Genomic DNA, 1,020,729 nt, shown 5'->3' with positions numbered 1-1,020,729 from the left:
GTTGTCCTTTAGCTTGTAATTAAACTAATTTCAAAGTTACCTTTAAAACTATGCATCACAGTAAGATGTAAACAATCTCTTGATGTCTGACAGAATTATCTTTCCTTTGCTTTATATATGACATGTCCTAAAGAGATGTGATAGAGAGTAAATATTTATTTATTGCTTTTGCCACCAAGGAAAAATGGAGAGTCTGGACAATAGTGCAATAGAACTGTGGCAGAACCTTGATTATAGTTATAATAAGTCACAGAATGCCGGGCGGTGGTGGCGCACGCCTTTAATCCCAGCACTCGGGAGGCAGAGGCAGGCGGATCTCTGTGAGTTCGAGGCCAGCCTGGTCTACCAAGTGAGTTCCAGGAAAGGCGCAAAGCTACACAGAGAAACCCTGTCTCGAAAAACCAAAAAAAAAAAAAAAAAAAGGTCACAGAAATCAACCAACCCATAAGAATATAGACAGCAATTTTACTCATGATCCACTGTGGATCTCATGTTTGTCAATCAAACAGTCCCAGAGATTTTGGGAGTCATTACTTCTCCAAATAAAATTTGAGGCAGTTCATAACTTAATGCCAGGTGCTTCTATGAGTGCTAGCCACAGCATAGATGCATTGTGAAACTCCAGCTACTCCATGAACCAGTGCGACTCTTGTACCTTTGTATTTTAGTCAGCTGAAATAATTTAAATATTCCATTAATATGGAGCAGGATGGTTTTTTTCCTCACAGGGTTGTAAAAGAATTCCATTTTAATCTAATTGTTAGATTCTTAAAGAAAGTGGTGTCCCCTTTAAAATAGTACTGGTCGTCTATATTTTGTAGTAAGTGGAACAAGTGTATAAATTTGGGATGACAGAAGAGTTAACATTTACTAATTAGCTAGAATAATACTTCAATACAATTTGGGGAGTGAAAAAAATTATTATTTGGTAACATCAGGGTTTCTTGACTATTTGTTTTCTGCATACACACACATGTATACATAGTATCAATTATGTGTGATCATAATTGCTCATTTTGTTTTAAAATGCATCATGCCAAAAATGCATATGGTTAGAGATACAGAGTTAATTATATGAAATATGCAGCTCTGGGTGATAGTGGACCATGAACAAGCAGACTTGTTCATGTATATGAATAGGATATGTAACTCAGAGAAAAGATTATTCTACACATAAAGGTGACTTCTCACCCAACAGTGGACTCTTTATGATTGATAATGGTGGAAAATTGAAGACAGAATACCGTAGTACCTCAGTCCAGCAGCGGGAAGAGTACTTGTAGCTCATTCTGATAATGTGCCAGCTTCCGTGGTTTTGTATGTAGTGACACACACCATAAAAAGAGATACTGCTTCTTTTGCGGTAAGTTACAAGTCATTGTTTTAGAAAATTCAAATGGAAGTTTTGCTCAGCAGCTAATAAAACCTTGGCTTGTGTCCAACAGAGGCCAGGCATAGATCAATGCATCCAGCACACTTGGTGCTTGTGAAATTTAAAGTATTTCACCTCAAGAAGTAAAGAAAATTGGGAAGATTGAAAGGGGAATGTTTCCAGTCTGATAAATAGAGTGGAAGGGCAATTTCTAAATAAATGATAAAAATATATCACAGTATAATCAGACTTTATTTTGATGGCAAATTGTGTTCAAGAATGTTAAGTGGGGGAGCTTGGTCAGTCATTGTGCTATCACAGGTTTGTTTATTTGCCTTTGTCCAAAAAAGAATGAAAGGAACCTAGATACAATAGCAGATGTTCCTTACAGTGGCTGCGATACAGTTTAGCTGCTGAGAGAAAAGTCTTCCTTTTTCTTTTTCTTCAAACCTTTTTTTCCCCTCACACAATATATTTTGATCGTGTTTTCACCTCACCAACTCCTCTCAAATCCTCCCTATATCTCTATCCATCCAACTTTATGTTCTTTCTAACTCTCTCAGAAAGGAAAGTAAAAAGAAAGAAAGAAAAAAAAAAAACTCAAAACAAGCATACTGTAAGCTAAGAAAAAGGAGGGAGGAGGAGAGAAGGAGGAGGGGAGGAGGAGGAGGAGGAGGAGGAGGAGGAGGATGAATCCAAATGAAACAAAAAGTTACCTATCCCCCCTCCCAAAAGAAAAAAAAAAACAAGCAACAACAAACATGAACAAACTAACAGTTTGTTTTCTGTTGGCCAATTAATCCTGAGCGTAGGACTGTCCTGGAGTGTTTTTGACGTACCCAGTGGCACTTTATTGGGAAAACAAAACAAAACTGACTTTTCCTGTTCCAGAAGTATCAGTTGTAAATAACTCCTTGATTAGGAGTGGGGCTTTATTTTCACTTCCTTCTCAGTGCTAGGATTTTAATATCCTTGATCCTGTGCTGCTCTTGTGTCTACTGGGGCCTTACCTTCTAAACTAGAAGCCATCTTAAAGGCAAGAAATTATAACTTGATATTTTGTGTATTAATTAAAGTATGTTATATTCAGGACCACTTTTGTGTTAAAAACACCTAGAAAAGTGAGGAGATATAAGTCAAAAGATTTAAAAGAATAGCAGATAAATAGGTTAAACTAGCCTAGGGACCCAATGTACAATATGTAGCATAAATCTCTACTTAAAAATACTGTATTGTAGTCAAGGATTTTGCTTGTTTGGTAAACTGGAGTTCCACTTGCCATAGAGAGACGGTAGCTATTTGAAATAGGGAATATTTTCATTTATACAACTGGAGTCTCCATCTCATTAATATAGTGTGTTTATGTATAAATATATCTTATAGCATCATACTGTATGCCTCAAATATACACAATGAGACTTATTTTTAAATGAATAGGAATATATTCAAATAATTAAAGAGGAGAAACTATGTGTATAAAGCATGAAATTGTGGCTTAAAAATCATGGCAGATCAGACTATGGGAAAATTCCCAGAATGTTTTTCAGGGGTGTCCTCATAGATCCTAAGCCTTAATTTTGCTATTCCAAAACCAAAATCTTACCACTCAAAACATAAACCACTAAATCTAATAAAGAGATAAAAACATGATGAATATGACCTTTAAGGAAAAAATCCACTTACTTGATGTGTCATTTTGATATATTTCAAAATTGAAACCCTACTTCATTTATTTTTAGATAGAAAATATCATTTGTATTGACTCAAAAACACGAATGAAACTAATAAAAAAGGTAGTCATCTTAAAAACTTTTAGTAGGTTCAGAAATCACAAAAAAGTATAGAAAGTCATAATAAAATTGACTGCCTATGTTCTATATTTACAAACAAATTTTGATTTCTTCAACTGAAAACATAAATTCATCAGGAGTCCAGTGCTTTTATAACTTAATTAATTAAATATTTTTAGAATAATTTATCTTTTCCTGATATGTAAGAACCTCTATTAAGACAGGGAGCAGCTCCCTTTTGCTTGCCCTGAATTTTCATTGATATGACTCAGTGACTGGCATATAAATATTTATAGGATCAGTGACTGAGTAAGGCGATGGAGCATCTGATTCCAAGCTAAAATGGTAATTTATAAATATCAGTGAGAGTTGATTGTAAGTAAATGAAATAATCCTGATTGAAGCTGAAACTGACAAGAATATCCAGGAGCCTTAAAGTGATCACCAAGTCCTAATGCCAACAAAATAAAGATGCAGATGATCATCCTTTTGCTTCACCGAGATGCCGTGGAAATGGTTTGGGAAAATTTTCATTTGGCTTTGTACCTCTGTGCTTTGTATATCTACTAATGGTGAATTATAGGTGTGAACCATTTTTAACACATTACCTGTAAGTAGTCTTTGTTGATTGCCCAAACTTTAAGGTTTTCAATAGTAGCTTATTATTTCTCTACTTGAGTCCACAAATGGTGTTAACCATTTACATTTTTGTGTTGATTTCATTCTGTCATAGAAAGCAAGCCATAAGGCCATCCTACCTTAATTAATAAGCATGTAGTTAATTAAAGCAAATGTAGTCCTTATGATCTCCATATTGGGGACCATTCCTGCAACTAGACATGATGATACTATTTATTATAAGATAAATATCTATAAATAGTATTCATTTGAGATTTTTCTGGCCTCCTTACTGACCCCACCAAGGGCATGGCCTCACTAAGACAATTTATGAACAAACACAAGTTGACCTGAGTTAAGTGTAAAACTTGAAGTCTCCAAGGCAGACTTCATTTCATGGGTTTAACTCACTCCCAGAAATAGATGAGCCAGGCCTGGGAGGACTTGAAGGTAACTAGGCAACAAAGTACTTCAGCTGAGCCACTGGAAGGGTGATGGTCACTTTTTTGGTAGAATATAAATTTTGATCTGTTGCGGTATCAAGGAAATTTGGATATTACCACTCCCTTTGAAATACAGTCATGGGGATTTTTAGGAAATATTGAATCAATCATTAGATAAAAAACATGTATCTGTTATCTCATCAGCCATCTCAGTTCAATTACTATGATTCAATCTGACAATGGATAGGCCCACATACTTTTTTTTTCTGATGTAAGAACTATATCAGGCTGCTGTATATTGCCAATAAAGACAACAAACCTTGCTCTTCAGAGTAGCTTGATCAGTAGGTAATTACTCTGGTATGTACTATGGGTGTGCCTAAGTCTGTGTTGCTCAGCTGTAGAACCCTAGCCCATAGGACTTGGTCCCATCATCATATGCTAGTTGAGATATTTTGATTTATATATATTTGATAATCTTGCAACTGATTTCTTATGTTTGTTTATCCAGAGAACTAAGCATAAAAATCAATCCTGTCATATGCATACATTTATTTGTGATATTTTAAGTAATAATAAAGGACTATGGTTGTAATAGTCACATGGAATTGTTATTTTGAAGTTAGTCATTGTTTTATATTTAGTGGATAACTCCTGTATGCTTAAGCAAAACTGTGATTAAACACAATTGACTTACCTTGTTGTATAACTTATAGATTCATAGTTTGTATCTTCTGGGACCATTCCAGTGCTAGAAAAGCCAGTAGTAGGGATGTTAGGTGACCAAAGATTTTCTTGTGCTAAGCCCTGAACTTGATATCAAATTCTTATGAGGGCATGCTATCTTTCAGGTTGTGCTGCAATAGTGTTGTTAGAATCAAGTGAATGAACCCTTGGCCTCTTCCCAAGAGCTCACTTAGTCATTGAACATAATAATGGAACACTCTCAGTTTGGGAGCCAGGATGGCTTTACCTTGACCTCTATCACTGAGAATAAGTCCAATGAATTGTTTTCAAAATATTACTTTAAAATTATTGTACTAATAGTCATATTGGCTTTATGTTCCTTCTGTATCTGTGGATTATATTATTATTATTTCAGATTTTAAGTCAAGTCAGATGAGCTAAAACCAGATGGAAGGAACAAAGAATTTACCATCACAGGGCTTGGCTCTTGTTTTTTTTTTTTTTAAGATGCCTTGAAATGTGATATAAACACTAGCAAGTTAGAAAACAAAACAGTCAATAATTCCAACCTCAGAAGAAGGAAGTAAGAAATAAATATGATAATGTACATAAAATACTTAACTTACAGACACAGGCACTCCATTGATTCTAAGTCTGATTGGTACACAAGAGTATATGAAGAACATTCCCTTGGTGGTTACTATTCTGGGAATATGTGTAACCCTTTTGATCCAGCTGAAGGTTAGTTTTCAGTTAAGAGACCTTTAAAATAGTGTATCGAGAGTATTTGACTACTCTGGGGGTATAAGTTTTTTACATATAAATACCATTCACATTCATTGCCACATTATGTAAAGAGAGCATATTCTGGCTATTTAATGCAGGTAAACTGAACAATGTAGTGAATAACATAGAGTCATGTAGATAGTACTATAAGTTTCTGCTTTTTATTACCCAATGTTGGGTGAATAATGATCCCTGAAAAAAACATGCACATGTCCTGTTTCCTAGAACCTGAAACTGTGAAAATGTAAACTTATATGGACACTGTAGTTCCGATGAGCACCCACCACTGTCTGAATGATAAAGGTTTGATCCTCAAAATGGTACTATTGGAAGATGGCACAAACTTTAAGAGGTGGAGCCTGGTGAGAGACTTTTTCAGGCACTGGGAATATTCCCCAGAATCAGAGAGTGGAATCCCAGTCTGTTTATTTTTCTATATCTCATTGCTTAGCCACAAGATGAGTTGTTTGCACTTCTACCGTGATGTTCTAGGTATCTATAAACCCAACTGTAACAGGATACTCGATCATTGACAGAAACCTCCAGAAGTATGGGCTAAAATAAACCCCTTTTCTGTATAAGTTGATTATCTCAGATATTTGTAGAGCAGTTCAAAGGTAACTAATGAAATTACAAAAATGAACTAATTTAAGTATCTTTAGGTAAAGAGATTCACTTTGATTATCCAGAAAGGAGATGATATTTCATGATCATAAGGGGCCTTATAAAGGAGAGGCAAGAAGAGGAGGCCAAAGATGGAAACATGATAACAGAAGTAGAAATTGTGTTGATGTGTTTAGCCAAGGAATGCTGGTAAACTATAGGGCAATAGGGATGAACTTCCTATTGGAATCTCTAAAAGGAATCAATCCTGTGACTTCTGGACTTTAGTCCACAGGACTAAATTAGGCATCTGGCCTCCTGAACTCTAAAGTAATAAGTTTATGCTGTTTCAAGCCACCGAAGTTTGTTTGTGGTGATTGCTTTTAAGAGCAATAGGAGATGGTTAATTTCCAATCTACAGTGCTATGTTGAGGTTTTTAGCATCTACAGAAGCTGCCTTCCCTTGACAGTTTCTTGTCTTGCTTGGCATAGATGCTTCTCTGCCCCCTCCTACTGACTTCCTTCATCATTAATTTTTTTCACATCTCCTCCATCCCCCAAATTCCTTAATATCCTGTAGGTGGTGATAGAGGAACAAGACTATCTAAGAAAGGGTTTTCTAGGAACATAACGAGAGCCTGGAGAGATGGGTCAGCTGTAAAAAGCTCATACTTGTTGCTGGAGGGCTTCTTTCCAGGTTCCCCAAGCCCCGCAGTCCCACAATCCACTTATAAAATAATCACTCAGACGCTTATATCACTTATAAACTGTATGGCCGTGGCAGGCTTCTTGCTAACTGTTCTTTTATCTTAAATTAACCCATTTTTATAAATCTATACCTTGCCACGTGGCTGGTGGCTTACCAGAGTCTTTACATGCTGCTTGTCCTGGCGGTGGCTGCAGTGTCTCCCTCCTCAGCCTTCTGCTTCCCAGAATTCTCCTCTCTCCTTGTCCCACCTACTTCCTACCTGGCAACCTACTTCCTGCCTGGTCACTGGCCATCAGTGTTTTATTTATATAGAGCAATATCCACAGCACATACTGCTCTTCGAGAGGACCCATATTCACTTTCCAGCACCCATATTGGGACACTCACAACAACCTAGAACTCTACTTCCAGAGGAATGGACTCTCTTTTTGGATTCTGTGGGTACCTACACTCATATACATAAGCATGTACCTTAAAAATAATAAAAATAAAAATTTTTAAAAAGAAAAAGAAAGGATCTACCATGCCTTAAAAGCCTTGTGGTCCTTTTCTTCTATAACACATAAAAAGGACTCTGCTCATAGCATGAGTTCTTTTTAGCTCATCTAAGAACCATACCTTAGAAATGATTTTATTGAAAAAAACACAGCTAGAAGCAAATTCCATTTCTGCTCCCCATATGCCTGTGGCCAAGTTCCTCTCTGTACATTGCTGTCAACAAACTGAGGTAGAAATCATTATGAAAGCTTTGATCCAGAAGGGGTCTTTGACTTGTCCCATACAATGTCACAGTGCTTCTTTCCAAAATGCTCCCACCAGCTTTTTAACATACTAATGGATAGAATAGCTAAATTTTCACAGTGCCATCAAGAGTGGGGGTATATAAAATTAAGACTGAGGTTAACAGTGAAGGTTAATGGCAAGGCCTGACATTTGGCATACAAGATTATGGCTGTAATGACTATCATTCAGGCAGATTTTTTTTTTCTGGAATGATAAACATGCACACTTTAAGAGTCACTTCTCCAGAATGTCTGCTTTGAATTCCTCAAGTATGAAGGTGGTAGGATAAACACACATCTTCCTTTGTAGGGAACTATCAACAGTGGCTTTTGGAGTGAATGCTGAATTTTTTTCCCTTGAAATTCCTAACGCAAAGCTTTTCAAACTAAAAGAGATCATCTATGAGGTAATTAAAAGAAATGAATTGCTGAGGAAATTTACACAGTGTTTCTCATCCTAAAACCAAAAGTACAGCAGACCTGATTATTAAATAGCTATCATAATTTTTAGAAGAACAGAAAGGATAGAATATAGAACAGAAACATAGATATAGATTTACTAGAATGGGTTATACAAGGCATTTTTCCTTATATCTCTCTGTATCTGGACCCCCTGTTGAATTGTCCACTCATTCTGAGGAGGGATCTTCTCCCCACTGTTAATCCTTTCTAGAAACATCCTTAGATAACCTACCCATAGGCATGTCTGTTAGTTGATTCTAGATCCCATCTAGTTGATCATCAGGATTAGCCATCAGTATCTGGAAATGGATTTTAATCCTGAGTGGCTTTTCAGAAGAGCCAGTTGCTAATGCAGATATTTTGTTTGATGCTGAAAGCCATAACCTGGACACACAGTATTGTGTTGATATTTTATTTGTGTTGAAGTGAGGTGATATTTTATTTGTGCTTTAGTAAATAAATCTTTCCTGGAGATCAGAGGAAATAGCAAGCCATTTTAAGTAAACAAAGAAGTTGGGCAACTATTGCCGTAATTAACAAGGCAATTCCACATAGTTTATCTGGTAATTAAAAGAGGTTTATTTCAGGAGTAACTTACAATGAATAAGGGATTGATTACAGGATTCAGGAGAGATGAGGTACAGTCCAACATATTTCTCTGGGGAACTCTGACTTAGTCTGCAAATCCAGACTCCAGGACCATGAGGAGCTAAGGGAACAAACACATAGGCACCTTGGATCTTAAGGGGTCTCTTTTGGCCACACCCCAGGGACAGGTCATAGGCAGGTGTGGCAGTTACTTGCTGCCACACTAGGGGCAGTGTTTCAAGGTCAAAGCTGGAACAACTACCCACTACAGCTCCCTCATTTTGTCTAAATAAGAAAGTTCTAACCTAATACAAAAACTATATATGATAGGAATGATTATCAAATACTGTCCATGAGGAATAAGGGGTAATGACCTAGAAAAGATAGAACTACAACCAACAAGAATAACACCAAACAAGAAATGCATACTAAAATCCAGAGGAGTTTGGAGCATAGGTAAATGGCATGTTACAGATCTCATTCCAAAAAGTTCTATACTGAAAAACCTGAATCTAATACTTAATATGTTTTAGCTGAGATACAAGAAGACTGTAATTATAACTGTTAGTCTTCAATGCCATAAAAGTCCTGAGAAGAAATATAATAACACCTGAGAAACAGGAAAAGGACGCAAGCAACTTTCGGGAGTCTTTGGAGAGTAGACAGAGACAGCTGGCAGCCTGGACAGTCACTTAGAGTTTTTCAGTATTGTTGGTGCATTTAATTTGGCTACAGGCCTAGAGTATCTGTCAGACCATTTTCAGATACAGATTTTTTGAAAGACTATCTTACCCTGTCTTGGCACATTCAATAGTCGCTTTTCCTTGTGTCCCACACATTCAGAAGGGACAGTATTTGTACTGTTATCACTTCAAACAAGGGTAATTCTTAGCCCAGCAGGCCATTTTGTGCCAAGAGAAAGACAAACTTCCAAACAGAAATGTCTCAGAAGTCCAACATTCTCTTGGCATCAGATCAGTGCTGCCAGGAAGCAATCATGTCTCATGTCAATGGAATTCTAAGTTATCAAAACATTTAAATGCCATATTCTCTAGGTCTATGAAGTGTTTGAAGATTACCTATCTGCTGGGTGGCAGTGGAACACATCTTTATGCCTTTAATCCCAACACTCAAAAGGCAGAGCCAGGTGAATATCTGTAAGTTCGAGGCCAGCTTGGTCTACAGAGCGAGATCCAGGACAGGCACCAAAACTACGCAGAGAAACCCTGTATTGAAAAACCAAAAAAAAAAAAAAAAAAAAATTACCTATCTATCTGACATGTTTTTGTAAGTCTGAAGAATGTAACTAATGTAACTATAGAAATGACGAGCATGAGTGACTATAGCTCAGTATGTCTTTTCTACTAAAATAACTCGGTATAGCATGAGACTGTTAATCTCAGAGTCATGGCTTCATGCCCCATGTTGGGTGTCAGATATTGCTATAATTAACGAGACAATTCCAACCTAGTTTATCTGGTATTTAAAAGAGGTTTATTTCAGGGGTAACTTACAATCACTGAGAGGTCAATTACAGGATCAGGGAGAGATGAGGTACAGTCCAGCATAGTTCTCTGGGGAACTCTGACTTGGTCTTCAAATCCAGCCTCCAGCACTATGAGGAGCTAACGTCTTGGGTCTTAAGGGGTCTCCTCTTGGCCACTCCAGGGGCAAATCATAGGCAGGTGTGGCAGTTACTTCCTGCCACACTAGGGGCAGGCAGTGTTTCAAGGTCAAAGCTGGAACAACTACCCACTACAGGCAACGGTAGCACATGCCCTGAATCCTATCACTTGGCAGGCAGGATCTTTGTGTGTTCAAGGCCACACTGGAAACAGAGCCAGGGGTGGTGACACACACCTTAAATTCCAAAACTAGTTAACTGTGGAGGTCTGGAGGTCTGTACAGATAGACAGGAAGTGACAGAGCTGGGTAGAAAGAGGAAGTGATTTAGCTGGGCTAAGAGAATCAATGAGAGAACAGAACAGAAAAGGCATATAAATGTGAGTATACAGGAAGAAGCTCTTTTTGGAAGCTGTGGAGTTGGTGAGGTGAGGTTAGCTCATGGTTTATCCTATTCCTCTGATCCTTCTCTCAGGCTTTAACCCAAATTTCTAGCTCTGTGTTTTTTATTTATTAAGACCATTTAGAAATTTATCTATACAGTAAGAGTACATTATTTTATCTTTTGATGCATTCCTTACTTTAGTTTTAAGTTAAATTAATTGTTTTTTAGTTCATAGTTTTGTATGTGTGTATCCATGTTACTGTCATCTTTTTATTCAAGTGCTATGAAGCTTCTAAGTCTTCATATTTATATTTGTTTTTAACTGATACCCAGAACATATATTGAGGGGACACCAAATAATATTTAAAACATAAAAAATGTTGTGGTACTTAAATATAGCTTAACACATTTATTTCAACTATTTGTTATTTATTTTTGGTTAAAACCTTTCAAAACTCTTTCTTCTAGCTTTCTGAAGTGTGAAGTACATAGTTTTTTTATACAGTCACAACACTGCAGTAGCACATTGACATTTCTTGCTCCAATGTAATTACAGCTTAGACCAATTCAGTGTTTCCATCTTTCTCTCTATCACCCTCCACCTGGTAACCACTATTTTTTTTTTTCACAATTTCTACGAGATCAATGTTTTGAGATTGAACATATAAGTTAGCTTTCTGAAGCCTTGCCTTTCTTGGCTAGATTCATTTAATGTAATTGTCTCTAGTTATACTCATGTTGTCATAAGTAACAGGATTTTGGTTTTTATTTAATGGCTAAATAGTATCCTGTGGTGTACATATGCCAGAGTTTTTAATAAATTCATCAGTTGACAGACAATTAAGTTGTTGCCATTTCTTGTCTACTGTGAAAAGTGCTGAGACAAACAAAGGGATGCTCATGTTGTTTTTAGATACTGATTTTAATTCTTCTGGTAATGCACGTAGTGGGAGAATTGCAAGATTGCAATTGAATGTAATGTGCCTTTACATCAAAAACTAGTTCATATCAGGGCTGAAACAATGGCTCACTTGGTAAAATGCTTGCTGTAAGAGCATGAGAACCTGAGTTTGAATGTACAAAACTCTATACAATCTAGGCACAGTGGAGAATACATGTAACACTAACTGGGGGAAGGGTGACAGTGACAGACAGATCCCTTAAGTGCATTGTCCAGCAACTGTTCTAAATTGATGGGCTGCAGAGTCAGTGAGAAACCCATTTTTTTTAAAGAAAAAAAAGGATAAATAAAGGTAGAGAGTCACTGCATCTGACCTCTGCAGATACTTGTGCACATGAACAGACCTACACCAACAAATACATACACCCCACTGTATACACACAGTTATACAAAATCATGGGTTTCCTCACGACATGTTCATACATAAATGTATACTTTAATTATACTCCTATTGCCCTCTCTGGTCCATCCCCAGCTGGTCTCTTTCTAGTTTTAATATTCTTAAGAAATTGTTATGCTAATTTCCATTGCGATATCTATTTATATCCCCAATGGTGTGCAATGATTCCTTTTTTTTTCACATCCCCAAAGCCCCTCTTAACATGAGTCTTCTTGATATTAGTCATTCCTGTTTGGGTGAGTCATTGTGGTTTTGCTTTCTTTTCTAGATGATTAGCATTGATGAGTTTTGTTTGTGAACTTAACATATTCTTTTGAGAATTGTTTATTTAGATCTATTGTCTACTTTTTAACTGGGTCATTTGTTGTTTTATATATTAAGTTTTGAGAACTTCTCATATATTCTTGGTATTAATGCTATTTCACACACTCACAAATAACATATGTGTTATATTTGTTTATGTATATGTAAGTATATACATATGTATGTACGTGTATGAACATATATAAAAACTTGGTCATATACATACATATGTTTATGACATAACCTTTTTTAAAAAAGAACTGTAGATCTTCAACATGTGTGATATGTCTTAGCACTGAGTATATTTCCTCTTTACAATATTATTTCTTTTACTAGAAGGATGCTGGACAAGTAACAGAAGGGAAGCAAGCATGGGTTTTTAACAACCATTTTGCAGAAAAGACGATGGCAAATTTTTATATATATTAGCTGATTGAACTCTCACAACTCTCCTATCTACACTTCTAAGGTACCATCTCAGAAAGATTTAGTAACATTCCTGGAAGAAATGGGATTTGAATACAGGGTCTATATAATTCCAAAGCTCCCAATGAGCTTGACATCATATTAAACAATTTGTCCCTGAATGAGGAGAATTGATATAAAACCTTGATTAGTTCTAGAATGACTCAGAAAACAGTGTACTGAGATCACCAGAGAAGTTAAACAAATGGTGTTTTAAATCTAGAGATGAAAGCACAGTGGAGGAGAAATTATGTTATCAATTTCATCAAAGTAAAAAGCCTGAATTATTCAGTATGACTCTAGATATTGATCAAGTTAAATGAATAAATGCCAACTTACCACACTGTAAAGATGATGAGATTCATATTTTCTCCAATAAGTCATTAATTTTATTTCTTACAATCTTCATTTTTCTTAGGCATGTCCTAATCTATAATGCAGTTTTGTTATATTTTCATGAGTTATGAAATTCTCTTATTTCAGAACTATATTAAAATTATCATTTATGACATTACACTAACTGTTTAATAATGAAGCGATTCCTTAAAATCTGTCAGGATAATAGCTAGAAAGTAAAACTAAGTTCTTGATATTCTTAGAGTTTTCATCAAAGGCACTAATAATCTATTTTATAATATTTCTTATCATTGGTCTTGACCATTTTTGTAGACTGAAAATTCATCATGTTAAACTATAATGGATGTGATATGAAGTTTTCTTTTTCTCAAATTATTTGCTTAATATCAATAAGTATTTCCATAGCTGACTACTTATAAATATCACATGGTTTTTAAATGTATGGTTGCAGTAAAAAGCTCACTGGGTTAGCAGTTGCTAAATAGAGATTGATTTAAATGCTACATGTAGGTAAATTATTTTTACAGAGACTTGGTTTACTGGAATCTACTTTGGTTTTCATTCAGACTCAGGTCTCAGGGGGGCAGTGTACATATGAATTATGGCTGGTTGTTGCATACTGTTGATCTAAATTTTGCAGCAGCCTGTGGGCTTGCACTGAGGATTTAGCCTCTTTATTTTTCATTTTTTGGCTCAGTGTTTTCCTGGCTCTTATTTTGATTTATTCTACAATGGCAGGATATGCTGGGAACTGACATGATGATAAAGAAAGGGAGGTGAATGGCCTCTGTTGTGTTTGATTTCCTTTAAAATCTATTTGCCACATTAAAGACCTTTAATATTTTTGTTAATAATTAATGGTTGTTAAGTAAATAGGCCTTTTCTAGTATCTATAAGATAAAGCAGAGCTCCTTCAAAGATGGTTGGTTAATTCTCCTAAACCTTCCACCTAGATAAATTTCATAGATACTGGAGCTGCCAAAAAGGATGCCTGCCTCAGAATAGAAGGAAACATCCTCTTCAGAAGTAAGATAAGGGCTCTGTGCTGTTTGCTACATCTACGTGTTCTACATAGTCATGTATAGCCATTTTCCTCAGAAGTATTGAGTCTTAGGCTTCAGCATAATGAAGAATATCATATGAAATGTATTCTTTTAAAATTATGTAGCTGTTTAAAGTTTGGTTTATAATGCCTTCCAAAGATGACTGTATAATTTAAATCTCAGCATTAGAATGAAATACTGATTTACAGTTTTCAAGTCTACCAGCCATGGATTTTTTTTTTATTTTATATATTTTTATTTTATAATTAACTTGATTTCACATATCAGCCATGGACTCCCCTGTCCTCCCTCCTCCCACTCCCCAGTCCTCCCCTTCAATCCACCCCCCATTCCCACCTCCTCAAGGCAAGGTCTCCCTCAGGAGTCAGCCCAGCCTGGTAGACTCAGCCTAGGCAGGTCCAGTCCCTTCCTCCCTACACCAAGGCTGAGCAGTGTCCCAGCATATGCCCCAGGCTTCAGAAAGCTAGCCCATGCACCAAGGACAGGTCCAGGCTGCACTGCCTGGGGGGCCTCCCAAACAGTTCAAGCTAATCAACTGTCCCATTTACCCAGAGGGCCCTGGTCCAGTTCCATGGGGGCTCCTCAGCCATTGGTTCACAGTTCATGTGTGTCCACTATTTGGTTATTTGTCCCTGTGCCTTTTCCAATCATGGCCTCAATATCTCTTGCTCATACAATCCCTCTTCTTTCTCACCGATTGGGCTCCCAGAGCTCCACCTGGGGCTTGGCCATGGATTTTTGCATCTGCTTCCATCAGAAACTGAATGAGAGTTCTATCATGACAGCCAGGGTGTTCGACCATCGGATCACCAGAGCAGGTCAGCTCAGGCACTTTCTCGACCATTGCCAGTAGTCTACAGTGGAGGTATCTTTGTGGATTTCTGGGGACCTCTCTAGTATTCTGCTTCTTCCTATTTCCCTGGGGTCTTCATTCATCATGGTATCTCCCTCCCTATTCTCCCACTCTGCTCCTGATCCAGCTGGGACCTCCTGCTCCCCTAAGCTCTCTTTCCCCAGACCCTTGCCCTCCATTACTCCCCCACCCCCAGTTTGCTCATGTAGATCTTATCCATTTCTCTGTCATTGGTCGATCCCTGTGTCTTTCTCAGGGTCCTCTTTAGTAGGTAGCCTCCCTGGAGTTGTGAGTTGCAGTCTGGTTATCCTTTGCTTTACATCTAGTATCCACTTATGGGTGAGTACAAACCATGTTTGTCTTTCTGAGTCTGGGTTACCTCACTCAGAATGATTTTTTCTAGTTCCATCCATTTGCCTGTAAACCTCATGACATCATTGTTTTTCTCTGGTGAGTAGTACTCCGTTGTGTATATGTGCCACATTTTATTTATCCATTCTCCAGTTAACAGGCATCTAGGTTGTTTCCAGGTTCTGGATATTACAAATAATGCTGCTATGAACATAGTTGAGCATGTGTTCTTGTGGTATGATTGAGCATTCCTTGGGTATATATGCCCAAGAGTGGTATTGCTGGGTCTTGAGGGGGGTTGATTCCCAGTTTTCTAAGAAAACTCCATATTGATTGTACAGCCACTTTGGAAATCAGCCTTGGATATTAACCTACACTTTCAGCAATGTGTGTGGGCCATGGTTATTGGGAGAAGTTCTGTTTAGATAGGATTTTGGGACATAGAAATTGATTAAATCAATTGCTTCAGACTCTTCGTCCAAGAGCTTTTGGTATCAATGAGTGATGATCAGAGGAATTATGGAGGCTGTATGCATGATCTAAGAGGTTATTGTTGATATACATGGATTGAGTTGGGATTTGAGGTATTCCTAAATTCGAAACTCTAATGCAAATATAAGGAACAACTATGTCACTAAAGGTTGTGTTGAGACTTACATGTCTACCACTTCATCCCTTTCCAAAGAAAACCCACACAGCTTCATCCTGCAGTAGACCATACAGTTTGTAAATAATATAAACCTATATGTGTTTACTTGGGCCCTAGTGGCTGGAACACAGGTGAGAGAGATTGTCTAGATCGTGGTAGAGGGGGGTGTTGGGTGGAACCCCAGAAAGCTTCTGGATACAATTGTTGATGTGAGGCTTTTGTTAGTTTGTTTTGGTGTTTAGATGCACAGTTTTGTCATGTAACCTAGGGTGGTCTCCAACTTTTGATCCTTCTGTCTCTACTTTGGCCATATATGTGCTGTTTTTGCATGTGTACCTCACCACGCCAACCTCTGTAAGAATCATTGAACAGTTAACAATAGTCCTAGCAATAAAGGAATTTCAAGTTGAATGGGGAGGCACTAAATTCAATCAGAAAATTGTTGGTTACTGCCATGATATTTGTGACACTATTGCACCAATGACCAGTTATTATTGTAGCTTGCATGGTTCACAAATGAGTAAGATTGATCATTTTATCCTCCTGTAGCATACACAGTACCTTCTAGCATTATAGTCATTGAGGATAAAGCTTCCAGGTGAATACCAGCTTAATTTATCTGTGCTCTATGATTCAACTACACGGTATCTTCAACAACAGAATCTAACTGTGATATTTTGGAAGGTAACTAGAAGTTTTGGCAATAGCTTGTGTCTTAGTTACTTTTCTGTTGGTGTGATAAGATGTCCGTGACCAGTGTAATCTATAGAAAAAAAATTTACTTGGGGTTTATGATTTCACTAAGTTAAATGTTGGCCATCATTGCACATACTAAGGATATGCCTGTGACTGAAACAAACTAAGCCATCATGAAGCTTATAGTCTAATGAGAGAAAGATAGGAGATAAATTATAAGTGGATGAAATAACTCAGAAAATAAGTACTACAAGGGGAGAAAAATCAAAGAATTCCCCCAAGGAATGGGAAGATGAAATGGCAGGTTAGAGAAACTGCTTTATAAAACAACAAATTGAAATACAATCTTGAAAAGGTAGATACAGTTGTGTAATGAGCTGAGTGACAACTCATTTGAGCAGAAAAACATTACATGTATGAAAACATTCAGTATTGAGGAAGGTGATATGGAAAACAAAAGAAGGTTGAGGAAGTATAATACAGAATGAACTTGAAAGAGTGGGTAGGGGCCTGGCAGACAATGTAATAAGTGGGTCTTTACTTTACATTCTACAACAAATCATTAAAGGTTTTAAGCAAAAAGATGAGATGATCTGATTTAGGTTTTAGGTGATTTCCTCTTCCTTTTGTGTCGAAAGTGGGTTGCATGCAGACCAGAATAAAATTTGAAAAATAGCGGGAGTCTTGTAGATGTTGAGAGAAGGACGGTCAAAGATGGCCCCATGATTTTGTTCATTGAGATTTTTAGAAACTTTTGTGTGTCATCAAATCACATTCAAAGTAGCTAACAGTATGCTATGGTCAGTATCACTAACCACGTGCTTCTGTGTCTTGGGGAGATTTTATTCTTAAAGGTCAAATTAATGAATTGGTCAAAAGAAAATGTGTACTTCTCATCTCAGTACATGGTTCTGAGAGGCAGAACCATTGGAAGTTTATGTCTGTAATCAGTAGCATAGTGAGTTTTCGGTCAGCCTGGTCTACACGAGACCATGTCTCAAAACATAAAATGTTTTCAAAGCTGATGATCTGCATATGGTGAATAGCATTCCAGGAGAAGGCTTGAGTCACAATGTTAGGGTGTCACTATGTTATCAGGTGTCTCTCTCCCGCCACCCCACTGGTGTACTCATGTTCAGTACTTGATCAGGAAGGCCTCTGACACACTGGTTATTTTTTGTTTGTGTTTTTGCTGCTGCTGTTGTTATTCCCATAGAAATATTCGTCTTAATGCATAGGGATTATATAAGTAGGGATGAGCGTTCCATAGATGCATCAAATGCACTTGATTTGTTCACTCACTCTGTTAATCTTTATTTCTCCCTGCTCCTTTCCATTTCCCACATCCTTCCAAAGCCCAAGAATTTCCCATTTTAGTTTCTTTTCTTATCTTTTCAATATAGGAAAATGTACATTTTTGTTTCATGACTAACTTTGTGATTTCTGTCACCTGTTAATATGCCTCATAGTCACATTTGATAGCTCAGTTTAACACTTGAATTTCCATTTTTTACTATGATTTTTGCCATCCTCTATAAAAGCTCTCACTGTAAGTTTGCCTTTCTGTAGTTACAACAAACATGTTAAGACTTTGTAGGGAAATCTCTTAAACAACCCCAATCTGTTAAAACTATAAACAAACAAATTAACTCATAATACTTAGACTTCTCTCTCATTTTATGATAATGTCTGTAACTGATGTGAGAATGATCTATTTTATGGCTGAAATACAAATTCTGACTATAAGTTCATTTAAAAAATAAGAATCTGTACATAACTTAAAATCATTGTAAGTTTTTCCACACAAAATTTTATCTAAAATAAGAAATATTAAGATATATTTTGCTTTTTTACTTTTTACATTATTATTTTTATTTTTAAAATACAATATAAATTTCTCCCTTCCCTTTCCTCCCTCCAAACCTTCCTGTATACTCCTGCCCATTCTTCTTCAAAATTCACAGCTTCTTTTTTTCATTAATTGTCATTACATTATATTCTTAAATATACAATGCTTAGTCCATATAATCTCTTTTGCATGTATATTCTGGGGGCTGACCATTTGGCTCAGAGCCACCAATTGGTATGCTCAGTCTTTTCCATTTCATTGTATATGCTGAGAAAAACCAAATGGAAAGAAAAATCTCTTGGAGAAAACTCTGAGGAAATGTAAACTCTTACAGAATAAGTCTTTGTCTGATTTATACAGAGTTAAAGTCTCAGAGTCCAGTGTAGCAGTTGATTACAGTAGAAGAATAGATGCATGTTTGGATGAATGAACAAAACCACTTGCCTCTGTTGCAGTGAGGACATCGTGTCTTTGATGCATCCTCATGCTCCTAAGGGTTTGCTTAGTGTAATTTGAATTCAATCTGCTTTCTAGTTCCTATTGTGATAACTGAAGTGCTCATATAGTCATTTTTTTTTGCCAATTCTAACTACATTTGAAAACAACAGCGAAGGCTGTCTAACCAGGTAATTTCATAAATGTAGCTAACTTATTTTCAAAAGTGCATCTTTTTGATCCTAATATCATGTAAAATCATGAGTATCTTCTTTTTATCATTATGCAAAACTTTTTGTCTCCTCTCAGCTGCCTCTTCCTGAATCAGAATCTATGTAGTGTAACATGTCATTGCTGCTACAGCAGTATCCTTCTCTCTGGAGTGCATTCATCTTTTCGTGGTGCTTCTGAAGTAAACCTTGTTGATGCTTCCCAAATATTTTAACGTCATTTTGATTATAATTTTGAAGCATTGCTTATAGGAAAACTCCAATCTCACCTTTCCCTTTAAACTGTTTTCAAAATTTGTAAATGGTGTGCTTCAACGAGATGAATTATGGAACTATTTGACAGATTTTTTTTCTTCTGACAGATGTCAAGCAATGCTCTTCTTATTTACAATGGTTACAAACATATTTTAAGTGAGCATCAAAGTACACTTTGCACATTTGTTACCAGACTTCACTGTTCATTTCATTTGGGGACTGAGCTATGATGATGGATTGAGTCCTTATAATCCATTCCACGTTTTAAGGTTGTTGGAAAGTAGTATTTTGAATTCCTCCCACTTACAAGCATTTGTTCCAATCGTACAAACTTGTTCTCTTATTTCCACAATTCTAATTGAAATTATAATTTTGAATGTATGCACTTGGAGACATTAAACAGTGAGTGATAGCTTGTTTTGGGGTGTCTACTCTAGAATTCTTACTGTCTTCAGACTGGCTTAACAGGAAATAGAGCTAAGCATGCTTTCATCTTTGCAAAGAAAACAATAGCCCAAGTACATTTTGTAGATGGTTCTTTTTTTTCTACTCTTTGAGGGCCCACCACGCAGCTCCCAAAATACAGCTTGGCTTGTTTCTAACCAGCTTTTCTAACTTAAATTATCCTGTTTCTCTTTAACTACATTTTTGCCTCTTGACTTTTTTACCTTTCTTTATTTTATATACCTACCTTCCTTCCTTCCTTCCTTCCTTCCTTCCTTCCTTCCTTCCTTCCTTCCTTCCTTCCTTCCTTCCTTCCTTTCTTTCTTTCTTTCTTTCTTTCTTTCTTTCTTTCTTTCTTTCTTTCCTTCTCCTTGGCTAGCTGTGTGGCTGGCCTCTGGGCTCCTCTTCTCCTTCTCTTTTTCTCACTCTTCACTCCTCCAGATTTCTCCTCCAATTTATTTTCTCTGCCTACCAGCCCCACTTATTTTTCTCTCCTGCCTATTTATTGGCCATTCACCTCTTTATTAGACCAATCAGATGTTTTAGGCAGGCAAAGTAACACAGAGTTAAACAAATACAACATTAAAGAATGCAACACATCTTTGCATTATTAAACAAATATTCCACAGCATAAATGAAAGTAACACATCGTAAACTAACATTCCACAAAACATTGTTGGTAAGAAATTCAAAACATTTATGGGAGGCAATGGTTATATGTTGAGTGTATATTTAGTAAATAGAAACTAACATTCCACAAAACATTGTTGGTAGGAAATTCAAAACATTTATGGGAGGCAATGGTTATATGTTGAGTGTATATTTAGTAAATAGTAAAATAAAATTTTCAGTTTTTAAGAAAACCAACTAATTTGTAGAAAAATAGACTGGATTGTAAAAAGGTATTCTTAGGTTCAAAAAATGCCCCACTTTCTCACAGAAGGCCCAGTCTTATGTCCGGAATTGTTGATGCTGTTTGTGATCAAGGTGGTGCATGGTAAACATTTGATGATAGTCATAGTGACACATAGGTATTCCATAACCTTGAAGTACCACAGTGAATATTTTCTGCTAATCGAGTTTTAAAAATAATAACTGTTGCCCTGGCATAGCTGATTCTGCTTGCTTCTCAGGGCATTCTAGCTACTACAGTGAATATACAGGATACTCACATGCCTCTTGTTAAGCCTAAGGGTGAAGATGTATTGTGTGCACTGAGAATCCTTTCAGCACATACAGTATGAGAAGCATAGGCATTCCACTTAAGAGTGGAAGGATAAGACTCAGAGAAGGGGAGAATTCTGGAAAGTAAAAAGAGCATGCAGAATGATGAAGGTATGACTGACAGGAAGGTCTGAAAAGAAAGTGGTAGAGGGAAAGTGAAGAGGATGAAAGCAGAAAAAGCCCTTTGGAGCTGACATCTTAGAAGTGATAGGCACAGACACTACAACTGAAATTACTGGGAGTTATATCAGGCAGGTATGATCAGGTACCGTAGAAAATATAAAACTACTCTTTCAAAAGAAGATTGGCATTGTTGTAAGGAAGACACAGATGCTAAAGAATATGAAGGAATTAAGAAAGCTGTTGAAATGGAAAGAGAATTTAAGAAGAACAAATAGCAATTATAGCTACAAATGTTTTTAGTGCTTACTGTTCAGTGCGTAGCATCTTTCATACTTTAGCTGGTTTAATCTCCATCAAATGCCCATAGAATGCCCTGTAATTATTATCTGTATTTGGATGAGGAAATCAAGCCATAGAGAACTCCTACAATCAGCTATGGTGTCAAGATTTAAAGCACACACTCTAAAGAAGTCTACATACAATCATTCTGTCATCGGTACCTGCCTGGGCTAGAGAAAAAGAAGAGACATTCAGTTGAGCATTAAAATGCCAGATCCAGTCATGGGCAGGGATGGGATTATATATGTGTTGAGGAATCAGCATCTAAAAGCTAAATGGAAAAGGATGCAGGACAACTCAGCCTGTGACTTAGAAGGGGGATTAGACTGTAATGGTTTCCATTTGGTGCAGAAAGAAATGCCTTACTATTTAGAGAACCGGGGAAACAAAAGAAGAGTATTAAGAGGATAGTATGAATCAGAGTGATCCCTGGAGTGGGTGCTAGGAGTCTGCTAAGATGGAAATAAGTAATTACCAAGGAGCAGTTGGTGGCTGACCTGGGATGGCACTTACAGTAGGGGCTGCCTGCATCTCGGCTCAGCTTGGTGTCTGGGAGCACAGGCTGAGCAGGCTGCACTGAGGTAGCAGAGGAGCTGGGATGGCTTGGCCAGGGGAACTGGATACTCTCAGGAGCCTCACTCTTATCCCTGTAATCGAAAGAAGTAAGAGCAGCAAAAAAGTTACAGGAAAATTGGTCTGTGTAATTTCTATTGACTTATGATTAAAGGGAAACATTTTAAGATCTTATCTGAAAGATTATAAAATTTCTAGTTTAAGCACACTTCATATCTTCATTTTTTTCCATTTCTTCCACTGAAATATATTTCATTTTATAGGGAATTCAATAAACCCTGTGACTTTATTGTTATCAAAGGGATTATAAGGGAGGGAAGGCAGAGGTATCTATCAGAAGAAACTTTTCATGCCATGTTTAAAGTTAACTCTTTCTAGGGAGAATGAAGCTGCTGAAATCACTTCCAAGCTTTTCTATCCTGATCCTAGGCTTCTAAGGTAGAAGTTTTGGCAGAACTACAGCTGGAAGGTTGCTGATTCTAGGCAAGTGTGAATCCTTGACAAAGAGAAATAAAACTGCATGGGGAAAGACTAGAAATAATGGGTCCTAATTACACAAAATATAAAGCTCCATGGGTAGAAAACATTGAAGGAGGATACTCCTGTTACTTCTACCCCTTAGAAGAGGAAGAACAATGGTTGGACTGTAAGATAACAGCCTATGTGCTTAGTCTATTTAGTATTCTTGTTCCTCCATTAGAGGAGCTTCATAAAATTGAGTGATCATTTGACTTCAGCTTTTCGTTCAGTCTGCTAATGAGATTAAGTTTGTACTAATTATACAAGAGAGTAAACACATACCTCAGATACATTATTTTTCTGTACACAGGTGAATCACATGCTCTCAAGTACAGCAAATTCTTATTCTGATCAGCATTGCACAGGGCTCCAGCCCCAGTTTTATGGTCTACCACGTTATAATAATGCCTGTGCCCAGAGCTGGAGTCTCTAGATAGCTGCAGCATGACATTTTCCAGAAACAGTGATAGACAGTGTTTAATCGACCTCATTATTTTGGGATTCTCAAAGGCTTCCACAGTGGTGCCCATTCACAGTGATCTCTCGAGGGGTAAGGTTTTGTCCAATTACTCTTGTTGCATGGCATCAAGTGACTTTGCAATGCTTACAGCAGACCTGTTTGCATTCCAATGACTCCATTTCTGAATTTATTGTGTCTCAGAGCCTTTAAGGGACTACGGAGTTTTGTGTAGAAGAGATTAAGCTTTATGTTACTTATAGAATATGTTTGCCTCAATTTTGCTTTCTTTCCTGTTTTTTTTTAAATAAACTCCTAAATGTAAGTTAGAACTGTAAGACAACCACATAGATGTATCTGTTAAAAATCCACAAATGATCAAAATGAACCAAAATAAATGATTTTATTGAAATTGACAGTCCATCCATTGCATTGCTAGAATTCACAGTTACAGGCTCACCTTAGCCTCTCCTTGAACTAAAACACTGAAAATAACAAGTTCATGACTGGAATGGGAAAGAACAGACAGGAGAATAATGTTTCACCTATTAGTGCTTTGCCGTAATCTTAAATCTTTTTAAAGGGAATGTTTTCCCCCAGTTTATTGGGTCAGGTCAGGGCTTGCTTCTTTGACTCTTCTGCTTCCTGTGGCATCGATTTAGTTGTGTTCAACTGGCTGTTGCTTTGAGTGGAGATATTCAAAAAGACTTTACTCAGATGTACAGTACCTCAGTGTATCACTCTGTTATCCTTGTATTTTTTTTGATCTCTAGAAAAATAAATCCAATAAGTTGATGTGTGTGTGTGTGTGTGTGTGTGTGTGTGTGTGTGTATAGTGGCAAGTCTGAATTCTTCATGATGGAGTAGATGTGACTAAATCTCATGACTATCTGCAGACAGAATTCCCTATTTGAGGACTTCAACTTTTTCATAAGCTTCAATTATTTGATGTAGAACACTCGCATGATGGAATGTAGTCTATCATTACTTAAGCCTACAAATAGAATGTTAACCTCATCTAAAGGATACCTTCACAGCAACATACAGATGCATTTGACCAAAAATATGAATTATTCTGTCATAGACAGATTGATACATGTAAATAACCATGAAATACTTCTGTGGGTTCTCTTCATCTTGTTCTTTAGTCAAAGCTTCTGTATAGGATGGCAGTTGGTTTCCTAGAAAGAAGTGGTTTCTTACAAGCCTGGGCCTGTGGTTCTAGGAGACTATTACTGCTGTATCTACTGATGAGTACAAGACATGATATATACTTCTCAGTAGACATCTATAGATCTGAAGCCACCACACTCTTTCATAGTGAGTCATGTCTCTCTCACTAGAGTGTCATTAAGCTGTAGCTGTAAACTCATGTTCAAAGCTTATAAAACAGTAGATTTTGATATGGCTTTACTAAAGGTCTTTAGTGATATTTCCCTCTTCCCATCTCATCCTTCATAAAACACTCTAGCAAGATTTAAGACCCACTCTACAGTAGATAATACATTGCCTGGTTTAATAAATCTGTCTAAGAATCCATGGTTGGGAAGCTCAGAAACTCCTGCTATTTTACTAGATGGACAAGATATCAAACTGCTCTCTAAATTCCTATGTTTATACTACTAGATTAGTGGCTCTCTCAGACCTCATCATAAACACACAAATATTTCTAGCTTTTGTCAAATTTCTACTGGCCTTCATTTCTTTGTGCTGTGGAGAGTGATTAATGCAAAACACCCACAAATGGTCAAAGTGTAGGGAATGAAGTGTGAAGTGTGCAGTGCTGTCACGAAAGGGAGATCTATGTCCTTCCCCACATGATTCAAGTACCATCGTGGAAGAGAAGGCAAAATCTCACAAGAGCAGGAGGTGGGGAAGGGACAGAAGGAAACAGTATCTTCTGGACCTGACATTCACACACTCACAGCAGCTGTGGTTGCCTGCACAAAACCTGCATAAGAGCAAGCCTGTCAATAGTTCAGCATGAATGAGGGAGGGGCGCGAAGGCCATATTCTTGGCTGAGTTGCTGTTTAAGGTCAATAACTTCTAGTGGGAGGTAAATCAGCTTTCTTTAAGGGCGTATCTCCTGGTAGATCCATTGACCATGCTCCTCCAGAGGATAGCCCAACATCCATGAGTATAGGGATAGCACAAATTGGACTCAGTGCGTTAAAGAAAAGAGTAAAAGATGACACAAAGTTTGAAATCTCTGAGAAATGAGTCTGGGGGGGTTTACAAGGGATAAAAAGGGTTATTATTAAAATAATAAAATTGTATGAATATATGAAATTTTCAAAGAATTAAAAAATATATATCTTTTTGAAAGATAAATATTTTCCACTTTTAGTCTGAGAGTCATGATGCTATTGAAGAACATCTTTAAGACTTTTAGAAACTCTTTTCTTCTATGTGAATGGATCTTTCAAAGATCTGAAAAGATTATTCACTACCATATCTTCTGGTTTGAGAGTGATCCCAAGGTCACATTTTACAAGCATTGCCTTTGATTTGATCAGATACAATTTCTTGCTCTGGGAAGCTTTCTCCATCTGGAAAGATGGAGAATGAGAATTTTATTTTCTAAGCTATCAAGTTCTGAGTTAGATTTTGTAGCTTCTTATATCCCATCAAAAGATTTGTTGAACAAGTCTTTGCTTACTTATCCAGTGTGATATCAATTATGAAACTTAGCTGGCTACATGTGGATAGTAAGGGACCTAGAATGAATGTAAAGCAAACAAACAAAAATAGGGAAAAAAAACTCACTGAAATGCTTGGCGCCTCTGAGATTCTCTGTATCTACTCCACAGGTAATTATGGTTTGCTTTATAGCATGACAGACTCAGTCCAGTCAGGCTTTATATAATGGCCTACCTATTTAAAGTACTCCCCAAGCCTCTGTTTGCCCCATATGTTATAGTATAAATATGGATATAGCCAACACACAATTTGAATGAGAGGGACTGACAGAAGAGTGAGAATACCAAGAGATAGTCTCTATGGAGGATCTCCTGTAGCAATCTTTCATGGAGAATGGTTTTGGTCAAACTCATATGGATTCATATCACTTTTTATTAGTGATATTATTTGAAATAGGTGGCTATATTTTGGAGCTTCTGGTTTACTGCTCATAAAATAGCAAACATATCATAATATGATTGGAAGTGAAGTTGCCAAAGTCCTATGCAACAAATGGCTATGACATATATATATATATATATATAATCAGATTAACAGTTTTCAATTAAACATTGAAATGATCAATGTCATTTCATTATATCAGGGTCAGTTCATAATAAAAAATTAATGCTTACCAAGGTCAAGGTGATACAAGGTAAAATGGTCAAAACTTGAAAAAGGATATAAAAGATTAGCTGTTGGCCAAAAAGCTGTTGGATTTGGTACAAGTGGCAGTTTGAGATCATGGATCACAGTGATAAAGAACACACAGTGATGAGGAAGATTGGAATCACAGGGTAGGTCAAGATCCTATGTGGTTTAAAAAAAAAATCAAGAAACTCCTGGATTTGAAAGCAAGTATGAAAGTTCGGAGAGTCCTCCTATCAAAATCATGATCTAGGCAAGAAATCTAAGCAATTAAGATTTGGATCCTAGTAATGTATTTTAAAAAGTGGTTATGTGTCCTAGAAGGAAGAGAAATTTGATAACTTAGATAGATTTCCAAGTTATACTTTAAAAGCTGTTACAAACATGAGTGGAAATTGATCTTGATGTGTGGGCCGATCTTGCCAATGGGTTAGAAAAGATGTCTGGCTAACCTGGGAATGGCTACAATGTCACACAGCTCTTGATGTACCCTAGAGCTTTTGCTTTCATAGGGTGATAATTGTCTTCTCAGTTATTTCCATAGTCCTGTCTTTATTTTATAGGATATGTATTTTATATTTTCTTGGCTTGCAAACCGTCGGTGGCATTTGTGGTTCCTTATACTCTTAGGTCAGGTTTGTCATCTTCTTGAGTGTGCTAACTCGAGGGAAATTGAAATCACTGATGTCCCTGTCTGCATTTCAGTCGCACAAATGAGAATTTTCCTGGATCTGTCTGAGAATCTTATCTTTCCTCACACTGATTATTATTCTCCTCTGAAAGCTAATACCATTTTCTAAAGCCACACTGTACTTTTACTTTTTTCATTGAAATGTTCTGAATAGAATAAAGTACAATTGCTTAAAGTCATGTTTAGGAAAAAGTATGATTTCATGATTAAAAAAAGAAGACAATGAGAAAGGAAAGGGGTAGATACAGACATTCATGCAGATCTTCTTAGGGAAGCAGTTCCTTTGCTCACCAAATATTCTATTAAAACTTAGTTTTTTTTTTTTCTTTAAAGATTGTAATTAGAAATGCATCCCATGAATTGCTAGGAGTATGTTTTTAATTTTATTTCTTTGTGCACAGTCTATTCTACTTCTGTGTTTTTTTCTGACAGCTCTCTATTTGGAGGTAGATCATCCCACAGTTGTTTCTATCTCTTGTCAAATTTCTATTGGTCTACCGCTGGTCTAGTCATGGCTTGGTTGGTGACCCTAAGCAGTAGAAACTTGAAGATCTATATTATCTAAAATTTAAAATGAGATTTTTATACCTATTGAAGTTATTTCTCTATCACTCAGTTTCTTCTTAGACCCTACATTTGGGGAAATGGAAGTTGTTAATCAATGTAACCATCTGTTTTGATATTGCAATTAGTATTTTCGATGAGGGAGTCATGAGTTAGAAACTAGGTCTCTACACTCTGCTCTGATGCTGTTTTATATCCTAGGCCAGAAGTCAGAGAATTTTTCTGTCAAGGGCCTGATGGTTACTGTCCCCAGCTTGGCAGGAGAGCCACCTTTGTTAGAAATAGCAAACTGCCATTAGTCCAGCACCAGCAAGTTCTACTGATATGTAGCTTTAATGCCTGAGCATGGACTGACCATCTGAACATCCCCTTCTGGTTGAAACCTTTGCTTTTCTATGCTTCACTTAACAGAGTCAACTGGTCTGCAAGAATTAAATAAAATATTTCAGAAATAAGCATGTTGTAAGTTTGAAATAATTTTGATAACCATATTTTGTTATACTTGTTCTATTTGGTTACTTTTATTGTTAAGCTCTATTGCATCTAATTGAGAAATTAAATTTTATCATAGGGTTGTTAACATAGAAAAAAATTATGTCTCGGCCGGGCGGTGGTGGCGCACACCTTTGATCCCAGCACTCAGGAGGCAGAGGCAGGTGGATCTCTATGAGTTCGAGGCCAGCCTGGACTACCAAGTGAGTCCCAGGAAAGGCGCAAAGCTACACAGAGAAACCCTGTCTCAAAAAACCCAAGGAAAAAAAAAAGAACACACACAGAAAAAAATTATGTCTCTATAGTATTTGATACTATCTGTAATTTTAGACATCTAAATCTAGTGGTCTTCAAATGTGTCCTCCAGATCAAAGGTGATGGCAATATCATTGCCTGATGAATGAAAGAGACAATGTCTAATAAAACCTTGGTGTGATACAGTCTCTTAGGCACAAAATTAAGACAGAGACAGGAGGAAATGCTGCTACTAAAATGTTTAGAGGCTGTTTCCTTTTTCCTGTCCCCTTCCCAAATGCATCCACTTTGAAACAAGATTTTCTGTTTTCGTCAAGTATTTTTTGTCTTTTTATAGTCTTAGCCTAGATGTCAGCAAACAGCTGCCACAGACTAAACCCTGCATTTCTTTTTATCTCATAACATGAGGATACTCCAAAGGCACTTTCTGTTCCTGGGTGGCATGTACAACAACAGAGCAAACCCTCTGTAGAGCTGCATTCATCTCTTGTACTGATGCTGGCCCATTAGGAGTTGCTGTCTATCTTTGCATGTTTTGAATTCCCAGTGAAAAATGCACCTGCTTTGAGGTGACTGGTGGAGCTAATGGAGCCTTCTGTGTTTGCAGACCTGTCTTCCTCCATGAAGCTAACAGGGGCTGGTCAGGCAGTGGAGTAACAATCTTGTCCTCATTAGCTCTGCGTTTGTGCCAGTCCAAACCTGGACAACAGTACAGGCTGGATAAGTTTCTCCTGTGAAATGATGCAATTCAGCTAGCAGCAGCTGTCCCACTTATAATGACCCCTGTGTCATGCAGCTTGTACTTCTGCCTGCTGTTGATGTAACTGAGTTCCAACTAGAAGGCTTTCGTTTAAAATTATTGTACATGGTATTAATAATCAGATGGCTCAGCAGTGACTATAAGGATTGACAAAGTACTGCTGTCTATAAAACTGAATAGAACAAAAGATTTCAGCATGAAAATTTTCAATTTTCCCATTAGTTGGTCATATTACGTTTTAGAAAAAAAATCAATCTGTATCACAATATGTAAGTAGGATGTACCATTTTAACATATTTTTTACAAATACATGACGCCAAATGAGAAAAGTATGCAGATACTGCCCTTTTGCAAATTGTTTGTCATGTCAAATCTGTTTTTGTACAAATAAAGTTTCAGAAATGGAAAATAAGAGTTTTTGGGTTTGTTTACTTTCTGGTAGTTTTGTATTTCCAGTTCAAATAATTTATTAATATTTAATCATAATTAATGTCTGTCAGCTTAAGACATGGTGATCAAGATGCCTGTCTATTAGTATAATAACAAATAGAATTTCTATAACAGTGAACATATTTAAAAGCATGGATTTAACACTCAAAATCTTACACTATTCCAACATGCTTCTGTCTTTGACCCTAAGAGTAAGGGGCCAAGGTTGTGAAAATTTATCCCCATTGTGTTCTTAAATGCTTGTTGTAGTTAAAGTAAAAATACAATTGCTGAAGCAGGCACATCAGATAAAGGCACTTGCCTTTCAAACCTAATGACCTGAGTTTGTACCCCCAAACCCATGATAGAAAGAGAGAATCTACTCCCAAGGGTCATCTTCTTACCAACACTTATGTACCCCAACAGCTAAGCACATGTGTGCACACACACACACACACACACACACACACACACAACACACAATTAGTGAAATTAAGGTAGATGGACAAATCCTTCCCTCCAGAGCCTGAAATAAATTGAATGGTATAGAAATTTAGATATGATTACTAAAGCTGTAATTAATGCTACAGAGAAAAAACCCAAATGCACCAAGCAATGCAACGTACTTTCCCAACACAACGTTTGTTGCCCAACTGGAGTAAGAGAAAGTACACATGGTAAGAAGATGGTATGCACAGGACTACATGCCTTGTCAGAGGACTCAGATTTCTCAGTGTGTTTATGCTTGACTTCCCTCACTTGGGAAGCATTATAAACTGGGAAAAATCAAGTCTTAGTCAACAACAAAAGTGACTATGATAAATTGTGTTAGTACCTAAATTATCGGTTCTCGGTGAATTTTTTCTGCTTTAGACATATATAGTAGGACACCATGCTTTCCACCATATTTCGCCATGTGGTAAGCCCTGTGTGTGCCTCAGTTCACTGAGACTTCACAGCCACTGCCTGACTGGAAATTATTAGCTGGCTCATGTCTCTGTGGGAACCCACGACTAATAACTTGCCTACGTCTTTGAAGAGCTATGTAACAGTCCACTGGAGATAAGACTAAGGAATATCAATTTTTAGGAAGACAAAGGAAGTGAATTCTCGTTACAGCCTTAGGCACTAGAACATTAATCTTATTTCCTTTAGTTCTTTTTGAGAAGCTGCTCATAGATGTCTGTCTAAAAGCACTCTGTTCTTTGGACTTCATTATTATTTTTCTGTGGCAGTCACAGTGCAGATAGTCTGTCCAGAACCTGGTAGCCAAAATGTAAGTTGTCTCGATTCCTCTGAAGTTCTGATGGTGGGATGCACACAAACTAAAGTCAAAGTTCTAGTCAGCACAGTTTGAGGCATTGAAGCCAATTATCTCTAGAAGAAAAAATTCAGCTGGTCCTAAACAATGTAAGCATCTCTGTCCTAAAAAAGAACATGTGAGTTCATAGCAACCAATCAGAAGAAAGATCCATAGAGTTCCACACCTGTGTATCTGCTGAGCTGGTGATGCTATGGAAGGGACTTCTGACCCTTTAGGCTTGCAAGCTCCAGGTTACAGGATCTTCTCTAGCATAAGCAGCAAACATTGAGAATTTTTCTAATTATATTTTATTTTTCTTTTTGACATCTTTTTCTGTCTACATACTCTGTGATTTTTTTATCCCAAATAGTTGACACTGTCTAGTATTCTGTAATATCCACTTATTTCTACTGTTTGTTTTATGTTTGACATTCTATGAAAGCAGGCCTTCTCTACTCATTCACCGTTCTACCCAGTATCAAACACAGGTGTTCAATAAATAATTGTCCATTAGGTAAGTCAGTAATTTAATGTTAGATGCAGCCTTTTGTTCATGAACTCTTACTTACAAATAAGATAAAAAGGAAAGTTGCACTATACCATATTATTAAATAATTATTAACAGCCTAAATTGGAATAAAGACACACACTAGAAGAAAGGAAATCATACACACTGCAATTTAAAAGTTGACTTAATTTCTTTTATTGAACATTATTTTCTTCTTCTAGCTTTCTATTATTTTTTAAATGCCTACATGGTACATAAAGCATCTCATACTTCTATTGTGTCCGTGAAATAGTTTCATTATATAATCTCTTTCAGCTTCATTCATTTTCCCAGATGCAGGTTTAAAATGGATCTTTATAAAACATGATGAGCCCTTAGAAAACCAAGTAGAAACCATCTGAGTATAGATCAGATAACTAATATGGAAGCGTGTCAGGTTAAATTGTCTTTCTTTTCCTGAAGGAGCAGCCTATCGAATATGCCCCACTATCTATCTAAATTGCAGCAAGTGCTTAATAAAAAGTCCCATGTTGAATATATGGCCAAGATGCAAGTGGTGAAAAGCACATACTCACATACTGCCATTGCAAATGTCCTAGGTTCAGGCCCCAGCACCCACATGGTTGGTCCAGGGACTTGATGTGCTCTTCTGGCTTCTATAGGTTTCTGCATTCATATAGGGCATATCAATGTATAGAAGCACATACACATAAATATAAAACCAAGACTTTATTTTAAAGATGCCAGGATTGTTCATGATTCCCTATACTCATGGGTAGTCCATAATAACGAATTATTAAAGGATTTGATCTCTGTTGCCATGTTTGTCAATAATTACATAGAAAAATTTGATCATGTGAGAAGTTAATTTACAGATGATACAAAGATGGGAGGGACAACTAATATTGTTGATAATAAAATGAATGTATAGATAACATTTGATAGCCTTGAGTGGAAGTTTACCTATAATAATACAAAACTTTAAAGGAAAAGGAAAAGTTTTCAAAACACCAAGGCAAGAAGAACTCACTCATGCTTAGAGAACAGACAGGCAATGTGCTGTGGGATGGTCTGTATGTCAAATTACTCTGATTGGTCAATAAATAAAACACTGATTAGTCAGTGGCTAGGCAGGAAGTATAGGCGGGACAAACAGAGAGGAGAAAAGAAAGAACAGGAAGACAGAGGGAGACACTGCCAGCCGCTGCCATGACAAGAAGCATGTGAAGATGCTGGTAAGCCACGAGCCATGTGGCAAGGTATAGATTTATGGAAATGGATTAATTTAAGCTATAAGAACAGTTAGCAAGAAGCCTGCCATGGCCATACAGTTTGTAAGCAATATAAGTCTCTGTGTTTACTTGGTTGGGTCTGAGTAGCTGTGGGACTGGCAGTTGACAAAGATTTGTCCTGACTGTGGGCAAAGCAGGAAAACTCTAGCTACAGTTTTCAAAACACCAAGGCAAGAAGAACTCACTCATGCTTAGAGAGCAGACAGGCAGTGCTGAGAACTATTTTTAAGAGTAATTGGAAGTGAAGGTGACTGTAAAATAAATACAAAACAATATTATGACATCAGGCCTCAGTACCAAATATATATTCATCTTTGGGTTTCATTAATGGAATTGGAATTAGAACCCAAGCAAATTAACTGAACTCTGTAATTGTTTAGATCTCCATACCTATTACTTTGATTGCAATCTAACTCCAGTGACTCACAACAGATTATAGATTATTGATACAGTCTTTGATTGTCTCTCAGGAATTGAGGATTGTAGATGAATCTTAAAAGGTTGTATTAATAAATTCAAACCCAGAGCCAGGTATTGGTGTGAACACTGGAAGATCAGAGAAGCAGAACAAACCCATAGTTTCCTCACCTCTCCAATTTCTCAGCAGATCCTGTTTCCTCAGAATGGAAGCCTCTGAGTTCTCATCCGGAATGAATCTCAGCTGAACTGTTGCTCAAAAGCCTAAAAGCTTAACCAGCCCTAGTTCCTGATTTTCAGGCCTTATATACCTTTCTGCTTTCTGCCATCACTTCCTGGGATTAAAGGCGTGAGTCACCATGCCTGGCTGTTTCCAGTGTGGCTTTGAACTCACAGAGATCCAGGTGGATCTCTGCCTTCGGAACACTAGGATTAAAGGCGTGTGTGCCATCATTTTCTGGCCTCTATGTCTATCTAGTGGCTGTTCTGTCCTCTGACTCCAGATAAGTTTATTAGTATGCACAATATATCGTGGGACATAATATATCACCACAGAGGGTGGATTTTTACTGTTGAAGACAGCACACACTTAAGACAAGGGACTCAGGTGGTTTGAACTGGATCTAACCTGAAAGCCTCTTTCCTTTGGTATAGCTTCCTTGAAAATACTATGCAAGCTATCAGGAGAAGCGAAGGAATCAAATCGTCCTACCTAGCTGCAACACCTATGAACCATCATAATTACCACCATGGCAAGATATGCATAAATGTTCAGTAAGGGCATTCACATCTTGGTGGCAATCAATAACTGTTTAATTGGGATTAAGGCTCACTTAGCAAAGGGTAAGTCATGCCAAGTACTGGAAACCTCGCCAGCTTCCAGGTGCTATGGTCCTTAGGAAATAATATACTACTGCATAATTCCTTACTTCATTCTCAATCTTATCCTTCTACCCAGAGATAAGTATAGATATCACTCCTCATCAACGAAGCCTTTCTTTACAGCAAATGAAGAACACCACAGAAAACCCTACCTGGACATAATGCATAGATTTGGATTGTGGTGACTCCCTCCCTGACCGATACATCTCAATCACAACTTCTACATCTATGGTTCAGGAAGTATCATGGAAGAAGGGTCAGAAAGATTGGAAGAGGCAAAATACCAGGAAGTCTACTGTGAAATAGTCTCTCATAGAAATGGATGCATCAGCAAGAATGGAACAATTGACAATATCAATACACATGTTAGCATGTAAAGGGGGGAAATTTCAGGGCCATACCCCCTAGACAAAACACCACAGGCAATTAATGACTGATGGGAAAAAATCATACTAAAAATTCAAGTAAATTTAAAAAATTTAAAGGACTTCATTGAGATAGTACAGTGAATCCATGATTCATAATCATTATGAAAGTCTGAACTACATCAAGAAGAAAGCTGCAGTATCAAGCTTGTGGCCTTGAGGTGTGCTTCAGATGGCCCATTTATATAGTTTTCAAAGCCTGAATTAGTGACAAAATTGGTAAATGTCTTCTCTTTTTTTAGATTTTTTTAAGGACAGATTTTCTCTGTGTAGCCCTGGCTGTCCTGGAACTCACTTTGTACACCAGGCTGGCCTGGAACTCATCAAGATCCACCTGCCTCTGCCTCCTAAGTGCTGGGATTAAAAGTGTGTCCCACCATACCCTGCAGCAGATGCCTTTTGTTAAACTTGTATTTTTGTATGGAAACCAACCATGGAGAGTTCATGGTTCAGTTTTTTGTTCATTTCAGCCCACTGTACAAATTTACTATATATTCCTTGAACCTGAAGGAATTTGAGTGCCTCGTACCCAAATGATATATCTGGGGAATGGAAGCAGGTGAGATTTCTCAGCAGTTAAGAGCACTTGTTGCTCTTGCATAGGACGCAGCTTCAGATCCCAGCATCCACATCTGGAGGCTCACACCCTCCTGTAACTTCAGTCCTAGGTGATCAGATACCCTCTTCTGATTTCTGCCAGCAGCTGCACACACATGGTGCATGTATATCCCTCAGACAGACAGAAAGACAGATGTGTGCAGACACACACACACACACACACACACAGAGAGAGAGAGAGAGAGAGAGAGAGAGAGAGAGAGAGAGAGAGAATAAGATAAATTAGTCATAACAATAGAACTGGGGAATGCATGGTTAGCTGGGGCAAGAGTGGGACATACATCTTCAGAGGAATTTCATGGAACAAAGCATTTAGACCTCATGGAGTTGACCCAAGAACATTAAAACTAAGTTGGATATGATAGCCCAATTACATTATAAATTAGAGGAATTTCTCATGGTGACTTGGCAATTTTCTGTGTTTTGCTTGTGGTGCTCAATATATTGAGCAAAAGTAACTGATAGGAATGAACTGAGTTTCAGGAGCTGGTGGAGTTCAAGATTTCGAAAGCCCCATCTTTGCTCATTTTGTTTGCTGCTGTGCTCAGACCCTGAATCAGTGCCTGTTTCATTATAGATGTTCATCAGATTCATTCAGATTTCATGACTGAATATACTCAAATACAGAATGAACTATAGACTACTTTATAGAACTATCGTGAAAATTCATTAGCTACATAGGTAGAAAGTGATGGGTAAGGTGAATATTGAATTCGTTGTGTTAAAGTCACTTCCAACCCTGAAAGAAAAATGTATTAAATCAAATTATAAATAAAACAAAATGAAAGTTAAAAATATATGTGTGATTAAAAAATGAGAAGTAAAATATATTGTCAAGTCTTTGTGTTATGGGTAAGGATTGATTGCTGGGGTTTAAAACAAATTGTCCAATTGCTTAAGCTACATTTTCTGGTGGTTTCTTGTATCTTTTATTCATAATGTTTTCTGTGTTTTTTTTTTAAACTTTTCAGCTGTGTTGTGTCAACTAAGAAATAATTATTTAGGCAATGAAAAAATATTTTATCCTCTGATAGCCTTAATACAAGAAAATTCTTGTTGCCTTGAGATTTAGAGTGGTTTGTTATTCTGTCCTTCAAGGAAATCCATGGCAACAAATCAAACCATTGGGAATTTATTTTGATTTCATTGTTTGGGGTAGCAACTGAAAAGCAACATCTTGATTAATCATCTTATGAATAACTTAGAAAATATTATTCAAAGGCCAAAATGTGGCAGAGAAAATATAGTTAAGTTTAGTTAAAAACTAATTAAATGTTTATAAAAGTTGTATGTACCCATTATTGTGATTTTCTAACTCTTTAAAAAGTCTAAAAATTAGGGGACAAAAGAAAACTTCTCATAACCTTGAAGCAAAGAAAAGTCTAAAGCCTTGAGTTTGAGTTCCAGGAACAGATGTGTTCAGAACACAGTCCCGGGGAGTGAATGCTAACCATGAAAAACAAAAAATCATTAATTTCTTAGAGTCTTTCAGTTTATTTGAATCAGATATGGTTATTGATTTTTGTGCAAAATTTTATTCATAAGGGATAACATATTCTTCTGAGTATCCAGTTTCAGTACCAAAAGAGTAGAAGTATTTAATTGTGAACAGGTCAGTGACTGCTTATTGGTGGGATTAGACCTGTGAACTAACATTTTTCAGAGGATAATCAACAATGAAGAAATTCCTATTTAAAAAGGGTATCATATAGGCCTAGATTCCCATGTAATCATTAACACATATCATTTTGATAATGTGTTGAATATGCACAGCCTCCCTCTCTGAGGAATGCTTAGCCGTTTATAGGCTTGTTTTAATTATTTTTTAAACGCTTCCTGGTTTTAGATTTAGTCTTTTACAAGCCCTTTCACTTAAGGGATGTCCACTTGCTTTTTTACATTTGTAAAAGCCCTTCTTGCATAGCATTTTATTTCTCCCTCTTTTATTTAAACGAGAAAAAAATCCACAAATCTTATGTATGAAGGTATGGGGAGTATCACAGACCCTAGAGACTCATTGTCTAGCTTCAGCTGTCCTAATTCTCTCTCCCTGTGTCCCCACCATCCACACTTCCCTCCAGTCGGAGTCAAGTGAAGTCAGCATAGTATTTCCTTCATCTGTATTTCAGTGTATGTCTAATGCATATTTTTAACTACATTATTATTAAAATGCTTATAAGCATATCTCAGTTTTTATTTCTTAATGTCATTTTTCTCTACTTTCAGAAGTAACATTTGCTTTAGACAAGGTTAACAGGATAAATCATTCTGCCTTTTAATTCTCTTTGAGACATTAAGTTCCCATTTCTGTTCTCCATAAAAGTTTTGTTGAAAATATCTGGGTTATATATCCTTGGAACTTTTCATTAATAAGATTTTGCTGATTGTTGCATGTGTGTCTGGCTGAAATTTCTAGCATTGCTCACTGCATTGAAAAGCTTAATAACTTTCATGTTTCATTATTTTAAAAGAATGAGACTATTTCATTGTGTATTGGCCTTTATTATGCTATAATTGAAAATAAATATGTAGACACAACATGTATTCAAGGTTCACCACACAGTGATTTGGTCTATGTATACATTATGGAAGTTATCACAGTAAAATTAACCAACATATCCACCTCTGCATTATTACTTTTTCATTTGTGTGTGTGTGTGTGTGTGTGTATGTGTGTGTGTGTGTGTGTGTGTGTGCGCGCGCGTGTGCGTGCGTGTGCGCTCACGCACATGCACACTTGTGTATTGGGGATGTGGGGACATTTGACACCACTCTAAATTTTAAGGAAATAATTTCATATCATTAACTATGTTGTTCATTGTCCATTGAACATATCGATCTTAAAGCAAAAAAACTCTAGTGCTCTTGGATGAAAATTATCAAATTTCTTCCACATTCCACACCTCAGCAAACACCAATATGCTGTTTGATTCTATAGGCTTTGGTTCCATATGTAATCATGACCATATAGCATTTGGTTATTTCACTTAGTCAAGTGTCCCCCAAGGGCGTCAGTGGCAAGATTCGCTTCTTTTTCTTTGCTGAATAGGGTTCCATTGTATAGACATACTACATTTTCTTTTATCCATTTATCTATCCATAGATTTTTGGGTTGTTTCCATACCATGATCATTGTGATTAATATGACACTTATTTTGAGGTGTCACAATCTGCCTTTCTTGGAGTTCATACACGGTTATGAGTTTTTTTCTTCTATATCTTCAACATTTGTTGCAGATATCCTAATACATATGAGATAATGTCATTAATGTGCAATTATCTGCTTTTGAGAGATGTTGGATACACACACACACACACAAACACACACACACACAGACACACACACATTTGTCATTTCTATGTCTTCTTTAGAGAAGTTTTTAGGCCATTACCCAGTTTAGGTTTGTTTTTATTTTATTTTAGTTTGTAGTAAGTATAATATTTTTGTGTATTTAAAAACAGCATTTTTTCAGTGGTACTGAGAATCAAACAGACCTTATCCATGCTCACCCCTGCTCTACCAGCTGAGTCATATTCTCGGTCTGGTAGACCTTTTGGAAAGCAAATCATTCAGACCTCCCCGTAAAAAAATTTGGGGGGCCATCTTCAAATATGAAGCTAATATGAAAGTTAGAGAGGAGCCACATATCTTTCCTATGTAATATTTCCATTTGTTCTTTGAGTATAAATCACCTAAAATAGAAAAGGAGCATCTAACGAACCACTTATTGATTGTGGTTGACACTGTGTGCCCAACACTATACAAATCCCTTGTGTGTCTTATGTGATTATGACCATCTGTTACAGCACCAATGTGGTTCATGCTTAGCACTGAGCAACTTGAGGTCTAGGGGCTGAGAAATATGTTCGCTCAAAGCTTATTACCCATTTTAAGTGAAGCTCTTGATTCTGCTTTTGAGTTATAGAAGTTGCTTGAATGTTTTGGTACTGATGGCCCTGTGTCAGTTAAATGACTTGAAAACATTTTTAGTATTTTATAGGTAGAAAATATTTTTATTTCGTTTATTGTTTCCTTTCAGTGCAGTTGATCTTAACTTGATAATGAATCACCTGTGCTCTTTTAGTTTTATTTGTGTTCTTAGAGATGTAGCTAATGGAATCACCAATATCATGGAGTATTTCCTCCCTAATTTTTTGAATCTTTATGCTTTCAAATATTTGTTCCTGTCATGAGCTAATTTTTGTCTTTGATGTAGGACAAGGCTCCTATTTCATTGTTTGTCTTGTGGAGGTCTAGTTTCACCAGCACTTGGTGAGACTGCTCTTCTGTTAGATTGCATTTTAGGAACATTTGTCAACATTAGTTGACTATGCATGATTTATTTCTGGGATCTCATGTCTATTGTGTTAGTCTATATTTCTGTGTGTAAGCAACTACTACACTACCTTTTGATAACTGTAGCATTGAAATTTAGTTTAAAGTAAAGCAGTATGATATTTCTAGCTCTGATCATTTTCATGATTGCTTGGGCTATTCTGAGTATTTTGTGGCTTCCTAAAACTTTTAGAATTTATCCCATTTCTGTGAAAATGCCATTGAAACTTGATAAGAATTCCATTGAACCTGTAGATCAATCTGGACACTATAGACATTTTGACAATACTAATTGTTATATTGCATGTTCATGTGATACCTTTCCATATATTTGCATCTTTAACTTCTTCCATCAATGTTTTATAATTTTAAGTTTTTAGAGTACTAACATGTCTCAATTTTAGTTGCATTTATTTCTAAGTGTTTTAATTCATTCTGATGCTATTATAAGTGGGATTTTTAAAAATTCATTTTTTAAAGATTGCTGTACATGTATACATTCTCAATCAAATATTCATGTTAATTTTGTAGCCTATAATTTACTGAATCTGTCAGATATATTAATAGTAGTATTTAATGGTATCTTTGGGGTTCATGTCTTATGATTAAGACAGGATCCTGATATAATGATATGTCTATAAGATCATGTCACCTACAAACAGACTGTAACTTTTTTTTAGCTTGGATACTTTAATTTCTTTTTCTTGATTGCTCTGGGTAAGCCTCTCATTACTGAAATTCAACAGAAATGTTAAGACTGTGCATTCATATTTCGTTCAGATTTCAAAAGAAAAGACTTTCAAATTTTAATGGTGTTAACTTTAGGCTTGTCAAAATCAATATCTGTTGTGTTGAACAGTATTTCTTCTATCTTAATATATTGAGAATCATAAAAGAATGTTTAAATAATCACAGCTGATATGAGCTCATGAATGTGATAGTCCAGTCATGTCCAAAAGACATCATTTCACCACTCCTTCCCATTTTCCAGATCTCATTTCCCACATCCTTTTGTAGAATGTTTCCCAAGCCTTTCTGGACGAGAAGCTAATAGCCCATCTAGGGCTGAGCACTCAGTCTCTAATTCACTTTTGAGAATTATTCATTTCTCCATTGATGCTTTCCTCTGCAAATAGAAGCTTCTCTGATCAAGGTTGAGAGCAACTCAGGACTATGAATATACACATAAATATTTACAAGGCAATTTGAAAGCTTGAGCATTTAGAGAAATAACAATGGGTGTGGTTACCTATACAAAGCCCACAGAAGATTAAGTCATCTAAATCCTGGTGTAGGTGCAGTAGATGATCTCCAGGCTCTGCTCTGTACTGAGAAGCTCTAGGCAATAAATAATTACAGGGGTGTGTGCCAGAATTGTTCTTACTTGAAGATGTGGCTATAGTAGGTTTCCCATGCTTCAGTTCTAGTAGGTGACCCCACAGCCATGCATGTATGAGCACCTCTAACTGGATGTAGTGGATTCCCCTCCCCTACAAAAATGACATTGGGAGGAGGACAGGTTAAAGAAAGATATGGATGATTTGGAAGGGATTTGGTGGTAGTATATATGATCACATTTCATTGTATACATCTATGAAAACGTTGTTACATGATTTTCTGCATATGTTGAAATGATCACATATTTTATAATTTCCTTCCTTATAATCGTACGATGGAATATAGAATATACCCTAAAGGCACACATAGTTGGGCATCTCATCTCTAGTCAGTGGTGTTACCTTAAGAGGTTGTAGAACCTCTGGGAAGTGGAACCCAGGTGGTGCAGATAGTTCACTAGGAATAGGATGCATCAGTTATATCCATCTCTGGTTTTAGCTCTCTCCAGCTGCCATGGGAGGTCCTCTGTCACATACTCCCATATCCTTGGAGTCACCCCATCATTCTTGCACCTTTTGATAGACTGAAATTCCCCAGAAACCATGAACCCAAATATATCTTCCTCTCTTATATCATTTCCATTGGGTGGTTTGTCATAACAATAAGCAAATAACTAAATAAATTCTGTCATTATAGTGTATCACATGTATTGGTTTGAGTATGCTGAACTCTTCTTGAATTCCCAGGCATGTTCCCACTTGAGGGTGGTAAATGGTCTTTTCCATGTATTGGAGGATTTTGTTAAAGATTTTGGTCTGTAGGTCAGGCATGTTACAAAAGTTCTCTTCGGGGTTTCTTCATGGTTTACTACTATGTTTGTGAAGGGGTACCATGTTTGTGAGGAGGTATCGCTCCTTCTAATGTCTTACTGGCCCATAATGCAGCACAGGATGGATCCTGGGCAGAGAAGTTTGGTACTGGACATAGATGAAAAAAAAAAACACGACTGAGTCAGATCAGAATGCACATCTCAGGCCAAGGCCTGGATAGTTATTGTCACATTCCTGTATCTTTAAATTCTATTCTTCACATAGGATTATAAGATTAGTCAGAAGCTCTTGGGAAAAAAAAGTTGCAGTGTTAAATTTTAGTTAGAACCTCTGTGCTTTGATATGTGTAAACCCAGTTTCAAAACCCGGTGTTGTCTGTTACAAATAGAGTCACTCTTAACAGCCCAACGTTTCTCCACACTTTATTTTCCAGATTTGAAAAACAGTCAAAGACTAGGGTTTTCGTGAAGTATTTCTGGGGACTAAGAAGCTGTCTTCACAGGATGATAGTACAACAAATACAATTTTTGCTAAAGAAGGGATTGATTACATCCTATGTTGCTATTGTTAAATTGTAACACTAATAACATTAATGACCAGTAGTAAATACTATTTTATCCACAATTTATCATTGAGAAACTCTATATGAACACCAACAGGAAGAGCAGAAGCATCACTGTGCCTCTGTGAGTGGAGAGCGATTGCACTCTTTTTCCTTCCTCTTCTCTTTTCCATAGCCCAAGCTTTTGTTACTTTATTGTAGATTCATAAACCCAGCTTATTATTATAAATATTTCCTTGCATAGATAATAATTTTAGTTTTGTTATTTCACACTTATAATAATATTTTTTATTGTTTTTTTTAAAAAAAAACGTTAAAAACAAACACAGTAAATTCTTTATATTCCTGTTAAGATTGTGCTGTGACACCTAATTCCTCAAGAGATAGATTTTCCCCCCAAAAAATGCCAAGAGAGTAAGCTGGCTGGGTGTTAATCTAGTTTTCTAGGAAGGCATGACTTTTAAGGACCAAATATTAATAAAAAAGTAAAGAAAAGAAAACATACAATAACCGGCACTGACATCTTTCATACAGGTATGATTCTATTACTCCACGACATATTTATATAGTAAATAATTGGAAGAAGTCATGTCTTTCCTCCAAAGTTCTCCCTTCTACTAACAAAATAAAATCAACTTCATTTTTCATTGTCATACAGTAAAGTTCAATGCTCTTTACAGAAGGTTAGCTGAATCCTAGAGTTACAGAAAGAATTTATTATTGATGAGAGTATTACGGAATGAAATATTTTGTATTTCTTTTAGGAAAATTTGAAGTTTTGGTGAGTTAAATAAAATGGATTTAGAAAATTCCAGTGTTTCTGTCTCTCCTAATCAGCATGAAATCAGTCTATATTTGAGTTGGTCTCTGTGGATGTTACAGAATTATCTGCTCTCTTTGTATTAATCCTAGGTGTTTTTCCTTGTTTACAAAGAGCTCATGCTACAAGTGCATTTTCTAGGTCATTATATAATACTCATTTGAAAATTAATCATGCTAATTCAGCACAATGTCCTTTTCAATAGGAAAAGCCTTTAGATATTTATGTCTATTGCTTTGGCTTGTCAGTATTCTATGGAATTAATTTGGTAATATTAGCATTTAAGGACAAAACATATGCAATCAGTAATGAGATAGAGAAAAATTTGGCAGGAGGCTAAGTGAATCTTATTGTTGATTTTCAGTTATTACTTTGGTATATAATTAGGGATTTTTGAGACATAAAAGAATAACAGATAGATAGTGGCAATCGACTCATGCGTCTCTTACTGAGATTTCAATTGTGATTTTCTGTTCAGTTATAGTGACTTGTTAAATTGGATCCTAATTCTTAAGTAGTTGATCAGAGTTTCAGAATTATCTTGTTTCTTCTATAAAGTAAAATTCAGGAAGATATTACTCTTGCAGAACTTAGTATGCAACAAATGAATCTGGCAGGAGGAAAGGAATGTAATATTGGAAGTGATTAAAAGCCCACCCCCATTTTAAACTGTCCCTCTGAAGGCTGGTCCATGGGTTTAACATGCCAACTTCTTCGAATCTCCAGTGGGACTCTTCTGATTCTTATTTTATAATTAGGGCAGCAACTGTTCATTCACAGTTGTATTTCACATCCATAGATTATTTCAAGACCCCTTGTAGATGCCAAAATCTGAAGGTGTTTAGGTCTCATTCTTAAAGTGGCTTATTAGAGAACTGGAGAGATGACTCCATAGTTAAGGGTCCATGCAGCTCTTTCAGCGGACTCAAGATCAGTTCCCAGTACCTACCTTAGGTAGCACACAACCAACTGTAGCTACTGCTTCAGGGTAAGCAAAGCCTTTTTGGCAATTACAAGCACACATAAATATATCAAATCCTCAAATACATACACACACACACACACAGACACACACACACACACACACACACACACACACACACACACACAAATAAAAATAGACATGCCAAAGTATAAGGGTGAATATCACAGGTTCTCAACTCTATAGGCAATTAAGGAACACTGAGTGGGAGAAACAGTCTTCCACAGGGAAGGGCACATCAGTGGGTTCATCCTTGAAAATATACAGAAAAGTAGTATTTACAGACTGAGCAGGTTATATTTAGAAATACACACACACACACACACACACACACACACACACATTGACATATACACTGGGAACTACAATTAATGAAAACAGAAGTCATGAGTTTCAAAAGCAGCAATAACAGGTATATGGGAGGGTTGGGAGGAAAAAAAAGGGAAGGGGTAAGTGATTTGATTATATTATAATCTCAAAGATAATCTTTCCAATGTCATAGTAGATGCTTACAAGCCATGCATAGTCTCCAATATGCTTTGAATAATGTTATTTGTAACATAATACATTACAGCATCATAAAAGGCATAAGTAATGATGAGAGATTAATGGAAAACAAAACATCTATCAATATATGTTCAATATAGATCATTTTTAAAAACTATTTTCTGCCACAGTTGAATACACAGATGTGAAGCAGTTGTATAACTGTATTTGAAAAGAAGTTCAACATGAGAATAGACTAAAGAAATATTTCAAAGAAATTCTCTTTTATGTGTTCAAGCTTCACACCCAACTTATTAGTAGTTAGGAAATGTCAAGTACTATTACTCAACTTCCCAAATTGTACAGTTGAAAACTAGAACCACTATGTCTACATGATTAACTAAGTCTTTCAACAAGGTATAGTTAGCATGTTTTTGTCCCAGGCCCTGGCTGGGTGGTAGGGATACAAAGATTCTTTTAGCCATGCTTCTAGGCTATCAAAGGAAATAGAATTGGTATACATCTATATCTCCAGCACTTGGGGAGAGGGAGCCAGATGAACCCTGCCAACTGGTGAGCTCCAGATCAGTAAGAAAAAAAACTGTCTTTAAACAAATGATGTAAAAATCATTTAAGGAAAACCATGGACATTGACTACTGGCTTTCACACGTAGAAGCACACATGTCCACATGCCCTTGCATGAACACACGCATTAAAATGCTCATGTGTATGCATGTGCATGCATGCACACAGGTGTGCACACCCACAAGGTTTATCCTACTTCTGTGCTTCTGAGAACCTCTAAGTCTTCTGTTACTGCTTTTATTATATATTAGTGATTATGACTTATTACCTTTCTCCATAAATGGATGAGTACTTAAAAGAAAGCCACTACCTGACTTGGTTCTATATTCTCACATCCAGAAGACTCTTAACTATGTATTCAATGATTTCTTTTTTAAGGAATAAACCAAGTATCACACTTTAAATGAGCTTAATTAAAATATATATGTACACACATATAACATAACACTTTATGTAATAGTAAACCCCAACACATTCCAACAGATGCATGGTCCATGTAAACAAAATTAAATGTTGATGAATGTCAATTGATTTTTTTCTCTGTAAACAAAAATTTTCTATACAGAGTTTCTTCCATTTTATGAATCTGCCATCTTAAAAACATGGAGAGGGCTGGCAACAAGAGAGTGAAAGGAATGTGGTATTGTACACAAAGTTTTATGTGCCATGTGTGAAAGTGTCACTTCTTTCCTCAGCTATGAATTCTTTGGTCTGTCATGTAACATTATTTAACTTGTCTACACACACCTTCAAGGAACTGTAGAGTGTGGGCTGCCTGTATGCTTGTAAAGAACCATGGACAGTGTGCAGAAAGTGAGACTCTGGAGCATTCGATCCTGAATGAGATGTTTCCATCAAACCCCTACCCTCAAGGGTTACTACTGCTGTGATGAAACACCATGGCCAAAAACAAGTTGGGGATTTGAAAGTGGTTTATTTGCCTTATACTTCCACATTATAGTCCATCACCAAAGGAAGTCAGGATGGGAAATCAAACAGGGCAGGAACCTGGAGGAAGGAACTGATGCAGAGGCCATGGAGGAGTGTGGCTTACTGACCTGTTCCTCATGGTTTGCTCAGTCTACTTTCTTAAAGACCCCAGAACCACCAGCCCAGGAGTGTTCTCATTCACCATGGGCTGGACTTTCCCAGTCAATCACTAATTAAGAAAATGCCTACAGTCTGATCATATGGAAGCATTTTCTCGATTGAGGGTCCATCCTCTCAGATGACTATAGCTTGTATCATGTTGACATAAAAGTAGCCAGCACAACTGACCCCTTGTCAGCTTAGCACATAAATATGTCACTGTTAAGCCACAGCTTGTCCTTTCTTGTATAAAGACATCACAGTACAAAACATTTTACAAATTTAAAGAGTCTAACAGCCTTACAAACTCATATACCTTAAAAGTTATCTCTTAAAAAATATACAGACTCCTTTAAAATCCAAATTATCTGTAAAACTTATGTTGACATAGAAACTAGTCAGCACACAGACTGAAAGAAAAAGGAGACATTCACATGATACTGATAGCTGTGTGTGTGTGTGTAGCCTGCGCACATGTGCACCTGTGGTTAGTTTTCTTTCCTGTTAAAAATACTCAAGAAAACATCTTTAGCATGGAAGGATTAATGTGGCTTTTGATTTCAAAGGTTGGGTTCATGGTTAGGTTATGCCATTACTACTGGCTTTTGGTGAAGCAGAGTATCACAGGGGCAATAATGTGTGGTACTGGTTAACCTCATGACATCCAGGAAAGCAGAAAGCAATAGAAAAGGATGAGAGACAAAATACACTTTCGAAGACACAACACCTCCATGGGCCCACTTCCTCCACACCAACCTCACCTCTTAACAGCCAATTCAGTATAACTTACCAACAGATTAATCCATTTATAAACTTAAGAGTCATATTCCAATTGCTTCAGTAGTGCTACCCATTGAGAACCATGTTTTCAGTACATGAGTTTTTTTTTGTGATGATGGATGGGACACTTCATATGCAAATCACAATATTTTAAGGAAGATTTTTCATAGAAAATTTCATTTTTATGTAACTATATAAAATAAATTTTCAAAATTATTAGACTACCAGCAGCTACAAAATTATTTATCACTTTTACACACACACACACACACACACACACATATATATATATACATATATATATATATATACTATGCATATATGTATATTTTTATGCTAAAGGCAAGAGGTTTGCTACCTACTTTTAAAGGAAAAAGAACAACAAGCAAATTGAAAATGGAAGCATATAAAAATGGAGTAATAATGATTAATAATATTTAATGCTAACCCACTGTAAGTAGCAATTATTACAGAATTGTTTCATGTATAACTTTTAGAAACATGTTTATTCTCACAGTGAACAGAATTACATTAAAATTATTTGTGTACCAACTACTCCATGGAAGTTAGTTAATTATCATGGAGAAGTTTATTTTATTATCATCTAACAGATTCACATTAATTCACTCAAATGCTCCCATGTTTCCTTTATTTTTTATTACAAATATCTTGAAGCTGAATAAGAGGTGTTTCTAAGTACCATTAAAAGAGAATGTTGTCTCATCAACATGACTGCCTAAATATCAGCTGACCAAAGACAACATAGTGGTCATGCTAATGTGGACAGGGGAGAGTCCAGGAGGCCTCAACCTCACACAACAAACTAATACAACTAAGGGATGCTGAGGGTATGAGAAACAGTCTTCCCCAGGGAAGAGAACATCCACTGGTTATCCAATACCTAATGGTCAGCCCTGAAAGCATACACACCAGTAACATTGTATAGACTGAGGTGTTGCTGGAGGGCTTCTCTCCAGGTTCCCCAAGCCCCGCAGTCCCACAATCCAGTTATAAAATAATCACTCAGACGCTTATATCACTTATAAACTGTATGGCCGTGGCAGGCTTCTTGCTAACTGTTCTTTTATCTTAAATTAACCCATTTCTATAAATCTATACCTTGCCACGTGGCTGGTGGCTTACCAGAGTCTCTACATGCTGCTTGTCCTGGCGGTGGCTGCAGTGTCTCTCCCCCAGCCTTCTGCTTCCCAGAATTCTCCTCTCTCCTTGTCCCACCTACTTCCTGCCTGGCCACCTACTTCCTGCCTGGTCACTGGCCATCAGTGTTTTATTTATATAGAATGATATCCACAGCACTGAGGAGGTTGTACTTATGTATTTAGGAGTGTGTGTGTGTGTGTGTGTGTGTGTGTGTGTGTGTGTGTGTGTGTAATAACAATGAATGAAAAAGAGGCCCAAAATTTTGAAAGAGAACAAAGAATGAGTTGATGAGAGACTGTGGAGGGAGAAAAGGAAAGGGGGAAATGATGTAAGTATATTATCTCAAAAAGAAATATTTTTGAAAAGTGAATGTTTCATGTTTATTATTTTGACTTCTATTGTGCATAATAATTTAAAAGCAATGCATTTATTATGGAGTTTGTAGAAATAGTAATTTAAGAAAGACTTAAAAAAAAAAACAAGATCATTACCAATAATAACACCCAAGGAGTTTGGATATACCCTTTCAGAATTTTCTATGAACATATGACTTCTTAAGTTTTTGATGAAATCTTTTATAAAAATGAACGTCACTCTATACTCTCTTCCTCTCATTCAACATTTTGCAATTATCATATTTTTACAGTTCCTCTGCAGTACTTTAACAGCCGCACAGTAGTATTTCATCATTTGACATACCCCAATATTTGAAGCCAACTCTTCAGCGAGGCAGTTATGTTACATTCAGTTACGGGTTATTATGAATGAGCTGTAATGAATGTCTTTGTAGCTGTATCCATGTCACATGTTCCTATTAGACTATTCTAAACTGTCAAATGCATTTTTTCTCAAGTGTTAGTGCACATACAAATCTGGATTATTATTTTTATTCATAGGGTGTAGTCATGAAGACTGTGATTGGACAGGTCTGGAACTAATCCTCTATGTTTACACATACTCTCTGTGATCAAAACACAGGGGGTTAGCAATGCTATGCTTGAAAAAAAAAAGGATGGCTTGAAGCATTGGAAATACTATTTTCCCACTCCTTACAAAGTGTCTTTTTTTTTTTTTTTTTTTTTTTTTTTTGCAATAAGATTCATAAGGCCCTGGTGGTTAGTTTTCTATTTCTTTCCCAAATAGAAACATTTGCCTTCCACCTTATACCTCATAAGTATGTTCAGTGTACTTCTAAAGCATAATCGATGCACATTGATCTGTAGCATGAAAAGGCTTCTTGCTATAGTGTTTTCACGTGGGGAATTAGATGCTGACATCAATTATCAACTGCTTTGTTATTTTTAGTATAAAGGTAAAATATATACGGGATGGGTTTAAACTGATGGCATGTGGACATAAACACGAAGCTTAGTTTTAATAGAAATCATCCTCCCAGAAGACATTACCCCCTGAGGAAGTTTCACTGCAAAGAGGATTTCTCAAGCATTGTCATCTCACCCAATTACCTGGGCTATTCGAAGCAATGTTCTAACTGCAATGCTACTGCCCAGAGTGGGCAGCAAAGCACTCAGTAAAACAATGTTGACTTCAGTCGGTGATCCTCGATGTGACCAAAGACCTGTTAGTCTCATCCTTAATTCTTCTTCATGCGTTCATCCTGAACAAAGTTATCTATGCGTTTAATTTACTAAATGATGAATCATCAGCTATCTTAGAGTGCTGGTCAACTATGAAGCTTTGTTCTATGATGATATTTGCCAATACCTAGGCCTCATTTCTCCTGTGTGAAAGATGGCAATGTTACTCGTGTACCCTCTCTTCCTCCACCCACCCCACCCCCCAGTCTTGTATTTTTCATCTCATGAAACATTCACTTTCCCATGGGTTCTTACAAAGTCACAATATTTTGGACCAAAAGCTGTCCTCAGGTTTACTTTGTACAAGCTCTTGGTTTATGCCTAAGAACCCAGAAAGGTTTAATATCTTTCAGACCCCATGTGTCATTAGTGGCTCAGTGGGACTTAGAGTCTCTAGCTCCTAATTTAGCCGTAGGCTATCATTAATTTTGGTTGTTAAGGTAGGGCCGTTGTGAGCTCAGTTCTGTCCACTTTTTAAAATGAGTGTGAGGTTTATGCATCTATGGTCATTCAGTGTTCTTTTCTAGCAGTGTACTCTGTACCAGGAACCATGCCAGTTAAGGTAATGTTACATAGTGGTTTTTAGTCTCATATTTAATTACAAGAGCTTTTGGGTTGGATTTTGACTTTTATCATGATCAGCCATCCTGTTTTGTTTGGGAATGTGATATTTCCAAGTGTATGAAATTTGGTGTCCTATAGTTAAAATATCCAAGAAAAGTAAGGCTGCTTGGACTTTATTTTACCTTGTCATGGGGCTATTTGGACAGTGTGTGATATTTTACAGATATCTATTTTTTAATGTATAAAGTAAGAAAAGTAAGAAGGCTGTCTCAGGATTTTAGGGCAAATTAAAGAAGACAATCTGCAAAAAAAAGTACAACTTAATAAATTCTCAATAAATATTAGTCATTTATGTTTTTCGATATTGTTTTATAATGGAAGTCTATCCCTCAAAGAAGAGACTCTCAGAATCTAGATTTGCATATGTAAAATTTGGAATAAATGAACGTTTTGTTTTAGTTACAGCTTCTAATGTCCTTTTTGAAGGTCCTTCTATTATTCCATTTGTCACTAAAGTTAGACAGGGCAGTTCAGGGCTAGAGCCCATCATTGAACATCCTTCCCACTTTTCAAGATAGATGTCAGGAAGAAGGTGAATTTTTTAATTTGGAAATCAACAAGGAAAATAAGCACCAAAGGTAACATAACGCTATGAAAATAATATAAGGGGTTTGCTTAGATTCTAATGATGATAGCTGCCATTGTGTTAAGCACAAACTTCACCAGGTGTTAGTGATTTACATGCTACACACCTGGAACAGACAATGATCTTGAGAGGTGAATTATCATCTCTATTTCAGAGGCAATAATCTTAAATTTTTGCTTAAAAAAATCAATTAAATGCTCAAAGATATTTGTATGATAAAGAGTAAAACAAAAACTTGAAACTTGTGTTTACTCTAAAGTTGCTGTGGTCTGAATTTACAACAAACATGATAATGTTGTGGAAAAGTATTAACTCCCTAGGTGAGTTTCTTCACTTATAGTACTCAAAAGTAAAGAAATCACCATTGATGACTGCTTACCACACTTGGGCAGTCAGCTCTAAATATTCCCACATGCTTGGTGTAGTTGGATTCTCGTAGGCAAACATGGCCACTATTTTTTTTAAATCAACTGATTCCTTAGAGAAAGGTTAAACTACTCTCCAAGAATACAAGTAATGAAGCAGGAATGCAAACATTCAAAAGCTCACCACTCTATTGAAGCATTTTGCAACATTTGATGTCTTCATGATTTTGAATAGGTAGCTAGAAATATTACTAAAGCAGGCTTCTCAACTACTTAGAATTGATTATGCTCACTAGATATATTTTCTCTCAAGTATAATAAAAATATTTTCTATTTTATAGTCTGTTTTCCCTTTGCATGTAGATAGTATAGGGAAATTTTAAAAGATTTGAGAGTAGTTTAAATCCCATCAGGCACTCAGATTTTCTTTTATCCCTTTAACGTTCCTTCTTACAAAGTCTTATTTTAACACTTGGCAAGAAACCTGAAAATGTGTGTTATAGATTTAGTCCCATCCAGGAAATAAAAAGTAAGAGTCGTGAACTTGCCATGGTCCCACATGCTATTATCTCAACACTCAGAAGATGGTGATAGAAGGATCAGAAGCTCAGTGTCATCCTCCTTTGAGTGTATAGAAGTACCCCTCCTATACACAAATGACAGGAGGACTGAGAATGAAATCAAGGAAATGACACCTTCCATAATAGCCTAAAATAATATATGTACTATCTTGGAATAACTCTTACCAAGGAAGTGATAGACTAGTATAGTAAAAACTTTGACGTTGAAGAAAGCAATTCAAAAAGATACTAGAAGATAGAAAGAGCTCCCATGTTCATCGATCTGTGGGGTTAATATAGTAAAAATGTCCATCCTACCAAAAGCAATATACAGATTAAATACAATCCCCATCAATCTACAATGGTGTCCTGCCTGCATGATATGGTAGTGCAATGGTGGCACAAAGCTTGAAAGTAGCCAACCACTATCTGACTTACATTAAAGCCCACTCTGCAAGATGGAACGCATATCCACCATTGCTTGGGTGACCAAGACCAATATGAGACTAGATACTGTGGAGACCCAGGGTAAAACCAAATACTATTTTTCTTTAAAAAAAAAAAAAAAAAAAAAAAAAAAGTAGCAATAAAACGACTCCTAATGACATTCACCTATACTCATAGATCAATGTCTCGCCCAGCCATCATCAGAGAAATCTCCCCTTGCAGCAGATAGGAACAAACACAGAGATCCACAAATGGACCATATGCAGAGAGTGAGAGACTTTGGAACACTCAGCCTTAAACGGCACGTCTCCATCAAATATCTCCCCTCAGGTTTCAGGGAAGCCTGCCAAAGAGGAGGAAGAAAGAGTGTCAGAGCCAGAGGTAAGGGAGGGCACCAAGGAAACAAGGCCCTCTAAATCAATAGGATTGATGCACACATGGACTCACAGAGACTGAGGCAGCATGCACAGGTCCTACACAGGTCTGCAGCAGATGGAGTCCTAGAAATGAAAGTAGAAGTGAGTACATGCCCCCATCCCTAACTCAGAAGTTACCTCCAAGTGATAACACTTGCAAATGAAAATTTAGTTTTCTCCAAGTGAGTCTCCCTGGGGAAACAACCACTTTTTTTTTTTTTTTTTTTTTTCTTCGAGACAGGGTTTCTTTGCATAGCTTTGCACCTTTCCTGGAACTCCCTTTGGAGACCAGGCTGGCCTCTAACTCACAGAGATCCGACTGCCTCTGCCTCCTGAGTGCTGGGATTAAAGGCGTGTGCCACCACTGCCCAGTGGAAACAGCCACTCTTAAGGATATCCTGCATGCCCAGCTATAGTTGGTCAACAGGAAACAAACTCAAAAGCATCTTCGGAGGTTGCTTGTCTCATAATGTCCCGTCAGGGCTTTTTTCTTTTGTTTCTTTTAAAATAAAAAAGAAATTTATCTTTTTGATTTTTTATTTTGTTGTTATTATTATTATTATATATAAATGAATCATATTATATTATATTATGCATAGTTATTCTCTTTTATTATCCTCTAGATCCTTTGTGTATATAATATGGCTTACAGCTTTGCATTTTTATTGGGGGTGCATCTGGATGGGAGGGGAGGTGGCAAGAGTTGGGAGGAGTAGAGGGAGAGAAAACCATAATCAGGATATGTTATATAAGGAAAAAAAAATCTATTTTCAATAAAAGGAAAAATCCATGTTTTTTTTGTTTTGTTTTTTGTTTTTGGTTTTTTTTTGTTTGTTTTTTGTTTTTTTGTTTTTTTTAAGATGTGCCACCATACACAAGCCATTCTTAAATATCACTCCTTTGAATTTGTTTCTGGCTTTTTTTCCACCTTGATGTCTCTGGCATCTTTTTCCTAGAGACAGTGAACCTTATCAGGGATCACCTACCTGGTTTTGCTTGTTTGTTGTTAGCAAACGTATAGTGTTTCTGCATTGAGATTTGTATGTCTGTTGAGATGGACAGTCCTTAAAATTTGATGCAATAGCGTTCAAAGTAAGTGGCTTTCTTTTGATCTTGGGGTATCTGTGTATGGTGCACTGTTGATTTATTTATACGTGACCACAGTTGTATACTCTCCCTGTAGCTTCTTTGGTTGAGAATCATGAGTTTGGGCACAAAGCATGCTGTATCCGATGGAGAAGCCCATTGGGTTTAGGCACCAATCATGCTGTATCAGACAAAAGCCCATAATCTTGTCAGGTCTTTCAAGAGGGGAAACATTGTTGATTTGGACAGGTGTAGTGAAGACAGCAGAATATGACAGTCAGTAACCCTCCATGGTTCTTCTCATAGTGTGAGTCATGGCCCCCATCGAATGGGAGCTTTGGCAGGATTGACAATATTCTCTTGGTTACTTGAATGTGATTGGTTTGTTGCTGCCATTGTTCTCTTTGATGGTTGCTTGTTAGTTTGTTTGTAGTGTGTGTGTGTGTTGTATGTGTGTTTGTGGTTCATGCTTGTGAATATCCAGTTGTGCCTACCCATGGACAAGCACATGGAAACAAAAGCCGCATGCCAGAGGTTTTCCTCTCACTCTTTGCCATATTGCCTTGAGACAGGGCATAAGCTTGTCATTTCAGCTAGTCTGGCTAGTAACTGAGATCTTAGGATCTGCCAGTCTCCACCACCCCGACCACCAACATTTAGATTCCTGCTGTGCTTGGCTTTTTTTTTAATGTGGATGCTAGAGATTCAAACTCAGATCTTCACATTTGTAGAGCAAGCATTGTATCCACTGTGCTTCTCCCCAGGGATTCTGGACTGACTGCTGCAGTCTCTAGGAAAAGTCTGAGGCTTTTGTCCCATGAATGGATGCTAGTGTGGACCCCAGTGCTTACTAGAAAGGGCAAGATCTGACATCTCAGCTCCCACTCCATGATACTCACCTAGTCTCATTGGCAGGCCTGGCCTGACAAGGTGTGGTGGGCTAGTTGGGAGGCCACACACAGATACTGTTCTGTCAAATGCTGTAGCTTTTCCTCTGCTGCTATGGCAGAGGGGTTTTTCCAAGATCAGGACCTCAGACCCCCATAAACTGAGCTTTCTGGGGATTGGTTGGCTGCTAGGAACTTACGTGATGTGCCCCTGGTTCTTTAAGAAGAAAAGCCCAGCAGGGTTCTCTGAGCCTGAGTTATGGATAGAACTGAGCTCAATTCCTTACTGCTGGACCAGGAAAGCAACAAAGCACAAAAAACCTTGAGCTTGATACACACACACACACACACACACACACACACACACACACATAGCTGAGGATATAGATCAGCTTTATACTTGCCTAGCATGTATAAAGACTCATTCCTAATCATTGTGGCTCAACCAAAACTTCAGAACTGAAAAAATAGAAACAGGCTGGTTAGAAGTTCAAAGTCATCCTCAACTACTTATCAAGCTTGAAGTCAGTCTAGACTATGAGACCCTGTCTCAAACAAAATAATGTGTGTGTGTGTGTGTGTGTGTGTGTGTGTGTGTGTGTGTGTGTGTATCTCCAGATGTGGTGGCATATGTCTGTCATCTCAGCGACTCCAGGGATTCTGACAGGAGGATCGTAAATAAGTACAAACCAGCTGTGCTGCTATTGAATGTGAGGATGTCCTGAGAAAGTTAGAGAGACCCTGTCTCAAAAAAAATTGAAGGGCTGGCGATGTTTTACTGGCAAATCATTTACCTAGCGTATGTGAGGCCCTGAGTTTGATCCCAGCACTGGGGGAGGAAGGAGAAACAAGGCAAAAAACAGGGAAATGATTAAACAATAATTTAGAAAGAATAAAAGTTTAAATATTTTAAAGATAGAAACACTGTAAAAAAAAAGAAATAGTTTGATTGTTTAAAATTGGAAAACCATAAAAATTATGAAGTAAAAGTTAAAGAATAAGGGGAAAAAATTACCTTCTCCTTGTTTGCAAGCACATTTGTTGGAAAAAATGCACTTACACCCAAATCTCAGCACATGCATGTTAATACATGTAATCAAATGGATTTACTGCAATTCATTCCACAGAAGGGAGAAAGAAAACATGTTTGGTTTTATAGGATTCATACACAAAGTCAGTAAATTCTAAGACTGCTAAAAACACCAATTGTTACAGCCAAACCCAAATAAAACCTAAATAAAAACAATGATAAGCAAACCCACTGTTTAAAAACAAATCTACAGAGACAACCAGACAAAACCAATGGGAACTCATGAAATTTGGACCAACACCTGTGGAGCCTCCACAGGACTGGACTAGGCCTTCTGTACAAGCGAGACAGTAGTGTAGCTTAATCTGCTTAAGGGGCCCCATGGTAGTATGATCACAATCCTCCCTGGTACATGAGCTTTTTGGAGCCCAGTGCTTAAGGTGTGACACTTCGTGCAGCCTTGATGCCAGGCTTGGACTTGCCTCAACTGAATGTACCAGGCTCTGCTGACTCCCCATCGAAGGCCTTAACTTCTTGTAGGAGAAAATGGGGGGTGGGTTGGGGGAGAGGCTGGAGGGGTGGGAGGAGGGAAGAGGGGGATCATGATTGGTATGTAAAATGAATTTTAAAAATGCTTTAAAAAAAACCTACATCTCAGCTTCTCAGCAGATATTCTCTCACTTATGTTGTTTGTTTCTAAACAGCATTCTGCATGTATAGCTGCACTTATTTTTCCCCAAGAACTTATTAAAGCCACCACATAATGACACCTACTGGGCCTTTTATTAATTCTGTCAACTTTCTTGAATTTTGCCTTAGGCCTCCGAGGAAACATTGCATTCTAGTAATGAAGAAGAGGACCCCTTCCGTGGGATGGAACCCTATCTTGTGCGGAGACTTTCATCCCGCAGTATCCAGCTCCCTCCTCTTGCCTTCAGACAGTTGGAACAAACTGACTTGAGAAGTGAATCAGAGAACATCCCAAGGCCAACCAGTCCTCCCCCTGAAAATCCTGCCTCTGATTGCTATCACGTCTGCAGACTCAAGTGGGTGAGTGAGTACCTTCAGTGACATTTCCACGTTATACATTTTTCATGGTGATTGTTACATGTGATTTTGGGGGGATTTTGTTTGTGGCCCATTGTTTGATTTGAGAAGGACAATAAGTTTTTAAATCAGGAACAAAAGAAAAAAACAGTGAGAGGGTTTCTTCAGGTAACATCTGTCTCCACAGGAGGAGACATCTGGCATAAATGTTTCGCAGGAAGGTGTTGAAAGGTAGCGATGACAGTTCATAAGAATCCAGGAAAAAGATATTGTACCAGGAAAACTTACACTGGCCATAAGTGATTCTTAAAGTTCTTAACTAATGATAACTCATGCATTCATTATCATGTTGGCAGACACGTGCAGAAACATTAGGAGACAATTCATTGAGGGAAAATGAATCTGGAATCAAGACTAGACTACACTGTAATTAGAATAAAAGAAGATATGCAATTAAATGCATGAGCCCAGTAATCTGGCCTCTGACACTCTTATCTTAATGCTATTTTAGTAGTTATTAGTACTTATATTAATAAAGCACTTTGATTTAGAAGGCAGTCAACCAACGTCTGTCTCCTCCATATGGCTTCCTACTTAGCATACTTAGTACTCTTCATCTTTTTGGTGGTGGTGTTCTGCTTATCAAGGGAGATTTAACTCTTCAGTAGCAACATTAGCCCATAAAACACAGTGAAATGGGGATAGTGGGCATATCCACTATCCATATTCATCTGGCCAGCTGCCTCTTAAACAAGTTTAGGTGGAAGGGAACAAGAATGAAGCCATATGTACACAGACTCCCAAGTATTCCCTAAGAGATGCCAGAAAAATGAACTTACGGTACATAAGAGACTCTTGTTCATTCTGTGCAGGGTAAAGGGAATTCCTAGGGAAGGCACTTTTCAGATTTACAAAAAGTTGTGATCAAAAGAAATTTGTCCAGTAACAACTCCAAAAAAATATTTAATTTAGTTCTAAAAATTGTTACTTACCAGTCTGCAAGCCCCACACTATTTAAAAAAGAAAGTGAAACAATTGCTACTAAATAAGAAGATAATAAATATTCACTTTAATAAAATGGAAATTGGAAATATGCATTGTTGTTTTTTTCTTAGTCAAGTATGTATAAGGAAAATGTACAAATACTGTGCTGTTTCATACCATGACAGGTGAGAGTTGAGTACGGTAATCTTACCTAAAGGTTCTTTGAAAAACTACTATAGCCCTGAACTTAATTTGGATCAACATCACTGCATTCACTGGTGTAGAGGGGAAGGTTAGGATTCAGACACCAAGATACCAGGCATTCTCAAGATCACCCCTAAGTGATCATCTTGGAGAACTCCCAGAAGACATTAGTTACATTTATGGTTGTGGATTACTATAACAATCAGTTTTAACGAAAAATCAGCAAAGAAAAAGACACACAAACACTGGGTCAGACCCAACCTTCTCAGACTCCCCTCTCAAAGGGGAGTGAAACAGTTGTGACTCCTCCATCTATGAGTTGCAAGGGAACATTTGTAAAGTGTTAACTGAGGATGCCCTCTGCCGGGGTATCCTTTCTAAGAAATCAGTATCCAGATTTTCCATTGTCAATAATCACATTCTCCACCCAGAAGATTAGGATGTACAAGTCCAGATATCAGGGAGGAAAGTGTGTGGGAGGTAAAAACTATAGTGTTTGTGCAAACAGTTGGGGCACAGAGAAATGGTATACAGGAAATGGTGAAGGAAGAACCCTCTAGAAATAAATCCCCAAACACCAACTCAGGGCCATTCTTTCAAATCGACCTTTTTAAATTCAACAGTCAGCCCTGATCAACTCTTTTCTGTATACAAGGTACATCTTAGAATAATTACCTCGCTTTCTCCACACTTGAGGAAGAAGGCTTTCTAATTAAATTTCAGTAGACTAATTTAAGTCCCTGATAGACTTAATTAATGTTGGTACCTGAAAAATTTGGTGAACAAACGTGATTTCTCATTTTTTGAGCTCATGTGCTTTTAAAGGAAAATGATAAAATGTACTTAATATTATCTCTGTGTAGTTTGATAATGTGTATAATTAAAAACTTCAGGTAAGAGCTAAACTTGTTTAATTAAATTTGAATGTGTGTTCAAAACAAACAAACAGTCCCCAGGTGCCAAGGGGATTCAGGTTTCTGGATTGTCAGCACCCTAGAACTTTTTTGTTTCAAATTTGTTTTTCTCTTAATGAAGAACCAGAGAATTGAAGTGTCAGTAATGTGCTTAATGTTTATATATTTATTCAATATGATGAAGTAATTCGTGTGTTACAAAGACATGACAAAGATGGCTTTTTGTTCCAAAAGGCAGTCAAGAGAAAGCACAAAGAATAGCCAGTTGGCAGGAAACGGAGACAAGGGAGTTACCCAAGGGACTTCTATGACCTTAGGAAGCAAAAATAAGTTTCGAAATCAATGTCTAGCATCAGAAAATTAAGAAATGTAAATGGCAGAAAATAGAAGGTAAAGTTAGGGATGTTACCCTCTAGCCATCTCATTTAAACTAGAGCAGTAAATACCTTCCAAACCACCTCCAAAGGGAAAGGAGAGATTCATGTCACTTTAGTGAAATGGATCACGACCAAGTTACTTAGCCATTAGTAAAGGTCAGTGTGCCCCTCAGGTCCTCTTGTTGACTCACTCTGAGGTTTTAGGAATTATATATGTTTTGATGGGATAGGAGACTTTCATGCCATTTGGATTTAATTTCCTTTCTAAGCTTCAACGCTTTTTTGTTTTTAATTTTTAATTAAGAAATAATTATACAATTTTCCCCTTCCATTTCTTTCCTTCCTCTGATTCCTCTTCTCCAACCCATCCCATGCCTAAATCCTTCTCAAACTATGACCTCTTTTTTCTTTGATTATTACTGTTATTTATCTACATAAACATAAAAAATGTCATCTACTGAGTCCATTTATTGTTGCTCATATATATGTGATTTCAGAGCTGACCACTTGCAATTATTCTTCAATATCATATGGTTCTGTCAGTTATCAGACAATAGTGAATCTAGAAGCATATTCTTCTCCTGTAGAACCACACTGCAGCCCTGGGAGCAACTGGTACTTGTGTAGGAACTTTAGACTGTAATAATGAGGTCATAGACACTAGCACTTCATTTCTTCATGAGGTACTTGGTTTAGAGAGAATGCAAAAAGAAAGGGAGGGCTTCCAATTAGCAAGTCTTGCATAATTCTACTTGGATGTGTTTTCTTTTTTTTTCCTAGGAAGGGAGTGATCTTTATTTTCAGCGTTTGAATGTTTGAATTATCATTATTGTTATTATTTTAGAGTCTCACATATGTACAGCTTGGCCGCTATGATCCCCACCTCCCTGCCACCTCTGTCCACTGACACCATAAATACCACTCTTGTTTATGCCTATTCATTTTGTTTTGTTATCCACACAGAGTAACGCATGTCATCTGTGTGACCATGGGTTTGGAACTATCTACTGAAGTCTCATGGGTTCAGTAAGGTTACACAAGAGAAGACAGAATCTGTAGATAGCCAATAGTTCATAGGTAAAGGGTAGGGTCCCATAAGCCCCTCCCATTTCCTTGGTGATTCTTAATAGGGCCAGTCTTTTGTGAGCTCAGTGCAGGTATCTACAGTTAATGTGAGTTAATGATTACATATGTTGTATGGAGTCTAGAGAATGGCTATTTTCTAAGTAGTGTGAATGTGTTTGAATATACTCTTTAGCCATTGCCTAAAATTATGCCTAAGCTGTTAGGGGTTGTTGTTGTTGTGTGTGTGCGTGCGTGCGTGCGTGCGTGCGTGCGTGCGTGCGTGTGTGTGTGTTGTTGTTGTTGTTATTGTTATTGTTGTGAGTACTCAACAAGACTTTTAAGACTCAACACACCAAGAAACTTGAAAGCTTCCATCAGTTAGTGTTCCACACAGGGAGGGATTTTTTTTCAAGCTGCCTGCACATTTATTGACTCTCTTTGAAGTAAGAAGGACAGCTGTTAATGGCTTGAAATCTCTAATGTCAGCAATGAAGTAATCCAGAGTGCTGTAATGTTATATACATCCTTCCTAAGTAATTTACAATCCATTAATGTTTGAAAATCTTATTAAGGCATAAAGTACACAAAGTAAAATATGTAAATCTTGAGTCTGTACCTCTTTTCTGACTTTTAATCAATAAAGACTAGTGTTGCCTGTTCTTGGACTTCAAAGAGACAAGACGGTATCCCAGCATTCCTGGTGTTTGGCTTCTTTGTTCAAAATGTATTTTGTTTTGAATTTGTCAATATTGGTGAAAATATCATTGGTTTCTTATGTTTTTGTTAAGATATGCTACTCATTTCCTGGCTATGCCACAATTTATATTTCCATGTCCCCTTAGGTTGATAGGCATTTGCATTACTTATGGCTTGGTGATGTCATAACTGGAGCTGCACTGCACCTTCTTGCACAAGTCTTTTTCTAGGCATGTGTGTTAATTCCATTCAGTTACAGTCCGAGGAATGGAATTTCTGTGCTAGTAAAATGTGCATAGCTTTCTCTTTTCTGTTTTGAGGTAATATTTCACTGCTGTGTCCTGCATGGCTTCCTTCTGTAAACCTGTGGCGATGTGGAAATGAAGAAATGACAGACACTGAAGAAAGGACAGACACACAGACAGAAAAGTTGGGGTCAGGAGGACTGTGCTCCATCTGATAGAGGGTACCACTGTGCAACCCTTAAATTCAGTGTGTTTGTTATGTACAGTGCAAGGAGGAGGGGTAGTTCTGTAGTGTAGCACTCTCAGGTTCCAGTCATCCCGGAGGAGGAATTGCCCCTGCTAGTTTTCACACACACACATTCTTCAACCATTCATAAGCACTTGTATTTGAACCCAAGGAAGGCTTTGCCATTCTTCTAAGCCTCAGAGTAGGAAGGCTTTGTCATCCCCATGAATCTGAGGTTTAGGGATTCTTGATGTGGCTCTGCCATGTCAATAATACACATTCACTCAGGACTTCATCTGCTCCAACAATTTCACCCCAAAACTACCAATGTACAGAACATACGATTATCCTCTGTTCTAACCACTTGATGCTTGTAGTCTTTTTGAGTATGTTTATACTAGTGAGTAGATATTTCATATGGTTTTAATTTATGCTTCCCTGATGAACAGTGAACTTATTTACATTTTGAGATGTTTGTTGTACATTTGCATACCTTCTTTGTGATATGTTCACTTGAATATTTTCCTAGGGATTTTTTTTTCATTTACTTGTTAATTTTGAAGGATCCTTTAGGTAATCTAGACATTTTCTCATAGACAGAAGTTTGTGTTTTTATTGGCATTTCACTTGTGTTTTTTCAACATGGTAGTTCTTTAAAAATGTGAGCATTTGCATTCAAGAAACAAATGTTACCATGGAATATCAAAGAAATGAGAGTGTAAGAGACCTGGTGAAATAATGGCAGAAGGTAGAAGAAAAGCAAAGGGAGGAAGAGCAGAGAGGGGGAAAATGGCCCAGACAAAAAGAATGCTATGTGTAGGGTTCTGAATACAGGAAGTAGATGCTGCTTAATAAGGAGACAGCAGCTAGCACACATGCCACTAACTTCCAGGGTAATTTCTTCTGGAGAGGATGATTGTTGGCTCCTCAGATGGTGGATGGTGGTGAAAGGAATTTGCAGGCAGTAGAGATACAGACAGAAGAAGGGTGAAATTGTAATTACACTGCTTTTGGTGGTTGGGCAGTCATTGGTCAGGAGTTAAGGTTCTGGATTAGGTGGCTTGACTGTGAGTTCTACCTTGTCCCTCACTAGCATACCATCTTGGGAAGGAACTTCAAGCACTTAGTTATATAAGATAAAGTAGAAATAGTGGAGTCTCTCCTTCATAGGTTAGTTTCAAAGACAAAACAGTTAGCACTGTTTTGTTCTTGACAAACCATGTGTGCTTAATATACAACAAGAGCTTTTACTACTACACTCTTTGGGGAAAGTATTGGAATAAAAATCAAATTTGATGCTGATGTTGCTAGCTTCCTTGCAGAAGATCCTCTACTAATAACCTTTGCGGTGGAGATAGATGTTCTAACAGATGTGGTAGGGAGGTCGACTTTTGTTTCTGGTTCAGAAAGTCACCATCACTATGGGACTTGTCATATGTGTCTCAGTCAGTCTTCATCTCGCTTCCAGCAACTATTGACAAATGGCAGCCCTAATTTAAGTGCAATTCAGTGATATTTGAAATGACGGTAGAGGTGGCCATTCAATTTACTTCTGAAAGTGAACACTGACTTCCCAATATTTCCCCAGGAAGAATCGTGAGTTCTGTCTGACCCCCAAGCTCTGGAACTAACTTATGTTTCCTGGATGGCCCATGTACCCCAGATAGTCTGATGAGAGTTTAGCTTGCCACTTACAAGACAAGTGGTCCCTTGCACAGAAGAACAGAGGACAGGGAGGAGAGACAGTGCTAAATCTCTCTAGTCATCCTCCACTGCTGCATCAGCTGCAATAAAAGGAGATCCAAGGAGCAAGTTGTTCCCTGGTGATAGGATGACACAGCTCTGGATGGATGTATATCCAGGCCTGTCTGTGGGTGGAGAATATTACAAGCACTTCCTCATCACTGGTGTCCTATTACCTGTCTGGAGGAGTACACTGGGTACATTTATATCACTATGGCCTATTTTAAAAATGAAAAGAATTTGAGGGAAGAAAGGATCCCTCCTGGGGATTAAATAAGGAGAGCCTGGGAGAATTATTTAGTCCTATAAAGTTCATTTTCCAAGGCTCTTACAGACTCATTTCTCTGAGTTGTGTGTCATTCACATGGGGGCTGGTCCCAGATGCCAGTTAGAGGAAAAAATTTTCAATCAGCCGTTCATTGCCTAGTGCTCTTAGGTACAAAGAGTACACCAGAGTGAATACACACAAAAGTGAAAATTAATAAAACTTTTAGCATTCTGTGCCTAAACTGAAATCCAAACAGAAGATGAACAGAAGAGAAACAGACATACAATTAGAGCAGATGCTCTGTCTTTTCAAATTTGTGCCTTCTAACGTTAAGGGGTATTAACAGTAGGCACTTTGTATTTGAGGTATTTTAGTTGTAAAGATTTATGAAGCAAGAGGTTTGTATGGCACAGCCTCCTTACTGAGCCCACACCTTGTATTGACTATATGCTCATGTATCGGGAGATTCATTTGCCAAGGTCTTATTGAACATTATATAGAACATCTATAATCTACTGGGCACAGCTGCCTAAGGCTAGTGGGGGACACATAAATGTGACTGTGAGAGATTAAGCAGCAATACACTGTTCTTGAGCTATTTGTGGCTTTAAAAAGGAATGACTACAAAGAGATGAGAAGCAATATTCCGAAATATTGATAGATAAATACTGAAGATACCACATAGAAGAAACTCATTTTTTTTTGCCTATGGTTCATTTAAATTTTATTTTATTTTATTTATTTTTTTATTTATTTATTTTACAACACCATTCAGTTCAACATAATAGCCACAGATTCCCCTGTACTCCCCCTCTCGCCCCCCTCCCTCTCCCCCCAGCCCACCCCCCCATTCCCACCTCCTCCAGATCAAGGTCTCCCCCAAGGACCGGGGTCGACCTGGTAGACTCAGTCCAGGCAGGTCCAGTCCCCCCCCTCCCAGACCGAGCCAAGCGTCCCTGCATAAGTCCCAGGATTCAAACAGCCAACTCATGCAACGAGCCCAGGACCCGGCACCAACGCACAGCTGCCTCCCAAACAGATCAAGCCAAATGACTGTCTCACCCATTCAGGGGCCTGATCCAGTTGGGGCCCCTCAGCCATTGGTTCATAGATCCTGTGCTTCCATTCATTTGGTTATTTGTCCCTGTGCTTTATCCAACCTTGGCTTCAACAATTCTCGCTCATATAAACCCTCTTCTTTCTCACTAATTAGACTCCCAGTGCTCCACCAGGGGCCCAGCCGTGGATGTCTGCATCCAGATTCCTCAGTCCTTGGATGGGGTTTATGGCACAACTATCAGGGTGTCTGGCCATCCCATCACCAGAGTAGGTCAGTTCCTGCCGTCTCTGGACCATTGCCAGCAGTCTTTTGCGGGGTATCTTTGTGGATCTCCGTGGGCCTCCCTAGCTCTCTGCTTCCTCCCTTTCTCATGTGGTCTTCATTTACCATGTTCTCCTATTCCTTGTTCTCCCACTCTTTTCTTGATCCAGCTAGGATCTCCCACTCTCTTTCCCTTGACCGTCGCTCTTCATTGTTCCCACTCATGACCAGGCTGTTCATGTAGATCTCATCCATTTCTCCGTGTCTTTTTTGGGGTCCCGTTTTCCAGGTAGCCTCACTGGTGATGTGAGTAGCAGTCCAGTCATCTTTGTTCCACATAAATTTTATTTACATAGTGTTCCTTTCTAAAAATTTAGGATAATCACCAAACATCATAGGCTTTTTGTTTAATTAATTCTAGTCTGCTTTGGCTTTATAATTTGTGATTCTTCAAGACTACAATTAGTCTCAGTGTAATGGAGTAATTTCTACTTACTTTATTTCTTGACAAATGGCATTTTATTTCTTTCATCCATAGCAATTTTTGTTTCTAATCTAAAATAAACAAAAAAATGCTGACTGCTTTTCTTTACACATCACAGACTCTCTGAGGTTTCACATTATCTACCATGTTCACAGGTTACAAAATGATAGAGTAGTTACCAAATTCCAAACTCCTTTCTTCAGAGTTTGGTTCATTTTCATTCTTACAGAACTCCTGGTATCTATAATAATCATTCCCTGGTTGTGTGTTTTATCATGATATTTTCCAGTATATATATGTGTAATATAGTGCTTTATAGCAGGAGATATAGCAGGAGTTTTCATTTATAAAATGAGATGTTGTATTTCATGGTCTCCAAAACACTAAAGAGGGCAGAGGATGTGACTTCATCATACTAGCATCTAGTATCAATTGCTGATTATTTCTCATGGCAACCTGACTTGTTTAAATAACAAGTTGTTTGGGAGTCAAATGCTTTCTAATAGTGAGCCCTCTAAACCACTTACTTCATTGTGAAAAGTTACAGGAAACACTAATAAGTAAATCCCATTACTGGACTGTAACTCTACTTCAACACTAAAATCACTATGGATAATGACAGTGTGGTGATTTGAAAGAATGTGAGTTGGTCCTTCAATAGAAAGTCTGTAAATGAAGTCTGTTCACCATGGGGAGAAAAACAAATCATCGGGACTTCACTGAACATGAGAACAAAGAGAAGGATTTTAATAGGGGAAAGAATGACAGAGCAAGAATAACGTGAGATGTCAAAAGAATACAGAGAGAGAAAGGAACCCCTATCTCAGGTGGTTCTCTGGCAAGTAATAATGAGAGCAAAATTCCCCAACATTTATGAGCATCCTCTAGCTGCCTTCTAACACACAGATGCTCACTCAATGAGGCAGGTTGACCATGGCTTGTAAACGTCCCTGAAAGTTCTACTATGGTACTCTGGAGGTCTTGAGATTTTAAGCATCTATTACAAACAACGACACCTTCTAGTATTTAAAGACATTGACATTTTCTGCATTATCCGGCTGTTTCTTAGACTTATTGTAATAGAATATAGCACAGAAGTTTTATTTTTTCTTTCTCAAAGATGGGTGTTCACTTTGATGTCCAGTTGAATTATAATGTATTTTAAACTTTATATTTTTTAAACTAATTATTTTTTAAATGTTCTGAGGTAGCATTTGGGTTTTCATTTGCAAGTTTCTTTTCTTAGGAACGATGGCTGACTTAAACACCATAGCTTCCTTTTTTATTCTCAAACACAATTTCTGGGATGTGAGCGCTATTCCAGTTTCATCATGCTGCCAATTTTGGCAGTAAAATCAAGAGTGAAATTGTATTCTATGTGGATAATTCTATTTACAGAAAGCATTCTTCAATAAATTGGGTCATTATAGTAGCCTTCATAAAACAATACATGTACTGTGTTTTTTTCCCCATGAATTTACAAACAATATGTTATGTTCAGAATTTTACATAAAGTAACTCAAGGTGTATTTGTTTATAGAAGAATTTATTTTGGCTGATGGTTGCAGAGAGATAAGAGCGTCAACACCGTAGTAGGGAAGAATGGCAGCAGCAGAAGACAGCTGAGCACAGATCTTCCCACTGCCCTCATGAAGTGGAGAGAGCAAACTAGAAATGGCATGAGTCTTTATACTCTCAAAGTCTCCCTCCAGCGAGGCCACACCTCTTAAATTTCCCCAACAGCACTACCGACTGGGGACTCAGGGTTCAAACACCTGAGATTATGGGATATTTCTCATTCAAACCACAAGTAGTCAGGAGACTCTCATGTCTCCACAGATGTAACATGAGTCTTAAAAGGTCTTATTAATAAAAACAAACCCAGGGCCAAGTACTGGGGTACATTCTGAAAGATCAGAGAAGCAGAACAGGCCACAGCTAACCTCACCTCACCAACTTCTCGGCCGATCCTGTTTCCTCAAACTGGAAGCCTCTGAGTCCTCATCCAAATGGATCTCAGTTGAACTGCTGCTAAAAAGCCTAAAAGCTTAAAAGCGTCTAGTTCCTGGGCCTCATGCCTTATATACCTTTCTGCGTCCTGCCATCTTCCCTGGGGTTAAAGATGGGTGTTTTTCCCAAGCAAGACAGCAGATCTCAAGTGCTAGGATTAAAGGTCTGTCACCATGCCTGGCTCTGTTCCCAGTGTGGCCTTGAACTTAGAGATCCGAATGGATCTCTGCCTTCTGAATGCTAGGATTAAAGGCATGTGCTACCACTGCCTGACTTCTGTGTTTAATATAGTGGCTGTTCTGTTCTCTGACCCCCAGGTAAGTTTATTGGGGTGCACAATATATCGACCACACAGGTACTTTTCTGGAGTGTGTGCTTTATTTTTGAGACTGTAATCACACCACTTTCTGTTCCCTTTTCCTCCTCCCTACCCTCCCACATGTCTATTAGTTGCTTCCTTCCTTCAGAACCTTACACAGCACCTTCTAGTACTATGAAATCTCGAGTCTTTTGTTTTTATTTAATGCTATCTGATAGAATAGCATGCTTGAGACCTAACACTACCAGCTTATATGTGACATTTATACAAGCAAAAATTTTCACTATCTTTTGTGATCTTGGCAGGGCAGTTTGTAATTTCAATCCAAATGTCCTAAGATAGTACTTGTGACCATGATTTAGCCACTGTGTAGTATGCTATATTTACAAAATGACAGTGTGCTCCATGGAGACCAAAGCAGAGAGTATTGCAATTTGTCTTCATAAGAAATGTGAAGGTTAATTGACTTCCAGAAGACTGTTGCAAGAAACTAAGACCAGAATCCACATCTTATTTTGACTTATAGGTTCTAGTAAGTTCAGCCCAAGAAACTGAGTTGAGGAATGATAGTTTTAAGTTATTTCTTTCTGTAAAACTCCCTATGTGTCAAAGATACCCTTTCCTATTGGCAAACAGTGAATCGATGGTAGTGAAAATTCACTTGCACGGACCATTATGAAGTCATGGAGATGATGGCTATCATAACTATGGATGTCTTTAGAGCCCATTTGAGAAAAAACAAACAAACAAACGCAAGTGTAGATGATATTCTAAATGGTCTTATTAAATAAGAAACACTGAGTCAAATACAGAGTTAAAAGCCCAAGAGGTCAGAGCACTAGTGAAGAGCCAAGACTACTTTTAGCTTACCAGTCACTGCCATCCTTCCCCTGAGAGTGAGACCTTCTTCCTGTGTATCTTGAGTTTTAATGTTTTCTGTTCTGCCTTCTCATTGGCTCTTAGCCCAGACACATGACTTCCTCATCATTGCCTGTCTATACAGACCTCCTGTCTCTGTGGTTGGTACTGGGATTAAAGACTCAATGGCCACCACACTTGGCTGTGTCCTTGAACATACAGAGACTCTGCCTGACGTGTGATCGGATTAAGGATGTGGGCTACCACCACCTGACTTCTATTCCTGGCTCGATAATGAACTCTGATTTCCGGGCAAACTTTATTTATTAACATACAAATAAAATCACATTTCAGCACTATTAAAATATCACCACGCACAAGTATATTCATGTTAAAGTTACAGTACTGTAAAATTTACCTGCACGAGCCTAAGTATTGGAAAGCAATATGAAAATGAAAATTTCCTGAAATAATTTATTTCATCAACAAGATTGTAGTATTAAATGCAAGCTTTATTAGATGTTTCACTAATCTAAGTATCTGCTCAGCCCCAATCTATGATAGACACTGAGTGAGGTACTAGGGAGAAAGTGTGAACAGTGTCAGTGAGTCTGTGAAATGTGAAATATGTGCTTACATGTAATCAGATAGGAATTCTGGCAACAAAGGGGAAAGCCCTCGGACCTTCAGACTGCCCCCAGATCACTTTATATGACCATGTCTCTGTTGACCACTTTCTAGATAACAACCTCAAAAAAAAAAAAAGCAATTGACCAAAGAAAACCAAGCATTAGTGTCGCTGAAACAAAGGTGATACCACTCTCGAAGTGTAGTCTTTCAGAAGGGTAAAGAAATGATATTTAGAAAGCTCTAGAGCCAGGTCTTTCTAAGAGAGACATCATTGGGATTTGGCAGAATTTAGAACCTATGCTGTTGAGATGGTTAGGAAAGAGAGTTCAGCCTTCATTAGTAATGCCCTGTGTCAGGGGTTCACGGATTACTTTCTGGCAGTGAGAGCAAGGCTCTGTTTCTCTGTGTGGTCAGGCAGACCCGCAACATAGTATGCGACTCTATTGACTGGGAAAGATCAGGGTAGTGTATTGGTGGCTCTTGATGGTGTGGCTAGAGCCAGTATGCAGCATGCTGTTGACAAATAGAATTCTGAGTAAACTATAAACTACTAAGCCCCTGGCTGCTGGTTAGCTTTGCTTCATTCTGCTCAAGTCTAACTCTTCAAGCTCCCTGCCCATTCTCAATACTATTCTGTATGCATTGGTACATTTCTATGGTTTATGCCTAGTGTTGACATCTGTTGTTTGTGACTCAGAACCCTGATAAGCACACAGCCCTAGAATTCATTATAAAAATGTATCAAGTATAGAAATCAAGATGTTGGAAGTGCTTGAAGTTTTCTAGGATTTAATCATCCTATCAGTAGTAAAATTTAGCTAGAAGAAGCAGAGGAAAAATTGAGTTTCATTTCAGTGCTTTGTAAATACATATATTATATTTAACATATATAAATGTTTTAAAATATATATAAGTATATATACTCATACATAGTATTATATTTATGTAGTGTGTGTGGGGTGTGTGTGTGTGTGTGTGTGTGTGTGTGTGTGTGTGTATAACAGAATAAGGGTAGCAGAGGGAAGAGTCTCTTGAGATGGCCCTGGCAAACTTAACAAAGCTCTCAATACAGAGATAAAGATAGAGCTTCCATGTAATTACTCCCCTTTGACTGTTCAAGCTGGTAGGCTTAAAATGGACTCCTAATGAGAGTGGTTTGCATTGCAATTAATTAAGAGCATGAAATTAAAAACTGAATGCCTTTCCCTCTGGAGAATATTCTTTATAAGTAGTATTTTCTTCTCTGTCTTGGTGTGAACGCTCTACCTCCCTTCCCGTGTCTCTGTCCCTCTCTTCTCCTTCTACCTTTTCCCTTCTTCAACTGAAAGAGAATTCGTTCTAATTCCTAATAGTCTACTGAGAGAGGCATTCTTCTCAATACTGGAGCAATTCTTTACCTTACTGCTCTTAGTGCCTCGTGCTTATCAGTTGTTGCTGATATAAATGTTTTGAAGGCAATCACCAAGCAAAAGAGAAAAAAAAAAAAAACTAGGCAGTAAACTTTTGGCACAGGTGTTTTTGTCCTCTAAAAGTCATTTTTCTTTGTTGTAGTGTAAGAGAGAGACAGAGAGATAGAGACAGAGTGGAGAGAGGGGGGGAAGCAGAGAGAAAGAGAGAGAAGAATATGTACATATACATGAAGTTCTTATGAATAATTATTTTAGAGACAGAACATACCCGAAAAGTTGGGAAAATATACATTTGTCAAAACAACAGTCTCAGAAGCCTGGTGGTTATGCCTTACCTCTTAAGCCCTCCTTCCACCTAAACACATCCTGCCTCTCTGCTACCCTCAGCTTTCACAACTCAGTCGTAGTCCCATGCTTCAGAGTTGGTTTTCTTAGGCCATCTTCTCTGTTAATAAACTATCTGTTCTTTGCGGAGTGCTTTCTCGTAAAAATAGAATGTACCTAGAAGGGCCATGCATTCTAAGGTCTTCAGTGGCTTGCCCCAGGGTTAGTGTTGGTGTGATGAGAAGAAATGGATACAGACAGACATGATTTCTAAAATTCCTTACAATGTTAGCTGTATGTATAGTGATATTTCATAAAACTTCAACAAATGTGGTGATTGGCTAAACAAAAATGTGAAAAAGTAGTCCAGAAGCAAACCAGGCAGCAATATGAAAGTTGAGAAAATTACACATTAAGATACGGTGCCTATAGTGTGTGTATACATACATGTATAGATGTGCATGTGTGTATACATTTCCCAAACCACAAAACAAGGTAATAGTCCTCATTGTCTTTCTCTCTCTATCTAGTAAAAGTTGACAAGTGAAGAATGTTTAGCGTGTTACCTTATGCTAAACAATAGGCAGCCTTATGCAGGAACTACTGTTTTCACTTCACAGGTAGGAAAACTGAAACGTGGAGAAAGTTGAAACATGTGGAGGTTAAATAATTTCATCAGAGTCCAAGAAAGATAAGTCATAAACCAAGATCTAAAAATCTCCAGTTTTAGCCTTTGTCTACTAGAATATCCAGTACCAGTTTTAATGTTATGTTTGTGCTCTATCCCAAATCCACAGAGCTGCTAATGACATGGAACAACCCCCCTGCAATTCTAATCTCCCCTCTAGAATACATGGATGTTTTCTGAGTTTTGCCTTAATACACACATTCTTTCCAAAGAAGTTCCTACTAATACCTGTCAATTCTCCCAGTGACGGATAATGAGCTGAGTATTATTAGGGGAACATAGTTCAGTTCTTATCTGCTATGAAAGCATATGACAATGACTGGAGTTCCTGAGACATTTGAGATTCTGAAGAAGAATTCTCCAGGTCCAGATGGCAAAGAAGGTGGGGAGGGACTTGGAGGAGTAGAGAGAGGGTAACTGTAATTAGGACCTAAAATATGAGAAAAGAACCTCAAAGTCAATTCTCCTTAAAGATCCCTAAACCAGTTCTGTTTATTTCCATCCTAGGTGTCTCAGGTATCTTGCCTCTGGCTCCTGGCCCTCAGGGGTGAGCTCTCTCTCAGAGTATGGGTCTCCAGCTGGGCCCATCAGTAGTTGGTCACTCACATAGTTTCTGTGCCATCTTTACCCCAGAATATCTTACAAGCAGGACAAATTGTAGGTAGAAGGGTTGTGGCTGGGATGGTGTCCCAGTCCCTCCACTGGAAGTCTTGCCTGGTTATGACAGATGGCCAGTTCAGGCTCCTTATCCCCCATTGCTAGGAGTCTTAGATAGGGCCATCCTCATAGATTCCTGGGAGTTTCCATTGCTCTAGGTTTCTAGCTCATCCCATAAATGCCCCATGCAGCTTGATATACTATGGCTGGTTTATATTCATGAGAAGCCTGCCTGTATCTAAAGAAACAGGAGGAGGATTTGAAGGAGTGGGGTACTGGGAGGAGAGGAGGGAGAGGAAACTGGTTGTGATGAAAAAAAGTAAACAAACAATAATAATAATAACATCTTCCAGAATCTGAAAAAGTAAAAACAAAACAGCAGCTACAACCAAACAAAACAGACCCTAAACCTAGAGTCTGGCGTGACAATTAGGAAATACTATTGCAAGGATGGTAAGTCTTGGACATACTGGCTTGAAAGAGTTAACAATACAAAGTAGTTTGTAGAATATATTAAACACCATACAAGGAAAATCTTCTTTCACAGGGGTCTTCTAAAGTTGGATATCTAAATTTGCACTATAGACTAAATCTTTTCAAATCAGAACAGCATGTTGCATAACATGGCACTAAGGTCTGCGGTTATATTGCCACTGATCATTGTTTTAGCAATGTAAAAATTAGTTTTAGAAAAACAACCATATAGAACTGCTTTAAGGTCTGTTTACTGATGAGGAAAACAAAACCAGAGGAGAGTTTCAAAACAAAATTTTCACCAGTTGAAAGATCTAAACCAATTCTCATATTTTTTTTAATCCTGAAAAAATGACTGAGTAGCCTAATATTACAGCAACAAAATAAATTTTGGATGGCTCCTAATTTGCATTTAAATTATTCCCACATCAGCATTATCATAAGCACAAACAAACAAAAGATTACCTATGACTGACAAAGGCCTGTACACCTGAGAAATATATTAACTATAAAAAGATTACATTATGGGTTTTAGTAAACATTTCTAAAAAGGCATTACAAGGATCTGCATAATCTTGCCTCTGGAATTTATTTTTCTAATAACCCCTCTGAAAAGGAAAAGTTCTAGCCTACTTTCTCTGGGACAATCATAAGATAGGCTATATATTTGGCTTGGAAGCAAAGTAGAAGTGAAAAATCACTTAGTTATTGTTTTTTATTGTGAGTTTTATTAAACTTGTTCTTTGATAATTTTCTATATGTATACAGTGCATCATTGTTACTCTCATTTCTTATCCTCTCATTTCTTTTCCATCCCTGTCACATCTCCTTCCCCTACTCTCTTTCTCATATTCATGTATTTCTGCTTTGCTTTGTAATCAGCTGAATGTAAGTAGGGCCAGCCACCTTTGTGTGACCGTGGGTTTAGAACTGTCCATTTGAGCATGGTGGGCTTCCCAGTGACTGCTCATTTAATGCCAGTGTCCCTGCCTTCTCCAGAATAGGAGTTATTTACCAATAATTTAGCAGAGGGGTAGGACCCTGGACACTCTTCCCCGGCCCATCTCTGACTGATGACAGACCCAATCTTGCACTCGGAAGAGACAGGACTAAGAGGAGGGTTTAAGACGTTGAATGATGAAGCAGAGTACCAGTAAAAAGGAGCCAAATTCCACAACTGGTTGGAGCAAAGAAATAAGACCAACAAAGCCTTGTGGTACGGGAAGGGACACTCTTCATTACATTACTCTAGTTGTAAAGACATTCTAGCTACTTAGAGTTTATTCTGAAATGCTTAAATTGGATTGACTAATTTACTTTAAAAGTACGGGTTGCAAGCTTTTTGTTTTTAATCACAGAATAAATCAAGGTCAAAATCTCAAGGAGAGATTGGATCGTAACGTGTTCATTGTCAATCTAAAGGCTAACAATGAAATGTCCAATGGTCCCATCCTAGACTTACCATTAAGATATTTAGAAGCTTCTTTTATGGAATTGATTACATCTTTTATTTGACACATCTTGTAAATATGTACAGAACATTTTTGAAAAATAAATCTTCTTTATACATTTTACTAGTATGGGGAACCTAAAATATGCCCTTATCATTCATATTGCTTAGCATTTCTGCTGAAAATGTATAACCTTACAGATTCTGTCTAAGATGGAGTTAAGAAATCACTGTACTGGAAGGATAGCTCAGTGGTTATATCCTCAAGGCTAGGAGGACTTCTTTCTTTTGCAGAGACTGAGGTTCAGTTCCCAGCACCCACATGGCAGTTCATGATCATCTGTAATTCCAATTCCAAAGCATATGGCACCCTCTCCTGACCTCTGTAGGCACTAGACTTGCACGTGGCCCAGAAGCATGCACACAGACAAAGCACATAAAATCCAATATATTTTTAAAAATTTAAAGAAATGATTGTGGAAATACAAGATTAAGAACTGATCCCCAGAGTCAGTCCTGTTAATCACTATAGTAAGTTTGTCATCTTAGAGGTGTTTTCGAGATTAAGAAAAAAAAAAAAAAAAGCAAGCAAAAACAGTACACAGAATAAACCACCTCATTCTGAATAGAGATGTGTTGCTTAACCTGGGCAGTAGGAGGACACGTTTGAACAGAAAGCCCATAATAAATTAGATTTGGAACTCTCCATGTAGCACGAAGTATACCTTCCTAATGAAAATCCAAACAGGGTAATGTTTGGTGTGGATATTCACAACCGCATTTCTTATACTGAGGAAAGGAGTTATCTTCTCCTTTCTGAGGTTAAATTAGGATAGAGAATCTGTGCGTTGGAAGGCAGCCTGTTTCTCTGTTCTGTTGTTTTACTGCTTTCAGTATGGCTCAATGCCATTGTGTTCTAGTAAAAATTACCTTTGATGGACTGCTGGGAGAGCAAGCAGGGTGTGGGAGTGTGGGGAGCGTGGGCGAGTCCCTACAAATGTGAAGAGTGGTTCTTTAGTCGCGTTCGAGAGCGTTGGTCTGTGGAATGAAGCATGAGGGAATTGGAATATTTCTTGAAAGGGGGAAATTAGATCTCATTCCTGTTCCTCTGAGGCTTTTGTCCAAGTGTGAGAGCATCATCTTGGGAACTAAGTTGGAGTATCAGAAGATCTCTGACGCTTTACACTAAGGAGAGGTAGGAGTAAAACATGCTCCCCGAAGTCTCTGACCCAGGCTCTTCCGCCCTCTTGTTAAGTGCTGTGACCTCAGTTGAGAAGGGTCATGGTTTATGTCCCTTTCTACAACATCTGAACAGATAGATCTACAAAGGCAGATTATGCACATATTCTTCACTCTCTCTCTCTCTCTCTCTCTCTCTCTCTCTCTCTCTCTCTCTCTCTCTCTTGTCTCTCCCGCAGAGAGCATTCAACATCGTAGGGAGACAGTGGCTGAAATTTGGAGCTGAGGTCAGCTTAGCTGCATTGTCCTCTTGAAGTGCAAAATTTAAAATTGTTAATAAGAATAAATTAGGAACAGATGAATATTTATAGTGTGAAAAAAATCAGTACAAATTTTAAAATAGGCTATGGCATATATTATAAATACCACAAACATTTTTTAAAAAGTGTTTTATTAGCTATAGAACATAATTCTATAACTTTGAGTCCAGATGTCAGCTATGTATTTTTTGATGGATTCTTCAAATCATGCTGAAATTAATGTGCCCTATATGAACACATTTAAAAGAAAATTCAAGCTTTTCTTAAGGGTGTTTATTTTTAAATTATTAACAGTTTAAAAAATTTGGTGATTTCAGGTAAATTATGAAAGTGAGTGTCAAGTTTTGAGAAATCTTTTAGCATGTATTGCATGTATGAATTAGATGATTTCAGAGCATTTGCAGGGTGTGGGGGCAGGTTACTAATTAGTGTTATGTATCTTTTTATTCTGTAAATGCTTTGTCATAGAGGTCCTTGCTGTGTGTCATAACATAATTTTAGATCATCTTCATTAGTGTCAATATGCTATGTCAAATCAGGGGAAAAATTAAACTTTCTTCAATGAGTTAATTTGATTCGCTCTCTTGATTAATTCAATTGTCAAGCTAGCTGAGAGCCAATTTACCATTTCTTCTTAAAACATATCTCTTTCTCTCAATGAATTACCCCTCTCTGAGATTATCTGAAAGAAAAAGCTACAATTTTCTTCTTGGTATGTGAATATTTCTATTGATTCCATCACTCAGCTTTATTGGAATTTTCATATGCCAATAATAAGATTCAAAATTTTATCTTAGTGATTTGTTTTTCTATTTATTTAATGAATAAATGTAATGATAAAAGAAGTATCTTTCAGACACATCTGTATTGGGATCAATAACTTCCCACCTGTACTAATGAAAGATTCAAAACATCTGTCCAATTCTATTGTGAGATATTCGAATGCTATTTGTTTTAGTCTTTCAGCCTTTTCGAAGACGTAAGATTGAGTGAGCACATTGACAGAAAGCCATCTCAGGAGCTCTGAATCCACTGTGCTCCTCTCCCCTTTATTGGGCTCCTCCCACAGACACACACACACACACACACACACACACACACACACACACACACACACACCAAAATACATGCCTCTATTGTATTCCTCATTCCTGCCACATTTATTTTTATTTCATCCATCAGCCTCTCAAATATTGTTTCTTTTGTTCCTTTCTTTCTCCCCATATTAGTATCCAAGTTCCACAGAGACAGGTCTGTTACTTTCTGCAACAGACATACAAATGAACACAAATCGATAACTTAAAGCAGCAGAGATTTATTCCTTCTGAATTTGGGAGGCCAGGACTTCAAAATCCAAGTGTCAGTCGACCTGGTTCTTTCACAAGGCTCTGAGGAATAATTGGCTACAAGCCTCTTGCTGAGCTTCTGGAGGCTTCTGACACTGCTGGCATTCCTTCGTATGAGACTTTATAACTCCACTCTCTGCATTTGTCCTCATGTGGCTTTCCTCTGTCCATGCATCTACATCTTTTCCTGGTCTATTCTTCAAAAGGCATTCTAAAAGAAGCCATAGATCATTGTACGTGGGATCAGTTTAACTCCAGATGATTTCATCTGGGGATCCTTACCTTAACCACATTTTTCAAGATCCTTGCTACGAATAGAGGTTCATTCTTATATAGTGCAGTCTTCCATCAACACACTGAAGAAGGTATGGTTTCCCGTCGTACACATGGCTTTATCCTTAGCACCTAGGACAGAGCTTGGAAGGTAATTAGTGTTCCTTTACATTTGCTGAGTAAAATGCACTGAGGGCCTACAACATGCCATATGCTGAATATGTAGAGTGCTGCGACTTAACTCATCCTAAGATGATTCACTTTTTCTCTATTTGCATACAAGGTCTAAGGATAAAAATATTATCTTTTATAGTGCTTGTATATTTTAGATTTCTAGAAATGTTCGAATAATAGATAGGTGAATGGGCAGCAGACTTATTTAGAATCACTAGTAATTTGGTTTTTCTTCTGCCCAAGCATTCTCTTATGCCTTTTCTGGTGGGTGATGTATCTTTTTGGAAGACGTGGTCTTACCAACAAGTGGCATTTTCATCTTCGAAATCTCATCCCCTTACCTAAGAGTATATGCAGGTATGAAAGACATAAGTAAATAATAATTCTACTTGAAAATGTCAATATCAAGTTTTAATAATGAAGTTGTTGTAAACATAATCATGGACTTTTAAAAGCTTGTTTTCTGTGATTTGAATTTTAAATATTACAGATGAACAAAATGAAAATAAGCGGGGGAAAGGCCAGAAACTGTCTCTAAGGATTTATATTTTCCTGTAAAAATGCTTGCTAGAAATGCCAATGACTCTAATTTCCTTTCATAAATTCGCATTTTATAAAAAGCATTACCTAAATTGCCTGTTTCCCACATAATCTCTATAAATCAGGAATTCTATCCAGACTCTCCATTGTGAAAATCAGACAGTACTGATAAAACAACATTTTTTTGTGTGTTATGCTGTACTCATTCACCATTTAGTTACTTAATTGGACAATAAACTTAGAGCTTGAAAGCATGCTTAAGGCAACAGTTACTCATGCATATTCAGAACCAAATGTAGCATCATAATATCTTGAAAAAAAAATCTCACTGGGCAAGAGGTAGAATATGCTTTGCTACATTTAAAGAAGGCAGCCTGATAATCCATTTATGTGTTTTCTTTTTTGGTAAAATTGAGTATTCAATTAAAATATTAGTTTTCTTGAATCTATATTACAAACTCAGTGAAATGTATGTAAAAGTCAGTGGTATTTCCATTCTGTGCATCAGCAGCACTTAGCTCATCTTGTAGACTTGTACTCATAGGAAAGAGGCTTGCTGATCGGCCTAGAGAGTATTTCAGATAGAAGGTTTACGTTCTGAAAAGTTGACACTTTTGCTAGTGACTAAGCAGGCACACACATTCACATCGACACATTAAGTTGCTGATTTAAGTGCAGGATAAACTATCTATATACATAGAAGTAAAACTACATACTCTATAATGGAGACAGTACTTCATACACCACTGCATTTGAAAGGAAAACAGCAACTAAGGAAGTTATTCCTCAAATTCTTTTGAGGAAAAAGAAATTGAAAAACATTTTGTGGACTGATTGATTGGTTGGCTACCTATGCCCCATAATCCCAAGAATGGCTTTCAGATGCTTATTTAGGTATGGGTGCTATTGATTTTGGAGAAAGAAGCATTATTCAGTGCCAGATTTGTTTTAATTTTTGAAATATCTGGAGATATGCATAAGTTGTGTTGTTTTGATAACAGACATTTAAAAAAGTAAAATTAACTTTTAGAATACATTCCTTTAGCCCTATTTCCTGCTCTTTCTATTTATTAAAATGTCTTGGTTTGGGTGAAAAAATTGGATCAGTTGAATCAATTTGTATTGGTCCTCTAGTTCTTATTGTAGATTCTAGGCGAGAAAAACATGCTATAATGTCCTAATGAAAAAGAAAATTAATATATGCTTAGGGACTGGACAGATGACTTAGTGGTTAATAACATTTATTGTTCTCACAGAGAACCTAGGTTTGGGTCCCAGAATCCACATGGTGGCTACCGACTGTCTGTAGCTACAGTTCCCGGGAATCCAATGCTCTCTTCTGATAACTATCATGTGGTGCACATATATATGTACACACAAGCAAAACTCTCATATGCATAAATTAAAGCAAATATGTAAAAAAAAAAAAAAAAGAAGGGCTTAAAATCATACTTAAAGCCGGGCAGCAATGGTGCATGTCTTTAATCCCAGTACTTGGGAGGCAGAGCCAGGTGGATATCTGTATAACCTATATTGATTCTTGATTGTGTTGTTGGCTTGTTTTGTTTTGCACTATAACTTTGTTGGGAGCTATAATGTCATCATTTATAACGCAGACATCTAAAATGACACCTTGGCTATGATGGACAGAAACTGGTAGGAGCATTCAGGGGACAGATGTTCCTTTAATAATGAGTGGGGTTGTAGCACATGTCTCCAAGTTATCTGGGGTCAATAGGGTGTCCTGCAGTGGTACAGGTTGTTTAACTTGATGGAAGATGTGGTGGTTGCTTAGGTCTCCTAGAACTCCATCACTTCTCTTCTTCAAAGCCCTGCCTCATTTCACAGTATGCCCTGCTCTCTTGGACCCACTTCACAACATATTTTAACTTTTACTTCCGCACTGTTGTCCAACTTAGAGTCCAGATGGCTTTTCTACCTGTCTCTGTGAAGGACAGAAATCATATCGTTCCCCTGTAGAGTGAAGCTCTTATTCTTTCTTCAAGAAAACCTATCAGAGGCCTGTGTCAGAGAGGAAGCATGGCATATCACAAGAGAAACTCAGATGGGAGAATAATGGAGGGCTATTTAGTATTCCTTTGAAGAAACAGCAGCAGATCTGCTATAGAACATGCATTGTCATTTGGTAGTAAATTTCCCGATGAAGAAGGGTGATCTGGTTGGAAGAGTAGCCTAAGGCAGGTAAAAGTGATGGGGTTAAAGGAAGATAGTAGTTCTTTTTGCCTGAGCTGGCAAAGACTGGCTGTGGTAGAGCGACATCGTGAGAAAGAGCCTTGCACTTGCCTGCTCCAGGGAATCAATCCTCACTGCTGGCTGTTGCTGTGGTTAAAATGAACGGGACAAGAATATTAAACAGGGAAAATCCTCCTAGCTATAATGAGTGGAGTCCTTATGCTTGGATGAAGAAAATAGAGCAATCTTGAGCTGTCCTGCAAGCTGAAAGCCTGGATAGCTCCTGTCCAATTTGTGTGATATCCCCTGGGATTCCCTCCATATTTTGAGCTGTGTAATGGACTTGGATGATGGTATGTTCCTGAGAGTTGGCAGACACTCAGTGAACAGAATGACTGATTTGCTACTTGGGCTGCTTATGCCAATTGAACTGCCAAGCAGGCATTGCCTGGGGGAAATACCAGCTTCAATAGAAAAGAACTCCAGTTAAAGAGATTAGGTATTTATCAGTGCCAACTATTATTATACATAGTGCTTTAAATTAAAAAAAAATGTACGTACATGACAAATAATTGAAACAATAAAAATGTCATAAGATACAACTCTTTGGCCCTAGATCTCCTGTTTCCCAGATCCCTCTGCTTTGTAGGGACAACTACCTTGTAAATGTATATTTCTTTCCCAGTCCTAGCCACCAGTTCCAAATAACTGACACAGAGGTTTAATATTACTTATAAATGATCAGTCCATAGCTTAGGCTTGTTACTAGCTAACTTGTACACTTAAATTAACCCATATTTCTATAACACAAATTACTAAACACTCTTATTAATAAAAACCTGGAGCCAGACATTGGGGTGAAAGGTGAAAGATCAGAGGAATAGAACAAGCTTTCCACAAGTTCTTACCACTAGGAAATTCTCAGCCCAAGAGAGCTACTTCCTGTATACTCACACCTTAATACCTTTCTGTGCCCTTACTTCCTCTCTCTGTCCAGCTATATCACTTCCTCTTTCTGCTCAGCTCTATCACTTTCTGTCTGTTTGTATAGACCTCCTGACCTCTATAGTTAGCTAGTGCTTAGATTGAAGGCATGTGCCACCATGCCTGTTCCCAGTGTGGCCTTGAACTCACAGAAATCCAGATGAATCTCTGCTTCCTGAATGCTAGGATTTAAGTCATGTGCTACCATTGCCTGACTTCTATGTTTAATATACTGGCTGGCATCTTCCTCTGATGCCCAGGCAAGCTTTATTTGTTAGAGCACAAATAAAATACCACCACATATATCTATCTAGGCTTTACCTGTCCTCTAGCATGTCTTGCTCCCTCAAGCAGCTGGCTGACCACTCTCCTAACCCCATCCTCCTCCTTTCCATCATGATCAGTTTGGCTTTCCCACCTAACTTCCTGTCCAGCCACTGGCCTATCAGCTTTTTATTAACCAATGAGAGTAATACATATTCATAGTGTGGAAAAGGATTGTTCTACAGCACTACCTTTGTTAACTTCTTATGCAAATTCATAATGTATACATAAACAAGCACACATCTGCTTTTAGCTGTTACTTACATTGATGATTTTCAATTAGAAAATCAATTTAATTTTAGTAATTATAATTACTCCAGTGTTTTTTCCTTTATTTCTGTACTTCATGCATGATAAATTTGATAGCTGTCTAGGAGGGAAATGTTACTATTTCTGTTGTAATCTTAGAAATGTTGCTTTTATAATTTTGAAAGCTTCTTTATTTACATTAGACATGTTCATTGTAGAAAATTTGCACAGGCATTCAAAAGTGTGAAATAATTTTAATGCAACACTCATAAAATTATTACTAGTATTTTGTACTTGTTACATATGATTTGTACACTCAGGACCTTAAAGATTTGGATGGTAGCATCACTTTATGTGTCATGTTTGTACCTTAGTGTTTTCTCTAAACATCTTTACATGTTTGATATCATCAGCACTTCTTCTAGAAAATTGTTTAATAATTCAGGTTACCAACTTAAGAAAGCTTTCTAAATTCTGTGAGTGTTGTGAAAATATTCTACACATCTGTTACTTCTCCTTGGGAAAATTCCTGAAAGAAGGCTTATTGAGTCAAAGAATAAATTATTGTATTAGTGTAAATTCATGTGATGACTTCCAGATATATAATGACTCACAGAAACTTGCAATGAAACAAACAATTTATATAAGGACTACACAGTGCAAACATTGTTTTGTACCTCTCTCATATTTGTGAACAATAATACAAGGATTTATCAATGGGTAAGCCAAGAAAAAAATGGGTTGGAGCACATATGTGACATTCTTATGATTTATTTAATAAGGTTGATTTTACATGGCGTGGTAATAATATTCTGAAAGAGGAGGAGAACCTTCAGGGCAGTGCCCTCTTACAGCTGGGCCCTGGGAATAAGAATGAATTCCTAGTGTACCAGTGCTGCCAGCTCTTATAGCCGGCTCTTACAACCAGCTATTATAACCACAGCCTGATTTGTCAAGATGATTTGTCATTCCAGTTTGCCAATCACCCCTGCTTTTTTCCACAACCTGTAAGCCTGATTCCCTCACCTACACCCAGTTCTTCTATGATAAATACTACTCAGACAACTGCCATTGTTTTTTCTTTTTGTCCAGAAATTTGGACTCAGAAAATTGGCTTCTTGTGTTAAAATACCTTTTGGGAGGATGTGTTTCTTAAGTAAAATCCAAGTTTTTTAAAGATTTATTTTGTTTTTGTGTATATGTTTTGTGTGCATGCAAGCACTCTTGAATATGGGTGCTTGGGAGGCCAGAAGAGGGTGGTAAATCTCCTGGAGCTGGAGTAGGAGACAGTTGTGAGCCATTCCATGTATATTCTGGGACTGAAATTCTACAGGAGCAGCAAGTAGTCTTAATGAATGGGCCTTCCCTCCAGCTCCAAATGTCTAGATTTAAAAAAAAAAAATCATCTATGTCATCAATAATCCCAAACAAATCATTTTATTCTAGTTCCCTCCTTTAAGAAATATTGAAATCATTCATGAAATCTAGGTTTTAGCAAGTTTCATGTGTCACTGATAGTCATATCAGAAGCTACACCCATAAAGTCTCACCAACATGACTACTTAAACAAGAGCTGAATGGGATGACACCAATGGACACAGCAAAGTGGATGGGGAAAAGCCCATGAGGCCTCCCTCAACCATACACTACAGAACTACAGACCACTGAGGAAAACGGAAGGCTGGAGAGTATCTTCCCAGGGAAGAATGACCCCATTAGTTGTCAAGTGCCAAATAGCCATCCCTGAAAATTACATACAGGTAACATTCTATGGACCGAACAGGTTATGTTTAGGACTATTTAAGTATATACATAAACATATATTCCTTCAATGACAATTAGTGAAAAAGAGGCTGTGATTTGGAAAGAGACAGAGGAGGGGGTATATGGGAGGGTTTTGAGTGGGGAAAGGGAAGAAAGAAATGTTGTGATTATATTGTAATCTCAGAAATAAAATTTAAAAATTTAATAGTATCACTATAAATTTCTCCTAGGCCTTGTTAGTGGTTCTTTTATTACAGTGAAATAAGTACAGTTTTAGTTGGATGGGCAAATGGGGTAGGAAGGGACTGCTGATGTTTTAGTCACCATTTATACAAATGCATTATACAATGCTGCTACAAATGTTCACAAACTCCTTATAAAATTATTAGCATTAGAAATAATTTGATTAGCACTGGGCTTGATTGGCTTGCCTAATCTCTTGCCAAGAATAGATTGAGAACTGAAGAGACATTAGTAGATATGGATTCCCTAGTTTTATTGAAGAAAATATTCTGAAGCATTAGGGTTTATTTTTGTAATTGAATTAATGTTTCGTCTTATTTCCAGTTTTATCAAGTGAGTGTTAATGAGAAACTTAGTTGACTCCAATAAAGTTGATATTTCTTTCTGTATAAAAATAATGAATATGCTTAAAATGATAGTTTAATACTTCTTTTTCATGTCTTCAAAACTCTAAATGACACAGATATTTAACAAATAAGATTTTCATGTGTAATTAGCAAATGATCATTTTTACTTGCAGTATTTTTCATCTGACTGACTACAAGTTTTTAAATATTTCTCATTCAAAAATTAGACTTCTAAAAGACTAAACATTTGTATGTAACAACTAGAACAAAACTGGGTGAGATTTAATTATATGCCACCCATGCTTGTGTGGTGAATATTTTGAAGTGATTTGGCATAGAGCATGATGAAACATTAATGACTGCACCCCTCTACAAAACTGATGTGAGTGATAAAACTGGTCATGGAGTACCTTTCTCATGGAATGTTTTAATTATCCACTTTGGCTATCAGATCATTCCAAAACAGGGTGTTAAGACAATGCTGATATTGCATTTCTCTACATACTCAGGAAATTGAACACGGTTAAGTGAAATGGCTGGTCTTCACTCTACATCTGAAGTTTCCGCTTGAGTTATCTAGAATATCTTCCACTCAAACATCTGGTAGATGACTCTGGCTACAGGCTGGACTACATTTGCTTTCCTTGGTGTCTGTCTGTCTGTCTGTCTGTCTGTCTGTCTCTCTCTCCTCCCTCCCTCCCTCCCTCCCTCCCTCCCTCCCTCCTCCCTCCCTCCCTCTCCCTCTCCAGATGGTTTGAGTTTCCCAGTAGCACGGCAATTAGGATCCAAAAGGATGCATCCTCATAGACTGAACTCGCTGTACTAACTTGCCTTGACAGCGCATACCATCACATTAATCACATCTCCTCCATTAGATCACCAGCCTCCTCCAAGATTTGAGATGAAAGGAACTGTGAAAAGAAGGCCAACAACTATGTGCAATAACCTGCCTGTATCTTTGAAAAGTACAAATGACTGTGGAGGATGGGAGTAGGATCCACTAATGCCAGTTTAAGGTATTATTGAGCAAAACACAAGAGTTTAGATCCAGAAGTGGTGAGAGAGGAGAATTGGAGAAAATATGAAAGTTTTATAGATTATGCATTTTTGGAGACACAGAGAAGGGAAAGTGGAGGATTCCTGTATTCCGAGGGAAAACCAGAGATATGTAAACAAGATGCAAATGTTTTGCTGTGTGCATGTAAATAAAATAAAATGGTTTGGCTAAATTCTTAAAAATTTTTAGAGAAAAAGATATGCTACTGCGTTGTTAGGTTGGGTTTATTGGAGAGATGCAATAGCTTATTAAATGTGGCCTCTAGGTAGATAAAGGGAAACAGAAAAGGCCTCCTAAATCTAGGTTACATCTGCTTTCAAGAAAATTTAATAATAAGTGTGCCTGAGGTTTTGTGACTTGCAAGTGAGTGCAAAGCCTTCTTAGCCCTGATGACATTTCATTGGCAGGATCAGCAGTCAGAATTTAGGTGACATTGTGCATCCTTCTCAGAGCCAAATCTGTTCACTTAAGGAAAAAGACTTTTATTATGAGCTTATATTTTTCCAACACTGTTGGTTTGAAATGGTGTTTTCTTTCTGAAATGATGGTGGTCCTTGTTTTTTCAATTTTTACATGACCATACTTGAAGGAATTTAAAGTTGCTGGTCAACATCTTTCAGGCTCCAACACCTAATACTCCTCTCACTGGCAAGGAGGTTTGTTATTGAATACTTCAATCCCCTTACGTTAAGTAACTGTTTATTAGTCTTGAATGTAAAAGGATAGTGTAAGTTTATTGGAATACACAGAAAAATGATATTTTTTATTTTTTATAATGCTAAAGGATTATTCCTGAGTTATTGTTTTTTGCTACTATCATTATCTGTTACCAAGGCTGAGATTATATGAATATAATATTATCATCATTTTTATATGAGTTCTTTGTGAGGATTAAAATTTCATCCTCACAAAGAATTTAGAATCATGCCTGATATATCAGATAGACTTCAATATTGTTACTGATGATATTTGATAATGGTTCTTTTGAAATCACTTTTTTGGTACAAGAAATCAATTTTGTATTCGTCTTGACCTAGACAGGATGATGTCTTATTTTCTTAGCTTGAATTAGCTGTTCTTTCTTTCTACTTAAAACATTTATTTATTTATTTATTTATTTATTTATTTATTTATTTAATGTTTGGGGGGTATTTTGCCTGCATGTATTTCTGTACACCTCATGTATGCTTTGGTGCTCATGGAAACCAGAAGAAAGCATCGAATCTCCTAGAACTGGAGTTACAGACAATTGTGAGCTCTGGGAATTGAACATGGGTTTTCTGGAAGAGAAGACAGTGCTCTTAACCACTGAACTATCTCCGCAGCTCCATGCTATTAATTCTTAATAACTAGTACTTTAAAAAACATATTTAATTTTAAGTTACTCAAATAAAGCAAAATATCAAAAGAGTAAAGAATACATTAATAACAAAATAAAACAACTTCTAGGGAAACCAAATGATAAGAACAAAATAAACTAGATACAGGCCTGACAAGAAAGTTTTTACACTACTTTATAGTCTAGAGCAGTGGTTCTCAACCTTCTTATGCTATGACCCTTTAATATAGTTCCTCCTGTTGTGGTGACCCCCAATCATAAAATTATTTTCATTGCTACTTCATAACTGTAATCTTGCCACTGATATGAATCATAATGTAAATATCTGTGTTTTCCAATGGTCTTAGGCAACTCCTATGGAAGGGTCATTCAACTTCCAAAGGGGTCATGACTCATAGGTTGAGAACTGCTGGTCTAGACTGAAAGAATGGAGAAATGGCAGTCAGGGTTAGTAATAGAAACAAGTGGTAGATAGAAATCACTTGGCTGCCCTATACAAGGTCCTAATTCCCATCCATGGCTTAGAAAAAGAAAATGAAATAAAGAAAGGAAGGAAGGAAGACATGAAGAAAGGAAGGAAGGAAGGAAGGAAGGAAGGAAGGAAGGAAGGAAGGAAGAAAGAAAGAAAGAAAGAAAGAAAGAAAGAAAGAAAGAAAGAAAGAAAGAAAGAAAGAAAGAAAGAGGGAGGGTGTTGGTAGGGAGGGAAGGGAAGGTAGACAAGGAAAGCAGGGGGGAGCAAAGGCAGCCCAAATCTGCTAAATCATGTTGTATATCATTGCCTCTTAGTTTAACCCATGATTATGTACCCATCTGTGTACCGTTTATCTACCCACCCATGTATTCATCCCACAGAAATGCAAAGGTAAATGATGTCCACATATGACAATATAGTCTGTCACTTCTTTTGCATAATCTGTTAATAATAGTTAACAAATAAATTAAATAATTTATAAATTATGCTGTGTGTCCCCCCATGAGACTGGGGGGGGCAGATAGACCAGCTCCAGGCCAGGGCCCACAGGCATGAAGTTCCACTCTCAAGGACCCAAAGTGAGCGAAGCCAGCTGCCAGGCCGTGTGCTAAGAGGAGTCATGCAGCAGAGGGCCTCGCTGCTACTTAGCAGTTTAAGACTGCAGACATGCAAAAAAGTCAGGTCCAGTCCGAGAAAACCACTAAACAGATATAATATGCTTTAAAATGTGCTTAGATCCCGAAGAAAGAAAAGAAAATGGATAAAGACAGTCATAGAAAAATAGTTCAAAAACAGCAAAGTAAAGTTTTTAAAGAAAGTAAAGTAATATAAAAAGAATGAGCCACATAAAGATGGGAAATACACGAGGTGTCTGGATCCTGTATTGTTGACTTTGAATTTTTTAAATGCTTTTAAGTTAAACTGTAACTGCTGAGAAATGCCAATGAGACGGTAAAGAATTCGAACGTACAGTAGAGATCAGAGGTAATGAAGCCACGAGGCAAAACATAGATGAAAAATATGGGTTAATTAATTTATAAGAGCTAGTTCTGAAAAAGCTTAAGGTAAGGCCAAGCTTTCATAATTAATAATAAGTATCTATGTCATTATTTGTGAGCTGGCAGCCCAAAGAAAAAGCCATGTACACATGGACCCTCCTTGTTACCTAGTCTCTCTGGGTCTGTAAATTGTAGCATAATTATCCTTTACTTTATAGCTAATATCCACTTATGAGTGAGTACAGACCATGTTTGTCTTTCTCAGTCTGGGTTACCTTACTCAGGGTGATTATTTTCTAGTTCCATCCATTTACCTCCAAATTTCCTGGTGTCCTTATTTTTAACAGCTGAGTAATACTCGGTTGTGTAAATGTACCACATACTCTTTACCCATTCCTTGGTTGAGGGACTTCTAGGTTGTTTCCAGGTTGTGCCTATTACAAATAAATCTGCTATGAACATAGTTGAGCAAGTGTCCTTGGATTATGATTGAGCGTCCTTTGGATATATGACCAAGTTGTTTCTTAATGTTTAAAGAAACACATATGTACTTGGGTTAGCATGCCATGGATATGGAAACAGAAAATAGGCTCACAAAAGAGTATTTTTTTAAAAAAAGTATTGTGAATATTGTGTCTCATAGCTTAACTAGGGAGTTTTGTGATTCCTCCTCCATGCAGTATTTTTCTCTGAAAAAAAAAAAAACATAAACAGAAAATCTATTACATTCTGTTACACACACACACACACACACACACACACACACACACACACACACACACACACGAATTATTTACCACATTGTGCTGGCTAGTTTTAGGTCAACTTAACACAAACTATAGTTATTTGGGAGGAATGACTCTCAATTGAGAAAATGTCTCTGATGTTTGGCCTGTAGACAAGCCTGTGGTGAATTTTCTTAATAAGTTCTTGATGTGGGAGGGCCCAGCTCATTGTGTGTGGTGCCAATTCTGGCTGGTTGTCCTGGGCACTATAAGAAAGCAGGCTGAGCAAGCTATGGGAAGCAAGCCAGTAAGCAGCACTCCTCCATGGCCTGTGCATCAGCTCCTGCCTCCAGACCCCTGACCTGTTTGAGTTGCTGCTCTGACTTCCCTGAGCAACTGAGAGTGATCTGAGAGTTGTAAACTGAAATGAACCCTTTCCTTCCCAAAGTTGTTTATGGTCATTGTGTTTTATCACAGCAATAGAAACTAAGATAATCATGGACTAGACTTCTTAAATAAACATGCTTTGCTTCTGTTTAAGGATGAAATGAGAAAAAAATATATGAGCTATAACTTGGTGAAATTATTGAGGCCCAACATCAGATTATAACTGTTCAAGGTCACTAAATATTACACAGCTAATTAGGATTAAAATCCATATAATGAATCTCAACTCAGTATTGTTTCATTTATGCTAAGCCATCTAATTAATTTTAGTTGATTATATATTTCCTTGTGTTGTTAACTTTCTTACATGAGTGTATTGACTTCCTAAAGAAATTGAAGGCATAGGTTAGTGACACCATGAACCATAAACTCCAAAGGAAGTTTTTACAATTATAGGGGTCCAGCATTCATTTGTTAATTATGAGCTTTTAGCTTCACAGGAGTCATCCTGAAATTGTTATTCATCTCATATTTTGCCTTTCCCTTTCAGTAGTTTAGTATATAAGAACAGCAAGCCATGGCAATCTTTGGAACAAAATTAGAATTGCATAGTACACAATCACTGTCTCCTCCCTCTGAAATCCCCCAGAGAGGAGCAGGCAATTTTCTACTACATTTCTGTAATATGAAGAAAATAATTTAATTCATCTATGCTTCAGTTGTGTCATGTATATATAGAATTTATATTCAGCATCACTCAATCACGAAAGAAATTCCATACTAATTTAGCTCATTGTTGTGTAAATTCAGCCATAACCCAGGCCGTAAAATGATCCCAAGAATATAACAAGTTCCCATAGGGGAAACCTGGTAGAATGTCTCAAGAGTGAGGAGTATTTTTAGCATTGGATAAAGGCTTTTATATGAAGGAGTTGTGCTCACAACGCATTAGTTGCACCATTACCTACAATCAGTAACCTAATATTTGAGTATATTTTTTGCATCTGTGTCAGAGTGTACGGGTGAAATAATCATCACACATAACTACCTTAATTGCCTTTGGAGCTACTCTGGAGAGTTCATCTACCATATCTTTTAAGATCATTTGCCTAAAAAGCTTCCACTTAAATGTGTCATTTAAAGATATGAATTCCTCTTTGTTCATAACTGCTTTTTAACCTTTCAAGAATGTACCAGCTTTTAGCAAGTATGCGTAGCCTAAATCCAGGCATATCTTGATGCTCAGGATGAGATGAATGTCTCATATGCATAGCCTGTTTAAAACCTCAAAATTTCAAAATGTCTTTTAATTCAGTGTTTTGACATGAAAAAGAAAACTCTTAATTGTTTTCTTGGCCACTCCTTCCGTGTTTGACACAACAGGTTAATTTCAAGCATCATTGTGATGATTGCTGAACATGGGGATTTGTGGGGTATGTGAGTTTTAACTCCAACTAGTACCTTGTATTCTCCCATGGGATGTGGTAGGCTGCTTGCTCAAAGTGATCCTATCAGCTTGACAGGACCTAGAATCACCTAGAAGAGAAGCAAGGCAACATACCTCTAAGGCAATAGTTTTCAACTCCTTTGGGGCCACATATCAGATATTTACATTATGATTCATAACAGTAGCAAAATTACAGTTATGAAGTAGCAACAAAAATAATTGTATGGTTAGAGGTCACCAAAGCGTGAAGAACTGTGTTAAAGGGTCACAGTATTAGGAGACTGAGAACCACTGCTCTAAGGGCCGATCCAGTTCAGACTAAATGAGGTAGGAAGACTCTCTCTAACTATGGGTGGCACTAACCCTTGAGCTGGGGTGTCAGACGGAATCAAAAGGAGAGAGGAAGCTGAGAAGTTGTATCACCACTTCTTCTTCCTCTCTGCTTCTTAACTATGGATGGAATATCACAAGTGTGGAAGGAAGTTCTCTTCTTACATCATCTGCATTGTGGAAGGAATTTCAGACACAGGCCAGTTTCTTCAGGACACTACCATCTGCTCAGATGTCCTCATTGTTTCAACTTGATGAGAAGGGAGGTATTTTCTAAGGTGGCCAGGCTTGAATTTTGCTGTGATTAGCTGATCAGATGCTCCTTTCTATTAACTGTTTGGTGCTACTCAGTTGCCCTCAAGAATTTCATAATAGCAAAGGATTCACCAAACCAGATTTTGGTCATTGCTTTCAGTCAGTGATTCTCAACCATCCTGATGCTGGGATCCTTTAATACAGTTCCTTGTGTATTAAAGCAAAAGAAATATTTTTGTTGCTTCTTCATAAATGCAGTTTTGCTTTTGTTATGAATTTTAATGTAAATATCTGATATGCAGATAGTCTTACGCAACTCCTGTGAAAGAGTTGTTTGACCTCAAAGGGCTTATGAGCCACATGTTGAGAACCACTGCTTTAAGTTAAAGTAATTATGAAGGATTGGTTGTTTTTAGTTTGAAAAGCCCAAGAATTAGTCTGGACAGAGTTTCAAAATTATTACAGTGTTCCTCAGTGCCACCCGATCACTTTTGCTTTCTGTTACTTGACTGTCATAAGGCTTTGGGATATTGTTACAACAGGAACAATGATCCCTTTTATGTTGCAGTATGGCTTTTAGAAGAGTGTGTGGATGGCAAATGTTGGAAAGGAAAACAAATGCACCCAGTAGACACCGACAGTAAGGTGTAAAAGGAAGCAGAATGTTATCTTTTGATGCCAAACAATAGAATATAAATTTTCTGTGCCTGCTTCAGTTTTTTTTAGAAATGAAGTCTCCCTAGATTAAAAGCTCACAGATCTTCATTAGATCCAGCCTCTTTAAGCTTGGCCTTTTTGGAAAATGGTACAAACTCTTCACACACCAATTCTAGCTCAGAAATAAATGGCTAGGCTGTGTTCCAAAGGCTTTCTGTGTCTTTCTGGTAGACTTGTAATGATTTTTCATGAAAAGCAATTGATTCAAATGTTGTATTTCATCCTTTATTATTTTAGTCAATAGTAAATGATATTCTCTTCTGACATACTCACTCCTTTCTGAGTGGTAGAATTTATGGTAAATTGCCATTTCAATTATTTATTGTGGTCTAGTAATACAGTATTGAATACCTCAAAACCAGGAAAATGAACTGTTCCTACAAACCTCAATGAAACAACAGGAGAACTTACCAAAGTAATAATAGGGAAACTATATTGCTTTTCAGTGGATTAATATTTTTTTTGTAATATTCCAGAAAAATAACTAACATTTTAGTAAAATTGCATGAAAAATAACACTACAGTCAAGGGTGTTTGGTTATATTTCATGTAATCTGTTTTCTTTGTGCTATTTAGGATCAAACATATATGGGTTCAAATATTGAGATGATAGTGCAGAAAGTTAAAAAAGAAAATTAAGATGGAGGGAAGGGGAATAGACTAGTTCTGAGCAGGAAAAAGATGGGTAGGAAGGAGAGAAGAAGATGGAGTAGAGGATGAAATACTTGAAGCCCATGAACACTGGCCATATTACAAATGGCTGTAGGTATCTTCCTCTCTGGTGAGCAAAGGGGAATTGTACACTGTGTAATTAAGAAGACTGTGTAGATGGATCTGAATGTGGGATTTCCTGAGATGGATAAATGTGGCCTCCTGGAAAAAGAAAGACAGGTTGTAAATCTGTCCAAAGAGATTTAAAAACAGCTCAAGTGCAGAATATATTCCAGCAAGATTGTAGACTCATGGATCTTCCAGATCTTCTAGCATTTAATGCTGCATCATTAAGTTAACATTTCTTTAACCTCCCCTTAAGTCCAGCCAAATTCCTTGAGAGGAAGTAGCATTTCTCTGGACACTTTCAGAGCCTGTCTTGGGCTGTCCCCTGGGTACAGGCTTTTAGAGTTTCTTCCACAGATATGTCAGCATATTAATGCATACTTTGGCTCCAAGTGACCTTCCCTCCCTTCATTTCCTCATTTGCCATTCATATCCTTGCTTCCCTTAGCCTGCATATTAGTCCCTTGGGCCTGCCGTAAGTGCTTCCAGGGCGTGCTTCTAACTGCACAGTGACTGGACTATGACTAAGGTACTTTGCCATTACAAAGCAGCAGTGCTTAGAATTCTGCAACATCACTCCAAAGAGTTGAGGCAAACGGAATGTCCAGTAAAGGACAGAAGTACTAAAAAGAGCCAAGGAAAGAGCTTAGTTGCTGAGTGAGCTACTACTTTTCTGTGAACTGCACACACAAGTTGCCAGTCATTTAGACTACAGAGTGTTTCAAGGAAGGGAGGGGGGGCTAGATGAAGATGCTTTTTAGATAGATGAGTCCTGAAAAGAAAATGATGCCTGTGAGAGTCAGGGGCTAAATGGCTACAAATAGGTCTAAGAGGATTGAAGCCTAGACTACAGGTGAAGGTTCTCTTCACTAAAGGATGTACTCAGTCTTTCAAGCAAACATGATAAAATGAAGAAAATGTGGGCCAGGGGAAGCACAGAGCTTTCAGATGGTAGGTAATAGATACCTTTAATAACATGTGGTTGATTTTTCCTTGCTGATGCCACTGTTGCCGTTACCATTATGTCAGAGGAATAAGAGCTCTTTAGTGACTTGAATTTTCTTCCAAAGACAAATCACCCACATCCCTTGAATCTCAGTGTCCTCATATATATAAAGGGATAATAATAATTTTCACCTATGGCAGGAGGGAATCACACCTTTATCTTCTGTGCATCAGCTTCTATTTTATATGGGTACAAAAGCATATTGAAGGATCTGCCATGTTAAAAGTAAGACAAAACCCCACCTTTGCCCATCTTTATCTTTGTCAAAAGGTTTCTTTTGATACTTTGAGATAGATAGATAATAGAGATAGATGAGTGTCACATTTACACACCCATAACACAAACATGCACATGCAAGTGCGCAAGTGAGTGCTCTCTCTCTCTCTCTCTCTCTCTCTCTCTCTCTCTCTCTCTCTCTCTCTCTCTCTCTCTCTCACTGGTCTTGCATATGTGAGCTCAAGTGATCCTCCTGCTTCAGCCTTCCATATAGTGAGTAGCAAGGATCACAGGCATGTAGCACCATACCCCATTGTACTGATAGTTGTTTGGTGTATAAGGATTACACCTCATAAATAGGATATTAAGCTGCCTCATTGGCCTTTGCTCGAGAGCACTGACCATCCCAATGTGACCATCAAAATTGTGTTTGGACAATGAGCTCCTCAGTTTCCAGCCAGTATTTCAATGCCTGCTCTGTTGACACCTACACATTTTCCGTTATGGCAATTCTTCCTGGACTCCTTCTATTCCCGGGTATTCTTGAAGTCTATACTATTCTGTCCTTTGTGCCCATCTCGCTAATGAAGTGGCTTTGATTGAGATGAACAATAAATTCTGTATCTAAAACGAAAGAACATTCTGATTTCTCTCTTCCTTCATCTCTCAGAAAACACAGTTCTTCAGCATCACCACCTGAAAGTCTCTTCCCCTGGTTCTCCTGACACTATTCTCCTGTGCCCCATACTAGGAAGTCTTGGACACATGAGATAACTGGAGCCCTTCTCTCTCTGTGAATTTACCATGCTGCAGCATCCTGGACTGGTCTCCTGCAAATGCTAGTAGAAGGGTTACAAGGAACTGCTGTTCTTCTCCAAGGAGGTCCTGTTTGCATCACTTCATAGCAGCCTCTAGGATAATGCTCAAAGCCACATGAAAGGAGCCTACACAAGGCCAAGGTACAGAGAAGGGTCAACTTTTGGCATGATAGCTTACAGGGGTATATGGACTCCTTCTTCACTGAAGCTAGAGTAAACCAACCAAACAAAAACTCTACCCATTTAAAACCACCGAAAGTCATCCTAAGAATAAAGAGCAAGAGAGAATCACTACTTAAGACATCTATGTAAACTGAGTAATGTGGGAGCCTGTGCCACTTGAGCTAAGACTTCTCCCACACAACCCTTTCCCACTCTAGAGTAGTGTGGCCAGGAGTACTGCCTACAGCTCCTGCCAGATGTTCTTCCATGGAGGAATGGTTCCAGCATTTTTCCTCCTCCTTTCCCACCTCGACCTCAACTGTTTGAAGGCTAAGTTCCAGAGAGGCAGGGTAATGAAAAGTGGATTGGGGACTCTCTCCTTCTGGCAAATCCCTCTCTATCATTAAATGGGATGCCTGCCTTAGACACAGCATGCTGTGAATGTTAAGGCTTTATCGCCCTTGTGTTTTTGAGGTGATTATTTCACTCTGGGGGTGACAAGCCTAGAAGAGGTCAGGCTGTTAATTACCCCTCTCTTCCACTAAGCAGAACTCCTTTAGTTACTATGTCATTGCCTCTATTTACTCCTCCGGAGGCTGGCTTGGAGATTTTTCTGGGAAGAGAAACAACTCATAAAATAAACAGTCTTTAATGTCCTCCCATGCGCACTGCCGTAGTAGTGACTGTGCTTGGGAAAGTTCTGAGAGTGACCTCCAGAACTGAAAACTGTGGTGAAAGACAACTGGGAGAGATACAGGCAGAACTGCAGAGGAGGTTGCAGGAGATAATTCAATGAATCATGATGCTGTGTTTGTTTCTTGAAGGCATTATGGTGAGGGGAGGGCCCTCAACTGAGAGCACTCACCCTCTAGCTGCCTCTTTCTGGTTTTGTTCTGGGAAGGGATCTCCAGAGAAGATTCTCTTTCATCTAAGGGCAGTCTACTCTATGCTCATACTCTTTGTCCTGGACTTCCTTCAGATATGTACTCCACCCTTGTCTTGGGATTCTCTGTTTATGTAGTTAGGCAGTAGATCCTTCTTTGATTGTGTCAAAGGGCTGTGTTAGGAGTTTCACCCTTAGAACCTAACATTCAGGAGAAAATCTTTGTCACAGTGAGGGTCCCTCTCATAACCATGTTACAGTTATTTCACAGCTTCCGTTCCATTTACTTCTGGGATAAGATCCACAATCTTCATTTTTCCCATGAAGTTCTCTAAGGCCCCTTCTCACCTTACTTCTTCTTTTCACCACATCACTCATGCTCCTCATTCCCCAGGAGACATCAACCTGCTGCACCCTCCATTTGAAATCCTTCCTTCTGCCAAATGTGACCTAATTTTCCTCTCAAGGAAACTTTATAACTCAACTCAAAATTGCTTTCTCAGAAAGTGCTTCACCTCATCACCCATCATCATCATCTTGAAAGGTCAGAGGAGTTATTTTCTGTTGTTTGTAGTTGGAGTTTTCTCCAGTCCTGCCTGGGCCTGCAGCCACTCAGGACCAAGTAAACACACAGAGACTTATATTACTTATAAACTGTATGGCCATGGCAGGCTTCTTGCTATCTGTTCTTATATCTTAAATTAACCCATTTCTATCAACCTGTGAGTTGCCATGTGGCTTGTGGCTTACCAGTACTGTTACATCTCACTTCCTCTGTGTCTGGCTGGTGACTCCTGACTCAGCCTTCCTGTTCCCAGAATTCTCTTCTCTGCTTATCCTGCCTCTACTATACCTCCTGCCTGGCTACTGGCCAATCAGTGTTTTATTTATCAATCAATCAGAGCAACACATTCACAGCATCCCCAGCAGTTGTTGTTTTCTCGGTATAGCCCTGGCTGCCCTGGAACTCTGTCTGTAGACCATGCTGGTCTGGAACTCAAGGATGTTTTTTTTTCTTAATTGCACTTAGATAATTATTTAATAAACATTTACTTTTTCCACTGGATTATGAATGCTATAGGAACATAGATTTGTGGGTACTACTCACTCTTATATCCCTTATTGCCTAGGCCATTGACTGTCTCCAGGAGCTATTCTGATAAGTATTTTTAAGTGTGTGTTAAATGAAGAGCTTTGGTAGTATAGTAGATGTGATTTCAAGATAGCATATGCTAGGTTTTGCTACCACAATAACAATGTCTTCTATAATATATACACACATGAGTATCCATGATTTCAGTGCCTTAACAAGGCTTATTTCTTGCTCACTCTGAATTCCTATTGCATTTTAACTGGACACTCTGCCTGGCTCTGAATCCTAAGCTGATGGAAGCTATTACCTAAAACATTGTTTAACATTGTTTTCAGTGTCATGAATACTTTAACATTGGTAATCAATGCACCAGTCAGGAAATGAGGTACTTCATCTCCACATACAATCCAACAGCCAGAAGGAATTGGATGGCTATGCCTACTTTTAAGGGAAGCAGTAGATGTAATCCTCTCATGTGCAAAGAAAAAAAAATCAGAAACATATAGCCATTGCAAGACTGCCCGGACGTATATTAATACAGAGCTGAGTATGATTAGGGCTAAAACTTATCTGAAGGGATGACAGAAAATTTCAAGAAAACAGGATAATTGACTTTGGTTAAGGGGTGGGATTTGGATAGTCGGGGTATCTGTAGTAGAAGAAGCTTTAGACATAATAAAGTACATATGAATATGTGTGTGTGAGGCACAGTGATGTGCTCTCAAATTTGCTAAAGAGTCACAGGTGATATTAGAGGGATAGAATTGACCTGTAGCATACTCATGACCATCTCTTAAATATTTTTAGCATAATGAAGAAACATTATCAGAGTAATGTATTCCGCCTATGGCTTTAACAATAACCTGAAGTCATTGTATTCCTTCCGCATTTGACATTTCTAGCTGTCAACCACTCTTCTCCCATGCTTTGCTGGTTGTCCTCATGCCTCAGAAAAAGCCTCATCTGTCATAGCAAATGGAGCTGCTTTAATCCCTCTTTATCCCATTGTCCATCCATGAGCAATACAGATGCCAGCGACCCTGCCAATGTGTGAGCTAAGTGAATTTAATCTCACCTGTAATTGGTACTTCCTGGGACTTACAGGAGTGGGGAGACTCTTACCAATGACATACAGTGAAGGGTGGTGTCGAATAATAAGCTTGATGGGGACTTGGATTCAATGGGTGGATCCTATTCAATATATCTATCCCTAAAAGCTAGGGCACTTAGTCAAGCAATTTAACCTGTTTTCTGCAGTAAAACACTTGTGTTGAAAAAAAGCAGTGTCACACCATTACAGCTTCACTAATCGAGAACAGACATTCTCAGAGGGAAATTAGATGAGAACAAAAATTCCTCCTCAAATAAAACTCACTTCCAGTTGATCAATTGTCAATGTAGAGAGCTCTGTCAGGCATTTTCTGGATCTTGAAGGAAGTGAAAGATAGTAGCTAAATATGCCTCTTGAGTCAGTCTGCACCATTTCAAACTGAAGCTACTGTTCTCAGCTCTTTTACGTTGGAGCAAGTTATCTCCTCATTCTCAGAGGCGATTCCTTTTGGTTATGTGGTGAAACATATCACTACTCTGCATATTCATGAGTTCAAGTCTCACCCCACTGAAAGTCTATTTGGAGGTACAGCCTTTAGGGCATAATTAAGGTTTAATGGAGTCTTAATCCAATAGGATATGTGGGTTTTTTAAAGATGAGAAAGGGGGCAGGCGGGGCTTCCCAGTTGGCATGTATTGTGGAAAGGCCTTATGAGGACTCACCAGAAAGGTTGCCATATGCCACCTAGACATAAGCCTTATTAAGACCAAGCAGGGTAGCTCCCTAATTTCAAACTTTCTGTCTGCAAGGCTATAAGGAAACAAAAGTTTAATTACCCCCCAAATCTATAGAATTTCCTGATGGTACTTTCTGCTGATTAATAGACTTAAATAAAAACACAAGTAACAAGCTTGGAGGGTGGCTCTTGCCTGTAATACCAGTGAGGCAGGACCTTCACCATGAGTTGGGAACCAGCCTGGGCTAGAGAGTAAAGCCCTGTTTCAAAAACAAAAACCAAAACAAACAAATCAAAAAATCAAAACCAAACAAAATCCAAAGGTAATGATACTGTTTATGTGGTAGTGTGGTTATGGCAATTGAATAGATTGTTAATTGTATAACTAAGCTCTTAAAATAGTGCTATTGATGTTAGCTAATACTGGTTATTCTCATTCCCAGTCCCTTATTTGATAGCACCCTGTTTAGGGATTCCACTTAACAAGGGAGATAGACCTAAAGAGCTTAGGTTCTGAATTTGACTTCTTATAACTAGATGGCTTTGTGAAGATGACTAACTTCTAAATTGACATTGGACATCATCACAATGCTGGCTGCCCTCCACCCCAACCTTGGCTGTCTGTCCTGGGGATTCATATCCCATGAAGATATGTAGGCAAATGTAGCTGGGGCTTTGTCAGCCTTCCCTGTGTGCTGTTTTCTATAATCCTTAGAGAATGGCAGAGGTTCCTAATCTACACCATCAAAGGAAGAACTATTTCTAGAAAACCTTGAACCCTGTAGAGGAGCAAATAAAACAATTTCTCCCTAAATATGAGATTCTAACCACACTCTACCCAGTACCTTCCTACTTTCACTTAATAATTACAATACAGAAACTTGATGTATTTTTTTTTTGCCTCATCCCATAGTTTTGCCCTTAAGATCTTTCCATCCTTTAATGCACATTCCAAAAAGAACAGAGTTCATTCCATTCCCTGTAAACATCTTATTTAAAACTCAGGAAATTAAGAACTGGGTGTAGGGCTGGAGATATGGCTCAGCCATTAAAGGCTGGGCTCACAACCAAAAAAAGAACTGGGTGTAACCGCCCCTGTGCAGTGAAACAGGGTACAGAGTGAGGTTTCTGTTTGTTTGTTTGTTTCTTAAAGTTATTGAGTGGTACCTTAGAATTAAAATTCAGTCTTACATCATGGTTATTGTCAAATAATGTGTAAATTGATCCTTGAACATATTTGTAGCCATAAATATTCTTAAATTCCCATGTAGACAAAACAGCATTTTGGGCAGGAACCCTGCTCAAATCTTAATGAATTAATCACACCCGAAGGTCACATTAAAATGCAGGTTCTGACTCAGGAAGTCCTGGAGGGACCTGGGTTTCTACAGTCTGACATTCTCCCAGATGCTATCAGGTGGCGGATCCTTGGCCACTCTCTCAGTAGCCCAGAAGGAGTTGGTTTTGTTGAATCTAGTGACATGGAAGGTTTTCACGAAGAGTTTTTGTTGTGTTCGTTTCCCCCACTTTGTACTTGCAAACATATTCTAGGTGCAGGATGCTTTTTAAATACAAATGGAAAAAGGATTAAAAACCAACTTGGCAAGACTCAAATTTCTTCGATTAGTTTCTCCATATGCTGCACATACCTAAATCATTTACAATGGCCTTATACTCTGTCCCTTTCCCATCAAATAAGACCACATATCCTTCTGATTTTTTTCTCTACTATCCAGAATACCTTAACTGACCTCCTTCTTCCTGAAAACTCTTCTTGTGTTTTGACTTCTACTGTTTTCTTTAAAAGGAAAATGTATATAGTTAGTTCTGAACCAAATATGAGTGGCCACGGCCCAGGAACATGGAATCAAGTGATCTTTGCCTCTGAGTGCTGGGATTAAAGGCATATGCCATTACACTTGGCTTCATTTTTAACAAAAATATCAAAGGCATACACTAAGGAAAAGAGCAGACTGTTCAATAGATGGTTCTGGGAAAACTGGATATCCACCTGTAGAATATTTAAAATAGATCCATATCTGTCACTCTGCACATCAGTTCAAAGTGGAGCATAGACTTTAATTTAAATCTCAAAATGCTTGAGGAGAACAAGGGAAATGCACTCTGTCCAGAGCTTCTAGTAAAGGAAATAGCATCAAGATTTAACAAATGAAAATGTCTGAAAACTCCTTCATGGCAAGACTATTAGAAAAGAAAATAGTCTATATAAAAGGGGGAGACAAATGTAATTGTGCTAAATTTTCCCCCTCTATTTTTCTTTTATTGAAAATAGATTTTTTTTTTGTACAATATAGTCTGATTCTTGTTTCCCATTCCCTAGTCGCCCTGAGGAGAAAATTTTTACCAGCTATACTTTAGAAAGAAAGTTAATATCTAGGATATATAAAGGAATACAAAAATAAAACAACAAAAATATAAGCCTACCAATCAGTTAATGAGCTAATGAAATGAATATAAATATAAATGTACAAGTACTTTAGAAAGTGTTCAATGGCCCTAGCCTTGAGAAAAATGCACATTAAAACTACTTTGAGCATAGGGTTGAGAGATGTTTCAGCCCTTAAGAGTGATTGCTGCTCTTGCAGAGGTCTAGTATTCCATTCCTAGAACTCATATCAGGCAGCTCACAACTTCCGGTAACCAGCTGCAGGGGATCCAACACCTTCTTCTGGTCTTAGGAGGTTGCCACACACAAGTACATGTACACATCCCATAGAGACATATAGACACATACATAAAAAAAAAATTAAAAAAGCAAAACTAATTTGAGGTGAGAGCTATTTGATGGTGACTTGGGGAGGGATAGTCGGTTTCTTCTGGGGTATGGCCTCTCACAGATTGCCCATGCTGCGGTGGATGACCCAATACCATGTGTGTAACAGCAGTCCTAAATGAACTCAGTAGGATTATAAAGACGAAGAAAAAGAGACAAGATATGAAGTTGGGAGGGGATGAGGTGGGGGTTTGAGACAGATTGGAGGCAGAGGATGGAGGGTAGATCTGATCAAAATAAATGGTACACATGTATAAGATTTTTCAGTGACCATATAGATAAAAATGTGTGTGTGTGTGTGTATGTATCTGAAGAAGACATGGGGTTAGAAAGGAAACCTACTGAGAGATTTTGGGATGCCATAGAAGGTACAAGGGTAGATCAAAATACATTATATATGTGTATGAAAATTTTAAATATTAAATAAAAATATTATAAAAACAATGCTATGATAAAGAACATGAAATTGGGTAGGTAAAAAATGGGGGAGGATCTGAGAGGAGTTAGGGAAGGGGGAAGAAATGTGATCAAAATAATTTTAATGTAAAAAAATTAACATAATAAAATTAGCAAGATTTCCTTTCACACCAGTCCGAAAGGCTATCATCAAAAAAAGGGACAACAGTAAACTTGGGCAAGGATGTAGAGAAATAGAAGCGCTTATTTGCCTAAGGTAGGCATATCACCTAGTACAGCCATCACAGAAATCAACGCGGACGTGTCTCAAAAAACTGCAAACTCTCAGGACATATGTCACAGCTCTACTACTCCCACTTTGGCCATACACCCAAAGGAGTCTTTCCCCTCCCACAGAGACACTTGCTTATACATGTTCATTGCTGCTTTATTCCAGGCAGCAAGGAGACCTCAGGCACCCACACTGCTTGAATAGGTGAGTGGACCATGGAACTGTGGTTCATAGACAGTGAGCTTCCATGCCTCAGTCAAGGAAAATGAAGTCATGAAATTTTAGGAAAATTTGCACGCTTTAGCTCCTATGTAGATCCTCACTTTTGATGTTTATATGTTTGCGTACGAGTATTGATGTGTGTGTATAGGCTATGACTATAAGGAGACCGAGAAAGGCGATAAACAGGCGTAGAGTTACAAGTGACATGAAAATAGGAAGGGGACCCAGGGATGAAGAGGGAGGAGGGGAGGAAGAGAATCAGCAAAAGCAAATTTTGTTTGAAAATGCTCTTATTAATGTTAATACTAGTATTGTGTATGCCAATTCAAAACTTTCAATATATAAAAACCTAAAATAAATAATGCTAGTCATCATAATCCAAGTCTGATTCTTTTCTACTTTTCCCTCTATGGTTGATATAGCATTTACACGTGATATTCAATATGGGTATGATACCCAGAAGTGAAATAATCAAGAGCATATTCTGTGTCCTAAGAAAGTCAAAGCAATGGATGACAAAAAACAAGCATCTTAAGCCTTGTCCCCAAACATGCTTTGAAACAAGACTGGCTGTAATTTCCATGGGTGTCACAGCCATGTTTGTTTTATGTAATGTCTAAAAATTATTTGAGATAATTTATTATTATTTTAATTTTTAATTTGATTCTGGCTAATTTGGTTTTATAGCTATAACCCCATGTGGGGTAGATAATTTGAATTTTAGGGAAAATGGTCTTTAATGTACAAATTACTGTAACTAGGATTTGTGACTAATTATTTTATTTGTCCTATTATTTTGGAGAAGCAAGGGAAATAGCATAATAGCAGTCAGATAACAGCATTATCATTTTAACCCCCACCCCAAACAAAATTGTCCTTTTGTCTGTGCTATTATTATTGAGACGGATAGAAAGAGGCTAGATTTGTGAGAGAAAGATTTTATAGAATTTCTAAGCATAATTTTTTTTTCTTTACAATTGTGAAGAAAAATGGGGCCCCAGTAGGAATCATTTTGTAGTATGGGCCTGTGGTGATAATTTATTTATAAAAGCCAGTCACTATATTAAACATAGAAGTCAGGGAGTGGTAGCACATACCTTTAATCCTAGCATTCAGAAGGCAGAGATTCATCTAGATCTCTGTGAGTTCAAGGCCACACTGGGAACACAGCCAGGCGTGGTGGCATATGCATTTAATTCCCAGCACTAGTTAACCATAGAGGTCTGGAGGTCTGTATAGACAGACAGAAAGTTAATAGAGCTGGGCAGAAAGAGGAAGTGATATAGCTGGGCAGAGAGAGCAAATAAGATGGCAGGGCACAGAAAGGATCTAGGGCGAGTATACAGGAAGCAGCTCTCTCTTTGGCTGAGGAATTCCTAGTGGTAAGAACTTGTAGTTGTGACTTTTTCTATCCCTCTGATCTCTCAGTTTTCACCCCAGTATGTGGCTTTGGGTTTTTTATTTATAAGACTGTTTAGCAGTTCGTCTTACATGGACCATCTCCTTTCTATTGGAAAACTAAGGATATTGTTTAGTAGCTTAAACCCTGGCTCTCTGTACCATGAGATACCTTGAAACCCAATTTGATTAGAAAGATATACTCTTGGTGTTTCTCAATATGTGGGTCATGACCCCTTTGGGGGTCAAATTGCCCTTTCAGAGGGGTCACATATGAGCTATCCTGCATGACAGATATTTACATTGCAATTCATAACAGTAGCAAAATTACAGTTATGAAGTAGCAATGAAATTATTTTATGGTTGGGAGTCACTGACAGGAAAAGTTATCAGCTCAGGACTCCCAAGACCAAGTTCTCAGCACAAAGGAGATTTGTTTGCACTGAAGGGACAAAGGGCAGAGAATAAGAGACAAAGACATGAGATAGAGGATGAGGGAGAAGGGGAAGGGAACAAGGGAGAGGGAGAAGGGAACAGGCAAAGGGATCAGAGATATTTGTCCTGGGGCTGGGGTGAGGTGGGACAAAGGGACTACCTCTGGATAGAGAGGAGACAGACATGGCCCATAGGAAAACAACAGTTTATAAAGGTAAAAGGGGAAACCCAGTGTTACGATGAGGTGTTTAATTTTAACTGGGCATGTTAATTAGGGCAGCCAAAGGCAGCTTTTGATTGCTAGACTTTAGTACTTTGATAGCTGGACCTTGGCAGTCAGCCTCAGGAGGAAGAAGTGGTCAAATAAGGGACTAGACCTTGGTGACTAGTTTTAGGAATGTAATCTAATAATTTTCAGCAAGACAGAGGCAGTTGGGGAGATGGGCAAGGCCTGCCAGAGCCATGTTTGCCAGGCCCAGGCTGGCTATAGTCCCTTCGGTCACCACAACATGAGAACTGTATTAAAGGATTACAGTATTAGAAAGGTTGAGAACCACTGCTCTTAAAATAGAGCCTCAAGTTATGTTTCCTCTTTTATTTAAATAAAAAAAAATTTTAGTGTCCTCAGTGTGAATATGAATCTGCTTTAAGATACATTATTATTTTAGCCCATTTTCTTGTTCTGCAATTTTTATTCTACTACATATACCTACAGTCAGATCTCCTATGACTCTAGAATCTAGCTAATTTTGACCAAACATCGTGAAGTTGTCATGTGAGACTGGTGGATAATTTGTATGCAAAACAGAGCCAACCCTAAATCTTTGGGTATTCCTGACAAGATTCAATAAAATAGAAGTTTCTCTAAGGTAGTCAAGAGACCAAGTATGGCATAGGACTGTCTAGAACCTCCCATGCCTGATGATCCTAGATTTCTCATCTGGAATTTCTCTTCCAGATTTGATTAGAGCCTGCATTGTTAATAGATATGGTTAAGTCCCTCCCAAACTGGGGCATTGAGACACATTTACAAGACAGCTAGCCATCAAGACATGTTATGCTATGACAGGAAATATACGTATGCTATAATGGATTGACCATCATATTTAGAAGCCTTGTATCTTAGTATCAATACTAACATAGTAATCCATTTTGGGGACCCATTTAATTTTTTTTTCTGAGTAGAAAGTTTTACTGTTTTGAATCCCATTAGTTTGGATTTAAAACAGTGTTACCTCAAAGATGCAATTCTTGTGGAGATTTCAAATATATCTTTGCTGACCTAAAAACTAATCTTTAAAAAAATTATATTGCATAATGAGAATATTTTTATGAAAGTAGCAAAAATTTTGACCCTTTGAAACAGGAGGACTTTAAGTAGGAAGTTGAGATAAAAAACAATACAACAGAAACATGATTAATGGGAGGATATATCATTTTCCTTATTTGTTGTTTCATTAAAGCCAAGATCAGAAATACTTTTGTCATCTAGGAAGATATACCAGGGGAAATTCCAGTTATCTCACACAATTTTTAAAATACATGAATATGAAAGGATTTGAGGACTACATTGCAAAAATGAGAGCTGGAGGAATGTTGGAGCGATTTAGAGTTCAATTACTTGGAGTATTCAACCATTGACACAATTGTTGATGTATACCAACTTTTCCAAAGCCCAGATGGATGTGTTGGTAGTTGGTACAAGTTTGGAGTGACAAATACAAATGCAAGCAGGTCTTTCATGCAATCTTGTATCACAAGAGGTCCTTAGAAATAGTTTCCTTTCCATCCAGACTGAAAGGACTCTTTAATGTTGTATCTTTTCTAAGCTAAGAAAATCACCTGGTTTTAGCTGTTGTTCACTTAGCTCCTTGTCTCTTGGAAGCTCATATGGATTCCAGGAACAGAAAAATATGTGACTTCTATTATCTTCAGTTTCAGCTTCTCAATCCCCAAACCATGTCTGAATCCTTACTCTGACATCTTCTATCTTTCTTTTCGTGGAACAGTTTTAATCATCAGTTGAGCCCTTCACAATCATACTCTGCTAGGCATCTATCATCCAGAAAGACTTCCCAATTCCTGCCTTGCATGCCCAGTGGTTGGTATTTATGACATGCCAGCCCTTTAAACTCAGCATGTTCAAAGTTCAAATTCTCATACTCACTTCCAGACTTTACAAATATCTCATACTTAGCTCCCGAGTCTAGGCTATCTATCACCAGGCTATTTTGTTCATTCTATCAGAAACCCCATGAGTCCATTTAGTGTAGAATAGCACTCCTTTTATCCCAGTATTGAAACCCTGTCTCTCATTAAACATCTCTCATTAAACATCTTTCTTACTTATTTTTCATTGATTTTAAATATGTGGCTCACTAAAATTAGTCTAAATCATTTTGTTCTGTTTCCAGAATAGAAATTGAAATCCCCAGCCTATGTGTCATCTTTTTCATCCCCAGTAAAAACTCTGGTACCAATTTCTGTTTTATTCAAACACTGCATATCTCTCAAGACCTACAAGAAATGCTATATTCTCTATCCCCAGATATGAAAGCACTTGCTCCCCCTTCTTCATTACTGACATATAAATTCTGTTCTGTCCAGATCTAATGAGAAAAACCTGCCACTATCAAGACTAGAAGACTCCATCATTTTACCACCGTCACCCCAAATACCATTCCTAGGAGATCACTGCTAGTAATATAATTGTTTTAAGGAGTTTGGAGACAATGGTAGCGAGTTTTGGGACAATGGTAGCTAATCTAAGCACAAATGGAAGTGAATGGAAATTTTCATGATGAAATGAGTTCTTGGTCAATTATCAGAACCTTTATGACCCTCTCATGTCATCATGAACATGGGTCTCCATTTGCACATATTTCCCCTCTAATCTCTTTTCCTGACTTTCATAGTCTTTACAATATTCCAGAGATAACTCTTCTTCTTTATGCTAGCTGAATATGTCATAATTTTAGAAAAATTTATTGTTTGAACATTGCCTGTCTAGATCGCATGAAAGAGCCTCACCTTCCATAATTAGATTTTTGAATGTTTTCCATTCTGCTTGATAGCAAGTCTGTCCCTTAGAGTCTTGCAGACTTAAAGTTGTTTTGGGCTAACTAGTCACTGTAAGCTAATTTACATAACCATAGCACTATAAGATGGGCAAAACTATTATTTATTTTTCTCTGTGTTTCATCTTTTCTCTGTCTAGCTTGAAAACACACTTAGGGACAAGGGACATAGCTTCACATAATTTATTAACTACAATATGAATAATATTAATGTTTAAATTATCTTAATATATCATATATGACTTAGGGTTGTTTGGGCAAGTTATTTTCCGTGAGAACCTATTTTCTTAACCTACCAACAGGTATAATGATATTATACTAAATGTGCAGGCATTAACTGTAAAGTCCTTCAGTTACTGATGGCACACAGTAGGATGCCTGCTTTCAGAACAAATGTAAAATGTTTGCTGAATGCAAGATGATTCCTCCAGTGAGCTTTTTCAAACTTAGAGATGAACATGGCATTTTATTGCAGGATCCCCAAAGCTATTTGATACTATGATTTTCCTTTCTCAATATCACTCTGTTTACTCTGGAGGCAGCACCACAGAGTTCTACCCTTAATTGGAGAGACAGAAAATCACGACTTTAAATTTTAAGAGTACGGAGAGCAAAAGACACACTAGCTTAGAGACAAATCGGTAATTATGGAAGTGCCTTCTCAAATTGTAATGTTTTCCTCTGCCTTAGTGCTAGCAATCAAAACTACTGAATTAATCTGAAGCAGGGTCAGGACTTTAAATATGAGGAAAATCGCTTGAATTTGAGGCATTATATGTACAGTACAAGATGTTCCGGCAACAAATTATCTGAATCCTGTTTAAGAGCAATGATGTGGAGACCAGATGCCCTCCTCCAGGCCTCCAGATTAACATTTGGCAGGGCTGCAGAACTCTGATGATCATGCAGAGAAGCCTCAGTATTTCTTGAAGAGCTAAGCCATGCTCTGGGCCTGGGCAGTGAGAGGTAGGGAACAGAATGTAGATCTTGTCTATGTGCTTGGGGTTGCCCAGTGCCCTTCTGGAGAAGTGCTCTCTAGAGCTTTTTCAATTTTAACTAATCTCTTCCGCTGAAATGCATTTTCTGACATGTGTGAACTTTCTAAGTCCACTAGATCCAATTTGATACATACAGCCTTTCCAGACTCCCTAAGTTGGAATAAATAACCACATTTCCCAATATACTCCCATCAGGTAAAAATATAAGTACTTACCACAATCTCCATTTGCTCATAATGTTGGTGACAGGTCAATGTCATACCAAGTTGAAATCAGATTGCTACTTACCAACTGCTTGACATTGGGCAAGCTTTTTAATCCCATCCAGCCTTAGTTTCTACACCTATAAAATGAGCCTAGTAATGGCAAGTTTGTGACTTTTTAAACATTAAATGTAATGATCCAGATGAGATTCTTAAACAGGGTCTGACTCATGTTTAGTTCTTATAATTATTGCTCATAGACAGCCCTTGCCACACTGGGTAGAAAGCTGTTTTGTAGCACTGCCCATAAAATATAGAGGTATTGGTTTAATTAGTAATCAATAAGTTATCTATATAAGTGTGTGGCTTTAAATAATGTCTGTAAAAAATCAGGTGGAACTATGTGGAAATAGTCATAGACCTAATTTAAAATTTAATATATATTTTTTATGTAAATTCAACCAACAAAATGAGAGTGATGAATATTCTGTATGGCTCTCTTTCCTTTAAAAAGTACTTCAGACATCAGGTATGTTTTCCAAACACTACCTAATGTATAATTGGAAAATAATGACAAATTAATTTTAGTGCAGTCTATCTTGCTTGCCTTGAAAGCTGCAAAGGAAAGTGAGAGAAAAGGTTAAGAATCTACCAAATGTTAGAAATCTGGCACATATATCACCTTGGTCCCCCATGAAGAAAGTTGCCACTTTCATGCCACTTGCCTGAAACTTGAGGCTGCCAGTGCCATCCAAAATAAGACGAAACTTCGCTTGGGTCCTTGCTTCTGTGCAGTGTTCTAAGAACAATTCTTTGTCTCAATGACTCTAAAACAAATCCCTGCTTCTCTTTCAGAATGCAGAGGCCAGAGCATCCTTTCCTCCAGCAGTTGGGCGCCTGCTCTGCTGCCCTGTTGGTTTTCTGTACAAATATGTTTAGGAGCACACAACCCCCACATTGATCTCCGTGTCAGTGTTAGCTTTTTAAGCTGTTCACACGGGTCCCCATAAGCTCAGGGGCTTGAAAGAGAACATTTGTTCCATCACAGTTCTGGAATCCAGAGGTCAGAAGTTAGAGTCAACAGGTCTTGTTCTATCCAGAACCTAGTTAAGACCTTCTATTGATTCTAGGCATTTCTTAGCTTGTGGCAGTCTACCTGTTGTCTTTTCTTGGCCTTTATCTCTCTGCCTCTCTCCTCTTCCCTTTTCTCTTGTCATAAGGACACATATCCTTGGATAATAGGATCTCTCATCTTCAGATCCTAACCTAAGTGCACTTGTACAGTCACATTCCAGATGAACATGTCTTCTGTGACTAATTTTCAACCCACTACAGATTCCTTTTGAGTAGGGCCAGCTACATTTGGTCTACAAATGTGCCATGCATGCAAACTGTGTTTGAATTTTTATGAAGCTGATTACACTGCTTAAGCTTTCGTTGTGACTTCTAAATAGAGATATGGCTCACTTACCTATTATGTTTTTATGGTAAACATATTCCCAAGAAAAAGGTGCCCAAATTGTGTGGCTGTTGTACAAGGTGGGCTTGGCTTGAATAGCAATTAAACCTATGGTTAGGTCTACTGATAATCCACCAAGATGCCTTATTACAGAAATAATGCCAAATACTGTGGATAAAATCTACAGAGAAGACACTTCATAGCTGAATGCATCCCTACATTATTAATGACATGCTTATGTGCTTGCTTAAAATCAGCAGTTTTGAAGAAATAATAATACAGAAAATATATTATCTACCTTTGTAGGTTCTCTGGGATGATGATCAAACCAATAAAGAAAATGTTGCAGATAGAATATCCTTGAACTATTCAAAAGTTTACTAACATGGGCTTATTTTAAAGCTAATTCAAGTGGGAGAGGTGGTATCAGGTTGTTTTGTCTTGAAATACAGAAGAATATTTTATCAAACAGGAATAAATGAGTAGTTCAAAACCAACAAAGCAGGTCAAAGGTAGAGTTTTTCAGGAACTGCCAAGACCCAAATTATAAATTATCTGTAGACAAAGGAGGGTTTGAAACATGTCTGCATGTTTACTTTGCTAGCCTCTACTGAGAGCTAAGAGCAAGCATAATTAAATTATGGGGAAAAATTTATCAGGAGATTAACTTTCCCAAGAATACATAAAAAATTTTGGGTTTTAATATTACAATAGGTCAAGATTATTGTATGATTTTTAAGGATGTCTATCTTTTTATGACTTAGAGAAGGATCTTTATGTAAGCTCTTTTCCTGGAGCCGAAAGTGTCAATCTTCACTCCATCAATGTACTTGAAACTGTCCTAGTTGGGGATGGTGATTTCAAAAGGGAGCAAGATGCATTTGGTCTCATACATACAAATGGAGCTTTCTAAAGTCTTGAGTTTTAGAGGACATATGAAGTTGTAAGGAAAAATAGAAAAAGAGAGAGACCGGCGTACCAGCCAGTCTCAAGGGGCACACGCAAGGTTTACAGTCCTGTATCAAGTCCCTATTAGTTCATCCTTTTTGTAGAACAAAATAGAAACCCAAGAGGCTCTGGAAGGTGAGCAATAGGTCACTTCCATTACTTCCTTCCTTTAGCCCTTCCTGTTGTTTACACGCTAAAGACTTATGAAAGTCCCTCTCTGTCGTAGTATGTCTCTGAAGAACTATGTGGGGAGGGTTTTGTATTAACCTTTTCATTTTAATATCTGGCCTTAGTATTTACCTAAGAGTCCCCTGGACAAAACTTCTGAGCTAAGCCCTGGTCTATGCCGGCTCAGGAAATGTAGCAAGGAGCATGAATTTACCTTGTTAATACTGCTCACTCAGTGTTGTGATCATGCATGCTGCTTACTTTATGGGGCATGGCAGGTTTGTCACCCAACTCAAATCCACTGAGCACTGTTCATCCTGGAAGGTTTCTTTCATACCATGCATACAAACAAAACAAAATATGATTTAAGCAATCAGCTCCTAACATGTACAATTAAATTAATTAATCAGGACAGTTTATGGAACTGTCACATGTGAACTGTAAACTTCATAAATATTCAAGCAGTGAACAACTAGACAATCACATTTCTTAGTAATAAATGTTTCATCTTGGCAGCTTTATTTCATTATAAGAAATGCAGATTATCCTCATCAGGCAGCTTGCACACTTGTTTGGAAACTTTTTCAGTTATGTATACCAATAGAACTTCTGTTGTGGTTTCGTTCCTATTTCCCTGCATTTGCCTTCTCCAGATTTCTGTGCCTTCATTATAATTAGCATCTGCACCTGCATTCAAGAATCATCCCTCAATTTCAACCAAGTCAGTCTGTTTTGAAGCAAAGGGAAACAAAAACCCCCGCTACCAAGTTCAGGTTCCAACATTTCTAGTTAGAGTTGTGGACAATATACTTGATATTTTGCCAATGTTTTCTTTCCTGTAAAATTTTTTTTAAGGCATAAAAAGTTAGAGTTTCTTTTATATACACAAACATCACTGCATGGGTGTTTTTACTTAAAAATGTATGTATGGGTGATGTGTGTGTGTGTGTGTGTGTGTGTGTGTGTGTGTGTGTGTGTGTATTCCATGTGCATGCCTAGTGACCAGGGAGGCCAGAATGGGCATCCGATCCCCTGGGACCAGAGCTACAGATGGTTGTGAGCTGCTGTGTGGGTGCTTGGAATTAATCCTGGATCCTCTGCAGGAGCAGCCAGTGTTAACTACTGAGCCATCCCTGCAGAGCCTGAATGGGTATTTCCTGACTGTGCTGAAATGGGTTCTAGTGGTCCATGTGCACTGTAGTATAGGAATGCCAGATGGTGTTCACTCTACTACATTCAGATGGAGTATTAGTCTCACTTCCTAGATTTGGAGTCAACAAGAAGGAACATGAAAGCATGCCTGGATATTGAAAGCTCCCTTAAGAGATGAAAGCAAGAAGATAAGAAGAGGTTAGTGCTTGAGAGAAAAAGTGTCTTGTGGAAGAGCATGATGAGGATAAGTTCAGGAAGAAAATCAGGGTTCTAACACTGCAAACATAGAGCATCACCAAGCAGGTGAAACTTGACTCACTTCTGACAGTCCTGTGTCACCATCTCTATGGAAACTAAAGACTTCATCTTCCGTGATTGTGTCCCTCAATGACAGCGTTAACCTATATGTCTTGTGATTGTTTGAAGGAATTTGTCTTCCTGCTCCTTCCTTTGGAAGGCAGAATCCATAGCTTTTCCTGTTGCCTCCCTGGAGTTCTCATCCTGTTGAGTTCCTGCATTACAGGTCATCCCCATCCTCTCTGAATATTCCATAACTCATTACTTCACAGGGTAGCCTGGATCAATGTTAGAACACAGTGATTGCTGAGTTGTCTTTGTGTCCCATTCATTTACCTGTTGGTGAATCCAAAAAAAAAGTAGCCATTTTTCCTATCTGAACTAATAGCAGGTCCTCAAGGCCTCCTGCACACACAGCAGAGCATGTTTATTTTTTGCCCTTTTTAATGTCATCCAAAATAGCACAGCTATTTGGAGTAGCATATATGCAAGTTAGATCAAACAGTACTCAACTGAGTGTCCTGTCCGCTTTCCACATTTCTTAAAAGCACATCTCTCTCATATTTTCAAAATGGAAACATTTCCACATTTATATTCTAAAATTCAATTTTTTGGTTCTATTCAATATTTCAAAGTAATTTTAATTCTGAAACATTCTATTCTACCATGCCAAAAAAACCTGATAAAACATGCTTCTTCATCCTTCCAACCTTGTTGGTAAAAATCAGAACTGGATTTGAATCTTTTGAGTGTGTTTCCAGGTTGACTCTAAGTTATTGATCAAGAATGTCTGAGTACAATATTTAATTAACCAGCACGTGGCAATTACTTTATCCAAGAGTACTGTCATACCACATTTCACAGTTTATCTGTGAGGGTATCTTAGAAGGCTGTTAGATCATTCTGAAATTGATCTCATAGTTTCCCCCAAAGGCCAAGCTCTATTAAAAGGATACAAAGAGAGAGAGGGGAGGTGAGTATGACATTTCCTGAGTGTTATCTCTAGGGTTTGCAGTGTGCTCTTAGAAACACTATCAGTGATAGGAATAATGACCCATGGTTTTCTTCTAAAAATCAATATCTTATATCTGAAAATACTGATCCCACATCTACTACATTTCCATTTGCTGGCTTTCTCAAAATTTTAACTATTGAGTTTAAAAGTTGGACCTATTGTGTTTAACAAGAATAAATGCCATGATTAATATTATATGAGTAATCACCATCCCATCCTTTTCCCTATAAAATACAAGCTAGCTGAAAAAACATGACTTTTTGGATCAAATTATTTTCACCATTGAACATGTTATCTCTTTACTAAGCCTGATGATATTGGTTATTTTTAAATCATTAACCTTAACAAACAACCCTTTAAGAAATGTTCACATCAGCAGAGATGTTGCATAAGATATTTTTAATAGTTATTGGCTGAGGGGTTTCTGTGACCCACATTTTTCTTAGTACTATATATGCATTAACTTATTTGGAACTCATATCAACCCTATGTTGATAAAGTAAATGTTTTAGCTATTATCTTTTAAAAGGTGAACATATTGAAGCTTAGAGAAGTTAAACAACACATCAAAAGCTTGAGCGATAAGTGATATCTGGAATTTAAGTCCAGATAATCTGGCGGTAGTATCTGCTCTCTTAAATACTATTTCATAATAAAGGTCATCTTTCAACTTATTCTAGGTGTTATACATTGCCAATTCAAAACTAAGTAGACAAAAAGAAGGAAAGAAAAGAAAACAACAACAACAAAAAGAAAATAAAAACACTACTCAGTTCAACTGAAGATTTTCCAAGATAGCTGAGCTACAAATGTCTGGTACCTCAACAGAGCCTGTTTCTACTAAAAGAGAGTCATAATTTTTTTTTTTTTTTTTTTTTCTATTTCTTTCTAGTATTTACCTTGCTGAATCAAAATGCCTGTTGCTATCTATTATTAATTGAGAGTCATAATTTAAACACTTCAGTATTTACCTGGCAATGTGCAGTAATTTGTAAGTAAATACTGGAATTTGTGACTTAAGTATATTTACTTGAAGTATGGGTATGGAAGTGTTAGAAATAAGAATTAAAAGGATTTATAATTAGCTAATTTGATTCAGGATTAGTTATAATCTAAGGCAAAATGGGTTAAATGGATTTTGAGTCAGAATGGGTTGTTAAAATTGATTATAGGCTATGTGTTGATTCAGGACAAGAGGCTACAAGGCCAAAGAAGACTATGTTTTCAATAGTGGCATCAATGCCAGAGCATACATTGTCATCACTAGTACAATACTTAGCTTTTACTTGAATTGTGTCTGTGGTTTCAGTGCATGGTTCAGTATTTAAACAATAAAAGCTTACATCATATTAGCTCAGTTAGTCTCTGAATTTCTTTCAGAGAATTTTGCTTAAATCCCACCATGTTGATTAAAATAGTAGCATTGCAATGCACCACCTTTAATATTCTGGTGATAATCTTGGGAAGAAGCATCTCCTCTATCAGTAAACAGACAAACACACTTCACACTTATGAATTCACCTTTGCAAAATCATGACCTGGTTGCTCATCAGCCTAAAACAAGTGCTCATGGGAAGACCCAATCATTTTCTTTAACCAGAGGTCCCCATGTGCTCATTAAATGTCCATTACGTATCAGATGAGAGGAGATATACAGACAGCATTTCTTCCTCAAGAAGAAAGTTGTAGGTCACTCAGAGCATGCTAACCAGGTCTGTGGTTTGCAGATCTAGAGTGTAGCACAACAGGAACTTGATGGGAAATGGAAATCAAAAGCAGGATGGTTATCTTGACCCAACAAAACCAGAAAATAGCAAAGGCCATGCATTGCTCTTATTTCTTGTCTTACTACAGTCCTCCTCAGAATATCCCTATCCATGCATATAACTTGATGTGTACTGAACTTCATCCACTGACCATTTCAGGATTCTAATTTTACACTGAAATCCTTGATCCATTTGAAGCTGAGTTTTGTGGGACGTCAGGGATAATGATTTTTCTTTCTCTCTCTTTTTTTTTAATTTGCTTGTTGAAATCCAGATTTTCAGCAGCATTTGTTGAAGATTCTATCCTTTCTCATACATACATACATACATGCATGCATCTTTGTAAATTATCATGTAGCTATTGTCATGTGAACTTATATCCAAGTCCTATGTTCTATTCCATTGATATATTTGGTTGGTTTGTGCCAGTAGCATTCTGCAGTTGTTGCTATGGCTTTGTGGATAGTTTGAAAATAAGAATGATGGTTCTTCGACATCTGTTTAGGATTGCTTTGGCCAACTTTGGTCTTAAAATTTCAGAATGTTTTTCTCTGAAATGGGTCTGAGAAATGGCTCTGGAATTTTGATTGGGACTTCATCTACTATAATAAAAAATGTAGACTGCTATAATAAAAAATGAAAGGAATAAAGAAGGAAAGAAAGAGTCATAAAGTTGAGAGGGGAATGTGTTGTGGGGAGCAGAAATGGGGAGTGTGGTATGACCAAAATACATTGTATACACATGCATGAAGTTTAAAGGAAAAAACATTTGTAAAAGACAATAAAAAAAATTCTAAAAATGAATGAGAAAAAGGACTTTACACGCGATTGATAAGAAAATAAATCAAAACAGTTATTATAGATTACAGTATTGAGGTTCTTCAAAAAATCAGATCTACTATTTGAACCAACTGTCACACTTGGGGTCAAATGTACAAAGGAAATGAAAGGAGAAAGGCCTGCACGTTTATTGCAGCATTCCCTATGTTAAGATTTGGACTCCATCAAGGTCGATCAGTAGATGCATTGACCAAGAAAATATAGTGTATCATATACATGCTAGAATATATATTAGCTACAAAGGTAAAATGAAATCCTGTAATTTATAATAGTGTGGAAAACATAGGAACTTCATTAACTGAGGTTGAGACTCAGAAAAACAGTTACCTCATATCATTGAAACTAAAACCAGTTGACTTGAATGAAGAATAGCAAAGACAGGTAGGATGTAGAGGCATGACTTGATTAGAGCAAACTGAGTAAGCCACGTTAATACATATTTATAGAAAATAAATATTAAAATGTGGGAGAAATGTATGAGTCTCACTGGGTAGAACAACGGTGGATGGGACTTCAGACCCAGATTAAGAAAGGGTCGTTGTTAGGTAGCCGAGGAAGGGCATTTTGGAGAAAAGCACAGGTATAGTTAATCCAATTAGTTTGATAATTAAGGCCTGGCACATTTAATGAAAGAATCAGTCTCCCAGGAAATTCTTCCGATTGGACTGTGCAAATTTTAATTGGTCCCTGTGAACAACAATGGTTGGAAGAAATAAAGTGAAAGTAAGGTACCCCTGCTGCAGGCTTATGAATATGTCTACAGCCTTATCTATGGATGTATCTCAAAGCTAAGTTGAAACACTAGATTGGCATTGATAATGAAAAGATTCACAGGTATAAACTAAGCAGATGGTGGGCATGTCAGCCAGCCCTGGCAATAGTTTGCTGAATGTTACCATATGCAAACAATTAGAGAAAAATATTTTCAATTGTAATTCAGCCAATTTTCAGGTGTCATTGTCTTTTACATAAACCAACCATGTCCTGCCAAAAATCTAGTTTGCTTATGTTTATGTGGCTGTATTTTATATGACTGTGTTGGAGTCTGTCTCTGGTAGTCTTGTTTGAATCATTTCATTTCCTCAAATGTTCAAGTATTAATTAAAAAAAACACATGAATACTCTCAAAGTTTGGGGAGTTAGGGAGATGGGTGTGTTCTGTCGAGCATTTCTGTGAGCGCCCTGCTCACTTAGTAGCTGCTCACAAGATCCATGTCTCTCTGTATTGTGCCAGCTACCAGTGTGTGTGTGAGCTCCAGTGTTGAGTCTTAGCTTACTTAATCTCTTTGCATGTCAGAGACAAAGGAGGGGTGCCAGGTTTTTGGTGGCTTTGGCCAGAGGTTACTCTCCACTCCTAGAATACTTTCTCAGTTCTCCTGCATGGGCTTTCCTATAGGCATAGACTCTCTACAGCATGGTGTTCTGCTTATGCTAAGTCTAGAACAAAAAGGGAGAACAAGGACTTGTGAGAACAATGGAGCAAGTGTTATATAACAGGAAGGAAGCTTGGGAGCGGTGGGCTATTGTTTAGCTGTGTTTGTTTGTTAGAAGTAAGTTAGCATTCCTGTCTAAGGAATGATTCAAAGCAATGGCTAACAGGAGGCAGGGGGCATGGGATTCCTGGGTGCTTGTCTGCAGTGCTCCAAGAAAGAAAACCTAGTTCAGTCATAGACATCATTTTGAGTTTTTCTGGTAATCAAATTTAAATGATCAGTTGTTCAAATGAATAGTGTTAAAATAACAAAATTGGTTATAATAGTAAGAATTCTTAGTTAACTTCTAAAAATAACTAAAGTTTAATATTTTAGCCAAGTATTCCTATAATCAGTTCACCTATAAAGACTTTTAATTTGTTTTCTATGTTCCAGAAAATAAGTATTTCAAATGATTATATATCATATCAATATATATGAAGGTATTTTTTTCCTCAAAAGTTTTCTCCTTTTGTAGAAATTATTATATATATTATAAAACAATGTGGTATTATGTTAATATTTTAGCTACTTATTATGTTTAGAATATGGCTTATATCTTTTGATTTTCTAATTAAGTATTCTTAATTACCCTGTGTTTACTGAAGTTTGCAAGAAAAGACATGATAATTCATTCTATATTATTTTATTGTTTTATAATACCTGTGTAGCATATTTTAGTTATATTAGATTGCATTTGATATCTACAAATGGTCATCTACAGCATCTAGTTACACTGAAGCATGTTTCTAACTTCCAAATTCATTCTAGCATTTTTGATAAGAACTTATTAAACAACTGCCTACATTTTAGGACCTAAAACACAAGCACAAGTGTATTAGCCATCTCTTATTTGATGATTTGATACTTTCAATATTTAGTATTAGGTAGGAGGGTTCAAATGTCATAATGAGTGAATGAAGACATTAATAGCCAATATGTTTTAGGTCATAAGTTGAACTGAAGGATTAGTGCTGAAGCCAAGCCTTTAATACCACACTATACATCACTTTCTGGACTCTTTGTGGCTTTCAGATAGTGAACCACTCTTCGTTCTTCAGACAAGGTGATGAATGACTTGCTGGGAGTAGGATGTATTCTTTAACTTTTTGTTGAACTGTGCAAACTCAGTGTCGTGCCCCCCCCCCCCCCCCCCCTGTGAGAGAGCTAAGCTGTCAGTCAGCTAATTGCTGGTAGCTAGAACTGAGTAGAGAGACTGAAACAGGCTGAGGATAACTGGCAAAATCACCCTGTGACATAAGCATCCTTAGCACCATGCTTTGCCTACATGTGCTAGCCAGGTGCTGACTTCGATGTAGAATTCAGTCAACACCTGGATTGTATGCTGTCCTTTGGCCCTCACTCCATTCTCGGCAGCAATAAATAAATAAATCTTTTTTTTTTTTTTTTTTTTTTTTTTTTTTTTTTTTTTTTTTTCAACATTTCTCTGTGTAGTTTCCTTTCTGATCGCTTTGAGACAGCTGCTCAACTCACAGAGATCGCCTGCTCGCCCAGTCTGATAAACTCACCACCGCCCGGCATAAAGACATCTTTAAGAAACAATCTGATTCAGTGTCATACATTTGCAAAAACCACTATATTTCCAGTCTGAGTGCAACAGTTCTTGAAAATATTTACTAAACGTCAGTGCTATCTGGAGCTGTCTGTGGAAAACCATTTCAGGCATAGAATTGGTGTTAATTTGTAGTGAAGCAATAATATGAATGAAAGGTTCCTCAAACAGGCTTTAAGCTGATGGACACTGAATTAACTTGTCATAGTCTACTTGTAAAGTGAATTGATTCCACACTAGGAAAACTCTCATTTTCTACAATTTATGTTTCATAAATGAAGTTAGCAACCAAATTTTGAGCACAATTATTATATGGCTTATTGTGGGTCTTTTGTTTTCTCTCTCTGTCTCTCTGTCTCTCTGTGTGTCTCTGTCTCTGTCTCTGTCTCTCTCTTTCTCCCCCCAGGATTAACTTGACTGCATGAAGTAAAATTCTTCTTTTATTAAGAAAACATCTGCTAAAGTATCATAGACTGGCTCATTCTTGCAATCCACTTCTGTACATACATGTTTTCGTTTCCATGTGGATACTGCCAATTTGTATTTCTAGGCTGGTATGTTGGGAGAACATCACTCATTTACCTGAGCAGCTATAAAGCAGTCTTTCCAGGGGGAAGGGCTGCTATTTTTACCTCTCCCAAATACAAGGAAGGGTTCCATAAAATAATAAAAGGTATCTTGTGGGCTGTACCTTGTGATTGGCAAAGAACCTTGGAAATAGTGTTCAGTGAAGAGAAGAGATAAAGACCAAGGCAAACACAGCTACAAATGACTCCTGGGAAAGAGGAGGTTAAAGACAGACTAAAACCTATGGAAGGGAAATTTATTTACATGCAAGCATTTCATATAAATATTTATCACATGTAGACCAATGTGATTTTTAAGGGATTATATACAAGAGAACTGCTATTTTTATTGGAGTGATAATGGTCTAGATAATTTACATCAACATAAAGAAATGTGCTATAAGAAATGAACATTGCCATAGAAGGAATACCTGATTTGTTCCTATTAAGAGTGATACATACAAAATGAAAGCAGAAAATCAATACACTCCTGGCATATTGCAAAGCCATAGTCCCTAGTGAGGTAAAATATCTGAATAGACAGATGTTCTCTTCAGGTTATTTATTTGGAGGAAAATAATAAGAGAGTGTTGATTATTTACATTGCAACCAGGAAGTAATACAAAAGCATTATTTCTCCTTTCCCAGTATTAAGGCGACACAATTTTTTTTTTTGCACAATTTGATGAAATCAGCACCTGCCACACACCTTATTGTCAGTGGTCTGCAAGGTGCAAGCTCAGTAGCTGGTGGATTCTCTTGACAGCTGGCTCCTGCCATTTACTGATAATAAAATGTGAGACATTCTAATATTATGTTATTGCCCATAACATCCTTTGATTTTTAGAACCATTTCTTTTTCATCTCTCTATCCCCTAGCAGCATAAGGGCTGTGCCCACATGCATTTATGTATACTGTGTTCATACCTCATGGCCACGGAGGTCAGAAACGGGGGTCTGAACCCTGAAACAGGAATTACAGATAGTTGTAAACTAGTATGTGTGTGCTGGGAACTGAACTCAGGGTCCTTAGAACAGTCCAGTGTTCATCTATTGAACCATCACTCCAGCCCTAAGCTTTAGCTTTTATATATTTAATATCTAGATCTGTTTTGTTTCTTCAGTGGAGGTCTTACTAATGTGTATTTTTTAAAAATTGTCTGGATTTATCACATACATAAAGTACTGCTCTCATCAGATTTACCATGGACAGTACATTATTGCAACTGCAATATCTGCATCCTTATGGGGTCAGAAGTCTGGGCCATGGAAATTTTCTACTGAAGGATATAAAGGATTCAGCTTTACATAAAGAGGTAATGGGGATCAACCAAACTGTCTTGATCACAGATACTGGATTTTGAAAAATAGAATAAAGTTCTTGACAATTGTTTCATCCAAAACCTTCTATACAACAATAAGAAATTAAAATATTCAACAGGACTTGTGTAATTAATGGTATGATTTTCTTCTTCCTTCAGTGGCTTGCTATCTGCTCAAGAAGATGGCTAAGCCTATCTTTAAAGCTTTTGCCCTCACTTCAATAGTGCTATCTCTTTGACTATATTCTTGGGTCCTCTGTGTCAGTCAGAATCAGTGTAAAGGTCAGTTGCTAACATATGTCTTCTCCTGTGACCCAATCTAAAGCAGCCTCAGTCATCTGCTAGCATGCTCCTTATTTTAACTCTCTGAATATAATACCTCACTATACTTTTTCTAGAGTTTGTTTTTATATTTATCATGTGTTGCTGTTTATTACAGTACATTAAATAAAGGAAGAAGCAGCTGTGATCATTTGATTCACTGCTGCATCCCTAGTGACTGGAATAGTTCATGGCAATTAGTTGGTACTCAGTTATTGTTTATTCAATAAATGAATGATGTAATCACTGTTACTTCTTCTATTTGTGTTGATGATTGAAAAGCATCAGCAGATTAACAATGTAAACTTCCTCCAACCTCACATATGTCATTAACAAGACACAAAACTAGCTGGCCTGACCATTAGAGTTCAAGGTAAAGTCACCATACATTTTTGATATTGTCAGTCTACTGTGTGATGAACATGTTCAACAGGATTTGCTTATTCATTTTTAATAGCATGCATATCCCATTGCTGAGCACAGCCTTGTTTTTCTGTATCTGAGACAAGGAAAACAGTGATTTCAAATTCCTGTTGATATTTTCTTTTTAGGAAATAATTCAGCCAAATAATTTGCATGAGTTACATTAAAATATAGAAAATCTGCTTCATTCTTTAGTCTTATCAGAAAAACAAGCCTTGCTTACTTAACACAGGATTCTTGAGCTTCTGCTAGGTACCAGCCTCTCTCATTGAGCTCCTTTCTCTCCACTCTTATCTCCTACCCTTTGAATCAATGGATTGAATAGGGGCATTACATATGCTAGGAAAATTAGCCATGTGTTATTAATTAATACAAGACTTTTTAAATTGAAAATAAGGCAGTGAGACAGCTTATCAGGTAAAGGCACTTGCCACCAAGCCTGATGACCTGAGATTTTTTTCCTGGTGCCCACATGTTGGTAGTGGAGCACAGACTCCTGAAAGATGTCCTCTGCACTCCACACATGTGCCCCCACACACACACACAATAAGCACATGTAAATTTTTTTTTTAAAAAAACATACATTTTATTCTAATAATGGCAGAGCTGAGATTTGAAAACAAACTTTTAGTACTCCAAAACTTCTTTCCTATGTATTTTATTATTTGGTAGAGCATTCTATGTTCTACAAAACATAAAATAATAAAAATCCTTGAGTTTTATAAAGTTTTAAAATAGTTATAATTGTATATAAAATTTACCCATTCAAATGGAGACATTACCTTATGTTTTCAGTCACAAAAACAAAGTAAATGCCCATCATTATCATATGTTACTATATGCATCTATAACATACAGCATAGTATAAATTGGACCTAATCAAAAGATGATTCAAATATTGAATTTGCCAGTTTTGGGCCAAAGTGCTCTTGGTAAGTAGATGCCTTATAAATGAAGGTAGTTAATATAGTAAATATTAAACTATGAAAGTTAAGCCAAACTTTAAGTCACTCAAAATTCATTCTAATCCTTCAGGGTAGCTGTCTTCTCCTGAGCAGAGCAAAGTGTGGACCCCAGCCTTGGCCCAGAATTCTACTGCATTGTAAATTCTGACTTGTAGAATGGGCATGGAATCCTCTGACAGCAAGGGACTGTTTGTGACAGATGACAAGATGAGAAAGTGTTCCTTTAAGAAACCCAGTGTCTACAAATGTCATGTGAACTATCTAGTCCAAATGTTTAAAACTACCTTGAGGCATTGAAAGCAGAAGTGAAGTGGGTCATTTCCTGAGTATGTGAACAAGGACCAAATGGGAAGACTGATGCTTAGGACTTCAAGCTTTCTTTCTGTCAACTCTCTGACAAGCCCTTAACATGATGGTGATGTGTTCATAGTAGCATTTTTTTCTGAATCAGGATCAATTCATCAGTTTAGATATGGATGTAATTATACCTCCTTCACATGTGAAAATGAGAGAGGTATGAATTCATAAAAGAAAGCAATATGTTTTAAATCATATGATGAACAACTAAAAGTAAATGAATGCTCAAAACAATGTAAACAGCTAATCCTGTTATCATTTAGTCTTTTTCAAAGCTTTGTGTTCATTGTTTACAGGTGTATTAGAAACTTAGTTGGACAGAAATCCAAAGGTTTTTACCCTCAGGATAATCAACAATCAAAATGCAGAAAGGAGGCATACATGCCCACAGTAGAATAGAAACGACAACTCAAGCAGCAACACATGATAATCTATCATGTGACTAGTATAAACAATACATCATATGAGTTCCTGAGAAGGAAAGATCGAGGAAGGCATCAATCATATCAAAGCTGGCATTGCCTAGTGCTTGGCATCGAATGGGATGGGAATTGAGAAAGTGGGAGTGTTCCCTGTTGAGTAAGATAGTGAGGGGCACTCAAATAGGAGTTAAGTGTCTGAAACTCAGAGTTCATTTCTCTTCCTCCTGAAAGAGTGGGAGATCACAAAAGTGGTTGCTGGCAACATTGTGAGGACACTCGATTACTAAGACTTCAAGACAAGTCTTTGAATAATGGGGAGTCCTTGAAGGTCTTCTGCAGGTGAGAGGTAGGACAAACACAGCATGTTAGAGTGACTAAGCTGATAAAAATGTACATAACTTCTTGAAAATACAGAGAGGAACAGAAAAGAAAGTAGTCAGAACAGTGGCTTTTAACTTGAATATGCTTAAGAATCCACCTAGGGAGTCTTAAAATTGCAGATTCCAGAGCCATACTCCAAAGATTCTGACTCAGTGAGTCTGAAGAGGGCCCCTAATCTCCATCTTAATAAGGATCAGTGTGATTCTCATTTAAGTGGTCTTCATACCATAATTTGAATAGTACTAAATTTGAAGACTGTCACAATAATCCTGGAGTGAAGTGGCCAAAGTTTGTCATGTAATTTTAAGGCTACAAGGAAGTCTGTAACTGAAAAGGAAAAAAAGCAATGGCTGTTGAAAAAGAGAAGTGATGAGGTCTAGAAATGTTTGGATACACAAAATCATAAAAATCAAAGGGAAGAAGTGGTCTGGAATGATATTAGTGTATCTAATTCAACATGTGTTTGTTTACATAACTTGATTTGTTAGTTCCCTTAAATGTCAGTGCACATATAGATTGTGTCCAGATGAGAAATGAAAAATTATAATATGGACTAAGATATATGTAAATAAAATACATGTGCATTAATATAAATATAAGTAAAAAAAGAAACCCTGTTTTAAAAATGACTCTACAATATTATATTCACACATATTATAATGCTTATATTTGCACATCATGGATTTAAAGATCCTCAGTCAAGATCCCTGGATTATTTTGTAGCTAAAAATTTTCCTGTGTCCTGCTTGGCCCATGGTCAGGACAAATCTCTCTCACCTGCCCATCCCTCAGCCAATCAGACCCAAGTAAACACACACAGGCTACTATTATTTTTAAACTATGGCCATGGCAGGCTTCTTGTTATATAGTTCTTATATCTTAAATTAACCCATTTCTATAAATTTATATTTTGCTACATGGCTCGTGGCTTGCCGGTACCTTTAAATCTTGCTTCTTCTGGTGGCGGTTAGAAGTGTCTCCCTGCTCTGTCTTCTTCCTTTCTAGAATTCTCCTTGTCTGTTTATCCCACTTATACTTCCTGCCTGACTACAGGCCAATCATTGTTTTATTAAACCAGTGTACAAAAGCATTATCCACAGCATCGTTTTATCATTAGCTTTTCAAACTGTATATAGTTTGCTCAGTTATCAAAAATCATCCCCATTTGGCCAAGAGGCAAACTCTAGTGATTGCATTGGAACATCCTGGATCTGGGAAAAAAATAATCTGATTTGAAATAATCTCTTCTATTTCCTAGCATTCTGACTAAACCTTGTATGTGGTTTGGACAATATATATATTGGAATATATATATATATATATATATATATATATATATATATATATGTGTGTGTGTGTGTGTGTGTGTGTGTGTGTGTGTGTGTGTGTGTAAAATATGCGAACTTGAATTTTATTTTAGATGAGAAACTTCCAGGGAAAGAAAATAAGGAGACTATTGCCACTAGGTTTTATCTTACATTAATAGTTCACCAGGAATGATATGAATGAAAACTATTAGGACAATTAAGTTTCAGTAGAAATTACAGTAATTATTAAGAATCTTTTCCATTATGGATTGAAGCAAATGTTGAGTCTGGCACATTTACTGGCTTTTATCAAACAGTAATTCATAGCCAGGAGGAACTTTTCCCAAAAGCAATACAATCTTCTAAAAGTTTCTTCTAATTTCTTATATTTCATACCCTTTTTAAAACATATGTGAACAATTCAGCTGTTCAGCTAGTAATATCTGATTATTTTTATAGATTTTTTTCATAGTTAATGTTAGGTAGCATATGTTAGTAGGAGCTAGGAGTGTTTCTTGCATGTGAATACTGTTAAAAATTACAGTGATTACAAGTCCTAAGTCCCAACAATGGAAGGGAAAAGGCAAAGTAGCTCAAGAATCTTGAGCTGAGAGTTTGCATGCAGATTATTTTCTGTTAGAGTCAGTTATGATTGTAGCCCTTTATACTTTAGTGGGATACTTGCTTTTTAAATTAGGCAAGAGAAGTCAAATAGAAAAAGAATGAGAAGCCAAGCACATGCCTTTAATCCCAGCACTAGGGAGGCAGAGGCAGGTGGATCTCTGAGTTCGAGGCCAGCCTGGTCTACAGAGTGAGTTCCAGGACAGCCAGGGCTACATAAAGAAACCCTGTCTTGAAACACCAAAAAAAGAAGAAGAAGAAGAAGAAGAAGAAGAAGAAGAAGAAGAAGAAGAAGAAGAAGAAGAAGAAGAAGAAGAAGAAGAAGAAGAAGATAGAAGGAGGAGGAAAAAGAGGAGGAGGATGAAGAGGAAAAGGAAGAAGAAGGAAGAAGGAGGAAAAAGACAGAATAGGAATTTGGAGAACATTCCAGACATCCAGATGAATACTCCAGCCGAGTATAGCAGGTAGTCATAAAGTTAAGTTGGAGAGACAGGCAGTTTTTGCTGAGTGCTTTTTGTGAGGAAACCTACATCAACTAGAACTATACTAATTCAGACAGGTTCTTATCCCCATGGACCACTCTAAGACTGACATGAAGGACATTGAAATCACCTTCTAGTACAGCAACACTCAGTTTTCATGTAAACACAACAAGGAGAATTTCTTCATGAAGAGAATGTTATAAATGATGATTGGTGGTGATAGAATTTGCTATGTAGTAATTTTAGTCACCAGTGAACTGGTTTTATAAAGATACATTTCACAAGTGTTTTATATTTTGTATGATCTACATCATCTGTCTCAACTATGTGATCTGCTGTGGCAATGTGCAGTGTTTCACAGGCAGTAAGTAAAAGAATTGAGTCTCTCCATGCGAATATAACTTCATTTATACAAACAGGTGGAGAGTTGGATTTACCACATAGCCACAGTTCACCAAATCTGATGTATTATGTCTCTTGTGAATTATTAGTTAGATTACAATAAGTATCTTTCTTAGTTTAATATGCTATTTTCCCTAGTATCAATCCATATCAAAAAGTTTTAAGAGTAAAATTACATATGTACATGCCCACAGAACTTGTTGGTGAATCCCTTAACAACATAAATGTCGAAGTGTTTCAAGGTGCTGTGGAGTACATAACATTGGTAAATTGTCGTGGGTTTGTCTCTAAAAATGGAGTTGCCTCTCATTTCTGACCCAAGCATGTTTGTCCCAAGGTGTCCAGCAAGGCCCCTCATCTGAGGATAGACTCCCCTAACTCTAGAATATTAATGGGTGAAAAAAGGAAACAAATCAAGAAACTTTATGTCCTTGAGGACAAGAAGGTAGGTCATTTCCAATAAAAGTTACTATTGACTATCCTACCATATAAAAATTCCTACAATGAGAAAGGGAACTAAAAAATGAACTATTGGAAGTTCAAACTGGATGAATTCCACATGGGAAGCTCAACTGTGTAGAGAAAGGTCAGCTGGGAATGCCAGCTGATTGTCTCAACTTCCCTAGTCGGGTTCAGAGAGGTACTGTTGTTTGATGATGCCATTCCTACTTATTGCTATGTGTTCTTGGGCTTGGAAACCTCACTCAAAATGACATTCTGCCTGGAATGCTCAATGGGGGACTCCAGCTGGTTGCCTTAAAGGACCTTCTTCAGTCAATATCTGCTGGATGTTTGTAAGCTTCTAAGTTTTAGGATGCTACTGTTCTTTTTATTTGTTATTTAATTGAGAGGTATTACCCAAGGTCCACTCTGCTTAATTTCGCATATCTCCCCCTCCCTCTCTTTTTCTCCCTCCCTCCTTCTAAAACTCAAGGCCTTAAAGGGTTTCCCCAATCTATTTCTGCTGGTTATTTTGAGTTCCCAATTTTTTTTATGATGTCTTGCTATCTGCCAATCTGTGTCCAAGTTGTTGTAGAACTGTGCCTTGAAGCCATCTGTGAGTATTTTAGTGAGTTAGGAGCTCTTTTCTTAAAGTAAAGCTAGGTCAATTTTCTCCTCTCCTTTGTTTCTTCTCTAATTTTGCTTCATGTATTTTCTGGAATATGGGGAAAAAGCAAAAATTAAGTGTTTATTGAGCAATATGCCAGCTGTTTTTGCAGAGGGCATTTCAGTATACTATGACTACTGTTAGTCATGACCTTTTAATGAAAATATTATTATTATCATTATTCCTATTTTGCTAATGAGGACAAAAGTTTCATGGCTAGAAAACACTGGAACCTAGTTTCTAATCTATGTGCCTATGCTGTATGGCTCACAGAATAATCTATGATAACCAAATATCAAATAAACTAAACCCTAATTTTGGCTGAGTGAGCGAAATTATTAGGCATACAGCAAATCAAAGTAAAAGAATAAATGGTGAGTAATAGATAAGTTGATAGATGATAAGCTGACAGATAGATAGAAGGATGGATATATATATATATTATACAATGAAATCACATATATGCATATGTAATAGATACTGTGCAAAGTATTTTGCATTTATTTTTTTAATCTTTACAGTAACTTTACACAGTTGCTTCTATTATCATCCTCATTGATGAATAAAATCTGACAGGGTAATGTAACCCATTCCAAAAGATATCTAGAAAGCCTTGGAAATTTTCTTCATACACTACTCATTCTCTCAAAATCCATGAAAAATGTTTCCTTAATGCACAGGAATACCATTTAATTACTATGAGATTTCAGTTCACCTATTTTAATAAATAAATTTATCTTGTGCAGATTATTTGACCAATGGCAAAGAAAAACTGGATGAACTAGCCTCATCTGTGGTTTGTAATTGGTTAGTAAGCCCACATCTTGGTATCTTCAAGAAGCATCTTGCAAATAAAATCTAGATCTATGTTTAGCGCACTCCTCAAAACATTCTAAACAATTTAATGTGTTCAAATGAAGATGTTTCTATTATTTACGCATGAAGAAAACATGCTGTTTTAATGCACTGAACAAAGGGAGAAACTACTCAACCTTAGCAAGAATCTACCAGGGATGTGACGTGCATCTTAAATGGTAGTGCTGTGCTGCTAAGAACAGTTGCTCATGGACTTCTTTCTCCTTCAAATACTGTGTCAAAACTATATTGATTCAAATAAATAAAACTTGGGCTGGTGAGATGGCTCAGTGAGTAAAGGCATTTACTGTCAAGCCTGATAGCCTGAGTTTGACCCATAGGATGCATGTGAATAAAAGAGAGTAGCAATTCCCTCTAGATGCCTTCTGACTTCCAAGTATGTGCACAGTTTTTGTTGTTGTTGTTGTTTGTTTGTTTGTTTTTGTTTTGTTTTTCAAGACAGGGTTTCTCTGTGTAGCTTTGCGACTTTCCTGGAACTCTCTTTGGAGACCAGGCTGGTCTCGAACTCACAAAGATCTGCCTGCCTCTGCCTCCCGAGTGCTTGGATTAAAGGCGTGTGCCACCACTGCCCAGCTCTGTGCACAGATTTATACACACCACCACCACCAACAACAACAACAACAACAATGAATATAATTACATTTTTAAAAATCTTACATCACTGTGTAATCTCTGAGAAGCCAGAGTGAGCCCAAGTTGGAGTCTATCTAATTTATAAATTGTATGCATATTTTTCTTGAAGTAATTATTTTCTAATATTCTACTCATAAACCACACAAAGATTTAAGAAGTGAATAGAAATAATACACTTGCTTTTCTTTCCTTTAAAATACTTCAATAAAACTACATTTACAAATGAGGTAAATTCCTCCCATTTTAGTTGGTGGGTGTGCCCCAGAACTAATCCTAATTCACTATACTTTGAAAGAAAAAAAAAAAAAACATGCATCCCCTGAGGACTGAACATTAGGAGCTTATTTAAAGTATCAGTTACTTTAGATCTTAAGAATTATGGTACTACAGATAAGTAACATATCTGTTATCCTTTGAGGAAGAGCTTTTTTATTTAATGATAAATGTGTTTCCATCCTTCAATTACAAATAGTTATTAGGAATTAAACTTAGTGTCCTTGGACAACTCTATAAACATATTCACATACTTCTGGTAGAGTAATGAATTTAAACTTGGAACAAAATCCAAGGACTGATTTTGTTACTGTAATGTGGGAGAGAATCTCTCTTTCTTTAATAGTTAAGGTTCCAAGTTGGAGTGCTTGCCAATCTTCCGTACTTAATGTTCATCTATTCATGGAGGAAGAGAGACAAAAGTTATTTCATATATACATATATATGTATTGTATGAACACAGGGTATCATTGTGTGTTACATGACATTTGAAATAAAGATAGGCCTGCATTTATACAGATAATCTCAGTAATGACAATAGCACTCAAGAAAATTAATAAAATTATTGTTCACCATATAAAATTCATTGCTTTATTCAATTTTTATAAAACCATATCATGTGTACTTTATCATGAATCTGACTCACATTTCAGGAATTCAAGTTATTTCCTTCTGGCACTTATTTCCATCTTTTAAATGGAATGGTTCATTGTCTAGGGATTCAAGGCCTGTCAGTAGAGAACCAGATACTGGTACTGCAGAGGACCAAACAGGGGATACAACATAGGAGATGAGCTCTGGAGGTGGCAGTCTGAAACACAGCACTGGCTTTGCTCATGCCCACTGTGTGTGTGGGATATGATGGTATCTTCCCAGTGCCTCTCCATCTTTACTGAGTTAATTTTTGAAAATCTGTGAGAACAATGTCTGCTTAGCTGAGATTCAGTAATTACTAGTTATCATGACACTTAGGGAGCTGCCCTGTCTCTTGCCTCTTCTTCCTAGAGCAGTTAAGAATAAAATGAATCCTCCACCTTCATCCTTTTTTTTTAAAGATTTATTTATTTATTATGTATACAGAGGAGGGTGCCATATCTCATTACAGATGGTTGTGAGCCACCATGTGGTTGCTGGGAATTGAACTCAGGACCTCTGAAAGAGCAGTCAGTGCTCTTAACCTCTGAGCCATCTCTCCAGCCCAATCTCTACCTTCATCCTTGTTCCTCCCTTCTCTGCAAACTCTGTTGTCTGATCATCAAGTAATGTTCCTATCCTAAGATGGCTACATCTGGATATCCAGAGGATACAGGGAATAGATATTTAGGGATAAATGTGTTCTGGGATCAGAAGAATCACAAATGATGAATGGAACAGGTTCTTATGCTTGAATACTACAAATTTTCCCAAAGTGTTCTCATCTTAACTTGCTATTCATTTCAAACTAAGCTTTGAAAGGGGGACAGATTCTAACTTTTAAATCTTATTTATCTATTCATTTGTTTACTTGTTTATGTGTCTGAATGTTTGGCTGCACATCATATATGTACCTATCAAGGCCCTAAGACTGTGTGGTAAATAATTGTGAGCAACTTTGTAGGTACTGGGAACTGAACCCAGGTCCTATGGAAGAATAGCCAGTGCTTCTAACTGCTGAGCCATACCTCTAGTCCAGACAGAATTTATTTTAAAGAGCATGATTATTTTTGTCTTGGAGTTCTATTTGGATTCCTCACAATTTTTTATGCTACCACAGTCTGGAAAATGTGCCCAGTGGTTTAATTTGGCAAAGTGACAAAAATGGAGTGTGTATAAATGGCCTGCAGTTTTCTTTCCTAGAGATGGAGTATTAAACTTTACCAAGCATGCTACCTCTTCCTACTGCCCTCAGTTCTGTCTGTTCTATTTGTGATGATGAAAGATCTCTGCCTTTTGGGGATTCTGATGGGGACTGCTATTTTTATTATGCAACGTCTAATATATGCAAATGCATCTGCAAGATATAGCTGTAAAGTCCATAATTCATGAGCTGCAATGTTATCAGTTCATTGTCTCTACCTGCAAGCTCCTTTCTTCTTCCATATACCTCCTTTTCTTTCCCCACTCACTAGTAGATCATTTGAGATTTGGTGAACTGAATAACTTTTCAATTTTTAAATACTTTTTATAAAAAAAATCACAACCATATATATTCTCTAAAACATCCCTATTTGAGTATGACTCATACACCTGTCACATCTACTCTGCCTGGAATTGTCTTTGTAATATTGTACTTCAGTCTTTACTTCAGAACCACCAACCACGTATTTTAGGTTAAGAAATGAAATATTGCACCAAAATATGCAGCATTGAGATTTTCTTTCTTTCTTTCTTTCTTTCCTTCTTTCTTTCTTTCTTTCTTTCTTTCTTTCTTTCCTTTCTTTCTTTCTTTCTTTCTTTCTTTTCTTTCTTTCTTTTCTTTCTTTCTTTCTTTCTTTCTTTCTTTCTTTCTTCTTTCCTTCCTTTCTTCTTCTCCTTCTCCTTCTCCTTCTCCTTCTCCTTCTTCTTCTTCTTCTTCTTCTTCGTCTTCTTCTTCTTCTTCCTCCTCCTCCTCCTCTTATTATTATTTGTCCTTCTACTCTTTCCCCCTCCCCCTCCCCCTTCCTCCATCCCTGCTGTGGTACAGGTTTTTCATATGTAGTCCTGGTTGTCCTGTCATTCACTCAGTAGATCAGGCTGGCCTTAAACTCACAGAGATCTGCCACCTTTGCCTCTGAAGTGCTGGAGTTAAATGATGTGTCATAATATCTGACTGTGTACTTGCCTTCTTGTTTTTTGTTTGAGGTTTCATAAGAATGGTATTGTGTCATCTTCTGTCACTTGCTTTATTCACTGGGTAACAATGTCTAACATTCATCCAAGTTTCTTTGCATATTCATTCATGACACAAAATCTGTGTTAATATTTTTGTTGCCTCAACATAGAGTTTGTTTCCCATGTTTTGTTACAGTACTTATGGCATATATCTTCATAGATGAGTTTGCATGTAAGACATTTTCTATGCCATGAGCTATGGAGTAGAATTGTGAATCAACTTGTATGTGAATGCTTATATTTGGAAGATAATAGCAATGTGTTTGCTACTACCCGTGGATCTACATCTCCATTGTTCTATATCTTTTACAAAATATGATATTATCTAGCTTTTTTGCTGAAATATGGAGATAAAAATCCCCAGTCACTGTGGCCTCTACTCCCTGTATGATTACTGACAATATGGATCCATTTTCTTCTGCCTAATTAACATTTTCTCTCCTCTTCTGTAGAATATCCAGAAGTAGTTCACTGTTTTTCAGTTTTTGGTGATTTATAGGAATATTTATTTTGGAATAGTCCTTTGCAAACTACATGTAATGTGTCATATCATGTCCTGGTTTCTCACATTCTTGATCAATTTTGGTGAATACAAGTTCTAAATGTTAACACAGTTTAGTTTACCAGTGTCTCAATGCTTGTTTTTGAATCATGTAGAAAAGAAACCCTCCAGTATGTGGATATCATAATACATTGTTAATGCTATCCGTGGATGAGTGGCTTCATATAGAACTAGAGCATAACAATATTAGCTGAAACACTACACCATCCATCCACTGTTAGCATTGAATTGCCATTTCGCTTTTCAAAGGTCTATGTTTAATTTATTCCTCTTTGTCATAAAGAAAGATCATCACTTGCGAGTATAGCTTGGCCAGGGCTCAAGTGTAGGTGATGATGCTGTACAGACATCTGACATTAGACAAGCAACTATCCCTATGAGGTATAGTTCCCTCCTAAATAAACTGTAGTTATGGCTGAAACCCTTCAATTCTGAAACATTCATTAATTACAGCACATCTCCTTTTTCAGAGGTTTTGAAACTTAGAAATATTATTTTAAATTTATGTTTTTGTGTCTGGTTAAAATGATTAACTATCTAGCTATTCGGCCCTTGGTGGTTGGTCTCAATTTCATAGCACCACCTTTTTTTTTTTTTATACCATCTCTTTATACATCATTGAGACTGAGAGCAACATTTGAAGGTATAGTGATTCTTTTTAAATTTTTAATTGTCAAGCACCAGAAGTTAAACATCCTTCTCAAAAAGTCAGCGTTTAGGAACATTTGACAGATGGACATTGAGCACCTGAGTAATTATCCTTCAAATGTCACAAAACACTTTAAATCTTCTGTAACATCTTCTGAGGGATTTGAAAACATCTTCTCATTTTAAGTGTATGCCAGCTGTACAACTGTCCATCATTCTGGACTCATTTTAGCAAGAAAATTATATACAACTTCAAATACTTGTACTTTGCTGCCTTATAGAGTAGTCTTTATAAGAGTTTTCTTGGCAAAACATAATTTTTTCCAATAAAACATATTTTCTCCACTTATATACCTCAGATATCCCTTTCCTTCTTATTTCATATAAAGTAAGATTTTTCCAATGAAGTAATATAGTGTAATATTTTCTACACATTTAAATGAGTATTATAATTCTACCTTTAAATCTGACAATGTGTAACTATAGAAATATTATCACGAAATCTAAAGTCTTTATCATGATTGAAGTGGACCTCCTTGATATATTCTAATTTCCAAACAGTCTCCACCTCACTTCATCCTAGGCTACTGGTGACCTGACTATTCTTCATCCATAACAAGCTCATCAATTTCTTTGCACTTGCTTGACCACAGCCTATAATCTTGACTTACTCCTCCTAACATCCTTCAGGTTCCAACTGTTGATGATACCCTACCATGACAGCCCTCCTTGGTCAGCCAATAGAAAAGAACACACTCACCCATAAGGCTCCAAATTCTTAATTTATTTCCATGCACGTCATAGCACTTAGCATCATTTGACATATTTACTTATGAGTTTGAGTGTTTACCTGTTCCCAATGGAAAATGAAAGGTAGGAATTTTAACTGTCTTCAGCATCCCTATAACGTAATGTTTGACACATATTAAGCATTCCATAAACATGACCCGAATGAGTGAGCAAGCATTCAATTAAATGAACAGGTATTTTTCATGTAGAGTCAGGGTCACACTGGCTACACCAAATATCCACAGAGGCTGGCATAGTTCTTTTAGTCTCTACTGAAAGACATGCTGACATTTCAAACTTGAAAATGTGAGGAAAATAGTATTGTTCGAATTAAACAAAATAGTGTATGAAAATATTTGGTAGAGTGCCAAAATTGAAATGTTCAGTGAATGTAATGAACTTACTTCTGCCCTTTTTTCTTTATCTGATGTCACAAAGGAAATGCTGGCTTCTGTATAGTCGAGGCCAATTCACTCCCTCTCTTTCTTAACATCATCTCCCTTTCACTGTCTTTTCAGAAACAATGTAGTACTGTTTTCTTCCTACTCTAATGTCCTTGATTTATCTCTACACTCATATATTTCACATGCCAACTATAGACCTTACACCCAATTTACCCAGAAGGGCTCCTTTCAATAATGTAGCACAGTTATCCCATTGCCTTGAAGAGACACAATGAAGTGATTCTTCACTTGGTGTCTGCAAACTTGTTCATTTGAACTCCTCATAGATCTGTGAAATTTCTTCCATTTTCAGGATATCCAATGAACCCTTACTTCTATTGTGTTTTTGCTTATATCAGTCTCTATACATGGTGTCCATAGGTTTCATATATGAGTTTGTACAGCATGAGAACAGTCTATTTCAACATGTACTTGTAGTGTTGGCATCAACTTAGATGTCATTTACTGTTTGTAAAGACTCATGAAGACTTAATAATTGGATATTCTTTCTTGTGGTTTAGAGTTGAAAGCTTGGTCACAAAAGTGACATTGAGAGGTGAGGATTTGATGGTAGTGGTGTGGGGGGGGAGTGTTGACCACAAAGATTTTGGCTTAATCAAGGGATTAAGCCATTGATGCATTCATAATAATTAAAGGCATTACTGAGTTATTCTTGAAGCTAAAATATAGGTCCTTATTCAAGGAAACAGGCCATTGGAGGTGTGTGTTTGAAAGGCATTCCTTATCCCTGGCCCCTTGCTCCATTCTCTGCTTCTCAAATGCCCTGAAGTACATAGCTCTGCTCTTCTATATAGTTCCCATGAGGCTTTACCTGATCAGAAGCTCAGCAACAACAGAATCAAGCAACTATGAACCAAAGTATTGAAACTATGAGCCAAAATAAATTCTCCCTTTCTAAAGCTATATTCTCAGGTGTTTTTGGCACAGCAACAGAAAGTGCCTTCCATATTCCTCCTATTGTCAATAGCAGATATATAAATGTATACCCCATAAATTAAAGTTGGATGCTTATTCTTATTTCCCCTATAAGAAACAAAGCTCTTGAGAGCATTATCTGTTGGTGTGTTTTCATGAATTGAACACCAAAGTATTCGTGGGAATTGGCATTTACAGATAAGCAATATTTTCCATGAAGACAAGTGTCATTATTGTGTTACAAAATAGGTTTCTGGTGATACTGATCCACAAACTAGTTTGAGATCACCACGCTGATGCAAATTTAACACTGTGATAAGCAAAAATAAATATACTTCAGGTGAAGTTTTTAGCTCAACATTAATTGAACCGAATGAAATAAAAAAATTAATAGTATTTATTCTAATATATATCTAAAGAACACTTCCTGTATCTCAAAGAAATGCCTGATGCCTATTTCCACTCAATAGTGAGGACTTGGGTGAAATCTGAGACTATGTGTGAAAATTTTAATATTTTAAACTAGACACCAGTTTGGCCTTGTGTAACACAACCGCCAAAGAAAGGAATTTCTTGCTTCAGATGAATTGGCACCAAACGAAAGCCCTTTAACAAATGAAACAACACAGAGGTATAGAACATATGCAAAATGAAAGTCTTCTTCACCAAGAAGACTTTCTCTTGTCACCAAAATGGGCATTGGCCCTTGGATGTTGCAACATGCTGTGTAATTCTGTGCTCTGGGCTAAAAGAACTGGTGCTGACTTTCCGTTAGCCGTGAATTGACATCTTTCTGTTCCTCGGAATTATTGACAAGAATGTTCTACCTTGCTAATAGGAGCACATTGAGTGATTGATTTTGTCATTAAGGAAGACTTGAAATGTGTTGGCACTAGAGGGGGTTAATATATAATCTCTATCTCATTCATGGCCATGGTACCAGCTTACCAATTAGTTGAGTTTGTTCAGGAAAAGGGCACTATTTGTTCACCTGATTTTCTATTTTTTATGCAGATAAAGATTATGGTAAATAATGATAATATTCAAAAATGCTCCAAGGTAACCAGTTCAGAAAGATCGCCCCAGACTGTGTCCTATAAAATTCTAAGATCTATGATCAACCAATAGGGAAGAAGTAACTTATTTGAGTCAGCTGAACTTCTTACATTTTTTTGTTGTTTCAGCCAGGTGGGGACTCCCCATATTAATGAATAGAGAGGTTTTAAATGGAAGAGATGGAGTGCTCAACTTTGGACAGTGCATGGGGTTTTGTTTGTTTGTTTGTTTTTGTTTTTGTTTTTGTTTTTGTTTTTGTTTTTGTTTTTGTTTTTGTTTTGAGCATGGAAGCAACCAGAGTAATGGATAAAATATATTTTTCCATGAGAGCCAGGAACTAAACTGTTTTTGACTGGGAGTGTTTGAGACTTGTGACAAGTTAACTAACAGCACCTACTATGATTTTGTAACTATGCAATGAAGAATTGGGATGAATGTGTAATTACCAATAAGCAAAGCTATCTGACGATTATCCTTTTGAAAGAATGTTGAGTCCTCTCCACTAAGATACTGACTTAATAATCCAAGCAAGAGTATTGGTTCACAAATTTGATTCTCAAACACATATTCCTTGCAAACTTTGTAAAAGCATAAAGGAGCAAGTCTTGTCCTGCTTTAAGGAAGTGGTGCCTATATATTCTGAATTAGTTCTCCAACTGATTCTGAAAAGACAAAGTTTGTAAGTACTGGCCGAAAAGTCAACACCCAGCCTGTAAAACCCCTACAACTGATGTTCCCAAAGGCACAGGCAAAGTTACTAACTACTGATGAAAATGATACTTGGGAGGCTTCTGTATCTTACAAGAACCATTAAAATTGCCAGCTTATATTATCTTATTAAAATCATTGTTGTATGTTCTCATTAAAAATAATCATAAGATTCTGTAAGTTAGTGAGAGTACCATTCTGTACACAGGAGGCAGGCAAATGATTTAGATAAGGCCACATTAGTAGGAACTGGTAAATTAGGGGCCCACCTGCAACCTCTATTCTATTCAACAACCCATTAAAATCAATAATCCTTAGGAATTAGGGAAATCTGAACATTCCACAAGTAGAGAATAACACAAAGGGTTTCTATGAACTTAAAACAGTTCCTGACTTGTAATTAATTATATGTATTGAACAAAGTAAAGTTTTTCTAATATAATGCAATTGTAGATAAAAGAAAATGTTTCTGACTCACAAGGAAGTAGCAACCTGACAATAAGAAATGGGTCAGGTTTGAATTATTCTCTTTAATCTGGAGAAAGGGATCATAAATTACTTGACCATTTGCATCTGAGAAGTTAGGAGTTTTAGGTAGTTACAGTGCTACAGTTTGAGAAAGGAAATGGGTAGAAAGCACTTCAGATGAAAGTTGGAATTTGTATATTTCTTTGAAATGGTTCCAGATGTTAATAAGGCTAAGAATGATAGGAAAATAAAAACCAGGTTATGCTTCAGAATACTTTATTATTTTCTTTCTTTTCACATTTGGGAAGATACTGGTTCAATTTCCTCTAGAAAATAGAAAAAATGCTTTCATCACTGTCACACTTGTGTCTTCCAAGAGAGGGTGTGTTTAGTTATGGTCAGTTTCAATCCTCCATGGGGGAAAGGGTGCATCAGGGAATTTTGCCTTCTTTCTCTCTGGACCTCTTTTCTCAGAAATTGTGCATGGCCCATATGTGAACGGAATACCCAAGCTAGAGGACTGAAGGCAAAAGACATGCCCAATCATGAATAACAATCACAGCTGCTCTGGGGGTCTTGTGTACAGTATTAAATTGTTGCCAGGTAAAGAAGATGCTTGTATATTTCATGGACTGTTCTTACATGTAAAGAGCATTTATTTTCACTATTCCTATTTTCTTCATAGCATCTGCAGTGAACATTCACTGTGTAGAGATGATTGGTTTTTCAGCACTCCAAAGGTTCCCAATTTAAAGTACTCTTGTACATATTCAATCATGCTATGATTTTTTGCAGAGAACAGAATGATTAAGCTGCCAGTGACTTATTGTGAGTTCAAAATATCTGACAAATAACGGATGGTGTACTATGGTGACTTCCACAATGACACATCATAGAATTAATAGTGAGGAGATGGCATATGATCTTTAAGGAATATGACGGTATCAAAAAAAAGTGCATGAAATGTCCTCATAGTGCTCTGAAATTATCTTAATGTTTAAATATTAATTCTAGGAGATAAAAGTTGAATCCAGACTGTAGCATCAAGTGTGACTATTTCTGTGGAATAATGTCACAGTGTGTTTTCAAACGCTTTGGTAATAGAGCTGTGTTCTGTTAAATGTGGCAGAAAAGCAAATTGCAGGCAGGCTCGGAAGGTAGCAACTGCTGAAGATAACCAGACGTATGTAATGGAAAAGATATCCCAAGCTTAAGTGTGGCCAGAGAGCTCAGCCCTAGCTCTCTAATCAAAAGACCGTTCGTCTTTATTTTCAGCTAGCTCTCCTCGCCAGGACCAAAACACTATCTTGGAACATCTCCAGAAGGAAATAGTGAACATTCTTCCTGCTGTAGGGAAAATTCACAGAATCTTTAATCCTGTGTCACAGAGATAGACTAAATTAATCTAAAATATTAGATCTTCATGCAGATGCAATTTTTTTAGCGACACACAGACACAGTATTCCTTGCAACTTTGACAGGTTGCATCCCTTTTCTTTGGAAGCCCGCATCCTGCGGCTCATTTTCAACAAGCTCTGAGAAACAGCCAGGAATCATCAAATGCATTTCTGTGAGAGGAGAGGACCTAGTCAAGCAGCGAAGAGCAAACCTCCGGGCAGCAAGGAGCAGAAAGGGAGGGAGGCGCGGGCACAGTGGGGGGAGAGGGGGGGGAAGGATCTAGAGTGCGGGCCTGACTCCTGACTGGCTGGAGTGGTTTTGGAGAAAGTCAGAGCCCCAGCTGGCCAGTCGGGAGCTGTCCAACTTTTCAGCAGCTCTGAGACCCAGGTTCAGGTGCCCGGACTCAAGAGCGGGCTACAGCTGCGAGACAGCCTCTGTACCTCCAGCTGCCAACAGTCCCTAATCTCATCGGCAGTGCCCGGAGAAACGAAGAGAAGAGAGGGAGGAAGAAGAAACCGACCATCAGAGAAGCCGCGCATCCGAGTCTTGGTTACTTGGGAGCAACCACCGGGCGTGCGTCTCTGCCTCGTCCACCCAGCAGGGATCCCTGTGGCTTTCAGTGATCGCACCCGCTAACAGAGCCCCCTCTCGGTGGCCTGGAGCCTCTGGCCGCTACAAGTCGGAAGCTGAGCCCAGCTTCTGTCTCGGGGAAGCAGCTGCAGCAGTAGCCCGGAGGGCGCTCGGGCCAGCACGGTGGACCCTGCGGGGCAGCGGGGCGCGGAGCCGGCCAGGATGGAGGCAGAGGGCAGCAGCGTACCGGCCCGGGCGGGCAGCGGCGAGGGCAGCGACGGCGCCGGCGGGGCCGCGCTCAAAGCCCCTAAGCATCTCTGGAGGCACGAGCAGCACCACCAGTACCCGCTCCGGCAGCCCCAGTTCCGCCTCTTGCACCCCCATCACCACCTGCCCCCGCCGCCACCACCCTCGCCCCAGCCCCAGCTGCAGCCACCGCCACCGCCCCCACTGCCGCCACCCCCGCCGCCGCCCGGAGCTACCCGTGGTCGCTACGCCTCGAGCGGGGCCAGCCGCGTCCGGCACCGCGGCTACTCGGACACGGAGCGCTACCTGTACTGCCGCGCCATGGACCGCACCTCCTACGCGGTGGAGACAGGTCACCGGCCCGGCCTGAAGAAATCCAGGATGTCCTGGCCCTCATCATTCCAGGGACTCAGACGGTGAGTAGGGAGCGTCCCCTCCCCCACTCAGGCAAAGGGTCACCTCCCCTCTTCTCCAGTTCTCCCCATTAGTTGGTCACCATCAATCTTGGAATCCAGGGTCAAATGCAAGAAACTCAGGGAGGGTGAGCAGGGGCGTGTCTGTCCTTGCCGGAGAAGATACAATTCAGGTGTGAAATAGACCCCCGAAAGTACAGCATGATTGTTAACTGTGTGTGTGTGTGTGTGTGTGTGTTGTGTGTGTGAATGCGCGCGCGCGCGCGCGTGTGTTCTGTTTTACTGGTTTATTTGTGCCATGCACACCTCTCTCCCCACTCGTTTCCATCCCACCCCAGCAGTAAGATTAAACCTAATTCAGTTTGTATGGAGTGGAGGGAGGGTGAAGGCGCGAAAGCTGGGGGTGTGGGGGAGTCTGCAGTGGAAGCCTGGAAACCATCCATCAATCTGTCCACTCACCCCAGAAAGGAGGGGTCAGCCAGGCAGATCTGCTCCGAGAGGGCACACGGGGTGTGGAGCAGTCTCGTCGCGGGATTGCAGCACAGGGATCGAGAACAACTCTTGTCAAGTCCAGAAGTAAATTGAACAGCCAAGGGGAGAACAAACACGTGGGTGACTTGGAGAGTTTGGAGCAAAATGTTCAGCAATCCTTACAAGAGGGAAGGAGGAGGAATGGGAGTGAGGATGATGTGGGAGTTACACTGCGTCGGTGTGTGTGAGAGAGAGCGTGTGTGAGCGTGTGTGTGTGTGTGTGTGTGTGTGTGTGTGTGTGTGTGTACACTCGGAGTGTGATGGGATCAGTGGTCCCCGGTGAGCAACCCTAGTAAGAAAGCACCTCATGTTAGTAGCGAGCAAGACACGGAGATTTGATTATAGTGATTTCCCCTTGACATAAAGTGCTCTGGGAGACAGGGCAGGGAAACCACAAGTCAGCTGGGGGTTTAAATAGATGCCGTGGGGAAATGAGTAGTGTAAAGGACAATTACAGTGGCTGAGCAATCACCTCATTCTTAACTCAAGTGTGGAGGTGGATTTTGGTCCTAAGGCCGTGGGTCCCTCCCCATACACACACACACACACACACACACACACACACACACACACACACATACACACACACACACACACACACACACACACATACACACACATACACACACACACACACACACACACGCACGCACGCACGCACGCACGCGCACACACACACACGCACATGCACACAGGGAGGCAATTTTACTTTCATACATGCACACACAGAGTCGCACAAGGTTTTTAGGAGTAGCTAATCCCTTCCACACTCGTTGGCGTAGTGGGATAGTCATCTAGTCTCAGAGGCAGACTCTGATGCCCCTACAGCCAGCCTCCTATACTGGACAATGGGTAATTGTACATCAGAACTGGCTTGGTAAACAGGAAAACGTGGGGTGAGATCATTTGTCTAGCTCTGACAATAGGTTGAATTTATCCAAAAATAATAATGGTTTTCCACTGTATGTTTATGTGAGGATGTGCATCTGTGAGCATATGTCTCCTTGTGTGCTGTATTTCCTATAAACAAGAACATCTAGCCAATCAGTATCCTAACCTTCACATGTGGCCATTCTTCTAACTGGAATGTATCACGTGGCTCTTTTCCCTCCTGGCTTGCTTGGGTACCCTGTTGATGACACCTAGTCTGTGGATACAAAAGATGAGAATTGTAGCTAATCTCAATTCAGGTCATTTTGAAGTTTGATGATTAATACTGATTGCAGACATTAATAAATTAATATATAAGTGCCATCCACATAGCACATACTGCTCCATCACACATGTAGTTTCACTCTTTGGTTGAAGAGGTGGTCATCCTCCCCGTGGCTGAGTGTTATACCATATAGGCCCATAAGAGCAGAATAGAGGCAAGGAAATTATTCTACATATTTGGCCTATTAGTGGAAAAAAATGTGGTCATGAGTACTCAATAAATATTAAATAAATAAGCATTCTAGCTTAATATGTGGGTTGATTGCTTTTGTAGAATCTCTTAATTGACTACATTTTTAATAAAATAGATTTGTTTTGGGAGGGTGGAACTGAGAAAAATAAGCTAATTGGAATGGAAGCATTGCATCATTGATTTGAGTTTATTTTTTGCTGTGCTCTATACACTGATTAATTGTTCTATCTGAAATTCCTTAGTTGAATGGTTCAGAGAAAGACTAAGATGTATAATATTTACATGTTGCCTCCATTGTGGCTCATCTGATACAATATTGCCATTCTATTTAGGGATTCATGACTTTAAATTCTGTATATCTCTTGCTGCATATTTCCCACATGTTCACACACTGAATGTAATCCTTTCTTGAGTAAAATTCATTTTGCAATGAATGTGCTTCCAAAAGGGCATAGATATTATTTTCATTCTTTAGAGAAAATGGTAGCAATGCTTTAAAATTATTATAGAAGTTTCATGTCTTACCTTAGTTGGTTCATCCAATGCTAAGATGAACTATATTATCTCCACTTTATACACTTTATAGACAAGAACACTGAGCCCCAGAGGATGCAAGTAATTTTTTCACCATCACATAGAGTAGAAGGGCCAGAATTGGGACTGTAATGCAGGTCTCCTGACTCAGCTAAAGCCTTCCTGAAATAAATATGTGTGGTTTCTGACATAAGTTGACAGCATCAATAATATGTCAAACCATGCATGAAATTTATATCAACTTATACTACAGAGTATAAGCCCAATAAACAAAAAGGGAGATACTTAAATCATCCTAAAAAATGACAGCATAAGCTTCTGGAAGCAATAGGGGCTTTTAACTTTTATTCTCAGCTTGTCCTCTCAAAAAAAAAAAAAAAAAAAAAAAACTGGTATCACTTATCGCAAAAGACCAACTTTGAATTAGTTGACTTTGCATAATGCATACAATAATAAATATGAATTAGTGTTTGGAGACATTAAGGCTAATCAAAACACTTCAGTTTGCTTTCATTTACCTTCTAAAAGGGAACAAAAAGGGTACAAATATGTATACACACACATATACACACATGCACACACACACACACACACACACACACACACACTTAAACACCATGATCTGAATAGGAATTTAAATTGTAACAATTAATGTATGAAAAAAGCCTCCTCATGAATGCTAGGAAGAATGATAACCTATGGATTATTGAGAAAGATATATGTTGAAAAGCTATTTCTAGCATGTACAGCAGCTGTTCCAGATGTTGTTAGCTATTATCTTGGCTGCAATTTTGAACATCAATTACAATATGTGAAGCAATGGGAAAGAGGCATCTCTTTTTAATGTTTCATATCAACAGGAAGGATACAGATCTCAGACAATGATGGTCAGTTCCTTTGATTTCGTGGAAAATGTGACTGTGTCTAATTCATTTTCTATTAAGATGAATCTAACAAGATAGATTTGTTTATTGATATCAATATAGAATAAATTTGGAAGAATGAAATTTCCAAAGATAATAAAATAGATCTTCTCAAGAGGACTCAATGAAATACATAAAAAATATTAAAATACTTTTTAAGTTGTATGTATCAAATTTGCTATTTCAGCTAAAAACCCTTCAAATTACTGCAGCTGTTTAACTTAACTGCTAAAAGCTCTTTAACTTCTCTCTTTATATAACAAAATGTTTTCTTTATCAGTAATGTATACTTAAAACTTTGCAATAACTGTAAATCCTTAATAAAGAATAAGTATTGGATATTCAAACATCACAGGTGATTTTTTGATTCTATGAAAACTTTCTAGATGGCAGAGGCATAAATATCATGAAGGTGACATTTGAGTTAGGAATGGTAGAGAAAAAACAGTTGAAGTCTCTCATTATACTAAAGGTAAATCTAAGTGTGTTGTAACATTAATGTGACATTAGCTTTTTAAATACGTGACTTTTAATATAGGAAAGGACATTTTACATTGTAATATTTCAGTACTACTAAAGTCAATAAGAGGACTGGGATGTAACTTAGTGGCTGAGCACTTGGATAGTATATGCAAGGCAGTAGTTACAATTAAAGCACCACTAATAAAATATTAATCCAAACTTTACTCTCCTCTTCTGGATTAAGAGAGCTATTCTCCATTGTTTTGATTGGTTTCATCAAAGACTTCTAGTGCAGTATTTTTCTTCAATGAAGTGTGTAAGGATAATCTGTGGTACAAATCTTGAGTTTCACATTACCAAAGTAATTTTTTGAGAATGTCATTTACACTGTATGTTTCAATAAATTCAAGTGTGGGGGTTTTATGAAAAAAAATCTTAGTTTTATTCTTTTATTTTTTTGTAGCCAGTATAATGTTGACACATTCAAAATTTAAGTAAGACACTAAATATTAACAACATAAGAAAAGCCCATATTTTTCTATTTTTAATGTGTTTTCAAAATAGTAATAGACATCTAATAAAAAGCAGATTTAAACATTCTCTCCTTGTTTCCTTCCACTGAAAGACTGTCTTATTAGCTTTTTGAAATACCTTGTCTGACAGTGTGTTCTGAGATGTTAATGTATTAGAAATACAGTGTGAGTCTATCACCTTATAATCTGGTTCTGAAACTTTGAACTTTCCATCTCTCAAGCAATTGGTGGACAAGAGGAGGCAAAAAGGTGGGGGGGGGATTTTAAAAAGAATAGGTGGAGAGAAAGACACATAGGCATTTGTCTTCCAACATGGAATATTTGTGCAGTCTTATCTCTTTCAAGATGGGTTTCATTGCTCACTTAGCAGCAGTCATGGGTGGGGGGAAGGTACCGTTGTCCATAAACAAAGGGGAATTACTTAGAGTTAAACTAACCTACCTGAACATGCCCCCTCATTTGCCCTTGAAGAATTCTGTCCTGAGAGTTTTAATTACTCAACTAGTTAATTGGCAGAAGCAGAGGTGCAGTTTATACATTTCATATCTCTCGATAACTCATTCACATTTACACATTGTGGGCATCTGCTTTCCTCTGTTTTGTGTGATTATGACACTGAGTCTCATGCAGTCAGGGATGGCTTTGAACTCATTAAGTATCTGAAACTGGCTAGAACTCCTGATCCCATGCCTGCTGGGATGACAGGCATATATCACCATGCCTGGCTTTGTGACCCCCTTTTAACAGCCAATGTTCTCATCTTCCAGAAAATCGCCTAAAATCAAAAATTTAAAATTATCATGGCCTTGTGAGTAACTGGAATTTTCGGGTGTTGGCGAAAGGTGACCTCAGAAAACATTTTTTTTCACTTTCCTTTGTGAAGAGTTTCTTACACTTCAACCCACCCCATACCCCACACTCCACACAGACTGATAGATTGGTCACTAGTTTAATGTATATTTAGAGAGGTATCTTGAAAAAGATCCTTAAACATTACATGAATTAATTATCTGAATAGATTAATGCTTTTTAAATTATTCAAATATCTCAAGTCTAATATGAGTAAATCTAAGTCCATCTCACAGCCTATTACCCAAGTACACATTTAAAAGTATATGATATAGCTTAAATGCCATAGTTCTAGTTCATATCAGCAACACTGCTAAGGGATTATAGCAAATAGCACTGTATTATATTTCAAAAGATGCTGTGGCTATTTTTACTCCAAGGAACATTTTCTACTTTTAAAAATAGGAATTCTATTTTTTTTCCCACAGAAAGGGGCCTTTTGCATTACACTTTTTAAAAGCTCATTGACTAAGTTTGTGTGACTGAATATATATACACTTGTGATGAGTGTCCTCGTACCATGTGAGAGATGTGAGACATTAACTGAGACACAGGGTTTTCTCTGATGCCTGCATAATCATTTGTAATTATTGATCTATCTCAATGTATGGTGTCAACATTTATCCCATCGTCTTAAGCCAGTGATTTTTCTTGGACTCTTTTTCTCCCATAATGTTGGATGTCAGAGACCACTGAGATCTTCCAACTTGACTTCTGAAGTACCATGCCTTCCCTTTGGCGCTTCCCTCAGTGCTAAGTGAAGCACTTACCACATTCAAACATTTGTGGTAGCCTGTAAGTGACCTCCAGCCCCCATCTCCACTAACCTCTATTTATTTTACATGCCAGATAGCAATGACATCAGCTCCTTGTTTGAAATCTTAGAGAAACTTGTCTTAGCTGGGGAGATAAGATCTAAATCTTCTAGTCTGAATCTTTGAAATGTTAACCCTGTCTATCTTACAGAAAAATCTTACTTTCAACCCCTGCTTCCACCAAACCCATCAAAACACTCAAATTCTTGTCAAAGATAGATTCTCTATGTGTTTAATACCAACCCCCTTTTTTTCTGGAAAAAAAAAGTTCTTTTTATTTCCTTTCCTATGACCTGTACTACCCAATTCTTATCTCTTTTAAAGAATTAAGTAATATCTATTTGGGCCACTAAGGAATACTAGGTACGAGAGAGAGAAATAGTCTTCCTCAGGGAAGGGCACACCAATCAGTTATCCACACATATAAGTAATATCATATGGACTGAGCAGGGTGTATTTATATATGTATATGTATTTGTATATATGTGCATATGTGTATTTATATATTTGAATTTGAAAGTGAGAAAGGGGGATACATGAGAAGGGTTGAAGAGAGGAAAGGGAAAGGGGATATCATGTAACTATATTATAATCTCAAAAACTAAAAAAAAAAAAATAATAAAGAGTATCTGTTTGAATTCATATTGACCACCCTTGGAGACATTCCTACAAAAGATGGAGTAATATTCTTTTGTATATTACACTTCAGTAGTTACCCACAGTAATTTAATTACTGACTATATTGTCTCTTCCTTTGGGTATTTTACAACTTTGCATAAAGTATGGCTTACACGGGTGTTCAATAAAAGATAAGGTTTTAATGTGGAAATAACAATGAGACCTTGCCTTTTCGGTTTGAGCTCTCTCAGACAGCATATATTTGATTTCCTTAATAATATCTATGAAGCACACCGAGCCAGTGATATTTTGCTCACTTCAGAGGTTGTAAAAGGAATATTGTCTCTCAGAAAAATAGACTCATATCCCTTTTCAAATATAGGATTCAGACATGAGTTTTAAAAGTCCTTGGCTGATGATATCTTCATAATACTGTAGTATCTGCAGGTACCATTGCTATCTGATAAGAAGCAGCCTATAATTTTATTTAAAATATGACGGCAGAGGGGAATTACAGTGATAATGAAGAGATACCACTTTGGTCTACCTTTTTAATTTACACAGATGCCTGTAGATTCCATCCTTACTTCTGCATTTGAGGATTCAGAGAATCCACTGGAATGTGGCAGAGTTCAAGGACATGTTCACTATGTTCTCAATTTCGTGCCCTGGATTCACTAAAGAAGACACTCTGCTTTAACATTAGCTGGTTAACTGAGTTGTTGACTTAATTCACTAAGGTAATGATTGTGAGAACATCCTGTGTACTTGGGTGATGAGTCTCACTAGGGTAGCTGAAGTGAAGCAGTATGAAATTATTTTTTAAATGTATAATACTGCAAGCAGATAAGGTTTTAAAGTTTTTTTAACCAGCATAGTCTCAATAAAATTTTAGAATATTATTTCACTTGAAATTTGATTTAAGTATATATAAGAGTAGTAAAGCACATATCGGGGAAAAAAGAAAAAATATTTTATTCACCAGTGTGATTTCAGAACATATATAGGCTAGTACGTCAAGTGGTATGGTATTACTTCATGAATAAACTATGAATTAGGGGAACTTAAAGACGTCAAGAATGATACCCATGCATATGTAAAATTGTAAGAACTGGTTAGGGCAGCATTCCAACACAGTGTACATATGGTAAGTTAATGCATAGTGTTCATTGGCTTATTGAAATAAACATTTTACATCACAGCACAAACTAGTACTCAAAATCAGTAGTAAAATTGTGAAAAGCAAAAGAAAATGGACAAAAGACATAAGACAATTTTTAAAGAAATACTACTGACAAATATATATTTAAAGTTTTTTCATCTGGCTAGCTATGGAATTTTAAAATGGAAAACATATATGTTATGCAATTTTTCATTGATCATTTTTCAAGTGATAGAAAGATACACAATTGAAAGGAGTTGGAGGTATAGAGAAGTACCCTTTTTTAAAGATGGTTTTAAGCTGGGTGGTGGTGGCGCATGCCTTTAATCCCAGCACTCGGGAGGCAGAGCAGCAGATTCTGTGAGTTCGAGGCCAGCTGGTCTCCAAAGCGAGTTCCAGAAAGTGCAAAGCTACACAGAAAACCTGTCTCGAAAAAAAAAAAAAAAAAAAAAAAAAAAAAAAAAGATGGTTTTAGTGTAGGGTATAAATTAGGAAAATGTTGATGAGAAATCTAACTACATATATTGATACTTTGTGCACATGCCTTTGCCCTAATAATTCTAAGCATGGAAATTTGGCTTAAGAATATAATGAATGCATAAACAAGGAAGTACTCTATCATAACACTGCACATGATAGCAAACATCAGAAAATTATCCAATTATTTTTCAATTAAAATAAGTAAAATAAAAATGATGTCATACTTGCAATAAAAGATTACTACATAAAAAAATGAGAAAGGTTTGTATTAAAATGTAGTGATAAACTTTATGTGTTGTTATATGAATGAAAATAATTTAGAGAATAGATCACAGAATATAACTCAAGTTAATCTTTTGCAATTTCTGCATATTTTATATTTACATGTCTCTGTGTATGTATGTGCACTCCCTCCCTCCTCCTTTCCCTCTCTTCCCCTCTTCCCCTCTCTCTCTTTCCCAATCGTTCCAGGTATATAAAGAAGAGGTAGGAGATCTTTGTTTTACACTTTATGTTCTTTTCTCTTGCTTGATTTCCTAAAAAAAAAAAAAAAAAAAAATCAGCATAAGCTGCTTTCCCAATATACAAATACAAAGATAATATATTCCTTCTCTTTGTATTTTCTACCTATTTTGGTCGATATTTTGTTTGTAACCCCCTTTTCTCCATCACTTCTAAAAAGGAAAAATGTTGCATTGTAAAACAATTTAGAGCAAAGTAAAATAAAGACACCAGAAAGGAGGAAATAATAGCATAAAGATAGTGGGCAATATGAAAGCAAACCCACCATGCCATTGATTAATGAATAATTGCCAAAAGCAACTCAGAGATTTCACTGTGTGCTTCCTAAGAGTGAATTCAAAGAAGAGAACATCAGTTTAAGATGCATATGTGCCAGTAAGTTAACAAATGAGTTGATTTAAAATATACTTTGGTGAACTCTGAGAATTCAAAGAAATATTTCCCTATGGGGTCTTACGAGAAGAACACTGTGTGATATGATGCATACAATTTTATCAGCTTCTCTACACTTCATCAAGTCTGAATTAAGTATGAATGTTGTTTATAGCTGCAACTGTGTTTTTATGAAGCTATATATTGATGTCCTGTTGTTGAATATATTCCAAGTCTACCAGTTCTGGAGCCCCAGTTGACATTCTTTTTGTAAATTTTTCACTTATTTATTTTTAGAGCTTGATAATTTCATTCATGCATATTATGTGTTTTGGTCAATTAAACCTCTCATATGTTCCTCTCCAATTCCTTAACTATCTCCAATGATTTTTTTTCTCAATTTTATGTGTTCTGTTCTTAAACCTAAGTTCAACTTAAAACTGTCCATTGGCACTCTTAACTGAAGAAAGATCATCAAACATTGAGAAGTAGTTGATGTTCTTACCACATTTTTGAAAAACAGTAAACAATATAATCGTGACATTTAAGAAGAATATATGTCTAAGAAACAAATATTTATATTAACAACTTAAACATGGTCACAAACATGAGGTGAATTTGCCAATTTCAACAGGTCATTACTGTAAATAAGAATATAGACATGGTTTCACTGGAGTAGGCATCTATTTGTGTCAACTGGTGTGTCTTCTCACACAGGAGCCCATGCGTGTTTTCCTTCACCTAGTATGTTTGTGAAAACATTCCATCCTTTAGATTTGATAACACATTCATACCTCAAACCTTACACCAAACAATATGTTTTGGGCAAAGTTTTCTCAGCTCCCCTCAAAGCCTGTCATAATACTATGTAATTCTCCTTTATAACATTTGTAAAATTTTTAATTGTATGCTTAACTTTATGTTTGTCTGCTTAATGCCAATACATTTTAACAAATAATAAGTCCCTATGGAAGCAAGTATCCATTTTATGTCCATCTAAGCACAACACTTTCATGTCACTTGCACTATAAGAATTATTAAATAAATAAAACTTAGGGTTTATAAGATTGCCCCTTTTAGAAGTAGCAATCTATTTCTTTAAAGAGAAATAATTCCGAATTCGGGCAATCTTCCTTATGAGGGTGTTTTTCTTGTTTTGTTTTGTTTTTGTTTTTTAAACAGTTAAGAACTTGCAACTGATTTTACGGGAAAGGCATTGAGTGCCAGCAGAGGCAAGTTATATCTGATAACGGAGTATCACTTCTGGAAAGAAGTCAGGGAAGCAGTAACACTGTAGACTATCATGACTGTGCTATTGTGGAATGAAGGTGAAAAGGAGATTTTTCATAGTAATTTTATGCTGCTTTGTTTGCACAGTGATTTAACTTAGTACTAATCATTTAAACTTTAATTATAAATTAAAAATATTTTACTTCAGACTCTTTGTGTCTGTTCACCTGGGTCAAACAAATGTGAATTATATATAACTATTCAGACCATCACCATCTGGCTATTCTTTGAGATGTGAAGATCTTATAAAAATAAAGTCTTTGTTCATAACATAAGAGCCAATCAAATTACCCAAGAATTTTCACATCAGTGGGGTAAATGAAGTTTATGCACCATTATTCTGACACAATGGTGCTCCTAGCTTCACAAAGGTTTTCCTTGGACTATGTGGATAGCTTTTATTTTTGTAAGTTCAGGCAAGCAAGCAGGTCATTACATCTCTTGACATAGAGTATTCTGTAGGGCAGAGCAACAACAGTGTGTTGAAAAACCATTGGCGACAGATTTTAAAATATTTTGTAGTCACGTTATAAAAAGATCTAATCAGTAAGAACAGTTTGGTGTTGCTTTATGGGATCTCTGGTGTGAGGATCCTCAATTCACCTGCATTACCACTTACATTATGGTGTCATACTATTCAGTTTTCAGTGAGTTCAAACATAATGATGGCACATTGTGGTTGATATACTGTGTACCCCAATAAACTTATCTGGGAGTCAGAGAAAAGAACAGCCACTATATTAAACATAAGTTTAGGTGTTGGCAGCACACGCCTTTAATCATAACACTCCAGAGGCAGTGATCTGTCTGGATCTCTGTCAGTTTAAAGCCACACTGGAAACAGCCAAGCATGGTGACACACGCCTTTAATCCCAGGAAGTGATGGCAGGAAGCAGAAAGGTATATAAGGCATGAGGACCAGGAACTAGAGCCTTTTTAAGCTTTTAGCTTTGAACAGCAGTTCAGCTGAGATCCATTCGCATGAGGACTCAGAGGCTTCAGCCTGAGGAAACAGGACCAGCTGAGGATGTTGGCAAGGTGAGGTTGACTGTGGCATGTTCTTTCTCTCTCATCTTTCAACATTCACCCCAATACCTGGCTCTGGGTTTGTTTTTAATTAATAAGACCTTTTAAGATTCGTACTATAACATATCTCATCAGATAGACAGAAAACAAAGAAAAATAATATACATTCTTTCATATGAGAAAAATCTACCTCTTTTGCTAGCCTCAAGAAATGACTACATGAGCACGTGGTGTTTATGACAAGCAAGTTCAAGGTGAGAAATTTTAAAGAAGTGGTGGGTCTAAGCTGGGTTATGAGTTTGAGAATATCTATTCAGCAACTCCTTTAAATGATTATAACTTGTAGAAAGTTTCAAAAGTATTTGAACCATTAAAAAAGTTACTTGAGTACACACCATCTGTGGAAAAGCAATGTTGCATACCTGCCCCCAAATAGTCTAGCGGCCTTTTTTTTTTATTATTATTGCTTTAGATACTCTTTTGTATACTCATTTGATGTGAAAATTTAATGTAGTTAATGAATACTTTGGATCTTCTCATTATGATTTTAAAAAAACCTACCTGTAAAAATGAATACAAAGGAACTACAAGTTAGTTATAGAAGATGAAACTGAAATATAATCATTTTCTGTTTAAATGCCCACATAAGTCGTTGGTTCATAGTGGGATATCAGTATATCACTGTCAGTTGACTGGGAGTTGATAGTAGATACAGTGAAGTAGATGGCTAGAGGCTGTAGGGCTCTTCTCACAAATGGTGTATTCTAATGTACCTGCCCAACTGTAGTTCTCCAAACAGTATTCAGGATATGCTGTGTAGAACGGGCCAGGAGAGTGGAAGAATTGGTTCCTTGATTTTCTCCAAGATGTCAGCGGGGCACTGAGATTTTAATCAGGAAAGGTACATAGTTTGTTTTGAGATTTAAAGCTCATTTGACAGATACACAGAGCATCAAATGGGAAGAAATAGGAGGTGTTGTTTAGATGTCCAGTGCAGCAAAGTAGATAAGATGAAAGACTGCCAATAATAAGTGGAGCCAGTGAACTGAACACATAGTTCTCAGAAAAAGCACACAAATAGCCCATAAGTATTTTTCAAAGTGTTCAGCATCTTTACTTGTCAAGGAAACACAGATCAAATCTACCTAGCGATTTTAACTCATCTCAGTCAGAATGACCATCATTTAAAAAAAAAAGAAAGACAATAACAAAAAAATGAGAAAAGACACAACACACGCTGGGGAAAAGGCCACTTTTACATATTGTCGGAGGAGTGTGAGTTGGTGCAGCTACAATGGAAATCAGTCTAGACATTTCTCAGAAAATTAAAAATAGAATTACCATATGATTACAGCTTCTGAGCATATGCCCAAAAGACTCTATATTCTACCACAGAGATATTTGCATATCAATGTGTGTTGCTACTCTTCAGAATAGAAGGGAAGTTCCTAGAAGTCCATCATCAGCAGGTTAGACAATGAAAAAGTGGTACATACGTACAACAGATATATTCAGCCATAAAGAAAAATGAAGTTTGTAGGAAAATCAGTGGATCTGAAAAATATTAAGTGAGGTAGCCTAGACTCAGAAAGACAGATACCATGTGCTCTCAGAAATGTGTTGAGTCTAGCTTCGAATTTTTACATATGTATATTAATGGGGCAACGTGAATATAGGACAGGAACCTAGAAAGAGATCATGAGGGAGAAGGGTCATAGAAAAGGAGGTTGGGGGGAGTAAAAGTACAAATGACATGAAAATATACAGAGGCATGGGGTGGGGTGGAGGGTTCAAGCAAGGAGAAGGGCAGGGGCAGGAAGAGGAGGAGGGGCAGGGGAGGACCAGCCAAAACAAAGTATGTATAAAAATGATATAAGGAAACGTGTTATTTTATGCTAATTTTAAAGTTAATGTATAAAAAGAAAGAAATGATGATAATCTGGAACTAATGATGGCAAAAGACAGGAGTATAAGAAACATTTTCTAGCAGAAATGTTTGCTAGCTGGTGATATATTTAACACTATAAAATGAAATAATCTATTAGCTGTATTGAAGGAAAATATGATTGTGGAATCCATAAGTATCTGGACACCCAAGGAAAACATAAATTATTAATTTAGTTTTGGCTTCACTGAAGTCATTCTAATTGCTAGTTTGCTTTAGTGGGGGCAAATCTGAAATATTAATAAAGGCAAACAATTGAAAAGTATTCAACTTAGGTTGAAATTTGCAGTGCTGTTGTTACAGATGGAAAATAATGCCATTGCACTCAGTAGAACAAATGCTGTTTTATTGTGGGCACATAGTTAGATATGTCCCAGTGAAGACCACTACAGATTAATGTGTTCCTTTCAATGGGTTTTCTGATCTCCTTTGAAAGTGGTGAAGAATATCATCCCAAATTATTTCCTCTTAGAAGAGCACATAAACTTTATGACCTGTGAGTGTTTGTGGGGGCAGTCCTGACCCTTTCTATCTGCAGCCCCAGGATTTTGGCTTTTGTCTTCTAATCATCTATGACTATACCCATCAATTCCAGGAAATCCACAGACTGTGGTACATGTCTACATATTTTTGAAACCTTGCCTAAGCTTTTTTTCTCCTGTTGAATTTTGTTTGATGTCTACCAATGGCTATTATCTACCTCCATATAATTTCTAATTATACCACATTTGTTAGACCTACCAAACACTCATGCTGCTGACCACATTCAATCCTATGAACACCCTCTGCTTTTTCTTGGCTTTTTAGTTCTGAACAACCATATTCTCTAGAATGCCTGTTCTCATGAACCATTCCAATACGCAGTTCCTTAACTTTTCATTTTCTTAGTATTTAAAAACTCCATTAGTATGTCAAGTTTGGTATGTATATTTTCATATATTTTGGTTATATGTTTATATTCTGATTATATATTTACCTTCATATCACTATTGATTCACATAGAAATCACTATAAATATACAAATTTATTTTCTGTTTTTGTTGTTTTTCTCTCTGGTCACCTATTAGTATTAAGATACATACAAAATAGCAATTTTCCATGTGGAAGACAAAAGAAATTTTACATATTTCTAGAAAATATTAGGGGCATCTAGCTATCAATGCATATTTAAAAGACATTTTTAGAATACACTATCCTAAAGGATCTTCCTAATAAAAAATTTAAGTTAAAGAAGAACATGATGATTGTATTAGAAAAGGGTCTGTCTGGTGGGAGCATGAAGGAAGAGTGTAAGTAACTGAAGTTTAAAGATGGAGCATTTAGTTGAGATACTGGAAAAGCAATCCAGGAGAAGTGATAGATATGAGGGTAAACTATATCATCAAAAGAAACATGACTGATATTAACAGGAAAAGTCACTCTATTCTTCACGATCAGTTAGGAAAAGGTAGATGGGTGAGAAAGAACAAGAATATTTTCAGTTATGTATACTCGGCCACCTGAGTGATACTGCTAACCAAATCAGCTGAAGAAAATTGGTAAAATTGCCTATGAACATACAAACAGAAATGTTACGTAGATAATTGTCATCACCATCATCACTATCAGTGTCAACATCATGATCATCTTTTTAGCATCATCATTTATTGACTAATAGGTCTGATATTCCTAGAAGCTTTATATAGATGACATTATACTTCATCATTTTAGCAATCAATCAAGCATGCACTCTTACCAATATGCCATCATGGAAACTAATACCATATACAACTTAAAGGTCAAAGCAGAATCCTTCTAATTCCAGAGTTCTGACTCTTTAATTGTGTTCGATCTCAGGACTCAGAAGAATAGGGTAATAGTATAAGTAGGTTTAAAAAATTACTGGAAAACAATAGGTATCAATAAGAATTCCCAAAAAATGGGTGTCAACAGAAAGGAATCTCAAGGATGGAAGCCAGAGGAATGTCAACATTCAGAGTAGGAGAGAGAAAAGAGGAGTCAGTGATGGATCCATCCTAAGGAACTTTCAAATCCTTTGTTTAAAAAAAAATGCAGGGGTCCAGAGTAAAACAAATCCTTCTTTTGGGAGTAAAACGAATCCTTCTTTGTATTCAATGGAAATTAAATTTAGACAATGGACAAAGATGAGTATATAAGAACATAAACTTTCTGCCATGATATTTGTATCAATGATAGAACAGAGGCACTGTGGATGTTTCCTCAACTACTTAGGTTGGACCTTTCATTAATGGTAGAGAGAAAGGGAAGAAAGGTAAGGAGTACCAGGAGATTCCTATGTTGCACTTTCACATTCTGCTTACTTATAAAGTTGGACTTCAGCTATGATACCCCCACAGAGTTGTTCTTTCCTGAATTTGATTAATCATCATTAAAAGTTAAACATTAACTTACTTTTCAGATTAGTGCTACATTTGCTTTATCTTAATCTCATATGCTTGACAACGGGAGGAGCGACTCCCAAAGTCCATGTAATGACTGAATTCAGGGGCATAGAGTATAATGGAATTGACAATGAGAAAAATAACTCTATCCTAGTATAAGCATTTTTGTTTGTGCATAAGGAAACGGTGTGATACTACTATTTTTCATCTAATACCACTTTGATTTCTCTGAATAATTTTATGCTTTTTAATAATTAAGAACTCAAACCCAGTAGAGAGAGAAAGGAAACTGTCTATTTCCTTTCACAAATATCATCATTCCAGAATTACTCTTTCTAGTCATATTAGGATTGCCTCTAGGTCTTGGTCTCTCTCTCTCTCTCTCTCTCTCTCTCTCTCTCTCTCTCTCTCTCTCTCTCTCTCTCTCTCTCGGCAGTTGACATTCCCTTCTGGCGCATATTAGGACTTTCCAATGTTTATGTTTCACTTTTTATTCATAACATGCAAAAGCAATTGATGTGATGAAATTTCCCATCACTTAATGGGAGAGAGATTTGTTCTTATGTTACCTGAAGATGCTGAGAGTGTGATTGGTAAGACAACAACTGAAACCAATATTTATATTTCATAGGACTCACTAGAAATCTTGGTTTCTAATTAATGTCACTGCTATCAAAGTATTATATTAGAGTATTTTGATTTTTTTATTTCAACAACTTTTTTTTTTTTTTTTTTACTTATTTAGGAACTTTATGTTAGCTTGGACAAACTGGTGTAAGTTAATAGTTTTAAAAAAACACAGAGTTCAAAGGCAACGTGAATGCCATGGTTTCCTGTTCTATCATCATTTATTTTCTTTCTTCTGTACGTATCTTGTGTATGTGTGTGATGTGTGTGTGTGTGGTGTGGTGTACGTGTGTGTGCGCGCATATATAGATACATATATTTACATTATTATAGAAACATTTTGAATTATTTTCTCCTCTTCGTTTCTTCACTGTCTGCAATGCATTTTGTGTTGAACTATCTTTGTGAAAGCTTTCAAATATTGCCAGCTTTACTGTGGTTCTGCCTCATGGAGTCTCACACCCTTTTAAACCTTGGAGAGCAAGAAACCCTTTATATTTTCTCCTTCTGGATTTTTGGCTCAGTCTTGGCTTCTGCATGGCTGGCATGGCAAATCCCACTCCCGTATCTGGTGAGCTGTACAGTTAGCAGGCCTTAGCCCAGATTCCACTGCTCAGCCGACAGCAGTCCCCAAATGGGAGTGTGGCCTTAAAACAAGTTATGGCATAGCACACGATCACCAGATTGCCTCCAGATATGCCCAGTCATCCCCCTCACTGTGTTAGCCTTTAGAAAGCTGTGTCATCTGGGTGTAGAGTATGAAAAGAATTGCCCCTTGATCTCTGTTTAAGTTCTTGGAATTTTCCCTTTTAAATCACAGGGGATTGGAATTGGACACGTATGTTTTGGATTGAAGCAGCGTGTGTATTTCTTCTTTAAATCTCTCAAGAAGTGTGTGTTCTGTGGGAACGAGAGAAGGCAAGAAATGAAGAAGAGAAACACAGGACTAGCAATTTGGCTCCAGAAATGTCCCTTTTAGCATCTCATCTGCAGATTAGCTGCTGAGAGGAGGCCGCTTTGTTTACAGGGACATCTGAAGATGGGAGATGGTCTCAAGAGTTATTTTGGAATTGAGCTGTAGATGTAGTGGTGACATATGAAAAGGCTTTTCCTTTTCAGTGTAGAGACTGGCATTCTAAGTCATTTCACACGTGCCAACAGGGGTTTTCTCTGCTGATCTGTTTTTGGTTTGTTTTGATTTGAGGGTGGTTTGCTTGCTTTGAGACAGGACATCACGTAGTCCATCCAGGTTGGCATAGCACTCACTGTGTCTCTGAGGCTGACCTTGAAACAATCCTCCTGACCTACCTAACCTCCTGGGTACTGGAATTATAAGCGTCAACCACCATGCCTGACTTGTCTCCACTGATCTGTATTACTTACTCACTTTACACAATGTGAAAATATTCCCTGTTGACAACCAGCTCTATTTTGTTCACATCTTACTTGCTAGCTGCTGTTGAGCTTCCTTGTTGCAGAAATGTGTATAGGTTCCCTGAAATCAAGCTCACTCAGCAAGTTTTAATTCAGTATTAATGGGCAGAGAGACTACTGTTTCATGTTTCAGCAATGAGAGGGAGAAGACACTGGGTGGTAGTGGTGACTCACACCTTTATCTTTGATCCTGGCAACCAGGAGGCAGAGGTAGGCTGATCTTCCTGAGTTCAAGGCCACAAGGCCAGCCTGGTCTGAAAAGTGAGTTCCAAGACAGCCAGGACTACACAGAGGAACCCTGTTTTGAAATCCAAAAAAAAAAAAAAAAAAAAGGGGGGGGGGGGAAGGAACCAGGCCTAATGTTCATCAGAGCAGACCCTATCAGCAATTACTACTATTTCTTCTTCCAAATTCTGTTTGCCCGAAATCACTATTTTTAAATGAATAAAACAGTTTTATATGTATTTTTTCCAGAATAAAATGTTAGAAAAATATAATTTTATCTAATATCTCCAAGGTGAGAGAGTTAGTAGTCAGTTTTTTTGTTGTACGAATTTTGCTGATTCCTAAGAAAACTCTCATTTTGAAATTAATAATTTCCTACATTGAAAGATGATGCTAAACTTCTTTTTTATTGTCATTCCCCTCTTGTAAACCACAACATGGATTTCCATTGTCCCCAGGAGAATGTTCAGAGCCCACAGATCTGCAAATGTAGCCATGCTCTCCACACAGGTCTGTGGTCTCCCTTCTATCCTATCTTCTCACATTTTCAGCCATCCGTTTCCATTGTTCCCTCTCTGCTCCTCTCGGGAGTACCTCCAGAGCTAACTACAGTCTTCGGTGTTGGTGAGAAAATTATGGACTGGGAGGTCAGAAGGAGGTATTGTTAATCTAAGAAGAATTCATGAGTATCAGTAGAGATGGAGCTTTAGTGGGAATAAAACAGAGTTAAGCTTAACAGAGTTTGCTTGCACAATTTGATGACTAATTTGTTAGAAGAAATGAAGTGCACTAGGTGTCAGTGATGATTCTGAGGTATCTGGTAGACCAAATGAATGGATTTGCCTTCATCTAAGATATGTGGAACAAAACATGAAACAAATTTTGAGATGAAGTTAGTGAAAGCAAGTTTGTCTTTCTTGATGACAGATTTGAGTAGCATGGATTTGCTTGTGTACTTGAATTTATGGATACCTTGGATTCTTGTTCAGTTATATACAGGTACGAAGTTGTATTAGGCTTGTAGCAGATGGCACCTCTTCCTATAGTGTTGAGCAGCATTATATCAGTTTTCTAAAAAATTGCAGCGCAACCCATTATCACAAAATCAGCATCTTCATCTCTGTTGCCTTGGGTCATTGTACCACACTGAACTTAACTGAGTTCTCTTGGGAAATTTCACAAAGCTTCATCCAAAGTAGTAGACAAGATTGGGCTCTCCTATAAGGTAGTTGTTCTTTCAGATGCATGGTCCTTGCAACTGTGTGATTTATGGAAGCTTGCTGCTTCAAGGTCAGCAGCACAAACAGACTCTGACTCTTCCACTTTTATTTGAAGAGCTCACCGACTTAGGACAGCCCTACTTAGGATAACGACAGTATGAATGAATTTAAAGCTAACCAGTAAAGGATCTTAAGTGTATCTGACCAGTCCTTTACTTTTGCCATATTCCATTATTTCCGAGCAAATTACTAATCCCATAAATACTCAAGGTCAGGAGATAAGGGTATACATCATTGCTGGGGTCACAACATTCTGTCTCACCACAACCATACTGTATGTTTATATATCCAGAAGTGATTGAATGTTGAGGTATGTAAATAACAAATTGAAAGGTTCCTAATGATGTAGTAATGCTATACTTCTTTCCTGTTCCTTGTATTTGTTTTTTCCTGAAGTTTCTCCAGGCTCTTCTAATCTCATTGTTAGATATCCATCCTGTTGTCCTGCTTCACCTTTCTTAGACAAGAGACCATTAAATTTTCTCTGGAATATACTTTTCAATATAATTTCCTCATCTTGGCAGTAGCGGTGAATGAGGCTTTAGTAAATCATTTGTGATCCAGAATGAGCTTTGGCAGTTTGGAGGGAGGCCATGGCCTACATGTGGGATGCTATGAACCTGCATTTTGTAATGTATTTTGTAATGTAAACTATATTAATAAGATAAATATAAAATCTCCTCTTAGGCATTCATTTAAACAAATGAATAAATGTGTGATGTTTATTTGTTTCTGCAGTGGTGCAAGTAAATATGAACCTCCTCTTGTCTATTAACCCTTTAGTGAGATGTTTTAAAAAAAGTTGTTGGTAATACAATTTTCACAAGGACTTATTCTTAAACTCTTATTATAGTAATTAGGCTTCCTAGAACTAAAAAGTACAAAATTTTTCCATTTGTGTGTTTTTCGATGTATCACTCAATGAAAGAATTAGAGGTCGCTTAAGGACATACTTTTACATAAGCAAAATATTCAATGGCATGAAACAGGAAAGGAAATACACAGGCGTCACCACGGTTAATGCTACTGAACCCAAGTTCTTACTCAGACAGCAAAGATTAGGGCATTCTGGCAACTTAATTTGTTCTCATGGATGCAAAAGAAGAACTGTATCAGTTCTTTGGGGGGAAACGTTGTGCTTGTGAGGCCTAAATAGTAACACGCTTCTTTCCACACCTGACTTGTGTGAGAATTCTAGATAATAAAGTCAGCATTGTTCTTGTAGCAGAGCAGGTTGGCAACAAATCCAGACACATCTGAGTTCGGACTTTTTGTTGTGTTAACTTTCTCAGGAACTGGAGCATAAGTGCTAAATGATTATAGACCTTGTACAGGAATTTCTGACTAGTAACTGGTTAAACATAACTGTCAGCTCAAGCATTTATCATTGATACTGAAATTTTTATTAGCTGGTAATTTTGTGCATTTTGATCATACTCACCCTCCCAACTCCTCAAAGATGCTTTCCCCCTTCCCAATCTACCCAACTTTTTATCCTCCCTTTTTTTTTTTAATCCATCAATTACAATGTGTGCTGTTCATACACTCCTGGTTGTGTGATCAACCTACCAGGGGCCACACCCTTACACAACCTGACTCCCTTTCCAGCCCTGGAAATTCTGCAATATTCTCTGAGCCTTGGCAGGAAGAGAAGTGATATTGATGTCTCATTTAGGGCTATTCTCTGCACCTTGACCAGTTGTGGGTCTCTGTGTTCTTTACCATCTACTACACCAAAAAGCTTCTCTAATGCGAGTTTAGAGAAGCACTAAATTATGTCATTAGGAATCAGTTTAGTATTATTCTCAATTAACCAATTAGCCGATGCCCTGTCCCTCCACGGGTTCTTAGCCCCTGTATTGGTGCCAGGCATGGGTTTCAACTTGTAGGGCATGCCTTTAGTTCAATCCTAAAGTGACTGGTCGCTCCCATGATGTTTTTGTCACTATTGCACCAGTGGACATGTCTTAACAGGAAGGCCATTACTGTAGTATGCAGAGTTTACAGCTGGGTAATACTGATGATTGCTTTTTTCCTGTAGTAGTGTGCATAGCATCTTCCAGCAGTATGAAAGTTAACCAATCAGGATGAAGCTTCCAAGTCAGTACCAGCTTGATTTCTCTGTGTCCTATGTATGACTCAACACTGAACATTTAAGGAAGCCAGAAGTGGTTTAGAATGTTTTAGCATAAAGAATGCCCCTACTAGACACTGCAGGACAATGGGTTACTTCTTTTAAACTTACTGGCTAGTGAGGTCCCCAAACATTACAGTTAATAGTCATTACTCTTGGTTACCCTGCAGAACATTCTGAATCATTTCTGGCTTCCTTAAATGTTCAGTGTATTATCATTATCTCTAGTCATCCTACCATGCAATGACTGGTAGGTAACTTACTACCTTTTGATCATCCTTTCCTCATTCCTTTTCTAACCAACTAGTCTAATCTCAACTTCTTCTTTTTTTCCTTCAAGACAAGGTTTCTTTGTGTAATTTTGGTGTCTGTCCTAGATCTCACTCTGTACACTAGGCTGGCCTCGAACTCACAGAAATCTGCCTGGCTCTGCCTCCTGATTGTTGGGATTAAAGGTGTGCACCACCACCACCTGGCTGATCTCAACTCTTATATATGTGACCAACTTATCACATTGTATATACAAGTAATACATTTTGACCTTGTCCTTTGTCTAGATAATCTAGACAACTACACTTAACATAATGTCCTCCAATTCCATCCAATTCCATCTCTGCCACAAAGCACAAGGTTTTTTTTTTCTTTTTATTACCAAGTAATACTTCATTGTATATTTGCATAACATTTTGATTATCTCTTCTTTAATGAGGGACACAGGTTGTTTCCATTTCTTGGCTACAGTGAATAATGCGGCAATAAACATGTGAGTTTGGATGCCTCTTCAACTTAATGATTTCATTTGGGAATATGCCTAAATATTTAGTAGTGGAATTTCTGGTATTATGGTTGTATTTTTATGTTTGAGGAACTTCCATCCCATTTTCTGTAATGGGTCTAATAATCTATGTTGAATCAACAGGGCTCAAGATTTCATTTTCCTCCCCAACCTCATCAACACTTGTTTTCTGTGGTGGTTTTGATACTGACCATTCTTACTAGGGTGAGGTGACATCATACTCTGGTTCTGATGTGCATTTCTCTGATGGGGAGTGATATTGAGCACTTTACCATATGTTTGTAAGCTATGTGTATGTCTCTCTCTTTTTTTTTTTTTTTTTTTTGATAAGTATTTCCTTAGGTCTGATATTCATTTGTAATTGGGTTATTCGGGATTTTTCTTTTCTTTTTGTTCTTGCTTGCTGTTGGGTTTTTGAAGTTCTTTATGCATTATATATATGTGTGTGTATGTGTGTATATATACACACATATATATATGTATATATATATATACATATATGAACTGTCAGCTGTATAGTTTGTAAAAACTGTCTTCTATTTTGTAGGTTGTCTCATCGTTTAGTTACTTCCTTCATCGTGCAAAAATTTTTAGTTTGATACCATCTCATTTGTCTCATTTTGCTTTGATTTTCATGTTTCCAAGTCTTGCCCCACCCCCAATCCTTGCCCATTCACATATCCCAAAGCACTCTTATGGGGGTGTTTGTCTGGTTGTTTTATATCTCATGTGTAAGTCTTTAATCCATTTTAAATTTTGAAGACAGTGATCTAGTTTCAAGTGTTATCATGAGTGACAGCTACATGTCCTTTTCGTTCCCACTGTGCATTTTCTCAGAGGACTTAACCAGAAAATAGTGCACATTATGTTGCAGGAGACAAAATACAAATGCAGTTCTGACCTAGCTGTCTTCTGTGAAGCTAGCAAAATAGGAAACACTGTCAGTTTTTTTCACTTTTTGTTATTTTTGGGGAAAGGGTTTTGTTTTGTTTTGTTTTCTTAATTGTGGTTACAATTGGTTTTGAGAAGGAATTTGGAAATAATTGTTCTTGAATTTCCCAGATTTTAATGGTAAATATTTTATAGAAACTAAAAGTTTCCAGTCTTATATAATTTTGAGGGTATAAATAGAGTCAGAAACCAAAATGATTGAGAAATACTTTTCTAATTCATTTCATTGACACAGTTTTTCCTGACTTCGTTATATAAGTGTCTTCTGTAGCTTTTTGTCCCAGAGTTTCATAGAAGATCTTTTGGCCATTGTCTTGAGTAGCTAATACAAGCATTTGAATAAAAATCTCTTTGCTATCAATAGGTTTTTCATGCACAGTAAACTCTCTTCCCACCTCAGTCTCTCTGGTCTCCAGTTCCCTTTCCTGGAGACAACTGCTATTCTTGTGTTTCCTGACAAGAGAACATTTGTTTACTCAGATCCTGGTACATGATCCACCCTGTTTTGCTATTTGCTCACTTCCCTTAATAACATAACAAGAGGCTGTTTCCTGTATGTAGATCCATCACAGCACTGTTAACAATTGCAGTGCACTCCAGACATGGATGTCACTTAATTTCATCAGTCTCCTCCAGGTGGATGTTAGCTTATTTCTCATTGTTGATATTACCTACAGAATTGCAATGACTAAGCTTGTACTTAGTTATCTGTCCATATAAAATAAGTGTATCTTTAATTAGTAGCAGAGGAAATATATATTTTAAAATTGAACTGAGCCTTGTGGTATCTGCCCTGTAATCCAAGTTTCTGGGGCAACTAAGACAGGAGAATCATAAGTTCAAGGCCTGCTTGAGCTATAAAATGAATTAAAAGCCAGTCTGGGTTTCATGACCCTTTCTTAAAACAAGAAAAAAAAGGTGTGTTGGGGGGAATAAGGATAAAGCTAAGTGATAGAATGCTTGCCAAGTTCACATTTCAGTAACACCCAAAACGACTTTTCCTTAAGTATATAAACTGTTCAATTAAAACACATCAAGTTTACCCTCCTGTGAATACTTACTTTCAAAGTGTTTCATAATATGGCACACTACAGAGTATTTAATATTTGCCAGTTGGGTCAATGACAAATAATGCCTGATTTATTTTCATGTTTAGCTCTTCTTTTTTGTTGTTGTTGGGTTTTTGTTTTTTCAAGACAGGGTTCTGCTGTGTAACAGTTCTGACTGTCCTGGAACTCACTCTGCAGACCAGACTGGCCTCAAATTCACAGAGATCCAGCTACCTCTCCTTCCACAGTGCTGGGATTAAAGATGTACACCACCACTGCCCAGCATCTTCTCTTTTTCATTGAGGCCAATTAGCTTTCAAAATCAAATCCTTGTGTTTAGTATAATAAATGGAGTATCTTGAAACACTGTTAGGTCCCAGAAGTACATCCTTGAAGATCATCCCTGGCTGTAGAAGTCTCATCTCTCCTCTATCATTCCATACCTTCCTTTCATTATACTTCAGTGAAATCAGCTTCATTTCTGCCTCTGAAATCAAAAGAGTCCTAATATTCCAGATGTAGGTGTCTATGTCGTTGAATTGTACTCACTTGAAAATTGTCTTTAAAGAGTGGAACCATCTGTCCTGATACCTTGCGGATTTACATACACATGCTCACATGCTCTAGGAGACTTTTTTTTTTATTTTAGTTTTTTTTTAGGATTAGGAAATACTGCTTGGCTGGTCTCTAGGGGAGAGTCATAATTAATGAAAGAACTCTGTGTCAGATGGAAACCTTAGTCTAACAAATCATCCCCAAACCTTATTAGACATTGTGTACTCCCCATGGACACCATGGAAAAGATTTGATTAGGAGGATGGTGACAACTTCAGTGTCATCTGTCACAATTGCCCCAGAGACTCTTCAAAACTGAGAAAGACTTTCAGAGGAAGGGATGACTGTTTATATTTTAGAAATATTGTCAATAATTTTGACATATTCTTATGTACATTTACATAATTCTCTGATACTTTCTTCATTCTTGGCTTTTTTGGTGATGAAATCAGCATCGCTGCCCTTGACTTTATCACAAGATACCTTTGGAATCTGGAGTAGGTCAGTGAAAGGGCTCTTCATTTGTGATGGAAGCACCATTTTGCCTTTAACTAGAGTGTGGGGTTTTAGGTTGCAGCACCAAACCGTTGAAAGTTTTGGTGAAACGTTGGAGTGTCATCAGACAGAATTCGGGTAACAAGGTTTTCAGTAAACAAGCTGTAAATGAACCCTGCCTACTGCCGAGCTGATAAGTGGTTTTCTGGCAATGCATTGCTAACCATCATTGCTTTAATCAAACTTCTGTGAACAAAAGGGGGGGTGGTTATTAACAAGACAGACAACACAGTGGGATTGGAATTGTTGATTGCATAGGCTTTCCGTTCACAGACTTAATGCACAGTAAATCAGTAGCGAATGGTATCTTTTTGTATCTTTCAAGATTAAAAGAACAGAAAGGACTTGAAGGAATCTCTTTCTTCCCTACCAGACCCAGAGGCCCAGTGCACTGACCCCTGACCCCAGTGGTATCAGAACAGCTCAAGTTTAAGCTACCACGGTTACTGGTTGATGTGGGCTCAGTGTTCAGCTCTCTTGCCTGTAGGAATGGGAACACTTTACCTTGGGGCGAGATAGTGGGATACTTATGGCTGACAGTCCATATGAATTCACACACCAAACAGCATTCAACAAGCAACAATGTATCGCCATTGCTATGGTAGTGGCCGTCATCTCAAATGGGATATCACAAAGCAGAATTACCGGAAACAAAGGACCTGTTAATTGCTACACGGTATACTCACCCTGTTTCAAAACAAGAGTGTATGGTAAGTTTTGTGAAACATCATGGCACCGTTTCTGCATCTAGCTGCCTTGGAGGGAGCAGAACCCAGACTACATATTCTGGCTTTATAAAAGGCTAGCTTATAGGCTCAAAGAAACTATAAGAAGCCTCCATGGTACCTCAGGATTTTAATTAATGTCTTTTGGCTATAAATGGAATTCAATCTTGGACGTAAAGGTTGTACCATAGAACCTTTAAATACTTGGTTATTACTTATATTGCATAAAAAATTGTCAAAATGCAGTCATCATTGACAAAGTGTGTTTTTAAGAACAGCAACAGACAAAAATCTTCAAGTTAAATGCACCTTGGTTTTATGCTCCCTCCCCCAACTTTTTTTTCTATTGAAGAAGCCTAAAACATGTTTTGCTGTTAGGTTGCTTCCTTTAGGTTTAAAGGACACCTAGTTTAGTCATCAAACATTCACCTTCATTTCTGCTTGGGTCTTTCAAACTGGCAACTCAGAAATAAATGTAAAGAATATTAGCCCATTTCACAGAAGTGGCAGCTCACTGCTCTCTTCTGATAACAAGGGAGTTGTCATACTTGGTTGATCGTACCCCAAAAGAGAGTGTTAAATGGCCTGATACGGGGCTGGCTAGATCATGGATCACTAAAACAGAATGTTTGCTGCTATGCTTGGCATGACAGCCCTGGAGAGCAGGCCTGTCCATTCTGAATGAGTCCACAGGAGGACATAGTAAGTGAGGTCAAATATCAGCAAATCCTACCTGCTGTCCCCACCCTTCCCCTGGAACCAACAAAGCAGCCCCTACAGGCACAGCTGCAATGATTATCCATAGGGCATGCTCTGCAGGCATCTGAGAGTGAAAAGTACTGCAAGTGTGTTGAATTTCCTATTCCCATGGGGCTATACAGGAAATAATACTGCCCAAAATAACACATTCAAGCCCAGAGCAGTGCCCACAGTGAAAATTCATAGACACTCGTCACACATGCTATACAGGCTCCCAGCTGTTTATCAAGCACACTGAAATACCCTTTTGCACTACAATTAATTATCAGCCGGTAGTGAATAAAACAGTGAAAGGGCAAGTGAAATATGAGGTCGATCTAGTTTATTTTTAGAAAGCCAATACTATAAAGTGTTGATTGATTGGACAGGTGTGTTCTGAAGCATTTTTTTTTTTTTTTTCTGAATCGATTCACAGGAAATCTCGTCTACATTCAGGTTACAGCCACGGAAGAGTAAAAATAGCCTACACATTTTACAGTTTCCATTATAAAAAGTCAGAGGCTTGGACTTAGGTGGGCATTTGAAAATAGGAGATTCTACAAGATCCAATTAAAGCTTTTAATTCTGGGAAGTTTCAAACTGACCACTGCTTAGCATCCGCTGAACGCCAGGGGTTTTGTCTTAGACATCTAAGGGGAATGGCTGCCTCACCACTGCAGAAACCTGCGTAAACCCTTCTCTGAAGAGTCTCCAAGGGGAGGATATTTCAGTTAAGTTCAGCTCCCCACTAGTTCAAAAGAGTGAAGCTGGCCTGTAAGCCATCCCCAGGAGCTCTGCATGCAGAACCCTGCTCCGTGACTCACCTTTCCAGGGAGCCTGTTGGGGTTTGAAGCTGCATCATCCTTTTCATCCTTGGAGTTCTTTTGAATTTCATCAATGGCACTAAGGGATATTTTTGAAACAATGGTATTTCATTTTCTTTCCTATTTTTTTTTTTTTTTGAGGATCAGAAGAAAGCATCCCCTAGACACAATACCCAAACTATCACAAGCATCAGTTATGTTAAGGGAAGAAAAACATGTCAAAAAATAAAATCTGATGTTTACAGAACTCAAAGACATTTAGCAGTTGTTATCATCCCCATGAGAACTCAGATCCATGAAAGTGTGGTGAAAAAGGCAGCATTTGTAGTTAGATCACAAATGGAGGAAAAACGAGAGTGTAAAGGTAACTTCATTTTTAAGGCTATTTCCGTGGGATGACAGGCCTTCATAAATGCTGTGCTATTCAAACTCAAATCTAAGAGATACTAGACATAGCATTCAAAATCCTCAATTGGTGGTACTTCAAATAAAGATTTATAACTCTTTAATATGACAATAAAGACTATTGAAGCCAAAACATTCTTTCTTTTCAACTAGGTTTTAGACCTAAGTTAGGAGAAATATAATAAGTAAAACAAAATTTATATTACTGATACACAAAAATAAAGAGCTATTATTAGATCTTATTTTGAGGAAATAAATAATCCTATAGGGGCGGGGCGACTACCAAATTCTAACAGTCTATTTGGAAGCACCCAAGCAAACACTATTGCTTCAAGCAACTTAGTGTTGGGAACACCAGTATGGAGTTTTGTTAGGTGTTATTCAAAAAGAAATTAATAGAGGATAGATTGTCAAGATTGGTTATAAAAAAAAGTCCAAACATTTAATGAACAATTATATACTGATTTGGCAATCCTTAACATTTCTTGGGTGATGGGTCCATTTGAGAACCTAAGAGTTTGGCCTCTTTGTCCCTGTAAGTTGCAGGGAGATGCAGCTTTTAAACTTATATAACCAAAACCAAGTTGTAGAAGTTAATCTTAGCTTGGAAAGCTGGTAGCCCACGAACAGAAAGGCTAAGTTCATCTCAGACCATCTGTTCATAATTGCCCTTGCCCTTTCAGTCCCAACACTACAGACACTGTGAAGTGGCTTTTATTTGCCATTATCTGATTAACTTCCTTGATGTTACAGATGAGGAAATGTTGGCACAGAAAACTAAAGACACATTGTCATAGTAATAAAGCAGCTAATGATAGAACTGGGTTCAAATCTAGGCAGCTGGTGCTATGATGCATAGCCTCTAAATCCATAGCATACACTGTAGCTAAGAATACCCACATCCATGTTCATAACTCCCCATAACTGTAAGTTAGTACCCTTACTCTGTGGATGTAGAGCCCACACCATAGAACAGTCAGATAACTTACCCAAAATGGTCAAACTAGGATTCAAATAAGCTATCTGTTACAGATTTTGTTTATACATGCCTGCACACACACACACACACACACACACACACACACACACACACACACACCATGTGCATAGACTTACTTACATGTCATGGGAGTTAAAATAAGTCAAAGAAGTTCATGACTAGTATGATTATACATGATTACTTTATTTTTTTGTTTCCACTTATTCCAACTTAAGCAAGTATCACTTCCATATAAAAATTTTATATGTTATGAAAATGTAATGAACTCTTTTGACAGCTTAAAATGTGTTAAGTGGCCAAGTCTCAGCCTCACAGATCAGGGCTTTGAAGTACAGAGGCAACTCTGTGGGCATAGGATATAAATCTGGTTAATATCTGGGCAGAAGGCATGGCCAGGCGGAGACTGTGTCAGTAGCTGGTACTTAGGTTCTGCATGGCGTTGCCAGATGAGGCCTGGTTGGGCCTATGGGCAGTTAGAAGAGAAGTCGAGAGTGCTGGGCAGCTCAGGTCACGGGAGCTTGAGAAAACTTCTCTTAGCAAATGAAAAGGAGCCCGTAAACTCCAGTCTTGGGCAGTTTCACCATTCTGAAGGCTGACCTTCAGTGGGCCTTATGTTTTGTCTTTTAAACTCCTGATTTGTGAGGAAACAGCTCTGGTTCCATCAAACGTTAATAGAAAAATTTTAAATTCAGACCATGCCCCTATTCTCACTGAGTTGCCTGTACTCACAGAGTTGCCTACACTCACAGAGCTGGCCAATTTTAATTTTAAGAATCTGCTTTGTGACATAGATCCTCCCCCAAGGAACTGCAATGCCCAAGTCCATAGACAAATCTTAGGTGTCGGCTGTCATCACAGGGTAAGATTAGCACCCAAAACTCTGAATGAGAGCCACAAAAAAATTAAAAAAAAAAAACAAAACCCTTAGTTATAACATTCATACAAAAGAAGGAGTTCCACAGCTTCAGAATGGCTATTCTAAATCTATAGAAAAGCACTGAAACAGATATGCTTTATGAAATATGTATCAGTAGATATGTATGCTTGGGAGGCCTGTTCTTTTCTGAAAGGCCGTTGAGGAGGAGTGCTCTGGAGGTCGGGGAGTATTGGAAAGAGTAGAGGGAGGGGAAACCAAGGTTGGGATGTATTGGATACAATAAACAAGAAAATAAATAGAAATATATATGCTTTGGTTCTGGCTAATTTTGAGGAGGTTTTTTTTTTTTTATTTGTAAGGTTTTTTTGAAAGTGAAGTTTAAATTTTTAAGGAAATAAAGACACACAGAAAAAGTAGAACATGCTATTACTCCTGCCTTCTTTTCCTGTGTAATTGAAGAGACACTCAAATTGATTATTCTCATTGTTTTGAATGGTCGTTTGATTTAATTTGCTGAGATGAATTGGTAGTTTGAGGGAATCTGGGTAGATTCAGTGGCCTTCCCACGAACAAGAAGTACCTGATGGCCATCTTAGCATTTTGTCCTATTTACAGACTGACTTGAAAACTCTTCCACATGGGGTGACTTCAGGCCTTCTGAGAAAAAAATTGTGTGACTCAGTAATTTTCTGAGTCTGAATAATACACTAGACTGCTGGATCCCTAAATCTCCAGTAAAAAATGTTGCTAAATTAAACATAGGTTATTGTCTTTCTTCAAAACAACTAAATAACCCACAATTTCTCTATTGCTTTGTCTGTGTCCAAAAGACTGAGCAGCAAGGTTGCATTAGCATTCATGAGAAGCTAATGCTAATTTAGGTCATACAAGAGAGAACAGTATCTTGAGAGAGAAAGAAAGCTGTATTTCAATTCCTTAGTGGACTCTGGTTTTTTTTTTTTTTTAATGTTTGGATCATTATTTTTTTTGTTGTGTTATGTGCTGATTAAGTATGATTCTCAGATTTCATTTACAGATTTTTTTATTAGAATGTGGTCTTTTAATACTTAAAACTACTTTTATTGTGTTATTGCATACACTTAAAGTGATCCATTTTAATGCCATGGTCAGAAGTTAGCATAAATTCTATTATATTAACTAATTTCCCTCCTGTAGCTAAATAACTTCAATAAATAAAATAATTTTTTCTTATATAATTTATTTAGTAGAAATCACTTAGGAGTGTGTGGAACAAAAGAAAGACTATCTTACTATAATTCCTCATTCAGAAGAAACTGTTCTTAATTGAATTTCATAGTAGTATTTAAGTGAAAGCAGATCATGGTCTCAATATTTCCAGGTTTTTCTTTTTTCTTTCTTTCTTTTTTTTTTTACAATTTATACTTTCACTTTATTTTCATTTTTTAAATTTTATAATTAATTTAATTTTACAAATCAGCCACAGATTCCCCTGTCCTCCCTCCTCCTACCCCCTCCCTGCCCTGGAGGAGATGGGAATTGAGGGATTCCAGGTTTTTAATCCTTCTATTTCACAAAACTTTTTCAATGGGCTTCCCAGACATACTCTTGTTGGAGCATCTCAAAATGAAAAGACACTAGAATCTTCTATATCTTGGAAATGTGATTCAAATCACCAGAGATATGATAGACTCCTTATTTGATAAGGTCCTTATAACTTTATACCTTTAATTTGTTAATTTAGTTTGTTAATTTTACTATTGTTGGAACTGTTTGAAATTTCTGTTGAACCCTCATAAATTGGACATTTTGTCTAAGGTTTAAGAATTCCTAGTCAGATTGAATGGGAAGGATATAGTAGAAATAAAATGAACGAATGATATTTGTCCATTAGAAATTGTCTCCTATTTATTTCTTTATGGTATATCTTGACATCAAACACAGAACTGTTCTTTAGAAAGCAGAATGTCAAATCTGAGGAGGTGAACATTTCTCATGTCTCTAAAACAATGCCTAAATGGCAATTTCTAGAAAGTAGATGTTTGTATTACTCTGAAATTTGGCTTGATTTGTTCATCCCAAGAAGTGAAAGATACTCTTTCCTTCTTTGAGAAACACAGGTCTTATTGAAGATGAAAATGGCTATGGACATAAATAGGAGCTTTCAGTTACCTTCACTGACATCATTAATGAATTCACAGCTACTGTTGCTTACTAACAAACTATATTTCAGTGTTGTTTCAGTACTTGTACAATGTTTAGAGACTCAGTATCAACTACCATATAGTAGTTAATCAGTTCTCATTGTTTACTTAAGTGAATATTTGACAACAATACCTGTCTTAGTTAAGATTTCTATTGCTGTGAAGAGAAACTATGATCATGGCAACTCTTATCAAGGAAAACATTTATTTGTGGTAATGCACTTATAGTTCAGAGGTTTAGTCCACTATCATGGCAGGAAGCAAGGAAGCATGTAGGCAGACATGGTACTAGAGAAGGAGGTGAGAGCTCTTACACCTTGACTTGAAGGCAACAGGAAGTGGTCTGAGACACAGGATGTACCTTGAACATATACAAGATCTCAAAGTCCGCCTCCACAGTAACACACTTCTTCTAACATAGTCACACACTCTGCAACAAGGCCACACCCGCTCCAATGAAGTCACACCCCCTAATAGTACCATACCCTTTGGGGGTCATTTTCTCTCAAACCACCACAGTACCCCTGGGACTGACACCCATTTTCTCTAATTTGAAAAGAAAAATTGATTTTGTTAGATTCCAAAGGAAGATGTCTTAGTTAGGGTTTCTCTTGTTGTGAAGAGACACCATGATCATGGCAAGTCTTATCAAGGAAAACATTTCATTGGGCCTGGCTTACAGGTTTATAGGTTCAGTTCATTATTGTCATGGCAGAAAGCATAGTGGTACACAAGCAGACATGGTACTGGAGAAGAAGCAGAGTTCTACATCCAGGCAGCAGGAAGATGGTCCTGGCTTGAGCTTCTGAAATCTCAAAGTCCACCAAACACTTCCTCTAACATTGCCACACCTACCTCAACAAGGCCACACATCCTAAGAGTGCCACTTCCTAAGAATTCAAATATGAGTCTATGGAGCCATTCTTACCTGGACCTCCACAGAAGGCATTATATATGACTGAACTATTATTGTAACCAGAAACAACAATTATTTATTATCTGTATCTAGTCCAAGGCCCAGACCACTTCCATTGATTTATGGTAAATGTGGAAATATATAGTTCTGAGTCAAATATTCTCACATTTGTATAGGCTAAGAGGGGCTCCACTCCACATTCTCTGCCAGCTTTATTCTGGGATAGATAATTTCCTACATGTGGTCTTGGGGAGATGTAAGAGTTGGACAGAAATAAGAACAATAAATATGCATCCTTTTCCACCTCTTTCGTTACATTCACTAACAGTCTGTGGCTAAGGGCAAAGTAAAGATATAAGGAGATTTTATGTTTATAACTCAAGAAAATTACACAGTAAATAATGTAGATATAAGGCATAAGACACTGGGACCAAGTCATGTATCCTACCTCAAAGAGGCAGAGAGAGGGAAATTCTGGGCCTCTATTTAATTTGCTTCAAATAAGTACCACAATCCAGACTTCAAACATGAGAACATCAAATAGAAATGTCAAAGTCAATTTCAGCTATTGAACATGTATACAAGTACATTTACCTCCCCTAGGTATCCACATACATATAAAATGTATCACTTTTATATATGAGGCAAAGTAAAACCCAGATCACTGGGATATTGGTTTTTACTTAAAGTAGTATCCAAATAGTTATAAGCGAAACAGGTAACCCGTTCCTTCCTCTTTCTCTTAATAAGTTCTGATACTTTGGTTATCCAGTTAATGAACATGCATTTTGATGTATATGGATCCTTTAGACAATACTCACTTATGCTTCAGCATAAATTTGGGAGGCTTAGAAACAAAGTCCACATGATATGTTATTGGTGAATCCAACTCATTGAGAACTGACTTTAACATTCCATCCTCTGAAATCTTATTTGTTCTAAACTTAGTAGTTGATAACTCACAAAAATAACTGTTGATTCAGAAATGAACTTGCTCATCAGAGAGCTAGAGACCTGGTAGCTTTTAGTCATAATTTATTTATAATTCCTCCCCAGTGGTGCTTAGAGATGAAGTTTAAAAAATAGAAAAATTCAAGTATTCTTTTTCATATATTTTAAAATATAAGAGACTTTGATGTGTTCAGGGAGCAGGACTAAAAAAAAAAATAGCAGAATTGAAAAGAATGATTTCAGTGGGATTAGGAAGGCCCAGTAAATCATTCAGAAATAATTTAAAAGATAAATGTAATTTCCCACTATAAAAACATTACAGTTATAACAAATTATTGTTTATCCTTACATGTAGATTATAGGTGTTCTTTGCTCTGGGATAATGCACATTTTCTTTTATCACCCAAAGGTATAAGAGCCTTCTTAGGTCTGAATGCCAAGAAATGGTCTTAAATACAACCCACTTTGTATAAAGCCCAGTCTTTGGCTGACATTGTGCCCTGACTTGGCCTTTCTTTCTTTTTCAAATTTAATTTATTTTTGAGAATTTTATACATATATACAATGTTTGATCATACTCACCCCTCAACCTCTTCAAGACTACTACAACTTGCCCCTGACAACTTCATAGTTTCTTCTCCTTCCCCACCCTCCTCATACTTCTTTTTTTTTCTTAGTGACTCACAGTTTCCAGTTGGAACTTCCCACAGGCTCATGAGTATATGGTCAACCTCTGGTACTTGGGCATATATCAGAGACCACCACCCCCAAAGAAAACTGTTTCTCCTCCAGCAGTTGTCAATTGTCAAAAGCTCTTAGATAGGGTGGGGCCTTGTGGGTTCCTCCCCATCAGTGTTGGAAAGCTGACTGACTTGATCTTGTATGGGACTTGTGCAGACAGCCACACAGCTGTGAATTCATGAGTGTAATAGCTCCGCTGTGCTCAGAAGACACTACTTGGCAGCAGTCTATTCCATCTTCTAACTCATAAAATATTTCTACCCCCTCTTCTGTGGAGTTTCCTGAGCCTTAGGGGGAGAAGGTTCTATAGATGTCCCCTTTAAGGCTGAGCACTCCACAGACTCCTATTCTCTATACTTGGTCTAGTTGTCTCTGTGACAATCACCTCCCACTGCAATTCGAAGCTTCTTTGATTAAGGGTGTGAGTTTTACTGAAACCAATGGGTACAAGGGTCAGTATTTGGAACTCAATTTGATGCTATGCCCATTTAAGAAAATAATAATAGGTTCTCTCCTAGGGCATAGGACCTCTCCAGTCATAGGTTCTTAATCAGTTTTACAGTACCAATTATTAGTTCCCTCTTGTGGAGAAAATCCAATCAGAAAGCAGTTACAGATGCCCATAACACCCATGCCACGATCACATAAGAGGACACACCTTTCCAGGCTAGTCATTATTGTAACTCAGAGTTCACCCCTGGGTAAGAAAGTGGGTGGCTTTATTCCCACAAGAAGCCTGTACATCACTTTAAGGTCTGAGAGTAAACCTGCAGGGAGGAAGCTTCCAGTTCAGTATCTGGGCTCCTCTTGGTTCTTAAATTCAGAAATCAGAGTCAGAATCTGGCAGTTCGTAAGGAGAGTGTGAAGGCAGTACTACTCTTGTTCATGACATGAACAAAGCTGAACAGAATGAGTCATCCACTTCCTTCTATTTCCAAATCCATGATTCTAAGCAGCTTATCTGGTGTATAAAATGATATGATAAAATAGACTACGTTTGCCTTTTATGAAGTGGGTGGGTTATAGAGAAAAGAAATCTTATTAAGATGTATTTTCACTGAAATATCCTTGTAAAAGAATATTGTGAAAAGATGACTGAAATTTCTTACCAACATTTGAAGGCAATGGAATTTTAATACTCAAAGATGAACACTTTGAGACTTGATCGCAATTCTTCTTGTATTTCAATGTATTTCTAGGAATATGCATATTCCTGTATGTTTTTTCTCATGATTTTCTTCACTTGAAACTTCAGCTAGATCTGTTAATTTTGTCCTTTGTCACATTATGCAAACTCAAGTTTAGGTCAGTGACAAGAGGAAAAGGTCTCTGTGCAATGAGCAGGTGCTCTGCCAAGTAACCCAGTGAGTACAGCGAGTCAACCCTAACATTACCTGCAGATACAATGACTGTGCATTGCACATTCATGATTCAGAAGAAATGCTTCTATGTACTCATCACTGCAAGATGTGTATGGAAAACATATGCATCAAACTGTACTTCTCATTAATGGGAGAAACACACACCTATGTAAATACATTTTTCATGTTAATGTGATGACTAACCCTGACTGCATTTCTCCTACATTAAAATCAAGTCTTGTGGGAAGGCAGTCTTTCACCTATGCTATAGGTACAGTCAGTCAGAATGACTCCAAAGGTTGGAAGAGTAGAAGCCTGTGTGGAATACTAATGCTAAAACAGAAGTGCAATTTTCTATTTTCTGTTTTTGACAAACAAAAGCATTCAGTAATCAAGCTATTGTAAAAAGCAAGGATTGAGTTAGGTGATCTCTAAGGTTTCTTCCAGCTTAAAAAAATGCTGGGTTCTGTATCAGCTACAGGAAATAGTAATATTAAGCTGGGCTTAGGGGCTCTGCGTTAAACCCCATTCCCTCACAGGACTGCACTGTTATTTAAGGAGGAGAATTCACACTTGAGCCTCTAGTCTTAGGATTTAATATGTTCTGTGCTTGTCACATTTTACTGAAAATAAAAAGGAAAAATATTGTCCAAATCATATGCAACTCTTTTACAATACGAGAGCAATAGCCCAAAGCACTTGACTCATAGTTTAAATTAATTATTTTTATCAAATTCACATTAAGTCTTCTAAGATGATAATTATGTGAACAGAAATTGTGTTTGCATAAAACAAATACCCTTCCTTTCTTGCATTGCTATCCAAAAAATATGATAGTCTTAAAATTGAATGGCAGTAATTTCTTCTTCCTGTCTCCTAAGAGTACATTGTGATGTGAAATTGTGGGAATAGAATGTTCTCATCGCAAGAACATCCACAATAGACATTAGCCTAGCAATAATTGTGAATGTTCCATATCTAAAGAATGGCTAGAGTATAAAATACCAATTATGAATATTTCATTCTTTCTGGTTTAGTTTGGATTAAAATTCTCTTCAAAAAAGTTGAGTTGTGGGCTTTCATAGGGTCCTTCAAAAAGTGTTTTTGCGACTTCTTAGAACACATGTTCCTGAGTTTTCTGTCTTCTGAGTTTCTTTGAATTTTTTTCCTTTTGCATTTCAGATACTAAAGTGTTCACTTCTGACAAGTAAAGGCAGTATCTGAGAAGCTTGTAGCTCATGAGTCATCATCATTAGCGTCATTCCCACAATACATACATACACATATACACACACACACACGCACATGCACATACATACATACATACATACATACACATACATGCATGTACACACACACAATGAATGAGCATCTCTATTTCAGTGTTCCCAGAAACTCATTTACACACACACAGAAACACACACACACACACACACACTCACTCACTCTCACTCTCTCACACACACACACTCACTCACACACACATACAACACACAGACCAGGTACTGAGAAGCTTAATCTACAATGCCTCATCTCTCCACATCTCTTCTTCCAACTTTAACATATAATAATTTCCTTGCTTGAAAAGTAAACTCAGAAATACACAAAAGCACTGTGTTTGGGTCTTGTTATACATTATAGGAAATTTCCCCTCAAAATATAGGTGAAGTATGAAAACCACATTGGGACTGGAGAGGAGAGATGGTAAGTGAGGGAGGGTGAATAAAAGATTTGGATTGTAGTTGGTGCTTTTCCCCCTGACTCTTTCACTAGTGATGACAGTATATTGATTGTATAACTTTACTTTAACAATGCTGCTAGGACAAAAATCTGGATCTGACCTCACACATTACTTAAAAATGGGGTTCAAACACAGTGTTTTAAAGAACTACAAAGATAAAATTCAGAGAAATTCATATCTAAATATTCTAAATGTTAAAAAAAAATGATGGATGTTTGAGGGTAATTCTTTCCAAGTACAAATCAAAAGTAGAAATCATAGTGGGTGGGGGAAGATTGATATTTAATAATGTTTGACAATGTCATGTGCTTTGACAGAAGTGAGGACAAGAAAGGCACCACTGACTGGATGAAATGGGAAAACATGAGAGACATGGTGTTGGTTACCTTGTAAGATGCAATAAAAGTATAAACATTTTAAAATGTAAATGGTTGTAAGAGATTAACCAGTAAGCATATACAGCCTGAGACAGGTTAAGCATGCAAAGATTAAGTGCAGTACTCAAAAGAATCATGAGAGAAACAACCAAAATGCCATTTGGGGATGGCTTTTTAAATTGGTGTAAAAAAAAAAAAACTGTAAATTTTTAAAATTTTAAATGCTTCCAACACATACAGAGACAGGGTAAGGACTGCAACCAGGTCTAACTTAGTCAAAGCTTACTGCTGCCAACAACTCTGAAGTTTTGTCTTCTGCTCAACTTGCCCATTTGCTGCCTAAATAATTCAAACTGCGTTTGTGTTTTTTGACACTTTGATCAGAATGAAAACACAAATCTTTGTATGAATTATAGAGAATTCAGAAAATTTGTAATAAAATTTATAATGTCTTGAACTTGTATATAATACATTAATAAAATATTATTTATAATTTTAAAAAATTGGAGTAAAAAATCACCATTTCACCCTTTGGTCAGCCTATGAGTTTCTAGAAGATTTATTGAAAATATTTGTATCTATTTCTTTAACTTTATTTTTACATTATTAGGTCAATAATTATATTTTGAAACTTTATCCTAAGGAAATCAAGGAAATTTGAATCATGTATGTTCACCATTTTTACCAAATAAAACAATGGAACTATATCACCATTAAAACTAGCCATCAATGTGTAATTGTATCCATAGGCTAGAATACTAGGCACCCACTAAAACATGTTCTACATATGTGCTGAAACACACCCTCTCTATTTCACTAACAAATGCCAATCAATATAAAAATAAGGATGCCTAGCACATCATTTTTATAAATGTATATGTATACATATAAAGACCTTTCCAAAAAAAAAAGCTTAAAAGAAGGGCCCCTACAAGTAAGTGATGACCCCAAGTGATACTTTCCCTTAGATAATGCCCATTTGCTTTTGCTTTTTGTTTTTTCCTTATTGAGCGTACATTTGTAGTTTTAATACTCCTTTTAAAATAGCTGTTAGATATAGCTGAAAATAATTTTAATGGCATGAGCAAATCATTAATACTGGCAATGTAAAATATGCAACATTTCTGTGACAAGAATGTTTTAATTTCATAGGACACTCATAAAAACTTTCAAGGGCTATAAATATGAGGTTTTGTGATAAATTTTTATGTTCCTTTTATTTTACATTTTTATAGGAAGCATTTATGACAAAAACAATCAGAAACAAATTGCTTCTAGGGTTCTCCTCTAACTTTGATTCATTTATTGTTTTTCACACTGTATATTGATATGGCCTCTATATTTCTAGTCTATTTTACAAACATTAAGTTTCTCTTGAAATTTGGTAAAACATTATCAGTTTCACTGATGTTACCCACCCTGTGGCATTTAGAGTCCATGCCTTTGGATGTAGCCATGGTTCTGAAATGTCAAAGGATCCTGCTTACCATAGTTTCTACTGTGTCTGAAAAATCTTGTCTGCTTTGTCACCATTTGGCTCTACAGGAGTTCCCCTTTATTTTGTTGTTCTTTTGTTCAAGGCATAGAACGGTATTCGCAAAACGTGAAAGATATCAGGGTATTAAAGAGATGAGCCAGGGGAGAGATCTCTCAATCTTTTCATCTCATCCAGTTGCCCACATCTTCTGTCTTTAGTTATCATAAGCAAAGGGCTCTGTCTGTAGTTGGAATTTTCTCCAGTCCCACTTGAGCCCAAGTAAACACACAGAGACTTATATTACTTATAAACTGTATGGCTGTCGCAGACTTCTTGCTGTCTAGTTCTTATATCTCAAATTAACTCATTTCTATAAATCTTTAACTTGCCACGTGGCTCATGGCTTTCCAGTATCTTTACATCTTGCTTCTCATGGTGGCGGTTGGCAGCGTCTCCTCACTCAGCCTTCCACTTCCCATAATTCTCCTCTCTGCTTATCCCACCTATACTATACATCCTGCTTGGCTACTAGCCAATCAGCATTTTATTTATCTATCAATCAGAGCAATACATTCACAGCATACAGAAAGACATCCCCAGCACTTCCCCTCTTCTTTTTTTTCTTACAAAAGGAAGGTTTTAACTTTAACATAGTAAAATTACATATAACAAAATAATTACCAAGCAAGAATTATGGCTATAATATCTAGTCTATTTGTATTTGGCAAAATTAAATAAGATATCCTCTTTATCCTATATTTTTGAGTCTAAGGTTTTATATCCACATTTATACCCACATTTTCTGTGACTCTCTCACTTGACTTGATACTTCTCTATGTGGTTTTAATCGAATCTTTCATGATATTGCATTTAAGATACCCATCAAGATTTGAGTGGGGCATAAAGGCTACCCTTCAAGATGATTTTGTCACATGGCTGGCACATCAGTGCTTGTAGTTGGCAAGAGATTTGGTTCTTTTCCAGGTGGACTAAATCTAGAGGACAGCTCAAAATACATTTGTGGCACAGAGGCTGTTTCACAGCAGAGATCGCTCCATTAAAAGATTAATGTGGAAGCTGCAGGGTCTTATTTATTTTTTATTATGGAGCTTTAGAAGTCACAAAGTGTCACTTCCTTTGTTCACTCAGTCAGACCAAGCTTACTCAATGTGAGTTGGGGGAAAAGGAACTACCCAAGAGAGTGAATTACAGGAGGCAACAAGGACAACAGGGTGCCATCTTGCAGGCTGGTTACCAGTGAAGACTGTTACTTGACCCCAATGATCACTCCACTCATGTAAAACATACTCAGCTCTTTGTCACGGTCTCCAGTCTCCCTCTCTTATGATATTATCTTGTATTATCTCATCATCTAAACCAAGAGTATTAGTTTTCTACTGCTGGGCCACAAATCTAGCATCTAGAAAGAATACCCATTCATTATCTTGCGGATACAGAAGTAAGTAGTCTGGGGACAAAGTTCTTTGCTCATGGATTAAGAAAGCTGAAATCAAGTTGTTAGTCCTAGCTGTGGTTTATATTTATTTATTTATTTATTTATTTATTTATTTATTTATTTATTTATTTTTTGGTTTTTTAAGACAGGGTTTCTCTATGTAGCTTTGCTCCTTTCCTGGAACTCACTTGGTAGCCCAGGCTGGCCTCGAACTCACAGACATCCTCCTGCCTCAGCCTCCCGAGTGTTGGGATTAAAGTCGTGCACCACCACCGCCCAGCTCAGCTGTGGTTCTTGGGTAGAGCTTGGAGTTCCTCTCCAGACATATCCAGGTGGCTGGGGAAGAGTCCATTACTTGTGGCTGACCGACTGCAGTATTGAGAGACTACCTATAGCAGTGGCTCTCAACCGTCCTAATGCTGTGACCCTTCAATAGAGTTCCGCGGTCATGACTCCCCCCCCAAGAAAATTTTTTTTGTTGTTACTTCATAACTGTAATTTTGCTATTGTTATAAATAACAATGTAAATATCTTATATGCAGAATACCTGATATGTGACTCTTGTAAAAGAGTCATTTGCCCCTTGGGGTCAGAACACACAGGTTGAGAACCACTGGCCTCTATGCTCTTCTGTATAGCATTTGCCACCGTGTGGTAGTTTTCTATTTCAAGGTTAACAGACGAATCTCTCTATTTCTTTAAATTTCTGATTTGCCTTTTATCTCTACTGCCAGAAGTAATATGATTTGATCTGGTTCACCAAAAGGATAGTCCTCTTAATTAAATCAGTCTGCTCATTATGTTACATTGTATCTTCATAGTCCCTTTTTGCAATGCATGGTAACAGAATTGAGTGTTAACAGACAAGGAGTGGCTAAATCCTGTACACAAGGAGACACAACAAAAGTATTATGCAGGTGCACATGGGGTAAGTCTATATTAGTTCATGATTACTGTGTAACAAAATTCCCCAAAACTTAATGTCTAAAACAACAAACCTGGCTAACTTCTCACAGCTCTGTGGTCTCTTGAGCTTGAAGTCAAGAAGTCATGAAGGGTTGCCAGTGATTGAGACAAAATGTGTTTCTGAAGTAATTCACTCATAAGACATTCTACAACATCCTATTTATTACAGAAGGCCTTACTTGTTCTAAAAATGTGACAGTCTCCAGGCAGCATGGGTGTCTTCATGACTTGAAGAGAATGTTCACCAGACTGAGCCAGCAGAAAGAGCAAGAGAAAGGCAGCTTCCGTGTAGGACCTAACTTCAGCTGTAACACATCACCTCTTTGACTACATCTACTGGTTTCACAAGTCAATCCTGATATAACATACGAAGGGCCATTGGACAGCAGGGATGAAGTACCCTCATCTAGGGCATCTTGTAGACTGACCTTTACAATCTAATTAACAACAAAATAAAGAAAACTTTTAAAGTAAAGGGAAGGGAGTCTGAAATCTGTGTTTTCTCTCATGCTTGCTACAATAGTCTTTTCAGGTTTTCCTCTCTGCTCAACTTATATTTATTTTCATTGCTTAAAAATTTTAAGCACTTTAAATGGTCTAATTAAAAGCCACACCACCTTGAGCTCGGCGGTGGTGGCGCACACTTTTAATCCCAGTACTCAGGAGGTAGAAGCAGGCGGATCTCTGTGAGTTCGAGGCCGGTCTGGACTGCAGAGTGGGTGGTGCAAAGCTACACAGAGAAACCATCTCGAAAAACCAAAAAAGGAAACAGCCACACCACCTCTTGTTTTATAATCCATTAGGTAAAGCCTTTAGCCAGTCACTCTGACACGTGACATGCGCCAGTATCTCTTACTACTGTCCTGACCTCCCTAACCACTGTTACCTTTGAGACACGCTTATTAGCTTCTTATTGCCAAGCAAGTGGAGAAAATGTATCAAGTGTACCTGTCAAACACAAAACATGAATATTGAGTTTTTAATATTAGCACTATATCATAACACCTAGCTAAATTTAAAGAATTCTGCAATGCAATATATCATCAAAACCAAACTCAAGATTTAGATTTATGGAAGAGTTCTTAAACTATTTTTACACTCTAGATATCTCAGAAATGCTCCAAAATTAGATAATTAGAAAATTGAAAATATATCTGTGTCTATTAACTGTGGTATTGTTTTTTAAAAAAACTCATTGATCATAACACAAGAAATTTGACATTCATAAAAGTTAGACTGAGCAGCTTCTTTGTACTTTCTGAAACAAGTGAATTTAAAATACAAATAGAGTAGATAAGGATTTATATATTCTACAGCCTGTGTGCATAAACAATCAATTTAACAGGCACAGAGCCAAACAAATTCCTAATCTTCTATGGTATTTTATTGTCTGTATTAACTATTTTTGTCTTCTTGCTGCTTGAAGAGTATTTAAATTTTTCATTCTTACTTTAAATTCACACTACAATAGTTTAAAATTATATAAATAAAATAGTTAAGCCCCTAGTCCATACCATACAATGCTCTGGACTAGCTGGTCTCTATTTGATAAAGACTTGCTTTTTAATTATTATTTTATTTTCTGAAATTATAATTACATCATTTCTCACTTCTATTTCCTCCCTCCAAACCCCCTGGTGTGCCCCTTTGTTTTTATTCAATGTCACAGCCTCCTGTTTTTCTGTAATTGTTGTTGCCTTCAGAGAGAGAGGAAAAAAAAGAGAATGAGAGAGAGAGAGAGAGAGAGTGTGTACATCTGTGTGTATCTATGTGTGTGTGTTTCTGAACACATAAATACAACCTGTTCAGTCTGTATATTATGTGTATGTATGGTTTCAGGGCAACCATTGATTGGTATTAGATAATCAATTAATATGCTCATCTAGAAAGACTACTTTTCCTGCTCTCAGCATTCCTTTGCTGCTTGTAGTTCTTTGTGTATGACTGAGACCTCCCTTGAGAGCTTTTTCCCATTCACATTAGCATGTCTATTGTTGTGTTCTTATTCAGGGTATGTTTAGGCAGCCATGTTGGTGAGATTTTGAGGGTGTAGCTTCTGACATTTCTAGGAGACATGGTATAACAACATTTTGTGCCTCTGGCTCTTACAACCTTTCTACTCCCTCCTTGGTAATGATTCCTGAGCCATGGTGGTGAGAGTTGTTTTGTAGAAGAAACCACTGGGACAAGGTTCCAGAATTCTGCATTTTGATAGAATTTGATTTTCTGTGATAGCATCCATCTATTGAAAAGAGAAATTTCCTTGATAAAGGGTAAGGACTACACTTCTCTGTGGGTATAAGGACGACTGTTTAGAGTGTAGTTGGTGATTATGCTCGTTCACCCATGGCTTCACTACTCCTGAGTGATTGGCTAGCTTTCTAGTGCCAGGCATGATTTCCCTCTTGTTGAGTAGTTCTTAAGTCCAGTTAAAGAGATGTTGGTCACTGTCAAGGTAAGTGTGCCACTAGAGTTACCCTGCCATGCTGGTGGTGTTATGGTTCATAGGTATCATAGCGGCAGAGGCATATATGTTGCCCTCCTTTGGAAGCTTGTATGAAACCTTCTGGTGCCATGAAAGCTAGTTACTTGAGGAGGAGACTTCCAGGTTAGTTCCTGCTCAGTGGTCTCTTGGGCCTATATCCAGAGTACAGTCGGGATTTAGCTTCCATCTCTTGGGGTCAACAAGGGCAATAGCAATAGCCCATCATGTTTTGGGACACAGACAACCCAGACCAACAACTCAAAAGACAGCTACTCATGCCTAGTGTTGAGGCTCTTGTTAGATGATCTATGACTCTTGGGGGTGAGGTGCCTTGTCAGCCCATATTAGAAAATTTCATGTCAACGAAATCTGCATATTTGTACATTAACATTTATATAATCAGTATTAATGAATCCTTATGACATTATCAGACATTCTTACTGTAAATTTTATATAGTTATCTCCCCCTTCATAATTAAAGCCTCCTGTTTTCCTATTTCCCCTTTCAGTTGACCTGTAACCTGATATTTATTCTCCTCTCTATGCTTCCCAATACCGCTGTAATGATCCCTTATTGCTTTTAAAGATTGTTTCTTGAAAAATCACTCTCAGCTCTAAAATTCAATTTCCCAGATGAAAATGACAATAGTTTAAATGAATAAGTGATGATTTTTTCCTTAACTTAATTCTTCCATCTGCTTACCGATCAAAAGAATAAGTGTAGCATATTTTAAAGTGTTTTTGTGTGTGAGTGTGTAGATGCCTGTTCATATATGTGTACATGTATGTGGAGACCAGAGATTGATGTCCAGTGCCTTCCTTAATCATTCTCCACATTATCTTTTGAGCCATTGGATCTTACTGAACCCAGAGCTCACTAATTCAGCTGGACTGGCTGGCCAGAGAGCTCCAGTGATTCTCCTGTCCAATCTCTCCAACACTGGAATTACAGCTAGAACATTACTAGAATTACAGCCTGGCATTTGCATGTGGGTGCTAGAAATCAAACCCAGGTCTCCAGCTTGTATGGTAATCACTTCCTTAACTAAGCCACCTCCTTTGCCTACATTTTACAATTAAAGCTGCAAGTGTCTTCTGCTCTCAAGATGATAATTCTATTCATCCATTATCTTCCCTTAAAAAATGCTTGGGTAATAGCCACCCTAATGGGTGTGAAGTGGTATCTTACTGAAGTTTTATTTTCCTTTATATACTCTTAATCCTGTCACTTGGTATATTTCCCACTTTTATGCATCTTTTTCTTTGAAAATAGAATCCTAGGGTATAAGCAGTTTGGTAATCTGCATTTAACAGGACTCTGCTCTGTCATTAGAAATTCTCTGTGAACATCATGTTCTGTGGCTATAAAACCATACAAAAGGAAAAAGATAGCCTCCTGCATTATGTGCATTATGTATCCATGCTAATTATGGCATACCTGAAGTAAAGCACTTTAATGCAACTTACAACTGTACTGTATAGAGTGCTTGCAGACTGTGACATGGGTGAGTTTTCATAATACCTTGTCATGACATTAAATTTTGTAACACCAAATTCATTTCAAATTACAATAAACAAAATGAGAACAAGCAGTCAACACCCGTTGCGTATACCAAAGCAATGCTCTGTCACTGGAGCCTTTTCTGTGTTTGGTTAGGCGATGTCCAGTGTATCATATTTTTCACATAATATTTTTTTTTTAGAATAGGAAATAGCTTTAGAGACAAAAACTCAACCAGATTTTGTTATTAAAACCATACTTGTAGTTCAGATTTACTTACAGTGGGACAATGGTTCTTTGTTGTTAAAGATGTATTCATTTATGTCTATGTATGTTTACCTACATGACCTTTTGAGTTTTTGTGCACCATATGCATACAAAAGTCTGTGGCGACCCGAAGAAGGAGGGCCTCGGATCCCCTAGAACTGGAGTTGCAGGAGGTTGTGAGTTGCCATGTGGGTGCTGGGAACCAAATCCAGGTCTTCTTCGAGAACACCAAGCTATCTCTCCAGCAGAATCACTCTTCTGTATTTTTAAAATTTAGTCTCTCTTTCTCTGTGTCCTTATGTTTGCCTCTCACTCTATGTCTGTGTGTGTGTGTGTGTGTGTGTGTGTGTGTATGTATGTGTGTGCATGTGTACACACGTGCAGGTATACACAGGTCAGCTTGCAGTATGGAGGTCAAAGGACAATTCTTGAGAGTTGGCTTTTTCTCTCTCTGACCATCTTGTGGAATACAAAGATTAAACTCAGATCATCAGGCCTAGGCAAAAGGGCCTCTACCCCCTGAGCCATCCTGTCAGGTCAGAAGAATTCTATCTTATGAGGCTCACCAGCAGGTCTCAAAAACATCTGTGATTATCATCAGCGTTCCTCTTATACATTATGAAATGAAAGGCTAATTGTGGAATATTTGAGCCATTCTGTCTCATATGCGAGCTTATTTTTGTATTTATGGTGTTATAACTAAGAAACTATGTTGAGAACCTCATCATATTATTTGATCATACTGATTTGAGACAGAAAGATTGGCACTACCTTGGTTGTTGAGCAAGTTGGCACAAGCCAGTGGCTTCAGGAGAGAATTTCAGTGCAGACTTCTGTTAAATTTGCCATATGGAGATACTGGGCTCAGATCGTGGAGGTTTTTCTGGTGATTTGCCTGGTTTAGGAATTACCAGTGCTCTCCAGGATTTTTGCCTGACAGAGGTAGCTTGATTTAAAAAGAACCTGATGCTTCAAGAAGGGTAGTGGTTTATTATTTGGGAGTTTAAAATGATTCCAACATCCCTAAGAGTTATCTACCACAGACCTCCCACCTGACTGTGTGCCTTCTCTGTCACTTCAGCCAGAGAACCCCCGACAGCTCAAGTCTTCCTCCATTATTGAGCAGCCCAAAATGTTGTGCCAAGTCCTGGGTGGACAGAGAAATCTATAGCTCACAGCACTATGGATATAACTTTGAGTTGACTTCGTCCACAGCCTCATGAAATGAATGGGTTATATTTAGGAATATAGAATATGTGCACTATACACACATATGCATATATGGGAATAACAATTAGTGGGAATATATGTGGGAATAACAATTAGTGAAAATAAAGAGGCCATGAATTTGTTGGATAGCCGAGAGGGATATATTGGAGGGCTTAGGGAGAAGAAAAGAAAGGAAGAAATGTCTTAATTATATTATAATCACACAAACAAAAAAGATACACAGTAATGAAACCTATTTCCAAGCAAGAAGGTGAGGAGATTAATCTAATTTTGTGTTTTCGTGTTAGAGACACTGGAAAATCCGTTCTCCTGTCAATGCCAGTCTGGTACAGGCAGCCCCTACCTTTTTTTTTTTTTTTTTTTTTTTTTTTTTTTTTTTTTTTTTTTTTTTTAGTAAGCACTTACTTTTTTTCCTTTTATTGATTGTTTGTGGGTCTCACGTCATGCATTCTGATCCCACTTACCTCCCTGTCTCCTTGAATCTGTTCTCTGCCCTTGCAACCGCGCCCCCCCCCCCCCAATCAAAACCAAATTGAAAAAAAAAACAAAAACCAAAAAACAAAGACAAAAACAAGCACCTCTTTTTAAGCTATGTCCCTGTTTGGATAAATCTTCCTTCCTGTCTCTGAGTCAAACCCAGTTTCATGTCATCACACTGCCACTGTTGTCTCTGAGATAGGTGCTTTTGCTTCTCAAATTCTATGAAGACTCAATCTGAGGAACTGGCATCTCAGAGTCAAAGTACCAATTTTCTTGTAAGAGCCCAGCATTAAAATCATATGATTTTATACACAAATCCAGATTTTTCTGTTCCTCCTGAAACACCTTCTATGCATGACCCCACCTGCTGAGCATCCGGCACCTGCAGTTTGAACAGTCGCCTCTCCTCTGGCTAACAATTTCTGCCTAGGTGAGGCCTCTTGGAGTAGTCTTAAGAATTTGCATCCCTGCCAACTCCCAAGGGCATATCATGGCTTTCCTCCCTCACATCTGCACTAGGGGATGTTCCTGACAAGGGAGCGCCATATATACAAAGAGTCAGGAAAATGACGGCACATCGGAAAAGCACCTCTGGTCATAGGGGAAACTGGTGACCAAGGCTCTTCTAGTCTCCACCATCACTGTGTGAGCGAGCTGGGTGCCCTGTGTCATAGTCATCTCCTGGGGTTTCCTTTTGTTTTTTTTTTTTTTTTTTTACCGCACAGGTCAACCAACCTGAAGTCTTAGCTGCTCCAAAGGCTAAAGCAGGGGGATAATAACGTTAAGGCCAGACCAGACAACTTAGTGAGACCCTGTCACAGGATAAACGCTAAAAGATGTGGGTACATTGCTCAGTGATTCAATGTTTACAGTATGCAGGGGGGCGTGGGTTCATTCCCCAGTGTGGAGTGGGGAAGAGAAGGGAAATGGAAAGAAAACCATGAAGTAAGTCCCTCCCCCACACGTTCAAGCAGAATATTTAGTGGGGAGGGTTGGGACAGCTAAATATCAGAACAAGCATTTTGGGTGATTCTTTTGAAACACAATTCTTGAATTCTTTCTGGATCAGATAGCCCTCCTGCTACACAGCTCCAACTATAGGAAATTGCTTTGGCTTAGACAGAAATTCTAACCCCCTTGTCCAGCAATGGAGAAGACACAATAGTCTGCTTTATATAAAACTCATTGATGCTGGCTTTGTGTGTGTGTGTGTGTGTGTGTGTGTGTGTGTGTGTGTGTGTGTGTGTGTATACGTGTGTGTGCATCCAGTTTTAAATCAGGTATAATAGGTAAGGAAGATAATTAAGCATATTTGAACATGTTTGAAAGAAAGATCCAGCTTTGCCATTTTTTTCCTGAGTCATATGTTTATTTTTGCTGAATTATTGTTTTAAATGTGGAATTAAAATACTACACATCAACTTGTTCCATTTGTATTCAATGGGAGGTTTCCACTAGATGTCATTAGTATGTAGTATGTTCACCGCCTGCAATCTCCAATCATGCAACTGCACATAACTGCTTGTAGGAGCCTTTTGGCTAACCAGGCATGAAAACCAGGAAAGGATTGTGTTTCCTTCAGAGGTAATCAATAACTGACAATTACCATAAACGCGCAATTTTATTCACTCTGAGTTTCACATAAAAACTGACAAGGCTATGTAACAAATTGTGTATGGATGCAGGTTCTGTACCCACACAAGTAATGCATACATGAATTATTCAGTGAAATTTGCTTCAATAGGCTTTCTGTGTCACTTTGATGTGTGACCAGTTTCAGATAATATGTTAAATGTTATACGTTGTGAGACACTCACTGGGTTTTATTCAAACTACATCCTGTGCTGGTAAATCTGTTGCAGTTCCCACACATGGCGATTTCTGCAAGTTGCTTTTCTTCAGATTTCCCTATGTATTTTAGCCGTTGAACAAATACAGTTTCACCTCTCTGAGCCTGGCTACTCACCATTGTTGACTATGCAAACAGCATAAGAAACAAGGGAACTATTATTGTCCGTGTGGTTGCCCTTGGTGGAGAAAAATAAAATGAAGCAGGCACCAAGAATGGGAGGAGCCAGAAGAGTCCCTAGGACAGGAGTTCATGGCTCGGGCAGGAGAAGCTGCAGGAAGAGAGGAAGGGAATGCTTGAGGTTTCCATAGCTGAGTAGCAAAAGAGCACTGTCCCTAGGACTTCAGCATCATTCATTACCTCAGTTTCTCTGATTTGGGAGTCCAGCTTAGGTGAGCCGGCCCCCTGCACACAGGGCCTGATAGGTTGCAGACACGCGCTTGCTCTGCTCAATCACAATATCATTTCTGGTTGAGATTTTTTCCAGGCTCCTCCATGCCACAGGCAGCAGTCAGTTCCTAGAGTTTTAGGACTGGTGTCCCCTTTCTTGCTGCCAGTCCGCCTGGGGCTGCTGCTGCTCCTGGGGCCATCTGTTGTCCCCATCCTCTTGTTGTTCCTCTCAGAAAATCAGAACGGACTCCTTCAAGGCCAGCAGGAGAATACGCCCCTTTAGGAGGGGCAAAGTTCCTTAACTGTTATTGACTTTCTCCTAATTAAGCCAGACCCACCCAAGATAATAAACCTTTGATTAACTCAAAAGCACCTGGTTCAGGACCCTTGGTTGCATCAGCAAGCCCCCTTTTCCACCTCCATACCCTGTTAAATGACCGAAGAGAAAGGAATTATATAGGGTATATACATAGGAGTCCAAGAATTGCACAGTTCTGTCCAGACAAGGAAGCACATTCCAGACAGAAAAAATATGACAGGAGTCCTATATAAAAATATAGGACTTTCCAGTATTCCAAGGTCAGACTGGAGTGGCAAGCCGACCAAACCATAAATGTGTAGGTTAATGTCCTGTGCATATTCTATAACACAATTATTAAAATCTGTTTTCAAACCATATTTTGAAATATGGAAAATCATACTCATAAATTACTAAAGGAGAAACTTGTTACTTATATTTAAATAATATGGTATGAGTATTGAAAAATACACACACACACACACACACACATATATGTATAATATACATATCATGAGATACTATAAGCAAATACATCTGTTAGCCTTAACTATTTCTAGGTGGGAAATTTTAGGTAATTTAAATAGTCCTTACCCTTTTTCTTATTTCTCACCTTATTCACAATCAATGTCTCTTATGACAATTTTTGTTCAGATATGGAAGTGGAGACTTGTGATCCCATCACTGGGCAGGCTCAGGGATGAGCACCACCATGAAGACAGCGACAGCCAAGTTTTCTAGTGAATTAGTTCAAGGCCAACCTGGGCTGCAGAATGAGACCCTGCCTCAAGAACATAGCACAGAACAAAAACAACTTACTTGTGGTCATTACAAAAGCAAACCTGAGCGGAGTTGCCTTCAGAATCACTTGTGAGTGTGTGCCCCAGATGTTTCGCCAGGATGAAAGCAAGCTAAGGAGTTGTCAGCATATTAACTCAACAAATTCAAAGACTAGTTGGGTAGAAATAAATCCCTGATTCAGCCAAGAGTGCCAAAAATTTAGGAGTGCCCTGGATATATGTCTGAGGACTAAAGAATGGGTAGAAAACCTAGTCTTTATATTCTGCATAATAACCTCTCTCTACCCCAGTTTCATTATATCTGGAAATGCAGACGAGTAAAATCACATAATTAAGCCCATCCCAGCTACAAGCCATATGAAAAAGACCTGAACTCTCACCTGTCAGTCAAATCCCCTTATGGAATAGATATTTAATTATTTCTAATGGTCAGTATTCACTGGATGTAAGCTGACAGGTAGGAAGAGATGACTGGCCAGGCTCTGGTGGTGAACACCTTTAATCCCAGGACTTGGGAGGCAGAGGCATGTAGATTTCTGAGTTCAAGGCCAGCCTGGGCTACAGAATGGGTTCTAGGACACCGAGAATTACATTGAGAAACCCTGTCTCAGAACAAAAAAAAAAAAAAAAAAGAAAGAAAGAAAAAAAAAAAAAGGAAGAGGTGACTGATTGCTGGAGAAATGGCTCAGTGGTCAAGAGCACTTAATGCTTTTGCAGAGGATTTGGGTTCTGTTTGCATTACCCACAAGATGGCTCACAATTGCATGTAACTCCAGTTCCAGGGAATCTGGTACCCTCTTCTAGCCTCCATAGGTAGCAGACACATACATGGTACACATATAAACATCCAAGCTGTGGTAGTTTGAATGTAATTACCCCCAAAAACTCACGGGGAGTGGCATCATTAGGAGGTTGGAGTAGGTATTGCCTTGTTGGAGGAAATGTGTCACAGTGGGGGGGGGGCATTTAAGGTCTTATATGCTTAAGCCAAACCCAGTGTTTCAGTTCACTTCCTGTTGCCTGCAGATCAAGCTGTAGACTTCTCAGCTCCTTCTCCAGCACTGTGTTTCTCTGCATGCTGCCATGTTCTGCCATGATAATAATGGTCTCAGCCTCTCTAACTGTAAGCTGCCACCCAGTTAAATGTTTTCCTTTATAAAAGTTGCCATGGTCATGGTGTCTCTTCACGGCAATAAAAGCCCTAACTAAGACACAGGCATCTGTGCAAACAGATAAACTAACAACAAATAAAACTAATTTTCAGAATTTAAAAAGAGCAAAGAGATGGCTGGAGGGAGCAGATTCTATTCCCTACATGGTATCTCCTGTCCACCAAGAGTTTTAGACAGAGGTGGCCTACTCACTGTCACATCCAGTACAACTCTCTGAGGTTCACTGGGGAAAGGAGGAAAGAGAACCAGCAGGGAGTTTTGGGATCAGGAGCATTGGCCACCAAGTCCTTCAGACACAGCTTCAAGTTTCAAGAGAGCAGTTAACAGCAAAGGGGGAAAAATGTTTTTAGATATTGTTTGGGAGGTGAAAGGAGTTTTCTTGGGGGATGGGGGGCAGGAAATAGGCAAATGATTTTTTTTTTTCTGGCACTGCAAAATCTCAGAGATTTTTGAGTTAAAATATGACAAAGTGAGGTTTTCATCTCTCTAGCTTAAAAAAGAAAGAAAGGAAGGGAGGGAGGGAAAGAGAGAGAGAGAGAGAGAGAGAGAGAGAGAGAGAGAAAGGAAGAAAGAAGGAAAGAAGGAAAAGCAGGCACACTAGAAAATGTCAGTATGGAACATAAACAGACCACTTTTTTTTAATCCATGGCAAGGTGGCTAAAATAAAAATTCTTAAAATACATATTTTAAAATTAGATTTTTGACCTTCGATAGGGCTTATCATGCTATTTATACTGTGACAGTAGGAGCTGATTCTTCAGTCGTTGCCTCATCAAAGGCATGACTCACATTTCCTTAAGCATTTATGCCATATGTTTCCCGGGGTAAAAGAAAAAATGCATATTTTTTATACAATTACTGAAATATGAACAAAAATACTAGGAATCATTTAAAAGATGCTTTTGGAAGCATGTCAAAAGTTGATTTGTGAAAACTAAACTTTCATTAAACATTTGGCTGGAACAGCCATTAGCTAACTTATGAATCTAAACAAGAAGCAATTGTACTGCTAGTTTTATCATCAAGAAAAGAAGTGTATTAAAAAACTATTCAGCAATGGATACAAGGAAAAGATGTTTTATATTCAGAAATGTTAATTGAGTTTTTAAAGAAATATTCTCTTAAATTCCCCAAAGTGAATCATTTCAACATTTAAAAAGAACATAAACAAACAAAAAAAACTTGGGTTGATTGGCATTTAGTGGCATTCTTGTGTGTATGCAAATCATGACACTAAGATAGTGAGACATATCATTTTATAACCATTGGAAATGTAAATGAGTGTAACGTGATTATTAGCCTTTTGCTCAAATATCTTTAGATAATATAAAAGTACTACTGCAAAAGTCCTAGGGAATTTATTTTCATTTAATGGTTGGGGAAACTTCCCTTTTTAATACAGCATATAAATGCCAGAGTCCCAAATCAAGAATCCCAATTTTCCACTTGCTGTTCAAATCAGTTGTCATTTTGTTTTATTCTACACATGTCATATATTCTCTATCACAGTTACCTCTTCCCTGGACTCTCTATCCCAAGCTGCACTCAGATTGTCAGGGATGCAAGACACCACTGTGCCTGGAAGTCTGGGGACCACTTTTGACTTCTCCTGTGGCTTTATATGCCTACTGATTTACTTCTGCTTTCTTAACACTTTGCAGACAGTGTCTAACCACCCCCTCCCACAATATATGGCCCATCTCTTCCTTCTCTCCTGCCCAATGTCTGCTCTATAGACGGGTATATCAAGATCTCTGAAGAACCAATCAGTTGCTTCCTTGTGTTTGCAACTTCAATAGCTTCCTAGCACCCATTTCTAGATACATCCCCAGGACACCACTTTGGTAGAGCAGGCTCTTCTTTCTTTCTTGGTTTGGCTCATCCCTCCAAGGCTTCCTGTATCTCTCCCCAGTTTCTTCATACTATACATATACTGAGCTTGTCTTGCTGAATTTCATGTACCTTCTCTGTGTGCCTTCTTCTCTCCATCACAATCTTCAAATGCCCTAAAGTGTTTCACCCCAAACCTTTCCTTCTGCTTAACTACTACTCCTCATGGAAGACTTTGCTGCAAGCAAAGGCCACTTCAAGGAATCCTCTTCTCCCTGTCTTGTTCCTGAACAACTTCTCTGTTGTCTTGAGCATTCTTTCAAAGTCTTTTTTTCATTGGCTTAAAATGATGTATTCACTCATTTCTTTTTACTGTGTACAGCATTCCCTGCGCTCACCCCAGCATTCTTCAGATCCTAGCAATGTCTGGATCACAGTCAACACTTAACACTAATTACCAAGTGAATGTGTATGCAATGGCATAGGCTTTGTCCCTGAGCATTGTGAAATATAAAATTAAACACAACTCTGTCACTTTTCATTGTATCTGGGTATCACACAGGAGAGCTTTAAGAGACAAGAAAACCCTGCAAACATTTTCCTAAACAACTAAAGAAATCACAAAAACAATCAGTGGCTAACCAGGTCTCAGTAGGAGGCTAGAACCGGCTTTCTGTGTTTCCCTTGGCTACACTAGTTAATGTAACTCTGTTCCTTTTATCCACTTTCAATTCACGGAGGAGTGAGAAAGACAGCAATGGCCATTCCATCCCTTCTTCAAACATGCAAAGGTGCATCAGTACAATCATACTTTATGATTCACTGGATAGATCAGACTCAAGTGGCCACCTCAACATCAGGGGAAACCAGGGAAGCTAGTCATTAGAATATCTGGCCTCTATCCTAGGATGGACAGGAGCCAATAAATGAAGGAACAATGTGTTCTATGCTTTGGGATATGTTACCTCTCCTAGACTTTCATTCTTCTTTTCCAAGAGAAGTGAAATAATTTTCGTTCTATGATTTTCATATATTCTCTTGACCAAAGTGTACTATCTCATACACAGGCAGTTGCTCCATGTATTTCTTGAATACTGTTTACCAAAAGAAAACCTGGGTGGTCAAAGGAACTCATCCTTCCTATGAGACCCCAGATAGTGTTCTCCACAGCTAGGGCAGCCCAGTCAGCAACTCAGATCTCCTTCCTCTAACTGCTCTAATCTTTCACATTGACCATGACAAATATATGACTTCTTCCAATCTTTTCTCTCCAGGGATCATATCACTCTTGCTTAACTAGTTTCCTAATAACTTCTTCATGTTCCCCTGGAAGCCTGATCAGTTAACACTAGACATGCTCTGCTAAATTCTTTATGATTGATTTAACAGATACCTTCTGAACCCCATGGAAGCAAAGCAAATGAAGCATTTCTTGGCATGAGCTGTCAAACAAGTAGAGGGAGGAGAACATAACACACACATGCACGCATGCACGCATGCACGCACGCACACGCAAATTGTTTTCAGATAGTGATTTATTAGTGCCAGGATAAGAATGTCACAGGGATGGGTGATAGAATGACAGGTGTGTGTATGTGTCCATGAAGATAAAGGCCAGAGCTTCAGACTTGGGGAGTTAGGAAAATTCTTTAAAAAAAAAAAAAAAAAAAAAAAAAAAAGGTACCAGAATGGAAGAGGAATAACTTTGCAAGGAAAGAGAAATGTAAGTGAAAGACCTTGAATAAAATGATCCAGAGCAGAGTAAGAAATAAGATGCTCAAAGAGGTAGAGTGGTCAGAGATGATCCTGATAAAGCATTCTGGAGCATATAGGGCAGACAAAAGAAAGATTATTCTAAATGGTCATAGTTGGAGTATATCTCGAGATGTGTCCAGAAGGAAATGAACTCAGCGATGCACATGTAGCTCAACTAGAGCAGTCAAATTTATAGCCTCTGCTTACACTGGGCATTGTATTTCTAGCTAATGCAGGCTACATTTACAGGATTTGTTTTGGAAACTGTTATCCCTCCTATTCCCACTGTGATTTCCCATACACTGATGCTCACTGCTCACATGACAAATATGACTTGCACAAATGGAGAGCGTAGGTAGACATGATGCAAGGAGTTATTAAAATGATTCACATCACATTTCCACAGTAAGAAAAATAATATATAGTCAAAGGCAATGTGGCATCACAGCACCAAGCATCTTGAAGACACCTAAATCGTGTATTTGAAATTCAGTCAGTTGTTGGAATCTGATCATCTGGACAGGACTGAAAATGTATTTCTTGAGCCCCTCCCCACTCAAGAAAAATTGAATAAGAAGAGCAAAATGAAGTCTAGAAAGAAAGAAAGAGAGGGTTGGGGATTTAGCTCAGCACTTGTCTAGCAAGCTCAAGGCCCTGGGTTCGATCCTCAGCTCCAAAAAAAAAAAAAGAAAAGAAAAGAGAAAAAAGCCAGGCGGTGGTGGCATACGCCTTTAATCCCAGCACTCAGGAGGCAGAGGCAGGTGGATCTTTGTGAGTTCCAGGCCAGCCTGGTCTACAGAGTGAGATCCAGGACAGGCACCAAAACTGCACAGAAAAGCCCTGTCTCGGAAAAAAAAAAAAAAAAAGAAAAAAAGAAAGAAAAATCTCTTGATAACTCTAACTAGACAGGAGTTGAGTAAAAAAGGATTCTAACTGTTGGTGTTTAACTGAATGTGAGCCAATTAAATGCTGGATTTCTACCTCCTGGAAACTCTAATTACCTTTCTTATAGCTGATGCAGGCCTAGAGACTCCCCTTGGGCTGTGCAAGTCAGGTATCCTCACTGACAGCACCCGTGATTACTGGGCTCTATTTTAATACTGAACTTGGAGCAGGTCTCTCCAAGCTAACCTTGCCAGCTCCTTCGATGCCCTGGCCCCACACTCGCCCTGCACATAGCCCCTGCTGTTCAGTCACGCAGGCAGGGCAGCAGGGATCCTGAGGACTCTCCTCTCCCATATGGCACTGAGTTTTGATTCATCGTTTTTCTCTTTCCTATCAGTAGGTATTCTAGAAGACAGGTTTATGATGACGTTCGCAGCTAACACGAAACCCAGATAAAAATAAAACAGGATGTCAATAAAGACCTAATGATGTGTGTCTATGTCAATGTATAATAATAATAAAAAGGATAGACATCCGTTTGCAAAGGTACAATTTTAAGCCATGGGGCTTTCAATGAAGCCACTTTATAAATGGACCAACATATGTGAATGTTTGCCTACATCTTTCAGCCATGAAAATTGCCCCATAGACAGCTGAGTTGGAAAGCACTTCATAAGCACTAGATAGTTTACTAGAACACCTTTGCTAAGTGGTTATCCAGCTACCTTCATAATGGAAGGTTCAGTGGACAGCTGAAAGCAATTCAGAGGTCAGGGTTATGCAAGGAAAGTTTTAAACAAGTTGGTAACCTGATGTTTCCATAAAATGGATTCAGAAGTCTAAGGGAATTAGGGGACAAATCAAAACAAGCCCCCTAAGAGGTAAGTAGGCACTCTTCTGGGCATGCAGAAGCACTTGGAAGAATTTCACTGAATATGGCAATTGTTGGTGATGCCCATAGTTGGGACAGTGTTACGTGATAGATACATCTCAGGGATGCAGGCCAGGAACCCATCATGGCCTGCTCTCTCACCCTTTACAAATGTTTCTGTCCACATTAAGTCAGGGGCTGGTCCTCAGGCTGTGACTGTACCAGTAACTCAAAAAGCCTTTCCTTAGGAGCCTGGAGGAGAAGATTCCAGGGATAGGGTAGGGTGAGGGTACAGGGAGCAGAACAGGACTTTCTCCAACCTCAGTCTTTCAAGGTCACCAGAACAACTCTGCTTTTCTCCCATTATGCCTTGAGTGGTTTTTTTTTTTTTTGTAAGATTCTAAGTTTTATAAAAGAGTTTAAATTGCTTTAAAAAAAGAAGCTTGAAGATTACTAGATGTTAGGTGAGTTCTTTTCAGCTTTAAAATAGTATAATTTAGCATTCTAATTAAAATATGTAAATGATATACAACTATCTTTGGAGGTCATTGCCAACATTGCTGAGCAATGACAGCAACAGAATTGACTACATCCTGGAAAGCAGAGTATGTCAGTGAGAGATACATACTACTAATGTGCTATAAATAATCTATAGACCCAATTAACAGATTTGCTTTGGTGATTATTTGTATATTCCTGAAGACTTTTGAACTTCATTTGTAGAAAGTTTTTCTCATACTTCTTCTCACCACAGTTGCATGCAAGCTATGGAATTTACTAACATGTCATAATTCTGTAATTTTTAAAAATTCTCTGAAGGATGCATTTGCTTTGAGGACATGGGGAAGGTGCTCACATTTAATATCAAATACTCTGTTATCTGGGTAGCGATCAAAAGCACACACTATGTACTTAGCACCCATTTGGCAAATATTTGCTGGGCATCTTTTGTGTGACAAGTGTATTACTGGCATTTGGTTTCATCAATAAATAAAATAGTACCCTGTAGATGTAATCAACCGTCTAATTAAATAAGAAACACAGAACCAAAGCAAAGAAGAAAGCCAAGAGGTCAGAGCTAAGAGCTAAAACCTTACCCTTCCTCCTGCGGTGGTCCTACCTCTCCGAACCAGAGTTACTTCCTGTGTGTCTGTCTTTTCATAGTGTTTCTGTTCTACCTTCTCATTGGTTGTAAACCCAACCACATGACCGCCTCGTCATGGCCTGTCTGTATAGACCTCCAGGTTTGCTATGATTGGTATTGAGATTAAAGGCATGTGTATCCAATACAGGCTATATCCCTGAACATACAGAGACTTACCTAGCTCTGCCTACCAAGTGCTGGGATTACAAGCATATGCCACCACTGCCCTGCTTTCCTATGACTTGCTAATAGCTCTGACCCCCGGGCAACTTTATTTATTAACATACAAATAACACTTTAATACAAATAAAATATCACCATAGTACCCATCCCTGCCTCGCTGTTGTGTGCATTATAGATAACAAGTAGCAGATTTAGGTATAGTTAGCATAACTCTTGAAGGGAATTTGGGGTTCAGGTGGTAAATGTAATTGCTAACACAACAGTTGGGAGGTAAAATACCAGAATTGGACCTGTGTTGGGTAGTTTTATGTCAACTTGGTATAAGCTAGAGTCATCTGAGAGTAGAGTACCTGAGAAAATGCGTCCATTTTTCAGTTGGGTTGTAGATAGGCCTATTTTCTTAATTAGTGCTTGATAGAGGAGGGTCCAGCCCGTTGTCGGTGGTGCCTTCCCTGGGTTGGTGGTCCTGGGTTTCATAAGAACGTGGGCTGAACAAGCCATGGGAAGCAAGCCAGTAAGAACCCCTCCATGGCTTCTGTATCATCTCCTGCTTCCAAATTCCTGCCTGCTCTGTTTGTTCCTATCCTGACTTCCTTCAATGATGGACTACATTTTGTAAGTGTAAACCAAATAAACCCTTTACTCCCCAAACTTGCTTTTTGGTTATGGTGTTTTGTCACAACAATAGAAACCCTAAGACAGGACCTTAGCTGTGATGGAAATTTCAAAGTTGTTAAGATAGCTGAAGTTGACTAGACCTTGAACATGGAGCAGAACTAGATAGATAGTACCTGGCTGAGTGTGTGGCACATAGTAGCAATCACCTGATACAGATATCCTGAGTAAATGAAAACTGGGAGTAACTGGATGGGCAATTCACATTTTAACTAACAGAAAAGTAGCTGAGGGTAAATGTCAGAATGAGCCTAGGTGAAGGAATTACTGAATGAAAGGTAGAGAACTATGGATGATAAGGGCTGTGTGACTTGTGATGGCACATTCATGGAGAATGAAGAATATGAATGTTTTTCCAGGGTGGACTAATTTCATGATGGATCTGTATTTGAGAGAGAGTATAGGAAGATAATAGATGAGAGAGAGCAGAGGTGCTTCTGGAGCAAGAGGACCTAGACAGAGAAACAGGTGTAATGTGGGGATTTCATCAAGGTGTTCACTTTGCTTCCACACACAAACATAGAACAACAAAATCAAAATTTGTGATGCTGTTTGCTCCTTCTGTCCCTTCCTTCCTCTCGCATCCTCCCTTCTTTATTTTCTTCCTTCTTTTATTCTCTCTCTATCAGATAGACACACAGACAGATAGACAGACAGACAATAATAGACAGATAGTTAAGTAGGTAAGTTGATGATAGATAACAATCTCAGAATTGGCTTGACCATAGCCAAGTACTGAATTGGGCCTTAAGATGGAAATAGGCAAGGTGTTCAAGCTTACAACCCAATTCTCCAGATCAAACTCTGTTTATGATATTACTCTCAATTCACATATTTATATCCTTGGTGGGAAGATTATTTCTGTTTGTGTTTATTATTTTATAATATCTTGTTTGTGTTATTTGTTTATAATTATTTGTGTGTATTTCTCAAAACCAAAATAATTTGTCATTATTTTATAATAATGGCTTCTATAATATATATATATGTATATATATATATATATAATTATATATAATGTCATGCCAAAACAATGCATACTCATTGTACAAACCTTAAGACATATTCACAAACAAAGAAAATCATGATATGAAAATTAGGGATTATCATTCAGAATAAAGTCACAAAAATAATAAGTAATATGCTAACTATTTTAATGAAGTTAATGATGATTGTATGAGATTATGATAATATTGGTGTTGATAGTGATGATAGTTCCCACAAATTCTGTCTGACTGTGTTTGTTCAAGGCACTATTCTAAGCATTTTTACACGTCCACAAGTGAAATCTGCATCATGGCTTCAAATCTCACCTGTTTTATTATGCTTTGAATTATTGGATAGACAAACCATCTGAGACTAAGAGATAAGTGATGTGATCAGAGTAACAAAAGAGAAACATTGGTGAAATTATTAAGGCCACTCCACGTAGTTAAAAGGGAGGTTTATTTAGTGGCGTAACTTACAAATGAAGGGATAGGTAGGTTGCAGGTCTGGGGAGGACGTAGCACAGTCCAGCAGCAGCGTTCTCTGGGGAACTCTGCTCAGTCTACCTCTAGCGTCCAGGGTCCAGGGTCCAGGAACCAAGAGAAATCGGCGCATCCAGATCTCAGGTCTTCAGGGCCCTCTCTTGGCCCTGCCTTGTAGGTGTGACAGTTACCGAAGCCTCAATGGGGGTTGGAACTTCCAGATCAAAGCTGGAATGGCTACCCACTACAGAGAAAGTTGTAGAAATGGGCTAGTGAGATGGCTCAGCCAGTAAAGACTTTAAGGACTCTGACGACTTTGAAACTGTCATAGTCTCTAAGCCTGATGACCCTAGTTCAATCCTCAGGACTCACACTTTAAAAGTAAAGAATTGGCTCCTGCAAACTGTCCTCTGCTCTCTGTGTGCATCCAGTAGCATGCGCACGCGCGCGCGCACACACACACACACACACACACACACACACACACACTGAACAATACTGAAATGAAGATACTTTTAAGAGAAAGTAGCAGACTGAGTATGACTAGATGTCCCACCAAGTCACAATTCAGTCTCATAAGCACTCCTGAATTATAACCCTGCAGTAGTTTGGAACAGAGGTTCTGCTCCCCAGTTATGGAGTACTGTTCAAAATCTGTCATCCTCATAGAACTGTCTTCTCTGGGTGGGAGCTTCTCACCTTAAGGATCCACTTCAGATAATCAGTGCTAACCTTAATAAGCAACTTGCACTTGTGGCCAACCCATCCAGAGAAACAAAGTGTAGTCACCTTGATCTGTAGTGCAGGGCATTGTGAGGGTACAGGCTGTTATTACAACCAACTATGTCTACCCCATGGGCATGACTCCCTTATTAGAGGATGATGGGAAAAGATGGTCCAGAAGAGGGGAGAAAAGTTTTATTTTAGTAATGTATGAGTTCCTGGTATGGCTGCCCTCTTAAAGCACCAGATGAACAGTGCACATTAAACTAATTAGAACTAAGGATCTCTTCATGTGATATAGCATGCTATTTGGCTCCTCCAAAAAAATGGGGGGTCTTCTAATTTGTAGGACTATAAGGTACCCTGGGACAAAGGAATATTCATAACTGGGTGACATGTCAGTCAAGGAAAAACTAAATCAGATGAACAGCTTTCCACACTCCTTGAACATTATCAGTTATTCAAAAAACCCAGCTTTATTTTTAGATCCTATGGTGAGTGTCAGTTATGTTGTTTCTGAATTTTTAGTTAAAAATGAAGCCCTTCAGTTGTTAAGAATAATAAAAGAAGGCTCTGTGTGGCTCCAGATGGAGCATTTTGTGGTAGGCAGGTTAACTGTTGCCTCTAGGCCCAGCCTGCCCATGAGGATCTCTACAAGCCAGGGACCCCTAGGTTCTCACTCCCACTTTGTGCGTCCATTTATCCCCAACAGAGTGATTCAAAAACTAAATATCGGTAAAAAAAAAAAAAAAAAAAAAAAAAAAAAAAAAAAAAAAAAAAAAAAAAAAAAAAATTGCACACAGTGTGAAAGGAATACTAATTCATTCTGGTAAATGATCTGAGACCCCATTTCAGATCAATGATAGACAAAGAGAGAGAATCATTATCATTCTTGGAAAAAAAAATGAAACAGTTTTCAATTTAAATGTTACTAATGCATCTGCTAAAGCCTTCACAAAAGGCCATTCATTGTGATTCCAGCCTGTGAATTTAGCAAAGCCAATTATACAAACAGATGAGTGCTGAAAAGAAGGACACAAATGTGTGTTAGAGTGATGTTTCTTTCCAACAATTCTTTTCTATTTGAAATACAATGTTTTATTTCTACAAGTTGAGCTGAGGCAAAGGTCTGGTGACACCATTTCTGTGACAAGGTTAATTTTACCAAGGCTCTTTCTGCAGACTCTGGTGCTCAACTGGTCATTTGGTTGACAAGGAATTGGCAAAGTTGAGTATAATAATTTTCACTTATCACATGTAAGTGGTTTCTGAATTCAAACACTATTACACCAATGACATCATTTCTCAACATGATGTTTCTTTTGTAATTAAAAGCATACTATTCTTCAGCAGTGGGTTTTACTGTCAGTTTATGGAGACTAACCAATAGCTTTGGCAATAGTTTTCGATGTTTGGATGACTGGGGAGGGTTTACAGACCCCGTTGGCCAATGACTCAACAAGATGTAACCCATCCCTGGCATTGAGATTTTACTTGGTTGCAAAAGATGTATACTTGGGGCATTGTCTTGTCAATTATATTTTGATTCCATTTAAATTCTCTCTCTCTCTCTCTCTCTCTCTCTCTCTCTCTCTCTCTCACACACACACACACACAAACATACATGACACACACACACACACCACACACACACAAGGGAGAGAGAGAGAGAGAGAGACAGAGAGAGAGACAGAGACAGAGACAGAGAGACAGAGACAGTATTATGTTTCTATATGGCTTTTCAAAAGGCCTTTAGTGTTATCCTTCCCCATATTCCCTCTCTACCCTGCCCTCCCACCCTCCCCTTTCAATTTCATCCTCATAATCTAGCTTCCCCTTTATCTTTTTATAACACCATGTTCTATTTCCTCTTCCTCAGAAGATTCCCCCACCCTTAGCCCCTGGTCCTTGCCACCTAACCTCTGTGTTATTCTGATTGAAACGCACCTGTCTAAAACTTGAAATGCCAACACAAACACACCAGATAAAAGTACAGTAGTCGTCATTTGGGGTCTGGATGATCTCACTCGGGGTGATTACTTCTAGCTCCATATGTGTACCTACAAGCTTCATCGTATCATTTTTTTTAACAACTAAATGATACTTCGTTCGTTCGATGTACCACATTTTCATCTCATCTACCTATCAGTTGATGGGCATCTAGGCTGTTTCCACTTTCTAGCTATTATAAGTAGAGCAGCAATGGACATGGATGAGCAAGTAGCTCTGTAGTGAGGGCTTTTTAGGTATGTGCTCAAGGGTCGGATAGTTCCTCTTGTGGTGTATCAGTTTCAGCTTTTTGAGCAGACTCCACACTGATTTTCACAGCTGCTCTAGAAGTTGGCATTCTCACCACTAATGTTCCTTTTCCTTTTCCTCGCCAGCATTTTATTGTTTCTTTTTTTTTTTTTTTTTTTTTTTGATCTTGGCCATTTTGACCAGGGTAAGATGAAATCTTGAGTTAGTTTGAATTTGCTATATATTTGAACAACTTTTAAGTGTTTCTCAGCCATTGTTTTTCATCTTTTAAGAACTCTCTGTTTAGATCCCACTGAAATTGATACCTGCTTAGAAAGGGAAAAATCAGTTTTCTCCAATAGAGTGTCACTGAGTATATCAACCACATTCCAGGACAGTCCTCAGACTCTGGAGTAGTTGGTCAATGTAAAACAGACTCTGTTTATTTTTGTGTCCTTTTTGTCTTGATTTAATATCATTTGTCTTACTGTTTTTTTTTTTTTGTTTGTTTATTTGTTTTGACGTTTTTTCATTTTTGTTTTTTTTTTATTTTTAAAGAGAAAGAGAGAGAATACGAAATTATTGAGGTAGAGAGGAATGGAGTTGCACATAGTTGGAGGAGGGGAATGAATATGAAAATATACTTCATGTAAAAAGGTTTTTAAATAAAAGCTTTAAAAACACTTTATTTTCCTGTCTGATTTATATGGTATTTGGGGATTACCTTTTTAAAATATTGATAATCATGTTGAAGACCTTTCAGGAAGAAGCAGTACTTTTATGTGTACATAAAAGCATGATATAGAAAATGCTAGTGGGAGGTTAGGACAATAGCTTAGTGGATAAGTCACACAAGCATGGAGACAGGAGTTCGAATCTCCAGAATCCACATAAAGCCAAGTGTGATTGTACCAGTCTGTAATCTTAGTCTGTATACTAAGATGGGAAGCAAAGACATGGAAATTCCCAGGAGCTTGCAGATCAGCTAGCCTGGTATACACAACCATGAACAGCAAGCCTTGTCTAAGAGTGGAAAGAGAGGACCAAGACCAAAGGTTATCTTCTGACTTCCACATGCACACTAAGGAACTCCCACCAGCACTAACATGCACATATATTTACACATGCCATACACATGTTATACACAGAGACGCACAGCCAGCCAAGGTGACACAGTGAGACCTTGTTTCAAAGATAAATAAATATATAATGGATAAATCAGTGGAAACATGAGTTACGAGTGAAAGACAAGCCCTGAGATAGATAATATTATGCTCCAATGAGCCATTGCCTTTATTTGCCCTATCAACCCTGTAAAGTAACCTGCATGGGGCTGTCATGTGCTGTGGTAAAGTGTGTGCATGATATAAAGTTATTTAGGATAGGGAGAGAGGAATGCTGAAGTCTGAGCTGCACTCTTCTTGGAAGTCTGTGAATTCAAGACATTCCTTCTGCAGATTCAGAGGGAAGGCTTTTATTTTTGCATATATGAAGCTCCCCACAGGTAATGCTGTTCTGGGCATGATGATTTACATTTCATCTACACATAAATTAAAGATAGCAAAGACTAAGATATCCCTGACAACATGTATACAGTAGATAATAAAACAGCTCTCAACCCCATGTCAATATGGATGGCTCAAGATCCACCACTGCTCCTTTTCACTGAAATGCATTTTTTTTTTCATTTTCTACTACAAGGTTTGCTGTGCCATTTGAAATGTTAGGGAAAGCTAGTTGCTTTAGACCTGTGTGTGGTGTGATGTGTGTGTGTGTGTTGTGTGTGTGTGTGCATGTGTATCCTATACGTGTGAATATGGAGGACAGAGGTCACTGTTGGGTGTTTTCATCAACCCACTCTCTACCCCACCTTTTAAAGCAGGGTCTCTCACTGAACCCAGTGTTCACAATTGGCTAGACTTGCTTGCCAGTGAATTCTAGGGTTCTGCATGTCCCCTGTGTCACTCTTCCAATGCCATGTATGCCCTAAGATTGCAGAACCATACATGCATCCCCATGTCTGGCACTTTTATACAAGTACTGGAATTGAACTTGGGTCCTCATGCTTGTCAAACAAGTATTGTTCCTACTGAGCCATCCCCATGCTGTGTAGACACTTTCTTAAAGGCAAATCTTTCTTTCTTTTTTTTTAAGATTTTATTTATTTATTATGTATATAGAAGAGGTTTCCAGATCTCATTACAGATGGTTGTGAGCCACCATGTGGGTGCTGGGAATTGAACTCAGGACCTCTGGAAGAGCAGTCGGTGCTCTTAAACTCTGAGCCATCTCTCCAGCCCCTAAAGGCAAATCTTGATGAAGCCATTGATAAATGTGAAATAAGAGGTCATAGGCTGTAAAAGACATTCAACTAAAAGAAGCTGAGAACACAGATTTCATATATATATATATATATATATATATATATATATATATATATATCCTTTGAGAAGAGACCCTAGTGTGAAGCTTTTGCTGAAATTGCAAAGTGCTTTATTTACCTGCTAGACTATTCATTGACTATAAGTAATTAGTGACTATTAAGCTATGAGAATGTATTTACAGTCCATGAGTGAATTTGATTTTCACAAGCCCCATTCATTTTTACTAGGGAATAATGCCCTGTCAACATTTTCTCTACCTGAAGAGTGTCATCAGAGAGCATGAAGCATGGCAAATGAATATTTAGCCTTTGAATTTGCAGTTGACAGAAGATAATAATTCACAGGCTGTGTACTCATCTCCCCCACTACTCCATCCGGCCTCTGAATTCCACTCACAGCCTTGCATGATCAGATGTCACATTAAGACATAATGTTTCCTCTTCGAATGATCCTCTGTATAATTATCTCATCTGTAATCTTTCCCTAATGTGGTCATTCTGGTACAGATTGTATAATCATTTCACATGTGCAAAAGGGTCAGATACGGTGGCATCTAGGCATCTGCCTTTAATCTCAAGCATATAAACACTGAGGTCAGAGGATTATAAGTTCAAAACCAGCCTAGACCACACAACAAGTTCCCATCCAGCCTGGAAAACAAAATAGACTGTAGAATCAGAATAAAACACCTCACCCTCTGCAACCAGTCACATTGGCTAACAATAGATATCAAAACATGTTCCTTTCCCATAGTGCCTCATACCTGTGGTAGCTACTATGGAAGCGGGAGCAGAGGAACAGAGAATGCTTACACAGCACGTAAATACCACGGGGGCTTGAAGAAGTCACTGGGCTTTAATGCTTAGAATGCAGTTTTTTTGTGCTCTTCATTCATTTGGCAGTGGGAAATTTTTTTGTCCAGAGCAAATGACCAGAAGGAGATGGACTCCGTGTTTGCAACATGGTATTATGAGTATGAAATTTCAAAGGAAGACTCTAGATCATTTTGATATGGAACTTGGTCATGAAAAATGACTGATTTATTTTGCCCAATTATGCACACTCACTGATTTGTCAGTTTTGAAGTGACAGTGTTATTTTGGATGTGTTCTCTTAGACTCCAATGCCTGTCTCTGTTGAATGACACTGTTGACTTTAGGGTATCAGCTGGCACACATGAGAGCAAGGTCAGGTTGTCTCTACTGTCATATGCTGTCCTGAACACCTGTGCATGTAAGGCCGGTCCTCATGGGTTCTGAAATCCCTCTAGAGGACTTCTCCAGAAGACTATATCTGACCTCATCCCTTACACCTGTCCAGTAACACAATCACACTTCACACAGCCTCCACCACCATGATCATCATCCTGGCTGTGCAGCATGGTTCTTGAGCAAATGGATCAGGACCAAGTATAGATCTCAAACTCATGAGAGCTGCCCATTGCCTAAAGAATACTGCTGCTGCCCATAGCATAATTGCAGCAAAATCAGTCAGCTTATCTCCATGAAAGGGAAGTCCTCAAGGACTTCTTGGAATTTTCTCTGAATACTCTTGTTTGAAATTTGAAACCCACCTGAAATTTGACCAACCCCAAATTATCTGCCTTCCTGCTCTAGATTTTTCCTTTGATCTCTGCTTATTCAGGTCAAATCTTACTTCAAGATTGGGACTTGAGTAGCAATTGACTTTGCCCTCAACTTTCATTTCTTGAATTTTATTTACTTCTCCTCTATGGGAGCAAAATTTATGGGCTAAGTTGAGCACTTAGATCTTATTTCCATTCTAGAGTCTTCCTTAACCATTCAGCCTTCTTTTCCAACTTAATTCATCTCACTGGTCAACCCACTGATCACTAGAGCCCAGGCTACCTAATTCTTTCACATGGAGAATCATCTTTTACCCTCCAGCGCCACACAGGTCAGCCCTATCATACTGTTATAATACAAAATCATTTTGTTTCAAAAACCCTAATTCAGACATCCCACTCTCTCGTCACCACCTCTTGTTTTCCAGTTCAATTCTGGTGATATTTTTCTGTTTGTCTAGACCTAAATTGATATCTCCCTAATCCATCTATATCATCTTTACTAGCTTTAGTCCTTGGGCTCTGCATCAATTAAATCATGTTGTGATTCTGGTCAAATTTTCTAAGAATTGAGGGTTCCCTGAGTAAAAATAGTCTATTTTTCATTTTAGAAATGAAAAACACTGGCATGGAAAGGATGGCCCTTAACTAGTGGCAGAACACCTAGGATAGTCAGTGTGTATTCTTCTCACAGTGGTACAAGTTACCAAAGTTTAAAAGTGAAGGAAGAGTTCACCTTGAAAAGCACATGCAAGCTCTGATGTTTCAAACTTGTTTTTATAACATTCACGGTTTGGGAATTATTATTAAGTCTCATTAATGATTCATGGGTATCCTACATATATTATCTATAAGTATTCTATAGATATAATCAAAATTCATAATTATGAAAAATAATGACCATCATTTCATAATTGTGAAAGAGAATAAATCTTCATTGTTTAGGCAGAATGTAAACCTAGAGGTTGGGACTGGGGATGCTGACATTCTACTATGACTTTGATTCTAGTATCAAGTATCAAAGGGAATTTTAATCATTCTCATTTTCCAGTTTCTCTATTCTTTGATGCCAGTGTCTTCCTTCTTAAGGAATCCACACTGTCCTGAGTTTCTGTGTGGAACCCAGGACAATAGGAGTAAGTTATGGATCTGCCAGAATGTAGCAAAAGCTGTCTTTGCAAAGGTGCTGAGCACATACCTAGGGATCTGTGCAAGCTCAGAAACTTTCCTTTGAGCAATGGTCGTGAATGTTATGACCTAACCATAGACTTTATCCTTGAAATCTAAGATGTACCATCTAATTGTCAAATTCGTAGTTTTCCCTGATAGACCAATGTTCTTTTCTAGCAGTAAAATTCACAGAGTAGGATGTCTGTCTTTGGGCATCTGCATTGTTTCCTGATGTTGAAATTTAGAAATATAAGTCTTTCTGCATGAATTACTCTGGTTGACACCATTCATACTGGCCCTGTATTTTTTTAATTTACTGTACTGTGTCAACTCTACTGGTTCGCTTTGAGAATAACTAGCAGGAAACCTGTGCCTTCCTCTTATACTGCATTTGGCAGGTGTACCTTCAGATTTTACTGTCATCTTAAGCCATGGTACAGCTCTGAAAATGTAGGAAATGTGCTACAGAGATTTTTGGAATCAAAGGTAAGTTCAAATTCTGTTTCTGGCACTTAAGGTGTGATCAAGGTCAAGTTATATAACCCTACAAAGGCCTGATTATCCTGTATTTAAAAAATTATGATATTTGCAATTCTACTACATCAGGCTGATATAGTGGGAACATGAAGCAATGCTTATAAAACCTTTGACACTGAGCCAGTGCCTATGAAACACTTAGTATAAGTTGTTATTATTAAAAACAAGCTGTTCCATCAAGGAATATTGCCTTAGGCCACCATGCCGGGGTGTCAGTGATGCTGTTTATCTCATTTGCCTAGTTTTATGACTAGCATGGCCAACCCTCTGGCCTCATCTTGACCATTCTGTCTGGCCACTTAAGTTTTATTGATTGTGCAAGTTTTCCCTCCAGTAAGCCCAGAAGTGCGATTTTTCTAGTCTAGTGTTTTGTTGGCAGGAAGCAATAATTCCTGTAAAATACTTCTTCTAAACCAACCCCATAAGAAAGAATTATTTTTTTTCTCATATTTCCTCATCCCTATTCAGAAACTAGACTCTTCTCCCTTTGAAGGCGATGGGTTTGGAGAGATTGTCTCATTGTGTTGCTCAGGCTAATCTGCACCTCATATGCAGTTCAGTCAGGCAATGCTTGAAGTCACAGTGCTACTTCTCCTTCAAAGTGTTGGTGTTACAGGAATGCACCACCATGACCTCAACTCAACCTTTCTACCTATATAACAAGTTATAAAACCTCCTATTTTCAGTATGTTGGACCCTCTTAGTCATTGCTGTTGCAGAAGGAAATTCCTTTTAGCACAGTCTTTTCAGCACCTCGCCATGACTGGATCATGCCACAGAAAAGTGTTCCTTAACCATTGAATGGATGAATGAACAAAATGGATGTTAAAGAATTGTTGAAAAGCTTAGTTTCATTTCTATAGCTAGAAAATAAAACTGTTTAACTCCAGCTGTCCTCACTGAAATAAGCAGTTCTCTTGTCCCCCTGTGATACTTTCCTATCTATACATAAGACGGACTCCTTGATTTGGGTTTGTAATTTTTTTCCTTATTTCTCTCCAACTTCTTTGTTTCTTGGCCAATATGTTGTATTCTCAATATTGCCCAAAGGACAACAACTACTCTTAATGAAATGTGCAGAGAGGTGTTTGGTTGCTACAACCTGAAGGTGACCCAGAGACAGGGACAAAGTCAGGTGTCTGATTTGCAGCAAGCTTTACCCCTTAACCTCTCAAATATCTTCTGCTAGATGCTCCAATTTTTTTAAAAAATCAAAGCTTCGGACCTTGCTTTATTAGATGATCCTTGAAAAGACGAGTTTGGAATGAGTAGATTTCTTTTTCCGTGGTTGATTTATTGATTTAGAAACCCTTAATTTTGAAAATCTAAAGCTTGTTTCTCCCAGCATTTCATTTTGGGGTGTGCATTTCTTCATCTGAGGAGCAAAGAAGTTACAGAAAGCTCAAGACGTTTAAATCCAATCAGATCTGCAGTGGTCAGGAGTGAAGTGGCTAACGAGTGTTCTAGAACACCAGCTGGGAAGCCTTCCTCTCGGCTGGTCCTTTTCCAGTCCAATTACAGGTGAAAAGATGCCATCTTTCAGCTTGTCATTTAAATTCAAATATAAGAAAGGGTCTGCTGATTCTCTTTCATGTGCTTCTTGCCAAGATGAGAGAGTTCCCTACTGAGACGTATATTGATGTTTCCACAGTAGCTCACAGTACTTGTAAACAGCGGACTTATCAGGGAGCTGAATAACACAGGGGTCCAGTAATGTGACACTGAGCCATTCAGATATATGTTCTCTTAACCTCAGGACTTCAAGACAAACCACACACACACCAAAGTAGAATTCTGAAATTACCTGCAAACACTATCTTCCCAGGGTTTAGAAGATTTCTTCCAGTTTCACGTGTTCCCATGAAGTATGGTGGACAGAGGGTTATGAGCAGTAGTCTCATTAGCCCTCAGACTTTTTAATCAATAAAAGAAACACAAGTACATGTTAAAGCTCCTTAAGTAAACTATTCAAAAATTGAGCTATTAAAGGATGATTGGGTTATTAGAGTAAGATGTCTTAATGTAGGCACTGGCAACAGTTTGTAGGTATAACTGATGGTTTTGGATTCTTTTCAGGGAAGTGTGCCTCAAAATAGGCCATTTGTTTCTGTGGTTAGCCCGGACCTCAAGATTTCTTACAGAGAGACTTCCTTGTCTTTCTTTGTGGGGTGCCTGGCAAACTGGAAGCTGGAGCCACTGAAATTTTGGGGAAACAGCTGCGGTTGAACAAGGACTGCCAAACCCTCACAGCTGGCTGCAGAGATATTAATTATGAAGATAGTGAACAAGTAATTCACATAATTATATAAACGTTAAGTAATTTGCATAATTGGGCATATATACAAATGGATTTCTTCACTGAGTTATTATTTTAAGAGGAAAAAAAATCCAACCTACTAGTGGTGGACTGTTTAATAGAATTCCTAAGTGTAAATAAACCAAAAATGTGTATATTCTTGGACTAGAGATGTAATTTGCTGATGTTTACTTAGCACATATAAAGCCTTGAATATGTGCACACACACACACACACACACACACACACAGTGCCAGAATGTGTACTTTAAAAGTTTTTTTCTATAAATAGATCCTCCATCTCTAGTTACAATTGCTCTCCCTCTCCCTCTCCTCTCTCTCTCTCTCTCTCTCTCTCTCTCTCTCTCTCTCTCTCTCTCTCTCTCTCTCTCTCTCTGTGTGTGTGTGTTCCTCATACTATATGCTTAGTTTAATCTTTTGTTGTACTTTCTTTGGGGCTACCCTATGAACAACAGCACAAGAAGATCTGTCTAGGTAAATATTCAATGTGAAGGGTGACAAATGTATGTTAAATGTGACTTCTCTTAGCACCACATTTATGTATTCAGCATGTCTTGCCTCTCCTCCAAGACTTAGCCTAGGAATCTTTCCCAAAGAAGTCCCCCACTTCGACAGCCGCCTGGATGAATCACAGCACTTGAAAACAAGCCTGTTGGCCAACTCTTTTTTAGACAGAGCTTACATGTCAGTCCACACGTATCCATGCTATATTGCTAGGGCTGGTGAGATGTAACCTTTTCTTCTGTTTTCTTCCCTAGGGTCTGTGTCAGGGTCTTACTCTCCATGTTGTACATGATAGACGTGGGATGGGGCAACACCAGAACCTTTTGTCTCTTTTAAAGACTCGTGGCCAGGTCTTCACAACCACACGTGCCAGCTAGTGAGGGGAGGTTTGAACAAGCCACAAATGAAAGTGATGCAGAAAAGAGGAGAGGCTGAAAAGAATCTCCAATGTGACCCCCCAAATTCTTCCGGTGTATAGAGACCTAATTAAAATAGGGGTCTATCCTCGATAGGTCCTTCCTGTGAAAATTTTTTAAATGTATCACTAAAACGTTCTTTTTATGATCTCCAGTCAGCTTTGGTTTTGTTTAGTCAGATACCCACCCCTAACTTCCTCGGTTCTTGCCTCTGGGTAAAGAGGAGACATGTAGCACGAACCTTAGAAGGTCTTATTAATAAAAACAAACCTGGAGCCAGATATTGGGGTGAACGCTGGAGATCAAAGAAGCAGAACAAGCCATAGCCACCTCACCTCGCCAATTCCTCAGCTGATCCTGTTTCCTCAGACTGGAAGCCTCTCAGTCCTCATCTAGAATGAATCTCAGCTGAACTGCTGCTCAAAAGCCTAAAAGCTTAACCAGGCTATGGTTCCTTGTTCTCATGCCTTAAATACCTTTCTGCCTCCTGCCATTACTTCCTGGGATTAAAGGCGTGAGTCACCATGAACTCTGAGTATCCTTAAACACACAGAGATCCCGGCAGATCTCTGCCTCTGCAATGCTAGGATTAAAGACGTATGCTACCACTGCCTAACCTCTATGTTTAATATTGTGGCTGTTCTGTTCTCTGACCCCAGATAGGTTTATTAGAGTGCACAATATTTCAGGGAATACAATACCACCACAGAGACACATGTTCCCATGCCCTCAGTTTGGAGGTTTTGCTTTTATAGTTTCACATGTTCCAGTCAGTATCTCTATAGTTGCTCTGATTCCAGATTTTCATCCCTCCCCCTTTTGCACACATTTTTAAATTGTTCTAGATCTAAAAGAATTTTAAAACAAACAAAAAACCTTGTCACCATATCTTCTTTGGATTCAAATCATTTTTCTGAAATGTTTTATTTTGTGTACTTTTTATTACCTTTCCTCAGCTCTCTTCTCTCAAGAAACACATATTTTCTATTAGCCACATCATTTCCTCTAATCTATATAAGCATTATGTGAAAAATCATAAGCTAATAAATACAACAAAATCTCAATTTACTGCCCTAGTACAAGTGGAAATTACCTGACATTATTTGAAGAGCATGATATTTATTTTGACTTGTTTTCCATATGGCCATTTCAATAGGTTCTTTTGTGATATTATTTTTTTGGCTACACTATTTCAAACAAGAAATCAGGTGCTTTGTGGAAAAGTGAGGTTCAGGTTGGGCCACTTAAATGCCCAGCTGCCATGGCGTTTCCTCCAGCGCTCCTCATGAGTGTTCGGCAGCTCTCTCCTAATGAGATCTCCACTGGACCTCATCTGGCTTCCCCCTCTGTCCCTGGACTTCTCTTTCTAAGTCATGTTTCCCTAATGAGCGTTTTCTGTCTTTCAATTAGCATGCTGATGCTGAGCAGCAAAATTGAGTGAGAATCAGACAAAATGTGAAATGTGTAAATAGACATTGGACGGCTTAATTAATCAGCAAGGTGCTCTGTGTGTGTGAACTTGAAAGTCAAATGTATGCATGATAATCCTGAAGATTAATTTTAGAATCTTGTGAACAGATAGACATGTTTCTGAGGGGAAACAATATTCAACACTTATAAGTTTCTACAGTGGAATACTTCTTTGGGATACTAAAATCATTCTGTTTGCCAAAACCTGGATAGTTGAATGGATTGGGGACTTCCAGCTTAATTTAACTTGTACCTCATTCATTTTACAGAATTGACATCTGCCTTTAATTAAACAGGCTACTGTTCACCAGTTTTAACTGCCATGGTTCACCTCAATTTACATTTTTACTCTGTGTGTGTGTGTGTGTGTGTGTGTGTGTGTGTGTGTGTGTGTGTGTATGTATGTGTGTGTGTGTCTACGTCTTGTCTGGCAGAAACTGAGCCTTAACAGCAAGAACAAAAGCAAGAGTGAGTAGTTAAAAACCAAACTACTATCAAAAACCTTTTCATCTAATCAGGTAATTTACCTTAAGCCTAAATTGGGAATTATCCAAGCCCCTAACTTTCACTGGGTATTTGTTTGTGGGCATGAGTGTGTGTTTGCTTGCTTGTCTGTTTGTCTGGTGTGGCTCAAGTCCCCTAGTCCCTGTCTTTGCTGTCTGTGACATTCCTATAGACTGGTCCTATCCGGTGGAGGATGTTGGATGTTGGACAGTGTCCAGTGAGGAAGCACTCCTACCGAGACTTTCACATAGTCAGACAACTGCCTCCTTGTCTATTCTTGTATGGCACTAATCTGATAACACCTTTTCTTGATCTGCGTCTTTTTAAATGATGTGTCTATGAAAAATAAAAAGGCTTGTGATTTCCATTTTCCAGCCCCTGCTCCTAGGCTTGCAACTGACTTCTTTGGCAAGTAGTGTACAGAGAAATTGATCTGTATGATTCTGCCAGCACGAGACTTTCATGTGATATGTAAGAACTGATACTAGTCTCCATTGATATTTGATACTATTTAAAAATGATCTCAATTCCTAACACTGTATTTCTGACTTCCAAGATCAGTATGCACATGAGTGAGATTAATTTTGTATGAATGTTGCTTGTATATGTAAGTTAGATGTCTTCAGAGAAAAGCAATATAAATATCAGATTCTATACATACTATTTGCATGGCTATATGCAGTAAAATCTGAGAAAGCCTATAGCTTTTTATCAAAATATGTATAGCATAGAGACTGAGAATAGATAATAAACTAATCATTCATTATAAATTGGCTTATTTGTTGAAATTATTCCTTAAACTCTTGGTATTAACATCAATACCTGAGGATGCAGAAGTATACATATATAAAAAAAAGCCTAGGTTTTCAGGGCTGAGCAATTTATTTGGAAGAGAAACATACTCATAAAATATTAGGTGTTCAGATATCTTTTTTCCCCCTGGATCTGAGGACCGAACCCAGGGCCTTGTGCTTGCTAGACAAGCAATCTACCACTAAGCTAAATCCCCATCCCCAGGAGTTCAGATATCTTGTTCCATTTATTTTATAATTAATATCAGATAAACAAAAATCCTTCCTACAATTGAGACACAGAAAGGACTCATTTAATTAACTACTAAAGAGATAAAAATTTTACGCCCATTGACTTAAGCCTCCATATGTGTAAAGTTGTACCAGAGATGATGTGCACAGTGGGCCTCAGTTTGATTGTAATGACCTTTTTGTGTGTGGTATTTGATTTGGTGTGATCATTTTGATACTAGAGGAGATTGGTCTATAATCTTTTTCTCCCATGTCTTTATCTGATTTTTGGTATCAGCATAATGATTGCTTTGTAATAAGGGTTTCAAAGTGTCCCTTCTTTTTTTTTTTATTGGATGATTTGAGTAGGATTGGTGTTAGTTCTCCTTTGAAGGTCTAGTAAAGTTCTACAGTGAATCGATCAGGACCCTGTTTTTTTTTTTTTTTTTTTTATTGTTGTTGTTGGTGGTACTTGTTTGTTTTTTCTTTTTTTGAGAGGGGGTGGAAAATTTATTTTATTACTGCTTTAATTGTGTTTTTTTTTTTTGGTAAATCTAGTAAAATCATTTTTACCATCTTGGTTTGATTTGATAGGTCATTTCATCTAGAAATTCATTCATTTCTTTTAGATTTTCCAGTTTAAAGGACTGCAAGTTTGTTTTATTTTAAGATATAGCCCTCTGCTTTTACAACTTTCATTACTATCTACCACAATATCTCCCTTTCTGTCTCTACTTTTATTAATTTGGGTTTTCTCTCACTTCATTTTAGTTACTTTGATTGGGGATTTGTCTATTTTTTTTCTGTTTCAAAGAACCTTTTCTTTAAACAATGTATTAGTTGTATTTTTAATTGATTGTTTCTATTTAATATTTCTGTATTTTTCCTAATTATTTTTTCCTATCTAGTGCTTTTATGCTTCATTTGTTCTTGTTTATCCAGTGCTTAAAGATGCATCATTAACTTATTTGAGTTCTCTGATTTGTTTCCCTTTAATTTAGGCCCTTACAGTTACAGACTTTATTTGTAGAACAGCTCTCATTGTATCCCTCAGATTTTGATACATTGTATTTTCATTTTCATTCAGTTCCATGAATTGCTCACTTCCCCCTTTGTTCCTTCAGTGATCATTGAGTAGTTTGTCATTTAATCCCCGTGATTTAATTGCTGGGATGAAACACCAAAACCAAATAGCAAGTTGGGGAGGAAAGGGTTTATTAGGCTTACACTTCAGCATTGCTGTTCATCAGGGCTTCCCATGGCTTGCTCAGCCCACCTATTTATAGGACCAGCAGCTCAAGGATGGCACCCACCCACCATGGGCTGGGCCCTCCCCCACTGATCACTAAATGAGAAAATGCCTTCCAGTTGGATCTCATTGAGGCATTTCCTCAACTAAGGCTCCTTCCTCTGATGACTCTAGCTTGTGTCAATTTGACTCAAAACTAGCCAGTCAGTAGTGATGCCTGGTGGCTACCTGGTTCCATTTGCTTTACATATCATGTCTATCCTTTTACCCTAAGGTTATGGTATCTGTCTTTGTTGATGAGGTATGTTTCCTGGAGGGAACAAAGGGATGTATTCTGTTTTCTAGTCCAGTCTTCTAGTCCATGTCTTTTGCTGGGGGCTTGAGGCCACTAATATTCAGAGTTTTAATAGAAAGGTGTATATTAATTCTTTTCATTATGTTGATTTGCGGTGGTGTTTGTTTTTTTTGTTTTTGGTCCTCATTTGCTTACCTCTTCTTGTATTGCTCATCGTTTCTTGTAAGTTTCAATGTGTTCATTATTTTCTTCAGGACCACATATCTCTTCTGGTATCCTTTTTAGAGTTAGCACAGGAATCGTACATTCCTTTATTTTGTTTTTATCATGGAATACTTTTGTTGCTCCTTCAATTATGACAGATAATTTTTTTGAGTATAATAGTCTGGGTTGGCAACCGTCGTTCTTCAGAACTTAAGACACCTCTTTCCAATTTTCCTGGCTTTGAATGTTCCTATTGAACAATTAGTTGTAATTGTGATTGGCCTATCTTATATGTGACTCGACCCTTCTCTCCTGCAGCTTTCAGTACTGCTTCTTGGATCTGTCTTTTGAGTGTTGCAATTGTGATATGGCATGGGGAGCTTCTTTTTATTCCTCTATCTGTTTGGTTTTCTCTATACCTTTGTGCTCAGAAGGTTATCTTTTTCCTTTTTCTCTAAATTTGAGAAATATTCATCTACAATTCTAATGAAAATATTTTCTATGCCTATGGAACTCTTCTCTCTCTCTCTCTCTCTCTCTCTCTCTCTCTCTCTCTCTCTCTCTCTCTCTCTTTGGTTTTTTTGAGACAGGGTTTCTCTGTGTAGCCCTGGCTGTCCTGGATCTCACTCTGTAGACCAGGCTGGCCTTGAACTCACAGAGATCCACCTGGCTTTGCCTCCCAAGTGCTGAGATTTAAGGCGTGACCAGCACCGCCCAGCACCTCTTCTTTTATGTCCATAATTCATAGATTTTTTTTTATGGTACCCAAAGCTTTCCCATGTTCTCTCACATTTTTTAAAATTTATTGTTGATTCTCCCTGAAAAGTCCCATTCCTCTAATCTGGCCTCGAGGCCTAATATTCTGGTTTATACACAATCTTTTGTAGTGATGAGACTTTCATTGATTTATTAGCCTTTTCACTTCCACCATCATTTTGGTTAGACTTTTCTTCTGTATTTCTGTTTCTTTATTGAGTTTTATTTTCATATGTTTAACTGACTTCCTTATTACCTTCAGCTAATTGTGTGTGTTCTCTTGAAAGCTATACATTACCTCCTTGAATTCTTTGAAATTATTTATAATTATTATTTCAAATTATCTGTAATTTCATCTAAATTATGCTTACTGGAAGCTATTTCTGTGGGCTTGGTAGTTTTGGGAGAAGGCATACTGTTTTAGTTTTTCATGTTACTTTTGTTTCTGTTAGGATTTGCACATGTGGAATGAGTTTGTGAATATATATATATATGTATATATATTTATGTATGCATGTAATATTCCAAGTCATCTTTCTTCTCACAGTGGAAGTTGGTCCAAATTACTTCCCTCAGTGAGATGCAGTGGTTCTTCTGACTCCCAGAGTTGTCTTTTTGTGGCATTTTGCTCAGATGGGGCAAAAAAATTATGCAGCAGTCCAATCAACTGTAGCCTGTGTGCCTTTTGATCATGGGATACTAAGCTACCTGCCACTCTTTGTAATTTAACCTTGCTTCAGTTTGTACTTCATTTTACTCCACCTCTGTCTACTGTCTCATATGGGTCCTCACAATTCTATGTCTTAACCTGAGTCACCTTTGGGCTGGTCCCCACCTCCTCCACTGCCTGTTGTGGGCCCCTATTCCTGTTCAAGATAGCCTAGGTGACCTCTGGACCAGTCTCTGACTTCATTACTTCCTAATATCACTAATAACATTTTAAATTACATTGATTGATTGATTGATTATTGATTGTGTGGGCATGTATATGTGTATATATATGGAGGGCAGCATGCATGTGCCACACAGCATGTGTGTATTGAGAAAAACAGACAACATGGCTTTGGGAGTCACTCCTCTCTTTCCATCATAGGAGATTAGAAATTGAACTCAGGTCATCAGGCTTGGCAATAATGTCTTTGACTACTAAGGCATCTTGCTGGCCCTAGTAAAAAAAAAAATTAAGACTAATCATATACTAAAATATTTTGGTTTTATTGAGCTCAATATAACAAACCAGAAATAAATGAATATCATATGCATTTAGACTTTGGGTCCTAGAAGATGTATGATCTCACACTTAGCTCATATTCCTGTTAGACAGCCCTTATCTTAAAAGAAAAATGGATAAAATGTTTAGTTCACCATTGATGGTTTCTTGGAGAATAGGAGTTATCACATTCAGTTGTGTGCCCATTTGGAGATTCTGAGCTCACCCTCACATACACCTGATTATCTTGGGTCATAAAACCAAGCAAAGGGCATGACAGAAAAAGACCTACAGATGTGGGTCTCTCTGTTTCCATCAGTTTCTGGATAAAGCTTCTCTGGTGACAAGTGGGCTAGGTACCAGTCTATGAGTATAGCAGAATATCCTTAGATATCATTACATTGACTCTTTCTTTCTTTCTTTCTTTCTTTCTTTCTTTCTTCCTTTCTTTCTTTCTTTCTTTCTTTCTTTCTTTCTTTCTTTCTTTCTTTCTTTCTTTCTTTCTTTCTTTCTTTCTTCGTTCCTTCCTCCCTCCCTCCCTCCCTTCCTCCCTCTCCTCTCTCTCTTTCTTTCTTTCTTTCTTTCTTTTTCCTTTTTTTTTTGCCAGTCCTGTTTGGGTCTATCCTAGGTCTCTGGGCCAACCAGCCTCTGGGTCCTGTCACTCCAAGCAGTGTCAGGGATGGCTCACTCCTGAGGCATGGGTCTCAGTCTAGACCAGTCACTGGTTGGCCACTCCTACAATTTCTGTGCCACCCAGCACACCTTGTAGGCAGGACAAATTGTAGAGCTCAGGGAATTCTGCAGAAGTGGGAGAGGAATGATTGTCAGAGCCAGAGGAAAAGACATCACAAGAAAACCCACAGAATCAACTAACCTGGCCTCATAGGGATTCATGAAGTCTGAATGGACAACCAGTGAGCCTGCATGGGACTGTAACATACATATATGTTACAATTGTGTAGTCTACAGTATAATGTTTTGTTGTGTCTTCTTGTGGGACTCCTAACAGTGGAAGCAGGGGCTGTCTCTGACTCTTTTGCTGGCTTTTGGGACTGTTTTTTTCATACTGGGTTGTCTTGTCCAGCCTTAGTATGAGGCGAAGTGCCTAGTCTTACTACGACTTGATATGCCATGTGTTGTTGATTTCCATGGGAGTCCTGCCTTTTTCTGAACAGAAAGAAAAGAGGAGTGGATTGGGGAGGCAGAGGGTAGATTGGGGATGGGAGGGGCTGGGAGGAGAGGAGGAAGGGGAAACTGTGATCAGTGTGTAAAAAATAAAATAATATTAATAAATCATTAAAAATGACATGTAGAGAGGAGGGGGCACTGATAGAAGTGAGGGAGATTAGAGGGAATTGGGGTGAGATTAATCAGAATACACTATATACATATATAAAATTATGAAAGAGCGAGGCAGTGGTGGCACACACCTGTAATCCCAAGGCAGGTGAATTTCTATGAGTTCAAGGCCTGTCTGGTCTACAAAGCAAGTTCCAGGGCAGCCAGAACTGTTACAGAGAGAAACCCTGTCTCAAGAAAACCAATTAATTAATTAATTAATCAAAGAACAAGTTTAATTATTTAAAAATTAGGTTCACAAATAAACCAGCTGTGTCTTCAACCTGAGAATTTCCTGAGAGAAAAATGAAAGTTGATGGTGTACTGGAGAATGCCTGAAATAACAAGAGATTAATAGCCAAAGAATGGCTTTCTGAACTCAAATTTTGCTGGCAAAGGAGTGGATGCAGGCACCAGCCCTGTGGATCTCTGTGGGAAGACAAAGATGCTAGGTGAGAAACAGCAGAGGCTCCAAAAAACAATCTCAAAAACAGGAACCCTCCAATAACAAAATAACCTCTAGCGAGGTTGAGTAACGCTGAGCCTGAGGAGGTGTGGCGGCGGGAGGTGAGGTCACCAAGGTGGGCCAGCCAGCTCTTCAGGGAGACCTGGAAACAAGGCAGGGTGAGTTTGAAGTGTGTGGAAAGCCACAGGAAGTTCCCAACACAATGACACGGACTGATTTGCATTTTTAAAAAAGACCTCTTTGTCTGTCTCATGGAGGACGGAATATAAATGGGCAAGATGAGGAGCAAGCAGGCCAGCAGTGATTTTTAGTAGTGCTGGCAAGAGCTGGGGTTGAAGTAGAGTTGATCTTGAAACGTGTGTGCTGCTTGCTATACGCTTCAAACCTTCATCTCTCACAATCCTGTAAATATTTTACATATGAGAGAGAAGGAGATGGGGTGGCTGTGTTTCTTCCCAGTTTTTGCCTGAGGTGTCTGGATTTGGGGGACGTTTGTCATTTTGGTGACTGAAGAACTAATGTCAAGATAAAAAGTATTATAAAAAGTTGCTAGGTGTTTTAAGTCTATGGTTTGATGGAGAGATCGGGGAAGTCAGTCTAAATTGGGGAGGCAGCCTGTGTGACTGGAGAGAAAATCAACACAATCTTGTGAAATAAGGTCAGGAAGGTACAGAGAGTTCTTGGGTGAACTGACGGACAGGCTGGGAGACTCTCATCCCACAGGGAGGAGACATTATCCAATGCAGAGATACTTCTGCCTGAGGCTTCTCTAGAAACTTCTGTCACTTCCTCCATTCTTGCTTTTTTTTTTCTGCAGGCAGTCGGAGAAAACATAAAAATAAAAGCATCTTTGTTAGTGTTGTTTTTCAAAAAATGGGATCATTATAGGCAGGAAATCATAAAATGCCGGGGAAATTGCTTCATCAACCCTTGGCTGGAGTCTACAAATCAGAGAATTACACAGGAAGACATTTAACAGGGGCGTGAGAGACATCAGTCTTTGAGGAGAGATGAACTGTGCTTTGAAAGCTCCAGGAACCTCTGAGACCCAAGTTGAAATGCAGTGCCATAGGATGCAACACAGACCAGAGAAAGCTCCAGTCAGTCATGGCGAGAGTGGGATGTACTGCAGCTTTATGGCCGGTAGAGTTAACACACTGTTCAAAGCATTTGAATTCTGAGGATGGTAGTCCATGCTTAATTTAAACCATATAATCTGATTATATATTTTATAATGTATCATATATTCATATATACTTTATAATCTGATTAGCATATTTTACTTTTTTCTTTATCCATTTGTTTCTTTTTTTATTCACTTCAGAAATTTTCAGGTCTAAAAATATTCAGTAACAATAGGAGGAGATGAAATGGTGAAATGGTATAATCAATCAATTTGATTAATAAAATTTTAAATATTTGTATATATATATAATTTAGGTGCTTATGTTTTAAATGCATTATTAAATTATTGTCATTTATTTTATATGTATGAATATTTTGTGTGCATGTATGTCTGTGCATCACATGTGTGCATGGTGGCTGTGGAGGCCAGAAGAAGGTGTTGCTGCCCCTAGAACTGGAGTTACAGACAGTTGTGATCTGCTATGTAGGTGTGGGGAATTGAACCCAGGTCTTCTGGAAGATCAGTCAGGCTCTTAACTGCTTAGTCATCTTACCAGCACCAGGTGCCTAAGTTTTTAAGTGAGAAATTTGACATAAATAAGCAATGATTGATCCAAAATGGAGTTATAACTTTTATGACATCGTCAACCAACTTGGTATGATGTGAGTGCAAACACATAACTTTTCAAATTGTGTATGTTTTGTGTTTTTTGTGTTGAATGCCAAATGTTCTTTACCAAAAAATGGATTCTATATGAAAGAATAATATTTGGAGATTCTTGGCATATTTATAAATTACTATGGGCTTACTGTGTTATGAGTTTAGCTATTCCTCACTACAATCCTATATAAAAACTTGAACTTAATATTTCAACAGTAATTTCATATGCAGAATAGGATAGATAGATATACTTTGAGAGTTAGATACTGCCATAAGCCTATAAGAGATTTTTTTAGCAAAATAAATAAAATGTCCCATTAAATCCTTCTCTGGGAATTCCTATCAAAGGAGACAAAGAATTAATTGTCCACTGACACACTTGATTGTCAGCTGGCCCCATAATGACTTTGCAGTAAACACAAGAGACCCATCCAAAAATGGGTGGAGGATTCTGTTAGTTTGCTGGTTCAAATCTGAAATTGTAACAAGCTATGTCTGATTTTTCTTTTAATGTTCAGTATCCAGGAGTTTCTTTTCCTAGACTTCAAGAATAAGTTAGGAATGAAAGAAGACTTTGGGAAATAGGTTGGGAGTTAGGAGAGGATCTTCCTGTCTGTGTTGACCTCTCCTCAGGTCTACATGCTGTGAGGTGACCCTCTGTACACCCAGCAAAGGGCCTTTTGTGAACTATGAGTAGTCCCAAGAATAAATAATAAATGAGTAGGCAGAGGGTTGAAATTAAAGGCACATATGAGAAGAAATAAATGCATCTCAACAACTTTAAGAAACAGGAAGGCCAAAAAAGGAAAGACAGATATAATACTAGAAAAAGGAGTTAAGTGATAGATTGCCCAAACTCATTAGCATCCTCACAACATCCTGGAGGAGGTAGGTTGTGTGTGTGTGTGTGTGTGTGTGTGTGTGTGTGTGTGTGTGTGTGTGTGTGTGTATGTGTTGCATTTGTGACAGGCTAAGTGACTGTTCTAGGTCAAATGACTTGTGGAGGCACAACTCCTTTGTGTGCAGCACTTATAGAAATGAATGAAGAGATGCTAATGATAATTCCATGGTCTTTTCAAATGCTTCTGTAATCTCCAGGAATAAAATGCCTAATACAGAAGTGAACACAATCTACCACAATTCTACTTTAATAATTTGCCTGAGAACGTTCTGCTTCTTGGTCTTAGAGCTGTTTGTATTCACATCCTTAATTTCATTGAATTCCTTTGAAAGGAGTGCTAACCATCATATAGATACTACTTCTTAAAGATTTATTTTTATTATTTTAAGTTATAAATGGAATATGTGTCCCTGCAGAGGCCAAAGGCATCGATTCTCTGTAATCCAGGAGTTTATGTACCACCTGACATGGGTGCTGGGTACTGAGCTCACATCCTCTGCAAAAGTGGTACATGTTCTTAACCACTGAGCATCTCTGTAGACCTGCTTCTTAACATTCCTACCGAAGTACTTCAGGTTTTATTTTTTATTTCCCTTATTCCTTTGGGTTTTTATCTGACTCACCATGTAATCATATGAATAAGAAAGATTTTGTACAGTCATACCTAGTGCCTATCATCAAATTTTCCCAAAAGAAATTATGCATAAACCATCTGATTTCCAGAGAACAGTATTAAAAACAAGAAGAACTCTGCTAACGCAGGAATCGCATCAATGTTTGTGAGTAACAGGCCTATTGACACACAGTGTGTGAAGTATGTAATCTTGGTGACAATGTTCAAAGGAGCATGGTTTTTAAGAAGATCAGGAGAAGAAAAGCAAAAGTCCATAGAAACTAGCTTCTGGTCCTTTGGGAGGAGACGTATAAAGCCACCAGCGGGATGCCTGGAAGCCGGTGCTGACCACACTTGCATGGAGAAGTATCAGCAATCAGAAGGAAGTCACGTGCGTGGATTCTGCCTTAGGAAATCTGCAGTCTGGCAGGGGTGAAATGATCTCACTTCACTTTATACACTTGTTTAACTGTTTGCATGAAACAGCACTTAGATGGAAGTATTTGTCAAGGTTTTTTTTTTTTTTTCTCATTAGTATACTCAGATAAATTACTTACAGATCTATCAATATGCACCAAGTGAATATCCACATAAATGATATCTGTAAACATACCTACCCTTTCCCCAGTCTCTGGCCAGTGGAGCCCCATAGCAAACTGCCAATGGTCCTCATATCTTCCCTACAGTCACTTCCTTTCAGTTTTATTTCACTTCCGTTTCCCCTTTTCCTTTTCTCTTTCATTTCCACCATCTCTTTCCCCAGTGACACCTGGGGAAGGCTCCATTCTGCTGGCAGTTATTGGTGTTAGGAAGTGTTTCCTTTGTGGCAAGTAACTTCCAGGTGACCTGAGAGCCAGGTCGGCATCCATGAGAGCTCTGCTACCCAAAGGCCGGAAGCGTTAGTCCAATTGTCATGATGGATTTGATAATAGGCGGTTTATAGCAAGGAGGCTTTGGTGGTCATTGAGTGCCTCCAATGGAACTAGAGAAATAGGATCTAAGCTAATGGCCCAGGGACAGTCATGGCCGAGAAGCTCATAGGAGTTGCCATTGAAAGCGCCATAGCTAACATTTCTAAAATTCTGTTTGTAATTTTCCAATGATAATAGTAGTAAGTGTTCATGGCAATAACATAGGCTTTCTTCCTCTAATGATCCCCAATGTCTGTTGACCACTGTTTCAGGCAGACACATATGCTTTGCATATGTTACCTTATTTAAACCTCTCAGCAACCAGTGAGATAGCTCTTCTTCCCATGAGAGAAAAATCAGAGTTTGGGGATAACAGACCCGCCAAAGCTCGCCAGGTAATTGTGTCACACATTTCCTCTCCACAATGAATACTTCATTTCCTTCATTTTCCCATGTGCTCTAGTGGGTCAGCTGGCCTGGTACTCTGAAAAGCAAGGAAATGCCGCAACAACCTGAATACTAACTATTCTCAGGCCTTAGAGTGGAAAATGCCTCTGAACAATGTCAGCTCAAAATCTCTGCTTGAAAGGGTCACACTGGGTCACTTTGGACCCCCCTCTGCTTCTCTCTTTCTTCTTCCAGTGTTTTTGTTGTTGGTGGTGGTGGGTTTTGTTTTTTTGTAGTTATTGTTTCCTTCAGATCACGTATCACTGCTAGACCATGTTGTTCATCTCAGGCTGTCATAAGAAAGTGGCTCATACTGCAGGAGTTCAACAGTAGACATCTGTCTGTTCACATTCCGGGAGGCTGGGGCATCCAAGAACAGTGCCGGCACAATTGTGATCTGGTGAGGGGTTCCTTCCTGACTGGTGGACAGCCAATTTCTCATTGATTCCTTATGTGAACACACCACCCATGTGTGTGTGTGTGTGTGTGTGTGTGTGTGTGTGTGTGTGTGTGTGTGTGTGTCTGTGTGTGTTACGGGTTCCTATACATATAAGGCCACCAGTCCTGACAAATGAGGACCTCATCCTTCTGATCTCATTTAAACTTTATTATCTACCATGAGCTTTATCACAAACACAGCCACATGGCAAAGCTTCAACATATAATTTGCTGTGGGCCAGCAACTTCATGTGTAGGGCTTACTGTCTGTTGAATAGCTCATCAATGTGGTTTTTATGTATTCCCCACTAATAAGATCAGTCTTGGTAGGGACTGAGGAGTGTTCTTTACTGCATTCCTAATAGCGCTGACTCATACATAATGCGTGGTCTGTAAATATGCATTGAGCAAATAATAAACAAAATGATCTGTCTTCTTTATCCATACCAGAAAAATCTCTGTGGCCTAAATGAGAAATGGGAAACTCATGCATTGCAGCCTTCTAAAATTGCAGAGCCATGCTTGGCTGCTGAGGAAGCTTGGGAGCCTGTAGCTGGCCATGCAGTTATCCTCTGTATCATCTTTGAGCCCATTTTGGGAGAAGACCCCACCTGCAGAGGACACTTTGTAAAATGAGTGCAACTGTCACAGAAAGGGACAGATGACATTGGGTACCAGTTGAGTGTCAATTGATCCTCTGAGAGGGCTCCATCCTCTGTCATAGGATGTTATCTCTATTACCAGGGACCAAGTCCTCATATCTTCCTTGTTTGGCATGTGCTAGAGTGAGAGCCATATTGAGGTTGATAAATCCATCCAAAGTGTGTGCTTTGGTTCTAGTGACACAGAGGGGAACTTTTTCACCCATAATACATCTTGACTCAGGAATCTTATGGTGGGGGGGAAGAAGAACAAATTGACAGTAACACTTTCTGTTTCTTAGGAAGGGTATACTAAGGTTTCTTCCCTATCTCCCCCTAATACAGAGCATGGTATTTAATAAATGACAACGGCAGTGCAGGTATGGTATTGAAATATAGCTTCAGCAATAGCCAACATCTACACGGATATTCCCAAGGAAAAGAGGAAACAGTTAGGATCTGTGTTGTAACATTGGATTAAGTGCTCCCTGCTTCTATTATTTATTTATTATTATTATTATTATTATTATTATTATTATTATTATTTTGGTTTTTAAAGATGAGGTCTCACTGTGTTGCCTTGGCTGGTTTTGAATTCACTATGTAGACCAGGCTGGCCTCAAACTCATAGAGGTCCACCTGCTTCTGCCTCTAATGTGCTAGGATTAGGGCAATGCTCTACCACAAGTGGCTAAATATTAATTGTTACGTTAACTGCCTGATTCTTATGAGTGTTAGTGGGATGATGTCACGAACCTTTTCTACCTTTTCTCATTCACTGTTTTCCCCGAGAGATGAGCACAAAGAGTATTTTGAGTGAATAAATGAAGCTAGACACGAAGAGACTGTATTTGTATTAGCAATTCATAGATGGGAAAAGGTTAGGGATATGTATAGTCAACTCCAAACATTAAAATGAATCCAAAGTCCCATGATTCATTGTGCCTTCTGGTTAAGGTCCACAAAGACAGACTATTTATTGGCTTTATGTAAATCCCAAATACTTAGATGTTAAGTTTGACTTTGTACTCTCTTTCAAAAATTCTCATTGGCTTGGTCCTCAATATAGAAAATGGACAGATGGAACTTTGGGGAAATAATTGAATCTTGAAGGCTATGGCCTTATTAATACTGTAATGGATTTACAAAGTGATGGCATTACTTGAAGGTATGGCACCTTGCAACCAGTTGGTAGAAGAAGGCCCCTTGAGGGCCAGACCCTATTCTGAGATCCTGCCTCACACTCTGGTTTACTGGGCATCATAGAGACAGCTGATCCTTACCACATGGCAAGCCAGTACCATCTGCCTTAGCATGGTTGGGAAACAATGGATCCCAGAGATTGTGGACTGAAACTTCTGAAAGTGTGAGCTAAGACAGACCTTCTTTCCTTTGTTTCTTGGGTTTTCTGTCACAGCAATGAAAAGCTGGTTAAGGCATGAGAACAGTGCCTAGCCGCATATCAAATATCTAATAAACATTTGTGCTAGTGAGATCTTTGGAGGTTTATCTTAATGTGCCTGCCACTTGAAGCTCCGTGACCTCCCTCTGAGAGTGTGTTCTGTGTGAAAGGAATCCCTCATGCTTCAACTGTGACATTTCCATCATTTGTCAGTTCTAAATGTTTATGGTTATTTTTATGTACTTGGAATATTTCACAACTGTCACAATAAAATGAAGTTATTTCAGGTCCTGCTCATGACAAATGTGTTGAGCAGAACAGAGCCAAGGAGATGAGAAATTAGAGGATTTACTCAAGCTGATATTGTTCTCACAGCTGGATGGCCAGAAACAGGTCTCTTTCGTGTACAGTCATTCCCAGCACCTCTTCAGCCTGGTGTTGCTCACCGACTGCTAGAATGCAGCCCTGGCAATGGGCTGGGAGTTGAATTGGTAACAACAGTTGATGGCGTCACAGCACCAATGTATGCCAGGTCTGTCCTAAGTCTTTCATACATAGGAATGTATTTAATCTTTACAAGTATCCCCATCCCATCACTGTGTCCATCTGACTAGTGGGAAAGCCAAGGGAGGGAAAAACTAAGAAACATATTCCATACCAAACATCTCAGAAGTGGCAGGGGCAACTCAGGGCACAGCAGTATAGCTTGGAGCTCTCATGGCTCATCTGTGCACTACGTTGTGTCAAGAAGCACCCTGACTCCCCCAGAGCATCTGTCCATTCCTTCGTGGCTAATAACTACCTGCTAATGCCTCCGCTGTGCAGTGTTTTCAGGTACCAACAGGATGACCACTCACAACAAGCTCTCCACAATTGCTTTTATCTTCCTCCCCACCTTTTGCAGACAGTAAGTTCCTTTGTGTATTTTGGTTTCTTACCAGTCATCACCATCCACACTCCTCCTGTTCAGCCTCCTTTGGCCATCTGTCAGCCCCTTTCAACTCCCTGGATCTCATACCACTTCTGACCTTTATAAGCTTCTCTGCCATTGTCCCCTCTGCCCCCATGCTCTTTGCTAGTGCTGAGAATTTCTGCTTCCTTCATGAGCACCGTTTTATCACTAAAGTCTCTCACTTTTGTTATTAATGAGGGTCTATAAAGAATTGGGTATGTAGCTGAGACTATATGGATTATTCTTGGCCACTTTCCCAATTCTTTCTTGTGGAAATCACTGCTGTAGTTCTCAGCAAATTTTTGTGGTTGTCCTTTCCCAACTCTGCCCCCCAGTCATCCATCTTCCCATTGATCCGAACCTGTAGTCTCCTCCTTTACACTTCAAACTCTTATGATCATATTGAGAATTCTATCTCTGAACAAATGCAGGCTTTCCAACATTGCACAATGTAGCTTGTTCCTTCAGAGAGCCCTAGGCATGCTGCTTGAAGCAGAAGCCATGCCCAGCCTGTGGCAGAGGATCCAGGCCATTTCTTTTGTTTGATGTAACTCTCAGCTAGAAGCAGGGAAGCAAACAATTGTGTTCCCTACTCTCCAAGTTCATTTCCAGCCCCGTGGTTTCTGTATGGCTCCAAGGTCTTGTCTGTTGGCATCCCATGCCTGGGGTGTGACTCACTGGGAATGCAAATGCCAGCAGACAGTGATTTCATCGTATTCCTGACATGCCTTTCAGGAAGCAGGCACTTCTGGCTTGTCTCTCCTGGATTAAAGTTCCTTTAACCTAATGTCCTTAGTTCCATGCCCTTCATTGAAAAGAACCATAGATCTGGGTCAGCATACCTCTTCTATAAAGGGCCTGGTAATAAATACTTTAAATTTGGGGACTAGGGATGTAACTCAATTGCTAAAGTGGTTGCCAAGCATGAAAACCCGGAGGTTTTCATGAGTCCAATCCCAGACTCATGTCAAAACAAGCGAACAAAGAGTGGGCACATGGCACATTATTATAATCCCAGTGCTGGGGAGGCTTGCTAGCTAGTCAGTCTAGCCTGCGCAGGAAGTCCTGAGGCCACTGAGAGGTCCCATCTCCAACAACAAAGTGAAGAATGACAGCCAAGGTTGTCTTCAAGCTTCCACACCATCATCATCAACAACAACAATAACAATAACTGCCACAACAGTGATACACACATAATTAAATAAATGTGCATAATTAGCTTTCTGGTACAACAAGTAAATAAATAAAAGTCTCCAAGTCTTGCACTGACTAACTCGATTATTTTCGGAGCCCTGTACCTTTACCTGCTCTTGTTAATGAGTGAAACTGTGTGTCTAGCTTTGTGCTATCCTCCATGGGTTTTTCCCTGTTGGATTATATTGCAGAATTTTAGAGGTAGTTTTCAAACATTCCAGCTGCGTATCAGCTCCATTAGATGCCCTGCACTGCCCCCCTGTGGCTGACATGATGGTTGCAGTCACAGCCTGCAGTTGGGAACATCTGAGTTGGTTCAGGCTGGTTTGAAGGATACAACCTACTCAGTGATGTGCCAGGCACAGGCTAGCTAGAAAAATGGGTAGTTTGCTTTTGTTAAGAACTTTTTTTGCACTTATTTCCTCACATGACTTTACTGGATATGGTGTTTTTATATTTTATCTGATGCTTAGTCAGATGTTCTCATCATTCCCTGGGGCAGGGGAACACAAAATAGTGTATCACCCTAGAAATGATTACAGCAAAAAAATCTACCTTTCAGAGTCATTATTAAGATTGAGTCTGAGATTCTGGTCAAAAAGTAGCCAATGGCAGGTGTGTGTGTGTGTGTGTGTGTGTGTGTGTGTGTGTGTGTGTGTGTGTAAGAGAGAAAGAGAGTGACAGAAACAGAGAGACAGAAAGACAGAGAGACACAGAGGCATAGAGACACAGAGACAGACAGGCAAACACACACATGAGAGAAAGGGAGGGAGGGAAGAAGGGAGAGAAGGAGGGAGGGAGAGAGAGACAGAGAGAGACAGAGAGACAGAGGCAGAGACAGAGAGAGGACCTTTGGATGGCAAGAAAAAAATGAGCTATGGAGGAAAATGCTTAGTTGATCTCAGCAATTGGCCATTGTCATACATGTTCTCTGTACACACCGGCCTTCTTTGTGGGAAGAGCAATTGTCTCAGACATGTGGAACTAACGGGCATCAGCGCTGCTGTCTGGACAATGCAATCAAGGTTGACCTGCTTAGTAATTTTTACTCCAGCTCTCTGCTGCTCTAAGGAAGGCCAAACAAACAAACAAAAAGACGTGTTTAATGAAAACAGCAAGTAAGCCTCTAAACATACTGTAAATGGACCAGGAGCAAACATCTGGGAAGAATCCCTTCACTATGGAAATGTAAGGCTTAGAGATAAGTCATCGGAACAGCAATAGGCACAGACAGGATAAATGCATTTGCTGTTATCAGAATTTAGGAATATGACCCTGTGCCGCAGGGTGAACAGCACCGCATCTTAACCTGGCATAAAAGTGAGCAATGTTCATTCCCTTGGCCAGCCAGCTTCCGCACTTGCCCTCTGGTGTTTCTCCTGTTATTGCCTAGAGGAGCCACTTCAGCTGTTAATAAGAGAGTGCAAAACGATGCTGATGCTGCCGACTGAAGATGAGAGATGACTTAAGCCTCCATTGTCTGCAGAAATTGCCTTCTTCTAAACTATTCTATTTTTATCTTACTTTCAAAATTTGATGGCTGAATTAAAATTAACTCTGTAAACTTAGAGGAGGATTCCATCCATCTTTCTGAAGTGTCTGTCGCTGGAAATCGATGACACCTAATAGGCATCTTCCTGAAAGGTGTCAAAGAGATGACGGGAAATGCTTTTGTGGGAGGGGGCACAAAATGGACATCACACTCATCTCCAAGATAAAGTGATCACGGAAAGTAGTGTGTCATCTAAGTATGCCATGTAGAGGAGAAGGGGGGAGTCCTTGGTATTGTTGAGACAATGTTCAAAAGACATACACGTGGAAAGAATTGGTACGACCCGAAAAGCTGTGACCTGATGGTGTAAGGGACCGTAAAGAACCTATTGGAACAGGATTCAGCATTCCCCCATCTTATGTCTGGCTGTGGTGACTGGGAAAGCATTCTGCTTCGCAGGCTTAAGGTTCTTGGAACTCACCAGGTAGCCATGTAAGAGAATTGATTGCTAAATGTGAAAAAAAATCCTTTTGCAAATAACTCAAGAGCAATGCCCCATCACCACAGGGAAATGCTCTTATTACTGCTTATACAGATGGAGACAGTCTGATACAAGTCGTGCACCATGCTGGGGGAGGCACACTTAGGAAGTGGCCACACTGAGATGACGTCACACTGCAACCTCTGGGATGGAGGTTCCCACAGCTTTTATTCTGACCAGTGGCTTCCCGCAGTCATGGAGGAGGCAGACGCATACAGGCACATCATCTACAGAGAGAAAGAGATGGGTGTGACCGCCCGGGAGAAAGGATGTTCACTATGCCTAGGGTCAGGACAGTAGGTCACAGGATCATGTAATGACTGTGAAGGCACTGTGGTGATATTTTATTTGTGCTTTAATAAATAAAGTTTGCCTGGAGATCGGAGGAAATAGCAAGCCATTTTAAGTAAACAAAGAAGTCAGGCAATGGTAGCACATGCCCTTAATCCTATCCCTTAGCAGGAAAGATCTCTGTGTGTTCAAGGCCACACTAGGGAACAGAGCCAAGGGTGGTGGTGACACACGCCTTTAATCCCAGTACCAACCATAGAGTTCTCTCTAAAAAGAGAGAACATGGGAAGCATGCCTGCGTGCTTTGGGTGTGTACCTCTCATGGAAAGCTGTTGACATGAATTGGAGAAGTGGGGAATGTAGGTTGATAGCTAGTAGAGTAGATGAGGAGCTTGGAGCTTTCCCGTTAGCCCGGGATTCTGCATCACAGGCCTCTACCACAGCAAACAGTGCCAAAAATAAATTCAGGCTACCCCAGAATGTCAGTCCCCCTTGGCTCTGTCTATGACCTTCATTCTCCATGGCACACCTCCCCTCTCCAGTCCTTCCCCTCGTCTTTCCCCTCTCCTCCCCTTTCCTTCCCTCTCCCCTCCTCTCCCCTCCCCTCTCCTCCCCTCCCCTCTCCTCTTCTCTCCCCTCCTCTCCTCTCTTCTCTTAGCCCCTCCCCTGGATTCTCCAAATCCCTCCCAACTACGTGAACTGCTTTCTCTTGCCACCGTCTGTCCCAGTTATGCCCCTGAGGAAAGAGGACCTCATACGATGGGAACCCATTGCCACGGATGTCTGCAGGTATTTCATGTCAGTTAACACTGAAGTCATTCTGATTTTTCACTGGTTCAGACCATACATCCACATTGATCAAAATGCAATTTAGAGATGAAAAGTTAGAATATGGAGAAATCAGGAGACTGGGGTGAAAGTCCTATGTGGACCAGATGTAGTAACACTGGGGCTGACAGATATGAAAGTGGACAGACAGGATTCAAACTAAAGGAATCCAACTGGTGGCACCTGAATCTAGGTGACGATTCTTGAGAGCTGAGCTAGAGCTGGAGACTCCCAGATAGGCCTTCATTTGCTAGACAGCTCCATTTTCATGATCACATATAAAAAATGAGAATCATTTTACAGAGAGGAGGATTTGATCCACGTTAGTTTATTTATAACACCTAAAGGACAAATAAGCAACAATGTGTAGGTACCCTTCTGCTCTACACCCCACTTCACGGCTACCGGCAGCACACGTCACTGAACATTACTACTCCGGGACTCTGGAGATGTTTTTAACACCGCCATGAAAGCTGGACGAGTTTTTACGCTGCAGGCATTTTTGTGTTAGGCTTCCTGTGTGTGCCAAAGAATTGCTTTTAAGCATCACTTTAGTATTTCTAAGAATTGACCGCCACCTGCTGGTCAACTAGAAGATTGCTAAACAGTAGTAAGCATAGGGTTTGTTTAGTTTTCTTAACCACGCCAAGAAATGAAAATTATTTTCAGGGGTTGGAGAGATGAGCAGTTAAGAGCACTGGATGCTCTTGCAGAAGACCAGGGTTTGAATTCAAACACCAATAGGGCATCTCACAACTGTCTGCAATTCTAGTTCCAAGTGATGTAACTTCCTCTAGCCTCTTCCACCTAAGTAAAACACTTATACAGGTAAAAATAGACAATAAATCCTTTCCAAAAGTAAAGAAGAGCCGGGTGGTGGTGGTGCATGCCTTTAATCCCAGCACTCTGGAGGCAGAGGCAGATAGATCTCTGTGTGTTCAAGGCCAGCCTGGTCTATAAAGTGTTATACAGAAAAACCCTGTCTTGAAAAATCAAAATAAACAAACAAGTAAATAAAAATAAAGAAAATTATTTTCAGTTGCAAAGAATAATAGTCACCTAGGAATCCACATGATTTCTGTGAATTCCTTTTCATGTCCTCCAAAAAGGATGTATATTTACAACATGAATAATCTTCATAATAACAACAGGACCCTTTCACATTTATCACAGTCCCAGATACTCTCTGGCCAAAGACCTGCCCCTGGCTCTAGGTGATAGACAGCTGTGTGTCACTGTACAGGCAGATTTAAAAACTCAGGCGTAGGAACTATAGGAAGGAAATAACATGTGCATCGAGCGCACGTGTTCTCTTGTGGTCACTCTGTAAACCAGCAGTTCTCAGCTTGTGGGCCATAATCTCCAGCAGAGTCTCAGATCACGTATTCACATTACGATTCATAGCAGTAGGAAAATCACAGTTGTGAAGTAGCAATGGGATAATTTTACAGTTGGGTGTCACCTCAACATGAGGAACTATATTAAAGGGTCACAGCATTAGGAAGGTTGAGAACCATGGCAATACACCAACTGCTTGCACAGCCCTCTATTGTGTATCCTGGAAGTGGAGAGATGATTGAAAGCATATGAACATATTGCAGAGATTCTAGGCAAACACTGTGCCGTGGACATCTGGGGTTTATGAGGGACGGCCCTGGCTTGGGGAAAATTCTCTCCTTGGTTCCTGGAGCAAGCCTCTCAGGAGAAGGAAGAGCTGTTCCTTCCTCAATGGTGGAAAACACAATACAGCACTCATCTACAGATGAGTGACTAAATGTGAACACTCTGTCCACCTGTGCAAATAAGCCTATACCAAGCAAGCAGGCAATTAGCAATTCAAAGTTTGTAGATCTGGTCTTAAGTTTTCCCACTCCTAAAATCGATGTCTTCATACTTATTGCTTAGAAACACTACACTAAGGTCCCCCAACTTACAGGGATCATATTAGTTCCTTGATGTGACTTACAGTGATTTTGAAAATGGCAGTGCTCTATGTAAAATTTCTAAACTAGGAATAACCTTGACAAATGTTTTTCAAACCTCATCCAAATATCTCTAAGCCTGTTCCTTACCAGCAGTGAATGGTGTCATCTGCCACAGCCAACTCAATAGCTTGGAGACAAGAGTAAGTCACTACACTTAAGTTTTAAGCTTTTAATTTCTGGCACCCATAAAGAATGCACACATTGAGCCTCTGAATTACAGGGTGTGGGCAGACACGTCATTGCTGCCAGAACGCCCTCCCCCAACAGAAGGAGGACCACTCCCCCAGTGAACGAGATGATGGGAGTTTGAAGCAACTTCATGACTTTATATTCATAAACAATGTCTATTTAATGGCATAAAATTGTTAAAGGAATGATCAGCAGTCTCTAGTTATTGAGAGGAATGTGTTCTCTGAAGTTTTTTTCTTTATAAGAGGAATAATGGAAAGGTATCTTTTTCCAGGACTTTCTAAACATGCACATGTCAGATAGCATAACAACATGAAGGTTTAAATGGCTGGAATGGTGCCCAGGCTTGGGAAAGTTTTTTTTTTTTTTTTTAATTTCCAGGTGTTCCTGTGTACTGCCAGGCTCTGTGAAGAAAAAAAAAAAAAACTCTTGCCTTGCGGAATAGATCAAAGGCTCTAAGCAAAATTCTAGGGACTGAAGATTGAAGTCTGGGAAACAAAGTAAACACTAAGTTAAATAATGAACTTTAGGAGCCAATGAGTTAGAACACCCTGCCTTAAAATGAGAGAGATCTGCTAATGAGGGATCATGGTCTAGACATGTAGAGATGGTTGCTGAGAAAGAACCACAGCCTTCCCACATGTCACCAAGCTGAGAAGTATTCCAAACGGCAGCCATGCACTCGGTATTCACCATGGCATCCTCAATGGATGTCTTTCACACCTCTGTAAAATCTAACATCTCTTTCCCACTCCCACCACCGACAGGTGACTGACCTACACTATTCAGTTGATATATGAAATCGGTATTAGAAGGTTGACAAGGAGCTGGAGAGATGTCTCAGTGGTCAAGAGCATCCACTCATTTCCCTGCAGACTCAGGTTTGATGAGCACCCATGTAAAGCAGCAGACAACTGCCTGAAAATCCAGAAGGGTCCCCTAGGCTGCCTTCTGCCTCCATGGGCACCTGCACACAAGTGGTCTACACACAGAGACAAATACACACAAATTCAAAATAGAATCTTCCCTAAGAAGTTAACAGAGGAAATAAGAGTATGAAGCAGGAGTTGGTTAATGAATCATTGCCATGAATCATCTGAGAATCTCATGAAAACTCGTATTTACCAACCCAACCCAAGAGCTTTGGGCTTAGGACTAGGGTGAGGGTTGGAGCAGGGATGTTTGGGGAATTTGTGAGGTTATGAACTATGGTTACATTTGAGGAGCTAAATATTATAGTCTGTATATTTTGGAGTTCCAAATTACACCCACAAGCTGCCTAGACAGGGAAGCATACACAGGTACTTGCAAGGTAATGTTATGTCATCAGAACTATTTTATTTTTTTCTCATTTTATTTTTAGTTCTTTAAAATGTCATATACTGTATTTTGTTCATATTACTCCTCCCATAATTTTTCCCCAATTCTTAGCCCTCTTCCCTACCCTCCCAATTGTGTAAGTCTTTAAAAATTCTTCAAAAGCAATTTGTGCCATCTAAATGTTCCTCGATGTACAGGTTTATGCTGGAGAGTTATTGACTTACCAGGGACTACATTCTTACAGAAATAAGAATCCCAGAGCTAATAAATGCCAGTAGCTCCATGGGTTTGGGACAGACTGTGTGCCCAGCTCCTGTCTCCTTGCTGGGATTTGGTATGACTTGGGCTAACAGAGATTTTGTACATTCTATGATGAGCTTATGTATGCATTTCCCCATGGTATCCAGAAGATAATGTCTCCCTGTGGTTATCCACCCTCCGGCTCTTAGATTCTTTCTGGCCTCTTTCTTATGTAATGATCCCTGAGCCTTGGGAGAGGGATTGAAGTTTATGTGTTCCATTTAGGGCTGAGCATTCTGCTGTCTCTGTCTTAGTCTCTGTACCTTGGCTAGTTGTGGGTCTCTGTATTCACCACTATCTACTGCAAACACCATATACAACCACAGAATGAATAAATCATACTTACAGGCAACACCAAAGTTACATATCACAGTTGTCATATACCTAAAGACACGTACACAAGAGTCCTAGTATTATGACTTCATTTACATAAAGCTTAAAATAGGCAATAACCCCTAATTTTAGGATTAGTACTTTAATAGCAAGTCCCTTGGGTTAATAAGTAGAAGTAGGCTCCTGGGGGATTCTGGATAGTAATTCTGTTGTTTCTCAATCAAGTCTTGCTTATCTCTGTGTGTTTAACTTTGTGAAAATTTATTGGTTTTCATACATAGCATACGTTTATGTTTAGACACGTATTTTATGCAAGAATATGCTCTATCCCATGTGAGAATCATAGAAGTCAGGGCATCCATCGCCCTCTTCTGTCATGTAAAGATGTGCTGAATGCTGGGAACTGCTCCCATTGGATGTTGGAGAGAGTCTGTGGCACATCATCTTCAGTGTTCCAAGCTGGAGAGAGAGTGATGTTTGGGTCCCTAGGACTCTGAAAACCCAAAGAAGAGCCATGGGTTGCACAGACAGTGTTCAGAGGCTCTACGCAAGTCATTCTGACCTCAGGGAGGACAAAACAAGAACAAGGCTAAACCTCAGGATGCGAGACCATGGATCACCCCTACATATCTCTGGGTGGTCTGTGCATGCGTGTTCCCCCAGTCTGTGAGGGCCCCATTCCTACTGAATCTGCCATTGTTCCCAGCCTTGTTCTGAATCCTGAATGGATGATTCCCCCACCCCTTTTGCTTCCCCCTCCCCCTCCCCCTCTTCCTTCTTATCAAGGCCACTCACTTTCACTTGTGTTACCAGCAAGTCTTTGCTGTTAGCCAGCTCATTAAATCACTGTTCCCACATACAGCAGATGACAACAGTCCACTCCAGTGCCACCGGTTTGACAGTCTCCCCTGGCCTCTGTAGGCACTGTCCCCATATGCCTAAATCCATTCATATTCACATAATTTTAAACACTCTTAAAAATTATAAATAAATAGAAAGGAAACTCAGAAATTTGGTGGTCGGGAGCACTCTCACCATGGGCCCACCCTCCGAGTTCGCACTTAGTTTTGAGGGAGTCCCATTATGTGCCTGCTGGGCTAATGGCGCTGTAGATCTGCAGCCCCACTTTGGAAACCATTCACTCACTGTGCTTACAGTGCTTACAGTGATGATGGGGATGCTGGTCTGTACACTGTGATTATGTGTTGCTCTGATTGCTTGATAAATAAAGCTGTTTGGCCAATGGTGAGGCAGAAGAAGGTTAGGTGGGACATTCTAACTGGAGAGAGAGGGAGGAGACAGACAGAGCAAAGGAGTTGCCAGCCAGACACAGAGGAAACAAGATGTCAAGGCAGAACCGAGAAAAGCTGAACCACGTGGCTGAACATAGATAAGAATTATGGGTTAATTTAAGTGTAAGAGCTAGTCAGTAATAAGTCTGAGCTAATGGCCAAGCAGTTATAATTGATATAAGCCTTTGTGTGTTTACTTGGGGGACGCGAGTGGGAGAGATTTGTCCGGAGCAATGGCCAGCTGGGACACAGGAAAACTTCCAGTTACACAGCAACGTGCCTGTACCTTTTCCATTCTCCACAAGGGTTCCTTGCTGTATGTTTGCCTTCTTTCAAAATGCTTGGACTCAACCAAGCAGGCAGAGATACAAATATTGATGAAATATTCTTTCCTAAATGGTTAACGTCTAGTACCTTGCTCTGGCTTGAATTTCTGATATTAACGAAAGTACACACATTGCTTGCTCTCTGTTTACACAATGGTGACCCTGTCTGTCAACTCCTGATTAGCACCAGACCACAGATTTGTCATGTTCCCAGTGTACCCAGCGGGGTGGACTGTGGGTTGCTCGGCTAACTCTGTTCTCGACTCACCTTGGTTAAAAAACCATGGAGTCTAATCCCAGCACTCGGGAGGCAGAGGCAGGTGGATCTCTGGGAGTTCGAGGCCAGCCTGGATTACAGTGTGAGTTCCAGGAAAGGTGCAAAGCTACACAGAGAAACCCTGTCTCGAAAACCAAAAAAAAAAAAAAACCATGGAGTCTTTTTTCTCTCCCGTGGGTGATTTGTTCATACCCACCGCACCTGAACAAAATGAAGCTTGCCTCTTGTTCTTGTACAAATTGAAAGGTATTTAAAAAGTCCTTTAATACTGACTTATCCCTTACATAGGCATCCCATGCCTGGTTTAAGCTGTGTGCTCCTCAACCAACATGTTCCTCCGACTTGGCTCCATGTCTGTGCCATCTCGAGAACTGAAATACTGTGAGGTGACTCACAGGTTCCCTTCCATTTGATGGAGGTTGTGATCTGTCAGGCACGTCTGCAAAAGCTCCCAGGGAATCACAGCACAGAGAAGGTTTGGATACACTAGAGGACCTGGTTCTCCCTGGGAACTTCAAGAGAGGTAAAATGACATGGGTAATTTTACCAAATCCCCATGCCTGCCTTACTTCTTCTGTGTGTGCCTCCTGTTGAAGCCTTCCTTTTGCACCCTGAGACATGAAGATATAACAATCTGCTCTTTAAATGCATCACAAAACATTAACTCCATTCTGCATCTTGGATAGACCTTCATCAAGCCAAAAGTGTGTGTATGGGGGCGGGGACTAATAAATGGCTGAGCTCTGCATTTCCAGATACAATCGAACTGCTCCCTAAGGATTTGGCCGAGTGCAGCGTCCTTGTGATTGACAGCTTAAATGTGAGAGTTTGCAGTACATGTCCTCTTTGGAACCATTCTTTAATTATTGCTCCATTTCTTCTAAGCTAGCATGTGAAGCAATGTGGTTTATTGCGGCCTTCTCCTTCAGGTCCATCACTTCTACTTGCTCTTCTTCCCCTCCTCCTCTGCTGCCTTCTCCACATCCCCCATCCCCTCTTGGTGATCTCCCAGCTTCCCTCAAGTAGTCTGTGCTTCTGTCTGTATGTCACATGTGTTCCACCACTCTCTGTTCTTCCTCCTTCTGCACTCCCTTAAGATCTCTTTCTCCCTCTCAGAGTGAGTCCTGTTCTACCTGCAGTGTATGCACATGCACTTCACACACACACACACACACACACACAATCTATCATCCGTCTATCATCTATCTTTCTATTGACTATATATATGTACGTATTTGATCTATTGTATACATGTATATGTATTTCCACAGATGAGAGATAACAATTCATTTTTGTTGGACTGGCTTGTTTCACTTAACACGATGATTTTCAGTTGCATCCATTTTCCTGCAAATGTCGTGTTTTCTTCTCTCTTTGTGGATGAAGAAAATTCCACAGTGTGCCTGTACATTTTCTTACCCCTTCATCTGCTGATGGACAGTCTTCTGTGTTAAAGGGGTATTTCCCCTGTAAAATAATTACACATACAAGAGTATCACTTTGATAGTCATAATAATGCCATCTAAGACTAAAAGAAAATAATGCATGTCTACTATTCCACTGGCTTGAAAAAATAATGCAAATTGATTTCTGTCATATGAGACTCCCAGAAAACAGCTTACATTGAATAAGTTAGAAACTCGCTGTTTCTAGCATAACTGATATTGTAAAAAGAAAAGAATTCATTTCTACCTTACCCATGAAGTAAATACATGCCACCTAGTACAACTCCCCGTACCATAGTCAGGAGATAGTTCTCTCTCAAATAAGGGTGGTGTCATCAGGTCCAATCACACCCTTTTGTCCTTTATTTGGGTTCTGTCTAGTATCTCAGAGTAACAAAGCATGGAAACTGTACCAGGCTTTTTCTTTTGGGCCACCAACCAGCTCCGAAATCATGACATGGAGACTCATTATTAGTTTTGAATGCTCAGCCTAGCTTAGGCTAGCTCTTTTTCTTTAACTTAAATTAACCCATTTCTCTTTATCTACCTTTTGCCTCAGGGCTATTTACCTTTTCTTACTGTCTTGCTATCTCTATGTCTGTCTGTCTGGTAGCGACCTGACTTCTGGCCCTGGGCATCTCCTCTCTTCTCTTCTCTCATTCTTCCTCCTCTTCTTCTCCTTCCTTCTCTCTTTTTGAGCCTGGATTCCTCCTCCTACTTATTCTCTCTCTATTCCAGCCCCGCCTAGCCCTCTCCTGCCTAGCTATTGGCCGTTCAGCTCCTTATTAGACCAAGCAGGTGCCTTAGACAGGCAAAGTAATACAAATGCAACACGTCTTTTCATAATTAAGCAAATGCAGCACAAACAAGTGTAACACATCTTTACATCATTAACAAAAGCAGCAGAAACAAATGTAACACATCTTTGCCTAGTTAAAATAATACCCCACCAAAGAAATCTGTTTTATAAATCACCATGGACAGTTAGGAACGTATCAGGCTTTTCAGTATGACATATTTCAACACTGAGATTACAGTCAGAGCATCAGAGTTCAGTGGTTGATTAAACCTACAGATCTAGACAGAGTCAGTGCCCCTTTGTTGTGTGGACAGCACAAGAAAAAAAATGAGGATTCAGATTATCATGTTATTAACCCCAAGCAATCTTGGTCCATGAAGCAATTTAATATAAAAGGCCTGCTTAAAATATAAATATAGCTTTAAAGCACCTTCAAATGTTACGGTTACCAGGCTCCTCCTCACCACCTGGGGACTTCGTGTATACAGTGGCTAATTTGTGTGTAGTATGCGAACGTTTATAAAGCACTTATATTCACATGTATTTGTTACCTTTAACCTAGGAAGACTAAAGAAGCAGCACTTCATATGCTTTCAAAAAGCAAGTAGGGGGCTGGATGCAGTAAGTTTTATTGGCGGTATTTGAGAAAGTAGGGCTCCCCGAGCCACACCCCCATCTAGGAGTCTGGAGATGAAACTCAACTGAGTGTAGGCGCTTTCTCTCTTCTCACTCTTTCTCTTCTTGATGGCGCTCATGGTCCAGGACCCCCTTACTCCTTGGAAGGTGGGATTATGAGGCCCAACATCCTATTACTGTGCCTAAATTCATGTGGGGCTGCATCTTAACTGTCTTCTGACCTCATACAGGATTTTTACTAGCTTCTAACAAAAAAAAATTTTCACTTACCACACATTTAGGTATCTCTAAGTGACTGCTTCCCCTGATACCCTGTGGGGAATTATCAGGTTTTCGTTCTCTTTTGTCCTCCTTTGCTGAATCATGTAGTTCTTCATCTTGGCCACTAGAGGGGGGCCTTTCGTTACCATTGTCACATCTGCTCCATGGTGGGAGCTTTGATTCTAGCTGAAAATATTTTGTGTGTGCTTGAAGCTTTTTTCTTCAAATACATGAGGCATGGAGTAAGGACTCCATGCAGTCTGAAAGTTCTTTTACGTGTCAAATACTACTTCCTCCTCCTTGTCCTCCTTCCTAGATCTTGCTTATAGATATTATTTATTGAGCAAATTCATTTTTTTTCCCCACTGTAGCCTTAAGTGATGGCTCTGTGAAGTCTTCCTTTACACACAGGATTGAGGTCTGTACTTACAGGAGTCAAAAAGGTACAGTTTAAGGGTAATGTTTCTGGGGAAGAACGGGGACAATGGACTTAGGGTTCTGCTGCTCCATTTGAGACCAATGAGAAACTGGTATCCACGTAAATCCCAGAATTCTCTCTGCACAGTAACCCAAACCACTCAAAACAGTAGTAGAGTTGACCGGCACTGATGTATCATTGCCAAATCCCTCCAGACAATCCAACAAATGTCTTTTCTCTGATGTGCTGAAACGTTCTGATTTTTCCTAGCAAAACCAAAACCAACCAACGTCAATCAATTCACACAGGCTGTTTGTATATTGTGTTCCAAAGTCTCTCTCTATTTGTCATGAGTCACCCAATTAACGTCACCTATAATTATTTCCTCTTCATTTTCCCTCCCCACTGACGGTTGATTTTCCCAATGCCACCAATTTCCTTAACTAGTCACTTTAATAACAAAACCTGCATTTCAAGTTCTCCTACTTCCCACACCCAATAAAAAAATGAGATGCCCTTCTAGATTTTACTCAGTACTGCAAATCCTTTGACATATTCTAAGAATTCTTCCTGTTCAGTTTTGCCATATTTCCTTAAAGGTCTCTTATTGTTGAACACAGTTTTTCTATATGGACTCTGTTAAAATCATTTCTAGTGACTCTGCAATTGACCATTCTCCCAAACTGAAACACACTCCAGACTTATCAGTTGATCTGATCTCTTGGTGGCAGGAGGGGTGTAGGGAAGGCATAGTTACTTGAGGGTAAATATGAACTTCTGGGCCCTGGACAACAACAGGAAGCTGGATTTCTGGCAGCTACCACATTAAACTTGCTTGAGGTTTTTATTGTTTGTGGGGTATGGGAATTTTATTTCCTGGAGTCTAGTAACAATTGGCAAAGATCCCCATTACACCCGATGTGAAAAGCCCCAGGATAGATCCACAGCTCTTGAGAATGCCCTGGAGACTCAGCTACCTCCTGACAACTGGAAGCCCCGGTTGGTTTAGGCAAGATTAGTTCAGCTTTGGTTATTTAATAGTCACTGTCTGTAGCCGGCTTTTCCACACCACAGAATTCCAAGGTGGATTCAATGCTTTCCCTCAAGGTCCCCAGCCACCAGTCAGGCTCCCTTATTACCCCCTCCCCAACAAAATATTATTTGCTCTGGGTGTGGCATTTATGTATTATCAGGATTTTGATGGTCTGAGGAAAGGCAAGCTGGTTACATTCACAAGTATTGTGCAATGGAATGTTAGACACCCATGCTCTTTAAAAGCTGGCTAGCATCCATATCTACAGTGAGTTACTAGCCTGCTTGGTCTTTTTATCATCTCAACACTCTTACATTTCTCCAGCTCCTGTTTCTTTCTTTCTCTCTCTCTCTCTCTCTCTCTCTCTCTCTCTCTCTCTCTCTCTCTCTCTCTCTCTCTCTTTCTCATTTTTTGAGACAGGGTTTCATTGTGTAGCCCTAGCTGTCCTGAAACTCACTCTGTAGACCAGGCTGGCCTGAAACCCACAGAGATGCACCTGCCTCTGCCTCTGCAGTGCTGGGATTAAAGGCTTGTACCATTACATCCAGCAACTCCTCCTCACTTAATGGTTTTTAGCACTCTATCACTGTGCTTCTGCTCCAGTTATTTTTGTCTCCCAGACCTGCACAGATACTCAAAAGAACACTCAGCCTTTTAATAAACAGTGCCCTGGCCTTCATAGAAGATGCTTTGGGATATAGCTTTTCTTACACAGAATTAAGATGACCAAATTGAATTTTACCATTTGGCTCTCATTTCACCAGGAAATTCCATTCAAACAGTGTTAACATTCATTCATCATTTAACAAGTAATAATTGAACATCTAATTATGAAAAGGAATGCATTTGCTGTTCTGTTTATCCCTAACCATGAAAAGGCCTGTGTGTGTGTGTGTGTATAGTTCTGGGCTCTAATAACCCCTATGAAGGAAGAGTAGGCACCGATTTGAGTCTAACTCAGCTATCACAACAGAATGCCACACACTGGGTGGCCTCAGGAGCACACATGCATTTTTCTCTTGGTCCTAGAGGCTGGCAAGGTCTGCCCCCCGAGCCAAGTCCTCGTGAGAGCTGGAATCCTGCTTTTTTAAATTTATTTACTTTTTTTTTTTTAACCTGCTGAGCTTCCAGAAGGGAGCCTGCATTATGAGCAGTCTTATCTCTGGACACTTCATAAGACATATGGACTCTAAAATCAAGGAGTGGCCCTCAAGTATTTACAGGGAAAATTTATATCGCTAAAAGGCCGTAGGGAGGCCCTATAATGTTTCATGAATGGGTGGCTTAGTGGTTTCAGTAAAGCAAGATACATCCTGGGGACATTATTTGTTTGTTAAAGGCCTGTTCCCTGACTTGTTCATATAGTTGTTTCAGTGCGGAGCCAACCCGGTTGGCACATTGCCTTCGCTTATCTTATAGCCTGTGGTGATCACAGTAGCAGCGTCAGATTCTCACTTTCTTATCATAGATATCTATTCCTCACATCCAGTGGGATCCCCCACTTCCCTGAACAGAGTGCTATGATTCTCCAGCAACTTCACAGCTCTTAAGTTAGTAGATTTTGTCACACAGAATTCCCCTGTATCCTCTACGAACTGAATTGTAGCTCTGCCTCAACTAGTCTATCCAACATCTCAGGGAATGTGTGGCAAGGAAGTAGCATCGTTATCCTCTAAATCAATCCTGCACAATAAAAGTCAAGAGGGTAAAGCTAAATTTATTTCAATGTGATTTGGTGTGGTGATGATACGGCCCAAAGCAGACAGCTCAGCATCCTTATCTGGGAACATGTCAGAATCCAAGAAAAGAATAACTGTGCTCGTGAAATCTTCGGTGCTTTTCTGGGCGTGGATAACTAGATAGCTTAGAGAACCACCTGGATGGTTGAGTTTGATGTTTACATCTGACACTATACTGCTTTCAGTATGCTGAAATGCTGCAGAGTAAGAGAAAGAAAAATGACAAACACAAATAGAAAGTATCGTGTAAAAAAGAAACAACCCCACGTTTTAAATTTTTGAATGCTTGCCTTTAATTTTGTGGGTTTTTTTGGGGTTTTGTTGTTGGTGGTTTGTTTGTTTGTTTTGTTTTTAAGTTGAAACAACTCTCTGCCCTTAGCTGTCATCATGATGGGTAATCTTTAGCCTGGCAGCTCAGGGACCCATCTACTAGCAGTCTTGTGGTAGAGGACCGGGGATCAGCACACAGCAGCTGCTTGCTGAAGGTCAAAACCCTGATAAACAGCAGAGCCGAGAGCGGAGCCCACACAGCCTCATCCTTATGCCTTGGCTTCCTAACGCTATGTTGCACAATTAGTAGAACCCTGTTTATTTTCCCAGCCATAAACCCTGCTTAAATTTCCATAAATGGTAATTTGATTTTTTTTCCCCTTCTCTGGACTGTAAATTTGTATAATTGAATTTTTATGGACTTTTGCACCACTGGTGATATTTGTAATGGATTTATTTTTCAAAATTATGATGTTCAATGAATCCTGTAATCTAGACATACCTCCCAAGAAACCGAAGAGACCTCCCAGCTGGTCTCTCTCATTTGACTAAAATTCTGTCCACCAAATGTATGATGCATTTCCTAGAGCTGTGCTAGCAAAGCATCACACACAGTGGGACTTAGCACACAAGAACATTGCCTTGAAGTTCCGGCTACTGGATGTTCAAAGTCAAGTTCTTCTCAACTTGATCCTCCTGAGGGCAGGAGGGATGGGGCCTTTCTAGGTCTGTCCTCATGTCCTAATTTGGAGATAACTGCCTTCCCAAGTACCAGCCTCTGTGTACTGCTACATCTCCAAATTCCTCCTTTTAATTGGAATATCCTCCATATTGAACAAGACTCACACCATCACCTTATTTTAACTTGATTCCTCCTTTACATATCCTTTTTCCAGATAAACAGAGGCACGGTATGAGTTAGTGTTTCAGGATTGTTTGGAGTGACTCAGTGTTAGCATGAACTTCTAAGCCACAGCCGGTGAACTGAGGCCGAGCTGGGTGGGACCATTCTGGCAGCAGACTAATAGAAGCCTGCCTTCTGCAGAGTGGTGAGCTGGACCAACAGGCTTTCCACTCTGTGACTTCCCAAGTAACACAGTAGTCCTAGTTAAAAGGAACTGAGGTCATACACTTAGTGGATTCCCCTCACTGAAGTCGTCTTCCCAGAAAGATGGGTTCATCTTCTCTATGTTTATCATAGTGTAAATGTCTACCCCAGATGTGTAAGAAGGACTAGTTCATGAGGGCACAAGTGAATGGGCACACTCAGGCTCAGTACCCTCCCTCTCCCCTAGACCTTGACATGGCTGTTTCTCCTACACCCACAAAGAGAAGCCCACTGCTTATCTTTCTCAGGTCTGGAGACTCTAGTGTCCCAGGTATTCAGAGAGACTGACAGCTGTCTGGCTTTGGAGAGTTGCTTGAGGGGCTGGCTGCAGGTGCTTCATCAGTTGTTGGCCACTGGCTGACTTGGGCCTCTGTAACTTTACTGGCACTTGTCAACAGCAAAGATCCCTGGGAGAGCAAGGCCTTGTGCTATCCCGTCTGCTTTTGCAATGCCTCTAGGATGGGCATCCTGGTAGTTCCCTGAAGAAAACTGTCTCACGGATACACAGAAGCCTATGGGGGGGTGTCACAGGGAGTCATCGGGGATGGCTCAGATTTGTGCCCCAGTATAGACCCCCTTTACTCTTTAAGCACTCAGTTCCAGATGGTAAGAATCCGTGTTCCTCTGGATCCGTTTGCCTGATGCTTTAACTCATCCTTGTGTTTTTTTTTTTTTCCACTGAGAGAGGTACATGAAATATTTAAAACGCCATCTTGAGCTGGGGCTGTCATTCAGTGGTAAAGTCCTTGGCTAGTGCGTGCAATCTCAAGCATCACAAAAAATAAAATTTAAAAAAAAATGAATGATATCTTTAGTATATTTTAGCACAAATAATTATCAATGTACTGTTTGTGTGAGTGTGTGTTTGTGTAGATGTGGGGGGGGGTGAGTATGTGTATATGAGTGTGTGTGCATAACAACTTGTGCATGTGTGGAGGACAGAGGTCAAGAGCTTCCTTTATTACTTTTCCACTTCTTATTCTTCTTCTTCTTTTTTTTTTTTCTTTTGGAGGCAGGATCTCTCACTGAGCCCAGAGCTCATCCATTGACTTAGGCTGGCTGACCAGCAAGCCTCAGGCATCTTTGTCTCTGTGTTTGCCTCTAGGGCTGGGATGACATGAGGATGAGGCCACACTCAGATTTTATGTGGGTTCTGGGAACCCACACTCATGCCTCATGCTGGCACAGCAGGCACGTCACTGATTGAGACACCCCTCCAAGTGACGGGTTTTTGTAAGCCATAAGATCTGTTTTAAATGCTATAAGAATGTCTCGCTTTACTGTATGTTTTACTTGAGGGCTTCACAGGAAAGCATGCTGCTTTGAAGGACACACTTTTCAAAAATAGAAAAGGGCAAGAAGAGCGGGGAACAGTGCAAACAGTGAAAAATGACATAATTGCAGTGGACATTTGTAGGTCAGTGGAACATAAGCCCTGAAGGAAAACAGAAACCAGGCTGTGTGAAGAGGGAAGAAGCCAGGGAGGCAGGGGGCAGGGGGGCAGGGAGAAGGGAAACAGGGGCAAGGGGAAGAGGCTGAGGGCAGGGATATGGGGTAGGAGGTGGGGTAGGAGGCCGAGGTAGGGAGGCAGTGGGCAGGAGGCAGGGGCAGGGGCAGGGGTCAGCGTGCAGGGGCAGCTTTCCACGGGCTTCAGTAAGGAGGGGGAGTTTCACACTTTACTTGTCCAGGATAGCAGATGGTGTCTTAGTGACATGGTTGTACTTTTGTCTCTCCTTAAAGAATGCCTAGGAGAAATATATCTACATACATTTTCCACCTACAGTTTTTTTGCCTTCATGTAACTCGTTCCCTTGCTTCCTAGGATTATTCTTCCAGGAACAACACCAGAAAAGAACAGTCCTGAAAATGAAGAGTAAGCTGACTGCAGAGCTTAGCGAGACTCCTTAGAGAGAGCCAGTGTGTAGAGTACGCGCGCGCGTATACGTGTATGTTTGTATACATCTGTGTCTGGAAGTGTGGGTCATCCCACACTGGCAGACACCCTAAGATCCGTAGCCTCCTGCACAGCACACAGTTACTCATGTTCTCATATTCATGATGGTCCCCCAGGGATAGGGATTAGATTACAGTCATACCTTTAAAGTAACATTTTACATTTTTATTGTTCTCTGCCACCACAGCTTAGTCTTTGAACACTTATGAAAAAGAGAGAGAGAGACTTTGTTTTAAAATATCCATTTTTGATACTTGCTAAACAGACATATTAATCAGAAGACAGATACCCCAACCATTGAAACAGAATGAACAGGTCCTGGGATTAATTGTAGGACTAGAACTTTCCTTGGCCACTAACGGTATTTGAAATGCATTTTCAAAGACCATTCCTTTCTTTTAGGTAATGAGCCATCACGAATGAATTGTTACTCCTTAAAAGGCCAGATGTCCATGATCAGCTGTGCTGGCTGCTGACCTAAGTCAATACGATTAGGAACATATTTGAGTTCTTTCTGTTCTTCATTGGTAACTGCTGGTGAGAGCTGAGATACTAAGGTTTAAGCTTTTCCCTAATAACTCCAGTACCTGGTTATAATGAAGATATGTCACAGGTTAATTTCTGATTTACATAAAGATCTTCATAGCCTAAACATTATTATCAAACGAGCATGAACAAAAATCATAAAAACCATTTATGTCTTTTGGGGACTTGACATCCATGTCAATATCTTATCATTTACTCTGACAGAAATTTTCAGTATTGAATTCTGGGGTTGGGATAGGACTCACGCAGGGGTTCCTGAATCATTCTGTCTCTGAGTTCATCACTTCCAACTGTCTGTATCCGCAGGTTGACCAGTAAGCCTAAGAAACCTGTTCCGTAGTCAGATGCTTCCCACACACCAGGAAGCTACCTAGTGGACTGTTTGTGCTGCTCTGTCTGTGTCTCATTGCCAGCATCATTCTTTCCTGAAAAACTAGCAGCCTCCTGTCTTCCACAGCTCTGAAAATGTGATTGCCATTCTTTCTGCAGGGGAGCTTGAATACAGCTACCTCCTTCAGTTCTAGGCCCAAGTCCAAGTTCATTCAGTCAGTGTGCTTCCCCAGTTCCTTCATACTGGCGTCTTAGGCCTCTGCTACCCTCAGCCAGAGCCACACCATTGCATGTTAGTCATCCTTTTGTTTTATTTTCCTTGTCCAATCATGTAACATGTTGATAAAGTCAACTACATACAGCTACGTGGATGGGATCCTTCCAGTACAAACACCTTCCCAAGACTATATTTCACAGGGGAATAATCCACAAGATTCCTCAGTCCCCACTCCCTCCTACTACTCGATATTCTCATCCAGCACTGTACACATCTCCATGTCAAATGGGCTTTCTAGTCACAGGCCCTAAATACATCCCACACATTGATTATCCTTTGTCAGGGTACATCCCCTAGTAAGGGTCCTGCTTTCTTCCTTCACTCTATGCTATTTCTTCAGGATGTAGAGAGGTGAGGCATGGGTGTGCCCTGTGTATACACATGCCTTAGTTTTACTAGTGCATACAATGGGTTTCATTATGACATTTTTACATATGTATGTAATTTATTTTGATTATATTGGCTCCATTACATCTGGTCACACCCTACCCTCCATCCCCCGCCCCCCCACACTCCTGCTAACCCTCCTCTTCCATACTATTCCCCATAATGCCACAAAGCACTTGGCCAGTGTTTCAAATACCCTGAGTTATAATTAATAAAAACAGACTGATTTGATTTTATTTGATTCTGGGTTTTGAGGCAGGGTCACACTCTGTAGCCCAGGCTGTTTGTAAACTTACAGCCCTCCCATGTCAGCACTGTGAGATGGCTGTCATTTATTGGTGTGGCCTCTGACTTCTCAGGTAGTATTTCTGAACCTTAGTTGCTACATCAGCCGATGGAATTATTGGTCACCAGCCAGCCTACTGTTCATCCTACAGCAGGCTTAGCAATTTTTCTGTCCCCTTTCTTTTCTGGTATCATCTTTTGTGACCTTGCCACTCTACATGAGGAAAAGTTCATATATTTAGACACTGTGTCTTAAAACTATACATCGTACCTTGTATAGACTACTGTTTGGAAATACTTTGGCCACATAGCTGTATCTCTGTGTACCCCCATACCCAGGACACTTTCTCACAGGGCTCTCTGATCTTTCGGCACACTACATGGGAAGTGGATGTAATCATTTGTATTAGTCTGTTTTCTGTTGTTAGATAATATAGTGGATAAATTATAAAGAAAGGGGGTGTGTTTGGGCCTAAGTTTCTGGTTCAAGAGCAAAGAACACTGATGATTCAGCAATGGCATCCTTGTAGGCAGAGTACCAAGGTGTCCAGGACACAGAGACGAGAGTGAACATCTCTATGAATGTCTGTCTAGACTATGACACCATTTATAAACCCACCAGGATTCAGTCATGTGCACTCCACTGTAATGTAATGATCTTATCCATTGCTAATCACTTCCATACTGACCACTGAGAGCACACTCAAGCCATATCAAAATATATCCAAATAGTACCATTCCTGTTTTATAGGAAGGGAATATGAGGGTCTGGGGCCCAAGGTTTAAGTGGATTGCCTTGGGTCCTTCAAAGAATGAGTGGCATAAATGGGGATTGAAGTCAAGTCATGTGAAGCTTTTAACTCAGGGGCAGGAATTCACTTTTTGTTGTTTATGTTTGAACATTTAATTTTATAACTTGTCAGGACCCACCTGTGACTGACTGCAAGTGAGAAGGGATTCTAGAAATACCATTGGAATAAATAAAGTGACTACTGCAGACAATGTTAATAATATAAAAATGAATATTTTGAGGCATAATGATCTATACTCATGGGGAGGAACCTCGTGCCTGGCCTCGCCACCAGTTCCTCTATTGCTGTGAAACTCAGCAGTACAATGTCTGCATTCTGAAATGTGGACTCCTGAGGTTGAAGGGAGCACTCATTGTCATCCTATGGGAGGAGCCAGCATGCCCCCTCCAGGTTCTCTAAGGTGGCTTTGTGTGTCTCTGAGCACTGTGACCTCCCCTCCCACTACTACAGTCATTGCTTTTTAGCCTTTGGCTGAGATCAAGTAGAGTGTTTCTTCTTGTGGCTCTAAATAATTGATGTGTTTTCCATCCAAGGACAACTTATTTAGACTGTGTGGGCATTGCAAAGAACTAAGCCCCATTTAACGGAGACTTTTAAAATGAGATGTGTACTTGAATTCTCTTGGATACTCTTCTGTTTTGGCATTATTCTCCCAAAATGCCACAGTGGCTTATTCTTTGATAGACAAGATGAAGTGCCCCAAGTCTGAGCCTGCATTCCAGTATTCTTCCTATGGAGCTGGGAGACTTTTTTCTTTTCACAGAATATTGATAATACATACTTGCCCCCAACCCGACCCATACCCATTCTTAGCCTGGAAGAACCATGATGACATACCATGAAAATAAAATTAACAGAGTAAGTAACAGATTACACCTGCCTTGGGTTAATATCAAGTATAGGTTTTCAGGCTATATGCCAAATTTCCCTACCAGCTTCATTAGCTTTGTACCATGAATTTCCTATTAGGATCAGTGAAAAGACAAATGTAGAAAGACAGTAAGAGGACAGGAGGAGGCAGAGGGCGAGGGGAAAGAATACTAAGGACAAAGAGAGGAAGAGGAAAGAGAAAAAGTAACGTCAGTGGCTCTGTAGGCTCTGAGGTGAGCGAGCTGCTTGCAGCTCAACAGCTTTAGTCACACATCCGGTTATTCTCTTTGGGCATCAGAATACATTTCGCCACCCTTTGAAATTTCCATACACACTACAATGATTTTGCAGTAATTTTTCTTTACTGGGAAATGGCTTATCCATGTTTCTTTTCAATCTTGGAGGTCGTTTTCTTTTTTTAAGGTTTTGCTTTCACACACAAGGCTGAAGATTTGGAAATGGGTAAAATCACGCCTTTGGTCTTTAGTAAAATTAACTTTGGGCCACTCGCTAAGAATGGGGGAAAAATCTGGCTTCTTCCTCCCTAAACTGAAATGTGACATTTCCAAATGTTTCCAACATTATTTTGTTGTGAGTGCATATGAGTGCATTTGAGAGTGCATATGTTTAAACTTTGGTTTTCCAGGGCTGTGTTTTATTCCAGATTCTCTGGTAAACTAACTTACTGCTCCATGTAAGTTGCTGTGTCTTTGAAGAGCAATGAGATACTACGTGCTCTTTGGGTCTCTTAAAACTCTCTGGGGCTTCATGCGCATCTGTCACTGGTCTGGAGTAGAACTGACAGGAATGATGTCATTTCCTCCTCCTCCCTCCTCCCCGCCTCCACTCCCACCAAAGAGCACTTCCTCTGGCTGCTTCATTTCAACTGGCCATACTGCCTAGATATCACATTAGCTCAGGGCACACAATTACTTAGGAGAATTGTAGCTCTAGGTATACAGAGTCAGAGCACCCTAACCCATCCTTGGTGAAGCTGATCCTAAATCGGATTCCATTCCTAGAATGATACTGATCCCAAACTCCTGTTTTGCAGAGGCAACCACTAAATAGGAAAACTTCCACAGACCCAGGGCTAATGAAATTAAATTAAGGATTTATTTTTATCCTAGAGTAAAATGACATATATAGGATTTTCATTCACATTGAAAATGAATTTTCACCTGTATAAAAATTAAAATATAATGACCAGTTAAATGCACTGTATGACTTCAGGGAAACCAAGAAAATTGCGATTATTCCAAATATTCCCTCATCCGGAAGAAGCCAGAAGGTCTTGATAGATTCCATATAGCATATCACTTTGGCAGCAGAGTGCAGAATTCACTCTGATCTGATAGCTTCCTCTTAACACAGAACGACTCAACAGGTACATCTGCCCAGGCAGCTGGACCCACCATGAGGTGGCTCAGGTGGACCCCAGCCTTCATAAAGGAGCTCCTCACTCTGCTTCTTTGTGCTGCCCACCAGTGGTTCTACTTTCTGAGCATGAGATTTCTGATTATTTTCTTCTGGGAAATGATCATCACTCCATGAAACAAATGCCGTTCTCATCCCCAATAGATTCTTCGAGTGAAGATCCTGCTTGGTATCCTTTCTATCACCAGCACTTCCATTCCCATCAAGAAAACTGTTATCCGAATCAAGCAAATCCTGAGTTCAGAACACGTTGACTGTCTCCCATGAAATAGGATTTTGTTTTTAAAAGTTATGTACAAACACATATATATGTATAAATATATATGTATTATTGCAATATACATATATATTGCATAACACATGTTTTATTTATTTTAGATTTTGTCTTTTTTTCTTCATTTTTTCTTTATATAACTCATTGTATTGCCTGTAATAAGTTTCTAATAAATGGTCTTTCTAACTCTTCTTCTCCTTTACCTTTCTAATAATTTATTAAATGTGAACATACACCTTACTTCCCTAGTCCTAAGCAACCAAAGCATACAACATCTACTATGATAACTTAAGTTACATTAGCTTTTCCCCACACTGCTGAAGCGGTTCCTATGATTGTCCATCTCATTCTTTGTGGGAGACCCTGAGGTCAGCTCAAAGTAGCGAGTTCAGCTTTTGAGGATGGATATTTTTGCTCTTCTGCTAGACCCAACAGCTAACTGGGTTCCCCAAGGTGTAGTAGGTCTTAGTGTTACCCAGACACAACCATCCCCCACCTCACCCCAGTATGACAATGTACTTCTGTTGTGTGTCTGCTCCAATAAAAATGGACATTTCTCCTTTTCTTCCTGGACCTGTGCTAGGTTTTATTCAATGTCTCTTCATTTTAAGCTCTGTGTTCTTGCCATGTCCTGTAGGGTTATCCCCAAGAATGTGTTCAAATCTCAGCTGCTGTGGTCTTTGCAGGATGCCTGGTCCCTTGAAAAAGTTAGGACTTTTTTACTGGTCTAAGCTCCATGTGCCTGGCTCATTCCTCTGCTCCATGGGTCTCTGCACAAGGAGCGTTTTCCAGAAGGAAACACTAACTCTCATAACGGGCAGTCACCATATGTTTTCAAAGCTTGCTCTTCGAATATTCTGTCACCGACAGTCTTTTCTTTTTCGTTAAAGCATGAAGCATTTTTTAAGGCATTATTTTAAAATCCTCAAGTCCTTCTTGAAGATCTTCCATTTGCTCCTTTTTTTGTTGCTGTAATTTTTCTACATAGCTAGTTGTTGTACATGAATGTTAATTATACATTGACACCGTTATTTCTTTTAGAGCTTGTGATTTGTTTCAATTCTAATTCAATCTTTTAGTAGCATTCCAAGCTTTGGGCTTGACATAATGCATTCAGAAGACAAATCTAATGTTTTTAAGCATTAAATGAGAGCCACCTGCCTATACAAATAGCTTTTATGTATCAGTCAGGGTTGTGTCTGTAGTCATTTAATGAGAAGTCTGCATAAAGGACCTGTGCAAATTTAAGTCATGGGTTAAAACTGGACTTGTAATCATATGTCACCAGATATGAATGTAAACTGCTGATATATTTCTTTCCTACCACTTCAAACCTGTTGCTAAAAATAGATTTCATAAAATTAATTATATACTTTAAAGAACCCTTAGGTTTAATCTAATTTGATGACCTAGTTATATCCATTAATCCATCCACTTGTCCATTCCCATATAAGTCCTTTATCATTTCATTCTGTATATTGTAAAGATAATATAAACATTAAGTACCAAAAGGTTTGTATCCTTGTGATATGAATGACAAAAGAATTAGTTAGAAGGATACAGAGTGTAGTCCCATGATTAAGAGGTAAATAATTCCCAAAGCACATGACATTAAAGCTTTATCATCTTAATAATGAACAAAAAAATTGAGCAAAGAGATGAATGATTGGGTGGATGAGATGACTGCCTTCAAAAGGCAGGGCTCGTTGAGAGCAAGATTTCCACTGCAATAGTATTCGAGTGTACACAATTTGGTCTGGTAGCCTCGAATGAAATTATGTAGATGTGGATCTGCTAGTGATTGCTGTGGCATAAGAAGCATAAAAAATGTGTATGTTACCAACCATGAAACAAGGAAAAAAAATCAGGCCTATTCAAGCAGGGGGTGGTATGTTTTAGAAAGAAAACTTTGATAAGATCATAGAACTTGCTCTGAAGACCAGACTGGCCTTGAACTCACAGAGACCAGTCTGCCTCTGACTCCCAAGTGCTGGGATTAAGGGATGCACCACCACCACCACCACCACCACCACCACCACCACCACCACCCCTGGGGTGATGGAAGACAGATTTTAAACCAGAGGTATGTGAGAAGACTTTTGTGTGTGATAGATGATTTTATCATTAAAGCACATAACCAGTCCAGTTCATCTTGTCTAATTTTTTTTTAAATAGGTAAATTTTGATTATACTTTTGCTTATATAGATAAGTAGAAAAAAATGCTGGAAAAGGAGATCAGTACCTCTTTACTTTGGGTTTTGTTTGCCTGTTGGAAGACTGTGACTCAAAGCTAACCCTCTCCCCAAGCCTGTGTTTCACTGGACAACATATGAAGGGAATGCCTCCGGCTTTGGTCCACTCACAGGCCAGTTGTGACTCACAGTCTGAACATGAGGAAATGTTCATTTACTTTTTCATAGTCATGGCTATGAGACCTTTTTGTGTTGTTGTTGAAAGGACTATTCTCACCTAAAGTGCCTGTTGAGAAGGTTATTTTCTGCCACAGGCAGGGAGCAGAATGTCACAATCTAATTCCACGTGCTCCCTCACGGTTCCGATAGCCTGGGGAAGCTGAGGTCTCGCAGCCGCCTGGAACATACAGGCTTCATATGATGTAGATCAGCTCTGTTAATTAGCTGTTTCAGGATTCTTAAAGCCCTGTGGCTTTGGAAACACTTGTTAACCCACAGAGGGAGGAGACAAGCTGGAAGCAATTGGACTCAAGCCTGAATTCATTATAACTCTTTTCAATAACACCTGATCTTTCCAAATCCGTGTTCAGGATCTGTTGAAAATTACAGTTGACTTAAGTTGTTCTCAGTGACGCACTCAGGAGATTGCAACTCAAGGCCTCTTGAAGCCACAGAAACAGGAGAGCAACAGAAAAGAACTGATTAGTGGAACTTTCTGGACACACATGTGCCATTTTCCAGAGGCTAGAAAATAGATGGTAGGGGAGGAGAAGAGAGAAACCAGCAGAGGTACAAAGGTCACTCAGGGTACCCAGTAGTCTGTATTTCTGTCTTAACAAAACTGAAAGCCACCTCCTTCCCCGACACACACACACACACACACACACACACACACACACACACACACACACACCACTGCAATCAGAGCACAAAGCTGCATTCAACAGACTCATAATTCTGAGTACAATTCTCGTGACATAACCTGACCAACCACATAAAACCTAATGAAGAAAACAACCGTTGTCATTGGCAACAAACGCAGAAATTGCATCAGAAGTAAACCACATACTTTATGCCATCAAGAAGGTTGGAGTCTTGCAAAAGTGAGGCAGTGTCCTTTGGCTGCTAATAGGATTAAAACATCTTAAATGCATGTCTGAAGATACAGTGAAACTCCAGATTTTGTATCTGGTATTGGAATAGAATTACTCTAGCCTAAAACCCCCAAATATAAAAGAACCACGTAAGAATGCCTGGATTAAATTTAAGAAAACGTGCGCAATCTAATTATGCTCCTGTTTTTCTTATAAAAACCCACTGCAAACTAATTTGTTTCAAGATAACACTTAAAACAGCCACCTGTCTGCCGAAGGAACATACGTCATGATTCTGCTTCCTCATTTTCATCTTCTGAAATGACACCAGGCAGTAAAGGAGGTTTCAGTAGCTTACCACCCTTGACTGCTATGTGGTGGGTCACATCTGTGTACTCTGAGACAGAAGTGACCCAGTCCTCCATGTTTTGTTGATGTTGGCACACAATATATTCCTAGGTATTCATTGCATGCTTGTTGGCTGAAGAAGTGGATCGATGAAGGAAGTGCTCATTTTTAGGAATAGTTTAGTAAGATTTTTACTATAAAGGGTTATCAGGTAGTCACAGAGGAAAGCCACATTGCCTAAGAGTAACTGTCACTGATACCCCGTGCCATCCTCTCATTTGTTTCCTTTTATGCTTACTAAATAAGAAAACATGGCCATAGGAAATTAATAATTTGCAGCCAATTCAGAGACTAGAATGCTTTCCTAGTAAATAAAAATTTCCCAAATAGTGTGTCCCTCTGAATGAAATCTTAAAAAGACTGGAATAGGGTGCCATGAAAATTATTTTAAACTCTTTTTCCTTCTCTTTATTTTTTGGCAGTTCTCTCTCTCTCTCTCTCTCTCTCTCTCTCTCTCTCTCTCTCTCCACACACACACACACACACACACACACACACACACACACACACACACAGAGAGTGAACTATGGTGACATTTACTCTCATTACCCTCCCCTGCCTCCTGCATCCCTGAACCCTTTCATCTTCTCAGCTAGTCTCTCTCCCATTTTCAGTGCTTTTTGTTTGTGGGGATTGGTTGTATGAGCATGGGTGGCGTTATTTGCTGGGTCAAGGCCAACTCACCAGTGATTAAAAAGAAGAAAATAATGTCCCCTCCCCTGAGGATTGGCTTAAAATAATTTTTTTTTTTTTACAAGATTCACTCCTTTAAAAATGGGCTTCCCCAAATACTGCCACACTCCTACATTAACCGTAACCCCAACAATGTTTTAAAATACTAACATTAAGGCTAATTGCCTTAACAAATGTTTAGCTAATTGAATGAACATTCTGGTTTCTTCCATACTGATCTTTAAATTCGTGTTCCGGCCTGCTCTATGCCTTGCCCTTCCCTACAGCCTGCTGCCAGGACCTGTACAATTTGCCTTTTTGCTCTTTTACTTGAGCCTGAGAGAGCTGAGACGAAGTTGAACCTTTTGCATACTTAGAATTGCATGGGACTTTCCTTCCTCTGGTGCTTCATCCATAAGTGCCCGAAGAGCTTTGATTTCACAGCACAGATGCCAAAAAAGCCACAACCTTTGATTGATTGTTTGAGTGTTAACTTGAGAGTTGCTTTTGGAAATCTCAAACCTGTGCTTCTCTGTTCTCTGGGATGATAACAGTTTTATAATTTCAAGTCTGTGGGAGTCTTAATTTTCAAGCCCTATGACTATAGAAAGATAACCCTTCTCTGTACTGTTTTTATATAAACACAGCATATGGCTTCAGAATCTAAGGGCTCATTATAATCTGCATATGCCAGTGTTGATTTGGAGGGTCTCCTTATGTAACTATGTATGTGTTGAATACTCAGTGAGTGCTACAGTATAATCCTAGACCTGACCATTCCCTCTTCAAACGTGGAACATAGACCCAAGAAATAAATTGGCAATGCATATACTGATAAAAACAAATGTAGAATCTATAAAGCAGCATCTAAAAATCAAACCAACAGCTTTAAGAAAACCACAAAAGAGCAGGCTCTTCAGAGTAGAGGCTTTCCCAATGGCCAGTAAGCAGCAATGTTTTAGAACTGATCACTACTGACTTCACAGGCACCTTTTTAAAACATTCTGGAATTTTGTAAGCTGGTACAGCAACCATTTTTTTAAATTAAATTATATAAACGTTCAGTTCAGTAAATTATTTTCAAATTTCAAAGATTGCATAAGAGAACTCTGAACTTGTCACCTTTTAATTATGTGATGACACTTTACTATCTGTATTTTGAGAAGGGTTGCAGCAGTTTGTGGAAGCAGGATGCAGGGTTGCTCTATGCGGTACCCCTTCTTAGCTCTGCGTGGCCAACACCATGTGTTGTGAGTAGTGTTTGTACCATAGATACCACCATGCACGAAAAGTCAGGAACTGTGTTTTGTTTTGTTGATTGTATAGACTTAAGAAAGTAACAGAAACATGTTTATTATGCAAATTAATATCTATTTAATCTTGATAGCCATTAGGCTGGAAAGAGTACAAAAACTAAAAAAAAAAAAATGGTTTTCTAGAGTTTTAAGACATGCCACAAAAATTTTCCTCAGTCAATGACAAAAGAGTGGAGTCACAAACTATTTATTTTGTTGTCTCAGTTTTCTCTTATGAAAACAAACCCAAATGACAAGTAGCAGTAGCAGTCATGGAGAACCTCATTTCCTCCAATGGCAACTTTGGCTCATGTTCCTCTGTGGTCACCTTCCTGCTTTGCTATTTCAGAGAAGGAAGCTGAGTCCCAAAGATGTATTGGCCCATCTCCAGTTCTAGGACAAGTGAGGCACTCAAGACTAGATTCCTGGCCAAGTGTTCTTTAATCATGTAAAACAGTTACTGATGATGAAGCAATGTGTGCTTTTGGTCACGCTGATACAGTGGGCCTCAGATTTCAGGCATCATCTAGAAACCATTGATTATTCTCAGGGAAAGCATTTTAAAAGAGGAGTGCTAAAGTTCTGGTCAGGCCTGACATCTTGTCTACTTCTGTGAGGATGAAGGTGTAGGCCAGAAGGCTCCATGCTCACAGCAAAATCTGTCTGTATTACAACAAGAGCAGTTTAGCACATGGTTTACTGAATAGTGCCAGAAAATTGCTGAAAAAAAGAAGGCTAAGGCTATTCCTCTTCCACTGCCTCCTGCAGTGTGAAGATACTGTCACATCACACGAGAGACACAACAGGGAAATGCTTGGTCAAAAGAAATTGCTAAAGAGCCAAAATTGAACACAGGCTTGGAAGCATGGGGAAATGTAGCTTGAGTTTTAATGGTAGCTGCTGATGCTTTTCTTAATTACTTCTACCCTAAGAAAAAATAGGGGATATGCTTGAAGGACAAAAGGACGTGGAGAGTAAGTACAGGAAAATGAATTCGGCTGTTTGAGGAGAGAAAAATGTGAGAACTCAAACACTGCTGTTGGGAGTGTCTGCAGGATCATCAAAAATTTGGCAACTCTTACGAAAATTTTAAGAATGCAGATATCCTAGCACTTAACAATCAGACTTCCAACGTCTATTCTTTTATTTTAATCAGCTACAGCATATGACCAGAGATTTACAAGGCTGTTTATTGTGTTAGAGTGGAAACCAGGAAATCAGAATGCCCTTCCAAAGCACAATGGCTGATGGTCACACTTTGGACTAGCATGCATTGGCTAAAAATAGCAAAGGAGATCTTTGCTGCAGGAAAAAAAAAAAATGAAGTCGCTAAAGGATCATGACATATGACACCATGGCTTTTAGGGAAGACTCCAAAACCATTTCTTCATAGGCACATAAGTATTCATGTCAGCACATGTCCTGCCATTCACTGTTCAATAATGTAGCCACTAGTCACATAAACCCACTTAAGTTTAAATTAATACAGTCAGATAAAATTTAAAATTCAGTTCGTTAGTACACTAGCTCCATTTTTATTTGAGTCTGCTTTGGCTGGGGGTCCCTACAGTGAAAATGGAAAATTCTGTAAGGCAACCATAACCAGCTACCTCTGTAGAGAGCCAAGACTGGGAATGGTGTGGTATAGGAACTTTAGGTTTCGCTTGAAGTTTAAATTTCCTCACAGTGGAGAGAAACTAATGCTATGTAGATAATTTAAAGATGAATACATTGGTAGGATTTAGAAAATATTGTCTATTTTTACTTGATAGCTTAGTGTTAGTTGACTTGGGCACACTGTCCCTTCGTGTTGTTAGGCGGGTGTCAAGAATCCTGGTCAAATGCTGCCGATACAGAGATGCATCACTCTGGGTGTAACAGGGGCATTTGATTTTCCCTGGTAACTGATTAAATAATTACTGGTTGGCTTCATCCAAGTTTACGTACTAAAAGATTATAAATTATTGTTACCGGGCTTACTGGAATATATAGTCTAGTAGCATTAGGATAAATCTATTTATAGTTATTTTGTTAGGATTGACAATATTAATTTCAAAATGACATCATGTCTGTAGCTCTGCAACACAGCATTTTTCTAGTATATCTGGAGCCTCTGTTCAGTCTCCAGTGCTACAAAAGCATAACAGTAATTCTAGAAGAAGGTCAGATTGCTACACATAATTTAGCAATCATTTGAGCATTTCCAGGACAAAATAACTTCTTTGAAAGCACTAGGAAGAAAAACATAAGCCCATTTTTACAATTACCCAGAGACTGACTGTAAGCAAGTATGAGGAACTAGACAGGAGCACCCTTTCTCTGTTAATTGGTAGAGATTTAATGACTGGTGAATTTTATTGGTCATTGGCAATGCTTTATACTATGAAGGAAGACTGTAAATCCCACTTGACTGTGAGGTTGACTACTACCTCTAATAAAATTGGATTAGTTTTTAGAATATATGTACTTTTTTTTTTAAACAAACGGCTAGTGATTTATTTTATATAATTATATTATCTTCATAATTAGTCTTGATGCTGTGATAAAATACCCTAATCAATGCAATTTAAGGGAGAAAGGGCTTGTTTTGGCTCACAAGTCAAGTTTATAGTCCATCATGGCAAGGGAGTCATAGCAACAGGAGCTTGAGACAGCTGGTCATTTGTGTCTTTGTGTCCACAGTCAAGAAACAGAGAGCAGTGAATGCTAATGTTCAGCTCACTTCCCCATTTTATGGTGCATGATTCCAGCTCCAGCAATGATGCCGCTTAGCATAAGTCTTTCCACCTCAAATGAACCTAATCTATAAAATTCCTCACTGTCATGCTCTAATTCTCAGTAATCCCTCATAGGCATGCCTAGAGACTTGTTTAAGATCCTGTCAAGTTTACCATCAATATTAATATCAGAGCTAAATAAAACTTATTTAGTAATTAGAATATTAGGAGATAATCGAATATATACAAATAGCTGAATGCAAAGACACAGCATCACCTAGCTCCAAGATACTGTTGTCATTGTATAGCATTTGCTGGATATCTATCAAGACTTGTCTTGGTGCATAGATATGGGGTAGTATTTCTGGTCCATGGGCAGTCTATGAACTACCTGAAAGATTTGGAAATTCAAAATCCCACCTGACACATTTAAATCTGACTTTGCATTTTATCATGGTCTCCAAGAGATTCTCAGCTACACTGAAGTTTGAAAAACACTATAATTATTACAGCCTTAAGTTGTCTTTACATACCTTCTACAGCAATGTCTTCTCCTGCATCTTTAGTACATCTCTAGTCTTTCATTGGCTTAATGCACAGTATAGCAAGTAACCCACACTGTCATAATCTATCTCTCAGTGCCCCTCTCTCATGACCTCTATGAAGGTTACAGTTTTTGCCTGTAGAGAGCAATGGAAGAGGAGGATGAACTTAGTTTGGAGATGGAGCACAGTAATATTGGAATCCAAAGACGGCCAGCATGATGGAAGTATTTGGACCACCATTCAGTATGGTTCAACTACCTTTTTAATCAGAAAAAATGGATGTGTATATGTGTAACGTAAGCTGGAAATAGCTAGTTTACTGTGAGACATACTTGAAAAATATGAGTTCAGCGTCTCCTCTAATAGCCTAAAAGGTTAAGTCCTGATGTTCTGAAAACCTGTTGTTATGTAACCGTGAATATACCTCTCTCTGCAGCTTTACTATTTTAGAAGTAAAACAATACTTTGATTCCAAATATTAAATTAACTTAGGCATTGCTCTCCCACTCTGTCGCCTGAGCTGTGACTCAGATGTCAGAGCACAATTTTTTCATTTTTTTTCTAGTTAGGGAAGGAATTTCTACAAGTTTCAGGGCCATCATAAGATTGGTAAGGCATCTGTGTAGTGTGGCACTGTCTCCCCCTCCATCATGCATTTCCTAAACACAGGATACGGCTCTTAAAGCAGAGTCAGTGGTCTATAATAGCCTAGGCACTAGTGGAAGGGACCATATTGCTGCTTGACAATGAGTTTTGAATCCCACATTATAGAAACTTTTAACCAAACAGAGAGACCTAATATTTAAGGCCTTTGCTTTTTGTATCAAAGCTCTCTCTCTCTCTTTTTTTTTTGGGGGGTGGGGGGTAAATATGTTATTTTAAGACAGCTTTATTGAGATGTAATGTGCATGTCATACAATTCACTCATCGAATGTATTCACTGAACACTAAAGTGTGCATTTTTGAGCTTTTAAAATCTATAGGACCTTAGACTGGTAAATGTTAGGTTGAGAGAAATTAATATGTTCATAGTGCACTAGCTTGTGGGATTGAGAATACTTCCCTGCTCTTTACAATGCCTTATGTCAGTGTCCCCAATAAACAACAAATTCCAGGGGGGTCCTTATAGTTAGGTATGAAAATCGTATCCTTGTAAATGTGCTTGTCTTTGGAGGATTGTTGTTTATGTACGTTAAAGAATCCCAACTACAATTCTAAGTAACTAAATATAGATACTTGTAGTGAAATATTTTATCTCATGAGAAGCAGACCCAAGAAACAGAAGAAGGATTGAGGCAAATGTTATTTGTATGGACCATGGGAAGTTTACAAATTACATTATGCAAGTTTTAAAAAGGCCCTAAAAACTATTTCCTTGATAGATGGATGTATGGTGGGTGAACAGAGATGGGGAGATGGAAAATATGCTTCTTCTTGTTGGGTTTTCAATGGATTATGGTTGTATTATATTCCTCTGGACTTAGGAGACAGATTAGATTATGTTCTTTTTCATAATGAACTGTTATATGAGAAAAGACAACAAATATGTCCTTATTTTTATGAATTGTCATTAAGAACAAAATGTCTAAAAGTGGCTCCAAGATTTTCTGTGTTGTTACATGGGGAGTCATTTATTTGGGTGAGTTTGCAGATCTCTTAATTTTCGATTGTAAGAAACTTTGGAGGTGTTTGATATGTATGATCTCGAGGAAGCTATATAACTTTTCTTTTATTGCAAACTTTACTCGCTTCAGAATGTAAGCCATAGTGTCTTCCACTTGGGAGTGCTTATGATGACCAAATAGAGCGATAAAAGACAGTGCCAATGAGTGCACATGTGTCTTGCACTTCTGCCTAGTGGCCCTTTCAGTGACTGAGTGGGCTAGGGAATGATATAAGTCAGATATAGTGGATATTGGATGTCTGCAAATTGAAGCCAAAAATGTTTGATTATTCTTTCTGCTGGAAAAATGTCAGATAAGATAAAATATGATAACATTTTACTTTTTGGGGTTGGTCATCAAAACCCATGGTCATTTATGATGTCTGAGTAGCATTTAGAAGGGTCACTCCAGAGTTTCTTTTAGCAACTAGGGATTGTTGCTCCTAGTAGTCTTAAGTCCCTGTTTCAGGAGAAAGGAAGAAACACTAATTTAGGTTATATTGTTGTTTGTCCCCCAGATGTACAGTAAGCATGCCACTTTAATGTTGTTGATAGAGCGTTTCTATACAATGTCAACTTTTCCTTTAAGGGAGGTGATGAAATAGTAATACTTAGATTAATCTGTGGACACTCAACATGCTTGATCTTTTAATGAAAATGAACCAAGACTGAGCTGTGAAGTAAAATGTAACTCTAATGCAAATGAGCACATGCATGCATCTTGCTCAATGACTTCTAAATAGCCTGAAAAGAGTAACATGTCTTTGATGATTAATTAAGTGGATCTTAATTAGTGGTATGTATAATTGATTATGCTAAGAAATCTCCAATCAAATTGTCTTCCTTATTTCATTGTATGCTAATAGAAAGCCAATGAACAAATCCTAACAATTAGTTCCTCATTAGCTCCTTTCCACTTTTTACAAACTCACATTGAATAGGAACAGATTTCAGAATCCTCCTTTTCCAAATTATAAAACATGTTGCCATCAGATTAGCTGCATTTAAATCCCATTGTATATTACCTACCTGAGTATCAAGTACATTTTATTGTTTTGTTTTGTTGTCTTAGTCAGTAAAGAGTTAATACCCTCACATCTCTTCCCTCCTTCAACCACTTTCTTTGTCCAGGCTGTTGTTACTCTTTTATGCAGACTATTTTAACTTTCATTCAAGCCCTGCTTCATGCTTGTACTTCACTATCTGTTTGACTATTTGACACTCATTTTAACACCTATTAAACTAATTGTTATGATTATTAATTTGATATTTCACATTCATTCTCTTTGTTGGAAGGATTGCATATCATTCATTTTCAAAAAGATACTTGCTGGTGTCATTATGGGGCAGCCACTAGGGAAATGGCTGGGAAGAAGGAGAGATTCAGAGGGAAAGGAATGGGATAACACAGGACTTTAGGGTGAATATAATCACAGTAATTTCACATAGGCATAAATCTGTCAAAAAAAAAAAAAAAAAGAAAACTAGAGAGGTGGCTCAGTTGTTAGGAACACTGGCTGCTCTTCTGGACAACCTGAGTTCAGCTCCCAGCACCCACAGGGTGACTCATAACTGCCTGCAACTCCAGTTCCAGGAAATCTGATGCCCTCTCTGGCTTCCAAAGGCATAGATAGTCACACGAAGGCAAAATATCCATACAAATAAAATAAATATGAAAGAAAGAAAAGAATTAAGGAAGGAAGGAAGGAGGGAGGGAGGGGGGAGGAGGGAAGGAAGGAAGGAAGGAAGGAAGGAAGGAAGGAAGGAAGGAAGGAAGGAAGGAAGATAAGAAAGATCTCTTGCAAGCTAGCCTAGATGGTGAGATTTTTTTCCAAAGCTTCATTCTATAGTATTCTACTCTGCCTTTAGATATAGGGATGCTACAATTGTGTCACCATAATTTTTAATGATATGAACTCAGTGTGGTAAACTGTGGTGAAAGTTTAGGATGGAATAATTTTGGAATATATTATTTGGCAAAGCGGAAAACTACTATGGACTTTAATTAAAATGCCATCACATTAAAGAAGTACAGATATATAGATGGAAAAAAACCACCCAGGAATTCCACCCCCTGCTGCCTTGCCTCCAAAAGAACTCCATGACTTGGCAGGCTTCATGGGTTGTCACAGTGTATGTTCTGAGTGCAGCCAAGGGCAGATTTTCTGTTAACTAGAACAAGAATTCAGAGCACTTAGGGGACCATTACTTTCCATAGTAGTGGGGATAATTGATTTAAATATCAGATCAGCTCTTCTTTAAACACAATGTAGCATAAAGTCAAAACAGGATACTCTGGTACCTTGTAGACACAGATTTAGAGCCCAAGTATACCAGCTGTTGAATGATAATGACCTTTGGCCCTTATGGTCCTAGCTGTAAAATAGTGTTTCTCTTACAATGATTGCAAGAATTAAGTAAAATAAAATGCAAAATTCCCGGCATATAACTTATAACTACTAAATGTGAATCTTCGTTACATGGACTATCTATGGCATACTCATCCTGTACTAGACACTCCTTGCAGTGTGTGGGTGTGTGGGATGTGCCTGTGTTCACACACGTGTTCTTCTGTGGATGCCAGAGGTTGATATTTGTTGTGTTCCTCTATCTTTCTCCACTTTATTTTTTGAAACAAGGTCTCCCAATGAACCTTAACCTCAAACTCCCTGATTCAGCAAGACTAGCAGGACAGTGAGCACAAGGGACTTCTCCTGTCTCCACCCTCCCAGTGCTAGGACAACAGGGGCATACTGCCATACTTGACTTTTAGTTACTTATTTTTTAATGTGGATGCTGGACATGTGAACTCAGGTCCTCACACTTGTATGGCCAGCACTTTACCGACCAGATCATCTCCCCTGAACCCCATATTTTTATGCAAATGTTATTATATAGACATGACTGTTTCACAATATAATGGACTGAGCCGCCAAAATAATACAGAACGCACAGAAGCTCAGCTGGGGTCCAAATCAAGCTTCTCCATTCCAAACAGAGCCCACACCCGCTTAGCTACTACGCAGCATAGCCTGACCCATTCTGTGGCAATCAGAATGCAATCTCACTTCACTGCCTACTTACCTAATTAAAGCAAACTTGGGAGAAGCAAACAATGCTGTTTAGTCAAGTGTAAATCATTTCAATTTGTCCATTCTTGTGAATGAGCCACATCATTGTTTCCTTTTCAATTGTGGGAAACCCAGCACTCACCTGAGTACAGACAAGCACACTTACTTGGTCCCAGAATCCTCATAAATCTTCTCTCCTTTGTTTTACAGTTTATGAATAATTAATTAGACAACATATTTTGGAATTATTTGGTAAGGACCCCAAATGTGTTTTTTAAATATATTATATATCAATGTTTTATATATATGTGTGTGTATATATATATATATATATATATAGTCCTTTCCAAATTTTATATATATATTTAAATTTAAATATATTAAATTTAAAATTTTTTTTTTGAAAATTCACCAAGAGGTGTCTAGGAGATGCTATCTGCTGTTCCAAGTATGGATGATGGTGATGTTATCTAAGTACTTCATCTATGTCCAAATTTCTACTTGTTAAAACCTAAGACCTTATTTGCTGTTACTTGCAGTACTGTGTTTTTCAGACAAGTTCCCTAGAGCTAATTTGTAAGAGATTTTGGGTAAAAGGCAGACAGCAGAGTGCTGTTGTTGGAAGAGCATCCTTGGATCCAGGCATTTTTATGAAGAACATCGCCACCATTTTATCCAAATGTACCCACTTCCCAGACCTCTTCATCAGTTAACAATTTGATTTTCATGAGGCAGCGACTTTCAAGTGTGATTTCACCACACAGCAGGGTTTCTCTAGTAGTTTAAGGGGGGTAGCAGAGAATTGCAAAAATAAAAAAGAATTAATAATTAAATTTTTATTTCTAGAAAGCATCATATACATCCATCATTTTAAGCAACTAGGAGGTGGAACTAAGCAACAGTGAATATAGGGACTTTGGAAGAGGCCCTCAGTCCTGCATCTACATGAGAATCAAACCAACACCTGCCCCACCCCCTCCCTAGACCCATGGCAGTGGGAGATTGGCCAAACATCTTCATCAGGCTTGGTTCATGTCAGGCTTGGTGAGGCTGGAACAAGCAATGGCTCTTCCAGTTTAGCTTAGCTCTAATAATCAGCAGTGGGCCCTGTCCCTATGAGCATGGGCATCACAGGCCATTGAAGAGGAGACCACAGTTTAAATGATTGCTTTTCCTTTTTTAAAAAATGATTTATTTTTATTCTCTGGGCACTGGTGTTTTTGCCTGCATGTATTCATGAGGATGTCGAATCCCCTGGAATTCACAGACAGGTGTGAGCTGCCATGTGGGTACTGGGAATTGAACTCAGGTCCTCAGGAAGAGCAACCAGTGGTCTTAACCACTGAGCCATCTCCCCAACCCTAATTTTCTTTTGTTAGCAGCCTTAGTCTGGGCTGAAATCCTCACTGAAAGCAAGAACCAGGATCTAGGTGTGCCTAAACTTCATGATTGGTCCAACAGAGCCCATTTGATTGTTGGTAATAGATTTTTATTTGGTCACTTGACATCAATCTGTCTACCTAGAACTAGACTCCAAATATCTCCTGCCCCAAAGATTTTCTCTGGCCCCTTTTCTGTCAAATGTGTTGTCCTTGCTATCTGTCCTTGGAATGTAAGCTCCCTGAGGACAAGGACAGTGTCAAGCTATTTGCTACTCTCCACAGAGGACTCCATAAGTAGGCTTGGTACAAAGGAAATACAACCTTTATGTGAAATAAACTGTCCTTAAACAGGAGGGAGTTGTTCTGACATTTTATTTTTGTCCATTTTCTTACATCCTGTTTTGCTTTGTTTTTAAACTGCTTTATTCTATTTTCTGAATTTTTTGTTTGTTTCCTTGAGACAGGGGTCTGTTTATGTAGCTATAGCTGGCCTGGAACACATAAATCCCTGCCCGCCTCTACCTCCCTACTGCCAGGAGAAAAGACTTGAACCACCACACTGGGTCCTATTATCTGAATTTTTAATTTTATATTCCTGACTGCTAGATGCTGATTTTTTTTTTTTTTTGGTCTTCTGGCAAATTTGCTTTATTTTGCACTTGTATTCTGTAGCGCTTCTCGCAGGTCTGCATTTCTGTCTTGTCTCTGTCCATTATTTTTTAAATGCATTTGTACTTCTCCTTGGACAATTTCGCACGTGAATACAATGTATTCCGATAATACCCACACTGCCTTTCAACTCCCCATAGACCCCTTGACCATGTCTCCCTCCTCACTCATGTCTTCATTTTTTCTTTCTAAAAATTAGTTTTTTATTATTTTAAAATGTGTGTGTGTGTGTGTGTGTGTGTGTGTGTGTGTGTGTGTGTGTTTGAGTGTGTTTGATTCTGTCTTAATATGTGAGTGCAGGGTGCCATTGGCGGCCAGAGGCATTGGATCAGCTGGAACTGGAGTTACAGGCTGTTGTGTGTAGCCCCATTTGGGTCTGGGAACCAAACTTGGGTTCTCTCTAAAAGCAGCACAGGCCCTAACCACTGGCCTGAGTCTCTATTCCCGTGCTCCTCTCCCATTTAACCTGCTGGAATAACCTGTCAAATTAGTAACTCCAGTGTGTGCATGGCCATAGGACCATCCATTGGAGTATGGGCTATGGTAGATTTTATATTAATTTTTAATCCTCATACTTTTGTGTCTTTAATGGTTTCTTTGTTACATGTGCACATAATTCTCAGAATATGCGTCTCTCTCTCTCTCTCTCTGTGTGTGTGTGTGTGTGTGTGTGTGTGTGTGTGTGCCTGACTAGATGACTTTCTGAGTATTTTGGTATAGTTTTCTAAGCATTTTTTTTTTAAAACTTAAATTGAAATAAACTCCTTGAGGTCAAGTACCATACAACCATTTTGTATAAGTCCTAATGAAATTTTAGCTTCTCAGCTCACTTTATATAAATAAGTGTACATATGTGTGTATATCAATGCTTTCAAAATAATTATTATAGTCTTCTGCAGCATGTCAGTAGATATAATGTGCATAGATGACTGTCTTTTATTCCACTGAAGAATGTTGTCATTTAATGTTGCAGATTGTGAAAAACGTTTGTATTGATAACAGTTCCTTAGGAATAAAAATAATCACACCTAATTCTTTAAATTTCAATCTTTGCATGAAGCATTCAGATTAGACCATGTACATACCAGTGAATTGCTGCAAATCTGTTATCAGGAGGGATGGATGGGATCGCTGAGCTTAGATTTTGGTGAACAAAACCTTGGAGTATCATTTCCATATCTGTACCATTTGAAAGGTAAAGATTTAAATTTGAAGTTGCAGCAGGGGCCTGGAGGGGGGGGGAACATAGGGCCATTTAAGGTTAACAGTGACTATAGCGATTCTCCACTTCACACCATCTCAGAGTCCCCCCCCCCCCCAATCATTGTCTCTAATTTTTTCAGCCTCCAATTTTGGGCTGGATGAATTTTGTAGGTCCTCGACAAGGTATTGTTTTATCTAAGTGTAAAACAATCTGAGAACCCCCCAAAGGTCTCCAGGCTGCTGGAACCAACCCTGTGCCAGGTTCCTGTTTTTTTTCCCCACCATTCCAGGCTCCACACAATGCAACTAAATAGGTTTTATTGCTCACCTAGTTGTTTTAACATCATTTTCCACTCCTTTTCTGGTAAGAAAATGCTTTCTTCCCTTTATTTTAAACCTTCTCTGAATAAGTTTATTGAAGCTATATTTTTAACAATTACAATCTTCTTTTAAAAGGCAGTACAAGAATTTATGAAAAACGATTTATTTTACCCTCTTGTGGTTGAATGTATCAATTATGTATAACATACATAACAATTGAAACCTTAAAAGTTGTGTTTAACTATTCTTTTGAAAACTACGGATCCCTTGTAGGAGCAGACTACTTTAAGTACAAAGAGATTACAAATACTATTTGTGGGTCTAAATGGTGTTGCTTGGTGCTTTGAAAGAACCATAATTAACAAGGTTGTAAAACCCAACAGTCACCCTCTGTCCCTTCTGCATAGCGTTCTGAAACCTTTGGTTTGTATCTGGAGGGGGAGTCCGTGTTATTCTCTGTGATTTGTCTCATAGGATACATGAAACTGACTTTAGGAAGCAGGGAAACATTCCTCCTTGTTTAGCTGCTGATTGTTTAGTCTTCCCTTGAAAAAAGGAAGGAAGGAAAAGAAAGAAAGAAAGAAGAGAGAGAGAGAGAGAGAGAGAGAGAGAGAGAGAGAGAGAGAGAGAGAGAGAGAGAGAGAGAGAGAGAGAGAGAGATATGAAAGGAAGGAAGAAAGAAAGAAAGAAAAGGAAGGAAGAGAGCCAAACCAAAGGACCAGCAATTTTCTTTTATGAATGTAGACCGTAGGGCGATAAATAGCCCCTGGTGGAGAGAAAGGTCAAGTTCCAAGTTTTTCTTTCCTTTGCATTCAGAATAAGCAAATGGAAAGGCTGGCCAAACAGAGGAGTAGCAGGCATCTGATGGTTAAGCCCTCCCCCCCAGGACTTTTTATGTACATAAGCAGAAGTCACTGGAGCAGCTGCGCCGCATTAGTTCCAATAGTTTAACAGGCTGCTTTGCAGGGCTTACAAAAGCCAAGCTAGCGCGGTGGCTTCCCTCCATGTTCCGGAGCCTCCAGAGCTCGTCAGTGATCTTTGGCTGGGGCTGGGGGAGGAGGGTGACGTTGAACAGGCTCCGGCGGGGGAGTGCGCTCGCCTGGTCTACACCCAGCCGCCTGCCGAGAGACTGAGGCAGGGGCGGAATGAACTAACAGCAGCTGGATCCGACCTGTTTCCCAGGACATTTTCCTCAGACTCGGATCAAGGGACTCACTGGATACAGGCCAGGCAACCACGTTGTCCTGGATTGTGGCCAACTGTACAAAGTTGACCAGGAAAATGGCTCAGCAGACGACAAGCCCGGACACCCTTACAGTCCCTGAAGTGGATAATCCGCATGTTCCAAACCCATGGCTCAACGAGGATCTTGTGAAATCCCTGAGGGAAAACCTGTTGCAGCACGAAAAGTCCAAGACGGCGAGGAAATCCGCTTCTCCCAAGCTCTCCCCGGTGATTTCTCCCAGGAATTCCCCCAGGCTCCTGCGCAGGATGCTTCTGAATAGCAACATCCCCAAGCAGCGGCGCTTCACTGTAGCACATACGTGGTAAGGTTTGCACTGATCACTGAAATGTTGGCCATACCGGCTCAGTGCTTTTTGCTCCTCCCGGCGGCTTTGGGGGTGGGGTGGAGGATCATCATTCCGTTCCTGTGATTTATCGGAAGTAATCTACCTTCATAGTATGTCCCACCAATGCCCACGTCAGGGCAGGGATCCTAGAGATAGGTAACAGGAGTGATTGAGGTGGGTGGTTCTCAGAGCTCAGTCGTTATTGCAAGTTCCTACAAGAAAATTGGATTCCAGATGTCAAGAAAGAATGTAGGTTTACTCCCATACCTAAGTGGTGGCTTCCTTTGATTTCTTAAGCTAACATCCTTGCCAGGTTCTCCTAACTGTCTTCCCAGAGAGGACCAGAACGGAGGCGAGCGTCATCAGACTTAGCTGTCTTCATTGTGATAACCATTTGAACAGGGATATTCATAGTAGTGTGTAAAGATGTGCCCTCCTAATCCCCATGTTACTGCGTTCAAAATCTTCATCATGCCTCTGCAGAAAGAGGAACGGGATTAGGAAATCTACAGGAAGTGACAGGCACTACTTGGTACTCTTAGCATATTCTTTGAATTTGGATGCTTTGAAGGTTTTGTATTTATATCTCCCCCCCCCCCCCCCCCGTCTCCCCAGCCAGGACTTTTGACATTTTCTATAGCATAGCGTTTCCCCAAGCAAGCCAGAGTGTTTGAAATCAAAACAAAACAGAAACAAGACTCAAGGAAGGAAGCAGTAAGAAGTAGAGGGAACCCAGATCTAACTGAGTGGCATGGCTGCACCCAGTCATACGTTAATTTGACAGATCAGAGTCAGTGACAGAGCAAATAAAAGGCATGTCACACTCAAAGACACGTCCAATCCCAGGATGTTAATTTTAAATAGCTCCATGTCTGACTAAAGAAGGGTTCCTATTGTCATCAAGATTTTACCTAGATGACAGTGACTCTGAGTTCCATTGGAGATAGTGGGCATATGAGGGACAAGACAAATGCTGGATTTTTAAGGGTTAAAAGAATTGTATCTGGGAAATAATGATTTCCTCTGAGGAAGGAAGATACTGTTGGAAAATTTGTCAGCAACAAGCAGTGGACTAGAGAAAGGCAGGACACACACTGGGTGATGCTTGGAAGGAGGGCCTTGGCTCAGGACCAGGTACTGAGGGCCTGGCAAAAAGGCTGGCTTCAGTTCACAAAGAAGTAGGACCAGCCTTTGGGTGTCCTCTATCAGCTTTATTATTATATTTCCTAAGATTGTATGTGTTGCTGACAGAGTAAGCCTCACTCACTGCTTGATTCCAGTCTATGTGAAGCAGCCTAGAGTTCAGCTGAAGGTTATCTGAAATATTTGGACATGTTGAGTATAAGGAGGGCAGGAAATCTCATGCAAACAGGCTTTCTTCTGAAATCCATGGCACTTCCTTTCCTGGTGGTGTTTGGAGAAACTCCAAGCCCACGGTTTCTACTCGTATTCCGTTTTGGCCTCTGGGTTCTCAGCCAGATCAGGTGGTAAAAAGAGAGCCATGGAAGTGGAATGATATACATGGATCCTTAATTAACTCAGGAGGAAAGGGTTTCCCTGTGAGACTGAAACTATCCCAGAGGCATCCCAGTGATTTCATTTCATTTCAGTGAGCCCGAGGCTTTCTTATATGACACAGGTATCTTCCAACAACCATCTCATCTGTGTTTCAGGCTTTTTGGACCAAGCACAAGACAGAATTCTTTCAATTATTTATTAATAACTTCATATATGGACACAATGTGTTTATGTATACTCTACAGCATTTTGAAGGTATAATTCAAAATGTACATGCACACATAAACCCAATTGGTATCTCATTGTATTCACATCTCCTACTTCTTCCTAAATCATCAGCAACTTAAATACATGCTTTGCATGTCCTGCCTGAGAATGGGGGTTACTGTTCTTGGTGTCCCTTTCACTTACCATGCATATCAATTAGAATGCACTTAGCTTGAATGTTTATATCTTTTGTGTAATGGTTCTGAAGTTGAACAAGAGTTATTTCTTGGTTCTAAGTCATTTACACTCTAGTTGAAAAAAATCATGTTGGAAGGAATCTGTTTCTTATAGAGCTTATTTCTCTATAAAACACTCTCCAAATCTCAGTGGTTTGACACAGTGAGTGGCATTTACTTGCCTCTGCCTTTTTGTGGAAGACAGCTTGCTTTAGAGTGCTTAAGGGACATGGGATCCTATCATCTTGTGGTTCTCTCATTCAAAACAGAATTCCCAGGGTTGTCAGCCAGTGCTGAATAAGGATAAATAATATGAATGATGGTAGGAGTGAGTGCTTACGAGGCAAGCCTAGAAGCACGTAGACCACTGAGGAGGCTTGTTTGCCTCATCTAGAACTCAGCTCTGTACCCACATCTAATTTCAAAAGAGGCTGGGACACAGCTCAGCTCTGCTCCAAGGAAAATGGTCAGAGAGATCTAGTGAACAGTTATGGTTATATAGTATGTTAATGATGAGCTACTTCATTCTCTATACCGTAGTTGAGCTTCTAAGATTATTAGGCTTTGGTCTTTGTAAACCTCTGGAGTAAGGACCATACCAAAGCAATACTTTTGTTTGTTAGGTATGTTGAGTGCAAAGACCTTGACTGCAGGTACACCTTCCTTCTGTCATCCATCATTCTAGGATAGCCTCAGCCTGAATCTTTGCTTTTTTTTTTTTTCTTGTCTTTCTTCCTTTTTTGCCTTATATATGTCTTTCGATTTACCCACCAAAGAGCTGGGGTCCTATTCTACTCATCTTGGTATAGCCATGCTTTCACATAATGGTTGGCAAATGGTGGCTATTCAATAAATATGTCATAACTAGAGCCACTGGCAAATATTTTAGACCTCTTGTGCTTTTAACAAAGCTTTAGTTTAATAAGCCCTCCATTTTCTCCTACTTGTGTCCTGTGTTTACCAAGTAGATCTTCATTCTGAAAATTCATTGGCATTTTTCTGGTCCACTCAAAGTGAGATTTACAAAGTTGACCCAATGCCTTGGTACTGTGAGACTTAAAAGAAAGCAGCTAAGCCGTCAGAAACCAGACTGCTGAGGCAGAGAGTTCTAACTTTGCCAGCTGTGTGGTTTTAGATAACTTGCTTAATATTCTCTTCCACTTCCCTGTTACCTAATTTCCTGAGACTAGTACCTAGGCTTCTGGTTTTCTCCAGCACAATTATGTGTAAATTAGAGTGTGTTTTATGGGGATAGATGCTTAGTGAGCATCATTACTAATATTTTTATCTTCCTATACTAAATCCTACTCATAGCTTTGATATGCATGAACTTTTAGGATGATGTTTACAATTCTAAATGGTTAACTTGTCACTTATTTGTGAATAGATTGGATTAAATTTGTTTTAAGACCCATGAGCTCAAAGAATGAGTGGGTTTTTGTTTTGTTTTGTTTTTTTTAAGCATGGGATAGAAGACAGAAAAAGAAAAAGAAAGATTGCTGCTGAGGGTGGGTACCTCTTTCTGCTCTCGGAGAGCTTCCCAAGCAGAAGTAATTTTGTCCTTTTCAGATTCCTATAGCACATTTGACTTCTGCTACTCTCTCAGCAATTTCTGGTAATAATCGCATCACTAGACAATAGTGGTAATAATTTCCTGAACTGCCTCCTGTGTGAAGGTTAGGACTTTCCTATGTCTGTGCTTGTCACTACTGTTTATGGATTGTATTTAATATATAACATAATGCCATTCCATGAGCATATCAAGGATTCTGATTCCTTCTTACTAGGGAGTTCCCTATGACATCATTAGGAATTTCAAATCTATGCTAAAGAAACTAAACATTCAGTCTCAGTTTATTTCAAAATAACCAGTCAGGAAATTGTTTGCATATTTTAGGTTTTTTTTTTTTTTCTCACTCTGTTTTAGCACATTTCCCTTGTATTAGGCCTGAGTCGAGTCTTGAGGAAAAAGAACTGCTGATTTCTGTACTGGGGATCTTACAAGTCAGCATTTAGTCATGATTAAACCACAGAACCTTTGCTCTTTATTTCACATCCTATGTTTTGTTTTTGAGACAAGGTCACACTATGTAATCATATCTGGCCTAGAACACATTACATAGGCCCATTTAGCCTACAACTCAAAATCTTGCTGATTCTACCCACCCTGAGTACTATGGTTAGAGGCAACCATGCCCACTCCCTAACACCCCCTCCACACTTGACTTCTCTATCTGATAAGATGAAGCTTCATAGTAATTGTGCCCACTTTTAATTTACACCATTTTCATATGCATGCAGTATAAACCCAAATATTCACCACTCAGATTTTTAAAATATCATTTTATCACTTTTTGCATAATGTCTCCCTACCTCATGGTGCTAGGGACCAAAGCCAGAGTACCCTGTATGTGTAGTTCTCAAAGCTATTTTAAAAAGGCATGCATGATAAAAATCAAATAAAGTTTTTCTAAGAGAAATAATCTGATGGAGATTTGCCTTCCCAATTGAGGACTAGATGAGAAAACTCTGTGATTCATTGTGTCCTCTGCTTCAGGCAGACTGAGTGGAAGGAAAGGTCACAGAGTGCACAACAGTGACATTATAGCAAGCACATTGTCTTCATAAGTTCACACGTGCTTTTAATTTCAACATGTTTTAAGGTGGAAGTGCTTACAGGGCCTTTAATCAATAAAACACTTCCTTTAGGATTACATTTTGAATCATCAATGTGCCTTTTTCACAGGCTTTTATGGAAAATTAAAGCTTATTTTAAAGGAGTTAAATGATGTAGGCATATTTATTTATTTATACATTTTCTTCATTAGGTATATAATTACTCGAGATTTAAAGTGACAACTTACCCCTTAGTCATCCTTTCTTCAGCAAGCAAATATTTTAAAAAAAAAAAAAAAACATTGATTTTTATTTTATGTACATCGGTGTTTTGTGAGCACGTATGTCTGTACATGAAGGTGTCGGGTATCCAGAATTGGAGTTACAGATGGTTGTGGGCTGCCATGTCAGTGCTGGAATTGAACCCAGTCCCTCTGGATGAGCAGCCAGTGCTCTTAACTGCTGAGCCAGCACTCCAGCCCCTGAGCTCGTTTTGGGGGTGAGATATATACTATGAATTTTATTCAAGTCACAGGAGAGGGAAGAAATTGTCAACTCTGGAGAAAATGTCCATTATTTTAGAGTGTGGAGGCTGAATATGCGTAGGTAGGTTTTTGAAAGCTGTTACTCTGTGGCTGTATTTGAGAACCCTGGACACCTGTGCCATCTCTTGTATTTAGATTTCAGGCTCCTGCTATCTCCTCTCCTCTCTCCTCTCTCTGCTCGCCTCTCTCCTCTCTCGTTTCCTCCCCCCTCCCCTCCCCTCCTTCCCCTCCCCTCCATTTCCTTCCTCCCCTCCCTCCTCCCCCCTTTTCTCTGGAGATATCAAGAGACAAGCATTACCTTTCCTTTCCTTGCAGGTAGGAACTCAAATGAGGATTTCAGGTGAAGAGGGATGATACCAGAGAGTGTCCAGGGAAAGTCACTAAGGGAGCCTATTAAGCACTGCAGTCATGTTTGAAGGTACAGACAGCCCAGAAGTCAGCTGTGGCTATGGTGTTTTCTTAGTGGACAGGTTGAAAGTGTCTTTAGCTTTTGAAGTGAACATGAAAGCTGTTATTAGCTTTCATCCAAACCAGAAGACTTTAGAAAGACACGTATCTTATAGAACATATTAGGTGACCTGCAATATTTGCTAAATTACAGAAATCAAAATATGACAAATATTTACTGAGGAAGAAAACAAGGAGTGATGGACCCGCTCTTATTACTCCTATGTATTCTGTGATCATTGACATTTATCTTAGTGAAGATAAGAATCCTACTTATAATGGCTGAAGCTGTTGCTAATAATGGTGAATATGCTTTCAAACAAAAGTATGGTCTGGAAAACACAGAAGAAATGTTGAATGAATGAGAGTAATTTTTTAAATTGAACCTCAAAGGTCATTTAAATAATGTAAATTGTAGGTTTAATTTTTTTTAATTCATGCTTTGCAAATAAAAAGCTTCTGTGACTTTAGGTAACTCTACGAGTGGCAGCATTTTGCAACATTGTCCCCCTTTAGGCAAGAAGTTACCACTTTTTTTTTTCTTACAGTAGCTGCTTCAGAAAGAAGCTCACCACCAAGAAAACAAAACTATGGTTTTTACAAATAGTTTTACTTTTGAAAGGAAAGCCATGTTTTGAGAGCTGTGGCTGACTTCGTATAGTAGAAGTCAAGGCTTGCTGGCCACTTTGACATTGGCCTTAGTCATTCATCCTTTTGAGTTATAGGCTCTCAAATTCAAAGTCACATGACTGTAAGACATTTAATATTTACAAGGTAAAAAACCTCACTAAATCTACATATTGATAACAAACTACACTTTTAAATAATTAAAAGCAAGTCCCAAGGTCAGTGAGTGGGCAATCTGCAAACCTGATCTCCTGAGTTCCAACCCAGAAATCCACATTAAAGGTAGAGAAAGCAGATTCTACAGTGTTGTTCTCTGACCTCCACACTCATGTGTGGCATGTGCACCCACAAACACATTAAACACTGAGGCATAGAAAAATACCACAAAGCCACAATCATTCAACTGTACAGTAATGAAATGAGGGAGTAACAGTTTGAATCTAGGTCTTCCTGCCTCAACATCGTGTGTTATTTCTTTTGGTATCACCACTCTGGACTGTCAAATGACATTCACATTTATTTCCTTCCCCTACATGTATACTGAGACTATTACAAAAATAAGGATTTTGTAAAGTGGCAGTAAGTTAATATAAAGGTATCTGACTTTATTTGCTATATATGTGGTTTGTAGGTAAGTTGGTATCCTTTATTTCTGATAAAAGTATGTGAAGCTAGAGAAGGACTTCAGGATAGAGGGAGGAGATTCTGATTCACAGTGGTTTTAAAATAACAACAGCTTAAACACAAAGCCAATCAGACTAATTTTATTTTGAATGATTCAGAGCAAAGGGCACAAAAAGCTTAAGGTCCAAGGAGAAAGATCGAGTTAGAACTCTATTAATGTTTGGTTCGCTAGTTCCCTGGTTCCCGAAAAGCCAGCTGGGAAGGATGGTCCACAGACTCAAGTTACTAAGCAACAGAGTAGCAAACTGCTTGGTAACCAGATCTGGCCTGACTCACAGTCTGACTGCGTGGGCCTGGGTGGCTGGACAGAAAGACTAAGGTCCATCCTACCTCAAAATGATTTCTTCATTCATCTGCCAGCCTTACTGCCAAATCCTACTGTTACAGAACAAATTTTGTTTGTTTTTAAAGTGAAAATGCCCCTCAGACCAGAAACAAATATTACTGTTTTTCTTTAAAGCATTTTTTTAAAAAATAAGATTACTGTTAATTGGTTTAATGTAAGTAAAGTGTCAGCTTTAGTGAGAAGAAAGAAAGTAAATGGATTTGGGCCAATGGTAGAACCTTGGGTTTTCATGAACAAGTGCAGACTGGGCTATAGTTGCCTCCTTTTACCTGCTGAGGGTTTCCTTGAGTTCTCAGACATAGTTTGGTGTCATTTGCCTTTCTATTTTCCTCATGACTTCTGTTACACCTGTGAATATTGACTGTGTAGTTGGATGGTTCCTAAAAAGGTCTAACCTCAGCATGCATCAGTTTTTTACATTGTGGAAAATAGGTACCACCTGATATGTTCTGTCAACATTTATGGTTTGATCAATTGATGATCAGACAGGCCATTGCTACACCTCTGACACTGGATGTCCAAAGGGATCCATAGTTTTCTAGCCTATAAGGCTTGGTGACATTGTGTTGGATTTCCATGGTGGCAAGAAGTTTCAGATTCAATGATTAACCATTAATATGGACTTTGCCACCAAGAGTGTGTGTATATTTGCAGTTTATACATACCTATATCAGTATAGTTTGACTTTGGCATGTACGAACAAATCCTCAAATGATAGTGTCATAATAATTGGTCAAGTGTATGCATGTCAATATTGACTTCATCTTTTGAAAAAGAATTTTTGCCTGTTATATTCTTGAAAAAAATAAACTTACATAAATATATTTATGAATCTTGGGAAATTACTTAATAACTAGCTGGTTAAGCTCTGATGACTAATCCTTATCTCTTAGAATTCATACCAGTTAAATTATACAGCAAGACCTAAGCTTATAAAAGAAATGCCAAGATTTTGAGGAGGAATTTGAAAAAGCAGCCTCCATAGTTCCTTTTTTTAGGATGACAATTTGGAGACATTTGAACTGGCAGCTACTGAGCTCACTGCTAAAGCATATTTAATGATAACTAAAATTCAACAATGGAATATATTTTAAAAGAGGTTTATCATAGAAATATGATTTTAGCACAAATATTTTTGCCCTTGTTCAATATATATTCATTTTAAGCCAACAAATTTCCTTTCTATTACCTTCATGAGATAGCCCTGGGATCAAATTAGCTATTATTAGAACAAAGTAGCTTCCTTTTTATATAATTATCAGCAGGGCACATTTCTTTTCATTTTCATGCAAACTTTATTTTATATTTATATTTATTATGGTGAGCATATGTAGTTGACCTAAAGCCAGTTACTTCCTGACTAATAGGTTGCATGGTTTGTCATTTCTATGTTTTACCTTCTTTTGTTTACAGTATTTGTTTTACTTTCTACTCATGTTTTTTTTTTTTTTAATGGCCTTTTGTTGAGTGAGTGCCAAATAGAACAGCCTATGATTTGTGGGTTGTAATAACTAAAACATATATGAATAGAGGCTGATGACGCACAAGACAAGCTTCTATGGCTCTTTTCTGAATAGATCCCAGCTTACTTTAATAAGCCCTCATACTAATAACAATGATAATACCACCGATGCTGTGACCAGTCCCATTTTATCATCATGGTTTAAGATTCATCTGCATTTGCATTTAACATTTTAGTAGATTTATATTCTTGCTTATACGTCCTTATGTTTGAAAAACCAAGTTTTTGGATCATTGCTATAAACTAGAAACAAACCATTTATTATACATTGGTATAATTGAAAAAATACATTATAAAAAAGCAAAATAGAGTCATGTTTACATAGACACTAAGAAAGACTCAGAGCCTGAGGTCTGTTCTCTATTTCAAGTAGCATTTAGTAAGTAATATAGACATGAAAAACCAGTTGGATCTTCCTCCTACGGCAATAGGAATAACTGAAAAGGATTTGTAAAGGAAATAACCTTCCTGTTATTTAATTCACCATTTTAAAATTCAATAATCCACATCAACTATGCCAAACCTATCTTGTTGTGACTCAAGCCCATCTAAAGTACAAATTTAGTGGTCCCTGAACCATTGGTACATTCAGTATAAGAAGAGGAGTTTGGCAGGGTCTCTTTGGGACTTAATCACTTTGTTAGAAGTAAACTCAGTGAGCTTGGACTGGGTGATTGTGCATCCTTGGCTAAAGTATAGCCTTGGAACTCTACTTTTCAATTCTGTAATGATTGGTTTCCAATTTGGACTTTGCATGGATGGTAAGAAGCAGACACCAGTTCCATGAGGAATGCTATGCTAACAGTGGCTTCTCCATTCTACAGACCAAGGACACAGATGGATGTCCTTTAAAGGTTAGGACCTCCAAGCAAATCAGTAAGAGATAAGGTGGGAAATAAACATTTTATTCTAGAACATAGAATCCACAAGCTTGCTACAGCTACATAATTATCATGGCCCAGATATGAAAGCTCCTGACCCCCTGTTCAAAAAAGAATGTTAAAATTTTTTCTATTGGCAACAACCGAATATTCATCTGAGCATGGGATCCCTTGCTACTGTGTTGGTCGTGCCTCTAGAGTATCCTTACGCATAGAGTAAGGCTGAAGTGTGGTTCCCAACGCCAGGTTTTAAGACAGAAGCAGCCAAAGACATCTTTTCAAACAGTTTGTCTTACAGTGGCATCTTGATTCATCACTCTCTTCCCTTTCTCAGTGAGGATAATGTTGTGCCTTGGAGTTAAGACAGTCAAAGATAAAAGAACAGTCAACAGGGTACCAGCTATCAAAGGCCAAGAAGAGACGTTACCCAGCATTCACCTTAAGGGGTTTCTTTGGAAATGAGCAATTGCATATATAAGTAAATTAGAAGGAGCATTGCTTTTCCATTTACAATCACTATTGCTATGTCTGTACCAGCCACAGCAATGTATTACTAGCATGTAGTGTCTGTACCCATGCAACTTCCCTTAAGCCACCTTATTTAATAGGTTGTGTTTCTGTCAGAATTCTCTTCAACTCTGTTGGCTTCATCCCCAACACCTAAAATCATAATGTCCCCAATGCTGGCATTAGCTCTTTGACTCTATTTATTTATGCCTTCTATACCTTAAACATTTGATCTCTGACCCAGCAAATTTAACAAAATCTGATTCATAAAATTCATGTCCCTCAATCCAATCCCAGATGACTCCTCTGGGCATTTCTTCTTTGAAGATCCACTCTTGCCTTAATTTTGTGTATGCAAAAACAAGCTTGATGCTTCCCCCCACCTTTTTTTTTTCCTATTTCTTTTCAGAGGGCCACTATTTCCCCAAGGAACCAGTTAAACTCACTATTGACTTCCACTTTGGTCTTTCTCCACTAAGGCCTATAGGTCATTGCATACAGTAGCACTTCTTGTTGCTTCCCATTTCCATTCTTTTGCTGTGTAGCCTGATGGTGGTATGACTCATCTCATACTGTCAGTCATCTTAATGCCCTTAGTTACTTCCCTTTAGGATGTCCTGCTTAATTGATCTTATTAATTGTACTAAATCTCTGCATTGGCTGCCCACCATCTATAGCAAGGGTGAACAAACATTCTTCTGTGAAGCACCAGATAAGACTTTAAACCAATGGTTCTCAACCTTCCCAATGCTGCAGCCCTTTAATACAGTTCCTACTGTTGTGGTGACCCCCAACCGTAACATCATCTTCCTTGTTACTTCATAACTATAATTTTACTGCTGTTAGGAATTGTAATGTAGATATCTGACATGTGACCCTTGTGAGAACCACTGATTTAGGCTATAGGACCTGTACTGTTTCTGTGGTAATTCCTTTTCTCAGCCATTATATCACCGAGGAAGCCAAATAGGCATACATACCTTCCAATAAAACCTATCCTTTAAATAAATTTGAATTTGGGACACTGGCCATAGCTTGTCAGTCTGACCCATAGAATGAACTTCATACATTTCAGCCTAGTAGTCAAGTCTTAACCTATAATTCCAGCTTTCCCTCTGTGGGTGACTATTGGTCTTTCCTATGATTCTTTCACTATTTTTCATTGTGGAGAGAAATCTCAAGTATGGTTAATGGAGACACTATTGATAATCAACCCAAGATAATATTCTGTCTTAGGGCCTCTGCTGTGTGTTGTGGGAGTTTCAGATCACAGTGCTATGAAAATCCAAAATGTCTCCAAATGCCCAATGTCCACTGAGATGCAAATTGCTCTTTGTTAGGAATAACTGGCCTAGAGAGAAGTTTTGTAAAGGGAGGAACCAGTTCAACCCACGGGTGAACATATCAGTAGCACCTAACAAGGCCTTGTTTTCTGGAAAGTGGTCTAGAACTCTACACTGATGCTGATAATTCACTTTGAAATTCTAGGGGTATCACTTAAACTCCACAGGATACAATTAATTTCACTAGTAAATGGAACTTTTTCTGATTCTTACAAGCTTCATAGACTTATTTCAAAGTTCATATTGTATATTTACAAAGAAAGATTTTTAAAAAGAATAAGGAGCTGAGCCAGCTTTTGGTGGCGCCTGTCTTTAATCCCAGCACTTGGGAGGCAGAGGCAGGTGGATCTCTGTGAGTTCGAGGCCAGCCTGTTCTATAGAGTAAATTCTATGACAGGCTCCAAAGCTACACAGAGAAACCCTGTCTCAAAAAACCAAAAAAGAAAAATAAAGAATAAAGAGCTATTAGAAATAATACAAAAATATTAGTGATGACATACTGAGCATGGGTTGAGTCTGTTAAATTTAGAAGTTAAATTCCACCATTCCTGTATCTTTTTGCTCTGTTCACATTGCTGTTTGAAATGCTTTTGAGCCATAACCTTTGCTGTCAATAATTCTGATCTGGTAGGGTATAAGTTATGATAGCTCAAAATAGCATAAAATGGTAGAACCACAAGACTAAATTCAAAGAATCATAGGGGTTGACAGGAAATGCTGGTAGGGGTTACTTGTGACTTCCTGAATAGGATGGGGTAGGTGTAAAGAAGTGTGAGGAGTTGTGCTCAGATTTATCTGGACCAATCTAATTTCCTATTTACAGCAATCTAAATAGGATTTAAGTTTAGTCATATTGACAAAGACAAGAATGGGGCCTAGAAAGGCATTTGGTAGAGGCCAGATGTAAAGTCTAAAGGATTTCAGCAGGGAGAGACCTGAGGAACGTGTAGAGAAGAGGCTTGTGAGGTCCTCTCACTGAGGGAGCAGTATGAATGGATAGGCACAAGGGTTCTGTGTCATTTAGGTGAGGTTGAATATCCCTGAGCTATGACAGGCTGGAACTAGATTTTGAAGAGGATCTGACATCTTCCCTTTTTTCCTTTACCTTCTCTCTCTCTCTCTCTCTCTCTCTCTCTCTCTCTCTCTCTCTCTCTCTCTCTCTCTCTCTCATATCTCCTCCCCCTACCCTTATCATGAGGGATTTATGGGCTTAAATGAAGCATGATCCATTTTATCTTCTTAAAGCTTCATTCTACATAAAAGGGAGTGACATTTTGAGTTATCACCCACACGAAGCCATGAGTGTATGTACTAAACACTTTCAATAGTTTGAATGTGACACTTAGTCCAATGAAACCAATCCAAACCATTTTTCAGCTAGCGAGTGCCTGCTACTACTTCCAAAACAATCGCTCTGAAATAGTGAAACGGCCCATTCCATTTCCATGTAAATCCTATGTACCAATTCCACTGCTTGTGCCTGCATCCTGTAGCATAGGACAAAGGCATTCTTTGGGTGAAAACAGTGTCAATTGTTTACTAAATTATACATTTATTGATTAGAAAGTCCTTTGCACTTCTTTAAGACTGAATGCAGAATGATTTACTTGCTCTGAAGCCAACTCATTGTTTCAAGACTAGCTCCCCATATTGAAAGCTTGGAACTAAATATCCTTTCATCTGTTCAAAACACAATTGCTGAGTTCTGCTGCATCGCTGTTACTCTTCTAGGGATGGAGCTTCAACAAGGGACAGAGTCTGGTCCCCATGGAGTATATACCAGCGTGGTGAGGACACCATACACATAAACCATCACATGGACCAGAGAATGACAAATGTAACCAAGAAAGTTAATTAGGATGAGGATATGCAGAGTTTTCTTCAAGATGTTTTAAGAAGACTCTATGAGGTGACATTTGAGGAGCGATCTGAAGACATGATTATCTAGGAGAATAATATTTGAGGCAGGAGAAAGAACAAGTACAAAATCCCTGAGGGAAGATGTGATTGGCATATTTGAGCAAGGAATAGAGTTATAAAAATGAGTAAGAGCCATAGAAATGAGTCACATCACATAGTAGTGTGAGGCTGCATTAGGACTTGGGATTTCCTTGGTGATGGTTGTGATATATCAAGGTGTAAAGGGTTAGTAGTGGGAGTGTCTGCCTCAGGGGAAATAAAATATATCTTAAGTTTCGGAATAATAAGTCTTGTTCTTGTGTAGAAAATATAAATGCAGAGAAAGGGAAAAAAACCAAGACACATTAAAGGACTCTTGGAATAATGCAGATGACATAGGATTATGGTAGTATGGACTGGAATAGTAGAGGTCGATGAACTCAAAATGGTGACAGTTTTGTCTGCAATTTGAAAGGAGAGGCAATGGAATTTTATGGCCTATCTAGTCTCACAGTGATTAAGAATTAAGAATGACTGTAAGTTTGAGACCCAAGTGACAGGAAAGCCATAGTTGCCATTCACTGAGCTTGGAAGATGTTGGAAGGCACACATCAGGGAACATGGCCCAGGAGGTTAGTTTTAAACATGTTGCATTTGGGATGACTATTGGCTATATGATATTGGCTACACAAGTCCAAAATGCATAGCAAAGATTGGCACAATAGATCAACATTTGGGAGCTATTAAAGTACAGAAGTTTTAGAAATTGTGAGACTGGAATATGATTCCACAAGCAGTGTATGTGAGAAGGAATAAAGACTGGTGACATTTGGGTATTTCAAATGTTAGAAATCAGAAAGATCATAAAAACACACCTGAAGAATCCATGAAAAAGTAGCCATCGAGTGGAACAAAAACCCAAAGATAGTTACACACCAACATTTTTTTTTTTGTGGAGAAGTAAGTCATAGATTATATCTGATGATATTTGTAGCCAGCTTAAATGAAGATCAAATATTGAGCATCACACAGGCCTTGGTGGGCAATGGCACTAGTGGATGATTGAGTGTTGACAATACAAAACACCCTCCCCAAACCCTGGATAGCTGATCATTTTACATCTTCTCATCTCTCTTTAAACCTCAAACATTTATTTCTGTTTTCAAGTTGTTGAGTTACTCTTTCAGTACAAAGGAGGAACATCTAAAAGAGACTTTACAGACTGCCCACCACTATATCTACGAAGCTACTGACCATGTAGACTTCCAGACTCTTCTACTTTGTCTTCCTGTTTATTACAAAGACTGAAAAAAATCAATATTATCCTGCAGAATAATACCAGAAATCACTCCAGAACTTAGCAGCCTGTAACAAGCATCTGTTACCTTGTACAGTATATGGTAGTTAATTATCAGTTAACTGGCTTACCAGATAGCTGCAAGGTTTTGTAGTCACCTGCTGAGGAAGGTTCCCAAGATGGTGTTGCCTTGTTTTTTTACTGGTTATTGACAAAGGATTTTTGTGCCTTTCTTCGTGAGTTCTTCAAAGGGCAGAGTATCTTGATGGTATGGGTCAGAGTAAATGATCCAACAGAGCACTATATATGAGACAAGTGATTTGGTAGATATGGTATCCACAGCATGTATGAATGGTCTCTTTTGGTTGTTCCTATGTTATAATAACCTCATCGGCTAGAGAATAGAAGGAAATGTTGGAAGTTTGAGGCAAGGGAACGGGATGTAAAATGAGCAGTTATACCATGATAGAAGAGAGGGTATTGTCTAGAAACATGTGCAGTTTCCAGACCATGGTAGGGTACCACCTTGCTGAAGTAGTTACAAAGTTGCTGTGGTTATTATTTTCCTCAACTACTATTGACAGCTCAGGCATAAGCCTAGAGTAGGGCAAGCATTGGATATTGAACTTGAGCTCATTGATATTGAGCTAGGAGATGGTACACATCTGTAATATCATCATTCAGGAGGTAGAGGTAGGACAGCTATCAGTCAAGCCCAGACTGGGCTACATAATGAGTTACAGGCTAACCTGGGCTACAACGAAAGATGCCATCTGAATAGTAATAAATAAAACATAACATGGTGACATTCCATTGAGCTGAGAAGCTCCAGTGGACTCTGAGTTGAAGGGATTGCAAAGAAGAGCTTATGATGACTGCCATCAAAATTTATTCTTTATCTGCTGAAGAAAGTCAGTCAGAGGCTTGGCAAAGCTCAATATGAGCCTGTAACGTCAACTTACTCAAGCATTTGATGGATTCGGAATGCTTGTAGAGTCAGAACACTAGAGAGAATGAGCCACAAAGAATGTGTGGAAATACCCAGCAACTGATGACGGTGGAAGTTGTTGGTGATGGTGAGGGTGCAGATGGCTGTAAAAATGAGGTAACAGAGGGTGATTGTGGATAAGATCTTGGAAAATTGCACCAAGGGAGGCTGTGATAAGAAGCTACAATTCAATTATATCAGGTTTTTGTTGGAGAGAGTGCCAAATCTCTCAGGAATGAAAAGGAGGACCCAGGAATTTTGGGGAAACTCTTGAACCTCAGTGTAAAAGGCCAATAGTGTGAGTGTAAAGGATATTTTAGGACAAGGGAGAGATAAATCGTGATCTGTGAGCTGCAGAGAAGTGTAAAAATAATCTATTTCTCTTTCTCAGACAGGAGTACAAAAGTATAAATGGAAAAAGAGCTACCATAGCTAAGTGCAGAAAGTAAATCAATGGCTCTTTTTAAAAAATATTTTTATTTATTTATTTTTATTATTATTATTTGTGTGTGTGTATGTGTGTGTGCACGCTCATTGGTAAATGCTTTAAGTGCAAACACCCATGAGGTTAGAGGCTTTGGATCCCCCTGAGGCTAGAGTCACAGACAGTTGTACCCTCTGATTTGGGTGCTGGAAACTGAAATCAAGTCTTATGCAAGAGTTCTTAACAGCTGAGTCATCTCTCCAGTGGGTTCTTAGTGGACAGCCAGAAGTGTTGGAGCAAGGAGGTGCAAGAAATCATCAGAAGAGACACAGAGAATACAGATTTCACTGATGTTAGACTGTGACCCTCAGAAGTCATTCTGGAGTGTATAGTAAGACTATGGGATTCACAGGGCCTTTTGGTGGTGAGCAACCCACCCGGCAGCCTTGGGTTCCCTGTAATGATAAGTGTGGCCCGTGCTGAAGGAACATGTCTTCCTGTTGGGGTAGTCAGTGTCTTGGCTCTCTTTGTCTTGGTTCATTTCAGGCATTGAAAGTGGCAGGACTCAGGATGTCTAGGCACATGCAGCAGTCTGTGTGGTCAGCCTTTTTATGTGGTAAAGTCATGTTTCTCTCTCTTTTCTGTTACATATTTATGCTGTAGAGATGAGTTACACAACAGAAAGTGCAGGGAAGTCACTTGGAAACTGCCAGTTTCCAGATGTGTGGCCACAGGGTACATTTGCAAACATTGAAGATTCCTTCGTTTTTTTTTTTTTTTTTTTTTTTTTTTTCTTTTTTGTTTCTTTGTTTCTGAACCAGACACACAATCCTATTCTTGAGCATGTAAGGCTATATAGTGAGGAACTGACCACACCCACATACACACACATACACACATATGGATATAACACACACACACACACACACACACACACACACACACACACACACGTTATACTTGCCACAGAAATTTATGTATCTAATTAGAAAGATGATACTGCTTTTACTAAATGAATAGATTTTATGTTTTGAGGTATTTTCAGAAGATAGTGTAACATGTCTCTGCCATATCTTAACCTATATTTAAATACTCTTATTGTCATAACAGTAAACAAAAGAAAACCTATGAAATGCATAGAAGATAGCTCTCTCTTTGGAATTTGAATTGTTAATTTGTACTGCCTGCATGTGGATTTGAGTTATGTGAGCCAGTTGACTGTTAGGACATAGACTCCTCTGTGTCTCTGGAAACGTGTGCCCTTCAAAGTAACTTGCACAAACTTCCCCCTCCCTAAAGGAAAGGGTGAGCCCTGGCACCCTTTAACCTGTAGGGATTATGTAGCTCTGGCTATGACTGATTCATTGGCTTGCCTCAAGAAATGCTCCTGGTATGTGTTATGTGCTAACAGAGCCAGGCTTTGCTGATCAGCACATCACTCCTGTGAAGACGTGGGCATGCTTTTGTGCATTTGTTCTTGTAGCCTGGGAGGCATATTTCAACACACTGTCCAGAATTGGCTAGAACATGCCTGTCACTCCCAGCTGACTCTGATGACGCTCTTGCCAACGTAGATTTACATCAACACAGTTCTTTACTGGGAAAAGCTCATTTAGAATATACAGGGTGGCCCATTTAAAAACAGGCACAGCATCAATTTGAAAAGGAATGCATTTTAGAAAATGTGTTGAAAGAAATGTACTGACAGTTGAAGGCTCTACACAGCATAGAGTTATAATGAGCATCACCGCATCCCTTCGTAAACTGTCCTAAGCTCAACAACCAAAGAGTGGCTTATTATGAGATAAAGAACCCCCTATTCCAGTCTTTCTCTTTCATCATGCTGGACATGTAGGCAACTCTAGTTCTTTTCTTGTTTATTTTCATCTTCCTAATATTGTACTTACTAAGATGTGAGAGTTAATAGCAGGCTGTGTGATGTGACTATACTGCTCTTAACCTGCACCAAAATTTGGTTTGAGAATATAATGGAAACATTGATTTTCCCTGTAGCGTGAAATCTTTTGGCACATGTCCATCTCACTTGTGACTCATCCTCAATATCTTAATGACTGTTTGGGATAGACATATTATGCAGATGTCTATAGTCAGGAAACCAGGCACTCAAATAAAAGCTGTTGCCATAGTTATCCAGCAATAATAATGGTAATAATAATATACAAACCCAAACCATTTTTGCTGTCCGAAAGGAAATTTCTGTTCCAAATCCATGGAACATGACCTGTGATTAATGCTACTGTGACCCTTGGTAACTCACCTTTCTTTTTCGTCATCCCAGCCTATTCTAAGTCATTAGAGTAATGGACACAACTGCATGGCTTTGCAATTTTACACCTTCTCTCGTGACAACCAGTACCATTTTCAATGACAGATGCTTTGATCTGTCTGCTTCTAAATCTCTTAAGCTGCAAAGCTCTAGACAGCTTCCTCCCAGAAGATTTTATGGTCCTAATTGACCTCATCATGAGTTCTATATTTATGCTTGTTTAGATACATAAAAGTCAGGCTTTATATCAAGGGCCACCTAAAAAGTCAAGGTCATCAGCTCCTCGCTACAGCACTATGCTATTGTCACACCCAGCAATAATGACAGATGACCTTTCAACGTGATCAAAAGTGGTAAGTGACATTATAGGAATACCATTAAAGGTCCACTGGTATATTTCCTCAGCTGTAATTCATCTACAATTAAGAAAACTGTGGTCTCAATAAACTGTAAACAGTTCCATACTGCCTCCATCCAGTGTGTCTGGAAATGAAGTGAATGAAATAAGCAAAACAAGATTCGTCCCCTCTGAATTAACATGTGCATGCATAGAAGCTGAGGCATAGCATGGTAAAGATGTGAGTTCACAGGTCTGTCTTAAGGCAGGACTGTTCAGAATTTCAACTGGTACAAGTGGCTCACAGAAGGCATGCTAGCAGGTGTGCATCCACACACTGCCAGTGCCCAGGAAGTTCTTGATTAATCTGCTGACACTGAGAATTCACATTGCAGCCTACTAACCACATCCTCTGTGTGTGTGTGTGTGTGTGTGTGTGTGTGTGTGTGTGTGTGTGTGTCATTGTGCGTCCTTGTTCTGATGCTTACAAAGCAATCTCAGATTGTAGTCTTATTGTTCTCCACCTCTCTCTGTGGAGTCCTATAGGCAGAGTCCTAGGTCAGGATGCACAAAGCATGATGCTCTAAGCAATGACAGTGGTCCTCAATAAGAAAGACAGGAGTTGGCTCTTGGAGCTTGTTCAAGAGTCTTAGTGGCTTTTACAGCGACTCTGCTCCCAAGAGGCCCATCCCATGCCCTGGAGATGCCAGTTTCTGAGTGTACAAGTTTTAGTGCCAGCTTGTGATCTCTGAAATTTCTCTGAGCTACTGCCAACTTTCAAGGCCTTTGGGAGGAGTGATAATGCCAGCTCTCCCAGTAAAAACTCTTCTCCACCACTATGCCATGAGCACTTTTCAGTAGAAGCCCTGTCAACCCACAGCGCATGTTTTAGATCAGTAAACAAAGCAAGATGAGAAAAAGTTAAGTTCTTACTCTTGATGGAAGTTGTCTGGTGAGGCTGTGATGGCCATGTCTGGGAAAGCATCCCCTAAAATATCTCACCGTTAGCCTGGGATATACTTGGCTCTGCTTTGTTATTTCTGATGACACCATATCTTTGGGAGCTTCATAAACTGTTAGATAAAATGTGTCGAGTACTTAGAAGCAGTGTTTAGAGTTTATGAAAAACTCTTGCTCTGATTTCTCATTCTTCGACAGACCCAATTGTCTAGATGGAACCCTGAAACATTACAGCCCCCAACCTCAGAGTCTGATCTTTTAGGAAGCTTTGCATTGTGTTAGGAGTTTTTTAAGACAAGGAAGTCATCAGGATCAGAGTACACCAATCTAAAGTTTTTGTCTTGAGGAGCATGGACACAATTCATATAACCACATTAATAGTTATGGTAGTGTGGTGTGTGTGTGTGGTGTGTATGTGTGGTGACTAACAATGTAACAGCCAGAATCAATAGGCATCTGAAACATTTTTTTCTCAGAGCCCAGTCTTCCAGAGAGAAAGCCAAATATATTTTTTCTAGGGAAGCCATAGCAAATAACCTCAGATTTAGTAACTTAAAACAGAGATTTGTTCTGTCTCAGTTCTGGAGCTGGGGGTCACACCACAGGCAGAGTTGTGCTTGCTCTGCAGGCTGTACGGAGATCCTGTTCCATGCCTCATCTGGCTTCTGGTAGCCACCAGCTTCCTGTACCTCTGATGATATCACTTCAGCCTCTACCTCCATCGGCACATGTCTGTGATACACTTGTCACAGGCCTGCGGTACACCCAAATGATACAAGATGATTTCTTCATGCATCCTCATTTCACAGATTAATTCCCCCAAACCTTTGTTTTTTTTTCTGACAAAGCTATATATACACAGGTTTCAAGTATAAGCATACCTTTTGGGGACACTGCTTAGCCCACTGTGGTATTTGAAGCTATGTCAGTGAGAGTTCTGAGAATGCCACCCACTGAGCACACACATGTGGATATTACTTTCTGGGAACTCCTGCCATTCTTCCATTTCCAGCCTGACTTGTAAGGAAAGTGGGTCCTGCTTATCTTGTATCATAGGTATATAGAGTTCTCTTGGAAGAGGAAGGAGGAAGTGCTGAAGGAGTAATAGGTTCAAAGGTGGGGGTTCCTGATTCTTCCTGAGCCTCAGTAACTAAAGTTAGCATATTAAAACCATACATGGGTCTCACCCACTTTGTAATCCTAACTTTAGGGGAACTGGAACAAGAGAATCCTGAGTTCCAGGGTGGCCTGGCCACATAGCAAGAGCCTGCCACAAAACACCAAGAAACAAACATCAAAACCTAGAATATAAACACAGGATAAATATTTGTGGTCAAAATTTTGATTAGACACAATCAAGAGTAAGTCCTCTACAATGTATAGAGAATGGGAGACTTTTGAGTACTCAGCCCTGAGAATGATGTCCTCATCAAATCCCTCGCCTCAAGGCTCAGGGATCTATGCAGAAGAGGAGGGAAAAGCTTTTTAAGAGTCAGAGGTTGTAGATGACTCCAAAATACCAGTGTCTTCCAGTCATAACACAGGCTGATACACGTATGAACTCCTGGAGTCTGTGATGACATCCGTAAGACCTGCATAGGTTCATATCAGACAAAACCCCAGCATAGAGAAAGGGAGTTAATACAGAGCCTCACCCCTACCCAAGAATCTTTCTGCAATCTATACCTGCTGGGAAAGGGACACTCAGTTTTTTCCAAAAAAGATCACTGTGTATATCAACCACACTCCAGAGCAGGCCCTATACTCAGAAGTATTTGACCAACATAAAATGGACTCCATAGTTTTGTTCATTTTGTTGTTGTTTGGACATTTTTCCATTTTTCTGGGTTTTTGGTTTGTTTGGATATTTTTGTTTGGGGGCTTTGTTCTTTTTTTTTGAGACGGGGGTGGGATAGAGAGAGAGAGAACAGGAAACTGGGTGAATAGGGAGGAGCTGGGGACAGAGAAAGAGTATGGCCAAAACAATAGTGTATGAAAACTTTTTTATAAATAAATAAAGGCCTCTAAATGCCTCGCTGATAACTTTGTATTTGTTCTCACCAGAACAATTCTGCTAACCATTGTTTGATGTAGTCTTCCAAAAACAGTTGTATGCATATTTAATTAAATATAAGAATATTGGTACAGTGAGAATGAAATGCATTAAGGACAAGGCTAGATATTTCTAGCTATGATTTCATTTAATTCTCACCACAAATGTAATAATTTTCCAGTAAAACACACTTCGATGGGTGAAATCATTGTTCCAAAGTTTTATTCATTTGAAATACCAAAAGGCATTAGAAATGAACCTCTGAAGTCATCTTACCACTTTTCCCACCCAGGAACAGTACACCTGAAAACCTCTCTTCCCATATCCACTCTACCACCATAGTGTCTGAGAGAATTTCATTTTCCTCCCTATTGTCAGTAAATGATAATAAATACATTTACTGTTTCACATTTTATATGGGTGAAATTGAAAGTCTATCAGTGATTCTCATTCTTTGCCCACTGCCTCATTAGTACATTTTCCATTTTCGGGATTATAATCATATATTATAACCATATGTAACTGATTTGAAATACTAGTACCTTTAGTAATTATCTCTGGCATAAATGTTTACAGTCATTTTCTGCTTTTCCTTCTATTTGATTTATATTTTTAAAAAATTATTTTACTTATGTTTGTAGTGTGTGTGTGTGTGTGTGTGTGTGTGTGTAAAAGTGGTGCCCAAGGAGGCCTGAAGAAGGCATCAGACCAGATCCCCTGAAGCTGGAGCTACAAGCAGTTTTGAGGCTTTCGAGCTGGGTATTGGGAACTGAACTCTGGTCATCCGAAGGAGCAGTATGTTCTTTTAACTGATAAGCTCTCTCTCTCCAGCACCTTGTTTATGGTCATAAATCATTATGTCACCGTTACCTAACCATATCGCAGAACAGAACATAAAATTTACTGCTTTAACTTTCTTAAGCATGTAGTTCAGGAGTGCTAAGTGTATTCTCTTTGCTTTGAGATAGATTGGCAGAAAATTTTCTTCAGGTAAAACTGAAACTCTGGGCCCATTAAAGTATACCCACCCTTCTCTGTTCCTATTCAGCCACTGGTGACATCATTCTACTTCCTGATTTTAATTCTGAAATTAAGTATTTTAAAGACTTTACATAGTGGAATGACAGGTGTTGATTTTATGTCACTGGCCTAGCATTGTCTCATAGTTAATACCTACTATAGCATGTGCCTGGATTTTCTTTTTAAAACCGAATAGTGTCCCCCTGGATGTCTGCCCCACGTTTTGCAGATCTATCCTGCTGTGAGGAGAGGGTTGTGTGGCTTCTGCCTCCTGGCTGTGGTGAGGAGTGAAAAGGAAAACATGATGCACACACATCCATTTCTCTGAGGGCTTCGCTTTCAACTGTTTTGGAGCTATGCCTCCAAGTAGGGTTTCTGTCTGATAGTCTAGCAGTGTTGTGAATTGTCAGGAACCTCCATAACTTGCCCACAGTGGTCTCACTATTTTGTAACTCTCCTAACAGTGCAGAAAGTTTCAATTTTTCCATGTCCTCATTAACACTTTTTCCTTCTTCCCTTCCTCCCTCTCTGACCCCTTTCTGTCTCTCTCCTACAGCAATTATCCTAATGGGTGTGTGAAGAAATGTCTCATTGTGGTTGTGACTGTATTTCTTTGATGAATGATACTGAGCATATTTTATATTTTATTTTGTTTAAAAAGTGTTTATTTTAAAAGTTTTTTTTACAAGCATATATAATATATTGAGGACGTTCCTCCCCAGCCCTCTGACCCTCCCTTTTCTTACCCTTCCATCAGTTCTGCTTGTCATCCTCTGCCATTAGAGTTCCCCTTTCATACTGTATACGCCTTCATGAAGTTACAGATCTGTGGAAAATCTAAGACCCATCAATGACAGAAAATATAATATTATATTTCAAGACTGTCTTAATCACTTAATATGATTACCTCCAGGTATACCTGTAGCATGAATCTTAAATGGTCTTATTAATAAAAACAAACCCAGGGCCAGGTACTTCGGTAAACACTGGAAGATCAGAGAGACAGAACAAGCCACAGCCACCTCACCTTGCCAGTTCCTCAGCTGATTCTGTTTCCTCAGACTGGAAGCCTTTGAGTCCTCATCCAAATGGATCTCAGCTGAACTGCTTCTCAAAAGCCGAAAAGCTTAACCAGTACCAGTTCCTGGTTTTCACGCCTTATATACCTTTCTTCTTTCTGCCATCACTTCCTGGGATTAAAGGTGTGAGTCACCATGCCTGGCTGTTTCCAGTGTGGCTTTGAACTCACAGAGATCTGGATGGGTCTCTGCATCTGGAATGTTGGGATTAAAGGCGTGTGTGCCACCATTTTCTGGCCTCTATGTGTAGTGGCTGCTCCGTTCTCTGACCCCAGATACGTTTATTAGGGTGCACAATATTTTGGGGAACACAATATCACCACATGTACCTATTCTCCTTTGACCAGTTTGCCACTTGCATGTTGGCTATAGAAATTCTATGCAAGTATTTGCACAGTTTTTCTTGTCTGTGTTATAAAATATTCTGAGTATTGTAAGGGTTTTGCAACATTTTCTCCAGCAATACCTGAATGAAGGTCTTGTACTAAATTTAGAGCCCTGGATAGTCTTAGCACTGACACAGTGATGTAAAACCTTATCCTATCATGAGATGATGCTTGCTGTCTAGTGATACAGATCGAATGGTGGTCACTCAGGAACTGGAGCTGTCTGACGGCTAGATAACAATGCTTTCGAATATTGCTTTTCTCATAAATAGATGGACGTAAACCACAAGGAAGTTTAAAAAGGTTTCCTTGGTGATAATGTTTGATCATTCTTAGGAGATACAATTTATTATATTTGAGCGTGTACTGTATTGTGGACTGAAATATGGTGGGCAGTCTTATCAATAACAAGACAAGGTGATAAGAATATTAGTAATACTTACTGAGAAGTTAGTATGTACTAAGGTATATATTAATGGTGAGTGTAGTTGTGGCTGGGGCTAAGCACGTGTTTTCTGTGTATTCCTGAGATGGTTGGGCCAGATTCCCAATCCTTACGCCTCAAAAAAGAAACAACTGCTAAGATTATGAATTCATTTTTATCCTTTAAAATTAAATGGCTTCTAGAATGCGTTAAGCTTAGATGACACACTGCTACAAAATATTTCCCTCACCTGCCTCCCCCCTCTTATTTATTTCATGAATTGTGGAAATCTGAACAATGTAATTTCAGGTTGCTTACATGGAAAGAAACTGGTTATATAAAGATGGCTCTTTGGAGGCTAATTAGCAAGCTTCATGTTACTAATTTAAAATTTTTACTCTTCGATGACTCGAAAAGGGGAAAGCAGCAAGTTCTCTGAAAGAAAATACCTGAAATTTAAAACCAATACCCAACCGAAGTTCCCTAGATCAACTCCTTGGCAGGGTTATGTGATCCTTTTCTGTGAATACATTATAACAAAGCACCTAACTGGTCATATCCAATCACAGTCACAGCAAGAGTGCTCGTTATTAGGCACATCCATTTAACTTAATTCTGCTTTTAGGTAGCAGATTGCAGGGGTTTCTTTAATATGAGTGCAATGCCGGGACAAACAGCTAAAACTAGAACAGGAAAGGAAAGCAATAATGAAGAGAATGAGAAAGAAGAGGAAAACATGTCACCTACTCGGTGACACAGAGACAAAGGGGCCTTGTGAAGATCATAATGAGTTTTGATTAGATGACAAAATTGAGGCCCAGATCGATCATTCATTGAAATACCCAAGGTCATGCATTTTGGGCAAAGTTGGACCTAACACCAGCTGTGTGATACATAGCGGCGGTCCCTTTCATACAACCCTGATGTCCATGGATGGACTGGAAGGAGACGGAAAACCTCGTCTTTCGTTCAATACTTCTGCTCAGCACACATTTTTTTTTTCCCCTCTTGTTTGAACTGCCAGGTTTGGAATACAAAGAGACCATTCCAAATTCCACATCAAACAGCCAGCTTGGATGTAGACCAGGTTCCCAGCATGCAAGAAGCAGTTATAGAGGAACAGATGACTGTAAATCTAGAATTCTGTCATTGTTCCTTCTCTGCCACTAACTAGGTGCGTGACCTCAGGCAAATGGTCTACTTGTGAGTTCAACTTCCTTAAATCTCAAGTAGGTTGTTGACTTCTGAAGTCCTTCCTAGTGTTCCTACAATCTGAGTAACCTCAAGAGGCTGTCGCACAGCAGTGTCATCTGGCTGTTAGCAATGACATGTCCCCTTCAAACTGGAAAGCAATAAAAAGTTCATTTAGTCCCAATGTTGTTTCTATGTTCATCTGGTTAACTGCCTTACCAACTGCATAGTCTTATATGACATCCATTCCATGTACTGAGTCATGGGTAAATGCAGGACAGTTGTTAATACCTAAATCCCAAATTAGGCCACTGTTCCATGCTACAAAGGGGTTAAAATTTAAAAGTTTGTGAGAATATCCTTACTGTTGAAAAACATAATGAAAGTAATGTTCATAAAGTGATCTGTCTTCTTTCCCCGAACATTTCCTGTTTCAGAATGAAATACCAATAGAAAGAAATTGATGGCTGTTCCAGTAAACACATGAAAATGGACTATTTTATCATTATTGAACATAAATAATGGGCTTTATAAGACAAAGGAAGAATGTTAGGAGGTTATGTATTCAGAAAGCCCACAGAGCTAATAACTTTCTATACTTAGCACGGAAATATGGGCCAATAGATATTGAGGCAGTAAATCATTTATGGTTGAATTCGTTATTCAGTTCAAGAACAACAACAGTAATATAACATTTCCTCCCTTTATAAATTACTCATGTAGAGTCTTCCCTAATGATCCACTAATTCTTATTCAAGAGAGTGTATAAAAAAGAAATCTTGTAATGCAGTTCTGCAGTGTCAAAATAATTAGGACTTGAATCTTCGAATTCCAGTAAAACATTTTAACTTGATTAAATTAATAGTTTAAAATAGTAAAGTGAGAATCATATTTCTTTTGTTTTAGCCTACCCTACATTGCTCCATAAATTTCAGTAATGTAACTCATTGCCTGCCTCCTTTTTTCAAGCATCCTCTTTCATATTAGATGTTTGACTTGTGCTTTTAATGGTCCTAAAGTAAGTATCCTTGAAGATCGGTCCTAGAGTGTTGGTTCAGGATAGATTCTTAGAAATATGAATCAGAGTTAAAGAACACTCTAAGAGACATTGTGCTCTGTTCTTTGGAAACTGTTAACAATAGCTGTGATGTTTTACTGTCATGGGCCCCAATCTGCCAAGTATCAAGGTTTTCATGGCTAACAAAGTTCACCAAAATAATTCATGGAATAATAAGGTCTGCTCCAGCTGATTAACACTGAGGCCACACTTTTTTTCTCCTGCTCATAGGAGTTTTCTATTTCTTCTTCTGTGAACTGTGTGTTATTATTCTACTTTCCTATGAGGACATTAGCCTTTCCTTCTTCTCTCTCATTTTTGGCAAAAGTAGTTTTCTGAGTTTGGCACATGCCATTTAATATTTTACATGGGTTTTTGATGTAAATTAGATTATAGATACCTTCACTTATTGATTCATATGAAAGCTTTTCTAAAGTAAAAATTAGTGTAAACTTAATCTTTAGTTTGTTTTAGCTTTGGTAAAATTTTAGTTTTAGTCACTGAAAATTTGAAAATACTTTGAAGCTGCACTTGGTTTAGAATTCATTTAATTTTTATTACATTTATTTGTTTCTTTGTCTTGTGAGTGTATTTGTACACATGTGGGTGTATCTGCCATGGTATGGATGTGATAGTCAGATGGCAGTTTGCAAAGAATGGTTTTTCCTTTACCATGTATGTCTTAGGGATCAAACTTGGTCTTTAGTCTGGTGGCAGATGCCCTGACTCCCTGAGCTGCCTTTCCAGTCTAGAATTCATTTAAGGTTATGTACTATTGAGTATACAGATTGAGAAGTACTGAAGAGTTAGCATCAGGTTTGGAATAAACATAAATGATAAAAAAATTACTTTCATATTATAGAATATTTGATAGATGTGTTAAATGTAGCCATGTACAAAATCCGTTCTTATACTTTAAAACTTGATTATGTCATTTATATGGAAAATATAGATGATAGTATAACTACTGAGCTCAGGCTCAAAGAAAATTATTAAGGCTGAAACTAGAATCAATTGTATTCCTCTCTCCAATTCTTTGTATGTATTTTTGTGTATGCAAGTGTGCATGCACATGCTAGTGTGTGTGGGGGTGTGTGGTGGTATTGTGTTCTCCAAAATATTGTGCACTCTAATAAACTTATCTGGGGTCAGAGAACAGAACAGCCGCAATATTAAACATAGAGGATAGGCAGTGGTAGCACACACCTTTAACCCTAGCATTCCAGAGGCAGAGATCTGTCTGAATTTCTGTGAGTTCAAGGCCACACTGGAAATAGCCAATCATGGTGACTCAAGCCTTTAATCCTGAGAAGTAATGGCAGGAGACAGAAAGGTATTTAAGACATGAGGACCAGGAACTAGAGCTGGTTAAACTTTTAGGCTTTTGAGCAGCACAGTTCAGCTGAGAGGCATCCAGTCTGAGGAAACAAGATTACCTGAGGAATTGGAGAGGTGAGGAAGCTGTGGCTTGTTCTGCTTCTCTGACCTTCTAGCTTTAACCCAATACCTGGCCCTGGGTTTGGTTTGTTATTATTAATAAGACCTGCTAAGATTCATGCTACATGGGTGTGTGTGTGTGTGTGTGTGTGTGTGTGTGTGTGTGTGTGTGTGTGTGTCTGCACATGGGGAAGCCAGGAGTCAATTTCAGGGGTCATTTCTGAGGAGCTGTCCACCTTGTTTTTGAGACAGGACCTTCACTGGGACTTGGGACTCAATGATAAACTAGACTAACTAACCAGTGAGCATGAGGGATCTTCCTCAGTCTGCTTCCCGAGTGCTGGGGTTACAAGTGTGCACAATTGCACCATGCTACAGTTTGAATTCAGGTTCTTGTGTTTGTACTACAAGCACCGTATATCAACTCCCTTATCTTCCCAGGACCATCCCCCACCCCCCTAATTCTGGTACTTTATCTTCTTGTTTAAAGGTAATCACTATGATAAGAACTTTACTTCTTATTTATTTCTTTCCAATTCAGAAGTTAATAACCATGCCTGATGTCTTGATTGCACTGAGTACAACTTACTATTTAATTATAGGAAACAAATGGTCTTGTATCATATTTCTCTATTCGCAGAGAATGAAATTATTGTTAAGTTCCAAATTCATCATTCTTGTATTTTATTTTCCTTGTACAAAAAAAATATAGAATAGGACAAATGTTTTACCTCTGAAATTCCAGCATATGTCCCACATATGGCACAGCATGTCTGTATAACATTGAAATATTTAGTTTACATCCCTACAGCATATGCATACACACACACTCATACAAACACACAAAGTGAGAGAGATAGTTGGAATAAAACATTACATAAAAATGTTATCTCTTGCAGCCTGACTCTTAAAGTGCCCTAGCTTTAGCAAAGCACGATGTGTCTTCATTTATAATATGAGCCACAGAAAAATAAGACGCTGTATATTTTCTGTTTAAAATTAATGTTTGACATTTACAGTTATGTTTAATTCTGCCTTTGGAAATGAATAGGGCTAAGAGACAAAGAAATTGATTCTATGTAATATATATGTGTAGATGTAATTCTGAATGGTTTTATTAAATAGGAAACACAGAACCAAATGCAGAATTAAAAGCCCAAGAGGTCAGAGCAGCAGCCAAGAGCTAAGACCAAGATTTCCTTCTTACCACTCGTTGTTGCTGTCGTGCTTTCCCTCCGAAAGAGAGCTACTTCCTGTGTGTCTGTCTTTTTATTGACTTTCTGTTCTGCCTTCTCATTGGTTGTAAACCCAACCACATGACCTCCTTGTCACTGCCTGTCTATACAGGCCACCAGGTCTCTATGGTTGGTATTGAGATTAAAGGCCTGTGTCTCCATGCTGGTGGTGTCCTTGAATACACAGAGATCTGCCTGTCATGTGATCAGGATTAAGGGCATGTGCTACCACTGCCAGACTTCTGCTAAGTGGCTTGTTATTAACTCTGATCCCCAGGTACTTTTATTTATTAACATACAAATAAAATCACATTTCAACACAAATAAAATATCACCATATTTTCCCTTTCTATTATATTAAAAAGAAAAAGAAAAAAATATAACTAATATAAGAAAAACTATATACAAAATGTACAATAACTATATACAATATATATGTAATAAATACCTAAACAATGTCTAGTCCATTTGCATTTGACAAATTCAGAGAAAAGAATTCCATTATCTATCCTATTATGGTAAGTCCAAAATGTACCTGATTCACTTTCTATCCTAACTTATATTACTAACAGAACTATCTTATAATGTATTTCAAATTTATTACTTAAACTTACACCTCTTTAGTGAGTTTCTTTTCTGAAATTCTTAACAAGGAAAACTATAACTATTTAATCTTCAACTATAACTATAACTATCTAATCTTCAACTATAACCATTTAATCTTCAACTCCCTCAGAGACCCAAGAAGGAAGTAATATTACCTAACAAAAATAAAAACAGGAAGTGCACGCAAGCTGCTTCCAAAAAAATGCGAGTTGACAGAAACAGCCAGCTGCCTGGACAGTCACCCAAGGTTTCTCCGTACTGTTGGGGCATCATCTTCAGCCTCTAGGCTTAGCGTATCTGACAGACTCATTTGTGAAGTAGGATGTGCACAAGGCCAACAGTTTTACCTCACATTTGGTGAGAGCAGTCCATGTACCCGAAACACCTGAATTCTACTAGTGTCATGTCATGATTCAGGATTTTAAATTCTGGAAATTGTTGATTTTTTTTAAATTCAGCTGTCCATTCCTCTTGGCTTGTGTGTGTCTGGCTTCATCTTGGCATTCCGTTCTTCTCCGCATTCCTTTCTTCTCAGCTTGTGGGTTGCTTCAACTCTTTTATTAAATGCCAGTCTACCATTGAGAGGTTAGACTCCATCAGCTTAGTTACTCTTTCAAGAATAACTGTTTCAGCTACTGTTCCACTGCACACCAGAAGCCATAGGTCCACTGCCTGTTAGCTGCCTTAGAAGAAAAGGGCACTGTACCTTTTCCAGATTGCAAAGGCCACTTCAGGGATGGTGCCATATGATCCTGGCCTCAGAGGATGCCTGTTGTTAAAGCCACAACCACACTTGTCTTGGCAAGAATCGGCAGTCCTTTGTTTTGTGTCCTGTCTGTTAATTTTGTTCTGTTTGTCAGCAGTCGATTCGAGGATACTTTGTTGTCCAGTGGCTAACTTTTGCCACAATGAAAGTTAACTCCATATGCAGTTTCTTCAATGCCCATATTTTCTCTGAAGTAGATTGGTACTGCCAGGAGCTGACATGTCTCATAGTCATAAAAAAGAAAAAAAATCTGTTATTAAAATATTTTAAATGCCATATTCTGTAGATCTCTAAAGGGTTTGAAGATGACCTGTCTGTCTAAAATATACCTGCTTGATCTTGAAAACATACCTAATATGACTACTACAAGTTCGATTGTAATGTCTAACTACTAACTACTAACAGAGATTCATATATTCATATGTGTTATATTTATTTATATTCACTATAAAAATGGCAATATGCTCCTGTCTGAGTTAAGCACTGGCTCAACAGTGAAATGCTAGATATTTTTGGTTATGACTTAGTTGAGCATATATTATGTAAAAATCATTTTGTCATAATCTAGTAACAGAAATTTTGAATTTACAGCTAAGACTAACAATGTGCTTTGTTGTTCTGAGAGTTTCTTAAATTTAATTGTTATTTTATCATTTTCTTGCATCTAAAATTGTTTTTTACAATAATGTGGTCTGCTTGAGTACCCCAGAATTCTGTCTGTTGACTCTGTTATCCCCCTGGATGGTGATAGTACTGAGAGTTTAGGGAGCTTGCTTAGTCATGGTTTTTTTTTTTTTTTTTTTTTTAGAGCTGGTTCTAAGCCAGAGTTTCAGGTATTCTATCTTAATTATTCATTATCATCTTACTAGGAAAACGGAAGGATTTCAATGTAATATAAAAGCAAGAATCTTCACAAAAGAGCATTTTAACATTTTTAAAGGAGATTTCCTAAATACCCTGTCCTGCCTGAAAGCCATCTTAAAAACTTCTGTTAGCAGTCACCAGGTGCATCACCAAACAGAGCTGCACTGACCAGCTGCTATTGCAGACCTACTTCTAAGAATGTAACAAGTTTAAAATAGTCTCTTAATTATTTCTATTTGTGAAGAGTCCACAAGCTAATACATCTTTATTAACTTTTTCACATCATTTTATGCACCCATTGCATTAAAAATTGTGTAAATATGGATGTTTCTGGTGGCCAAAGTAACACTCTTATATTAAGTGTTTGAAGATTGTTAAAAATACAAATAAGAGATATTCAAAACAATTACAATTCTAACTTTTTAATAGGTATTGTCTAAATATTAGATGCGAGAGATTTTTTTTTCTGGTATGGTTATTACTGTGAACATGGTGGAGTTTTTTTTCCCATTTTAAAATATTTTATTTATTCTTTGCTGAATTTAATCTCCTTTACCTTTCTTATCCTTCCACTCCCTCCCAGCTCCTTTTCCCAACACCCCTATCATATATATAGATATATTACTAATGCCTATTAACTAATACCCATCTGTCAGACCGATACATTTGTACCTGTAGCTTAAGCTAAGAATCATGTAATGGGGGAAGGTGACATTCTATCTGTTCAATTTTTTTTTTGTCTTCCAAAGCAACTTAGTACATGAGCAATTTGAAAACAGGACAGGGTCCCATCCATCTTGAATCCTCCATTGTGGAATTTCTAGCGCACATTCTTACAGAGAACTTTCCTCATCATACTGAGGGGCCACATAAATTTTTAAATGAATACCAACACTGGGTCCATGGAATGAATTTCCTTAACTCAAATCCATATAAAAGGCACTTAATAAATATTAAATGCTTTCCATTTTCAATTATTCATGGGTGTATTATTTACCTTATAGCTGTGATATGAGTTTAAAGGTCATATTTACATAATGAACTGTTCTGTTTAGTGACTTGAACAGGTCCTTGTTTTACATCCATCCATAAAGAATCAGTAGTAAACCTTCGTTAAGCCAATTTTATTATCACCAACTTTTGGTCAAAAGGCAAGATTCTGCTCTTAGCTGCTTTGCCTCACTCTGCAAGCTGATACTAAATATTGCCAGCATCTAAGGGGGGTGTGGATAAAGTAATGGAAAAGCAAAGCTGGGAATTAGAATCCAAAAGGTCAGGAGTTTTCCATGCCTCTTTCAATCAGCTCTTTATGGTGAGGCTTTGTCAATTTGTGAATTAAGTTGTTCAATGAATCAAAAAAGCCTAATGAAAACAAAACCCTTTTGATAGGAAGGCAATATTCTCTCTCTCTCTCTCTCTCTCTCTCTCTCTCTCTCTCTCTCTCTCTCCCTCCCTCCTTCCCTCTCTCTCTCTATCTCTATCTCTATCTCTATCTCTATCTCTATCTCTATCTATCTATCTATCTGTGTGTGTGTGTTTGTGCATGTCCTTTGACTTTTTAAAATCACACTGCAGTTTGATAAGCAGTAAAACTGTAAAAGCTTTTGCTAAAACTATTAACATAGATGAAGACATAGGTTCCCAAGGCTGGGTCAGTCACACAGCTTATTTTCATCCTGGGATAAAATCAAACATAGGAAGAGGTGGTGAATTTTGTTGAAACCAACATTGTAGGGTGACTTTCCAGAGGAGGATGGCACATGCATAGATATGACTAAATAACACATATTTATTGTTACTTGGAAATCAAGGAGGCAGCTTGCCCAGCAGACCCCGCAGTGATGTTTTCCCAGCAGTGATCTCGCTGGACAGGTTTTGGAAATTGTCAGCAAGTTTATTGAGTGTGAACATTTGCTGTGTCAAGGATTGGGATTTTCCTGATGCATGCATGCTGGATAAAAACATTTGCGCACATGAGAATGTCAACTACTGTGAAAAACAAAAAAAAGTCCAGCATTCAATTATAGCATATTTTATGCCAAATGAATTAACAGTTTAGGAAAGGGAAGCAAATGTAAATTAGATACACAAATATTTCCGCTCCACCCTCCTCCACACACACCCCCATTTCTAAGGTAGGTAATTTGTGTTTCTTTTCAAATACTTTCTAAGGAAAGAAATGACAAGAGGAAACTTTCATTCTAATAAAAAGTAAATCAATGCATCTCCATATGAGGAACCGTAGGAAGAAAAGCATCATTGAGTTACTGTGACCTCCTTAAAAAGGAAGGCAGGTGTCGCCAGGAAGTCTTGACTGTGAGAATATTGAAAGGTCATTCATATCAGATAGAAGCATACCCTGCTGTAAGGATTTGATCCATTGTGTATAGAAAGGTGTTTGAAGATAATGACCCAATCTTCCCTGCTTGTCACCCTCAGTACATGTCCTGAGTTCTTCACCTCATAGCCACGGGTACTGTGGCTGCTCTTTTCCTGCTGCTACCATATTCAAAGTTGGGTAGGCAAGGAAAAGACATGAAAGGAGGGAGGTCATTACTTATATCTTTTTGTGACATACATACCCTTAGCTTCATAAGAAGCTTGTATTTGTAACTGAGCATGTTACTGAGGATCAATAATAGGATTGAAAGATAATGTAGATACTGGACACAGCTAAATTTAATGAAATTGGAAAGGAGTTATGTAATAAAAATGACTAGTAATATAATGGAGTTTAGCAGTGACATCAGGCTTCTAATACCAAGAATAATAAATTAAGATTAGTATGTTGATCACTTTCTGTGATATCGAGACTTCTGCATATTTTTGTGATTTCTACATATTTCACACACCGCCTACTAAGGCACATGACTGGAATAATTGAAGTGCACCCACTGATTTTTAACTCATAATAATCTGTCTTTATCAAGCAGAGTATAAATTAAATACCAAAAGCAGCAGAAAATATCCAATGGCTGTATTTGAAGGCTATTTATACTTATGTCAAAACTGAACGGGGAGAATGAGGGGGCTCTCGGATGGACAGTAGCCAGCTATTGGTGAAATTATTAAGGCCACTCCATGTAGTTAAAAGGAGATTTATTTAATGGCATAACTTACACATGAAGGAATAGGTAGGTTGAGGGTTCTGGGAAAGACGCAGCAGTAGTCCTGTGATGTTCTCTGGAGAACTCTCCTCTGTCCACCTCTAGGGCTCCCAGCAGCAAGAGAGCACAGCACATCCCGGGTCTTCAGGCCCTCCCTTGGCCCGCCTTGTGGACGTGATAGTTACCAAAACCTCAATGGGGGTTGGAACTTCCAGACCAAAGCTGGAATGGCTACCCACTACAGCCAGCAAGCTCTTTTTCATCTCAAATAACTTGTTAAATGAATCTCGAAGTTGGCATTAGGTTAAAGGACAAAGTTCTTACATTATTCCATAAGTATAGTCTGAGATGAAAGTTTATAACTGAAGCAATTGTGTAAACTTAATCAGTGTGTCTTTCTCAACTAATAACTGGCAGTACAGAAAACCTATTATTCCAATTGGAAAATTTCTCTTATTTTGAGGCAGAAACAGATGTTGTAGGCAGGCACAAAGCATTACTTTCCTGCAGTTTTAAGTTCATTGTCTATCTGCCATTGCTTCATGCCTGCTTGGTCCCTTTCCCTCTCCTCAATGAGACAGAATTTGGATACTCTACTTCTCTCCTCCAGCTCTGTCATTTCTGAAGTTTTCTGGCTGAGAGTGGATTGTGTTGAGAATGGATTATGCTGCTAGGTCAGTACTCTCATTGGGTTTGGATGTACCATTCCGGAGCAAGGCTTACTCTCATGTGGCCCATCTTGAAGTCTGTCTGTTCTGCAGCCTGCTGAGTGTCTCTTGCCCGTCACTTACAGTTGTCCTGCGTACTAGGGCTGTCAAGATGGTTTCCTGGTGCTGTGTAGGGGCTCACGATTATGTTTTGAGAGGGGGCATTCCCTGGAATTATGTGCAAAAAAAAAATGTAGCTTAGGGATATGTGTTCTTCTAACTCTTGAGTTAGTCTTTGATGACATAATAAGTTGATCTGATGAAGAAGACCACATACCTGTTTATAGAGGACAGAAAGCTTACTGTTTTTTCTCTCTCGTCTGAACAGGGAAATCTTATCATTCATTTCACTTCTGTTTCATGTGAGAGGAGGCTCCCAGTTTCTCTGCCAAGTATTTAGCTGCCCTAATCTGCCACAAATGACAGGATGCAGAGACACTTGCCCTTACCATAGACTGGGAGTCCAGACAGGCCCTGCAAAGCACCCACTGTTCCTCAAGATGCCCTTTTACACCATACAGTATCCACCTTTTATTGTCTACTCCTAGCTTACTTTTCAACCCTGTTGTTATAATAATAGAAAAATCTAGTGCACAGTCTCTTTTCTAACACTGCTAGTTTATGCTATAAAAAACAGTGTCTTGCTTTTGCTAAAATGTCTTCTCTCTCTAGCAGGGGTTAGAGAGGGGTATGATATAAGGAAGCCCCAAATAAACAAACACGGAACTGTCAGATGATCTGGTGTCATGTATACCACTGAAAACCTGATTTTGGACACAAATCCCTGTTCTATTGGACACAAAGAATTGACAATTTTATTTTGCAGTCCTCCAAATGATACCAGTATATGGGATTTGGGATGAGATAATGTTTGCAACAAAAATATCTAATGGTGCTAACACAAGACCGTATCCACTTAATGTTCAGGGATTCTGGGTAGTGAAAACCTTGACATCTTGAACTTGGGCACGTGTCTACTTGAGATAGCTAAATTGGAGAGCGTTTCTAGGAGACAGAGTACCAATCATGTGGCCATGTCCAACTTCAAAGGAGGCTGGGAGGTGCAATTTAAGCATGTACCTTAAGAAGAAAAGGGTTTCCTGAGCAATCATCAGTATAATTATTTTCAGAGTGACCAGGAAGCTCCAAATCAGATTTTCAGTGGTATACATGACACCAGATCACCTGACAGTTCCATGGTTTTTTTTTCCCAAACATATAGACGGCCTAAGAATTAGGTGAAATCTCCCTGAACTTTAAATCTTCACAAATGACACGAGAAATAAAAAGTATAAGCTGAAGTCTTGGTCCAAGATCAAATCATTCAGGATGATGCAGGTTGTTCTCATGTGACATTAGAGTCTACAAATTAATTTCCAGCATTAGTGATGGCGTTTTTTTTTTTTTTTTTTTTTTCTTTTCCTGAAGGGCAATGTTACATGAAATAACACCCCCTTCTCAGGGTCTGGCAGGTGATTTGCTTTCAGATACAGCACATTAGAAATTCTCAGACCTGCTCTAAATCTCATCCTGATCTAATTTTTGTCCTCGTTTAGATAAAAAAAAATTAGCAGCCTTTTAGGTTTAGGGAAAAAAAAAAAAAAAAAAAGAAAACTCATGCTGCGATTGTATTAAAGGCAGCTGGATCTTTGCCTTTTGGCAGCACATTTATTTATGGTAGGGATTCCTTTTTCTTGTTATTCTGTATTGTAACAGAACACACATGCAGGAAGCTTTACACAGTGTACACATACTATTCCTCATGCTCACATGAACACATCCAAGGCCAAGAAGAAACATAAGAGCTCCCTTGCCCACCCAAGACCCTGACTTGTTCTCTTCCAGGTACCTTCCCATCCTCCTTCCAAGGATTACTAAGGCCCTCACTCATTTCAGTGTAAGGAGAGCTTGGCCTCCTGCTGTCTTCTCTGTGGGTGAAATCAAGAGATGTTACTTAGTAACAATTTTCTTCCTTTGTTCAGTATTAACTTGTGCCATCATTCATATCCCACTGTGGGAGTAGACCAAAGTTTATTTATTCATTCTATTGTGCAAACCCACCTAAAGTGTTTATAGGTCTGGGGTTATTACAAATGACCCTCTATTCTAGCATGCCTTTTTATTTGCAAGACATACACATTTATGTTGAGTATGCACCTAGGAGAAGAATTTGTGGTTTGCACAGTATGAATAAATTTAGCTTTATCAGAAATGTAGGTTTTCCAAAGGGGTTATATTAATACACCAAGGCAATAATTCTTAACTTAAAGAGAGAGGAAAAAAACAGGAAGATAAATTTTTGCAGAAAAAAAAAAAAAACTCGCTAGGCACTTAAGGTTTTCAGATTCTAACCTCTTTTCTTCTGCAGGAAAATCTCCCAAAGACGTGCATTAGGAACTTGTGAGAAACACAATACTAATTAATGTTCCTTGCTTGCTTTCTGCTCGCTAAGTACTCCATTGCATACATAATTTTAAAATAAAGGTGGTAATTTTGTGTCAGTGAGTTTACTAGCTATAAACTATACTGTAATAGCCTCCCAAATGGTCTGGACTGGGCTATTCTTTTTTCCTTTTTCTTCTGTCAGCTTGGTGATGAGGGTCTGGAAATGTATTAATTTAAAATAATTCTCTCTTTCCCAGGTCTTTCATTATGTTTTTTGCTTTGCTCACATTTATCATTTTCCCCTCGATGGCCTTTGCAGGATGCTAAATTATTAAATCATGAATCTTTTATCTTGAAACATGTCTATGTTTTTGTCCCTTTCGTATTAAAAGTGTAACTATGAAGTGTGGTGTACATATAAATACTTAAATATCTAAATGCTTTTCATTTCACTTTGGTTATATACTTAAAAATCAGTCTAGAAGACATCATATAGAAAACAAGATTTTCGTATATGTATCTGTTTATCTAAACAAATGTAAGATAAATGTTGGTGGCTTAATATTGAGTTTCTAGATTCATCTGGTTTTTAAAAAATACTTATTTTTATTTTAAACATGTGGTTGTTTGGGCTGCATGTGTGTCCTTGTGCTATAGGAATACAGTGCCCACAGAGGCCATACAAGGGCGCTAGACCTCATGAAACTGGAGTTACAGATAGTTGCTAGCCAACATAAGAGTACTGGGACTGAACCTAGTTCTCTAGAAGAGCAGCCAGTGTGCTCTTAACTGTGAACCATCTCTCCAGTCCCTCTATATTCATCACAGTATCAGATCTGAAGGTGATTAAAATATACCCAGAAGAAAAAGTATGTCACTGTATTAAGGATTCCATTAAGAAATGTATTCGGTATTGACCATGTACACTCTTGGGTTCCACTTTTTAAACTATTGATTTTTTTTTAATGTGACTTATTAGGTTACATACTGGAACCTAATAATAGTATGTCAAGTGAAGTCATTTTTAAAAAGAAGTAGTGCCATCTTGTTTCATGAAATCATGGATTCAACATTTTTTAAGCAGTAAATGTCACAAAAGATAGTTCATTAAATCAAGTCAATGGAGCTGAAATGAGAGCTATGTGCAACTTTCTCTTCCCTATTTGGACGGCTACGACCTTTCTCAGGGAGAAGTAATGGCACTGTATTATAACCTTGGTGCTTGTAGGTTTTATATTTGGAAGGCCAAGTGCAGGCAACAGTGAAGGGAATGGACCAGAAAGTCCCACTGGTCAAATCCATGCAGTCTAGTGTGCATCAGGCCAAGTTGCTTCTGGATTAATGCTATCCTAATTGTTTCTCTATGACTCCCCCACTCCCGTCTCTCTGTCTCTGTCTCTGTCTCTCTCTGTCTAATCTCACACTTACGAAAATGAAACTGTTACCAACTTCTTGGGCCCATTTATATTATAAGCACAAGATGTGGAGATCTCATTTAGATGTATGGAGTTTTTAATAATTTTTACTTTCTAATAGTAAAGTATTTTATGTATGTACTCATAGTACCTGTGATTACACAATTTAACACTCAGAATAACTACAGCTATTCATTTTAAAACTTGCACCACTAAAATAAGTCTGAGAAAACAAACTAACTGCCAATCTTTTTAGTTAGTCACTTCTCACTAATGACAGAGATTCAGCAGAAGGCTTCAAACACAACCTTATGTGGTACACTGGAGTGCACTAGATAGCCATAGCGTGTTTCCTGCTAAATATTAACTTACAACCATAAACAATTGTTTATGGAAGACATCGATGGCCAAACCATCAGTGTGAACCAGAATGAGACCAAGAGCAAGCTATGGAATTGGTCCACCACACAGACAAAGAATGTCCAGTTATGCCCCTGTACATTCAGTGTAAAACCTCCAATGATTGCACATTTGAGTTCTTGGAAAGAGAAGAAAGGGAAGCAAGTTCAGGCTTCACCTCAACAGCCTTTGACTGGGGCCCTTCAGCCTCCATTACAGGCACAGTGTAGGGACCTATATAAGTTCTGCTCTTTGCCTTACGTCCTCTTATGTTCTATTTGTGTTCATGCGAGCTTCAGAGAGTGAGAATAGAACTTGTATTTGAGTTCAGATTTCATCACTTCCAAGCTGTGTGACTAAGAAAAAAAGGTATTTAGCATGTCTACACCTCAACTTCTTCGTCTGTCAACTAAGAATAATGACTTGATTGACTGGAAAAAGTGGAAACAACAAAACAAACCCCAAACACCTGCAACATCCCCGCAGCACCCAGGACACATTGCAGGTGCCAGTAGGTCTATTCATTCACTGACAGAGAGAGAATGAAAGGAGGACTCTTCGTCCATGGAAGCAATGGTACCCTTGCAAATTGCTGGACCTTTGGTATGTCCTTCCCATTAATTACTATTATTGTTAGCTACAGATATAAAGAGCCCACCATAAGTTACACACATGGCATGCATTACCCCTGCAATCTCATAAGCAGTTCTCTGAATGGGGCTCAGGTGTTTGAGTGCAGCTGCTGAGTAATTTCAGCCGCTCGAGGAAAACCTTCTCACTATCACACATCTAGTGCGCCTCCAAGCCCCGACTTCCACCAGCCCCCAGGACTCCAGATCCCAGTACCTGCCTGCTCCAATAAAGCTGCTATTCTTAGAACCTCATTCTTGCTTCTTGCCTTTTATATTGATTTTTTAAATGTTTATTTATGTTCTAACTTCTAATTTGAATCAGGTCCTCAGACCCGGGAGCCTTGCACCTGGGGAACCAGCAATTGTGATTTCTTTGTTACAACTTCTTTCTCACCTCCACTTCAGGGTGTAACCCAACATCAGCTGGAAGCTCCCTTCTCATACAGTGAATCAGCCTGCCTACACATTTTATTTTCCCTGAGGCATATTGCTGGGGAAAGTCTATTTCCGATTTTTACAGAATCAACATATGTTGAACCAACTGGCTGTTTTCATTTAAATTGACAGGAGCTGAAACTTGGAAATTATGTTTTAGTTTTTTACTTTTAATGTTGTCAGTGTATTTGAGGTAGAAACCTACGCTCTACATTTTTTTCATTTGTGTGTGTGTGTGTGTGTGTGTGTGTGTGTGTGTGTGTGTGTATGCATGCATGTGTATTTGTAATTGTGCTTGTGACTTCCTGGGTGTGTGGGTGCCTGGAGGCCAGAGGCCAATGACAGTTGCCTTTTTCAATCACTTCCCCACACTACATTGTGACAGAGCATTTGGTTTCTTTGGTCTTCTATTTGTTTTGAGACAGGATCTCACTGTCACTATAGCCATGGCTGGTTTGGGACTTGCTATGCAGACCAGGCTGGCCTTGAACTCACAGATAAGAATTAAGGTTGAGATAGTTTTATGGAAAGGCAATTCTAAAGTATAAAGACAGATTTAATATTATGTTGCTGGTCTGGGACTTGCTATGCAGACCAGGCTGGCCTTGAACTCACAGATAAGAATTAAGGTTTAGATAGTTTTATGGAAGAGCAATTCTAAAGTATAAAGATAGATTTAATATTATGTTAGTTATAATCTTCAGCAACTATCACATGTATTACTTTCTTCATGGTTTTCTTTCTTTTCTTTTGGGCTGTGGGCTCAATAAAAATAAGAATATATGTTATTCATCTTTGTACACTAGTTCTTACTGTGCTACTTAGCACACATCAGGCACTCAACCTAAGGAACTAAATTGATTTGTGATAATATAATTGATTTCCTTAATTAAGCATGTTTTCCTTACATGTATGCAAAGTATTTGTATGTTTTGAAGTAGGAAACCTGTATTACTAGACTGGTTAATACATATATTACATCTCCTTTAGTTCATTTTACATAGACATTGGACTTTTACTAAAATGGTGTTATGTGGTGTATGGATGTTTCAATCAGCTCAGCTGCACTACTAAAATACTAAAAGCTGGGTGGTTTACCCAGCAGAAATATATTTATCCACAGTTCTGGAGGCTGTGAGTCTGGCATCAGGGTGCCAACATGGTCAGAATAGAGTCAGGTCCCTTCCTGGCTTGCCAGCATCTGCCTTCTCTCATGACTGAGAGGTAGCAAGCATTCTGGAATCTCCTTTCCTGAGAGACCAATCCCATCTGTAAGCCCCACCCACACCATTTCATTAAGACATAATTGCCTCCCAAAGGCCTTCACCCCCAAATACTATCATAGCAAATGAATTAAGCAGGACACAATTTATTCCATAATAATGAGTATCTTCTATGCTTATGACAATATAGCTCAAAGCTGTTATTCATATAACACTTGGATAAAGTGTTTTGCATAATTAATGTTTTAAGGAGCCAATTCCTAAAGCTTGTGTTTAAAAAAAAATCATACTGTTGGGAAGATATTACTTTCCCAAGATGCATCTAACATTTGGTAGCACTTAATAGACATAATATTTATAACAGAGAAAGACACTGACCACAGAAAATGCATGTGTTGAGGGGCCAGTGTATGTGGGAAGAGCTCAGAGTGTGGGTCTGAGCCAAACTGAGTGCTGCTTGCTCTGTCACACGCTTTCTCATCACATCCTCATCGTGGTCCCTGGGGTGACCTCATCAGTCATTTCACAGACAGATGGAGGTTCAGGGAAGGACAGTTATGTTCTCCAGAGTCACATAGTAGATTAAAGATTGATTCAAATCAAGGTCTTCCTTATTCCATATACAATAATGCTTTGGGACCTGTTCTATTACTGATGTAAAAAAAGTCAACTACCTTCACACTTATGGAAATTATTTATTTTAACAAGACCTCAGGATTCATAATTCTTTCTTAAGTCCAGAGATTTCAATAAAAAGCAGCCCTGTAATCCTCAATGACTTGAAGTAAACACTTACAGATCAGATTAAGACTTTTTTTTAAATTAGATCTCTGTTAATATTTACAGAGATTTGAGACTATAAATCAATTTTCCATGCAATGTATTCTGCTGACCAAGATCATCATATTTGTAGACTGACTAGAGAATCTTGCTCCCTGCCTTTCTAGTGACAGATCTCCATTTTTGGGCAAAGAATGAATTTTTCCAGAAAATCCTTACTGTTTTGTTGATTTTTTTTTTTTAACATTTCAGGGTGATCTGCTGTTTGTTCAAAATATTCCACAAGTATTCACTAAGCATCTTCAGTGTGTAGATGTGCTGGGCTCAGTATCAGTTAAGAACACACATAGTATGGATCTGATCCTCCCTGTTCAATAGGGAAAGCCAAAGAAACACACGTGATTCTAGTCCGGTGGTAGAACAGCAAGACAAAGGGCTGTGTGAAATCTGGCTTGAGTACATAGGAACAGGCCAAGCAGCTCCCACCACCACCCCGGGCAAGCCAGACACCCATGCATGTAATGAAAAGAAGCAGGAAGCAGGGCAGGTTAAGAAGAGTGGTAGAGTAATAAGAGTCTCAAGATGTCACTGGAGCATCCTATGACGGTGTCAATTTTCCCTCTTCTTGTGGATAAGGAAGTGAGGCTTAAAGACATTCTATCACCTACACAATGTGACCAGATTAATGAGAAAGGAGAACTGGAGTCAGATGAAATTACGTTTGGAGTTCTACTTCAAAAGAGATGTTTTCCTGTTATGTAGTTATACTTTTTATTTTTATTGGACTTCAGCAAAAACAGAATCAGAGTCCTCCATGTAAATCCATAGAATGGATCCATTTCATACAGTGTTTAGCATTCAGACACTTCTCTCAACAGTCCAACTTCTCTCCAATGTGACAGGAGCTATATGACTAACTCATGGTGTCACCCCCAGCTGGTCTACTTACCAGAAGAAGAGTGAATGGAGAACACTTGTGGGCATCTGAGAAAAATACACTAGCATCGTGACTTCTAATTCAAAGTATTTAAGTTATGCATATTTAAACATAACAACCTTTGCTTTCTAATAAACCCCTGTTCCATTCCTAGTCCTTTTTAAATAATTTTTTTTCTCCATCACAAGGATATTAAATCTTAATATAGTGTTCTTGGGATTTACGTAGTTTAGGGCTTTGATGTCCAACTCTTTTGTAGGAGCCAGTAATATTTTGATCATCCTGGATCTACCCCCAATCTGCTTTCTCTAGGCTCACATTGGCTACTGGATATGAACCTTGGAGAAGCCTTCAGAGGGATCTGGAAGGCTCAAGGAAAATCAGCCACTAAGGTCATCTGTGATCCTCATGAAAGACTGGGGTCAAAGATAATATAGCAAGGTTAGCTTTACTCTAAGGTGATGGTTTTCTGCTAAATGAGGGAGGGAAGAAGAAGAACAAAAAAAGAACTCCAACAGGATGCTTCATGACCTGGATCGTATCTTCTTGCTCCCTTCTCCTTCTGATAAAATTATTTAATGTAACCCACTTCAAGGAGAAAAGATAATCAGTATTCTGCTTTTGCTAAAAAGCACCTTTGCAAACACAGCTGTCATGTCAAGTTCACACAATATTATTTTGAGCAGCTACTTAGGTGACTCTCAATGCATTCATAAATGAGGTGCTCTCAGCTGTGAAAGCCCGCATATCCTGGGTACAGGACCTCGCCAGAGAATCAGATGCAAAAGTCATTGTACTAATGGGTCCAGGTCTTGTCTTGCGGGGTCAATGCATACATACCCATTGGTTTGTAAGCCCATTTATAGGCAAGGAATAGAACCTTACACATCACAACTTCTGTTAGCCTCTTTGTGGGATTTCTACTTGTCAAACATAGTAAGATTGCATACCATGAGCCTAATGACAGTCCATCTGTATTTCTTGTGCTTTGCGTCTGCCATCTCTGTATGAAATGCTTCAAATGTGGTACCTTATTGATTCTTCACCATACTCTATAAGGTATTTACTCTCCTCTTACATGCATTAGAAAATGCATTTAGCTTTTCTAAATAATAAGCCAGATTCACACACTGGCTAAGAAAAACCCAGTCTCTGAGAGAAACTCATCTGTCATCATTTCCTAGCTTAAACTCTGACGTCCGTCTGTCCAGGGGATCTCCTCATATAGTTTGCATTTAAGGTAAAGTCTCCCTTCCTGATGAGCTTTGGAAGCTGTACACAGTCCCCCTCCTTTCATGCTGTTTGCCAACTAGACTTTGATCTTGGTAACAAAAGGTAGCATTGGCTGTGACATGACCTCAGTGTCCTCTGCATTTGACACATTGCTGGGTCGTAACCTGATCATCTTTGCAATTGTAAAGATTATTCATTTTTAAAAGAGTCTGAAGTCTAACTATAAAAATGAAGCAGCAGTAGTGAAAGATATAAAAAGCACTCACACACATTCCTTCAATTTCCAAGAACATGAGCAATAAAAATGGAGCTACCACATCCAACGTACAAGTAGATACTCTCCTCATACAATGGGTTTTTTACAAGCAATAGTTCTAAATATGTAAGAATGTTCTGAATTCAAACAGACCGAGGTCAAATGCCTAGAAATGCCCTAGCCAATACGGAACTTTCATGTTCAGTATGTAAAATTATCTTTCAAAATGTATCTCTCCTGTGAACCTTTGAATCTAGCTGGTAACATAAATGATAGTCACCCTTGATAAGGTTTGTTTAATACAGTGATCTGAGATAGATTCTTCTGTCCTCTGATTTATAAAAGGTAAAAACTAGTGTCTCAACCTGAGCTTTAGAGAAGCAGAAAGTATAGGATAAATAATATGATCATAGAAATATGTAGGGAGAAGAGTTAGAAAAATTATTTTAAAAATGGGAAATGTATAAAAATGAATATTTCAAAGGTTCTAGAATATTTTGAATTCAGTTCAGAAAGATTAGATTTTGAGTTGCATTGTGCTTTGATGTTTTTAAATGAAAGTATTCTTTTAAATGCTGATTACTCATCTTCAAGGATGGATGTAATTCAACTAAATCTTGTATTAGAGACTTGTGTATTTTTCACTCATTAATATGATCAAAAGCATCTTACTCATGTCAAAAGAAGACACAAGGAGGCCATTCTTCTGGTGCCATCCTAGAGTCATGTGTTATTGCCTTATTACAATTTCAGTCCAAGCAACAGCTTGCACAGTGTGTCTGAATGATGAATAAATACAGGCTACAAGAATTCTAGAATCTATTTTATTTTCACGAATAGTATCTTCAGCTGTTGTATTATCCAAATGAGAATGAGGACTTGGGGAACAAAGAGGATGACACATCTGATAATATTCAAGATGCATACCCCTCCTCTAGGCTTCTAAAGGATGCGAGTTGTCATAGATTTTAAGGCTGTGGTGTGTTCTTTTCCATGGCTACATCCTTGGGTGCGTCTCCCTTGTTGTGGTTCTCAGTGGGGATGTGAACACACAGGGGAGGATTTAATCCAGAGCCTAGATGAAAGCCAGCAGGGCATAGCAGGCCTACTGATTAGTCTGGAATTGTTTGGAATAGTTTGGACTTGTTTTTATGGAAGAGTTGAGCCTATTTTAAAAAATTAATGCTATGGAACCACATTTTATTACTGCTTTTTTTCAAATATAGTCATTGTTTAAATAGCATTTTTAGTTGGGTGGAGTGAAGACAGCAAATATGGCTTAGCACCAAAGGGCCTGGGTTGTATAACCACTTTATCTTAGAAAATCATTAAGCCTCAGTTTCTGCATCTTTTACAAAATATAGGTGATAGTGGTATTTATCTCATGTGGTTGCTGAGTACATTAAATAGATTGCATGTGTAAAGTAATTCTAAGAGTGACTACCACATCACAAGTACTCATTATGTATTACTTTTTAATGTGTCCCTAATGAGCATTCCTGGATTAAGTACCAAGAATGCATAGAGTTGATATTTGTTGTGTAGCATGTGTGATGTCTGTATTGGACATTAGGAAGGATACAGAGAGATGAGCCTTTTCTGTTTCTAAGGGTCAGCAATAGAAGTATAAGAAAAAAGGCAAAGGAAAGAGCCTCGTGGCCTCTAAAACAAAGAGATTAATGTGTGATCATCAGAGAGGATGCAACAAATGGTAAAGTTAAACCAAGCTTAGAAAAACAAATGTGATTTAGAAATACCATTTTAAAATTTAAACCTGAAAGTGTCATCCCATGTGCAAACTTTTTCCATGTGCCTGTTTTTAAAGTGATTTTTTTAATTAATGCTTCTCATGTCTGTGTTCCTTTCTACCTTTATAAAATCAGAATATCTAAAAAAAATGATAAAGCTAGGGAACCTACATTTACAGGGGGGTCCAGTGGCTTTTTAATCAATCAAGCAACAGAATTTATTTCCCAAATTAGTTTAGGTTTGTGAAATTCAGCGCAGACACTCTTTGCCATGAACTCTGAGAAACAGAAACAACTTTCTTTAGCACCTGGCTTAGCGCTTGCTCTTCTCTGAAGAGGCCTCCCTTCACTGGTCTGTGTTTATCTTTCCACTGTTCTCTGGTTGACAATGTCCCTGAATACAATGATGTTGTAGTGCTCAATGCACTGGGTTCCAACTGTTTGGCTTTATCCCCGCTACACCAGTTGAACTTTAACTTTATCTCTTCTTATTGCCACTTGGAGGTTAGTTACTGGTCAATAAATCAGTTGATCTTGAAATTTTAAGGACTTAGTGGTCATCCAAGGTCTCTTTGTTTAAAAAGATGACTTCTTGGACAGAGTGTTTTAATACCTGTAGTTCTACCACTCTGGAGGTCAAGAAGGATGGATCTCTTGATCTTAGGCCAAAAGTAACCTAGGTAACACTGCAGGATTCTGCTTCAAACAAACAAACAAACAAACAAGAGCAGCAAATGGGATTTCTAACCTGGGTGTGGTAGTACAAGTCAGTAATTCTAGTATTTGGGAGATGGACAATAGAGGGTCAGGAGTTAGAGACCAGACTGGGCTAAATTGCCTCAACAGTCCACACCCCAATACAGTAGATTCCATTCCTCAGGCACTCTGAGTTCATACCTAAAATGGTCATCCATAATGGTAGAATTTAAGTGTTATGCCACCTTTCTAAATCTTAAAAATGAAAAATAACAAATATATCACAGAATTAAAGAAATAGATTAAAAATAGAGAGGTAACATTTATAGAAAATAATGAGATGACTACTGATTTTTCTATTCTGGACGCTGTCTGGGAAAAGCTATAAAAATTAAGAACAGGTAGATATGACAGAGAGAAATCAGGATGGCTCTTGAGATACAGTCACAGTACTGAGTTGAATGCTATTCATTGTATAGAGTAGTTGGGTGGCAGACTTTTCCTGGTGAGGCATGAACAAATGTTTACTCACCCCAGAGAGGCAACCAAGGACAGACCAGTATAAAAATATTGTCAAAGTTGAGCTTGATGAACAAGTAAATGTTACTGGAGTTGCTTACAGGAACAGAAATGACTCCAAGACAACTGTATCACTAATGCCCATCCCAGCACAAGTGACATCTTATCAAAACTGACAATCTGAAGCACACCGTACAGCTTACAGACAGCTCAACCAATAAAAGGACATCCTTTCCATGTAGCTCAATCAATCAGAGCCTCCCCTGGGAAGCTCTGTTAGTCTTTATTGCTCTGGGCAATTGACAGGTCTTTGCATTTTCTAGGTGACTGGGCTTGTCTGAGTGGCTTCTTTGAAGCTCCACTTGTCCGAGAATAATCAGTCAGTCTTTGCTGTTTATAACATTTGGAGAAGGAGTGGCCTATTGAGTCTGTTCAGTTTCAGGGACTTCTGAAGCTATTTTGTGTTGTTTACTTCCAGTCTTCCTGCGCTTTTCTGCAGGGTAGAAATCTCAGAGGAAATTGCCACACAACAAAGGTGGAAATTTAGGAATTTTGAAAGAGGGGAACAGATAAGAATGGAACCTCCAATAGTTTTCATGGAGAACAGAAGGAGTTAGATTAGATGGTCTCTAAAATCTGTTTTAGAACTGCAGTGATACAGTGCTATCTCATTCTATAAAAGTACGTAGACACTGACTTGTACTGAAATCTTATTGACTTCATATGTTAAAACTTTCTACTTAAATTATATTGTAAATTCATTCATAAATTATTTCACATAATACATAGGAGATTATATATATGAAATGGTAACTGTACCTAGGAAGTGGTGAGATCCTGTTGTTACCTATCCTAGAATTTGAAACTTGTTGGTAAACCACAATCACTATTAAATATCTAAACATACAGTTGAATAACATGGTGGAAGCTGAGCTAATCAGAATTCCATATTCATTCCTTACTAATTACTTCATTATTGTCTACTTGTCTACGCACTTGAGGTCACTTAGCTCATTGTATATCTGATCCAGTGACTATAATGAAGTCCCTATTTCCCATCTCTTTCCAAGGCTGTATGTAATTTCTCATTTTGGTAGCTTGAAATTAGACAGAGTGGTAGTTGATATGCCATGGAAGCCACTGATAAACTATGAAAATCAGGGCTCTTTTCTCCTTTGGAGAGCCAAGGGTTAATCATAAGCTTTTACAATTGAGTCATATCAAATATACAGAAAGATCTCATTGTTATGGGGGTTATTAGCTGACTCAAGAGTTACACTCTTTATAATGTTCTCATCCCTGTTCAGCATCAAACACCTTCCATATCTTCTCCTATGAGACCAGATCCAAGAGGTTTTTAAATGTTCCACAAGTGACTGGCTTAGGTTATAAGAATGGAGAGTAGCTGTTCTATTATCCCTCAATTTTTGTTCCTTTACAAACTAGCTTTCACCCTTCCCAAGAAACACCTTCTTTGTGTTCCCCAGGAGTGTCACTTCTTCTTTGAATTATACACACACATCATTTAATATCTCAATATAAAATATAGGATCTACAAATAAGAGAAAAACAAGTCATATTTGTCTTTTTGAGTCTTCTCTCTTTTTTCTTAGTTTATCAATCTCCATTTTCATCTATCATTCCTTGAAGTAATATAATTTCCTTCTTTATGGCTAAAATAAAACTGTGTTATAAATGCATTCTTATCAATTTTTCTATGGATAAACATCTAGACTGATTCTATAACTTGGTTACTGTGAATATAGTTGCTATAAACATAAGTATCTCTGTGATATGGTTACTTGAAGTCGTTTGGACATTTATATCCAAGGGTGGTATATAATTGAGTTATATGGTCTATTTTTTATTTTTAAAGGATTTCTTTGTGTTTTTATTTTATATGGATGAGTATTTGCCTGTGTGTATGTGTGTTCCTTATACATACCTGGTACTCGAGGATACCAAAAATGGATGTCAGATCCTCTGAAACTGGAGTTACAAATTGTGAGCTGCTATGTGGGTGCTGGGAGCTGAACCTTGGTTCTCTGAAAGATCAGTGAGTGCTCTTAGCTACTACTGACTAAGCCATCTATCTGGCCACTTATTTTTATTGAAGACCCCATGAACCAATTTCCTTGGTGGCTAGAGATCTATATTTCTATCCTAGTGTATGATGGCATTCACAGCTCTCCTCCCACATATTCACCAGCATTTTTGTTTGTCTGTCTGTTTAATGGCAGCAGTTCTGACTATGTTGTGCTGGAATCTCAGTAGAGTTTTAATTTGCATTTCCTTGATAGTTAAAGACACTGAACATTTTTTGCACGTTTATTGCCCATTTGTACTTTATCTTGTGGGAACAATATGTTTTGTTCATTACCTTATTTATTGATGAAACTGTGTTCTTGGTATCTGTTTCAAGTTCTGTATATATACACCTAGGCAGGCATTAATCATCTGCCAGATGTACAGAGAGCAAGGATTTTCTCCTTTGCTGTGCAGAAGGATTTTCTATATTTTTTAACTTCATGCAAACCAGTTGTCAATGTTTTGAGGTTATTTTATTAGCTATCCGAGCCCTTTGGTGAATATCATTGGCTATGTATAGATCTTGAAGCATCTCCCCTGTTTTCTTCTAATGGTTTTCGATATGGGCCAGGGGAATATGCTTAAAGTGCATGGTATAACCATGTATACTTCTGGAAAATGCATTTGTGAAACTTGTTACTATGAGCAGTGAATATAATCTAATTAAAAAAACCCATTTCTTACTGAAGTGTGATGAGCATGCCTCTTTTATCATCTTATATAGCTTTTTATATTTCTAGAACTTGAAATGTACTTTAAATCTTCCTAGAATGCCATGGGTAAAGAAAACAACAGTTTATTTCTTTGCACAAACTCATACCTCATCACAGCGAACATAAAATGAAATGTTGGGTCAAACACAAGCTCAAGACCTTCCTATCAATCAACCTTCCAAGGAAACACTCCTCCGAGCTTATAACTCTTGAGGAAAAGCCAAAGAACCTGCTCCTATTGTGAGCACTGCTGAAAACAAATTGGGATCTTGTTACATTATGTTCTTGGGAATAGCAACTGGCAAAACATTCTTCAGGAATTTAACAACTTTTCAATTATACCTTAGAGACGTCTAAGCTTTACTTAAGTAGCTGTTAATGTACCAAAGGATTCTGAGAGCTCCTCTTTCTTTGTCTTAAAAGTTAAGGAAAGTATTCTCCAGCCTGGGATAGAGTTTGAAAAATGGTGAAATACCTTTACTTCAAATGGACATAATTAAAATGTAACATATTGTTTCAACTGAACTTTAACTAGATATAGAGTAGGGAAACAAAGTCCTTGAAGTCAACATAGAAATTCTTACTAGGAAATGAAAGGAAATGGAATGGCCAGAAGCATGAGAATAATGTGAATACCAGCACAGAGATGTTGACATCCCATGAGAAAATTAAATTGTGAGCTCTAGTGTCTGATTTTCCAAGTTGAAATTTGAGAAGGGAGATTGTAACAGTAGATTGGTAACTGTCAACCTCAGAGATTGTGCTAAAAGAGAGTATGTTGTGGAGATGACCACAGGGCTCACTTTTGTTTCTATAACTGATACACTGTTGACTGCCTATTAATTTATAAACAGTCATTGAGAACTGCACCTCTTGTCTGCTGGAAAATGAACTGTGAAAGTAGGCGTGTAGGAGGCCCGGTTGAGTCCATGCATGGGAAGTGTTTTGTACAAATGATACTTACTAGGAATGGAATGGAATGTCTAGAGCATGAAAATAATCTGGCATTTAGTGTTTAAGAGTTAAACACATGCTTGGCCATACCACCCCTCTCTTGTTCCTGCATTTGTTAAGTGATTATGGAATGGAAATAAACTGGAATATTTCTGGTCACTACAGCTATTAGATGCCTTCAACATCATTCTGAAGCCAACACACATCTGAAGTGCTGTTTTCAATTTAATATAATCTTGGATGTTCAATGCCTGTCCTAATACATTTTCAAAACTTCTTATCACATATATATATATAGGTTGTTTAAACATTTTATTTTCCCAAAAGAATTACACTTAATTTTATTACAACAGAAATGTTGAATGTTGCTCTCGAGTTCTCTCTCTCTCTCTCTCTCTCTCTCTCTCTCTCTCTCTCTCTCTCTCTCTCTCTTAACCTTGCACGTGGAATCTCATCCTCATCCTTACTTTCTTTATAAACAAATGGTATTTATAAGAACTTGCAGCAGAATGGCAGTGACTCATAATACAAAGAAGCTAATTCCCATGGGATCTGCAGCAGCTCAGCTCTTCCCTGGCATCTCAGGTTCTTGGAGCAGGGGAAATGCTTTCATCTCTGAGAATACAAATAAATGCATGTCCTCTACCGGGAACCTAGGCAATTATTCCAGGCCACACTAATTGAGATGGGCTGGATGGCCATGAATTAGATGAAGGCTTGATGGGAAGAAGGCAGCAAAATAAGAAAATCTGCTAGGATTGATTAATCTGACCCCACTGAGAGAGAAAAGATACAAGAGCGCATTTTCTTCTGGCTCCAAAGCAGTGACACGTCATTTATGCTTGGCACTAAGCTTAATGAGAACAAAGATAAAAGGTTTTATTTCTGAGGGAGAAGAGTTCTCCTCACCCTCTCTTCCTGTGCGAAGTCTTTTCACAATGCTCATGCTAATAAGATCTCATCCATGATAGTCTTTCATAAACCCTGTGTGTAAGAGTGTCAAACAGTCACCGTGTCATGTACTTTCTAGTGTGTGTTTTGTGGGCACCCAGTTTTGAGTACCTCTGTGTTAGAATGAGTAACTTAAAAAAAAAACAGTAAGGTTTATTCTCAAAGGAAGAATTACATGATTATTTGTAATATAAAATTATTAGTTATGAAAAACACGTAAAAGCCAATTATTTGAGATTTAAAAAAAATCAAAGTAACTCTTTATTATGAGTTTGTATTTTGCCTGGAGGTCAATGTGTTGAAAATGCAAAACCAAATATTTTCCTACATTTTAATAAAGTCATGAAGACAATACAATATTTGTATTTGAAAGTGATCCAATGAGTGTTTCCTTACTGGATCAATTCTAAGATTACATAACCATTTAAATATAAAATATGATATTCTTTATAGAACACAAAGTGTGATTTGACAGCATTCAAAAAAAATTAAAATGCATTAGATTGGTCATATTAACAGATGTATACTAGCAACAGTACATCGCCCAGTCTAAATAACTTGAAAATGATTTTTAGCTCAGTTTAGTGATGCAAAATGAATAAGCAAATGGCCCTAAGTTTGTGTCTGTTAATCTATTACACAAAGTACAAATTAAGTGCTTTATATAGCAAACAAGGCAAACCCTTTAGGTAATTACTAGTGTTAATAGTTATAGTTTGTAGGTGAAGGGGTGGAGGCATAAGAAGGTTAAGTTTTTTTCCCAAGAGTACACAATCTAGTAAGTACCATGCATATAGATTTTCAATAGGAGTTCATTAAAATATGAATTAAGCCGTGGTGAACAGATCTAGTTGTGGTACACTAGGTTAATTCAGTGATCTTACAGACAGAGCAAAGGCCGAAGCTTAAGATCTCCTTCCATTTAATAGATATTGCATGCTGAGGAAAGCTAGAATGCCTGCCAAGTGCCTAATAAATCCTTTGTCTTGTCAGCAGCCCCTCTTCTATGTAGCCTCTTTCAAAAGTGCTATATTAATTAAAAAAGGAGCAATGAAAATGCTGCTCGATATTCATAATTCTATTAAGCTGATGTGATTTAAGTAATTGCTTAGGATCTGTTGATTCATCTTCGCTTGCTTCATTGTGCTCTGTTTATCCCATAGGCTCTCAGTCACCCTCTAATGGTCATGTGATTAGTAAAACCAATGTTTATCAGATTTGCCTTTTATGTATTTTTGAAAATACAGTTAAATTATCAATATAAAAAATAATATTTTTGACCATAATAGACAATATCTAAAGATACAAGTGATAGAAGAATTCAAAGATTAACCACACATGCAGTCCATTAGAATCAAATTTTCATCTTACCATATTTATTACACATATTTAAAAAAGGTTTAAAATTCTTATTCTGCATTGCTATCCCATGTCTCAAATACACTTATCTACTCTCATATGAACTCTTTTTCATGCTGTACTCATTTTATAAGCCCACAAAAACTACATGCTTTTTATATGGCTATAAACGTTACATAAATCACAAATCATGCATGTTCTATTTGGAGTGTGCATGTTTTTCTTTACTCAATAGTTTTTATTTTACCCCAATATCGAACTAGATGTTACTAGCCTGTGAGTAATAATTTTGATGATTTTAAACTGTTTGGCATCAAAATAGTATCTGGAATGCCAATAAAGGCAGGAGAATTTCTATTTCCCTCTCAGTAATATCTTAAGCACACAGAATTGTGTACTCATGAATATCTGTGAAATAAATAAACAAACAAACAATTTATTAGTGACATGAACAACCTTGTCATGTCTTCTGAACATTTGCAGAGTGTCTTTTAGGTACATGGCTGGAATTGAAACTGTTAAGTAATGATGCAAACAGGATTATCAGTTTTCCTAATAGCTAGTCCACGTTGCTCCACATTGTCCATTGCAGTTTATTCTCTAACAGCGTGTGACAATTGCCTGTTTGTTACATATGCGCAACTTGCTTTTATTAGATTTTATTTTTGCCCGTGTTAGATGAGATAATTATCTTTCCATTGTAATTATCTGCCGAGTCAGTAATCTATCTTTCCTAACCTCCAGCAATGTTTCCTGTCTCCTAAAATGCTTACTAAGCATTAGTTCTTTACTGCTGTGACTTCTCGCTTCCAGTTCCAACAATGCCATTTGACTTCATTTTAATCCTGTCAAAATCCTACAGCAGATACTTATGTCACAGAAATACTAATCAGCGGACCCCAGCATCCATGACAATTTAAAGTCTAGATGATTTGCAAAGTTAGCTGTCAAGTGTCCCAGTGTTATGATAAAAATATTAACACAGAACTATTCACTCAAGAGCTCTTAAAATATTTTCATACTTGACACTTTGTCTGCAGTAATTGTAATTAAATGGAGATTACAAGGGCCATGTCTCTGAAAATTGGCCATCTTGTTCATTTGTCACATTTAAGGCATAAATCTGCCTTCTAGTTTTGATAATTGTGAAGTTAATTTCATGTGCCTCATTGTTAGAGTTCAAGTTGACTATGTATCACAGAGCTGTTATGTGTTTTAAAACAGCTCTAAATTCATTGGATGGGGGATGTCTGTATTTGTGGAGAATGAATTCATTATACTAATAGCCGTATTATACATTGTTGGCAAGATGGGAGACATAAAGAACTTCAAATTTTCATAAGAACTTTACCGCAAAATTACAAAGGTTAATTTATCTCTATCTTTATATGAATGTATTACATGGTATGTGTAAAGAGCTAAGAATAGAGTAGACAGAATAGATATTTAGGAGAATAAAAGTAGAGAAAGACTACAGGCCTGTAGAAATGAGATGACTGTGGTAGGAAGAGACAAAGCTGGACAAACAGATGGATTTTTCCTTACCTATAGGTTGTGTTAAGATAACCTAGCTGGGTGGTATTTGAACTGTCAGATGCCAGTTTATACCTGTATTAGTTAGTTACTTTTCTTCCTGCTGTGACAGAAGTAACTAAAGAAAGAAGTGTTTCAGCTTACAGTTTGAGGGTATGGTACATCATGGTAGTCATAGCAACAAGAGTGTGAGGCAGCGGTCACCACATCTTCTGGTGAGACGCAGAAAGTGATGAATCCTAGTGTTCAGCTTTCTTTCTCCTTTTATTTAGTACTGGACCCCAGCCTATGGGATGCTCTTGCCCACACTGAGGGTGGTTCTTCTTGCCTCAGTTAACCCAATTAAAAAAAAAAACTACCCTAGAAAAAAATGTACCCAAAGGTACATTCACATAGTTCTTCTAAATCCAGTGAAGTTGGCAGTGACGATAGCAATCTCAATACTCTAAAAGAATTAGAAAACATTTTTTTTTAAAAAAAAATATGGACTGAATTCTGTCAAAACAGGGCCAAGAACCAGCAGTCAAATGTGTAGCCACTGGGGGAAGCTTTAAAAAAGCCTGAAGGAAAATGCACTTGATTTTGAGAATATAATTGCCAAAAGAAATTGCATTCAAATATGAGAGCTAATGAAACAGTGCATGGATAAGTAAAGCCCACAAATAATCACAAGTGCTTTTGAGTGTTTACTTTTCCTTACCAAAGACAATTTCATAAGAATTGCTAATGGATAAAATCTGAAGATTATATAAGCTTTATTCGTATTTTCCTCAACTGTTTTTCCTGGTTGAGCTATCAAGAAGAATTAATGTACCTACGATATATCAAAGAACAGAGATTACAGTTTATTGGTAATGTTCTACCGTTTAGCTTGCTGGGATAACACAATTGTGACAGTGGTGAAGACTTAAGAAACACTTAGGTAGAAGCTAGAAAGCGATGGCAGAACTGTAGTGGATGATTAAGACTGTGTCCAACAGAGATTCCCTACCAGCTTTTGGTCAGAGCGTCCACCACGGCTGCTCAACAGACTGGGTAGGGGAGAAGCAAACAAATCAAAGGGAGTGGAGAGAGCAGAAAAAGTATGGCGAAAGAACAGAAAGATTGTGCAACAGGAGCATGTTATTTCTAGCCTGGCTAAATAAATGAATGGACATCTTAGTTACTTGATTTTTAAAAGAGGCCAAATGCTTTCAGGGTAAAGAGATCGAAGAGCTGATACTGAGGGCAATTATATGAGTTCTTGAGACAGAACTAAGATTTCTTATCAACAAAAATTTCCTGGGAGAATGGTGTGTCAGAGTGTGGAAAATTTCCAATGTACTTGTAAGAATTCCCTGAAGACATATGAAAGTTGCTAAGACTTTAATAGGAAGTATTCCATGTAAGGGAGATTTCCATACTGAAGAAACATAACAGTGAAATTGTGTGTCTCCATCTGCAACTCCAAATCAACAGGATGCTCCATAACTCTCCGTTATATATGGAATTGCAAATTCATAACAATTAGTTAATATGCTCTGGTTTGGAATCTCCTCTGTGAGCAAGGATTATTCTATTATTTCAACTTTCTATGGGTTATTTTCTTGATTCCCTTTAAATATATATATATAGACTATTTTATTAGTTAATTGTCACCCTCAGTTATAAAACAATACATGTTCCCACCATATGCCAGGGTTCATTGTTATTGGAGAATCAGGGTTTTCTTTCGTGGGTTATTGGCCTAGTTGATAAAAAAGACTTTAAAGACAGTCTCAGATGGAAGCTCAAGGACCATTTTATGAGTGTTTGAAAGAAAACCAGCAGGGTAGGCAAAGTATTAAATCCAGAAGATTCTTGGGAGAATGGAGACAGAGAAGAAACACTTTGAAAAGCCATGCCTTTTGAGTTCCGGTCAACAGTGGTATGCCACAAAGCAGCTGGAGGGCATGATTTTCAGAGAAACAGCGAGAAAACCCAGAGTATTAAGGAAAGGATTCTTATGATTTGGGATCCAAAGAAGAGGCAGAAAAGGAAAAGCTACAGTTTGGAGTTAAAACTCAGGAAAGCAGGCAGACTCAGCAAAGTAGACCTGTGAACAATCGCCCCAAGGAGAGGCTCCTGGGATTGTCAGTACATTATCTTATTAAGGAGATAAATAACCCTCCTAGCTCCTTAGTAAATCTGCAGGCAAATCAACTTTCTTGAAGGATGGACTCCTGGTCAGGTGACTGACAAGCCCAGTTAGAAGAGACAAAAGTGTGTATGTAATGTTCTGATAATTAGCGGTGGGGGTGGAGGTGTTGGGGCAGGGGTAGATCTGAATATCGTGTTTCCAGCCAGGTCAGAAATATAATTTATATTCCATTCTTCTGACTAAAAGTGAGGATCCTTCCCCTAACAACCATCAAAAAAGACCCAATAAGTCTACTTTTTCATATAGTTAATGGAAGGTAGGTTCCAACGTAGAAAGATTGTACCCTTGATGGCTCCCATGCTTGCCAATGCCTGTCCAGCTGTTTAATAAAGTCATTGCTCTGTACACGGTAGGTGTTGGTTAGCCCATTATCTTACAACACATTTAAAGTGATATATATGACTTTTAAGTATCAAAATAGAACAAAAACACTGATGAAAAATTTTGCGTTATCTCAAGTCAGCATTAGACTTACATAAACGGAGGGGCTTTGTTTCCATGGTTAATCATGGTATGGCATTAACAGGACTTAAGATAGCAATTCTGATAGCTATGAAACATATCAGACTTGATCCTAGTACTTCATTTATACTGTTGACTTTAAGTTAAATATTATCTTTTGGTATTTTAGGTTAGGTGTATGTTTTCTGTGATAAAAGCAGGAGTATGATTACCTTACAAATGAGCTTTGGAGGATGAGGATGCAGTAGACATTCTCACTTAATTATAGAGAGTACTGGAGTTCTGGTGTTTGCACACTTCATTCTGAATAAAGGGGGATTCTCTGCCTGTTTAGTCTTCAGGAACTTTGGTGTATTACTGTAACTGTTATTACTGTTTTGTAGTCCAGTGGGTCAAGTCCAGGGCCTTGTACATCCTAGGCAAATGCTCTAATGACTGAACACGCACACTAACCCCTAGCATATTTGAAATGAAGAACTTCCTATTCTCCTGGCCCCCATCCAAGGTAGAATCTCTTCTTGCACTTAGCAGTTAAACTAGGTCTCATCTCATACATAAAAATCAGCTAACAATTGGACTCTTTCATAGAATGGTCTCTCCTCATCATTCATTCAAACCCCTGAATTGAATTCTTCCACTTCCCTGGGTCCTGCACCAGCACAGCTCTGCTTTCATTGTGTAATTACTTATAAATTGGGGGCATATTCACATGCGCACATTTACTGTGACATCCAGGAACAGAAGTGCTCAGGAAAGGCAATCTATCCTCTTTTCCTCACAATCCCAAGAGTATCCAACACCATGCTGAGAAAAAAAAAAAAAAATGACTAAGCCGGCTACAGTAATGAGCAACCTTCTTACTCTGTCTCCCTTCCCAGCCAGCTCCCTTTGGTGTTCTCCTACAGAGTTCTGTCTAAGCTAAAGGAGTCTTGGATTTGCACTCTCTTTACGCCGTATTATTACTTATTTATTCTTGGGAAAAGGTGACATTAGGGCCCAAGCTCACTTCCTCTTTCCTGCACATCTCTAGTGATCGTCCGTTTGCAGCTTCTTTCAAGGCTTCTGCTTCATCTCCGTCACCTCCCTTTCCCCCCACCCCAGCAGAGGATGAGAGGAAATGGCAATATTTACAGAGAGATAGAGAGCCTGGGCACTCGAGCCCTGAGGCGGGATCTGGCCTAATGGTTCTGATCAGCTGCACCCAGGCTTTTCAACACACGCTGTCAGAAAGCAAGCGTGTCTGAAGAGCAACTTCCACAGTAGTGTCCATTTTCTGCTGCTCCCTGCTGTGTGCCTGGCTCTTTGGAAACTTCTAAATGGGGGTAGCAAGCTCTTGGCACCCCTGGCCCTTCCTTCTGCTGAATTAAGTATTTTTTCAGGGAAGATTAGATTATTTTGAACAAACTTTATTTTAATACAAGACCACCCAGGACGAGTGCTAAGGAGGCCCTCGGTGGTGAAGTCACCACAGAGACTGGGTTACGGTAAAGGAGAGGAGATTCTGACAGGGCTCAGTGTTGTTTAGCAGAGTTGTTGGGGTTGCTGTGCTTAGCTGCAAGGGGAGTTCTTTTCTTCATTTTTCAAAACAAATTTCTCTTCTTCAATCTGCTAGGAGAATTGGGAGCCTGAAAAGCTCTGCTCCTGTGTGTTCTCTAACTAGGTTGTTAATAGCAAAGTGATGCTTGCAACCTTTTGGAACACTCCTTCATGTATTACATGATGAACAGAGGATCGATCAATAACTGCTCTTGCCTAAAATGTTAGTATTCTATTGTCAAATCCATAGCTTCCCATCACTCGTTCTGCTGAAAATATATTTGGGAGTCAGGAGGAACAGCTTTGCTTAAGAAAAATGTACTAGATGAAGAATGGATTCTTTTAAAGCCAAAGGTGTTGACTTTACTCAGGGTGACTTTTATGTCCTAGGAAGAAGTAGGACATTCATCAGTTTGGGCTTAGGCAATACTTCTCTTGTCAAGATTAGTCATTTAGTTTCGAATTAGTCGTTGTAAGTAGACAAAGCCAAGCCGATCCCCCCATAGTTATCAGATCCTTTCTGGTGAATAATATAAGCATAAGATGAGAAGCTACCCAATTCTGTTATCCTACAAGCCAGTCATGGTATGGAATGTGGTAGTGAAAATACATTTTGAAGTGGATTCTGGTAAGCTGCAAACTATTCTTATCAAGTAGGCACGGTCATCCTACTTGTTCTTACAAGTTCCAATATTTGTGAACTGTTGGTCCCCTAGAGAATACCCTAGGGGTCTTATGTTGTATGATATTTTGTTTGTGTTCTGACAAATAAAGCTTTCCTGGAGATCAGAGGGCAGAGCTAGCCACTAGTTCAAGACAGAGGCCAAGCAGTGGTGGCACACACCTCTAATCCCAGCACTTGGGAGGAGGAAGCAGGAAGATCAGGAGTTCAAGGCCACCCTGGGCTACATGACATTGATCCAGTCCAAAAGAGAAACAGCCTGGTGGTGGTGGTGGTGGTGGTGGTGGTGGTGGTGGTGGTGGTGGTGGTCGTGGTGGTGCACACCTTGGATCCCATGGGAAGCTCAAGCTTTTAATCCCAGCACTAGGGAAGTGGAGACAGGAATATAAGGCTGGTGGAGACAGGATCTTACACATTCAGTCTGAGGATTTGTAGAGAGATGTTACACATTGTCTGAGATTTCGAAGAGGTAAGAAGCAGCTGGCTGCTCTGCTTCTCTGATCTTTCAGGCAAGCTTTATTTGTCAGAACACAAACAAAATATCATACAAAACTCTTGCATGGAAAATACATGCCATGCTGTTGTAGCAATGTTCTTGAGATAGGAATAGCTACAGAATCTGGTGACACATAAGACCCTTTTGGAGCCTCAGGTTTGGAGTACTTTATAGATTTATCTTTTCTTATTTATAGGCTATAAAAGGTCCAAATTAATAAACATGTCTTGAGTAACACTCAATTCACCCATAAATTTTTTTTTAAATAATGGTTATGCCAATTAACATTTTGAGTGGAATAAAGCAGTAGTTAATACCACATGTAAATAGAGGTATTTAGAGTCTGGGCCCTACGTAAAGGTAGTTCTCATATTTTTTTTTTTTTATTTGTTATTCGAGACAGGGTTTCTCCATGTAGTTTTGGTTCTTGTCCTGGATCTCGCTCTGTAGACCAGGCTGGCCTCTAACTCATAAAGATCTGCCTGGCTCTGCCTCCCAAGTGCTGGGGTTAAAGGCGTGTGCCACCACTGCCAAGCATCATATAACAGTTTTTTTTCTAAGATAGACAAGGGAACTCAATTTCTTTGTCTCTCTTCCATGAAGTTTATGAACACACACATGCACACACATGACACTGTGTGAAATGTTGTAAGTTAATTTCAGCTATGTAACAATTATAGATACTTTAGTAGTACAAAGAAAAAAAACAACTCTAGTTATTCACCTTTTAGGATAAGACTGTGCCAACTTATATCCAATTTTCTTATGCTAGTCAATGAATATAACAATGTATGTGCTAATAACTTTTCTCTGTATAAATTTGAAATTACTCTGTATATTATTGTTTTGGAAATTATCTTAGATATCTTTGTATTACAGCATATATATGGTGGTTCTGTTATTCAGTAGTATTCTATTTTGTGCATCTATCATGCTCTATCTAACCCTTCATGTTGATTAAATGTCCAACATATTTTTTTTTTTTTTGCTTAGGCTCTTAGGCCAGATGAGTACAATCCTGTCCTAACTCTTATTTTTCACACATCATATCTAATCAAAACTTTGACATGCTCTCGTTTAGAGACTGCAAGGTCTTCTTGCTAATTTGCAAAGGGTCAAATTTGCAGCTATTTTAGGCCTGGAGTATCATAGAGATTCTGACCCAGCTCTTTAAGCCCCACATCACAGTGTAAAAGTAGCCATTAGGCAATATAGAAATTGATGGACATAGCTAAGTTTCCATAAAATCTTCAAAAGTTGGCCACAGATTTGATTGAAGGGCCAGGAGTTTGCCATCAGAACACCTGACAGCAACCGTTTTGTTGATGAATTTGTGTAGACACAGTGCCCTTTTATGGCAATGATTATATCTTCTGTTCTCTTCCATGCTTTTACAAATTGATATATGCCTGTTGAATCAAGGAATTAATTCACAAACAGGTGCAAGGTCAAACAATAATTCTACCATTTGCCATCTCTAAATATGAGCCTGGTTGTTTTGTATCTGAAGATACTTACATCAGTTACTGACTAATCCTGCCTCATTCCTATATGCAGCTAAGGTGGTGTACAAATTTTAAAGTTATGATGTTACTATTAATAATTATTTTTTTTAAATCAAGCAATGTAAGAGAAATTCTGTAACAAAGCCAAGGTTATGCTTGCATTTAGAATCTTGCTTTCTTACTGCTAGTCTGCTGTAAAATTTCACAGGAAGCATGACTACATTGCTGGTTCCATGCAAAGTTTCTAATTAGGATGTGCTTAATTTGTCTGTTGTTAATAAATAATAATAATAACTGCAAAAATTACTGTCATTTTTTAGGATTGGAGGAAGTCTTTACATTTAAAAATATTAATTTATAAACATATATATATATATATATGGGGTATGTCATATTGAAGAAATAAGAGGTAAATGAAGAACTAATATTTTCTGATGGTCAGTATTGGTTCTTCCTACCCTCTTACAACTATGGCATATTGAAAATACATCTATTAATATGTTATGCCCTTCGGGAAAATGATATATTGTAGACTTTGTTTCTTCTAACAGCATAAGAAACAGAGTATAGCCCTTAAAACATCTGTAAATCACAATGAAAGCAAAACAGAAGAAGGATAAATGCATATTCTCATTCCTGATGGAGGAGGGAAATTTCTAGCTCCTATCCTTAATGCCCTTATACAGTAAGTTTAGCATCCACTGTCAAGCATCTCTTGGTTTAATTGCATTCTTTCTGATAATCTTAATTAATTTTCTGGATTCCCAGTATTGCTCAAGTATATGTCATTAGCCTTACACTGGTGTCAGAAAAGCTCTCTCCTGCCTCCAGCATCCAACCATGTCACTTCCTGAGCTGTAGAAAAGTATTTCAATAACCAGGGCACCGATGGCCCACCCCTAAATCTTCACTTCCTCACTGGCCACAGAGAGAGGCTGCAAGGAAAAGATTAGAAAGAGCATCAGTGGAGGGTGGAGGTGATCAGTTCAGATGAAGAGCGCTCCTCACAGCCCATGGAAACTGGCCATCCATTTGGCAGGATTTCCAGGCACTGGTGTTGTGGGAGTATCAAAAGCTGCATTTCATTTCTGCAGTTTCAAAAAGATCACACAACTCTGGAAGCATTCAAAGTACAGGACTAACTGTGGATAAAGCAACCCAACGCCATACTGGTCTCTAGAATTATATTAGACTCTGCTGCTTTTGCTGCATTATTGTGTTCCTTGCCCTACTTCTCACAGCCACAATTCACAAAACAGGTTAACTCCTGATCACAGCCTTTTAACATCATGTCATAATGCACCATTTCAAATGGTTGATATCATAGTAGACATCATATTAAGAAGCAATCACTGGATCGCTATGCCCAACATCTCATAAAACCGTCCAGGAGAATAGGTATTGTATTGTATGAACAATTCCCTCCCCGTGAAAAGCCTTATAAATGGCAATGATATGTTACTGACCCAGTGGGCTTCCTGGAACATTAGCAGGAACTGTCTTCTTAATTTACTAAGTAAGGTGCTAAAAGCATGTCATTTTATTAGTAGTGTTATAAAACAGAAAGTGAACAGTGCAAGAATATATCTGTACCTTAGCCCAGGAGAAAAATACATCTTGTTTTCTCTTTTTAGAGAATCCAGTTCAGAGAAAGCAACTCTCAATGGTGGATGGAAAGGGAGAAGTGTAGGGAATATATCTCGGGTTCACATGTGAGACCCACCTGCTACTGTCAGTTTTATCTTAACTGTCTCCTGGCTGGATCTGTACCTTTCTCAGGCTAAGAAGGGGGGCAAGAAAAGTCCCCAAACCTTTATTTCTATCTAATTGACATGACAAATGATGGGCTCTTGCAGGGCTCCACATAGCAGTTGGTTATTGAGGAAGGGAAGGACCTGTGGGAGCAATTGTTTCTGGCCTCTGTTCTTATCAAGTCCAGAACAATCTTTCATTGACTGTATTCACGCCACAAGAGCACAGTCAATATTAAATTCTACCAAGAGAAAAATCTCACACAGAAACAGCTGTGCTCAATACGCAACCAGTTTATACTGGCAAATTGCTGGAAGTGGAAAAGTTTTCATTCTTTTTTGTGTGTTTATTCTTGATAGTTATAGTGTGAAAGCTGCCGTTTGTAAATAAGGGAAGCCTGGTTTTAAACAGATCTGACTAATATCTACAGTTGAAGGAGTCAGTCCTACAGAATCTTAGGAAAGGAAATTAATTTTCATAGAAACACACATGCATATATCAAAGCAAATATTTTCAAGTGTTCTAGTTGCAAGTTTTTCCCACCTTGGATGTAAGTTGAATTCGGATCTTTTTATGCCTGCATTGCAGTTGACATAAAGCCCAGGGTGGGTCAGTACCGCATGTGCAGACTTGAATGTACTAATATTTTTATTTTTAAAACTGGGGCTGTGGGTGGAAAATCAGGTCCTGAAAAAGCAGAAAATACTCACCCATTAGTATTACTGGATTCAACAGTTGCATCACAGAAAGTCAACAATATGCCAGAGTGCAGAAGTCTGTCCTTGGCAGAAATATATAAAAATTGGGGAATAGAGAAATTATTACAGACAGGCACCGTTGCATTAAGAAAGATTGGGTTTCCCCAAGAATCCAAATAAATATTCAGCAGTGGCCTAGGCCTTGGGGAGATGAGATTTCTGCTTTCAGCTTAATGAAGTAGGGCTTTCATGCTTCCTGTTTGTGTTTCTGAATATGTTATTCACAGGATGCTGTGTGCTTGACTAAAGAAAAGTAAAATCCGAGACCTGTGCCCTATGGTGTTGACAGTGACGGCGGATTCATTCTAATGGAAACTGTAAACTGTGAAGCTTACCACTTTCACATTTTTCCTCATTATAGTTTTTTTGTTTTTTTTTTTTTTCAGCCAGAGGCCATGTATTACATTTCTGTTGTGCAGGGCAGTCTCTGTCTCTGTCTCTGTATCTTTCTCTTCTCCCTTTCTATCTTTCCTATCTGTTGTCATAATCTGCTAATACTAGATGCTCAATGGATATTTAACACCTTTCTCTTGAATGTATGTGTCGCCTTCAAAGTCATTCTTGCACACACAGAAGAGGACAGACTGAGCCCTGCTGAACACCACTGGCAAATCTCTCTAGGTCACCTCAACTCTGTAATCTGTACTCTTTGGTTACAGTTGTTCAACCAGTTACTAATCTAACTAATTGTAACCTGTTGAACAACTGAACCCAAAGGGTGCAAAGTTGGAAACATTTCATTGAGAAGTCAGCTGGGAACAAAGGAAGCTCGGCCAATCCCCTTCAGTTTGGAGAGGGGAGGACTGCTTCTCAAGCCCAAGCCACGCCCTGCAGTGCCTCTGAATGACCATCCAGTGGTGATGCTGTGTAAGTCTGCATGTATCATCTGTTCTTGTGGTGAGGGTTGTACGAAGTATAAGCTACTTCCTCTAGAGAGAGCGTTGTTACTAGCCCTGTGTTTAAAATTGTATAATAATCACCAAGGTTATGAGAATAAAGGTTTTGGAAAAATAAGACATATTCTTTTTACTGGTACTTGTGCCTCAAGGCTGATGTGGGCTGTTCCAAAGATTGCATGAGATGTGATATGAAATAGTTCTTTGTGATCTTGGGATTTAATGCAACCAAGTGTGCTTATGGTAAGGAGCAGTGTGATTTTTTTTTGTGTGTGTGTGATTTTTTTCCTAGTGTTTTTTTTAACCAAAATATGTTTCTTCAAGATGTGGCTCAATTAGTAGAGTGCCTGCCTACCATGAATGCAGTCCTAAGTTTGATCCCTGTACATAAACAAGGTATAGTGGTACATGCTGTAATCCTAGAACTCAAAAGGTAGAAGCAGAAAGATCAGCAGTTCAGGGTCACCCTCAGCTATATACTTAGTTTGAGGCCAGCTTGGGATACCCAAGAACCCTTTCAGAAAAGTAGAATAAAACACCCAAACATAAAACCTTTCTTGGTCTTGGGATCACACCATATTTGTAAAACTTTATGCTAAAACCAGTGCGTGTTGTTTCAGTAGATTCCTAGAAAGTTTCCAGGGGACATTCCTACCTGATGGCCTAGTAACAAGGAAAAAATTAGTGCTCTAAATGATTTCAAGTGACATACAAGATTGTGTTTCCTTTTCATGCTGGCCTCTAGGAAGCTCACTGTTCACATGGATCTCTGTATGATAGATTTTAAGTGAAAATGGTTCTCATTTTCTTCAGCACTACCATACTCATACAGAGATTATTCAGTTATAAATACACACTAAGTGAAAAATCACTAGCTGAAGTTCCTGTGGTTCTAGGAATAAGCCTGTTCTCTACCTTTTCACACCCTCTACTACAGCAGCAACAGAGACACTGAGGCAAGGGACATCATAACAACTGAGAGTTAATGATGATATATGATCCCAGAGAAAAACAAAGAAGCTAAGATCAGGTTGGGGTCCTTTTGTACTATGTTAAAGGCTTTGTGTTCATTATGAAACCAGGAAGAATTCCAAGCAGTTATGTGACTAAGTTGGGTGATAGGTATTGAATAGATAATAAGCACACAAGAAACAAAGTGGGTACCTTTCGCTGAAAATATAAACCAGGCAGGGAGAGGTCTACTCTTGTGGTTCGGGCAGAGCACATGACTGGAGTGAGGCTGTCTGTGCTGGGGAAACGAAGGGAAGGAAGGATGCTGTCTCTGCACATGCCAACAGACTAGAGTGTCCTCTGAGTGTTGCAGAGCGAAGTAGATGGGCCACTGAATTAGAAGTCATTGGTGATTGTTAGGTTCGGGGGATGCTGCTGTGGGTTTTTAAGGTAGGAAGGAAAATCTACTTCTGAAGAACTTGCTGGCAGGGAAATCAAGGTGCCAAAAGAGCAAAACAAATATAAAACTGCAAATAAGTGTATGCATCTATGTATCTATAAGCTTGTTCTCTTTTATCATGAACGATGTATTTTAAATATCAGCATGACTTAAGGCATCAATGTGTGATTTTTTTCTCCTTTATCATTTTGTGATGTAATAAGTATAAATCGTGAAGATATTTTTATGTAATCCCTAAAAAGTGGCATTGTTATCTAATTTTGAATTGAGAATGCAATGACGAAACAATTTTTATAAGGCCTTGTTGGCATTGTTTATAAAAAGGAAACTGAAAATTTGAAGTTGCCTGAAGGTCCAAATTTGTGATGTTGGTAAAATGATATACTGTCCCAAAATGTTTTCTTAGTTTGCAGACTACTGGAGACCTACGTTAACTTACATTAACTGTTTGCCATTAGTTCATTTCACTTGAAACCAGAAACCATGTGGTCATTCACCCCTGACTCCTGAACGTTGTGTTTTTCCTTCTATTAACTTTCTAGATATTTTTGGTGGGGCTAGGAGATAGAGTTTAGTGGCACTTATGTGGTGTCCTTAGGTGGAATGTGGCCATTTGTCACCAGGGATTCCTGCAGAGCAGCCAACTGAATTTCAATCCAGTATCAGATTCAGTCTGTCTACACATGCTGAAGGCATCTGCATTAGGCTGTCAGATCAGTACTCTAGGGTCCTATGAAGAAGTAGCTGTTTAAAATTCTGTTAGGAGGTAGACTAGACTATCTACATTGGATTGAACTAGTAGGTGGTAACTGAAATGAGATAGACACCGACTGTTAATTGGCATCAATATAGTCTTGAGAAGATTTTTGTGTTAAAAAAAAATGCTTTGGGATCAAATTTGGAAGGGGTAGAGAGATAAATTTGCCCTTGTTCTATCAGAAACATTGCAAAAGCCTGGCTATGGACCAGGTTCCACTGACTCATGCAGTAAGCCATCCCTCCAACTAAATCTCACTCTTTTTGTTGAGCTCAGTATAGACTCCACCACCAGCAAAATTGCCACAATTGAGAAAGGGGTTACCACCCTCGAACACTGAAATTCACCTGTGTTTTGAAGCATGCATCTGGTTTCATATCCTGCACTTCAAGGTTCATCTCAGGCTACCTTTTCTTATTGTTTTTTCTTGTCTTTTAATTTCCCTGTTTGCTGCTGCTTCTCATCTCTTCTCTCCTGGTTCCTCTTACTTTTAACCTCCTCTTCCCTATTCTCTTCAAGACAAGGGCTTGTTATACAGCCCAGGCTGGATTTAGACTCAAGATCTCCCTGACTCAGTTCATGAGTGTGGGATCACAGGCAAACACCACTGTGCCTGACTTCCATGCCATCTTTCTAATACCTACAGATAAGAAAATGTATGTATTTTTAACCTGTGGTCCAGAATGGCCTGGTTCCTTTGGCACTTTCGTACGTAATACTGGAAGGTGATGCCCGGAGAGTTCATCTCTTTCTTTTTGGTTTACATATTTGATCTGTTGGTAGCAACTTCCAGCTACAAAGCCAGAGTTTATTGTTTTGTTAAATCCTCATTGAACAAGAGCTTCTGGTCCTTATTCCCCCCTTGACTCCTCATTCTGTGTCCAAGTACTTTAATGTTGTTATCAATCTGTGAGAGACTTATATTCTTCAGGCTATAGATTAGTTGGGAAATGACAGAAATGAATGGGTTAAAAAATTCAGTATCTCACTGGGCAGTGGAGGCGCACACCTTTAACCCAGCATTCAGGAGGTAGAGGCAGTTGGATCTCTGTGAGTTTGAGATCAGCCTGGTCTACATTGTGAGTTCCAGGATAGCCAGGGCTACACCAATAACTCCTATCTCAAAAAACGAAAAATAAATAAATAATAGAATAGAATATAAGAAAAGAAAATTAAAAAGGAGAAAGGAAAAGACAAGAAATTCAGGATCTCAAACAATAGAAGTCCTTGATATTGAAAGCTTTTTTGTTCTGCTTGGGTTGAGGGAAGGGAAGATGTGTCAATGAAGATGTTCCAAGTTCACCATGTATCTAGCAATCTAATTGAGCACTTGAAGGGCTGTCCGGTCCACATGCCAAGCAAATCCACTACTCTCAGGGAAATTAAGAAGCTGCCAAGATGCTTCTACTGTTTCCTGAGATAAAGGAGTCATATTCCTTAGCCTTATAAATGTGCACAGTAATGATCATCTGTGATACTGAAGGTGGTTCTTGGAGACAGATGCTTGGTGACAGCGATGTTGGTCTTCAGGAGTGAGATGACTCAGTGCTTTCATCATGGTTATGAGAGCATGGCTGCATTTGTTGTGTCCTAAGGACCCTTTCTTTGGGACTCTAAAGAAAATCCCATTTTTTAATGCTCTGTTAGCATAAATAAAAACTAAATCCAAAACATCTCTAGGCACCATATGTGCAATGCCATTCTTTTTACATACATTTGGTGTTTTCAGGCAACAATTACTCAGTGTGTGGGTGAAGTTTGCTGTGTCTGGACTTGAGAGTGAGCACATATGATGTGTCTTTCTTTCTTTGACTCTTCTTATTTATAGTAGTCTTAGGAGGGTTCATGTCAGAGAGTATTCCACAATGCAGTAAAAATTTCACAGCCACCCTACATGAAATCTAAAGGCTCAGAGATCGATGCATGGTCTCCTTAAAGGTAGACAAGGCTATTGCCCTTCTCTCCAGTACATATTCAGGTACATCCAGCCAATCAACCTCTTGCCCACTCAGCGTTGGAAAAACTTGGCAGACTTTCTCCCTCTTCCCTTTGCCTCATAGCCAGCTGCTCTGTTACAGTCTCCACAACAGAGAACAGTTACTCTAAGAATCTGTAGAGAAAATTAAAAGCCTTGTCCACTGGGCTAAATGCTCTCTATACTTTTTTTTTTTAATGTTTGCAATATGTGACTCCATTTTTCTATTTAAGTGGATCTGACTTCTCACTACACTAAGGCTCCTCCAGGGAAGGGCAGCTGTAATTAATTTTCATACTCATTGTTCTAAAGATGATGTCTGTATGCTTTCAACATTTGTCATTGCATAGAATCAGTAATCACAGGTAAGAAAGTGTGTTGCACTTAGTGGAGCTGACAGCTGTTCCTCTGAACAATTCAACTGGGTTTTTCATTCTCCCTTCTAGCCCAGATCAGGCTACCATGCCTCATTTCTGTGTGTTTCTATATACTGTTACTTTTCCTCATGTATATGATCCCAACTCATCAGAATAGCAGAGATCATAGTAGTAAGTTCCTAAGATCTAGAAAATCATCATTTATGGTAACCTTACTTTCAGTTTTAAGCGAGTAAATGTATCAGTCATCTAGCAAGGAAAAGTACGCAGTCACTGCTTGTCTTCTGATATTAAAATTCAAGTTTTCATGTGTTTACCCCTTTTTGTTGAACATGCATTCATTCAACGGGTATTCAAGGAAGGTTGAAAAAAGGCAGTGTTCTGAGTACTATAGAAGGGTTTAAAGATGTGTGGAGTCCAATTATCCTGGTCAAAGAACTTAGAAAATAATAAAGAAATCAGACAGGTACAAGGTTAGCAAATGTGTATTACTAAGGGATAAAGATATTTTAAAAAGATACCATCAAGAGCTTCAGTACTTTTCTCTGTTGTATCCTCATCTTGATGATTTCTTATCAAATACGATTGTTATGTGTAACAGACACTACTGTTATTGTTAAGATGTTTATGTGTATGTTTTTAAATTACTCTTCTCTCATATATTGCATCCTGACTGCAGTTTCCTCTCCTTCTTTTCCTCCAAGTTCCTCCCCACTACAAAATGTGCAACTTTTATTTATTTATTTATTTATTTATTTATTTATTTATTTATTTATTTATTTTTGAGACAAAGTTTCTCCATGTAGCCCTGGCTGTCCTGGAACTCACTTTGTAAACCAGGCTGGCCTGGAACTCACAGTGATCCGCCTGCCTCTGCCTCCCGAGGGCTTGGATTAAAGGCATGTACTGTGTGCCTGGCTAAGATGTGTATGTTTAATGAGGCCTGTCGTGACCACTATTTACCAGTGCAATGTATCTCGCTCCATGACCATTTCCTTCTGTCTTCTCACACCTTTCACTCGGTTTATTCCATAGTGCAGAGCCTTTTTCTCCTATTATATCATACTATTGCTTATTGCTGGTCTCTCTCCACTAGAATGTGAGCTTCATGTGGGCCAGGATATTTTGCTCAGAGACTTATTCTCAGGACAAGCACCCGATGGTGTTGGAGATTTGATGGACAAACTGTTGAGTGAACTCACTCAAGGAAGGAGCTCTCAAGAGTCTGGGCAGGTGGCCTGGGCCAAAATCTGTCTCAAGTGTCCTTGGCTACAGCATCTCAGATAGTTCACTTTAAGCTTTTCCTGGCACATAGAGACCTTCTTCCAAGTGTCTTTGGGAGGATGAAAATGTGTAATGCATGGGAATTCCCAACACCTGTTCTCAAAAACCCATGATGAGTCTTTAAAACTGTCACTTTTCTATAAAATTGTACTTGACTTCTAGCTTTAAAAAAAAGAAAGAAAGAAAAGGACATTACTAAGAGTCTGAGTCTTAATACATAAGAGTTCCTAAAATAATGCTTCTACAGTTTGAGCTGAAGTGAGTTTGAAAGAGTCAGCAAAATGTAAGCTGAAATCAGATTCACAGGAATAAAAGCAAATGGACACCCTTTTCAGACGCGTCCCCCGAATAATGTCCTTCCCCTGAGGAACGTGTGCTGCTTGGTTCTCTCTGTTGACAGATCTGGGGAACAAAGTCTATACATATTTATACTTACATATGCAAATATGCAAATGTATGCAGGGAGTCACTGGAGCACAAACGCGAGGGAATTGGCCACTGCCTGGGTCTAAACTGCGGGGTAATTAAAGAAACAATTTAGTCATTTTGACAAAGTGCAGCTCTTCCAAGAGCTATGTGAAGAGCCAACACTAGGTGACACAGCAATGAGAGACAATTCCTGCCTTGCGGGAGCAACACTATTGTCTCCTGAGAAGAGTTCCTGACCCCTGAGAGCTCATTGGATAGGATAATTAGTAGAAAATTCTGGAAATGATAATCTTGTAGTTGTGTTTGAGAACTCACTGGAGCCTGGACATTTGATTCACACACACACACACACACACACACACACACACACACACAATATGTATATATATATATATATATATATATATATGAGCAAGGCATGGATTTGAGCTGACCACTGGGTTTTGTAGAAAATTACCCAGAAGGTTAGATACCTTGGTATTGGAGTAAATATAAGTGAGTATAACTCCAGGGCCAAAACTAAGAAGTTTGACTTTCATTTGAAAGTAATGTAAATAAGGAGACAGCTCAAGTGTATAAGATGCATTCTGTGCAAGCATGAGGACCCGAGTTCAGATCTCTAACACCAATATGAAAAACAACCTGTCTGTAACCCCAGTGCTGGAGAATGGAAGGGCAGAGACAGGCAGATCCTGGAGGGACTTGGTAACCATCCATTCTAGCCAAAATGGTGAGCTCCAGATTCAGTGAGAGAACTCATCTCAAAATTTAAACTAGAGAAGCAATTGTAGAAGACGTCCCAAAATTAGACTCTGGTACCCATACTTGGTGACATGGGTGAGTGCACCAGCACATATATGTGTAAGTGCATGGACCATGTGCTGTGCTCACACAAAAAGAAGTAATGTGGCTCTGAGCATCACTGTCACCTCCCAGATGCAGAACTGTTCCCCTTTTGGTAGTCATGGAATAGGTAGCGGAACACACTTTGAAAAAATTCATTTACAGGGACTAGGGAGGGGGCTCGGTAGATAGAGCACTTACCATACATACAAGCTTGACAACCTAAGTTTGTATCTCTCAAGATAGAGTAGTGCAAGTATCTGGAATCCTAGACCTCTTATTGTGAGATGGAGTGAGCAGAGACGGATGAGTCGGAAATCTCCTAAAAATCCTGCAGCATGCACAGCAACAAACAGGAGAGACCCTGTGCATTAGTTAGCTTTCATGAAACACCATGATCAAGACAATTTATGGGAGAAAAGGTTTATTTGGTTTTATAATTCAAGAGCGTCAGCATCTGTGATAGTGGAGGCAGCAGGCAGCAGACATGGCAGCCAGGACAGAAGCTGAGGGCTGAGATCTTGAACTCCAGGTACAAAGCAGAGATAGGAGAAAGCATACTGGGAGTGGTGGAAGGCTTTGAAGTTTTCAAAGTTCCCAGTTACATACTTCCTCCAGGAAGGCCACACCTCCTAAACTACCCAGTGTCTCCAGCTGAGGAGTAAGCATTCAAACATTTGAGCCTATGGGAGAGATTGTGGTTCCAGCCACCACACCCTTTCTCAAGGTGGAAGATGAGGTCTGACACTGACTGTGTCCTGTGACTTCCATCTGTGTGCAGTGGCTTTTGTGTATACACATCACATCACATCACATCACATCACACACACACACACACACACACACACACACACACCATGCTAAAAAATTATAAAGTAATATTTAGTAAGGGTCCTTCAAAAGCAGACTGTACAGTGTATCACTTTCTTTAATCAATTAGCAAATTTCTTTTGACATCCTTTTACACAAATTTCTTATGGAAATACTGAGTCACACATCTGAGGGGCAGGTAGTTAAGGGCTCATAAAGCTGCTTAGCTTCCGGAGCTAAGTCCAACTAAGGTAGCTAACCAAGAACCCTCTAGACTGGGCACATCAGTTTATACCTGTAATGCTGGTGACTCAAGGGTCTAAGGCAGGAGGATTCCAAGTTTGAGGCCAGTATGGGCAACTCCGTGAGATTTGGTTTCAAAATAAAATCAGAAGGGGGCTGGCTGCAGAAGTAGTTCCGTGGGAGAACACTCTGGTGTGGACCTGAAGGGACAGAGAATTCCCAAGCTCGCCTGCTTAGCTAACCATTCCTCCAGGAACAAACAGTGTGGTCCCAAAAAGAGGAAACTAGAGCAGTGCAGCTTTCAAGTCAGGAAAGGACGTCCATGAGGCTCCACCTCACGAATAGCAACTCCAGGGCTTTGAAGATGGAACAGTGCTGAAGGCTCGGAAGACACTTAGAAGAAGAAGAGAAAACATTCTGAGACCCCCCCAAGCCCATGGGCCAGACCATCCAGTTATCTTATGTGAGGCTCCTCTGCAGGCACCTTTGAGCCTCGCTGCTGGTCTACCACAGAGCCTCGGCGCTTAGCTCCACTCATCCAATTGACTTAGCCAGTCACTTCCACCTGGTGCAGGGCTAAACATCCTGGGAAAGAAACTCTTGCACTGCTTTATCTGTGTCAGGGAAGTGAGCTCTTTCCAGGCGCCTGGTCCATTTCCTCTAGGCCCTGGTAATGTCTCTCTTTGCTTTGCCTCAGCCAATCATGAGTTAGACTACCACAATCATGAGTCCAAGGGCTAGTCCATGGGAGTCCCTGACCTTCCCATCTGGCCTTGTGGATTTAGGGCACCAGATTGACACCCTACACACACACACACACACACACACACACACACACACAGAGAGAGAGAGAGAGAGAGAGAGAGAGAGAGAGAGAGAGAGAGAGAGAGAGAGAGAGAGTACTTACAGCCTACTTGGCATAGCCGTCATGCACCCACTGGTTAACTCTTCCAACCAACCCAGCAAGTGTTGAATTAACAGTGTGCCACACAAGTTTATAGGGAGGCAGGGTCCACATGGATACTGCTCCTCAGAAATCTTTGCAAGGCAGACATGCTTGAAGGCCAGACAAGTAAAGGCAGAGAGAGGAGAAGTGATAGTTTGAAGCCAGCCTGAGCTATATAACCAAATTCTAGGGTAGGCCGAGTCACATTGTAAAACATTTTCTCAAACTAACCTATGACATGCAGACAGAGAGAGCAACCAACAACTGTAGCACCCTGGCCCATGCAAGCCTTTGCCTTGCTTCTGAAGCAGCTCCCACTGTATTTCATAAAATCTCTAACTGGGCTCTTTGAGTGCTGGTAAGGGAGCAGGTACTGTTGCACACCCAGAATCAGAAGCCTGAACGCTGTCTCATGTCTTCTTACAGGGTTGTAGCAGATTTCTGTAATCCCAGACAAGGCTGGAGCATCTTTTCCTTGTTTCTTTTAATTCCCGTGTCATTTGATGTTTCTACCATGTAATTTACCTTTAATTATAAGTTGTTTTGCTTCATTTAATAGTTGCTCCTTGTATGAATGTCTTGCCTTCCCAACAAGATTAAACTAAAATGTCTCTAAGATCGGGGCTCACTGTAGGGCTCCAGGACAGATTGTGAAAACCACAGATGCCGACTTCCTCTAAGCAGTTCTCAACCTCTTTCCAGAAGAGCAGTCCAGTCTCTTTGTATCTCTTTCCTCTAGACTGCCTCTTTCACACAAGGACACACACAGAGTCACTGGGAATTTGCAAATGGAGCACCAAGATTTACAGCCAAAAGAAGCCTTTAAATTAAAATTTTTATTTTTAAAAATTTTTAGCCAGGCGGTGGTGGTGCATGCCTTTAATCCCAGCACTCGGGAGGCAGAGGCAGGCGGATCTCTGTGAGTTCGAGGCCAGCTAGGGTACAGAGTGAGTTCCAGGCAAGGCGCAAAGCTGTGCACAGAAACCCTGTCTCGAAAAACCAAAAACCAAAACCAACCAACCAAACAAACAAACAAAAATTTTATTTAAAGAAACTGCTGAATGACCAAGTTAATTGGAAACAGAAGTCAGTGTGTTAGTCTGGGTAAGCGATATTATCACAGTCAGTGCTGGAGAAATGTCTGCCTTAGTTTGGTGAATTTATCTGAGTGTTCTTTGAAGTCATTTGTCTCAGTTGAGTATGAGTTCAAACACTACCCATCTCTGAGTGGCCTGGGTTTACATTAGTCTTTGCATCATCAACTTTGTGTATTTTCTTTACATGCCCCAGTAAGTCAGCCACCTTTTCTAAACAGGCATTTTTTTTCTTTACATGGACCTACTTATGTGTGCCTCATGTACACACGCACCTCAGCAAAGGCGTGGAGTTCAGAAGTCAACTTGTGGAAGTGGGTTCTTTCCTTCCATCATATGCCCTCTGGGGTTAGAACTCAGATTGTCAGGCCTGGCTTAAAATATCTTTACCCTGTTGAGCCATCTCACCAGTCCATAATCCACTTTATTTTTCACAAAAGTGCTTTATATCTTAATCCATAGATTATTCTAGACTTGTTGAACCTGAGGTTCTTTGCTGTGGAATGTTAGTTGAAGATGTGTTACATTTGTTTATGTTGTGGAACATTTGTTTAATGATGCAAAGATGTGTTGCATTCTTTTATGTTGCATTTGTTTTACACTGTGAACCTGTGTTACTTTCCCTGTCTAAGACACCTGATTGGTCTAATAAAGAGCTGAATGGCCAATAGTAAGGCAGGAGAAAGGATAGGTGGGGCTGGCAGGCAGACAGAATGAATAGGAGGAGAAATCTGGAAAGACAAGACTGAGGAGCAAGAAAGGAGGAGAGGAAGACATCAGGGGCCAGCCACCCAGCTACATAGCAAGCCATGGAGCAAGAAGTAAAGAAGGGTATATAGAACAGAGAAAGATAAGATCCCGGAGGCAAAAGGTAGACAGAATAATTTAAGTTAAGGAAAGCTGGCTGAAACAAGCCCAGCTAAGGCCGGGCATTCATAAATAAGAATAAGACTCTGTTTGATTATTGGGGAGCTGGGTGGATGGCCTACCAAAACAGTAAAGAAAAAACCCAACAAACTACAGTTCTTTCCCTTTATCTGTTGGCTGATAAATCTAGCACTAACCAGAATCTCTTTGCCATTGCAAGGAATCTAGGAAACAAGAGACAAAGAAAATTATTTCTTCCTGTGCTGTATGTATGTGTGGGAGTGTGTGTGTGTGTGTGTGTGTGTGTGTGTGTGTGTGTGCGTGCGTGTTCAGTGTATGTGCAGGCATGTGAGTGTTCACATGTGCACAGATGTGTGTATGTGTGTTACAAAGGTGCACATGTGGCCATCAGAAGACAACCTGGGGTATCAGTCCTTGTGTGTTTTGTTTGAAACAAGGTCTCTTGCTCACTGATGCATATGCCAGGCAAGTTGGCCCAGGTATTCATCTTTCTCTATCTGCCATCATAAAGTAGGGGAACAGGGATGGCAGTCACACCTATGCCTGCCTCTATAGGTGTCCTAAGTGTTCAAATGCAGGTCCTTACACTTGGGCACCAAGCACTTCTTCCACCGTGCCATCTCTCTGGCCCACATTTCCCATCCTTGTTCAGCAAACCCATTGCATCTTTCCACACTTCAGTTGTTTGCTAAGACCCTTGTTCCTCAGTCATCTTCAGGCTGTTTATCAGAATAAAACCCAATGTATTTTTTAAAGAATAACTTCGATATTTTTGGCAACTTTGTACATGAGCATTGCATCTACATCACTCTTTCCCCTCCTACTCCTCTAACTCCTCCTGTATGACACCCTAATTCATGATCGTTTCTTTAATTATTACTGTTATATATATATATATATATACATATACTTATATATGTGTGTGTATGTATGTATATATACACACACATATATATATATCCATATATACATGTTTATATATTCTACTGAGTTCATTTAACTTTATCTATATACACTTGTATCCAAGCTGCCTATTTGGCATTGGACAACCTATGTCAGGACTCATCCCTGGAAGAGACTGATTCTCCCTCTCTCAGAAGACAAATATTATCTGTATCTATTCATCTAAATGTGGGGACATATAGAATATGCCCTGTCTACTCTGTGGTGTCAGCGACTATTGTTGTTATTCTGGTCTTATTCAGGCAACTATATTGTGAGACTTTGTGGGTGGGCATCCCTATCACACATAGGAGATGTTTTCAGATATCTCCTGGGTCTTATACTCTTTCTGTCCCCATTTCTGCAAAGTCCCCTCAGTCTTAGGTGTGGGAGTTATGTTACAGATGTATCAGATGGGGCTGGGCACACTACATAGTCATTTATTCTCTTCCTTTTGTCCCGTTATGAATCTCTATAATAGTCTCCATCTCTGGCAAAATAGAAGTGTTGGTGATGATGGACGAGAGCTAAACTTACCTGTGTATATAAAGATAACTATTTAAAATACAGATAGGAGTTATTCTAGTTTAGAAAAATAGCCATGGTGGCTTCTCCTCTTGGCTCTATGACTTGTCTAGTCACAGGTGGTTGGGAAGGTTTACAGTGCCAGACACACATTCCCTCTTGTTAATCAGGGCTTAAGTCCTATAGACAGCTGTTGGTTAGCCAGAAAGACACAAGCAACTGTGGCACTGATGTGGATATCTTGCTGGTTCTGTCATTGTTGCCATTCATGGGTGCTACAGCTGAGTAGGACGACCAATTGCTCCCCTCTCTGCAGCTTGAATAACACCTTCTAGTACCAGTCCTCGGGGAGGAGGCTTCCTGATCCGTTCCAGCTTGATTCCATAAAGTCCAGTGTCCAAGATGTGTGGTGACTTCAGCAATGGGGTCCTACCTTTAAGTTCTTGGAGGCAACTAAAGAAAATGGCCATAGCCTATCTTATTTAGGGGGGCCCTCGGTCTCCCCTGACTAACAACTCAAGGGAATCTTCCCATGGCTAGCACTGGAGTTTTTGCTAGATGGTCTGCAGCTCTTGGTGGAGCATTATCACCCTGAGTGGCGTAACCTAGTTTAAGTTGTTTATATATGTATACACATATACTTATTATATATGTGTTTTAAGTAAGCATAAGATAATGTTTCCCTACAGCTTTTTACCATTCTTCATGTTCTTTGTTCTTCCCCCTGTCTTTCTACTTGGACTACCCTCCCTCCCCACTACATCTTTAACTAGTTCATATTTAATGTTTTGAGCCATTGAGCCCAATTATCTTTTTAAAATGCAATTTTATTTTTAATTATGTGTACAAGTGTGTGTGTGTGTGTGTTGTGTGTGTGTGTGTGTGTGTGTGTGTGTGCACCTGTGAGTATAGGTGCTGGTAGAGCCATAGAAGGACATTAGATACACTGGATCTAGAGTGAGTTCTGGGTGGATGTGAGCTGCCGGTTGTGGGTGCTGGCCACAGAACTCTTGGGTCTCCTGCAAGAGCAGTACTCACTTTTAACGAGTGAGTAGTAGCCTCTCCAGCCTGCATTCCAATTCTTTTTGAAGTTAACAGTGAAATCTGTAGTAGAGTTTTTTTCGTCTGTTTCGTTAAACTTTGTAAAGATTCACAGTTTCCATGTTAGATTGGTTCAGTTTGATCTGGAAACAAATAAATGGTTTAATTTTACCTGCTGTCTTGGGTTTTTGTTTTGTTTTATTGGTTTAGATTTTGTAATCAAATTCAATATGTCACCCCAATAGGTATGCGGCATTAAAAACAATGGTGAAAGACATCACAGCTATAAAGAGTTTTCATACAAACCGTGAAAATTGGGGTTGTTTGGGGGAAAAAACATTGGAGGGGTAACACACTGCATTGTGGGTTCATTTTACTCGGGTAAATCTTTTGAAGCAGAGACTCCACGAGTGGCACTTTATTCTTAGTGTTTTTTTAAATTAAGTATTTGGATGTGTTATAAATATTAAAATTAGAGCTCACTGCATGACTGAGGCCCATTAATTCTCTTGCTCTGAAATTTATAGTATTTCTTGAAATACCTTGTCTCCTCAGCTGTCATTTTCTTGAAAGAATATTTGTAACAGAGTCACTAAACTCCTAAGACACTGAGATGGGTCAGCATGAAAAAGCACTGGACACACACACACACACACACACACACACACACACGCATGCATGTGTGCAGGTGCACACACCCACACATACACACACTGTAAATATAAATAAATTGTCATTTTCAAAATTAAAACAAAAACACAAAACCAGACCCACTCAATGATGCTTTTAAAATTGTTTCCTGAACTATTGTAGGATTTTCATTTAATCTAACATGGGACTTGAGGGCTTAGTGAACCAGTTCTTTTTAGTTCCCATTTTTTCTAGATCTGGTTTTCATCCTTCCCACTCCAGAACCTTCAGTTCTCACCTCTGAGTAAACAGAATGATAAAGAGATGCCACCTGGCCACTTGCAAGGGGGAAGAAATAGCCTCTATGTTACTGTGATTTGTAGTGCCTTAACGCTCAGTTTGGGACATAACTGGTGTATGGTTTTCTATTATCTTATCATTTATTACTATATTTATACAACAGATATTGAGTATGTGATCTGTCCAGAAATTGTTTATTTACCTCTGTTCTAAAATTGTGATCACTTCTTTTTGTAATTTAGTATTTAATGTGGTACTCAGACTAAACTTGGAGATACCTATTAAATGTACTCAGAGTAAACTTGGAGAATGAGAGATACACACACCAACTGGCCTGTGTATCAAAAACAACAGCTCTGAAATTAGGTCTGGCAGTGGTAATTAGGGCGTATGCTCAGAATGCCTTCTAGAATGTGTTTGTCACTCTGTCTGAACTGTGATGTATGTCACTAATGCATCTCTCTTTTTTTTTTCTTTTAGGTAAGTACATCCTCATTTTTGAAGGTCTTTGCTGATGGGTAAGTCTTATGGCTGGAGCATTACATGTTAATTGGCATACTTGGAGAAGTGGACCAGACATAGGACTTGCAGCTAGATAAGATACTCTCACATAGGTCAACAGTATCTCTGTTTCCAAACACACAGAAAAAAATACACCCACTTTTAAAAGATGAATACGATATGGTACCTAAATAATTGATGACTGGGTTTCTCACACTGTCAGTAGAAGGCAGAACTTTTTTAAATGAATATAAAGAAGTTTTCTCTTTGCTACTATGAATCATAAAAAAATATCATAAAAATGTCTCTCAAGTAACCACAGTTTTGTTTTACTGCATACACAGGGAATATTTTTCTGTGTTTAAAGAACAGATATTCTGTGGTCATATTATTTTAATGAATCATAATTTCATAACAAATAGAAAAAGTGACAGGTAACCCTGTAAGACTACTTATGCAAGATATCGTGGAGGAAATTCCTGTTACAAGTGGATGTTGACCTATTTAATAGGTTTGTACTTGGCTGAAATCTATCTCCATAGAAGACTAAACAAGATGAAATGACCTTAAATCACAAGGGATTTAGTATAGATCTGTCAGATATATGAGATGATTAAGCTATGAAACAATTTATAAAAGGAAGTTATGAAATCTCTGTCACTGGTGAACTTTAAAACTACAAATGCTCTTAAGAAATGAGGATTTATCCTGTCTTCAGGCAAACTATTGAACTGGCTGCTTGGCTTCAATGATGAAGTCTCCATTTGCTTTTTTACTTTGAAATATCATTGATTATTCTGGATGCAGTCTGTCCCTCATGTGATAATCTGTCTTCTAGACAATTTCCTTGTAAGAGAGAGAGAGAAAAAATAAAAAAAGCAGTGAGTGAGAAAATGCAGGGGGAACTTCACACCATGATACAGGTTTGACCTGAGAGGAAGGCATTGAACTGAAGCATCCTAGATCCTGCTAGGAAAATCCGTGTGAATCAAGTCCAAACTGGCCACCACAGGAGTTCTGTATTCTCCTGGAAGTAGCTAGTATCCTGGCTGGGCTCAGTCATCACTGATTGGGAGGCTTTTGAGGTCTGGCCTAAGCTGAAATACTGCTGTAGGCTTCAGAGGCAGTGGTTGGGCCCCATAGTCAAAAGTGATCTCTAATTTTGAAGTGTGCAACATTATTTGTAGAACCTCCAGGGTAGGAGTCCTATGTCTTAGCTTTTCCTGTTTCCTGTTCTGTTTCAATGCCCCTTTTCCACCATCGATTTTGACTCAATTTTGACCCTACTTGGTCTTCATCCCGAGTTATTATCTCCTCCAAGAGCTTATTGTAGACAAAACAGTAGCTACAGTCACATTTTCTTGTTGAATGGCATACTTCCTCATATTTTCCCATGGTGTCCTTGCTATTTGTTACTCATTTGTTAAAAAGGAAAAAAAAATGCCTTATTGAAAGTTGTGGTTGTGTTCCACTTCTTGGAGTGAGGATGGGGTCACTTCAAAAAATTAATGGTTGTTGGGTGAGACGCTGCTGTAAACTTCACGAACTGAAAACAAGCATGGCAATATCATGTAGACGATGTATGCTTACAGATGTGGGGGAGCAAAGGAAAAAATGCCATTTTATTGGAAGAGAGGGAGACTCTGGGAAGATGTGGCTCTGAGCTTGTCTTGATGGCTAACTACTTCAGAGTTGCTGGTTGTGTGGACCTGCCTGTGCAAGGGAATGGCAGTATGAAGGAGCATAGGAAAGACACACAGGCCTCACAGCCTTGTATTCCATAAGCATTTACTGAATCATGACGAAAGAGTCTACAAAACCGTCTCAGAGCCAAATGACATGGGCTGTCTGGTCTTTTGGAGAAGTTAAGACTTTTTCTTGGGAAACTTAATCTGCTTCAACATATCTCAACATCATTTGGACAGAACTAAAGCAGAATAGGATGGATGTATGGAATTCCCTTATTCACTCCAAATGGCAGTGATTTTGACAACATTAAGAATGAAAAAGAATGTTGGCCTTTAAATACATTTTGTGCCCACAAGCTACTGATGAATGAAATAAAATGAAATTGTGCTTTGATGAACAAAATTAAACGCATTCCACAGAAGGCTCAAATGTAATGGGCAGAGTTTGCTGATTTAATCTCCGTTGTGAGGTTTGTCATGGGTCCATTTCCTGGGAAGCACATGTTGACTTTCTCTGCTGTGGAATTATAAAGACATGACCGGAAACTCTGATTTGTTCTTTGGTATCTATTGCTGCCTAGAAACATAATTGAGCAGGGTTCTGGTGGGGATGCTTTGTAATTTTGGGGAACCTGCTGTAGGCTATTAGTCAGAAGCCATTCCTCAATGTAACTCCTCAGGTCAGTTTGTTCTCCATTTTGTAGAGTTGTACATGTCTATGGCTTCTCTTTATTTATGTAGCCTTTCTGTCATTCTAGGATTAAACACATATTCATCACACTCTACCACTGAGCTACATCCTCAGACGTGTACCCCTTGTATTTTCAAGAAAGCAATATGAGAAGAAACTAATTATATCTTTCTTCACTAAATTATCACTGTCAAAATCTTTTTATAAATGAAAGTTGCCTGTGATGGGAGAGCAAGAGCAATCAAACTGAGCCTTTTATTCTGACAAGGTCAGGAAAGGTAATAGTTACTCAAAAAAAAAAAAAAAAAAAAAAAAAAAAAAAAAAAAGCTTTTTCATTTGTGTGCAATTAGTACATTTACACAAAAGCACATGTTCACAAAGTCCTTTCAGCTAAACCTTGCCTGTAGTCTCAAGTGTGCTCATAGATGTTTTCTTGATGTTCTTTTGTTTACTTTTTGTACAGTAGGTGCATAGTCTAAGTTTATTCCGGTGTCATTGTTCCGGTGTCATTTTGACATGTCATTTCTTATCTACTTCATTGGTACTTTGTATTTAGAACTCTTTTATGTTTCTCTGCTTTCAGTCTTGGACTTGGTACTTTGTAAAGGATCCTTGATTCTTGTCAACAGTATGGTAAATGGTATTTTGTAGTCAAAATTAGGTGATACAGGTGTCCTCCTTGCACTTGAGGAATTTATGTTTCTTTTTCCTATTATTTTCTCCATACTTGGAAACTGGGTTTTCCCCAATATAGCATACATTTATGTAATCCTAAAATTTGAAAATGGGTTCATATTGGCTGCCCTCTGCTTTTGTGAGGGAGAGGAGAGGGAGAAGAAATAATATAAGTCCTTTATGTTGGCTTTTGAAGATCAATGTGTCCTGTGTGCCTATGCCTGTCTTCAACAGTGACTTAGTTCATTTGTCATCTCTGCGCCTAGTCATTTCAATGTGGTCATGTTGCTCACCTAAAATATATTTTGTTAATCTTAAATTTAAATTAAGTTTCATTGATAAATTTGCATTTACCCAACAATTACTGAATGAAACAATATGGGTTTGGTGCTCTCTGTTTCTGTATTTAAAACATGAGTTAACGATTTCATTTTCACAATGATGAGAGAGGAATACTAGCACTAACTGGAGGTTTTCAGTCTTGTCTTCTTAGAATAGATAGCTATAAACTAGATCAAAATATCAGCAGCAGTTGGACTTAAACAAAGCTTCAAGATTATTGTTAGACAAATGGGTGTGAACACTGGTTCATTAGTATTCTCAAGCATGGTTCTACCTCTGAATAAACTTCCAGTATATGCTGAGGTCTCTGGCATTGGGTGTACAGTTATTTGCACTTCCTTTCATTTCTAATGGTGTGCATAAACAAAGTGGCAATTAAATCAGTTGTTAATCATTTATCATTATATTTATCTTCATGGTTTTTGTTTCAGAAAAGAATTTAAGCTATCTCAATTGGAAAGTTGTTAGAAACATAAATATAAATCATGATTTATTTTTTGTATTTTCAGTTAAATTTAGTTCTGTATTACTTTAAGTGCATAGCAAAGAAGGAAACCTAATAATATTTTCCATTTGAAGACTACTCAAACAGTTTTCACAATTGATTCTAAGACTTCCTATTAGGACGTCTGTGCAAAGTAAGACACAGTGATTTAAACGGCGCTGTGTTTAACAGTGTTTTGTTTGAGCTACTGAAGTACAAATTAGTCATCATGGATAAATATAAATGGTTCTATATTTAATGTTTCTAAGAGTCAAACTCGGAGACTATCAGTGCATAGATGCATTGCATGCAAATTTACACAAATCAGGTCTGTGGACTTGATGTTGGGCAAGAGTTTAGTGCACATAGTAAAACGGCTTTTCAGCCTTGCTCTAGAATTGTGTATCTCACATAACACTTACTTTAACTCGTTGGCAAGGGCCTTACTTCGGAAGGTAGGTGAGTCTCACTTTCACATTTGAGTTCTTCTGTGAATTGCCTATAATTTCTATTAGAAGATGATCTAGGGATTATATTGTAGGATTATATTAACAAAATCGGCCTGAAATGAGTTTGGAGGCAAGATAACAGTGTATCTGGTTTGGAGTACATGCAGAAGCAGCTGCTGCTTCTGGCATCATCAAAAGCAATGCAAGAAAACTAGGAAAGGGTTTGTTTTCTTTTATAATTTAAAAGTCATGAATATATTGAGATAATTGACTGTGTTTCAGATAATCAGCTATACTTAGGACAGAAAACCATTTTTCATTTAAGTTACTCTGACATGTAGGCATTCAAGTCAACAAAATTTTCCCAGCAACTTTGGACCTGAAATACAGTGCCTTGCTTATACTCTAAAATTATATATGTAGTAAGTATGTTATCCTATGAGAGCCTGATGCTGATCATGCAATACATACTATGGGGTCAAAATAAATATTGAATTATATTATGCTGCCTTTTGCCATAGCAAAGAAAATAAATAAAAGAAATAAGCTTGTCACCAAAACTTCTCTGAGATTAATTTGAAATTTACCGAGAACAACTGGAAATGTAAAGATTGACAATATTCAATGTGTGAAAGGTGTAAAATAGCAGGACTCATGTATTTAAGACTCCACCCACAGTTGATTTTAGCACTCCCTGTTGAAATCTACTTGGAGTAAAACAGGTCCCCCTCTAGACATTTGTCATCAGATGATAGAAATGAACAAAGATTATTTTGTTAAGATGCTTATTAGTACACTGAAAACTGTCAAAAATTGAGGACAGAGTGTTGGGTGCACTGAATAATTATCTAGAGAGAACCTGATTGAACTGCACACATTTCGTAAAGGAGAGAAATGACTATTCTTGAGGGCTCTGGTATCTGCTGAATTGATTCTTGGAGGACTGACTTACGTGAGTGCTGGGGTGGCTTATGTGGGCATGCCACTTTTCAGTAACCGTGGCATCATTTGCTTATTTACTTACTCAGTGCTACTGAGCACTCACTGACTGTGCACCCACTTGCTAAGTACTCACTGACTGAGCAACTGAGCATTTACTTACTAAGCACTCATTTGCTGAGCACTCATTAAGTATTCATTGAGCACTTACTGAATACTCACCGAGCACCCATTACTGAGCATTCATTTGAGCACTTACTGAGTACTTACAATGTGTTTAGTACTAAGGACTCAGAAAGACAAAGGCCAGTCATATTTTTTGTTGCCCAAAACTAAATGGAGGAGATAGCTATAAAAATACAAAGATAATTACAAGGCTGTATGAAAGTGTGAGCAATGTCATCAAGGGACACAGAGGACTTAACTATTTTTGAATGAGTCTCATGGAGTCTATCAGGAAGAAGGTTGGGTTTTCCATTGAGACCAATTCAGATATCCTACCCATATTTAATAATTGTATTAAACATTATAATAATATCAGTAACTTTACCTTTTAAAAACTTTGATCAGCAAGAGTCATGGAGTCACTACCATTCTGAGCTTCAGTTCTGTGTATAATGTATGAAAAAGTTACTTGGAGGCTGGGAATGTAGATTTGTAGAATGCTTGCCTAGAATGAGCAGAGTTCTATTTTTGATCCCCAGAACTTCCTAAGGCAGGAAACTTGAAAATCTATAGTTCTAGGAAGTCTGTATCTCCCACTAGTATCTCCAAAGGTTACTGTCAGTGTGGCTTGCCCTTCAGTGCATCTCCTCATTTTTCCCAGGTGGTTCAGGTTCTCTTAGTGTAAGTCAATAGGATGATTAATACAAAACAAATCTGAAGCTTCCTCTTAGGAGGGCTAGATAAATGGTGAGCAGTGTATTATTTAAGAGGATCAAGAAAGGAGAGATTACTAGAATACTGATGAGGCACACGTCAAATCACTGGTGTGAGGCTGGGAAATGGTGACTCTTAGTGTGTTCTGTCCAGCTATAGATGTAACCAACCGTCTTATTAAATAAGAAACACAGAATAATGCAAAAGAGAAAGCCGAGAGTCAGAGCTCAGAGCTAAAATCTACCTTGCTGCGTATCCAGCTTGAAGGAGACTCTATTTCTTGTTCATTATTTAAGTATTTTGTTCTTTCTCATTGGTTCAAAAACGTGACTGCTCGTCACTGTCTGAATGTACAGTAGTCTTAAAGATATGTCTCATGCTGTATATCTGAACAAACAGATATCTATATTAAAGCGTTACCAACGAATTTGCTATGTAATAGTTGAAGCAATTTATTTATTAAATACAATAAAATCACATTTAGTACAATTAGATAACCAAGTAGCTTTGCCTCAGACTATAATTGTATTTAAATTGCAGATTTCTGTAAATACAAATACAAATAGCTGGTACTGCCATTTTAAAAATATTCTTTAAACAACTTTCTTTTCAGTTCACAGGTTGGAGTGTTTAGAGATATGTTATTCTTCTTAATTTCCCTTTTCTGCTTTAAAGACATTTATATTTCCTTTCTTACTATGTTCTCAATAAAACATATGCATCAATGTAGATATTTAATGTAAGTTTAATTCCTTTAAACTAATTTCTCCTGTAACAGAACAGTTTGAGACTTTAAATAAAATGCCTCTTATTATTGTATGAAATTTCAAAATTTGTCAGCTAGCAAGGTATCTGAAGATTCTTTATCATAGATTCAATATTATCTTTTGATTTTTATTTTATCATAAAATGTGGCTAGACCACCCCCAAATGTATACTTGGTACACAGGAAGCATTTAGTTAATGTCGGTTGACTGAATGAAAGTTTAAATGAATGAATGCCTTTGAAATATAAGTGAAACATTTTTTTTAAAAAAGGTATAACACAGCTCCAAGTTAATACTAAGTAAGGTTTATTTCTAAGGAAACTCTTCATGTGCAGAGACATATTGATTTGCTTGTTACAACTTGTAATGAAAAACCTTTATAATTGATTATATTTGTCTTATTTGGTAGATGTAGTTTGTACTCTCTACATAGAACTCACATCTTCTTTTTCACGAACCAAAATCTTTCTCTTGATATTAAACATATAAGACAATCATACCCCGCTGAAATTAACATTATAGGTCACACTTTGATCTCTTAAAATGATTTGTCACAGGAATGTTTCTTAATAGAAATTTCAAAGTCACTGTGAAAAGTACACAGAATTTCTAAGGATTAATGTGCATCAGAGAAACACCCTATGGCAGCTGCCAGTGGTTAATGCAGAAACCCATAGCTGACTGAGGGACTCAAGAGGAAGTGGCAGTGGAATGTTCAGCCCTAAATGAGAGCTGTATCACTGCCTCCAAGGCTCAGGGGCATCACAGAGAAGGTGCATCCAGAGGATGGAGAAATGTGCAGCAAAAAGACATCTTCTGGTCATGATATAGCATGGCACACATGCTGCTGATGTTATCGGCAATAGGCCCTTCACCAATTCAACATGGATGGGAAACACACACACACACACACACACACACACACACACACACACACACACACACGTCCCTTCTCTCCCTGAGGGACTATTAGCAGTTAAAGGTTGTTGAAGGTGTTACTTTATGCCGTGATGTTGTCACTGAGAATTTACCCTGGTTCCATTAATAACCTCCCACCTACACTCAGGTAAGAAATTCTAAATGCTGTGGATTACATACAAAAAGAAACATGACCCTAGAGTGGGTTCATGGGAAGAAAGGTTTTAACTTAAGAGGAGAGAGTTCTAAGAGAGGACGAGAGTTTGAAATTGTTAAAATTCACTGTATAAATATATGTGTCCTAATGTGCTTTCAGATGCTGTGATAGATACCACGATCAAAAGCTACTTGGAAAGGAAAGGGTTTATTTCGTCTTACATTTCCAGATCATTTTCTATTATTGAGAGAAACCAGGGCAGGAGATCAAGGCAGGAACGTAGAGCAGAAACCGTAGAGGAGCAGGAGGAATGTTGCTTATTGCCTCACTGATTGGCATATGGTCAGCTAGCTTTCTTACATTGCCCAAGTCCACTTGTATAGGGATGGCATGGCCCACAGTGGTCTGGGCCCTCCCATATCAACCATCAATCAAGACAGCCTTCCACAGACATGGCCATAGGCCAGTCTGATCAACCAATACTTCACCTGAGTTTCCTTGAAAACAGTAGCAAAAATCATTGGCAGGTGATCAAACAAGAACTTTGGGTAGTCAAAGAGCAAAAACTGTTTCCACATGCTCATGATGAGACTTGTATCTAGTGACTTGATTAGAATGAAATGGAGAATCAGTATTCAGACCCAAGTCAGAGGTTCTGAAGCTCTTTTGCTTTCCATTGAAAATGTTGCTAAAAACTATTTTGATTTTTTTGTGTCCACTTGTAGCAGGAATCTTAAAAGTTCTTATTGATAAAATCAAACCGAGCAGTTATTGGGTGAATACTGGAAGGTCAGAGAGAAGAACAAGCCACAGCTATCTCACCTCGCTGGATCCTCAGCTGGTCTTGTCTCCTCAGACTGGAGGCCTCTGAGTCCTCATCCGGAATGGGTCTCAGCTGAACTGCTGCTCGAAAGCCTGAAGCTTAACCAGCCACATGCTTAACCAGCCAAATGCTTCTAGTTTCTGGTCCTCACGCCTTATATATCTTTCTGCTTTCTACCACCACTCTCTGGGATTAAAGGCTGGCTTTCTGGGATTAAAGGCGTGTATCACCATGCTTGGTTTTTCCAATGTGCCTTGAACTCAAAGATACAGAGGATTTCTGTCTCTGGAATGCTAGGATTAAAGGTGTGTGCTATCACTGCCTAACTAGTGGCTTTTCTGTTCTCTGACCCCAGATAAGTTTATTAAGGTATACGATATTTTGGGGAACACAATATCACCACATCCACTGTCATTTCATATTCTTCAAAGGTGTACAAACTGGGGTATATGGATAACTATACCTATTGGGTTCTAGCAAATTGGGGTATATGGATAACTATACCTATTCGGTTCTAGCCCATAGACACACTTACCTGAGGAACAAGGGACCGACTTCAAATGTAGGAATTATATGGCTCAATTAGATGTGCTATTGGTTTAAGAACTTTCACTCTGTCCCAATGTCATGGCAGTCTTTGTACTTGAAGAGCAATTATCTGATGTGAACTTTGCTACAGCTTACAGAAATGTTATTCACTTTAATTAAAATTGAGCCATACTAGAGAAGAGTTTGAGTATGGTTGAGGAACTTCACTATGCAACAGTTGAAGTTATAGTTTTCTGAGCATCATTAAATTACACTATGTATGCAGCCCGATGCCTACAATGGCATGAGCAGCTGTTTTAAATAAGTTGCAGGATTGAAATATTAGTGTAGATTATTGATGCTCTCCATTGAAGATACTGAGAAACAAGAATTCCTCCTTCCTGCCCATTTAGATTCAATTAACCAAATGATGTTTTGTAATTTCAGACTCTTACAGGTGGAAGAAGGGCCATTTCAGAATGGATATTCCAGATTTCAAAGGGTTTAAGAGGCAGCATTTTGAACACCAAGCAAAGTGATATGCCACTTAGAGAGATGGCACGCAAACTGAACCTAGAAAACCACAGCTTTAGAGAAAGGCAAGAAACTAGTATGCTGATTCCTTAGGAAGATGCTGAGTCCCTGTTATGCTAGGCATTGCTCTGCTAGAGTGAAGGACTGCTGGCCAGGGATATGTGGGATGAAAAGATGCATCAGAAATGGCCTTGGCTAGAATAGCATATCCTATTGATATCAATGTAGTCTGTATAATTAAAATAGAAATCACATCAGGTACTTTAGCATGGCAATGAGAAATGCATTTGGTTCTATTTTGAGACATGCTTTTATTTGTAAGTATTATGTGTTTTCTTCATCTAAAAGATTTTTCTGTGTTTTTAGGTGTTTGGGAATTTAGGTACCATCCTAGCAGGGTACCTGAGTCAATACAATGAGGCAGTCTAAAGTCATATAGTTTACCAAGCAGAGTTTGGAATTGTGTTTCAAAAGCTATGTTAACATTTAATGAACAAAAGACACAATTCCTTGGCATTATCTCATAAAGACATTTATTTTGGACACAGGATGATTAACCCAGTGATAGTTAGAAGTGGAGAAGAGAGTGGAACAGCCATGCCATTGTTGTAACCCATATATTTTTAGTAGTAGCTATGCAGAATGGTGTACACAGCAAATGGTTAGGCAGTGTTTTAACTAGGGAACTTTTGTTGTACTTCTCTTTCAAATCTGTATGATCCAAGTCTTGTGTGTGTGTAACCCAGAGCTTGGCGGGGGAGGGGAGGGATAGCACAAATGTGATTTACTTTTTGGTCACTAGATGGCATCATACCTCCCTTTGAATAAGTGTGACTATTTCTGACTAGTTCCCATAGCAGCCAGGATGATGAGGCCATTGTTCTTCCCATAGGGTTCTTATTTACTTAAATTAGCAGGATTTCGCACTTTTAAAGAAGATGGCATTTCTGTTTGTATCGGGGATGTGTTTCTTCTAGCAATAATCCAGTTTCCCTCTTCAAAGCTCCTCAGAAACAAGGGAGCATCCCAGATCTTCAGAGAGAGCGGAGTCCTAGTTAGTCAGCTGCCGTGTCTTAAGAAAATGAAAATGCTGGGAAAATGGCAGGACTCACACAGTCAGTTTGTGAAAAATGAAATGTAAAAAATAAACTTCATTCTGCATGGAAGTTCATGGGTAAACACTTTGGGTCACTTAGTTTCTCATTTAGTGGCAGGTCTCTTTAACAACAGCGATATAGATATAGATATAAATATAGATATAGATATAGATATAGATATAGATATAGTATTTATTTCATCTTCAAACTTTTATGCCTGCTAAGTGAGTAGATTTCTTTATAGAAAATGCTGTTTATTGTTGATTCTTAGGATCTCAATGCTGTTATTTCGTAATGGAAAAATATGAATGAAACAAGTCCACATCTTTAATTCCTTAGCACACACAAAAAATACCAATGGATTTATGACATACTTTTATGATAGGACTAAAGCTATTTATGTCAATAAGTGTGTAGTTTCAATTGTCATATTTGGAAATCTAAGAGATCGCAAGGTTAGTATGTTAAACGTGCTTCCTTTTCTCTTCTAAAATTTGAAGAAAATGACCATTTTTTAGAGTGTAGAGTTAGAAGGTGTTGTGAATATCATATACAACTCTTTCCCTTTATAAATATTGTGGTATGTCAGCAAGAAATTAACTTGTGGTGCCCGTTGGGATTTTTTGTAAAATTCTATAAGTAATTCACTTCAAGGTCTTAGAAGCAAATATTCAGAATTAATAAAAATTAAGAGAACATGCAAAAAGAATTATAGATGAAAATATTTCTCAGGATGGTAAATTTAATTTTATGTTGATATTTTAATAATATATGAACACACTCAAACACACTCAATCATAGTAGAGCCAAATATTGAGAAAATTGAAAAGAGTAACATCAGGTTATTATCAAATTCATAGACTAAATTTTTCTTCCTTGGTTTATTGACTCCACTGAATCTTTGTGTTGTGGGTGGTGTAAAATTTTTTCTTTCATTCCTTCTTCTAAGAGTGTCCCTGTGGAGTCATTAGATAAATGTTTCCTAGTCTTCCATAATAATTATCTCTGAGCCCTAATGTTTTCTGGTTTTGGCCCATCTTCATTCTCCAGTTTGATGAAAGAGTTCAGAATGATTTCCAGTTGTAAAATGAAATACAAATCTAATTTATCATTTATTCTCTGTTTGTGTGGTCTTGGCAAACTTTACTGTCCTGGCAGGGCATGCATTTGCAAGGAGAAATGAGACTCCCTCAACTGTGGTTCCAGCCTTGACTTTGTGTCTAGAGCTTTTCCAGAATTTAGGGACAGTCCACAAATGTCAGATATCTCCAAGACTAAGCTGGAGAGACATAAGAACTCAACTCCTCCCTTGGGCCTTTTCAAGATGTCAAGTTCAGGAATGATATACTTAAATGTAAATTCTTTTAGAACTGGAGGTTTTAATCATAGAAAGTTAAATTTTCTTCGTGTGTGTGTGTGTGTGTGTGTGTGTGTGTGTGTGTGTGTGTGTATGCATTTATGTGCACAGTGCATGCATGTGCTTGCCATGGTACACATATGAAGGTTAAAGGAGAATGTTAGGTGTTGGTCTTCACCCTCTACCTTGCATGAAAGACTGTCAAATAGGGAAGCTATTAGCCTGCATATGAGCTTCTTGGGGTTCTTTTGTCTCAGCCTCTCAGATCCCCACTGGGATTATAGACCTTTTCATGTTAGGTGTCTGGTTATTAGCGGGATCTGGAGATTCAAATTCAGGTCCTCACTTTTGTGCATCAAGCACCATTGGACCAGACCCTCATCTAGAAAGCACTAAGGAGAAGGGATTCTAACATTTGCTCAGGGCATGATGAATTTTGCTTATAGTATTAACAATGTGTTAATTTTTTTTTTACTTTTTATAGGAAAATTTAAAAGTTAATTAAATAATTACTTGATATCTCTTTTTTATTTGGGAGCATGTTTGAATGTAATAGTTATTTTTTATTAACCTTTATGTCTCTGTCACCTATACATTTCCAGACAAGCAGAAATAAATGTGATATTTAAACATAAGTTCTCTTTTTGAGGCAAAGAGATCAGCAGTTAAGAGTGTTGATTGCCCTTTCAGAGGACCAGAATTCAGATCCCAGCACCCACCTCAGGTAGTTCACACATTTCTGTAACTCCAGCTCAAAGGACCTGACATTCTTTCTGGCCTTTGTGAACACCCACCCACCCCCACACACATGTGTGCCTATGCACACCCACATACTCATGTACACACACAAACGTACACACTCATGCACACACACAAATGAAAAATAAATCATAAGAGTTCTTGTTTCTTAAGGAAAAGACATTAGTATCCTTTCAGTGACCTTCTTGTATGGGTTATAATTTGAATCTTAGATAATTTCTTCCTGTGATTCTGGAGTTCAGAGAAGTCAGGCTGTGCATTTAGCTACAACCAGATGGGAATCTGATTTTCATGTCCGCATTGCCCCTTTCACTGGTAATTGAAGTAGGTGTGTTGACCCAGGTGCAGGGGGTGCTGTTCTCATTTACCTCTGCCACAGTTACTGCACTACAAGGCCAGAGCTCATTCCTTGTGCCCCCACGCCTGTACTTTACAACAAAAATACGCACTGAAAATGTGTGGGTGTGTGCTGGGTATATGAACTTAAAAATTTCATTAGAATGATAATTAAAGGAGCAATCCTCATCATTGCACTCATTAAATCATAGGAAATGTTGATAGTAATACTTGATAGAGAGGTTTTTCTATTTTCTTCATTGGATTTCTCTTTAAAAATAATAGAATGCTATAATCATCATATCAAAGTCCAAGACAAAAATATTAATAACTAGCCTAGAGTTGTGTCTCTCATTCCTAAAAAATAGAATAAAAATAAAAGTTGACACACAGCCTTCCTGAGGTGGATCAAATGACTTATCAGTTGGTACTGATGTTGAATATTGATTTCTACTCATGCATGTAGGTAGAAAATTTAAAATAACTGCATTAGAATAAAATAGGTTCTCCATGCCACCATATTATAATTAATACCTTTTTATTTCTCTCATTTTTGAAGAAAACATATAATAGATTTTGTAATTCTATTGTCTTCCAAATATAAATGTTTGTTCCTAAGGAGCCGTAACTTTCAGGCAAGCCTGTTTATAGTGGATGAACTACATTACAGCATTAGCCAGGAAAACAATAAAAGAAGTGGGATCTGAGGAGGATGCCCTGTAAGTACGGAGTGACCACTCAGGACGACGTTAGTGGGCTCTCCATTGCACAGAGCTGCCAGACTTTGTACTTGTTGGTATAGATTCATCTGATTTAAAACCTTTGTTCATTTCTGTTATTATAGAGTAACACAGAAAATAGTATCCTTTACTTCTGGGGGCGGGGGAGGGGAGATAAGATTTCATACAGCTCAACTGTTTCCTTAGTATCAGCTAATACATACAAAGGAGAATTAAGTAACTACAGCCCTTGTATGTAGCTTCATTTATTATTAACACCCTGAAGTTTGAGGCAGGGCAGGATTTCCATGAATTAACACAGCAAGATTCCAGACAGAGGAAAGAACTGTCACAAAGGCATAACCACAGGAGGCATGGCACGATTTCAGGAAAATGTTAGTGGCCAGTGAGCTCACATTCAGGCTGAAGGGAATTAGCAGTCAGATGGCAATGGAATGCTGTAGAAGGATCCATCTGGAAAGGCTTCATGGGAGCACTGGGAATGTGGTTGGTCAAAAACCATTGATGGTGAGGATTACATGGGAGTAGGGGTTAATGTCCACCCACATCTGGTGATAGTAGACATGCAAGAACTCAGAGCTGGGAATTGGAGACATATTCAAAGACATGTCATCCTAGTACAAAAGGTAGCGTGCTGATGAAGGAGTGAGGTGTCTGAGGTCACCTCAAAGTTCGGGCTTGAGGGACAGGGAAGAGGAGCCAAGAAAAGAAGTAGGAAAGTCACAAGAAAATACTAGACAGGAAGGTGGGGATCAGAGAAGCTGTTTGTGACTTTGTTGAGTGTGATTGTGAGTAGCATGCAAGCAATCACATCTCATTGAAGTCAGAAAAAGGTCCGTGTAATTATGCTATTTGAAGCCATTGAGATGATAGGTGGATCTTTAGAGGACAGAAGAGGGTATGACAGGGAAATCCTTAGAGAGGGTCCACAAGTGGGTGCAATGTCAGTGAAGAGGGACTGGACTCAAGTAGACAGCGTTAGTGAGAGGGTAGAGCAGTGTATGCTCTGATGACTCCTGCACAGTTTCACGAAAGAGGGGAGAATATGCATAGCTACCCAGTCTTTAGCATCCACCTGACTAGCAGCTTGGGGCACTCTTTTTTTTTTTTTAGTTAAATGAGGGAAGAGACAGAGTTTTAGTGACTCTCCACACACCTGCCATTTTAGCACTTATATTCTATTAAAGACCCAGAAATTGGCTCAATTTTGAATTAAGCCCAGATATATTCTCTCTGATATCATAGTTTCGTCTTCTCGCACCCCTGCCCAAGCTAAAGACAGGAGTGCTGCAGGGGACAGAATTTGTCCCTGGGTTGTATCCTGTGTGTTCCATCAGGCCCATCCTTAGTACTCTTGGCTCCTTAGAAGTAACTGTCGTAGACATGGGCAGGGGGCACAATTCCAGAAGATGAGGTGTGAGGGGAGCTCTGTTGGGGGATAATTAAAAGATGCTCAGGAGTATTCAGTTCTGTGCATCTCTGATTTCAACAATGATTTTATGATAGTGTAGCCATCTCCCATGTACATAGTACCAGAGGGGAACTGGTACTGTGATGATGGAAGGGGAAGGTGCTATACAGTTCCTTCATGTGACAATCATGGCACTTGAATCAATCCTGTGCACACATACAAATCTCTGGATCTTTGTTGTTGGCCAGAATTAAATTTTTCCTCATTTTTTAAAGTCAACAGAGCCACGGCCCTGGTGTTAGAAACCCTAAATGTGCAAAATGGCCAAAGATATTAAGCTGTCATTTTAATATAATTCTTGTCTTTGCAAAAGATGGTCTAAGCCTGTAGTCAAGGAAGATACAGACGGAAGGTTTTATCAATGAAGCAAAGCCTTTGGAACACTAATGAAAATCTCAGGTAGGGAAACTGGAAAATCTCAGGCTCATCCTGACAGTGTCTGTGTTCTGCTAAACAGACTTCAGTTGGGAAAAAAAAAAATCAAAATTTGAATTGGACACAAAGTTGCATTGGAAGGTAATGTTCACCCTCATTGCCCAAATCAAGGGACTTCTGTGTTTTTATTGTTCATTTTGGCATTTTCTTAGCTGTTGCCTGACCTACACAGATACATTATTCATTTCCTTAGCACCTAGGGTCTTGAATTGTATGTGTTTACAGCATGCACAAAAGCCTGTGCATGCCCGTAGGAACAGAGTGCTGGCGTCCATCGTATGGGAAAAGGACTGGAATACTGATGAGATGCTCAGAGCTCGCCCTGGCATCAGGCTTGCCCAATGCATCTGTCATGCCCCTAACACAGTTGGGCTAATTATGAGCCATCACTTCCATTCTTTTCAGAATCCAAGAACCAGAGGGCTGTGGGGGCAAATTCTTTAGCAATTACACAATCTCCCGTCATGAGGACCTTTTACAATTCAGTTGCTCGCTCTTGTTAAAATCTGCAGTTCAGCAGTCTTTCAATCCCAGGAAACCCTGTTGTGCATTGCTCTGAATAAAAAAAAAAAAAAAGCAAAACAAAAACAGCAAGCAGCAATGGCATCTAAATACATCGGCAGAATGCTCTGCTTTCTCTTTGGAACTGGTTCTAAATCTGATAGGTTGAAATCTTTTACTTCTTGTTGGAAAAGTTCCCAAAATTTGGGATTCAGTGCAATATACTGTAGTTGACAACAGAGAATCCCACACATTCCTTTTTTCAAAATGACATTTTTGAAGGTTTCTTGTATTACCATACTCTCAAGGAAAAGTCCTATTAAATTATCTTCAGATTCTTGACAGAGGGAGGAATTAGTCTCTGTTAGCATTTGCAAGAGCTTAGGTTATTTCTGAGCACAATGGTATGGCTGTAGCAAACACCACAAGCTGTTCCACTAATAGTAAAAATTTATTTTACATACTTAGAGGCTGGCTTGTCGAGGGCTAGAACGCTGCAGATTGGAGTCTGGTGGGGGCCTGATTTCTGGTTCATTCATGATACCTTTGTGCTATATCCTTACATAGAATCAGGAACAGAGGGAATTTCTGAAGTTCTCTTCTAAGGGACCCAATCTGTTCATGTGCTTTCTGTTTTCATGCTCCAATGACCTCACAAATCCTTTCTCAATACCATCACACTAAGGTAAGAATTTTAACATGCATAATTTGGGCCCTGGTGGTCATTTAATTGTTTCTACCAAGCTTCACCATATTACCTATTTGGTTCTATACCTAGGTCATATGAAAGCTAAGTAATAATAAAACACAGCTAGAGGGTGTGATTCTGAATTCAATAGAGTTATTGCCTTTTCCTCCTTAGTTAGATTGCTTTCTGGGTAGAATTTTTTTTAGGTGGGGCTGAGAAAGATGAGAGATTCAATGGCCTGAGGCAGATGAAATCTATTCATGGGAAAGTAAGATAATTACACCATCAACTTGAAGTTGCTTAGGATGTCAGCATCAATAACAGTCCTTGGAGCACTGTAACCTCAATGTGACAACTATACAACCATAAAGCAAAAAAGAATGTCCCTCAGGGTTGGTGACAAGGTCCTGGTTGCTTTTAAATCTTACTTTCTGGAATACCTGGAGGAAGCTTCAAGTCTGTTGTGTGTTTCTTACTGCTATTCTTAGAGGACTCTAGGAAGACAGATAGGTCATATTCCTCTAGTGATATTTCAATTTTATGATTTTTATGTACTATTTGGGTCCTGTTTGGTGGGAGCATGTCACTCTAGAGGTGACTTATATTGCTGATCAGGTGTATGACTTTACAGTCTGGTTTACTTTGGAGATTAAAAATATAGTTTGTAAGTGACCATAGTTTTTGGATGTGGTAGTTTTGTGGGAATTCTGCCATTCAGTCTAGTAACCAATGGAATGGACAGGTTGGCCCAATGGGGATGGTGTTTCTTTGAATGGTTATTTGAGAACTACCCAGTTACATGGTTACATGGTAGGACATTCCAAAAAGTTCTGTCTATGGAAAAAAATGGTGCTTTCCACCAATAGTGATAATGAGAGATAGTTCATTAAAAACATATCCAACCTTCTTTCCATCTAAAATGGCATAATTTCTTTTAAATGAGATGGCCAGCTTCATCTATTTTATTTATACACACACATGCACAGCACAACTTCTCAGCCTTAAATATTTTCAGAGAATTAGAAACTGACCTCTAAACCAAAGATTCTCAATTGTTTCATTTTTCAGACTATTTTATCTTTTACTTTTAAAAAGTAAGGAAACTGGGTCAGGACTGCAACCCAGTGGTAACCTGTGTGCTTAGCATGGAGAAGCTTGGCTCTCATCTCTGGAGCCACACATAGAAACATCATGAAACTTCTTTTTATAAATATGATCTTGCACAAAACCTCAGTGCATTGAAACTAGGCAAAACAGAAGCATTCTTACTGAGTTAAAATGGAGGAGTCATAGTGTAAAGATTTGTGATGACTTCATCATCCTCTTTCCATCTTTCGCTATCAGATATAGCTTTCCTGAAAGTTTTAGCACAGGAATCCACACTTTCTGAATCCCAAGTCTGCGGCACCCATTCGATGAGTCTATCGGTGATGGTGAGGATGTCAGTCCAGCCTGAACTCACTCTGGAGTCCATCCCCCTGCACTTTCCTCTCTGCACGTTCTGTCAGTCATGGCGATATCTCAACAACACGTGAAGCTGCTCTTTCTTCCTCTCTACTAATACTCTCTTACCTAGGGCTCAGCTTTATCTTTCTGTAGACTGTTTTCATAGGCCTCTCCATGTTTTTCTGCTTCCACATCACTGGTTAATAGTTTCTAAGCTTTTAAGTCTTGCATGTCAATAACAAAGAAAAATCCAATTAAACATTGCTTAAGTAGATTTGAGTGTATGTTATATACATATATTATATGCAAAGTAAGAAAAGTGTAATGTCTGGAGAGAGAGAAAGATAGCTCAGCAGTTAAGAGTCCTTGCTGCTCTTACAGAGGATTTCAATTCAATTCCCAGCACCAAATGTCAGGCAGGCTCACAATTACCTGTAACTTCAGCCCTAGGTGATTAATAACCTTTTTGGGGGCTCCACGGGCACTCATACCCCTCTGCACATAGTCATACACATATTTAAATAAAAAATAACTTGTTTTTAAAGTATGAAAATAGAAATGAGTCTATGTATATAAATAGATATTGGACATACACTCTTCTATATTTTCTTTTAACCCTCTATGGATTGCTTTGCTCACTCTACAGCACGTGTACACTGCACTTCTGTTGTTCCACTTTGTGTGTGTGTGGTGCAACTTGAACCCAGAGCCTCACCTGTGCTAGGCATACTCTTCACTACTGAGTTAGACCCTTAGCCCCTATCTTAGGGTTTTTATTGCTGTGAAGAGAGCCCATGACCACAGCAACTCTTATAAAGAAAAACATTTCATTGGGGCTGTCTTACAGTTTGGAGGTTTAGTTGATCATCATTATGGTGGGAAGCATGGAAGCAGGCAGGCAGACATGGTTGGTACTGGAGAAGCAGCGAGAGCTCTACATCCAGAGCAGCAGCCAGCAGGGAGAGAGAGTATACTGGGCCTGGCTTTAGCATTTAAAACCTTAAAATCCATTTCTGGTAGCATACTTCCTCCAACAAGGACACACCTCCTAATAGTGCCACTCCCTATGAGCCTAGCCACTACAGCCCCTTCTATTTTGAAGATTGTTAAATGCTTTATACTCATCACAATAGTATATGATTTTATTTGTCAAAGTTAAGTGTTTTTCATTCAGAGTATTTTGGCTGGTCAGCAAGACATTTGTGTTGTAGGCTGCCTAGTTCAACATCACAACCACAACATATAGCTTAAAATATATGTCTATAGTACTCCTACCATATCTCAGTAGGCAAAGGTCCTGAAAAGGGGATGGAAGGGTGATTGTACATTCGGGGCTCTGCAGTGTTTCTGTCCATCAGTCCATGGGATCTTGGTGACTGAGAAAGCTTTGGAGGTTTTTCTAACTCTAAATATTTCTTCTCAACATTATGATTGTTTCTAAGGTGATTCAGAATAAAGGAATTGCTTTGAAGGGTGAGCAGATACTGGTTCCTTTGTCTTGTATTTTCAAATTTAATTCTTCATCCCCTTTAGAATGTGAGTGGGGAGGAGAATGGAGACATTTCCTGCATATATTTTGAGTTGGGCTGAGGTAAGGAGAAGAGCTGAAGGATATGCTATCCTCTTAACCTTTGTCAGCCCCTCGTGCTTACTATCTTCAAATTTCTGCTGTATATTTTGATCCCGTCTCCACAACAGTTGCTTACGAATGTGTTGCGCATATAAATAGATTCCTCCCCTACAGAGATGTCATTATTTAGGTTTGAGGAGATTCTGTGGGGTGTGAGGATACAGTAAAATAGTTTGTTTATAAAAAGTAATAGAGATAGCAAAATGCAATCAACTAAACATCCAGAGTGAAATAAAATAATTATTCAATATTTATTTCATGTGATAAAAAAGTCTTAAAACTGAAATTACTTATTTGAAAACTACCAATGGAAATAAGCAAAGTTGAATATCTTCTATTTTTTTCTGTGTAATTTTGTTTTAGTGGTTAGGGAGATAAGTAGCAAAATATAACAACAGCTACTGATTCACAATAAACACCCGTTTAAAGGATTTCTAAATTCATTTGTTTTACATCTTAAAATTTATACTCATTTACAAACAGCATCCCTGATATCCAGTCTTGTATTATAGCTTTTTCTACATACAGAGGCTTGAGCAGAGTCAGCTGTGTACAGTTTACAAACCCTATTTTGAAAGGAAGAAAGCGAAGTAATAAGTGAAATTTGTCTTTTTGGAATCCAGAAACCACATGTTCCTCTGATGACATTTATTCTTTTGTTTGACATGTGAAATGTTATAGTAAAACACAGAATAATGAACACCTAGAGAGAGAACATTGTTTCACTGAGGGTGATTTACCTGGGGTTTCAGAAGGAATTAAAAGCGAAGGAGAGATACAGTGTCCTTAGAAGCTTCTCTTGCTTGTAATTTATATAATTCATTCAGAAACCACAGCCTCTCATGTTCCAGTCCTGTCTGATTCTCATGAAGTTTGACTTTAAGCCACTGTGGAAGGTAAATTTCGTAAGAGTACACACATGGGGAACTGGAACTAAAACTGAGCCAGCGCTTTTGAAAAGAGCAGCTCTTTAAAGTCATTGCTAAGAAAGCTGACAGCTAAGTACTCCTCTGGCCTGATGTTGAAGCTCAGCTTGTTAATTCTCCTGCACTTTGCATCTACCAAGAAGAGGTCCAAAGACAGGTTATACTCCTCAGCATGTGATGTTCATACATTTAGCACCCCAAGCAGGCAGAAGGGTCAAAATGCCATTGCCCAGCCCCAGCTTTACCGGGAGCTACGGTGCTCATGTTCAGGTTCCTTCCAGTATGAAATGAACCACTTAGTTCATTTCTACCTGATTTTTTACAAACATATAAAGAAGGCAAGAGAGATGCAATCGGCCAAGAAAGTGAGAATGTTGCTCTATGTGTAATTAATTCTGGACAATGTCAGGTTTTGCTCGTGTATCTTGGTATGGAAAATTAATTGGATTTAATGCTACATTACTGATGCAGAAGTTTATTTACCTAACTTTATCTCAAAGAAAATTAGCCAATTTCTTACTATGTAAACGTGATAAAGAAGGCAATATCATGCTGTTTATGCCAGTCTTGTGTCATGTGTGACACTTTATAGGCAGAGAAAACATAGGGCATCTGAGTTGAGTTCTCAACATGCTGCTTGCTTTCTTGTTTATTTTTGTTAACATAAATAGCATCCTAATGGCATTATCATTGCCACTGTGTTCATTGTGGGTCTGGCTTGCCCCTTAACGTGAAACAGGTAAAGGTTTAGCATCCTTTAATTTTAAAACATTAAATCTAAAATGCTCCGCAACCTAAAACTTTCTGGACACCAACATAATGCCATGAGTGGCAGGTTCCACTCCTAACCTCAAGCAGCAAAACTGTAAGTCAAATTTTAAGCCCATTAAAAATATTTATAAAAATTATGTTTAGCATTAATTCATAAGAGGTATATGAGACATAAATGATTTTTGTACTTAGAATTGGTATTGCCTCAAATATGTTATTATTACTATTTTAATATTCAGAAGTCTAAAATTCAATACACTTTGCTTGTAACCATTTGTATAAGTGATACGCAACCATGAATAGAGTTCTCAATTGTTATTTGATAATTTACCTTCTGAGGAAAAGCTATTTGAGGAAAAGTAACTATTTATTGTTATAAGTGCCTTTTAGTATGCTAGGAATCTAAATTTTTCAATGTCTTTGTGAAACCTCACAAGAGTAGATAAAGCACGCTAAACCTTAAGGAAAATCGCTGTAGGAACCACATAAAGAAATGAAAAGGTAGTAACACTGCTCTTAAGGTCTCTTTGGAGATTGGCCCCTTGTAGAATATTACTATGTAAAGATGTGCTACATTTTGTTTATGTTGCAGAATATTACTTTAACTATGTAAGGTGTGTTGCATTTGTTTATGTTGGGGACTATTACTTTAACTATGCAAAGTGTGTTGCATTTGTTTAATTATGTGAAGATGTGTTGTTGTTTTACTTTGCCTGCTTAAGGTACCTGATTGGTCTAATAAAAAACTGAATGGCAAAAATAGCTCAGCAGGAGAGGGATAGGCAGGGCTGGTGGGCAGAGAAAATGAGTAGGGGAGAAATCCAGGCTCAAGAGGAAAAATGGAGAGAAGGAGGGAGAAAGAAAGTGAGATGTCCAGGGCCAGTCAGACAGTCACCAGACAGACAGACATAGAATAAAAGACATGCAGAATGAAAGAAAAGTAAAAAGGCCCAAGGCAAAACGTAGATGAAGAGAAGCAGGTTAAATCACGCTGTAAGAGCTAGTTGGACAAGCACAAGAGAGGGCTGAGCATTCATAATTAATAAAGTCTTGTGTCTTGATTTGGGTGCTGGTCGGTGGCCCCAGGGAAAGCCTGCTTCAGTCCCTGACACTGCAATTGCATCTCCTATGCTCCATCTTTAGCCATGATGTAGACTGGCCAGTAGGGGATACTGTAGGCATTCTCATAGCTGAGTGATGGGATAAGTCTGAAGAGATGATAAAGATCATCTTTTGAAATCACTATCCTCCCTGTGAATTCAGGCATGCTACTTAGAACTTGGTCTTTGTGGTGGCGTGCTTTAAGCACTTTTAAAGCAACTTTTATGTCATCCGTGTGACCACATCATTGCCAGTCGTCTGTACTTCATTAAATGCAATCTACAGATCACAACTAAAGGGGCCCTCGAATCCAGTTTAGCATCATTGTACATGGGAGTGTGGGTGATAGTCTCAATCCTTGAGGCTAAATTCCAGGTATCCTCCAAAAAGCAAAACTACATCTACATACAGAACTTGGCTCACCATCGAAAAACAAAAGCCCATCACATTAAGTTAATCTGAAGATGCTGCCAGATAGCTCTTTGATTTCAGGAGAGAAATGGACTATAGAGAGGGGCAATTGGAAAGAAAAGGGAAGAGAGAAAACAATTTTCATGGTCATCCATCCTTGAAAGAGAAGGCAAATAAGTGGGATTTGAATAGTTTCCATGAAAACAAAACTTACAGAGCAAATGCTTTTCATTTGAAGCCTAAGTTCACAGATACAAGCTCTGCTTACAAACACTGGACAGCAAGGTTTCCTTGGAATAAAGCCTCAGCACCTTCAGAAGTGTGCCCTATAGGGTTAAAATGGAGACATTATGATGTCAATGTTCCTTTTAAAAAACAAACAAACAAACAAAACAAACAAATTTTTATTGAGAGACTTGGCTGCGTGTGGTCACTCACTCCACAGCTGGTATATGAGGCAAGCAGAGCCCAAGACCATTGCATGTACGCCGTAGTAGTGAGCTAGCCCCTTGGTGGGACAAGAATGGAAGTTAAAATAAATTGCTCATTCAATGTGAGTAACTCATTCAATTACGCGGGGTCACCTGACACAGGTCAGAAAAAAAACGCAGGGCTAAAACAAAATACTAAGTATTAAAAAGTGTGTTTGACTAGACTATCCTGGGGACTCCTAATCTGTGAAAACTCACAACTTAAGAGCCTTCTAGAGCTACATTTTGAGGGCTTGGTAGTGAGGGGGTGGACACACAAAGCTGTTCTCACTTACGGTTTTGATTTCTTTTCCTTTTCAGTTAGTTTTCAGAAGAACTTTAAATGTAATTCACCACTTTCCTTTACTAACACTCTGGCCCTAAGCATTCAGGCATGCAAGCCTTTTCCATGCTTTCATTCTAATTCTTGTGTGACACAGGATTTGGTTCCTTTCTGCTCACCATCTTCTTGCATGTAGTTCTTGGAAAGAAAGCCATCTGAGCTATATATTCAACCACGAGGACTTGATAGATCTGTTCTTCTACCAAGAGATCTAGTTTCAGCAGTTTATCCCATCAAATATTTGTTAGAAATCTGCAAAGAAGAGAGAGACAGAGAGAGAACCTTTTATTTAGTGGTTAAAAATATCCCTTTCCAGGATGTCAATTGAACTTGAAGGTGAATATCTCTGAAAAAAATTAAATTGCATCAAGTTTTTCTTAAAATACCATGCATATGTACATATATACATGTTTGCATGTAGATTAAACCATGCAGTGATACAATGTGTTTGGCAATGATAATTTATACTTACTGACCATGGCAGTCAGTTGAGCATCCTTAGACCAAGGTGACTATTCTAAAATCCAGCCCTCCATTAGAACGCTTGAAAAAATGGAACACAGTAGAATTTTGAAGCATAAGCTATTAAAATAAGTTTGGAGTTAAATAATATTTTTATGAGGCACTTTAGTAAATAATATACTCAGGAACTTCAAGGGGTAAAATTATTTCTCAGTCTGTACAGTGAAGAGAATGATACCATTTTCCTATGATGTTTATAAGTATGTTATTCAAAAATATGACATTTGAAAATCTTGATTATGACTATGCTTGAAATAGTATAATTACATAGCAAACTATATTCAGTAATTATTTTAAAAACTGTAATTTCAATTAAAATATTTATTAAAAATTCACTCTAATGGTAATCTAGCAAATAATTTCAAGCCCTAAACATGCTTATAGTGTTACTTAGGAATTTTAAACACAATAAAAAATTTATGTAATAAGTAAATTCAAATATTTTCATAACTGTTATGATTTCTTTTGAACTAATTTTCAGAGAGTATTTAAAATGCTAATTAAAATTAGGTTGTTAAATAATAAGATTGTGACTCTAAAAACATAAATCCCTTTTTGTATTGTGAAACTAAATTACAACTCTTGCCTGGAGAAAATTTGTATGTGTTCGCATTTATTTATAATTTGCTATTCTGATCTTATTAACAACATTCATGTGAAGCAGGTTAAGGAGTCTGTGGGTGAGCAAGTCTCTTCATGAATTTAAATACCCATATAGGCAGTACATTTTGTAGGGTTAAAATACATAGACAGTGTGTAATGAGAATATCCATAGGAAATGGAGACTGTAAGCTTGCAAAGAAAAAATACTCAACTACCATGATGTTTTAGAAAATGAAGGATGAAATCTGTGTCACGTTAGCAAGCCAGTCTGAACCTTCCAGTGCTGTAGATTTGTTGAAACGCAGGGTCAGCAAACACTGAAAACCTTTGGAATAGGACAATGGCACATTCTCCAGCCCTGATTTTAGTCACTATCTTAAGTCACTACCAAGTTGTGAGAGCACTGGACTAGCATGGAGTTATTTGACTTCCCAGATTTGCAATTGGGTTGAAAATTAATGCAAATTTTCTTCCTGAGAGACTTTTCAATTTTAGCAATTACAGTGGGAAAGACTATGATAAAGCAGTCATTGATGACAGAAAAGAAGTGTTTCTCATTTTCTTAATAGGGATATCTCTGAAGTAAGTAGTGTGCTTTTAATGCAGTTTTTCATAATTTGTTCTTTTTTAAAAAAAAAGCTTTGTAACTATATTCTGAAGTGTATATGTGGTAGTGAGAGAAATAATGTCTGGTAATCGGAACAGGTGCTCTTCATTGAATTCTTACAGCGTGGCTGGTATTTTGTGTTGAATGTTTGCTCTTGGACTTTGTAATAGCTGCGGGGTAGATTCCACTACTACAAGTGGCAGTAGAGTTGAAGACTTTAAAATTGTCCCCCACAGGGTTGGGGATTTAGCTCATTGATAGAGCACTTGCCTAGCAAGCACAAGGCCCTGGGTTCGGTCCTCAGCTCTGGAAAAGAAAAAAAAAGGAATGCCCCCCCAAGCTCTCACAGTTGGCTACTATATCATAACTAAATGTTTAACATCATTTCCACACCTCCTAGAGCCTCCATATGACTTAGGTGGAAAACAAGGTTTCCATCTTTCTTTTTATCACATGTCCTTGTCGCTCTAACCACTCCCTGCAGAGTCACATAACACATGGATCTGAGAGATGCTTCCTAGCAAAAGAGATGTCAGTAAAGAAGGGAGGGTTAAAAGACAGGAAGGCAGGGCCTTAGCATTTGGGGCCTCCTCCCTACAAAATCTGACTCTGATTTCTAATCTGAAAGTACAATTGCACCACTTTTCTACCTGTGGGAGTGTGTGTGTGTGTGTGTGTGTGTGTGTGTTGTGAATTTATATGTAACATTTATATACAGTATGCATATGTGAATGTATTATATGCATGAGGTTTTGTGTGAGTGTAGTATGTATATGTGCATGTGTTTTGTGTGTCTGTGAGTTGAGCACATATGAGATGCATATTTGTTTGCCTCTGTGGTATATACTATTGAGTATATTTTGTAAGGTGAATATATATGTAATATGTACCTAGGGTGTGTGTGCATGTATGAAGGGTATATATATGAATTTGTTCTCTATATGAGGTGAACATGTATATGCTTATCTGTGTCTGAAGTGTCCTATATGCGGCACTCTATGTGCATGAATGTAAAGTGAGTATCCAATTTGAGTTATGTGTGTGTTGTGTTATGCTGGGCAGAATAGAAAGAAGAGATAAGTAGAAAGGTAGCAGACAGACATCTCTTAGAGTTCTTTTTACTAGACTGATTATAACTGAACATGCTATACTCTTGAACTTTGGAGTCTTGGGTAAAATTCCACCAGCTCTGTAACTAGCAATACACATCAGAATGTAACTAAGCATATTTACACATTAATTTTCTCATTTCTGGAAAGCTCTAAAGGTTGAGCCTAGAATTATAGTAACCTTTGAAATGCTAAGCCAACATAGAATATAGTATATTTTATTATAAATGGTGTTATCCCAGCATTGTGTTTTACAATCAAGTTCTGGAACAGCAAAATAACATGCAGAGTATCCTGACAGGAAACCTACCATTATGTGCCTCTATCTTCAAGAGCTTTTGCAATTAATTTTCGTTGCTACCATATAGCACATTGTATTAAAAAGAATGGGCTTGCAGGGCGTCTCGTGTGTGAGTTTTGTTTGTCAAATGATCCCAGCGTTAATTCATGAACAAACAAGGCCATTTTAGCTAGACACTGGGTACTAAATGTGGGTCTTTGACATGAAGCCTTTAGAAGATATGAAGATGATTTTGTTTCAGATAATTATCGGTTAGGCATGAAGGAATGGGTGGGAAAATATAGGATACCTCATTGCCTGAAATCATTGAATGTAGAATTAGCATATGTTCCAATAATTCCACTTACAGGAATAAATCTAAAGAAGTGACAGCATACCCTCCCCAAGCATTGTATGCCAATATTTATAGCAGCAATTTTTGTAATAAGCAGAAGTAGAAATAATCCATCACACAAAGAATAGACATATAAATATGATGTATTCATACAATGAATATTAATAGCATTGAAGAGAAGTTCTGTACTTACAGTTGCTGTTGTCACATACATGAACCTTGGAAACCATACATTAAGTGAAAGGGGCTGGAATGACATTTTGCGTGTTTTACTTTATATGAAATGTTTATAGTAGATACATCTACAGTCAGAAGTAAGGGGTTATAAGTGGCTGAGTGAGGGATGGATACTGGAAGATAAAAGGATAAAAGACTTCTTTACATGATAAAATGTTCTAAACTGTGAGAATGTGTTCACAACTGTGAATACCATAAGGTCGTTAAGGTGGACCTTTAAAAATGGTTGGATCATGTATCATTTGAATAGTCTATGTAAAGGCACCCAAACAAGACACAGGAAAAATCTTCCCAAGTAATGAGCCCTCCTGTTATTGAATCAATAGCTCTGAGAAGAGCTGGTCATGACCTTCTGACAGAATCAGCATATGCAGAGATACTTTGGTACCACAAAGTATCCTAGACCACAAAATCAGCCTGTAAGTGATGCTTAGTCAAGGGCAAAGGAGCAGGGCTAGAGGATTTCTGCTCCTCCCCATCTTTTCTTTCTCTGTGTCTACTTTTATTTTTAAACCTCTTTTTATATTAAACAACACAGTAATGACTAATAAAGAGTTATGGCTAATATGTATTCAGAGTAGCTGGTTTCTGTATTTCTGTAATTTTGAAGTGTTTTCCAAGATGAGAATGAGGGTATGAAGTTGAGGCAGGTCCTCTCTGCTTAATTGCTATGGGGGAAACTTTTCCACCAGAATTTCCCCCATTCCATCCTGTCCCTGTGCCTTGTCATTGTGTCTTCCACCTACCCAGCAGTGTGACCTGCCTATGCTCCCAATCTCCAACACTTCCATCTTGCCATCCAAGCCCATCTATTCATGGCAGTTTCAGATACCTGCCCAGGGATGGAATAGGAAGCATTCTCCTGTGGCATCACCATATACAATTACTGACTGGATACACGTTTTTCCGCTTCATCTAATTGAAGAATGACCAGATTAGTATGCATCTATAGAAATCTGGTCTCTAGAGGTATTTTTCCAGTTTCAACTTTGAAATGTTGGATGATGTCTTTCAGTTCAAGAAAGTAATATTTCTGTAAAATGTCATAGTGCAATGAATGTTTCTGGAATGTTCCCCTTCAATTCTAATTACTGTCATTAAATTCAGTTAATCTGTTTTGAACAAGTAAGTAGTCAGTTAAGTGGTATTTCTGTGCAATCCTATCTAAGTCACTTAACTGGCAGGATAGACTCACTGGCTCACCAGTTAAGATAATGCATCAGCTGTTTCTCAGCCTTGTGTTAGGTGTGTCTGTATTTTTGATAGTTTCCATAATGTAACTTGAAAAAAAGAAAGCAGTAAGTTCTGAATTTCTTCATGAAAATGAATGTTTCCTGAGTTCCAATTCATAAAAGTATTGAAGTTTGGGCAATAGATGAGGAGAAAATATTATAATTGGGGGGAAGTGTACAAAATAATGCACTCTTTAGATTTCTGTCATGGAAAACCTAAGTACTACTTTTAAATGCATGCTTGTTAATTTAATGAGCATTGGATGTATGTATTTAAGACAGTTATTAATGGCTGTATATATTTAGATAAATATTAATGGTTATATATAGTTCTATATATTTTTCAGGGTGAAGTTACTTCAGTGTATCCTCCCTGTTTGTCACTATGTATCCAGAACACACAACCCGAGCATGTCTCTCAATCAAAGGCCCTTAAACAGTCTGTGTGTCTGTGGCATATCAGAGGAGGGTGATGTCCAGAAGAAAAAGAGACCCAAACCATTTTCATTTTATGGTGGCCCCATGTAAAATGTCTGTATATGGATGACAAGAGACAGGGACTAAATTGTATACCCTCTGTGTTTTCACATGCTTCACCGATAATGTTTCCAAGCAGTAGATTCCAAGGAAGAGATCATGTAGCAAGAGGTTTATTTAGAAACTGTTCATGGGATCACCATCTAGGGAGGGAAATGAGAAGCAAGGAAATAGAACTGAGGGATTCAGGAACATAGCATGGTCTGCGGGCAAGCACTACCTCCAAAACCCTTAAGTATACCCGTCAGGGCTTTCTGAAGCAGGGATACCTCTCAGAATGTCCTAAGGGTGCATGAGAGGGCTGAACCTGGATGCCCTCCTGTTGATTTGACACTAAGTGCTTAGGTGAGGTAGCCTTCGTTAGCTGCAGTAATTTGCAGAGAGTTGAGAGTGTTTCTTGCACACAGGGAAATTAGCTTTGTTCTTGAGGGGAAGTCAGTGTAATATCTACCACAACCGGAGAGGCATTTTGAACCCAACAGATGCTGAGAAATGCTGTCTGGATGGTAAGATCATTCGTCACCACCCAGCCTCACTCCTCATGTCTCTCTCTTTCTCTCCCCTCAATCACTTTCCAAGTGTGTATTGAAACCCTAAGCTTTAAGTTATCATGAAAAATAAAGAAAATGATTATTCTAATATCACCATAAATTCATTAGTACACTCAACAAAAATAATTGTGTTCCACTGAAAGCTGAGCACCCTGTCTAGTGACTTTAATGCTCCCGAGAGAGTTCTTGACTGTCTGTTGATAGGATCCCCACAACCACTCATAAAGGTCAGAAGAAGGCCATGATAAAATTAGTCTCCTTTATTTAGAAGAGAATTGAGAAAAATGATTTTTGATTGAACATTAAAATATGATATTAAGGGCATTTAGAAATACTAAAGCTTGATAATACATGCACTATTAGTCTGATTTTTATTCTCATTCATCCATTGTTTTCATTAAGTAAATCAATTATTGATCAGCATATGAAATGGTGCTTTATAAAAAATTCAACATATTAATTTGGAATGGGCTTGCAGGTGGCTATTTATTTTCTTTTGTTTTTGCTTACTTTTTCCTTATTAGCAAGTTCATGGCCTTTGAGACACTCATAAAACTTCATTTGAGGAGAAGTTATGGATGGATAGATGCAATTAATAATGCAAATTGGTAATAGGGTGAATCTTAAATGCTGGCTTATCAAAGCATTACCATAAAGCAAACTGTGTGACTTTTTATGGGTTTAAAATGTTATATGTATACACATGTATCATGCAAATATACTTCTTTATTTAAAGCAGCTTAAGAAGTCCATCAAACAGTTTCTAAGAACAGATCTAGACCTAAGGATGCTGAGTCCGTTGAGATTTCCACATGTATCTCCAGGTTGTACCTCACCTAATAAAGGACAGTTGTCACGGCTGGCTACTGGCAGCACTGTGTTCCACGGACTCAGTCTTTGCAGGTACCCCACAGCAACTTCAGCCACTGACTTCTGGTCTCCACCTCCTTGTCTTGCTAGATACTAGCCTCAGTTATTCCAGATATCCCTTGGACCAACCCACACAATAGAGGAATTAGAAGAGATTAAATATTTTGTAAGTTTCATTTATGCAGCCAGTAGTTCCTATTGGCCTGACTACACACTCTTGTCAACGGCGCATATTGGGCAATCTTCAGTAAAAGCCTCATCTCGCAACTTCAGAGTGCCGCACTAGGGCTTTGTGAAATGTTACCTTGGCTCAGGGATAGTCTATCCATCCTTGTGTTTTGGTTTCTTATCTCAATTCTGCAATCTCCTCTCTGGCCATTACCTTCTCCAATACTTTCAAAACCAGCTTCCTGAGGTAATTTGTCTAGCTTTTCTAATCTAATTTCACACTGCTCATCATTTCATTTCCTTCTACCGGCTCCCTATTACTTCCCACCCACAAACGCCGGACCGGTAGGGGCCGCCCATAATCGCCAAATACACGTTCGTCGGTAACTACACGTACGCACCCAAACGCATCCAACCACAGCCGCCAAGAACAGCGTGAATCCGCCACACACCAGCCGCAAACTCTCATCACGGGAGAAGCGGTGGTACTGAGGGCACGAATAAACTCCATTTGTATATTGTGTCACTATGTTCTAGACAGCATCTTACACATTGTAGGTTTTCATATTGCCCTTTTTCAAATGTCTCTACGTGTAATTGTCCCCAACCAATCGCTCCTTTCCTAACCTGATACTCCAATCCACATTCATTGCTAACTTTCTCATATCCTTCTTCTATTATTGTTTGCTCTTTTCCCTTTATATTTACCATGAAACATATATTATTTTCTACTGCAAACAAATTCACAAGGCACAAGAAATGGAACACCTTAACACTCCACTGAAGTTATCTGCTCCCACTCACAACAGATCGATTATTATTCAATGGAAGCTAGCCTAAGTCAGTGTCAAAACTGTCAAATGTTAGCCATCAAGGAACAGCACCAAGAAACCCAGGAAATCCCCTCTGAGAAATGATGCTGAACTCCAGGAGAAAAACTGGACCTAAAATCTGTACCTAACCCAGAGGCTGTCTTGCTTTCCTTCAGACAATCAGATTCTCCTGTAGTTCTTATAAATTCTTCCGTCTACACACTAGAGGTTGTTTATTGTGAAAATAGGCGGAAAAGGAGGCTTTCAAGGATTTATCCTCTGTATGACACGTCTTCCAAACAACTGGCGAATGTTTGAGCTAGGTGGACATGATTCACATGCTTTAGAAAATCTCCAAAACAATAGGTATTTAACTAACAGACTTTACAATATGCGAGTTTCTAAAAATCTTCTTTTTATAATTTACTTTACTTTCGTTCTTACCAAATGCCACAGTCCTTTCCCCAGCCCCCCACCTACATCCGCCCCCCAGTCTTTTGGCGCATCATTGTTATTTGGATCGTTTTTTGTCGTGGAACTCAGACATAAATTTGGAGAGGGTCTTATACGATCACGAAAGAATACCTCCTTTCGTGCCTTCTATCTCCTCTTCTAACAGGTCAGTCACTATGACCACAATTGACTGATGCAACGCCCTTTTGGATGCCAGTCTATCTACACTCACTCACTGCCTATAGATGCCTTTTAAATTAGCTTCTACTATAGTACTCCTTTGCGTGTCACACAGGTAAAAGGTAAGTATTGGCTCTAGCAAATTCCAGATGCCACATAGAGAGTAGAGCCTGATCGAGAGATAAGTAGCAGGCCCACGTAAATTAGTAGTTGTGAGTAAGCGCACAATCCTGTTCATAGTAGTTGGCTGAGTGACTATAAATTGAATACTGCAAGTGCGCTTCAAGGCATACCACTACATACCTCGGTGATCCGCAGAGTCGTTACTCACTTCTGTGAAATGAAGAACACTCTCAAACCAAATTTTAGAAAGCGAGCGAGAATTAAAAAGAGCTATCTCATGCGACTATATTCTCTATAGACTGAGAAAATACTCCATACTACACTTTCCTCAATAATATAACTTCCTAGACAAGAACATATTGAAAGACACTTTTAATTCTGTAAATGGCCACTTACGAATGTGAGAGAATATATTATCAGTGCATACAGCGACATGCGTTTATTTCTTGTCATCGGTAGAGACGTTCTTCTAGGAAAGACTTTCTTATACTTTGTCAGCGTCGTGAAGTCGTACTTACACTGGTGAAGTCACCTCCGGTTAAGAAAATAAGGAGAAGAACAGCATTATAAATCAATGCAAACTTTGTAACAATTCTCTAGAACCCTCATCTCTCAAGATAACACTGAAAACACAGACAAATTGAGCCAATATAACTAATCCATTTATATCAGTAGCGATATACTATGTCGTAAAGATTGACCCTTTACATACAACTAGTCTGCTGGTCAGATGTTCTTCTCGAAGGCACATCCATACCTGGTGACTATAACCTCCAATATTGAGTAGTCTCCCATCCTTGGTCTATTCCAATCAGATAATTCAAGCTACATGTGCCAGCCAATAGAGGAACGCACATACTCGATCAGTTACAAAATTACAACGTAGCACATGTTTACATCACCATATAGTACATATCTTACCTTTGAAAAACCTTACAAAGCGATGATCATCATGTTACAAGATATAGAAGAACTCTTCGCTTTGCGCAGTGTTCTATTAAATATTTATTAAAACGCTCAAATTCATATAGAATCATCTATGGAAAGGGTATATAAAACTTGACATTCCAGCTAGACCCACACAAAATATCGGAATGTACTATTATTAAATCTGGAATGATTAATGGGAACAGGAGAAGATGCAAGAATGGCCAAAGTATTAAATAAGCCGTGAATACATTGCTAGAAGAGCAGAACTATGGTGCTCATTGTACTAGAGAGTGAATAAGACTTATATAGCATCTATCAAACGTGTCACGTAGAAAGTCTAAACAGCTGCATAGCATAGAAAAGTAATTTTTCTTAACATGACAGGCAGTCGTTCTTCTTATAGAGCTCATATCAATCGAAGCACTTATCTATGGCGAATTGACTCCAAGTAAAGTATACAACATAGCGTGCGAAGTCCATAAAAAATGTCTTTTGAAATTCGAATCTCTTCATCGAATTTCTATTATCTATCTACGCGTGCGTGATGATCAAGCAGGGGTTGGGCGTGTTTTCAGAATATCCACCAACAACAGATCGATACTTACAATCTTGACTCTACAGATATGCAACAAACAGTTACATTATGGCACAAGCGTTATTATCTCTATCTTGTACTGTGTGGCTTTTCCACGCTGTAAAGTACACAGAATTCCATACTCGTGGAAGACCTCATATAAGTAACTAACGCTCTCTACGGTCGTACCTTTGGGATAATGTCCTGTAGCCGCGTGCGCAGTGTATATACTAGCTGATAACATAAGTGATGATCACCTCACTAAATCATCATCAAAGACACATGCTATTTCATCTTGACCTTATTTGACTACATATGATAGACAGTACAGAGCAGTAAAGCCACTACGAATTCATCTATGGTTGATTCTCGACTCTGGGGTAACTATTATTTCTTGTAATTGCTTGCCTTCTCTGGTAGACATGTAATATAACTAATATAAATGCATACCAAAAGTTTATTACCTCATACACTACTGCACCTAATCATGTTAAAAGGAAGCAGGTATGATAACTCACAGTTCTTTTAACTCACAATGTGTATGAATTTTGAGCTTTGCAGAACTTACTTATCTAATGGTATTAGCTATTAGACACTTAAATGACAATGCACGATCTCAAAATACTATCTAATCTGATCTTATTCCATTCCTTATCTACTGTAGATCTTCATTCCAGGACATACGAATCTCTTACCGTCTGACCAATTAGTAAGTACATAAACACCTCACACATTTCCTTATAGATCAGAGCTCAACGTACTCACTGCTCTACAGCGATTATCCTCTACATCTTCAAGTATCATATGGCATTTACGACCATGCCCCAGCGGTGTAGGAATATAATTAATTCACTTATATGAGTTATAGAATACTAAGCTTATACAAACCTGGGAGGAGTATCGTGATAAAAGATAGTCTTGAAACAACTACTGCTAACAATTATATGGGTTTGTTCTCAGTTAGCTCTATCAACTGAAGATATCTTAGCAACACCAACGATTATTCTTCTATATTGAAAAACCTCTTGAACTCCAGTGTCAAAAATAAAAGTCGTTTATAACTCCTCTAATAAATAAGAATGCTTACTCAAATTAGAAAATTAATATTCGCAATGGAATTCAGTAGCATCATGCTCTACGAGGTGTCTATTAAAGTACTACTAGCCACTCATTCTTGAATACTAGAAGGAGTCGAAGACGCACTTGGGACATCACCATCATTACATGATGTTCAACATATTTTATGTCTAGTCATTTCTGCTTCTTCCTCTGACCGCGTCTCATTGCCTGTCAATTTTGCAAGAAGTACATAATAGAGATCACAATTTAAGTCATAGTAAACTTTCTATTTGGTACAGTTGAATTCTTTATGTCATTGTTAGTCGTACACAAGTTCAACAATTTACTCTACAGTGGGTTAACTAGCGAGGAAACACCCTCTTTGCTGACATTATGCTTTCAGCGCAAGTGATGTATTTTGAGAGTTGGGTACATAGCGGCAGTTGATAGAAGTACTAGGACACCATGAGTGCAATCATGCCAGAGACATGATTTGCGCTTAAACTACCTTATGCTCATCAGAGTAAGGAAAGTACTAGTTTCTCTTATCATCTTATAATTGCAGTGTAAGAACATGTGCGAACGCACCGGCCAGCAAACTGAATAGACACCACTCGCCTATACCTCGTCAATTGTGTACCTGTAATGAGAGTCTAGGCTCTAAAAATCATATGGTGTACAAAAACGCAGTCTGGCTTACCAAACAGTACAGAGCGAATACATGTTATGAACACTCATTACTATACTAGATGAAAAGAACCATCACTAAATACCTATAGTCGAGGAGAGGTACAAAAAGCAGACATATGCAGACTGAAGAGTCACTCAGAACAAAATTAATATGGCTTTTAATAAATCAGTTAGCAGCAATCAAGAAGATGAGATGTGAAAGAACAAGAGAAGTGTTGAGAGACTAATAGTAGTGATAGTGATTATGTGGGGATAATTGAGTGGGTGAGAAGTGCCGAAATGTTCCGATATTCTGTATATGAAATTCGCACTAGCGCTGATTAATTACAAACCTCATCGCCTCAACAGTCTCTAGACGCGAGCAATTTTCAATAGATCACTATAATCGTATAACAACAGATACTTGTTCTTCTACACTATACATATAATGAAAAAACTCATATTAAAATTATAGATTTTTTACACTTACATTCTTCGTTTCTGTTTTGAGTTGAGCTGTTGTGTGAGTGTGTGTGACGAGAATTGTGATGTGGGTGCTTGATGTTGTTGTATGTTGCTGTATCTGTAGTGAGGCTGTTGTTATGAGCAAGCTTCGATGTGTGTGATGTGTTTGTTTTAGAGAATGCATAGAGATAACACATTGGTATACAGGAGAAACAGCGAGCAAATATACTCATATGACTTAGGATCTCTCAATAGCTGTTACATAGAGCCTCAAGCGTCTCTACCGCGTGTGCAAAAGATGCGTAGTCATGCGTCAATGTCTACATGATATAGAATTGCGTATATGACCTATTTCTGATAGCAGATGCGGAATCTACTGTGTGCGATATTCCATGTCTGCCTCTAGTTTAAAATAATCACAACACATCCCACAAAACTACACAAACACATTCAGCGACAAAACACACACACATACACACACACACACACACACACACACACACACACACACACACACACACACACACACACACTAAAGTTGACATATTCTACATGATCGAAAAAATGTTTAAAATCAATTTTAATATTTCATTAGTTCTTTGAGAATTTTGTACAATGTGTTTTGATCATATTTACCTCCTTCCCACAACTATTCTCATATCTTCCCTCCTTCTCTGTCTACCCAATTTTCTGTCCTTTTTAAAAAATATATCAAGACCAACTTGTGCTGCTTAAATATTCTTGGATATGTGGTCTTCCACTGAAGTATGGTCAAAAGACTCTACACTTTTGGGTAACACTGCTTTTACATCTTTAAGCAGCTAACAATTGCCTGTAGCTCCATAGCTGGGGGTGGAATTTAATGCCCACTCCCTTCTCTGTGGTAGGAGTTGGTCTGGCTTGGCCTTGCACAGGTCTTATGCCCGCTGTCCCAATCCTTGTGAATGCATATGTGCAGCTGTCCTGTTGTATCCCGAAGATAATGTTTCCTTGGAGTCATTCACTGCCTCCAACTCATACATGCTTTGTGTCTTTCTTCTGTAATGATCCCTGAGCCGTGGGAGAAGGAGGTGCAGCATATATGTTCCCTTTAGGACTGAGCCTTCCCCAGTCTCTTAGTCTCTGTACATTGGCCAGCACTAATCACCACCTACTGCAAATAGAAGCTTCCTTTATTAGGGTTGAGAGTTGCAGTAATCTGTGGTATATGGTAAGTCATTAGGAGTTGACTTAATTCACACCCGTTATATAAAATAATAGTAATATGTTCTCCCCTGGGGCATGTTATCTTTCTAACCATGGATTCTGGGCCTGATGATGGTACCATGCATGGGTTTTGTCTCATGGAGAAGGACTTTAATCCAGTCAGGAAGTAGTTGGTTGTTAGCATGTCTTGCCAGGCCTTGCAGTTCACAGGTTCACACCTGGGTAAAGACTGTTGATTACTTATCTCCCCCGGTAGCATGCATAGTTTGGGAAGGACCTATAAAAGCTAGCCAGGAGGGATAAAGTTTCCAGGTCAGCACCAGATTGATTTCTCTATGTTCTATGACTCAAATATGTGATGTCTTCAGTAACAGGGTCTCACTGTCACATTCTGGAGGGTAACCAAGAACACGGGCAATAGTCTGTAAGGTTTGCAGGTTATATGGGACCTCACTGGCAAGCAAGTCCAAAAGATGAAGCTGGCTCTTGGCACTGGGTTTTTTATGTATTAGTCTTTGGTATCTAAAAGGGGCACTGTTACCCTGTTCTGTGGTAGCTACATTTTAACTCTTTTTTTTGTATGTGTATGTATAGATTTTAGGAAGCTCCTGCAGTAGATTTCTATATGACTTTATTAGAAGGTCTTCAATGTTATTTATTCCTCCCTGTATTCCCTCCTTTACCCTGTTCTCTCCTCCCCATCCCAGTTTAACCCTTCTTGTTCCATTTTCCCCTTTTGATTTTTAAATTAATTTTTAAAAGCTCATCAGTTTCTCTGAAATACATGGGTTTTTGATGATTTGGGTTCTATAATTTTGATGTTTGTTCTCTGGCTGCCTCTTATTTGAACATGGTTATCTTTTTTCTGTGCTGAGAATAACAAGACAATGTAGTTTTTCCCTTGGTATTATTGATTATATTCTAATATTTTATTATTGGTAGTTTAGACAAGTTTCTGAATTTGTTATTGGTGACTTCATGTGCATTCTTAGAATTGTGGCCACATGTAGGGAAAAATAATCTGTCAAATGTCTTTCATATTTGAGCTGAGTTATTTGGAAGAATTTTCAAAAATGTGTTGAGAGCTTTTTGCTTAAATTTTGTGGTTACTCTGTACTGCACAGATGTGGTGCCTGAAGCTCTGAGTACATTAACATCACATCCTGATCTCTCTCACTCTACCTTTGGGTTGCCTACTCTGTGCTCATCAGGAGTGTTTGAGATACTATTCTTATACCAGGATAATTAGCAATAAGCTTAGGATTTGTGAAGAGACTGAAAGCCAATGAATGGATTCTACCAAGAGAAAGCAAGCATATCTTTATTTCACTTCCAATTAGCCAGTCCCAAAAGACCTACTGTGGCCACCCTAATGGCCTAGGGAAAGCGTGATGGAAAAACAAAGTTTATAGACTTTGCTCTTAAACTTCTGTAGTTAAAATACCATAGTTTTAAAGAATTCCAAAAGCATGTGAATATGTCAGCCTAGCTCACAACCATTCCCAGTTGTTGGAAAGAGTTCATACAGAGGATTATCCTTGAAGCCTCCCTTTCCCTATTTTCACAATAAACAAACCTCTGTGGTAGACAGGAAAATTTATAGACCACAGAGAATCTGATTGTCTAAGGAAACACAGAAACCAGCCCTCTGGTTAGGCCAGATTTTAGTCCAGTTTTTTTCCTGGAGTTCAGCATCATTTCTCAGAGGGGATTTCCTGGGTTTTGGTGTGTTCCCCCCTTGATGGCTAACATTTGACAGTTTGACACTGACTTAGGTAGCTTCATTGAATAATAATGATCTTTTGTAGTGGGAGCAGATGAACTTCAGTGAGTGTTAAGTGTTCATTTGTTTGCTTGTGATTTGTCTTGCATAGAAAATAAATATATCTTTCATGTGAAAAAATATGAAGGGAAAAAGCAAAAATAATAGAAAAAGGAATAAGAAAGATTAAATGGAATGTGGGATTGGAGTATCAGGTAGAGAAAGGAGCATATGGTGGGGACAATTACCACTAAAGACATTTGAAAAAGCCATATGAAAACCTACAATTGTAGATGCTTCCTAAAACATAGACACAAATATACAAATGGAGTTATTCTAACCAAGGTAAAATGTCTTTCTCCAATACCATAGGACTATCAAATAAAAAGACTCCATGCCAGTTATGGATGCCTCTTTGAGTAGTTGGCAGTGGGGTCCCAGCAATATAAACTATTGCAATTGCTCTTGGCTACTCACCGTAAGTTGATGGTAATAGTCTGTTATTGACACACCATATTGAATTATAAAACTTAAATAAACTACACTGGTACTTACCTGGAAGTTTCATTCCTGCTGGCTAGCTTTCAGATTTCTGAAACAATGATATTTCCATGCTACTAGGGAATGAAGGTAATCAACAACCTTTCCATCTGTGAGTGATGTGAGCTGCAATAACCACTAGATCTGCCTACTGGAACAATAGTGACATGAACATTATGGGAGTAACCAACTACTTTCCAATTGAATTGAAAGCCCACTCTACAAGATGGAATTCACTCCTGGTACTGTTAACTGTGTCCAAACCTGTGGCTGCCTGAATAATAGGAAGAACTGAATACTATTATTTTGCTAAGTGGATATGGCAATAAACTGCCCCTTAAGTTCTTATCCTTATACTCAGAGATTAGGGCATCTTTTAACTCTCACCAGGAAGCTTTTGGGTTTTTTTGTTTTGGATTTTTTCAATAGATCATAACTGGTTAATGTATAATGAATAAGAGACGATGTATGGAGTACTTAGCTCAACATGGGACATCTACATCATACCTCTCCCTGCAAGGATCATGGATGAGCATGAAAAAGCATTCAAAAGACTAGAAAAACCAGAGATAGTGGACATCTGTGGTGAAACAGTATTTGCTGAACCTGGGTCCCGCCTCTAGCTGAGAAGTTGATGGCTGATAGCTGACCGAAAGTGAGCTTTCTTTAGGTATGTGCTCTTGAAAAGGATACACACGTTCTAGTTGATGTTCCTAAAACCATGCCCATATACAGGCAACACTAAGGGAACTCAGTGAGTTCATAAACAAATTATATGAACTTGAGATGAAAAGGTGATGAGGGAAGAGGAGAAGTGTTGAAGAGGATAGATTGTGGATAGATTTGACCAAAAAAGCTTTTATACATATATGGAATTCTCAAATAATAAAAATAATTTAGAAATCTACCATGGACGAAAATATATATATATAATTTCTAAGCAATACTGAGGAGCCAACATCTAACATTTTTCATTGTGTGACTTACTTTTTATGTTATACTGCCTTAAAAAATTCAAAAATCATTCATTTAGTTAAGAACAGGATTGTTGTGAGGTAGATAAGACCACTTGGACATGGGCTCAAGCCAATGAAAAGTCTTTATTAGCCAGTCTGTGACTACACTAGGTATTTGGGACTTGAGTTCAGTCCTGATCCTTTCTCAAGGTGAGCTTTTAAGCACAAAAACCACATCCTGGGGCAACACACCTCAGTTATCAAGAAAGTTAGCGCAAACCAGAACTACAGAAGCCAAAAAGCAAGGCTAGAACATGTAGGCTGTCCCAGAACTATGGACTTCAATGGGTTAGGTCTTTGTTTTCGTTTTGGCAGGTGTTGCTGCCTGCTTGCTGGGTTCCAAGGTCTGAATGGTGCTTTCATCAAGGCCTCAGCTGTGCTAAGGTCTGAGGACTGGCGAAGGTCTGGAGGCCTCTTAAAAGATCATAGCATCTCTCTGTAGCCTTCCTCTAACATGATGTAATGCACCGTTTGATTTTTGTATGATTAAATCCTAACAATTACCAACACATTGTTTATCATAAATATATTCTACCAAAAAAAAAAAAAACCCTTTGGTTTATTTTAAAGAACCAGATGGTAATTGTGATAATGCAGTGAAAACTCAATGCAGTGAGAATATGATGCTTTTAGTAATTTAGGCTTTTCAGTATAGTGCTCACTAAACTGAGACTTCCACTGCTTCAATGATACACACACACACACACACACACACACACACACACACACACACACACACAACACACACACACACACCATGTTTATGTAGAATAAAATTTCAATTCATTTTAATAACAGAATATTTTACTTGGAAAACTAAAATAAATGATAACGAGAACCTATGACTAAGATTCAGTGTAAACAAGTGAGTTATTTAAATTCTCTTTCAATATGGAAACTTCTAGTGAGCAATCCAGAATGACTGTGGTAACATAATTCTGGGGGGGGCGGTGAATCTGCAAATCTGCAAAGCAAAATATAGAGGGACTAATTTTGTTACAGTTGCAGCCCACACTCTGTAACACCAGGCTTGTTCCTGTTGTTCTGGGTATGTCTGGTGGAGCCATTCCTAAAAGGCAACAATTGATTCAGAATGGGAGACTGAGAGAACTCTAGAAGTCTGACCTCCTGATCAGTGCAACTGCAGATCAATAATCCATTACTTAGACCAGCACAATGCCAAAAAGCTCCCGTGCTGGCCGCCAACACACCATTTGACCTCAAAGAAGCCAGCCACGAGTGGTCAATATAGAACATTTTCTTCCACTGACAGTTTGCTGATTTGGGTAGCATGTAACATCCAGCCCTACTGTAGATATAGCTGGCCTGCTCTGTACAGCATAGTCACTTGACTCTGTCAGTTTCCTGCAAAGCAGTACAGAGGGACTAGCTTTTACTGTCCAGTTAAGCCAAGGCATGCTCACTAGATTCGACCTCACACATTACCACAGCCATGTGAACACTTAGTCATTTGCCATCCAAAGATGGTAAGCATTTGCAATGTTGATCAGACCTGCTCTATAGATTTAGATATTATCTGTGATATATATATATATATATTATTATATATATATATATATATTTTAAGAATAAATCATAATTGAACAGTTATATACAAGAAAAACTTAGGTCCAGCATGCAAAACTGCCATACATTTTTGAGGCAATCTCCTGCAAAGTCTGTGGGTTTTTTGATAGTGTCCAAACATTTTTTAATGATATCATTATTATATAATGATAAAATACAGAGATATAATTGTAAATGTGTGCTCACTTGTACTGTACATACAAAGAGGATTCATTTAGGTGTGACCCTCTCCCATCAGTTCATGGTTCGCTGTTCGAGATCTTTTCTTTACCAGTCTATCAGATATTCCGCTGAAGTGACATCAACTGTCCTATGGTTCTTTCCTGAGCTCTTTGTGTATCTACCCTGAAATATAATGGCAGTGTGTGCTTTCCATTTCCCACTCATTCTTTTTCTTTCTAAATGTTCTCTACAGATAATCTTCACCATTTAAATGGCCTCCAGTGATTCCACTGTTCTGGTTAAACCATGATGAATTTTAGCTTATTAATGACTAACCTTCATACTCCTCCAACTTGATGCCATTGTTCAGTTGTTTATTTCCCTAGTATTAATTTTCAGAAGCCAAGATATTAGGTTAAAATAATGTAATTTAGTTATGTGTGTGTGCATGTTTATACATTCCCACATACACAAACATGTTTCCAACATTTCAGCATTTGCCAACATTTCAACATTATCCAAAAACAATGTATTAGCATTTACTTTCTAAACCTACCCTAATTTTGACATTACATTACTACTTAAGTATTTGACCATGTGGTTTAATAAAGGAATACATGTTAATTGTTATGTTTTGAATTATTTATGTTTCAATTTGCTTGTCATAGTAGGGAGATGGAAGTTTTCTAACTCTAGGTTTTGTCTATTTTAATATTGATTTGGAAATCTCTCATTTAATTGTTTAAAAATTTTTGTTTTTTAAAATTTTGTGTATGTATATCTATGTGGGTATATGTATGTCTATGTATGTACATGTGAGTATAGCTGCCCACAGGGGCCAGAAAAGGGCAGCACATTCCCTGAGGTTTCCAGCAGTTACGAGACGCTGGACTGGGTGCTGAAAACCACACTCAGGTCCTTTGGAAAAGCAACAAGTGTTCTTAAATGCTGAGCTAGCTCTTCAGCTTCTTTTTGTCATTTTTTTTTGTAACAGCTCATCTTAAAAATGTGTCTTTCCTAGAATATTTTGTCATAATTCTTAAAATCTTGGTATTTTTTATTATTAAAATAAGGTTAGTTTTCAGAAACCCAGAAGAGAATTTGATGCCCTTACCACATCAAACTCTAGTTTCAGAAATGTATTCAGCCTCTAGTGGTGTGATGATTGCTTGCAGAAGGAAGGGATGAGGGTAGGGGATTCCGAAGGACACAAAGTCAAAAGCTGGAGTGTAATGGATACATTCATCATCTTGCTATTGATAATTTTCTCACTGGTATAATCTGTCAAAACCTGTCAAGTTGTACACCTTAAAATGTGTATTTTATCTCAATTATGTTTCAATAATACTATTATTTTTTTTAAAAAAATAGCACCAAGTATGTAATAAACAGCTTTCAGCTAAAAGTAAAAGTTGAGTTTGATGAGAATTTTTTTGTGCTGTCTTGCCTAGATTTCTCCTGTCACAGTTACAATAGCTCTTTCTAAAATAAATTGGAAAGCTGAAGAATGTCACTATAACCTTTCAGATTATAAACAAAACCAGTAAAACACCTAGTTCTGCATCAAACTCCCCTTCAAAGCCCCCAAATACATATGACTTCTCAGTGGCATCATGTAGGAATAGCTGTCTATAATTCACTGAGAATGAAGAACCACGGAGACTGCTCAAGAGGGGAAGGAAGAAAGAAACACAAAACCACTGTATCTCTCATATATGCCTTTAAATAATGATGATGACTTCAAGATACATTTTAGAGATGGGTACTGAAGATGTTTCACAATCAATAATCATTCATTTAATGTAGCAGATGTTGATATAATGATTCCTAAAGGCAGTATAAACTAGTCTCTCTCTCTCTCTCTCTCTCTCTCTCTCTCTCTCTCTCTCTCCTCTCTCTCTCTCTCTCTCTCTCTTCTCTCTCTCTCTCTCTCTCTCTCACACACACACACACACACACACACACACACACACACCCGTTAAGCAGAATTTATAGACGTGAAGTTGACTGGAAAATGTAGTAGAAGGGTATGTTTATTGGCAGCATTGTCCAGTGATAGGCACAGGCTGTGAGTCAGCCAAACTCAAGTTGGGGCCCAACAACAATCATGCTGTTTCCATCACAGGGACTCCCCCTCTCCCCTCCCCCAGGACTGTGGTGTGTTCAGCTTCTATAGCACAAAGGCATTTTTGTCATTCTCACAAAATGGCTGGTTGATGAACTGATTGATTGACTTCATGCAGATGAAAGGTAATGGGAACAACTCTGGCCTGAGAATCTGAAGGTCAAAATTCAAACCCCAGTTGGGATGTTTACCAAAATCATTTAGTATTTCAGAATTTTAGTTTCATTAGATGTTTGCCAATTGTTGACAAAACCTATATTTTCTAAGGCTGTGGTAAAAATCAAACATCTTATACCTATGGAAATGTTATTCAAAACATAATAGGGTCAGAGATCCAACTGAGTGGTAGAATGCTTGCCTAGAATATGGAAGCCCCTGGGATAATGCTAGTACTGCAAGCATAAATAAGAATAATAGACACTACAAGCACTGGACTTTGCTTTGATGGTGTTGACTCTCCAGTGGGCTTAGTTGGTTAATAGTTCCCAGTGATGTGTTTTGTTCCATATGCATTGGACTGGTTTAGATTCGCAGCTCCCTAACCCTGCCACTATTCTAGTATTTGCTATAATAACACTAAAAGATTTCTATAAGCTTGAGAAATTAATGATTTAAAAACAATAGAAGCAGACTCAAACAAAGTTCTTCTGTCAAATATAGTGACTTTGAAATAATAACTAAAGAAGTGTGTGTGTGTGTGTGTGTGAATGTGTGTGTGAATGAGAGAGAGAGAGAGAGAGAGAGAGAGAGAGAGAGAGAGAGAGAGAGATCTATACCCCACCCCAAGTGTGTTTCATGCAGAGAACAAAAGGAGAAAGTAATGAAGGGAATGAAAACAGGCACACTGATATGTGCAAGACAAGCAGGTGTTATGAAATAAAGCTAGATTTTATTGTTTGTTTTGTCTATATGGATTTGGACTTGCCTGTGTCCTGAGATTCTACATAGCTCTGCCTGTGCCCTGCCTGCTGACTGTTCTACTGGGATGTCTGGAGGCACCTGGCACTCAGCATATTAAGTTTGAAATTCATTATCTGCTCCCCAGGTATTTAAGCAGAAGCCTGGAGTCACCCTTGACACCTCTCTCCTCAAATCTCCTGTGCCCCACATAGATCAGCCTCAGGTCCTGTTGGCTCCACTGTCCTCAGATTCCTCACTGTTCCCAGATCTGCACTTCTGTAGGACCTGCCTGAGTTCCAGTGATCAGGTTGCCAATATCTAGTGCCCTTTCCCCCACGAACTGCCCCTACCAACAACCTAGCTTATAAACTGCTAATTAGTTTCCCAGAACACTTTTCTTCTCTCTAGGAATTTAATTTTGCAAGACATTCACTTAAATTAGCCAGAATATGTTTAAAAACTGATCTTCAGAGTTGTTTAAAATAAAGAAAAAGAAATGAACCCAACCTTACGTATTCCAAAAGAGAGCATCAGTTATACTAACAGGCTGTAACAACATTGAAATGACATTAAATTCTGCGTTTAGTGTTTTTGTTGTTATTTGTTTTTGCTTGTTCATTTGGTTGGTTATTTTCTTTTCTTTTCCAAGACAGGTTTCTCTGTGAAGACCTGGCTGTCCTAGAACTCGATTTGTAGGCCAGGTTGGCCTTGATTTCACAGAGATCAGCCTGCTCTGCCTCTGCCTCTGCTAGGATTAAAGGCATACACCACCACTGCCTGACTGTGTTCACTATTTTTAAATGATATTTAAAGCTGGACAAAGTAGCCCATACCTGTATTCCTAGAACACCAGAGGCTGATCCTGTAGATTTATCACAGGGTAAAGGCTAGCTAGGACCACTCAGTAAGATCTAAGCCAGCCTGGGCTACAGCATATACCCTCATCTATAAATAAATTCATACACAGAAAATGGCTCATTGATCTGTATAAATCACTGATAATATTAAAGTTTTTCTTTTCAAACTCATGATGATACTCCTGCCTCAGTCTCCAGAGTGCTAGGGTTTCAGGCATGAGCCAAAACACCTGAACAATGTGCATAGACAGATCTTTAAGGGAAACTGGCATTTAAACCAAATTGCATTGATTTCTTTTTCAGTGATGTCCATGTGTTTGAAGTGGACAGATTTTATGAACAGAGGCTTGGGAGGCAGGTGGGGGCAGTGAGCGGGAGGGAGGATGGAGTGCAGCCCTGCCTTCCTGACACACTGAGGCCACTCCTCGCCAGCCTGCTTCTTACCTGTGAAAACGAATGTAACACTTGGAGGGTGATTTTCACGTAGCTCTGTGGGGTTCTCATGCCAGTTTCTGAATCTCATCTCACTAGAGATGTTTTTCAAGTTGGCCTCTATCATAATGACTCAAACTTTGTTCTTAATACCATGATTGCTTTTGAGGCCTAGAATTATAAATATATATTATATTTTAATTGTTTGAGATTATTTTGACACTTTCCTTTGATACGTAACATATTTTTCTTTTGATTAATTTAAACTTGTTCTCATGCAACAACCTCTAAGGAAACAGAACTAGCCAGAGCACACCAGGTTTGGGGTTGTCACATGGCCTTTTACTTCTATGGGGAAAACAGAACCCCTCCGCATGTCAAACTTTTTGATGTGATAAAAATAATACTCTAAACATTTTACTAAGTGACTTTTAAATTCCAACTTTATTAAAGAAAGTGTCCCTTGCTTGTAAAAATAAATAAATAAATAAATAAATAAATAAATAAATAAATAAAAGATTTCTATGTGATGGAATTTAGTAGGATTTTTTTTCTAGTCTGACCTCTCACAAAACCCAAGCCAGTGGCGAATGTAAAACTGCTGAGCAGGTCTTCAGAAAACAGTACCTCTGGGAAGCACTCAGTGAGCCTCCAGAGCCCGGGCCCTTAGTGCTTGGAAATTAATATTGCAGGTTCACTGGTGCTCTAAGGGACAGGCATGAGGGCTTCTGGGTATCCCATATTTGCCTGTTAATTATTTCTTTTCTTCAAGAATTTTTGTGTGGCCAGGCGGTGGTGACACACGTCTTTCATCCCAGCAATTGGGAGGCAGAGTCAGGTGGATCTCCTTGAGTCGGAGGCCAGCCTGGTCTACAAAATGAGATCCAGGACAGACACTAAAACTACACAGAGAAACCCTGTCTTGAAAAACAAAAACAAAAAAAGAATTTTTTTTGTAAAATCCTTGACACAAAATGTCTTAAACTGCCTAAGCTCACCGTGGTGGACTCCTACTGTCCACACTGTGTCTTCCTCTTGCATTTCTTAAAAAATCAATGCACAAATTTGTTTTTAAGCACCATGAATAATGATGCTGTGGGTGTAGTTGGAAGATTTCTCCAGTCTCACCTGGCCTCAAGGTTCTACAGCTGCTTATAAAATAATTATTCAGAGGCTTATATCAATTACCAATTGTGTGGCCTATGGCAGGCTTCTTGATAGCTAGCTCTTATAACTTAAATTAATCCATTTCTATTATTCTATGTTTTGCCAAATGTTCCCTGGCTTACCTGTCTGCTGGCATGTTGTTTCTTGGGTGGCAGACTGGCATCTCTCTGCCTCTCCTTTCTCTTCCTGTCTATCTGCTTGGATTTCTACCTGCCTTTAAGCTGCCCTGCCATAGGCCAGTGCAGCTTTATTTATCAACCAATCAGAGCAACACACATTCACAGCTTACAGAAAGACATCCCACATCATGTAGGGACAAGGGTAAAGTGGGGGATACCAATGCCCTGCTGCTCACACATTTATTTCTACATCTGTTTCCCAGTTAAGGCTCCTGGTCAGAGTAATTTTTAGACAGCTATGTTTGTCCATTCACTGACCGTTAAGTAGCATTGATAGCAAATTCTGTCCTTTTAAAGATGTAGTTTTCTTTTATCTGTATGGTGTTTTGCCTATATGTATATATATATGTGCACCATGTGCATGTCTGTTGCCTACAGAGGCCGTAAGAAGGAGTTGTATCCCCTAGAGCTGGAGTTACAGATGATTGTGAGCCTCTGTGTGGGTGTTGTAAATCAAATCTGAGTCCTCCACCAGAGCAGTAATTGCTCTTAACTGCTGAGCCATCTCTCCAGCCCCTGAATTTTTTATATATATGTCACACACATATTTTCTTAGCATTAGGCAAATCTTTGTTTGTTTTCTCAGTTTTTAACAGTTTAAGAGACCAGGACACTGAATTTGTGTGTACATCTGCAAGAGTAGCCACACTACCTGAAAGTCACTTTGTAATTTACATACATTTTGATGCTGCTGCTGGTGGGGACTATTAATAGTTTTCACAGAAATGACTTAGGTTTTTCCTAACATGGAGTGCTAGAAGTTACTTGCTTTTCATTTTATGATAACCACTCAAAAGAAATACTTCAGTCATTGCTAGAAGAAAAAAAAAATCACTGGCCTAAACCTTTCTCAAATTACTTTACATTTTTGGTGGTTACTTTTATTGTTGTTGTTGCTGTTGTTTTTCTTTCTTGTTTATCCTCTGAAGATACTCATCTCTTTTTTTCATTCATTTTTATTAAGAATTTTTTTTTTTTAGTTTTACATACCAACCACAGATCCCCCTCTTGTCCCTCCTCCTGCTCCCCCCACACTCTTTCCCCCACCCATCCCTCATCCCCTCATCTGAAAAGGTACGGCCCTCCCATGGGGACTCAGCAAAGCAGGGTACTTACAGTTGAGACTGGCCCAAGCCCCTCCTTAGCAGAAGCAGCAAGGCTTCCACTAAGACATATACAACTGATATGAGAAGAGACATGAAGTCAAGTCATGTAACCATTTTATTAGTTTAGATGATTATACACAGGAGATGGGGAGGTGGGCAGAGTGTTTGCTGTGTAAGCAGGAGGGTGGCAGTTCAAATCCTTAGGACCCATGTAAGAAGTGAGCATGGTGGCATGTCTGTGATCTCAATACTGGGGGAGTGGAAGGGTGGAGACAGGAGGAATACTTGGACTTGCTGACCAGCTAGTCTTACTAAACTGGTAGTGTTCTGGTTTAGTGAGAGATTCTGTTCCTCACCACCACCACCACCACCACCACCACCACCACCACCCCCACCACCACCACCACCCCGCCCCCGACACCAAATAAGGAGTAGATACTGGATGGCTCACACTGTGTGTGACTCCAGATCCATAGCATCCAACACTCTCTTCTGGTCTTTGTGTGTACCTGCATGCATATGTACATACCCATGTGTGGTGATATTGTGTTCCCCAAAATGTTGTGCACCCTAATAAACTTATCTGGGGTCAGAGAGCAGAACAGCCACTAGATATAGAGGCCAAAATGGCACACACACCTTTAATCCTAGCATTCCAGAGGCAGAGATCTATCTGGATCTCTGTGAGTTCAAAGCCACACTGGAAACAGCCAGGTGTGGTGACAAGAGCCTTTAATCCTAGAAAGTGAAGACAGAAAGCAGAAAGGTATTTAAGGTGTGAGAACCAGGAACTAGAGCTGGTTAAGTTTTTAGGCTTTTGAGCAACAGTTCAGCTGAGATCGTTCTGGATGAGGTCTCAGAGGCTTCCAGTCTGAGAAAATAGGATCAGCTGAGGAATTGGCAAGGTGAGGTAGCTGTGGCCTGTTCTCTCTCTCTGATCTTGCAGCGTTTACCCCAATACCAGGCCCTAGGTTTGTTTTTATTAATAAGACCGTTTAAGATTTGTGCTACACCCGTGCACAAACACAAATGCATGATTAAAAATAAAATTACATTTTTTAAAAAAAATACATCTTAAAAAATTCACCTTTAACACAAAGCAGATAATCATAGAGAGAGTCACCTGATAGTTAACTCTGGCCTCCCGTAAATACCCATGAACACATTCGTATGTGCCTGCACACATATACCCACACAATAAATAAATAAAACAGATAAAAATTAAAGATAAGACAAAAATAAAAGACTAGGCAGGAAGATAAACAGAGAAGCCTGAAAAGCTAAATACTTAGTACTGGTATATTCGTTATGACTAGGGTGACTTCCATATCAAAAACATGCATTCTTGGAATACACAGTGCAGCAACACATCAAAATGCTCCACCCTGAATAATATTTATGACCTTCAATATAAACATTGATTTTCCTATTAATTTTTATGACTTTCAATTTAAGTAATGATTTTCTGTTACAACATGTATATGGAATACAAGCTGATGGTTTCTTTTAGAATTTAAAACTTAATTGTCTCTGCAAACAAAAGTAAAGTTTCATGGTAATAAATCATTTAAAAATAATAATAATAAATAAGCTGCTCTCCACAATCCCAGAAGACTCAGGTGACGGGAGAAAAGGGTTAAGAACAGAGATTCTTGGGTGAGAGCAGCCTGGGTTGAAATCCGCCCTCTGGTCCTTGCTCCTTGGATCCGGACTCAGACCCCCTTTGTATAGTGGGCTCCTCTTCTGCCTACTGCATGTTTAGTGACATCACTGTGAGATAAAGCTGCATAGTTCAGGGAAAGTGAATGGCAGTGTGCTGGGTACAAAATTCAAACTCAAAAGCTACTTTAAAATAACCTTTCATTATCCCAGTAGCTATTATAATCAGAAAAATGTGGGAGTGTTTTGTTATATTTTTATTCTATAGGCCACGAAGGGTCCTCACAAACAGGAAACTAACAGATGGGTGGGTCCCCTTATTTTTCTTTCTTTTCTTTTCTTTTCTTTTTTTTCTCTAATGCGAAATGGTGTGAAAGCAACTTCTATTTAGTGGAAACTGGGGTTTGAAGTTTGAGATTGCTGAGTCCTGGCTACTGTCTTTGTGTTTTCTGTGGCTACAAAATGCTTTCTCTCTAGGCTGCAGCATGAGCCTCAGAGACTCCCTGTCAGCAGTGCAATCACAAGAAGAAACAGGCGGTGCACTGTGGTGTGTTCAGCTGTGATGCTCAGTGGGCCAAGGGAATTAAGTGCAGTTTTCATTGACGGTATTTTACCTTCTGACGGGTTTGCTGGGGAGTGACGCCATCGCAAATCAAAGAACACCCAGACGTGCTGCCTAGGGCTTGGGCAGACATGCTCAGTGTCAGCAGCTGTTGGACTTCTGTGTGTGTGCGTGTCTGGCATTGGATGCTGTTCCTATTATAAAAGTTGTGACCTTGCCACTCATGGAACAGATGGCATTGCCTGATTAAAGTCAGGCCATATTTAGAACATTTCTGTAAAGGCTTTCTCATTCAGGGAATCATTTCTGCCTACTGGTGTGGTTTCTTTTCAACAGTTAAACAAGCAAAACTCTTGGGCGTCTTCTTCTCATCAGGACTTTTCTGTCCCCCGTTTTTGGGGACAGTAGATGTTGTATTTTCACAAGAAAACTTGTCACACTCTTAAACAAAAGAGAGAACTCTCAAGAGTATAAATGCACACACTAATTCGTTAAGGAAGAATAGTTTGTCCTGATAGAAAAATGGCTTTGAACAAGTAGATGTCTGCTGAAGAAGGTATGAATGTCAGTCAAACTGCACCTGTGAAAGCAAAGGAGGGCAGCAGGAGGAAGGCTGAGTGAATGGTTCTCCAAATCTTACACAGCACTTTAAACTCATTTAAAATAAAAATGGTCTGATGATTATATGCATATGTGTCTGTGTGTTTGTTGGTGTGTGCACATGTGTGTCTTTGTGTGCATGTGTGTTTTGTGTGCATGCATGCGTGTGTGTATGCATGTACATTCACATCTTCATACTCTGAGATGTTTTTGTCCTACTTATTTTTCAGTTGCTGGGATAAAATACTCGGAACCCAAAGCAAGTTAGCAAGAGAAAAGGTTTATTTTGTCTTACATTTCCAGTGCACAGCCTGTCATTGAGGGAGATCAGGACGGATGTTCAAGGCAGGAATCACAACTCAGGACTGCTTGCTGTTCCACATCTCTGACTAGGGAAATCACTCACAGTCTAGGAATTACAACAGGAAAAATGGAGACTGCTCCTTGAAGACTGGTTCATGCTCTTAAACGATTAATGTTTGTCTAGCTTTCCTATGCAGTCATGGACTAGCCAGCTAGGGATGGTGCTAACCACAGTTGTCTAGACACTCCCACATCAATAAATAATCACAGCAATTGCCATAGACGTGCCCACAGTCCATCTGATCCATGCAGTTCTTCTATGGAGGCTCACCTCTCAGATATCTGGGCAGCGACAAGTTGACAATGAAAACTCACTAGAACAATAATATTTACAAATGAATGATATAAAACACTGAATTAATTTTGAACAAATGCCAAATAAGATGTTTCTGCAAGACCTTATGTTTTGAACTGAGGCATTAGAGTCTATAAATATATAGTTTAATTTATTTACATGTAAACTTAATCACTTCACTTAATTACTTCCTTGTCATTGAATCACATATGGTTGGATTTAGGAAAGAGCAAATTAAGGCAGTCAGAGAGAGCAGGGTCTAGAGGACATTCATAATTAAGAGATGAACAGACTGATTTCTGTCTTTACTCTGCCACAAAGGGTGACATGTCCTCAGGCAAATCCTTTTTCTTTTCAAACTCCTTTCTTTCTGTCTCTCTCTCCCCCTCTTCTCCCTCTCTCCCTCTCCTTCCCTTCCTTTTTTAATTCCCCAGTTTTACTTTTCTTTTACTGAAAATAGATTCTTTTCTCATACAATATATTCTGATTGTAGGTTCTCCTCCCTCTAATCCTCCCGTTTCCTCCCAAACTTTCTTCTTCTCCTGATCTGCTCCCTCTCTGTCTTTCATTAGAAAAGAACAGACTTCTACATAATAACAACCAAATATGACAAAAATAAAATATAATATGATGAAACAAAAACTATCATACCAAAGTTGGACACAGGAACCCAATAGAAGGAAAAGAGTCCCAAGAGCAGGCATGAGAGTCAGAGATCCACTTGTTCTCATAGTCAACAGTCCTATAAAAATACTAAGCTAATAGAAATACTATATATGCAGAGGACCTGGTATAGACCCACGTAGGCCCTGTGCTTGCTGCTTCAGTCTCTGAGCTCATATGCACCTTGCTTAGTTGATTCAGAGGGCCTTATTCTCCTGGTGTCCTCATCCCCTCTGGCTCTTATAATCTCTCTGTTTCCTCTTCCATAGGATTCTCCGAACTCTGAGGGGAAGGATTTGATAGAGACCTCCAATTTAGACTCTCTTTCCACATAATATCTGACTGTGGATTTCTGCATCTGTTCCCATCTGTTGTCAGAGGACGCTTCTCTAAAGAGGACTGGATAAGGCACCGATACAGGAGTATAGCAGAATATCATTAGGAATCATTTTATTAATTTTTTAAAAGACCAGTTGTGTTTGGCTTTACCCGAAGTCTCTGGGCTACCTAGTCCCTGGTTCTTGGTTACCTAAGCTGTGTCAGTTATGGGTTCTTTTACATGGAGTGGGCCTTAAGTCAAATCAGACATTGGTTGGTTACTCCCATAAGTTCTGTGCCAGCATTGCCCTAGCATAATTTGCAGGCAGGAGAGATTGTAGGTCAAAGGTTTTGTGGCTGTCTTGGTGTCCATGTTTCTCTTTCAGTAGCCTGCATTATACCTTCCCATACCAAAAAGACTAGAACATAGGCATGAAGGCTCCATGTAGGTAGGACAAACTTGACTTCTCTGTTTTCAGTGAGTTATATGGATGTTGTCCTTGGCAATATTGCCCTGATATCAGTTTGTGAAGATAACTCTTTGTCTTAGCATAAACCTGGATTGTTTGGAGATTTCCATGGGACCCCCTTGGCCAACAACTCAACTGAGCAACCCAGTCTCTGTAGATGTAATTCTAAATGGTCTAATTAAATTAGAAACACAGAGCCAAATAAAGAGTTAAAAAACCAGAGATCGAGCAGTAGCCAAGAGCTGAGACCACCTTATCTTACCACCCGCTACCATCCTTCCCCTGAGAGAGAGACCTTCTTCCTGTGTGTCTGTCTTTTTATTGCCTTTTGTTTTGCCTTCTCATTAGTTCTAAACCCAACCACATGACTTCCTCATCACTGCCTATCTATACAGACCTCCAAGTCTCTATGGTTTGTACTGAGATTAAAGGTTTGGGTCACTGCTTGGCTGTGTCCTTGAACACACAGAGACTCTGCTGCCATGTGATTGGATTAAGGGCATGTGCCACCAACGCTGGACTTCTGCTAAATGGCTTGCTCTTAGCTCTGCTCTCCAGGCAACTTTATTAACATACAAATAAAATCACATTTCAGCACAAATAAAATATCACCATAAGTCTCTCCACTAGAAGCTTTGTCTGGCTACAGAAGAGGGCAAGTTGAGACTCCATATCCCCCATTTCTAAGAGTCCTCATTAAGATCACCTTCATAAATTACAAAAAGTTTCCACTGCACTAGGTTTCCACACCACCCCCCAAATGCCCCTCAATTCTAGCCATTTTTCCCCACACTCAATTCCTCCATCCCATCTCCCCCACTACCTGATCCCTCCTGTTCCTGTCCACCCATAAAATCTATTCTATTTCCTCTACCCAAGGATTTCCATTCATCCCTGCTAGACCCCTCCTATTTACCTAACTGTTCTGGGTCTATGGATTGTAGCTTGGTTATTATTTGCTTAACCACTAATATCCACTTATAAGTGAATGCATACTATATTTTTCTTTCTGGGTTTGAGTTACCTCACTCAGGATAAATTTTTTCTAATTCCATCTATTTTCTTGATGTCATTTTATTAACTTTTAATAACTTTTTATTAAATGCTTCATTGTATAAAGCATTTTCTTTATCCACTCTTCAGTTGAGGGACATCTAGGTTGTTTCTAATTTCTGGAAATTATGAATAAAGCCACTATGAGTATAGCTGCATTTGGTGCTATGAATTTTCCTCTTAGCACTGTTTTTATTATGTCCTATAACTTTGGTTATGCCATATATTCATTTTAATTGAATTCTAGAAAGTCTTTAATTTATTTCTTTATTTCTGTCTTGACCCATTTTTTATTCAGTAGAGAGTTGTTCGGTTTCCATGAGGTTGTAAGCTTTCTGTTGCTGTTGAGGTCCAGCTTTAACCCTTTATGGTCTGATAGGAATAATTATTTCAATTTTCTTGTATCTATTAGGACTCGCTTTGGGTCTGAATATGTAGTCAACTTTGGAGAAAGTTCTATGAGGTGCAAAAAATACCCAGTATATTCTTTTGTTTTGGGGTGAAATGTCCTGTAAACATCTGTTTGGTCCATTTGATTTATAATACCCATTGCTCCAGTATTTCTCTGTTTAGATTTTGTCTGGATGAGTTGCTCATTGGTGAGTGTGAAGTCTTCCATGATCAGTGTGTGAGGGTCAAAGTGTAATCTGAGGTATAGTAATGTTTCTTTTACAAACTTGGGTGTCCTTGTGTTTGGGGCATAGATGTTAAGAACTGAAATATTATCTTGGTGGATTTTTCCTTTGACTGAGTATGTAGTACCCTTCCTCATCTCTCTTGATTGGTTTTCGTTTGAAGTCTATTTTTGCAGCTTGCTTCTTAGGTCATTTTGTTTGGAATATCTTTTTCTGACCCTTTACCCTGAGATAATGTCTATCTCCAATGTTTTATGTATATACATGTATATACATATGTATGTGTGTGTATGTATGTATGTAAGGGTGTATATATATGTATGTATATATATAGAATATATATATATATATATTCTTCTTTAGGTTAGAAAAAGTTTCTTCTATGATTTTGTTTGAAGACTTTTTTCTAGGCCTTTGACATGTGTTTGTTCTTCTTCCTGTATTCCTATTATTCAGAGATTTGGTCTTTTCATAGTATTAGGATAGTGTCAGGATATTTTTGGATTTAATATTTTCTTTGGCTGATGTATCCATTTCTTCTATCATGTCTTCAATGCCTGAGTTTCTTTCTTCCATCTCTTATATTCTGTTGGTTAAACACACTACTGTGGTTCCTGTTCGAATTCGTAAATTTTTCATTTCCAGCATTCCCACAGTTTGAATTTTCTTTATTTCCATTTTCAGGTCTTGAACAGATTTGTTTCCTTCAATTGTTTGTTTGTGTTTTCTTGGCTTTCCTTGAAGAGATTTATTTATTTCCTCTTTAAGAACCTCTACCATCTTTATATAGTTTTAGGGTCTTTTCCTTGTGCTTCCACTATGTTGGAATATTTAGGACCTGCTGTGGTAGGATAGGTGGACTCTAGTGGAGATATATATTGCTCTGGCTGTTATTGGCCATGTTTTTATGCTGGTATCTAGGCATCTGGCTTTGGGATGAATGTAGGTCTAGGTCTTATTTCTGGATTTGGCTTTGTTGGGTAGGTATTTGGCTCCTTGGTTTTTTTTCCTCTCTGGATTTTCAGGGAGTGTGATGGTTGTGTGCTGCCTTGTTTGCCTGGCCTGCTCATCTGGTGTGTTCACAGAGAATGTGTGCTAGTGTTGGAGGCTGGGATACTGGGATAAGTTTGGGGAAGGAAGGTTGGAGGAGAATGTCTTTGTGATTCATTGGGGATGGAGTCAGATAGGAAAGGAAGACCACAGCAGATTTCCTCCTACAGATCTGGGGATGAAACTGGGGGGATTGGATTTCAGGAGCAGAAGGAGAGATGCGGGTCTGCCTCCAGTTCTCTTGTTGCCCTGAGAGGAAAAGCTATTGTTTTAGCCGGGGGTGCCTACTGGAGTTGGGAGGGGAAGGAAACTAAAAGGGGATGGTTTGTGGGGCCCACAGAAGATATGGGTGGGGAGGGCCAGGGAGGCTACAGATGGTGTTCTGTTTCAGTACTAGGGACAAGACTGGGGCATTGGGTCCGGGAACAGAGAGAGAGAGAGAGAGAGAGAGAAGAGAGAGAGAGAGAGAGAGAGAGAGAGAGAGAGAGAGAGGAAAAGGTCTGCAGAGAGCCTATCTGCTTTTCTGGCAGGCATGACCTGAGGTTTAACAGGGGGTGTCTGTTGGAGTTGGGGGCTGGGACACTGACCCATGGAGAGAGGGAGGTTAGGAGGACATGGCCTTTGGGCTGCACAGGAGATGTGGGCAGGGGGAAGGAAGGCTGAAGCTGGTGTTTGTTGCAGGGCTAGGGCTGAGACTCTAAACTCAGCTTTCCCATCTGATACATGGAGCCCCCAGTGACTAACTCACAGGGTAGCCATGATAATGAAATGGCACTCTCCACTCACAGGTCTCCTCGCCCAAGTGTCTACCTGGGCTGTGTGGTTATAGCTGCCACAATAGGTACCTCCCGCACTGGGTAGTGTAGATAACGGAAATCTGTGACTTAACTATGCATGAGGCTGGGAGTCTGAGCTCAGCATGTTGGCTTGGTGCTCTCCTTCTGAGTGGTGCAAGAGAGTCTGCTTTGATTCTGTGGGGTGTGGGGTGCTGCGTGGATTTCTCCTGTATTTTCACCTCATCTTCCCTTGCAGGCATTTTCCAGTTTTCCTTTTATTCCCTCCTCTAACTAGGACACAGGTGACAAAGGAATAAGCCTCCTCACCCTGTTCTAATATGAGTTTATTCTAATTCACTACATTTCCACATAAGGCCATATTCTGAGTTTCTAGAAGCGGGGGGGGGGGGGGCGCCCAAAGAAAAATGTTTACTGTGCAATACAATTAAGTTCATGACATGATTCAAATGTCCCATTTTCACAGAAAGGTTTTATTTACAGTTAATGAAGAGAGTCCTTCCCCTTCCCACAATCCTTTACATATTATATGTGTCTAAGCTCATAAAAGAAAACTACAACTTTATTTATTTATTCCTTGTCAATACCTTCCACTACTCTGAAAGCTCTACAGGGTAGGGACTGTATGTACCTGCCATAGACTTTCTGTCTTAGATATTGTTCTGTTCTCTGTGTTCAATGTCAGTGCCTGGAGTAAAGTAGATACTCCAACTATTTGTGTGAAATAAAGCTTGGTAAACCTGCCTGGCTCAAGATCAGTGCTTAATAAATGATAGGTGCTATGATTACTTTTAAAGTCCTGTTATTCATCCAAATTGGTCATCACTAGGCATGTGTCAAAGAAATTAAATTAAAATTTCAAAATGTACATTTGAGTAACATCTAGTGGCAAGAGAATTTGGGCAGATGCACTATAGAATGTTTTTGTTCTTGCAGAAATCTTATTGTACCCTGCCAGCAGGAGGAAGAGTCATAGTACTTAGATGAGAATATTCAAGATATCTCATGTCTAACCTAGCTTCCCTGACAGTTTTCCACAGTCTGCCCTGCATTCTGCTCTCTCATACCACTAAACAGGCCCCTCTTCCTTCTGTCTTCATGATCCTAGAAGGTAACTGAGAACACTCCTTTCTACAGTTATTAAATTAAAAATATAGCTTCAAATTTTAAAGTGCTACAAAGGGATTGCCATGAAAATGCCATTAGCATAATTGCTGTAGATACAGCAATAGCCATTTTTCACTTTAATTCTTTTCTTTGCTATTTAGATAAATAAATAACAGGTCTATTTCTTCATGTAAAGATGCTGCTTTACACAAATTAAGGCTGATCCATGTGGTGTTTGAATAAAAATGGCCCCCACTGGGCTGGAGAGATGGCTCAGTGGTTAGGAGCACCGGCTGCTCTTCCAGAGGACCTGAGTTCAATTCCCAGCACCCACATGGTGACTCACAACCATCTGTAATGAGATCTGGCGCCCTCTTATGGCCTGCAAAGACACATGTAGGCGGAACACTGTATATATAATAAATGAAATAAATCTTTAAAAAAAATGGCCCCCACAGGCTCATATATTTAAATGCAGCAGGGAATGATATTACCTGAGAGGGAATAGGAATGTGGCCTTGTGGGAGTAGGTGTGGCCTTGCTGGAGGACTCTTGTCACTGGGGGTGGGCTTTGGGGTTTCGAAAGCTCAAGCCAGGCCCAGTGTCCCTCTCTGCCTGCTTCTTGTGGATCCAGATGTAAAATTTTCAGCTCCTTCTCAAGCACCATGTCTGCCCTCATGCTTCCATGTTTTCTGCCATGAAGATAATGCGCTAAACCTCAGAACTGTAAGCTAGCCCCAATTACATGTTTTCCTTGTAAGAGTTGCTGACGTCATGTGTCTCTTCACAGTAGTGGAACATTGACTAAAACAGTCCATGAGAAGTAAAATTTGTTAGGAAAGAACTGAATGGTTTCTTTTTTCAGGGTACCACAGGGATATAGGTGCAGGTGAGGCCACCAAGGAGGCAACAGGTGTGGGTGTTCCAGTGGTGACTCCATCACTTCCCTCATCCTAGAAAGTACCTGAATTTTAATCCTCAATTTCAGCCCCTATCTTGGGTGTACCAGTGCTGTGGGAACTTCATGTTCAAAGAGTAACCAATGCTTCTGGACATTTCCTCTGGTAGATGGTTAAAACCATGACTATGAATAAAAACTCCATATTTCTAATTATGGGTTCATTAATATTATCTGCTAATTAGAAGGGCATGCAAGGCATAATTAACTCATAATGCAATTAACTCATAGTGCAATTCTGCTAGTAGCAGAAAGCTTATTGTTTACATAAATTCCAGGGATTAGCTAAGAACAAAAAATAAATAAATATTTATGAAAGTGGTATGGTTTATTTTGATTGACATGTTGATTGGATTTAGAAATGCTTAGGACCTTAGTGAGGCAAATCTTGGGAGTGCCTGTGAGGATGCTTCTAGAGAGGATCAACTGAGATAGCGAAGAGTAGTTAGCACCATCCTATGGATAGAGTCTAGGACTCAGTAAAATAGAGTAAGTAACATTAGAACCAGAATTCATCTCTCTCTGCTTCCTGATTTGCTCAGATGTAAGAAACTTTGTACAGCTACCAGGATCCACTCCATATCATACCCTCAATGCTATTGTAGACTATACCCTCAAACCAGGACCCAGAACAAACCCTTTGTAATGGCCATAGAAACAAGGAATATAACGCACAATTTGTACGATAGTAAACTCAGACTATGTTTCCATTTTGAAAGAAGAACATCAAAGTCCTAGAGTCCATTGCAGAAGAATCTACGATTACTGTCATCTTATTCCTTGTTTGGACAGCAACACAATGTCATTATCACAAACGTAGTGACTTCTGTGAAAAGTATAGATAGTTCTAGGGTATTCATTCCTAGACTAAAATCCATACCTTTAATCTCATCACCGTTCCTTTTAACTGGAGAGATTATGTTTGCTTGCCTTAAAAGAGTTTAGGCCATTTGCCCTAGACTACTGAAAATGGAAAGGCAGTGTCTCAGTCGGTCCATAAATGAGTTCTTATTGCCTGATTTGGGTTATAGAGAAGATTGTTCCCTAGGGGTAAGAGAAGAGTGGAAAATTGTGTACAAAACACAAAACTTCCTACTAGGTCTATTGAGCCACCTCTCAAAAGAAACAGAAGTTAACATTTGAGGATTGTGGCAAGGCAAAGCGAGAATATTTACAAGGAATAATTTGTAAAATAGAGACTAAATATTTTATTAGCATTTGAAACACAGGAGGCAGGAAAAGCATATACATTTCCAGGGGTTTGAGATGCCTCTGTCTGTCAATGTGTCTTAGTATTTTAGCTCATTGCTCATTAAAGTTATTACCTTAATTTATTTAATCAAAATATTGACTCTATTCTCACACTGCAAATAACTTGTGACATGCCTTGGAGCTTAATATTTTTTTAACCATTAGAAGGAAAACAAAGTTCATGCTCATCTTTTCACTCCTGAAATGGTAGTGCTATCTGTAATTTTAGCTTGCCAGGTTTTTATTTTGTTTCATTGTGTTTGGCTTTTAGGGAACAACAAGCTTAATTTCTATGTTCTTATTTTTTTGTGGGGGGAGGCAAACTACAAGCTTACCTTTAGCTTGACTAGCACAGTATGACAGACTCTCAAAATGGAAAAGAGCCATTCATTTGTTCTGTATTGCCATGATTATAATTGATGATTACACATATTGTTAACAAGGCTGTGTAAGTTTTAGCTCTATTGGAATATAATTGACACATAGAACTTGTGTGCATCCATCATGTACAACTTTATGTTTTGGTGTATGCATGTTTGTGTGTATGTGTGTGTGTGTGTGTGTGTGGTGTGTGTGTGTGTGTATGTATGTAAAATCACCACTATTCTAGACCACTGTTTTGTTTAAACTACCTAGTTCTGCCATTGACTTTGGTTGAAATATTTGAGGTATAGGAATCTTGTTTCATTGAATACTTCAGAGTCCACCTGTTACTTAATGGGATCCAAAACTGGGGAGGGGGGGATCTCAACAGAAAACATCCCTTTGAAACTTTAATGCCTAAGAGACCCTATGTAATCAGCAGTCATCAGTTTGGGAAGCAATGAAGATTCTGTGAATAATATAGCACTCTATTGATTTTCAAAACAGTCTGTTCTACAAAAGACAAGTACCTTGTATTTTGCAATTAACAAGCGAGCAAATCTTTATTAGTACTGGTAGCTATACTATAGTCTTTTTTTAAAAAGCCAACCTATGATCAAGATTTATGGTTATTATTACTTACAAGTCTTAACATTTAAATATATAATAATCAGTCATCCTGATCTCTCCTATTTGACATTCTTTCCATTGCTTAAATTTATTGACCAGAGGAAAAAATGACAAATTGATGTCCAAAGGTACGTGATACTCCTTTGCGTATGTATGTGTGCATATGTGTGTTTGTTTATGCATGCATATATGTATGTGTGTGTGCATGCATTCATGTATGTGTGCACGTGTGCACATGCCACTCTTCTGTGTGGAGGTCAGAGGACAATGCCTGGTGTTAGTCCTCACCTCCTGCATTCTTTAAGTCAGAGTCTCTCTTTTGCCATTTACTACTGCATACACTATGCTGGCTGGCAAGCCTCCAGGAGTTCTAGTTCTGCCTGGGGTCACAGATACACATGATACTATGATTGGTTTACATGAATTCTAGAGGTTATCACAAGCCTTTTATCTCCTGAGCCATCTCCCCAGCTGTCCTTTTTCTCTCTCTCTTTCTCTCTGCCCCACCCCTCTCTCTTTTATGTAAAGAAATGAAAGTTGCTGCATTAAAGTATGCAGATACCTTTGGATGTTGAATTTCTATTGCTGACTTTTAAAAGTGCTGCAAATGTAGAAACTTCATTCTTTTCCTTTCCTTTCATCTTACCCATCCTTAGGTCAGAGACCTGGCTATGGCAGGGCTTTCGTCTCTCTTCACTTAATCTTAATGCTGAAAGGCATTGACCAAGCAAGCTCCGAAGCTTAGGATTGTTTGCCAAGTTCATGTCTTCTGTAGCTAGAGTTTTCCTGCCTTGCTCACAGTCAGGACAAATCTTTGTCACCGGCCAGTCCCCCAGTTGCTCAGACCCAACCAAGTAAGTAAACACAGAGACTTATATTGCTTACAAACTGCATGGCCGTGGCAGGCTTCTTGCTAACTGTTCTTATATCTTAAATTAACCCATTTCTATAAATCTATACCTTGCCACGTGGCTGGTGGCTTACCGGCGTCTTTACATGCTGCTTGTCCTGGCGGTGGCTGCAGTGTCTCTCTGCCTCAGCCTTCTGCTTCCCAGAATTCTCCTCTCTCCTTGTCCCACCTTACTTCCTGCCTGGCCACTGGCCAATCAGTGTTTTATTTATTGACCAATCAGAGCAATACAGACATACAGACCATCCCACAGCAGTCTGCCACTTAAGGACTTGCCATGTTTTTGCAGTTGTATGATGGTATTTCCTGTTTCCTTCTTAGCTGTTGCCCTTAACCCCCTTTTCCTCTTAAAGTCCACTCCCAAGCCCTTTCCGCCACCATTGCTCACTCCATCTAGGCCACGGAGAAGGCCCCCTCTTGTCATACTCATTTCCCAGAATCCCTCCTCTGTGTCCAGCCATAGAAAACATTCTGCTTTTAAGAACTTGTGCTTGTAAGTTAGACCCACCTCAAGTGACACCCTATCTTTAGGGTTATTAATTAATTAATTACAAAACCCTTCTCTTGATGTCACAATCCAGTCATTAATTGATATTCAGGCCGAAGATAATAGAGGATATCTTAGTGTTTTGTACTAGTTGCAGAATCCTTTATTTTTTTAAATTAACTTATTTTTCGACAGTTTCATATATACATATAACATATTCTGGTCACACTCACCTCGTCCCCTCCCACCCACATGAAATCTTTCTTCCTCCCAGGAGGTCCCCATGTCACCTTCATGTCTTTTTCTTTGTGACCCTTTGAGTTTAACCAAGGCCATGGAGGGATGGGTATATAGTCATCCACTGGATCAACCCTTCCTCTCTCCCAATAGCCACTTCGAAGAACTGGGCTCCTTCAACCCCTTTTTCCAAAAATGAGCAAATGTTTACAGGTTCAAACTTGTGTCCATCCTACACTATCAATCAGAGCTGCTGTTGAATGTCAGCAATACAGCCTCATCATGCTCCCAGACAGTGTTGCACAACCCTCTTTCCGATGCACAGACTTCTCCATTCCTTCTTCTCTTTCTCCTTATCACACCACCCCTGCCTTTCCCCTGCTCAGTCTCAAGAAAGTCATGCTCTTAATACCAATGCCATGCAGCAGCTCATCATCCCCTTGGGGAGTATTTCTAATGATTGAAGTCATTAGCCTGAAACAGATCATCAACCCATTTCCCAATCAACGGGAGATCTGTGAAGCCACAGCCAGGTATGATGAACCTAGGACAGTAATTTGAACCATGGCCAATGCACCATTGCTCCAAAGTTCTGTCCAGTACAGTGGCTTCTTCTAAATTTAACTAAATCCCTATTATCACCACATCTCTTCAGTCTTCCTGTCCAGCTTTTTATTCTCTATCTTTATGATCACTCTCTAAAATGACACTCCTTTTGGCCTTTCACCTTACATACTTCATTTGTACTTGAGGGTCCTGAGAGGAATTATCAACTTGTTGAGTTTTTCATGGGAAAAGTAAATATTGCATTATTAAATAAGCACATGAATTATGTAACTATCCCTAAATTCAGAACATTAAAAAAAAGGAATGTTTTAAAATTGTCTAAAGACAGAGCATCCTTGCTCATACCATAATTAAGCTTAGTTTCTTCTCCAACATTTTCTGTGAGGCTCTGTCCCCTCCTGTGACTCATGTACTGTTCTGCTCAGTACTAAAGAACTCTGCTTCATACATGGGCCACACATTCTCCTCCTGACTCAGCTCCTACTATTGCTGCTAGCAGCAACCTTGATCCTGGTAGTGACAATTTCTTCACAGTCACTTCCTCTCCATGTTGGTAAGACAACTGCTTGGTCATCTGCTTCCCAGCTCTTATACTTCTGTAGTCCTGTCTCCAAGTTTGAAGCTTAGAATGGTCACAGTTTCATCTTTTTGACTACATTCATTATTTGCTTACCACTTACACAGTCTAAAGCACCTCGATTTTATTTGCACAACTTGGAGAATAAGCAAACCAGTAGAACACGAAATCGCTGAACTTTTAAAACCTCAGCACCTATTGTTGTCTTTTAAGCTTTATTAGAAAAAAAAAAGGTGGACAGAAGTTCAAAAAATAATGCTGTGTGCTTTTATTTGGGATTTATGTCTTAGCATACTATTATTCAACAATATATTACGATTTTCTTAAGTTTACAACTTTGTCTCATTGTATGCTAACACAAAATAATGATGGCAAGAATACTAAAATTAGTGAGAAAATTTCTGAGTATTTATAATGTGGTATAGATTACTCTGAGCACATTGTATGTATTACATCATTTTATCTTCACTTTATCTTCACAAGTATTATATAGATTGTGATTGGCCCCTATTTCTTCTCTCTCTCCCCTTCTCTTTCTTTCTCTCTTATGTGTGTGTGTCTATATTTCCCATAGTAATTATAGGATAGATATACATAGAGAAAATTGTCTTAACATCTTTCATACAGAGCCACGGCTTATTTTCTTACCATTTCCTATACTTTTTAAAGAACTTTTTCTGAAATGAAATGATTCTATGCCTGCCTTTCTTTTATCTTTCTAGCCAGCAGAACCTGTCTCTTAATCCCATTCCTGGGCCTGTCTTTCTGCCCCTGATATCTTTAGGCTATTCCTTTCCTCATTAATCAACTTTTGTCCCTGTAACACTGGTTACAATGATTCTTTCTTTTCTGTGAGAAAGTACTTGTTTAAAAAACAAACCAACAAAAAAACCAAAAACCCAGAAAGAAAGATGTCCTTTACTCAGATGCGTGAGACCCCAGCCTCTTCCACTTTTCCTCACAGCCTTTTAAACATCTTGAAAGGATGCATGTACTATGACTCTGTGAGGTTCCAGAAGTGAGGGAGAAGAGTACTGTGGTATTGTGGTACAGATATGGTCCCGTGCAGCTTTACTGTGCGACACACAAGTATCCAATCTGACTGACAGGTAGAATTTCACGGCCTCTGCTTTCTGAGACAACCATAAAAAACACTTCAGCATATAGCTGGTTTTACTGTCAGGAGTGTTTCTTTGAAGTCTGCAATCGCATGCAGATTTCTTCTTTTTTTTTTTTTTCCTGGTAGTTTATCATAAATCCAATGATTAAAAACTCAGTATCCTGTTGTCTGATTTCTGTCCCTATCAGTTCCTACTGTGATATTGGAATTCCTAGAGCAAAAGGAGGGCCAACATCTGACTAGATTTATTATTGTTTATTTGTCTTATCACTTAAATATATGATGAGTAGCCTTCCCAATTTCTTATTTTTAATAAGACAGTTTTGAAGTGTAAAGGGTTACTAGCTTAGGTCATTACTCCTCAGCTCTTACTAAGGCTCTTTGTCAGATTGTATTTACTTGTTAAGCACAAAAGGTTTCTTTTTAAACTTGCCTTCCACTGTTAAATACCATAATTTAGCAACATACATCCTTATTCTTTGCTGATTGATTAGTCAAAGATGAAAATCAAGTAATATAATTTGAACACTTGAGTACCAGGAACTCTTGACAGATTGAGAGTTGACTTAATAGAACAACGTTGGAGGTACCTTTTGTTTGGCAACCGAGATGTTCTGTGACTCTTGATTTCTTTGGAAACCCTGAGCTAGATCGTTGAAGGAAAGAGAATAAAGAGGAAACCAACCCCTAGAATTAATCAATAAGAAACTACTAGGAATTGCCAGGGTGCCCGTGAACACCCAGTCATTATTTTGCTGCTTTCCTAAGCTGAAGCATCATTCATGTGCATGCCAGGTTTGTTTTCTAATCATATTAAAAGCTTCCAACTGGTGAACTCCTGGGAAGACTTATAATTCAGATAGGCTGATGTCACCATGGTGACAAAGATGATCTCATTGAATCCCTACCCCATGGATCCCAGATTTGCTACAGGCAACATGAAGGATATTTTTAATCTTGAGCATTTATATATAAAGCAAACAATAACACTAAGTAATGCTAAATCATCACTCCTTGAGGGGATCTTACCAGTCCTCCAGGCTCTGGTATTGGCTGGTAAGTGAATAACTATCAAGGGCAGGGCTACCTAAAAAATGAAACTTGAAATAATAGGACACATTTTGTAGACTTGAGTGGCATACTTAACAGAGATGATACAATCAGAGTGGGGATGTGTTTGAACTCCCAATCTTGGGCAGGAAATAAGGAAATGAAGGTGCGGAAGTTGCCTCAGCATGGTGGCCTGCACTTGTAATCTCAGAACTCAGGAGGTTGAGACAGGAGCATCCTGAAATTGAAAACAGTCTGGGTAACATAACAGGATCTTGTCTCAAAAACAAACACAGAAAAATAGAAAAGGAAGAAATCTGGCAGTGCTATTCTGGCTTCGTTAACGGTTGATGAGAAATCACAAAATACTCAAGGGCTTGCCATTTCTCCTTGCTGGATATTTGGTCAAATTCTTTGCCTCCCTTAATGTTTTCCTGGGGCACAAGCCTTAAAACCAACAGTGTTCCTCTAATTCCCCACCTCTAGATTCTAGAACCTGGTTAAAGAGAATGGGCAACCACTGAGCTGAGTTGGGTGGTCCTCAACTATTAAAAAGTATTCATGCCAAGGTTCTCTCCACGGAAGTCTTGATTTCCCTTGGCCCCTGCACTGAGAGACTAGATAGCTCACAGCTGCTCCTATTGTGCCCAACAATCCATTGTCTTACTTTCTCTTCTTTGCCTTCCTTGACTCCGCTAGCCTTGACTTCAGGTCTGCTTTACTCACTCACCTCATTCTGGATCCTCTCATCAGCCCCAATTGTCCCAATCAAGGTTGGAATCTTAATCTCAAATTACCCCCCACACTCAAGATAGCATCCTCTCCTGCCATCCCCTCTCATTACATTAAAGCTCCAGCTGTTTGGTACTTCAGCTACTCTCCCCTTGAACCATCCATTACTCTGGTGCACTCAAAGAGGGAAATTGCAAAGCAGAATTGATCTCCCCTGTAATCTCCCCATTTTACCCTGGTATTTTCAGGGGAAAGCCAAACCGCAGATGTTGGTGGCATCCTCAGTTTACAATCTTCAAACTCGACTGGAGGGAGTCTCTCTGTTACCAGAAACTCTTATTTGTTTTATATCCGGCCTCATGACCATTTCCCCATTAAAAGCCCTTTCCCAAATCTGTCCCTTGACTCTCTACCTTTTCAGCTAGCTTAGCCTACCCCCACCATGTCTCTTTGGTCATCTCCCCTATGTACTTGGCCTTTAGTATTGCTACTTAAATATCCTTATACATCCGCAAAGCACCCCATAAGAAAGGAAAGAAAAAGCAAAAAGCGACATTTCACTGGCCTCCCTTTTCTCCTTGCCCACAGCTTTCCTCCTCTTCCTAGTCAAAGGATTTTTCACTCTGACCCCAAATGTTGAATTGACCTCCAGCAAGATACTGACATTTTTAGGGCTAAACCTGGAGATCTCATTTTCATCATGTTTCACTCTTTTCTGCATTTGAAGAACATTGGCCTCTCTTTGTTCTTTAAGCAGGCACCCTACCAACCCACCCCTACCCTAATTTAAGCAGACAACCCAACCACCCCTACCGAGCTCCAGGCTCTCTCCTTAGTTTTTCAGTTCTTGATCCTTTGAAGTTCTTGAGCTTTTGCACACCTCTGAAAAGACAGAGATCTGGGCTTTGTTCTCAGGTCTTTCTATTCTTATTCCACATCCCAGGGTGCTCAAGTGTGGCCATGCATTAAAGGCACCCACAAAGCCTGGGAAAATGTAGCTGTCCTCTCCCTATGCTTGATCATCTGAGTCTGGATTACTAGGGAGTGAGGTCATGCACTTATGCTTTTCAGAAAGTCTGCCAGGAGCTGTGATGTGCAGCCTGGAGAACCAGTTTGTCATTGTTTGTAATACTGAGGATGAAATCTGGGCTTAGCATATGCTAGACAAGCCCTTTACCTCTAAACTGGTTCTTAATCATGTCTATGCCTTTGCAGCCAACGCCATGGCTGCCAACCTTTTATCTCCATCATCTAAACCCCAAGCTTGCATTCTCATTCTCTCTCCCTCTCTACATCTTTCCTTCTGTCTGTCTGTCTGTCTGTCTCTGTCTGTCTTTCTCTGTTTCTGTCTCTGTCTCTGTCTCTGTCTCTGTCTCTGTCTCTGTCTCTCTCTCTCTCTCTCTCTCTCTCTCTCTCACACACACACACACACACACACACACACACACACACACACACACACACAAGGGTTTCTATACTTACCTATCTAGGACTGCTTCCCCACCTCCAGCACCTCCCTATCACTTTCAACTCTATTCTGCCTCCTTTGTTTCTCTCTTCATGAATGATGTCACACTTCCCTCCCAAGTTTTTATGAGCAGCAAATGCGGTCATTCTTTTGAATTTATTTCTTGCTTTGCTCTCCCCTAGGAAATCAATGTTAACGTCATGGCAATCTCACTTGTGGTGTTCTTCAACAGTTCCCACTGCCACCCATAGGCACAGGTGCAGCTTCAAGCCAAGCCACCAGCTTCCTCTTACAAGACAGTGCATCTACCTCCCAACTCTTACAACCCCCCGGGCTTTGCTCACTTCTCTTCATTTATTTCTGTCACACCACAGCTGTGTTACATGGGATCAGGCCTGTTCTCTTCCTCCCTTGCCCCAGACCCTCCCTGAGTTCTGCACACAGTTTGGATAATAATTATGTGACTTTTCAATGTTTCTTCCTCCTTTGGCCTACAACACCTACTTTTCTTTTGCTCGGTCTTTTGCTTTCTATTCCAGTGCAAATACTGTTTTCTAGAAGCATCTTTATCTAAATTTGCAGTATAGACTCAAAAGAGTTTCCTTTAAGTTCCCTCTCACAAAAGTCCATTTATTTCTTATTTATTTATTCATTTATTTTTAAGTTAGCATACAAAGCAATTGGTTTTATTATAGCTTTTCATACATATGTGTCATTATGCTTGTGGTTCAGCCCCTTACCCCACTGTCCTTTACCATGCTCATTGAACCTCCTAGCTGGTTCCATTTTAACACCCACAGTTATGACCTACACACACACACACACACACACACACACTATTTCCATATCCATAGATGTGTATATGTATTGCACTTACGAGATGTCTTTCTGGATGTGGCTCATTTTACTTAATTATCTCTAATTCATCCACATTTCTGTACATGCTATGATTTCAGTTTTCCTCAGGGCTGAATGAAGTTCATCTACCTAACTATCTATCTGTCTATCTATCTATCTAACCATCATATATATACATATATATGCATATATATCCTTTTTGATATTCATTCTTCTGTTGATGGGCTCTTAGGTTTGAATATTCACATATCTTTATGGTCTGTTAACTTTGAGTCCTTTAGGAATATATCCATATCCCTTGGGTATATATGATATATACATTCTTACAGCATGTAAAACCATGCCTTGCTTCTTGACCATCTGATTTTATGTTTTTCAATACAGAATTTCTTACTTAATATTGTATATTTTACATCAGATAAAACAACAGATTGTTGAATGATGAAATAAAACTTCCACAACTCTTAGCAAAAAGTAAGCTCAGAAAGTAATAATTGAGAAAGACTTCAAAGTGTAGTTGTCAGGAGGTTAGAAGCTTTAGGTAGAACGACTGATACAAAAAGAAGCTCTTACATAGGAATACCATCCTGTGGTGTGGTGAAGCTTAGATCTTGAATGAAGATGTACATGCACCCATTCCTGCAATGAACAGAGGTCTTGAAATGTACAAAAGAACACCCACAGCAGAACCACAATCTCTATGAAAGCTACTTTATACAAAAAATACATTTAAAATAGTTGTCAGAATGCATGTTAACAACTCTCTGTAAAATTTTCAGTGTACTGATTGGATTTTTTTTTTTTCTTTTTGAGACAGGGTTTCTCTGTGTAGCTTTGCGCCTTTTCTGGATCTTGCTTTGTAGACCAGGGTGGCCTCAAACTCACAGAGATCCACCTGGCTCTGCCTCCCAAGTGCTGGGATTAAAGGCATGTGCCACCACCATCCAGCTACTGATTTATCTTAACTTTAGCATTATGTCCATCTTCATGAAAGAGACTTGAAAAGACAAGGGACAGTGGTTTATTACACTATTAGGGGGTATTGCTGTGAGCTGGGCACTGCAAAGAGACAGAGATATGGTAACTTGGAAATAGTTTTTTTTTTTCATGTTGAAATCAAATTTATTTTTATTTTTTATTTTTTTTTTCGAACAGGTTTTTGTATACTTTGACCTGGAACATTAAAATTTTTAATTGACATTTTTACATATCAAAGATCCCCCTCTTCCCTCCTTCTGCCCCTTTAGCCTCCCCCTCCCAATCCACCCCTCATTACCTCCTACAAGAAGGTAAGGCCTCCCCTGAGGAGGCACATCAGTAGATGCAGGTCCAAGCCCCCCCCCCAAGGCTGTGCAAGGTGTCCCATCATAGAAGTGGGCTCCAAAAGGCCTGCTCATGCACCAGGGATGGATTCTGATCCTTCTGCTGGAGGACCCCTTAAGCAGATCATGCTATACAGTTTTCTCATCTGCAGAGGGCCTAGTCCCATTCAGGCTCCACAGCTGTTCATCTAGTTTTTATGAGTTCCCACTAGTTTGGTTTGGTTGTCTCTGTAGGTTTCCTCATCATGATCTTGATTCCACTTGCTCATAAAACCCCTCTTCTCTCTTTTCAACTGGACTCTTGGAGCTTGACCTGGAAATAGATTTTTGAAGGTATAAATGATGCTCAAATTCAATGCAAGTTGACAATTTGGAAAATTGGGACATTAGATTTATCACATAGTTATAATTTCTAATGGCCTGAGGAGTCATAGATTTGAGCACATTGATGCTTGGCTCAGTTTCAAAATCAAAAATGCCGAAGCACCAAAATACCATGATGAATTCTGTAAAACTTCAAAACTAGGAAGAATTAGTTTGCGGGTTTGTATATAGAGTACACTAAGAATTAAATCGGCTGTGAAAGGCTGACTTCTTGAAATCACAAGAAAAGGGAGAAACTGTGTAATTATAATTTCAAAAATGAAAAGACATAATTTTTAGAAGTTGTGTTCATAGGCATGTTTAGTGTATATAAGACAAAAGCCCTTGTGTAGCAGAGTTCTGCTTGCCACAGTAGACAAATCTTGTAAAAAAAAAAAAAAAAAGACTTTATTTTTACTGTTCGTAGGCTTTTTTTTTTTTTTTTTTTTTCTTTTTTTTTATTGTAGATTTCAATTTTTTACGTGCTCTCCCAGCGTCTTCACTGCTGCTTCTCCCTAGTGTCTCATCGGAGCGCAGCCCCTCTGCCCTTCTTTTTTCTTCTCTGTTATGCTATCTTCGCCTAAGGCGATAGGTAAGAGCAATCAGAACAACTTGAAAAAAACAAAAAGAACCAAAAAAAAAAAAAAAAAAAAAAAAAAAAAAAAAAAAAAAACATTGCTTCTTATGCATCTGGACAGATGGTGGGTACTTTTGGGAATATCCCTCTGTTGTTTAAGCACCTTCATGGCTATTTTGACAACTTCTCTGATAACTCACTAAGTGTAGTAAAACCTACCTATTTTATTACTGTAACACATCCTTCTGTTCTAAATTCATTTTTGTTTAGCCAGTTAGTCAAGAGTGTAAGAAAGGTAGTATAGAGAATTGTATGCTTGTTAACATCACATTCAAAAGAAGTTTGCAACCTAATTAGAAGCTGAGATTGCTCTAGGTCACTGAGATTGAAATTTGAACTCTGTGGTTGGAGAGCTCTTCTCCTGGTGCAAGCCAATAGAAAGACTGGTTACATCTGAGCAAGCACAGACTCATCTTATGTTGAGTGTGCCAACTAAGTTTATGTCCACTGATCATTTTGAGCTATTGAAGTGTTGGCAGACTATTTTTAATAAAACATGTTTCCTTGAATGCTTTTCAGTCATGAATTTATCTTGGTGAATTTAATCTAGGTTCCCAAGGTTCATTTACACAAAGCTCATCAAAATGTCATGGGGATGTTCTGAATGTCCAAGCAACCGGAGAGTTCATGGGTCTAGTTCAGGACTTTTATATCTGGGTAGACAGTTATATTGTGCTTTTTTGATGACATTCTAGGCAACCTCTGAGTTGATTAACAACTCATCTATTCAAATGCCAATTTAATCTGTATCCCAGTGCTAATGACATCCAGATACCAAAAAAAGTAAATAAATAAAAAACAGATTTAGAATAGTATCATCTCAGTGTCATAGAAGTCCCTTCCAAGTGACTAAACATAACTGGTACCATTTAAATATTCACCCATTAGAAGGAAATCATGGAGAATCATATGAGATTCTATTGGTTTGTTTTTGTTTGTTTGTTTATTTATTTATTTATTTTGGGTTTTTTTTTTTTTTCGAGGCAGGGTTTCTCTGTGTAGTTTTGGTGCCTGTCCTGGTTTGCCTTGAACTCACAGAGATCTGCCTGGCTCTGCCTCCCAAGTGCTGGGATTAAAGGTGTGCACCACCACTGCCCAGCCTACGGGTTTAATTTTAAATTGCACATTATCATCTGTTTAGATAAGCAAAAATTATAACACTACTTCCATTTTGGGAAGGTGAAAGTGGAGTGGCTGGAGAGATGGTTCAGTGCTCAAGAACACACACTCCTCTTCTAGAGAACCAGAGTACAGTGCCCAGCACCCAGGTCAGGCAGCTCACGACCACCTATAACTATCCTCAGGGGTCTAATGCCTTTGCAGGCACCTGCACTCACAGCTGCATGCTGCCTGCCCATAATTATACATACAAATAAATATTTTTTTAAAAGGGAAATGAAGTATATGTCTTTGCTGGGCATTGCTGTTGTTGTTATACTGTGCAGCCTAAGGTATGATTGAGCAGTAGAAGAAGCACACACCACAATTCTGTAATCTATTTTTAAATTCTTTCCCATGCTTGTAAGAACTCTTTTCATTTGGGTTAATTTTAAAAAACCAAGACAAAACAAAATCCCAAGTCCTATCATAACACAAAGAACAAGTACTATAATTGGAGTAAAATTCAGTTCTAGTTTGTCTCTGAAAATAAGATGCTTACCCTCGCATAATTCATCCTCTTCCTAAATCTACATATTTGCATTGTAAAGCGGCCTGTTCCTATGGGGCTAATCTAAGTGCAGAGTGTTCTTTGAACTTAATGTGTTCTCCATGCTCAGGCCAGTACCCTCAGGGCAGAATGTAAGAAATGGGTCCAGATTTACTTGAATTATAGAATTCCCTGGGAAGAAATTTAACCTGTACAAAGGTACTACAAACATGAATGAAAACAGGTCTTTTTCCCTTTTAATTTGAATTCCAATTCAAATGATTCAGTCTTTAATTAAACCAAAGATTAAGGTGCTTGAGATTATGTAGCATTAAGGATATAATTTAATGGTTGTCTGAATATAATCTAATTTTGGTTGACAGATGTATAATCAGTTGATCTTATAGATTTCTTCATTCCTTGCCTTCTTTTGTTTCTCTCGCATCAGTTAAACTCTAAAATAGACCAACTGGTGTTAATTTAGAGGAGTTTATTGATAGTGAGTCTTGCAACCAACTGAAAATTTGCTGAGTTGGTATCTTTATGTTGAAGCTCTGAAAATCCAGAGGAACAGAAAACTCTTCACCAGGCTTTCACAGTGTCTCATGGTTCTGGATGTCCATCATTTTCTTTTGTCACTCCTCATTCTCTACTGGGCCCACAGGCGCATACATCTCCATGCTTGTTCCCCAGCTGATGGAACTGTTTGAGAAGGATTAGGAGGAGTGTGTCACTGGAGGTTAGCTTTGATGTCTCAAGAGCCCACCCCATTCCCAGTTAGTGTTCTGTTTTGTGGTTATTGTCTACATGTAAGCTCTCAGATACTGCCCCAGTTCCATACATACCTTTCTGCTGTGATGCTCCCTACCATGATGTTCATGGACTCACCCTCTGACACTATAAGCAAGACCCCAATAAACTCTTTCTTCTGAGTCACCTTGATAGTGGTGTCTCTTCACAGCAATAGGAAAGTAACTAAGACACTCCCCTAAAATCTTGATATTGACATATATGAGTATGGTTGACTTTGGGTCACCAAAATTGTGCAATGTAAAGGAGGGATGGCTGTAATGCCTAAAACCATTGCATCTGAAACCAAACCTCCTCTAACAGATGACCTCACTACAGGCCAAGCTTTGCCATTCTCTGTTTCTCAAGTCATATATTCAGTTCCATCAGACTGCCTGTCTTAGTTAGGGTTTCTACTGCTGTGAAGAGACACCATGACCATGGCAATTCTTAAAAAATATTTAATTGAGGTGGCTTGCTTACAGTGTCAGAGATTTAGTCCACTATTATCATAGCATGGAGCATGGTGACATGCAGGCAGATATGGGGCTGGAGAAGTAGCTGAGAGTCCTACATCTTGCAGGCAACAGGAAATGGACTGTGACACTGAGCCAAGTTTCAGCAAACGAGATCTCAAAGCCCGCCTCCACAGTGACACACTTCCTCCAACAAGACACACCTACTCCAACAAGATCATACCTCCCAATATTGCCACTCCCTTTGGCGGCCATTTTCCTTCAAACCATCACACAGCCCTACTAGCTTTCTTTCTAAAGCTGGACTCTGGAGATTTCTTGCCTCCTCCATCACACTGTTTGTCTTTCCCATCTGCATTGATGCTTCTTTTGGTTTCCCAGATGCTGCCTGTTCTGCAGTATCAGCATGGTGCAGCCTCTCATGGCAGGCTCATGTTTTGCACCAAGCTTCAAAACTTCCAGTCTTCCTTAAAATAGAGATGAAGATCCTTTGAACAGTCTACTACCTGTGGGTTGCTGCCAAAGCCCTGACTTAGCTCATTCTGACCCTAAGCCAATCCAACCATAGTCTTGTGCTTTTCTCTCCATCATCCAGCCACAGTGCTATGTTGGGGCCTTCGTGCTTCCTGTCACTTCAGCCAGACTCTGCATGCCCCTGGTATTTCTTTCATTACTGCTTACTCTGCTAAGTTCATCTCCCCAGCCACTACAGTAGGTCCTGGGATATAGCGCTAGGTAGCCATTGTTTGTTGAGTGAGTGAATGATAACTCCCCACCTTCCTCTTGGATAGAAGCAAAACTGATAAAACCGCAAGTGTTGATTTTCAAGCTTGTTCATATTTATATGTAAATATGATAATCCATCTTGATTATTGGGATATATAAAAACGTTGTGAGCACATGTATTTTTTAAAACGTTGCTCAAATTTTTTTTTAATCTAAAGAAAAATAATCCACTGTCAATCAAGGAAGCAGAATGCATATTGAATTAATTATTTCTGGGTCATTAATGAACTTGACTGTGCTGTTGTCCTCAGAGCACTAAATATAGCTGATACTAAACCAAAGGTCCTTCATGATCCTTGGATTTCTACAGAAATAGTCAGGCTTATGGGGAGAAGTTTTAATGAGACATTGTGCTGTTCGGGAGAGAAGAAATCATAGTTTCTGACCTCAGGGGCATTGATAAAATAATGGAACAAAAGCTCTAGGGAAATTAGTTTTTAGGAAGTAGAATCCAGTGGCTCGTTGCACATTCTAAATAGCACCAGAGTGAGAATGACAGCTTGGCTGATTGGGTTTAGTGATGCGGATAGATTTGGTTGTTATATTATCTGAATTCAATAAAAAAAAACAGATATGATTGAGGTTTACAGAGGTATAAAGATTATTGGGCCAAAATGCATTCTAGAACTTCTTTTAAGTTAGAATGGCTGGTAGGTCAAAGGGAGTCAAGATAATTTCACAATTGCAATTTCAATTAATGAAACCTATTGAAACCTATATGATATTTAGTTTTTGGTGCCTGTTTTATTTATTACAACTGTGGACATTTATGAAACAGTTAATTTATAATATTCATTGTGTATGTTTGGGGAGATATACAGCTATGAGCTGACAATGAACCTGTCCACATGAAGCTTAAGTTGGAGAGAGATGTAGTCAGACACGTGAATGTAGAATTTTCTGAGTGCTAGAAGGGAAAAGACAAGGGTACTACCAGAGAGAAGAACAAGAGTCCTGGATGTGAAACCAGTGTTGTCCAGCTCCTCCCTCCCCCACCCCAGACTCATGTGTTCAAGTCTAACCTTAGTGGGATTTTATTGAGTGGTGGAGTCTTTGGGAAGTGATCAGGTGATAGAGTAAGGAACCTCATTAATGGTATTACTGTCTTTGTAAAAAAGGTAAGAGAGGACCCATAGCGGTTTGAATGAGAAGGCTGCCCATAGTTTGTCTGCTTGGTGCCCAGTTGGTTGAAATGTTTAGGAAGGATCAGGAGGTGTGGCCTTGTTGCAGGAGGTGTGTCACTGGGGACGGGCTTTGAGGTTTCAAAAGACTCCCCTCCACCATTCCTAGTGTTACCTTTCTACTTCCTGCTTATGGTTTGAGACATGTGCTCTCAGCTGATGTTCCAGCCAACATGCCTGCTGCTTTCATACCCTGCCAGGGTGGACACTTAACCCTCTGGAACTGTAGCCCCAAATAAACTCTCCCTTCTTTAAGATGCCTTGATCAGGGTGTTTGATCACAGCAATAGAAAAGTAGCCAAGACAGGCTCTCTCAGCACATAAAGCATCAGTGAAAGGAGGGCTGTCCATGAACCTAGAGAGGATCCCCTTCCGGATAGGCCCTAAGGAACCCAACAGTACTCTGACCACCCGCTCCCAGCCTCCTCCATTGTAAGGAATAAGTTTTCCTTCAGCCACCAAGCTAACAGCAGCCCAAGTGGACTAAGCCAATTAAGAATTTTGGAAAAGCCATATGACCGTTCATTAGCATTTCACAAAGTATTTGAATAAGGTACACAAGGGCATTACCTATGAGAACAGCCACACTAGAAGTCTAGGTTCCATTTCTTCCTATTTTCTAAGTGATTGTAAATTCTTCTGCTGAGATTTAGTCAAATGAGAAACACATGATAAATTTGTGGATATGGGGTAGATGACTATAACAAAAAAGCAATAATAATTACTAATGAATAAATAACTGATAGAATAATGAAGTGACAGAGTTTTAACATGTATATTCTTCAAGTTGCTGGTTATTAAAAAATGGGTTATATTTAAAATAATTCTTGAATCTCAGTTAATTATTGGCCCACTTCCTAAAAAACAAATTCCATCGGCTTACACAATCTTTATCACCCAATTATATCTTGGACTCATAGGAGTACCTTGAAGTCTCCATGTACTGGGCTCTGTCCTGCCTGCGACCTCACTGTATGTTCAAGGAACACCAGGAAGTTTGCACTGGCTCTTAACAGCCTGTGTTCTACTTGAATATTACTACATTCCCGCACCTGTAGAGGAGAAAGGAGAATGTCTTCTCCTAAGGGGAGACAGCGTCGTCTGAGCTGCTTCCTGGCCTTTCAACTTGTAGAAATGTAGTGAAAATAATTCTTCTTGTTCCTGTCTACACACTTTCTGATCAGGAAGGTGCATGTCCTAATCACAATCCTCTTTTCAGGGACCTTGGACTTCCTAGCCTTAGCTAGGACATCTTTATATAAAATAAATCTTTATTTAAAATAAATTTTTAGCTATTGGATTTACTTTCCATTTTAGCAAGAATGGGTTATCTCATGCTACATGAGCAACACCAAACCACAGTTGTTTAAAACAATAAATGTATGCTTTTCCTTCATGATATCTATTTATCTCAGACTGGTGGGAGGTGGAGGAAAGATGTGCTCCATAGTTACAGACATAGTTAATGGGAGATGGATATCTTTAAAGATCCCAGTAAGGGACAAAAAAGAGAAGGGGCATTGTGCTGTGCACCTGTTCTCAAAGCTTTCTCCGTGGAAGTAACACATATCACCATTCACTTTTTTCCTTGTCTCTTACTCTCTCATTCACTCACTTCCTTTTCCCTTACTTTCTCTTCTCTTCTCTTCTCTTCTCTTCTCTTCTCTTCTCTTCTCTTCTCTTCTCTTCTCTTCTCTTCCCTTCCCTTCCCTTCCCTTCCCTTCCCTTCCCTCCCCTCCCCTCCCCTCCCCTCCCCTCCCCTCCCCTTCCCTTCCCTTCTCCTTCCTTCCTCTCTATGAAGTTATAGTAATATCAAGAAGGCATATATGCATTAAAATGAGAGAGATGAATATAATCTCCATTGCTGCTCACATTACATCAGCTAAAGTCACATGGCTGTGTCTGTCCTCTAGGGTGCAATGAAGTACAAATGTTACTTACAGGAGAATTGGAATGCTGAAGAACCATGTGAATAATGATCACACTGTCTTCCTTCAGATTTGCTTGTATGGTCTTCTGATATACCTCTATCTCTGTAGCCCTCAATCATGTAAATGACTCAAGCTTTCCCTATAGCACTTGAGAGTTCTATGTGTAGCTTTGTGCCTTTCCTGGAACTCGCTTTGTAGACCAGGCTGGCCTCGAACTCACAGAGATCTGCCTGCCTCTGCCTCCAGAGTGCTGGGATTAAAGGAGTGTGCCACCAGAGCCCAGCTTGCACTTGATAGTTCTTGAGCTTTGTTCATCTTGAAGATCACTGTTGTCACCATGATTCATTGACAGTCCTTGGACCCAGAGTGGGGTGTGGTGATATATTGTGTACCTCAATATATTGTGTTCCCTAATAAGCTTATCTGGGGATCAGAGAACAAAGCCAGCCACTAGATTAGACATAGAGGCAAGACAGTGGTGGCACACAACCTTAATCCTATCACTCCAGAGGCAGAGATCCATCTGGATCTCTGTGAATTCAAGGCCACACTGGAAACAGAGCCAGGCGTGGTGGCACACGCCTTTAATCCCAGCAATGGAGATCTCATACCTTCGCTACAAAATATTTGGAAAGTACATACACCTTTAATCCTAGCACTAGGAAGGAAGTAAGATGGAAGGGCACAGAAAGGTATATAAAACGTGAGTGAGCAGGAAGTCTCACTCTGAAGGCTGAGGAGTTGGTAAGGTGAGGTTAGCTGTGGCCTGTTCTGTTTCTCTGATCTTTCTGCTTTCACCCCAATATCTGGCTCTGGGTTTTCTTTTAATAAGTCCGTTTGGCAGTTCGTGTTATAGCAGGGAACACTCAAAACCAAAACCACTCAATGTCTTGTGTATCTGATTTCAAATCTTTCACACCATCACTCCTGCCTGATGACCAACTCTGCAACAGAGTGGGAAGAAACTACAATGATATAAATAATGGGGGTAACTGGGAACTATGCTTGGAAGCTGGCCATGATTCCTCATCAAAAAGCCTGGTGATTCTCATGAAAACACATGGTTACAGATAAATGCTTTCTGACTCTTAGGTTCTGCCAAGCAGCTACCTAGCATAAGATAAGCAAAATTTAAAACCTCTCCTGGGAAAGGGGTTTGTTCTTTAGACTAGAGTTGTCTTCTGCCCTGAAATTAAATGGCTCTCATATCATAACATTCTCTTTGTTCAGTACCTAAAGAAATGCATGCACTCTTCCCCAGAACATTTGCTTCATTTATAATGTTATAAAAGCTATTTTTAAGTCCCTTGTGTTTAGGTGGTTGTTATCCTTGAAACGGTGACAGACAATATATATATAGAAGAGAGAACAAGTAAATACTTGATGGTTTTTCTGGTCCTTTCCCTATAGAAGCATGAGCTGGGTGAGCTAAGTGTGACTTTAAATAGGACACTGGGAGGAATCAGAAATAGTAGTACAGTGGCAGAAACCCCACAGCAAGATCTGCCCTTGTCAGCACTCTGTGATTCTACAACCCAGGATTCTTTCTAGACTAATCAAGAAATCGTTGAACGGTATTAGGGGAACATGCAATTTTGTAACAGGAAGGCAGTTCTTTGGAAGGCAGGGCTACACATAGCTACTGTAATAACAAGTGTCCTGTTAATACGATCATGTGTACATGATTTTTTTCGTGCATCCACAATTTTATAGAACAAGACCTGATTTACCTCTTTTCTTTTAAAAACTGTTATCATAGAAGGAAACCCCACTTATCAAGAGAAACAAGACAGTCTTCCCCACTCCTTCAGCCACTGAGCTTTATTTACTGACTGCTTAAATCAGCTGTTTTTTTTTTTTTTTTTTTTTTTTTTTTTTATGCCAGCAATATGTCTGGGATGAATTTAAGCAAACCATGTGGTGTGACCAATTCAGGCTGTCTGTTACAATCTCATGGAAATCTCTCTTCTCCCGTCCTTCTTTTGCTATTGTCTCTGCATTTTGGTTGCCTGTGGCCAACAGTCATCTTGAATCTCACACACTCTAAATTCCAGCATGCTCCCTGTGTGCAGGGTTTCTCTCCTCCCACCAGCAACCCCCCACCTCCCTCCATCAACAGCTTACTTCATTCCCAAGAACAACATTGCCCTCCCCCCTCAAAGCTTGCTCTGTTTTCATTTCCCTGCTCTTTCCCTCTCTCTGCTTGGCATGCTGGTTTAATCAATTTGACCAAATGACGTTCCTGGCAGCTGAGAAAAGAAAACCCGGGGTCAGTTAATAGCAATCTAATCCTGTACCTTTTGTCATTTTCCTAAAATGTACAGAACTGTTTGCTGATGGATTGATTTTTAATGATCTAAATGATCAGGTGTCTCTACGCTGCACTGCAGCAGCCTGGTAATAAAGCAGGAGGGGGAGGGGCCTGGACACTGGACAGTACTAGATGAATAATCCCAGAAACACCAGCCAAGTAGACAAGATAAAATGTAAGCCGTTGCCAAGTTGTTTATTAGCCTTTTTCGACAAAGACACCTAGCTGCTTTAATTTTCAGATGGAATGTGAAGGAACTAAATATATCCTTAATGAGGGCTTTAAGAGTAGCCAGAAAGTTTAGAAATCAAAACCTAAATCTATGTATACTGTGGACAGGAACAGGATGCCAATCAAGTGTTTCCCTGTGTCCCCAGACAGCATGTTCATATTCCATGCCCCCACTTAAAAAAAAAATAAACAAAAAGACATGAAACCTTCCCAAGGCATGTGAGATCAGTAAAACCATCACTGTTTTCTCATGTGGCAGAGGAGAGAGAAGAGGAGGTATGGGGAAAGAGGAGGAGAACCAAGGAACAACACAAAAGGATGAACTCATCTTTGGGTGATTAGCTAGCTCTGTAGCTTAGGGATACCTGTTTAATTATCCGGTGCTTGTTTCTCTTTCTCTTCAAAATACAAAGTAGCAGTGCTTTGGGGGAAAAGAAAACAGCTGAGAGGCGAGTCAGCTGTTGATCACAGGGCCTGGCACATACTAACCGCACAGTGCATGATAATTATTTCTCCATTTCACACACACACACACACACACACACACCCCAACACACACATACCAGATCCCTTCCAGCCATTGTTTCTCATCCACAGGACATCGCTGGTTTCCCAGCATGATGTGTAAACCGAGGTTTGGAAATCTGATCACATTTCACCCCTTATCTATCTGGGCCCGGGGGCAATTTCCCTAGATTCTTTGAACTTATTTTCTAAGTGAGAGGTATTAATACTGGCCCTGCCAGCATCAAGGGAAATAACCCGTGCAAGCATTAGTGCACAAAAGCTTTCCTCCGAAGGGGAGCTCCTAGAAATACGAGCTCAATTTCACTTTTCTCCCCTCATTTCTAATGCACGATTGCCTGTTCCTAAATGCTAGTGAAAGGGAGTTAATTAGTTCTTCATGCTAATTATTCATTGAGTGTCCTCAATTAATACAGTGTATTCTTTTGAGAAACTTAGCTCAGCTTATATTAGTGGAGATATACAAATCGGGAGCTTACCCAGGCTGATTTAAGACTCACACTGAGACAAGGACTTTCTCTAAGCACATGGCTCTAAAAATACTACTACATCATTCTTACTTTGTGTGGGTGTGGGTGAAGTAAACGGGGTGTAGTTACAATCCTATATAGTAATACTCTCCTTATACAAGGAGGTGCTTTGCTTGCTTTTTTGCTCTCCGATCTTAGTTACTTGACCAGAGCAGGCATGTCACCAACAGATGCCTCACTGTGTCCTCTCAGTCCAAACACTGTGACAGAAGAGGGCAAATTCTACCGCCACTGCTGGGAAACATGGCCAGAGGAAGTCTTAGCTGATCATATGAGCAGCACGGTCTTTGTATCTCAGATGCTATCTTTTCTGTCTCCATTTCATATCACAAGAAATCTGATTCTCAGTGAAGAACGGTCCCCAAGAGTTGTACCAGTAAGACTCAAAAGAAACCATTACTGGAATCAGCTTTGCTTTCCTAATAACGATGGTCTTTCTTATGTTTTTCAACTTTTGGGAAGAATTTGGCAGCAAAATAAATTATTGTATGAACCTGGTTTGGGAAGTTGGGGGTAAAGCATGAACAAAGAGTAAAAACTGGGTTTGTGAGGTATTTCAACCTTCTTTAAGTATTAAGTCTGGAGGAATAGCAATCTCATTAAAATATGTACAGTATTTATAAGGACTGAAAAATTGAGTATAAAAATAAGCTATTGTATACAACCATTCCAAAAATTATAGATATAATGAACTTTTGCTTGCCAGCTATGAAATGATTTTGACCTCTGAATAAAGTAAATTGCACTTACATTTTATAATTATTGCCTTTGTTTACAATGAAAGCATTTTTACTGTGGGTCAGTCAGTGAGCATTTTTAAGTATCTTTAGCCCCATTATATATACCCGGATTCTGAAAGTCCCAGGGAAGTAGGTGAAAGGTTTTATGTGTCCTCCTCAAATTCAGCAATGAGCAGATGCAGGATTTTTAGACTTCCAGACAATGCTAGGGTAAATACCCATATGTTGTATAAATATCTATATTAGAGAGATTGTTGTACAAATGTGTCTTTTTTTCTATCAAATGGTATGTGTCTGTTCTACATCTACATTGTGCATCAAAAAATGCCATTCCGAGTGCACGCTCCTGTGAATTGCACAGGTCTACCCATCCCCCCGCCCCCTCAACATCATTGAATTCTACGTTTTTCCCCTTCCTACCGTGATGGCCCCTAAACCCCGTTGTGGTTTTACTTCTTCAGTTTCTGCAGAGGTTCCGTCTCTAGCTACCAGCTGCTGCTGTTTCTCTTTCTGTGGTGTCTATTTGCATCCATCTCTCACAGTTCTTTCAGGTTGTTGGTTTCGTGTGAATTAATCCACCAGGCCCCTTGAAGGTGAGTAATAAAAAACTCATACTCTGGCTGACTTTCCAGCTGCCCCTGCCAACTCACCTTGCGTCAGTAGTTGGTAGAGCTCTCCTTATTCAGCCTCCTCAGATTTCTACACTGCAGCTTTCCTTCGGCTCAGCTTCAGTGTTCCCACCCTTGCAGTCAGCAAGCTGGGCGGGGGGAACATTTGATGAACTCAAGGAAAAGGAATAAAACCAATTTTATTCTTAAATGTACCCTAATTAAAGCTGTCCAGTCAAATCCCAGACAAATGCAAGACAGATCAATGATTTTGCTTTCTAGAGAAAATATAATTTAGTGGTCAGTGAAGGTTAAGAAGTCAGCACAAAGTAAACCAAGTCAGAAAGAGACCCCAATGACACTAAAATCCTGACATTCTGTGGTCATCTCACCAAACCTCTTTCTCCATAAACCCTGTGAGCCTCCAGCACAAGTGAGTTCATGGATATTTGGAGGTCTGAGATGAAATGGAGAATCTGGAATTGGGACTGAGAGGATGTTGGAGACTGAGAGTGGGTGAGACTATTTGTAAAAGGGATACAGTTGTCCCAGGACTGATCTAGGGGGAAAGGAAGGCAAATCTCTCAAGAACAGAATGGAAGGGGCTGCTGCAGTGCCCTGGAGCATGTCAGCCCAAAGCAGCAAACCAAATGCATCTGTGTGTGTGTGAACTGACAAGAAGTCACCACAAGCCAAGCCAAGGACAATGACATGTGCTGGGGAAGAGTTAACGTTAATGAACCCTCATTGTGGACTGTTGTTCAGACAATGAGGAAATAGCTGAATTTTCCTGCAGCTGCCCCCATCCTCACCCCATTTGTCTCCAAGGGAAGAACATTCCTTACACTTTGGCCGGTGCTTCCAACAGCAAAGATGTGGGTAGCAAGATTGCTTGGCGTGCCCTCTTGGGGTATGAAAAATGATTATGTTAGCTTAGGCCAACAGCTCTCAATAAAATAGGACTTTGCACATTAACTCGTTATTCTGTTGTTCTTATGAATGTGTTACTCTGCAAACATATTGTCACAGATTAGTCACCCTCTATTACTTGGAAAGTGATTTAGTACAAGCACGCCCACATCGTACTATGGAACAGCAAAATAGGTCTCCGATTGGTCTTCTACATGGAAAATCAGCATAAAGAAGAGTTTAGTTTGTGCAGGATGTTTGACACACACACAAACTATCTTCTGATGTACCTAAGACGGGGAAGTGGTCTTTGGCCTGAGTATCGTCAGTACAGTGACACAGTAGGAACCTCTCGGGTCCCTCCACAGCCTCCAGTGAGAGCCAAGCCACTGATAATGATGGAGTCACCAGATGCACACAGCTTCTGTTTGTGTTTATTTACATTTGTTGTCACAGGTGTTGCCATAACTGTTGTCGCTCTTCCGTGACAGCAGTTGCAGTTCTGAAAATTAACTTGAATGTTTGCTGCTCAAGGTGCTGTATTTTGTGGGCTAGATGAGTTCATCCATCTCCTTTGAAAGAAAAAGATTGAGAAAGAGTCCCTCTCCTGTGTAACTCCCTTGAGTGTATTACGGTGAGATTTCAATTGAGCTGTGACAGACAACATACATGTGGCACAAGTTTGGAGCTCTCAAATGTAATAGATTACAACAGAAGAAATAAAGGAACTATTCTGAAATTTCATGGCACAAAGTTTGAGGGGCCCATGATAAAGAGGCTCACCAGTGTTATACTTGGCTATTATACTATGTTGCCGTTTTCCTCAGTCTGTTTCTTTCTCTCTTTCTTTCTTTCTTTCTTTCTTTCTTTCTTTCTTTCTTTCTTTCTTTCTTTCTTTCTTTCTTTCTTTCTTTCTTCCTTCCTTCCTTCCTTCCTTTCTTCTTTCTTTCTTTCTTTTTTTTTTTTTGAAAGACAGGGTTTCTCCTTAGTCTGTTTCTTAATTAACACGTGTGTTGCCTTGCCAAATCCAAGCTCCCAAAGATAGAAAGGAAGACAGACAGCTAGCTTTGAAATTTTCTTTTTATCCTTCCCCTGAAGAACATCTGGGGAAAGTATTTGATTTCCAATAGCAAGGGTTTGTAGGACAAGCTCACTTGAAAACCAAGGGCTTGGTGGGGGTCTGATTAAGCAGCAGCATTTGGAAGTGGGGACCAAGATTGAGTCACAGGAGTTGCAGCCATGGCCACAGCAGGGATGCTGCTACTGAATCCACAAAAGTGCCAGGCGCACTTTCAACATCTGCCAGGACCTCAGTGTGTTATGCCATCTCATGATGGTGCTAACTGAAGTGGAATTGAAAAAAATAAATTAATTAAAAGAAACCTTCTTTTTGTCTTTATCCTTCCCCACTTTCAAACCCCAGAGCAATCAGAGCCAAACTTGTCTGGGCAGGATGGGGATCCTGGAAAGAGGAAGGGATACCCTGTCTTCTCCCACTGCAAGTAACTAGTGTGTGAGGTCCCAGCCACAGAGGGTGCATGATGTAGGGTTTGGGGTTAGAATCTGGAATGAGTTAGAACTAGGAATGAGCTGAAGACAATCCTAGCTGCTGTATGCGTGTTCCCTAACAGCACTCTGAAACAAATCACAAAATGTTCTTCAGAAGCACACTTCAAAGAGCAGCAAGAGACCAAGGAAAATGTGCCAATGCATGTGTTAGTTTTATGCGGCACTGTTTACCCTGTGAGAAAAAGTCACGCGACACAACAAAATTCACTATAAGAGTTTATTAGGAGAAGGGAAGGACAGAAAAGAATGTGCTTAGGCCTATTTGGAAGACATGTGCAGAAAGAGCAGGGAGGGCACGTGGGATCTGCCTTTTATGGACTTTCCTGCACATGCGCATATGGGCTTAAGTAGCTACACCATGTGATTGGCGTGACCATGTAATGCACAGGGATTACGTAGAACATATGGCCCAGAAATGAGTAAGCACCTGGCCAAGGCATGCATGGTCATGGGGGCATGCCTAGGAATTCTATCAACATGTCCCATGTTCTCAACAAAATGTGTTACATGTCCATGCCCAATTGCAGATATTTTAAAAATGTCTTGATACCATATTGTATCTCTGTTTACATATGTTCCCTTCCTATCTCCCTCTAGTATTCAGGAGGAAAATGATTTATACACGGCATCAAGTATTCTTCTGCTCTTTTACATGCCTATGTCCCTATAGAGCCATCCCAGAATAAAGGTGCAGCAAAAGTGTGGAAGTGTAGCTAGCTAGAGCGGGTGGCAAAGCCCTTCTCTCCCACCTGACTTGGGTTTTTCTTTGTCTCTTCATCTTTTCTCCCTTCTCACTAATTTGGAGAAACTTCAGGAATCTTCCCTCTCACTGTACCTATAGTCTATAAAGAAGAACCATAGGGACTGGGGCCATATCGTTGCTATACCTCTCCCCTAGTAAAGAAAACCTCCCACACCCATTGACAGCCACATCTCAAATGGCCTGTGCCTTTAATCAGCTAGTAATTAAGGGAGACCAGGAGAAAGGCGAGTTGATACTTTCATTAACTTCATCCCTGCGTCTGAATAACTTCCACTCTTAAAAATGAGGTCGAGACTTCAGATTTCAATGGAGCCTGCTGAGAGTGCTCGTAATAAAATCCTAATGCTCATCTGCCTGCTCCCCACTCTCTACGGGGTCACCAATCTCAAAAGAAACGGTCAGTGAGAAAACAGAAATTCTAAAGGTAAATCCCTTTCTGGTGAGCTGTGCCACTTGATGTTGTGAACAACTTGGAAGATTTTGTGGCTTCATTCATTTATGAATCATGGAATTGGGAAACCATATCATTATTTTCATTATTTTTCTCCTTCACACCTTGCTTCTCAGGGAGATGTATCCAGTATCAGGGCAAAGGCAATTTCATTTCATGTTAGTGCTTCTTGATCCCATTGTTCGGACATTTATTATTTACATGGAGCCTGTTTGTATCTAAGTAATTTGTATAGTCCCCAGGGATGTTTTTAGAAATAGAATATGCTAGAACTAGAACTAGAGGGAGGCGGGGCAGGTGGTATTGTGGTAGTAGCCACAATATTTAAATGGCAGATAAGGTATAAAATATAAGATGAAAGAGATCTATCTGTCTATCACATGCATGGAGGATTTTAAAATTACCTTCAAATTTATCTTATACTCAAATTCAAATAATGTTTCAGTTAATTAGGCCATAATGCATTTAAAACTATTAATTACTCTAACATGGGTTGTTTGAAGAGAGTTAATGTCTTTGAGCATTTTAGTGATCATTTTAAAATAATCATATGAATGTCTATTTTTAATTCCCTAAAGAAAAAATTTGTCTTTTTAGTGCTGAATTTCCATACCCTGTAACATGAAAAAATCACAGTATTCACCCTTTTCCATGATCTTTGTCTTCCTTCTTAGTACCCTAACCTGTTTTTCTAAAACAATTTGCTATCCAGTGGAGAAAACATAAGAGGCTTGTGAAAATCTTAGTGTTAATATTGTGACTGGAACTGTAGTAGACGTCAGTCAGAGCAAAACCAAAACGGTGCCTTTTAGAACACCTGGATTTGGGTGCAGATGTAGCTACATTGTTACTTTCAGTATGTTCTGTTCAGATTCAAGCTTCTATGTTAATTCATTGTGACTATTCACTATTACAAGAGATCATTCATTTTAAAATTGATTTATATTTGAAGGAAAGAAATTTATGAATAGATACATAGCATTTTAAAAGGGTGACTTAGCAAGATTTTGATTGCAAGTAGATGTGATTGACTCAGACCAGTTCCAAACACACACACACACACACACACACACACACACACCAGACAAACAAGAAACCCCTATAAACAGTGGTTACATAGAAATGTACAGAAACAAGTGGACCTTGTTAGATTTAAGAAATTCTGGGATCAAGATATCTTCTCTGTTTGGGACCATATGGCTAGCAATTTCCATTTGTTCCCGTGTTTCCATTCTGCTGTCTCCTCTAATTGCCACCCACATCTTGGTCATCAGCTTTTACTCTAAATGGCATCTTCCTTCTACGGTTCCTCATGAGTGGGCTCTCACCCACCTTCAATTAAAGTCCCAGTGTTAGGTAGGACCCACCACGTTCTAATGATACAAGATTAATGTTGGAATCCTCACCGAACATAGTGGGGCATGCCTTTAATACCAGCATTTGAAGGGCAAAGGCAGGTAGATTTCTGCACGTTCAAGGGCAGCCTAGCTTACATAGTGAGTTACAAGATAGCCAAGACTACATGGAGAGACCCCTGTCTTAGTTAGGTTTTCTATTGCTGTGATGAAATACCATGACCAAAAAGCAAGTTGGGGATGAAAAGTGTTTATTTGGCTTACACTTCTATATCTCTGTTTATCATCAAAGGAAATCAGGACAGGAACTCACACAGGGCAGGATCCTGGAGGCAGAAACTGGTGTAGACCTCATGGAGGGGTGCTGACTACTGGCTTGCTTCACATGGCTTGTTCAACCTGCTTTCTTATAGAACCAAGGGATGACCCCGCACACAATGGGCTGGGCCCTCCCCTATCAATAACTAATTAATAAAATGTCCTACTTCTGTATCTTATGGAGGCATTTTCTCAATTAGGATTCCCTCCTTTCAGATAACTCTAGTTTGTGCATCAAGTTGACATAAGACCAGCCTGCACTCCCTGTATCATAAAACCATGAAAAAAAAAATGGAAACCCATGAATGAATCAAGCAGCAATGAGTCATGTTCATACCTATTGCCAGCATGTTTTATTAATACAAAAAGTCTTAAAGTTTGAGGGGTATAGACAATCAGAGGTAAACCTATTTGGAATAATGATTAACTAATTTGTAATATTAATAATTGACTCAATAAATCATTCATTGAGCACCTATTATGCACCAGATATTATTCTAGGTATTATGAAGTACACCAGGAAATGAACAGATGAAAAACCCACTATTCCTAGGACAAATACATCCTAATGCTTAAGTCATATTGTTTTTAAAATAACTTTAAAAAAAAGGCAGTAGCATTCTTTCCATGTAGTAAGTACATACAATATATTGAGATAACAACACAGGTTCATGGCATATGTTAATATATATATATATATATATATATATAAACATATATAGTATGTTTATATATTTGTAAATAACAGTTGTATTAGCTTTTACTTAATTACTGTCAGTGGTGTGTGTGTGTGCACAAATTAGTGCATGCATGTGTATGTAGTGTGTGTGTGTGTGTGTGTGCATGCATGAGAAAGTGTGTGTGCACGCGTGCGTGTGCGTGTGCGTGTGCGTGTGCGTGTGCGTGTGCGTGTGTGTGTGTGTGTGTGTGTGTGTGTGTATGTGTTGAAGGCCCTGAATCTTATATTGCATCTATCTTGGCATTTTCAATGCAGTGTCGTCTTCCACTTCCCATTAAAGTGACTATGAACGTGTAAACCCTTGAAAAGAATTTAATTTAAAAATCACTGAAAATCATGCCTGGCAGTGTTTCATTGTGAGGTTATTAAGCAGACAGTAAGTCAGATTGAAAACACAAATAGTAGGCAATCCATCCCCTTCTGTTCTACACAGAGGTAAAAACAAGGGTGTTCACCATCATAGACTTGCATGGTTCCATTCAATCCTATTTCACCTACTGAAAAGGAAGTTCTGTTGTAAGGTGTAATTGCATAGATAGATTGTCAAAATGTGGATTAAACACTCAGGTTCTTTCCCTGCAAGAGCAGTAAGTACTCTTAATCACTGGGTCATTGCTTCAGCCCCAGACTGCATGACGTTTTAACTGGCAGAATGAGTGACAGAAGGACTGGCCAGAAGTGTTAAAATATCGAGTTAAAATACAGTGAGATATATCTAATCAGTTAGGGCAGATGAGATAAGACAATCAGAGAGCCCAACACCTCTCTTGATACTACTGCAAACAACCCTTTGCATGCCCCGACCCACTGTTGTGTTGTATGGAAGGTGGGTATCTAAAGCACTGTGCCATGTGGAGGGTGTATATCTACAACACTGTGCTGTGCTGTGTGAAGGGTGGGTATCTATAACACTGTGCTGTGTTGTGCTGTGTGGAGGGTATAGAGATACAACACTATGCTGTGTGTGCTGTGTCGAGGGTATGTATCTACAATGCTGTGCTGTGTGTGCTGTGTGTGCTGTGTAGGGAATGTGTATCTACAACAATGGCTCTCTGGAACAATGGATGCTGCACATACTGAAATCTATGTTTACACATACTCATACATTTGAGCTGGAGCATGATATTATGAGGATGTTATATCAGCTGCTTCATTTTACCAATGGACATGGCTTTACTGATGGCAGTCCCAACTCTAATGATTGTATCTTTTCCCAACTGCCATATTCCTGTAGATGCAGAAGAATGAACTAATTAGCTGTTTATGTGTACTCACAAGATTCCATGTTAACTGAGATAATGTTATTGGTGGAATGTTTGCCTTCTTGAATGTACATTTTGCATTCAAGCTTTTAGTTTTAAAGCTTAAAGTTTCCAAACCTTTCAGAAAGCCTACCTGACCAATGTTAAGAACTCAAATGTGATATTATAATTTCAAGTTATTAACAAGGATTGACTTCTGTTTCTTAATTAACATTAAATATAGTGTCTCTTTATTTCTATTTTTTAACTGTAAAGTAATACATGGATATATTCTTTGTGTCTGAGAAATTCACACATTTAGGCAATAAAATATGCTTATATCCAACCCCATAATTTCCTCCTTCAGCTCCTCTTGTATCCATCACAATACTTTCCCTTCCTAAATTTATTTCCTCCTCCTCCTCTTCTTCTTCCTCCTCCTCCTTCCTTTTGGTACCCCACTAAGTCCCATTATTGCTACCTATGTGTGCATGGTGTGTGGCTAGTCACTGGAACATAGGAAATCAACCAATAACCTCTAAAACTTTTAAGATTAAAACAATTCTCTCAGGAGCTATCTCAGCCAATAGTTCCTCAGAAAGCAGTGGGGCGTAAAAATCTTCTTCAGTCTCTAGCGTGATCTTGTGTAGGGGTAGGGGATTGATAAAGATGTTCCATTTAGGGCTGAGCACCCAGTCTTTTGTTCTCAACACTTTTGATTAGTTATGGATCTCTACATTGCAAAGAAAAGTTTTTTTTTTTTTTTGAGCAAGGTTGAGAACAGCCCATGTTTATTGGCATAACCACACATTGAAGGTAACTCGACCATATTACCATTAATTGAAATAACTCTGGCAGGTTCTCCCCAGGGGACTATGACCACCCTGGACACTGGCTTTTGACCAGGGTTATTGTGCCAGGCAGAATATGTCCAAGGAGTAGGTCCCAAATCCAATCAGAAAGCGGTTAGTCATCCCATAATAGTCTTGTCGCTATGGAATAGATGGGCTTTGTTCAGCAGGTCAGTCAGCGAGGTGTCATATTGTCATATCTAGGGTCCAGTGCTGAGAAAAGCAGTTAATATCTTTTCCACCCCACCCCTCCCCCCAGCAGTCTGCATGGTACCTTTGGGCATCATGGAAGCTAGTCATTGGGACAGAAGTTTCCCAGTCAGTCAGAGACTAATTTCTCCCCAACTTGCAGCCTGAATATGTGGTATCTTCTTTAACAATAGGGTCTTATGGTGGCAACCAAGGCAATGGAAATAGCTTTTCTAGATACTTAATCAATAAATAGAAAATAAAATGTTTATCTTATATATAATATATATAAACAAAAATCTCTTTAAAAAATACCCTTTGCTTCTATTCCTTCTGCCAGAGGTAGTGTATTCAAAATCTAGTGTGTTGTTTTCATCTGTACTGACACAAACATGTATGTTAGCACACGTACAAATTTGTAAGTTCAAACTGAAGACATTGTTCTGAAATGCTGAGGTTTTTTTTTTTAAGCATGGCATTATTTCAGATACTTTTCTATGTAATTTGTTTGGAAATTCTACAGAATGAGTACAATTGGAAACTGGTCTTTATTACGTGATACATATTTTATGGTTTGAATTTCTGGATCATTGTCTTAGAATATTTCTGGAATATTGATCTGTGAAATATGATGCAAAGCCTCTAAAGCTTTTAAGATTAAAATGAAATGTAATTTCTCATCAGGAGAAGATTTCTTACAGTAATTCCCTTGAGGTTTGCTGTTATTGCTTTTGTTTTTTCCATTTGGATAAAAGTAAATTGTTGCTTTCCTGAAGAATCTATGTTATATTAAAATAAGCACGTTAAAATACACATGAATAACACTTAAAATGCTCTTCCTATTACAATGTAGTTTATAATTTCTTTCAGTATTTATAGTTAATTACTATAATAAACTGTTTGTATATACACATATATTGTACATATATACACATATATGTATGTCTAACCAAATTGTGTTTCAAATAATTTAGTGCGTTGTGAAAGGTACACAAAATGGGATCAAGAAGAACCTGAAATTAAGGGGTCACATCCTGAAACTCTAAAACAAAATGTAAATTCTAATTTTAATTTTTAAATTTGCTATGGATTTTTTCTATATTTATGTTGGAAAACTAATATTAAGTACATTTTCTCTATTCCAGCATTTGTATTCTCTCTCTTCTACCACTACAAGTATTTCTAATGGGATTTAGTGAATGTTCTAGATGCTGTAGTCCTGGAGTGCATTGCATTTGATGATATACCATTTCTTCTTAAAATTGCATTTTTTTTAAAAATCATTTCAGAGATAAGGTTTAAACTTTGACTCTATGATCCCAAAAGACTTATTTTTACAGATTAACTCATACCAGATTACCAAAGCACCTGTTAGTTTTTAGGTAATCAAGATAGAGAGGCTTCATCCAGCCACTGATAGAAACAGATGCAGCCCCACAACCAAACATTAGGTGGAGCTCAGGGAATCCAGCAGAAGAGCGGGGGGGAAAAGATTGTAGGGGCCAGAGGGGTCAAGAAAACCCACAGAATCAACTGACCTGGGCTCACAGGGGCTCACCGAGACTGAACCGATAACCAGGGAGCCTGCATGGGACTGACCTAGCAGTCTGCAGATATGTTACAGTTATATAGTTTGGTCCTATTGTGGGACTTCGAACAGTGGGAACAGGGGCTGTCTCGGACTCTTTTACTGACTTCTAGGACCCTACTCCTCAGTTTGGTCGCCTTGCCCAGCCTTAATACATAGGGAGGTGCTTAGTCTTACTGCAACTTGATAAACCATGTTTTATTGATACTCATGGAGACCTACCTACTCTTTCCTAAATAGAAAGGGAAGTGGAGTGGATTGAAAGGTGGGAACAGAGAGGTGGGTGGTGGTGGGACTAGGAGAGGAGGGAGGGGAAACTTCTGCTGGGATGTAAAATAAACAAACAAGTTAATTAATTAATTTAAAAGAGGGTTTTAGTGAATTTTTTTTTAATTTCATTTGGTACTGTTTTCTCGTAAGAATATTATACAAAAATAGAATATAGCAGCAATGTGCTGGAACATCACACAGTTCCATGATGCTTAGCAATCAAAACCCTAGCTTCTCCTGTTTCAGTTATGAATGTGCTGAACAGAATGCCTTTAGCCTTTGCTAGAAGTTATCACAAGTAAAATTTCATCACTGTTCATATGTTCATTGGTTAACATTTAGTGAGTGCCAATGTTTTTTTAAATTTATTTATTTTTATTTTGTGTACATTAGTGTTTTGCTGCAGATCTATTTGTATGAGGGCATCAGTTCCCCTGAAACAGGAGTACAGACAGTTGTGAGCTGCCATGTGGGTGCTAGGAATTGAACCCAGGTCCTCTGGAAGAGCAGCCAGGGCTCTTAACCACTGAGCCATCTCTCCAGCCCACCAATAATGTTTTTGGTGTCATAAGCACACCAAAACATTGAAAGAAGTAAATTGTGTGTTACTGAAGAATCTGTATTTATGTTAAAATAAATACATTAAAATATATGTGAATAACACTTAGTAAATACTCTTTGTACCTCAAAGTAGCTTATAATTTATTTCAGTAAGTAAAATAGTAATTAAACTATAAGTTTGTAGACATACATATATAGTGTAGATATGTACACATACATTTTTACATATACATTTTACATATATGTATGCAGGTACACACACACATATGGCTGTATATATAAAACTAAATAGTATCTCAAAGAGATTTAGTAAGCTGGTGAAAATTATACAAAATATAAGCAAGAAGAACCTGAGGTTAAGGAGTTACATCTTCAGACACCAAGACAAAATGTAAGTTCCACTTTTTTCTGCAAATTTGCTGTGATCTGTTAAGACATCCAAATGGATCTAGCTTTGATTTACTTCAATATAACATATTTCTGCTATTAGCATATAGATACCATGTGCTAAAATATGTAAAGATATTTTATATGTGAATATATTTATATAAACCATAGATGAAGTAAGGGCAAAGACACTATCTTTTAACAACAAAAGAACAAAAGTTAACAAGCCCCTTGAGAGGTGGCAGACTCCTAATGCATCTGTACTAATGATTACAAATTCATATAAAATTAATGAAGGATTATGCTTTAGGTACTTGTCATTTCATGTCTAAACATGGGGGCAGGGTATCTTATTTCATCCAAGATAACACTGACATTAGCTTATTAATTATTCTAGCATATGTTGGTGACACAAAGATTTCTGTTGGTATTTAAAATTAAAAGTTTTTCTGAAAGCTAAACTTGGTGGGTAAAATTAATGAGTTAATTCACCCCACCTCCTGTTTCTGATAAGTACAAATGACTAAAGGTTTAGGAAACACCCAGGTTCAGTGACCAGGGTGGGACTTTATTGTTCTATGATTATATTAGCATGATGGTATGACTTGGCCTTCTTGTTACCTGAAAGGGGCATTGAATATTGCAGGAGTTTGAAGAGAATGGAAACTTCAAACATAAAGGAAGAATATGAGTTTCTGAAGAAATTGTTGGCTCTCTATTCCTCTTTGTGAAAAACAACCCTTTGAAATAAAGGAGCAAAAAGAGATCACTTGTCTCCACTTTGGCGCACAGGAGGTCGAAGGCAACTTTACAAAATTTCAAGGTTCTGAGCATTTGGATTGAAACACTGTCACTCTTAGGAGCTAGCCTCCTGCTCACAAAAAGGATTTTATTAGAAAAGAAGTGGCGATGCTGTATAGCTAATTCTTCTTGCTTTGAACCTGAGTAAAGTCTAAGCTACTGTGTGTGTGTGTGTGTGTGTGTGTGTGTGTGTGTGTGTGTGTGTGTGTGTAAATGCCTGTGTGGTGTTTGTGTTGGTGCATGCACATCCATATGCACCCAGCGGAGGGCATCTGATGTCCTGCTCCATCCCTTGAGACTGTTTCTCACTGACCCTGGGACTCTGCTGGTGGCCAGCAAACCTGGCAGTTCTTTCCCTCTGTTCCTCCATAAATCGAGGGTTACAGGCACCTCTGTAACCAGCTCTCTGTGCCAGTTCTATGGACCTTCATGTTTGCAGAGCATTTGTGTTACCCACAAGCCATCTCCCCAGCCCTAAATCACTTTTTAATGAAAATGTTGACTAAAACAATTTGATTTGCTCTACATTTTAGTTCTCACTTGAATAGCAAAGTAGCCACATTTTTGCTTACCCTAAATAGTATTTAATGCTGGTCCAGCCTCGAAAGACCAGCCAATCCTATGATTTCTGCAGGATTGAAAATGTAAAAGCCATAGAACATCATCAGTCTTGCTTCTGGTTGAACTGAGGTCAAAACATAGGCAGGGACTTCACCAAGGTCTACCAGTCAGTGATACTTTATTAATGGAAACCCACCACTGTGAGGCTGAGCTCAGCAATAAAGCCTTTCATGGCTCCCCTGGAATTAGAAGTTCTGTAAAACGTCAATTTTCTTCAAATACAACAAAACAGAGAGGTTATACCTTAGTCCCGCAATATCCTTCTTCTTGTAGAACTTATTTCTAAGCTTCCATACTATTCTGTTGCTTTTTTTTCTGAAAGTCACACAGTCATTAATTATTGTCTTGTGAACCATCATTTTGTAACTTAGTGGTCCTGCCTCTTAAAACTCTGATTCTAAAGCCGGGCGGTGCGCACGCCTTTAATCCAGCACTCGGAGGCAGAGGCAGCGGATCTCTGTGAGTTCGAGGCCAGCCTGGCTACAATGAGTTCCAGAAAGCGCAAAGCACACAAGAGAAACCTGTCTCGAAAAATCAAAAAAAAAAAAAAAAAAAAAAAAAAAAAAAAAATAAAAAAACTCTGATTCTAATACAGAATCCAAAACCGTTTCCATAGATGAAATAAACCCCTTCTCTTATATTTGCCTTGAGTCTGCAAAACCACCCAACTTAAGGTTATTCATTAATTTGTAATTTTAGCTCCCTGGAATGTGAGATAAATTTTATTTTTCTTTGTCATGCTTCAAGAGTTTTTAGTGCTTATTATAGTTTCTCAATTTTAACTATCTAGCTTGTGATACAGTTACATATATAAAAGTAAAAAGTTACATCTAGAAAAGTTACATATAGAAAAGCAAACAAGAAAAGTTCACCTGAAAAAAAGTTAAGCTGGAAGATAGGTATATAATAACCCAGTGACAGAATGCATGTCTAACATTTGTGAGGCCTCAATTTCAGTGCCCCACACTGGAAAAAAATATCAATTGAAATATCTTCTAAAAGTCTATTTTTAATTTGAAAATTTCATTTAATGACCTAATGATTGAGTCATTCTGTGTTTTCTGTCTATAAAGTGTTTTGCTCATGTTGCTGCTAGTCAGTATCAGATGTTAAACTGTGTTCTATCTGGGAGAGATTCTGAGGGATTTGGGCCTATGAATAAACTGGAATAGTATGTACTCAAAGCAAACAAAACACATAGAATAAAAAATGCTTATTAGAGTGGAAATTGTAGTACTACCTCATTTTTGTTTATTATGCGACTTTCTAAGGCAGCCTTCTTGCTTACGAGGTGTAAGCAGTTAGTGTAGGTATTGAAATAGTTAATGTCTGTCACATCATCCCTACCATAAAGGAAAAAGGACTGATGCCATAACCTGAATGGGCTCCAGGGCTGCTTCTCCCTGAAAGTGTGATGATGGACAAGTACTGGGCCTTAGAGTTCATTACCAAAGGGGTAAAGCACTTAATTTTGTGGAGATAGAATAATCCAGGCAAAAATCTTAGAAAGCATTAAGCTAGTGCCAGGCCATATCATTACTGTAATGAAGACACAAGTTGAAATCTGTGTGATCAGACTTCTGGCTTCAAGTGTGTTTGTCTTCCTGTGAACCATTTAACTTCTAAGTGGCTCCATTCTTCATCTGCAGCACAGGGCTGGTCACAGTTGGCTGGGTTACATGAGATTATCCTGGGAAAGTCTTAGAAGAGAGCCAGGGTCCTGACTAGTATATCTGGAGCTTCAATAAGGATGTTCAAATATAGACTGCAATACACCGGTCGAATTACTGTGTGATGCCTGATTCCAAGCATTCCTAGCTTGTTAAGAACAATTCAGGCTGAAGGGTCCTGGGCAGGATCACAAGTGACCGAGGTTTGGTCCCTTCAAAACAAAGGTGCCAATGCCACAGGAAGTGCTGGCGACTTTCCTCCTTTGTGCTAGACGGTGCCATCTTTCTGTGTGCAAAGTTCACATTGCCTTAAAGAAACCACTCAGTTCCTCCTCCTCCCAGGATGAATTCTTGCCCTAGGACCATCAATTGATCAAATCATAGCAGTTCTCAAACTATTTTTTTTTTTTATACACTTGCTTTAGAATTTATGGGAAGTGAATCCCCCTCTCTCCAATAATGTTTTCTGCAAGGACAAGAACTCACTGGGGGAAACCCTAACTAAAGATAAGCAGAATGATAAATTAAGTGTTGCCAGTATTCCATTTAATATTAAGCAATTACATAATGGCCTTCTTAAATACCCAAGTTAAAAGCGCTACATTAATGTTGTACATATCACCCCTGAGAAGCCCATTCTCTAATTTCCGACAAGCACCATTCAAGTGCCAACCTACTATTCCAAGAGTTTACTATTTTATTCTTGCTCTAAAATGGCATCAGCAGTGATGGGGTGCTTTCAGGGGATTATTGAACAGAATTTTTTGCAACAAAGGGGGTAGGCTCCAGGAAATGGAAAAGGGAGCTCTCCTCCGAGGTACACACCCACTAATCAAACAAGCAGCTTTATGACATGCGCAAATGCAATTGACGTCTAACTGATTTCTGCAGAACTAGCTTCCCCAGGATTTCCTGTCCAAAATCATAGTGTGGAAATCTGTAGTTAAGTGGTTACAAAGCACCTAGTAAGTAAGGCTTCTCCACCCCCATATTTTTGTTCAAAAATAAAAAAATAAACAAAACAAAACCCCTATCATTTGCACATTCTCTCTGGACTTCTTTTGTTCCCCTTCTTTTCATTGAACACGGTGAAAAACTAAACAAACAAACAGAACAACCTTCCCCCATAATAATATCTATTTGTTCGGCATGCCATTTGCCTATGAGGTTATTTACAGGTTTCTTTAGCTTTTCCTGCCTGGTAATTACTTACTGAAAGAAATCTGCTCCTTCAGGGCACGCTCTTCGTTTTAACCCCTTTCCCTCACTCCTCCTTGGAGGCTAGCAAGGAGTGCGCGCCTCTGCAGTGTCTGGGAACCCACCTAGAGGGCCCCCTTGACGCCAGCACATCCCCTGTCAGGCAGCAGTCTGCAGCTGAGCAAGCGGGCTGCTGCAGAGTTAATGTACAGTACCACGGAGCCTGCAAGTGTCCTGAGCTGCTCAGAGCTGGGGCGGGCGGGCGGCACAGCCCAGGGCAGACAAGGCGGCTGCGAGGATTCCAAAGGTTCTGCCGGAAATTCGGTGTGGGGGGACTCCAGCTGGAGCCTGTTGCCACTCTGTGTTTTAAAAGCATGCAAGGTCTGTATAGCTTGGGCGTGAGAATCTTGCGGATGTCAGAGCATCCGAATAAATGACATCTATCTGGGAACTGAATTGGGGGTAAGGAGAACAGAGAGAAAAGAAAGCCAGCCGAGTAAGAAATTCTTAGACAACGTCTGCCTTGCAGCTGTGAAATTCATTTTCTTTCCAAGGCAAAATATTAAAAGCTCACACACGGTTTTGATAAGAAATAGGGAATTCTACAGTGAGACAATCGATAGCTTAGTCATTTTACTTAAAGAGAGCAGACAGCCTTATTGTGGGGTTAGGCGGCCGATGAATTTCATCACGACAGCGCCTTCTGAAGTCATGATGGGAGCCGACACTAATCCTGTCCTGCAAAGCAGAAATTACTCATTGCCTTCCTACTTGAGTATTCGAAACCAGCAATTCTGAGATTTGGGGAAGAAGTTGGCTTGCGCTCTACATGGTTTCTAGTCCCTCTGCCCAGGTCTTTGTTGGACAAGAAGTCTCAGTCTCAGACTCAGACGGTAGCACTGCGTTAAAGTGACCACATATGAATATGTGCCTAAGAAAGAAGAAAAAGCAATATTCATCCCTAAAGGACAGCATGGCAAAGCAGCGTGAAGTTTTCCATTTCCCTCCTAACACTTCTTTAACAAGGATAACAAGAAACTGTCTTTTGACTCCTTTTTGTCCACATTCCATAGTCCTTTCTGTGAGGATGCGTTAATTTATATTCAAGGCAGTTGGATTTCACCGGGACAATACTTGCCACCATTTAGGATTAGTGATTGGACTGGTTACTTTAGTGTGTTGACTAGTGGAAGCTACATGGATGGACTCATACCTGCAGTGCTCTGTGATGTTTCTTTCTTCAGATCCTGGAAGGGCTTTTGTTTTTGCTATTTGTGTTTTTTTGGGGGGGTAATTTTTGGGGAGAATTCATTACTTGTTGCAATAATTGTCCATGATCGATGCTCAAGCCAGAGAATTGGGATTCATCTGTGAAAATCACTACATGTAACATAGGAGACGAGGAAAATATTAATGACGGACGTTCTGCGAACATGATGCACGTGAATACCTTCCCCTTTAGAAGGCATTCCTGGATATGGTAAGTAATCGATACCCCTTCAGTCTGAAAACTCAGAATTCTAAAATCCCATGACAGGAAGCAGAGGAATGTTTGTCCTGAGGAAGAATACAGATATCAAGTGAGGAAAAAAGAAAAAAAAAAAAAAAAAAACTAACATAAGTATAAAACCAAGAAGACTGAGAAAGTAACGATTATGCAATTAAATTTTTCTTGGTGATATAAAGCATCCCAACTAGGGAAGCATGAGGACATTCACAATAACTAATATTCCATAGTCAAAAATATAGAAAATGACAACCAACCTAGTATGTAACAGAAATGAGAGGATTGGGAATTTGCTTTGTCTTTTTTGTTTGTTTGTTTTTGAAAATTCTCTAGGAAAGGATATACTGGATTTCTGACGTCTAGTATCAATTGGCCTGCATTCCATAGAAGGTTAAGGGAAACTTGGAATGCTGACTCAATATTTTTCAAAAAAAAAAAAAAAATCCTAACATCTGACTTGCTCACATTTAAGAATGCTTTAGCTATTCAAGGATAGTACTTCTGAGCTGAACCAATAGATGTCTGATAGAATTCTCACACATGAATCATGAAGTGCTGTAACTCTTAGAGGACTTGCTTAGTTCTCGAATGTTTTACCAGGTATTAAGGTTCAGTCCAATGATTCAGTGTGTCGAGGTCTCCAAACAATGCCATCATGTTCCATTTCTTGTTGGCATCTGTGACTGAGTGTGTAGGAGCTAATTGTTGAGGCCATTGCAAGGACAAAGGTGATCATTTTGAAAGTTGTTTGTCTTCATTGTACCTATGGGGGAGAGGGGTGGTGTGGATTCAATTTCTCACAGCAGAAACTTTGTGATGTATGATAAAAGCACATTCTGAGACTTTTCGTTTTACAACCTCCCTGGGTTGTGCTGTTGTTTGGGGCCTGATTTTCAAAGCATGTTTCCCACATAAACATTTCGACTGGACTGACGATAAGTAATAGATACACAAACATAGATTTCTGAGGGGCTTCACAGCTGCTTTGGTGATCAATCAAAGTTTCATAGTTTAAAACACCAGCAAGATCACCTAGTGGGTTGTTACAGAGGTTCTGATTTCCAGCTAAAACTCCTTTGTGATGAATGTGAGGTGGGAGATGTCCTCTGTCACTCTTGGCTGGTGCCTATTTTGTTCCAACTCCAGAGTCATCCCGAGTCAGTGCTGTGGCGTATCTCCCTTCTCTGCTGCCCACAGCCTCCATCCCCAAGCCCTGATGTGTCTGTGAGAGTCTGGCTTACATGTCTGCAGGCCTCTGTGGCCCACTTCCAACAGCATCACCAGAGTTCCCAACTCAGGAGGGCTTTGGTGCCAGTGCCTTAAACCCCCTGTTGGTAAGGATCAGACATCAGCACAAGGATCTAGTTGTTCTTACAGAACATATCACATCAGTAGCCTTTAATCCTGAAGTTAAAAGGTCCTGGAAGTAGTCCTTGGTACATAGTAGGCATCTGTCCATTTTTCTTCTATTTTTACAGCTTTCTTCATGGTTAATGCCATACCTCTGAAGCTTTGCTTTAAACAAAGCAAAGGTAATTTTCCCTTTAAAGGAAAATTACCATTCTCTTTTCTATAAAGTGTACCTTGCGACAAAGCAACAGTTTCTAATCTAGCTAAGTCCTGTTGTTTGAGTCCATTTGTTTATGTTACAATAGCTAGGATGCCTGTACTCTTTGGATGCCTAGGAGTATAATCACCCTTTTATTTTCTTTACCCTCCCCTTTACTTTTGACTGGAAATAAATGAGCTGTTCAACTCTGTAGTTTGGGGGGGGATGCAAATTTGCTTATTCATGCTTCTGTCGTTCTCTAATAAATGTGATCAAAAGATGCATAGAGAAGCTGAGAGTCCTGAATGGTTTCTTTTGTGCCTGGAGCTAGGTAACCCTTCATCCATTTCACTGCATGCTGTGCCAATTTGTTATTGTTGTGAAAAAATACTGAGCCAGTGTGGATACCGGTGCTCTGTATGACTATTTTCCCCTGGGCTCCTTAGAAGGATTTGTTATTGAGACATTAAACGCAAAGGAGGAAGGTGGTGGTTTTTTTCCAGGTGACCCACTTAGCGTTGTGCTTGATTCTCAACTTCCCCAGTTGTTGTTTTTCTTGTAGAGAACCCCACCTTTCAGGACTGCAGTGAGGTAGTCGTAGCATTTGACAGGAAGTCTTCTTTCCCTTTGCCCTACTGTTAGAGCCCCTCTTGGATCAATATCCACACTCTTCAGTGTTGTTGTTAAGAAAAAAAAAAGTATAGAAAGACTAAGTCTTTTTTCATCTTCACATGCTTCTCTGTGTCTTTGTGGAGGGACAGATCAGAAGGTAGCAACAGACCAATGGTGTTTTAAAGGAGACATGTGCTCTGATTTCAAGAACCCTAACTCAGGTCCTTGAAAGCACTAAGCCCTTTGGATAGGCGAGGGAGAGAGAGACTGAGAGAGACAGAGACAGAGAGACAGACAGACAAAGACAGAGACAGAGAGACTAGTCTTTTTCCCTTTTGCTTTATGATAAGTCAGGAAGAGAGAAAAATTAATAATTGCAGGTCTGGAGAAGTGTTCAGAAGTTCCTCAGGGTCACTATCCAAACAGAAATTCTCATCTTCCTGTCCTTAACCTGGTGTGTTGATTATTGTGCAATCCTATGACGAGTTAACTGTTTCTCAGTTACAAAGTTAAAGTTAATAAGTGGACCGAGTACTTGGCTTAATAGAACACTACCCCTTGGGTGCTAGTAGAGTGGTATGAAGAGTAAGAAGAATGTGTCCTCCTTGTTTGAAGCTACATTAGAAGTATTTGCTGGAGGATTTTATTGCAAAGGCGTCTTTCCATTACACATTTTAGCCTTTTTACTGCCAAGCCAAACAAAGATAAGGAATGGCCTGACTGAATAAACAAGCACTATATACCTCCTGTGTTTTATTCCACCAAGTTGTGGAATAGAACGGTGGCCTGGCAATGCAGGAATGGGGCTTCCATGGTCAGAGAAGGAAAATACAAGACAGCTTTCTAGGAATTTAAATTCCATCCAGCAGCAATTAAGAGGACTGCTAAGAAGCCTCATAATGCTGTGATGTTGAATTACATGAAAGGATCTAGCAAGAACGACAGAGCACAATGGAGCTAACATAGGTTTGCAGCTTTTACACACATTCATCACACAGCTTGTACAATATGATTTGGAAAAGTGTTACAAGATGCTCTGAATCCATGCAAGACACACCAAGTTGTGTTGAATGCAGTCAAGATGGGTAGCTTCAAACTGGAAGAGGGCATTCTATTTGGATTCCTTTGTATCCCTTTTTGAATGGGCTCAGCTGACTCAGAGAATGAAGGCTGACAGAAGCCAAAGAACTTTGCTGAAGAAGGAAGGTTGGGGACTGGTAATTATGGATGCTGATTAATTATTTACTCATTTGGTGCTTAGGGTTTCATTTTCTTCAGACCAGATGTCTAAATGCTTCTTAACAAACTGCTGCGGTGATGCTGACCCCTCACCCCAATTAAGAGGTGAAATGGGGTGATTATAACCCTTAAATCAATATTGAGACTGTTTCTCTTTTAAGGCTTCTGGACCCATTTGCTGAACAATATGCTCCCAAGTATTATTTCTCAAAAGCTGCAGTCTAGTAGACACAGTTGGGTTTTTCCTCTATAAACTGAGGATTCAACTCATGAGCAAACTCATTTGATTTTGTTTTGATTGATACATATCCTTTATAGAATCATCAAAGTATAAATAAGCATGTAATAATATAATCTGCATATGTTCAAAACTACACAGGTGTGTCTTTTAAAGAATCAATCCAATGAATGGGCATTTGGAGAAAGACAAGATGACTTGCTGTTTAATGAAGGGAAATTCTTCCTCTCTGGCCATTTTTTGTCTGATCTTTTAAATGGAAACACTAGAAATATAACCTAGAAGTAAATTTTGCAGAGTTCATGTTTTAACAGTAAAAGATTACAATATATGTATTGAAGGGCAGATTGAATTAATTCTTCTACAGAGTCACAACATTCTGCTCAGTTTGCTAAGCAAAATTCTGCAAGTGTCTATATACTTTTTCTGACAATTACATGTCAGCTGACCTTGTTTCAGTACTTTCTCTTCTTGTTTGTAACAGCTCTTCCCAGCACAGCAGACTCAAAGCTTGCTTCTAGATTCTGATAGGACCAAAGAGTTTGTTTGTAAACACGTGGCTAACAAGCTTATGGCTGATAATTATGGGAACTCATCTTACTCATCCATCATTAGAGCACAGTTGTAAATTCAGGCCACTGTAAGGCAGAAGATCAGGCTTAGATAAAGGTTGTTTTTAATTAGATGAACTTCTGATCCTATTACATATACTTTTCCCCATTTTGCCTTTCTATTGTAACGTCTTTTACTGCCTCTCACAGTATTCTTCTTACATTCTAAGCAAAACCTTAGAACTTATAAGTGAAAATAAAATCTAATTAGGAGCATTATGATTGAGAAGAACTTTTCTATCTGGAAATCCTAATGTGTGCCCCACAATGTGTGGAAATTAAGGTCTAGTTTTTAAGTCTTTCTTAGATGGCTAAATTGATGCATTTTCTACTTCTGACTGTGGGCTAAGTGGGGCCAAGCTGGGGAGGTCTTAGAAAATCTTTACAAAAGAAAGAAAGGAAAAAGAAAAAAAGTATCAGCCAAGTATTTGGGCTACTTCATGTCTGTTAAGTTCTTTACTACCCACTCAACTCTTTTGGTTTTTGTACTTTTGAATTGGTTATTCTAATGCTGATGTCTTTCAGCTGAGAGAAAATAAGTCAACTCTGATGACAATGGGATGTAGTTCAGATTTCTTAAATGGCAGAATAACCAAAGGGAAAGTACCAACTACTTTCATTTGTCATAGATTCAACATCCCTTTGATTTTCTAACCCCTTACGTTTATTTTTCTTTAATCATGTCACACAAAATGTAACTCTGCCTACCTTCATTCCAATCTTTTAGGTAATAGCTTCAAAAGTTCTCTAAGTCGTAAGTTCCTGAGGTCTGATAATCACTTGATGGGCTGTTAGATTGTGTTCCCTATTGTTTGAGAATCATCAGCCTATAAATATGGCTAAGACAACATGGTTAGGGATAATGTCTTATAAAAATTTTGTAGTGTGTTACATGGATACACACACACACACACACACACACACACACACACACACACACACACGTATATATGTTGGGCTTGAAGGATGGATAACCAGGATTGTATATGCATGTTAGTGGCTGTGTAGGGTATAACACCTCCCAAGTTTCTAATTGTAAACTAAATCTATATTACTGTTTTATGTGACCTTGTAAACACTCTTTGAGCTCTTCACCACTGTTTAAAATGAATGTAGCATCTAGTAATCAATTTGTGTTGGGGACCATTAAAGACAATCTCATAGGATGAACGTGAGTGATAATTTATTAGAAGGGCATGCTAAAAGCACATGACTGAAGTTTTAAAGACTATCAGTACCAAATATAGGTATTTTATGTATCATAGTACAACAACAACAGTGGCTGAGCTCTCCTGTGCATGCCCTGAGATGTCATATGAGTAACATCATTCAGTAGCAACAGTGACTTCATTTTGTGTTTGCATGTATGGTATGTGTGTTAGAGGACTGCATGCTCAAGTGTGCACATGTGGAGACTGCCTCATGTCTTTTCAATAACTCTCCATCTTATACTTTGAGATATGGTCTCTACCTGAACCTAGAACTTGCTGTTTTGCCTAGGCTGACTGACTAGTGAGCTGCCAAGTGCTGCCTGTCTTCCCAGCCCCCAACAAGTACTGGAGTTACAGATAGGTGCCATGATGCCTGGCTTTTACATGGGCCCTGGGGATTCTGAACTCAGCTCCTTATGTGTGTCCAGCAAGCATGTGACCCACTCATCTCACTGGCCAACACTGACTTTTTGTTTTCATGCTCTTGACTCATTCTTTACGTTCAGAGGCTGAGGGACTTTCTCAGGATGACATTCAGCTGACATAATGAAGCTGGCCCACACTAGGTCTGGCCTGATTTCAAATCCCAATCTCTCTTTATTTAATCCACCATATTGTTTTTGTAAAAGATGCCCCCACAGTATGTCCATGGGCCTTCTAGAAAACAGATGAACAATACACCAGGGGAAATCGGCAGATTCCCTTGTATTAGCACCTTAGGTAAAGATGTTGGACAACCGTGAATGTGAATGGCCTTTCCTTGAGAAAGCATTCATTAATGTTAGTACTATGACCTGTACTACTTCTGTGTCAGCAGCTTTTTCTGTTTTCTCAGAATAAATAATGTTTACACGGAATTTGCTGTGAACTGTATTCCTGAGCCCTTCTGGCCCAAAGGGTCCTTTGTGAGTTAGTAGAAGGTGCTTCTCTAGGCAAATGTATTAAGATAGTTGCCACACTTTAGGGTGATGAAGAAATACAGACTACAGTGAATGCTGAATTGGCAGGATGTCCCTGCAAAGTGAAAGGCACTCTATCCTCCTGGCACACAAGTGGTAAACAGAGCGTGGATGGTCTGTGCCATTTACCATCTTTATGGAGTGGGGGTGGGGAGGGGAGGGGCATGCTGTTTGTGCATGTCTACACGAGCCTTGGCACTGCATTATAAGCTCTACTTGATGACAGTCAGATGAAATATTTCTGATAATATTCTGCTGATCATACAAATCTGGCCATTTGCTGCCAACATTGCTGCTTTTCAAAGAGATCAACCAACTATGGGATTTTACATTTGATAATGTCTATAGGCAGAGTATTAACACTATCTGCAATGATAACACTATCTGATGCTGGATAAGATCATTCTTTGTGAATTATATCGGAACAGGTGGAACATAGTGATTTCTCTAAGCATAAAGCTTCCCCAGATAAATACCTTAAAAACCCTTCCTTGGGTATGTTCATAGGTTTGTGAGACAGCCATGAAGATACATAACTAAAGTACAGTAGGGAGCAGATAACTCAGAGATGCACAAGGCTTTGTGAAACATAAAGGAAGACTCAACTTAATTGCATTAACCCAAGAACCTTAAAGAAATGTAGAAATGGAAGACAAAATTGTAATGATATATATGAGGATTACCAGCTGCTGAGACAATTTGGAGAGTGGTTTGAGGGAATATCCCAGGGAAAGCTTTACTTTAGGGGTTACAAAACCAGAAAACTTAGGCAAGGAGACGTCTTTCACAGTTTTGAACAGAAAGGATAGGAGGGAAGGCAGAGGGCAGGGCAGGGAGAGAGGACAGGAGAGGAAGCCAGTTACTATTGCGCAGAATCATTTCCAAAGGAAGAATCCTGATGTAGACCCAGAAATCTAGTGGAGAACACGCTGCTCTAAGAGAGGAGGGAGGGTCGAGAGAAGAGATGGAGACAATTTCAAAATGACATTGATGTGAGTCTCGAGATCCTGTGAGAAATTGTTCATGTTACTTCTGTTTCCTATGAGGTATTTAACTTAAATTCACATCTCAGCAGGGGATGTGGCACACCAGGGCAAATGGGATGCTTAGCCAGGTCATGAAACATCCTCTGTTGGGATAGGAAAGGCTACAAGTTCAAGGGTGTCCAGCAAGTTGAAAATACGACACAGATGCCGAAAGGAGATATCAAGCCATTAAAAGGTGGTTCTGTCTGCCTTTCAACTTACTGACTCACATTATGATGTCAGGGGACAGTACAGAGGTCTGATGGACACGTTACAGTTCCTAATTGCTAAATGGTGGATTGTTTTATGATTACATTAAATTGTTTTATGATATTTTCCTATCAAATATGGTTTGGGAACTTCCAATGCACGCAATGTTTCTGTTGCTGCTGTCTGGTGTTGGTAGAAGGCATCTTATGGATGTGTTCATTAGGCTGCAGTCCCAGGTTTGAGACTTAGTTTTGCAATAGTGAGATTCTTGCTGCTGCCTGGAAAACAACTCTTGCGAGACTAACAAAAGCCCTGAGATGTTGCTGTGACTGTTGTCTTCCAATGAATAAAATCCAGAGTGGGAAGAGACAAAACAGCTTTAGCTCTGCTCCTTTTTTAATAAGAAATTTTCTGCGGTTTGGTTCAAATGTCACAAATCCACATACATCACCGGTGTTTTACAAAGATTTCACCCTGTGAAGTTTACTTGAAGTTGTCACTGTTTTATGCAGAAGCTTGTTCACTGGAAATAACAAAGCACAGGATGAGTAACTTCAATTGGTCTAACCTAGTTTAAATATTCATTAATGCAAATTCTCTTTTATGTTTCTATGATGCTTTAGAGGATAACTGACAAATATGAGACATTAATCGATATTATTTAATGGTTTTATGATCCCATAGGCCATGATCATAATTTCTAACAGATTTTGTAATTTCCCCTTTAGGTGTCCTTGCTTCCTACTTTCCTGCATTTCCCTCCTTCCTCTCTTCATTCTCTTTCTTGTAACACTGGGGTTGGAACTCAGAGTCTTGTACTAGACAATTGCAAATGATACACGTTCTGTGCTCCATCTGCAGGCATCCCTTAATGTTCTTGGAGTTCAGGGCTCACTATTACTCTTTCTGGGGCTGTTGGGATATTTCAACTGTGGCTTCAGAACTTACTATAATGTACTGAGTGGTCCTGATCACATATAAAGGAGCAACTGTTCTTCAGCTCAAAGTAAATAGAGGAGTAATATAGTGGCTAGAAAACTACTTGGAGGACTGACGTCTGATTATTTTCTTTAAAAAAATCAAAAAGACACATATTTATTTCTTATGTAGGAACATGTGCATGTTGAGGTTCATATGTGGAGGTCAGAGGTCATCTTACAGGATTTAATTTTTTCTTCCTTCTACTTAGGTCCAGGAAATTGAATTTTCATGCTTTCCTTCAGTATTTAGCTTTCAATGTAGACAACCCCTAGTTTCTGCTATACAAATTCTGCTGAATTCATGCTTCATGAAATCTCACTTTAGACAGCGACCTTATACATAGGAAAGACAGGTGTGTTATGCCCATAAGTGCTGACATCCACAGTAATATAGAAAACACATCTGATAGACAATTGCATGCACTGCATCTTACAAAGACTGTGGTAGTTAGAAAGTAATTCCAGAGTCATGTCCCTAGAATTTATAGCTGTCATGATTTATTTCACCTTCCATGAGAAAGGTGGTGTGTTTGGACAGGTAAATTTTCAATATTAAAAAATTGAGGATGTTGAGCTTAAATAATTCTCACACATCTTCTAACACTGGAGAAAATTTGTCTGAGTTTCCATATGCAGCCATTCTTCTGCATGGTGAATGATCTAAGAGCCTTCCAAGAAACTTTCTTCAAAGCTAATTGATACTTTGTTCCCATTCACTCACTGACTGTTCTTCCATATGTGAGTATGTATCTACATGTGCATGTATGTTTGTTATTTCTGCTGAGACTAACACCTTAAAATTAACCTTGCAGCTCTGTTATGACTGTGTCTGCATTCATAACATTGATGTTTCATATAAGTACATTTTGATCATTGACTCTTAACATACATGTGAGCACTATCCAAAAAAACTCAAGGAAACCATTCTTGGTATTTCATTTAACCAAAAAATTATATTGGTTCTACATTGCATATAATATGGCATCGGACCCTGCCACATCTGGCCTCTGCCTTTCTAATCTCATAGTATAAGGTCTTCTTATCATTTTTATTCATCTTAATTCTTTAGTTTTTGTTAACATATATATCCTATATCTGAGTTTTTAATTTAAATTTTGGATAATATAATCTACTTATGTCTTAACCCTTTTCCCTCTGCATCCCAACAGTGAGGGAGTGCTCCTGTTTGCCCACATCTTCTCCAGCCTTTGCTGCTGCTTGTGAAAACATATGTCTGTAAATAAGAAAACGTCTCTCCTTCAAACAAAGCCCACAGTAACCTAAATAAAATTGACAAGACAGTTGTTGATCAGAAAATTCACACAATCATGCTTGTAAAGAAGGACTGAAGAAGCTAGAGTCCAACTGGTCACCAACCCTGTGCCCTGACACCCTCCTCTCCTTGCATAGCTCCTTGTATGGGACTATATGTCATCTGAAGACACCTTCCTACTGCTCAGTGAACCTTGCATTGAAATATACTTGTAGGCAAATTCATGCTAACACATTAGCCACCATTTTGCTTTATTTGCCTACTCTGAATTTAGAATCAAGACTTCCTTCTGTTTTCCTCAAGCCTTTTGGATTTCTTATAGCACCGCTCTCTCTTCCATAGTCGTTTGTTCTTCATGTAGAAAGGCAGTCTACATTGCAGCTAATAGTGCCAGCCTGGATCCAGATATCCTGATTCAAATCTGGATGAGTTACTCACTCAGGTTCTCAGGTACCCCATCTGCAGATGGGGGCTGAATAGTCATTATTACCTCTTGGCTACCATGAGGATGAACTGATATAACACATATGCTTAGCCATAGTTCTTGGAGCTATTGTATGTAGATGAGTATCAAATTGATGTCCCTGTGAAGCAGACCATGAGAGAAGGATTTAAATGTGGATGGTTTACTTGGGAGGTACTCTCAGGGAACAGCAGCTGGAGAGTATTATAGCTAGACAAGAAAGAAAAGAAAGCCAGTATGAGGATACGTTCATGGTCAGATAAAGGAGATAGCAGCCAGGCTCGATGCTATTAAGAAGCCCTTGAATAAAATCTTTCTTCAGGATTGTCCCACACGTTAGATGGGGACACCAGAACATTGATTCTCTGACTCCAGTTCTTCCTTCGCTCCTGGCAGGGCCAGGCTGATTTGCATGCAAGCAGAGCTTTAGGTGCAGCACTGCACGTACTTCGGCTAGAACACCATGGACATGTGACTTCTGAGGGGAGATGGGCACAGCTGCAGAACTCTCACCATCATTTCCCAGGACCTATTGCATTTTGTTTTCTTTGGCCTCAGATAGCTCTTTTTTTCCCCCTCTAAATTTCCATTAACACAAACAGTCTGCACCATTCAGTGTTAGTCTCTGCTGCCTGGTGAGGTTTCCTCATCGACACATTTATCAAGGGTAAACAATTCGTGTCTGATATACCTCCCATCCTTTTCTCAAAGCTGGCTATGCCCTACAGGGCAAGCAGTATGAACGAGTGAACGGCAGCCATGCACTGCCTGTGGAGGCAGACAACCAGGAGTGAGTCTTGTGCTTCCACTTACAAAATACACATCCTTTAGTGGCAGCATAACTCACTTCCATTTGCTTTTGTTTTTTTTTCCACATAGAAAACATGGCAGGAAATCCTACTTCCCTATTGTGCTGTCATGATAACAATGAGGCATCGTGGACAAATGTCTGAATGAGGTCTTCTCAAGGAGCAGATGCTGGGTCAGGGGGTCTGCTGGATTTTCTAAGCTTTTTCCTATTTCCTTTTGTGTTGGTTGACCATCTCGTACATTTATATAATGCATTTTAGTTGCTCCCTTCCACCCTGTACTCAGCTTTTGCACTGGAGCTCCTCTTCCCCCACAGTGCCTCTGCTGCCTCTCTTTCTGTCACCTACTGAGCTTAATAAGAGACATTTGACCTTGCATAGATGTCAGGGCAAATTGTCCGTGACTATACCACAAAGAAAAATATACCCCCTCCCCCAACAGCTAGTCAGTGCCAGTGCTACATCTCAGTTACTTTTCTATTGCTATGATAAGACATTATAACCAAGGCAACTTGTAGAACAAAGTGTTTGTTGGGAGCTTACAGTTTTAGAGGGTACATCTGTGTCCATCATGTTAGGGAGCCCAGCAGGTAAGCAGGTGTGGTGCTAGAGCAGTAGCTGAGAGCTTACATCCCAATCCGCAAGCAAGAAGCAGAGAGAGAGAGAGAGAGAGAGAGAGAGAGAGAGAGAGAGAGAGAGAGAGAGAGAGAGAGAGAGAGAACTAATTGAAAATGGCATGGGCTTTTGAAATTTCAAAGCCCATCTCTAGTGACACACCTTCTCCAATAAGGCCACACCTCCTAATCCTTTCCAAACAGTTCTACCAACTGGGGACCAAGTATTCAAACATATGATTCTATAGGGGCCATTCTCATTTCCAAGCACCAAATTCCCTTGAGGAGGTAGAGCAGCACAGGCCCCTCCTTCAGGCATGATGAAATGTTGATGTGCTAATCTTGTGCAAGTCTGATGCAGATAATCACAGCTTCAGTAAGATCAAGGGTACTGTGGCCATGGCATGTCCAAAAGACATCTTTTTACTTTACATCTCCCTAACCTAGACTCTTTCTCTCTTCCCTCTCTTCTGATGGATTCTTTTGATTCTTTAGAGTTTTGTCATTATGACTATATTTTAGTTTCTCATTTTGATTTTTTATCTGTTTTTTAATGTCGTTAAGGGTTAGCTCAAGAAACATATTCATATTTCATGTATTAAAATACTGAGAATTTTTAAGGAAAATCAGTAATTAGGTGAGACTTTAAAAATACATGAAGTATGCCATATTTGTTTTATTTAAAATATCGAACATGTCTATTATCTAAGACAATAATCGAAATTTTGAATTGCTTTTGCACATCCCAATATGAATCTACTCATATGAAAGAATATCAACAACTTTTTTTCTATACTCAGAAATTTCTTGCCTAGAGCATATTGGGAAATTCACAATACATTTAATCACCTTCAAGCTTTAGAGACTCGGTTCCCAGTGATTAGAGATCATAAACATTGAAGAAAAGTATCTACGAAGAAGCAACTACATCCTATATCATAAACATTTGCATAAGTTTGTGCAAGAAAACAAAACAAATCCCTTGCCTTTACATCCTGATGACAAGGACCATGGAAATCTAGGATAGAGGAGTGAGTTGAAAGAGAATGTGGTGTGTGTATTTTAATAAAGCTACTTGTTTTTGGCTACACCACTGAAGAAAATGATACCCATTCCCCAACAACCATTAAGTGCCAATAGTTCCTCTGTGAGTGGTGGGTCCTTCTTGGCCTCTCTTTTGTGATAAAATGTTTCTGAGCCCAATTTTATGCAAGTCTTGCACAGATAACCACAGAGACAGTGCACAATTGCCTCCTTACTCATCTCCTTAGCATATGGTACTGTGTAAGAGAACAACCCCAGTTTTGGAGCCCCAGCTAAATAAAATTCAAAAGCCAGTCTGATATTGACCTGCTGACTTTTTATATTTTTATGCATCACTTTCTCATTCATTGAAGAAAAATATAATAGCAACAATTGTGCAAGGATTCAGTAAGAACATACATTTACTTGCTTGTTTAAACCTTTTCTCTCTCTCTCTCTCTCTCTCTCTCTGTGTGTGTGTGTGTGTGTGTGTGTGTGTGTGTATGTGTATGTGTATGTGTCTGTATTATTATCATAGTATCTAAGAATTGCTAAGATTCTTGATTCATTTGGGTTCCCTTCCTGTCCCTTTTTGTCTCCATAAATTTCTGTGAAGATCATGGTATTTCAAAGCTCTTTGAGGATTATAACAGAACTGTTAATTTACAATGAAAAGAACAAAACCCCATGAATCCATTTTCACTAAAGTCTGTGTTCCTAAAAGTACAATCTGAATGCAATTTTTGTATGAAAGAAAAATTCTGTCTTCTAAGTAGCTGTTCCAGCGTTAGAATCACAGCTCTCTCACATGCTCCGAATCCTTCCATAGTTCACCATGGTGTTAGGTGTCAAGTCTCAAGTCCTACACACACTTCTGGCATCAGTCGTTAAAAGATGGCATATTTTTTGCGATAATTATTATTTTTTTTAGAGACAGGTTCTCACTATGTAACCCCTACTGGCCTGGAACTCACTATGTCAGCCAGGCTGACCTGGATTCACAGAGATCCTCCTGCCTCTGGCTGTGTGACTCTTTTTTTTAATTTTATTTTATAATTTAATTTTACATATCAGCCACAGATTCCCTTGTCCTCCCCTCTCCCCGTCCCCGCCTTCCCCCCACCCCACCCTCCATTCCCATCTCCCCCAGGGCAAAGACTCCCCTGGGGATTCAGCTCAACCTGGTAGTTTCAGTCCAGGCAGGTCCAGTCCCCTCCTCCCTGGCTGAGCGAAGTGTCCCTGCATAAGCCCCAGGTTCCATGAGCCTGTGTGACTCTTAAGCATGCTGAAACTTAGGTGAAAATGTTCTTAAATGCTCCAATCATATATTCAATTGATGCAGAAAGTGTGGACCATGAGAATTATAATGAAAGGACAATTAGTTTAGAAAGGGAGAGGAGCTTTGTTGGCTAGAAAGGGTCAAGGGCTGTTGCTGACAATCAGAATCCTTCACATCTATGCGGCTTGTCAAATAAGTCTTTGTGGGAATGTAGGACATAGCTCTACCTGTTTTCATAGAAAACATTTTTTTTTTTTTGGTGGCAAAACAAATTAAACAAGAATGGAAACTGCAAAGAAGCCTTCATCAACAATAACAATGAACAGGAACTGGAGTAGCAGATGAGTCCATCTACATGAAATAGCTTTACCTCTAGTAAACCCATTGTTTGAAAGCACTAACACATCTAAAACAGCTATGGGCACCTTGCCCCATCTCTCCCCAGAACCTCTTTTCATTCAGCTTCACTGTGAATGTCTCCCTGGGGTAATCTAAGTTGGATCTGCTTTTCTCACACCTTCTGTGTTCTTGGATCCCAGAGGGTTTTTTTTTTTTTTTTTTAGCTTTCACTCTCAAGGGACTAGCTTTTCAGTCCCTGATTCTTCATGCCAATCTATCACTGTTAAGTGCTGTAAAATTGCTGAGTGCCATCTTCAGAAAGCAAACAGTATATCAGCCCGTGTCCTGCTCCTAAACTGAAGTTCCTAGCAACTTCCACAAATATGCACTACATCAACAAAAGTGAAACGCGGGGAAACTTTATGTCTGTCACAGCAAAGACCCTCCTTTATTTTTTGTGTTACTTTAAAAATTCTCACACAAAAAATATTTTGGAGGGGCCAACACTTGTTTTATATGGAGTATTTCTTACATGTTTTAGGAAGAATGTGTGTCTTTCTTGGACATCTGCCCTAAATTGGTTTGTAAAATAAACAGCACAGTTTCTCTTGTAGGCAGCTAAAATTATATATATATATATATATAAATATATATATAATATGTTTATATGCATATGTATATATACTATACATACATTATATTATGTATATACATATATAGTACTGCATTTCTTTTCCCTTTGAGAATTTATTTAAAATCTGAACTAATATATTATTTTGCAAATCTGCCTGCTTGATTAATGTATTTTTTCCAGCCTGATTCTGATCTACAAATTTTATAGCTGATAGTTTTATTATAATCTGTGCCCACTAAAGATAAGCATAAACATTCCATGATGAGTGGTTGTCATTATTTTCAATTCCAAATATTGCCAACATTACTGAGTTAGTTCACATTCAAGTTTGGCTAGTATGTGTTGATGTATTCTTTTTTTCTTGGAGATGTGTAAGTTTCTTGATACTTTATCTCATTGTATGTTTACATCATCATCAATATGTTGAGTTGATTATAGAATAGAATTGATTGACCTGAAAGAGATGGGTTTATATAAGATCCTAAGCACACTGTAAGGAAACACTCTAGTCCAATGAAGTCATTTTTTGTTTTGTTTGTTTTGATTTTTGTTTTTTCTGAGACAGGGTTTCTCTGTATAGTTTTGTCTATACTACAAGATCCTGTCCTGGATCTTGCTCTGTAGACCAGGCTGGCCTCGAACTCACAGAGATCTGCCTGGTTCTGCCTCCCGAGTGCTGGGATTAAAGGCATGCACCACCACCACCCGGCATGAAGTCATTTTTATTCTAGGCATATTTATACAATTTACAAATATTTCATAGCACCTCATGCAGTATCTTTAAAGAGTATAAAACCATTACTTGACACTTGAATTTTAGTACGCTTGGTTAATTTTGCACAGCATCTTTATTTATTGGGCAGACAGTAATAATTCTCATGAGGATAAATGTACTTTGCAATGTCTACAAAATACCAGGTCAGATGCTGAGATTAAAGAATACTTTCTTTCTCCCATTATTCCTGGTCTGAATTTAGAGCTTTATAACTAGAACGAACAAAGAACATGGGGGAGGGGAGCGAGAGAGCCATTTTTGCTTGTTTCTTTTATCTTTTTTAGACCTCAAGAAAGATAGCAGATATAGCATTCTGAGGGTACCTCTGGCTGTGTCATCCCTGGAAGGCTGTTACACATGAGTACTCAAAGCCTTCAAAAGCCAACGATGATATTCAAAACCAAATAATAATGTGCTAGCCTCATTCACAGTAATCACAGATAATGGAGAATTTGTGTCTGCCGTTTCATTTTGAAGGTAAAATAAGGGACTTACTTTGGGGATTTCATATAACATCCTGGTCTGCATCAATAGACCTTGAATAACCTGAAATAAAGAGGTAATGAGTGCACTTGACTCTGCATCATTCAGACTTTTGCTAGAGCATCGGGTCCACTTCTGAGCTCCAGACAAAAACCAAAGAGGACTCAGAGTGTGACAAAGAGAGGAAGCAAAACCAGGCCTTGTTCACATATCAAGTGGTTGAAAGACCGTAATTGTTAGACAGACAAAGCTGTGCAGTAATCAAGGGCCTAGTTCTTGGAAGAGGCTGGTTCACTGTGGCCACTAATCTGAAATGTAAGTGGTACAAGCCCTGCAGTAAGCAGGCTTAAGCCACAGATGCAACTTCATGTTCTAATAATGAGGAAAACATTTTCTATGACAAACCTGCACGGTTCAGGTGGCATAGTAACTATTGCATGCAAGGATCAAAACTCAGGCATGTTTAGTATCTTCGCAATTTGCTTACATTTACATTTTTTTTCCTCCTGGTTTTAATTTCTTTCATTAGACTGCCTTTTCATCTCTCCTGTCTTTACATTTAATTTTTTGCCTAATTGTTTTTTTGGAATGCCTGAAGGAAAGACGTTCATAGACATCATATCTCAGATAAAGTATTTCCTGTCATTTATTAAATTTTACTTAAGTGAGTCATGTATTTACTGGTTCCCAAAAATTCTAATCAGGTATTGGTTGATAATTTTTGATATTTTCTACTGTTTTGAAGGAAATGAAAAAAAAATAAGTGAACACTGTAATCTATGAGGTATATTCTATATTTTCATTTTTGAGAATTAAATATCAACTATACTGATATACTTAAACTTTGCTGTTTAATTATGCTAGTTTAAAGTATAATTCTAGATATTTAGAGTTTTAAAAATAAGCTTTTATTTTAAAAACTTTTAATTTACTGAATTTTATACACGCATGCAGACCATTTTGTTGAGATCCACACCCCAGACCCTCCCTTATCCCCTCCCTTATCCCCTACCTACCACACTCCCAACTTCTACATGTGCTCTCTTTAACACATGCATGCACACTGAGTCCCTTCAATGTGGTCTATATGGAGGGTGTAGGACCATCTACTGGAGCATGGAGCATTGGTAGCATTTCAGGGCCTGAATCCCTTAAAAATAACCTTCCCCTCCCTCCCTCAGCAGCCATCAGTGGCCAGTAGCTTCTCATCTGGGGGTGAGGCTTCATAAGCCCCTCTGTCATCTGTATTGGGATTTCTGCTAGCTTGATCTTCTGCAGATTTTGTTAACTAACACCTTATAGGAGTACCATTTTTCAATAGTAATATACCAATTATTATTGATTTAATTTACAAATTAACACAATATTAACTAAATTTCATAATTATCTATACAGCTACTTTTACCTAACATTAATTTCTAGTTTAGGGTCCTATCCAGGATACCATTATTTATCTCAATTATTTATCTCATCTTTAAAATCCTTTTGGCTGTAGCAGTTTCTGAGATTTTCTTTGTTTGTTTGTTTTTGTTTTAGAGACAGGGTTTCTCTGTGTAACAGCCCTAGCTGTCCTGGAGATCAGGCTGCTGGAGCCACCACAGCCCAGCCTCCTTATTTTATGATATTGAAATTTCATAGGAGTCTTGGTCAGGTATTTGGAGAATGCAAACCAATAGGGTTTTCTGAAAATTGGGGTTGTAAGTTTGAGGGTAGAAGTTAACAGTTTCATGAGCCTTATTGCTGTTAACACTCTTAGGTCAAGATAGTATGGGTCAAATAAACTTATTTTTCACCTTATTTCTGTAAAGTCACTAAGAACAACCCTGATTAAGTACCAGTCAGGCATGTGTCACCTCCTTGAAGGCATAGTATATATAAAATATTTGAAATTTTCCATACAAAATTTGCCCATTTTATATTAATTTAATTTAATTATTTATGAAGTCATTTGTGTTAACCAGTAAGAACTCACAGATATTTATTTCAAACTTTATTTTCAGACACAAGTTGATAATACTTATTGTATCGCTTACATTATTCCTCCTTTGGCCTTGAGAACTGTGTTCCTTAATCTTAATTGTCTATTGATCAGTTGAAAAGGCCAAGAATAGTAGTGAAGCACATCTCTAAGGATGTCTGTGTGGGCGTTCCAGAGAGAATTACTTAAGGGAGAAAACCCACCTTGCACCTGGGGGATACTGTTCTGTAAGCTGGTGTCCCTGTGGACTAAACGGAAAAACCTGTTATCTTATGGACTCTCTCATTTACTGGATGCCATGAAGTCAACTGCTAGGATCAACCAAGCTCTGACCACCATGGTGGCCCATGTGCATTGAACTCATAAGCTAGAGGGAAGTTCTTTTTCTCAGGTACATGTCATGGCAACAGAAAATTGCCCAGCACCAGCACTCTTTGTGAATTGGTTTATTTTTTGACGAGTCTGGATTGGTTTTGTTGTTGTTATCATTGTTAGAGTATAGTCTGTTTTGTATTTGGAAGCCTTTCTTATTTTCTGCCATCTTAAGTTTCTTGAAATTTATCACAGATGTTATTCTTTCCATAATGCAGATTCAACCATTCCCCAAGGAGCTCAGGTTCCTTTTACTGGAAAATGGTAAGAAAATCCAAGGTTAAGATAGGTGTGATTCTTACTGGAGAGGTGTCATGACTTCTAGTCTTCCTTCACTGACAGCATGGAAACACATGTCTTCCTCCTAATACATCTGTATGGATTCATTTCTACAATACTTATATGTGAGGCCATATGCACAAAAAGATGGATGGGTACATAGACAGATGGAAAGAAGAATGTAAAGATGGTGTATGGATAGATAGATAACCATGAATTCAATTAGAAATACCAATATTTCTCTCTAAGTCATTACTGCATAGATAATTTGGTCTTCGATTTGCTGTTTGTAACCTAGTCTCCATGTGAGAAAACCAGCATGCACATTTACTGCTTATACAATTGCTCAGTTCCAATGGACTTGCTCCATTTATCCTAGTGATGTTGAAGTATGTAAATGGAAGCTGGACCTTTCTCCCAACTTTGAAAAAAAATCCAAGGTTATTTTTTCTTAAAAAGATGATTTCTACCCTACAATCTCTCTATTAACTTAAAATATATTATATCCCTAGACATTTTTCCATGCAATAATATTAGTACAATCAACTTTATGTTGTTCACAAAAATCTTGGTGACATAGAATATGGAAATTTTTAGATATTTCCACAGTGAAGGTTATTGATTACCTTCATCTCTTTTTCTAGCCACCACACTCTTCATGTGACAATAATTCATTTGCAAGACTCGTTTGAGGTTTTGTATTTAAATGTCTGTAGCTTGGGGGAGGATTACTAACCACTGCAGGTTGACTGTCTTTTGCTGGAAGCTCCAGGAGAGAAGTACCTTGCAGGACACAGCTGTAGCAATTCTCTTGGCCGTCCTTTCAGTTACAAGCAACCTTGTAATCACAAAGGAAGCAAAGATTTGGCTTCAGACAATAAAATAACTGTTTTTGAGGTGCCTACGTGGTTAAGAGCTCTAAAGAATAGGTTTATTTCATTTCATACAAAGTAACAACCCATATTTTCAATGAATGACATAAGGAAAACCATGTTAAGACCTTGCATAAAATGGTTAATATGCCTATAATTTGCATTTAGTATTTTGTTAAGTTGAAAGCTAACATTAGAGTTGCACTGTAATAATGCATGAATCAGAGGACTCAGGAACATATTCATTTTTGCCTTGGGATCTAACAAAAGTATATGTCCAAATAGAACTTTTGTTTATACTCTAAGATTTTAGGAGGAAAAAGAAAAAAAAAATCCTTTCAGTCCACAGAGAAATACAATGTGAACATAATTCTCAAGGTAGGCAAAATAGCAAGTAAAATAAGTTGACTTTTGTCATCCTCTTTAGAATGGTAGCCTTTTGCCACAACCTGACATTGTCTTCCCATGATGGAACATGGAGTCATTTATTTGCAGGCACTGAGGATAAAAAGGTTTGTGAAAAATAGACATAGTCAGTGGTCATATGAATTTATAATCAAATGGAGACAAGCAAGCATTAATCAAATTCATTCCCCCTGCTCTTTTCCTCCCATCTGCCCTTTCTACCTCCCTTTTTTCTTTCTTTTCTTCTCTCCACCATGAAATGGGTCTTGAAGTTATAAAAGAACCATACACAGAGTTCAATCTAACAGATTGACCTGTTTGGGGAGACCCAGAATGTCTTTCTATGGAAGGCTTGTTCCAGCTGTGATTTGAAGGATCAATAAGAATTAAACAGGGAAAGAAAAACAAGAGAGAGAACCCTATGTATGTGATGAACAAATCATTGTCAAAAGAGCCCAGCTGGGGGCACCACACAGGACAGAGAAGAAGCTTAGCAGAGGTATGAGGCTACCAGGCTGAAGATCCTCACAGAATTCAGGAGTCAGTGGGTAGCCATTGCATTTCCAATGTTAAGAGTTCACTTCCCATCCAAACTTCTAACATTTCCATTTCCGGGTTTTCTTAGAAAAGTACAGTCAGGTTAGGAGGAGTGTAGTTTATTAATCCATCTACTGTGTGTGTGTGTGTGTGTGTGTGTGTGTGTGTGTGTGTGTGTGTGTGTTTATATTTGTATATAAAATCTGAAGTTTACGTTTTATTTTCTGGGTGGCATTGTTTGGTTGATGGTCTCTGTTGCTTTCTTCCTTGTGCCCTGCTCCCATGGGGACAACTCACTACGTCATGCACTATGCTTCCTTTTTTCAATTCTGAGATGGGGAAAGTAACCCAGAATGGGAAAAGGGAGAACATGACAGAGGATAGGAGACAAAGCAGCGGGAGGGAGGGAGGGACAGTGGCAGCTATCCTGAACATCTGTCCAGTCTTTCTATGCTATCCATTCATCACCTTTCCTGGAGGCTGAGGAGACACTGGAGCTTTATTGGTTGTTATTAGGCTTCCATTTCTCATCTGAGATCTCTGGGGTGACTCTCTAAATAATCCCTGGGTCTCTAGTCCTGCCTCCTAGCCCGTTCTTCTCTCTCTTTTGCAGTGCTCCTGTACATAAAAGCTGTGTGTCTCGAGAACATCATTCAGCATCTTTAGCCCATGATTCCACAACCTTGTGTACTGTCTATTGATTTCTCTCTATTCAGGGGATGTATCTCTGCGGTCCTCTAAATATGTCATCCTACTTCCTTACCAGGTTTTGGCATGTCATTCCTTCCAATCAGGACGTGTCCCAAACCTCATCTCTATAGTGGCAATTACCTCTTCCTTCAAGACTGATGAAAGGCTTGTTTGTCTTTCCACACAGGTCTTCTTTACCAGTCCTGTGTCAAGTCTCAATTCTGTATTCAGCCTCTACACTGCTGTTTCTGGTGACTGTCTGATAAGATGGTGCCTGCTTAGTTTCTTGTTGATTTGCCTCAAAGGACTGAGTTTTCAGGGAGCGGCTTGTCATCTCACTCTCATTTCTATTCTTCCAGCTAGAATCCAGCCTACCAGCCACTTGGCATTTGGCATGTATCTTGGATTAGTGAATGAATCATTATTCTTATTTCCCTGTCAATCATACATCCCATATTTTCTGTGATTGTATGGGCAAGCAGAGCTATGGCCAGCCATCTCCCCACAAATACAGCAGGTTTCCCTTATTCAGGAGTCACTAGCATTCTTCTTCCACTCATGGATTTAAACAAACTCCTTAATACAGACGGCAGGACAACTTCATGACCCCTTGTGACCAACCAAGGGGGTTTTTCTCTTACTGGAAATGCATGCTAAGCACTTCATTGACCAGGTCAGTTTGAACTCAGCTGACAGAAGCTCTAGTTCTGAGGTTTGCAAGTTCAGAACTTTCACATGCTATTTGTCTCATCTGAATCTCCCTTCTTATCTCTCCCCAAATGGATAAATAATGAAAACACAAAGCATTTCCCTTGTGCTTGTTACTATGCTCAATCTTTGTCAATACTGTAGATTTCCTATGCTTACAGGTACCAAATGCACCAATAACTAAATAATTCACTCAGGTTCTCATTTGTGGTGTGTGGCAGAACTCGGCTTTAAACTCAGGCTCTGCTGAAGATGATGCGTATGTGTACTTCCTCTCTTCATATGCCTGTGCCCTTTTCTTCATGCCTCTCTTGACTCTACTTCCTACTTTCTCTGCTTCTTCTGACCCAATGATGGAAGTCTTTTCACAACCATCGATTTCTTGGCATTCATTTGGCATCTGTCCTTTAATATGTTAAATATTTTTTTTCATGTATGCAATTGGTTTTTCCTTTGGAAGCAAAGACTTGGGGACAGGATTGTTTTGTGATTTCCTCTCTGAGGAGTGGTAAACCATAGTGTGGTCAAGAGTCAGGGTTATGGAGTCAGGTTTCTTAGGTTTATATTCTGGTACATTTCTTTCATGACTACATTGACTTGGTCAATATTTTTTCCATGCCTCTTGGTCTCATCTGTACAATCGAGCATCCAATAATACTACCTCAGAAGGTCGATGTGAGGATTGAATGAGGTCATGTCCGCAATGTACTTATAACCATGTCTGGTACAAAATGACCATCCAGTAAACATCACTTATTCCTCCATAGCCTGAAGGGTCTTTCCACCTACATGATGTTCCTTAGTCTCAGCTGAGTGGCTGTTATCATTTCGTGGGCTACTGTGACTTCAGGAAAAGACATTCTTAGTTGAGCAGTTCTCTTAACTGCTATGGGCTTGCTGTCTGTTTCTGTTTCACTGAGCCCTACTACTCCACTCCTGGGTAATGGAAATGTTGTGAAACTTTTTCCCACTCCGATTTCTTGGAGGCTGAAACCTGGGGTTATTGGTCGCTGCTTTGCACGGGAACCCATCTTTTCTGTCCTCAGTCCTGCCAAGGCTATCTGCTAAACAGTGTGTGTGACACCTGTTGTCTCTCCACCCAACCTCCTGCCTCCGTGACCTGGCCATACCCAGAGGGTTTGGGCTAACTTGGAGCCCTGTGGCAACACAGTTTAGAATCACCAAGCGAATGGCTCCTTTTTCCATACTTGGAAACTGAAGAAAGTTGCACTTGAATATTTATCAGTAGCCAGTCACTGCTGAGAAAGCAATAAGAAACCCCTGGCTTTGTCAACATCTTTGATTGTGCAAAGTGACTAAGCCATGTGTAAAATATCACACAATGGCATGCCCTGTCACCCTAGGAATTTCACTCTGTTGAGATGTAGTTACCATGTATGAAGGTGAGAAATGGCTTTTCTTCCTCTCTGTAGGACTCAGAAAATAGAAAATAAAATGCTTTCTTGGGGCCACCAGCATCAGTTTCATGCTGTGGTCCTGGTTTTTAAAACAATGCTCTTTTCCTAAAATTAAAAAAAACTACCTTTGAGAATTTATTCAAATCTAACTAGAAAAATTTGTTCTGAAGTATATATGTTTAAGTAATTGTGAATGATGCAAAGGAAACAGCTTTGGTTTCTGTTTTTAAACTAGCTATTAGTCTAATGATCGCTAACCCTGTGGCTTATTTGGAAATTAGTTCCTATCCACCACATCTTCATTTGTCTTCTAATTTTCATGGAATTTGAAAGGGTTAGGCATGTTTCCCAAGAGGGCATGCTGGGCACATCTCAGAGCATTGGCTACAGCACTCTGATTTTACAGACAAATTTCACCTTGTCACTTCAGGAGGCATTTCCTTCCCTGCTCTTGTTTTGAAAACTCCATGTCTGTGTATTGGATGGACAGGGAATGTTCTTCCTCTGAGACCTACTCCATGGAAAACTTTAGATAATTGGTGATGATTTTATAAGCATGCAAATTAATAATTTCCATTCTGAGAGTCATATGAAATCTTTGCTGGAAAAGGATGAAAACCACATCCAACCAATGACCACTCAGTGGATTGACTCATGTGTAAGGAGCACCTTTAGATAGATCCCTAAGCATGCTAGCTTCTGACTTGCTTAGCATTCCCCCATTATTCTTAAGCAGGAGATAAAGGGAAAAATTGAGATAGGAGGTAGGCAACGAGCAAGTGGCAGCCAGAAAGTACAGAGAATAAAATGGACAAGTGTGCACAAGTATCTCTTTTAAGCATTAACATGTTCATTATTTTAAGATATTATAATATTCGTACATGTTGTAGATGAACTATTTATTTCTCGAACTGAAGAAATAAATTAAAAAAATGCTGTATTAAATGTTGCTTCCAAACTCTGGAATAGGTGTTTTCATACTTCAAACAGGTCTGCAGCCCTAAGAAGAAACATAACCATCTGAATTGAATGTATCTTAAATTGTAAATCAGAGCTGATGGCTTGTTAATCTACATCTATCCTCCTTCATGGATTGGTATATTAGTGAGAGTAGGTTAATCTATAGAGGATTTCATGAGCAAAATCCCAGTGTCAACCTGGGCAACCTGGTCCGGGCCAGCTCCATGGGATTGCTTTAGGGGAACACAGTCATATAAACCACAGGTGCCCATAGACATCATGACGGGGGTGGGGCGCCAATAATATCCCTTGGATTGGTCCATCCAGAAAGCTGAACTATGTTTCATTTTTTTTTTTTTTTTTTTTTTTCAAATCAGTACAAGTTTGTTAACCCCAGGTGCCAGAAGGGAAATTTTCCTGTGGGGTCAAAAGGAGAAGAAAACAGGAAATGTGTAAACTGTTGAACTGGACGTTACAGTTTTAACTGAGTGCCACAGCAATATCTTACCCTGTCAAAATATTCGTCTTAAAATATTTTTGTCATTTTTAAAAGTAAGCTTTAAAATGATGTTTCCTTATGACATTTTCACATTTGTTTCATATTTTGATTATGTACCCTAACACACACACACACACACACACACACACACACACACACACACACACCATACTCTCTTATTCTTCCTTCAGGAGCTTCCCAGAGTCTTAAAGATTCAAACCCTTTAGCAAGGCCATTTGACCTTCAGGGTATCCACTTGCCTCTCACTGGTATCCTTTCTGCTTGCCGTTTCCCTTGAGACTCCAAGAACAATGGATACACTGTCCCCTGTCACCTGCTTGCTTTTACGTACTTTGCACAGCTGCCTTTGTCTGCCAGGATCCCCTGAACACGTCTCGCCTCTTGTTTTCCTTGGCAGCCCCTCCGTGTGCCGTCCCACCCACTCCGTCCCTCAGACTTGATGATTTCCGTGCTCTGGCTCCTCCTCCGAGCATCTTCAGCATCCTGTGTGACCTTTAGCACAGTTCTCACTTCATTACAACGAGCTGCTCACATGTCTGCTCTCCACTAAGGATACACTTAGAACAAGAACTCGATGTCAGTTGTGATATAACCAAAAGATTAACCCAGAGGAAGCGCTCAGTATGCTTCTATTGAATTAGTGAATGATCTGACCTTGCCTCATCCACATGGTTGTTCATATTCCTCAGTCAAGTATTCTTTTCTGTTTTTTTTTTTTTTTATTTCATCGTCTAAGACCTGAGTTGCCTATTTTAAGGAATAAGTACACAAAAATCGATTTACTGTAGGAATAGGTTTCTGATCTCTTCCCTTGAGCCTTTATGGAATTACTATATTTAAAAACACAGACTCACTCCTGAACCATGCCAGGGGAGGGTTTTCATGGATTTGTTAAACTTTTATGTTTCTTGAGAGTATTTGTGAGCATGCCTCCGGTGTCATACACTGAACCCTCTATTAAACAAGGCTGCTCTGTGCTTTAGAAACCCTTTCCATGGTGCCATTCCTTTCACCTTGAGTCTACTAGTGTCCTAAAGTTGCAACGAGTCATTAGACTCTATCAAGTCACTGGTATTTTTAAAGGATGACATTTTTCTTTATTTGTATGCAAATTATCCCCCACAGGCTCTGGTTAAAAAATTAGAAATTGGGATATCTATCTATCTATCTATCTATCTATCTATCTATCTATCTACCTATCTATCCTTTAAAGAACATAACTGGGTTTTTTTTGTTGTTGTTTTTTGTTTTTTGTTTTCTGAGACAGGGTTTCTCTGTGTAGCTTTGCGCCTTTCCTGGGACTCACTTGGTAGTCCAGGCTGACCTCGAACTCACACTGATCCTTTGTTTTTAGTCAATAATACAACAAACAGAAATACCTCCTGAATACTGTGAGTAGTAACTTCTCAAAGTTTCTAGCATTTTCACAGACTATCTAATTCCCTCTAACCTTACTTACCCAAAGGTCTGTGAAGTATATTTTACCAAAATGTTCATCGTTTGGGAATGTTCTCTTAAGCCCTTAGCTCTGGGTGGCTTTCTTACTGGGCTATTATGGGCAGAACAACCAGCCCATTCATCGTCTTATCTCCAGCTCTTGTCCATGAGGCCACTCTGGATCCACATGCTTTAAAATCAATTGAAATCAATAGCATAAAATGCCTTCAAAATAAACCTTGGCATGTTTTCTATTAATTTCCATAAACAAAGTTTATATATTAAATGAAATTTTTTTGTATTAGAAGATTATAATATCCCTATAGGCGATGTATATCCATGGGACCATATTAGAGGAAATAACACAGTGGTTGCATGCAAATAAATAATTATATTAGTTTATTATTATCATTATTATTATTATTATTATTATTATTATTATTATTATTATTTGGGAGGGTTGAGACAGGGCTTCTCTGTATACCCCTTGCTGTCCTTGAACTTGCTCTGTAGACCAAGCTGGCTTTGAACTCAGAGATCTGCCTGCCTCTGCCTCCTGAGTGCTGGGATTAAAGGTGTGTGACACCACCACCTGGCAGTTTTCTTTTTATTTAAAAAAAATGTCACTGGGCACACATAGTCAAACTGTTTTTCAATGACTATATTAAATATAGTAACCAATCAAATAACATAAAATAAAGTATGGCCGATGTGAGGAATTTGATATGCTTTATCAATCATAGAATTGTTTAACATGTGAAATGGCCAATATCTAGCAACACACTCATTGTCACAGAGTACAGAGCCGTGATTTGATTTCAGTATGGGTATTTCTAGCCCCTGTTGTTCTCCTACCACCTGTTGTAATCAGTCAAGGTTGTATTTACCTTACAAAAGGAAGAATCTGGCTTACAACTCCTCCTCTTTGTTCACCCACAGAGTTCATTGATTTTTCTCACATCCCATGGCTTCCAGTGGTTCTCAACCTGGGGGTCACGACCCTCTCTGGGCTCACATATCAGAAATTGACATTACAATTCATCACAGTAGCAAACTTACAGCAATAGAGCAGCAATGAAATAATTTTGTGGTTGGGGGTGGGGGAGCTCACCACGACACGAGGAACTGTATTAAAGGGCCGCAGCATTAGGAAGGTTGAGAAGGACTGGCTGAGACACATGTATGCCCATCTTGCTTACTGGTCCTCAGGTTGGACAGTTGTTCTGTGTCCATGATGCTTTGCCTGTTGTGCGAGTGCTGTGAACCATGGTGTATTTTCATTCCCCTGACGTCTGTCTGTTGTCACCTCTATGTAACAACTGTCCTAGCAGAGAAATGATGACACTGTTAACTCTCTCTCCCTAGAGCTTTTCATTCCCAAAGAGCCTGAGCAGGTGCCTGGGGTGGTGATATCATAGAGGCAAATTTTAACACTCTGAAGCCTGTCTTCTAAAACCTTACTTTTTCAAACTTACTTTTCCCCACATGGTTGACGACTTTGACTCCTTTCTTACACACCTCTGTCATCTGTAGGCTGTGCCTTGAATGACACAGCCTTAGAGTATAGAAAACACATTTATATCAAAATGAGAAAAACGATAGGATTTCTCTTGGGTTTCCATATGCCCCTCTTCCTTCTCGGCTTCATTCCCAAATGCCTCAAGGTAGCGATGGGTGTATTATGCATGTATGTGTATGCATGCACTGTGTATGTGCACATGTAAGCAGAGGCTAGAGATAGACTTTAGGTACCCTGCTTCCATCAGTCTAGGCTTCCCTCTCTTGAGACAGGATCTCCTACTGAACTGGTGCTAGGCTGCTGAGCAGCAAGCCCAAGCAACCCTTTTGTCTCTGCCCCCTAGAGTACTGGGGTTATAGGCATATGTGAGCACACCCAGCTCTTCTTATGTATATGATATATATGCAGGGAATTTGAATTCAGGCCCTCCTGATTATACAGTAATAGTTCTTATGAACAGAACCAACTCTCCAGGTCCCAGCGTAGCATTTTCTAAGTATTAAGAGCTGTAGTCTTCATTCCTAATTCTTGCCTGTACCCCCACAGAAATGCCTGCTATATTATTCTCTATTTTATTTGGTTGTTTTAAATATAATCTGCCAATGAATTTTGTTCAGTATTTATCAATCTATCCTTCCATTTAGACTATGAACTACACAAGAAAAAGAATTTGGTATGTTTTGTCTTCTATTGTATCATTAGAGGCTAGATTGTCACTTAGTACATAGTAGATGCTCAATAAAGATTTGCAAGAAGACAAATGGAAAAGTGGCCCAGAGTCAATCTGGAACACAGACTTTGTAGTACTGTGATGTATGTGCTTTCTCTGTGACTGCATGTGTTCTCTCTGGGCTGTGAGGGTTTGCTAAGGGTAATGTTGAAATACGCTCAGAAGATTTAGTTCCTCCAGATTCTGTTTGCCTTTTGTTTATTGAGCAGTAATTTACTACACCAGTCACTAAAATATGAACTATATAGCTCCTTATGCTCTCTTTATTTTTCTCAGTGGTACACAATAACATTATCCCGTATTAAGGAGACACACTTCCTGTTGTGTTTTATGTCACACTCTCCTAGGTCTTTTCAACTGGAAAAGCTAAGCCCAGGTACTACTGGGCACTTTTCTTCTGTTGGCTCTCATTTTGCCTGACATGTTCATGGCCTTGCTGGTTTATACTCCCCTCCTTATAGCTGACTTCATCTGCAGATATAGCAGCACCGGCTATGTTTAGCATTCTGTGGTTCCAGGGTGTATTTTCTAAATTTCCTCATTGCTATTTTAGCTTATTCTGTAATTAAATAAAATGCCTTGTTCTCTCCATATAAGAGCCCCCAATGCAAGGACAGCATTGCCTGTGCTGGGTAGTGTAAACTGATGTTGTCATCTCAGGGCACCCTGTTAATAACTTGTTAATAGATATATACCTACAGACAGAATCCCTTCTACAGAGTATTTGATAAGTCAACACTCTTGGAATATCTGACCAATTCAGACAGGCTGGCAGCCATCTTTAGTCCTGTTGTGTTTTCACAACCTTTCAGACACTCCGAGATGGCAGGACTGGCGTGTAAAGTCTCTGGAGCTCAAGAGGCCAACATGGCCAAGAATTAAAATTTGCCATCTGACATCATGGGAACAAATGCCTGCAAGTGTAAGGGCTGAGATGGGGGTCATTTAAATTGCAAATATATGTAAAGTAAGAGTATGTGGTATTTTGAATAGTTATTACAGAGCTAGAATCACATAAACCGTCTTATGGATAAAGGTAGAAATCACAGATGTACAAAGTTCAGCTCTAAAATAGTCTATGTTTTAGGAGATATTTAGCAAAAATCTCTGTGGCAAAAATCTCTGTGGTATCTGTTTACTCTGAGAGAGCCTAGAGGTGTGCTGAACAAATAGTGTCAGATCAAAGATTTTCTGTCACTGAAGTTCATTTATTTCAATATTCTGCGCTCTCTCTCTCTCTCTCTCTTTCTGTAATTTGGCAAGGCTTTATGTAAAATAAATATCTAGAGGTCACCTCATGAGCTTATGTTGATTAGAAAACTTTCAAATAAATGAAAACTATGAATGGTAAATTATTGTATGTAGACACGTCTCCTTGTATTCCTAGTCTTCCTTCCGTCCCTTCCTTGTTTCCTCCTCTTCTCTAATATCACCTTCCTCCTTTAAGAGAGGATTTGTTTTACCTGACAAAAAGTACAAAGGAAATAAAGCTGTTTTCTTGTTTTCTTCAAGTGCAGTGTTAGGGAAAGAGAACTAGATGAAGGGAAGGGAGCTATCATCATGATAAGGGCCAGCAGTTTCCTGTGGGGTAGTGAGTAGATAAAGGACTGAGCACTGGAAGGGACATGGACCTGACCACTGCTTCACAGAAAATCTGGATCCCAAGAGAATTGTCAGGTTGAGTAAAGGCCACTGAATAATCTCAACCTTGATTTCTCCACTCATACAGAATGCAATGATCAGAGAGCCATTGTGCTGGATAAATGGTAGTCCCTTGGCTTAGTGGGCATCCCATGCTCCCTGAAAACCTACAGAAAGAATTAGTTGCTTGGGGTGCAAAGACAAAGTCAACTATGAGCATTACATACTGCTTAAAAATTAAAGAATAATTCTGCCTGTATGGGTTTAAAGAACTCTTGCTCAGGTGTACAGGCCAGGCCTAGCCTGAGAAGCAAATAAATGATCTAGATTTTGCACCCGATTATATAGAAAGCCAAGTTTTAAATGCTGTCAAGCTGTGTTTTCCCATGAAGGATGACTCCTCCATCTAGTATAACAATGAAAATGAGATTATCGCAGCCACATTGTAATCAAGTACTCACTCCACCTACTGTAGGGAGACAAGGCCAGGATGCTTCACAAGGATGTTCCTTTACAAGAATGAGTCCAATATCAGGAGTCTGATAGAAAAAGACATTGATTTGGGCTAAATTACCACGTTGGATATAGAAAGAAGATCCTGAGGTCTTTGTAGCCACACATGGCTGGCCTTGCTTGGTAAAGTGAGATTTGCCTCCAGCTTGGATGGCTGGGGGTGCTCCCCAGTGTGCTGGCTAGGTTTTGTCCGCTTGACACAAGAGAGGGTCATCTGGGAGGAAACACTGTGGAATTCAAAAGCATCCCCAAGCCGGAAACCTCATTTGCATGAGTCCTGAGCAAATGAGTGGGAAGAAATGACTAGACAGAGCCCACAGTTGCTCAAGAATTGGTAATTTTCAACAACTGGGCATTTCGTGTGACTAGGTTGCCTTTAAGAAGAGCTTGACTGGTCACCGCAGGACATTGCTTGTTTGGCCATTTCTACACTTTGCTAACGTTTCCCTTTGCCCCACATGTTTCGTCTTCCTATTCTCCTGTCCTCCGGGGAGTTCAGAATAGAAGCACATTAGCCCAGATGGCTATGCACCCTTTGTTTTTCTTACATTCACTTCCTCATTCTAAATTACTATGTTGAACAGAGCAATACGATCCTGCAGCCTTTGCGGCCACCATGGCTGGCCTTGCTTGGTGAAGTGAGATTTGCCTCTGCCTTAGATGGGTATGGTTGTTCCACCGTGTGCTGGCTAGGTTTTTGTCCACTTCACACGAGAGAGGGCCATCTGGGAATGGGGAGCTTTAATTGAGAAAATGCCTTCATCAGAGTGGCCTCTAAACAAGTTTGTGAAGCATGGTCTTGACTACTGATCGTGGTGGAAGGGCCCTGCTCACTGTGGGTGGTGCCACCCTGGGGCAGATAGTCCTGGGTTGTGTGAGAAAGCTATGGAGAACAGACTAGTAAGCCACACACTCCTCATGGTTCCCACGTCAGTCCCTACCCTGACTGCCTGTCATGACTGACTATAACTGTAGACTACCAAGACTGTGGGAATCTAGTTCTATTTATAAGATAAAGCTATCCCTCCCCAAGCTGCTTCTGGTCATGGTGTTTACCACAGAGACAGAAACATGACTGTGACACAGGTAACTTCCCAAAGGCAATTTCAATTATATTCTATTGTATCCTTCCCTCGGTAGAGACTTAGAATCGATAGCATTAAGGATAAATGTCAACCATGCCTATGGATATTATAGCCCCCTTTCTAAGTGCTTTTATTTATGTTGCCCTAATCTTGCCCCAAATTCAGCTATATTTCTTGGTAGATGTGTCTGAAGGCATTATGATAAAGAAGGTAGAGTTTGCAGACATGAACCATCTGCCGTGGCCTTGGATAAGTCAATTCTCTGAGGGTCTATTTCCTTCTGTATAAACTAGAATGAAGACATGATATTAATTTTTATAAGGTTTTGTGCAGGGATAAGATGATGCAGGGAAGACAGCATAATTTCTGACACGTGATAAACAACTAACAAAACTTAGCTGTTCTTTTCATAAACAAGTTGATTCAAACCTGAAAGAATGGAGCAGTTAAAGAGCATGCTTTATTAATTGTCACTTGATAGCTCTGTGTTCTAAGGGCCTGAGATTCAGGTTCCTCATCCCATTAGGGAGAGAGTGACAGCTATCGAGCAAGATGTTTGGAAGCACCATGAGATGGAGTGAAGGTGTCTTACACCAAGCACTTTGCCAGGTTGTTTTCAACATGGCTCGTCCCCTGTGTTTGTTGGAAACTTGGGGAATGACAGAGGACTGTGAGGGTCTGCTGAGGGTAACGTTGAAATAAGCTAGGAAGATTTAGTTCCTCCAGATTCCATTTGCCCTTTGATTATTAAGCAGTAATTTACTACACCAGCCACTAAAATATCAACTATATAGCTCCTTATACTCTCTTCATCTTTCTGCGCGGTACACAATAATTTTAACATGTGTTTGAGGAATCTCACTAACCTTTCATTTACATGCTGCTCAGAATGCTACATAGTATTTCAAAGCACATGTTCCTTAGATGTAAAGCCCAAACAACTCCCCGTATTGAGAGTCAGGCTGTGAGGACGGAGTCTAGCAGGTGAGAAAGGTTTCTGCTATACATCTTACAACTGTTTCTGGATTTCATGGATTGCCCCTTGAGTCACTTAACAGCAAGAATGGCATGGAGCCTGCTCACTCTTCCAAAGCAGAAGTGCTAAGTCACTCCTTGGTGCTTAGGACGCAATCAGTAGGAGTACTCGGTGGGCAGAGAGACCCCAGGTGGTTTCTTTTGGGAGATGGGGACAACTGGATGGGGGAGGGGCTTACTTAGTGTCTCACCTCTTCCATTTCTCACTTTGTGTTTCAAGGGAAACATATTCAACTAGAATGTGTGGCCTTTGGCTGAGTGGTTCTGTGGGAACAGGGTAAGGGAGGGCAAGTCAGAAACTCATAGTAGGAGAGTCCTGAGAATTTGGAGCTAGTCACCCATTTCTACCAAGACTTGTATTTCTAATTTTGATGTAAATTTAATATCTACTTTTTAAAAACATATTTTAAACAAGTCCTCAAAATTAAAAAGGAATATGTTTCTGAGCTTTTAATGAATAATTTATTGTCTTAAAAGTTCTACTTTATGAAAAGAAACTCAGTTTTACAATTCATAATAAATACTGAATCTTTCAACTAATCATTTAAAGATATTCCATGTTAAACACAGTATTGGTAAACTGATTATGGCATTTTCAAAACATTCCTGGACCTAAGATCAGTTCTCAGGACACATGTCTGGTGACTCAGAACTGTCTCTAGCCTCTGGGTGCATCCAGACTCGCATACACAAATCTCAATACACACATAATTTTAAAAAATGTATGAGTGAATAAAATTTTTAACTACACAGCTGTTGGTCTAAAGTTCATGAGTTCCTATGAGCTTGGTTCAGTTTTGTTTGTGGGTTTCCCTATCATGATTTTGATGCCCCTTGCTTATAGAATGCCTCTTCTCTCTCTTCAGCTGGACTCTTGGAGGTTGGCCTAGTGCTTGGCTGTGGGTCTCTGCATCTGCTTCCATCAGTTACTGGATGTAGGCTCTTTGATGACTCTGCATAAATGAGACAGTTGTATAGTGTCATCTGCTTAAGGAGCCCCTTGGCAGTAAGATCAGGATCCATTCCTAATGCATAAGCAGGCTTTTTGGAGCCCATTACCTATGGGGGCAGGGGAGACACCTTGCACAGCCTTGATGCAGGGGAAGGGGCTAGGATTTGCCTTAACTGAATGTACCAGGCTCTGCTGACTCCCCATAGGAGGTCTTATCTTGTCTGAGGATGGAATGGGGGGTGAGGTGGGGCAGGGGAGACTGAAGGGAGGGAGGAGGGAAGAGAGGGGAGGGGACCAGTGGTTGGTATGTAAAATGAATTTAAAAATTCTTAATTAAAAAAAATAAACTACAAAAAAGATTCCTACTTATACCAAACAAGGTTGATTGTATAAATACACATATAGTTCAACACAAGAGAATTTTCTCTCAGAAGTTATATATTGATAAGTTAAAAGAGAGCAGAAATCTGCGGAGATGGCATAATGGGACTGTGCATGTATGAGGACTACGTTCAAGTTCCCAAAACCACATAAAAGCCAAGCTTCAGCATCTGTGCTTACAACCCCAATGTGGGTGGGTAGAGACCGGCAGCATGGAAATCGCTTGCCACCCTTCGTAGGCAAAACTGAGAGCTTTGGGTTCAGTAACGTAACTTCCTTGTCTAAAAATTACAGTAGAGAGGAATGCAGGAAGGCATCCAATATTCTCACTTTACTTTCACATGTGAGCTCATGGTCATATAATACACACACATATACCACATACACATGCAGACACTATACAAACACACACATACCATATACACACATACACACCCCACATAAACACACACACACACACACACAGAGAGAGAGAGAGAGAGAGAAGAGAGAGAGAGAGAGAGAGAGAGAGAGAGAGAGAAGGAAACAAACATTAATTCTTTTAATTAAATAAAGAGAGAGGATGGCCTTATAATAACAGATGCCAGGGTGGCATTTGACCAAAACTTAAAACTTAGCACTCACTCATAGCTTTTATGTTAAATGTTAAAAGGCACGCTGAAATAGCAATAAAGAAGTATAGCATCTGTCCCAATAGCTAGACACATTGTAAAGTAGGAATCATGTCTATTAAAGCCAGCATAATTATAAGCACTGTGATGTAATATAATAGAGTACACAGAAGGTTTTCTCTTTTATTTAGGTCAGAGTAGCAGTTTGACACATAAAAATAGAATATGAATGGCTTTATAACAACTTGAGGATTCATCTGGAAGAGCTAAAGGAATTAGATGTAAGATAATTATGTTCAAGTGGTAATTGTGTATGATAACCAACTACAAAATACCTACAGAGAATTTATTAGCAATTAAACTTAAATTAATATCCAGTTAGAAATATAACAGAGAAAGTAAACTGCCTTTCTAAACAGCATGCATTTCTAGGACTCAAAATACACCATTCTTTTTAAAAATTATTATTTGTTTTTGTTTGTTTACTTTACATCGTGGCCATAGTTCCCCTTCCTCCTCTCGGTCCAGTCTTTCTCCTCCACATCACTCTGTTCCCACCCATGCCTAATCCCCTCCCACTTCCTTTCTGTTCAGGTCTCCCACAGATATCAACAAAACATGGCATGTCAAGTTGCAGTAAGACTAAGTACCTCCCCATGTCTTGAGCCTGAGCAAAGCGACCCAGTGTGAGGAGTAGGATCCCAAAAGCCTGTAAAAGAGTCAAAGATAGCCCTGTTCCCACTGTTAGGAGTCCCCCAAGAGGACCAAGCTACACAACTGCAACATATATGCAAAATGCCTAGGTGAGTCCCATGCAAGTTCTCTGGCTTGCAGTTCTATCTCTGTGAGCCCCTATGAGCCCAGGTCAGTTGTTTGACTGAGTTTTCATGGGGTGTCCTTGACCCCTCTGGCACCTAAAATCCTTCCTCCCTCTCTTCAGCAGAATTCCTCAAACTCTGCCTAATAGTTGGCTGTGAATCTGCATCATTGAGGGAATGGCCAACCAATGACTAGTCATCCCTAAAACCCGTACTAGGAGAGTAAGCACACCCTGACACTACCTGGAGCACCAGGACCCACAGGCTGGTGGACCCAGAGACCTAGGATAGAACTAAACACAACTGAAAAAGAAAAAAAAGAAAGAAAGAAAGATGTCAGTGTAATGATACCTAGCGATATTCTGCTATACTCATAGATTGGTGCCTTGCACAATTGTCATCAGAAAATACACCATTCTTATACCTCTCTGTGAAACTAATAACAATTTTAACAAGAAAGGAGGATATTTTAACTGAAAAATAGTTCTTTCAAATTAAACTATAGCACTTAATTATAGAAAATAACAATAGCACTTTATTATTAATTTTGGCAAAATGTTTAAAAAATGTCTATGGGAATAAATACGTAAGAAAGTAAAAATAAAATTGAAAACTTTACAGGTAAAGGGTACAGAGATGTAAAACTTACCACCTGAGAAACTTGTGATAAAAATATCAGACTTAGAACAGTGATATAGGTGAGGAATTGGACATGACATAAACTCCAAAGAAGGACCATGTTTTGTGTGTATGCATGCACATATGTGTGTGGATATGCATGGTTATGCATCTATAAAACAATCTGACTTAAATAGCATTTGAATTCTCAGCACATGAGAAGGATAGCTATTCAAATGCTAGCAAACCAGCAGCCAATCATTTTGGAAAAGAATATGAACTTAGATCCTTTCATTACCCACTTACTTAAATATATGTGTGTGTGTGTGTGTGTGTGTGTGTGTGTGTGTGTATACATATATACATATATATATATATATATATATATATATATATATATATATAAAAGCTAAGGCTTTAATTTAAATATTATTTATTAAAATGTCAGATACATTTTATTAGGATAAAACTAAAAGGTAAGATATATAACATTTTAAAAATATCTGGTAAATATGTATACATTAAAAAGTAGTTAGCCTGGCATGATGGCACATGCCTTTAATCCCAAAACTCTGGGAGACAGAGGCAGGCAGATCTCTGAGTTCAAGGCCAGCCTTGTCTACAGAACAAAGCGAGTTCAGTGCAGCCAGGGCTCATCTCAAACACCATAAATGTGATGTAACAGTAAAAGACAAACAAGAGAAGCTGTTTTCAGTATTGCCAAAGGATGTATGAAGAGTTCTGAAGAATCTCTAAGGACAAAGATGCTTGTCCTTACAGAAAAATCAACAATTCTTAGAAGAAACATGAATGGTCACTAACACGAGTAAAAGCCCAACCACAAAGAAAATCCAGTAACAGAGGGCCGTTGTTCTCTCTAATCAACATGTTAACAGATTCCTATAAAAAACAGGCACACCACAAAACAGATGGCAATGCAGGTCAGGGCATAATTATGAGAAAAATTTTATTTTATAAACCACTAATTTCATGTCTAAAATTGTATCCCAGGAAAATAACTAAGGGTGTCTGAAAGGATTTAACTACATCCTTGTTTATTGTTGTGGAAGGGGTAAGATCGAATGTACCCAATACCCAGAAGACAGGCTTAGCTTCAGGTAATCCCATAAATGTATATGATAGATACATAAGTATAATACTATTTATGGAAGATATTTATGGAATGTTCGGGGAACATCCATAAAATGTGGGCTTACTTTTTAAAGATGAGAATGATGTTTAAGTCAATCATGATAGTACGCACCTCCAATTGCACAATTGATAAGGTTGAGGCAGGTGGATTGTTTCAAGACTACCTGGTTTGCATAGCAAAATCTTGTTTCAGTGGACGCGGACACACACACACACACACACACACACACACACACACAGAGAGAGAGAGAGAGAGAGAGAGAGAGAGAGAGAGCATCTGGGAACATGGACTTCAAGAAAATGTCAGTATCTATGCATTAAAACTATCGTAGTTAATTTCTGTACTCCTAGTGAGGTGATGTCTAGAAAAATTTTCTTCATCTGGAAAATGAAAGAATGACAGTAGGTTATTTCTAACAGATTTTAGCAAAGATGCTCCTTAATTCCCCAAGTAGTGATGACGAACAACCTTCTGAGATTTTTAGAAATCTAACTTTGCAGCAATAATAATAGGATAAAAGTAGGGTCAGCCCAAACTATACTCAAGTTTAGTTGCAATTTAAACCATGTGTTTATTTGTAACTTGTGTGTACATATGCATGTTCCTGTGTGTGTGTGTGTGTGTGTGTGTGTGTGTGTGTGTGTGTGTGTGTGTATTCTTCTCTCACAAATGTCTCTTTTGATATGGGGTGGGGTGAAGTGAGTGAAGACTGATGGAAATCAGTGGTTTACCATAGAACTCTCATGCTCAACACCGCATCTTATTAATGTGTAATATGTACTGTTGCTTTGCTTGATGTTTGGAACCCTACTGAAAATTCTTGGGTATGGCAGGGCTCTGTAATGACAACTCACACTGAGAAAGCTGCAAGGGCTGCGGTGATTGAAATAAATCCCCTCACTAAGTAGAGTTCTGTCTGTGTTCTAAAAATTTGTAGAAAGTGCCTCTGCTGTCATTATCTGAAGATTCTTATTTCTGGCGGATAGTTAAAAATGCCTGCAGAATTATGAAGTGTGGTATTTCAAATGGGTTTCAGTACCTTGTTGTGATCATGAAATTAAAACACAAACACACACACACACACACACACACACACACACACACACACAGTGAGAGAGAAAGGAGAGAGAGAGAGAGAGAGAGAGAGAGAGAGAGAGAGAGAGAGAGAGAGAGAGATGAGTTTTAATTTGCTGTTAAATACTCCACTTCCACAGCGGTTATTTGGAGGCCATACACAATGGTGCGGAATGGCTTTTTAAAAGTGGTTTGTCTTGTTCTTGCTTAACCTGGCGGACATCAAGAACTTCCAGGAGGGAACACATCTGATTTGCCTTGCACCACCAGAGGACTTGGCCAGCGGCTGCTGTTTGTTTAATGCTAGTGTTGACAAGGTGCTTTTGCCTAGGGAGCTCCAGGTGCCCCAGAATTAGCCAGCCGTTCACACAGCAGCCTTCATGCCTGAGAGTGCCAAGAGGATTCATGGGAGCTCTAGCTTCCTTCACTCTTATTTCTGTTTACCCAGTGAAGCAAAGCAAACATTTCCTCTTCCCTCAAAGGGCTGGCAGCGAAAAGTCCTAATGCTACGTCACCGGGAGTTTACTGCTTGTGTAAATGGATAAATTCCTGTGAGGGAAATTTGTCACACACCCTACTGAGCCAAGGCTCCTAGAAGCCCAAGACATCTCTTCAGCCTCTTTTCTGCATCACTGTTCTCACTTGTTTAGATCGATTTCCTGAATATTTAGAAGATGTATATCTTCATTGGTTAAATAATAGTCAGTGTCCTACTACCAAAACACATAGTTTTAAGTGGAGAATGTTGGTCCATTGTGTTCAACTATGAATTTCCAGTATCCTGCATTTACATGATTGTAAATGCAGCATCCTGTTGGATGAATGAGTGAGTGATTGATTGAATAAATGAATGAATGAATGAATGAATGAAATTGCTCAGTAGTAGCATAAGATACCATTAAGTCCCTTATTCACAGTCAGGTTGAAGGCAGTCAGTTGTAAATAAACAAAACCAGCTTGCATGTTAAGGAGATTGCTGTCATGTTCCTCAGTACTGGAAAGATCTGTGAGGTGAGAAGGAGCACTAGTCAGAGGTGCCTTCTTTAGTTGCCAGTAACAGAAACCAAATGTAAACTGCCTTCAACAATAAAAGTAGCAAGCCAAGCTGGTGGCGTGACTGAGGAGTCTGACGTTGGTTCTTCCTGTTGAACATGGGCTTCAGACCTTCTCATGATGTGCCTAGAGCAGCCCTTCTTTCTTATCTTCCTCTCTCTCCTCCCTCTGCCTCCTCAGCCTCTTCAAAAGTCCCCTGGTGGGGACATGGAGAGCAAAGCCTCACCAAGTGTGATGACATTCTTGTGCTCGGTCCAGGAAAAGCATCTGCCTCCCATTGCTAAGAGATGCTTAACAAAGACTCCCAAACCAAAGATCTTTAATTTCAACTGCTCATCATCTTCCTTTTGTTCCATTTCCACAGCCTAGGCAGGGCTCAAGGTAGAGTGAGGTAGTATGTTTAAACATATATCCTGCTCATGGATGAACATAAGAACTAACTCCACAGTATAAAAATCAAGGTCTGGCTGGATTGGTATGCAGACACAATGCTCCCATGAGTGATGTCAGTGGTACTGTAGTGTGTGAGGAAGACGCACCTGGTCTCGGCTTTTACAGTGGCTCTTTTTAACCGTTTACTCACTTTAAGTTACTAAATCCAGTACTCACAACAGCAATTTGATAAGGCTACATAGCAACTATTACCCATCATTCATAAATTACTCTATTGAACCAGCTAATTCAGTGTTAAAGGAAAAAAAAAGATTAATGGGTGAGCAAATCTAAATGAGAGATTTTGTTAGGGCACAGTATTCTGCCATGTTGCTCATCTTTTCTTCTGGACCTTTTGAAACTGTGATCGTTTTGAAACAGAATTTGGACAGAAAGAGATTTCTCTAGGAAATCCTTTTCTTGTGTCACCCATTTAAACTGGATTTGTGGTTGATGTCCTACCCATCCATGTACAATCCAATTTAGAAGAACTTCAATTTCTCACATGGGGTGGTTTTGTAGTGAAAAAAAAGGAAGGAAGGAAGGAAGGAAGGAAGGAAGGAAGGAAGGAAGGAAGGAAGGAAAGGAAGGAAGGAAGGAAGGAAGGAAGAAAAGGTACATACTATGAATGTGCTTCTAGCATTTCAGTTAGTCACAAAGCAACAGTAAGTTCCCAAAGAGTATATGTAACTTAAGGCTAGTGGTGATGTTCATGGGACCTAGGCACTTTGGCTGTGTGGGCCTCTTTTTCCCATTAAACATAGAATTATTGTATTTTTTGCTATACTGATATAAAATTAATATAATCTATACCAGAATACATGCATTTCAGACAGTCTTTTAAACACTTGAAAGTATCATAGACTTTTGGGTTCACCATCTATGGTGCTATATTATGTGCTACAGCCTTTCTTTTTGTTCTAAATTAAAAAAAAAATAAAACATTTTTCTTTAAATTTGAGGATTTCATTCCTGTACACAATGAAATATGATTATAGTGACCCCTCATTTGTCCCCCTCCCCCCAGCTCTCCTGTTTTCCCCTCCAAACATCATCTTTTTCTTCCTTTGTTTTGGATAAGCCCACTCAGTACAGTTAGTGCTGTCCAGATGTGCACGGGTGTGGAGCCAGGCACTGCAAACCTGCCAGCGGCCACACCTCCCATAAGGAGTGATTCTCCCTCTTCCAAAGACTATTCAGGGGCCGGGAGATCACCTCCATCACGAGAGGTGTGCTGGTTTGTTTTTCGGAGAGGCTGGCTTGAAATCTGGTTATGTGTGAAGCTGGGAGTGCCTATTTGGTGAATCATTCAGTTTTTCTCCCCCCATTATTCATCTCTCTGGGTTGAATGTGTTTTTGCTGTTAGCATCAGTTGCTACAGGTAGGCATTCCACTGTTGAAGCAAAGCTACACCAGCAAACCTCAGGCTTCTGCCTGCAGGTTCCTCTAAGTATTTCTTTGTCTCCCTCCATTCTTATTCTTGAATGACTGATGTCATGAAAGGCAAGGCTGCCACAATCGCATTTACAGCATGAATTTGTACAATAAGGAAAAAACTAGAATTTTTTTCCATGCAGAGAGTACTTAGAATTTACTTGAAACCATTCTCCAAAATAATATATGTGTTTGGCATGTGTTTCCTGTAATGCAGGTGAAAGTCCATCTACTTACTATACAGGAAAGTAAATGCTTGTTCATGTTCAGTCACAAACCCTGCCATTGACAGACACTGCCTTACATCTGAATACTCCCTAAGGCCAGTTAGTCGTGGCTGTAGAGAACAGAGTCTACTGGGATTCATGAGTTTCACCAACACATATGTCCAAAGAAACTCCTGGTTGAGAGAACTATCTGAAATTAAACTAAATAACATATTTCAACTACCCATTCTTCTTCCAAGCACCACTAATAAACTGCAACTTTTGGGGGGTGGAGGTGGGGGTTTGAGACAGGGTTTCTCTGTACAACTTTGGAGTCTTTCCTGGAACTCACTCTGTAGCCCAGGCTGGCCTCAAACTCACTGAGATCCACCTCCCTCTGCCTCCCAGGTGCTGGGATTAAAGGCCTGCACTGCCAATGCCTGGCCAACTTCTTCTTTTTTTTTTTTAATTTGGGGCCTACCCAAGCAAATATTTCTGGATTGAAACTTAGCCCTGCCATTTCCTGGCTACATGGTATACAAGCGCTCCTCGTGCTGCTGATAATGTCCAGTTCTGGGTACCCCATTTATAGGTACTGAACCTGGAAGGATGAATTAAGTGCAGTTCTTTCCTTCACATTTCAATGTGGGGAGGTAAGATTGGCACTGTCTCAGCAGCTGAACGCACCATGAAAGGAATGCGATTGGATGTGACGTTACCAAAACAAGATCATATCCAGGGGAACAATTCGTAATATTTGGTTTCTCTCTTACTTCTGTGTTTTATTTACTTTGTGTGTGAGAGGGCATTAGCCTAAAAAGGTGGCTAGGTTTGAAGATGAGAATGTATAAACCTCATTTAGCATAGAATCCTGGACATATAGATTGCACAGACTTCAACAGCACCACGTTTCTCATTTGCTTTCTCACAAAGGGACCAAAAAAAAAAAAATGAATGAAGAACAATGCCATCAGCTACTGAAGTGATCTTACCTCTACAGGAAAGAGATAAGACTACCCTAAATATGCTCATAGTTTAATAGGAGAATATGTGCAAGTTAGCCCAGGAGTGGAAATAGAGGCCCTCTTACCCCCATAGCACAAAATATAAAAAATAAACCAAACAATAGGCTTCTATACAGTATTTGTGGACAAATCTTTGTGCTTCTGTTTTCACATGCACTTTGCTTACAAAGAAAAGTAAAATGCTTCTATGTACAGAGTCAGTTTATAAAAACAAGTAAACCGACTTTGTGGAAATGTACAGTCTAATACGGAGAGACTGTCTCTAGGCTCTGCCTATGAATTACTGTCTCCAGTGGGGGTTACACTTAGAATATACACTGCGCTCCTCCTGACATCTAAGGATCATGTGCTCCATTGGCTTCCTAGCAGCTCATTCTCTCCAATAGTCCCCATACAGAAAACTTCCAATTAACAGGTTCCAATTGCCCAGACTTGACCAACCTCTGATAGAACGGGGAGTCCTGTGATTGTGGGGGATCTCTCTCCATCACTCTGGACATCACTAACAGAGATGGGTGTCTTGCTTTGCCCTTTCTTGTCTGTGCTACCAGTGGCAAAGATTACTTTTGCCACCGGGGTGCTGATTTTAATGGGTGAATCACAGGAAGATGGCTAAAAAGTCTTCCTCTGCAATGGACTGTAGGACACGAGACCTGGGGAGAAGTCTCCTTGTAAGTGGCTTCACTTTGTCTCAGTCGTAGACTAAGGCAGCATTGCCTGTATTGAAGCCACCTTGGCCTTTGGCAGTCTTGTAGCATATGCCCTCTGACTTGGTAAGAACTAGCGTCAATGGGGTGATTCAATCCTTGAGAGCCTTCTTTGATGAATGACTAAATCCAGGAGTTCTCTGCCAGCTCTCTGTTCCTTGTGCTTCGTTTCCTGTGGTGCAGAGAGCTGAGTGACAATGGACCGTTGCCACATGTCCCCTCCTGTCATTGCTGTGGGGTTTATGACCTTCTTGCCCCAGTCGTCATAAAGAGGGTGTGTACCCTTTTGATGCCCCGGGTCTAGAGATGTTTAGAACTCTGTGTCCATATTTTCAGGACTACAGCAAACAGTCAGCGAAGAATTTACACATCAGCTCACTTAGAGACCATATTCCCTATCTGTCTATTCTATACATAAATATCCATAGAACTTTTGACTTTGTGACATTTTTTTTTTTTTTGTCTTTCAATTTGTTACTGCCTAATGGATTTTTCTCTTTAAATGAAGACATAAGAAGAAAGCTTCCAACAAAAGAAGGAAGGCAATGAGGGGAGGGGAATAAGGTGTGAAAATAAAAATTTATTATATACATGTATAAAATTGTCAAATGGAAAGAAAAAAATTCCCAAGAAGACGTAGTTACATGAAATGAAAGGGTGTGTGTGTGTGTGTGTGTGTGTGTGTGTGTGTGTGTGTGTGTGAAGTGTGCCTGATCTGGAAGTTCACAAAGTCTCCATAATGAAAAGGTCTGGCTTGTGGGTGGGCACCCTTCCATCCAGACAGACAGGAATGTGGCTCGGCAGCCAGGAGACACATGGGCTGTGGTCACCAGTATAGGCACCTTGCTAGAGAAACTCCACCTGGGCTTGTTCATCTTTTCTGAATGAAGGGGCAGCCACTTGACCTTTCTAGGCCTCCCCCAAATTCCTTTTGTGTCCTTACACTGTTTTCTTTCTTTCTTTTCTCCCCTCTCACAGAAAAATACCTCCAAATGGAAGCCCTTAGAATGCCCCTTTGTTCACACCCCCTTTCACCATGAGAGTTGAATGTGACTATAGATTTCATCATTGGTGGTGACAATTAGCGTGCCCTTCCCCGGGGTCATTTCTGTTCTTCACTTTCTCCCTTCTAAGAATTTGTTCTTTCAAATAACTTTTTGAGCCTAAATGAATCCACTGGGACGTTTTAACAATTAACCTGCACTGGATGTCCTAAAAATGATTGCTGAAATGCACTCATAAAACCCAGCATAGCCCACTGTCCCTTTCCTCTCCCCTTCCCCAGCTTTGGAGCATACTGATTCTTGTCTCTATTCCAGCACCTGAGAACAGAATGCCTGATTTCTGTGTCACTTTATGACGAAAGGCCTGGCTGGCAAGAGCCCAAATTTTGCAGCTGGCTATTAATTGAAGAAAACTCTCTCACTCCACAGTCAGACACGATCTGATTCAGCAGACCCTTCCTTTATACCAGGGGAAAAAAATCATGAAGTCTTTCATTTGGCTTTGCTTATGGTGGGTCATGAATGAGCTGACAACACTCAGATGGTGGTGTTAATGCTTTCTGGGATGTTCTTGCTAATTAAAATTTATTTCTAAAAGAGTATGGATATCTCATTATGAAGACTTTCACATTGTCCAGTAGAAGGGAATGCTGTATCCTCCGTTTGGTCTCACATATTGCACAATTCACTTTCAAAGTAATTTTACTGAAATTTCAAATTCTGGCATTTGTAGGGAAGGTTCTGGTCTTGTGAGCTGATTACTTTTCTATGACATTGGGCTATGATTGTTGTTTTATCCTCAATACAACTTTAAGAGTCGTTTATAATGATGTATATAATATATAGTATAATAATGTATGTAATATATGCATTCAGTATATGGCACATGGAATGCCAACATTTTTGATGGGTGCATTTTATAATTAAGTAAGAAAGTACTTGGCATGAAATGATATAGGATGATAAAAATTGTGGAACTTTTACATAAAATGAAAATCTCTGTGGAAATAAGGTGGCAAAATCCTTTTGGAAGCACTAAAAATTAATACATCTTTACGAGTATGCCAATTCACAAGTTACATTATTCTGGGAAAATGATGTTGCTGTACCAAGGGCCTCTTTGTTCCTCCTCTCCCTCCTTTTCTGTACTCACAGTTCCCTCTGCTTTCTGGATGCTGAATTATTCCTCATTATTAGACACTGAATCCTGAGAAGCAATGTGAGATGGCAAAATTTCATGCGGTCCAAGTTGAAAGTGTTTGTGAGTGATTCAGTAGGACCTGACCAACAGAAACCGGGAAAGAAATCAGAAACTGCCCCCCCCCCCAAAAAAAATCATTAGGAGATAGCAGAAGAGACCTGGGAGAACGGTTTATCCCTGGAGACTTATGAGTCATTAGGGAAAATAGTTATCAAAGGGCATGAGAGAATCTGGCTTGCGTTACAGAAGATGCAATACCACTCGAGGCAAGAAAGCATTGTAGGATGAAGTAGTTGTGCTGTGAGTGTCCAACCCAGGAATTCGTGTTCATGAAATGTTTCCTGTGTAACAGAGATGGGAGGGGGAGTGGAGAAAGGAGAAAGCGGCAGTTCCTCCTGATCAGTATCTCACTGCTGTGAGCTACTTATGCCCCAGGCTCTTCTAATGGCTCCCTCCTGGGGAGGACTTTTTCAGGACTGCAGGCAGGCTGAGCTGCACGGACTTGATTCAGCCAAAGGGATGTAAGGCTGTGTCAGTGGATAACCCTGCAAAATGGTGCCTAAGATTTTAAGAAGCCATTGTTGTAAAATAGCAATCATGCTTATTATATCCCCTACCCATAGAAAAGGGGGTGGGGGGTAAATGGTATCTGATGAAGGAGTTTCTTCTCATATATAAACTAGAAATTTAAGTGCACAGAGTTCTATTTTTATGTGTATTATCTGAGTATGAATCCACAGATTTATCTTGAAACATAATTGGAAATGTTCCATAAAGTTCCATGTGCTTCTGTCTGGTAACAGATGTCTTTGAGTAGATGTAAGGTTAGAGGCTTTGTATTTTTTTCACCCTTAATTAATTTCTTTCATCTGTAGCAAGGATCTCAGCTTTTGGTATTATTTAATTTATGAACTTTGGTATCATGTTACATTCTGATATTTCTTGTGTTTTTCCTAAATTTTCTTGTTTTTCCTAAAACAAAAAAACTTACATTTTGGCAACAAATGTTACATATTAAGCATTTTCCATTTTCTGAGAACGATTCTTAATTATAGGGATAAAGAGCAATGATCAAGATAGACTTTGATGCTGACAAAAAAAAAGTGTGAACTATGTAGCATTCTGTAATGATCACAGTGGGCTGAGCCTAGAGTTTTCAAAAGCCATTCCTAAGGATATTACTCTCTTCTTTGAAACATGGTGAGAGTCCTTACTATACTCACCTAATACGATGATTGGTAACAGCTCACATTGCCTATCAATAAGATTGAAATATGTCTATCAGCTTTAAACTCCCTCTTCTCAAGGTTATATTTTCACCTGATCGCAGTACCCTGATACAGTGGTGTCAGGAGGAGATCACAAAAATCCTCCTGAGTGAATGAGAGTTTAGAACCAGTAGCTTGTTAAGGGACTTGGGGCTGGTGCTGCCAAGTATCTCAGGATGCCTCGAGATAGTTATGATAAATCCAAGCTAAGAAGAGTTTCAATGGGCGACGATGTGACAGGGTTGAAAATCTCGTCTTGCTTCTGTGGCAAGGAGAATTCGGAATGAGCAAGGGAGGAGAGAAGGACTGGAATGTCCAAGGAGCTTATGTGTGGGCCCTCATTGTCTTGGGACTCACAAAGAGCTTCACTACCCACCTTTTCGACAATGGCTTTTATTGCTTCTGCCAGTTTATATGCCAGTTTGACTTCTGAACAAACAAACAAACAAAAATCACCATGGAAGCAAAAGTATCTTTGCTGTGGAAGGCCAAACCTCTAAGAAAAAATTATCTTTTTTCCCCCTATTTTTTTAAAAAAAACTTACAGAGATAGGATTTTCCATTTTTATTCTATTTCATTTTTTCTTTCTTTTTTTTTTTAAGGAAACGATGTATCATTGTATTAAGTTTTAGCACCAAAACAGATTTCAGAGATTTAGACAGCAGTTGTTAGTCAGATAACAGTAACAAAAGAAAAAAAAAAAAAGGAAAAGATGGGGGAGAATGGGCTAGTGCATGGCAAATCACCATTATGAAACCACACAGACACAAAACTGGCCCATACAGCAGAAGCTGTGTGTATTTTACATCTCAGACAAGCAGCGTCAGTCAACCAGGACCTTGTGTTTCTAACTAGGTCCTGGGTGACACTGATGTTGCTTGTCTGAGATATGAAAGTTCCTGGACCCATTATAGGCCTAAGAGGTGGAAACCCTGCAGCTGAGGCTATACTTCCCATTTATAAAAGACCTCCAGGAGATTCTGGTGTGTGTTATAGCTTGAGACCACTGCTGTCATTACGCAAAGGTAGATCATTCTGTTCCCCTTAGGATGAATTCAATGATCGTCACAAATGTGAGGAAGACTGTACATGCAAAAGTGTGTTAGCAGCATTCTGTTTCAGAGGAAATGAAAGTCAGGCTCTTTCACCTGTTTTTAAATTTTTATTGTATTAAGCAGTGAACAGAGAGGTACAGTGAGCTATTTATGTAATTATGTAGAAATAATGAAGTTTGTTCTAGCAAAAAGAGGCATATCTCATGGAAAAGCCTTCAGTAATATTCTGTCTAGACCAAATATTCATTTTAGGGGCAAGACACACAAAAGAAAATTACCTTCTTCATCAAGCACAAGGGAAATGATGTTTTAATTCTGTAGAGAAGTAATTTTGTTTTCTTCGAGAAATGGGCAGGCTGATATTAGTAATTGAATTTACTTCTCAAGTATAATAATGGTGGCTGCTACAGTTCTGACTAAGGCTGAAGGAAATAGAGGTGAAGGGGTAGAAGGCTGAGAAGAGAGCTTGCTTGAAAAAGTGCTTGCACTCAAGCCTAGGGATCTGCGTTCAAATCCCAGCACCCATCTAAAAGCCATGTACAGCAGTCGATACCTATATCCCCCAAACCAAAGCAGAGACGGGCAGATCCCTAAAGCTCATTGGTCAGCTGTCTAGCCCAAACAGTGCGATAAATATTCAGTGAGAGACCCTTTCTCAAACACTAGAGAATGTAACAACACACAATTACAATAGGGCATGCTCACTTTCTAGACAAAGAAGATAGATGTGGTGTAGGCAATACCTACTTCTACACTCCACCACATCAGGCCCGGGTGGGGATTGGGAAGGAAGAGACACTGTGCCCTTGCTGCTGAGAAGAAATTAACTGGAGGAAGAGCAGGACAAACAGAGACAAAGCCAGATGCAAAGTTCCAAAATGGATCTATCCCAAAGCCATCACACTGGATATGGCTCCACCTGGTAGATTCTAGGGTTGGTGGCAGTTAGTACAGAGTCTGGAGAACTATAACAGACAAAGCCGAGTAGAAGGCAGGGACTTTGTGGTTTAGGATTTGTTTGCACCAGAAAGACTGGATGGGGGGTTGGGGCTGGAATAAAGACCAGTAGGGACATTGACACAGAAATTCAGTCAGACAAGCGGGTATTGCCTGAACCAGCTCAGAGGGAATTGAAAATACAAAGGTTTAGGAAAGATATTCTTTGGCCCTTTAGAGCTGGTGGTTCACTGGATTTAAGGGCAATTGAATGAATGGAAGGCTGTGCAGTAGGGTAGGGGAGTCAAGAATGAGCAGGTTTCAGAAAGAGCTCCTGTATTCCTTTCCACTGAGCAGGCTCTGAGAACGCTGTAGCTGATCTATTGGAGATGCCTAATAGAGAACTGGTAAGCAACACAGGTCTGGAACTCCTGAGACCAGACTCTCCCATGGTTCTCTCTAACAGCAAAAAGAAACCCCAACACCTTTAAATGCCAAAGGCCCAGTGAACCCCCCCCCCCATAGTGAATGGGAACTCCTCTAGATGCCAGTTTTAAATGATGCATGCTTTTTACAACTGCATAATTCTGAAACAAATAAAAACAATAGTTGGCTAGAAAGCAATTTGGTTTGTGCAATAAAATCTACTGGCCAAACAACCAGATCTACTGTCCATCAGTTAGGATGAGATTTTAACAACAGAGGATGCCAGGGAACTTGGGGGTATAAGAGAAGGCCTCCTTTTTACTATGGATAATTTCTTGTAATAATAAAAATGTATTTTCTGCAGATTTTTTGTTTGGTGAAAAGAATAAAAAAATATATGAATGATATGATAGAGTGAAGAGGGTGCTCCCATTTTGAGAAAGAAGAGCCACACAAGCCTCCACAATAATGTTGTTCACTGCATTTTGAAATAGAGTATTTAAATCAGGATGGAATTTTCTTGAGTCATATCAAAGAAGTTGAGATGCCATTTTTTTTAACTGAATAAAATAGGTACAAATATGATCACTGTCAAACCCAAGAACAGTCTCATATAACTGATGACCCATGTTGTACAATTTTAGTAAAATGCTTCTGCAACTATAAAACTTCCGAAGCTATTTTACTCTGAAGACCACACATGATCCGAACAATTAATATACAGGCATATAATATCCAGCTAGCCTTGAGAACAAAAAGGGGAGCAAGAATTGTCATCAACAAAATTTGATATGTTGAATTCCATTAATGTGTCCAAATTATCAAGTTAGAAAAGCTAGGAAGAGCCAGGCAGTGGTGGCGCACGCCTTTAATCCCAGCACTCGGGAGGCAGAGCCAGGCAGATCTCTGTGAGTTCAAGGCCAGGCTGGGATACCAAGTGAGCTCCAGGAAAGGCACAAAGCTACGCAGAGAAACCCTGTCTCGAAAAATCAAAAAAAAAAAAAAAAAAAAAAAAAAAAAAAAAAAAGAAAAGCTAGGAAGAATGAATAATATATTTCTTCTAGCACATTATTTTTAATGCTTGCATTATATTACTCTATTTGGGTGGACAGCTCAACCTACTTCTGTGATATAGTTGTGAGAGATGGGGCTCTACTTGAAATGACGGCTACTTGGACAGGTCGGATCATCACAGTCCTCTGAAAGTCTTACCCTGCCTTTCGTCTTTGCCCTGAGGCCATTCTCTAGAACACCTACTCCCACTAGTAAATAGTTTCCACCAGGCAATACAGTGTTTATCATGGCCTATTATCTTGACAGTGTCTTTATTCAGTAGCAAAGAGTCATTCAGCAAAATCTGTTTCTCCTGGCATCCTTGTCTCTCTGTTTTCCACCCTCCTCCTTTCTTACCCTACTCCTCTAATCTCTAGTTCACATACACAACTACCTGTGAGTGTGTGCACACACATACTGTTAAATGACATATAATCAATCTGTAAACTTTAAATTTGGGGTGAGTCCCATTGTACCTTGTTAAATGCTTCATACTTGTATGTAACTGTCATAGAACACTGCCCATCAGGCATTGCAGTATTTAAAACTAAAGTTTTCATATAGCATGTCCTCAGCTAGCCCACTTACAAAGAATACAGGAATAGAGATCATTCATGTTTTCTTTTATAGTCATTTACTATAGTAGGTACATAGTAAATAGCATGTTAAGGAAAAGTAACTAGACATTTAGAGTCCTCTCATTGAAAAAAGACTTCAGAAATGTGTAACACAAAACTTAATGCTGAGAAACTTAAACAAAAGTGGGAGGAGTCAAATATTGCAAATATACAAAGCTATGAAATGTGGTTCAGAGCTAGACTGGGGTGTTCCCATGCTTATGTTAAATCTTCACAAGAAGCTAAATGCTACTCTTCATAGGTGTCTGATATACTCCATATTCAGTACTCAGCACTTTCTCTTGGGTTTGAATTATATTAACATTAATTCACTTTAAGTACTTTATATATTTCTTCCTTTTTTTCTTTGTGCCCTTTTGGTTTTTTTTTTCTTTCTCTATAGCTTAGTTCTCTTATAAAATCTAAAAATAATTATATCAGCGTGTTGGAAAATATTTCAGCCCTGTATTTCAGATATTTTGATTATTTCAGAGCAGTTTAGTGACATGTCTGTCAGGATTTCCAGTTGCTACATTTCAATTACCAGAGAGCCTTTCACAAAACTTATCCCAAACAATGTGATACTGTCTTAGGACATCAACTTGACAGATGTGTTCAGCATCTGCAGGCATTTGAAGAGTCTTCACTGAAAATTAGGTGTCATAAGACAAGACCAATTAGCAATTATAGGATTTTTAAGACTTGCCATTTGTAAGCTTTCATAAAGAAAAGTCAAACCTCCTCCAAATGAGTGTTAACAATTATTTTGTATTTATAGCCCTTTTCTGCGTATACATACATACATATAAATGGATATGCGCACCTCATATATGTATGTACATTGTAATTATATATACTTATATTAAAATAATAACAAAAACATATTTAGTATCATCTGTGGCAGATGGAATTTATGAATGACAGCTTTATCATACACATGTTGATGGCAAAGGTGGAGGAATGAAACTATTTTGTCACTTTTTTTTTTTTGGTGATTTGTGTTAAGTGTTTACTCCCTGTGGGGAACATTGGAAAGGCTGGTGCTAACATTAGGGATGAAATAATTACCAGCTCTGCATGCTTTCACATGTATTATCTCATGTGGTTTTACATTGTTCCTATGAGGTCAATATTCTCTCAGGACCACAGATATACAAGTAGGCTGAAAAAATACACATATCAAGTTGAAAAAAAACTTCACACATGTTTAAGCATACATTCTTACCCACTTTAACTTACCTGAGGAACTTTTAAGAAATCTTTTACCCAGGTCAGGTACCTCATTCCATGGTACTAGAGTTTCTGGGAAGAAGACCTAAGTGACTATTTATTTTATTTGTCCCTAGTGTCTTTTTTATTGCACAGATTCACCAACTTCCTCTGTAGATATTGCTTGTAAGGAACTATGTCTTTATGTGGGCTTTCTACCAGAAATACCACTTTCTTTTCATCCCCATCACCCCACCTCCAAATGGTCATTTGAATCAGTTGACTATGTGATAAAGGCAGCTATGCACCTATTCTAATCTTAACACAAAAGCCCTATTTAGCGTTCAATAATTTGCATGGTTACCTAATGCAAAATAAGTGTCACATCCAAATTAGAAATAACAAAGCTCTATCTTGTTTCCTCATTTCCTTCTGTATTACATCAAACCTGACTCATACATTTCTCCAGTTTCCATAACTACCACCAATGTTTGGGCTTGGCCTTTTCTCAATCTAGATGTTGTCAGAATTTTTGGAAGATTCAGATTAGAGCCAAGGACTAAAAAAACATTGGCTCTCCACTGCACCTTGACTCAAGAAGCTCTGTGTGGTATCATTGCAAATCCCACATTTGCATGTTATGAGGCTTCATGGTGATGGGGTGCTTTGTACACATGCCATTCTACTCTAACTCATCTTCAGTTTTGTTCTCATACTTTCCAAGGCTTTGCTGAAGAGAAGCTCTTCTGTTCAGTGTCACTGGGTATCCAGAAAGAATTGTCTGTTGCAGTCTTTGGGGCTTTGTCCCTTTGGCTCCACCTTTATTGAGGCAATCATTATGTGGGTAAAGTTATACTTCCAGTTACTAAAATCAAGCTAGAGACAATGCAATAGTTCTTAACTGAACTCATGAGAAAAATACCCATGTTTTCAAATGTTTGGAAATTTTTGAAAATACAGATTATATCAGGAAGTTGTTTGGCTGTTTGGTTTTCGTGTGTGTGTGTGTGTGTGTGTGTGTGTGTGTGTGTGTGTGTGTGTGTGTTTCTAATAATTTTTCTGCTGAAACAGTAATTTAATTTTGGGGAAATATGTTTAGGATATAACTGAAAGATGCTCACAAAACAAGGCAGATTTTAATTAATATGTGAAAAGCATTTCAAAATATTACAAGCAGTTTTTAATTTGCACAGGTAAATTATTTGAACTGTTGGAGAGTGAATAAAAATTGTAGGCTTGGGGAGCAGAGAAAGCTCTACCCTAGTTTCATGCAATTCAAATGTCTAGTTTTTCAAATCACTTCTTATAAGTGATTTTCCAAATCACTTCTTATAAGATTTTTGGCATTGCCTCCCCTAACTGGTAACTCACCTTCATTTGTAGTTTTTATAAGCAAATGTGCTTTTCTTTTTTCTTTTTTTCCTTCGAGACAGGGTTTCTCTGTGTAGCTTTGTGCCTTTCCTGGAACTCACTCTGTAGCCCAGGCTGGCCTCAAACTCACAGAGATCCGCCTGCCTCTGCCTCCGGGAGTGCTGGGATTAAAGGCGTGCACCACCACCACCCAGCTGCAAATGTGCTTTTCATTCACACCATCCATGGTATGAGTTTGGTCTTCACTTGCTAATATCATAACCACCTTGAGGGGTAAGCACACCTTGCAGGGCTCTGTCTGTAGTACCTCTGATTCTGAAGGTCAGTACTGGAGTACCAGTTGCAGCCTTCTGACAAGTCCCCATACCATGCTGTGCTGCCTGCTGGTGTCTACACTGTGAAGAATCTCTCCATTAATAATTGTATCAGTTGAGTTTTCAGTATAGTACATATTTCTAATGACTGACAACAAATAGCTTGCTACTCGCCAAACAGCTTGATGTTTCCAAGGATCCATATATAGTCATAGACTCAGAGAAGCAAACCACATCTATATTAAGATTGTCTTTTTGTTTGGTCTAGTTTTAGTGTATTTAATTACACCAATCTTGGAGAAAAAGAAAGATTTTTCTAAACTTGGCCTCCCAGATTTTTTTTTTAAGACGATGAAACATTCCATCTTAAGTCTTTGAATTTTTCATTTGTCACATTAGCATATGAGTTCTAGGCAACCACTAATGTCTTAAGAAAATTTAATAAAATTGAAAAATACTGTCAATAAAAATGAAAGTGCTCATTCTTGTACAAATATCCTAAAAAAACATAATAGTTGGGGTTCCATATGCTGTGTAATCAACCAAATGCCCCTAAACATATTTTAGGCATTGCTATTGTATTTCCCCTGGCTATTGGCTATTGACTTATGTTACATGAAGGGAGTATACTGGACATGTGTCATGCCGTACTTGTATCCTCAGGAAGGCCATGTCTTACTTTATATCACTGTATTATTTACCAACAATGTTTAATAATGTGAGGCTTAGAGTAATTATCTGGAGGTAATAACAAATCCAACCTGACTAAAGAGCCTGGACTAGTTTTGAGAAGACTCCCAATATGTATGCATGCAACACACACACACACACACACACACACACACACACACACACACTATTTACTTTAGCAACATGAGTTGGGGTTTCTAAGGTGTGAGGCATGAAACTCTGAGTATAATTACAGATATTTTAAAGCTGAAGAATCCTGCACTTTAAGTAAGGATGCTAAGACTAATTTAAAATCATGTAGAACACTTTGGCTCTTATAATCTTTCTGTGCCTTCTTCTGTAATGTTCCCTGACCATTAAGTGCAGGAGTTGTGTTGTAGAGGGATCAGCTATGGCTGGGTGCCATGGATCATTTGTTCTGCACATTTTGATCAGTTTCAGTTTTTTATAATGGTCTCTGTTGCAAAAAAAAAAAAAAAGTTTCTTTGTTGAGGAGTGAGAGCTATACTTACTTGTAGGAATAAAGATAAATGTTTAGGATGCAATTAAGGATTATGCTGGTTTAGTGTAGTGGCAGTTGTGGGATTTCCTCCAGGATCTATGACCTCACTAGCCCTTGGCTCAGTTTCTAATACCAGACACAATTTTACTATTATTCAGTAGCATTTGAGCCCAATAGAGCTGTTGATTACCACCAAGTTATGAGTGCCACTATTGCACCCTTAGGGTTCTCATATCATCCTGGTCACTGTTTTAGCTCATAGGAGTCATGCCTATTGGTTGCTTCTGTCCTTTGAAAGCTTTCATAGTTCTCGGGGAGAAGGTTTTCAGGTCAGATCCAGCTCAGATCCTCCAGATCCTGTGTCTGAAGCTCATGTTTTCTTCAACAATATGGACTTAACCTTCAGTCTGTGGGAGACAAGCAGGGCAACAATAATAGCCTACAATATGCTGGAAGTCTCTTGGACTCCTCTAACTAGAAGCTCATCAGTAGCATTTGTATGCCTGGTGTTGGGGGTTTTGTTACTGATGTATGACCCATGTTGGAAACATTGCTAGCCCAATTTATAAAATTTCATTTAAGCCATAAATGTATATATATATATATTCGTGTAGGCATATTTATTGTGTGTAACCTTTGGTAAATAGATAATAATATGATTCCTTATGACTTTTTTCAGGCATCCTTATTGTTATTTGACCTTCCTTGCTCTTTAGCTTGATCTCTCACCTTGTCTCTATTACTTCTCTGCTCTCTAGTTTTCCCATTTCCCTCCAAATAACTTGTACTCTGATCTCCCTCTCTATTGCTTCCCCCATCCCATGGTACCTTTTTATTGCCTTAGCTTTTGCAGTTATTCCATTTATAAACTCACATCTGAAGATTTGGAGTTTGGAGCCACAGATGAGGGAGAACATGCAATATTTGTCTTTCTGGGACAAAGTTAACTTATTCCATAGGCTTTTTCTAGTTCTGTTCATTTATCTGCAAAGTTCATGATTTCATTTTTCTTCACAGTTGAATAGTATTGTCATTATCCATCCTTTGGATGAAGGACATTTAGGTTGTTTCTATCTCCTAGTTTATGTGAGTAGAACAGCAGTAAACATGGCTGAGCAAATATCTGGAGAGTTAGATGTTGAGTCATTTGGGTATATGCAATGGAGTAGTCGTATAGCTGGGTCTTATAAACACTTCAGATCCAGACTATACAGTGATGTTACATAATTTATTTCTGAATATCAACTTTAAAGAAAAATAACCATACCAGACTATCAAGCTTGCTTTCAATACCATGTAATGACTTAGGGAAAAGACTCAAATTTCCACAGATGCCATAGTGAATTTCTTAATAAGGAAATAAAGAGCCTTGTCCAAACAGCATCATCCACTTTTTCATAGCTACTGAAGAAGACATGAAAAAAATGTGATGCTATTTCATTCATACCATATTTTTTTAAAAAAAAAAAGTACTTTAGATACCTTAAAGTTGTTATAAATCAAATCAAACAAGTTGAAAATGTTTGGATGAGTAGTTTTGAACCATCTATGTAGCAGTATTATCATTCAATGTCTTATAACATGGCAAAGTATCTGGGACTGGCCTTGATTCTGAATCGTTGCTGTAATAAATTAAGTGCCCAGGGAAGGAGTTATTGCAATTATCAGAGATGAACTTGTACACACTAAATAATTGAAAACAAAAGCAGGTGGTTAATGCATCGCAACGGTCACCATTAATGCTGATGGAGTTGATCCTTCAAGTGATGTGATTGAGGCCAAGTCAACATGTGCTGTAAGAACATCTTCTCATGTTCATGCAAGGTAAAAACAAAAACAAACACACTTAAGAACAAAATAACTATTCATATAGGTGTTTATCTAAATTTTATTGTATATTTTAATTTTCAAAAGAATGGGAATTCAAATTCTTTTATCTATAGCAATAAAAAATGTTAATACCTAAAGCAAAGAGATGCACAAGTAATTATTAACATATTAACATTTTGAAGTAAAGAACTGTGGGAAATAAGCCCTACCTTCCCACTCAAAATGTGACCCATGAATCAGCAGTTTCTGGACCCTAGTCCCTGGGAGCTTAACATGAATACAGATTCTTGAACCCTTACCTAGACCTCCTGGGACACAATCTGCATTTTAACAAGCTCCCTGGTGGTTCTTTCCACATTTATTGTAAGAAATACTGAGCTGGAGCAATACCTAAGAGGCTCATTATGATTTTTGCTATCAAGTATATTAGATCCTAATAGCACCATGTGAACTCACTTTATTCTTAATAGATTGTTCTAGCATATGCTTTAAAAAGCTGCTTTCATCAAGGGATCTTAGTGGTTTTTGTCTCCGTAGCTAACCATGGAATGTAGGCATCTACAGTTATACTTAGAGTTTCTCAAACCTTTTGGTCATGTATTGTTTCTATTTCAAAACCTTAAATTGGCCCAGCATACTTTTAAAAGTACAATACTTGAAATTGGCAGTCAAGGGTACAGAAGAGCAATTAGTTCAAAGGAAGGCATATTGGGAATGAAGAGAAGACTTGAATGGACTTGAATCAGAATGTCTGATCTGAAAGAAGACACTATTGTCTTTTTGTCAGGTGCTAACACAAACTATGCCATAGGCCAGGGCTTCCTCCTAAGTTCAGTCGCTGCTCAGGTCTTAGACCTGTGCAGCTAGCTCTGCTTTATTGCATTGGCCTTGCTTTGGGTGAAGCAGCTTCTGCCTCCATGTTGCTTCCAGGTAGCAATGTCTTTCTTGGGAACCTAGATACGAAAGGCATCTGAGATCCCATTATTTCTTGGCACTGTCAAATTTGTTCTGAATATTTTCCATTCCTTAAGCTATCTACTCATATCCTAATAGTTACCTTATCCTGCCCAACTGACTTCTGTAGGTTACCTTCCCCCTTTCTTTTCTTTCTTTCTTCTTTCCTTTATTTTACCTTTCTTTTTCCCCCTTGTTGTCCTAGGGTGGGACTCATGACTTCAGTGCCCTGGGCAAGCGCTCTACCATGGAAAAACTAACCCCTCATCTTTCCTGAAGTTGTAATCCAGAGATGAGCAACTTACAAAATTCTAAGTGAGACCCAAGCAGCTCAGGCTGTTCTGGAAACTCTTTCCTTCATCCTGGACTTTAGTCACCAATGAATGTGACTTCAGCCCTCATGTCTTCTTTGTCACCGTTGTCACATCATGACTTAACTAACCAGCATCTGACTAGCTGGATATTTTTCTTCTTACCAGAGGGCAAAAATTCTAGTATGCCCCCATGTAAGTCATCTCATTAGATTTGGGTCATTATGTCTCTTTCATATCCTGATTCTGGTATCCATTCTATTAGCTGTCCTTCCCACCCCAAAGTCATCTTGTCTTTAGGCAGTAAGATATGTTATTGTTATCTCAATTTTTCTTTAGTTTTATCATAGTATGACCTTTGCCACAGGCTTTCCATGGGCGATTTTTTTTCTTTTTGCTGTTATTATTTATACATGGTCTTGCTATGTAGAACAGGCCAACCTTTGACTCACTAAGCTGCCCAAAGTGGTCTTGAGGTCCTTGTGGCCCCCATGCTTCACTTCCTGAGAAGAGTTATGTGTTTGTGCTACTTTATGTAGATCCACAGCTGAAGTAGAAGGTCTACATTTGTTATTGTTGTTTGATCAGATGTGTATGAGTCTCTGTATGTCACTCAGCCCCAAGACCTTCAGAGTAGTAAGTCTGGTGTCAAGGGTATTCTGTGCCTTGATGGATACAGCTCACAGATGGCTGACATCTGACCACTTCAAAAGGAAAAAGTTAAGAAATGGTATATATTACTTAACAGGAAGGTTTAAGAAATGTCTTTTAGTTAACATAGCGTCATTTGTTAGCAAAATAGATGATTCAAACGAAAGTGGAGTCACATGAAAAAAAGCTTGCTTTAAAATGTTTGGCTACATGTATTTATTTTGGGGAACGAGGGCATGGGTGTCATGGCATATGTATGGAGGTCAGAGGAAACTCCTAGGAATTCTTTCTTTTTCTAGCATGTTCATTCAGTGATCAAACTGAGGTCATCATCCTTGGTGACCAGCACTTTTACCCACAGAGAAGCTTTCCTTTTTATAAGCCTTCATGGTTTATTCTTTTATCTTCTGTGTATGTTAGCTGAATACCTTTGCTTTTTAAAACAAATCAGCATACGTGACTCCAAAGTGGGTGACTCACTAAAATTATAGATAAAACCGTTGCTACAAATGGTTCTTATTAATTAAATACACAAGACGGCAACATCAAAGCAGGCAGGATTGGTGTACAGAGTAGAGAAAAAAAAACTGTAAAATAGTTTCTGCTGGAGTGTCTCCTTAACTGCTTAACATAGAAGGATTTTGAGGGAATAATAATGAGCTGTCTTTCACTTTGTAATGCAGGTCTGAGATATTTAGGGGTACATTTCATGTTATCTCATTAGAATTGAGCACACCAAGCTTCATCCATTAAAGTTCTCAAATGTAAACAGAATTCATCAGTTTCAACCAAACCTTTTATTTTATTTTTTTTTTGTCTCTTACTTTGCTTGGTGATTAAAGAAAATGAATGCTTTATGAAAATAGTACCAGATAATATACAGTGTTTTTGATTAATAGGATTTTACAAAAATAATCATTTATGAAAGGTAAAAACCACCCATTTTTTATAAATGTGTGCATTTGCTTATTCTCTGTATTTAGAAGTCCTCTCTCTCACACATATACCCCCAACCCCCTACCCAAATAGTTCATATTACACAGTAAGACTGCAGCCCCATTAAATATTCACATCTTTGTATTTTATCTGTGCAATAAGCTCTTAAGTTGGCAAAGCAAAGATAGCTTTAATTTTACAAAAGTCTTTGTAATGGTGGAGGATGGATCTGGGTTGTGGGGTGTATGCCAGTAATCCCAGGACTCAGGGAATTGAAGCTTGGAACAGGAATTTGAGGTTAGCCTATGATGCATAGGAATCTCCATTTCCAAGGCAGGGAAGAAAGTGAAGAAATGGGAATGAACAAAAATATCTTCCAAACAGGAAATGGCAACAAACACAAAATAGAAATAATAAGGTGGGATTTAGCTGTCAGCAAAGATCCCTGTTGTCATCTAAAAGGACTGCTGACTTTCGTGTTTGCTATGGCTCTGTGTATAAGACAAGTCAGCTTTCTGAAACACTGCTAATGTTATAAATAAATAGATGTATGGAAGTTTTGCTTTCTCTGACTTTGAAAATAAAACTGGGGAGGAAAAGAGGGGAATAAATGCATGGAACCGTGGTTTAAACCGTATCTTCTCCATTTCATGCTGTGTAGTCAAACCCCCAAGCAAAGGTGAGCAGGGCTCAACCACATGCTATCCTGTCAGCAGAACAGGCATTGTGAGTTCCTGTAGAGAAACATCTAGAGATGTGTGTGCTTAGCAGAACTGTTTCAGTATTGAGAGTGGCCATCAGTGCTCCACTGTCTTGCTGCTGCTGTTTGCACATCAGATTGAGGAATATAATTTTTCGATGTGGAGATGATTGCTTCTGTGACTTGTCCTGCACTGCTGTTCAAGAGTGTTCATCTGGCAGAGTCCTTCAGGGCCTCAGGATATTTAAAATTCTCCTCCATGCAGCACGGGACACAGAAGGCAGCTGTATGGCAGTTTGGTTTCCTGTCCTCTTTGGATGGTACTTAAGTGTTGATGTGAGAAACTTTTCTTTTCAAAGGGGAGAAGAAGAGATCATTTATTCTGGAGCCAAATACACTTGGCCATGGTCAGGAGTACACATTTAGGTTAGCTCAAGTTCCTTGTTTCAACATGGCAGTAGTTTTATTAGGATTTTATAGTAACAGAACAAAGGAAGGCTTACATCATGATACTTTAAATACTTAGGTGCAAGCATCAGGTGATAGACATCTGAGGCTCTCTGATGACGTTCTGAGCACTGGGTTTGGTGGAAGCTAGTGGTCTATGAATACATTCCCCAAACTTTCACCTGATGGTCACAGGGCATTAGGTCAGACACATATGGACAAGGAGCAGGTATTACAGGGACTTAAAGACAGCCATTGATGCATTACAGTTTGGTCCAGGAATTGCAGCCTTCTCCCTTTCCCATAACTGTTGAAGCTCTGTTCAGTTGATCAGCCCTATAGAAGAATCAACGCAAGGTGTGTCTTCCTTCTGGAAAATGTAAATGCTTATGACTCTAAGCTTTTTTATGAAAAGAAACATATTAATATTTTAAACCTCAGCTGATTGAAGTGAATAAGCAGTTTTCAGAGAGAGGGGGATCTGGAAAGAGTTCCTCTGGCCAAGGCACTGACTTCCATTTCTAAAGTAAATTGTCCAATTTGTATATTTTACTTTCGGGGCTCATTTAATTATCAGCTATTTTTTTTTCAGCAACTGGGGAAAGGCTCCTGACAGATGTTGTTTTAAGGCTAAAATGCCTCTTTAAATGATCAGCCCTGGAAACCTTGGAAAGTCAATGTTAGTCCATCCCTGACCGTTTCTGTCCTCTTGAGGGATGATCCCGACCCAGGTTGACTACATTCACCCCTATATTGGCAGAGCCCCTCTGTACCTTGCGGAAGTTCCCCATTCGAAAACCTGTGACCATCATAGGCATTTCAGGATCATCCTGAGGCTATGTGATACGTAAGAAACTTCCCCCTCCCCGCAACCGTCCTGATAGCAAGTATTAAGAATTGCTTACAATTTTTCTTGCTCTCTTAAAAATCAAATGTCCTCAAATGACAGCTCAGGTACATTAAGGGTTACTCTAGTGGCCCAAATAATTTAGTTAATGTTCAGCTTAAGCATCTGACACACACCCGGAAGTCACCTGACACTGAGAGATCACCCTTCCCTGCCACGGGGTTATCTTTTGTGTAAAGCAGTGCACCATGGAGCTGTTTGTGTGTGGCTAGCAACCGTCTCCAAGACTTGAGTTTATCGAGAACAAAGTGCGCTCCAAGGCCACGACTTACATGCAAGTGTTTACCATGAGTCATAACGCTCCCTTTCAGTCTGCGCTGTTTAAAAAAACATTCCTTAAACTTAATTTTTCTCACATTTCTACATAATCTAAGTTCATGAACAAATAAAGTTAATGATACTTACGTCTTAGCCATTCAATTGCTCGATTCTTTCATTTTTTGAGACAGAGTATTACTCTGTAGCTCAGGCTGGGCCCGGACACATAGTGCTGATTCTCCCTCTCCTGTCTTCTGCACTGTGGAATTATACATATGAACTACCATTCCAAACTTTCTTTCTTTTCTGTGAATTGAATTGATCTTCACATCTACTTTATTTGATCTCTATTTGCATTAAATTATGTTTGGAAGTTTGTGAACTTGGGAGACCACACAATATTCTAGACCATTTCTGAACCGGAGTTTCTATTTCTTCAAGTCTCAATGAAGGCTTGTTCCTAGTAACTCAGTATTCTTTTTTTATGCAAGCTGTGCCTTATCTGGAATGTAAATTGTTGTTAAAACCTTTTGATGTTCTCAATTAACAACAACTGCCATCCTTGTATCTTAGTGCTCATCAATAATCAACTAGTTTGAATGGTTAGCAAATATCTAAGAACTTACTTTACTTACACTTCCTATATTCTGAAAAAGGCACATGTGGAATTATTAGTGCATCAAGTATTTCCATAGTGAAGAAATCAGTAGTGCCACAGGATCCAATAAGATACACTTAGGGCCTTTCCATGCACATACACCCATAAACACACTTGTATACACATACACCATACTCACGCACCAGCAGAAGATAAATGTAAATAAAAAGATATAAGCATAACTGTCCAGGTAGAAGGGCACCGAGTTAGGGGCAGCACCAGGACAGATAAGTCTTCCAAAAGGAACCAGGAAGTTAAATGATTTGGGATGTTTGGAGATGTGAAGACTGTGTCAGGAAGTGAAGTAGAGAGAGGTAACATAGGATTGAGTGTTTACTAAAGGACAGCATTAGGACCTTTCTGGTTGGCTTGTGGAGGATTCAGTACAGGGAGGCATGCATAAATACTCAGGGTCAATAGTAGCCTGGACTATAAATGAAGGCTGGAGACAAGGGTGACTTTGATCAGGAAGCAAAAGTAAAAACAAAATAATGGTTTCGTGCCTCTAATAATGACCTCTATGGATTGTGAAAGTGGATCAATCAATACCACAAAACGAAACAACACTCCCCCCCCCCAAAAAAAGACAAAAACATAAAAAGACAGGAAAGGGAAAAAAAAGAAAAGAAAAAGAAGGGAAGACGGACTGTTGTCTGCCCCCATGTCCTCATCTTCCCAGGCTTGTGGTCCCTGTCTTAAGAAGAATAGAGCTGTCTGGTTTTAGTTAGAATTGGCTGTTTTATGCCAGATGGGCACCACATAACACCAGGAGTGTGCATCTGTGAGGGCAGGTGTCTGCTCCCTGCAGCCTCCTCTCCCCGTACACAGGTACACCTTGTTCTCTCTACCTGTCCCAGGGATGCGGTTTCCCAGCAGTTTTGTTTTGCAGTAGAGATTTCTTTTTCCCAGTCATCTCTTATCATTCCTTCAGCTTTGGAGTCTCTAACTTTTGCTCACTTTCCTGAGTCCAGCAGGTTTCTTTATTCCAGAAGTACAAGGTCCTTGTGTTAGCTACCCAGATTCATTCATTACACACACAGTCAATCTGTATCAAATGCTCACGTGACACCACATTCCATATGTCTGCGCCGTGAAAACTGTCACTTTAAATAAGAAGTAACCTTTCAAAATGTAAATTTAAAATTTAGTAAATCTATAAAATTTCTTTTGCGAGCTGGCAAGATGACTCAGTGGGAAGACACTTACCTCCAAGCCTGTTGACCCCACTTCAATCCACAGAATCCCCATAGTGGAATGGAGAAGGGGCTCCTGCAGTCTGTCTAGGATAGAACCAACTTCTTCAAGTTGTCCTCTGCCCTCTACATATGTGTGGTGGCATGAACCTTCTTGCACTCACCTACACCCTGTATCTCACCATACCCCAAATAAATAAATATAGTAAAAATGTAAGTTCTCTTGTATATGTAAAGGAACAATTCCATACATCTTTAAGACCAAAACTCCTAAGATACATACAGAGATGATTGTTTATAAGCAGCTGTTTTTAATCTCATAAACAAAAAAAGTTTTGACATTCAGTGAATTGATAGAATTGGATTTTTCTTTGAACCAAGACTTCAGGACTCTGGGCCCTTTCTTCATTTTTTCATCATTCTAAATATATTTTCCTCTTCTGCATCTCTTAGTTCTTCTCTGCTGTTGTAAAGTACATTCTCCTGTGAGCCCTGGGTTCTGTGAGAGGCACCTTTCTGCATAGCATGCTATTCTTGCCCCGCAAACCTACCATGAACCTCCTTGTTCTGGCTTCCATTCTGTCATTCTCTTTGTAGTTCAGTTCTGTAGTTCCTTTGGATCAGTTTGCCCGGCACTGTGCTAGGCATTGATGAACCGCGAAGATGTACTTGCTAAAATAGTTATGGTTTTATCTAATAGAGGTTAGGCTGAGGAGAACAGTTGTCCTCTGCCTAGAGAGCACAGCGTTTTCACTCCAGTGCTCACCCCTGACTCAGTCTTCATCTCCCCAACCCTACCAGATTCCTGCAGTCTTCCTTTGACTTGCTTCTGTATTTATATTTCTTGCTTGCTCCTGTCCTGAGAAAGTTATTCCGAACAGTAAGTAGGTCATACTGCCTTGTTCTCAAAAAAAAAAAAGCCATATAATGGCTGTGTGCTTGTATCACTTAGAGTCAAGTTAAAGCTGTCTTTGAAGCACTTGATGTGTTTTGACCTCGACTACTCCTTTCAAATGTACTGGCTCCTACTCTTCTCAATCTTCTCTCCCTTCACTCTGGTTCCATTGTTTCTCTGGGAGGACACGTGATTCTGCACCACAACCCTTGAACTTAGCATCCTCAATGTCTCTTTCTCTGCCATCCCCAGGGAGACTAATCCATCTTAACCTTGGGTGGCTGCTGGAATGGCAGCTCATCTGTGGTCCTTCCCTCACAGGACCTGTTCCCTGCTATTGCTACATTTTCCCTCTCTATTTCTTTATTAGAGCTGTTCTGCCAACAAGAATCAAAGTCTTAAGAAGACCCGAGCCTTTGTCTGCATCTTCGTTTTTTGAATCCATAGAACCACAGTATCTGTCATATCATAGCTGCTCAACAAATATTTGTGAAAGAATGTTCTAAAGAGGGGAGACAGGGAACAGTAGTAGAGGACTGGGGAGGAGGGGATGTTAGAAAGAAAGGAAAAATGAGGAGGGAGGGAAGACAGTGTAGAGTCCTCTGTTAGTATTAAATCTCTAGCAATTCTTCAAACCACTATTTCTTTCTTAAGCCACAACAAAACTGACCTCCAGCCCAGACCCTTTGCAAGGCATCATTTTCTGGATGAATTCTAAAGTTGCTCTATTGACATCGTGTTTATTTTCAGATCTAACCCAACACTTTTTATAGCAAATGGTATTGACTTTCCATACTTATTAGTAGGATAAAGTTTCCTCTTTAAGTTAAGGTGTTTCAATGCAGTCTACTTTACTTCAGACAAAAAAAAGATAATGATATTTAGAGAACTCGTATGGCAAAAATCTTGAAATATGAGGGTACATGAGGGAAAGTTATGAAACAGAGGCTAACTGACCGGCAAACAATTTCTACTTTTCTTTAAGGTCTCTTGTAATTCCCAATTCAGCCATGAAGCTTTCCTTGATTATTGTCCTGCTCACTTCCTTCTCATTTTTTTTTCCCATTATTACACCGTCCTAGATCGACTGAAACTGTCTGCTATCACTTGCTGTCATTTGGGTCTTTTAGATCTATCTTTTTAAATTGCTATAAGACCATGATGTGAGTGATCATGTCTCACTCCAGCCCTTTGTAACCTTTACAGTACTCAGCCCAGCACTGACATAGACGAAAAGTAACAATGCTTATTTGTTATTTTCATAGTGACTTTTTCCCACAGTAGGAGATGGAGTGTCCCTGCCTCAAAATAACCTAAGCATGTTTTATTACTGCATTTGTACAATCAAAGGAAGATGACAGAGAACTAACATGTTATATTACAAAATTGAAGTCACTTCTCTCCTGTTCATAGAAAGAATGTGTACATTTATTCACTCTGGTGAGAGAAATTAATCATGGGACCAAAATGATGAGCTAATAGGAGCCAAATTCCAGCACAGCTAATTTGAATGCTTATGAATTAAAACCTGCTAAAAATACTGACTAGTATAAGAAGTCATTCATAGACCTATTATTCGGGCACATTTTAATGGAAATGAGAAGCAACAACAACAACAAAATCACATTTTCTAGGTAATAGATTCAGGTTGCTGGTTCTGTGGGAAGATCTGCACTTAGTCTTAAAGTTAGGAATGGTGTTAGTATTACATTTTTACTTGAAACTTTGAAGGCATAAAATTCAACCCAAATTAAGGCACTGGGCAAATGGCTCAGTAAAGTGCTTTATAGCACAAACATGCATTTGTAATCCCAGCAGCCACATGAAAAGCTAGGCATATGTTTTGTGGCCTATATCTCAAAAGGGCTAGAGGTGGGTGGGGCCAGAGACAGGCAGATGCTAAGAATTTCCAAGCCATCCACCCTAGCTTAGATGGCAAGCCCCAGGTTCAGAGAAAGCTTGTCTGGAGAAATAAGGTGGAGGATGATAAAGGAAGACATCTTGTCAATCTCTGACCTTTACGTGCACACGTACAGCAGAGCACACAGGTAAACAGGTGTACATCACATATGATAACACACATACAGACACACACAGAGACCACACACACAGAGAGACAGAGAGACAGAGACAGAGAGAGGCACAGAGAGAGAGACAGAGAGAGACACAGACACACAGACACAGAGAGAGAGAGAGAGAGAGAGCTCGCACACACACACACACACACACACAGAGAGAGAGAGAGAGAGAGAGAGAGAGAGAGAGAGAGAGAGAGAGAGAGGTTCTATCAAAGGTAAAGCTACTTAGATGGCCTGCAATGACCACTGTGTTTGAATTATTTTCTGCACCATAACCTGCTACTATGAGATATGAGCTGTGTGAGTACCAGTAGCTCACACTCCTGAGTCATGCTGTGACCCTGACTCTGCCTATGTTCCTGAAGTGTCTCCAGTCATGTGATTGCTATAGTCCAGCTGGGAAACTCAAGCTCCACGAGGCTGTTACTTATCCTCGGTCACATGACAGGGAAGTGTCAGAACTAATGGCTCTGACCTTGAATGGTTCACCCTTGAATGCTGACTTAGTATTATCTACCAAGCAAGAGGCCAAAGAGACAAAGCCGAACTATGGCTCAAATAAGGGAGAAGAGTGACCGCGGATGACAGCATCATACCATAGTAACTAAGTAGTTACCGTAGTAACAGCCGCCTTTAGTCCTTACCTTTGCAATCATTTTATCATTTTCATCAAAATTTCAATATCCCCTTCTACAAAAATAGCTTTTAAAAAGTAAGTGTGCATTTTATACAATGTTAATGAATATTTTAATGCTAAGTTGGTGAGGTGGGAACAAAATAGTTTTCCTATATTTTTATTTATTGATTTTTTTTTTTTGAGACAGGGTTTCTCTGTGTAATTTTGGTGCCTGTCCTGGAACTCGCTCTGTAGACCAGGCTAGCTTCGAACTCACAGAGATTCACCTGCCTCTGCCTCCTGAGTGCTAGGATTAAAGCCATTTGCCACCACTGCCCAGTTGTAATATAGTTTTAATATCATGTGCTATGTATTAAAATATGACATCCTTGGGCCTGGGCATTTTGTTTCTTTATAAACAATATTAACTGAATGACATCTTTGAATTGGGTAGTTTTTCCTTTTTCTTAATGACTATTAACTTCAAATATTGAAAATGGCAATTGTTTTCAAGTCACTTCTAACACACTTTCCATGTTGTAACCTTGAAGAATTGTATGTGGGTGCACATGTAGATGTATGCACTTGTGTCTATGTGTGAGTATCTAAGTTAATGCAGTGTTTCTCAGTGAAAGCTGAAGACAATGTGATATGCAGTCAACAGAGGGTTCATAAATGTGCTCTTAAGTGGTCTTTTGTCAGGCTATTTTTTTATCAAGTTGGTGATATTAAAATATTAACCTTGAAATTGTCACTTTTTATTTCTGTGGTGCCAGGAAGTGAACTCAGATCTTACATGTGCCAGACATGTATTGTACCCTGGCCAGCTTCCTTACCTCTTGAATTAATTTTTGTTTTGTTTTAATTTTTTATTTAATTTTTTTTTTCATTTTACATACCAATTCCTGGTCCCCCTCCCTCCCCTTGCCCCTCTTCCCCTCACCCCACTCCCATCCCCATCCCCTCCTCATAGAGGGGTAAGTCCTCCCTTGGGTAGTCAACACAAGTTGACATACCAAGTTGGGGCCAGACCCCTCCCTGCTGCATCTTGACTGAGAAGGCATCACATCATGGGAATGAGCTCTAAAAAGCCAGTTTGTGTACCGAGATAAATCCTGGTCCCATTTCCAGGGGACCCACAGACACATCAAGCCACACAACTGTCACGCACATTCAGAGGGCCTAGTGGGGTCCTGTGCAAGCTCCCCAGCTGTCAGTCCAGAGTCTGTTAATTCCCACTAGCTTGAGTCAGCTATCTCTGGTTTTTTGTTTTGTTTTTTTTTTTTTTTTCCATTGTGATCCTGACCTGCCTTGCTCCCATAATCCTTCCTGCCTCTCTTCAACTGAACTCCAGGAACTTGGCCAAGTGCTTGGCTGTGGGTCTCTGCATCTGCTATCATCAGTCACTGGATGTAGGTTCTATGATGACAATTAGGGTAGACACCAATCTGAGTACAGGGGAAGGCTAGTTCAAGGACCCTCTCCACCATTGCTATGAGTCTTAGCTGGAGACCTCCTTATGAGTTCCTGGAGATTTCCCTAGCTCCAGATTTCTCCCTAACCCCTTAATGGTTCACTGTCAAGTATCTCTTTTATTGCTCTCCATTTCTGTCCCTCCCTAAACTTGGCCATCTGGAACCTTCAGATTCCCATTCCCCATCCTTCCTCTCATACTCCCCACCACCACCAGTTTTCTCAGGTTATCTTATCCCTTTCCCCTTCCTGGGGTGATCTATGTGTGTCCCTCTTAGGGTCCTCCTCTTTTCCTGGCTTCTCTGGGGTTTTGGGTTGCAGCCTGGAAATGCAAATCAAAACAACTGGAATTAATTTTAAGTCCACAGATAACTAACAAAGTTGAAGATATGCTACCCTAACCTTATCTGCTCTTATCTGATTGATTTTTAGGAATCCATTTTGCATTCTGCAATTCCTTGTTGATCATAAGTATTTAGAAGCAAGTTATCACTATTAAAATAGTGAAAGCTTTTACATTTTACTTTTGTGAAATTGAATGCTGTGTGCAACATGAGGAGGAATCCGATTTCAGCCTCCTATTCCTTCTGGCTACCCCAAGTTTTCTCTGCCTGCCCTTGTTTTTGTTAGTTTTGTCTTGACTATGCATTACCCCCACCCATATAAAAGATTATTAAACATCAATTTAAATACTGTCATGGTATTGATTAAAATTCATTGAACCTGCAGATCATTTAAAAAGAAGTTCTATGACCAGGATATTGTAGATTTACCTATCATTATAGTATCTTTCCTAATGATGTCTACTTTGGTAGTTTCAGTACATTTGATGAATTTTGGTTTAGGTCTCTTATGTATCTGTCATTAACGTACATTGCCTGCTTCTGGCACTGCTGAGAAAGGGCAGCAGTCATCATTCATGTCTGACTGCCTGCTGCAGTCGTATACCAGCCTAGTGTATTTTTATGTTGCTCATATACCAAGAAGAAAAAAATGTTTGCTAAACTCTTTTTCTCTTTTTGCAAGAGGAGGAAAGGTCTTATGTGTCACAGGCTGGTCTATAGAGTGATGTAACCAAGGAAGGTCTTGAACTCCTGGTCCCTCCTGCCTCTCACTTCTGTGTGCTGGGATTACACATGTGATCTAACATGCCCATTTCTTCTGTTGATCTTCTTGCAATCTGTCTTCTGATTCTTTTAGTCACTCTGTGTTGGCAATCAAAGCCTCCATGGATAATAATAAAAGATTTGGTTCCTTCATTCCAACTTTTTTATTGTACACTGTAACCAACCTTTATAAATATGTGGCTTTTTTTCTATAATTGTGAGGTCAAGGCTTCCCAAACTATAAAATATATGTGACTCACTGGTGGATCATATAATTAATGGTTCAGCAGCAGGTCAGAGCCTGAGTGTTTGCATTTCTAGCAAGTTCCCTGATGATGGGTACAGCTCCAGTCCACAATGGCAGTTGTTTTAGTAGGCAACTAACTAGAAATGCATGACAAGAATTCTTGACTTGTTCCTGTGGTTGAAGACAGTGGCCTTCATGTTTTACTATCTAGTGTAATGTTGGCTGCAAGTGCGTGATAGTCTTTTACCTATTTCAGAAAATTATATTATAAATCTGTCCTAATTGTTTTATTGCAGATGATTACTAAATTAAATTAGTTTTATTCATTTAGTAAGCTGTGCATTGGCCTTTGTCTGTGAGTCTAGGGATGCCATTAGTTTTTAGAACAAGTAACATAGACTTATCAAGATGTCTATATGTACTGAGAATTATACATTTCTATCTTCATGGATCTATGTATGTAACAACAGTTGATGAAGAGAGAGACCATCAGTTTGAATGAGAACAAAGAGGGAAGAACAAGATTAAGGGGGGAAATGATACAATTATATTATGTCAAAAATAAAAGAGATTTAAAGTGATTGGCTACCCTCAAATGGGTCGTGCCACTCCACCAGTGAGAATACCCTGCCTGTAAACTCAGTATTTTCACATACAAGGTCTCAGATAAGATTGCTGACTTTTCTTACCCAGGAGCATGCATAGCATCTGTGTACTATGTATGCCAGTGAGCTGGGAGGGAGCTAACCCCAATGTAAACATAAAAAATATAATTTGAAACTACAACAAAAATATGAGGAAGAACATATAGTGTTTGTCTTTCGGCCTGGGTTAACTTACTCAGTATAATATTTTTCAGTCCAGCCCATTTTCCTGAGAATATTGTGATTTCATTTTTATAGTTGGATAAAATTCCACTGTGTTTATGTATAACATTTTCATTATCTAAAATAAACCCTTCCTACCTCAAAAAAGTGTAACATTTCTAATAATTCATAGTATACTTGTACAAATTTTCCTATAAACATTCACATATATACTTTGCTGGTTTATTTCCTAATATGAGGCTTAATTTATCTTTATGACATGGATTGGTTTGAAGTAATTCTTGACAAGTTTTGATATTTTTAAAGTATTATAAAACAAGCTATATATTTATCCTTTAACATTTATATTTAACTTATTTCTTAAAGTGATGTTTGAGCTATGTTCTATTATTATCAGCATTTTTACTGGTGATTAAGTGGAAGTACACAGAGGTTCCTCATCTTGGACAAAGTCATAAAGCCCTGATACAAAGGATGTAGCAGAAGTTTGTAGTGTTGATTGCACAATGGATAAAAAGATTTCATTGACATTTTTATTTACTTGAGAATTTCAGACGTGAGTGCTGTGTTCACATTTTTTCCACTATCCCCTTCCCCATCCAATTTCCGTCTCTACTGTGTCTCAATGTCACCATCGATCTCTTCTTGTTTAATTGTTATTGTCACACACAAACACAAGTGTGCTCATATGCAAGTACGCATGCACAAGTATGCTCATATGCAAGTACGCATCCCAGGATCTGGAGTAGAACTCCAGAATTTAATCCTCGACACAAGATTTGTTGTTACTATAAAGACCGTGATGAGGTCCCAAAGGGTATCTCGTATGATCCCAGAGCTTGCCTCCCTCCATGCATGCAGAGGAGGTGTCAGGCCTTGGATTACAAACTGAAGAATATAAACGCGCTCCTCTGTTTGTCCCTTTACGGTCCAGGCCTAAAGCTTCATTTTCTCCAGTGATTTCATTTACCATATAGCTTCCTCTAAATCCAGCAGTGGTCTCTACAATTAAATAAGTGGGTGCTTGCCCTTTCCACAAGCTCTGGGAAACCACTTGGCCACTGTGTGCTGATGCTTGGCTGAGCCATCCCTCATCACTACATCTCTGTGTATCTGGCTCACTGAGGCTGAAATCTCCTCTTCACACCTAACCTCCAGAAGGCAGAAGGCTGTCACAGTCTTTAGGAAATGCTGTGATACACATTGAACCATGTCTGCTTAGGCTTTCACAAGGTCTTTCTTCAACTCTGGTCTATCTTTTGGTTTGGTTTGGTTTGGTTTGGTTTGGTTTGGTTTGGTTTGGTTTGGTTTGGTTTGGTTTGGTTTGTGAGAGCTGTACCTTTCAATAGAAGGCTTTTTATTTAACTCAGAAATTTTTCTTTCATCCGAGGAACCAGTGGTAAAAAAGGAGGAGAGAAGTGATGTCATCCTACCCGTGAAGTGTATGAGCTGCACAGATCATTTTGTTTAATAGCCTCACTTCTGCGAGGAGGTAGAAGGGGCTCTGGTAGTTAGATTCAGTTCACCTTACACCATAGTTAAAATTGATAATACGATATACTGCTATCCTGAGTGAGAAACCCATTCCTTAGAGAAAGGGTTGAACATTGTCTGTCAGTATCATTCTTCTTTGTTTATTTGTTGAGACAGAAATTCTCTGTGTATCCTTGGCTGTCCTGGGATTCACTCTGTAGACCAGACTGGCCTTGAACTTGGGAGATCCATCTGCCTCTGCCTCCTGAGTGCTGGGATTAAAGGCATCTGCTATCACCACCTGTTGTCAGTATTATTCTTAATGCCACTTTAAAATCTCATAGAAACAGGAATATGGGACTGTGAAAAACTTACAAGCCTTAATCCTCCCTTTGCATACATCCCTACTGGTAATTTTGCAAAGAAAGATTTAGGGGAGGAAAACCAAAAAAAAAAAAAAAAGTAAATTTAATCAAACCTATCTTCAATTTAGTTGCTGATAATTTTAAAGGTAAAAGGGGAGAAGGCCTCTGTGTTTGTATCCTGTATTATTTATTACCAACATTTTGCCCTTCATACTCACCATTGAGTGACTTAAAAACACCAGACATAGAAACTACATGCAATATGTTTGTACATTAGTAAAAAAAATTTATCAGGTGTGACACGAATCTTACATGGTCTTATAATGAAAAAAAAATGGAGCCAGATATTGGGGTGAAAGCAGAGAGATCACAACAAGCCACAGCCACAAGTTCTTACCTCTAGGAAATCCTCAGCCCAAGAGAGAGCTACTTCCTGTATACTCATGCCTGTATACCTTTCTGTGCCCTGCCATCTTACTACTTCTCTCTGCCCAGCTACATCGCTTCCTCTTTCCACCCGGCTCTATCACTTCCTGTCTGTCTGTACACACCTCCAGATCTCTATGGTTAACTAGTGCTGGGATTAAAGGCATATCCACCACATCTGGCTCTATTCCCAGTGTGGCCTTGAACTCACAGAGATCCGGATGAATCTCTGCCTCCTGAATGCTAGGATTAAAGGTATGTTCTACCTTAGTCTGACCTCTATGTTTAATATAGTGGCTGGCTTTTTCCTCCGATCCCCATGCAAGCTTTATTTGTTAGAGCACAAATAAAATATCACCACAATCAAATCTAATAAAATGACTACATTTGATATCTTGACATTTTTTTTTCCTTCTAAACTAGGCATCATCTAATTTCTATGCAAAAATATTGACTTGCCTGTCCTTGGCACTGCTCCATAATTACTTGTCTGATGCTGTTACTGTAAAATTATGTTCTATTCAAGGAAATGTCCATATTTGTATTGAACATTAGTGCGTTTTCTTTTCAGCAAACATCCCTTGACATGACTTTTATCCACTGATTTCTGAATGGATTTACATAATCTTGCCAGCTTCTTTTCCTTTGAAATGGAAACTCAAATTTCAAGCACCTCAGTACAGGTGATGCCCCCTCCTGAATATTTAATAGTTGAGTTTCATCAGTTCAATGCAGAGTAAAAACTCTTGAAGGGAAAATCAGTATTTCAAAACATTTATTTGTTGTTCATTTGTATATTTGTTTTCTCCTTATTTGTATCTGCTTTTTTTTTTTAAAAAAAAAAAAGTGTTTTCATTAATCGGTTGTAGCATCTTGTTGTAGGTCCGTACGGAGTCTATGAGTTACAAGTGATTCCAAGATTTAGCAGACAAGAGTCCATTGATGGATAAGTGTTTGTGTATTACGTGTGCACTATAAATTTGAAATCACTGACTCAGATTGAAATAGAAGCAGAGACGAAAGATCCCTGGCTCACTTGACTTTAGCCCACTCTTTCCAGGAAACAAACTGCCATATCAGACTCAAAGTGGATTCTTTGTCACCTTTGGAACCTGTAAGAATAGAAATTTCTTGCTTTTTTTCTTCAATAGAAACACTGGATTTCTTTCTTTTTATTACTGTAAGGTCACTAAAACTTCAGATATTGTATATGACAGTCCATAGTAATACATTCAAGCCAGATAGGAAGATTGATCGAAACTCTAGATACATATGGCCATCTTGTGCTTTGTTTCTGCTCTGAAGTTTCCGATGCTTTTACGTCTTTGAATCCAGTTCAGGCATCAGTTTTTCACGTTTTGAATGTCTGTATGCATGTGTGTGCGCAAGTGTGCAGGCTTGTGCCTGTGAATTCCTGTGAAGGATGAGAGACAAGTCGCTGCTCTCCCTTAGGTGCAATCCACTTGGTGTTTTTAGATAAAGGCTCTCCCTTACCTGAGACTCCCCAGGTAGGTGAAGCAGCCTGGCCAGCAAGCCTCGGAGCTTTCCCTGTCTCCACACTTCCCCAATACTGTCATACTCGGCAGCTCTACATGGGTTTCTATGATTGTGTAGCAGACAACTTACTGCCTAAGCTAGCCACTAGCCCCAAGTCATCACAAAGTTTTTAAAAGCTCTGTTGGAACTGTATCATAGAGTGTTGAGTCTAGAACACAAATCTCTCTCTCTCTCTCTCTCTCTCTCTCTCTCTCTCTCTCTCTCTCTCTCTCACTCAAAATCTCCCTCTTTCCTTTTTTAATGCTAATGAGAATATCACGTGTGGAACTTTCCAAAGTCATATGTTCCCGCTGGCACTAACCTGGCCTGTTAGCACATCATCCAAGAAAATGGAATTGATTGGACACTGTTCATTGTGAAGCCACAGCAGCAGATGCTTCCCAATCCATTGCCCCTAGCTACATTGTTTTGAAAATGACTGTTGATTTTCACATTGTACAAATAAAAAAAAAGAAAATGACATAAGTATTTAACTTAAGATATTCTGTTTTTTTTTTTTCTAATTTTGTGAGTTTCTTGTGAATTTACAGAAATAGCCACGCATGGTCTGTGTATGTTAATTGGGTACTAGTATGATTTGAGAAACTTATTTAGTTCTCACATTCACACATATATCTATGCTTTATATATTTTATATATTTTTAAAAGCTGGTTGAGCATAACTCTATAAACAACATGCAACCATTTTCATCATCTTTTCCTTTCTCTACAAATGTTTGCTGTTTATACTTTTCTATGGAGCTAAAAAAATACGAGGCATTTTTTGCATTTCAAACTCACATGATTCTTTAAACATTTTTCTATCATCTGACATAATCTTTGCATATGTATTTCAGTTGGTCCATGATGCTTCATGAAACTAAAATGTACTTGTAAAACTCAACTTTTTCCTCTCATTTACTACCATTCAAAATTGCTCTGCAAGCATCTTTAGAAGAACTTTTGCCCATGTTAATGAGTTTCTCTGGGTAAATTCTCAGTGGTGAAATTACTAGGTCATAGTCTATGATCATACTTCTGTGGCTGTCTTGTCCTTAACCCCAAAGATTCTGTGTTTTATTTGAATGACCTACTTAATAAAATATTTTAAATTTTATTTCATTTCAGTGGGAGTTGGTCAAATTCTCTTTTCTCTGATTACATATTACTACCATGCTAAGTTCTTACATTTATATTTTCTAGTAAAGCAGAAAATATGGCCTTTCTGCCATATTTGTTGAATCAGAAGTGACATCATTTGCAATGGTGTTCCTTCTGTAACTTTGGTAAAAAGTTTTCATCAAAACCTTTAAAACTTCTTCAAATTGCTTTGTACTTTCCTGCTTTTTATATAAATGTGAAACGCTGTTTTGTTTTGTTTTTCAGCTTCCTATTTCCGTATGTTTTTAGGTGCTATGTATATTTCTGTAACACCTTTACAAATTCTTACAAATGAGGCGAGATTTGACCTTCACATTTTGGCCATTCTTTTCCTTTCTTCTCTCCTTTAAAAGGGGCCTGTTGTTTCTTTCTCTCTTCCTCCATTTCTCTGCCTTGTTTTGTCAACTACCCTGATTACTCTAATTGTTTTGAGGCTTTACATTTCTACAGTCCTAGCTTCATTTCAAACTTGTTTGTTTGAAATTAGAGCCCATTGTTATTATGGCTACACACTTCCTTTAATTTCTTTGGGCCTATTTTAATATTTTTCCTATTCTGTTATATACTTGGCCTTAGATATTAATTTCAACCTTTAATGTTTTGCACAATGATTTGATTCTTTTTGCTTCCTTACCAGTCCTACATATTTTATTTACCGTATATTACTGTCCAGTTTCAGTATTTTAAAGTTTTGTAGTGGTTTTACTTGGACAAGATTTATTTTAAAGTACTCTTTAAACACTTTCCCAAAGACATAAGCTTTTCATATTTATATTGCTACTAATTCATAACTTTGTTCTACTGTTTGATATAGGACAACACTTATCTATGCATATAATATTACCCATCTGAATATATTGAGACTGGTTTTAACTGGAAATACTTAAGAATACTAAATTAATTACAGTCATGACATTCAAAATATTATTTTAGACTCTTCATTAATCCTTCCCTTTTTACAATTATTTTCTTTTTACTTTATTTTCTTGCATTATTTTGGGTCAGAGATGTCTCTGAGTTTGTACATTTCAGAGCCAACTCTATTATCAGAAATAGCACTCATTTTCCCCCAAACTTTCCACTTAATAAAGTCTAAAAGTTAAGTAGTCTTCACTTATGTCAAGTGATGGTTAGATCTCCCTCCTTTTCATCTTACCTCACATTTTGGATGTTATTATTGTATCTTTAATGAGTCCTTTTTTTTTTTTCTTTTTTGCTAAACACTGTTATTTTGTTCTTTTCCTTGTGCCCGGGCCCTCCTTTTTCCTTAAAATACAGTGTTAGACTTTGCTCTGGCAACTGACCATGGTCAAGAAGTCAAGGTTCTTTTCCTTCTTGTATTTTGCTTGCCTTCTTAAAAATCTCAGTTTTCACTTAGACCTAATGATACTTTTTTTTCTATGCTCTCCTGGATTTGCAATACCTTCATCTGTTGCTTTGAAGATAATAAACTGTCCAAATACTTTCAATTGTCATTTGATAAATCACTTCATACCAAGTTGTAATATTTGGTTCCAATTCTTGTTTCTGGATACTTTCATTTTTTTCTTATCTTTGCTGTTGCATAATTTCACTGTGATGGGTCCAAAGGTTCACTTTGAAAAATATTTTTTTTAATTTATCAGCCTCCTTCAATGAGTATTTGTGTATTTTATTAATTTTGAGACTCTTACCTACTAATTTGAATTGTGGCCTCATTGCTGTTCATTTTATTCTTCTGTAAAATCCTTGTAATACTATGTTTACCTTGTCCTATCATCCATTCTGCTTAACCTCTTTAGCATCCTTTCCATTCCTCTGTCTACGAGGTTCTGTGATTAGCTTCACATATATCTTCTAACTCACAAATTCAGCCCTCAGGTGTCTAATTCATTGGATAGCCTGTGTACTTATTAATTGCTCCATTTCAGATTCTATTGTTTTTATTTTAAATATACCTGATATATTTTCAACAATCTCTTCCTCATAGGACAAATGTTATATAATTTCTTTAAAGGGATTAAATAGTCTATTTTACTTCTTTGGTAATTCTAAATATTCCAGTCCTTTTGATGTACTTCTGATCTTTAGTATGTCTGCTGATTGTCTCTCATGAAAGTTTACTCCTTTGTGCAATGATTTCTTTTTGATGTCTATAATCTTGCTTCTTAGTATTTATCTGAAGAAATTATTTATGTACCAATTATATTTTCTATAGCATTTGCTTTTATTTCTAAAAATGACCCAGTCTACCAAGGATCTATTATGAATTATAGTTCAACCTTTAGGTACTCAACTGCAGCAGACACTTGTGATTAGAATTTTTGAAAGAAAAAATAATTGGTATTGTCTCAGTTGCTTTTCCCTTTGTTGCAATAAAATACTCCTATGAAAGAAACTGGACAGGATGGGGATTATTTTTAGCTCACAGTTCAAGTATATGCAGTCCATCATGCTGGGTAAGTCCAGGAAGTAAGAGCTCGAGGCAGCTGGTCACTTGGCATCCACAGTCGATAAGCAGAGCTAACAATGAATGCAGCTCTTGAGATTCTTTTCTCCTTTGGTTCGGTCTAAGACCCCAGCCCATGAAATGATGCCACCCACACATAGGGTGCATCTTCCTACAGAAATTAACCCCATCTGTGTACCCCTCCAAGTATGCCCAAAGACTCCATTCCTGGATGGCTCCAGATTCTGTCCAGTTGCCAGTCAGTGTAAGTCATCACTGGTACCTGCTTGGAAGACACAGGCTTATCCATGCAGACTCTAGAGTTTCTTCCCCACCTTTCACTGTGATTCTTTCTCTGACACAGCGTGGCCTGTCAGATACCCCTGTGAGAAGCATCAACTCTGAGAGCTCTTTCTAGAGAATTCTATCTTAATTCCACAGCTCAAAAGCTCTTCACTTAGACCGTTAAAGCAATGATTCAATATACTTTTTGTATTAAACTGGTTTGAATTCTAAAATAGATAGAGAAGGATGCAGATGTAAATGCACAACTTGATGGATTTCCAGAGCTGAGCAAGATCTGAAGCAACCCAACCTGCACAGATGCCGTTGGTGTCTCCTTCTCGCTGGTGTCCCTCCAGTGATAACTGCTGACCTGTATTTCCATATCATCTTCATGCTGTTCACTAAAGAGTGTTCCCCAGTGCCTCCCTCTTTAATGGCTTCCTTATCTAGACACTTTATCTGCAAAGGCCACCTGTCTTGTATATACTTATAGTCCACTTGCTGTCTCATATAAATATGCCATAAATTCTTGGCCCATTTTATTATTAATCAACATTGCAGTTTTATTATAAGTTATTATGAATCACTCATCTATGAACATTATTGTATGTATCTATGTGTACGTGAGTATGCATTTCTGCTGAGTGTATAGTTGGATTTGCTTGTTCCTGAGTTATGTATAATTCATAGTGCTGCCAAACAGACTTCTGAAGTAACTTTTACAATTTAGATTCTGTCCATGGCTGTCTCAATTTTTGGCTTGTTCTCTACTCTTGTCAGGACTTCCTGTCATCTAACTTTTCATTTCCTTCATCCTAATGAGTCTGTAGTAAAATTTCCCCTTCTTGTTTTCATGACGTTCTGCTGGTAGCTGCTGATTCCACATGCATTTAAACATATTTAAATGTACCACAATGCATTTGTAGCTAGTGTTTTGCTGGAAATTATTGTATAAAATCATCTAGTAATCTTCATTCTGAATCTCCAGTTTTACCTTTCTTTTTCTCTTTATTCAGTAGTCTTGGAGGTAGCCTTTCATTTGCCCCTCCTGTCCTTGGGCTCCCCCTGCCGTTTTCTGTCAAAGTTTCCACATGTTTGTTCTGCACAAGTGTATCTAAACCAGTGGATGCTTACATGATCATTTTAAACAGAAGCATGCCTTCTCCGAAGAGCAAGGATGTAAGATCAATTTTATTGCTGACTTGGGATAGAAGAAATGTTGAAATTAATGTTTAAAGCTAGCACCACAGATATGGGGAATCTCTATGCTTCTTAATTTCACTATTAATTTATTATTCTAAGAAATAAAATATTTAAAATTAGCACTTCAGTGCAGTGGTGCAGCAATTTCCTAGAATCCCAGAGATCCAATATTTGATCACTGGCATCAGAAAGAGCAGAAAAATACAGTAAGAACTAATAATTTTTAAGTACCAATTCTATGGGAAATATAGGCTAATTTATATCAGTGCTTCAGATTATTAAAAGCCAGACACACTGCTGAGCCATGTGTTATTTTCTTGGGTATGGTCCCAAACATATTGCAACATTGGCATGAACTGTTTCTCATGTGAATGCACTACTTGAGGTATGGAAATTTACTTTTCTCCTCTTGATGTTAATCTCCTTAACATTTTTTTTTTAAATTGGAAATGGTGCTACATACCCCTGCATTAGTGCACTGCAAGAAACCAATCAAATGCAGGTATAAAGAAAGTGATTTTGTATTTCTCTCCTTGCCTTAAGCTAATGATACTGTTTGGACATATTCTTGGAAGACTATTGGTGTGAGAGCCAGTTCAGAATCTGGCAAGTAGATGTCTTCTACTTCTGCTAATGCTCATATCACTTCCCCATTCTCCACCTATATTTTATTGCTTATTAAGGCTGCAGTCCTCTTAGGCTGAGTTCTTGTGGCCTCAGAAAACGTTTAGTTTTCTAGAGCCATCCTCAGAAGAGCAGAGGCAATTAAATAACTCAGAAAAAAAAACCCAAGGCCTTTCAGTGCATATAATACATGTCTATAACATCAAGGTGTTGCGATAATGAAGTTAGCTACAGATTGGATCAGGTGTCAGCATGTCCTTTCCACTGGAATACTCCATGCCCAACTCTATCGATGAAAAGAAAAACAATTATTGCAATATTCCCCAATGAGAATTTTACAATGATAAAAATAACACCTTTAGGAATAAAGAAATTATCTAAATGGAAAATAATAGTCATTTCAACTTTCCTAAGTGAACTGAAGCAATTATCTAAGTCTTATTTACCTTGTTCTCAAAGTAAGCAAACTATTGCTTTCTTTTAAACACTCCTAGTTTTAATTGGACGGCAGAACATAGAAAAGTTTCCTATGATGAGATGCTGTTTGCAGCTTTCACAGTATGAGCCACATTGCCCAAGACAGACCTGATTCCTCTGTGTAGTGGAGATGATTAAACAACGATCTGTTCTTTTAGGCTGGGTGCATTTCTGCAACCATGGCACAGATATCTGATGTCTTTTTCTTCTTGTGATGGACTTAAATATTAAGAAGCCATATGCATATAGGCACTTTGCCATCCTCCGGGAATCTCGATAAATTTAATCCATCCATTAGCCATATGTTCATGCTGTCATGAACCTTTTAATTTAATAAACATTTTTTTGAATGATTGCTCTCCTCTAAGAGTGATGTCCAGTCTCAGAAGACATCAAGGACATGGTTGTGAAGAAAACACAGTCTCAATCCTTAGAGATCCGGAAGAATAAATAGAGCAGGGCAGCTTCTTGGGACCTCCACTTTGAATAATCGTGGGGAAACTGAGTAAGCATAGAACATTAGCTATCATAAACATACACAAAAGGCTTCAGATTTTATTTCTGTTGCTAAATTATTCCCTGAAATTTAGACTCTGGGATGCCTATTCTATGTTACATTCTAATTAGCAGCTTCGTCTGTCAGACTCCAAGCTCACATCACTCCTATGATCACTCCGTGTCCCCATATGGCTAGAAGGCTTATCCCATCAATCATCGTGGTATGCAGGGCTTATGTTCCGAACATTTCTTAATTCCTTTCCTTTCCATCACTATGATAAGTTGTGTTAGGACTGCTGAAATGTAGGTCTGTCTTAGCTCTTTTTGTAAAGGATTTTTTAATTTTTATTTTATGTGCAGTGGTGGTTTTCTTTCATATATGTCTGTGTGAGGGTGTTAGATCCTCTGGAACTAGAGTTAGAGACAGCTGTGAGCTGCCCTGTGGATTCTGGGAATTGAACAGCAGCAGTCAGTGCTCTTAACCGCTGAGCCATCTCTCCAGCCCCGTTACTGAACTACTGTACCAGCTTCCTCTTTCTTTTATGTCCAATTAAACTCCTTGCTCAGAAGGCTCTGGGAGAAAGTGTTCAAAGATTAAATATAATATTGTCACACCTACTTCAATACATTTTTATTGCTTTCAGAGCATAAAGGATAGGTTCTTAAACTATGGGATGATCTACAGTGACTTCTTCCATTTCTTCCAGAATTTTCCTACTTATCATCATCATAATCATATTCTTCATCATCATCATTATCATCATCATCATTTATTTTAGACAGGATATCATGGCTGACTGGGAACTTGCTGTGTAGACCAGGCTAACCTAGAACTCAAAAGAACTCACAGAGATCTACTTGCGATTGTCTCCCAAGTGCTAGGATTAAAGGCATAGGCTATCACTCCAGGCTGAATTATTCTTAGTATGCCATAATATATCACTAAAGCAGAATTACTGAGTTTTGAGAACTTTTGAGGTTAGTTATTCTATTGGAGAAATAGGTCCAAAAAGAATTGGACATCTAATCAGTCTCTTCTTTTTGTTTTTCCTACCTAGCTGTTTGCTTTTCTTGTGCACAACTTGATTCAATACACAGAAACTATCAATTTCTCTCTCTTCTCCTTAGTTGCCTCTTTCTGGCCTTTTGTGTTTGAAGTCAGAGTCTTTCACTCTGTACATTTTTCAGTTGTGGGTCTCTGCTAATTACAGAAACTGCAAGTAGAGGGGCTGAGCAATGCACTGATCTATGGGTGTGACAATACGTCACTGGGTGTAATTTTATTGCTATGTTTACTTAGAAGAAGAATAGTTATAGATATTTTCCTAGGGCCCAGTGACTCGTGTCAGGTTCTTGGCATCATTAACGTTTCAGCTATGGATTCCATTTCACTGAGTGGCTCTTAAGTTCAATCAAATATGGTTGGTTAATCCCATAAGACTTTTGCTACTATTACACTAGTAGATCTTGCAGTCAGGTCTCTACTGGAGCTTGCATGGTTTGTATCTGCATGAGACTGATGATTGCTTTTCTCCTCAGGTAATGTGAAGAGTACCTCCAGCACTATGAGTGATGCTAGTCAATAGGGGTGAAGCTTCTAGATGGATACCAGCTCCCTTTCTCTGAGCTCGATGACACACCTATGTGGTGTTTCCAGCAATAGGGCCTTACTGTCAGGTTGTAGAAGGTAACCAATAGCATTGTCACTGGCCTGCCATGTTTGGGACCCTTTTTTCCAGTGACTCAAAAAGAGGTAACTAGAGTTTTCACTTGGTAGCATATGATGTCTAGCTGGGGCATTGTTTTCCTCCAATATGTGGTAACTCTATTTAAATTCCCTTTGTATATGCCTTTATTTTGGTAAGCTTCTGTAGTTGTAGGGTTTTTTTAATGGCTTTTCAAAAAACCTTCAGTGTTAGTTATCCCTCCCCATATTTATCTTGATTAACAGTGGAATGATTCCACTATATAAATATACTACAATTTCATTATTCTTTCATGCATTAATGTTCATCTAAGCTGTCTCCAGTGTTTGGATATTATGAAGAGAGCAGCAGTGAACAAAGCTGAGCAAGTATCTCTGTAGTATGATGTAGATTTCTTTGGATAGATCCCAGGAATGCCAGAGCTGGATATTGTGGTAGATATCCTATTCCTCTGAATGTATTTCCTTAATTCTCTTCCTTCTAAGATTTTTTTTAACACCTCTCTCTCAATTCTCATATGCTGATGGATACCTCTCCCTGTACCTGTACAAGCTGTTGCAGTCATCCTAGTGTTTTTCACATAACATTGTAAGTTCCTGGAGGTCAGGGAATGTTCTTCAGCATATCCAATCTTCCTACTGTAGTCCTACTTAGTAAATATCTGCTAAATCAAACAAATTTGAATTCCTTATTCATATTTTGACTTGATGGGTCTTAACAAATAAAAAAAAAGAATAGGTACAAAATATTTTGTTGTTGTTGGAAAGCAAAACCTGGAGGATTAGGCTACCTGAAACCTAAAAATTTAAAAAAAAAACCCACAAGTTCAAACAAAAATCACAGACTATCAACAGTCTGAGGGAATGGTGTATAACAAGGATGTCATGTTAATACTGTTGGAAAAAAATAATGGTGGAAAATAGAGATTGTATTTCATGTGGTAAGAGTTTTGAAGGCCAAGAACAAGAGAATCAATGTAGTAATATGAACATGGCTAGAAAATTTAATTCTAGAATCTATTGTTTTTCAAAACAATGCTTACCTGTGCAGCCCAGAATGGCTCCAGACTTGTGATCCTCCTGCCTAAGCCTTCTGAGTGGTGGGTTTACAGGTATTTGCTGATACTTGACTTAATTCTAGTAGCTGACCTAAATAAGGATGAAGACAAGTTGATTTGGCAGGGGAAGCTGTAATATGGGAAAATAAGAATAAATCATAGTACTGAAAAATGACAGTTTGGAAAAATAACATCTGAAGTGAAGAAAATAAATGTGACTGACAGATAAGGATTTTGGAAGTCATCATAAGAAGGAGCACATCATCCTGTCACAGAGCAGTGGTAGCAAAAACTGCATTTCCAAAGGATGAATGTTATTGATTTTTTTAACTCTTTATTCTTTTGGCTCTTTGCTCTTTGTGGGGGCGGGGGGGCTGCCACCTAGCTCCCAAATAAATCACACGCAGAGGTTTATTCTCACTTATAAATGCCCGGCCTTAGCTTGACTTGATTCTAGCCCTTAAATTATCCCATCTACCTTTTGCCTCTGGGCTTTTTTCCTTTTCTTACTTCTGTATACCTTACTTTCACTCTTACTTCATACCTGGCTGTGTGGCTGCCCCCCGCCCCCCAGCTTCCTCCTCCCTTTGTTATCTTGCTCTTTGATCTTTCTCTCCCCAGTTTTCTCCTTCTACCTATTCTCTCTGCCTGCCAGCCCCACCTCTCCTTTCTCATGCCACCCATTGGCCATTTAGCTCTTATTAGATCATCAGGTATTTTAGATAGGCACAGTAACAGAGCCTCACAGAGTTAAACAACTGCAACATAAAAGAATGCAACAGGGGCTGGAGAGATGGCTCAGCAGTTAAGAGCACTGGCTGCTCTTCCAGAGGACCCAGGTTCAATTCCCAGCACCCATATACAGACATATATGCAAGCAAAACACAAATGCAGATGAAATAAAAATAAATAAATTATATTTTTTAAAAAAGAATGCAACACATTTTTGCATCATTAAAACAAATGTTCCACAGCATAAACAAATATAACATATCTTAAAGCACTATTATACAACAGATGAACCTGAAACAGAGAGATGGAAGTAGGACTTTTGTTAGCATTTGATATTTAATTTCACCAAGAAAGTTACATTGGTCCAGAATAAATGAAAGGTGGAAATAGAATGGCATATGTAGAGCCTCTGAAGATTAGAGGCAGGCTAGTGAGCTGTGAAAAGCACCAAGAGAAAGACATTTTTGATAGAAAACATTTTAAAAATTAGTGCCTCTGAGAGAAAGCCTAGTTTCTGTGTGGTGATCCAAGAGCTGATCAAGTTATCTACAGAGGTGACCAAAGATGGAGCTAAATGTGCTCACACTGTTACCAAGGTCAGAGAAGACTCAAGGAAGCTTCGTGGGGAGGTAATTATTGGTGGCAATTAAGCTGAATACAGTAGAAAGACCATACTGAAAAGAAATTGGCAGCCAGAGGATTTCTGTACTAAATGCTAGATGTAGAGATCAGCCTGAAGGCATTTGACTATAGGAGTCTGTATTGGAACCTAGCTTTTCTGTTGGAGACCACACAGGAAAAACTCATTCACTCCAAGGGAGGGAAAAGTTTTATGAACGCCTTAAGGCATGTCCTATCATCAGATTATCTCTGCTGCTTATGCTGCTCAGGGAGAAGTGCTGTTGCTGGGTTGTTTCTAGTACTAATTGCAGATGCACAGTGTTTGTTGCTAGATATTTACAAGTTTTCTGGTCATTAAAATGATAAATATTAGAGATGGTCATCAATAGTATCATCTACTATGTTGTCTTGGTTGTTTCTTTGTAGTGATCAATGAAAACATTTTTTAAACAAAATCTTAGATGTAATAGAAGTTAAAATATTCAACCTAAGTGAAAGAGTTAGTTTTAACTTCCTCCTGAACTCTCACTTTGGGTGAGAGGTTATGTGGACCAGGACAGAAATCTCTAGTTTTTCCACTTAGATTGACTGGTCTGATTTTTCATGTGAAATTTGGGTGCTGACTTTCCTTCCAAGATATCCAGTAGCTCAATTTATTTCCTTATTCTAGATAGTATTCTTTATTACCTCTTTCTTTTTTAGATTATAATGTAATTACATTTTCCTCTTTCCTTTCCTCCCTTCAAGCCCTCCCATATACTGTTCTTTGTTCTCTTTCAAATTCTTGGCGTCTATTTTAATCAATTATTGTTACATGTGTATATGTATATATATGTGTGTGTGTGTGTGTTCCTAAGTGCAACCTGCTTACTATGTATAATGTTATTTGTAAGTGTGTTTTAAAGTCTATACTTTATCATTATACTAGTCTAGCATGTGTCAGACATTTAATCACCGTACCACTTTTCAATAGCTCTTCCATTGCCGGTCCAGCCCACCGCAGTATTCACAAAAGGAAAACACATCCAATTACCCTTCCTAGTTCTTATTTGAATGCATCCATGCAGCAACTCTCAGAGAATGCCACATTGTCTCTCTTCCCGGATCACAGATATTGCCATTTTATATATCATACTACAAACTGTCAATGACACTGTTTTTCTCATTTTAATTGGGGTTACTAATATCAAAACAGGATTACACAGCTTGTGCTGTTTCAATTTTATTAAAATGTATTTAGGTTAAGCCACTTAGTTTTTGAAGCTATTTTTATTGTAACTTGGGGGAAAACCATTATTCTGTTATGTGGCCAAATGTGATCTGCCTCATGGGTAGATATGTTCCATTTTCTCCCCAAACACTTTAATATCTTGGCTTGTGAATATCTTTCTGGGATTATGTATTTTATGGTACTAATGTAAACAGTAATGTGTTTTCAAATATAAACAAATAGAACTAATCCATTATAGGGAATCTTAAAATATTTTGCCATGTCAAATCTCTTTTTGTCATGACAATGAATTTTCCTTTCTAGCAATTTACATACATATTAAAATATTTTAATTATAATATTTAACTTTTTAGAGCCTATCATTTAGAAGTGATTGCTGATTGCTAAATAAAAATATTACTTTATTTTTGTTTATAAATGGATTAGATGCTGGTCACTTAATAGGCAGTTTAACTTGAGGATAAGATAAAGTGAGATAGATTGAGATCTTGTATTTCAATGACTTTAATTTTTGAACCTTATAAGGTTGCTAGCATCTGCAAAATAAACATATCAATGGGATTTCTAGAATTTTCACAAGTCTTTTCAATGTCTTCATTGTATGTTTGCCAGGATCCCTAAAGTATTATTGAAATGAAAATTATAGTGTTATTTTTCTGACAGTTTATTTAGCAAAGACTTCAAATATATATAAGCAACATTAGCCAAAGGGCACCTCACTGAATTCCATATGTAATCCTATTGGTTCCCTGTGCTGTTGAAATGTTATTACTTCCATTGTATATAAACACACACAATTTGGCTGGAGGTACCCAAAAATTTTAAGTAAGGCTAGTAAAAGTGAAAACGGATATGCCACATTAATTTATGGGTGTTAATTGATTAAGCATCATGTTTGTTTGTATATTGGTTGGTATTATTGCTTGTGAATATAATCCAATCAGCATCTCGTAAACTACTACTGTCATCTATAATAAACTTGTTAGACTCACACAAACTCAGTTCCCGTGAGAATCGCCATTGAGACATTTCATTTTTAGTGTAGTTTATTAACTCACTATGTGTGGATAACAAAAGCTTTTGGGGTCCAGCCCCTTGATAGCCTTTTCCTAGGGTCCATGGAAGAATCTACAACCAGCTGATAATCTAATCTTAGATGATATCAAATGAATGTATGTACACGAAACTCTTTAGTCCATCCACTTTATTCTTCTGAGTCAAAATCTATCTACACAGCTTCAATTCTGTTCTCATAATTAGCTCCTCTCTGTCCCTTCCTCTCCTGCCCTCTCATTGTTCTATCTTCGTTCCTCATCTTAGCTTTCTCCTCATCTTAGGTCTCCTCATCTTAGCTCTCTCCTCATCTTAGCTCATTCTTCTAGTCCTCCTCAAGTCTCTGAGGCTTTCAGTTATATACCCATACAAAGCAACAATTCTCTGGCCAAAATGAGGTCACAAAGCTTGAATTCTTTTAGGGTCATAAAGGCAGATAAGAGTTTTTCTCCAGCAGTGACTATCAGGCTTTCTTTTACAACCTAAAAGGGGGGTGATTAAAGGATGTGGGGTACACTAAGAACTAAAATTGGTTAATATATCAAAAAAAAGGGAATTTATGTGCTCAAACTACATACCTAGAAGTGGTTAGATAAGATGTTAGGAGTCTACAATGTTTGTATAGATCATGAGTAAAATAAAACTTCCCATATTTCTTTAGGAGCCGTAACTGTCACTGTAAAATTTGGCTGCATTATTATCTGGTAGGGTGGAGGGTAACTAGGAAGCCTGTGTCACAGCTTGATGTACCTGGTATGAAAAAAGCCATTTTGTTCTAAGTTAAATGTCAAAAGGGAAGTGTAAACATACCACTATGGCTGTGTAAGAAAGGAGGGTCTGAGCTTAAGAAACAAAGCTATGTACCTAATGTCTTTGTCTCTGTATGGATATTTACCTTAATTCAGGAGACTAGCAAGTGGTCTGGAATGCTTATTCTGTCTGCCATTTGTCCTTGGATGTTTGAGAGGTATCTCAGGATAAAATGCTTTTGTCTGAAGCTGGCCTGGCTTGGGTGCTAGCTAAAAGAGATATCTGATTCTAATGCTAAAAAGGGGAAACAAAAAGCCTGGAAGAAGGAAACCTTGCCTGTGTGACTGTTGTCCAAAATGCCTTAATTGTATATGGAAGAACTATGCCCAAAGACTGATCAATACACTGCAATAGCACACAAAAAATTCATATCAGGAAACGGCTAGTATTGAAAATCCAATATCACCAAGACTCTGTAAGACTTGGCTTTATCCTCTGGAAGGCCCTTGGGTTCTTCCAGGTATGGATTTGTAATAGTCAGCTGAAATCCTACTTCATGTTATTATAGCTCATAGCATGTGGATTCCTTTATGCCAAACATTGACACTAGATTTTTTTTTGGCTAAACACAAATGAGTAATGTTCTTACACAGTTACCTTTAACTCTTCTAAAGAGCAGAGCAATATACATATGAAATGCAACAAGGAAAATACTTTAAAACTGTGGTCAATTAAGTGTCAAGTGTAGCAGCTACTCTCTGAATAATCAGAAAACATTTTAATATAATTTGTGAGTTAATATGAGTCTGCTCAATTATTAATTGACTTTTGGTAAATTAGAAGTGTGGGGGCTGCTGTGGTAGCTCATTGGGTAAAGACACTGGCCAGCCAATCTGAGAACCTGAGATACAACCTGAAGGTCCACATTATGGAAGAAGAGATCTGACCTCACATATTAGCCTTGGACCTCCATACATGATGCATGGCACATGCATGCATATGCACACACACACCGTAAATAAAATGCAATAAAAAGGCAAAGTGTTAGTACTCTGTGTAGTTCATCAGTGGAAATATTAATGTATTTATCATCCCAGTAATTTGTATAGAAAGCAAATCTGCATCTAGAGTTCCCCCCAAACACGATTCAGTGGCATTTCCTAAAGAATGTTGTAATTTAACACATCAATAGCTAGATTCTCAGGGAAACAGGTCTGCAGGCAGAGACTCACTTGTGGGCAATGTATTGGGACTTTTCTCGCTATCTGTAACTGTTGGGTAAGGAGAGGTGCAGGGGTGAAGACAGGCAGAGTCAGCTGTCCCCCAGCCAAAGGGGAGAGAAACTTAACTAAGAGCTGTCATGTATGAGCTTTCAATAGAGCCAGCTGTTGGAGGACTAAGAACCTGTGTCCTGAATGTGTACCTGGGTTCCAGTGTGGAACACCCATAATGTAACTGTGTAACTTAAACACAGCTTTTTCACGTTTTTTCCAACTTCTTGTCTGGGTAACCAAAATCTATCTACTTCACTTGTTAAGTCACCAAAGATTCATTGTCTCCTGTTTCATTATTGTAAAGACTACCTTCTCTATCAAACCCGTGTGTCACTACAGTATTTATAATAATAGAAGAGCATCAAAGAAGTAGATGCAAGGTCTTTTTCGATCCATGCAAATCAAATGAAAGTATGCTATAGTATATATTTTATAGCCATCTTTCTGGACAGAAACTGAGAAAAAGACTTTAATTTTCTAGAACCCAGGTTTTAGTCACATTTCAAAATAAGAGTAATGAAAATATTTCTTAGTATTTTTCATTGTAAGCTATCTTCTTGTATGATAGCCTTTATATAACATAATATCTGATTTAAAGACATCTATGTCTTCCTCTTAGGGGATGTTTATGGATCATCATGTTATTTAGTTACTCGTGTTGTTTTTTAAAGGGTGATGAGACATGTCCAATATATAGAGAAGTGGATAAAATAATATGAAAATCTCATTTATACACATTATCCAAAAACTCAAATAATTAAATTTGCTTTAGATAATTAAAAATAATAAATAAGATATATAGGTACATTGAAATACCCCTACAAGTTCAACTTGAGAAAAAAGTAAGGTCAGAAAGAGATGACCTTGACCTACATCCTGGGGTCAGTAAGCAGAGGCAGGATTCGTTCTTCACTATGAAGCTCTTAGTGTGTTTCCTGATGACTTCACAGACCAGAGAGAGACATGTGATATCATCATCTGCAACAGAGGAGTCAGCCTTTTATGTTCAAGGACACATTATTTGCCAATTATTTTGACAGATAATAATAACATATTAAGTTCCTATTCACTTAATTATTTTATATGCCCAGATGAGAATAAGATATCTTATTTTTAATAGTTTAATTTACCTTAGTTTAGTGTTACTAATCATTAGAACACAGAGATGCAGAGGTATACATGAATGGGAAAAGACAAATGTCTGCTGTAGCACATAAGCAATGCTTGCACTCTTAAATGGTTTAAACTCTGTGCATGAGCAGGTGGCCTCAGAATTGTTTTTAATTGGCTGATTCCTACATTTGTTATTTAACTACCCTGCTCCATCTGTAAAGTGGACCTTTTAATTTCTCATAAAGAGGAAAGAGAATGTTTACAAAAGCCTCCGGCGGAGTGATGGGCATAAAGGAACTAGTGACCATTGATTGGTTCTAATCACCTGAACAAATCAAGCTTGTGTGTGTGTGTGTATGCTCACGTGCACACATGCATCTGTGTCTGTGTCTGTATGTGAAGATAGTGTATTCTTAAATATCAATGTCTGTTACTTAGACAATTATTTAGTGTATGGAAATTCACTTAGTGTTTGCTTGAAAAACAGGAAAAAATATCAATTGTAAGGATATCTCATTTTTATTGTCATATGATAAAGGGTGCAAGTAGGTAAGTGTCTGAGAAATAACTTCCCACTGTACTGGTGGTGATAACCAATTAAAGTGCTATTGTTATTTTATTAAGGCAATGTTGTTATTGTAATTTCATTTTCTCTAGAGAAATATCAGAGATTTTATTAAACACATACTTTTGAAAAGTTGAAGTCTTTGAAAACTGTTATCATTACTATAGATGAGAGGAAATAATCATGTGGGGGGAAAACGTGTTCCTTAGAAAACTGGTAGGTTATTAAAATATGAGAAGTAAGGGGGAAAATGAAAATTGCATGGTATTGTCATCTCTCTCTTGAGACTCAGCTTTGAAACAATTCTTTCATTTTCTATCTTCCTTCTCATTATGAATCATATTAATTCCTTTTTTTCTGTGGGCATAAAGAAATGAATAAGAATTCCTCCACACTGCTGAAGAGTTCAAATCACATACGTGCAAATGTAGAGAGTATTGAAGCAATAAAGAAAGAAAAGGAAACCCTGGGGGGAAGGGCATCTGCTTTTGTTAAGATAGCAGGGATCTCAGAGTCTTAACATCAAACATTATGGCATCCAAATGGAATTCTCTAAGGCACGAATTTTCAGCTTTGCAATATGGCTCTTTCTGAATATATGCATGGCCAATACCAAGTAATTCCATTTATCAAGTCAAATTGTGTTTAATTTAATAATAGCTCTGCCATATTAAGGATGTGGTAAATGGATGCGTTCTAGATGGCCCTGCATTTGTAAATAACAAAAGAGCACAAGTCAAGCAGAGCATCCAGTAGGAAGGAATCACACAGGGATCAGAACCACCATTTTTTTATTGCGATTGAAAGAAATTGACTTGCATAGGGAATAGTCCAAAGTTTAGTTGTCACAGATATTTAACATTTTTCTCCTTTTATAAAAGAAACTGGCTAATCTCCTTTGGAAAACACAGATATTTTCTCATCTATCATTCTCCACTCATCATCAAATTTTACTTACCAGCTAAAATCCTAACACATCCCCCAGCATTTCAACGTGGCCATGCATTTAACAACTATTGCATTCAAAGGCTTTCCTGAAAGCACATAGTATTTTACTTTTACTTTTACAGCTCTCCAAGGGAACCCCTCACCCCAGAAAAGGCAGCTCTGGGTGGCTGTATTTTATTCAAATGTTTATCATTTTGTAGAATGCAGAGCAAGCTTTTCTTATGAATGAATGTTCTGGATTAAGTAACTATTAAGCACAGCATGCACTGCTATGCATGCTCGGATGCTGCTACCACCAAATTTGTTTCAACACATGCATATCCACAAAGGGCAGTAAAGAAAGGTTTCCATCAATGCTGTTTCAAATGTGTGTTTAAGCATCTTGTCGACTTTGAACTCATTTATGGCATTAAATAGTTGTATTTCAAATCTGTCAAGATGCCTCTCTCTGCTGTTTTCCTCTGCTTGTGTCAGCTCTAATTATTTGAAACTCGTAAAGCATAAAAAAATGTGTGATGAAAAAAACAGCAAATTAAAGCATGGCCACGGGCTTTAGCAATGACAGCACTTTTAAGTCCATTACATTTTACTTTGCTTCAACTGTTAAAGTATTTTTTTTTCTCTTGCTGATATCAGGGAAGATAGTTATCTACGATGTCTGTCCAGTGGTAAAAGACAAACCAGACAACCTAAGTGAACCCTGAGAAAACGAGAGAGCACCCAGAGGCCAAACCTACAATGGCATCCAGCATCCTTCTCATAGAGTGAGATAGAGAATGGTGTCATCCCGTGAGTGTATGAAGTGTGTCTAGTATCCAAAGAATGAAGGGGACAAGGAAGCAATGTAGAGGCAAGTATCTTGGGTATTCTCGGGACAGTCTTGACGGACTTCTGACCCCATGAGTTCCTGTGCTACATTCCCTTACACAGGGTAGAGTGAAAAGAACATTTTCATTGTGACATAGGGGACCCCAGTTGATCCTTGCAGTGCTGCCGGGGCAGGGGTGAGGGGAGATTGTTTCTTCTCTTGTTTTGCGTGACTCGTGAGTTTTCACTTGACCAATAGTCATAGCAAAATGTGGAGTCAAGTCCATAGCCAGGGAACACCTCTTCATAATGGGCCTGTGGGTACTAGCCTTATTTCTGATGCTACTTCTCCCTAATTGCTTCTTATATTAATTTTTCCCTTTTACTGAAATAGATTTCATTCTTGCATAATATGTCCTGATTATGGGCTCCCCTCCTCTCCTCCTCCAGCACCTCCACCTCCCCTCCCACCCAGATCCACACCTTTCTGGCTCTCATAAAACAAGCAGTCTTCTAAGGGATGATACTAGAATACAGCAAAATAAAATACAATAAGATAAAACAAATCTATCTCATCAGACTTGAACAAGACAAATAAACAGAAGGAAAAGAGCCCAAGAAAAAGCACAAGAATCAGAGACACACTTGTGTGCACACTCAAAAGTGTATCAGGTTTTTATACTACCCTTCAAATGGCCCTTAATTTTAGCTGTCATTCACCATATTCTCACCCCCTCTACCTCCCCACTTGATCCTCCCATCCCAACCCCTGTTCCAAAATCCATCCATAACTATCTATTCAATTTCTCTCTCCTAAGGAGATCTGTCTGTTCCCCCATGTCCCTTCTTCTATACCCAGCCCCTATGGTTCTTTAGATTGTAGCTTTGTTATGATTGCCTTAAGAGCTAATATCCACATATAAACAAATACAAACCATAGTTCTCTTTTGGGGTGTGGGATAACTCATTCGGGATGATTTTTTTCTAGCTCCATTCATTTACCTGCAAATTACACTATTTCATTTTTTAAACAACTGACTTCATTGTGTAAATGTATCATATTTTCTTTATCTATTCTTCTGTTGATGGACATCTAGGTTACTTCCAGTTTCTGGCTATTATGAATAGAGCAACAATAAATATAGTTGAGCAAGTATCTCTGTGGTAGGATGAATGATCCTTTACACATATGCCCCAAAGTGGTGTAGGTGTATCTTAGATCAATTCCCATCTTCCTAAGGACTGCCATGATTTCCATGGTGGCTAGACAAGTTTGCAGTCCCACTGACAAAGGGACTTATTCCACATCCTCACCACCATAAGTGTTCTCTTGTTTTATTGATCTTATGCATTTTGACGGGTGTAATATGAACTCTCAAAGTAGCTTGATTGCAGTTTCATAGTTGACTAAGGACGTTGAACATTTCTTTAAGTGTTTCTCAGACATTTGAGTTTCCTCTTTTGAGAATTCTCTGTTTAGATCTCTACCCCAATTTTATTTGCATTATTTGTTTTATTGATGCTTAGTTTCTCGGATTCTTCATATATTTTGGATATTGGCCCTCTATTGGATGTGTAGTTGGAAAAATATTTTCCTCTTCCATAGCCTGCCACTTTGTCCAAATGACAGTGTCCTTTGCCATGAAGAAGCTTCTCAGTTTCATGAGGTCCTGTTTGTTAATTGTGGATCTTAGTGCCTCTGCTAACAGTGTTCTGTTCAGAAAGTCATTTCCTGTGCCAGCAAGTTCAAGGCTGTTCTCCACTTTCTCTTCTGTCAGGTTCAGGGCATCTTGTTTTGTGTTGAGGTTCTGAGGAAATGTCTGCTGGTAAAGTGTCTGCTTGGGGGACTGGGCCCTCTGAATAGGTGAGACAGTTGATTGGCCCACAGCAATCCACAAAGATACCCCCACAATAGACTACGGGCAATGGTTGAGAGACAGCCGGAACTGACCTACTCTGGTGATGGGATGGCCAAACACCCTAAATGTCGTGCCAGAAACCCCATCCAACGACTGAGGGATCTGGATGCAGAGATCCACGGCTAGGCCCCGGGTGGAGCTCCAGGAGTCTAATTAGTGAGAAAGAGGAGGGTTTATATGAGTGAGAATTGTTGAAACCAAGTTTGGATAAAGCACAGGGACAAATAGCCAAACGAATGGAAACACATGAACTATGAACCAAAGGCTGAGGGGCCCCCAGCTGGATTAGGCCCTCTGAATAGGTGAAACAGTTGATTGGCTTGATCTGTTTGGGAGGCATCTAGGCAGTGGTACCAGGTCCTGTGCTCATTGTATGAGTTGGCTGTTTGAAACCTGGGGCTTATGCAGGGACGCTTGGCTCAGTCTGGGAGGAGGGGACTGGACCTGCCTGGACTGAGTCTACCAGGTCGATCTCAGTCCTCGGGGGAGGCTTTGCCCTGGGGGAGGTGGGAATGGGACGTGGGCTGGGGGGAAGAGGAGGAGGGCAGGAGGGGGGAGAGACAAGGGAATCCGTGGCTGATATGTAGAACTGAATGGTATTGTAAAATAAAATAAAAGGAAAACAAAATTAACTGATAAAGTGTGTGTATGGTCCAATAAGGAACATGGGAGTATTTTATTAACGTGAGCTGATTTTATCAACTTGTGAAAAACTAATGTAAGATGGAACAGGAAAACATTATGATACCTGCGATAAAAAGTTTACAATGGTTAGAAGAGAAATAATCAGTATTATATGTATTTTCGAACATGAAAATCTCTTTCTGTTTCTGCAGAACAACATAGAAAGTCTATAATGATATTAGATAGCCAAAGAGAGGAAGAGAAAAGGCTAGGGAAGGTAAAGATGAGAGGTGAAAAGTCTGGGAGAAATAAGTCAAACCCTATGGTTTCCTAGGCAACCCTGTTTTCAAATGCTTGGAGGTGGTGCATGCCTTACAGAATCTGCAAGCAAATCATGTGCAGGGCCTATATCACCTACATTTTTAACAGAAAACAGATTGTCTTTCACTGTATATCATACTATAGAGCACAGAAACAGAATTTTATATCACAGTGGTGATCAAAATAGAAAGAAATCAGAAAGAATTGATCGTTCTCTACAGGCTGCCTATTGTGGGCTGGTGGAAGGTATTCACAAAAAGCTTAAACCCTTCTGCCGATTTTTCAAAGTAGCTTTGATGGTATTTAGATGGCAACCTCATTTTATACTGAATTGGATTTTCACGGAACCCGGGAGAATCGAGCAGCTGGAATAGCAGTTATCTGAATTTGATCTAAGTTGACGTCAGGGGGCTGTGAATGCTCAAGGCGCTCCTGCATTCTGCCTCTTTGTGAAGCATTTTGATGGGAGTGGGCTTGTCACTCCCTGAATGTGTTGGCTCTGATCTTATATGATTGGAAAGCATTTAGAAACTTCACCCTCTTGGATTTTCAAGCGAGGTACTTCTTCCAGGGAAACCATTCCACAATATGATTGTATCCAGCAGCACAGTGAACAAAAATACCCTTAGAACTGACCCAAAATAGAAGCCTGGATCTAAAGCATTGTTCCTGGGAAGAGAAGTTATGGTGTCAAACATTATTGGTAAAGATTAATATTAAAAGAAAATTAAGCCAGATTTTACATCCAAATCATGTTAATCTCCTGGGTATTTCTTTACAATGACAAGATATTTTCACCATAGGTATGCAAGTAGGACTTGATGTTTCTGTATTAATCATTCATATGTGTTAATAAACAATGGTGGTATAAAGTGAAAAATAAATCTCAGGTGGCTATGGCACTGCATAAATTATGGGGTGCACCTCATTGTCATTCATTTATTTCTTGAATACTAACAGATGATAGAGTGTGCATTACTTATTTATCATTCCATCCAGTCACAAACACTACTGTGTTTGCCACAAGCCCTTTGCTAGTAGATGATTGGCTATGGAAAGCAGCCAGATGTTGCCAGATAGTCCTAAAGTGCAACTGACTTTGATCTCTGGCATCTTCAGGAAATGTCTCCTAGTCTTTCCCAGGAGTCTCAAATTGCCAGAGAGTCTAGAAACTGTTGTTTAAAAGGAATCCAAAGCCAGGGTTAATTTTCTCATGCTGATTGTTTAGCTACTTGGTTTAATGTGTTGGTATCAATGGTAGTTATCACTCACTGTCAAATATGGTTGGTGACACATAAAAAACTAGAATATTCTAGAAGTTCAGTGCTCTTCCAGGTTACATTTCACAGGTGAGAAAACATGAAGCAAAAGACTAAATGGCTTCACCAGAATCAGGTAGTTTAGTGTCAGAATTGGGGAAAACTGCAGGCTACTTGCTTATCACGTGAGCGTCTTTCTAGTGTGTGTGTTACCTAATCTAAAAATGTAGTGAGAGACTTTGGGAGGATTAAAGTGAAGTGACATGGAAAGTACCAAATGGATGAAGATGTAGGAGCTCTGAGTTCATTGCTGTCATTGACTGAGGCTGTGGTGAAGGAAAGGACCCTGGTGTCATTAGCGTATCATTCTGTGTGTTTATTCTAGATGGAACATGGGAGGGCACAGAAAAGAGGAAATAGTCTCTGGTGTCACACAATGTCTCAGTGAGGTTTCTGATGCCGCTAAGCTTCCCTTGGATTACTCGAAGTGTATCTTCCATAGGCACAGAATCTTGAATGGTAGGGCAGTTAGGTTAAGTGAAATGATTGACATTGTTTTAGGATCCGCCTAGAACAATAAATATGCTAAGTAGTTAGCCCAAGATGGTCATAGTCCACCACAGGTTGGGCATAAGAATGTAAGTGCTATTTCTTCTTCTGGTCTTATCCTACCACTTAGTGCTGGGATCCAGATGAAGACATTTTATGGTGATCATAAGTTGAGAAGCCCTGGAGAGCTGCTGCTTGCCCTTGCTTCCCTGGGGGCTATTGGGGATTCTAGTGGCATTTCCCAGCCACATTTTACAAGCCTGGTTTTCCCCATGGTTGGTAATGTGGGGAAGCATAACATGGGCAAGGCAGACAGAGAGCCAAAAGTTATTTCCACTCCTTTAGGGAAAGAGGATCACATGGAAACTCTCCGATAACTGGCCCCAGACATCTGTAAGTTGTGTCCCACTGGAATGCGGGGACATTGTCCCTTGAACATCAATAATGATAATCTTGATACACGATTCAGTTTGTATTAAAGCCCCGATCCTGTTCACTTCTGTAATGATCAATTTCTTCGCCTGTAATAGAGAAAATGAGGGTGTATATTATCTTAGAAATACAAGCAGTAGCTTTGAAGGTGAGAGCAATGGCGGAATTTCACTGGAAAGCAATTGAAATCTAGGCACTGTGTAGATTTCCTTGCTTCCAACTAACAAGACAAAGACATCACAGATGTCTTTAAACTCTGTTTTCACTCACTCTGGCACCATTCAGAGTCCAGGTTTGGTCTTCTGCCTCAATCCTCTTCAGTGGCTGGTTGCAATGATTCTGTCAACACCAAGTGGCAAGGGCAAGGTTGATTGTTTTACTGTCAGCAATCTTGAAGAGTTCTGCTAGTAGCGTCTAGGGGAAAAAAAAAGAAAAAATATAAGGAGAATTAAATTGAATTGTAAAAGAGAGAAAAGGTGTTGCTCTACTTGACCTAACAGGTCCTTTGACTACAAATATTTTAATAAATTATGAGTACTCATTCTCTGAAATTCCAGAGCAAAGGGTGAAATGAATTTAGGAAGTTGAGATACTATTTAAGTTTTCCATTCTCAGGTATAATAGGACTCCCCATTGCAGACCCTACATAATACATAGGAAAAAATTCATTATAAGCAATTTGCCCATACAGTTGGGGAGCATTAGAAGTCAGGATCTGTTTAGCAAGCTGGAGATCCCAAAGATGTCATGTGTGTAAGTTCCAACATAGAAGTAGATATACTTTGTACCCAAGACAAGCTGAGGCTTCATTAAGTAAGTCCCAAGGTAGACTGAGAGCTGATGCCCCACCTCCAGAAGCCAGCAGGAAGAATCCTGACTGTTCTGTTCAGGCCTTCTTAATTGATCTACTAAGGCTCAACCAATTTAGGAAGGGCAAACCAATATACCCAGTCTACCAATTCCAGTGTTCATCTCATACAAAACACCCAGACATTCAGAACAGAGTACAACTAAATACGTGGACATCCATTGATCCATTCAAATTGACACATAAAATTAACCAACACATCTGGCAAATTAATTCATGTGTAAAACAGTGAGTTCATATGGGATATGGAAAATTAATGGTTATTATTAGAGATAAACAGGACAAGGTAATTTGTAACTACAAGAACATCTTTGTATCTTACTGTTGAAATTTGAAAGGTTTTGTACTATCCTATAATGATGTATGCATGGCTCTAAAGAGTCCTTTCGTCCTGAGGGAATCAGAGAAATTTTTATGAACTTGGTTTAAGAACACAGGGAGAATCACCATTCTTCCTTTCATTTTTTCCAACTCTTGCTAATATATATTTATATATAATATATACTTTATAATATTAAAATTTCTTCAGTTGCCAATAGCATATTCCTCTTTTATCACCCCAGGAATAATTTGGTCTCAATGTTTGAAATAACATTGCAAAATGACTTCTTTCACTATCGTAGGAGAGGGTGCTTTTAAAGGGGGCCCTTTAAAGAGCTTTATCAAAACAAATGGTTCCTCCCTTTAGCTTAAAGATCATTCTCTAGAAAGAAGGAGGTCATGGACAGTGCTTGAATCAGCATGTGTCAACAATGCACCATCACTCAGTTATAACTGAAGCGATTTTCAAGGACTTCAACACATAGCACTGTAGGGCATGTAAGCCTCACACAAGTCCAACTGTATAAGAAATGCTGTCATTTTGTTATCTGACAAGCTGAAAAGCCTGTGAATTAGGAGGATGTTGAAGATTAAAACTTACTCTGTCAAGTCTGAGAAACATAAAAGTGTGTGTGCATATGCATGTGTGTATATGAGGGAGTAGATGCTCCTTAAATAAATGAAGAGACAGTTATGCCTGCCATCTGCAGAATGGTGGCAATAGGAAGGTGCGTGATTAATGATGACAGTGTTGTGAACACCGAATTGACAAAGGGGCTTTCTCAAAACAAAAAAAATGAATAATAATCATAGACTCCAAGTATCAGAAGAGATAACACAAATCAGGGATTCAGGAATGCCCAGGGGTTTTACAAAAGGGTCTTAGGACACTCTTTCCCTACCAGCATCTAACTGTATCCACAGAACAACAAAGGGGGGCCTGTAAATATAAATATAAAATATTTGTGCCCAACAGCTTCAATAGGCATATTCCGCTCCCTTCAAAGTAAGGGGCAGCTAAGCCTCAGGCTATTGATGTATTCAGACACTTGGCTAGACTGTCATCCATTCTAGACAAAAAAAAAAAAAAAAAAAAAAAAAAGAATCCCCTGATTCATGCTGCCCTAAATTGTAATATTATTATTACATATTATTCCTCCTTTCACTGCAGTGTGTGACCTCCAGGTGGGAGAGTTACCACAAGAAGTCCAATCAGAAAACATCTGTGTTCTTTCTACTGCCATTCAAATGCAGTGGTGAGGAGATATCCAGCAAGCCACCAACCCTCAGAGGAAAGTCCCTTTTGACCTTCACCTTTGACCTCTGTTTCCAGCTGCATGAGTGATGTCAGCTGAAGGTCAGAGTCATTTCACTGGGCAAGTCCTGGGAGATGATCTGGCAACTTCCACCGTTGAATCAGGTGACCTTGGTTGTTTTGTGCCCCGCCCCCGAATTCCAAGATGATAAGCCCCCAGGAAGCTCTTGCTTTGCAGGCTGTCACTGACACTTTGCATCTTGCCTATGGGGTGTTAGTTACCCCGGTTACTCTGGAAACACTAAAGCCTGTAGCTGGAAGTTTGCCTGTGTCCCACCAGGTCCTGTAGCCGCTCAGACTCAAGTAAGCACACAGAGGCTTATATCAATTACGAATTGCATGGCCATGGCCTGTGGCTCAATTTTCTTGCTACCTAGCTCTTATATCTTAAAGCAACCATTTCCATTAATCTATATGTCACCACATGTTTCGTGGCTTTACCTGTGTGCCATTACATGCTGCTCCCTTTACGGCTGGGTGGTGTCCCCCTGCCTCTCCTTTCTCCTCTATCTCCCCTGAATTTTTCCACCAGGCTCCATTCTGCCCTGCTATAGGCCAATGAAGCTTTATCAACCAATCAAAGCAACACATATTCACAGCGTACAGAAAGACATCCTATAGCAAAAGCCTCTGTGTGTCTTGACTTTAAGCCCTTGTCATGGAAGAAGAATAAGAAGTTTTTTGTTTTTGTTTTTGGGGTTTTTTTTGGGGGGGCGCACAGGTTTCAAGACAGGGTTTCTCCATGTAGTTTTGGTGCCTGTCCTAGATCTTGCTCTGTAGACCAGGCTGGCCTGGAACTCACAGAGATCTGCCTGGTTCTGCCTCCTGAGTGCTGGGATTAAAGGTGTGTGCCAACGCCTGGCTAGGAAAGTTGTTTGAATCAGGCAGGTTTGGTTGTAAGGAAGGGGATTCCACCAAGGCAGAAACGACTCTTGAATTCAGATTATTGCTACCTGTCTGGCATACAGGAGACACTCAGTAAGTGAGTAAGTAAAGGAAATGTATTAAAATTAGTGCAGGTAAAAAGAGATTTCTTGAAAGACTATTAAAGTATTTAAGTGGCATGAAAACTGGAAAAGAAGGCTATGCTTTGCAGAGGACTCTCATCTGGGCATGATTCCCCATTGGCCTTCCTGATGATGAATCTTAGTGATCACAGCATAGGCCATGCTACTCAGCTTCCATGCCCATCATGAACAAAGAAAAGCATATATATATATATAAAGTATTGTACCTGTAAACCTAAATTCTGTGCTGATGCTGGCAGCTGGGATTTCAAGTAACTGATACCCAGACAAAAATAACTTCTCCTTGAAAGACTATCATGTGGATGTTTGGTGATGGTGACGAGGACGGGATACATCAACTGAAGGCACACTTCTGAAATCCTTGAAGATGTTACCTGACCCTCGCCAACCTATTTCTGTTCATCTCATGAAATTAAACCTACTTCAATTTTTAACCTTCACAGATTTGTTTCAGTGGATATGGAAGCAAGCATATTTCTTTCCCAGATCCCTTTAAATGCTTTTATAATATTAAAAATTGTCCCTTTGATCTTTTGAAGATAAATTTGAAATATCATAGGCGTGTGATCTTGTAAGATTGTTTTATAATGGCCATCACCATTTAATCTGATAAATTAAGCTGGTTATAGAAACATTTGTCTCAGTATCAGCTAAGTCTTTTTTTTTCAAATGCAGAATAGTTTCCTTTTAAAGTTCTATATATGTATTTTACAGCTGCCTGTAAAAAGTTTCCTCATCAGTTGCAAAGAGCTTCCTCAACTGATAATTATGTACTTTCTATGTTCCCTAGCTCATATTTATAGACTAATGGACCTATTGTTCTTTTTCATGCGTCACTATTACCTCTGAGTAGCGTTGACACATTGTTATAACTTATTGTGTGATTTAATTCAATTACCTTCTATAATGACATGGTGTTCCATGTGATTGTGCCAGTAAGCATTTTTTTCCTTAGACTTCTTTTTTTTTTTATTAAGAAATTGTTTTATTCATTTTACATACCGATCACAGATCCTCCCAGCTTCCCCCCACAACCCACCCCTCATTCCCTCCTATGAAAAGGTAAGGCCTACCTAGGGGGCATCTGCAGAACCTGGTACATTCAGTAGAGGCAGGTCCAAGCCCCTTCCCCTGTATCAAGTCTGTGCAAGGTGTCCCTCCATAGGTAATGGGCTCCAAAAAAGCCAGCTTATACACCAAGGATGGACCTTGAGCCATAGAGCCCCTTAAGCAGATCAAGCTAAGAGAGGGAAGAGGGATTGTATGATCCAGGGACATCAAGAATATGATGGGGTAACTTACAGAGACAACCAAGTGAGACAGAGACAGTTGTGTAGCCAGTAAGCATTTTTAATAGATAAATGGGCTACTGAAATTTAACCTATATAAAGAAAATGGCCAGGCGATGGTGGCGCACGCCTTTAATCCCAGCACTCGGGAGGCAGAGGCAGGCGGATCTCTGTGAGTTCGAGCCAGCTGGGCTACCAAGTGAGTCCAGAAAGGCGCAAAGCTACACAGAGAAACCCTGTCTCGAAAAACCAAAAAAAAAAAAAAAAAAAAAAGAAAAGAAAATGACTTGAACTTAGGTATCAAGCTTGAAGTATTCTGAAAACTGAACCCATCTATCTGGATAGGGTTTCTATTGCTTTGACAAAATGCCATGACCAAAAAGCAAGTTGGAGAAGAATGGGTTTATCAGGCTTACACTTATATTTTGCTGTTCATCATTGAAGGAAGTCAGGACATGAACCCAAACAGGGCAGGAACCTGGAGGCAGGAGCTGAAGCAGAGGCCATGGAGGAGTGCTACTAAGTGGCCTGCTTCCTCTGGCTTGCTCAGCCTGCTTTCTTATAAAAACCCAGGACCACCAGCCTAGAGAAGGCACCACCCACAATGGGCTGGGCCCTGTCCCTTACAACTGGATCTCATAGAGGCATTCCTTCCACTGAAGCACCTGCCTTTCTAATGACTCTAACTCATGTCAAGTTGTCACAAAACCAGCCAGTACACTGTCTAAGCAACCAGAGCAACAGGTACATCCTTAACCAAGCCCCTATGCCCAGGAGGAGCCCAGGTGCCACACTTCAATCATAGTCCACTCTCACATGAGATCTGATTCTATCAGATTGCTTGGTTTTGTTTTTGTTGTTTTGGTTTGCTTTTGTGTTCCTAATAGGAGGCTTGGTTTTTCCTAAACTGTTTCATTGGTCATTGTATCAGTTAAGTTTTAATGTAGCTTTTTTTGTTTTCTTTTTTTCTTTTTTTAATGGAAAGGAAGAGCAGGAGGATGGGCTGACAGGGGAAACGTCTGCTTTTCAGTTGTTGCCTGCATAGAATCCATGGAGCCATGCTTTCAAAACTTGGCCTTATGTTTCTTTGCGATTTGGTGCAATAGCTTTAAAACAAACAAGCAAGCAAGCAAGCAAAAAAAAATGTGTAGTTTGGGTTCTTCACGCGTTCATTGTATAGCTTTATTTTATATGGTTTTAATAATAAAATGAAAAAAGGTGTAAAGAATGTTTTTGAATGGCCTTCCTTTCCTTCCCTTTGAGAAATCCATAGTTAATGGGAAAACCATGGGTGTTTGGGGGTACTGGGGAGCAGAACAGCTAGCAAGCCTGAGCCTTCTGCCAGGAAAGTTTGGAAATCTTCGATTCTGACAGCCTGCAACATCACTGTGCCAGAAAGTCCAGTGTGGGCAGCCAAGCTCACCTTTCTGTGTTAGCCTTTCCAGGGAGGAGAAAGAGAACAGGCCTGAGGAACAGGATAGAAAAGGCAACCCCAGCCCCGGTGAAATACTGTTTCCAAGCCTTTTGAAGTCAACTATAATTACCATGCTGGTTAGAATTCAAGTTAGAGTTTCTGCTTTGCCAACTTAATTAGTAGTTTAAGCAGGCAGAAGTAAAATACCGTGCCATGCAGCACAGCTATTGGAAGGTGGAAAGAAAATATGGACATGCTGTTCCCGAAGGAGCTGGGGAAGAAAATCTGACATTATGCTTGTGTGCCCCTGTTTTTTCCTATGGTTTCTCTAAGGCAACAGTTTAGAGCCTTTCTTTGGCTCTCTGAGAATCAGAGTAAAGGCACCGCGCCTCTTCTTACAATAGTGCGCACTCAAGAGCAAGTTTCTGTTAGGTCAGTATGACTCCACCTATTCACTAAGACAGCTCACAAACATGCTTACTCTAACCCATGAATTTCTTTTGAAATCGCCAGATCTTCTTCTAAAGTCCTTTTTCTAAATTGTACAGTTCCCCTCCCCCCAAGAAAACCAGACTGGCAGTTATGGAGGTATGTCCTTCATTATGGTCATCTCAGAAAGGACTCTCTGCATTGACCTGTTCTGGCCTTCATCCTATTCATTCCTGACTTGAAGATCTTTTATTTCCTCTTATTCCAACCCTAAATTATCCCAGTCCAAGTTTGCATCCTCTTGTTAAACAGAAAGATATCTCTTTGAGAAAGGTTAAGAAAAATAAACAAGCTTTTGTTTTTGTGCTGGATGATAGTAATTAAGTCAATTCTTAGTTGTGCCTCGTTCTTTGAACTTACAAACATTCTGTGTATAATTAACGTTTTGTGCATGAACTGCCTTATGGCTACAGTTGTTAATATTTTATTGTTTTTGGTTACTCCTTTTGCAAACCAGGGTAGACAACGCTGAAATCTAAATGACTAAATCTGGCAGAGGTTTACTTCATACTCTTCTATGTCCTGGATAATGGGCCAAAGTCCATGATGGGAGAGAGCCATTGATGCTTCATCTCGATCTAGACTTTGTTACTAGGGGAAAGAATCTAATAGATTTGTCACAGCCATAAGTCTGTGCCCAGAAGTGATACTTTTGACTTTAGTTCAAATTCATTGTACAAAATATATCGTAGGACCAAGGCTGTCATCCGACGGGAGGGTGAAGGCAGTGTTATCATAGGGACCAAAAGGAAAGAAGTCAAAGTATTGGATAAGCATTCAGTTAATCACTGTTTGCTTTTCTAGACTCCCCTCCAATGTCTCCTAACATTTTGGAATCTGGTTGAAGTTAATCAGAGCAAAAAGGGGCCTATGGTCTTATTTTTGGTAGAAAAAAAATATACTCCCAGGTTAATTGTATCACATATTGTAATTGATTTAATATAAATAAAACACATAGCAAAAATTAAATAAAATAAAATAAGGACCAGGAAGAAATTGCAAAGGAAAAGGACCTTAGTTCTGCTATATTAGTGTTAAGCCAGCCTAACTTACCTAGCCCTTAAAATAATGTGTGCATCGTCATTTCAACTTCATAGGATCAAGTCTCTCTCTGTGACCTTCAACAATCTTAGTCCAGGCTAATCCTTATGGCAAAGATGCACTGAGTGAATACAGTACCCCACACACCACCTGGTCCAGCTGCAAGGCTGAAGATATGTCTTCAAAGAGCAAGATCAAAAGGACAATTGCAGTGTTGCTTTGCTTCTTTTCTTGGTCTTCCTGACTCCTGTTATCCTACTTAGAACGATGTGTGAAGTGACAAAGAGGCTGCCTTATCTCCTCCGTCACATTAGCCTAACAGTTGACTTTAGGGCAGCTTTAGTGCTCTCCATCATTCTTTTGCTTGGCTGTTGGCTTGAGGGTGATGGAGAGCGATGGTGGCAGGTGAAATGAATTCTAGTTTCACCAATTTCTTAAACGCATCTGAAATAAATGCAGATCCCTTGTCAGGCATAATCACATCTGCAGATCTTGACATGGAAAATCACTGGTCAGAGCCATTATCACTGAAGCAAGGCTGCTACTGTAAGGCGTGTTTAGAGAAGGTAGCCAAAATAAGAAAGATTCTATTCATTGCTGAGTAAGTGGGTATTTTTTTAACCAAATCTTCTGGACAGTTTCCCAAAGGAATGTAAGATGTCTTTGGTGGATTATATGAATGAATTTGACAGTGGCTACAGACTTCTCAGTAGCACAAATAATTATAACTTTGTATCTATAATACCCAGGACAACACACACACACACACACACAACACACACACACACACACACAACACACACACATATATATATATATATATATATATATATATATATATATATATATATATCATAAATAATTCCTAGGTGAACATTGTGCATTTTAGTGGCAGTATGATTATCACATGATATTTCTATGTTGTCTACTAGAAATTAAGGGTGAGAACTTTGATTAGAAAGTAGAGTTTTGGGCCAATGGGTAGCTCAGCACATAAAGTGCTTGCAACACTATCCTGACAACCTGAGTTTAATTCCCCCAAACATCTGTAAGGATAAAAAGAAAAAACAGACTCAATAAGATTGTCTTCTGCCCTCTATACATACACTATGGTATGCACCTATACACACTATATATATATATATATATATATACAAAATGAAAAATTGAAGAAATTAGAGCCCACCTGTATGAAAAATCATACACATAGTTTAAACTGTGGAAGTGAGTTAACCTATTAAGCTCCATCATATGAGATAACAAAAGACTCAAAAAGTCTTTCACTGAGGATGTGCCACATCCTGGGCTTTCTTCTAAGTCAAGATCTTTTGTATTTCCATGAGAAATTAAAAGATTCACATAAGGTATTACTACATTAAAGGTCATGAATCTCTTTTTTCAGACATCAAAAAACATGTTCTTATTACTGGGTTGAACTTCCCTCTAGTTACAGTGTCCGATGGGATTGAGAAAGGCAAATCTGTAAGAAAGCAGTAATTTTCCTCTTCTCTTCTTTCAGGCCCTCATTTCCTCCATGTCAGGAGCATTTCTGCTCATGGGTCTCTGTTTCAGGCCATTGTCAAGTAGGATGGAATCTAGCTTTTGAATTCCCCTGTGTCTATTAGCCCTCTAATGGACCCACTAAGCTAAGCAGGCAGCATGGGTTTTAGGGAGACATTAGTATGATAATATGGAACTGGCCTATCATTTTAAGTTCAAAGCATTTAGCAAGGTAAGTTCTACATATATTGCCAAGAGATTAACGTGACCTGCCAAGTCCATTTGTAAAACTCCCATTTTGAAGGGGAAGTTAAAAGTCAAGGTGATGGAGAGGTTATGTTTGTGCAGTTGCTGATGAACAGTCTAGAAGGTCTGTCACGGAAAGCTGATGGGAAAACTAGGTGATCACAGATGGCTCTGTAAATAGGCATGTCCACTGTAGATTTGGATTCACTTACTCTGTGTTATTTTAAATAGTTGAATACAGACTGAGTCTGCTGAATTTTGTTCCAATGAATTGGGAGAAGAGAGGGTTCAGTATGCCACTGTGTCACCCTGGCTAGTCTGAATTCTTGGGGCCAAATGAACTTCCTTTTTTACCTTTCCAAGTATCTGGAATTACAGGCACACATGGCTGTGTGTGACTAACTTGGTCTTAATAAAGTATGCTTTCAGAGACATTACATGGAATTAAAAGAATATATGATTTCTCTTTTGGAAAAGCATATATACATATACACACATATTTATTATATTTATATTATATATATAATATATAATAAATATATATATATATATATATATATATATATTTTTTCCATTCCCGGGGCTTGCTCCTCCTACACCCTATTCTGATATCAGGTGTTTTCTGGTTTGCTTGTGATGGGGAATTTATATTACATTTCTTGAAGTGAATCTTTTTTGTTGTTTTGCATTTTTTTACTTTTTGAAATTATAAGATAATTAATTACATGATTTCCCCCTCCCTTCCATTTCTTTTCTCCAACCTCTCCTGTGTACCCCCTTGCCCTCTCTGAAATTAATGGCCTCTTTTCCTTTAATTGTTGTTGAGATATATATACCCATATCCATATATATATGGATATATATATATATATATATATATATATGTTTATAGATTTCTAAAACATACAAGAATGACCTGCTTAGTCTGTATAAGACTACTGTATAAGACTACATTAGCCTACTGCATGCATAGGACCTCAGGGCTGACCACTCAGTATTGGATAACCAGCTGGGGACTCTTCTCTGTGGCAGACCATTTCTCCTCGTCTCAGATGACCTTAACATTCCCCCAGTTGTCTCATTTCTCTGTCTAGGGTCGTGGCCCCTAGTTTCTGCTTTCACATTAGGATTCCCATGGGCGTCCTGGTTGGTCAGGTCTTGTTTAGGCAGCCATGTTGATAAGACCTCATGGATGGAGCCTCTCTCACATTTCCAAAGGACACACTCTCACACCAAGCTTTTGAAAATCACTTTCAATGCAAAATGAAAAATCATACTTTCTTAAAACTTAAAATTAAAAAAAAAATAAATGAATCCATCCTATAAACAAGTTCTCTTAATCACAGAGCCACTGCTAATGGAGGCTTGGCTAGGTGTACTTTCCTTTACCCTCCCCCCCCCCACCCCCCATCTCCCGCCCCGCAACTAGAGAACATAAAAATATAATGCTCCATGTGCTGAAAGCCAGAGAGAACACACCGAGAGCCTGGTTGCTCGTCACTTCACCTTAAGCCGCCTTTTAGCCTCCCTCCTCTGGGATGGTGTGTTTTGTAGCTGTTATCGCTTGTGTGGTTGGAAGGGACCGGGAAAATGAATAGGATCTGAAGGTTTGTAGAAAGATGTGAGCCTTGCCATGATCCTTGGGATTTGCAGAAGTCTTTCCAGTTCTTTGTGCTGCCGTGTGCCGGCCTCAGTTAATATTTCATCTCTGCTCTGCTTTTAGTTTCTAAACGACAGATGTTTTAAACATCAGTGTAGGGTTCTTCTCCCCCCGCCCCCACCTCTCTCCCCACATCTCCAAGCACTGGACCAACCCTGTTAGCTCTTTTGATTTCATCTTCACAGCTCTGTGCTCACTGGAGAGGCAGGAAATGAATGCTCATAGAACAAGACAGACACTTAGAGAAGTCTTTTTTAAACGACAGCACGGGTTTGCTTGCAAATAGGAGATAAAAGGGCATTTCTTCCTCACTTCTGATGACCATGAATATTAACATTAAGGTCAGTTCACAGTTTGCCAATGTTATATTTTAAAGCTATATTTCACTTAAGGTAAAAATACTTTGCCTGAAGAAGATATCTTTGTATGTAATATTAAATTTTGTACAGTTCCGTAAACCATGTTTCTTTCCTTTAAAAAAAAAAAAAGGAATACATTTTTCTCTCATACAGTACATTCTGACCCCAGTTTCTGATCCCTCCATTCCTCCCAGCTCCAGCACCTCCCCTTCTCCCCCAGATCTACTCCCTCTCCGTTTCTTCAGAAAAAGAGCAGGCTTCCAAGAGACAAAGGTAAAACAGGACAAAACAATATAAAATAAGACGAGGCAAAAGCCCTCATATCAAGGCTGGGTGAGGCAACCCAATGGGAGGAAGAACCCCAAGAACAGGCAAAAAAAAGTCGGAGATTTGCCCACTCCCGCCCTTTGGAGTCCCACAGAAACACCAAGCTAACGGCCATCACATACACACCAAAGACCTGGTGCAGGCCCATACAGGTCCTCATGCTTGCCACTTCAGTCTCTGTGAGCCCATGTGAGCCTTGCTTAGTGGATTCGGTGGGCCGTGTTCTCTGGGTGTCCTCCAGCCCCTCTGATTCCTACAATCTCCACCACCACTCCCCCCTTACATGGGGTTCCCTGATCTCCTAGGGGAGGGACCTGATGGAGACCTCCAATTTAAACTCTCTATCCATATCATGTTTGGCTGTGGGTCTTTGTGCCCGCTCCCATCTGCTGCCAGAGGAAGCCTCTCTGGTGATGACTGGACAAGGCACTGATCTATGAATATTGCAGAATATCATTAGGGATCATTTTATTGGTTTGGGGTTTTTTCTTTATTTTTTGTTTGTTTGTTTTCCCTGTCATGTTTGGTTCTACCCTAGGTCTCTGGGCTATCCAGTCTCCAGTTCCTGGCCATCTAAGCAATATAGGGCATGGGCTCCCTCTGGTGGCATGGGCCTCAAGTTAAACTAACCATTGGTTGGCCACTCCCACAAGTTCTGTGGACAAATTGTAGGTCAAGGGTTTTGTGGCTGAGATTGGTGTCCAGGTTTATGACTATCCTTTAAAGCTGTATCTTACTTAACAAGTAAAATACTTTGCTTGAAGAAGATATCTTTGTATGTAATATTAAATTTTATACAGTCCTGCAAACCACTTTTCTACAAGAAGTTTAATGAACATTTATTCATGGGCAAGGTAACAAAATGTTAGAGTATAATCAAAGCAATTTTTTGAAGAACATGAAAATTGAATTTCTCACCACGTATTACTCAGATAAAAATAGTTCAGGCAATGGATATGCCAAAAATTAAAGTCAGTCCAGGTTCATGAGCATTTGTCCCAAGGAAATGTTACTATATACTCTGTCATGTTCCAGTCATTTGTGGGCTGAATTCACTGATACAGTGACGAATGGGTATTTGTTTTTTACCAAGTGCCTGAAGTGGAATGAACAAGAAATTAGTGCCCTCTATGAATGGAATACAGAATACATCTTTTAAATAAGAATGTATTCTAGCCGGGCGGTGGTGGTGCACGCCTTTAATCCCAGCACTCAGGAGGCAGAGGCAGGCGGATCTCTGTGAGTTCGAGGCCAGCCTGGGCTACCAAGTGAGTTCCAGGAAAGGCTCAAAGCTACACAGAGAAACCCTGTCTCGAAAAACCAAAAAAAAAAAAAAAAAAAAAAAAAAAAAAAAAAAAAAAGAATGTATTCTAAAACTGGAAAATGGTGTTTACTGATGTCATGGCCCAATTAAATGAGATGTTTAATGCGAGATCGTCTTCCTTATAAGCCGTTTGCTGATGAATAAAAACAAAGAGGAGAAAACAAGCATTTCCTGGTTTGTCATTAAATTGTGTCTCATTAAGAACTAACATCATGGTGGAGCACAAACCCTCAGAGAATACTCTCTGACAAACATCACATGAAAGGGGAGGACCCATGCCTCCTAGCACATGGTCCCTAAATCAGGATGTGTCCAGTGGGGCTGGGTGATGCATAAACTTACCAGCAGTTTTTATTAATTTTACCTCATCAGCAATCTCACCTCTAACGACACTGATGAACCAATCACGTTTGTTCCAAGTAGCCCAGGGGACCACTGCATGCACTGACTTGCTAAGCTTCTGCTTTCTCAGCCATCCCCACACCAAGCAGTTCTATACTGTTGCCTCCATGAAAATATAAGAGGGAGTCTCTCATCCTGCTCTCTCTGAAGTCCCATTTCCCTTTGGTGTCTTTCTGTTGTTTGGCTCTGGTCTGTTAAGGCTGAACTGAGGACATCATGTTTGGAAGGAGCATTGACTTTGGCTTTGGACAACTGGCAGATTTCACCATTTGGCACTCTGAAGGCTTCTACCATCCATTCCAGAATTGTCACTCCCCACAACTATGCTAAGGCCATTTCTGCCTGCCCTGTGCAGATAGTGGGGGTTTCTGCGATTAGCAGGCCAATACCAAAGCCAAAGATACCAAAGCCCATATTCACTTGACATACTAATGACAGCCACGGACATCTGTCACTTACAGTTTCAACATAGCTGTTTTTGAATGTGTATAGAATCACTTTTCTCCGTTTTGTGCTGTTTCTATTGTGCAGGCTAGCTTTGATAGCATCTGTGTCTGTCGTGCCCCGTGTCTCAGAGAGTGAACCATTCGTCAACAGGCAGTGTCTACCACTCGGGAAGATGACATAATCGAAGTCTTTGTTTCTCTCATAACCCAACTGTGTGTGGTACGTCACTAGCCACACTCCATGCTATTGTGGACACACAAACCTGAAGCTGTGATTTGGGTATTGAATTAAGGTCTTCTGGCTTATAATGACGGACACATTACCACAGGCAGTTAGCAAAACTTGTTAAAGTTCCAAGGAAGATGATAAATTAGACTTTCAGGATGGAGTCAGATAGTTTAGAAAACCAGAAAGAGAGGAGGAAAAGCAAAACTTTGCCTATTTCAAGTCTTGCCCTTTGCTCCTTTGGATTTCAGAGAAGTATTTTTCAAAAAATGTGCATTCATCTGTGTGTTCTGTTTGCATATGTCCTGGTGCCTTTAGGTGCTATTGGTCATTTTTATCTCTATCTCGGAGCTTTGTCAAATGCTCAAATATGGCCAAGACTTGACTCTAACCTTTCTCTTTTTGTGTTTTGTCTTTTAGGTAAGTATTTTGATATCCTTCCTTATCAATGCTGAAAGAAAATCCACCTGCCTGATACAGAACCAATGGCTTTAAAAAAGTAAGATAGAAACTGTTGTGGATGGTAACGAGTGTCCCTCCCTTGCTGCTGGTAAGAATGTAAGCGGCATTCAAAGAAGTTGGCTTTTCCTAAGGGAGGGGTCTGACAGCCTGGGAAGATGGGGGATAGGTGGCGTGGATTGTTGCTGTGCAAGTACAGAGAGGATTCTAAAGAATGTTCATGAAATATTCATCCACATCTGCTTACTGGCTGGATAAATGGTCCTCACCACTGAGATGGCTCACCACTCCTAGGCTGGAAATTGTTCTCTTAAATACTACTCTCACACCTTTCCCAGATGGAAGCAAATGTGGCAGTGTTACAGATAATTTGCTTTCTGGTCTTTGTCTTTAAAAGGGAGCTAAAGTAAAGGAAATATTTTTTACGATTTCATTTTAATTTATACAGCTTTGCTAAAATTTAAAACATGTGTAACATGTGATCATGAATATGTAGATAAGCCCCATCCAGATTCTGGGTATGTTGGAGAAATGCCAGTGCTCTCGAATGATGTATTCTTTGTTCTTTTCTCATTTTATACATGGCAACTCCTGTGTACACATCAAATAATATGCAAAGTACAAATATAGTGATTCAGTGTTATTTTGCTCATACCTGTAGTCATTTTTATGGTTATCTATTTCAAGATTTTAAAACATCTGTGTTAAATATTGTGTTCATGATGGTGCCAGGATACTACTTCTGCTGCTAATGCCACATTTAATATAAACTAAAATGATCCTATGAGAATGACAGCTGTATTATTGGAAATAAGTTTAACATTGATGACAAACTAATCGCAAATGCTGAAATACTTCTGAGGCAGGGCCCGCCCAGTGACTAAATATGTCCTTTCCCAGATTAAATGGGCCTGGTCAAACTTTCTGCTCTCCTGGTACCATTTGCCTTTCCATCATCTAGCTGTCGCTCATTCAGATGCTAATGCCTGGTCCAAATCCTTCCACAAGAGTTCTAACATACACTAGCTTGTGAGGCCCCACAAAGGTTTCTTAGTGAGATCTGAGCTTGCTTTACACAGCAGGGGCTGCATTAGGGGATGGCTTGACCATGGGCATGGTGGTCAAGTGGTTGGGATGGTCTACACTTGGCTGTGCTTTGGGGAGGTCTTTTGCTCCATGCCTTGGCATTCTTTAAAAAGCCCTTTAGTAGAAACAGAAGTGGCTGGTGGGTTTTGACCCAGGCCTTCCTGAGGCTATCCTGTGTTTTCCAATGTTCTCTTTCTCCTCTGTATTTCTATCTACATATTCCTTAATTCTTCCTGCTCAAGAGTACCTTGGATGGGGGGAGGGAGCTGGTCCCCCTCACTGGCTTATCCTTATCCTGAAATCATTCATCAATAGAGGCCATGAATTATTTTGCTATAGTTGCTATAACAAGCGACCATAGACTGATGATTTAAATGGCAGCCATTTATTTCCTTACAGTTCTGAAGGTTAGGAGTCTGAGATTAAAATATCTTTGAGGTTGGTTTCTATGCAGGTCTCATCCTTGGAAGACAGCTAAATGTCTTCTCCCTGAACCTCAGGGTATCTGTGTCCAGATTTCTCTTAATGTAAATATGAATTCTTCTGTGTTAGATGCCAATGACCTCATTTTAACTAAATGACCTCTTGAAAACACTTCTCTCTAAACACAGTCAGATGACATGTAACCATGTTTCAGTCCAGGGCTAAGAGTGCACAGTGGTTGTTTGTGAAATTGTATCACCAAGTGATTTCTTAACTTCTCTAGGTATGATACATGCACAATAACAAAATTTCCTAACAATGCTTTTCTTATGTTCTATCTCCATCACTAAGTGTATAGACATACTCTGAGGTTCAAAGGGTATGGACTTGGTTATGGAAGTATGCAGTTTACTCTGTGATAGTACACATATGGTTTCTTGCCTAATTCTTGTCAAGTCATTACATGGGTACATTTATTATACCTTCCCTAGTTAGAATATGGGCCTATCAAAAAAAAAAAAAGACTGATCATATTTTGATTGTTATTACTTCATTCAAAGTACACAGAGGGCTGAGGCATGTGATGTCTAACATTACACACACATTATCTGAAAATATGGAAACTGTTAGCATGAGGGGAGGCCAGATGAGTGTCCTCTACTTACTTCTAGATGACTTCTGATCCCTTATTTTCACACAGAAAAACAAACAAACAAACAAAACCAAAAAACAAACAAACAAAAAACCCAGAAGTCTTAGGTCAGGCAGTGTTCCAATGAATTATCTCTAATTCATTCCTGGGAACCCATCAGCCTTCAGTCGGCAGAGATGATCTGACGAAAAGAAACACTGACCTCTGCCCCTGGGTCAAAGAGTCGAGGGCACTGAACCCAGGTGCATGCCACAGAAAACAATTTGGGCTGGTAGAAAGTAATTACCTAATTCAGAGACATTTAAATGTCAGGTAGGGTTTTGGAAGGGAAAACTGTGAACTTATTTGCAATCCTGAGGTAGGAGATGGAATGTTCTGGAATTCAAATTCAAGTCCTGGAAATCATGTTTTAAGTCCTTACTTAAATCATGTCTAACACTCTGCTAAGTCTAGTTTCACACTTTCACACACTCTAGTACAAACACAAGATAATTATTTTAACTAAAATTTCATCACTACACCATTGGTTCAGTTTATATTGACCTTATATAGTTGTATTCTATTATTAATAATCCCTAGAGCCAGCATTCAAAAATATTTTCTATGCTTTAAAGCAGGGTCACCCTAGAATCATATCATACTGATGCTTGTTTAATTAAATTATAAGTATGGTTCAACAAGTTTATAGAAAAATCTCAAGATAATATGAATCCAGAGAACTTCAGGATGGTTATCAAATACAGACTACTGGATGTGTTTTAGAACTAGTTCTTATACCTGCACAATCTGAGATTCTCCATCTGGAAAATATGGAAACAAAGTATCTACCGAGTACTTTCTGTTATTGAAGCACACAAAAACTTTAACCCAGTCCTGGCAAAAGACTAGAAAGGGGTAAACATTTGATCTATGTGTTATTTCATCCCTTTCCCCCTTTGAAGATGTTAGCATTAGTTCCATTCTGATCATATTGCATGCTACGGGTCAGACAAATAATGGGAAGAAGCAATGTTCTAACCTACAGAAGGAGATGGGCATCAACTCAAAGTTAAAAAGTTTTATGTCAGATTCACACAATTAAGTGTTATAAATCAAAATACATGCAGGTGCTAGAAGATGTAGTAACATGGAGACAAGTTTTTGTGTTGTTATTTGATGAAGGTAGTTGTTTTTTGTTTTTATTTTGTGTGTGTTTGTGTATGTATGTGTTTTGTTTGGTTTTGCTTTGCTTTGCTTTTAACCAGGTTTTTGTTTTTTTATTTGTTTGTTTGTTTTTTGGTAGCCCTGTCGGGCATGGGACTCACTATCTAGACCACAGTGGCGTCAAACTCACAGAGGTCTGCCCGCCTCTCATTTTAGGATTAAAAGATACAGTACTATCTCATGATGGGTGTACAGAAAAACCTTTTGGTTCCTAGACTGTAAGATGCCATCATTTATAAGATTCTACTAGGAAAGCCAGGTGCCCTGACATCTCAGGACACCTGGGGAAAAAAAGACCATTCAGCCAGGAAAATGGAAGCATTTGGGGAAGGCATCCCTAACATGGAGAAAGAGGGACCCGGCCAACAGTTGTCTCTCTGTCCAGACAGCTCAGCATGAGCTAGCTAGGTCATTTTGGGGTGGTTCCACTGGATGTGAACCTCTGGGTAAACATGACTCATGGGTAAACTTCAATAGTAACAGTCCTAATATCTTGGCATCACCTGGATGCTTGGTGAACCCAATTTCCCAACACAGTAGGCGATTGCCAATTCTTATTCCAGATAATTTTGTTGTCTTATCCTGCTGTCTTCTGTAAAGAAAAGATAATGAAAAACATAGCTTTAATTAATGTCTCTGTATATTTTAATTTGTTGAGAAATTTTGTTATAATTTCATTAAGAGAATGTTGCAATAAAATTTAATCCATTTCCTATTTTTTAGTATTTATATTTCTTTGCAATTCATATCCACTTAGGGTATGTGATTTTTATTCCTTATGATTTTCACTTAGGCTGCCATGCTAAATGCTTTCTAATTCTTCTCCATTTGTCATACTCCACATGCAATGCTTTTTTGACATTATATTGTGTGTATGTGTGTGTGTATAATTATATATAAGGCATCATCTGTTGGAAGGTCTTCTGGTGAGGAGGTGATGTTTGCTTGCTTGTGTTCTTGGTTTTAGTTTTGTGCCTCAGCAGGGAATCACTTCCTTGTGTCTTAGGGAAAAAGATAGCTGGCATCACCTAGCCTGGGAACACTAAAATTGCACACAAACGTGACACACAACATTCAGCGTGCTGATGAGTGAGCCCTTAGTTTGTCAGGTAAGAATACTAGAACCTACCCCAATAAGTTAGTAATGCTAGGGTTGCGTGGGGATTTGACTCATGTTTAACCCAGTGGCCCCATTGCATAGAGTTGTTTGGAAAGCAGGCAGAGGACCACTTAAAAGAATGTTGCGAAAGGTGATGTTGATGTGGAGCAGAATGATGGCACAGGTAGAGGAGAAGAGAGCTGATGGATGAGATAGAAGAATGCGGTGGAGCTAGGTGTCTCAGCACTTGACAGTACTTGACTAGGAAACAAGACTGAGAAAGAAGTTAGGGGTTTTCCCAGGTTGCAAAAGAAGATAACTGGATGGACAGAATGCAGCAAGAAAGACTGGGCTGAGGAAGAGTTCCCTGGTTGAGCTTGAACCGTTTGGGGGCTTCTCTAGTGGAGCTCTCTGTGTGCTCGGTGTGCAGATGTGTCTAGAGTTCAGATAAGAAAAGGAGCCCATGAGCCTGCCTGTGAGCTGCCCGTCACAGGAAGCCAGGGAAGTCATTCAAGTCAACATGATCGTTGGTGAGGTGAGGAAGGCGGGCACACAGGAGCTCTAGACACGGCAGCAATTGAAAGGGGGAGCAATGGAAGAGACTGTGTGAAACAAAATACAGTGAAGATATAAAGAAAATCCAGTGCTATGGAAACCAAGAGGAAGGAGGATTGCAGAAAGGAGGCCACACCGGAGGGTGAGAAGTGTTCACTGGGTTCAGAGAAGCCCAAGTCAGTTGGTGAGGGAGATTCCTATAGTAGCAGGAGCAGGAAACAGATTAAGGCTGGTGGGGGTGTGAGCAAGAGGGGAAACAGAGACAGTGATGTAAGCACGATTAATAGTGCAAGAAGTGAGGCTTATTGGGAAGAGGTAGTAGTGAGTTTTTAAACAGAGAAATTGGAAATGGGGGCTTTTTCTTTTAAGAAAAAATAATTCAGAATAATCAACACCGTTTTTAGCTTTATGGGAAGAATTTGACAATAAAGAAAAGAACAGGGATAAAAGTTGAGGCTGTCTTTCAGATGTTGTAAAGAGATCAGATCCAAACCATCAAGGAAGGATTTACCTAAAGAGGTAAATGGCCTGTATGTGTATGTGTGTGTGTGTGTGTGAGAGAGAGAGAGAGTGTGTGTGCATGTGTGAGCATGTGTGTGTGTGTGTGTGTGTGTGTGATGGAAACGATGAACATGAGTGTACATGAGTTCTTGTCACATTGGCAACTACACAGAGAATGCTTCTTTTGTTTTCTTTTCTCTTTAGTAGGACTGTCATCTTCTGTGTTCAGGAAGTGGGAATTTAAGGATTCGAGAAGAAGAAAGAGCATTTGCTGTGATCCTTGGGGAGACTAGGAGATAGGGCTGCTTAATCGTTTCCAGAATTTAAAAATGTGCATGGGATTGGGCTGCAGTGTAGAAAAGGTTGGCTGGCAGTCCTGGCCTGATTCTCCTCAGCCTTTCTTGATTACACGATCAGCCACTAGGTGGAAACAGTGCGCCCTGTGTTAAAATGCTTTTGTTACAAGTTGACACTGACAGATTGACATGTGGAGTGGCGTGGCGAATTTCTTGATATGAATGAAGATGACGTCTTAAAGTGAAAAAAAAAAATCCTAACACATCTCTCAGATTTCGGTACAGCTTCCAGAGCTGAGAAAGACTGTGGCACCACCTAATGAGAACTGGCTTCCACACCAAGTGGGATGCTCTTAGCACACCATCTCTTCCAAACCTTTGCTTCAGAAATGCTAATGAGTTGGCACTAAGAGATCATTTGCATCGTCAGAGAGAGCTTCTGGCTTTGCATTTTATCTCAAAATAAATCAGAAGTTACATTGCTCTAGAAATCAGCCTGATAGATAGAACAGAATGCTGGAAAAATAAACCACTAAATGGCAAGGAGCACATAGCAGCTGAGTTCTGTTACCCAGCTGTCATTTAGTAAAGGTGTGCATGTCCTTCAGTAGCTGAAGGGATAGATTCCAATCTCAACCTGGTTTTTTTTTTCTTTATTTATGAATTTCCAGAAATAATATGATATAAGGTGAAGTGATTTGAGGAAATCAGCCATGCTCTGGAGTTCCCCACCACTTCCTTGTTCAGATGAAGAATGGTATGCCAGTATAAGGGCGTGGTGTGAGTGGTGTCTTCCCACCACAGCACCACCAGCTTCCATGACAACCAATAATTTCATCAGAAAACAGCAGTAAACCTAGCAACACTGCTAAGCAGACCCATCAGAGGTGTCTCAGTTACCTGTTCTATTGTTGCAAATAACCAAGGCAGACAATAGTTCCTGGGAAGGTTTAGAGGGAGGAGAGGAGGGGAGAAATGTTACAATTGTATTATCATCTCAAAAAAAAAATAAGTATTTAATCAGGGACTTCCTTACAGTTTCAGTGGGTGAATCCATGGCCATTATGAAAGGGTGCTTGGTAGCAGGTAGACAGGCATGGCGCTGGAGCATTAACTGAGAGCTCGGTTCTGATCCACAAACTGGAGGCAGGAGAAACTCCTGGCTTGGGCATTTGAAACCTCAAAGCCCACCTCCAGTGACACACATCCTCCAACAAGGCCACACCTCCTAACCCCTCCCAAACAATTCCACCAACCAGGGACCAAACATTCACACATGCATATCTGCAGGCCCTTCTCATTCAAACTACCATAATTAGAAGGAAATGGGAGTAAAAAAGAAATCAAGCAACATTGCATGGCCAATCTATCCCAGGTAAACTAGGGAAATGCTGGTGCTAGTGTAGTTCAATGAGTTAAGGCTGTTTGGTTTTGAGCATGAACTACATCCAATATCAGCATCTAGGTGTCTGTACACTGCCAGCATTGCTTTCCAATTGGTAGTCTTTGCTATTGGTAGTCTTTCCTGTTGGTAATCTTTCCTGTTGATAAAGCAGAACCTATGGACCTGAATTGTTTTGGGTCAACAGAAGCATATAGAAGAGAAAGGTGGAGGCTTACGCCGTGTGCACCCAGGGAAAAGGCTTTTTGTTGTTGGCATTTGCAAACTACAGCATCCTTCCGTGTCCCCTGTGTTGATCCAAAGGAAACACCTTTTAAGCTCAGCACTGTAAAGATTGTTCTCTCAACTGCAGATGACATGGCATGTGCTGGGAATTTTAAAGTGTTACTGGTACAAGGGTAACAATACCCTGATGGGTAGTAAGACCCTGATGTACTGAAAACGCAAGGAACTTCATAGCCAGCCCATCCAGCACCCCTTCAGCACTGTTTAGCAGTGAGGGAACACTAGGGTAGAGAGAGTGGGAAGATCAAAGCTTAGAGCACAGGGAGGGAGGCACTGGAGAAAGGAAATTGGAAAAGAAACCAAACCCCTCATCACTGTGATTAGGGAGTACTGGGCATGGCACAGAAATCCCTGCCTCGGCCAACAGTCAGAGAATCTTCTTAAAGCGAATTGTCAAAACCTTGCAAGAAGCCAGAGGAGACGCCATCTTATTTTATAAAATGCCTTCTGCTCTCCTCCGTTCTTCGTCACAGCACAGGATCAAGGTGAAAAGGAGAGGTCCATGCAGAAGATTCACATCTGCAAGGCCTGCCTCAGTGTCTGTGTGGTGGAGAGTGGAGACAGGCTGACTGGGCAGCCCACGTGTTGGAGCAGCTCTCAGGCCAGACTCATATATTTTTCAAAGCTAGATACACTGCCATGTCTCTTGGCATCAAGAAATGGGAAAAAAAATGCTGTTCTCTGCACACTAAGTGGAGCCAAGGCAGAAGAAATCCTGGAGAAAGGTCTGGAGATGCGGGAATATGAGTTATAGAAAAATAACTTCTCAGATACTGGAGATGTTGTTTGGGGATTCGAGAACACTTTGTCTGGGCATCACGTATGGCCCAAGCATTAGGATCTATCTCCTGGACTTTGGTAGGGTTTCAGCATCACAGACAAGAAGCACACGACAGGCTGCATTTGGACCAAACAGAATCAGCAAAGTGGAGGCCACACACTGGTTCCAACAGAAATTTGACAGGATTGTCCTTCCTGGCACGTCAATTCTACCAAAAAGACCAGTAAACTTTCCTTAGAGAAATATACAGAGAGAAAACAAAACAAAATTAAGCAAACAAAATAAAACAAACAAACAAAAAAAAAACAGTGCCTTCATGCTTTCTGAGTCAGATCCCTCAGGGAGCTTGCTTTAAGTGAAGATACTACAATGGCTTCTCAAACTCATCCCCTGACTACAGGGAAAGACTATTTCAGTCTGTTTGGAGTACTGCTAACAAGTGGTACTGATTCTTCAGTGGCTACAGCCATACTTGGATTCCTCTATACAGCACACCCGTACCTGATTCATATTGCTTTGTTCTTTAACCTTTTCATTCTGGACCCAAGGATAAAGACAGAAATAAAGGAATAACCCATCCTAAGAAGACTGAAGAAATGCTTTATGGGGTTGTGGGGCTTGGACCACACAGTAACTTTTAAAATTTCAGCTCATAAATTTTGCAACTGCTTTTCAGTTGCATGTTGGGTCACGTGATGGAGTTGAGGTGGTGGGCCAGGAAGCCTGGATGGATTTTGTACAGAAAAAGTTCAAAAAAGTCATTGGATAGTTCAAAAATAAGACAATCTATGACATTTTCTGAACTAAAATTTTAATTGATTAAATACATTCGGTATACTGACACCAATACTAGTCCTGATATTATTCCTTATTCTTATATTATTCATCATTTTATTTCCTAGCTCAGCTTTTCACCTTACACATCTTCCCACTAGTACTTTACACAGTGTGCTGTCCTTAGTTTATTTGTCTCTGTCACTCAACGTAGGGTTTTGGAGGACAGGAGAAATATGGCATCCGTCTATGTGGTTGGCACCAAACGGATAGCCTAATGAACATTTATTGACTGTTGGTGAGTTAGTAGATAAGGGAGAGACAGTTGGTTTTGTCTTTCCTGTGTGCATTTCTTCTTCTACTCTAGGCAATCTTGTAAGAGGGGTAGAAACCACTAGGGCATCTTAAAGAGTGATTTGGGGGCTATACAATAGGAAACTTTGAGTAGGCAAATCCATAGACGGAGGATACAGTAGATTCAAGTGGAATGTTCTAGGTGACTGAAGAAAGGATTTTTCTGTCCTGAATATGAGAATCCATGTAACTTCAAGTCCAGTCACCACCAGCTGTGGCACTCACCTCATAGAAATAGATAACTGGGGCAATACATTTTTAATTAATTAAGTACATTTAGTATAGTGACACCCATACAAGCCATGCTATTACTTGCCACCACACAGTCTGGTGTTTGCCCCGTGTCAAGCCCCACCCACCAAAATAAACCAGATCCTTATTACATTGGCACAGATGATTCCAAGTCACTAGAAGAACTTGGGAGCCAATAACTAGTTCTCTATTTCTAATTTGACATTTTGTTGGGTGCGTATTTTTTAATTAAATAGATGAATTGAAGTCTCCATCACCAAAAAGTCTCAGTAGAGTATCGATATCTAACTTTACAAATTAAAAGGTTTTACTATTTTTTTTTTCAAATGCATAGGGCAGAAGAGAAGGAGGAGAAGGGGGAGGAGAGAAACAAAAGACCAGAGAGAGTGAAATGGGGCCGGGGCTCTAATGCATACCATGTCTTCCACATTGCTGTAAATCTTAGACCTGGCAGCATCACACTAGCAGTAACTTCCAGGGATGCTGCTGTCTTGTCTGACATATCAGGAATTCCCCCTGTGGGCTTCCTTTCAGAGCCTTGTTACATGTTTTGTTCTAATTCCTTGATGGCGTATCTCCATCTGCTGAAGGTAGATATGGTTCTCTGAGGCTGCCAAAAGTTCTTTGGCAATAAATCTGTGCTTAATGCTGCTTAACGCGGATGATCCAGTTAGCTAATGCCATTTAGGGTCAACATGGAAAGTAACTATCAAGAGGCTGTCTTCTTTTGCACACTATAAGTAGACTGTAATGATAGTTCCCCTAAAACAGGCCTCATGACTTTAATCCTAGCATCATTCATTTTCACTCAACAAACAGAATCTCTTTATCCATTGAAGTAAATCATTCAGGAAATACGAGTTTGAATTTGTAATGCAGCATAAAGATTTTGAAAATTTTTCGTACTATTTTATAGAGATTTTACTTAAATGAATATAGATAAAATAGCCTGTAGATTATATGTATTGTCTGTATAATATTTCCTACAAGGTTTATATTTTATATAATAACATGCATGTAGCACAATGTTAAAATTAAAATTTTTATTGCTCTTTTCCATTGAAAGTTTCGTATTAAAAAATGCCCTGTCATATTAAAAATCCAAACTGTCACAATGTACTAGGTCAGTCTTTTAGTTATTGGAGCTATCTTTGAGCCAACACTGGGGATCCTTTATAGCTAGTGTGTTAGTTTCTTTTCTGTTGCTGTGGTAAAATACTGTGTCAAAGAACAACTTAGAGAGCAAAGGGTTAATCTTGCCACACAATTCCAGGGGGATAGAGGTTATGCCCTGGCAGGGAAGCAGCCACAGCAGCAGGCAGGCAAAGCCTGACACCAGAGCAGGATGCTGGCTGATCACATTTTGTGCATTCAGGAAAGAGAGGAAGTAAGGCGAGGCTCTAACCCTGGCCTCTCTCTGCTCGTATGGGGGTTGGAAATTCCATGTCTTAGACTTCATGAGTGCTTGAAAGAAACCACATTTCATCTTTTATGTGGCACTTTCTATGGTCATTAAATGCCATATCAAAAGGCATAGTTAAGATTGCGTTGGGTGTATGTGAATCTCTGTGCAGGAGTACAGACCTGGTAGTCCGTCAGTGACAGGAACCAGTTTGCCCAGCCTTCTCTGTCCTTCTTTCATCAGCTACACTTTGTTTCCCTTCTATGATGACATCACTTCCAGTTGATTGACAGCTAGGCATGTTGAGATGCATATGTTGGAAGTTTGGTACTATCAGCAACAGTATATCCTTTTACAGGTGGATCTTAGAAAAGGTTGGTTTATCATTGGGATGCTTCCCTCTAAAGAATCAATGCTGGACCCCAGAGTCCAGCATCTCTCTTTCTCATAAGGCCAGGATTTTATAAAATGCAGTTCTGTTCCTCTTTGTTCTCTGGCTTTGTCTCTCATATTATTTCATTACACATTTATGTCATTGTGATGACATCCTGCATAAGATGCCTATCTGAACTGGGAAGATGCCATTGAGTCTCCAAAACTAATAAGCTTCTCTCCTTTAAAAAAAAGCACCTAGCTTTGTTTATTCTTTCATAGCAGTAGAAATGAACTGATAATGCTGATGGAGACTGTCCAAAGTCAATAGCCAAGATGTGAGCTTGCAGCTGATAGGCTGGATTTGATTACTGCATACCACCATACATATGTGTTGAAATGTCACATTCAACCCCGTTAATATACATAGTTAATATATGCTGATAAAAATAAAATGAAAGAAAAATTACCAAAACTTCCCAAAGGGCTGTCTTATTTATCTTAATATTGTAACTGGTCTTTCTTTCTTTCTTTCCTGGATCTTGCTCTGTAGACCAGGCTGGCCTCGAACTCACAGAGATCTGCCTGCCTCTGCCTGCCGAGTGCTGGGATTAAAAGTGTGCACCACCACGCCCACTATAACTGGTCTTTTCTTTGGACCACCTGCTCCTGAATAATGACATGGAAACTCATTATTAAGTATGAAAGTTTGGCCTTAGCTTAGGCTTGTTCCCAGCTAGCTCTTAAAACTTAAGTTAACCCATTTATATTAATCTACATTCTGCCATGTGGCTTACCTCTCCTCCATACTATATGTCCTACTTCCTCTGTGTGTCTGGCTGGTGAATTCTCTGCCTCTCTGATTCTTCTCCAGTTTCTTTTCTCTCTCTCCCTGGAAGTCCTGCCTATCCTTTCCTGCCTAGCTATTGGCCATTCAACTCTTTATTAAACCAATCAAAAGGTACCTTAGGAAGGTAAAGTAAAACAGAGACATCCTCACAGAATGTGATCAAATATCTCACAACACATTATATTGTAATAATAAATGTTATACATCAATTCTAAGAGACAGTCTCCCTTGTCTATTATGGGTTTCCAAGCAGCATGGCACTTGTGATATCATATGTTCCATATGAAGAGGGTGTCATCCACAAAGGCAGTAGAGAGTGGGCTTGGCCATTTTGCTCCATGGTGCCAATACTTTAGCCTTAATTGCCTATCAAAGAAAAGACATTTCCCCTCTGTACTACTCAGGGAAGTTTGTCTATTTTCTTTTCTTCTTCTGTATTTCTTTTAGTACACAAACTCAGCTGGGTGATTTTTTTCTCCCATTCCTTGTTTTCTATATAGTTATATACAAAACATCAGGAGGAGGAAAAATGGTCACTTCTTAGTAGAGTGGGATTATTGCGTTAGAATATGTAGTGACAAAATGCAAGCAGAGGTCAAATGCTCAATGTATCAAGTCTGCTCATCGACATTGGTGGTTTAGAAACACACTTCATTGAATGATTTAAAACATAATTGTGCCATCTGTTCTCCTGAGGTTTAATACTGTCTGTGATAGAAAAATAATCACCTTAAACAAATTCAAGATATAGGACTCTGCTGTTCATACAGGGAAGACATTGGTAATTCAGATGACCTCACCTCTTTTTCCACACAATGACACTATTGATTTCTCTGTATTTGAAAGGAGAACCACAGAGGCCATCCTTTTTCCTAAGTGGAACACACAGTTCAGTAATTCTGACATTTCTTTTAGAGGAATAAAACAATTAAAAAAAAGAGTACACCATATGCTGTGAAGGTGACATTATATAAGCTTTGAGGATGATACAAGCTGTCCACAGACATCTTCATATCAGGTCTATGAGAAATGATCAGATTGGCATTCATATTCCAGAAGCCATGTGATAGATTTCGTCTTAGTCTGTTTTGTGCCTGGAATTATAGAGTATGAGAATATCTGTACCACCGAATGCTTGTAACACTTTGTTTCTGAGTCACAGACGACATACTGTTTTACATTAACTGAAAATTTATTTATGTATTGAAACCCTTCGTTCCCCCTCAAAAATACTGTACACTTTGTAAGAATAACAGGTGTTTTATTCTCCTCTTGTGTCTCTTAAAGTTGGGTTTAGTAAGGAAAAATAATGATTAAATGGATTGATTTTCAATAGTGCAAACCAGTGGCCCAATGTCAGGCTCTTACCAAGTGTAATTCACATATGTTCAATGTCCTTAACCTGGTCTGTTCCTGTGTGAAGTTCTCTGGCAGGACGGGATCAGGGGTAGCTATTGAGCATATTTTGGAGGTTTCTCCCAGTGAGTTCCTAGGGCTGTTCATGTTTGTCCTCCCAATCTGGCTTCATTGACGATTACATATATCCCATCTGCTTCTTTTATTTTAACTGTAATTAAAACACAAATCTTCCTGAGAGATGATCAGTCAGTAGACATCATTATTCTTTGTAAAAAGTTTCTGGAACAGGTCATTAAATCACCCTGTCTTCTCATCTCCAGGCAAATAGTGCCATTTATCTAAACGTTCTTCCCGGTCACATTGAGTACTCCTTTGAATTTTCTCTGAATGTCAGTCACTCTTGCCCTGGATTGTGCTCCTGTTTACCCAAGGAGCCTATAGCTGAATGAACTCAAAGACCTAGATGTTGTAATTTGTCCTTTGTTTTATATTAAGCTGAACTGTAGACACTTGCTGGTGGCCAATTATGTACATGTATTTGGGGAGACACTTGGGGGTTGAGTCTAGAGCCTAGGGAACGCTAGGCAAACATTCTACCACTAAGATATATCCCCTTACCAAGCTACATTTCAGGATGTGATGGCATATGCCATCCATATATAATCCAGTACTTAGAAGGTGGAGGGAGACATGGAGCCCAAACATCATGGTTGTCGTTGGTTACAAAGCAAGCAAGTTTAAAGCTAGCTTGGCATACATGAGACCCTGTCTTTAAATATATATATATATTTAAAGACACACATATATGTGTATGTGTGTGTATATACATATATATTCTATTTAATATATAATATATAACATAATAATATAAATATATATTCTATTTAGTAAAAAAAAAATATAAAAGCCCTGAGTGATGAAATAATTAGAGTTTCAAATATAAAGAATTTCAAGTATTAAACTATGTGGCCCAGAACAGAGAACACAATCTCTGTTTAGACAACACAGGGCTCTAAGGTCTAGGATTAAGGAAAAAGTAAAGTAAATTTTCAGTAGTGAGCTCTGTACGAAGATGCGCCTGATGCTCCATGCAGCAGTTGGTTGCCGTGCCAGGCATGGATGCTGTCTTCTCTTCTGGAGCCTTTGCACCTTGAGAGAAAGCAGCAATTCAGCAAATCTCCAACAGGGAGAATCCATTGTGTGAAAAATCCTTAGTATAGCATTTGACAATTCCAAGCAAACACTCAGTAGACATTTTAGCTATAAAAATTCTTGAGGTGACTGCCTTTGGTCTGGTGAGGATCAGGAAAGATGTTTAAATTTTCAAAACCTATTTGAAAGTTTAGAACTGGCTTTTGTCACTAAATAATTAAGGTGGATAATGACATCTTATGCTAATCAGTACTGATTTGGTCTTAATTTCCATTTTCTATTATTGCCTTTACATTCTCTCTTACCTTAGATTTGGGATTCATTCATCTAATTTAACAGGAAATCTGTGGGTTTGCTAAATCTCAATTGCTTATATTAAATCATCGAGTAACTAACACAGAGATAGTTCATCCCCAAAGGAATGGAGCATGACCCACCTACCCCACATGAAAAAATGATGATGTCTTAGTTTAGAGACTTGTAAAGTCTCAGTAATGGGTAATTTCTAAGTCATTGACTTCTTCCCCTTTGTGTAAGAGATTTGCTCTCTCGCCGTTTCACCTGCTGCATGTTGAAGGCATCTGTTCTACTTCCTTTGTCATATAAGAAAAAAATTGCTCCAAGCACTGCACATTCTCATACTTATTTTCATGCCTCTCTGTCCTCTTTATTCCTTTTTGGGTCAGTCATCCTGGAAAACCCGAAATCCTTGGGTTCAGGGCAGTGAGGCAGTCTCCATTCTTGTCCCTGTCACTGAAATCCTGGGACCATTCCTTGCTGCTTTCTTTCTATAAGGTATCATGCCCCATGCACTTTACCTAGTGATAGTCCCGTCTCACTGCCTCCGCCGAGTTAATTCTGTTATGTTTGCTTCTGAGTTCCTAATCCCTAAAGAAGGAACTTGACAAATGTTTGTGGAATCAGTAAATAAAGCTTAAGTATCATGGGAACAAATGTTGGAAGGGCACTATTTCTCCCCTATGGCTATCTAAGCCTTCTATGGCAGTGCAGGGTTGTGAACTAAATTCACTTGGCCCATGAAACCCACAACCTCACTCATGACTTCTTTTTCCACCACAAATAACTCAGGAATTGTGTTGAATGAATTTTTGATAAGAATGACATGCCATGGCTATAATATGGATTTTATTGCAAGGAGATGCTTTTTGTGTGATCTAAACTCAAGAGGGGATCTGTGCCAGTATTTGTCCAAATAATCTCTGTGAAGATCCCTCTTTCTTCTCTAGATTTGGTCCATCTATTAGTTTACCATGAGTTTTTCTGTTATCTGTCGTGTTTCCCAGAGTCATCAGGATTTGAAGAAGAAATGATGAGTAACATTCCGTGTTTGCCTTTGCACTGCTTTCATCCACATGGCTAAGGCAACCGTGTAAATGTCCCCTTCCCAAGTCAGATGACAGCTAAGTAATTTATAAGCCACATAATGCTTCTGAGAGCGAGAGGGGACACTCATTTAATAACTTCCAATACGTCAGCTGTGTACCATTCAGGCAAACTGTAGAACATTGTCCTCTATTTTAAAAAGTTGAGAATAACTATAGGTACATGTTATAGAATATTAGTTAAAGATGTGTCACATTTGTTTATACTGTGGAATATTTGTTTAGTGATGCCAACGTGTGTTACATTCTTTTATGTTGCATTTGTTTAACTCTGTGAAGCTGTGTTACTGTGCCTGTCTAAAACATCTGATTGGTCTAATAAAGAGCTGAACAGCCAATAGCAAGGCAGGGCTGGCAGGCAGAGAGAATAAATAGGATGAGAAATTTGGGGAAAGATCAAGGAGTGAGAGAAGAAAAAGAAGGACACCAGGGGTCATCCACCAGCCACACAGTCAGACATGGATTAAGAAGTAAAGATATACAGAAATAGAAAAAAGGTAAAAGCCCAGAGGCAAAAGGTAAATAGCCTAATTTAAGAAAAACTGGCTAGAAAAAAGGCAAGCTAAGGCCAGATATTCATAAGAAAGAATAAGTTTCCATGTGTATGATTTGTTTGGGAGCTGGGTGGCATGCCCCCAAGGAATAACAAGTACAGTAAAATAACAGGTATGTATCTTTTGTTTTCTTTAAACAAACATCTACTGGACACCAGCATTGTGCAGAGAAACATGTTAAACACTGTAGAACCATGTGCATAGCAATCATTAGGCATCATGGAGAATTCAAAGACAAATATGCTATTAGCCTGCCTGCCAGGTGTTTTATAGTCTACTCCAGGAAAAAAAAATAAAGACCATTAAAATTACAGTACAAGGAGAAGATGATGGAATAGGTTCAGCACACGCCTAAGAATATTATCCTTCAAATAGGTTCTTGTGCTGTAGCACATTTCCTCTTCCCTCATAGTATCCATTGGAATTAGTTCTCTCCTGAAGCATTCAACTGGACATGAAATAAATTATTTATATACATGTATATATTTTTCTTTAGTAGACATCACATCATCTACTACTCTGTATACAAAATACATGTTCAGATAATGTAGCAGAATGAATTAAGAGATTTTTTTTTAAGGGGCAGGGACAAAAAGAGCTTTTAAAAAGCCATCTGGCAAACAAATACAGCGTTGTGCTTGCCAAAGACACCCTCTCTTCTCAAACAGCTTGTCGACAAAGAATGAACTTACAAGATGATTATTTTTCATCGTGTGCATCTATAATGATACAAGACATTTGATTATTTGGAAACAAGTTTAAAAGCATTTTAATTCTTTCCACTGGCTCCTACTGTTGGAAATTCATTAACAAATGAACATTGGCAACATTTTGCCTCTTGGCGAATGTTGTGCTTTTTATGTATGAAAGTGTGGGAAGGAGTGTAGGATATCTGTCAAAGGAATCGTGTTCTCAGATCCTGTTGTGTATATTAAACCCACTTGTTTCCACTTCTATACACTCTGAAGCAAAATGTCTCTCCATTGAACATTTAGATAGCTGGTAGCAGACAAGAAGATCTGAATCATGTGGGCCTGCTTGAAACATTTATGGGAAAGCACTATTTTCTTCAGCAAATTGTGCTGCTACTTTAGTTCAGCCGAAACTTCAGATTCATCCATCATAGTGTGTCAAGACTAGACTATTGGCACACAATTCCACCACTCTATTCTTTGTAACTGGAAAATTAAATCACATTACCAGAATTCCCAAGAACTTATTAACATCTAGGATGTTAACATTCCTTACCAGAAGTGGTCCAGTTACTTCCATCTGTGATGATTCTAATTTGGATAAAAGTTTTCAACTTTCATGGGGAAAATATCAAGGGTAATTACCCAACATCATCATTTTGATAGATGTATGATGATGTTCACACTGACACAGTATTTGTTGTTTTTTGTTTTGTTTTGTTTTGTTTGTTTTCCCCCAGTGGGAAATAAAGCAACTTAGATCTTTTTTACTAGTGAAAACAACTTCCATGGCTGTTAACTCTTTAACTGTACTTTTGGTATTTCTGATTGTGACCATTGTGTACAGGACTTTGTGAGGGTTTAAAAGCTCTATTTACAGAATAGATTACCAGAAAATCCTAGTGCCTGACCATAGATGGATGACCATTCATAGAAGATTTACTAACTAATTAATAAAATTTTAGTTCTTAATGCACTTCCAAACACAGCAGGATTCAATGTTTATTGAAATGGTTGACTATCTAGTTGGCTAATTTTTATTTATTGAGCTGAAACTGTCAACAGCAAGGCAAGTATTTATCATCTACCTCTAAAGTCCATACACCCTCAGCTCCCTGAGAAAAGATGTTTGATTTTGCATTTCAATGGACCCTTTGGAGAAGAGAATCCTATTTGCTCACAAATGCTTAATATATACTACCCATATGTCTCAGTGGGTAACATTTTTAGCTCTGTAGAGTAGTTGAGAAGCAAGTTAAGGGAAGAGTTGAGCAGGTTTTTGGAACACAAGCATTCTACAGCTTCAGTTGCCTTATTTAATGTGCCAGGCAAGAAACCATAACACTGACAAAGCAAGTGCAATGTATACACAAGGCAAAATGTATGGTCTGATCTGATGTCTGCACCAAATTAACTGTTATCTCTTACTCTATCGCCTAACATTCATTGTGGCTCAAAATGTGTATCTAAATCCTTTGTGAAAAACAAGCATGCCAATATTGCCCAAACTCACATGATTATGATAATTACATGGGCTATTTCATTCCAGATACACTCTGGAATATAAAAAACACCTGGTCCGTGTTAGCCATCTTCCATTACTGTTGTTGGTATTAATGATGTTCGTGTCTATAGCACTTGAGGCCCAATTATCAATGGTTAGATAGTTTCGTGAATGGTGGTAGTCCTGGAAAACACAAGGGTGGGGTGGGGCATGGAGAGAGAGGAAATGTAGGGGGAAAAGAATAGATAGGAATCAAAATATAAATGCTGAATGAGGCATTCGTGGGCTTCCAAGTGGAATCTTCTCAGCAGTAAGTAGTTCATGTTAAAAGGCAGGAAGGTATGGACTCTGAATAAAGATATATTTTGTTTTGGTTTTGGTTTTGGATTTTTGTTTGTTTTTTTTTTTTTTTTTCAACATATACGGGGTATTAGAAACCTCTCTTTAGATGCATTGACCAGGAAATGTAGGTTGCAGAATGAACAACAGCCCAGAAAGTTGAAGGGAAATTTGATCTCCAGCTCCCCTTGGTAGAAGGGAATCTGGGCAGCCTACTCTACTCAAGTTACAAACCCTAACAAATTACTGAGTTGATGTTTGTGCCCTGGTGTGGGCATGGACAAGTGATGTCCTGCTGTCCTAAAGAAGTTCCCCCAGATTCTCCAATTGCCAAATTCAAGCCAGACTAAAAGCCAAGTGAATCTTCTTTGGTAAATACTCCTGTATTCAGAATGTGGTAAATCCTGAGGCCTGAAATTGCTACTTGTTGGCGCCTGTGTTAGTTGCTATGCTGGACATTTCCAGCATCAGAGCTAATATGCTGCAGAAAATTGATGTTTCATGTACTGCTGTGTTACATCTGCCCTTGTCTGAATGTTCTCAAGAGTTCAGGCTAGTGATGTGATGAATAGGATTTATGCTGGGCTCCATGCTTGTCACCAATGAATCAGAGTGTGCAAAGCCACATAAAATAGATGGGTCAGCCTTGTTATTCTTAATAAGAGTTTAGCTCTGGTTTTGCTGCAAACTTGTACAGACTAAGGTTCTCACCTCTCGAAGAGACTCAGTCCTCTGGGATGTTTTCATTTTCTCAAAGGTTAAGTGTCCAGCTACTCGGTCTAGTCCTACAGCCAGGAAGTTGTCGAAAACAGGAACATTCTGTTTCCCTACCAGGCTACTTCCTTCATACCAGCCAGAGTTCTCATCGACTCTGGACTCTTGGCAGGTTGAATCTTCACAGTAATCCCTTCTCATCCCCATTTAAGTACAGTTAATCCCCAGAAGTTCCTGCCAGGATTTTGGTAAACCATTGCACAGGTACAGGCAAAACTGTCCCTGCTAAGAATTTTACCCCTATGAGGACTCATAATTCCCTTTGGGAGAAATTTTCATATAAAACTTATTTTCTGCTACTGTGCAAAATTCCTGAATTATCTTGCTTTCTTGAGCTGTTGTTTCTAATATTCTGGAATGGAGGAGGAAGTCCAAAGGCCCCCTTAGACCCAAGAGCTGTGCGTTAAACTGTCATGTATGTCAAGGTTGGCAGTCATTAGGTCCCACCCCCATATGATAAAATTGGGGATACTGCCCCAGTTATACAATATTGTTCCTCTATAATCTGTTTCTTTATAACCTGGTGCTTTCAGCCTACGAAGGCTACCCTTACTTTTGTAGGCCCTAATAAGAGTTTCACTGTAACAAGGAACTTTGGGCAACCACTCTGTATTACTGAGATTAATTGCCTCATGTTTAATGTTATGTGCATTTTATCACCTTCATGTATATGTAAGCATTTTATATGTGAGATTTCATATGTCCTGTGTGCCTGAGTGTATAGAGGCCAGAAGTCAGCCTCATCCATCGTTTCTTGTGAGACATCTATTTTGTTTTCTGAGACTTCATTTCTTATTGGTAAGCATTAAAAAAGAATGCAATTAATGTGAATTAAAAAAAGACAAGTTTGTTTATATATTTCTGTGTAATGTGATATGTTAAAATGAGTATGGCCTATTTCTAGTCCCTACAATGTGGAAGTTGAGATAGGTGAATTACCAGAGTCTATAATTAGTGGCCATCCTGGCCACAAAGAGAGGTACAGCATGTTTTAAATAATCCTATATCATCATATGATTCAGAATATATAAAATAAAATGATTGGATAGAAATATTTATTTTCAAATGGAAAAAGATCATCTACATTTGTAAACTTTCTGAACTTAAATTGTACCTATTGTCTCAACTAGTATCTGAATTTAGCCATTACCGTAAAAGCAATGCAACTTTATTTTGATGTATTTGATCACACTGGTTCCAAGACTCTGTTGTTTTTCTTGAGACACAGTCTCACTACATAGCCTTGGTTGACTTGGACCTAACTGACTTGGAAAACATAGACATCTGCCTGCCTCTGCTTCCTGGGTGCTGAAATTAAAGGTGTGCACCACTCATATCCATGACTGTTTTTTGTTTTTGTCTTTGTTTTTTGTTTTTGTTTTGTTTTGGTTTTGGTTTTGGTTTTTCGAGACAGGGTTTCTCTGTGTAGCTTTGCACCTTTCCTGGAACTCACTCTGTAGCCCAGGCTGGCCTTTAACTCACAGAGATCTGCCTGCCTCTGCCTCCCGAGTGCTGGGATTAAAGGCTTTTGCCACCACTGCCCGGCTACATCCATGACTCTTAAATGAATTTTTGATGTATAGCAGACAAGACAGTTAAGATGGTTCAGTGGATTAAAGTGCTTGTTGTGAATGAATGACAACCTGAGTTCAAGCCCCAGGTCTTACTGAGAAAATAGAGAACTGACTCCCAATAGTTGGATGTTTTCTGACTTCCATGTGCATGCCATGGCACATATACCCCTCTACAAACACACACACACACACACACACACACACACACACACCATATACACACACACACACACATATGTATCATACATATACCCACACCATACATATAACACACACACTGTACATACACATCATATACACACACATGCACACACACATACATCATACATACATGCACATATGCATACACACATGCATATACACATATATACACACCATACATACAGATATACCATACCTACATACACATATTATACATGTATACACACACTATACATTCACACAATGCACAAATGTCATACATAAACATACATCATAAATATACACATACTATACATACACACACACAAACACAAATTATATATATACATGCACACACTAATAATTGAACTTTTACAGAATTTTAGATTTGTTTATATATATTCAAATCCTAAGAATTGGTATTCTTGGAACTGTCTTCCATGTCACTCAAGCTAACATCAAACTCATAGTCCTCTACCTCAGCTTCTGAAGGATTATCTTTCAAGTGTTCACCACCACCCTCAGCATGACATCATTTTTCAACTGTCAAAATTGTCGAGAACTCTACATACCCGTTGTCTAGAGTCACACACATAAGGGAAGAGAAAATGGGTGAAGGGTCTTGAAAGCTGGGGGCTTATAAGGCTGTAACTTCATCCTGAGACCAAAGAATCAGACAGAATTATTTGCAATCCTTTGTAATTTCTACAACTCGCCTTTCATTGTTTTAAATTAGTAAAGGCATTGCTTCTAGTTTTCCCAATAGTTCTTCACCCTCAAAGCAGGGAAAATTTGCATTTCTGAATGTTGAGAAATCGGTAATCAGTTAGTGTTGTCACACATGTACCTTGGTTTGTAATTTTTCTGCCCCCAAGAGGCTGAGTTCACTGCCATTGTGAATAGTAATTTATGAAGGAGAACCCACACGGTGTTATCCTGATAATTGGAAAGCCACCGTCATCACTTCCACATGCCCATCCCATTTTCTAAGTCCTAATAGTCGGTTAGGAAGATAGGGCAATAATGGATTCTGCTCTGCCTATCACATGCATGCTTGCTGTATAGGCAAACAACGGGCTGTTCAACCACTATTACATTAGGTTGTCATCCTCTTAGCCCTTAGATGAAAACAGATTAAAACCTGCTGCCTCCTCTGGGTGGAAACAGGCTTTTGTGGAGCTACAGAATTTCTCCTTCGTCTGCTCAGCCAATAACTGGCTGGAGCACAACTCTGATTAGAAACAAGCAACAAGCGTCCGTATCTATGAACAGCAAACAAGGTAGAGCATGTAGCCTCCGAGGGACATGCGTTTACTCATGAAGAAAAGCAGCACCCAGCGACCAGAGCAGCATATGGCTGCCATCCATTATCTGACACGCTCTTTCCAGCCTTCCCAGGAATGCTGAGCTGGCCACTAAGATTTGCTTTTACTTCCTGATTTTGGATACAATGAGTCTGCCAACCAGCTGTGAGCACCTCAGCCTGGGGAAGGTGGCTAGATTCCGGAGTGCTTATGTTCATGGATCGCCTTATGCAATCAACAAGCCAATTGATATTAAGCCACAGAGGAGACGGTAACTGCTTTCCTTTCTCAGTTTGTCAGTAAACGTGTGTTTGCTCCCCTTTGGTAACTGCTGTGGAGATCTGTTGAACTGGGAGGGTCGGGGAGCAGGCTTAGTTGTTCAATTCAGCATACTGGGGGAGTTGGGAAAAAATTAACCCGAGAGAAAAGCTGACAAATATTCTTAGTTTAGTTTAGTTTGGCAAAACCTAATCCAGGTTCAAGGTCTGTGGATTTTCAGAATCCGGGAAGTTGTTAATGTCAGTGTTACCACCACAATCATCCGAGATGATAATTGGAAAGGGGATTTAGCAAAATAACAGACTTGTTTATTAGCAACACTTATTTCCAGATACTCAAGAGGCCAGACTCTCTCCTTAATGGCTACATCCAGTAACAAATGTGTGATACTTCCATGGAAGCATACCTCGCCATGTGGTCACTCCAGAAGAGACCAGTGGGTTTTGTTTTCTATCGAGAAGTTGTAATTTCCAGATCTGTTCTGGAGCATTCTGCTAACTCATGTTCCCCACCCCTCCCCAGCCCGCTCCCGCCCAGCCACACAGGCAAACTTGCGCTCTGTGATTGCAAAATTGAGCTCAGCAGTTTCAGAGCAAGGGGCTGTCTGCTAAAGGAACCCTTTCTCTTCCCACAGTTTCAGTGCAGTAGCGGAATAGAGGTGCATGTGACTAACATGTCTAGAACTCATCCCTCCGTGCTATTTTAAATAAAATTGTCATTTTATTCGGCATTTAACAACTAACTGGAAGCATTGATAAAGATGTTGCATTTCCCTGTGAACAGCAGTGCTCCCAATTTTATGAATTCCCAGGATTAAAAAGAAAAAATGAACTTTGGTGGAAGGCATTAGATATTACCTCAATCGTCATTGTCTTACCTTTCCCTTGTTGTTTTTCTGGTATTATACACACATAGACGTATATGCATATATGCGTGACTTGCCAAACATGCACTTGGCCGGATTTAACCTTAATATAAATATTATAAACATGAAGGAAGATTTAGGTTGTAACTTGTCCTTGATGGAAATGAACTTTTCTACTTCAGGAAAGATTACTATGTTCCCCAGAATATCAAGTCTTTCCCACTCAGCTCTGGCACTCTGTAAATTCATGGTGAGTTAGTACCTAAGATCTCTTATCTAAACTTCATTGCACTAACTGTATCCCAAGCCCCCAGCATGGCATGGTCACTGTCAGTTGCCTCACACCTCTCCTATTGGGTGAAAACTCAACCAGCTGCCAAAGTCAAGTGTAAATGTACTCGACTGCCCCACCCCATCTTCTTTTTTTTCTTAAAAGTAATCATCTTTTCATTATGTCAGCTTATATTTCAGGTAAGTGTGTGTACTCAGGAAAGTTCAGACTAGTCCCAATTCATTTTACTTACTTTTTAATTTAAAAAATCCAACATGTATTTGTTCAGCAACAAAGATACAGTTTAGAATTATAATACTCAATTTAAAAAAAAAAACAGCAACAACAAAAACTTTGATGAATTGTCTCTGAATCCACACATATCATGAATTTGAAAACATTAGTAAATGATCTCTTTCATTGTGTGTTATAGTTTTAAAATTAAACGCCACAATGTATTCTGCCAGAATGTAGTTTTAAAAGCACCTGATAATAATCAATAATCAATGACATAGACCTTGGAATTTGAATGAAAAAAATACCAGATCCATCTTTTAGAATCAATTAAATGCTTTCTTCTTTAGCAGATATCTAACAAAATCTTTCTCTTTCACAACTCTGTCCCATGGAACTGTGATATAAGTCTTTATAGAGAACAGTAGCTGGGCAGGATGCCTGAGTGAATGAAAGAACATCCAGATCCCAATTCTTTTTATTCTATAGCTAATTTTTCCCAAGTTATAAGGTTTTAAGTCTCTGATTTAAAAAGAACGTCATGGAGAATTACATTAAAAATCTCAAAAATAAAAGAAATATTTTAAAAGATTTTAGAAAAACTAATATGCCTGCAATGGTGGTGCTCCATGACCCTGGGTTCACCAAAATCTACCTAAAATGTTTGGTCACCTTTCAGGACGCTTGCCTGAACTCAGCTATGATTAGTAAACAGCATCTATGCATTTATGTTTAAGGCTTGTGTTTTTGGCAAATAGGAAATTGCTTTTCTGACTTAAAAATGTGGGAAGGAAGGAAAGGAGAATATGGAAGGAAGCAGGATTTAAAGAAAGAAAGAAAAAGCTCCCAAGGAAAAAGTGCTCCCAGCATAGTGGCACATGCTTGTAACCCAGCACTTGGGATGTGGAAGCAAGAGGATCAGGAGTTCAAGGCCAACCTTAGCTACATGGTGAATTTGAAGACAATTTAGACTACATTTGACCCTGTATCAAAAAAAGTAAAAGCAGGCAGGGCTGTGGTGGTGCATGCCTCTAACCACAGCACTCAGGAGGCAGAGGCAGGTGGATTTTATGAATTTGAGGCCAGTCTGGTCTACAGAGCAAGTTCCAGGACAGCCAGGGATACACAAAGAAATCCTGCCTCAATAAAACCAGATAGATAGATAGATAGATAGATAGATAGATAGATAGATAGATAGATAGATAGTAAAAATGCCAGATGTTAGAGTTTACTCATATAATTCCAGTACTTGGGAGGCTGAGACAGGAGGATTGCAAGGAGATTGAGGTCAGCCTGGGCTTCATAATGAGTTGGAGGCCGTCCATGACTAAATAGTAAGACCCCATCTCACAAGAAAAAGGAGAGAGGCAAAGAGAGGAAGGGAGAGAAGGAGAGGGAGGAGGAGAGAAATAAAAAGCAGCCATATGTTGTTTCACTCTACCCAGTGAAGCATCATATTGAGTTGATAAAAAGAAATCTGGCTTTTTAGTGAAACCCATGGTGGGAATGAAGTAGGGAATCTAATAGACTAGTGGCTGTGGGGCCCCCATGGGACTGGACCAGGCCCTCTGGATAGGGAAGACGGTTGTTTGGCTCAAACTGTTTGGGGGGCACCCAGGCAGAGGGATCAGGATCCGTCCCTGGTGCATGGGCAGGCTTTTAGGAATCTGGTACCTGTAGTGTGATGTCTTGCACAGCCTTGGTGCAGTGGGAAGGGGCTTGGACCTGTCTAGGCTCAGTGTGCTGGGCTCTGCTGACTCCCCATGGGAGACCTTGATTTGAGGGAACGTGGGGATGTAGGGTGGCTTGGGAGGAAGGGCTGGGGGATGGGAGGAGGGAGGAGGTGGGATTTGAGGGTGGCAAGTAGAGTAAGTAGAAAATTTCTTATGAAATTTCAGCTCAAATCCTCCAAGTTTCAGCTTTATGAAAAAAAAAATTCAAAATACAGTTCCATTTAAATCCAGGTATATCCTTTTAAATAGGGCTTAGTGAAGGAAAAGTGTGTTAGAACACAGAATAATCATGTCCACCTTAGCAATCAGCTACATGAGAGGTACAGCCATGCGGTCCCTCAATAGTTACCCATTTTTATCTCAAGTGGCAATGAAGACATTAGCAAAACAGCAAAAACACTAAGTCTTAATTAAGCTCAGTGTTAAAGAGAATGACAGCTCTGCCATCTGGAATTACCCCGATTCGCTGTATTTGTCATTTCTGAAATATTTAAGCTTTTTTATTATAGTCTCCACAAACTCCAGAGTACTGTGTGTAACTGACAAAAATAGAACTTTTTTAAAATTTATGAAATTTTGTTATTTCAGTCTTAATACATAGAGGTAAGAAGATCAGTTATCTTGGATCTTCTTCCCCTGGAGTTTTTATATTTGTGAGATTTTCCCCATCCACACTGGCATGTCAATTGGTTTTGTCCATTGTTCAGCTCTTGAGTAGGTAGCGATGTTGTTGAGATTTCATGGGTACCGCTTTTGTGGGTACACAATCTCACAGCAGCTCTCCTGATCCTCTGGCTCTTACAATCTTTTTCTTGCCTCTTCCATGATGCTCCCTGAGCCTCAGGTGTACAGGTTGTATTGTAAATGTGTCAGCTGGGGCTGAGTATCCCAAGGTCAGTTGTTTTCTGCATTTTTACCAGGTGTGGATATTTATAATAGACTCTGTCCACTGCAAAAAGAAACGTCTTTGATAAGAGATAAGAGCTATACTTATTTGACTAAGGATAAGTATTTACAATACAGTTAGACATTATACTAATTTAGGAAAGTGTCATTAGTCCCCTCTAATCCACAGGTAGTTAGGTAGGTTCATAGTATCAGGACTGAATCCCTGTCTATTGAGCAAGACTTGAGTCCAATTAGACAGCTGTTGACTATCCCCAGGAAGTAAATGCCACTATTGCACCTTTGTTGATGTCTTGCTGTGCTGCTGGCCATTGTGTTGGTTTGTAGGCATCACAGTTGGGTAGGACTATTGATTGTTTTCTCTTGGCAGCTTACATAGCACCTTGCCATGCTAAGAGTCTCAGAGAGGAGACTTCCTGATCTGTTTCAGCTCAATTCCTCCAAGTTTCAGCTCCAAAGTATGCGGTCTATGTGGTATCTTCAGCAACAGGGACTTACCTTCGAATTCTAGGAAATAGCCAAGAGCAGTTTCATTACCCTATAATGTTTTGAGGGTCTCTTGGACTCCCCCAACCAACAACTCAAAAGGAAGTTTCTTGTGCCTGGTACTGGGGTTTTGGTTAGATAGTCTATGTCTCTCGAGGGGAGCATTATCACTCCAACTGATTGTAATTTCACTTAGAAATGTATATACTCCCCACAGTATGCACCAAAAGAAAACATGTACACATTGTAAACAACAAATCTTCACCAATCAGAAATTTAATTTAGACTCCATAACTGCTCTGACAACAGATCAGCCTTTGATTACCGTTTCCTTCTGTGTAGTACTTTTGTGAGTGGGGGGCGTTAAATTAATTATGCATCTGCCTCATTCTTCTTAAGTGGGATCACTTTATTCCCCTCCAACCCAAGGACACTTGGAAAGTCTGGGAACATATTTGATTTCCATGACTTAGGGTGTGATTGCTTGGTTAATGATAGCAAGTATAAAAGGACAGGACTGTCTTGTGATAACCGGACAAGCTTCCTACAATAAATAAACACTGAGCTGTCAATAAGCTGAACTGGGTGTGCCTCAGAGTTCTCTGAAGACCTTTACCTACATCAAGACACTTCATATATTTTATGAATTCGTAAAAGCAGCCCTTCTCATCTTTTGTGTGATTATCATGAAGTCATTGATTTCTTATTCTGGATAAAAAATGGGAAATGACTCTGGTTTTTCAATAGTCTAAAATATTCAGTAATCTGAGCTGTCTTGTCTTCGGGTTCATCTAAGTTAGCAGCTTTATTGCATTTGCAGGGCCTGCTGTTCCTTCAGTAGAGGTTCTACTAAGATCTCATTAAAGAAAGCTGGATAAATGATCTAATACACACTGTGGCTCTAGGCTAGGAGCCAGACAGTGAGCCACCTTTCAAAGAGAAGTGAAAAATTCTAGGCAGAATTGCACAGGAGATAATGGAGATTCAACTGTGTAGCTTGGCTGAAGTCTTGACACCTGTTCCCATGTCTGGATGTATGGTCCTCATGACTGTGACCATGTGAGCCATGCGGGTTTTCATCATAACCAGTTTACTCTAACAGCAAAGAGGAGGGAACCTTCAAGAGACAAGAGCAGAGTCTTTCTTTGATGTACGGCCCTTCCTTTCTCTTTAAGTAAAACTTCTGAAAACCATCGGAGTTCTTTCCAGTCCTTCCTGTATCGGGAGGTAAGTTATTGGTGAAAACCACTTCAGTTAAAAGATGCATCTCTAGTTTCTCGTTCTGTCCTCAGTGTTCAAGCTGAGTATCCAACTGCCTAGTATCAAATGGTCCCTAGCAGTTTCAGACTCCATTTATTTGTAACTAAAATCTCCCAGGGACGTTAACTGTTTCCTATGTCCTCAGTCTTCCATGCCACAGACTCTGGAGGCCTCCAAGGTGCTTCCTATCCTCAGCTTCACCACCCTCCCACTCACCACCACCCAGCCTCTCTTGCCATTGCCTCTCCTATTGCTGCCATCCATGCTGCATCACATTCTCATCCTTTCTTGCCTGAAAGATGGGTAGCTATATAACTGAATACCTTGTCAGCATCTCTTCCTGAGCTGTAACCCACAGATCCATTTCCTAAAACATGGTCACGATGCTCCGAAGTTTGTACTAATAGCGTGCTCAAAACAACCAGGATGTAGTCTCCTAGAATTCTTTCGTAAATTGCCTTGGTCATTGATACACACCCTGCACTCTAAGTGTAAGGAACTACTTGCTGTTCCCATTTATTTTTGGCCTAGAGCTTCCCTTTCCTTGTCTTTTTTTTTTTTTTTTTTAATTTAGTTCATGCTATAAACCATTTCCATTAAAACTTTTCCTACATCCCAATTTTGAAATTGAGGTACTACTTTTAGTTAAGTTTTTTTTTTCTTATATGGCTACTCTATCATTATCATAATGAATCTCAATTGTGTGTGCATTTTCTGTCTTTTCAATTTAAGATTAGTATGATGGAAACTGTTGTTTTAGAGAGATGAATTTGGCAAGAGTACACAACCTAAGTTGGAATGGAACAGATCCCTAGAAGCAAGCAATGTGAAATCCTAATGAGTACTTCATTAAAATAAGAATGCAAAGCCAGATATTTGATAGAAATTTTGAGGCTTGCTAAAAAAATAAAAACAAAAACAAAAACAGGGACCCAACACACACACACACACACACACACACACACACACACACACACACACACACAAACAGTACTTAACGCAGTTACTCTAGGGATGTCCTGAGGATGAGTAATAACATGGTACACTGTAACTCTATAAATGAAGCCATGATACAAATGTTCAGCTAAAGGATATGATGTGTTGATAAAGGATGGAGGACAAGAAAAACAAAATGGAATACGCAGACAGAGGGTATTGCTCTCCTAAAATAACGGAATGATTCAAGCATTTCATTTTGGAGAGGCATTAGGTGATAATCTGATTTATTAGTGTCTTCATCAGAACTATAATTTAAAGCATATTCTTTATGTATTGCACAATTATTTCAATGTTTTAAAGTACATAGTAGGTAATATTTTTCAACTGAACTTACAAGAGAGGTCAAATTTCTAATCTATTCCTAACAACTGGGATTAATAACAAGTCATAAATGGCAACCTTTGTACCACTTCCACTCAGCATTCACCCATCACCCAGCTGCATAGAGTCTGCATGGCTGAGAGCAGAGCAATAGGCCAAAGAGATTGCCTAGAATGCCTGTTGCCAGGAGTATTGAAAGGAAAGTCTACATAAAAGTGACCTCCCCATGTTAAACCAATTAGATGCTAATTTACTTAACCTCCTTTGAAACTTTAAGTTTTTCATAGCTTTGCTTCTATATCAAACAAAATTATTACATGAAGTTGAACTATAAAGGGAAGAGTTTGCTGTCAGCCTTCCTTTTCCCACTGGGATAAATGAAACAGTGAATAATGAAGTATATGGAGCTATTATAGTGCCTTGCTGTCCTGCAGAGTGTTCATGTAGATGGTCTGGAGGTAAAGGTAAACAGAAACATGCCAATTCCATCCCAGCTCCCTTTCTATATGTCTATGTATATTTTTAGGAAGCCTCTATGATAGTAAGTTTCCATATGACTTTGTCAAAAGTCTTTACTGTCAGTATCCCACTTCATACTCCTCCCTCTACCTCCCCTTCCTTCCCACACACCATTTAATACCTCACATCCCATTATTCCCCTTTCCCTCTTTGTATCACTTGGGTTTCACCTGTATTCTCTTGAAATGCTTCCATGACCCCTTACTTAGTTTCCTGACTTCCTTGAGTATTCCAAATGAAACACAAATATGAAATATCGAAAGACTCCAAGTTAGTATCCACGCATGACAGAAAATTCATGACATTTGTCTATCTGGGCTTGGGTTACCTTATCCTGGATGATTATTGATAGTTCCATTCATTTAATTATGAATTTCATTCCATTTTTCTTTACAAGGGAATAATGGTCTACAGTGTATATACACCATGTTTTCATTATCCATTCAACAGTGACAAGAGCACCAATGAACATAGATGAGCAAACATCTCTGTGGCAAGATTTAGAGTCTTAGAGAATATGCCTAGGAGTAATATAGTTAAGATCATATGGTACATCTATTTCTGACTTTTTGGGGAGCCTTTATGCTGGTTTTCATAGTGGATACACTAGTCTGCACTCCTACCAGCAATGTACAGGATTCCTCTTTCTATGTTCATGACATAATTTGTTTTTATTTTTTTCTAGTCTTACCCATGATTACTGGGTTGAAATGAAATCTCAGAGCAATTTTAATTTGCATTTACCTGATGGAGTTTAAATAGAGTTACTCTATAATGGGAGGACAGAGCCTTTTGCATACACAATAGACAATTTAAAGAAATCCAAGTACCAGCAATGGGTTATCTCCTTTCAGTTATTGGTCAGTAGGATCACCCAGAACCCCCAAACATTACAAGCTATTCCTATTGCTCTTGGTTACTCTTCAGAACTTAATGGTAAGACCCTGTTCCTGAAGACACCACATACTTGAGTCATAAGACTGAAAAAACAACCTGCTACATACCTTGAAGCCTTCACCCAGTTCGCTAGCTTTCATAGTGATGGAAAGTGCTGTGCACCCTACTGGGGGAAAAATAAACAACAATCTCAGTCAACTGTGAACCCTGCCAGCTGCAAAATCCACTGCCTTAGCAAGATATGCTCATTGGGGTGATAGTGACACAAATGTTATGGAAGTAATTAATCACTTTCTGAGTGAATGTACAGCCCACTCTATAAGAAATAACTTGGAACTGGTGCTATAAACTGAGCCATAGATTCATGATTGGCTACGTTGTATGCCTCAGAGAAGAACCTAATACTATCATTCTGCTAAATGAACATAGTAATCAACTACCCTCTGAATTCTTGTCATTATACCTGTAGATTGCTGCGTCTCTCAACCCTCATTAGGGAACTCTTTTATTTTAGTAGATGAGGATTAATACAGAAACCCACAACTAGTCAATAGGAAAAGAATAAAATAACTAACTCTGTGCTCGGCTCTAAATGGGATATCTGTATCATATACTTTCCTCACAGGCTTTAGAATGCCGTGGAAGAGGGGTAGAAAGACTGAAAGAGCTGGAGGTAGCAGATGTCTACCGTTAAACAGAGTTTTTCAGGCAGGGTAGGGCCATTGCACACAAGAACTCACAGTAGCTGTGACTCTATTTACAACACCTGGACCAGATCAAGCTCATTATAACCCCAGCATGGATAAGGGATTGGGGGGAGAGGCTAATGCAGTCCCACCCCTAGCTGAGGAGCTATTGCTAATTGATGGCTGTTAGGGGATGAAGGAACAGTTTTCTTCAAGGGTATAGCCATTGAGAAGGAACTAATGCTACAGTAGATGGCCCTACACCCATGCATACACAAGTAGCACTAGGTGGACTCAGTAGGTTTGGTTTTTCTTTTGTTTTTAAGATGGGTGGGGAAAATATTGTTGATGGGATAGAAGGTAAATAAGAGTGGAGGGAATAGGGGTAGATTTGATCAAATTATATGCATGTATGGAATCCTCAAAAAATACTAAGTCAATAATGAACAGTGGGCAATCATTCTGCTGATAGCCTCTGAAACTGGAGGTATAGAGTTGGACTTGATATTGCCTTTTGTGTGACCCTAAGAGAAAGGTTGATCTGTCAAAGGAGATGTTTTTGCCAATGGTGACAAAGAGAAGGACCCCAAAGAGAAAGAATTTGTAGAGGAGGGTATTATAGGACAGATAAGACCTTCCTATAATTCCACCTATAATTCAGAGAAGATGGAATGTGTTCTCAATATGAAAAGACAGTCAGGGCTTCCTTTACAGGGCTCTCAAGGGCAGTGATAGTACTCATCCCCAGGCCTCATGGTCTCTGGGGAGACATTCCCCAAATACTCAGACTAGGCGAGGTGCCTATTTATATCCTCTTTGGGGGCTGTTGGGCAGTTCTCACTATTGTATTAACATATGCCTGTATTTTGCGGCTCTTAATCTCTTCCTACATCCAATCGTGGGATCCTGAGAAGAGAGGATAAGTCTGTGTTCCGAAACCACATTTTATCCCATACTTCATAAACAGCCTGAGACACAGCAGCCAACCAACAAATTCCTAGATTTTTGTTTCCTAGTTAGGAATGTAAAAGTAATCAGGAGAGGTAAATAAATCTATATTCTTTTGGAGATATTTATTAAATTCACCATGAATTTGCTTGATCTTTTTATAGTTAAAAAAATTCAAAATTCCTTGAAATTTCCTGAAATCTAATCCTATAATTCTATGGGAGTTTACAGGAACGCAGCTCATGGCACATGGCCGACAGTTTCCCATAATCCATGGGGGATAGTAGGAGGATGTGGCATTTAGTTATTGATTTTTTATTTCTGGCAAAAGTTGGAAATGTGTATGCACAGAGAAGTCTCAGATCTGTAGGACAATAAAACATTATTCAGCTGATATGTACAACAAATGTATAGTTTTCCTAAGTTTGCAATTACGTTTTTACTTCTGCCTCTCTGAAAAACTAAAATATGTGGTTTAGTGTCTCCTGGGATTTCTGAACACCGTATGCTGCTATCCTGTAGAAGATGTGACACTCAGTTACCACGGTAATCCGTTCTGATGATAACAAGAATGTTATGAATGGCACCCGTTTTCTACTCTCTGAGAGTTTCCAGCTTTTTCTCTCTTGCCTGTTTGAGTGTCAGGGTTCCAGTGGCTATGACAGGAAGCGTGGCAATCAGATTCTCTGCTTCTGTTCCGTGAGTAGGACTCAGCTCTCCCTTCAAGGGAGTTCTTGGGCATTTTGCCTTGCAGGAGATTTTGCTGACGCTCAGTTTTTCTCCTTGTTGGTGAAATCTTCTTCTCTCCAGGGGAAAATGCTTTATGCATCCTGAGGCTGATAGATCCCTGAATGGCGTGCGATGAGCCCCGAGGAAGCAGGTCATCTCAACCTTGAGATGGCCCTTGTCTGACTCCACTATGCATTTAAAATAACCTCAAAGTGGAATGGGAGGGTGACAGTTAACCTTCATATTGTTGACAGTTTTTAAAGCTAAATTGACGTTTTGACTCTGCTACTCTAGACTGTCTATGTTGGTCTAGAATTTAACTTACTATGAAGGTGATTAGAGCTAAGTCATCCAGAGAATAATGAGGTTTCTAAGACTCATTAATCTTTCTAGGCTATTAAAGGATTTTACATATGCTGTGACAAAGGAGGCCCTAGCTGGCCCTGTGAAAGGACAATTCATTAGAGTGACACCATCCATGCACTTAAGAATGCAAATTCAAATGCATATTCTAGGCAAATTAGGGGGACAGAAAGTAGAAATTTACATAGAACAACTAACTGTACTTCTTCCACCTGCCTCTCCTTGTGGTGGATCTACATTCACTCCTAAGCATGAAGTACAAAATGTGAATCAGCAGCTCTTCGAATCTGAGTTCCCATTTGGTCTGTCATAGGGCCAGCACTAAGCCTTGTAGTCTGATGACTTAAGTGACTGTCTATGGTAAGATACACCCATTCTATACTTATGTCTAAATAAGACCCACCAATAAACTCTTTACTAATATACCATCAAAACAGACACTTTTTAATTCAATTTAAGATGGCATTCTTATTGTGACAGTAAATGTAATTCAGCTCATTCACAAAGTTTAAGGTATTATGATTGTATGCACTTCTAGGAAGCACGGTCTTCTACAAAAGCTCTGTGTGCAGGAGAACTCCAGTGTATAACCCATGTTAGCTATATTTCTATCAATCATTCAGCCCTATCATGCACAGAAAATTGTAAGGATAAAAATGAGGATCCCACTCTAAAGAGAAATGGAAAATACTGAGTATTTACTACAAGATCCAGATGTCAGTATATTCATTCATGTTTTCTTTCCCTTAGGCATTTATTTGTTCAACAAAAATGTACCAAATAGGACCTGAGATCAAAGATCTCTGTTAAGAATGCAAAACTGAGAAAGACAAATTCTAAGCCTTTAAAAAGTACAACTATGTAGACAAAAAATAGAAGAAAAAATTAAATTATAACCACGTAAAGATTTTTATAATCTTCTAGGAGCATACAGAGTAAAAGTCATCACTTGGGTTCCTCATAATAGATGTAGTGAGTTAAATTCTGAGAAAAGATGAAGCATTCTTCTGAGGAGAGCTAGCCTTGTTGCAACGTAGATTTTCATCTATTATCTATTTGTCTTTAGCATCAACTAATGAAAAACTTAGCTTATGGGGATCTGTAAATCATGTTCCAGGATATAAGATTAGTTAGGGGCTAGAACTGGGGCCAATTTGTTGGTCTGTGAATTTTGTTTCCTGTATTACTTTAAGCACCAGGTAGAAGCAGAAGCCATTGTTTTTGTAGTTCTGAGAAAGTTTGGACTTCTAACCAGAGGGGTATTGTCAAATGCTCCATGGGCAAAGTGAGATTTGTACTCAGTTACACAGACATGAAGATTGTGTGTGTGTCTGTGTTTGTGTGTTAACACCCATCCCTGGGAGAAATCTGTCAAGGTTATAGATATGTCTGAATAAATTAACATTTACAGGGACAAATTACATGTGGTCAGAGTTTAAGAGGTTTGAGAAGCAATCATAAAGGATGATTTGAAAAGGGAGAGGGGACTGTACTTTTAGGGTCATGACATTGAAGCTAATATTTCCTATGACAAGGTGATGCTTGAAGGTGTTTGAACATCGAAATGATCATAACTGTTTAAGAAATGATCAAGTGGCATCTGTGAAGATAAATACTAATTTGCCTGATCCATAAAGTATATTTTAAGATTGGATGTACTCCTAGGAAGATGTGTCTTATGGGAAAGCATAGTGTATAAGCTACCAAAAACAGAATATTGCAGGAGAAGATCCAATGTGAAGGCACACAGCAATAATCTCTTCTAGATGAAAAACTATGCCAACTAACAAAGAAAAAAGAATGGCAGGTGACAGGTTATAGCAAACCTTTTATTTTTGTTCTCTTTATTTTCCATAATGTTTATGTGAAAATATATACAAAGCAATGACATTTGTGTTTGTTTCTGAGAGAGCAAGTAACTGTGTATGGTAAGAATGCCTTTAGGAGAGAATGTTGGCTGCAGACACTGAAGAAGAATTAGCAAGACTTTACAGTATGCTTAAGGAAAGAGACAGTGCTAGATCCACATTGATTACTGGGTCCCTAATAAATCCCAAATGACCAGTAGAAAATTTTTTTAAATGAACAGAAATAGAGATCCAGCACAGGCACAGTTTTTGCGGTGAGCTACATTATGACTCACTGACGGAGAGGCAGATTTTGGAGAATGTGAATGAACAGTTTGGAAGAGATAAATACATACATATCAGAGAACAAAAGGTTGAGTCAAAGATATGAAAATAGAAGAGAGCCAGCGGAGGTTCAGGGGAAATAGATGCACTTGTAGCAGTCAATCAAGGTTCAGTGATTTTTTTCAGAGCCGTAGTGATTGTTGTCCATTTGTTGTTTGCTTTTCTCCAATGCAGAACAGCACTTCCGCCCTGTGCATATTATATAGATCTTTCCAGGCATATTGCACAAAAGACTATTGGTTTTATAACTTCAAAGTGCATGTCTTTATTTCTAAATATTTTATTGCTGAGATCACTCCGATCTTGGCTAAATAGCAAGCTACCTAAATAGCAAGTGCTCCGACGAAGTTGAATTTACTTTACAACTGAGTTCTACTTTTTAATTCAAAAACAAAAATCAAGTCATCAGCAATCTTTATATTAAATGAGCTTAACCAACAAATATTTATAATAGAAAGTTACAATTAATCTCAAGGTGTAGATGGCCCAGGCCTGATCTCCACTCTGACATCTTTCTATAGGACGGTGTGAGTGGTATAGTTGCCAGAAATCAGTAGAAACCTGCATAATGATTAGAATGTGTTGATAATGATAGAGCTATATAATTTTAGAATTATAGAGGACAGAGAATAAACCATCATCAGAAAGTGCTATTACCCAGTCACTGGTAAAATGCATGCTTGTGTCTGCACAGGGAAAATTAGCCCAAGATCAAGTGTTCTATCATTTTCTATTATGTAGCTTGATTTTGTTTTTAAGTAATAAGTTACAAAATAGCTTTTTCAGTTCAGCTTACTGGAAGTTGAATAGTCAGAGGGTTGTCTTGTTTAGCCAGAAGTAGACATTTCTGCTACTCCTGTTCAATGATTCAGAAAGCAGTTTCATCAGTAGTTAGATACATTGCTTTCCTAGGAACTCGAGTATTTTTTGAGGCTGTTTCAAATGTATTTAGTATCTTCTCTAATGGATTTGTTTATCCTTTCCCTGCTTCTGTGAGCCAAGGATGCTACTTTTCATTTGCCTTTAAGACATGTTCACCCCACTACTAAAACCTAGACAAAATGGCACTTTAATATACCATATATAATTTGGTTGTGTTATACATGATAATCTATAAATACAGATCTGTACCTAACCTATTGCTAAAGATCACTTTTATAAAGAATTTATAAAGGGTATATAATCTATACTTTAATGAGATTTAATAGACTAAGGTAGGTCACTGTGTCTTGTACACTATAATTTCCCAAGTAATATTCATAAAAGTTGGGGTATCTGTTGAAGGATGAACTATTTCACAATATATAACTGCACACATATAGTTTTACTGACTATAAATGCAGTGTCTCAGTTACACAGTGAATAGAGGCTAAGTCTGTCAAGACAGCTGGTGCAGAGAAAGGAGCACTACTCCCTAACAGTAAGGGAATGAATTTGGTGGGGGGACTTCGATGGATATGGGATTAATAATATGTTTACTCCTGCCAATTGAAAACAGCCGGTGGTGTAGGCCAGGACATATCTTAGTGGAACATTTACCTAGCCTGTGTGAGGCCCTGTAGTCAAAATACAACAATGAAGGGGAAAAAAGATACATCTAAATGAGTCCATTTTTGACATACTGCCTGTATATACAGAGTTCCTGAAGATTGATAGAATTTTATTTTTTCCTTGATCAGTGATCAGTTTTTGTGATACCTAAAAATTTTCAAATGCTGAACTATCACTCTTCTTCCTGTCCAATTAAAATCTTTTAATTACCATGTACATATGAGATCAAACATTTAGGTTATTTTTTTATAATTCTTCAACACTGTTGGGAGCTCATTACTGGCTAGTGTCCTTCACAGAGACAAATCCAAGCAGTGGTATCTTTACTTTGCTGCTATACAGTTCCCAGTTTTCTACTCACCATTTTCTCAGCAAACTTGAAGAAGATGTTCCAACGTCGTCTTCTGGAACCCTCTGATAAAATGGCTCCACATAGAGTTTGACCTGAAAACAGATCCTGGGGGCTGTTTTACTTAGGGTTTCTATTGCTATGAAGAGACACCATGACCACAGCAACTGTTATAAAGAAAAACATTTCACTGGAGCTGGCTTACAGTTCAGAGGTTTTAGTGCACTGTCAGCATTCAGCATTCCAGGAAGCCTGGTGGTACGTAGGCCAACATGATACTGGGGAAGGAACCAAGAGCGTCTGAATCTATAGGCAGCAGGAAGAAAAAGAGACACTGGGGCCTGGCTTGAGCGGCTAAAACCTCAAAGCCCACCCTCAGTGACACACTTTCTCCAACAAGGCCACACCTTCTAACGGTACCACTTCCTATGAGCCTTTGGGGGCCATTTTCATTCAAACCACCACAAAACAGCCAGGGATAACATGATACTGCTTCAGGAGATTAAACAAACATCAAATACACCAAAGAGGACACCCAGAGTTGCTGTTGGCTATGAAAACTGATAGATATCCCAGACTTGACGTGCAGGCAGAGTAACAGGCTCAGGCCTGACTATCCCACTGGCCTTGCCAGACAGTTTACATCTTCTTTATATGTTTCTCAGTATTTGGAACAATGCGAGCCAATACCAGGATGTGAGCCACAACTGTATTTTGCTTTATCTGAATATTTTTTGTTATATTTTATTTTTGAGATGATCACATGTAACACAGGCAGACATTCAATTCACTATGTACATGTCTATAGTTTTATACTGTCTGGTACCATATTTGGGTAAAATTATTTGTTATAGTTAATTTCGCTAACAAATATTTGTGAAACTAACTACGTAAAACTATCAAAACATTAGGCAACTAATGATTGCCAACAAAGGGAGAATTTTTTTTTTTCGGGGATGAGCCCCCTTATTGGTTATCCAATACCAAGTGGTCAGTTCTAAAATCATATACACACAAACAACATTAAATTGACTCAGCATGCTATATTCATATATATATATATATGTATATGTATATACATACACATAAATGCATATATATGTGTATATATAAATAAGAATAATCAAAGAAAAAGAGGCATCAATTGGGGGAGGGTATGGAAAAGATTAGATAAAGGGGAGAGAGGAAGAGTTGGAGAGAACAAAAGGAAGGTGAAACAGATACAGTAATATTTTAATTAAAAGTTCTTTTAGAAATTAAAAAAATCAGTTCAACTTGTAACCAATACATTCAATTACTAATGAGGTGTTTAGTATATTATCATACTGCCCTTGAAATTGTGTGTGTGTGGTGTGTGTGTGTGTGTGTGTGTAACTAGTTTCTGTTTAGGTGCAGGTATATGTGTGCAGGTATGTGTAAGGATTCATGCATATGTGCAGGTGAAATTATACAGGTGTGTACATATGTGTGGGAGCAGAGGTAAATTTTGCGCATCATTTCTCAGGAGCCATCTACTTTGTTTTCTTGAGACAGGATCTCTTTTGGGGGTCTGGGGATCATCAGTTGTGCTGGAGGTTGGACTAGTTGATCAGGGAACCCCAAGGATCCTCCTGTCTTCGTCTTCCCAGTGCTGAGATTTCAGGTGTGTGTTTCTACATGGAACTTTCTATACACCTACTGGGATCTAGTTCAAGCTCTTGCGCTTCTGTAGAAATCAGTTCCTCCAACAGAGCTACTGCCTCTGCTCCCCAGATTTATATTTTATACTAAAACTGTAAGCGATGTGAATGCTAACTTTCCATTGACTTGCTCTGGACTTCACTTTCATAAACCTCGTCATTGGAAATACAATTTCATTCATTCACCTATGTCATTCTAAATATACTTAGAAGTTTTTCAAATTGAGAATTAACTATTCTTTTTAACTTTAAGTAATAAAATTGAGTAAGACTACAAATTCATCCATGTTCTAAGTTCTCCACAGCCTGCTATGATTAATGGCTGTCATACTGGACATGCCATAAGGGTTTAGACTCAAATCCTGTCACCCACTTTCTGTGTTACTTTGGATAAATAGCTTTCTCTATATATACCTTAGAGTTCTCTCATGTGTAAAATGAAGATAAGCATAGCATTTATATTATAAGGTTATCAAGAAAATTAAATAAATGAGCCAATATAAAATACTTAATATACAATATCACCAGAGATTGGCCTTTTTTAAGCATCATTTTTGGTGTTATCATGTATTTGTTCTTCATCTGATCCTCTGTCACCACCAACTTTCTATCAGAAGTAAATTCTCATCTCTGGGTCTGGAAAGCAGGTAGAGACTAGGCAAACTATAGAAATGTAGTCTTTTCCTCTCCCATAGCTTGTCCAATAACCTGTATATCTCTCAGTGTGACTGTTATATGAACTCACCTTTCTTCTGGAATTGACCTTTTTAAGCAGAACTCTAAAAGTCCTCATGAGGATATTGCTGTCTTTCCACTTCCCCAAACTCAGAGCCTTAAAGTTATCATTGTATCCATTTTCCCTTTACTAGCCTGTCCTAACCTGTCCACATCAATTGTTCTGTGAGCATTTCATGACAGCTTTTCATGTTTCCCTAACTCTTCATCCCTACGGTCCCATTTCTGTCCCTTGCTCTTGCACATGCAATGTCCAGCTTCTCTTATATTATTGCTTCCATCTCCAAATGTTGATCATTTCCTCAAATGCTATGCATAACCCCAGATTCAGCCTGTTTCTTGCCATTCTAGGCAGCTTGATTTGTGAATGTCTCACAAACATGCTTCTATGTCTCCATCTCTGTGCCCTGTTGTGACATCTCTCTCCCCAAATGTTCCTACTCACTCTATTCTCAACCTATCCAAATGCTTTGCTGTTTTCAAGGTGTGGTTCTCTCTGCCTTGATGAACCTGGAAGCCTGCATACCCCACCATATTGAAGGTTCAGAATTGCTTGACTAATGGACAGAGTCCAGTCTCAGGGCCCAAATGAATCTGTATGTCACCTTGTTTTTCCTGACCAATGTAACTACTCTCTCTGAGACTCACATTCTTCCTCTACATAATTAGGTCTCCAAAATCTAAGTTGCAGGAGGGTCTTCACTATTACAAATAATGTATGTGGCATTCCATGAGGGCCTAGACAGTGTGCTTGATTTCTATTGTTTGCAGTACAGTCATAGGATACTTAACATGCAACTTTGGAAACATCTTTCACTGTAAGATATTGTCATTTGGATCACTATGCAATGTATGCTTGATTGCCAAGCTAGCATACATTACAAGTGACTGTGTAAGAGCTAGCATTTAATTGAATTGTGATCACGTGTGTATGTGTATATCCAGGGATATTTATAGACATCAAAAGAGAAGCACTCTGTGCAGCATTGGTTCTGGTCCTCATATGAAAGTGCTATTCTGTGAGGAAGTTGATAATGTTCCTATTTTATTCATAAAGAACTAAGACTTGAAAAGTATGAGTCCCTCCCAAATCAGTCCAGATCTTAAAAGTGGTGTCACCTTAAAGGGATGTCAAATACTATCTTTCCCAATTCTGTTTGATTTTCTTTCTTAACTATATGTCACATATGTGAGAGTCTGTTGCCTAAATCAATACGCATGCTAGTAACAACCTGCCTATTTTTATCTCAGAACTATTGTACTTGGGGATTGTGGGAGGCAGGGAAGGGAGATGGTAGTTAGAAGCTTACTCCACAGTATGGGGTACAGATAAGGAGTACTTTCAATAAGACAACCATGGCAATCATTTTTTGAGCCACTCAAGAGTTGTTGTCTGGAGAGACAAATGACACTTGAATCCTTCTTCCTATGAAAGAATAAGAACAGAGTCGGGAAAATCCAATTAGTAAATATACATGCTGAGTAATAAGATTTTGCTGCAAATCAGTGTTCTCTTGGAAAAATCTTACAAGGTAAATGATTTTGTTCTGAATGTTCTCTAACATGAATCAGACAAGTTTAAATTTAGTTAGAGTTTATATCTGGATGTTACAGCATTAGCCATGTCAAAATATAGAAAATTTCCATGTGAAACACAAAATAAAGAAAACCATGACAAAACACACTATTATCTGAAGCGTATCTTTAAATGTGTAGAAAATTACCTACAGTCATAGGAGGCCAAAGAGTTCTATCCATAGACCATTCTAGGGATAACAGACTATGGATTCTTGAGATTAGAAAATGGGCTGTCATATTTTGGGAAGGACTGGGGTAATTTTATCTATGAAGAAAATGGTCACATACTTTTTCTCTGTCTTCATTCTACATGTGGTTGGTGTAGTTGGTCAAGTCAAAACTTGTTATTATAAGGTAACAAACTCATTGTATTGCCCAAGTTAAGGTTAAACATTAACCTTTCTCCATGGATCACTTCCTCACAGAAGCAGGGGATGAGGCAGGGCACTTCGATTTCCTGTGCTTGCCAAGTGAAAAGTCATGGCCAGCTCAGCCATGTGCTCTTTGGAGCTTTGTCAACAGCCTTAGTTCATCTCTTTGAACAACTCTGTCCCCCAGTGTCCCCACCTTGCCTTAAGTAGAAGGCAAATGTGTACAGCTGCTGAGGGACAAGTCCTCACAATGGCTTTTAATTCTTCACTTTCTGTTCTTCACTTGAAAGTTGGGCTCTTAAATCCACTGAAATGCAAGAGTAGCCAGGCAATATAATACAAAGCATCCTTTATTAGTGACCAAGTACTGAGTAACAAAAGAGGTATTTAGAAGTGAAGAAAACAAAAAGGAAATGTCACATTCAATGCAAAACAGGCACTATTTTATTATCCCTTGAGAATATTTTATGTGTTCTTTAGAAATTACCCTTAAGGAGTTGGCAAAGTTTTTTTTTTAGACTGTCCTATAAAAATCTGTCACAGAATGTTACAATCAGTCCCCTGCCCTTATCCTGCCATGAAATACCATTCAATACAGATGTTTCATTTGATTTTCCTTGAATCCTTTAAGTAAACAATGCTGTCAGATTCTCTCACTGTCTGTCTTTTAATCAGAGAAACTAATATCTGTGAGACAATGTTTCTCAACCTGTTAGGTTAAGACCCCTCTTGGGGTGGGGGGAATGGACCTTTCACAGGGGTCACCTAAGACCATCGTAAAACAGAGATATTCATATTACATTTCATAACAGTAGCAAAATTACAGTTATGAAGTAGCAACAAAAGTAATTTTATGAATGGAGGCCACCACAACATGAGGAACTGTATTAAAGGGTCGCAGCCTTAGGAAGGTTGAGAACCATTATTGCTGGAAGAGAAACGTTAGCAGAGCTGAATGTAAACAGAGTTCAGTAGAAAGAAACAAAGGGAAAACCTGAAATATTTCAGTATGATATTCCCTATTTTTCTCCATGAACTCAGTATTCCTATGCTCAGTTCATCTCACTTGTCCCTTCCCAGCTCTGCTGTTCCTCTTGTGCCCTAGCCTTACCCAGAGATGTGATCTCCCTCCTGAGAGCACAAGTTCCTAGGACTGTGATGACGACTGTATTGTGTCCAGCTTTGTGCATAGTGGGTCCTCAGAAAACATGCTAAGTTGCATTTCCAACAGGTTCAATGTACTGTATGTCTCTCTATGCATTAACTCAAGTCAAAACTTTCCTTTCACCTGTGTTTCTAGAAGACGTTCCTTGTTACCTAGCACATTGACTGAATGGACCATGTGTTCAACTCTATATCCAATATGAAGACTTAGCATCTCATTGTTATTTCTTCTTGAAATCCTAGCATTCCATCGTTTCAAAAGGGAAGGTGGTAATGTCAACATCTATTCAGACTAAGATAACCTCTGTGCTTGCTGATATATGCCTCCTAAACCTACAATGTTAGCTGCCCTTAATTAATAGCATTATCTGTTTATAGTATTGCCTTTCATTTCTAAATGAGCATTATGATGTCAAATTCACAGGGGTGTCATGAGAAGCGATTCTAGACTTACATATGTGTCTAAAATGTGTCTGTATATATTTATATAACATATATGTGATATCTAACATGGTATTAATGAACACAAGTAATGAGCAAAATATTAGTGTCATCTCTTATTGCCATTATATTACTATAAGTAACAACTACTCTTATAGATTTCTATTGTATCTAAAATGAAGTTAATAATGCATGTATTGTAAGGCTTTGAAAACTTTACCTATTACTCTCTAAATTATGCCTTACATTTTAAAAGAATCTATAGTATTTTCATGTAGGGTTTGTTTGTTTATTTATTTATTTATTTATTTATTTATTTATTTATTTATTCACTCATTCATTCATTTACTTATTTGTTTGTTTGTTTTAGGTTTTTAGAGACAGAGTTTCTCTGTGTGGTTTTGGTGCTTGTCCTGGATCTTGCTCTATAGACCAGACTTACCCCGAACTCACAGAGATCCACCTGGCTCTGCCTCCTGAGTGCTGGGATTAAAGGCTTCACCACCACTGCCTGGCTCATGTAGGGTTTATGTACTAATTATGGATTGGTCATGAAAGACCCTAGCAGGAGACAGATGTTTGACTACCATACTTCTTTACTTAACTGTCCATTTGCAGCTCTTAGTTCTTATTCTTTTACTTTCCTTTTATTGAAAATGGATTTTTTTATCATATAATACAACCTGACTATGGTTATCTCTCCATCTATTCTTCCCAGTTTCTCCCAACCTCCTCTCCCATTAGGATCCACCCCCTTTCCGTCTCTGATTAGAAAACAAACAGGCTTCTAAAGGTAATAGTGAAATAATATAATGAACTAAAACAGAACTAACACATCAAAACAGGACAAAAAAAGAAGAAAATAGCCCAAGAAAAGTTGTGCCTTGCATTTGATAAACAATATAAATAGGTTTGTTTTTATTATTTCCATTGGATTAATTTAAAACATGTGATTGTACAATATAATAAATGTAGAGTACTGTATACACTGGATAAGTTGTTGACTTGCTTTTGTGTTCATTTCTTAGCAGACTGATAACCCTGCAGGAATAAATATTAATGGCAATGCAAGCTTTCAAGATAATATTATGCCTCTATATTGTGCCAAGAGAAACTAGGCTGGCAAAACATCTTAGCCCAGAAGCCGGCCCTAGGCAAAAAGACAAGATGTGAGTGAAGAGAGTATGCCTGTAGAAGTGAGGGTGGCATTTGCCTTCTGCATACAGTGCCTTGCCAGATCCCCTCTTACCAACTGAGACAGTGACATTGATGACAGAGGAACAAGCAACACAATGCTACAGGGGCACATCCCTTCTTCTGAGGCTGCAGTCTTCCTGATGAGACAGGGTCCATGCTCGATTCCATCTGCTATCATCTATCTGCCAATACAAATAGCAGATCTGGGCGAGTCTTTGGCAGTCAACATGACAGACTGTATTTTCAGACCACAAGGGAAACTCTCAAGAGTATTAAAGGTGGAAAACATATATGATACCTTCAATCTGAAAATACATTCATCTAAAATTGGAAGTGTTAAGCCCCACAAACCAAGACAGTAAATAACAGAATATTTTCAACTTTTATAGCCTAAATATATTTTAAAGAGCTCAAGTTTATCAGAATTACCTTCTACATTTAATTATAGTGCATGCTTTGTGGAATGTTAAAAATGTTAACTGAATTTGAGATTCAGAGGAAAAGGAAGAAAAAGAAGAATGCTCAACTATTCTAGTCCTCAGACTGTGACCAGTGTGGGCTCTTGGTTGGAGATGAGTTCTCTATGATGTCTGAATTAAAAGTAATGAGTGTCTCTTAGTTCTAGAGGTGCACGCAGAGTATATATGACTTGAAAATACATGCCAGAAACAAACAAACAAACAAACAAAAAAACAATGGGGTAACTTGAACTAATGTCAATGTTATTATGTATAAAGTTAGCCTTTGTTGATTGAGAAAAACTTAGCTGTAGAATGGAGGAGAGAGGCTTCATGCAGGACGCAAAGCAGCCAGTTTCTGCACACTGAAACATCAGCATGCATTTGTGTAGAAGTGCTTACTTTGTGTATGTAAGTAGACAGTCTTCATCATCTCATTCCAACATCTTGTACCTATAATTCTGAATCTTCTTTCTTCTCTGGCTTTTATCCTTTCTCCATGTGCTTTGTTCTTGAGATAGTCCCCATCATAAAGTACATTGCCACAAGAATCATGTAAAGGACATGCAAAATTCAGTCATTGTTCCTAGTTTTGATCCCAAAGTCTGCCTTTTATCAAATACCTTTCCATTTATAAATCCATTCAATCTCATGGAATCACTTTTGGCCTCAACTAACCGTTCATCTTTTCATATGTTTCCTGACTGTGTCCAAGTTTGCCTATTTCTCCAGGCGGATCTCTGTGAGTTCGAGGCCAGCCTGGGCTACCAAGTGAGTTCCAGGAAAGGCGCAAAGCTACACAGAGAAACCCTGTCTCGAAAACCCGAAAAACAAAAACAAAACAAAAAAAACACACCATTTTAAAAAGCTGGTGAAATGTATGGCTCCATTCTCTTGAGGAAAAGAGAGTGGCCACAGTTCTGCACAATTCCAGAAGTTTCCTCGGTCTCTTGGAGTGCACCTCTGAACCTGTTTACAAACTCCATCTTTCTTTTCAGACTGTGTATTTTGTATAATATACAGTGAAGGTTTATAAGATTTGAAGGTACAAAATTAAAATTTACTCTCAATGTCTCATTGACAAAACTCATACTCACATTACTCTCCTAAAATAAATCAATGCATTAATTACTTAATTAAAATATTCTTGCTGTATTATTTCAATAACTAAGCAGAATCTTAATAGTTATATTCTTGGTCTCCTTTTGTTCTTGACTTCAACAAAGATACATCTTCAATATTTGGGTCATGTTACAGTGTGAGTCATAAGGATACAAGGATCTTCCATGCTCCTTTTTCTTCCATCCAAAAGAAAGCAAGAGTTATAAATTTTCTTTTCTAAACGATTGAATGTGCTCTCTCTCTCTCTTTCTCTCTCTCTCTCTCTCTCTCTCTCTCTCTCTCTCTCTCTCTCATGTGTGTAAGTCATTTTTAATTCTTCTCTTCTGCTGATTGACATTTCAGTGTATTCTGTATCCTGGCTATTGTGAATAGTGATGCACTGAAATTGAGTGCTCATAAGCACTCATAAGATCTTCTACACAGTGATTTCATCTGTATATCTTGAATGTTGGACCATATGGTACTTAATTTAGTTTTTAGTGATACTTTCCAACAGTTTCCCTTAATGGTGATACTAATGTAAAGATTATCTTTTCATCTTCATGATGTTGTTGTTTTTCTTGAGAGAGGGTTTCTCTGTGCAGCCCTGGCTGTCCTAGAACTTGCTATGTAGACCAGGCTAGCCTCAAATTCAGAGAACCACCTGCCACTGCTTCCTGAATGCCAGGATTAAAGGCCTGTGCCACCACCACCCAGCTAACATTAATCATATTCATTCTAATGCACATGTCATTATGGATTTAATTTGTATTTCCTGATGGTTAGTGGTACTGAATTTTTTTTTTTGTTCATGTGCCTGCTGGTGATTTATATCTTTTGAGAAATGTATATTTAGATCTTTCTGTTTCTAACAATCAACAGATAATATTGTATATGTTTGGAAATATGTACATTTCGGTGTTTATATCTAATAACATGAACATTAGCTCACTTAATTAGTATTTTTAAAAAAACATCCGCTATCCATATCTACTTTGCATATTTCAAGAGTACATAATATCTACTGAGGGCTAGGCATAGTACAGTGAAAGAAAACATGATGGTGTGCACCTGAAATCCTAGCACATAGGAAACAAATATAGGATTCCTGCAAGTCAGAGGCCAGCCTAGGCTACACAGTGACTATCAAGCAAGCCTAGACCACATCGTGAGACATAGCTCAAAACAAAATAACAAAAAGAATACAAACAGAATATAAACTGGTATCATTAGCTTTAGTCACCATGCTGTAAAGCAGATCTTTTGAACTTATTTCTTTTGTAAGTTTGTGAGGGTTTTGTTTGTTTCATGTTATTTTACCAACTCTCAAATCCAATCTTCATCTCAACTTCAATTACCTCTATAAATGCAACTCAATCCTTTACTTCTATACGTTGCACTTTTTAAATTTCATATATGAGTAAGGTCATGTGGTCATTTTTAGTTTGCTTATTTACTATTGTGTTAAGTCCTTTGTTTTGGAAATTCTGTCCTTTGCACTGACATAGATAAAATTGGAAAGAGTTATGTTGAATAGGATAATCCAGGAATGCAAAGGCAAATAGTGTGTGGACTTACTTTTTATGTGGACTCTTAAAAAGTTCAATTGGGAGAAATAGAGCGTAAAGTGATGGTCACAGGAAACTCGGAGGTAGCAAATATGTTGGTCACATAGCAAGCAATTTCAGTCAGACAATGGAGAAGTTCTAGACATTTATTGTATGTCAACAAGACTCTAACTAATAACAAACTATTGTATGTGTGAGATTGACTCAAGAGTAGATTCTAAGCATTGTCATCATATAGTTTTAAGTATGCAACACAATGCTTTTGTCTACAAGCTTGATTCAGTCATGCTATAATGTATCTGGTTATAAAAACACCATGTTGCACATCACAAGAATATACAACTATTGCCGATATAAAAATAATGTACTTTGGGGCTGGAGAGATGGCTCAGAGGTTAAGAGCAGTACCCATTCTTCCAGAGGTCCTGAGTTCAAAACCCAGCAACCACATGATGGCTTACAACCATCCATAATGAGATCTGATGCCTTCTTCTGGCATGCAGGCATGCATGCAGATAGAATACTATATACATAATAAAATAAATAAATCTTTCAAAAATAATGTATTTTGGAATTATAGCATAACCTTTGGGCAAAAAAGCCGTGATAGCATGAAGCTCTATCTGGGGAAAGTCCTGACTCATATTGCTCTATCAGCACATAAGTATAGTCAAACTACCTGTTCTGTGTTTCTTTTTAATGAGGACATTGGGTACCTTCATAAAAATCACCTTGTCTAGTGAGAAACTGGGGGCTCCGTTTTACTCTGTAGTATTAATGATAGATTGCCTTCTCCCTCTCTGTGAGTAATGCTACGTGAAAAATGACTCCATGTCAAGTAAGTTCACCTTCACGGACTTAAGCTCATACATTACTAGAAAGGTTCCCAGAGTCTTTCATTGAGTGAATAAATGTTTTAAATCTCTAGGAAGAAAATACCTTATGTAAAATATCCTAAACATCACTAAACGTGGGCGTTTGTATTTATTGTCAGTTTCTGATGGTGTTGGTGAGCCAGAGAGTACTTTTTTCAAATACAGAAGTAGGAATACAAAGCTAGATTCTTTCAATGTAGGCACATTGCTTAAGCAAACTTCAGGATGGTAAGAAATTGCATCCTAGTGTAGAATATTCTTAGAGTGGAAACATTTTTACGTTAAATGATCCTGATTCAAATATTATGATGAATTTTAATTTAGCAGGCAATTAGCTCTCCTGGAGAAAGGCTCTCGCCTAACAGTGAGTTAACTTGCGCTATTTCCCCAGTACAATCACGGTGCTCTTCAGGTGACTAGAAATTCATTCTGCCTCCCTGGCTAATGTCAATAAGGTCAAGGATCCTGTAGGAAATACAGAGGTCCTGATGTTAGTGTGAAATTGTTTCAGATGCATGTGCGGCAAGCCCCAGAGCCTGCTTTAAAAGCTGTTTGACTGTTATGTGATTGATGTGGGAGTGGAAGGTGCTTCTGTTTCTGGGAAATTCTTTCATCTTCCAGAATAGTTACATTCCAGTTAGCATATTCAAAGCTCTTAAAAGTCTAACAATTGGGGGGGGGGTGAAACCCACACTTTTAATTGTCAAGCTAATGCTTTACCAATTATTTGACTTTCTCTTCTCTGGTTGAGGGAGAAGAATTTTGTTATTGTTTAACTGGACTCGAGAGATAAACATTCCGTGCAATAATTGAAAATTTCCTCAGCCTTTCTCTTGCTCATTAAAATGGTTTTTAATTCACACTCACAGAAAAGACTTATTGCATCAGTAGTCATTAAAAATGTGCTCTTTCATTTAATTGTGATGAACTGGTCACATAGGCTCACGGTATCTCTAATAGAATATATGAATTTAAGAGTGTAGGAATGGGAAGGAAGGCTCCCTACCTTCTTCCCACCGCAGGCTCCATCCCTACCCACAACCCCCACTACAGAAATACCCAAGGTCTGTTTCCTATGGTCATGATATTGGAGTGCCTTAAGACTAAGGGAGCAGATCCACACTGAGAGCCAATGTGAGGGGCTGGAAGAACAGATGAAGGAGACATATATTATTGGGTGCTGGGAAGCAGAAGGTGAGAGAGAGAGAGAGAGAGAGAGAGAGAGAGAGAGAGAGAGAGAGAGAGAGAGAGAGAGAGAGATTGGTGTCAGTGTCTGGCACATTTATAGGGAAGTACTGCCTGGATCAAAGGGAGGAGGTGGTGGATTAAAGGCTCACTGAAGTCCTCAGCTGACCCCTGGGAGGCTTCCAAATGAAGAAGATTTTAGACTATTATATTATCTTCCAGTTCTCCTTCAGCCAGTCATTGGCTGTAGGCTTTTCCATGGGAGAGAAGGTGCGGCATGGATCTTGGGCAGGAGCACTATGCCCTCTGCTGGAGAAACACACACAGTGCAGGCCTCCACATTCCAGTAAGGGCTGCACCAAGAAACGCTGAAACCTGAAGTGAAGGCAGCCAGTATGTTCTACCTCAGGCTGACAATGACAGTGTTTTCCTCTGGAAAGGGAAGCCTGTTTCAGTGGAAAGACCTTTGCATTTTGACATTCCGGAGGGGGAGGGGGATTCTAAAGAAATGCTGGGTCCTCACCATTTGACCAATACTGAAATCCCATAGGCAATTTGCTCAGGCATGCTGTTTGGTGTCCCTGTTCAAATGTAAATGGATGAGCACCAGTGTAAGTTTGAGAGGACGGACAGTCAACAGGGCAAACCAAAGAGGTCATACCAAACAAGCAGGAAAAAGCCAAAATAGAACTCCGAGAAAACAGAGACATCGTAGGGGAGATTTTAAAAAAAAAAAAAAAAAAAAAAAAATAAAAAAAATCCCGCTGAGAATCAACCAACCAAGAAATATATCTTCAGGAAAGGAGATGGTACCTAAGCAATCATGTATAAGGCACAATGACAAAAGCCAGTCAGGGGTTCGAGACCAGCCTGGTCTACAAAGAGAGTTTCAGGACAGCCAGAGCTACACAGAGATACTCTGTCTTGGGGGAAAAAAAGAGAAAAAAAAAAAGGCTTAAAGTAGCGGAGAGTTTCTGTTGTCAAAATCAGGTGTCCATGTTAGAAGACAGTCTTTAAAAACTAGGTCATAGGTCATAGGTCCTAGAAGAGAACCGCCTACTATTGTTCTGCTAAATGGATATGGTATTAAACCAATTCCCAGTGATTTGTCTTTATTCTTATAGATGCAAACACCTCTAACTTTCACCAGAGAGGTTTCTGTTTGCAGCAGACGGTTGGCATTGAGAGACCCACTACTGGGCAGGGAGCAGAGAATGGGAGACTTGAGTTTTCAGTCCTAGAGGAATGTAGTACCATATCCCAACTCCCCAGAGGTTCAGGGATCATTGCAGAGGAGTTGATTGGGGCAGCCAAGGGTAGTGGGAAACTCCAGGGGAGCAGTATCTCCTAGAAAAAGCAGGGTGGCTGCACATGTGAACCCATGGCTGTCCTGACAGCATGCCTAGGATCTCTTTAAGGCCAAGCCAAACCAAATCCCAGCATGAAGAGGGGAGTTGGGTGGGAGGTTTCAACTGCCACTGAGGAGCTATGAGCAGTTATTAGCTGCTGGAAAAGAAAGGGTCAATTTTTCTAAGAGTGTGTCCGCTGGTAGGTTCACCACACTCCATCAAGGGTGGAGGCTGGACAGAACTGATTGTCCTTGACATGAAAGGAAAGGAAGAAGAGAGAACATGAAGTTGGGCTAGGGGGAGATCTAGGAGGACTTGGGGAGGAAAGAAGAAAGAACGAGAGAAAGAATAAACTGTGTAACTATACAACGCAACCAGGATTTTAGCCTACAAATGCAAAAGGGAACCAATGCTAGCCATGCAAGGTGTGAAGAAAGCTAAATGCGGCTCACTCTGTAAGATATGACCAGTTATTGAACAGAAATGGGAAGCTACTCTCGGGTAAGTCACGGAGTCCAACACAAGTGACAACAGAGGGGATGCTCAGGATATTGGATCATCCACAGGGTACCTGGAAACCAACAAGCCTGAAAGCATACACTGAAGCAAGGGAGCAGAGGATGCTGAGGTGAGCTCTGAAAGAAGAAAACCAAAGTACTAGGTTATCCATTGGATTGATCATCCTCGGGGTACTTGGCTAGAAAGTATCTAAGTACAAAGCCAAAACTGTGCTCTGTATGCACAGTAAGCAAGATGTACACAGTAATAATACACGAACCATGATAATATATGTGCAGTGCATCTAGCTAAAAATTATGATGCAACTAGGTGAAAAAGGGGACGGGAGATCAGAAAAGACTCGGTTGGATCCTTACCAATTGCAACAAGAATGAAGAGGGAGTTAAATTTACCCAAAGTAAAAGCAAGATGTGAGCAAACAAGCCTGGATTATGGAGTTAAGTAGCAACAGAAACAAAGGAACTTAAGAATGTGTGTTCTGAGGAGACAGAGTGTGGGGATAGAGAGCGTTGATAGAGCTTGCTCAGAATGTGTAAGAGTCTGGATTCGAACCCCAGAAGAAACACAGTGTGAGAGGCTGCCTAGGTATCTCAGTGAGTAAAGGTGCTTGCCACCAAACCTAGCAGCCTGCGTTTGATCTCTGGGACCCACGTGGCAGAAGGAGAGAACTCCCATGACCTCCGCATGTGTGCCATGGCATGTTTATGTCCCTACCCCAAACATACACATATACCCAATTTTTTTTAAAAAGTATGTATGTATGTATGCATGCATGCATACATTATACACACACATATATAATAGTGGTTTTTTTCTTCCAAATTTAATGTACATAATTCTTCTGTTCATTATGATGAGTATATTGTTGCCTTAACACCGTCATCCATATCATATACCAGGAAAGGGTTTTTTTCCTTTATTCTTGTATCTTCTGCGTGTGTGTTGATGGGGGCAGGGTGCATGAATATATGTGAATGAGTATCCCAGTGTACTTACCTGCCTGTGACATCCAGAGGAGGCTATCAGGTGCCCTGCTCCTCCTGTCTCTGCCTCCCCCGTCCCTAGCTCTGGGGTAAGCAGTGGTGTGCTGGGCTCTTGGAGACTGAACCAAAGTTCTTATGCTTGAGGGACTAACCCTCTTCCTCCTGAGCCATCTTCCTGGCACACAAAGTTTCTTTTTGTTTCCTCTTGCTACCTGTCATCATCAGCTGGGAGCTGAGGTCAGAAAGTGGCCAGTTATGCTAGTGGGCTTCACTGGTCCCCCTAGTAGAGGGATGGAGGAGGGACAGCAGGGTGTCTATACCAGCAACTCTCTTATTGGTGTGTGTATTTTGTGAGCCAGAACTGTCTTAAGGCTTCAACTACAAAAGGGATATTAGGAAGCAGGGAGTGAAAGCCTGAGGCAGAAGGGACTCCAGCTAGCCCAAGCATGGCAAACATGGCTCTGGCAGGCCTTGCCCTTCCCCCCATTCCCTCTGCCTTGCTAAAAAAAAAAAAAAATCAGATTACTTTCCTAAAGCTAGCCACCAAGGCCTGTTCCCTTATTTGGCCTCTCCCTGAAACTGACTGCCAAGGTCCATCTATCAAAGTTTAAAATCCAGTAATCAAAAACCTGCTTTGGCTGCCCTAGTTAACACGCCCAATTAAAATTAAACACCTCATCCTAACATGGGGTTGGGTTTCCTTTTATACTTTTATAAACTGCCATTGGTCCTCTCTCTAGCTAGAGACAGTCTTGCCCTCACCCCACCCCAACAAATACTCCCCCCTCCCCTGTTCCCTTCCCCTTCTCCTCATCCTCCATCTCCTGTTCTTGTCTCTTATTCCCTGCCCTTTGTCCCTCTGGGGTGAATAAATCTCCTTTGTGCTGAGAACTTGGTCTTGGTGTGTCATATGCCTGCACTGGTCCACTTAGAGACAACAGGTCTAATCATGACCACACTTTCCCTCATGAAAGTTACTCAGGAAAATGATTTATCTCTAGCTAGTAATTTAATTAAATGTGTGTATGTGTAATAAATATGGAATACTTGCATTATAAACATACAAGTTGGGTATGGATATAAAATGGCATATTTTCATATAAATGAAAATTTATTATATACATTTTAAGTATGCTTGGCTTTTTCAAGGGTATTTTATCCATTCTTTAAAGAAGTGGTTTTTTGTTGTTGTTGTTTTGTTTTGTTTTTTGGAGCAGCTTCTTCCCTATGCACTTCAAAGTCCTGGCTGTTCAATAATGGACAAAACACAGGGAAACCCCAGTTTTTGTGTAACCTATCTAGGAAGGTAGTATTTAGTGTAACTTGTGTAAACACCGGTAAACTCATAAATGTAATTAAATAGATGTATCTGATGTGCTATGGGGCGATAAATGCGTGAAAAATGTAGTGCAGGTGGAGAAGAACTGAAGTCCAGGCTTGGGGGACACTTGGGATTTTCAGAAAGGACATAAACAGTCTTTGTCAATGTGAAGGCCCCCTTAGAGGCATGGCTCAAAGACACCGAGACTTAGGAGGCAAAGAGAAGCAAGGGGTTGGTGCAAGGAGGGTGGCTGGAAGATCTCTGCTGTTGTCCAGGAATGCCTCGAAGGCTAGTGAGGCTGCGGGGAGGAGGAAACAGACACAGTCAGGGACATTGTGGGATTTATATGAGACACAGAGGCCTTACTGGAGCCTACTGTAGTCTACGTTAAGTGAACTCTGAGTGAAAGTGGCTGAATTTTCACTGGGAAATTATACCACCCAGCACTTAGATGGTCGATATTTTGTATAAACCAACCTGGTTACCCTATGAAGAAGAGCAAAAAACACAGAACTATATTATTCTTTATATTCATTTTAAATTCCATAAAGTTCATCCGTACATTAAACTGCAAAGCATTAGCATGAGAGCAAGCTTTAAGACAAATAAGGTCATTGAGGTTATATAAAGTGGCTTTACTTAACTGTATACTATGATCCTGTTAAGTAAATATAATGCTCCTATTTTTACAGATAGGAATACTGAGGCTCAAAGTCTTAACATGACTTGGAGCACCAGGCCTATAATAGAACTGGGATTTAAATCTAAGTCAGTCTGACTGTTAAACATATTATTTTCCCACTGTTTGGATTTAACCTTCCTGAATCTGCCATCTAATGCCCAGTTGGGTGCTGGAGTTTTAAAAATGGCTCTAAAAGTTCCCCCACTAGCAGATTTGACTACTAGAAAATATCATTACCAGCTGTTTTGGCATCAATCAAAGCTTTAAAAGTGTTATTTACAGAAAATAATATATACAGGAACTAACCACATTGTTATAAAAAGTTTGCCCGATCTATTGAAAATGTTGAAGTATTCTTTCATTTGAGATTTATTGCTTTTTCTTTTTCTTTTTCAGGTAAGTTTGGATACATTTTTTTCTCATGGAATGGAGGTATGCTGTTAATTTGCCCTGAATTTTATTTTAATTCTGTTAATACTTCACAACAAGATTCATTGTTGTTACTGCAGATTAGAGGTAATGTTGTTGGTTTATGTTGCTTGGTTCAGAGGTTTTGTGTGTAAGTCTATGCAATGTCTGTGTCTGGACTTGTGTTTAATGGACTAAGTAAACTGTCTGGCCAGGCTGTTGCTTCTTCTGTATGTCTATGGGAAAAAAAAAAAAGAATGCTGACCAGGATTGCAATGGAAATCAAATTTAAGTTAGAAAGAGAAATAGATTCCCTTCCTGAGAAGTATTATGAAAAGCTTGAATAAACTATGTAGTAATTATTTCAAATAAGAGGAGGAAATTTCAATAAAGGTGCTAGATACAAAAAAAGAGAGTGTCAAGTGCCTCAGGGGCATAGGAAGATCTGAGATTTAAACCAGAAAAGTGGAGTAGCCGGTCAAGTTCCCACATAGGGCTATCAGATTCCCATGGTGCCCTATACCCTTATTAGTATATTCAATAAGCAATCATGTTTGAATTGACTCAAACACAAATTTAAATGCATTCTGTATTTGCTGCAGATGGTATATTATAGTGAAGAAATGCTGTATGTGTATCTAAATGTAAAATAATGCTCTCTTTTTAAGTGCATTAAAATGGAGATGTTGATCAGTTGTGTTCTGGCTAATCAATAATAGATGGATACTACAGTTTACATTTGTAGTGTCCCCAAAGGGCATTTGTATTAAAGACCTGATTGATCTAGACAGTAGTGGTGGAACCTTTAAAAGATAAATCCCTCAGCTATTGGTCTACAGTTCATGTGTTTCCACTAGTTTGGCTAGTTGTCTCTGTACTTTTTCCAATTCCCCAAGCAGTGGGATCAGGATCTGTCCCTAGTGCATGAGCTGGCTTTTTGGAGCCTAGTGCCTATGGTGAGACACTTTGCGCAGCCTTGGTGCAGGGAGGAGAGGCTTGGACCTCAACTGAATGTACCAGGCTCTGCTGATTTCCCATGGAAGACCTTGCCTTGGAGGAGGTGGGATGGGCAGGGGAAGGGGTTGGGGAGGAAGTCTGGGGGGCAGAAGGAGGGAGGACAGGGGAATTTGTGGTTGGTATATAAAAATGAATGGAAAATCTCTTAATAAAAAAAGAAACGATAAATCCCTACCAAAGTTCTTTGGGTCATTGGGATGAATCCTTAAAGGGGATGCTGGAACCTCAGTTCTTTTTCTCTTTATCCACTTCCTGCCAATGAAATGAGTGGTTTTTTTTTCACCCACAATCCTTCTGTGGTATGTTGTCTCACCCAAAGCGACAGAGCCAATGGAGAATGCCCAAGAACATCCCAAACCGTGAGCCACCATTAGGCCTGAAACCTTTCTAACTTGGCTGGCTACCTTGGGTACTGTGCTAACGACAGGAAGCTGTGAGGACAGAGAGTTAACACAAGATCTGAACGCTCTCTAGGTTCTGGTCTTATTGGGTGAGGTCTTATTGGCTAAGAACCTTATTCAGTCTTATTTTGTTCCCCCTGATGTTATCATATCAAAGTCATCGGGATCAGGTGTATATCATCTCTGTGAGTACATATCACAAAAACTAAGACAACTCTTGTTTCATTAAGGAAGTTAGAGGTTGGTCACTGAAGCAAAAGCCACTTGACTGACTTAGAACTGTCTGTTCTTGTCCTAGTGGTTGATAGAAAAGAATGGTATTTTAAAACACTCTACAATGTTACAGTCTCTAACCTAATATTGAATTCCCTGGCCCAAGTAATGGTCAATTGGTGCAAATCTAGATGGTAAAGTTTTTAACATTGTCAGCTCAGAAGTCTATATTCAGCTTTGCTGTAGAGAGAAAATGTAGTTGTCCACAGATCATCCTTTATAGATGTGCCAATAAAGCTTTATTCATAAAAAAAAGGTGGCAGGCATGGCAGGAATTGTACTGTAGTAATATTCCAACTTGTGTTCTCTTTGAATTGAAAGATTTTGAGATAGAGAGTGAGGAAACAGTGAAAGGGGTCTATCTGAATCCCAGAGTCGAACTTCTCAAAAGTCTTGGTGAATTCCAACACTAGAGGGCACAAAAGGATACTTTTAAGTCAAGGACATTTTGTAAACAGAACATTACAATTATGAAAAACTGCCTCAAGTAGAACCTTGTGACCTCAATGGGCATAATTTGTCTGAAATGCTGGCCTGCAGCTCTTGTGACCTCACTGACCACAAGAACTGGCAGCCGCCGACCACTTCTGTGTTGCTCTAATAATAACCTCCTGGCTTTCTTTCTCTCCATTTTTATTGCTCTGAACCTTGTATAAAATATGGTCCAAATTAACTACTTATATGGTGGAATTTTTTTCCTATCTCATAAGCGAGGCATCACTGTCCTGTTGTTTTAAGTACTAAGTTTCATGGAGTGAAATTGCTCCTGTGCAGCACATAGCAAGTTACTGAAAATGATCATATATATATATATATATATATATATATATATATATATGATTGGTTTTCGAGACAGGGTTTCTCTGCGTAGCTTTGCGCCTTTCCTGGAGCTCACTTGTAGCCAGGCTGCCTCGAACTCACAGAGATCCGCCTGGCTCTGCTCCAAGTGCTGGGATTAAAGGCGTGCGCCACCACCGCCCGGCTGATCATATTTTTTACAAAAATATTTTAAAGTTCAATTGTGCATTCAAATGTAATTTGTTACCTTAGGTTTTGAACCAACTCAAGGTATTTTTTTTTCCTGAGGAAAATGAATAAAAATAATTAGTTGCCTCAGGCTTCAAAAATAACCCTACACTTTAGTAATTCTACTTAAAGGGATTTGGATTACAGAGGTCTTTTGACACACCACGAAGATGTGTGTTCAAAGATGTTCATACAAAATTAGTTGTACTATTGATTGTTAATCCACTGGTCAAGAATAAGACCACTGCCACAATTTAAAGTCAAATTTGAAGCAAGCTTTAATTAAATACTGACCAGGTAGATGGGCTCTGGCTAGGTCTATACCCAGGTTTCTGTGGGGCGTTTACCCACCACCCCCACAGTTCCCCAGAGTTTTCTTGAGTGCAATCAGCAGGAAATATTAGATAGAAGGATTTATAGCGTTGACTCTTGCGGAGATAAACAGATAGAAAATAAAGGATAGCCTCGAGAGGGCCTGGAACCTATTCCAACGGGCTCTGACTGTCTCTGCCCAGGTTTTTATAGAGACGCCAAGGGTGGAGCAAAAGACTCCTCCCCAGCACTGCCAAGTGCAGACCATCTCAGACACCTGCACTCAAGCCCGTGGTCCTGATCATCCTCTATTCGGACCTGCTGGGTAAAGCCACGAGGAACCCGAGAATGAGCTCCCACAGGTTTCCAGGAAATGGCCCTGAATCACAGTTTACAGGGGCTTAAATATTTTCCATCAGGTCCAATCAGGGGCAAGCATACATCCTGATGTACCTCTAGCCTACATCCAATCAGGGGCAAGCATACACCCTAACATATTCCCTGTCTGTGAACCTCCCACCTATATGTGATCAAGCACATCAGTGCAGATGGGTCAAACAAACTTGTTTAGGGAAGTGAAAGCATGTGGCTTGTTATCTCCCATAAACAACAGCCTCCAGCATTTCAGGACCTATCTGTCCTTGAGCAAGAGGCTTGTAGATCAGAGATATTTCTGGTTTGTGGATCTCTAAGACATAGTCATTAAAACTTAAATGTAACTTTGGCTCTCACAGATAACATATATATTATGAATATACCACATGAACTAATGTTTAGATAAATTTTGGCATTATCTCAAGGCAATGGAATTTCTTCAACCATTAATTATTTTTTCAAATAAAGTCAAATAATATGAGAAAGTGCCTCTTGTAAAATAGTAACTAAAATAGGGTCTAAAATCAGTCCTAGACATTCAAATCTCAATTAAATCTTAAAATTAGATGTACAGATGAATGTATTTACACATAAAAATGAAAATGAGCCAGATTTCCAAATTAGTTCTGGGTAAGGATGATTTTCTTTTCTTTGTTCATTTCATTTTTCTGTATTTTCTGAACATTCTTTCATGAATATTCACCATTTGCATAGGACTAATATCTGTTATTCAAACAGAATCCTGTTTTAGCATTCCAATCTCTGTGTTTGTATGTGATTCTTAGGTCAGCGCTGGAAAAAAGCAGCAGGGTATACGACTGTATTATGCATCAGAGACTACTTACATGGACCCTTGTAGCTACGCAGATACACTGTGAGAATCAGCTTGCCAATCCCAGAAAGGAGTGATTTGTCTTAGGTTCTATGTTGTGAAAGAATTACCCTACACTAAGCAATGACCGGGGCCAGAGACCAGAGAGAGGAGACCAGGAAAGCAAGGGCCAGCTAGAAAGGCCTACAGGACCAATGTCTAGTGCATGTTGTCCTTGTGTTCTGTGGCAAGTCCTGGAAAGTGGCCAAGAGAGATAGTGTTTTCTTGGGCTCCCCCTCTCACCTCTCTCTCTTTCCCCTCTCTGTCTCCCCCTCTCCCCCCATCTTTCTCTTCCTTCCTTTATCTTCCATTCTTTCCCTCACAATCCCGCTCCCTCATTCTCTCCCTCCTCTCTCATTATGCATCTTTTCCTCTAATATATGCCCCATCCTTGCCCTTCCCTATGTGTGGATGCATATGCAGAGAAGCTAAAGGCAACAAGTCAGCCAAGGACTATCTTAAGTTGGACTTCTGGTCCAGAAGTCCTTAAGACTAGCCCGGCACAAAGATGACAAGATGTCTCATAAATCACACTGGTAAAGTGCTGTAAAAACCGGGTAGCACAAAGCAAAAGCTGTGGCAAGCTGTGGCAAGCTTCGGTTCAGCTGCTTTTTTTTTTTTTTTTTTTTTTTTTTTTGTTAAGCAACAGGACTTATCTTCTAAATGCATAAAACTCTTTTACTTTTAAAACTCATTCTTGGAGCCTGAATATTTTGAAGCTTTTGAATATTTGAAAGATTGAGAAAACTGGACAACTTGATTTTAGTGAAAAGCTAGACTGGAAACTATCTAGCTGTGGAAGGTTGAAGGTGATGTTCCCATAAGTCTCTGGCATTTGAATACTTGGTCCCCAGTTGTTTGGCACTGTTGGGAAGGAAGGCTTGGGAGGTGTGGCCTTGCTGGAGGAAGTAAATTGCTGGGCCTGGACTTTGAGGTTCCAAAAGCCACATACCATTCTGTTTCTTGTTTGTGGCTCCAGATGTGAGCTCTGAGCTCTCAGCTTCCAGCTCATGCTGGCATGCTGTCCCCATCATTACAGACCCTAACTCTCTGGAACTGTTAGCCCCAAATAACCCTTCCTTCTCCAAGTTGCCTTGGTCATGGTGTTTTATCACAGCAATAGAAGTGTAACCATTACACCAGCTAATTCCATTCAACAACCATCAACATAAAAATACAGAGCTAAAGGCCGATGGCGTTCTTAGTTTTAGCTCTGTGGCAGCTAGTGTCTGTTTGAACATTCCAAATTCCAGCTAACTGTCAGAAAGATGTTAGGTCAGGTACAGACAATGGCAATAAATGGTTATTAAGAGAGCTGAGAAGAGCCCAAGATGATTTGGCTCTGGATTTGTTACATTCCAAACCCTCCACAGTCACTGAAGTTTTAATCAGCTTATCAGCCTTGCAGAAGGTTTAGTGAAATGTACAACCTCTTTCCAGGAACCGTTGTTCACATATCTCTAAGGTCTTAAACTCTATGCATTTTTTTTCACTTCCTTTAAAAGACTTGAATGAACTAACATAAAATAAAATGACTGATTTACACAGTCATTTGGACTTGTTTTAAAAAAACATGTTGGATATTATGAGTGTATGTATATACCCTCAAGTGATAATTGCGTGTTCACATCTGTGAAACACTCTTGACCATGCTAAAGTACAAATAGAGTTATGAAAATTATAAGCATTTGTGACTGTCCACTGTGTAGCTGAAACAAATGGGTAATACAGCTTATCTAAACTAATTGCTAAAGGAAATGGAGTAGCCTCAAGTCTTTTTTTGGAAGAAGAGAGAATTAAATATTCATTACATGAAGGAAGGCAGAATTTGGAGCAAAATAATGAAATTTCTTGAGATTGTCTTCTAAGAACCCGGAAAGAATTCGTTTAATGAGTTTATTTAGCTTTGTTGTACAGGACGGTCCCTGAGAATCAAAGCCACAGAAAGTTCAGAGCCCAATAGAAAAGTGAACACAGAGTATGTTCTTTCTGTATACAGTCTTTCAGATAACAGAAGACTGTAATATGCCTTACATTACACTAGGTAAGAAACCAATTGAAGATGCAAAGAAGCCTCCATAAGTCACCAGATGCCTTGGCCCTGGTCAGTTCTTTCTCATATCTACCTCTAGTCAGATAACAGAAGCATTGCCCTATCTAGCCTCATCTGATTCAGCACTTTCGCTATGAGTTCTAAGGTAATGAATCTAAACTTTTCACACCTGTAATAGGGTTTACTCACAATTCCAGAGGCACTGTAGAAAGAAGCATCCTCATTCAGGTAAACAAACGATGTCAGTTAACATCTCCGGTTGGAACAAAAAGCTTAACAGAATAAAACCCAGCAATAATAGTCATCTAAAAACCCATGTTAAAAAAGATGCAAGCAGTATTATGTGTTCTAACATCTTTGATGGTGGAGAAGTGATGGGGGGCGGGATGGGCAATCCTGACCTCATAACATAGTCTTTCAACCTGTGGGTTGCTATCCCTTTGGTGGTTGCATTTCAGATATCCTGAATATCATATATTTATATTGTCATTCATAACAGTAGCAAAATTACAGTTATGGAGTAGCAGTAAAATAATATTATGGCTGGGGAGGGGGGATCACAACAACATGAGGAACTGTACTAAAGGGGTGCGGTATTAGGAAAGTTGAGAACCACTGCTGTAAATAGAATCAAAGTATTATTTATTTTAAAATTCTGCTTCTATTATTTCTTTCATTACTCTGAAACCTTTGGGGGCATCTTACTTCCCTCCTTCGCTCCTTTTGGTTGATATTACTCTGTTGTGTTGAAGCTTCTTTCTATTCACAGTTGGCAAATAGTTGTTTTGTGTTTTCTCCTTTCCTGATAAACTAAGATGGAATGTAGAGCCACGGCAGTATCAGTGGATAAAGTTCTTCCCTCAACAGTGTGAAAAGCAAAGTATGGATCTCCAGCATCCATACAAATGGTGGGCAGGCAGTCTGAAGTCCTGCCTGTAATCCCAGCATTTGTGAGGCGGAGAGCAAGCTGGCTACTTAGACTAGCCCAGTGGGTAAGCTCTGGGTTCAACTAAGATACCCTGTCTTTCAAAACAGATATAAGGTAGAGTGTAATCGAGAAAAATATGTGATGTCACACTTGAGCCTCCACACATATAGATGTGTATCCACACACACATGCATTCACCCACGTATGAGAATGCATATACATATATGCGATGCACATACATATATGCAAAAATTATTATTGAACTTTGTGAAATTATTGTTCCTGCATTTACTAAAATGACCTATGATTTTCTATTATACTTATTGATGAACTGTGTTGAGTGAGGTTTTTGAATAGTTGTTGATTCGTCATATCCCCTTTTATGACACACACCCAAACAAGTTGATAATCTTATCAGTCTTGTGTCTATTAAACAAATCTAATGGCAATTACAATCTTTTGCATGGTTTTTCTTGGTACAGTAATCGAAGTTGGCAGTCATGGTCTTCTAGAAATGAGAGTCCATAGCTCCAAATCTTCTGGCTTTCAAAGCTTCTACTGAGAAATTTGCTGTTATTCTGAAAGGTTTTCCTTTGCACATAACTTGTTTGGAAACTAATTTTGCAGAAGCAGCATGCTGCTTCAACTTTTGAAATATAGTGATTTGATTCAAGGCTGGTTTGGGAATTAAGAGGGGATCCCAGTGGGGGAAGCACTCCACTTCACATATTCAACCACTTGGGGTCCATAGTGCTGCTTGCAGGACACCTTCAAGGAGAGTGGGGATGGATGCTCCCTCTTTAACCAGGAAGCACAGCCAGTAGCAGGCAGAGTAGAGACTACTCACTTTTCACAGTCTGCCCTAAGGCAGGAACCAAGCATTTTTCTCTGCTGTTTGAACCAAAATAACAGAAAAAAAAAAGCACAACTCCTCTGGTATACAGTATATTATATTTCCTTTGCAGGATGAATGCATCCAAATTTTGCTCTTTTTTTTTCCTGTTAAGCAGTTATCCAGGTGTACCATATCATTAAAATCAAGATTTTCACATAAAATTAAGTTTTTATTCTGACAAATAAATAATGATGTCTTATGAGGGCCATCATACTCATATTCATTTAGGTGACCAATATATTACCAAATGCCATTTTAAACATATTAATACTTCATAAATAGGTGGCTGTTTTTCACTTTTTCTTTAAATTTTATTCTTTAGAAGTTTGCATGTATATACAGTGAAATATGACCACATTTACTACAATCATTTTCCCACTCCAACTTCCATCATACTGCCCCCCACAATAAGCCCTTCCAACTTCATGTCTTTATGTATGTATAACTCAATAAGTTAATCAGTGCTGTCCACAAGTGCATCAGTGTTGGTCACTAGAACATGCTTATCCTATCTTCCACATAATGAGCCAGCTATCAATAACTACTTTTTGGGTTGAACATGGAAAACACCTCTCCAGTTGGTGCCAATATTTTGGCTGGCTTGATCTTATGCGGTTCTCCTACAGAAAATCACAAATGCTGTGAGTTCATGAGCGCAGCAACTGTGTCGTGTTCAGAACACAGCATTTCACAGTTCTCTTCCCCATCCTCTGGGTCTTATACAGTGTTCCCGCCTTCTCTTCGGTGACGTTCCCTGAGCCTTGGTTGGGAGTGGGTGGGTGATAAAGGTGTCCTGTTCAAGGCTAAACACTTAGTCTCTTCCCAGTTATGAGTCTCTCCATTGGCTGCTGGCCCTAGTGCAAAAAGAAGCTTCTCCAACCAAGACTGAAACAGCCCAGGTTTATGGGTGTAAACTTAAAGTGTTTAGCTGATAAATTGACAACAACATCATTTAGCAAAAGTACAATGATTGGCTCTGCTCTAGGGCCTGCGATCTCCCCAGCCATGAGCTGGTAACAGGACCCGGTAACCGGACCAGGCATGAAATTTCTTCCTATGGTGCAGGTCTCAAATCAGTTAGTGACCCCCATGACAGCCATGCCAGTATTACACCAGCAGGCTTGCCGTGTCTGGCAGGTTGGTATTACATTGTGCAAGGAAGTACCAGCACTGGACAAGCCCAATGATATATACTTTCCCCCAGCAGCCTGTATGGCATCTTCTAGCACTATAAGAGCTAGCCAACAGAGAGCAAATCTCCTCATCAGTTAAAGACTGATTTCTTTATATCCTGCAGGCTCTAAACTTTTAAGATGAAAAGGCAGTATTTTAACTTTAGTGTTGCCTGCAATTTTCAATATTCAAAACTTTGTTTTGTAAAATGAACAAAGAACGTTTATTAGAGAAAATCACAAATGTCACATATAGTAGCTAGAAACACTGATGCTGATTTAGTATTTTTAAAAGTTGTTTTTAAGACATTATCATTAAGACATACAGTTATATGGATCATTTTTGCAAATCTTTAAGAAAAATTAATTGTGTGTGTGTGTGTGTGTGTGTGTGTGTGTGTGTGTGTGTGTGCCCATGTGCAGATCAGAAGACAATTTGCAGGAATTCATAGTCTGCTTTCATCAGAGAACCTGAGGAATGGAAATCAAGACTCCAGATTGATGGCAAGGGCATTAACTGGCTGAGCCTTCTCTCTGGGCTTTCTGTAAATATTTAATAGTATCACTGGTTCTGTACTGTTCACATCTGCCTCCACTGAAGGCCTGGATCTTGGTTTGAGTGAATAAAGGGAAGCAAATGCCCTGCATGGATCAGTTGCAGACCTGGAGGGACAGTTATGAAACTATGTCTTCACTAGGGGGCACTATGCTAACATCCTCTCTCTCTCTCTCTCTCTCTCTCTCTCTCTCTCTCTCTCTCTCTCTCTCTCTCTCTCCTCTCCCCCTCTTCCCTTCTCCCCCTCTCCCCCCTCCTCTGCTCTCCTCTCCTCTCCTCTTTCTCTGTCCCTCTCTCTCTTTTCCTCTCTCTTCCTCTTTCTCTCTTTCTTCCTCCACCCCCCCACACATACACTTTCTGCAGGAAAATTTCTCTTTAGACCTCCTAGCAAATCCCTTTAGACCCCTAAAGGGATGCTCAATTTCTTTCTTTCCTTTGCTCTGTCCTTGCCATGGCTACTAATCCACATCTGGGAGACTGACTGCTCTGTATTTTACCATTCTGCTTCAGCAGACTCACCTTGCTGCTTCTAATTTAATTTCACATCACACCACTATAGATGCTAAGTGATGTAAGGGCCTGTCTGGTTTCTGAGCACTTCTCTCAGAACCTTTAACATCTCAGCAACATGTGAAATGTCTATGAGAAATGCCTAATTTAAAAATGGACCCGAAGGTCTTTGTTCCTGACTCTTGTTGAAATCTATTTAAAATTCATAGTGGGGAAAACAGCAACTTTGATACTCAAGTTTTTATTAACATGTATCCATCCAGGTTTATCCGCTCATAGCAGTCATTTGTAGTCATTGTTAGGGATATGACAGCTACTGTAGGGAAACACAAATAAAAATTCCTATGATTCTATTGCCCAGGAAAAAATAAGTCAATATTTTGATGCACATTTTAATTAATAAATTTTAACTAGCAAATGATTTTCAAGATTCTACTTTTATTGTCCTTTTGATGATACACTTCTTGACAAGGCATTCACAACAATGTTTCATAATACTGTTTCCAGTGCCTTGACATGCTGAACAGCTTTACTGAAGGTTATGAGCCTCCATCCTTGAGTGCTCCTAAAAAGTCTGCTGTCGGCTGTGGGACACTCCATAGCCCTCAGAGTAGCTGAGAGCTTGCCAGCTTCTTCCAGAGATCGCTGAAATCCCTGCCTATTCACTGGACCCCTTGGCAACTCCAGACAGGCTGAGCACATTCCAATCACATCTGCGAGCTCTTCACATTGGTGGAGACGGACCTGGTTTCCCCCTGAGTCTTATGATGCCTTCCGATCATGACCCGCATTTCTAACTACTCAGAAGACACCAAGCTGACTTGAACAATGGGAGCACAAGACAGGATTGCTAAAAACATTAGACATTAAATGTGGGGTTTTTTTCATTTCTTAAAAAAAAAGAATCACGTGTTTATACCACATTCACATAAAATATAATAAAAGTCAAGGAAAAATTGCATCTACAGAAAGCACAATAATTCTCAGTTATTGAAATGTCCCTTACTGTATGAATTTTAGGGGATATTTTGTACAATATCAGCAACTGGAAAATTCCCACTCATCCACTACCCGGTACTTGACTGACTCAATATTTACCAAGAACTTTCCTGTATCACACAGTTCAGAAAGAATTTTACCTAAAAAAAAAAAAAAAAAAAAAAAACCTGGAATCAAATCACAGAGTAGCAGTTTTTATCACTTAGGTAGATATTGATGTTTAAAATTTATAATCTTTGAGTGTATTTTTAACATTTAATTGATTTATTTTTGTAAGTAAAATTTAAGAGCTCACTTTTGTTTTGTTTTGTTTTATACTTTGCAAAAAATGGCGACACGCGGGGGGGGGGGGGGGATGACAACACATTATCTTTATCTTTGCCGGTATAAGTACAGCCTTTAAAATGGACTCTATAAGAAAGGATGGAAAATTATAAGTTATGTTCAACATAAGGTAAAATCCACAAGTATTATTAATTTGATGTTCTCTTAGTTACTTTAAATTGTTGTGATAAGACGCCATGACCAAAACAAAACTCTGAACCTTTCCTACTGCCTCATTAGTGGCCTGATTGTGTCAAGGTCTGTTGTAAATCTCTTGAGTGGTTTTGAGAGAAAGCTAGAAAACACTCCTCTGAGTTTTGTTTGTCCTGTGATGAAATAAAAAACCATTAGCATGTTTATATATATATATAATGATTATATTTGACTCTAAATCAGATGTTCAGATTTCCTTTTGAGCCTTTGGTGAATTGCAACCATTGGCTACATGGATGAAAAAGGGATTTCTATTTCTCTCCCATGTTGAAAATGCAGAACTATGAGGAGTACACACAGGCTGATGCTGGCACTCTTCAGCTCTTCCTCACTAAGCACCTCTTCCCCAGCCTCTGAGGCTCCTCACATTTGGGTCCACCCAGTCTTTACCTTCAGCTTCAGTACCACCCTAAGCTCCCAGTCTTTCCCCAGGATTTAGGAATTTAAAGAGCATTTGCCAGTGAAAGAAAAGCCATGATCTAGAAATAAACAGAATGAACTTGTACTCATGCACCTGTCATATATTGACATTACAATAGCAGAAACTTAACTAAGCCCTCAGAGTCTCAGTTTCCCCATCTACGAAGTGTTGATAATAATGGCCAGCTCAACTGTCCAGCTATGTAAGATCAGGTAACTGATGCACAGGATGTCTGGTTCTTCCCTTGTGAAAACCTAAAGCTTCCTCCATGATTTAACGCTCCTTCAGGAGGAGCCTGGTCCCATTCATTTTCTTTTCTTTTTTCTTTCTTTTTTTCTTTTTTTTTTGGTTACTCTCTAGGCACAATAGACGTTAGGTTTTATAGTGAAAGGGACCTCAGTTTTAACCGTCTATCTGCTACCTGTTAGCTTTATGTTCACAGGAACAAATTACTCAAACTTCATGAGCCTCTATTACCTCAGTGACAAAATAGGATAAAAGCCCAGAAATTGATTATTAGGAGTTATATAATGTACATCATGTTCTTATTGCAAAATAAGCAGCAATTAGTTATTGAAACCATAATGATAGAAAGAGAAACCAGAGAAAAGCATTCTGACGTTCTGGCGATATTTGTATACCACTTAATCAATGCCCAAGATGGATCAGGGTGGAGAGGGGTCAGCAATTAGAGATCAAGAATAGGAGGGTTATGACCATTGGCTTTATAAGCAGTGTCATGGAAAGAAGTCATGTCATCAAAACTGAACACTTGGGATTGTTGTTATTTAGAGACTGCTGGTATTTGAGTTCTTTCTGTCTTACTCCTGAGGGAGCAATTTTGCTTTGCAGCCTGGTAATTCCAAAATTATCTTCTCTTGTTTATTAATATGGCTCTAAAAAGGGGGAAAGCCATTTCTGGACTATTTTATGTGTAGTCAACTGAGAAGCATAGTTGGATTCAGTGTTGCAAATGCCTTACTAATTAAACAACCCACCTTTAGATCCCATATATTTTTCAAATAAAAAAAGAAAATGGGAATATTCCTTCATTTAAAGTATAGGATTTGAACAACTGGGAGAGATTCCATCAGCTAATTCTGGTAGTATATTTTACCTCTTTGGGTTTTTTTTTGTTGTTGTTGATTTTGGATTTTTTTGTTTTGTTTTTATTACGTCTTTGTAAAATAAGACACAGAGGATTTTAGTATTGCAAACAAAACATTAACCTTTTAAAACTTAATCACATACATCCTATTTTTACTTAAGGTAAAAAAGATAAAAAATAGAGAAGCAAAATTACCCATCAGGGCTAAAGCTTGGTGCCTAAAAAAGATCAAACAGTACTTTGCTCATGAAGTAACCATTTTTAAAGGACATTTTAAAAAATGAAAATGCTTTTAACAGGATAAAAGTACATTCACTCCTCTCCTAAAAGCTTACATTGTTAATGGCAGTACCTGGTGTGCATGCACGTGTGTGTGTGTGTGTGTGTGTGTGTGTGTGTGTGTGTGTGTGTGTGTGTGTGTGTTTACGACACTTTTATACAAATTACCGTTTTGTTCCTCTCAAAAACTCTGCAAAGGCCCTTTGATGTATTAGGCATGTGGACGTGTTAGCCATTGAAACTCAGCAAGATCATGTGACATATATGTGTATCACTGTAGCTCTAATGTCAATTTCCCTGAACTTTCCCTTCCCTGAGGGTTACAGCAGTTTGGTTGTAATAGTGATGGTGATCTTTCTGACTTCATTATTTTATTTTATTTTTTATTTTTCAGGAAAGGGAAGATAATTAAAGTTACACACACACACACACACACACACACACACACACACACACACACACACAGCTCTTAACTGCTGAACTATATTTCCAGCCCTTCTTCCAACCCTATTTAAATATTTAGGAGTTCCAGTGCCTTAACATCAAAGACTTGATCTAATTATCTTTCAAATTCCTAAATCATTTCTATATATACTTCATTATAGAAGGGGAGCTTAAGTAAAGTATTTGATCCACAATCCACAGTGGAATTAATCCTTTATTCTTATATTTAAGCATTTCTTTTGCTTATTGTTTTACATCATGTCCTATTGACCTCCACATTTAAATGGCAAGGTATTTATTTGCATCCTGGGACATATAAGAGAATAGAATATATTTACAGCCAATTAAAATACAGACCATGCTCTTCTAATGCTCTCAACTGCATTCCAGCACATAAAATAATTGGTCTCCATTTCATAACTTGGAATTATTGACCTGTATATCAACTAAACTCACATAAGGCTTGGAATGAAGATAGTTTATATCTGTAAATAAAAGTGAAGTGCTTGCTACAAAATAATGCTAAGATTTTCTTTGAATTGCAAAACTTCCATTCATAGAAATAAACAATCATTGATTATCACAAGCTATTAATGTAATAAAGCCGCTTATAAACCACAATAACTGGCCTTGAATAGACATTAGTTTCAATAAAAGTACCGGAGGACTATCGAATTTCCTTTTGTTACATGCCTTTGCAATTGATCGCTCTGAAAATGCACTTTTTATGATTTTATGTTTTAATTAAGGCATAATTAAATCACTTCTCCCCTTACCTTTGCTCCTTCTCCTCCCATAACTCCTTCCTGTAGCCACTCCCTTGGTCTCCTCACTGCCCCCCCATTCCTTCTCAACCTGATGGCCTCTCTTTTTCTTTGCTGTTACATACATAAAAATGCATAAACACATAACATAACCCACTGAGTGCCAAGTCTTTCCTTTTCTCCTATGTGTTTGTGATCTCAGAGCTCACCACTTTGCATTGGATAGCTGATTAAGAAGTTCATCTCAGGGAGGCTAATTTCCCACCTGGCAGGAGTCATTATTTGCCCATAGTTCTTTGACTACGGCTGGAACACCCTGACCCCCACACCACCAAGAGATTTCCCCCTTCTACATGAACACAACTGTTGCCATTGCCAGTGTTCAGGTCTTGAAAATCCAAATATTATAATACTGCCCTCATCAGAGGTAGCTGATAGTTATATAGCTAATGTTCACTGCTTTAACGTCTAGCTTTGAGTCTTTGACTAACAGCTATTTCAAAACAAAGCATTATCCTGAAACCCCTTTATCTGACTGCTCTGGCTTCCGGAGGCAATATGTTTCAACATACCACAGCCCCACGAATGTAGCTCTCTTTCTCTGGTCTTCTTCACATCCCCTAGTCCTCTCTTGTCCTGTTCCCTCATAAGGGCTACGTATGTAAGTAAATGAATCCGAGTGTGCTTCCATTTAAATTCTTCCACATTTATACCCATGAGTCTTAATTTCACTTAGGGTGGCTGGCTCCTATAAAAGAAGTCCTGAGTTTCTGGGTCAGACACCAAAACCCAAATCTGTCATTCGCAGCATGAAATTTTGGAACAAAACTGGGGAAACTATTCAAGAGACCAAAAAGAAAAAAAAAAAAAAAAAACCAACAAAAAAAACCGCCTTATTTGGAATGCTGCAGAACAAAAGGTTTAGGTTGCTGCAGGAGGTGGGTATTTAGAGGAGATTTGGGGCAGGTAGGACTCATGTAGATAACAATTGTATCTTCTATGTATTGAGATGACTTTAATCTTTAGTTAGATTTTTGTGGGTTTTGTTTTTTTTTTTTTTGAGAATGTCATACATGAGTACTGTATATAACAATAAGAATTAAGGAAGAAAATGCTAAATTCATTCAACTATATAAAATCTTCTACTTCTTTCTACCCTTACACATATGAAGTGAAAGTTGTAAGTTGCTGGAAAGAGTAGAAACACAGTCAAGGTATGGTCTAGAAAACATTCTCTTTGTTGTGGCTTGAGATTCCAATTGCCCAAATTCTCATATCATTAGAGTAATGGCCAGTCCCTAAAAACAATATTGAAATTTGCATCTTAAAATATAAATTTAGGAGTATGGTGGTGCATGTCTTTAACTCAGTACTTGGGAAGCAGGGCCTCTATGAAATCAAGAATAGCCTGATCTACACAGCAAGTTCCAGGCCAAGGCTTCATAGTGAATATGTTTGTGTGTGTTTGTGTGTGTGTGTGTGTGAGAGAGAGAGAGAGAGAGACAGACAGACAGACAGACAGACAGACACACACACACACAGAAGTGTGTGTGAAAATGAAGAAAATAATTACTAGTGAAAATCTATTTGGGAGATTTGGTTTGGACTGAAAGATAGGGTTTATCTTTTGTAAATGAAATTATGGGGAAGAAAAATTGACCTCATGACTCTGTGGGTTAAAGTTCTTGTCACCAAGTCTGATGACGTGAGTTTAAAACCCACAACCCATATGGTGGAAAGAAAGAAAACCAACTTCCTCCTACCAGTTAGTCTCTGACATGTGTGTGCTGCACACACACACACCATGCATGTGCATAAATAAAATTTTTATTTTATTTTTAAAATTTTAAATTTTCATCGTATTTTTAAAATTATAAAAGTAAAACTATGATAACAGGTGATATTTTGGGGCTCAGAAGCTTTCTGTAGGCACCATATACCAGTGATGCTGTTTCACCTCCAAAATGTAAAACCTCCTGGAAGGAATAAGATTTCAATTTTTTTTTTGTGAGAGATGAAAATATCAGCTCCGCTGGGATTCTTCTGTTTCTGTGTGTTGTTCTTCCCCTTTTATACCCAGCCGCCTCTTCCCATGAGCCCTTCAGGACCCCTCCCTAACCTAGCAAGTCAACCAGCCTTCCTATACTGCCTTGCTTTAGTATCATACAAAGCCATTCTGCTAACATAGTATCGTCTATGTGCTTCTACGTTAGGAGTGGGGCTGCACTGCCCAAAAGCTATCCCTACATGGAGATGAGTGGATCTAATGGATCAATGTGAACAGAGTGTCAACTGTGAAATTTCACACACCAAAAAGACAGATGGCCTAGGTCTGGACACCTTCTTAGAATCCTAGGACCTGCCTTCCTAGTATGAAATAAAAATCCTCACCTGAAATCACAAAGGCCATTCGTTAATCAATAAAATAGTGCAGGCTGATTCCAGAAGCGCTTGTTCAGATTGGAACTTCCAGGCTGTTGATATGCAAGGCAGCCATCTCTCATCTGCTCTCGTGGAGTATGCAAGTCAGGTAACAAAGGCATGCAACTGTCCAAACATTTTGTATTGCACATCTCCAAATATGTAGCTTTCTCAGAACCTCCCTACTGTGCTGGATGGTGTTGTAAAAGTAAGCACCTCATTTAATGTCTTAATATCTTAGTCAGACATGGACGAGAACATTTTGGTCTAGAAGAATGAGTGTTAGGGGTCCTGAAATTTGGCAGACATAGAGATGGTTCCTTAGGGTAACTGGTCAATTTTGTCCAGCTGGGAAGGGGTTAACCTCTTTGCAGAGTTCTCCAAGCTTCTCTAATCTTATCCTGGACAAGTGGAGCTCTGCCTTGGTTTACAATAGAGGTCACAGGCAGGGCAGTGCTTGGACAGGGACTGATGGAATTATGCTGTGTTGTCAACATTAAATACCACTGGCTTGTGAGAGGTGATGACGACACCAGGATCCCTGGACTCCTTGAGTACATCTTTAAATCTGTCTCCCTGCTGTGTGCTGGACTCGTCAACCATGCAACTGAGCCCTATTCTGCTTTCACCGCTTATGTGTCTTAAAGGAAAGCTGTTTTAAGGGATTTGTGCAAGATTGAAGAACTGTTTCTAGGGAACAGAAAACAGACAAGACATTGATCTCTGTTGTCAAAGTCACTTACAACTCACTCTGCAAGGTGACACGGTGGCATCTCTTTGAGGGAAAAGCTGCCAGAGGTGCCGAAAGTGATCTGCCTGTTTTCTTCCCAGTCTGACTGACTGACAGGGAGGTGGTGGCTTTTAACAGTTGCTAAGTCCTCATGGAAGCCTTGCTAATAGTGACATTCATCCATGTATCTAAGAGGATTTGGAAGAAGGAAGATGATTTTTGGTAGTTAACTTTGAAATGTAATACTCCTTGTCAAGTTTCTCAGTCATGGATTCGTGTTTCCTTTTTTCTATAATGACACCCTCTGGCCACTACTTTTTAACATTCACACTTAATATAAAGTAGACCCGCTTGAATCATACCTCCCAGTTGGTGTGTCTGCAGGTGTATGTGGGTGATACGCTTTCCAGGAGTTGCATGGGGCTGGGCTATTTAATCCGGGCTCTATTTAAAAAGCACATTTTTCAAGCGAGTGGTTTTCACATTAATAATGAGAGAAAGTCTGGGTGAAGCAAGCTCTGTCGCAAAGGGCAAGTGTCACACAGCAGGAAGTGCTTGGCCTCCCTTTCCAGCCCTGCCTCAGCCAGCCTGCCACCTCTCTGTCAGCACATACCACCATACTGAAGAAATGCCCTCATTCAGCCACAAGTGCCTCTTGCAGCTTGGAGGGCCCTCCCGCCCCAGGGTCCTGTTCTAGCTCTGACGCTCAACTGTTCCGGTGGATCTTGGCACCCTCTTTACAAATGGCTTTTGTTTGGGATCCACTGGGAGTCACAGTGCCAGGACCATCTCCAAGAACTAGAACCAGGCTGCGTTTCTCGAAGTCCTACAGGTATCGCAATTTCCTTTTTGTAGCAGGGGAGGTATTTTCATCGGCTTGTAGGTCCCTTGCAAGTACGCTTTGTGGATCTACCTAATTCACAAGGTTGGTGTAATTGTCAGCATTTGAAATAGGACCTGAGTTATTGTAAACATTCGAAATAGTCAGGGGTGTGTGGGAACCTCCTGAAGTCGGGGGAAGTTGCCTAACTTGCAGAGCTCATTCTGAGAATGGAGAGGTAAACTTTGCAAAGAGTCTCAGTTCCAGTACTCAGATCTAGATCTAATTTGCCTGCTCAGTTACTGTCTTTGAAAAACGGCCTTGCTAAGCTGTAAGATAATTCTTCAGCTACCGAGAACAATGTCTGATTTAATGAAATCAGCAAAGAACAGCCACAAAACCACAGAAGTGTAATTCACAGGTTAAGACCCACATTGAAAAGCTGAAGCTAACCCTGTCTGTGGTCCCCATGGTGATTCACACGTTAAAATGCGTCCCACAGAATGAGATAACATACGTTCCAAGTTAATATTTTGTTTACTCCTGTATTTCTAATGATTTCTCTGGAAATTGTATGAACACGCTCAACTACATGCCCACTACAAATTGTCAACTTTGTTCTACAGCAAAGGTTAGTTAATTTTAACCAAATACCTGGCAGTACTGCTGGAAGCTAATGCAGCAGCAGTAAACAAAAGTGAAATTGTTTGCATAATCTTAAGAATGGGTCTTTGTTATGTAGGTCAACTACAACAAATTTTAAAAGTGCCAAGCTTATCTATATAAGAAGTATGCACTATTTTTGAGTTAAATCATGTTCTAAGTTGTCTATAGAGAAAACATTTTAAGTTTGGATTAAAATATTAATGGCTTATTTGCTTAAAACCAGAAAGGACCAATAATTTTTTTTTTTTTGATTAAACTATAAAAGTCAGAGAAAGCAAATTACGAAGATCTAATACTAAATCTGTAGGCAATTATTGACAAGAGATAAAGGGGTTCCCAGCAAAATGTGTAGGTAGTACTTTCACTAACTTCAGTAAAAACAAACAAACAAGCAAGCAAGCATTTGTGTTAATGATGTTAATTTATTAAGACATTTGGTTGAGTGTTCTAAATCATGCACCCATGAAACTCTGTGTCAAGGAATATTATTTGCTTGCTTATTATTGGTATGCTACACTTAGTTATGTGTCATCTCATGCTCAGAACTCATTACCACAGAGTCTCGAACATTATTGTGCATGTGTCTAAGATGTGTGGCGTCTAGGTTTTTTTCACCATTCAGATCTGAAAGCAAGCTCTTTGGTACCATCGATGTCTACCTGCTGAGTAGATAGAATGGGATAAAGCTATGACTCAGTAAACTGAAGAATCTGAGATACCTTTTTAAAAAAATTCAGAGTTGAAGTTGTACTTGATTTACCAATAATTTATGAAATGTGCCCCCCCCCTTTTTTCCATCAAAGATATAGGCATTTCCTTGGTCAAGCTCTGGTCCTTTACAAATATGTGTCCTGGTATTAGTGAAGAAGGATTCTCCATCATCTGTGTGCCACAGTTTAATTATTGCATGCTTTATTTGTAATAAATTGAAGGTTGAAGATAGTGTCTCTGATAGCCATCTAGGCCCAGTCCCTCTGGAAAACCTGAACAACTTCACCACTCATTTATTTTTCTCTTGATTTGAACCAATTCCTGGCATAATGACAAATTAAACTTTTATACATACTGTGTTCACTGTTGGGGGTCCTGCATCACCATCTCAGCTGGAATGCAAACACTTTGGAGTCAAGAGACTTCTGTAGGTTGGATGGCGCTATGATTTCTTACCTGGTGCCACTGCTACTGTCTGTCTGTAATCTACTCTTCTCTTTTAACCTACACTTATGTTTATGCCTTTCACAAATCAAACTGAGTGGAGGGTCAAAGAGATGGGAATGTAGTTGGCTACCCCCAGAGTCGTTTCAGCTCCCCAAAAGATTGTGCATGCAGCCACAGTGACACATGATATCCTTACATATATATATCCTTACATTTGAAGCAGACTGTACACTATAAGTCATTGTAAATCTGCAGAGGTATACACACACACACACACACACACACACACGTGTGTGTGTGTGTGTGTGTGTGTGTGTGTGTGTGTGCATATGTATTTACATGTTGCAATTATCTTCTGATTGCATAGCATTCCTGGAAATCAAAGCAATAAACCGTTTATTGAAAACATTTAAAACTTACTTTAACTTCGAAACACTTCATGAATTTTCCACTTTCTTTTTAATATACACTATCCTTTAAAACATGACAAAAACAAGGTTCTCTTGGCCTTTAAGAGGTGTTGGATATGATTCCACTATTGAAGCAATTGAAGGACCTGGCCATTAGCCAGTATTTCTTCATTAGATTTCTCCCATGTAAGATTATTTCTCTGGGGACAGTATTTATATATGTATATTTATATATTGTAATAATTCTCAAATATGCCTAGCATAGTGTGACTTTTTTCCTTGAATATCGAATGGATATTAATAGATGATGCAGGTGGGACACAGCATACGCTCAAATGCATTTCTTTGACTGAGTTTCTGCTCCATGATGGCATGCAGGCTATAGGAGAGGAAAATCTGTGAGATACAAAATTCAGCTCACGGGTCTGATTTGTCCAAGGACTGGAACGTGTGGTGAGTATGGTGGCCCTTGAGAAATAAATCCTTAGATAATCATACAGATTATACAAAATAGACAAATTTGATTTTCAGTAGTGACAAGTCTTTGGCGAGCAAAATACATTTTTTTGGGAAAAGCACAAATATTCACAGATAGCTTTTGAAAGTGAGTTTGATTCCATACAAAAGGAGAAAGTGACGTGTAGGCTCAGGAGCTAAAGCTGAAGGATTTCTGTCCTGCCAACCCTCGTGGGGGGAGGAGAGACCTCTCAAATTTGTCCTCTGACCTCTCCATGTACACACTGACCTACACACACACACACACACACACACACACACACACACACACACACACACACACACACACACACACACACACACACACACACACACACACCCCACATAAATATATAAATGTAATGAAAACATGCTTTTAATGGGGGAGATGGAAAGACAGTAGGGAAGAAGCATAGGCAGAAGGACACAGGAGTGGAAGAAGACGGAGGGAGGAGGGAGGGAGGGAGCATGGGAGGGGGAGCAGAACAGGGGATTACATAATGACGACCTTTCCTCTCTGGATTCCGAATGGCGTGCCAACGATGTTTAAAGCCATAGGCTCACTGTCAGCATCAGGGAGCTGCTTGCAAAGGTGACTTCTGTCTTCAAGGACATTCACTGATGGCCCTGGAGGTTGGGACCCACTTGTTTAAGACTCGCCTCGCTTAGAGAGGCCTCTCACACCTGTTTTGGAGAAGAGAGAAGAACATGTTAGATTTATGAAAATGATGTGAGCCATTTATTTGTGTGATTTAAAATTAGTGTCTTGGAAAATGGAGTAGGGAGGGGACCACGGTGTGAGGAGCTACAAATAAATCAAAGGGTAAGCTTTGGAACTCAGCAAAGGCTAGCTAGAGAACACCTATTTTTGCTTTTAAAAATGTTAGTGTTGAAAATTACAGTACCGTTCAAGAGCGTAGTGAATAAAAAGTTACAGTTCTAGAGATTGTCCTGTCTTCCCGCCTGAAGGGATCGTACAGCTTTCGTCTTCATGGCTTCTCAGAAACTGATGTTCACAAGGACATTTTACATGGTGGCCATGGGATAGGTACCATGTGAATAAAAATCTATGGAAAGAACAGCCATGCGTAGCACAGAGGTGACTGCAGGGCCACCCAGGTCTCTGCTGCAGAAAATGCCATCTGGCTGTCCTTTCCCCTGTCCCGATAGCAGTTGTGAGGTACCCTACAAAACTGAACTTCTCAGGAAACAGGGTGAACTTGATTTTGCCAACTGTTTCAACATTTTTTCTCTCCCCAGAGTTTTAGCAGAATTGCCAAGGCAATACTTCGTTGAACACATTGAGTGTACTAGAGCCTTTCTCTTGTCACAGGAATAGTAAATAAATATTTTACCACCACACAGTGGCACTGAGTGCTGCACACTGCCTAGGACACAGGTGGTCTTGAGTTATGAAAAGAGAAAGTAATATCTGTTCAAGCAAGAAAACTTTAATGTCTGCAAGTACCCCCTTGGACTCTGACAAGAGGGCTCCAATCTGCCTCTTGGAACTGTGGGTTTCACAATGAGTGAAGCTCTTAGGAAAGTGCATGGTCTGCGGCTCCTCTCTGCCTCTTACTATACCTAAGCAATAGACAGGAATCAGTGACCATAGAATCAAGATTGTCAGTGTCTGCCTGGAAACATTGGCCGGATTCCTTCTCTTAGGAAGGAAGTGAATGCTACCAGCCAGTCAGTAGATTTGGAACATGACTTTCCACAGCCAAGGAGCAGCTACCATATGGCATTTCTTTAGTTCTGCAAATGTCTCAGGTTGTTTCTATTGTTTCTAGTGATCCCTGGATCACCTCATTTTATTCTTAGAGTTAAGTGAAAGGGATGGGTACAATTGCTATCAAATAGTAAAGGGAGAATGGGGGATTTGGAAACCAAAGACCATGTATAAAAAGTCAAGTAGTCAGGATCAAGAACAATAGAAGCTAGACAGAGTGTGATGGTGCAGGACTTTAATCCCAGCACTCGGGAGGCAGAGCTGTGAATTCAAGGTCAGCCTGGTCTACAGAGCTTATTCCAGGACTGCCAGGGCTACACAGAGAAACCCTGTCTTAAGGGAAAAAAGAAGAACGGGAGCTCAATTTATAGCAGGTGCTTACCCTGTTCCCAGAGGTGTGCACCATCTCATACATGTAGACCTACAAAACAACCTCAGGCACTGGATTCAGCAGCACTTTGCTTTTATGAATGAGGGTAATAAAAGCTTGCCTAAGATGAGCTCTGGCAGGCCATCCTACAGCTCAGATACCTGAGAGGAAAAGGGGGGAAGGAAGGAGGGAGGGAAGAAAGAGAGGGAGAGGGAGGGAGGGAGGGAATGATGCTGTGTTTTTATGTGGTCCATTTCTTCCCTGAGGATTTTTTTTCTTCACTTCTTGGGCTTTCATCTGACTTTTTCATCTGAAAGAAAAAAAAAAAAAAAAAACTAGTCAAAATTTTGTTGCAAAAATGTTGCTCCTTGGCCAGCTTCTCAAAGACCAGGAAACTCACTTAGAGAGGCCAGCACCATCCTATGGCACGCATATCCATTCTGCTAGCACAATGCTGATCTTTTCATTGTATCTTAAATTGTGAGTAAAATTTGAGTAGAAAACTAATCTTTTCATTGTATCTTAAATTGTGAGTAATATTTGCTAAGCTGACAATGAAAAATCAGTCATGCATAGCTAACATTTATACCTAATAAATGTCAATATTATCAGTCATTGACATTATGGCAAGGCATAACACTGACTAGGCGACTTGGGAGCCAAACACCAAGCTTAAATGCCAGCTCCGTTGATTCCTCAGTTGGGCAGTTCTCCGGGCCTCCAGAAACCAATGCCATGTCTATAAATGGAAAATGAAAAACACCTACTTTATAAGGTCATTGTGCAGATTGGGTGAAAATATGTGCACAAAGACAGGCCTTCCTGCCACCTCTTTTATAACATTTTCCACACTTCCCTTGGCACTTCATGAATTTTGTGATGTCCCTTCTCAAATGTGTTTAGAGACTGGTCGCCATTCCTGAGACCACCTCTGGTCTCGGAATCCTCTAACTCAGCTGACTTAGAGACAGTGTTCTCACAGACACTTGCGCGTGCACACAAGTTTACCTTGGAAGTCGAAGGAAGTTGGCTGGCACTGGAGCCGTAACGCTGAAGTTCAAATGTCCACATCCTTACCTCCAGACAGCTATTTAACATTAGAAAAATTGCCAAACTCCATGTCCCTTGGTTTCCTCATCTGTAAAACAGAGCGTGGTGTGGACTGTGTTGCCTGTGTAAAGTTCCTGGTTCATAAACAGCACTAAGGTAGCCGCTAGCTATTATTAATTCTAGGACATAGGTTCAGCCTAACAATGAATTTTTTCTTGTTTATTCCTCTTGTGTATTCCACTCCCAGGAAGGGCTTTTGGCACACAGTCAATGTTCGGTATATGCATTGAATTAGTGAAACTAATAGAAGGTATTTTCAGCCCCCTGCTAAGCATGGGGCATTCTGATTCTCTTTGTTGCCTTTATGGTAGAGAAGGATTAATAATGATGGGACCCGACTGTTCTCTTGGACAGATTAAGAACCTGTAGGCTGTGTCCTGTAAAAACCTTTGTCCCGTGTGTCAGCCCCATTCAGCCCAGAAATTGTCTACTTCAATGCCTTCAGTCACACACCCAGGGCAGATACTCAGAACTCACATGATAGTGCTGTATACCCTAATTATTTAGAAGTAGTGAATGTTGAATAAATATTGCCATTTAAGTATACTTTATTTGATTCTAACTTTCTGTGGGTTTTTTGTTTGTTTGGCTTTGGTTTTTTGTTTTGTTTTTTGAGACAGGGTTTCTTTGAGATGCCCTAGATGTCCTGGAACTCGCTCTGAAGACCAGGCTGGCCTTGAACTCACAGAGCGCCACCTGCCTCTGCCTTCTGAGTACTGGGATTAAAGGCATGCACCACCACTGCTCAGATACTTTCTGTAATTTTTAATAGTTGCTGAATATACTAACATAAATATTCCTTAAATGTAATGGCTCTCAGCAACTGTGACAGAGCACTTTAGCTTACCTTTATGCCTGATATATTGTTAGCCCTTGAAAACATTCACCTTACAATAGTGTTACAGTAAGGGGTTAAAATGGATGAGGTCTCTACAGAAAAATTAACATATTAACAATAAGGAAAGAAACAGAATCTAAACAGGAGGTTTTGCTTGAGAAAGTCAGTAAAGCCTTCATCAAGAAAGTGATCACTTATTTAATTATTAATCAAACCATCCATTGCATACATCCATGAATACATTTGCAGGTCTTGGCATCTAACCTGTGGCTCAGAATTCACTGTACAACAACAATGGAACCATGTGGAAACCAACCTCATTACTGACTTTGTTTTCAGCCAGATCGGACTGCAGCCTCATGAGTGAAGGAATATGACTTTGCTTTTCCTTCACTGTAAAGCTACAAGGAGAAAGAGAACGCAGAAGTACAAAAGAAAGAGAAGGTGGGAGGGGAGACAGTTTCCTATATGCTTTTTGCTACTTTATTTCTTGTAACCTTCTGAAAGGTTCACATGTGGAAATATTAAAGTAAAAATCTTGGAAGTTAAAATTTCACAGCAGCAGTGGAGCCCATAGTATTAGGGTTTGGGGCTTACTAGGTTTCTCTGCACATTTTTTTTCTGCAAAACATAGGTGTCAGGGTGCAGGGTCAATGAAGTAATGCATTCTCCATTTTCCAAACTAATCATACAAGTTAGGTATGGCCATGTGTACCTTTAATCCAGGACTTGGGAGGTGGAGGCAAGCAGATCTCTATGAGTTCCATGCCAACCTGGTCTACACCGGACTATGTAGTGAGTCTTTGCATCAAGAAAAGAAAAGAAAAAAAAGTAATCGTACAAGTTTTAAATCTTGCGTTAGAAGGAAGCTTGCCAGAGCAACCTTCTCTAACACATACATTTTCAGCATGGAACCTGTAAATATTATCCTCTTAAGGCTTGTCACTTGATCCCTTTTGGCAATTAACTTGTCTTTAATTGATTTGTGGATTATCCACTGAACCATGCTATGCTTAAAGAATGCTGTGGTGTGCTTTGTTTATGTAGGAAAGCAAAATAGATTGACTGAGAGGAGAGGCTTAAGTCTATAAAATATTCTTGGTTTGGGGCACTCTTTTCTTTTTGCATCATAGCATTGTTTAGAAAGAGGATGAAAAATTAACTGAACCTGATCCATGTTTTCATCCGAAGGGAAGATTTATGTCCTGTTGAGCAGTCACATTAATTTGATGATGTAAGTGCATTCTCTAGTGAAAGGATGGTCACTTCAGGAGAGAGAAGACATAATAAAAGACAAAGTCACCTTCCTGCCATCTCTGGGTAGACCTGACACAAAGTTTTCCTGGGCTGTTTGAGGAAGGCCTGCTGCTCACACCTGGGCACTAAGGGATGGAAATCTCCCCTTACTCATACTCAGAAAACAACTTTGTCTCATGTCTGACTGACAGTCCTTGGAAAATGATGAGATGATTTCCACCCCAACTCTGCTTCTTCATTCCCTGTTCAAACATTCAAGATGCCTTGACCATGGGTGGTAGAGAGATTGTGAGGGACCCTAACTCTGATGGAATTATGTGTGTCCTTTGGCTTCCCTTATGAAGAGGAAAAGGGACCTTGTGCAACGGCTGGGTTATGTGCTGATTTCTGACATGCATAGGGAAAAGAAACATGCAGTTTCTTTTCCCAAATCAAATCTGTGTGGACTGAAACAACATGGGCATCAGCGAGATGCACTTTGCAAGAACCCTGAGAAGGAAATGGGGAAAATGACTGGTTATGAAAGGAGAGTTTTCACAAGCTCAATGTTTATATTACTTCTGATTTTTCTTTCTATAATGCATTTCGCCTAAGTTTTATGACCCTTCACTTTCTGTGAGATTAGTTGATATAAGATGCAACTGTGCCACTATTGAGAAATATACCAGTTTTTGTTCACTCACAGAAATAGCACCACACCCTAATCTAAACAAAGTAATATCTGCTTCCAAGGATGCCCCTTCAGGATCTGCTCTAGTCACCAAGAAGGTAACCGGTACTCTGACTTCTAATAACATCAGTGCGTGATGAGTGGTTTTGAACTCTACATGAAGGCTGAGGAGACGGCTCAGGGCATAATGCATAAGCATGAGGGCCTGAGTTTCAGTCCTCAGCACCCATGTACACTGTTGGGCACGGTTGTGCTCACCCGTAGCCTACACACTGGAGGGGACATGGTGAATGGAGCAGGGAATCCCTGAAGCTCACTAGCCAGCCAGCGTAGGCAAAACTGACAGCTCCAGATTCAGTGAGAGGCCCTGTATCAAAAAATAAGTTGAGAAAGTGATGAGGAAGACATCCAATGTCTCTCTCAGCCTCCATGTATGCATACATGCACACACACACGCACACACACACACACACACACACACACATACACACTCAAAATAAACTCTACATGAATGCAATTAGCTAACAACAACAAACTTCGAGGGTTTGGGCTTTTTCTTCCACTTTGCTGTGCATGGTTGTAGACTTTTCTAACTATAATGGTAGTCCATAAAAGCAGATCAAAGTAATTTGCTTATCCATCCTATTATTGGTAAATATTTGTGTAGACTGAAGTTCTTGGTCCCGCCCAGTCCCACCCAGGCAACAGCTGTTTTTATAAAATAATCACTCAGAGGCTTAATATTAATTACAAACTGTTTGGTCTATGGCTCAGGCATATGCTAGCTAGTTATTACATCTTGAATTAACCCATTTCTATTAATCTATATTTTGCCACGTGGCTGTGGTGTTACCGGTCTGCTGGCATCTTGCTCCTTGGGTGGCTGGATCATGTCTGCCCTGATTCCACCCTCTTCTCCTTATATCTCTCTTAGATTTCCCAAATGGCTCTTATTCTGCCTTACCATGGGCCAAAGCAGCTTTATTTATTAATCAGTGGGAGTAACATATATTCACTTCATACAGAAAGACCATCCCACAGCATATTTGTGCATTCCAGTTTGAAGCCACCGTGACTGGACCTGCAGCAAATAATTTAGAACCAATGTGCAGGCAGTTTGTGTAGCTTTGTGTACATACACAGAAATAAAGTATATTCTGGAGGGTAGAATTTCTCAGTTGTAAGTCTTATGTGTGTTTCTTGACACTGACAAACAGGATGACAAAGTACCACAACTTTTTTATACTCCCCAAAGTAGTATTCTGGTTTTCTTCACACTCAACAAAGTATAGGCTATTTGGGTTTTCATTGTCAATGTGAGCATTTTGATGAATGAAGCTATTATGTTTTTCATTTACAGAGCTAAGTGTTCTGATATTTGCCCAGGAACAGCATGGGTAACAGTGATCCATTTATAGTTTATGTCTCTTCATAATGAATAGTACATTATTGACTAAAAATGACTATATTGAAAAGACTTGGTCGGATATACAAAAATAGAATTTTCCCTCTATTTGGCCCAGACTTAGGGCCGTTCCAGTTTCATTACTGTTGCTGTAATAATATACTCTGACAAAAACAAGTAACCTGAGGGAGAAAGGGTTTACTTTGGCTTATAGTTCCAGTTTGTAGTCCATCAATGTGAGAGGTCAAGGCAGGATCTCAAGCAGCTAGTTACATCACATCCAAGAAGGAAGAGAATAAATGTATGCATGCCTGCTCATGCTCAATGCTCTTTCAGTACTTATATAGGATTCCAAGCCCAGGGAACAGTGTCACCCACAGTAGGCAGGGTTTTTTCATGTCCATCAATGCAATTATGACAATTCCCACCAGACATGCCCACTGGCCAACCTAATCTCGACAGTCAGTCATTGAGGCTCTCTTCCCCAGTGATTCAGTATTATGCCAGGTTGACTAAAGCTAACCATTACATGCCGTTTCAAGCTATAATAATATTTTTACATTGTGTCCAGATTAACTTCCTAATCCAACAAGAATCCTAATTAATCAAAATAGTGAAATTGTTTTATTTCTAAAATTTTGATCTCTGACTCTTAAGTCCTAGCTGTAACATCCTATAACCACATTAAGTCAGGATTTTACTTTGTCTTGGAAAAGTTGCTTTAGACTTGATCTAAACCACCTCAATCCATTTTGACACATCAGCAAATACATGACTAATGTGTCATAATACTATAAATGGGTGTTGCTCTTCCAAATATTTTTATTCATGTATGCAAAGCAGCTTTTGCCTTTGTACTCTTTCCCCTTTCTTGATTTGTTATTGCCATTACTGACATTTCAGTGTCAAGATTCTATTGATCCATCACCCTCCTGTCTGTGTTATTTCCTCTACAGTTCATCATAACCCCACCAATGACCCCAGTCTGGCTTTTTAGCATTATCCATCAAGTAAAGCATGTTGACCCAGGCTCAGCTTATACCATACCAAATGTGATCATTAATTTCTAAGTGGTGTCTGCAGATGTCTAAATGTAACATGGATTGTTATTCCAGGTCCTTTTTCTGGAAGCTTTCAAAGCCTAGTCCTAATTTTAGCTAAGTGTGGTGATAAACACCTCTAATTCTAGCTCTTGGGGATAGAGACAGTGGACTAGGGGATGGAGACGCCAAGCCAATTGTGAGCCACATAGAAAACCTGAGGCCAACAATATCAAATGTAGCCCTGTGGCTCTCTGATTCATGGTATATTGAGGATAAATAGAAACATCAAGACAGCATAAATGTATTCTAGAGGTTTTATCACAGAAAGCAATATATATTACTATTAGCACACCAATTATTCAAAATATTCATTTTTTAAAGTATGTAATTCCTACAGGAGAAGCAAATTAGAAATGAGTTAATAATTCATTACATTATCTCTTAACTTCTCCTTTGGGAGGAGGTCTGGGTGCTGGTGGTATTGCACTTGATTTATTCCTTCAGGTTGCTCACAAATGAGGTTTTCCTACAAAAGTAATCTTCATGAGCAACATTCCTTGGTGTCTAATTTTCTAGGTTTAGTTCTAAGTCCTGTTAATTCCTTCTGGACACTCATTTTGTTTCTACTATTTTGTAAATGGTGATCTCAACAGCTAATGGTTTTCTCAGTGACAGCGGTGATGTGGCAAATTAAATTCCCACAGAATTGATTTTATTTATTTGTTTGTTTATTTACTATGAGACAGGTTCTCACTATGTGATTCCCCTGCCTCAGCCTCCTAAGTGTTGGAGTTGCAGAATTGGTCTATTCCAACAGCTTCAGAGGGCTTATTGTCTAAGTTATGTCCCAGCCACTAAATTGTTTAGCAAAATTACTGAAGAAAAGCAGAATTGTCTCGTCTTTGTCTCCAATTCCCCGTTGTCTTAGTATTGTCTTTGCCCAGAGCCTGGGATGACAAGATTTGGAACACCTTATTTGAAAGAAAGGGGAGAAACTGAGAGGAGACTCATTCTCTAAACAGACACTTAGCCTTGTATTCATTGAATGACTGATGTGGTCACTTGACACAGTGGACTTTGACCTCCATGGGAAACTTAATCTGAGACTGTAGTGAGGAATGTGACCAACAGCCAATCAAAATGTTAGAAAACAGAGTAAACAAAAAGGCAAGGCGTGGTCACTGCAGGCTGTAGTTCTACTTTTGGAAGACTTCCTTTTAAATCATTTAAGGTACTTGATTACATATCTCCACTATATACTGTGGAGAACAGGATAGTTTATTAAAAATGCTGAATCCTGTGGTTTAGGCTGGTGTTTCTCAAACATGATCGTGGGCATGGATCTCCTGGAAAGCTTGTTAAATTGCTGAGTTTGATTAAGTAAATCTAAGTTAACCCCTGAGATGCCATATTTTTGAAGTCTCCCCTGATTCTGTGTACAGAAACTATTTTAAGGAGTTTGTATTGAGAAGAGAAAATTCATATAAAACATACAGTAAAGAGGATGGCAGGGGAAAATGTGAGCGCTCTTTTTTGAGATGTTGATAATGAGACCTCAGGGGTATCTGCTTCCACACAAAAAGACAAGTCAGTTGAACTGTGGTTTTCTGTGAGTGATAAAAGCTACTAAAGAGCCCAGAGACAGCTAAAGAGTCTAAAAGACTGAGCCTGACTTCTGGTCCACCTAACAGATCTACAGCCATACATGTTATCCTTCTGATAGACATCCTGTGCCACTTGAGATATGCTGGAGTTTGTGCTAAAAATGGGATTACTTAGTGGGCACAGGCCCCCTTAAGCATGTTCACTCACACATTACTCAGTCATTGAACTTGGGAGAGCTTGGCTCTGTTTATTGTTTTACTTCCCTTGGTTGATAGGAACTACTACAACACTGATCATATCCACTCACAGTGAGGTAGATAGAAAGTTAACTATTGGGCCACGGAAAATCTTTCCTAGAGGATATTTTGCATATTGCATGGCATATAGTTTTGACATGCAAATCCAACCTGAGACTTCATTCACGTACTACTCTGTAATTGACAATGCAAATTATAATTTCTTACTTTTAATATGAATTTTCTTTATTAAATAAGTGAACTACCAGCATACATTTCCTTGGGCCCTATCATTTGACCATCATAAGTAGAAACCTACTAGTTTTTAGTGGAAGAGCATCAGCTAGCTTAAGCAGATGTCAACCCTTGTGACAAGGTACTTAGTTTCTCAGACACTTAGTCTTCTCATTTGAAATTCAAATATAGACTATACAATTATTCCCTTCTTTTAGAAATAGCATTATGGAAAAAATAAGACAATTTGACATGACCTAAAAATAAGACAATTTGATATGTGCCTAAATATTTCACCATATATCAAGCATGTATTCATGAAATCAATACCATGTCCAGGAAAGGACAAAGGATAGTTCAATGCCAATGCCACTGTGAACTTACACATGATTCAATTATCCATGCAGCAAATGTATATTGAGTGTTTATAAGCTGTTATACTATAGAAACTCCAGAACTTAAGCTGTGCACTGTGATTCTTATTATTTAAATCAGGGATTGAAAAAAAATTCACAAGTGACTACAGTACTAACACCATTCTTTAAAAAAAAAATCTATTTGTTTATTTTATGTGTGTGAGTGTTTTTCCTAGGTATGTATGTATATGCACCACTTATGTGCCTGGTACTGTAAGAGGCCAGAAGAGGCATCTGATGCTCTGGAACTAGAAGTCCAAATAGTTGTGAGCTACCATGTAAGGGTTTGAAAGCAAGCTTGGGTTCTCTGCAAGAGGACCAAGTACTCTTAACTGCTGAGCCATCTCTCCAGCCCTGCTGATATTATTCTTTTGAATGAATTCTAGTGAGCATAAGCAAAGAATACAGGTATGTGTGATCTCACTTTCATGTAAGAGCTAAGAATCAGAGTCATATAAACATAGAATCAATGATGGTCTCCAGAGTCCCGGAGATCTGTTATATTATACAGCATGGTATCTGTAGTAAATAACATCATGTTGGGTTCTTGACTAAGAGAGTGTATGTAAAGAATTCAAACCACAGAATAATTATATGAGTTGATGCATGTATTAACTAGATTGCTTTAGTCTCTCCATAATGGATACATGTGTTAAAACATTTTATACCCCATATAAACATAAATGTGTATATTTTGTCAGATATTTTAAATGAAATTTAGAAAATGAGGAAGGGTATGAAAATGAAGTCTAGATCCTTTCTTATGTCAAATTTTTTAGGATTCCAAGAAAGAGATAAATGTGATATTAAATTAACTATTTACTTGCCTCATGAATTCAAGTGGATAATGTACCCTTCTTCATAATTTAAACTCTGTAGCATGACCAAAACAAATATATAGAGTCTCTTGCTCATTCCAAAGTTTCCATTTATATACAAGGGGGAAATACCCTAATAAAAGCCACTCAGAAAAGCTAGTCCATATTTGGTTTTTGACAGCTCAAAGGAAAAAGGTGTCTCTCATCTCATGGAAGCCACTAGACCATAAAATATCAACATTACAGCAGAGGGAAGGCCCGGCGGCCATGTGCAGGTAAGAGAGACCCTGTGCTGTGGACTCTGGCATTTGTCAGAGATAAGCCATGAGGCTGAGCCTTACTTGGATGGACTTTATAATAAAATAAAAGGGAATGCCATTCTAAGTATAAATCTATACCCTTACAAATTCCCCATGGGTCTTTGAAGTCATAATAAATACGAGAACTGTGTTTTGAGTGCCTAACTCTAATTCATTAGCAATCTGTTTCCAAAGAAGAACGTATTTAGATGAATTTAAGTGTTTTGGTCTCATGGTTGAGCTGTGATATCTGAGTTCAAATCACAGTACCTCCAAGATAATTAATACTATGTGCATCTATAGTCTGAGACACTCGGATAGCTGAGGCAGGAGGATCATGGAATTCATGTATTGAAGGCAACCTTGGCAACACGGAGGAACTCCATCTCAAACAAAGCAAATAACTCACAGCGTAAGGCTTTCATGGCACTTGTTAAATTTCTTGGGTGTGCTTTTGGAATTATCTGTGCACTCAGACACTTTGTATTGAGTGTAATTTGAGTTGATAGATGCATAGTCCTCCTTTAATACAGTCAGTTCATGTTGGTTACCCTTATTCAAAAAAGTAGGCTACAAATATCTGTGTGTGTGTGTGTGTGTGTGTGTGTGTGTGTGTGTGTGTGTGTAGTATGTGTGTGTACATGTATGTGTAGGTGTGCATGGATGCATATGGAAGCCAAAGGTCTGCATCAGGTATTTTAATTACTCTCAACCTTGTCTATTGAGACAAGGGCTCACACTGAACCCAGTGCTCACCAATTTGTTTAAGTAGCTGACTAACAAATTCAAAGATCACTGCCTGTTGCTGCCCCATCCCCACCAGCCCTGGGCATACAGACATGCACAACCATGTCCAGCTTTTTTACAGTGATGCTGGGGATCTGAACTCAGGCCCCCATGCATGGGCAGCAAACACTTTACCGATTAGTCATCACCCATTTCTTTCAATTTCATTCTATCAAAGAGAAGTGAAGTACTATGAAGTTTGCTTGTAGAACAAGAAGAATTTTCTGCTTCTCTATAATAACTATCATTTTAAAGGAACATACCCTCTGGAGTTGATCAAATCCATGTCATTTATACAAATCTATGCATGTTTTATATATATTTGGATATAAAATATATAGACTATATGTATATGCTTGCATAATTATATTGTGGCTTCACTCTGAAAAAAATATGTTTCATATCTACTGACTTTTGCTGAGGTGTTTAAGTCCTAGACAGGTATTATGTGCACAATCATGATTCCAATATTTTTATGGAAATTATGTTTTATATCAAATCACTACTATTACCTTTTCTACTTTCAAAATGATTGCAATAATACTCTAGCTGTTATGGCTATTATGAGGCATTCTGGTACTTCTCCACAGGTAGCAATTTGATCTTACTTCCACAGAACTCCCAGGTGGTTTTAAGATACTTAAGTGTTGGATGGGTCTCCAGATCACCAATGGCCACACTGCAAATGGCTCACTAGACCGGGAGTCTGGGGTAATAAAGACATTTTACCTGTGTAGGAATGTGACCTGCATGAGAGCTGAAGGCTCATCCAGACCTGTGCTGTCTAGCAAGACAAGTGCATGCCAGCATGCTTGAAAAGAGGTAATGCTCTAAGGGTCAAATGCACAGAGGATTTCAGAGATTTTTTACACACTGAGTGCCTCTTAAAGTTTCCTTTGGATGCAATATCTGGTCTTCTGTGAACACTCCTTGAAAATGCTGGAATAGCTGAAATGCACGGCTGTCCTTTTTAGGTGAGTTTTCAGTCTTTAGCCCTGATGAACTGGCTCCTGGGATGTGCTATGTACCAGGATGGCCTCAAACTCGGGATCTTCCTGCATCTTCTTCCCAGGTGCCAGGATTGCAAACATGTGTGGCCATGCCTGGTGTTTCTCATCTGTTTGTTTGTTCAGAGACAATCTTTCCCTAGAGCCCAGGCTAGTCTAGGCATAGTCTGTTACCTCCTTTCATTGCATTTTATTGATTATTAGAGAAAGATGGCCATGAAAACATAAAATATTTAGAGAAATATATAATTTGCTGTTAAGATAACATGCTTTTAGCTGAATTGAAGCAATTAAACTTCAGATTTAAAAATATACCAGTATGCATATATTAGTTACCCTCATATCCATAACATGTGGCCAGAGTGACTCAAAGGAATCTATTCTGATGCTCATCATTACCTAGCACTGACTCTGTCTGCAATGGACAAAGAGCAGGACTTGTCTTATAGTTGAAGCTACAGTTCTCAGTAAAGAGTTAAGATCCAGAGAGACAATAGCAAGATAGAGCCCTCACCATCATTAGATGTCAATATAGGAAATTAATACTGGTTTCATAAAGTATTTTTTCTGTTTACATCATTTATTAATTTCTTAGTGTTTTATATAATTTTTGTTAAGTAAGCCATCAGGGAAGATTACAGTAGACTTTCACTAATAATTGCAAGAGTTGGTTATTTAGCTCTTCAGTTGGAATCTACATTTCTCAGAATTTGCCCATCATTGGCCTCTTCCCTGGAGACAACAAACCACCTCCCCACCTCTGCCCACCCTGACACACACTGGTACACACCTGCCTGACTCGTGTGCTAGTGGTGCCCTTTTCATGTCTGTCATGCTTGAACATACAGCCCTCTTCCTTCTTCAGAGAAAGAAGTGGCGTAGGAGCCTGAGTGTGCTACTGAGGAGCTTCAAGAGCTAATGGCATGCAGTCTGTCAACAGAGCTCCACAGACACCCTTCAAACAGACAGCTCCTTCAGATGCCACACGTAACCTATTCCTCAGACACACCAAACTGTGGCATGAGGTCACTGATCCCGTATGTTCACCATGAAAATTTAGTTCGCTGAGATGATTTTTTTTTTTTTAATCAAGAAAGCCATACACCACTGCACAAAGCAGAAGGCCATTTGCTTGGTGATGTTGCTAGCTGGGTTTGGGAGCCTGGTGCCAGTTTGCCATTTATTTCTTAATATCCCACAGAGCTCTGGATCTCAATATTTTCTCTACAAAGCAAGACGGCTGCCTCAGTCACCCCACAAGTGGGCTGCGAGGAACAAATGAAAGGTGCTTTTGATGGGAATACTGTGATGAGGCAACATTCTGGGGATGTGGCATGGATTAAGACAGCCTTAAGGACTTCCTGGGAAGCGGTTTTCAACATTTCCATGGAAGAACCCATGAAACAAGTGGTTCTCACAATCATTTTTAACATATGTATATTCCGAATCCTAACTCTGCGGCATCTCTTCCTGGGACTAAAGAAAAACAATTTACAAGTGTGCATTTTAAAATTTTAAAAGGATTTATTTTACATTTTCAACTATGTGTAAATGTTGTGTGGGGGTAGATATGTGTGCATACGTGCAGGTACCTGAGGAGGCCAGAGGGGTCAGATCCCCCTGAGCTTGAGTTACAGGCTGTTGTGAGCCCCGTGACATACGTGTAGGTCCGCTGTGAGAGCAACACATGTTCTTAACTTCAGAGCTGTCTGTCCAGCTCCCACACAGTCATACATCTTGACAAGGCCCTGAATGACTTGACGGATGGTTGTCAATGTTCACAAAGGGGTGAGGCTTCCCATGCCATTCAGGATTTAAGCTTACATCCTAGGACCTTTTTATGTTACCTCACAATCCCCCAAGCCTCACTTTGGAGGAAAATAAAGGCATTAGGTTATGCAATTATACTGCACAGTGCAGTAGAACAAACTGGAAGTCCTAACTGAGTTCAGTGACTGCTCATGCAAGGGAGACTAAGTACTGTAGATTTTGCCTTCAGACGGGGTGACTCACTGCTTATTAGCCCAGTCTGCCACCTTCTTTCTTTACTCTCCCCCCATCTCTGGCTCGGTGTCCTTATCTGTAAAAAGGAATCACAGTGCCTGCGTCATATGAATTATGGGAATTCACTGTGTGAAGTGCCTGGTGTAAGGCCTGGCAAGTGCTAGTTACCACGTCAGCGGCAGCGTTGGCAGCCACCATCATCAGACATGGTAATTTATGAATGCTTTTCACTTATGCTAATGTCTTCGGAAATGTGTTTTTCGAATAAAAATTGAAATGCAAACAGGTAGCAATTCAAGGAACATGCAAGCTTTATTTCCCACTGCTGTAGCAAATGTGTTGTCCCTAGAATTACTGATGTAGGAAGTTTGGTGTTGGAAAGCTACCTCTTTGTCTTCTTCATTTTTCTCATGTCCCATGCACACATCTTTGCTGCTCAAAGCCAAGGCCTTGTTTTGTTTTCCATGTTTACCTTGGTAGAATATACTCACAGAAAACTGTAAGAATGAAAGTATAAAAAGGACATTAAGGATGTGGGTCACTGGTAGAGATCATGTGCAAGGTCCTGAATCTGATCTTCCAGCACAATGAAAAGCAGCATAAATAAGCAACTAGACAGAAATTAATGCTTCCCCCCCTTAGGACATTTGCAATCCAATATTGAGCAAACAGACTAAATACCTAGTGAGCTGCCTTATACTGAACAGTCAGACCACCGAGCATCTTCATGTTCAGGGACCTCAGCAGGAAGAGTATAGAGTAACCATGACCTATGAAAGATGGTCCCTAAGCATGGAGGAGAGGGGATAAGAATGGAAGGCCACAAAGAAATGAACGAAGCAGAGTTTTCTGATTAAGCCTGCACTGGGCCTGGCCTTAGGCCATGCATTTTTGGTAGTAACTTTCACAATCTTCCCAGCAGTTCTGAGAAGTGAAATTATTATCCCCATGGCCATTTTTTTTTTCCCACAGCTGTGAAAATAGAGGTCATGTAGACCAGCAACTGGCCGAAGGTTATACAGCTCAGAAGTGGCTAATGAGCTGAGGTTTGAACCCAGAGTTGCCTGGATCGCCATCAAACTTGTTAACTACACCTGCTTTGAATAACTAACAATAAGGTTTCTTCCCCCCACAAGATATGATAATATACTAAAAAAAAAAAAAAAAAAAAAAAAACAAAAACGGAAGAACAGTCCAAAAACGGGCCTATTGAGCTTACTAATGCTTGGCAAGAGGACAATGCAGGGTGTTTCTACAAAGGGTTTCCTCTGAGGATCACTTTTCCTGGCTGTCTGGCCCCGTGAAATTAGACCTTCCCTAATGGCTTGGAGCTGAGTGTATCCGTCAGTCTGTGAAGGACAGCTTCAAGTTCATTGAATAGTTTATTTGAAGCTTGTGGGTACCAATTCCAGGCAGCAAGCTACTACTTTCAGACATCAAATTAGCTTTCATGAACGTCACAGCAAAAAGCAATACAAGGAAATTGATTATCTCAAAGTACCACCCTGGCTTTTCTTTACTGGTCTTCTTACCTCTCAAATAAATTTGTTCTCCTAGTGGTGTTCGGCAAGTTGATATTTTCTGTATTCTTTGCTTCTGAATGGGAATCATCTGGACATAGCCACAGACATTTAGTATGTACCATTTTCTCAAAATTACAGAGATGGGGGAAATTTCAAACTATACTTATGCCAAAGGCTTAGAGTGGCTTAGAAATATATTTATGGAGCATTTTGAACTATTTGTTTTGTTCATATGAAGATTGCCACCGTTCACTAGCAAATTTATTTCTCTGACGCAACAGGGGTATAGAAAGTTTGTGATAAAGGCAATAATCTGTTACCACCTAACTTCTTCTGCTTCCATCTTTAGGAATTTCTCACATTATTTTATGGAAAAGTGTGTGTGTGGTGTGTGTGTGTGTGTGGGTGGTGTGTGTGTATGTATGTGTGTGTGTGTGTGTGTGTATTTGTGAACATGTGCATACACACAAATGTCAGAGAACAAACTAAAATGTTGTTCTTCATGTACCTGCCATGATTTTTTATTGGCTTGTTTGAGAGAGAGAGAGAGAGAGACAGAGAGAGAGACACACAGAGAGAGACAGAGAGACCGAGAGCTCACAGAGAGAGCTCTCACTGAATAGGTTAGGTTGGCAAGCCAGTGAGTTCAGGGATCCACCTTCCCATGGTTGAGATTACAAGAATGTGCAACTGTGTCTAGGTTTATCTTTATTTAATCATGGGTTCTGGGGATCTGAACTCAGTTCTCCAAGCTTGAAAGCCTTATTACTTTATCAACCAAGACATCTCACCACTCACAGAAAGATGTGTTTTAAAAGAACAAATTTTCATACATATATATGTGATATGTATACATGTATGTATAAATTATACATCATCATTATTTTGCTTGTACCTACCTTTTCATTTATTCCTTTGGTTAAAATGATCAACGTAGATGTGGAGCTCAAATTCATTGCAAAGAGTAAGCGTTGCCTCCCTGTAGGGGTAAGAAAATGCATAGTGGAGTCTTCTCATGACCTGGAGCAAGACTGTGAAACAGATGCAATTTTTGTTACCATTTCCTCTTTTCCCAAGTCCTCACACTTCCATCTTTACATCTGATCCATCTGTCCAAAGGGTACCTCAGGGTCTGAAGAAGAGCAGAATTCTTTCTCATGCCGTTGGCCCACACAGACAACCCAAGGTTTTCACTACTAGCATTTCTTTAGCACCTGTGCTCCGCCGCGATGAGATGAAGCTGGGCTTTGAGGATACAGCAGCCAAGAAGAGAGTGAGCTGACATGCTTCTGCTGTCACCATCATGAATGCTTACACAGGAGTGGAGGAGACAAATACTAAACAGCCTGCCATTAAATGTATAATTGAATAAAGCACACCGACCGAGAAGCACAATGCCAGCAAATGAAGGGCCCACTTCATATGTGGGTGGGGAATCCAGACATCTGGAAAGAAATATTACTGCAACTCAAAAGTGAAAGCTAGCCAGAAACTAGCCAAGTGCAAATCAGAGTGAATAGTGTTTCAACAACTGGAAACATATGTGCAAGGACATCCCAAGAGGATGAACCAGGTACTTTCCATCATTCTTTCTAAAGAGTAATTGATAGATAAGTTTCTCTCCCCCATGAATGATAGGCAAACAATGTAATTAGCTAATTAAATGTGAAAGTTCAGTTCTAGAAATGGAGAAAAGAAGAGAAACCTTGATTAGTTATATGCCCATGTCAATACATTTCTGTTTTCTGGGTAAAGCTAAGTAAAACAATGTGGTAACAAAAGGTGTTTGGGAAGCATTGACTTCCCCAATGTACATATAACCAACATAAAATCAATATACAGGAAATCCAATGTGCTTTCCAAGCAAATTCAACTTCCAATAAATAAATAGAGAAAATTCAAATAAAGTCTCTTAGATCCATTCATCCATATTGTTTCTTAGAATTCTAAGAGCCCCATTTGGAGTTGCTAATCCTCCAATTGTCCGCAGACTTCTATGGAAAGAATGCTGCTGTACCAAGTTCACAGTAACACTCTGTATTTTATGAACATTGTACCTAAAATAGGGTCCACTGTCTTAGCCTGAAACACATGGTATCTTTGTCATTCAAACAAGCAGCAATGCTATTCCATCTCAGAAACCTTAGGTTTAGATCAACATAAATAATATCTCCAGGTTTAAAGATTTACATATGTCCTTTAACAATTGTATTGCTTTTGTTGTGGGGCAGAAAATTGCATATTTACTTAATGAAATTGTCGTCCTGGGGTTTCAGAAATGTATAAAATGTAATTAGGACATTAAAATTAAAAATAAATTTTTATCACCTGAAAAAAATCTGGGGTGGGGGTGGGCGATTATTTACTAAAGAATGGTGAATCCAATAGATCAAGGAAAAACTCCCTGCGAGTGTTTTATTAGAACTCTTTAAAGCACAGCAGGGCTGAAACCAACATCTCTTCAAGAAATGAATCCTGCCTTAGGCTACACAAATTACAAAATCTGAAGCCCAAAGAGAAGCATTGCCACCATGGATTTTAATTACACTGGTAATGATCTGGAGAGAGGCGCCACAAGGCTCCTCAGTTTCCATCGGAAATGAAGTTGATTCTTGTCAATCGTGGGTCACAGTTATGAGGTCTTCTGCACTGGGGGTGTCAAAAATAAAAACATACGGATCTTTACATCCTGTGCCATTCTGTACCTTCTTCATTGGTGGGAAGCAAATCACAATACTTTGCAAATATACACTGTCATAGGCTTTCTTCTTTCATTGCAGCTTGTAATTGACTTTCTTTCTTCATGACACATGCAGAAAATAGTTAATAAGCCATGAGACCAAAAGAAAAATACTGCTGTTCATCTACAAAGAATGACGCTATTAGAGACCTCTTAGGGGTGGGTCATCTATATTAAAACGCCTAATTTTGCTTCTTCTGTCTCCTTTTGGCCAATAGGATGTGATCTGTTAATTTGTAGCTGGGTTTTGATTGAGGAGAATGTCCCATGGATGAAATGTTTCTCTTTATGGAAAACTATAAATTTCAATCCATGGTGATTGTGTCTTTTCATAATTATAGAAAAGGGAACTTGTAAATGTAAGTTTGGATTATACAGTACCTAGAATGGAGGATTTGGGAGAGACATCATTGCTTTGGATTTTGAAAAGAGGAGTCCAAAATGGATCTGGAAATGATGGCATTCTGGGTTTACTTATATGTAACATACAGAAAACATGATTGTTATGGGTTGCAGTGTATCCCATCAAGATTTATCTGTTTAAATTGTAATACTAGTATCTCAGAACTGGACTGTATCTCAGAATGGAGCATCTTCAGATGTGACTGTATTGCTTTTGTTGTTAATGTAATATGAGCTCAGTGGGTAGACTGCAATGTACGGAAAAAGAAGGCTAATATGTCACTTGTACACTTATATGAAGGGTACACAGGTGTGACCACATGAAGTCAAAGGAAATAGGGAGAGCCATCTGCAGCCAACAGAGGTCTCCAGAAGAAATTCACCCGCTGAGACTTAATCTCAGACTTTTAGTCTCATAACCCTAAGAAAAGAAGTCTCTGTTGTCAGCCTGTTTTGACATGACAGTGCTGGTACTGCCGTGACCAATTATCATCTTACTTTAATTAATAACAGAATAATAAACTAACTCATAGAGGTAAGTTTACCTCTATGGTTAGTAGGGAGTGGACAATTTCTGGAGACATCGCATAGGTGTCCGTGGTTAACATTTTAAGTTTCTACAATGCATTGGTGAAAGCTGAGCTCTCAAGGTTGGGACCTAGGCAATCTGGACTGTCAACAAAGGAAATGGTGGGTGTGGTTTGCCTACCATTCCCCCAGAAAAGGTGCTGCCTTCAGCATACAGGCATCCATCCAAGAATACAAAAATGTGCCTCTAACAGAAAGCATGGTGAGCCTGCCACGCCCAAGAATGGTGAACATAAACAGAGAGGTGCCATGGCCCAAAGAGGTCATGAGCTGGTGTTGCGTTCCTTTTAAATAGTGTCAATAATTAAACCGAAATGGTAGGATTAGTGTACACATGCCAATTCAATGTCGGGAAACAAAAAGCCTCCACATGAAAACCAAGTAAACTAGATGTTATTATTCTGATGTCTAATGCTTAAAATTTCTCTTCCCAAATGGAAAATAAAAGTTATTTTTCTTACTTTCTCTATGGGTGTATTCAGTGTAAGACCCAATGAGCAAATACATACAGAGAAGGTCAATACCGATTTGGGTTCCTGTGAGTGTCAGTATCTGAGATCAGATTCTTTCTCGAGCACAGCACTTGAGAGCACAGCAGGGCAGAAAGAGGACATTAAGACAGAGGCCCCTCCATCTACAGGGCATCCTGTGCAGGAGGAAATGATGAAAACACCAGGAAGAGCAGGTTGCCTGAGGCCAGCTCGGGGACATGGCACAAACCACCTCACAACAGTTTTCGATCAGATTTAACTGACAAAGCAAGAGTTGGCTTCAGTTGTGAATTCTGCTTCTGTGCCAAGTGGTACCTAAATGCTACCCTTTAGGGAGCTGGGGGTGGGGGGAGTGGAGGACTTTTTAAATCAAGAGGGTGCTCTTGGCTTTTAGCTCTTATTGCAAAAATGTCTTTCTGATTCCCAAGAGTAATAGTTGGCTGACATGCTCACATGAATTGTTTATATTGTCCATCAATTAAAGTGATGAATCTCTTAAAAGGTGAACTCCCTCTTCCTGAGGGTTTACATGTAACATCACCAACCTTTAAAAAAAAAATGCTGCATGATTTATTTATAGAGTGGCTTTGACTTGTTAATAATAGTGCTTTGTAATTGATTGGTAGATTACTTTTTGACTTTGTAAAATTGTAATTTAGCATTACGTTCCTACAAATTAAAAACTCACAGAGATCTACCTGTCTCTGCCTCCCAAGTGCTGGGATTAAAGGCATGCACCACCATGCCTGACATTCTATACTTTTATATATAATTTATATTGATTAACTACCTTTAATGTGTTTGATACCATTCTGTCTATATAAAAATAGAAACTACTAGTGTGGTTAGAACCATTCAAACTCCATGGCTATTCAGTTATTACCTAATTATTTGTGCATGTCTAGTGTATTATTATACATGCATCTCGGGTATTATTATTATTTATGTTTACAACACGACAGTGAGCATGTGCCTTCATGTTTTATGCTATCTCTTCTTTACCTTTTACAGTTTTAAGTCCAAATTTATAGAAGGAAGGGACACAAGTAACAAATGATGAAAGATTTTTTTAATTTTAAAAATAACCTTGTTCAAGCCAGGCGGTGGTGGCACACACCTTTAATCCCAGCACTTGGAAGGCAGAGGTAGGTGGATCTCTGTGAGTTCGAGGCCAGCCTGGGCTACAGAGTGAGTTCCAGGAAAGGCTCCAAAGCTACACAAAGACTAAAAAAACCAATAATAATAATAATAATAATAATAATAATAATAATAACCTTGTTCTGTGAAAGAGTGAATACAGATATATTTTCATGGGGACTTTTAAATACCTGACATGTTACTATGACAATACAAATCATGACCTTCAGACACGACTCTAGACTTGCAAAGACTTACTTGTGAGTAATGTATTACATTGCCATAAAATATTTAAGTATTTGGGTTATTTATATAAACAAGATAAATGTGATCAGATGACATCATGTCTGAAGAGAGTTTTTTCCTGGAGAAAGCCACCTGATTATATTTAATTGGGGCCTGATTAACAGGTACTCTCCAAAGCTTGGTGCTAGATTTCCTAGCAATTGATCTATACAAACATTCATACCAAGTTCTCATCACTGACATAGCTCCCTAACTTTTGGCTTTAAATCAATGCTGATGTAAGAGGGTCTGCTTAGATAAGGACCAGATCAATACTTTGCTTTCCAGGAGGTGTACACTCATAGAGAATCATCTTTGACCCCAGTAAATGGCGTGGTGAAATGGGGTGTTGTCTTGGGGAAATCTGGAAAAAGTCAGTATTCAGCTAGTTGGCCTCCTTCTCCACCTCACATGCTTAGATTTCCTTGGTGAGATACTCAAAGTTGCATTCTTATCCAGGATGACTCAGTCAGTGACTAACTGACCAACGGCTGTGCATGGCAGACAAGGATCCTTCCACCACAAAGGAGTGGCCAGTGCTAGGGAGCAAGCAAGTCTCTCGTCAGCCCTTCTTCCGGTTGGCTCCAACCAAACAGCTTGGGCTTAAGATGTGCCAAAAAAAAAAAAAAATATCTGGCAAAGGGATCATTTATTTTTCTCAAGGACAAATATGCAATTGACTGGATTCCTCAAAGCAATTTTTGTGAAGGTGAAAGAAAGTCCACTATTCACCTTTCATGACCCTGAACTCATAATGAGATAATTGATTGGAAAGTGCTTTTTAGAAATACAGTGCAATCACAAGTCATTTTTCTTCGCTCTTTCAGTACCTGAAGAGAATGTCAAACAGAGAGAGCCAAGCATGTACTCGGGTCCTACATGGAAGGACTTTGTTTTGTCACTTAACACAGCTCTCTGCAAAGGGTAGAGTTCAGATTCATTCCATTGCTTCACCTCGCCTCTCCTTGGGAACTCCAGCATTGACACTGCTTTTCTTTGTTCTCCCACAACATGCTTGCAATACTTCCAAGATGTGATGTGGATGCGAGCATCTGCGTTATTGGTTTTGGCAATTACATAATGCCTACTATGTGCCAGCACCAATCTCATGTTACATAAATACTAAGTCATTTAATCCTCAAGGCAAACATGTGAGTGATGTGTTATTATTGCCCCCACTTTACGAATGTCTGAACAAGCATATAAAGGTCCAATGATATGCCTCAAATCACATAGCAAGTGAATGACCTTTTCAACGTGAACTCCTTCTAGTCTGTCTCAGCCCTGCAGCAAACTTAGCGTCTTGTATACTATGCTCTGCTATCTCTACTGCAAATACACTATTTTCATTGTCTATACTTCCTCTTGGTTTTCACTGGATTTCAGTTCCTAAGAGGCTCATCCGGTGATTATAGACAAAATGTTTTTTTTTTTCATTTGCAGATTCTTTATAAGTTGCAAATGTGTTCTTCTTGTCGTTTGATCTTCTTACCAACCATGAAAATACTAATAGCTTTATCTTCTGACTAAAAAGACTTAAGAAGCTTGTAGTAATCCTGACACTAGAAAGTCCCTGGCTTTTTTTTTTGGGGGGGGGAGGGGTAAAGTTTAGCACTCTTCCTAGCATATCAGATTGGTTCATCATTTCTTTCCTGCAAAATATAGAATAAAATTGAAAAATTTAAGAACTCCAGTAAAATTTTGGAAGCATTTCTAAAAGAAATATTTAAAACAATTAGAGACAGACCAAAGTAACAGGAGAATGTGCTTGCATTGAGAGCAAGCCTCTTTAAGTGAACACGTGCAGCCATCACGGTTCCATTTCTCATTTCTTGGCCTGCCCAATCTGAGCACCTTTGACAGCAAAGTCCTAGGTGTCCTTCTGCTCTGTGGTATGGCCTTTTACAGGTAGCTCATTTGCAGTGGTTCATCGCTCTTCCACAGGCTTCCCTCAGTCCTAGAAGCTGTGTTGCTTGCTGTAGACCCAGGCAAATCTCAGAGAGGACAAAGATGGCTTTAATGCAGATTCACAGTGCACTTTCTATTGGTCAGAAGAGTAGAGTATTTTTAGATGCAGGGTTTTGCATGGACGTTTACATTTCTGCTCTCTCTCTCTCTCTCTCTCTCTCTCTCTCTCTCTCTCTCTCTCCAATACTTCATTCAGAGTCAGCTCTGTATGTACATGTATGCATATGTATGAGTTTTACTTTCTGTCTTAACATGTGAGACTGCAGCTGAGCACAATAGTCATGTGTGCATTCTTTAATTGCTCGGCGTTCCCAAGAATAATGGATAATGCTAAATGCAGGAGAAGGAGTGTAGATGTAAAATTATATCATCACAGGTTCTGGCACATGGGAGATTATCCGGGAATATTTAGGAATCTGAAATGAACTGCCTTTCATTATATCCATGATTTGAAATTAGGGATGGTATAAAGCCATTAAATGTATAGGAACTGGAAAAAATGGCAATCAGCTTGCCCTCTGATTTTCTGTTTTTAGATGAAGCAGTGGGGCACGGGGGAAGCAATGCTTTTTCCAACATCAGATATCTTACATGCTTCTTTTTATCATACAACATATGTTGGTGATCACCCATATGCCATATCTGCTGCACAGAGCATCCTATGAGAGGTGGATCACGTGAGCTGGCAGAAGATCTGAGTCAGGAATACCCAATGCCAATATAATGCATACTCCATATGCAGTTTTAAATTGCCTCATAGGCCACATTTTCAAAACAACTTAAAAATGTGAAATTAATTTTAAAAATAGACCTTAAGTTTGTCCTAAGCAAATATTAGCATTTCAACAATATATCAATAATAAATAGAAGTTGATTAATTAATTTTAAGTTAATATAAAATTATTAGTTATCATGTATTCCTCTTTAGTTCTTTCAAAATCAGACTGTTTATTATATTTTGGATACCTCTCAATTTGTATTATATGTGTTTCATGTACTGAATGTTTTCCATGTCTGTTAGATGATGTGGTGTTAGAATCACAGTAGAAAAAAAAGATCATGCACTTTAAATCTTCAGAATTTTACTACTTATTTTTAAAGTTTGATTTCAGTGTAAAAGAACAAGTTTAGGCCACATCTCTCTAAATTATAGAATAAACAAAGCTTCAAGTTATTGGCTCAGATGGCCCTAGATAAAACTTCTACCAAACTTTCAAGGAAGAAATACCTTCTGCCTATCCAAACATCTTATTTTGCAAGATGATTTTGTGTGTGTGTGTGTGTGTGTGTGTGTGTGTGTGTGTCCCTTTGCAGCATAAAAGATGAACTATTAACCAACTTAAAAAATATTACCAAACAGCCGTCTTGGTTTTCCACGTAATTGTCTTTTATCTATTTTTCTGTGTCATTTGCTTATTGATTTTGTGTCTGTGTGTGTACATATGCATGCCACAGAGGTCAGAGGGCAATTTTCAGGTTATCAGTTCTCTATTTTCTCTATGTGGGGCCTGAGGGTTGAACTCAGATTTTCAGCCTTGACAGTGTCTTTACCTGTCGAGTGGCTGGGCCACTGCACAGGCCCATGTCTTTCATTTGTTTATGAAAATGAAGAGTTGGTTCTATGGACACAGAAACGCACTATTATTCAACAGACTGCCCTTTAGGTCATCCTTGAGAGATACTTAATATCAAACGCAGGAAAACCAGAGTACAGAAAGGATTTGTGTGCCTGGCTGCTCTTCAAATACCCGTTTCTCATACGTTCATACAAAAGCAAAAAGGCCACTGTGTCAGTTAGAGTTCAGTGCCACGAAAAGTTAATGGCATTGTGGCTTCAACTCACATCTTGACCCTCCCTTGAATAATTGCACAGAGTCTAGAAAAGATGTACTGCTGCATTCTTCCAGTTTAAGATCCCTAGCTTTTGAAACAGAACCAGAGCTGAGGAGGAGAGGAACGGCAGAGAGTAGTACACAGAAATCACTGATATTGGCCACATTTCTGGTGGCCTCTGAGTTTACATCTAATTCTGCATTTAATTCATAAATCCCGGACCTTATATCCAAAGACTACTGTTGCCATTCCTTGAAGCTGATTGGGATTTGCCAATGATACCACATTAAGAAAGCTTTCTGACTGCTTAGTTAGTATATACCACGCAGCCTTCTGAGTTAAGGTCTTAGTCACCTGGCAGTTCTAAGTCCAAGTCTAAGTTCTTATCCATATCAGTGAAGTCAGAAGGATAGACTCTTCACGCCCCCCCCACACACACACACACACACACACACACACACACACACACGGGTAAATGTTTGTGGCCATAAGCGGCAGAAAACTGGAACATCACTGACCTTTAGCGGCCAGTGCTTGGTGAAGACTCAGCCCTTTCTGGTTTGCTCCCCATAAGTGATGCTGAGTTTTCTGCCTATTCCCCTATCATCTCAAGGTATATGCCCCAGGTAAGTTATTTGTGGTAACTTGCATGAGAATGCTCTCCATAGGCTCACATATTTGAATGCTTCATCCCCAGTTGGTAGAACCTAGAACCGTTTGAAGGATTAGGAGGTGTGGTCTTAGAGGAGGTGTATCAACAGGGGTGGGGTCTGAGATTTCAAAAGCTCACACCATTCTCTCTCTCTCTGTGTCTCCCTCTCTTTCTCTCTCTTTCTCTCTCTCTCTCTCTGCCTTATGCGAGTGGATCAGATGTAAGCTGTCAGCTATTGCTCCTATGCCATGCTGGCCTACCTTCCCGATACCCACACTAATGGTCATGGGCCCTAACTCTCTGACACTGTAAGCAAGCTCCTGGACTAAATACTTTCTTTTATAAGTTGCCTTGTTCATGGTATCCCTTCACAGCAATAGAAAAGTAAAAAAAAAAAAAAAAAAAAAAAAGACACTTCACAAATCACTATGGTCAGCAGAGAAACAATACTTATTTCTTCATGTCTGCTTTTAGTATAGAAAAAGCCCTTTCCTGGGCAACTCTCCCTGGTCAGTTAGTTCCCTTCAAATAATTTGCCCAATTTCCACACCTGCCAACATCTTAGGCAGTCACTGATATGAGATGATATCTCCTTGATAAGCTGTGAGAGCTTTCCACATAGAAGTTGGGGCTGAGGCTAGCCTCCCATACCTAGCCACAAACATATGCAGATGTTTACATCACACTGAGCTTCTGGGGCTCTTGCTGGGGGGTACAGATTAAGTTACAAGTCAAATTGCCATACATTGTGCTGTAGGGAAGCACCTAGATGCAGGACTACCAGTACACTCAGAGAAGCATCTGACTCAGTTTCCCAGGGCTAAAGGGGCAGGAGAGGGTCCGAGTTAACTTCTAAAGAAGACATTACTTGGCCTGGTTTGTAGAGCAAGGGGAGAGAGCCAAGAGATATAGGATGAAGGTGGTAAGCAAAGTATTAGGGAGTCCGAGAAGAAGAAGAAACATAGCAGTCTGGGGTGATACAGAAAATTTAATTTGCCTTAAGTTACAGAGTACAGTGGTCAGAGATGGAAGGACCAGTCAGAAATAAGGCTTGGGGAGCAAAGTGCGGATCACAAAAGGTCTCATAACTCCTAGAGCCAATGGAAGGTGGAAAGCATCCAGCGGCACCATACATAGGTTACAAAAGTATTTTTGTCTGCCGTGGGGAATTGGACTCCCAGTAGTCAAAGCCACAGACAGGGAGAAATTGGGAGAATTGATTACAGCTAAAATGGCGAGGTGTCTTAAGCTAGTGTCCGTGCGGCTGGAGAGGCAGGGGTGGTGTTACAGGGCTTTCAGGGAAACGGGGCTGGCTACTTGGAGAGGAGAGACTGAGGGATCAGTCCACTCGGATGTCTGGCTGAGATACTAGGGAGATGGCGATGGCATTTTTAGAGGTAGGCTATCCACATGATGATCAGTTTATAGGTGGATTGATTTGAACTGTACAACCTAAGTGGGAGGGTCGATTCTGTCTGGAATTGAGGGTGATAGCTTGCTTCTGGGAGCACATTTCTATATTTGGTGACATAATAAATGGTAAATGATAGAAGAGTAGTACCAGACACACTAGAATTTGCTATAAAAAAAATATGAGCAAAGCAAGAGGGCCACACGGTGTTTAAGAAACAAAGGAAAAAGGCAGTGGAATCCGAAGTTCTTTGTTAAAAATACAAAGTCTAGAAAAAAATTCATCCTGAGTGAGATAACCCAGACTCGGAAAGACAAACATGGTATGTACTCACTCATAAGTGGATATTAACTGTAAAGTAAAGGATAATAGTGCTGCAATCCACAGACCCATAAGGGCTAGGTAACAAGGAGGGCCCAATGGGGGGGGGCACATGGCTCTACCTGGGAAGGGGAAATAGAGGCAATCTCCTGGGTGGGCGGGAGGCGAGTGGGCATGGGAACTTGAGGAACTGGGTTGAGGGGTGGTGGGCAGAGGGGAACACTGCTGAGAGAGATGACTGGAGTGAGGGAGTGGGAGGGGGTCTTTACAGAGCCAGGTAGAAGCCTGATGTAAAGGAAACTTCCCCAAGTCTACAAGGATGGCCTTAGGCAAGATTGCTGGCAGCAGTGCGCGTAGTAGGGAACTAGCCATCCCCTGTGATCTGATTAGTGACCACCCTGGTTGTCAGCAGAGAGCCTTCATCTAGTGACTGATGGGGCAGATTCAGAGACACTGGGCCCAGGGAGTCCTGCTGAGGAGAGGGAGAAAGGACTGTAGGAACCAGGGGAGTCAGGAACTTCACAGGAAAACCCACAGAAACCACTAGCCTGGTTCATGGGAATTCAGAGTCAGAACCAACAACCAGGGAGCCTGTGTATATGTGCGTATTATGTAACGTGGTCTTCTTGTGACGCTCCTAGCAATGGAAACAGGGGCTGTCCCTGGTGCTTTGACTGGCTCTGGGAAACCTACTCCTTGCGCTGGATTGCCTTGCCCAGCCTGAATACAGGGAGGTGCTTGGTCTTGTGGTAGCATGATATGCCATGCTTTGCAGAAGCCCATGGGAGGCCAGCCCCTTTCTAAGAGAGCAATTAGGGAGTAGAGGTGAATTGAGGGCAGGAGAAAGGAAGGAGGGCAAGTGGATGGAGGGAATGGGAGGAGAGGATGAGGATGGAGGGAAGACTGTGGTCTGGATGTAAGATAAATAAATTAATTAATAATAAAAAATAGAAAAAACACAGATACTAATTGTAGTGGAGTCTCACATACAAAGATTAAAAAGTGGGAACAGAAGAGAGTAGGGTTTCATTGTTACTCATTAGGATACAGAATTGAGAAACAATAAGGAGTAGCTTGCTAGGACAAGTTTGAATATATAAATAATGTAGGAATTCGGTGGACTAGTTGAATTGAAACAATTTAAACACGTTTCCTACATTGCTCTTTAATTGTGAGATGTGCTAGTCTGTTTTATAAAGCCATTGCTTTAGGAATGCTGCACAGGAAACAACTTTAAAGTTTTCAGTAGCGTGCAAGAATAAACGTTGGTTCCTCCCTCTTAGGCCTGGGGGAGGAGGCAGCTTTATCTCCCACTACAGGTTGCTGTCATGTCTTCCCTTGGAGTTTTCCTTCTCAGACTATCTATCTATGAGCATATTTTTGTCATAATAGTTGGCAACTCTGAGTGGCAGGCGAGGCTCTTGATACTGCAAAAGACCACAGCCTAGAACAGGTCATATTGTTTGTGCCCATATGCTATTAGCTATTAAAACAATATGGCCAGGCCCCATGTCATTGAGGAAGGAATTGGGGCATAGAGAGATGGTTACTTTTTGCTAAACAATAGTACAATTACATAACAATGGGCTAGACAGATGCCATCAGATTTGACCTATGAGCTATAGAGCTTTGGGTACCTCTTGGTTCCTAACTACAGTGATCAATGCACTTTATGTCAATCAGTATCACAATCTCAGAAGAGGGACATTGCTTTCTGCTCCAAACTTCAGTTAGTCTCCACAGGCATGGCTGCCCAATAAGCTGGTCACTGGGTTAACTGGTCAGAATAGGAACTGCAGATTTTGGAGCATTTTGTGTTCATAATTACTTGTGTTTGGTCTCATGGAGCAATAGGAGTCCGTGTCCCCAGGTTCTACTTGAGGTTGGTGCTACATCTTTTTTTGTTGTTGTTGTTGTTTGTTTGTTTTTTTGTTTTTTGAGACAGGGTTTCTCTGTGTAGTTTTGGTGCCTGTCCTGGATCTTGCTCTGTAGACCAGGCTGGCCTTGAACTTACAGAGATCTCCCTGGCTCTGCCTCCTGAGTGCTGGGATTAAAGATGCGTGCCACCACCACCCAGCTGGTGCTGCATCTTGTCCCCATACTACTAATAGTGATCGTAACTAAAACAATAAAAAAGATTGAACTGTTTTCCTAATTATATAGTTTGAGGGGCTTCTTCCCAAAAGCCCAGCACATTTAGTGGAGCTGGAGCAGGTCTTTGGGCTGATTATTGTACCAATATTGTATCTTAATTATTTCTGTGAGTGAGCCCCACAGATGCTAATGCAGTCCCCAGTGTCGTACGACTGAGTTACACATCTGAGAACTCAGGACCTCAAATCACATTGCCTCCAAATAATAAACTAATGATTATATAAAAGCAAGAAATGTATATCTGAATCAAAGATGTATGGCTATGATATATCAAACCAGTGTACATATTTTCAAACTCAAATAATCTCATGGTGCTTGAGTACAGTGTGTTTGGATACACATGAATATACCGTGACTCAGGAGACAGTTTTATAGTATGACAGCAGTGACATGGTCACATCACGCTCAGAGACCCTCACATCCTGCTTCTACATCCTTCCAAAATTTCACTTAGCACTTTTTGTCATTCCATGCTGGACTTAGATGCTGTTGCAATGGGTAGTGACTTGGGGAGGATTCAGACAGTGAAGGAAGATGTACCCCTCCAAGCATCCATAGCTCCCTTCACATTATTACTTAGCCATGTCAGCACCAAATTCTTTTAAGGATCAGTTTCCAACTCTATCATTTTCTTAATGTTGAAGGAGATATTTGAGAACAGATAAAAATAACAGAGTGAGCCGGGCGGTGGTGGTGCACGCCTTTAATCCCAGCACTTGGGAGACAGAGGCAGGCAGATCTCCGTGAATTTGAGGCCAGGCTGGTCTACAGAGTGAGATCCAGGTCAGGCACCAAAACTACACAGAGAAACCCTGTCTCAAAAAAAACCCAATAATAATAATAATAATAATAATAATAATAATAATAACAGAGCGAGTACAAAAGCATGAAGCCTGGCAAAACTAGATTTTGATTACTCCTTTACAAATGCTGCTGGGACCCTTACATATTAGAGATCATAGGGGTCATCCCTGAGGAATCCGATCCAACCCATGAGCACATATATACCTTGTGCATATTAGTCAGCAGATTGGAGATTGTATCACTACCATGTCATGGGAAGAAAGCTCTGATGGAGGCAGTTTCAGTGTCTTCTATTGAGAAGAAGATATGAGTTAAGAAACATGACACAAACCTCATGCAAACCAACACAGGTGCAGACTTAGAAAGCTAGTGCAGAAAGGGATTGAGAAAGAGGGGATGAAACCCTGAAAGATGCACGGTAGGTGGAATGATGGACAAATGGAGTTCAACCTGGCTTAGCATGAATGCCCTTAACACTCTGTGTTTCAATCGTGGGTAAAGTGCTTTTCTGTGTCTGATATGGGCTGTGTCATTGGAGAAACAGGCTTTGGAAATTTACCTTTACTCTATTTTATTTGCTACAAACAGATTTATCAATTGAAAAAAAATCCACATAAATCATATCTTGCCTTTACATGCAGATTGTTATCCATAAGGTCCATAAATAAAAATGTTTTATATTTTAATAAAGATGTCTATTTTGACATATTGATGGTTCTAGACTAAAAGTCAAATAATACCCTAGGCGTTTTACCTGTATTAATTTACTTAGGTGATTTGGTTAGTATTGTTCTTATTCTCATTTCTACTTATTGAGTTTACATACACATTTGCATACACACACACATTTCTACAGCTGGTAGCCTAGCTACTAGAGCCCTGGCGAATGAACACGAGAGCACAATATTGGCCAGAGACTCAGAGAGGTGTAGCTGGAATGTGACCAGGGCCATCCTAGCATTGTAAGTGACTGATGACAGATGAGGTGGCTGCTCCTCTGACCCTCAGCAAGCAGCTTCGCTTCACTACTTCAAAAGTGGTGTGGAGAGTTTTAGTCTCCTGTTTTGTGAGTCTCCTGTTTCCTGTAGAATTGACACAGGCGTTATCAGGCCCCTCCCACCTGCATTTGGAAAAATACATTTCCAGAGCTGGTCTTCTATGGAAAATTTAAAGCCCTTGAAATACTCTTTACAGCGTTTGTAGGAACTAGTACAGAACTGAATACTCTATTGCTTCTCCCGACAGAAATGTTTACCGTGTCATGTATTACAAACACATAGGACTGGAGAAATGGCTTAGCTCTTAAAGGTTAAGACTCACAACCAAAAAGATGGACATACTCAATACAGAGACTGGACCCTATCTGACACTGCAACTAGAAGTCCCCTGACAGGTATTAGAAACGTCTTTTAGAGAGATTTATCTGAGATTTCTCAGACACAAATATACAAGTAGGATTATGGCTGGATTTTCCATAGCACCTATCCAAAGCCAAGGGTAGCTAATGTCATTTCCATGATTTTCTCACTATTGATGGAAAATTCCTGTCAGCTGAGCCAGAGTCTACAGACTGTGAGCAAATGTCTGTTTCCTTGCCACAACTGAGTGTGTGACACTCTTTTCAGTTGGTGAAATCACCATGAAAGGTCAGGAGATTCAAGTTACAGGCGTGACAGGATCCAGTCGCTTCTTAAGTATTACACCAGGAGGGTAGATATTTCCTGAACGTAACACGAAACTAGAATTTGTATTTTCAGAGCTTTGAGTCAAACCCAACCCATTTTTTTAAAGATTATTTTCCCTTGGGGGAGTATACTTTAAAACAATGAAAAAGATAAATGTGGAAATGGCAGGAATGTAGTGACAGAGCCCAGCATCCCTGTGATGAACAGCCCGTCCTTCTTTATATTAGGAATGCTTGGAGAAGAGGAGCGTGGGATTCAAAATAAATATCTGTCATATTTGATAACCTGTTCTTTTGCCTGTGTATGTTATCTTAACTAATGGTTGCCTAAAATGACATAAAAGCTGTTTTTTTTTATATTGTCTTCTCAAGACAAAGGGGGAAGCATTTCCTGAGTGTCTCATTACAATAAATAATTAGAAAAAAAATTGTTTGCATATAAATTGAGTCACAATGCATGACACCAGCAAACACTGTCTGTAAATAAAAAATGTTGAATTTAGATAGTTATTTGTAGTTTCATTGTGAGTTCTAAGAATGCATTCATAAATTAGGGAAGAATAAATAAAAGCAAAATCATTTTGCTTCTATTTCTACCACACTAACACAGTTATGCTTACTGTTCTCCATAGCCCTTTATACATTCTTCTGTATCTGTACGTTATATTTTATGAATCTTGAATGTATGAACAAGTTTTCTCCTTTCAGAACCTTTTTATTATTTTCTTCAATAGATTCTTTGATATATTTGTGACAGTTTTAGCCTAACTCTGTAGTATAAACTACAGTAATAGATACAAAGACATCTTTGTCTTTATAAGCAAATCAAAGTGAGTACATAGAGCTATGTAATTTTAAATAATTACTGCATGCTTTTCCCCAGTGAGTTTCTTATCCTTCTAATTGGAAAAGCACCTGTCTCTCAGCATGTGGTTTGATTAAATTGTTCCACTGTTTTCTACCTCACTCTTCTCATATGTAAAAGGTAGGTAACATACATAGCATATAATAGATGACTAGGTAGGTGTCAATACCAACTGAATGTCAAACTTCCTGATTTGAAACAATAAAAGGACTGATTTTCAACAATTCACTCGATTTATTGTAAACAATGTTATAATTATAAAAGTGCCTTTTCAGGAAATTAAGCATCCATCTATTAGGAATCTATCTCTTACTCTCCCATTCAACAAAACTCAATTATTTAGGCTAGCTGTGCATAAAAACAGCTGTCTTTTAAAGCCCCTCCTGACATTTTCATACATGCAGATGATGGACTTTGTACCTATTCATCACTGCCTCTCTTGTTTTCCTGCCTCCTACCTGGTCTTGTTTAACAGCCACCTTCCTGTCTTCTTGTCTTTTCCCAAAGTCTACATTGTGTATAGGAGAGAAAATGTGATTTGTTTTTCTGGGTCCAGCTTATCTCACTTAGCATGAATAATCTTTACTTTTATTCATTTTCCTGAAAATGACCATGATTACATTCCAATTTTGGCTGTAGAAAGCAACATTGTTGCCTGTGTACTACATCTCTTTTATCTCTAGTCAGTTGAAGGACATCTAGGACGGCTCCATATATTGTCTATTATGAATCATGTTGGGGTAAACATGGATGCCAATGGATGTTTGTATCACTTTGACTTACAATCATTCAGGTGTATACCCAGGACTCATACAGCTGGATCATATGATAATTCTGTTATTAATTTTTTGAGAGGCCTCCATGCTGACTTTCATGTGGTTGTACCAATTTACATTCCTATCAGCAATGTATAAGGTAAGCATGTATCCTTTTCCCCAGCATCCTTACCTGCTGTTGTCCTTTGTCTTGATAGCTACTAACTAGAGTGAGGTAGGTTGTCACCATAGTTTTGATGAGCCTTCCTGCAATGGCTAAAGACGTAGGACAATTTTCATACATCTACTGTGTATCTGCACTTAGAAGACTTGCCCTTAAAGGAAGTAAGACTGGCGACAAATAAAATTCCGAACATTGTTTCATCTCCCTGACTTCCAAGACATGGAGACCACACAGCACAAGCATGTGTGTCCTCTGAGCAATGACCAAGTCAACTGTTACCACAAAAGGCCTGTGATGATTTAAAGGCAGGATGAACAGTGTATCATAGTCCAGGCTGCTTCTAGCTCTGAGAATATTAAGCATCTTGACCTCAGGGGACCTGTGTGGAAAAAAAAAAATTAAGGGAAATGCCTTGGACAGCTTTAGAGATTTTCATTTCCTCCAGGCAATGCACTGCCTGCCTTTGTCTCCCACCATCTCCACGTATACCTTTGTGTAGTCTTCCTGCAGGTTCACCTCCTGTGTCTGGAAAGCTGAATTCTCACACAGGGAACAAAAATGTTTTAAGTCATTTTTTGCATATAAAAGCTGAGGCAGCCGGGCATCATTTATCTCCATTTGCCTGATGGAGCTGTAGCCCTTTGTTAGACCACTCTGCCTGTGATTTCCAATGTCTTGAGAGTGTAGACATGTAAAATGGTATAGGCCTGAAATATATGTGCTTGCTGAAGGCTATTGAGGAAGCCTGCTAGTCCCTGCCTAAAATGACTATCTAAGTACAGCAGTGCGCTAATTGATTTTGATAATGGGTTGAAAAAAAGTAAGCTAGCCTCCCTCCCACAAACTGAAGGCGGCAGATAACACTTGCATACGTACATTGTTGGCCTTATCTACTGAGGGCTGTGAATGCAGTGGCTCTATAAAGGACCTTCCAAACCCCCCCTTCCTTGGCAGGGTGTCTCTTTTCTTACCAGGGGTGCCAACAAGCCCTGGGTAATGGTATCCCAACACCTAGGCAGTATCAGAAACATCTTCTTTGGCTCAGCTGTGTACCGCTGTCTAGAAGCAGCTGGTATGTGGTCTGCAAATGTCACCAGCTACTATATTTCAAGTTATCACCATGGAGTGACAGCTGAAGGAAGTGATACATGCCTTTGTACTGAGGCCACAATCAGTGTCTCTTGAGTGACCACAGTCTAGCACCAAGCATAGACTTGGAAATACTCCACTGAGGCAGGAAGGCAGGGCTTGAATCTGGCATGAGCTAAGCCAAAAAAAAAAAGTGCATAAGAACAGGTTTTCTCATTTCTCCACTCCTGTCCATGTATAAGGCAGCAGAAATTTTCATGCTGCTGAAGAGAGCAAGTGTCCTATACTTACCATGGCGTGGTTGCCTCAGTTGGGCTCAGTGCCAAGTTTACAACAGTCAGCAACTGAATTTGATAATGGTTTCTTTCCTCCCCCCACAACTGGAACTAACACCAATCACATCTAGACTTCACTGTGCCGTTGGGCCATTGTTGAGGTCACGGGCTGCTTTAATCCATCACCTAGCCATAGCCTCTTCCACTTCCGCGTGGACCAAGATGCTCCCCTGACTTTTAGCCATGTGAGAACACTTTATACACACATGAAGAACACAACAAAAATAAACTCAAGCTTTATGCCAGCCTTTTGTAACTGCTCTATGATATGGTTGTCTACAGATATGCTGGGCTACATTCATAGCTACACTGGACACAAGCCCAGAGATACGATTGGATTTGTCTGAATCATTTGTATCTTCCCTGTCCTCAGTTCAAATCCGGAGTACAGCTGCAGCAACTTTCTCTACCATACAATCATGATCTAAATGATCACTATAACACAGAGAAATACATTTCATGTTCTAAGGCTGAGGAATTTTAGTTGAAATGTTTTAAAAGAATTCAGTTTTTGGTGACCATAGACTATATATCGAAACACGTCATTTTTAAATTTCACTTTATGGTCACACCTATTCTAAATCAGCAGTTTGCCAATTGGTTGTCAAAGCCCCATAAAACCAAAATGATATGCACTCATAACACTGAAATTTAAACCATTATACTTGTATACCTCTTATCAGGCACTTAGTAGTTTTCCGTTTTCTTGTTTTGTTTATTTAGGGTTTTTTTTTTTTGTTTATTTTTCTCTTTTTGGTTAGGGAGTGTTGGAGTTATAGTTATTGATTGAACCCAGGGACTCATATGTACTATGCATACCCTCTACCACTGAGCCAACCTCCCCGGACCAAGTCTAGAAATATTTTAAATCTTCTAAGAGGCTCTCACATTTCTCTGCCACTCTCCTTCAAACAATGTCATAGCTCTACTTAGGAAAATAAAGGTCAAAATCACACCAAAATATCTGTGTCCCAACCTGGCCTCTCCCAATTTCACAATCGGCTTCTTCCTGCTTATTGGTTGAGAGGACAAGAAAAGAGGCAAAGGGTTCTTTATTGGCCTAGAACAAATGAAAGAAATCTGTCCTCTTTTTTTTTTTTCTTGCTGTAAACAACTGGCAATTTAAGAACCACACTCCCATATCTGGATTCGATACTGTTGATCAATAATTGATTTAACAGACCTACGACACCCATGAAAATGCCCCATTATTGTGTTCTACTCACACCAAGTAATACAGGGTTTATGTAAACAACTTCCTTACCATACTTAGCTATGTGGGTGTTACAGACCTTACCACCAGGCTCCCTCTCCCCTTGTTTATTATAAACTCTCTAAAGTAAATACTTCCCCTTTTGATTGTCTTAGCCATAGTGACCGATAAGCATTCAGTCTGTTGTTTCCCACACTCCCATCTCATCAGATCCCCCCTGCTGCACTTAGAAAAGGCCCTGAAGGGTTAAGCCATCCGATTACATCTAATCACATCTGGCCCTGCATTGGATTTTAGGGAGAATAAAGGAAAATGAGAAGCTAATCTAGCTACTGCACAGGCGGGCAGAAAGACTCCGGCTAGCAACTCCAGAATGTTTTCTTTGAATTGTCATATGGTAGCTGATGTCGCCCACCGAAGTAAATTTAATCTTGTTTGGAAAATGCTGTGTGTGTGTGTGTGTGTGTGTGTGTGTGTGTGTGTGTGTGTGTTTCTGATCACCCCTGGTAAGAACCCCAGGTTAATACTTGGTAACACAGTATATTCCTTGTATAGTGGGAGACCATAGTCCCCAGGAGTTAAACAGGCCCTCTTCAAACATCACTTTGAAGCTGTAAAATAAGGAATAGTCCCAAGTACCTCACAAAGGAGCTTCAGATAAAGTGCCAAATGGGTAGGAGGTGTTCAATAAATGTTTTTCCTTCTGCCTCATCTGGTTAAACCCAACCAAATTGCTCATTCAACTAGTTACTCAGGTTGTTGGCTAATGATTAGTGAGACAGTAGCAATAAGGGATTTTTAAAATCAAGATCCCTTCTACTGGGAGTAGGCACCAATTTTGTCAGAGTTCGTTCTCTGACTCAAAAATTTTCTCCTGGAAAGCCTGAAATGTTAACAATTACAATTAATCCCACTGTGCTACATTATTGCTTTTCATTATATCTATCATTAAAACACAAAATGTTAAAAGAGTAGCTAAACATGAGCTCACAGATGCATTAGCTACTCCCCACAAATGAATGTCTTAAAGATGAATAAAATAGCCATCTGCATTTTAGACAGTGATTAAAAGAAGTGGGTAACACAGCTATCCCCTCCCCCCCCCAATCCCCAATTATTTTCTTTGGCTTTCACAGAATCTGTCAGGCAGTGTGTTTGGAATTTCGAATTAAAGCAACACTCAAAACAGAAAAATCTCATCATTGCTTCACAAATGGGAAAAGCTGGCTATGTTGGTCTGTTATACCCAGATAAAAGGGTGGATTAAATATCAGCTGCCTTGACTGAGCTTTGTATTTTCAGTGTGTCCCAGTGCCATGGGGCCTGGTCTTTCAGACACCAAGGACAAACATGAATCAGTGTCTATTGTCATTCTGAACCTGTTTGGGTTCTCCACACTCACACTCTGTCTCCTCATCCCCTCCCTGTCCTGGCATTACTTCTGAGATAGAGGCTATGGAAGAGAGGGAGCAGGAAGAACACGGGCTCTGAAGGCACGGTCATTGTAACAATCATCATCAACACTACAGGAGAGGGCATGATGTTGGCTACATTTTTGATTGGCAGGTACAAGGTGGGACACACCATGAAGGTTATCTGAAAGTGGAACCCTCATCAAATAGCTCTGAACCTTAGAACCAATGGCCTGGAGTTTCCTAGTTCATACCACCATTAGTTACCCCATGTTCAGCGAGGGTCATAGGCAACTTAGGTGTATAGGAGATGCCTGGATACCTTAGAATCAGGGTGATGGGGGTTGGGGGATTAAATGAGGACATGTCTATCAAACACCTGTCTAGGCAGTTCCAGATCAAGAAGGTCATGCCTCTGACTTCACATGTTGCTGTGGGCCAACACGACACATGACACTTAGTCAACATCCCATAGAGCTTTCATTTACTGCAGATTCCCGTGTGTGTTCCCTGTATCTCTAGGCCAAGTGTGAGACGCTGAGCTATACATAGTCTTTTGTCAAAGTAAAACTGAAGGTTTTTAAACACATTCACCAGTTACAGAAAGATAAGTTGGTTAAAGGCATCACAGAGTGGCTCTTGGCAAATAATAGATCACCAACTGAAAATCTTCATAATATTCTGTGCCTCTGTGTTAAACTTTTAGTCCCACCTGAAAAGGGGAGTTCATAGAAAGTGACTATTTTTAATTTTGTAACTTTTGATTAACCTTTTTTTTTTAAATTAATGTTTGTCATTTTCTACCCATATCTAAAAAGTTCTGGGCTTCTTGAGTAACTTTCAGTGGTAACTAAATCTGAAAAATCTAGTAGATATAAGCCCTCAAGCAAATGCTTTGAAACTCTTAATGAAAGTCCCAGATCCCACTTTTAATGTTTCTCTAACTGCCCCTGGTCCTCAGTCCTAGAGATACACAGGAAAAGTTTCTTCTGGAACAATGTGATTTTTTAAGGCAGCATCATCACACTATAGCGGTGATTGATTTTATTTACTTCAGAGTTCTGTTGATTGAACCAAAGGAAGGTCTTGCCTTATTTATTTTATTTTATTAAAGATTTATATTTTATTAATTCATGTGTGTGTATGTATGCATGGGTGGATACATGTGTGTGTGAGCGTGTGTGTGTGTGTGTGTGTGTGTGTGTGTGTGTGTGTGTGTATGAGAGAGAGAGAAAGAGAGAGAGAGAGAGAGTTAATTGCTTAAGAAAGCCAAAAGGGAGTATCAAATCCCCTGGAACTGGAATCATAGGTGGCTGTGAGCTGACATGTGGATGTTGGGAACCTAACTCAGGTCTTCTGGAAGTGCAGCAGAGTCTCTTAATCACTGAATCATCTATCTGGACTTGTTATGTCTCCTGTAACAGTAAGAGTTAACAGATCTCTGAAGGCTTTGGCTGTGTCCACTTTTTTTCTTTCAACTATTCTATCTACGTTATCTAATTTAATTCTCAAACATCCTAGTTTCATAAATGTTGTAACTGAGGAGACTGAGGCATGCAGAATAAGTGTCGTGGCTGAGGTAGGAGCAAAAGTAGGTAGTGTTGATCTTGGTAGTATAACCCTAAAGTGTTTATAACCACTATCTAATAATGCTTTCTTGGTAGTGCTAAGAGTATTAGATCCTGTCATTCAACTTGAGCTGTGTGTGTTTATTTAAAATAGAAAAATAAGAGTCGCATTATCTCACTATTTAAGAAACTGGACAGGTCCATCAGTTTATACAAGTCCAAAAGCACCATTCACATTGTGGTTCATGCTGGCAGTACACCCTAAGACTGTGTAATATGTACCTCAAATATGAAGTGGACCTGCTAAATGCTTCCTCACACAAAGCACCTTTTACTTTTATTTCATAAGTGAAACTGGCTGTACCCCAAAACAATTTCAATTTAGATTTCTCCTCATTCTTAGAATCCAAGATCAACAGTAAATGTCCCCAGATAATTTTAATCATTCTAGGACTGCTACAATGTTCTGTGGAGTGAATTAAATCCACTTCAGTCATTTCTCCCTCCCTCCCTCCCAACTCTCTCCCTCGCTCCCTCCATCCCTCCCTCACTTCCTTCCTTTCTTCTTTCCTCCCCCTTCTCTCCCCCTCCCTCCTTCCTTTCTTCCTTCCTTCCCTAACCTACCCAACAAAAATTGAGGACTAGTATTCTCAGAAACCTGATCTCAAGTCAGGGACCGATTGCTTGCAGGTACAAACAACTTTACTACCCCTGGGGTAGTAGAGCCCGTGGTGACCTTTCCATGCTACTGCTGAGCTCATTATGAAAGAGTGACTCACAGTCATCCAGTGGAATGCACCTGTGACCCCACAGCCAAAGTGCCTTCAGTGGTGTGTGCTTCCCATTGAGTAAGGAGAGCCACTCAAGCATTGAAATCTGACCTCACAGTCTACCTGCACTGTGCCCGGCCCTTTTACAGGAAGACAAGAACACATTTGCGTCACCAAAGCCATAGTCTTTCCATTGTAGAGCAGATTTGTTAAGAACAACAACAAAAAAGAAAAAAAGAAAAACATTGGCCATCCCAACTTCTGTGGAATATCTTGGATCATTCAAAAACAATACATTCCCTTTGTCTTCAGAAAGCAAAGTTCACTACAAAGAAAGCTATTGACCATATCCAATGAGCGGCTGAGCTGAATGGGGGGGAGTGAGTTTTAATCTCTGGCAGCAGCGTTTGCTTTGTTCCATCTTTTCTTTGTGCTTCCTTTTCTCTTAGTGCAGTAAGAACATAACCCTAGTTGAGGACTGCATCCCTGAGACTGAGTGATGCTGAGTGGTTATCCTGCTATACTGGTCCTTTCCTAAGGACTCAGCCTGGGAGGCCACCCACCAAATTCAGGTTTCTCAGTTCACAAGCCAGTTGATAAATATTTTAAAGGAGGATTTACTAAAAACCTCTTTTATGTGGCTGTTCAACATCCCAAATATGAATACTTGATACTTTGATCTTGCAATCTCCTGTGTTCAGTTTTATGAATCAGTAAGAGGAAGAGAGGAGAGGGAGGCAGGGGGAGGAGGGGGAGGCAGGGGTGGGGGGAGGGACAGAGGCAGGAGAAAAGAAGGAAAGAAAAGAGGAAGGAAGGAAGCAAACAAGGAGGGAGAGAAGGAAGGAAGGAAGGAAGGAAGGAAGGAAGCAAACAGGAGGGAGAGGAAGGAAGGAAGGAGGGAGGAAGGGAGGGAGGGAGGGAGGGAGGGAAGGGAGGAAGGAAGGAAGGAAGGAAGGAAGGAAGGAAGGAAGGAAGGAAGGAAGGAAGGGGTTACAGTTGCTGGTTATGGGATCTCATGATTGTGAGCCCAGCTCTTTCTCTGAGGCCTTGTGAGCACCATAAGTTTGAAGACAGGCTACAGAATGGCTTATAAACAAACAAGCAAAAAGTTCTTAAGGAAAACGGTATCTTCTGACTCTCAGAAGTAAGAGCCACCACTTAACACTTTCTGTAAATTATCCATAATACAAAGGCAAGCCCCCACCCAGTGAATACCTTTCTTTAACCTCATTGGCTAAGGTAACTCAAATGCATTGACTTGGCAGAGAAGCACTACCTAGAAACAGTCCAAACGTCTCCTGCCATGAAAAACACCTCACACCAGAGCTGCTTTCCCTTACCCACCCTCATGGACCTTGTTATCCTCAACAGCCACTGTAGATCTCAATGCCTACATCCCATGATCTTTCCATTGGCCTGTAAAGACTATTTGGAAAGGTGGGGGGTGGGGGTGGGGGTGCTGAATTCAGCAGCTCCAAAAATATAGAAAGAAAACTGCAAAACTGACATGGAAGTTTCATTAAGTGTTCAAAGCATAACATTCTGTCGACTGCAATAATTGAAAGCGAGTAAATCATAAAAGTTTTATGATTTGCTTTTGAATAAGGACTTGTGGGATGATGACTTTTTCATCTTACAAATATCCTCAGAAAAGCCAGATGACTGAAAAGGAGCCAGGGCTGCCCATAGTTATATGTATCCAGTGGTTGCCACAGGATTTAAAAACAAAATTAAATAGTCCAGACTATTTTATTACAGCAGAAATAATGCATGACAGGAGAGAATGAGCCTATTTCAATCTATGGGGAACAATATGTATGGAGCTCACAGTGGTGTCCAAGCCTGAGCTCCTCCTCATTTGTAAATTGTGATTTAAAAAATGGCTTCTATTGTATGTCTTAAAAAATGACTGCACGTTGATAATAATTTGCAGTTACCCTAAGGTGATCCTTAAGAAAAAGGTTAATGAACCATTCTCTGAGAAGCCAGAGAGTCAATAAAGGAAGCAGTTTCTGTCCTGGAGGAATCCGGCTCACTACAGAAATGTCAGCTAAAAAGGAGGCTTGAATTCCACGGCTGGGTAGGAGGATGCTTTCATACACGCTCTCCATATGGAATAACACTCTGCCCTGAAAATAGCATTTGGCTTTATTTCTTCTTTTAGTTTTCCATGAAGAAACTTTGCCAAGTGCCATATTTGAGCTTCAGCTTTCCTGCAGACAGAGCAGAGAGAGCAGCTTCTTTAAGAAGCCAGCAGACACACCAGAGCAATTTGTCTGAAGATCGCAGTTCTGTGATGTTTGTGGGTTTTTAGAGTCCACTGAACACTTGGAATGAAAAGTCTGCCTTTCTGCCCAGAAGAGCACAGACTGATAGACAAGGTCAGGTTAAATAGTGTCTACATCGGCTTTCCCATCCTGTTTCCCAAAGCTATCTGCACAAATAAGCAAACATCTAAGCACACTGTAAATATGCTAGACTCGTGGACAATGCTTAGAAATAGAATGGAAAGTTCGTCATTTTAATGGAACAATCAACAGAAAACATCTTTTTAAAAAAGTTGTACTGAATAGCACATTCATTTATGTATGAACTGTCTGGTATGACAAAGCTTGGAAGTTTAGATTTCTGAGATAGAAATAATTTTTAATAATTTTAATATCAAACCCACCAAAGAAAACTAGGGCAGGGATCCTAACTTTATCTAGATACCATTTTTATCTAAGACTCACTTAATTTCACATTCAGTATTCCCAGATAGTACACTATATCTTGTACTACTTTGCTAATTATGAACTACCTTGGCTAAAATTAAGAACTACAAACTTAAAATTACTTTTCTGTTGAGATGCCACATACTGTGATATTTGGATATTCATCCTGAGGTCCAAGTTTTCCTCAGGTTGAACATGGCCTTGGCAACTGAGTCTAAGTTTCACCTTGAGCATGGCCTTTAACAATGTATAGAGACTTCAGCTGTCTGAGTGATTTGGTAGCAGAAATACTAGTGCCAAGCTCATTGATCAGTCATGGGGTAGATAAGAGACTGAACCCAGCCAGCATCTTGCCCTGATCCTGGTCAGCACAGGACAAGCAGGGTTCCTCTGTAGCCTTTGGCTGGCTTTCTCTAGAATGACAAGGCTCACATTCTGCCCTGGTTCTTCCATTCACCTCTTTGGGGAAGTACTGCATGTCTACCATGTTCTGTGGAAGTTGATAGAAACACAAGCATGCTATTCCAAGAACACTTACTTATTAGTGGCTCCAGGTAGGATTGGAGAACATGGACTGGGATGCAGGCTCTCCACCACAGAGACACAGACCTCATTCATAGGCGAATAGAGGACTGATGGGGACATATTCCCCCACACTCACTTAACCCCTTCTCTATCATCCTTCAAGGGAAGGACTTCATGAAAAAAGTATTCCTTTGAGTTGAGCTTCCAAAAGATCCCTCTTGCTATCTTGGATGAATGGCACATTGCAGAATGGCTTCCCCAGATTAAAGTTATCTCTTCTAAATACTCTGAAAGAAACTTTCCTTTCTTAAGAGTGACACTGTGATCAGGTACGTGACGTTCAGACCCTGCCCTACACTTTCCTATTGCTTTGAGTAGATGTTTTATCTCTCGTAAGGGTATTGTAGGGTCTCTATTTTGGTGGGCGCGCGCGCGCGCGCGCGCGCACACACGCACACACACACACACAACACACACACACACACACACACAGAGTGGCTGAAGCAACTTTTAGGAATAGAGGTTTTAGAAGCTTAATTCCAGCCATGAAACAAATGCTGCAAAAGGACAGAGGAAGGGAACTTGTAAAAGGCTTATCCTCCCCTGGTGACCAAGGGTTCGTTCTGTTGTTGAATAAACATGAGAACCAGACACTGTAGTAGTTACTCTGAATACAGAAGTCAATAAACAATCCTGGTTTTGGGGAACTCCCAGCATTCCTTGGGACAGATCCTGTTAACATCAGTTCCTTAGTTCCCAATGAATAGCGAGGTCAAATGAAGATAACTTAGTGATTCTGAAGTGGATAAGCACTCCCAAAGGAGTGTATCCCTGGTATCTGGGGGAGGAGAGTCTGGAGTTAATTCCTGAGGAAGAATAGAGGTAACAGCCAGAAGGCTAATCCTGCCAGAGCAGAGCAAACACACCTCTGAAAGGGGGGAGGGGGACCAGCTTGTGCATCAACCTGACCGAATCTCTAAGTGCGAGGTGGCTATTTTCCAGAAACATTCATTCAAAATTTATGTTGGGTGAGGCTGGATGATGGTAGCCACATAGTAGAACTTTTAGTTTCATACACAAAGGGGGATAAAAGTAACATTCTGAGAAATATTGCACTTTTTTTTTTCTTTTGTATTTTTCGAGATATGGTTTCTCTGCGTAACAGCCCTGGCTGTCCTGGGACTCACTCTCTAGACCAGGCTGGCCTCAAACTCACAGAGATCAGCCTGCCTCTGCCTCCCAAGTGCTAGGATTAAAGGCGGGTGCCACCACCATCCAGCCCCACATTTTTTTTAATTGGAAAATTTAATGTATTCTTTGTGTCTTTGAAAGAGAGCTTAATTTTGGAAATAAACTTTTGATGTAGAGGAGACAGGAAAACTATACATGATGGATTCTATAAAGGTATAGATACCTTTATATCAACTTATATCAACTAAGATAAAAACATAAGATAATGATTTTAATCCAAACACTAATACAAGTATTTGTGTGAAATAGTAGCGCATACTTTTAAGTTTTAAACCTGCTTTCCCCCAAATCGCATTGGTTCTTCTTTTCAAACATATTTTTAATACCAAGTACGATTCAACTGAGTATATGTCAAGCAGTGTGTTAAAGTGAGAGAAAGTTAGACAGTTCTTGAGATAAACAACCGATGATCGGAAGAGTTTGACATTAGACCCAGACAGCCTGACTCCGCGTCTTTTTTCTTACCTGATGCTACAGACTCTTTCTAATTGCTAAGCATTATCTCAAAGAGCAGATGCTGTTTGTCAGAGAAAACTTACTTGTAATGTGTGGCAAGGGATGAGCGGACCATACTCATGTGCCACTTCTCTTGACGAGAACAGGGAGATGTTACCAAAGAAAGGAATTACAGAGCTCTGAAGGAAGTTCTGTTTCTAAGGTTTTGTTCATTACTTATCACTTGAAGTGTTGCATTATCATTAAAACCCCTTTGGGCAGTTTTGGCAGGTTATTTTTCAAACCCTGTTTGAATAAAAACCATAAATTTTCTCACAGTGTTAGAAAGGAGGGGCCCCATTTGTAACAATAATCTATAACCTAAATACAAATATATATTTATATTATTCTGACATATATTCTACTTAATATGTGTTGTTTTTGCTTTATACTCTGGAATTGGCATCAGGAGTTACAAATCACTTGATTAAACATAGAAGACCTTGGGCTCAGAATGGGTGAAGTTACAATATGATTATCATGGTATACGCTGAAAATGCACATATTTAAACAATAGCAGAAAAGGCATGTGTGTGTGTTAAAATACTAAGTATTGGTCAAGACAAAGATGTTTCATCTTCAAAGTCAATCAAATAATCGGTAGAGGATTAGTGAAAACTGACTCTGAGATCCCATCCACTACTAGAACTTAGGTTTTATTATTCCACTCCTAATATTTATTAGTCAAATTTCTAGAAATAAAAAGAAGAGATGATAGTTGCCAGGGCCTAGGAGAAGAGGTATTAGAAAGCTATTATTTAATGGGCACAAATATTCACTTAGCAAAGCAACTTGTGGAGATGGATAGTGAAGATGGGCGACACAGTGGTGTAGATGTATATAACACCACTGAACAGTGTACATAGGAAAGTTAAACTGTAAATAGTAACAAAATTTACTACTAAGGAACTAGAAAGGTGGCCCAAGAATTAAGAGCACTTGCTATTCTTCATAGGGACCCATGTTCGGTTCCTAGCACCCACATCAGACAGCTCACAACCATCTGTAACTCCACCTCCAGTGCATCCAACACCTCTGCCCTCTACAGGTACCAGCACAAACCCACATGCAAATGCATTCACTCGTGCATAATTAAAAATAATAAAAAATAAAATCTTTCAAACATTTGCTGTTTAACTAAACTTGAGATCTCAATATAGCTGTATGATAAAGAAAAGTTTAACGTACTTAAGCCTCAGTAGACATAGTGATGACTTCCTTCTAAGATGAAGCTTATGTGGTTGTAACTTTTTACAGTAGAAAATAGGCTTTGCTTTCCTAGTTTTGCTCTAAAAAAATCAAAGTAATAACTAGTTAGTGGCCCCCAAAAACAAAACAACAAAAATGGACACTATGTCTTTGAGAAAGCTAGGAGATGTCTGTAATTCCTAGCCAGTGTTTTTTTTTTTTTTTTTTTTTTTTTTTTTGTGTGTGTGTGTGTGTGTGTGTGCACCCACGCACATGAGGAAATGGCCAATGACATAACCAAATAAAGGGGGAACACAATAAGGCTGAGCTACCCCCAATACTGCAAATGAACCTTGGAAGATGTTTGATTTAGAAAAATAGAGGATGTGTGGATGGATGTGTAATAGGCACTAGTCTGCAAACCCTCACCCTTTCTCAGCATGGTGAGTTAAATTACCTCTCATTTCAGGGAGGACAGATTCAAGGCTACTAGACCAAGGAAGCAATGTATCCTTGCAAAGAGAAGGAATAAATGATGTCCTCAAATGCATCACTGGTATCTCCAGAACCATCTCCTCCCACACAAGAAACATTTATAAGTAGGTATAGATCCTCCTCTAGAAAAATAGGACAACATCTAAAAGAAAAGTCTCACAAACAATAACACAGGAGGAGGCTGTGGCTATCAGTACATGTAGACCCACACACACACACACACACACACACACACACACACACCATGGAGAAAAGTTTTATGATAAGATATAACTAGCTCAATTTTTTCAACAAATTATTGGTTGGTTTTTGTGCATGAAACTAATTTTTGTCTCCTTTGAAGGGTTGTGATGAGTCTTTAAGAATATATACTACCACTGGGCGGTGGTGGTGTATGCCTTTAGTCCCAGCACTCAGGAGGCAGAGGCAAGTGGATCTTTGTGAATTCAAGGCCAGCCTGGACTACAGAGCTAGTTCCAGGACAGCCAAGGCTAAAAAGAGAAACCTTGTTGTCTCAAAAAACAAAAAAATAGGGGGAAAAAAGAATATATACTACCTAAAACCTAAACATATGGGAATATAACATGCTGAGCATTGAGGGGGAAATTAATATGTAACAGTGATAACTTTATAAAATGACAAATGTGGTGGCGCACGCCTTTAATCCCAGCACTTGGCAGGCAGAGGCAGGCGGATCTCCGTGAGTTCGAGGCCAGCCTGGGCTACAGATGAGTTCCAGGAAAGGCACAAAGCTACACAGGGAAACCCTGTCTCGAAAAAACAAACAAACAAACAAACAAACAAACAAACAAACAAATGACATTTTATGAAAGAAACAAGCAATCTAAAAGTAGCCTTCAAAATATAATATTCTGGGCTTCCTAGGAACTTGATAATTTAGGAATCTCTTGCAACTCAAAATTCCCCTCCACGAAAGGAAAATGACATGGTACTTCTCAATAACAAGGAAATGTTGCAAGAGTTCAAAGTGACTTGTTCATCAAGGTTCAGACGCAGTGTAAAATACCAGGAAACTGTAAAAACGGATATCCATGGTCATTTTTCCTCAAGAGTTGACTCGACGCATTTGTAGTTCAGAACTTAAGTACCTGAGACAGGCTTGAATATTTAGCTTGTAATACGGTTCTGCCACATCTGTGCTTGACAGTTTGGAAAGCGGTTGGTGTCTATTACAATCTGAAAGTAGAAGTATACTGGGAAGGGAGAAGACTAGGTGATAGGCTGGGTATTGTAAAGTTAAGATTATCTAAGAAAAAAATAGGTTGTGTGGTAAAAATCCCTCCTGAATGCCTCGTTTAGCTGGTGTCAGTTATTGTCTCATATTTAATTCATGTGATTGACAAATGTCACTTTCACCAACTACGCTTATTAATTAAATGATTAGAGAGCTAAATCATATCTGCAGATACATCCAGTATACTGCAATGCAGATTTCCCAGGAGAGTTGTTGCACTGCATTGTGGGTCCTAGTAGCTGTATTCAAGAGATATTAGTTAATTTAAAAATAATATTTTTCTGTGAATATTCAGTTGTATTTTGGAGAAAACATAAGCAGTATATCAAACCATTTTCAGAATAGTTATAAAATTACTTTCTAAATTTAGCTTGAATTCAAAAAATGAGTCAGTATCGATTCAAATATCAGTCATGATATAGGTAGATTGTTAATATGGAGGAAACTGGCAGTGTCCAAATGAATGAAATTTGAGGAACATCATATTACATGATTATTTCATTCAACAAAATATAGAGGGACCCATTAAGTATTCCCACCTGTAGTTATCCATCAAAGGGCAGTTTCAAGTAATTAGAAGGCAATCAATCTACCTAACACTATGCAACCAAGCAGATCAGAGAAGTGGAGACATGGTAGCTTCTCATCCACTGTGACTCCTTCACACTCTGTGGACAAAGGCATGAGCTTCACAAGGTCCAGTTCTCCACACCCAGACATCCTTACCAACCTGTCCATCATCACACATTGTATAAAACGGGGATGTTGTGTCCCCTTGATTTGGAGCAGACACTCAAATGTCTAAATAGTACTTCAGAATTTTTCATGAGGAAAAAAAAAATACCTAAAGATAGGAACAGGATTTAACAAAGAGAGCTAAGTGCCACTCTGTTTTATTTTAAAGCAGTCACTACCTTTAGTGTTAGTGGTGGAAGCCTAATTTTAAAAAACAAACAAATCTCTACAGGCTTAAATGTATCACTCCTCCTTTATATACATCCCCCTCCCCTAAGACAGAGTTTCTCTGTGTAGCTTTGGAGTCTGTCCTGGAACTCGCTCTGTAGACCAGGCTGGTTTCCAACTCAGAGATCCGCCTGGCTCTGCCTCCCTAATGCCGGGATTAAAGGCATGCACTACCACCACCCTCCCGGGCTATTACTCCTTTATAATGGAAGACTTGATGCGCCATTCCACAGAACTGCTTAGTTGCACGTGTTTTCGGATCCCTGGCTTAGTCCCTGTTTCTGGGTGGGTGGGGAGGGTATGCATGTGTCCCTGTGGGACTGGAACTCTGAGAAAGGTTGTTGGGCTCCAGGGTAAGTGTAGACACGTAAGTCACTCGTGCGTGCATGCTTCTTCTACAACATGTGTGACAAAGACGGTGTGGCAGTGAAGTCACTAATCTCACTGGGACAGTGTCCTCTCAGGGGAGCCAAGAACACGGGGGGCGGTTACCTCTGGAGAGCTTAACACAGGGCGCTCAGGCGCTGTGCGGTCTAGTCACTGTTATCTTTGTCAACGACAGCCAGAAAATGTTTGGTAAACCTTACGACAAGGAAAATGGTTTTACAAATGAGGAGTAACTGTTTAATTCTACTTGAGTGGGAGCTTCCCCTTTTCTTAACCACTTTTACATTCCCAAAATAAATAAGGTAAACCTTCCAGAAACACCCCTCTCCCCCAGCACACACACACACACACACACACACACACATGACCAGTGACTTCCCTAGCTTCTGTGGAATTTCTAGAAGTATGTGTTTAGGTAGGCTGCATGAACTACAGGAAAGTATGAGCAATACTCTGGACGTGGGGTCAGGAGTAAAAAGGCCCAAATGTCCTTGGACGGTACAGGAAAACTGAAAAAGGCTTATAGAGAGAAATATGTGGGGAGCCGTTTATCGACATTTCCTTTATGAAGCCTGAGAGTCTCCACAGAAGACAAAATCAAAATGCATGCTGAGGTGTGGCGGGCTTGTTACTGTAAGAGTGGCCCCAGTCTCCACCGGACTTTGTTCTTCCTACATCCATTTTCCAAGCTGTTTGGGTGGGTCACAACCACACTCCAACATCCTGTCTCCAAATGCTAAATAAATACCAAGTTCACGTCATACTAGGGAGGCAACGCACGGCGAATGTCATTGAAGATTCAGGATGCTTATTTTCACTTGATAATTCACCTTCAACATAATTGAAGTTGGCACACCCAGAGGAACATGTATCCTTTGTGTAAATGTTCAGAGGGATGGACAAGGCCAGGGAACGTTCACTCTGTCACCAGCTGGAGCATCTGGAACCAGCTTACAGTGTAGCTACCATGAAAGAAGAATATTCTTTTCTTAGTATTTTTAAATTTTAATTAAAATATAATTATAATATCCCCCTTCCCTTCTCTTTCTCCAACCCCTTCCAGGTTCCCCTTACTCCCTCTCAAATTCTTTTCCTTAGATTATTATTGTTACACATTTATAAACACAACTGTATGTAAACGCTACCTACTGATTCTATTCGGTGTGGCTTACTTCTCTGTATATGATCGCAGAGCTAACCACTTGCTATTATAGCACCAATTATTTCAGATGCCCACCTGTGGGGCAGGTATGGATCTTGAAAATAGTAAAAGTTGAGCATGATACAAAGCTTCATACCTTACTGAAGGACTGCTGAGAATCACCTGACCTAAGCCTGCATATACAAATCAATGACATTTCCATGTCCTTTTTTTTTTTTTTTTTTTTTTTTTTTTTACAAAAATTAGGTTTAGAAAACAGCAAGAGTACATGTAGCTACTTTTCCACCAAGATTATATTATATCCTTTTCAGTTTCAATACCCTAGCAGCACCTCATCCAAGGTAGCCTGCTCCCAGGATACTGTGCTGAATTTCCAAGGGACAGTTCACATCTCTACACTAACCTAAAGCGTGACTTTTTTTTTTTTTTTAAATGTGATGGAAATGAATTTCTGAGAGGTCCTCAAATCCCCTCAACTTCGGTCCTGGAGAAAAATTTCAGTTTTCCATGTTCCCATGTGGTGCTTCCTTTGGTTTTTGATAAAGGAGAAAACTTCAAAGGCGAGGGGTGTGTGCCACATAAAGGTGCTCAGGGAGGGAGGCTTGCCCTGAGTAACACAGGCAGCTGCTTTTCCAGCGGAGGACATGGCTTTGAAAGTCTCCGGAGCTCTGCTGTCTGCGTGGCTGCTTTGCCCTCCTGCTTTCGGGATTCAGAGTTCCGCCCCTTGGCTTTGTAAGTCAGCAATTGACCAGGCCTGGTTGGGCGCTTTTTTTTTTTTCCCTTTCTCACTTCCCTGCGATGTTTTGAACTGCCTTCTCACAGACGTCATTCAGCCCTTGAGGAATAGTTTCTGCCTGGTGAGACTGGATGAGAGTTCTCATTCACAAAGACTTGCAGCCGCGTCCACAGAGGACACAGCGGAAATTGGCTTGGCAGGTACCTCGACCCACCCAGCCCACCCAGCCGACCTAGCCCTCCCCTGCGAACCCCTTTTGCTCAGCGGAGGGAGAGCATTGTCCCCAGGCGGTTGGTCGCCCTGAAATGAAACTTCCTTGACAGCTCGCCCTCTGTGTGTCACCCGGCTGCCAGGCACTTTCTTTTTTCTACCTGAGTGAGTGCATGGGGGAAAACCTCTAAGTCCGTTGTCCTCGTTATGGAATTGCAAAAAGGAGATTAAGTGACCCGTTCCCTGGACTGGCTTCCCTTGTGACCCAGATGGAGAAGCAATTCAAAATCCAGTTCCTCTGTTGGCAAGGCAGGCAGAGAAGGAACTCCCTTCGGAAGAGCCCGGGGCTTGGGCATGAAAGAAGAAAGCCCGCCTGCTGCCTGCAACACTGAGCTGAGGCAGGAGACAGCCTCCCTGGCCGTAGAGAACCTTCAAAGCCTTCTTTGTGGAAAGCTAGCTGATGTGCATTGATCAGAAGACTTGAACATTTTCCTTCTCCATCTCCCTTCTTCAAAATGAGCATTATTATGAAGCCGAGATCCAGGTCCACAAGTTCCCTAAGGACTACGGAAGCAGTTTGGTAAAGTGTCGTGTCCGTCCCCCCCCACCTCCCTCCACCCCCATGCTTCCTTCTCCTTCTTCCCCTTCAAGTCTGACATAGTAATTGCTGATGAGGTGTGATGTGAAAGCTTTGAGGAAGAACCTATTTAATTGGCAGCTCTCTTATTCTTTATTTCTCTTCTTAACCTGTCTGTTCTATACCAAGAGGTGTGTGTGTGTGTGTGTGTGTGTGTGTGTGTGTGTGTGTGTGTGTTGTTTAACTCCTTATGGACCATAGCAATTTATCAAATAGTAACTTTTAAGGGAGAGAAGAAACTGGTGGTTTTTAAAATGAAAGCTTGCCACTTCTCACCGTCTGACTTAGTGGTGGGTTCTCTCAGCCTTTTTTGAGTCCTGCCAAGTTTGCCTTGGGTGCCAGGCCAGCAAGGGTTAGGAATTAATGATGCTTGAGATCTTTCATGACTTATAGAAAAGCACCTGGACCATAAAACCATGTGGCTAAACCCATATCAAATTCTTTACCATTCAATCATCTTATCTTTATTCTTTTTTATTAATAGGCTTAGAGTAACATAAAAGTTTTACTTTAATGAAATGTAAGCCCATTTCAATTCAGTCCAATGTGCATTCTGCTGTTTTTCTCTAATCCTAATTTGACAGGCTCTACACAGATGATGCTCAAAGAAATCTTCCCAATAAAGGTAGTTTTGTGACTAGAAGAGCTATTTATAGAATTCTTTATGGCGACACCAGAGGAAAATATTATGGATTGTTTACACTAACCATTGTAAATGAACGATTCCGGCTTCACTTCTTTGATGTAGAAACAGTCACACTTAAATAAGTGAAATAAAAGCAAAATTTAAGGCGGGGTCAGGCAGCCCGCGAAGTCTGGGGTGTATTATGTAAGCAAACAAACTCACATCTAAATATGAACTGTTTGCATAGGAGAGCTGGCTTTTGTTTATGTGGGTGGCCAATTGTCCCCTGCCATGATGCTAGTGCTTGCCTGTAGACTGGAAACCAGAATGCCCCCCCCCCTCAGTATTGTATTTCTGTCAATTTTAATAAATTCCAGAAAAAAAAAGAATTTTACTTTTGTAATGTTTCTCATCCCTTGTCAAAGAACACATTCCATAACTTTATGAGTTGATTGAACAGTTTTTAACTGGAGACATACTTGCAAGGTCCTTTTTTGGCAACCCCCCCCCAACAAAATAATTACTGGGAAATGCATAAAATCCTTTTATAAATTTATTTAGCTAGTGTGAATCACTGACATAAGCTGCCAAATGCAAGTGGGTTTCACACATGTCTGATTTATATCCAAAATAAGTGGGGGGAAGAAAGATCTCAGTTAAACAAATAGCATTGAGACTTATTTTTAGCTCCAGGGCTCAGTTGACAATAATTTATTTATTTCAATTGGCAGTAGTTTCTAGCACAGACAACCTTTGTGTCTCAGTGAGTGTCACAGACGTTTGGACCATAGCTATTCCATTAGGTTAAGTTGTATGAGATAAATCAACACATAGCACCACGATTCAAAACATACATTAAAATACTGACTTGTTAATGAATCTGTCCTTCCGTTTGGCTTTTAAAAATCTGCATCATGTTGCTGCCGAAGTGATTTTTGTATAATGACTAAATGTTACGCTAATGCTACTGATCCCTAGATATAACTGTGTACTGCAGAAACATCTCTAGTTAAGCTTACATCCAACTGAAGGATAATGGTTAACTGTTTGGATATATCATTGTATACTTCAAATAATTTGGACTGCGAGTGTTATAGGCTATAAACATAATTCTACCATTCTACACACACACACACACACACACACACACACACACGCACACTCACACACTCACTCACACACACACATGTACACATACTCGTGCTCCAGTACCTAAAATTTGACACCTCTCTCTATACCTCTCCACCAGCCTTGTTGAGCTTAGCTGAACATGTTGGTATTCTAGCTCCTCAGCCATCTTGTCCTTTTACAATTGAGTTTTCATGAAAGAAACCTGTTAATTTACCTTTTATCCTTTTTCCATTCCAATTATTATTGTTGTTGTTGTTCTTTTGGAAGATCATCTATTTATTTCTCCATCTTGCTTTGGTTATGTAAACCTATTTTCTGTTTCATTGGCCCACTTTCTGCAAATCATCTGCCTACCTTCTCCATGAATGTCCAAAACCCAAACACTATCCTTAGAGGGTTTTAAACCTATCTTAAGCAAGTATCCAGTGCTTCAGACAACTTCCTGTTGGTCTTTTCCTATCTGCTGCTCTCCATATGTCCTGTAACAGGCCATCTACTCTTACCTGCCTTAATCAGACCTATGGTGCAGTCACGTGATTGCATAATAAATTCACAATATTTCACACTCTCCTTCTTATGCTATTTACTGAAAAGGTCAATCTTTGTTATAATTAAAACTTCATAAATTTAAAAAAAACATGAAATTATTCTGTTTGTATTCTTGTAATATATGTAATTTATGTCTAGTAAGAACCAGTGCTCTTAACTAGTGAACCATCTCTCCAGCCACCAAACGTGGCATTTCACTTCCATAAATATTTGAACTTTACATGTCTCAAATGTTGATTTACTTCATAGCTACCTAGCAAACTATGATTTAATTCCTTGAAACTGTTATAGTAGTTATCATTTATGTTCCAGGAATATTTATTAGTTTAATTAAGGTGTGTGATTCAGTTTAAGTAAAAGAACCAAACTATTTTTATGTTTGAATAATAAGGACTGCTTATTCATTCAATTACTGTTTATTGAGTACTCACCACACACCATGTTCCAGCAGGAAATGACTATGGCACAGATTCTCAAACGTTTCTTTAACACTTTTATAGCATGAGTTGAGAAAACTTTGATATATGTACTTTGTTGTTCTCATAAATCTAATAAAAATAGTAAGTTTATTGGTCGGGCTTTATTTGCATTTCCTGTTGTTTCAGTATTAACATTCAGTCTTCAAATTCTATGTAATAAAATATAACATTTCCTTTTTTAATATTTATTTATTCTTATGTGCATTCATGTTTTGTGCAGCACAACATGAATTTATGTCTGTGTGATGGTGCCAGGTCCCTTGAAACTGGAGTTACGGACAGGACAGTTGTGAGCTGTCATGTGGGTATTGGGAATTGAACCCAGATCCTCTGCAAGAGCAACCAGTGCTCTTAACCACTGAGCCATCTCTCCAGTCACCAAACATAGCATTTCACTTCCATAAATATTTGAACTTTGCATGTCTCAAATGTTGATTTACTTCATAGCTGCCTAGCAAACTACGATTTCATTCCTCGAAACTGTTATAGTACTTATCATTTATAAGCATATTCCAGTAATATTTATTAATTTAATTAAGATGTGTGATTCAGTTTAAGTAAAAGAACCAAACTATTAATTAGCCTTCAAAAATATGAGTAGCCTTTTGTAAACAAAACCACCTTTGTTCTTTTCCCTCAGAACCCTCAGTGTCCAGTCGTCACTGATTATAATTAAGATCATTGGGTAATCTAGAGGAAGAGCTGCAGTCCTTAAACATGACTTCAGCTTTTGTGAAATAAATTTTGAGCTGATTATTGAACATATAAAATTCTATACACAGGGCGTAAGAGCCTGAATGCTGTATTCCAACATTTTGGTAGTGGTTATTTTATAGAGTAAAAGTGATAGGAATGGAAGTCGGGAGATTGCAGGCTTTTCGCTGTAATTCTGTCATGCACGGTCTCATTTTCATGGGGAAAATATCACTCATGAAACTTTCATTAACAATGTGATTCTGTATTCAAACAAACTAAACTATACACACACACACACACACACACACACACACACACCACCAGTTTCCCCAGGATCCAAAATTGGTAAGCATCCCAATAAAGAACTGATAAAATTTTCTGAACCATGTCACAGCTCAGACCAATAAATGGTTGCACTTTGGTTTTTTATTAGCTCTCTTCTCCAAAGGTCATAAAATTTCAGGCGGGTTGAACACTGTCATTTTGGCTTTAAGGCCACAGTAAAAAAGCATTTGCTTAGATATGCATGACTAGTTTTATAATTGAGTATTTTAAAAGAAAAGAGATGTAACATCTCCCACTAATATGTTGATGGAAAAATTATGTATAACCCCCTAGCTCATCCTCATTCCCTCTTGTTTCAATTTCACTCACATATTGTACATAGTTGCAAATACTATTACTGTCCTCTGCTTAATAATTTAACAGATAACGGGGGTTCTATTTCTTTAATACTACTACTTCTAGCTTCTATTTTATGGAGGGCCTTTAATGAATGAGAACACTGGAGAAATTAACATATAAAACATTATAAGCCATTGAAAGGAGGGAGTTGGTCTATCTGGAGTCTACAGATGAGAATGATTTGGGCAAGGCCCCCGTAACTAGCAGTTGCCCTAGAAGAACCCAGATGTGTCCATTTGAAAGATAATGTTCTCTTCAAGTCAGTAGGTTGCTTCTTTCTACTGTCTGTATAATTAGCATTTTTAGTGACTACAAAATTGGCCATCTGGTGAGTACAGCTAAAAGTACCACAAGCTGTAGAAGTTTTCTTCTTAAAAGTATGGTAGCTGATGTGTTCGAGGCTGAGTGTTATAAACTGAAAGATTTTTGTAGTTACATCATTTAGGTTGTTATATTCTCTGTGGCTATGTATAAGGTCGCCTGGGTCTTACCCAGGGGAATACTGAGCCTAAGATCATCCTTCTGGTTGTATTAGAAAGTTTAATTCTGTTCTGGGCAAGCTCGGGGGGGCGGGGGGCGGGGGGAGGACAATGTCTGAGACAGTGGGAAGTTTCACACTGTTAAATGTTGGCTTTCAGAGGTATATTATCTCCCCGTTTGGATCTTGTATTTTAGAAACTCTGTGAATGGGATAATAGACGGAATTTGCACACTTACTATAATTCCAACCTACAAATGATTTGCTTGAGTGACAGCTGTCGAAGTGTTTTGCTGTTTTGGCCATGTGGTGCATGTGTTTAATCCAATTACTTCTATTAATAGAGTGTCTGTATTGGAGCAGGCCTAGAGATGTACTGCTTTTAGAAGTGATTGGGACGCCTTGAATGTTGTTTAAAACGTAACAAGAGAGCATGAAACACATTGCAGATGCGTTTGCCTTTTTAATGTCATAAATTGAGAGATTTTTTCTGAAAATAAACCTTTTTCCCATTCTGCTTCTAACATGCACTACATGTTAGAAACCATTTGGTCCCTTTGTAACTTGGTCCATTCACCTACCAAATGAAAGGGGTGGGTAAGCCAGCCAGCAGCTTTCAGACATGTACTTTCAGTACAATGTCCTTTACACATGAAATGTGACTTGACTAAGCAAATGTGTGTATTTGAAAGGAAAAATATGTTTATATGTGTGTGCGTTAGATGTATAGCTACATATTTTAAAAGCATCATATGGATGATGCATATAAGTAAAAGCACTCACAAGAGAGAAAACGAAAGGGTGTGGATTTGGGCGGGTGAGGAAGTGGGGAGGAGCTTGGAGGAGCTGAGGGAGGGGAATTGTAATCAGAATATGTTATATGAAAAAAAGATATTTTCAATTAAAAAAGAAATTGTTCCATTAAAAACAACAACAACAAACTGGACAATAAGTCTGTGTCTTTGCTCCCTTCTAAACCCTCACCTATCTTGGAGCACTTTTTCTTTTAGAATTTCATATGTGAGTGCAATTTTCATCACATTCCTTCTATTCCCCCCCCCCCCACTCCCCCACTCCCCCACCCCTCCACACATATATCCTCCCTCAAGTTCATGTCAGGTGGTTCATCCAAGAACTGACTTGCTCTCAGCAGCCACGCTGCCTGTAGTTTAGGGCATGCCCCTCGATGAAGAGTCCAGCACGTCTGAAGAGTCCTGGGGTCCCACAGAATGTTGTTTGGACCCACTAAGCTAAGAACTCTGAACTCCATTACAGTTATTGTCTCTGCAACACTGCCTTAACCCTAGAAAGTCATTTGATTTGTATGTTCTGGGCCCTGTGAACTGGGATGAACTCACTCTGCCTTGCAAGACCTTAGAGTCATAGACACATCTCACAAGAAACCACAGAAGAGTTAGTTAGAGATGCAATATTTAAGACCTGTGTTATTTCATCTCTGTTTGGCAAGTTTACTTTAGACTTGTCGGGAGATGAGACTATCATTGCTCATTAGAACTGTGTGTGACTGACAGGATCAGGAACTGATCCTGGTGATTGGTAAGGAAGTGCTGAATTAGAATGTTTCTGAAGAAGGTGCATCTTCAGTCTGGCTATTGCAACTGAGCTTGGCCACACTCCCTACCTTACTCTACAAATCAAGTTCCTAGTAAACAGCACCTCGTGCAGTTCTTTCCTCAAGCACCTGCATTCATGAAACAGCTCTTGTCATGTGTGTAGTATCACTTAGGCCCAACTGGAACTCTTTTCTTCCCTATTGAGCTGTGGGTATGATGTTTTGGACCCTATGACTAAAAATTGCCTTTATCAGAACTGAAGGAATAGCTTGCTTGTTAGTCCCTCTGGCAGTCCCTCCAATCATAGCATGGGATTTATTGCAACAGCAGGTGTTGGGGCATGAATATAATCATGAAATTAGGATGGTTACTCCTGGGCCCAACTGGTGCTTATAAGATTAAGCAAAAGAGGACAAGGCTGCAAATGAAGGTCTGTGTGGAGTTTTCACTTACCTCTTAGAAAGTTGCCTGAGAGACATGCATAGATCTTCTGGATGATAGTAATGTTGAACACACAGAGATCATGAAGTCTGCAAAATACAAGAACAATAGTGCCCTGGAGATGCTCAAATGAGCTAGAAAGGAAGACAGTCGCAAAGAAAATACAAAGAGGTACATGCCTGTGACTCAGAATTCAGGAGACTGAGGCAGGAGGATAGGACATTTTAAAGTCAGTCTGGACTACATAGGAAGACCTTGTCCAAGAAGGGGGGAAAAGCAGGGAGAGCAGGGAAAGAGGGAGAGAGGGGAGAAAGAGGAAAGAAAAGTTCATATTACATAGGCAATACATAGGGGATGAAGATGATACTTTAGTCAGTTGTTCTATTTCTTTTCTTGTAAGATGGCTCATCAGTTAAGGATGTTAGCTGCCAAGCCTGATGACCCGAGTTCAGTCCCAGTACCCACAGGTTGAAGACAGAACCAATTGTTCTCTGACCTCTGTACACATGCTATGGCAGTCACAAGCATATACATCCTAAATAAGCAAATGTAAAGGAAAGAAAAAAAAACAACTGTCTCTCTAGGGATAAGGGACTAGAGGAAGGGCTGAGGCACCTTGTGGCCACGAAGACCGAGATCTAGGATGAGGTACTGTTCAATGTAACTGTCGAGATAACTAACGGAGACTGTACCTGAGATATGCTTCTGCTGCCCAAGTACCTGTCTGTGTAGTCAGGTATAGCATAAACTAGGAAGAACTTCAAAAGAATGGTGATTGGGGAGAACTAAAGGACTTGTGGGGACAGTTTCTTAACACAACAGGGGAGACATAAATTCCAAGTAACTGATAATTGACTCCCAGCTTCCCTAGTGATTGGCCTTCTACTCTTCTATCCTGTTTAATCACACGACTGACAGATAAGCCGCCATATGCATACATTCAGTAAAAGCCCTCCTGTTTCTCTATCACACTTGAAAGAATACAAGAAGGTAGAAGATAGTTAGAACACACACACACACACACACACACACACACACACACACACACACACACATACTCCTGATGTTTTGGGTTGTTTGGTTGGCTAGTTAGTCTGTTGACTTTTCTCTTCTTAGATAAGATTGCACTATGTAACTTAGGCTGTCCTTGAATTGTTATATGGCTCAGAGTGGCCTCAAATTCACATCCTTTTTCCTCATTCTTCTGAGTGCTGGGATGAGAGGGCTGACCGACACTCCCACTCTTGTCCCCATGTTTTCAACCCACAGGACCAGCAGGCTTTGTTTATACCGAATACTACTACTCTCCCTGCTTAAATGTTAACCTGTAGTTATCAGCAGGTAGAAAGACCGATAAGGAGGGTCTCTTCTCTGGCATTTGAAAGTTGATGTTCCTCGCCTCTTCTCATTCTGTATTTTAAAATATTCCTTCTGAATTGTAAATGACATCCGTGTGATTCACTAAATGTCTCATTAGATATAATTTCTGTATATGATTGTTTTCATACTTCCTAGATAAGACTGCCCCCATTGTACCCAATTTTTCCTCGAGTTTCAAATACATTTGAGGTGAGTCATTCAACCCTGCGTAATTAATTGATGCGAATCATTCATGTATATGTGGAATCCAGAAGACTAAAATTCCAAATATCCATGATATCACCCCACTACAACATGGCACAGAACTTACTCTTTGTATCAAGGAGTTTACAGAATGCCATTTTACTTAGAATAAGTCACTGTAAAATATGTCATGTTGCAGCCAGTGGCATTCTAACATCTCATAAGCCTCTGTAATATTTTCTCTGCTGCTGCGACTTTGTTCCAGAACAGCAGGGACCTGACCTATGGCTGCATCACCAGCCAGCTTTGGACCATGGTTCCCAAGTCTACTATAGCCGTTGCATGGGGACCAAGGAAGGTTGATAGCCACAGTGTCCTGAGCATCTGCTACTTGTCCGACTTTAAACTCGGTGCCGTCACACTGGAGCTGTGCCGGGTAAAACTGGAGCTGCAGAGCTAATAAAAATCACACAGCTGCAGGAAAACCCTGCTCGGTCTAACGTTAAACCTTCCCCGTGGTTTCTGCTGTGGCCCTGGCTGGCCTGTTTTCCCTCAAGATCTACACTTGATCTATATCTGATGTTCCTTGGTGGTATTAAGAAAAAGTGCTCAGCAAACTGCTGCTTAGTCTCCCCTTCTGCCTTTTATGGAAGTTCAAGTGTCTCCTGTTAGCATGTGCATCTGAGAACGTGTTTCCTTTTTCTGCTTATTTGACAGTCTTTTCTCCCAAGTTTTACACCCAGTCCTTCCACCAGGGACCCTAGAGAGGCGTAAGAAATAGAACACGGGCTTTGACACAGCGCCATCCCTTAGAGAGCTGGCCAGTTCCTCCCGACTCACTCCACTCATTGACCCTCCCACTCTGGCCAGACTATAAATTGCACTGTTTTCTTCCTCTCTGGCATGGGACCAGTTTGGAGAACCATAAACTCTTTTAAATAAATGGGACCACAGAGCATAACCTATAATCTATTTCTCCCCACCCCTAGCCCCAGCTAGCCGCTGGCAGCGTTTTGTTAGTCTTTAACATTTCTGGTCAAGTGAGATCAAGAAAAGCTGTTAGAACCAATAGCACCGCTGAAATAGTAAATGGGTTTGTCAGAGAAAAAAAAATTGAAACTCTAAAATGTGTTTTGAAATGAAATAGGGATCTGGAAACTAGTCGACTTCAGGACAATGTATGAAGCTGAATTTTACTATTATTTGTCATTGACTTTAATGTAATCTAAGACTTACACTTAGAGCTGTGAAATTGACCTGTGCCATACTTCAAGCATAACTTCTTTTTAAATTACATTTCTCCTCTCTCTCTCTCTCTCTCTCTCTCTCTCTCTCTCTCTCTCTCTCTCTCTCTCTCTCTCTCATGTGTATGTGAGTGTGCAAAAGCACATGCCACATCACATGTGTGGAAGTTAGAGGACAACTCATAGGCATTGAATCTTACCTTCCATCATGTAGATCCTAATGATTGAACTCAGGTCACCTTGGCAGCAAGTACCTTCATCTGCTGAACCAACATACTTGTTCTCATAGCTTCCTAAAACTGGGAGTTGTAGAGACCAAGGCCTCAGCAATCCTCTCAAAGGAATGAGATATCATTTCACCCTAATATAGGAACTGAACTCTGATCATTAAATTTTTGCAAGTTATAACAGCTAAGCAATTCATGTCTTGAAATTCTAAATTTATTTCTCTCCTAATATATCTTCTAATTTTTTGTTTATTTATTGTTTTTAGTTTGAGATAGGGCTTCACTATGTAGCTCTAGCTGGCCTGGAACTCACTATATAGATCTGGCATGAAGGGAACTCCCAAAGATCGATCTTTGTCTGCCTCCTGAATGTGTGCCAACAATCATAGATACTTTTGTTTGTTTGTTTATTTGTTTTGTTTTTGTTTTTTTCAAGACAGAGTTTCTCCATGTAGCAGCCTTGGCTATCCTGGAACTCTCTCTGTAGACAAGGCTGGCCTTGAACTCATAGAGATCCTCCTGTCCCTGCCTCCCGAGAGTGATGGGATTAAAGGCGTACAACACCACCACCCCACCAGTCCTAGATTCTTAACATACTCTTGTCAGAAGCAAATGTGGCCACTTGTCTTGACTGAGTGCTTATTGTGTGCCTGCAATCTTCGGTATTTGTAAGAATAACCCCATGAAGTCCTCCTGGAAAATCTGATGACACGTCTTCATTTTACTCCTTATGTTACAGAAGAGGAAGCCAAGGGCAACTAAGGTCACTCAGCCGAACTTGGGTGGCATACAAAAGAATTCCCGGCATCGTATGCTTTTCTAAAACACTAAGTGAGCTACTTTAAGGTTACTTTTTAATTATTTTAAACAGTTTCCTCCACTTATATAAAAAATTTTAGTCAGTTTCCCCTTCTAGTCCCTTCTCTCCTCCACCTTCCTCTCTCACAGAAGCTTTCTTCTAAGCAAGTCCCCTCCTACTTTCACACCTTCTGGGTGTGTGATGCCCCGAGTCCAGAATTCCTTGCCTGAGTGTGTCAGGGAAGCTATTTACTGGCACAAGGGCAGCTTACCCATCACTGAAGAAAATGATACCCTTTCCTTCAACATATGCTTTTTAAGATTCTACAACATTGCCTTTTAACAATGATCTCTCTGTTAGCACATTAAATAAGCCATGCCTACAGTGTTCAACATGGGGCTGGCTTCTTATACGTGCCCAGGAAATGATATAGTAGGCACTTTCCAAACTTATGAATTGATGTGACTTGTTGAATGAACTAGAGCTCTACCTTTGAAAACTGGTTTAGTCCACTAAGGCTCCTTTTCCCTGAGACATTCTTTTTGGACACATCTCACAAGGAAGAACTTCTGCAGAGAAAGCAAATTTGGATAAGTCATATTCAACAATGGGATTCCAGGAAGACACTCCTGTGTGAGGTGAGGCCAATGAGGCTAAGATGGCATTAAAAATGGTCAATTAGAAGTCCAAGTGCCTATGTCTTAGCTACAAACTGGCTAGAGTCCTCTGGGAGGGAAGCCCTACGTAAGTGTTCAAACTGGCAGAAATGTCTCAGGGTCTGGGCATTGTCCCTTGTGTGTCCATGAAAGAATTTGCTGTTGGGGCTGTGTGATGGCTGAGTTCTTCAGTAATGGCACTGCCAGGATACCGTAGCTTGTCTAAACATGCTTCTAAAATGCATTCTGGGTTGTGTAGTTTGCAGCTCTGTGAATCAGTTATTCACACAGATTTTTTCATTCATAAATTGCTAGGCACAGATCCACATCTTACAGGCCATTCAAAGATCATCATCATTCACAGATCTATAGCTGAGTCTCCCTACCAGATCACAGTCTGGGCAGGATTCCTCTTTAGTTTACCCTTTCATTCAAGCTTCTTTCTCTGTCTCTTTGAAAAACACAAGGGGCAAAATATATGAGATCTACTTAGGTCTGTCTCTAAAGTCCAGGGTGTCACTTCAGTATGAGGTCTGCAGCTATCAAGACTCAAGATGGCAAAAAGGCAGTAAGTACTAAGAACAGGAAATTGATATCATACAGTCTCTAATGTCTACTTATTATGAATAATTACTAAAAGTGTAAAACCATTGCTATGTCATGATTAACAAGTGGGGTTAGGAATTCTAATTGAGGGCTGAGTTGACTACCTCCAGAGAAAAAGGAATCACAGGTGATACCCTATTGTTTAAAACCACGATGGCTGGCTTTGATCATGCCTGGGTAGCTTGTCATAATTAGTGATAGTTGTTTGGAATGATGTACTGAGAGCTGCAGTGAGCTCTGAGAACAAGTGTTGGTCATTACTTGGTAATATCTGCCTATGGAAAGGGTGTTGTTTGGCTACTTGTCATTTAAATGGTCCTGACTTGTACAAACTCTTAAATTTGCATGCAGATAAAGCTGCTCTGATGAAAACATCTCAAACATCATATACATGTGGTTTGTGTGACAGTGTTTTGATTAGCTCTCTCCTATTCTAGATGTATATTAAAAATGTGTAAAATCTTTTTGGACATTGTAAAACAAAAAGGGAAATGTAATTCTTATTAACAAAGCCCCATCTGTAATCCCATCTCTGGCTAAAAGGAGTCTTAATAGGAACTAGAAATCCACTATTGTATACTCCTTACTATAGGTGACACTCATTGTGATGTCAAAAATCATAAGTGTTGATTCCCTGCATATTGTAAATGGAGGTGGAACATTTTGTCCTGCCTGTTTCCAAATACCCGGCAGTCACTTCCCAAATGACCACACAGAGGTTTATATTAATTAGAAATGTTTGCCCGATGTCTCAGGCTTATTACTACTTGCTCTTACATTTAAATTAACCCATTTCTATGAATCTATGCATCACCATGTGGCCCGTGGCTTATTGGTTCTTTGTCATCTTGATTCTTGGGTGTCTGACTTGTGTCTCCTCCACTCTACCCTTCTTTTTTCCCCTCCTTAGTTTGGTTTTTCCACCTAACTTTATCCTGCCTCACCATAGAACAAACAGCTTTATGATTAACCAAGGAGAGCAACACACATTCACAGAGTACAAAAGGATTATCCCACCGAAGCATATGGATTGTATAGAAAAGGAATAATGCAATGTGCATTACTATGTTTGCCTACCCCAGCCCCTTGCAGAATGATATTTTCCATTCTAGAAGCTATATGTCTAAGTAAAATCCTCAACACTGTGTGTTGCATGAGTAATGCTTTCCATCATCCAGCAAGTAAAGATGAATTATACCCACAGAAACGATAGAAGGGATTACACAGGTCCATGACCCACTTGGCATAGCCAACCACCCCATGCATCCAGGAGTGCTGATTGCGTACAGTTGAGAGACCCCCTTATTCAGGTTCACTTCATCTTCACTGAGCATCTAGGAAGCCCATCATAGCTGTCATACCCAGGCAGATTCCAAAGCTTCAACAGAGATCAGCTTATCCCAGAGCTCTCACAAGCCCTGACCTCTGACCTCCCAAGTCAGGGAGCAATTTAAAGTTAACATTCCTGCGTATGTTCTGAACTTTTCCCATTACGAAGTCAGCTCTTAACCTTCCCATAGTTAAGACTCTAATATTTTGGAATGCTGAAAAATTAAGGCTTAGTCCTTAATTACAGGGGAAGTGATTTATTCTACCACCATACCCAAACTATTTCAAGCTACTTGACCTTTTATTGTGCGTAGTCCTATAGCTTTCAAAACTAAGGTCCTTAAAGAAAGTTTCTTTCCTATGGACTTATCGTTTGCAAAAGTAAAAGTTCATTTCACACCGCTTCAATTAGCAATGTTTTCAAAGCCAGTTTCGCCTACAGGCACTCTTACTCAGCAGCTGTCGGAGAGACAGTACATAGCCCTAAAATGTTGTGCAGTGGCTTTGTGAAACATTTCCATGGGGTCCAAGAGTTCTGATTTTACCAGCTGTTATCCCTGGCTTTTGTTTTACTTTCACGGGAGACAGTCCTTAGAATCTAAAAGTGTTCTCATCACTTTCAGAGATTCGTCAGTGTAGAGTGATTTAGAAACCTCAGTACTTGAATTCAGGCTTGGTAATATGCAATAAATCTGATATAGTTGAGCTATTCTGATCAAAATAATTTCTGTGGGTTGGACACAGATTTTTTTTTGGGGGGGGTGATGGTGGTGGGACACAAGGCAGCTATGCTCCTTTACTAAGTGATATTTTCATTCTAAATAAATGGTTTCCTCAGTAGCCTCCGAGTACAGAAGTCTGTGCCTGCCAAGTTAAATATTTAAAGTGTTTTATCTAAACAAGTTTAGAGTTGATAGGCTCATTTGTATTTATTTTACAGTGAATTCAGCTTTAGTTCTTTTTAATATAGACTATAGAAAGTAGGAGATTTTAATGTATGTATAGAGAGCAGGCATACATTTTCTTTTCTGCTAGAAAGAAATAAATTTTGAATAAAAAATAAAGTATAGAATGAATACTTGAAATAATTGGTCAATATTTGTCCCTACAGATAATCCCAAGGGCACATTTAATTGTGTGTGTGTGTGTGTGTGAGTGAGAGAGAGAGAGAGAGAGAGAGAGAGAGAGAGAGAGAGAGAGAAGAGAGAGAGAGAGAGAGAGACAGAGAGAGAGAGAGAGTCAAATTTTGAAAAAAAAAGTTTAAGCTATTGCTTGGGAATAAGAAGGAAATAAACTCACTTTTGCTGTCATCAATTTGCAAGCCTCTTAATTAAGCTTCTTCCTATTACTATGGTGGGCTGCAGTTGTAATCCTTTGCAACAGTGGTTAATCCGTGACCAGTTTAGTCTAAGTGAGGTCATTTCACCAGAAATGGATCAAGCAGGAAAGAGTAGTCAATGCACATATCCCACCCAAGAAGTAGGAAGAAAATGGCTTTTTTGTCATTTACGCCATTCTGCAGTTCAGCTGAAGTGCTTGCCCTTAAGGATTAAGATTGCCACACAGGGCACCCTGCAATGGTGGAAAACCCATTGGCCAAAAAGATATCCAATGATCAGAGACCTTGACAATGAGTGACAACCTTCCATGCTTCTGTCACACATGTGGCCACACTGGCACTGCTGCTCCAGCTCTAGAGACCTTCCTTTGAACTCACTGGCTTCAACACTCGTGCTGTGTGACACGGGTTGCCTTTTCAGGGCCTAATGTGAGCAGGTCCTCTCCTCTGCACTTCAGAGTTCAGAAGGCAACTGGATGATTTGGTTATGAAGTGTGTTCTGTGAATCTCACATCCCTCAGCTCCCGCCTTTTTTTAAGGAATCCTCTTAGCTTTTCAATGTTTTGTCAGGTTATTCTCCTAGTTCTGTTTTGTTGGTGATTTGAATTTTTTTTTTTTTTTTTTTTTGTAAATTGCTTCTATGTGTACAGCTTCATTCTTTTAAATTACCGTTCATTTCTTAAAAGTAAAAAAAACTGGTTGAATTTCCAATAGACACAGTTTTAGATAATTTATTTAAATAGGCTAGATAATTTGTTCAAAGTTCCAAACACATGTGCTTCCATGACTTGTGCCATATGTATGTACATAAGAGACAGAAAAAGCGAACTCATACTTACGTGTGTAGCTTGGTCTTTACAAATGTACTCACCAAATTCCTTTGGCGCCAAAGACTTTAGACATTCCAATTTCACTAAGCTGGCTTGTAAATTTTGTATAGACGTAAGCTTCCTTGTAAATTTCAAACCCACATGACAAAGATCTAATCTGGAAGGCTAGTTGTAGTTGAAACTAAGTGAATTGTGTGTGGATACGTGCAGATCCTGTGGCTGTTAGGCGAGGGAGTGTGAAGAAAGTGCTCTCTATACGTATTTTGAAACATGCAATGAAACGAAGCCCATGAATAATCAAGCACCAAGCAAAATGAGTAGTTGACAGTTTGTCTTTTCCAGGAGGGGGAATTTCATTAATATTGTCATGTTTATATGTACAAATTCATGATAGTTTTGGCCCAACTTATCCCTCAGGATAGGAGAATAGTATCTCCTTACAAAATGGTAGATGATGCCAAATAAAACCTAGACTTCCCAATATATAATGTATCCATATTATATTAACAAGAGCAGAAGGTTTAGTAAGAAACTATCGTTAAGGTAAAACCTAAATGTTGTCTAATTTGAAAACTAAACCAAATGTGAGTCTTTGTTTAATCTAAGTTTCTAATTTGTTTAAATTTAGAAGTCTATAAAAAAAATAATAAACCACTGCTGTTTCTACTTCAGAAGGACTTTAATGTACATGGTCTTCTTAAAGAGATGTCTTCTAATGTAGCTGGAGTTTTCTCCAGTCCTGCCTGGTCCACAGTCAGGACAAATCTCTCTCACCCGCCAGTCCCACAGCCACTCAGACTCAACCAAGTAAACACACAGAGACTTATATTGCTTACAAAGTGTATGGCCGTGGCAGACTTCTTGCTATCTAATTCTTTTATCTTAAATTAACCCATGTCTAGTAGTCTATAAGTTGCCACATGGCTTGTGGCCTTCCAGTATCTTACATCTTGCTTGTCATGGCGGCAGCTGCCAGCGTCTCTCTGACTCAGCCTTCCACTTCCCAGAATTCTCCTCTCTCCTTGTCCCACCTATACTTCCTGCCTGGCTACTGGCCAATCAGTGTTTTATTTATTAACCAACCAGAGCAACACATTTAACATACAGAACATCCCACAGCATTCTAAATTAAATATTATTTATAGACATGATCCTTTATGCTGTTTTTTAAATGTACATAGGTTTAATAATGGCTTACAATGATGTTTCAAATAGATTAAAGATATAACTACTTCTTATATGAAAAATAATTCCATAATAAAACTTTTGTTTAGGATAACTTCCCACAGTTTTGTACAGAGTAGTTTCTGTATAGATAAATATACATTTAGTTCCTCTTGTGTGCTGGACCCTGGCTATGAAATGGTGCCTCCTTCCTTTACCAAGCTTCATAATTCAACAAATAAAAAAATTTCAGATGTCAATTGTGGTTAAGTATAGTTCCAGGAAAATACAGCCTGTTCAGTTAAAATGTATGTGCATGTGTGCACGTATGTGTGAGTATGTGTATATATGTATGTGTGTGTGGATGTGCGCGCGTGCGCGCGCGCGTGCCTGTCTGTCTGTCTGTCTGTATACCCTACAAATGTACTTTAGTAGGTATGGTCAGGAAATGTTGAATATGGAAGGGCTCAGTCTAGGAAGTACAGAGCCAGAATGGTGTAGCCTTGACTATCCTGCAGAATGAGCAACAGAAATGGGGTCACCTTTTCAATCATTCCAGGAAGAAAAGTCTTAAAACAAGTCTTTGTACAGACCTAACATGCAGATTCCTAATGAAAAGTTGAAATGGGCTTCTTGCTGCCATTTCTCTGTATATACCCCTGACTGCACTGTTCTCTGGATCCTTGATGCCTTGTCTGAGATTAGCCTTTTCTTGGGTGCCCTGGTAGTCTGAGATCCCCCCAAAACTTCACCAAAGGAAGAAAGGAAAAAAATCCTTTGGATCAAGGATCTGAGAATGCCATGTTGCTGCAGAATCATATGAACTAGCTGGGTTAGTCATCCCTGGATGGTATTATAGTAGGATCCATCTACAGTAAACAAACAAGCAAACAAATGAACCCACAATACACAACAGCAGTGAGTGAGCTTCAGTTCCCCAAGCTGGATCAGGGAAGATGGGAAAACGGCACCTATCACAAGCCAGGGACTGATTTCTCAGTGACAGGACTGTGAGGACAGTGTGTGGACTTTGTATGTGCCATCCTTACATAGTTATAAATGGATCCCGGCAACCTCAAACACTAAATGTACTCTTGCTTTGTAGAATCAGCTCTTCACAGAGCACTGTGACCATTGCCTTTCTAAACTCAACCTTCATTCCCCCAGTGTTTTCTGACTCAAGAAATAAGAAAACAATAACAAAGAATAACAACAGGAATAACTGGAGGAAAGTTTTGTTAGGAAATATGTTATATTATCATTTTTTCAACATTATTATATCCACTGAAGATTGATGTATAACTCTATTACATCCACCAACTGTAACATTTTGTAAGTTAGTATCTACCATCCCAGAACCATAGTGAAGCAGGATTGTCCTGCCAAGAAACATCCATTTAAGTGAGGATGACAATGCAGCTGAACAGGATCACTCAAAATGAACTTCAAAATGAGTAGGAGAGGGTGGGAGGTGGGCAGGGAGAAGTGGCCCACATCCAAACATAGCGCTGTGTTCCCTGAACACTTGGACACGTCTCCGCACATCATTAAAACTTCACACACAAGTAAATGCTGCCAAGTTTACTGCTGTCCCTAATATTTCCTCTCTCTCCCTCCCCTTCTCCCTCCTCCATCCCCTCCCCCTCTCCCCCCTCTCCCTCTCCCTCTCCCCCCTCCCCCTCCCCTTTTCCCCCCTCTCCTCCTCTTCCTTAATCTCTCCTTCTCTGTCTCTGATGACAGTTTTATCTTCTGGGAATTCAAATAATATAATTGAATCTTGGTACTTGATGTGTATCTTAATTGAATCACATTTTCTTCATCCTTTTACTCCAAGACTCCTACTCGGAGGCTAAAAGGTCATTTTAAATGTGCACAGCATTTGGAAAACCACATAATGAATTCAAATCAATTCATGCTTATTAAAAGGAGGCTTCTTTTTTTTTTCTCAAGTTCCACAACTTATGTAGAATACACCATGTAGATTTTGGCTACATATTTTTAAAAAGAACTTATTATGTTGCTTTCTTTAATGGGACATCTACAAAGAATGGGAAAATTCCAGGTTTTCATTGAATCTTTTTTTTTTTTTTAAGTGTGTTTTGTTCAGTCATTGCAACTAGGCCTCACTGGAGGTTTCCAGCTGTTATGGCTGTCATCAACTGGAAGAGATATAGTATTTCTTAAATGTTTGCTCCAATCAGTCGGCATTAAAGGTTTAAAAGGAAACAGCCTAGGTTGATACACAGCTGGTATCTGGAACTAGCCAATCAGTGACAGAGGGTGAAGCAGATGTGAATGTGCCTGAATACGGAAGCAGGCCTGGTATGTCTGGGGTCCCTTCATCCTCCTGTACCCTTCTCTAAGTACTCCTAGCAACTGCCTGGAAAGCATCAGAGATGCCTCTGTAGTCGTTCTCACCAGTGCAAGAAAATAAGCTGCCATAGCTCAGTGTTTTTCTATTTTCCTAAGGAAAAATCTAAAGTAGCTCTGTAAAACACACCAGAAAATTCTGATTTCTGCCTTTGGCGAAATTCCTTTATCAACAGGGAAAAAGAGCCAAATTTTATTTCTTTTTGATCTGTGCTTTCTGAGACTCATGCATTAATTCAATAAGTGTGTGTTAACTGAACCATCCTATGACACCACACCACACCATAGTGAGTGATGTTGCCTTGCATGGTGCGTTGGAGCAGATGATTTCCAGGTCCAAGCATAATTCATCACCTTCTTAATGTTGAAAAAACCAAGTGCTTTTCAGATAAATTAACCAAAGCTGGTTTTGAAAATAATATGACTTTGGTTCATTTAGTATATATGAACTTTAAAACAAATATCAATAGTCAATATGGAATTTCCTTAAAAGTACGTTTAGAAAAATATGGCAGGTCAGTGAGATACCTCAATGTGGAAAAGAGCTTGTCACCATGCCTAATGACAAGAGTTTAAGTATCCAGAACTCACATGGTAGAAAAAGAGAACCAACTTGCACAAGTTGTCCTCTTACCTCTGCATACTCACCTTGGCAGGTGCCCCTGCTCTGACACACACACACACACACACACACACACACACACACACACATACACACAATGCAATGCAATGCAATGCAGTGCAATGCAATATAATACAATACAATACAATACATACATACAATTTAAAAAATTTAAAGAAAGATGGAAAGGGTCCAGGCATGGTGGCACCTACCCTTAATCCCAGCACTTAGGAGGCAGTGGCAAGTGAGGAACTCTGTAAATTTCAGGGCAGTCTGGTCCATATAGAGAGTTCCAGGACAGCCAGGGCTACACAGTGAGACCCTGACTCAAAATGAAAAAAAAGAGAGAGAAAGAAATAAAATAGAGAAAAATGTATGTGAGCTAAATCCATAGAAATAATGATGTGAAATAATTTTACTTTATCAAATATTTATATTACAGACTACATTTAGAGTCAAAATTCCTTTTTGTGGATTATTTGCACCCTGCTGTGAGACTGAGTGGAGACTGTGTTTGCAGTTAGAGGCGGCTGGATAATGAGATTAACAAGGATGCTTTAGAACAATTCAGAACATATCCAGTCAACCAGCTTCATATCATTCTATTTCTGAAGAGTCTGGGGGGAAAATATCACAAATAAAAAGTGTTATTGTACTTCATTTTATTAAATATGAAACATCTTTATTAAACATCTTAGATCTTCTTGAAGTCGGATAGGCCTTCCTTTTAGCAGGGCTTTTAAAATGTAGTCTTTTTAATTAATCCCTGACAATGTCTTATGATATATTTTGATCATATTTACCACATATCCCCAACTTCAACTACTCCCAGATATATCCTCTGCCCCTACCCTTTTAAAATAACCCACTCGTTTCCCTTTTTAAAAAGCTCACTGAGTCCAATTTGTGCTGCCCATATACTCATGGGTATTCACTGGAGTCTGGCTGATGTACCAGGGGTCACACCCTTAAAGAAAACTGACACTCCCCGAGAAGCCATCAACTCTCAATGGCTCCTCAGTTAGGGGTTGAGACTCCTGAGCCCCTCCCTCATCCATGCTGAAATGTTCACTGGCTTGATTGTATGCTGTGCAGACAACCACAGCTCTTGTGAGTTCCTGACTTCAAGGGTCCTGTCATGTTTTAGAATACACTGTTTTGGTATGGTCCTCCCCGATTTCTGGTGCTTACAACCTTTCCAACCCACCTTGGAGATGGTCCCTCAGCCTTGGTGAAGGGTGTGGCATAGATGTCCTATTTATAATTGAGGACCCCACCGACACTTATTCTCTGCACTTTGTCAAGTTTCGAGTGTCTGTGTTAACCACCAATCTACTGAGCAAAGAAGTCTCTGATGAGACCTGAGAGATACACACTTCTATGGATGTAAAGGGTGAACCCACGGCTATTATTACTCAGCTAAATGGACAGAGTGTCAAACAGCCCTCTGAATTTGTGTGTAGACACTGACTAATTAGAGAAGCTTTTGCAGAAATGGAGACTTTGCTTTCAGGAATCAACTGGAAACTGCTTTGTCAAATATCAAGTTAGCAAAGAATTTTGTGCTCTAAAAACTTCATAGTTTGCCAAGTTTATCACCTTGCCCCGCCTCCCATAAATGCTACGAAATTCCTTGACAGTTTCATGTGTCCAGTGACGAGAGGGTGAGACTTCACTAATGATCATGGTATCATTGCAATTCCTGAGGTCTGTGACTGGCACTGCTTTCTGGGCACCACTCAGCTGCAAAACTCAGGCATTAAAAGCCGACAGAAATGGCCCAGAATTTTATTCTACCCTTTCTTACTGACACTTCACTTAAAGTCAAAATGACCTGAATCCTTATATTCAGCCATTATTAAGTTATTAGAAAAATGAGATTGTCAAGGCATCCACCCACATGTGGGGAAACCTGACACCCCTGTGTTCAGGCTGAGGCTTGCTGAGGCAGAATCACTTGTACACATCATCATAACCACACTGCAAGATGGGTTCTTGGATTAGGCCTTATAGGAAACTGCCTAAACGAACATTTAAAATAAGAGGCAGCACAAGGATGTTTTGCCCCCGAGTCTATATGAATATGTAAATATTTCACAAATTCTAACTGCATTCTATTGCTGAAGGGCCCTTTATATTTTATTCCAATGAGAAAAAGACATTGTTCTAGATTCCTCTGTGTGACTATGATAAAAATCCCTCTGAGCCAAAGCATGTTGGGAAGAAGAGGGTTTATTTGGCTTATGCTCCCATGTTAGTATCCATCACCGAGGGCAGGAACTCAAGCAGGAACTCGAAGCAGAGCCCATGAGGGTTCCTCCATGAGGAACGCTGCTGGTTGACTCCCTCTCTAGCTCATTCACAGGCCCATGCTTAGCTAGCTTTCTTACATAGCCCAGAAGCACTTGTCTAGGCTGCCCAGAGAGGGCTGACATCACACACATCAGTGAACAATAAAGATAATAAGGCCTCATAGACATGTGCACAGGCCAGTCTGACCTAGGAAATTCCTCAACTGAAGTTGGGAAATATGTATGTGTGTATATGTGTGTGTGCCCATAAACCCCCTACACATATGCAAAGGTAAAATGATAAAAATAAATAATCTTTAGGTTTTATTTTCAATCCCAACAACCTATAACAGTGGGCTTCCTTCAAATAAAAAAACAAGTTAAACACATCTTGTTCCAAAAGGGAAGAACAAGGATATGAAAACAATCACTCTTAAGCAAAACCAAAGGCAGGCAGTGTAGCTCAGTGACCAACATCCCCAGACTCCTTCAATGATATAATTGCCTAGGACAGTCCTATTTCCACTGACAACATACACAGCTTTACTCAGGCTTAAGGCTTAGGCTGGCTGTTTGTCTTGGCTTGATAGCAGGAGCAAGAAGGGGGCTGTTGACATTTTCAACTACAGAAAGTTGGTCAAGACTACAAAGCCAAGCCGGGCGGTGGTGGCACACGCCTTTAATCCCAGCACTCGGGAGGCAGAGGCAGGCAGATCTCTGTGAGTTCGAGGCCAGCCTGGGCTAACAAGTGAGTTCCAGGAAAGGCACAAAGCTACACAGAGAAACCCTGTCTCAAAAAAACAAACAAAGGGCTGGAGAGATGGCTCAGAGGTTAAGAGCACTGGCCACTCTTCCAGAGGTTCTGAGTTCAATTCCCAAAAACCACATGATGGCTCACAATCATCTGTAATGAGGTCTGGTGCCCTCTTCTGGCCACAGGCATACATGCAAGCAGAACACTATATAATAAATAAATAAATAAATAAATAAATAAATAAATAAATAAATCTTAAAAAACAAACAAACAAACAAGACTACAAATCCACCTTCAGTGGCATATTTCCTCCCATAAGATTCCACCTCTTAAAGGTTCCATCAATATATCCCAAAATGCCACTAATAGGGTACCAAGTTTCCCAATATAACCAGGTGGTGGTGGCGCGTGCCTTTAGTCCCAACACTCAGGAAACAAAGGCAGATGGATGTCTGTGAGTTCGAGGCCAGCCTGGTCTACAAAGTGAGTTACAGGACAGCCAGAGCTGCTACACAGAGAAACCTTGTCTCTAAAAACAAAAGCAAAAACAAAAAAAAAAAAAAAAAAGAAAAAGAAAAGAAAAGAAAGAAAGAAAGAAGTTTCCCAATATATGAGTTTATGGAGAACATTTTTTATTCAAGCCACCACATTCATAAATCCAAGATTCTTGTTATAGGGAATGGAGAGGGGCTTGAATAGTTAAAAGCACTTACAATTCTTACAGAGGACCTGAGTTCCCTTTCCAGCACCTACATGGCAGTTCACAACTTCCTTTAATTCCAGGGAATGCAATGCCCTGTTCTATCCTCTGTGGGCTCCTGCAGTGTGGTATACATTAAAAAAAATTAAATAAATAAAAAAAAACTCACATAGGACACACACATGTGCATAAAATAAACAAATGAATCTTTGAAAAACTATTACTATTTAACCTTAAAAATACTTATAATATTTATAGTAGCTCCATACACCTCCTTTTCCTAAAAATAATATTTTTAATTGTAATTATGTGCATTCTACATTCTTTAAAAAATGTGGAAATGAAAGGACATAAATAATCATAGCTGTCTCCAAATAACTGTTGCTAACTTTTTCAATTTTAACATTGTACAATAACCATTACCCCATGTCAGTTAATATTATTTTAAGAATTCTTTATATGCATACATAAGATTCCAAATTGAAAATTTTTTACAAACTAAACATTTATATATTATTAGGGGTATTTAGTCCAACATCTAATTTTAAATATTTAATTTGTTGCTAGTGACTAAAAATATTAGCAAGGAATATTCTTAGCTTGGCTTGACTATTCCTGAAATCTTGGTTTATCTCTGCTTATGACTTTAGTAAGGTAATTATGATAAAGGATATGAGTATTTTAATACTATTAGTATTTATTGCAGAAATATTTCTATTACTCTTAGGCAGGCTGTGTTCTAAGCAACACATCCTGGGACACTACTGTCACAACGATTACAATCAAAAGTACTCACCTATGCCATGAGCTAAAGTACTATTTTTGTTTTGTTTGTTTGTTTTTCGAGACAGGGTTTCTCTGTGCCATTTTGCGCCTTTCCTCAAACTCACAGAGATCCACCTGGCTCTGCGTCCCGAGTGCTGGAATTAAAGGTGTGCACCGCCACTACCCAGCCTAAAGGACTATTTTAATGTTGCTTTCCCTAGTATTTCTGACCAGTCTGTTTACATAAACTTGTTCTTCATATTCTACTATCTCTTTGTCTTCTGTGAATTTCCTGTTTGCTTCTTAACTGTTTTTCTTTAGGGGTCTGGAGCTTTTCTTGTGGTTTTCAAGTAATCATTCCATGTTAGATATATGAGACTTTTGTGTAAGTTATTATAATTAAATAGTCCTGTGAACACTTTTTGATACTTTCTATAGTTTTATATATAGTCTTATTTTGCTTTTTTCTTGATATGACAATATAGGGATTTTCCACATTCAAACAGAAATTTAGAAATTTAGCTACATTCTTCACTACTAGAAGAGTCGTTCTTTGACTAGTTTTTTAATATGCTCAGAATTTATTTAAATATAAGTTTATTTTGTGCCCAAATAACATCCTGGAACCATTTGCTACTTTCTCCCCACTTTACTTATGTCCTTATTGTTCATGCAAAATTTTATATACTGCCTATCACATGTTTACTTATCAGCTATAAAATTATAATCTACAAGTATAACAATATAAGCATATATAAAAGAACTATGTATGATGCACGATGAAACATACTCAATGAAAACTACTATTTTTAGCCTACCTATAACTGTCTAACTGTATTTGCATTTTGCCTTGTAAAGCTCTGGGTGGCTGTGTCCTGTAGCTAGAGTTTTCCTGCCTAGCCCTCAACCAAGTAAACACACAGAGACTTATATTGCTTATAAACTGTATGGCCGTGGCAGGCTTCTAGTTAACTGTTCTTATATCTTAAATTAACATATTTCTATTAATCTATACATTGCCACGTGGCTCATGGCTTACCAGTATCTTAACATGTTGCTTCTCATCACAGCAGCTGGCAGCATCTCTCTGCCTCAGCCTTCCACTTCCCAGAATTCTCTTCTCTGCTTGTCCGCCTATACTTCCTGCCTGGCTGCTGGCCAGTCAGCATTTTATTTATACAGAGTGATATCCTCGGCAGTGTCTCCTTGCAAGTCACCACAGAAACCTTTGCTCTTCTCCCAGAGAGCTGATTAGAATTAGGACAATGAGAGAGACCTTGGCATCTAGAAGGAGCCTGGTCACTAGACCAGAGCAGAAGTTGCTGGGGTCTGGCAGTAACTAGGTCAAGGGAATCCAATGGATACAAGAACATTAAGTGGGTATGATGGAGCTCACCAAACAGCCAGGAGGAACAGCAGTAGCAGGAAGCAACTGCACGGGGCATCCTGGCCGAAGCAGTGATTCCTATGGCTTGACCTGCGACCCTTGGTCCTCAGTGTGGTCCTGTTTAAAGTCAAGAATACTTCTTAAGACTGTAAAGAATCTTGAGAAATGGGAAAAGTACAAATTTCAACACTGGAGAGGCACACAGATTGACTTGCTGCCCCAGCCCACCTATGTAGCCAGTTGTAGTTTCTCATTGTGCGAGTGCCTACTGTATGGATAGGGAGTTCTCAATGTATGACACCTAAGGCCTGCATCCTGTTTTAAGGTTTTCAGAAATCCGACAATCCACAACTCTCCAACTGTTATCAATATTTAAAAAACCATTGTATCTAATAACCCTCTCAATCTGTCACTTCTAACTCCACCTATCCTATAATTACTGTTTTGGAAAGTCTGGAAAATTGAGTTGACCTTGGCCTTGCCTGAACATGAGCAGAGCTTCTTCATCCTTTGGGTTTAATTTGATAAACATGGACTTCTTGCCCACTGACGAGTGTTACCCACAATAATTGTAAACCCAGCATGTCCTATAAATGAGAACTTTACGACTTTATGCTTTTAAATATATGTACATACCATAACTTAAAATGCAGTGTGTGATGTATGTCAGTAATTGGTTGGAGAACAGCTCTTCATATAATCAACTTTTATAGTCCCTGACTAACAGCTTCATGGCAAAGGCATTTTTTTAAATTAACCTATATGGTGACATTGTGCACCCTAATAAACTTATCTGGGGTCAGAGAACAGAACAGCCACTAGACAGACATAGAGGCCAGGAAATGGTAGCACACACACACACACACACACACACACACACACACACACACACACCTTTAATCCTATTACTTGGGAGGCAGAGATCCATCAGGATCTCTGTGAGTTTAAGGCCACACAGGAAACCACCAGGCATGGTGACATACACCTTTAATCTCAGGAAGTGATGGCAAGAAGCCGAAAGGTATATAAGGCGTGAGGACCAGTTGAGCTTTTAGGCTTCCAGCAGCAGTTCAGCTGAGATCTATTCGGGTGAGACTCAGAGGAAACAAGATCAGCTGAAAAGTTATTGAGGCAAGGATAGCTGTGGCTTGTTCTGCTTCTCTGGTCTTTTAGTGTTCAGCCCAATACCTAGCTCCAGGTTTGTTTTTATTAATAAGACCTTTTAAGATTCGTGTTACAAACCTTTGGTTCTTGATATGGACAAATGTGATCAACCATATGGCATATTTTAAAATCCATACCATAATCATGTATAGTTGTATGTATGTGTGTATGTGTACAAAGATGGTTCATAGAAAAAATGAGTAATAGAAGTGTATGGCTTGTAACTGCAATAATTTTATAAAATCTAACTAGATTCATGTGGGCATAGCATGGGCATATGTGTCCTTACACTTTGATAGAGCATTTAGACCAGTGTTATAAATATTTACTTTTAGAGTTCTGACAAAGAAATAACAGAGTCTCTCTTTATCGAGATAAATATCAGCATCTGGAACTATAAAAATGACAGAGATTCCAAAATGTTGAACAAGTTGTTTGCAAGTTTACTTCTTAATAGTATGTTGACTTACATGCATCTTCAACCTTCTGCGTAACAAGGAGCAACCATGCAGAAGATTTCCATAAATGGCTATGTGTCTCTCACCAAGGCAGCTGTATGAAAATTATGTGACTGTTAGTCATTGTGGTTGAAAGTTTCTCCAAAGATTACTGTAGTCCCCATCTGGTGACTGGTTTTTATATCAGAATTACTGAGTACACACTTGACTTAACTAGAACAAGGGCATTTACTTTTGTTATTTACTAGGGAACAGATGACATGATGGATGATTGCATATTTCTTGTTGCTCATTTATGTGTTATTAGAATAATGAGTATAAAATTCCCAACGTCATTCTGTCCTGGTATCTTTAAGTAGTACCTGCAAGCTCTAACTAATCTTATTTTTTATCTTATAACCTAACCACTCAGAGAGAACTTACAGAAAAGCCAAATGAAGGTTGAAGTGTGTTTATTGCCATTGGCTTTAAAGACCCCTCTGAGAGACTTGTCTTTATATTTTAAAAGAAAAAAGATCAGGACACTTCTAACTAGATATGATTTCATTTTTCATACAAAAAAACTCTAGAAAATAAATAAATAGATTATCTCATATTTTATTGATGGGCATCTTCCCCTAAAGAAAACTTCCTGGACAATAAGGGATTTCAAAAAAGGTTCAGCTACTGTTTAAACAGATATTATCATTCCAGCATTAATGATAACATGTGTGTATCATCACGAACACATTTATTTATTGTATTGCATTCCTACTTAATGAGAATGCTGTTGAAATTTCTGAAAGCCTCTTGTATGGCAGAAAGGAAAAGGAATCTGGTTTCAATGCTTATAATGTATCTGAGATTATGCTCTGTGTTTTGCTAGCATTTTCTCAGGTGCCAGCCTTAGCTACATATTACACTATCCTATCTATATTTACAGATATAAAAATGAGATACAGAGGGGTGGAGAGCCCAAGGCACAGGACTGTTGACAGAGCCAGAGTAGAGGCCGAGACTTCAAGTCCCACCGCATATGTTCAGTTGAAAATGATATTTCAGTGAGGCTAGGATTTATAACTCAGTGGTGTGCAGAACTTTGGTAAGATTTTTCTAAAACTCTGAGATCTCATTGCTACTTTAAAATTTTTCTAACAGTTTCTCCCACGACTGGCATGCACAGTTTTAAAAATAAATTAAGGGTAAACAGATAACAGCTTCCTGGCTGCCTTCATGTCTGTGAGTCTGACACAGATCTCAAAAGGAAAAGTATCCTGCAAGAAGGCTTATGTGATATTGCTTACTTACAGATCCTCTGACCACATATTTATAGTATCTAGTTACAACCACATTGCTTTCCTTTGGGGGCAAAAATCACCCACTTACTTGATCACCACTTTAGAGGAAGCTGACACTGAGTGACACGTCCAACATGTCCTTGTGTACCCAAGCTCAGAATTGGGACATTTGAGCTTGGAACTGTCTTGGCAGCACAATTATCACTCCACTTACCTTCAGTGAGGTCATCGGGAGGGTTACTTCAAAGGCCTCCTTGTCAGTAAGGGGCACTCTGCACATAGGCTGCCCTCTGTGTCACAAATGCACTTCCAAAAGGAGCTTCTCGCTGAATTAGTTCTCAGTGACACATTATCCTAACTTGAAGTACACACATGGTCATTGTACAAAAACTGGAACTGCTGAGAGTGTATTCATAAAATGTAAATATAATGGCATCGAGCATCCAGAGGTAGCTATCATTAAAGCAAACTGGTTTAGTTCGTGTGGGGTGTGTGTCTGTGTGTGTGTGTGTGCGTGCATTCATATATATATATATATAGATAGATAGATATAGATATAGATATATAGATATAGATATGAATTTGAGAAAACTGGGTCATGGATATTGAACATTTCAAATATTCTGACTGCCATATTCAACATTTTCATTTACAATGGATTATATTTCAATAAACCCATCATAAGCTAAAATTATTGTACAAAAAAACGGCACTGAATCAGGATATCCAAGAGGAGTCCCAGTGAGGGCCCAGCATTGATAGTGCAGCAGGAGCCAGAGGTTTTGAACCAGACCAATGCCTCATTGCAATGAACACTTACAAGTAAAGATGTATGGACTAAACGGATTGCTGCGTGACTCAGTGTGTCACACTACAGCTCCCACAATGAGATTTTGATTTGTTTTTGTTTGTTTGCTTGTTTTTGTTATTTGGGTTTTGTTTTTTTGTTTTTTTTGTTTTTGTTTTTTAGTTTTTCTTTTAAATTTTATTTTATCTAGAGGTTTGCAAGGGCAAAAGCCAGATATAAAGGGGTGGGGAAATGAACAGGATTAGGATACATGATGTGAAATCCACAAAGAACCAATAAAAAGTTTTTAAAAAAAATAAATAAATAAAAAGCACTGAATACATGTAGCTACTCAACACCAGAGCTAAACATTCTTATAACTTCTTTTGGGCAAACACAAAGCCAATTTTCCAACACAGCATCAAAGATCGCATGTAAGATATTGAACACTGCTCAGAATGTGTAAAAACAACAAAAGGAAAACAACAAATAAATAGGTGTGCTTGTCAATCACCAGGTTGAAAATCCTTTGCTGAACCATGGCCAGACAGGGACTATCTATGCGTGCATCCTACTGTTAGATGCTATTTTAGTTTCGAGTGGTGGCACATCCTTGTAAGACCAGCAGCAGTGAAAAGGCAGAGGCAGAAGGATCAAGAGACTGGTGCTGCTTGTTCAGAGACCCAGGTTCGAGTCCTACCATACCATGGCAATGCAAAACCATTTGTAATTCTGGTTCCAGGGGATCCAATGCCCTCTCCTGGCCTCGCCATATACATGCAGGCAAAACACTCATATGTATAAGAGATAGCATTTTTTAAATACTTTTTAAAAAGAATTCAAGGCTAGCTCGAGCAATATAAATAAACAAAACAAAAGTTAGTAACATAACAAGTACTTCCCATACCCAGTAAGGATAAGCATCTTCTCACATCATGTAGGATTCTAGGTATGTCTCACAGTCTTGTGGTATAATAACAGTTGATTATATCTAGAATAAAATCATTTACCTAACTCTTTTACTCACTGTAATCCATTTAAAGTTCTCTTCCTTTTTTTTTCTATTTTATTGAGTATCTTTTAAAAAAGAAATATTAGTCTTTCTACCTTGCTAAATACTTAGGCAAAATTTTGGAAAGCAGTGTTACTAAGTCAAAAACCTTAAATATCTGTAAATTCAATGCATGCAATATTGCACATCTTAGTCCTACTGAGGAAAAAAAAATCTCTATAAAGAAATTTTATAACAAATTCTTTTTGTAAAAGAACAATAGTTAATCTGTGTTTTCATAAAATTTCATCTGCATGTTTTATGCGTAGGAAAGTCAAGTCTCTGAAAGAGACAGAAATGCACAAACTGAGAAAACCTCCTAAACAGCAGAGCAGGTACACGTTTGCTGTTGACTCAGAAGAGAATCACACTGGGTTCTCTGCTTCCATACTCTTGAGGCAGTGATTTGGTTTTGTCTTCTTTTAAATTTTTGAGATTACAACACAATTACAACCTTTCTCCCTTCCCTTTCCTCCCACCAAACCCTCCCAAATATCCTTCCCAACTCTCCTCCAAATTCATAACATCCTTTTTCACTAGTTGTTACTGCATGCATATGTGTGCGCGCACACACACACACATCCTGTTTGGTCTCTGAAATGTAACTTATCCACATGTTTTTAGGGCTGGCCACTTGGCACTGGACCACCAGCTGGTCTGCTCAGCCCTCTCCTGCTCCTCACTTTCCTCTCTTGCCTGTGGTTCTTCATGTAGCTTTGGATGAGGGACTACTTCAAGGTCTCTTTTAAATTCCCTGGCATATTTTGACTCTTAGAACTACGGCTTCTAAAATAAAAACAAGAATCATTTTCAATATCTTGTTTGCCTAGTGGTAAACGGCTGTGAGTCCCGTGCTGCTCAGAATTGGTTGACAAATGTTTTGTACACGTGTGATGCTGTGTGTGATGGTATGCAAAGTCCTAACTCTCCCTTTAAGACTGTTCATTCAAACAAGCACTCCAGTTAATCCTGAGACAGGAACCACCTGCCCGAGGATGTGCTATCAGGAATAATGGCTTAACGATTAAAAAACTAAAAATAAAAGAATAAAAACCCCTGACCCTGGTGCTTTGACGCTAGTTCTAGATCATTTTGCAATTTATTTAACTGAAATAAGCCTCCAATTCCATATATTTGAAGAGGAGGTGATAATTCTACTCTCTTCTACCTGGGATTGTTATAAGCATTAAGTTGAATGATCCATGTCCCCCACCCCCAAAATCAAACATAATCCTTAAAAGGCAATAAAACTTCAACTAACACTTAATCAAATTGTCAGTTATTGTCAGATGCCACATCAGATTGTTATTCTTACATTAGAAAGTGTAAATGTGTATGTAATTTTAAATGATTGGCATTGTTGGTAGTTTATTGATCCTTGTCCGTACTATTGACTCTTCTAACATGGATGGATTCATCTTACCTAGATGTCTCTCCCTCCTTCCCCCTCTTATCCTCACCTGTATACATCATTTGAACTTGAAACTGACTTGATATCAGAGCACCAGGGACTTAGTGTTTCACAAAACACCTTAAGAGAGCATCAATAGGACCTGATCAAGTATGATTGTGGATTCGGTGCTTATGAGAGCCTCTGGGCCTCTGCTGAGCTGTAATGTGTACCTTGAGTCAGCTCAGCAGGTGTTAATGTAGTAAATTCTCCCAACCCCACCCCCCACCACCAACATGGCAATAAACCTAACAGGGAGTTCAGAGTAGGCACGGTGGCAATGAGCCTCGACTCCCTGCTGTACTAGGGAGGCTGAGGCAGAAGGATCATCTCTTGAACTCGAGAGCTAAGAACTCACACCGCGAGACCATACCTCAACATGGAAAAAGAAGGAGAGACTTGAAAGGACGTGTAGATATCCATATATAGAGAATTCATCCCATGAACAGTTATGAAGTTCTTGTATTTGGTGCCAGAATTGTCCTAGACACTGCAGACACCAAGCCACTTAATTTTCGGCTGCTGTCTGCAACAATCGTTCCGGAGCAAAAGAATATGATGCAGAACCTTTGGGCACTGTTCAACATGTGACTCTTTTGTGCTGAAGATTAATGTTTCTGAAATTTCTGGCTAGCTACAAGATATTCCAGTCATTTCAAAATGTACTGATTTGGCCAAGAATCTACTCAGGCTAAAACAGGCTATGTTGAAACACAAGTCGAATGTAAGAGAAAATATCATCATCACACCAGCAAAATTCTCTGCATTGTCCCCAAAAGAAGCTCCTCTCCAAGGCCGATTTCAAGTTGTGTTTAGTTAAACCACATAACACAGATAAGTCCCTGTGTTTAGTGGAATCTCTCCCAGAGCTGTGACTTTGTCAAGATGGGTTACCTTCCCTCTGGGTCCATGGAAAGAGACGACACTGACTGATCATCTGACAGATATTCTCTTGTTAAGATCTGTAAGAATTCTTCCTCATTTACAGAACCTTGTAAAGAACATGCCAGGAAGACGACAATAGCCATGTAAGGTGCTGGCAACAAAAAAAGCTTTTTCTTTTTTCTAATCAAGTGCAAATGGCTGCCAAGTTTTTTAGCTGGGACTGGTACTGTCCGGTGCCAGAGGCAGCCCAATTGTTTCTCCATACAACAATTGATGATGGAGCTGGCCGATCATTCTACTTGCCTAGGATACCAGACTGGGCTGTTGAATGCCCTTTTAGGGACAATTGCTTCACTTCAATGGGGTCTCGTTTGTGTGATAGGACATTATTTTTCATTGGTTTGAACATGGTACTATTTCATAGCAGAAACTCATAGTCTGTTATCCAGAAATAGTGTTGGGGCTCTGTAACACCTTAAAATAATAGCAAGCATTTACGCACTTTGTCACACAGTGTCTGATGTATTTTATCGTCTTAACCATCATAATAACCCCAGCATATAGGTGCTATTTTTATTTTCATTTTGAAGTTGAGGAAAATTGAGTTTAAAGGGGTTAAATAATTTGCAGTTGATGTAGTTTATGCCACAGAACTATAAGTCGGTGAAAATCCTGATTCTAACTCAGGTTCTGGCTCTAACGTTCCTAGTCTTAACCACTATCCCATACTAACTTTCTGGAATCATGTTCAGAGATTTGTGTGGCAGGGTTATATGGGAGTGGGTGGATGTGTTTATGATTTTTTCAGGCTTATATTTCCAAGTCATCTGATTTTTAAGGATGGATACCAATGTCCAAATTTTGACATCCTCTGCTACAGGGTGACAATGTGCATAAACTTTTCTTAGAGTAACCTGAGCAGAGGCAATCTTCTAATGAGTCCAGGGCAGGGATGTGCACATGTTGGAACTCTGCAATCCTTCTATCAGCTGAATCAGGGAGATGAGGAGGCCATGATCTGAGAGTACAGTGCTTAACCGACATGTCTCCTTTCCTACATTCCTCCACCAATATCTGCATGGACTAAGAAAGGCTACAGGCGAATAAGTCAGCAAGCTCTAAGGCCCAGAAACCATACATCTGGGACAGGGCTTTCTAACTTTATCATCCCTGGCCAAACCTAACATGTTGCCCAAGCATCCATTTGAATGTGCTTATGCTACTCAAAAACTCTTTCATTGTCTATAGTAAGCAAACTATCCCTATGTTGTTGTTTTTTTATTATTTAAAACCAGAATTAAAATTATATCCTCTCTCTGACTTGATTGCATCACAGCCACATAGAGAAGCATCTCAATATCAAAGGAATGATAGAATTTGTTTTGACAGAGACTGTAAATAGCCATTCTTTGAGCTGAGAAAAGTGTCTTTGCCATTAGTGGTAGTAACTGGAAGGGACTGACAGTGATAGTTTCATTAGTGTTTTACTGGTATCAAGATGCATGCAGCCATCGAAATTACAACCACCATAATAAAATACCAAAGCAGTGTCTTTGGACACCCCAGCATACTTACTTATAGGGGAAAGAAAAAAATGGGAAATAACATTTACTAAACATGTTCTGCTCTTAAAACTCTGACCTGTATACTCTAATGTTCATTAACCCATTTTAGCCTTCAAATGTGAGTTCTTTGTATGTAACAAGAGAATCCCAGGCTCATAGAGGCCAAATAGCATTGGTCTCATATTAGCCAAGAGACAAAGAACACTTTCAAATCTAGGTCTGATTCCAAAGCTATTGTAATTCATAAACTTTGGGGACCTGCATCAGCATTTTAACATGGACCACTGGGTCCTTGAGAGGCAGGAAGGAATGACAGATGGAAACATAAACTTAAGGCCAGTGATGTCTCTAAACATCATTTCTTTATCAAGCATAGTTATAAAGATCCAAATGAGACAGTGGATATAAAACACTAAAAAGATGCTCTCTGCTGTTATTAGCTATGCATATAATGTCACTCTTGATAGAGTGCCCATGGAACAGGCATAGCCAAGCTCATGGATAGTGAACCATCCATCTGCAAGAGCTGACGGTGCAGCCTGCCATCGGGAACTGCGAGTTTAGCGACTTTCATTCTGTTCAGGAAGACAGACTCAGAGAGCAGGGCTAGTTAGCGAGCTTGACAGATGGTAAGCACCCTGGGAAGTGCAACTCAGCAAAGTCGATATACAGGCCACACGTTTAGGGATATGGGCCAAGCTTGCTTTGATGCATTCGGGGGCATGTGTAGATCTGCTAACAGCAGTTGCTGTGCTCATACATAGACCCTAGGTGGTGGAACTACGTGTTGAACCCCCAGGACTGTGTGTGTCCTTTAATCCACCAAACTCTGCTTCTTTGATTCCTCTCCAATGTTTGCTATTGCGTAAGTTGTGTTTATTTTGGTAATGGGAATACCTGGCCTTTAGTTGCAACTTAATCTCTACCATTCCAAAGATTACCTTCCTGGGGTCATCTCAACATGATGTCTAGGCAATAAATATCTCAGGTTTCTACTTATCCCAAAGGACACTAAGCTCACATTACCACCATCTTTGAGTGCATACCTTTGCCCTTACCTCATACCACATATAAGGCATTTCCTTATTATAAACTTTAAATATATATATATATGATTCCTTGGTGAAATACAGGCTTTGATATAATATTCAAAAGAGATAACTACAATTCTCTGGAAAGTTTCTGATGTGTAGCAACCTTTTCCTTCTCCCAGATCTTTCTGTTTAGTTATGGGGCCAGCGAAAGGAAAGGATATATTTTTATTATTTCAAATGAAAATAAAAGCCATAGTATTCCAAGCTCCTCAAAGAGACAAGTGATTTATTTTTCCTACTCTCTTCACCAATGTGTATGAACTTATATTCACTGTGTTTAAATACAAAACAAACATTCCTCTTTTTGTTTATGTAGGCTCTTGAATTTTTCCTGATACCCATTTAAGGACTGTTCAGAATTAATTCAGATGGAAATATGAAAGAACCAGTTTTGAGGATACTTTTTGTTTATTTCCTCATTTTTCTGAGACTGGGTCTTATTTAGTCCAGGTTGGCCTCAATTTGCTCTGTAGTCCAGAATGACCTTGAACTTCTGATCCTCCTGCCCTAGTCTCCCAAGTATGGGGATTAAGGGATACTACTTTTGTTCCTGTCTTATAAATTTTCAGTTTGAGCTGAGAAGCAAAAAAAAACAAAAAACAAAAAAACAAAACAAAACAAAAAGCAGTATTTTATCTAAGTGCTGAGTGTAGCTTTTATGGCTATTTGCCTCTGAAATACAAGTAACCACAAGTACATGGGGCTCAACAACATACCCACTCTACAAAGGCACTATTATACCTCCATGATAAATGGGGACAGATTAAGTGACTAGTCCTACAATGTCCAGATATCTACATCCTCTTCTTCTCTCATTCTCTCCTACCATGCACCTCTCACTCCTTCTTTGTCTTCATTCACGCTTTTCTTCTTCCATTCAGTTATACACGAAATCCCAACAGCAGCATAGAGAATGCTGTAGATGTGCAGGGCATGTGATTCGAGAGATCCCCCCAAAATCCACATGACTCCTTCTCTCTCTCCCTCACCCTACCAAACCATGGGCCAAAGAGTATGAGCTTTCATTGCTGTCCAGTTGGAATAGGGAATACTGAAGGCACCCAACATGGGACTTTTTTTTCTATTAAATGGGTAACAGAATTTATTAGCTCAATCTGTAGAACATGAGATTTTTAATCTCAGGGTTGTGGGTTCGAGCCCCACGTTGGGCGCCAATTATTACAATCAATCCATGTGAGTCTATTAAATGGATAACAGAATTTATTAAGATATAAATTGAGGAAATACAGTCATGATTACAGAATGGAATAGACAGCAGAAGTCATCCTCTGATCTGACTGGGAGCGAATCCACCTCACAGGCAGGAGCAGGGAGAAAACTTTTGTGACCCTTCTCCAACTCCTTATAAGAGGTCACAGACAACAGCAGAAAGCACCACCTCCTTTGGGCCATATAGCCCAAGGTCATGGGGAGAGCAAATACCACTACACCTATGGTCTAGTAGCTAAGTCATTCCCTGAATTTCATCAAATTTTGAAAATATTTGGGAATAATGGATGCATGCATTTAAGTACCGGCTCTACCTAACTCATACAATTGTGATCTGCTAATCAATTTTTTCCTGTGTAAAGTGTTGGTGATGCTGTCCTAACTTGATTATTGAGCATTTTATACATAGATTAACAGACTGTTGTTCATAGATGTACCCAACTAAAATAATAATAATAATTATTATAATGGTAATAAAAAATGTAGGACAAAGTGGGAGGGCCCAAGAGGGAAGTCTTGTGGGGAGACTTTTGCTCTACCTGATTAGGATAGGGGGCCATCAGGGGCTCTTGCATGTGGTAAGTGGTAAATTACCACAATCCTAAGAGATCATGTTCATGCGGCCTGGGGTGCTTTTGTGGGATCAGGGGATGCCTGGAATGGAAATCCATAATTTTATTGCCAGTTTAAGGAGTGGCTTCTTCCTAGGGAAAAACTGAGAGCAGAACTAATGTGAACATGATTTGAATGTTTTTCCTTTTTATAAATTAAAATTTTAGCTCTAAATTCCACAGAACCAGAAGCCATCTGCTCACTCTGTAATTCTCGAGGCCTATTTTCAAAATTTGGCCAAAACGATAATTTCAGAGGTCAGCAAAATGGGAGCTCATAGTGTTGTTTGTGAGTGTGTGTGTTGTTGTTTTTGTTCATCTTAACTTTAAAAATACAAAAACTGACCTTGGTTATTTTTAAATTCCATTTAACGTATGGAAAAAATAGGACTTATATCCTAACCTATATTTTTCTGTTTTTAAACTTTTTATTGATTCTTTGTGGGTTTCACATCATTCATCATGATCCCATTCATTTACTGACCCTTCATATCCACCCTCTGCCCTTGCAACCTTTCCCCAAAATAAAATAAAATAAAATTTAAAACAAAAAGCAAACACAAACAAATGAAAAGTCTTGGTGTGGAAATTGTAGTGTAACTCAGTGAGTCACACAGTATACCTTTCAGTCCATACATCTTTACTTGCAAGCGTTCATTGCAATGAGCCATTGGTCTGGTTGAAGGCCTCTGGTTTCTGCTATACTCTTGATGATGGCCCTCACTGAGACTCTTCCTGGATAGTCTGTTGTTGTCCTGTGTCATGAGGATCCTGCAGCTTTGGATCTGCAGGTCCAGCCCCTTCCCATGCTCCAGCAGTTCATAGATGAGGTAGTTGTTGGAGTGGGCCAACTCATAGCCCTGGTTCTGGGCCTGGGTGGTAGCTGGCTATACAGCTTTTATTTTTTGTAAAAATAAACATACTTGTAATTAGTTTATCACCAGTTACCCAATCACCAGTGGTATTCATAGTATATAAATGCTGCAGATTAAATATTACATACATCTTATATATGTGTGCTGCAGATAGACTAAATACTGCATACAGGGTGTATAACTGTTCTGCAGATGGAGACTAAATACTATATACATAATACATACTCGTGCTGTAGACTGAGATAAATACTACCTATTTTATAGGCCAAAGATATCAGTAATGGTGGCTATTAGGAAAGGCTCCAACAGAGGATCCTGGCATAAACTTCTGCAGCAATAGCAAGCTTGATGGACTAAAATCATGTGCTACACAGTTGGTTTTATTTACACTATACTTAGATCTCCTTGTATCATTTTGGACTACTCAAAAAAGGAGAATAAGCCTTTTTTTAAGTGCGAAATAAAAAGAGAGCCAAGGTTATACAAAATAAATTCTATAATAAAAAAGGAAAGGAAAACAAAATACATATGATTGAATATCTGAACTAATCCAGAAAATACAAGTGTCATCACAAAACAAAAAGGAAAAAATATGTCTCAGTAATTGAGAAAGGTCATGGCATTAAATTGAGAGGAATTTTAATTGATAGAAAAATAAATCTGGCATAATTTTCTTTGAGCACATAGTCAATGTCAAAGCCCCAGGGGTCAGCAGTGGACATTACTTCTTCACTGGGCATGATTAGAGAAGCAGTCAAAGGTAATTAGAAAACAGCAATGCCCTTATCTTGACTAAGGACCTGGCAGGTTTATGGGATGTATGACCAGATCTCCATAGACTCTGTCACTTTGGAAGAGTCAAACAGAGTCATGGTGGCTAGGAACTGAAGCACTCTGGTACCACGGTTATTCAAGTCTTGTTTCTGGCTCCCAGCCTAGCTGTCACAGTAGCTGATGGGTAGTAGTAGAATGGACAGATGACTAATTTCTGTGTTCATCATTTAAGTGATCTTTATACCAGGAATATACTGGAGCTTAATGTTTGACATTCTATTTGGCACCAATTGGGATAGCCTGGGAGACGGCACAGGCGGCCCAAGTAATTAATTTACCTTCTATTGAAGTACATTTAGCTCTAGAGCTGTCTGTGAGTTCCAACAAGGAAGGGCCTACCACATTGGATGCAACCTCTAACATCCCCACTTTGAAGAACCAACTCAATTCTGTTCCCTTGCAAAGGAATGAGACAACAAGAATGGTACTGTTTTGGATTTGGAGGAACTATGAAGTACTTCTAGAGTTCTTCCATAGACTTACACAGAGAGCTGTGCATGTGCAATAGGCCATTATTTTCTGGAATCAAATTCTGAACAAGGCTAGCTTCCGACCCTCTGCTTCTGGGACCCCATAGCTCAAGTGAAGCAGGAGAAAAGATCCCGAGTGTTAGTAACTCTGGTGCTGTGTCTCATCTATGAGCCAGGGGTGAGTTCATGCTTTGGCTTTGTGTTTGAGCTGCTCCTCTGTACCTTTGGTGATTACCATCAAGGTAGAGAAGAACTAGACTCTCCTTTGTTCTATAGAACATCCTAATTCATGTAATATTAGCAAGCTTATTTTTTCTCACCTGTTATGCACTTCTTGGATGATTAGAAATCCCTTAATGACATCTGATGTTAGTGAAGGATCTAGGAAAAAATAAAACAAAACATAAGAAGCAAAAAGAAAGAGATTGTTTGTTTCCTTGGGTCCTGGAATACACTGATATGAGACATTTGAAGGTATAATGTACCTTTAGTCAGCACTGCAAGTTTATTGTGGTATATAACAAACCGTGTTGGATATTACTGTGCTCACAAATCCCAAGGACAAACAATTTAAACAATAAGTTCATGTCAGTAACATTCTATAGTAGAGCCTGGAAAGGCCTTGCTCTCAGACCAGGGACCGGGAATTTTCAGGCTCCTATGTCCACCTTCTGCCTTGCTGCGGCATATTCTACATATACCTGGAAGGAGAAGGAATACCCAGGCAAGCATGTGGTGGGAGGTATGGGTCAGCCTGAAGATAGCATGTCATATTTCTGCTCACATCCAGTCACATGGCCAAGAAATGGGGACATCTGTGCTCAGGAAGAAGCAGAGAATGGAATCTGGCAGACAACAAGCAGGATTTGCCACATCAATGGTCTTGATTACAGACCTCTTTTCCCAGATCTTCTTCTCTTTCATCACAGTTGCATCCAAAACCATTTCAAGGTTAGGAAGATTTGCATAAGCCTTTCAAGTCAGTGTTAAAGGAGATTCCCACTTCCTTTTCAACACCCAACCAGTGTCTTACAGCCTTAAACATGGTGAGGGTAATCCCCCAGTGTGACAGCCACAACACACGGAGGAACCCTCTGCATATGCATGCAGTTTCCTCTTCTCTTCTGCATGGTGTGCTTCAAAGTAAGTCCAGAGCAGAGCAGTTGTTTGTAAACAACATAAGACAATGTGCCAGTACATCCTTTACCCTGGTAGGAGTGAAGCGGTGGTCTCTCACCCAGGGCAACTCTCAGAAGCCCTTTTCTGTTCCCCTTCTGTGCAGAATGTGGAACACACATGTGTTTGAGTGGCTGAGGTTGGAAACTGAGTAACATCGTTTCTCCAAAATAGACTTAATAGCAGGGCTGGGGAATGGTTTCCTGACCTGTTTAAGGGAGAGTATCGAGTCAGAGAAAAACATGGTGTATGGGTTTTCGCATTCATTAGCGGAAAAAATCAGATCACATTATACTTTTAAGAGAAACTATGGAATGGCTATTACAATGTTGTTTTCACTATAATTTTACCTTAACTTCTTTAATTTATTTAGCCTATAGTATTTTATTGGTAATGATTTTCATGAATGGGGTCATCATTTAATAATTCTTATCCCTTCAATTAAAGTTTTGGGAAAATTAGTTTGTGTAAGTCTAAACACATCATAACCAGAGAAATGATTGAGAATCACACTTTTAAAAACCCGATTCCAAAGGAAATTATAGTTTCTAGGGAGAAAATACACTTGCAAGAAGACTCTCTTCAGACATTCAAAGTGATTAAAATGTCCTATTTGATGGATCACCCATATATTCCTCAGAAAGAGGCAATGATCATCACTAGAGAACCCCCTGGCAGAAGTGTGCACTAGGTCCAAAGAAAGATGCTGGTTCTCATTACCTGTTAGAGAAAACGATGCTGTACCATTTGGATCATTTCCTTTCTTTCCTGCTGTGCATCCCTGTTTGTGTGGAGCTGGGAAGATCAGGCCCCAGGTTCCTGCTTGTTGCTTACCTTAGTTCCTTCCTGGTTCTAGAAGAGGGAGGTACTACATAGTTACAGATTCGTTTGTATAGTTTGACAAATGTAAGGGTTTTGTTGTTGTTGATGGTGTGTTTTTTGTGGTTTTTTGTTTGTTTGTTTTGGTGATGTTTTTTCAAAGTGAGCTCTCACAATTGTATGATCTTTATGTGCCACAAAACCCAGGCACCTCCTGATTGTGTGGCTGATTATTGGTCAGACATGAAGATATGCAAAATATTCCTGATTGAGAAGTTCTTTAAGACTTCAGCCTTCCTTCCATGTTCCTTCCCAGATCATTTCTTTAAGAGGAATGTTCAATCTCATTTCCTTAAACAAAGGGCCAATTACTAATCAAATTTAAACAACAATAATATTTATTTAAATAGAGAGCCATATACATAACCACAGTGAATAGCAAGTAGACAACAGGGCTAAATCTAAAGGTGTTTATAAATACAGATTGTTTTCGATGAGCAAGTGCTATGCGCAAGGAACAATTGTAGGTGATGCTGATACACTGGTAAAGAAAACAGATTAAAACATCTGCACATGTGGAACTTCCATCCTGATGGGAAGGAGGTGGCTGTGAATAAAAATTAGTTTATCAGAGGCTAGTCAACACTGGAAAGACAAAGAGAGAAGGAAGTAGTTAAAACTCAGAGATGAGGGTGGCAGTTTTACATAAGACAGTATGAGGCTAGCTCACTATGAATAAAATTTTCACTATGGTAAACGTGCACTAATAACTGGGGAAAACATTACCCGGGTAGAAGCTGCACAGGGGCACAAGGCCCTGAGGGAGAACACGCACACACTTCACACTGGAGTGGAGAGAAAGGCACTCAGCAACCATCTGAGAGGAGAGGCTGCGGGGGGCCAGGTCTCCAAGGGCCTGTGGCCACTGCCAGGACTTGGGGACTGGAGAGTAGGGACTTTGCAGAGACCTGATTATCATCTCAGCAGGATTATTCTGTCTGCAACTTGACGAATAAGCGAGAGAGTGTGGGAAGAAGCGGAGGCACCCATACCACAAAAATATCTGTGTTCCAATGCAAGCTTCTTAAAGCAATTTTAGTTTGTTCTACATTACAGATAAAAAAAAAAAAACCCACAAAGACAGAAACATTTTCTACCTCCTCTTTGCCTGTTGGAGTCTGAGAACTCTGAGAAAGGTGGTAATGGAGACAGCCTGATGGAACCAGAACCAGAGTCCGTTCCCACAGGACTGTTCCGACCCTCGGGTATAGCCAGTCTTTGGGCTTTCTAAAGCTGTAGGCAGGCTGTTGGTCAGAGTTGACCAACTTAACCGGACGTGGACGAAGGAATCCATGCTTCCTTACTTCCCTCTTAAATTACAGGCATGCTGAGAAGCCTTGTCAGTCAGGTCAGGGCCTGCCCACAAGCTCAGCAGCAGTCACTTCCACTTGCTCTCATTGGTGTGTCTGCTGATTGAAGGTGTGTACAGTTCCACGGCTCGGTTAGTTGTAGGTGACTGAAGGTCTCTCTAACACAGGCTTTGATTTTCTGGTTTCACCACAACCGTCTCATGCCAAGCCCACCTGAGAGCCTTGTTTGACTTTTTCACTGAGGTAAAACAAAAACTCAGGGGCTTAAAAACTGCCCTGCTAAGTGTTTAAACATGCAGTCATTATGGTTGCTCTGGGCACTATGGGACACATTAATATCTAGCATTTGTTCATGTGATGTCGCTGGTACTTCATAGTAAATGCAGTAATTCAACATCTCCTCTTCCCCATGCTCCCATGACCCCTCTGTAGCCTCTATAAGTTTAGCTTGCTTAGAGTTCTCTAGAACCCTGTGGTATTTGTCCTTTTGTGACTGACATGTTTTGCTATCTCAATCTTGTCGATTGCCATCCATGTCCTAGAATATGGCAGGCTTTTCTACTTGCTCAAGGCTCAGTAATAGTGCCCTGTACAACTGGGCATACCATTCTCTACCCGTCATCACTTGGAGGATAGTTTGGTGATATCCACATCCTGGTTGTTGTGACTAATGCTACGGTGAACATGAAAATGAAGTTATCTCTTTGACGCACTGATCTCTGCACTTTTGGGTAAAGATCCAGAAACTGAGCTGGATCTATTTTTAACCTTATCAGGAAGGTCTAGGCTACTTTTCATAGCGATCTCATCATTTTATAATCCCATCAACAGTGTAAAAGAGGTTCTAATTTTGGTGCAACCATGTCAATGTGTGTGTGTGTCTGTCTGTCTGTCTGTGTCTGTGTGTGTATGTGTGTTTCAATTATCATACTAACTAGCATGATGCAGTGTTATGATTTTCATTTGTATTTTTCTGATGATTAGTGATACTGAACACCTTTTCACATACATGCTGGTGGTTTGTTTGCCTTTCTTAGAGAAATACCTGCTTCTTTGATTGGATGTTTTTAATTGGGAGACATTCCATTATTTTATTTTTTGTTCTTTATAATACAGGAGTTGTGTATGCATTGTGGACATAAACCCATTATTAGAAATGTGGTTTGAAGATACTTTTATCCACCTGTAGGTTGGTTTTTTTTTTCATATTTTGGTTATTTCCTTTGTTGTGCAGAAGATTATTAGAAGTAACTGTACCTATCTGTCCCTGTTCTCCTTGCTTATGCTGGTCTGTGCATTAAAAGGCTTATATTGTGTCCGTACTCCCCACAGTAACCAACAGTTTCTCTGTGATGCCCAGCAAAATCCCAATGACATTTTTCACTGAAGTAGAAAAGCAATCCTGAAATTCATATGGAGCAGCAAAAGACCCTGAATAGCCAAAGCCGGCTTAGAATATTATTGTATATGTGTGTCCTGTGCTGTGTGTATGATGTGGGTGCACGTATGCCATAGCACACGTGGGGTTCAGAGGACAACTTTGTGGAGCCCTATTGGACTAAGACTCTACCCTTGCAAACTCATTTAACTGCTGTCTCCCCTGTAGAGGACTTACGTTCAAGCACAGTCATATTGTACATGACAGTTTCCAGGTGTGAATATTTAGTCCACACACTGGTCTAAGAAGTATTTAATAACAAAAATGGGATCTTGCCATATTATTTGACCAAAATGCATGAGCTTATTTGCTCTTGTATCAAATTCCAGTTATCATCTTCAGCTTCCATTCCTTTATTGTCCTGTGTTATTTGAGACTGTCACTGACAAGCCATAGACAACTATTGTTTCCTGAGATCATCTGATACTTTTCCTAGTAAACTATCAAATATCATTTCACTCATAAATAAGTACATACTGTCAGTGTCTGGTTTTTCTTCATGAAAACCACATGTGAAAATGTAAAATTTACTTGATGTTCTCTCTCTCTCTCTCTCTCTCTCTCTCTCTCTCTCTCTCTCTCTCTCTCTCTCTCTTTCTCTCTCTGTATGTGTGTGGGGGGGGGTGTATAGGACAACTCTGTGAAGTCACAACTCTGCTTTCCTTTCACCTTTATGTGAGTCCCAGGGCTAAAACTCAGAGGGCAACAGGCTCAGAATATCAAGTGCTTTACTGGAACACTATGACATTTCATAGACCTTTAGTTCCTTTTCTTAAATGCCTACCCTCTATGGAAATACACAAATAATGCAAACTAACATTCACAGTAACATTTAATCTAATAAGATTGTAAAATGCCCTGAATATCCTCCTTACATTCGATAGTCAGTTTTGGGGTTGAGAAAGAGTCACATGTGCCTATCACTATAAAATGCAGTCTTCTATAGATGCTCTGTAATATATATATTTATATACATTTAATTCTTTCAAGTATTTTCTTTATTGCACAAATGCTATCTGGCTTGCAGAGAAATTTAGAATGGGCCCATATCATTAGTGTTCATAAGTAAATTTTCTAACCATATGGTATTGGAAAGAATGAGTGAAATAATAGATATGAAGAGAAAATTTTAATCATCATCCAGATGTCCTTATACTTAAGGGTCAGCCTTCCTCTTCCTCCCCAGTGGTGAAATACCAAAGCCACCCTTTCTTTGGCTAGCCAACAGCAAGGGATTCCATACCCTGGCGGCAATTAGGCAAAGAAACTCAGTAACAAGGTAATTGCCTCCAGGCACACCCTGTGTCTGCAGTTAAAGGACTAAAGAATTGTTTCTAACCATTACATTCAGCTACAGCCTTGCCAGAGTTGTTGGGACCTCTGTGCCTTCCGTGTTTCCCCCCAGGAAACTGTTCTCTCTCCTTGGTGAAGGCTATCTAGAGAAAACAGTCTCCACCCCCTCCCTGTCAGGATGTTATCACACCGGTATTACAGCAGAGGGTGGAGGCCCTCGAAGCCACTGAGGCTGTGATGGATCTGGCTCAGCATCTGACACCTCCTTGATGGCCAAGGCACCCTCCCCTGATCTGTCCCTTATGTCCCTTCCTCCCTCATGTTTCCATTCGGATTCTTCTCCGAGCGTTGTGTTTAGACACAGAGCGACTCAGATAAAAACAGTGGTCTTGGTGGATGATGTCAGTGGAAGACAACGATGAACAAGACTAAAACAATGGCTGCTGGCTATACTGGGCATGTATGGGGCTAGGCAATGGGGTCAATGCTTTCTGAACATATTCTCTTCTAATCCTCTCACGGCCCCAGAGCTACCTGTTTTCTTCATCGGGAAGTAGGAGTTTAAGAAGGTATATGACTTAGCCAAGAGTACCTAACTAGTAAGTGACAGAACCAAGATTCGAAATTTAAACCCTAGTTTTCTAATTTAAACTCTCTCAGGATCCCTTCACCTTGTACCACGGAGCAAACGACCTGCCAGTGAATCCACGGTCGTTCTCAGCAAAGCCGTGTGAGAAGCAGTGTGTAGCTGTCCCTGGCTTTAGTTGAGAGTCCGAAGGTTCGCATGAGCATTCAGCTCTGTCCTCCCTAGGAAGCCCTGAGCAGAATGCTTAGTCCAGGAACTCATGTTGGTACAGACTCCCAGGAGACCTGCCATGGTGCCTCATTTTGCCTCACCTCCTTCAAGCCCAAAACTTGCAGTCAGTGTTAAGTATAGGATCCTAAGCTATACATTATATGAAATGATCCGTTTATTCAGGAAAGAAGGAGAGTCCTGGCTCAGGAGAGAGACCACATGGTGGTCAAGAATCAAAATACTTCCCATCAGAACATCAGAGTACCTTCAGGCTAAAAGGATGAGCAATGCAAACAGTTCCACGATTAGTAGACAGTGAGTGTGGAAACAGTCGAGGCAGCTGGATGGGAGGTGGAAATAGACTTCATTACCATACATTGATTGCGCTAAAATGGGAGAATGGAGAGATCTGGGAGCAGTTCTGTTGTTGGCCAGTTTGTCTGATTTCTGTCTGTCCCTTGAGGAAGGAAAGCTCCACAGAAAGCGATTGCCGGCCACATACCACCTTCAAGAGTTCTGAATGCATCAGGCCAACAGGTCCTGGCTCTTACTGCCCACTCTGAGGGACCAATGCCGCTGTATCATCACCACCTTCTTGTAACCATCTGCTGGTGAAAGCCAGCTCTTGTGAGATATGTGCATGCCCGTACTGCATTAAGGGAAGCAAGGACATGAGACAGTATGGCACCACCTCGCTATCTTCCATGAGCTAGACCTTTCGAAGACCTCCAAACAGTCCCTTATTTCTAAGACAATCCTCAGACTCTGCAAAGAAACCCTCCAAGCAGACTGTGGAGGAAACTGCTTTATACCCTACTGTTGTGTTCAAAATTAGAAAAATGAGGATTTAGCAAATTCCAAAAGGCTAGGTTGCAGAGTGAGCTTTGGCATATGTGACCTGTGAGTTATCAGGGTATCGCTTGCAAAGAGTTAATGCTGAAAGGTCCACCCTAGTAGGGGTGCTAAGAAGTGTTCTGTTTTCTTACAGTCGCAGGAGACTTTGAAATATAAACATAAGCATAGTCCCAGGCTCTCGAGTCAGACAGTGTGGGGTTAAAGCAGACTCATAAGAATAGCTCCAAACATATTGCTTATTACAGAGGCACTTTCCTAGGCTTCAGGATTCCTTTTGGTTGACTAGAAAATATTGAGGCCACTTCTAAGGGTGAAGATGTAATGAGACAGTATGCAGAAAGCAGAGTGTGGTGCACATGGCGTATCCTCCAAAATTTATCATCACTGTCATTATTATAATTGGATATTTTCCCTCTCCTCGATTCTTCTGCCACTTTCCCAAGCTTCAGATAATATTGCGCCTTAGATTCCACCTGACTGACAGTGAATCTACAGAGAATTCAGCAGGCCTATGCGTGGACCGGAGGACGCTTAGAAAATCACTCCTCATCTCTTTGACATCAACTGAATTAAGACTGTCTCTCCCACATCCCTTTCTTGGTTTTTTGATACCAAGGACCGTCAGTGAGGCCACATTCCAAAAATTGAGCAGCTCATCTGAAGCCATCTCTAGTTAAGCATGAGTTAGCTCTCGGTTAAATGAAGCTAATTTTCAGAAAGTTAAGCCAGTCACAAATAGCCTAACGTTGAGTTGATTGTCAGTGCCCCTGTGAGAAACAAGTAGTGGCTTCTGTTATTTTATTGAACAAGACCTCTCAGAAGGTCTACCCCTCCTTCTCACATTTGAAAGATTTGGTTAAGAAGCTTTGCATTTAGGAGGAGTTCCTTCCGTGTCCTTTGGTTCTTTATTTTTTTCTTTTGTGGCTTTTCTTCTCTTGCCCTTGCAGAAACAACACATTTATTTTCACAAACCAAGCCATATGTATGTAGGCGACTGAAAAGTAAATAGTCTCCGGCACCTCACTCCTGGGTGACAGCTGCTAAAAGGGGCTAGGGGTCCTATTCACATATCTCTTCATTGCAAGCAGATGCCAACATGCCTTGGCCTGGCTTCTGTTAACATACCCAGCCTACCTGTTGGTTGTACCATGCAATATTGCCACTTTTATATCCCCATTGCTCTTCAGCGCTAGCCCATAGATACAGCCCAACACTGTGTCTTCTTTGACTCACATTCCCTACCACCCTTTCTTGGTCTGCTTCTGCTGCTTCACTCTGGCTGGGCATCCTCTGCCCCTGGCATCCTCTGCACAGCCTGGACCTTATACTCCTTCCATGCATTAAGCTCCCTTTATATAGGTTGCTTTTTGGCATATCTGGTTGCCCAATTCATTATTTTTAGGCTATTTATAACTGGTGCTATACGTTTGGCCTTTATTCCACAATTGCTTCATGTTTTATTCCATTACCTGGAATTTAATGCCTTGTTGAAAAGTGCTGTGTTTCATATATCTGTATTTACCCCAGTATTAATCTAAGGACAAAGACGAACTGCAAAGCTTGTTCACTAAATACTTCATATAAAATCTCTTTCTATAAGGTCATTCACCACTACTGATATTTGTTAATGCTTTGAACTTGGTATTTTCAGTAATATTGTTTTTTCTTGATAATGATTTTTTTTTATTTTAGAAGCATTTACTATAATGGAAATCTAGCATGCAGATGACTTCAGACCAAATGCCCACCTCCCAAATCAAACTCTATTCTGAGAACACTCGTGTTCCCAAACTTAGAAGGCTTCCCCAGCCTATCATTGACATTCATGGTAGTTTGCCCAGCATAATATGTATTCAGTGATGTGCTGTAGAGGTTCTTCCTGAGTTTTTGTTGGTTTGCTTGTTTGTTTGTTTTTTTATGTAAAGATTCAATAGGACATCAGTCACTGTTCTGAGCATCACTTTGTCAGCCTGGTCCTAAGGCAAATTCTTAGCCATGCAGGCATGGGTGGTATGTGTCTTCAGTCCCAACTACTCTAGGGACAGGTTGGAAGGTCATTTGAGCCTATAAGTTATAGACCAATCTGATCACTCTTTGAAAAAGAAAGAAATAAATTAATTTAAATGTAAAGCTAACACAGTTGTTTCATAGATTGGTGTAATTTTAATCAATATTTATAAACAGTTTAATAGATTTGAGGCATTATTTTAGGTAATATTTATGAGGGTTTTTTTTTTTTTTTGAGTCTTTAGTAAGTAATTTAGGCCTTCACATTATTTTAAAAGAGGTTTTCCATATTTAAGAACATTCTCTCCATCTAGTGGACAAAGTGTTATATTACATCTACAGACAAATGGCAAAGATCGTAGTTTTATCTCAGACCAGGCATTTGTTGTTTTTTTTTTTTTTTTGTGTGTGTGTGTAGTTAATAAATGTTTTAGGGGCTGGAACAAGGATGACTGGACTGCTACTCACATCACTAGTGAGGCTACCTGGAAAACAGGACCCCAAGAAAGACACGGAGAAATGGATGAGATCTACATGAACAGCCGGGCATGAGTAGGAGCAATGAAGGGCGAGGGTCGAGGGAAAAAGAGAGGGAGATCCTAGCTGGATCAAGAAAAGAGAGGGAGAACAAGGAATAGGAGACCATGGTAAATGAAGACCACATGAGAAAAGGAAGAAACAAAGAGCTAAAGAGGCCCACAGAAATCCACAAAGATACCCCCACAAAAGACTGCTGGCAATGGTCGAGAGACATCCAGGACTGACCTACTCTGGTGATGGGATGACCAAACACCCTAATAGTTGGGCCAGAAACCCCATCCAAGGACTGAGGCATCTGGATGCAGACATCCATGGCTAGGCCCCAGGTGGAGCGCTGGGAGTCTAGTTAGTGAGAAAGAGGAGGGTTTGAATGAGAATTGTTGAAACCAAGGTTGGATAAAGCACAGGGACAAATAGCCAAACAAATGGAAACACATGAACTATGAACCAAAGGCTGAGGGGCCCCCAACTGGATCAGGCCTTCTGAATAGGTGAGACAGTTGATTGGCTTGATCTGTTTGGAGGCATCTAGGCAGTGGTACCAGGTCCTGGGCTCAGTGCATGAGTTGGCTGTTTGAAACCTGGGACTTATGCAGGGATGCTTGGCTCAGTCTGGGAGGAGGGGACTGGACCTGCCTGGACTGAGTCTATCAGGTCGATCCCAGTCCTCGGGGGAGACCTTGATCTGGAGGAGGTGGAAATGGGGGGTGGGCTGGGGGGAAGGGGAGGGGGCAGGAAGGGAGAGAACAAGGGAATCTGTGGCTATTATGTAGAACTGAATAGTATTGTAAAATAAAATTTTAAAAAAGTTTTAATTTTCACAGACAGTATTATTGCAAAAATATTTTAAGATACCTGGTAATATTTTTCAAAAAACTACAGTAGGGTGTCTATATATGCTAAGATTTTCTTAGTTGAACTGAAAACATACTGTATTTAAAAATATAAATGAATGATTTTTGGTGATTCAGTTAGCATTGGTCCGATTAAAGTGAGAAAAAGTAAATCTGAAATCACACTCTCCTATCTCCGTTGTTTTTCATGCAGAATATGTAGCGAGGGGCTTCCTTCTGTTTCATTTAACCCTAACATTATTCTGCAAAATCATAAGGGGAAGCAAGCACAGATGCTTTGTAGGGCATTTCCATCCTCGGGTCCTCTGTGACTGTCTCCTTAAAGCAAAACCTACTCCCATCCCTCCCTATCCTTCTGAATAGTGTCTCCCAGACGTGTATTGGCTGGCACCGAAAGCCTGCTTTAGTTACTATTTCCTTATGGAAACATCACAGGCCCGAGTTAATACTATTGCTTTTACGTTTTTAATCACAGTATACTGGTAATAAGGGTTTAATAAATGCTTATTTAATGAATAACATCCAAGAAGTACATCCCTAAATACCCCTGATATCCCTCTTTGATGATTTAAAAACCCTGCCTTCCTGGCTTTCCTGGGGACAGCCAAAGTGCCTGCAAAGCGATGACCCTACCCAGGCGAGTAAGATGCCTCTTGTTTGGTCCACAGCTACTGACACGTGCTTGTGCCTCATGGAAGCATGCACTCTGTGAGCACAACTTTGAGAACAATAGATAAGTAAATCTTGGCTCGGTGACTTTCATCAATCAGCTTTTCTAGAACCTGTCATCTTTGTCTATAAAGTGAATGTTTAATTAGATAATCTGCCAGTGTTTTGACAGAACCAAATAAGTACATTTGTAAGATGACATCATTCTAAGAAAATCTTAAAGGTTGGGGAGATGGTTCAGTTGGTAAATCCTTGCCACACAAGCACTGAGTTCCTAACTCCTGCTTGCAAGTTAAAAGCCTGTCATGGGCAGCTTGTGTCTGTAATCCCATCTTTGGTGAGGCAGCCCCCATCAGTCAGTAAACTCCAACTTATATGAGAGAATCCATCTCAAAAATGAAATTGAAAGCAATTGATGGAGATAACATCAACCTTTGGCCTGCATGCATACACAAACATGTACATCCACCACACACCCCTACACACACACAGACAGAGACACACACACAGAGAGAGAGAGAGAGAGAGAGAGAGAGAGAGAGAGAGAGAGAGAGAGAGAGAATTTTAAGTTGGAAAAGTTTTTTGATTAACTGAACTACACTGTAATTTTCTCCCTCTTTCTTTGAGGTTGATTCGGGTGTTGCTTGATCATAGATGCATATGTGATAAATGATTCACCCACCTCCCCAGCTTGACTTACTTGAGACACCAGGGACACAACACTGTGTGTGTGTGTGTGTGTGTGTGTGTGTGTGTGTGTGTGTGTGTGTGTGTTTGGTGCATATGGACATATTACAAATTAACCCCAGGGCATTGTTTGTGTAGGCCAGCACTGTGAGTCTCAATGTCAGTCACCATCTATTGCAAATAAAAGGTTTCTTAGATGAAAGATGGAAATGCATTAATCTATGGGCATAACAATAAGTCACTAGGAGTTGAGTTAATACTATATTCATTTGGCAGCATAATAGTAGCAGGTTCTCTCTTTGGGTCTATAACCAGGTCCTTGACTCATCCAATAAAGGTTTTTGAAAGAACTCCCGAAATGCTGAGATATTTTAAAGTCCATTTTGTGAGAGCTCAAAAATCTAGAAATGAAGACCAAAATAGCAAACATTTTCAATTAATTGCCAAGGAACAGGCCAGTGTCTTTGGTAGCATGAAGGGTATTTCACAAGGCTCTCAGATCTCCAGAAAATCTTTCTGGATAAAAGTTAAGTCCTAAATAATGAATGTCAGTTGTCTTAGCAAAGGAGAGGCAAGTAATCAAGGGAGCAACTCAAGAAATACTAGCCAGAGAGAAGGGGTGACGGTTCAATGTGAGTTGATCACAAAGTGCCTGGTGGTCTATGGTGTACCTTGGGCTGAGAAGGTGGTTGCTTGCCATTGAGGGACATCCAAGACCTTCAGTCTAGTCAAGAATTTTGTGTTTGATTCTGAAGCAGAGTGAGTTGCTAAAGAGTTTCAGCTGCTGCAGTCAGTCATGCTTGCATTTTAAGAAGGTAAAAAGGTACTAGATAAAGACTGGAAAATAGATTCAAGAGAAAACTGTAAAGGCTGATGCAGATTCACAGCAAAGGATGGAGAAATTAATGTCTGAGTAAGTATAGTGTGAGAAAAGAAAGAAGCCCAGGTTCAGGTGAATTGTGACATTAGACAGTGGCCGTTGATCAACCATACTCAAATATATACTGAATTATTATGAATTTGTTCTTTTCTAAACAGGAATTCTGTGCTCAGAGCTACTTTTGCAAAATGACTTCCTTTTTTTTAAAATTAAAGTTTGGTTTAAGAAAACTTATGCCTTATAAATTGTTAAAATCCAAGGAAAATAAGAATGCCAAGCCAATGTGGTAAATACAATTGCGGATTTGTTTTTCTGGTTTGTTTGTTTGCAGTGCAAGGGTTCAAACTCAGGCTATGCAAATATGCTACCACTAAACTATATCTATAGTTCAATGTTGTAATTTTTTCTAGCAAGAGTTAGATATAAAATCTTGCCATCATTCCCCAAATCAAGCTAACTCCTCTGCTGAGATATTAGCATGCCAGTGCTCACCCCAATGCAATTCTTCTTCCTCTATCCACAGTTTCGATGTGGACAATGGTACATCAGCGGCACGGAGTCCCTTGGATCCCATGACCAGCCCAGGATCTGGGCTAATCCTCCAAGCAAACTTTGTCCACAGTCAACGCCGGGAGTCCTTCTTGTATCGATCCGACAGCGATTATGACCTCTCTCCAAAGTCTATGTCCAGGAACTCCTCGATTGCCAGCGATATGTGAGTATAAGGGTAGGGCAGAAAAGGGAGAAGAACCTAGGACAAACCTGAGCAAATACATCTCTGAGTGGATGATGGCATAAATGATTTCATCTGTTTCATCCTCCTTTGGTACAGAAAGTGAATAAAATTATCCAAGCTGAAGATGAATAGTAGAGTTAACTTGAGTACACTATCACTCTTAATTAAAGGAAGAAACGTTTTCTCAGAAAATGTATTGTTTGGGAAAAGTAGAATTAAATGTTTAATGGAAAATTACACTTAAAACATCAGTTTATATTTATGTAAGACTTCTGTTTTAGATGTTCAACCACACGTATATTTTCTAATATTTAAAAAAAAAAAGCCTTAAATTTGGGTTGGAGACCCTTATGATGTTAGGATGGACAGTGTCTTGACTATATCTTAATTGACATGTGTATAGACCTGAAACTGGACAAATCTTTCAGGGGTTTTGTACAAATTAAACCAGTTTTGAACATAAATCACCAGAGGCAATATTATACTTGAGTTCGTTTATGACATGGCGCAGATTAGAAATGAATTAAAACTAACAGGTTTGTAGATAATATGGGGCTTATCAACTCATTTCCCAAGCACATTCTGTTTGTAAACTTACTATACTGTTCATATTCTTTCTTCATTGAGGAAATTTTCCACACAGGTTCCTAGTCTCACTTAATATGTGCATTGAATAGATAAAAGGGAAGGGGTTCATATCAAACTTCACAGAAACACAATCAGCCACATGTGATGAAGATCTAGATCAAGGAAGTAAGAGTGCAGCAAAGAGATTGGTCCAATTGTAAGAGGCACAAGGCCTACCAACAGAACTGTAAGGGTGTGTGTGTGTGTGTGTGTGTGTGTGTGTGTGTGTGTGTGTACGCGCGTGCAAGCGGGAGGGGGGGTGTAGCTGGTAGAGAAAAAGAAACAAAAGGAGTGCCATAATTATGACCCTGACTAAGTAAATAAATAACAGTAGTATTTACGTGGAGAACAGGACAGAGAGTGGACAATATAATGCCAGACACTGCATAGTGGATTCAGCATTTATAGAATAGTATAGAAAAAACTTGACAGTTGTTGGCAAGGGAAGAACAAAGATGAGAAATAACAGTCCACCAGACTAGAAGAAATGCAAAGGTCAGTTACCTTCTATAATTACTAGGTGTTTAGATAGCATTTGAGTGAAGCACCCTAATCAGACAATGGAGTTAGAAGCCCAATAGGTTGGAGAATGCATTGAAAGTGGTTCTCTGAACCAGCAAATACATATTAGAAAATTGATGAGAAGGGGAGTAAGAGAATTAAAGCTGACTAAGGAAGAAATAAATTCAAGAGAAAAACTTTAAAATTAATAGCACTTGAGTTGAGTGAAGGCCGAGAAGCTAGAGACTAAAAATCAGGCAGAAAAAGGATTACAGATAAAGAGTTACTTAGACAAATATGATCTTGAGCTCAAGAAACAGTTTCTGGAAAAGTAGTAGAGGCTGTGAGTGTGTTCTTTAGGGAGGACAAAGAGGAAACAAGTAAAAGAAGAAATATAAATATAGAGATGAAGGGGCAAAAGGTTTAGAGAATTCATGGCTAATGATGTCTGCTTGTCCATTAAACTGGAGGTTTATCTGTTGACACCAATGACAGTGGAATGGGAGCTTGAGGACAAGGTGAACGGACAGAGCCACTACATACCCAGGCCTGGTGGGACACATCTGTAATTTCAGCTACTCCGAGGTTGAGGTAGGACATTGGCAAATTCAGACTGTCTCAGCTATTAAAGACGTGCAGGTGAAGAAGCACAGGACGGTCCTGGCAACACAGTGAGACCCTGCCTCAAAGTAAAAAGTGTAGCCCCCAGTGACAGAGTGCCTAGCTGGCATAATACATGTGATTCTCTAGAATTAAGTACAGTGGGGAAAGGCTGCTAAGCTGATCACGCAAGAGAGCAACACAGTAGAGAGATTAGTAGAGGACCACTCAACCCAAGAGTTCCCAGTGAGCCAATAAAAGTTGTCTAGTCCAACTTCATTAAGGGTGAAACAACAAAATAGACAGCTCTAGAACCTCTCCCAAGGACCACAGAACACTGAGGAAGATGGGTGGAAGGAATGTAAGAGCCAGAAGATAGAGAGTTGCGTCCCAAGAAGAGATCTTCTAGACATGACATGATGAAGCCATTGCATTCATGGACTCACTGCAGCTGTGGTTATCTGCACAAGACCTACGTAAGATTGGGCCTGCCAGAATTTCATCAGGAATGGGGAAGGGGCCCATGAAGCTCCAACTCTTCCTGAGGGACTATAGGCAATTAATTAACAGACAAGAAGCCCCAGTTAAAGCTCAGTGGACCACACACAAAAAGGAAATGAAAGTATGAGGAAGACTTGTTGAGAAGAAAGTTGGAGAGGGAGGGGATGAAAATGAAAACTAAAATTTGTTTAATTGAATAAAAGAAACTGTCAAGCAATCAAAAATATTAAAAAGAAAGGCCAGAAACGAACATGTAGTGAGTAACAGGACTCTATTTTAGTGGTTAAATGTTCTGCTCTCTAAAATTCTAGTAAAACGATTTTGGGATGCTAATGCATAGGCTGTGTGTCTCATACCTTCTATTCAAGTTAGGAAAGACTAAATGTGCACCTCCATTTTATGAAAAGCTGGTGATATTTCACATTCTGAAAAAGCCTTTATTTCCAAAGCCCTATACAAGGATGGCCTCATTTTACCCTGTACCAATTCAAGAGTTCCTTTATCTGCTCAGAGGACTCATGTACAAATGACAAATTGAATCAGACCATGATGCAACTCTGTGTATTATTGAAAAAGAATGTCTTGACGTGCTCAGCTTTCTGAGTCCCTCTGTGTATTATCCTAGGAGAAACGAGGCGTTCCTTTCATGCTTGCTGAGAAACAAGATAAACAAAATAATTATGGCTTCATATTTAATTTAATACAGCATTTATCTTCCACACATACATGAGTAGGCTTTCTCTTTATTTGATAGCTTATGTGGCCATGTGTAAATCTCAAATTCCTTTAACTAGTTTAGGTTGATGTGGTGAAGATTGTTCAATGTCCATAGCTCCATTCCACAGTTTGACGGTGCTTTATAGAAAATGATGTTATTAAAATCTACTTTGCACCCTTGATGATTCTGTATATATTACTCTTATCTAGCTTTTCAACAGAGAAAATCCCTTAGTGTCAATGAGAATCTGTTATTATTTGTTTGACTGAAATGTTTTAGAAAAACCAAATTCTCTGTAAGTTTGAGTATAATGTTTAATTAATTAGGAAACGAGAAGAAAGAAAACAGTTACTTCCTAACAAAATGACATCGTCTTATCATCTGTAAATAAATATTATTAAGTAGCTGAGACACACAAAGAAAAAATAATAGTTATGGTCATATCATACATTGTGTGTGGATATTACACTTCACTTTTCTGAGTATTTCCATACCTGCTGTTTAATCCTTCAGTTCTTTCAATGGGGATATTAATATGCCATTTGTGGATAGGAGATCCAAAGTCCAAGAATGTTCATCTTTTCAAAATACAATAAAAGTTTTGATCCTTTGTAAAGAACATTATTGTGATGATACCATTTTGAACAGTATTTGTGAGTAGAAAGACCAAACTCATTTGACCAGCAGAATTGCCACGAAACACTGTAAAAATTTAGTAAAAAATAAACTATGACAAATCTTGTAGTACACAAAACCAATAAGGTAGCCATGCATCTGAATCAGAAAATGTATCCATTTCTATAGGATTAAACAAAGCTCAGAACCCATAAATATTCACTTATTTAAAGTAGACAATTCCCAGGAGCTTCTTCTCCGTTTATTATATACAAATGCTACAACAATGACTTAGTTGGTAATATGCTTGTCATATGAGCATAATTCCCTAAGTTTGGATCCCAGCACCCATGTGAAAAGTGGGTGTGGCAGCGATACACACCTGTAATCCCAGAGCTGGGGATGTTGAAATAGGAGATCCTCTGGAGATCAACAGTCAATCTAGTGCACCAGTGAGCTCCATGCCCACCAAGATACTGAGATTATGATTTCAAAGTAAGGTGATGAAACAATTGAGGAAAACATTCCCTGTCAATGTCTGGCCTCACACACATGTGTACACAGGTGCACATGCCTCCCACACATGCCTGTCCACCCACAGGTGCACACACATACACAGAGAAAGATTAAGAAACACAGCAGTGCAACATCCTTAATCATCAGAGAAATGCAAATCAAAACGACTCTGAGATACCACCTTACACCTGTTAGAATGGCTAAGATCAAAAACACCAATGACAACCAATGTTGGAGAGGATGTGGAGCAAAGGGAACACTCCTCCACTGTTGGTGGGAATGTAAACTTGTACAACCACTGTGGAAATCAGTATGGCGGTTTCTCAGAAAATTAGGAATCGAACTACCTCAAGACCCAGCCATACCACTCTTGGGCATATACCCAAAGAATGCTGATACATACCATAAAGATACATGCTCATCTATGTTCATAGCAGCACTATTTGTAATAGCCAGAACCTGGAAACAGCCTAGATGCCCATCAACGGAAGAATGGATGAAAAAAATGTGGTACATATACACAATGGAGTACTACTCAGCAGAGAAAAACAATGAAAGCATGAAATTTGCAGGCAAATGGATGGAACTAGAAAAAATCATCCTGAGTGAGGTAACCCAAACCCAGAAAGACAGTTATGGTATGTACTCACTCATTGGTGGATTCTAGATATAAAATGAACAATCAGACCACAACCCATAGAACCATAAAGGCTATATATATATATATATATATATATAGCATGGAGGTCCCTAGGACGACTGTGGCTTATAATAAATTTCAGTTTTACTCAATTATTGAAAAAAAAATAGCCAAATGAATAGAAACACATGAACTATGAACCAAAGGCTGAGGGGCTCCCAGCTGGATCAGGCCCTCTGAATAGGTGAGACAGTTGATTGGCTTGATCAGTTTGGGAGGCATCTAGGCAGTGGGACCAAGTCCTGTGCTCAATGCATGAATTGGCTGTTTGAAACCAGGAACTTATGCAGGGACACTTGGCTTAGTCTGGGCGGAAGGGACTGGACCTCCCTGGACTGAGTCTACCAGGTTGATCACAGTCCTCGGGGAGGACTTGTCCTGGAGGAGGTGGGAATGGAGGGTGGGCTGGGGGTAAGGGGAGGGCGTGGGAGGGGGGAGAATAGGGGAACCCATGGCTGATATGTAGAATTGAATGGTATTGTAAAATAAAAAATATATATCACAAATAAAATAAAAAAAAAAAAAAAAAAAAAAAAAAAGGTTTTCTAACTACTCTTAAGGGTAGGCTGCATGCTCACTCTCCTCTCTTCTCTCTCTCTTCTCTTCCTCTTTGCGCACACCCCAATGGCTTGGTTCAGTCTGAACCCTTCCATAGGCCTCTGGCTGTACTTCCTCATATCTACAATAAAATCCTTCTCAACCATAAAAAAAAAAAAAAAAAAAAAAAAAAAGAAACACAGCAGTGTTAGCATGATCATAGTCAGGAACTAACTATAGGAACAGGGGACGTGAATCACACTTCATAGTAAAACATTTATCTAACTGTAGACACAACCAGAGAAATGAAGGCTGCCACTGCAGTGACATGAAGGAACACAAGAATGGCAAAATAAACAGGTGATCCCAAGTTTCTCAAAAATTTTCAAAATAAATTTGAGGTTACTACAGGGTCACAGTAACAGCAAGTTCTGGTGTCCATTACCCAATGAGCTAAGGTTGTGTGCATTTGAAATCATGAAATGATACATTTGCAAAGACTAACAGGAAAATGAGCGATGATAAGAGGTGTGCTTGTTACTTCTGTCATTGCTGTGGCAGAATACCAACCCCCAAGGCAGTTTAAGGAAGGGAGACTGCATTCCGCTCACAGTTTTAAGAGGGCTGTCCACCATACCAGAGAGAGTGTGGCAGTAAGAGTGCCTCCAGCTGTGGTGGCATGGATGTGGTGAGCCTGTCAGACTTTATTCACAGTCAGGAAGCAGAGGTGGAATGATGGTTGATGTTCCACTTTCTTTTGTGTAGCTTTGCGCCTTTCCTGGAACTCGCTTTGGAGACCAGGCTGTCCTCAAACTCACAGAGATCTGCCTGCCTCTGCCTCCCGAGTGCTGGGATCAAAGGCATGCGCCACCACCGCCCCGCGATGTTCCACTTTCTCTCTCTGTTTTTTTCAATCTAGAACTTGAGGTTATTGGATGGTGCAACTCACAATGAGGATGGGTCTTCCCACCTCGGTGAACTTCCCTGAAGATGTCCTCACAGACATGTTCAGAGAATCGTCTCCTAAGTGATTCTAAATCTCATCCAACTCAACAACAAGCTTAGCCACCACACAAGACAAGGAACACTTAGTCATAAAACTGTAATCCATTGACTATAAGCTACCTCTCAAGCCAATTAGACTAATGTGGTTCTCCTTCTTCCTCCAGATCATCGGCACATTGGTCCATGAGGGTGGAGGGAGCAGAAGCAGGGAACAGGGTTCAGATGGCTTTGGGTATGACAGAGACAGCCTTCCCAGAGATGACATCAGTGAATCAGCTCAGCTTTATTCCAGAGTAATTGAAAATACATAGGATTGGGGAGTCTAGAGATAAACCCTAGTTTGCATTACATGGTATGGTCCAACTATAAGGCTTTGTATGTGTTACCAGGGTCCTATAACAGCAAAGTTCCTAGTATAAATCTTAGTTACCATATAAGTATAAGCAGGAGAGGCTTATAGCAGGAAAATGTGCCAAGGGTCGCCCTAAAGATAAATCAGGCATCCGAGCTTAGACACAATTTTTAGATAAGGTTAGTCCTCCTGGCCCAGGGACATTCTCCAGATAAGGGCAGGTAGAGAACAGGAAGTCTGGCTGGAGAGGGAGTTCCCATGTCATTGAGCTTTGGAAAAAGCTGCCAGGCCATGATAGACTGTGACCTCTGACCATCAAGGTCTTTCAATGGATTAAAATCAGTATACCGAGATAACTGGACCTCTTTTCCCATTCTCTGTTGAACAGCCATGGCATACAGAATCCAGAGGTGACTAGACAACTCTTCATTCATGTTTACATACTGTGCTCCTGCATACAGAATATGCAGGAGGGGTTGAAGGCATAGTGATATGGGTGGATTCATCTTACAACAGAAGCCTTGGACACACTTGACTTACTGTCTTCTGTGTCCCTTACAGATAGTTAGAACTTCCTGTTCTTGGGAACTCTCTTGTGCATGGACTTTGTGCCTACTTGTCCAACTTAGTTGTCTGGTGGCATTACCTCCAGACCTAGAAGGCCGAAGGATTGCCTATACATCTGTTTATATTTTCACTCCAAGTTAAATAATTCTTCCTTGGACTCTTTCTGAAATGTCTCAGAAAGAAAATCAAAATGAAAACAGACATGGTCCATTGCCAAGATTCTCTTCCTCACTGGACTACGGAACAATGTGTAACCTCTCTTAGATAAATTTTAGATTTTAATACACTGTATAGTCAGGGTGCTCTAAAAAAACAGAACTGATAGAATGAAAATATATATGAAATATATTAGAGTGACTTGCAGGCTGTAGTCTGGATGGTCCAAAAATGGCTGTCTCACACTGGAAAAGGCCAAGAATCTGGTATTTGTTCAATCCGGGAGGCTGGATGTCTCAAGAGTACCAATGTGGTGCCAGAGCACCAGGAAAGTCGTAGAGAGCTCCTGGTCTTCAATTTATGCTGGAGGAAGTAGTAATTCCTGATCCCAGTGAATGAATGATTTAGGAGAAGGTTAGATGAACTCAGCAGCCAGAGTACAAGAAAATCCCTCGCAGGTGCCCCAGATTTAGGGTGCCCCATTCCACCTCAAATGAGCCAGTCAAGAAAATCCTGCACAGGTGGACTTGGGTTTTTAGTTGATTCCAGATGTAGCCAAGTTGACAACCAAGATTAGCCATCCCATAAACTCATTTGGAAGTCAATTGATTTGCCAGGTGAAAGCCATCTTCCATCAGCTGATGTAGTGAGTTATCAATGCCTAAGCATGCTTTCCCAATTCCAGACTTCTCCCAGCTGAGGATGCTGAGTTAAAGAGACTGAGACAATGAGGCCCAGAGGGAACTTACACAGGTGCCAGGGATGGTTTAACTTTTCAAGAGCAACAAAATATTTGTCAATCACCTGCAACACTAATAGCTTTACTTTTTTTTTCTAGTTTTCATCTTTAAATCATAGCAGCCATTTGAGTCCTCATGTCTTTACAAAACTGGATTTTCAATGGTTGATGAATAAAAAGCAATTACTGAATAAAAAGAGGCAACATCCAATCTCTTTCCATGGCAAGAAGTTGTACAGTGCTTAATAGGTACTGAGTTGTTCGGGGAAACCTTATAAAATTGTTTAGACCTAACTACTCAGTAATTGGAACTAACAGATACTTATTATGGCAAAGGGGGTGTTATAAATAAAATTAATGAAGTATCAGAAGCACCGTGAACTAAGTTTGAAAAGCTCCATGTTAAGGTATTTGTTTTATTTATACCCTGAGGATTGGAGCTAGACTAACTTTCCATGTGAGGAGCAATTTTTTGGGGCATGGGGTGCGGCAGGGAACCAGAGACAACAGGTTAAGTACTATCACCTTTGTAACAAGTTCTGGAGAAGACAATGTGTCCTGGTCTTGGTTGTGTTAGGACACTGGATTATCCAGATCCTTGATTATCATCCAAAGTCACACAATTGTGGTTAAAATCTAGGTGGCCCATTCTATTTCTGCTTTTGTAGCTGGCTTCAGGTGTGATTGTTACTGTGAGGTATTGATACAGACTGATGCAGATGTTTAAAATCTCAAGAAGCACATCCGCATAGTATGAGAAGAACAGTGGACACTGGGCTAACTTTTTTCTTCTTTATTTTTTTCTCTTCTTTAAGTCTTTTTTTGTTTGTTTGTTTGTTTTAGTCAATAACTGAGCTATTTTACTACAGACTCAAACAAGTTCTATTATTGGCAAAATCCAAACTAAGCTTCATCTTTTAGTCTTCAAACTAAGCAACTCAACACATTAGCTGACATATATTTTATATTTTTACTTTAATTACAATCCTAATGTTTTAATTGCCATTAATATGGTAAGGACAAAGAGTGAACATGAGAAGGCTTTAACAGAGTGAGATGTTGTCACGATGGATGGATTATTGCATTGTTATGCAAGTTTCAAAATAATAAACTCTTTGAGGCATGCATATTATGTCCCAGTTATCATTGCCAAAGTGAAGAAGACATTTCCCCAAATCTTAGAAGAGATAAGAAGATAAATAATAGTTTTAAATTAGGGAGAAAAGTACATTTTGACAAAACATCTCATGAGTGTCTTATTTATATGCATTTCTATTACATCCTCAGAGGACTGTATCCAAACATTTAACATGCAAGTTTCTTTTTTTCTTTTCTAAGGATGGATTGACCTATGTAGGATCTCACTGTGTAATCCAGGCTGTCTTTGAACTCACAGCCATAATTTTGCCTCAGCCTTCCCAGTGCTGAGATTACAGGCATGCACCACACAATGCAGATTATAATTTTCTTTATTTTGTAGGTTTGTGTGAATGTGTGAGCATGTATGCGTATGAGTGTGACGAATATGTACATGTATGTACAGGTCCTATTTATATAGGCAGAGACCAGACAGCATCTGGCCCTATTCAATCACTCTTTGTATTATTTCCTTAGACAGTGTCTCTCCCTGCATCACAAACTAGACTGTTGGTTAGCAACCCTGGGAATCCCTTGTCTCCCTTCTCCTACGGGACTGGTCCTACAGGCAGGCAATTAGCCATGCCTAGCTTTTTTAAAAAATGTCGGTGCTGGAATCCAAACAAAGATCCTCATTCTTGCATAGCAAGTCATAGCCACTGAACCATCTCTCTAGTCCCAATTTTCTTTTCTTGGTCTTCATATGCACTATGTACCTTAAAACTTTCAATGACGAAAAAAAGTTATAAATGAGAAAAACAGTCACTATGCCTTCCTAGGTTACTATATTGTAAAGCAAACAGTGTAGTAATAAGTTATTTTTGTGAGTAAAAATAATATAAAACAAAAGCCATGTGACATTAGGCATTGAGCAAATCTTTGAAAAAAAATGAACATTTGATTGCATAATTATACTACTATCTCACTGTTTATGAAATGTAACACCTACTTTTAAAAAATGTGGAGCAAGAAGAGTTTAATAATGAAAATGATTATCACATACCATAAGGCATCAGATTCCTGCTAGACAGCAAGCTAGGATTATCACGGTCAAGGAAGACCTGGCTCCTTTTTCAGTGTGCTCTTAAAGAAACAGAATCTCTGAGAGCAATATGTAAATTATAAATTAACTCAAGTCAGGCAAATCTGAACACCATCTTCAAGGAAAAACAGCTAACCCATTTGTCTGGATAGTGCTTTCATGTAACATGGCCCTAGATAAAAAGAACCAGAGCTAAAACAATGGGCTATTCCTGCCCTTTTGAAAAGAACTTACGGTTTCAACTCGTTGTGGACATTGGGCCTGGTGGCTCTCACCTTGTTCTCCAATCCCTAAACATTTCCCTCTAGATGTCGAAGAGGACAGAGATGAGAACCCTGTTCCAGAGCATCACAAAATGAAAACTCTCTGAACTGTTAAATCTTGGTGGTGGGTGATTAGATGGTGGCAGGCTTAGAAAAAGAGAGGAGCTGATTTTTCTAGGAGACACCCAGCATGTGTTTTCCAGCACATTCTGAGGGAAGGAATGCAGAGCTAGCTGACGTGCTTGAATGAGGCTGGCTCTGTTCCCCCCTGCACAGAATGAACAGCCGCGAAGCCATTCAAGGTATCGTTCATTCTGCAGGCCACGCAGATCCATGAGAACAAGACAGAAATAACACACAACGCGAGTGTTTTTGTCTTTGTTTATTTTTTTAAAATCCTAGACAGGAAAGGAGACTGATATCGAGACACCAGCATAAATATCTGCTCCCCTTACACATCACTCACTTGAAATACGTATTTTGCTTGTCAGTCTTGGCTCCTTAGCAAACCGTTTTCAGTCTTCCCAGTACTATTCTCTGAGCCATATAAGGAGCCATGGCTACACTGCTGGGTGGTTATATGGTGTGTCCTGGAGGTAAGCTTTACCAGGGAGTGTCACTCAATCATTCTAACTCCCTGCAGTCGGAAACATTTAAATAGTCTATCACAGATACGGAGGGAATAAACTATGCCTTAGCGCACCTATAGCTTTCCTTCAGAAATCAAGTCATGAGAACAGTCCCTAAGCTTTGCTTGTGGACTTCCGGCATGTTGAATGCTTCTGTTTAGGTTTGGTGAAGAGGTTTCTCCTTTGATCTGGATTCCCTCCTGAGTCTCTCAGACTCTGTGTCAGTTTTCCCTCAAAGGCCTGGAGTCTTTAAGGGTTTTCCCCATCTTGGGTCAAGAAGGAAGTGCCATCTCCAAATACTGTTACGCTGTGTCTAAACGTGCATCAGGCATCAGTTCCTCTCCTTCGGAGCAAAGACTAAAAAGTAGAAAGCAAAAAAATAGTAAGTCACGGCCCCTACAAATGCAAGAGGCTGTGGCATGGCAGGTTATCATGTAGATGATTCACAGGACAATGTCTTCTAGAAAATGTCCTGAGTGGCCCGAGAACCAAAGCCTTTGCAGTCCCTCGTTCACGGTCAGGAAGAGCAAGGCTAAATGCGGAGCTCGTCCCTGCTTGGTACTCTCGGGACTTCAGAAATCAATACAACCACCAAAGCCCATTGGCTTTGCTTGCTTTGTGATATGTTTGCTTGCATGTGATGGGTAGCATAGTCAATGGCACACACGCACAAAGAATATTTCCATGACTGCAGAAGTTCCCATTGAGCTGCTTTATTCTAGAGACCCTGATGTTGCACTTCTCTGATATTCATAATAATTTGAGTCCATTTGAACAACTGGGAAACAAAATGCTTAAAGCAACATGGAAATTTTTGTTTGTTTGTTTGTTATTTGTTTGTTTGGGTTCATATCCAGCTACATAGCACTCTCCATGTCTTGGGATTTCAAGTCCCATTAAAATGTCAAAAAGCACCTGAGAGACCAACATAGGTCTTTGACCACTTCTTATTACCATGTAAAGAATATTAAAGAAATTCTGGCTAAAATATGTAGTCACTTTAATTTTTAATGGCATGATAATCTCTCACACCAACACAAAAAGCATAATCTCAGGAAAAAGATCATTTATCCAAAGGAATATGAAGCTCTCTCACTGAACAGCCCATATTTACTGCTACTTTGACACAGACCAATGAACTCTGCCAAACAAGCTCCAGGTTTCAGACTGGCTTCGGGAAACCAGTGACCTCTGCCATTTGCCAAGCATGTAACTGTCTCTGAACTTAGGTTCTCAGATCCTGGTTCCTCATCTTGGAGTGGAATCTGAGAGTTCCCATTAATGCAGCAGAGTCCTAAGAATTAGGTCCTGTAGGCTCTTAGATTTTTGGCCCACAGTAGGCTCACAAAAAGTCTTCTGTATTTCATTAGACCTTTCCTTTTAGTCTACCAGGCCCATTCTATCACAGGCAGACCTTTAAGAGGATTGCACTCACTAGCTATAAATCTCCCACACAGACGAGCATTCTGGAGAAAGCCCAGGAGAGCAGCGCCAGTGACGTTAGGAATAAACGAAAGTCCTGTCAACGAACACTGAAAGAAGAGCCTGTTCCTAGAACACAGAGTGAGGACACTTGTGTAGCCTCTTGTGCTCTGGGTACTGGGCCCTCTGCGTCTTCCTCCCTCCTGTCAAGAACAGCAAACTCAGCCTAGTACTCACAGCCCTCAGTGGCCATTTGTGACGTCAGTGCTCCTGGAAAATTCCCTCCGCTGCATCAGTCTTTATTAAGCAAAATATAATGTGTTTTGTGCACATGTCTACAAACATTTTCTAAGCCCCTTTGAAGTTGCAAACTTCTGTACATAAATGTGAGAATAGATTATTTTTGCACCACTGTAGAGCTGAACGAACTGGATGGCATTCATTTGTTATCATGCATTTTCTTAAATGAAGCCAAAATTCCTTCTATCTTACAACACACATTCAGCGTCAGACCACAGAATGTTTGCTTATGTTGTTTAATAAATCCTCACTTTATGCATTATCATCAGTATACATTCTTAATAAAGATCTGAGCACATGGGAGCCAAAAACTAAGGATCTGTGTTTTGAAGCTTATGTGTTCACTTACTTATTTTTGAGGGTGTGCTTATATGTATATACAGATGTGTGTACAGGTGCACATTTGTGTATATGCAGGACACACATGTGGAGGCCCGAGGACAGCCTTAGGTGTTGCTCTTTAGGCATCATCCACATGTTGCTTGGAGACATGGTTCTTCGTTGGTCTGGAACTAACCAAATACAGTAGACTGGCTGGTCAGTGAGCTCTAGGGATCCATCTTTCCCAATGCTGCGATCGCAAGAATGTACCACCATGCCTGGATTTTTGAATATGGGTTCCATGGATCAAATTCAGGCCCTCAGCCTTGTGAGGCAAGCAGTTTTCTGGCTGGTCCATCTCTATAGCTTTATTTATTATTTCTGAGACTGAGTCTCCTGTCACCCAGGCTGGCTTTGAATACTATATAGTAAACCACAACACTGAACTCCTGATCCTCCTGCCTCCACTTCCCAAATGCTGGGACTAAGGCATGTGCCACTATACCTGGTATTAAGGTTTGGTTTGGTTTTGTTGATTCAAAGATCAACCAGCTCTTCATTCTTTTTTAAAATGTATATTTTTAGCCTACAAATAAGACATTGTCTATGTTTGCAGGATATGCAGCAAAATATTTAATGAGTCTAAATTGTGTAATCATTAGACTGAGCTAATTAATGTATCTATCACTTTATATAGTTATTGCTTTTGTTATGTGGAAATCACCTGTTAGAAATTTTCAAGTGTATTGTGTCTTATTGTTCATTGTAGCCATCAATTTGGGCTATAAATCTCATGAGCTTATTTCTCATCAGGCTTTCTAACCCCTCCTCACTTCCCAGCCCTAGTAACCAAAGCTTCACTCTCCTACTCTAAGTCCAGTGTTTTGTTCTGTTTTGATTTGATATCACAGATGTGATATCGTGCAGTATTTGTCTGCCTTATTACACTAAGCGTAGTGTACCTTATCTTCATATGTCTTGTGACAAATGGTTTTCTTTTTCAATTCTGAGTAATAGTCTGTGTGGTATGTACACCAAGTTTTATTTATCTTCCCACCTACAATGGACACTTAAGATGAGCCTGTGTCGTGCATGGCTCGTGACTACTGGGGGGCTCGTGACTTCTGCAGTGAACTGGGAGTGCAGATATCTCTGTGACATGAGGCTTCCATTTTCTTTGGCTGTATACATAGAAATGGATGATGTGTCTGCTAGGGGCAATATTTCAACTTTGGATGAACTTTATACACTTTCCTCTGTAGCTGGAACCACTTACAATCCTAGAGACAGCACAAAAAGTTCCTTACACCTCTGTGTCCTTGGTTGTCACTTTTCATCTTTTCTTGAAATATCTTTCACCTTTTGCTTTTCTATGAGCTCATTGTACTGCCATTGGCATGAAGGAGACATGATCTTTTTTCTTTTCTTTTCTTTTTTGGTTTTTCAAGACAGGGATTCTCTGTGTAACAGCTCTCACTGTCCTAGAACTCACTCTGTAAACCAGGCTGGCCTCTAACTCACAGAGATCCCCATTTCTCTTCCCCCCAAGTGCTAGGATTAAAGGCATGAGTTACCACCACCTGGAAATCTGTTGCCTTTTAAAATGAAATTAAACTGTAAGAGGTGAGAGTTGATATCTTGGTTGAAATTTGCATTTTTTCTCAATGCTGAGTGCTGTTAAGTACTTTCTTAAACACCTATTAATCATTGGTACATTTTACCTGGAGAGTGCATTTGCTCCTTTATAAAGTGGTTTTGAATTCTTATGATGGAGTTGTTTATTAATTATTAAAATGTTAACCAGAAGTGAGGTGATATTTTAAATTTTAGAATACCAAGTTCCTTCTAAGGTCACAACATTTTTCTGAAGCTAGATGATAAAAAATATATGGATATATAGATATCTGAGAGGCGTGAGATGCTGGGGATGGAACCTGGGACCTCCTCACACATGCTAAACAACTACTCTATCACTGAGCTGCATCCTCAGCCTTACTTGGTATCCTTTAATTATATGAAGTCATATGTAATATGTACAAGGTTGATGTCTGATAAAAATTTCCCTGTGGAGTAAAATAGGGAAAATAAGTCAATTTTCTGAATGCCCAATAATAGGTGATTGTAGCTAGAGTTTTCCTGCCTTGCCCACAGTCAGGACAAATCTCTGTCACCCGCCAGTCCCACAGCCGCTCAGACCCAACCAAGTAAACACAGAGACTTATATTGCTTACAAACTGTATGGCCGTGGCAGGCTTCTTGTTAACTGTTCTTATATCTTAAAGTAACACATTTCTACAAATCTATACCTCGCCACGTGGCTGGTGGCTTATCGGCGTCTTCACATGCTGCTGGTCATGGTGGCGGCTGCAGTGTCTCTGGTCATGGCGGTGGCTGCAGCCAGTCCTTCTGCCTTCCTGTCCTTTTATTTCTCCTCTCTGTTAGTCCCGCCTATCCTTCCTGCCTAGCCACAGCCGATCAGGTTTTATTTATTGACCAATCAGAACAACTTGACATACAGACCATCCCCCAGCACAGCCAAGTGCAGACCATCTCAAACACCTGCACTCAGGCCCATGGTCCTAATCATCCTCTATACGGACCTGCTGGGTAACGCCATAAGGAACCTGAGAATGGGCTCCCACAGGACATACAGAACATCCCCCAACAGGTGATAGGTGAGATTTTGCCCCCAGGACATTTTTTTTTCCTTTTTTGAAACTTAGCATAAAAATAAATGTTTATAATAAAAAAAAAATGAGAACCTGGAAATTCTCTTTACACACACACACACACACACACACACACACACACACACACACGCTATATAATATATATAACATACATGCTAACTTACAGATATCAATATGTAAGTGTCTATTATATGCCTTCTTCAGAGTTCTTGTGACCTGTATGTTAGTTAACTATCACTCAGAACCCTATTTCTAGATCCAAAGTAAATAGTCTTTCACTAGTTTGTCTATTATTTAGTTGCAGGTTGTAAGATGTGAAGATCATCAGGAAGGCTGAGTGTAGCATGAATCCTAATTGGTCTTCATAAAATCCCGGAGCCAGATATCTTATCAGGGTAAATGCTAAAAGATGAGAAAGACAAAGGAACAAGCTAGAGCCACCTCTCACCTTACCAACTCCTCAGCTGAAAAGACTGAGCTCCTGTCTCCTCCAGCTTTATATTCCTTTCTCTGCCCAGCCATATCACTTCCTGTCTCAACCTCCCTAGTGCTGGGATTAAAGTTGTGTGAGCCTCCCAAGTACTGGGAGCAAAGACATGAGATCCGTAGTACTGTGATTAAAGGTGTGTGCCACCACTGCCTGGCCTCTATGGCTCACTAGTGGCTGGCTTTGCTCTCTGATCTTCAGGCAAGCTTTATTTGTAGAGCATACACAATATATCACCACACCTGAACTGGTTTTATTAAATCACTGGTGCGGTGTTTTTTGGTTGTGTTTATTTGCTGTTTAATTTTATTTTATCACTCTGTATTTATTATGATGACATTCTATCTTAATGATACTCTTATGAAATGAAAACTATACCACAGAGTCAGCATTGTTTTTGGAGTGCTTTTGACATTGGTTAAGTCATGGGAGATGGAGAATCATGTAAGAGCAGAGCCCCGCAGACATACAACTTGAATTTGAGTCCTCTTCAAATATCTTCACAGACATATGATTTTGAGTCTTTCTTGGGACTCCCTTTCCTCACCCACAATAGACATTAACTAGGAGACACTCATTCTGAAATTCTTTGCATAGTGAGTCATTTGACAAATATTTGTTATTGCTGTATATTGATTGTGGCTATTTACAATTATTATGATTTAAACTTATATTGAATTTTTTAAAGCATTTTAGTGAAATCTGTGGGCTTTTATTTGTGGATGTGTGTATACATGTGTGTGTGTGTGTGTGTATGTGTGTGTGTGTATTTGTTACTAGAGATTGAGCACAGGACCTCATGCATGCAAGGTAAGCATGCTCCCAGTGAACTATTAGACTGTATCTCAGACCTTTAGATATATTTTGATTTTTGAGACAGGATCTTGCTAAGTTGCCCAGGCTGTTCATCAACTCACCCTGTAGTGCAACCAGGCATTGAATTTTTGTTCCTTCTGCCTCAGTTCCCTCAGTAGCAGGGATTGTGGACTTGTACCTCAGGTCCAGATTTGAAATCTTACTTTAATACATAGCAGGTAGCTAGGCTTGGTGGGCCATGGCTTTTATCCTAGCATCCAGTAGGCAGAGGCCTGTGAGTTCGAGGCTAGCCTGATCTACATAGCAAGTTCCAGCCCAGCCAGAGTTATATGATGAGACTATGTTGATAAAGAAAAGAAGGAAGAGGAGGAGGAGGAAAAAGAGAGGAGGGGGGGAGGGAGGGAAGGAGGGAGAGAGGGAAAAGGAAGAGAAAAAACATCATAAAGGCCTCCAACACTGAAACTAACAAGAGGCAGCACCTCTCTAATTCCCAGAGTCCGGAAACAGTTACTGAAGGAATTGTATTCTCAGGAGCTCAATCTGGCTGGACTTAGTCTTTTGGATGTCAGTGCACATCTCCTACCTAGTTAAGTGCTATACCTAAGAAAATTTGCTTTTGCATCTCTTGGCTTCTTGTCTTTGTTTCTGTCTCTTTAGTTCAGAAGTGAGAGTGGAAAATAGCGTAGTCAGGGACACAGAGGTAAGGGGAAGATGACGCAGGTGTGGAGAATGGGGGGACTGCCACTTCTCTTGTCAACACATGCCCCTGAGCCTGTCCCCCAGGTCCCCAGTAGCCCTGGCTCAGGAGACAGAACGTCTTTCTCTTGGAAGAGGGGAGAGGTGGAATTCCTCGTGGCCACAGGAATGGCTTTTACTTAGCTCAGGGAGATCAGGGTAGGTGAACAGTCATAAGGTACCAATTCCACATCACAAGACTCAAGACCAATGTGACCCTAACTTCCACAGTGATTTGCAATGGCTTATTCTGTCTGTTCTGGAAGTCTCTGCATGTGTTTCTTTCTGTATTATTCCCTAGGGAGCAGACTGCTTTCCATGATGGGGGGGGGGTGTCTCATCATCATTAACCATTACAAGTGCCATCACCCAGCTCCACATACTACAGGACTCATAGACATTGGTTTGGGGACTTGGGTCCTTTTCAGATGATCGGGAACAAGCTGGCAATTCAAGCGAACAGCACTCAGTGAGGATTGTGTCAAGGAAATGCATGTGTAAAATAACTGCGTTCACTTGATTAAAAACAATCCTTTCTTTAAAAAAAATATTTTCTAAGGTAGCCAATGGCAGTGTACACTAGAAATCTCAGCACTCACAGGGCCAAGGTGGGAGCAAAAAAAAAAAAAAAAAAAAAAAAATCAGATCAGCCTGATAGACCAAGCAAGCTTCTGTCTTTCAAGATAAGTAAAAATTAAATGATTGAATAAAATAGCTTGTGACTGGCTAGATTAAGAAATAACCCACTGAGATTTGGTACATCCTTTCCTCCACTTTTTCATGCTGGAAAATACTGCAAAGAGCCCCAGGTCCCAATTTCCCACTTTCTTCCAAGAAGAATGTTGCATGACTTTTTGCATTTCCCTGCTTCTCCAAGACACGTCACATGGACACCTTGCTCTTGTATCTCCTGTCTTACTGGAGCTGACGTTACTGTAGCAACAGCCCTCACAGGGTAACATTCCCCTGTAAGCACTGTGGCTGGAACACGAGTCAGTCGAAAAAGTTTCCTGGGGTTTTTATTAGTGGATGATGTAGCCTCATGTCATGTTCGGCTCCTGGCCTATCCAGGGCTTACACATGATCACTTGATGCTAATCACCTACAAATGTTAGATGGCCCAGGGCACACTCGCAGAGGCCAGTGCTACAGCTGCTTCTTTGCACGGCATCCCTGGCTGAGATCTGCACCGGGAGGTCAAGAGTAAAGCGCAGGCCCAGAGCTGAGAACCCCTGTCTACTTATAACACAGCCTTTGCGCCTAAAAAGCAACACTGACATTGGTTGGTAATCAAGGATCCCCTCTTTAGACCAAGGGAGAGGGACACTGGTTAACGTCCAGCAGATGTTTTCAACCCAGTGGCTGGGAAGGGCATGTGCTGAAGAGAAAGATGGAATTACTGTAATTCCCAGTGGGAGTCTCTTCCAATGGAACAGGACCGTTTAATGTTGATCAAAAGTGGTCAGAACTTTATGGGAGACTTCTAACACTGGATTTGGTTTGTTTTTCAGACATGGAGACGACTTGATTGTGACTCCATTTGCTCAGGTAAGCACAGCTTGAAGTGTGCAGGCTTCTTAGAGATTCACACATGTGATGTGGGGATTTTTATTCTGATCCTTGATGTAACTTTACCACACACAGGTGTGAGGATGCGAATTGTTCGGCTCATTCAAATAATTAAAAGGCAATCCTGGAGAATGTAACCTTAGCCCTACAGATGTGCATTGGATAAGGCTGTTAGACCTAAGCAGTGTCTGTACTTCAAATAACAAGTTACCCAAGGGAGATAGTACTCAGAGGGCCCCTATTTCCTTAACTGGAATTAGCACCCGAAGGAGAAGACTGTATCATGGATTAAATTACATCTAGTATAATTAGTACATGATCTGTGTTTGAAATTCAATAATCCCGTTCAACCTGATACTTTATTTACTCCCATTTTTTTAACATGTGTTATTTGTACAAAGATTTAGCTGAGTGACACATTTGAGTTCTTCGTGCATAATAAACAACAATGTTTCAACTCCATGGCATAGATATGAGATGATAAAAAATGAGTTAAAGTGTTTGAGAACATGTATAGAATGGTTGGGGACCAGTTGTGTTGTTGAGCAAGACAGGACCTCAGACACCTTGGATAGATATAATTACCAGAAGGGAGTCTACAGAATCTCTCCAAGTTTTCTTCTGATGTCCAAATCACACCAAGATTTAGATACTAAATAGTATCCAACCTCCTAACTCTTATATTCTAAAGTCCTGAAACTTTTTTACATAAGCTCTGAGGCTCTCTGACCCACAGAAAAGGGTGCCAGCTTTCATTTGTTTGTGTATTTTATTATAGAATGATTCTTTTCTATGCTCAATTTTTTTGCTGTATTTCCTTAGGCATGTAGTCTGGTGTTGCTGAGAGGCACCCCCCCCCACCCTGACCTGCCCTGCATGCCCACTGTTCTTTTCTTCCCTTTGAACATAGCAACAGTTTAGCCAGAGTCCTTAGGACTGATGCACACAAGGGTTAAAGGTGCTCTGGAAGCTGGGAAACTGTCTCTGTAGTCCAGCTGCTTCTCCCCCACAGTCCCACTGTTTGTGACCACCCTGGCTTCATGGTAACAAGCATCCAAAACCTGGGTCCCTGGAAGCAAACATCCTTGGGTCCTTTAGACACGGGGAAATATGCCTGCTCTGAAAACAACACATGGCGTAGGAACAACTGCATCCTTTTCCTTGTGTCAAACCAACTATAACATCTAGATAGTTTCAGAGGAAAAAAAATACAGTGGTTGTTAACACAATGGAGAACTATTGTTCCATTAGTAGCAGATCATCCCCAATACACTTTTAAGCTGCCTGCCCCTTCCTATGCCACCTAGGAGAAGTGATCATGTGACCAAATTCATTGACTACATGGGGACCTCTACTGGGCAATGGGAGATCATTGTCTCCTTTCAGTTGCTTTATGTTAAACTTTTATTAAACAAACAAACAATTTGTGTATCATCAGAATGAATTACATCCTTCTAAATAGCTCTGTTCTAACAAGGCTAAATCATTAAGGAATCACTTCATGTCTTTTCACAAAAGTATAACTTGTATAGAGGTTTGTTTTTCAACCAAAGTAACTTTTTTTAATCTTGTAAATAATTCTCCATTATTTTTTTTCCTTAAGTGAAGCCTAAGTAAGGGTCTTTGACCTCACAAGGACACACAGCCTCCTCCCTGGCCTGAATCTCACAGTCTGTGTTCTACTGCCACCCAGTGGTGTAACCTGTGTATGGGCCGGGAAAAAAAATGATCCAGAAAAACATTTCCATTCCTTCACTTAAGCTGTTTAATGAAACTAGCACTCTCCTGCCAACTTCAGTGAGTCCTGTTAGCTAAGAAATGCTTGAAAGGCCCTAAAAGAGCCTGAGAATTGTGTCTGTGAATATTCTCACCTCGTGGCTAGTGAACAATTTTTCCTGTAATGTTATCACTATTCACTGTTAAGATTTATATTTTTTCAACATTCCCATGTTTGTTTGGCTAGGTGTTTGTTTGTTTTTCCTAAGCAATTGTATGTTTACTGAGACTGGCAAAAGAGAAAGCAATGATTTTAATTTTCTAAGCCTAAGCCATGTGGAAGAAGCTGTAGAGAACCATTGATAATAAGCATTAAAGAGACAAGAAAATTCTAGGCACTGCAGAGCATGGGTTTCAGCTTCTGATGCCGGAGCTGAGTATATGGCAGAAAGCTGCTCTGGATTAGAAGAGAATCCATGAACTTGAACCTTCACCCAGGGGCTCTGGTAAACCCCGTTCCTCTTTTCCTGATTGTCTGGCAAGGCTTGCTTCCCTCCTTGCGTCCTGAGAGACAAGAGTGTTTAAGAGAAAAACTTAACAATATTTGTATGAAGAATGCCAGTCAATCACCCAGACCCAGGGCAACATCCAATACAGCAGATTCATCGGGAAAACTTCTATTTACATTTCTGCCACCATCATATAAGTTACAGAGTGGGAGATGCTGTGAACATTTCAACAGATAACATACAAAGCAAGCTTTGTCCCGCCACAAACCAAAACAGTGATCTAAGCCACACCTCCGGGTGTCTTCAATGTCATTCTCTATATCAGAGTTCACAACTGCATGAGGGAAGGGATAGCCTGGAAGTCAGCAGGCCAGGGTCAGGCAGCCAATGCCTGAGCTGGGGAGGGTGTTCTCTCACTTTCATTTTGAAATGCATCACACTGTTGATGTAGTAAATACATAAGGCAGGAATAGCAATAGTAGAATGAGCAGTTAAGAAATGGAATAGCGCTGGGTGGCAGTGTCACACGCCTTTAATACCAGCACTCAGGAGGCAGAGCCAGGCGGATCTCTGTGAGCTTGAGGCCAGCCTGGGCTACAGAGTGAGATCCAGGACAGGCACCAAAGCTACACAGAGAAACCCTGTCTCAGAAAAACAAAAAAGAAAAAGAAAGTAAGAAAGAAAAGAAAAGAAGAAATGGAACAGTATGAATGCTTCAAATGATGCTTAAATGTCCGCCCCCCATTCCATGTGCATTCCTGTTCAAAGAAATAACAATCACTTGATGTCTATCTTGATTATGGAGATAGATATTCTTCTGCTTGACAACATTTTTATTTATTTATTTTTTTTTTACTTTTTTTCTGGTAAAATTCTTCAACATCCAAAGATAAGAATTGTTTAAAATAAATACATAAAATTTACATGATGAAGACCAAACAAATAATTCAATTTAGTATCTTACTAGTCTAACAAAAGTTAAAAACTTTCTATAGGTCAGCTGTGGCAGCAGGTACCTTTAACCCCAGCAAACCAGGAGTACAGTAGGAAGATCTGTGAATGGGAGGCCAGTGTGGTCTTGCATAGTAAGTGTTAGGCCAGCCAGGACTACACAGTGAGCCCCATTTCAAAACAAAACAAACCTCTCTCCATAGAATAGATTTTGTTCATGAACTAAGGTTTTCCTTAATGGACTTATGTTTTGTTTGTTTGTTTGTTTTTAAATGATCAAAAAGCTGTGAATTACCTGCAAAACACTTCCTACAGAAGTGAAATACTTCAGTAACTGCTTATATTACCCAGTAGCCAGATACACTGGACTTAAGCATTTTGTATTAAAGTGAAAAATTCTCTCAAAATTCTGAGGTTAAAACCTTAGTCTAAAAGAGGGAGTCATTAGCTGATGCAGTAATTGTATTTCAATGCTTTGTTAACATGTTTGATATTCACATCTTAAAACACAAATTAAGCCAGCGTGATTTCATGACTAGATCATTAATCCATTTATTTCTGCATCATTCAGAATTTCATGCCTCATGAAAGACACTGTGGTCTGACGTCAGCAGCTAGCCATTTGGGTACTCCGTCACAGGCGGTGGTGTGACCTTTCAGAGCTGTGTGTGATAATGAGCCAGGTTTTCCAATGACTGGCTGGCTTCCTAGGAGGCACCATGGGCTCCTTCAGGGGGACTGCTGAAGGTCACTGCTGAGAGCATAAACAGCTCCCTTTGACTTGCACAAGTTCCCGTCAACTCCCAAAAACAAACGCCAGAGACACAGAGTGGCTTTCGTCAGGATCACTGTCCCATGAAGAAACTCGGGGCACAGTTCTCGAACCACCAGGTCAATGAAAAACCTGAGAATTCTATGTATTGCCCCTGACAAGCATTATGCAAATTTCCCTTGTGCCAGACAGTTAAATGGAAGTTTCCATAATGGACACACGGTCACTGCATACTTTTTGCTTAGGCAATGTCGTTGGCACGAAGCTGTAGTTTCCCTTAACCTTCACAACAACCCTGACGGCTAGATAGCACTATCTCTCTTTTACACACAAGGAAACAGGGGTACAGGAGGTGTCACAACTTGTCCAAGTGTGTGCATTTAATACACGACACATACCAGGACATGTGGATTCTGTGCTTTTTACAAACTCGGACTTCTAATAAGCACTGAGGTCTTATTGGTACCTTTAATCCTACTAAAGGTTCCACCCCTGAGGAAAGTAGCCTGTTCTAGAAGAAAGTGAGGGTCAGCGGACTCCTGTAACTTCTCTGTAGGACTCACTTCCATCCCTTAGCCCTCTTCTGTTTCTGATTGGAGTCAGAATAAAGGGGCTGGCAGAGGTGGGGCCATCTACTTCCTGGCACATTCACATACATGTGGATATACGGCATCCATGTGTTAGTTTCTTCAATACAATCTTATTGAACACTTTCTTTGCTCAGGAAGTGTACAGAATAGTACCCTTTGTATAGGGCACTAGTGTTTTCTGTGATAAACGACTTTCTGGGGACTTCTTATATTCCACAATGTGCACCATTGCTGCAGAGGCAAAGACTAGCTGTGGACATAGTCCTGTGCAAATATGGAAAAACAACTGAAGACTTACTTCACCTGATGACCTGAGATCACAGGAATCTTGAATTTTCTAAGAGAATTCGAGACTAATTGTATGTTTGAATCACTAAACTGAGCCTTTCATGGTGTTTTGTATTATAGTCATAATAGCAATTGCTGGGGACACTGTGTGGATGACTGAAGGGTATGTGGATACTGCTGCTACTGTTACTACAGCAAAGCCCATGAGAGGGGATTTCTACAAAATCCTGGGAGTCTAATCCCAGTCAAAATCCTGGATTTCATATACCAGGATTAAAAACTTCTCTAAGTTCTGGAAGAATCTGTAATGGTATATGAAACTGAATTGCAAGCCATATAAAATTCCTACGTTAAAAAGCACGTCTAGCTGCATTCCAACTGACCACCGTTCAAGAACGCTAAAGAATTCTCTTTTCGCCATAGGTCTTGGCAAGCCTGCGAACCGTACGAAACAACTTTGCTGCATTAACTAATTTGCAAGATCGAGCACCCAGCAAGTAAGCTATGCCCTTTCCCTCTCCTTCTTCTGGAACCATTAGCGTCTTCTCAACTTGAACTGAAACTCAAGACAATACATTAGACATTTCTGAATCACGGCCATTGTCCGGCTGTGCGCTCTGTCTCACACAGTGCCCGCTTCATTTTCTAGAAGTACTTTGTAGTGACCCTTCTGGTGTTTGACAAGTGAATGCAGTGATTCCATCTGTCAGAAACCACCTGGCAAGAGAGGTCCTTGGCCAGTTACACTCACAGCACCATCACAGATGGGTTCTGCTTGCTTTGGAAATTAACCATGGGTTGTAATTTGCTCACATCTGTGTCCTCAGCGCCTATCCTAACACAGCTCAACCATCCTGCAGGTGCTGCAGATAGTCACGTGGTCATGTGGTAGTAAGTGTTTGCCGCCCCCCCCCCCCCAATGTGCTTGGAGGAATCCATTTCTTGTCAATGGCGTTTTCTGTGCAGCATGGCCAGCTGGGCCATGTCATGCTGACCTCAGCAAGCTTCTTGGGCTTTTAGTACTGTATAGGAACACCTCACTTTTGTAAAGTCTCCATTCAGCAGGAAAAATAAAGCCATTGTATGCCACTCTCAAACTTGTTCGTTGCAAATTTCATCTGAGAAATCCAGTTCTTTGTCTTTAAAAGGCAAATAAGAGACCAAACTTCCTTTAAGTTTCCTTCAGATACTGTCACCTCCATAAGCAGTATTTAAACTCATGACAGTTAATCTGACAGGTGTGAGGTGTAACAGGTGTGAGGGTCTCCCACTAACCCTCGTGTCTCACAGGAGATGCCCATTCTATACCAAGGAGATATTTTTAACTGATTTACAGGGTCAGAGCAGATTTAAATGAAAAGAAGGAAGTCTGGAAGTCATAGGTAACCCTGGAATGTCCATCTAGCTTGACTGACTCCACAATACCCATGGTGATTGATGCCTGCCAAACAGACACTGTAATACAGCAGACTACAAGAAGACCTGGTACATTTGGATAGTGCAAATGTGTACCTCACCCCCTGGCTCAAGTTAAACCAGATTCCTGGGGCATCATAATTCGGAAATTAACCTCCTGACAACCGGTTCAGGGACAGCACAGGGCACATGCATAATCACTCTAGAGCAGTGGTTCTCAACCTTCCTAATGCTGCAACCCTTAAATATAATTCCTCATATTGCAGTGACCCCCAACCATGAAATTATTTTTCTTACTACTTTATAACTGTGATTTTGCTACTGTTAGGAATCATAGTGTAAATATTTTGGGAGATGGAGGTTTGCCGAAGGGGTCACAACCCACAGGTTGAGAACAACTCTTCTAGAGGGGTCCATGTTTGCCTGGTGAGCACTCAGAGCCCCTGGGACATTTCCAAGTTCACCATCACACTTAGGGGAGGGTACGTGCCTCTTTATTTTCTCTAGGAAAGGACGTGAGGGAGAATGTGCCCTAAGCTTTACCCCAGGTGGGTAACCTGAGCTCATCGCTGACATTGTTAAGCCCACTGTTAGTTTCTGTCATCTCACTCTCTTGCCATATATATCCCAGAAGTGAAGTTTGGCTCATTCTTCACTAAATGATATACCAATATCCTCATGGATCTAGTGGTCAATATTTATGGGTTGTTCTCACTCTTTGGTGTGCCAGGTTCCCACACGTAAGCCATAGAACTGATCCTAGGAAAAGATAAATAGTAACAAGGCAATGATGTTGCTTTCTAAAACTATAGAAAAGCACAATATCTTCATTTGATATTCCCATGCCAAGGGAGTACTTTCTAGAGTTTTACAGAACAAGGAGTGACTTAAAATTCTTATCAATATATGACTTACTTGAAAAAAAACTCTAGTCTACAGTAATGCCACCCTGAACATGTTCTGTCACCTGTGTAAAATAAACCTTCAGCAAGAGTATAACCATGCTACATAGGCCAGACAGAGCAGCTGTCTAAAACATTAAACTCTTGTTTTCTAAAGCATTTATCACGTTCACACTTTCACTTTTTAATTTTAGTAAAAATATAAAATAACACAGACGTAGATCTCAGTACATTTTCAGTCATATACAAAATTGAAATACAAAACATGCACCAATAAACTTAAGGTCAGTGGTGCAGTTGGGTGCAGTTGAGTGGAGCCCGTCAAAGCCTACATAATGTTAAGACTGTGTTCCCTAGGTGTCCTGCAGCTCTTTTGGCTTGGGGACACAGCCTATCAGCAGAGTAGATGTAAAGAACTCTCTCTCTCTCTCTCTCTCTCTCTCTCTCTCTCTCTCTCTCTCTCTCTCTCTCTCTCTCTCTCTCTGATATGCACACACATACACACTCCTAATAGCTCTCTCTGACATGCACACACATGCACACATGCACACACATGCATACATGCACACACATGCACACTCCTAATAGTAAGACAGCAGAACAGAGGGCACCATTAGTGTGGCAGTCCTCTATTTCAAATCTCAGCTTTCATACTCCAAAACGTTCAACTTCTCAAAACTGACCGTGTTCTTCATTAACAAAACACACACAGACAGCTTGTAAGGACTCGAGGCTTGTCATAAGGACTAAGTGAAACAACAGTGCAGGGTTTAGTAAGCATCAACCACTAGAAAAAGCGTGTGTATGCACATGCATGCGCACACATGCAAAAGGCCTTCGATGTTTTGCAGACATCTTGCAACGTATTTGTTTCTTGAAGGATTTTTAAATATTGCTGCCCTTTGAAGGCTGCCAGTTATACAAAATAACTTTTAAATGTTGTATTTCCAAATTGTTTAATGGATGTCTCATAAAAGGTTTTTCTTTTCAGCATCATTTAGTTAGCACTGGCCAAATGAATACTATATGCATTGTGTTGGCTTTCATAGGGAATATTGGTTAGTGGAAGAGCAGACATTTTCTTAAATGTTTATAATTGTCTCGTGGAAGCTGGCAAACAACTGAAGAAGCAGTGAAGGATACCAAATGGAGTCTCTTGAAGTACAATGGGTTTATGGGGACCAAAATTTCTAAGGCATCTGTTTAGACAAGCTATTAATATACCTCTCTAACAAACATGCCAGAGACGTGTCTCAATGAAGAAACTGGAAAGAAAAACATTTACATACCTCCTCTATTTGCAGCATTGTTTAGAAGGAATCATTCATTCCTGGCAATGTACAAGAAATCATGAGACTATAAGCCAGAAATAAGTTTCTAATATTGCACCAGAGAAGACTCTTATAAGCTGACCACATTTCCACACTCAAAAAGTCTGTTTTGCTCTGCATACCCTAACTTAAGTGAATACATACATACAGCCGGCCAATAAGAATGCCCTCTCCAAACACATCCCTATGACAGTGCTGTCTGTTTCCTCTCCCCCAATATTCAGCTACAAGATTCAAGCTGATTTATTTTTTTCTATCCCTCTTTTCCCATCTGTAGCCTGAGCCACAGCGAAAGGTCATCTAAGAACTTTCCTGGCTAATCTGAATGAAGTGTTTATGTTCATGTCATAACTTTAAAATAATTCTCTAGACGAGAATATCACATTCAAAACAGTTTAGGGTACTGAAGTCAAAAAGCACCACACACTCACTGCTTTGTGTTTTCTCTCTTTGTTAGAAGATCACCCATGTGCAACCAACCATCCATCAACAAAGCCACCATCACAGGTAAGAGACGTGTGGGAGCTTCTTCGTCCCCTGTCTAGGAAGAAGTTTGGTTTACTTCTTCGGTTTACTTACATGGGCCTTAGCCCCATGCCTTGTTCCCAACACCCATGCTATGTTGCGATTCTAAACTCTTGAAGAAATGGTGTTTCCCTTCTCTATGTTTCCTTACTGTCATTGGTCCCACAGTGTGGTTCTCAACCTTCCTAATGCTGCGACCCTTTAATTCAGTTCCTCGTGTTGTGGCCCCTCCAACCATCAAATTACTTTCATTGCTGCTTCATAACCATAATTTCGCTACTGCTATTAATACTAATGTAAATATCTGATATGCAGGATACCTGATGTGGGACCCCTGTGAAAGGGTCGTTTGACACATACATATCCCCCACCCCCCCCCGCGCCAAGGAGTCACAACTCACAGGTTAAGAACTGCTGTGTCATATGTTTCCATTTGTGCTATTCCTTGGAAAAATATTTCCTGGTGTACCATGTTTTTACAGAGGTGACAGCGCTTGGGCTTGGTTTAGCATCACCGTAGACACTTGTATCTGGAGAGGTTGCGTTACTTGTACAAGGATTACCTCTATCGCTGTGTTAGCTACTTGGTATGATCTGAATATCTAGCAATGTAACTTGGCTAAAGGGAAATCGTAAAGCCAGGTATAGTGGTACATGACTGCAATGCTAACACCTGGAGGACTAAGGGAGGAGGATTGTGAGTTTGAGACCAGCCCAGGCCACTATATAGCAAGTTGGAGGTTATCCCAAGTGACATAGTTTGAAAGAAAAGAAAACAAACAAACAAACAACCAACAAACAAACAAACAAAACCAAATGGAGCTGGTGAGAGGACTCAGCAGGGAAAGGTGGTTGTTTCTAAGCCTGACCTGAGCTCAACCCCCCAGGACCCATATGGTAGGAATAGAACCAACTCTCACAAGTTGACTTCCAACCTCCACATGTTGACACAGCACACATACAGCAAATACATGCACAGACAAAAATAAATATTTAAAAATGTGAAAGGATACATTCCTGATTATTCAATGCCCAGTTTTATGTACGAGGGAAATCATTACTATTCCATCAGTTCTCATTGGAACTCAGAGTGCTGAGAACAAGTTTAGAAGTTATGTACACGTGTTTTCAGTAAGAACTGGACCCAGGACTCAGGAAATGGCTGAGTTCATGAAGTGCTTATCAGACAAGCAGGAGGACTCAGTGTTTGCATGAAACTCTGAGCATGGCACCAGACACCTGTAATCTCAGTGCTGGGGCAGGGGACTAGGATGAAGTCTGAGGCTAACTTGCCAACCAGTCTAGCAGAATCAGCAAGTCCTGGGTTCCAATGAGAGAGATCCTACCTAAAAATAATCAGTTGGATAGTGATTGAGAAATCAGACACTGACTTCTGGTCTCTACATCCACATATATCTACACACACATGCACGTTCATACTAACACACACACACACACACACACACACACACACACACACACACACACACACACACACACAAAGCGTGCGCACCAGAAAAGGACCCAAAGTTGTCTTGGAGAGACAATACAAAGGAAGTAAAGAACATAAAAGAAAACTACCCCAATCCTATTATTTTGTTTTAGACAGGAGACTTGACCTCAGCTGAACCAAATCCAGAATGAATGATCTCATTTTGCTGAACTTGAGACCAAACTGAGCTCATTTAATTATTTCTTAAAACCCCAATTGATTCATTAAAATAATTGCCTAGAAAAGAAAACCCATGATTTCTAAAATTATTACCAGAAGAAAATTAGCATACTCTCCAAACTAGACCGATTTTTTTTTTTTTTTGGTTCAAGTGTCTTCTTTAAGCCCAATCCATAATATGAGGAGGAGACCCTTATGTGATTTTACTGAACATGCCTTGTGGAAAATTAACTCTGTCTTGACCAATGTGCTAGCCTTGTCTATTGCTACCACATCCCAGATGATTCTGAAATAGTTGTTAATGTTGTTTTCTTTTTTGGCTGTTCCATCAAGTGGGGATCACATTTTAATAATTATTAAGTGATCAATTCTATCTTCCCTGGTTCTGTCTCCTGATCCTGCTTGTGATGATATTGAATTATAAGGTTTCAGTCTGTCCACAGTTCTCCACTTTGACTTTTGATCTTAAGAGATGAATACTTAAAGTTCCTACCTACTAAAATGAATTCTTGAGTAACAAATTGTTTCTTTAGACACTCGGGTACAGTATAACTGAGCCTAAACAAGGATGGCAATATGGAATGGGTCCCTCTTTTCTATGCAGCTTCCTGAGGATGGTGAGGAATAGACAGGCATATTTTGTGAGCACACGCATGGTGTTCCCAGTGAGCAAAACCCCATGGAGCCTGAGGACCCTGCTCAGGCACTCAGTGCATCCCCCTGGATAGGTGCTATGCTTCCTCCACCCCTTGCATAATAGGCATGATCACAGTTGGGGTTACAGCAGAATGTGTGGTCTTTGATGCTATTTTGTCTTGAGCGTACATGTGACTACCTCTTAACTGGAGTGATATCTTCCCAAAAGAACAGTTTAGGGTACCAGTGAAATGATTTATGTCCAGCAAGAAATGGTTGGTTTCTCACGGGTCAGTGCACCTCCCCACTACCACCACCACCCTTGATGGTACCCAAACCAGACTCCCAGGAGAGTGGTTCCACTCAAGGTCACAGACCTGGTCATAATACGTGAAGGGCCACATGGGATCTCTATGCGATTTTTACATCACACTGACCACTCAGGAGAGGGAGTTATTATCTCCTGGACTTAGGCAATTAAAGTGAATAAGGCCTCATTTGCACCCACTAGTTTGTGACCCGAAGCCTACAAAAACATCTTATCTACAATGGGAAGCTAATTAGCTGTCATTAACTGCTTAGAGAAGCTGTGAGCTGTTACAGACCACAATAGGAAATCTCCTGAGGAAAGAATGGGACTTGTGCTTATTTCCCAAGCTTTGCAAACCAAGGTGGGAACAAGGGGATGTGAGCAATAGGATAGACTGTTCTAGTTTCTCAGACATTCTAGAAAAGCAAGTGCTTACAACCTAAAAGTTAAGAGAGATTAATGGGAGCAGTAATGATAATAGTGTTGAGACGTTGGTACTTGACCGTCTGAGACTTGAGATACCAAAAAAGATGGCATGTATATGTCCTTTCCCTCAGGACTCACCTGCCTACTATTAGAACCTGGCAATCATTCTACTGAAGTCTTAAAAAAATGCGTGAAGGACACTTTCAAATAAGTCTTCTAGAAAATGGTTTAAAGTTTTGAGGAACAGTGAAGCCTGGCCACTGTTAGCTTTATGACTGGCTAAGAAGACTGTTATGCACATAGCCTACATCACTGTACCCCTAGAATTGTGCAGGGTGGGTATGTTACCTGTTATTCTGTCTTGTCGTGAGAGCTGTGTGGCCCTAAGCAGATTCTGTACCTTCTGTCTGACTCAGTGCACTCATCCGTACAGTGGTAACTATTCGCCATATAGATATGAGTCAAATTTGTTCCTATCTCAGCAACTGGTACACCTCTTCAAGTTTTGATTCTGGGATCCACTATGAACACAGAACTGGGTATGTCTGTTTGCGATGCTTCACCAAGTACCACACATTGGAATATTTGTTTATAAATTATCTAAGTTATTTTCCCACCATCTTGGAGACTAATGTCCAAGATCAGGTTGCCAACAGGGTTGAGTTCTGCTGGGGACCATCTTCCTGGTTGCAGAAGACTGTCTTTTTCATATTGCTCACAAGGTAGAAAGGACCAAGGAGGGTAGGGCCCTCAATAATGGTCCTCTTCCCATTCACAAGGCTCTCTCCTCATGGTCTGATTCTCTCCCAAGGGCCTCGCCTTCAGCTACCGTCACACTGGGGCTGAGGACTTCAGTCTGAACGTTAGGGACACCCCCACCTGTTCATCCACAGTGGGGAGCAGTGGAAAGAATGAAAAGATGAGAGAAGAAAGGGGAAAGAGAGAGGGGAAGATAAGCCTGCAGGATGCGCAAAGCAAAATGCATGAATATTACCCCAAAGCAGTCGGAACGGCACAGTGCATGCCTTGCATCTGCCAGATGGGCCTTTATTGTCCCAGCTCTGTGCCCTTTGTCCTTGTTGCCATCACAAACCCTGGGCTGTAGTGACTTGGGAAGCAGACTTTGGTTCTATGTCTAAGAACTTAATTTTGATTTGTAGTTCTTCAGCAGCAACTCTTTCACAAACTGTCTCGTGTTAAAAAAAAAAAAAAGACTTAAAAAACTCAGGTGGCCACATGTTCCAAGGATTTCTCTGATAGAATTTGTAGCACCCCGACCTTCTTCTATTTGCTAAGCATTCAAGCCAAAGAAAATTTTCATTTCCCATCATCATAGTTAAAACTTTGTAGTCACCTGCCAGTCATTATCCCCGTTTAGGAGGGGCAGATGCATACATGTTACATCATATGACAGTCCTTGCCGGGACTGCTTCTAGAAGGACAGTTACCAAAGAGACATTTGCCAACTGGCTGTGTTGTCCTTCAGAGTGGCGGCACACCTCGAGGTGTGTGATGTTTGGAGTCTGATTGTGAAGCCCAGCTGTCTTTAGCTTTGTTTTTTAATTAGAGGATGGAGATATGAGGACCTAGCATTCAGAACTGTTGCAAGAATACACGTAGATAAGTTATATAAAGGGTAAAGTTGGGTCAGCAGGTCATAAGTATTTCTTTGGACAGTCTGGCCCCGTGTTCCCCATTTGTTCCTAACACCTGTTCTTCGCCTGGGAGTGTGGCGGTTGCTGAGGACTGAAAGGGCCTTCAGTCTTTTCTCGCTCTGTACAGCTCAATGATGACTATGTTTTCATGCAATAACAGCCACGCATTTTCAGTACTTCCCCTATCACTAAGAGGAAGGCTGACCAGCAAAGGTCCTGAGCCAGAAGTGAGGAGAATGTTGGGTCAGTAGAGGGCAGCAGAGAGGCAGAAATGCCCGAGCCCTGACAGTGTGGGGACCAAGGGTTGCCCTGTGTTTTGGAGTAGAGACATCATGATGAGGGCAGAGAGTCAGTACTTTGGAGCATTTGTTTCATTTCGAAACAATGTTTAAAAATGTACTCTGCAGCCACCTCACCAACCTTCTCCTTCTCACTATCACTTTCATGGTGTTTCTTATTTCTGCTATTTTTGTTCTCTTTACTTAATCATCTTCAGTAGAGAGTTTTCCGGCAGGAATACAACTCAGAGAAAATCTACTTAGATCTTTTTATTGGAGGGATGAGAAAAACTGAGGCCCCTGAGAGAAAAGCGCTACTTTGTGGCTGAGTTGGGAATGAACCTGTGTCCTTTCTCTGCGTCTCAGGTCCTGAGCCCTCTCCCTCACCCATACCATAAAATAACCCATTAGAATAAGTGGCTTTAGGTTTAAAGAAATGTATGCTTTAAAGCAACGGCAGGAAACACGAAAGAGTGTTGGTTTCTGAGTAACAGGGGGAGCTTTACATTATTTGCACATGGACTTAAGAATTGCAAAGTATCCTGGCCCCATTTCTCGCTGGAAATGTCTTCATAGTTAGGGCTATTTGAGTTACATCTAGTAGCCATCACAGAGGTGGGAAGATGACCAACCTAAAACAAAGGGCTCTTGATTTTGTCTCTAAGGCCTTCTATCAAAGCAACACAGCCAGTAAGGGTGCCTCGCCTGCGCCTGCAGAGGTGACAAGAAAGTGGCTAACATAAAGCAGTGGTAACATAGTTCTGGTCCAGAAAAAATACTGACCGTCCCACTGCGTATTATTTTAACCTGGAAACTCGCAGTGCCATTAAGAAAAGGATGTCTGTTCCAAAGCGAATTTTGTCAACCAGGAAGCAGAGGATTAAAAAGTGAAGTGTCCAGAGAGTAGCTAGTCAAAACTCGACGAGAAGAAACTTAATCTTCTGTAGCCATTGCCCTGAAGCCTGAGAAGGGATGATCCACCTGACAAAGGTGGTAACGCAACTAACCAAGGTAATGAGCAGCTCGGTGGTCTCTGCCAGGATGGGGGCTGCTTGTTTAAATGCTTTCAGCTTACTAAAGAAAAGGAACCAATGTTTTCTGGTGATAGCAATGATACTACTAGTCATTGTCTAGATCTTCTTTTTTAGTCTGTGTGTCCCATGCATGTGTGTTATAAAATGAGTAGCATATATTATTAATGTGTAATATATATGCAATAAAAAGAACATATATATATATACATATATGTGTACACACACACACACACACACACACACACACACACGTACTTACTTCTGGATATCTATATAGGGGGCCTTTCTTCAAGAAAGGAGATCTGTGTATGAGAGATGCATGAATCCTGAGGAGAAAATTAACTACAATGTTTGTTAAGTCAGTGCATAAGGACCTCAGCAGAGCAAGCGATGTCAGAGAGGCGCCGCCCCCCATCACCAGCTCTGTTCTATCAGCTCTTCAATTTTCCTTTTGTAAGAGAAAGTCTAGTGGCAAAGCACCCGTCTTTACCGAGAAGGCATGCTCGGTGGGCTGCTTCCGAGCGTGTATGAAAATGCTGCCGGTGTCTTACATTTAAGATATATGAATAAAGATTTCATGTGTCCATGATTATATATGGATTGTTTGCAGGCCTTTGCTGTTTTTCTTTGATACATATAATGATGCCTAGGAGTTCTTTTTTTTTTTTTTTTTAAGTTAAAATAGTTAACTTTTATGAAAACTCCCCTCCTCACCAATAAAAAGACTTCTCTGGCGGAAATGAAAAGCCTTGTTGGACTGCATGTAAGGACGACTCTTTTATTAGCTGAGCTTATTAGAACAGTAAAAGGCTACTTGCTTCCTTGACCTCTTACTTGATTTATAGCTTGAGTTGCCTTCTCTTGCTTTTATTTGGACAGTTGGGTTATACCTGTTAATTTTTTTTTTTTTAAGTGTCACATCAGACTGTGACTTTTTCACCAGGAACTAGCTAAAGTTGAATTACAAACACCAAAACAAATAACATGCCATAATCATCTCAATTGTGTATCGCCTGAATCTGATTCAGATCCTTCATTATAACTTTAGTGGAGAGAACGGGGAAGTGTTTGAGATTCATTTAGTTAGCAAAACCTAAGGTCAAGTCCAGCCATTGGGTTCTGGGATCTGAAACCAACTTTCTCCTTCCTAGCTACATAATTTCCATCAATTTCCTTAAATTCCTTAAACCTTTATCATTTTTCCAGTTAATTCTAAGTTCTTGGTGAGGATAATGCTTCATATCCAGAATATATTCATAAGCCAGGCGGTGGTGGCGTAACTGCCTTTAATCCCAGCACTCAGGCAGCAGAGGCAGGTGGGTCTCTGTGAGTTCGAGGCCGGCCTGGTCTACAGAGGGAGATCCAGGACAGCCACCAAAACCACACAGAGAAACCCTGTCTTGAAAAACCAAAAAAAAAAAAAACAAAAAAAAAAAAAAAAAGATACAGAGTGTATTCATAATGTGTTGGTATTGTTCATCTGGTCAGCAGGCATTTCCATTTTCCAGCCCCTGATGAATCACAGGAAACAATGAATAGAATCTGACTGCCAGTTTCAAGGAATTCGTAGTCCAGGTGGGAAAACAGAGTGAATGAGACTGTGACATGCAAACAGTTCTACCTGGGTAACTCTGAGCTGGTGTGTGTGTGTGTGTGTGTGTGTGTGTGTGTGTGTGTGTGTGTGTGTGTGAAGGGGGTGGGGTGTCTCCTTGCAGAGTGAATGAGACTGTGAGAGCAAACAATTCTCCCTGGGTAACTCTGAGCTGAGGTCGGGGATGGGGGTGTCTCCTTGGCTAAGCATTTCATCAACATGCATGAGCCCCTGGGCCTGATCATTAATTAGCACTGATCAAAAGAAAAGACTATGGTGAGCTGGGTGCACTCTGAAGGAGCCAGGCAGATCCCTATGAAATTGAAGCCAGCATCATCTACGGAGGGAATTCTAGGACAGTGAGACTGTCTCAGAAAAAAAAGGAAAAAGAAAAAAGCAAAGACAACACCAAACAGAAAAGAATATAGCGTTCCCCTTGGAGTTAGGGGAAGATTCCCTGAAACTGGAAACCAACAAGAGTGAGACACGGAAGCATGATCAGGACACAGGGAACAAAAAAGGACAGTTCAAGTTAAGAGTGTGTAGCTGCAACTAGATGTGAGGCTCTAAAGGTAGATTAATGGAACCTTATTGGAGCTCTATCTAAACAGCATGGGTTTCATGATATGTGGAATTGAAAATCATCAATACTTTGTTTGATTGTTCTTATGATGCCGGGATTGGGACCTCCTGCAAGCCTCCTGCAAGCCAGCCATGTGCTTTATCACTGAGCTGCAAACAGACTCCCTGTACCATCAATTTTTTTTTACATGTTCCTCTGGTTCTGAAAGTCAAACTGGGGTTATCGGTCAGTTTTTAATGTGGGGAACAGATATGTGTTTGGATGACAACTGGAAACAGAGTGGGCTGCATACACGATAGTGATGATGTTCCTTAACCTGGGGTGGTTGGTGGGGAACAGAAATGATGGAATAGACTCATAGCTGTGTTCAGAGGTCGAAGACACAAGAAGGTGAGAAAGATGTTTAAAAGAATGAAATCACATAGAAAGTTATCGATCACCGCATTGTAAGTATGTAGAAGTTTTAAAATATCCCAAATATTAGATAGCATTGAAATTCTCATTAGGAAATTTTTTTTTATGATTGAGGAAAAATAAGAATTTAGAAAAAGCTTTTATTCGGAACAGTACTTGATACACATTGGATTCAATTGAAGGTATTGTTATATGTTAATGAGGGACTGCCGAGCACAGATAGAATACTACTACACATAATCTAATGACACACGCGGTCGCAGAATGTGACAAGCAAGTAGTAGCTGTATTTTCAAATACTATTTCCTGAAGATGGAAGCCCTCTACTGGTTATCCAGTCCATAGCATGGCCGTGCTATTTTTCAATTGATGGGAAAAGCTACCATGTAGCTAAAAAATCTGTATGTTGCCAATGCCCACTTCTCATTGTATCAGTGCTTTAGAAGAATCAAAATTCCCCTATGGGCCTACATCAAGGAATCCCTGTGGGATATTTGCAAATGAACAGCAAAACTGAATCCTGGGTATTTCTGAACCAAATCCTTGAGATAGGGCTCAGAGTCTTATTGCCGACAAAGGGTTGCAGATGGAACATTTGATGCTCCAAACACAGAATAGGATATTGAACAAAGTAGGTGAGAGTACTGCCCAGGTAAAAGTGTTAGCCCTGGGTTGCCGATAAACAGTTGGCAATTCTAGTCTTTCTGAACAATGCATAGAATATTATTCCCCCCACACACACAGGCACACACACACACACACACACGACAGTGCAATCTAGAATATGTGAGATAATGTGTGTGAAGCGCTCGGGGATCAGAAGAAAGAAATACAAGGTGACATTATTATCTGACATCTTCGTCATCACGTTCGTCATCCTCAGGGTCGTCATCTCTGATAGCTCTCAAAATATATACAGGATTTTAACTAGCCCAGTTTGCCGCAGTCTGAGAAAGGAATAAAGCATCATGTGCCTGTTTGTGTGCCAGGCAGGAGTGAGTTTGGGAAACGTTATGTTTAGTAACTGTATTCTTTTTGTCTCTGCAAACACAGTACCAAGTCTCCTTTTCAAAAATTCAAAGGGGGAAAAAAATAACAAAAGCTGCCTTCTTCAGCCACTCCTTTCCTGCCCTGTGTGCTTCCCATCCATTTGAGAATTAAAGCTGTTCTAGGCACGCTGGGAAATGCAGAGGTTGTGGGGGGACAAAAGATTTAAAATCCCCCTCATTTCCCAGATCATACTATTTAAATGTTACCCTGAGTTATTTAGCCCTCAATAGGGGGACAGTTCGTTCACAGGGTCCTTTCTTTTACTGTCTCAAGAACTGCTTTAAAATTGATTCACTATATAATTCATACTGATATTGAGAGATGGTAACATCTGCCAATTAAACATTGTATGTATGTGATCGAATCCCAATGCATGGGAGGCAGAAGCAGGTGGTTCCCCTGTGAACTCAAAGGTAGCCTGGTCTACGTAGTGACTTACCAGCCAGCCAGAGCTACAGAGTCAAGACCCTGTCTCAAGCAAAACAGCACTGTAATAATCCAAAGGGGTCGACGCTGCTGCTATTCCATTTTTATCAATAAGAATGGGCTAGAGAAGTTAAGATGGTGTGAGCATTTTCGAGAAGTCCTGGAGCAGTGTTTGGGTTACCTTGCTTCCAGCTTCCAGAAACACTCACCTTTAAGCCTTTGAAAGAACAGGACCATCTCCACTTATCGGGGGTGGGGGATGTGCATCTTGATCTTCACATCTATTGTTCTCTCAGGTACCACATTTCTAGACATTTCCCCCTCCCTCCATCCCCTAAGTACCTTTCCTCCAGACATTGCCGAGGCCCAAGCATCCGGTGCTCTTTGCAGGCTGTCTTCTTTCCTGTAGTTTGTGTTACAGCATGGGCAGCTCAAGGGAAGCATTTCCAACCCACTGCATCGTACATGGGTGGAAAAGCATGGCTGTTAGAGGCATCTTTCCCTGCACACATCTCCGTTATTTGTATATGATCATGTGGAAAGCTTCGTTTCTGAGTGTCTTCCTGGATCTACTGTTTTATTCATTCAATCCCTGGTCTGGGAAGGACTGCTAAGCTCTGAGTACTCACCCAGGCATAAAATATCTCTCCTGGGCCTTGGAAATATTACTCTAGAATTTTGGGGGACCTGAAAAGCCAAAATGTGTTCCACTGAGTAACAGAGAACATTAAGTAATTTATTTAAAAAAAAAAAAAAGAGGGTTTATAAATGAATGAATATTGAATCAGGAAGGATAGAAAAGAAAGAAAGAGGACAAAATGGGACAGGATGAAGTCTTCTTCTAGATAGATAAGACACTATCTGCAAGCCGGGCAGCGGTGGCGCACATCTTTAATCCCAGCACTCGGGAGGCAGGGCCGAGCGGGTCTCTGTGAGTTCGAGGCCAGCCTGGTTTACAGAGCAAGATCCAGGACAGGCACCAAAACTATACAGAGAAACCCTATCTCAAACAACAACAACAACAAAAGATGCTATGTACAGTGTTAGTTGAGAGAGTAGAAATGGCTTGGAGAAATGACACAGAGATTTGCAGGTGGGGAGGGCTGAGAAAGAAGTATGAGAGCAGTAAAGAAGGAATGTGTTCAAGGCAGCCAAGGAAGGAGGTAGAAGAGGGTTGGGCATGGGGCTCACAGTGGTATAAAGTCACTGGCTACTAATTTACTGCTATTTGGCCAAATTGTGTGTATAGAAATAGAACTATGCAGGGTGATAGTGGTGGTGGTGGTGCACGCCTTTAATCCCAGCACTTGGGAGGCAGAGCCAGGCAGATCTCTGAGTTCAAGGCCAGCCTGGTCTACAGAGTAAGATCCAGGATAGGCTCCAAAGCTACACAGAGAAACCCTGTCTGGAAAAACAACAACAGCCAAAGGAAATAGAACTATATTTCTTCCTGTCTTTCCTTCCTCCTTCTTTCCTTGTCTCTTGGAGTGCTGGGAATTGAACACAGAGCCCTGTGTCTGTTCGTCAAGTGCTCTAGAACTGATCTCTACCCCTCGCCTTCCCTGCACTTACTGGTGCCTCGCTTGTGCTTCCGTTGAAGGCAGTGTGTCATTGCCTGTGCCCTCTGTTTACTTTCAAGTGTAGGAGCCAAAGCAAGGGTTAAAGCGCATCTCTACGATCTTTGTTCTGTAGCATTTAATAAGTTGTTCTTGTTTAAATTTCAATAAGGGATACAAGATAGTAGAGAGGGAATTATAGTCATTCACAACCCTCCTCATTTTTCCAAGAATATCATTTAAGTGAATCCTGGGATATGAATGAGTTACGTTGAACGTTCATTTGAAGGTCCATGTCTTGAGCTTCTTGGGTATGAATATCCACACATTGGCACTCATCTAAGAGCTCTTGGTAGCAGCCACAGGTACATACATTCAGACAGCTATAAGTTTCCCAAAAAGAAAGAATCAGAAGAACAATTTGGGGTTGTCCGATACAATAAATTTCCATGTTGGTCGTATTTGTTTATTGGCTTTGACTCAGTTTCAGAGATTATATTCCACAGTACTTAACTCTGTAGCTTTGATCCGAAGCATCACAGTATGTAAGGATGGGAGTACATGGGAGAAAAGGCCTCCTCAGTTCATCATAGCCAACTCTAAGAGACAGAAAGGACAGAATGCCTTATCGCCTTCAATGGGATAGTCTTAGTGGTGTAACTTCCTTCTAATGAGCCCTACCTAGAATGGTTCTAGATATGGACCAAAGAGTTAGCATATGGCCTTCTGGGGGCTATTCAGAATCCAAGCTACATCACCTAGAAAGAGGCATTTTGGTCCATTGGTGGGATGGGATGGGTTGCAATCCCTTTGACCAATGGAAGCAAACTATAAAATGCTACATAACTTAACCACTTAAGAAGTCAGTGGTTATGAAGCACAGTGCCCAACAGGAGGCTGGAAGAACTTGAATGTCCTCACAGCTGCTTCTTACAGAGCCCCTGGTACTGCCTTCTCACTGTATGCTTTCACTTGGCCACCACATTTCCCACCCCAACAAAACCACGCAGCCTGTAGCAAGTCCCTCCCTATGGCAGGCAGTCCATCATCTCAACCTCAGTCCCAGTCTAGACTTCCCACACCCTAAGCACAGCCATTCCTCTCACCTGGGACAAGTCATGCTTTTCTCATCACGTTTGACAGTCACCAGACTGCCCCCAGAAATGACTAGCTCTGGCCTGTTCACTGGCATCACCACACCAAGGTACCTCACGCAAAGAAAGCCCAGTTAACACAGACTGAGAGTACAGCCGTTACTGCCATCCGTTTCTAAAGATGTCTTCCTACAAGAGATGTTAGGATGAGTCGTTCAGCTTCAGGGAATGTTGGCTGCGCCCCTGATCACCATTTGACTTGGGGAAATTGTGCTCCAGGCCATTGTTTTTCATCCATAATTGGAAGGTCAGAGCAAATGGATCTTGGAATGTCAAGGGAGGGTGGAAGGGGATGCGAAAGCACCAAGCTTCGCATCTGGGGCATAGTAGGACCAAAGAAGAGTCGCACTAATGGATATGTTGACCTTGAACGTGCTAGGACACTTCCTCCAGTGAAGTCCAAAAGCAAAGGGACTGTCTTTAGAATTGGAAGCCCAGCCTAGGAAGAGGTGAGGTGGAGACAGCGGCAGTATTTCTCTTAGTCACTTTCCTTTTCTAATTTGTCCCTTAACGTCTGGGTTCCTAAGAGAAAAGCTGTGCCTACAGAAACAAAACAAAACAAAGCAAACAAATAAAAAACAACAACAAAAGTTGCTTGCCTGTTTCTCTGGCCAGTTCTTTCTACATGTTTAAATTCCTAATGGTGTACACAATCTTAGTCACTACATTTTCATGTGCAAGCAATTAAGACTCATTAACAGCCCTCCCCCATGGAAGGTTTTGTTCCCCATCTGCCACGAATCAGATCCCTCAGAAGCATGTTTGACTTTGAAACAATGTGAAAGTGCCTTGCATTTTGTCTGAATTGCATTTGTAGAACACTTTTTTCAGTGATGGAAATGGACAGTCACAATAAGCTCGGCAGCTGGTCAAAGCAAAGCCTCAAAGAAACCATTGAAATGGGGCAGAAAAAGGGGGGTTTTTCAACTAATAGGAACAAGTAAAATAAGAACTGATGTCTGATAAACATGCCCCAGACACGTTTCCTTCGTAACTATTTATCTTACAACAAGGGCATGCACTCCACTTCCTACATTGAATATTAGTTATACATACATATATATAAACTAATATTAGTTATGTATATTCCTAACTCATAGGAACATACAGGAGAGAACAGAACAAAAGAAGACAGGAGAAAAGCAGGAAATTTGTAAAAGTGTATTTTTTCAAGAAAAGACATAGACTACAAAACTGGAGGTTTGAATGCTGAGTATCCCAGAAGAACTCAGGAGATTTGAATGATGCCCTGTTCACTTAAGAATCAAGTGGCAGAAGGGGTGGTTCCATAACTAAAGCAGTTTCCATACAAGTACGGAGACCTGGGTTTTGGTCCTCAGAAGCAGCCATGGAAAGGCTAGGCATTGTGGTCCATGGCTGTAATCCCAGCACTGAGAAGGTAGAGACAGGAGGATTCCCTAGGGCTTGCTGGCCAGCCAGGCTACCCACATTGATGAGCTCCAGGTTTAGTGAGAGGCACTGTCTCAAAAACCAAGGTGGAGCCAGGCATGGTGGCATATGCCTTTAATCTCCGCACTTGGGAGATGGAGTTTGAGGCCAATTTGATCTACAATGCAAATTCTAGGACAACCAGAGCTCCACAGAGAAACCCTGTCTTGAAAAAACAAAACAAAGGAACAAAACACCAAGGTGGAAAATGATGAAGAAGACACTATACCTCTTCGTCTGCCCTCTGGAGGCATAGGTACACACATCCAAGCACACCAGCATACATATACACACACCCATATGAGCATATACATGCACACACCACACTACACTCACATCAAGCAGTTATTTATCATCACCATAGCCAAAATCCATTTCTACTTTGTTTTCTTTGATTTTCTTTACATTAGAACAAGAAGTAGAACCTAAATTAAGAGCAAAACTATACTAAGTTCTGGACAGAAATATATGTGGAAATGATAACTCTAGAATTCAGCAAACCTAAAGAGAAAATTGGCTGGCTTTTCTTAGAGTTTTGGAAAATAAAATATGCACTGTCTCTGCACAAACGATGTAGTGCCCTGTGCACCACTTCCTTACTTGTGTGAGAGCTTGAAACACACCATTCCGGTTCGTATAGCAGAGCTCCATCTGTGTATCTTGGGTTATTTTGCCTATCAGCTTCCCAAGGATTTAATAAGAGGAAATGTTTTGGAATCATCGGATGAAAGGTTTCGTAAAAGTTCAAAGTATTGTTGTTATTTTGGGCAGTCACACCTGCAGGTTTCAAATCCTTTGTGCAAAATGAAGCCTTGTGGTCTTCTCACATCCAACCTTCAAAGGAGAGCTGACGTGGGCATGTGACAGATTCTCTTGGGAAAGTTAGCTGAGCCGCCACCACCCGCCAGCCCTGTTGGTACATAAACATCAAATGGCACCTGAGATCAGTCCCAACTTCTGCCTGGGAGATCTGAAGGCAAACACTGAAGATGTAGCAGATGAGGTGGGGGGAAGGGCTTGGATGTGGTTAAATGAAGGGGAAAGGGAAGTGAAGAAGACTGTGGTTTGTACCAACAGAGAATATTCTCATTCAAAGGGAGCCGTTTTTTAAACAAGAAGCACACAGGTACACTCTGGCTGGCATCGAAGAAATTACTTCCCTTCCAGGTGTAATTAGCTGGCAAATTAATGTTGTGCTGGGCACTGAGATGATTGGCCCACACACACGTCTGTTGATCAGCAACCCCTTTAGGATTTAAAAAGCGAAATCCAGAGAGTAAAGGGAAATATATTAGAGGGTCAGGCTACTTTAAAGGTGACTCCCAACATCCCAATACAAAATGTAATAAAGGTTCTGAACTAGTGAAACGAAACAGATGTGTAGTGATTCTTTATTGTAGGACTCTACTGAGTAGATGTAAAATACTTCTGAGAATGTGTTAAACCTTGTAATCCTTGCTAATACATGTGGGTTGAAAATGGGTAAAGTTCTGGATTCCAGTATCAAGTGTAATACTGTTTTTCCTCAGTGCCCAGATGACCTGCACTTCATTTAAGGAAAAGTGTTCCACACATCAAATGTAAAAAAAGCAAGACTCATGATTATTTTGAGACAGGGTCTCTGGGTACTCGCTATGTGGCCTGGGCTTGCCTAGAATCCGTAGTGATTTTCCTGCCTCCATCTCACAAATACTGTAAACTCAAGTGTAGACACAATCCCTGGCTAAGACTCCTAATATATATGTAATTCTTTATACTGAAAGTCTTTAGAGGTACTCTGCTCATCCTTCACCTCTTGAAAGAGTGCCAGAACTGTAAGGTGATCACCTGATGACTTAAGTCACCCTGGGCCTCTGCTTTCATGCTCCTTGTCCTTCACAGGGATGCCTAAGTAAATGGTCCTTGAGGGACTTCTTTGCCTGTACCATTAAAAAAGACTGATGGGTGGTGAAATGGTTCAACAGTAGAGGACTTTGCTTATCATCCACACACTGTGAGCTAGGTTCCTAGAAACACCCCCCCCACCCACACACACACACACACTCACAGAGCCTAAGCCTGGTACATCCACTGCTATCATGTTGTTTCTGTCAATTTGTGTGACCAAAACAAAATACCACAGATTGGGCAATTCTTAAATTATAAAAAAAATGATTTTCATATAATTCTAGTGGGTGGAAAGTCCAAGAACAAGGCACTAGCTTCAAATAGAAGCTTTTATTATTATTATTATTATTATTATTATTATTATTATTATTATTATATCCTAACATGGTAGGAGGTAGAAAGACCAATGAGAAAAACTCTCCCCCTTCACTCTTTTTATGAGACCACTTTATTCCATTCCCAAAGGATGGAGCATCATGATGTCATTACCATTTCTCAATACTCATTGACATCCCTGGATTTAAGATAGGACACATTCAAACTGTAGCACTGCTCAGTGGTTACTTCTTGACATCACCCAGTTTTGCCTTATTGGCATCTTTCTTTACCTGTGGTTCTTTATTATTGACCACCAAGATTACCAAACTATTGAATTGATCATAAAAATAGAGCAAATTAACTCAAAAATAAAAGTAAGTGGTTCAAGACTAATTCCTACCTCAAAAAATAGCTTAGCGTACTGAAGATACAGTGAACATATTTTGTAGATGTGTTTTCTTGACTGCTCTGGAGTCTCTTCACTCTTTGGTTTTCACTGTTATAAATTCCAGGATTATTAAACCTCAATAAGTTGCTAGTATATGCAGAGTTGATCAAATTAATAAAGGCTTATCATCAATCAATCAATAAAAGCTTGTTTACTTTTGCTTTCTGAGTTTCAGAGAAACCAAATAAGTAAAATGTAGGCCTTCCTCCCAAGAGCATGGTATGTTATAATTGCACATATTAAAAAGGAACAGAGAATCTTTGGTAGTCGCAAGACTGGGCCACATAACTTGTCATAACATTTTTGAGGCAGCAGAGACAAAATCAAGCCAAGTAAGCCATGATGCTTTTCAGTCAACATGATACTTGCACCTGGCTTGACCATTCCTCAAATTAGTGGTCAGATTATCTGAAAAGAAAGTGTGAATGAGCCATCCCCAGGCAGCTGGAGGCTTTCTGATGACTTCTCTAGCCCAGCATGCTGTCTCTTTTCAGACAGGACCACTTACTGTTAGGAAAGAGAGGTGGTCACAGATGACTATTAATTGCTCCTTTGACACCTGTCATTGCGAGTGTTACAGTCACAGTCACGGCACAAGCAGTGACATCAAAGTTTAGAGACCAGAACTAAACTCCCAAGTCTGTTACTGTCTCCCTATCTAACTCCTGTTCAGTAATTCAGTGTTTTTTTTTTTCCTTTATAAAATGGAGGTATCAGAAGAAATAACGTCTAAGGATACGACTAGCTCTTTCACGATATCTCATTATTTTTAAAACTGCATGCTTCTGATTTACTGGTTTTACTTTCTTTAATTATATCCTGCTGAGAAACGAATAAAAGGGTGTGTCGCATCAAATGTGAATTCCACTCTTCCTAATGCAGATACCAGAGGGCATCCTTGACATTTTCAGCTTCCAACAAGGAGTTAAAAGAAGATTCTGGCTCCCGTGGTTAGGCATCCTCTCCAGCTGGCAGAAGTCTTTATGTGGACTTGATGGTTGCCCACAGCAACAAAATATTAGGGACAGAAACATGTTCAGGGACTCAACTGCACAAGTGACTCAGAGTTGAGCAGCCCAACTGGAGCCCACACTTAGCTAGAGCAGGTATCTGCCTCTGCCTGTCTGCACTGCTACTTCCCTTCAGCATGGTCTACTGCTGTCCTTGCTAAAATACTGAAGCCATGCCTGAGCCCTCTGGAGAAGAGTTCAGTTATTAGAAGACACTACTCTTCCTTGTGCATGTCTCACTCTTGAAGGATCATTAGGCCAGGAAAACATAAACAAGATGAGAAGACTGACTGGAACTTTGAAGAACATCTACCAAGAACATTATGAAAACTCAATAAAAATTCAGTGTAAGAGCTGCCATTCAACACCAATTATCTCTTTTGGAGTTAGCAGAAGCAGCCCACAAAAATCAATACCCGTTTCTTTCTCTCTGTTGGAGCCAGACATTTCTAACTATGGTCTGAATTAAAATGTGGAATTTTTTTTTTTAAGTTTTTCTGTTCCCGAACTTCTTAAATCCTGAGGTCATCCCCTCTTAGTTCCATCAGTCTGGCTCCATGATACCAATTACTAAAGCTTGTTAAAGGAGTCACTAGCATCCGGGTGTTGTGGCTTTTGCTCTTATTTGGTGTTGCCCAGAGCAAGAATTGTAGGGAAGAAGTATTAGCCAAGTCTTGTTATGTGAAGTCTTTCCTCTTTGGCCGTTTAACTAGGTTCCATGTTAATTATGAGTTTGGTTGGTGGCGTTTTTTATCCCCACTGCACAGACTTCTCACTTGCTGTAAACAGTACCATTATGATAACAATGGCTATTATATCATATGCTCTTTTTCATGAATACTTACTGTGTGTCATTAGGAGGAGTTAACTGGCCTTGTTGGCATGCTGAAGTTGTGATTTGAAATGAATATCCTGTTTGAGTGATTGGAAACCGAGTCCTAAACTCAAGTGATTCACCATGGTGACTCTTAGCTAGCCAACCACAGCAGCTGTTTGGAAACATGGTTTGAGATCACTTGCTTGCAAATGTCTTTTTCCATATGACCTGGGGTGGAATTGAACCCATATATGTTACTGGATGTGTGAAACACATGTGACCCTGACAGATGATTTGGCCGACCTTGAAAACTACAGCTGTTTAGTCACTGTTGAAAACAAAGTTACACAAGTGATTTACTAAGCTTAGGGTTAAACCATTTAATGCTGAACTATAGAACTTCATAACCCTTTGGGGGAAACTGTATCATTATACATACAGCAGGAATGTAGCATTTCAGGGGTGGATGCTGTCATTAGTTTTAATACATCTTTTGCAAAAGCTGAAATAAGACTCTGATGTTACAGGGTGAGTTTTTTTTTTTAATTACATGTTGCTTTGTTTTTCTTTGTTATTAAAAAATTAATGAAGAAATCCAAGCTTGACTTTTGTTTCTTTTTCACTAAAATCAAAAGCAGCCTGTACCCTCCTACAAAGATCAAAGTCTTTGTGTATACTATTGAATATGTTCCCTGCTTAGACATTATGTCATAGAAGGCTAAAGTTATCTTCCAAGAAGGCTCTATAAGTGGTCCATTCTTTTGCTGTCCTATTTTAGCTACAATTTGGTTGAGCTAGAGTAAAAGACATCTGAAATTTTCAATATTTATATCAAAACATCAACTTGTTAGGCTGTGGGTACAATTCAATGAAAGAATGCTTGGGTGAGGTTTGGGATTTGATTCCTAGCACCACCCCAGGGGTTGGGGTGAAGCAAAAGCAAAAATCACAGTCAGTTGTATAGCTTAATTACACACAGTAAAGTAAGTTAAGGAATTTAAATTCTGGTATGATGACTTATCCTGTAATGCCAGAGAAGCCGAGGCAGAGTGGGCATGAATTCAAAGCTGATCTGGGCTAGAGAGTGAATTCTAAGTCATCGTGGTCTATAGACTGAGACTACATCTCAAAGAACGAGAAAAAGTTTCTTTTCTTAATGCTGTTTTAATCAAGACAGAGGTTTATTTCTCTTTCGTGTGGAAAGGACCCTGAGTGGAAAGTCTAACACTGATATGCGGCTCTAAGACTACTAAGGACTCAGATTCTTCCCTGGATTTCCTCGTACCTAGATTATGGGTTCTGTCCTTGTGTTCCAAGATAACTGCGTCAGCCAGTACCATCTAAGAGGTCAGTAGTAAGGTGGGGGAGGGGAGAAAGAACAACCTTTCCTTCTAGAAGACACTCCCCACAAGTCCCGCATAATGATGTTACAATTTCCTTGACGGCATCTAGTAGTAAGTAAAGGCATCTTGGTAGTAAATAAGTTTTGCCCTGGCAATCCCCTAATTCAAGGCTTTCTGTTTCCTTTTAGCCAAGGACCCTTTCTCAGACCTCTCCTTACCTTCTAGTTTCTCTCAAATTCCTTGTCATCCTCATCTGTCTTGGAAAATCCCAGACCTCTTGAGGCCCACAGTCCGCCCTTCCCATCATGTTATATGATCTCCTGGAGCCAAAGAAAACAAAAGACTTTTCACAGGATTAGAAGAGCGGGACAGGGTCTTCCCTCTGCCCCCTTCATCCCCGCCCCTTCCTGTTTGTTCTAAATAGTCCTCCTTGGAAGCCTTCTCAGCCCAGGGTTTACTCATCACCTTTCATCAATGACTTCCGCTGTGGCCATGGGAAGGTTAGCATCAAGTCGTGAGCTTCCTCATGACGCGCATACTTTCACCGACATCCATGGTGGTCTCATCATGTCCATCTGGTCCCTTCTCCTTGCTGTCCCTAGTCACCCCTCCATCTGTGTCCTTGTCTGTCTCTCCTGCCATTTTTTCCAGGCCCTTGCTCCATCCATCCACCTTCCTTGCATCTCCAAGCTCCCTTTTTACTCTGCCTCTTTTTGTATCCCTATGCCTTAGTCTGAAACGCAACACAAAATGAAACGGGAGCGAACTCCACTCAGGCTCCTTGCTAACCCTCCCTCCAGGTCTCCATCCTTCCCTCCCCAGACCAGCAGCTGCCCCCCCATCTTGCTCTTCTGTTAACTGTGGGTGTTTTGCACACACACCTCCACGCCATTGGCCCAGGCTTCAGTTAGTTACAGTGAGCCTCCATTTGTCCTCTCCCGGACACAGTTTCCAGGCCTTCTTCTCCAGCTCTCATTTCTTCTCTTCACTCATTTCTCAATAGCCACTTACTTATTCAACAGGCTTTCAAGGGAGCTACTCTATCACAGGTCTCACAGATATTCAAGGATGTCTGAACACACCTTGCCATCCTTCAGGTCTGCCTTCCTTGACTCTCTTGAAATGAAAACCTCTAGGTATTTGTGATGTTTCCATCCCCTTCAGTAATTAATTGTATTTCATACTACTGTGAAAGCGATTTCCCCAATTCACACTACTATGAAGGCAGTTTCCCTAATTCTCTCTTTATTCAAGTGAGTTTCAGAGTTATTCATGCAAAAGCCCAGAGTCATATTCCAAACAATCACGTGATCCAAACTGACCGCATGTCATTCTTTGCTAAAGTGGTTTTTTTTTTTTTTTTTTTTTTTTTTTTTTCCCTGCCTCGTCTAATGCAGTAGTTTTATGCCGGATTAGAACACAGAAGCCATATATACCTCCATCAAATTGATATCGCTAATTTTTTTTTTTTATTTTCTAAACATTTCTCGGACCTGTGGTTTTTCTTTGTAACATCTGAGAGCATCCCTAACTCCTACACCTAATCCTTCTCCCCAGAATCGCAGCAATAATACCTGGGGTATTATTTTTCAAACTAACTAACATTTTATCTTTCAGAAAGATACAAAACTGAATAGAAAATCATAGTGTACACAGCCACATCTAAGACATCAAGGATAAATGTTCTATAAAATCCTCACTACATGTGTGTTTAAGTACACACATACATGTTGCCATGAAAATATATGTCTTCTGACAGATCCCAAAGCTAGAAAAACAGATGCTTCAGTGTCTGGTCTCTAGTTATCTCTTCTTCATGCTGTTTTCTGTGCTACAACTAAATCCTTCTCATTGAAAACTTACTCTGGCCAGGCAGTGGTGGTGCACACCTTTAATCCCAGTACTCAGGAAGCAGAGGCTAGTGGATCTCTGTGAGTTCCAGGCCAGCCTGGTCTACAGAGCTAGTTCCAGAACAGCTAGGGCTGTTACACAACCTAGCTTGTGTCAAAAAAAAAAAAAAAACCAGCAACAACAACAACAAAAAAGAAAAGTTACTCTAAAAATACAATTCTCCTGCTTAAAGAAAACAAAAATCATAGACTGACTTGATGAAGCGGCGTGTGTTTCCACACTTGAATCTGCCAAGAGTGGTTCTCTATCAGCCACAGAGAAAAATCTAACCTCCTTGGTATAACATATTTAAGGCCTGTCTCCAGTCATTATTTCCTCCCTGCTTCCTTTCTCATTCATCAGTACCGGACTTCTCAACCCACCCATCATGCCTCACAATTCTCCTTTCACTCATTTCTTCATGCCCCCTTATCTAGAACTCACTTTCCCTTATAATTGCCCAGTTTACTGCATTGCACCTTGGGGTTTGGGGGGGGCACCTAAAATGCAAACCCTGCCCCACGAACCAGACTAAGCCTGCCTAGTCTCTGGACTTGCGTGGCTTGATAACCCTGAACCTAACTCCAGCATCACAGCGATAATTGTTACGGGGCTTTATTCCTAAAAGCCCCATACTACATCAATTCTTCCACTGTGTCTTTGTCAGTATAGGGTATGGAATCAGCCTCATGCCTGACCTCAGGGTGCTTAGCAGACCGGAAGTAAAGATGATCTGCTGGGTCTTAGGTTACTCTTCACAGGAATCCTTGGAATGGCTCAGTATTGAGTAAAAACAAACATCTATAAGCCAGCATAGCAAATGTTCTCCTACAACCGCCAGGAAAGTGGGATGGAAGTGCACATCTTGGCCCCATTTGATAGATAAAAGTGAGCTGAGAGAAGCAGATGATGGATAGTCCTGTCCATATGGTTAGCCCACAGAAACAGAATGAGGAAAATATGAGAATCAATGCCCTTGCTAACATAGGCTTCGCTGGCTAATATTTTAAATAACTCACATGGTCCTGCAAAAGGACTGTAGCCTTACAGTGGCCAGCAAAAGCTGGCCTTTCCCCCAACAACTCCAGGCCAGTGGATGAGAACACTATTTATTCAGCTTTGTGGAAACACTAGGGGAGCATGTCTGTGATCTGACAATTCCGTGCCAGGTGCACACGGTGTTGCCGTGATGAGTGTCAAGTCAACTAGACATTCTTTTTTTTTTTTTTTTTTTTTTTTTTTTTACCATCTATTTTCCAGTTCTGATTTGGGCTGTGGCTGCCTCTCTCTGTCCTCTTCCCCATGAGAGACTAAAACCCCAATGGCTTTCTCACACCTTCTTTTGCTTCTCTTCCTCTACTTTTTTAATCCTTTGTTCAAGAGGGGAAGATGGTCCCAATAATGCCTTCCTTTCATGTGGTGGGCTGGTTCTGTTGCGTTGTTTCATGGTCTTGGACCGAGAGCCGCCTCAGTAGTCAACACCGAACCCTGGACTGGGAGACTAATGAGAACTGCAGAATTCTTTCAAGTAAAAGGAAGTGGTTTGTGTCGTGGGGAGAAACTTGGAAAGAAACACCACCAAGAACACTAAGGGCTCTGTTTTCCTCACTGCCTACAGCTGGGTTAACACATTTCAAAATATCCAGTCAATTGAGTTAATTCCATCAAATAGCTAGTCAATGCAGTAAAAAGGATGGGAAATAAACAAATGGTTTTAGGAATGACTGGTCTAACTTTCTGTAGCCTTGATCTTACTCATTTCTAGGGAATAAGTTCAACTCTAAGGAAATGTAAATGTGTTTTGTGCAAAGTACTACTAAGTTAATAAAAATGAATTTTAAATGTATATTCAAGATAGGTACATATATATGTATATTCTCAAGTGTCATTATAATAGGCGAAAATAATACAATAGGCATGAGCCTACATGATAGTAAAGGAAAAAGAAAAGACTAACATTAATAGAAATTCATTTTTCTTTTTCATTTCTGCCCTCTCCTTTCACATAGTTCTGACCTTTGTGGCTCTATTCTTATCTGTTAACCCTAGAAATATAACTCTGGCAAATGGCATGCTAAAACCTGATCCACATAATTCTTATTCTTGGCAAAATTATTAGCTCCATTTTATAAAAGAAAAGAATCTTAGGCTTAGAGCAGCTTGGGCCACTTCCTTCAGCAGTTATTCTATAAACTTGTGTGTATTAGTTGAGGTTGTCAAGAAGACTAGAACTGACAGACTGAATGTGTATATTAAAAAGAGTTTCATTAGACTGGCCTGTAGGCTGTGATCCACATCCTCCACCAATGGCTCTCCTGTCCCTTGATTGCAAAAGGCTGAGAACCTGGTAGTTGTTCAGCCTGGATGTCTCTGCAATCCCAATCTGGCACTGGAGTCCTGGAGGATTCCTGGAAAGCTGCTGATCTAATACAAGTGAAGGGATGCCTTAGCAACAAGATAGATCAGTGGTTCTCAACCTGTGGGTGAAACCTCTTTGGGGGTTGAAAACCCTTTCACAGGGGTCACATATCAGATGTCCTGAATATCAGATATTTATATTATAATTCATAACAGTAGAAAAACTACAGTTTTGAAGTAGCAATGGATTAATTTATGATTGGGGGTCACCACAACATGTATTAAAGTGTCACAGCATTAAGAAGGTTTAGAACCCAGCAAGAATGAGGGCAAGCAGGCAAAAAGCAGTTTCCTTCTTCCATGTCCTTTTACGTGGCTGCCACCAGGTATGGCCTAAATTTAGGATGGGTCTTCCATCTTGAAATAGTTTGATTAAGAAAATTCCTCACAGGAGTGCCCAACTGCTTGGGTTTTAGTTGATCTCAAAAGTAGGTCAAGTTTGACAACCAACATTAGTCATCACATTGTGGAGCCAAGATTTAAATTCCAACAGTTACAATTCAGGTTCTGTTACCTGAGAATAACATGTGATTGTGCCCTTCAAACAACCTCAGTTCCATGGCCTGTTCTTTCTGTATCCTGTTTTTCTAGTCTTTTTCCCACTCCTTCAGTTCTGCTTTTATACTTTGCATTCTTCTCCCAGCTCTCTTTTCTTTCCTTACTTTTGCTATGCTATTCCTTCCCAGCTCCCTAAATCCACTGTAATAGTTTAGACAGTAAACCTCCTCCAGAGAACCTATGTTCAAGACCATTGTTCCTTGGGCTGCTGATACTTCTGGGGAATGGTGAACTTCTAGGAGTTAGGGAGGGACTAGTGGAAGGTCTTCAAGGAATTGGGGACATGTCCTGGAAGGTATCACAGGGCCCTAGCCTCTTGGTTTTCTTTCTCCTTGCTTCAGGATCCTGAGGTGAATGGTTTCACATACCTTCCTACCATAGTTCCCTGCCTGCTCCAAGCCCAAATCATCTTGGTCAATGGAACATTGAGTAACAAACATCATCTCCCTCATCACCTTTTCATTTCTCACTGCAGCTTCTCCCAGGATTGTGTCAATCTTTATCTATCTTTCCTAGAATCGTCTTGTCTCCGTTAGAAATGGTGTCCAGCTGTAATCACCAGAGAAGCTACATATAAGTGGGAATAGCCTGGGTCATTCATTCTGCTCCCATACAGAAAACACTATAATTATAAAAATAGATTTTATTCCTGACAGATAGCTCACCAGTTAGGTTATTATTGAGCTTCAGGTGGTCTCCAGTGCAAGATATCCTCCTCTCTCCCCCACTACCACCAATAACAGTAACTATGCTCTAGGTAGCAGATAAAAGCCAAATTCAGATCTGATGTGCAATTCACCTGTAGTAAATGTGCCCTGTGATGTAGTATATGTACGTAATCATACGTTGCTCAAGTGACCATATTTTAAACAGGTCAGTATAGGACAACATAGTGCCATTTCCTTGAATCAAATCTGTTCCATAACTTTTCCTGTAAATGCCCCAAGGGCAGCATATTCCGGATTCTCAAGTTATTGACAATAGATAAGCATTCTTTCCTCACATGATAAATCACAACACTCCCCCCATCAGCACGCAAAAGCATCCTAACCAGATTGGGCTGATTACCAGAAAGAACTAAAGCAAAATCTGCCACTCTTACGTGGACACAGGTGGGCCAAGCTGTAAAGTCCTGCAAGGTCATCAAAACTCAAGCGATGTAAAACTTCATCTTGTACTTACAGGGAACACAGTAGCACTCTCAGATGTCCATATCTTCCTTGTCCATATACATGACTTCTTTCCCTTCTTTGGAGACCTACCCCCTGCCTATGCCTCTGCTTTCTCATTGGCCTAGTTGGTTCATGGCTTGCTAAGACTTCTCTAGCCCAAATTTTACTTCAAGCCATTTGTATATGATGATGGCGGTAATAATGACAATGATGGTGGTTTTGTAATTCTTGACACCAATTACTTTAGTTGTAATTTCCCATTTATAATTGCAGGCAAAGCCCACAAATGTATGGCTGTAATTAGGTAACTTTCCATTGCTGTGATATATTACAGGTTCATTGACTACTGCTTTGGGGTTAGGTATTCACACCTGGTCTACTTAATGATCAGAAAGTATTTTGTAAGCAAAAAATTTCCTGAGAGTTCCTCATGTGTTGGGCACTATACAAAGTTCTTGGGATGCAATGATAGCCCCAAGTGAGCATTATCACTGTCCTTAATCCCCATGATTAGAGGTAGATCAAGGGAAAGATATGAATGAAGTAATAATAGTACTGAATATAATATTATAAACTGAAGTATGTCCTATTAAGAAAAACTTCCAAATGACCAGGAAAAAACTCAATATTCCCATGCTCCAGGAATCTCTTGGAAAAATAAATAGTTACGAAGAGTGTAATAGCGATTCTGAGAAAATTCCAGAAGTGTATTGGAATACACACACCCCACACGCGTACATGTATGCACACATGCACATGTGAGCGCATTTCATATATATGTGTATGCCTCTGTGTGTGTGTGTGTGTGTGTGTGTGTGTGTGTGTGTGTGTGTGTGTCTATTGTCTTAGTCTGAAAACTTTGAAGAAAATTTCCCAGATAACAATGAATACATTCTGATGTAAATTTAAATCTCTATTGGGAATCTATTGTTTACTCGCAAAGGCCAGCAATAAGAGAAGATAATATTGCCAAGCTCTTCTGAGTTGCAGTTGCTCTTTGGTTCCAAATCTGTTATTTAAAAAAAAAGAAAGAAAAGAAAAGAAAAAAAAAGACCTAAGATGGAAAAGCCAGTGTTTACTCTCATCTTTCAACTAACCTGTGTAAGCACAGAGAACCAATATGCAGACCATAAGGACGATCTTTTCAGACTCTGAAATTTTCCTGAACCCCAGTCTAGTGTTGGTCAAATGCTTTATAACCTCTATTTGTCCCTAGGCAAGTTGCTTGTGCCTGAAATTCCTGCTCCAAGGTTCCCTTGTGGTATTTTTAATAGTGTTGTTTGATGCTGTAGTCAGCTTTCCTGTGGTTTGAGAGTTAAATGGGGTACAGTGATGTGGTACGCTGTAACAGCTCTTGGAGGAATGTTACGACAAATTAAAGTCCAAATGAGATAGCACCTGAATGAGCCTGGTCCTTAAAAGAACGAAATCCTAACACTACAAAGAGTCTTAGCAGTTCCCAATGAGCCCTTGATTAAGAATTATCTGCCTATTGATCAAACTGATGTTTGGATTTGGCTTCTTTACTCAAGTGCAGAGTTCACTGTCTTGCTCATCTGGTTCTTTCCTGCCATCTTAAGTCTGAGGGTGTAGATTAGTTTAAGAGAAAATAATACCAAAGTTGGGGAGGGGGGCATGATTAACACCTTGACTTAAAGCATCAACTCGGCTGAACTAATGATTTCCAAGTTCAAGCAACTACTATCAAGTAGGTCCCATGGGCAGCTATTCATGTCCTGATACTCAGGCCCCAACTGGGCACAAGTACTTCAGGTCTCTATAGCTAAGCAGCAGTCTGCTTTTCCATGGAGCAGTAGTTATGCATCTATGGAAATGTGATCAAAACCGCATAGCATGGTTTTAGAATAATGAAAATACATTGGGGCCATTTAATATAAAACCAGTTCTTCAAAATATTAATGTGTGTGTGGCTGGATATGGTGGTACATGTCTGTAACTCCAGCACTCTGGAGGCTGAGGCAGAAAGACTGAGAGGTCAAGGTTGGCTAGAGCTCTGTAGTGAGATCTTGTCTCAAAAAAGCAAGAGTTTGGGAATGTATCTCAGTGTGAGAGTACTTGCCTAGCATGTACAAAGCCCCTGGGACTAATGCTCCACTTTAAAAATACCTATATGCTTATATGTATATACCCACTCATACAGGCATTTGGTTTGCTAAGTGATTTTTTTTACCAATATATTTTTATCTTTATAATAGCCCACAGAATACCCTGTTATTTATGGAGTTCTTTTCAAAGTCCTCACCGATAAAAGGCTTATTTTAGGGGAACAGAATATTTGTACAATATAGTCAATAACCAGTTGCCATAATTACAAATAGCGTGTCTTAGGGGCTTACCATGCCAGGTCATAGGCAGGACTTTCTATCTGCTGTAATCTTGTGCTTTCTCCCAGGGTGCGAGGTAAGGGTCTATTGTCCGGAATGGGAATAAGGCCACTAAAGCTTAGAGAAGGCAAACAAGAAATTGAGGGTTGAAGTGGGGTTTCAGGAGTCTGAGTCAAAATGGAAAAAAAGAAGGCCTCCTCAAGTTCAAAGTGGAGTCCTATATGTATATTTCTTTTCTACTTCCCAAAGATTATTTTTCTCCTCTACTTCAAGTAAAACAAGGTCACCAAATCCTATCAAGGCAAAAGTCAGCAATTTGAGGATTTGGGTAAAGGCTGGTGGAGAATCACGAAATAAAGACTTCAGGCCTGAGTACCAATTCATTCCTCTATGGAAAAGCAGAAAATCACTCAGCTAGAAATGAGGCAAATGGCCACTGGGTTCGGGAAAGAAATCTCATGGCAACCCAACAGTGTGTAGGGATATTAAGATACCCAGATGCTAGAGCTTTATCTGAAAAACAGCAACAAGAAGAACATAATCAAGTCTCAAAATTCTCTGGACTTTAATAGAAAAAAAGTTTAACAAATGAACATGTATTTAAAACACAGATGTTAGGGTTGGGGAGATGGCTAGGTAGGTAAAATTCTTGTCATCAAACCTCAATCCCAGGACCCACATGGTGGAATGAAAGAACCAACTCCTGAAAGTTGTCTTCTGATCTCTCTCTCTCTCTCTCTCTCTCTCTCTCTCTCTCTCTCTCACACACACACACACACACACACACACACACACACACACACCACAACACCACTAAATAAATGTAAACAAGACAGCAAGGCACATAATTACCAAAGCTCTCCTTCAGACACTGTACATAGATATACATCCAATTAAGAGTTGGGGAGTCTAAGCAGGCCCTGAAGAAACGCTAAGTACCATTTTCAGAGAAGAGATAAAGAGCAGAAGTTTAAAGGGTGTCACCTTATCTTGTGGGTCAAATTCAAAGTGAGCTTGTCTGTCACTCACAGCACATTTCCAGGTGGGCCAATGTAGTCACTCCATTGCCAACTCAATGTATGGAGTTCAAGGGGCTCTGACCCACAGTGTTGTGTTCTGAATCAGATCCATTTTAGACATAAAGTTTGTTTGAAATTTTTGCTTAATTTTTTGGTCTGGTCTCCACTGACTCAAGTACATACATACTCAATATACATACATACTCAATATACATACATATATATGATTTTGTGTGTATCATATGCGTATTGTGTGGACATGGGTACATGCGGAGCTCTCCCTGTAAATGCATATGTCGAGGCCAGAGTTCAGCTTCTGACATCTTTTTCTAGCACTGCTCGCCTGACTTTTTGAGACAGAGTGTCTCACTGGGACTAGAGCACACTGTTTCAGCTGGCCTGGTAAGCCAGCAAACCCCAGAATCTGTGTAGGTCTGCCCCCAGTACTGGGGCTGCAGAAGCACACCGCCCTATCAGGCTTTTACACATATGTGAGGATTCGAACTCAGGCCCTCATATTTGTGCTACACAAGCAGCAAACATTTTGCCCACGGAAAATTTTCCCAACCCCTCTTACAAGTATTTCTTCACAACTTTTCATTTTTCCCCACATTTCAAATGTTTTTTGTCTTTTACCCTAAACTATATTTGTGGAGAGAGAGGCGTGGAGAGGGGGGAATGTGGGCCTTTTTATTTTAAGAAGTATATACTGAAAATTTACAGATACTTGCTTTTAACATTTGCATGGGACTCTTAACGTTTTTTTATCCCTTCAAGTTATATAGGTCACAAATCTGAAAGAGGTCTGAGGAGAGCATTATATCTAGGTTGAATACACTCTTTTCAGTATTTCTGTTGATTTTATTAAGGTAAATTTTAACTCTGGAAATAAAGCACTGGGCAATGTGTTTTCTGCAGTTTCTCTGTGGGGAGCCTCGCCCAATTATATTATCAGTCTCTGTCAGCCAGTGCTCTGCACAGAATCTGAATGGGGAGACTCTTCAAATCCAGTTTGAAAGTATGGAAGCCTTTGGAATGATTTGCACCGGACTAAGCGATCTGGTTTGGAAGACAGTGCATCAGCCTGCTTGCTGTTCTCGAGGAAGCAACTAACTCGTTGACTGACATCAAGAAACGGCTCTCCCCAGCACCTCTAGAAGTGCCACACCCCATCTGGCCAGGCCTATAGTGATGACCACCCATGCCCACAGCTTTCCTGGAATTGTAAATTTTTGAACAGATACTAGATTTTCAAGTTTCCAAATTTAAAACATGTCCCAGAGAAAGTCAATTGATAGTAACGTCTTGAGCATTGCATAAACATATTTTATGCAAGTGGGGGCAATTATATTCTGCCACCGTATTTAAAATAGGGAGGTGTTTAATCTAAATATGACTAAGGTCATATTTTGTAATATATTTATTGAGGGAAACAAAGACGTTTCTTCTAGTTGTGTTCATTTATTCCAGTTTAACAAAAATAAGAACTGGAGTCATTAACTTGGTAAATTTGTTTTTAAATCCATATATTGTATTTCTGTTAACTATTTGCAAAAATATTTATATACATTTGAAATGCCACATGATTTTCTGGACACAGAATTATGCCCATGAAATAATCAGCTTTCAACCGGAACGCGATAATATGAGATACAGAATCTCTGCCATGGCAGCAAAGTCAGAGAGGTGTAGTCAATGATACTCTTCGCATCTCTGGGGTAGTGTTTCTTTTGCTTAATCCAGATCTCCAGAAAGGGCTTTTATATCCATTGAAGGCAAAGGTAAAATTTTAATATTAATTAAAATTTTAATTTTTAATTCATCCCTTGGAATTTGATTTCTTTAAAAGTTTATATGAGAAGATAGATATAAAGTTTTAGTAACCCAGTCTGGTAAATAAAGCTCAAAAATTAATTTTCTCTTAATATCTAAATGCCAGAGGTAAGAAGTGTCCAACATTTCCTCCTGCCTGTCCATGAATTCTAGAGAGGGGTGAGAAAAAGGATGCTGCAGGTGAGAAAGGATGTGGCCAGTGAGAAAGGATGCTGTAGGTGAGAAAGGATGCTGCAGGTACACACTTGGAGTCAGCAAGTCCAGGCTTCATCCTCCACCTGTGTCAGCTTACTGACCTGGAAGAGTCAGGAAAACCACTGGACCTCCAGGAGTCTTGCTTCCAGGACTGTGAAGGGAGATGGGATAATCATGTCTCATTACAGGGACCAATTCAGGTGGACAGAGAGTGCCTGAAACACACAGAGCATTCAAATACATCTTTCCTTGGAAATAGCCATATGCTATGTTTGCCCGTTGTTAATCTTCTTTGGTTTTTTAAAGAAAAAATACATTTTACACATTTTCTAAGTTATATTTAATGGATGCAATATGTTGATCTTGATAATATCTTTCCAGGTGTGATGACGATCACACACCATTACTAGGAGGCTGAGGCAGAACTGCCCGCCACCATGAATTGGAGACCTGCCTGGGTTATGTAGTGTTTGAAGCCAACCTGATCTACACAGGACACCCTTTCTCAAACACAAGCACATACACAGACCACCACCAAAAGCAACCAACACCCTTAACATCTCTTTGAAAGACCAAGGGTATCTATAAAGCAACAAGAACTGAAAGTACCTCTGGGTAAGGGTGCTTAAACTGTTTAAAAAAGGGGGGAGGGTGATTGCAAGAAGGAAAGCCAGAGATCTGGGTTAAACTTGGAAACCATTTAAGACATGAGCCCAGGGTAGTCCACTGGACTGGGCTGGAGTTTTGCCTTCATATGAAGCCTATATAATTTGTAAGTGCTTTTTACTATATATGTAAGTTTTCTTCCTCGTATCTTTCTTTTCAGCCTGAACCCAAACTGTTACTGCATGGTACTTCCATGTAAACATGCACATTATGTCAGCTCTCAACAACTCCTGCTCAGCATATCCAAATCCCTCTTCTATGCGACCTGTCAGCTAGGAAGCTGATTTAGATAGCTGCAATATAAAGATTAGTATTCAAGAACCCCACTTCCCTTTTTTTTCTTACTCTACACTCTATAGAATAGCATTGATTAATGTATTTGCTACGCTTTCCAGAACCGTTTATACCCATTACTTACATATCTCATTTTCTCGTCTCTGAATATACCACTTATTGCCTTTTAGTTCTTGTGGAGACGTCCCCTAATATTAAATAATAGGCCATGAGGACTGGAAAGGAGCTGACGGCTAAGCAAGGCAGGATCCCCTTTGGAACTGAGGAAAGTGAGGTGGAAGCCTGTCTTAGTTCTCAAGGAAGTCAGTGGCCAGCATTCCCATCTCCTGACCTACACCGCACACACTGCCTTAGTTAAGGTCAAAGAGTAGAATTTTTTTTTTCTGATTTGTAATAGAAAATTAAATGAATAAAGAAGGGAAAGTGTTCTCCTTTATAAGGCAGAGAGAAAGTCCCTATGGTACTTCGGTTTTCCTGTATTGGTGATCTTTAAAGCATCTATAAGTGGATAAAGTGATGACGTGATTGTGAAGGGGGTTGGCTTCATACGTTCTGCTTTGGTACCACTGCTGAGATGGGGCTGTGTCTCCAGGCAAGCAAGGAACCAATACTGACCCCGTGGGGTTGCTGCTTTAGACTACATCACAGGCCAGAGTCTGCCAATTCATTATTGGTTCAAAGACCTAAGTCTAGAGGCTTGTCTTCTGGGGCCACAAATATGTTTTACCAAATGTGATTTGAACGAGACACAAACAACCCTGGAAGCAAACGAATTAAATTATTGTTTGAATACTTATTTGCTTAATTAGGTAGGATATTGGAATGTCCTTTGCTTTATCAGTTTGCAATGATGTGAGCAGTTGGAGATATTATGTTTTCCAACACCATGCTAATTACAATATTTATGGAGTTCTTGCTATGGCCTAAGTACCGTCAAAGCTTTTTAGGTACACACTATTATTTAATCTGCACAATCAAGCCTGGAGATCACATCATCCCTATTTTAATAAGAAGGCATGTGGTTTACCTTAATTAACTAACCCAAGGACACGCACAGTAAATGATGCAGCTGGAGTCCAGGCTGGGTCAGGTTGACTTGATAGCCTCTTAATCCCTAGGCGAAATCAATTTCTCTGCCCATGCTCCACAGCCACTTGATCCTTGGGTTGATTTATTCATGGTGACATTCCACTTCAGTTTCTTTCAAGGAGGACTCTTACTGTAAAAGCCAGCCACCCCGACTGGAGCTTGTATATGAATGAAGATAAAACATGACTGAGCATCCCTGAGTGTATTGAAGGAAATGAAGGAGGCGTGGGGGAGGGGTGGCAGCGGGTGGTGAGGACATGAAAGAAAGCAGAAGAAAACCAACTTGGCACCTTATAGAACCAGTTACTGAGAAAGCAAACATTATAACGTATCGTCAAATGCCCCGTATATTCCTTCCCAGTCTCCAGACAGCCCAATGTTTATGTTGTGACCATTATTAATTCTCAATTGGGTGAGAAAAAACAACATTTCTTCTGGGTCCCCCAAGAACTTCAGGGAAAAGTTCTGAAAACTTCTGACCCAGAAACCAGCCTTAGGTTCATTCTACACAAGATAGTTTCATTGTAATGATTTCTGCAGCTCATCCTTGTAATTTTCCTCCTCTTGCATCTCTTTGTCTTTCCCGGCAGCTGTTGGTAGTCTAATTTCATTCAGTCATTCACTTCCCTGGATTTCTCAGCTCTACCGACACAACAGATTGGGGCTTGGTTGTAATAGCATGTCTCCAGTCTGGGAATAGGTGAGTCTGGGAGAAGCCACCAGAGTGTAAGAAAACAGAAGTTAACCATATCAGATATCTTAGTGGTGAACACAGGTTAGCCAAACCCATTTTCAGGAGCCTCTGAAGACAGAAACAACTTCAGGCCCAATTGCCTATAGAGAGTCCTGGGTAGTACACTGAATTAGATGCTTTGGAAAACCACATGATGAGTGGCACATAGATCTGGCCTGGAATAAATAGTGTGTGTCCATGGCTATCAAGAATATCTCTTCCACACACCCATCCATCACCTTAGGATGGCCCACCATATGGGATTTTTAACATCCTATACCTCAAAAGATGTCTTCTTTAAAATCCACATTCATGTCAGTACATAAGTCTCAGCAGCACAACTGATTTAAGGTAAAGAATGACAGCCTACCCCCCCACACACACACACCCCGATAGGACCCCTCCCCAGTGCGCTCCACCCTGCCCCCTAAACCAAGACCCACCCCTAAACCAAGAAAGGCCTCTCAGGAACTTCCTTATAGTCTCAAAACACTAAGAGAGCCCTACATTTTTGCACAGCCTTGACTTTGTGCATAAACAGACTACGTAAACTTGGAAAAAAAATCAATTTCTCTGGGTCTTATTGTTGAAACACACACGTCGTCAATAAATATTAAGATGGCCCTAGTGATGAATAGCCTGAGACTCTTAATAATTAATTTGAACAAGGAGGTTGACTGTAAGAAAAACTCTGAAAGATTTAGATGGTGACATAAATTGCTATCTGAAGGGTGTTTGTTTCATAGACAAATGCACATTTAGTTATAAACCACCATATGACAAATTTATAGCATATTTTCTTAGGAATTAAAAACTGGGGCTATAGGTTAGTTGATCCAATGCTTGGTTTGATCCCCAGCACATATAAACTACGCATGATGATACACTGTGGAAACAGGAGGGTCAGAAGTTCAAGATTTTCCTCCACTGCATAGTGTTTTGAGTTCAGCCAGGGATACAAAATAAAGTAAAACAATCACTAACTGCGCTTTCTTTTTAGTCTACCAGCTACATTTTCTCTCCTGGAAATGCTGACACTGTCATATCTTTCCTCTTGCTACATAAGTAACATTCCATTTAGAGTTTAGTGAACTTCTTTCACGCCCTAAAGACAGATGCTGCTTCTAATTTTCCAAGTGGAACATGTATAGTTACATATGGTACCAGCTGTGGAACACTCTCATGAGGCTAGCCAGACTTTCGCAACTTCAAAGACTATCTCCTTGACCCAGGGGTGAAATGTGCCTTAACCTTTTCTAACAACCACATATAGGAATGGCACTTTTCTTCCAGTTACCAGCCCCATATCTTTATGATAACAGTGTTTGCTTGCCATCTCAGAACCTTGACCTTCTGATAGAAACACAAGTACCTACCAGGATACAGATCCTCATTGCTCTGAGGAAAGATTAAGCAGGAAAACCTTCTTTGAAACATTCCCCACCCCCAAATGTCCTCAAAAACTATTCTCTAGCCTTTTTTTTTTTTTTAAACTGGAATTTGCAACAAGATAGTCCCTGTTTTAATGACTCCGAGTACCGCATGTGTTTGTGCCAAATGAACGAAGACTGCAAGTGTGTTTCAACCTCAAGAAGGGATTACGGTGACCGACATACTTTCGGTTGGAGAAGCAAATGCGGTTTAACTCCTCCGTCTGAACACATATACAAACCTACCCTCCCCCTTTCCGGAGTTCTTTAATTAGATCCAATTTGCAGGACACGGCTTGACTGAAATTTATAGCCACATGGAGATATGCAGCTCCGGAGAGCTCTTAGCTCCAGCATCAGCTCAAGCCTTTAAAGCAAGAGGCTCCTCCGACAGAGGTGTAGCCCTCTGTAGTAATTAGACCAGTGCAAGTCGAAACTGCTTCACATGCCCCGCCATCCCTAGTTACTGCCCTTGTGAAGAACTGCAGCCTCCTGGCTAGCCTGGCCACACACGTGGGTCAGCATCTGTATCCTCTTTCATCATGCTTCTCTCTGTTTTACTCTCATGCCTCTTACCTAGCCCACTCCCCTTGAAGTGGGATGGGTTTCTGAAATCTATCTCCTTCTTTGGTTACCTTTCAGAGGAGTGTGTCAGTGTGTGTCGGTGTGTCTGTGTGTCTGTGTATGTATCTATGCCAGTGTGTCTGTGTGTGTATTTGTGTGTGTGTCTGTGTCTGTGTCTGTGTGTGTCTATATATGTATCTGTGCCTGTGCGTCTCTGTGTGTCATCTGCGCATGCGTGTGTTGTGTGTGTGTGTGTGTGTGTGTGTGTGTGTGTGTGTGTGTGTGTGCGTGCGCTTGAGCGTAACTGGGAATGGAGCAGCATCAAGAATTAGGTAAACTAAATGTCTCTGCTGCACATGCCAGCAGATACTTGGGTTATTGTCGGGGGAACCCCCAATTCTCCCTATTAGAGATGACTACCAGAGAGGGTCTCCCCAAAATGATCTTCTGATATCACCTTAGAGGGCTTTCAGGATAAAGATGAAAAGTCTTTACCCTTTACCTACAAACAGAGTGGTGTGGTAAGGTGACCAGGGATTTTGGTGTTCTGTACACCTGGCCTTACATAGTGGGTGAGTCCAAGGCAGGCTTCATTACCCCTCTTTCCTCTTCCGGAATGAAGTAGCAAACATGGCCACCATGTTCTAGTACTCCTATGAGAACCTTATGTGGAAAACTTGGCAAGGAACTAACACTGCCAAAGTTCCTTTCTGGTCATCTTCCCTTGGTCCTCCACGGTCTGGGGCCATTTGCATGTTAGGCCCCTCCTCCAAGTGCATGTACTTCCTTGTAGGACATTCTCATTCAGCCTGGAGTTTGATGCTTGCAAGCTCCCCCAGGGTTTCACACACAGCTGGAAGGCTCCCTTCTAACCTTTTATGGAAACCATTGGGCATCTCTTTGTCCCTTGAAATAGCAAGTTCTGAATTTCTCAGGAGTTTCAGTCTTTCCTCTTTATGTTCAGAAATCCTTCATACACCATTTTTTCTCTTAGAATATCATCATGTAAGTTGTTTTTTTTTTAAACCTATCTTCTCTAACATAACCAGATTCATGAGTGCACTGTATTTTATTCATCTATAAAACTTTTAAAAAATATCAGTCATATAAATAAGTGGTACCGAGGGCTATGAGAAAATAAGATTTGGGAAAAGCTGATGATGTGTCCTTGGAAATAACAACACCCCCACTCTCTAAATGGACAAAAAACTCAGAGGTAAGAGGCTAGATGGCTTCTAAGATAACTTGAGGCTTTCATTTCTGTAGGAAGTCTTGGAAAATGTGAGCAAGCTGGAATGGCTTTGATTTTTCCTTCTGTAAATGGTTAGTGTGAGCATATACATGAAATAAATACCAACACCATCATCAAAAACACATGCACTCATAGCCATGTTTCTGATGCCCTGCTGGAGTCTGAAACTGTACCTCATTTCAGGGGTGAAAGTGGGGTAGTCTATGTCCCCAGAGTGTGGCTCCCTCTTGCTGTGGATGCTGTAAACAAGGAGAATGCCGAGGGACTTCTTGGTCTTGATAAACTGACCGACAAGGGACCTTGTACACTTCAGCACATTTACAACTGGGAATAATTTAATTCTCCTGTTAGTCAGCGATTCCTCCTAGACTACCCTGGGTCATATGGAGCACATCAGAAGCATAAATTATTGATTGCAAATCAGAAGCTCCTCGGGGTGGTGAAACTTTCCCCTACATGACCATCCATTTCAAATCAAACTTAATTTCAGAGATCCACTTCATATTTTTTTCTAATAAATACTACTGCCCATCCATACCATGATGCTTTTCTTTGTCTTAGGAAACTGTGGAGTGTTGGTACAAAGATGGCTCAGTAAGTAAGAGAAACACTGCATGACTATGAGGACCCAAGTTTTGATCCCAGTACCACATAAAAAAGCCAGTCTTGGCCTTGTACACATTCACACCCCTCAGTGCTGTGAGGAGCTGAGGCAGGAGAATCACAGGGGCTTTCTGGTTGCCAGTCTAGCTCCAGGGAGAGATCCTGACTCTAAAGGGATAAGGTGGAGAATGACGGAGCAGAACAGGTGGCCTCGTCCTATCTTCCTCTGGCCTTCACAAGCACTTCACTGGATACTCACATCCACATCCACAGATGCACATCCTCTCTCTTCAAAAGAATGGGGCTAGAGAGATGGCTCAGTGCTTCTGAGCACTGGCTGGTGTTCCACAAGACCAGGGTTTAGTTCCTACTACCTATATTAGTGTTTCATGACTGCCTGTATATCCAGCTTCAGGGGATCCAACACTTCTGGTTTCTACAAGTTCTGTATGCATATGATGTGTACTCAAACACACACACACACACACACACACACACACACACACACACACACACACACACTTTATAACTTCTGAGACTTATTATCTTTATGCTTTCCAATACCACTCGACACGACCATTGACCACGTCCAAATTCCTCCCCTTTCAGTTCTTCTAGAAGATTCTTTTGTTCTATGAAACAAGACACGGACTCCAGAAAATGCCCAAGCTTAGAAATATTGATTCAAAATGTCACACTTGCATAGCAAGTGTAGAAATCCTTATGCCTGAGACACAAATGGAAGGAATATCAGGACTCTGGGTTCTGGAAACTGCCAGGACTCTCCAGCCTCTGGGCAGACGAACCAGGAAGGGCAGGAAAATGAACAGCTCATACTGTCCAAGCACAAACTCTCAGCCTGTGCGGTCACCACAAGCAGGCCCCCGTGACCTGCTAATCGGAGGGAGTCTCTCTGATGTGGGATGTTCTCTGTTAAAACTGGGGAAGCTCCTGGCACACTGGGACCAGTTGACCTCTCTACCTCCCCTCACTGTTACCCACAACTCTTTTAGAATCCTCATTTCTTTGAAAATATGCACCGATCTTCAGTTCTTCCTGATTCTAGGCATTCGAGTATTCAAAGATCCTGGATCCAGCACGTGTCAGGGAGAGCAGAGCGCTTTTAGCAGATGCCTGTAGATGCCTCCTAGGCTGACTGATGGCCTGGTCATGGCTATCTGGAATGAAGTGTCAGCAGTTTCTTGTGTATTCTGATAGAGAATATTGCAAATTTTAATTTGTCTAACATTCTTTTGAAATTAATAAATATATGTTGGACTCTTTTATATTCTCATAGAGAATATTGCAAATTTTAATTTGCCTAAATTGTTTTGAATTTAATAATATATCTTCACTCTTTAATTAGTTTCTGTGGAAATAACATTTTATCTCTTATTATTTGGTACACAGTGCTGTTATGTGTGATGACCTGTCTGGCTCTATTGAAGAATTTTGGATAATTTCCATTTTTACTTCTATATATGATACCATGAGCCACTTTGAGCTTGAATAACTCTGTGTCCAGTTTTTAGTATATTTGTCAACTAAGTTGTTAGCCGTGAAATTGAATTTAATACTTTTATAAATACAATTTAATACTTTTATAAATACTGCCAAGCTGTCTTCTCAAAGATTAAATTAATTTATAAGCCCACCACTGGCATGCCAAGTGCTATATTTTCACACTCACTGACCCTGAGATTTACAAACAAAAACTTTCCCCAACTGAATTGAATTGCAAATAACTTCTGTCACCTATTTATTTGTGTATTACTGGCCACTTCCCTCATTTCCTTTGTGAAAAAGGAATTCAACTAATTATCTTTGGGACTTTTTTGTTTTGTTTTTTAGTTTTTCATTGCTACAGTAACAAACACCTTTGCTTTTATTAAACTTTCCTTTATTTGTATCCTAATTAACTTTTGTTTGGGGTAAACTTTTTTAAAAAACTAGGCTTTTAAGATATTTTTACAATTAAATTAATGAGCTCAGCAGGACTCTGAACACCCCCAATATCTCCAGTCTTGCTTTTCTGGTGCAGAATCTCATCACAAAGCAGATTCTCAATAAATTCTGTATAAGTGAGTAAAGATTGTACACATATAGGAAGGATGGAGCATGCTACTTTTCTTCCTCCTCAACATGCACACCACCTGAAAACGAATCTCAAAACTTACATCTCAGAAGAATTATGTGTTGATTTATCGCAGGACAGGAACTTTGCTGTTTCATTCCACAGGATGTCCCGGTCACTTGACACAGGGGCTGGGATGTGGAACAGCACTTGTTAAGTGAATGCAGAATAATGCAACAGACAGAGGTCAAATTGTTCAAGGTTTGTCCTTCGGGGCCGATGACAGGCTTTTCTGGACATTGGTAGGTTGCGAATGAGCCATGACCAAAGAGTTGTGTTTGAAAACCCAGAATGTCAACTCAGCCTCACCAAAGGCTCATTTTCATTTCCTTGACTCCAAGTAAGGTAAACATGGATAGTGAGGGAAAAAGAAAGGGTTATAGCCATCAACCTGAGGTCTGGGACCACATTTAATTGAATTTAGAATGTCTATAACATCTTGTTGGGTTTGAAAGGTTAAACATTTCCTAGAGAAAACAACCATTACCACTGCTTGCCAAAGTGCTCATAAAATGGCCTAGATTGCTAAGAACAGAAAACAAACCAAATCAAAATAAAACGAACCAAATAGCAACAGAAATAAATGTGCCTGATTGTGATGGGATGATTACCAGATCTGTACTCCACAGACCTATGGACCTCGAGCAAGGGTTCATCCTTCAGGCTAAATACATCCTTGTCAGGGGACATGCAGTGAGGAGCAGTCAGTCTCGCTGTCATGTCAGTGTTCTGGGTCATTCATGGTCTCAGGAAAATCCCCTCTTGTTGGTGCCTTGGATTGCACATGCATTATGTAACTCATTGCAACCCAATAGCTCAGCCCATGGTTTCATAGCCATTAAAATATGCCGCAAACCAAACCACCTGTGAAGCACCAACTCAGCAAATATGCCTCTGCAAAAAGTAGTCATTAAAAACATCAAGGAAATGAGGATGAAATAATCCTGGATCATCATGTACAGTACATATATGCTGATGACACCAGGCCTGGGAAAAGACTGAAGCATGTAAGTTGAAGGAGGACAGCAGCAGGGGGCTTGGGGACATCGAAGACCATCATCACTATGAGGGAGAGTAAAGAATGTGACATGAATCAGAACAACTACTGTAGGTCTGTCCTTGTTGCAAAAAACTACACTTATAGACAACTATATGCAAGCACTAAGAAATGCTAGAATTTAGAATGGTCATTGAATTTGTTTTGGACAGGACCACAATGTGTAGCTTTTTCTCTAAAGTGTGGGCATGTATCTGGAGAACAGAATGCTCCATTTCAGCACCCTGTTCTACCTTATTTAATTTCACAAACCACAACATTTTGAAGAGAAATCTCTCTTTCATAAGATAGTGTTAAGTGGTTCTAAACATGTTATCTTACGCTATAATTGAATAATTGAAATGAAACCCTGTGGAATGAAATGCATGGTAACTTTTCCTCAAAGGCCCTTTGTTCTACTAACTTTTGCTATTAATGCGGTGGTCATGTGACCTTCAAAACTTCTACTCCTGGAGAAACCCAGTAAACAAGTAGAATTGATGTCAGGTACTCTTGATTTCTTATTCTTTCCCATCTCCTGTCCTCCCCCTCTTTCTGTGAATAGTTGCCTCATCGCCCCCGACCCCAACACACCCTCCTGAATCTCATGTTCTTAGTCTGAATTTCCTAGAAGGATAGTCGCACATGCTAACATTTGATGGCAAGGAGAGGGTGGGGCATGCAAACCCAAGGAAGCAAAACCAGAATGAGGTAAGAAGAATAGCCCCAGGGAAGATCGGAAAGTACACCCAAACTTGTCGCATCTCCACAAGAAACACAGCTAGTTGCCAAGTTACAAGAGACTCTGTGGCCTGCGAGCCTGCATGCATAAACGCCATTGTCTTAGAGCATTCCACTCAGGACAGAGGGAGACAAGAAGCAATTTTTCTGACTCCATCTTGTCTCCAGTGAAAATCTGGTGTATAGATTCTCATACTCCCTTGACCTCCTAGAATTGCCCACAGGACACAGGACAAGTGGCTGGGTAGCTCCTGTCCAGCCAGAGGCATGTGCACCGTTGTTCCCTTCAGGTAACAGGCACAGATGTGCTGCCTGCAGTGATGACTAAGGCATCCCAGATGCTGCCCTAGTCAGGAAACAGAAAGGAGATTGTGCCCAAAGGATGAGGTGGGCAGAGATGACCTGGGGAGGACATATACATGGCTCAGTGTGCACACCAATTGTTCTTCATGCTGCCAGCTCACAAACAATGACACAGAGACTTATTATTAATTATGAAAGCTTGGCATTAGCTTAGGCTTCTTCCTAACCCGTTCTTAGAACTTAAATTAATCTATATCTTTTAATCTATCTTCTTTTACATGGCTCAGTTACCTTTGCTTTGTACTTCCCATCCTGTTTCTTCCTCATCTGGCTCACAATAACCTTTCTTCTTCCCTGAGATCTCTTTCTGCCTGGAAGTCCCACCTATCTCTCCTGTCTATCCATTGGCCACTCAGCTTTTATTACACCAATACATCTTCACACAGTGTATAAATATTTCACAACATTTCCCCCTTTTTGTCTAAACAAAAAGGGAAGGTTTTAACTCTAACACAGTAAAACTATATAAAATAAGAACAATTATCAAGTAAGAAATATATTCACAATGTCCAATCCATTAGTATTTGGCAAATTCAGAGAAAATGTTCCATTATCTATCCTATCTTGATGAATCCACAGTTTTGTGCCTGATTTACTTTCTATCATAACAATGGAAAGCCATAACTATAACTATCATATCAAATCTTCAACCCCATTTGAGACCTGAGAAGGCTATAGCATTACCTGATTAAACAGGAAGTCAGGGCAAGCAACTTCTAATGCTATAAAAATGACAGAGACATCTGGCTGCCTGGACAGTCACTGCAAGGTTCCTCTGCAACTGGCATCCATCCTCAGCCTACAGGCCTAGACTATCTGGCAGACTTTTTGTGAAGCAGGAATTTTTGAAGGACTGTCCTACCCTGTCTTGTCAAAGTTCCATAGCCACCTTCTTTTGTGTCCCGCCTGTCTAATTTGGACAGTATACTGTCAGCAGTTGAGGCAAGGGCAGTTCTTGCCCAGTGGCTAACTTTGCCACAATGAAAGCAAGCTCCATATGGAGATTCTTCTATGCCTGCCATCTATTTTGAAGTAAATTGGTACTGCCAGGAATAGACATGTCTCACTGTCATGAAAAGCTTTATTAATGTTATTAAAACATCTTAAATGCCATATTCTTTAGGTCTCTGAAGTGTTTGAAGACCATCTATCTATTTAAAATGTATCTCTGACCTTGAAAACATACCTAACATGACTATAAGTTTAATTGTTATAGATGACTACTAGCCTTCATTTCTTAGTTATCTTAAATAGTTTATTATCCTAGCTTTCAAGAAACTAGAAATTTATATTAATTGTTAAATGAGCTGCATTGGTACAATCCCTTAAACAAGACTATATATATATATATATACATATATATATATGTGTGTGTGTGTGTGTGTGTGTGGTGTGTGTATTATAACAAAAAACCCTTAAATCTGTATCAATATATGAAAATCCATACCAGTGTAAAATATTTGAGATTGGTAGTTGTTTTTTGGTTCAAAAGTAGACTCAAAAATCCACCCTTTTATCCTATCATTTCTATATTATGTATCCTTTTATCCCCTCAGAAAGAGATCCCTGAATCTAATCTCTTTTGTTCAGCTTTTTCCCTGACAACAGCAACTTGCAGCCAATCCTACCCTCCAAATGATGATAAATATCCACACTCCATTGAATGACCCAAAACCACCCACCCACCTCTTGGGAATGTGGACATCATGTTCTCTAGACTGCTTCCTGTTGTCTGGGGGTAATGGAATCTTTAAGGGATCCTGAGAAAATTGGGATAATGGTCAAGTCCTAGGAGAGCTAGCTGTATTTTTTTTTTTTTTTTTTTTTTTTTTTTTTTTTGTCTCTGTGTGATGGGGAAAGTATAGAGATTATCTGAAGTCCTAGCTGGCATAGTCTGTGAGGTTAGACCATCTCAGCTATCAGCTTTGAAGTTGTTCTAGGTGCAGAATTTTGAGGAAATTACAAGAACCATTCTCATAATCTGGATCACCTGGGCTACTTGTTTTCATTGATGTCTGGTTCTTTTTTTTTTTTTTTTTTCTGAAACACATAAACTTTTAAAGGTAACATACATATCTGCATTAGCACAAGTATGGAATGTGCAGTGGGCACAAGTCAGCTAAACATGATTTTCTGCTCAAATTTGAACAGGTAAAAGGCATCTGTCAACTTTATAAATCTTTTTCAACTGTATAACCAAACTATAAATCTCCATCTGTGTCATATGAAAGGATGGCATGAGGACTTTGAAACCAACAAGATTTATCATGTCTCATCCAGTCTCAGAGCTTTTCCCATGTAGAGGGGTCAACATATACATCACCTGTCCAGTAGTCTTTCTTGGTTTCTTTCTTCATGTCTGCAGCCAAGATTTTCAGGAAGTCTCCCCCAATCGAATCTGTTCTTTATAACTTTTTGTTTCTTGTGGAAACAAAGACATAACCTTTCCCCCAATGCAACATGTTTTCTGACTTCCAGTTTGAAGTTAAAATATTCTTAAAATATATAAGTTGATTTAATTCAGCAGAGTCCATAATCCAGTGTCTTTCAGCAGCTATTGTTTTTTATTCATTAGCATTTAAAAAATTTAAAGTCAACCAAACAGCATACATGATCCAAATACCTGTGTATTTCCCATTTTTACATGGCTTTTTTAAAAATATTACTTTACTCTCTCTTTAAAGACTTAATTATTTTTAAACTATTTATTGCTTTCTATGACTGCTTATACACATTTTTTTTTTCAGTACCTAAGTACATTTTTAAATATACTGTACCTTTTTATAGGTTTTCTGGGTCTGGGCCTGGCTTTACTAAGTGCCTGTAGCATTCTTTGACCATTTGGCTCAGCCTAATGCATAGCACTAGTGGCTGGCTCCAGCCTGCAGGCAGTAGCCAATCACCACACCTCTGTACACTGGCTCACCTGAGAAACTGCAAGACTAGAAAGCCACACCCAGCTCCTTGTCCAGAACTTTACTTAGCTTTCTCAGGTCCTATGTTTGGATATTCTATTCGCCATGTTGGACGCCATTTGTAGATGGAGTTTTTTTCCTTTGGGATACCAGCCCACAAATAATGATGTGGAGACTTATTATTAATTATGAAAGCTCGGCTTTAGCTTAGGCTGGTTCCTAACTAGTTCTTATAACTTAGATTACCCTATGTTGTTTAATCTATGATTTTTACATGGTTCAGTTACCTTTACTCTGTACTGCCCATCCTGCTTCTTCCTTGTCTAGTTGGTGATGACCTTTCTTCTTCCCTGAGATCCCTCTCTTCCCAGAAGTCCCACCTATCTCTCCTTCCTAGCTATTGGCTGTTCAGCTTTTTACTTATACCAATCACAGCAATACATCTTCACAGTGTACAAACCTCTCACAGTATCAGTGTATTCAGCTCTAGGTCATGAATAGAGTTATAATAGTTGTTATAGTAATTCAGTCCTTACATTATGCTTTCTTTGGGTACTATACCTTTCATATTGAATGCTCATAATTCAAAGGACTCTCTTTTACAGATGAGGAGATACCAACAAACTACCTAATACTTGCATATTCTAAGCGACAAAGCTAGAATTTATAGCCTTATTCATCTAGATCTTTCTATGTCTGAACTCTCTGACCTATGGATCAGCTATGGATCTGATCCATTGACTCAGCATTCACTCTGCTATGACTTCTCGAGAAGTACAAATGCTGCTACACTTGGCAATGAGGAGGGGCGCTCTTCTTTCACAGAACAAAAGCTCCCCCTTTTCCTTTCTTGTGTTGCATGAATGTTAGAAGTTCAGAGAGAGAGAGAGAGAGAGAGAGAGAGAGAGAGAGAGAGAGAGAGAGAGAGAGAGAGAGAGAGAGAGAGAGCATATTGCATATTTTAGGTGTTTTCCAATTGATGAGAAAACGGGGATGGAGCTGGGTGAGTGGTGCTTTTGATTGCAGCATGTACTATATAGTCCACACTGCTGAAAACATTAGTCAGATTCCTGACGACTTGTGCCGTTGTCAAATCAGGCTGGGCAAGTTTCGAAACAGCTTTTCTAGGACTTGAGGGTTTGACAAGGCAAGGATGTTTCTAGAACATGATCTTGGCCTCGGGTTAATTATTTCTCTGAAACACAGTGCAGAATGAAATGCCCTTTCTCACAGTCAGCAGTGCCGTGAATCCCAACAGTAGGCCACCCATGGCATTGACTCCCATGCATGTGTGTGGCTAGAGTAGCAACAGGGATTTTTCTTAGGGGAGACAAAACTAGCGTTATTTTCATACGTTCCTTGATTTGTATGCTTCTATTACTTTAAGTACTTTTTAAGACTTTATCTTAAAATATCATCATGGCATATGAATAAGGTCCTCTGAGTGAGTTTTGACATTTGGTAGTCTAGTCCAAGACCTTCATGTGAGTGTTATTACAAAGGTTGTTTAGGTCGGCATTCTGTCATGTCACGTATTGAGAGTTCTGTTTCTAGCCAAAACTATAGTAGAGAGAACATGTGTTCAGTAGTCAGCCTTCCACTATTATAACATAATACCTAAGATAACTTATAAAATAAAAAGCATAGATTACCTCAGCAACCAACAGGCAAACAGGGAAGAAAGAAGGAGACAAGGCTTCCACAATCCCATTTAAGGAAATGTATCTACCAACAAAGGACCTCTCACTAGTCCCACTGCTAAAAGATGCCATGGTACCTCACAAGAGCATCAGGCATGGGCAGAGCCCCTAAGCTTTGGGATGTATTCAACATCCAAACCATAGAGCATCACCAACTTGCTACAGGATTGAAGGAAATCAAGTAGAGTTGTGTCCACCACTTGCTACACCATGAGGGAATCTAATGCATGCAAACAAAACTTATCTACTTATACATTTGAAGATTATAGCATCACTTATTCCAAATGGTTTTATTTAAGTGAATATAACGAGTTCATTATTATTATGTTTATAATTTTGAAGTCAAAATTTTAGCATGTTTCTTCTAAAACTGCAAGGTTAGTTCAAGTTAAATGGATCCTGGAGTGGAAACCATTGCACACTGAAAATGTTAATGATGGGAAATGCACAGTCATAGCAAATTATCAGAAAGGGCAAAAACCAGAGTGAGGAAGTAAAAGAAGGAAGGATTATAAATTAGAACTACATGCAACTAGAAACTAAGGCATCACAGAACACACAAGTCTGTGTTCTGAAGGGAACTTCAGCTGATCTTATGGTTCTCAGACTTTGCAATCTCAAAATAAAAAGCAATAGCACCCAACATAGAATCACCAACTCTTTATAGTTTTACCAAATAAAGCTATTTCCAATAGAACATCTGTCAAGTACTAGAACCATGATTTCATATTATAGTGACCATGCACTATATTTCTCTATGCATTTAAGTGATAGCCAAAAGAGCAATCATCTTTGAGGTGGGTCTGTAGACGTGTGTGTGTGTGTGTGTGTGTGTGTGTGTGTGTGTGTGTGTGTGTGTGTGAATGAATGTGTAAACAAGTGCATTAGCCTAATTACTAGTCTTAAGGTTTATATTGTCATGAAGAGAAACCATGACCACAGCAACACATATTAAGGAAAACATTTAATTGGGCTGGCTTACAGTTTCAGAGGTTCAGTCCATTATCATCATGGTAGGAAGCATGGTGGCATGCAGGCAGACATGGTGCTGGAAAAGGAGCTGAGAGTTTTACATCTGGGTTGGCAGGCAGCAGGAAGAGAGAACGACACTGGGCATGGCTTGATCATCTGAAACCTCAAAGCCCATCCCCTGTGACACATTTCCTCTAACAAGGCCATAACTGTTCCAGCATGGCCACACCTACTAATAGTGAGTGCCACTCCTCATGAGCCCATGGGGGCCATTTTCATTCAAACCACCACACTACTATTATTATTTTAAACTTTGCTGAAGACCAGTGAAATATCATTTTGGAATACCATACACCTAAGATGTTTGGCAATGACCATTAAAATGCCAGTTGCCAGGACAGAGTTATTTCCTATCCTCTCAAGCCCAACTTCCAGTGAAAAACATGATGAAGAATATGATGTAGCCCACTCTATATTGCAATGTTTTATTGACCATGTACTTTATGAACCAGTGTTATAATAGGAGTTGGGAACACAGAAGTCAATAATATGATGACAAGTCTTACCTTACACTCTAGAAGAACAAGGAAAACCTAAGCAAAGTACAAGGACAAAATGCCTGACAGATCCCAAAGGCAAAGTACAGTTGCTATGAGAACAAGTAAGTAAATCACAAACAGGACTCAAACTGAAATTTAATGGGACTGCCCCTGGCCTTGCATATGTCTAAGGCACCATTTCTATGTTTGAAAAAGGTACCAGCTCTGGGGACATAAAAGCTGAAGGGATTTAAATGATTTAAAGTTTGCTAAGATATAGGGTGTGGATCTGTGTTGGGTAGGTAAGGGCTAGTGATCTGTTCAAAATGAGTTCCTTTTCGCTGGTGTCCAGGCAGAGTTTATTGGTTCAGAACTAAGTCATGAAGATGAATACCCTCCTATGAATCACACATCCTTCTTTCAACATCTGAGTTTCCCTGATTCATGTCCAATCTAAAACTTACGCAGACCATTTTGGTTTTTCTTGTGAAATTTGGGTGAGAACAACTTAAACTGAGGTGACTACCGTTGGTTTCTGACTTAAGCATTATTACAATTTTATATGAAACTATTGGTCTGCAAGGATAAAAATTTTTGTACTGATGCAAATCTTGATATTAATTAAAAAAAATGAGCTCGATTCTGTTACTGCCTAATTTCTTGGATGACTCAAAAATCTCATATATGGACAGTTAGGATTTCCTTTAATCTGGATCTACCTTTAGGATGAAGGGATGGATCTGGCTTCTTAGTGAACATGGAGCTACTAAGGCTCAGGTGAACATTGGCGTTTTGACTCGGAGAGAGGAGAATGTTAAGCAGGCTTATCCATTATCCCTTAACTCAGAAGTAGCTCTCACCGAACAGTTTCAAAATAATCCTTGAAGGATTTTTAAGAGCACATTAGGTTTTATATCTACTTGACATGTAATAGTAATCAGACACTTAGTGCAAAATGCATCCCACTATGTTTTATGAAATTCATAATGCAGGCTTTAGATGATTAGTTTCTAGGCATAAAAAAAAAAAATCTTAAAGGAATAGTGTTCCTTAATTTCAGTGACACCGAAGATCTTAGTCTTAGGACAGGGAGAAAAATATCACTTATTCTTTGTGGCTCCTTTCTTTCAAACAAACAATAACAAAAACAAAGCCTTCAACGGAGCCATTATCCTGAACTGGATTTCTCCTGTGTGTCAGACATTGTGACAGATCTTAGTAAACTTCACCTCTAACTCTTTGCATGACCCAGCAAGGTAGGAGTCACCATTCCTACTTAACAGGTAAGAAAATCACTTAGTTCTGTGGCTCACAGAACTAGGAATGATTCTAAAATCACATAGCAGCAAGTGAGTTCAAGTAAGTTTCCATCTCAGGTCTGTCTGCTTCTAAAGCCAGCATTTTTTCTCCTCTACCACATCCCTCCATGCTGGACCAGAATAAGATACATGTGTGTCGAAAACCAAGCATCAGAAGGGGAGATTCATAAAAGCAGCCATGGTCCTCTCAAGAAGAGGAACAGCGTTGAGCAAAGCATAAACACAAGCCATCAAACAGTAAAGTAACGGCACCAATTAGGGAGCAAGTAAATTATGTTATTTAGCCAGCAGCAGCGGTGGAGGCTGTTTGTACGTGAGCAGGGACTGGATCTGAGCCACCCATCTATTTTGGAACCCAGGGAAACTTACCATTTCTTCCCAGAACTCATCAAATCCATTATTACTTTTTTTTTTGAGACAGTCATACTCTTTAGCCTAAGTTGGCATTTGTATTCTCAGTAATCCTCCTGCATCACTTCCTGAGTGCTGTCATCACAGGCACATCTAGCTGAGTGTGTGTGTGTGTGTGTGTGTGTGTGTGTGTGTGTGTGCACATGTGGACAGCAGAAAACAACCTCAGGTGTCATTCTCAGAAATACCATCCAGTTCCTTCATGGCAGTGTCTCTTATTGGTCTGGAGTTCATCAATAAGGGCAGACCAGCTGGCTAGTGGAGCCCCAAGTACCTTCCTGTCTTTGCCTCCCCTGAGCTGGAAATGCAAACACATGCCACCAGGCCTTGAATTTTAACATGGATTTTGCAGATCCAGCTCAGATCCACAAGCCTATAGGTGAACAGTTTATCAACTGTCTCCCCAACCCCTATCATCACAAGAAGAAGAAAGAAAGAAGGAAAGAGGAAAAGACAGTTAAAATAACATTATTTTATTCTATTTTTAAAAAGAATCCGCACTGTGCCGCCTGGAGGAGCGTGCCTCTTAGAGTGAGACAGCATGAGTTTGTCGGTCCTGTGGCTTTGTAATTGTGTGATCTTGAATAAACCATACAACCGTCTTTGGGCTTCAGTTCCTCTATGAAAGTAGAGGGGTTGGATGAAGTGCAGGCTGACATCCTTTGGTACAAGGGCACTAAACAGTACTAGATAGAACTGATCTCTGTACCTTTGGGTGTTAGTTTCTTCTGAACCCTTACTTCTAATAAGCTTATTATGGGTGGCTTAGTAACCGTGGAGGAGTGATCACAACAGTATTTGACTCGTCTGTGTTGAAGTCAGGCGAACAATGCCTGCTTAGAGGTGCACCATTCTTCCATGCTAAATGACCTTGTCTCTTTAAACTTTTCCATTTGAGCTGTAGCTGTGTCTGAAATCCAAGGGTATAGCTGAACCCTAATAAACTTGACTGCAAACAGAGGGCATTTCATCATTGGCATAATAGCTGTCCGCAACTCCTGGGGAGGAAATGAATAATGGACTTAGTACCTAATGAGTCTCTAGTAAATTCAGCACTTTAGTTAGCCTTCTGTAGCAGTCATATTCACAGTAAAATGCTCAGTTCTCCATGATAATGTTTTATACTGAGCCATGATTATTTTCTTCATCCTCACAATCTCATTTCTCAAAAAAAAAATATATATATATATTTATTCAAAGGGAGGAAAAGCTGCTTACTGCAGTATGAAGTGAATATAATTCTGATTCAGGGAGTAAAAACTAAGATCACTTCAAGGACTGAGCCTGCAACACAGTATAAGAGAATAATCTTCTATCAAAAGCTTTAGTGAGCCCTAAAGACCGACTAGGAACAGGGCTGGCTGGCCTCTATCCTGAGTTGAGGGACACAGACCACAGGTCTGCAAGCTCCCACCCGGAGGGAAGTCTGTGTTCCACTCAGCAATCTCTTCCCCTCCAGGGTCCTTGAAGGACAGGACACTGAAGGACAGGCTCCTAACGGACAAGCCACAGACCACGGAGGTTGCCTTGCAGAACACAGGGCTGGCTTGCTGGCGTGAAGGAGCCTTGCCCGTGCTGAAATCCGGTCCACGTTTTGCTGAGAGCCCAGGCACTGTGAATAAGAGGAGCCTCTGAGGGCTGGTTTCTGATGTCGCACTCGGCACGATAAGAATGCCATTGACGTCAGCAGAGTCATCATCAGGGAGAATGGCACCCCAGCTCTTGAAACCACACCAAGCAATTGCACTGCTTTTGAAAATTAAAAGCCGGTGCCGGGGAGTGGGGGTGGGGAGAGAAAGGAGCTGAGGGGAAGCAGTGGCTCCAACCGAGCTGTCTTTCTTTTATGCATTTCCTGTATTTAAAAAAAAAAAAGGCAGACACAGTGCTCCTGTAAGCATGCACCCGCGCGGTGCGCAAACACACACACACACACACACACACACACACACTGCTGCAGAAACTCCTTCAACCTAAATTGAGGACACTGAGGAGAGATAAGGAGGGATGGAGAGGAGAGAGAGAGAGAGAGAGAGAGAGAGAGAGAGAGAGAGAGAGAGAGAGAGAGAGAGAGAGAGAAAGAGAATATGAATTTAATTTGTTAACATTTCTGAATCCAGATAAAACAAACTCTGCCACCCAGCTGCTGGACAGAGGCCCCGAGCCACAAGGGAAAATGTTGGCCACTGAGAATGGAATTATTGAACCCAAACTGATAGCTTACAGTGTGTGTTGATGCACAGATTGCAAGAGAAGAATGAAACACTTCAAAGGAGCGACGCAAAGTAAACCTAGTGCTCCCCTCCCCGCACCCCCCTCCCCCCCCCAGGCCCCCCATACACACCTTCCACCACCATATACACACTGCTGTGAGCCTTTTAGTAGGCATCTGCCTGAAGAAAGGACCAAGTTGAGAGTTTGGAAGGGGAACAGTGCTGGGCTATGTGATTTCAGCTTCCAGAGGCAGCCAGCCGGGAGAACATCACCTCCTGCTGAATTCAATGGTACCTAGTCTGCAAAAAGTCTTGGAGTTAGGTGGACTTTGACAATTTTTTTTTTTAATTGGAAATTGTAAGATTTATAAGTTTCCCGCATTTAATCTAATCCTTTCTGTTTGCCTCTTCCAATTGTTCGGCCGGCCCCGCCCTCCTGCCCCAACCCCCCTATCCCCACCCCGCAGCTCTATGAGAAAGAGATAGCCTAGACTTGATGATATCGAGCCAGCCAGTGTCACATGCTTTATTTTACAGCATTGACTGGCAGCTTCCCAAGTCCGTGGGATCTCTTGCTGACCTGCTTTTCAGATCAGTACCTCCCAGTTACACCAGAAGGAATCCTCCTAAGCCGTGGAAATGTGAGGAGGAAACAAAAGAACATATGCACAGAAGAAAGCAGAATCTGGCAGAAAACGTGGGTTTAATAAATTGCATCATGTGAAACTCCTCTTTCAGATGGACGAGCAGTAGAGACGCCGCCCCCCATGAGAGCCGTGCAGGGAGGCTGCCTGCTAGTCGCTCTTTAGCTGGAGAATGATTTCCTTTTGAAAAGGAAGGCTTAGTAAATGGCCTTTCTTTCCAAAACATAAGTCAAGTCGCACTGTAGGTAGAACTCACTCCTCCCTCCTTTCTCTCTTAAAATGAAGGTGCATTTCCTAAGGTGAGATAAATAAAGGACTTTCAGTGTGGCACAGGGAGTATGCACATCTGACCCGTCTTATCTTGTAATAGTGGAAAGACAGCTAAGTATCCAGGAGGGGATTTTTAGCTGTGTGTGTGTGTTATAAGAGTATATCATATATTTGTAACTTGGATCATTTGGTTTAACTTTTGTTTTATTTTGGTTTTTCACTTTGGTTTGTCTTTTTAAAAATCCCACCAATATGTTCCCTTTATAGTGGGATTTTTCCTTCCCTCCCTCCCTTTGGCCCTTCCTTCTTCCCTCTCCTCGGCCAGCCATTCTTCTTTCTTCCCTTCCTAGCGTCTTCCCTTAAACAAACAAACAAACAAACAAAAAAAAAAAACTCATGAAGCTGTCAGTGTATGATAGAGTCATAGACCAGCGGTTCTCAGCCTGTGGACTGTGAATCCTTTGGGTGGGGGGGTCGAATGACCCTTTCACAGGGGTCACCTAAGACCAGGTTCAATTGCTCTGAGCACTTAATTTGCAACAGGAAATGCTAGTGGGCCAGGCTGAGGGATGGGAATTAGCAAATAGGCTTGGCAGTCAACAGAGATATTTAAATTACAATTCATAACAGTAGCAAAATTTCAGTTATGAAGTATCAACAAAAATAATTTTACGGTTGGGGGGGTCATTACAACATGAAGAATTGTATTAAAGGGTCATAGCGTTAGGAAGGTTGAGAAGCACTGTCTGAGACTGTGCCTGGAAGAACAGAGACCCAGATCCTGAGTATTTGTATATCATGGCAATAAAGTGAAGGGGCGGAGCCAGAGCTTTCTCCTTAACCCTCTACAATAGAAGGCCCAGTGTAGATGTTAACCACTGTGCTATTTCCTCCAGACCACTTCTGCACTACATCTTGATCAAAGCTCCTTTTGCGAGCTTTCTCTCCTGCCTCTCTGGGCTGTTCCTGAGAGCTCTGTCTGTCACCCCTGCATCCTGCCCCACCTGTTGCTGTCTATGATACTCAGTTATCCCCAAAGAGGCAATCTAATCTCCTCTAGGAAAAAGCAGCAGAAGTCCTTCTCCCTTCATTTTGATCAGCTTCCTTCTTGCCTGAGACACCAGGAGCACATGTCATAGCTCCTGTTCTAACGGGCAAGGTGCCTTTCAGAGTCTGGATGTGTTCAGGATCAGGTTCAATTGCTCTGAGCACTAATTTGCAACGGGAAATGCTAGTGAGCCGGTTGAGGGATGGGAATTAGCAAATAGACTTGGCAGTCAACGGAGAGGGGAAGCCATGAGTGGAGATCCTTTAGGAAATAAATTAATAATAATAATAATAATAATAATAATAATAATAATAATCCTTTTCAGGTGTGTTCATTTCCTTTGTCCACAGAAATACCCTGGACTTAGGGTTTGTGAGACTAACTTTTATCTTTCCTTTCCCTGGGGTTTGGCTTTGCTTTTTTGGGAAGACACAAGGATATTTGTAGTGAATTTGATTATTGACATCAGTTTAAACCTGGCTTAATAAGCCATAGAAACAAAACAGCTCAACCTCCCAGAATTGCTGTAACCCAACCCTAGTAGCATTGAGAGCATTGTGGCTTTGGTTACACAGGTCTGTAGTACAGGCCTTGCTTCAGCATTTGAATTCTGAGGCAAGACATCTGAAATGCCTTGGTTCGTCACACAATAGGCAAATATCTTGGAGAACCAAGTAGAAAAGCCTTACCAAAATGCAAGGAGGAGACTCCCCTCTTTGTCCTCTCTGTTAATATTCAAGGAAGTAGAAAATTAGCAAACTGTCATATACTTTGGGGCCAGAACCAGAAGTTGAGTTTGCAGTGAGAAAGTTGTTTCTCCTAGATTATGTTTACGTGGTTATTCTACACTTTCCCTGGCTTCTAAGGTAGAACATTAATAGGCTCAGAAATTGAACTGGCTAGTTTTATGTCAACTTGACCTAAGCTAAAGTCATCAGAGGAGGGAGCCTCAATTGAGAAAAGGCCTCCATAAGATCAGGCTGTAGTCAAGCCTGTAGGGAATTTTCTTAATTAGAGACTGATGGAGAGGGCCCAGCCCATTGTGGGGGGGTGCCATTCCTGAGCTGTTGGTCCTGGATTCTAAAAGAAAGCAGGCTGGGCAAGCCATGAGGAGCAAGCCAGTAAACACCACTCCTCCCTGGTCTCTGCATCAGCTCCTCCCTCCAGGTTCCTGCCCTATTTGAGTTCCTGTCCTGACTTCCTTCAGTGATAGACAGTGATATGGAGGTGTAAGCCAAAAAACCAAAAAACTCATCCTCCCCGCGATGCTTTTCGATCATGGTGTTTCACCACAGCAATAGAAACGCTGACTGAGACAGAGATTGTGGGAACACTGAGAAGTAGTATGAGGACACTGCTCTTTCTTAGACTACACAGACGAGAAAGCTGATGCCTTAGAGAATTCAAGTCACTTGTCTAAGGTCACTGCTTATTATGAGCACTAAAGTCAAGACTGTGGACCCAAGTCTCTGGTCTTGAATTGCTGGGCTGTGGGTTGCTTCCCTTGTGAGTTACTGCCAGTGGGCCTCTGTGCCCAGAATTTTCAGCCCTAAAACAACATGCACTTTTCTTGTATAGATAAGGTTAGAAAGCAGACCCGGAGTAGAACATAGAAATGATGGTAAAACCCTTAGTTCAATACTAGTATGAACACCCACGTGAAAAGCAGGAAGCTTGGCAGCGGATGTTTTCAACAGCCTGGAGAGGAGGCCATGCATATTTGAATCAATATTTTGGTGACAACTAATAGAACAGAAAAAAAGAATTGGAGGAAGAATCCAGGAGGTGTAGACACACAGTACATTGTGAAGAAGAAATAAAGGTTACTTGCAAGAGGCTTTTCTATTTAAACCTGAGTTGACAGAAAGTAAATATCCAAGATGGATTGGCTGATAAAAAATTAAACAGACAATGCAGTGGAGGTGATTTTAGAGTCATCTTCACTATTGTTCATTGTCAAAGGTAGAAGACTGTATGTGATGTGGAGATGAAGACCTAACCTAAGACACAGGACCAGGGTAAACAGACACACACTTTGGAGAACGCCCTTCCTGATTGAGCTTTAGAAATCAAGTATAATGTTAATTACGGGACCAGAGCAATCATCTACTTGCTTTGGAAAATGAAAATCTGGAAAATGGACCAAAGGGGAGGTATTAAAATTTAAGCAGCTTACTGTATGATGCAAAGGCAGATAAACCAACTCAGAGTTAAAATGTGTGTAAGGGAGGCTTGCTAAGGTTGTACAGGCCACTCTGTAGAAAGTGCTTCTGCCAGCTCGGACCACCCAAGGCAGAGTAGTTGGGACAAATCTCTCCCACTCACATGCTGAAGCTGCTTAATTCCAAGTAAACACACAGAGGCATTTGTATTTACAAACTATATGGCTTATTGGTCAGGCTTCTTGCTAGCTAGCTCTTATATCTTAAATTAACCCATTTCTATTCATCTATGCATTGCCACGTGGCTCGTGGCTTACTGGTACTTTCACATCTTGCTTCTCCTGGTGGCTGCTCCCAGCTTCATCCCAGACTCCGCCTTTCTCTTTCCTGTCTCTCTCGGATTTCCTGCCTGCCTCTAAGCTGCCTTATCATAGGCCAAATCAGCTTATTTATTAACCAATGGGAAATACATATATTCATAGCACACAGAAAGACATCCCCCAGCATTAGTCTAGAAGTTAAAGGGCACTGTGGAGCATGGACAGCTAAGGAGAGAGAGCTAGAAGACTGTATTTCCTACTGTACCCTGTGCTGGGTGGGCAAAAGGAGCAGTGTACGATACAAAGAGCTTCTAGATATAAACAGCTTAACAATCAACTGTTAGAAACACACAAGTTAATGTGTACATATGGATACATGCCAGTGCTGGAATTCAGTTTCTTAAAGGGACTACTTAGTCTTGGGAGCATTTAAATTGGTGCTAGGGAACTATAGTAAGGACATGAAAAAGTATGTTTAGTGTAATAAAAAATAGTTGGATTAGAAAGTCGAGTGTGTAGTGTGACGGCAAGCTAATGTTTCCCATCATTCCCTTCACTTGGCCCCAAACAAAACAAAACAACAACAACAAAAAAAACCACCTAGTCTGCAGTGTGTGCTTATGGCCATGGTGTAAATATTCTCCCCATGCCTGATATCACACGTTGGCCTAACAGTTTTGTTTTGTTTTTCTACAGAATTCTCGAACGTTTCACAGTTGACAAGATCTAGTTCTGGTATAGCACTACCTCAGCAGTTCTGTAACTCTCAGTGACAGATAGCATAGTCCTTCCACTCAGTACTCAGTACCTCTGTGTTGATCTGCTCCCTGCCTGCCACTGTGCACACGATGGGCTCTGTCAGCTTTCCATCATGGACTGGGGGTAGGGCCAGCAGGGGAGCTCACAGGAGGACTGCTGGTACTACCATCTGTCAGCCAGGGGAGGATCCCTTTCTTCAACAGTGTAGCCATGGGCACATTGCTCTCAGTCCAGTCAATGACCTCCCACCCATGCTAAGTAAGATACTCTCCTTGCATGCAGCAGGTCACACAGGAAAGTAGAAGTGGAGCTTGTCAAGAAGATTCTAGAAGGAGAGGTGGGGGTGGAAGAAGGGACTGGGGCATGAAAACAACTAAAATCCATCATGGATAAAAATACCAAATAGTGTTTTTTTTGTTGGTTGGTTTTTTTTTTTTTTTTGTTATTGTTTGTTTTGTTTTTCAAGAAGCTGAGGGTTGAGTGGGTAGCTCAGCTGTGTCCAAGGCCCTGGATTGTTTGCAGCACCCTAAGAGTGAGGGGGAAGAGAAAGAGATCTGTAAGTGCTAGGTAGTTGAATCAGAAAGTGCTTGAATCAGTACATCAAAATAAAACATTAAAAGAGGGAAACAGAAGCAATCGCCCCAAATGTGAAATAAAATGCTAGATCATGTGTGTGTTTGAGATGCATGTCACTCTAGTAGCTGTAGGTCCAAGTTGGTGAAGAGAGGCAGAACTGACTTAGGCATTGAAAGCTGTGGCCGTGTGTGTGTGTGGTGTGTGTGTGTGTGTGTGTGTGTGTAACACAAAAGTGGAAGTTAACAACAACAAAAAAGATGTTTTGAATTCAGATGAACATAGCAATATTTTAGCAAATATGTCTTTTTTTTTTTAAAGAAAACATATCTGATAATGAGTTGAATAATTAATAGCAATGAGACTCCAGAATAGAAGAACTGGGGAAAGAAATCTGCCTTTTATTAGTGAAAATAATTCAACTCAGCAACAAGGTTGGAATTTTGTAACTTCTGTGTTAAGAAATTGTAGCCTGGAGTATTGGGTAAAGGCACCAGGAAACAAAGAAACAATAATGGCTAAAAAAAAAAATAGTGCAGAGGAGTCAGCACAAAGAGCCTCTGTGTTTTTAACTGTAAAGTAGGTTTTCTAGGTATTTAGTTTCACCATTACTGATGATAATAACTATATTATTAACTGACTGTTGTGTTAATCACTTAAAACCAGGTGCCTGCAACCTCCCATCTTGTGGAAACTGATCTTTTAAAAATTTGCTTTAAAATATGGAACTTGGATCAGGTCTGTCTCAGCAGAATCTATGAAACCCTTTTCCTCTTTTGCTGTTTTTTTTTTTTTTTTTTTTTTTTTGTGTGTGTGTGTGTGTGTGTGTGTGTTTTTACTTCCACTGTTTTGTTACACACACACACACACACACACACACACACACATACACAAATGTACACAAGCACCTCACTGTCCCTCCTGCAAGTCCAGCTCTCCAGTCCTCCTGGCTACCTTGGCTGGCTGCAGATTCCTCGCCCTGTAGCTCCAGGTGGTGCAACCTTGGAGTACAGGCAGAGAATCTTCTTACTGACTCTTAACTCGGAAGGGTGTTTCAGCACGTCGCCCTACTGCTCAGTTAGAGAGCAGTTTTTATTGCAGTGACGCTAACGTTTGAAAACACCAGGGCAGAAGCAGGAAGATGTTGTGATACGTGTACGTAGATGCTCAGGGAATGTGTTTGCACACGTTCCTGGTAGAGGTTCTTTACAAAACCTGTCTGTGCAGGTCTGAGCTGAGTAAGATTGGTAAGTCAGTCAAAAGGCAAAACAAACACACAAAAAAACGCCAGCTTGCAGCCTGACCATACAATACAAATGGCACACATCATTACATTTTAAATGTTAAGGCCTAAACTTTCTAAACATCACCCCTCCTTGTGATTCTGATTATATGGTGCTTTAAAGTTTTGTTTTGTTGTTTGGTTTTGTTTGGTTCATTTGAAAAAAAGAAAAAAAGAACATGAATTGTGCATTAGGATACAGCTCAGTACCATGGATGCTGAAACCATGTTGCTGATATGTTTGGACAAAAAAAATCATGTTTTATTTCCTATATTCTTACCTATGTTTTGCCTATATATTTATTAGTCAGGGCTATGTAGTAAGCACCAATTCTCTGAAATAAGAACTAATATGTCAGAATATTGTGGACATTATTCTGTTGGAAATCTACATGGAATCAGAATTGTTACAAAGTTATTTCAAAGCCATTATTAATTGTTTATGTATTCATAAATGACTCTGGCAAAATTGTTCAACGAAGTGTGTAGGTTCCATGGGAAGCAATCAGCCTTGGCAGGTAAGCTCAGGTTGGTCTATCAGTCTTTCCTCGGAATGCAGGTCACTGGTTGATTAAAAAAAAATGGTATATTATATATACCTTAATTATTATTTTTAAAAGCGTGTCAACTTAACTATCAGAAATTAAGCCCTCAACTCTGCTAGTGTCACTTTTCTCTTGGGCCATAGATGAGCATCAGGTAGGAAGCGAATGAAATCTTTGAGGGCCCAAACGTTTACCCACTAAAGAAAATACACATCATTACCCAGACAAATATTTGTCCATATTTTAGTGATGATTCACACAAGGTTGGCCATGTGGTTCCAAGCCTTCCAAATATTTGTATCCATATGGATTTTGCTTTACGAACATTTTTATTTCAAAATATATTTCTTCCAAACCTGTTGTTTAATGAACTACCTGATGGCATGAATTTAGTTAACTATGCTGAACATTTGTGTCATTGTTACTATTTGCTTTCCCTCTCTGCTCTTCCCTCAAACAAATAGATATTAGAAGAGGGGGTGTGGGGGTGCTCTGCAACATCAAATATGTAAACACACTCTTGGGAACTGTCCTAGTCAGGGTTTCTATTGCTGTGAAGACACACCATGACCACAGCAACTCCTATAAAGGAAAACATTTAATTGGGGCTTACTTACAGTTCAGAGGTTTAGTCTATGGTTGTCATGATGAGAATCAGGCAGACATGGTACTGGAGAAGGAGCCAAGAGTTCAACATCTGGATCAGCAGGCAGCAGAAAGAGAGAGGGAGACTGGACCTAGCTCCAGCATTTGAAACCTCAAAGCCTACCCCACAGTGGCACACTTCCTCCAGCAATGCCACACCTACTCCAGCAATGCCACACCTACTCCAGCAAGGCCACACCTACTCCAGCAATGCCACACCCACTCCAACAAAGCCAGACCTCCTAAAAGTACCACTCCCTATGAGCTTATGGGAGCCATTTTTGTTTAAACCTCCACAGGAATGGAGAGGAGAATTCCAGTTTATGAAGACATAGTAACTGCCTGAGTGCTTACTGTGGTGACATTATTTAAAGGACTTTGAGGCCTTGCATAATCCTTACCACTGATGTAAGACAGGAAACATTTTTGTTTTTTTGGTCAAAGCTGTGGAAACTGAGGCACAGAGTGGTCAAATGACTAGCCAAGATTCATACAAGTAGAAAGAAACAACCCCCAAAGTTTTAAACACTAACCTCCCTAAGTGATGTTAGTCTGCTTCTGTCATACCTGAGGGTACCTTTTCCACCTGGGTACCACTCAGCTTTACATTTTGTAGAGTAAAACCAATTAATTATGTAGTTGGCTGAATTCATCGGTGACTCTGTTGACTAGTAGACAGAGAAACAAAGAAAGGTTTTGTCTAGAACACAACAATCAGTGTTTTATTCATCTGCAATCGTTCCGGTTTATTTTAGATAATACAATGAGGAGAAAAAACAGTTTACCAATGGAACCCTAATGTTGGTTTTAACTTGACTTTTGAGGTATAATCAATATATGAATACTGCCCCACATTCAAAATTACAATTAAAATGTGTCTTATTCAAATCAGCTAGTATCAAAGTCTACATTTTTTTTTTTTTTTTTTTTTTTTTTTTCTTTTTCATTGTACACTGTACTCAAAATTTGTCTGCTGAGTGGGATAAAGCGTCGCCACCCCGCAAAGTCTACAATTTTTAAGAGGGGAATAATGTAACAAGCTTCCCACCATGCATTCTGCATCTCCTCCCCACTTGTCATTTCCAGTCTGTGTAGAGGAGGTTGCTTTCTGTTGCGGTATCTGCAGGTATAATGCCTGATATTTGCAAAGATGTCTGGGAAAGAAAAGAAGCAAATGAAGGAGCAGATGGAGGGAAGATAGCCAAAAGGGAAGGAGAGAGGGAGAATGGGTGAGCAAAGAAAAGAAAGAAAAGAGAGGGGACAGCAGAAGAGTTGACCCCAGATTTACCAACCCACTTCCAACACAACTTCTTCAAGCTAATATGGAATGTCTCATGGTCCCATCTTTTCTAGTACATCTCATAATCAAATGTCCCAAATGCTTGAGGTTTCTATGTGCAGAATCTACCCGGAGTCAAATTCTCATAGCTCCATAGCTAATACTTCATTATAAGCCACTGTTTCCCCTTGCTATGATGATTGCTATAGAGTTTAAAGGACACACGGTTTCTTCTCTTGCTGCACTATGGTCTTCTCAAAACACAACATGAGATATATGGTAATCTACCTGCTTATCGATTTACAAAGACTCACTGCTTTCCGCAGAGTTCCAAGTGATCATGGTAGCTGACAGTGTCCAATTTGACTTGCCACTTGCTCCTTTTCAGGCCTTCTTTCCTCCTCTTCTTCCTCTCAGTCACAAGGCTCAGTCAGTCCAGCTTCACCGCAGATTTTCAAGCTCATTAGACAGGTTCATCTTAAGACCTTAACCCTTCCTAGGATACACTTTCCTTCAATATCATGTGTCAATCAATCTCTCTATTTCCTTGAGTCTTTGTTTATACCTAATTTCTTCCAAAAGGCCATCACGATCATGACCATGTGATTTTTGACTGCATTTTGCATTACCCCCCACTCCTAGCCACTGCCTTACAGTACTCTTGTTTGTTTTACATATATTTCCTTATAATGCATAATTTACTATATTTAGTATATATTGTCCCTATATCTAACTAGACTATGATCTTCTCTTGGGCAACAATCTTTGTTTTTGTCATGAAGAAAGAAGGAAGGAAAGAAAGGAAGAAAAGAAAGAAAGAAAGAAAGAAAGAAAGAAAGAAAGAAAGAAAGAAAGAAAGAAAGAAAGAAGAAGGAAGGAAGGAAGGAAGGAAAAAGAAAGGAAAAGAAAAAAAAGGGAGGGAAGGAGGGAGGAAGGAAGGAAGAAAGGAAGAGAAAGAGAAGAAAAGAAAGATAATAGATGATAGACAGAGAGTCTAAATAGAAATGTATATGATATAGACTTACAGATGAATACCTCAGCCAGGTTTTGGGTTTCAGAATATTTGTTTAAGGTAGCGTTGCACTATGTAGCCCTGGTTGGCCTGGAATTCACTAGGTAAAATGCCCTCTATGACTTAAATTTACAGAGACACATCTTGTAGTGAGTCTTTCTCTGTCCAGCCAGCCAGCTCCCAAATAATGACATGGAGACTTCTTATTAATTATGAAATATCAGCCTATAGCTTAGGTTTGTTCCTAACTAGTTCTTATAACCTAAATTAACCCATTTCTAATCATCTATGTCCTGTCAGGTGACTTTGTGGCTGTTACCTCTTTTCCTGCATGTCCTGTTTTCTCTGCATCTAACTGGGGACGCCACCTTTCTTCCTCCCAGTTCCTTTCTGCCCAGAAGTTCCGCCTATAGCTCCTGCCTACCTATTGGCCATTCAACTTTTTATTATGTCAATCACAGCAATACATTTTCACACAGTGTACAAACATCCCACAGCATCTGTCCCTGCCTCATAAAACCTGGAATTAAAGGCTTGTGCCACCTTACAAGCTTAGTACATTTTTAACTAAATGAATGTCCCAGTTTCTCTTGTACATATGACTTGGTTCCACTGGGTTTTTGTTTTGTTTTGTTTTTTTCATTATGTGTCCTGTTCTGATCATCACACTCCACCTACTCAACAAAGAGTTTCAGCCAGATCTAGGACACTACACGTCAGCCTTTTGATCCTTGAAGTTTGTGGTCCTGATTTTTACCAAATTCTCTTTGTATTTATGGTTGTAAAACGTAGGTGGAGAACACACTTCAACAGTCAGCTTTTAAAAAGGGAGGTCTCAGTTATGAATTGAGAGTTTTACAAGTGACTACTCTTACATTATAACACTTCACACTAGGGGACATCCAGGGGACGGTCATACTCAGAAGAGCCTATGAGTGAAATCTAGGTAGCTTTCTGTTATCTCCTTAGAAACCTACAGGAAGTTCACAGAGAATGAGCTTGCATTTTTGTTGAAGATTTTAACATTTCTAGGATGATGCTTATGTAGCCATGTCTTGGAATGAAGCAAATTGAAAGGGGTTGAAAATCTGCAGGAACTATCAATCCCCGGTGGCCCACAGGAAAGTCAAAAGAGGAAAGATGGGATTTGAGGTCAGGAGCTGAATATCAGATAGAGAAAAACCATAAAGTCCTCAGAAAGAGCAAGGCTGTAAAGCATGGCCTGCTCCTTGTCTTCCACTTCCTTTAAAGACTACAAACGTCCCATATGTATTTTCTAAACAAATGAATTTTTTTTAATATATCTCAAATACTCCCAGGTATATAAGCATTGGCATCCTTAGAAATCAGACTGCTCTGTACCTCAGTCCTCCTGTTTACTAGTGGTGAGACCATGTGCCTCTTAATTTCAGTTAAATATGAGCCTGGTCAAACAGCTAAGTCAAGTACCAGCCCAGCAACAGCATGTTTGATGGAGCCTCAGGCCAGCTTAGGGCCACTAAGTTATTGAATAGCATCCTGTGGTCCTTCCCATCAACCTTTCTTACTCCAAGCATTCCTTGACATAGCATCTGTTTTAATATTCTGACAGAAGCAATTTAAGAAAAGAGAGATTTAAAAAAATTATTTGTTTGTTTGTTTTTTTCACAGTGTGAAGTACATACAGGTCCATCAAGTTGGAAAGGCAAAGAGATAGGAGCTTGAGGCTGTTAGTCAACTTGCATGTGCAGTAAAGAAACAAAGAGTGACCGAAGCTTGCACTGGGCTCACTTTTCCTTTGTAACGAGTTAAGACCCCATCCCAGGGGATGGTGCTACCCACAGTGGGTAGGTCTTTGCCCTTGATATTTGCACATAATATTTCCAGAACTTTTGTCATGAAGGCACATGGCACTTATCAAGATGATCCCTCCAAGGCATGCCCAGGGGCTTGTCTCCATAGTTATTCTATATCTCATCAAGTTGACAATAGACATTAACCATCAATGAACAAGTCCATTTAAATGTTCCAACCTCAGTGAAGTTTCCCTACCAGAGTTTTGCAGGGCACACAGACTTTTCTTTCTCAGCATTTATTAAAGTAAAAATTCATTCATACTTTGTTCATATTTTATTATTGTTATTTTTAAATCAGTGTTTTATAAATGAAAAGAAACTGTGTTTACTTTCCTGACCCCTGGACCCAGAGGATGAGCACTTGGCACATACATGAAGGTTTTTTTTTTTTTTTGAGTGATTAATATCTCTTAGTGGTATCTTTCCACTGAGGCTCACAAAATATTCATTCATCAATATATCAATCTAATGGGGGCACAGCCAGGAATAGGGAAAAAATATCTGAATACAGTAGGAAAGGGAGAGAGTATCACACAAAAGGAACAATTAAGTAGAGTTTCTATTTGTTTCCATATGGATATGTCTATATAAAACACACATACCATATCCACATGCACACCTGTGTAGAATATGTTACACTCAGTGGATTCCTGAACTACATACAGATACTATCAAACTTTGTATTTTATTTCTTTATTTATATATGTATATTTCTAATGATGGTTAATTTATAAGTTAAGTTTAGTAAGAGATTAGCCACAGTAACTCCTAATAAAAGGAACAATTGTAACAATATACAGAGATAAAAGTTATTTAAAATTTATGAGTTGCTTATTTCCTCAATTTTTCTTTTTCTTTTTTGTCACATTTGTTTTTAAATTGGAATGCAAAGTAATAGATTTCATTATGGCATATTCACATATAATTTATTTTTACTGATCCTGCTACCCCCTTCAATTTCTCCACAACCCACTGCTGTAGCTAGAGAATTTCTCTCCAGCTCCCGCCAAGTCCCACCAGTCCCGGAGCCCACTTATACAATAAACACACAGACTCTTACATTATTTAAACTGCTTGGCCATTAGCTCAGGCCTATCACTACCTAGCTCTTACTCTTATATTTAGCCCATTTCTATTAATCTATACTTTGCCACGTGGCTCGTGGCTTACCGGTACCTTACATCTTCCTTGTCCTGGCAGTGGCTCCAGGCAGTCTCTCCCTTCCCTTCCTGTTCCCTCAATTCTCCTCTCTCGTTGTCCCACCTATACTTCCTGTCTGGCTATTGGCCAATCGGTGTTTTATTTATATAGAGCAATATCCGCAGCACACTGCTCCTCATATCTTCTATCCCCAGTGGTACCCTTCATGGCTTCTTGTCATATATGATTGTTTATCCATCCCCTCGTCCCCAAATCCTTGTCTTTTCCTCATGTGGTCTCCTTCACAACCTAAGCCCACTCTCACACCTGTGTAGTTTTTCACATATAAAAACTGAAAGCCAAGAGCTGCATATGATAGGGAACATTCTGTTATTTGTCCTTCTGAGTCTGGCTTACTTCACTTAATAGAATGTTTTCCTGCAGATTTTCTAATATCTTTATGTCTGAATTAATTTCTTTCTTTCTTTCTTTCTTTTTTTTTTTAGTGTCTTAAAGTTTTCATTGTAAGAAGCTTTTACTTTTTTGGTTAGGTTTATTCTTGAGTTCTTTTTCTTTCTCTTTTTCTTATTTGAAAGTATTGTGAATATGATATTTTCCTAATTTTTTCTTAGCAAGTAAATTATTGGTATATAGAAAAGTTACCTGATTTTTTTTATATATTTCTTTTCTATCCTACCACTTTTCTGTGCTTATCAGATCTAAACATGTTCTTATGTCGTTTATTGCCTTCAACTAGAGGAAATTTGATTTCTCACTTCCCCACTTGTATCCTCTGATATCATTATCTTGTCCTATTGCTTTAGCTAGGACTTTAAGAACTGTGTAGATAAAAGTGACAAGAGTGGCCACCATTGCCTCATTCTAGATTGATAAGAAATGCTCTCTGTTTTTCCCCATCAAGTGCAATGTTGGCTATGTGTCTGTCACATATGACCTTTATTACAGATATGACCTTTATGATGCTGGGAAATATTTCCTCTATTCATAATATTTCCAGAACTTTTGTCATGAAGGCACATGGTACTTTGTCAAATGCCTTTTCTGCATCTATCTGTATGATCATGTGATTCTTGCCCTTTAGTTTTTTATATCATCTATTACATTTACTGATTTGCATATGTTCAACCAACCTCACAATACTGAAGTGAAAGCAACTGGTTATGGTGTCTGACCTTCTTCATATGCTACTGAATTCAGTTTGCAAGCATTTTATTGAGAACTTTCTCATGTATGTTCTTCAGTGTAATTGGCCTTTGGTTTTGTTATATTCCTATCTTATGTTGGTGTCAGAATCATAGGGCTTCATTGAATGAGTGTGTAGAAACAGTTTTAGTACTGATGTTAGAGTTTCCTTGAAAGTTTAGACTGAACCTGTCAAATACAGGCTTTTCCTTTGTGGGAGATTTTTTTTTGTTGTTGTTGTTACTGCTTAAATATCATTTTTTTAAATTTATGGATCTCATTAAATTGTTTAAATATGCAGCAATATGTCTCATTAGGTCACATAAGTTTAGAAGTTTGTCTAGTTCATCTCAGTTTGCCAGCTTTCTAGTTCTCAATGTAGTTCCTACTCATCTTCTGGATTTCCCAGGAGTCTGTTGGAATTGCTCCCTTTTCATCTCTAATTCATTACTTTTGTTCTTCTCTAGAGAGAGAACAAATTCCTTTCAAATAATATGAGTAGGGAGTTGTCAACAGTGCTAATCTTTTCAAGGAATCAGCTCTTCATTTGACTGTATGTATTGTTCTTTTAGTCTCTCATCAATTTTTGCCCTACTTTTTAGTTATTGTTCTTTTTTTGACATCTACTAAGTTTGGTTTTTGTCTTTATCTAATGCCTTATAGTGTATAATTAGAATATTTACTTGAAATTTCTAGTGTGTATGTGCATGCGTGTTTAATTTGACTACTAATAGCTCTTAGTTCCAACTTGGATAAATCCTGGAAATTATGAGTCTGTCCCTTCATTTTCATATGATGCTAGAAATTTGAAATTTTTTCCCCTGGTGTCTTGAACAACTCACTGTTCATTCAAAAGTGTTTGTTGAGTTTCCAAGACACACACACACACACACACACACACACACACACACACACACACTAGTTCCTAAGGTATCTTTTCGTCTGAAAGGACAGACAAGATTAAGAAACTATTTGAATTTATTAAAATTATTAAGGCTCACTTTGTTGTCTATAATGTGATCAATTTTAGAGATACTTCTATGTTCTGATAAGGTATGTTGGGTGGAATATTCTATTAAATTCAGTTGATTTTAACATAATTTAGTTCTAAAATTTCTTTGCAGAACTTTAGTTTGGAAGGCTTATCTAAATATAAAAGTGGGGTATTGAAATTTTCCACTATTTTATGTCCAAACTTAGATGATTTTTCATTCCTTTTAATGTTTTGTATCTTAGGTACCACAAGATACAATGCATAAATGCTTACAGTTGTTATATCTCTGGTTTACTAATTATTCCCTTTATTATATATGCCATGTCCCTCTGACTAGTTTTTGTTTGGTGTCTACCTTATCAGATATAAAAACCACCATGCCAGCCAGCTTGTTTATGATTTCTGTTTTATTGGTCCTTTGACTTCCACACTTTGATTCTTAGTTTTTATACATCTTTGCTTAATAAATAGGTTTCATAGAAAAAGCCAATAGATGGATCTTGTTTATGTATCCAATCATTTAGTCCATGTCTTTTCATTGGTTTGTGATATTTATTTGCATTTAAAGTTATTATTGAGAGAGTTTGGGTATTTTTTCTTTAGTAGATGTTCTCATTGGGCTATTGGTATTCTTCTTCTGCACTCCCCTTCACTATTAGGGGTTCCTGGCTTTCAGTGTTGGACGTAATTGACTCTGTCCAAGTTTTTCATCTGTTCCTCTAATAAAATGTATTCTTATGAATGAGCGTGTCTTCTTCCACATACAGTTTTCTTTAACAATTTTCTGCAGTGATGGTTTGAATTTCATGAATTAGCTTAATCTGAGTTTGCCTTTGAATATTCTTAATTCTTCACCAGTTTTAAGTTGATTACTTTGCCGGGTATAGCAATCTTGATCGGCAGTTATTTATTTTCAGGACTTGAAATATTATCATATCCATGCTCTCCTGGCTTTTAGTGTTGGTGATGAAATAATTTATGTTTATGCATTTGCATGTTACTTTGTGTCTTTCTCTTGCAAATTTTAATATTATTAATGTATACATACATACATATTGTACTGCTCACACAGATATACTTATATGCTTTCACTCTGATATGGTATGGAAAGGTTCTTTGGTCATGTCCATTTGAGGTCCTAAATTCCTCTTGTCCTTTCATTCCTGTTTCTTTATGAATGGAGAATTTTATGCTAGAATGTGAGAGAGGGTCTTGCTATTTATATTCAGCCCAGGCTGGACTGAACCTCTCAACTCTCCTCTCAGTCTTCTGAGCACTGATATTATAGGCATGTATCACCATGCCTTGCATCTATCATAATCAAGTCACAGTAGATTGTGGGTAGCTGAAACCACATAGATTGAAAACTTGAATGGGGGGTACTATTTCACTGAGTGTCTGTGAGTTTGTTAATATTTTATAAATATAATTTTTTTAAATGGTGTATTAGGTCGTCTTTAAACAAGAGGCTAATGTCCAAATGTTCACTGTATTCATCGTTAGGAACTAACCCTTTACTTGATTTTCCTCAGCTTGGCTATTATCCCATAACTAACTTTGTGCATGTACACACACACACACACACACACACACACACACACACACTTGTAATAAAATTGAAGTTGTAGGTTTTAATCCATATCAATAAGTAATGGAAGCTATGGTTTTTTTTTTAAATTATTCCTTTTAGCAATAACTTTTATTTGTAAGAATAAAAAGGTAATTATATAATGAAATAGCTTTATTCAAATTTGAGGATATAAAGATTTGTTACCAAATTATTTTAGGGAAAAAATTCAGCATATACCAAAAAAAACTTAACCAGAATTTTGCTGCCCTAGTTATTCATAATAGACCCAGCAAAATGATATTAACCATACGTCTTTTCTGCAATGTGGCGCATATACCAAACTATCTTTTTCTCCAGCTCTTTACTTTCATCTCAGCGATTCTAAGGAGTTTATGACTTGGTGCATTTGATGTGGCACAGTTCCACATGTGAGGGATGGCGATTTGGATAGTACGACAGAAGTACGTGCCAAGAATAATTGGCTTCTGTATTGCGGAACAGCTCAAATACTATGTGTATCACAGTATGTAATTTGGGTGTACAAAATGCCTGCAGTTCAAAGCGCTTTACTCCCCTGCAGTGGCACACTGAGTTTCCTGTTGGCTGACTCCTTAGGTTCTCAGTAAACAAGCTGGGCGCACATAGAGAGAACAAATCCATATAGTAACTGCACTCACTTGCTCCTGCAACTGTCATACATTAGTGCCAGCATCTCTTTCTCCTAGGCTTCTTCCCTCTTATTTGTCTTTCATTGCTTCTCTCTTTCCCCTTCCCCCTTTCTTCCCTTCCCCTCCCTCCTCTTCCTTTCTTTTCTCTCTTCTACTATGCATGAAGACAAGCAGTTTCTTTTATTCACTTCTACCCTATATAAGCCTTCCCAGGCAGTTTTCTTGCTATAAGACTCTCTTGAAGCTCTGATAAAACAGGTAGATTGCAAGACTACTCCCCTTAGGCTTTGCCTAGAGCAAGCATGGGAAGGAACAGGTGAGCTTGTGTTTTAAACTGGTAACCAACATGAAGCCATAATCAGGCTACATGTTTTTACAAGGAGTAAGATGACCGTGGTTATCAAAACAGCTGTGGGACTTTGGGGAAACCACATGGACTTCTTGAGCTCTGATTTTTCAGTTTGCAAAATTAATGTTTAATGAATGGTCTTGCTGTGAGGGCTTCTTGAAACAACATACATTCAGCAACCAGAGTCACACCTGGATCATAGTTTACAGTCGATAAATGTCAACTTCATCGCCTCATCACAATGGATGATTGTTGAAGAGTCAATTTGATATAATTTCTAAAGTAAAATGCAAGTAACAAAACTGCCAGAAGTTAATTCAGTAGACAATTTTGAGGCTCCGTTAAGAACTCAAAGTTACATGATCTAATCCATCCATCACAATAACTCCTGTGTATTTATGATGGATGGGCACTACCCTTCTCATGTAACAGATATGGAAATTAAATATTCACTGTGGCAGATCCAGATATTCATTAGAAGCCCTGACGGATACTCTTTCTGTTCTACCTACACCCATGTCTGTTTTGAAAACTATCTTGTCTCTGTGATGGTGCTAATGATACAAAGCGGAGTTAGTTTCCAAGTAATTCCTTTGGCTCAAATCACCACAATTATCTATTTCCACGAAAAGGCTTTCACAAGCATAAATGATCTAGTTCATGAAAATTAGCATTAAAGGACCGTGCTCTTCAAGCTCAAATGTGCTATGGCCAGATTAGAATTATAAGGGAGAAGCTTGTTGGCTGTAAAACAGGAGCCCTGGGAATTACGGAGTACATGGAAGATGCAGCCCTGTTCAAATGAGGCAGCCTTTGATTGGATCCAAGTACCACTAAAAGGACAGACAGAAGAGTCCCTCTTGTCAAATGTGTTTTGCTCTTTTTAAGAAAATAAGACATACAAAATTTAGTGTGAGGTTTCCCAATTTTTAAACAATGTGTGGGAGCCAAACACACCACATCTGTGGGCCAGGTTTGGCGTAAGGACAGCCAGTTTGCAATTTTGACCCAATTACCCTTAATTCTCCACTTCTTTTGACCTGATAAATTGTCCATTTAAGTGGCTCAGACATGTAATAGACCCTTTGAGCCAAGTCTTCATAATATACACACGCTGTACTTTGCCTCCTAGGTTTAGAAAGTTGGTTTTCTCAGAACCCAATCAGAGGGGGTATCATTCTGACACTCAGAACTCATGAACACAAATGCAAGACCATCAAGTACCTTGCAGGGAGAAATACACTGAGGGATGCCTTATTAGCCTGTTCAGTTCATTCTCTCACCATAGCTCAGCCACGGTGAAAGCAGGCTCCTAGTTAAGAGGCTGAAAGGATAGAATAACCCAGGTCTTCCATACGTGCTAAACATACTAGATGAGAGATCCATGGATTGGTTCTACTGTCGTCTGCAGCTGAGAGCATGTCCCCTTGGAGGGGACAAAACTATTGTGTGTGCCTGCTTTAATATGCCCATGGAGTTGTAAGTGCACACCTGGTCCAGGCACATCAACCCTAGTGTGTGGAGAATTTCTAGATTATTTGTATTCATCTTTCTAAAGGTGTTATTTGATTAGTATATTCTGATTAATTAGTTCATTTTATCTAATTCAAGATGTTATTGATCTTAAGTCACGTCTGGATTTTAGAGACATCAATGATACAGGAATGCACCCTGAATTGTATTACAGAAAACTCCACAGGGTAGATGTAGTTGAAGAAAGCACTCCCAGGTTAACATTAAACACTTCTTATCTTTAAATAAACACAAGGTAAATTATAAGCCTCCTCTTTCTCAATCATTGGTGGGAAAAAATACTACTATGGCTAACTTTGTCATTTAATTGAAACTTATTATCATTGTATTCATCCTCTCCTTCTCCAAATGTGATCTTTGAATGTCAAATATTTACCTTGTAATGAATTTCTTTTTGTCTTATTGGATTGGTTGGAGCATGCATTTTTTTTTTAAAAGGTTGATTATCAGAGTGGCTGTGCCCTTGGTCTGCCAGGAAAGGGCATTTAGGGCAAGAATTTCACTTGTCCTAATTCCACCTTGTCTTTATAATTATTCCTAAAGTAAAAGAATTTGGGGGAAATGACCCTTACTTACAATTAACATTTCTGTGAATATGTAAGTGAGTAACCAGAAGAAATTCTAAATCGGTATTACCCTAGAACTTTATTATTGAAAAAAATAACTTTATTATCAAAAAGGTTTAAACATTTATTATTTGCAGAAAGATCATTAAGTGGACTCCCATAGTTATGAAAATATTGTATCTATAGTCATACATTTGCCAGGACAAAGGGGATAAAAGGAACTGCCCCTCCTGATGGTGCAATTTGAGGAGAGAACCAAATTACCCAAGAACTGCTGGAGCTGTGGGACTGGAGACTAAATCCTTCCTCAAATTTCTCTCTGCATTGGGGGTAGGAAATGCCGTTAGAATGGATCCTGGGAGTAATCTGCTCTCTTGTCTAGGGAGAATGTTGATGTAACAGCCCCTAGAGGATTTAATGCCTCAAGGGCCAGAGCAAGCTGAGACCCCAGTTCCAGGAATGCTGAGCAAGACTGATTTGCATGGAATAACTGATTTAGAAAGAAAGAGCTGAAATATTGGAGCTCAAGGTTGGGTCATCTTACATGTCTGGGAGATCTTTGCCAAGGACAGGGGAAGATGCAGGAAGCCCATGACAAACACAGAGAAAGCTGTGTGCTAATTGGCCATTCTTTAGCCACGGACATTTAGAATGGGATTACCCTTTAGACTGCTGAAAAGCCTCCAAGGTTTTGGGACACTTTGGAGAGAAAGTTTCCAAGGAGAGAAACTGGATTTCCTACAGAAAGGGTAGACTTGGGCTTTAGAGAGTAGCCAAAAAGAGGGAAATAGATATAATAATATTTGTATCTAAGAATTATCTGTCCTCTGTGGACACAGAACAGATGAGATAAAAATCTGTTATGACAAGCAGTTAGACACCCAAGGAAATTGGAGATTCAAGTTTACTTAGGGAACCTGACATGCATTCTTTCACCAAATCATTAGCTATCTATCCCAAGTGCGTCAGAACCTGGGATTAAAAGCAAAATGAACACAGTTTCTGAGCTCATGACATTTTCCAAACTCAAGAGAACAAGAATGATGATAGAAGCATGCATAGAGTTTAGATAAAGTTGATTGTCTAAACTTCCCTGTTCACTGGGAAATTATAGATATACGTGCAGAGGTTTCCAGAGATAATAATTTATGCCTTGGAGGAGTCTGTAGGCTCATGTGTGGGCTGTTAGAAACAAACAATGAATAATCTTGGTGTTACACACACACACACACACACACACACACACACACACACACACACACACACACACAAAAGCAAAACATCTGTTCACCAAGGCAGTTCTTTTTGCAAAAAGGGTGCCCCCAAACACAAAACTGAGCTAGCAACAAAAGAGGGCCAGCATCACTCTTATCTTTTGTCCCTGATCTAAGTGGTGACTCCATCTCATCCCACCAGTAGAGCTCCACTTCACAGTCTGATACAGTTGGCTTGTGGGCACAAAGGGGAAAGGAAGGCTTCAGGAAATAGGAGGTTGTAACACAAATTGCTAAATGGTCTTATTAATAACAAACCTGGCCTGGCGGTGGTGGCACACGCCTTTAATCAGAGCCAAGAGCCAGGTGGATCTCTGTGAGTTCAAGGCCAGCCTGATCTACAGAATGAGATCCAGAACAGGCACCAAAACCATACATAGAAACCCTGTCTTAAAACAAAACAAAAACAAACAAACAAACAAACAAAAAAAAAAAAAAACAAAAAGACCTGGAGCCAGATATTGGGGTGAAAGCTGAAAGATCAGAGGGCAAGCCAGCTACGTCTTACCTCTGGGAAACCCTCAGCCCAAGAGAGACCTGCTTCCTGTATATCCACGCCTATATACCTTTCTGTCCCTGCCATCTTACTTCCTCTCTCTGCCCAGCTCTATCACTTCCTGTCTGTCTGTACAGACCTCCAGAACTCTATGGTTAACTAGTGCTGGGATTAAAGTTTGTGCCACTACACTTGGCTCTGTTCCCAATGTGGCCTTGAACTCACAGAGATCCAGATGAATCTCTGCCTCCCAAATGCTAGGATTAAAGGCGTGTGCTACCACTGCCTAACCTCAATGTTTAATATAGTGGCTGACTTTTTCCTATAATCCCCAAGCAAGCTTTATTGAGGTGCACAAATAAAATATCACCACAGGAGGCCTTTGATTTCAAAACAAAACAAGAAACCATTTCTAACATGGATCCTCTCCATATACAAAGTCACAGACATGTGGAAAGAGAGGTAACTATTTATGTACCTATTGATAATATATAATCTGTAAAATATGAATGGAGAAATGGACAGGAAAAGATTATGTGTGAACACGCAGGTCAAGGCACTTCCAAATTTAAATACTTATAGGGGCATTATCAAAAAGGTATTAAAATGGTTTGCTGTGGTGTGTGTTTCTGAGAAATCATTCAATTTATCTCTGCTATGAGTAGGAGTGAGAGGAGTGAGACCCCTAAAAACAAGGGAAGAGACTTGGGATGCTGTAAGCATAACTGTGAAAGAACCTGCAAAAATCAACACATACTGAGTGTTATGGAAAATAAACACATTGCTGGCCTTGCCTTCAAGAAGCTTCAAAGAGAATAGAAGTTACATGGAAAAATAGAGCCCAGTTGTGTGGTTCCCATGAGGAAGTACATACAGCATGTAAGGTATGATTGGGGGCTATGGTTGGCTTAGAAGATTCCTGGTGGGAGAGTCTCAGCAAGTGTTGACCATAGAAAAGATAAGAAGAGATGGATGTCAAAAGCATCCAAACTTCTTTGTGTAATGATGTGCACTATTTTGAGAATGTCAGATTCAGTACACACCATAATAACGTGTTTGCGTTTGAAAGGACAACATCATAAAAGATTTAGAGGCACTCATGTAGTTCAAGTGCCAGTTTTTGCCATGAGCACGGAACACTCTGTTCTTCTGCAAACAGTAACTCATACTGTTACAGTATCCAGTACAGCTTTCCTTTTGCTGGTAAATTAGTGACCATATAAACTTGACTTGTGGCAAATGCGTCGTTTCTCACTTTATAGCCAAAGAAGGTGGATGTCACAGCTTGTGAGCAAGTTATGACTGTAAAACTTGAAGTGTGAGTCACAAGGCACAACCCAGGTAAAGATGGGTTGTTATTCATGTTGGTTAGCTAAATTTCCTGGGCTGAATCTCACTCAAGTTTGCTTTGTCACTACTATGTTCTTTTTGAGAGATCAAGGATCTAAAATTTGCTCCTACATCTTTAACATCTTTGATTTTTTAATTTAGTGAGACCACTTAATATTTCTGCTCTTTTTTCCCTCTATACCAGTAGATCAAATCTCATATAATTTTGAGAAGTTACATGGTTGGTGCTATTGACCATCCTTAACAGATTCACTCACTTAACAACCAAGAAAATTAAGAGTATCAAGTGCATCTTAATTATTTAAGTAGCATCTACTCAATCAAAAGACTGCTTTCCCCCAGACTACCTTAAAAGAACAATATAAACAATGAAATGGAAGTAGAGGGGGTTCTTCCTGATGGAATTTTTAGCTTTGTCCCTTGTAATATTGACTTGGAAGTGTTCAGGTAATGGCTGGAGCATCAATATTCATCTTATAATCACAGTGAGCTTCAGAGAGAACAAATCCATCAAAATGATGAAGCCAAACAATAATCAAAGCCTAGGACCCTGGTAAGCATGATGCCATCATTCCAACCATAATCTGCTTCTATATTTTGTTATCATGAAGCAAAAGTAAACATCTCTCCTATTGAAGCCTCTACTTACCTCTTCATTCACTCTCCAATATATTGAGAACAGATTATTTTTATGTATTTTTTCATCACTAGATTTTTTTCTCATTGTGCTATGGGAGACTAGCCTAATATCTAACCTGAGAATTTCCTAATGCTATTAGAGTTTCAACATAAATTACCAGATCTAAAATTAGCTAGTGAATACATGGAAACACAATCATAAAATGTAAAGAACTGCTAATGGTTAGTAGAAAATGGCCGGGAGGAAATTGAGGAAAGTTTGCTAGTCAGGACAACCATAATATTTTTTTTTAATATTGACTTTGGAAATATAGAGGCCAAAACCACATTAATACTTAATAGCAAGTTCACTTTTTATAATTAGGTGGAAACTCCAATTTCTCAGTGCACCTACCTGTCTTTTGAGCTTCTCGGCCATCATTGCAACATGATTATGAGGATTCCTGGGTCACTTTCAGCCTAAGTTGTTTTCATGACTTAATTTTCTGGTTCAGGAAGAAAGTCATTCAAGGGCATCATTAAGAGGGGGAGACCCAGGCCGATAATTGACCTTTCAGTAAAGTAGTGCCATCTGGAAGATTTTTATCAGCAAAGCTCTATCAGTGTCTTTGGCTTCTCAGTCGATTCCCTTGTACTTGCCTTTAAAACAAATAAGCCCAATCTAAAACCAAACCAGCCAAATACTCAGCAGTCTGTGTGTGTGTGGAAAAAAAAAATATTTAAGACAGAAATTCTATGCTAGCATAATTCTACAATTCTTATTGAGTCCCCTGTGTGATGCTATGGTGTTCGCCAAAGACTGTGACTCTGTGTGTTCAGAACGGAAGTGGAAAGAGGAAGAAGGATGGCAGGTTAGTGAAATCTGGGGATTTAGATTCTTCCAGTTCTGCAGGTGTGATTCCGGCTAGCAATGGTCTGAAATTTCACAGACCAGTGTCCTTTTCTAGAGTGTGGTGGCTGTTTTCAGGAAGACATTTCTGTGGTTTTAACAAAATCACTAACGTGACGTATTACCAGTCAAAGTACATTACCCAGGTGACTTTGTATAGCTGTGCTCTCTGGCTATCAGAACTGCCTTTTTTCCCCCTCACATATCTGTTTTCATGTTTGGTTGGTTTTCTTTTGATGTGTGTCAAGACACACAATGTTTGTGAGTTTCTAGATCTGTATCAGCTTGAAGAAAGAAAAAAAGAAGTAAATGAGTATTGTTCTCAAATGGAAAGAAAAATAAATGCCCGGCATCCATTAGTACCTACTGCCACAGAAAGAATTACAGTGGTGTTTCTTATAAGTCAGCAACTTCATGACCAGAGTTAGTTAGCTCATAGCTTGAGCAGTCTTATGGCCCCCTTGAACTTTACCAATGGCAGATATTTCTAGGTTAAGGTGGCTGCCAGAGAAAGGTGAGCAGGGCTAAAGAAAGACAAAACCCATCTTACTTATTACCAACTGACCCACAGCAATGCCCCCTTTATCCACAATTTAATTCCTAACACTTAGTTTTCCCCCAGAAACATATTGTTCAACACTTACTTGTGTGGGTACCAGTATCACAAATGCTCACAGATTCCTCCATCTCTCTAAAAGGGAAATCCTACATATCTTCAAACCCTTAATTCCTTCCAGGGAAACCAGCTCAGTGCTTTGGAAAGGGAGGGTCAGCAATTAAGAGTACCTGAGAAATTAATAAAGAACACTTAAAGGAAAGGCAAGCTAGCCTCACTAGGAAGAGTTGCAATCCCTATTCAGTAGTTCACTCTGACTTTTACTTTAGTTTCTGCTTCTGGAAACTTCTTATTTTGAGTGTATTGTAGTTAGTTCACACTCATCTATTAGTATCCGTCTTAGCTTTAGTGACGTAAACTGGAGAGCAAAGGGAAAGAAACCTGATGTTACCAATCATTCGAACATATTGTGTAACTAAAGGGAGGAAAATGTTTTCTCCACTTCCCTTTGCCTGGCCAGCAGGGTGACACTAAAGGAACTCAGAGCAGACTGGAAGTTATAGCAGGAGGGAGCTGTGACCACGGCCAATCAGGTAGCCAGAAATCATGAGAAGGTCAAAGAAAATGACTAACGTAAGTTGTCTTGGCACTCACGGCCGTTTCTCTTATTTCTGAAAGAACCATAGCTCACTGTGGCCTGAGTTTGTCCTTCAGCCATTTAACAGTGTCATGTTGCCAGTGTGAGAGAGAATCGATTGCTGTGATGGGATATTGTTCGTTAAAACAACAACAGCAACAACCTAGAATACTATAAACTACTTATAAAAAAATGACTACTGACTACTATCTTATTTCACCCCTTTTAAGTAAAAAATAACATCCCAGGATACCTCATTATGGAATGGTGGCTGAATGCTTTCTATCATAATTCAGTAGACATAAAAATAAGAATTTTTGTCTCTATATTGTTATACTGTTGTCAGAGGTTTTTACTCTTTTGGGGGGCCTGCCACCCAGCTCCCAAATAAATTACACACGGAGGCTTAGTTTTAATTGTGAATGCCCACCTTAGCTTGGCTTATTTCTAGCCAGCTTTCCTTAACTGTAAATTAGCCCCATCTATCTTTTGCCTCTGAGCTTTTCTTGTTCTCTTACTTCTGTAAACCTTACTCTGTGGCTTGCTGTGTAGCTAGGTGGCTGACCCCTGGAGTTCTCTTCCTTCTCTGGCTACACTTTCCCCCTCTCAAATTTCTCCTTCTATTTATACTCTCTGCCTGCCAGCCCCGCCCATCCTTTCTTCTGCCTTGCTATTGGCCATTCAGTTCTTTACTAGGCCACCAGGTGTTTTAGACAGCCACAGTAACACAGCTTCACAGAGTTAAACAAATGCAACATAAACAAAAGTAACACACCTTAAAATAATATTCTATAATACCAGACAAAGGTCATGAGTTAACAACAGAAAATTTTTATGACCTGCAAAATTCAGTGACAACCCATAAATATGAGCAAACTAAATAGAGTGAGGATTTGCCTTGATTTCCAGTGATGCATTGCTTGTGATCCATATTTTCAGCTAAGTACACTTTTTTACTTTCCTTTTGAGAAATCCAATACCTGACAGTCTCCATTTGATCAGAATCTTGGTTCCTAGACTCAGTGCTGTTAACAAAATTGAACACTGGGTCTCAACTACCACAAAGTTTCAACGTCAAGCTTAGGGTACCCCTGATTCTGGCTTGTGTCTCTCTATTTAAGATCATGGTTGGAGATAAAGTCTAGCTTTTAAGATTTCCTCTTCAGGAATGTTTCTGCTACATGCTTTTTCTCTGATTATTTTTATGCATTCCCTTTATTCTCATTTCTTGGGTATCTGGTTATTTTCTGTTGGATTTTCCAGATCAAATCCTTTATTTTCTTAACAAAGTTCATCCTTTTCATTTTTTTTCTATTTACTAGAACATTTGTTCAGATGTATCTACCAACCTTTCTATTAAAATTTTGTTTAGTTGATGATTTTTTTTTAAATTCAGAACTTCCATGTTTATCCCTTTTCAATAGCATTTAGTTTTATAAAAGGAATATTTTATCTTCCAAAGGGCACAAATTAATGTCCCTTTGTGGTTTTCCTCTGTCTCTCTGTTTCCTGTTGATTTTGTTGTTTGGTTGAAACTGCTACTCATGCTAGTCTCTCTAATTTATTCTAGGAAGTTCCTCCAACAGATCCTTGGTTCTTATTTAAAAGTGACACATGATATAACAGTGATGGTCTTGGTCTTGTGTAGGTCACCACTGCTCTGACGAGGTTATGGGTGCAACTGTCCAGAACATAGCATTTCACAGTCTTCCTTCCCATCCTCTTACATCCTTTCCTCCCTCTCTCCTACAACATCCCCAAAGCCTTGGAGTAGGTGATACAAATGTCCCTGTGAGGGCTGAGCATCCAACAGTCACTTACTATCAGCACTGTCACCAGTGAAGAGTCTCTGCAAAAAGCACCTTTCACCATGAACAGAAGTGCCTCTGCACAAGGCCCACCCAGCGCCAATCTATGGGTATACACAGAAATATTTACAGGGTGGTTTGATACCATGTCCATTTAGCAAAACAGCAGTAGTAGGCTCCCTTTAGAGCCAGGTTTACAGTACCAGGTATGAGCTTTTCCTATGGAGTGGGCTTAAAATTCTAACCACCAAACTGTTGGTTACCGCTATAATCGCCACGCCACTATTGTACAAACAGCTGTGTCGTATCCAGCAGGCTGGTATTCAAGGTTCATAGCTACATAAGACTGTTGATGATTTTTGTCCTCTAGCTGCCTGCATAACCCCCTTTGGTGCTGTGAAATCTAGCCAGGAAGAAAGGTTGACACCCAGTTCCCAGCTTGATTTCTCTAAATGCAACAACTAAAGTGCATGGTGTCTTCAGTAGTGTCATTATCTAATTCTGGAGGCCAACCAAGAGAAATATAAGAGCTTTTATTATTTGGAGGACTGTTGGGGCCTTCGTAACTACAATACACAAACAGGTAATGGGGCTCATAAGGTCTCATCTATCCCAGAGGAGCTATGGATAGTTAGGCAGGATGCTATTTACATGAGTGTGTAGCCACTTTCGTATACATTGTTCCTGCTCATGCAAATAACTCCCCACTCATGTTCATGCAGACAACATTCATTAAATACAATCACACACACACACACACACACACACACACACACATGCATACACACACACACACACACACAAAGACATGACATAAGAAGGGAAACTTGGGAAGAGTTTCTATAAGAGGGAAGGGAACAAGGGAATAGAATGATCTAAGAACACTATATATATTAAATAAATTGAAGAATGAGGTACAGAAGACAACATAACACTGAAGAAAAACTATGCCATCAAAAGTTCTGAGAGCACAGGCAGGGGCTGTTAGTATGGATTTCACTGTAACGTGATTGGCTGTCCAGCTGGATTATTCTTTGAGAAGTTTCTTAATGCCATTATAAGTGGATTCCTTAATTGCTGTCTGAGAAAACTGCCTGGAGCACATACTTGATTGCTAGTGTTTGTGGACCATTCTATGTAAGAAGACTGAGTTTCTTACTAGTCATGTATAGACTTTCAATTGAACATGTGTTTTTCAACCTGGGACCCACGCTTCTTTGCCATAGTACCTCAACTCTTAATTGAAGTCTCTCCATTTGATCTTTTTCAGGAAAGAAATACTTAGCTTCTAGTGAGAGAGAGAGGCAAGTAGTTAGGATCTAATGACTCTGTCTAGTCCCCACATGCTTTTAAATCCTCACTAAATTCTTGCCTTCCTGGGTATAGGTGGCTTCCAGTCACCAAATCTTTCTGGGCTGGCTAGCACTCTGCTTGACTCTTTCTTACAGTTTATTTCTTGTAAGCAGAAAAGTAGGTGACATCTCTCTTTGCTGAGCTCTTCTCCTTCTATTGTCCATGCCTTGCCGGATATGTCCTTGTATTCCCCAATTCTCAGTTTAATTAGCATGAGAGAAGTTGATACGTGGATCTGGTGGGTTTTCTCCTCGATGTTCTTGGACTCTTGCTAGAGGCAAAGTTGAAGACAAACCTGACTTGGAAGAGCGCTTTCCAGTGCATTAGCATCAGATGGACATGTTTTCCCAATGGTCAGCAAGATGATGCCGGGGCGATGGTGCTAGCAGCGCCTTTGATGATGACTAGCCCTCATGAAGTTCTCTGCATGTGTTGGCATTTTGTTGAGTTCTCTGCATGCTTTATTTGCTTTTGTCCTTGTCTCACCACAAGAAGCAGATACTTCAGGAGCTCATTCAGCACGCCTCTGTAGCAAATGGCAGAACTGAGTTTAAATCTAATTTTGACCTTAAAGACCATTCTCCCAACTTCCACATCATCTATCCCTGATAAATTGATGAAACAGGGATTTTAAATGAAAGGGCAGGTATAAAAATAGCTTTCCATGTTCATGATTTGAGAGAGAACTTTCTAGTCTAGCCAAGTTATTCACTGACATATTAATAATGTCTTAATAATATAAAAGGTTTTGATAAAATAAGAACTTTTTCTGATGCATAGATATTGCCTCGTCAGTAGGCTTTTATCAGATAAGGTAGTGTTTATTATATAAATTTAGACAATCTGTTTTAACTCTATCCTCTTCCCATTTTGTAAAATGAATATACTCATTATATCAATGGCTGGAGACACATGCAGTGAGATGAGGCTATGTCTAGTTAACACCAAGTATCTGGAAGGTGAACACCCAGTCAAAGCATGTTAAAAGGAGATTCGTAAGTAAAGCATACTTCTGAATTGTGAAAAGAGACTCACATCCAGGATGATGAAGAACCTTCACAGGTCTGTTTATGTTTTAAACGTGGGTTGGAGGTCATTAGGATTCAATTTCAGTTAAAGGTACTGTGTTTTCTTTACCACCAACTTCAACTCAACTAGTCTTGTTTGGTGTTTTATGGAAGAAAACATTTCAGTTCTTTGCCCTGCTCATTCATGTCTTACTGTTTACCATTGTATTCTCCCTCTACTCCATTTTTACTCTTTATTTTTTCTCCATTTCCTGAATGGAGTCATCTTATGGATCCTCTTGTGTTTTGCTTCCTTTAAATGAAATAATTTATGTAAGATTTACCAGTGCTGTATGCACCTGAAAATTTTATACCATAATCCTTGTGTGCACATATATAGATTGTGTTCTCTTATATAAGGAGACAATTTCTTTGCCCAATCTTTTCTTCTTAAGTGGTTAGGATGCTTCCAGTGTGGTGATATTATGAATGGGGGTATGTATTACTTGAAGCATAAAAGCATGGATTTCTATGGGGATACAGGAGTGGTAACTGGAATTATGCATATCTCTAATTTCACCAGATAAGAGAGGGCTGGAAGAAGTGTTTGAGAAGTGTGCGAGAGAGAGAGTTCTTGTTGCTCAGGATAGTAATTGAATACTTGGCATTTTTTGTCTTTCCCCATCTTCGTTTCAAATCTAGAGGAGGCTCATTAACGGAATCACTGCATTTCCAGTGAAAGTTAAAAACATATAATACATATATATTCAAATGTCCACTTTATATATTAGTCATGTGAAATTTCCCTTTGTCATACTTCTTAAAAAGTACTTCAAAATGACCTTTACCTCACTATTTGGGAAACAAAGGTCACAGACATTAGAGTACTTGCCACATCATAATAATGGGAACAACAATTTTACCCATTAATTACCACATGATGATGCGTCTGATTAGAGAGAGAAAGAGTGGGGGGCACTATATGTAAATTACTCTTTGGGGAAAAGGATGTGTTCCGAGACAGTTTTTAAATTTTACCCATTAATTACTGGCCACATGCTTATAAATGGAATATGTTTAATGGCATTTCATAGCTTATCACAAATTATCACTTGTAATCCCATGGAACATTCAAGCCCTGCAAGAAACTGTATAGAATGCAGACCTTAGTTTGGATTCAGTATCACTAGTGCTGTTATTGTTTGGTATCCCCAGCTAATGTTTTTGTACTATGACACTGCCCTCGAGGGTTAGTTTCCTTTCAACTGCTCCTGTGCAAAACATAGAAGAAGATAGTACTTCTCATACCATCTACCTGTGTGTTACTTTATCTTTAAAGAGTCTGGAGAACTTTGCAGATTTTGCATCACTAATCTTCAGGCTATCCCTTTGAGATCAAGAGGCAAGTACATTGATGTTCCTATCACAGGAGGAGACAGATCTCCCTGTGAGAACACGGCCACGTCTGTACAGACAAGGCACAAAGCTCGGAACAGAACATAGGTTCTGTTCTAGCTCCTAAGTTAATGCCAAATGCCCTGGACAGGGTATTAACTTTTCTACGCATGAAACATGAGGACTGTCCTCCACTCGATTGCTAAGAACAACTGGCTAGAACATTTAGTTTTTCTTTTTGAAGGAAAAGATACACCACAATATATGTCTTTGCACATTCTAATGAGTTTTATTAAAAACAGAAAGTATTCCTTTGCAAACTCCTAATCCCTCAAGTGATTGTTAGTGTTCTTAAACCTATCAAGACAATAATTTACATTAGTGCCTCAATACTTAGACCCCATGCCGTCTTCCTTTCCACTGTCCTTCCGAGGTCTCCCTCAGGTTCAGCAGGAAGATGTGAAGTTGAACTTGGTTAGTCAGTGTCTGAACACTCCGTGCCAGGGTCTCAGCTCATCCAGAACTCTCACTCTGGACACTTAAAAGCAATTTTAACACCCTTCATAATTTTAACACATTTTTTAAAAAAATCTTGAACTCATGATTCCTCCTCACACGAAGCTCAGAAAATGACACCCAGAAATAAATATGGTACTCTAAACGTCACTTTATTCTCCTGTGTTGAATTGACAATAAAGAGCTTTGTTTTCTAACCATTAGTTCAGTGTTCGTTTTAAAGGTAAGAATGATATGATTGTAAGTAGTTCAAACTGGCTATGTTTGAATCCAAACTTTGAGCTAGCTAGCTGAATTACAACTGGCTTAATAAGGCTCTCCATGCTCACTATCCCTAGAAAATGAAATGTGTCTAATAATAGTGTGAAGAATCATTGAGATAATACACACATATGTGTGTGTGTGTTCTTAAAATCATGCTTGGTCAACATAAAGGCTCAAAAGATACTTGCTCTATTATCTTTCCTCATGATTTAGTATTGAGAAACAATAACAGAAATGGTAAAATCAGTAAGCTATCCCTTAAAATTACTAAATATTATAGCCTTAGCATAATGTTGATTATAACACCATACAAGTTAGCTCTTTTACCACCTAACATTCATCTTCTTTTCTGAACCCTTAATCATAATTCCTACTCCACTTAGCACACCTATTAAAAAAAAAAGTGAACTGCCTTTGGGTAAAGTACCACACTCAGAATTTTCTCTACAGCAGGAATCAGTGATACATAAAGACAAAATGGAGGCTTCCTAGAAATGTGAATTGAACTTCTAGCATGGTTTTAAAGTTATCAGGCTTGGGAAAGATTTTGAAAAAAGACACATGATGATGTGTTTGATTTAGAGAGAGAAAGAGTGGAGGGCACTATATGTAAATTACTCTTTGGGGAAGAGGATGTGTTCCCAGAAATTAACAGATAGGTGATTAATAATGGATAAACAGAGAAATGAGCTAATTGATTACAGCAAAGACAGAAAGTTAAATGTAGATGGAGGTCATTCATTCATCAAGTATGTACTGTGTGACTAGGAATTATGCCTGGTTTAGGGACTGAAATATGGACTAAAGCAGGGCCTGACTTTAATGTCTGAGCGGTCAAGGATAGCAGATAGAAAGATGAATCTTAAATGACATGACAGTGTACTTACTACAGTGCTCACTTACCAAGGCTAACAAGGAAGACATTTTTTTTCAGTTTTTTTGAGACAGGGCTTCTCTGTGTAGCCCTGGCTGTCCAGGCTGGCTTCAAACTCACAGAGATCCACCTGCCTCTGTATCCAGAGTGCTGGGATTAAAGGAGTGCGCCACCACTGCCAGGCAAAGATTCTTAAAGAATTCTTCTAGAGATGAGAAGTCTTTGATCTGGGGCATTCAGGATGCTGAGGGAGTGATTTGCAGTTGTCCTAAAACAAACAAACAAACAAACAAACAAACAAACAAACAAAAAACATTGCAATGTGAGAAGATTGAGAATGGTCACAAACAGGTTACACTCAATGGGTTATGAACAGTGGGGAAATAAGGAGCAAGGTGATAGATATAAAGAGAAGCAATCCATCACAAGCTGCTAGCCATCTTGAGTTGCTGAGGGACTTGGATTTTTCTCTTCTTTTTTTTCTTCCTTCCTTCCTTCCTTTCTTTCTTTCTTTCTTCCTTTCTTTCTTTCTTTCCTTCTTTCTTTTTTTTAGCACTGAGTACTGCTGCTAGGTAATTTCATTCAAGGACAGAGCCATCAGCCCCTACTTGGAAGGCTTGCTTACACTTCTCTTACATCTTTGTTTAATCCTTTGATCAGGATGCTTCCTGGATAATAGGTGTCATGGTCTGTAATTTTGAAAAAAAAAAATGTTGAGTTGAAGCGCTCTTTGTGAGAATTTTTTGCTTTGCTTTTTGTATTTTTGCTTGATACACCTGAAACCATAACAAATATCCCATGGCTCAAGTACCATGATTTAGCTTAAGGCTTTGTTGATGCATTAGAGTTTGAATTAATTGAATTCGTCACTTGAGGAAAAGACATTGGGCTTTTAGGTATGATGGTCCTTGTAGTGAGATTACATGTTTTGAAACTGATCTTCAGAAGTGTGTGACCTCTCAGTTTTGAGAGATCCTGGTTTGGGTTGGATGGGTGAGGAGGTGTGGCTGAGAGCCTACTACTATAATCATGTGAAAAACAAAGAGGCTTCAACTAAGAACCCTCATGAGATCATTCAATAGTTGTTTGTAGAGTCAAAGAGACAAGGTTGGTGACTTTCAGAAGACTCTGAGAGGGGAACTCAAGGATTTCTGGCTTCACAGCCTATGTAAATGATGGTAGCTTCTATTCTAAATATGGGACCAGGAATTAAAGACTGGGTAAATACCAGTATTGTGAAGATAGAGTTTGAGGTGCCTGTGCACATTCAGGAGAAATTTGTAGACTATGGAAGAGCAACGTAAGCTTGAGACTTGAGCAGAGAAGTTGGTAAGCTTTCTAGCCTCACAGGGGCAAAGAATGAGAAAAGAAAGGACAGAGAGAGAAGAAGTCAACCTACGTAACTTACATGAACTAGCCAAGAAGTGGGTGGAAAACTAAGAAGAGAATAGGTTCTCCCATCCAAGGTAGAAGAGAACACTGGAATTTGAATTCTTGAAAAAAATATTTGAGATGAAAACATTATATGACCTCTAGGTATGAATAGACACATTATGTAGGGAAGAGAGAAAATACATAATATAGATACTGGGAGGGAGACATATTAGGACAAATCTTACAAAGAGAAATACATAAGATTTGTCCCACAGGCTTGGGTGACAGAAGTAGACACAAAACCAAGCAAAATGTAGCCTCTGAAATCACATTCCTTAGGTTTGAATAGGAAGCTTTGGACAAAGGCTAAAGGTGATTGGATACTGAATTAGCTGAGGAAAACTCTTGGAATATAGAGAAAGAAGTCCAGAATAGAAAATACAATAGAACAAATAGGATAAAGGGATATGAAAGTGTGGTAGAAATAAAAAATGCAAAGGCAGAAAAATAAGGAAAACCTTTATTGACACAAAGAGCAATTCAAATCCTCAGGTTAATATGTCCGCCAAGGTAAAAAGGATACAGATGTTGGCATGTACCGATGGAATTCTGGAATTTCAAAAATAAGAAATGAATCCTAAGGTTTTTCAGACTCAAAGAAAAGACCTTTCAAAGAGATCAGACTTTTCATCAGCAAGACTAGAATCTGGAACAGATGAGGAGATACTGTTGATAGCCAAACTGGCAAGATTAGCAGAAACTGAAGATGTACTTGAGCATATAAAGATAAAGTGTACAAATGGACTCCCTACATAACTTTCCCAATTTTAAAAAATAAGTTGAAGGTGTCCTCAAGTGAACAAGGTGCACAACAGAGCACCAAGAATCCAGGAGAACAATTAACCTAGTGTACAGGGAGTGCAGGGGACAACCCAGGTGCTTTATGGAAACCAATCTCGGTATGGCAACAGCCCAACAGGCTTAGAAAGCAGGCAGTCTGCATTAAAAGAGTTGTCATCAAGTTCTTAGAAAAATGACTTCCAGAAGAAAGAAGACACCATAAGTCAACTGTAGTTTTAAGAGGCTGTAACAACTAACTCCATTGAGCTTGTAGAATGACCTAGGACTAGTTATGATATCATTAGCATGCTGAGCCATCCTAAAAGAACATACGTATTTTTAAGTTCAAAATTGGAATTAATGCCTTGTAATGTTGCTTAGATGATTAAATGTTTTATGGAAATTATACATGATATTGTTCTTCCATTTTCTAACTGCTCCATAGAAGACCTATTATGGAAATATACTTCACAATGTTTTACCTTTTTTATAAACCATATTTTACACTTCTTATATATCCTAGTTAATCCCTTGAAATTCAAGTCAGTGAAAATACAATTATTTTGCCCAATTCTTTCAAACACCATCACTGTGCATTTGGTTTTCATGCTTGATTGCTTAGATTATAGTTTTCCAAGCAACATTAAACCATATTGGAGACAATAGACACCTTTTCTTGTTTCTGATAAGTTTCATCATTAATTGTAAATATTGAATCAAAGCTTGTGTTTTTATGATAGAAAATTGTTCTTCTGTTTTTATCTTACTGTAAGTTTGGCAATAAACAATGTAGGCTATATTATAGACATCATTAAATAATGGGATAAAAATTGCTCAATTTTACAGAAGAGGGACTTTCATAGCAGATAAAAATAATGCTTTAAAAGACTAGTCCATTAATTGAATAAATATGATATTGAGGGCAGATAAAAAGAATTCAACCATTCAAAGCTGATTATACGACCATATGATCAGAGATTTTCTATTACAATGACTACTGGAATTTCCATTGCTGTAACAAACACTCAAAATAATCTACTTATAAAAAGAAAAGGTTGATTTGGCCTAAAAGTTTTGCACAATTTCTGACATTATCTGTTGGCCCTTTTGTCTTGGGGACAGTGACAAGGGGACACCTACTAGGGGAAATGCATGGCCAAGCAGAGCTAATCACCTGGTAGCCAGGGTGCAAAATACCAGAGAGGAAGAGGCAGGGATAAAGCTACTTTTGAGGTACATTCTCAATAATGAGAAGGCCTCCCGTTAGGCCACACACTTTAAAGATACCACCACCTTCCAGTTGCAACAGGCTGAAGAGAAAGTCTTTATCATGTGGCCCTTTAAGGGACATTTCAGACTCCAACTATAGCACTTGACATCGCTGCAAAGCTCGAGTGTCACTTAGACATCATAGGACTTTATGCCTTTTCCCTAGTGTCCTATTCACAATAAATGCAAAAATCCACGATCATCAACAGTCTAAAGATTAATTTTGACTTGAATTTCATCTATTTAATTAAAGGTGTTTAGCACACAACCTTGCGATGTTAGTGAAGATCTGTTTTTCATCTGCTTCTCGATGGCTGACAAATACATTCGCTATGACTACAAATTCATGTACGGCCGCCTTTATTTTTGCAGTTCAGATCTTGAATTATAGTATGACTCATGATCTATGTTGCAGGATTAAGTGAAACACTAGGAAAGCCTACCATCTGTCCTGTAGGGATCTGACGCCCATTCCTGTCAAGATCCTACTGATTCAAGTTGGGTTTTGTTAAACTTCAAAGAAGATCAAAACCAGGCATCATGTGGATCCTCACTCTCACATAAGATCTGTTTGCACTCCTGCTTTGCCTGTGGCCTTTCCCCAGGGGGCACATTTAGCAGCTGAGTGCTTGCTGCCACAAGAGTTTTACAACTTGAGTAGTGAGCCTCAAGCAACCATGTGAGGATTACTGTAAATGGAGAGATCCTGCTTTGCCACCTGACACACAGTGTGGGGACCAAGGAGAGCCCCACACAGACAAAGGAGGAAGTGGCAGTTCTGAGAACTGACTTAAGAATTCCAAGCAGGGCATTGCAGGGTGGAGAGTTTGCCAGGGTTCCTTGTGGTCTGTAGTGAGTTCCTGACTTTATGCTAGAAGGGACTATGGAGATTGATTCAGAGACAAGGAAGCTGGAGCCCACAGAGATCCTGGCTTACGTCTATCTCACTTACTTCAGTTACATAATGTAACCCACACTTTGAGATTTACAATGGCAGATTCTGAGGTCATGCAAGAAACAGACCAGAAAGAAGCATTAGAATTAGGTCAGTGGCTTGAGTCCTGGCTCCTCCTAAGCAATCTCAACTCTGACCACAGAATGAAACTGAGACTATGGAAAGTGTGTACGTGTGTGGCTATGGCATCCTTGTCCTGTGTACCATGTCCTCAATAGAGCTTAAGCTGTACAGGTGGGAAGATGGCTGACTATAGCCATGATTCTCTGTGATTTCCCCCATTGGAAATATTTTCTTAAATATTTCAACATTTGTGTATTTATTTATTTGGGGACAGGCACACACATGCCAGCACATGAATGTGGAGGTCAAAGAATAGCTTGTGGGAGTTTTCTCCAACATGTGGGTCCTAGGAACCAGACCAACATCATCAGGTTTGAAGAGCAAGTACCTTTAACCATTTGAGCTACCTCGCCAGCCATACCAGCCATGATATTTCAAATTTTAGAGTATTAAGTCAATGAGAAGAGACACAGTTAAATTTTAAATTAGTCTTCCAAATGTCTTGGTTATAGGTATCCCCCACCATACCCAGTTAGTATTGCATTGATTTTTAAATTGGTTAATTAGTAATAAAGATGGAGGAAATAATATGCAAAGATAACCATAAAAGAGGAAATTAGAGAGACTGGAATCAGTTGCTTCTGGAGTACAGAATAGTTATCAAATTTAAAAAATTCTTTGATCAAGGAAATAGCAACCCTACTGCAGAGTACAGGATTTCAGAAATTCAGAGGTCTGGAAGTCTTAGCAAAAGTCCACACTGTACACAACCAAGGTGTATTTTGTCTTGGTTGTCCTTGTACAAGGGAGAGCATCTCGTTCATCTACAGCTGGAAGTCTGCTGTCTCGGAGTATACACAATGCTCTGCTGAGTAGGAGGTTAAGGCTCAGAGATGATCTTCTCCTAATTTCCCTGGTCTATTCCTACAGGACTTTCTGAATGTAGGCAACAGATAGGCATGCACTGCCACTCTCAGAAGTATCTGAGCAAAGAAAATAGTGAGAGTTCCTGCCAAACCCTGAAACTCAGCTGTCAGCCCTGTGGGTGTATAGTGTATCTGCCTCAGCTGCCAGGAAGCCTTTTACAACTGAAGCCAAACTAGAGAAAAACAAGAAAATGGGGGAGCTCCCTAAATTATTTAAAATTCAAGTTTTCTAATAACTAAGGTATTATTATTGTTTTGTTAAATACTTATTCTATACGGACTTATGACAAGAGCTTTGTAGTCATGCTTTGTAATATTCCAAGGAACCATAGGAACGCTATTATAACATCATAAATACAAAAACCTAAGACCAAAAAGGTCTTAAGGAACTTGGCCAATTATTATACAATTATTATACAGCTTATAGTTGAATTCGAAATCCTAGCTCCTAACCACATACTGAAAAGAAATTTGTTTATTTGGTAATCAAACATTTTCATATGAATTTCAGTGTGTCAGAGACAGATGACTGCTTCGAATCATAGCACTTTTATAAAATAATTGAAATGATAAATTACAAATATAATCATCTATACTGCTACATGTACATTGCATACAACAGTAGCAAAATTTTCACTTCTACTATTTTGGTTTTAGGGTGGGGAGCAATGGAATGACAGAGTGGAACAAATTAGTTGTGGTGTGTTATCTGAAACCCGAATTATTTGACATGTTCAAGGGAAGTAATTGATTATTATGAGTGCAAAAATGACAAAAGAAATGTACCACCATCTGCTAGATAAACATTCTTTGTTCTTAGCTAAGAGCATTTGTTTCAACTTGAGAGCAATAAGGTATGTATCAAACTTTCCCAGTGCCTGAACTCTTCAGAATTGTCAGGCTCATAAAGACGACATTTATAGTAACCGGGCATTCCTCAGTTTCTTTACAGTCACTGTTGATAGGGTGAACTTTCTCTTCTCTGCTTCCCGTATTGCCAGAGACCACTGAAAATAGCTCGGCTGGCATTCTCAGTGATTACGCGGCAATATCCTCAACCCTAACAATGTACCGAGAATACAGATTAGGGATCTTTTCTATTAGCGCTCTTTTAAGTACATGTTCTCTAGATTTAAACCCTAGGGTTTTGCTAATGGGAGTAAGTTTTCATTTTATTTGCCAGGAGGCTCCCCTTATGGCCGAAGAATTATGCTGTTTTCTCTCTTTATAAATATCAATGAAAAGTGTGCTGCACAAAATGTAAATGGTACAAAAATGGCCATATAAGACCACATTGATTGCCAGAGTGAGCCGGGGAATTGTGCTTGATTAGCAATAAGAAAACTAATTTTATTTTTTTTTATCTCTTTAGTCTTTCTTCTTGTTTTTTCCAAGAATCCCCAGGAGATTACTTAATAACTCCAAATTAAGGCACAACTTAAATTATCAACAAACTTCTTGATAAGTTTTCTAGAAGGATCTGCAGTGGCTCTAAGATTTCTAAAAATCAGGAAGTAAAACTGACCAAGGAAAGAACCTCACAAGAAAATGGCAGTATTGGCTGGTGAGAGAGCTTATTGGGTAAAGGCGCCCGAAAACCTGAGTTCAAACCCTGGGACCCATATGGTAGAAAGAGACAACAGTCCCACAAGATGGCCTCTGGTCTCCACATGCAGTGTGGTACACACACACATACACACACACACACACACACACACACACACGTATAAATATTTTTATAAGACAATATTGTGATATAAAATTACATAAGAAAAAGGAATACTGATGTTTTCAAATATAAACAGATGTTTAGAACAGAAAAACAAGGACATTGAATGAATTGTGAGACATACTTGGGAAATAATACTCTGAAAGATAGAGTGTACGTCTACCTCATGTCAACATAAGAATAATGGTAGGACAGCCCTATTGCAGTGTGATATGAGACCTAATGAGGCTTAAAATGGTTCTATATTAAAGAAAGTCTTCCCCTTTATGTACTTATTATGAATATGTAAATAGTGGAAGAAAATTTTAGGATTTTCTTTAAATTAAAAACATGGTATATTAAGAAATGTCTGTTTACTTGAATGAAAAATATTCAAATTTTCATGAGCTGAACTTAAGAAAATGGGCATTAATGACTTGAAATAATTTCTGTAAATAAATTTCTATTTGAGAGCAACCAAGGTAACTAGTGATTTTATGTGGTCTAGAGTTGGAATAGGAAACATCTCCAAGCAGCACATTTAAACAGAAAAAGAAATCAGAGTTGAAAAATCAAAGTTTCAGGTAACACAAAACTGAATGAACTTTTCAAGAGTAAATCTGATCATGTAAGGTGAGCCTAAAAGAAGTCAGCCATAGATTACATATGGTTTATTCTTTTCCTTTAATTTCCATTCATTATTCCTTTTTAGGTGGGTTCCGTCTCCGAAAAATAATTAGATGGCATCTCTTGCTTTGTGCCTCAGGTAGACATAATTAGGAAACTTTTTTTTCCAGAAGCCTTGGAGTCCTTTCCACAAAGCAATTCCAAGAGCCATTACTAAAGCTTGGAGTTGAAATCTAATTGTGCCTCACAGCTCTTCTGATCAGTCCTTATGCACAGGAAGATAATTTATATTTACAGTAAGAAATAAGGAACTGTGCGGTATAATAAAATACACTCTAAAGGAGCCCAGAACATTGTGTGCAACTCCTGTTTCACTGGCTAATAGGGGAATCTTCAGACATCTGTGACTGCTGTAGGACTGATTTCCACTGTGAGGAAGGAAGGGAGTTATGAAAATCCTTCCCAGTTTCAACCTTCCATGGCCTGTGGCTTCCTTTGCTATTTTATGTATTTGTCTTCCTGGACCTTATTACCCACTTTTTCTTTCTCCATTTCATAACTCCTAACTTTATTCTGGAGACCTATACAAGTTACTTCTATTTGTTACTTCTGTAGGGTAATATATGTTATATGCAGACATATATTAGCATGAGTGTGTGTGTGTGTGTGTGTGTGTGTGTGTGTGTGTGTGTGTGTGTGATATCTTTCTGGAGGCTTTCAAAGCAGAAAGCTCTCTTTGGCAGCTTAGTCATTTATTCTTCATATAACAGCAAGATGTTAGTTTAATAAATATTCTATGTACTATGTGCAAACTAATTTGCTAGAACGTTGAATCAGTATATATGTTCAGACTGTAGAAGTGTCCATTCAATGTGACAAGCAATAAGAGATTTTCTGGATCATAAAACAAGTACCATACATGAGTATTATCCCCAGAACCTTAGCAGAAACTTATGCCGCTGGGTAGATAGTAGCAGTGTCTTCATGACTATGTGCAAACAGATGCATTTCCACAACTCAAATCATACTTTTCACCCTCACATACAACCATTTCCTCCTTCTATTCCTCAGCAAGGTTTAGAGACTTCCTGCTGCTCTTTACAACAGATTTTCTATTTAACATATACATGTTTTTACTCCTTCCCCCCTCTTAGTGTGGAATTATTTGTCACCTTTCCAAGCAGACAATTCATAGGTGAGTCAAACGTAATATATCAACCAAAGAGACATACTCCAAGAGCCAATATGGGGTCATGTAGAAATAATTTAAAAATTGAAAGGCTATATGTTTTTTTTCTAAGATTCACATAGGAACCTAGGAAAGAATGAAGCAATACCCTTTAAACTCGTGAGGAAATAATTCTCAACTTAAAACTATATGCAGTCTTAGTTGGGATTTCAATTGTTCTGATAAAATACCATGGCCAAAAGCAATTTGGGAAGGAAAGAGTTCATTCCATCTTATAGCTTGGAGTCCTTCATCCAAAGAAGTCAAGGCAAAAACTCAAGGACGGATGCTGGGTGCAGGAACTGAAGCAGAGGCCATGGAGGAGTGCTGCTTGCTGGCTTGCTCCTCATGGCTTGCTTAGCCCTGCTTTCTTATAGAACTCAGGACCACCTGCCCTATGGCACCACCACCCACAGTGAACTGGGCCTCCCACTTCAATCATCAATCATAACCATGAATCCAGTCCATTTGCTGGGAACATTTTCTCAACGGAGGTTCTCCCTTCCCAAATGATTCTAGCTTGTATCAAGATGACTTAAAACTAAACAGCACAGGTAATAAACCATTGAATGACTAATTATCAATGAGCACAGAACAATGATTTGCTTCAAATGCATATTTACTCAAGAGCCTGTTATAAACATACTCACCAAAACAAGAGAGTGACCTCTAAAACGTTATCTTCAGGAAGGAACATCTCAAAGTGATACACAAAACCAACGTGGAAAAATAACCATTTCATGTTAAAGAAGCTAATGGGAGAGACTGCTTCAAAAGGAATTCGATGTAATGCTTAATTTTTCTGAACTGTACTTTAGCATTAGGAAAAGTTGGGAAATGAATTAGTGATATGCGTATAGAAACCTACAGAAGCAAACAAAGGACAAGAATTTTTGACAAGGAAAGCAAAAATTTCTGATAACAGGAGTAAGAAATAATAGATGATATGATATGATATGATATGATACATATCATCTGTTCTAAGTTTCCTTAGTCCTCCTAATGGCTATACAATAATGATCCACCACACTACAGTTATATGTTGGGATCTCCATCTTCCACCGTGGAATATCAGTAAGTCAATGCCCAAGGGTGACACATTAACAAGTAGCTTATGTCATTTTTATCAGAACCCATATATGTCTACATAAACTTGCTAAAACTCAGCCTTAAATTTTAAAACAGATAGCTTGTACTCATAAGAAGTTTAGAACAAACAGCAAGAATGCATAAGTGCAGCTTTATTTTTGCAAATAACACCTTCTGATAGACATTGGAGAGAATACAGTGTAACATTCCAGACAGGACTCCTAAATGTAGACACTGATTTGGCCTCTAAGAACAATTTGATTTAGTACACGTTCAGACTGAAAAGTGTTTATTCTCTTTGAGATAGTAATTTCTCTGTGGGAAGTCTCTTCTAGGGTCCCCTAAGGGGGAGGGATGGAAAGCAATACATGAAGATGTCTCTGGTGGTTGTCTGTGGATGGTGAAATTGTGGAAGGAAGAATTATGGATCTCTCCTATTTTTTTTTTGAACCTGATTGTACTTTTCCAAGTAATTTATATGGAAGCTCAACAGTCTTTGAATTTATACAGTAGAGCAACAGAGACTTTTAATTTAAAAAAAAAAAAAACAACACTAGTCTTCGTGACAAAGAAAATTATTGTGGCCACACCAGATCAGGGCAGTTGGTGCCAAAAAGGGAGTGTGAATGAAGGTTAACAAGGCCATCTGGAAGTGTGAGTCAGCCTGGGTGCCAAGGGCAACTCTGTACCTCTGTGCAAGTACCAGAATGTAGATGTTGTCTGGATTACAAAGGGATCATCCAGGGAAGACTGGAAGGGCTTCCCTTGGATAAAGACTGCTTCCTGTCTCCGAACAGAGCCTGCAAACACCATGAGGAATGAGAGATAGGCAGGGAAGGGTGAATTCAGGTAGAAAATAATAGTTAAGGTGGTGGTAAGAGGATCACTGAAATATCCCTATAGTAACTTTTAATTCTTTAATTGCCTAGTGTCGACTGAAGGGAACATGCAGGCTCTCACACGGAACATGTCTACGGTTACACTCTCCCTTTTTGTTTTTGTCTAATTCTGTGAAATCTGCTAATCTTAATGAACTAAGTCTCTCAAAACACACACACACACACACACACAGAGAGAGAGAGAGAGAAGAGAGAGAGAGAGAGAGAGAGAGAGAACTGTATTTTTATGGTACAGAGAATGGCAGGGAGTAAGAATGATGGAAGATTTAAATAGAGTCTTGGACTGCTTCCTTTCATTTGTGAGCTGATAGAAGAAGGTGGATTATTTAGATGGCATTATGCCCCAGCTGCACCGATCTGTTTACCATTCCTCCAAGAGATCATTTTCATTATGGTTCCTGGAATTTGCTCATTTTTTTTCTCCCTCCCCTCCTGAGTCTCCTAACAAACTTTTTCAGCCTAATGAACACCCACATGCTCTTCCAGATAAAGTTGAAATGTTTCCCCTAGCAAGAACATTTCCACAGCTAAAAATTAAAATTATAGTAGGTGCCATTTAGTGGGTTTCTGTCCTTTCTCGGGTCCCCACCCTGTCAGGCAGCAGGTAGCTTCGGTCTCACATTACAGAGAAGGAAACTGAGACTGAGAAGGCTTAACTGGTTCAAGGTCATACAGCTAGATTTGAAACCCAAATACAAACAGACCCAGGATTCCCTCCCTAAGGTACCTTCTCTTTCAAAGCAAGCATCACCTACTAGTCATTTTGCTGGGGCTTTGATTACAGGTTTAGCTGCCCTGTGTTGATGTGTTAACTAATGTGTTAACTTCCTAATAAGAGATATATTGCCTTTTCTTGAAATTTTTTTTTCAACATCAAACATTAAATTTCCTTTTTAATTCATTTACAATTGATATTCTTGGCTCATGCTCTATGCACGGCAGAAAATTAGAGGTGATCTGTTCATCATTGGAACTAACACTTTGGCATATATCTGCCAAACACAAACTGCTAAATAGACTGAACAAACAACTGAATGGACATGTGAACACATGTATGTAGCAGAAAATCCAAGATCAGTTAGGTAGTTTGAAACCTGGACCATAAGCCGGGTTCCTATATGGTGACTGCAGGGTGTACAAGAGAACTTCATTTGGTAGTCTTATGAGGTTTTTGTGAGTTTTCAGTTATTAAACATTGTCCACTCAACAGTAAACTTCCAAGTCCTGTGTAGTCTTCTAATGAAAAAAATCAACAAAATGTAAATCATATAACCAGCTTCTAAAGAGGGGACATTTGCTTTGCCCATGTTTCCATTAGTGGTCAGCTGGCCCCATTGTTCGTGGACCACAGGGAATGGAGTATGTTATGTCAGGAATATGTGATCCAGAAAAAGCCAGAGAGTCCATGCCAGGGAACTGACAGAAAGGAGGAAGACACCTTTTTCTCACAATCCCTTTTGAGGTTGTAGCCCAGTCATCTAAAGTTCCCAGGAAGCTCCACCTCTGGGCACACCACAATGACCTAAACCTCCCACTAATCTCCACTTCTGGGCGCACCACTGTACCTAAGCCCTCCCACCAAGCTCCACCTCTGAAATGTGTCACTTGATAGTGCTACAGGAGAGCTTTTAGCATGAGGACTTGGGGGAATGTAGGAGATAGAAACTCATTTATTTGGTAACTATAACATTCATAATATATGAGGGTACCATGATTTTGTTGAAGAAAGTCAATGTCCTAGATTTTGTTTTGAGGAGGGGGCAATATTTGTTTTCTCATGAAAATCCAACAACAACAACAAAAACTTAGCGATACTGGAGAATATTAAATTATTTCTTTTGTAACAACACAATTATGCATCAGATTTTAACACAAAAGGAGAGACAAAGAATAATGACGCTGGCTTCAATTGTAACCCAAATAAGCAGGAAATTGGGTGAAATCAGTTGTTCCTTTCATCTTATGTGGGGAAAATGTGTCATATGGCACACCCATATGAATCCAATCTGTTTGGCTTATTCATCTTTGCAGTGACATTCAGACACCAGGAAACTGTATCAGAAAACTAGTCAGCATTTCAATACCATCAATACTATAGTCTTGAAGTTTGTTCAGTGGCAGTTTCAACAACTGTATGTCATGATAGATCTCTCTCTCTGTCTCTGTCTCTCTCTCTCTCTCTTTCTCTCTTTTCCTCTCTCTCTCCCTCTCTCCCTTTCTTTCTGCCTGCCTGTCTGCCAACTTGACCCAAGCTAGAGCTATCTTGGAAGAGGGGCCTCAACTGAGAAAATGTCTCTTTCAGGTTGGTCTATGGGCAAGTCTGTAGAGCATTTTCTTGATTAACAATTGTCGTGGGAAGGCCCAGATCAATGTGGGCAGTGCGACTCCTGGAGCAGGTGGTCCTGGGTGCTATAAGAAAGCAGACTGAGCCAGCCATAAGGAGCAAGAAAATAAACTCCTCTCCTTCATGGCATCTGTTCCAGTTCCTTCCTCCAGGTTTCTGCCTTGAGTTCCTGCCTGGACTAGCCATCATATACTTTAAGATGAAGTAAGCCTTTTCTCCTCCACCTGCTTTGGGCCGTGATGTTTGTTACAGCAACGGAAAAGCAAACTAACACACCTTATATCTATCCTTTAATGTATTCTCCCTAAGGGCATATTTTCGCTTCTTTTCTTAGCGGGTTCAGGCTGTACAACCACATACTGGATGATGTCTAAACAAGAGAATTTATTTCAGAGTTCTTGACATTGGCACCTCCAAGATGAAGGCACCAGTAGCTTCAATATCGAATCTGGTCCTTATTCCTTGATAGAAAGTGCCTTCTGACCATGTCCTCACATAATGCAAAGGGCAAAGCACCTTCCCAACCTCTTTTATACCAGCATACGATTAGTCCCAATTAGGAGGGCTGTGCTTTCGTGACCTGAGCACTCTGCAGAGCCCTATCTCCTAATTCCATCATCTTACGTGTATTGTTTTTTTTTTTTTTTTCATCTTAATTTTCCTTTTGTGGTGCAGGCACTTACTCTAATAGCTACCCTCTTAGCCAAATGTCAAATACACCAGAGTGTTGCTGTCCAGGAGTTATCTTTCAAGACAGACTTTGTACCCTCTGACCATCATCTCCCCAATGCATCTTTCTCCTAGCCTCTGTGACCATGGTCCTACTTTCTGCTTCTAGAATAACGGACCATTTTAGATTCTGTATGCAGACAAGGTCATATAGTATTTGGCTTTATGTGCCTGGTTTATTTCACGTAGCACAGTATCACCCAAGTCGATTCATGTTATTGCAAGTGAAAGGATTTCCTTTATTGTTGTTGTTGTTGTTGTTTTGTGGGGGCCTGGTTTTGCTACAGTAAAGTCCTTGCTGTGTAGACCAGGCTGGCAGCCAGCTTGTGATCCTCCTACTTCAGATGCCTCACAAGGGCTGAGATGACCTGTGTGTGCTATCCTGTCTAGTCCAGGATCTCTTCCACTGTAAAGCCTAAATGATATTTTATTCTATGTGTATGCCACATTTTTATTCATTCCTGTATGGACATTAAAATTGCTGCCATATTTTGGCAAATAGAACTAATATTCTAATGAGCATGAGAAGACAGATGCCTCTTAAGCTCCATATTTCAGTTCCTGGGAGTGTATAGGCCAGACACTGAATGGCTGGATCAATTTTTTTTTTTGAAAGTAGGGCACTCTGAACATTTCTACAACTGAAGAATTTATTCTTGGAAGTCAGTCTCTTTTGTTGGAAGGATAGAAGGAGAAATAGAAGTCCATCCAGGGGATCATCACTAATGAGTCCATTAATTTGGGGGCTGCTAATACTCTGAGTGTATTTTTAATTTTTGCTTAAGTAATAATTCAGAACAGATGACCTAGTGATACACTAAGCGGACTAGCAAACTAGTTAAATGGACCTTCAGTCTGAGTTGACAAATCACCACAATCCTGAAAACTCACTGCTGGTGGGACCTGTTTCCTATTTTCTGTGTTGAGATAGCATACCACACTGGGACATAAGCAACCGATAGGACCAAAGGGTAAACTTCATTTTATCTAGATGGACACCAAGACCTTGTAGCTTCTTTGGAAAGTGGTGTGATACTCTAGTACATGGGAGGCCAATAAAAGCCTGGCTAGGACTGTCTGATGGCTAACCCATGGAGTTCACTGTAAGGATACCAAGGGTGGAAAGGTCATCTTGGCTAACTAGCCTATCAGTTAATTAAAACATCACAAATTGTAGGGAAACAGTATCCATATGTAGCAAAACATTTTAAAGGGGGACAGAAATTTAGCACACTTACATCTATTTCTCTTCTGTGTCTTCCCCCCTCTCCTTCTACGTCATCCCATCTCTTCTTTCCTTTTGACCCCAAAAGAAAATATTTTTTCACTCTCATGTTTCTTTACTTAAGGGCAACAGCACCAGTGGCAATGAAAACAAACCTCTGAATTCTGGCCACAATCCAGGTCAGGTTTTGAGCAGCCTCTTCCTTAGAGTGGCCTTGAAAATAGCTTTAATCCTGTCATTGGGCTTCATGTACTTCCCTATGCTCTTCTGCAGCTTGCAATAAGGATTTCCATGGCCCAGAACAGGGACTCATCTGTTCTTGCCATTTTGTAGTTTTTATTCCCCACACCCTTGCCACTGCCAGAAACCTTAATTATCTTCATTTTAATCTTCTTTTAGACTTTTTTTTTTTTGAGCCAGAATCTGAAATTGGCTTACTCAAAAGACTGATATTCTCTCATAATAACTTGAGGCATAGAATGGTCAGAATCCATTTGTGGGTGGTTTTGATCTTGGATATGTGGTTTAGAGCCTGCCATTCATAATAGATCACTTCCTAACCTGATTCTGGTTCTGGCCTTGGCCCATGTCAAAAATTTTCTGGCTGGTTGACATTGAGACTCATACCTTGAAATTTGGTAGCCTGAAGGAGAGTTTCCAGAGGCATTCAGTGAGGAAAACTTAGCAGGGAGCTCATGGTGACTCTGGAATATTATGTATAGCATAGATCCATTCAGTAGCTAATGAGTTCTTCATGTAGCAAATGTTAGTGACTTGTCAGTAGTTGGCAAATAAGGCTGAAACCTGTCCCAACAGGAATGTTGTAAGAGGCAAAGCAGTGAAACTTTCATCTACGCTGGGAGTGAAGTAACTTGCCAGATATGGGCCATCAATCATAGTAAATGTGTTCAAAACAAATCATGCCTCTTATGCGGCTCATTGTATTCATCAGCACTGTGGAGGTCAACAGTCTCGAGGAGTCGCTTTTGGCCAAGTTGCCAATAGCCTGTGGTTTGGGCAGCTTGCCTGGACTGTCTTGCTCAAGGATGTTTCTCAGGTAGTTGAACTCCATGGGCTAGTTTCAACCAAATCTGAAAGGACAAAAGGGCAGTCTTGTTTATAAGGGATGGCATTATATTACATCTGTGAAATGGTTGTCTTAAAAGTCAAACCACTGTGTCAAATGTCTCCTAGAGTTACTCAGTACCCGATGGCAGAGGTAGGTTAAATGACGGAGTTTCTGCTCACAAACTGTGCTAGCACACATCACGTGAGCAGAAAGTACAAAAGTGCCACTCACATGAGCCTGTACGTGTGTTCTGAGGTCTCTAAGGAGAAAGCAGGAACGAGCGTTGAAATAACAAATCATCTAGTTGTTCATTATCACTGGCCTGATTTCTTCAACATGACTTTGGGAAGAATTTCAAACATACTGGAAGGCATCACGAATAATACAAAGAATGCACGCACATAACTGTCAGCCTTCCACATCATTGTCCATATGACTCTTTTCCTTTCCACGTGTCTACACACACATGTACATAGACATACATATACCCATGTTGTTTTTATATGATATATTGAGAAAAAGCTGTGCAGATCAGCAGATCATGACCTCACCATCCCTAAACTCTGCAATTAACAATTTAACATCCTTGAGAATGGGACACTTTTCTATATAACTACAGCCTAGTCACAAGCATCTGATGGATTTTGAATTTTTCTTCCTGACTTATTTAAAACTTGTTTTAACTTGGGTACCGAATTATGGGAGAAACAAGCTATTAGTTGAAGCATAGCCCTTGTAACTGGGAGGAAAAATCATATCACTCACATTTCAAGTCTCAGAAACACACAGGACACATCAATAGATGGGCAGTAACTGAGTACTGTTTCTAGGGACCCACATGCCTTACAGGTTCATTTATTGGCAATGGTAATATTTAGAGAAAGGGACTACTATTAATTAATAAACATTATCTGTTTACTGACATACTATCAGAATGTCTTTTCTTTCGGTATTTTCATTCGATTTTCCTTCCTTGTAATATTCTGTCTCCAGCATTTGAAAGACAGAGTTAGTTTCTACTTAGAAAGCACCCTTGCATTGTTTCCTGTTAGTAAGCCCTTGAGAACTAGAGGCAGTGCTGGATTAGGTTAAGGGGGGAGTAGGTCTAGAGAGTATCATCCTAATACAGTACCACCGCCATCCTCTCACTGAAATGGGCAGTGGAACTCTTCCCTCGAAATGGCACTAACAATTCATATTTATTCCTTTAAAAATGCAGGCTTACGCTGCTATGAGCAAATGGATTGACCCTTATACTCCACAATCCAAACTGCTAATTTTGATAGCTAACATTTAAAACATTTGTTATTCTTTCTTTTAGGCAGCTTATGCAAGCTCCTCTCTGTCCACCCAAGTGCATTGGGGGATCCAAATTAGGCAGATGGTGCTTCGAGAATTTAGAATGGCAGAAAGATTCTCTGTGGGAGGAGGGTGTGACGCTGTAACAATTCGTGAAGGATGGGTGGGTCCCCAGTAACTGCAGTAGACATTATAGAGACAGTCCTGGAAAGTCATCTCCAAGCTGACTCACTGACATCATGAGGGTTCCTCAAGCATGTACAAACGTCAAACAACAAGTTCACTTGTCCCTATAAATTCTCCCTCTCCACAGCTTCATATTGCCAAGCACGGCTCTAGGAGCTAGAAGGTTTAGTAATAAGTAGCCATGGTTTGTAACCTCAGAGGGCTTATATTGAAATTCTTTTGCTTGGGAATGTTGGACATTTAGAAGTATCCGTGCTCTGATCAAGCACTTACAGTATGTCCCTCAATAAACCTTCCAGGCATGACTTGGATCCACAAGAATTTAGTTTAAAGTCAACAGATTTACAGGAATAAAGAACATTTGGGTTAAATGACAAAACATGGAAAGAATGATTTTTAAGGGACCCTCCAGCTTTTAATGCCTTAACAAGAGAAGCATGTTTGAAGACCATTAAACAAGGAGAAATTTGTAAATATCTGTGCTCCTGAGTGTGTCAGTGAGAAAAACAGCCATCTGGGGGAAAGAGAAGCTCCGGACAATGAGGATAGTGTTCCTCACAGCAAGGATACCACACTTTGGTTCATCATAAGGCAGGAATCAGTTCCAAGTCGCCTACAATAACAAGTGTCTGATGCCTCAGGGAAACTCCAGGGTGGTTCTTATAGAGTTTTATTTGGCAGGTGTTCTTAAAACCATTTTCATATAGGTCTGAAACAAGCTGTTAACTAGCATTCTCTAACTGCATTAGATATTTAAATCAGGGTGAGCTGAAAAACAGTCATGTGACAGCCAGTCTAAACCTGGCCAATGTGAGCATGCTTAGTTAACACTAAGCCTTGTCTCTAAATGTTTGGGGTGTTTATGTTAGTATGAATGGCATTTGGGTGTAAACACAGACATTTTTGACTGAGCTGCCTCAAAGGAATGTATATTTTTTTGTGTGTTAAAAATCCGAACGAGTCACTAATATGGAACACCATCCAGCAGAGCATACAAGAACACGTACTATTTGAGGTTTGTTCATTCATTAGATGGGGACTCTGGGCCCCAGTTCTACTAGTGTTCTAACACATCTGCTCCAGCTTCAGGCATCGCACTCACATTCTAAACAGTAAGAAAGAGTTAAGAAACAAGATAGGCAGATAAAAGATATCTGGCCTATATCTTTTAATGAAAGTTCCTAGAATTGCCCCATGCTATGAATTCATTCACCGGAACTTAGTTAAGTGACAGTACTTGAATACAAAGGAGTCTAGAATTTTCTTCTATTTGGGAGATCGGTGTGTTTACATGAAAACTGGAATCTAATACAACTGAGGAAGAAAGGCTGTGATAGAAGATAGAGATCAGTCTTTTCTTCAGGTTGCTTACTAATCATGCAGCACACATTTTAAATGTCTGCTGTCAGTCCACAGTGCTCCATTTGTAAAGTCATTTATGGGATGGCCTTTTCCCATGTGAACATAGTCGTGAGGTTTTCACATGTTTTTGTCGGGCTGTTTGATCTGTCTGGAGGAAGGGCCTAAAGATCAAATATGCTAGAAAAATTAATTCCAATAGCATCTGGCTGTTGATTCCCAACCTTGGAGCTTACATGCCGACTAGGACCTGGGGAAAAGATAGCCTGAAAGCAGAGGAGGAGAGTGGCTTGCATTCTCCAAACTGTTTGATGCTCTTCGTATTCTTACGAATCCATAGCCTCATCTGAATTTGAACCACAGGTCCAGTTTGATTTTACTGTAGAATTCTAAAGCTACATGTGAGAAATAGGCGCATGCCCTAACAAGATGGTGCTCCAGCAGGCACACCAAAATTTGATAGCTACAAACAGGGACACCTGAAATGAGAGAGGCAGGGAGGTAATGTTTGCCACCACTGCTGCAGTGTCTTGGATTAAGGTAGACGATGGCTGCCATTTTGCTGACATGAGGCAGACATGCCCCTTCATAGGAAGAATGTGTAATCACAGGGCTATTTTATTAGGGTGTAGAGAAACACCAAAACATGATGTAGCCAAATGTTCCTAAAAGTATGAAGTAATTGCGGCCGTTCCACCATTACAAGAAATTAAAGCCAGGAGCAATTACATCCCCAGTAGTAAAAAGAACTTCACTAAATTGCCATTGTTATTGGCCGAATGAAGGAGCTTTCTGCCTGCTTTGACCAGGCACATTTTTAAATTTGGCTGTCCATTTATCCCCAATCCCAATAGAGGGCATTGACTGATTTTGACAAAATAAGCTACATTATTAAGGTACAGTTTAACTTGAGACTCTTGAGTTTAATTACTAGATTAGAATTTTCAAGTGAGTGTGGCTTCTGGATTGCAATAGATTCATGAACATAATTATTAGTTATTCTGTTTTTGCTTGTGTGCGTGTGTACAAGAGTGGTATCTAGTTCTCAGAAGAGAATTCACTGATTGAAAGCTGTATTCACAGAGGAAAACACCAGCAGACTGTGGTACCCTGACTCCAAGAAAGAGAAATACAGTCAGCTGACTGATGGGCAGTGAATCTTCCATAATTAGGGTGCCTGATTTGACATTCGTAACAGAGTGTTTTTTCATGGTCAAGTGCAGTGCTGTTCCTAATGAAGTTGCGATAACAGATACCAATCTGATAAGCTCCAGACCAGTTGTGAGGGATAAGCCCCATATAGATATCTACAAGAAAAATTGATAGATTCAGGTAACTAGAGAGGAAAAGCTCTCACAGGAGAGGGGAAAATAGGAATAAGGGTCTCTCCCTTTGAACAAAACTTACTCTAGTCTGCATTACAGGGTGGGAAAATCAACTATGTATTCTTTGAACAGTCCCATTACTGATGCTCAAACATGTTATTGTGCAACAATGTTACAGAAGGATAACCTTTAACAAGGGGAAATGAATAATCCACACACTTGCAGTGTGGTCATATCCAACAAGCATTCATTCACTAGATGCCTAGTGTCTGGCAACCATATCAACACGAGTTAGATATGGTGCCAACTCTAGCAACCAATCTAGCAATAAATCATTGTGATAAGAGTATTTAGTGGCTTCAAGAATTAACTTCTGATTTGACTCCCATGCATCAAATGTAATGCATTTATCTATCTGTTCTTTAGTAATTTAGATTTTTTTCCCAGTCCCCTCTTAATCCTGCATGATGTCACAAATATAAAAGGCCAATGCACTCCTTGGTAAGGTTCTCTAAAACCAGAGCTCCCTGCTTCCCAGACTGTTAATGTGTTTCTTTTCCACTCTAAAACTTGTCCCTACTATTCAGAGTTGTTCTGACCAAATCATAGACAAACTGGAGATTTAGGATGTCAGGGCAAAAAAAGCCTCATTCAATTAGATAAATAATCTGAGAGTGATTTCCACAATTAGTGCTTTCACTTACATTTTCCAAAATGAAAAGGCTAAATGATTGTCTCATCCCAAAGATGGGTAACAGTGTCTTTGGGAAGGGTAAAGTGCTGGAGTGAGCTCTTGGCATATTTTTTTTAAAGTCCCAACATGCTTTCATTGCCTGCTCCTAGAATTTATGATGACTTTACAGCTTTCTGAGTTTTTACTATTTTTCAGGCATTGCCACTTTCTATTCAGAATCTATTTAAAGATAAGAAACACTCCATGATGTACTTATGTTGTCATTTTACAAAGTAGAGAATAAAGTATGTAAATTTATTCTCTCTCATACAAGCATCTCAAGCTTATATGGTATCCTTTAGGACATACATTAAGTCTGGAGTCAGGGGTTGCCTTATACCATAGTCTGAGATCTTGAATGATGCCTTCCTAGGTGGGTGGACCTTCCCCTATCAACTAATCCCATCAGAATAATCTCTCACTGGCATGTCCAGAGGCTCATCTCTCACGTTATTCTAGATCTCATCAAGTTGACAGTGGACAGTGACTGTCACACCAGTGTGATAAGGCCTCGGAGCAAGTCCAGCTGAAGGGGTAAAAGGGAGGCAATGGTAGCAGCAAGCTGACCGTTCAAACTGTAAAAGTGACTCAAGTTCACAACATACTGTATTCTCTTCTCTTTAGCTGGAAGCCCCCAGTTTTCCTGTTCTGCTTTTAACCATCGTTGCTTGAACTGCCATTTCCAGACAGTGTGCCCTGGATCTCATCAGCTTCGAACCAGCAATACTGTCTTGTACTTTCAGGCACTTCGACCTATGTTTTTCTCCTTTGCTCTGGTGGTTCTAGCTCTCCAACTTCCCTGCATTACACTGAGGCTTCCACCGCAGACAATTTGGAGGGCTGGAGAATGAAAACACTATTTGGTTCATGGTATGCGAGAGGCCTAGAGCCGGGAGGAAGTTTTGCTATTCCCATGAACCACACTGTCCTCTAGGCCCCAACCAAGTCTGCAAAATCTGGTGTCATGACATCCTCCCAGGGGGTCACACTGGGTCCCCTGACCTTTGCTAACATTCTGTTTATTCCTCTTGCCTAACTGCACATGAATTTCTTTGGAAAACAGCTAATTGTTCTTTGGTCAAGCGGTGCCTCCAGACTGTCAATTTCCTAAAGCCAAAGATCTTCTGACAATAGCTCTGTATATGGCGAATCACATAGACTCCCAGGTCCTCTGGGAAGTCAACAACCTTTTCTTGAGAAATAATGTGAAGCAAATATTTAAATAGACAGGGGTGAATCATAAGAGTGTCTAGTTGTCTAACTTTGTCTGTGGAGTAAAATACAACTGATGCTGTGGGTTCTCTTTAACTTCTGAACCTCTCTCCCTGATTCACCTCCTGAGTGTCTCCCTTCCTCCACCCTGGGCCTTCCTGCCCCTCCTGTGTAGAGCTTGTTATCTGCGTCATTGGAGCTTAAGCGGAGCTTCCTCTAGGGAACTTCCACGTGAAGGAAGCAGGCAATGAAAGGCAGGAACTTGATCATCTGGAGGATCCAGGGGCAAGTAAAAAAAATAAATGAATTCAAATTTAAAAAATAACTTACTGTGGCCAAGTATGCGGACAGGGCTGACAGGAAACTTTAGAGCAAGGTGTGGAGGTGAGGGCATCCCTAGGCTGATGAGGAAGGTTTCAGGAGAGCCAACTCCAGCGGAGCTTCGCAGAGAGAGGCTCACTGAACTTTGGATGAAATCCAGATCATTACAAATCTAGACTATTGTGTTGAGTAAGGGTACAGATTTTCTACCATTGATGAGATGCTTGGGGAATATAGGATTACACAAAAGAGAAAGAAGAAATCCTTAGACCTGTAGGGAAGAGTTTATTTTTAAGAGTTTTAGGAACTGGAAAGGAGAATAAGGGCCAGATAGGATGAGGTGCTTTCCTTAGTTGTTGACTCAGGGGAGGGTTAGTATGCAGGTGTGACTTTGGGAAATGGTGTTGGGTCATAGATCATTGTCATCCCCGCCCCCACCCCCAGGGTCAAGTATTTTGGGTCAGTTTTTGTTTCTCGAAGCTCATCTCATATAAAGTCCAGTTGGTCCAGTGACAGCTGAAGTCATTTGGCCAAGGCCATTTTTGAGTCAGTGCTGGAGCCAGAAAAAGAATCTGTCCCTTGATTTCAAATTGAACGGTCTTCCGTTGACCCCCACGTCAGCATTCCACAAAAAGTCAACTTTTCTTTCCTTGACCCCACGTTAGCATTCCACAAAAAGCCACCTCCCCACCCCACCAACCCCCGCCCCGCCGGGATGGGATCTTACTATGTTTATCAGCCTTGTCTCAAACACCTAGCTTTTATGGCCCTCCTGCTTCAACCTCATGAATGGTGGGAAGACGTACGTGTGCCACCATGCCTGGCAATCATATTTCTTTATTCTACCTTGAAATGATCAACTCCCTGTGGGATTTGCTAAAACACTACCCTTAGGAAAGTTTCTGTTACTAATAGTAAAAACTGTGGCTAGGAAAAAGCAAACTCACGCTGGGGAGAAGGACCAATATGTAAACTTCTTGCCACACAATTCCCAGAACTGGTGGAATGTGGATGCACACAGCTGTAATCTCACTGCTTCTATGGTGCGGTAGAGGTGGAAGAGAGAGAATACCCAGAAGTTTGTAGGCCACAGAGCCTGGTATATGAAGCAGTAAACTGTAAGAGACCCTGTCTTAAACACACTGGAAGGAGCAATACCTGAGGTTGTCCTTGGACTTCTATACATATGCCAGGGCTGAGTGTGTTTCACAAAGACAAATATGCAGCATGTACACACACACACACACACACACACACACACACACACACGAGGTGAGCGGCATGACCACTGAAGTCCATACTCTTAATTTGTATGTTCCTTAAAGTATTTAACTTTTTAAAAATGTAGAAATTTCTAAAAGCTAAATGTTGTCTTAATAGTTTAAATATGGGATTTTTAAAAGACAAAACTCTAGCAATAGTTGGCCAACGTTCCAATAGTCTGTTGTTCTCTCTGTGATCCTACTGACCAGAATTTAAGACCCACCAAGCATTTTCATTCATTTATGCAGTCTCATAATGTGATGGCTTCTAGATCCACTTAGTGAGTGCCCTCTGACTTATATGCCCAGTTGGCACACCTATAGTGTTCCACTCCATGGAAACTCGCAGATGTGTGCAGAAGTTCTTTATAAATGCATACCTGTTAGCTGGCGTGCACCACCGAGTGCCCTAGGCTTCACCTCTCGTGTGAAGCAGAGAAGTAGCGGGGAAATCTATTACAAAAGGGAGGGAGGAAACGTAAGAATCAAAGTTTCGTGCATCGAATGAGCTAATTCTGACTTTTGTACTTCCAAATCAATTGGCATGCTTCAAATTCAACCTAGTGGATCAAATCAAGACTTTAGCAGATTAAGTAGAATAGGAAACAACAGCGCCAACTGCACGTTATAAAAATAAATGTTATTTTGTATGAAGTTTTTTCTATTCTTTGTATATCAGATAAAATGTGTATCTGTGTGCATATGGTATATATAAAAACTTTAATATATACTGCTTTAATTATATATAGATTTATTTTGTATCATATATGTGTATATATGTATTACTCCTTTTGTTTCACTTAAGTTGAAATCTATGGCCTATTAATGAACCTAATAACAAATTTTGTCATGAATATATATGTTACATGTACATACACACTCATATAAAACATTAGAATTACTTAGAGTAGCAGCTACCACCATCTTATTTTAAACAAATACAACTATCACAAGATTCCTGTCCATGATTTTATATTAGCAATTAGCACACACATACCTACAACCATGAGCACAATTAACAATAGTATTCATTGCACCTCCAATTTTAATCAAGTCATCTGTGTATATATGTATAGAAATATATATATATATGTGTGTGTGTGTATATATATATATATATGTTGTGTGTGTATGTGTAGAATTCACATATATTAGTTTGCATGTACATAGTTGCATCTCACTGATAAATAGAAGTGGCTGGATCTCACTTAATACTTCCAAACCTGTATAAATAAAAGGAGGTGTCAGAAAGTCATGGCACACCCCACAGAAGTTGAGTTCTCCACAATGGCTACTTGTGGGAGGATACTGAAGCATACTAAAAGTATAAGCTGGGGACTGGAGCTCATGAAGACAGAACACTTTCAAGATATTGACTCTTTCCAAGTGAATAGTGGATATGCTTAATTGTGAATTTGTTTGTTGTGTTTATTTTCAAAGAAGTACAGGGAGGTGTGGTCTTCCATCAGTATCATAAGTATGTACCTAAACAAGATTCCTTTTTAGTGTTGTGTTTTAAGAAGAGATAGGGAGGAGATGGATTGTTATAAAAAGCAGCTCTTGTGTGTTACATGTCACAGACTTGATAAATGTTTTACAAATAAATCACACATTTAAATTTAAGCAAGTCCAATTAAAAAGAAATAAGGACATGAATATATGCTTTTTTTTTCAAAATATTTTTTTATTTATTTTACTATACTATCCAGTTCTACAAAATAGCCACAGATTCCCTTGTTCTCTCTCTTCCTGTCCCCCTCTCCTTCCTCCCAGCCCACCCCCCCCATTCCCACCTCCTCCAGATCAAGGTCTCCCCTGAGGACTGGGATCGACCTGATAGACTCAATCCAGGCAGGTCCAGTCCCCTCCTCCCAGATTGAGCCAAGCGTCCCTGCATAAGTCCCAGGTTTCAAACAGCTAACTCATGCAATGAGCCCAGGACCTGGTACCACTGCCTAGATGCCTCCCAAACAGATCAAGCCAATCGACTGTCTCACCTATTCAGAGGGCCTGATCCAGCTGGGGGCCTCTCAGCCTTTGGTTCATAGTTCATGTGTTTCCATTCATTTTGTTATTTGTCCCTGTGCTTTATCCAACCTTGGTTTCAACAATTCTCGCTCATATAGACCCTCCTCTTTCTCACTAATTAGACTCCCAGTGCTCCACCTAGGGCCTAGCCGTGGATGTCTGCGAGGGTTGAGGGAAAGAGAGCAGGAGATCCTAGCTGGATCAAGAAAAGAGAGGGAGAACAAGGAATAGGAGACCATGGTAAATGAAGACCACATGAGAAAAGGAAGAAACAAAGTGCTAAAGAGGCCCACAGAAATCTGGATGCAGAATATATGCTTTTTTAAAGTCAAAGTTAGTCTTAAATATCCAATAAAATGGCAGGCAGTGGTTGGTACACGCCTTTAATCCCAGCACTTGGGAGGCAGAGGCAGGGAGACCTCTGTGAGTTCGAGGCCAACCTGGTCTACAGAATGAGATCCAGGACAGCCAATGTTACACAGAGAAACCCTGTCTTAGGAAAAAAATAATCCAATAAAATGTGTGTAAATGACTAGAGTAAACCTTCCAGAGGATGCATTTGTGGGGGTTGGGGGGTGGGGGTGACCTTACTGTACAAAAGAGCAAACCGAAAACACTTGGCAAAAGTTTTCCGGATGATGCTGGCTTACCAAGCTGCCATTTGAACCTAATGCTTTATGGCTCAGGACAGCAGGAGTAAAAGGCATGCCTCCAGGAGTCCGCTTCCCTCTGCATCTCTCCACCGCTACAGTGGCGTCCTAATGTCCCTCCTTGTCTCTTGTCTGTTTTCTCTCCCAGAACTACCAGTGCACTTACCCAATGCCCACAACATCCATTAGCTCAAGGCCACATGTCTGTTTTCAACTTTATTTCCCTCCTCTCCCTAGGAGGAATCTCTTCCATGCATTTACAGCCCGTGAGTGAAACCCTTATTCGGGCTGCATCAATTTCTTCTACTTGGAAACAATGTCAGCCCGAGCCCCCGCGCCTGTCACCTTACAAACCACAGACTCTGCTGCAGACTCTCATCCAGGACACCTTCTTCCTTCTTCTCCACTCACTCAGCCTCAGTCCATACCCTGCCCCCTCCCTGCTCTGCATTTCAGTAGCCTTCTCTAGCTGAATGATTTATGTGCCACCTTATACCATTTCTAGGCAGCAGCTGATCTTGTGTGTGATATTCTCTGTAGGATATTGTAAGGTCTTGCCTAGGTCTAGGCCACTGAATCTTTCATGTTCTTGGATTTCACTGTAACTAGCACATCACAGAGAACGCTGTAAATATGGATGGGGATTTTGATTGCTCTTCAAGGAGAGAAAATGAAGAGGAAAAGAGGGAGGAACATTACTTACATTTCTCAATAGCATATGTCATGAAGGCAGGAGGAGCCAAGCACAGTTATACACACAAGCTTGTAATCCTAGCTACTCCAGAGGTTGAGGTGGGCAGGTAATTCAAAGCTAGCCTGAGCAACTCAGCAAGATCCCATCTCAAAATAATAGATACATACAATGTGTGCATGCATGCATGCATGCATACATACATACCTACATACTAGAAAAAGAACAAGAAGTGGGCTACAAAGACAAGAGAAATGGAATATTAAGAAATGGAGATGTGTGATATGTAGAAACCTTTGTATCACATGATTTATCTGACATCTGAGTCATAGGACAATGTTTTAAGGTATGATTTATCAAGCAATGATAATGGACAGATGGAAGAAAATACTCCAAAGTTTAGATGATGCCTGTTAAGTGACACTAACTGAACTACAGAGGGTCTATCTTTTGATTGGCTTATATCCACTACAAATCTCCAAAAAGCAGCTGCACATGCAATTTCTCAAGCTTGTTTAGCCAAAGACCTCTTCTAGCAAGAATATTATAAAGATCGGGTTCCCTGGCACATTCTTTGGGAAATGTTTGCAGTGATTCTTCTTGTAATCTCATTGTAAGTGATGCTTAGTTATTACCTATGCTGTACCCTAATCATATATGTTCATATATACTGATTTTGCATGATTTAGTGTAGTCTAACAAAGGCTTTTTCAGATGTGAGATTGTTCATTCACGTTAAGGTCATAATTGGTTAGCACTTAAATGTTGTTGATAGAAAAATTTTAAGTGTTTTATGATCAAGAATATGAATAAGGGAACTCCCATATTCTAAATATCTTATTACAGATTAGCTTACTTAAACAACTTTGTAAGGTAGGTCAGGATACTTGCTATGGCTTGAGTACTTATTATAAGTCAGATACTGCACTTGGGGTTTCACATGTATTTTCATACCCGTTTTCCATAGTAGCTGTACAATCCTTAATTTATAAAATAGAGAAGCATACAGGTACTATATAAAGATGGCACAGAACAATAAATAACACAACTAGAATTCTAGAATTCAGATTCTGAGTGATTCAAGACCCTGCTCTTTCTGACTTGTCATTCTACTTCCCCAAGGAGCCCAAGGGGGTATGGATTCTTGCATGTGTATCTAAGAGCTTGGTTATACAAGTCTATATTTTCCTAGATATCTTTGCAAGACTATATGACTAATTTATTGGGGTTGGAGAGATGGTTCAGTAGTTAAGAGTATTACTGCTAGCTGGGCAGAGGTGGCTCTCGACTTTAGTCCCAGCACTTAGGAGGCAGAGCCAGATGGATCTCTGTGAGTTCGAGGCCAGCATGGTCTACAGAGTGAGATCCAGGACAGGCACCAAAACTACACGGAGAAACCCTGTCTCCAGAAAAAAAAAAAAAAGTGTTACTGTTCTTGCACCTCTGCACCCACATGGTGGCTTACAACTATCTGTAACTCCAGTTCCAGGGGATTTGATGGCCTTTTTCTGGTCTCCACCAGCATCACGCATACATGCAATGAACATACATTCATACAAGGAAAGCACTCATTCACATGACATCCAAATACATTTTATAAATTGTTTCATGAGCTTTGGTGAAGTCTTTAAAAATGAAGTTTTCTTATAGCACTTTGTGTATGGAGCCTGCTCATATACAAGTGGCAAATGGTTATACCTGGTGTATTCCACAGCTTGGAACTTTTTCTATAATGCCCAGGTAGTTACCAAACACAGGTTTACCAGTAGGCTGGTTTTATCACTTATGGGGTTAACATATAATACAAGTAATGGCAATAAATATTAAAATAAGAAATAATCTTTTTGAGGCTCTGTTCATAGTATATATGGTTTTACTTTCTTCTTCCATGTGTGCTTTATATGTGTGTGTGTGTGTGTGTGTAAGTGCATGTGTATGTGGGGGACCATGGGCATGTGCATGTGGAGGCCAGGGCTGACAATGAGTTGACTGTTGACAATCCCTTGTTTATTCTCCATGAACTCTTCTGTGGCAGATTCTCTCACTGCCCTGGGACCCAGAGTCTTTTCCTCCCAAGCATTGGGATTAAAGATGAGCCAACATACCCACCTGGATTTTAGGCAGATGCTGAGGTTCTGGGGCTCTCATCTTCATGCCTGCATGGTAAAAAACTTTGTCAACCGAGACCTATTCCCCAGCCTCAGCGTTAAAGCTTAATTCTCAAAAGATTGGTCTACTAGAAAGCCCCGATCTTTTTTGGAGTGTGTGTGTTTCCTTAACATGGCTTCCATTGCTTTAAATGGAATCACTGTCTCTGTGCTATTACTTTCCATTAGATGGCTTACAATGAAAGAGGTTTCAATGTAAAACAGAGATTGGTGAGACAGTGAAAGAAGAAAGCAGATCCTGATCCTGATTCTGAATAAGTTTCTCGGGAAGGGGTGATGAAAATAATTGCCTTCCCTTTCCCGGGCACACATTTTCAACCTGGAGCCCTTGATGATATCAGGGAAGTCAGCAAACACTGTTAGGATTTAAAAAAATACTGATTCTATGACTTTATGTTAAGTTTTCTGGGGACATTGGCATCCGATTCTCAAAAGACTTATTAGGCTTCCAAAAAAGTGAAGAAGCACGGTGTCTTTTAAATCGCAGAGCTATCAGAACCCTTTAGTCAATGACCCTTCCTCATTGATGGGCACTCATTTAAGATGCTGTGCTTGCCAAGTGAGGAGGGAAGACGAAAGATGAAAAGGGTGGTGGGCACAAGAGGAGTATGAGTAAAGTCAAGTTGGCGGTGAAAACAAATACAGGCGTAACATGGTTCCGAACTATCAAGGCAAGAAAATTATTTTTTAAGACTGAAATGTCCTGTTAGGGATGGTATTATTAAAGGTGTGAAGATTAAGAAATCTCTTAGAAAAGGAAAAATCTAGCAATGAATACGTGTGGAGGGAGTTTGGGGGTGGAGAAACATGGGGGTGAGATGGAGGGGATGGAACTGGGAACACAGAATGCAGACAGGGAACAAGGTGGTGCTGAATCTTGCTGTATTGAAAGAAAAAAAAACAAACCAAATTCAGTTATGGCTATCAGAAGGTAAAAGTGAACACTATGGCTAAGCTGAGCATGGACCAGCAGGATTTTCCACTATGTCTTCAGGAGAATCTCTTCTTTTGCTTTTGGTTTAGGGTAGCACTTGACATCTACTCTATTTAACCATTTCCTGCCAAGTTTCTTACCTATGTATTAATTACTATGTAATTTCACCTTACACTCCTAAGATCATGATATATATATATATATATATATATATATATATATAAAATCTCGGTTATTTAGGTTTTAATACTCATATTTAACTTTAACAGGACACTGATTTGCTTGACTACACCTAAGTTCTGGAAATGTTTGTTCCTGAAACTCTTCAAAAACAGAGAGAGAGAGAGAGAGAGAGAGAGAGAGAGAGAGAGAGAGAGGAATATATCTAGGGATCCACGTTCAGACGATATTTCTGCTTGACTCTTGGAAAAAATTCTTATTTGTTACAAAACAGTTATGCTTATTGATTATTCATGCATAACTATCTTCTGAAATCCTATAAATGTCAGGAACTATCCTAGACATGTTGTTTATTTATTTATTTTTTTTTTAAAAAGGCCTAGGTACAAGTGCAGAAAATTACAGAGACAAAAGCTAGCAAAATTGTGTTCAGGTTGAACAGCTAAGGAGGTGTAGTTGTAGATGGGCTAGTTAATAAATCAGAATTTTGTAGAAGAAAGTGCAGGCATGACCTGGCAGCCAGCCTACCTGGTACATTGTGCTTTTAAGCCATGGCACACCATGCTTCTGAGTATTCCCAGAAGTCAGAACACTGAATTCTGAAGTATGGTGAGTAGCTGGTAACTGCCCTCCTGATGTGTCGACACTCTTCACCTTTCCTTTAGGCACTTCTTCTGCATAGAGACCCTGGTGCATGAGAGCTTACTGTTCAATCCAAGGCCATGTGCTCACCAATCCAGTCACAGTCCATAGGCTTCCCCTGTGTGAGTAGCTGCTTACATGCGGCAAAGCAGAAGCTGTTCCGGGAAACCATCTCCAGAGTGCTTCTTCTCCATGCCCTTTAGCCACCCACCGGCATTGCAGGCTTGTTGGGGGATGCCCCAGTAACTACAATGGCAGAGTTTAGAAGAGTACTGAAGACAAGCTGAAGTAAAGTCTTCTGGGAACATAAGCATGATAATAGTACAGGTGGAAGGGAATTTGCACATCAGAATCATGACCAAAGACATGGCATGTTGAAAACAAAGTTTAGACAGGACTGTTCTGACCTTATAAAGATGTATATCCTAAGAAAAAGTGAACACAAGAAGATTGTGGGCTATCGCACCCATGTAGAAATGAACAGATGAGGATTGGATTGCCATTGGCGATTGTAGAAATTAAGAAGAAACTGTTACATTTACTGGTTAAGTATTAAGTGGTGAGAGTCAGATGGACATAGGCAGAAATGAGTCTGCATACATATTCCAGACTTCCTATTCATCGTCAATCTTATTTTCCTGACGTAATTTGTATTTCAATTTTACATATTAAATGTCCACACTGTTCCATGAGTGGACTCCATCCACAGGACTCTGGAATTATTGGACTGGATCTTTGTCAGCTTCTGGTCAGTTTAGCAATGCCACCTACAATATGTGATTCAACTCCAGTTGACTAAAAGTTGACAACCTGTAAAGCAATAACTACCTCAGATAAGAGTCAGAAATCAGAGAGCTGAAATGTCTGAGTTGGGCTGCAACAAGAGCTCTTTTTTTTTTTTTTAAAGATATTTAATAGGGTGTGTGTGTATGTGTATGTGTGTGTGTGTGTATGTGTGTACTCACACTTACATGTACACATGTGGGCACATGCTCATGTAGACACATGTATGGGTTCCAATGTGTATATGTTTGTGTATGCCAGGGGTCAATTTCAGGTTTATATAGTTTAGGAACTGTCCACTTTATTTGAGATATAGCCTCTCACTGGGATGGCTGCTCAATGAGCCCTAAAGATCTACCTGGCTTTTCTTCCCTGGTCTTGGGATTGCAAGTGCCCGGGTCTATGCTCAGCTTTTTCTTGTGGGTTCTGAAGACCAACTTCAGGTCCTCATGTTAGCCAATCAGCACTTTATCAACTGCACTGTCTTCACAGCCCTTCATTATGTTTTCCAAAGAATGATGTGTATAGTCATTTACAAACAAAGATGCAAAGACTGTTGGACCATAAGGCTGATTGTATTTAATGGAAACATAGATGGCCACCCTCATTCTCTCTACAAGGAATAAGATTGATTCATAACATTGCAATAATAGAATGTACACATCATTGTTTTGAAGCCTACTTGCAAATTTCTTATTGTTTTTTTTTATTTTTTGAGACATAATTTTACTTTCTAAAGTAATCCAGGCTAGCCTTGAACTCAGGACCCTCCTGCCTCAGACCACTGAGTGCTGACATTATATGTGTGTGCATCTATATCTAGCTTTATTGTTACTTAATTTTGACAGCTTCCTAGACAAAAACTTCCCCCGTAATATTCTTTAATATTCTTTTTAGTATTGTGTTGCTAAAATATGAGATGGGAATGTAAATTGTCTTACCCCAAATCTGTGGGTATATATGGCCTATCTTGACTATCAGTGGCAAAGCTTTAGTATTTGTCTTAATTCTAGCTATTAAACAAAATACCTCGTTGTGGACTTTGAACATCTCTTTTTCACAGTTCTCAGGACAGAAGGACTGGAATCAAGATGATTGCCCCCCCCCCCACGCTTCTGTGGAGGACCCCTGTGGGTATAGGCTGCCAGCTCCTCCCCTCTGTTTCCTCATAACAGAAGAAGAATGTCCTCTTCGAAGGGGTTAGCCCCACATGTACAAGCTCTAATGTCCTAACCTGGGCACTTCCAGTTAGCAAGCCATGACAACATCAGCGAGGATTAGACTTCAACATACTGATGTGAGGGAAATTCGAACCTTCAGTCTATAACGGCACTCTCCTTTGAAATTCTCTTTTCTTTACTCTTGGGACATGCTTCACCTGGCTTTGCACTCCCCGCCCCCTTCTCCAGTTCTGGTCCGATTTCTCCTCCTATGTCCAGCAATCCCTACCTTGCCTCATCACTTTCCACTTCATTCCAAAAAGCAAATTGACTACATGATGTTGTAGCCTGGAAGAACTGCAATGGAGTCTTCAGGAACAGTTGGAAGCTCTTAGGATACTGTACGGTTACCTGGCTGCCTTCACTTTTGCACATTGGCTGCCTGCTTAGACCTGATCTGTTTGTAGTTATCTGAAGAACCCCTGTCCTGCCAATGACATTAGCACCTCTGTACCAAATGCCACCTTCTGTCCTCCGCCAAGTCAGTTCTTCAGTTTGCCTTGGGGACTCAAGACTGACATCCTCCCTTGCAGAAAGTGGCTCAGGATCGCTTCCAGGCTGTACCAAGGATCACTTGTCCTGTCCCTCATCTCTGCCATTAGTACTGCTTCCTTTCCCTTTACTGAACAGGTTGCACACACGTGGCACGCTGATTGCCTTAATCACTGGTTCTGAGCACCTGGAAGTCCAAGCCTAGCTCTTTTCCTTGGTTGTACTCAGCACATGACACAACGCAGGTGTTGAGTATAAGTTTATGAAAATGAAAAGACGATCAGCCTGACCAGCAGCATGTCAACTATGGGTTAGCGGAATTTTATATATATAATATATGTATGTATATATATATATATATATATATATGTGTGTGTGTGTGTGTGTGTGTGTATGTATGTGTGTGTGTGTGTGTGTGTGTGTGTGTGTCTATTTATTCATGTTGTGCCTGTGTACAGCCATCTCTCTGGCCCTGTAAGCAGGAACTTTTGTGTACTTCATTTAGTGTTTAATCTCTTAGCCTTGCTTAGGAAATTGCTGAGAGAATGAATGAGTTGCTCAAAAAAAAAAAAGAGAAGAAGAAGAAGAAAAGAAACAAAACCCAACACAGGCTTCATCTTTCTAGCCTTGTTTGAGAGGAATCATTTTTGTTTGAACCACAAATAAAGTTCATGTCTAAAGGAGGCTATGTTTGTTGTTCAAATAAGCAGTTACAGTCTATGTAAATTCTGTTCTGCATCTAGGAGCACAGTTGGCACATTCGTACAGAGGATAGTTTTTTTTTTTTTTTTTTGAGGCAGAAAGACAAAACAGAGAAGGGGAGAGAGTGTATTAAGTAAGTACTACAAGATCATTTAATTCATAGCCTCCCGTTGAGACCAAAATAACCCACAACATTCTACTCACTGCCTTCAGTTTCTAGGTGAAAAAATACAGTTTCTCAAAATTAGTGAATACAATTGAATGTGGGAACTTGTGTTTCTTCAATTTCCTTAGAGGAATAATACAGTTTATAGCTGCATACATGTCCACAAAGCCTCTAACCCAGATTTCTTTCTTTTTCTTTCTTTCTTTCTTTTTTTTTTCAAGACAGTGTTTCTCTGTGTAGCTTTGTGCCTTTCCTGGGACTCACTTGGTAGCCCAGGCTGGCCTCGAACTCACAGAGATCTGCCTGGCTCTGCCTCCCGAGTGCTGGGATTAAAGACGTGCACCACCACCGCCCGGCATCTAACCCAGATTTCTAAACACAACTGGCGTCCACTCTCACTCCTTAGAAGCCCACCCCTTATCACACTGGGGGTGAGAACATTGCTGCCTTTTCTCTCTTGCAGTCTCCTTTCCGGCAGACATTTGTACTTGGGACAAACTGGTGTCAAGTTTAGTCTCTTCAATGAATTAAAGCAATTCAGCATTAAATGACTTCAATCACTTTTTTTCCCCCTTTGGTTTTTTGAGACAGGGTTTCTCTGTGTAGTTTTGGTGCCTGTCCTGGATCTTACTCTGTAGACCAGGCTGGCCCCGAACTCACAGAGATCCACCTGCCTCTGCCTCCTGAGTGCTGGGATTAAAGGTGTGCACCACCCACCGCCCACCACCCTGCTCAATCACTTTCTTGAAGACAGGAGGGAGGGAAATTTTATAGTATGCATTTACCTCATAAGCCAAATCTCAGTCAGTCTCTCTCTCTCTCTCTCTCTCTCTCTCTCTCTCTCTCTCTCTCTCTCTCTCTCTCTCTTTTTTCTGTTTCACTCTCCCCCTCCCTTTCCTCAATCAGGTTATCTTTTACTTTACTATATAGAAGAAATAACTTGAGAGATAGTTTTTTAAGGAGAGGAGACCTGTACCCTCCTGGAGTCATACTGGGCAAGTCCTATTCATGTCTAACAAAGGGAGAACCACATGCCTGTATAGGACTTTGTTTTGTTTTTTGAGACAGGGTGTCATGTATGACCCTGACTGGCTAGAACTCACTTTGTAGACTGAAATGGCCTTGAACTCTCAGAGATCCACCTGCCTCTGCCTCCCTATTCCTGGGAGTAAAGGCTTGTGCTACCATCCTGGCTGCTTCTACAGGATTTTATTGCAGAGATTATCTTAGATTAGAGTAACTACCAGAGAAGCAAATGATCTTATAGATTAATATTATGGTAATATAAATATTTTCAAAAGTAACATCCTCATTGACTGTCCTTACCTCCACAATCTTGTGTTGTACAAGTAGAGTTCTCCATCTCAAATAAAAGAAGATGCCACATCACACAGTACCCTGAGTAACTCAGCAGCTGCTGCTTCTGAAGATAGTCTAACATTCCTACCTGCTGATCCCTGAGATTTGCATAGCCAGTGTCTGCTGATGTGTCAGATTTCTCCAAAGTTTTTCCAGACTCCTTTCCCTCAGCAAGGCTCTCTGAGGCAGTCCGTTTTCCTCTAAGCACACTCACACATCTTATTGTCCGAAGGTCCAGGTGCCTGCCTTCTTCCCTTCTCTTCCATGCATTAGTTCCTTACTATACAGTGACCAGATACCTGGCCGAACCAGAGGCAACACACAGAGTCCAGGTAGATACAGAAGATGTGGTGAAGTTCATGAAGGCGGGAGCATGTGGGCTGGACTCTCCTTGTGGTGGATCACATCTCTTGGAGAAAAGGAGAGTGCTGATGCTCACGGGCCTCTCTGCTTCTCACCCTTTTTATTCAGTCTGGAGTCCCGATTCATGGTCTAGTGCTATTCACACTCAGGAAGGCTCCTAGCTCTTTAGTTATTCCTTCCCTAGAAAGTCCTCATAGTCTAGTACAAAGGTGTGCCCCATCAATGTCCTGTAGTTTTGACAATCTACAGTAATCACCACATTGGGTTTCTTTCCTCAGGACTAAGCCTTCTCTGCCCCGGTTGTGTGCCAATATGACTTAAACAGGCTCTTTTACCGTCTCGCAGTCCATGAGCTTCCTTCCTTTTCCACTGTATGGAGTGCTAAAATTGTCTTCAGTCAAAGACTCTGGTCTTCCCTTGGATAAGGGACACATTCACACTCTCATTGTGTTTCTGCAGACTCTAATAAAGTTCATATCGTATGGTGCCAGATAAATGCTGAGCTATTGAGCAGACTAAAAGTTAATAGAAGTCAATCCATTTGTAAGATTCTACTAGAGCGTTTGGCAGCTCTAGAAAAAAAAATTGTAGTTATTGGGGAAATGGGGGGAATTCAAAAATATTACACATATCTCTACTTTGAGTGTTTCTTTGAAGTACAAAGTGAAAGTTTATGTATTTTATATGATTTAAAAATACTTCAAAACAAGAACTCTATGCCAGAAATATCCTAGGAAATGGGAGCAGCTTGCTGTCGACACTCTGCCTCAACCTGATATATATATATATATACACTGAAAGAGAATCCAGGGCCTTCATATACTTTCCATCAGTTAAAACGTAAGGGGGGGGGGCTGTGTCAGCCAAAGTTAGTGGTAACCTGCGCAGATCTTCTCCTGTAGCAGAGCCGAGGAATGATGATTAGCTCACACGGAGGGCAGAAGTTATTTTCTCTCTCTGCCCACTCCATACATTCATCAATTCTTCCCTTAGGACAAAGGGCATTGAAGTGTGGATCGGGTGAGGAGAAATTGGAATACATTAAAAAGGCATGTTTGAGCATTTTCTCTTAGAAGTTGTGTTTGTTTTGTTTGATGTATTTAATTAAAAAAAAAAAGAGTCAGCTGTGATCATTCTGTATGAATTTTTAAAGGAGAGTAGCAAGTGGTACCCAAAGTTTGCCTGTGTTATTACTTTGTGTTTTGACTTGTTCTGTCGCCATAGGCCTCTCTAGGAATGATGGCAGACCTATACAGACCCTTAGCCCCCACAGACATTGACAAAGAAACTTAGCATTTTCCAAGCTTCATGTCCTGTAGTGTGACTCTTTTTACCTCACAGTGAGTTGTGGGTAAGAGTAATGGGCCCAACATTTCACAGGAAAACAGCTTCAGCCTGTAGCCAACTCCCGTGGCTCCGAGCTGACGGCGTTTTTTCCCTTTCAAAGGGAAGCTGCTGTTTCAGCATCCTCTCCGGAGCCCTTGGCAAGATGTCAGGCCATGTGTCAGGGGAACCCTTGCGCACATTACTATGACGGAAGCCAAGTGCCGTCCCACAAGTATTGAGTAGTACTTAGACTCAGGGGAGTTAAAGCAGACGCACGGTATTGCACAGTTCAGGGGTGCCTTGAAGAACACCAACGCTCATGTTATTCCTCAGCTGCCTGTGACCCAGCCCTTTCCCCGTCTATGTGGCGTTTAGCCAGTAGTGTTGGGTGAAGTGTTTTCTTTCATTACTTCCTCAAGTTCAGCAACATTCGGACAGTTAAATGGAAGAGTTTTCATATATTTTTAAGTAGGGTCACAGCATATAGGACCCCCTGGGGGGCATTTTGTTAATGAATGCTGCATGTGTTCTTGGTAAAGGCCAACGTTAAACTGGCTCCCTGTTTTGGTCCAGCTGACGGCAGATGACATTTAGGTGTGTTGTTTGGTGTGGTGACTCAATTTCCTGTAGGTTAGCTGGCAACTTCACATTGAGTCTCCCCCCACCCAGCGGGGAGGGATGGAAAGGTCAGTTACTCGATGTCTTAGTACAGTTGGGGTTAAAATTCCTGAAAGTGAAGACTTAATAGTGACCCTAAAATCCTGGAGCTGGTCACATTGCCTCAGTCCAAAAGAAGTAATTTCTCAGCCCAACAGGTCTTTATTCCAGCCATGGTTTTACAAAAGGGGGTTGTTTATTCGGTGGTATGTAAATATTCTCTCACCAATACGTACATGTTTCAGGGTAATTTCATTCTCTAAATATATAGACAGCATGTAGGAGATTTTGGAACTTATGAATGTGATCTTGCTTGATTTCTTATAGTCAAAATCGCTAAGCGATGATTTCAATATGGAATGGTTCTTCTGAAACCAATTACGTCCCATGTTGCTGGACCACTCTCTCACAGGCTAACCCGGGTCTAAGTACACGATGTCTTGAAGCATTAACTTGAAACTTTGTCGAAATTACTGTTCCACATTTGAAAAAATAAAGACTGAAACATAATACATAGAGCCATATCCTGCTAGGTCCAAGGTCTGAATTCTAACTTCTGATTTCAGAAAACGTTCATCAAGACAGTAAAGGTGGGGTCAGGGAGTGCCTGCCACGTACTGGGAGGTCCCCTGGAACTCAGGCTTTCAGAGAGCTGGGTGGCAGGAAACAGGGACACAAGACATCAAGCTTTAGAGATGTGTAGAGGACCCCTGGCTTTGGACAACTGAAAAGATGACAGGAGATGGATGCTACACAATCGCTTATGCCTCTGAATGCACTGGATGTACACACTATGGACAGAAATGATTTCCTGTTTTACAGAGTAGAGAAAGGAAAACAGCGACAATAGAGCCATATAATAAATGGACTGCCACGGTGTCCAGAGAATGCTCAGCGTACTATATGGAATGGATCCAGTATATTTAAATGTTGAACTATTGCTTCTGATCTTTAGGTTGTGGGACTACAAAGGACTTTCTATGTTTTTCATATACATATATATACACACACACACACACACACACACACACACATATATAAAGATACAAGCATGTATGTACTATTTTACAGTTTTATAATCAGGGGAAAACTCAACAGATAAAATATTTAATGTTTTCCTTGTAATTTATCTTTAAGATTGTTTCCTTTGTTAAAGAAAAAAAAAAGTGTCAGCCTTCCATTTCAGCTCACCTGGCAAGCTTTGGGCAGCTGTTGACTCAAAGTCTATTTACAGAGATTAATGATGGCGGAAAACACAAAAAGAGGCCAGTTTGAACGCACAACACTCAAAATGACGAGCATATGGCTTAAAAATCTTGGATCGCGACAAGCCAAGTAGTAAGCCTACCACAAATCTGGAAGTTTACTGAAACTTACACATTTAATGGAAATCCCAGAATCTTGACATTCAACCCACAAAATTCTTTGCCATGCTTGATCATTAGTGGGGTCTACCCGGGGACAGAGTTTCTTTGCCCCACAATACTGTCAGTCAGAAGATTTTCGAAAAGGAGGACCCCGCCCCTTTCTGCTGACAGTTTCGCAGGCTAGACCCTTGGGGTTTCTACTTTTCTCTCGCTGAAGTCGTATCTCTGGTCAGTTTTGGACCTGATCCCTTGAGGGAAGGTACCCAAGGTCAGCTTTTATCAACAGAACCCATTTCCCCCACAATGCTTTGGATGTTTATTTCATCTATGGTGAGCAGAAACAGACTTCCAAACTTTCTGCCTTGACCCAAGTCCAGGGTGTTCTCCTGCATTCTGCAGAGGAGACACCCTGAGGCAGGAGGGCATGTGTAAATCTTACCCTGTGGTTCCTTCACATTGCTGTTCCTTTAAGGTGATTCTGAACGTGAAATGCAGCCTGTTGCCAAGTTCGAAGGCATTCTGACCCCACGATGCTATGGTTTGTCTGTTAACATGCACACTAAATTTTAGAGGGGCTGGCTGGGTATTGGCAGTTTGTCCTTAGTTGAAATTATTTTATTCCCATAATCCTGTCTTTTCAAGTAAGTAAATCCCGGGGAAACTCCCAAACCTCAACCTTCAGGAAGGGTAGTGTCTGTCCTAAGTCACCTTGCTTTCGCCCAGGCCTGGCAGGCTGAGCTGGGGCAGAGCTGGCCTGGGACTCCGCTGTGCGCCCTGGGTCCCCGCGGGGCAGGTGCGCGCTTGGTCGCACGCGCCTGCGCGCTGGGGGCCGGTCGAGCCCCGCCTGAGCCCCGCGGGGACCCCGGGGAGGCGGGTGGCGGGTGCTCCACGCCGGGTTTTCCTCGGCTCTGGTGCAGAGCAGCCCCACCGAAGCGCCGCACACACGCGCGGGGCACGGCCGCGCCTCCCGGGCTGCGCTTCAAAGCCGAGGCGCCCGGCTGCCTCCGGGGCGATGCCGCGGCGAGGTGGTGGCGGGGCGGGCGACCCGGGCAGCCGATTGCAATTCGGAATCCTTTCGTAAGGAGTCGCGGGGGAGCCAGACAGCGCCGCGGGGCCGCGAGGGGCGCGAGGGGGAGTGTTCCCGGAAAGCCAGCATGGAGCGGCGCTGCGCCCGCCCGCCCGCGGACTTGAGCGACAAAACAGGAAACGGCGGCCGCGGCTGATTCATTCGCTTCGCGCGCGGGGCTCGGCGGGAGGCGGCGTGGAGCCGCGGCCGCGGGACGCGGACACCCGTGGACCGCTCGCCCGCCCGCCGGCCCGCCGGTGTGCGGAGCGTCCTCCCCACTCTACCTCTCCTGCCCTAGCGCGCCACCCCGGGCAGCATCCCAGCGCAGGGAACCCCGAGCTTGCGCCGTTGAGAATCCGCCCGCGTCCCCGTGCCAAAAGTTGGCCTGCAGCACTTTGCGCCCCTCCCTGGAGGCCGACCCGCGACGTCAAGCTGGAGCATCCTGGCCAGCCTGAGCCCGGCCCCGCCAGTCCAGCCTCAACCCCCTACGCGCCGCCGCCGCCGCCGGGCCCGGCAATATGAAGGAGCAGCCCTCATGTGCGGGCACCGGGCATCCGAGCATGGCGGGGTACGGCAGGATGGCCCCCTTTGAACTCGCTGGTGGCCCCGTGAAGCGCTTGAGAACTGAGTCCTCATTTCCCTGTCTCTTCGCAGAGGAGGCCTACCAGAAACTGGCCAGCGAGACCCTGGAGGAGCTGGACTGGTGTCTGGACCAGCTAGAGACCCTGCAGACCAGGCACTCCGTCAGTGAGATGGCCTCCAACAAGGTAAGCCCCTGCTCCGGTTCGGGTGTCAGTGACGCTGCTAGACTGCTGATTCCCACGCTGGGGAATCACCGATCCCTGTGGCCTGGGGAAATACAGAGAGAAATTTGTCATGCTTACTGCATGTTAGCTGTTCTGCTCCTTTGGAGGGAGGTTCCTCTTTGCATACCTCCCAGTGGGTAGATTAAACATTTTACAACAGCAACTTTGACATAGTTCGAGCATCCCTAGGACGAAGGGTCCTTAGAATGACACTTTGCCCTTGCAGCAGAAACCCAGTAGGGTCTGGTGGCGTTGCCCATTATCAAAGAGATTCCTGGTTGGAAAAAGAGTTGCAGGACTCCAAGGAGTCACTTAGGTGAACGCCGCTGCCACTGACCTCGCTCAAACTCAGAGGAGTTCACTGAACTTGCAACCTTTGCTTCCATTTCTCTGGTTCTCAGGGTTACCTCGTAGGGATCCGGGCCTTTAAATGTTCTGCTCCCGGTATACATCCACAGAGGATATCAACAAAGTTCGAAGGGTCATTATGCTGTCTTTGTCTCCTTCAGTCTTGGAGACCAAATCCAGGTGTCTGAGGTCATTTAGTTACCAATAGGCTTCAGCTGGGCGTTTGTGCCCTATGTGCCAAGGTGCTGCTGCTCAGGGCACTTAATGGAGTTTGGGGGCCTGAGAAGTAACCTTCAGCGCCAGGCAACCTTAAAGTGGCCTAGGAGGTAAGGTGGAGTACTTTCAGAGTTGCATTTAGAACAACAACACAATCGTGTGCTTTATGTCTTTGGCCATGCAAAGACATAATTGAGATGATGTGGTTTTTAATGACTGGCTGGCTGGCTTAGGGGCCAAGGAAGGCTGTGTATTTGATGCACAGGGCCGGAAGAGTCCGTATGTAGCAGTTAGTTGTCTCACTAAGTTATTGCTGTAGGTTTGGACACCTATTTACAAGGTCAGGAGGGTTATGACATTTCACCCCCTCGTTACCTGCCTTTCGCTGAATGATGCTTTCTTTTTGTTCTGCTAGCTCTGTGTGTACTTCCTTTCCCACCTGCTTTATTCCCCACGCAGGTTTTATAAAAATGCCATAGCTTATCAGCCAGCCACTGGGTTGGTGTATTATAACTCGGTTCCTTGAGATAGCATTGTTGTTGTAGTGAAAAGTGGTCTTAAACTGAAGGAGCTCCCGCCAAAGTATTAACCCCACTGACCCACTGGTATGTACCATCTTGATAATCAAATGTGCATTCTTTCTTCTTCTTCTTCTTCTTCTTCTTCTTCTTCTTCTTCTTCTTCTTCTTCTTCTTCTTTTCTCTCTCTCTCTCTCTCTCTCTCTCTCTCTCTCTCTCTCTCTCTCTGGTGTCATCTGGGCCTTGTTTCTAAATTTGTCGTGGCTCTTCATTGGAATGACCAGTGACTGCTTTCTTACTGGGTCTGTAGCTCCCTGCAAGCAGCGTTAAGGGCCATTGTTCTCATTTGACTAACAAATTCTTAACTTCATAAAATATGAACCATTTTCTTTTAACAATTTGCTTTAGAAAGCAGAAGACATGTGCTGAGTAGGAACAATGTCTTAAAATGCTGAGAGGGGCCATTCTCAGGAGGCTTGAGTTCTCACTCCTCTTGTGTGTACGGAGGTGCAGAAGGCAGATCAAAGTCTGAAAGCCCCTTGCCAAGATGCATGCATTTGCCTGTGTCTTAGTGTGACTTGACAACACTTTTCATGCACCTGAGCAGCTACCTTCCTTAAAAATCCATATTCTTAATGTTGATACCAGCATTTGAGTTTAATAATTGATGTGAGATCAAACAATATCGTGACTTAAACTGTGAAGTGGCTTATGTCCGTATTTTAAGCTGAAAACTTTACATCCTAGTAATTGCTCAAAATAATACCTTTCTTTTACAGGCATCAAATTAGACAGGGCTTTGTCTAATCTTAGTCACAAAAGGTTTTCAGACTTTGTATTAACTGCTCCGGGATGTGCCAGAGGTGGGTTTGTTTGGCTGAAGTGAGACTTATGTAAAGTGAGAAAATACTTTTCAAAATGCATTCCGCTGCGCTTAAGCCTCAAGGTTGATAGATTATGGACATGACACTTTTTATACTGACGTTGGCTCAGTTAGCTACTGCTTGGATTTTCAGTGTCGAAGCTATTCATTCCTGCCTAAACTCACTCATTTCTAAACTAGTGTTCCACTTGCATGGTCTTTCTGAGATGAGAAGGTTAGCCTAGGAAGGAAAAAGTCCCTGGTAAAGGTTGTAAAGTCACCCTTCTGCTTAATAAACAAGGGCTGGAGTAGGCCACTTCTAGCGAGCAATAAAGTAGGTTAGGACAACTTGTCAGCTGAGGGCTCTGAGTGACGTCCTGCCTTCAGTTCAATGTGAACAGCTTCCTTGAGACATCACTAATCAGAGTGAATCGGTCTGATAAGTACTTGCTGCTTAGTATATGTGTATACACACACACACACACACACACACACACACACACACACACACACCCTATATTTTTTTCAATGTATTCAGCTCATCTCTTTTGCCTTAAAAGATCAGGACAGGTTTCTCCTCTGTGAAAGTTAAAAAATTTTTTTTCCATAATATATTAAAAGACACAATAATTCACTAATAACAAATCAAGATTTTTAAACTCCTCATAGAAGTGATTTATTAGGGCGTCGATTTGAGGGGTAGAAAGTGGGAAGCCTGGTCCTCAACCCTGCTAACAAGTAATTCATATATTTAAAAGAGCGCAGGAAAAGAAATTGGAGTTAATGAGCAGTTGTAAAGTAACGTCTAACAGACAACTGGCCTTATTTTCTCCTTTGCTGTCAGTGTACATAGGCTGGTTGATGGTACAGGGACGGGAATATGGTTGAATTTTTTTGGCCAGGGCCAGGCTGACTGTAACACATGTGGGATGCTTGTACTGGGGGTGGGGGTGGGGGTAAGAGATTCCAGATGGCATTTAATTTGAGTGATTAAATCTACAGCATTTACCCTCATAAGCACACTAATCTGCCTAAGATGTGTACAGATTGCCCCCGGAACCTCATTTCTACAATTGAGAGCAATTTTAGTGAGGCCTCAGAGCTTGGAGGTGGACAGACCTAGAAGTTCAGTCAGAAGTTTGTTCTTTGCTGGCTGAGTTCTTAAAAAAAATAAATAAATTAAAAAAAAAAAGTTAACATTTCTGAAGGTTCAATTTCCTTAGCATAATCTGGATAGAAAAATAATAATAATAAATTTGAAAGGTCAATGTAAGAGTCGGAGGCCAGATTTTCTTGAGCTCCTGTTTATCTGAAATACTTGCTTTCACTAGTTTACTGCCCAAGAGTAATTTTTTTTTATTTTTGGTTGGCATTTTATTTTTTTTATTAAGAAAAATTTTCATTCATTCCAAACACCAATCAAAGATCCCCCTCTTCCCTCATTATGTGCCCTCCAGCTTCCCCCCAACCCATCCCCCACTCTCCCTAACAGAAAGGCAAGGTTGGTTGGCATTTATGTGTCACAGATTTTTGTAGTTTGAAGGTAACTGTTTTTATGGCCCCTAGACCACTAGAACATTTTGAAGTTCCATGTAGATGTTCAGGATTTTAATTTTCTTAAAATCCATATTTAGAATTCCAGACCAAATGGGGCCCTTAGCTGTTCTACTGTGACTGAAAATGTAGACCCCCCCCTTTTTTTTTAATCTTCAGGACATACATAATATTATATGAGTTTGGGGCTATTTGCTGGGTTTTTGTTTGTTTGTTTTTTGTTTTTGTTTTTTGTTTTTTCGAGACAGGGTTTCTCTGTGTAGCTTTGCGCCTTTCCTGGAACTCACTTGGTAGTCCAGGCTGGCCTCGAACTCACAGAGATCTGCCTGGCTCTGCCTCCGGAGTGCTGGGATTAAAGGCGTGCGCCACCACTGCCCGGCTCAATTTGCTGTTCTTCTATACTGATTTTGCAAGGCTAAAATACTTTCAAATGCAGAATACTTTGATGATGTTCCTGGTCACCACCCCTCCTCCTGAAAGAGGTAAATTGAGGAGGGGAGAGTGTCTGCGGGAGAGCCGGACAGGGGTCCGGGCCCTCCACTGTGGAACTCTGTACCGAGCCTTTCGTGACCTAATAAGGCACATTTTAGTGAGTCTCCCATGTAAGGGCGGTGATATTTGTAGGAGAAAAATTAAATCACTTTGAAATCTCCCTAGAAGCGCTCAACCTAAAATTGTTACTTGTTTCTGCTTTCACATTTTGGGGGTGCTGTTTGGGCAGCTCCGCATCGCTGGAAACCACTGGGCTTCAAAACTGAAGGTCGGTCTTGAAGTTGGGATTCGAGCATCCTTAAGGTTTTCCTGTGGTTCGTTTCAGAGGCACCCACGCCAGCTCTGCACACACCGTTAAGACTTCTTTGTGCATCTTAGTTTGTCTTTTTTTGGTCCATTTCTGGTCTGTTCTCTGCTTGGCATACAAATGAAGCTGCCTGGAGCAGGGTTGTTGGTTTTTTTTTTTTTTTTCCCCAGCGACTTTCCCACTGGCTCCCCCTGCTGTCTTCTGTGTGCATAGCACAGGGGAGCCCTTGCTGTGACTGCCGATAACGGTTTTCTTCCGGCCCCGGGGATTCCAGGAAGGAAGACGGGATGGATGTGCATAGCTGTGGCTGAGTCTTAAGATACTCCGGCCCAGTACAAGTGTAAGATAACCCAGGGGGACTGAAATTCCGTTAAGAAGGACGCTAAGTTAGTTGGAAAGGGCATTTTCATTTGTAGAGTAAAAACAGGGACAGTTTTTAAATCTTTAAACGTTAAAACATAGAAAAGAGGATTGCTAAGAGTTCATGTGTATGCCTTAAATACATAAATTTTAGGAGAAGAGATCTTCTGTAGCTATAGAAACTCGGGACTTGGCTTCTTGGTGTTTTGAGCTTGGTGTCCTATTCTTCCAACTACTCAATAAAGGCCGACTGTGAGAGCTTCTATGTAGTTTCCATATAGATCCGCACAGTGAGTATAAAAGCTTTTGAATCCTTGTTTATGTCATCACAATTAGAAAAAAAATGTTCCCTTGCTTTTAAGTGATCGTAGCGAAAAAGAAACACTTGTTTCACATGTTTGAAGTCTATGCACACGGGTGCATCTGTCCGTGCACGTGGGCACACTCTTTTGGAGCTGAGAGGACGAGCAGCAGTGATTTCCCCTGCCGTCATGTGAGTCCTGGGAGTCAGACTCAGATGAGCAGGCTTGCTGATGAGTACCTTTACCTACCGGCCTAGAAACACGTCAGCAAAGAGTTTCACTTCATTGACTAGTATGGTCTTTGATTTTTAACTTAGCAAGACGCTAAGGACCAAAAAGGGGAGGGGAGCCTACATTATCATCAGTTCAGTTCTTGTATCAGCGTTTGGGGTTGGTGAACTTGAACAAAACACCCCCCACTTTTATGTTTCCGTAGGTTAATCATTACTAGAAGAATGCTTTCAGTTATTACCTATCAGTTTGATTTCCAGGAAAATGGTGGCTTCTGTGGCAGAGTATTATGAACTATTTTCTCCTTTAAAAAAAAAAAAACAAAAACAAAAAACCAGAATGTAAGGCTTGGCTGAGATAAAACAGTTACAGATGGATCATATGACTTCTTTTCCCAAATAACAAGACCGGTAGACAATGCTTTGAAGCACCTGATGCTTCTGTGGCATGTGGGTATCAGTGATAGGAAGGCAGTTTCTTCACTAACAGTTGGTGGAGGAGCCGAGATGTATTCTTAAAGAGCAGACGACTCTGCAGTGTCCACCAGGACATTGGTTAAATTGGACACAGCAGCTAACATAATAATGAGTTTATGATCTTGCACTGTGGAAAATACCAAGCGTTTTCTTTCGTTATTGTTTAGTATTCTTGGCTTTTAAAACTGTTTTGCTGAACTTTCTATGTAAGGAAGATGAGTGACATTTATTCCCTGGCCCAGAGCACACACTATTAGTGCTTACAGCAGCTCTGTGGAGTGGAAAGAACATAGATGTTTGTCGTCAGAGGAGCTTGGTTTCAGATTCCAGCACTGCCGTTTCCTACCTAATAATTTGGGCATCAAGCCTTGCCTTCCCAAAGCTCCGTGTCTTCGTTTGTAAACATGAGTAGCAAGAAGAGAAATACGATTGAAATGCTGGGCTAGGGATGTAGGTCACTTGGTAGGGTGCCGGCCTAGTAGTCATGAAGCCCTGGGTTCAATCCCTTGTACTGCATAAACTGGGCTGCAGGGTACATGCCTGTAATCCTAGCATTCAGGAAGTAGACAGAAGCAACAGTAGTTCAAGGTCATCTGCCACTACATAGAGAGGTCAAGCCCAGCCTGAAATACAGGAGACACTAGGGGAAGGGTGTAGGGAGAGAAGGGGGATGGAGGGAGGGAAGAGAGAGGGAGGAAGAAAGAAGAAGCAGAGAGAACATAGGCTACAATGTACAGAAAGTCCAGCATAGTGCAGAGCACACCCTGGGTGCTCCACAAATTGTATGTGTCCACACAAAGCGAGTTGAGGAGAATCTAGCATTGTATTCCTCCTGGTGTAGTACACTGTGTTATTTCTGTGCCGTGAGAAAGTATCGTCTAAGTTAGTGTTTCTCAAATTTTGTGCTTTCGTTGTGTTTTCATGGCTGCTGTTCGATGTTGATTCATTCAAAGCAATTTCAAAAGGTAAATCCTCACCAGAATGTTCCATGTTACGCAAAGGTAGCTGTATCCATCTACATTATGATTGATGTGTGACAAAGGAGAAAACCTGCGCCCAAGGTCCACACATTCTTGCTCACTTGGAATGGACGCTGAGTGCTGTTATCTTACAGCAACTGAAACAATGTAGCAGTTCCATTGCAATTCCTAGTTGCCCACTGCGCAGGCACAGTGGCCCCTGGATCTGTCTGGGCTGGATTCAGCCTCTGCCTTTTACTGGTATAAATTGGATCACTTTGCCTCTGTGCCTCAGCCTCCTGGTCTGCTATAGCTGCGAGGATGATTTCATGAATGGTGGAGACAGAGTCAGGAACACTGCCAGGACTGATATCTTAGATCATTTATTTCTATCCATGAAAGAATATCGTTGGTCTTTTTTTGTGTGTGGAGGTGGTGGATTAGGGTGGAGGGGTCTCCTGCTATCCTGATTCCCGTCCTTCTGATGTGTCCACTGGTGGCTTGGCGATGCTGGAGCTAACCCAGGGGAATTACGTTTCCTTTTTCTCTTCTTTTCCCTCATGACCCTTACAAAGCTACAAAGCCAGTTCTTTGTTTTGTATGTCTGTTTTCAGGGAATTCACCTTTGTTTCTTTCTGTAATCTGACAAATAGATCCGAACAAACTGACATGGGTTTGTATGTTGTTGTTTTGAGGTTTTTGTTGTTGTTGTTGCTTGTTTTTGGAATGTCTAAAATTCTGAGCTTTTTCTGGCCAAAAATGCATAAAGTCACAGCAAAGAATAGTCTCTCTAGTTTTCCCTATAAATAAATGCATCTCTTATTCTTCTGAGTAACCTAGGCACACCACCTCTCATTATGATCTAATGTACAAAAAGTATGTTCGGAGCATAGCCTTCTACCCCACCTTATAATATCACGGCCATCTGGTATACCACAAACATTTCCTTGCATCGCCAGCCAAAAGGAGTGACCAGTACCCATACCCCAGTGTCATGAGTACTCCCAGCACTGATGTCCTGATTTCTGATACCACATTACAATAAGAGGAATTGGGATTCCTTCAAGAAATAGCTGCTTCTAGAGAATCGGACAGGGAATAGACAAGAAGAGCCTGAGCATCTTGTGGTGCCAGAAAGTTAGGACGTGATCACACACACAGACCTCCCCTGATGAGGACATATCAGCCTGATGCAAGAGTACACCGAAAGAACACCCATTGACCCCAGCTGGGACAATTTGAGCAAGAAAATGGGATATTAGGTTATGACCCAAATTATAAAACAAATACACACAACCCATATTGAGAAGAAGGAGGAGGAGGAGAGGAGGAGGAAGAGGAGGAGGAGGAGGAGGAGGAGGAGGAGGAGGAGGAGGAGGAGGAGGAGGAGGAGGAGGAGAAGAAGAAGAAGAAGAAGAAGAAGAAGAAGAAGAAGAAGAAGAAGAAGAAGAAGAAGAAGAAGAAGAAGAAAACTAACAGAACAAATGATGAGGGACGGACATAGATGAACTTCCTACCCAGAGCACTCCAAGTCACTTCTGTGGGTACTGTACCCACAAGAAGGGAAGGCTTAATTCCCCCTGCCCTGAAATATGGGCTCTGCACAGTAATTTATTTCCACGGGATACAGTACGAAGTAGGCGTGTCGGGGGCTTACCTCTGTAGTGAGAATACTAAAACACTGCCTTAGCCCGTTATCAAGGTCAACATTGGCAGTTGTAAGCTGTACTGAGCATATATCCTTGATCCGATCTGATACAAATGGCACTTTGCGTCTGTCATTCTCATACTGGCTGGGCTTCTGGGACAGAAAAGGGACCTGTCCTAAAAAGCTAAGGAAACCCCAGCAGTGAGTGCATTTGAAATCACTGCAGCAGCATTGGCCCACTAATTGTGACTGGTGTGAAATGTTAGAATAAGGGCAACTGAGTGTGGAGTGTATGGGAATTCTTTCCTGTCCTTGTAAGTTTTCTGTAAGTAAACATGTTCTAAAACAACATGCTTAAAAACCTTTAGCCAGCCTCTTAGGCATATCTGAAATGCTACCTCATTTAGAAGCTTTTTCCACCCAGACCTCCCTCTCTAGCCCCTGGCTCTCCTAATTGGATGTAAGGTCCTTTTCTGATTTTTGCAAATATATGATTTTCCTAACTCTTAGCATAGTTTATCGTTGTTTTGTTTTGGTGACGAGGCATCCTATAGTGAATGGATTTCTCCAACACTCAGTGCACCCTTGTGTCACATAAAGTGATACTTAGCATGTGATATTGGTTATGGCAAATGTCATTTCTCACTCTGGATTGGAGATTTGAGAGTCTGAGGCTTGGAATTCCTGCTTTTGTGAACATGGTTTTCTTTCATGATTAGAACGCTGGGCTGGCTCTTCTCACTAGGAGCCTTGGTCCTGCTGATAGATACTGGCTTTTCAGAAAAAAAAAAAAAACAAAAAAAACAGTCATGCTGAGTGGCAGTGGCGCACACCTTTAATCCCAGCACTCAGGAGGCAGAGGCAGGTGGATCTCTGTGCATTCAAGGCCAGCCTGGGCTACAGATGGAGATCCAGGACAGGCACCAAAACTACACAGAGAAACCCTGTGTCAAAAAACCCAAAACAACAGCAACAACAAAAAGCCAGGCACATAACACAAATTAACACAATGTAACACAATTAAGCAAATTCTGGATTAGCCTTACCTTAATTAGGTTAAAATTTTAATTATGCATAGGCAAAACCACCCAGGTCGTGAGCGTGGCTTCTCTTTGTTGTCTTCTAGGACTATTTTATCAGTAGTGTTCTCACCATCAGTCTATTCCAACTGAGAAGGGAGAATTTGAATGTTTTCCCTGCTAGCCTGTGCAAACATGATGTGTGTTTTGAACCGTGCCTGTTGGATGGCGTTCTGTGAAGTTTCGCCCAGTGTGCTTCGGTTCTCCGCCGAATCCCTGGCCTGCTGCACAGTGATCCCCAGAGTGGCAGCCCCCAGCTCTTACGGCTGGCAACAGTGTGCTGTGCAGATGTAGGCACCATAATAGGAAGCACTTTGGCCTGTCATTAACAGGTCTGGAGTAGAGAAAGCACGGTTGTGATAGGGGTGTATCCACAGCAACCAGGCAAAGATGCAGCTGCCATATTGGGATGCATTCAGGCCAATGGATGTGCATACACTTCCTCCCTTTCAGGAAGTTGGCTGGGCCCTCTCAAGACCACTATGTCCGCTTACAGCAGTGCTCTGGTTGCTTTGTTTTAGATTTCAAGATGAAAAATACATCATAAAGAAGTATGCCTCAAAATATTTTGATGGTGGTGTATCAAAGTAGTTTTCTTTTGTTAATTTCTTTTTTAATTTTCCCTAACCACTCGATCCAAAATAATTACAAACAACAGATACTTCCCTGCAGTGGAAAAGCAAATATTTGATCATACAAAAAAAAAAAAAAAAAAAAAAAAAAAAAAAAAAAAAAAAAAAAAAAAAAACTTTTTAAGGAATTAAGTTATACTGAATTACACATATTTTAAAAATAAATCGCATTTCTTAATAAGTAATTACTTACACCTTATAGTAACTCCAATGTTTAGAAAAGAAATACATTCTTTGACCAGAAACAATTCTCTTTTATATTGGCTAGATTTTTTTTTTTCAAATTTAGGGAGAAAATGAACCATCTAACCATGGTGGGCTTTGTAGCAAAATTTAACATTAGTCTCCAATTTGGAGAGGCTTTTGGTTTTTAATAAAGAATACTTATTAGTATTTGCAGATGCATTGGTATCACTTTATTTGTGAGAAAACCTCATTTCACAAAAGAGTAAGCTATAATTCTGTTGAAAGAATATTTAAAAATTAAGATAATTTGGAGTGTTTTAATTCACAGAATAATTATTGGTTAGTCCCTTCCTTTCTTTGGCTGAGGGCCAAGCCTTCTGTAAGCTTAGTTTTTGTTTTTATTTTTATTTTTTTTAATATTTCAAGTCAACTTCAAAAATCAGTGATAAAATTAAAAGGATTAATATCATCTTCAGTGTAACCTTTGACTTTCTAGTCTCTGTCTTCATAATTTTATGTTCTCAGTGTAGACCCTTAGTTCCACACCAGGGTGAGTAGAAACGGGTTTTGAGAAATCATAAAGAAGCTTCTGGAAATAGACTTGTCTCGTTACTCCTTCTCAAGAAAAGATGAGTTTGCCTGGGAGATGCTGTCGGACCCAGAGCTCAGGTTTTCCATGCTGTTGTTAGTGATTGAAGGGTGCAGAGAGGAACAGTCGAAGACCTGATCGTGCAGAGTAAGACACAGTACTGTTCCATTCACGAAGAGTCAGGTCCAATGCGGACATGACTTCCTGCTGTTTCCTCTTCCGGTCACTCATTTAAACATTGTCCATTTGGTACATCTGACTCCCACTGGAGCTAGTTAGAAAACCCTAGCACGGTATCTTACCACCTAACGGGGGCCACCTTTTGTGTGTGTTTTCTCATCCCTCCACCTGGAATTGGTAGTGTCGTCCTAGAAGCAAGGCACTGAATGTCAGAACACCCTCTACCGTCAATCACGGATGGATGGAGAGAGAGAGGAGGATGCGTGTTCTCAGGCTATGTTTTCCAAGCACACGCAAACATTTAATTAATTATTCAATTTACTCGTCTATTTAGTGAGGGACTAGATTCCAAAATAGGAATAGCAGTATCAGCAAACGCTGATTCCCAGGAGGGAACCCTCTAGTTACTAAAGGATTGTAGATGTCTAGAGTCTAGTACATCTTGTTCTGCCAGGCTCCTTTTCCAAGTCCTGTCAGATGGGAGTGAAAGCACCCCAGCCTCGGGCTCACAGGAAAAGTGTGATGTAAGACAGCCTGTGAGGCTAGAAGGTGACCTAGACAGAGGAGGCCACTTTTTTAACAGGACACTGATCTTTATGCGTGGGCATTGGATAGGACAATATAACTAAAGCTTGAGTTGCCGAGTTGGCCGAGAGTTTCGGGCTTGAGTGGGATGAAGCTTTATTGACAGTGGGGGTTGTAGCATCAGGCAAAGCATAAATTCAGGAAAGGTGTAAACAGGTTTAGGATTTTAAAATTAGCCTATGATTATAAGTTGGCTTGGAGGTGGTTGTTATTGTTTTCCAGTAGGGACAAAATGAGATAGGGATATGGATTCATGAATGGGGGTAAATCATGAAAACTGAAGAAAAGTAGGATAGAGTAGAGAACTTACTGTAGAGTGTGAAGGAGGGAGGCGTAACGGGAGCAACTGGAGCTGACCTGGGGTCAAAACTCTCTTTGGCTAGAGGCAAACTGATCAGTTGGTGTCCCTGCCCTGTCTCCAGCCTCAGGGCTCCTGTGGTGAAATGCGCTTGTCATGAGCCGTTGGGACAGCCTGGAAGGAAAAAAAGAAATCCCAGACAGGTCAGCCAAAGGGTGCAAACGTCTAAGGGAGGGCAGTCAGTTGTGGATGTGGGAGGAGGGGCAGGGCAGACTGGAGAGTGAGATTTACGGCCATGGTGTATCTCACGAGGCTCGGTCTCTTTAGCGCTACAAGCTTGCTGTCACCTCCTTCACCTGTGACCTCTTTGAGTCATGGCCCAGTAGCAGCATGGGTAGGTTGCTCAATCCAACTCCTGGGCCGTCCCCTGAGGAACATGTTGCTGGGGAGTGAAGGGTGGAAGTTGAAGAGGCGTAGGCATAGCAGGGAGCAATCTGTAAAAGGATGGAATAGACTGTGTCCACATAAGTACGGTGGGTCCTGGTAATTGGTCATGAGTTGCCATTAGATGCTAGAAGAGTGCAATGGGACAGAGGAGCCAACTTTTCTCTCCATTCCGATGTCCCCTAAATTCTGAGGAGCAATTCCACAACTGTGTAGAAATCCACCCCATACTAGAGAGGTGACCTTGGATAATTCCATTATTTCCATCTCTCTGGGCCCATTTTCTATGTCAGTCAGCACGAAGGTAACCCACCCCACAGGACCCCTGTCAAAGAGAAGCAAAACTTACGTAAAGCACTTAGTGTGCCGCCCGCCCACAGAGGCACCGTGGACTATCTTTAGTAGGGATGGGACTGCAACTATTTTTAAACTTAAAAGGTCAACTTTATATGCTGCTGTATAGGTAACCCGTTGCAACTGGAGCTTGAGTCAACAGGCGTGGGGAGAGCTGACAGGGTGCCTTTGAAATCCTGATACCCAGTCACAGTGATTTATGGGGCCTCGCTCGCTTGCATATGTGGTCCTCACCCAGTTTGTTTACTTTAGTTTTAGGTCCGTAACCTAGCACCCTGCGATAGCATATTTTTAATTTAAACTGACCAGTTCACTCTGGTCACTCGGAGATGAGATGTATGAAGGCAGTCACAGGGAAGGGGGATGTGTAGATTTTTCACCCTGTTGTCTCAGAGTTGGCCCGTTTCTTGGGCTTTGACTTTCCCTCCCTGTGGAGGACTTCCAAGGTTCTTGAGTCTGTGAACTATTGAGTCTGTGGTTAACGAGGTACCAGAGATCAATCAAGATGCTGGGTGTCTCCTCCTGGTCCAAGTAGACAAGACCTGGAGGTCGGCCCTTTTAATCTTTGCACCGATTAGAGATGACAATCCAGCCGAAAAACGGGAGTGGAAGAGATGACCTTGAACCGGGTGCCAGCTCAGTGATGAGGTTTTAGTCATGAGTCTGACACTGGCCATGGCCAGCGACAAGAAATTCCCTAGTGGTGCAGTTGTTACAGGGGTTGAAAGTGAGTCACTCGCTGCTTAGGTGACTGATCCACTTGCCACTTCATGTCAGCCACTTTGCAGAGAACTCAAACGTGGGATTCTTATTCCAAGTCTCCTGTTTTTTTGTTTTTTTTTTTTCTCTCTTTAATTGAAAAAAATCTTTAGAGGCGAAAGCAATTTGTGGTTTTGACCAGTTTACCCAATTCATTTTGCTGATGTAGAAAAGTTAAGGTGGTCCAGGACAAACCAGTCTGTTGTTACTTGTCAAGGCTTTTTATCTTGAAGTGAATACAAACTGATGCTAGATCTGACATTGACTTGGGTCTTTATCAACATCTTTTTTTAAGTGACATTTTGCATTTGATGTGTCTTTGTTATTTGGGATCATTAGTCACCACTCTTTGCATCAGTGGACCACTTTTGTGGGTAAAAAAAAAAAAATCATTAGTAGGGATTGGTTATGTTTTATACCTCATGACTGCTGACACCACATACAGTTTTTAGTTTTTCGGTGAGATTGTTTTAGCCCTGATCTTAGGGACCATCTGATTGTTCCAAGGTTCTTGTGTGAAAAATGAGAATTTTTTTTTTGTGTGCGTGTGTGAGTATTTATATGCAAACACATAGATAGCTACCAGAACATGCAGACATACCATGGAAAAATATAGATAGCCACAGGAGCAAGTCATTGTGTGTTAACGAGCAATAGACAACTTAATCTCCTTGTAGAAACGTTCAAAGAGCATTCATGCAATCCAGAGAAGCAGAATGATTGGGCCGCATCCCAGAATTAGTACTACTGAAGCTTGATCTGAGCATGGAGGGATTATGGAGGTGGTAATGAGTGTAGAGGTATGTTCCAGTGGTCAGCCAGGGCAGGGTAGGATGGAGCATGCTTGCAGATTTCGTGGTATTGGGTTTCTGTGAAGGTGAGAGATTTAACGGTTCTTCTGGAAGCAAAAGGCTGACTGGAAGAGAGAATCCAGCTATAGGACCAGAGGGCAGGCACAAGAGCTGTAGAGTTGCCAGAACCATGCTGTCCTAGTTGCTAGTCTAAGCCACTTGTGACCCCCGGGAGCCCGGAGGAACCCTCACATTTGATTATAAGGGACACAGCAACAGTGATTTCAGAAGGTACCTCAGGAGGCAGGGTACAGTTTGGGTCATCTTGAGGGGAAAGGACCCCAACAAGTAGACTCAGAGAACTAAGCTGTAAAGTGATAAGGACGTGGAAGAGGTTGAAATTGACATGGAAGGTGGGTGAAGGTGGCAAGACACAGAAAACGAGGCAGAAGAGGCTGCAGCCAGAGAGGTGGAATTCTCAACCCAGTGACATGGCGATAATTCAGTGTTTCGGAGGAAAAGGCAATAGTGAGTGGGAGATCCTGGACAATTTCTCAGTTCAGTCTGTAGACATGAAATTGAGGGGAGGTCATATGTCCACATGGAAGTAACTGGCCTATCTTCAGTAGTCAGGACAAGATTAAGAAAACAAATGACAGGGCTGGAGAGGTGACTCTGGAGTTAAGAGCACTTCCTGCTCTTCCGGAGGACCTGGTTCGATTCCCAGCACTCATGTCAGGCAGCTCACAGCCACCTGTAACTCCAGTGTCAGGGAATCCAAGGACTGGCCTCCTCAGGCATAGGCTTACAGGCATGCACACGCTCGCGCACCCCCTCCCCCCAGCACACACGTACACAGTACAAAGAAATGAATAAGACAAATAGGAAGCCCTTACTCCCTACTGATGGAAGTGCATACTGGCAACCATTATAGAAATGGAGGATCCTCACAAGCTAGAAATAGATCTGGCAGTCTACCCAGCTTTACCACTCCTGGACTTAGACCTGAAGACTCTGAATCCTTCTACAGAGATTTGCTCATCTATGTTGATTGCACTACTCACAATGGCTTGGAGAGAAAATCATCCCGGATTCCTTCCTATCGACTGAGGGATGAATAATGAAATATGGTACATATACACAATCAATTTTAGTTTTATGATGCTTCACTATGAGTTTGGGAAGACAATTTTGTGAATGATCAGAACTGATTATTCTGGATGCCATCTGCTTGATTTATTTTCTTAGTGCCCCAGATGGAAGGTTATATGTTCTAATTAACATACGTGCTACCCTAGCTGTGAGGGGTGACAACCAAAGCTATAATTGCGTGTGTTCAGCCACGGATCACTGTTCACAAGGCTTGCAGTGTTTTCACATTAACGATAGGGGGCAGTACTCCCTCCTGTTGCAGCTTCTAGAATGAATCCTTGAGCTATGGGTTGTCTTTATTTGCTGTGTCCTGGCATCAAACCAGTTCTAAGGGACATAGAAAGAGCTCCCTTTAAAGAATGCTGCTAGTCGAATATCCTAATACACTCTAGTCAGGTGCAATGGACCCATACAGCAGCAGGACGTGTCCAAGAGAGGCAGTCTACCACTTATAAGGACTTAGTCTGTTGTAGTCCTGTCTGGGAATTTGCATTTATCAGCTCAGAACATTCTAAGAAGTGATCCCAGAACAGTGGAGATCTCAAGTGCTTTCTTAGTTGCTGTTGGTAGTAGTTTGCAGAGAAACCATTTCTTGCACACATTGGGTAGACATCATTGCTGGGGTCTGAATACCATTCAGATCCAATTGTTTCTCATGTTATGGAAATGGTTGTGACCAGTCTTTCTCTGTACCACCAGCTCCCAAACATGGAGACTTATTATTAATGAGAAAGCTCTGCCTTAGCTTAGGCTTGTCTCACTAGATGTTATAATTTAAATTAACCCATCTGTTTTAATCTACGTTCTGTAGTGTGGCTCGTTATCTCGCCTCCCCATACTGCTCATGCTGCTTCCTCTGCATCTGGCTGGTGACTCCCCCTTCTTCTTCCCAGAGTTCTCTCTCTTCCCTGAAGTCCTGCCTATACCTTCTGCCTAGCTATTGCCCATTTGTCTTTTTGCTACACCAACCACAGCATAACATTTTCACCCAGTGTACAAATGTCCCTCAACAAATGAGTCTGCTGGATAATAAAGCTTAACTGTTGAACTCTGGCACCTGCTTCATACACAATGCTAGATCACCTGTGTTAGCTCTCGTTTTTTTCTCCTGATAGTACGGAGCCCTTCAATAACACACTGCATAAAATCATATGAGGGCCTCTGAAGTACCCTGTGATTCATACCATTGAATGCCTCATAGTTCTCAATGTTGCAAACTTTGAACATCCCATTGTTAAACTATGTTTTCTTTTGTTGTTGAGATCCCACCACCGTTATTGTTTTAGATGATGTCTTACCCAAGACTGACCTGCAGCTCACTATGTAACGCAGGCTGGCCTCAAACTCATCACAGTCCTCCAGCGTACGCATATTGGATGCTGGAATTACAGGCTTGAATCACCATGCCTCACTCCCATTTTTACACTACTTTTAATTTCATTGTCGCCTCCCCTTACATCTTCATTCTTGAAAGATTTAAATAGCACACTACTTAATGAAGATGTTGTTCTTGGTGAACGCCAGATTCTAATTCTGATTATTTTTGTGCGATCTTGAGTGAGGGGTGACTCAGGCTTTCGCGTTCCTACTCAGCTGTGAAGTGGGATTTTAAAACAACCCATTATCTATCCATGCCCTCTCTGCTGGACTACTCTAAGACACTATGGGAAGTTTGGAAAGAAGTGATTAATCTACTGTAGTGAGGTGCCTTTGGAGTCTGAAGGTGGCTGCCTATTCAGAACTCAGTTCTCTGGCAGCCTCCCTAGTCCAGAACTCTAGAAGAATGTGGAAGTAGAGGAGGGGGAAGGGATCAAAGATCTTAATTGGCTAAAAAGCACATGGGATCATCGTATAATTAAATATGGCTGCACTTGACTCAGGATTCTTCTTCTCCTTCTTCTTCTTCTTCTTCTTCTTCTTCTTCTTCTTCTTCTTCTTCTTCTTCTTCTTCTTCTTCTTCTTCTTCTTTTTCTTCTTCTTCTTCTTCTTCTTCTTCTTCTTCTTCTTCTTCTTCTTCTTCTTCTTCTTCTTCTTCTTCTTCTTCTTCTTCACCTCCTCCTACTCCTCCTCCTCCTCCTCCCTCTCCTGCAAAGCCTCCCACCACAACCCCCTCCATCTTAGTTCTGCCAGTATTCAAGCAGGCACTGAGCAAGCCCGGTGTCTGTAGGTAGTCTTTACTCCTAGTGTTCACCTGTGAAGTCATGGCTGCGCTCTCGCTCAGGAGCTTCTTTTCTTGCACCCTTTTGAACACCTTATAAATGTAAACCACGTCGTATTTAAAGTATAAATCATAGCGTGTCTCCGCCTACTCTTCCAGCCATACCTCTGTGCACTCTCGAAGGCTCTCGAAGGCTGAGAGGTCTTGCACAGTTTTATCCTGCAGAGTGAATTCTGAATCAAATTTTCTTTCCTTTTTAAAATTGGACACTGTTTTTAATTGATACATAAAACTAAAAATTGTACATATTAAATAGGACTCCATCACATGACATTCCAAAACATGCATACATTATGAAACCCTTACATCAGGTGAAATATACCTATTTGGCACTTCCTTGTGGTGAAAACATTCAGTATCCTTTCTTCTGGGTTTCTGATATGTATGGATTATTCCCCTGAGGCACACTCGATTATTCCATAGGGCACACCAGAACTCCTGCTCCCATCTGGCCATACCCCCGGGTATGTGTCAGCCAGCCTTCCCCATCCCTTCTTCCTCCCCCCCTCCACTTTTTATGGTCCACATTGTCCATCACGTCACTACTTCTCAGTTGGTAGACAGGTTATGCACACACCTTCTGACCCTCACTCAGTGTTTGGCTCTTTCTAGGTAGCTGGGTCCCTTCTCAGCTCCCATCTTAGCCTGTGGGAATTTTCCTGACTTTGGTTTTCACTCTCTTGTCATTTATTCATTTATTTGGCCTGGTGCTTTATTGTTTTTCTGCCGCTTGGTAGCTGTTTAACAAATATCTGGCAAAGATAAGGGAATGACCGTTCTAAAAACGCTTTGCACCTAGTGCTGGAAGTCTGTTGCTTTTACAGGAATTTTCTATGAAACTTTAGTGCTGTGGTTCGTTTCTAATAACAAGGGTTCAAGAGTCAAGTCAGTTTGGAAAATGTTATGCTAAATTAAATAAATAAATAAAAAAGGTTCTGTAGTACTGTTCTTATACAGTAACATAGCACAGCTTTTGACACTGTTAATGTATATCATCTCCATCAAGGTTGGTGTTGTGTCAAAGGAATCAGTTTGTAGTGGGGATCATCTGAAAAGTGTCTTATTAGACTGATGTTCTTTACATTATATTCTGAGAAATTCTGCCTTAGACTACAAAAGCCATCTTTACAGTAGAGGAGAAAGGGTTGTATGCTAAGGAGAGGAGGCAGATTTTCACTGACTCTAAAGAGGACAGACCAATGAGTAGAGGGCTTCAGAAGCATGCAGGTTTTGAGAATGCTTGGTTTTGTTCACCAAGCTCTATCCACCATGTTGGAATTTCTTCCTTCCAGCAGGTCTAGAACTTTGGACTGAGGTGGACACGCAGTAAACATTTTTTTTTTTTTGTCTTTTCAATGATGAGTGCATAAAAGTGGCCTGGGATCTCATCATTATGTGTTGATTTTGTTAATTAGTTGGAATAGTTTGTTGTTTGTTTTGGTGCTATCTGTAGCATTTCCTGTGTATAAAATTCTGTCATCTTGCCATGTGACAGCTTGACCTCCTCATTCAGACTTAGAAGCAAAGAGACTTCATTTATGTGAGGCTTTGAGATAGGATAACAACATAGTTGACTAAATAGTTATGAGCATACAAGACTGGCTATATGAATCCAAGCTGTATCAATGACTGCAGAATGCTGTATGTAATAGTGCTGTGGATATCACTCTGTATAAATAAAGTGCTGATTGGCCAGTAGCCAGGCAGGAAGTATAGGTGGGACAAGGGGAGAGGAGAATACTGGGAAGTGGAAGGCAGAGGCAGAGAGACACTGCCAGCTGCCGCCAGCCGCCGCCATGAGATGTTAAGATACCTACCGGTAAGCCATGAGCCACGTGGCAACTTATAGACTAGTAGAAGTGAGTTAATTTAAGATATAAGAACAGATAGCAAGAAGCCTGCTGCGGCCATACAGTTTATAAATAATATAAGTGTCTGTGTGTTTATTTTATAAGTGGGCTGTTGGATGTCGGGGCTTGGCGGGACCCGGAGAGAAAACTCTAGCTAAATAATAGTTACTTCTCTTGGTGTGAAGGAAGGAAGGCTTTATTTGGCTTCTTGTCCCAGAAGGATCAGAGTCCGATATGGCAGAACAGAAGCATTGTGGGTAGAGCAGGAAAACAGAGGGCTCACATCTTGAACCACAGCAGGAAGCAGAGAGAGAATGGGAAGAGTGGATGGTTTTTAAACCTTAAGCCTGCCCCCAGTTACATTCTTCCTCCAGCAAGGCCATACCTCCTAAACATGCCCAAACAGCACTACCAATGGGGACCTCATAATCAAACTTCTGAGCCTATGGGGGGCCATCTCATTCAAACAACTGCATGTGTTTATGTGTGGTTAGTTAGTTATTCACTTAGCAAAGAAATACAAATCTAGCCATCAACTCAGGTTCATGTTAATTCAGTTGCAGGAACTGCTCAACAGAAATAAGTGTTTTCCTGTTTTAAATTTAAAGCAGTTTGGGTGAAAATTTCCAACCATGTTAGTAAAAAGATTATTCTTGAGTGTTTCAGATGGCTACTTAGTTTTAAATCTCCACGATACTCTCCAGAGAAGATACCATTTCGGAAATGGTACATTTGAGTTCTCTGGGCCTCTGTAATGTCGTGTTCTTCTTTTTCCCTACCCCAAACCCACTATTTTCAAAGTTTGTGATGCAATCTGCCGCTCAGAGCTGGTTAAGTCAAACTCACGTAATTTAGCACTAGAGGGCGCCAAATACAAATATATGTCGTGAATTTCGGCGTGGTCAGACTCTCCTAATAGCATTTTTCAAGTAAAAGTTTTTGTAATGTAAAAGCGAATTGTAAATTATGTAATTTAAAGAACTTATTATAAATGAATTCTGGATGACTACTGACTGACTCCCTCCAAAACTAGTTCAAGGTACTTGGAAACAAATAGAGACTGAATTCAGAGACCCTAGTTTGCTATAGCTATTTATATCTGAATTTCAGCTTCACCTCAAAATTCTGTCTGAAAATTCACTAATCAGACTTTCGTCTATTAATCCAATATAAGCAGTACAGGATATGTAAGCACCTACTTTATATTGGCTTGATTGTTGGCTACTAAAAGCTTCCCTTTCTTTCAACTTAAGTAGAAAGGTATACAATGAATATAGATTGATTGTAGGATTAAATATTTTCCATCTCCATGAGTGATACATAATAACATATTATTTCTAGGAAAAATTACCTTAGTCTGGTGTGCTCTTAAGAGTCAACACACCCATTCGTGAGTATTTCAAGCACAATGATGATGGATACAGCTCAGACTTGATGATGGTCACAGGCCTTTCATACAGTCTCTAGGCTAAATAAAGAACAAAGTCCAAAGTGCTGTTTTCATATTAGCATACGTTAGTTGCACATATTAGTGGAGTTCTGTGGCACATTTCCACGTGTACATCCAGCTTGTACTCACACATCACTCTTTACCCACACCGTTTCCCCAAACCCATCTCAACCCCTATTTTAAGTCAGCCTTTGCCTTGTCCACGTGTGATAGACACCTGCAGTACTGTCCGGTGTGTGTGTGTGTGTGTGTGTGTGTGTTGTGTGTGTGTGTAGGGGGGCTCCTGAAGTGGACCGCTCTGAAACCAGGCAGTCGGAGATCAGATCCCAGCCCTGCTGCCTCCTGGCTGTGTGGCGGTTAATGACCCAGGTGTGCGGCACATCGGTTTCATTTTTCACGTCCCATCTCACAGGGTGTTTCCTATCCTGCCCGTGGTGTGAGGTCACGGATGCCTGTGGTGTGTGTTGCAGTCAGATGCTCCTGGCTGCAAGCAGCTGAAAGCTCCCCTGCTTGGCAACTGGAACGTGTGCATGTTTTTCTGTGGATTCTGTCTTCCCTCTCCTCGTCCCTCCCTTTTCCATCTCCTCTTCCATAGAGTCCGCTCGGACTTCCTCAGACCCTCCTTCGTGTTGGCCCTGCGGCACATTCCAACAGCTAGGGGCACATTCCAACAGCTAGGTGAAAGCTGTAAGGCTTCCCATGACTGGCGGCCCCTGCAGTCACACAGCGTCACTGGGTGACACAGGGCAGCTCAGACTCACTGTAGAGCTGTCTCTGCAGATGAGCTGCCACAGTAAGCTCTCTCCAAGTTAGGATTGGATACTAAAGCAAGGCTTCTTAAACTCTCCTCACTCAATGACCCTCTTGCCTGGGAAATTCTCATGTGACCCTAGGCATGTGGGTATATAAAATAAATACATCGGTCCAATGCTTAACTGATAATAAGTCACCAAGAGCTGTGTTTTAAAATAATTCTTTGCTGTGCTTATAGTTTTTACCATTCATTAAAGACTAAATAAGTTTACTTGCCGAGGAGATGGATATACTTGTTTAATTTTATATACAGGATTAAATTGTGGAAGAATATTTGGTACTGTAGGATGCAAAGTAGCTTCCATGTTGTTCAGAGTTGATCAACATTTTTATTTTGTAATCATCAATGCTATAACAATATCCCTGTGCATAAAATACAGAGTATACAATGGCAGATATGTGATTAGGAACTATTCAAAAAATATGTAAATTCTGTTTTAATCTTAGCAACCCACAATTTGTTGAAAGATTTAAAAAACAAAGCCACTCAAGTCAGCAACTCAAATCGCAATTTCTAAATCAAACATTCTAACAATCCAATCCAAAGATGTACTACTTTTATACTTAGCTTGCCAAAGAATGAGAGAAAAATATCGTGTTTTTTTTCTGTAATTATGTTAATTGTGTATAGAGTAAAAGTGCCGCAATTCCTGACATACAGTAGGATCTCAGTTGAGCCAAAATGTTCCCAGCATTGCTCTTTGCTGTTACTTGGCAGGATCTCATGCACAGTGCGGTGTGTATGCATGCTCTGTGCTCAGAACCAAGGTTCTATGAAGTCACACTAGACAACACAGGCGAGACCAGAAACACCTCAGATTCACTGTGCATTTGATTTCAAATTAATTTAAGGTCGTCATGTGTTCAGAAACCTTGCACTGTTGTAACGTCTGTGACCTTGCGTTCACTCTCCCGTGGGCTTCTGACTCACAGTTTAAGAAGCGGGTCACTAAAGGGTTTGAAGTTGGAGTTCGTGTTCTGTGTATCCAGGTAAAGTTGGGGAAATGCATTTTTTCCTCCAGCTCTCACTGTATATGGAGTTGAGGGATGTGATGTGTGCTGACACCAAAGCCGCTTCCTGCTTCTCTAAAGATTAGGATTAACGTGGTTGGAGTGGAAATGAGAAGGTGCAGACTGGATGCAGTGGCGTTTTATAGAAGGCAGGGCTTGGTCACAGTGTTGTGTGGATGAGGGGGGTACTGTGCTAGAAGGGGAGGAACATCCCAGGGTTACTCAAGGATTCAGTTGGATGATTTACACGAAACACCTGATAGCGTGTGACTCACACGAGACACCTACTGAATGGACAGAAAGAGTCACAGATTTCATCCGAGGCACTGGAAGAAACATGGGTCCAGTGACTGCAGCTGGAGTAGTTATACGAACTACTTTAAATAGAAGAACGGTTCACGGTTTTGTAAAAGCTCCAGGTGACTGGCTGGCAGGGCATTTGAAATGGGAGAGTATGGTGAATTTGGAAACACGGTACTAAAGTTCAGGTGAGAAGTAGTCACGGGCGAGTGTAGGACGGAAACAGCGCGTGTGGAGCTCGGGATTGAAGCTTTCATAGAAGGGGAAGCCATGGTGAGAGCACAGAGAAAGCCAGAGCAGTGGAGGCAGTGGAACACGTCATCGAATAAGGCAGGACATGTCAGAGGTAAGAGAAATGGAGGACAAGAAGGGGAGGTGTTCTGGTGGGTTGTTTGGGTGGAGTGTTGGGGTTGAGGGCTTAGAAGAATTTAGGGAGTGAACACAAAGGTGTGGAGTGGTTGAGAACCCCAGCAGCAAAGAGGTAAAGGTGCTTTCCCACCATTACCCCGGGACGGGTTTCACAACCCCCGCCTTAAAACCGCAGAGTACAGAACCCTACACAGGCTCTATTTGTCTCTGAGTTATGTAAAATTGTAACAATTTTATAAATAAGGCACAGTAAAAAGAAAATAGACAAATATGCACTAGAAGGCTAGCAATGGTCTACTATCATCAGCGTTATTAAAAATGTATGAATGCTTCTGAAATCTCCCATTGAACCTTTTCAGCGTACCATTGACTTAGGGGATTATGGAAAGGGACATTGGAGAACTACTGTGCTAGGCACGTGTCCCAGTGAAAACACTCTAAGGCAGACCTGAGAAAGCAAGCTCCACGGTGACCATGTCAGGGAGTCACAGAAGCCCAGGGTATTAAACGGAGACAAGCATAGATGCCTTATACAGAAGTTTGTACTAAAATAAGAGATGTGTGTTTCTCTCACTTCCCATCCACAAGACCTCTTTGGGATAAAAGTTGTATAGAATAATGCCATGTCAGATGGAGTAGAAAAGATTGGCTTTCCCAAAAGAATGTTAAGTTCTTTTTCTAGCCCTCCTGATAAAAGGTGTGATTACTCACCATTTCAATTCTGAATTCCTAAAAGCTGTTCAGTCCTTTCTCAACTTCATGTGGAAACAAGAAAAAAAAATCTCCCTCTGATCAGCATTTATAAACCGAAATCAATATGTACAACTGTATTCTTTATCCACACAGAGAAATGAATTTTCAGTTGCCTCCCTCCCCCTCCCCTACTCAGATTTGTATTTTAGATTTTGTGTGATGTAGAATGTGGCCATAGAACAATAAAGAACAAAGGATGCTGAAGGCAGCCTCCCCAAGGAGTAGGGATGCATTCTCTTTTGTGAAGTCTGGACCTGTGGCATTTCATAATTTCTGTGCTTGTGCGTTGAGCAGGGGAGGAAGCTAAGCTGTCTTCATCACCAGGGAAGCCACGTGTGTGGGACTTGAGATGGGGGGCAATGTAAATGCATAGAGAAATCTGAGATTATTAGAATCCGCAGACAGCGCCACACGGACTGGCAACGTTTATTTAAGCAGCAAGTACAGATATAGAAGTTTTGCGGTCCTTATCCATCCCTGTGAGAGGGAAGCCCCATTCATCTTTTCACAGGCAGCCTCCTCGTAGCTGCAGGGAGACCTTTATTAAATGGCGTTCACCGTGTGGGGAGGAAAGCCTCTTTCCCCAGGGGCTCACCTCGGGAACCAATCACAAAGCAGCCTGAGCCGCATCCGTGCCCCCAGCCCTCATAGATCGTGGTTGGAATGCGATTGGTGCATAGTTGGTTCTATGGGCGGGGTTTCGTGCCTCTCTTCCCGGCTTCCCCCGCAGTTCCTTATTTGGTAGCTTTTGACAGAACTAGTCTTTCTTGCAGCTAAGCATCTTGACATACATTATTCATTAAGCCCTGGAGCTCGGGAGAGAAAGATGCAGACCCTTAGCTCTTTAGCTGGTCATTCATCATATGGATATTCCTTATTCAGAATAGTTGCTGAATTTTGTTCCATTCTGGAGTTTTACAAATGGCATGTATTTAATGGGAAGACGCTGGCTGAATGGGATCATAATACGATGCTTTCTTATTTATATTTAATTACTAAAAATCTTTAAATTCCCACACGCTGATTGGTTTGTGGAGATTGTTAAAAATCAAGGTTCAAAGAGATACACGTTTTAGAACTTGCTGACATATATACACATATATAGACACATAATCTATCAAACATGCCTGAAGCAAACTATTTATTGTCAGTGTCTTGGGGCTACATAAAGGTAAGATTTATTTTGCTGTTATAACTGATTACTCTGATTGCATAAATGGTGGGTTTTAGCAAATTAAAATGGTGTCTGAGCAATTTTACACTCTTTCCTTAAATATGAACTAGGAAAGAAGTGTTTTTGTTGCGGAAGATAGGATTGTATAACTGAGTGTCAGGTGTAGTTTGCGTACTAAGATAGCTTTTGAATGTGCACTGGTTCTTTTGTTTCTCCTGTGCAGATTTGGGTAATGTTATAAAACAGCAAGGTGATGAGATAAATTAATTGCAAATAAATTACTCTACCTAATTCCTTATTGTAACTGATGAATTCTGATTAGCATGCAGTATTTAAATCTTATCAGTGATATGTGGCTCTAAATATCAATGCTCCTTTGGACTTCAAGAAGAAAAATTTATTTTTTCACTTGTCTTGAAAGCTGTAGATGATGGACTTGACTAAGTGCTTTTCATTATAATGCAAACTTGATTATCTGGGATAACTATAAGAAAGTTTATCTGTACTGTGGCTTTTTTTTTTTTTTTTTTTTGAATCTCAAGAAATGAATTCATACAAGGAATTGGTAAGATTGTGTGGCTCCTGGGCAAGCTTCTCACCTGCCCTGTGGTAAAACTGTCATTGAGTTCTGTCTCCATGATAGAAGCAGGATGTAGAAAACCCTTATTCAGTCCCAAAAGAAGCATCATTTCAGAAAGTAGAATTTAGCCTTGAATGTATGAGCCAGTCATAACATATTTTTAAAGATATCTGTTCTGTTGCCTTAAAGGACTTTCAGATTGAATGTTTTTTGTTTGTTTGGTTGGTTGGTTAGGTTTGGTTTTTCCTGTTTCTTGTGAAGGAAACTTTCATGTTTGCTGTTGAGGTTGACTAGAATCCTAAGAAAGCTAGACATCTCATCTCTGTTTTGGTCATCCATACTGTTAGGATTTCTCGATTCTGTCTAAATCTATAGGGTAGTCCAGAATTTAAAAATACTTTTCATTGTCTGCGTCTTGCTAGCCATTTCTTGTTTTAAAATTCCTGTAAAAAGTAAATGTAAGAATACTCATGCTCTCCCCCAGACTCTGTCTCCTAGCTGTTTTAGCTCATTGAGGCATCTTAAGAACTCTGTGTGTGTATTATGACTATGAACAATGCCTACACAAAAATAAATATAGAACATTAGGACTTAACGTTTTTTGGGAAAAACTTGCTGCACTGTCTTGTGCCCGTGTTAACATGCTGCCCCTAAAACCTTTTAAGAAAATCAAATATTAATATTTGGTCCTATGTGTTCTGAAAGATTCATCTTTATAGAGCCACTGCACCACTCACTTAAACAGGTCTTAATATTGACATCTCCGTTACTTGCAGGGCATCATAGTCAAAAGATCATTAGCATTTCACAGTGGAAATAGTAGTCTATGCAATGTTCACTTAAATAGGTCTTAATATTAATGCCTTCTCCACTTGCAGGGTTCATATGCAAATGATTATTAGCAGAATTTTGTGACGGGAACTGTAGTCATTTTCTGCTGTTGGCTGTGCTGCATCTTTTCATGCTCACAGGATGTGTCTGTCATGCCCCCACCCAGTCTTGGTACACAGTTACAGAGGATTCCATTTGGAAAGGCTTAGCTTGTTTTATTACTTACGTCGCATCTTTAACCCTCTTAAATGAAGACTGCAAAGCAAAGAACTGGGATTCTTAAACACACAATACAGCATTCAGATAGACAGCGTTTGGACGTTGCTTTATGATTTAAATGCTGCACACACATACTCTGGTGCATAATGAGAACAAAGACCTCGAAAGCGTCCACTGAGAAATCTTCCCCCTTCTTCCCCCTAGTTGTAACCACGATTCTTCATAATGTTTTAAAACCACTTAGAGTAAAACAGGCCCAGTAAGAAATGAATCAACATAAAACAGAGGCAACCTTAAAATATAGCTACATGCTCAATTAAATGGTACTTTTCACGGGGTTCTATTGAAAGGTACTTTTTTGTTTGCCTACCATAAATCAGTTAGGGAGTGCAGTGCTGTCGTAAGGAGGAGACATTCTGTTAGCTTTTTAAACCATCCTTTCTTCCCTACCCGTGGTAATTAGTCTGTAAATATCTTAATAAACATAGTTACTCAAAATGACAGAAATTTACCTTGTAATTAAAATGTTTGTGAAAAGCTTTAGTATATTCTGTTTTAATACTCCAGGCAATCAATTACAAGTTGAGAAAGCACTTGTGGCCACTTTTGTGGTTATTAATTTAGCATGCCTAGATTGAAATTTTTATTAGCAGTAGAAAAAAAAAATAACAATTTTAACTCCTCTTTCCAAATGTTCTTGTGCTGTAACCTAGTTGGCCCCTTGAAAATGGCTTTTTGGAAATCCCCCTGACTTAACCCCCCAACACCACGACCCCCCCTCCCCCGTGGGAAGAACACTTTAGGGAATTGTTTTAAATATTGTCTCACAGTTATGTTAAAAGGAAACATTGCCTTCTTTGGAACACGGCAAGCCTTGGTGGGGAGACAGGTGTGTGATGCAGGGTTTTTCCAGCCTGTGTTTCCATGATTCGAACAAAGAGGGGAGAGGAATGTGGGAATAATGGCTATGATACAGCACTATTTGGGGGAGTGTGCAGTGTGACGTGTAGGCAGTCTGCACCGAAGAATCTTTTCAGTGGTGGTGTTAACCTTATTGCACTAACTAACCATTTTGATGAATTATGTAAACAAATGGCAAGAATAACTGTTCGTCATGCTACTAACTCTTCCAGAAAACCAAATGATTGTGTGGCATGTCTGCAGATAGCATGAACATGGACATGTTTCTGCTGGGGTGGACAGCAACAGATTAATCCTAACAGGTCTGTGTGTAAGGCAGATGGGGCATCTGTACATTCCTGTCTACTTTTCCCATTTGTCCTCAGACCACTGGTGTATGGTGCTTAGGGGCATGGGGGCAGCAGTTCCTGGACTGTCTCCTGAGAGGCAAGGCTCTTGGTGGCCTAAAGCAATGCCCAGCCCTCCCCACTTAGTCAGGGTCAGGAGGTTCTTAATGGCACTTCATCTAACTGCATGGACTGCTTGAAAGAGAGAATACCTCACTGGATACATGTTCAGAACGTTTAGAAAACCTTCTTTTGAATCTATTTTGCCTAATGAGTACATTTTCTCAAGGATAAATTACCTATAAAGCAAGAATTTTTCTTTTACTTGGGAGAGATTATACATAATATTATGGTTTTGGAACAGCCATGATTTCCCATATAGGTTCTTGTCCAAATTCCTTTACACGATTGACTAAATTGGGGGCTAGCTGTAGATGTATCTATAATCAGTTCCATTGGTGTGTCCTGCATTGATACAGTTATCAGAATAAAAGGCTCAGAAGTCAGGGTTGATCGCCACAAAGGGAGCTAAGAAGAAAGAACTCTCAAATAACGCTGAGTGCATGTTATATGACAAACAAAATACAAGACGGCCTAAGTGGTTAGATTGTTTAATTACTTGTAAATTAATAATTTACTTAAGGAAACATAACTTCGAAAAGATGACACAAATTTTTGGCACTAGCTAGTGTAAATGCCTTTGGAAATATTCTCAGGAAGCCTCCAGTTTTACTTTCTTAAGTAGTGTATGCTGCAAAAGAAAGAGCAAACAGGACCTGACATCTTGGAGTATGTGACGCAGTATATATAACATTACAAAGGCCTGGGAGGAGAAAATACAGCCAATTGTATGTGGTTTATGAGTAATTATCTCTGAGAGGTAGGGATGTAAATGGGTTTTTATCTTAGCTTCCTAGATTTTTCTACCATACATGTGTATGTTATGCTTAACAGGAATGTGTACAAATACATAGGTTTAAAAAAAGTAAACTTTATGTTCCCAAGTTTGAGAATAAGCTGTCCCTGCAGATTGACACATAGAATGTATGTTCACCGTGGCCAGTTTCTCTTTATCTGTAAGGGAAAGCTATTGTTCACTCCTTGGAGCTAACAGTTGCTTGATATTATCTTGATCAACCTCAGGGTTTGTGGTGATGGGTAAAGTGTCACACCCAATTTGGATTTCCTAGGGTTGACTTTAGGAGAGATTTGTCCAACTATATTGCTTCTTGATAGGCCATCTCTGTGTAAATTATGTACAGAAGCAAGATTTTTGAAAATTCTAAATAAGCCAGTTCTGTTCTGAGCTGCATTCTGAATGCTTCCAAAAGATGAGCTCACTCCTCCTCTCCAGATTTACAAGGGAGACTTCATAGTGAAGTGTAAAGTTTCAGAGTCTACCAAAGATAAGGATAAAGTCATTTTTTTTTTTTTTACATTTTTGATCAAGTAGTAGTACTTAGTTTATATATTGGAAAACTGCATTGTTCTGAATGTCACAGTTTGCTCTCTATGGCTATGATAAAACCCCATGACCAAAAGCAATGTGCAGAGGAAAAGGCTTAGTTCACTTTACATGTCCAGGTAAAGTCTGTCACCAGGGGAAGCTGAGGCAGGAATCTGGGGCAAGCACTGAAGCCGAGACCGTGGAGCAGTGCCGTGTATTGGCTTGTTCTTCATGGCTTGCTTGGTTTACTTTCTTATATGACCCAGGACCACTTACCTAGGATGGCACTGAGCTGGACCCTCCCATAATCATTAAGAAAATGTTCTACAGACTTTCCTATAGACAGTCTGATGGAGGTATTCTCTCTCTCTCTCTCTCTCTCTCTCTCTCTCTCTCTCTCTCTCTCTCTCTCTCTCTCTCTCTCTGTGTGTGTGTGTGTGTATCTATCTCTCCTCTTTAAATGTGCATGAGTGTTACACCTGCGTTTGTATCTGTGTACTGCATACTGTGTGCATGTATGGTGGTCATGGAGGCCAGAAGAGAAGAGAGTGTTGGATCCCCTGGAAGTGGAGTTATAAACAGTTGTTAGCCACTGTGTGGGTGCTAGGAATAGAACTCAGGTCCTCTGGAAGAGCAGCTGGTGCTTTAAACCACTGGGTCATCTCTCTAGCCCTGGAGGAATTTTCTCAATTGAGGTTCCTCTTCCCAGAGAGCTCCAGCTTGTGTCAAATTGACAAAACAACAACAGCAGAAACAAACAAATCCACGATGCTGAACATTGAAAACTATTGAGGCATATTAACATGCCTGGTTGGGAGGTTTTCAGACCCCAAGGTAGGCTTTACATTAAGAAGCCCTATCTGTATTGTCCTTTATATATTCCCTGACCTCTGTGGCTATTCCAAATGAAATACACATGTCTAAAGAGTCAAAGCTAACATCCATAGATGAGAGAAAACATGTGATATTTATCTTTCTGGGTCTAGGATACCTCACTCAGAACAATAGTTTCCATTTCCATCCCATTATTTGAAATTTTCATAATTTCACTTTTTATAAAACTGAATAACATCCCATTGTATAAATGTACCACATTTTCATTATCCATTCACCCACTGATAGATACCTAGGTTGTTTCCATTTCTTGGCCATAGTGAATAGAGCAGCAAAGAACACAGATGTGCAGGTACCTCCGCGGTAGGATAGAGAGTCCTTTGGGAAAATGCCCAGGAGGGGTGTAGCTGGATCATGTGGCAGATCTATTCGTGGCTTTTTGAGGAACTAATTTCCATAATGGCTACACCAGTTCACACCCCTACTAGCAGTGTTCCCCTTTCCCCATATCCTCGCCATCTTTTGTCTTTTTGTGTTCTTTTGCTGTTAGTGTTTGATTGCTTTGTTTTGTGTTTTCAGTCTCAGCCATTCTGACTGGGGATAAACTGACCTTGGCATTTCCCTGTTGTAGTAGCAGATGATTGAACTGTGTCTGGATGGCACAGTCGTCACAGTAAAATAAATGGTGAAGTTGTAAAGAATAAACATTGACCTGCTTTCTGTTTCATGATGTGGGAGATGATGGATCAGTAAATTCTGTGGTTTCTGAGAACTAATACTTCTTGCCGTTTCTGCTCGTATACAGCTTCAGAAGCAAATGTTATGTAGTATTTACTCAGATGTTGTGTGTCTTCAAGTCCCTGGGAGAATACTCAAATAAATCTATTAAGTTTTTCTTTATGGTTAAGAACTATAATACTTTAACATTTGATCATTATTAGATATTGATTTTTTAATAATGATAAATCAACTGGTAAAAAAAATACAGTGTTAAACTCAGTGGGTCACATACAAAAAACAGACATAAAAGTAGGGGGGACTTGTTGGGAAGAAGGTCTCCAGTGGGTAAAAACAACTAAGACTGACTCTATAAATATATGAAACAGTCAAACAATAAAAAGCAACAGAAAACAAGCAAGCAGAAGTATAGACTGCCATGTGTGATTTGTATGCATCAATTCTATTTTCCTTCTGCAGAAGAGAATATCTTTAAACATTGTTTTACCTATTGATTAATGCCGTAAGTGTTATTGTCTATACTATCCTGTGTGGTAGCTGCTTGCTAACTGTGAGTGTTTAAATTGTAGACATTTAAAGTTAAATGAAGTTCAGAACTCAATGTCTCATTCATACCGACCTCATTTCCTGTGCTCCATGTCCACATGTGCCTAGTGGACACTGTCCCAGCATAGACTGTTATCACTCCCCAACACTGGATAAAGTACCCCGATAGTGAATAGTCACGATGACGGAAACATTCTTTGGGTGTATTTCCCCATGTCTCGGGGAATGCTTATGTCATGACACGTCGAATGTCCTCTCTTCTTACTGCAACCCTCTTTTGTCTTTCAGTTTAAAAGGATGCTTAACCGGGAGCTCACGCATCTCTCTGAAATGAGTCGGTCAGGAAACCAGGTGTCAGAGTACATATCGAACACATTCTTAGGTGAGAACAACCGTGTGCAATTAACAACCCGCCTTCGGCTTGTTTGCTTGCTGATTTTTAGATGGCTGCTAGAGTTTAGCTCTTTTTGAAAACCAATACATAATGTTAATAAGTTGAGACTTGAAGTCTCTAAGCTTCAGAATCAGTCTGGGGTAACATGGTATATTGATGGATTGGTTGCTTGGTTAATTGATTTTTGATTGATTTGTAGTATGAGGTATCAAGCCCATAGGCTTGCATTAGCCTAGGCAAGCATTATACTACTGAGCCACCTCTCAAGCAAGGTCTTTTCATAATACTAAATTATGAAATATTGATCAAGATATTTATTTATTCCTGCATCAAACATGTTTTTGTTAAGAGCCACCATTCTTAGGTACTAGGGCAGTAATAAATTAGAAATAGCCCCTTCCATCAGGTACAGGTGTAGTTCCTAAGGCAAGTTTTCTGATTAGTTGAGTGTGGCTTTTTGAGACAGTCTTTTTTTTTTTTTTTTTTGGTTTTTCAAGACAGGGTTTCTCTGTATAGTTTTGGTGCCTGTCCTGGATCTCTCTGTGTAGACCAGGCTGGCCTCGAACTCACAGAGATCTGCCTGCCTCTGCCTCCCGAGAGCTGTGATTAAAGGCATGTGCCACCACCGTCCAGCTCAAGACAGCCATTTTAACCTTAACAGTAGAAAGAAATTATAATGAGTGAAAGTTAATCATGTGAACCCCTCCTTGATAGAGGGATTTACTTTCAAAACAAAATGATTGTGTATTAAGGAGCAAATGTCTGTACAAATGTTTGTTGAACCTATACTGTACAAGGATGAGTTAAGGCTGCTCACTGCCTTCACAGAGATGAGTGCATTAAGATGTCTTATGTCTATGGCTTTTGCTGTGGACATTAGCATCTATGCCTTTCAGCGATATAATGCCCTGGATTGTCTGTGGTCCCTACAACACTTGGTAACACTGTAAACATTTCCTTTTTATCGCACAGAGAAGCCAACTAGGAGCAGTACTCAGGTCATTCTGAGGCTCACCGTAGGCTCGCACAGTCATTACAGAGTTTAGCTCCTGGGTTCATAGGCTCCTGCTTGCGATATATTTGCATATGAAGTGTCTACCATTTTAAAAATGCATGTTGAAACTGGAGTCCTTGGAAAAGTTGTTTTCAAACCTCTAAATGAAATTCCAGTGGGAATGAAGTTAGGGAACACTAAATAACCAAGTATTTTGCTTTCTTTTAAGTTGGCTATCATATCTTACAGTCTCCTCTTAGGATAGTCTATCAAGAGGTCTTTTATAATAAAGTAGAATTTGTTTCATTTTATGTTTGAGGATATCAACTTGTATTCAACTCTAAAAGGAAAATTAGTGTTTGAAATCACTTTGTAGAAAATACAGTGATCCATTACACTTTTTTTTATTTATGTGTTATGTGATTAAAAAATAAAGTTGATGTAATAGTAAATGTAGGATGTTTTCTGAATTTCTTAAGATAAGCAACATGAAGTGGAAATTCCCTCTCCAACTCAGAAGGAAAAAGAGAAGAAGAAAAGGCCAATGTCTCAGATCAGTGGAGTCAAGAAGTTGATGCATAGCTCCAGCCTGACGAATTCATGCATCCCTAGGTTTGGGGTTAAAACAGAACAGGAGGATGTCCTGGCCAAGGTACAGTCATTTCAAAGATCATGATGTGAATTTTTTTCCATGAGTTCTCTTTCTTTTCTTTTAAACAGATGGAAAAGTTCATTGATTTATATGATCTTAAAAACTATTTTGGCTCCTCAGTTCATAGGCTCAGGTACATGCCTTTAATCCCAACACTCAGGAGGCAGAGGTAGGCAGATCTCTGTGAGTTTGAATCCATCCTGGTCTACATAGCAAGTTCCAGGACAGCCAGGGCTACATAGTGAGACCCTGTCTCAAAACAAAACAACAAAAAGCCTATGTTATGTTTCGTGTGTGTGTGTGTGTGTGTGTGTGTGTGTGTGTGTGTATGTGTGTGTGTTTATGCACATATTAGTACAGTGCCAATGGATGCCTGAAGAGAGCATCTGATGCCATGTATCTAGAGTTACAAGAGTTATAAGCCACCTAAAATTGGGTGCTGGGGAACTGAACTCAGGTCCTCAGGAAGAGCAACAGTTGCTTTTAACCTCTGAGCTATCTCTGCTGTCCTTGATTTGAAGGTGGGAAACCACTTCATAAAGCTCTATAAATTATTAGATTTTGTTAATATGTAGATTTAGACGTGTGGTCTGACTGACGCATCTCTGTTTGTTGTTGGTTGGTTGCTTGTTTTCTTTTCAGCATATTGATTTGATTTTTTTGGCCTTGGAGAGTTAGAAATCTGTCATCTCTTCTGGACTTTAGACTAGGTAGATTCTGTGAATAGATTTTATCTATCGAAGAAATTATTTGAGGTCAGTAATGAAAGCATATGCATGTAATTTACTATCAGAATCATATTTAAGCGTATTTGGTTTTCAGTATATTTCAGTGAACTTGCCTTAAATTTGACTGTTTACATGTCACATCCTTTATTTACATTTAAAATGAGTCTTTTCTTTTTACTTTAGCAATCTTTTTCATTAAAGTTTTTTTTTTTTTTAATGCTTCAGTTTATTGTCACCTCTTGTTAAACATTTTGTTCTTTGGGGGTTTTTCTTTATCCTAGGAACTAGAAGATGTGAACAAATGGGGTCTTCATGTTTTCAGAATAGCAGAGCTGTCTGGTAACCGGCCTCTGACTGTTATCATGCACACCATTTTTCAGGTAATGACCTTGAGTTTCTTCTAACCAGGGGACTGTAGATGAGTCATTTTCTGCTGCTGTGATGACATACCTAAGCGGATCATTCTAGAAGGGGGAGTGATTGATTTTGGCTCACAGTTTCAGAGGGTCTAGTCAGCTACTCCATTGCCTGGAGGCTGTGATAAGGCAGAGCATGGGGCAGGAAACATGGTAGAGTAACAGTGGCTGGGCAGAGGTTAACAGATCCAGCGAAAGGGCTGGGAGAGTAGGAGACATCATCCTGGGACAAAACAGACTCTTCAGAGGCATGCTCCTAGTGGCCCTGCTTCTTTCAACTGCCCCACACCCGAGCTATGAACTTATTAATGAAGTTAGTATCCTCATTATCCAGTCACCTGTGAGCAACAGCACCTCAACATTGAGGCATTGGGTCATTTTCTCACCCAAACTGTCCAGCCTTTAACTCTGCATTATGAACTATACATCATGCATTCTACTCCTTCCCTCTTATTTTGACAGCTCTGTTTTAGGGCTCCTTCATAAGGAACAAATAATAATAGATAGGTGTGTATGTGTAAAGCACAAAATAATTGCATTTTTTTCTATTTAAGAACTATGGGGAAATGGAGACAATGTCTAAAATAGTTAGAAAAATCATCTCCACCATGCAGACTTACTAACTACCTAAACAAACAAGGCCGCTGCTGAAGAATACAGACTATAGTTTCTTGAGTATATTTTTAGTAGTCTGCCATCGTTTCTATATCCATTTCTTTCTTGCCTTTGTACCATGTCACGGTGGGACGTAACTGAGAAACTGGAGCTGGTACCTTGGGACTAGATGGGAAACTCGAGAGTGAGAGCCAGCATGGGTTCATCTGGTGTGACTGAAGGGCCCAGTCAGCAGCTGCATTCCACGACAGCTGCCTGTGGGGGTCTAGATCTGGCAATCCACTCCTCACTCTGTACCCCTCAGACGCAGACCTTTGGTCTCTGAAGGACAGCTCAGCAGTGGGTTGTTGGCAGAGTTTCTAAACTTCCGGAATATTTCCATTTCCTTCGATAGATATAAGAAAACACGATTTCATGTCTGGGCTGTTTGTAGGCAACAACAGCGTAAGATTCTCTTTTAACATACGCTGGCAAATGAGTTTTTCTAGAAAGACAAAAATGTTAAGAGGATTTCTTTTCTTACAGGAACGGGATTTATTAAAAACATTTAAAATTCCAGTAGACACTTTAATTACGTATCTCATGACTCTGGAGGACCATTACCATGCTGATGTGGCCTACCATAACAACATCCATGCTGCGGATGTCGTCCAGTCTACTCACGTGCTATTATCTACACCTGCTCTGGAGGTCAGGCTCTTTCCTAAGATGTCGCTCGCACTCACTCCCCTCTTGTAAAGGGCTCTTAAGCTTTGATGTTGGAGGGTTTTCAGTACAGACAGCAGCTAACCTCATTGGAAATCCATTGACTGACTTATAAGAAGGAGAAAATTCTTGTTAATAGACAACAGATCCTTTGATGAATTCTGTCTGTGATGAATTGGTCAATGATTTGGGGATCCATCTGTTTATAATACTGCTCCTTTGAAATGGGCCGGTGACATTGTGCACACACATCTGGCTTATTGACTTCTAGTTGGGTTTTCTAGAACTTTGGTCTGATGGCTGTAGTTCAAAGGACAGTTATTTTCTAAAACATAAGCAACACGTTTGTGTTCTCCAAGAATTTATTAGAAGGAAATGCCTTTTTAAAGTTTCCAAACCCCAAGTTGTTCTGTTAAGTGTTTAATAAACAGATTTGATATCCATAGTCATCCAGAGGAAAGATTCTCATTTGCTATACAGTTGAGACTCTTTTCATTGTAAAATTTTGCTTATACTCATTATTTGGCTGAATAATTCTTAGCTGGGGATGATTTCTGTCCTGCTCTCCTTCTCCGTCTCTACACCCAGGGACATTTGGGAAATTTCTGGAGACGTTTTTGGTTGTTGTGAATAGAGGCAAGGAATTGGCTAAATGACCCAGTAATATGTGTTAATATTCTGATCCCGCCCCTTGGGGCCACCTTGCATGCTGCCATAGAAGCCTCTTCTTAAGGAAAAACTCCACCCCTTTCTCTCTCTCCTTCTGCTTTTCCTCCCACGGAGTGTGCACCCCTTTTCCCCTCTTTCTCCCCACCCCCCTCTCTCTCTCTGTCTGTTTGCCTTTTTCTTTCTCTCTCTGTTATAATAAACTCTCCACATGGATGCAGCGTCTGGGTTGTGAATTACTGGCTACCGCCATGCCCACATGGCGTGCATCTGCCCAGCATGTTTCCCTGCATGATCGGGGATACCCTCGGGATGGGGGGCACACATAATAAATCATAACAACGTGCACAGTGCTCTAACACAGCGTTGACGGCACTGAGGCTGAGAACTGCTGATTTGTGTGACAGGGAGATGGAAGAAGGAATGCCTTTTCATAATTCAGTGGGGGCGTTATTGATGTTAGGTGTGTTCTCAGAGTGTATCATTAAGTGAGTTATAAGCTCACATTTCCTTTCAGTATCATTTCAGATACTCTAATATTGTTTTTAAATATAATGAACAGGAGAGATTTTGTCATGATACATAACAAAGTCAGATGAAATACTTTGTTTTGAAACCACATTTAAGAAACTCACCCAGAAGACGCTTCTTGATGAAGCATAGTAAGATACTGCCAAGCCTCACCCCAAGTTCCTTCTGAGCCCTGGGATCTATTTCACTTGTTTATAGAGTACTCTCCCTCATGTCTTCCTAGAATACCATAGTAATATTACCTGTGTGCTTGGGTCCCCAGGCCGTGTTCACAGACTTGGAGATTCTCGCAGCCATTTTTGCCAGTGCAATACATGATGTGGATCATCCCGGCGTGTCAAATCAATTTCTGATCAATACGAGTAAGTGAAGCCTATTTTTTTTACATGTTTAAAAAATATAACTGCATGGTTTTCATAAGTCCATGTTTCTCCAGGGCCCTAATGTGCTTTTGACATGTGTGAATACAGTTTTAGAAATAGCATAGCACTAATTTATCCCTGCAAATGATCATGGCTTCCCGTGACACAGGCAGTTGCTGTGTGAAAATCATCTCTAGCTCTAGCACATCTGTGTGCTCTAGCACATCTCTGAAAGTCGTTGAGTACCATGTTTCTGCAAAAGGCAATCAGAGGTGAAAGCATGTACAGTGGGGTGGATAGGAAGGAGACAGTGTACAGTGGTGTGGGTAGGAAGGAGACAGTGTGTACAGTGGCGTGGATAGGAAGGAGACAGTGTGTACAGTGGTGTGTGCATGAAGGAGACAGTGTGTACAGTGGGGTGGATAGGAAGGAGACAGTGTGTACAGTGGTGTGTGCAGGAAGGAGACAGTGTGTACAGTGGGGTGGGCAGGAAGGAGACAGTGTACAGTGGTGTGGGCAGGAAGGAGACAGTGTGTACAGTGGGGTGGGCAGGAAGGAGACAGTGTACAGTGGTGTGGGCAGGAAGGAGACAGTGTGTACAGTGGTGTGTGCAGGAAGGAGACAGTGTGTACAGTGGTGTGGGTAGGAAGGAGACAGTGTGTACAGTGGTGTGTGTAGGAAGGAGACAGTGTATACAGTGGTGTGTGTAGGAAGGAGACAGTGTGTATAGTGGGGTGTGTAGGAAGGAGACAGTGTGTACAGTGGTGTGGGTAGAAAGGAGACAGTGTGTACAGTGGTGTGGGTAGCCTGTAGGAACTAAGCCTTCTTCACTCTGGAGATCATTGATCCCCACCAATCCCAGTCCCCTCGGTTTCTTTACAAATCTCTCCATGGATGTAACAGAAACCTAGCCTCTAGCCTCTTGTCTCTAACAATTCCCTTTCCTTTTAACTCCCCAGCAATCTCCTGGCATATAAGACACCATTATGTCTAGAAATGTAAGGAGTGCTAGAGATCTGGTTGTGGCATCTCTGATACACAACAAACATCTGTAAGAGTGCTAGAGAAGGCTTTTCCCCTTCCTCTGGAGAAGGGTTTAACGTTACATAAATGGTACTTGGTACTCAGCGTTACTAGGAGAATGACTTAAATATACTAGGACTTAATTCTTTCCCATGGTGCTGTGGTAGATTGATGTTATAAATTTCCCTTTATATGAAGAAAAATGCAAAGGTGTGACTCTTTCATGTTAAGAAACTGCCTTTCTTCTGTTTCAAACTGTGGGTTACACTCTGACCTTGAGCTGTGATAATCTGGCCATCCTAATATCAAGGCCTTCACAACTTCCAAGCATTCCCATAGCGGGATTTAAAGAGAGAAGGCAAATGTGATTGTGCCCTGAGAGGCTTAATTCAGGTCTGGAAAATTGGTTAGATCCACTTTTGTGTCTTTAAATAGCCTCTGTAGAGACATAACAAAATACACGTTAGTAATTCACAAATGGAGCAGAGGTCCAGAGGACTCACAGGCCTCCCCAGAGATGTGTGGTTGGTAGACCACATTTCAGATGTGTGTGTTAGGAAGGGGCTTAGTGAGCAGACAGGATCGCATTCCATGTGCCCATTGCTTTATGAAAACCTGTAACAGGGCTCTTATGGGACTCGTGAAAACATTTCCATAACTATTATCACCATTGATTCTACTTGGGGGCAGGGCTTGCATTGTGCTGGTGCTCAGGGTAGACAGAGGGCTTTCAGAAAAGGGCTATCAGGTCATGTGGTGCAGTGTACACTGGTACTTTGCATAAGTCTGGCCCACTTCAGTATTTGAGGCTCTAGTATTACTTGGTATGTTCTTAATGGTTTAGGTTTCAACAGATACATAAACCTATCTTATTTAATTTTTGACATTTAAGAAAGACATTTTAAGTTAATAACATCAAACACTGAAAGAATATTTTCTTTGCATTCTATCATATATGCTGTTGTATGTTCCCTTATAGTGGCACCAGAATTAAGAACAGAGGACACATTTAAGTAAGCCATAATAGAGTCAGTCTTTCAAATGTTCCACTGTGCTTGCGATTTTTAAGGATGACAGGGACAAGTTCTGTTCTTTCTGTGAACCCTCCAAACACAGCTGAGATGTGGCTGGCACCTGTGGGACTGTGGTGGGCAGCAGGGCAGCTGTGGAGTCTGTCATCTCAGCTAGAAAACCCCCATCCTCTAAAGATGGAAACAGATGATGGAGAAACTCGGAGGATGCCTACAAATCTAGAGAAGTGACCAAAGCTGTCTGTTTAGGCTCATTTTTAGGCTCTGGTGACGTGCCTAGGCAGGAACTTGACAGCCAGTCCTGTGGCTGGAGGTTAGTTACTTTCAGGGTTGTGATCATCGGTAGGAGCACAGCAGCACACGGAAGCCCTCGGTTCCAAGAGCAGCTCTTGCTGGGTTGGCCACTCAGCTGATGGGATCCAGTGAGGCAGTAAGCCAGCAGTGCACTTTGGTACACAGTCACATCCCAGGCCTGCTCGGAGTCACCGCCTTAGTTTTGAGTGATCAGCCAGAGCCTGGACTCTTGCCTGCCTCCCTTTCCACGAATACAGTTTTTATTTACAGCATGCAACAAGCGAATCTCTGCTGACTTAAAAAATAACAAATTCAAGACCTTTAAGAAAAAAAATTGTCAAAAGTATGTGTTTATTTTTGTTGGTAGTAACCCTTCAGAGCGAGACTTAAGTTTATATTTTCTTTGGCTTTCATGGATGGATTCAGTGTCAGTCAGATGAGCATACTCCTAACCTCTTGACTCAGAGCTGGCCCTTCCAACTCCCAAAACCAAAGGTTGAACCTGGTTCTCCTAACAAGGAAATCTTGAGTTTTGATCTTCCTTTCAAACCCCTAGTTAGATGGCTGCATCTCTTGAGGAGAGGATGTAACTGAAAGTTTTCCTGTGCCCGCCCAGCTCCCGTGGCCTCTCAGACCCAAATGAACACACAGAGGCTTATGTTAATTACAAACTGTATGGCCTATTGGCTCAGGCTTCTCACAAGCTAGATCTTACGTTTTAAATTAATCCATTTCTATAAATCCATACTTTGCCACAAGGCTTGTGGCTTTCCAGTATTTTTACATCTTGCTACTCATGGCGGCAGCTGATAGCATCCCCTCTGTTCTGCCTTTCTCCTTCCTCTTCTCTAGTTAGAATGTCCCGCCTCACCATTGGCCAAACAGCTTTATTTATCAACCAATCAGAGCAACGTATTTTCACAGTATACAAAAAGACATTCCTCCATCAAGAGGAGACCTCAGAGGCATAGTGAACTTAAAAGACGTGTCCCAGGGTGCGCTATCTAGGTGATTCCCAGTATAGTCATGCTCCTGTCTCTTAGCTGTGATCTTAGGCTTGATGTGTTAGTTTGGGAGACCAGATGGTTTCATGCTAGTGGTGTCTGTACTTATTAAAAGTACCTGGGGATTTTGAGAACAGGGGGATCATTTCTACCTGACAAAGATGACGAGGCCTGATCATTTGAGACTCTTAGAACAGTGAGAAGTTGAGTTTTAATAAATGCCTTAAGGATGTGGAGGTCTCTGAACACAGGGCATAGAAAAATGGACATCCCAGGTGGAAAGCTGCCTTAGTTTTTGTGAAGACAACACAGATAAGGCAGCCTACTTCATAAAGCTCTAACAGTCACATCCTAGAAGGTGTTTACCATGAAAAGGTCATGTGACTTTTCAGTTTTATTTTCTGGGAAAGTAAAACAGTGTGAAGGTACAGAACATATATGGTGTTATATTTTACTTGGAAGGAGAATGCCTTGTTTGTAGTAAAGATGCCCAAGTTTGAGGAGGAACATTTATTCACACTCATCTAGTATTCAAAACATATGTCTTTGTGTTTCCAAGAGAAGAGAGGCATTATGTCATAGTAAGTTGAAGTAGGATCCGATGCCAGTATCTACACTTTACAGAGATTATCAAGCTCTCATATCATAACATACATTTTCCATAGCAGCACTAGTGGATTGTACAGAGATCTGTCTTTGTGCAAACCTTGGAAATGTGGACAGATTCATTTTCAACAAGTATGATTATATAGAGAACAAGGCAAAAGTCTGGCTCTTAACAGCTTGCACTGTGCTAGAAGAGACAGCTTAACAAGTGACTATGTGGCTTGAAGTGGTACTTCACGCAGGAGGAAGCCAGACAGTGTCGGGGCATGGCACTCGGATGGAGTGAGGGCAAGAAGGGGAGTTTTAGGAATATGTTGTTTAGAAGTCTCTGTATTTAAAAAAAAAAAAAAAAGAAGCACATGTATTAATTGTATAAGATAATAACACTTTCACACATGACATTTTCATATGTGCGTATAAATGCTTTGACGTTATATCATGACATACATGAACATAATACACCTTGATACAATCCACCCGCCATCCCCCGCTGCAATCTCTTGCCTGTCCCCCTTCACCCTGGTTCATTTCAGAAATCCTTACACAGATGACCGTTTCATTCCTCCATTGACTTGGTGACATGGTGGAAGACGCTGTCGTTTTTCAACACTGACCTAAGCCTAGCTACACAACAGGACTGGAGAGGGGGTGGCTTCCACTCCTGGCATACTCACCCACGGTTTCTGAACTGCTCCCGCGCCGTGAGGTTCCATGTAATTTTTTTTTTTTTTTTTTTTTTTTTTTTTTTGGTTTTCCGAGACAGGGTTTCTCTGTGTAGCTTTGTGCCTTTTCCTGGAACTCACTTGGTAGCCCAGGCTGGCCTCAAACTCACAGAGATCCGCCTGGCTTTGCCTCCCGAGTGCTGGGATTAAAGGCATGCGCCACCACCACTGCCCGGCCAGTTCCATGTAAATGATGTTCTCACCGTCACACACGGATCTCAATCCTCCTCTGCTCCTGCTTCCCCTCTAGGTTGAGAGCTGCTGAAACATAGACTGTGAGTTGTCACCACAGTCTTTCCAATGGCAGGTCATGCTAGACACCTCAGCATTGTTGTTGGGGACACCCTCCATCTCCATATGTTATAGTTTGTCATTCAACAGCGCTTTGGCAGGGTAGTCCTTACCTTACAGGGTAAGCCCAAGAGGAGAGGCTGGCTGCCGCTTTCAGAGGCAGATCCGTTTGATTTCTAAGTACAGGGTCATTTTTGTCACAAACATTGTTACAATGAAATGTATTCAGTTTGTTGAGAAAACTGTATTATGTCAAAGCAGATGTGTGTGTGTGTGAGAGAGATTTACCACTTTTGCATAGGGAAGTCTGGTAAATTTCAAATTTGATCCCTTGTGTCTCTTAACTATATGATACAGGCTTGTTATCATATTTTTTCAAAAATACCTATTCAAATGAACTTTCACAAAACATAATGTGCTCAGGGTTGGTATGGTGGCCCATGCCTTTAATCACGACACATAGAAGGCAGAGGCAGGCAGATCTCTATGAGTTCAGGACCATCATGGTCTATGTAGCAAGTTCCAGACCAGCCATGGCTACATAGTGAAGCCTATCTGGTGGATAATGATGATGATAATACGTTCACTGAAAATTAGGAGAGACAGCTTGGAAAACAATGAAGGGATTGAAACACTCCTGGGATCCCTCTGAGAGAAGTTTCACTGAACTTTTCAAACTTTTCTCTAGGCACATGCTTAAGCACAGCATTTTGGACACATAAAATTCACAATATAGATGCTTACCTGCAATCTTTTGTCTACTCAGACAAAAAACAGTCTAGATCTGTTTCTTGAAAAAGAAATGAACTAACTCGACTCCTGTTAATAGACAGTAAATTGCCCATTTTCTTCAGAGGGTGTCGCTTCATATATAATCTTAGAGTTAAAATCTCTTTTTTCATGCATATTGCTTCATTTGGTTCAACAGAAAGCTTATACTTACTTGCCTTGGACTTATATTTATACCACCTACATTTTATCTCCTGCACTCTTGCCGACTCTGAGCTTTGAACAATTTGATTCATCAAAAATTAGGACATGACATTTCTTCCTGTTGTTGCACCCGATGGCAGTGAGGACTGTAAAATAAAAGTCTTTTAAGTCTTCTTACCCTGCCATGAGGTCAACAGGAAATCCTTAGTTCTTGCCCTTAGTGTACGACTACCGTGTGGCAAGGAAACAGCAAGCAGACCTTTGCCCTCTGCAAGCTTACAGATCTAAGATGTGATACTCCATTTCTAGGGACGCCTAGAAAGCTGGAAAATCCTATTGGGGTAAGCCCGGAGGAATGTTTCTGCAAGAAGTTAGCATTTGAATTAGAGTGAATACAGATCATCCTGACCAATGTGAATGGGCGCCATCACCAACTCATGATGGATGGCCCAAATACAGTAGATGAGCTAAAAGGGGGCAAATGGTGTTCTCAGTCTGAGCTGGGACATCCTTCATCCCCTGCTCTCAGACATCAGTGCTGCTGGTTTGCAGAGCTCTAGACATGAACTAGAACTTAACTCATTTCCTTCCCTCTCTTGGGCCTTTGGAAGGACTGCCTTGCTGCTGACTTGTTTGGCTCTCCAGCTTGTACAAGACTTGAAGATCCAGGCCATTCTTGGCTTCTATAAGCACCTGAACCAATTCCTACACCCACACACACACACACACACACACACACACACACACACACACACACACACACGAATGTGTAAATCTATATCTGGCCTTCAGCTTATGTGTCACTGTAGAAGCATGACTCATGGAGACTGGGTTCTAGAGTGGTCTAGGAGCGGAATTCTAAGGATGCATTTCTGAGTTGCTTCAGAGGGTTCTGATGTTGTCTAATCTTAGATTTGAAGACACTGATGATTCTGTTTCTTGTAGTAAAGAGCATACGGGTAGGCTATATTATGAACTATTTATAGAGATACCTGAGATGCCTTGGGTACTTCTTACCAACTCCTTATAGGATGCAAGAAGCTGAGTGACTCTGTATCATCTCAGCACTTTTTAGGAGATTTGGGAATGTGATGACATTGCTTAGTTACTCCCAATGTCACTGGATCAAATGTTGAAGTGATGAGTTCAGGGATGGGAATTCCCAGATCAGGCACACGTCAATGGTTTGTGTTTCTGAGTGTGTCAGGACAAGAGCCTTTTTTGCTGCACTCGAAGGGATAAATTGTGGAAAGTCAAAGTCAGAATCACCTCCCATGACTGGCTTAAGTACCATGAGCCCCTGCTTTTCCAGGACATCTGCTGGTAAAATGACCTCGGTTGGGAAATAAATCCAGCTAAAATTCAGGAAGCTCTGTCCCTTAGTGAAATTTGTAAGAGCCCAGTGGTGCGGGGCATGTTGGGCCATCCCTTCTAAGGTGGGAGAAGAGCAATTATATATAATCCTATAGATAACCAAGAGAGGTGCTCCCTGGGCCTGGGTGGACTTGGAAACAGCGTTCTCCTCACTGGGGTGTGTCACTCTGGCCCATTACTGAATAGAATGAAAAACTGTTGCTAGTTTATTTCATGACTCAGAATAAAAGTAGTCTCTTCCTGTGTCTACGCTGCTGTGCAAGTGTCTCATGATTTCACTGGTGTATCGGTGCTTGGGCAGGCCCGTAGCAGTGGGGTTGTTGTTTGGAGCTGTGTGCAGGGAGCCATAGGTGATATGTGATACAGAACTTTAGGATTTTGGAGCAAGGCCCTGCCATTATCAAAATTAAAATCAATAAGATAAAAACAGCTCAGCAATAAAACTGAAGCAGAAAAAAAAAAAACATTTCCTCATAAAGAAAAACCCAGGGCTGGCTGGGTGGATTTACTGTAATTTTTTTTTAAGATTATAATAAAAGCTTGACATAAGAGTCTAGGGACAGCTTGCCTTTAAATATTGGCCCTAGAGTGTCCCAGCTATATTATATGGGCAATGTTATTTTCCTAAGATTCATTTTCTTCATTTATGAATGGCCATCACACCATGCCAGCCACTTACAGCACAGAGCAGCTGAGTCCCCCGAATGTGATGGCTTAGGATAGTCTCTTCTAAGTTAGGAAGGAGGGGAGTGTCTAGTAGAAACCAGATGACCAGGAATAATCTTTAATTTTATTTAGAGACTCAAGTCTCTAAGTAGGTTAGGAGGGTCAAGGAGGGAGACGGTGTTCAGAGAGAAGGGCAGACGGGGAGCATGCTTTAAATTGGTCATTGAGTGGTCCAGAGTGTTGGGGAGAAATGAGCAGTTATGTCTCCAGCAGTCAAGAATGAGTTCATGGAAAAGGTGGCTCGCCTCTCCGCCCGTCCTCCCCCGCCTTACTGTGTGTGCACTGTATTGGAGTGTGAGCCTGAAGGACTCTACACCCAAGTCCTTTAGCATCTTTAGCAAGGTGCCATAGACTGCCACCTCCCGTCTTCTGTGTGACCCATGCAACCTCAGTGACAAACATAGAAAGTGAAATGACGACCCTGAGGTTCGATTTCTTAAATGCTAGTATTTTTTTTTTTTTTCATTTAAAACTAAGCTTTTACTACCTGGTCCCAGTTGCCCTTCAGCAGCATCAGACAGGAGCAACTGATTACCCCAGCCCAGCCCACTAAGGAATCATTTCCTTGCTGAAGTCAAGCTTAGCAGTGCCCTTGGACCCTGCATCCCAAGCCATCCTTAGGCTGAATAGGTACCCCTCTGCAGAACAGATCACCTTCTCGGAGGCAGCGGCCTCTCACCTTGCCCTGCCTCTCTCTTCAAGGGGAATATAAACCTATTAGTATTTCTGCAAGTCCAGGTGAATCATTATGTTACTGCCCCTTATCTACATATATGTTTATTCCCCTAAAAGAACCCTGGTAGATGAAGTCATGATATTTCTATGCGTTATACAATATTATGCCTTCCTTCTAGCATTTGCTTGCTTAATATGATTCGACTGTGTTTGTACAGTGTCTTGTGCTCAGATCCCATTTCATTTTAAATTTCTAACTTCTACAGGTTTATCCATGGGTTTTTCATAGACTATTTAAAAGTAAGGCTTTGATCTCTAGCATGGAAAAAAATAAGACTTAGTCAGACATTACCTTTCTACAGTATCCATTTTTCCAGACAAAATAAAAGTGAACCGTATACTTCCACATCTATTCGTGAAACTCCACACTCTTCCTGTTTCTGGCATGGGGAGCAGCAGATGAGATGTGCCCTTTCTTATGTGTGTAGTTCTAAGATCCTAGGGTCTCCTCAGGGAGGTCTCAAGCCTCCATTGTCTCCCTAACAACTTCAAAGCAATCAGTAAGTAGTTCCCAATGCTTGTCCCATAAAAGAAGCATCTGGATGTATTTTTTACTTTCTTTTTTTTTTTTTTTTTTTTTTGTAAACAGGGTTTTTCCATGTAGTTTTGGTGCCTGTCCTGGATCTCACTCTATAGACCAGGCTGGCCTCGAACTCACAGAGATCCGCCTGGCTCTGCCTCCTGAGTGCTGCGATTAAAAGCATGTGCCAACGCTGCCCGGCCTGAATGTATTTTTTGAGAACATTGGTAAAGATCCACTACCCGTGCTATCTTTACAGCAACTTAAGGAAGCAAAATAAAGTGCCTTAAAACTTTTAAAGATAGGCATGGAGAGACCACTCAGTATTTAAGAGTGCTGGCTGCTCTTGCAGAGGACCAGGGTTCAATTCCAAGCACCCACAGGGCAGCTCACAATCTGTAATGCTAGTTCTGTGGGAGCCAATGCCCTTTTCCAGCCCACATAGGCACCAGGCACGCACATGGCACAGAAACATACATGCAGGAAAAACACTTATAAAGCAAAAATCTTAAAAACCAAAACCCTTCTTCATCTAAGTCTGCTGTCTACAGGACTAGGGAGAGGCGGAGTCTCTTTTCACCATGAATCCACAGTTCCAAAGCAATATGTGAAGTGCAGAATCTCTACCTGTAGACAGGTGTGCACAGGGTCTGTGAAGCCACGAGCAGGCAGGAAGGCAGTTCACACTCACAGAGCACTGCCAGGAGCCTCAAAAGAGGAAACATTTGGGAGTGGGGGTACTTAGAAGGATAAGCACCACAAACAAACTGAATACTGGAACTGTCTGTATGCAAACAACCTTGCACCCATGATCCACACATTGTATCAGGGCAAGTGTTCCATGTAGATGTAACTGTCTTGTTAAATAAGAAACACAGAGCCCATGCAGAGATGAAAGCCCAAGAGGTCAGAGTAATAGCTAAGTGCTAAAAACCTTACCCTAAGACAGGAGCGGCAGTGAAGGGTAAGGTTTTTAGCGCTTAGCTATTACTCTGACCTCTTGGGCTTTCATCTCTGCATGGGCTCTGTGTTTCTTATTTAACAAGACAGTTACATCTACAGTTCCACAGTTACCAGGAAATAACACATCATGTCCAGATGTGCTGCAGACCTTAAGAATAATGCCACAATCTGATAGCAGATCCTGAAAAGAGAATGTGGTCCACTTCTTTCACTTCAGAGAACTGACCGGAAGGACCACATACCAGTCAAAGTGTAATTCACTCCTAAGGTTCCGTATCAGTCAAAGTATAATTCACTCCTGAGGTTCTGGCTTTCTTTTGGCTCTTAGATTATTTGACATATCTGCAGGTGGGGGATGGAGAAGATCAGGGGCAACTGTATCCTAAACACAAGGCATCAAAGAACTTGGGGATTTGTTTTCATTCATTGGTATGTTTTCCCAGACCAGCGTCTAACTCGTTATTCTCCTGTCACAGCCGTTGGAGTGTTGGGAGTCACCATAAAATTTGAAGAGTGAGACAGACATTAATTAAACAGCCTTGGTGACACGCTGCTGCTCTTCCTTTCAGACTCAGAACTTGCCTTGATGTACAACGACTCCTCTGTCTTAGAGAACCATCATTTGGCTGTAGGGTTTAAGTTGCTCCAAGAAGAAAACTGTGACATTTTCCAGAATCTGACCAAAAAACAAAGACAATCTTTAAGGAAAATGGTCATTGACATTGTAAGTACCTAATGAAACCGATTCTTAGAGATGGTATGAGGTTAGATTTGGGACGTGGAGTTGTGGAAACTGCCTTTGTTGCTGCTGGCAATATTCTCCTGTAATAGCGTCTCTGTTGCTGGCAGCCTCAGTCAGACCCCTACAGTCTCCCTGATCTCTGCAAGCCCCCCATGAGTCCTTTCAGTTGATTCCCTGGGCCTCGTTCTTGTGGTGTCCCTGACCCCCCTGGTTCCTCCGATTCTTCCCTCCCCTCCTCCAAAGGCCTCCCCAAGCTCAACCTAGTGTTTGGCGTTATGGCTGAGAAGCTTGGTGTTTTTGTGGGATTCCCAGCAGAGGGGGCAGGGAGCTGTCTCTGACTCTTTAGCCTACTTGTGGGTCCCTTTTCTTCCTACTGGGTTGCCTCCTCCAGCCTTGATGTGGTGGCATGTGCCTGGTCTTATTGTAACTTGCTATAAAAGGTTTGGTTGATGTCCCTGGTGGGGGGGGCAGCTCTTTTCTGAGGGGGAGGGGAAAGGGAGGGGTGTGGATCTGGAGGAGGAGGGAGATGGTAGGGGGAGACTTAGGGAGGGGGATGGAGGGGAAACTATAGTCGGGATATAATATATGAGAGAAGAATAGCAAAACAAAAGACTAAGGACTCACTGTTCAGGTTTTCTTTGCTCCTCTTGGCCAGTGGCAAGCAGAGGAGGATGAGTCCCCTGTAACTCCAGGGGAGTCTTTCCACCTCCCCACCCACTTAGAAATACCCTCAGATTCTTTTCCCTGTGTATATCATCCAGAGTAGCCTGACAATAGGAAAATCTCTGGGTAGTACAAAATTATATGTATTTTTAAAAATTACATCCATTTATTAAATTTCTGTTTGGGTATGTGCGTGTGCATACACACACACTCCCTGGTATACCTATGAACTCAGAGGACGGTTTATGGGAGTAAGCTTTCTTCTTTCCACTACCTGGAAAGTGGAATTCCTAAAGATTGAATTCATATCATCAGGCTTAGTGACAAGCACCTTTACCCACAGAGCCATCTTGTCAGCTCGCTTTGTTGTACACAGGGAGACATCACTTGTCCTAGATCAGCAAAACAAAGCAAACTAACCCAAAATCTTTGCATCCTACGTGGTCTTTGAGTAGCCTTGAATCAGCTAGTTCTAGTGCATCAATGGCTCCCTTGTTCAGAACACCCACAGAAAATACAATGGTATATTTACCTTGAACATGGTGCTCAGGTACCTCATGTTTCTGTGTTGCGTTATGTTTTTCTGGGCTCCAGGAAAACTTGACAGCCAAGAGAAAAAGAATTCTCCCAATATGAACTCATTTCCACACATCATTAAAATTCACTATGTTTCGCCACTCCTTCTCAAACTCAAAATCATTTCTTTGTCCATTTGCAAATTCTTGTTTTCCTTTTGGCATGACTCCTTCACAAAACGATCTTTGCCCTGCCAGGTACTTGCGACAGACATGTCAAAGCACATGAATCTGCTGGCTGATTTGAAAACGATGGTAGAGACGAAGAAGGTGACGAGCTCCGGGGTTCTCCTCCTTGATAACTATTCCGACAGGATCCAGGTAAGTCAGTGTCTACAGCTGCTCTTTATGCACACAAAGATAGGGCTGTGCCTTCTTTGTCCATCTCATATGTCCAGAAGCTGCAGGCAGGATCTTTTTCTTCTCCTTTCTGTTGGTAAACGTGGTTTTCATACAGTGTTTTCTGATCATGGCTTCTCCTCTCCCACTTCCACTTAGATCCTTCCTGCCTCCCCATCCATCTAACTCCACATCCTTTTTTTCCCCTCTCTTTAGAAAGCAAAACACAAACCAGAATTAAAAAACAAAACACAAGAAACACATACACACACAAAAGCCATAAAAACACACAATTGGAAATCATAATATACAAGCAAAAGACCAATAAGACAAAAAACTGCCCAGTCCTTTGTACTTAAAATCTTATTGGCCTGTTCATTTATATATACAGCAGCAACAACTTAACATCCAAAGACCAACCATTTGAGCCTCTTGGAATTTAATAATTCATGAACACAAACAGTGTCTCTCATGACACTTAAATGCAGAAGTGGCATAATTGGGAACTATTAATACAAGTGTGAACCACAGAGGCACACACCATGGCTGAGCTGTTTGTAATAGATCTGACACTGCATGTATTTTTAAGTGTCCCAGTCATCCGATGTGAATGCTTAGTTTCAAACCGAGAGCAGCGGTTGCTGAGTAAAGAATGCTTCCCCCCGCCTCAGGTTCTTCAGAATATGGTGCACTGCGCAGATCTGAGCAACCCTACGAAGCCGCTCCAGCTCTACCGCCAGTGGACGGACCGGATAATGGAGGAGTTTTTCCGCCAGGGGGACCGAGAGCGGGAGCGCGGCATGGAGATAAGTCCCATGTGTGACAAGCACAATGCCTCTGTGGAAAAATCACAGGTAATTCCACAACTCAAGAGAACGGGCTGAGCCACAGCTGAAGCATCTGGCTGTTCCAGCTTCATGCCTCACAGCATTTTGTGTTTTTCTTTTTGTTAATTAATTTGTTGTTTTTTTTTTTAAGATTTATTTATTTATTATGTACACAGAAGAGGGCGCCAGATCTCATTACAGATGGCTGTGAGCCACCATGTGGGTGCTGGGAATTGAACTCAGGACCTCTGGAAGAGCGGTCGGTGCTCTTAACCTCTGAGCCATCTCTCCAGCCCCAATTAATTTGGTTTTGACATGGTGGATTTCACATCTGTTGACGAATTATAGTCATATAGCCACACGTATGGTACTATAATTCTTTCATTGTGACTGTATCCACCGAATGTACTTCTGTACATTGAAAGCTTGGCTTATTTCAGTTATCTGGGTTCTCTACAAATTGGCTATTCTCAAGTAAGGTCCAGGCCCCAGGTCCTACTATGTCAACAACTAGGATTCTTTATATTGTGAGCATCCCTTGAGCTAAGAATTCTAACTTTGGCCAGCTAGTAACCACACTTACATGATCTGTTGGCTCAAATGGTAACTAATGTACCAGACTCAGGTTAGTAGTCTCCTGCGCAGGCTCTGTGGGGGATCATGGTTTGGGTAAGCTTTTCTCCCGTGTTTCTCAGTCCCACTGGATTTCTTTTCTTTTATGACCAGGTGGGCTTCATAGACTATATTGTTCATCCACTCTGGGAGACATGGGCAGACCTCGTACACCCCGATGCCCAGGACATTTTGGACACTTTGGAGGACAACCGCGAGTGGTACCAGAGCACAATCCCTCAGAGCCCCTCCCCTGCACCCGATGACCAAGAGGAGGGCCGGCAGGGCCAAACTGAAAAATTCCAGTTTGAACTAACTTTAGAGGAAGACGGTGAGTCAGACACTGAGAAGGACAGTGGTAGCCAAGTGGAGGAAGACACTAGCTGCAGCGACTCTAAGACCCTGTGCACTCAAGACTCAGAGTCCACCGAGATCCCCCTTGATGAGCAGGTGGAGGAGGAGGCCGTAGCGGAGGAGGAGGCAAGCCAGCCCGAGACTTGTGTGGCAGATGATTGTTGTCCTGACACGTAACAGTGTAAAGACTGTCACGCCTTTTTTTTTTTTTTTTAAAGTAGAAAAATTGTTTCCAAAGTGCATGTCACATGCCACAACCATGGTCACACCTCACTATCATCTGCCAGGACGTTTGTTGAACAAAACTGACCTTGAACTACTCAGTCTGGCGCTCAGGAATACCGTAACCAGTTCTTGCACCTCCATGTCATCGGAGCAAGGGGGAACGTCTTCACGAACATGATCTTGACATGAGTTCAGCTTGGCAGAGCTGACAGAGTGGGTAAAATCAACTCCAACTGTTTTCAAGGGAGCGTGGCTCATCAGGCTGCCCCAGAGTAGGTTGGATTGCCGGATTCCTCTCTGGTGGGTTTGCAGGAATTTTGAGAAGAAAGAAGGCATTTGAGGGACGGAGTGAGCTCACAGATGAAGGGTTGAAAACGTCACGAAGAGGACATAGCCTGAGTCTGTGCGCAGGAGGAGGATGAGCCACAGAAATTGCATAATTTTCTAATTTCAAGTCTTCCTGATACAAGACTGAACAGTGTGGTTCAATGAGCCACACACACCTCTACATTTTGTATGATATGTAAAACAGATTTTTTGTAGAGCTTACTTTTATTATTAAATGTATTGAGGTATTATATTTAAAAAAAACTGTTCAGAACTTCATCTGCCACTGGTTATTGTTTTTTTTTTCCTAAGGAGTAACTTGCAAGTTTTCAGTACAGATCAGTGCTACACTGGATAAATCTCACTTACGAATTTTACTTGCACCTTAGAATTCCTAGCAATTAACCGATTTGTAGTGATTCATTGTTTTATATACCAATGACTTCCATACTTTAAAACAGAGAAACAACTTTATGTTGCTGGAAACCCTTTTTGTAAGTGTCCGTTGACTCCGCCTTTTAGTTCCACAACTCCCCCAGGCCGGAGAGTCGCTCTCCATCACTGCTTCCTTCATGGTGTGCAAAGTGAGTATTTATTCTGTAACCCTTCGATGTGCATTATGTCAAATGTGTCTTCAGCCTCATAGAAGCTCAGTCATCAGTTAGTGTTGTCCAAAGTAGACGGGAGATATATAAATACCTAGTAGCTGAAAGAGTCGGTCTTTTTCGGGCATTTTCCTACCGACTGCCTTCTGATGCCTTTTTATTTTCCTGTGTCAGGAGACATGCATTTCACAAATGCATGTCCTTGTCACCCACACATTTCATGATCGCTTTATTGTCGTTCACAGCCACTTATAAAAAGAAATACGTTTTTTCCTTCATGCTGCACTATTTAATGTGTGTTCCAAGCGTCTGCCCGTATTCTCTAGGTGGGGTCTCATCAAGGATATCACTACCGTTCTGACCTAGAAAAAAGAAACAGGTTATCAGGTTAGGGTTGACGTTCGTTTCTCCCCATGGTTGTGTGTCATCACTAGCTTATACTCTGGGGTTGCAGAGGAAAAACATGGTAAGTGCTACGTAGGCAGTTCTTAAGAAGGTGAGCAGACTATATCAACACATACCAGGACAACCTCCATGAGGAGTATCCCTGGAAAGTGCTTCTAAGTGGAGCGGCCACTCTCCCTTAATAGTTAGCCCGGTAAGGTGTAAAATTGCCAGCGATTCTCATTGCTCTGCAGACTTGTCCTATAGGAAGGACTACTTCAGAGACACTGAATGAAAGTTAATGTTGCCACTGGCACCAGGGAGATAGTTATGCGATGCAATCTAAAACATTGGATTGACAGAGTCTGCCAGTGCCTCAGTACAGCATTAAGAGGGGATTCCAGATTTCAACCCCAGGAACTGTATTGATTTTATAAATTAACTCCCAGTGTTACTTGCTGATAGCAATCATCCCCATGCAGCCTATGTTTAGTCTGGACCTTAGTCGTGTTCTGGGAGTTTGGGGCCCATGTTACTGTTTTTCTTTTTGGCGTCCAAATGGGGAATAAAGGGAAGAGTGGTACCTGACTAAATGGTAAATGAAATATGTAAGAAAAATCATAGGTCTGAAAGAACATGTCTAAAACTTCTCAAGGAAGTAGGGGGGCTAGGCACTGAGAAAGGAAATCATCAGCCAGGGAAAACACCCAAGCTGAGCTGAAACCCTGTTTCCATCTCTTAAATCCAAATGATGCTTGGAACCTTTGGTACAGAAATGGTCTCTGATCTTTACCATGGGGCAGGGTAAGCCTCAAATAACTGATCACTGAGTGCCAGCCTCTTTTACCCTTGTAAAAAGCAAATGGAGCATAATCTGCCATTGTGTGACCAGACTTTTCAGAAAACGTTCAGGCACCGGTTTCTCTTTTCATTGTATGTATCCCTGAAGGAGGTCCAGAAGGAAAGGCAAAGACTCTCGAGCTGATTCCCCCTTTTCTAAAGCATTCTCACTTCCCTTCCTTACACGTGACATTTCCCCCCCAGAGTGCCTGCAGTCTTCATCATGAAAAGAAACTTGCAATAAGCAGCAATATATCATAAACAGATTTATACCTGCAAGGGTTCATAACTGCACTAACGGAGCTGTTGCTTCCCAGCGTGTTGGTTTGAACGGCACTGGCCTGTAATGGCATCCCCTGGCAGACAGTCAAGCTGTAGAGGACACCTAATATCCAAGAGTTAGAGACTATCGTACTATACCCACCAAACCATCTGCTTACCCCACCCCCACCCCTTTCCCATGCGCCTGCCTCCTCACTCCCTCACCAACATGTGTTTCCCAAGACACACGGCATTAAAAAGAACATCTTTATACAAGTGGTTTCATTTCCTAAAATGCCATAAGAAAATGCAATATCTGGGTACTGTATGGGGAAAACCAAGTCCGTGTTTGCATAAAACCAGTACATTTCAGCTTGCAAGTTACTGAACACAATAATGCTGTTCTCATTATGTTTTCATTCACATCAGTTAAAAAACACAAGTAAACAGTGTAGATAGAACAAATTGCAGATAAGGAAAGAAAAAAAGACTTGAATGAAACAGATTTTACAGAAAGCTTTATGATAATTTTAATGCATTATTTATTTTTTGTGCCATGTATTTTTTTTCTCACCAAATGACCTTACCTGTAATACAGTCTTGTTTGTCTGTTTACAACCGTGTATTTATTGCAATGTACATACTGTAATGTTAATTGTAAATTATCAGTTCTTATTAAAACATCGTCCCACGGTGGGGTGGTGTTGACATATTTGGAAACTCTTGGTGAGAGAATGAACGGTGTGTATACATGCTCCTTGTACATTTTTCTTTTCTTCTGTAATATAGTCTTGTCATCATAGAGCTTGTTTATGGAAGATTCAAGAAAAATATAAAATACATAAAGATATATAAATTTAAATATCATAGCTGCAGGTCTTTGGTCCCAGGGCTGTGCCTTAACTGTAACCAATCTTTTCTTCTGTTTTGCTGCATTTCAAAGTGAAATGATAATGAGGCTCGGGCTGGGCATTTCGTATCCACACTCTTCCCTGATTGGATTTCTGGCAATAGCTGGATTTTTTCAAAACTATAGATCACTGCTGGAGAACCTCCCGACACTTTTGAGATACCAGCTCTTGAGTACTTGTTTCCACGGAGCAAGACTCCACAGATGGTGACTGTTTCCCAGTGAGTACCAGGAGCTATTGTACTTGGACATAGTGGATTGGCTTTCTTGTTCCCAAACCTGTACTAGGGAAATGATCTCCAGTGATTATAGAATGGCTTGTTGGCGTCTAGACCTCACAGGAAGATGAATTTGATTCAAAGCAGGAGTCATAGCTCACTCATCTTGGTTAATCCTCTGCTCACCAGCTTCCTGTCATACCAAAAATTTATACTATTTTTAATACTAATTGTTCTCCAAGGTCAAATTTATATATGCATAATACATAGTATATATGTATATTGCATATACATACACACTGTCTAAATATATACATGTAAATCATCTAACTTAAACATAGTTATATGATGCCAATTCCCATAACGTAGTGAATTCATGGCTCTCTAAAATTGTTTCTGTAAAAATGTATGTCTTTGTAGGATTGTTAGTGTGACCTTGCACAATGGCTAGTCCTGAAAGCCATGAGCGCTTCCTGGTGGAAAATGTGGCCACCTCTCACTGCAGCCCAGCCCTTAGGACGTGTGACACAGTGAAAAGACAGATTCTTTTTTCTAGGAAAAAACGAGCCTCTTATTATTTCATTTTTATTTTTGACACAAACTGTAGATTTTAGCAGCCCTGGCCCAAAGGAATTTGATTACTTTTGTTTTAAACAGTACAAACGGGACACTATACTTACAAAATACATCCTTACTGATTTCAGTTTTTTAATTGTTTTATTTCTTTGGGTATGTTTTCAGAGTGGTAAATTGTGTGTGAGCATCACAGATGATTCTGTTAGTGGTTTCTTAGCCTCTCTTACAGCCCATGGGGATAGTACTGTACATCAATACCTTCATATAAAATTTTTATATGCAATGAAAATAAAAGCATGGGTTGATTCTGCCTACTTATGATTTGGTCTTTTACAGGTAAATAATGTAGTTTTAAATGGCACTCTAGTCAGCACACATTTCCAATAGCAATGACCTGTTTTTGAAGTGACAGGCTAGTTAGTGATCTCATGGCAGTACTGACATGCATAACCTGGGGAAACCAAAGGATGTCAATCTTTCCTATAAAAATCCCTCAATTCACTTGAATGACAGACAAGAAGAATCACACAGCTTTCTTCATAGGTCCAGGAAGGGGCCGCCTTCATTTACACAAACCATCTGGTAGACCAGAACCTATCATTCTGATGTCCAAGAATTACTTAGACGCCTGTCTGCATGGTTCACGCTTCTGGGATTTGCAGTGAAGGAGACACAGGCCTATTCCCCTGGGCCTTGTTCACTGGGTGACAGAGACATGGAATGATTCAGTGCCCTTGCCGGTAGAGTTGTGCTCAGAACAGTGAGGAAGCTCAGTGGTGCTGGAGGAGGAGGAAGAGGAGGAAGGAGAGCCTGGGGAGAAACGATTTACAAAATATCCTGAAAAACAAGAGCTTGAAACACCTGGAGAAGAATAAGAACAGGGCAGACCAGCAGGGCCTGGAGCTGAGAAGCCATTTTTGTCCTATGTAAAGAACATGCTGATCTATCACTTCATCCTTCCAGCACCATTTGATTTTCTTTGTAACACATCACAAATGGATAGGCACATGCCCTTATTGTCTGTCATTCCTACCAGAATGTGGATGGAGGACAGCAAGATCTTCCTGACATATTCCTAGCAACTACCATTGGACTTAGCACAATAGGTGATTACTACATTGATTGTAGCCATCGAGATGATGATGCATATACAGAAATCTTGCAAATATCCATGCTGGCTTCATTCCAAAGCCCCCTACTGACCTAAATGCAAAGATGCCCGGTACTCTCTATACAATGGTGTATTTGCTCATAGCTTGGGTACAGTATTCCATGTACTTTAAATAGTCTCTAGATTTTTTTTTATAATACCTAATACAGTATAAATGCTATTAATGGAAATAGCCATAACATATAGGAAATAGTGACAAGGAAGGCCAATTTTACACATATTCATTATGTAGGTAGTGTTTATTGGAGTATTTTTGTTCTTTGGTTGGGTAAGCTCACAGAGAACAAATCTATAGAGACAAAGGCTGAGTGTAATTTAATCTGAAGATATTTGACAACCAGAGAACATTTAAAACTTAATAAGATATTATGATTTGTTTGAGTTTTGAGGTTGCTAAACCTAGATAGGGTTTAAATCTTTTTTATTGCTAATAAAAACTTTGCCAACTTCTCACAAACCATAAGAACAAAAATCAACACATTTCTTATGAGAAATGAAAAGTAAAGAAAGCACAAATTTGTTCCCCAGATAGTGTCCAAACCATAGGCAGCAGAGTAAAGGCCATTAAATGCAACCATCTCGGCCACTGCAGTTCCCTCTAGCCACATCAAAGAACAATGGTTTTCGTAGTCGTGTGGTGCCTAAGGGCTGGTGAAATTTCTCATTGGATAAAGGTACCTGCTGTCAAGCCTGGGGAACTGAGTTCGATCCCCAGGACTCACATAGTAGAAGCAGAGAACCGACTCTTGAAAGTTTTCCTCTGACCTCCAGGCATGTGTCATGGCACTTTTACCCATACACACACGAAATAGAAATAAGTTTTTAAAAAGATGTGCCTAGTGTATGTCTTCCATGAAAGTTTTCCTTTAAATAAGGTCCCTTCAAGGTTCATGATCACAATATGAGATTCAAAAGAACCAACCCTATTTTTTTCCTACCTGTGCCTCATGCTGAGAGACTAATTTGATAACTTGAGCCTACTCACTTCTCCAGACTCAAGCTTTGAACCCACAGTAGCAAAATTTTGTGAACAATTATCCCAAACTCATCTTCCCATTTGGAGAGAGCACTAGCCATGTAATCCTGCTACAGTAAAATTGTCCCTGCACCTTTTCGTCTGATGTCAATGATGTTTTCCCACAGCACTTCCCACATGTCCAAATATTTCATGCCAAATGAGTAGAGTAGGCATGAACCTTAGCTCATGAACATGGGTGTGCAGGAAATACTCCATTTTCTTACCTTTAAATCAGCTCATTTATATCTTACTAAACTGATGGAAATCATTGTCTCTGTTGTTACTGGCACATTCCCTCTATTCCCCATCAATAAAAGGTCTCATTTCTAGGCTAAATGGGGTACCAGATTAGATTAGCTGTTGTTTCTACCACCATGGTTCTCCTAATGGTCCCTGGAGCCTGATTTGTCTTTTATGTGGTATTTCAGAAATTCATGATGATACTTGGAGTCCTGGTTTGGGGTTCTATTTCCCCAGGACTCCAGAGTTCTATGTGCATAAGATGAGCCTGGCCTCCCCATGTCTCAATATTACTGACAGGGATCTAAGTATGGGGCAAGGGGTGGGGCACTTTGGGTTTCCATGTCTCAAGACAAAGAACTGTATCAGGGACAAATGAAAAGGTAGCAGAAATAGAGATGGTATACTAAGAGAGAGAGAGAGACACTCCACAGGGAGTGTGGGCTAGTGAATGGGAGACAGGCATTTGTTCAGAAGTCACTGGGACATGAGACTCATGACCCTTCCTAGGTCATTTTCACAGTGTACACCTTCTTCCCTTGGGCCTATTCTGTTTGCTCCATGCAGCCACGTAGGAAAAGGTTCCCAGTTTTCCAACTGCCTTCTTTTATATTTGAATCTTGATGCTATTATCAACAGTCCCTAATTTCCTGACCCAGAAAGATCCACCGAACACACCCTCCCACACATGTACGAATGAACATAGAAATATTTTCCTTTTCCCATACTCCGAATCTTCTGTTCCTCTATCTATCTATCTATCTATCTATCTATCTATCTATCTATCTATCTCCCTACCCCCTTTGTTCTTCAGTGGGATTTGACTTTGAAACAAGACCGGAGATGGTTATGATTTGTGTTTTTAGTCTTCACTATAAAAAGTAGCTGACTATTGGACTATAGAGAAGAGAAAGATATATAGGAAGAGCATATATTACACATTAATTCAGTCAGTTAATCATGGTTGTTGATTGACATTTTGATCCTACATTGTTCACTGAAGGTCTTGAGATGGGGAGGCAGTTGAGAACATCTCCCTACAGAAGTCATCAGACCCTCCTACACATCCTGTATGATGTGTGTATCTGGAGGTAGGAGGGGCTACCATTCCTTCCGGAAGTATCTCTGGTCTAACTTTACCTCTGATCATCTTTTTTCTCCCCCATTTCAATTACAGGTTAAAGCACTTGAGATAGGTTTTGAAACAAGGTTTCAATCAGTAGCCCAGGCTGGTCTGGAATTCGCTATATACCAAGATGGTCTGGAACTCATGATAAACCTCCAACCTTCATGTCTAAATGTTAATATTACTGGTGTGTGCTGCTATTCCCAGCACACTTGAGAGTGTTCTGACATGAAAGTTAGTAGATCCCTTTTGCATTCTCCAAGATCTCCAAGCCAATACCATAAGTTGCCTACATAGTAATTCACCCCCACTTTGCTGCTACAAAAATAATGATGCTCAAGGAGACTGACAGCTCAAATGCTGGTGATTATTTACAAATCACAATTACAACAATTTTCATCACTGCCTCCTTTCTGTGTTGATAAAGAGACTATCTTAATGTCTTTGACTTCCTGCAACCTTCCTTCATTAGAGATGTCACAGATTATTTTCACAACCCAAAACTGGACAGCAAATCTAGTGCAGACTCGTTTATCTACTCACCTCAGTGTAGATTTATACTTATTTACAGTGAGGAAAAGACCTGGATAAAGCTATAAAGGAAAGAAAAGTAAAAAAATAAAGATATGAGACAGACAGGTGGCCCTGGACAAAGGACCAGGGTATCGAGGCAGGGAATGTTTCAGTGGCACTATTCACAGTGTGCCTGATGGACCCAAGGACAGACCCAGGTGAGAGAGCAGTCAGCATAGGATGGAGCCCCTTTACCAGCAGAGCTGTTCAGCAGGGCATTTGATGGCTACTTAGAATTGCTTAGCCAACAAATATGGCTTCTACAGCAGAACCCTGCAAATGTGTTATTTCAAAAGTTCTATTGTCTGAGAGGCGATTTTCTGGTGGTGGTTGTTGTGAACCAAAAATTAGGTTTAATGTACATTGGGAAGCACTTCCTCTGTGTCCAGTTCATGCTGGGCACCACTTGTGCCTCGAGCCTGCATTAATCAAGGAAGCAGGCAGTCTCTCACCTCAGGGGCGTCTTAACACTTTGCTCACTTTCTTCTGAGCCCTGCTTTGTTTCTCACTGTTCATTTACAGCCTCTAGTCAGGGAGACAGAAACTGTTAGAACACTCCACCGTTGCCTCTCCTACTTTCCCAGACATCAAGGTCAAGGATAGGGATGGAAACCAATGACAGCTGCTGCTGTGCGGCAACCACCTATAGCAAAAGACTGCTTAGCAGGCAACTGCCATGTTACTGAAAGCCATATTTGGTATGATATGAAATTATATGTATAGTGGTCCCTTTGGAAATATTCTAAAACTAACCACTTGGATCAGTGATTGAAATACCTAATGGGTGGGCTGGAAACTTTTTTTTAAAAAAAAGCATGGATGAAGGGAAAATAGAGAAAGTTTAGAAATATGGACCCTCTGTTGCCATAGCATTCAAGAACAGTGATTTCCTGAGTTCCCTAGGGGATCCAGCTCTCAGTTCTTGACATACTGTGTAATGATTAAAGGATCTCATGGAACTAAATCCTTCACATCAATCATTGACAGGTACCCTGTGCTTCAGCTACATGTTGCTTTTATGTCCTGCATACTATCATCTCTCTGCTTTATACCTTTAGATCTAGTTTAAATATATCCTTATCTACAAAGCCTTTCCCAGGAGCATTTTGTACATTCTGCTATGGAAAATCAAATGCTCAAACAACAACCCAGCTTCTGGTAATAAAATCTCCAGGGGTGTTAATAAATATTCCACCTGACTTTCATGTGCCAGAGTCTGAGTCATGACATTCAAGACCTCATGGTGTTGATTTTCCCTCTTCTGGCCTTGCAAACATAATCTCAATACCATTCTAATATATTGCATTTGGTCTTATGATACATATCACTATAGGTCTTTTAGCAGGTGACCTGGTCAAGGTTAATCTGGACAATAGTAGAACTGACCAGTTTCAATCAACCCAGAAAGAATGTGTAGCCAGCTACTAACCCCTTTCAGCAGAAAAGGAAACTTAACATTGGCTGTCACCACGGGGTAACAATTGTCATTACAAGCTAGCCCTGGTTGTTTAAATAGGAATGGCCCCAATAGAATCATGTGTTTGAATGCTTGGCACATGGGGAGTGGCACTATTAGGAGATATAGCCTTGTTGGAGTAGGTGTGGCCTTGCTGGAGGAAGTGTGTCACTGTGGGGGTGGGCTTTGAGGTTTATATCTCCTGCTGCTGCTTGCAGATCAAGATGTAGAACTCTCAGCTCCTTCTCCAGCACCACATCTGCCTGCATGTTCCCATGCTTCTCTCCATGACAATAATGGACTAAATCTCTGAAACTGTAAGCCAGCCCCAACTATATGGTGATATTTTATTTGTGCTGAAATGTGATTTTATTTGCATGTTAATAAATAAAAGTGCCTGGGGGTCAGAGCTAATAACAAGCCATTTAGCAGAAGTCTGGCAGTGGTAGCACACGCCCTTAATCCTGATCACATAACAGGCAGATCTCTGTGTGTTCAAGGACACCACCAGCTTGGAGACACACACCTTTAATCTCAATACCAATCATAGAGACCTGGAGGTCTGTATAGACAGGCAGTGATGAAGAAGTCATGTGGTTGGGTTTAGAACCAATGAGAAGGCAGAACAGAAAGTCATTAAAAATACAGAAACACAGGAAGTAGGTCTCTTTTTCAGGGGAAGGACAGCAGTGGCAGCGGGTGGTAAGAAGGTGGTCTCAGCTCTTAGCTACTGCTCTCTGATCTCTGGGCTTTTAACTCTGCATTTGGCTCTGTGTTTCTTATTTAATAAGACCATACAGAATTACATCTACACAACTAAACGTTTTCCTTTATAAGACTTGCTGTGGTCATGGTGTCTCTTCACAGCAATAGAAACCCTAAGACACTGACAAAGATTCAATGGGCATAAAGATATAAATGTCATAAAAAATAGAGATGAAACCAGATGGAAAGTGCATCTCTCTAAATATACAGTAACATATTAGACAGAAATCACCTTCTCAGCCTTCTACTGGCCTGTTGCTGGTTGTTTTTGCTCTTTTGGGGGTGCCCACCACCCAACTCGCAAATAAATCACACACAGAGGCTTATTATTACTTATAAATGTCCTACCTTAGCTTGGCTTGTTTCTTACCAGCTTTTCTTAACTTAGATGATCCCATCCACCTTTTGACTCTAGTTGTTTACTTTTTCTACTTCTGTATATCTTTCTTTCTTACTCCATTGCTGGTTGTTTAGCTGGGTGGCTAGCCCCTGGAGTCCTTCTCATTCTCTTTTCCTCTCATATTTTTCTTTTTATCTATTCTCTAGCTCTGCCTATCCTTATTCCTGCCTTGCTATTGGCCGTTCATCTCTTTATTAGACCAATCAGGTGTTCTAGACAGGCACAGTAACGCAGCTTCACAGAGTTAAACGAATGCAACATAAAAGACTGCAAACACATCTTTGCATCATTAAACAAATGTTCCACAGCATAAACGAATGTAATACATCTTAAAATAATATTCTACAACAACACCCAGATTCCCTCTTAACAGGTAGGTTTCCCTCTGCTCTAGTAATTCAATGAAACCACACAACACAGGGCTTGAAATCAGCAATCACAAGGACCATCCATGGGGCCAAATTATGTAACCCAGAAATTTTAGGGAAGAAACCCTTCTTGGGGGGTGGTGGATTTTTTTTAATCATTGAGAATCCCAAGATGAGGAGGAGCCAGACTGATGCCTGTCTTTCTCCCTGGATCACTCAGAGGAGGCCTGGCTCCTCTTGTTGTTGAACAGGACCAGGCCTGTATTTCCACCTTCACCAAAGCACCCTCCACATGACCTACAGCACGCCCTAGATCCTTGGTTCTCAACCTGTGGGTCCTGACCCCTTCAGGAGTCACATGTCAGATATCCTGCATATCATAGGTTTACAGGGGATTCATGACGGTAGCAAAAATCACAGTTATGAAGTAGTAGTGAAATAGTGTTATGGTTGGGAGTCACCACAACATGAGGAGCTGTATTTAAGGGTTGCAGCATTAGGAAGTTTGAGAACCACTGTTCCAGATATTCATAGTGGAAATATGTCACACTCTTGCCACATGTGCATACTTCTTGCACGCTCTCTCTCTCTCTCTCTCTCTCTCTCTCTCTCTGTGTGTGTGTGTGTGTGTGTGTGTGTGTGTACCTCCTCACTCTCTTTATTTGCCTCAGTCATGTCTTCCTCACCACCACTGCTCAGAGGCTTCCACTTCCCAAATTAATTGTCACTTTCTCCTCAGACTCTGGTTGCTAGACACTTGGAGTTATAGGCTACCTACTCATGCTGAACAGCAGGTGCCAAATTTCTGCAGACATGGGCAGGTCTACTGTTTAAAGCCGACTTTGAAAGGAGGCAGGACTGTGCCTCTTCCTCATTTTTCCAGGACTTAGCTCTTTATCTGCTTTATATCAGGCTTTTACTAAACAAGAAATGAACAAGGTAATTGACCAAATGATTGAAATTGATGGGAAAGAAGTGCTTTACAATGGATGAAATTGGTACGCAGAGAAGGACAGGTAAGGAGCCGAAGGTGACTAGAGAAGACCATGAAAACACAGAGAAAGCAGTTGAACTAAGACCCTTTACCTAGAAACAAAAGGTGTGTGGAGCAGAGCGTGGTGCTTCACTTTGGGGAAATTTTATTCCTACACTCAATTGTTACCACTGCTCACCTCCACCATCTTCCTGTCCTACAGACATTTGTCAGCGAGGTCCAGTGTTTCCTGGGAGATGCGGCATGCATGGCCTTGGTCCCACAGACTGATTCTGAGCCTTTTGTGGTAACCCCATGCCCCCAACCCCTGCTGGGTGATTAGGTCAAGCCAGGCACTGCAGACTTCTGAAAAATAATCCTTTGGTCTTACAAAGTAGGAAAGGATAAGACTGTACCCTCTTCTGGGTTCTGGAAATAATTCCTGAAGGTATCTTGGTTGGAATGATGCTCTAGACCATGAAAGGAACTATCTGAAAAATTCTTGAGGACATGAGAGCAGAAGGCTGAAAGAACTCAACCTTGGATGATGTGTTCAGTCTACTGAATAACCATCCGTAGTGTGCAAGGTGATGACTAGTTATTATCTAAGCCATTTTATTCTTTAACTTAATAGCTTTACATTTATTTTTATTTTATGTGTATGAGTGTTCTTCCTGAATGTATGTGCCTGCCCCATATGCAGGCACTGCCCACGGATGTCGGAAGGGGGCATTGGATTCCCTGGAACTGGGGTCACAAATGGTTGTGAGGCACTGTATGTGGGTGCTGGGAACCAAACCCTGGTCCTCTGGAAGAGCAGCCAGTGCTCTAAATTGCTGACCCATCTCACTAGCTTCTAGTCTTTATACTTAATGTTGTTTGAGAACTTTATATATGAGTACTAGATCTACATCACCTTTGCCTTTCCTTCCCACCCCTCCAAAAGCCCCATGTCACCTCCCTCCAAAATTCATAAACTTTTAATTACTGTTACACACACACACACACACCACATATGTGATATATATATGTATGTATGTATGTATATGTATATATTGTGTGTATGTGTCCCCAAAAGGTGCTAGTATCTCCAGGCAAGGGTGGATATCAGAATGGAGAAGCTGTTTCATTGCTTCCAAATTAGCTAGGTGACATTAGTTATATTAATTTCTCTCTAAATTATACATTTAAATTATTTTTTTTACTTTGTGTATGTATGTATGTGCTGGCATATATGATATCCATACATGTTCATGTGGGTGTATGTACACAGGCATGCAGAGGCCATAGTTCAACACTGTGTCTTCCTCAGTTGGTCCCTAGCTTACTTTTGGAGACAGGGCTGCTCCCTGAACCTGGAGCTTACCACCTGGAGAGGATCAGGTGATGCTTTATGTTGATTATCAATTTGACAAAACCTAAAATCACCAAGGAAATGAGCATCTGGTCATGCTTATGAGGGATTACCTAGATCAAGCTAGCCTCTGGTCATGCCTATGTGGGATTATCTAGATTATGCTAGCCTCTGGTCATGCCTATGAGGGATTGTGTAGGTTAGGCTAGCCTCTGATCATGCTTGTGAGGAATTATCTAGATCAGGCAAGCCTCTGATCATGCCTGTGTGGGATTATCTAAATCAGGCTAGCCTCTGGTCATGCCTGTGAGGGATTATCTAGATCAGGCTAGTCCCTGATCATGCCTGTGACAGATTTCCTTGGCAAGGTTAATTAAGGTCAGGAGACTCACCGTAACTGTGAGCAACACCATTTCCTGAGCTGTGTCCTAGGATAAGGCACACTGAGCAGTGACCTTAGCCACTGATGTAATGTGACCAGCTGCCTCAACCTCCTGCCATCATAGACTGATCCCTTGAACCACAAGCCAAAATAAACCCTTTCTCCTTTTTTCTTGAGATATTTTGTGACAACAGCAAGAACAGTAGCCAGCACCCCTGGCTTCCAATAAGCTCCAGGCCTGCATTCACCAGTAACCGCCAGGCGCCACCCCACTGCTGCAGGTACAGATGCATGCTTTCACACCAAACCTGCATGCGGGTGTGGAGAACCTGAACTCAGATCCTCATGCCTGTGTGACAGGCGCTTTACCAACTGACCTATCTCCCCAGTGCTTTAAATATAGAGATTATGGTACTAGAGGCTTCTCTGTAGTCCCCCTCCATTCTATAGGAGCCAATTAATTAATGCTAAACTCGCTCGCTGCACACTTAAAGCCAAGTAGAGCTTTGTGTCACTGGTGGGTTATAGAGAGCGGGCTAGTGAATCTAATGATCATGCAAGAGCAGAATGAAGAGCACTATTTAAGTAAGCAGCTCAAAGTTTGTTGTTGCAGAGTGCCTGGAGAGGAAAAGGGAGGCAAGGGCAAAGAGATTTCGGGGGTTTGTGAACCTGTGGTTTCTGGAGCGCTGCCACCAAAGGTCAAAGTAGACTGAAGCTGCAGCATGATGGCCTGTGTCAGCAGAGGAAGGCAATACCAACAGGTGGGAACACAGGGAAGGCTTCACTACTAACCGACCCCCCCCCCTGGAGTTATGTTTCTGTTCTTCATACCAGGAGCAGTTTACAAGGGGAGGAGTTTGTGTGGTCAAGTGTGAGGGGATACCATCCATCACGGAAGGCAAGGCAGGGCTGCAGGAGATTCCTGGTGTCAAAACTGGGCAGTTGGACTCCTCGGCTGTGTGTGCTGTGACAGAACAGGAAACAGGAAGCAGACCGGAAGTGAGGCTGGGTTATAAAGCCCGAGACTTCTTCTCAGGGACCCACTTCCTCCTTGAAAGTCTACAACCTTCTAAAACAGCTTGGCCTAGTCTTCAAACCCATGAGCCCGTGGGGAATATCTCACAGTCAAGCTAGTAACAGCACTGTGCCCTCTTTGCGGGTCAGGCATGTGTGCGCTAAATGTGACAGGAACTCTAACCATGCCTAGTGTGGTGCCGCCTAATAGATACACTAGGCATTCACTTAGGTGTGATCATCCAGTATAGAGATTTTGGTCTAATGTGTTTTGATTGTTCCCCACACATACATTTTTTTTAAAAAATGTCCTTTGTTTTGGTTCTCTGCTGCATCATTAGAATAGTTCAGGTTAGTTATGTTAGTATTTGGTCCAAAAGGAAGAACAATAGGATGTATTCCCAAACCCCTGGATAAAGGGGTCAACTTCATTTCTATCCCCAACTGAAGGAAAGTTGGTACTCCTGGAGACATGTCTCTTGCTGTATTTGTGAGCACAGGACCCTCTGACCAACAGGTATCCTAGAAGAACATGGTCAGAAAAAGATATTTACAGCCCTCCTCCCAGAGACTAACTGAAGGTGAGACTTCCAGAGAGACAGTGCCAGTTCAGCATCACTCATAATCATGACGGTGAGGATAAGCATGGGTTAGAGGCAAGGACAGCAAGAGAAATTCTAGGTGGTGTGGAAGGGGCACAGGAGACACAGGCCTTCAGAGTTCCTCCTCCTCCCCCATCTTCCTCCCTATCTTCCTCCCCATCTTCCTCCCCATCTTCCTCCTCCTCCCCTCTCTATCTTCAACCTCAAACTCTCAAAATGCTTGGTCTCCTGCTCAAAGAAAGATGATAAAGAATGACTTCAAGCACACAGGCTAGACGGTGGAGCATTTGCCCTTTTAATATTTAAGATGAGATGGTTTAGAAAATATGTATTAGTCATGCAAGTCAAACCCAGAGGTTGGGGGGAGGATTTGCATCATTCAGAAAGAGGCTCAAGCTCACAACCAGCTGAGTGTTAACTGCTTCTGCCTGTGGTCATGTGTCACTCACCACCCAAGAGCAAGGCTCGACTTTGTCTGGGAAGGGGTGAGCCAGGAAGGGATCCCAGCAGGACAGAGAGCCTTGAGGCTGTGTTGTACTTTTTTACCTCCTTGTTTTAACTCTTTCCCTCCCTCCCTCCATTACTCCTTCTCCCTAACTCCTCCCCATTTCCTGATGCTGGAAACCAAAACTAGGCCTTGCACAAACTAGGTACACAATCTACTAAGTTGGCTGACTTTTGACTAAATTCCTAAGATATGCATAAGTAAGTGTGGGCATGAGAGTGTGTGTGTGTGTATGTGTGTGTGTGTGTGATTTTGAGTCTGTGTGTGAGTGTGTCTGTGATTATGTGTGTATGAGTCTGTGTGAGTGAGTGAGTGTGTGAGTGTGTATGAGTGTATGTGTGTGTGTGTGTGTGTGTGTGTGTGTGTGTGTGTGTGTGTTGAAATACTCTGATACCTACATCTGAGGCCAATCAAATAAGGGCAAACACAGCAATCCTATCAACTCCTTATTTGCACATAACCTCTCGAAGGCTCTGCAGATGCCTTTCAGCACGGATGGGGCACGCTTTTCTTGACATTGCTCTATGTATTCAGAGATCATGCCTTGGTTCTCACTACGATTGGTATTTTTGTTTCTTCCCAAGAACAGAGATCTAAGTTACTGAACCACACTGTTGACCTGTGCTTCAGACTGATGGGTAATAAGACACGTCTTTGTGCCTGTGACATTACACATCTGGTGACAAGCCGCTGGGCTCACCTTGTCAGACTATGCCTCACTGCTGAGCAGCTATGACATTCTCTCCTCCTAAATGGCCTTGGGAACTTTCAGATAGGGAAAAGAGTTGCCTAGGAGTGTGTAATAATAGTGAGCCTACCTCTTAGTTTGCTGAGGTTAGTAGCACAGTGACACATTCAATTTTTTTTCATAAGAGAAATGGGTCTGTTTCTTCTACAAAAATAAACTTCAAGAAATGTTCAGGTGTCCTGGTATGAAGGCAGAGTGTGTCTACAGGAACCGTGCCCAGGCCTCTCTATGAGCTGAGCACTGGCATTCAAAAAGTATGGTCCTGATGTTGCTTTCTCACTTAGGAAAAGTGCAAGCTCAAATTCTTTAGAGTACGCTTGAAATGCCTGTAAAGGTGACCCACAGTAGTGGTAGAGGAAGATGGGTAGTATTCTGAAGCACAGGGGCATGCTGAGACGTTTTCCAAAGAGCAACTGGGTACTGCTTGCACATATCCAGAAGCTACTTTTTTGCTGCATGGACCCCAGGAGAAAGCCTTTAGTCTCTGGATCTGTGGTGAGACACTCCTGGCTTTACCCCCAAGAAGAGTCTTCAACTAATCTGAACTCCAAAGGTTTCTTATAATAATTTAATATTAATTATTAATTAATATCAATTATATTATATTAATTATTAAAATTAAATAGAAATAAATATTAAATATAATTAATATTAATAAATAATAAATATTTTAATAGAGATTTTCTTAAGGTTTTTAAGTTATAGAAGCAATGCATTCACAAGATTTAATAGTGTTACATTTTTACTTTGTCATCCATTCATGGATGTGATATTTTCTGTTATTTATTATGGTTTGCTTTACTCTTTTCATTCACTGGATATCTGCTTCATCTTGTTTCTCCTTTGCTGTTTATGGGTCCATCTTTTCTGCTAGAATTGTCCTTTCTTCACACCCATCTCCATGGTGTCTCATGACCTTTCGTGTTGTTTATTGAAGAGTGAGACACTAAAAAGCCAATGTGTGTTCATCAGAACCTGTTAAAGGGGAGCTTCATGAAGATATTCTTGCTTAGTCACTGCACTGAGGGACATCTAGAGGCGGCTAGTACTTTCAGTATTTTTCTCCTGGAATGTTGGTTTTCCCAGTGGCAATCTCTCCAGTCTCCTTACTGACACCATTTATAACAGCTGAGTTTGGGAAGGAAGCATGGGCTTCTCAGTTTGGGATAAGAATTTTCACATAAGTTTCCTGCTTCTACTATGCTATGTATTTTCTAGGCAGGAGCCAGACTCTGCATCCAAGATCCCTTCAAATTCCATCTCTCTAAAATGTAAGGTGTTAGAACCAGGCAAAGCAAAGGGTAATCATCTAATGACATGAGGGAGGTAAAGAGATCTTATCTGTGTCCTGTGTAGACTGTCGAAGGTCCTCCTGTTTTAGAATCCAACATGTCCCTATTGCCTTAGGTCCCTGAATCCTCGAGCTTCTGAGCCATTGTGAGATCCTAATCACTGTGTAGATAAAATAAACCACCACTGATTTCTGCTAACTATACCATGATTTCACATCCATCTTTTCACAGCCTCATTTCCTTCCCATCTGGTGTCCTTATCTTCAACTGTTTATGCTGCTGAAGAATTACATTTATTTATTATTTCAGGGAGGAGCTTATATGACTTGCTGTACATGTAAGGGTCAGAGGTTAGCTTGTGGGGTCAGCTCTCTCTTCAGCATGTGGGTCCTACCTAGGATCCATCCAACTCAGGTCCTCAGACCTGGGGCCTCCCTGTGGGTAAGCACCTTAACCTGCTGAGCATCTCGCTGACTCCTTTTACTGATCTTTTATGAAAATAAATAAATTTATTAATTATATATGTATGCATTATATGTATACAGATATATGATACTAAAATAGAGCATATGTGTGCACATGTACGGCAGAGGGCTAATAGAGGTTTCAACATTCAGGATTACGTGATAGTCTGTATGGCTTATAGGTCATTGTTACGTGATGATTTAAGAATATCTTTCAAAAAATAAAACCTCTGTGATTCAGTTATGAAACCTTTTAAAGTACATTTTCATTGTTGAAAAACAAATGGGTTTCATCACAATATTTTCATTCAAGTCTATTACGGGGTCACTGCCAGAACTCCCTGCTGTTCACCTCTCCCACTTGTCCTCTTTCTCTTCCCAAATGGTCCTTTTTCTACTGTAGTATCATGTTATATGTATAGATACACATTTACATATGTATATATAATCTAGGCTCTTTATATGAGAGAAAGCATGTGGTATTTATCTTTCAGAGTCTAGCTTATTTCACTTAACAGGATACTCTCCAATTTCATACATTTTTCCTGAAAATGGTTATTTCATTCTTCGTTTTATGGCCAAATAAAACTCAGTTGTGTATATATATATATATATATATATATATATATATATATATATTATATAATATATATACATATATTCCACATTCACTTTCTATTTATCTGTTGATGGACATCTAGGCTACTTCTGAAAGCACATGACTCCCCTGAAGCTAGACTTTTCTGCTCAGTCCCATGGGTCTAGGCCAACACTATTGACACAGAAGAATATGGAAGAATGTGCCAGATTTGGGGTGGGGGCGGGCTCTGCATTAGGTGTAGTCTTCTATTGGCTTCAGTCTTAAGAAACACTTGAGTGTTGTTTCAGCGTCTCTATGTGTTACTCAGCTAATCCGAGTAGCAGCACAGATTCATGAAAAAACATGTCATTAAAGATATTGCTATTGGCTTTATGTTGCCCGAAGGCAACATAGGTAGCATTCTAATGATATACTTGAAGTCAAAGTCCTCTTGAAATGTCAGCTGATCAATAAACATAAATAGATTAATTAAAAATGTAATATCAAAACAAATGATGTTTGTAAAGGCTGCTAATTTATATATAAAAAAAACTAGTGGTAGGATGTTCAAGTAATTAAGTTTGGGAGAGATTGGTAATGAGAATGCTAAAGAGGATTAGCTAGATGATTAATGTAGAAAAGCCATATGATTAAAAGTTTCATAAATTTAATTATCATGGTGAGTCTAGACTATGTCATAGTTCTAACTCTTGTAAAATTTTAGAATATATTTTTGTAACATAATAATAATAATAAATGGTTTTGTGACGATTTCTTAATTCCATTCCACTGGCAGTGCTATTCTTCATATTGTATGAGAACGAATCAAAAGCATAATACAAAATTATCCATCTAAAGACTTCACAGGAGGGCACATATCTTGACTCATGAACAATAATAGCAGGAAGAAAAGAATATTTGGTAGAAAAAAAATGTGGTGCTACTATATATTATATCTACACAAATCAAACTTTATAACTAAGAGTTTTAATGTTGCCTGAATAATCATCTTTTGTTATAAGACCTTTATGGAAACTAAAATCCAAATGAAAAGCTTATTAAGCCGATTTCTATACATTTCCAAACTTTTTAAATAGCTAACATTTAAGGATCTTTGATTTGTTCACACCATGTAAATGGAGGCAAAATTTCATCAAGAAAACATATTTTAAAGACGTTTTCCAGATTTCCCTTTGACTACATTGTTCCCCAAGTGGCTAGTTTATTTTTCCTTTCACTGTCTGAAAGCCAGCACTGTCTTGGTATCTCAGACAAACAGGGACAGCCACAGAGACACAAGCCTGGGTATGGCTGTTTTCTGATGTTGAACATTTAAAATAGTTGAAAAACAAAAACAAGACAAAGCAAAAAAAAAAAAAAAACACAAGAAACTTACACTAATCACTCATTGCTCCTCTCTTTCTGTCTCTGTGTCTCTGCTTCCATCTCTCTGTCTCTTTCTGTGTCTGTGTCCACATGTGACTGTGTATGCTCATCCACACATTTGTCAGAGTGATGTGGAGCCTGAGGCTGAACCCAGGAGTCTTCCTCAGTTACCTTCCACCTTACTCATTAAGGCAGGGCATCTCAGTTGAACTCATGCTCACTAATATGTCTAGCCTAGCTGTCCATCTTTTTTTCAGGATTCCCTGTTCCCACCTCACACACTGTGGGATTACAGAATGCACTGCACACTGTAATGTTGGGTCTGGGCTAGGCACACTAGTCCTCATGCTCACATGGAAAGCACTGTGAGTAACCATTCAGCCCATATCTCCAGGCTCCCCCTCCCACCCCAATCATTCATAATTTTATTTTTACGATTATCAGATAGTAAAATGGATGTTTCAACTAGATGTCAACATATAGAAGATTGCAAATAGATCCATATCTATTGCCATGCACAAAACTCAAGTCCAAGTGGATCAAAGACCTCAACATAAATCCAGTTACACTGAACCTGATAGAAGAGAACGTAGGAGGTACTCTTGAATGCATTGGCACAGGAGACAACTTCTTAGATATAACACCAGCCGCACAGACACTGAGAGAAACAACTAATAAATGGGACTTCCTGAAACTGAGAAGCTTTTGTAAGACAAAGGGCATGGTAAATAAAGCAACAGCCTACAGAATGGGAAAATATCTTCACCAACCCCACATCTGACAGAGGTCTGATCTCCAAAATATATAAAGAATTCAATAAACTAGACATCAAAATACTGATCAACCCAATTAAAAAGTAAGCTACAGAGCTAAACAGAATTTTCAACAGAAGAGTCTCAAATGGCCAAAAGACATTTAAGGAATTGCTCAACATCCTTAGTCATCAGAGAAATGTAAATCAAAATGACTCTGAGATACCATCTTACACCTGTCAAAATGGCTAAGATCAAAAACACTGATGACAGCTTATGTTGGAGAGGATGTGGAGCAAGGGGAAAATTCCTCCACTGTTGGTGGGAGTGTAAACTTGTACAGCCACTTTGGAATTCAGTATGGTGGTTTCTCAGAAAACTGGGAATCAATCTACCTCAAGACCCAGTTATACCATTCTTGGGCATATACCCAAGGAATGCTCAGTCATACCACAAGGACACATGCTCAACTATGTTTATAGCAGCATTATAGGCAGAACCTGGAAACAACCTATGTGCCCCTCAACTAAAGAATGGATAAAGAAAATGTGGTACATATACACAATGGAGTACTAATCAGCAGAGAAAAACAATGACAGCATGAAATGTGCAGGAAAATGGATGGAACTAGAAAATATCATCCTGGGTGAGGTAACCTAGACTCAGAAGGACAAACATGGTATGTACTCACTCATTAAGTGGATACTAGATATAAAGCAAAGAATAACCAGACTATAACCCACAGTTCCAGAGAAGCTAGCTAACAAGAAGGACCCAAAGAAGGAGGCATGGGTCACCCTGGGAAGGGGAAATAGATGAGATCTCCATGAATAAACTGGGAATTGGGGGGGGCAATGGAGGGTGGGATAGAATGGGGGATGAGAACATGAGGTAACAAGATGGTCCAGCTGGAGCAGGGACAGAGTGAGGGAGCAGTGAGGGAGATATCATGATGGAGGGAGATGTCATGGGGATAGGGAGAGGCCAGGTGCTGGGGAGGTTCCCAGGAATCCACAAGGATGGCCCCAGCTTAGACTAATGGAATAGTGGAGAGGGTGCCTGAACTGGCCTACTCCAGTAGTCAGATTGGTGAATACCCTAACTGTCATCATAGAGCCTTTCTCTAGTAACTGATGAAGCAGATGCAGAGATCCACAGCCAAGCACCAAGCTGAGCTCCAGGAGTCCAGTTGAAGAGAGAGAAGGATTCTATGAGCAAGGGTCATCAAGATCATGATGGGGAAACCTACAGAGACAAAAATACCAAACTAGTGGGCACTCATGAACTTTAGACCAACAGCTGTGGAACCTCCATGGGACTGGACTAGGCCCTCTGCATAAACGAGACAGTTGTGTAGCTTGATGTGCTTAAGGTGCCCCCTGGCAGTAGGATCAGGATCCATCCTTGGTGTATGAGTTGGCTTTTTGGAACACACTACCTATGGTGGGTCACCTTGTACAGCCTTGATGCAGGGGGAGGGGCTTGGACCTTCCTCTACTGAATGTACCAGGTATGGCTGACTCCCCAAGGGAGATTTTGCCTTGTTAGAGGAGGGAATGTGGGGTGGATTGGTGGCAGGGGGGGGGGAGGCAGGAGGGATGGAAGGAGGGAAGAGAGGGGGGGATCTGTGATTAGTATGTAAAATGAATAAAAAATCTATAATTAAAACAAAAACCCTGAGGTTTCTTTTCTCTTGGGGGGTGAGTGGCAGAGCACAGTTCTACCCATTTGAACACATTTGCAATGTATGCAGCATCAAGGAGAATGAGCATGTGAACCAGTTCCACTACCTCAAAAATCTCCTCCATACTGTCTTTAACAGCCATCCCTTCCCTCAGCCCTAGAAATGAGAAATTTATATAAGCAAGGCATATCCTCTCAAAAAAGCAAATATTTATTCCAACTAGATAAACATAGAAATATAAAACTACATATATAAAAGAAAATGTCATTAATTCTTGATTCTCTGATCAGGCTTGAAAGTGTTTATTCTTGATAAAAATGTCTTATTACTAGCAATGTTATACTTTCTACCTCAATCTGCTTTTGCTTCTTTTTCTTTTATTTATTTATTTGTTTGTTTATTTATTTTGAATCTATGAGAGAATCTCTAAGGAAGAAGACAAACACAGGCCTGACAAACTTGTCCTCAAACTGGTTCAAAGAGTCGATCGAATCAGGGAATCTCATTAAAGGGCACCCTTTACAGGACACATGTGGCTTTGGGTCCCTTACTACAGTCTTGCTCAAGATCTGACATGCCAGTTGTATAACTAAGATTTGAATGAAAATCACCAGGAGAACCCTTAGAAACCCTATGGATGTCATCCTTCCACTAAATGCCCAAAACCCAGAAATACAACTTATAAACAAATATGAAAAGACTGTCTCAGGCTATCAGTCATCTATGAAGAATAAAGGACTGGATCCTGTAGTCGGCCCAAGTCACTGTGTGGGAAGGATTTCCCAGATACAGGTTTGGGAGGCAGCTACTGACAGAGTTCCCAGGCTGTGGTATGGGTTGGAGGGAGGGGACCAGACATTAGAAAGAATCAGCTGAATTAATTAGGGAGAACATAATCCAGGGCTCTCACAAGGCTTACACCAGTTCCTGTTTCTTTCAGCCAGAAATGAAAGAATTCACAGGCGACTGAGCACTCAGATGGATTTCAGTTCAGTAGGGCAGCAAAACTGGAATTAGATTGAACATAATAAAGTTCAAAATAACATTAAAAAAAAATCAAGTTATTTACAAGTAATTTTAAGGATGATCCAAAACAAAGTTCAAGAATATTTAGAAGCCTGTCTTGGTGGTGCAAGAGTGGAATTCTGGCTGCTTTTGAGGCTGGGGCATGAGGATTACAATCTCAAAGTCAACCTGGGCAACCGAGTGACACCCCGTCTAGAAGTAGAAATGTAAATTGTGAGACTGGGGATGTGGCTCAGAGGTCAATAGCAGAGCTGTTTGTCTAACATTTGTGAGACCCTGGGTTCAGTCCCGAAAACTGAAATCACATATATCATTTGTATATGATGTTCACAGATGGGTGACTTGGGTGAAGAGAAAATGTAGCCATTTAAGCTGACCTAGACTGGTGATGATGGAATGAACAGACAAGGATATTTTTAAGAATGAAAATTGGGGGTTGGGGGTTTAGCTCAGTGGTAGAGCACTTGCCTAGCAAGCACAAGGCCCTGGGTTCGGTCCTCAGCTCAAAATCAATAAATCAATCAATAAATAAAAATTTTAATACTTCTGTTGAAAAACCAGCAGATATGGAGGGTGTAAAGGGCTCAAAATCAAACTTTATGGATGAAAATGACAGTTTATGAGAGAAAACTTTGTTGATTGTGAAAATATAAATTAGAAACTGCAGAAGAGAAGATCAGTGGTTTTGAGGGATGATGAGGTAATAATATCAAACTGCAGTCCAGAAAATTGAGTATCAAGCAGCCAAGGGAAAACTTCAAAGTACATAATAGACTCATCATCAGGATTTGACCGAAACTCCCTCCTCCCTCCCTCACCCTCCTCCCTTCCCTGGCCCTCCTTCCTTAAGATGCGACTCCATCATGAATATATGGTAATGTCCATTATTTTTCGACCTTTTCAAGAAAATATATACATTCCTACTGGGCCAACATGTTTCTTCCTGTTGGAAGCCAGATAGAAAATGGGCTATTTAAAGGAAGCCACATGCTCAAAACTGAATGGAAAGGCTATACAAAATATAGAAAGTAGTGTCCAAGAATCTACCACCCACAGAGAGATGGGCCTAAGGATAACTGTGAAACACTGTTGCATATTAGATGTCTTCTGGAAAGGACACCAAGGGAAGTGCCATTGGTGTTCCTGGTTGACTGGATATAGTGATTAGCCATTTTCATACATGAATGGAGAATTCAAACCATAATCTCCATAATATTTAAGACATGGTACATTTAGAAAGATGAGGGTGTCGAGAATGAATGGGAAAGATCAAGCAAAGGGCAATTTTGAAGAAAGCAGCTCAGCTCACAGCATTTCTCTTGAAATGTCTGTATCAAGTCACTTGAGAAGTGGGCAGAGAAAATAGGGGGAAAACACACAAAAAGAATCATGCTCTGGATTCCTAAGTCCATTGGATAATTAAGGAGTATTTCACAAAATAAAAATTAAAAAAAAAACTGAGCAGAAATCAAGAAGAATAGTGGGAAATGGGTGTTTGGATTTGGCTACGGTTAAAGATATGCCTGAATTCAGTGATTCCGGAATATGATCAGCTGCTTCCCAAATGTAGACGTTAGAAACTTATTTTAATTTTTGCTAATTATTAATTTGTTAACAATACCAAAGACTTCTTGGGAGCTGGTAGCAATGGTGGCTTAAGAGGAACACATGACCTGCATTTCTTGGATAGCAGGGCTGGTGGTGTGGTGTCTGGAGAGAAGCAGATGCGTGGGAATGGTGGAATGGTGGGAATTTTCTTCCTGCCTCCGAAAGCCTCACTTTGGAAGATGGTTTTATTACTGTTGGCTTCCTAAAAGACAAAACCCCAGTGTGAGAATAAGCTTATCCCCAAATGTACACAGGATCAGTTCATGTTCTCTTGTTCTCTCTTCCTCCCCCTTCTCCCTCCCTCCTGCTTTCTATGTGTCTTTCTTTCTGCCCTCTTCCTTCATTTTCACCCCTCTATTTGCTAATCCATTTGCTCTTGATTATTGTCAATTATCCTTGGTGATGCTTCTACAATTTGCAATTGTGTGGTGTTTGGTGATATTGCTTGCAGGAGGCTAGGGAAGAGGGAGAATTCATTGGCCTTTAAATATAGTTTAGTTCCAACTCGCTGGAGGATTCTCACAATGTGGAGGAACTCGTGGGAGTATTAGATTTGGACACACTAGGAACACCCTAAAAGATACGCCCTAATGCTCCACTCACAATAGGACTTGGATTTTAAATAGCTTTTCATTTGACCCGAGAACCACCAATTCCCACACAGTTTTCTGAACACATGGAAAATCCCTATCATTTTCCTGTCTCTCTCTTCTTCACACGCAGCCCACACCATTCTTTGCTCTCTGTGCAAAAGAGACAGTCGAATGGAAGAAGAGACAGGGGAGAGGAAAGAACACATAATGCATTGTTTGGGTTCTCTTGGCCTTCATTGTTCTGTTGAGGTACACACCTTCACAGAAAGGATGCAAAAAGTAATGGGTGAGAAGTGGCACACGCCCACCACCCACATTGCTGTATGACCACATAACAGTCACTTCCTTTCTCTTTCAGGGAACACTTCTGTGTATAAAGTAATTATAAAAGGAACACCGTGTGAACTGTTGAAAGCTTGTGAGGGGCCAAAAGAGACAGAGAATGAATGCTATACCAGAGCCAACCATTGTAAAATCTTGTGTTAGCTGTGAAGGACTGATTTCCAATCCAACAAATATGATATCCCTTCAATAACAGAGAGATGAAGAAGCCATGAACCACTCTTGTGAAAAGCATGTACTTTTTCCCCAGCATGTTCTTTTCCACCCAATGCTAATATGCTTCCTTGTCTGTATTTAGTAGACCTTAGCTACAATGGAGTGTAAACGGAGATTCTGTTTGAGAAGTTTTCTGACATTTATTGCAGAATGTGTTTACTAATCTGGGTTAGTTGACCCTTTATTTTAATATAGGCTTTTCTTTCTTTCTTTTTTCATGCAATATAGTGAGAGGTTTGCTCTGAAATACAAAAGGTCTACACCCAAAGTTGCTAGGAATATTCATTCTACTGAATAGTTAAATTATTAACTTGCTAGTAAGAATAACAAGGATTTATGATACAGCCTATGGCTGATAAACAGAGGAATGAATATTCAGTTGGGGTGTGTGTGTGTGCGCGCACGCGCGCACGCGTGTATGTGTGTGCACACACATGTGCTAAACCATAAACTTACTGGACTATTCTTATATTAATACAAATGCCTTTGAATCCTTGACATATCCCACTTACAGAAGCTACATCTTACTTATTCATATTTTTGTTCATTCATTTGTTTAATCAGACCATGAAGTCTTAGTTTTAGTTTTATTTCTTTTATTGTTGTTTTGTGACAAGGACTACAGTCATATATCACCATGCCCAGTTCATGCAATATTGGGGATTGAACCCAAAGCCAGGCAAGCATCATGCCAACTAAGCCTTATCATCACCATACCAATTTCCCTTCAAAAACATTTTGTTTTTGAGTTTTTCCCTTCCTGTCAGAACTCTGAGGATGAGTCACCCTGTCAGACACTGGAATTAATTACAGGTGATTTCAGAAAGACAGTAACAATGCAGTATGCTCATTTGTGCTGGGGAAAACAGGTATAGAACCAAAAGATGGTCACATGGTCTTGGAGCAGGTAGCTCAAAGATGTTTCCCAGCGGGGAAGGGTATCTACTCAAGCTTGTTTTGAAGCAAGGATTATAAATACTAAAAGGAGTCAGGCGGTGGTGGTGCACACCTTTGATCCCAGCACTCGAGAGGCAGAGGCAGGTGGATCTCTGTGAGTTGGAGGCCAGTCTGGTCTACAGAGTAAGTTCTAGGACTGTAGCACAAAATCTTAAAAGGTCTTATTAATAAAAACAAACCCAGTGCCAGGTATTGGGGTGAACACTGAAGATCAGAGACAGAACAGACCACAGCTAACCTCACCTCACCAACTTCTCAGCTGATCTTGTTCCCTCAAACTGGAAGCCTCTGTGTCCTCATCCAAATAGATCTCAGCTGAACTGCTGCTAAAAACCTAAAAACTTAACAAAGCTTCTAGTTCCTGGTCCTCATGCCTTATATACCTTTCTGCTTCTTGCCATCACTTTCTGGGATTAAAGGCATGTGTCACCATGCCTGGCTATTTCCAGTATGGCTTTGAACTCATAGAGATCCAGACGGATCTCTGCCTCTGGAATGCTATGATTAAAGGTGTGTGCTACCATTGCCTAAACCTATGTTTAATATAGTGACTTCTGTTTTCTGAACCCAGACAAGTTTATTAGGGTACACAATATATTGGTGGACACAATATCATCACACAGGACAGCCAGAGCTACAGAGAAACCCTGTCTCAAAAACAAATGAACATAAACCCCCCTCAATCCTCCCTCAAAATACCAGAAGGTTGTGTAGCAGTCCAAGAAGAAACAATATATATCAATACCAATGAGCTCTGAAACAATGGAGAGAGAGAGACAATTATTCATTACGGTTGGGTGAAGTGTGCAGGTGAATAAATGATGAAGGAAGAAACTGAATAAGGGGGATTGATGCCAGGGCTGCATGGTGGTAAAACACCCCTCTCCCCCAAACATGTTCTCCATCAGACTGAGATCTGCTCCCAGCTGGCTAAGTTTCCTTTCCAAGTCCTTGCCTAGGAGGCCCAGGGCCTCTTCATTTTTCGGGGTGTCTTGCCAAAGGTGCGGATATGCCAGGCCTCCAACCCATTCCAGAGCAAAGGGCTGCCCTTGTTCTGTGGGACCCCTTCTCCAGAAGAAATTCTGTTGAAGGGAATTTCCCACTCCCACACCCATTTTTTGTTTGGTTTTTGTTTTTGCAGCCCTGGACCAGTAGGGGAAAATCACCAGTGGAACCTCCAGATGATAAGTCTTTTCACTCTGAAGGCCTCTCCGCTGATGCAGTAATCCAAATTAAACCAAATCAGACCAAATTGGAAAAAACCTAGGTTCAATGGGTAAAGCATTCCTGGGTGATTCCCAGCCCCTCAGAGAGGAGACAGGGTTGAGATACCAGAAGAACCTCCTGTCTGTTTTCTGGGGTGCAGCTTATATACCCTGTGGGGGTGGTCTTGAGCCTCTCTGGGGGAGGAGCTGTGTTTGGTGGGCTTTGAAGGGGTGGGTTTGGGGAAAGAGATAGGGAGGGAAATTTTGCTAGACTTCGGGCCCCGGGCATAGACTTGAGAAATGGCACTTGCCATTCAAAGCCTGATCCCCAAACAACCCTGTGGGGTGTTTTACAAAATCTATTCAAACTGGGACTATCTGATACAACTAGACAGAACTGCCTTACCTCCATGGTTTTGGGGTTCTGTGTTCTTGCCCTCCCTACAGGGGCCAATGTCTCATAGCATCGGTCTTGTTGGCTAGGGTCATGGCGCCTCCAGATTCCCACCTATCTGGGAACTGGGATCCTCAAAATTCCACTCTGACCATGCTGCCAGAGACACTGACCCTCTCCCCCACTCCCCCAAACTCTACATGCCCAACCCCCTCCTCCTCCTACAGGGCCATATGTTCCATTCACTACAGGAGACACTGACCCCTCCCCCACTTCCCCAGAATGCTACCCAACCCCCTCCTCTGGGGCCACAAATCTAAGACCAAATTCCTCCTCCTTACCCTCCTTCCTGTCCTCCCCTCCCACCACTGCTCTGCCTATCTGCCAATACCTCAGCCTACACACTGGCCTAATGCCCCCAAATCTTCCCTGGTTTCTACTTATACTCAGTCTCACCAGACTCCTGCCTTCCCAACCATTTCATTTCTCAGTCAACACCAGATATTAGAAAAAAAAATTAAAAGGCTGAGGAATATTCCCAAACTCCCCTACAGGAATTGGTGAAAATAACTTTTAAAGTTTTTAATGCTCAAGAATGACAGCCGAGTCAACTCGACAGACAAGGCTGCAACAGAGTACGCTCCAAGCCCAAGCCTTAGCAGCTGCTCTGAGGCCACCAGGGCTCCCACAAGGGGTACAAAAGGGAAGTCGGCCATGAGGCTCCATCCTGCCAGAGCTCAGTCCAAGTCAACCCCGCCAAAAACCTGCTTCAAATTCGGCAAGCAGGGCCACTGGTCATGGTATTGCCCTGACCCCCAGCCGCCGAGGAGGCCACGCCCTGTCTGCTAACAGCCTGGACACTGGAAATCGGAATGCCCCCATGCAGGCTTGTCCTCTATGCCATGCCATGGAGGTCCAGCTTCATCAACTCTGGCAACTGAGAACTCCTCAGCCTGGCGGAGAACTGACATGGCACAGACCTGCTGACTCCCATTGCCCTCTCCGAGCCTAGGGTGACGCTTCAGGTAACCGGTAAGTCCATTGACTTTCTTTTGGACACGGGAGCTACCTATTCTGTTTTGACATCTCACTCAGGTCCTACGGTTCCTTCCCACTTAAGACCTTGACACTTCCCTGCATTCTTGCAGGGCGATTCTTCCCTCCATACTCGTCCTGGTCATACCTGCTTGCCCTGCACCTCTGCTTGGTCACAACGTTCTCAGCCTTTTTGGGGTCACACTCACCTTGGCCCCCACACTCTCCTGAATGTTTCACAGGTCCATTCATAGGGACCCTCCAGATCTGAAAGCCTCTGCACCAGCTTTGAGGACACCAACGAGGGGAGGATTGGCAGATGGACTTCACTCACATGGCCCACAACTAAAGAACTCTGTTACCTCCTAACTATGGTTGACACCTTTATTCTCAGGAAAGGTTGAGAAGGCCAATGGACTCACCAAACAACAGCTCACCATTGAACTCAGGTTATCATGGCCTTCCCTTCTCCCCATTGCCCTTACCTCCCTCTGGGACACCCCACGCTCTCCTACAGGTTTGAGCCCTTTTGAGCTCCTTTACAGAAGGCCCTTCCTCCTCAATCACCACCTCCCAGCCCAAACTCCCCCACTGGCCGGGTACCTCCCCTACCTCTCTCTTCTGAGGTCCCTTCTCTGTTCATACTGTGATTCTCACCACCCCCTCGGCTGCCAAGATCCTGGGACATCCATGCTGCTACCATCTCTCCAGGCTCAAGCGGGCACCTATTTAGGATAAATGGTCTGTCCAGCAGCTGGACCCTCCACCCTCTGGTTTTCCAAGATGTCCTACTAAAGGGCCTATCTGCTCTTCTGCTCTGTACATTTGTACAATACAACTAGGGCAGATGTTAATTATCTTTTTTTTTTTTTTCTAGAAACTTGCTGTCTTTGCTTCCTCAAGAAACAGATGGCGACTGAGGTCTCCAGGATGACAATTAACTGGATGCTGCTCCCCTCACACCTCCTGCTGAATGTGAACCCACCTACTCCTGACTCCTCTTCCTCATGTCACCCCATGCCCACAGGAAGTAGTCAGACTTGAACCAGTGCCAATATACCAAAGAGTCTGGAATGTCTGGGTGGAAGCTCCACCTGAACCCCTGGCACCCTGATACCCCTATACCCAAAGAGTCTGCAAAGTTCTGGTGGAAGATCCATCTCAATTCCCCTCCCCTATCTCTTTCCCCAAACCCACCCCTTCAAAACCCACCAAATATAGCTCCTCCCCCAAAGAGGCTCAAGACGACCCCCACAGGGTATATAAGCTGCATCCCAGAAAACAGACACATGGTTCTTCTGGTCTCTTGTCCTGGTTTTCTCTCTGAGGGGCTAGGGAATTATCCAGAAATGCTTTAACCATTAGACCTAGGCTTTTCCAATTCAGTCTGATTTGGTTTATTTGGATTGCTGTGTTATTGGAAAGGCCTTCAGGGTGCAAAGACTTACCAGAAAGACTGCCCTGATGTCTGAGTTGCAGGATTGAGCACCTGTACCAGTCTACATATTCACAGTACCTAGTGATTCCACATCACCTGAAAGCATTTACATACTGATTTGCATTCTAATATAGTCATGCCTAAGGATTTGCATGTTTAAATACAGATTAATTTCTCTATTATTTTATAATTACAGCATTAGATTAAGAAGTAATTATGTATTAAGACCAATATTCTTGTCTGTTATGTGGTGCTACAACATTATTGAACTGGGTAATTTACAAAGAACAGAAATTCCTTAAATGGGACATCTATACCATACCCCCTCATCCAATGGCTTAGAGAATTTCAGAAGAGGGGGCAGAAAGATTGTAAGAGCCAGAGGTGGTGGACAGCTACAAGAAAACTATTCTTTGGATACAACAAGGTGGTTGCACATATGAATTCACAATGTTTTCAACAGGATGCTCCAGGATCTGTACATGCTCACGCTAGTCAAAATCACAGCATGGAGAGTGGAGGTTAGAGTACCATGCCTCAGTGAGGAGATGCTGGCTATTGATAGATGCTGGGAGAGGAAGAGCCAATTTTCTCTAAGAGTATAGCCCCAGTGAGGTCAACCTCATTCCAGTGGAAGGTCACACATCTAAAAATATATGGGCAGCACAAATCGGACTTGATTGTTTAAGAAACATTCAGGACACAGAACTGGGTGGGTAGCAAATGGGTATGGATCCTGGAGGAGATTGGGGGTGAAAATGATCAAGGTATGTTTTGTGAAATTATCAAAAATCTAAGAGAAAACTCCAGAAATGCATTTCTTACTATTGCAGAGATTAAGAAGCCCCCAGTAAAGTTGTTCATGTCTTATGGGATGAGATCTCCTTGTCATGCCATTGTATAAAGGGTGATAAGAGGGCTGGAGAGGTAGGTGTCTCAGCAGTTAAGAGCACTTGCTACTCTTCCAGAGGACCTGAGTTCCGTTCCATGTCAGGAGGCTCACAAACACATATAGCTCCAGCTTCAGGGAAACTGACACATTATTTTGGCCTTCTTGGGCACCTACACTCAAGTGCACACACCTGCACACAGACACACACAGATAGATGTAAATAAAAATAAATCTTAAAAACAGAAGATAAGAAAAGACAATTGAGGCTGGGTGGTGCTGCCACATGACTGCCTTTAATCCCAGCACTCGGGAGGCAGAGGCAGGTGGATCTCTGTGAGTTCGATTGAGGTCCGCCTGGTCTATAGAGCGAGTTCCAGGACAATCAGAGCTACACAGAGAAATCCTATCTTGAAAAAACAAAACACAAAGAAACGATGGAGAGAACAGAGGGAGAAGGAAGGAGAGGGAAACAAACTCAACCTTTGTCAGCAACTCACTTTCAAAATTATGACATTCTGAATCTTAAACGTCTCCCCTCTCAATTATAGTACATTAGATTTCTAACATGTGAACTTCGGAACGTACGTTCCAGTCATGGTAGCACACTATGTTCATTTCAAAAGTAGAGGAGAAAAGGGTCTAAAAAAAAACCATTTTTTTATAATCAAAGGTCACTAGATCTGATCAGCAGCAAAGATGAAAGAATTTATGAGAAGAAAACAGCATTATATGTGGGTGGTAAAGATGGATGAGAGATCATAAGTCAAAAGAAAGGGGATACAGAGGGATGTTATTCTTTCTGGTATCCTCTGTCAAATAAGAGTGATAAGATGTGTTTAAAGGAAGCTATATACTTGGAGATTGTAACATAAGTGAAGAAGAAAAGAGTTATACTTGTAGCTAGGAACTATCTATAGACCACAAGAAGATTGCTAGACAGTGTTGAAAGCCCCTCTGCGGTCCTAAACACGATTTGTCAAGAGCCTCAATCATCACGATGCTCTGACCTTTGCTAGAAGTGCCCATTAGGACCTCTCCTGTGGGAGCAGGGCAGGAGTATGGCTGCCATAACCCAGGATTGAGGATTTCATCAACAAGAATAGTGAAAAAATAAAAAAGGACCTTTGTGCAGCCATAATAGATTAAGCAGTGAGTCATGATTAGGGCCGGGAGTGACAGTTAAGACAGAAATCATAAAAGCTCCTTCCCTGTGTATCTCAGGGAATGCTGGAGTCGCCAGCAGTGGTACATACTTCCTTTTAATATTCGAAGACTGACAACTTGTTTATTTATTTCCTACTGGTTCCATTCACTGCTGGTGCTCTTGAAGAGGTTTTCAGTGTTCCTGCATGGAATTTTTGGCATTGACATTTGTGAGTGAATATTCTCCCAGCATTCTGTCTAAAGAAAATCTAAGGTGAGGTATAGTCAATGGAAGCCTCTAGGGCAGAGTAGAGGAAGGGGGACACAAACCCATGCAACCACTGTGGAAATCAGCATGGAATATGGAGATTTTTCAAAACCCTAAAAATAAAACAACCTATAACTCCTGGTTGCAAACCTAGGTGGATCTAAGCATATGTCATAGTTAACTTGGCATTTGAAAGAAGGAACCTCAATTAAGAAATTTATGGGCCTGTTGACATGCCTCTGACATGTCTCCATTTCTAACTGATATAGGAGTATCCAAACCACGGGCATCCATGGGCAAGTAGGATGGGGCTGTATAAGAAATGTAATATTGAAAGCAAGACAATCATCAGTGGTCCTCCATGGTCTCTGATTCAGTTCCTGTTTTGGCTTCCTTTGATGACAAACTGTAACCTATAAGCTTATATAAACCCTTCCCCCTTTGCAATTGGGTGTTTTATCATAGCAACAAAAAGCAAATTAGGGGACAAATTGGTACCCAGAGAAGGTATTGCTGTGAAGGACTGACATGTTATTTTGTGTGTGAGGGGCAGATTATGGAACTTTGGGCTGGAAAAACCATGGAGTGTTCAAAGCTTAACTTACGATTCTTTGGTAGCTTGGAAGGTAAGGCTACTGAGAAAGATAAGGACAATGAAAGTCTGGCTTATGAAGTTTCAGAGGGAAGTTTGAGAGTCACTTCAAGACTATCAGAGGCTGTTCATGTGGTATAGCTGGAATTGAGAATTTTTGGAAGTGAAATCTTTACTTTACTGGAACAGTGGATACTGGCTAGCTGGGACTGAAAAATCAGCTGCGACTAGTAAGAGAACAGCATCATTTTGAAGCAATATCTTCTGGGAAGTATTTTCTCAGAGTCCAATTAAGAAGCTGTGGTGGTGGAGCAGGGGTGTGAAAATCACACTGGAAGAAGAAGTTGGCCAAGAGTGTGTAAAAGTCTCCTGCATGGTGCTTGTTTTGAAAGGGGTCATGGAGAGTGGCTGAGACTTGGCACTGTGTGGTAGAGTTGAAGTCTCCCTGAACAGAAGCCCCGAAAGGCCATTGGTGAAGTGCAGCCCATGTAGTGGAAGTCCTAGGATTGAAGGGGTCATAGATAGACACTGAGATTGGCATCACGTGGCAAGGTCAAAATCTCTGAAAATCCAAAGAGGTCATTGGTAAAGATGCAGCCTTGATTGTAGTAGAGACCCAACACATTGGAGATGACAATACTTTGGGGGTTGCCCACCAAAGACAGTGACAAATGAGGAGTGGCCTGGCTGGATGCTGTGGGACAAGAGGCACGTACTGTGGGTGGAAGAACTGGAGGGGAGGGGCAACTCAAGCCTGTTGGAACCAAGAAGATCGTGAGTAAGCTCCAGATGTCAGCCATTGAGATGGTTACACCTTTGGATTTAGTTTTGCTCTTACTGCCACTGTGCACTGGTTCTCCCCTTTGGGAATAAAACTAATATGTGACTTACTTTTTTATTTCACAGGCGCCCACAGTTGAAAGACTTTGGGTTTTCAAATAGAACTTTGATTTCTACAGAGCTACTAAGATAAATAAAACAACTGACAACAAATACTGGCAAAGTCGTGGAGAAAGAAGAACCCTAACGCACCGTGGTGAGAATGTACATTGGTACAACCACTCTGCAATTCAGTGTGGAAAATCCTCTAAAAGCTAAACATAAATCTACCATATGACTCAGCTACGGCACTCCTTGGTCTTTTCCCAAAGTCTTGACATCCTGATCTACAGATATGTGCTGGCCCTGTTCATTGCTGCTCTATACAATAGATGATGAGAATGTGGTACATATACACTACAGAATACTATTTAGCTATAAAAAACATAAATCAAAACATTTACAGGCAAACAGATGTTCCTAGGAAATGTTACATTGCATGAGGTAACCTAGACTCAGAGAAACAAGTGCCACAGGTTACCTCTTGTTTGTAGTTCCTAGCTCCAGATTTTCAGATGTGGGTATATAACATGGAAAAATCATAGAAACCAGATAAGTATAACTAATCAACCTTCATCAAAAAAGCTTCTCTTTATGGCAGATGGAGGTCATCACTGAATACCACTCCTGGAGACAATACAGATCAACAGGTCATAGGGAGCTCAGTCCTGATGGGTGCATGGACATCACAGCTCCTGTACCTATGGCTCAGGTAACGTTACCAAAGACGGGGGGTAGAAAGATTATAAGAGCCAGAATACCAGGAAGTCTGCTTTGAAACTTCCTAAAAATGGCTGCATAAACAAGACTTGAATAATAGCAATGTCAATAAACATGCTAATGTGGATGGGAAAATTTTCATAGGGTCTTATCACTAGATAAAGAACTATAGGTAAATAATGACTGCCAGAAGAGGCCAAATCAGCCTTTTTCAGGGATGAGCCCCCTTATGGTTATCAGTCATGAATCCACATATACACAGACAACAAAGACTCAACAGATATATATGTATGTATATGATTATATATATATATGTGCATCTATTTATCTATCAACTATCTCAATGCTAATCAGAGTAAAAGAAAAGGGAAAGTGAAGCAATTTTATTATGATCTAATGTCTAAGTTTTAAATACATTTTAAAAATTATAAGGATCATGGGACTTTCACAGTTGTACTATATTTTATATTATGATATTTACATGAGATCTTGGGGACAAATAAAAAAAAGGAAATGTTATGACTTAAAGTGATGAGTTTGTGTGTCAAATTTGACAAGGAGTGAAATCTTATAGTTTGCTTCATTTGTCAACTTGACACTCTTGGCAAGAGATTGCCTCAATTGAAAAACTGTCTCCATCAGTTAGGCCTCTTGGCATGTCTCTGAGGCACTTTCTCCATTGATAATTGATGCAGTAAGGCCCAGTCCATTGTAGGAAATGTCAACCCTGGGCAGATAATCCTGGGCTATATAAGAAAGGTAACTAAATGTGAGCCTAGCAGCAAGCTATTAAAGCACTATCCCTCCATGGCCTCTGCCTCAGTTCCTGTCTCCAGCTTCTTGCCTTGAGTTCTTGCCTTGGCTTCTCTCAGTGAAGGACTGTAATGTGTGAGGTGCAATCAGCCTGTTCTTTCCCAAGGTGGATTTGGTTGGTGTTCTATCATAGCAACAAAATGCAAACTAGGACATTGCACAACAGAGACACCAGCCTGTCTGTGGTCACTGGATCGACTTCAACAGCCAAGTAACAGAATCAACAGATGGGATGACTGTGGCAGGAAGGTGAGTTTCTGACTGTTCTAGGGCTTGGTGCTGGAGACCTTGGGGAGTTTGACTATTATTAATCACCAACCACTAATCTGATGACTGAGAAATTTATTTCTTAAGTATAAGAGAGCCATTTCAAGATATAAGGCCGTGTTTTCATTGTCGCTTCTGTAGACTGTGAGTTTTTATTGCTTTACAAGATCAGGGAGAACAAAAGGACATCTGATGGAACAGGCCCAGATGCTGCACGCTAAGAAAGAAAGAGAAGGAAGTGTGTTTCATAGCTTAGAGAGGGGACTTTGGAGATGACTACAAATAGGTTCATTGATAAGGAAGATGTGGCATACATATAATATGGAGTATTCTGCAGCCCAATAGAATAAAATTATATCTCAAAACAAACAAACAAAAAGAATAAAATTATAGTTGGGCAGTGGTGGCACACACCTTTAATCCCAGCAAAAAAAACAGGCAGAGGCAGGTGGATCTCTGAGTTTGAGGCCAGCCTGGTCTACTGAGCAAGTTCCAGGACAGCCAGGGGTACACCAAGAAACAGTGTCTCTAAAAACAAACAAACAAAAAGAATTATGTCATTTTTCAGAAAAACGTATGAAAATGGAGATCTCTGCTTAAGAAAGATAAAACCAGACTCAGTAATATAAATATCATATTTTCTGTCAGATGTGGAATCTATAATTATATATATATGTGTGTGTTTGTGTTTATACATATATAATGTATCTACCTTCATATATATGGTATATGTATGACATATATAGTGTGTGTATAAAAAGAGGAATTTATGAGAAGAGAAGGAAAACTGGTGGAATGAATTATGACAAGCCAATGTAAGGAGCACCCACACAAAACAGTGGAAGAGGTGTCCGAGGAGGAGAGAATCAGAGCAGGACTTGAGAAAATGTGAAGGGTTACATTTGCACAAGTAAGTACCACCATGTGGATAACAATATATCATGAATTATACCATCAACCCAGGTCTAGGATTAAGACAAATCTGAGACTCCTTTCAAAAAGAAACAGAGAAAAGGAAAGAAAAGGAGGAGAGAAAGAATAGGGAAGAAGGCAGAAGAGGTTGTCACGACAAAATGGGAGTTCTCACAAGAGCAGAGGGATGGGATGACTGTAGCAGGAAGGTGAGTTTCTGACTGTTCTAGGGCTTGGTGCTGGAGACCTTGGGGAGTTTGACTATTGTTAATCACCGACCACTAATCTGATGACTGAGAAATTTCATTTCCTTAAGTATAAAGAGAGCCCATTTCAAGGAATATAAAGGGCCAGTGTTTTCCATTGCTCGGCATTCTGTAGACTGGTGAGTTTCCCTTACATTGCTTTACAAAGATCAGGGAGAACAAAAGGACAGCTGATGAACAGGCTCAGATGCTGCCACACTCAAGGAAAGAAAGAGAGAAGGAAGTGTGTTTCATAGCTTAGAGAGGGGACTTTGGAGAGCACTAACTGGGCTGAGGAGTGATGCATCTCACTCGACTTCAACAACAAAGAACAAGTGACTCAAGAATGATTAGTCTCTAGTTAACTTGGAAGTAACCAGGGCAAATGACATTAACTTCCTGGCTATTGTGTATCTGTTACAGGGGTGAGTTGTTTTGGATTCAGCCCACTGCTGCCAGTGTTTATAGTGGAGTAGAAAGGAAAAGGAAGAGAGTAGCTTAGAAATTATATAGATGGAGCTCACATTCTTGCTTTAGTACTATAAATGTATAGTACTGTTCGGTACTATAAATGACTTGGGTGTCATTTAACCTTAGAATATCTCTTCCTAGGCACTGGTACAGCAACAGAGCAGTGGTTGCTTAGCAGAGGTGCTCAGGATGTGATAGATAATGTTCATAAAAAGTGTCTTCAATGCCTGGCTTACAGAGGTAGCCAACCGATGTTAACATTATCCACTGGATGTTATGATGTTTTTCTTAAGATGTTTAGTCGGTCATTTGGTTAATGTAGAAGCTCATTGTATTTCTAGTCCATAAATCTGTGTGTTTGGTGGGGAGATCGGTCTCTGCCATGGGAATCCCTTCTGTTCAGCCAATGGGTTTGGAGTACAAGCCCTAGGGCATGGCTTTGTCTGATTACATGACCCTTTAAGAGCTGAGAGAGTGTCATCTTTCGCTCTCTTGGGTGGTTGAGACCAGGCCAGGCAGTGGAGACTGGCTTGCTCTTGGTCCCCATCAGCCTTGAGGAGAACAGAAGTTGGATCAGCAGCATGTCTACCTGCTTTGTATTAGTGAGTCTGTATTCCCATTGCATCCCTTAATAAATGGAGATACAGACTTCTGTGGGTTCTCACTTCAAGTCTTCTTTGATTTAGTTTATGTAAAAATTCCCTAATTTTGTTTAATATTTCAGGGAAGACATTCTGCTCATTGTTCAACTACAGTTATCACAGGTTCCATGGAGACGCCCTCCTGAGGGTAGGTGGGGGGAAGCTGGAGAACTCGTAGAATTAAGTGACATGATTAGTGGCCCTTTATAAAGCAGATAATTAGATCATAGCATACCCATGATTGATCACGACAGTAGTAAATGCCAATGAGAATGTGTCAAGGCAAAAAGAGTCACTGGAACAAATGCCCTGGCCGTAGGAATTTCTGAAGTCTAAAAGCACACACAGCCTTGCTGCTTGGAGGGAACACACAGGAGAAGAAGAAGGGGTCATGTGCCAGCCCATTCAGCATCCAGCTTTGCAATGAAATCGAGCCAAAGAGGAGCTCCAGGGAGCTCACATTTCAAACACAAAGACAGAGAAACCAGTAATTTTCAGTGAATGACTTTCACCATAACCTTACTTCCTAAACTGAAAGAAAGCTAATAATAGCAAGGAGACTTCTCCTCTAGCTGGGATTTTCACAGAGTAATTACACCCCCAGAGCATTAAAGGTGTCCTCTCAATTTCTTGCTGTGTAAGACTGTGGAAGTGATTGACTTTCATTACCTTCCATAGCTCCTTCTTGGGCTGCAAGGCTTGATGATGGGTGAGAACATATTGTGTGCAAAAGTGCCTATCTGTTTTATCTGGCTTATCACATAGCTTTTGTTTCTTAAGGATAAGGTAGCAGTCTTAAAAACTGGAGAACTCACTCACAAACCTTCAATTAAACCTTATTCCAGTCCAGCAAGTTTCAAAGAAATTTTAGATTATCTATATGTATGTATGCATATATATGTGTGTGTATATACATAAATATGCATATGTGTATGCATACTCAGTCAAGATGTTTATACATATGTATATGTAATCATTTTCTCATAAAAGAATCATCATGAAGTAAAGGGATAAGTTATTCTCCCAATCATTTCCAGGAAAGAGTTTGCCTCCATATGACTTCGTATACAGTGAAAACTAAAATAGAATATTTCCCGTTTTTGCCTTGGCGTCCAGGTGTTCTCTACACTTTCTCTGCAGGTGCCTGGACGCATCTACCTCTTTGTCTCTTTTACATAATCACTTCTCTGTCCCTTAATTGTCCTGTTTTACATAATGTTTAATTTTAGGAAGCACCTGAAAGAATACTGAGTATCTAGATGTTTTTCAATCAGTGAACGCGTGTTCCCTTCCTTGGATAAAACAAAACAACTGCCCTTCCACAGCTCCCTTTCCCAGCCGGAATTTAGTCTCAGTTGTGGGTAGAGCTTCTATTTCCTCATCTACAGCTCCCTCCATCCCTTTTACCTTCGCCAGTCTATGCTGGCTCCAGGAATGACCTCATCACACTTAGATCACACAGCCTACTCCATGCCACCCTCGCCAGCCAATTTTCCCCTCCATTTAATCCCCAAATTGATGTCAAACTGAGTGTCTTTTGAGACAATTCAAGGTCTCTTCAGCCATTTTACTCTCATAGCTGAGAGCTAAGGTTTTTCCCTGTTAGTGGCCAAGAGTCATCAGAAGTGGTTGAATCCAGCCCAAGAATGATGTGATCAGTTTCTAGGGTGAATCCAGCCCAAGAGTGATGTGACCAGTTTCTAGGGCCCTCACCAGATTTTTTTTTTTTTTTTTTTTTTTTGAGGTCAGAAACAATTAGAAATTTCTCTCTTGAAACAAAATAGAAACTACTGAAACTTTACTCCCTGAAATTGTTTTGTCTCATAAAGCTAAGCCATGAGATAAAGACTCAGGGAGTAAGCACATTTGTTATGGACATAGATGACAAACGCGAGCACTTATGGATTGTTGGACATGAAAACATTATTTACAAATCTGCCACGGGCAAGCAATGCAAAGGGTCTTCAGACAGAAAGCATACTGCTCTACCGCATGCCACAGGGGCCCGTTAGAGTGAATCTGGTGGCACACCTGACGGCTAGCACCACGAGCTAAGTTCTGAACTCTTGCCAGCCCAGCCAGGGTACCAGTTACACAGCGGGTTTGTGTGCTTTCTAGAACTGTAACAAAGCACTAAGAACTGGGTGGTTTAAAGGGTGTCTGTTCACCATCTCCAGGTCTGCAGTCTAGAAATCGGCGATCAGTCAAGAAGTGTTCTTGCTGAGGAGCTACAAGAGAACCTTCCTCTAGCTCCTGGTTGCTCTTGATGTTCTGTGGCATCCCTTGCACAGGAGATGCTTCTGTCACTCTGTCTCTACTTCTGTGTGACACATTTTCTTTCTGTACATATCTACTACTTCCTGTGGCCAGAGCTATTTGCAAACGGTCCCAACTACTCCAGTAGTGGAGCATGCCTTTAATCGCAGCCCTAGAGAGGCAGAAGAAAGTGGGTCTCTGTTGGGTGGAAACCAGCCTGGTCTACTGGTCTACTTAGTGAGTTCCAGACCAGCCATAACTACATAGTAAGACCTTGTCTCAAAAACAAAGTAAACACAACAACAACAAAACAAACAAAACCAAAATGAGTCATCCACCCTCCCACCAAAGCCAAACCAAATGTGGCATCACAGTTTAACATCTGGGGGTTAGGACTTTAACATGTCTCTGGAGAGCTTGATTTACATGATACCACTTGTGGTCAATTTAGGTTAATGTTTCCCAGGTGTCATTTATTCTGACAGAAAAGCGCTTTATCCCTCAGGGCAGGGCAGAGGCATTATATTGCTGGGGTGGTTTTGTAGCTGTTGCAAGGAATACCTGTCATTATTACACCGTTGCTGCTAAGATGGGAGAATCACCTTCTGCAAAGTGACACACACCCTAAGCAGTGCCCTAACAAGGGTCCTGTCTACACTGGTATGGTGAACAATTGGGCTATACTTGTACCATAAAAACTATTGCAAATCAGCTAGGAGCATGAATGACAGGCATATTCTGTCCAAGTTTTTCTTCTGTTAAGCCAGACATGGTTTTGTGAAAGTACCATCAATGAAATGAATTTTTCAGCAGTAAACCTCCTTGGAGGGATCCAAGTTTACAAATAAGGACAAGCCTCCTCTACCCACTCTTCTTGTCCCAGGGTCTTTACCTTCATGGAGTGTATGGTACAAAGATAGCTTCAAGGGAGACGCTAACATTGTGTTCCTGCCTGAGGACCACACCATAAGGGCATCTCTAGGATATTAGTAGGGTCCGGGAGGAAGAGCAGGATCTCTTCTTGACTTTTTAGTGTGCTAGAAGGTGGGCAGGGCCAGAGTTAGCCACCGAGAGCAGCTGAACTCCCTAGTGGCAGTGGTTTGGGGATGCTTTTGACGCAGCAAGAGTACTGGGAAGGCCAAAAACAAGACCAGAGAGGTAACCCAGGATAGAACCATGGAAAGGCAAAGTGTGTCAGAGGTGCCAGACAACATACTCCCCGCTTTGGGCATGTCTTGGTACAGCCCATTTTAGCAAATCTTTTCACAGTTGGCATAAGACATAACACAGCGGGGTGGAGAATGGTTCAGTGGATAAAGAAATTGCCAAACACAGAAACAGAAACACACACACACACACACACACACACACACACACACACACACACACCCCACAATCACTAAAACAACAAAAGTATATAAGAAGGTGCACCAAACATAAATCTAAGACTTTTCCTTCATTATATCAAAAGTTAAAAAAAAAAAAAGAAAAAAGAAAAAAATTGCATTGCATTTAGTTGTAGATTTAATTGGGTTTATATTGTGATCAGTTCATCAGGGTCAGGGACATATTGCCTTCTAGAAAGAACATTTGTTCTGATGAGTTGAGCAGAGAAAATCAGCTTTACAGATAGGAAAACACCACAATAAGGAAGAACAGAACCCAAAGGGCAGCTTTGAGGTTTCAGGCTTATCTCCTCCCTCTCAGTGACAAGAGAGTGGCCTCGCTGGGAAGTGGGTCCCCTTTGACTGGGTGTCATAACCTACCTGCCTTTTCAGGAACTTCTCTAGTTTCAGTTCCATTTGACTACCTGGCAGCTGGGAGGAACAGCTTCATTCTGGTGTGGTCTGGTTTGCTGGGGCTGAGTGCAGCAGGACCAGTCTGAGATCACAGGCCTTAGAGGGAGACCCCGTGGTCTTCAAAGCTTATGAAGTGTCATTAACCAAGTAAGAGGATATTCACATCATAGAATATGTTGTCTTTAAATTTCAAAGAACATAAAAAGCTGACAGAATGTATTTTTAAAAAAATCTCCCTTTAAAATCTTAAAGTAGCAAATTGAGTAGATGAAATGATTTGATCACAAAACTGCAAATCTTCGAGAATTATCTCCCAGTTGGATTCCTTGGGCTGCTCCTTTCCCGACTCTTGTGGCTTGTTAACCCATGCATTGGCTCTGTTCTTTCGTAACTAACAGTGTTCTAGAGGTTCATTTCCAGGATTCTGCCTTTAGAGTCATCAGAACGAAGGTCTTCCTGCAGCATGTTGGAGGGGGAAAACACTGGCCTACTCAACTGGTGATAATTTGGATTCCTGCTCGTTCTAAAAGGAAATTGAAAACTGAATCCCTAGATATATCAGAGAATGAAAAAAAAAATAGTCCAGACAGGATTGTGCTATATAACCCTAGCTGGCCTGATACTTCCTTATGTGGCCCTTAATTGCCTCTTTGCTTCCATTTTAGCCTGGGCTGGCCTCAAATTTACAATAACCCTTCTTCCCTTCCCTTCTGTAGGTGGAGATTGCAGTCATGCCCCGCTGTGTCTTGCTCATGAATCTTTACCATTGCAATTCTAACTCCCTAACAAACTGTGGAAAAGACAGAGGTAAGAGTCAGGGTCGGGGGATGAGGAGGGGCAAGCCTGAGGCGAGTCTGGTGCAGGAAAGGTTGCTAGGCTCCCCCACAGCAGCTCAGGGGCAAAGGGACAGTTCTGCCCACTTGTGCCTGGAATTTCTTGTTGAGGCTCCAATTACTTGTCCTCCCACACCCCACACTTGTGGTACCTCAAGAACTCAGCTTTAGGCTGGGTTTTATGCCTATCGAGATCCAAACATATCACCTGAGCTTTTAGGCATGACGCTCCCAGGCTAGGCTATAAAAGTGGATCATTACTGTCTCAAAACATCCCATTTTGGTGATATTTAATGTGTAGGCAATAGAGATGAATCACTGAAGAGTCAGCTGCTGGTACCTCTTAAAGTCTCAATGAGGTAAATTCCCTCAGGTGAATTCTGTCTTCTATATGTCCTCAGAAGCCACATTTACTAGAATTTGAGTCTCCATGCCTATACATCTTTTGTAGGTTTGGAAATTTTCAAAAATTGTTTATAAGTTTTAGCATCTAAGCCTTCAAACTATGGTTCAGAGACCATGGGGGAGTGAGTGAGCTGGGTTAGTCAGTTGGGAGTGGGATGGATGAAAGAGAACTCTGTAGTCATGAACATGGTGTCACCTTCTCCAAAACCATCAATGCTCAAAGGCTCAACACAAAACTGAGATTTCCTAACTCCCCAAGTGGAGGCTTTCTCTCACTTTGATATGTTTACCTGAAGGGTGGTGCTCAGAAAATCAGGCTCTAAAATGTGGCATGCTCAACTGGAGAACTTTCCTTAACAAGACAGCTCTATCTGGCTCCTTTTGATCCCGAGCCTAGTTGCATCTTCAATGCAGAAGGCTTTCTCCCTTCTCCTGGGCACTTCAGTTCTAAGAGGATATAGAAAGGAGGAATAGGTGGGATGGGGAAGAGCTGAAGGCAACAGGTTGGGTGTTCCAAGGCTCAAACAGAGAACCAAGGTCTTCAACTTTCCAAAAGTGCAAGGAGAGACATCTCTGAAGTTTCATTTAGCATTTACCATCTCTCTAATGTTTCCTATAGCCCTTCTGTGTTTCTTATCCCATTACAAAGGCAGCATTGAGCTTCAATCACCTGGTTCTTTCTTTGAGTTTCATATTTTATAGAGCACCCTTATACACTAATGAAATTTTAATGTAAATAAGAAGAAATCAATGAATTTACTCTGGTTTTCTTTTGTTAACCTGTCTTTTTGTTGCACAAGTATTGGCTATGATCCTTCCTGAGTATGTGTCTGCATGTGCTGGGTGAGGAAGCTTGTCCTCTGATGAGGGAATCTGGTTGGAGAGGCAAGTTGGGCAAAGGATGAGGTTTTGTGGCTGGTTCTTTCTGTAGTAGTTATTTTTATCTTTATCCTTTTATCTTGATTTTAGATGTTCAGGTTTACCATTCTGTCTGAGTAATAAGATGCCTAAGGACAAGTTTATCATAACCTACTGATTGGTATTATTCAAAATGTCCAGACCCCTTATTACCTCAAGAAATCACCTCTAGAAGATGCTGATGCTGAAGTTAGCCAGCCAGAGATGAGGAAGAAAGCTTTCCGTACAAATGGCTGGTAACACGGGAAACTAACACATATTGTTTCTGGAGAGTCTGATCAGCTATGGCCAAAGGTCTTTCCAGCTCTTGGGACCACAGTAGAGGTTCCCTAGATATTCCTCCATACAGGTAACCACAGAACTCTTCTTTGACCCCTTGGCTTCCAGTTGGAGATTTAATATCTACCCATCCTATGATTTGGCTCAGAACATTGTGTCTAAGTCACCAAATGGCTAACTAGTGAAAATCTAACTCACTAGCTGTGCCGTCAGACCCACACCAACAAAACCAGTAGCTTCAAAGACACAGAGCAAGGAGCTGGGATTGAAGACACAACATGTTTGCCTCATATCTGTCATTCTCATAGTGCATCTGAGAATCAGAGACACTACAAAAATGTTCCTCTTATAGCATACATAATTTTAAATATTTCATTAATTCTTTGAGCATTTCATACAACATATTTCATTATATTCACCCTTTGCTTCAACTCCTCTTAAATTCACTACTACCTCCCACACACCCAAATTTGTGATTTTGTTTTGACAATTGACTCCAGTTTGTGTTGCCCAAATACTCTTTGACTGGTTGACTACTAGGGATCATACTCTTGAAGAAAACCAACTCTCTTCTCAGAAGCTATCAATTGCTCTCAGCTTGGAATGGTGCGGGGCATTTACCCCCCAACCCCATAGTCCCCCAGAGTTTTCTTGAGTGTGAGCAGCAGGAAATATTAGATATAAGGATTTAGATTCTAGAGATAAACAGAAAATAAAGGATAGTCTCGAGATGTCCTGGAACCTATTCCAACGAACCCTGACTGTCTCTGCCCTAGGGTATTTATAGAGATGCCAAGGGGTGGAGCAGAAGCCCTCCCCCCAGCACAGCCAAGTGCAGACCATCTCAGACACCTGCACTCAGACCCGTGGTCCAATCATCCTCTCTATGCAGACCTGCAGGGTAAAGCCATGAGGAACCTGAGAATGGGCTCCCACAGAATGGACTTTGTATCTGTAACTCACCCCTTCCATGATAGGATTTTTGTCTGACTCGAGCTTGTGCAAGTCCTTTGCATGCTGCCACAATCACTACGACTTCGTATGTACAACTGCCCTGTTGTGTCTGGAAGCTACTGTTTCCCAATAGTTATCTACCACCTCCAACTCTTGCATTTTTTCCACTCTCTCTTCCAGGATGATCCCTGAGCCTTGAGGGGATGGGTATGGTACAGATCTGTCACTTAGGGCTATAGTCACTTATTCCCTACACCTTGACTAGTTGTGTGTTTCTGTCATTGCCATCTACTACAAGAAGAAGCTTATTTGATGGCGGTTGAGAGATATTCTAGTTTGAGTTCAGCTATTTAGGAGTCAGTTTGATACTATGCCCATTGAACAGAATAGTAGTGGGCTCTCCTCTAGGGCCTAGACTCTATCTATCGACAGGCCCTGAAAATAGTGCTAGGGATGGGTTCCACCACTTAAATCCAATCAGAGTGGACTTAAGAGAGTGAGCTTAAATTCAACCAGAAAGTGTGCAATATTGCCACAGCATTCATGCTGCTATGACGCCAGTGGTCATATTTTTTCAGTGTGGCCAGTATTGTAACTCACAAAATTCATAAATGGGTAAGTTTACTGATAATTTTCTCCTCTTGTACTGTGAACACCACCTGCCAGCACTATGATAACTAGCCAGTATGGATGAAGCTTCCAATTTAGTGCCCGCTTGATTTCTCTACATTTTATGATTTTATGAGTCAACAACGTGGTATCATTGACAGTAGAGTCTCAGCATCATGTTCTTCTGGGTAACCAAGAGCAATGGCAATAGCTTATAATATGTGGTTATCTATGGCCACAAGGACAACCATTAAAAAAGAAGGGATTCATTCTCAGTACAAGGGTTTTTATTTGCTAGTGTTTGCTATCTAGTTGGGGTATTGTCCTTCCATTATGGGATGACTCCACTTAAACTCTATATATGATTAAACTCTATATATGAACATTAGGAAGCTTCTATAGTAGTGGATTTCCATTCAGGTTTTTCAAAGGCCTTAAATGTTAATTATCTCTTCCCATATTCCCAACTACCTTGCTGTCCCATCCCCAACCACATTTAATTTTCTTGTTCCATTATTCCTCTTCTTCCTTTATATGACTGTATTATATCTCCCTCTCTGAAAGAACCTTCCATTCTCTATAACTGCTTGCAAGGTTCTTGACCTCTATGGATATTCCAAATGAAATACAGATATTTAAATATTCAAAGCTAACATCCACATTTAGAGAAAACATGCTTTGTTTGTTTTCCTGGATGTTTATTTCCTGCTCCATTTGTTTACCTGATAATTTCATAATTGTATTTTAACAGCTGAATAATATTTCATCATATAAGTATAGCCACATTTTCATTAGCTTTTAATCAACTAATGGATATCCGGGTTGTTTCCACATCCTGGATATTGTGAATACAACAGCAGTGAACATGGATGAGCAAGTATTTCTGAAGTAAGATATAGAGTTCTTTGGGTATTATAGCAAATTATGTTTACAAAAAAATTTATGGGAATACAGACAGCATCACATAGACTACAATTCTTTACATTTTACAGCCTTGGAACCAAATAATCTAATTGGTCACTTTTAGATCATATCAATAATGATAAACTGAAAAATCATTTTTCCATAGTCAACTCTAAAAGTAAAAAGGTATAGAGTTGGAGAATATATATATGTATATATATATAATCAAAATAGCCAAATATATATAAAATTATCCCTCTAGCCACTTATGATCAACACATCAGCCAGCTGGACAGCCACCACAAGATTTCCTTTTATGGATTTGACACTTAACAAGTGGTTCACTTAATAGATATTTTAAACTAAAGCAACTTTAAAAAGTTCCTTGAGGTCTGACTCAAACAAGAATAGAAAACTAAAGCAAGGCATGACTTCAGTAAAAATAAATTTGAATAGTTGCCTCACTCCTTACTTGCAACTGTCATCTCTTAAAAGAAGCCAAAAGCTTACAATTCCTCAGTGCTCTGAGTAATACCAATGCCTACTCACAGTTGCTGCTCAAATAGCCTGAGTTCACAGGATAAAGATAAGAACAGTTTAATTCAGAGTGTTCCAGAAATATGAAAGTGCTAATCTGTTGGGTAGAAGGGAGACATTAACAACTATATTCCAGAAAATTCTTTGACTGTGCAGATCTATTTGTATACCTAATCTTAACTCTGCCTAGGAATATGTGCCATGGCCTGTCATTGTGCCATGCCTGGCTATTGTCGTTTCCATCTCCTTAGCAAGCCTATAGAATCCCATGACAACTACAGAAGCAGCCAGCCCTGGTCCAGAGAGGCAAAGATTTACCTCAGCTATCCTTGATTCTTCCTGCATCAAAATCTCAGGCTCTCTTTTGACTTCATTAATAATGGAAAGAGAAAGTGAAGCGCTCTGCTGTGGAATTCAATGATGCTAATGAGTTTATTTTTGCAGTTCAGGATTTCTTATTCCCCTGTTATTCAGGAAAGCTATTAGCTAGCACCAGAATATGTCAATGTAACCCCCTGCTGGTCTTCTGATCCTAGATAGGAGCTGTTTGAAGTACTTTCCAAGGCATCAGCTTAGGGCAAGGAGCCAATTTTCCAGTCATCTCCCCAGAACCCCATGACCGAGTGATACAGGAGGAGAAGCCTGCAGCAGAGCTCCAGGCTCCCATTTGGGATCCAGCTCAGGTCAAGAACCCCATGACTCAAAACAGCCAAAGTATCACCTGCCAGGAAATTGCTACCCACCGCCTTGCCTGTTTAGTCCATCCCTGGGTTTGGGGATTCAAGACTTACAATTTAAAGATAAACTACCCTTTGAGATCAGTATAGAAAACAGAAAGGACAGCTGATGGGAACCAGGCGGCAGAAGGGTCTGGCATTTGAAAAATGCTTTGATAAAATTGGTCAAAATATCTCAAGGATCAAAATAGATTATTATTTTTTTCTAACATCAAGCACCTTGTCAGCATGCCCAGGGCACTCACCTTAGCCCAGGGAAATGTTAACACTTTCTGACAAAGGACAGTATTCCCTGAGGGCCCACGAGTGACGTCTGTTTTAGTGCTGTTATTCCAAGTTTTGTTACATTGGCCCACATTTAATGTGGCCAGAACCACAAATGTTTGTTAATGACATCTGGTTTAGCTGGTGGATAAAGCTGTGTAACAGCAGAACTCAATGTTCTCATATTCTTTTAATTTTCCTCCCCAGGGCCATGAAAGATACTATTCTATGTTCATACTCTGATGATAGAGAATTAATACTTCTCCAGCCAGGCACCTGTGAATTTCACATTCAGCATCCATGAGGCAGCACCCATGGTTAATTCATTGTATAGGATGTCTTCCCTTGCAATGAATAATTTCAGGATGTCTGTCTACCTATCCCATACACAATTCTAGATTCAAAACATATATAATACATATATACAAAAAAAACAACACACACACATATATATATATATATAAAATAAGTCTTTGAATGACAAACATGTAAACCTCTTGAGAAGCTCACTGTAAAGAGACTGGCAGGATGGTCCAGTGGGTAGAGGCACTTTTATACGGGTCCAATGATCTGAGCTCAATTTCTAGATCCCAGAAGATAGCAATAAATAACAACTCTCAAGAATTGACCTCTTACCTCTACACATGTGCCTACACACACATAACACAAAAAAATCAATAAAAATAACACAGTTTTAAGAGGGAACACCTTATGTTCCTGTTTGTATGAAGCATTGATAAGGGAGCATCATTCAAAATCCAGGAGTTTCATACCACACAGTTTCCCAGCTTTCTCCTTGTGTGTACCCTCAGGGAAAAGCAAGACCCAAAGCAGATGAGTGGAAAGAATACCCAGGCTTCAGACTGCTGTGTGTCTTTGGTTAGAAATGTTGTCAAGCCCCTGGCTCCAGGAATCCTTTGAGACCCCACTGTGACTCCTGGATTTCAAGGCTTGCCGGAGCCTTTGTTTAGAATTCCCTACCTTTAGTTTGTTTCTTGACTTCAGCTTAAGTTTTGCTTATTTTCAGGCAGAACTCCTTGACTCGAAGCTTATACTCGAGAGGATAATTAACAATGCCTGGTGCTCGTAAAACAAACCATAAACACAGCAAGGTCACCGAGGAGAGGTCTAACATATGGTGACCAGGTTGACTCAGAAGGCTTGCTTAACGTCCTCTGCTTCCTCTCATGTGCAACCATCTCACTTTGACAGTAAACACACTGTCACCGAGGCCAGAGGGCTGAAGGTCCTTATTAAGAGAGTTGTGTTTTACAGAAGTGGAAACTTCACAAACCCAAACCAGGAAACGCTTTTCCCACAAGGTCTCCTAAGGCTCTCAGCAGAGGCACCTGAGCATGGGTCCGAATGAAAGACAGCTGGTAGGGCTTCCCTTCATCCCAATACTCAGGTTGTTGAGTCAAAGAAGAGAGGAGTAACAATACCCTATGAAGCTTGCTTCACTGGGAAGTTCAAACGTTCGAATCTGTTACGGAGACCTATGGGCAACAACTAACTCTGCATTGGCAGAGAGTCAAGTGTTCAGGTTCTGTAACCTATTAAGAACGGCACTCTCTTGTGCTTGCTTGACCTTGGCTGGTTGGATTCCCTTTCTGTTGCAAGAGGAACAAAACCGCGAGGAAAGCCACAGTGATTTCCAAGGCCGAGAGATGCACAATGAGAAGGTCTATTTGAAAACCCAGGACCCAAAAAGACAGAATCTGATAAAACTCATTCTACTGCTACGGAAGACTAAAAGCCATATCTGTGCTGTGCAGGCTGGCCGACCCAGACTTCCTCTCCTTCTCTAGCCTTACACCAACCAAATGGAGGTTGTTTGTTCTGTTTGTGATCTCTGGGACATCTTCGAATAGACTGAGCAAACTGAAGCCAACCACTGTGGCACTGTGGGAGGCTGGCTGTAGAACAGCGGTTCTCGACCTTCCTAACGCGCTGGAACTCTTTAATACAGTTCCTCTTGCTGGAGTGATCCCCCAAGCATACAGATTATTTTCACTGCTCCCTCAGAAGCGTAATTTACTGTTATGAATCATAATAATGTAAACGTCTGCGTTTTCCAGTGATCTTAGGTGACCCCTGTGAAAGGGTCATTCAACACCCCAAGGCCTAGTCACCCACATGCTGCTGCAAAGTCTGAGACTTACAGTCTAGAGGACTGGAGGAAAACCGTTCAGCTCACTTTCAACAAAGACTGGTGGGGCTGCTGGGAGCCCAGCTGATTCTTTTCATTTAATAGAATTTGCTCTTCACGTGTGTTGCTGTTCTGTTTGAGAAAGAGGAAGGAATAAAAAATGACCGGAGAGGCCAAGTATGAAGGTTATGATTCTGATCATTTCTCTTACTTGGAAAGCATGGTTAGGAGCAGAAAAGGAGTTTTTCTACGTCCCATACGACAGCAGCTTGCCAAACCTAACTTTTTTCCCCCTATTGTACTTGATCATAGCCCACAAGCTGTTGGAGAATAGCTTTCTCTCTGGGAGGGTGAGCAGAGGTGTGCATGAAACGCTACTCTCACCTTTGCACATCTGGCCACCAACAGTGGCTTTTCAACTGCTGGGGCTTTTCCCGAGACTTACTCCTGAGCAGTATAGAGCATAGTTTTCTTCTTTACTCTTTGGGGGCTGCCACCCAGCTGCCAAATTAATACACAGAGACTTATTCTTACTTAGGAATGCCCAGCCTTAGCTTGGCTTGTTTCTAGCCAGCTTTTCTAACTTAAATTATCCCATTTCTCTTTAACTACATTTTGCTTCTGGGCCTTTTACCTTGCATTATTCTATGTAGTTCCCTTTCCTTCTTACTCTATTGCTGGTTGTGTGGCCAGGTGGTTGGCTGCTGGCGTCCTCCTCGCCTTCTCCTTTCTCAATCCTCCTTCTTTAACCTGGAGCCTAGATTTTTCCTCCTATTTGTTCTCTCTGCCTGCCAGCCCCACCTCTTCTCTCTCCTGCCTTGCTATTGGCCGTTCAGCTCTTGATCAGACCAGTCAGGTGTTTTAAGCAGGCAAAGTAACCCAGCTTTACAGAGTTAAACAAATGCAACAAAAATAGAATGCAACACACCTTTGCATCATTAAGTAAATATTCCACAGCATAAATGACTGTAACACATCTTAAACTAATATTACACAGCAGTAGAGTTTGCCCACAGGAGAATTTTAAAACAGGCTTATCCCTAACCAAATAAAAAGCAAGGTCCCCTTGTGTCCACAGTGGAATCTATTGCTCTCCCGTTACGCCTGGTTGCTTTGCCCACTCTCCTCAGAAGAGCAACCAATATATAACATGGAAATATTGACATGAAATGCATGAACCAACTTGAATCCTAAAGCACTAATATGGTAATATTAGTATTATATTTTGGTTTTAATATAAATTTCATCAAACTGTCAGATTCTTGATGGGTTTAAACCTAAAAATTTTGTAGCAATATCAAACTCAAGGAGGTCTTTAAATCTAACCTCAAATCTCCTTTTTTTATTAATTAAAATTCCAAAGTACAAAATTCTCATATAAATATCCCTAAAGCCCTCCAAACAAATTTCCTTTTTTTTTTTTTAATTCTTCTCTCAGATATTACATCCAAACTGCGGTTTCTCCTCTCTTACTTTCCCCCAATCTCTCTTCCCTACCTCCCCTCTCCCCCAGATCTATCCCTCTCTGTCTCCCCTCAGAAAAGAGCAGGCCTCCCAGGGACATGAACCAAAACACGGCAGAGCATGCTACAATAAGACCTGGTACATACCATGACATCAAGGCTGGATGAGCAGGCAAATGAAAGGAACTAGAAAAACATCATCCGGAGTGAGGTAAGCCAGACCCAGAAAGACAAAGATGCTATGTACTCACTTACAAGTGGATATTAGCTGTACAGTAAAAGACAACCATGCTACAGTCTACAGACCCAGAGAGGCTGAGTAACAAGGCCTTTGAGTGGAAGGGGGCGGGGCGGCATGCAAGGATCTCCCTGGGAAGGGGAAACAAATTTCTTACTCTGTTCGGTTTCAGTGCTTTCTGAACAACTCAACAAAGACAGAGGACCAGTCATCCAGGGTAGTCTCTTTAGGATGCTACTTAGTCAGTGCTAATGACCTGGAGTTTGTGGCCTAGAATCTCAAACTCACCGGGAGAAATCCTTTGGGCACTACATAGTGCCGTGTATTCAAGGTGAAATCCATTCTCAAATATCCTTTTGTCTCTGAACCTTCCTTTGACATGTTGCTACTCTGCCAGAGAGTTCAGACACTAACAGAGGAAGCCTTAGCCTCTGTTTGTTGAGTTTCTTCCTTCCTATGGATAATCAAACCTTTCAGTCCTATTTCCTTTGTAAGCCCATGTTCCTTTCCTCTCTCTGATCCCCCTTCTTGTCCCTGCTGGGAGAGGACTCTCTTTAGTTTTCCCACCGTTCTACCTCTTCCAGTGCAAACATTTACTTTCTTTTCGGATAAACTTTTTTCCCCCTGTGACAAATTGCTCGGGAGGTACTTCTTTGTTCTCCTTTGTGGTTTGTTCAGAGGATCTTACTGGACATCTTTCTCAACCAGCTCTGCTTCCAGAGCATCCCCAATTCTCGGGAATTGGTGACGAAATGGTGATGCTGCCTGGTGTGCTTCTAGACCATCTCTGCTCTTGGAGATTTCGGGTTTGAAGGACCATTTTCCTCACTGCAGTCCCGGGATATGTCTTTGGTATTGTTTCCTCCTTTTCTGCTGCCTTTGCTCTCCTGCTTTTGGGAAGATTCACTTGATCTCTAACACGTCTTTTTTTTTTTTTTTTTGTCGTTGTTGTTGTTTTGTTTTGTTTTTGTGTGTTTGTTTGTTTGTTTTTTATTTCTCAAGCTGCCCCTGTCTGTCCCAATACCCATCTTTACACCCACATGCCTGGCACATGCATTTTCTTTCAATTATAGTCCCTAGAATTTTGATTACAGTATAATCAACAATGGAAAATTTCAAGTTAATAGTTCTGGATTTAAAAATCCATCCTTTCATTTTGAGTTAATCTTGCCCTGCTTATGGTGTGTAATTCCTCCTCCAAGAAGACAAGGTTCCATCAAATCAGACTGTAACCCTGGTCCGATATTAGTCTATACTTAGTCTTTCTTGGCTTTTTAATTTTATAAATGAATCTCATAGGATTGTGAGTCTACAAATGTTGTGATCATACAATGACAGGCAGTTGAGGTTCTGTTTTCAGTATTTTACATAACTCCTTCCAACTTTCCCTTTCCAGATCCATTGGTAAGTTTTCCAATTATTTGAGGAGTTCTTTTTATGCTTTTAAAGATCTTTAAAAGGTTCCCAGGAAATCTCCAGTAAAGATAAACAACTGTTCAACAAACACATGAAAAGACATTAAACTCTCATTAGTTATTAGGGAAATGAAAAATCTGTTGGTTTTATGAGATACAAATTCACACCCACTGTGTATTAGTCAGGGTTCTCTAGAAGAACAGAACTGATAGAATTTGGGGTTTACCAGAATGGCTTGCAAGGCTATGGCCAAGCTAATCCAACAATGGCTATTTACTAACACTAAGTTAAAAAACAAAAACAAACAAAAAAAAAAAACAGCAGTTGTTCAGTCCATGAAGATGGGTGTCTCTCTCAGCTTATCTTGATTATACATCAGAGTCCCAAAGAAGTAGGCTCTAATGTCAGTGAAGAAATGAACTTGCCAGAGAGAGTGAGGGCACACAGGCAAAGCAATTCCTTCTTCCATGCCCCTTATATAGTCTGCCAGTGGAAGGTGTGGCCAAGATTAAAGGTGGATCTCCCACTTCAAATGATTTAATTATGAAAAAACCCTTACAGGTTACCCAGCTGCTTAGGTTTTAGTTAATTCCAGATATAGTCAAGTTGACAACCGAGAATGGCCTTCACATACTTGGATGGTTGTAATTTCATCTAAAAAAAGGGGTTGGCCGGCAAGTGGTGGCGCATGCCTTTAATCCCAGCACTCGGGAGGCAGAGCCAGGCAGATCTTTGTGAGTTCGAGGCCAGCCTAGTCTACAGAGCGAGATCCAGGAAAGGCGCAAAGCTACACAGAGAAACCCTGTCTCAATAGATAGATAGATAGATAGATAAATAAATAAGATAAATAAATAAATAAATAATGA

The 1,020,729-nt window shown here is 39.6% G+C and overlaps 1 protein-coding gene, 1 long non-coding RNA gene and 1 pseudogene across 10 annotated transcripts; all 3 read left to right on the top strand.

Moving 5' to 3' along the window:
• Positions 1-56,747: 56,747 nt before the first annotated feature.
• On the top strand, positions 56,748-968,907 carry Pde4d (phosphodiesterase 4D). Of its 9 annotated transcripts, none has more exons than XM_028885080.2 (15): positions 56,748-56,978; positions 755,836-756,027; positions 775,536-775,572; positions 780,843-780,916; positions 784,526-784,575; positions 911,997-912,109; positions 944,139-944,232; positions 945,718-945,890; positions 946,900-946,998; positions 948,175-948,339; positions 949,814-949,913; positions 960,705-960,859; positions 962,314-962,436; positions 963,126-963,308; positions 964,008-968,907. In XM_028885080.2, exons 2-15 carry the CDS (start codon positions 755,885-755,887, stop codon positions 964,422-964,424), a joined length of 1,926 nt encoding a protein of 641 aa, XP_028740913.1. In that variant the 5' UTR covers positions 56,748-56,978; positions 755,836-755,884; the 3' UTR covers positions 964,425-968,907. The 9 variants fall into 9 exon arrangements, with proteins under 9 accessions (XP_028740913.1, XP_028740871.1, XP_028740879.1 ...); XM_028885038.2 differs by lacking the exon at positions 56,748-56,978 and adding an exon at positions 136,348-140,780; XM_028885046.2 differs by lacking the exon at positions 56,748-56,978 and adding an exon at positions 273,928-274,784.
• LOC114704028 lies at positions 577,972-581,448 on the top strand (annotated as a pseudogene).
• Positions 629,858-632,111, top strand: LOC114704036. Its single transcript, XR_003736221.1, has 2 exons — positions 629,858-630,246; positions 630,593-632,111. It is a non-coding gene; the product is annotated as an uncharacterized LOC114704036 (long non-coding RNA).
• Positions 968,908-1,020,729: the final 51,822 nt, after the last annotated feature.

This window comes from Peromyscus leucopus, chromosome 11, assembly GCF_004664715.2.
Source record: "Peromyscus leucopus breed LL Stock chromosome 11, UCI_PerLeu_2.1, whole genome shotgun sequence".
NCBI classification, from domain to species: domain Eukaryota; kingdom Metazoa; phylum Chordata; class Mammalia; order Rodentia; family Cricetidae; genus Peromyscus; species Peromyscus leucopus.
This window is presented reverse-complemented; position numbering and strand designations above follow the sequence as displayed.

Coding starts and splice junctions, on each gene's coding strand:
- Pde4d (XM_028885038.2), top strand. CDS start 140,341: ATGGAGGCAGAGGGCAGCAGCGTACCGGCCCGGGCGGGCAGCGGCGAG. Junction 944,233..945,717: donor CATATCGAACACATTCTTAG/GTGAGAACAACC, acceptor GAATTTCTTAAG/ATAAGCAACATGAAGTGGAA. Junction 963,309..964,007: donor CCTCTGTGGAAAAATCACAG/GTAATTCCACAA, acceptor TTTTATGACCAG/GTGGGCTTCATAGACTATAT.